The sequence below is a fragment of the Bos grunniens genome, chromosome 17, assembly GCF_055505025.1.
Source record: "Bos grunniens cultivar Pamir isolate PY7600 chromosome 17, Bosgru_T2T1.0, whole genome shotgun sequence".
Classification (NCBI taxonomy): domain Eukaryota; kingdom Metazoa; phylum Chordata; class Mammalia; order Artiodactyla; family Bovidae; genus Bos; species Bos grunniens.
The window spans coordinates 67,354,018-68,507,450 of record NC_141181.1 but is presented as its reverse complement, the minus strand read 5'-3'; the positions used below and the strand labels follow the sequence as shown (position 1 = coordinate 68,507,450).

The 1,153,433-nt window shown below is 44.5% G+C and overlaps 9 protein-coding genes and 6 long non-coding RNA genes across 43 annotated transcripts; 10 read left to right on the top strand and 5 right to left on the bottom strand.

The window, feature by feature from the left end:
- The first annotated feature begins 22,459 nt into the window (after positions 1–22,459).
- LOC147355714 (uncharacterized) lies at positions 22,460–23,668 on the top strand. Its single transcript, XR_015144715.1, has 2 exons — positions 22,460–22,751; positions 23,523–23,668. It is a non-coding gene; the product is annotated as an uncharacterized LOC147355714 (long non-coding RNA).
- Positions 23,669–34,263: 10,595 nt separating this feature from the next.
- Positions 34,264–39,238, top strand: XBP1 (X-box binding protein 1). The gene is given in 6 exon segments (XM_086348508.1): positions 34,264–34,505; positions 35,557–35,653; positions 36,439–36,567; positions 37,662–37,721; positions 37,724–37,807; positions 38,102–39,238. Coding segments are annotated over 6 exon segments (1,152 nt in total). The 5' UTR covers positions 34,264–34,278; the 3' UTR covers positions 38,657–39,238.
- Positions 39,239–41,759: 2,521 nt separating this feature from the next.
- On the bottom strand, positions 41,760–61,876 carry CCDC117 (coiled-coil domain containing 117). 3 transcript variants are annotated; one of them, XM_086348516.1, is made up of 5 exons: positions 60,459–61,876; positions 51,768–51,821; positions 47,386–47,610; positions 46,808–46,945; positions 41,760–44,691 (listed from the first exon to the last, which is right to left on the bottom strand). In XM_086348516.1, exons 1-5 carry the CDS (start codon positions 60,611–60,613, stop codon positions 44,454–44,456), a joined length of 810 nt encoding a protein of 269 aa, XP_086204642.1. In that variant the 5' UTR covers positions 60,614–61,876; the 3' UTR covers positions 41,760–44,453. The 3 variants fall into 3 exon arrangements, with proteins under 3 accessions (XP_086204642.1, XP_086204641.1, XP_086204643.1); XM_086348515.1 differs by lacking the exon at positions 60,459–61,876 and adding an exon at positions 52,515–52,819; XM_086348517.1 differs by lacking the exons at positions 51,768–51,821; positions 60,459–61,876 and adding an exon at positions 49,021–49,148.
- A 4,366-nt stretch (positions 61,877–66,242) lies between these two features.
- Positions 66,243–78,492, bottom strand: HSCB (HscB mitochondrial iron-sulfur cluster cochaperone). 6 transcript variants are annotated; one of them, XR_015144713.1, is made up of 6 exons: positions 78,215–78,492; positions 76,063–76,159; positions 75,182–75,276; positions 74,466–74,610; positions 69,081–69,128; positions 66,243–66,434 (listed from the first exon to the last, which is right to left on the bottom strand). XR_015144713.1 is itself a non-coding variant. In XM_086348519.1 (6 exons), exons 1-6 carry the CDS (start codon positions 78,448–78,450, stop codon positions 66,313–66,315), a joined length of 738 nt encoding a protein of 245 aa, XP_086204645.1. In that variant the 5' UTR covers positions 78,451–78,492; the 3' UTR covers positions 66,243–66,312. The 6 variants fall into 6 exon arrangements, 3 of the variants coding, with proteins under 3 accessions (XP_086204645.1, XP_086204646.1, XP_086204647.1); XM_086348519.1 differs by having other exon boundaries at positions 75,187–75,276; XR_015144712.1 differs by lacking the exon at positions 66,243–66,434 and adding an exon at positions 67,528–67,667.
- An 86-nt stretch (positions 78,493–78,578) lies between these two features.
- Positions 78,579–117,179, top strand: CHEK2 (checkpoint kinase 2). 11 transcript variants are annotated; one of them, XM_086348497.1, is made up of 16 exons: positions 78,579–78,762; positions 79,830–79,996; positions 81,133–81,430; positions 86,292–86,416; positions 86,535–86,682; positions 89,354–89,444; positions 93,516–93,624; positions 95,418–95,471; positions 101,596–101,657; positions 103,895–103,994; positions 106,089–106,175; positions 107,088–107,251; positions 107,479–107,594; positions 108,780–108,865; positions 112,983–113,063; positions 114,150–117,179. In XM_086348497.1, the coding sequence occupies exons 3-16, from the start codon at positions 81,139–81,141 to the stop codon at positions 114,237–114,239; spliced, it is 1,605 nt and encodes a 534-aa protein (XP_086204623.1). In that variant the 5' UTR covers positions 78,579–78,762; positions 79,830–79,996; positions 81,133–81,138; the 3' UTR covers positions 114,240–117,179. The 11 variants fall into 11 exon arrangements, with proteins under 11 accessions (XP_086204623.1, XP_086204625.1, XP_086204626.1 ...); XM_086348499.1 differs by lacking the exon at positions 112,983–113,063 and having other exon boundaries at positions 114,150–116,279; XM_086348504.1 differs by lacking the exon at positions 86,535–86,682 and having other exon boundaries at positions 78,648–78,762.
- A 1,080-nt stretch (positions 117,180–118,259) lies between these two features.
- On the top strand, positions 118,260–161,384 carry LOC147355709 (tetratricopeptide repeat protein 28-like). Its single transcript, XM_086348522.1, has 3 exons — positions 118,260–118,494; positions 137,542–137,820; positions 159,050–161,384. The coding sequence occupies exons 1-3, from the start codon at positions 118,393–118,395 to the stop codon at positions 159,194–159,196; spliced, it is 528 nt and encodes a 175-aa protein (XP_086204648.1). The 5' UTR covers positions 118,260–118,392; the 3' UTR covers positions 159,197–161,384.
- Positions 161,385–290,327: 128,943 nt separating this feature from the next.
- TTC28 (tetratricopeptide repeat domain 28) lies at positions 290,328–700,521 on the top strand. The gene is made up of 22 exons (XM_086348496.1): positions 290,328–291,102; positions 416,482–416,629; positions 424,979–425,251; positions 426,169–426,299; positions 546,162–546,669; positions 604,399–605,740; positions 606,982–607,505; positions 610,958–611,067; positions 612,771–612,900; positions 614,974–615,192; positions 617,148–617,313; positions 666,203–666,343; positions 676,860–677,004; positions 682,073–682,252; positions 683,853–684,573; positions 686,051–686,175; positions 688,826–689,057; positions 689,546–689,622; positions 690,906–690,929; positions 691,322–691,451; positions 693,908–694,015; positions 695,063–700,521. Exons 1-22 carry the CDS (start codon positions 291,076–291,078, stop codon positions 696,679–696,681), a joined length of 7,080 nt encoding a protein of 2,359 aa, XP_086204622.1. The 5' UTR covers positions 290,328–291,075; the 3' UTR covers positions 696,682–700,521.
- On the bottom strand, positions 690,248–767,337 carry LOC147355707 (uncharacterized). Of its 5 annotated transcripts, XM_086348512.1 has the most exons (6): positions 764,007–764,492; positions 731,916–732,345; positions 700,764–700,814; positions 693,518–693,596; positions 693,257–693,433; positions 690,248–690,906 (listed from the first exon to the last, which is right to left on the bottom strand). In XM_086348512.1, exons 1-2 carry the CDS (start codon positions 764,421–764,423, stop codon positions 732,262–732,264), a joined length of 501 nt encoding a protein of 166 aa, XP_086204638.1. In that variant the 5' UTR covers positions 764,424–764,492; the 3' UTR covers positions 690,248–690,906; positions 693,257–693,433; positions 693,518–693,596; positions 700,764–700,814; positions 731,916–732,261. The 5 variants fall into 5 exon arrangements, with proteins under 5 accessions (XP_086204638.1, XP_086204640.1, XP_086204637.1 ...); XM_086348514.1 differs by lacking the exon at positions 731,916–732,345 and having other exon boundaries at positions 764,007–764,519; XM_086348511.1 differs by having other exon boundaries at positions 693,257–693,596.
- PITPNB (phosphatidylinositol transfer protein beta) lies at positions 764,272–825,580 on the top strand. Of its 3 annotated transcripts, XM_086348525.1 has the most exons (12): positions 764,272–764,365; positions 769,148–769,178; positions 772,166–772,311; positions 781,414–781,505; positions 782,132–782,139; positions 782,656–782,730; positions 784,612–784,695; positions 805,626–805,703; positions 817,177–817,287; positions 818,950–819,072; positions 822,286–822,371; positions 823,543–825,577. In XM_086348525.1, exons 1-11 carry the CDS (start codon positions 764,346–764,348, stop codon positions 822,331–822,333), a joined length of 816 nt encoding a protein of 271 aa, XP_086204651.1. In that variant the 5' UTR covers positions 764,272–764,345; the 3' UTR covers positions 822,334–822,371; positions 823,543–825,577. The 3 variants fall into 3 exon arrangements, with proteins under 3 accessions (XP_086204651.1, XP_086204650.1, XP_086204649.1); XM_086348524.1 differs by lacking the exons at positions 782,132–782,139; positions 822,286–822,371 and adding an exon at position 781,556 and having other exon boundaries at positions 781,414–781,509; positions 823,543–825,574; XM_086348523.1 differs by lacking the exons at positions 764,272–764,365; positions 769,148–769,178; positions 772,166–772,311; ... (1 more) ...; positions 782,132–782,139; positions 822,286–822,371 and having other exon boundaries at positions 782,356–782,730; positions 823,543–825,580.
- A 46,029-nt stretch (positions 825,581–871,609) lies between these two features.
- On the top strand, positions 871,610–921,245 carry MN1 (MN1 proto-oncogene, transcriptional regulator). Its single transcript, XM_086348495.1, has 2 exons — positions 871,610–876,553; positions 918,290–921,245. Exons 1-2 carry the CDS (start codon positions 872,809–872,811, stop codon positions 918,469–918,471), a joined length of 3,927 nt encoding a protein of 1,308 aa, XP_086204621.1. The 5' UTR covers positions 871,610–872,808; the 3' UTR covers positions 918,472–921,245.
- A 35,755-nt stretch (positions 921,246–957,000) lies between these two features.
- Positions 957,001–968,014, top strand: LOC147355704 (uncharacterized). 4 transcript variants are annotated; one of them, XR_015144708.1, is made up of 4 exons: positions 957,001–957,329; positions 957,974–958,134; positions 963,816–963,898; positions 964,086–964,173. It is a non-coding gene; the product is annotated as an uncharacterized LOC147355704 (long non-coding RNA). The 4 variants fall into 4 exon arrangements; XR_015144709.1 differs by lacking the exons at positions 957,001–957,329; positions 957,974–958,134 and adding exons at positions 962,278–962,342; positions 967,867–968,014 and having other exon boundaries at positions 963,681–963,898; positions 964,086–964,151; XR_015144710.1 differs by lacking the exons at positions 957,001–957,329; positions 957,974–958,134 and adding an exon at positions 962,254–962,342.
- Positions 968,015–982,100: 14,086 nt separating this feature from the next.
- LOC147355703 (uncharacterized) lies at positions 982,101–989,061 on the bottom strand. 2 transcript variants are annotated; one of them, XR_015144056.1, is made up of 3 exons: positions 988,842–989,061; positions 988,523–988,762; positions 982,101–982,541 (listed from the first exon to the last, which is right to left on the bottom strand). It is a non-coding gene; the product is annotated as an uncharacterized LOC147355703 (long non-coding RNA). The 2 variants fall into 2 exon arrangements; XR_015144057.1 differs by lacking the exon at positions 982,101–982,541 and adding an exon at positions 986,812–987,855.
- Positions 989,062–1,015,302: 26,241 nt separating this feature from the next.
- On the bottom strand, positions 1,015,303–1,019,118 carry LOC147355702 (uncharacterized). Its single transcript, XR_015144908.1, has 2 exons — positions 1,018,400–1,019,118; positions 1,015,303–1,015,486 (listed from the first exon to the last, which is right to left on the bottom strand). It is a non-coding gene; the product is annotated as an uncharacterized LOC147355702 (long non-coding RNA).
- A 90,991-nt stretch (positions 1,019,119–1,110,109) lies between these two features.
- Positions 1,110,110–1,122,816, top strand: LOC147355701 (uncharacterized). Its single transcript, XR_015144055.1, has 2 exons — positions 1,110,110–1,110,215; positions 1,122,143–1,122,816. It is a non-coding gene; the product is annotated as an uncharacterized LOC147355701 (long non-coding RNA).
- Positions 1,122,817–1,132,136: 9,320 nt separating this feature from the next.
- On the top strand, positions 1,132,137–1,136,007 carry LOC147355700 (uncharacterized). Of its 2 annotated transcripts, none has more exons than XR_015144053.1 (3): positions 1,132,137–1,133,293; positions 1,133,809–1,133,922; positions 1,135,298–1,135,501. It is a non-coding gene; the product is annotated as an uncharacterized LOC147355700 (long non-coding RNA). The 2 variants fall into 2 exon arrangements; XR_015144054.1 differs by lacking the exon at positions 1,135,298–1,135,501 and adding an exon at positions 1,135,853–1,136,007 and having other exon boundaries at positions 1,133,009–1,133,293.
- The last annotated feature ends 17,426 nt before the right edge of the window (positions 1,136,008–1,153,433 follow it).

The window sequence follows — 1,153,433 nt, the reverse complement described above, 5'->3', positions numbered from 1 at the left end:
GGAGTAGACTCTTGAGAGTCCCTTGGACTGCAAGGAGATCCAACCAGTCCATCCTAAAGGAGATCAGTCCTGGGCGTTCACTGGAAGGTCTGATGTTGAAGCTGAAACTCCAATACTTTGGCCACCTGATGTGAAGAGCTGACTCATTTGAAAAGACTCTGATGCTGGGAAAGATTGAGGGCAGGAGGAGAAGGGGACGACAGAGGATGAGATGGCTAGATGGCATCACTGACTCAATGGACATGAGTTCGGGTGAACTCCAGGAGTCGGTGATGGACAGGGAAGTCTGGCGTGCTGCAGTTCATGGGGTCACCAAGAGTCAGACAGGACTGAGCGACTGGACTGAACTGAGCTGAAAGCGGATCCCTTTTAGAGTTTCCATCACGTTGACAACATTCGTCCATTTCCTCCTACTGTTTCCTTCTACTGGACCATTTAACTCCTTGAGGACGATGACTACACCTTTCACTTAGGTGGTGATTCCTGCCAAAATGCTTTATGTACAGTTGACGCATGATAAAGATTTGCTAAAATGAATGAATGGCTCTTCAGTCTATGCCAAAATTAAGTCTTGACATTCAAATCATCCTTCCAGCCTCTCCTGCATTTTCCACAGCCTATTGGTCAGCATCCACCTGTAAATACTGACATCCATCTAGCCAGCTACTCCCTTGGCCAGGTTGGCGTCCATCTACACTCAAAGCACTCATCATGGAGGAGTCTGGAAAGGTTGATCACCCAGTTTTCTGATCACAAGACCTTGCAGTTGAAATGTCTGTCACAGAAGCCTTTTGACTAGGCTGCTCAGCTTCTCATCTCCACTCACTTGAGACTGTGTTTGAACAAAACCACCCTCCCTTGTGGGCTTCCCTGGTGACTCACTCAGTGAAGAATCCACCTTCAATGCAGGAGACCACCTGCAATGCAGGAGACCCAAATTCGATGCCTGGGTTGGGAAGATCCCCTGGAGGAGGGCGTGGCAACCCACTCCAGTATTCTTCCCTGGAGAATTCCATGGACATAGGAGCCTGGCAGCCTACAATCCATGGGGTCACAAAAGACCTGGACACAACTTGGTGACTAAACCATCATCACTACCCTTCTTTGTAATAGTTGGTTCCCCAGCTGAAGTCAGGACAAGGTGCTAGTGAGCTCACGGGCAGTGTTGGATCTGGGAGGGCTGGGGAGACTACTTCCTACCATGTGAGATGATAACAGAATCTTCTGTTTGCTAAGCATTTGTTACGTGCCAGGCTTTGTGCCAAGGACTTTGCACGTGTTATCACCTTTGATCACTCCATGGGAACCACAGCATCCCCATTTAGCGGTGGGGGAGTGGCGTGCATGCCTGAGGTCGCAGAAGTAATAAATGTTGAAGCCAGGATTGGACCCAACTCTTGCTGTTAACCCCCAAAATAGAGGGAGGAATAACATTAATACTCAATTAGAAATCCAGCTGGGAGATTATGTAATCCCAGAAAAAGAGAGAGAAGAGGACAGTGTCTTCCTAAAAGCTCTGCTGGTCACGACTCTTGTCTTTAAAGAGGCCCAGCTCTGCTTACTGTTCTTAGGCTCCTAAACATACCCCGAACCTGAATTCATTCCCCTTTTGGCTAGAGCCAGCTCTATTTGTTTCCCCACCACTGACAAGCTGTGTGGCCAGGCCAAGTTCTCTCCCTCTCTGCACTTGGGTCTCCTGGTCTGCGGGATGTGGGTGGGCAATCATCGCCTGCCTCAGAGGGTCGGCGTGAGCATTAGATGAGAGCATGACGGCTCGCAGAGGACCCTGTGATGGCGCATGGTGAAGGACCCTGTGAAGGCGCGCGCCTGTGGGGACCGTGAGCTCTGGCGCCCCAGCTCTGAGCCGACAGCCGGCTCTGACTGTCCGTGCCTCGGTCCGCACAGCGCCCGCTCTGGGTCTCCTTTGTGGAGAAGATGCTCAGCAAATGCTCGCACCAGCCTGTGGGAACCTTGAGTGGCAGACTCTCCTGATAAGCGGGACTTCTTCATGTCCAGGCGACTCTAGGGTGGCCGACACTCCTGTTTGTTTCTTCAGTGAGTTAATGATTTACCTCCAGTGTTCAGTTTTGTTTAAACAGACATGACCCTGTCGGTGCCCAAGGCCCTGTCTCCACCCAAGTGGCCCAGGGATCAAAGAAGCTCAGAGACACAGGAAACCGCCCACTGTCCCCGTCCTGGAACTGCCCTTTAGCCTGGGGCATCCACCCCTGCACCGCTGCAGGGCTGGGTTAGACCTTACCCATCCTACTGTTAGTCACACGCTGCTTAGCCCTTAGTGTCTCTTTGAGACCCGTCTGCCACTCTCCAGCCTCTGTGGTGGCTCAGGCATCCACTGCCTCACCGCCCAGGGCTCCCTGGGCCGCCCAGGGATCCCTGCTGCCTCTCTCCTTTGTAGATGAGGTATCGCAAGGGGTCTGGAGTGGATTCATTCATTTTATTGGGAGTCAAGGGTCCTTTCACTGTGGCCCTGTCACTTATGCTCTCTCTATGGTCATCATCCCCCTTCCTAGACGTGAGGGAGTGGACTTACCTCCTGGCTGGCAGTTTCAGACAGGCTGCATCCCACTGCCCACCTCTCTAGTTCCCCAGTCTGGGCTCCGCATCCATCAGCTTCTCTGGTTCCCCCAAACTCCAGCTTCCCATCCGTATGAATCTCCTAGGGCTGCTGGGACAAATTCCCACATACTCAGGGGGCTCATCACAACAGAAATGCAGTCTCTTACAGTTCTGGAGATCAGATGTCTGAAATTGACGTGTCCCCAGGACCATGTGCCCTCTAAAGACTCTCGGGGAAATATGCTTCCCCAGCTCACCAGACTCTGGTGTCTGTCCAAGTTCCCTGGCTTGTGGCCACTTCACTACGGCTCTGTTTCCATTTGAACATCGCCTTCCTCTTTGTCTTTTCATCTTCTGTCTCTTAGAAGGAATCTGTCATTGGATTTAGGATCCAGCAGGTAATCCTGGTGGCTCAGACAGAAAAGAATCTGCCTGCAATGCAGGAGACCCAGGTTCAATCCCTGGATCAGGAAGATCCCTCGAAGAAGGGAATGACTTACCCATTCCAGTATTCTTACCCGGAAAATTCCATGGACAGCGGAGCCTGTGGGCTACAGTCCATGGAGGTGAAAAGACTTGGACACGATTGAGTGACTGACACTTCACTTCAGATAATTCAGGATGACATCATCTTGAGATCTTTAATTATACTCCCAAAGACCCTTTTTCCAAATAAGACCATACTTACAGATCTTGGGTAGACGTACTTTTTGGGGGAGAGTACCATTCAACCTACTACAAGCAGTATTAACTGAGACCAGAAGAAAATGGACTTGCTAGGTAGTAAGAACAAAACCAGTGAATGTCCAAAGTAATAGAGAGCCTGGTCCATGTTCTGGAGCACGGAATGGTGAGGGGTGAGGGCAGGAATTTTGAGGCAGAGTTCGTGAATGACCTTGCAGACTGAAACAAGGAATCTGGGGCCTCTTCTTGCGGCATGGAGAGTCATGGAGAGTTTTAAGTAGGGGAGTGACATTAGCTGATTGTCATTGATTATTGAACATCTGGTGAACAGACAACCTGTTATCCAGAGAGAAAAGAGGGGAGGAAATCCCTGTACCACCATGTCCCCCCAAATCCATCTCAAGGAGATTAAATTGCTCAACTTGAAAAGCAAAACTTCAAAAGGAGAACATTGTTTTGACTTTGGAGTAGGAAAAGATATCTTAAACAAGTCACACCATAAAGGAAAGGAGAGACAAATTAAACTTTAATCTTCTGTTCAACAAAAGACACTATTAAAAAAGGAAGACAGTAACCACAGATGGGAAGATTTTCACAACACGTCATCAACAGAGATCAGTATCGGGAAGACCTAAAGAGCATCTATGAACAAATAGGATAAAGATAAGCATCCAATACGGGCTTTCCTGGTGGTCCAGTGGTAAGACTATGTGCTTCCGCCATAGGGGGCTCAGGTAGGTCAGGGAACAAAGTTCAACCACCCCTCAGTCACATGCCTACATGTATATATTTGCAACAAAATCTTGCTCATGCATACAAGGAGGTAAGTCCAAATGTTCAGAGAGCAATTGTTTGTAATAGCAAAAAAAATAAAAAGGAGGGGGAGAAAATGACTGTGATGAGAAGAATGGATAGATGTTGTTCATTCACCATGAAACAGCATAGAGCAGGGGAAGTGAATGAACTAAGCTACATGCCTCAACTTGGTTGTTTTATAAATGCTAAGTAAAAAGGTAACGACACACTGCATGATTTCTTTTAAATCAGTTATACAAACATGCAGAACAGTACTACCTTTTGGTAGGGCATACATATAGATGCAATACAAAGAAATCCAGAGGAATAATAGACATCAGGTTTGGGATAGGGTTCATGTGTGGGAGAGATCGCAGAGGGGGTACTGTGTTTGGGGGAGGTTTTATTTCTTGAGCCTCTTACGTGTGGAACCTAAAAACTACAACAAACTAGTGAATATGGGAAAAAAAGAAGCAGACTCACAGATATAGAAAAAAAAAAAGCTAGAGAGGGGAGGGAAGCAGGGAGGGGCAGTATATGGGTGGGGGAGAGGAGACAGATACAAACTACTGGATGTAAGACAGATTATAGGATGCACTGTACAACAGAAGGAATATAGTCAATATTTTATAACAAATGCAAATGAAAGTAACCTTTAAATACTGTATACAAATTTTTAAAATGTTTTTAAAGTACAAAGAAGAAAAAAAAGATAAATATGTTCTCAGAGAAGGTCCCTGCAAAAATCCATATCATGTTCCCTTGGAGTTGTTTGGTGTATTTGCCCTTTGCAATGTATTTTCAGGTATGTGACCTGTCTGATTTGACCTGCATAATCTGAGATAGGTAAAGCAGGTCTAATAATCCCCATTGTATTGGTGGGGAGACTGAGGCTCTGAGATGTTTAGTCACTCGGTTAACAAAGGGTAAGGCCAGGAACAGAACTCAGGTCTCCTGACTTCTAGTCCAGTAACACTAACAGGACACACTGACTTGAACCCCCTTTTAAATGGATGGTGGCTACATCACACAATGGAGCTATCTTTCAGGAATGAAGCCCTAGTTCATCCCAGATTCCCTTAGAGGAACCTTATCTTTGTGCCTAAGTGTAGTCACACTGTGTGCACATCTGCGTGCTCAGTTGCTTCAGTCATGTCTGACTCTTTGCGACCCTATGTGCCGTAGTCCGCCAGGCTCCTCTATCCATGGGATTCTCCAGGCAAGAACACTGGAGTGAGTTGCCATGCCCTCCCCTAGGGGATTTTCCAGACCCAGGGATCAAACCTCTGGCTCCTGCATTGCAGGCGGATTCTTTACCACTGAGCCACAGGGGAAGCCCTACATTGTGTACCTGGATGTGAAAATTCCAAGCAAAGTTCTGAAGGTCAAGGGCAAAGTTAGTACACACTTTCCTATCTCTGAATGGCTTTGGAGCATGCTGACCATTCGACGAGCTGGGCCTTCATTGTGGGTCTCCTTGCGTTCAGGCCCTGGCTCTCCTTCTGTATGCATGGCCTCCATGGACCTTCCCATCACATGCTGGTCTCACTGTGATATCACAGCAATAGAGTACTTCCAAACTGTTTTCTTTTCCAAACGAAATCTCAGTCTACATCTCAGTGTTCCTTCTTCTGGTGGTCCATTAGTCATTCACAGGGCATTTATCACCCACATGCCTTCCCTCCAACCACACGCAGGATTCATGAGAGACAGAAAAGCAATGGATCCAAGATTCATGGGCGATTTTGCCCTGTTCCCTTTCACGGAGGTCTGAGTCTCTAGCCAGCCTGGTAGAAGGTGCGGGTTTGGGGGTTTAAGGTTTCAGAAGAGGTGGGGGAATCATCTTTCTGCATCAACCCCTACATCTAACAGCTGAAGCTGTAACAGCAAAATGCGTTCCAATGTTCGGATCGCCCCCTAGTGCTAGAAACAAGAACAACACACTACGGCGTGGTTGATTAAATCAAAACCCTTCAAATTCTAATAAAAACCCTAAATCTTATTGGATTAGAGAGGAAGTTGAGGAAGGGAAGGTCTGCAGAAGGAAAGGGAATCGTCAGGACATACGGAAACTTCATGGTGAAGGCAGGACTAGAATCAGGTCCTAACTTGGACTCCTGTATTCAGGACACACACCACAAACTGATAATCTAAGAAATACTTTTCTCAAAAAAAGCAATGACCCAATGTAGTATATGCTATAAGACATAGACAAATTCATACAAGTTTTTTTTTAGAATGCAAATTATATGAAGGCAGAGACTTCGGCTGACGTACCCCAAGCATTAATTAAGGGTGATGACAACAATAGTAGCCTTACTACCTACTGCGCTATGTGCCAGACGCTGAGCCTAGTAGCACTAGGCTGGTGACCACCACCTTATCTTCCTTCTTTCACTCATACAGTGTAGATGTAGAGCTGGGTTGAGATACAGTAGAAAGACACGGAGAGCTTTCTGTGGGCCTTCAGAGGAGGAAGCAATGTCTGGGTGAAAGGAAAATCAGAGTGGAACCTTGTAGGTGACAGGAGGTTGAGGAGGGGAATGTGGGGAGGGCATCAGAGTCTGACGGAACAGGATTTCTTTACCTGCTTCCGGGACGGAAAGCTTGAAGTGGGCCTCTTGACTCTCTGTCAGCCTTCTCGAAATTGATCTACAGCTTCTGAAACCAAGAGCTAATGATGTATTCTTGGGGGCTCCCTGAGCGGTCTCTGATAATTTTCCTTCTAAATCTCAAGTCCACAGGAAAGTGGCAAGACGAGTCTACACAGCTTTCACTTAGAACTGAAATTGTTAACCTTCTGTCCTGTTGTTCTGCTTCACTTTTGCTGAACTGTTTGAAAATACATTGCAGATGTGAAAACATTTTACTCCTCTACACTTCAAAATATATCTGTTAAGGACAAGGACATTTTCTTATATAATCACAATATTATGTTTATGACCTTTTTTCCCCACACTTAGCCATGGTTATTATTTTTTTTTTTTTTGGCCACATAGCAAGTGGCATCTTAGTTCCCTAGCCAGCGATCAAACCTGTGCCCCCTGCATTGGAAGCGTGGAGTCTTAACCACTGGATTGCCAGGGAAGTCCATGTTTATGATCACTTTAATATTCTGTTATAATACTATAAACTTAAACGACTGAAGCGACTTAGCAGCAAAATAAACATATTCTGTATCATCCAGATGATCTCTTTCCATTACAGCATTACCAATAGGTTACATTATGCTATAGTAACAAACAGCCCCTAAACCTCAGTGTCTTGTAACAGAGTTCTTTATTACTGTGTTATGCTACATACCCATTACATATTAGCTGGTGCTTTGCTCCATGTTACCTCCCTTCAAAAGTGAAGCATAATACCAAAGTAGCCCCAGATCTGAATATTGCTGGTTGTCATTACAGAGTGGAATAGAGCTCTGAAAACTCTCGTATCAACAATGAAATATTCTAGCCCAGTTTGCCGCTCACTGCTCCATAGGGGGCAGAAGTCAGAGAGGCAGAACTGAGCCACTGCAGCCAGCATCATCTCTTTGTTTTGAGTGGTAATATAGTTCCACCAAAACGACATCATCTGCGACTTTCCCTGGCCGTCAGGTGGTTAAGACTGCATGCTTCCAGAGGGCATGGGTTCAATCCCTGGTTGGGGAACTAAGATCCTGCATACCATGTGGCCATAAAAAAAAGAAAAGAAAGAAAAACAACATCATCTGTCACATTAGATTGTTGACAACTGTAATTTTTATTTGCAAATGTGGTTTTATAGTTCTATAAGGTGCTTATACCTAGTGTTATGTTTCTGCATTATAATAAAAGCACTTAGTGAATAATGTGGCAAGGAGAGGGTCAAGAAGAAGTGTTTTCCTTTTTTTAAAAAAAGTCCATTTATACATTATCCAGGTTTAAGGAACAAAAGCCTCCAGGATAAAGCCCAAATCCCTAGGCAAGACTTCAAAGGCCCTTTGTGATCCAGTCCCTGAACATGTCTCCAGCCTCGTCATCTCTACAGCCCCCCTTTCTTGAGTCCCCTGAACCACTTGGAGCTCCCCAGCTTAACATATCTTGCTCTCTCAGGCCTTGAATAAACTAGGAATCGGTTTGGCCCGTATAACAGAAAGCTCAGCTTACAATGGCTTAGCCAGATAGAGGTCTTATTCTTCTCCTGTAACTGGAAGTCCGGAGCGGGGCAGCCGCGCGCTTGTCTCACGGCTCCACGATGCCAACGGAAACCTCCTTTATTGAAGGATGGTTGGTTTGCAATGTTGTGTTAATGTCAGGTGTACAGCAAAGCGATACATACATTCCTTCACAGATTCTTTTTAAAATTTTGTACTCATGTTTATTTCTGACTGTGCTAGGTTTTCACTGCTGTGTGGGCTTTTCTCTGGTTGTGGCAGGTGGGGTCTAGCCTCTAGTCGTGGGGTGCGGGCTTATCATTGCTGTGAATTTTCTTGTTGTAGAGCACGGGCTCTGGGGCCCATGGGCTTCAGTCGCTGTGGTTCCCCGGGCCCCAGAGCACAGGCTCAGTAACTGTGGCACCTGGGCCTAGTGGCTCCACGGTGTGTGGGATCTTCCCAGATCAGGGATCAAACCCATGTCTCCTAAATTGGCAGGCGGATTCTTTACCACTGAGCCATCAGGGAAGCCCTTCTTTTTCAGATTCTTTCCATTATAGGTTATTACAAGATACTGAATATAGTTCCCTGTGCCATACAGCAGGTCCTTGTTGTTTACAGCAGTGCGTTTCTGTTAATCCCAAACTCCTAATCTATCCCTCCCCCTTTCCCCTTCGTGATCATAAGTTTGTCTCCTATGTTTGTGAGTCTGTCTCTGTTTTGTAAATAAATTCACTTGTATTTAATTTTTAGGATTCCACACATAACTGATATCAGATGATATTTGTCTTTCTCTGACTTATTTTACACAGTATGACAATCTCTAGGTGCATCCATGTAGCTGCAAATGGCAATATATCATTCTTTTTTTACGGCTGAGTAATATTCCGTTGCGTATATGGAGCACATCTTCTTCACCCATTTATCTGTCCATGGACACTTCAGTTGTTTCCAGGTCTTGGCTCTTGTAAACAGTGCTGCCCTGAACATTGCGGTGCATGTGTCTTTTTGAATTAGAGTTTTCATCTTTTCCAGATAGATGCCCAGGAGTGGGATTTCTGGATTTTATGATAGCTCTATTTTTAATTTTTTGAGGAAACTTCATACTGGTTTTCATAGTGGCTGCACCAACTTACATTCCCACCAACAGTACAGGAGGGTCCCTTTTCTCACACCCTCTCCAGCATTTAATTAATCAATTGCTTTCAGCTGCTCTGGGTCTTTGTTGCAGCACAAAGCTGTAGATCAATTTCGGGAAGGCTGACAGAGTCAAGAGGCCAACGTCAAGCTTTCTGTTCAGGAAGCAAGGAAAGAAATCCCGTTCCATCAGACTCTGATGCCCTCCCCACATTCCCCGCCTCACCCTCCTGTCACCTGCAAGGTTCCACTAATGTAACTTTTGCCCAGAAATTGTTTCCTCCTCTGAATGCCCTCTGAAAGCCAACGGGCTTTCTCCAGTTGCGGCACACAGAGGCTACTCTCCTGTTGCGGAGCACAGGCTCTAGATGGGCTTTCTCCACATTTCTGACTCCCCAGTAGTAAGTCAGAAACGGTGACAGTCACTTTTCCCTTTACCATGGGATTTGTCACACAGATGCTTTTAATCTTGATACAGTCAGATTTAACCATCTTTTCCTTAACGGTCTGCAGTTTTTGCATCTTCTTTAAGAGATCCATTCCATTCTGATGTTCCAAATATGTTTGTTAAAATTTCTGCCAAAATTGTAAGGTTTCATGTTCCACAGAGGGAGCTTTGATGCATCTGAAATTCGTTCATGGTCTGATGGGACAGAGTGAGCCGATCCTGTTTTCTTCCCGTACAAAGAGTCTGTTGTCCCAACACCATTGCTTCCCTGCCGACCTGCTGGTCTGGTGTCTGGGCTGAGTCAAAGTGGGCCGGTTCCTCAGCCACAGGACAGTCCTGGCGGGGCAGCGCCCTCTTGGGCATACAACTTGCAGCAATGCTTTAGAAGCTGCGTGGATGAAGGAGACCCCCTTTAGGGTTTTCAGAAAAGTTGCTGTTCAAAACTTTAGAAAGTATGGGCAGAGAGTGAAGAGGAGTCCAAGGTCATAGTCACAAACTCAGGCTTTAGAGTCAGACAGACCTAACCTAAGATCCCACTTCCCCTCTCAGATGAGTTATCTCCTCCTTCTTTATGGCTGCCCCTCCCGGGGACCCCCTGATCCAACCACAACATCACTGCCCAGCTCTTCCCTGGCTGCCTAACTCTGCACCCCGCTCCACCCCCCAATCACAGATGGCTCAGGTGGGTGCTGGACAAAGGGAGCCCGCTCAGAGACTGGGACAGCCAGAGATTCTAGTGCAAGAGATTTATTGAGGAAGGACCCTAGGGAGGAACATGGGAGGAACTGAAAGAAGCAGGACAGAGCCAGGGAGGAAACTGAGCAGATGCGTGCTTTCAGGAGAGGTCTAACCACAGCCTGATCCCACAGGGAGCTCGGGGGTATTTATTACACTGCAGAGTCTGTCCTGCCCTGAGGCCAGGGAGCCGGACTTTAAACCCCACCCTGTTAGTCAATCATTGGCCAAGGGCCACCCGGGCCGTGTGTGTAACCTCTCAGGCATCTCCTGGCAGGGCAGCTCCTGTTAGCTAAGAGAATCCTCCAGAGAAGGATGGAGCCATGAGCTTTTAGCAGCCAACACCCAGAACAGCTGGGAAGTGGGTGTACCAGTGGGCAGGGCACCAACAGTGTCCAGCCCAGAGACCAAATCTCCCTACTTGCTGTAGTTCATCATAAATTAGAAAGAAATAGTTGAAACAGAGTCTAAGGATGTGATGATGGGAAAGGTTTAGTGAAAAATATGTTCTTGGACATGTCTTCACAAAGCTTCGTCAAAGAACGATCTATTTCACTATTTGATGCCTGTTATGTAATGTTAGTTTAAATTGCTCTTTGGCTTTATTTTTTTCTAGTGACAAAATAAATCTAGGTTCATGGTAAACTATTCCTATGCTAAAGTAATTTTATCTTAGCAAGTAATGTCAGATGGAGAAGGAAATGGCAATCTACTCCAGTATTCTTGCCTAGGAAATCCCAAGGACAGAGGAGCCTGGCAGGCTGCAGTCTATGGGGTCACAACGAGTCTGACGTGACTTATCAACTAAACAAGTAATGTCATACATCCTAAAGGAATCAACCCTGAATATTCATTGAAAGCACTGATGCTGAAGCTCCAATACTTTGGCCACCTGATGCAAAGAGCCGACTCATTGGAAAAGACCCTGATGCTGGAAAAGATTGAAGGCAGGAGGAGAAGGAGCGATAGACAATGAAATGGTCGGATGGCATCACTGACTCAGTGGACATGAGTTTGAGCAAACTCTGGGAGATAGTGGAGGACGGGGAAGCCTGGTGTGCTGCAGTCCATGGGGTCACAAAGAGTTGGACAACGACTTAGTGACTGAACAAGAACAATGTCATACAACCTGTCCCCACACATCCATCCTGAGAGAACCACTGGTAAGAGTTAGAAGTATATTATCTCAGCTCTTATCTCTATGAGTCATCTTTTGGAAAGGTCTAGAAAGCAGAAGCCAGAGATCAAATTGCCAACATCCGCTGGATCATGGAAAAAGCAAGAGAGTTCCAGAAAAACATCTATTTCTGCTTTATTGACTATGCCAAAGCCTTTGACTGTGTGGATCACAATAAACTGTGGAAAATTCTGAAAGAGATGGGAATACCAGACCACCTGACCTGCCTCTTGAGAAATCTGTATGCAGGTCAGGAAGCAACAGTTAGAACTGGACATGGAACAACAGACTAGTTCCAAATAGGAAAAGGAGTATGTCAAGGCTGTATATTGTCACCCTGCTTATTTAACTTATATGCAGAGTATATCATGAGAAACGCTGGACTAGAAGAAGCACAAGCTGGAATCAAGATTGCCGGGAGAAATATCAATAACCTCAGATATGCAGATGACACCACCCTTATGGCAGAAAGTGAAGAGGAACTCAAAAGCCTCTTGATGAAAGTGAAAGTGGAGAGTGAAAAAGTTGGCTTAAAGCTCAACATTCAGAAAGTGAAGTTCATGGCGTCCAGTCCCATCACTTCATGGGAAATAGATGGGGAAACAGTAGAAACAGTGTCAGACTTTATTTTCGGGGGCTCCAAAATCACTGCAGATGGTGATTGCAGCCATGAAATTAAAAGACACTTACTCCTTGGAAGGAAGGTTATGACCAACCTAGATAGCATATTCAAAAGCAGAGACATTACTTTGCCAACAAAGGTCCGTCTAGTCAAGGCTATGGTTTTTCCTGTGGTCATGTATGGATGTGAGAGTTGGACTGTGAAGAAGGCTGAGCACCGAAGAATTGATGCTTTTGAACTGTGGTGTTGGAGAAGACTCTTGAGAGTCCCTTGGACTGCAAGGAGATCCAACCAGTCCATTCTGAAGGAGATCAGCCCTGGGATTTCTTTGGAAGGAATGATGCTGAAGCTGAAACTCCAATACTTTGGCCACCTCATGCGAAGAGTCGACTCATTGGAAAAGACTCCGATGCTGGGAGGGATTGGGGGCAGGAGGAGAAGGGGACGACAGAGCATGAGATGGCTGGATGGCATCACTGACTCGATGGACTTGAGTCTAGGTGAACTCCGGGAGTTGGTGATGAACAGGGAGGCCTGGTGTGCTGTGATTCATGGGGTCGCAAAGAGTCGGACACGACTGAGCGACTGAACTGAACTGAACTGAGAAAGCAGAAGAGGTCTCATTAAATCTGACCCACTGGAAACCTTTAGCAAATATACTTAATGGTAACTTTGAAAGCTTTCTTTCTGAGATGGAGAATGAGATGACAGTGTCTGCTCTCATCACAAATATTTACCACAGTTCTTTAGGCCATTCAAGAGGCAATATTTAAACCATATGGTATGGATACACAGACGGAGAAGGCAATGGCACCCTACACTCCAGTACTCTTGCCTGGCAAATCCCATGGATGGAGGAGCCTGGTAGGCTGCAGTCCATGGGGTCGCTAAGAGTCGGACATGACTGAGCAACTTCCCTTTCACTTTTCACTTTCATGCATTGGAGAAGGAAATGGCAACCCACTCTAGTGTTCTTGCCTGAGAATCCCAGGGACAGAGGAGTCTGGTGGGCTGCCATCTATGGGGTCACACAGAGTCGGACACGACTGAAGCGACTTAGCAGCAGCAGCATGCAATACTCCCGATTGTGCATGCAGAAAGTTCAAATGAATGAAACATAAACTGTAAAAGAAGTTAATTTAGCAAGTTTGCTAGATACAAGGTTGATATAATAGCTGGATTTCTACACAAAAACAATTTTAAAGTGAAATGTGAAAAAGCACCATGTATAATGGCATCAAAATTAAAATATGTAGCTCAGTTCAGTCCAGTCGCTCCCTCGTTGTGTCTGACTCTTTGACGGCAGCACACCCTGTCCGTCACCAGCTCCTGGAGCTTGCTCAAACTCATTTCCCTTGAGTCGGTGATGCCAACCAACCATCTCATCCTCTGTCGTCCCCTTCTCCTCCTGCCTTCAGTCTTTCCCAGAACTGGGCTCTTTTCCAATGAGTCAGTTCTTCACATCAGGTTCAACACAGTGTCTTTACAAATACAAACAATTAACATATACACACTACTATATATAAAATAAACAAGAGGCTACTATATAGCTAGGGATGTCTACTCAATACTCTGTAATAACCTATATAGGAAAAAGATCTGCAAAAAGAATGGACATATGTACAACTGAATCACTCCGCTGTACACCTGAAACTAATATATTGTAAATCAACTACACCCCAATATAAATTATTTTTTTAAGTTAAAACACACACGCACACACACACACACACAAGGCTTCCTTGGTGGCTGTGGTAAAGAATCCACCTGCCAGTGCAGAAGACGCAAGTTCTATCCCTGATCTGGGAAGATGTCACACGCCGCAGAGCAACTAAGCCCACGTGCCACCACTATGAAGCCGCTGCTCCAGAGCCGGGAGGCGCAACTGCTGAGCGCATGCGTCAAAGCCACTGAAGCCTGCGCCCCCTAGAGCCTGTGCTCCACAGCAAGAGAAGCCGCCGCAGTGAGCCCACACGCCGCAACTAGAGAGCAGCCCCTGCTCGCCGAGAAAAGCCTGAGCAGCAGTGAAGGCCCAGCACAGCCAAATACACGTATATAAAAGAAAAAATATACATATACAGGAAAAAAAAAACAACCACCAACGACTATAAAACATTACTGAGAGGAAGTGAAGGATTTCTGAGACGATGCTTGAGTTCCTCATAGTGAACCTTCTCCTTGAGCCCTGGGTGATGCTGTCTTTCTATAAGCACTGAACAAATTAATAGCAAAGGTTTATTTCTTTTATTAGAAACAGTGGCAAAGACGTGACATGCACACTTTCCTGGGTCTTCAGAACAGTCCTGTCCACTGTTATCTCCATTGCGCAAGAGGACACTGAGAGTCAGAGAGTTCCAGTAACTTGCTCAAAGTCACACAGACAGCAAACTCTCACCCAAGCCTGTCTGACTTGGGTAACAGTGCTCTGAATCACCACTGAAATGCTAGAAACTCAGTCTTAAGATTTGTACGGAGGCAATAATTTTACGTGCAAGGTTGTAGAAACGTTTCTAACGTGAGATTTCAGAAATTCCACAAAATGACCAAGACTGATTCTTATGCCAGAAACCCTGGGTGGGAGTCAACCATTGGAATAGTCGTCACTTGCACATGCAGTGATGACAAATGGCCACTAGATGGCCCTGCAGCTCGTTACGGTGTCCGTGCCCTCTACCTCGGCCTCTGTTCCTGGTGGCCAAACCACAGAAAAAACAGAGAAATGACAAAACTGTGCAGAATGCGGGGGCTTATTTTTCAAAAAGCTCAGTGTACTAAATGTAAAAGACCATCCTCTACTCTGAGATCATGCCCTTCTTACTTTGGGGGATGGTAATAGATGGTTACCCTTTCCTTAGCAAATATTCTTTCTTGGCAAAATTGACCTATCACGGGATACCTTTTAAAAAAAAAAATTGGCACCTCCCTGGCGAACTAGTGGTTAGGACTCCACGAATCCACCACAGGGAGCTTGGGTTTGATCCCTGATCAGGGAACTAAGATCCCACGTGCTGCACAGCAAATCCTTCCCCCACCCCATCCCCCTGGCCTGCTGACCTGCTGACCTCAAAAAAAACAAAAACAAAAAAAACATGCTAAACTGTGCATTCAGAAAGTCTGGGATCAGTAGAGTACTAGCTTCTCAGGAAAAATGGATCCAGGTCAACCATAGTAGTGTGGTGTAAAGGTTCTCAGCCCTCCAGGCAGCAGCCCTTGAAAAAAGCTACATACAGTACCTAAGAAAGTTACAGACATAAATACCACACTTAGAAGCTTTTTTAAAAATAGTGAAATGGAAAGTTGATAAAAGAATCATCAAGTCAAGGAAGTGCAGAGTCAGTAAAAATTTCCCAAGGGAAATAGTGACTCAGTTGTTAAAACAGCTGGAGTATCAGGAAGGTAGAAGATGTGAGATGGCTAGAGAGAGAAAAAGGCAAGAAATCTTTTGGGTTTTTTTAAGTTCATTTACTTGGCTGTGCAGGGTTTTAGTGCAGCATGTGGGATCTATTAATAGCTCCCTAACCAGTAACTGAACCCATGCCCCGGGCTTTGGGAGCACAGAGTCTTAACCACTGAACCACCAGGGAAGTCTCCAAAGGAAGAAGTCTTGTATAGAGTTGCAGGTCAAGGCCCAGCTAAGGGATCGACAAGAACCTGCCTAGGCCTGGGGATGTTCTGAAACGGAAGGAGAGGGAATTGGGCAGGCTTTTGCTTTGCACTTAAAGATGGTGAGTCTCTGGGTGTGGCCAAAAGGCCACAGGGATAGGTGTAGAAGACCATCCAGTTATGGACACAGCTATTGTTCTCTACGTTTTTTTCTTTTCATAAGAACTGTTAAAATGTGAGCCCCTCACTCAGTCTGGCCTTGCTTCCAGACGCCTAGACTGCCTCCCGCTGCCCACCCTCACCAAGTCAGTCTGCTGCTGTCTTTCTGTGTTTTCCTCAGTGTTTCTTTGGCTAATAACTTCCAGTGGGAGGGAGGCTCAAGAGAGGAGATATATGCATACTTACAGCTGACTCATGTTGTTGTACAGTAGAAACCAACACAACACTGTAAAGCAATTATCCTCCAGTTAAAAATAAAAATCAGCTATTTCCTTAGGCCCACTCTGTACGGTCACGGCTCTAATCACTGTAGGCCCTGAATCTTCACCACACGCATAATCCCTTCCAAGCTACCGGTGAGGAATCTGAGACTACAGATGGCTGCTGGGGATTCTCCCAAGGTGGCCTTCCCTCTTGGTCATGCAGGCAGATCCTAGGTTCCTCCTGGGCGAGTCCTTTGGGGATTGGGCCGGGCGCAGTTAATCTGAAGCTTTGGGGTGTGTAGAGGAATTGGAGTCTGAGCTCCAGACGGGGAGAAACAGGGAAAGTCCCCAGGTGTCACATTTAGGGAAGCAGGAGTTGAGTAAGTTTCAGCTGGGAAGCCAAGATGAGTATTTGAGAGCAAGCCAGCCAGACCAGTGAGTCTAGGAAGCCGTGCTGAGAAGAGCCCCACAGACCACGGGAGTGATGGCTAAGAACATTCTAGGGTTGTGGGGAGGAGGACTGTACACCACCTGGAATCTATAACCACAGAGGGCGAAGGGCAGCAAGAAAGGAGGCTGGTCCCAGGAGTCAGACACACCTGGAGGTGGAGGAGACTGTCCCTGCCTAGGGCCCAATCTCCTGTCTTGGTGTTCTGAGCTCTTTTTTCCTTCTAATTAAAAAGAAATGGGGCAGGGGGGGGATGCTCCATGGCATGAGGGATCCTAGTTTCCAAACTAGCGATTAAACCTGTGTCCCTTGCATTGCAAGGCGGATTTCCAACCGCTGGACCCCCAGGGAAGTAAGTCCCTGGCTGACTCATTTTTTAGTGAGAGTTCTCTTCCTGGCTTGCCAATGGCCGCCTTCTCCTTGTGTCTTTACAGGGTAAGGAGAGAAGAGAGAGGAGCTTGCTGGTGTCTCTTCTTCTAAGGACACTAACTGTGCTGGATCAGGGCTCCACTCATCTGACCTCGGTCAGTCAGTTCAGTTGTTCAGTCGTGTCCGACTCTTCACGACCCCATGGACTGCAGTACACCAGGCTGCCCTGTTCATCACCAACTCCAGGAGCTTGCTCAAACTCATGTCCCTCGAGTCGGTGATGCTATCCAACCACCTCATCCTCTGTTGTCCTTTTCCTCCTGCCTTCAATCTTTCCCAGAACTGGGGTCTTTTCCAATGAGTCAGTTCTTCACATCAGGCAGCCAAAGAACTGGAGCTTCAGCATCAATCCTTCCAAAGAATATTCAGGACTGATTTCCTTTAGGATGGACTGGTTTGACCTCCCTGCAGTCCAAGGGACTCTCAAGAGTCTTCTCCAACAATTTAAAAACATCAGTTCTTTTGTGTTCAGCTTTCTTTATGGTCCAACTCTCACATCTATACATGACTACTGGAAAAACCACAGCCTTGACTAGGTGGACATTTGTTGGCAAAATAATGTCTCTGCTTTTTAATATGCTGTCTAGGTTGATCATAGCCTTTCTTCTTCTCTCCCTCCTTTTAATTTTATGGCTGCAGTCACCATCTGCAGTGATTTTGGAGCCCAAGAAAATAAAGTTTGTCACTGTTTCCATTGCTTCCCCATCTATTTGCCAAGAAGTGATGGAATTGGATGCCATGATCTTCATTTTATGAATGTTGAGCTTTAAGCCAGTTTTTTCACTCTCCTCTTTCACTTTCATTAAGAGGCTGTTTAGTTCCTCTTCGCTTTCTGCCATAAGGGTGGTGTCATCTGCATATCTGAGGTTATTGCTATTTCTCCCGGCAATCTTGATTCCAGCTTGTGCTTCATCGAGCCTGGCATTTCCCATGATGCACTCTGCACATAAGTTAAATAAGCAGGGTGACAATATACGGCCTTGACGTACTCCTTTCCCAATTTGGAACCAGTCTGTTGTTCTATGTCCGGTTGTTAACTGTTGCTTCTTGACCTGCATACAGATTTCTCAGGAGGCAGGCAGGTAAGGTGGTCTGGCAGTCCCATCTCTTTAAGAATTTTCCACAATTTGCTGTGATCCACACAGTCAAATACTTTAGCGTAGTCAATGAAGCAGATGTTTTTCTGGAATTCTCATCTGACCTCATTTAACCTTAATTACATCTTCCAAATACAGGTTAGGGCTTCACTGTGTGAATTAGGGGGATGGAGGGGCAAATACAACATTTGGTGCATAATAATGATATACTAAAAATCATTTGCTCTTTATTCGAAATTCAAATGTAACTGCATGTCCTACACTGTATCTGATGATCCTACTCACACAGCTGTGGTTTCTGATGCCCTTCCGTGTCTGGGACTTTGGGATCAGCCAGCTCAGTACTTACGACAATGCTGCTGGGGGTGGGGTGGGGCATTTATCATCCCTGCTTTCACCCTAGGAGGAAGTCATGCCTTGAGAGGTTAAGCAACTTGCCCAACATCACACAGCTACCAACTGGCCCGGGCAGATAGATGAGGCAAGAGTCAATCCAGCTGAGGCAGTGTCCAACCCAGAGCATCTGACTGCAAAGTGAGGCTGGTGACCACCTTGTCAAAGCCCCTCTCCAGAGAGGGCTACTGTGGTGCTCAGGACCAGGCTCCATTAGCTCGAAGCACATAAAGTTCTCCGAAGTGAAACTGTGTGTGCGTACAAGCCACATGCCCACAAATGAGTAATAATGCAACCTCCTCCCCTCCAAAAATTGTATTCATAGAACAAGCAGTGAAGTACCAGCAAGCAGCTCTTCCAGGCAACACCTTTAAAAATGGATGAACTGACTCCAGGAAAGAGTGTCAAATCAGTCAAAGCAAACAATGCTGGAGTGAGGGCAGGGTTACTTCCCTGGCGTTCCAGTGGCTAAGACACTGCACTCCCAATGCAAGGGGCCTGCGGTCTGACCCCTGATCAGGGAACTAGATCTCATATGCTGAAACTAAGACCTGGTACAGCCAAATAAATAAGTAGATAGATATTAAAAAAAAAGTACTGCTGTGTCCTCTGCTTTTTTTTTTTTTTTGGCCCCCTCACTAAGCTTTCGCAATCTTAGTTCCTCGACCAGGGATTGAACTCTTGGACCCTCACCAGTGAAAGTTCGGAGTCCTAACCACTAGACAACCTGGGAATTCCCCACCTTTCCTTTTTTTAATTAACTTTTTTTGAAATTTTAAATGAGATATATTAACATCAATAAAATGCACAGATCTTAGTGTACAATTCATTACTTTTGGACAGTTGTATATTTTCTGTAACAATTGCCCCAAAACAAGATGTAGACAATTTCCATCATTCCAGAAAGTTCCCTTGTGCGTCTTTCCAACCCTTTCCTCCCCGCACATGACCCCTGTTCTGATTCCTGTCACCAAAGATGAGCTGGTACCTGAGCATCAGATGAATTGATTCATACGGATCATGTGCCTTTGTATCTGGCTTTTTAACCTTTTCTTTCATTTTTGAGTGGGGTGAAGTTCACATAACATAAAAAGCATCATTTTAAAGTGTGAGATTCAATGGCATTTAGGACATTCACCATGGTGTGGAACCACCACCTCTATCAAGTTCTAAGACATTTTCATTACCCACCCCCAAAGCAGGGGTCCACACCCTCCGGGATCTAATGCCTGATGATCTGAGGTGGAGCTGATGTAACACTAATAGAAATAAAGCGCACAATAAATGGCATGCATTTGAAATCCTGAAACCACCCCCGGCCCAGACTGTGGGAAAATGGTCTTCCATGAAACTGGTCCCTGGTGCCAAAAAGGTTGGGAACAGCTGCCCCCCAAGGAGACCCCGCCCCCAACAAGCTCGCACTCTCCAGTCCTTTGCCACCCCCAGCACCTGGCAACTGATCACCTGCTCTCTGTCTAACCTTTACTTTTTATGGCTCATCAATCCTCAACCGTCTGGTTAAAGTCCCACGAGTAGAGAGGGATTATTGAAAAGAGAGCCAAGGAAGAGAAAGCAGAAGGACAGAAGATCAAGGCAGACAATCAACCCATAAAGAAGGACGGCATTCCAGATGATCAAGCCTTGAAGAAGGACAACATTCCTAACCAGGAAGAGAAAGACTATTCTTTCTCTTGAGGGAAGGCTTTTGTTCCAACCAGTCTTAAAGCCTGCTCTAGTGCTATCTTGGCAAGTGGTGATTTATTTTCTTATCAACAAAGCACAGTCCAGGGGCAATGTTGAAACAAGAAAAGCTCCACAGCTGGCTCTCTGTACAAAAGGCATTGACATAAAAACCAAAGTAAATGTTAGCATCCTGGAAACAGCAGCAGGTGTTTTAAATACAAGAATAGCAGCCGGTTTGGGAGAATTGTGACCACCTGCTAAGCAGTATCTACTCAGAATTCATCTAAAATGGTCATCATGGGGATGGATGGTTTCTGACTTCTGGGCGTGTTCTGCCATCAATCTTCTTGCTTAGTCTTTCTTTGCAGGGGATTTCTGGATAATTTTCATGTTTTCTCACCGGATTCTTGTTCACCATCATGTGCTTAGCACCTAAAACCTAAGATGGTGCTCGGCACAGTGTTAGTTGCTCAGTCGTGTCCAGTTCTTTGCTGTCCAGTGGCACGTGGGATCTTTCCGGACCAGGGATCTAACCTGCATCCCCTGCATTGGCAGGCTGATGCTTAACACTGGACTGCTGTTACTTCTGTGTCATAGACATTTGTGTGCGTCTCCTCTTGGACAGAAAAGGTCCATGTGTTAATATCCGTGTATCATCCAGAGAACTCGTAAAGAGCCTTTTCAGGTTCTAAGCATTCACTGAATATTTGCAGAATTAAGGAATCACCAATAATTCCCAACTAGATACCAGCACTGAACTAAGCTTGAACTCTCAGAGGTTAACTCTCTTTTAAGTTTGTTAACTTTTGCTTGAATTGAATCTCAATGTCCCTGAAAACAGCAACAAAAAGTCAAAGGAAAGGACTCTCATGGCCATGATGGAATATTCTAGAATCCTACTGTGACTTCTGACTCTGATTCCTTGAAAACCCTTGTGAGATGGGTCCTATAATTATTTCTGGATGAGTAATGGGAAAACAGAGGCTCTGAAAAGTGAAGGACTTGTGTGGGGTCATACAGTGTGTGAGTGGTGAAGTTCACACTTGAACCCAGGCAGCTCGATTCGACCCTCTGCAGCTCTGCCCACCAGTCCGTGCTGTCCAAGGCAAACTGACCCCTGCAGCCAGATTCCCGTGTCACTGAGTTGATCTCCTCCACTTCCAGGTGAGGAGCAGAGACGTATACGAGGCAGCGCTAGGACCAGTGCTCCGGGCTCCCGGCTCCCAGCCCACAGGCACATTCTCCTGTTTGCCTCTCAAAGGGAGGCCTCACTGGGGACCTTGGGTGCCCTGCCTCAAGGCCTCCAGGTGCTATTTACTCAGTTAGGTGTGGGCTCTGCCTGGCTCCCAGGCTGCTGTTTGCACAGTAAACGTCACCCAATCTGTACCACCACCAGTGGACGGGAACAGCGACTGAAAGGAACCTTCTTTTGCTGGTTTCGGACACCTTGACTTGGGTTTTCAGTTTCTGTGTCATACCATGCAAATTACTGAAGGTCGCCTCAGAGGCGTCTCGTCCTAAAAGCAGTGGGCCTGGCCTGGGTCCTTTCTACGCCTGTCCAACCTCCAGAAAGCCAGACAACCTCTGAAGTCACAGGGATGCAGGTTTGAATCCCAGGTCAACCACGTGACCTTCGGCTTACCCTCTCAGAGCCTGATCATCCTCCTCTGAGAAACAGAGCCAATTCCTATCTTGCCGAGAAAAGAGAGCAGAGGCTAGGAGTTATGCACCATGCCCGGCTCATGTCCTGTAACTGTTTGCTCATGTTCTAATAGTGACTTATTTCACACATCCTCATGTTGGGTTCTTTGAAAATAAAAGGAGCTTTGTAACTTAGGAGGGCCCAAACGAGGTTTCTTGTTCTTTGTGACCCTGATTTCCCGTTACCTGGCTTCTTCTGGGAAGAGGGTTCCAAGAAAACTTTCAGAAGTAGAGAGCAAACAAACAAGGAAGATTTTAACCGGTTAAAAGAGACAGCAGATTCTGCCTTTCTCGGGAAGGCCACTGCCTATGGCTCACTCATCCACTCATTCAGTAACTTTACCTCCCTGATCGATTGATTTCCAACCAGTGGTTCCTGTTTTCCAACCAGGATATGCAAACAAAAGCACTTACTGGAAGGGAGGTCTCGGGGCCTCTGGATTTCATCAGCTGCCCACTCTCCCAGGAGAGCAGGTGGGACCAGTCGAGCCAGAGGCCAAGGCCAGGAGGCAGGCTAAACATTTCAAGGTCTGTGGGGCCTCTTCCTCTTGAGTTTTTAATTTCAATGGGATGCACATAAGAAATGCCAAGGAGGAAGCAGTTGATTTGTGGTTGCCAAGCCAAGGAGGGTACAGAAGAAAAACAAGATGAAATGGAAAAGGTCAACAACCTCATTGTGCAAAGTGAGGAAAGCTGCAGGCTCGGGGGAGGGTGGCGGGAGGGGGCACAGACGCAGATCCCAGAACCCCAGGCTCCCACCTGGCTCCTGACCCCGAGGGATAACTCCTCCAAGGGACTCAGGAGAGGGACAGCACCCCCTGAACTCAGATACCCCAATGTCCCTTCTGTCTCCTTTAAGGAGAGAAGCAGAGTAAGGAACTGGGGAGTGAGTGAGTGTGCAGAATTGAAAACCAAACAAGGGAAGGGTGGGGAGGATGGGAAGGTATCTTTTCTCTCTCTCTTTCCTGTCTCCATTTCTAAAGAAAAGTTGTTGGTTAAAATGAAAATATCAAGGAAATCTTGAAGGAGGCTAAGGATGAGGGTAAGAAAGGGGCAAAGGATGTCTCAGGAGAGTTGGAATACATATACCGAAATCCAGAAGGGTCTTCTTATCCACTCAGCCTCAGGAACGGTAGCAGGTGTCAAAGGTTGAGATATGGTGTTAGTTTCGGGTCTTTTTTAGCCCGGAATGAACTATTACTGCTTTCTTGAGATTCTAGCTCAGGGGCCAGGTGGCATCTAGCTTCTCTAGCAGGGAGAAGGAGCAGGGGGAAAAGTAAAGCTAAATCCTACACAAACTCCTGCTCATCCTTCAAGGCCTCATGAATATTACCTCCTCTTGGAAGCCTTCCCTGATGGCCCTGCAGAGCTAGGCCCCTGCTCCTCAGTCCCACCCCTAAGGGTTGCTTACAGTTATACAACATTAGTCACTTATTATCTGTCTCCTCTTCTAGATTCTGCTCCCAGAGAGGAGATAAAGGCAGCACAGCGCTCAGGATGAATGACTGACTCCAAATCAAGGTTTTTCTGGCTGTGGTTCTAATCATAGTGTTGGAAAAATCAGTTCATTGCACATGGAACAGAAAAAAAAAAAAAACAACTACTGACTGCAAATAGTTGAGCACAGGTGAAGGACGGAAATCTTCAGGAGAACCTCAAGTCAGTGTAAACTGTTCTCCTTCTTGTCCTGGTCCCTGGAAGAGTAAGGGGACATTTGCTGATCAAGATTAGGAGTGTCCCTTTAGAAAACTGTTTTCAATTTCTTCCCCCCAAATGTTTAAAGTTACACGTAGACAACACACTTCCTGCAAGCCTGAACAAAGTTGATTTTTCAGGACACTGATGAAACACACCAATTGAGAAATTTTATTTTCATCCAAAGCTGTGCCCAGGGTGGCTGTCTTCTCTACCCCTTTCTCTGTTCTGGAAAGTAAAGTCAGATTCAGAGGCCCTTTGATTTGTAAACTCACCTGGTCACCTGGAAGGTGAATCTAAAGGATCCCTGGCATGTGGCTTTGGGATGTCGGAGAACCTGCATTCATTCCTTCTGTGGCAGTGCCTGTTCCTGGACAGCGCTGCCCAGGGTGGGAGTCTGAGGCTGGCGGGTGGGCACTCCGGTCACCAGCGTTTTGTTATCTAGTGCCGAGGAGGCTGTTTGTGGGCGTGAAGGGCTCAAACAGGGGGTTATCTCTGCTGATGTCAGTTTCCTTCAGATTCCAAGACAGGGAAGGGCCGCCCCGGTAAGTGAAGGGGCTCAGACTGGACTGCCTTTGCTTCGGAGCCTGGAACAAGCTCCTTCCTGTGTTCCAGTCACTCAGGCACTGCTAGGTTGCTTTCAGGCACATGCCTGTCTTTTCGAGTAAAAACAGACAAAAACAGGGCCTCCCAGGGGGCCCAGTGGTAAAGAATTCACCTGCCAATGCAGGAGACGCAAGTTCGGATCCCTGATCCGAAAAGATCCCACGTGCTGCGGAGCTCATAAGCCCATGTGTCACAGCTACCGAGCCTGTGTTCCAGAGCCCGGAGCTGCAACTGCCGAGTCCACGTGCCACAACTACTGAAGCTCGAGCCCGTGCTGAAGCCACCACAGTGAGAAGCTGGCACACCACCACTAGCCCCTGAGATCATTCCGAAACTAAAGAAAAGCTCGCACGGCAATGAAGACTCAGGACAGCCAAAAATAAACAAATAATTTAAAACAGAAACAGACAACAACAATGAAAAAAAAGCTCTTCAAGAGATCCATGGTGTATTCCTGGTCCCCAGCAGAGCCAAGCACTAACCCCCACCCCGTGCTGTTCAAGTTTAGCAGTCGGTCCCCCACCTCTGGCTCCCATGCAGGCATAGACCATGACGAGGGCTTTTAGGAAACATGTTGTGGATCCTAAGGATTGTAATAAACTCTATAATTCTGGAACTCTAGGTTGGAAAACACAACTCGTTTTCAAACACAAAATGATTCTGTTTAGTACGAAACAACAGAGTCCCCCACTTTTTTTTCTGGCTGCGCCTTGTGATTTGTGAGATCCTAGTTCCCCGACCAGGGATTGAACCCAGGCCCTCGGCAGTGAAAGCTCGGAGCTAACCATTGGACCGCCAGGAAGGTCCCAACAGGGTCCTTTTTTAAAAAACTGCAGATCCCAACCTCTTCCTCCCCAGATCCTGCAGCCTTGCTCAGCTGTTCTGTGCAGAGCAACTCCCACGAGCCCCCCAGCCCCAGGTATGGCATCATCCAGGCCCCGCCCCGGAATCTCACCGGAGGTCACAGGTCTGTGTACCAAGGCAATGTTGGCAGTTCTCTGCTGGGAATGTTGTCCTAGGTCACACAGACAGAACCGGTCGTCGGCAGCCTGTGGCCAGGTCCAGCCCACCCAGGGGACATGCGGGCCTTTTGTCCTCTTGTTGGGGGAGGGCGAAGCTGGGGAAAACTCACCTGGTGTCCATCCCTATGACGCCTCTCCTACATGTCATCCGTCACTATGGTCCACCTTCATGGGCACTTTTCTGCATGTAATCAGTGATCAAATTTTATATTCAGACATATTTTAAAGACTTGGACCTACCATTGCTCTACTTGGCTTTCTGGGACCTGTCAAAACTCCTGGCTACCAGATATCAAAAGATAGAAGGAAGGATGAGAATTGAGTGAAACTACAAAGAGTGTGGGAATGACACGTGGTATGAAGGTGGATGACCCTTGGTGAGAGTAATAACATGAACTGTGATGCTTTCTCTGCGTCATGAGCTGTGTATAACATATTATCTTGGTCGACACTTGATTCTCATTTTCCTAACAGGGAAATTGAGGCTGAGAGAGGTCAAGTAACTTGTCCAAGGTTACCTAACTAGTATGTGTGAGAGCTGAAAACCTGCCCGATGTCCATTTGTCTATGTCGCTAGCCCAGGCCTCCAGCTCCCAGGTTGCAAGGACTGTCCTTACAGGGTCTGGAAATGGAAGATGCATGGTCTCTGTTCTAATATTCTAGGAGGCAATCGTAATTCTCGTCCTCCGCTCCCAAGGCTTTTCTCTTTTCGTATTTCTTTTATTCATCAAACCAGAGTTTGGTCCATATTTTACCCAGCTGACTCTTGGAGCTGCATAAATCCTGGATGTTTTCATGAAAAAAAGTTTATGAGAGAACAGAAAATGTACAGCTCGCTATCTTTCCCCACAGGAATATTAGATGTACAAAGGTAGCTATAAATAAAAGACAGGAGGATTTTTTCTTTTTTTAATATTCAAAGTCCCTGGGCCATTCTCAAGAAATCTTGTCTCCTACAGGCCAGGTCAGGATAAAACTCACAGCATCACCTAAAGGCAAGGCCATCTCATCAAAGAGGGAGGGATTCAATTGCTATTATTTTAGAGTCAGAGCCTCAGGGTATGTATGTGTCTGGGAAGGTTGAGTTTAGGTAAATCCAGCACTGCAGATAAATATCACTTACTGAAATTAGTCATGAAACATTTTGCAAAAACAGATATACCATACGAAAGCTAAGCAATCAAAACCAAGGCAGGATCCTAGAACAGAAAACAGAAAGTAAGGGAGAAACTGTTGAAATCCAAATAAGGTCTAGAGTTTAGTTAATAGCACTGTGTCAGTACTGGTTTCTGAATTTTGACAAATATAACAATGGTAGTGTAGGTTGAAAACACTGTGTATGTGTGCTCAGTTGTGTCCATCTCTTTGTAACCCCATGAACTGTAGCCTGCCAGACTCTTTTGTCCATAGAATTTTTCAGGCAAGAATACAGGAGTGGGTTGCCATTTCGTACTCCAGGGGCTCTTCCCAACCAAGGGACTGAACCCACGTCTTTTGTGTCTCCTGTTTGGGAGGCGGATTCTTTTTCATTGTGCCACCTAAAAAGGCTGATAACATTACGGGAAGCTAGAACTGTTTGTGTAGGGGAGTGGGGCGGGAGGGTGGCATAAGGGAATTCTATTGGCCTTGTAACTTTTCTGTTGATCTAAAATTATACCCCAAAAAAGTCTATTAAAAAAAAATTTCACAACCAGCACATTGATATTTATTTTCTTAGGACTAATGAAGGGCACCTGCCCCACTGTAACTTCTTTCAAGTAAGATAAAACTTGCTCCTCCTGCTGCCTTTGAACCTTGGTGTCAATAAAGGTACTGACAATGGAGAGTCTGTACTTTCTTCAGAAATACAAAAACAAACGTTGAGCCATTTACTGCTCTGGGTCAATGCCAACTGTAAAAGAGAGTCATGTAATATCTTTTCACTTTTCAAAGAAAACTTTTCCTTTTGTTACTGTCTGCTCCCTTTCAGGCTCTGTTTAATTTACTGAGCAAATGAACAGCAGCATGTTGCAGAAGCCAAAGGAGTATTGAATTTCTTAGAGCCTTAATACACACAAATGAACTTCAGGAAGTGTTGCAACTCTTCTCCAGAAAGGGGTGGGCAGCCCGCAGGATTGAAGGAAGCATCCGCCAGCAGGACCAGGAGGACTTCCTGCCCACGTGTTGGTGTCTTGTTACTCAGATGGTTCAAAACTGTCTGCCTTTAAACACATACTCATGAAATTAAAAGCACTAGAATCACTAGTCCTAGCAAACCAAACGACTGCATCCATTTCTCACGGGTAATGAATCCCTGTGGTTTCAGGTCAGTTTCTTAGCTGTGACAGATGGACCACAGTCATGTAAAAGGACAATGTTACGGGGAAGGGGAACTGGGTGAGGGGTGTAGGTAGCACTTTCTGACTAAAATACAACTTTGATTCTATTAAGGAAATAAAAATAGTGTATACAGACTTTGGCTTTTCACTCTTTCCCTTATCATTTAAGAATTTTTCATTTCTCTTTGTGAGACCATAAAAAGTTGTCTTACAATTTTTTGCTCTCCTTTACCATCCAGTTGGTGTTTATAACAATAAGCCATGTAGCACTTTCCTGCTAGAATCTGTCTCTTGACTATAGCATGAGTGCCTATAAAATAAGATACCAGGCATAGGCATAGGACACAGGCATCTTTAACAGTGAGTGTCAAAATCATGGTATCAAGGAGCCAGGATTCCTGAAATCTATTCCCATTATTGTCCTGGACCATTTTAATATCTATTTTGTCAATGAACAGGGAGATTACAAAGATGAGTCAGATGTAGTCCCTGCCTTCAGGGAGCTTACAGTTTAACATGGAGATCTAGGTAGGTAGGCAGTACTGCCGATAATCATAGGCAGCAAGTTTAGAGCAGTGGATCTTAACAGTGGGTGGAGGGGGAGGTCTTGGCTCTCAGGGACACTGATCATGTCCAGAGACAATTCTGGTTGTCGTAATGGGCAAGAGTGGGGGTGGGGTGCTACTGGCATCTAGTGAATGCTAGCAAAATTTCACAATGCACAGGACAGCGCCTCACCCCACAACAAAGGATTGTGCAGCCCCAAATGTCATTAATGATGAGGTTGGGAAACTAAGGTTTAAACAGAGAGAGGAAAAGGACATTCCAGGAAAATGATGGGACTGTAGTATGGGACAGATAGATAAGCTGGAAAAGCGTAGCTTTAAGATGATTATTTTGCCCCTTAGAACTTACAGGTTGTTTTTTTTTTTTTTTTCTGGCCACAAAATAGTGATGCTATAATGCTAAGTCGGAGAAGGCAATGGCACCCCACTCCAGTACTTTTGCCTGGAAAATCCCATGGACGGAGGAGCCTGGTGGGCTGTAGTCCACGGGGTCGCTAAGAGTTGGACACGACTGAGTGACTTCACTTTCACTTTTCCCTTTTATGCATTGGAGAAGGAAATGGCAACCCACTCCAGTGTTCTTGCCTGGAGAATCCCAGGGACGGGGGAGCCTGGTGGGCTGCCGTCTCTGGGGTTGCACAGAGTCGGACACGACTGAAGCAACTTAGCTGCAGCATAATGCTAAGTGCCTCATCTCTTTTCCTGGTATTGGAAGGGAACTGACAAAAATTTTGTCTCTGGGATCCACCTACTTCCTGTCACTCTACTTCTTCAGCAGTACTAGTAGCCCATTCACAAGAACAACAAAGACAGTGTTTGGAAAATCTGACTTAGGGCATCGTGTAAGTAAGTGTCTGTAAAAGTGAGGATTGTGTTGTATGGCAGATAATAAAAACCCAGGCACCATGATAATTCTACTTGTCACATGTAACTTGGGATCTGTAAGCAGGCAGTCTAGAACTAGGTCAGGGCTAGATGACCACTCTCTGACGGCATCAGGAACCCAGCCTCGTTCTGTCTTTACTCTCTGACATCCTTAGTTTGTGGCTTCCTCCCTCATGTTTGCAGGGTGGCTGATGAATGTCTCAATCTTTCCACTGTCATCAGCATTGCAGGCAAGCAGCACTGCCCGGGGGAAAAAGGGGCAACAGTCAAAAGGCGTAAGGCCTCCCGCAGAGCCTTCATTTAACAAGCTTTCCCGGAATCCTCTCTGCCTACTACTTCCACTTACCACTGGCCTGAACTTCATTCCACATCTACTCAGAGTTTCCAGGGAATTGGGAAGCTGAATGTTTTCAGTTAGGCAACCTGTACAAAAGTATTATTATTATTTTTTTATAAGAAAAATAGAATATATGCTGCGTAAATAACTAGAAATATTGCCTTAGTGCCTTAAAATGAGCACATTCCAGGCTTTAGTAATGAGTCCAAGACAGACCAGCTTTGTCTTGAATTCTGCTTTCAAGAAAATGGTATTATGTAGCAATCTGCCAGAGTAATTTAAAAGATGTTCTGTCTTTTAAAGCATATTGCAGACAACCTAACAGTTTAATAGCCATTTAAAAATATATTTATTTGAATGTCTAATGTGTACTCAGCACTATACTAAACACAAAGAAGTGTAACACATGCTTCTGTTTCTAATGAGCTTTTTGAAATCCAGTTGGAGAAACATGACAATGTGTACACAAATGGAAAGCTAGGTAACAATCAAAGAGTTAAATAACAATCTGTACTAGCAGTCTAAGAAAGCCTTGTGGGACTTCCCTGGTTGCTGAAGAATCCACCTAGGAATGCAAGGGGACACGGGTTTAATCCCTGGCCCAGAAAGACCCCACATGCCACTGGGGAACTAAGCCTATGCACCACAGCTACTGAGCCCATCTGCCCTAAAGCGCGCGTTCCAACACGAGAGAAGCCACCACCACGAGAGGCCCCAACACTGAGGCCGGCGCACAGCCAGCGAAGGCCAGCGCAGTCAGGAATAAAGTTTTTGTTTTTTTTAAAGAAAGGAAATCACTGTGGTAACAATTTAAGGAAGAATCATCTATGGATCCTAGAACTGTGAGTGAAAATCTAATGAGGAACAGGATAGCTAGAAATCTTAAAATATCTTTCTTATTAAGTACCAGTACTAATTAACTTCAGGGGGTACTATGGTAACCAATTGGTAAGAATTAACATCACTAGTTTTGGGACAAATGGTCATCTTGTGTCTCCTGATAAGATGCACTGAGAAGAGCACAGCACCATCTGTGTATTCCTGCCCATTCTACTTTCCTTACAGGTTTTATCTCAATGCAACATAGTTTTATGCTTAAAAGTCTATTGTTGATTACCTAATAGGCTACCTTGGACAAAAAATACATATATTTAAGTATTTTAAAGCTTTTTTCAAACCATAAAAAATTATTCTGCATGGAGCTATTGTAACAATTTAAATTATGACAAATTTTATAAGCCTTACCAAAACAACTTATATTCCAAATTTTGGTAATTATTAAACACACAGCAGATTAATAGTACTTATTGCTAGAGTGAGGCAGGATTCAGCATTAACTTTATTCCTTTTTTTTTTTTCATTAAAAGAGTGCCCCCAAACTTTGTTTGTATACCTAAATGGATAAGTAAGGAAGGCATATTTGGTTATAACAATGCCCTTCAATTGTCTGAACATCTTTCGACTTAGAAGCTAATGATAATGATTTATCATTAAAAATTATGGTATTGAAGTCTTTGCTGACAACTCAAAGGAGTAGAACCAATGGAATTAGAAAGGGATTTGATACTCAGTGATGAAGGTCATTTCCTTTTCCCATCTCATCACTAGTAGCTTGATAGGTCTATTTGTTCCTGCTGCTGCTGCTGCTAAGTCGCTTCAGTCGTGTCCGACTCTGTGCGACCCCAGAGACGGCAGCCCACCAGGCTCCCCCGTCCCTGGGATTCTCCAGGCAAGAACACTGGAGTGGGTTGCCATTTCCTTCTCCAATGCATGAAAGTGAAAAGTGAAAGTGAAGTCACTCAGTCGTGTCCAACTCTTAGCGACCCCATGGACTGCAGCCCACCAGGCTCCTCCGTCCATGGGATTTTCCAGGCTAGCCCCAGACATTTTTCTACCTCAGGGCAGTACACCTTGGGAAGATTAAGCATGAGTGTAGAGTGTTACAATGGAGACTGAAAAAGAGAGGTGGGAAAAAGAATAAATAGGCAGGAACTTCCCTGGGGGTTCAGTGGCTAGGACTCAGTGCTCCTAATTCAGGGGGCCTGGATTTGTTCCCTGGTCAGGAAACTAGATCCTACATGATGCAACTAAGAGTTTGCCTGCCACAACTAAGACTCCAACTTTAGGATTAGGCTTAAGACCTGGTGCAGCCAAATAAAAAATTAAAAAAAAAAAAAAAAGAATCGCTTGCCACCTGTGGTCAGTGGTTCCTGTAGTAGATAGAGCAGTTCTTGAATTTTAGCTTCAGATTGCTTCTGGGTTGTTTTGGTGTATTTTTTTTTTTTTGCATTGACATTTATTTAGACTTAACGTTCTAAATTAAGAGGAGAAGCGGATGAAGGAGGATGAGATGGTTGGACAGCAACACCAACTCTACAGACATAAGTTTGAGCAAGCTCCGGGAGTTGGTGATGGACAGGGAAGCCTGGTGGGCTGCAGTCCGTGGGGTCGCAGAGTCAGACATGACTGAGCTACTGAACTGAATTGAATGTTCTACTCTTTCTTGCATTTCACAAAGACTAAGAACTTTGTGTTTTGTATATTTTAGAGCTCTAATCACAAGTGCCTTGTTTTAAAATATTAATGGCATCTGATGCAAGAATTATCAGAGTAACCTTACAGAAAGGATATAAAACTGTTCAAAGGTTTGGACAAGAGTGTTCATGATTCCACGGAGAGAAATCAGCACTGGGTCCAATGACTGGTTTTGAGAATGATTTAACATGTTTATCAAAGATTTTTTTAAAAGGGCCTTGAAAACAAACCTGGGGGAGTTAGTTTCAACATTCTATTTCTACCCCATTGACCAAGACTAAAATGCAATCCTCCTTTCCTCCTCTGCCCCAGCTCTTGTACCTTTTCCATATAGTTACTTATTTACACCATGCTGGACTGATAAAATCCTCATGCATTTTCAAGTCTAAATGATTTAAATTTCTTTTAGTTGCCTTGAGATTTCTTACACAGTGCCAGACATTCTTTTGGTCTTCACAAATATTAACTTAAAAGTCTTCATGACATTTACATGGCTTTTCTCAGAACCTCTTACAGCTTTTCAAGGTCCTTTAACAGGAACATGTATGTCTTAACCAGAAAGCATTGCAAGGAATTTCCCCCAAATGTTCCAGGGCCAGGAGTGAGTCCTACCCTGCATGCACTTTAGGACCCAGTTAGCTCAAGGCTGATGAGGTTAAAAGGGAGGCTGGCTGCTTTGTCCTGTTCTCTGATCAGCTCCTATCTCTTTTCCAGTCAAAGGAAGCAGCCTGTGCTCAGGATGCTCTGAGGTGGGCCGATCAGTTTAAATAAAATCACTGAGTTTACTCCTCCGGTTTGGAGGAAGAAAATACTAGGAAACTCACAGTCCAGCCCTGGGGATGACCGAAACCATGCCTTAAAGGGGCCTGTATATTGAGAGATTGAATTTTCATTCATTCCTTCATCCCAACTTGTTTTCTCACCACCAAAAGATAACTGAAAAGCTAGTCTGACTTAATAACACCAAAGAACTACCTGGAAGCATTCTTTCACTCTTTGCCTACCTTCCAGTCACCAGAGATTCACTCACTTCTGGGTCCCTTTAGGGCTTTCTCCGGTGGCTCAGTGGTAAGGAATCCACCTGCCAATGCAGGATCTTTAGCTTCCACCCTTAGGTTGGGAAGATCTCCTGAAGGAAATGCCGACCCACTCTAGTTATTCTTGCCTGGTAAATCCCATGGACAGAGGAGCCTGGCAGATTACAGTCCATGGGGTCACAAAACAGCGGAACACGACTCAGCCACTAAAGAACAACATCCCTAAGAACCTAAAACAGTGCTAAGCACAGAGTAAAGAAAGGGTTGCTTCGTGATTCCAGGGAACTTAACATTTTATAATTTGCTTCAAAAAAGTGAAAATGCCTGTGGAGGGCGTTTCCTCAGGTTTCTCCATTTTAATATTCCTGTGTCTAAACTGGTCCCCAGCTACAGTTCGGAGGCCCCTTTTTCACAAGTACCCCACCCCCACTCCCTTTGCGCCATAACAGGCAGGCAGGAGCCCTGAATCTCCTATCTTTTATACACATTTTTTTTTTGTCTTTTCATAAATAAATACACGCTCATAGCTGAAAGTTTAGAGAGGCAAAGAGAAACGAAATTACAGGCACTCCTGCATTCTGAGAGAACATCACCAATGGTTTATTAAACCTTCACTATGAGGTAAATCTAGTTTTAAAACGGGCGATCTCACTCCCTAAGGACTTACTTCGCGGAATTTCTCTGCAGGCTATTTTTTTCCTAACCCAAGGCCAGATTCGCGCTACCCTTTGGATTTTCCACTCAGCCCCGGGCCCGAAGTGGCGCACAAGATACAGTTTTCTCAGGCGGGGATAAAAACCTCCGTCAAAATTCCTCAGTCCGGAAACCTAGCGGTTTCTAATTAAACTCTCCGTCAGCATAGGGGGGGGAAATCCATTTAGTGAGGAAACTCCGCCTTGTTCCGGACCCTTCCTCAAGTTCCCGGGCCCCACCCCCACCCTGCTCTCAGGGACCCCGCACCTGCTCCTAGACTTCTGTCTGTGGCCACCGCGCAAAAGGCTCGGGTGCCCCCTGCGCAAGACCTCGGTGGCCACAATGGACGCCCTGGTCCCGCCCCCTCAGGATCCGCCGGGCCAATGGGCGCAGAGGTAGGCTTGCGTCACGAGGCGCTGGCCAATCGAGAAGGGCCACGATCGTAGAAAGGCTGGGCCCGGCGGGGCCGGCCCACTGGGCAGCGGCGGCGCGCACTGGCGTAGACACGCTCCGGCCATGGTGGTGGTTGCACCCGCGCAGAGCCCGGCCGCCGGGGCCCCTAAAGTACTGCTTCTGTCCGGCCAGCCCGCTGCTACCGGCGGAGCCCCGGCAGGCCGGGCTCTGCCGGTCATGGTGCCGGGCCAGCAAGGGGCCAGCCCGGAGGGGGCGAGCGGGGTTCCGCCCCAGGCGCGCAAGCGACAGCGCCTCACGCACCTGAGCCCCGAAGAGAAGGCGCTGCGGAGGTGGGCGAGCGTCGGGGGTTTGGGGACCGAAATCGAAGGCGGGACAGGGGCCTGGGGTCGCGCTGACCGCCTGCAGCGTTCGGGCGCCGGTGTCTGGCCGGTCCGCTGCCAGCGTGGCGCGGCGCGGCGCGGCGCGGGGCGGGGCGGGGCAGGGCAGGAAGTCTGGACTGGCCGATCCATTGCGCTAGGTGGAGTCCAGGGCAGCGCAGGCTTTTTTTATTTCTTTCGTTTCTGTCTCGTTAGAGATGACCAGAGCAGGGTACGCTGGCACCTGTGTTCCAGGCCCTTTAGCCGTGTGACCACAGACCCCTGGTTCAGCTTCTCTAAACTTGGGCTGTGACGTGGAGCCATGGGTTTACCTACTTTTTTGGAGGCTCACGGAGCTGAAATGCCAGCTGTTGAAGGGACTGTAAGCACTATGAGGCTCCTCAGTCAGTCTCTGCGTCCTTAAAAATGGTTATCTACTTCCCGAGGTCGCTGGGGCTGTGGAGAAATGCCTAGTACTTACTCCTTCGTAAATGTTATTATGATCAGTGTGCTTTTTTGTGATTTATGAAGTGCCCCCTGGACCAGACATGAGCCTTGGCTTTCACCACCAGGAGGAAAGTCGCATCAGCCTCTCTCTCTTAGAAGTTAGGTTGTTACGTTATCGGCTGCAGTAGCGCGATTGCAGCCTTCGCTAGGTTTAATCAGTCCTGGTTGGATCCTTTTTGAGGGGACTGTAATCAGGAAGCGATGGGAAATAGAAAGGGGAGGGGAAAATATCTTATGATGCAAAATGAGTAATACTTGTGTCCAGCCTGTGCTGTGGCGGGGACGAGGCTGAGGTGGGTGACGCAATACGGGGGAGGATAAGTAGGTACTGCTAGCTAGATCCACAGAAGGTCGATTTTTTTTTTTTTTTTGGTTTTCTTTTATTGAGGGGAGGAGCCTGAAGTGTATTTTACCATTACTGTATACCGTAAATTAAAGTGAAAGCACCAGCTGGCCAAGTTTTCAAATAAATAAGGTTTGAGATGATTTAGTGTGGTATGTCTCTTTCTTTTCTCAGGAAACTGAAAAACAGAGTAGCAGCTCAGACTGCCAGAGACCGGAAGAAAGCTCGAATGAGTGAGCTGGAGCAACAAGTGGTAGATTTGGAAGAAGAGGTAAAAATACTTATGGCCAAACACTTTATCTTACATCCATTGTGTAGCTTTCCCTGGTGAATGGTTGGTTGTTTCATCTCCTTTAGAATACAATTGGATGTATTGTTAAAAGTTAAGCAAGTCTAAGTTAGGGTAGATTGGTAGTTTGTTAAGTGGTGAAGCTTGATGAGAACAGAAGTGATTGACCCTCTGGTATTTGGTGCTAGATCAGTCTAAATCGATTGTCGGTGAATTACAGCATTAGAACAATGTTTAATCAACTAGTACTAAGAAATGAGTAAAAGCTGATAGGAAATCATTGCTTAAATTTTCCTGATTTAGTCCACCAACGGTTCCCTTCCCCTTCTTGGGCCCACTTGTTACCTAAACTTAAATTGTTGCCGGTTACACATCTTGAATACATAAAGAGTATTTGTGTTGTTCTTTTTTTTAAACGTGTTAATTTTACAGCTCACCACTACCACTTTTATTATTACCTGCCAGTTCACGATAGGATTTTTTAAACCATCACATCTAAATTAAAGCTACTAGTTACTCTTTGCTGAGGTCTCTATCAGTAGTTGGGGGCACTTTGTTATATGTGACCCTCATGTAATGGCACTTCTTAAATAGCTTATTTTTTATATTTATGACCTTGCCTTCTGATATGTACTATGAACAACTGTGTAGAGTTTTCCAAAAGATCCAGGAGAAGGAAGGAAAACCTGCTGTAGTGAAACTGTCAGGTGTGCTCTTAAAGTGAAAGAATGAGATGTTTTAATAGTGTCTTCTGAACTTTCTTCCAGAACCAAAAACTTTTGTTAGAAAATCAGCTTTTACGAGAGAAAACTCATGGCCTTGTAGTTGAGAATCAGGAGTTGAGACAGCGGTTGGGAATGGATGCCCTAGTGACTGAAGAGGAAGCAGAGACCAAGGTGAGTTATGTCCTTTATTTGGTGCCATATGTAAGAACTGGTTTTAAGTGACATAACCTCTTTAAGGATATTCATTTTTCAAGGGTATAGTGAATAGTACTAAGTCCTAATAACTGGAATAAGTTACACGACTCTCTTTAAGAGCAAGTACTAACAAATGCCGGTAGCTGACGTGTCTACAATGCCAGCATTGAGGAGAACCAGGATAAGAGTGGCAGTCAAACCTGACTTTGAATGCTACTAAAATTAAAATAGCTCTTTGATGAATATGAATAAGAGAAGGGATTCTTTGTGATAGACATACCTTTCTGATGGAAGCGTGATGTGTGGGTTTTAATTTATGGCAAATCCAGTGATAACAGATATGTGGTCTAAGGTTGACTGGCAGTTCTGCTTTAAAAGTAATGTTCAGAACAAACTTTAAAAATAATAACATGGGTTCGACCCCTGAGTTGGGAAGATTCCCTGGAGTAGGAAAGGGCTTTCCACTCCAGTATCTTGCCTGGAAAATTTCATGGATAGAAGAGCCTGCTGGCTACAGTCCATGTGGTTGTAAAAGGTTGGACACGACTGAGTGTCTGAGTACAGCACTATCCAAAAATATTATGGGCCTCAATTCACTACAGAACTTTATTACTAGGGATGTTACTCTTATTGAGAATATAAATAAGATAATAATTAAGAATAATAGTCCTGCCTGAATCTTAGCTTGGGGAAGAAAAACATTTCATCGTACAGAGAATAAAAAGAAGTTAGCCTTACCTCTCTTTTCTTTTCTTCAAGGAAGACTCAAAAAAATGGAAATACCAGATGTGTAAGGGAAAGATTTCAGCTCTAAAGAATAATTTTCTAGGGACTTCCCTGGTGGTCCAGTGGCTAAGACTCTGTGCTCCCAATGCAGGGGCCCAGGTTTGATCCCTGGTCAGGGAACTAGATCCCACATGCTGTCAAGTCAGACCCAGCACAGCCAAAATAAATGAATTTTAAAAAAGTTTTTTTAGCTTTCTTAAAAGTTGAGAATCAATCTCCTGGCAAGCATTTCCCTGGGGACACCCAGCCGTTGGAGCTGTTCACTGACTGATCTTTCCTTCCAGGGGAATGGAGCGGGGCTGGTGGCCGGGTCTGCTGAGTCCGCAGCACTCAGACTACGTGCACCTCTGCAGCAGGTGCAGGCCCAGTTGTCACCCCTCCAGAACATCTCCCCATGGACTCTGATGGCATTGACTCTTCAGACTCTGAGGTAGGGCTTACTCAGATTTTACTAAAGAGCTGTTTACTCGGTTCCGTCTGTGTGATGCCTGACACCCCTAACCAGACAGATGCGGGCAGTGCAGGTTTGGTTGAGTTGGGGCTGAACATTGACTACCTCCCTGTTCCCAGGTGGTCTAGGACATGAGTGAAGGGTACATGAGTGGGTCTGGTGGGTCCCAGAGATCATCCTGTAGCAGAAGGATTAGTTTACATTATGGAACACTAAGGTCAGTTCTCAGTGTACTCTTTAGCAGTTGAATGCCATTTATTTTTCCTTTTCTAGTCTGACATCCTGTTGGGCATTCTGTTCAACTTGGACCCAGTCATGTTCCTCAGATGTCCTTCCCCAGAGTCTGCCAGCCTGGAGCAGCTCCCAGAAGTGGACCCAGAAGGACCCAGTTCCTTACCGGCCTCCCCTTCTCCATCCCTGGGGACGTCATCAGCCAAGCTGGAAGCCATTAATGAACTGATTCGTTTTGATCACGTATATACAAAGCCCCTAGTCTTAGAGATGCCCTCTGAGACAGAGAGCGAAGCTAATGTAGTGAAAATTGAGGAAGCACCTTTCAGCCCCTCAGAGAAAGATCACCCTGAATTCACAGTCTCAGTGAAGGAAGAACTTGTAGAAGATGACTTCATTCCAGAGCTGGGTATCTCAGATCTGCTTTCAACCAGCAACTGCCTGAAGCCATCTTCCTGCCTGCTGGATGCTTACAGTGACTGTAGCTATGAGGGTTCCCCTTCTCCCTTGAGTGACATGTCCTCCCTGCTTGATGCAGACCATTCTTGGGAGGACCCTTTTGCCAGTGAACTCTTTCCCCAGCTGATTAGTGTCTAAGGAGTGATCCAGTACTGATGCTCTTGACTGTGACACTGCCTGGAGGACAGCACAAAGGCCTGTGCTTCATCCAAAAAGCCAAAGTAGAGGGGGTGTGGTCCTAGAGAATTCCTTTAAAGTATTTGTTCAAGCCTCCTAGGTCACCCCAAATATTGTCTTTTGACCTTTAGTGGTCCAGGGTACATAGATACATTACTGTGATCCAGAATTACAGCTTCTGAGGGTGTACCTTTATCTTAAGGGCGGTGGTTTGCCCTGAAGTACTTACACAAGGGTCACGCGATAAGTGTTTCAGACATGGAGTTAACGAATGGTCCTTTATCAGTTTCTCTTTTCCCTTCTCAGCATCCCAGGCTTGCCTCCGACTTTAGGTCCTTTAGTTTGCTTCTGCAAGCGGAACACCTACCTGAGGGGGCTCCTTTTCCCTCATGTACAGTTCAAATAAAGATCAAGAATCTTTTGTAAAATTACAGAAAACTACTATGTAAATGCTCGATGAAATCTTTCCGTGCTAGTGTAACTTTTGGACGGTGCTTTCTCCATTTATTTAAAACTACCTGTGCAATTAAAAAGTACAATGCAGTGTCTTTGTTCTCCGAATGTTTCTTGAACTTTTCAAGTCTTCTTGTTCTTTGCGGGTGTTTCACTGCCGTGGTAGTGATTTATCCAACTTCACTGAGCCACTTTTTACAGTGAGTGAAGGCCTTTCCCCCTTAATTACCGCCTGCTTCAGTTCCTGGCTGCCCTAAGTAATACATTCTGACCAGTAACTATATTTGAGACAGTTTCTTCAGCCTAACTGACCAATATTACAGCTAATAAATGGTAGAGCTAGAACATTTAACCGTTTTGCCATAACATCTTGTTACAGAAGGACATGCTATTAAGTATCAATATGGCTATTGATATTACAGAGATTAAGAGCATTTTTTAGACTCAGACTCCCTGAGTTCAACTCTCCCACCCATTTAGCTGGGTGATCTTGGGCATAAAATACCACTTATTTCCTCATCTCAAAATACCTTATTTGCCCACCTCTAAGGGGTATGATAGTATCTCTAAAGGCTACTAGAGGATTCAAATAAATGATGCATTATAAGCACCTTGTACAAAGCCGGGCACCATCCCAAAAGTTGATGGTTATCTCCTATTCCACTTTGGAAGGGTTTTAATCTCTTAAAAGAGTTATATACACTATAGAACATGTTTCACAAAAGAATGAACCTGTTCAAGAAAACATCCTAGAGACAATATGACCTTCAAATTACAGACTTAATAACCTCATCATGCTGCCTCTTTTCCTCGGGAAACCACTTAAGATATTAAAGGAGTTCCCTAATTGATAAAAATTATTTCACCCATGCCAGCATTCTATGCCAGTATTTACTGACTACCTCCAGGGAGGTCAGTGAAGATGGGATTCAAAGAATCCCAAGTAGCAAGGCACAGCAGGCTATGGTTTCAACCAAGTATATTAATACAAAGGAATGCCTTTGGTGTGACTGGGAGCATGCCCAGAAGCACACTAGTAGGCAAGACAATCTATGGTCACTGATGGCCAGAGTTCAGTCCTAGTGCCTAGCAGTGCAAACGTGTTTAAGCTCTGGGTTTCTGTTTTGTAAATATAAGAACAGGCTTCCAGCTGCCCCCACAATTAAAAACCTTATCACTTGATTTTTAGAACTGAAAACTTCAAGTGCTGAGAATCTATTTAGGGATTAAGTAAATGTGGGTTTCCCAGGTGTGTCTGTAGTAAAGAATCTGCCTGCCAAGCAGGAAATATGGGTTTGATCCCTGGGTTGGGAAGATCCCCTGGAGAAATAGGAATCCATTCCAGTATTCTTGCCAGGGAAATCCCATGGACAGAGGGGCCTGGCAGGCTCCAGTCCATAGGGTCATATAAAGAGTTGGACACAACTGAGTGACTCAACAACACAGGCAAAGGTACAGATATGTTTTAGCTTTCAAAATTATAGAACAAGCATCTGAAGATTGGGGTTCAGGTAATTTACATTAAGTGACATCATGAAAGAAACAGCTGTATTAACAGGAATAACGCACAAGAGTATAGATTATTTGAGTGTTCATTTCCTGCACAGATGGGTTGAAAATGACTCAACACTGTGCTCAGACCTGAGAAAACACCTGACATTCAAGGGTATCTTCATATTGAAACACTAAATTGAATAGTTAAAAAATGAAAATCAGGATCTTTCCCCACAAAACCAAAGCAAGATTCCTATTAAAAGCCAAGTTGTCCATAGTTCTGATTAAAACAAACAGGTGACAGATGGCTAGACACCAATTCCCTGACCCTTCAGACACCAACGTGTGCCTGCCTTCCTGCTTTCCTAGCAGGTGTGCTGCGGGCACAGGCAACGTAGGGACAGACGTGTAGGCAGAGGACATTCCTACACCAGGAATTCTCATCTTCAAAGACATTCAACCAACCCCGTGACTTCTAAAGTTAACGAAGGGACAGGAAGACTGGCTTGTTTACCTGCCAACCGGTTTTTAAAGACAACATCCTGTCTTCTGGAGCTGTACTCTAACACTGTATTCTAATTGCATGAAGTTCATCTCATATGCCACACTGGTAAGAGTATTTGAACCAAACAGATACATATACGATTGTATTCCCTCAAGGTGTTTAAAGTTACATTGCCTGAACTATACCCCTTACTGTAGTTTATTTCAATGAAATCTAAACACGTTAGGTATTGCTGTCAAAAAACTGTATGTAAAACCACTGCTCAAGTAGGAAGAACCCTGGACCTGGTGAACTGATTATACTAAATTGTCACTATCTACTTAGGCTTAGTTTTCAAATCTATAAAAATAAATTAGGTAACTTTTAGCTGTGATTTTCAATTCAGGTAGAAAAGGTAACTGCATTGAAAACTCTGCCCACCCACAAATAGGGATCCACATTTATCCAATAATGGTCGTAAACATACAGGCAATACTGCCACCCAGTGACCTGTCAACTCAAGAACGGAACGACCATGTTACTGAACATTAAGGACTTTTCCTACTTCCTGGACTTGCCCAAACTTGCTGATTTCAGTTTACTTAAATGCAGAAATACAAATGCCTCAAAAAGTCCAAAACACTTAAGAAGTTTTATTGAAAACAATAAAATACAGAAACACCATATTCTCATTTTAAAGTAAAACTGACAGCATCTTCCAGAACTTTCCTAGTATTCCACCTTTCTTATCACTATTTAAAAAACAAAGCCAAGTCCCAGATCCAAAATAATCAATGAACCTGCTGGTAAATATTCTTCTTATGGTTAGAGCTACCACCCTACTTTCTTTTTTTTAATTGGACATTTGCACCTTTTCAAGAATGAGTAGCAATTTTTGATTAATATCTGTAAGAACTGGACTTACTTTCTCCATATTAATTAAAAAACAAAACCACACACACCCTAATCAAACTCAGAGGAAATATACATTTGTTCATTAAAGCTCACCTGCTTTAGATAACCGTTTCTCATCACACATTAGCATAGTAAGCCAATGTTTGATCCATGCTGTAAAAGTTTTACAAAATGAAAAGACCTGTTAATTCCCGAGGGAAACCTTAAGGCAAAAACAAAAACCTTACCCTACAAAAAGGGAAACAAAGCAAGTCATGGGGCCTGTGGAAACGGCTCAGATGAGTAAGCACCACAAGGATGAAGAAAATTTTTGTACAAACGAATGCGGGTTTAAAGAGGTGCACTGAACATCCATGTTTCCCGCAGAAATGATGATCATGTCAGATAAAACGACTCCTGAAACAAGTTCTGCCTGGATTTCAATTAAACAGAATCCTGCTAGTTCTCTCCTACATAAAGCTGTGGTATCAGAGCCTTGTTCAGAGAGCTCTTCCTACTGTTCACTATACAGACCTGGATCCCAGGCCTGTCCAACACCCCTACAGAGGACAGTGTAAGTGTGTGTGTGTCCTTTGGAAAACTGTCATCTCTTCTTCACCTCAACACTGGGCCTAACTCCAAATTCCAGGCAGTCACTTCCTCTTTATGAGCTGTAGCAGAACTAACTTTTTATCTGGAGACTTCTTTAAGGCTACAAATGTTACAAGTTGGTCCCATTAAACAATGACCTAGAGGCAGCTGACATGGCGTGAATCAAACACGTGCATGTTTCAACAGAACACAGTTTACATTCATCTCTAAATCTGAGATTAAGAAACTAATAGCTGGTTTCCAACTGGTTTCAATACTGGTTTGAAGTCTGAATAATTTTACTGTGTAGACATTAAATATTTTGTTTAAATATTAAACATTAAATCTTTTCCTGACTATCCAGACAGAAATAGAAAAAGCAGGAACTACAGGCAGAAGAAACAGTCTAGTTAACAGACTTGTGACTTCTACACCATCTGTAACAAGGGGAGGGACTTCGGCATGGGTTTCAAAATTGCCTGGGAGCTGCCTCCTAAAGTCACCTCTACTTGGCATAAACCATTTTTTTCTACACAAGGTATGTGATTCCTACAAAAGAAAAGAAACCCAGAAAACAAAACAAAAAGAACTGGGGTGGTCTCCTGCTGTCTGATTAAAGGGCCAGTATTACACTCATTTAATAAGTTATAGTGGGTATTCTGTAGCACTAAAGGGACGGTCACTTTACTTTGTACTACTGAGTCCTTGCCACGCAGAAGAGCTGTTCCTGAGAAAAAAAATACTTCAATCCTGGTTACTCTCAAGAGGACACCCTGAGCCTGGGTAGTGTCCTCCGGATGATGATTTCTGGCTGGCAGGAAGCTATTCTCTAGTAACTTCTAGGCTTACTGCACAAAGAGTTGAAGCACCAGGCAAACTGGCTATTTCAGTAAATCTCAATGTCACTTGCATGTGCTCAGTTGATTATTCAACCTTTCCTAAATTAACATTAAAAAAAAAACAAAAAACAACTTGCTTCTACAGGCACATTTCTTTAACTACTGAAATAATATGCTGGGCTGAGCTGATACGGCACTTCCTCAGGATGACTTAAGGAAGCTTCTCCCAGAGCCAGTTCACACACTGGTTACCTCACGATCTTCTAAACTATCACTCAAAGTCAATTAGGCTGTAAACATCACTGAAGAGCTGGGTTTATGGATTAGGGAAACCGAGGAGCAACAGTAGCACACGGCAAAACAAGCCTCGGAGGAAAAACCTTTTCTTTGTATTTTCCATTGCATTGTCAAGAGGCAAGAAGGGGAGCCACAACACTACTGGCTATTTAATCAATAAAGCTACACTGAACTGACAACTAATATACAAGTTTCAGAGCCTCTGTTAAATTCCCCAGCAATAGGCCTAAGCTACTGTCATCCTCCTCCTCCCCAGTAATATCTAGTTACCATTATAAACAGAGCTCATTTATCTGAAGTTGTGGCTCAACTGTCAGGGCACACTTGTAGTAGGGAGAGCACTCTTTTTTTTTAATGCATCTTTTTCAGCTCAAGTGTCTGAATATTCTCCAAGTATCTGAATGACTTAGATGATGTGACAGATGACTTAAAAGTCACATACAGCTTCTACACTCAACTCTGCAGAATGTACTCTCACATTCCTTTAATAAGCCCCCTAGAAAACTGCTTTTCCCTTGAGACAAGTTTCCTTGGCAAGAAGTTGAAGTTCAAGAAATGGCTACCCAAAATCAAGAGTCCCACCCCAAATCACAGGTGGAGATATTACACCCGTTTCAAAACTTTCAAGTCCCTATACTGTACAAGCAGGCTCATGACTGAACACATAAGCTCTGCAACATGACAACTTTAGTGTAGAAACTGGTTTCTAGAGTTCCATCTCCTCTTCTGTGCAAGCAGCTGTCTCCAAACTATTGTAAACAGGCAACCCTGTTGGCCGAGGTTCCAAGAACAGTTCAGTTCTTTGAGGAAAGGCAGTGCCAGCAGCTGCGTGCTTAGTTTGGCTCTCTCCTGTGTAGTTCTTAGCATTAGATGACGGCTTTGGCTTATCAGAAAGGAGTTCAGGGAGAGGTTTCCAGAGCACAAGCTCCATGGAAGGACGGCTCCTAAGACAGGAAATACATATTTGTATCAACAACTTTACAAAGCAGAAATAAAAGACATACGTTGAAAAACTAATGTTTGCAAGCTAGTATATAAAAATTGATGGGAGGACTTCCCTGGTGGGCTGGGGGCTCCACATTGGGAAGACACTCCCAATGCAGGGGCCCGGGTTCCACTCCTGTTCAGGGAATTATATCCCACATGCTGCAACTAAAAGATGCTGCGTGCCGTAACTAAGATCTGGGCAGCCAAAAAAAAAAAAAAATCCAAAAATAAAAACCAAAAAAAAACCACGGATGCAATGTGATAAAAATAGGGAGAATTATGACAATCCAAACTTATCTTTACAAAGGCCACTCAAGTACATAAAATTTTAGAGTTCTGCACGCATTGTAAGCAAAGCAACTGGCTGCACTGAATGCTGTGATTAGAATATAAATGTTCAATATGAAACACAGAGGCCCTTGATTTAACATTATAGTTTCTTCTTAAATTGTGGTTAGTATTAGCAGACGTCGGTTTTTATCTTGTACTAAACCATTATAAATAAAAAGAAACACTGGCTAAATACACTAAAAATATCTCAGCAAGCCTTTTGCTTATTAGTACAGCTATGAAGTATATAATGCTTTGTGCAGTAAGCCACTATCTGTGTCTACCACCCCACAACCTATTTCATCTAGTGATGGTTTGATGGTTTCTGGGACCCAAGTGCAAGGCAAAATAAAACACAAACAATGAAGAACACCCCACAAAGGTTAGCTTCTGGAAAACTACCAAGAGCAGCAAGTGCTAATGCTTTACACTGGGGGGCAATGTGACCTGCTTACTCGTGGCTAAACTATTTACCCACCCTCAGGGCTGGGTAGTTAATTATAAGCTCAAGCTAGGAGGCTAATGCAAAACCCCATGAGCTAACATCCAGCAATAGGAGAAACCACAGTGTCTAAAGACAGTCATCTACCTAGTACCAGTGGGACTGGTAGCCTAAGAGAAGTTTTCAGATATCTGACACTTACTCTCACAGTACCAAGTCTACTGAAAGTCTTTTCTAGGAAACACCTACAGGGCACTTTATATCTTGCCTACTACAGTTGGCCCTCCATATCTGTGGGGTTTTGATTTGGACCATTTTATATAAGAGATGTAAGCATCCCTGGATTTTGGTATCTGTAGGGGTCCTAGAAGCAATCCCCCATGGATATTGACAGACAACTGTATTTTACAGAGTAAGGGACCATCTTGAGACCATCGAAGTCCAAGGACGATGATTAGTCATTATCATGAATTACAGGCTACCATTAGTTTTATGTTAATGGGGCCCAGGCTGCTTTGCTTTTTAGGTTCTTACGCTTGCTTTCATTTCCTCTGTCTCACAGTGAGATACAAATATGAGCTCTAGACTGTGGCCTCTGTGATAACTTTTTTGACTGCTGGTAAACTTTTCACTTTTTTCCAAGGTCTTAATGGTGGTCCAAGATAACTGAGAGAGCCACGTAAACAGGTAGTTTTCAAGTGTGGTTCTTACAACCTATCACAGTAATTTGAGAGAATGGGTTCTTTCTTGCCAATCCTCCCATTCCCAAGTATTAGACTATGGGTGCATTTCCGGACTTCAAAACAACCCAGGGGTAAATAGGCAAGGCAGCCACTCCTGTGAACTTCCAAATCCCACTTGCACAGCATTCTGCTCACCCCAATGAACTAAGAAAAGGTCTCCAACCTGGGCTAAACATAAAGCCTACTGAGCTTTCACTTAGTTGGTGATCAGGAAGTGTTTAGAGACATTGGTTCTTCCTTTTAAGATCATAACAGGGGACTTCCCTAGTGGTCCAGTGGTAAAAAATCTGACTGCCAATGCAGGGGACATGGCTTTAATCCCCTGGTGCAGTATTTCACAAGCTGAGGGTCAAGCCCATGCAACGCAAACACTGAAGCCTGTGCACCCTAGAGCCTGTGATCTGCAACAAGAAAGCATCACAACTGGAGAGTAGCCCCAACTGCTGCAACCAGAGAAGGCTTGTGCACAACAATGAAAACCTAGCACAGCCAAAAATACATTTAAAAGAATTTTTAAAAAAGATCAGAGCTGAATGGAAACGAGAAACCAAAACTTACATGGACTCAATCATCTTTTTTGTAAAGATTTCATCAAATTCCCTCTTCAAACCTGTTTTCATGGTATCAGAAAGGACAAGGCTGGGGAGACGGTTAATATTTCTGTCAGCTTCAACTTCTTCATCTTCGTCAATTATTCTAAACAAAGGCAGATGCAAAGAAAAAAAATTATTTGGTTAAACATATATTCTATTAATTGGACAAAATTTTTAAAATAAAAAAGGATAAACTCAACAGGTGCTACAGCAAAAGGTTAAGTAAAGTATGAAACTCTACTTTGGAGAGAAGGAAGTATATACACAAGAGCTACATTTGACAAAAAAGATACCAAATTTGAAGGCTAAAACCCTCATAAACCAAAAAATTAATATTCAGAGATAGTAAATGAAAATATTTAGTACAGTTCTATGAAAAACGCTTACTTTAACATTTAAAGTGCATACTTTAAGCTTCTTGATTTTTATTGTTTGACAGGCTTAGGATTAAGGAATCACCAGATGATGAATTAGACTAACTTGAAAGAGAGGAGATGTTACACAGGGACAACAAGAAGCCAGACGGATATGCTGTCCATTTACCTGTCCTCAATTTCCTGAAGCCTCCTTCGGGCAACTTCACACTGTGGTTCCCCCGTTGTCTGATCCATCTCTTCACAAATAACATCTAACATGCCAGGTGCAGAAAGGCCACTAGTGCATGGATTTACTCCATGACCCTCTATATCCTGATGTGCACAAAGAATCCAGTCATTAGGACCAGCACAGAGCCCTGCTTCAGTTAGCCTTTTCTTTCTTACTGGACAACTGAAAAAAAAAAAAAAAAAAAATCAATGAAAATCCTGACTGATACAAATGAAACATGTATCACCACCATTGCTAATAAAATTCTGCTATGAAAAAAACTCTTAACTTTTGACAGTATGTGATTACAAGATGGAAAATCACGCATTTTCTTTTCTGTCATTCTCATAGCCACCCTGAGATGTTTCCCTTAACATCTGTCAAATTAGGTTGCACCTGCAAGATTTTGCCTTTCCAGATTAGAAGCGTTTGATATGAGAACTTAAGAGTCATTCTTACTTACTCAGCTCTGGAAAGGTCAAGTGGAAAGTAAAGAAACCAAGAATCACAAAGTAGCGATTCAGGGCCAGCCATACTTTTTCATACTGCTGCTGCTCCATTACACTGGGCATATGAGGAGGTGGTCTGCAGGCATCCTATATTCCCTTAGGGCAAAAATACATGCTTCATCAGGTCTGCAGCAAGTATGACAGGCGCAGGTGACACTGCTCATTTCTTGGTTCTTGCCAAAAATGGTAGAGGCTGTCATTTGCTCTATGGGTCCCTTCCTAATGGGGTGCACTTTTCTCCCAGCTTGCAACATAAACTATCTTCACTTTCTAGGAAATTTTACATTTCACTGAGACCATAAGAGTTCAATTCAGATTACTCTGCACATGTGGAAACAACAATGTAGAAAACTAAAGTGCCCCCTCTAAAGTGTCACATAAGGTGAGTTGTATTTTGGGCACCAGATTCCAGAGACAGGTGCTGTATCCTCTATGCTTTTCATAGAGGATTCTCACTAAAACCTGCCTTGTTAGGGAAGTTCAACTGCTCAAGCTCTTAACGCATACTAGTATTTGTAAGCACTACAACATGCCCAACATTTAGTTGCTGTTTAGTCACTAAGTCATGTCCAACTCTTTTGCGACCTTATGGACTGTAGCCCGCCAGGCTCCTTTGCCCATGGAATTTTCCAGGCAAAAAACTGAAGTGGGTTGCCATTTCCTTCTCTGGAGAGCTTCCTGACCCAGGGATCGAACCTGTCTCCTGCACTGCAGGCCGATTCTTTACTACTGAGGGGTGTCCTGAACAGACAACCAGCCCTGCTCTGAGTATTTAGACCAAAAGTACGTTATTGCCTGGATATCACCAAGCACAATCTCAATCATATGTTTAGCTTATTATTAGTTTTAACTCATAAGTGAGTATTAAGAATGTCTCTCCATAAATTAAACACTTCTTTAATACTAAGCTTATTATTAGTTTTAACTCATAAGTGAGTATTAAGAATGTCTCTCCATAAATTAAACACTTCTTTAATACTAAGGTATGCGATGTTCTGGAAAGCAGAAGAAAAAGTTATACACATTAAGAAATCATCTAAGAAGGAGCAGAACAACTTTATAGAGATCAATGATGATTAAGTACCAGAGAAAATGGGACATAAAAGACTTTAAAGTTCTGATAAGAGCCACTGAAGTGGCAAGCAGGCAACACACTTCTGGGCGTTCGACATCCAACTGTCCAGTCCCTTATCCTCTCAGGGCCTCAATCTCTCCATCTGCAAATTAAAGATGGTTAACTTTGAAAGTCAATGATTTTTACACTTCAAAATTTTTATTTATGACATTAGAATTATTTAATAATCTCCTAGGAAACTTCCCTGGTGGCTCAGACAGTGAACAATCTGCCTGCAATGCAAGAGACCTCAGTTTCATCCCTAGGTCAGGAAGATCCTCTGGAGAAGGGAATGGCCCACTCCAGTATTCTTGCCTGGAGAATTCCGTGGACAGAGGAGAGTCTTGGGCTACAGTCCGTGGGGTCGCAAAGAGTTGGACGTGACTAAGCAACTAGCACTTCCACACTTTCAAAAGATAAAAGCAAAGAGGTCCTTGTGCATCCACAGCAATCCCAAAGCTATAAAGAACATAAATGTTGTCTGGTCTAGAGGTTTTTTATTTTAAATTTTTTGGCCATGCCACATGACACGCAGGATTTTAGTTCCCCAATCAGGAATCAAACCCACGCCCCCTACATTGGAAGCATGGAGTCCTAACCACTGGACCACCAGAGAAGTCTCAGATTTTTAAACTGAGGCAACTTTCAAATCTACTGTCTTGTAGGTTTATTATCAACCTGGTGAGAAAATTAAAAGTTTCTGTTGGCAAAAAAAAAAAAAAATCACACAAAAGGTGAAAGACAACAAATCTGGGAAAAACACAACATACATAAAAAAGACCAATAAGTCAATAAAAGATCTGCAGAAACATAAAGAATTCACCCAAAATGAAACACAAATCGCTTAAAAGGAAAAGAGGTTCAAAATTGTATATAATTTACAAAACTTAAAAGTGATCTAATTTAATTATAAAATGCTTGCACTCATAAAAATACATATAATAATTATAAAACAAAAATCCATGAAAGTAATATTCAAAATACAGAATGCCATCAGCATCCCTATATGGTACTCTATTCCCTCCTCCCCGTAAGTACACACTGCTGCTGCTAAGTCACTTCAGTCGTGTCCAACTCTGTGTGACCCCATAGACGGCACCCCACCAGGCCCCGCCGTCCCTGGGATTCTCCAGGCAAGAACACTGGAGTGGGTTGCCATTTCCTCCTCCAATGCATGAAAGTGAAAAGTGAAAGTGAAGTCGCTCGGTCGTGTCCGACTCTTAGCGACCCCATGGACTGCAGCCTACCAGGCTCCTCCGTCCATGGGATTTTCCAGCCGAGAGTACTGGAGTGGGGTGCCATTGCCTAAGTACACACAGTCTTTTATAATAACCACGTCATTTTAAAAAATATACATTATCATGTATGTAAATATGCAATATTAAAAGTTTTCAGTTCTGCCTGGTTTTGACCCTTATATAAGGAATTATACTGAATATGTATACATTTGTGCTATGTTTCTTTTGTTCCTACTATGCTTATAAGACACATCTGGGTTGGTAAGTGTGGTTCAGTGTTTCTTTTTTGCTGAACTGAACTCAGCAAAAATTTATTATGTTCAGATACTGTTAAGGGACATTCCAATTTTGAGCCATCATGAACAAGGATGCCATAAACTTTCTTGTACATGTCTTCCGATGAGCATGTGTAGTCAAAAAAAAGAACTGCTGGGTAAATGGGTATGTGTGCCTTCAACTCATTCAAAACTGCTTCCCAAAGTGTTATAGCAATTTACATTCTTATCCAATAGTGTCTGTGAGTTCCTGGTGCTACAGAACCCTCCAATATCTGGTAGTGGAGTACTTTCTCACTGTGCTTTTAATATGCATTTCCCTAAAGACTGATGAGGTCGAATATCTTTTCATTTGTTTGGTCATTTTGATATCCTCTTTAGGGGATGTCTTTTACTCATTTTCTTTTTTAGACATGCAGTATTTTCCCTATCAGTTAAGAGGTGATCAAAAAGTTTGAAAATACAATTCTGATGAGAAGATGGAGAAACACACATTCCCAAAGTTTAAAGGAGTATAAATTGCCAACAACTTGCTTAAAATTCAAAATGCATACATTTAAAGATTGAGCAATTTCCCAGCTAGGAATCCATTTATCTAATTACAAACACAAAGAACTTAAGACCAGGTCACTTTAGATTTGTTAGTATTAAAATCCATCACGGGGAGACTGGTTAATTACCTATTCCTAGCCTTACAACAGAATTCAACTCAACTGTTGAAAAAGAAATGAGATAGAACTCTGTGTGTCCATATGCAACAAGTTACAGGAGAGTAAAATGAAAACACCAGTGTTGCAGTGTTAACAGTATGTTACTAATAAATGTAAAAAACCAGAATTATACAGCTATAAACGTGCACAGTTTTACATTATCTTCCTTAAGGGGAAACAGGCAATAAGGATAACCCTCTGGGGAGAACTGGGAGCATAAAATTTTGCCTTCTGCTAATTTTTAAAAATTTTGTGCATGTAATAATACTCATAGGCCTCAAAGTTCAAACATGACAATCGCTTATGCCTTAAGAAGCTTCCCTCTGACCTGCCCAGCTCACTGCTCTAAAAGGCAACCTGTGTTGTCAGTTCCTTGGGCCTCCTTTCAGAGACACCTGATGTTCCACCTTTTCACTTAAAAACAAATAGTTATGGATATAAAATAGGTTAAATTAAGTGACCGTTAAGTGACTAAAAAAGCACTTGAAACTTACTCATCCTCCTCTTCCTCCTCTCGCTTGTGTTTCTTTCTACAGTGAGTTGAAATACTGTTAAAACAAACAAACAAACTCAGTCAGTTGAGAAATTTACTGAGCTGGTACTTTCAGCATCCACTTTCAGGCTCCGATAATCTTGCCCACCCCACTACTATCAGCTCTCCCCTCCCTTGTCCTGTGGTATGGATATACAGGTCACACGGTCAGTCAGGTAAAGTGTTGGCTGGTCCTGACAAAAATCACACTGAAAGCTAAATTCATTGGGTCAAGACTGGGAGAGATAAACTGGGGCGACCAGCGTAGGGAAAACCTATCGGGGAAAGCACCATGGTGAGCACTTTAGTTTATGATCCCACTAGAAGGACCCATTTCTCTCCCAAGTTGCGGATGAGGAAACTCAAGAGTCCGAGAGTCGCTTAAAGTTGCCAACAACAGCTGCCGGGCGGCAGTCCGGAGGGAGCGAGGCGTGTGCGCGCCCAGGGCAGCTCCAGGCCCGGGTCTGGCCGGCTCCCACCCCCGCACGCCCACGGTGAGCAGACCTCTCCTCACTCCCGGCGCTAGCGCGCCGAGGTCGGAACCGGACCCCCGCGCTGTGCGACCTCCGCGATTTACGGCAACCGCCTGTGGGGCTATGTCTCCTCATCCTCAACTTGAGGTTGAAGAGCCCCCGCCAGGGTCGCGAAAAGGGTCAACTAGCCCGCGCAGGAGCCTACACCCGCACCCGCCGCCCGCCGGTCTCCTCACCGTCCGCGCGCCGCGCTCCCGCCGGAGCTGCTCGGGGTGGCGCGAAGTCCCGGCCGCGGGGCCAGCTCGGCGCCCTCCGTCCCCGGCGGGAAGGCCCGACCGGCGAAGGCCGGCGGCGGCTGCAGGAAGTCCGAGCCACCGCTCAGGGGAAGGCCGCTAAACGGCCGGCCGAGCGCCGCCATCGCCGGGGAGACGAGGAGGCTGCGCCCACGGCCCCGGCCGTCCGCGTCCCCGGGCTCGGCAGCAGCGGCCACAGCGACTGCCGAAAGGTACCCGCCTCTGAGCCCGCTTCCCGACCCCACGTCACGCCTTCTAGAACCCTCCACCCCAAGCCGCCCGGAGCACGCCGGGATTTGTTGTGTGTGGCGAACTGCTAGCGCGAGGGCTGCTGGGAGCTGAAGTCCTTGAGGACTACAAACAAGATGGCTTGTCGTCTTCGGGGCTGGAGTATGGCCCTACCTAGCAGAGGTCCTAGGTCCAAATCCTCACTCGTCAAGTAACCTCTATATCTCAGTTTTCTCAGTAGTAAAACCCGAAAACAGTAGTACCTATGTTTTTAAGATTGACAGGAGAAGTAAATGAATTAAAACCTCTAGAGCCCTTAGACGGAGAAGGTGATGGCACCCCACTCCAGTGTTCTTGCCTGGAGAATCCCAGGGACGGCGGAGCCTGGTGGGCTGCCGTCTCTGGGGTCGCACAGAGTCGGACACGACTGAAGCGACTTAGCAGCAGCAGCAGCAGAGCCCTTAGAAGTTCTAAGTTAGAACACTTCTTGGCACATGTAAGTGTTAGTCGCTCAGTCGTGCCCGACTCTTTGCGACCCCATGGACTGCAGCCTGCCAGGATCCTCTGTTCATGGACTTTTCCAGGCAAGAATAATACTGGAGTGGGTTGCCATTTCCTTCTTCAGTCTTCGGTGTTTTAATGTAAATGAAGTTGGTGACACTTTAGAGGAAACGGCATGGAAGATCAGGAAAACCCTCAGAGTTCTCCTGAGCGGTATTGGCAAGCCTTCCAGCCTCTCTCTGGGGGCATCTAGAGACAACTGCTTGCTAAAGGGCTAGCAGAGTTGGCCGTCCCAACCACCGATCACGACAGTTACTTCCCATCTCAGGAAACGGCACCATCGTCTAGTCTGAGTTGCTTATACCAAAGTCAATGCCCTTCAGTCAAAGACCACCAAGAACTCACACTTGTGTTGCATATGGACACATAGAGTTCTACTTCATTTCCATTTCAACTGTTGAGTGGAATTCTATTGTAAGGCTGTGTGTGGTTAGTAGCTCAGTCGTGTCCTACTCTTTGCGACTCCATGGGCCTGTAGTCCGCCAGGCTTCTGTGTTCATGGGGATTCTCCAGACAGGAATATTGGAGTGGGTTGCCATGCCCTCCTCCCGGAGATCTTCCCACCCTAGGGATCAAACCCAGTCTCCCGCATGGCACGTGGATTGATACTGTCTGAGCCACCAGGAAAGCCCCATTGTAAGGCTAAGTGTAGACAAATCTAAGTTTTTTTGTATATATTTGCAAGTAGGTAAATGGATTCCTAGGTGGAAAATTGCTGACAATGTTTTTAAAATAAACATGTTCAATACAATGAGATGCAATGCACCAAATGTTTGTGTCCATTGCACCTCATTGTATATTAACCCAGATGGAGTAGAACATGAGGTTAAAAACAAGAAGTCGAAAGAAGCAAACATCAGCAACGAGCATTTATTGAGCACTTACTTCCCTGGTGGCTCAGACGGTAAAGTGTCTGCCTGCAATGCAGGAGACCTGGGTTCAATCCCTGGGTTGGGAAGATCCCCTGGAGAAGGAAATGACAACCTACTCCAGTACTCTTGCCTGGAAAATTCCATGGACTGAGGAGCTTGGTAAGCTACAGTCCCATGGGGTGGCAAAGAGTCGGACACAACTGAACAACTTCACTTTCACTTTCTTTCACTATGCTAGGTCACTGCTTCTCATTACCTCCACCACAACTCTGTACTTCCCTGGTGGTTCAGACAGTAAAGAATCTGCCCATAATGCAGGAGACCCAGGTTTGATCCTTGGGTCGGGAAGATCCCCTGGAGGAGGAAATGGCAACCCACTCCAGTGTTCTTGCCTAGAGAATCCCATGGACTGAGGAGCCTGTCAGGCTATAGTCCATGGGGTCACAAAGAGTCTGACAAAACTGAACGACTAACATACACGTGTGCTAGGGCACTGCTTCTCATCATCACCACTTTGCAGAATAAGAGGCTAAGATTCAGAGAGGTGAAGGACCAATCTCAAGGTCTCACAGTTCATAATGGTTGTTCTGGAAATGTTTGATTGATTCCAAAACTAGTTATATCATCACCGCTTTCTACAAGGAAATAGAAACTTTTCTTCCCCTGCTGAGCATCCTCCAAATGCATATTTGAGGGAAGATCCTTGCATTAGTCAGGGTTCTGCAGAGAAATAGAAACTACAGGATGTGTATGTATGTATGTATGTATATATATATATATATAAAAGAGGAGATCTATTATTGGAATTGACTCACTTGGTTACGGAAGCCAAGAAGTCCCACCATCTGCCCTCTATAACTAGAGAACCAGAAAGCCAATGATGTAATTTAGTCTGAGTCTGAAGGCCTGGCAATCAGGGAGCTGCTGATGTGAGTCCATATCTGAGTGTGAAAGCCTGAGCACAAGGGCAGAAAATGGATATCTCAGCTCAAGCAGAAGGAGGGAGCCCGTTTGCCCTTTCTCCTCCTTTTTGTTCTATTAGGGTCCCCATGGCTCAGTCAGTAAAGAATCAGCCTGCAATGCGGGAGACTGCCTGCCATGCAGGAGACGCAGGTTTGATCCCTGGGTCAGGAAGATCCACTGGAGGATGAAATGGCAACCCACTCCAGTATTCTTGCCTGGGAAATCCCATGGACAGAAAAGCCTGGCAGACCACAGTCACTGGGGTTGCAAGAGTCGGACACGACTTAGCCACTAAACCACCACCAGAACCCCCAGTGGATTGGAGGATGCTCCCCACATCAAAGAGCCATTTGTATTACTCAGTTCCCCAATTCAAATTCCAGTCTCTTCCAGAAACATCCTTAGAGGCACACCCAGAAATATTTCACCAGCTATCAGGAAATCACTTAGCCTAGTCAAGCTGACACATAAAATTAACCATCACAATCCCTAAAAAATTGATGTTCCTGCTTTAAAAAATACAACAACCTCTATAGGACAGAGAAAAACCTATATGTTCAGGGCTTGCCAATGACATTCCAAATAGAGGACCCCCTTCTCAAAAGCAGCATCTGGGGGCCTCCCTGGTGGCTCAGTGGTAAAGAATCCACCTGCCAGTGCAGGAAACACAGGTTCAGTCCCTACTCCAGGAAGATCCCAAATGCTGTGGAGCAACTAAGCCCGTGAGCCAAAACTAGCACAGCCAGAAATGAATAAATAAAGTTATTAAAAAAAAAGAAACAAGGAAGAGTAAACTAAATACAAAGCAAGCAGAAGGGAGGAAGTAATAAAGATTAAAGCTGAAATAAATAAAGAATAGAAAAGGGACTTCCCTGGTAGTTCAGTAGTTAAGGCTCCACACTTCCAAGGCAGGGGGCATGGGTTTCATCCCTGTTTGGGGAACTAAGATCCCACATGCTGCTACTGAGACCTGGTGCAGCCAAATAAATAAACAGTTTTTTAAAAATCAAGAGAAATCAATGAAACGGAAACTTGATTCTTTGAAAAAGCTAACGCAATGTGACAAACCTTTAGCTAGACAGATCAAGAAACAGAAAGCAAAGACTCAAATTATTAAAATCAGGAATGAAAGAGGGAATTATAAGGGAAAACCACAAATACCTGTATGCCAACAAATTAGATAATTTAGATGAAATGGATACATTCATGAACAAATTAATAAAACTGATTCAAGAAGAAACAAATTTTGAATAGACCTATGATAAGAGACTGAATTAGTAATAAACAATCTTCCTACAAAGAAAAGACCAAGTCCACATGGCTTCACCAGTGAAGTCTACTGAATATTTAAAGAAAAATTGACACCAATCCTTCACAAACTCTTCCAGAAAATAGAAGAGGAGGGAAAATTTCCCAATCCATTATACAAGGCCAGTATTACTTTGATGCCTAAATCAGATGCTAACTAAAGAATGTCACTCATAATCTGGCTTTAAAAGGATTAGGTCATTAGCCACTGCAGTAGCTGACTTTCTGCCCTGAAAGAACTTCAGAGCAGAGATTAGGAATGAGGCACTCTGCTCTGGCAAATCTGGCAGAACAGGTCTGCAGATAAATAGTTTCAGGAAAGAATTTTATGAACCCAAACTCTTGCATCAAAGCACTAAAATCATTAACTAAGATATCTGTTTCTATTTTAAAATAGTACAATATTTAAATTTAAAAATCAATTGTATTTCTATACACTAGCAATGGCACCCTACTCCAGTACTCTTGCCTGGAAAATCCCATGGATGGAGGAGCCTTGAAGGCTGCAGTCCATGGGGTCTTGGAGGGTCAGACACGACTGAGCGACTTCACTTTCACTTTTCACCTTCATGCATTGGAGAAGGAAATGGCAACCCACTCCAGTGTTCTTGCCTGGAGAATCCCAGGGGCGGCAGAGCCTGGTGGACGGCCGACTATGGGGTCGCACAGAGTCGGACACGACTGAAGTGACTTAGCAGCAGCAATAAATAATCTTGAAAATGAAATGAAAATCATTTCATTTACAGGAACATCAGAGTAAAATACTTAGGAATAACTCTTAACAAAATAGCATCTGACTTTTACACTGAAATTATAAAACATTTGAAAGAAATTAAAGACAATGTAAATAAATGAAAAGTCTGCCTATGTTCATGGATCAAAACACTTAATATTGTTTAATAGTTTTTAAATTAAAAAAAATTTTTTTTGCCGCACCCAAGACATGTGGGACGTTAGTTCTCTGATCAGGGATTGAACTCATGCCTCCTGCATTGGTAGGTAGAGCCCTAACCACTGAACCACTGGGGAAGTCCAATATTGTTGTTTTAATACTGAATACGCCCCACATTGATCTGCAGATTCAATGCAATCCTTATAAAAATTCTAGCTTTTTTTGCAGATATTGACAAAGTGATTTTAAAATTCATACAGAAATGCAACTGTTGTGTAACAAAGATTTTGGCCTTTATCTCTGATTCTGGAGAGTGTTTCTGTATCCTGAGAATTACCTGACTGATAGGTGTGTGTGTATTATGAGCTCTATGGATTATTCCTCAGTTTATGCTAATGAATGAGGTGATCCCAAAAGGGGGCTGGTCATCAAAAAGACCAGCTATGTGATTAGAGGGTTGGGGCTTTGAGCCAGCCTAGCACCCAGGGAGAAAAAAAGAGACTGAAGATCGAATCCAACCACATGGCCAATGATTCAGTCAACAATATTTACACAGTAGTTCAGTTCAGTTGCTCAGTCGTGTCTGACTCTTTGCGACCCCATGGACTGCAGCACACCAGGCTTCCCTGTCCATCACCAACTCTCGGAGTTTACTCAAACTCATGTCCATCGAGTCAGTGATGCCATCCAACCATCTCACCCTCTGTTGTCCCCGTCTCCTCCCGCCTTCAATCTTTCCCAGCATCAGGATCTTTTCCAATAAGTCAGTTCTTCAAATCAGGTGGCCAAAGTATTGGAGTTTCAGCTTTAACCTCAGTCCTTCCAATGAATATTCAGGACTGATTTCCTTTAGGATGGACTGGTTGGATCTCCTTGCAGTCCAAGGGACTCCCAAGAGTCTTCTCTAGCACCACAGTTCAAAAGCATTAATTCTTCGGCTCTCAGCTTTCTTTATAGTCCAACTCTCAACATCCGTACATGACTACTGGAAAAACCATGGCTTTAACTAGACGGACCTCTGTTGGCAAAGTAATATCTCTGCTTTTTAATATGCTGTCTAGGCTGGTTTTACACAGTAAAACCCCAGTAAAAACTGGATGCCAGAGCTCATTGGAGCTTTCTGATGATGAACACATAGATATGCTGGAGGATGAAGCACTCTGAATGCATAGGGAGAGGTCATGGAAACTGCACTCAAGAACACCCCTCCTCCCCACTACGTCTTATACTAGACATAAGATGTACCCTTTCTTTTGTACCCTTACAACACAGCTGTAATCAAAGTATAACTTCCCCTCAATTCTGGGAATCATTCCAGTGAACTGTTGAACCTAAGAGGTGTCACGGGAACCTCCTGGATTTGTGGCTAGTCTGTCATAAGCATAGGTGACCCCACTTGACGCTGGCATCTGAAATAAGGGAAATCTTGTTTGACCCAATCCTGTGCCCTTAAACCTGGTGAGTCTGATGCCAACTGTAGATGGTTAGTGTCAGAATTACACCGCAGTATTGCACTCCTGTCAGAATAGCAAGGGACCCGGAAAGCCAAACAATCTTATAAAAGAACAACAGAGTTAGTGAACTCAGCCTCTCTTCTATGATGAGAAAAACACACGGGGTTCTGAGTTGCTGCCCAGACATTTTACAGGGTGATAACCCTGATCACACCCAGAGTCTGAACATCTAGATAAGGACTTGAGTTTGGGGTGCTTGCTGCTCAGTTCTCACTTTGCTTTTCCCAGGGCACCTTTTAAAGTAACCACTTAAGAGTTAAGTGGTTAAGTAAAAAATTAGTGATCTCCACCCCAATTACTTTATAAGTAATAAGTGCTTGCTACCCTGCTCTTTGAGGCTTCCAAGGTGGCTCAGTGGTAAAGAATCTGCCTTCAGTGCAGGAGATGTGGGTTCGATTCCTGGGTCAGGAAGATACCCTGGAGGAGGACATGCAATCCACGCCAGTATTCTTGCCTGGAGAATCCCATGGACAGAGGAGCCTGGAGGGCTACAGTTCATGGGGTCACAAAGAGTCGGACACAGCTGAGCAACTGAGCACATATACCCTGCTCTCTATCTCCAGCTCACTCCTGAGGTGAGACTGAGGATTGCCCTTCCCCCACTCATTATAAACCACCCCACCTCCCATCTGGGATCTATAAGTAAAAATTCTTGTAACTTACTTCCTTTGTGTGGGCATATTGAAACTTTGCCTTCAATCAAAATCACCCCATGAGTTTCACTTCCCCAAAGTGGGAGCTCAGATGCTGAGGGAACTACCTTGGTACCCCATGTGGTGTTCTGTGCCCCGTTATTCAGCAGATCATAATCTGCATATTCTTAATTCAATACACCATCTCCTCAGCACACGTTCCAATTTCAAAACAGCTACTCTGCTCTTCAAAGCCCTAATTTCTCCATCTGTGAAATGGGGCTGATAGTTCCTGCCTGAAAGGGCCCATTGGAGGATTCAGGGAGAAGGGGAGTATAATGTACTTATTAAATGCCCGTCCACCAGATCTCTTTGCCCTGCCCAGACATTCTTCCTCAGCTGCTGGCATCCTCCAGTTGCCTACTGAACATCTACAGGAAGTTCCAAGGACACAAACCCAACCTGTTCAAATAGAGCTCAGTCCCTCCCTCAGCCCTTACCCCAAGCTGCAGCTCCTCTTCCCGGGTCAAGGCTTCTCCATCTCCCCAGTGCTCACACCAGGCACTTGAGGTCCCCTTACTCAGCCCTCACCATAGCCAATTACCTGCCAAGTCCTAATGGTCACACCTCCTAGAATGCTCTTGGATCTGTCCACTTACTGTCCCCTCACCACCACGTTGCCTTTGATCAGAAACTATGAGCTGTCAGCTCTACCCAAGTCTCCGGATGTGTCTCTTTCTCTAGTTGTCTACACCCTCCTGATCTGGCTGCTTCCTTCTGAACACCATCCCTACCCCTTCCTTGCTCCTGCTGTCACCTCCTTGCAATAAGAGTCTTCTTTACTTTCGTGCATGCCATTTTTCCTGCTAACCTACCAGAAAATGCTAATGCCTTCTAACCTTCAAGATTCAGCTTACCATGAGGCACCACCTCCAGGAAGCCTCTGTGATTCCACCTCTAACCCTTGGTCAAGGTTAGGGGCTGCTCTTCTCTGCTCCCACATCATTCTGTGCTTCCCACGAATATTTGGTGAGTGCATCGCCAGGCCTTGTGCTGAGCACTTCGTGTCCATTATTTTATATCCTCTTCACTCTTGATGTCATATTTGTACTTTGTCATGATTAAGGCTGGTGCTATAGTTATGCTTGTTTTACAGATGAGAAAAATGTACTTAACTGCTCGAGGTCACACGGTAAGAGGAACTTCCAGATGCAAAACCCAGTTCTGTCTGAATCTCTGAAATCTTCGGTATCACAAGTAACCTAACTTCCTTCCTCAGTCCACCGGATAAGCTGTCTCATTTTTTAAAAAAACCATTGAATTGTACACTTTATTATTATTTTTTTACTTAAAAAATTTTTTTGGCCATACCACTTGGTATGTGGGATCTTAGTTCCCTGATCAGGGATCGAACTCATGACCTCCTGCATTGGCAGCACAGTCTTAACCATTGGATCACCAGGAAGTTCCTGAACTGTCTTATTTTTTACCTTACTGCCATCACCTCCTCTGCAAAAGCCTTTCTCGCTTCTCTCCTTTCGCCAGCTGACTTAGCTCTTTCTTGCTTGTCTGTTTCCATGGGCAGTCCCAGGGAAATTTTCTGTTAAAATCCCAGTTCCAGCTTCTCTTAAAAACAATCCAGAGATGGTCAACACAGCGTCTGAATCTCAGCATGGCAGCAAGGACTAGGGTCAAGTAGCATCTCCTTTTCCCCCCACAGCTTTGGGATGGGGCATGTTCTAATTCTTCCAAGACCTCACCCCTCTCTGATGGCAGCCCCTTCCACCACCAACGCTCTGTGTGTTTCCTGCCTGGAGCCCTCACCCCTCTCAACTCTCCTGACTTTCTCTTGCCTTCCGACTGCGGCCCCTAGAAAGGAAAAATGGTGTCGTCTCTTTCTTTTTTCATCTGGCCCCATCTGATATAACCAACATGTTATCAAAAGTGACAGAACCAAAGGAATTCTTTGCCAAAGCAAAGCTTTAGTCTGCTGCAGCTGTTTGTCCCTTGCCACTGAACACACTAGGTGGTCACTTAGCAGCATCTTTCTTTTTGCCTGCTGCTGTTGCTGCTGCTAAGTTGCTTCAGTCGTGTCCGACTCTGTGCGGCCCCGTAGATGACAGCCCACCAGGCTCTGCCGTCCCTGGGATTCTCCAGGCAAGAACACTGGAGTGGGTTTCCATTTCCTTCTCCAGTGCATGAAAGTGAAAAGTGGAAGTGAAGTCGCTCAGTCATGTCTGACTCTTCGTGACCCCATGGACTGCAGCCTACCAGGCTCCTCTGCCCATGGGATTTTCCAGGCAAGAGTACTGGAGTGGGGTGCCATTGCCTTCTCCATTCTTTTTGCCTGATTGTGGTCAAACAGGAAAAAGCCCTTTAGCAATCATAGACTACTGGTCATATAACTCCCTCAACTGTGACAGGACTGCCCCTTGGCTTCTGTGGAGAAAACAGTTAACTCAGCTGCCCTGAGATTGAGTGAAGCTATAGTGAAGTTGCTCAGTCGTGTCCGACTCTTTGCAACCCCATGGACTGTAACCTGCCAGGCTCCTCCGTCCATGGGATTTTCCAGGCAAAAGTACTGGAGTGGGTTGCCATTTCCTTCTGTAGGGGATCTTCCTGACCCAGGGATTGAACCCAGGTCTCCCACATTGCAGGCAGATGCTTTACCATCTGAGCCACCAGGGAATCCCAAGATTGAACATCCTTAGAAAGTGCTGCTCACAAGGTTGGCCCTTGGTTGGTGCCTGGGAACTTGGATTTGGGGAGTTTCCCTGGTGGCTCAGATGATAAAGAATCTGCTTGCAATGCAGAAGACCCGGGTTTGATCCCCGCGTCAGGAAGATCCCCCTGGAGGAGGAAATGGCAACTCATTCCAGTATTCTTGCCTGGAGAATTCTATGGACAGAGGAGCCTGGAGGGCTACAGTTCACGGGGTCAAAAAGAGTCGGTCATGACTGAGCAACTAACACTTTCCCTATTTCCAGAACTGATAAGAGTGGTTCACTCTACCTAAGTTATTTGTACAACGTTGTTGTTCAGCCGCTCAGTTGTGTCCTACTCTTTGTGATCCCATGGACTGCAGCACGCCAGCCTTCCTTGTCCTTTACTGACTCCCAGGGTTTGCTCAACCTCATGTCCTTTGAGTCAATGATGCCAACCAACCATCTTGTCCTCTGTCGTCCCCTTCTCCTCCTGCCTTCCATCTTTCCCAGCATCAGGGTCTTTTCCAATGAGTCGGCTCTTTGCATCAGGTGGCCAAAGTACTGGAGCTTCAGCTTCATCATCAGTACTTCCAATGAGTATTCAAGAGTTGATTTCCTTTAGGGTTGACTGGTTTGATCTCCTTGCAGTCCAAGGGGCTCTCAAGAGTCTTCTCCAGCACCACAGTTCGAAAGCATCAATTCTTTGGTGCTCAGCCTTCTTTATGGTCCAACTCTCACATCTGTACATGACTACTGGACCTCTGACTATATGGATCTTTGTTGGCAAAGTAATGTCTCCGCTTTTTAATATGCTGTCTAGGTTTGTCATAGCTTTTCTTCCAAGGAACAAGTTTCTTTTAATTTCATTGCTGCAATCACCATCTGCAGTGATTTTGGAGCCCAAGAAAATAAAGTCTGTCACTATTTCCATTCCCCACCCCCACCCCCATCTATTTGCCATGAAAAGATGGGACTGGATGCCATGATCTTAGTTTTTGCTGTTCATGCAAGCAATGTAGTTTATGCTGAATACCTGTTTTCTTTCTGGAAGTTGAATTTTGGCACATGCTAAACAAAGAGTGCTTACATAACCAGCACTCAAGAAAAACTCTAGGGACTGAGTCTCTAACAAGCCTCCCCTGCAGACAGCAGTTTCACACTTTCGTTGTCACAGCTTGTTGCTGGGGGAATTCAGTGTGTTTTCTGTGACTTCCCTGGGAGAGGAACCTTGGATGCTTGTGCCTTGTTTTGGTGGGACTTCATCCCATGTGCTTTTTCTCTGTGCTGACTTTAGCTTTGTATCCTTTAGCTGTGATAAACCGTAGCCATGAACAGGACTATATACCAAGTCCTGTGGGTTCTCCCACTGAGTCAGTGAAGCTGAGGGTGGTCTCGGGGACACCTGACACAGGTTATCTCTGCTTGTCTGGATCCCACTTCCCTGAGGCCTTCTTCCCTGGTTCCCACAGTGGGGAGTGATCGTCCCCTAGGCCCAGTGAAGCTGTATCAGCAGACTTTGGAAACGGGGTCTTGGATCAAATCCTGCTTCGGCTGGCACGGTGCAGGCCCAGGTACGTGGCCCCTCTTGTAAAGATTGGTCAGTACCCATGGCTGGTACTTAATCATGGCTGGTTTAACCTCCCTAAGAGCACAGGCTTTGCAGGCAGACCTGGGTTTGAATCCCTGCTCTTAATTCTCTTACTTTCTGTGATCTTGTCTCTTCATCTGTAAAATGGGTGGAATTGGGTTTAATTTGATGGAACCATGCAAAGTACTGCCCATAGTGCCTGGCACACAGTCACTGCGCAGCAAATGGGAACCTTTATCATTGTTTTGGTTGTCGGTATTGAAAGTCCTCTCCCCAAATAGACAGGAAACATCTCACTGTTTTTTGTTACTTTCTCAGGTTCCAGCATTCTCTTACACAAACTAGGTGCTTGAAACTAGGCATTGAAAGGATAATATTTTACTCTGTAGCGAAAGGCATGAGTTTGTTGCAAAATAAAAACCACAGAAGTCATTACCATTTAAAAAATCACCTTTGAGTGATTACATGCCATGCACGGTGCTAAACAGTTTGCATAGACAATTCATTCCATTTACTCTTTACAACCTTGTGAGCGCGGTGCTATTATCTTTATCGCCATTTTTGTTTTGGCCGTTGCGCTGGGCATTAGAAGAAAGCCAATAGGAAGGCCAGCCACTCATACTCCTGTGGGCTTTCACATCCACCGGGAGTTCTAAAGGAACCTACTGAATTATTGTGTAGGTGTGATTTTGTTCATTTTTTGGCCACACCGTGTCATGTGGGATCCTGGTTCTCTGACCAGGGATCAAAACTGCACCCCCTGCCCCTGCATTGAAAGCGCAGCCTCAATCCCTGGACCGCCAGGGAAGCCGCTATCATCACTGTTTTGAAGATGAGGAAATGAAGCTTAGCACAACTGTGGACTCATGCAAATTAGCGGCAGAGCTGGAATTCAAACCCAGGCATATTATTAATAATCTACTGAGGCTGCTGTAACGAAATACCACAGACTGGGTGTCTTAAACAACAGAAGTTAATTTTCTCATGGTCTGGAGGCTAGAAGTCCAAGATCAAGGTTGCCATCAGGGCCAGTTTCAGTAGGTTTATAGACAGTGGGCATCTCCCTGGCTTTCTGTTGGGGCCTTTCCCTGTGCATGACTGTGAAAAGACTGAGCAAGGAAGCTCTCTGGTGTCTTTTCTTGTAAGAACACTCATCCTGTCAGATCAGGGCTTCACCTTTACAACCTCATTTATCCTTAGTTACTTCCCTAGAGGCACCATCTCCAAATACAGCCCACAGTGTAAGTAGGGCTTCAACATACAAATTTTGGGAGCCATGTTCTGTCCATAACACCAGGTTCGTCTGACACCAGAGCAAACGGTCACAAATCACTCAACCCCTTGACTTGTTCTACCATTACATTAGGAACCATGTGGGGCTGGGAGGCAGGTGCTTAATTTCCTTCCCTCGGTCAGAAATGTTAACCCAAGTGGGACTGCTAAGCTTTCAGAGGTCCTGAAGCATCCCTCTAGAGGGCTTTGTCAGGGAACACTTGAGCGGGCTTCTGGATTGAGAAGTTCGGCTACACTTGGAGTTTAGACTAAAAGGGAAAGAATTTGGAAGAGAGGGGAAACCATGTCTCAGAGATAAAGTCTTTTCTTTTTTAAAAAATTGCTTGCCTGGCTGCACCCAGGTCTTAGTTGCAGCATGCAGCTCATTTGCCTCAAGGTTCATTTGCCTTTAGAAAGATCCATAAATCCTGAAATGTTAACTGAGTATAACTGGATTCACAAGATATAAATTCACAAGACAGTGATGAGGGATATTTGGTTGTGCTAGGCAAACTTGTGGTTTCAACATGCGGGATGGTTTCCTAACCGGAAATTGAGCTCAGGCCGCCTGCATTGGAGGCACAGAGTCTTGGCCCCTGAACCACCAAGGAAATCCCAGAAATATTCTTTTCTATCTATTCCCCTGATCAGAAATGGTTTGCTGGGAGGCCTTTCCAGCCAATGGCAATAGGTAAGGGGAAGTTTCTTTGAAGTGCTGCCAAAAATGTCATTCGAAGCAAATTCGTTGATCTGATTTCTTTTTGTGGTCAGATAGTTTCAGTCTTGATCTTTGTTCTGAGGAAGGATGGAAAATTGTCTACAGCATATTTCGAATATTCCTTTCGTTTCCTTCTTAGCAGAAGCACCCAGTCTAATCAGGACTTTTTGCTTGCTTTGTAATTATTTACTTAAAGGACTTCCTGTGCATGTTCAGACAAGTAACTCATTCTTCTTGTAAATTATGAGGGGCTTGGAGATTGTACTGATATTCCTAAATACCATTAAGCCAGACAGCTGCTGTGGTTCATTTGCCTTTAGAAAGATCCATAAATCCTGAAACATTAACTGAGTATAACCGGATTCACAAGATATAAATTCTTAAGACAGTGATGAGGGAAGATGCAAAAGAACGCCAGTTTTTCTTTAAAAAAAATTTTTTTAAAAATTTATTTATTTGGCTGTGCCGAGTCGTACCATGCAGGATCTTTACTTGCAGCATATGGGATCAGTTCCCTGACCGGGCCTTGATCCCGGGCCTCCTGCCTTGGGAGCGCAGAGTCTTAGCCACTGGACCACCAGGAAAGCCGTAGGAGCTGCAGTTTTAAGCTCTAGGAGTAATATTTAAACCTTGGTTCAGAACCCTGAATTTTTTTCATTTATAAACAAGCAGTTCTAAGAGTTTGAATGCTGTTTCTCAGAATTTTCTATTTTAATCGTCCTTGATCTAGAGACTTAAAAAAAAATTTTTTTTTCTTCTGGAAATGAATCAACTTTAAACTGAATTTCCAAAAATCACAAAGGGGAGAGAAGCTGCTTCGGGTGACAGGAGAGCAGTTGTCCAGGAACAGATTAAAAACGCTCTGCTCCACCAAGGTGGAGCTGAAAATGTGCTCGGTGTTTCATACCAGACTAAGTCTTGGTAAAATTATCTGTATTTCATGTAGATGAAATGCATTTATTTAAGTGTGGACCAAAGAGACCCTTAGGCAGTTTGCATGGTTTCAAAGTGGAATTCCCTGAAAGACATACTAACAAGACTATTTGTGAAGGTCATGCCTTTGGAAGGAAGATGTGGTTCTAGAGCAGAGGGTAGTAAACCTGTTTCAAATCTAACCCACTGCCTGCTTAGTAAATAATATGCTATAAGGGCTTCCCAGGTGGTGCTAGTGGTAAAGAACCTGCCTGCCAATACAGGAGATGTAAGAGACGTGGGTTCGATCCCTGGGTTGGGAAGATCCCCTGGAGGAGGGCATGGCAACTCACTTCACTATTCTTGCCTGGAGAATCCCCATGGACAGAGGAGCCTGGTGGGCTACAGTCCATAGGGTCGCAAAGAGTCGGACGTGACTGATGCAGCTTAGTACGCACGTAGCATGCACATGTTACAAGGGCAGAGTTGAGTAGTCGCAGCAGAGGAGGAGGCCCACAAAATCTAAAATGTTTACTACTGGCCTTTTCAGGAAAAAGTCCTGTCCTCTTGAGGGCCTCAGGTTGGCCCTGTTTGCATCTCTTCATCCACCAGCCTAGCTGGGGGACATGGTATACCAAGTCCCCCATGAAGAGCCAACCACTCAAACCCTGGCTAGGCTGTGCTTCCGCTGACATGACAGACTCTACCGCCCGCTAGTGCCTGAGCCACAGGTTAGTTAAGACGGTCACAGTGGTTGAAGCACCTCTGTTCTCAGTCTGCAGAGGCCAGGAGAGAAATCACTAGAACTTTATTTTTTAAAACTTTAAAATTAGCAACCATTAGAGGGGAATCTTCTTTAACTTAATCTTTTCTTCAATGTTTGAAAAGTATCTCATCTTTGTTAAGAGTTCCTTGGCTTTTTCAAAATTGTCTGAAATAAAGAGAAAGATTAATGTGAGAGGCTTCATTTCAAGCAAGAATAAAATCACTCCACCCAAGGCAGCTGGATCAAAGCTGAGGGCCGGGCTCTGGAAGGTTGATCAGTTACTCAGTAGATCTGAGAGAGGGAGATGGAACACCTGGGTTGCTCTCGGGGACAGAGGACTTACAACCAAAGGGAGCAAAAGCATCCTTGTTCACAGGATTCAGACTTTAAATGAGAAGCTGATTCTTTTTCAGGATGATACCCAGTATAACTAAGGTTGGGTTTTTTTGTTTTTTTAAATTACTGAATTTTGGCTGTGCTGAGTCTTTGTTGCTGCATGGGCCTTACTCTAGTTGTGGCGAGTGGGGGCTACTCTCTAGCTGTGTTGCTCGGCCATCTCATTGCTGTGGCTCCTCTTGTTGCGGAGCAGGGGCTCTAGAGCACAGGCTCAGTAGCTGTGGTGCATGGGCCTAGTTGCTCCGTGGCATGAGGGATCTTCCTGGACCCGGGATCGAACCCGTGTCCCCTGCATTGGCAGGCAGATTCTTTGCCGCTGGGCCACCAGGGAAGTCCCTAAGTTGTGTTTCAAGAGTTCTCCCCCCGTGGTATATGGTGGTTGAAGCCTGATAAGGAATGTGGAAGCACCTGGTGCAGGGAGAGAAGGATGGAGTGGACCGGCAGGCCACCACATTCAGGACGGCAGTCTTGGTTCCAGACTGCTTCTACTTTCCAGGTCCTGCTCTACAACAGCTCTCATCACACTGTATGGACTCATCTCTGGGACTCTAGATTCTGAGAGGTGGCCCTAACTCCTTAGAATAACCTCCTTTTATCTGGGTTAGTATGAGTTGCTTTCTCCTTCCTGCAGTGGAATGATCCCTAGGCCAAAGGGCTATTATTGTCTTATTTAAGAGGTGTCACTAGACAGGGATGGAGGGAATGGGCTGTTCCTGCTTAAAAATAGCTAGAAACAGATCTAGTCTCTTCAGCCTGAGAGCCAGGAGCAGTGAGGACTCCATATTTACAATTTAGCACAGTTGGGCCATGGGCTTCTCCTTATGGGCTCTGCAGAAGACGGGGCTTTGCCAAATGTTGACTGTGTGGCCTTGCCCTCAGGTCAGTCTGGGTTGGCTTCCGCCCACATCCCTCACCTTATCTTCCCCTACTTGCCAAAGGGGAATGGGAGCATTTTCTCTCGTCTAATCTTCAGTGGACATTTACTGGCTTGGCACACACCTGGATTCTCTAGCAAGACTGTGAATCCTTGAAGGCAGAAATGTAGGCTTATCTCTATTTTATCGCTCCCCACATACCTGTCATAGGATGGGCATGTAATAGCTACTTATTGAACGAATGGTTATATCTCAGTGCTTAGAATTTCTTTCCATATTTAAGAAAGTCATGAAATGAAGGGAGTACCTCTTTCAAAAGCTCTGCTCACATCATCAGTCAGTTCTTTCTGTTTAGCTGAAAAGGAAAACCAAGATCTTAATTTTTCTATTTAAGTAGACTGATAATATGAAGACAATCCTCTGTCATCTTGTGAATACAGCACAGCGGGGAGCTTGGATTCAAGGGCGAGGCCTCCTGACCTCCGTCTCTACGTGTTCACAGTGGCAGCTCCTGTTTCGTGCAGCTCTGGCTGACCCTAGTTACACAGTTTTCCCACCCACGCAAGGTCTGAGGGGCAGTCACCAAAGTTCATAAAAGGGCTATAGAAGCATTAAAAAAGAAAAAAGGACAAGGACATATCTTATCTCGACCAAGCACTCTAAGTCTTCCAGGTTTCAGCTAGGAGAAAAATCAACAAGCTGGGCTCACCCATCAGCAGGGTGTTATAGAATCAGGCAACCACTAGCAAATCATACAGCCTCTCCTTCTCAGGTAGCGCTAGTGGTAACTCTCCTGCCAATGTAGGAGATGTAAGAGATGCAGTTTCGATCCCTGGGTTGGGAAGATCCCTGGAGAAGGAAATGGTAACCCATCCCAGTATTCTTGCCTGGGGAATCCCATGGACAGAGGAGCCTTTGGGCAATGGTTCATGGGGTCGCAATTGGACACGACTGAAGTGACTTAGCACTTAGAACGTACCTGAAGAGAGAAGATGCCAGATGAAGTAAAGGAGCAGCTCCCTCATGCTTGCATTATTCCCTCATTAGGAAATGAGGAATTTTATAAGTGCATTTCCCAGATAGACAGTATTAATCATTTATGGGGGTACCTGCTTTCAAAGCACTTTTAAATATATTATATCCCTATCATAGGCAACGACAGGTATTGGGAAAATGTACTGTGGTTACACAGCTAGCATGTTGAAGAGCTCGGAACAGACCCCAAGTCACCTGACTCCTAGTTCAGTGGCTAGAAACTCACTTTTCTGGTAGCAACGTGGTGTCAACAAAAAAGAACAGTGGATTAGGAGTCTGGAGGCTCTGAAGTCCTGACCCCAAAACCATCTAGCTCATGCCCTTGAACGTTCACTTTAACTGGGCCTTAGCAGGTAAGGGAGGAAATTTAGGAATTATTGCACTCATCTCACATGCTAGTAAAGTAATGCTCAAAATTCTCCAAGCCAGGCTTCAGCAATATGTGAACCATGAACTTCCTGATGTTCAAGCTGGTTTTAGAAAAGGCAGAGGAACCAGAGATCAAATTGCCAACATCTGCTGGATTATGGAAAAAGCAAGAGAGTTCCAGAAAAACATCTATTTCTGCTTTACTGACTATGCCAAAGCCTTTGACTGTGTGGATTACAATAAACTGTGGAAAATTTTGAAAGAGATGGGAATATCAGACCACCTGATCTGCCTCTTGAGAAATTTGTATGCAGGTCAGGAAGCAACAGTTAGAAGTGGACATGGAACAACAGACTGGTTCCAAATAGGAAAAGGAGTTCGTCAAGGCTGTATATTGTCACTCTGTTTATTTAACTTATATGCAGAGTACATCATGAGAAACGCTGGACTGGAAGAAACACAAACTGGAATCAAGATTGCCGGGAGAAATATCGATAACCTCAGATATGCAGATGACACCACCCTTATGGCAGAAAGTGAAGAGGAACTCAAAAGCCTCTTGATGAAAGTGAAAGTGGAGAGTGAAAAAGTTGGCTTAAAGTTCAACATTCAGAAAATGAAGATCATGGCATCCGGTCCCACCACTTCATGGGAAATAGATGGGGAAACAGTGGAAACAGTGTCAGACTTTATTTTTCTGGGCTCCAAAATCACTGTAGATGGTGACTGCAGCCATGAAATTAAAAGACGCTTACTCCTTGGAAGGAAAGTTATGACCAACCTAGATAGCATATTCAAAAGCAGAGACATTACTTTGCCAACAAAGGTTCGTCTAGTCAAAGCTATGGTTTTTCCTGTGGTCATGTATGGATGTGAGAGTTGGACTGTGAAGAAGGCTGAGCGCCAAAGAATTGATGCTTTTGAACTGTGGTGTTGGAGAAGACTCTTGAGAGTCCCTTGGACTGCAAGGAGATCCAACCAGTCCATTCTGAAGGAGATCAGCCCTGGGATTTCTTTGGAAGGAATGATGCTGAAGCTGAAACTCCAGTACTTTGGCCACCTCACACGAAGAGTTGACTCATTGGAAAAGACTCTGATGCTGGGAGGGATTGGGGGCAGGAGGAGAAGGGGACGATAGAGGATGAGATGGCTGGATGGCATCACTGACTCGATGGACGTGAGTCTGGGTGAACTCCTGGAGTTGGTGATGGACAGGGAGGCCTGGCGTGCTGCGATTCATGGGGTCGCAAAGAGTCGGATACGACTCAGTGACTGATCTGATCTGACCTGCTTAAAGCCAGACAGTAACGCTAGAGCTAAAATAACCCCCACCACTGACTGAGCACTTACCATGAGCCAGACTCTGTATCAAGTGTTTTACACACTTTGTTGTCCAGTTGCTAAGTTGTGTCTGACTCTTTGTGACGTTATGAACTTCAGCATGCCAAGCTTCCCTGTCCTTCACTATCTCCTGGAGTTTGCTCAAATTCATGTCCATTAAGTCAGTGATGCCATCAAACCATCTTATCCTCTGTTGCCCCATTCTCCTCCTGCCCTCAATCTTTCCCAGCATCAGGGTGTTTTTAACTTACTTAATCCTTGCAACAATGGGTACTAATATTGTCTCCGTTTTATAGATGACGAAACTGAGGCTCAGAGCGGGTGAAGGCACTTTGCTCAAAGTCACACAAAAAGTCAGTGGCAGTGTTGGGAGCGAACCCAAGCCCACCTCACCCAGAGCCTCATGATCTGCCTGCCAAAGCCATGCAGCTGCACCTTCTGACTGCAAATGCTGAGTTTCTCTTTCTCCAACACCACACAGCTCTAGTGCTGATATACCCCCACTGGACAGCTCCCCCACCAGAACTTCTATTTTACTGCTTTTAATTTGTTTGTTATTTGTTCACTCACTTGATAAATATTTACTGAGTCCTCATTACACTCCAAGTACTGTTATGTGTGCTGAGGATGTGAGAGAAGCAAAAAGCAGACACAATTTCTGCCTCCACAGAACTTCTGGTCTAATAGGGGAGGCTGATGTGGGGCCAATAATCTTACATAGAACAATAAGGTTATAACTATTATTAGTCCTACAAAAGAGGGGTACTCTCAGCTAAAAGACATAGACAGAGGTCCTCTGAGGATTTCCTGAGGAAGTGGGGACTGCCCCCGGATCTGAAGGAGGAAGAGTTAGTAGACGGGGTAGAGGAGAAGGGGATTTTGGGCAGAAGCAACAGTACCTACAAATGCCCTGGGCAGGAAGGTGGAAAGTACAGATGAAGAACTGGAGGCAGCCTGCATGGCTGGAATGGAAGGAGCAAACAAGAGGAAGCAGAGGCCCAGTTATCCAGGTCTCTTTAACCTGAAAGTGATGGGGAGCCAAGGGAGCCACTTCCAAGTTTTTAAGCAAGGCCAAGGGTGCTATGATTAGATTTGGGTTTCAACACAGGTGATAGTGTAGGAATATATCAGACTGAAGGTAGAGATGGACTGGTCTGGAGTTACTCCAGTCATCCAGGTGGGAGAAAATGGTAGCTTGGGACGGGGTGGTGGCAGTGAAAATGGATGGATGGATTTGAGACGCAGTAAGAAAGCCAGTTTTTCAAGACTTGCTGATAGACTGTCTATGGGGGGGAGGGGGAGTACGTTGTCAAGAACGCCTATTCAGTGTTTTGGACTTGAGCAACTGCAGAGCGTCATCCACTTAGAAAGGGAATATCTTCAGAGGAATAGGTTGATTTTGGGGGATGGAGGACGGACACTCAAGACTTCCATGTGGGACACACTGAATTGGAATATATAAACTCCCTGAAGGCCCAAGGTCATGTCCTTCTGTTCACTGCTGGATTCTCAGTGTCCTGCACAGTGCCTGATACACAGTGCTGCTGCTGCTGCTGCTAAGTCGCTTCAGTCATGTCCGACTCTGTGCGACCCCATAGACGGCAGCCCACCAGGCTCCCCCGTCCGTGGGATTCTCCAGGCAAGAACACTGGAGTAGTTGCCATTTCCTTCTCCAATGCATGAAAGTGAAAAGGGAAAGTGAAGTCGCTCAGTCATGTCTGACTCTTAGCGACCCCATGGACTGCAGCCTACCAGGCTCCTCCGTCCATGGGATTTTCCAGGCAAGAGTACTGGAGTGGGGTGCCATCGCCTTCTCCGTGATACACAGTAGGCACGCCATAAACATTTGTGAAAGTTTGGACATGCATACAGTTTGAGTGAGAAACCTGGAGCCTTTTCTACTTGGCATGGTTAATTTTATGTGCCGACTTGTTTAGGCTGCAGTGCCCAGTTGTCTGGTCAAACACTAGTCTAGATGCTGCTGTGAAGGCTTTCTGTAGACGTGATTAACGTTTACAGTCAGTTGACCTTACGGAGACTATCTTTAATAACACAGGTGGGCCTCATCCAATCAGTTGAAGACAGTAAGCCAAAACTGAGTTTTCCTGAAGAGGGAATTTTCCCTCATGACTAACATAGAAGTTCTGCCTGAGTTGCCAGCCTGCTGGTCTATCTGACACAGTTTGGATTTGCTAGCTCCTACAATCGCATGAGCCATTCCTTAAAATAAGTTTCTCTCTCCACACACACACACACTATTGATTCTGTTTCTCTGGAGAACCCTGACTGACACTCTATGGAATAAAGTGAAAGTAAAGCAATATGGGATCATAAGAGCAAGGTTTCATTCTTTGCTCTGCTATATCTGCTGAGTGACTTTGGGTATTTCCATGAATTTCTGAGGCCTGTTTTTCTTGGCAGGGATAATAATATCATCCAAATGATGTCATGGGTAGGAAAGAGCACTGTGGTCTACAAAATACTATTACATTCTTAGTTTAAGCCTGCTTTCCAGAGAATTAGGGATTTTGCAGGTCTAACAAAACGGGTTTCAGTATGATCAAGAAAAAAAAATTCCCTGAATCACTATGAAGACCAATGTGTCCTCTTTATATGCATTTTCCACTTAACTTCTACATATATAGGGACTTCTCTGGTGGTCCAGTGGTTAAGAATCTGCCTTTGGGCTTCCCTGGTGGCTCAGATGTTAAAGTATCTGCCTGTAATGCGGGAGACCTGGGTTCTATCCCTGGATCGGGAAGATCCCCTGGAGGAGGAAATGGCAACCCACTCTGGTATTCTTGCCTGGAAAATCCCATGGATGGAGGAGCCTGGTGGCCTATACAGTCCATCGGGTCGCAAAGAGTCGGACACGACTGAGTGACTTAGACTCTACGTGTACTCAAAATAGCAATATAAAATATTTGGTACTATTTTTATCTTTTACCTCTGACAATAGATTCAATCTCTTTCATGGCAATTTCACCTTGAGCTTCTGCAAGTTTTTCATTGATTTCCATTATTTCCGTGAGGAATTGACTATCCATCTCATAGTCTGTCCCTTCAGGAATCTCTATTCCACGGAGCTTTAGCTATTGGGGCATAAAGCAGGGAAAATTAAGTTTAATTCAAGAAATTATGGCTAGAGTCATAAATCCTACTCACCATAAATCCTTCTCACCCTTTAGAACAAAATGTCACTCACACAGAAAACTTTAAGTGTCCCAGTGATGAAACTGGGACTGAGACAGGAGTATTGGAACTCTCCTACCTGGAACTATGTGACCCTAGAGAAGTCATTCTTCCACTTGGGAGGTTGAACTATGTATCTGTAAAGATTCTATTAAATCCTAAAACTCTAAGGTGCTCACTTCTCTACTAGCAACTAAACAAAACAAAAATTACTCTTTCCTGAAAGCCAGTACCGTCTAATTCTTTAAATTTATAGCAAATGGTAAAAAAAAAAAAAAAAAAAAAAAGGCATTTGGGCAAGTAAAGTTTATAGAGATACTCAGAAAACTATATGCATGTAGTATTTTTGAGGTTAATTATGGGTCCCTAGACTAGCTAAGATCTCAAGCACTCTTCTGTTGAATACAGGGGAACAGCTGTCCCCCAGAGGAATGGGATCAGGCAGTCATGATAGAAGGGTTGGAAAATCACCTTACAAGGTATAGTCCCCTGCTCAGGGGGGCCAGAAGGGTCTTATAGGCCTCATTGACAAGGGTCGAGTGCTTCTCTGAGAAGTCCTTTTCATTCTGTAGGTGGAAATGAAGATAGTCATATTACCATGCAAATCAGCCATCTTACATTCACAAACTGTTTCATAAAACACTGATGGGCCAGCACATAAGGAAGGAGAACTGGTGTGGGATAAGCTGTTTTAATTTTCAGACAATGGGTTTTAATTCTGCTAGGAAGTAAGGTTGGAGAAGGCAATGGCAACCCACTCCAGTACTCTCGCCTGGAAAATCCCATGGACGGAGCAGCCTGGTAGGCTTCAGTCCATGGAGTCGAGAACAGTCAGACATGACTGAGCGACTTCACTTTTACTTTTCACTTTCATGCACTGGAGAAGGAAATGGCAACCCACTCCAGTGTTCTTGCCTGGAGAATCCCAGGGACGGCAGAGCCTGGTGGGCTGCCATCTATGGGGTCGCACAGAGTTGGACACGACTGAAGTGATTTAGCAGCAGGAAGTAAGGTAAAAGCTCTGAGTGTAGGATTAATCCAGGGCCTGGTTGGTTGTAATCAGGCTGCCCCAGGGCAAAGCTGGTTGTACAGTTTTGTCCCTGGTAATTGGTAATCTCATAACCACAGGCCACTGCACCCAGGGTGCATATGTGTCTGGGTATGACTGTGCTATGTCTGTTGTGCTAAGTCACTTCAGTCATGTCTGACTCTTTACGACCCTATGGACTGTTGTCCACCAGGCTCCTCTGTCCCTGGGATTTTCCAGGGAGGAATATTGGAGTGGTGGCCATGACCTCCTAGAGGGGAGCTTCCTCATCCAGGGAATGATTGGGGATGGCCAATAGGCTTACCTGAGACCTCTGGCTGAAGAAATCTGGGTGGACAAGGCGCTGTAGTTGCTGGTATCTATGTTGGAGCTTCACAGTGTCAACTCTGAAGGAGCGGTTGCTGGAAGGAAATCAGGAGATGAAACTCATGCATCAGATATTTACAGATCTGTATACTATGGGCCTTGGAGAAGGCAATGGCATCCCACTCCAGTACTCTTGCCTGGAGAATCCCATGGACCGAGGAGCCTGGTAGGCTGCAGTCCATGGGGTTGCGAGGAGTCTGACACGACTGAGCGACTTCCCTTTCACTTTTCACTTTCATGCACTGGAGAAGGAAATGGAAACCCACTCCAGTGTTCTTGCCTGGAGAATCCCAGGGACGGCAGAGCCTGGTGGGCTGCCATCTATGGGGTCTCGCAGAGTCGGACACGACTGAAGCGACTTAGCAGCAGCAGCAGCAGCAGCGCTTGGTTCCTCTTCTCAGGGGGGACACAATAAACATGTAGACAAGAGCTATTCCAGAAAGTGCTAGGTACTGTAAAGGAAAACAGAATAGGTCAGAGAATGGTAGATGTAGTGGACAAAGAGATGACATTTGAGCTGAGACCTAAATGATGAGGAGGAGTAATCAGAGATTAGAGGAAAGACGCATTCAGGCACAGGGAACACGCAGAGACCTTGAAGTTAGAACAAGACTGGCATGCTTGAAAACTTACAGGGTAGTGTTACTGCGACCCTTCATACGTGCTCAGTGACTGGTGGGGCCAGAGCCCAGGGTTAAGGGGCATTCCAGAATCACACTCTATTTTTCTAAGGCCCAGGTCCTTTCATTTCTGCCTCTCACTTTATTTTAAACAAATCCCCTTCACTTTTTATTCCCAGAGCCTGCACTATCTCTTTAGCTCCGCCCAAATTTGTCACCTCTCCAAACTCCTCGACCTTCCGTGTAAATAGGAAAAACACTTATTTCTCAGACCCTCCAGTTCTCACTTTTCCCTTAGATTCTGCCCACAGCCTTAAGTTTTTCCATGCTCTTACTCTCATATTTTGGATACCACTTCTGTACTTCTTTCTTAAAAATCTCAAGCCAACTTTAAACATTCTGAACTTCAAGCTTCTATGCTCCAAAGTGAAAGTGAAAGTTGCTCTGCTGCTGCTGCTGCTAAGTTGATTCAGTCGTGTGGGACTCTGTACGACCCCATAGATGGCAGCCCACCAGGCTCCTCCGTCCACAGGATTTTCCAGGCAAGAGTGCTGGAGTGGGGTGCCATTGCCTTCTCCAATGCATGAAAGTGAAAAGTGAAAGTCAAGTCGCTCAGTCGTGTCCGACTCTTAGCGACCCCATGGACTGCAGCCCACCAGGCTCCTCTGTCCATGGGATTTTCCAGGCAAGAGTGCTGGAGTGGGGTGCTACTGCTTTCTCCGGAAAGTCGCTCAGTCGTGTCCAACTATTGCGACCCCATGGACTATACAGTCTATGGCATTCTCTAGGCCAGAATACTGGAGTGGGTAGCTTTTCCCTTCCCCAGGGGATCTTCCTAACCCAGGGATCCAACTCAGGTCTCCCGCATTGCAGGAAAATTCTTTACCAGCTGAGCCACAAGGGAAGCCTGTAATTAATCGATCTTCCCAACCCAGGGGTAGAACCCAGGTCTCCTGCATTGCAGGCGGATTCTTTACCAGCTGAGCCACCAGGGAAACCCAAGTATACCGGAGTGGGTAGCTTATCCCATCTCCAGTAGACCTTCCCGACCCAGGAATCGAACCGGGGTCTCCTGCATTGCAGGCAGATTCTTTACCCTGAGCTATCAGGGAAGCCCTAGGGCCGCGCCAAGTACCCTCCCCTCAAAGCCCCGCCTCTCAACTTGGCCTTCTCTCAGAACCCGCCCCTCCATTGCTGCCTTCAAACTTCAGTTTCCCCTATCCACTCCCCGCCTCTCCACTCCAAGATTCCCTCTCGTCTTCATCCCCTCAAAGCGTCCTCGCTCAGGCCAGCCCCTTAATTTCCTCCCCAGGCACATCCCACGCATCCTTCTCGACCAGGCTCCACCCCCAGCCCGGTCCTCCAGGGCTCCGCCAACCTGTGTGACTGGTCCAGCCTTCCTCCTCCCCTAGCCCGACCCGCCCTCCCCTCTCGCACGTCCAGACGCGTTTCAGGAAACGGCCTCCATACCAGTCCATGAGGCTGAAGTAATCTCGAGTCGGGTCAGGTGGCTGCAGCGCGCGGCACCGAGGGCAGAAGAACCGGTCCCCCCGCGGTGGGCCCCCTGGGCCGCCGCAGTTCCAACATCGTGGGGAGCTGCTTCCTGCCAGCGACGCAGCATTGCAGTTTAGCAGTCTTCTCCCGAGCACCCCTGTCGGCCACCACCCCGACGGCCGGAGAAAGGCCCCGGTCCTTCCGCCCCACATCGGGCCGGCGGCCTGCCTCGCCGAGGTCACCTGAGCCTGACCAGACTTGTGCTAATGATTGGCTGGGGAACTAGGCGGAGGGCGGGACCACTCGGGGGAAACCTGGATTCTGAGTCCCGCTCTGCAGCTTAAACTACAACTCCCAGAAAGCATTGAAGCTGCGGGGGCGGCCACATCCGCTGCTTCTCATTGGTCCGGCGGGAGCGGAGGGGTGTTTTGATTGGTGGAGGGTGGAGTTTGTATCCGCGGGTTTAGCGCCACTCCGCTGGCTGCGGCTGCTCTGGGTTGTAGTCTTCCAGAGGGGCTCACGCGGTGAGTCATAGTGGGGAGCTTCTTTTGGGTATTTAGGGGTTCGAATCCTGTCCTCAGGGTCTTATTGCGAGCTGAATCTCCCGAGCCTTCATCTCGTCCTGTGTATGAGCTCGGGAAGGCGCGGGGGAGAGGAATGCGTGGGAGACTCTTCCTCCTTTGTAGACAAACCTCGAGGTGAATTTCACTTCCCTTGTTACTTACAAGCAGAAACTGGCCCAGAAGTACAGGATAAGAAAGAACAAAGTTATGCTCTTCAGAATCAGAGCCAAGCTGCTCTGCGGAAAGTTTTAAAGATGTTAGTAATTATTATCATGAAAGTGAAAGTGAAGTCGCTCAGTCGTGTCCGACTCTTTGCGACCCCATGGACTGTAGCCTAATCAGGCTCCTCCGTCCATGGGATTTTCCAGGCAAGAGTGCTAGAGTGGATTGCCATTTCCTTCTCCAGGGGATCTTCCCGACCCAGGAATCGAACCCGGATCTCCCGCATTGTAGGCAGACGCTTTACCGTCTGAGCCACCAGGGAAGCCCAATTATTATCATAGTTTGGTTCAATCTGAAAATGCCTATTGAGAACCCACTCTCAATAGGCTCTGCTGGAACTGGAAGCACACTGACTTGTGTAGGAAGATGCTTCGAGAGTGTCCATAAGCAAGTGTGGGGGATTGGGTGGCAAAGGGAGGGGAGGGGGCCACCAGTCTTCCTTGGGACTCAGTTTCTCTATTTGAGGAAAAATAAATTGTGTTGCACTTGTAAGGCCTTTCTCTGCTTTCAGATTCTTTGGGCCTGAAAGTCCGATTATCAAGCTTTACTGAGGGGGTGGGGTTGAAAGAACGTTGCTGCAGCATCTCATTTGATTTTCTAGCTCCGTCTACTTTTTGAGTTCAGAGAGGCTGTAATCTACCTAAAGGTCATGCGAAGAGCTGACTTAGCTGACTCCGAATCTGTTTGCTTATAACCTCTCCACTATACATGGCGGAGGCCCATGTAGTCCTGGTGTGGTGCACCCTTCTTATCAGGTGTGATGATAGCAGCTACCTCTTGACACACTGTCTTTTGCCACTTTTCAGGGCGGAGAAGTTTTGCTCCAAAGCCGCAGGAGGTCACACCTCGGCTGAGGTGGTATCAGAGCATCAGGTCCTGAAGTCGAAGCTCTGGCAGCACCTCCCTGGTGCACTTTGAGGAAACCTCACCAGACTTTTGCATCTGGAAGGACGTTTGTGTCTGGAAGGCCTATGTAAATGCAATAATCTGTGTCGGTCATGTTTACTATATTTTCCTTGAGGGGTAGCCTGAGTGTGGAGTTCTGGAGAAAAAGCCCTTAAAAAAAAAATCAGATTAGGGATTTAAAGTTAGGATTTGAAAGTTACTTTGACTTTACTGTAGGTTCTGTTATTGGGGTTTAACTGTGAAATTAATTCTAAAACAAGGGTGGGACCCTCTGTTATGATCTTCTATATGTCTGAATAGTTCTTTCTGTTGTGCTGGGAGGTCATTTGGGATGCTGAAAAGATGAGCCGCATAGTTAATTAGCATGACAAAGGGCTAGGTGGGATTGTTTAGAGCTGTCTTAGTGTTTTGCTTCATTAAGTGGCCCAGCTCTTAGTTTGGAGTCTAGGAATCTAGAATGAACTTGGGTCCTACCCTCCAGGAGCTGGTTTGGGTAAGGGGCATCAGTGACATTTTATGTAAATGTCACCCCTGGGGTGATGCAGCCAATTTCTGTACAATTTTTCTTTGCTCATCATCTATGCCAAACCACCCGACCTTTCCCCTTCTTTGCTTTCCGAAAATACATATGTAGTTTAAGTGCAGTGTTGATTGTATTAGTGAATACATTTTAGGTTCCATTTCTTTTTTCTTAAAAAATATTTATTTATTTACTTGGCTGCACCCGGTCTTAGTGACAGCCTGTGGAATCTTTTTAGTTGTGGCATGAGGGATCTAGTTTTCTGGCCAGGGATTGAACCCGAGCCCTCTGCATTGGGAGCACAGAGTCTTAGCCACTGGACCACCAGGGACCACCATTTCTAATTTTTAACAATTGGATGAGTGTAACCTGTTATGATTCTCTCCCTTCCCCAATTCAGTATCTTTGTTTTTTCACTTATTTATAGTCTTCAAATTGTTTCTTTCCCCTGTGGTTTGTGGCTGTCACACAAAAAACTTATTAGGTGAAAATAATCTGAAGAAAAACTGAGCTCAGAAGAGTGATGGCTGTAGACTGTTGGAATTTTAATTTTTGCAGAGCATGCTTGTCCTGGATCTTCTTTTTTGTTTTGTTTTGGCTGTTGTAATATGCCCATCCTTCTTCGTTGACCTTTAAGTCTTGTTCCTTGAAACTCACCTGGTTGTGGGACACTTATTTTTGAGGTGGTGATGTCTCGGGAGACGAATGTGGAGCGTCAGCAGCCCCGCGGCAGCGCCTCCCCGCAGTCCCAGGGCGGCTTCTCACAGTCCCAGGGTCCCTCCTCGCAGCCACACAGCTCCTCGTCACAGTCCCAGGGCACGTCCAGCCAGTCCTCCCACTCCAGCTCTGGCACGCTGAGCTCCTTAGACACAGTGTCCACGCAGGAACTCTATTCTATTCCGGAGGACCAAGAACCCGAGGAGCCTGTCCCTGCCCCTTGGGCTCGATTATGGGCCCTTCAGGATGGATTCTCCAATCTTGGTAAGATCTTTTGTTATGCAGTGCAATATTTGGCTCAGAAAAACAGTTACAGAAAGTTGTTGCAACAGATAACCTAAGACACTCCTGGAATGATTCTGGAGTTTGGAGGTGGTGAAAGACAGAACTGAGAAGGCAGTTTTGGGTCATGCACTGGCTCTTACTTGCTGTGGATCCCCTTCATTTATTCTTTCACCAAATGTTGATTTGGCCTCTGCCATGTGTTGTCCATCTGAGGAGGGTTGTGGATGTTTTCCCTAGAAAAATGTTAATTCATGCAAACTTGTAAACATTTGTTGTCTAATCACAGAAATGTCATCACTTCAGTCCTGCTCTGGTGCAGCAGTTTCAGAGCATCTGTGTTACAGTCTTAGGATGGAGAAGGTTATTTGTTGACTCCCTGTTATTTGTTTTTATCTCAAAATAGCCAACCTTGCTGTTTAAACATACTCATCCACTCTGACAGCTGATTCCAACAGTGAGACTTTGCTTTCAGTATGTCTTATTTAGTATTTTTCCTGTCTCGAATTAAAATGACCTCTTCATTAAAAAGATGGCTCAGCTGGTAAAGAATCAGCCTGCCAATGGGGAGACACAGGAAACGTGGGTTCTATCCCTGGGGCGGAAAGATCCCCTGGAGATAGAGAAGGCGACCCACTCCAGTATTCTTGCGTGAAAAATCCCATGGACAGAGGAGCCTGGAGGGCTACAGTCCAATGGGTTGCAATGTCAGACACAACTGAAATACGCACAATACACTTCATTTAAAAAAATGAGCTTGATGTTTATGGAATAGAGAATAATAATATAAGGAAATGAATGACTAATGTACCATTTTGTACCTTGTCAATCACCTTTCCTTTTATATCATGTGCAACTTGGTGACTTGAAAAAACAGTAAAAAGTGGAGAAATAATATAACAATATTCATATGTATAACTTTAAATTTAGAAGTAAACATTTGAAAAAAAAAAAAGAAGTAAACATTTGAAGCTACGTTTTACTCATTTAAGCCATATTTTTAAGATAGGCTTAGGGCTGATGTATGGTGAATGGGACACAGGAGTGTTAAGAGTGAAGTGGGATGTATCTCCTTTTTTTTTTAATTTTTAAAATTAAAAAAATTAATTAATTTATTTTAATTGGAGGTTAATTACTTTACAGTATTGTAGTGGTTTTTGCCATACATCAACATGAATCAGCCATGGGTGTACGTGTGTTCCCCATCCTGAACCCCCCTACCCCCTCCCTCCCCATCCCATCCCTCAGGATCATCCCAGTGCACCAGCCCTGAGCACCCTGTCTCATGCATCGAACCTGGACTGGTGATCTGTTTCACATATGATAGTTTACATGTTTCAGTGCTATTCTCTCAAATCATCCTACCCTCGCCTTCTCCCACAGAGTCCAAAAGACTGTTCTTTACATTTGTGTCTGGATGTAGGATGTGTCTCCTTTAAAAGGGAGAACTTGATATATAAGAGAGTCCCTTGGACTACAAGGAGAGCAAACTGTCAATCCTAAAGAAAATCAATTCTGAATACTCATTGGAAGCACTGATGAAGCTGAAGCTCCAATACTTTGACCATATAAGGCCAAAAGATCCTGATGTTGGGAAAGATTGAAGGCAATAGGAGAAGGGGGTGACAGAGGATAAGATGGTTAGGTAGCATCACCAACTCAGTGGACATGAATTTGAGCAAACTCCAGGAGATACTGGAGAACAGAGGAGCCTGGTGTGCTACAGTCCATGGGGTCGCACAGAGTTGGACATGACTTAACAACTGAATAACAATAAAGTAATTGCTGAATAAAGAGGAGCTACTTTATTGTTATTGATTCAAACCCTATCTTCTAAATACTTTACAGTTTTAGCTCTTATACTGATCCCTGAGTTGATTTTTGTACTTGGTATGAGGTATTGTCCAAGTGCATCCTTTGTCATGGCAATGCCCAGTTGTCCAAGAACTATTTCTTGAAGAGACTTATTGAATGGTCTCGATACCTTCATCAAAGATCATTTTGAAGCCATTTGGTGGCCTTTTGAGGGGGAGGGAGGCTCCGAAGAGCTCCTGGTACCATAGTCCTTTATGTCTCAGCACAGAAAGACTTCAGTGAGAGGCAAAGTGATAGATAAAGCGACTTATTAGAATAGGGGACTTCTGAGGTTTACCAGTGGGGTGGGTGAGAGATGCTGCACTGAGAACTTACTAGTCTGTAGCTTTATGGTAAAAAAAAAAAAAAAAAAGTGGGCAAGGGGAGAAGACCGTGTTTGTTTTTCTTGAGTAGATGTCATGCTTCCATCATTAGCTCCTCCTGCATGTTTAGCAGGGGAGATTTCTTGTCCTTTCATGGTCAAGCTGCTGCTGCTGTGTCGCTTCAGTCGTGTCTGACTCTGTGCGACCCCGTAGACGGCAGCCCACCAGGCTCCCCCATCCCTGGGATTCTCCAGGCAAGAACACTGGAGTGGGTTGCCATTTCCTTCTCCAATGCATGAAAGTAAAAATTTAAAGTGAAGTCGCTCAGTCATGTGCGACCCTCAGTGACCCCATGGACTGCAGCCTTCCAGGCTCCTCTGTCCATGGGATTTTCCAGGCAAGAATACTGGAGTGGGGTGCCATTGCCTTCTCCGCATGGTCAAGCTAGGTCCACAAATTGTTTTCATGTGAGCAGAGAGCATGTCCCAGGGATCATTAACTTACTGAGCTCGCTGGCCAGGATGTGGGCTCACACCACTATTGTTTTATTGTTTGGGGGCGTGTCTCGTGCTTCTGTTACATGGTTTTGTTGCTAAGCAAGATTGCTTGGTTTTGTGATTTAGCAAACCTGCTTTCTTGAGTAATCATTAACTTATAGGGGTCTCTCATATTTTTTCTACTTACAGTCCTCTAGCGTGACTAACTATTTAATCACTTACTTTATCCCTTTACTCTGTCCTTATCAGTTTGAGCATAAATGTCAGGGTTTAATTCTGGACTTCCGGTCCATTGATCTATGTGTACATCCTTATGCCAGCACCACAAAGTCTCAATTATTATAGCTTTGTAGTAAGTTTTGAAATCCAGAGTGAGTTCTGATTTGTTCTCTTTCAAGATTGTTTTGACTACTATGGTTCTTTCCTTTTTCATAGAAATTTTAGGATACGTTTGTCACTTCCTGCAAAGAAGGTCTCTGGGGTTATATCTGTAGATCAATTTGGATACTGTTCCCATTGTAACCGTATTAAGTCTTCCAGTCTATGAACATGAGATATCTTTCATTTATTTAGGTCTTTAATTTCTTTCAACAGTGTTTTGTAATTTTCAGGACACAAATCTTGCACTTTAAAAGCTATGTACTTTAGTATTTCTTTTTCTTTTTTTAATTCATTTATTTTTGCTTTTGCTGGGTCTTCATTGCTGCACGCAGGCTTTCTCTGGTTGTGATTAGAGGGGCTACTCTTGGTTGGGGTGCATGGACTTCTCATTGCAGGGGCTTCCCTTGGGGCAGAACAGAGGCTGTAGGCGCACAGGCCTCAGTAGTTGCAGCGGGGGCTCAGTAACTGTGGCTCACGGGCTCTAGAGCCCTGGTTCAGTAGTTGTGACACTCGGTGCTTAGTTGATCTACGGCATTTGGGAAGCTCCCAGACCAGGGATTGAACCCTTGACCCCTGCATTGGCAAGCAGATTCTCAACCTCTAGACCACTAGGGAAGCCCCCTTAGTATTTTTTTTTTTTTTTAATGTTTACTTCTTTTCATTGTGATAAAATATATATAACATAAACATTTGCCATTTTAACCATGAAGTATGCAGTTCGTTGGGCTTCCTTGGTGTCTCAGTGGTAAAGAATCTGATGCCTGCTAATTCAGGAGACAGGGATTTAATCTCTGGGTTGGAAATATCCCCTGGAGAAGGAAATGACAACCCACTCCAGTATGCTTGCCTGGGAAATCCTATGGACATAGGAGGCTGAGAGTCCAACATGACTTAGCGATTAAACAACAGTAACAAATACAGTTCACTGGCATCAGTACTTCCACATATCTAGTTCCAAAATTTTTTCCTTTGGTAATTTCTCCTTTCCCATTCCTAGCTTTACTGAAACATATGTAACTAACATATGTAACATTGTATAAATTTAAGATGTACAATTTGATACACGATATATATTGCAAAATAATCCTCACCATGGCCTTAGCTAACACCTTCATCACATCACAAAATGACCATTTGTTTTCTTGTAGCTTTACAGTTTCATTTCTATTTAAGTCCTTAATCTGTTTCAAGTTAATTTTTGTGAGTGGTGTAAGATAGGGGTCCAGTTTCATTCTTCTGCATGTGATTATTCAGTTTTCCCAGCACCATTCATTGAAGAGATTGTCTGTTCCCCATCGAGTTCTGTTAATTTGTAACCTATTTTCTGTGTCTTTTGAGTAGATATTTCATATAAGTGAAATCGTAATTGTCCTTCTGTGTCTGGCTTCTTTCACTTAGCATAATGTTTTCAAAGTTCATTCATGTTGTGTCATGATTTTCTGAGCAGTCTTTTTTTAATTGGAGGATAATTGCTTTACAATGTTGTATTGGTTTCTACCATACAATAACGTGAATCAGCCATAAGTATATGGCTGAAGTGTATTCATAAGTATATGAATCAGCCATAAGTATTCCCTCCTTCTTGAACCTCCCTCATACCCACCACCCCATCTCACCCCTCTAGATTGTCCCAGAGCACCTGTTGAGCTCCCTGTGCTAAGCAGCAGTTTCCCACTACCTATCTTATTTTACTCATGGTAATGTATGTTTCAATGTTTATAAGTAGTTTTAAAAGGTGTTTGAGACATGAAATTCAGCAGCCCTCTGATGTGTGCTTTTGTGTTGCAGATTGTATTAATGACAGCTACTGGTTCGGGAGGGATAGAAACTGTGAATATTGCTTCGATGAGCCCCTGCTGAAAAGCACCGATAAATACCGGACATACAGCAAGAAGCACTTTCGGATCTTCAGAGTAGGTGTCAAATACCCATACATTTGGGAAAACTGGTCATCTAGACGTCACGCTCAGCTATCTCCCGACTCTAACACCCCACCATTAAAACTTTGAAATGAAATGTTCTCTATTTTAGGAAATGGGTCCTAAAAACTCTTACATCGCATACATAGAAGATCACAGTGGGAATGGAACCTTTGTAAATAGAGAGCTTGTAGGGAAAGGAAGACGCCTTCCTTTGAGTAACAATTCTGAAATTGCACTTTCAGTATGGAGTAATAAAGGTAATATTATTGTCTTCTGGTTACTGGAACTTTCTCCTCCCGTGTAAAAGGAAAAATGACACTGTCCTTTGCAGAGTATGGTTTAGGTAAATAAAGTAAGTAGGTTAGCATTCAAGATTCATTTCAATCTTAGCTGCATTTTTTTTAATTATGAAAAGTTCTATCAAGACAGATTTTCTAAGGTTGGATTGGTTTGATTAATTTCATTTAAAGCCATATGCTTTAAATAATCATATTGCTTAATTTATCATTCATTAATTGATCCAGTTTAATTATGTCAACCTTAGATATCAATGAATTATTTTAGGCCATTAGTTCATTTCCCTCCCCACCTTTTTCTCTCCCTTCCTCATTCTTCCTTTTCTTTGTTCCTTTTAGACATTAATTTCTGTATATATTTGTTGAGCTGTTATGTATAGCCCGGCATTAGGCTATGTGTTTCCCTGTAAGAGTCTCAGTTTAGATCTTCCACCTTAAATATTGCATGGTTATCCTCTGAAAGTGGAAATGTTTATCATCACCATCGGGTAGCATTTTATATGCAGCTGTTCCTAAAACTTCATGAATATCACATCTGAAATGAACAGTTGTCATTCATTGGGGATGAAAAAAAACAACCTACAGAATTAAACATAGCTCACAGTGATTTTAAAACCTTGGACAAGAGCAATACTCTTGTTTCTTTAATTTGAAAAAACCTCACAGATCTTCCCAAAACTTGAGGGTTGAATGATGTGAAATAGTATCTGTTTGTGTGGGTGACACCTTAAAAATACAGATTCCCGGAGGCATTGTCCCTCAGAGCCTGATCCACCAGTTCCAGGGGTGTTAAAAATCCTCCCCAGGTGGTTCTCCTGCAGCCAGTCTTCAGAACAGCATCTCGGGATTATGGCTATTCTTGCCGTCCTGGTGTACATTTTATGATTGCCTTAGTTTTCTGTTTTCCACTTTGTTTCCTATCTGATAATTACAGTTGGCAGCTGCACAGGATTTTGCTGTTTTGAAAGCACCCAGTCAAGGGGGCAAGTAGGCACTAAAATGTGGCCTGTCCTCTACTTGACAAGTGGTGTGCCATCCTTTCATAATTGTTCTATCTAAAGGGCACCTTTTGGAGAAGGCAATGGCACCCCACTTCAGTACCCTTGCCTGGAAAATCCCATGGATGGAGGAGCCTGGTGGGCTGCAGTACATGGGGTCGCTGAGTCGGACATGACTGAGCAACTTTACTTTCACTTTTCACTTTCATGCATTGGAGAAGGAAATGGCAACCCACTCCAGTGTTCTTGCCTGGAGAATCCCAGGGACGGCAGAGCCTGGTGGGCTGCCGTCTCTGGGGTTGCACAGAGTCGAACACGACTGACGTGACTTAGCAGCAAAGGGCACCTTTTCTAATTTGAACAGAGGTGTTATGTAGTCTGAGGCTGGCCATGATTGAAATGGATCAAACTGGTACTCTGCAGACCGCATTTGGCCTATTGATATTTTATTAGGCCTTGGTTGATGTGTGTGCTTTAATGTGAAAATCCAGATTTCTTTGAAAAGATGGGCTATCTGGCCACACTTGAGCCTATCGTCCATTAATTCGAGGATCTGCAGGTGCTAAGTAGAGGCTGCCTCCTTCAGAAGTCCCCACTCACTGCCCTACATCTTACACTCACCCCAGCCTTACCTATTTCCATGACCTTCTGGCTTCTGTAGGCAACTGAGTTTGCAGCCTTTGAAGTAGACCTCAATACATGGGAAAAATACATCTCAGAGCCCCTCAGATCCACTGATCTAGGGTGTCATTATAACATCTAGGTTCATAAATATCCACAGAGAGGAACGGTTGTATCCTCAGTGGCCAGCAGGTCTCATTCATTAGGCAGGTGTCTGCCTCCTGGGGACCAGCCTGGATTGAAATGTGCTGAGCTGGTTCAGATTTCTGCCTGACACTGGTTCTCTAGGTTACTCCAGAGTGGTTAAGACCTGTCAGTTGAAATCTGAGAAACTCATGGGTCTTCACAAATTTCAGTGTTTCCTGATATTATAGGCTGTTGCAAATGTACCATTTTGTAGAATTGTAGTGTTTAATAACTGACTGCAGGTTTGGACCAGTGGATGGTTAAATTATGAAATGAGCAGTTTTTTTGGTACTCTTTCTCAGATGTAGGCCAAATAGTAAATAAATAAAGGAGGTTTGGGGGCAAAGTGTTATTTAATTTTACAAGTAAGTTCAGGATGGTTTGCGCTGTAAGATACCAGCTAGGTAAAGGTAGAAATGACTTAAAGGTGATAATATTAGTGATGGTGACCTCTGGCTTTATTTTTATCTGGATATTTACTTGCCTTGAATATATTTTCTAGATTTAAACTATTTGGCATTTGGTTCTGGGCCCAGCTGATAACTGTTCTGAGGTCAGTGACTAAGCACAGCATTGACATATGAGTTTCTTGCCGTGAAGTGAGAATGATACTGTGTTTCCATTGTGGGAATGAAACTTGCTGCCATCATTTCTCAAGGGTTTCATGATATCCGTTGGCCTAGCTAGTGATTTCTTTGGGGTTAGATGTTAAATGGAACTAAGCATGATTGTCTTATACTCCATATGTTTACTAAGTTATAGGACCATTTATCTTCTCTTTATCAAATGGATTAATGGGACTTGTCTCTGCCATTTTTTCCCCTTAGTTTTTGTATTTTTTGATCTGACTGTAGATGATCAGTCAGTGTATCCTAAGGAATTAAGAGACGAATACATCATGTCAAAAACTCTCGGAAGGTAACTTTTTTGTTTTCTTATGGAACTTGCACTTAATTTCTTTCTAGATGTTTGTCACTGGTTAGCTTTTTGTTCCTGATTTTATAGCATTTGTTATGTATAGAAAATATTTTAGGGTACCTATTTGTGATAGGTATGTTACTGATTTATTTGATCATTTTCAGTTGAACAGTTTTTTCTTTTTAAAAGCAATTTTATTGAGATAATTTTTATATCATATAATTCACCCATTTAAAAGTGTACAATTCAATGGTTTTTCATATATTCAGAGAACTGTGAAGCCTTTACTACAATCAATTTTAGAACATTTTCATTACCTTCCATAAAGAAACATTTATTGCATTTCTGCATTCTTCAGAATTGTGACATCTTGGGAAGAGAAATGGAGCTGACCATTGAATAGCAAAGTTCTCAAAAATCTTTTGGTCTCAGGACCCCTTACACTCCTAAAAATTACTGAAGACGTCAAAGAGCTTTTGTTCGTGTGACTTAGGTCTTGAAATTTACTGTGTTAGAAATTAAAATTGTTTCTGTCATTTAGTCATGTCCGACTCTTTGCAACCCCACAGACCGTAGCCCGCCAGACTCCTCTGTCCATGAGATTTCCCAGGGAAGAATATAGGAGTGGGTTGCCATTTCCTTCTCCAGGGGATCTTCCCAACCCAGGCATGTCTCCTGCATTGGCAGGCGGATTCTTTACCACTGAGCCACCAGGGAAGCCCAGAAATTAAAATGGAGACATGTTACTAATATTTGTTAATTCATTAAAAAATAGTCACTTATGTTAAGATAAATAACATTTTTTTTCAATGAAAAATAATTATTTTAGAAAAGATTAGTGAGAAGAGAGGGAAAGCTTCACATTTTTACAAATCTGTTTCATACCTGGCTTACTAGATGGTGGCTGGAGCCTGATATTTGCTTTTTCACTTGTGTTTTTTTATGATACTGCATACCATGTAGCCTCTGGAAAACTGTACACTCGTGAGAAAATGAGAGAGAAAAAGGCAAATGATGTCTTCGTGTCATTCTTTAGCTAGTACTGACTTTGTGGGCATTCTGAATGGATCTTAGGGCCCTTTGGGGGTTGCCCATCAAGAACCACTTCCTTAGGGAAGGTGTTAGGACACCTTTACCACGCACCCGATGTCCTTCACCCTCCCAGCCCTCCCCTGTCCCCGACAGACTTTCTGTTTATTGATATTTTCGGAAACATGAAAGAAAATAGGAGAAGGTGATAATCACTCACGTTCCTGCCACAGAGAATTAAGCACAATGTACTCTTTATGATTATTTGCGAGAGATATTTCAGTTTATGAACATTAAATTCAGTAGCTCATTGTGTTCCCATATTTGGCATTGGCTGCTTAGAAGCTCGCAGCCAAATTTGTGTCAACCCTAAAGAAATGTCTGGGACTCTTGTTTTTCCTAAGGGAGGATTCAACACAAATTCTCTAGCTTTTAGCAAGGGACAGAAATGAGCCAGGTAACAAAATAAATTTACTGGCTGTTATAACTGGGGAATACGGGGGCACAGTTGACTTCTGGTATGACTGGACCAGGAGGCCTTTAGGGCTTTATTTCACTCTTATGTTTTAATTATCTATTTGGCTTTATGTGGCTCAGTCTGAGGGTTACTGAAATGTTACCAGGGCTTTTTCTCCATCTCTTGATGCCTGTATTCTTTGCTGTTCTCCCATAGAATTACTTTCTCTGGGTGTCAGGAAAAATGCCTTCCAGGAGTCTCATATTCATATTTTCTTTCTTCTAGAAACTACAGCATAGAGAATTGTTTCTCTCCCAACATCAGCATTTGATTCCAAAGAAATCCCTAATTGGCTCAATTTTATGTGTACATCTACCCCATAGTCCCAGGAGTGGGTGTTGTACTACTATAGGTACTCTGCTAGACTCAACAAAGTTTTCTCAGGCAAAAGGTGACTGTTATCATAGCAGAAGGGGAATTAGAAAGTGTTTTGAGTAGATTTTTAAAAATCATAGTTACATGGAACTTTATCTCATACCATACATGAAAGTTAACTCAAAATGAAACAAAAAACTAAATGTGAGAGGTTTACCTATATAACTGTAAAAGGAAAACATGGAGACAACTCTATGATCATCGAGTTTGCAGTGGTTTCTCAAATGGTACCAAAAATGCAAGCAGCAAGTGAAAAAATAGAAAAACCAGACTTTGTCAAATTTTAAAAGTTTGCATGTCAGAAGACACTGTCAGGAAAGTGAAACCCATATGAAATGAGAAAATATTTGCAAGTGATATATCTCAATATATATATTGATATATATATTGAGTGATATATATATTGACAAGTGATACGGACTCAATATCCAGAATAGGTAAAGAACTCTTACAATTCAACAACAAAAACCAATTTAAAAATGGGCAAGATATTTAAGTAGACAGTTCTCCAAAAGAAGATATAGAAGTGACCCAAAATCACTTGAGAAGATAGCGTCATTAGGCAAATGTAAATCAAAAGCACAGTGAGATGCTACTTCAAACCCACTAGGATGACCGTAGTAAAGAAACAGATGACAAGCGTTTGTGAGGATGCAGAGAAATTAGAACTCTTATGCAGTGCTGTTGGGAATGTACAATGGTACAGCCACTGTGGGAAATAGTTTGATGTTGTCTCAAAAAGTTAAACATAGAATTACCATATGACCCAGCAGTTCCCCTTGTAGGTATATACCCCCCAGATTGGAAACAGATGTTCAACAAAAACTTGTGCATGAATGTTCCGCTGCAGCTCTGTTCACAATAGCGAAAAGGTGGGAACGACCTAAGTGTCCATCAACAAGAGAATGGATAAACAAACGGTGATGTATCCATAGAACAGGCTACTATTTAGCTATAAAAAGGAATGAAATACTAATACATGCACGGATGAACATGCTGATGAGCATACTGATACAGCATGGCTGAACTTTCAAAACATTCTAAGTAAAAGAAGTTGGAAAAAAGACCACATACTGTATGAATCTACTGGTGGGAGATATTCTGAGCAGGCAGATCTTTACAGAGAGAAATAGAATTTGCCAGGGGCTAATGGCAACCCACTCCAGTGTTCTTGCCTGGAGAATCCCAGGGATGGGGGAGCCTGGTGGGCTGCCGTCTCCATATGGGGTTGCACAGAGTCGGACACGACTGAAGCGACTTAGCAGCAGCAGGGACAGGAAAAATGGAGAGTGAACACTGAGTGGGTATGGGGTTTCCATTTGTGCTGGTGAGAAAGTTCTGGAACTTAGAAATGATGGTTGTACAACATTGTGGATGTACTTAATGCCACTGAATTGTACACTTTAAAATGATTACAATGGCAAATTTTATGTATATACACGATACATAAAAAAAGATGTCTCGGCAACCCTCTCACCCCATCCCCAGACCCACAATGATTATAAAAATCTACTGCAGGTAGGTAACGAGGGCTTGATACTTGATTAACTGTACTGGGTGCCATCCTGGGTAGTAGTCCTGCATTTTAGCATCAGCATCCCAGTTAATTTCGAATCTTGAGGAGCTTGCTGCAAGCAGTTTCCTGGGATACTATTGGTTTCTTAGTGATTTTATTTACAGTGCAATTCATGGCATCAACTGCTTATGCATTTCCTTTGAAGACAGAGAATAAGAAAGAGAAATGGATGAGTGGAAGTAATTTATTTGCAGATGCTGTTTAATATTCTTTGTTGCAGGCATTCATTTTAAACTAGGACTTGGTTGTATATTTGATCTTTCTCTGGCCTCTGGGAGAAGTTATTTCTCTCTGATTTATTTTTAGTGTCTTTCTGAGCATTTCACAATCTGGAGGGACAGTAAGATTTAGGTTTATATCGCTTGGCTCAAAAAGTGGAATTTGGAGCTGACTCAGTGTTGCTGGATGGTCCCTGTTCCTTTATGCCCTTGACATCTTACCCTGGTGAGGTTTCTGAAAACAGAGACAATGGACTGTCTTTAACTTGAAATAGCTCAGGCCAGTTCAAGAGTGGTGGGTCTCAGGATTTAAAACACTGTGACAGTCAATCACTTTTTACATTTTTCCCTATTAGCGGTGCCTGTGGTGAGGTGAAGCTAGCTTTCGAGAGGAAGACATGTAAAAAAGTGGCCATAAAGATCATTAGCAAGAGGAAGTTTGCTATCGGCTCTGAGAGAGAGGCAGTAAGTACCTGTGTTGGTGGCTGCTTGGCCCCATCATAAAGAATTTACCGCTCAGAAGAACTTTGGAAAATTTTGGGTATACTGAACTAACCTAAACACAGATAATTTGTTTCCAAAAATATTTGGTTGTACATAATAATACACATAGCAGGAACTTTTTTTTTTTCCTTCCAAGTTGTTACAAGACTGTTTTTACAATAAACGAAAGGAAATTAGGGGAGAAAAAAAAAATCCCGCTGTATCCCCGCTGCTGGAACCCCACAGCTGCTTTTAGTTTTCCCTTTCCTTCTGGTCTTTGTTCCTGTGAACTCATGTTTCTAGATGGCTGAGATTGTATTGTATACAGTTTTGTATTCTGCTTTTCCACATAAGCATTAATGCGTAAACTCTTCCCTACTATATCCTTTTGGATGATTGAGTCTCTGTTTCACCAGCTTTATCACACTTTATTCATCCATCTCTCTGCTTGATCATTTAGGTCATTGAGATAATTTCTAATTCTTTGTTCTTCCTGATAATGTGGCAATGAATACCTCCATGTTTATAGATTTTTAAAAGATCTTGATTAAATTATATGGTCTCTTTATATGGTAACCATTCACTTTTTACATTTCCTGTAATACATACTTACTGCATTGGTGGAGTGGCCAAATGTATTGGTTTTTCAACACATGACCCTACAAAGTAATATAAAATGTGTCCTCTAGTCACGTTTTCCTTTGTGGCCAGCTGTTTCTGGCTATTATGCTTTACATTCCTTAAAGATCGATTTTTTTTTTTTTTTGGTCCCTAGACAATGCATTCTCACATAGCAAGAGGAATTCCTTTCAGTGTTCACTTTGTTATAGATCTTTCCCCTGTGATTCTGGGTTTGTTTTCCATTTTGGGGGGAAGAAAATAACCTAACAGATTCTTAATGACTTGGAGCACAATTTTATGTTTTAATTTCATCTTTCAAATCCCATCATATTCTTTAGAGCTCTCTATCATCAGAGTATACCCGGCCTTGGTAATGAGTTTACCGGCTTACAGGAAGAGGCTGGCTTTTAAAATTAAACATCTGGCTTTCTTCGCTGAAGTCCATTTTACATAAATATGTAATTCTATATCCTCTTTGCTTGTAGAGGGTGTAGCCCGTGAGGTTGAGTAACTCGAGTCATTCTTCTGGAATTGTAACGGAGAGCGACTTTTCTACCCTGAAGCTTCCTCTTCCCTTTAGAGTCTCAGTAAATATCTCAGCTTGCATTTGAAATTGGAACCTGGCTCTGCTTAATTATGAGAAATGTGACTTTATGTTTTCTTTACACAGTTTAATTGAATACCTTCTCCTTTATGGTTTTTACTTGTTGTATTATATTTACAAATGTAAACAATTCCTCAGTTTGATGAGACAAGCAGAGCTTACCAGGTCAATGTAAGAACAGTGGGAACACATTTGTTTCTGGCTGCGGGAACTGCAGAAAGTGGCTTCCTTTCTCTGAGCCTTGTTCTGTCTGTCAAATGGGAATACTTTCAGAGCCCAGTTCACTTGGATTATGGGGCTTACATGAGATGACCCTTTTAGATAAAGAGCTTGGCATAGAGCCTAGTCACTTACTGAATGGCTTATTATTTACCAAGCATTTTGCAAAGTGATTTTAGGTGAGTTTTTGTGTAATTCATCCTTGATTTCTCTGTAAGAACAGTGCTGAGTTTGGAACTCAGGAAGCCTTTACTCAACTAAGTTTAACTGTAAACATTTTCTGCATATTGGCTATTATTATCATTAATAAACTAATGTTATTTTATTAAAGGATCCGGCACTCGATGTTGAAACAGAAATAGAAATTTTGAAGAAACTAAATCATGTAAGTACTACTATAAAAACATGACACATACTTAAATTCTTTTATCTCAAAAAATGGGGAGAGTGCAAAGCACTTCAGTGTAATAAAACTAGTATTAACCTGGGTTCCTTAATTGTGTGTGTATACGTGTGTGTATGCATACATGCATGGTTTTAGCTGTTACGCTGGGAAGAGCTTTACCCTAAAATTTTGAAAGGACAATACAAAGATTTTATCATTAATTATGTTATTTTTCCACTGAGTTAGTTCTGGACCAAAAGACATAGTCAATCTGCTAAATTTCTTTTGGTACATTAATTATACCTGAATTTCATACCTCTTAAGTACCTTTGGGAGGTGCTGATTTCCATTCACCTTGGTTGGAATAAATCAAATATATCCAAGAATATACCCAATAAGTATGACAACATCTTGGGTGTTTGAATGGTGTCTCTGGCCCCACTGAGTATCAGAGGTCCTGTCTTTTTTTGTGCGATCATGACCTTGTCTCAGTGGAAAGAGTCTAAAGATGTGAGAAGAGAAAGAAAGACGAGTGGGATGCCTCACATCTTCCTTTTTCTTCTTTCTGTGTTTCTTCATTAATTCATGGGCCCCCATGTAGTTGTGAGCTACAGGAGTTAAACTTGAAACAAGACCTCCAGTCTTCCAGCTGAGAATTATCTCAGTGGTACTCAGCCTTTTTGGCACCAGTAATTGGTTTCATGAAAGATGATTTTTCCCTGGACCCAGGGTGAGTGGAGGATTGGTTTCAGGATGATTCAAGTGCATTGCATTTATTATGTACTTTATATTTCTATTATTATTACATTGTGATATATAATGAAATCATGATACAGTTCACCATAATACAGAACCAGTGGGTGGTCATTTGATTGATGGGGAGCAGCCAAAAGTACCGGAGAAGGCAATGGCACCCCGCTCTAGTACTCTTGCCTGGAAAATCCCATGGACGGAGGAGCCTGGTGGGCTGCAGTATATGGGGTCGTGAAGAATCAGACATGACTGAGGGACTTCACTTTCACTTTTCACTTTCATGCATTGGAGAAGGAAATGGCAACCTACTCCAGTGTTCTTGCCTGGAGAATCCCAGGGACAGAGGAACCTGGTGGGTCGCTGTCTCTGGGGTCGCACAGAGTCAGACACGACTGAAGCGATTTAGCAGCAGCCATAAGTACAAGTGAAACTGCTCCTTTGCCCACTACTCAGCTCCTGCTGTGTGGCCCCAGTTCCCATGGGTTGGGGACCCCTGGATTGTCTGATTCTGGTTCTTAACTTCTGAACTACAAAAGATTTCTTCTCCCTTCTCTGAACTGGTCAGATCCTCCTAACAACAAATAGAAACTGAGAACATCACGTGGACACAACAATTCAGTAGGTTCCTTTAGAATTTGTGGTGGTTCTGAAGACCCATGAGAATGTGAGTGGCCGAGCTTCCTGCTTGGCTTTCTTCTAATGCCTTGCAACTTCTACCACTTCCCTGCCTTTGCCTCCTTTTTTCCATGGGATCTGGAATCTCGTTAAAGAGAGGAGCCCTCTAATTTACCAGGGTGGGGTTGCTTCAAACATCCCCCAAAGATAAACACTTAGAATCCTCAGAGAATTTTCTCTGATGTCAGAAGATCCCCAAGCATAACATTTATATAAATCCGATATCTGCTGCAGAGGAGAGGAATTTAAAACTCTAAAAAAGATCCTTGGAGATTTTTGTTGGCAATTTACAAGGGCACTTGGGAGCCCTTGGGAAGTAGAGATGGGCACATGAGTGCATTTGGATGTTTGGAGACAGTGAGTAGAGCCTAGTATAAAGTCCAGTAGACCCTGGCCTTTAGAGTCAGGCACTGATTTATCAATTGTCAAATGTTTATGGTGCCAGCCTGTTTTCTAGGCCCCAGGCAGTCAGCACAGATAGACCTGGCCATCTCTCCTCTTACATGGCTTTAGTCTAGTGGGGAGACAGACCTGAGTTCCCATCCCTTGTTCTGAGCAGGTCATTTCACTTTGCAGAGCTTCTGCTCCCTTGTCTGTTCCTGGAGACCGTAGGATACTTACCTCAAAGGTCAATGAGACTTGAATATGTGCTTCTAAAGTTTTCAGGGCTTCCCAGGTGGCTCAGTGGTAAAGAATCTGTCTGCAGTGCAGGACACACTGGAGAGAGCCAGGTTCGATCCCTGGGTCAGGAAGATCCCCTGGAGAAGGGAAATGGTAACCCACTCCAGTATTCTTGGCTGGAGAATCCCATGGACAGAGGAGTCTGGTGAGCTATAGTCCATAGAGTTTCAAAGAGTCGGACATGACTGAGTGACTGAGCACGCACACAAAGCTCTCGGCACAGGAAACACACTGGGGGCATGACAGTGATCTGCAATTCCCTACCCTTTGCCCTGTAGGACCTAAGTGGAGGGTCTGGGTTGGTGGCCTCTGGTTTCTGAGACACTTCAGCTGTGACAGCTGCAGCCTGTGGCTCTAGAGCTGGTGGGGACTGGAGACAGTGCGTGCTGGCTCCGGCCGCCCCCCATTCCCAGACCAAGCAGTTCCCAGTCCTTCCTCTCCTGTTCCTTTTTCATGTGTGTGTCTTTTTTTCTGCCTTTCTTTTCATTTTATTATGGACTTCCCTGGCGGTCCAGTGGTTAAGACGCTGCGCTTCCACTGCAGGGGACAAGGGTTCGATCTCTGGTCAGGGGACTAAGAGCACGTGTGCCTCGCGGCCAAAAGAAAAAGATTCACAGGTGTATATTCTAGAGTCAGATGGTGCTAAAAGGTTTATAAACAGCAGCTTTACTTCTTTACTAATCGCCTTCCTGCATTTAAAATTTTTTTCAGCTTTTTTTAAAGAAGAATTTACCTCCGTTATTTCTACGTGATTTATTAGTGCATAAACCGCTGTTTCTTGGCTTATCAACAATAATAGCTTGTTGTCTTTCTGTTATAAGAGAATTTTCAGTTCAGTTCAGTTCAGTCACTCAGTTGTGTCCGACCATGAATCCCAGCATGCCGGGCCTCCCTGTGCATCACCAACTCCCGGAGTTTACCCAAACTCACGTCCATTGAGTCGGTGATGCCATCCAGCCATCTCATCCTCTGTCGTCCCCTTCTCCTCCTGTCCCCAATCCCTCCCAGCATCAGAGTCTTTTCCAGTGAGTCAACGCTTCACATGAGGTGGAGTTTCAGCTTTAGCATCATTCCTTCCAAAGAACACCCAGGACTGATCTCCTTTAGAATGGACTGGTTGGATCTCCTTGCAGTCCAAGGGACTAAGAGTCTTCTCCAACACCACAGTTCAAAAGCATCCATCCTTCGGCGCTCAGCTTTCTTCACAGTCCAACTCTCACATCCACACATGACTACTGGAAAAACCATAGCCTTGACTAGACAGACCTTTGTTGGCAAAGTAATGTCTCTGCCTTTGAATATGCTATCTAGGCTGGTCATAACCTTCTTTCCAAGGAGTAAGCGTCTTTTAATTTCATGGCTGCAATCACCATCTGCAGTGATTTTGGAGCCCCCTAAAAATAAAGTCTGACACTGTTTCCACTGTTTCCCCATCTATTTCCCATGAAGTGATGGGAGGAGATGCTATGATCTTAGTTTTCTGAATGTTGAGCTTTAAGCCAACCTTTTCACTCTCCTCTTTCACCTTCATCAAGAGGCTCCTTAGTTCCTCTTCACTTTAGCTCTCATTTTTCTTTTTATTTATTTTTATTTTTGGCCATGTGGCATATAAGATCTTAGTTCCCCAACCAAGGATCAAACCCTCACCCCTGAAGCACGAACTTTTAACCACTGGACCTCCAGGAAAGTCCCTCAGGTCTCTTTTCTGTTCCTCTTAATGTAATACTACAGTGAATATTTAGTGTTTCCATTATCGTGACAGTAACAGGTGGTCCTGCAGAGCCAAGTATACAGTGATCACGGGTAAGTAGAGGTGGAAATGGTTTACTGTCAGCCTGACCCCATGGCTGTAGAATCCGTGACCAAAACGTGGCCAGCAGGACCCACCCTCAGTGGGTGGTTGTGTCTGTTATTGATGTTGATGGTATTAAACTTGACAGCATATGAGTGTCCCCCGTGTGCCAGCTGCTCTGTTGAATGTTGGTCCTAGGAAGATAAAAATAAGACTGACTCGTTGACTTAGCCCATGCAGTACCTGGTGAAAGACTTCTGTTGGGTATCAATTTCCTTGTAGGGCCACACAGATGAGTACTACTGCAGAAAGCGTGGATCCAAACTGTGGAAGTGGGGGGACTTCCCTGGTGGTCCCATGGTTAAGAATCTGCCATCCAGAGGACACAGGTTTGATTCCTGATTGGGGAACTAAGACCCACATGCTACAGAGTGTGGTGTGCCAAAAAAAAAAAAAAAAATCCAAGGGGACTTTGAGCTGGGGCTTGATACCTGAGGCCACATGTGGCCAGAAGGCTGGATCACCAGGCTGGAGGGTAGTGTGAGTAAAGATGTGACATGGGGAGAGAGCCTGGGGTGGATGGGGAGTTCTGTGGCCTGGAGAGGAGGATATTTGGGATGGGCAGAAGGAGATGAGGCTGGGGGGTAGTGGGGGCAGGAGGAGGCTGGGTCTGGAAGGTCTTGGTAACCCCTGCTGAGAAGTTGGATTGCAGCCTCTCGGCTGCAAGGTGCTGAAGGATTTCTATTTTCTTCCTTCCTTCCCTCCTCTCACTCTTCTCCCTTTCTGCGTTAAAATAATTTAAAATTATATAATATCCGACACATGTAAAGTAAAGTGTAAGTGGTAAAGCGAACTGGTAGGATGAACACATTTGAACTTGCCGTGAGTTTAAGAATGAAGAAACCTGATCATACTGTCGAATATACCTCATACTCAAAAAAGCGTTTCGAGATTTGCCCTTTCCACTTGGCGTTGTGTTTCCAAGATCCACCGTGCTGGGGGAGGTGGTGGGGCGTCCATTCTCCACCAACAGTTCATGGTGGGGAGGTATCACTTGGAGGATTTTAATCAGCAATGGAAGGGATGAAATGTGCTTTGCAGGAAAATCACTCTGGTGGGTGTTGCTCTTTTTAATCGAAAGTTGAAAAATCTAAAGTGAATAGATATGCCAATAAAAACCAAGATTTTGATGAGAAAATAAATACAGTCTAAAAATCTTCCCACTCTCTTCCTTTTGATTGACATAGCCAGAATCCTTTTCCCTGGTGGGGAGGAGTGTATGTCATTGATCCTTACCACTTCTTGTATCTACCCTGACCACTAGCTTTACCATCCATCCTTTGTACTAGAGAAAACAATAGGGTGTTATATGCATTAGATGTACTGTACGATTCTCCCTTGTTCTTTAGCAAATGCACCCAGCATTGATCAGAGGTCACAGACTGTCAGCCACGGTGTGTGTCTCTCTCTCCTCCACCGCACGTATGTGCTTTTGAGTTCTTCTGAAACTAGAATTGCCCTCTTCCTTGGAAAATGGAGGTCTTGTCTCATGGGTTTCCCTGCAGTGCCAGTTGCCTTAGTTGAATGGCCCTGCTGTCTGGCAGCATGGCTGGGCCCCTGACCTGGGCTTCCTTTACTCGCGCTCCTTGTCAGGCTCCCCGGTTTCTTAGGTGTCCTTGAGTCCCTGTGCTCTGGGTCGGAGGAGGAAGGCTGGGAAGAGATTGGCCTTCCAGCCTTGGCGCCAGCGTTAAGTGTGAAGCATGGACCGCGCCCTTGTTAGTTTGGTGGGGCAGAGAGTTTATTGTGTGTGCTCACAAAGGAGCAAGTTAGAGTTCTGTCTCCTCCCCTGCGGGCTTCCCAGGTGGTGCTAGGGGTAAAGGACCAACCTGCCAATGCAGGAGACTTTAGAGATGCAGATTCGACCCCTGGATCAGGAAGATCCCCTGGAGGAGGGCATGGCAATGAACATGAATGAAAAGAATCCCATGAACAGAGGAGCCCGATAGGCTACAGTCCATGGGGCTGCATAGAGTCAGACTCCACTGAAGCAGCTGAGCACACACGCATGCTCCTCCCCTGCATGAACTGCAGAGAGTCCTGAGGCAAGGACCAGATGCCTGGTCTTGGCCTCCTTGACACCTTGGGTGGGTGTCCCGAGTTCTGCTCTTGTACTTCTCCTCTTGGGGAGCTTCTTAACTATTTTTTCTCTTTTCCCCCTTTTAGCCTTGTATCATCAAGATTAAAGACTTTTTTGATGCTGAAGATTATTATATTGTTTTGGAATTGTAAGTAGCAAACTTTTTTGTTTCCATTTAAATGCTTATAAACCAACCAAAGGGTCTAATGCTGGCCTGCATTTCTCATCCTGGGGACTCTCAGCGTGTGTATGTGGGGGGTGGCCCGTAAAACAAGCACATGAGGTTAGTATAAATTCTAAAAATCACTCTAGTGTTTCCAAAGGCAGATGGATCTGAGGCCTGGGTTTGAAGCCCACTTTGCTGGTGACTAGCTGTCTACCCTGGAGAAGGCAATGGCAACCCACTCCAGTACTCTTGCCCAGAAAATCCCATGGATGGAGGAGCCTGGTGGGCTGCAGTCCATGGGGTCGCGAAGAGTCGGACATGACTGAGCGACTTCACTTTCACTTTTCACTTTCATGCATTGGAGAAGGAAATGGCAACCCACTCCAGTGTTCTTGCCTGGAGAGTCCCAGGGACGAGGGAGCCTGCTGGGCTGCCGTCTATGGGGTTGCACAGAATCGGACACGACTGATGTGACTTAGCAGCAGCAGCAGCAGCAGCAGCAGCAGCAGCTGTCTACCCATGGGTTAGTTGATTTCACCTGAGTTTCACATTCCTAGTGTTAAGTAATAAGGATAGCTCCCTGTGCAGTCATAAGGATCAAATGCTCTGAGGGCTGGAAGGCCTCCAGCGGAGCATGTGGCACGCATGGTGCTCAAACACAGGTGCGTGTTATACTCTGAAAGAACCTGGGTGGCCCTCGTTGCTCAGGATCACTGCACCAGGGTGACACCTGAATATCTTTCAGGCGCTGGTGTACTTGCAGCTGTACTTGGTGTGATTAAAATCATTTACCGTCTCATTCCTGAAAGAGGCCTGCCTTGGTGTCCATTCTGCATAAGTGCGCAGTGTTTCTGGGACTGGCCGTCATGGCAGACAGGCTGGGCCTTACTCCTGAGTGGCCAACAGTGGCCGTGCTGGCTGACCATAAAGATTATAGAGTAAACAGCAGGCCAGGCAATGCGCTAGGAGAGACTGGACGGCCCTTGAAGTGCTTAAGGGAATATCTGTTGCTATGAAATAGGAGATTTATTATTTGACTGGATCTCATTAAAACAGTTTGGGACTTCCCCAGTAGCCCAGTGGCTAAGACTCCGTGCTCCCAAGGCAGGGTGCCTGGGTTCAATTCCTGGTCAGGGAACTAGATTCCACATGTTGCAATGAAGATTGAAGATCCCGTGTGCCGCAATTAGGACCTGGCTCAGTCAGATAAATTTAAAGAAATAGTTTAATAATAGTAGTAATAATACAATGGCAGTAACTGATACTAATGAAACACTTAATATGAGCCAAAACCTGCTGTAAGCATTTCACTGGGATTGACTCATGTAACCTGCATAACTGTCATCCAGGTTATGTACAAGTTAGTGGTGAGTTGTAGTAGTGAAGTTGCTCAGTCACGTCCGACTCTTTGTGACTCCATGAACTAGGGCCTATCAGGCTCCTCCGTCCCTGAGTTTTTCCAGGCAAGAACACTGGAGTGGGTTGCCATTTCCTTCTCCAGGGGATCTTCCCGACCCAGGGACCGAACCTGAGTCTCCCGCGTTGTAGGCAGATGCTTTTACTATCTGAGACACCAGGGAAGTCACATAAGTGAAGTGGTAAGTTAGTTATTGTCTTTAGCTCCACTTGGCAGAAATGGGAACTGGATTGCAGAGGGATGAATAATCTGGCCAAGCATCTCCACTGTGCCGGGTGCTTTACCCACAGCAGTTAATCTCTTAATTTTTACAGCAGCCATCAAGGTAGGTGGGGTTTTATCCCCATTTGTTGAAGGGGTTTAGAAACAAGCTCAGAGAGGTTGCATAAGTCACCCCAAGTCCCTCAGCTGGGACGTGGTGGAGCTGAAATTCAGACCCAGTTGTCAGGTCATAGGCTCCTGCTTTCTCCCCTACACCAGTCTCAGAACCGCCTGGGTGCACAGTAAAAATGCAGACCCCTGGGGTCTGCTTCCGATCTACTGCATCAGATTTTCTGAAAGCTCCCCAAGCATGTCCAATGCCCGCCACTCTCTTCCTCTATCTTTCCTTGCTCCTCAGTTTCCGACGGATGCGTGTTTATTGTGGATGTGGCTAATTACCTCATTGCCTTGACACATGGGAGCCGAGAGTGCATAAACCACTTTACTTGTCTTGATGAGTTTGTTCTGTTTGTGTTGTTATCTTCCCTCCAAGTGAGTTTCCCTCTAGGAATGAACCCCCTGCTTTGCCTGTGTGTTTCAGAATGGAAGGAGGAGAGCTGTTCGACAGGGTGGTGGGGCATAAGCGCCTGAAAGAAGCCACATGCAAGCTCTATTTTTACCAGATGCTCCTGGCCGTGCAGGTAAGAGAAGCCCTCGGTGCTTTTGACAGCTTTCTTTTAGGTGAGTTACTCTCCAAGTTGGCAGAAAATGAGGCACCAGGGATAAAAACCCAGAGAGCAGAGTCTGTGTGTGGGTTGTTCTGTTCTTGGCGAAAACACCCCATCCCTTTGACTCAGATGAGAAAGTTCTTGCTGTGAAGTTTAAGAGAAAAAAAAAAGAAATAAGGAAGTTAAAGAAATAAACACACGGTCCCACATGGCTTCTCTTTAGCTAGGAGGTTTTAATGGGGGGCAGGGATCTCTGTTGTGCCTGATCCTTGCAGAAATCCCCCTTACCTCTGGGGCAGGGGTGAGGAGGCAACTGGGCAGGTGTGAGGATAGATCACTCCCCCATGGCACAGTGCTAGGGGTTTCCTTCGTCTGTAGCATCCTGTTTTTTTTTTTTCTTCTCCCATTTATTTATTTTTAATTGGGGGATAATTGCTTTACAATGTTGTGATGGTTTATCATACATCAACATGAATCAGCCATAGGTATACACACGTCCCCTCCCTCTTGAATCTCCCTCCCTCCCCCTGTAGGTTGTCCCAGAGCACCAGGCTGACCCCCCTATGCTATACAGCAACTTTCCATTAGCTATCTGTATCCAACCAGTCCATCCTAAAGGAAAGCAGTCCTGAATATTCATTGAAAGGACTGATGCTGAAGCTGAAACTCCAATACTTTGGCCACCTGATGCAAAGAACTGACTCATTGGAGAAGACCCTGATGCTGGGAAAGATTGAAGGTGGGAGGGGAAGGGGACAAAAGAGGATGAGATGGTTGGATCCATCACCGACTCAAAGGACTTGAGTTTGACTAATCTCCAGGAATTGGTGATGGGCAGGGAGGCCTGGTGTGCTTCAGTCCATGGGGTCACACAGAGTCGGACACGACTGAGCGACTGAACTGAGCTGAGCTTACACATGATAATGTGTATATTTCAGTGCTGCAGCAGGCACACGAGTGTTTTGGAGGTATTTTGCTGTAGGCCAGAGGGATATCCAGAGAAACCTAAAGCCCACAAACACCTAACCAGTGATTTTTATGTTTTTAATTTTTTAAAATTTAGTTTTTAATTGAAGGATAATTGCTTTATAGAATTGTGTTGGTTTCTGCCAAACATCACTTCTCGGCCTTTTGGTTAAGATCACGTGTAACGTGTAGTATCTGCTCTTATCAATCTAACCAGTGTTTTACTCTCTTCATGGTTTGTGGTGGTGCTTTAGTTGCTAAGTTGTGTCCAACTTCTGTGGCCCCGTGGACTGTAGCCCGTCAGGGTCCTCTGACCATGGAATTTCCCAGGCAAGAATACTGAAGTGCAGTGCCATTTCCTTCTCCAGGGGATCTTCTTGACCCAGGGATTGAACCCGGGTCTCCTGCATTGCAGGCAGGTTCTTTATCAACTGAGTCACCAGGGAAGGCCCTTAATGGTTTGCTCCCAACTTTATACCAAGAATATTAACGTGAATTGAGTACAGATCAGTGGACGTGGGAAATTCTTTTTTTCCTACAGAAATATGACTTGGTATATAAAAATGAGTACACAGAGAAACATCCTTCTATTTATGATATTTAGAAACCATTCTATTTCAGTCATCAAGTTTTCAAAGACTGATCTTGCATCAAGGAATATGTTAACTCTAGGTGTTCAGATAATTTACATATGTGTACTTTGTAGAGTCCCTTTAAAAATATTCTCAGAAGTGGAATCAACAAATACACTATTTTGGTAGAATTTTTATAGATTAAATAGTCCCCAAATGTTTTATGTCACCTGTTGCATTTTTATTATTGAAGCTGACACCTTCTGTTTCTACTAACATGAAGGAATAGTTATTGTCTTGAAGAGCGAAATAAAAGGTCTGCTGTCATAAGTTGCCTTTTTCATTTTTCTACTTTTTAAAGATTTTCTTGCAAGCAAATTTGTAAATAGTAGTCCACTTATCCAGTGGTTTTCTGATTTGGGAGAGAATATGGTCGTAACATGAGTTATAATTTCATCCAGCTATAAGATGTGTGTGTGTCTGTCTCACGCGCCTGCTCCATGAATCTAAGGGTCACTCCTCTCTGTAGTACCTTCATGAAAATGGCATTATACATCGGGATTTAAAGCCAGAGAATGTTCTCCTGTCATCTCCAAAGGAGGACTGCCTTATAAAGGTAAGAAATTTATGCTCTGTATGTGGCCACTCCAGTAGATTGCTGTTCAGAAACTGTTTTCGAATTCATCAAGTAAAAAGTGGGAGCATAAAAAGGGAGGGAATTTGACCTTTCCATTCTTAGCTGTTCTTTTAGCAACCAGGTGGTATTGCTCCAGTGAAGATGCGAATGAGCACTTATTCAGCTCCATGTGTACAAGCCACTTTCATCTTCAGAGAGAGGAAGGAAGAGTCTAGATGGGAGAAACACATCCCCTATCTTCCTCTGTCTAAGATAGTACTTCCCAAGCCTGGCTTCATTTGAGAATCCTCTGTTGATTTAGAGAAAAAAAAAAAAAAACAAAAAACGAGAGCAAGCCTGCACCTTAGAATTGCTGAAGGTGGCACCTAGGTGAAGTATTTTTCCCCAGCTCCTCAGCCAACATTGAAAAACTGGGGTCTATGAAGAATCAGGAATTACTAGACTTCTAGAGTGTCTGTTAAGGGTTATAAGCCTTTTGTAAGGTTACAGAGAATACAGATCTAAGTTGGGAGAAAACCTGAGCCTTAAAGTTCCTTGGCTCAGGAATTTTTATTTAAGCAAAATTTAATAACTTTCAGGATTTAAAATTACCTTACAGGGCTTTCCTGGGGGTCCAGTGGCTAAGACTCTGTTCTCCCAACGCAGGGGGCCTGGGGTTTGATCCCTGGTTGGGGAACTAGATGCTACAACTAAAACTCAGAAGAGCCAAATAAATAAAAATATTTTTTTTAAATTACCTTACGAAGAAAAGAATGTGTAGAGTCCAGATTAACAGTGGCATGAATCATAGGCTAGGAACTACTGTAACCTTCATGTCTTTTTTGAATTGGCAGACTATGTTACTTTTTATTTCATGACATTAAAAGAGATGCCCTTTTGTCCTTACTTTAGATTACTGATTTTGGGCAGTCCAAGATTTTGGGGGAGACCTCTCTGATGAGAACCTTATGTGGTACCCCCACCTACCTGGCTCCGGAGGTTCTTAATTCCTTTGGAACTGCTGGATATAACCGTGCTGTGGACTGCTGGAGTTTAGGAGTTATTCTTTTCATTTGGTAAGAAAAAGTTTTTATCGCTTCAGACTGTGGTTGGTGGTATTAAGGTGAAATAAAAAATGTGTCCAGTTAGAGAGTTTGTGTTTAATTTAGGTCACTTTTTTTTTTGGACCATTGATTTAAAACAATACCTGATTTTTCATTATGCTGAAAAAAAATCGATATATCTGAATGCCACTGAGAATGCCACTTGATTTCTTTTCCTTTCTCTCTCTACCAATATGAAGCCTTAGTGGGTATCCACCTTTCTCTGAGCATAAGACTCAAGTGTCATTGAAGGATCAGATCACCAGTGGAAAATACAACTTCATTCCCGAAGTCTGGGCAGAGGTCTCAGAGAAGGGTATGGATACGAAAGAGTTCAGAATTTGTGGTTTGCTAAAATGTGTGTGTGCTGCGATGGGAGTTTATTTTCAAATTCTGTGATGTTTTCTCCTGTCAATCCTGTTCTTATTTTCTGTTAGTTTTTGCACCATTTTAGAGGCAAAGGAAGTTACTGGGAACTTGGGCTCCAGAGTCAGGCTGATGTAGGCTTGTGTCCTGGGGCTGCTACTTCTTAGCTTTGTGACCTTAGGCAAGTTACTTAACCTCTCTGGGTCTCCTTTTTGTTTATTTGTAAAAGAGGGCACTGCTACTGCTGCTAAGTCGCTTCAGTCGTGTCCAACTCTGTAACCCCATAGACGGCAGCCCACCAGGCTCCCCCGTCCCTGGGATTCTCCAGGCAAGAGTACTGGAGTGGGGTGCTATTGCCTTCTCCAAAAGAGGCCACAATAAACCTATTTTAAGGAGGTTTTGTGAGGGTTAAATGTAATATACTCACTGTGCCTGGTATCTATTTAAGTGTGCAAAATAATGGGTAACTTTTTAGTTACAAGGTCTCCTTTGAAGTAGTAAGCACAGCAAAAGCTAAATGTAACTTGTTATTCTGTGTTTTAGAATTTAAAAGGGTAACTTTGTAATTCTCAAAAGGAAAAGTAAAAACTAAAACTAAATGTCAAACAACGTAACACAGATGATTGTGCTAAGTGTCAGAACATCTGATAAATAATACTGTTGCAATATACAGTCAGCCTCCACTTGTTGCTGGCCAGTCCAGCTTTGTTTCTGCCAAGCCTGCGATTCCTAGGAGAGAGCTCTCCCTGGCTGAGGAACTCTCTCCATCACTCCGTGGGTCTCAGAGAGAGTTGGCTGAACATCCTGAGTGTTTTAGAACTGGGGGAAGTTCAGCTTTAATTAGTTTGAACTTGAGTCCAATAAGGGGAGCAGGAACAGAGAGTTAAGTTGTGATATCTGAGCAGGGAGCCATGGGGACCATCATGGCATTCCTGGTGTTCTAAAGTCTTTGGACAAATACTGAGAGTGGGGAGGCCTAGGGGGCCCTGCCTGCTCTGTCTGCTGACTCACTGTGACCTCAGCCCCTCTCTCTTCTTTCTGGATGTTGGCCTGTGATTCTGGCACACTCTCATTTTGTTGATTTAATGTTTTTATCCTTCTCACTGTGATTTGCCAAATTATCTTACTGCTTTAGCTCTGGATCTCGTCAAGAAGTTGTTGATAGTGGATCCAAAGGCGCGTTTTACGACAGAAGAGGCTTTAAGACACCCGTGGCTTCAGGTGTGTATGGGGTGGTGGCTGCCCGCCTGAAATACCCAGGCAGCCCTGAACTGTGTCCCCGAGATGGGGAAGAGGATGAAAACATACGTTTGCTTGGTTGGGTCTAATGCCATTTTTCAAGACTGAGCTTTAGGTGGGTGGAGGTGCATGTTTATGTCTGTGGGTGTGAGTGTGGTGTCTTGCACTTGTGTGCAGCCTTTACAGCTTGACCTCGATGAACAAGCTCTCCTTATGGCCTGTCCTGGTTCCTCTTGGCTTCTCCAAGTCTGCAGTTCAGTTGTGTTCCTTTGAGAGGTGGTTGTAGCTCCAATCCCTCCATCCCTTCTCTTCTCTCAAACCCCTTACCTCAGACAGATGGGATGAGCTGCGTTCTCGCCATCTTCAACCTTAGATCAGGGAAACGCGGGTGGGAGGAGGGGAGCAGCCTCCCGCTGGGAGAACCTGGCTATTTCTTAAGCTCAAGTGATCGGGTATAAGGGGGTCCTACTTCCTGTTCATGGTGAGCAAGCATGCTTTTAGCAGATTGTCACCTGCGCCTTTCAAGTCTGCATTACCTCTGTGTCCCTGCTAGGGGTTGTGGCTCCCATTAGATTATGTGTTGACTTCATTCAAGATACTAGAGTTGGAAATCCTTTGTGCCTCTGCTGGGCTAGTCTTTGGTTTTAGAATTCACTGCAGCCTTGGGCAGGCTCTCTGATGGATGCCAGGTCTGTGAAGTGGAGTTCCTTTCAGCACAGCCAGCCATACCCCTTTCTGTTAACTTGCAGTTGATCTCTGTTACTTGTGGGGTTGGATGGGGGACTTAACCAGGTTGCTTGAGCTGGAGGCTCAGATACTCTGAAAATTTCTAGTCCAGGAACTCCTGGGGCCATCCAGTCTCAGCACTGTGCTTTTGGGGCTCTGGGAAGACTGTCCTTATTCTTTCTGTCATCCAACCCTCAGCTCAGGCCAGCTCAGGTTGAGAACAAGAAATCCCTACAATAAAAAAAAAAAAAAAGTAGATGTATATGTTTGGGATGTTGCCCTGGAAACAGCAGTCCCCCTGACCCCCCGCCCCACCTCCCCCCCAGGGAAAAAAAAAAAAAAACTGTCAGATGATTTAGCACTTAATAGACCACACAGATTTGAAACTGCAGGACCCTGGAGAAAAGGAATTTGGAAACAAAGGGTGCCTTTGCATGTGGGGACTTAATTTTGATGAAAAAGAAAAACATTCCTCTTGGCTCTTTTCATATGCCTTAATAGGGAAACTCCTGGGGGCCAGATATGGAGGTGGAGGAGCTGTTAGTCTTGAAAAAAACTGAGCTTGCCAGTTAGGCCTGGGAACAGGATTTACATCCGCTCGAAATGTACAAACAAGTGTAGCCCATTTTTCTTTCACTTTTTGTCTCAAAAGAAAATTGTTGTTAACAGCCAAGGAAAAGGTGAAGTTCAGCCCTGCCACAGGGGTCTCACTTGAATACTCTTTTGTCCATGTTTTATTTTTCCAGCAAAAGTTGGAGTGAACATTCAATGATGACAAGGATGCCGACTGCTCACATAAATCACCTGTTAGTGACAGTTTAGGTTTTATTTTGGGAAATTCAACATTTTTGAAGAAACTAAATGGTTTTGTGGATCTGGCACTGGACTATTTGTCCAAAGAATATGAATCTTGTTATTCTTTCTTGTCATTAACAGTGTCCAGTTTAGGGATGCATGTAACTTTTTGAATTGTATGTGTGTGCACAGTCACTCCATTGTGTCGGACTGTTTGTGGCCCCATGGACTACAGCCTGCCAGACTCCTCTGTCCATGGAATTTCCCAGGCAAGAATACTGGAGCCGGTTGCGATTTCCTATTCCAAGGAAACTTCCGGACCCAGGGATTGAACCCAAGTCTCTTACGTCTCCCACACTGGCAGGCGGATTCTTGCATTGTGCAGATATATGCCCAGGAGTGGGAATGCTGGAGCATATAGCAACTATTTTTTAGTTTTCTGAGGAACCTGCATACTATTTTCCATAGTGGCTGCTCCAGTTTATATTCCCGCCAACAATGTGGGAGGGTTCCCTTTTCTGCACACCCTCTCCAGCATTTATTATTTATAGACTTTTTAATGATGGCCATTCTAACCTGTGAGGTGGTACTGCATTGTAGTTTTGATTTGCATTTCTCTAATAATTAGCCATATGGAGCATCTTTTGATGTGCCGGTTGGCCATCTGTATGTCTTCTTTGGAGAAAATATCTATTTATGTGTTTTGCTCATTTTTTGACTGAGTTTTTGTTGTTGTTGTTGTTGAGTTGTATGAGCTGTTCTTATGTTTTGGAAATTAAGCCCTTGTCGCATCATTTGCAAATATTTTCTCCCAATTCATAGGTTGTCCTTCAGTTCTGTTCATGGTTTCCTTTGATGTACGGAAGCTTGTAAGTTTGATAAGGTCACATTCATTTATTTTTGCTTTAATTTCTATTGCTTTGGAAGACTGATCTAAGGAAACATCAGTACGATTTATGTCAGAGAATGTTTTGCCTCTGTTCTCCTCTAGGAGTTGTATGGTGTCATGTCTTATATTTAAGCTAAGAACCTCATTTTAACTTAATTATCTGTGCAAAGGCCCTGTCTCCAAGTAGTCACAATACTGGGGGTTGAGCTTCAATATGTAAGTGGGGAAAGGGGGAGGGGATACAATTCAGCCATAACAGTCACAATTCAGTTGCCATAACGACGAACGAATAACATTTTCAACATTGAGCCCCTCTGATACAGAGGCCCCTGTGCTTATTATGGTGCCTGGCACCCAAGGGTCCTCGTAACTGTTCACTGGGTGGAAGAGGGAGGTGGGTGAGGTGGGTGAGTTGGGTGGGCAGGAAGGCACAGAGGGCATGCCTGGTGGAGGCGAGCAGGTGTAGGAGGAAATAAGGGCTGGACCTTTGAGGGTGGCCTTGCCTGAGAAGTGAGATCCTAGAGGAGAGTGTGGATGAACTTGGTGCTTGGACAATGGGGAGGTACACTGAGTAGCTCAATAAACAGAGTGATAGAAGCAGGTGATTCTAGCTGCTAAATGTAGAGGATGAGATGGTTGGATGGCATCACCGACTCAATGGACATGAGTTTGAGTGAACTCCAGGAGTTGGTGATGGACAGGGAGGCCTGGCCTGCTGCAGTCCGTGGGGTCGCAAAAGTTGGACACGACTGAGCAACTGAACTGAACTGACATGTAGAACAGGTAAACTGACCGTTGTGCACTAAGTTTTCTGCAGTCGAATTGCTGAATGTTGAAGGCCTTCCCTCCTTGGTTCTTCATCGCCCCCATCCCCCATGGTGCACTGTGTATGCCAATACACAGTGGGAGGAGTGGGGGCGGGCTGGGATGGGAAGGTACACGGGGATTTGGAAACGAGCTGCTCTGGGACTCCATTCTAAACGTGCTACTTGCAATGGCTGAGCTCAGCTTTCGGCTGGCCCCAAAGTCCACATTCCTAATCATGTGGCATCTTACCTTTCTGAAGGGGGAAGCTACACCAGGCCACCTCTCCTGGCTGGCAAATCCTTAAGCCCTGCAGAAGTGAACATCTTGGGAGGTGGGCAGGGGTGTCTACGTGCCCTGCCCCACCCCTTCATTTCCATCTCTAGCAGCAGGAAGCACCTGTTCACTTTTTCTTCTCATTAACTCTGGGGTACTGTGTGCTTGCCATCCTTCTTACAACTCGTACAGTGCTTGCTTGCTGAATTTTCTAGGGTGCAGGGTTGCTTTGTTAGGGTGGCCCTGGTAACATGCTTCATTGTTGGCAGTGGGAGGGGGCACTTATTGGAAAGATGTGTGGAGCAGCATGGAGCCAACCCCAGTATCTGGCTTCCTGATTGCCATTTCTCAGGATCTGGGACGCTTGTTCTGAAAGTATTTGACCACTGGGGTCTGTGGTTCTCTCTGACCCACCTGGAGCGCTTAGGGTGTATGGATTTGGTTGAGCCCATGTTGACTGGGTGTTGACTGCTGATTAGACTGTTCTGTTTTCTCCCCTGCACCCCTATCTTAGCCCACTTCTCTGTTTCTGAGAGCATCCTGGCCCTGCCTTTTAGGAGCTTTCTTTCCCGCATTCACAGCCTATTTAGGTTTTCCATTTCTTCACAGGATGAGGACATGAAGAGAAAATTTAACAACTTGCTTTCTGAAGAAGATAAGTTGATGGCTGTGACCCAGGTCCCTGCCCAGGTATTCTGGATGATGGTCATTAAATGTAGGCTAAGTTTAAGGAGCCCATGAGTGGAGGAGGAAGAGCTTGAATAGTCTTTTCAGCTCCAATTGCTTAACATTTTTTTGTAAGGAGTAATGTCGTAGATACTTTGTTTCAGCTTGATCTGCTCTGATACATTTAGAAGATTTAATAATGAAGAATATGTTTTATGAATTAGAGAAGCACAGGTGAGGGTCATTATTCAAAAGTCTCCTGTAAGGCAAGATTGTGTGCGTGCTCAGTTGCTAAGTCTCGTCTGACTCTTTGTGACCCTATGAACTGTAGCCCACCAGACTCCTCTGCCCATGGGATATTTTCAGCAAGAATACTGGAGTGGGTTGCCATTTCCTCCTCCAGTTGATCGTCCTGACCCAGGGATCCAACCAGTGTTTCCTGTATTGCTGGTGGATTCTTTACCACTGAGCCACATTGGAAGACTGTATTAGAGGCTCAGATTTAAATTTGTTGAAAATTTAAAAATTTGGGGGAGTGATTGATAACTTATTGACTATAGTCTTATTCCTCTGAAGTTCTTTGTATATATGTTAATATCTGTTCATTTCTGTCCAGCCTTCTTTCGGTAACATTCATTTTCCTGTCGGTCCCTCACAATTCTGTAAATGGGAAAACACACGAAAAGGTCAGGAGAAGACAACCAAGAGGAGGCTGGTTATGCTGCTTGTTTCCTTGTTTTCTTTTTTTCACTGCACCACATGGCATATAGGATCTTAGTTCTCCAACCAGGGATTGAACCTGTGCCCTCTGCAGTGGAAGCACGGATGCTTAACCACTGGACCAGCAGGGGAAGTCCCTGCAGCTTACTTTCAATATGCATCGTTGAGTTGTTGGAGGCCCCAAGGGAGAGAGATGTCAGTCCAATAAACGTGTGTGAGTTGGGGAGGGGTGTGGTAGGGGTTCAGAGCCAATGAGGACAATCAGTATTCTTGGTCCTAGAAGGTTCACATGAAGTTCTCCAAGATTACTGGAAGCATATTGGGAAACTGATAATTGTGACAAAGCCAGAGGTTTTCTTTGAACATCTCTCCCCTTTCCTTTACTTGCAGCCTTCCACAAGTCGAAAGCGGCTTCTTGAAGGGGAAGCAGAGAGTGCCGACCCCACGAAGCGCCTGGCTGTGTGCGCGGCTGTCTCGTGAACACTGGTGGACCACGAAAGAAGCGTACCTTCTTGAACCCCTCTGCTGCCATTTTCTTTAAATATGTTTTGTATAGTTTGTATTTCATTATGGGACGGCTGCTTTTCCACAACCATTGACACACAATTCAAAATGTGATGGAACCTGGGCTTTGTGCTTCTGCGTGTTGATCAGCTCTTAGCTACATGCCTTTAGTGTGTATCTGATACGTGTACTTCTGGTGCTTCTACTTTGGCTGTAACTAGACATGTTTCTGAGGATACGTCCCTGGGTGAGCTGCGTACAAATTCTAAAGACCCCTTAGAAAGGTGCAGGGGGAGGGGCACAGCAAGTCAGGGTGGGGTTTGTTGAAAGTGGCTGGTTGCCAGTCTTTACCAGACAGTTGGTACTTTGGTGCACATACCATGGCCCACTTTTGTGTTTTTTATTTTAATTTTTTAAATTCAATTTTTATTTTTTTGGCTGCACAGCTTTCAGGATCTTAGTTCCCCAAACAGGGATCAAACCTGTGCCCCCTGCAGTTGAATCATGACGTCCTAACCTCTGGACCACCAGGGAATTCCCCCATGGTTAGAGTCCCATTCTTACCCTCATGGTCCCTAAAACCACAGACCCAGATAAGTTGTGAAAATCAAAAACTTCCTGATTATAGGAAAAAGACCAGAAACATTGACTGTTTGAAATGTAAATAAGGCATGTGGACTTGTCATGTTGACCCAATGATGACCAAGAAGACCCTATGTAAAGTGCCTGCCTTGGTTGGTCTTGTCTAGTGATTCAGTGTGCTAGGTCCTCTGATTACCATCATGTTATAAGTGGGGAACCCAGACTGAAGAAGTGAGGTGACTTACTCAATGTCACACAGCTAGGAAGTGGCAGAGCTGGGACCCAGCCCAGGGCTTCCTGACTCAAATTCATGTTCCCTATCTCCTCTGTCCCTTATTTGATGAGACTCAGGGATGTAGACTCACAGACAAAACTCATGTGAGACTGATGTCTAAATCTTGAATACTGGTATGTTCAATCATGATGGATGGATACAACCCCATAATCTGTGGAAGTTGGGACATCTTGGGGACAAGGAACAGAGGCCCATTCAAATTACTTCACGGAAAAGATTTGTTTTTCCCTTACAGAGGGCTGGGCCTGGGAGGCCATCAGGAGCCCGGGCAGTTCTAATGGCTGCCTCCTCTTGTCTCCTTCCGATGCACTGAATTTGCTTCTCTGGTCACTTTGGCTGACTGATGCTAGGCCACATTGTAGCCTGCTGACCATGCCATAAGTTGAGTGCCTTGGTTTGGATGCTACTGCTGAGCCAGCCAGGGGAGGGTCAGGGGCACACAGCTGTTGCCCCAGGCAGTGAGGGTGGTGGTTGGCAATGGAAATTAAAAGGGTGTGTAGGCATTCTGAGGCTTGGCTGGCCTGTTGCTGAGGGCTAGATGGGGATTTAGGTGGTTTGCATATTTAAAGGAATGAGGCAGAGATTGCCAAGTTAGATGGGTTTCAGCTCATTTGAATACTTAATGTGAAGGCTGTGGTTTCTTAGGGCATCTTTCCCTCTGGGGAAAGTCAACCAGCCCTTTTCTATTTTCAGTGCACTCTCTGATTACACCTACCATGGGTAATGGCCTCCAAAGATGTTCTTATCCTAATCCCCAGAATTTATGAATATGTTCCTTTTTCATGGCAAAAGAGATTTTGCAGGTGTGATTAAGTGAAGGATCTTGAGATGGGAAGGTTATCCTGTTTTATCAAAGTGGGCCTATGTCATCACAGTGTTCCTTTTAAGAGGGACACAGGGGGAGTCAAGGGTCAGAAGAGAGGGAGTGGTATTCTTTGAAAACAGAGGAAGAGGCCACAAGCCATGGACTACAGGCAGTCGCTAGCAGCTGACCAAAAGCAAAGAAGTGGATTCTCTCCTCACAGCCCCCCTGAAGGAACCACTGCTTTTGCTTTACACCTTGACTTTAGTCACATGAAACTGATTTTAGACTTCTGACCTCCAGACTTAACAGAATAAATGTGTATTGTTTTAAGCCACCCAGATTGTGGTAATTTGTTACAGCAGCCAGAGGAAACATATACTCATTAATGAGACATCAACTGCTGATCTGGGGATACCAAGCATCCACTTCCACTTCTTAACCTCATACTCCACTTTTCTTTAGGGGGGAATTCTTTTCCCCTATCCCATGAGTTCATAGCGGGAGGGCGAGAAGGTACCTAAGAAGCCAAAGGGGTGCCTAGAGGCCTCTCCCCTGGTAGAGCTCCTCCCACTGACTACCCAGCTGGAGGTGGGCACAGGACTAAAACATTAGGAAATGGAGCTAGGATGGCAACATTAGTAGGAGCAATTAGAAGGGGTAGGGGGGGTCCCTTTTTCCACCTGCCCCACCCACCTGTGTCCTGGCAGGGCTGACCCCACTCCCTTCCTAGAGGGGCTCCATATGATCCATTCTGGCCAGTCTTGCTGTGATAGGCTCAGGCAGATGCATGTGACCCAAAGGGGCCCTAAAGAAAGAAAACCCAAGCTTTTGGCCTGGAACTACTGGGAAACAGTTCCTGCTGTGAATATGTAAAGTCACATTCATAAATTATGGGAAGTTAGGACAAGAACACCTTTGGAGGCCATTATTCACCCTACCATGGTAGAGGTGTGAGCTGGGAGGTGCCTGGGACACTGGGGAGAACTGCATGAGAATGAAGTCATCACAGACAGAAGCAGAGCTGAGATGTGGAATGACTGAGCTTATTGTTTGAGTACCTGGATCCAACTATCCCTTCAGTGAGGTACCAACAAGGACTTTGATTTGTTCCCTTAGTTGATTTACTTCAGGTTGAGTTTTTTTAAATTAAAAAACAAATTAATTTTTTTCATTGTTTGGTCACTTGTGTCTGGAAGAGGCCAGACTAATAAATCCAACCATTTGCAAACTCTAAGAGACCCTTGGACACTCTTCTTTTTAAGTAGGGAAAACTAAACAACTGCTGTTGTTTTTGTGCCAACTTCAGGGTTTTGGGAGAGGTTTGGGGCAAAGGATGGAAAGTGAAGATGTGGGAACTAAGAGTCCCTCCAGCCTCAAGGTTGAGAGAACCCCCTCCCAGCTAATTATACCACAGGGTTTGGGAGCAGAGCCCCCTTCATTAAACTTTTAGGAGTCTTGGAAGGACAGGGCTGGAATTATACCACTGAAACTTGGAGAGCTTGCTCTGTGCCAGGCATGGTGCTCAGACACACGTGTGCTTTCTCAGAAAGCTCACTTCAGCCCTGTGAGGCGTTACTGCCCCTCCTCGCTTTACGGGTTTAGAGATTTCCCAGTTGGCAAGAAGTGGAGGCAAGACTTGAACGGAAATTTCCCTTTTCAAGAGACCTTGGTTTTTGATCATAAAATTACTTAAGAGGTTTTTGTCACCAGTTTACCACTTGATAAAAGTACTAGGCGCGGTATTGATATTTTATCTGGATTTCTTCAAGTCCTCTGACTTGCCTTAGTTGTTAAACCTTCCCCATTAAGGAAAAACAGGCTTCTGGAGACCTGACCTTAATCAGGTAAAGGTTAGTGGAGATGCGGGACTCGAACTCAAGTTTCTCCGTTGAGTGTGGCTTTTCCAGAGGCACAGACATCCAATTGTGCCGCTTAAGTTCACGCACGTGCTCACAGACCACCGCGATGGGGATCTCGATCACCTTAGCGGTGTCCTTCACCTCACACTTCTTGGGGGTAATTCCCTCTTGGGGTACACCACCGCTTCAAGTCCAAGCAGGTGAAGCTTTTAAAAGGGGTAATGCTACGAGGGGCCTGGTCTGGCGTCGTCCGCAGTGCGGCAGGCGGCTGCGCCCAGCCCAGAACAGCGAGTGCTTGGGCCTGGCCGGACGGGTGCGGAGGGGGTGGGCGCGAAGCTGGGAAGAGCGGGGCCGGGACCGGAGGGCGTCAGGCTTCGGGGGGCGGGGGCGCGGCGAGTGCGCGCGTGCGCGGTCGGGGGCACGCGCGGAGGCGCGCGGGGAGCGTGCGCGGCGCGTGCGCGGCGGGGGGGTAGTGTGAGACGCCGCGGCGACGCGCGGCACGGCGGGAACATGGCGCGCGGGGCCGGCGCGCGCGCCTAGCTGGCGGGACCGTTAGCTCGAGGCAGACGCGGCCCGTGCCCCGCGGGGATGGAGCAGTCACCGCCGCCCGCGCCTGAGCCCACCCCGGGGTCGACCCCAGCACGGAGTCGTAGACGACGGGAGCCCGAGTCGCCGCCGGCGCCGGCTCCGGTGAGTGCTTGAGGGGCGCGGGCCGGGAGACTTTCTTTGTGAAACTCCGTCGGTGCGAGCCGGGCCGGGCCTCTGAGGCTGACGAGCGCCCGCGAGGCGGAACCCGCCCGGCCGTCCGGGTTCGAGCCCTGCCTCGCGTCGCTCGGCGTCGGGACCGGGTCTGTCGCCTGCCCACCTCAGTTTCTGCGGGGGTGTTTGTGTGTGCGCGCCAGCGGGGAGGGGAGCGGTATACAGTCAGCGCCTAATGCGCGCGGTGCTACTCCTTGCCTCCGGCCCCTCGAGGCGGCGACTGCCCGCGGCCCGGGCCCACGGGAGAGGGAGACCGCAGCCTCTGGGAGACAGGTGTCGGTGCAGCTCCGGGATGCTCAGGTGCAGACAGCCCCAGGTGAATCTGAGGGAGTGAGCTGGCCGTCCTCGGAAGGAAGCAAGTCTGTCAGAGTGTCAGCACAGAGGGTATTTTGGAATGCTTTACATTAATCTCAACTGGTGGTGTGGTTGGGGTATTTATCCGTTTGAGTGCCGGAAGCTGAGTGAAATGGACTGAAACCGAGTGAAATGGAGGTGTGGCTCCTACTGGGTGGGATGGGATGCCCCCGAGCACCCTGCCCCCAGACAGCCAGGGTTTGGGAATAAACTGGAGCGCTTGATGAAAACACGGGCGTCACGACTCACCCCAGGCCTGGGCTCTCCAAGGCAGAGAAGCACATTTGAATTTTTAACAAACTCTTAAGTTACTATGTTCAGAGCTCACCATGGCATCCTGGTATCACTCGCGGTGCTTGGCTCATGGTAGATGGTCAGTAAATATTTGCAGGAAGACTGACTTAGGGAGCTTCCAAAATAGGAGTTCTTGAGGTATTTTCAGGAGCTTTTTGATGTTAAGATCTCTGTCAGATACACTGTATGTGATTTTCCTCAGGTCCCAACTTAACTTTTATGACTGTTTATAAATTCCTTGTTTTCAGTATATTTTAGGCAAAACCAGGGTATATACATTGCTTAGTATAAGCCATCAACTGTGTATACCCTAGCTAGATTGAAATTAATTTCAGAAACTGAATTCTGAATAAAAAAATGCATATTTTTTTTCTCTTCATCACTTGGGAACGCTAGGCTTACAGGATTTTGTTCTTTTGAGGCAGGTAAATATTTACATTTTCATCAAAGCAAATCTGAATTACTGTTTATTCAGAAAGTTGGCAATTTGCTTAAACCTCTGAGTATTTGTTAATCTTTATGTGATATTTTGAAATTGAGATTTATGTTTAGTTCAGAATCAATGCTGAGTAGAATTGTTTGAAAGTTATTTGATATTTCAGGGGCTGTTTTTTTCATGTGTTTTGAATTTCAGTAGTTGATTTAATTTTAGTAGTTCTTGATGGATGAAATATGAATGTATAGGAAGATAAAATTTTAGGAATTGAGATTGCATCTGAAGAAGAAAAATTGAAAATTAGGTGCTCTTTTTCTCCCACTGTTTCATTTTTGTAGTTCATGCAATGTCTTTTAAGGAATCCCTTCTTTTGCGATATAATTGACATATAATATTAGTTACAGGTGTACAATATAATGGCTTGATTAGTTACATGTGTATAACATGATTTGAAATTTATATATTGCAAAGTGATCACAATAAGTTATATCGTTAAAATTTTTTTCTTGTGATAAGAGGTTTCAAGATCTGCTCTTTTAACAACTGTCAATTATGCAATACAGTGTTATTAACTACAGTCACTGTGCTGTGCATTATGTTCCCATGACTTTTTTTTTTAAGTGTCTTAAAAAAACAACCCAGCTTTTTTGAGAAAGAATTATCTTACAATACATAGTCTTTTGTGACTGGTTTCTTTCCCTTAGCACAGTGTTTTTGAGGTTTATCCATGTTGCATATGTATCATTTATTTATTGCTGAGTAATATTGAACAGATATACCACATTTTATGTTTTGATGCATTGATAGATGTGTCCCCCCCCCCCCCCCCCACACACATTTTGGTTATAATAAATAATACTGCTATGAACATTTGTATGCAAGTTTCAGTGTGGATGTAGTGTTTTGATTTTTCTTGGGCATACCCCATTTGCTGGATTATATGATAACTCTGTATTAATGTTTTGAAGAGTTGAAAATCTGTTTCCTAAGGCATTGCATCCTTTTGCGTTCCCATCAGCAGTGTATGAGAGTTTTACGTTCTTGCCAGTACTTGTTACGATTTGTCTTTTTAACTTAGCCTTCTTAGTCGGTGTTAAGTGGTATCTCATTGCGATTTTGATTTGCATTTCCTTGATGACTTGATGACTAATGATATTGGGTGTATGTGTCTGTGTGTGCACGTGTGCGTGAACTTACTGCCCATTTGTATGTATTTGGAGAAATGTCTGTTCAAATCCTTTGTCCATTTCAGGTGTCCAGTTTTTCATTGGGTTATTTGTCTTTTTATTATTGAATTGCAGGAGTTTTAAAAACTCCTGTTTGTCTTTTTATTATTGAGTTGTAGGAGTTTAAAAATTTTTGGTTACTAAGTCACATATATGATTTGCAAATGTTTTCTCCCATTCTGTAGGTTGTGTTTTCAGTTTTTTGACAACGTCCTTTTTTGCAAAGTTTTGTGATGAAGTCCAAATTATCTGTTTCTGCTTTTGTTGCTCATGCTTTTGTTGCTATATCTAAGAATTCATTGCCAAATTCAAGGAAACCCTATGCTTTCTTCTAAGAGTTTTATGTTTTTAGTCCTTATATTTAGGTTGTCAATCAATTCTAAATTGATTTTTGTGTATGGTGTAAAGCAGTGGCCCAAATTCATTCTTTTGCATATGGTGATCCAGTTGTCTCAGCACTATGTATTGAAAAGACTCTTCTTGTTCCATTGAATGTTCTTTGTGCCCTTATTGAAAATCAGCTGACTATATGTTGGGTTTTATTTCTCGATTCTCAATTTTATTCTGTTGTCTATCCTTCTGCCAGTACTATACTATTTGGTTACAGTAGATTTGTATTGATAATAAGCTTGTAATAGGTTTTGAAAGTAAGTGTAAGTCTTGTAACTTCATTCTTTTTCAAGACTTTTTTGACTTTTCTGGGTCCCTTGCATATGGATTTTAGGATCAGCTTGTCAATTTCTGCCCAAGAGTGGTTGGAATTTTTATAGATTGTGTTTAATCTGTTCTTTCAATAATGTTTTGTAGTTTTCAGGCCTAGGTCTTAAACTTCTTCCAAAAATTTATTCCTTAGTGTTTATTTTGTTGTAGTAGTTGCTGTTGTACCTGGAACTGTTATCAACATTTCATTTCACATCATCGTTCATCACTAGTTCATTGCTAGTGTATAGTAGAAATACAGTTGAGTTTTGGATATATCTTTTTAAATATTTATTTTTAATTGGAGGAAAATTGTTTTACAATGTTGTGTTAGTTTCTGCTGTACAACAACATGAGTCAGCTGTTTCTGCTGTACAGCACTGTGAATTAGCTGTGAGCACACATATGTCCCCTCCCTTTTGAGCCTTTCTCTCACCCCCCTTAGATGTTATCTTTCAACCTCATCATTTAGTGGTAGTCTCTTCAAGTTTTCTGTTTCAGATCTTTCCTCAAAAATGGTAAGGAAAAAAGGTCTTTGAAAGCTCAAGTATGGATGCAGATGTAGGTTCATATCTCCAGATTTTGCCTCTGCTACTTACTAGTTGAGTTTTTGACAAATCGTAACTGTTACTACATCTCAGTGTTCTCATATACATAATGGGACAGTGATATCCACCTCAAAGAATTACTAAATAAGAGAGAATGTAGGTACATATTTAGAACAATGCCTTGTGTGTGGTAGGGATTTGGTACTTGTTGTTTATCTTCTTTTGCTAATTAACAATTTAAAAGCAAGCCCCAAAGCAAACAAAACTGCCAAACCAAAAAAAAAAAAACAAACCCCTCTTTTCCCCCAAAATAAACAAACACAACCCCCCACAAATAAACAAGCCTAAAACACAGACAAGACAAAAAAAAACCAAAAAACAAAAAACGAAACAACCAAACCACAAAAACCCACAAAGGAAAAACCACAGACAAAAACCTCAAACCTCTTCCTGTCCCCATCACTTTTCTGTGACCCAAGAAGTCCCTGTGAGTGCTTGAGGAACAGTGAAGGACAAAGTCTCCCACACCACACAGTTGTATTACAGAAGGCTGCTAAATCTAGGCTGTGTGTATGATACTTGATAGTGTATTTGTATGTATTATTAAAAATAAAAGTGTAACTGAAAGCTGTTTTTATTCCACAGTTCTTATTAATGTGCTGTTCTTTTACTACTTATTTTTCCTAAAATCAGAAGCAGTGCTTTTTCATTAAGTTTGATAGTTACAATTCTTACTTCTTTAGAGTCGTTGCTAATTTAGAAAAACTCTTTTAGAGACAGAGAACCTGATGTTTAAACTTAAATTTAATAGTACTTTTATTTTGAGGTTTCTTTAGTAGCTAGAGTAGATTGCTGTTTTCTGTAGGAGGAAATCAGAAATAACAATATTAAGGCAGATATGGTGCTTGGAACAAATCATGTTCACTGAATGTGTATTCACTATGAACCAAAGAAAATAATTGTTTATATTGTAAGTATTATTTAAACAAAAGCTTATCTTCAAGATCACAATTAAATTTATAGCCCCCACATCCTCAGACTGATAACTCATAGATAGTTCTATAAAAAATTTAATCATAGTGTCTTTATTAAAAAAAACAACTTTAGACTTTCCTAGGGGTCAGTGGCTGAGTCCACACGTCCACTGCAGGGGACACAGGTTCAACCCCTGGTCAGGGAAGATCCTGAATGTGGTGTGGTAAATTAAACCCTTTTATTATTACAAAAACTGTGTGTTTGCATTGTATGAAATTAGAAAATATAAGACAAGCAGAAATACCGCCCTCATAATGTTGCCAATATAGTGATTACTATTAATACTTTAATGCATAACTTTCTGGAACTTTTTCTGTACATTTGTTTTTTTTTTTTGACCGCGTGACTTATGGGATATTGAAATCAGAGACTAGTCCGTTTTATTGGAAATCAAAGTAGTACTGGGAGACTGGAGCTTCCCTAGTGGCTCAGATGGTAAAGAATCTGCCCGCAATGTGGGAGACCTGAGTTCAATCCTTGTGTTAGGAAGATCCCTTGGAGGAGGGCATGGCAACTCACTCCAGTATTCTTGCCTGGAGAATCCCCATGGATAGAAGAGCCTGGTGGGCTACAGTCCACAGGGTTGCAAAGAGTCGGACACCACTGAGCGACTGAGCACGCACATGCACACGCACACGGAGATTGAGAAAGCAGTAAGAGTAACTAGAGAGTAGAACGAACACACACACACACACACTCATACCCACACCACCCCCCAACACACACCCCCCCCCCGGTAAGAGTAACTAGAGAGTAGAACGAACACACACACACACACTCACACCCACACCCCCCCCCCCCCAACACACACACCCTCCAGTAAGAGTAACTAGAGAGTAGAACCGTAAAAGTGGGGAGGCAGGTGGTCTTTAAGGGCTCTAATTGCCCTTACTGCGACCACTACCAAAAACCGGTTAACTTGCAGTATTCTGAAATGTGAGTTGTTGAGATTCTGGTTGACAATTAACGATTCATAATGGGGATGTGGTACTGTGTTGTGGGTAAAGAACAGATTGCTAAGAAATAGCAGGTGGTCTCCATAACGCAGGAAACCTGACTCTGTGTTGTGGTTTTGCAAGAGTAAAAAAAAGTTTAGCTGTGACTGTTACATATGGGAAGGAATCTTACTGTATACAGTTTCCCTTTTTGTGATTATATATATGACATTTCCATGCTATGACTGCATAAGTTTGCCATAGTGGAAGTTAAAAAATTGCCATAGTAGTGTTTCTATTAATGTGGACTTAATTTCAGAAAATGATAGGAAATTTTTAAAATCAGTATTCTTTTCACTTGCAGAAATGCATAAAAAATGTCACTTTGATGAAGTTGGAACTTCCTAAGATGATTATTTCCCTCTGTCATCATAAAAGGAAAATCATAAAACTTGATGCTTATATTTTGCAAAATCATGCATTGGTGTCCATTTTTAGATAATAGACACACAAAAAAATAGTTTTTGAAGATGAGAAGAAGAAAATAAGAATAGGCAGAAGAAAAGACATATTGGAAAAGAATCAACCAAATAAACAGAAAGTAGAAGCAAGCAGAGATGAGAGAAGAGAGTAATTATTAGATTTAAAGGACAATATTCTAAAAATTGTGAAAGTCGCTCAGTTGTGTCCAACTCTTTGCAACCCCATGGATATACAGTCCATGGAATTCTCCAGGCCAGAATACTGGAGTGGGGTAGCTGTTCCCTTCTCCAAGGGACGTTCCCACCCAGGGATCAAACCCAGGTTTCCCACATTGCAGGGCAGTTCTTTACCAGCTAAGCCACCAGGGAAGCCCAAGAGTACTGGAGTGGGTAGCCTATCCCTTCTCCAGTGAATCTTTCCGACCCAGGAATCGAACTAGGATCTCCTGCATTGCAGGCAGATTCTTTACCAGCTGAGCTAAAAGAAAAAAAAAAAAAATGATATCCCTGGTGGCTTAGTTGGTAAAGAGTCTGCCTGCAATGTGGGAGACCTGTGTTCAATCCCTGGGTCGGGAAGATCCCCTGGAGAGGGAAATGGCAACCCATTCTTGTATTCTTGCCTGAAGAATTCCATGGATAGAGGAGCCTGGTGGGCTACAGTCCATGAGGTCACAAAGAGTTGGACATGACTGAGTGACTAACTTTCACTTTTCATTCCAAAAATTACTGGAATCTCTGTTTGAGGCTTGCAGGACTTTAGTTCCCAGACCAGGGATTGAACCCATGCCACCTGCAGTGGAGATGGAATCCTGACCACTGGATTGCCAGGGAATTCCCAAGACAGTCTTGAAAAAGAACAAATTTAGAGGTCTCACTCTTCCCAGTTTCAAAATCTGTAAAGTGAGAGTAATCAAGACAGTGTGTTACTAGCATAAGAATAACATAAGTCTATGGAATTGAGAGTCTGGAAGTAAGTCCTCACATGTATGGTCAACTGATTCTCAACAGTAATGTGAAGACCATTCAAAGTGGGCAGAATAGTCTTTTCAGTGAAAGTTGCTGGACAGCAGACAACTGGATATCCACATAAAAAAAGGTTGAATTTGGACCCCTATCTTACACCATACACAAAAATTAACTCAAAATCTATTGAGGACCTAAATGTAAGAGCAAAAACAATGAAATTCTAAAAAAAGCATGGGTCTATAAGTGACAACATTTTAAATGCAAGCATGTTAACCTTTACATATTTATGAGATTATTATGCCAAGTTATAGAGCAGAAGAAGCCATCAACTTTGTAAGACTTACCCTGTGACCTTCGTCTTCTAAGAGCTTGCTGCTGCTGCTAAGTCACTTCAGTCGTGTACGACTCTGTGACCCAAGAGACGGCAGCCCACCAGGCTCCTCTGTCACTGGGATTCTCCAGGCAAGAATACTGGAGTGGGTTGCCATTGCCTTCTGCTCTAAGAGCTTAGTTTCCTGAAATTTTGTTAGTATAGTTTGATACTGAAGAGTATATATTTAATAAGGCTAAGCACTTAGGTTGAAACAGTACTTTTTATTTTGGAGTGAATTTGTTGTTGCTAAGTTGTGCCCAACTCTTTGTGACCCCATGGACTGCAGCTTGTATATCCCAGAGTTTGCTCAAATTCATGTCCATTGAGTAGGTGATGCTGTCCAACCATCTCATCCTCTGTTGGCTCCTTCTCCTCCTGCCTTCAATCTTTCCCAGCATAAGGGTCTTTTCCAATGAGTTGGCTCTTTGCCTTATGTGGCCAAAGTCTTGGAGCTTCTATATCAGTCCTTCTAATGAGTATTCAGTGTTGATTTCCTTTAGGATTGACTGGTTTGATTTGGTCATTCTCATTTCCCTCTCAGAAATTTTCGTGTTACTAATATGATTTTGGAATTCAGGCACCTTTATTGGACATTTGACCTTGTGTATAGTTTCTTGTCCTTGGGAAAAATGTTTTATGGGGATTGCACAATTGGCTGAGAGAGTACTAAAAACAGTCACAAATGCTTTTGTTCTGTATGTGATATTTTTGTGTAGAGTGCTGTCTTAAATCTTTTAGATTATGCAGAAATGGGATTTTTGAAAGTTTCCCCATTGTCAAATAATACTCTTGTTAAATTACTTTCTAATCTCTATGAGGATTTATGAGAACTATTTATAAAAATTGTTCTGGAAATTGGTCATAAATTCAAGATATATTTTATAAAAAGTAAAATTTTCATTAGGTGTATTTGGAAGAATCATGTAAATTATAAAATACTGTATGTTGGCAGTGTTCTTGCCATAAAGTATAGGGTCTGTTGATTTCAGATTTTAATCACTAATCTTTAATCACTAATCACTAACATTTTGTGTTTACTGTGTTTTACGTACTGTTCTAAGTCCTTTACATAAGTTAACTCATTTAATTCTCACAACTATCTTTCTTAGGAGATAGTTGTTACCCCTTATTACACAAAAGAAAACTGAGGTACGGCAAGGTTACTATGTAGTATCCTGCTCAAGGTCCACATTTAGGAAGCTGAGTTGCCCTGGATTCTAAGTTAGTAGTTAGGCTCTGGAGTTTATTTTCTTAACCATTGCACTGGACTGTCTTTGATTTGAATGATCATTAAGCAAATAATAATCCATTGTAACTTTTGCTATGGGATATTAGACTTACTGCTGGACAGTAACATAGGAATGCCCCTGGATATTTTGTAAACATCTAGTTTTTGGGATTTAAGGTTATGTTGACACAGTATTCTGAAATTTGAGTCTTTATAATGATAGAGCAAAAGGATGAGTACTTGAAACTGAGTTTATTCTTTCATTTTATTATCTCACAACTTTATTAATCAAAATATAAACTTAACTGCAGGGTGAGCAGTTTATTTTTAAGTATTTAAAGTTATAAATCTGTTATTAAACTAATACTTAGTGCAGTATCTGACATAAATGTTTCTTGAATGAATACTGGGAATTAAACCAGATAATGAAGAAAAGTATCAAAATGAGGCTATATAAAAATAATTGTTTTTAAGATAGTAAAGGAATGATTATAATTTCATATGCATCTCTGAAATAAAAGAATTGTAAAATCATTGCTTATATCTTCCTTTCTTACTAATGAAGGGAATTAGTCTTTATAATGCAAATTAAAAGTTGTTAACAAAAAACAAAAGATAATTAACACTATAAGTAATGTATTGATTCAGAATTTTAGCCCAAGGACAGATTTGAAAAATAAAACTACTGTTTTAGTTTCCTGAAAGAAGTTTTTGGTTATTTCTACTTAATAAATATTAATTTTTGAGCTTATTTTTCTTGAATTAAAGAGTTGAAATAGTTAAATGTCTCAGTTTTACACTGCTCTCTCTTTCTGCATACCTATATATATATGTATTTGACTGCACCATGCAACTTACGGGATGTTATTTCCCTGATGCAAGAATTGAACCCAGGGCCTCAGCAGCAAGAGTATAGAGTCCTAACCACTGGACCACCAGGGAATTCCCTACTCTTCTGCTTTAGAGTACATATTTATTTCTAGTTGAAGTTGGAGGAGTTAGATTTAGTTTGTGTTTAATACTAGCTGAATTTTTTTCAAAATGTAGTTGGTTTGCCACGATTGTCATAGCATTAAAAAAAAAAGAATTATTTGGTTGCACTGGGTCTTAGCTGTGGCATGTGGGATCTAGTTTCCTGACCAGGGAATGAACTCAGGCCCTCTGCATTAGGAGCACGGTCTTAGCCACTGGACTACCAGGGAAGTCTCTGTCATAGCATTTTGATTGATCAGAGGAAGTTGTGAAAGTGAGTTTGTATCAATTTGGCTCAAACATTAAAAAAAGTCTTGTTTCTTCTTGTGTAGTATTTTATTACATTTTGTGTATAGTTACTTTAAATGCAGCAGTATTTTAACATTAACTTTTAAAAATACTCTCCTGGAGGTGTCTTTTCCTTTAGATGAAATCTCCAGGTTTCAAGATGTGATGCTTAAGTACTTTGTCTCCTGAGAGTGCACTGTGAAAAGATTGCTGTACTAAAGCATGACTATTTTTAATAGAAGCAATTAGACCTTTGCAATATTGGAGTATCTTTCCTTTTTATTAGTTTTGCATCAAAAAAACCAGGACCAAGTGCATCAGGCATCCTGTGACTATTTCAAAGGGTGAAAGTTTATGAATTCCAAAAAGGGTGGGTCTGAGATTTAGAAGGACCAATGGCAATGCTTTTGGTCAAGGTATTTGGAGAGCCTCTACAAATTTTTCCAGTCATAATGCCATTTGGGCATTTGACTAAACCAGAGGATTGAGGGTGGTAAACACAGTGAAAGTATTGTAAAACCAGCCAAACTACTCAGGCTTGTCAAAGGAAGTGGCCATAGAATGTGTTCTTGATCACTGTGAAGTTTGAGAAGCATTCTTTTGATAGGGATAATTTTTTTCTTAAAGGACTTTTTAGCCACAAAGGAGGTAGTAGCCTGTCTGCAAGGGAATGCTTCCATCCAGTGTGATAACATACAAACCATGACTAAAACATATTTATATACATGAGACAGAAGAAGTTGTATGATATGCATTTTGCCAGACCTCAAATGGTCCATTGGGCAGTTTAAAATGTCCGAGAGCAGTACTAACAGGCTTCCCTGGGTTGTGCTTAGATAAATGAGACAAGTGAGGTAGGCACTTTTTGTGGCTTTGTTATTGTTTTCTCACCAATATTGATTCATGAAGGCTATCATTTTGTTGGTAGACCAGTGGCTTATTGCATGTACAATGGTGAGGACTGAGAATTTGAGAGTCTCTGGTAGGATGGGGTTGTTATTTGGTCCAAACCAGAGCTTTCTCTTTTTATCAAGTCAACAATTGTTGAGTTTCCAATGCTGTTTTTGTTTTTTTCTGAGGCCATTGTTGGGCTTCTCTAGCCAGTTTTCCTAAGTTATCATTTAGGGAAATATCCCTTTCGACCATGACAGAGGTTTGGCGATTGTTGGTTCCTTTAACGGTAGCATTCCTTGCAGAGATGTCAGCAAGGTGATTTCCCTTAGCTTCCAGAGAGTCAAGTTTAGAATGCCCTGGAATTTTAATAGCTATCCTGGAATGGAAGTCAAGTGGACCTTAGAAAGCATCACTACAAACAAAGCTAGTGGAGGTGATGGAATTCCAGGTGAGCTATTTCAAATCCTGGAAGATGATGCTGTGAAAGTGCTGCATTCAGGATGCCAGCAAATTTGGAAAACTCAGCAGTGGCCACAGGACTGGAAAAGGTCAGTTTTCATTCCAATCCCAAAGAAAGGCAATGCCAAAGAATCCTCAAACTACCAAACAATTGCACTCATCTCACACGCTAGTAAAATAAATGCTCAAAATTCTCCAAGCCAGGCTTCAGCAGTACGTGAACTGTGAACTTCCAGATGTTTAAGCTGGTTTTAGAAAAGGCAGAGGAACCAGAGATCAAATTGCCAACATCTGCTGGATCATCGGAAAAGCAAGAGAGTTCCAGAACAACATCTATTTCTGCTTTATTGACTATGCCAAAGCCTTTGACTGTGTGGATCACAATAAACTGTGGAAAATTCTGAAAGAGATGGGAATACCAGACCACCTGACCTGCCTCTTGAGAAACCTATATGCAGGTCAGGAAGCAACAGTTAGAAGTGGACTGTTGGAACAGTGACTGGAACAACAGACTGGTTCCAAATAGGAAAAGGAGTCCGTCAAGGCTGTATATTGTCACCCTGCTTATTTAACTTATATGCAGAGCACATCATGAGAAACGCTGGGCTGGAAGAAGCACAAGCTGGAATCAAGATTGCCGGGAGAAATATCAATAACCTCAGATATGCAGATGACACCACCCTCATGGCAGAAAGTGAAGAGGAACGAAAAAAACCTCTTGATGAAAGTGAAAGAGGAGAGTGAAAAAGCTGTCTTAAAACTCAGCATTCAAAAAATGAAGATCATGGCATCCATTCCCATCACTTCATGGGAAATAGATGGGGAAACAGTGTCAGACTATTTTTTTTTGGGCCCCAAAATCACTGCAGATGGTGATTGCAGCCATGAAATTAAAAGACGCTTACTCCTTGGAAGGAAAGTTATGACCAACCTAGATAGCATATTCAAAAGCAGAGACATTACTTTGCCAACAAAGGTCTGTCTAGTCAAGGCTATGGTTTTTCCAGTGGTCATGTATGGATGTGAGAGTTGGACTGTGAAGAAAGCTGAGCACCGAAGAATGGATGCTTTTGAATTGTGGTGTTGGAGAAGACTCTTGAGAGTCCCTTGGACTGCAAGGAGATCCAACCAGTCCATTCTGAAGGAGCTCAGCCCTGGGATTTCTTTGGAAGGACTGATGCTAAAGCTGAAACTCCAGTACTTTGGCCACCTCATGTGAAGTGTTGACTCACTGGAAAAGACTCTGATGCTGGGAGGATTGAGGGCAGGAGGAAAAGGGGACGACAGAGGATGAGATGGCTGGATGGCATCACCGACTCGATGGATGTGGGTTTGGGTGAACTCCTGGAGTTGGTGATGGACAGGGAGGCCTGGCGTGCTGCGATTCATGGGGTCGCAAAGAGTCAGACACGACTGAGCGACTGAACTGAACTGAAAGTGGCAGGTAAAAGTATTGCATCCAATAATTCCTGAACATAGGGGCCATTTTAAGTTTAATCTACACTAAAAGTAAGAAAGCCATGTTTCTCCCACAACATTTCAAAATCATAAGCTATCTAAAGCATATCTGCTTTTAATATAAATATTGGCAGTTTTGTCATTGGCTAAAATATTCAGTTCAGTCGCTCAGTCATGTCTGACTTTGTGACCCCATGGATTACAGCATGCCAGGCCTCCCTGTCCATCATCAACTCCCAGCCAAACTCATGTCCATAGAGTCGGTGATGCCATCCAACCATCTCATTCTCTTGTCATCCCCTTCTCCTCCTCCCTTCAGTCTTTCCCAGCATCAGGGTCTTTTCCAGTGAGTCAGTTCTTAGCATCAGGTGGCCAAAGTATTGGAGTTTCAGCTTCAACATCAGTCCTTCCAAAGAACACCCAGGACTGATCTCCTTTAGAATGGACTGGTTAGATCTCCTTGCAGTCCACGGGACTCTGAAGAGTGTTCTCCAACACCAAGGTTCAAAAGCATCAATTCTTTGGTGCTCAGCTTTATAGTCCATACATCCGTACATGACTACTGGAAAAACCATAGCTTTGACCTTTTTCGGCCAAGTAATGTCTCTGCTTTTTAATATGCTGTCTAGGTTGGTCATAGCTTTTCTTCCAAGGAGCAAGCTAAAATATTGGCATGCCTCATTTTCCTGTGCTTCGCTTTATTGCACTTTGCAGATGCTGCATTTTTTTTTTCTTTTTTTTACAAATGGAAGGTTTGTGGCAACTTTGCTTTGAGCAAGTTTATTGGTGGCGTTTTTTTCCCCCTAGTACTGTTTGCTCACTTCATATCTCTCTGTCACATTTTGGTAATCCTCACAATATTTCAAAAAAATTTCATTATATTTGTTATGGTTATCTGTGATGCTAGTATTGTGGTTGTTTTGGGGCACAATTAATTGCACCCATATAAGATGCCAGACTTAATTGGTAAATGTTGTATGTGGCCTGACTGCAATGTAGGTGGTCTCTGGGTCAGGAAGATCCCCTGGAGAAGGAAATGGCTACCCACTTCAGAATTCTTGCTTGAGAATCCCATGGACAGAGGAGCCTGGTAGTCTGCAGCCCATGGAGTCACAGAGAGTCAGACACGGCTGAGTGACTAACACTGCTCCATCATTGGATGAATGGATTTTTTATAATTCTAGCTGTTGTCTTTTGTGGACCTGTTATTTTTGTTTTTCTGTGAGGAACATATATTGGATGCGGGAGGTAAAGGAGAATCCGCTGCTTCTGTCACTCCCTTTATAGCCATCACTGTCTTGTTTCTTGTAACTCAAGTTAGATTTGGTCTCTTGTTCCGCTGCAAAAAAACAAGCCTGAAGAGATGGGGCAGGAGGAAAGCTCCTACAGACAGATCTTCTGGATTTTGAGGAGTGATTTTCTTTCTTCCCCTTGAAGGGGAGAAAACTTTTTTCACTGGTACATTTAAAGCTCTTCACCTATAAAGAGTCACCAGTTTTGGACAAGTGTAACAGAATGCTCAGAGGACCTGAGCTTTTAAACTTTGAAGGTCTAAACTTTATTGTTGGCCACTGCTAAGTCTGGCTGGTATTTCAAAGGAATACTGAGCACTGCAAATAGGCACTGAAGGGGTAAATTTATTAAACCTGTGGGGGAGAAAAGTGCTACTGTAATGAACACACAAAGATAAGGAAGTGAAACAGCCTCATTACTGACATGGAGAAAGTTGTAGGGGTCTGGATAGATCAAACCAGCTACAACATTCCTTTAAGCCAAAGCCTAATCCGCAGTAAGGCCCTAATTCTCTTTACTTCTGTGAAGGCTGAGAGGCAAGGAAGCTGCAGAGGAAAAAACTGAAGTTAGTAGAGGTTGGTTTATGAGGTTTAAGGAAAGAAGCTGTTTCCATAACAGGAAAGTGGAATATGAGACAGCAAGTGCTGACACAGAAGCCAGTTAACCAGAAGACCTCACTAAGGTAATTAATGACAACAGATTTTCCATGTAGCCTTCTATTGGAAGAAGATGCCATCTAGGACTTTCATAGCTACAGAGGAGAAGTCAGTGCCTGACTTTGAAGCTTCAAAGGACAGGCTGACTCTTATTAAGGGCTAATGCAGCTAGTCAGTTTAAGTTGAAGCCAATGCTATTTACTATTCAAGAAATCCTAGGGTACTTAGGAATTATGCTAAATCTGTCTACCTGGATGACAGTACATCTGTTGACAACATGGTTTAGTGACTGTTTTAAGCCCACTGTTGAAATCTATTGCTCAGAAAAGAAGATTCCTTTCAAAATAGTACTGCTCATTGACAATGCACCTGTTCACCCTGAGAGCTCTGCTCATACAAATGATGCTATTATGAATATCCTGGTATATATAGCTTTGTTTACATAGGTTAATGTATCTGAAGTCTAATTTACTAGAAGTAGGAAAAACTTTTAGAATTTGAAGGGTGTATATCTTTTACATTTTTTTTTTTTAGATATTCCTAAATTGTTCTGTGATTACACCAGCTTGCACTTCCACCAACAATGTATGGGTGGGACTTTTTCTTTATCCTCTTACCATTAAAATGTATTTTTTTTCCCCATTAGTAGGAGAGGTGAAAAGTGATATTTCATGGTTTGATTTTCTTTTAAAATAATTGAAGCCACACATCAAAAAATATGATTAAAAGCCATATAAATTTCCTTTCTCTTGATCTGCCTGTGCATATTCTTTGCTTTTTCCACTGGATTTTTTTTTTCTAATTTATTTGTAGATTTTTATATAGTAAGGGCTTCCCTTGTGGCTCAGCTGGTAAAGAATATGCCTGCAATGTGGAAGACCTGGGTTTGATTCCTGGGTTGGGAAGATCCCTTGGAGAAGGGAAAGGCTACCCACTCCAGTATTCTGGCCTGGAGAACCCACTCCAGTATTCTGGCCTGGAGAATTCCATGGACTAGTCCATGGGGTTGCAAAGAGTCAGACACAACTGAGCGACTTTTACTTTTCTTTCACTATATAGTAAGCAAATTAGCTTTTTATCATGTATTACAAATAGCTTTTTTTTTTTAACTTACTTGTGACTCATCTTTTTACTTTTTTAAAAATATTTTTTTCCATGCAGATATTTAAAAATGATAAGCATTTTTTATATCATTTGAGTAGTCAAAATTTATAACAGGACTTGAGCTATGTTAAGTAATTGTATGTGGCTGAATAGGTCTGAGTCAATTTGATCCATATGTTATTGACACTTCTGACCTTTTAAGATGAGTCTGTCAGAGGGTCAGAAGAAAACATCAACGTTAATGGATGTTGACATTCATAAACTATACCTATATGAAATATGTGAGGAAAGAATATCAGAAGAATTAAGTGGTATTTCAAAACTTTGGGTTTTTTTTGGTCTTCTTGAGTAGTACTGTATATTCACCCTAGTAGTCTATGAATTTAATATGGCCATTTATTCCAGGTACTATATAATCTGAGAAATACATGCAAACCTTTTAAAAAAATCTCTCTGTATTGCCAAATTTATCAATTGCAGAGAAGATAGAAAAGGACAAGGGAAATTATATCTCTTTTAAAAAATCATACACAAAAATTGCCATTTCTTAGCATCCTGAGGACCACATTGTAACCAGCTGAGTAGACTCAGGCATATTTTGACAAATTAGACGCTTCTGTGGACACTTACTGGAGTGTGTTTTTCTCTTACATTTGTGGGCATTTGGTGGTGATGATGGTGTTGGAGTTCCCTAGTATTTATAATCTTTCTGCACTAGCACTAACTTTTTCATGATGTTTTTCTTTGCTCTCAGAGGCATTATTTAATAGTTTACATCAGCGTTTTGAGCATTTTCTCGTCCAGCTAGGTACTCCACCGAAAAGATACTTTGATCTTGTTATGTATAGTAGCTATCTCCTCTATCAGATTTACAATGTGTGAAATAACTCTTAGCAGGCTTCCCTGATAGCTCAGGTGGTTAAGAATCTGCCTGCAATGCAGGAGACCCCAGTTTCATTCCTGGGTCTGGACGATCTGCTGGAGAAGGGACAGGCTACCTACTTCAGTATTCTTGGGCTTCCCTTGTGGCTTAGCTGGTAAAGAATCCATCTGCAATGCGGGAGACCTGGGTTTGATCTCTGGATTGGGAAGATCCCCTGGAGAAGGGAAAGGCTACCCACTCCAGTGTTCTAGCCTGGAGGACTCCATGGACTGTTGAAGTGTCTCCCACTAAAGAACAAACTTAATTTAACTTTGTTATCCCAGTCTCCTGAGGACCTAGGGGTTCCTTGGAACATGTTTTGGAAATGTTACTTTGTATTACTGTATATGGAGATAATAGAATGCAGACTCTTTTCTTAATTTGATTCTTATCTATTTTGAAGTAGAATCAAATTAACCCTGAGAAGCAAGGAATGCTGTAATAGTAGGATTATGTCTTTTTCACTTTTAGGCCACATATGAACCTAACGAATTTTACTTCTGTTACTGTTACTGCTCTTTTTATGTTGTACCCCTGAATTTTCAAATGTCAAATTTGTTCTATAGTTTATGGATAGCACTGCCCTTAAGTAGAGTCATGATGATGACTGTTTCTCAAAATGAAATGTCTTATACATTGTTAAGGAGAAGGCAGTGGCACCCCACTCCATTACTCTTGCCTGGAAAATCCCATGGATGGAGGAGCCTGGAAGGCTGCAGTCCATGGGGTCGCTGAGGGTTGGACATGACTGAGCGACTTCACTTTCACTTTTCGCTTTCATGTATTGGAGAAGGAAATGGCAACTCACTCCAGTGTTCTTGCCTGGAGAATCCCAGGGACGGGGGAGCCTGGTGGGCTGCCGTCTATGGGGTCTCACGGAGTCGGACACGACTGAAGTGACTTAGCAATAGCAATACATTGTTAAATGTCTTATATTAATCCATTAATTTGGTGTGGCTGAAATCATTAAAAAATTAATCAAGACTCTTCAGGAAAATCCTGCTCATTTGCTCAATGTTCCGTAGTCCATTCACTTTCAAGCAATATGTTTCATGATCATCATTAAAAAAAAAAGAAACAGAACCCTAACCAGAGTATACATTATTGGCTACTTCTATATTAGCATGAGGAATTTGAGGGATATAATTTGGGCGCTGATATTTGAAATTTCTAGGAAATTTTAAATTGTCCTAGAAAGCTAGGATATGATATCCCTATGAGTAGAGGAAAAAATCTGATTGCCTCTGTGGGAGATTGGGTTTGTCTTCTTCCTCCTCTCTGTGGAATCTGTTCTTTTCTAATGCAACTACCTCTGTGAGGAGTCTGTTACTTTTGTACCTGTTGTTATCTGTTACCTATTAGATCTGTCCACTTGTGAATGAAGGGACTGGACTGAGTCTTAAAGGAAGACGTGAGGAAGGAAATTAAATTTTTTGTTTTAATTTCACTTAGGGCAAGCCTACTTGAAATTGCAAACTGTTTGTCTTGATACTGCGGTCTTAAGCATCTATCCTTGGGATTCTAATGCAGTTTCTAATTTTCCTTTTTTAAAAATGAATAACATTTGACTCATTTATTCCTTTTTGTTTTAAGGTCATTGCTATAAAGTCATAGAAAACTTAGTGATTTGGAAAAATCAACGTCAGAGACAGGGCTTAAATTGCCAAGATACAATTTACAGCAGATTTTTTTTTCATTTTGATGATCTCCAAAAACTGATGTTTGTCTTTGAAATTCCATGGTGGTAGGCAAATTATAGTTACCAAATTTGCCAGTCTTAAAAGATTCCTTGGTACATGAAAATTTATTTTTTAAAAGGTTATTATTTTTTTAAATTTAAGACTTACATGTGCTCATTGCATCACATTGGGGTAAAAGAAAATTTTAAGAAAATAACTCATAATCTTGTATCCAAAGATATCGTAGCATAGTTGATATTTTGATCTTGTTCCTTTTGTTAATTTCCTAAATGCAGCCATCTTAACATAATTGAGATCATATTGTCTGCATTGGTTTGCATTTTGTTTTTTTCTTAGTATAACTTTAAATTGCCAAGGAAAAGCCTGATTATTTTTTGCATTTATTCGTTTATTCATTCTCTCAAACAAAAAATATATGCGTATATAAATATGTGTTTTTGTAACTATATGTGTGTATATGAGAACACATGCATATATACATATGTATTTAAGGTACTAGGTTTGCTGCTTCTTGGAAAGTGTGTTGTCTTTCTGGGCATAAAAGTTAACTGTAATATAAAGCGGACTATGAAGAATGTTTATATTCTTTTGAAATTTCAACAAGGAACCTCTCTGGATTAACTGAACTTTATCTCACAAAGTTTCTTTGTTTGTAGATTCCTCTCTTTGGTGCTAAGACTATTGGCCGGAGAAGTCCTGATGGACCAGTGCTGAGCAAAGCTGAATTTGTTGAGAAAGTTCGTCAGAGTAATCAGGCCTGTCATGATGGAGATTTCCACACAGCTATTGTTCTCTACAATGAAGCCCTGGCTGTTGACCCTCAGAACTGTATCTTATACAGCAATAGATCTGCAGCCTATATGAAAATCCAGCAGTATGACAAGGCACTGGATGATGCAATCAAAGCTCGACTTCTCAATCCCAAGTGGCCAAAGGTAGAAATTTCCTTTACTTTCTCAGAACTTTTTGTGCTTTCTTATTTTAATGTAACATTTTATTGACTGAGTACAGTTATTAATATTTTAATAGTCTGTACTTCAGCAAGATGTGGAATTGGCTTCATTGAGCTGGTACACTGGTGAATGCCTTCCTTTTTTATACCTTGGAAGTATGTTTTCCGTGTCTAATTCTTTTCCTTTGTGTTTGAGATATACTTTTTTTTTACTCCAACTTAGCTTCTTGATAGTATGCATTCTAGTTATTTAGGTTTTGGATATCTCTTTTTGCACTGATATTTCAGATGGAGTATTATGATTGTGTTTCTTCAATTTAAAATAATTTTTTTCTCTATCAACAACTGCTTGTTTTCAGAATGGTAGTTGATCAGAGAAGCTTTTTTTCCCTAATAAATCAGTATAATTATCTATATTCCCTTGAATAGTTTAAGGGTTGAGTTGTTATCTTTATTTGGTATACACTTTATTTTCATTGTGCCTGTTCACCTTCTAACATCCAGTTTTAGAAATGCGTTCTTAAGATGTGATCCAAGTGTTTGAGATTTTTTTTTAAATTGAACTACAAACCCATTTCATTCTATTTTTGGCTTTCTGTTGGACTAACAAATGTTAGTGGAAATTTCCCAGAAATTTAAAAATGATTCTTACTGTCTTATTAGTGATATGTCATAGTCATGTTGTTTTCTGCTTTAATTCTGGTATAGGTATTTTTGGCTTCAGTCAGTGGAATTTGTAGTAATGCTGCTACCTTGTAAGTTGTTTAGGATTCTGTAATTCCCTAAAGGATTTCTTTTACAACTATAATCACTGTAAATGAAACAAGATCTGTTTTTTAAAAAAATGTTACATGACACTGTTTGGGAGTTCTATTGCTGTTTTCAAAGGACAGACCTAGGTTCAAATTCCTTCACTTCTATTAATGACAATATGGCTTTAGATAAGTCTCTTAACATCTCTGGGGTTAAGATAAATGGAATGATAATACCTATCTTGTAAGGTTATTTAAGAGTTAAGAGATAATTTGTTACTTGTACATACTTGGTGTTTTGTGTATAACAGCTGTGATTGTGCATTTTTATTGAATGTTCAAATTAGTAAGTTATTCTAGCAAACCTTGGTCTGTATCCTCTCTTTTTCTTTCTTTCTTTTTTTAAAGCCTGTGATGATACAATAAGCCCAATAAATATAGAGCGCTTAAATTTCAGATCAAGTGTCTTCATTCCTTCTTTAGGTGGTCTACTTATTTTGTGTTCTTATTATTTATGAATAGCTTCAAACTTTTTTCTTTTCCCTTTTTCTATGTCATTTCCACTTTCTCATGTCCACTTCTTATGATTTTTGCACAGAAAATGGCTGGAAGGTGCACTTTTATGATTATAGATGAGAGATCAACTTTTAAGATAACATCTCTCAATTTTAGTTTCTGATTTTTTTCCCCTTATGATAAATAAGTTTATTGTATATTTACAATTTTCATTAATATTTAAACTCCATATTTGGCTTTAAGCAACAAGATTTAGAATCATGTAAAATATAAATTAGGGTTTGTTACTGAAGTCATGAAAGGGTCTTTCTATATAATATGATTCATAATAAAATTAACTTATGAAGACACTTCTACTGCATAAAAGTTTCCTTTGATTAAAAACTTGCTTTTATACTTTTCTAGGAATATACTCATTATATTAAAGAAGATTTATTTCTATTCCCTTGTAAAGATATGTCTGGTAAATTTTTATCAATTCCTTTTCTTTTTGACTTTTTTGATGGGCTTTTTCATTATAATCCATTCTGAAATCTTTCTCCAACTGTCATTGTTGTCTAGTTTGGTGTGGTAAAACATACCTTCCAATTTCTCTTTCTCTCTCTGTAAAAGTTAGTTTATGTTAAGATCCGAGGATTCCAGAGATTGGATGGAGAGTTTTTATCCTCATTTATTTTGTCTGAAAGAAATATGTTGGTGTGATATGGGCTTCAAAAGAAGTATGGACGAAAACACTATGAGATCCCCCCAGAAAACAAGCCCGATCCCATTATGATACCTTTATCTCCAGCTGCCTCTTAGCTGTGGTTTGTGTATATATTCATTCTTTCTGTGTCTTATTTAAGAAATATTTGTCTTACTGAAAGTTGTAAAGTTTTTCTTTTCCTCTAGAATTTTTGTAGTTTTACCTTTAGGTCTGTGATTCAGTTCAAGTTAATTTTAGGGACTGAATGAGGTAAGGATCAAGGTTTGTTTATTTATTTTCCATATAGATAACCATGTTCCAGGCACATTTGTTGAAAAGACTATGCTTTCACCGTTGAATTATCTTTAGCACCTTTTTCACAGACCATTTGACTATAAAAGTGTGAGGATATTACTGTACTGTTTTGTTCTATTAATTTATTATTTATCCTTATCAAAATCATACTGTTTTGATTACTATAGTTTTGTGAGTCTTGACATCAGATACTGTGAATCTTCTAACTTTATTCTTTTTCTAGGTTTTTGCTATTCTCTGTCTTTGCATTTTTATACAAGTGTAGAATCAACATCAATTTCTTAAAAAAATCTAGGAAACTAATGGGATTGCATTGAATCTTAGAGTAATTTGGAGAGAATATTACCAGTCCATGAATATGGTATATATCTCTCTGTTTATTTAGTTTTTATTTTACTTCCCTTTGCAACTTTCTGTCACTTTCAGTGTTCGGGTCTTTCACATCTTTTATTAAATTTATTTCTAAGTATTTTGTTTTTTGATGCTATTACAAATGTATTTAAAATTTTTCATTTAGCAATTTTTAATTGCTATTGTATAGGAAAAAGTGTGTTGTGTGACCCTGTTGAATTTTCTTTTAAGTTCTAGTAGGGCTTTTTGGTGGAGAAGGCAATGGCACCCCACTCCAGTACTCTTGCCTGGAAAATCCCAGGGATGTAGGAGCCTGGTGGGCTGCAGTCTATGGGGTCGCACAGAGTCGGACACGACTGGGTGACTTAGCAGCAGCAGCAGGGCTTTTTGGATTTTCTCTGTGCATGATCTTATTGTCTGCAGGTAATGACAGTTTTGCTTCTTCCTTTTCTTTTTGGCCTTTGCCTTTTATTTCTTTTTCTTGCTCCATTATACCCGTTAGGATATCCAGTACAATTATGAATAGAAAAGATGAGAGCAAATTTCCTCTACTCATTCCTGATCTTAGTGCAAAAGATCACTTGAGCCCTGTATTGTTGATGATGATGCCCTTAATCAGGTGGAGGATATTCCATTCAATTCTATTATGATTGAGTGTTGAATTTTGTCACATGTTTTCTTCATCTGTTGAAATGATATTTTTTCTCACTTACTTTGGAATGTTAAGTCAGCCTTGCAGTCATGGGATAAATACCACTTTGTTGTCGTATATACCATTTTTATATATTGTTAGGTACAACTTGCTATAATTTTGTCAAGGATTTTTGCATCTCTGTTTATGAAGAATATTGATTTGTGTTTTCTTTTCTCGTGATGTCTTTGCTGGTTTTGGTATCAGAATGATATTGGCCTCATATGATGAGTTTTGAAGTGTTCCCTCTTCCTGTGTTTTCTAGAAAAAGGCATGTTTTGTCCTTAAGTATTTGGTAGAATTCACCAGTCTATTCTAGAGTCTGGTAGAAATGACCGTCTTTACCGTGACTTTTCTTTGTGGGAAGGTTTTAATTATGGATTAAATTTCTTTGATATGAGGCTATTTAAATTTTCTAATTCTTCTTGGATTAGTTTTGGTATTTTGTTTCTTTCAATTAATTTTTACATTTAATTCAGGTTGCAAATTTATCAGCATGGAATTGTTAATAACATTCTTTTATTATTGTTTTCATTTCTGTAGGATCTATAATGGTGTCTTTTCTTTCATTCCTACTATTGTTAATTTGTATCTTCTCTTTTGTTTCATTAGTCTGCCTAGATACTTATCAATTTTGTTCATCTTTCTGTTCAATCAGTTATTAGGTTTATTGATTTTCAGTATTGTACATTTTCTCTTTCATCAATTTCTGCTCTTTATTATTTCCTTCTTTCTAAGTATTTTTCATTTAATTTGCTGTCTTTTTCATTTCCTAAAATGGGAGGTTAGGCCATTGATTTTATTTAAAAATTTCTTCTGTATTTCTTTTTGGCTGTGCTGGGTGTGTGTTGCTTTGCCCGGGCTCGGGCTTTTCTCTAGTTGGGGCGAGTGGGGGCTGCTCTCTAGTTGTGGTGCGCGGGCCTCATTGTTGTGGTTCTCTTGTTGTGGAGCACAGGCTCTAGGCACGTGGGCTTCAGTAGTTGTAGCACACAGGCTCAGTAGTTGAGGTGTGTGAGCTTTAAGGTGTGCAGACTTTTGTAGTTGTGGCAGGAGGGCTCTAGAGCATGGGCTCAGTAGTTGTGGTACACGGGCTTAGTTGGTCAGTAATATGTGGAGTCTTCCCAGACCAGGGATGGAACCTGTGCCCCCTGCACTGAAGGTGCGGTGTCCCACTGCACTCCAGGGAAGACCTAGGCTATTGATCATAAATCTTTCTTCTTTTTTAATATAATCATTTAAACCTAAATTGTTCTCTCCAATCACTGCTTTTGCTGTATCCCACAAATTTTGACATGTTTTCATTATAATGCTAATGTTAAGAATGTTTTCTAATCCTCCTTATGGTTACTTCTTTGATCCATGAGTTATTTAATGAAGTTTGTACTTAAGTTCCTAATATTTGGGTTTTTTTAAGTTATCTTATTATTGATATCTAATCTATTTCCATTGTTATTAAAGGACATACTTGGAATGATATTATTGCTTTTTAGTTTACTGAGGCTTGTTTCATGGCCAACATATGATTTATCTTGGTGAACCTACTGTGAGCAATTGAAAAGAATGAGTATTTTGCAGTAGTGAGGTATAGCTCTATGGATATCAACTAGGTCAAGGTAGTTGATGTGAAGTGAAGTGAAGTCGCTCAGTCATGTCCGACTCTTTGCGACCCCATGGACTGTAGGCTACCAGGCTCCTCCCTCCATGGGATTCTCCAGGCGAGAATACTGGAGTGGGTTGCCTTTGATAGTGTTGTTCATATCTTCTTTCTCTTTGCTGACTTATTTAGGTCTAGTTATTCCATCAATTATTGGAATAAAGTTAAAATCTCCAATTAAGATTTTGGAATTGGAGATTTTCCTCTTTAGTATTGTCAAATTTTGCTTCATGTGTTTTGAAGCTCTGTTATTAATATAAATACTTTTATTAATATTATGTCTTCTTGAGGAATTGATCCTTTTATTATTATGCAAGGTTTTTCTTTATTTCTGGTATACTAATTTTGGTCCTAAAATCTATTTTGTTTGATATTAATATAGCCACTCTATAAAAATCTATTTTGTTTGATATTAATAGAGCTGTCTTCTGCTTACTTTTTGCTTTATGTATATTTTTCTCTTTATAAATTTTCAATCTTTCTGGGCTTTTACACTCAAACTTCATCTCTTTTGAATAGCATGTAATTGTGTCTTGCTTTTTAAGTCAGTTTTGGTAGTCTTTGTCTCTTAAGTGGATCTTTGTCCAGTAGCATTTAATGTGATCATCAATGCTATTGATTTTGCCTTTACCTACCATTTTATTTCTGTCTTCTGTTTTTGTCTTTGTTACTCTTTTCCTGCTATTTATTGGTTTATTTGAAATCTTTTTGAGTTGATTTTTTTTTCTTGTAAGTTTGCCATTGTTTTCAGTGGTTGTTGATGATGTTGTTTGGCTAGTAATTTTCTTGTTTAGAATAAAACTGCTGCTACTGCTAAGTTGCTTCAGTCGTGTCCGATTCTGTGAGACCCCATAGATGGCAGCCCACCAGGCTCCCCCATCCCTGGGATTCTCCAGGCAAGAACACTGGAGTGGGTTGCCATTTCCTTCTCCAATGCATGGAAGTGAAAAGTGAAAGTGAAGTCGCTCAGTCGTGTCCGACTCTTAGCGACCCCATGGACTGCAGCCCACCAGGCTCCTCCGTCCAACTACATACTTTATTTCTTGAATTGAAGCTTCAGCTTCAATACAGATATTGTCTTTAGTTGAATTGCTTTGAATTTGCTTCATACATGTTAACCCAAGGGTTATTCAGAGATGTTGGAAGGCAGAATTTGTGTATCCCTTTTCTGCCTCTTTTCCTTCTGAGATCCCCTTCTTCCTTGGCTAAAGACTATGACTTTTTTGTGCTTCAGTGGTTTAATTCCACAGGTCAGAGAGACAGCACTCTTGTCCTGCTCACCTGCAATCAGCACTTCATCTCTGCACCCTGAAAATGGAAACTCATTTCACAACTTTCTTCCTCCAGGATCCACCTGTTTCTCATTACTCTCCAGTGCTTTCAGTGGTCACATTTCCCCATTTATTTCTTGCTATTCTGCTGACAGACCTGCTCTTGTTGATCCACTCATTTCCCTTTTCTTTTTGTTTATGCCAAGCTTTATGCCTGGGGTTTTTGTCCCTGCTGCCATGGGAACTCAAAGAGTGGGACTAGACTGAAGCAACCTACTATTTTTGGGGTACATAAGTGAAAGTTGCTCAGTCGTGTGTGACTTTTTGTGACCCCATGGACTGTATGGAATTCTCCAGGCCAGAATACTGGAGTGAGTAACTGCTTCCTTCTCTAGGGGATCTTCCCAATCCAGGGATCGAACCCAGGTCTCCCACATTGCAGGCAGATTCTTTACCAGCTGAGCCACCAAGGAAGCCAATTGGGCTACATAGAATAGGTCCAACTCAACTCTTATTTTAAAAAATTCAGTTCAGTTCAGTTGCTCAGTTGTGTCTGACTCTTTGCAACCTTCCCTGTCTGTCGCCAACTTGCAGAGTTTACTCAAACTCATGTCCATTGAGTCGGTGTTGCCATCCAGCCATCTCATCCTCTGTCATCCTCTTCTGCCTTCAGTCTTTCCCAGCATCAGGGTCTTTTCAAATGAGTCAGCTCTTCACATCAGGTGGCCAAAGTATTGGAGTTTCAGCTGCAGCATCAGTCCTTCCAATGAATATTTAGGACTGATTTTCTTTAGGATGGACTAGTTGGATCTCCTTGCAGTCCAAGGGACTCTCAAGAGTCTTCTCCAACACCACAGTTCAGAAGCATCAATTCTTCGGCGCTCAGCTTTCTTCACAGTCCAACTCTCACATCCATACGTGACTACTGGAAAAACCATAGCTTTGACTAGATGGACCTTTGTTGGCAAAGTAATGTGTCTGCTTTTTAATATGCTGTCTAGGTTGGTCACAACTTTTCTTCCAAGGAGTATGCATCTTTTAATTTCATGGCTGCAGTCACCATCTGTAGTGATTTTGAAGCCCCCCAAAATTAAGTCTGACACTGTTTCCACTGTTTCCCCATCTATTTGCTATGAAGTGATGGGACCAGATGCCATGATCTTCATTTTCTGAATGTTGAGTTTTAAGCCAACTTTTTCACTCTCCTCAAGAGGCTTTTTAGTTCTTCTTCACTTTCTACTGTAAGGGTTGTGTCATCTGCATATCTGAGGTTATTGATGTTTCTCCTGGCAATCTTGATTCCAGCTTGCGCTTCCTCCAGCCCAGCGTTTCTCATGATGTACTCTGCATATAAGTTAAATAAGCAGGGTGACAATATATAGCCTTGATAGACTCATTTTCCTATTTGGAACCAGTCTGTTGTTCCATGTCCACTTCTAACTGTTGCTTCCTGACCTGCATACAGGTTTCTCATGAGGCAGGTCAGGTGGTCTGGTATTCCCATCTCTTTCAGAATTTTCCACAGTTTATTGTGATCCACACAGTCAAAGGCTTTGGCATAGTCAATGAAGCAGAAATAGATGTTTTTCTGGAACTCTCTTGCTTTTTTGATGATCCAGCGGATGTTGGCAGTTTGATCTCTGGTTCCTCTGCCTTTTCTAAAACCAGCTTGAACATCTGGAAGTTTATGGTTCACGTATTGCTGAAGCCTGGCTTGGAGAATTTTGAGCCCAATGGCACCCCGCTCCAGTACTCTTGCCTGGAAAATCTCATGGATGGAAGAGCCTGGTAGGCTGCAGTCCATGGGGTCGCTAGGAGTTGGACACGACTGAGCGACTTCACTTTCACTTTTCACTTTCATGCACTGGAGAAGGAAATGGCAACCCACTCCAGTGTTCTTGCCTGGAGAATCCCAGGGATGGGGGAGCCTGGTGGGCTGCCGTCTATGGGGTCACACAGAGTTGGACATGACTGAAGTGACTTAGCTTAGCTTAGCTTAGCTTACTAGCATGTGAGATGAGTGCAATTGTGCGGTAGTTTGAGCATTCTTCAGCATTGTCTTTCTTTGGGATTGGAATGAAAACTGACCTTTTCCAGTCCTGTGGCCACTGCTGAGTTTTCCAAATTTCCTAGCATATTGAGTGCAGCACTCTCAATAGCATCATCTTTTAGGATTTGAAATAGCTCAACTGGAATTCCATCGCCTCCACTAGCTTTGTTTGTAGTGATGCTTCCTAAGGCCCATTTGACTTCACATTCCAGGATGTCTGACTCTAGGTTGGTGATCACACCATCGTGATTATCTGCGTTGTGAAGCTCTTTTTTGTATAGTTCTCCTGTGTATTCTTGCCACCTCTTCTTAATATTTTCTGCTTCCGTTAGTTCCATACCATTTCTGTCCTTTATTGTGCCTATCTTTGCATGAAATGTTCCCTTGGTATCTTTAATTTTCTTGAAGAGATCTCTAGTCTTTCCCATTCTGTTGTTTTCCTCTATTTCTTTGCATTGATTGCTGAGAAAGGCTTTTTTAAATCTCTCCTTGCTATTCTTTGGAACTCTGGATTCAAATGGGTATATCTTTTCTTTTCTCCTTTGCCTTTCGTTTTTCTTCTATTCACAGCTATTTGTAAGCCCTCCTCAGACAAACATTTTGCCTTTTTGCATTTCTTTTTCTTGGGGATGGTCTTGATCCCTGCCTCCTGTATAATGTCACGAGCCTCTGTCCACAGTTCTTCAGGCACCCTATCAGATCTAATCCCTTGAATCTCACTTCCACTGTATAATCGTAAGGGATTTGATTTATGTCATACCTAAATGGTCTAGTGGTTTTCCCTTTTTCTTCAATTTAAGTCTGAATTTGGCAATAAGGAGTTCATGATCTGAGCCACAGTCAGCTCCCAGTCTTGATTTTGCTGACTGGATAGAACTCCCATTTTTGGCTGCAAAGAATGTAATCAGTCTGATTTTGGTATTGACGATCTGGTGATGTCCATGTGTAGAGTCTTCTCTTATGTTGTTGGAAGAGAGTGTTTGCTATGACTAGTATGTTCTCTTGGCAAAACTCTTATTAGCCTTTGCCCTGCTTCATTTTGTACTCCAAGGCAAAATTTGCCTGTTACTCCAGGTATTTCTTGACTTCTTATTTTTGCATTCCAGTTCCCTATAATGAAAATGACATCTTTTTTGGGTGTTAATTCTAAAAGGTCTTGTAGGTCTTCATAGAACCGTTCAACATCAGCTTCTTCAGCATTACTGGTCAAGGCATAGACTTGGATTACTCTGATATTGAATGGTTTGCCTTGGAAACAGAGATCATTCCGTCATTTTTTGAGATCGCATCCAAGTACTGTATTTCGGACTCTCTTGTCAACTATGATGGCTACTCCATTTCTTCTAAGGGATTCCTGCCCACAGTAGTAGATATAATGGTCATCTTCGTTAAATTCACCCCTTGCAGTGCATTTTAGTTCACTCATTCCTAAAATATAGGTGTTCACTCTTGCTATTTCCTGTTAGACCACTTCCAATTTGCCTTGATTCATAGACCTAACATTCCAGGTTCCTATGCAATATTGCTGTTTACAGCATCAGACTTTACTTCCATCACCAGTCACATCCACAACTGGGTGTTGTTTTTGCTTTGGCTCCGTCTCTTCATTTTTTCTGGAGTTATTTCTCCACTAATCTCCAGTAGCATATTGGGCACCCACCAACCGGGGGAGTTTGTTAATTTACAATGCTGTGTTAGTTTCAAGTGTGTATGTATATATTCATGTATTCTTTTTCATTCTTTTTCCATTTTTCCATTATAGGTTTTTACAAGATATTGAGTATAGTTCCCTGTATACAGTAAATCCTTTTTTGTGTATAGTAGTGTGTATATGTTAATCCGAAACTCCTAATTTATCCCCCACTTCCCCCTGCTATCCCTTTTAGTAACCATAAGTTTGTTTTTTATGTCTATGAGTTGATTTCTATTTTATAAATAAGTTCATTTGTGTCTTTTTTTTTTAGATTCCACATATAAGTGATATCATATGATACTTGTATTTTCTCTGTCTGACTTAATTTACTTAGTATCATAATCTCTAGGCCCAGCCATGTTGCTGCAGATGACATGACCTCATTCTTTTTTATGGTTGTCAACTCTTACTTTTTCCTGGAAACCGCAATGAGCTTATGTGAATGTATCATTCACTGAGTCCTGCTAACATCACTTAATTGTTTTTATTGTTATATAGATTTGTCACTTGAATGTATCTGTCTTAAATTAGCTTGAAAATTCCTTGAAAGTTTGTTGTTTATCTTGTAGCCCTAACATTGCTGTGCACTTTAAAAAAACATATTAAAAATTTTTTTTTATTTATTCATTTATTGGCTACACAGGTTCTTGTTGCTATGCGAGGCCTTTTTCTATTTGCAGGAAGTCGGGCTAGTCTTTGTTGTGATGCATGGGCTCCTCATTGTGGTGGCTTCTCTTGTTGAGGAGCACAGGCTCTAGATCACGGGCTCAGTAGTTGTGATGCACAGGCTTAGTTGCCCAGAGGCATGTGGAATCTTCCTGTACCAGGGATTGAACCTGTGTCCCCTGCATTGGCAGGCAGATTCCTAACCACCAGACCACTAGGGAAGTGCAACTATGTACTTTTTTTTAAGCCTCAATGTTTAAATCAGTGAGAAAATTAGGAGGCACAATTGTGTGTGTGTGTGTTTGAAGACTTCCAAGGATGCAGTTGTCACAGACCATAAACTTGATGTTTAGAAATTCTTTTAATCATTAGCTGAAGACCTCAGTAGTTTTAGTCTACTTTTTAATCTGTTCTGGAAGCAATCTTTCTTTCAAATCTACCACATTAAAACCTTTTATATGTTTAGTGAGATAGCTTCGTATAATGGAAACAGCACATACAGGCACTCATTGCTTTGCGTGGTAGCACAGTACCTTAGAGATGACTGTGAAGGCTGAAAAATCTTTCAGTGTGATCATTGCAGCAGTTTTGATTGTTCTGTGACCTTTGCAAGTTTTTATCAAAATTTTAAAAACTCTTATTGTAGATTACAAATATATAAGGAAAGGAAAAGATTAAATATTAAAATATTTAAAAACTAGTATTCAGTGCCTGTGATTTAAAACATTAAGGATTTGTTTTATTTTTCTATTAAAAACTTACCCAGAGTTATTTGAACAGTGCTTACTGCCTTCTCATTATGTAATTTACGATACAGCATGAGCAAATGTCAATGACAATATGCCTTGGCAAACTGTCATACTCCTTTGTAATTTTGCATCAGCTTCTACTGTTTCAATCTTTGTGCTTTCAGTTTCGTGAAATATCTTTGAAAATTCCTGTAATTCCAATATTTGCCAGCATCACTTTCTCTGGAACATATTCAGCTTTTTTGTCACAATTAGTTTCTTCATTTATGTCCGTAAGTTCATTGTCCTAAGTTCTTCTGACTGAATCCCTGAAATGGTAGACATGTCAGCATCCCCACAGTCAGCTGTTCTTCTATATCTTTCTTTATATTTGATTTCAGTTTTACCTGCAGTGTTGTTGTTTTTTCTTTCTTTGATGCACTCATATTTGTTGGTCAGTTCTCTTTTGAGACTGTCCATATGGGTTTATCACTGGAAGATAAGGAGGCAGCATAACTGCTTCTTTGCTGTTTGTATATGAGCTGAATAACAGATTTGCAGTGACCAATACAGACTTTTTATTTATTTATTTATTTATATAATTTGGCTATGCTGGATCTTTAATTGCGGCATCCAGAATCTTAGTTGTAGCATGTGGGATCTAGTTCCCTGACCAGGGATTGAACCTGGACCCCCTGCATTGGGAGCGTGGAGTCTTAGCTACTGGACCACCAGGAAAGACTCTCTGATAGACTTTGAAACAAATCATGTTTGGTCAGTAATGATGATGCATGTCTTTTTATTATGTAGCAATTGTGTACTGAAGAGCTAGCAGTGGAGTTTGTACTTTTATGCATTTACTCACAGTTAATATACCATGGTGATGCCAGTGATGCCATCACTGACTCAGTGGATGTGAGTTTGAGCCAGTTCTGGGAGTTGGTGATCTACAGGGAAGCCTGGTGTGCTGCGGTCTATGGGGTCGCAAAGTCGAACACGACTGAGTGACTGAACTGAATATACCACGGTATGTGAAACTCGAACTGCATTATTAGGGAACTGGTGTTATTTAACTGTGGTAACTGAAATTCATATATATTGAAGCATGTGAAATAGCGGCTGCTGGTTCTTTGGTAAGACCTGAGTTTTTTCTCCTTATATGTTGCTTTTCCTCCATAAGCCCTAGTTTTCCTATTATAAACTGGGTTAACATCACAAACCTTGAAGGGTTGTATTGAAGAGTAAATAAAATAATGTTAGGCATTTAGCACGGAGTTTCTCATATATAGGTAATTTAATACATGATAGTTATAAATGATGATGGTGCTAACTACCATCATCATGCTATAATTGTTCCATATTTGTACACATAAAGTTTTTAGTCAAACTACCCAATTCTTTTTTGAGCATTTTTCTTCCCCTTATAAAATCTTCTGAGTCCTCCCTGTTTCTGCTGATCATTTTTTTAAAAGTATGATGCCACATGGATGAGATGTTCCATTAAGATACATGTGTTACAGAGGGAAGAGGGAGACTTTTTTTCACCACATATATAAGACGTATGTTCTCTTTTGAATAACTTATCAGATCCTGTTGTTCTTTTATATGTGTGCTATATTTTATTTTGACTCAACAAATATCTATTAGGCATTTGCTATATAGGTAAGCATTGTTCTTCTACTGTCTTCTCTGATAAGAGTGTTTAGATGATTTATCTTAAAAAATTTGCATATGGACATTTTTCATTATTTTGATATTCTACTTCTTCTCCATGATTAAAAAAAAGAATAGGGATTTCTCTGGCAGTCCAATGATTAAGACATCAGGCTTCACTACAGGGTGCATGGGTTTGATCCTTGGTCAGGAAATTGAGATCCCATGTGGCATGGCCAAAATACCAAAAAGAGAATGTATTGATGATCTAGACTTGTATTTGCTAGCTTTTGCTTTGTAACAAATCACTGTAAAACTTAGTGGGTTAAAATAAGAACCATTTATTTAACTCAAGATTCTGTAAGTCAGCTGGGTGGCTCTTTTGGTCTGGGCCAACCCAACTCATTTCCACTGGACTTGCTCATGTGTTCAAGGTCAACTAGGGATTTGACTGGTGGTTGAATAATCTGAAACTGTCTCATTCACATTTCTTACAGCTAGAATGCTGTTAGCTGGGCAACAGTAGTAACTGGGCCATGTGTCTCTTATCATCCAGCAGATTTTCATGGACTTCTTCACATGGTAGTTGTAGGATTCCAAGAACTGCAAGAAAGTGGAAGCACTGGAACACAAGCAGTTTTGAGTCTGTTTTCACCTTTGCTGTTTTCCCATTGGTCAGAGCAACTCACATGACCAAGCCCAGACCCACTGTAAGAGGGGATTACCTAAAGGCGTGTTTAGAAAGGGAAGAATTTTTGGCCATCTTTGTGATTTACCTCTGTATTCTTTGCCAGGTCTGTACAATATGGTACATATTTATGTACCCTCATTCCTAAAATGTCATATCCCTTGTAAAAATACTTATTTTTAATTGAAGGATAATTGCTTTACAATGTTGTGTTTGTTTCTGCCATACAACAATGTGAATCAGCCATAAGTATATATAAAACTCCTCCCTCCCACCCCCCACCCCTCTATCCCATCCTTCTAGGTCATCACAGGGCAGCGGGCTGAGCTGCCTGTGTTACACAGCAGTTTCCCACTAGCTATCTATTTTACACATGGTAATGTGTGTGTTTGAATGTCAATTTATCCTACCCCCTCCCCTCGCTGTGTCAACAAGTCTGTTTTCTCCATCTGCATCTCTATTCCTGCCCTGGAAATAGATTCACTAGTACCATTTTTCTAGATTCTATATATATGCATTAATACAAGAAATTTTTTTCTCTCTGACTTACCATATCCCTTCTTAGTTGTATCTACTTTAGTTTGATTTCTTGCCCTTTATCTTTTTGTTTTGAAATTTTCTTGAATCACATCTTTTCAGACAAGTCAGTTGTGAAGTAGTTACTATCATTTTAGTGTGAATTGTGAGTTATAGAAATAGTTATATTCTTGAGGGGTTTGGTAGTTTTCCCGTGGTATAACACTATATAAGGAAAAATTTCACAGTAAGAAACATAAATACCTCCTCTTTCTGTAAAGCTTTTTTCATATTTTCATGTGTTGATTATACCTGATGCTAAAATCCTATCATCAGGTATAATATTGATGACAGAGTATTATACCTTATTTTTTAGGTGCTACAATGATGACAGAGTTATAGGTAATAAAAAATGTTGAAAAATATTGTGGCCTTATGTTTTCTTTGGGTTTACCTAAAGTATAATAGTAGCAAAACATAATAGCTCTTCAGTTCAGTTCAGTTCAGTCGCTCAGTCGTATCTGACTCTTTGCGACCCCATGAATCGCAGCACGCCAGGCCTTTCTGTCCATCACCAACTCCCGGAGTTCACTCAAACTCATGTCCATCGAGTTAGTGATGCCATCCAGCCATCTCATCCTCTGTTGTCCCCTTCTCCTCCTGCCCCCAATCCCTCCCAGCATCAGAATTTTTTCCAATGAGTCAACTCTTTGCACGAGGTGGCCAAAGTACTGGAGTTTCAGCTTTAGCATCAGTCCTTCCAAAGAACACCCAGGACTGATCTCCTTTAGAATGGACTGGTTGGGTCTTATTGGATGCTTATTTGCCAAAGGGTTGTCTGAATACTTTTGTGATATCAGTTTTACACTCAAAATAATCTTATGAAATAGATATTATTATCCCAACTTTGCAAAAGTGAATGTTTATATTCAGTGAGTGGTTAAATATTTTGTCCAAGACATCTAGCTAGTAACTGAAAGAGTTAGACTTTAACCTAAGTCTGTCTGACCCTAAAGAATTTTTCCTTAATCAGTATACTGTAATACTTGCCTGGATAAAAGAGTTGATTAATTAAGGAATCTTAAGAGTTCAGAATTCTGTCTCAAGTTTTAACACTGATAGGTCCATATAATGTTGAGCTGACTATTCAGTTTCAGTTTCCTATAGTATAAATCAGTCTGAGATTGCATTTTATTTGCCTTTTGCTTGTCATTACAAGTAAAAAAAAAAAAAAAGGATGTTTTAAATGACTTGGAGCTTAATAACAGAAATGCAGAAAATGTTTTTAGGTATATTTTTATAGAATAATAGTATGCATTTATTATACACATTTGTGCTTTTTATAATTTCAGCAAGACACACATTTATTGAACATTTCTGTGTGCTAGGCACCGTTCTAAAGCTTGGTGATTCAAAAAGAACAAGGCTGTCACAACTAACATTCTAATGGGGCAATGCAGAAAATAAAGTGATAAATACATATAGCAATGTTTGAAAGTGATAAATGCTTGGAAGACAACTTAAAACAGACTACACTAAAAGGGCTTCCCTGATAGCTCAGCTGATAAAGAATCCGCCTACAATGCAGGGGACTTGGGTTCGATTCCTGGGTTGGGAAGATCCCCTGGAGAAGGGAAAGGCTACCCACTCCAGAATTCTGGCCTGGAGAATTCCATGGACTGTATAGTCCATGGGGTCAGAAAGAGTCAGACATGACTGAACAACTTTCACTTCACACTAAAAGGAAAGAGTACTGAGAAAGTGAATGACAGAATTATAGGAGAGTTTTGGGCAGGAGATGAGATTCAATGAGACCTGGAAGAACCAAATTTGAAGATTTGGGCTAAGTGCATTCTAGGCAGCATAAACAGCTAGTTTGAATTTGGTTAATGGAAGAAAATAGCTGAAACGTCAGTGGAGCACAGTGAATGAATGAATGAGGTGGAGACTGTAGGAGATGAGGTTGTTGGGGTGGCTAGGAGCCAGGTAATGTACAGCCTTGGCTTTTTAGGTTTATTCAAAGGGCTTTAAGGTTTATTCAAAGATTGATAGGATGTGATTGAGAGATTTTAACTAGAGTGATAACAATTTATGGTCAGTCTAGTTAAAGGTTATGAGTATGTTTAATTTCTACATATCTGTGACTTTCCAAAATTTCTCCTGTTACTGATTTCAAATTTCATTCCATTGTGATACTTGGTATCATATCAATCATTTAAAATTTATTGAGGCTCGCTTTATAGCTTAGCATATCATCTTTCTCAAGAATGTTCCTCTTGCACTTGAGAACAATCTATATTCTGCTGTTGTTGAGAAGGGTGTTTTTTAGATGTTCATTAGGCCTAATTAGTTTATAGTATTGTTCAAGTCTTCTGTGGTCCTGTTCATTATTGGAAGTTTTGATGTCCCTAACTATCACTGTTGAATTTTCTTTTTCTCCCTTCACTTCTATTAGTTTGTTTCATGTATTTTGGGGGCTCTGTTGTTTGGTGTTAATATTTTTATGATTTTATGTCTTTCTGAAAGATTGATCATTTTGTCATAAAATATCCTTGGTCTGCAGTAACAATTTTTGCTGTCAAATCTATTTTGTCTGATATTAATATAGCACCATTTCTATTTTGGTTGCTGCTTACATGATGTATCTTTCCCCATACTTTTCCTTTCAACTTGTTACTTTGAAACTAACATGAGTGTCTTGTAGATAGTCTATGACTATATCATGGTTTTGTTTTTTAGTAACCATCTATTCTGCCAATCCCTCTCCTTTGATTGTAGTGTCTAATTCATTTATATTTAATGTAACTGCTGAAAAGGGAGGGTTTATACTTGTTTTTTATATGTTTTCTATATGACTTTTTAAATGTCTTATTTTTTTGTGTGTCTTTTTTTCTGTTCTTCTCTTTCTGCATGACTTCCTTTTTTATGTTAAATATTTTCTTAGGTACCATTTATATTTCCTTGTTTTTTTTTCTATATATATTTTTATATTTTATATTTATATATTTTTACTATATATATTTTCAGTTATTTTCCTGGTGGTTGCCCTAGGAGTTATAATTAACATCTTTATTTAAAACAATATAGTTTGAATTTATATAAATTTTAATTTCAAAAGTATATGAAACTTTGCTATGATGTAGCTTCATTCCTTTCTGCTTCCTTTATGCTATTTGTTGTCCTACAAATGACATCTTTATATATTATAATATATATAAAGCATAATCAGCAAAATCTTATAATTGTTACTTTATGCCATTGTTTTTTAAATGAAACAATTTCTACTTCTTAATTGGTATTCTGTTTTTGGTGAGACATTGTGCTCAGGCTTTCCTTTAATTTTTTTTTTTCTTTAATTCCTTTGACATGGTTTTCTTTAGTACTTTGAATATGTTTATCAGTTGAGTTCAGTCGCTCAGTAGTGTCCGACTTTTTGCGACCCCATGAATCGCAGCATGCCAGGCCTCCCTGTCAATTACCAACTCCTGGAGTTCACTCAAGACTCACATCCATCGGGTCAGTAATGCCATCCAGCCATCTCATCCTCTGTCGTCCCCTTCTCCTCCTGCCCCCAATCCCTCCCAGCATCAGAGTCTTTTCCAGTGAGTCAACTCTTCGCATCAGGTGGCCAAAGTACTGGAGTTTCAGCTTCAGCATCATTCCTTCCAAAGAAATCGCAGGACTGATATCCTTCAGAATGGACTGGTTGGATCTCCTTGCAGTCCAAGGGACCCTCAAGAGTCTTCTCCAACACCCACAGTTCAAAAGCATCAATTCTTTGGCGCTCAGCTTTCTTCACAGTCCAACTCTCACATCCATACATGACTACTGGAAAAACCATAGCCTTGACTAGACGGACCTTTGTTGGCAAAGTAATGTCTCTGCTTTTGAATATGTTATCTAGGTTGGTCATAACTTTCCTTCCAAGCAGTAAGCGTCTTTTAATTTCATGGCTGCAGTCACCATCTGCAGTGATTTTGGAGCCCAGAAAAATAAAGTCTGATACTGTTTCCACTGTTTCCCCATCTATTTGCCATGAAGTGATGGGACCATGATCTTCGTTTTCTGAATGTTGAGCTTTAAGCCAACTTTTTCACTCTCCTCTTTCACTTTCATCAAGAGGCTCTTTAGTTCTTCACTTTCTGCCATAAGGGTGGTGTCATCTGCATATCTGAGGGTATTGATATTTCTTCTGGAAATCTTGATTCTAGCTTGTGCTTCTTCCAGCCCAGCGTTTCTCATGATGTACTCTGCATATAAGTTAAATAAACAAAGTGACAATATACAACCTTAACATACTCCTTTTCCTATTTGGAACCAGTCTGTTGTTCCATGTCCAGTTCAAACTGTTGCTTCCTGACCTGCATACAGGTTTCTCAAGAGGCAGGTCAGGTGGTCTGGTATTCCCATCTCTTTCAGAATTTTCCACAGTTTATTGTGATCCACACAGTCAAAGGCTTTGGCATAGTCAGTAAAGCAGAAATAGATGTTTTTCTGGAACTCTCTTGCTTTTTTGATGATCCAGCGGATGTTGGCAATTTGATCTCTGCTTCCTCTGCCTTTTCTAAAACCAGCTTGAACATCTGGAAGTTCATGGTTCATGTACTGCTGAAGCCTGGCTTGGAGAATTTTGAGCATTACTTTACTAGCATGTGAGATGTTTATCAGATCAGATCAGTCGCTCAGTCGTGTCCGACTCTTTGAGACCCCATGAATCGCAGCACGCCAGGCCTCCCTGTCCATCACCAACTCCTGGAGTTCACTCAGACTCCTGTCCATTGAGTTAGTGATGCCATCCAGTCATCTCATCCTCTGTCGCCCCCTTCTCCTCCTGCCCCTAATCCCTCCCAGCATCAGAGTCTTTTCCAATGAGTCAACTCTTTGCATGAGGTGGCCAAAGTACTGGAGTTTCAGCTTTAGCATCAGTCCTTCCAAAGAAATCCCAGGGCTGATCTCCTTCAGAATGGACTGGTTGGATCTCCTTGCAGTCCAAGGGACTCTCAAGAGTCTTCTCCAACACCACAGTTCAAAAGCATCAGTTCTTTGGCACTCAGCCTTCTTCACAGTCCAACTCTCACATCCATACATGACCACAGGAAAAACCATAGCCTTGACTAGACGAACCTTTGTTGGCAAAGTAATGTCTCTGCTTTTGAATATGCTATCTAGATTGGTCATAACTTTCCTTCCAAGGTAGTGCTGGCTTAAAGTTTTTGTCTCCTAAGTCCAATATCTGAGTTTCCTCAGGGACAGATTCTATTTTTTCTTTTTTTGGCAGTGTATGGGCCATACCTACCTGTTTCTTTATGTATCTCATAATTTTTTGTTGAAAAATGTACTTTTTAAGTAGTAATATATTGTAGCAAGGGGCTTCCTAGGTGGCGCTAGTGGTAAAGAATCCGCCGGCCAATGCAGAAAACAATCCCTAGGTCAGGGAGATCCCCCCGAGGAGGAAATGGCAACCCATTCCATTATGCTTGCCTGGAGAATTCCATGGACAGAAGAGCCTGGTGGGCTATATTCCATAGGGTCTCAAAGAGTCCGGCGCAGCTGAAGTGACCTAGCACACATACATATTGTAGCAACTTTGAAAACCATAGTATTCCTTGTCCCCGGCCTGGGCTTATTGATTGTTGTTGTTGCCTTTTTTGAGTTAGTGACTTTCCTGAACTAATTTTTTAAAGTCATGTGTAGCCGCTGAAAGTTTCTGCCTGGCTAGCTGTTGATTGAATAGAAATTCCTTAAATGTCTTGAACCAATAATTCTCCCAGCCTATGAAGAGTTCTCTCTGTGTGGGGCATACTTTGAACATTCTGGCAACTTGCAACACTGTCTTAGCCTTCACTTCCTGCCTGTGTAAAACCTCAAGTTCAGCCAGAGATAAGAGATTAGAATCATTCTCAGGTCTTTCTTGGGCATTCACATTCCTAGATTTCTAAGAATATTTTGGAGCTTTTCAGAGCCTCCTATGAACATTAATTTTCCAGATTTTTCTTTATCTTGTTTACGCATTTGTATTACTTCTTCAGGCAGCTGTTAAGCTATTGTCACTGATTTTGTTTGACACGTGCGCTGAGGGGAGGGCTGTTTGTATTGAATTATCTCTGAGTCAGGTCAAATAAGGTCTTAAGACTGTAGGTTTCTTAAGAAGCTGCCAAACAAGTCAGATAGTGGTAGGGATAGGGTGCTTGGAAAACTCCAAACCATTGGAGTTTACCCCCACCATTGGTTCCTAAGCTTCTGGTTTTCACAAGTATTGTGTTTGAGAGACTGCTTGGTTTTCACATCTACCATATAGTTGGGAGAAGAGGATAAAAATAGTGTAGGGTAAAACCTCACAAACTTGTTGTTCTTTGAGATTCAGCGGTTTTTCTTGAAGAAACACTTGGGCTGTTGCACGTTGTTGGTTAATATCCAGAGTTCAAAGAAGTTGATTTTGAAAAGTTTTGCTAATGTTCTTGCTGCTTTTATGGAAAAGCAGAATTTTGGAAGTCTTATGATGCCATTTTGGAAGAGCTTCTTCATAATTTTCTTTATGGAAAAATGTAAAAGACCATTGTGAGAGAAATGGAAAGTAGGAGAGTGAAAGCAGAAGCAGGCAGACCGATGACGATGCTAATTTGGACTAGAGTACTGGTGTTGAATGGAAAGAAACTGAGGGGCATGGAATAAGCTTTGTAAAAACTCACTGATTGTCATAATTCTGAAGCTCTCCTTGATCCTTATAACAACCACCTGTTATAGGTGGTAAAGTTAAGTTCAGAAAGATTTAAGTAGTTTGCCTACTTTCAGAGTCAGAAAAAAAAATCAGAATTAGAAACGCTATTTACCTGACTCCAATTTTTTCCACATCTGTGCATTCTGTCTCATGATATTAAAATCAAAGTTATGGGTCAAATATTAAGTTCAGAATAAATATTTACAATAAAATAGACTGTCTTCCTTACTTAATTTCTTTGCATAATTTTGTTCCTGCTTTTAAGGAAGTTCTGCTGCTGCTGCTGCTGCTAAGTCGCTTCACTCTGTGCGACCACATAGACGGCAGCCCACCAGGCTCCCCCGTCCCTGGGATTCTCCAGGCAAGAACACTGGAGTGGGTTGCCATTTCCTTCTCCAATGCACGGAAGTGAAAAGTGAAAGTGAAGTCGCTCAGTCGTGTCCGACTCTTAGCGACCCCATGGACTGCAGCCCACCAGGCTCCTCCGTCCATGGGATTTTCCAGGCAAGAGTACTGGAGTGGGCTGCCATTGTCTTCTCCGAGACTTTAGTTATTTGAAGTTTTTGGTGGACAGCTGGAATGATAATCAGGAAAGAGGAAGAGTGTGACACTTGCCTTAAAGTTAAGTGGTCTCTATATTTACCGTAAGTGAAATCCAACACAGTCAACTATTTCTTCTTTTAATGTTATTGACTACCAGAACAAATGTTGTTACCAACTTATCATGGTTTCTTGTTATTAATATACACTATTATTTCATATGTATTTTTTTCCCCCTCTGTGCGCAAGATGTTTATTAGGGAGTAGCCCAGGAGCAACCTTATACTCCTGGAAGGGAAGAGTTCGAAGAGGCAGGATGGCAGATAGAAGACAAGCTGTGCTGAAGGCCTAAACTCATATGTCTTAAAATATGATTTTATGACAGACTTATTATTTGTATGCCGTTGAAGCTGTATTTCAGGTATTATAGGTTAATCTGTAAGTTGTATGTTCATACATACATATTCTTCTTATTACAAAAGTAACTCAAAATTATTTTTGGAAAAATCTCAGACAGTAAAGATTATATTCCTCTCATTCCATTCCTTATCCTCCATTCCAGTTCTAGAGTTAGCTGTTTTTATTCAATCTCAATATTTTGAGATATTTTATGATATATGTACAACTATACACACATACATGAATCCAGTTTAGTATTTTTGATTTTTTATTTAAGAAGAAGATAAAAATCTAGTAAGAGATGAGGTAGAGAGCTTGAGGGTGTTTGTGTTTTCTTGGGTACATGTGAAAAGGCACAAAGTAGTCTTTGTTTCTTTGTTTTAGAAAAGACTAGAGATGACAGACAAAAGTATATTTTCTAGTTGCTACCAGTTAATTGGTAGCTTTTTATAGTTGTTGCTGAAGTGAGTGTTAAGCTCACTGGTCATTTACTTATTTATACATTAAGTTTTTATTTTACTCTTGTTGATTTGAGATGAAAATTGCAGTTTTTTACTGAGGAATTTTTCTCATAAATGTGAGCCTGAGGTAATGCAGAGTACACAGCATCTCCTTGGAAACCAGACTTTCACGGGATAGAACCAAGTACTTTTAAGATGGGTACTTTATCCTTAGGAAATGATTCAGGAAGTCTGGCAAGAAGGGAAGTCTTGCTGTAAAGGAAATTCAGGAAATGGGAACTTAGTTATTAAAGTCTCAGGTTTGTTTGTCATAATTCATTTCAAGATTGTTCTAATGACCAAGCTATAAACATATGGTAAGTAACAATTTCACTTGCAGCTCCTAGATGGTACGAATTTATCAGTAAGGAAAAGGAATGCATTGTTTTACATGAATTGAAAATTTTACTATCATTTATATTTGACAGTTGATTGAACTGTAGATGTATGCTTTTTGGGAGATAGTATTCAAAATGTATTAGGACACTCCACTTTTCTGTTTCTCTTGTTTTGTAATAAAGGGTTGGTAGCATTTTTTATGTTAATGAAAAGAGAAAAACTATCCTAGGCATTTCCACAATCATTTCAGAAAAATATTTTTCGATAGTCTCAAAGAAACATTTCCGATTAAAAGTTATGAAAGCAACTCAAACAATGGCAAGGAAGTGTTTTTCGAAAACTTTTTTTAAATGATAAGATTGTTAGATGACCAATATGTGTAAAAAAAAAAAAAAAGAATCTTTTGTTTGAAATTGAGGTATTACTACCAAAATTGGAAAATTCTTCTTATATTTGTGTTACTTTTTAGCAACACTGGAAGTCACTGAATAAAGCTAGTCATTGATTAAATTTAGTGATTTCCCCCCTCCCAACCCCCTTACAAGAGGTTATACTGTTTTAGTTTTGAAGAGTGCTACTAAAAGCATTATTTATTATATTTTAAAAGATAAATATTTTACCTTCAGATGGCTTTCTAGAATGTTGACACTATTACCTTCATTTGAATTCTTTGGAAGGAGTATGTTCTCATTAATTTGAGGGAAATGTTTTTTCATGTTAATTGAAATTCAGTGAGGCTTTTAAGAATTGAAATTAGAATTGCTTCATGTGTTTATTAACATAGATATTTTTTGAGGTATAATATACTCTTTTGTCAAATAATCTCATTTACTTTTGTTTTTATTTTGAAAGAATTTCATGTGTTCACTAATTTAGATATTTCTCTTAAAATATACTATATCAAAGCATTTATAAATTTTATTTTCTTAGTTTTATATTTTTAATTTTGAAATAATGGGAAACATGCAGAGAAGTTGTGGTATTAGTTCAAAGAACTCCTGTATATCCCTCATCGGGATCCCCCAGTTGCTAACATTTTACCATATTTGCTTTATAATTCTCTTTTCCTATAACTGTTACTGTTATTTTCTGAACCATTTGAGAATGAATTGTGGACACGGTGTCCCATTACCCCTAAACCCTTCAACAAGTACTGAATATAACCACAGTACAACCCTTAAAATTAAGACATTAACGTTGATACAATACTGCTATCCAGTCCGCAGACCGTATTCAAATTTCACTGATGCTCTGGTAGTATTTTTTATAAATACCTTTCCCTCTCTGGTCCAGAGTTAAGTACCTAGAAAGAAGTATATTAGGAATCTGGATCAGATAGATAGACTGTAGTATCAAGGTCTGTACCACGTGCTTACATTACAAGTAACTTATTTAAATTTACTGGATTATGGGTTCTTAATTGTTATTCCCTTGGTTTGTTCCCTGACTTTTGATGACTAAAAGAATACATTTTTTATCCTTTGTTCTGGATTGTCAGGCTTTGCTCATACTGCCTAGCCTGGTTTGGACTTTTTGCCTGACTCGATCCTAGCAGTCAGTGTCACCTGTCTTTTTTGTTCATTCACATAATAATGGAGCTTCCCTCATAGCTCAGTTGGTGAAGAATCCGCCTGCAATACAGGAAAGCCCGGTTTGATTCCTGGGTCGGGAAGATCCTCTGGAGAAGGGATAGGCTACCCACTCCAGTATTCTTGGGCTTCCCTTGTGGCTCAGCTGTTAAAGAATCCATTTGCAATGCGGGAGACCTGAGTTCGATTCCTGAGTTGGGAAGATCCCCTGAGAAGGGAAAGGCTACCCACTCCAGTATTCTGGCCTGGAGAATAACATGGACTGTATAGTCCATGGGGTTGCAAAGAGTCGGACACGACTGAGCGACCTTCACTTTCACATAATAATATGTATGGGATAGATAGATAATTTTCAAGTCTCTTCTGTGTAGGAAGTAGGCAACATGTGAAACTACTGGCATTCAGGGTAATTTCATGTGTCACAGCCGTATTAGGATAATATAAAGCTGAATAGAGTTGCATGCCTAGAACTGTGTGTGTGTGTAGAATATGATCTGCTGTGAATCTTAGGGTAGGCAGAACATGCTCTGCAGTTATTTTGGATTATGTACCTTCATGTAGGCTCTGTATTCTTAGTCTGATTTATTCACATAGAGAAACTTCTCATATGGTAGCTTATTTAGTGAGCGAGCGAACTAAAGAAATCATATTCTATTACTTAGAATTGATTCACAGCCAATTTTGGAATAGAATGTTCTAGAAAGAATATTAACTACTTGGGAATTAAATAGCTGATACTAGTCTGGTACAGATTTGCATCAGTTTCTGAAAGTTGGAGGTTTATTTCCTATAGCTAAGTTTATTATGATTCTAGTTATTAAATGGAGAAGCTTTTAAGTTAGTTGAAAGCAGGCATTATAAGAGTTGGCTAGCCTCTAAATGGTAGGTTTTCAAAGGAGAAAGTTAGATTTTAAAGTGGCATAAACTTCTGATTAAAAGTCATGCTTTCACCTAAATGTAAAGCCAGACACTGTAAAACTGTCAGAGGAAAACATAGGCGGAATTCTCTTTGACAAATTGCAGTGACATCTTTTTTGACTCATCTCCTAAAATAATGAAAGTAAAACCAAAAATGAACAAATGGGACCTAATTACAATCTTTTGCACAACAAAGGAAACCATAAAAAGACAACCTTCAGAATGGGAGAAAATACTTGCAAATGAAGAAAGTGACAAGGGATTAATTTCCAAAATATACAGTGCAGCTCAATATTTAAAAAAACTGAATCAAAAAATGGATGGAAGACCTAAATAGACATTTCTCCAAAGAAGATGTACAGATGGCCAACACACACAGGAAAAGGTGCTCAACGTCACTAATTATTAGAGAAATGCAAATCGAAACTACAATAAGATATCACCTCATACTGATCAGAATGGCTATCATCAAAAAATCTACAGACGATAAATGCTGGAGAGGGTGTGAAGAAAAGGGAAGCCCCTTACACTGTCAGTGGGACTGTAAATTGGTACAGCCGCTGTGGAGAAAAGCGTGGGGGTTGCTTAAACTAAAAAATAGAAGAACATATGACCCAGCAGTCCCACTCCTGGGCGTATAACTGGAGAAAAGCAAAATCCCAAAAGATGCATGCACTCCAGTGTTCATTGCAGCACTATTTAAAATAACCAGGATGTGGAAGCAACCCAAATGTCTGTCAACAGATGAATGGATAAAGAAGTTGGGGCATATACATATATAATGGCATATTACTCAGCCATGGAAAGGAACAAAATTGTGCTGTTTGTAGAGATATGGTTGTATCTAAAGACCGTTATACACAATGAAGTAAGTCAGAAAAAAGCAGATATTGTATATTAATGCATATATGTGAAATCTAGAAGAATGGTTTAGATGTTCTTATTTGCAAAGCAGAAATAAAGGCACAGATGTAGAGAACAAATGTATGGGTACCACAGGGGAACGGGAGAGGTGAGATGAATTGGGAGATTGGCATATATACATCGTGTGTATGTGTGTATTAGTTGCTCAGTCATATCCGACTCAGCAATCCCATGGACTGTAGCCAGGCTCCTCTGTCCCTGGAATTCTCCAGGCAAGAATACTGGAGTAGGTAGTTATTCTCTTCTAAAGGGGATCTTCCTGTACCAGGGATCAAACCTGGGTCTCCTGTATTGCAGGCGGATGGATTCTTTACTGTCTGAGTCACCAGGGAAGCCACCACTACTGTGTATAAAAACTAACTAATAAGAAGTTAATATATAGGGAACTCTTCTCAGTGCTCTGTGGTGACCTAAATGGGAAGGAAATCCAAAAAAGAGGGGATATATAGGTATATGTATGGCTGCTTCATTTTACTGGACAGTAGAGGCTGACAGCAGTGTAAAGCACCTATACCTTGAAAAAAAGTCATACTTTCTCATAGTGATAAGATATTAAATGTAAGTTTAAAGTCTATTTGGATAGGAGTTTGTGTTATCAAGAGAAGCGGTGATTTGATTTCTCAAAAGTGTATTGAGAAAGGGGGATATTTTCATTGCAATTGGCCTCAACTACATGCATGAAGAGTCCTTTGTAAATCCATGTGACTATGCTTTCTTTAAGAGCTGCAGATGGCTGAGCAGAATGCAACTTGCTTTGGTTTTATGAATTTACCAGACTTGTGCGCCCTCTTGTGTTTATAGTTAAGACTGTTCTGCCTTTCACTAGTTTGATGGAATGAGTTGGTATATGTGCAGTGTTTTGAAGAGATTAAAAGTTTTCAAGTATAATGATAACTATCCAATACATATTATCTAATCTCATTATTAGAAGAGGAAAGAATGTTAAGTGTTTCCCTGGTTCTGTCCCCAGCATTTACTTTCAGATCAGTTCAGTCACTCAGTTGTGTCTGACTCTTTGCAACCCCATGAATTGCAGCACGCCAGGCCTCCCTGTCCATTACCAACTCCAGGAGTTCACTCAAACTCATGTCCATTGAGTCGGTGATGCCATCCAGCCATCTCATCCTCTGTCATCCCCTTCTCGTCCTGTCCCCAATCCCTCCCAGCATCAGAGTCTTTTCCAGTGAGTCAACTCTTCACATCAGATGGCCAAAGTATTGGAGTTTCAGCTTTAGCATCGGTCCTTCCAAAGAAATCCCAGGACTGATCTCCTTTAGAATGCACTGGCTGGATGTCCTTGCAGTCCAAGGGACTCTCAAGAGTCTTCTCCAACACCACAGTTCAAAAGCATCAATTCTTTGGCGCTCAGCTTTCTTCACAGTCCAACTCTCACATCCATACATGACCACTGGAAAAACCATAGCCTTGACTAGACGGACCTTTGTTGGCAAAGTAATGTCTCTGCTTTTGAATATACTATCTAGGTTGGTCATAACTTTTTTTCCAAGGAGTAAGTGTCTTTTAATTTCATGGCTGCAATCACCATCTACAGTGATTTTGGAGCCCAAAAAAATAAAGTCTGATACTGTTTCCACTGTTTCCCTATACATTTCCCATGAAGTGATGGGACCAGATGCCATGATCTTCGTTTTCTGAATGTTGAGTTTTAAGCCATCTTTTTCACTCTTCTTTCTCACTTTCATCAAGAGGCTCTTTAGTTCTTCTTCACTTTCTGCCATAAGGGTGGTGTCATCTGCATATCTGAGGGTATTGATATTTCTTCTGGACATCTTGATTCCAGCTTGTGCTTCCTCCAGCCCAGCATTTCTCATGATATACTCTGCATATAAGTTAAATAAACAGAGTGACAATATACAGCCTTGGTGTACTCCTTTTCCTATTTGGAACCAGTCTGTTGTTCCATGTCCACTTCTAACTGTTGCTTCCTGACGTGCATACAGGTTTCTCAAGAGGCAGGTCAGGTGGTCTGGTACTCCCATCTCTTTAAGAATTTTCCACAGATTATTGTGATCCACACAGTTAAAGGCTTTGGCATAGTCAATAAAGCAGAAATAGATGTTTTTCTGGAACTCTCTTGCTTTTCCGATGATCCAGCAGATGTTGGCAATTTGGTTCCTCTGCCTTTTCTAAAACCAGCTTGAACATCTAGAAGTTCATGGTTCACGTATTGCTGAAGCCTGGCTCAGAGAATTTTGAGCATTACTTTACTAGTGTGTGAGATGAGTGTAATTGTGTGGTAGTTTGAGCATTCTTTGGCATTGCCTTTCTTTGGGATTGGAATGAAAACTGACCTTTTTCAGTCCTGTGGCCACTGCTGAGTTTTCCAAATTTGCTGGCATATTGAGTGCAGCACTTTCACAGCATCATCTTTCAGGATTTGAAATAGCTCAACTGGAATTCTGTCACCTCCACTAGCTTTGTTCGTAGTGATGCTTTCTAAGGCCCACTTGACTTCACATTCCAGGATGTCTGGCTCTAGGTGAGTGATCACGTCATCATGATTATCTTGGTTGTGAAGATCTTTTTTGTACAGTTCTTCTGTGTATTCTTGCCACCTCTTCTTAATATCTTCTGCTTCTGTTAGGTCCATACTATTTCTGTCCTTTATCAAGCCCATCTTTGCATGAAATGTTCCCTTGGTATCTCTAATTTTCTTGAAGAGATCTCTAGTCTTTCCCATTCTGTTGTTTTCCTCTATTTCTTTGCATTGATCACTGAGGAAGGCTTTCTTATCTCTCCTTGCTGTTCTTTGGCAATCTGCATTCAGATCTTTATATCTTTCCTTTTCTTCTTTGCTTTTCGCTTCTCTTCTTTTCACAGCTATTTGTAAGGCCTCCCCAGACAAAGAGTGCTCAAACTACCACACAATTGCACTCATCTCACACGCTAGTAAAGTAATGCTCAAAATTCTCCAAGCCAGGTTTCAGCAATACATGAACCGTGAATTTCCAGATGTTCAAGCTGGTTTTAGAAAAGACAGAGGAACCAGAGATCAAATTGCCAACATCTGCTGGATCATTGAAAAAGCAAGAGAGTTCCAGAAAAACATGTATTTCTGCTTTATTGACTATGCCGAAGCCTTTAACTGTGTGCATCACAATAAACTGTGGAAAATTCTTCAAGAGATGGGAATACCGGACCACCTCACCTGCCTCTTGAGAAACCTGTATGCAGGTCAAGAAGCAACAGGTAGAAGTGGACATGGAACAACAGACCGGTTCCAAATAGGAAAAGGAGTACATCAAGGCTGTATATTGTCACCCTGCTTATTTAACTTACATCATGAGAAATGCTGGGCTGGAAGAAGCACAAGCTGGAATCAAGATTGCCGGGAGAACTATCAATACCCTCAGATATGCAGATGACACCACCCTTATGGCAGAAAGTGAAGAAGAACTAAAGAGCCTCTTGATGAAAGTGAAAGAGGAGAGTGAAAAAGTTGGCTCAAAACCCAACATTTAGAAAATGAAGATCATGGCATCTGGTCCCATCACTTAATGAGAAATAGATGAGGAAACAGAGGAAACAGTGGCAGACTTTGTTTTTGGGCTCCAAAATCACTGCAGATGGTGACTGCAGCCATGAAATTAAAAGACACTTACTTCTTGGAAGGAAAGTTATGACCAACCTAGACAGCATATTAAAAAGCAGAGACATTACTTTGCCAACAGAGGTCCGTCTAGTCAAAATTATGGTTTTTCCGGTAGTCATGTATGAATGTGAGAGTTGAACTATAAAGAAAGCTGAGCACCGAAGAATTGATGCTTTTGAACTGTGGTGTTGGAGAAGATGCTTGAGAGTCCCTTGAATGGATCCAACCAGTCCATCCTAAAGGAGATCAGTCCTAGGTGTTCATTGGAAGGACTGATGTTGAAGCTGAAATTCCAGTGTTTTGGCCACCTGATGCGAAGAGCTGACTCATCTGAAAATACCCTGATGCTGGGAAAGATTGAGGGCAGGAGGAGCAGGGGATGACAGAGAATGAGATGGTTGGATAGCATCACCGACTCAATTGACATGGGTTTGGGTAGACTCCGGCAGTTGGTGACGGACAGGGAGGCCTGGTGTGCTGCGTGCGGTTCATGGGGTGGCAAAGAGTCAGACATGACTGAGTCACTGAACTGAGCTGAACTGAACATCAAATTTTATTGAATTTAGTTAATGCATTTATCAAAGTATATATGTTATTTTTTAAAAGATTTAGAAGGTTTAATTATGCCATTTTAATATTAAGTTTCTATGGCTGTTATATAGACTCTATTGGGTGATCATAATAATAAGAACTTGGAACATTGTAGTCCTTCAATAAATATTTGTTAAAAGGAAAAATGAAGTATCATAATTGATAGTTTTCGTATTGATTTTAAGATTTGAAATTAGTTGGATAATTGCACCTTGCCGTATTTTGAAGGACAGCTTGTTGCTCTGGATGCAAAGAAACCTGGAGAATAAGTGACTTTTAATCTTGGTTGATATTTAGTTGAAGTAGGACCTTTATATTAATACCTATGGTACTTATAACCACATTAAAATCTCACTATAGCCTTTTTCTAATTGACATGAAACTAGAACTCTTCCCCTCCCCCCAGCCCCCAGTTATTTGACCTCTTCATTGACAGAATTATTGTGATTCATTTTATGGATCCCATTAGAATCCTTTGGTGTGGCTTTATGTTTTGTGCCAAACTGATGGTAGAAGCTTACCAAAGAGTGTCATAAACAAAGGATTCCTTTCAAAAGGGGGAGGAATTTAAAAGGTGATTATAAAGGGTTTGCTACCAGAGGTTCAGAATTTGAGAATGCCTTGCCTGCCTACTGGTTCCAAATTGGGAAAGGAGCATGTCAAGGCTGTATATTGTCACCCTGTTTATTTAACTTATATGCAGAGTACATCATGCGAAATGCTGGGCTGGATGAAGCACAAGTAGAATCAAGAATGACGGGAGAAATATCAATAACCTCAGAAATGCAGATGACACCACCCTTATGGCAGAAAGCGAAGAGGAACTTAATAGCCTCTTGATGAAAGTGAAAGAGGAGAGTGAAAAAAGACGGCTTAAAACTCAACATTCAAAAAATGAATATCATGTCATTCAGTCCCATCACTTCATGGCAGATAGGTGGGGAAACAATGGAAACAGTGGCGGACTTTATTTTCTCGGGCTTCAGAATCACTGCAGATGGTGATTGCGGCCATGAAGTTAAAAGACACTTGCTCTTTGGAAGAAAAGCTGTGACCAACCTAGAGAGCATATTAAAAAACAGAGACATTACTTTGCCAACAAAGGTCCGTCTAGTCAAAACTATGATTTTTCCAGTAGTTTGTGTACGGATATGAGAGTTGGACCATAAAGAAAGCTGAATGTTGAAGAATTGATACTTTTGAGAGTCCCTTGGACTGCAAGGAGATCAAACCAGTCAGTCCTAAAAGATATCAGACCTAAATATTCATTAGAAGGATGGATGCTGAAGCTGAAGCTCCAATACTATGGCTACCTGATGAAGAACTGACTAATTGGAAAAGACACTGATGCTGGGAAAATTGAAGGCAGGAGGAGAAGGGGATGACAGTTGGTTGGATGGCATCACCAACTTGATGGGCATGAGTTTGAGTAAGCTCGGGAGTTGGTGATGGACAGGGAGGCCTGATATACTGTAGTCCACGAGGTTATAAAGAGTTGGACATGACTAAGCAACTGAACTGGACTGCCTGCTTACTAAATAATAATAAAACCTTCTTACTTTTGATTTGTGTAGGCAGTTATAGGCTAATTTGTACAATTCAGAGATGGAAATAAATATGGCTTTGTATGACTTTCTTGATCATATTCTCAAATTTAATACAGCTTTTTAAAGAATGAGATACAAGATTCTTCATGTAAATTCCGCATAGTTCTGTAACTATATAATGTCACAGAGAAGTGGTTTTGTTCTTGATTTTAGTGTTAATTTGTGCTATACAGAATCTTGCCTGTGCTTGTGCCTTTGTAATTTTCATTGAACAGATGTTACTGATGTGGTAAGTTGCAGTCATATCCGACTCTGTGACCCTGTGGAGTATAGGACAATAGCCCACCAGGTTCCTCTGTCTGTGGGATTTTCCAGGCAAGAATCCTGGAGTGGGTTGCCATTTCTTCCTCCGAGAATCTTCCCGACCCAGAGATTGAATCCATGACTCTTATGTCTCCTGCACTGGCATGCATGCTCTTTATCACTAGTGCTACGTGGGAGGCAGTTTACCAAGTCACCAATTCAAAAAGAAAGTACTTTTGGAAAAAGTTACTTACACATAGCAGCAGCAGCTCTGTATCATGAGTAATCACACCTGTATTCCTGCTCCTTTTGTTCATGTTGTATGCAGTCTGTAGATTTGTATTTTTATTTTCTTTTAGTTTTGACTTCACCATTAGCAGATTTAAGAGAATTCTTTTTTTTTTTTTTTGCATCAAGTGGGTAGAGGAAATTTTGCTGTCTCTTCATATTCAGGATAACCTATTAATTATTTGACAAATAATATTAATTGCAAATTTAGCACCATGTTGACTATTTCTTGGTTACAAGTGATACATTTTTTTGATTTATCTTCAGCAATATACATGCAGAAGTGTCAACTTTCAAATTGCTTGCATTTATTATTTCATTTTTTACTCTGTATCATCCTTATGAGGTCAGCATGGTAAGCATTTTTATCTCTTAGAGAAGAAGGAAGCATCTGGAGGGATTGTGATTTAACTTAATGAATTATTATATGCTGAAGTTCTTGATAAAATATAAAAATAAAAATTTTATTATTGTCTACTAGACTATTCTCAAACTTAAGTCTTTTTAAGTCTACGATTAATTTTTCCTGTATGCTATGTATTTTTCCATATAACTAGATTGTATCATATTGACGCCTTGGCATACTGCTGCTAAGTTGCTTCAGTCGTGTCCGACTCTGTGTGACCCCATAGAGGGCAGCCTACCAGGCTCCCCGGTCCCTGGGATTCTCCAGGCAAGAACACTGGAGTGGGTTGCCATTTCCTTCTCCAATACATGAAAGTGAAAAGTAAAAATGAAGTCGCTCAGTCGTATCCGACTCTTAGCGACCCCATGGACTGCAGCCCACCAGGCTCCTCCATCCATGTGATTTTCCAGGCAAGAGTACTGGAGTGCGGTGCCATTGCCTTCTCCACCTTGGCATACTACTAGTGGCTAATAGCTTTCTTCTCTATAATAATTTTGTTAATATTCATGGTGGATTGAAAATAGCGTAGTGTGTATACAGTGTAATTCCAGGTCACTTCTGTATTCTTGCCTACATATTGGAGGTAATTTTTAGCCCCTTCTACTATCCATATTTTGGTTTAGGAAACAGGGATAAAATTGTGTGTTTAAACAAAAACAAACCAACTAAATTACCAAATCAAAATCTTGTATACATAGTTTTGTAGGAACTTGTGTACTATTACAATGTAATATTATCAGTAAAAAACAGAACAGGGAGTGATATAGAAACACAGAGTGGAATGGTGGTTGCCAGGAGTTGGGGGAAAGGGAAATAGACAGTGTGGTTCAGTGGGTATAGATTTCGCAAGATAAAAAAGTTCTGGAAAGCCAATGCATAACAATGTGAATAGGCTTAATAGTACTGAACTATACACTTAAATATAGCTAAGATGGTAATTTTGTTACCTTTTTTTAACCATAAAAATAAAAACACCTTAAATAGGTAGATAATACACAAAGTTCAAATGTCCAGGAACCAGCTACCTAGAATGTTCAAATGATAATATTTTTTGTCTATTGACTATTTGTGAGGTTAAATTTAACTGAATCTTGGTGTCGTAGCTTGGAACTGGCCGTGAGGCCTCCATAGCACCTTTGTCGTCTAAGGGGAAATTTAAACCTGTACTTAATTTTTAGGCGATTGCTGTATTTTGTTCAGTTAATATGGTGAGAAGTGTTCTCACTTCTAAATGGATACTTTTCCTTTCTGATTTCTCTGGGAAGAGGAAGAGATTTATTATATTTAATGATACTTCCATGCTTTCACTCAGGAACCTCCTCTCCAGATGCCTGTCTGGCACTCATCATGAGCTATTTGGAGATATCTTAGGCTTTGCAAAATTAATAAGTGATTAGCATAAGATCCTAGTACTGTCATGTATAATGTACAGTGGTTTATGCAGGAGCCCTTCAGTTTCTTCCAATAAGAGACTGTCAAAATCTCATTATTCTAACTTCTATTAAAATGTTAGTAGACACTGCTGTTTTATCCTTTAGTCTGAAGATTTAATTATAAAATAACTTTTCACCAAAAGCTAATTTATTAAAATAGAAAGGCTCCCTAACGAACAGCATAGTAATTTTCCTTTCTCAGAATTAATTTTCCTTTTAATGCTACCAACCATACAAATGCAGCAATTCAGATTGGCAAATACGTGTTATGGAGTCTTAAAGAATTTTCCATTTCATTCAGAGTGAAATTCTTATCATGACCCAAGAATGCCCTGCCCACCTCTCTGATTTTCATATTTTATCACTCATTCATTGGCCTGCTGCTGTAGTCACGGTTTTCGTTTTTCTTTTTTCCCTCCTGTACCTTGAACGTTTCCATTTCTTGCCAACTTTGGCATTTGCCCCTGGAATTGTCTTTTCCTCATATATTAATGGTTATAGCTGGTTATTTTTTGTGTTCAGATACCAGCTTGAATATCACTGCCTAATCTAATGTAACTACATAGCCATCTGTAGTCACACTGCCCTGCTTTTGTTTTCTCTATAGCACTTCTTACTACTTGATCGTTTTTTGGGTTTTTTTTTTGTCATCCGCCTTTGCCTCCTAGATTGTATGTTCCACGAGACTAGGGAACTTGGCTTTCTTTTTCACCACTGTATCCAGAATAGCCCCTGCTTGTAGCAAGTCCTTAATACTTGGAAGATGCCTGAATGGTTCTTTGCTGTGTCTTGCTGTGTGCTAGACACTGTACAAAGCCCTGTGGGGGATATACACAGCAGAGACTGCCAATTTGATAATCATAATACAGAAATAGTAAGTCTTATAATAGAGGGATCTAGAAAATGTTATGGGACCACAGTTTAAGAGTGTAACTAATTTCTCTTAGAGATGGGTCATAGGGTGTTAGAAATGAATAACTATATTAATGCTTCATATTTTACATTAAACCATTCTGTGGCACTTTGCTGATTATGACTAGTCTTTTAATTTCTAATACATCACTTTGCTGTTTACTTTCCTGTAAAAAGATGGTTGTGATACAGTGTGAATGGTCACTACTGATGGCTGTGATAAGGACAAAGCATTATAAGGAGCACACAGAGGTATCCCCAAGAAGAACTCATTAATGCCCAAATACTTCATGATTTTTAAATCTCCATATTTTATAAAACACTGTTGCTGGTGTTTAATATAAAAGACCCTTAAGGACAAATGTGAGGTTGTGAACCTCAAGAATGTTCTAAAGATTAATCGCCTAATGTTGGCTAAGTGCTTTGTAAATGCAAAATGCTGTATAAGCCCTGATGTTCTTAATCATATTAACAACCACTTTCTATAATTAAATTGTATTATGTACTTTGTTCCCAATTATTCAGACAGAAATAAATATGACAGTTAAAAATAGAGATTGTTTAGGAAAGGTATACGTGTTATTTGACATGGAGCTTTCATACTGTGTTTTTAGTAGAAAATATTATCTGTGTTTTGTTTATGCGTTTTCTCAAAGGAGTAGTAATGTACTGTAACCCCCAGGAGGCAGTAGTATACCAAGAAGATACTGTGCTTAGGCAAGCTCAACAGCAGTGCAAGTCTGTGAGTGATTAGCGACTTGATTTAATGTGCAGACTTCCCTTATTGATCAGATAGTGAAGGCTGCAACAGATATTTTGACTTTCATGTTCCCATATTTTTGTGATATCTTGTGTTTAAGCATTTTTCCTTCCTAAAGAGAGGATCCTATCTATTTCAGTAGTTGAAGTGTAATGATATCTAGGGATTGTTATACATACAGGGGTACCCCACTTTATAATACACTATGCTATGCTATATTATAGATTTTCTCTAAAAGTTATGAATATATTAGAATTCTAATAAATTGAATCTTACTTTAAATTTATTTTGGCAGTGAGTTTCAACCTTTGTTTCTACCCTAAAGTACGAAGGGATAAGATATACTTAAAGCTCTAACAGTGGCTTGCTGCTTCATTGATTCTCAGCTTATGGCAGTTTTTTTCTGGATCTTAGAGGGCTTCATGTTTCATTATATAATTAGAGTCCTACTTGAGAGAATTAGGGTTATTCATCTTCACGAAATAAGGGTTGGCAGTCCTCAAAAAGAATATTACTTTAAATACTTTACCCTTGCATCACATTTGTCCTTAAGGGTCTTTTATATTAAACACCAGCAACAGTGTTTTATAAAATATGGAGATTTAAAAATCATGAAGCATTTGGGCATTAATGAGTTCTTCTTGGGGATACCTCTGTGTGCTCCTTATAATGCTTTGTCCTTATCACAGCCATCAGTAGTGACCATTCACACTGTATTATAACTGACTGTTATCCTTCTCTGTATCCCTAGACTGTGAATTTCATTTTTAAAAAATAATTTTATTTATTTGTTTTTTATTTATTTATGGTTGTGCTGGGTCTTTGTTGCTGTGGGGTTTACTCTAGTTGTGGCAAGTGGAGGCTACTCTAGTTGCTGTGTGGAGGCTTCTCACTGTGGTGGCTTCTCTTGTCCCGGGGCATGAGCTCCAGGGCGCACAGGCTTCCAGAGTTGTGGCAACTTGGGCTCAGTATTTTGCAGTTCCTGGGCTCTAGAGCGCATGGGCTTAGTTGCTTTGCAACGTGTAGCATCTTCCCGGACCAGGGACTTAACTTGCATCTCCTATGTTGGCAGGTAGATTCTTTACCACTGAACCACCAGGGAACCCTCGACTGTGAATTTCTTGAGTGTGGGAACTTTGTCTTGTTCATTTACGTGCTCCAGGTCCATAATGCCTAGTACATGATAAATGCTCAGCAAATATTGTAAATGAATGCTGGATTTGTGTAAACTGGAAATATTTTAAATGTACTTAGTGCAGAATCAGAAAGATGCCATTTACAAAGGTCTTTTGCTATAGAAGATATTTGGGAGTTGTTTTACACAATGCCTTGTATCAGTGAAATTTTAGGAAATTATGCTGGAAATACTGGTTTCAGAACTTTCTGAAAGCACTAATGGACACTTAAAACTGGTTTTATTTCTCTGTGACAAAGATATGGATGTTGAAAGGTTAGGTAATGGTTTCTGAAGGTGGTTTGGCACATTGTTGCATTGATTGCTAATTTTTGGAAATTACATGGAGTTAATGAGAACTAAACCTCAGATATGCAGATGATACCACCCTTATGGCAGAAAGTGAAGAGGAACTAAAAAGCCTCTTGATGAAGGTGAAAGAGGAGAGTGAAAAAGTTGGCTTAAAACTCAACATTCAGAAAATGAAGATCATGGCATCTGGTCCCATCACTTCATGGCAAATAGATGGGGAAACAGTGCAAACAGTGTCAGACTTTATTTTTTTGGGCTCCAAAATCACTGCAGATGGTGACTGCAGCCATGAAATTAACAGATGCTTACTCCTTGGAAGGAAAGTTATGACCAACCTAGATAGCATATTCAAAAGCAGAGACATTACTTTGCCAACAAAGGTCCGTCTAGTCAAGGCTATGGTTTTTCCTGTGGTCATGTATGGATGTGAGAGTTGGACTGTGAAGAAAGCTGAGTGCCGAAGAATTGATGCTTTTGAACTGTGGTGTTGGAGAAGACTCTTGAGAGTCCCTTGGACTGCAAGGAGATCCAGCCAGTCCATTCTAAAGGAGATCAGCCCTGGGATTTCTTTGGAAGGAATGATACTAAAGCTGAAACTCCAGTACTTTGGCCGCCTGATGCGAAGAGTTAACTCATTGGAAAAGACTCTGATGCTGGGAGGGATTGGGGCAGGAGGAGAAGGGGACGACAGAGGATGAGATGGCTGGATGGCATCACTGACTCGATGGACGTGAGTCTGGGTGAACTCCGGGAGTTGGTGATGGACAGGGATGCCTGGAGTGCTGTGATTCATGGGGTCGCAAAGAGTTGGACACGACTGAACTGAACTGACGAGAACTAGCGTTTTAACTAATTTCAAAATAGGTGTGAGGCTTGATTTTAGTGTTTAGTATTAACTGTAAAATGTGAAATGCCTTGTAAAGCACATTCTGCAGTCTCTGTGTAGATGTGAAGATGTGAAACCCTTATTCTTCCTCCTGTGGTATTCTACCCTTACACCAATACATATATTTTCCTGATAGTGAGTTTAGAGTCAGCACATAAATGGTTGAGGCCATGCTCTCAGCTTAGGTAGCTTAAACAGATCAGTAACATAAGGTATGTTCTATTTAGTTCTAGAACTATATAGCCTTTGGCCAGTGCTTGATTGTCTGTACTTTCACCTGCCTACAAGTATGATAATTACACTGTCATTACAGTCATCTGTAACTTGGAAGGAAAGTTATGACCAACCTAGACAAAGCATATTCAAAAGCGGAGACATTACTTTGCCAACAAAGGTCTGTCTAGTCAAGGCTATGGTTTTTCCAGTAGTCATGTTTGGATGTGAGAGTTGGACTATAAAGAAAGCTGAGCGCCGAAGAATTGATGCTTTTGAACTGTGGTGTTGGAGAAGATGCTTGAGAGTCCCTTGGACTGCAAGGAGATCCAAGCAGTCCATCCTAAAGGAGATCAGTCCTGGGTGTTCATTGGAAGGGCTGATGTTGAAGCTGTTTGGCCACCTGATGTGAAGAGCTGACTCATTTGAAAAGACCCTGATGCTGGGAAAGATTGAGGGCAGGAGGAGCAGGGGACGACAGAGGATGAGATGGTTGGATGGCATCACCGACTCAATGGACATGGCTTTGGGTAGACTCCGGCAGTTGGTGATGGACAGGGAGGCCTGGCGTGCTGCGGTTCACGGGGTCGCAAAGAGTCAGACACGACTGAGTGACTGATCTGAACTGTCTGTCATCTGTATTAAAAACTGCACAGCTTTACTGTTTTTTTTTTTTTTTGTTCTCTTTGTTTTCTGAAGTCCGGAACATGGGAAAATGCTCTGAGAAATACTTGAAGCTCTAGAATAAGACTTCTCACTACAGTGATTAACTTAGTTGTTTGGGGCTCATTGACAGACGAGTGCAAAGAACATTTTTTCCCCCATTGTGGTTTATAAGAATTGAGAAATAATTCAAAACACCCCTGTTCTCTTTTAAAAGCCATATAGAAACTGAATTCTCTGGGAAAGAGATGCTACCAGTTGGTAATGGCTTTGGTACTGGATGTTAAGGAAAATATTTTAATGCTTCATTTTACTAGATTCCCCAGAGTGTGTATTTTAAGTAAAAGATCTAGTACATTTTAGTAATTTATGTAATCCCTGATTAAAATTCTCAATTTATTGAAATTCCCAAATTATACTTCTGACTAGTCTCCTGCTTTCAGAGTTTATTAAATGTTGGAATTATCAATCTCATAATAAGGTCAAAAAAGCTGTAATTCCCCTTGGCAATGAGAGATAAGATTAGCTTATTAATAATTAAATAATACTGCAGACTAAATGTTCTCTGAAGCTCATATTGTCTCTAAAGTTTTAGGTATAGCATAGATATCTCTCATCACAACTTCCATACTTTATCTGTGCCTTAACTGTAGCACTGGGGACTTCTTATTGTTGTCTTTGTATCTTTCAAGGGCAGTTGTTAAATATACTAGTGAATGAATGAGAAAACTTCTTCCAAGCTCAAGAAGCTTTGATCAGTAGCCTACAACTGATCTTTCCGCTATGAGTACAAAACCTCATTCCTGAGAAGTCTTTCTTCCTCTCTCTACTCCAGTAGTCCTTCCAACTCAGAGATTTGAACAGTAAAACTAGTAAATGACCATGTGTCCGTGGGGCCCTCAGGGGACTATTACAATAATTATGTGGGTATGTAACTTTTAAATAACTACTTCAGTTTTGAATAGGTGACAGATGCTTATAGTATGATATTTAAGAAGGTACAAAAGGTTATACAGTAAAAAAAAAAGTTTTCCTTTCATTCCTTTCCTTTTGACATCCAATTTCCCTCTTCAGAGGCATCTGCTGCTACTAGGCTGTTTTGTATCCTTCCCAGGTATTTGATGGGTATATAAATCTCTCTCTCTATACACATGCATAGACACACACCAAAAAGTAAAATTAAAAAAAATTTATTTAATTTTGGCTATGCTGGGGCTTTGTTGCAGTGCACAGGCTTCTCATTGCCGTGATTTCTCTTGTGGAGCACGGGCTCTCGGGTGCACGGGCTTCGGTAGTTTTGACTCCTTGGCTTTAGAGCATATGCTCGATAGTTGTGGTGCACAGGTTTAGTTGCTCTGCAGCATGTGGGATCCTCCCAGATCAAGGATTGAACCCATGTCTCCTGCATTGGCAGGTAACTTCTGTTAACCTCAGTTACCCCAACAGTTAAATGGAATTGGTGATAATACATCTCTTGGGATTGTTGTGAGGATCCACCAAGGGTTTTTCCCAAAACAATTTGTAGATGGCAGAGCTCTATGTGAAACTTACTTGAAATTGTATACTTTTAATTATTAAGACTACTTTTACCTATTAAGGGTCATCTTGGGTTTGTTTTGTGTTTTTTGGCCATGATATGTGGCTTGTGAAGTCTTAGTTTCCCAACCAGGGATTGAACCTGGGCCCCAGCAGTGAGAGCACTGAGTCCTAACCACTGGACTGCTAGGAAATTCCCTGTTTTTGTTTTTTTAATGGACCATTTCACAAATTCAAAGTCACCTTGAAGTTTTGTTTTGTTTTGTTTTTTCACCTTGAAGTTTTGAACTTTAATTCTACTTTCTAAAGTTATAATTCTCCCAAACTTGATTTTACCTGCAAGCAATGAGTTTGCTGTCAATACTATGTATAGACCAAAAATCTGCAGTGAATAGTGTCCCTTTTGGATTAAGTTCATGTTTTTATGATTTTAGGAGCAATGTGGAGCCATACTTTGCTAGACTTGTCATTATTTGTAGGACCAGTAGGTTTATAATCTATTTGTTAGGCTAGATTGAACAAAAGAATAGGGCTTCATGGCTCTTAGTAGTTGTGGTTTTTTGTCATTCTTTAGTTACTAACAGGCCACTGGCTTATGAGTTTTGGTTTTTTCACCCAGCAGATATTAATTGGATATCTCTTATGTGCTGGATAATGTTGTAGGAACTTGGGATACATCTATGAATCAAAAGAAAAAATTTTCATCAGCTGAGATGGAGCTCTCTGGGGACAGGAGAGAAATAAACAATAATAAAAATCAATATATGGTACATTAGAAATGATAAGTGCTGTCAGGGGGTAAAAAAGCAAAGTAAAGGTAGCGCTGGTAGGAGGGTGAGAGTGAGGGTAGGTTTTATGCAAAAAATAATATTTGAGCAAGGAGTTTAAGGAGGTGTGGAAGTTACACGTGAAGTTATCTGGAAAAAGAGTGCTCTAAGCGGAGGGAATATCTAAAGCAAAACTCCTTAGGCAGGAGGGTACCTGGTGCATCTGAAGAAGGAATTTCATATGGTTGGAGAGGAATGAGCAGGGAGGAAAGTAACAGGAACTGGATCATCTGGCTGATTATATACCGTTATAAGAACTCTAGCTTTTTAAATGAAATGTGAGCAACGGAGTAATAATCTAACCTACCGTTTAAGAGGATTACTCTGGCTGCTGTGTTGAGGCTAGACTGTGGAATATAGGATAAGAGACCCATTAGGAAGCCGTTGCAGTAATTTGTGTCATAGATGAGGGTGTAAGTATGGAGGTAGTGAGAAGTAGTTAGGTTCCGGATATGTTTTGAAGTAGTGCCAACAATATTTTTTGACAATTTGGAAGAAGTTTAAGATGATTCCAAGCCATTTTGCCTGAGTAACTGAAAGGATAGATTTGCTGTCAACTGAGATGCAGAAGTTTATGGTTGGAGTTGGATTGAGAAGAAGATCAAAAGCTCAGTTTTGGACATGTTGAATCTGAAATACCTCAAAGACATCCATGTGAAAAGTTGAGTAGGAAGTTAAATATATGAATCTCAGATTTTAGAGAGATGAGCTAGATGTATAAATTTGCATTTAAAGCCATGATGCTGGATAGAATTACTGAAGGGAGATATAAAAGAGAAGATAAGATGTCTTAAGGACTGAGTTTGGAGGTATTCTACCATTCAGAGATCAGGGAGAAGGTGGACAACAATCAAAAAGGAGATTGAGGAGGAGATGAGCAATGAAGAAATTAATGAGAGTGTGGCATCTTGGAAGTCGCAATATAACTCATTATTGGCTCAGCTGTCATTGAACATGGTCAAGATACAGAAAATGTATGATATAAAAAGATGCTTTGTGAATATCATTCCTGGAATTAGTCGAGTGGGTTTAAGTGGGTGTGGAAGTTGCTTATAGCATTCTATAAATGTCCTTTAATTGAAAATTTTCGAAAGATAGAAGTTTCTGTAATTGTTTAGCAAAGGTTCATCAATCCTGCTCATTCATTGCATAAGCAGATATTTTACATCATTGCTGGAGATTTTGGGAGTTCTTGCAGATTTGTTCTAAACTTTTCATGGAGAAGATTACTGAGGCCTCCTGGAAGGCTTATTGCTATTATTTTTCAGTTGCTAAGTCATGTCCAACTCTTTATGACCCCATTGACTGCAGCATGCTAGGCTTCCCTGTCCTTTACTGTCTCCCGGAGTTTGCTCAAACTCATGTCCATTGAGTCGGTGATGCCATCCAGCCATCTCATCCTCTTTTGCCCCCTTCTCATCCTGCCCTCAATCTTTCCCAGCATCAGGGTCTTTTCCAATGAGTTGGTTCCTTGCATCAGGTGGCCAAAATATTGGAGCTTCAGCATCAGTCCTTCCAATGAATATTCAAGGTTGATTTCCATTAGGATTGACTGATTTGATCTTCTTGCAGTCCAGGGGACTCTCAACAGTCTTCTCTGGCAATTCAGAAGTGTTAATTCTTTGGTGCTCAGCTTTCTTTATGGTCCAACTCTCACATCCATACATGACTACTGGAAAAACCATAGCTTTGACTAGGCGGACCTTTGCTGGCAAAGTGATGTCTCTACTTTTTAATATGCTATCTATGTTTGTCATAGCTTTCCTTCAAAAGAGCAAGCATTGTTTCATTTCATGGCTGCAGTCACAGTCTGCAATGATTTTGGAGCCCAAGAGAATAAAATCTGTCACTGTTCCCACTTTTCCCCCATCTATTTGCCATAAAGTGATGGGACTAGATGCCATGATCTTAAGTGTTTTAATGTTGAGTTTTAAGCCAGCTTTTTCACCCTTTCACCCTTATCGAGAGCCTCATTAGTTCCTCTTTGCTTGCTGCCTTTAGAGTGGCAGTATAGAGTGGCACCTGTATATCTTCAGTTCAGTTCAGTCACTCAGTCATGTCCGACTCTTTGTGACCCCGTGAACCGCAGCACGCCAGCCCTCCCTGTCCATCGCCAACTACCAGAGTCTACCCAAACCCATGTCCATTGAGTCGGTGATGCCATCCAACCATCTCATCTCTGTCGTCCCCTTCTCCTCCCGCCTTTAGTCTTTCCCAGCATCAGGGTCTCTTCAAATGAGTCAGCTCTTCACATCAGGTGGCCAAAGTATTGGAGTTTCAGCTTCAACATCAGTCCTTCCAATGAACACCCAGGACTGATCTCCTTTAGGATGGACTGGTTGGATCTTCTTGCAGTCCAAGGGACTCTCAAGTGTCTTCTCCAACACCACAGTTCAAAAGCATCAATTCTTTGGCGCTCAGCTCACATCCATACATGACTACTGGAAAAACCATAGCCTTGACTAGGCGGACCTTTGTTGGCAAAGTAATGTCTCTGCTTTTTAATATGCTGTCTAGGTTAGTCATAACTTTCCTTCCAAGGAGTAAGCGTCTGTTAATTTCATGGCTGCAGTCACCATCTGCAGTGATTTTGGAGCCCAAAAAAATAAAGTCAGCCACTGTTTCCTCTGTTTCCCCATCTGTTTGCCATGAAGTGATAGGACCGGATGCCATGATGTTAGTTTTCTGAATGTTGAGTTTTAAGATAGCTTTTTCACTCTCCTCTTTCACTTTCATCAAGAGGCTCTTTAGTTCTTCTTCACTTTCTGCCATAAGGGTGGTGTCATCTGCACATCTGAGGTTATTGATATTTCTCCTGGCAGTCTTGATTCCAACTTGTGCTTCATCTCATGATGTACTCTGGATATAAGTTAATAAACAGAATGACAATATACAGCCTTGACGTACTCCTTTCCCATTTTTGAGCAATCTGTTGTTGCATGTCCAGTTTTAACTGTTGCTTCTTGACCTGCATACAGATTTCTTAGGAGGCAGATCAGGTGGTCTGGTACTCCCATCTCTTCCAGAATTTTCCACAGTTTGTTGTGATCCACACAGTAAAAGGCTTTGGCGTGGTCAGTAAAGCAGACGTACATGTTTTTCTGGAACTCTCTTGGTTTTTTCTGTGATCTAACATTGGCAATTTGATCTCTGGTTCCTAATGCTTCCTGAGGCCGTTTTAATGTGCTTCCCAGGTGGCCTCAGCAGAAGAGAATCTGCCTTCCAATGCAGGACATGCAGGGTTTATCTCTGGATTGAGAAGATCCCCTGCTGGAGGAAATGGCAACGCACCACGGTATTCTTGCAGGGAGAATCTCATGGACAGAGGAGCCTGGTGGGCTGTAGTCCACCAGTGAACTGGTTGGACACGACTGAATGTTGAGCACAAGCCTGCAAGATCCACTTGACTTTATACTCCAGGATGTCTGGCTCTAGGTGAATGACCACACCTGGTTATCTGGGTCATTAAGACCTTTTTTGTATAGTTCTTCTGTGTATTCTTGCCACCTCTCCTTAATCTCTTCTGTTTCTTTTAGGTCCTTGCCTAAGAGAAGTTTCTATCCTTTATTGTGCCCATCTTTGCATGAAATGTTCCTTTGGTATCTTCAATATTCTTGAAGAGACTTCTAGTCTTTACCATTCTATTGTCTTCCTGTTTCTTTGCATTATTCACTTAAGACTTTCTTATCTCTCCTTGCTATTCTCTGGAACTCTGCATTCAGTTGGGTATGTCTTTCCTTTTCTTCTTTGCCTTTTGCTTCTCTTCTTTTCACAGCTATTTGTAAGGTCCTCCTCAGACCACCACTTTCCCCTCTTGCACATCTTTTTATTTGAGATAGAAATTGGAATATGCCAGTGAAATCAAATAAGTTATAGGAATCTTTTCAAGATCTTGTTATTTTTATAATTCAAATAGTAGTAATTGCAGGAAGTTATTGGAAGCCCCATAGATGTTATAAAACTGAATTTTAGTACAATACTTCCTTTCAGGGAAAGTGTCACTGAAAATATACAGCAAGGTTATTTAGATAAACTATAGGTTAGAAGATGAGGGACTGGAGGTTTATCTTTTAGGACTTAGAAATGCCTAAGAATTAGAGGGACTTATTTAGAATATCTCAGTGCTACTATATTTTCCTTAAGTGGTGAAAGAGAAATGGGAGTTAAGAAGACTTGAGCATAAGTATATACATAAGTTAAGGATGACATTCAGTGAAAGATGCATAGTTTTTTTTTTTTTCCTCTAGGATCTGAAAACATGAGTTAGATTGTATAAATATATCTTAAATTATTTTTGAGATGTTACTTTAGAAAATCCTTTACTTAGGGATTCTGGTCTTTGGAGGAGAATAATTAACCAAAAGGCAGTTTCAAAATATGAATGAACAGATTTTCAGGAGTGGTTTGTATTTGCAGTCTCTCTTTCCAGTGAGGTTTACAACCCTGCTACTCTACTATAACTTCTGTATTTAAAATTAGCAGTGATCTCCTACTTGCCAAATCCAATGAGCATCTTTCAGACCTTCAACATTTGCTTTTTGTTCCCAACCCTCCAAATCATACTCCCTTAAAGCAGCCGGAAAAAGCTTTCTACAATGTAAATTCAGTCATTTAGTAGCTCTCCATCATTTGCAGGATAAAGTTAGTCATTTTTGGTAGGGAAAAAAGAACTCTTGTTCTAGATCTGTACTAATATGATAGATTACTAGTCATATGTGGATATATAAAATTCAATTTGATTTAATTAGGTCCAGATCAAGATCACAGAGTAAGAAGATCCAGAACTTATTTCTTCCCACAGATACCCCAAAACAACTACTACATGTAGAACAACTATCTCTGAAAATGAACAGATTTTCTACAAGCAAAGATGTAAAGAAAAGGCCACGTTGAGATGAATAGGAGGGCTAGAGACATGGTCTAGTCAGAAACCACACGATTGATGTGGTGACCCATAAGAAGAAGGGATATCACAACAATAGAAGTGCCCTCTGCAGAGCAGGGGCTCAGAATCCCATGTCAGGCTCCCCAGCCTAGGGATCCTGCATTGGGAAGACAAGTCCCTCTAACATCTGGCTTTGAAAACCAGTGGGACTTGCATCCAGGAGAACTGGAGGCTGTGGAAAATCGAGACTTTTGCTTGCTCTGAGTTCTAGCACAGAAGCAGCAGCTTGTGAAGTGCCTGGGTTCTGTGAGGAGATTCATTGACTAATTTAGGGTGTATGCCGGAGAGGCAGGAATCTAATGGAATTTTCTCTCGTGATTGAAAATGACATGTTAATTGAAACATTAATTACAATAATCAAGATGTGGAAGCAACTCAGTGTCTATTAATTGATGAATGGATAATGAAGATGTGGTGTATGTAAATGCAATGGAACATTACTCAGTCATACAAAGAATGAAATCTTGCCGTGTGGGACAACACAGATGGACCTAGAGAGTATTATGCTAAGGGAAATAAGTCAGACAAAGACTGTATGATTTCACTTACATGTGGAATCTAAAAAAGCAAACAGACAAATAAAATGAAACAGAAACAGACTCGTAGACACAGAGGAAAAACTGGTGCTCACCAGAGGAAGGGGCCTGCAGTGTTGGGCAAAGTAGGTGAAGAAGGTCAAGAGGTGCAAACTTGCAGTTATGAAATAAATGTCATGGAGCTGTAATGTAGAATATAGAGAATATAGTTGGGAATATTGACTTTGCTTGGTGGCATATAGTAGCTGGACTTATTGTGGTGATCAATTTGTAATATATATAACTGTCAAATCACAATGTTGTACACTTGAGACTAATGTAATATTGTATGTCAACTTTAATAAAAAAGAAAATTCAAGTTAATAACAGCTGAAATATAAAAAGTTAATTCTTCTGTTTCATTAGCTATATTTCAAGTGTTTAATAGCCACATGTGATTAATAGCTACCATATTATTATCTCAGATACATTCTTATTATTGCATAAAATTCTATTGGACATGCTGATTTAGATTCAAGATATTTTTAAGAAGGGAGCAAATTGGCATTATACCAGACCTAGCTGGGTTGAGCAAAGGAAGCAGAGGTGATGATGCTAGAGAGCGCATATTGTTGCTGGGAAGAGTTAAGGCTCCATGGGAGAAGTTGGAGCTGCCTTGCAATGAGGAATACTTTGTTTGTTTATTTTAATTTTCATTGGAGTATATTTGATTTCCAATTTGTATTAGTTTCAGATGTACCACAGAGTGAATCTGTTATACATGTATCAACTTTTATTTTATTTTTTTAGTTCTTTTCCCATATAGGCCATTACTAAGTATGGAGTAGAGTTCCCTGTGGTATGTAGATGGTTCGTATTATCTAATTTTTATATAGTATATATTGGCAGTCCCAATCTTTCAGCTTTTCCTTCCCCTGCACCCCTTTGTAACCACAAGTTTGTTTTCTGTATTCATGATTGTAAGTTCATTTTTACCCTTTTGGTTTAGATTCCACATATAAATGATACTGTATGATATTTGTCTTTCTGTGTCTGATTTACTTCACTCAGTATAACAATCTCTAGGTCCATCCATGTTATTTTATTCTTTTTTATGGCTGAGTAATATTCCTTTGTGGGCTTCCCTGGTGGCTCAGACAGTAAAGAATCCACCTGCAATGCAGGAGACCTGGATTCTATCCCTGGGTTGGAAAGATCCCCTGGAGGAGAGCATGCAACCCACTCCATTATTCTTTCCTGGAGAATCCCATAGGCGAGAAAGCACAGCACAGCACCATATCCATTGCATATATGTGTGTCACATCTTCTTCATCTGTCCCTCTGGTGATGGATATGTAGGCTGTGTCCATGTCTTGGCTGTTGTAAGCAGCACTGCAGTGAACATTGGGGTGCATATATCTTTTCAAATTATGGTTTTCTCCAGGCATATGCCCAGGAGTGACATTGCAGGGTCGTATAATAGTTCTGTTTTAAGTTTTTAAAGTAGCCTCCATATTATTTCCATCCCCACTAACAGTGTAAGAGGGTTTCTTCACACCTTCTCCAGCATGTATTGTTTGTAGGTTTCTTGATGGTGGCCATTCTGACCAGTGTGAGGTGATACTTCATTTTAGTTTTGATTAGCATTTGAAATAAGGAATACTTTGAAAGCTAACCACGAGTGTTGGTATCAGGAGAGGCAGGAGCTACTTTTATCATTATCTTGGACTGCGGATGAAAAATAAAAGTCTCATTAAGTGAGAGAAAGAAATGGAAAATTACTGGAAATAATGCTTTTTGTATTGGGTTAAACATTTATGTGGAGAAGGCAATGGCACCCCACTCCAGTACTCTTGCCTGGAAAATCCCATGGATGGAGGAGCCTGGTAGGCTATAGTCCATGGGGTCGCTAAGAGTTGGACATGAAAGTGACTTCACTTTGACTTTTCACTTTCATGCATTGGAGAAGGAAATGGCAACCCATTCCAGTGTTCTTGCCTGGAAAATCCCCGGGACAGAGGAGCCTGGTGGGCTGCCGTCTATGGGGTCGCACAGAGTCGGACACGACTGAAGCGACTTAGCAAACATTTGTGTCAGAAGAAAAAAATGGTGTTTACTTGTATTATTAAGAGAGAAGAGTAAGTGGTTGGGAAAAATTTTCTTGGGATTTTTAACCTTTTGGTAAATAATACCTTAAACCTGCTAGTAATCTTTATCTGCTTTTTTGGCTTAAAGGAATTTCTCTCTTTGTGTGTGTTTGTGGAATTTTTCAAGCATAAATGTGTTTGCTGAGTCTGAAGAGATATTTTTATCCTTATATTCTGTAAATAGTTATCTCCAGTCTTTAGATTTATTTTCTGTTCATCTTGAGTCAGGAATGCTGTGTTTTTTTCCCCCCATCTGAATAAGTTATTAATGCTGTGATTTTAAGCTTCTGGGTATTAATGTTTTAAATTCTGAACTTCCGCAAGACAGGGTCCATACTGAGGAGGCAGCTGTAAAATGCAGATGCTGACAAGCAGAAAAACAGAGATTTTTCACAAGGAATTGTGGGTATTTAATGTAACTCTTTAGTTCACAGTTAAATAAAGCTGTGTTGTTTTCATAGTACTACATTCTACAACCTTCTGCTGTATTGCTCAGTTAATTTTTAGGAAGAAAGATTTGTTATCTGCTTTCTATCCTGCATTTTAACTTTCAGTTCTCAGAAGACAGGAATTCTACTGTACCAGCATAGTTTAATCTATTTAAAGTAATTTTGTATACATTTGTAACTTTTTATTAATTATTGATAAGGAAACTTCAGCTTTTACTTTATCATGCTTATGAAAGTGAAAATGAATCTCAAATTACAAGTGAAACTGACTTTGTTTATGCTTGCTCTATTTTCTCATTATGTCCTTTTAAATAATGATTTTGTAAAATGAGACTACTGAAATGATATAGAGGAAGAAAGGGAGAAGTGGTTGCATTGTGTGGGTGGATGAAGGAGCAGGCACTGAAATCACTAGGCAACAGGCTGTGAGAAATGTAGCAGTTCTCATTTGTGTTGTCATGTAACTGTGGGAGAACCACCATTGAGCCTAACCTGGTATTTCTTTTTAATCAAGTCCAGCTGTTGGTCATGTGAACACAGTATTTCCTCCAAGTATTAAGGGTGTGTTTTCTCCTTTCCTATGGTATCTTAAATGGCTACTTATGTATTACCTAGAATATACTTACATGCTCTAGGAACCCCTGTTATACTGGACATCTTTCTTTATGAATCAGTAGAATGCTTACCCCTAGTTGCATAAAAACTTTCGACCTAAGAATGTGACTTGACCACATAAGTTTAAAAAAATTTTTTTTTATTTTTATGAATAGAGCTCTTGTTTTTATTCTGATGAGCAGGGAACTTTCCAACTCTAACCCTCTCTTTACAATCTGTCTTTAATTTGTGAAAAAGATACATTCCAAATTTTTAGACGTAAAACTTTTTAATGGAGTTTTTTTGGATTCGCTAGTTCTCAAGCTATGATGGGTTATTCGGCATATACCGTTTCATGGGTTTCAATCTCCTTTTCTCATTTGCACATTTACATTTATTACTTTGATAGTAAAAAGTCTCACCTTAGTCCTCCTTAAGTAATACACAGTTGCAGCTGTTAGATTGTTCTTACAGTGTTGTTACTAACCTGGTCTTCCTTGAAAGAAGTATGATAGCATTTTCAACATCTTGGATCATTCAGTTCAGTTTACTTATCCTCTCTGAGGCATAATCTATGTGTATTTTTTAAAGCTGCGCTGTACTTAAGTGTGGAACTTTTTTATTCTACATCTTTTTGGTGCCATAAAGAAACAATTGTTTCTTTCCTCTGTTTTCTGGGATCTTCTCCTCATTGCTCCTTAATGTTGTAGCAAATATTTATAACATTTTAAGTCACAGCACTGGACAGAGTTTGGCCTGGTAATCATCCTGATGTATTCAGATAAATCTAAAAGCCAATATAGTAATCATCTATTCTTACCTAAGAAAAATGGTTAGTAATTATAGATATGAGCATTTGCTTTATAGACCACAAAGTTATTTCAAAAATGTTACTTTGCTTTTTAAAAAAGAAACCACTTAATATTATTTTGAGATAAAAACCTTGTGCTTGCCAAAGCATTCTAAATAATACACTCTTTCAAAAAATTTATGAAGCCCTTTACTCTGTTTTAGGCCTTATATCAGTTACTTGAGATATCACATACACCAGTGGGTTGATTATGGTGTACAATCTACTAATAAAATGATGCCAGCTAACATAGATACATAGGAAAAGAGCCATGTGACAAAAGGGAGAGTGTTCTTACAGTGATGTCCATAGATAAAAATCACTGAATTCTATTTGTTAGTGATGTCCTACTGAAATTGCAAGTTGTGTGTGTATATGTTTGATAACTGCTCATGATTATTAGTTTCCTTAAATACTTTGAATAATTTTAAGAGTTTTCTCCACTAAATCACAACATATTACGTATTTATTCCTTGAAATTTACTGCTGTTACTTAATTCACTCTTGTATTCCTACTTTGTAACATTCTAGGGTATATTAGGGTATATCTCAAGGGATGATATAAAGTTATTAAAATAAAATTTATTTTATATAACTGTATTTTTCTTAATTATTTTTGAGGAAGAGTGCTATTGCAAAATCAGATGATGATAGAATTAGAAAATTTATTTAAATAAATGCTAATTTTCATTTATTCCAAGAGGATACAGTTTGAGGCCTCTGGGACTTTAGCTCCCTAAGACAATCTTTGCAATGCTTTTAGAGTGACTTAGATAATTGAAACCTGAAGACCCAAATGTTATATTTTATAAATTACTTTAGGAATGAATGGCAGATTTGTCAAAGAAAAGTAATCGTTAAAAATAATTGCAATTCATGTTCAGTAGGAAGAATTTTTAATTTTGGATTTTATACAGTGTTCAGTACATTACTGGTATTTGGTAAATATTATTTTTATGATGTCTCTAGTAAATGCTTAATTAAACATAACTATGTTTGAAATTTGTGTAAAAATGTCATTATTTCTGAGCAAATAAAAATTCTTGTGACTCCTGAAAAAAGTAAATTTAATAAAGCATAAAGGGCCTCTGAAAAGGTCATTCACAGCTGAATCATTTTTGTGATTATATGTACTGTGATTATGTATACTGGTGTACTGTGATTACATTTCCTTTCTTATAAAACTTTTTCTCTTGAGTTAATGACAATTGTTTCTCCATTTTTTTCTATGTATTTGTCACTAGTTCATTCCCAGATATCCCCTAGTTCTCTGAATCTCCTCTCATTGCACTTAAGCCACTGATTGTTCACTCACCTTCTTAATGTTTGAATAGACCATTAAATTTTGGACCAGTCTTTGAAATGGCATCTTGAAGGTTCTTCCACATTAAGTTCAACTTTAGGTTTTGTTAAAAGAATTATTTTGAACATTTTACACTTAAAAAATGGAAGTGAAATTAACAGTATATAAAATTAATAATTTTAAAGTGAACAATTCAGGAGGATTTAATACATTTGAAATATTATGCATCCACCTCCATCTATCTATCTTTTCCAAACTATTTTCACCTCAAAGGAAAACCCTGTACCTATAAATGTTGCTCCTTACTTCTCTCTCCCTGTAGCCTATGTCACCACTCTATATTCTGTCTTTATGGATTAACCAGTTCTTGATATTTCATATGCAGCCATCTCTCAGTATGTGCAGGGGATTAGTTCTAGAAGCTGATGCAGATACCAAATTCAAGGCAAGACTAGAAGTGGGGGAGTAAAATGTTATTGTACCTACCCAGAAGAGAAATGAAAGTGTCTTAGACTAAGGTGGTGGAATTGGGATGGAGAGTTATAGGCAAATTCAGGAGGCAGAATTAATAGACTTGATAATTGGGTATGGAGTGACTGTTATGAATCTTAGTAATATTTGAAAAGATTGAATTTTAAACACTAAAAGTATTTAAACAAGGAAAAAACAAAAAACTAAATTTCTTGCAGCTGGCATACTTTTGGATACATTAGAGGCTGAGGCTTTTAGTATTATTTGAACTGATCAAATTATGCAAGTTTGGCTAAGTCAAATTTTTAATGAAATTTTCACCAATATTTTGGATTAGGGGTATATTGATATTTGTGGAAAAAGTATTTCTAAGCATGTGAATAAGATAAAGATCTCTATGGACATGAGTAACTCATATAAACGATTTCAAGCAGTCAGTTTTGAGTAGGCCCTCTATATATAGTTCCTCTTTTCGGGGATACTATGTACTTGGCAAGTTAGGAATTCCTATTTTTCCAAGTTTGCAATATTTCTGACATGCTGTATCCTCGTTACAAGTTAATGTCCACATTAATGAGTACCACATTAATTCAGTGCTATATGATTAAAATATCCCAAGGTTTTTGGTTTCTTGATGGCTTACATCTTACTATCATGCAAATGAACTCTAAATGATGAATTATTTAAGATAAATATTGAAATGAGTTTATGATAATTTCTCTGAAATTATTTATTATGTAAAAGATGAGTGGATCAGTAAAGGCCTTGGGGACTTTCACTTCTGAAAGAATGATGTAAAAGTTAAGTTAGAGGGATCTTTCACTGCAAACCATTGACTTTTGCATTGTTGGATTTGCAAATATTAAAGGAAGTCTTATAACACCCTTCAAATGCAAAGCAAAACAAAATAACAATAAAATCCCAACTAAAAATATGAACTAAAACAGGAACAATAAAAGATAAGCACACATGAAAGCTTCCCTGAAAGTAAATGCCTGTATCATTACAGCAGTGGAGAGTCTAAGCCCTGGGCCAGTAACAGGGTGAGAAAGCCAAATATGAGATTACAGCTTTAAGCCAAGGACCATAGAAGGGAGCTAAAGTGAGACAGATAGAGCTCCATGGTTCTTGGAAGAAGAAAATACAAATTCTTCATGAAGGAAAACATTCTTAAGTCCCCTAGGATTCTCTCAGTTAAGGTCAACCAGATATGAAGGTCGCAGTCAAAGATCACCAATCATATAAGTCACTGTTAAGGAGTTGGTTGAAAAAACAAACAATGTATTTAGACCCTCATGGACTTAAGATATTGGAAGGATCTGATATAGAATATTGAGTAACTATGCATAAAGTATTTAAAGAAATAAGAGGTAGGTTCACAAAATGAACAAGCAACAAGAGATTATCAAAGATGACCAAGCAAATTTGAAAAAGAACCAGATAGAATGTCCAGAAGTGAAAAGTGTTGTTGAAATCTCAATAGCTTGATTAAAGAGCAAATTAGGCATGACTAAAGAGAGAATTAATAAATTGTAGGGTTGATTTGAAGAAATCACACAGAATGTGCATGGGCCAAGGGGGAGAAGAGATAAACTAGCTTAGCCTAGTCTACCTGAAATGTGCTCAGAACACTTACACTAGCCTACAGGTTGGGCAGAATCATCTAACACAGAGCCTATTTTATAATAAAGTAGGATGAGATGGTTGGATGGCATCACTGACTTGATGGACCTGAGTTTGAGCAAGCTGCAGGAGTTGGTGATGGACAGGGAAACCTGGCGTGCTGCAGTCCATGGGGTCACAAAGAATCGGACATGACTGAGCAACCGAACTGAACTGAATTGATTGGATGTTTCATGTAATTTATTGAATACTGCGTTAAAGTGAAAAACAGAATGTATGGGTACGGAATAGTTATAAGTGTATTGGTTGTTTACCCTTGTGATCATGTGGCTGACTGGGAAGCGTGGCTTGCTGCCACTACTTAATATCTTGAGAGAATATCACATCGCATACTGCTAGCCTGGGAAAAGATAAAAATTCAAAATTGGAGGTATATTTTCTCTTGAATGTGTATCACTTTTGCACCAATGTAAAGTAAAAAAAATTGTAAGTTGAACCATCATAAATTGGAGACATTGTCTACAAAGCAGAATAATGATGCTGCTATCAACAACCAGCATCAATATGTGAGGCATATAAGTGAGCTACCTTGGAAGTAAATCCTCCAGCCTTGGTCAGTCCTTCATATGATTGTTTTTTAACTGAAATTTCCCAAGATTATTGTATCAGGTTTTAACATTGGTGAAATGCAGGCTGTGATATGTAAGCTGCAGTTACCATTTTATCTCTACTTAGGTAGCATAGGTATCCATATCTTCCCATATTTCACCAGTAGCTTATGTAGCCATGGTATTCTATATTAGCATATCATAGCTCCACTTGGTCAATGACTACTGAATACACCTAGGGTTGTTCTTTGAAATACCTTAAAATATCCCCATTATGGTGTTTTTTTTCCTTTTGGTCTATCAAAGATTTATTCTGAGTAAATTCTATGAAGATGGCTTGATCTTTTCTTGTTGCCTTTTAGTTACTCTCCCCTTGTTTTATGGTAATGGTACTGGGAATGGAATGATTTAGCATAACATAGAATGAAGACTGAATCTGGCAAGATTCAGTCTCATTTTGCCTCTGATTTGTTATATGTGTTTTTAGACAGTCAAACTATTCAGATATTTGTGTCTTCCACTGTAGAATGAAGGAAGCATATTAGAACTATGACCTAAGATCTAAAATCTTACTCAGTTGCAAAATTCTGTGATTCTTTGTCTTTGTCTATAAATGTCACTGCAGGTTGAATTCTAAGCTCTGAAACCAGTTAAGCATTGTTTAAAAATGAAGACTCTGTGTTCTGGCTCTTGCAAAGTTTATTTCTTATTTGATCTAGTTAAATAATAAACCAAAGAGGAAAACAGTATTAGAGTATTGGATTTTATAGTACAAAGGGCATTTATTCATAACTATTGCACATCCTAACAGTATTTTATGCAAATAGATGGTAAAGTACTATTATAATACCTTGGGTTTGCATATGATCTCATTTAGAGATAACTTCCTGGTAGGAGAGGATGTCATTTAGAAATAACTCCTTGCAAGGAGAGGTACAACAGAATATATGGATATTAAGTTCTTAATCTCTATTAAAAATTCTTACCCAAGTCCTATAAATATTAACTATTTTGATTATGTAAAATGTGTGTAATTGAAATATGAAAGGTACTAACAGGAATTTATAGAAATATAAATTTATCTCCTTGTCACCCCATCCCAACCTTCAGCAATCTAGTTTCCCTCTCTAGAACTGATTCCCTATGCAGGTAGGATATCCCGTGCATATAAAGGTGTACCTATCTGTATTAAAATTATATAAATATACACACACACTGAGTAGCATACTGTGTACATTGTTCTGTTCTATGCTTTTTCCTCTTTTTGTTTTAAAAAATTTTCCATCTCTGTTTATAGAGAACTGTACATTAGTCTATCAGCTGCTTTACATTGAACCAATAATAATGGATTATTTTCAAGCTTTTGCTGTTATATTCAGTGATAAAATAAGTATAGTTACTTGTAATTTTTATATTTACCTTAAATTGTTATTTGTCTTTTGACTTTGTTTATGCTGTGTATTTTAACCTTGCATACAATTTCAGTTTATATGCATTTTGATCTGTTAGTTTTTTCTTTTATCTTTCTGGGTATTTCAACCATTATTTGAAAGAACTTCCCTACTCTTAAGATTTTAACAATGCTCATTTTTATATTTAAACTTTTGATCAACCTGCAGTTTATTTTGGTGTGGTTTCCATGGTGGCTAATCCCTTTTTCTTTTTCTCACTGTTAAACAATTTCATCTTTCTCATTTTCTAAATTTTCATATATACTTGGGTTGTTTCTGGATTCTCTTATTTTTCATTAATGTGTCTGCCTATTGTTATATCATGACAATGCTTGTAATTATTTTAGTAGTATAATGTAAAATATATAACTGTAGTTCAGTATCTGAGTTGGGCTAGTATTCCTCATTACTTATTTTTAAAAATATCCTTCCAGTTTTACTTGCATGTTTGTTTTTTGTTTAAGATCAAGGTGTCTAATATAAAATTTTTATTGGTAATTTTTTGGACTGCATTGTATTTATAAAACATTAAAATTGTATATTAAAGAATTGATGCCTTAATAGCATTGTCTTTCTAAGATAGAATAGATAGTTACATTTAGTCAGTATTTCTCAGTAGTTTTAAAGAATTTTATCATGTAGATCTTGTACTTTTCTTGATAAACTTGATTCTTAGGTCCGTCATCTTTTTTTGTTCCTATTGTGCTGTGTTGTGCTATGAATGAAAAAGTTTCTTCTTTTGTATCATCTTTTATATCATTTATATCATCTAAAATAGTTGTTGCTTATATATGTGAAGGTCATTTTTTAATTTATTAATTTTATTGCTTAAAAAAAGTTTTTCTAGGAATACAACCATATTATTTGCAAATATAACTAACTTTCCACTTTTTGAGCTTTTATTCTCTTATCCAACTGCATGAACTGTTACTTTTAGAACAATGTTAAGTAGTCATGGTTATAGTGGGTATGTTTTTGGCTTTCTCCTGGCTTTGGTAGGAATACTTCTAAAGCCTTACTTATTAAACATGATGCTGGTTTTTAGGGTGAGATCTATATAAATACATGTATCTATTTTATTATGTTAAGAAAGTAGCTATGTTCTTTAACTGAGATTTTAAAAAATTTCAAGTTTCTACCATTTTGTGTTGATTTCATGTTATTGGTGTTTTTATTTATGTATTTCCTTGGTTCTTGATTTATTTCAGTTTCATTTCCATACATACTTTAGACATGGGTTCAAACTATTTAAAGTGGTCTGTTTGAAAAATGAAACAAACAAAAAAACAAATTTGTGTTACAGAGATGGATAGCAAATGAAATTTGTTTCCACTGGAAATTGATAGATTTGCAAAATCACTAGTATAGTGTGAATCATAATATTTCTGCTCATGTTAAGTATTACAGAATTGTGCTATATGAACTTTAAATATTTCATTTTGATTCCCACATTGACTTTTCAGCTAACTTCTTTGCAGTTTTTAATATGCTAGTCTAGGAATTACAATATGTGTTCTTGAGATCTACTGGTACCAATTTATGTAAAAGGTAAAAGCATAAAACAAAAGCATTTGCAACAAGATAGTTCTGTTTATCACCTCCCTATCCTTTGTGACATTGTCATATATATTGTACTGCTGCTGCTGCTAAGTCGCTTCAGTTGTGTCCGACTCTTTGCGACCCCATAGATGGCAGCCCACCAGGATCCTCTGTCCCTGGGATTCTCCAGGCAAGAACACTGGAGTGGGTTGCCATTTCGTTCTCCAATGCATGAGAGTGAAAAGTGAAAGTGAAGTCACTCAGTCGTGTCCGACTGTTTGCAACCCCATGGACTGTAGCCTACCAGGCTCCTCCGTCCATGGGATTCTCCAGGCAAGAGTAGTGGAGTAGGTTGCCATTTCCTTCTCCATCCCTCTGTCTACATGAAATAAAAGATTCTTTTAGGGCATTCATGGAAACTACGAATCTCAGACCATGATTTGGGCTGAGAGTCAACAGACTTGAATTTGTTGAATTTATTTTTGTTAGCACTGAAATGCAGTCAAAAGGATTCATCCCATAATAGAGTCCTTATAGTTGTCATTGTCATAATTTGTGAAGTACATCAGTCACTTGAGTCACTTAGGCACTTACTTTACTTAGCACTTTATTACAAACAGCCACAGGTGATGTTTTGATTATGTGTGATTCTACTGTATACTATGGGTTGTTAATATCCTATTTTCCATTGACAAGGAGCACATAACTTCCCTAAAACCCCTGAGCCCAACAAGACCAATCCAAAAATCTCTTCTTTAGGAGTCTATTTCCATGGACCACACCCTATAATAATTCTATATCATTTTGGTTCCAACCAGGAGGCAGTAATTTAAATAGGAAAATTTAGTATAAAGAATTATTAATCTGTGATAGAAATGTATCTATAAGATTTAAGAGAATTCTCTAGAGTACCTAAAGTTTAGGGAGAATATCCAAGAAAGGGCAAACTAGGAAGGGTGTCCCTTCCCCCAAGGCTAGAGTCCTTATCAGAGAAGATGTAGTTGTAGCCCATTGAATGGCAGAGAAGTTTCCAGTTTGCCTGGGCCAGAACTGGTCTGGAGTTTCTAGGTAAACATGAAGCAGCTCTTGGGCACAGGCAGGCCTTACACTCGTCACCAGTCAGATGGGAATCTAGAGGAAGCAAGGGTACCAGTGCACTCAGACCTAGTGTACATGGTGTCCATGTGGGTAGGAGTGTGGCATTTGAGATGGTTGTGGGAAACAAATCATCAGGGCAAGGAGCAAGCAGAGGGAGTTGAGACACCAGTGTGTGGGCAGGAGCCTGGGACAATGCAGTATCTGTGTCGAGAAGGCTGCAGGAAAGTAATCACCAGGCCGAGCTGAGGACTGTGAGTTTGCTAAGTGACTGCATGTTCTTAGCACTTGGCTGGGACAGAGTGCTACATGAAGTCCTCATACTTGACACCATTGATTCCCTGCACGAAACCAGGAATAAATCGGAGCTCCTTCCTCTTGTAGTGGTCCTCAAGTGCCTTCTACTGAAAAAGCTCAGTATGTTGACTAAAGGAGATTGCCATTCATTGTTGTGGAACAGGTATTGAAGGGTGAATTTGGAGCCTACAGACAGCTGCATCCTCAAACTCCTCAGGCCAATAAGACTGGCTTTCTGTTTGAGTTCTAGCTGCCCTGCACTGTGTGGAATGGGATGTTCTCAGACGAAAAGCTGTATACAAACAATCCTTGTCAACTGCAGTTCTCTTTCAAAGGTTGACTCCTTTCAGTCTTCTTTCCAAGTTCAGTTGTCATCTTCCTTTTTAACAGTTATTTTGTATGTTTTGTTAATAGTTTAAAATATTTATGTTGAGACGGTCCATATAAGCTGCTCTACCATTACTGGTAGTGGAACTACCATATATCAAATGAGATATGTTACTTTATTTCAGCCTAATGCTAGTTATTATCTCTGGTTTTTCATATCAAGGATATTGAAGCTTAGAGAGGTTCTTGCTTTGCTGAGATCACATGGCAGAGCTAGTATTTGATGCACATGTCCTGTTCCACAGTGCATGTCCCGTTATTAAAGATATAAGTGTAAACACAGCTTTGGTTGTAATATTAGTACAGGAAGAAAAAAAAGTTCCGTAATTGATGTTTTGACTTGTTCATTATAATTCTAGTCTCTTAAGTGCAAAATGGTATGCTGTCTCATTTTTGTGAATTCTTATAGGATGTGGAGCATAGTAGATTGTCAGTTGGTGTTTACTACATTGGACTTATTTTAATCCAATTCAATCCAAAGCCATACAAATATTTGTAAATACTGTATTATTGTAGGTTTTTAATAGGTTGATTAATTCTTCTTAAATATGTAAATATTTTGTTGGTTTTCAGATTTATTGTCAATATTTCCTTGGGGCTTTAGTTAATATTCAGATATGAGAATGAATTCTTATATTCCTGGCACCTGCACAGACTCCATTTGTAGTATCTATATTCTCTGTATTGGAAACCTCATGGAATATAGATAATCAGACTATTTAAACAAACAAAATTATTTATAAAAGAAAAAAATGGATTCTGTTGTCTAAGCTTAAATGTTTTTCCCTTTCCCCAGAGTGATCCTAATTTTAATAATCCTTTAAAAAAGATGTGAATGTGTTTTGCCTAAAAGATGTGTACTACAGAATAACTAATTAAAAAAAACCACTTTGGATTAAAGATTTTTTAATACACATTTTAGTTGCAGATCATTTTAAAGATACGTTACAAATAATTTAACCCCTAGCAGTCAGTCCAATAAACATTTTTTCCATCTGATATGTCCTGAGTACTTTTTCATGGCTATAGAATTTTTGGAAAATGTGACTGAGAATAATTAAATGCATTTCATTATATGCAGATATTATAATTTTATTATTTATTTAACTATTTTTCTATTTGGGGACATGCAGATTGCTTCCAATTTTTCCACATTAAAATAATACTTACATGAGTGTTATGATTTTTGTGGCCAGCAATATGTAATTCCAAATTGTCCTTTGAAAAGGTTATACTAATTTGTATTTTCATCAGCAGCACGCGAGAGTGCTTATTTCATCATTCCTTTGCCAATGCTGGAGGTTATAATTTTTTTAAAAACTTCGTATTTTTATGAAGTAAAGAATGGTTTCTTTTCAATTTGCATTTCTTTGATTTCTAGTGAGGGTAACATTTTGCATATATTTACTGGCTACTATTAATTTTTTGAGAGTAAATTACTTACTCATGTTCATTCATCACCCTTTGAAAATGACTTAAAAATTCAAAGACATTCTATTAAAAATACTTTTAAATAAGTGTAAATATTGATGAAATTGTGACTTATTCAGAATCTGTTTTTTCATACTCTTCCTCCTTCTAGGTTTTTCTACTAAGTACTATTTTGCCTTTATGTATGTTTTAAGAAAGTAGGGGAAAAGAAGGAAAAGGAGGGAATAAGATAATGTAAAGTTATTTGAAGTTAAGTACTTTTCAAAAGTCACTAGTATTGCCACTGCTATTATTATTGCCATAAAACACTTGTTTTTCTGTTGACTCTCTTTAGGTCCTACTATTAAAGATTTTCGCTATTTGGGTCCTAAAGTCAACCAGATGTGGCTTCATATCACTGCTTTACTAGATAGATGGATAGATGTGACTTTGAACAAATAACCAAATCTCTCTGAAAGTGAAAGAAAATGTTAATTGTTCAGTTGTGTCCAACTGTTTGCCACCTCATGGACTGTAGCCCAGCAGGCTCCTCTGTCTGTGGAATTTTCCAAGCCAGAATACTGGAGTGGGTGGCCTTTCCCTTCTCCAGGGGATCTTCCCAACCCAGGGATCAAACCCAGGTCTCCTGCATTGCAGGTGGATTCTTTACCTGCTGAGCCACCAGGGAAGCCTTCAGTTTTTACCTCTCTGAAATGGAAATAGTATTTATCTCATAAGTTTCTTATGAGGGTTAAATTTGAAAATGAATGTAATATTTAGTTCAGTGCTAGCACATAGTAAGTGAGTAATCTTTGTATTTGAAAAGTTATTCTTGATCTTTACAAGATCTCACCAATTATATGTTTTCTTACTAAAATGGTCTCTCTGAAAATCATGCTTGTATCAGAGTAACTTGTGGTGTGGGGTTTCAGACAGTGTGGCAGGTGATAGGGGAAAGTTTTTTGGGTAAAGAAGCACGTTCGGTGGTGAGGAGGAAGCCTAAGGGAAGCAATGGATGAAACTGGAGCCTATTATACAGAGTGAAGTAAGCCAGAAAGAAAAACACCAATACAGTATACTAACACATATATATGGAGTTTAGAAAGATGGTAACAATAACCCTGTATACGAGACAGCAAAAGAGACACTGATGTATAGAACAGTCTTATGGACTCTGTGGGAGAGGGAGAGGGTGGGAAGATTTGGGAGAATGGCACTGAAACATGTATACTATCATGTATGAAACGAGTCTCCAGTCCAGGTTCGATGCACGATACTAGATGCGATACTGGATGCTTGGGGCTGGTGCACTGGGATGACCCAGAGGGATGATATGGGGAGGGAGGAGGGAGGGGGGTTCAGGATGGGGAACACATGTATACCTGTGGCGGATTCATTTCGATATTTGGCAAAACCAATACAATATTGTAAAGTTTAAAAATAAAATAAAATTAAAAAAAAAAGAAGATACACTAATACAGAGAGAAATTTTGTATAAAAGTTCAGCTGTTATTAAGCTTGATGCTCTCATCTTCATAGCTGCCACTGTTGTGGTGCATTTTGAATGGCAAAAATGTGCTCAACAGTGACTGCATAGATAGTAGAGGAAAAAAACTATTAAATGATGGCATCATTAACCTTTTATTTTCCTAAAGCAGATCCTTTAGGGAAGTGACTTACTAATGAAGCTAGAAAGATTGATTTATCTTCATCTAGCTCCTGATACAATGTTATGTTTAGTCTCTGTAGTTCCCTGTCATACAATGTTGCAGGCTTAAAAGTTTTTATTGATAGTAAATTTCCAAAAGACACAGGAAGACTACCATATAAATAATGTTTGGCTAGTTAATTCTCTTTCTTCTGAAGCTCAGCAGACTTTGGACTTTGTTCAGTTATAAGGAAAGATTGAAGGCGGGAGGAGAAGGGGATGACAGAGGATGAGATGGTAGGATGGCATCACCAATGTGATGGATATGAGGTTGAGTAAGCTCTGGTAGTTGGTGATGGACAGGGAAGCCTGGCGTGCTGCGGTCCATGGGGTCACAAAGAGTCTGACATATCTGAGCAACTGAACTGAAGGAACTAAACCAAAAGAAAAATGGAGGGTCAGGATCATCATTATCTCATTCCTTGTTAAATAATTATTAATATGATCTGTGTAATTTTTGTCTAGTGGCTTTCACTTAAAGGCACCTTGTCCAATTCTTTGTGATTTTGTTTGGCTTAAAAGCTTATACTTTTTAAAAATCTTGTTCCTGAGATTTCCAATTTGCTGTTTTTATCAGCCAACTTTAAAATTTTTCTATTTTTATGAGAAAATTATAAAAAATTCAAAACTATTCTTTTTTTTTTAACCTAAATTGCCTTAATGTAGGATAAATTGCCTAAATGCTTCTTAAATTGTTCTATGAAAGTGTCCCTAAAGATAGAGTTTATTACTTAGGCTTTACCAGAGCTGGCTGCTGTGACTGGGTGGTAGCATGGACTTTGGAAATAGCATTGAAGATGGAAAGAAGTGTTGGTATAGGAGATAAATTTTGGAGATGACATTGCCCTGACTTGCTAATGAAATGTGGTATAAAGAAAAGAAGGCAGGGCTTCCTTGGTGGTCCAGTAGTTAAGAATCTGCCGCAATGCAAAGAACACTGGTTAGATCCCTGGTCTGGGAAAATCACACATGCTGCAGAGCTACTAAACCCGTGCGCCACAGCTACTGAGCCCATGTGCCGCAACTGCTGAAGCCTGTGTGCCCCAGAGCCTGTGGGCTCTGCAGCAACAGAAGCCACCTCAATGAGAAGCTGGCATACTGCAACAGAGAGAAGCCCCTGCTCACCACGCTAGAGAAAGTCCATGAGCAGCAATGAAGACCCACCAAATAAATAAAACCCAGCCAAATAAATAAATCTTAAGGCAATGATGACTTATTCACTGTTGGGGAGAAACAGACTTGGGAAGGAGAGAGATGAAATAAAATGTTCGGTTTAGGACATGTCTGTGATATTTCTAGTAGACTCAAGGGGAAATATCAAATAGGCAGTCATATATTTGAATCTGGAGCTCAGAGTAAAGGTCAGGACTGAAGATAGGAATCTAATAAATTGTATTTAAAGCCATGGGATAGGAGGAGATCGTTATGGATTATGTGTAGTTTAAGTAAGGAAAGAGGACTTGGTACTGAATCCTAACACCTGCATTTAGAGATTTGAAGAGACAGCAAAGGAGATTGAGCAGAAGCTGCCAGTGCAATAGAAGCAAAAGCAGGAGAACATAGTCATCAGAACTGAGAAAGACTGTTATTTCAGTAAAGGGTGACAGGTGTGTCAAAGGCAAGAGAAAGCTTGAATCAGATGATTTCAGAGAAGTGACCATTTGGTAATAGAGAGGTATTGTTGGCTTTGTAAGTGATTTCAGTGGAATGGTGCTGCCAAATGCTATATTTGCATGAGAGGAAGAGTGAAGGGGAAGTGGGATTTGAGAAAGTTGGGGGCTAACCAAGTTGGGGGACAATATTTTGGGGGAAGTATAACTTTGAAGAGAAGCAGAAAAATGAGGTGATACTTAGTACTTTATATGACTAAGGATTGTAAATGACTTCACCCCAAACCTGTGAAGGAGGCATTGAAGGTCACACTTTTTAAAGCTAAACTTCAGTTTATAATTTCCCTGGTAGCTCAGCTGGTAAAGAATCTGCCTGCAATACAAGAGACCCCGGTTCAATTCCTGGGTCAGGAAGATCCCCTGGAGAAGGGATAGGCTACCCATTCCAGTATTCTTGGGCTTCCCTTGTGGCTCAGCTGGTAAAGAAAATCCCGCAGTACAGGAGATCTGGGTTCTATTCCTGGGTTGGGAAGATCCCCTGGAGAAGGGAACGGCTACCGACTCCAGTGTTCTGGCCTGGAGAATAACATGGACTGTATAATTCATGGGGTCGCAAAGAGTCAGATGCTGAGTGACTTTCACTTTCATATATAGGACTTGTACTTAAGGTTTAGCCTTGCTTATCAGAATATGATGGTAATGTCTTTTGCTGCAGTCTTTTCTGTTCAAATGATTCCAATTTTAATATTAACCAAGGAGATATTTATTATACCAATTTGTTATAATAAAACCTAGCTGGATATTCAGTTCCTCTATGTTCTTGTAGATTTCCTGTCTGCTTGCTCTATCAGCCATTAAAAGAAATATATAAAGTTTTTCACAGTAATTGTGGATTTGTCCACTTTACGGTTTTACTTCTGTCCATTTTTTTGCACTATATAGTTTGATATAGTATTATGTTATATTAGTTATATATATTACATATTTTACATATATATATATATTAGCAGAACAACCTCAGGAACCTCTCTCTGTGGCATATACCAGTAAACATCTGTTTTTTCTCATGGGTCTGTGGTTGACTGGGTGGTTTGCTTCAGGCTGCGGATTGAGTTTAGTCCTACCTTATGTGGTATTGTTTTGCAGCTCCTGCTAGTGGGGAAAGGTTATCTGGGTCATTCTCTTCTTACAGTAGATCAGTGAGCACAAGACTCAATCCAAAATGTGCAGATACATTTAAGACCTTTGTTCACGTCATGCTCACTGACAGTCCACTGGCTCATGGAAGTAATCTGGCCAGGCCTAACGTTAAAGAGAGTGGGGAGAATACCTTCAGTGAGACGTAGAGGGATAAATATATTTGCTGAATAACAACTCATTTTATCATATGGGTATACATAGATTTAGCATTGTGATATTTTCTTGATGGATTAACTTTTAAAGTTATTACTATGAAATGCCTTTATCTTGAATAATATTACTTTTGTTAAAGTCTGATGCTCGTGTAGCTTTATCAGCTTTTGGGCTTGTGTTACATCTTTTTCTTTCCTTGTACCTTTGATCTTTCTGTATCTTTTATTCAAAGTGTGTCTATTATAAGTCATATATTGAGTTTTATTCCGTTTTTTCAATAACTCTCTTGAGATGTAATTCACATGCCATTATATCCTTTTTAAATTCAGTGATTTTTAGTATATTTGTATAGTTTTGCATGGATTGCCACTGTCTAAATCTAGAACATTTTTGTCATTCCAAAAATAAATCCTATAAACATTAGCAGTCACTCTCTATTTTCCCTACCTGCCTCAATCTCCCAGACTCTGGTGGCTACTAATATACTTTCTAGCTCTGTGGTTTTGTCTATTCTGGATATTTCATATAAATAGAATCATACAATATCTGGTCTTTTTTTGTGTATGACTTCTTTCTCCTAGACTGTGTTTTATGCTCATCTATATCATGGCATGTATTAGTCTTCATTCTTTTTATAGTGTTTTTTTTTCTTTGTCTGTTTCAGTTTACTTTCTGTTGGCTGGCTTTCTAGTTCATCAGTAATCTACTGTTAAACTCATCTATTGAATTCTAATTTTAGTAGTTTTTCAGTTCTGTTTCCATTTTATATTTTTAATATTTTAATTCTCTGCTGAAATTCTCAGCCTGTTTCTCAATATTTTCCATCTGTTTCTTCATTTTCTTAAATATATTAGTTATGGTACTTTAAAAGTTCTTATTTGCTAACTCTGCTTTCTAAATTGTCTGTGTTTCTCTGTTTTTTTCTCTTGGTTGTCTGCTTTGTCTTTCTTGGCATATCTAGTAATTTTGATAGAAAGGTGGCCATTGTGTATAAAAACTGGAGAGTGTTCAGAGAATGTTTTATTTTGGAGAAGTTCTTTCTTTCCTCTGGTAGGCACATAGGGTGGGGCTGATCACCTTAATCTACTGAGATATTGAGTTGATTGAGGCTAGCCTTCAAGAACTTCCTACGAAGAACTCTGTGTGTTCAATAAAGCTTCTTGCATCATAGGTTCTGAGCTTTAGTTCTTGTCTCCTCAGCATTCTGAGACTGCTGAAAACTGACCTCTGCTTTTTGAAGGCTTTCTGCTTAGGCTCTTGTCCTGCATTATTTAGCAGATGTCTTAAGGAGAAAGCTGGCTCTCTGTCAGGCTTAGTTCTCTACCTCTCTTTTTTCTCTGGGATCTTGGCCCCTCAAGTTTCTAATTTTGCTTTACTAGTCCCAGGAGATAAGCAAAAACTCTGTATGTTTCTGTGTTTTCCAGAAGCAACCTTCCCTCTTGAGAGGAAAGCCAGGATGGATTCTCAGCCTCTTAACCTTTACCCAGAATTAGCAATGCCCACAGGGAAAGAGAGGCAGTAGAATATCAGCTCACCTCAGCTCCTTTCTGCTCCCTGGAATCTTGGCTTCTCTAGTGCCAGTTGCTTTATCTGCTCTTTCTGATGCCTTTAAACAGATAGTTTAAAAATATATATTATCTCAGGCAGTAAAGAGTCTACCTGTAGTGTGGGAGACCAGGTTCAATCCCTGGGTTGGGAAGATCCCCTGGAGAAGGAAATGGCAACCCACTCCAGTATTCTTGCCTGGAAAATCCCATGGGTGGAGGAGCCTGGCAGGCTGTAATCCATGGGGTTGCAAAAAGTTGGACAAGACTGAGTGAACATGTCCATCTGTCCATTATGTAGATATTTTGGAGTATTTCTGATGGGAGAGTTGGTCTGTCACAAAGTACTCCATCATACTTAAATCAGTAGTTTGACCTAACTGGATAATATCTCTACTTCTGTTTATGAGTGACTCAAAGCAGTGTTGGTCAGAGAAATACACTAACTTTTATTTTATAATTAACTTTTATAGTTTATCCGTATTTATGCAGTTGTCTTGCAGTTACTCTCTGTAAGAAGGCAAAACTTTATAAGAATTACTCTAGACCTTGGAGATGGAGATTCATAAGTTGTGTAGGTGAGACACTTGTTTGTGAAAGGCTTTTATAGAATTGCAAAGCACTTTCAAAGATTTAAATTCATTTGATGCTTTCAGCCTTCTAAGTATTATTATTATCTTCTTCATTTTCCAATTAAGAGTTGAGCTTGAAAAGACTATGACTTGACTTCTGTCTTTCATGTGCTGCTTTTGGGTAGAATTAGGTCTCAAAACCAGATCATATGACCCCCAAATCTGATATTTTTTTCCCACATACATCCATTTGGAACTCTAGAAACTGGTTCTTGTGTAAATCAATTTGTCTTACTTCCTAATAGGGTTATTAGAGCTGTAAAGTAGTGTCTAACCTGCAGATATACTCAGAGGACACATTTTCTTTATTTTTTTCTAAGTGAAACATAAGCTCACAAAGAGTTTTGTGTTTGAATTGTCAATACTTGAAATAAATTTTATTTCTGTCTTGTCTGTTTTTCATCTAGTTCAGTAAAATGACCAAAGCAAAATTGAAGTGCCAGAATAAAGACCCTTGAGTAATCTATATCTTGAAGAGCTGTTTTCTTTTATTCCTAACAGACTCATATTATTGTTAGGGTTCCTGGGTCTGATTGTTAAATTATTTGTCACCTGCCAGTTATTCCATGATCAATGATTTGCTTCTTGTTACACCTCCTCCTCCTCTCTGTAATTGACTATTTTTTATCTGTTTTTACTCAAAAACTAGGTAACCAAGAGTGTTAAAAATGTCTTTAAAAAGAAGAATACCATCTTAGTACTTAAGAGGGTAGCTAGAGTTGCTTTTCTATATTTTATGCATAATGAAATTGAGGTCCAGAGAAATTAATTGCTCTGGCCAAGACGCACAGCAGTTAGTTAACGCAGGACAAGAGCTAAATCTTTTCTATGGACTGTACTATGGTCTTCAATTTTTCCACCATTTTTCTTTTTTAGGGCCTGAATGAGGGCCTGGAAAACTCTAATGAATAAAGCACATCTTTCTTGAATATTAAGAGATCTTTTTCCTTCCTAATTGGTAGATGAATTCTGCCAGACATGTTACTTCAGCAGAAGTTTGGTTTGTTTGTGTATATGTGTTTATACTTAATATAATATACTAATTCTTAAAAACTTAAATTTGTCATCTGTGATCTTAGATCAGGTATCTGTTATTACAAATAAACATCTCAATTCACTTAAGCCCATGCAGCTGAAACCCTATAGCAATCTTCATTTTCATAAATCTAAAATTTCCATGCTGAAGCCAGAAAAAGCCATTGACAGGAATATTTGAAGATTTCTTCTGAAAATTGCTGAGCATAATATAGCTAATATTTATAGTAGAGATATCATAGATGCTTAATAAATGTTTGAAAAATGCTCTTTCTGAAAACTTGAGAAAAGAGAAAAATTGCTTAATAGTCACTTTGAGTGAGTTCACATTTGATATATTAGTGTTGAAGCAATATTGAGGAAGTAGAGTTGAAAGTATTTTCTTCCTACAGTCCTAATTACAATAGTCAGAACATTGCTTTAATACATATTTAACCATTATTTTAAAGGAATTTAAATGACTTTATGAAATGTTCATAATGAATGTTTGAGGATGAACTGTGGGACTTTAGGCTAACCTGGCTATTGGGAAGTCTGATGATTGAAATGTTCTGTAGTTTAGGAGCTTATAAAAGTTTCCTTATCACAAAGATAGAGCCTTGCCATTGGCTTGTATGCCAGACCCAAGTGAAAGTTCACTGGCTATGATTCTGTACCCCTAGGCTCTGCCTCCAGTTCTCTATCTGTATTTCTTTTTGAGGTGGATAAGAGGGTGGGTACTTGAGTATCTTCTGTGGAAATCTTTTTTTCTCTTTAGATTTCTAATTTTGTTGGGTATACCAAATCTTTGGGCTTCCTGAGTGGCTCAGTGGTAAAGAATCCGGCAGGGAGTTGCAGGAAACTCGGGTTTGTTCCCTTGGGTGGGAAGATCCCCTGGAAGAGGAAATGGCAATAGTGACTGAGCATGCACGCACACATACATCTTTAATGATGCTCTACTTTATGTTGGGCAAAAACTGATTGGAAGAAATGCTTTAATCCCTAATTTACACTAGATTGTTTTAATATTTAGGACCCATAAATTTTTAGTTTTGGGAAGGCAGTGTTATCTCTTGGTTTTAGGGAACTGTTTTCCTCAAACACTGGCCAGCAAATAGAATGACAGAATTTTAGAAATGGAATATATATCAAGGAGTCTAGTAAATATTGAGAGTTGGGGACTAGTTTGCTTAGTGTTTTGCGCTACATATTTTTTAACCAAATAGAATGTGTCTTTCATCTTACTTAGTAGATTTTACTTTGGGCTGTCAAAAAATTCTGGAAAATTTCTGCTTTTATCCTGTTTACTTTCATATTATGGAAATGATAGCTCTCATTCCAATCTTCTTCGGTAACTAGTCTTTAGAGAATTTTAGCTTTATACTTTTATATTAAGTCTCTTTAAATGTGGTCAGTTTCATATAGAGAAAAGCTGGGAGGCTTAATAGTAACACTTGGTTTGATATCCCAGCTCTGCTTCTTACTCACTCTGCAACCCTGGGCAAGAGAGTAATTGTCTCAGAGCCCAGGTTCCTCAACTATAAAATAGGTTGTAGTGAGTATTACCTACTTGCTATCGAGGAGTGAGTTGTAATGAGTATTCAGTTCAGTCGCTTAGTCATGTCTGACTCTTTGCGACCCCATGGACTGCAGCACGTAAGGCTTCCCTGTCCATCACCAACTCAAGATATGAAAACTATTCTATTATTCTGGAACATGGCATGTATTTTACAATTTAATTATTGACTTTTCAAAATTATTCTTGGGTCATACATTTCTAAATAGGTTTTGGTTTTGAGATGCTTATGTTGTTCTTAAGTATCATACTATCTGGTAGGAATGTTCATGCCTCAGAAAATTCATAGCATTGCCGCAGATTACTGTTTACATTAAAACATGGATAATAAAATCATATCTGTTGCAAATCACATGAATTCATTGAAATTTTCTTTTAAATGGAAATGTTACTATCCAAGTTTATTAAAAAGATATAATAATTTTGTTGTGTAATACCTGACTTATTTTGTAATTTACGGAATTTCAGACCCCGTTTATAGTTTCTAGCCTGTAACAATCTGAGAAAGGCCAGCTCAAGGAAGAGATGCTGAGGCCTTTCAAAATAGAGAACTCTGTTGCATTGCTCAGAGATTAGGTTTCTTGACATTTCCTTTAAAGCCCTGAATAGTTTGTGTTAAGAGCTCTGCTATTTGCTAAACTACCTCAGTGACCAGCATGCTGTGAAGCAAGACACCACCTGAAATCATTCAGCAGTATCTTTTTACTTCAGTTTTCCTATACTTACACGTGTGGTTATATATCATAGACCATTGGAAAAAAGTTTATGTGAGTAATGTTGCTTTTTCTCTAATTTTTTCCACTGGTTTGAAAAATAATTAAGCAAAGTCTTTAATGCCTCTTTGAAAATTATTATTGAGGTTTTTGTAACTGTTTTGAAAGATCATGAGTCCATTATATAATCTTTTAAAAATGTTTTAAGTGGGATGTTTAAATTGAAAAAATCAGAATATTATTGAAAGCTTTCCGTTGATAGAAAAGCTGCTTTGATTTTTGTTTCATGATCATTAATTAAAAATACCAGTTACACGAATTATGATTTGTAGCTCACACAGTAATTTTCATCTATCTTCATAATAAAAATTCACTCATAATCTCTTGCATAAAAAGACAGTAAACACCACCTGCCAGAGCACTGTGGCAATAAGAGCCATCAAGTGTGCATTCACTTCACTATGCAAAGCAACAGTGAGAGAGTTAATAAAAGCTGAATGCATTACAAGATTACAACGGTTTTTATTTATTAGGGGATAGGGAGGGTATGGAGTATATGGGATGAAACATTAATAACCTCTCCATTCTGCAGGACTGACCTGTTGCTTTGGAACTACTCGCTTAGCCCCGCAGGGACTGTGAAGCTGTGTTTTGGTGGTCTATAGGAGAGGTTAGACTTGGCAAATGTGGTAGTGAATGATGTCATTGAATGCATACCATATGTACTGAGAGTCAGTGAATGCTATTCTTACTGCCGTGCACAGGCATATGTAAGTGTTGGAATGGAAAAATCATTTTTATGAAAATACAGAGAAGTAAAACAAGAATGTTCTGTCCCGGGCCTGATCAAATCACCAGTAGCTGCCAAGTACGAATACTCCTTGTAAGGTTTTCTCTTCTTAATTCTCTAGCTTCCGGCCTTTTGTTAGCTCTCAAAGTAGTCCATTCGGAAGGCCTTATTCAGCATGTTCTTTCTATTGATATGATATGAACGCCAAATGAAAGTTCCATTTTCTCCATTAAGTAAAGCTGGGAGAGTATTTTAGTGTGTATGGTTTGCAGCAGATGGAAATGATTAATTGATTTAGCTAACTTGCCAAATTGTTCTCTTTTTTTCCCAGTAGAACAGGGTTATCGGGGAGATTCGTACTGGTAGTCATTGTTCCACTTCTTTATATATCAGAAAGGATATAGTTGTTGTGTTTTAATTATTCTCATTACTGTTATTTAAGACATTATGCTCTAATAGTATATGGCTATGTCAGTAATGGATATGTCAAGTGAGTGATGCAATTGATTTCTATTAGGAATTTACAACCTATAAGACAGAATAGAAGAATTCATGGAGATAAAAAAATTTTACGTACCCAGTTATTTTGTTCATAAAATTTTGTTCCAAGCCACAGTGTCCTTAGTAAAAATCCAGTGTTGTTTTTCTTAACCTTGAATATATGCCATCTTAAAATCTTAAAACTGCTTTGTATTGTATACAGAGACCACTTCATAAACAGATAGTATAATTTCAAGAGTACATAAAAATAAAAGAAAGGTGGGAGGAGGGGGAATTGGATGAAGACAGTTAGAAGTTGCAAACTTCCAGTTGTAAGATAAATAAGTACTAGGGAACTAATACACAACATGATAAATATAATTAACACTGCTGTATGTTATATATCAAAGTTGTTGAGAGTAAATACTCAGTTCTCATTATAAGGAAGAAAGATTTTTTTTTCCTGTTTCTTTAATTTTGTATCTATATGAGATGATGAATGTTCAGTGAACTTTATCTTTGTTGGCAAAGTAATGTCTCTGCTTTTTAATGTGCTGTCTAGGCTGGTCATAACTTTTCTTCCAAGGAGCAAGCATCTTTTAATTTTCATGGCTGCAGTCACCATCTGCAGTGATTTTTGGAGCCCCCCAAGATAAAGTCTGTTACTATTTCCATTGTTTAACCATCTATTTGCCATGAAGTGACGGGACTGGATGCCATGATCTTCGTTTTCTGAATGTTGAGTTTTATGCCAACTTTTTCACTCTACTCTTTCACTTTCATCAAGAGGCTCTTAAGTTCTTCTTCGCTTTCTGCCATAAGGGTGGTGTCATCTGTGTATCTGAAGTTATTGATATTTCTTCATTGAACCTTCATGCTATAATTGTTTTAATATATAATTACACATATTTATTATATATTATATATAAATTTATCACATATAATTTAATTATATTTATATTTTTATCATATATTGCATATTAATATATTTAATGTGCATTAATATATAATATCTGCATATCTGAGGTTATTGATATTTCTCCCGGCAATCTTGATTCCAGCTTCTGCTTCTTCCAGCCCAGCGTTTCTCATGATGTACTCTGCATATAAGTTAAATAAGCAGGGTGATAATATACAGCTTTGACGTACTCCTTTCCCAATTTGGAACCAGTCTGTTGTTCCATGTCCAGTTCTAACTGTTGCTTCCTGACCTGCATATAGGTTTCCTCAAGAGGCAAGTCAGGTGGTCTGGTATTCCCATCTCTTTCAGAATCTTCCACAGTTTATTGTGATTCACACAGTCAAAGGCTTTGGCATAGTCAATGAAGCAGAAATAGATGTTTTTCTGGAACTCTCTTGCTTTTCCTATGATCCAGCAGATGTTGGCAATTTGATCTCTGGTTCCTCTGCCTTTTCTAAAACCAGCTTGAACATCTGGAAGCTCATGGTTCACGTATTGCTGAAGCTTGGCTTGGAGAATTTTGAGCCTTACTTTACTAGTGTGTGAGATGAGTGCAATTGTTTGGTAGTTTGAGGATTCTTTGGCATTGCCTTTCTTTGGGATTGGAATGAAAACTGACCTCTTCCAGTCCTGTGGCCACTGCTGAGTTTTCCAAATTTGCTGGCATATTGAGTGCAGCACTTTCACAGCATCATCTTTCAGGATTTGAAATAGCTCAACTGGAATTCCATCACCTCCATTAGCTTTGTTCGTAGTGATGCTTTCTAAGGCCCACTTGACTTTACATTCCAGGATGTCTGCTCTAGGTGAGTGGTCACACCATCGTGATTATCTTGGTAGTGAAGATCTTTTTTGTACAGTTCTCCTGTGTATTCTTGCCACCTCTTCTTAATATCTTCTGCTTCTGTTAGGTCCATACCATTTCTGTCCTTATTTGAGCCCATCTTTGCATGAAATGTTCCCTTGATATCTCTAACTTTCTTGAAGAGATCTCTTTCCCATTCTGTTGTTTTCCTCTATTTCTTTGCATTGATCACTGAGGAAGGCTTTCTTATCTCTCCTTGCTATTCTTTGGAACTCTGCATTCAATGGGTATATCTTTCCTTTTCTTCTTTGCCTTTCGCTTCCCTTCTTTTCTCAGCTATTTATAAGGCCTCCTCAGGCAGCCATTTTGCCTTTTTGCATTTCTTTTTCTTGGGGATGGTCTTGATCACTGCCTCCTGTACAGTGTACAGTGTCAACTATGGATGGAGTTACTAACCTCCATCCATAGTTCTTCAGGCACTCTGCCTATCAGATCTAATCCCTTGAATCTATTTGTCACTTCCGCTGTATAATCATAAGGAATTTGATTTAGGTCATACCTGAATAGTGTAGTGGTTTTCCCTAGTAAGTCAGAATTCGGCAATGAGTATTTCATGATCTGAGCCACAGTCAGCTCCCGGTCTTGTTTTTGCTGATTGTATAGACCATCTTCATCTTTGGCTGCAAAGAATGTAATCAGTCTGATTTTGGTATTGACGATCTGGTGATGTCCATATGTAGAGTTGTCTCTTGTATTGTTGGAAGAGGGTGTTTGCTATGACCAGTACATCTCTTGGCAAAACTGTATTAGCCTTTGCCCTGCTTCATTCTGTACTCTCAGACCAAATTTGCCTATTACTCCAGGTATCTCTTGACTTCCTATTTTTGCATTCCAGTCTTCTGTAGTGAAGAGGACATCTTTTTTGGGTGTTAGTTCTAGATCTTGTAGGTCTTCATAGAATCGTTCAGCTTCTTCAGCATTACTGGTTGGGGTGTAGACTTGGATTACTGTGATACTGAATGGTTTGCCCTGGAAACGAACAGAGATCATTCTGTCATTTTTGAGATTGCATCCAAGTACTGCATTAGAACATATAGTAAATATAAATCATAAAGTATATGTTATCATATATAAAAATTCTGTTAATATTTCGTATATTTCATTCTAGATTTTTTTTCTGTGTATGTACACATGGATAAATGCATGAACTTACCTGTGTGTTTAGATATGGATGTGTAGTTTTATTTTTGTAATGTTTGGAAGCCATTTGAAATGAACATTTCCTTGGCTATTTTTACTTTATATTGCATAAGATTTTCTCATGTCATTAAAATGTTTTTAGAAATCTCATTTTTAATGAGAATTGAGACTCTGGTTTCTTTTCAGATTGTATAAATCTTTTACACCACCCCCCCTTTTTTTTTTGTAATGAAAATTGAGTTTTTATCTTTAAAAGGAAATGCTGCCTTTTGGCAAAAGTCAATAGACCTTTCCATTAAAGATTTTTTTTCTTTTTTAGATAGCTTGTCTTGGCTTATCTGGCTGTCTCTCAGCTCCTAAAATTTGAACTGGAGAAGCAGTGGGTAGGATTAAATAATAAGGTAGTTGAAGCTATCAGTTGACACATTAACTCTCACTTTGGCTCTTCTCATTCTGTATCAGCATGACTGTTGTTGTAGAGAAAAAGCAAGAATGAATATCTTCCTGACTGCTACAGAAATTCAAAGTGTGGATTGGTTAATAACCACTACTTACTGTATTGTCTTGAGTATGAGTATTAAAGAAGAAATTTCAAGTGAAGATATTCAAAGAAGCATGGTATGTAAAATTCATATGGAAAAATTACTATTTTTTAGTTTAAAAATTTCATAAAGGAAATTTTCAAACATCCAAGAGTAGAGCAAATTCGTATAATGAATCAGTATTAAAAATTTATAAATTATCAGCTCATAGATAATTTTATTTCACCTTTGCATCATCCTTCCCCCCTTGCACTGGATTTTCTTGAAGAAAACAACAAGACATTATTATCAGGAAAGTGTTTTTTATTAAAAGCATGTCTTCCTTCAGAGATGGGAATGGACAGCTCCAGAAGCTGACTGTGAATCAGGTGTCAGAAAAATATTTGATAGAAAGGGTAACATCCATTTAGCAAACATTCACTGAATGTTTATTATGTTGAAACACTTTACTACAGGATAATACAGATTTAAAAAACATTGACCCTGCCTTTAAAGAGGTAATTTTCTAGGAGAGGAAACAGATAAATACTGCATAATTATAACAGTAGAGCAAGGGTTGAGATTTCATATATGTATACATACATGTATATATAGCACGTGTGTGTGTGTGTGGTGAATATTTGAAGGTATACATATGTATTAATACATACACATGTATAGGATACTATAGGAAGACCTAGGAGAAGTATATAACCTAGGATGTAAAATTACTTATGCTTTGTAATTGCCTGTGTGTATCTAGCTTTTAGTTGTTGTTTACATACATTTTAAAGTCTTTTCATGAAGACAGTTACCAGAGATACCTGAAAGAGGTTAATGGACAATTTGGTTTGTAGTTATTACTCAGATGAGAGGGAAAATAGTTTTTTTCCTTTACCATATTCATGCTCAGATCACTGTAGAACACAGGAAAAGAAATGTGTGTTGTTTTATTTTCAGGTTTATATTAAAGATCAAGTCTGTAAATGTAGTAAATATAACAAATTATTGATTTACATGAGTCTATTGATTCCAGCATAGTTGTGAGTGAATTGGAAAAGCTCATCTTTTCACTATTGATCCATGCTTTAACTGGTGTATTTGTTCGTCTGAGGCTGACTTGATAGGATATGCTTGTCTCTGAGGCATGAATTACAGTGGGCCTGCCAGCTTTTATGTGAGGTGGACAATCATTATGAAACTGGCGATCGTTAGATCAGTGCTTGGAATCTGTCACAGGCTGCTACCGACTGGAACTAATGACCACTTATTAATTTTTGTCAGATAGTTCCATTATTTATTAGCATGTTGATAATGTGTAAGATTTTTTGAAGACGTTAGCTAAGATTATTAAGATATAGCTAAAGACAACATTAACTATAGTGTGGATTATCCTTGCTGAGAAGAATAATAAGATTTTTATACAATATTTTAAAGTTTAGAGTTCACCATAAATCCTAACAACTCAATAAGGTAACCTTTTCATTATCATCATTTTGTAGATATAAAAGCTGAAGCTTAATAATATTAAGTGATATTTTCAAATTTACCTAGTAAGTTGTATAGCTAGGGTTCAAACTCATTTATTTATCAATAATCAGTTATTTTGAGTCTGCTTATTAAAGGCACTGGGATAAAGTTGTGAAAACTCATGGCACTTACATCCCAAGGGAGAGCCAGATATTAAACTAATCAATCATGGGATAATTATTTAATTACAATTGTGATTAATGGTGTGAAAGAGTACAATGCAAAATGAGAGCAAACAGGAAGACCTGACCTCATTTGGAATTCCCTGGAAACATACTTTATCTGAGTTCTGAAGAAAGGGGAGGAGGTAGGAGGAACGGGGGAAGAATCTGAAATTATAGGTGTGTTTCAAGCACAAAGAATGAGTGAAAAAGATGTTTGGTGATGTAATTAGGGGTCAGGATTCAAATCTTATGTTTTTTCACAGAAAAACTCAACAAATTTAGTTCCTACTACCTTCCACGAGGCAATGTTTGATGCTATATGAAAGAATTTGTTGTTGTTCAGTTGCTAAGTCATGTCTGATTCTTTGTGACCCCATGGACTGCAGCACGCCAGGCTCCTCTGAAAGAATACAAACGTCCAATCTAAATTAGAAAATGCAAAAATTAAAATGCTGCCCAGAGCCAGCCCTGGACTTTTATGGGTATTGTGGTATTATATGGTCAATTTTTATTAACAAAATATATAGCCCAAGCTAGGATATGCTTGCTTTTTATCCTTGTTTTGAAGGATCAATTCCTTATAAAAATTGGGAAGAACTTCATTATGCAAGATTTCTGCGTTGACAGCCTAATTGTCAGAATCTTGTGGAAAGCTTTTTAGAAGGACTTTTGGGTGCTACTTTCACATTTTCCTTTATAATTTAGAAGGGGGTTTGCATGGTTCTTAATGTGTTGCCAGTCACTAAGTGATATTGATATCAGTAGATGAATATTTTCCAAGCTGCAACTCTGCTCAGACGCAGGGATAACGGAAGTTAGGCTATAATAGACAGATATTGCTGCTCCAGTGTAGAAACAGCAATTATCTCTTAACTGGTTGTTACCAGACAATTTTCAAGGCTTTAGTTATAGTCCATCACCAAAAATCGTAATGCTGTTTTGTTCTACTTGGGAAATATGTATGAGAATACTGTTTTACCTATGTAAATCTTCAAAGATTTGGTGAAAAAGCATAATGCTTTTATAGGTACTAGAGAAGGCTTTTAGAACCAATCAACTCTTTAATTTAAAGTATCAGAATACACTGTGAAACCCAGAACTTAGTGGCAGTTAAAAAATTCATTGCATCTAAAGAAGACTAGTTATAAAAAAGTGAATAGGTATGTGATGACTTTTAAAAAATATATTTTCCAACATTGCATAAATTATATAAAAAAGCAAAAGAGTAGCATAACAGAAAGACTCCTGGCCCCTGTGTTTGCAGTATTGTGAAAATATGAAGTATTGAAATGAAAAACTGCTCAATAAGATTCTAATTCAGTTTTTAAAAATCTGGATCAATAGGATTTCTTCACACATATATAAAAGTTGTTCTTAGAGGAGATCTTAAGTAGAATAGGAATAAATATCATATATTTCAAACTGACTTTTATCAGATCTCTAGTACAGACATTGGAGAAGGCAGTGGCACCCCACTCCAGTACTATTGCCTGGAAAATCCCATGGACGGAGGAGCCTGGAGGGCTGCAGTCCATGGGGTCGCTGAGGGTCGGACACGACTGAGCGACTTCACTTTGACTTTTCACTTTCATGCATTGGAGAAGGAAATGGCAACCCACTCCAGTGTTCTTGCCTAGAGAATCCCAGGGACGGGGGAGCCTGGTGGGCTGCCATCTATGGGGTCACACAGAGTCGGACACGACTGAAGGGACTTAGCAGTAGCAGTAGCAGTACAGACATTCTGAGATTCAAAATGTGAAACTTCTTTCTACATAGAAATGTGAAATATAAGCTATTTGTGATTTGAAGTAATGTCCTGCTCTTAACGTTTATTTTGTATCCCTTATTACATCAGTTACATCTTTTGCAACTAAAAAAATTCCATCTTCTCCTGTCCATTCTCCGCTGCCACCGCCCTCGTTCTGACCCACATTAACTTTGAAAAAGCTCCATTTTATTTCCATATAATATACATACAGAAAAGTATAAAATCATGTGTGAATCAAGTGATGAACATACTCTTAAAAACCACTACTCATAGTGAAGAAATGGGATATTACCAACGCTTTAGAAGCACTTTTTGTTTTTTTTTTTGCTCCCTCCCAATCTTTCCCCTCCCATTCTTCTCTAAAGGTAACCCCTATTCAGATGTCTAACATAATGGATATTGATCTTTCTTTAAATGGAATCCAACAATATAGGTTGTTTGATGGCTTTCCGTGTGTTTTGGCTCTTTTAGCTTCACAATATGTTTGTGAGGTTGACTTGTTACATGTAGCAGTAGTTTGTTCACTTTTATTGCTGAATATAAATATAGCAGTTTACTTTTACATCCTGTTGCTGGATATTTGGATTGTTTCTAGGTTTTAGTTATTATGAATAATGATACTATAATCATTCCTGGATAATTTTTAAATGCACAGGCATATGTATTTCTGTTGGGTACATACCTGAAAATGTAGTTACTGGGTCATGGTCATGGTGGTGGTGGTTTAGTCTCTAAGTCATATCTGACACTTGCTACCCCATGGACTGGAGCCCACCAGGCTCCTCTGTCCATGGGATTCTCCAGGCTGGGTTGCCTGAAGTGGGTTGCCATTTCCTTCTCCATGCTGGGTCATAGGGTGTGTTCACCTTTATAGGTGATCCCAGTTTGTGCCCATTTGAGTGCCTGCCAGCAGTTGATAGTTGGTGAGGAGTTTTTCCACATCCTTGTTGGTGGCTGATATTTTCCATCTATTTAATTTTAGCTATTTTGGTGATTGTGTAGTGATACTTCATTATGACTTTATTATGTATTTCTTTTATGATTAATGAATTTGAACACCTTTTTTCCAACTGTCCATTTGGATATCCTCATTTGTGAAGTGCTTATTGAAATGTTTTGCTGAGGGTTTTTTTTTTTCTTACTGATTTTGAAAGGTTCTTGTTGAATCACGTGAATACACCGGGATTCTTGGCCCCCGGAGGAGAAGAATTCAATCCGGGGCCAGAGACGAGGCTTGATCGCTCAGAGCTTTTGTGTAATAAAGTTTTATTGAAGTATAAAGGAGATAGAGAAAGCTTCTGACATAGGCATCAGAAGGGGGTAGAAAGAGTACCCTCTTGCTAGTGTTAACAATGAAGTTATATACTCTCCAGTGAATCCAAAGAATGTCTGGAGGTTGTAAAGACCTCATCAGACCTACTCCCATAATTTACATTTTAAGATAACACTGTCCTCAGGCAAGATACGTCCTTGTAAAGACCAGGTCTACTCCCATAATTAACATTTTAAGATAACAGAAGGTTGAATCCAAAGACTGTCCTTAGGCAGGATACATTATTGGTATATAATCCTAAGGAATGTGGAGAAAGAAAAAAAGTTTTGTCCTTTCTTCCTCCTTGAGAATTCCAGACCCCTCTCTCCTTAGGCTCCCTATCAACCTGCCTAGGAACTGACTCTCTCAATTTGTAGAAACACTGTTTATATATTCTGGATACAAATTCTTGGTCAAGAATTTATACATTGCATATGTTTTCTTCCACTCTGTAGTTTGCCTTTGCATTCTCCTAATGGTGTCTTTTGATAAACAAAGTTCTTAATTTTAATGTAGTCCAATGTACTGTTCTTTTCCCTTATGGTGACACTTTTGTGGGCTTCCCTGATGTCTCAGTCGGTAAAGAATCCACCTGGAATGCAGAAGACCCTGGTGCGATTCCTGGTTCTGGAAGATCCTCTGGAGAAGGAACAGGCTACCCATTCCAGTTCTCTTGGGCTTCTCTTGTGGCTCAGTTGGTAAAGAATCCGCCTGCAAATGCCGGATACCTGAGTTCAGTCCTTGAGTTGGGAAGATCCCCTGAAGAAGGGAAAGGCTACCCACTCTGGTATTCTGGCCTGGAGAATTCCATGGACTATATAGTCCACGTGGTTGCAAAGACTCAGACACGACTGAGTGACTTTCACTTGTATCTTACATAGAAATCTTTACCCATTCAAGGTCATGAACATATTCTCCTGTGTTATATTCTTAAAGCTTTATTGTTTTACCTTTTTTTTTTTTAATTTAGGTACAAAGTTTATTATTAGAGACATAGCACAACAACAAGTGGGAGAGCACATGGAATAATGGTTTGTTTAGTTGAGGTAGAAGCAAGGCAGAGATGCACATCCAGAGAGAGAGGGTGTGGGCGTCCCCCCAAGTGAGGTGGTTAAGTCATTTATATAGGTCAGTTCTTCTGGGTCTTTGTCTTCCGTCAGGCCAAATACTTGCTTTCTTTTTTCCACACCTGACCCACCCTGGGACATTTCCTGGGGTGCATTCTCATGCACCCATCAGCCAAGATAGATCTAAGTTAAGGCTTCTGGGAGGAGCAAGACTCATTATGGTCTGGGTTTATCCCTTGACTTTTGACCCACAAGGAGCCCTTTTGAGCATGTGTAGAGTGTCTCCTTTGTCCCCAAAAGAGGGAGGAACAGAGATCCCTTAATCCTTTACTCAGAAAGGGTTTTGCCTCTCTTTGTCCTTGCCTAGATAATTTCCCTGAGATATTTACAAGAGACAAAGACTGTCTATTTACTCTGTTTCTGTTGTTTCTTCCATTTTGGAGGGTAAGCAGGGGGCTGGTGGTAAATTCCTCAACCAGAGCTCACTTGTCTCTTGTCTCAGGAAATGCAAACAGGAGGCTAGTTGTAAATGTCTAACCTGGGACCCATCTGTCTCCTACATCACCTATTATTTTACATTTTATATTTAGATGTACAGTTCACCTGAATTGATTTTTGTGTGGAAGAGGTATGGGTAAAGCTTTATTTATTTATTTATTTTCCTAGTGTGGATATTAACTGACCCAACAGTGTTTATTGAAAACTCCAGCTTTTCTCTACTGTTCTGCAGTGATTGTTATTGTTTAGTCACTCAGTCATGTCTGACTCTCTTGCAACCCATGGACTGCAGGGCTCCACTCTCCTGTGTTCGTGGGATTTCCCAGGCTTACTGGAGTGGTGTCCATTTCCTTCTCTAGGGGATCTTCTAGACCCTGGGATCAAATCTGCGTCTCCTGCGTTGCAGGCAGATTCTTTACTGCCGAGCCATCAGGGAAGCCTGTTTTGCTGTGATACCATTGTCATAAATCCAGTCCACATGTATGGGTCTGTTTCTGGATTCTCTATATTGTTTTGTTTTTTCGCTTGTGCTTGCGTTAAAGCTACACTATCTTAATTATTTCGAGTTTGTATTATGTCTTGATATCCAGTAGACTAAGTGCTTGTCTTTCTTCTGCTTCTTCAAAGTTATCTTGGTTGTTCTTTACATTTCTATACATTTAAAAATCAACTTCTCATTACTACATATGTCAGATTTTGAATTGGGATTGTGTTGTATCTATAGTAGATCAATTTAGGGAGACTGATCATTTTTGTAATAATGGAGGGCTTGTAGTGATTGAAAGTGAAAGTTGCTTTGTCGTGTCTGACTCTTTGCAACCCCATGGACTGTCCATGGAATTCTCCAGGCTAGGATACTGGAGTGCCAACCCAGGGATTGAACCCAGGTCTCCCACATTGCAGGCGGATTCTTTACCAGCTGAGCCACAAGGGAAGCCCAAGAATACTGGAGTGGTTAGCCTATCCCTTCTTCAGCGGATCTTCCTGACCCAGGAGTCAAACCAGGGTCTCCTGCATTGCAGGTAGATTCTTTACCAACTGAGCTATGAGGGAAGCCCTTTTTATTCATTATGTTTATTATCTGAGCCTTCTTTCTGTATGTTTGGCTCTTGATCAGCCTTTTGAGAAGTTTATAAATTAGTCTTTTTAAAGGATCAACATTTTCTTTTGTGACTGTCTCTATTGAATTTCCTATGTTACAAGTTGTTTTAATCTTTATTGTTTCTTTCTACTCTTCCTTGAGCTTAACTTGTTGTGTTTGTGTTTTTGTGGGTGTACACACTTTGCTTATTGAGAAGAATACTTAGATTATTGATTTTCCAGTCTTTTTCTTTGCATTTAAGTCTATGTATTTTCCTGTGAGCCCACAGATTTTGATATTTAGTACTTTTTTTCCTTCACTGCACTCTGCAGCATTGCAGGATCTTAATTCCCCACCCAGGGATTGAAACTCAATTCCTCTGCAATGAAAGCACGAATTCTTAACCACTGAACTGCCCCAGAAGTCCTGATAAGTGGTACTTTAATTATCATTTATTGAAAAATATTTTTCTACCATCTTTAAAAATTTTTACTCATCTATTTTGAAGAGTTTATTGCTTAATTTCTAATCATGTTCTAATTATCTTTTTGCTACTGATTTCTAGCTTAATTGTTGTCAGAGAAACAGTTTATATGACTAAAATCCTTTGAAATTTATTGAGATTTGCTTTTTTTGGCCTAGTCTGTAGTTGATTTTAAAAGAAATCAACTCTTTTGAGGTAAAATTTACATACAATAAAATATACATATTTTAAGCGTAAATTTAATGAGTGTTGACAGGTGCATATACCCATGAAACTACCACCTCAATCAAGATGTAAAGAATTGACATCATCCAAAAAGTTTCCTTTTACTCCTTTGCAGTCTTCCCCGTGGGTACTACCCCTTTCCCTAGGCAACCACTAGATCTGTTGTCATCATGGATTAGTTTTAACTGTTCTTGAGTTTCATTTCAAAGAAATTGTATAGAATGTATGTTTCTTTTGTATTCATCTTCTGCTACTCAGTATAATTTTTGAAGTTTAAAGCTTAATATAAGTTGTTGCACGTACCAATAATGTGTTCCTTGTTTATTACTGAGTAGTGTTCCATTGTATGAATAGGTCACAATGAGTTTATCCATTTACTTGTTGATGGATATTTGGACTGTGTCTAATTTTTGTCTTTTATGAATGAAGGTGCTATGAACATTAGTCTTTGTGTGAACATATGCTTTCATTTTTTTGGGTAATACTCAACCAACAGCTCTCCATATCCTCTCCCCCAGGTCTGGAAACCACTATGCTACTTTATGTTTCCATGATTTTGACTACTCTAAATAGCTCATATAAGTGAAATCATTATAGTATTTGGCCTTTTGTGACTGACTTATTTCACTCATCATGGTGTCTTCAAGGTTTTTCCATGTTGTAGCATGTGACAGGATTTCCTCCATTTTAAAAGCTGACTAATATTCCATTCACTTTTGCAATCTCCTGTTTGACCACTTCCAATTTGCTTTGATTCATGGACCTAACATTCCAGGTTCCTATGCAGTATTGCTCTTTACAGCATCGGACCTTGCTTCTATCACCAGTCACATTCACAGCTGGGTATTGTTTTTGCTTTGGCCCCATCCCTTCATTCTTTCTGGAGTTATTTCTCCGCTGATATCCAGTAGCATATTGGGCACTTAGCAACCTGGGGAGTTCCTCTTTCAGTATCCTGTCATTTTGCCTTTTCATACTGTTCATGGAGTTCTCAAGGCAAGAATACTGAAGTTCTTTACCATTCCCTTCTCCAGTGGACTACATTGTGTCAGACCTCTTCACCATGACCCGCCCGTCCTGGGTGGCCCCACACTGCATGGCTTAGTTTCCTTGAGTTAGACAAGGCTGTGATCCGTGTGATCAGATTGGCTAGTTTTCTGTGATTATGGTTTCGGTCTGTCTGCCCTCTCACAACACCTACCGTCTTACTTGGGTTTCTCTTACCTTGGACGTGGGGTTTCTCTTCATGGCTGCTCCAGCAAAGTGCAGCCACTGCTCTTTACCTTGGACAAGGTCGCCCCTCCTGACCTTGAATATTCGTGCAGTAGCTCTTCTCAGCCCTCCTGTGCCCATGCAGTCGCCACTCCTTGGACGTGGGGTTGCTCCTCTTGGCTGCCGCCCCAGACCTCAGACGTGGGGTAGCTCGTTTTTTTTTTTTTTTTTTGGCAGCGGGAGGAGGTGGGGGGCTCCAAAATCACTGCAGATGGTGATTGCAGCCATAAAATTAAAAGACGCTTACTCCTTGGAAGGAAAAGTTATGACCAACCTAGATAGCATATTAAAAAGCAGAGACATTACTTTGCCAACAAAGGTCTGTCTAGTCAAGGCTGTGGTTTTTCCAGTGGTCAGGTATGGATGTGAGAGTTAGATTGTGAAGAGAAGCCCCGCCCAGCCGCCACCTGCGACAGGTGGAGCGCTCGGCGCCCGGCGCTCGGCCATGTCCGCGGAGGGCGCTGGGCAGGGGCCGGGGCCGGAGCCGGGGTCCGAGCCAGGGCCGCTCTGCCCCGAACACGGCCAGGCTCTCAACTGGTTCTGCTGTTCCGAGCGACGGCTCGTGTGCGCCGCCTGCACGGGGCTGGGCGGCCGCTGCCGGGGGCACCGCATCCGCCGGGCCGAGAAGCGCGCGGAAGAGCTGCGGAACAAGATTGTGGACCAGTGTGAGAGGCTAAAAATTAATTAAAAAAAAAAAAAAGATTGTGAAGAAAACTGAGCACCTCAGAATTGATGCTTTTGAACTGTGGTGTTGGAGAAGACTCTTCAGAGTCCCATGGACTGCAAGGAGATCCAACCAGTCAGTCCTGAATATTCACTGGAAGGACTCATGCTGAAGCTGAAACTCCAATACTTTGGCCACCTCATATGAAGAATTGACTCATTGGAAAAGACCCTGATGCTGGGAGGGATTGAGGGCAGGAGGAGAAGGGGATGACAGAGGATGAGATGACTGGATGGCATCACCGACTTGATGGACATGAGTTTGGGTAAACTCTCGGAGTTGGTGATGGACAGGGAGGCCTGGCGTGCTGCAATTCATGGGGTCGCAAAGAGTCGGACACGACTGAGCGACTGAACTGAATATTCCATTGTATCTGTGTATGTATATGAATGTATGCATGTGTTGTTCAGTCGCTGTCATGTCTAACTTTTCGTGACTGCATGAACTGCAGCATACCAGGCTTTCTTGTCCTTCACTGTCTCCCAGAGTTTGCTCAGATTAATGTTCATTGAGTTGGTGATGCGATCTAACCATCTCATTTCACTTACTTCACTCATCAGGATGTCTGTATTTTATCCCTATAGCTGTATTTTACATTCCCACTGTTAGTGCACAAGGATTCGAATTTCCCCGTATCCTTACCAAGATTTACTATTTTCTTTCTCTTTTTCCCCTCCCTTTTTCTTTCTTTCTTCCTTTCTTTCTATAGTGTCCATCCTAATAGTGTGAGGTATTATCTCATTGTAGTTTCGATTTGCATTTCCTTGATGTAAGTGATGTTGAACATGTTTTCATATACTTATTGGCTATTTATATTATCTTCTTTGCAGAAATATCTACTCAAGTCCATTTAAAAATTCAGGTTAGGGACTTCGCTAGTGATCCAGTGATTGAGACTTCACCTTCCAATGCAGAGGGTGCAGATTCGATCCCTGATTGGGGACTGGGATCCTACATGACTTGCAACCAGAAAACCAAGACATAAAACAGAAGCAATGTTGTAATAAATTCAGTAAAGAATTTAAAAATGATTCACATAAAAAAATCTTCAAAAAATAAAATAAGAAATCAGATAACTTGGTTTTGTTGTTGTTGAGTAGTAAGAGTTCTGTATATATTGTGAACATTAACTCCGTATCAGATATATGGTTTTCAGTTACTTTCTCTAAGTCTATAGGTTGCCATTTTACTCTGTTGATTGTTTCCTTTTGTGTGCAATAGTTCTTAGGTTTGATATAGTCCCAATTGTCTGTTTTTGCTTTTACTGCCAATGCTTTTGGTGTCATATCCAAGAAATCACTGCCCAATCTAATGTTGTGAAACTTTCCCCCTCTGTTTTCTTGAAGTTTTATAATTCTAGGTCTTATTTAGATCTTTAATCCATTTTGAGTTATGTTTGTATGTGGTATAAATAAATGTCTAACTTCCTTCTTTTGCACATGTGTATACAATTTTGAACTGAACTGAACTGATAAAGTTTTCTCACCACCATTTGTTGAAGAGACTGTCTTTTCCCAATTTTGTGATCTTGACACTTTTGTCAAAGATCATTTGGTTATATTCATGAGGGTCCTGGGCTCTCTATTCTGTTTCATTTGTCTCTATGCTTTTATGCTTTACCTCACTGTTTTGATTACAGTTGTTCTGCAGTATGTTTTGAAGTCAAGAAATGTGGACTCTTTTTTTTTCTTTTTTGGTAGTTAGTGGGCCCTTACGATTCCATAGGACTTCTAAGATTTTTTTTTTTTTTCCTATTTCTGCAAAGGGTTCTATTGGGATGTTGGTAAGAATCTGTAGATTGCTTTGGGTAATATGAACATGTAAACAATATTAAGTCTTCCAATCCAAGAGCACATGATGTCTTTCCATTTATTTGTGTTAGCTTTCATTTCTTTCAGCAGTGTTTTGTAGTTTTTATCATATAGATCTTTTGCCTCCTTGGTTAAATTTACTTGGTTAATGGGCTTGTTTTCTTAAGTTCATTCTCAGATTCTTCATTGTTAGTTGATTTTTATATGTTGGTTTTGTATCCTGCATCTTTGCTGAATTCATTTATTAGTTCTAAAATTTGTGTATGGAGTCTAGGATTTTTTTACATATGAGATTATGTCATTTGTGGACAGAGATAATTTTAGTTCTTCCTTTCCAACTTGAATGCCTTTTATTTCTTTTTCTTGTATCATTGCTCTGGCTAGGATCTAAAGATCCATGTTGAATTGAAGTGGTAAGAATGGGCAACATTGCCTTGTTTTGATATTAAGGGAAAACTTTCAATTTTTTTTACCATTGAATATGATGTTAGTCATGGGCTTTTCATATGTAGATTTCATTATGTTGAGGTAATTTCCCTCTGTTCCTAGTTTGTTGAATGTTTTTATCATGAAAAGGTGTTGAATTTTGTCAAACGCTCTTTTTTCATCCCTTGAGATGATCATGTGGTTCTTTTCCTACATTCTGTAAATGTGTTTTTGTTACATTGAATGATTTTATATGATGAGCCATCCTTGTAGTCCAGGGATAAATCCCACTTGGTTATGATGTATAATTCTTTTAATGTGCTGTTGAATTTAGTTTGCTAGTATTTTGTTGAATATTTTTATGTCAGTTGGTCTGTAGTTTTATTTTCTTCTAGTATCTTCGTCTAGCTTTGGTATCAGGGTAATGCTTGCCTCATAAAAGGAGTTTGGAAGTGTTTTCTTCAATTTTTGAGAAGAGTTGGAGGAGGACTGCTGTTAGCTTTTCTTCAAATGTTTGTGAGAATTCTTTAGAGAATCTTTTGTTTTTTGGGAAGTTTTTGATTGCCATTTCAATCCCCTTGAAGTTCAAGTTACCTTCAGATTTCTCATTTCTTTGTGATTCAGTCTTAGTAGGTTGTGTATTTCTAGGAATGTATCCATTTTTCTAGATTATCCAATTTGTTGACATATAACTGTAGTAGTCTCTCACATTCTTTTTATTTCTCTTGCATCAAATGTAGTGTCTCCTGTTTCATTTCTAATTTTTGTTATTTGAGTCTTTTTTTCTTAGTCTATCTAAGGGTGGTTTCACTTTAGTTGCTATTTTCAAAAATCCAATTCTTAGTTGTGTCGAATCTTTCTGTTTTTACTGTTTCATTTATTTCTGCTCTAATCCTTATTTACTTCCTACTTTGGGTGTAGTTTGTTCTTCTTTTTCTCATTCCTTGAAATGTAAATTAAGCTGTTTATTTGAAATATTTCTTTTAAATGTCTTTACCACTGTGAACTTCCATCTTAGCATCGCTCTTGCTGCATCTCATTAGTTCAGTGTGTGTGGCTTTTTTGTTGCAATGTATTTTCTAATTTTCTTTGTGAAACCTCCTTTGACTCTTTGCCATTCTTTTTAACTTTACCTATTCTTTTGGATGTGTAATGGTATCTTACTGTGATTTTAAACTTCCAGGGGACTGCTCTGGCTGTTCAGTGATTCTGTGCTTCCAATACAGGGCCATGGGTTCGATCCCTGGTTGGGGAACTAAGATCCTATGTGCCATATGGCATGGCCAAATTAAAAAGGAAAATTAAGCTTTCATTTCTCTGATGAATTTGTGATGTTACATATCTTTTTCTGGTTATTGGCCATTAGTATATCTACATTTGTAAAGTATTTAATCAACTTTTTTGCCCAGTATTTAATTGGGTTGCTTCTTTTTTTCTTTCATATATTTTTCTTTCTTATTATTGAGTTTTTAACAATGTATCCTAGATACAAGTCTTCATCAGGTATATGCTTGAGAATATTTTCTCCTAGTTTGTAGCTTGCCTTTTGATTTTTTAATGGTATCTTTCAAAGAACAGAACTTTTAAATTTTGGAAAAGTCAAATTTACCATATATTTCTTTCATGAATGATGCCTTTTGTTTTATGTCTAGGAAATCTTTGTATACTCAAAGATTGTGAATATTTTTCTCCTAGGTGTTTTACAGTTTTACTTTTATCTGGTCTGTGATCAACTTTGGATTAACTTTTATGTATGATGTGCGATAAGGTTTAAGGTGCAGTTTTTCCTTTTTTTGGTGTATCTAGTGCCTAATACAATGCTTGGTATGTGGTAGGTGCTGTACAAGTGTTTATTTTATAAGTTTTTAGAAGAGCTCTACAAACAGACTGAAGAATATTTTCCCAAATGTTCATATTTCATATTAGTAAGAAATATTTTTCCAGTCTCCTGAATTTAGTCAAATAAGATACTATTTTTCATACTTGCAAGCAAATTAAAGGCAAATATAATAGAATATTAACATTATTTTTTATTCCAGCTGTAGAGTGTAGTGCCTCAAGTGATCAGTTCTAGTCTCTTTCTCTTGTCTCCTTTCATGAAATTGTTAACTAAATATTTTACTCTTTGTACAGCTTTATGAAACTCATGTTATTAAGAATAATGCAGAAGATTGTTATTGCTAACAAATAGAAGTTTTTACTGCTAATGAAAATTATGGGATTACTGTGATAAGGAATTATCTATTATAAATGTTGAGGTTTCTGCATATTGTAGATTTTAATATAGTTAGCTGTATCCTAGCAAGATTTTGTATTATTCAAGAGATAAAACGACTCTGAATATTAAGCATAAATTGGACTTACATTAGACTTTTTTGTTGTTACCATTTGGTAACCATTTTTTATGTGTAATAATAATGGATCCTTCTATAAGAAAAATATTTTTGAAAGGTTATTACATGTATCATGCTTCCCTTGTGGCTCAGCTGGTAAAGAATCTAGTTGTAATGTGGGAGACCTGGGTTCTATCCCTGGGTTGGGAAGATCCCCTGGAGAAGGGAACGACTACCCACTCCAGTGTTCTGGCCTGGAGAGTTCTATGGACTGTACAGTCCATGGGGTCGCAAAGAGTCGGACACGACTGAGCTACTTTCACTTCACTACATGTATCTGACACCATCTTTGAATTCTTCCGACTTTGTGAGGAAGTTTGATAAGGCCATATGGACATAATGATTAAAATAAATGTCTTAAACACACTGATAGTGAAATTCTAACAGCAGAACATGCAAATGGATGATATTAAGCACTTGCTACGGATGGCAGACAGCTCATGGTAGTCTTAGGTTTAGGTGGTTGAGGGTTCCTTCTTGGAGACTTCTCTCACTTTTTTACAGGCTCTCCAAAGGGTTTACACATTAACACATCAATTGAACAAGTATTTATTCAGTACATACTATTTGTATTGTATTTCGAAAGGTATTAGAATAAAGGTATGTTATTACTTTTTCAGCTTCAACAAGATAAAATTGAAAAAAATTGTAGGATATTTAAAGTGTACATGGTGATGATTTGACATACGTGTACACTGTTGAAAGAACTCTTTCCACCTAGTTAATTAATATATCCATCACCTCACATATTTATCTATTTTTGGTGAAAACACTCTAATTCTACTCTTTTAGCAAATTTTGATTATATAGTACAGTTTTGACTATAGTCAGTATATTTTACCTTAGCTCTTCAGACCTTATTCATCTTATAGCCGAAAGTTAGTATGCTTTTACTAACCCTATTTCCTCCAGCTCTGACAACCACTTTTTTACTGTTACTTTGAGTTTGACTCCCCCTCCCCCATTCCACATATATGTAAGTGATACCCTGTAGTATTTCTCTTTGTCTGGCTTATTTCACTTAGCATGATGCCCTCACAGTTCATCTGTGTTGTCTTTCTACTGTATTCTCTGTGTATGTACATATATACACATGTACAGATATGTGTTTATGTATGTGTTTCCCCTTCTTTCTGCTAACTTTGGGCCTACTTTGTTCTTTTTCTAGTTCCTTGAGGTGTAACGCTAGGTTGTTATTTGATACCTTTTTTTCTTAATGTAGATATATTTTGCTTTAATTTCCCTTCTAGACTGCTTTGCAGCATCCCATAGGTTTGGTATGTTGTGTTTCCATTTTCTTCTGTTTCAAGATACTTTTAGATTTCCCTTTTGATTTTTTCTTTGGCCTGATTTGCTAATAAATCAAGTTAATATAAGGATTGAAGATTGGCTATTGAATTCAGCAATGTGGAGCTTACTAATTACCTTGACAGGAGCAGATTCAGTGGCGTGATGCTGGTAAAGCACCTGTTTGGCATGGGTTTAAGAAATGATGGGAAGAGAAAATTGGAGATAGTAAGTATACATTATGAGATAAATCCCTTTCCAATCTCCTTGGTTGTGTGAAACATGTTAATTTGTTTAGACACATGAGACATTCTAACAGTTTCATATGTTTGAAGAAGTCTGTCTAGAGCCTTTTGATCTGCTCCAATTTGATCTTGTTACTCCACAGCTATATTTTGATAACCATTTATAATCAGCCAAAGAACACTTCTAGCCTCTTATATTTGATTCATTATTTTTTGGATCCCATGTCATCTTCCTGTCATTATTTTGGAGGCACACATGCATGAGCTGTTTTGTGAGAAGTGAAGCATGCTTGTGTGGCATGCATTGCTGAAAATGTCTTTACTCTCACAGGAGAGGAATAGTTTGGTTATAGTATTCTAGGGTTTTTGGGAATTATTTTACCCTCTGAATGTTGAAGAAATTTATTTTCAGCCATTGTCTTTTTTTCTTTTTGATGAAATTTAAAAACTTGCTTGTTTATATGGAAACTTTCTTAGTCAGGAAGGTTAAGGAACAAGAGAGATGGAAAATGACAGAGAAAAATATCAGAAGATTAGCTAATGAGATTTGATATCCGAATAAAAGTAGTCAAGAAAAGGGGAACCGAGAAAACCGTAAAAATGAAATCATTAACAAAATCACTCAAGGAAATTTCCCAGAATTAAAGTAAATACATCAGTTCAATTCAGTTCAGTCGCTCAGTTGTGTCCAGCTGTTTGCGACCCCATGGACTGTAGCACGTCAGGCTTCCCTGTCCATCGCCAACCCCCAGAGCTTACTCAAACTCATGTCCAGAGTCAGTGATGCCATTCAACCATCTCTCCTCATTGTTGTCTAGGGAGGATTTGTTTTCATCAACAATGCAGGGCACTTGATGGATAACTCCTAATCTAAAAGCCTATGTGAGAGTTGGACTATAAAGAAAAGCTGAGTGCCAAAAAATTGATGCTTTTGAACTTTGATGTGGCGAAGACTCTAGAGAGTCCCTTGGACTGCAAGAAGATCCAACCAGTCCATCCTAAAGGAAATCGGTCCTGAATATTCATTGGAAGGACTGTTGCTGAAGCTGAAACTCTAATACTTTGTGAAGAACTTACGCATTGGGAAAGACCCTGATCCTCGGGGAGATTGAAGACAGGAGGAGAAGGGGACAACAGAGGAGGAAATGGTTGAATGTCATCACTGACTTGATGGACATGAGTTTGAGTAAGCTCTGGGAGTTGGTGATGGACAGGAAAGCCTGGCATGCTGCAGTCCACGGGGTTGCAAAGAGTTGGATACAACTGAGTGACTGAACTGAATTGAACTGATGTATTTACTTTAATTCTGGGAAATTTCCTTGAGTGATTTTGTTAATGATTTCATTTTTATGGTTTTCTCTGTTCTCGTTTTCTTCAACTACTTTTATTCGGATATCAAATCTCATTAGCTAATCTGATATTTTTCTCTGTCATTTTCCATCTCTCTTGTTCCTTAATTTGTTTTCTCCAGTATTTCTTAAATTTTATCATCAAATCCTTCTGTTTAGTTTTTCCTCTTCTATCTTATTTTTAATAACTTTAGTCTTTTTTTGGCATTCTGTTCTTGTTTCATAAATGCAATATTTTCTTATCTCTCAAAGGGTAGTTTTGAAATTTTATTCTTCACTTTGTTTCTTCCAAGTCATCACCATAGGGTGAGTGGCTGGGCTGTTTCCTTGGGAGGAACTCCTAATGTCAGTCTCTTCAGGTCTCTTTTCTTGGGCATGTGAGATTCTGTAGTGAAGACTGTTTCAATTTCTGGCCCAAAGGGATATTTTTCTGATTGCCAGTGCTGTTGAAGTCAAGTAGGAGAAGGAGGTTAGAGAAGAATCTCAACATTCATCATGTAAACTTTCAAGTAATTCTCATTTCATGCAGTATCCTACACTTAAGTGTCCCTGATATCCTTTACATCAGAGACCCAGTGTTTTAACCTCTCCAGAGGATGAAGTGAAAGTGTTAGTTGCTCAGCAGTGTTTGACTATTTGCCATCCCATGGGCTGTAGCCCACCAGGCTCCTCTGTCCATGAAGTTCTCCAGACAGGAATATTGGAGTGGTTTGCCATTCCCTTATCCAGGGGATATTCCCAACCCAGGGATCAAGCCTGGGTCTTCTGCATTGCAAGCAGATTCTTTACCATCTGAAACACCAGGGAATCCCCTCCACCTGTGCCATCTTCTGCTGGACATAGTTTGAAAATAAAGTATCTGGGTGGGGATTATCTAATTGCTTTTTAAACTTTTCATTATGAAAATCTCAAGCATGTACAAGAAGAGAAATAACAGTTTGCATGTGTAGTTACTAACTCATGTCCATTTTTATATGTTATTTTGAAGTAGCTCTGCACATAATTATTTAATTCATAAATATTTCTATATGTATCTCTAAAGGAAAAAGACATTTTTAAAAAACAAGGAGCATAACCTAAATATAATAAATAGTCATTTCTCTTCACAGATAGTTTAATTTTCACATTTCCCTCATTGTTTCAATAATAGTTCCTGTATCCACTCCACAGTGTGTGTGTTTGACTCAAGATCTAAATTAATATCCATGTATTGCTCTTAAGTCTCTTAATCTCCCTCTCTCTTCCCCTCCCCTTCCCTCTCTCTCCCTCTCTCATTTTATCTTGTATATGCTCTTGCTCTCAGTCACTCTCTCTCTTGCTTTCTTGTTTTCCTTTCCCTTTGCAGATACTTGTTGAAGAAACAGAGTCAGTTGTTATGCAGGTTTTCAGCCTGGGCTTTGCTGATTGCTTCCCTGGTGTCTCAGAGGGTAAAGCGCCTGCCTGCAATGCGAGAGAGCCGGGTTTGATCCCTGGATCGGAAAGTTCCCCTGGAGAAGGAAATGGCAGCCTACTCCAGTATTCTTGCCTGGAGAATCCTGTGGATGGAGGAGCCTGGTGGGCTACAGTCCATGGGGTCGCAAAGAGTTGGACACGACTGAGCGAGCTCACTTCACTTCACTTCATTTGCTGATTGCATCCTTGTGGTGTCTTTACGTGTTACGGTTCTCTTCTGTTCCCAGAAATGGAAAGTTGGATTTAGATGCTTTGTCAGACTCACTACTGCAGTTTTGGAGGGTGAGGAGATTACCTCACAAGTGTTGCATACTTCTGTCATGAGGTATTAATACCTTGTTTCTCTTTTTGTGTTGTTAGCAGCCACTGATGATCATTGCCTAGATCCTTAAATTAATTTGGGGTTGCAAAATGAAGATACCCTGAATAATTTCATTCCGTCTGTATTTATTAGCTAGAAAACTTCTATAAAGCAGTCTTCCACTTAAATAGCTGTTTGATTACCTGTGATGTGGTTCCTATAGAAAGGCAAGATGAATGTTTCTTTCTCTTATTTTCCTATTTTCACACTTATAAATCAATTTATATGTCTTCCAAAGGAGATCAGTGAATTTTTTTCTTTTTCTAAAGCATCATAATGAACCCTTGGACTAAATGGACTCGATGGGTGTCAGTATGTTGTCATTATTATCCTTGTCAATGTCCAATCTCTGGTCCTTGAAGCCTCTTCAAATTGACTTCTGTGTCTTTTGACATGACTCCAGTGATCTTTGAAAGCTATCTTACCTTTTGGAACGACAAAATGTTTTGAGCACAGTCATTTTTTTTTTTTTTTTTTAATCTTTTCTGCCTAAGAGCTGAAATCAGCCATTTTCTAGGGAATTCTGTTCTTTTTGGAGATGTGATATTTAGGGACCACAGTCTGTATTGTTAAACATCTATTTTTTTTTTTTTAACCAGTCCTTCTATTTTTAGATCAATTTTTACCAATTTTTTTTTTTTCCGGAAGTACCTGGTGTTATTGCTTCCCAAGTCTTGAGAGATTCATTGTTATAAATTGGTTATTTTTTAGCTTTCATTACTGTTGGCTTAACTGTCTTAGATCTGCTTAGTTTGTTAGAACTAGTTCATTGACTTCACAGCTTCCAAAATTTGGTTGCTCTTTTTTTCTTTCTGTTCTAGGTTGGGTTTTTTGGGTTTTTTTCTCCTTGCAGATTTATGATAAGCTCTATCCTTTTAAGTCTTTTTTTTTTTTTTTGGCTAACTGCTTATATATAATCTATTATCTTTAACTAGAAGCCACCCATTAACTTCTTAAGAGCAACAGTTTGGCTGTCCTCACTTTACCCTCTTCAAAGTATCTACAGAGTAGGATATTTTCTTAAACCAAGGCAGTGATCATTTTGAAGGAAATTGTTAAAAATATCTTTTATCACTTACCTGCAATAAGGAGAAAGAGAGAGATAAAGAGATAGAAGCAAGAGGGGCAGGAAGAAATGACAAGGCTGAGAATTTATAGATTATTCTTAAGTTTATAGTTTGATAGCTTTATTGCCCATGTCTTTAAAAAAGAAATCTTCTTGACTAAAAGCAGCTTAAACTACTGTATGATTGACCTATATTTTAGGTAAAAAGGCATTGCTAGTTATATCAGAGATATTTCTTTTAAGTACACAGCATATAATGGTGATTTTTATTTGACTTCTGTCTGTTGTGGTATGTCAACCATTTTCTCCTCTGATTAGAGAAACATTAAGTTAGAGAGTTCAGTTAGTTGGAGGAGTAGGCCCTGGGTCACTGCTCAGTTTACTCAGTTTATAAGGGAGTCTAGTGTCTTGAAACAATGAATGCCTAAAGCTGTTGTCAAACTCACATTTCTCTGAGGCCATCTTGTGGTTCTCCATTAAAAGTGAGCAGTGGAATTTATTACATCAACTTTCAACTGCATCCACCTCGGCATTTTTTTATTTATGTTGCTAATGGAGATGCCATTTGAAGAGTTAAAATAACTGTATGTGGTGTTGCTTAGTGCTAGTCATCAGTATTCCTGGTTCTCCTCATTCTAGGCACGTGGTAGGCTGGTACTTACTTCCCTACCCCTTGAACTTAGACACAGTCATACAACTTGCTCTGACCAAGTAAATGTTACAAGATCAGCTCACAATTTGCCATATGCCATGTTCACTTCTGTCTTGTGATCTGTCTTGTTCTACACAATAGAAGCTCTTGCAGCTTGTATTTCTGCGTGAGGACTGTAAAGAGCAGAGCAGTGGACATGCAGGGAGAGCAGGAGAAAAACCCTGCTTACTTAAAGCCTCAGTGACTGGAGATTGTGTTACTGTGCTGTAATTTAACATTTCTTTACTAACCACACCATAATACAGACTTAGTTACTAAAAACAAAACAACAACAACAACCAGAAAACCAAGGGATTATTGTTTTCCTTGATCCCTGCTTAAACAGTTAAGAACAAAAAAAGATGACTTAAAAAAAATTTAATGACTATTTTAAAATCAAGCTTCAGTTTATGAAGGATGAAATTTCAGGGTGAGATTTTGGAGAAATATATTCTTCACATCTTTGGTAGTTATGGTTGTATCATTGTTGTTATTCAGTCACTAAGTCTTGTCTGACTCTTTGTGAACTCATGGACTGCAGCGTGCCAGGCTTCCCTATCCTTCACTCTCTCCTGGAGTTTGTTCAACCTCATGTCCATTAAGTCAGTGATGCCATCCAATCATCTCTGTCACCCTTTTTCCCTCCTGTCCTCAATCTTTCAGCTTCAGGGTCTTTTTCAATGAGTTGGCTCTTCACATCAGATGGCTTCAGTATCAGTCCTTAAGTGGATATTCAGGGTTGATTTCCTTTAGGATTGACTGGTTTGATCCCCTTGCTGTCCAAGGGACTCTCGAGAGTCTTTTTAGCATCACAGTTTAAAAGCGTCAATTCTTTGGTGCCCAGCCTTCTTTATGGTCCAACTCTCATATCCATACATGACTACTGGAAAAGCCACAGCTTTGATTGTAAGGACCTTTGTCGGCAAAGTGGTGTCTCTGCTTTTTAATATGCTGTCATAGCTTTTCTTCCAAGGAGCAAGCCTGATTTAATTTCATGGCTGCAATCACCATCTGCAGTGATTTTGGAGCTCAAGAAAATAAAATCTGTCACTGTTTCCACTTTTTCCCCGTCTATTTACCATGAAGTGATGGGACTGGATGCCATGATCTTAGTTTTTTGAGTGTTGAGTTTCAAGGCAGCTTTTTCACTCTCCTCTTTCACCCTCATCAAGAGGTTCTTTAGTTCCTCTTGGCTTTCTGCCACTAGAGTGGTATCATCTGCATATCTGAGGTTGTTGCTGTTTCTCCTGGCAATCTTGATTCCAGCTTGTGATTCATCCAGCCTGAGATTTCACATGAAGTACTCTGCATAGAAGTTAAATTAGCAGGGTGACAGTATACAGCTTTGACGTACTCCTTTCCCAATTTTGAACCGGTCCATTGTTCTGTGTCCAACTCTAACAGTTGCTTCTTGACCTGAATACAGGTTTCTCCTGAGACAGGAAAGGTAGTTTGGTGTACCTATCTCTTGAATTTTACACAGTTTGTTGTGATCCACACAGTCAAAGGCTTTGCTATAGTCAGTGAAGCAGATGTTTTTCTGAAATTCCCTTGTTTTCTTTATGATCCAATGGATGGTGGCAATTTGATCTCTGGTCTTCTACCTTTTCTAAACCCAGCTTGGACATCTGGAAGTTTTCAGTTCGCATACTACTGAAGCAAAGCTTGAAGGATTTTGGGCATTACCCTGCTGGCATCTTCAGTGAGGATACTTGTACAGTAGTTTGCATCATAGGGCACAGAAAAAAAACATTTAAATTCTGACCTTGTGGAAGCATCAATGTCTTTTAATGTAGTGATAAAATATAGCTTTCTTTAGGGAAAAAAAAACCCTTTGAAGTTTAAATTTGCATGTTGTTTTTACTCTCATTCATGGTGGCTTAGTTCCCTGAATGGTTTAGTGATTTTAAAAAACTAACTCTTAGTGCATATTTGAACTTAATCTGTGAGAATCCTAAGGGCCTAAATTGGGGATGATTATTTATTTCAGGGAAAGTTAGCATTTATTTCTGTCTAACGCCAACAGTTCTGTGGACCTGGGACAAGTTTAGCATAATTCAGGAGTCTGGGCTGGGGACTTCCTGGTTGTCCAGTGGTTAAGACTTTGCTTTCCAATGCAGAGGATGCAGGTTTGATCCCTGGTCTAGGAGCTAAGATCCCACATGCTTTGTGGGATAATAAACCAAAACATAAATCAAAACATAATGGCCAATAAACCAAAACATAATGGTTTGTGGTCAATAAACCAAAACATAAATCAGAAGCGATGTCGTGACAAATAATAAAGACTTGTAAAATGGTCCAAAACAAAAGAATCTTAAAAAAAAAGTCTAGGCTGAATTTTGAGGTGGAAATTCTCATTCTGTTCATCCAGGTTTAGTTCCTCTGGCCCCCTATTCTATTTCAACTCCTTCTTCCTTTCTCTCCTTAGAGTTTCCCATTACTTGCTTGCAAACCCAGAAGTACATGAAAATTTGTTTTTCATAATAAAATTATTTTTTCATAATATATGCTGATATAGTTGTAGGATAGAGAAAGAGTCTTATTTGCTATGGAACCAAAAAGACCTAGAAAAGTCATTCTTAAGAATATTGAGAAGCAGCACATATACTTGGTAATGTTCATTCATAACATACTATATTCCATTGATAATAATAATATGTTACATTAATATAATCCAGGTTTACCAAGAGTTTCCACATCCCATTATGTTTAATCTCCATAGCAACAAAGTATAAAAACCTTAAAAATGAAAGTAGGTATGCTTGTTAAAACTAGTCATTTCTGAGAATGAGGAATTGGCTTTATAAACGATGATCAGGAAGGATATTTTGATATTAGTTCTTATGACAAAGTATCTCATTTATTGTATTAATTTTTTTCATGGAGCAACATAGAACATGCTTACAATGGATACAGAGATAATATGAAATTGTTTCTTTTATGATTATAATTATGTCAGTTACTTATTTGTATGGGCAAGCCTTAGAAATGGATGTGGCAAAAACAAAAACATGATTTAAGGTGTTGGGATTGTGGAAATTTTTTTGTATTTTTAGTGCTATTCTTATGATTTTGTACTATTAATAAGAGAAATCCAGGGAATTCCCTGGCAGTCCAGTGGTTAAGACTTTCTGCTTCCATTGCAGGGGGGCCCCAGTTTGATCCCTGGTTGGGGAGGTAAGATCCTGCAAGTGGTGTGCTGTGTGCTGTGGTTAGTTGCTCAGTTGTGTCTGACTCTTTGTGACTCCATGGACTGTAGCCCGCCACGCTCCTCTGTCCATGGGATTCTTCAGGCAAGAATATCAGAGTGGGTTGCCATGCCCTCCTCCAGGGGAACTTCCCAACCCAGGGATCAAAGCCAGGTCTCCCACGTTGCAGGCAGATTCTTTACCGTCTGAGCCACCAGGGAAACCTGCAAGTGGTGTGGTGTGGCAGGAAAGCAAAGAAAAACAAAAAAGACATCCAGGAGTTATTCAAACTTATATGTACATTTATGGGCTTCCCTGGTGGCTCAATGATACAGAGTCTGCCTGCCAGTACAAGAGACAGGGCTCAATCCCTTGGTCGGGAAGATCCCCTGGAGATGGAAATGGCAACCCACTCCAGTATTCCTGCCTGGGAAATCCCATGGATGAGAAGCCTGATGGGCTGCAGTCCATGAGGTCGCAAAAGAGTCAGACTTGAGTTAGCGACTAAACAACAAACAGTCACAACATACAAGAGGTCTAGGATGGGGATGTGTGTATGTGTTTATTTAATGGTCAGAATCTTAATTACTTCTAGGCGTTAAGATTTCAAAAATTTATTCTTTATGATAGTTTGGTAATATCTAGTTTTAAATAATCAGGACAATTATTTTTTAATGATAAAAATGATAAAGCTATTTTCATTTTGGAAAAAAATGTCCCTGTGTTAGTAAAAGCTAGGCTTAGGTTTAAAACTTTACTGTAGTGGGGCTGAGGGGGTGGGGAAGCTTATGTCTAAGGAAAAAGAAATTTATAACAAATCTTTCCATGAGTTTTATCTCTGTATGAAAATACATAAAAATTGAAGATTAAATTTCTCAACTAAATGTTGAGTGAGAGTCGTTTGGCTTCAGAACATCCCACAGTACTCAAAAACTTGATCATTTAACAATATATCTCAATGTTTAAATATTTGCCTGACTTGTATACTTTATTAGAGAAATTAACATTTATTAAGGAAAGTGCTAGATACTTTGTGATATTTAAATCACAGTCATCTTTAATCTCACAACATTCCTGCAGTGCTGATATATCCTTCATTTAGTACATTTTTGAAAATTGAGACTCGGGAGATTAAGTAAATGAGACAGTCATTTAACTAGGAAGTGAAAAAGTTAGAATTTAAACCCAGTTCTGAAGGATTTGAAAGGCTCTGTCCAGCCTGGCCTCCCATGAAGAGCAGACCCTTCCTGGTGTTTATCTTATTTGCTTTTGCTTTGTTTTTATCCATTTCCATTTGGTACTTGGTTATTTCAACAAAGGAAGATATTGAAAAATCCATGTAAAAAGTTGATTAGTTGCGATTCTCATAAGATTTGAAGGATTTCCCCAACCCCCACCTTTGGCAGTCTGCAAATGGTTAAACTTGATGAAATACTAATGAAGAATTACAGAGTTATTTGTTTGACTTTGCCACTTGGGACACTTGGCAAATGAGACAATTCATCTCAGTGTGCAGCTAGTCTCATTTCTTAAAGAAAATTAATTAATGCAGTTTGTCTTCCTCCCATATCTCTGATTATAGTCCTTTTATTACACCTTCACTTTCCTGCTTTACTTTTCTTTCCTGGAAATATCTATTTTTCCAAGGCTTCCTTGTTTCTTTCAACCTGATAAGTAAATGCAATTTTCCTTGGTGTGAGTGTGTATTTGTAATTTTAGTGCACGTTAGACAAGACAAAGACATTTGTACAATATTCCATAGGAAGAAAATTCCATACTAAAGAATTTCAAAAGCATCAGCCCCTTTTTTCAAGGTGATTTAATCAGTTTTCTTTTATACTTGTCTTTATTACTCTTTGTCTTTCTTTTTTGACAAGATGAGTTAGTATTTTGTGTATATCTTACCACAGTTGTCTTCTAGTATAACAGCTCATTACTTAAACTTATTAATAATGTGATTTTGCTCTTAACATCTTTATATTTAAAAAATAATACTTACAATTTTGGAGTCATATTTTAGTGGTTTTTGAAGAACAGAAAGTTGTTTTCTATAATTCTAACAATCACAAATGTAATTTCTTTTCAGGAAATGGCTTGGGCAGTTTGTTACTCAGTCTCTTTGAATATATTTTCCTCTATTTTCACAGTGTGGGCTTCTCATTTTAAAGGTAGAATGACTAAATGCTCATTTTCTTTTTTGATATTCATCTGAAAAGGTAGGATTTCAGAAAATCAGCTTTTAAATCACTTTTAACATTGTTCCCACCCCACAGACCCAGCAAGAAGTCAGTTTGAAAAAAATAAGATTATCAATCATCTCCCATACCAATATTGTATAAAATTTTTTTAATCATGCTGGTGAGACTTGGGGAATTGGCATGAGTACTTTTAAAGCTGACCAAATGAGAAAAGCTATGGGAAAGAAAGTATGGAAATGAAGTTAATTAGGAATTAAGCAGATACCTTGTGTTCAGATAGCAGTTTGTATTTTAATATGAAAATTAAATAAAGACAATGTTAAAGTCACTGTTATAAATTATTCTGGTTTTCAGATTATTTTTTAATATATGTATGATATGGACTTCCATATAACTAAAAATGAAATGTAATGAAATGGCTTGATTCAGTCATGATATGGTACTAGTTTAACAATGGAAGGATTTTATTTTTCCTCAGATTTGGTAGTCTTTTCTTATTTTCTCATCAGACTGGGTTTTAGAATTGTTGGATCATTTCACTCATTCACTACCTTTTAAAAAATGTTGACTCTATGTAGATTACAGAAATATTGTTCCATTATTTGCTCCTGTGATAGCTGATATCTGGCAGTTGAAGGAATGGTAACCTTTAAAATGAAATAGCCCTGTCCTAATACCATGACAGAAAACTGACAGGATAGTAAAAATATACTGGACTTTGAGGAGCATTCTAGGGGGAGCAGTTTACAGATATTTTTATTAGGGAGATTTACAGATGCTGTGCTATTCAGTGTACTTAGTGTCAAGCTGAGGAGACAGATCAGACACATAAATCATGTTGGAGGATTCTAAGATAACCCAGAAGAGTCTTCAGATTTCAGAGAATAGTTGTGAGGTCTGTCTGCTATTGTTTCCTCTTTACCTTTTGCTTACTTACTCCTCTTATATACTTTCATTGAATTATTTCAATACAGATCTGTATGATTCTGTCATTTGAGGCTCTTTTGCACTTGGGGTTATGGAGGGTTTTCCTTTTCAGCCCCAGTCTATCAAGAGTTTAATATCCATGGCAGAGATCTTTGGTAGAGGACCTCGGGAGCAGGGGAAGACAATAACTGTAGAGTGAGATATAGGGCCTGTGTATCAGGAACACTGTTGAGGTTGTCTACCCCTTAGCCTTCCTGGCTAGAATCAGAGGAGTTTCAAATATTAAAAATGGTGAACTATAGGGTTTGCTTGTTTTTATAAGAAGTTTGATATTCTGAAGTTATGGAATCATAAAACTTTTGATGAAACTTTGAGGGTGATGGGTCATGAATATAGTAGAGCTTTTGAAGAGCAAGGCCAAAAGGATATTGCTTATCAGTCTTCACAGAGTTGAATTATATATTATGAAAAAACATAAGCTCATATTCAGTTCAGTTCAGTTCAGTTGCTCAGTCGTGTCTGACTTTTTGTGACCCCATGAGTCACAGTATGCCAGGCCTCCCTGTCCATCACCAACTCCCAGAGTCCACCCAAACTCAGGTCCATCAAGTCGGTGATGCCATCCAGCCATCTCAGCCTCTGTCGTCCCCTTTTCCTCCTACCCCCAATCCCTCCCAGCATCAGAGTCTTTTCCAATGAGTCAACTCTTCACATGAGGTGGCCAAAGTTCTGGAGCTTCAACTTCAGCATCATTCCTTCCAGAGAACACCCAGGACTGATCTCCTTCAGAATGGACTGGTTGGATCTCCTTGCAGTCCAAGGGACTCTCAAGAGTCTTCTCCAACACCACAGTTCAAAAGCATCAATTCTTCGGCACTCAGCTTTCTTCACAGTCCAACTCTCACATCCACACATGACCACTGGGAAAACCATAGCCTTGACTAGACAGACCTTTGTTGGCAAAGTAATGTCTCTACTTTTCAATATGCTATCTAGGTTGGTCATAACTTTCCTTCCAAGCAGTAAGCGTCTTTTAATTTCATGGCTGCAGTCACCATCTGCAGTGATTTTGGAGCCCCGAAAAATAAGGTCTGCCACTGTTTCCACTGTTTCCCCATCTATTTGCCATGAAGTGATGGGACCAGATGCTATGATCTTCGTTTTCTCAATGTTGAGCTTTAAGCCAACTTTTTCACTCTCCACTTTCACTTTCATCAAGAGGCTTTTAGTTCCTCTTCACTTTCTGCCATAAGGGTGGTGTCATCTGCATATCTGAGGTTATTGATATTTCTCCCGGCAATCTTGATTCCAGCTTGTGCTTCTTCCAGCCCAGCATGTCTCATGACGTACTCTGCATGTAAGTTAAATAAGCAGGGTGACAATATACAGCCTTGACGTACTCCTTTTCCTATTTGGAACCTTATATTAACTACTCACAAACCTGTTGTGAAGTAGTATATTTCATATTACTTTTTGTATATTAGTGAAATATTTGAGAATTTTTATACTTCTTCAGTACGCTGTTGAATTTTATATTGAATCATAAACTTAACTGTTATTGTTTAGTTGTTAAGTCATTTCCGACTCTCTGACCCCATGGACTGTAGTCGGCCAGGCTCCTCTGTCCGTAGGATTTTCCAGGCAAGAATACTGGAGTCAGTCGCCATTTCCTTCTCAAGGGAATATTCCCAACTTAGGGATGAAACCTGCATCTCTTGCTTGGCAGGTAGATTCTTTACCTCTGAGCCACCTAAGCTATAAACCCAATTTCTCCCTCCATTGATTATGGATTAAGTTTATGCCTTACAGTTTTTTCATTGCTCAAAAATCCTGGCATTGCTTTGGACCTCATAGCAGAGAAAACTATTCTGGAAGGTTACCTTGTTCTAATATGAAATAATGATTGTCACAGCTACGACCTAAGTAAACTTTTGGCTTACTTAAATTTAGAAGAACCTCAAATTCTCTGAAAAGTTATGAGTTCAAACGATAAAATGGCAGGCTTTTTCTGAGAATCCTCAATTAGCTGATACTAATGCTTATCTTGGGGAGAAATGTCTAAGTTCAGATTTCAGCTCTGCTACTTAATTAGTAGTTGTGTTACATTGGGCAAGTTACTTAAGCTCTTTATGTTTAGATCCTACATCTCTGTAAAATGTGAATAATATTTTTTTATCTCATGGAGTTGTTAGGCTTATCAAATTAAGTAATCCATAATGCATTTAGAATAAGACCTGGGACATACGAAATGCTCAATAAATATCAATAAAAGTATATATAATTAAGTATATTTTGGACACTTTAGAATAAAGTTTCCTTCATTTTAATCATTTTTTGAGCACCTACAATAATACAAGGTGCTATAGAAGCTCTCTGGAGATAGGAAGATGAATTAGACATAGATTCTACCTTCAAGTTGGTAGGGTAGTGTAGTAATAATTTTGACTTGTAAAAAATATTGATACTGTGTCTGTAGATTCATTTGTTCATTTATTTATTAAACATTTATCAAGGGTTTGCTATGCAATAGGAAATGTTTTTGAGGTACTTAAAATACAATAATAAACAAAACAAACCAAATTTATTCTTTCAAAGAACTTACATTTTGTGGGAGGAAGCTAGTGATAAATACACTAGAAAAACAATCATAGATAGTGATAATGCTCTAAAGAAATACTTATTTGGGTGTTAGTGATTTGGTCTCAAATGTAACCTGTGGAGGTAACATTTAAACTGAGACCTTAATAATGAGTTATATAAAGATTTGGGGACAAGGTTTCCTGATAGGGGAAAACCACAAACACAAAGACTCTGAGACAGAAATGAACTTGTTATACTTGAGGTACAGAGGAGCAGTGTGCTGGAGCAAGAGAGTGAAGAGTTGTAATGAGAAGTGGTGTCAGGAAGTGTGGTAAGAGACCAGGTCATGAGGTTTTGTAGTAGGACATGGCAAGGTTTTATTGAAGTGAAAATACATTGAGTTTTAAGCCTGGAAGTGCCATTATCTGATCAGTGATTTGGAAATATCACTGTGGCTAATGTGTGGTTTGTAGGGGATCAGGAAAGGAGAACAGGTAGGTGGTGGTTCTTGTTGCAGAGTTTAAGAGCGTGATGGCAATGACTTGAACTAAGAAGTAGCAGTAGAGAAGAAGAGACGAGGAGGGATTCTAGGGACCTCGCTGGGGGTCAAATGGTTAAGACTTTGCACTTCTACTGCAGGGGGCGTGGGTTTGATACCTCATACGGGAACTAAGATCCTGCATGCCAAGTGTATTTGTCCCACATTTGGGATTTAATACTTTATATGAGTTATTCATAATTTCTGGCTAGATTCTTATGGGAAATTAATGGTTTGAAATGACTACAGAGTCCTTACATTCCACAACTAATGATTACCTCTAACTGTAATGATATCAGAAATGTAGATTTGTTGCCACAGGTCACTACTGGTGATCAACAAAATTCACTAGGTGGATTTGTTTTGTGTTGTACAGAATAAATAGCAAGGATCTTTATATAAAGTTACTAGTCTGAATTAACGTTCAGGAAAAAATCACAAAGGAAACATTATTCAAGCCAAAAAGATGAAAGTACTTTGGAGAAATGTAATATAAGAAATAATGTTTCATAAAAATGTTTCACTGACTATTGATGTATTCTAAAAATATTTAATGATCTCATTTCATGTTGGTTACATATCAGAGAGGCTTTTTCTGAATGCCCTATATAAAATAGTACCCTCCCATAACTGTCTGTACCCTACTCTGCATAACTTTTTCTTACTACTTACCACCATCTGACATGACACTTACATGTGTATATATTTACAAATAGACCCAATAGAACAACATTAGTGATTAACTTGTTTATCTTTTTCTCACTGGAATGTAAACTTCATGAGATCAGGGACTTTATCTAGTGCGTGGTTGGTGCTCAGAATTGCTTGCGTGGCTGTGGTAAACAGTTCGGTAGTTTTTAAGAATGTTAAACATAGAATTACCATGAAAGAAAAGTGAAGTGAAAGTGTTAGACACTTTTTGTGACTCTTTGTGACCGCATGGACTGTAGCCCACCACCAGGCTCCTCTGTCCATGGATTTCTCCAGGCAAGAATACTGGAGTGGGTAGCCATTCCTGTCTCCAGGGGATTTTCTCTACCCAGGGATCAAATCCAGGTCTCCTATGTTGCAGGTAGAGTCTTATCATCTGAGCCACCAGGAGAGCCGCATAGAATTACCATATGATCTTGCAATTTCATTGCTAGGTATATAGCCCGAAGGAATTTAAAACAAGCACTCAAACACAGGTATGCACACGTTCATAGCAGCACTGTTCATATTAGCTAATAGGTGGAAATGTCTTATCAATGAGTGAATGGATAAACAAATTGTGGTATATACCTACAACGAAATATTCAGTCATAAAAAATTAGTATCTGATATGTCTACAACATGGATGAACCTTAAAAGCATATGCTAAGTGAAAAAAGCTAGATACAAAATGTCACATATTGCATGATACCTCTTCTGTGAAGTGTCCAGAATAGATAAATCCATGGAGACAGAATACAGGCTAATGGTTTCTAGGGGTTGGAGGAAGAAGGGAAGTGGGGAGAAACTGGTTAATGAGGTTGGAGTTTCACTTTGGAGTGATAGAAATATTTTGGAGCAGTGGTTGCACAGCATTGTGAATGTACTAAATGCCACTGAATTGTTCCCTTTAAATGGTTAATTTTATGCTATGTGAATTTCACCTCAATATTTAAAAAAATGTATTTTAAAATGAGATATTTGAAATATGTTTAATGTACTAAAAGCCACTAAATTGTTCACTTTAAATGGTTAATTTTATGTTATGTGAATTTCACCTCAATATTTTAAAAAATGCATTTTAAAATGAGATATTTGAAATTATTTTTTAAATGCTTTTTTAAAAAAATGCCTGTTTCTGAATGATGAAAGTGGTCAGTTTGTTTTGAGTGCCTGCTGTGGGTATTGTGAATAACACTCCAATTACTAGCTTTGCGATCTGAGCAAAATGGGAGAGTGGGAACAAGCAGCGATTAGACTGAAAATCTACAGAAGTTTTTGGTTTGTATGGGAGAAGAAATATCCTTGATTGACATGGAGCACACCTAGAAATAGTTCCTCAAACCTGATTTGTAGTATAACAGTCAGAGCAGAATAAGATTGCTGGTGCATATAGAGTCTCTGTGACTGTGAGGTTCACTTGTCAAGTTCAGAAATAGTAATTCTTTGGCTCTTTCCTTCCCATGAGAGTGCCTGCCTGCCTGTGTGACAGAGCCATTTGACCTACTCTTCCTTACTTTATCATTATTTTGGCTCCTATATTACAGCTGAAATCTTTCCAGCTTGGAGGTATAGCCCAAACCCATCCTTTAATTGAGTGGAAGTATCATTGCTGAGTGACATTATCTTTCTTCCTAGGGAAATGAAGGAAAACAGCACCAAAAAATTAATTCAAATTCTGTCTCAACAATTGAATTCAGTCATTCTACCCCAGCAGTTAGAAAATCTTGCCCTTCTTCTAAACAGAACAAATTTCCTATTCTCATCTTTTCACCTGGTTTCATTCTGTAGCTTTGCTGGGCTCCACAATGATTGTCACATGCACGTGTCTGTGTTTTGCTAATCAGAGTCTGAATAAATTTGGATTATTGAAACATTATAATAAAGTATCCAGACTTGGTGTTTTCCCTACTAAAATACAGCCTTTTATGTTTGTTCTATAATCCTAAAGTGTTTTTTTCCCTTTATTCACGTTCCCTTTTTTGTTTTATATTCCCATGTGTTTAATTATTAACAATGGTTTCTGTATTACAGGCATCTCTCAAAATGGGAAACTATCTAAGCAATAAGCCTAGGGTTATTCTCAAATGCAGATTATAACTGCTTCTCTTTGGAAATTAATAATGAACAACCAAAATTTCTGCGGCATGTCACCTGTTATGTGACAGAAATAAAAGTTAAAAAGAAACATTTCATTCTTGTAAAAGTACCTGTCTTGATATAGCTAGATTTTATGTTGAGTATATTTTATAGATGTAATGCAATATATTTATAACAAAGAATAAAGTAAGAGTAGCATAGTAGCTGAAGAAGGCAATGGCAGCCCACTCCAGTACTCTTGCCTGGAAAATCCCATGAACAGAGGTGCCTGGTAGGCTACAGTCCATGGGGTTGCAAGAGTCGGACATGACTGAGTGATTTCACTTTGACTTTTCACTTCCATGCACTGGAGAAAGAAATGGCAACCCACTCCAGTATTCTTGCCTGGAGAATCCCAGGGACAGAGGAGCCTGGTGGGCTGCTGTCTATGGGGTTGCACAGAGTCGGACACCACTGACGCGACTTAGCAGCAGCATAGTAGCTAAAGATGTAGGATTTTAGAATCAGACCCAAACATCCCTTCTCTGCTATTTGCTTGCTGTGCAACCTTGGAGAAACCATTTAACCTTAATAATAATCATTTATCCAATTATAGAATGAGGATGATCAAGCTATCTCTTTGGTAGCCCTTTTAAAAAATAGGATCTGACATGTAGTCAGGGGTGATTGTTCTTTTAAATGATTGATTTTGAAAAACACAATAAGAAAATTTGCAAGGTAACTTCTCTCTTTTTGCAGCTGTGAACACTTGACTGCATTTTCTTGTTTTTAGTTTGCTTCCTTTACTGTTGTCTCGTGATAGGAAATAGTCTTAAAAGCATAAAGAAGCATTAAGAGAATATGTATAAAATGCCTTTTCCTCCTCTAGAACCTCAGTTTTGACTTGGCTCTTATGTATGTATGCAAATGAAACACTGGAGAACTGTAGAAAGGACCTAAATAAAACATTGGTTTACTAGTCATCAGATTGTTAGAGAAATGTGCCAGACTGCATTTGACAGAACCAGAATGAAAGACTTTTTAAACAGCATGCCAAATACTAATTAATTTTCTGAACATACCAAGATTTCTACTGAGTGTATATTTCTCTCTTCTGTAGAGTCCATGACCTGATATTATTGCCAGAAAGTTGATGGTGAGGTCACAAGTGTAAAACTTTCGTTTTATGACAAGATTGTTGGCATAAAACCTTAGGATCTATGTATAGCTTAGTTACAAGAGAAACAAGTATCTGAAAAACAAGAGAAAGAAAATTGTTGGATATGTTTGCAAAAATTTTCCCAACCCATTAAACAAATGCTTTTAGAATGAGTGCTTGTAGCAGCACTCTTGTTTCTCATATATAGCCTTTTGAGATTACTGTGGTAATCATTGTGACTGACAGTTCACATCTGGAGACTTGTAAAATCTGCATATTGATAACCCCCATTTGGCTTTGCCACATCTTCTGTAATGTGAGCTTGCTGCTTTCCTTTTTCTCTCCCTCAGGAAGGAGAGCCTCAATCTGATAGGTAAAAGCAATATATTTTTATAGTTTTACTTTTTCATTTCTTGTGTATTATTTAATAAATATTTTAAAAATGTGAATGAGTTCATTTCAGTGGAACCTTGGAGGGGAAGAAAGAGGGGATAAGACAAGGAATTGAAATGAGTGTGGAGGAAGAAAGAAAGGGAATGGAAGAGATAAATTGAGAATGGTGGCAGAATGGCAAAGATGAAGAGACTGGGGTATTGGATAACAGGGGTAGAGGAGCATGGGGAGGGAGAGCAAAGATAGTTATTTTGAGGTTAGTATCAGTGAGAATTTACACAGTTCTCATTTTAAGCTTTGAGGTTCTGATTATCATCTGTTATCTATTGTCCTTTGAAAATGTTTGTTAATTAAATATGATTCATCACCTCTAATACTTAAGTCATTAGAGGATTCCTTCCATATGGGTAAATCAGAGCAGTTCACTAGAATGGAAATTCTCTTAGGTGCAACTGCAGTGGCTAGTGTAAGATCATATGAAGGTCAGATTTGTCATTGTCTTGTGATTAGATAGGTTTTAGGTCCCAAAGAAAAGAAATACTTATTACCTTATGAATGAGAATTTATTGTGAGGATATATGTGCATAGTACTGAAAGTCACCCTCATGGGGTTCTCACCCCTGATGCTAATAGTGGAAAATCAAGGGTTGATCTGGAGAGACCAGCCTGGTAGTAGTCAACAACCTAAAACAAGTGGCTCCCCTCACTCTGTCTGTGTACCGCTTGTACATTCTCAAGGCAGACAGTTTGATTGGGTCAGCTTGAGGGGTACTCTGCACTGAATATCCCTCTTGGTTGTGGTTCTGTGAGGATACCTGAGAAGTGTGTCTTCTCCCTTGTGCTTAGTCTGTCTTCATTGCCTTGACTTCTGTATTTGCAACTTGGTTCAGTCAGCTGTGGTTTGGTTTGTTTGTTTATTATTTGAGTACCTACAGTGAGCCAGATGTGTTGTAGAGGCTGGAAAATCAGAATTGAGCAGGATAGGCCTTCCTATCCTTACCCCACACTCACATATTATTTTCCAGACATCATATTACCGAAGAATATTTCAATGTGTATCTAAAACTCTTTTAAACAATATGGCCAGAATGACTAGAAAAAAATTAACAATAATTCCTTAATATCATCAAATATCTAGTCAGTGTTGAACTTCCAGTTGTCTGAAAATGCTTTATCAGTTTTCTTTTGTCACAGTTGTGCAGTATACCAAACAACCACAAAACCTTGGAAGTTCAAAGACAAAGAGCAAATGTAGAGTCTGTGGATCAGCTGAGTGGTTCTGTTGCTCTAAGCTGGGCTTGGAGGGATTCACTCATGTATCTGTAGTTAGCTGTGGGTAATGTAGGTGATTTTTGTTGATTTTGGTTGGGCTTGTTTACATATTTAGGGCCGAATGGACCGACTAGATCCTGCTCCATGTGTTTTTTCTTCCAGTAAGCAATCTTGGGCATGTTTTCATGGTGAAAACAGAAAAGCAAGAGCAAAACCGAATTGTGCAAGAGAGCAGGTGAGATGAATGAGTGCTCTTCAAGCTTCTGCTTGCCTCACCTTTGCTACCATCCCATTGGTCAAAGCAGGACAGAGTGGTAGGGGACTACAAAGATTCAGGACAAAATGGACAGAATTCAGGAAAGTCATTCATTGAATTTATTGATGCAATCAATCTAACACAAATGCTATAAATGACTTTCTCTTGCATTTTGTTTGAGTTAGAATCCAAATAAAGTTCATATATTATGATTAGTTATTGTACTAGATTCTTCCTCCTGCGCTTTTTTTTTACCTTATATTTTATATTTTAGAAGAGATTTGGGAATTTCTAATCAATATAGACAAGACTAAAGTGACTGGAATGTAGTAGTGAGGGACTGAATGATAGACAAGGTTTGGAGGGAATCACTTCAGTTCAGTTCACTTGCTTAGTCGTGTCTGACTCTATGAGCCCATGGACTGCAGCACGCCAGGCTTCCCTGTCCATAACCAACTCCTGGAATTTACTCAAACTCATGTCCATTGAGTCAGTGATGTTATCCAACCATCTCATCCTCTGTCGTCCCCTTTTCCTCCTGCCTTCAGTCTTTCCCAGCATTAGGGTCTTTTCCAATGAGTCAGTTCTTTGCATCCGGTGGCCAAAGTATTGGAGTTTCAGCTTCAACATCAGTCCTTCCAATGAATATTCAGGAACGATTTCCTTTAGGATGGACTGGTTGGATCTCCTTGCAGTCCAAGGGACTCTCAAGTGTCTTCTCCAACACCACAGTTCAAAAGCAACAATTCTTTGGTGCTCAGCTTTCTTCACAATCCAACTCTCACATCCATACATGACTACTGGAAAAACCATAGCCTTGGCTAGATGGACCTTTGTAGGCAAAGTAATGTGTCTGCTTTTTAATATGCTGTCTAGGTTTGTCATAGCTTTTCTTCCAAGGAGCAAGTATCTTTTAATTTCATGGCTGCAGTCACCATCTGCAGTGATTTTGGAGCCCAAAATAAAGTCTGTTACTGTTTCTACTGTTTCCCCATCTATTTGCCATGAAGTGATGGGACTGGATTCCATGATCTTCATTTTCTGAATGTTGAGCTTTAAGCCAACTTTTTTCACTCTCCTCTCTCACTTTCATTTAGTTCTTCACTTACTGCCATTAAGTGTGGTGTCATCTGCATATCTGAGGTTATTGATATTTCTCCTGGCAATCTTGATTTCCAGCTTCTGCTTCTTCCAGCCTAGCGTTTCTCATGATGTACTCTGTATATAAGTTAAATAAGCAGGGTGACAATATACAGCCTTGATGTACTCCTTTCCCTATTTGGAACCAGTCTGTTGTACCATGTCCAGTTCTAACTGTTGCTTCCTGACCTGCATACAGGTTCCACACAGTCAAAGGCTTTGGCGTAGTCAATAAAGCAGAAATAGATGTCTTTCTGGAACTCTTGCTTTTTGATGATCCAATGGATGTTGGCAATTTGGTCTCTGGTTCCTCTGCCTTTTCTAAATCTAGCTTTTTTGGGGGGATGGTCTTGATCACTGCCTCATGTACAATTTCATGAATCTCCGTCCATAGTTCTTTAGGCACTCTATCAGATTTAATCCCTTGTATCTATTTGTCACTTCCACTGTATAATCATAAGGGATTTATGATTTAGGTCATACCTGAATGGTCTAGTAGTTTTCCCTACTTTCTTCAATTTAAGTCTGAATTTGGCAATAAGGATCTGAGCTGCAGTCAGCTCCCAGTCTTGTTTTTGCTGACTGTATAGAGCTTCTCCACCTTTGGGTGCAAAGAGTATAATCAATCTGATTTCAGTATTGACCATCCGGTAATGTCCAAGCAAGAGAGTTCCAGAAAAACATCTATTTATGCTTTATTGACTATGCCAAAGTCTTTGACTGTGTGGATCACAATAAACTGTGGAAAATTCTTCAAGAGATGGGAATACCAGACCACATGACCTGCCTCTTGAGAAACCTATATGCAGGTTAGAAATGGACATGGAACAACAGACTGGTTCCAAATAGGAAAAGGAGTCCGTCAAGGCTGTATATTGTCACCCTGCTTATTTAACTTACATGCAGAGTATGTCATGAGAAACACTGGGCTGGAAGAAGCAGAAGCTGGAATCAAGATTGCCGGGAGAAATATCAATAACCTCAGATATGCAGATGACACCACCCTTATGGCAGAAAGTGAAGAGGAACTCAAAAGCCTCTTGATGAAAGTGAAAGAGGAGAGTGAAAAAGTTGGCTTAAAGCTCAACGTTCAGAAAGCTAAGATCATGGCATCTGGTCCCATCACTTCATGGAAAATAGATGGGGAAACAGTGGAAACAGTGTCAGACTTTATTTTTCTGGGCTCTAAAATCACTGCAGATGGTGATTGCAGCCATGAAATTAAAAGACGCTTACTCCTTGGAAGGAAAGTTATGACCAACCTAGACAGCGTATTGAAAAGCAGAGACATTACTTTGCCAACAAAGGTCTGTCTAGTCAAGGCTATGGTTTTCCCAGTGGTCATGTGTGGATGTGAGAGTTGGACTGTGAAGAAAGCTGAGTGCCGAAGAATTGATGCTTTTGAACTGTGGTGTTGGAGAAGACTCTTGAGAGTCCCTTGGACTGCAAGGAGATCCAACCAGTCCATTCTGAAGGAGCTCAGCCCTGGGATTTCTTTGGAAGGACTGATGCTAAAGCTGAAACTCCAGTACTTTGGCCACCTCATGTGAAGAGTTGACTCATTGGAAAAGTCTCTGATGCTGGGAGGAATTGGGGCAGGAGGAGAAGGGGACGACAGAGGCTGAGATGGCTGGATGGCATCACCGACTTGATGGATGTGAGTTTGAGTGAACTCCGGGAGTTGGTGATGGACAGGGAAGCCTGATGTGCTGCAATTCATGGGGTCGCAAAGAGTCGACAGGACTGAGTGACTGAACTGAACTGAATGTCCATGTGTAGAGTCTTCTCTTGTGTTGTTGGAAGAGGGTGTTTGCTATGACCAGTGAGTTCTCTTGGCAAAACTCTATTAGCCTTTGCCCTGCTTTATTCTGTACTCCAAGGCCAAATTTGCCTGTTACACCAGGTATCTCTTGACTTCCTACTTTGCATTTCAGTCCCCTATAATGAAAGGGACATCTTTTTTGGGGTGTTATTTCTAGAAGTTCTTGTAGGTCTTCATAGAACCATTCAACTTCAGCTTCTTCAGCGTTACTGGTCAAGGCATAGACTTGGATTACTTTGATATTGAATGGTTTGCCTTGGAAACGAACAGAGATCATTCTGTCATTTTTGAGATTGCATCCGAGTACTGCATTTCGGACTCTTTTGTTGACTGTGATGGCTACTCTATTTCTTCTAAGGGATTCTTGCCCACAGTAGTAGATATAATGGTCATGTGAGTTAAATTCACCCATTCCAGTCCATCTTAGTTCACTGATTCCTAAAGTGTCGATGTCCACTCTTGCCACCTCCTGTTAGACCACTTCCAATTTGCCTTGATTCGTGGACCTAACCTATCCAGGTTCCTATGCAATATTGCTGTTTACAGCATCGGACTTACTTCCATCACCAGTCACATCTACAACTGGGTGTTGTTTTGCTTTTGCTCCGTCTCTTCATTCTTTCTGGAGTTATTTCTCCACTGATCTCCAGTAGCATATTGGGCACCTACCGACCTGGGGAGTTCATCTTTCAGTGTCTTATCTTTTTGCCTTTTCATACTGTTCATGGGGTTCTGAAGGCAAGAATACTGAAGTGGTTTGCCATTCTCTTCTCCTTTTTCTTGAAGAGTATAGGCTAATTCATTCAGTGCCTTGTGAATCATGGGAAGGACTTTGGTTGTTTTCCTAAGAGTGACTGGACAGCCATATTGGGTTTGGAGCTAGAGAATGACTTGAGCAATTTATGTGTTTTTTTTTTTTTTTCTTTTTTTCTTGGTTAAGTCCAGGGTATCAAAGATTTCCATTACTGCAAGAAGTCCTTTTGCCCCTTTGCAGTCAGGCTCTTTTGCATTCTAATGACCCATAATCTGATTTTATCATCATAGATTAGTTGTAACTAGTCCAGAACTTCGTATCAATGGAGCCATACTAATGTATGCTTTTGTATCTGTCTCCTTTCACTCAGCATAATGTCTGTACTGTGTAATCATCTGTGTTGTTTCAGGCATTAGTGAATTCATTTATTTTTATTGCTGTGTCATGGTTTGACTGTACAACAGTTTATTTATTTACCTGTTGATAGACATTTGGGTTGTTGAAGCTTTCTGATTATTATGAATAAAGTTGCTATGAACATTTGTATACAAACAAGTCTTTTTGTAAATATGTTTTCATTTTTCTTGAGCAAATACTTAAAAGTGAAGTTGCTAAATCATATGGTTTAGTATATTTTAATTTTATAAGAAACTGTCAAACTGCTTTTCAACATTGTACCACCTCATTACAATCAAAGAAAGGCAAATTAAGACTGCAGTGAGATACTATGTTCACATACTAGATTTAGAGAAGTGCCATTTAACACGGTTTTGAAGGCAATGATTAGCACTAGGAACTGTTATACCTTGTTAGTAGGAATGTTCGGAGAAGGCAATGGCACTCCACTCCAGTACTCTTGCCTGGCAAATCCCATGAACCGAGGAGCCTGGTAGGCTGCAGTCCATTGGGTCGCTAAGAGTTGGACACGACTGAGGGACTTCACTTTCACTTTTCACTTTCATGCATTGGAGAAGGAAATGGCAACCCACTCGAGTGTTCTTGCCTGGAGAATCCCAGGGACAGCAGAGCCTGGTGGGCTGCCGTCTTTGGGGTTGAACAGAATCAGACACGACTGAAGCAACTTAGCCGCAGCAGCAGCAGTAGGAATGTTAACTGTTAACTGGTATAACTGATTTTGAAAACAGTTTGGCAATATATTGAAACGACTCCTATGTAGAGAAACTCTTGTTTCTCTAATTGTTTAATTCTCTAATTGTTTCTCTATTGTTTCTTAATATACTTGTACAAGTATATTAGAAACTGTGCATTAAAATTTGGAGAATAACACTGTTTATAATAGCAAAAGGACCAGAAACTACCCAAGTGTCCATTGATAGGATAAAGGATAAATTGTGCATATTCACACATTACAATATTATACATTAGGGAAAATGAATGAACTCCTATTATTTGCAACATTGATAAAGTTAATAAACAAGCAAAACTAAATAATATGTTGTTCAGACATAATGTGATAAAACTATGTTAAAAAAGGCAAGAAGATGATAAATACAATAGTAAGAATATTTCCTTAGGCGGGAAGTTAGGGCAAGTTGATGGAGGTAGATGCAAATTATTGGTAATGTTCTGGTCTTGAGTTGCTTTATAGCTAAAATATAATCATCAGTATAGCTCTTGGTGTATCAAATATTTAAATGAGCATACAAATTAAACAACTCCTCTGGCTTTTGTATAGAGAAGTGGATTATAATGAGACAAAGAACTGATTTCATTATAAATCAGTTATATTTGTTATAAATATAAACAAATGTCATAAAAATAAAGCAAAATTTGTTGCAACTGTTATAGGGAAAAGCTAGTTCTTGCCTTTTGCTTGGAAGGGGGTACTGTGCCTGACAGAAGTGTACAGGCTTGGCAACCCATCCTGTCCGTACACCATAGTTCTTAGGTTAGTGATTCCCCATTCACACTTCAGTGTGTAGGTCCAAATTTCCATTAAATGGGCGCTTAAAAATGTGGAAACATTTATTTAAAGTACATTTGAAGCATTAATTCATAATTTATTCATTCATTGTCTGACTGGTATGTCCTCAATTATAGCATTTATGTTATCACTTGGAATATAAATAAAAATACACTTTTACTGATGGATTTATTAAGCCTGATGCTTCACATAAAGAGCCAACCCCCCAAAGTAGTATTTCACTTTGCACTTTAAGCCTCTCTCTCTCCGCTCTCTCCTCCCTTTCTTACTTTATCTCTGCTGTATAGCTGTTGTCAAAGGATTTCACTTTATCGTCATTTGGAGAGTACATTTGCTTCATACCTTTTTGAATTTTCTTTTTCTTGGATCCCACATCTTCATTTCTTTTGGTTTATTCTCTCATTTTGGTAGAGCATGCTCCTTAGTACCTTGCTAATAAGGGAGAAAAAGAGATATATTTTACTCTAACAATTAATTTAATTCTACTTTAGAAATTATTTTCCCTCCAAATTCTTAAGGCATTGGTTCTGCGTTGTCTTGTTTTCATTGTTGCAGCTTAGAAGTCCAGTGCTATCCTGATTCCTGATTCTTTGTATGAAAGCTGGGTTTTCTTTTTTCCCTCTCTTTAGAAGCTTATAAGATCTTTTGTATCCCCAACATTCTGCAGTTTTACAACAAATGCCTTAATGTAGATCTGTTTTGATTGTATGTTCAGGTAAATTTTTACAGAACTTACAGATAGGTAGTTTGACAGTTTATCTCTCTACTTTATTCTCTCTTCCTAGAATTTCTGTTACTAGGATTTTGATGGAGAAGGAGATGGCAACCCACTCCAGTGTTCTTGCCTGGAGAATCCCAGGGACGGTGGAGCCTGATGGGCTGCCATCTATGGGGTCGCACAGAGTTGGACACGACTGAAGCGACTTAGCAGCAGCAGGATTTTGAACCTCATGAGCCTGCCATTTAATTTTCTTACCTTTTCTTTTTCTCCTAATTTCATTATTGTTTCATTTTGCTTTACTTTCTGGGACATCTCTTCTACCTTACCTTTCAGATCTTATATTGAGGGTATTTTGTTTCTTCTATCATATTTTTAATATAAAAATTCCTTTTAAAAAATGAGATATTATTCACTAAGTTGTACAACCATTGTCACTTTCTAATTTCAGAACATTTTCATTATTCCAAAAGAAACCCCTATTCATGAATCATTCTCTATTCCCCTTACTCACCAGCCCCTGACAATCACTAATCTACTTTTTGCTTCTGTGGATTTGCCTGTTTTGGACATACCGTGTAAGTGGAATCATACAGTATGTGAATTTTTATTTCTTGTATCTTTCTCTTAACATAATGTTTTCAGGCTCAATTCATGTTGTAGTGTGTGTATATGTCCTTTTTCTCCTGAATGTTCTTTTTTAGTAAATCCTGTTCTTACTTCATTGAAGCAATATTTTTTCATATCTTTCAGGGTATTGATGGTAACTTTTTGAAAATTTTATCTTTGTACATATTCTTTAATTTCCCTAAGTAACTTTTTTCTGTGGTTTAGTGTCTGCTTTTTATATAAGATGTTTTTCTCAAAAATGTCTACCATCCTTATTTTTCTCCTTAGATTTAAGACTGAGGTACAGTAAAACTTAATGGAAGTTCTCTAAGCAAGGTGAGACTGATTGTACGTTTCATCACATGGTGATCTGGCTGGGTAGAATCCCTTTGGGTCTTTTTTCCCCTTCTCGTGTGCAGTCAGATTCTCTAGCACCAATTCTTCTATTTTTCTATCTGAGGATTTATGTTTGGCTCCCTATCAGTGTTCTGAGAGCCAAACATACAAGCCTATAATTCAGCCATATATTTTCAGTATGGAACCCTCCAACTATGCCTTTTATCTCCCAACCAGAGATCTCTGTTTTCCTTTATCCAGGCTTCTGCCAGAAGAGAAGAGTAGCAGTCATCTGGATATGTAACTGCTTCTTAAACAGACTTTTAACCTATCTTTAGCTTTCTAGTCTGTCTTCACTCAGCTTCCAGAGGTACATAGTGCTGCCACTTCCTGAGCCTGATAGAAATTCTGCAATATAAATAGACTTTTCTTGGTGGCTTAAGTTTTGGTTCTGCTAAGTCAGTTACCACTTGCCCATCTGCTTTCTAGCCTTTACAACTTTGCTGTTTTTGCCTCATCTACTAATCTTTTGTTTACATTGTGAGTTTATGCCACTTATCAAATCCTTTTAATGTCTTTTAGGTGGAATTTTAGAAGAGAGGAGATGTAAATCTTGTGTTTAATCTACCATGTTTAACTAGTAATAATTATTTTAGCAGAGTATTAGAAATACTAGCTTGCTAGGGCTGCCATAATGAAGTATCATAGACTGAGTGGCTTAAACAACAGAAAGTTATTTTCTTGCGGTTCTGGAGGTTAGAAATCCAATATTAAGATGTCAGTAGGATTAAGATGCAGAGAATGCAATGGCACCCCACTCCAGTACTCTTGCCTGGAAAATCCCATGGATGGAGGAGCCTGGAAGGCTGCAGTCCATGGGGTCACTGAGGGTCAGACTCTACTGAGCGACTTCACTTTCACTTTCACGCATTGGGGAAGGAAATGGCAACCCACTCCAGTGTTCTTGCCTGGAGAATCCCAGGGACGGCAGAGCCTGGTGGGCTGCCGTCTGTGGGGTCACACAGAGTCGGACACGACTGAAGTGACTTAGCAGCAGGATTAAGATGTCAGAAAGCCAACATTAAGATGATTTTTTCTGAGACCTCTCTCCATGGCTTGTAAAGGGCTGTTTTCTCATTCTATCTTCATGGACTTTCCTTTGTGGGTGTCTGTTATCTGTTATAATCTCCTCTTGTAAGAACACTAGTCATACTGGATTAGGGCCCATCCCTATGACCTCATTTTATCTTAATTACCTCTTTAAAGATTGTGTCTCCAAATATAGTCACATTCTGAAGTACTGGGAATTAGGACTTCAGTAATCTGAATTCAGTCTGTAATAAGACATTTATTGACATTTTTGACATTTATTAAGTGAATTGATTTTAATACTTTCAGCCACATGTATACCTTTTCATTTTTATTTCATTATAATGCAAAGAAATCTTTCATGTTTGTAAGAATAATTATGGATGACTTTCTCTCTTTATTTTTTGAGTTATGCTTTCCCCAGGCTCAATGAGCTTAGTAGTGTTTAGCTGAGGTTCTTTTTCCATGCTTCTGCAAAGATTAGACACTCATCCAAACTTCCTTAAACAGGGTGTTTCTGTCAAGAAGTCTGAAGTCATTCTGATCCCAAGTGTAAAGTCATTCTGATCCCAAATCCTTTCTTCATGACTCTTTAATATCTTTGTTTCCCTTGAAGCTTATAAGGTATTAAATGTTCTGAAATTTCTGATGTGATGCCTTGATGTGGGTGAAATTTTCATCCATTGCATTGGATATTTGGTGGGGTTTTTCAATCTTGAAGTTAATATCCTTTGGAATTTTCTTGAATCATTTCTTTGATGATTTCTTCCCCCTGTTTTCTTTATTCTCCTTTGTTGGAATGTTATGCAGATATTGGCACTCCTGGACTGGTAGTTTTTCCCCTTAGCTTTTCTCTTTTTCACATTTTTTTGCTTTTCATTATACTTGTGGAGAAACTTCCCTAGGTTTTATCATATTACTGTCCTCATAGTGAACCCTTCATTTTTATTATGTATTTAACTTCAGGGAGTTCTTGATTCTCTGTAGTGCATGTGTGTGTGTGTTTCATGGTTTCAGTTTCTCTTTTTATATATCTGTTGATGCACACACATATTTTCTTTTTGTTAAAAAGTAATAGTCTACAAAGTATGCAAAGCTAGATGTATAATTTATCACTAAGCAAACACCTGTGAAACAAACCACCCAAGATAAGTCATAGAATAGGGGTTTTTCTGTCCTCTGCTTTTTACCTCCCATCCCCTGTAAGAATTATTTCTTCACTGCTTGAGGCTCAAAATCTCCACTAGTAAAAGAATAAACTATACAAGCTGTTCTATGTAAAGAGACTAGTGGCCATTTAGCCTATGAAATGCCATTGTACTTAGAAAAAAAAGAGTGATAGGGACATCAGGAAGAAAATAATCCAGGGTGGAGAGTTGGAACATGAATGGTAGATACTTTGTTTAATGTCAGTTAGTAAAAGAATGATATAAATATTTCTTAGTTGGTTACAGTATGGTATTGTTTTGGGGGGCTTTAATTAGCTAAATAAGAAAAGCAGAATCTTTGAAGAAAGGTTTTCAATAATAACTTGTTCATTTATCAGTCAGCCTTAGATCAGTTATTAAGCATTGAAGATTCAAAGATGCTTTGAGCATAGTCACTGCCCTCTAGAGAGTCAAAGATGCTCTCTAACCTCAGATGGATCTTTCTCTAAAAGGTAAATCCTAATAAACGTCAGCGGAGAAGGTAATGGCACCCCACTCCAGTACTCTTGCCTGGAAAATCCCATGGATGGAGGAGCCTGGTGGGCTGCAGTCCATGGGGTCGCTAGGAGTCGGACACGACTGAGCAACTTCACTTTGACTTTTCACTTTCATGCATTGGAGCAGGAAATGGCAGCCCACTCCAGTGTTCTTGCCTGGAGAATCCCAGGGACGGGGGAGCCTGGTGGGCTGCCGTCTATGGGGTCACACAGAGTCATCACGACTGAAGTGACTTAGCATAGCAATAAAGGTCAGAACACAAAAACATTAACTTTTTACTCCAGTAAAAGAGATGTATCTGAGACTGGCCTGGCAAGAGATTGGAATATTGTGTTAATGATCCCAGTGTTCTTTCTGAGAACACAGAAATCACACTTCACTAATTCCAAGGTTCAGTGGATTAGAGGAAAAATCTTAAACCCAGGAAGATTAATTCAAATCCCATATTAACCTATTTGATCATTTCACAGTATTACTAGATAATTTGTAATTAGTGACAAGCATGTAGAGTTCACGAATAATCCTGCTTGGGTGATTGCTCCCCTGTTCTGACCTTCATGCCTCCCTGTTGTTTCCAAGAGATAAATGAGCACTTTAATTACCTATTGTTCAGGAATTCTGCTTTTTCTTCACCAAATGATGAAATATCTTCCTAATTTATGTTAAGCATGTTTTTTCTCCCCCAGATCTTTTCTTTTGTTAGAGAATCCTTTCTAGGTAAGTGTATCTTTATTTCCCATGATTTTTAGCTGTAGCATTTCAACCTGGATTAGTTCTCTGTTATGTTAGGATTTTGTTTTTCTGCATCACTAATCAAACAGTTTCTAATGACATCTTGTCTTTTCATGTGAATTGAAGATTGAGTACTAGGAATTTCAGCACTACAATGAACCTATCCCACAAAAGTACTACAAGGAAAGATAACACTTTTTTGGAAAAAGAGCTATTCACACCCACCATTAAAAAGGTAAATAACAGACTGATAGACTAATAATTATTCATAGATGTACAACTTGCCAAGCTTTGAAAGATGAAAGGATTGTTTCTTGTTGAAGATGGAAAAGGACTTCTGTCATCCTATTGAAATTTAGTGATTCATGTTGGGATAGTGTAATTTCTGTACTGAGCTTTTAAAATAGGTTTGATTTTTGAAACACATTGACTTCTCTGTTGATCTGTAAGCCTTAGGCTGAAATGTGGAGAAAATCTGATTATTCATCTCTAGGTTTGCATCTAACACTTCTCTTATATTGTTCTCTACCTGTTGAAACCTTTTCCATTGCTAATGTGTAAGCTTTTCTCACAGTAAACCACTTCTCTGATTGTCCAGACACCAAATGAGGGTCCTACAGTCGATTTAATTTCTGAACTAACTAGGTAGAGTTAGTGCAGATCGGACAGGTTAATGGGCTCAGTTTCATAAAACTGCCTCACCTCAGACACCACTTGCAAGTCCTGGTTTGCCACCTGTACTTGTGACCAACTGACTATAAATTGGGGGTTCCATGACCCTTACTGGAGGAGGAAATGGCAACCCACTCTAGTGTTCTTGCCTGAGAAATCCCCTGGACAGAGGAGCCTGGTGGGCTATAGTCTATGGGGTCGTAAAGAGTCAGACTCGACTTAGCAACTCAACAACAACATGACCCTTCCTCAAGTTTGATAATTTGCTCTTACTGCTCATACAATGCAGGGAAATAGTTTGTGGAAGAAATGCACTGTGCAGGATATGGGAGCGTGGCACAGAACTTCCATGTCCTCTCTGGGTGTGCCACCCTTCCAGTCCTTCCATGTATTCACCAACCCAGATGCTCTCAGAGACTTGTCATTTAGGTGCTGGTGTCATTCTATGGTGGTTTCATTATGTAGGCATGATTGATTAAATCATCAGTCCTTGGTGATTAACTCAACCTCCAGTGCCCTTTCCCTCCCTGGAGGTCAGAAGGTGGGCCTGAATATTCCAACCTTTTAGATACACCTTGGTCTTTATGGAGTCCAACCACCACTGAAGTGTCTAGCATGCAAAAGACACTCTTCGGGAGGCACTGGAGGTTCATTGTTAAGAATTCTCACCTCCCAAAAGATGCTTTCACCACTCCAGAGATACCAAGGGTTTTAGGAACTGTGTGCCAGGGACCAAAGACAAAGACCAAATATATATTTCTTATTGTAACACCTCCACCTTACTGAATTGTGCCCTTTTAGATGCTGTTTTAGTTTCCAGCCTCTTACAAGTTCCTTCTTACAAATGTACCTTTTCTTTGCCCTATTTCTTTAGGGTCAAATATAAACTTTGTTAACATTATTTTTTTGGCAAATCCATATTGATGTGTTCAGTTGATGCAATTATATTGAGGAATTCCACTTTCAGGTAAAAGGAGAGTTTCATTTTAAAGCAAGGGCTTTTGGAGATGATACTTAAAGCTGCAAGGGTGACTACCAGGGTAGAGATTCGGTGCATTGTTTTCCACCTTGGGGCATTTTTATCTGGAGACCATGCATTATGGTTCTTTTCACATTACACTGCATAGCTTCTTGTACTTTTACTTAATTGGCCCTCTTTACATCTTAGCTGAGCCTCTGGTTGGCCTAAGCAAAACATTGTTTTATTGTAGTGAAACACTGGTGTCTTGTGGAACCTAATGGCAAGATGTGCCAGCTAGGCCATGTGAAGGAATGAGATAGAAAGCGGTTAGAACCCAGGCAGCCATTTTCAAAGCCTCTTTCTCTAGGGCCACATGATCTCTGAATTAATTTCTTGTTGTGGCTGTAACAAATTACCACACACTTAGTGGCTTAAACAATAAATTTATTCTCTTTAAAAAAGTGTGGAGGCCCAGAAGTCTGAAAACAATTTCACTGGGCTCCAATCAAGGTGTTGTCAGGGCTGTGTTCCCTCTCAAGACTTAAGGGAGATTCTGTTTCCTTGCCTTTTCCATCTCCTAGAGTTATATTTCTTGTTTTTCTGATTCATGTGCCATTTTCCATCTTTTCAAAGCAGCATGACTTTGTTTTTTTTTTTTTTCCAGTTGTCACATGGCCTTCTCCTGTAGTGGAGTCTCCCTCTGCCTCTCTCTTGTTAAGAGCTCTTGCAGTTATATTTAGGGCCTACCTGGATAAACCAGGATACTTTCTGCAGCTCAAGATCCTTAACTTGATGACATCTGCAAAGTACTTTTTAGGCATATAACATTATTTTCACAAGTTTCATGGATTAGGCCCTGGATATCTTTGGGAGCTATTATTTTGTTTACCAGTCTCTAATCATTCCTTCTCTGTCTGCAGCTGTTCATGTTTTTTCTAAAGACCACCTTTCTCTGTTTTGGTATACAGGTACCAAAACATATCTAACCCACAATGGCAGTCTTAGGTCTTGGGTTCACAAGAGAATAGTTCAGACTAATAGGATAGTAGTAATAGAATTGAATATTGATTTCAGATTCCTACAAAGCAGTTTGAAGCCCTAACTTGGTCAGATGTCCAACCCTGGTGCAGCTTCCTGGTGCAGTGGCCAAGAGGCAGATTCATGCCTAATAAACACAGGTTCAGACTCCCTTGGAGAAGGAAATGGCAACCCACTCCAGTACTCTTGCCTGGAAAATCCCATAGACTGAGGAGCCTATTAGGCTATAATCCATGGGGTTGTAAAGAGTTGGACACGACTGAGCGACTTCACTTTTATTTTCAGACTCCCTGTCCTATTGATGGGGTGCGGTTCTCAGAGAAAGAAGGATAAGTAGGGTACCTAAACTGAAGTTGCTGATTTAGTTATAACTAGAGACAGAAAAATTGCATGTTCTCGAAAATTGTAATTGGAGTGCTTTGATTATACCAAAATGGATAAATTCTAATAAGAAATGATAGTTTCATAATGATTTTTATCCCTTTGCTCTTAAACCAAATGAGAGACAATCCTGCAGTTGTGATTCCCCCCACATAGCATCATAAGGGGTAAACTCTTACATGCGTAAAAGAGGTAGAGGAAGAAAGAAATGGTCGTCTAAAAGTAGAGGGGAGATAGGACCCATAGACAGATTTTGATAGCTCTGTGTCTTTACTATTTATATTTCCCTGATATTGCTGATTTAAATAGCTTTTGCCATGATTCAAATAGGTTAATCCGGTGGGTGTTGAGATTGCACCCTGGGCCTCTCCTAGTTGCGTTGTGAACCTTAAGATACGTGCCCCCACCCCAACTGCACCCATCGTTTATAGAGCACCTGCAGGTTTACTAAGGGGATTCAGCTTCTCCTCAGAGAATTGTGTCTGTAGTCCCCCTAGTCATCTGCACATCTTCAAAGATGTCTTTCTTTTGAACACACCATCGTATTTTCGTAGCATTCTTACTTTGTACCCTATGTCTCTAAAGTAAACAGGTCTTTTCTGAGCTCTTTAAGATTACTTTCTTTTTAGGTTATGACCAAAATCCTAACCTTGTGAATGCTTTAGGGGTATCTTTATTTTATATCTGCTTGTCATGTATAGTTCCTAACATGACAGGTCCGTACTGAAGACTAATTGACAGTCCGTTAATTGATGGCACTTGAGATAGAAGAAAATGACCATATTCAACAGTATATTATTTGTCTAGAATCAAATTGCTACCACAGCTGCCTTACTGAATAGGCTCACATGATGTGTCTGGTTGGAGCAAGTTGCCAACAGATCGATAAGTGTAGAGTTATTATAATAATTGAAAATCAGTATTAAAATTTCACAAATAAAAGCTTTGGTTCGGGAATTTTTATTGGATATTTGAGAATATCAGTTATTGGTGTGAATTTTTCTTTAAAAGATGGAATAGGATTTATGCTAGTAAAATATGTAATTCCTATTTTTGGTAGGGGGTGTTAATTTTTCACAAATAGAATAAAATCCCCATTTTCAAAACTGTCTTTCTGATGTGTTCTAAGTGAAAGTGACAGTTATCTCTTCATGTCCTCCTGATACATTGCTTAGCAACATTACAGCAGATGTTGGCATAAGTGAATATTGGATGTGAGAATGCTGATTATGGGAAGTGGGGAAAATTAAGAATAAAGGGGTTATGTTAGGAAACTGCTGAAGGGTAAGGGGTGCGTCCTGTCAAAGTCTGTATAGAAGTATAGAAGTATAGAAGATGTGGGTGCTGACCCACGAGTATATGCAGAGTGCTAGTCTCTAAAACCATCTGGCTTAATGCATTTATATGAGCAAATTAGAGATGTAAATGTGGCCATGCAGGATTAACCACACACTGTGCTGCTCTTTGCTAGTCTTAGTGCCAAATCACATTTCACATTCTTGGTGCTCTGTATGATTTCTTTAGATTTATTACTTTCGTTTGGTATGCCATTTTTTATATATCATTGATGCTTTACAGTGGAGTTTTTTGATGCCTGTACCTGCAACACAGAGGAAAGATCTCAAGGGGAAGGAGGAAACAGATCAGATCAGCATTGTTTTATATCCTTCCCTCGTTCAAATGCTGTCTAACATCTTTGGGAAATTTACTGCTGCCTCTAAGAATCTCTTGGCTTTCTCAGTATAGCCCTGTATTTTTGGCCTTTTTTCTCCCCTTGCCAAGCTTTATTGAGGTATAATTGACATATAACATTATATAAAAACATACACTGCAAAATGATTACCACTGTAGGTCATGTGACTACCATTTTTTTTCTTGTGATGAGAACATTTGAGATTTACTCTCTTAGCAACCTTCATTTATATAATACAGTATTATTAACTATAATCACCTGCTGTACTTTAGATCCCAGAATGTATTCATACTCTAACTTAAAGTTTGTATGCTTTACATTTTTCTAGTTGATATTCTTCATGCCAGAAGCTGGGAAACTTTTGATTGAGAAAATGTAAATTGACTTGCCTGAGGTGGCAAGCTAAGTCCTGGTGTTCAGAAACAACAAAACGTGATCATCACTGAGGCAGAAATTGCTAGCTCTTCCCCAGTATGTACTTCCCTTTTTTTCCTGTAGCAGTGCGCTCTGCAGTTATTAACTGGACCTTTTGCCACCTAGAATAAAGACTACCCAGACCCATAGCTAGGGTGTATTCATAAAACTAAATTCTGGTCGGTGGGATGTAATCAGAAGTGTCTAGTACAGTTTCTAGGACACCTTTATAGGGAGAGATGTGCTTTTCTTCCTGTCTTATTCTCCTTCCTGTTGGAGGGAATGTAGATATTGGGTGGTGGTTAAGTAGCTATTTGAACTGAACTGTACTGAAAGCATGTATTAAAGATGAGAGAAGGCCAGATAAGGGAATGGATTCTTGATGATAGGGAACATAATGTCAGCCTTGAACTTATAATCTCTGGACTTTGTTTATATAGGAGAAAGTTAAATTTCTGTCTTAGATAAGCCACTATTATTTCGAGTTATCTAGTCCCTGAAGCTAAAGCTAACCCTGGCTAACATAAGCATCCTCAAATAAGACTTACTTTGTACCTATTATAAGCTTGCTTAATTGACCATTTCTAGAATTTAGATATATGCTTTTAAAAATTAAAGGTTAGCTTCTGGTTTGCTTCTCACTATTTATATCTGACCTACTGTATTCCTGCCATTTTCTTACATGTAGAGTTTACCCTAGTGATTGTGTTTCAGTAAGACAGCTGAAGAATTTTTTCTCCCGAATGAGAGAAACCAAAGTTTGTAAACCTAAGTCAGTAACCAGAAATGTAAATCTATGATGTTTTATGGTTCTGCTGATTATATATGATCTTTGGACACAGGCACACAATAGCAGCAAGAAATTTGGGGGAGTCTATAAAATGGAAAGCATCTGGTGTGAAGTCTATAAAAGACCACACTATCAAGTCATTTCAGATTCTTTTGTGAGTTGAAATTTGGCTTAATATAAATGGCTTCCAAGTGGTATTGCTTCCTTCTGTTCTCACAGAGGATATTAAAGCACTAAAGAATGCTGTAGTTTAGTTAGGTAGATGTAAAAATCCTGGGAGGATCAACATCGGGTAAATATCATCTCTTCCAGTATTGAAAATGAAATGATAATAGGGTAACTTAGAGATAGTAATAGAAAAAGTAAAGATGAAATGCAAGTTCTGATACTGAGAGAGAAGAAGTGTATTTCATTTTAAATTATGTTCTAAGGAAGATAAAAGCATGAGGATTTTTTTTCTCTCTTTTGAAGTGAGCAAATGAAGGCCAACAAAATCTTACTATACACTAATTTAGTCATTTTCATAGATAGGGAAAATCTTTCCTAAATAAAATTGAAAAGTAAGTATCATCAAGAGACTGTAAAAGATAGACCCATAATCAGGAAAATGAAGGTGCTGATATGATAAATTAGCATCTGGCTCCCTTAACCATCTTATGGAGCTACAAGCATGACATGGCTTTGTTTTCCTGTAGTCACTTCCTCAACCATGTTCTGTGAAACCCCTCTTTTTGAGCAGATTCTCAGTTCCATACCTTTGTGTATACTTTAGAATACTTTAAAAATTCCAGTTTAAAACTCCAATAGTATATCCAGTTTAAAGTTCTTCCCTTCCCCTTTGTCCAAAGCCAGTGGCTCAGGCTTCATCATGAAAAAAATTTTCCCTGTCTCTTCTGGGTCTCCAGCTCTTCCAGTGAGTTAGAAGGAAGGAAGTGTAAAGAGTTTAATGTCTCACTTGACTGGTCCAGTTGTAGCTCACTCAGTGTTGATTGTTGCAGTTTCTCTAGTCTCCATTGGCAGATGTCCAAATGCTAGTTCTATTATGGAGGCACACGTATGAATATTTTGAAGGGCCCTTTAGGAACGTCTCCATTGCAGTTTCTTAATATGAGAGACTAAGTTCCAGTTCTGTCTCTTCCAGCCTCTCTGAGGTTCCACCTCTAGTGATACAATCTAAAGCCCCCTGCTACTGGAATCCCCTTGCCTCCAGGCAGTCTTCCTGGGTAAGGTACCAGCAAGATATCCCAAGTCACCTTCTATGATAACTGAATTTGGAAGTTCTTATATCTTTGCCATGCCAGTTGATGGGAGTTTAACCTATTCTACTGTTGCCCCTTTCTGCTCGTTTTCTCAAATTATAAGAGCAGATCAACTATTCATTGCCTAGTAATTCTTCAAAGTGTAGTCTTTAGAGCAGCAGCAGCATCACCTTGAAATTTGTGAGAGATATAAATTCTTCAGCCTGATGGGGCCGGTTTGTCTGTATTCTAATGTGCTTGAACAGCTGGTGGGATATCCAAATGGTGAATGAGTTTCTCTTATTACAGATACTCTTAATGATTAATTATTGTATTTTGAATATAATTTAGCCATTATAAATTAGTGGAGGTAGCGCATGACATGTCATAGATATTCTTTGGGCTGGAGAAACAAGTTACAGGTCCATATGTAAAGCGTTGCCTCATGTGAGTTGAAAGAAATGTTTGAATATGCATGGAAGAGTTCAGGCAGTAATGGGAAGGAGGAGTTAAATTTTTTATTTTGTAGTCTTTTTTATCTTGTAGTCTTCTATCTGTTCACATTTTACCATAATATATTTTAACTGTATAATTACAACTAGTTTAACAAAAGAGTATCTCACCTGTGACCTTATCTCTGGACTTAAACATCCTAATTCTAAAACCTTCATGTTAATATATTTAAACTCTGACCTGGCTTCTTCCATTTATTCAGATTTTATCCTGATAATTTTAGTTGTATTTCCTTTTAGGGTCTCATCAGAGAGCTATTAGTTTCCCATATAGTCTGAGGTTCACTTCTGTATTTGTTTTATTTTCAATTTTTTTTTATTGTGGTAAAACATAGTAACAGAAAATTTGTTGGTATTTAATCCTTTTTTTCAATGAACATATTCCTCTACCTCCCTATTCCTCCTCCACAGGACAAGCAACATTTCCTGAAAGGACAGCCTTGAAATTAATAGCTACAACCAAGTCTGGGCTGTTTGAGAGCAGAGGACAATCCAGAACAGAAGATAGACACAGAAGATCAGAGTCAGATAATACATAGGTCAGGTATCAAGCTGTTCATGAGAGCAAGAGCCAGGCTTTGGGTGAGATTTCTGAGTATTCAGAGACAGGGAAGAAAAAACTTGGATAAGGAGTAGGTACCAAGTGATTAGGACTCAGTTTAGGAGATTGAGGATTAAACATAAGATAATTGATTACATTGCTAATATGGAACAATAGTAACAAGAAATAAGCTTGCTAATATATTTTTTCTGCAAAAATCAGAAACTGATCTTGGAGTATGAGTGGACTTGACCTGACCTGAAAGAGGTAAGTAGGCGGCACTTTGAGAGAAAGGTTGGAGGGCAAGGCAGTTCGTGTCAGGTTCCATTTACTTTCTTTACATTTTGTATTAGGAAAAAAAGAGTAAGATTTGGAGTAGGAATATAAAAACTCCCAAGCTAAACCACTTACCACTTGCACCTCCCTCTGTCAAAACGCACACACACACATAGGAGATCTTTGTGGCTTTGGTTGTTGTGTTCAATAATCTTTTACTGGGATACATGATGCATTTATGACCTGATGAAATAAGACTACACTTTTATTAATAGGGTGAATATTTCAGTATTACCTTTCAGAAACTGACTTTTAAAAAAGATTAAAGCCTCTTATTTAGTAACATATCTTTTGATGTTTCTGTCTTTACCAAATCCTGGTTTATATTAGAACTTCTATTTCTGGGGAGATTATTGAGAAAGTTATTGAAAAATAGGCTTAGATACATCTGGAATTTTTCAAATTGTCTCACCCATTTCAGTAGTTTCTAGATATAAGTTTAAATGAAGTCCATACTATCTTCAAGCTAAAATCTCCTAGGTTTTGCTTTTTGGATGAATTTATTATCTTTCTTCCCTTCCTCCCACCCTTTCATCCTTCCTCTGTCTCTCAGTCCTCAGACCCAGGTCCCTTATCCATTTAAATGCATTTTTATTATTATTTAGAATTTTACTCTAAGCTTTTTGAGGTAAAATTTTAAGATTTTATATAAAATTAAGGCAAAATATTTTATATGTAGAAACATTTATATATAAATTTATATATAAATATAACATTTATATGTTATATATGTAGAAACATTTTATATATAGAAAGTCTAAGTAAGTTGACTAAGATATAGAATAAGTGAGAGTACAATAAAATAAGTAGCATTACACTTGGCAGGTATGAAAATTGTGACTGTTACTTGTCATTAAGATCTGACTAATTTCAGGAAGCAGAGGTTTTTTTTATTTCTTTTTCTTCAGTTGGAACTGATTCTGACACAGAATAGTCACTGTGTTTTAGGATTGGAATTTAAAAATCTTATCTTTGAGTTGGTGGTGCTAAAGTTGGTGAGAATTATAGGAAACAACCTTTCCACCTATTTTTTGGAGGCAGAAAAGTTTGTGTACTTTTTTTTTAAGAGTTTATAGTCATAGATGAACCATATTAGGCTAGCATATGTTGTTATAAAGGTTAGTTTCATCTTTATTTGGCCTTTTTAGCTTTGTTCTGTTTCATTGGCTCTAATGTGTCTAAACAAGACACCATATACAGCCATGGTGTTCTTAGTAGAATAATGTGAAATATTGACATATTTTATCTTTTAGATGCTCTATAGATTATAATTATAGAAAATGGTTACAATAAATTAATATCATCAGCAAATGTCTGTGAATAAAATAACTCATTTAACCGAGAATGTTATTGATCTGTTCTCTCAACTTTCCATGCTGACGTCAGTCTGCTGATTTTTTATTTTTGTTGTCTGATGCTAGAAGGAGAATGATAGCTCATGCCAAAGAGTTAAAAATTTATGAGAGGAAGAGTTTTAAATAAAGAGAATTATATATTAACGTAAATTTTCTGTGATTGCCGGGAGAAATATCAATAACCTCAGATATGTAGATGACACCACCCTTATGGCAGAAAGTGAAGAAGAACTAAAGAACCTCTTGATGAAAGTGAAAGAGGAGAGTGAAAAAGTTGGCTTAAAGCTCAGCATTCAGGAAACTAAGATCATGGCATCTTGTCCCATCACTTCATGATAGATAGATGGGGAAACAGTGGAAACAGTGGCCGACTTTGTTTTTTGGGCTCCAAAATCACTGCAGATGGTGATTGCAGCCATGAAATTAAAAGATGCTTTCTCCTTGGAAGGAAAGTTATGACCAACCTAGACAGCATATTGAAAAGCAGAGACATTACTTTGTCAACAAAGGTGCATCCAGTCAAGGCTGTGGTTTTTCCAGTGGTCATGTATGGATGTGAGAGTTGGACTATAAAGAAAGCTGAGTGCCAAAGAATTGATGCTTTTGAACTGTGGTGTTAGAGAAGACTCTTGAGAGTCCCTTGGACAGTAAGGAGATCCAACCAGTCCATCCTAAAGGAGATCAGTCCTGGGTGTTCTTTGGAAGGATGATGTTGAAGCTGAAACTCCAATACTTTGGCTACCTCATGCGAAGAGTTGACTCATTTGAAAAGACCCTGATGCTGGGAGGGATTGGGGGCAGGAGGAGAAGGGGACGACAGAGGATGAGATGGTTGGATGGCATCACCGACTCAATGGACATGGGTTTGGGTGGATTCTGGGAGTTGGTGATGGACAGGGAGGCCTGGCGTGCTATGGTTCATGGGATTGCAAAGAGTCTGATATGACTGAGGAACTGAACTGAAATTTTCTGTGAATTGGGGAAAACTGATGACTTTTTTTTTTTTTTATACTGTTCACGGGGTTCTCAAGGCAAGAATACTGAAGTGGTTTGCCATTCCCTTCTCCAGTGGACCACATTCTGTCAAATCTTTCCACCATGACCCGCCTGTCTTGGGCGGCCCCACGGGCATGGCTTAGTTTCATTGAGTTAGAACCGTTCAACTTGAGCTTCTTCAGCGTTACTGGTTGGGGCATAGACTTGGATTACTGTGATATTGAATGGTTTGCCTTGGAAACGAACAGAGATCATTCTGTCGTTTTTGAGATTGCATCCAAGTACTGCATTTTGGACTCTTTTGTTGACCATGATGGCCACTCCATTTCTTCTGAGGGATTCCTGCCTGCAGTAGTAGATATAATGGTCATCTGAGTTCAATTCACCCATTCCAGTCCATTTCAGTTTGCTGATTCCTAGAATGTCGACATTCACTCTTGCCATCTCTTGTTTGACCACTTCCAATTTGCCTTGATTCATGGACCTGACATTCCAGGTTCCTATGCAATATTGCTCTTTACAGCATCGGACCTTGCTTCTATCACCAGTCACATCCACAGCTGGGTATTGTTTTTGCTTTAGCTCCATCCCTTCATTCTTTCTGGAGTTATTTCTCCACTGATCTCCAGTAGCATATTGGGCACCTACTGACCTGGGGAGTTTCTCTTTCAGTATCCTATCATTTTGCCTTTTCATACTGTTCATGGGGCCCCAACCAGTAACGCTGAAGAAGCTGAAGTTGAACGGTTCTACGAAGACCTACAAGACCTTTTAGAACTAACACCCAAAAAAGATGTCCTTTTCATTATAGGGGACTGGAATGCAAAAGTAGAAAGTCAAGAAACACCTGGAGTAACAGGCAAATTTAGCCTTGGAATACGGAATGAAGCAGGGCAAAGACTTATAGAGTTTTGCCAAGAAAATGCACTGGTCATAACAAACACCCTGTTCCAACAACACAAGAGAAGACTCTATACATGGACATCACCAGATGGTCAACACCGAAATCAGACTGATTATATTCTTTACAGCCAAAGATGGAGAAGCTCTATACAGTCAGCAAAAACAAGACCAGGAGCTGACTGTGGCTCAGACTATGAACTCCTTATTGCCAAATTCAGACTTAAATTGAAGAAAGTAGGGAAAACCACTAGACCATTCAGGTATGACCTAAATCAAATCCCTTATGATTATACAGTGGAAGTGAGAAATAGATTTAAGGGCCTAGATCTGATAGATAGAGTGCCTGATGAACTATGGAATGAGGTTCGTGACATTGTACAGGAGACAGGGATCAAGACCATTCCCATAGAAAAGAAATGCAAAAAAGCAAAATGGCTGTCTGGGGAGGCCTTACAAATAGCTGTGAAAAGAAGAGAAGCGAAAAGCAAAGGAGAAAAGGAAAGATATAAACATCTGAATGCAGAGTTCCAAAGAATAGCAAGAAGAGATAAGAAAGCCTTCTTCAGCGATTAATGCAAAGAAATAGAGGGAAACAACAGAATGGGAAAGACTAGGGATCTCTTCAAGAAAATCAGAGATACCAAAGGAACATTTCATGCAAAGATGAGCTCGATAAAGGACAGAAATGGTATGGACCTAACAGAAGCAGAAGATACTAAGAAGAGATGGCAAGAATACACAGAAGAACTGTACAAATAAGATCTTCACAACCCAGATAATCACGATGGTGTGATCACTGACCTCGAACCAGACATCCTGGAATGTGAAGTCAAGTGGGCCTTAGAAAGCATCACTACGAACAAAGCTAGTGGAGGTGATGGAATTCCAGTTGAGCTATTTCAAATCCTGAAAGATGATGCTGTGAAAGTGCTACACTCAATATGCCAGCAAATTTGGAAAACTCAGCAGTGGCCACAGGACTGGAAGAGGTCAGTTTTCATTCCAATCCCAAAGAAAGGCAATGCCAAAGAATGCTCAAACTACCACACAATTGCACTCATCTCACACGCTAGTAAAGTAATGCTCAAAATTCTCCAAGCCAGGCTTCAGCAGTACGTGAACCGTGAACTTCCAGATGTTCAAGCTGGTTTTAGAAAAGGCAGAGGAACCAGAGATCAAATTGCCAACATCTGCTGGATCATGGAAAAAGCAAGAGAGTTCCAGAAAAACATCTATTTCTGCTTTATTGACTATGCCAAAGCCTTTGACTGTGTGGATCACAATAAACTGTGGAAAATTTTGAAAGAGATGGGAATACCAGACCACCTGATCTGCCTTTTGAGAAATTTGTATGCAGGTCAGGAAGCAACAGTTAGAACTGGACATGAAACAACAGACTGGTTCCAAATAGGAAAAAGAGTACATCAAGGCTGTATATTGTCACCCTGCTTATTTAACTTATATGCAGAGTACATCATGAGAAATGCTGGACTGGAAGCAACACAAACTGGAATCAAGATTGCCGGGAGAAATATCAATAACCTCAGATATGCAGATGACACCACCCTTATGGCAGAAAGTGAAGAGGAACTCAAAAGCCTCTTGATGAAAGTGAAAGTGGAGAGTGAAAAAGTTGGCTTAAAGCTTAACATTCAGAAAACGAAGATCATGGCATCCAGTCCCACCACTTCACGGGAAATAGATGGGGAAACAGTGGAAACAGTGTCAGACTTTATTTTTTTGGGCTCCAAAATCACTGCAGATGGTGATTGCAGCCATGAAATTAAAAGACGCTTACTCCTTGGAAGGAAAGTTATGACCAACCTAGATAGCATATTCAAAAGCAGAGACATTACTTTGCCAACAAAGGTCTGTCTAGTCAAGGCTATGGTTTTTCCAGTGGTCATGTATGGATGTGAGAATTGGACTGTGAAGAAGGCTGAGCGCGGAAGAATTGATGCTTTTGAACTGTGGTGTTGAAGAAGACTCTTGAGGGTCCCTTGGACTGCAAGGAGATCCAACCAGTCCATTCTGAAGGAGATCAGCCCTGGGATTTCTTTGGAAGGACTGATGCTAAAGCTGAAACTCAGTACTTTGGCCACCTCATGCGAAGAGTTGACTGCTGCTGGGAGGGATTGGGGGCAGGAGGAGAAGGGGACGATAGAGGATGAGATGGCTGGATGGCATCACTGACTCGATGGACGTGAGTCTGAGTGAACTCCGGGAGTTGGTGATGGATGGGGAAGCCTGGCGTGCTGCAATTTATGGGGTCTCAAAGTGTTGGACACAACTCAGCGACTGATCTGATCTGATCTGATGACTTTTTAAAAAAATAAGGCTTTATTATGATACTTTTTACATACCATAAAGTTTACCCTTTTAAGAGTAGAATTTCGTGGTTTTTCTTTTATTCACTAAGTTATGTAAGCACTATCCAATTCTGAATCATTTTCATCTCTCTCCAAAGAAATCCTGTACCCATTAGCAGCCATTCTTCCTGTCTCCTAACCGCTCCCCAACTCCCCCTTCCCTCTCCATCCCCCCATCCCACCCCTCCCCCACCCAACCCTGGCAACCGTTCACCAGTTGACTTTCTGTCTCTACGAATTTGCCTGTTCTGGACATTTTGCATAAATGGAACCATACAGTATGTGTCACTTTCTTTTTTAGCAGCAGAACATCTGAATCTAAGTCTGGAAACATTAGCATTCTTACCAAAGCAAATTTGAACAAAACTTCAGTAATATTTCTAGACTGGATTTGTGTAGCATCCCAGGAAGTGGGTTTTGATTTGATGATAGATTTGATTTGATTTGCTAGTAGATTTGAGGATGATAGATTCATAAGCCCAGTGAATGGAGCATTTCAAGGAGGTGCTCTTTTGTTTAGAATTATTAGTGTTGTAAGAGAGAGGACTACCTAGTAGAAATGTGAACATGGAAAGACTTTAAGATACTAAATGAAAAAGGAAAATAATTTAAAATATTATTTGTACGTTTTGGTTTAATCTTTATGCCTACTTTGGTAGTTATTTGCTATTCAACCTTTGCCATTTATAATGTATAGCTAATCCCAGCTACTAACATGGACAGTCATCTTTTGCCCTGTGTCCTGTGTGCAGAACACTACCAGTAATTGTGTTAGAGAATAAGAGTGTTTCTGTGGGAGGTAGATCTTCTGAAATACCTTTCATGCAAGTTAGTTTTTGTCTTATATGTGCGTTCAGAATAAACAGAAAATTCTTTACGATCTTAACTGCTGTTCCTTAAATTTGGTAATCGGTGTCCACTATCTGGCCCATTCATGTATTCTTAAAGTAGGAAGAAAAAGCCCTGTCTTGTTTTTATATCAATGGCCAGATAGACAGCACTTTAAAAAATTAGCATATGAATGTTTTGACTATCTCACTTAAGACAGCCTGTCAGTTTGGCAGCTCTGAGCCTGTTATTTCTGTGTCTTCTCTTTTCTCATTTTCATGTTTTGACAAATAAGATTGTACTTTTGACAAGTGATTTGTATTTCATCTAAGGTTTTCAAAGTGTTTTTAATTAATTTATTAAACTATCTAAAGATCGTTTTATGCACCCATTTTTAGTAACATAAAATTCTCTTTAATACAAATGAAAATAGAAAGTGATAGTACTGAAGTTCTTGCAATAAAAAACATTATTGGACAAGAATTATATTTCAGAAGCTTATATTTTTTCACTTAAGCATTTTCAGACTTAGGCCAGAGTGTAGTACTGATTTAAGGGGAAAAGCCCCTTCTGGCATTGCTTGGGAGAGTGTATCTTTCAGAACTGAAGGTATTTCCAAGGGTTGTTCAGTTGCTTAGTCATGTCTGACTCTTTGTGACCCCATGGACTGCAGCACGCCAGGCTTCCCTGTTCTTCACCATCTTCTGAAGCTTGCTCAGATCCTTTGGTAAATGAGTAAATGCTGTGCTGAAAATTTTATTGCTAAAGGAAATTCTGTCTATTTAATCTTATTTTATGGCTAGCATTAAATTCAGTGATTCGTTGAATGAATATTTAATGAGTACTTAATATGTTGGGACCTGTTTGAAGTACTGGACTTAGAGTGGTGAGCAATACAGATTCCAGTCTCTAGACCTTAGAATCTATTGGGTGACATAGTGATCAAATGAGTAAATAATGTATTTTCAAACCATAATATGTGGATGTGGCTTGAAGAAAACAAATAAGAGAATATATAGTGAATTTGGGGTGGGGAGTTGATTTTGTTCAGGAGTACTCCTTGAGGACTTGCTATTTATATTTGAAAAGAGACTCAAAATATTGAGAAGGAATACCTACTCTGGAGGAAGAGATTTCCAGGCAGACATAACTGTAACCACTGAGGTCATGAAGGAAGCATAAGAAGGCAGGTCTGGCCACAGTTAAAGAAAAGTATGGTAAGAGATGAGGGTGAAAAGTAGAGGCTAGATGATGTAGGGCCTTGCAGGACATGGTAGAGGCTTTGTTATTTTTATACTTTTTGCAAAGTGAAAGTGAAGTCACTCAGTCATGTCCGACTCTTTGTGACCCCATGGACAGTAGCCTACCAGGCTCTGCCGTCCATGGGATTTTGTAGGCAAGAATACTGTAGTGGGCTGCCATTTCCTTCTCCAGCAGATCTTCCCAACCCAGGGATTGAACCTGGGTCTCCTGCATTGCAGACAGACGCTTTACCGTCTGAGCCACCAGGGAAGCAATTTGTGCAAAGAGAAGCCTTAAGCGGTTTTCAAATGGGGAACTGCATGATCTAATTTATATTATTGAAAAATCATTCTGGCTTTCCTGGTAGCTCAGCTGGTAAAGAATCCACCTGCAATGCAGGAGATCCTGGTTTGATTCCTGGGTCAGGAAGATCCACTGGAGAATGGATGGGTGACCCACTCCAGTATTCTTGGGCTTCCCTTGTGGCTCATCTGGTAAAGAATCCGCCTGCGATGCGGGAGACCCGAGTTCGATCCCTGGGTTGGGAAGATCCGCTGGAGAAGGGAACTGCTACCCACTCCAGTATTCTGACCATGGTCTATGGAGTCATAAAGAGTTGGACATGACTGAGTGACATTCACTTTCACAGAGAGACTGGATCACAGGAGGCAGAGTGAAGCTCTTGTAGTCATCCAGTTGATATCCATGACTACTGTGGCTAAAGAAGAAGGGGTAGAGTTGATGCGAAGTGGCAGGATGTGAGTTAGAATTTGTAGGTAGAAAGTTGAGGACTCGCTAATGGGTTAGATGTTGAGGGCAAGCATAGGAGTGGAATCCAAAGTAACTGTTTTAATTTTTTGGCCTGAGCTGCTAGAGGAATAGAGATGCCATTAACTGAGATAAAATAAAGAATGAAGAATGACCAGATTACTGAGGGGAAACCAAGAGTTTTGTTGAAATGTCTGAGATGTTCTGTTAGATGTCTTAGTGAAGATGTTGAGTAGGCAGCTATTCATATAAGTCTGGAGCTCAGAGAGGTAGGAATTTGATGTATAAATATGGATGTCATCAATTAAGAGGTGATATTTAGAGACTTGGGGCTAGCTGAGATCTGAGGGAGTACTTATAGGCAGGAGACTCTGCCTTGGAGCTCTCTAGCATACATACATATCCATTCATTCCTATATGTTTGTGCAAGAAAAACTTGTGTTCTCATATAAACAAAATCAAACCTGTTTATGTGAGTCAACCACAGTTCTTGGTTGCAAGTGAAAGTCGTTCAGTCATGTCCGACTCTTTGCGACCCCATGGACTATACAGTCCATGGAATTCTCCAGGGCAGAATACTCGAGTGGGTAGCCATTCCCTTCTCCTGGGGATCTTCCCAAACCCAGGGGTCGAACCCAGGTCTCCTGCATTGCAGGCAGGTTCTTTGCCAGTTGAGCTACCAGGGAAGCCCAAGAATACTGGAGGGGGTAGCCTATCCCTTCTCCAGCAGATTTTCCTGACCCAGAAATCGAACTGGGGTCTCCTGCATTGCAGGTGATTCTTTACCAGCTGAGCTACCAGGGAAGCCCTTGGTTGCAAGTTTAACAGAAAACAATTATAACTGTTTTATTCCAAAGGTACATGGATTTCAGCCATAATGGGCCCACAGCAACTGCTATATCCTGGAGCTGGATGTTGTAGGTCATGATGAGCTCCCTGGTACTGATGATCACAGTAGCTAGCTGCTGCTATGGGTCCTGCCAGAATAAATTCTCTCTCTTACTATTCTTTGAGTCACTTGTTTCACATTCAGACTTTTGGCAAAGAGCTTTGCCAGAGATACTATGTTTTCATCCCAATTATCAGGTGGTAGATATCAAATTATCTGACTTTTTCTTACTGTCATGAGAGATACTTCCTACATTCCACCAAGACTCAGATAATGGGGAATTCCTCAAACAGAGGCTAAGTTCGGATACCAGGGAGTTCAACAACTACCATTCACAGGTGTCCATTTTGTGAGTGTGATCTCTTTGGTTGCTTCTTAATTACAGAGCTAGCAACAAGTCAGCGCTTTCAAATGGACTTCAAGAGTCATATTTTCTTTTACTGACTTTCTTCTCTCATAGCCTTTATTCTGCCAAAGCATTGAAAGGAGATCTACTTTCCCTGTGTTCCTTTTAACCATAACCAGAGAAATTGTAGCCGTTTTTGCATAAAAACAGACAAGTAAATAAGCCCCCTGTTCAAGCTTCTTTATTATGTTAAATTTAGCATAATAAAACACTGCCCCTGCACATTCAGGTTTCCTTTAAGAAGGTTGAGAAACCCAAAGCTGTATGTTCTGCCCCAAATATCTGACCACTGAACTGACTCGAGATAAATCCTGTGAATTCTAAGTAAAGATAACATATGCTGAAATTTTTCCCAGGTTAATAAATTATATAGCACCAATTATGCATGCTCTATAGCTATGGCTACCTGGTAGAGACAGGTAACAAAATTGTAGCCCAGAATATTGTAGTCCACTGATCTGATCTATATGAGAAAATTGTAACACAGTCATGGAGTCATGGTATTCTTAAGATAGAAGATTCATTATTTACCAAAGAGATAAAGTATTTCCAGGTTAGTACCCATGTCCTTTAATTGAATGCTGGACTTTTTCATTGAGTGGTAGATTTTGTTGTCTTCTTTCAAAGAGTATTGAACTTTGTTCTGCTAAATAGTTAAGTTACTTGTAGATTAAATGTGCTTTTTTCAAGACTGGTTTTTAAACTTTGTCAGGGTAGGTTTACAGTATACTTTAGTGTCATTAACCTCTTCTATTGAGAAATGACTCTTCTGAGGTCTCTACTGAATGCTCTAGGTATTCCCTCCACTCTAGCTATTGGAACTTAAAAGACTTACAGCCCTAGAGAGTTCTGACAGTTGTTCATCTTACAGTTTTCCTTCACTTAGCCTAATGGAGTTTTACCCTATTTTGGGCAACTTTGTATTCATCCAAAACTCAAGAAGACCGTCTGTTGATTTCTAGAGAAGCATGTCCACATCGCCCCCTTAGGGTTCATCTTCTTCATTTCTCTGCCCTGAATGTTCCAGCTTCCTTGGCATCCTCAGACTCTGACTCCTCAAGACCATTGTGCTCTGCTTGGGATCCCTTTCCTCCTCTGTGGTCCAGAAAGTGTCTCCAGGCAGAAATCCAGGGTGATCACAGGGGTTACCTCCTTTGTTTTGCTTCTCTCAAGGTTCATGGACTATGTGCATATTGTTGTCTGAAATAGTACAAAAACAGTGTTTTTCCTGTATTTTATTCAGTTTTCTAGTTATGTTAAGAGAGTACGCCTGGTCCCAGTTGCTGTGTCACGAACTGAAGCAGAAGTCTCATTAGAAAAATGATTTTACCACTGAAATACATGAAGATTAGAATCTGACAGGTGTGGCCCTTAATATATAATCAATACAAAATCCTTGGTGTGATAAAGAGAAAAAAAAATCAAGTCAGGGTTAGCATAGTAAAACAACAACAGTAACAAAAGCAGTAAACATACAGCATTACATACAGGATATATTATATATATATGTATGTGTGTGTGTGTGTATAATTACATATATAATTTAAAACTGCCAACAACCATACTTTGGTATTATTATCTCTATTTTACAAAGTTGGAAATTGAAGTACAGAAAAATGAAGTAACCCAGGGTCAGATAGCTAGTTGGTAGATCTAGAGTTTGAACCAGGCATAATTAGCCAAATAAAAAATGCTGCCTCAGGAAACTGGGCAGGTGTCCCACCCATCCCAACTGAGCAGTGAATTATATTGTATTTTTTCTTTTTTCACCAAAGCTTTATACATGTCATCATTATGTGAATGAACTACAAATCTCTTTATAGCTATAGCTATAGATACAGATACATATCCTTAGCTCCAGGCAGTACCTCCACCTGCCTAGTTTACATTCCTGTGAATCTCTTACGACTACCTTAGACCTTTAAGTCTCAAACTGAATTTAATACCTACCTGTTCTTTCTGTGATCCATACCTTAGTTAATGGGGGTATCTCTTTTTCTAAAAGATGGTGAAAAATTTAGGGATCATCTTTAAATCCTTCCTTCTCTGTCTCTTTCACGTAACAACCTCCTGTTGTTGTTGTATGTGTGTGAGCCACTCAGTTGCTTGGTGTGACTCTTGGTGACCTCATGGACTGTAGCCTGCCAGGCTCCTCTGTCCATGGAATTCTCCAGGTAAGAATACTGGAATGGGTAGCCATTCCCTTCTCTAGGCGATCTTCCCAACCCAGGGATCGAACATGGGTCTCCTGCATTGTAGGGAGATTCTTTACCATCTGAACCACCCCTGAAGCCTAGGCCATGTTTTGCTTGTGAAATGTCTCTCAAGAAAGGCCTTTCTCTGTTTCTGCTGCCCTGATTCAAGACCTCTTCATCCCTTACTGAGCTATTGCAACAGAAACTTCTTTGGCTTTCCTGTCTGTTTTGTTCTCATATGCTTTTCTGTCCTTCACAGTATACTTCCAGAGTTGGCATGAAACTCAAATAGATTTGCTGATGCCTTAATTAAGAACCTGTGCTGCTCACCCTTGTATTCTAAGTCAGGAGTTAAGAATGAGACTTGAGAATCTGACTCTAGTTTCCTTTCTTTTAGCCATGATTCTTTGGGAATTCTTTGGGAGTTAACCCATTAGTCTTAATTTCCTCTTCTGTAAAATGGACATAATGATAGTTCCTCCTCATAAAGGTGTTAAGAAGAATCAACAAATAAAAACATATACATATAAAAGACTTCTGTGCTTAGTACATACTCAATAAATGATAGTTATTATTGTTAAGGTAATAGCATTCACAGCCCTCTAACCTTAAGTACGCTATGCCTTGCCTCATGTTATATGTCTCAGATCAATAAGATGACTTACTAATGTGGTCCATGTTTTCATGCCTCCATGTTTTGGCTTACACTCTGTTCCTTCAGTCTGGCACATTCCTTCCCCAGCCTCTTCTCTGCTTGCTGAAAGGACACTGTGTCACCTCTCCAGTAAACCCTTTCTTAGTTACAACAGTCAGAATTAATTACTCTTTAGGGCTCTCATAGTCTTAAATGAGGGTGTTTGCTATGACCAGTGCATTCTCTTGGCAAAACTCCGTTAGCCTTTGCCCTACTTCATTCCGTATTCCAAGGCCAAATTTGCCTGTTAAAGTAATGCTCAAAATTCTCCAAGCCAGGCTTCAGCAATACGTGAACCGTGAACTTCCTGATGTTCAAGCTGGTTTTAGAAAAGGCAGAGGAACCAGAGATCAAATTGCCAACATCCGCTGGATCATGGAAAAAGCAAGAGAGTTCTAGAAAAACATCTATTTCTGCTTTATTGACTATGCCAAAGCCTTTGACTGTGTGGATCACAATAAACTGTGGAAAATTCTAAAAGAAATGGGAATACCAGACTACCTGACCTGCCTCTTGAGGAAACCTATATGCAGGTCAGGAAGCAACAGTTAGAAGTAGACATGAAACAACAGACTGGTTCCAAATAGGAAAAGGAGTACATCAAGGCTGTATATTGTCACCCTGCTTATTTAACTTATATGCAGAGTACATTGTGAGAAATGCTGGGCTGGAAGAAGCAGAAGCTGGAATCAAGATTGCCGGGAGAAATATCAATAACCCCAGATATGCAGATGACACCACCCTTATGGCAGAAAGTGAAGAGGAACTCAAAAGCCTCTTGATGAAAGTGGAGAGTGAAATAGTTGGCTTAAAGCTCAACATTCAGAAAACTAAGATCATGGCATCTGGTCCCATCACTTCATGGGAAATAGATGGGGAAACAGTGGAAACAGTGTCAGACTTTATTTTTTGGGGCTCCAGAATCATTGCAGATGGTGATTGCAGCCATGAAATGAAAAGACTCTTACTCCTTGGAAGGAAACTTATGACCAACCTAGATAGTATAGACATTACTATGCCAACAAAAGCAGAGACATTACTTTGCCAACAAAGGTCTGTCTAGTCAAGGCTATGGTTTTCCCAGTGGTCATGTATGAATGTGAGAGTTGGACTGTGAAGAAGGCTGAACACCGAAGAATTGATGCTTTTGAACTGTGGTGTTGGAGAAGACTCTTGAGAGTCCCTTGGACTGCAAGGAGATCCAACCAGTCCATTCTGAAGGAGATCAGTCCTGGGGTGTTCTTTGGAAGGACTGATGCTGAAGCTGAAACTCCAGTACTTTGGACACCTCATGTGAAGAGTTGACTCATTGGAAAAGACTCTGATGCTGGGAGGGATTGGGGGCAGAGGGAGAAGGGGATGACAGAGGCTGAGATGGCTGGATGGCATCACCAACTCAACGGACATGGGTTTGGGTGAACTCCGGGAATTGGTGATGGACAAGGAGGCCTGGCTTGCTGCGATTCATGGGGTTGCAAAGAGTCGGAGACGACTGAGCGACTGAACTCAACTGAGTCTTAATGAGAGAATATGCCCTTAATTATTTCATCTTCTAGCACTTAGCTTGCTCTAAGAGCTTGGATTCTTAAAGTCAGATGAATGGCAAGATCAGTAAGGGTTAGCTGCTATTGTTATTGTTGTTTTTATTAGTTGTGTACTTGTCTTCTCCTTCAACCTCCACCACACTGCTCTGTCCTTAAGGGCAAAAATTATCTGATTTATTTTTGTCTCTTTTCATAGTACCTGGTAGAGTCCCTTGTATAGAATGAGAACTCAGTCTGATCTTGGTGAGGCAGCAATGAGCCATGGCGTGAAGTGAGCTCTTAGTTCCCTGCCCAGGAATTGAACCTGGATAGTCTGGATGAGAACCAGGAATCCTAGCCACCAGACCAGCAAAGGGCTGGAGGCTAGAAACTATTTTTCTGTGGATTTTTACCCCCAGTGAAAAGTGCATCTATCATGGAGGCAGAAACTATAAATGCAGGTACAAAGCTTATTACTAGAGGCACAGCACAACAACAGGTCAGAGAGCACATAGAGAAATGCTGAGTTAAGACAGAAGCGAGGTGGAGATGCACACCAGGAGAGGAAGAGTGTAGGTTTCCCACCAGTGAGGAGGAGCGAAGTAACGATACGGTGAGTCGTTTACATAAGTCAGCTCTTCCAGGTCTTTGTCTTCTTTCAGGCCAATTAATCTGGTTTCTTTCTCTACACCTGATGTATGCTGGGACCCTCCCCTGGATGGGCACACATCCCTCAGCCAAGGTGGATATCAAAGTGAAGGCTTCTGGGAGGACCACAACTCATTATGGACTGGTGTTATCCCTTGACTTTTGACCCATAGGGAGCCTTTCTGTGTATGTGTAGTGTTTCCCTTGTCCCCAGAGAGTGGGGAACAGAGATCCTTTAATCCTTTACTCAAACAGGGTTTTACTCCTCTTTGTCCTTGCTGTGACTATTACCTTGACTATTGTATGACTGTTACCTCAAAGTGCTGACAAGAGACAAATACTGGCTATTTACCCTGTTTCTGTTGTTACTTCTATTTCAGAGAGTAAATAGGAGGCTGATTGTAAATGCTTCAACTGGAGCCCACCATCTCTTGTCTCACAAAATGCTAATAGTTTGTATCTAGCCTGAAGCCCACTTCTATGTGCCCCATGAAATGCGAACAGTAGGCCAGTTGTAAATGTCTATCCTGGAGCCCATCTATCTCCTACATCAGTATGTGTTGAATTTACAGGATTGTGCTTCAGCTTCTCTGACACTGTCTGACATAGTGGAAGGAAGCAAGGTGGCTAAGGTTAGAGGTGATTCTCCCTGAAGGTTGTAGAGAAGTTTACTTCCAAGGAATGGGAACATGGTTCTAAATCTACTTGGTTGTGTGGCAGAATTCTTACTATAACAGGTTCTCTCTCTCTCTGTCTTTTTTTTTTTTTAAAAGCAAAGCAAGGCCTTTAATATTCTGAAAGCACCCAGTTGTGTGAAATGTTACTAGTGATTGGCTTCCCAGGTGGTGGTGGTGGTGGTGGTGCTGCTGCTGCTGCTGCTGCTGCTGCTGCTGCTGCTGCTGCTGCTGCTGCTAAGACGCTCAGTCGTGTCCGACTCTGTGTGACCCCAGAGACGGCAGCCCACCAGGCTCCGCCATCCCTGGGATTTTCCAGGCAAGAGTAGTGGAGTGGGGTGCCATTGCCCTCTCCATCCCAGGTGGTACAGTGGTAAAGAATCTGCCTGCCAGTCAGGAGATGCAAGAGATGTGGGTTCAATTTCTGGGTTGGGATAATTCCCTCAAGTAGGAAATGGTAACCTGCACCAGTATTCTTGCCTGGAAAATTCTGTGGAGTCCGATAGGCTTCATGGAGTTGCCGAGAGTCAGACACAACTGAGTGACTGAGCACACACACATTACTAATGAGGCCACATTTTTTGGTCTCAAATATACTTCTGCCTTTGTCCCTTTACTTTCCTAATGTCTCTTTAGATACTTGAAAGTAGTTTAGAGATCTTTGGAAAAAATTAATGTATTTTCCAAATACTGTTTCACATTGAGTGTATTATTCTAAAACACAATAAATGTAAATAACTATGAGACTAGCTTTTCCAGGCATTTACCCTGTGATCAGTGTCAGACATATCACTCTTTAGGAAATCTTGAAGAAATTCACAACAATGAAAAAAGGTGTGTTTTCGCCATTCATTTCCTCTTTCTTGCTTTTGTTCACATTTGAATAGTCAAGTAGTTATTGAAGAAAACACTATTTTAATAGACTGTTTTACAGTATCTGCTTTTAGGTAAGTGATTTGCAAAGTGCTGTTTTAAAAACTGGAGTTGTACAGATACCTTTTAGTAGCTGCGTATCTGAGAAATTGTGATCTTACTGTTTGACACTGGATCTTTCAAACAATAAGCTACACTGAGTTGTGTTACCTTGGTAGCTCTATATAAGTAATTTCCAAAGGAGAAGGTATGCTGGTATGATAGTAATTCTATAAATATTTCAGGTATAATTACTAAATCAGTTTGGATTAAGCAAAATAAATAAAGGCACAAAGACAAAAAGCAATATGATTTAAGAGTTTATTCATATTTATAGGCTTATAGGTAATGGTCCTGTATTGAATGCTGTCTTGTGGTAAGTCGCTTCAGTTGTGTCTGGCTCTGTGCAACCTTACGGACTGTGTAGCCTGCCAGGCTCCTCTGTCCATGGGATTCTTCTGTCAAGTGGCACCTACTAAATGAAAGCCAAAACACTCACCAGTCAGTGGGGGAAGAAATTCCATACAAATAAGTAACCCAAAGGAGGCATACCTAAAAAATTGAAAACCAACTGAAACCTTGTATCACCTTGAAGTTTTAGACTGATTATGTTTTTCTATCGAAACATAAATATCTCTGTCACCTTTCCTGTTACAATCCACTGTTCTCAGAGCCCCCCTCTGCCAATTTAAATAACTGTCTTAATTTACTAAGTCCAGTAACATCTGAGCATGGGGCAGCATCTGAGCGCCTCAGTCCACAGACCAGGTGTGGTATGCATATGGATTTACAGATGCCCTCAGAAAACCACCCCATAGATTAGGGACTGTGAAGGTCTCTTAATTTACATATGGGAAAGTGAAACCTTGAGTAGTTAAATCCACAGTCACAAATTATGACTTGCAGATGGAATTTAGACCTACAGGCATGTTTTGTTTGGCCTGTTAGGATGCTTTAAAACTTTTGAGCAAACAGTTAAAATCAGGAAAATTTTAGCTTCTCATGAAAATTTAGAGCATCTGGCATCGTTGGACTGATATTCCTGTATGACATCAATTGACTAGTGTTATGTTGTAACTCCTTCTTTTTCATGATTTATCTTTCTCCGGATTTATAAGCCTTACAATTCCCTCTTATCTTACACCTGTTTCATTTATTCATGTCACCTGCCTTGCCCTTCTGAAAATTTTTGTTGTATAGCAAGTCAGAGGCAGAGCAAAAAATAGAAACTTTTATTCTGACCCCTAAGCAATTGTAGGTTCCTGCCTCCATTACTCAGGTGTTGGTTTATAAGCCCTGGATTCTAATCCTTCCATTACCATTGACTTGCCCTGTGGCATTGAAAAGGTCGGTTAATTCCTGTGATTTCAGTTTTGATATCTGTCAAAAGATCATTATAAACATTTTAACTATGCACATAATTTAAAAATCTAAAGGTTTATATACAAAGCAGCCTCATAAAGTCATGGTTAATATTTTGTTAGATTGCTTAAAAATATTGCTTCAGTGTGCCTCTTGACCACTGTTAATACGTTTAATGCTGTGCCTCCTACAGGATAAAGTCCAGATTTGTTTGCCTACATTCTTCCCTACCATTTGGTTCCAACGTACCTTGCCAAAGTATCTTTTACTTTATATGGAATGGAATGAAATTTTATTCATTCATCATTCAATCTCTACCCTCCCTTCATTCTTTTATCCCATAAATATTGAGCACCTCTGCTGTGCCAGGCACTATGCTGGCCCCTGAGGATTACAGAGCTGAACAAGAAACATTCTGCCTCTAACATTCTCATACTTAAGCCTTAATTTTAGGCAGATTGATATATTTTGTATCTTGACTACATCTTACATAGGCTTGCCTCCTTTGCTCACACTATTTGTCCTTTTCTTTCGTTATTTCATTCAACAAATATTTATTGACAGTTGTATCAGGCACTGTTCACTGGGTGTTGATTTTATGACAAAGTTCCTGCTCCATTGTAACTTACATTCTTGGGGATACAAGACATTAAATAAATAAACTCTTAATATATGCCATAAGGCCTATGAAGTAACTGTAGCAGCCCAAGGAAGAGAGACAGTAACAGTATGTGGGTCATAGTGCTATTGTTTTAGAAGGGATGATGAAAGACAGCTTTTCTAATATGATATTTGAACTGAAGGAACTGAGGGTGAGATCCAAGAAGGTATTTGGGGGAAGACTGGTTCAGGAAGAGGGTGCTTGATATATTCAGGGGACAGTGAGGTGGCCAGTATGGCAGGGTCTGAGAGAGTCTCTCCTACTTAGGAGGTGAGTTCTGTGATTCTGAAGAGCATTACTGCCTGTGATAAGGACCTTGGCTTTTGGCTCTAGAATGAGTTGTATCTCCTCTGAGTTTCTGTTTCAGATTCCTTTGTCACATCGTCCTTGGCCATCTCTGTTGAAAGTGGTTTCTTCTTCTGTCTCTTGGAATGCTGTTAACCACGTAACTCATTTGTTTAACTGACCAAGGCAAATGTCTGGTTGTCTTCTTATAGGTCTTCAGCTCTGTCCTAACTTCTTTTAACTTCTTCTAGTGTAGGGACTTAGTTTTATACCTTTCTATCCTATATGATGTTTTGCACCCTGTTGAGACTTAATATATGTTTGTTTTGTGAGGCTCTGACCTCAGATATCAGCAGCAGGAATTTGAAAGCAATGTCTAAGACGGAAGTGAAAGGACTTGGTGATAGACATAGGAATGATGTTAATTAAAGTTTTAGTTTGTGATCCTAGAAGAATAACAGTGCTATGGACAGATACAGGAAAGTTGGGAAGAGAAACTGATTTGGGGGAAGATTAATGAATTGGTTTGGAGTTTATTGAACTTCCGTGTTAGTAAGATATCCACGTTAAGCTGTGAAGAATGATTTGGATGTTAGAACATATACAGAGTATTGGTGTTATTTGTGACTCCAGCCTGCAGTATGTAATTTTAAGAGCAGGGACAGCCTCTTACTCATATTTCTAGTGTCTGGAACAGGGGCTGGCAAATAATAGGTGCTTCCATCATAGGCACTTAGTAGTTTTATTGAGCAGAGCAGTGAGGCTGCTGTGTACCTGTGATGCAGATTATGGCTTGAGCACTAGTGCTTCTTCCTTCAGCTGTAATTGCTGATATTATTTTTTTTTGAAGATAATGATTTCACCATCAGATTTCAGACTCAGGCTTAGAAAAAAAGACAAAAATAATTTAATTAACTGTTTTGGGTATTTTAATGACATTTGTATCTGATATTGTTAGTATCCAATCTGCTTATAATCATTCCCATCAGTCAGTCCTGCCAATGCATTATATTATAGAGCTTTGAGAGTAATACGTTAAACGTGGTTGGAACAATGGAGTGATGGTACATCAGTTGTTTTTATTATGTATATCAGTTAGTATTCTAGTAGCTTACATTACCCATTAATTCCCATCTATCAAAGTAGCCTCATGGTGATAAGAATTACTAGATATGTTGGATGACAAATAATAGAATTACATTGTATTTTGTATTTGGAGATGTATCTCCTTAAGTAGGATGGAATCATTTTACAGATGCTGCATGAAACTTAATCTTGATAGCAATAATAAAATCAGTGCTAAATTTAGAGAAGCAGAGTCTACTTTTGATTAAAATTTTAATCTTGTCAAATACCTTAAATCTTTTTCCTTTAAGTCACACTTTTAGATTATATAGCCCTTTGGTCTAGAAACCTTTTCTATTTCTTTTTTCCTCTTGATATAACTCACAAATCAAGATCTTTTGAAATGGTCTCCTGCTTCTGTAGTTCTCTTCTGGTTCTGATTCCTTGGGAGCTGTGAGGTGCCTCTGAAACTGTATGCTTTACTTTTTGCTATGTAGCAGATGTCGTGGCACTAAGACCCAGAAACCATTTGCTCTGTGTGGCTGGAGCTGGGCAGGCTGTGCTCGCACTGAAGGGAAGGAAGTCATTAGTGCAGACTGAGCTGTGGAGTTGGGTTCTTGCAGGATTTCCTTCCAGCCTTTCCCCACTAAGGTTCTTGGGAATTAAAAAAAAAAAAAAATCTAAACACACAAACCAAGTTTTCCTATTTACAGTGTTAAGGGAAGGTAGACATTTCGGGAAGGGTAGATCCTTTCCCCAAGTTATCCAAGAAGGAAGAGAAAACAGCGTAAAGAAGCTCTGATTACAGATCTTTGGAATTTTCTTTGCTAAATTTTACAAACGAGAAATACACTCAGAATTTTGGGAATTGCTCCAGGCTGCGTGTGAGGGTTTGATTGCTTGTCTAATCTTTTTTTGAGAAGAGGAGAATTCGTCAAAAGGGGTTTGGATGGCAGGAACCCGACTGGGTTTCTGTAGCAGCTTGCGTTCTCCGGCTCTTCTCTGAGGGAGGGTCTCTGCGCCGGCTTGGAGACCCCTTGCTGCAGGCTCCTTTTGCGGGCGCTGGCCCGAGGGGAAAATGCTCCGCTCTGGCTGGAGTACGCTGGTTGCTGCTGGGACTTCCTAGCCCCGTGGGGAGCGTGTTCCTGGTTTGGGGATACTTCATTGAACTGAAGGCGAAAAGACTGGACTCTCCTGGGCTCTTTCCCTTCGCGGTGAATATGGGAAAGAATTAGGGGGTGGGAGGGAGGCAGCATGACTTGGAGTTGCCGCTGCCCTGCATCTGCCCCCAGCCCCCAGCCAGCATCTTGATGTTCCACATATCGGCTGTACAAATATGATGAAATGGCAGCCCCGGAAGAAGGTAAGTGTCCCGGAGTGGGGACGGGGCCCTGGTGCCCGACCCAGGGAGGGGTGACAGGGGGCGGCTGCCCTCGGGTCCTTCCACCCCTTCCATAGTTTGCTGGACCGGCAGGTCCAAATAGCTCTGTCCCTTTGGGACTTAGGCCAGTTCCTTAGGGACGAGTTACCAAGTCTGATCTGCGTCCACTGCCCTCTTTAAGTTTTTCCTTCTTGGTATGCCTGGACTCTCAGGGGTGACAGCTCAGAAACATCCCTTTGCTTTAGAAACCCGGTGGAGCTAGCAACACGATTAGCTTTGCCGGAGCCAGCCAGGAGCTGCCAGGGTCTAAGAACTCGGTGGCGCCTCGTCTGCGGGGAACCATTTGGGGTTGTGTTCCCGACACACTCCAATGTCCCCGCAGGTGGGTGTTGTAGCACCTACTTCCCCCAGGGGTTAATAGGCTCTGAGCCGCTGGCAGCCGCTTCCCCAGGGCCCCGCTGGGGGGCGAGCATCCCCAGCACAACCGCCCAGCAGCTGGTTCCCGGGCAGCGGGGCCGCGGGGCCTCCAGCCTGAGCGCCTGGGGCCGGCCGGCTGGGCCTTCTACCCGCGGGGCTCCAGGCGGCCGCGTGGGCCAGCGCGAGTGAACACGCCAGCCATTGTCACGGGCGTGTGTCTTTGCGTGGCAGCCTGCACGGGTGTGTGTGCATCGATCGCGGGGAAGAAGGGGAGGGGGCACTTTGCTTTTTGCGAGATTATTTCCTAATATGGCTCCTTTGTTGAGAACTCACGAAAAAAAAAATCCAGTGGTTCTATCAAAATAAATTGCTATTGGCCCCAGAAATAACGTTTCTAAATGTGGGACTGGTAGCTACCCCAGGACATTCAGGGAGAAAGACAGCTTTCTTCAAGTTGTTGGCGGCTGTAGCTTTGGCTAGGGCTCCGTTTTGCTAACTTGTCTGGTGCTGTTAGGTGAACGCACTGGTTCACTGCATAGCAGGACTCCTCCCCCGCGCGCGCCCTCCCCCCCCCCCCCCCCCCCCCCCGCCCAATACCTAATTTGGCCTGGTTTTTATTGACATTCTTCTGAGGGAAAACATAGTGAACTGTATGTGCTGTGTGCCTCCCCAGCCATGACCTGTCTCTGTTAGCAGCTGCCTGGCGTTTTACTTGAACTAGCTAAACTGACTTCTTTCTTTGTGGCATGATGTGTGATACCATGTTTTACATCAGAGCTGAAATGGAAATTGTGTGAAATGCATGAGAAGATATTGTGCATTTGTTTTATTGCTAGAAAATCTAACAAACACTGCTTCAATATATCCTGGTGAATTGAAAGGTTTTCTTTGCTATCTAATTTGCTATCTGAAACGAAGTCATTTCTACCTCATCCTGAAGTCAGAATCTCTCATATATTAGTTCTTATCATAGAGCTTCTTTCAGTGAGATTGATTTCATGTATTTTAGATAAGAGATCCATGCATCTTCCCCCCCACTCCTGACCTATAAAAATCAGAGTAGGGTGAAGAAAACCCATAGAAGAAATGATATGATCAAGCAATTCAAACATATGCTGTGTATTCCTAGAGCCCTCCCTTCAATTTCTTCTGTATTTGTAAATTGTATATTTATGAGTACTTTTAAAGTGTCTGCAAAATATACATTCATAAATGTCTGTTTTTTCTATTTTACCCAGTACGCAGTAACTTATGTGGTTATGTCTGTGGAAACCCCTCTGGGTACTGGTATTGCTTGAACCACGGAAGTATTATTCTTGGCAGTCAGGTGGATTTCTGGGCTCTGGAAGATTCTGTTTCAAGTGTTAGGATTCACTCTGAAGTATTTACTCACTCTGTGTTACTTAAATTGCTATACCAGAAGGTTGTGTTTATTCACTGCATTCATAATCCCAAATCATCATGTTATAAGGATCCAGATAAAATTCTACAGAGTTCATGGAAGATTAAAAAATAAGCTGAGCTATCAAATACTGTGTGATTATTTGGAGGTGGCTGGAGAACAGTTCTTGTTGCTTCTTCTACATTGGAAACGGAAGCTTCCTTGAAAGAATATTCAACTCCTAGAGGCCACAAATAATTCTTTACAAAGATTATTTTTATTTTTTACACCTGCAAGAATACTCACAGATCCAGTCACTGCCGTGGTCTCCGGCTGGGTATGCTAACACGTTTGTGGTGCTACAGTCACGTGCCATGTGTTTTGTCAAACTGTTTCATAAAAGCCATTTATGCCACACATGCAGAGTGATACTACATTGATGTGATTCAGCAAAGCTAGGACGTTCAGCAGTCGAATACTGATCCAAGCAGCACTGGGTGTAGCTGGGCCTCATGGCTAGGATTGGTTGCTAACTTGCTGTCATGGTGCCCTGTCAGCCACTGCCAGTGCTGGCTTTTGTAAATTCTGGGCTCACCGTAAGACCATGACCATAGGTTCTAAGTTTCTTTGTTTCTAACTGTGCATGCAGCTAGGGTATATGATTGAAAGGGAGCTCTTTACTCTTCTTTCCTCTGCTTATTTGCTGGGTTTAAGTAAATACTAAAATTCAAGATGTGGGCTTTGGAGTATTCAATTAGGGTCTGCTACCTTTTTTTTCACAAAGAAACCACCAGAACATGATTAATCATGTTCCGCCCTCAGGACCAGTGAGGAGCTTAGTTAGCTGTAGCTTTGCTCCCTCACTTCTGGATACTACCACCAAGATGCTCTTCTTCCCTCCCCTTCTTGAAGAAACAGTGATTTCATCTACTTCTGAATTCCTGGAGCATTTAAAATCTATGCTCTTTTAGATAGATTGTGCTTTACTGATAGTAAACCACCCCTCCCCCCACCTTTTTTTAAATCAGCCTCTCAAGTTCCTTGAGTTTAGAAACAATACTTCACACCTCTTTTTTTGGTGCCAAGGATAATACAGTTGCTCAGTAGATATTTATTTGATGTAAAAGTAAATAAGAAATATTGCTTTGTAAAACTTGTATCTGTTTTTAGGGTCGTATGATCTTTAAATGTAAAAAAGTTCAAAATATTTCATTTGGCTCATAGGTATTAGACTGTAGTGGATTATTAAAGAAAACAACAATGTTTTGACACTCACTTCTGATCTTTCGTAGACAATACCAGGGAGGGGACAGCTACACTTTCCACACAGGTTCCATAGTAGTCATTGTTAAGACACACTATCAGGCTCTGTGGACTAGGCTCGGATGCAGGGTCACGATTCTTTTATTAACATAACCTTATTGGCCTGGGAGAATCTGTTTTCCCCTGTTTTTACCTTAAGAGGCGATCATGCAGCACCTTATTTCTATCTTGTATTTGCAGAAATGATAGTAATTAAAATGATCATCTCATAGGAACATGTTTGTTTACAATTCTGAAGTGATTTTTGCTCTTTAAAATCCAAGGATTAGTATCAGATAACACTGTGTAAATAAGACTGCAGTCAAAACTTTCAGGAAAGCTGCTACTGATTGGATTTTTTCATTGCTTATCTAATGTTATTTTACTGTTCACACATAATAAAAGATCATTAATCGGAATATGTCACATAAGCTACATTATGTCATTTGAGAATCATATGATGTATTTATCTTATTATACTTGTCACATTAATATAATGTGAATCTGGCTTCTTAAATGACTTCTCTGATAGGGCTTCATTTAAAAAGCTTATTTCAAAGCTCACTTATAAGGATTGCATCCCATAAATTTGTGTCTTGAAATAGCTTATTACTTTTACTAAAAAAATCGTATTTCAAATCCCTGCACTTTTTCTATAATGAAGTATTTTGTTTTTAGATTAGAAAGCTCAGCTTCAAATTTTAATACAACTATACTAAATTTTGGAGAAGGCAATGGCACCCCACTCCAGTATTCTTGCCGGGAAAATCCCATGGACTGAGGAGCCTGGTGGGCTGCAGTCCATGGGATCGCTAATCGATCGCTTTTGCTAAGTCGACTGAGCAACTTCACTTTCACTTTTCACTTTTATGCATTGGAGAAGGAAATGGCAACCCACTCCAGTGTTCTTGCCTGGAGAATCCCAGGGACGGGGGAGCCTGTTGGGCTGCCGTCTCTGGGGTCGCACAGAGTCGGACACGACTGAAGTGACTTAGCAGCAGCAGCAGCAGCATACTAAATTTTACTTAGTTACCTGCCTAAATGCTGTGCTAGTTGATATTATCATTTTCATTTTGGACCACAGTTTGTTTATAATATAAAATTGAACTTAAAAATAAGCATTGTGACCAAAGCAGTTTTAAAGAGAAGTCTTAGAAATTTCATGATAAAGGTCTTTCTGCAGATCTGTTCTATACATCATTCCTGGATCAGTGCAACCTAGAGACCTAGGTTTTGGTTCTGGCAGTTCCCATGACTTGTGTCCTTGGGCGTGTCATTTAATCTTTGACATCTGACTCCTCACTGTTAGAGTCAAATGCCTCATTGTCACTTGCTGGATATATTGCAAATGACATCCTAATGAGTTTTCTTTTTCTTGTCTCTTTTTTCCTCTGACTTTCCTTCTTTCTTCTTCTAGAATAATTATTTAAAGAAATACACGTATTATTCTCCTTAACATTCTGCGATGTCTCTCTTTTGTCTAGTTGTTGTTATTCAGTTGCTCAGTTGTGTGTGACTCTTTGGAACCCCATGGACTGCAGCATGCCAGGCTTCCCTGTCCTCTACTGTCTCCTGGAGTTTGCCCAAACTCATTTCCATTGAGTTGTGATGATATATAACCATCTCATCCTCTGTCGCCCCCTTCTCCTCCTGGCCTCAGTCTTTCATGGCATTAGGGTCTTTTCCAATGAGATGGCTCTTCACATCAGGTGGCCAAAGTATTGGAGCTTTGGCTTCAGCATCAGTCCGTCCAATGAATATTCAGGACTCATTTCCTTTAGGATGGACTGGTTTGATCTCCTTGCTGTCCAAGGAACTCTCAGGTCTTCTCCAGCACCACAGTTTGAAAGCATCAATTCTTCAGTGCTCTTAATGGTCCAACTCTCACATCTGTATATGACTACTGGAAAAACTATAGGGACTTTGACTATAGGGACCTTTGTTGGCAAAGTGATGTCTCTGCTTTTTAATATGCTCTCTAGGTTGGTCATAGCTTTTCTTCCAAGGAGCAAGCGTCTTTTAATTTCATGGCTGCAATCACCATCTGCAGTGATTTTGGATCCCAAGAAAATAAAACCTGCCACGGTTTCCATTTTTTCCCCCATCTATTTGCCATGAAATGATGGGACCAGATGCCATGATCTTAGTTTTTTAAATGTTGAGTTTTAAACCAGCTTTTTCACTTTTCTCTTTCACTTTCATCAAGAGGCTCTTTAGTTCCCCTTCGCTTTCTGCCATAAGGGTAGTATCATCTGCATACCTGGCAATCTTGATTCCAACTTGTGAGTTGTCCAGCCTGGTATTTCCCATGATGTACTCTGCATATAAGTTAAATACTCAGGGTGACAATATATAGCCTTGACATATTCCTTTCCCAATTTTGAACCAGTTTGTTGTTCCATGACAGATTCTAACTGTCACTTCTTGACCCGCATACAGGTTTCTCAGAAGGTAACTGAGGTGGTCTGGTATTCCCATCTGTTTTAGAATTTTCCATAGTTTGTTGTGATCCACAGTCAGATGCTTAGTGTAGTCAGTGAAGCAGAAGTAGATGTTTTTTGGAATTCCCGTGATTCTTCTATGATCCAGTGAATGTTGGCAATTTGATCTCTGGTTCCTCTGCCTTTTCTAAATCTAACCCTTACCTCTGGAAGTTCTCGGTTCATGTACTGTTGAATCTTAGCTTGAAGAATTTTGAACATGACCTTGCTAGCATCTGAAATGAGCTCAGTTGTGCGATAGTTTGAGCATTCTCTGGTATTGCCTTTCTTTGGGATTGGAATAAAAACTGACCTTTTCCAGTCCTGTGGCCACTGCCAAGTTTTCCAAATTTGCTGACATATTGAGTGCAGCACTTTCACAGCATCATCTTTTAGAATTTGAAATAGCTCAACTGAATTCTATCATCTCTACTAGGTTTGTTCATAGTGATGCTTCCTAAGGCCCACTTGACTTCGTATTCCAGGATGTCTGGCTCTAGGTGAGTGACCACACCATTGTGGTTATCTGGGTCATTAAGACCTTTTTTGTTTAATTCTTCTGTGTATTCTTGCCACCTCTTCTTAATCTCTTCTGCTCTATTAGGTCCTTGCCGTTTCTGTCCTTTTTTTGTGCCCATCTTTGCATGAAATTATAACATCTTACAACTGGGTCACAAGATACCAGTGGAGCAACACCATGGCTGTAAACTACCAGAGTAAATCTTTATTCCCTTCAGCCTGAAATGTTTTTGATCTTGTAAAACTGGTGGGAAAATGGTCATCAATAGAAAACTACTTCCAGGGACATTGGAGTAGCTGGAAATAGCTGATAGACTTGATAAGAAGTGAAGGAAGTCAGTGATGAGGAAATCTGATTTGGCACCTTTACTGTTCAGGAGCTAGCCAGTAAACATTGCCAGTGTGAGCGGCTACAGAGTTTAATTGGCCCAACTTCAAGAAAAGGCTCCAGCAGCCACCTTCATTTTGCTAGTCAGTCACAGAGATGACATGCTGTGGAAAACACAGCAGAAGCAAGAGAAAACCTGAAATCCCGGCTGGCCTTGTCAGCCTTAGCTTCCGCAGTGAATTCATTATGTCATTAATAACAATGTATGTCTCTTAAGACTTTGCTTTTATTGATGTGCTAAACCATGTAGTTTTATTGAAAGCTATAAAAATTATATCATTTAACTGTCATTTTTGGGATATATATGAATCTTTTGTCCTGAACTTTCTTATTAGTCTCCCCTTTTAGATTTTTGTAGCTAAGAGGAATATTCTCACATGATCGAGCCCTCTAACTATATTCCTTTTTCAACAGTTTGTTATTCGTTCTGTTGGAGGGACCTTTGTTATTTTGAGTATTCTATTCTTTTAGCATGTATTGTTAGGAAAAACATAAAATTGTATCCTTTGGTTTACACCTTCAGTGTAATAAACTTAGCATTTCTGGAGAAAGTACCTGAGTACCTGCAATAAACAATGTCAGTTGTCAGCTGCACATAAGCTTTCTGCTGGTAGATGTTTCTCAGTTTGGACTATGAAAGGCTGAAATTTCTATAGCTTATGTCCAGTTGTGTAAGCTAATGTCCATTCATGAATACCTGTATTTCCAGCATTACTTACTTTGGGGGAGGTAATATTTTGGATTTATAGCACATTGGGAGATTAAGGCTTGTGGAAACAGATTTTGAGGTAATTTTGAGTTAGAGAGTAGTTACCATTTGGAACAGGGACAAAGTGGAGTTGGGAACTAGCAGGTCATGGTGGGAACTCTTTGTGTTTGGATACATACTCTCCTAAACACTCAGATATATGTAGACTTAAACCTTGAAAGATAATAGTGGGAGTAGGGAAGGAAGAAAGCTACAAGGAAATTTTGTTGTGCATCTTAGGATAACATATCCTATATTGGCATAACAACATTTATTAGATTAGAGATTGGGTTTTTCAAAGTTGATAAGTGATTTCTTATTTTGACTGGTCCAATATATAAATAGATGTTCCTTGTTTTATGGAAAATCAAAATAACATTTGAACCTAAAAACAGATTGAATGCCAACTGGTTTTATATAACTAAAAACCTTGAGTACCTGTTATATTTATCTGGTTCATTACTTCATTGCTCTGACAATTGTTAAGCATGTTTTATATTTTAAATATTTATAAATGAACATATGGAAATCCACATACTCATTTTTAGGATTATGTTAAATCACGATTATCTGTGAAAAACTGAAATGCTTAAGCCCAGATCTATCAAGTAGTTTTGGAAATAAATTTGTTTTTGAGGAGTGGAAAGAGAATGTCATAGTGAGTGGTAGCGGACTCATGATCATTTTGGTGGACTTTGCAACTTTATTATTTAATAATTCGTTTTTTCCAACAGAGGGTGGGCTGGAGAAATAAAAGATAAATGCAGCCTACTATATTGTTATTAATTTTGGTGAATATATTAGATTGAAGCATGTGAAATTGCTGATGTTTCACCACCTTTTACCTATAAAACTACAAATTTACTTTGGTTCAGTTAGTATTTGATAGGTTAGGAGTGTTGGTGATAAATACTGAAATTAAGACTAAAATAAGTTTGAGGGATTAATTATGAATTTTAATATTCTGTAGTCACCGTAGTTTCCATGAAAAATCACTATGCTATTATTTAACTGTGGGGTTCTTGTGAATTTCTTGTTAGCTCAAACTTAATTCATTAACTGCCAGCCCTTGTTAAATTTCAACCATTCTTTAATATGAAATTTTCTATCTTCTTAAACAGAAGGTACTAAGCTTTTCCAGATTACTCAGGATTATTATCACAAGCATGAATTATTCTACGTTGTCATAATGTAGCACTACTATAGGATAGCTTTTAAGGAATATAGAACTATTTGTTCCTATACTGAATGACCCCAGACTGCTTTTTTATTTCTTTTAAAATACTTTTATGACGTCTTTGTGTGATTTTTACCTTTCTTTCCATGTTGCCCAAAGTAATGCTGCTGCCCTGTGCCTACCTCTTACAGTTTTGTTTTATGTATTTGTTTCCTATCTGTGGTGGGTGAGAAACGCAGCTAACAGCCTTAACTTGTGACTGAAATTAAAGTAAGTAACCTCTGAATGATGGTTTGTCTTATGAGTATTGAACTTGAGAGTATGAACTGTGATTTTATATTTTGACTACTTAGATTTTTTTTTTTTTTAATAATTTCTGGTTTTAGGCAGTGTTTGAGATACTTTAGGTGATTAATAAATGACCTTTTGGTAAGTGAGAATTTGTTATTCTGTTGAATACTGAGTTAGATACTTTTGAGGATGCTTGGTCACAGGGACTGAAAAACATTTTGAATGATTTGATAAATGCCATGTTATTCAAAAGCAGAGACATTACTTTGCCAACAAAGGTCCATCTAGTCAAGGCTCTGGTTTTTCCAGTGGTCATTATGGATGTGATAGTTGGACTGTGAAGAAAGCTGAGTGCCAAAGAATTGATGCTTTTGAACTGTGGTGTTGGGGAAGACTCTTCAGTGTCCCTTGGACTTCAAGGAGATCCAGTCAGTCCATTCTAAAGGAGATCAGTCCTGGGTGTTCCTTGGAAGGACTGATGCTAAAGCTGAAACTCCAGTACTTTGGCCACCTCATGCGAAGAGTTGACTCATTGGAAAAGACCCTGATGCTGGGAGGGATTGGGGGCAGGAGGAGAAGGGGACGACAGAGGATGAGATGGCTGGATGGCATCACTGACTCAATGGACATGAGTTTCGGTGAACTCCGGGAGTTGGTGATGGACAGGGAGGCCTGGCGTGGTGCAATTCCTGGTCACTGAGAGACCTGTTTTGAGTTGGAGTATGGGGTCACTTTGAGGGGATCCTGAGTGAAAAAGAAGTAGCGGGTAGCATCCAGGGAGAACAGGAGAAAAAGATGCTGAGAGTGGAAATGGAGAGAGGTTGTTGACCACAAACTCCATGTACTTTGTAATTTTAAGGTTATGACCAGCTCTAGGTGAGAGTAGATGACACAAAGGACCAAGCATAAGGGAAGAAAAATTAATGATCACTATCCATAAAGACAGAATAACTTATTTGAAAAGTAAAACACTTTATGTAGGTTTCCACAAATTTGAAATAGACCTCGTTGATAATAAATCATATCAGAATATTCTTGTCACTCTTCTGATTATTTCTGATGATAGCTGTGGTTCTCAAGAAATTTTAATGAACCATATAAATGCTTTACCATTTATAGTGGTCATGAAACAAACAATTTAGAAGAATTGGGCTATTTTGGAACCAGTGTTTCTAGTATAACTGTGAGTAAACTATCTGTATTAATTTGAACAGAATTCTGTGACAATTTTTAAAAGTGGATTCATAATATTGATATACATTGTACTCTGTCATTCTGGATTAAGGATGAATGAGAATGTAAAATCCCTAGAGCTAATTTTTAAATTATAAATATAGAATATACTGCTGACATTGAGAAGTTGATTAAAATAGTGTAAAATGTGGAAAAAGTGAGTAGGTTTCCTTATTTTTTTGGTTTAAAATTTAAATGTAAAAACTCTTACTTTAACAGATTGACCAGCCTCAGGAAGGGTCTTAAATGATAAGTTATTGAAAGTGAAAGTTGCTCAGTTGTGTCTGACTCTTTGTGCCTGCATGGATTATACAGTCCATGGCATTCTCCAGGCCAGAATACTGGAGTGGGTTTGCCTTTCCCTTCTCCAGGGGATCTTTCCAACCCAGGGATCGAATCCAGGTCTCCCGCATTGCAGGCAGATTCTTTACCAGCTGAGCCACAAGGGAAGCCCAAGAATACTGGAGTGGGTAGCCTATCTCCTCTCCAGTGGATCTTCCCAGCCCAGGAATCAACCTGGGGTCTTCTGCATTGTAGGTGGATTCTTTACCAACTGAGCTATTATGTGTATTTATGTATGCAAATATAATTAGCGTTTATACTGACTAAATATGGGCTTCCCAGGGGGTGCCAGTGGTAGAGCACCCACCTGCCAGTGCAGGAGATGTAAGAGACTTGGGTTCAGTCCTGGGTTGGGAAGACCTCGTGGAGTAGGAAATGGCAACCCACTCCAGTATTCTTGCCAGGAGAACCTCATGGACACAGGAGGCTGGTGAGCTGCAGTCCATAGTGTCACAAAGAGTCAGACACTACTGCAGTGACTTAACATGCACACACTGACCAGATAAACTAGGGAAGATTGATAGGCACAGAGATTATAATATTACTGTGGATGAGTTTTAAACGCTAATTATACAAATGTTCAATTTTTGATTAAATAAAACCAGATATTATTTCAGAGTTTAAAAAAGTATGTTTTCTTAATGGACTTGGTAGCTCTTTCTGTAAAGAATCGGCCTGCCAGTGCAGGAGATGTGGATTCGATCCCTGGGTCGGGAAGATCCTCTGGAGAAGGAAATGGCAACCCACTCCAATATTCTTGCCTGGGAAATCCCATGGACAGAGGACTGTTGGGCTGCAGTCCATAGGGGTCACAAAAAAGTCGGATATGACTTAGTAACTAAACAACAGCCACAACAAAGCCCTTCTAGCGGTAATTTCAATAATAATATTAAAAATAAAATTTATTTTAAATGATCAAATTAGTAAGCATTTATTAAAGCTGTTTGAGATACAAATATGAATAAAATACATTTCCTCTAGAAGGGAGCATATGACATGTGCACAAATGTCTAAAATGTGAGGTGGCAGATGTTAAGCATCACCAGAGAAAGTAACTAAGAGGCGAGGACACAGCTGAGTTGGTGAGAAGGGGAAGGGTTTGAAGTTTGGGGTAGGAATTAGTCAATCAAGAGAGTTTGCATGGTGGGTTGGCGTTTCAGTTAGACTTGGTGGGCTTGCCAGAGGAGGAGGAGGAGACAATTCCAGGCAACAAGAATAATGAAGGGAGAGGCAAGCTCTCAGCATGTTTTTACAGCATGGTAAGGCATCCCAGTTTGGCTGGAGAATAGATTTCAAATGCCAGCTGAAATCCAGACAGTAATTGGCCCCAAAGATGGGGAATTAGGTTTTCACATGCTTCTTCTCCTCACAATGCTCGATGAGTAACTGCTTTTTCTCACCCTTTCTTATTAAAGGGAAATGAACAACTGAGTAGGTTGTAAACGATGGGATTTTATTTGGCTCTGCAAGGATTTTTATAAATACTGCAGCAACTGTTTACATGTTTTTCATGATTGCTCTATGTATATCAGAATGATTCTCCTCTTTGTTTCATGCATAAGTCCGCATTTGAGTCAAGTGTATCTTTGAACGTTTGCCATTCTCATTTTGTTTGTAATCCTTTGGGTAGTATAAGTTACCTGATGATAGGAATATCATAAATTTGGAATTCCAAGTCTTTCCAACTTTAGAATGTCATCTCTTTACTACACATATTATGTAGAACTGTTAAACAATCAGTTTGAGGCCTGTAGCACAATTCATAAAACAACAGTCTCTCCTGTATTTCCAAATAAAGTATTTGATGGGAATGATATTTGCAGAATGTGCTGTAGTGGTAAATTTAGAGAGTACAAGATAATTACTTGTAATTATGGCAATTTCTGTAAGGGAAATCATCTTAATTTATTCCTACCAAGAAATAGAATTGCGCTACTCATAGTATTTGAATCTTTTTAGGAGATTAATGCTGTGTGCCTTCATTAGTTTGAATGGACATTACAGCTTTTCACTACATCGGAAATTACCCCTTTAATTCACATTTCTGTTGGAATTTCTGTTAAGCAGTCTTTACTTAAAAAAAAAAATTGTATTCCAGAGCTCTTGTTGGAAAGAACTTATATATCTACCCTAAGTAAATTGTGAAAGAATAATACAGTTCTACTAGGAGAATAAACTTCCAAAATCAGAGTCTGGAAGGTGAAGAGAGTCTTTGACTCATATTTTGTGCATTCTCCTGTCATGCTATTCCCTGAAGATTTTAAGCTTTAGATGGCCTTTAGGCTGATGGGTAATTGCTGTAGCTTTAAAGGAATGCTGTTATCTCTGGGCATTTTTGTGAAGACAGAATTCTGACTACTTTTTAATATATTTAATTATACCATCTGGGAAAGATAACGTGTGTGTAGTTAAGACAGAGAAAACTGGAGTGGGAAGAATGGGCTTATACTAGAATATAATTAATTGGAAAGGATATTGAAAAAGAAATGATGGACATATGTCTGCGTAGGTGACAAAGGTGCTCAGTATAGGAAGTTAACTCCTTTTTAGGCTGTGATTGTCTACAAAAAAAAAAAAGTGGTTTCAGTCTTTAGAGCTTTTGTGGTGGCTTTATAAAATTCGGAGCTTTTCAAGTAGCACCTGTTTCTTTACCTCTTAGAGGAATTTCTTTTGGCTGCAGTGAGCTGAGAATGGTGCCTTAGTGCTGAAATTTCTGTCTCTCCTGCTGCCATGTGCAGTGCTCAGCAGCAGTCAGAAGTCAGGCTTAAGTACAGCAGCTTCTAGGTATCCTATCCCCTCCACTAAGGCCTAAACTTGTAGTCAAAACTTGGGGTCAGTTGATTGAATAATTATTTCAATATGCACTTATTGAGGGCCTGGGGTGTACCACATGCTGGCTCTTTATACCATGGAGAGGAAAAATCAGTAATACTTAATGGTATTATTATTCCAAAATTTCAGATATTCAGTTAATCCTTATGAATGTTCGCTAATTAAGGTAGTAATTATTGAATTTGAGAGAATCAATTAATTTACTAACTATAAACACTCTAGTAATTTATGAAGTGTTAGATTCAGATATCATATAAACCCCATTCTCAAGGAGCTTACAGTCTAGACAGGAAGTTAGATGAGAAAATAAATTACTTCAATACAATATGATAACAGTAGTACCATATATAGAGTGCTGTGGGAACACTGAAAATCAGGAGAAAGAAGGAAGAGGAGGTGGGATGAGCTAAGCATTGACCTATATGTGGAAGTTGTCTAGGTTAATAACCACCACGTATTTTCTGTAGTACAGACTTTCTTACCACCTACCCTTTCATTTTTACTAAAGTGACTTAAAGGTAACTAAACTAATTGTAAAGGAATTCCCCATTTGTATTTCATTTATTACTCTCATGTTGTCATATTGTTGTTCATAGCTTGATTTCCTCTTAAATACTTCTGGAAGATTAATGCATTTTGTACATATTCACCTCTAAGTAGATTAGTTTTTGCAGTTGGATTCTTAATAAAATGAGTGCTATCTCAGTCCTCCCCCCCCAGCTTTTGACCTTATGGCATAATGTCCTCTTTTTTAAAAAAAAATTAGTATACATATGTTGTAGGAAGGGGGAAGCCCCCCTACAGGGCCCCAAGAGCAAACACTTGTCTAACACTTGGAAAAGAATTGTCCAAGGAGACAGTGCTGACAAAGCAAGAGATTTTATTGGGAAGGTCACCCGGGTGGAGAGTGGTAGGGTAAGGGAACTCAGGAGAAAGAGACCTCCGCCCCAATTCCCAAAAAGTATCTTGAGTATGAAGTCTCTCAGAGGGGAGTTGTTAGGAGAAGCACTCTGATTAAAACCACCCACCCTGGCCGGGCACCATAGTAACCATTCACATGAGTTGTTTTATGACAGGACATCCTGGTAAAGAATACAGAACTAATAAGCCACCACCACCCAGAAGAGTTCAGGAAAGGTGGAAAGGAGACACCGCATGTCCGTCCACTTCCCAGAATCCTTCCCGCTAGCATCCATCTTTGTGTGCGCCACCAGGAGAGATTCTGAATTAAAATGATTGGCCAAAGACCACCCGGAAACTAATCCCATCACCATAAAACCCGAGACTGCAAGCCACGCGGCAGAGCTGTTTTCTTGGGTTCCCTTACCCTACTGCTCTCCACCCGCGTGCCCTTCCCAATAAAATCTCTTGCTTTGTCAGCACGTGTCTCCTTGGACAGTTCTTTTCTGAGTGTTAGACAAGAGCCTGCTCTTGGGGCCCTGTAGGGGGGCCTCCCCCTTCCTACAACACGTACACCTTTTGAATATATTACGCCTATATTAAGTTTTTTCCCTTTTTTTTTAAATTTAGGAAAACAGTTCTTAAAGTGCACTCCACTGGATTCACTGAAGAGGAAAAAAAATCTGTGGTTAAATAAATTTAGAAGAGGTATACCCACATTATCTCCTTTGGCATATTGTGAGGGTTCTGAGAAGTCCTATAATTAGAAAAGAAAGACTGAAGAGGAGAAGAGAGACTTCTTTACCTTTATTCAATTAGTTATTTCCCACGTATGGCCTCTTTTTAAAATAACATGAAAATATATGTGTTGGGAACTGCTTTATTAACATATCTGTATTTTGGATTAGATATAAAAATTCATATACATAGTCAATATGGAAATATTCTTTTCTTATGGCTGAAATTAATTAGAAGGAAATAGAAGAAGGCAAGAGAAGGAAATAAAATGAGAAGATTATAGGGATAGAGAAAAGTGAGGAAAAAATACTGGTAGCAGCTGGAACGTAAAAACAAAAACTTATCTTGTAAGTTATAAAATGTTATTAAAATGTGACGTAGTAAAGTCTCCTTATCAGGTTCCTGGATTTAACATTTTCCTGGAGATACGAACATATTGCTATGTGCCAAGCTATTTTTCTCACATTCAATTTTTTACAGCACTTAAAACATTTCCCTACTGTTTTTCCTGAAAAATATTATGAGGGTTTCACTTTGTTATTAAAGGACTAAAAAAAATTTTAACAATACAAAGTTAGATAAGAGGGTGTAGTTCCCTTTGTCAGTTTCACAATTGGGAAAACATTTTCTCTTCCTGACTTTTTAAGGGGCCATAAGTTTGAGGTGGTATGAAAAGAGTCGCTAAGTGTGATGCTGCCTACAGCAGTGTGAACTGTAGTAATCTGTCTTTAAGTCATGAATGAGGATATGAATTGCTCAATTGTTTGAACTTCTTTTGATGGAGTGCTGTCATTCTTTTGAAACTCTGGTGGGATGAAAGGCCATTCCTGAGCTTGATTAAGGGGAGGTCAAGGAGAGTCATTGAGTCTGTTCACCTTAGTCTTAACCAGGTAGCATAGAACAGGACTCTTAACAGTGGGCGTGTGCCCTAAACCTTGTCAAAATATTCTGGTTAGCTCCTGTGTGGTGCATCCCCAAGTGATCCCTTTACAGCAAAGTAGCCTTAGGATGTAGAAGAAAAGAAACTTGGGAAGCTGTAGAGATGCTTTGGGGTTAGAATGTAGCTAGTTTAGGAATTAGAATGACCTGAATACAACTCCTGGGGCAAACCACCTAACTATGAGAAGGTAGCTTTAGAATGTTGACTGTGTGAGTCAGTCAATTTAATTGAATTAGTTAAATTAATTAATAATATTCTGTGCGTAGTTTTTTTAACCTTGGCATTTTGAGTCTTTTTGAGAATGTTGTTAGCTGCAACCGAAGAGACAAAAGGAAGATTTTGTTACTGTTTTCCTCTGCTTTCACTAGTTGGGTCTTTTGCTTAACAGTTGTTTACCAAGTGCCTATTGAAGTTGGGGAACGCAACACATGTCTTGGTACCAGTGAGATGGTGCCGGCCACTATCGACATGAACAGACCCCAGGGGAAAGTGAGACCGAGGAGATATCGTTAGACTCTGTTGTTTCAGTGAGGAAGTTTCCCTTACTCTGTTGCATCTCAGCTTGCCTAAATGGAACTTGTTCTTCAAAACTTTCTTCAAGCCTTTCTGTCCAAGAGGCTCCCTGAGACCCCCATTTCACTGATTTAACCCTTATTAGAACAATTTTTGCTGTTTGATCAGTTGATCAGTGAATTGATTGATTAGTACATTTTGTTCAACATGTGTTTGTTACACACAGTGTATCAGCCATACAACATATCAGGAAGGAACTATCTTGGATCAAATCTTTAGTGAGCTAATTCTTCATTGCTTATTGCTTGTTTATATCTGTTTCTCTCACTAGATTTACACCTCCTAAAGGCTCTTACTCATTTTCTCTCATGTGCCCAATATAGTACTTGACTGTCCAAGGCATTCAGCAAGTGCCCTTGAATATATTGAATTTGTTTTCATTTCTGACACAGACTGAAGATTCATGGATATCGTTTCATTAGAGTTGAAACTTACATATAGACTTATTTTGGAGGAAACCAGAGATCTTACAGCTTATATTGTGACACATCCAGCTGTATGTAGTCAGTCAGTTACAGATGAATTCATATTCTGATACTTTTTATGTTAGCTTACAAGTCACTGAACTATTGTGCCTTACTTTATAGCCTATTTTATATAAACTAAATAACTGAAGAAGTATGTTTTAGAAATATAATTGGTAATAGAAACAAAGGGTTGAATCTTTGTTTATATGCACAGTGATTTAGTAAGCAATAGAGTCAGATGTCAAAAGGTTTTTAGGTCACTGGTTGAGTAGCATTGTGGTTTATTATTTACCTTTTGCCTACCACAAATGTTCTTCTAATCCAAGAACCCAGAGTAAATGTTTGCTGAGAGTCTCTGCAATGCCTAAACAATGAAATATTCACATGCTTTAGTGGTAGCAAAATTGAACGACATACAGCTGCCAGCAGCCATTCCTTACTGATTTAATCCAGGAGGTTTGTGAAAGGGGAACATATGGATAGGAGCTAACTGGAAATTAGCAAAGATCTAAATGTTTGACTAAATGTGGTTATAGTTTGGTATGGTAAAGCCAAGAGGTGAGAAATCACCTCCTCTCAAAGCCAAGTGGTAAGAAAGAACTTTACTAGAAACAGCTAAGACACAAACACAGAATTAGATATGAGATGCTTTTACCTGGGACTATATTAAAAGGAAATTGTTATCAGACTTATACTGTGGCCTGGATGAAGAGATAATCTTCACAATAGCCTAAAAATGGCACTATATTTACCAGAGTATAGTTGAGAGGCATATATTAGTTATAGTACAGTGTTCTGAGTATTCTGATGAAAGTGTGTACTATGGATCATGGATTGGCTAAGAAAGGAGTGTGAGGGAAATAGAGATGGTTTCCCACACTTGAGGGAGGTGGGAAGGTTTCATTTTGGGCAGGCCATCACCATAGGCAAAGGCAAGAAGATGTTAAACAGTAAGACACATGTATTTATTTATGTATTGTGGGAAGGTAAAGTGTGTGGTGCAAATAATTATTCAGAGCCTAATTTCCTTGTGAAAGGACAATCTTTTATTGCATCTTTTTATGTGCAGTTATTAGGTATCTTTTTCAAGTTATTTCATAGGGTTACTTATACATAAGTATGCCAAAGCACCTGTCATTTCCAGATGTAATTTCAAGAGTTAAATTGTTCTAGAGATCCCAAAGAGTGATATAGAAATTTGTGATCTTGATAAAGCATGCACTGCCCATGTGCCACCTGTGAGTTGCTTAGCTAATGAGTGAGTATAGCTGGCTACCCAGCAACCTTGTATTCAACCATTTGGTAAATATACCCACATTTGGGTTACTGCCAGTGTAAACTGACTTTTCCCTGCTATGCACCATCCTTCTCCACCACCATCCTTCTCTTTATCATGATGGTCTATGTGCTGTATAGTGGCCCTCATCAGCCCTTGGAAGCACTAATTTTTTAAAAAATTTTTTTACATTAAAAATTTTTAATTTTTAAAATTAAATTTATTTTTAATTGAAAGATAATTGCTTTACTGTATTGTGTTGGTTTCTTAATTTATTTTTAATTTAAGGATAATTGTTTTGCAATGTTGTGTTGGTTTCTGCTGTACAACAGTGTGAATCAGCCATAAGTATAACATATCCCCTCCTTCCTGAGCCTCCCTCCCAACCTCCCCACTGCCCACACCTCTAGGTTGTCACAGAGCATTGGTCTGAACTCTCTTTATTTTACAGCAACTTCCCACTAGCTTTCTGTTTTATACATGGTAATGTCTATATTTCAGTGCTACTCTCCTAACTGGCCCCACCCTCTTCTTCCCCTGCTGTGTGCATAAAGTCCGTTCTCTACATCTATATCTCTATTCCTGTCCTGCAGATAGATTCATCAGTACCGTTTTCCTAGATTCCATATATGTGCATTAATATATGATATTTGTTTTTCTCTTTCTAACTTACTGCGCTCAGTATAACAGGCTCTTGGTTCATCCACTTTAGTTCAGCTGACTCAAACTTGTTCCTTTTTACAGCTGAGTAATATTCCATTGTATATATGTATCACAGCTTCTTTATTCATTCATCTGTTGATGGACATCTTGATTGGAAAGTACTATTCTTGTTTTGTACACACAGATAAGGTTAATGTAGCTACTATAATGATGCAACTTAATGGACTTTAGAGTTTGTTTGGATAGAAGGACTTATTTTAATGGCATCATAAATTACTTTAGTTCACTATTTATAGAATCAAGAGTCTGAAAGGGGTCACCTAAAATTTTCAGTCATGTTTTATTGAATTTTGTGGAGGAAGCTATATGCTGTAGTATCTTTTGCAAATTGGAGGAATTAGAATGATCCAAAGATCTTTAGGAATGTCAGGGACATGCAGTGGTTTTTAAGTTCTTGACTATTAATCTAGAATATTTTTCTTATCAGATACATGGTTTGTAATACCTGTATTTCTTCATGAAAAATACTGAACTGTGCGGTCAGTATTTTGAGTGAAGAGGTAGGTGACTGGAAATAAGAAAATGGCAATTTGTATTATTCATTGATAGGAATTATTTATAATGTTATCAATGTATTTAAAAATACATATAATTGATTTTAAAAATAAAAATTAGACTTTTAATGTTTAGGGAATAAGGGCTTTCTCTTCTGGGTTTCAAAATGCTTTTAAGCTTCTTATTGAGGCCTGAATAAAATTAAACTTATGTAATATTATTGAATGGCAAAAGGTGCAGACTACATGGAACTCAGATACATTCAAAGTTTTAAATCACAAGTGAAAAGATGTGATCATAGTTTGTGGGGTCCATTGTGTTGTGCTGTGTTAGTCACTCAGTCGTGTCCGACTCTGCGACCCCATCCATGGACTGCAGCCCTCCAGGCTCCTCTGTCCATGGGGATTCTCTAAGCAAGAATACTTGAGTGGGTTGGCAGGCCCTCCTCCAGGGGATCTTCCCAACCCAGGGATCAAACCCAGGTCTCCCACATTACAGGCAGATTCTTTCCCATCTGAGCCATCAGGGAATCCCAAGAATACTAGAGTGGAAAGCCTATCCCTTCTCCAGGGGAACTTCCCGACCCAGGAATCAAACCGGGGTCTTCTGCATTGCAGGTGGATTCTTTACCAGCTGAGCTACCAGGGAAGCATGATTCAAAAACAAACAAAAAAAGCTTTAGATCACTGAAATCCATCTGAAATTCATCCATACATTTGCCCATTTCAATATAGAACCGGTTATTGCTCATCAGAATCATTTAGCAGGGACATCATTGAAGTATAAAGTGAGAGCTCTACAGCCTGCTTTTCATGTTGTTGAGCATTGTATTATTACTGTTACAGTGTTGAGTATAACATTTACTGCTTTGTTGACTTAACAGAGATACTTCATTTACTCCTTTCCTCTTAAAAATAGTCATTTAAAATTTTAAAGAGAAATACACTGAAGACCATAACATCCATGTCAAATGTTTAAAATTTATATTAGACAATGTATCTTGCTTTTTTTCCCCTTGACTAGGCATTATTGTAACTCTTCTTGATTTAAAATAGCAACTATAGGCATTTTGATAAATGCCTTAAAGAATCATTTCTTGTGTGTTATTTTTTGTGCAGATAATCAGCCATAAATTAATAATTACTGCTAGTATGTATGGAAAAACATTCCAGCCTCATTAGTCAACAGAGAAAAACAATGCAGGTTTTTTTGGAGGGGGAGATTGCCCTCATTTCTTTTGATATTGTGCCTATTTATAACTTTCTTCAAAGAGTCAGTAAATTACCATGTAAAGTAGAATCAAAACAATTCTTTTTGAAGATCTCACTCTATTATTTATATTTTCCTTGATTGAGACAAATTAGTTTTCTAGTGTTGAAATGTTATGTGTTTAATTTTGAAAGACAGCATACATTGAGAATGCTTTTGGATGTTGTGTGTAAGAATGGAACAGGATAGGATGTGCCAATTCCATTTCTATAGTTAGTGGATGCAGGACAAAAGGAATGAAGAAAGTAAGAAAGAAATGCTTTGAAAATACATGGGAGCACAGTTTGAGGCCATAGAGTATCTTTAGAGACTGATTTGTCAGGTAAACCAGGAATATTGTGGCTCTTTCCTGAACATCTGGTTTCAGTTCAGTCGCTCAATTGTGTCCAACTCTGCAACCCTTTGGACTGTAGCACTCCAGGCCTCCCTGTCCATCACCAACTCCCAAGTTTACTCAAACTCATGTCCATTGAGTTAGTGATGCCATTCAACCGTCTCATCCTCTGTTGTCCCCTTCTTCTCCTGCCTTCAATCTTTCTCAGCATCAGGGTCTTTCCAAATGAGTCAGCTCTTTGCATCAGGTGGCCAAAGTATTGGAGTTTCAGCTTCAACATCAGTCCTTCCAGTGAAAACTCAGGACTGATTTCCTTTAGGATGGACTGGTTGGATCTCCTTGCAGTCCAAGGGACTCTCAAGCATCTTCTCCAACACCACAGTTCAAAACATCAATTATTCAGTGCTCAGCTTTTTTAATAGTCCAACTCTCACATTCATATATGACTACTGGAAAAACCATAGTCTTGCCTAGACAGACTTTTGTTGGCAAAGTAATGTCTCTTCTTTTTAATATGCTATCTATGCTGGTCATAACTTTTCTGCCAAGGAGCAAGCGTCTTTAAATTTCATGGCTGCAGTCACCATCTACAGTGATTTTGGAGCCCCCCAAAATAAAGTCAGCCACTGTTTCCCCATCTATTTGCCGTGAAGTGATGGGACCGGATGCCATGATGTTAGTTTGCTGAATGTTGAGCTTTAAGCCAACTTTTTCACTCTCCTCTTTCACTTTCATCAAGACGCTTTTTAGTTCTTCTTCACTTTCTGCCATAAGGGTGGTGTCATCTGCCTGTCTAAGGTTATTAATATTTCTCCCGGCAACCTTGATTCCAGCTTGTGCTTCTTTCAACCCAGCGTTTCTCATGATGTACTCTGCATGTAAGTTAAATAAGCAGGGTGACAATATACAGCCTTGATGTACTCCTTTTCCTATTTGGAACCAGTCTGTTGTTCCATGTCCAGTTCTAACTGTTGCTTCCTGACCTGCATACAGATTTCTCAGGAGGCAGGTCAGGTGGTCTGGTATTTCCATCTCTTGAAGAATTTTCCACAGTTTATTGTGATCCACACAGTCAAAGGCTTTGGCATAGTCAATAAAGCAGAAATAGATGTTTTTCTGGAACTCTCTTGCTTTTTCCATGATCCAGCGGATGTTGGCAATTTGATCTCTGGTTCCTCTGCCCTTTCTGAAACCATCTTGACCATCTGGAAGTTCACGGTTTACATATTGCTGAAGCCTGGCTTGGAGAATTTTGAGCATTACTTTACTAGCGTGTGAGATGAGTGCAATTGTGCGGTAGTTTGAGCATTCTTTGGCATTGCCTTTCTTTGGGATTGGAATGAAAACTGACCTTTCCCAGTTCTGTGGCCACTGCTGAGTTTTCCAAATTTGCTGGCATATTGAGTGCAGCACTTTCAGAGCATCATGTTTCAGGATTTGGAATAGCTCAACTGGAATTCCATCATCTCCACTAGCTTTGTTCATAGTGATACTTCCTAAGGCCCATTTGACTTCACATTCCAGGATGTCTGGCTCTAGGTGAGTGATCACACCATTGTGATTATCTGGGTTGTGAAGATCTTTTTTGTACTGTTGAACATCTGGTTTATTGGTCAGTAATAGCACTAGCCTCTGCCGGTCACACTGGAGAAGGAAATGGCAGCCCACTCCAGTGTTCTTGCCTTGAGAATCCCAGGGATGGGGGAGCCTGGTGGGCTGCCGTCTGTGGGGTTGCACAGAGTCGGACACGACTGAAGTGTCTTAGCAGCAGCAGCAGCAGCAGCTGCAGGTCACACACAGCTATACAGCAGAGTAAGGTCTGTACTTACACCATTTTAGTGGTAAATAATTTTTTTATTTGGTCAGTCATAAATTTGATACATAGTTTTTGGATAAAATGTGGCATTATAGATTTGAGTATATATTGGTTAATATATAGCCAAAAGAGGGCCAAAAGTAGACATATACTTTCTTTCCAGGTGTATCTCAGCTAAAATTGTTTAAAATGTCAAGTTTCTTGGTTTTGTGATTATAAAAACAGAATTAAATTGTTTTCCTTCAAGTGCTTAGGGAGAAAAAAAATTCAGAGTTAAGGCATGTGCATGTTCTCCCTCTCAATCTCTATATTTTTAAGAGTAGTTTTGAGAATTATTGCAGCTGGAGAGAAGAGAAACTACCAGGAAAATACTTAAGTTTCACTTGGTGTTTGTATTTAGTAATTCCTAATTGGTATCAAGGTTAGAAAAAGAAACCTGTTTTTTCAAAGAGATGTACTTGAACTTTTGCATTATACTCTTTTTTTTTTTTTGGATTTTTTTTTTCTCTAATTTTATTTTATTTTTAAACTTTACATAATTGTATTAGTTTTGCCAAATATCAAAATGAATCCGCCACAGGTATACATGTGTTCCTCTTTTTATTTATTTTTTTATTACTGCAGTACTACTTAATTAGTTAATAGTGAATTGAAAATAGTTATTTAATATGGAGGGAGAGAAAGAGGCATGTTTATTACTCAAGATGAGCAGTTAGTCATCTGGCCAAAAGCTTTCATCTGTCTTCTTTTACAATTAAAACAAAAATCAATTAGTCCTGTCAATCAGCAGTCATCTGGGGTGATGACAAGGGCTGTACAAATACCAGTAGCAGCTGCCAAAGAATCCAACTTGCCTAACATGATAAGATTGGTAACTTGAATTACCTAACTTCTTATAAATCTTAAATTAATATCCCATAATAGGGATTTGGGGACATTTACTTATAATCATCTGTAGCTTCTTTTCTTGAAAATACACTCGGTCTTAGTCTTATTTAGAACTGCACTTGGGAAAATAGAATTCTAAGCTATTTGGATATTTCTAATACTTGGAAGAAATGAAACAGAACCTGTATAATCTTACATTTAGAATATAACTCTGAGATTTTATTTTAAGTGAAATAAGCAATTTCTTTGTCATGGTCAGTTTGCTTATAAGTCAGTGCTTTGGTTTAACCAGAATGCTGACATACCATGCCTAGAGGTGGTGGTTTTCTTATTTAGATTGTTGATTTGCTGTTTTAACATCATGTTTTCAACAAGCGTCTTGAATCATCAGTGTTTCTTAATAATGCCCCCCACAGAAAGAAAAGACAAATTCTGTTCTGGTTTATAAGTTTAGTTCAATTAAACAAATATGTATGGAACATCTGCATTGAGCAAGGAATTAGATGCAAGGAGTAGATACAGAGATTCAGTTGGTAAGGTTCCATGTGTCACAGAGATTAATTTTTTGCTAGGGTGACCAATAAGCAACCCTTTGTAATACAGGAAGAATATAAGGAGTGTAAAGTGCTGTGGAACACAGGGGAGGGAGCAGTTACTGCTGAGGGATCAGAGACGGCTTATTGGAAGAATTTGCATTTTAATTTGTCATGAACAATGGGTAGAATTTCAAGAAGTAGATATAGGAAAGTATTTTAAAACAGTGATGTTCTTTTTCTTTTCTCAGGTAATAAGTTTGAAAGAAGAAAATGGTGATACAGTGAGCAATTTATGGCTTCACATAGTTACATAGAATTTTTGGTTCTGATTCTATATTTAATATGGGATTCTTACACCTGGCCAATCATTATAATTGTCTAGGCTTAGGAGTTTTAAAAACTATATGTTCCTGGACTTTGCTCTCAGTCTGTCTCAGTAGATGTGGGGTAGGGTTCAAGATTCTAAGTTCCTTGTGATTCTGCCTTGCCAGGTTTGGAAGATAACATTCCTTATGAGCTTTCATTGCTCACTCAAAATACAGTTTTCCTCTTTTCATTCCTGTTTTCCCCAATCAAAACAAAACAAATGGGCATGTTTCAGCCTATGCCTAGTTATTTGATTCTTGAAATTTCAATGTTTAAGTGGAATTGGAGTTTATTGTTGGTTATAGACTCAGCGACTTCACTTTCACTTTTCACTTTCCTGCTTTGGAGAAGGAAATGGCAACTCACTCCAGTGTTCTTGCCTGGAGAATCCCAGGGACGGGGGAGCCTCGTGGTCTGCCGTCTATTGGGTCGCACAGAGTCGGACACGACTGAAGCGACTTAGCAGCAGCAGCAGCGTAGGCATGTAAGAGTCTCTATGGTGCAATCGGTTAGCGCGTTTGGCTGTTAACTGAAACGCTGGTGATTTGAGCTCACCCGGGGACGCCCTCCTCTACTATCTTGGGCTTCCCTGGTAGCTCAACTGGTAAAGAATCCACCTGCAACGCAGGAGACCCTGGTTTGATTCCTGGGTTGGGAAAATCCCTGGAGAAGGGGTAGGCTACCCATTCCAGTATTCTTGGGGTTTCCTGGTAGCTCAGCTGGTATAGAATCTGCCTGCAGTGTGGGGGACCTGGGTTTGATCCCTGGATTGGGAATATTATTATTGGGCTTCCCTGATAGCTTAGTTGGTAAAGAATCCACCTGCAGTGCAGGAGACCCAGTTTGATTCCTGCATTGGGAATATCCCCTGAAGAAGGGATAGAGTTCCCACTCCTGTATTCTTGGGCTTCCCTGGTGGATAAGGTGGTAAAGAATCTGCTCACAATGCAGGAGACCTGGGTTCAATCACTGGGTTAGGAACATCCTTTGGAGGAGGGCCTGACAACCCACTCTGGTATTCTTGCTTGGAGAATCACCTTGGACATAGGAGCCTGGTGGGTTACAGTCCATGGGGTCGCAAAGAGTCAGACATGACTGAGTGACTAAGCACATAGTCAGAGTGACTAGGCACATAGTTACTCAATAAATTTTTGTTGAGTAGATGTTGTACTAGATATTTGAATATTTGTTGAATAGCTTAATGGAGAGTACCTCCATTAAATTCAAGACTCATCCCTTCTCCCCTATTTTGGTCTGTTCTTCCTTTGTTTGACCACAGTGTGTCATGTTCTTAGGTTTTTGGAAAAGCCCCATAGGTTCCTTGTGGCCCATGCTTTGAGCATCACTGATAATTGTGTTCCTGTAACATTATGAAAGGCAGCTAGATAAAGCAAGTCATATTGCTGAGAATTTCTATGGTTTTATTTATAGAATAAATAAAGTATGTATTTTTGCTTCTTTACTCAACCAAAGATCTGTATTCTGGAGATTTTGAAAAGGGAATGTATGCTGATGAGTATTTTGAAGTTCTAAGCAGTTCAACTGCTGTCATTAGAGGTTGAACTGTGCAGTATATTTGATTTGTTATAGCTTCTTTATTCTACTCGCTCAGCATTTTCCTGGCAGTTAATTACATAGTGGCTTTAGGGTGCATTCCATAAGATGCTGAAGGCACAGCTTCGCTGAAGTCTGACACACTTTCCTCCTTGGTTACATAGCTAATGGCCACTCTGGGATAATTAGTGAGAAGAGACTCCAATGGCCCAATTACTGTCTTCTCAAGGTTTTCCCTTTTAATTCTTCTTTGCTCAAGTCTTGAGAGATTGCCTCCATTGTAGATTATGCTTGTGTGCTATTTAGAACTTGGTTTTCTTAGTTACTGTCAGACAAAAGCTAAAAGATCTCTCTGTATTTTAGTGTATTGGGATTATTCTAAGAAGTTGATCATATTTTAGAGAAACCATGGCATAGTACCATTCAGAGCAAGAGATAGCTAATGTTTTAAAAGCCACGTTAATTCCTGGGTTAAGACTCATACCAACCATCTGCATCTTTGTAGTGAGAGGGCTTGAGGTTTTAGGCTGAGAGCTACTAAGTTTTCCATAGCTTGGCCTGATATGTAGATTAGTAATCAAATGTCGTGCCATTTTTCTGTCAGGAAGCTTGACTTGGGGTATTGTAACTTACTGATGTAATGAAAATGCATGTGCATATGCCTTGGTAATAAAATTTTGTGAACACGTCTACCACAGTTTTTGGTAGGTAGACAGAATCTAAATCTTGTAAATTCCTGAGTCATCTAAGTCAGCCATATGTTGTCTGCCTTTTTAGACTTTCTTTCCAACATAGAACACAGCGATTTCATTCTTTTTCCTAACGTTCATGTCAACATAAGGTAGTCCACATTGGAATTGTGCAAGTAAATGTTTTTTTCCTTAATTTTTCCCAAACTGAGGAAAAAATGACTATGTTAAAAGAAACTCCTTTGAAAAATTGCTTTATGGGAAGTTATTAATAATATGCCTGTGGTATGGATGTGCCATTTTCTATGAATGTGTTCTTTATATAGAGAGAAGGTGCTCAGTGAATATTTGTTGATTGAATAATGAAGTTTTATCATAGGAGTTCTAAATCTTTCCTTTCACTACAGTCTTCCTGTTGGTTCAAATGTTCCCAGCTCTCTTTGCAAAGCATATTACTATCTCTTTTGTCTCGGTGTGGTGTGCTGTGCTTTCCCACATGGCTCGTGAGCATAGGTAGCGGTAACTGAAAACCTTGGAGGGATGAGACTGAGCCAAGCCATTCTGGAGCTCACTGTAACTTGTCATGTTTTATTGAAGCAGTAAGATTGATGGATATAAGAAAAGAATATTCTAGGAGTATAACAATGACAGCACAAGTTCCATTTTATAACCTGGCAAATTTTCCTCTGGTTTATTTGCAGTAAAGTAAAAGTTCTTTGGGTTGGAGGTTGGGAGGAGTTGTATTCAGTATGTAATGACCACATGATGTTCCAGATCCATCTCTTCAGACTGATACATGGAAAGGCAGTACCTGCTGAGACTGTTTAGAATTATTCGGAAACTGCCTGTACCAGTATGATATTTTCCTCTAGTATACTCTCAATAAATATTTTTGCTAAGACCATATCTTTCAAAGGGCAGAAGAAAAACAATCAATCCATAGAATATTGTGATCTAATACACTGAAATTAATGGAACCTGAGGTGGAGAATATATTCTTTATAACAGTTGATATTGGCTTCTCCGGTGTGTTTTTTCAAGTTCTGTATACTTGCATAAAAAAAATAGGCAGTTTTTAGAGCATTTTCTTTCATAGATAGATAGGTGTTTAGGAAAATTCAACTTTTAACCTTGAATGTTGGAACTCTTCAACATTCTTAAACTTTTTTGAAGGTTGTAAAGTGTAGAAAACATATACATTTGGTATTTAAATATTTTTAAAAAATTATTTTGGCCCTTTTAATAAGTCACATCATTATTTGGATTTTGCCCAGGTTAGAGGCTGAAGTGCCTGATAAAGCACTGAAGGAAGATTTACAATTGCAGTAGCAGAAGCTTTTCTTCCAGTGATGTGATCCTTTTTTTTTATTGAAACAGAAGTCAGCAAATTGAGGTTTGCTGGCATTTCTTCTGTGTCCTAGCTGTATGATCATAGGCGCATTATGTATCCATTCAGAGCCTCGGGCTTCTTATCTGCACAATTGGATAAGAAACCTTGCCTGTCTCAGAGGGCTGTTATGAGGATTTCACAGGATAATGTATGTGAAAGCATTTAGGAAACTGGAAAGCAATATGTTATTATCATTTCTATAAAAGGGAGTTTCAAATTATATTTACTTTTTGGTCGCTATAGTCTATTATAAGCAAATTTTTATTTAAACTTCTTTTTAATTTCCAAGTGTGATTTCACCATAGTTCTAGAGTCACACTGAACATATGTTTCAATTCTGATTCAATAAAATGATGGATTTTCCCCTTAAATCTGTACCATGTATTATTTTTTTCTAATAAAAATTATGATTGCTTATTGCATGCCTCCAAAGAATAGTCTCCACTTTTCTATAATTGTTCCTTCATTTAAAATTTCTCTTATTTACCTCAAGGGAATTTCATTTGTCTGATATTATTTTATTCTTCTCTTGTCATTTAAGGAATGTGTTAATTAAACTCAGATGCAGTACCAACCCTGGTGCTTGCAGCAGACTCTTCTCCCATTTGACATATTTTCCTTTATCATTTTCCTGTGTGATCTCAGAGCCACTTGTCAATCCATCTGGCAGTGCTCATATTAGGCCAATTTTAATTAAACTTGTGAATTAGACTCTGAGACCCTGTCTCAGATATTTTACTAGATTACAGTTTTAGATCATTGGTTTTGCCATAATTCAACAAATTATGCAATTAAAATATTAAAAGAAAGTTGATCAAGTCTGTCCAACCTGATTAAATGATTTTTAAAAGTTGTAAATACTGCACTGATTATTGCTTATTACTCTTATTTATTTCAAAGGAAAATATTTCTTGAAGTTTCTGTACAAAATTGAACATTGAACTATACGGGTTGTGAATTTACTAGGCAATTAACAGAATTTTGCTCCATTTTTGGTACTTAGATCATTGCATATTCACTTTCCCTCCCTCAGGGACTGGCTTACACATCCCTGTCCTGCCTGTCCTTCTCTCTTCAATTTTCCCCTTCCCCACCCACTAATATAAATGTTTGGACAGATTGCCTTGGCTTTTGAGACACTTGTTCCTGTTGCATCCTGATGTCTGCATTGCTCTTACATCTCTGAAGCACAGACCTCTGGATGGTTTGTCTCCAGTGAAAATGCTTTTCCCACCATAGGCCAACTCTGCTGCAGTTTTCAACTCAGGACCGTCTTCTCAATATCTTCCGATATCTTAGTCTGACAAGAACAGCTCCTGAGAACATAACACACTGGGCTCTCCTCACACTCTGTCACCTTACATTATTTTAGAGGGTGGTAGTTAGCATCCCAGATGTTTCGAATAGTCCTTCCTCCAGGCACTCCCCAGTTACAGCCTGATCAACTTCAGATTTACTGCTGCTCTCTAGAGAGCTGTGCTCCATCTGTGCAGGGTGTTTGTTTCTGAAAGGTCATTTCCTGGTGTGAATTCCAGCCACAGGAGCCTGAGCCAGAGTACAGCCTTTTTTCTCTTGTGTACTCATTGTACATGGAAGAGAAATTAAAGTTCAATTCAGATGTACTGCATAGCAAACAAAATTAGATTATGATGTATATTAATGATTGACAGAAATAGTTGAAAATAAGAATATTTAAGATCATTAAAGCTTTGACATGTTTCTAGGTTTCCTATTGAATTAGAGAATTGTTTGAGTTTGAGTTAGAAGTTTATCTTTCTCCTCATTGTTCATAATATCACCTCAAAGCTTAAATATAACAGCTTACAACAAAACTGTGTTGGCTTTATGTCATTTGGCTGTCATTGCACTTTGCTTTTGAACAACCCAAAGCAAATAATCCACCTTCATTTATTCTGCTTGCAGTATTATAAGTGATATAGACTGCAACTTGTGGGAATGGTGGGGAGAAGTTGCCTAGTTTTCTAAATCCTCAATCTTGATTAAAAAATTCTAAAAACATCGCCAAGAGTCGGACATGACTGAGTTACTGAACAGCAACAACAAAAAATGTATTTGTTTCTTTAGGGTTTTAAATAATTTTGACAAGATATTTTGAAATATAAAGTATTCCTCCTGAATTATGCATTTAAAATAAGTTCTTCTATTTCAGAATTGATTCTCTTTTAACCCCTGTGGCTGGCCTCCAGGCTACTTCTGGTGTCACTTTGTTCAGTCGCTAAATTGTGTTCAACTATTTGTGACCCCGAGGACTGCATGCCAGGCTTCCCTGTCCTTCACTATTTCCCAGAGTTTGCTCAAACTGGTGTCCATTTAGTCGGTGATGCTGTACAGCCATCTCATCCTCTGTCGCCCCCTTCTCCTCCTGACCTCAGTCTTTCCCAGCATCAGGGTCTTTTCCAGTAAGTCAGCTCTTGGCATCAGGTGGCCAGAGTATTGGAGCTTTAGCTTCAGCAATAGGCCTTTCAATAAACGAGGTTGATTTCCTTTAGGATTGACTCATTTGATCTCCTTGCTGTCCAAGGGACAAAGTTCCTCTTTGCTTTCTGCCATTTAGACTGGTATCATCTGCATATCTGAGGTTGTAGGTATTTCTCCAGGCAGTCTTGATTCCAGCTTGTGAGTCATCCACCTCTGCATTTCGCATGATATACTCTGCATTGATGTTAAATAAGGAAGGTGACAACACACAGCCTTGTCATACTCCTTTCCCAATTGTGAACCAGTCTGTTGTCCCATATCCAGTTCTGTTGCTTCTTGACCTGCATACAGGTTTCTCCGGAGACAGGTAAGGTGGTCTGGTATTCACATCTCTTTAAGAATATTTTCCACAGTTTGTTGTGATCCACATGATCAACGGCTTTAGTGTAGTCAATGAAGCAGATGTTTTTCTGGAATTCCCTTGCTTTTTCTATGATCCAGCGAATGTTGGCTATTTGATCTCTGGTTCCTCTACCTTTTCTCTTGGCAATGGCCACAGGACTGGAAAAGGTCAGTTTTCATTCCAATCCCAAAGAAGGGCAATGCCAAAAAATTTTCAAATTACCGCACAACTGAGTTCTTTCACAGCATCATCTTTTAGGGTTTTAAATAGCTCAACTGGAATTCCATCACCTCCACCAGCTTTGTTCATAGTGATGCTTCCTAAGGCTTACTTGACTTCACACTCCAGGATGTCTGGCTCTAGATGAGTGACCACACCAACGTGGTTATCAGTGTCATTAAGAATTTTTTTGTATAGTTCTTTTGTGTATTCTTGCCTCCTCTTCTTAATATCTTCTGTTCTGTTAGGTCCTTCCTGTTTCTGTCCTTTATTGTGCCCATCTTTCCATGAAATGTTCTCTTGGTATCTCCAGTTTTCTTGAAGCGGTCTCCAGTCTTTCCCATTCTATTTGTTTTCCTCTATTTCTTTGCATCATTCAGTTAAGAAGGCTTTATTATCTCTCCTTGCTTTTCTCTGGGACTCTGCGTTCAGTTGGATATGTCTTTCCCTTTGTCCTTTGCCTTTCACTTCTCTTCTTTTCTCAGCTATTTGTAAGGCCTCTTCAGGTGACCATTTTGCCTTCTTGCATTTCTTTTTCTTTGCAGTGGTTTTGGTCACTGCCTCCTGTACAATGTTAAGAACCTCTGTCCATAGTTCTTCAGGCACTCTGTCTACCAGATCTAATCCCTTGACTCTATTCATCACTCCTCTGTAAAATCATAAGGGATTTGATTTAGATCATTCCTGTATGCTCTAGTGGTTTTCCCTACTTTCTTCAATTTAAAGCCTGAATTTTGCAATAAGGAGCTCAAGACCTGAGCCACAGTCAGCTCCAGGTCTTCTTTTTTTTGACTGTATAGAGCTTCTCCATCTTTAGCTGCAAAGAAATATAATCAATTTGGTTTTGGTATTGACCATCTGGTGATGTCCACATGTAGAGGTGACTCTTGTGTTGTTTTACCAGAGTTCACTGTAGCATTTAAGCATTTATCTCTCAATATTTCATGAAAATAAAATCCAATTCACATTGTTTTTTCAGTATTACATCAGGTGCTTAGAAATGGTCTGATCTTAAAGGAGTCATTAAGCCCAAATTCTTTATGAAAGCCTGTGTGAATGTGCTCTCAGGCATTAGTGATCTAAATAATGCAGCAAGTGGGGTGCCTTTTTAAAGAGCTGTCAGCCAAGGGTTTAGATAAAATAGTTTAAACGGAGAAAGTTTGCTGTAAGTATTTTGCATTCCTATCTGCTTTCAGCCCACCTCTTTGTTTCCTGCATGTTCTATCTCTAAGCATCACCATTCCTAAAAACAGAGGAAGTATTACAGAAAAACACAGTACGTGCTAAAACTGTGAGATGAACATAACAGTAGAGTAAGACACTTGTAACTCTGAGAGCAGAGTTGATGCAAAAAATGGAGTAAAATTTTGTCAGGTGGAGGAGGGATGGGGGAAGGGTGTTCTGGCACAGAATTGTGAAAACACCTGGCAAACCTGGCAGGTGGAGAAGATCATCGTGGCAGGGTCTTCATGAGTCTGGTGGAAAGGCATAAGGAAGCAAGGCATGAAAGAGAGACTGCGTCACATTGTGAGGGCTTGTATGCCAAGAAGAGGAGTTTCGGTTTTGTTTAGGAGCCAGTGAACATCCAAGAAATATTTTTCATGTTTGGCAGAGAACCATGATCATCTTTTCTCTCTCTCTCTTTATGACCGTGTGGTAGAAGATGAACTGAGAAGAAGCAGCTATGGAGAAAAGAGGTAAGACCTGCTATCTACTGAGGCACTAATAGTTCTAATCAGGGGGTAACAAAGCTGGACTAAGGTACTGTATCTGACCATCTGGCAGTCTTCATTCATCTTCTATGTGACAGGTTTTCAGATATCTGAAAGAGGGAGCTTGTGTTCTTTATCAAGGCAAGTATTTGGGGAACTTTTGAAGTCCTAGCTTTGCTCTCCAACTGGGATAAGGTTTAACAATGACTTGTCAGCCTGCTTATAGAACTTGGCTTCACTATTCTCATAAGTTATATGACCGTACTATTCTTATTATTTTGAAATTGCTATGCTTTGAAGTATTTGATTATTTTGAAATAATATTGAGTGGGGTCTTTATATTAGGAAACCCCAGCAGGGTCTAGAATTTCTAGAGAGAATTTTGGAGACCTGTGTGTTATGGTTCTGTTTGCAAGATCTCAGACTGACAACTTTAGTTTTGATTGTTTCTCATGTCTCTTGTGCAGAGAAGGCAATGGCACGCCACTCCAGTACTCTTGCCTGGAAAATCCCATGGACCGAGGAGCCTGGTAGGCTGCAGTCCATGGGGTTGCAAACAGTCGGAGACAACTGAGCGACTTCACTTTCACTTTTCACTTTCATGCATTGGAGAAGGAAATGGAAACCCACTCCAGTGTTCTTGCCTGGAGAATCCCGGGGATGGGGAAGCCTGATGGGTTGCCATCTCTGGGGTCACACAGAGTCGGACATGACTGAAGCGACGCAGCAGCAGCATGTCTCTTGTGAGAAAAACTTAAATGATTCTGCTGTTGTTTGTTTCTGCTTGTATACTCCTACCTACACAAGCAGAAGCAAATTCAGCAAAACTGAATTTTTGTAGCAGTATACTTCTGCTACAGCTATAGCTGTAGTTGTAGTATTTGGATTTTCTATAGTGGTTAGAACTACTCTTTTTTTTTAAGGCACTTCTTTCACTGCCTTTGGAACTGAGAAGGTCATCAATAGTGTGAAGGCCATTAAACTGACATTATAAGTATTCTTATGAAAGTCATGCTTTCTTGCAGGCATCATTTAATCCTGTGCCTTTTTGGGAAGGTTGTAGTTCTCATTTAGTTGTCAAGATACATGGTGCTATCTTATAAGCACTGATTTCTGACGAATTCTTGCAGAAAGGATAGTTTTTTTTTGTTTGCAGAACCACTTTTTGAGGTTCTGCAGATGGAGAAGAATGATCACTTGAACCAAAAATCTTTTCCAAGACTATGTTTTTGTAATGGACTCTTGGAAGAAGTTTGCTTTTAGATTACTAAATATGATAAACATGGTTGAACAGTGGTGGGAATGCCTTCTGTAAAGAGTTGAATAACTCTGCAGTTGCTTTTCCTGGCTCCACATAGCTAGGATCTGCAAGTGTGGCTGTCTTTGACCCTGCAGCTGGACTTGAAGTTTTTAAGGGTGACAAAACATCATAAAAATGTAGCACTTTTAATTAAAAATCAGAAGAGTTTGATCTGGAGTTTTGCTGCATCTGTTAAAAACAACAATGTGTTCTGAACAGGTTTTCATTAGGGTATTAAAACCAGAGAATTTAGTCCATCACTTTTTGAGAATTTAGTTCATCACTTTTAAAAAAACAAACTTGAAAATAAAGTCTTATCTACAACATAGCCAAATTACTGTTTTAGAAAGTTGTTTGGGTTTTCTTTATGTTTTGTTTTAATTCCATCCAAGTTGAGGAGAATTATTAATGAAAAAGTTGTATATCAAAGTTTACATCATTAAAGATAGAATTATTTTCTTTTGGAAAGATTGAAAAAGAATTCGACCCTGTGTATTCACTTTATTTGCTAGTTCACTAAATTACCATTTTCCTCTGTTTCTATAGTCATTTTATTGTTTTATCCTCACAGATGTATCCTAAACTCTTCATTTAAATGTGTTCTTGTTTGTTTCTCACTAAATACTATTTTTGTTATCCTTAGCACAGTGAGGTCTCCTCCCAACCTACTAGGCTTCTCTCTGTCTTTCAGTGAACCCTTTCTTTCTGGATCTCAAAAAAATCTGTTAATTAGTTTGCCTCTTCCCTCTCACTGTAATACAGTCATTCCATGTTCCTTCTCACAATGAAATGTTTTGTACAGTTCTATAATTTAATTTTTATTCATTGTTTAGCATGTTTATGATAAGGCAGATGTAACTTAAGATGAAGATAAGCTATAGTATGCCCAGTGTAGCCTCCATTGCTGAGACTGGATGACAGTATGGTTTTTCAGTAGTTTCAGATGAAGAATGATAGAAGGAAATGTATATCTTTAGTAATAAGAGGCGTATAATATTGTTCTTAAGTATTTGAAGGATTATGATGTGGAAGAGAAGTTAGCCACATTACTTAAAAGCTGTTTGATGGGTAAATTTTATGGTATAGGAATTATATCTTAAAAAAATAGTGCAATGACTAGTTGGTAGAAATGACAGGGCCATGTTTTGGTTTGTTTGTTTAATGCAAAGCAGAGCTTTCAGATAGAATGGTCTCAGGATTTGCTGCTCTGTGTCTGAAAGCCTTGAGTTTTCTGTTAGTGGAGGTGCTGTGGAGCTGCTCCTGATACAATTTAGGCATTTGAGAGAAGGTTGAGTTAAATGACCTCTATGCTGGATTTCTTTGATTCTGAAAGATACACTTTTCTCAGCTCTTTAATAACACAGGAGTCAGTGGACATAGGTATGATTATGAGAGTGACCTCTTTTTTAGTTTTAAGTTTACAACCATATTATTTAACAATTGTTATTTTTGTTCCTATGATTATCACCAATTTTTCACAGCAGGAGAAGGGTAGAGTGAAACTCCCACTTCTTGAAGCGGATATTGTATAACATTGCAAGGAGGACAAGGAAGCAAGGATAAGAGTCATAAATTGCAGCTGGAAGCTTGGAACTGATTCCTTTACTCTGCAGTAGCTCGGAAAGGATTCAGCTCCAAGTTTAATGAATAATGAAACATGATCTGAAGAAATTCTATGCAAGAAATACTCTGTTGCCTGGTTCTTAAGTGACTAGTAACTGTACCTTCTGCTCTACAGAAGTAACAGTTCTCTTTGTTCACCTTTTCTTTCAAGAATTTGAGGTGATAGTTCAAGATTTGCTTGAAAAGCTCATTTTAATTGTAGGTTAATTTCTAACACATGTTGGTGGCCCTATGGTCATGGCAGAGCAGATGAAGAAAAGTACTGGCTTTAAGAATGAGCTTTTAAAATAAAAGTTGGAACTTTTTCCTCAAAGTGTTTGCTGATTATGTGTATTATGAAATGAACAATACTTTTGAGAAATATGGAATCTTCTAGGTGGAAGGGACCTTAGAGGAAACCTGATCCAAACTGCTTGTTCTTCCTGAGGAACTAAAACAATTCAGTGGAACTGGAAAGTTGTGTATTTGCCACAATGCAGTGCTGATGTTTTAGAAACTTCCTTTATTGTTATTTTCTTCCATTCTTTGCAACTTTTAGGAAGGCTGCTTCCTAGGCATCTTATTAAGTCTACCCTATAAAAATGTGTTTACCAAGCAAGAAAAACAGAAACTATAGCCAGGTTTACAGTAAGTCTTCCATAATATAACCGAATTATAAGAGAACATATTAAAATATAAGTGAGATTACTAAGAATTCATAAACATCTTTTCTGGAATACAGTTAGTAAACAGCATCAGCTGTACCTCCACTTACCATTTTGAGAGTTAATTGATGCCTTGTGGCCTTAACTTCTCTAGCCAGCTCTCATCCCTTAAAGAAGATGTTGACTCTGAAGCATTCATTTCCTTGTGAACTTGGCAGTGTGCCAGATCTAATAGACTGGTCCTTTGGTCATTAAACACCAATGGAAGTGTTGGCTATGAGAGAACTAGAAAAATAGGGGAGAAAAGGCATTTGTTAGCAGGGTGATTCAGTCCTTGTATTCATTATATGTGCAAATCACAATGCATATTAGACCACGAAAATACCTAGACTAAAAATGTTATTGTACCTGGTAACAAATGTAAGTTTTTTCTATCTTGTAAAATTAGATTAGAACTCTGAGAAATTTAATCAGTGAAGCAGTTAAATAGATTATAAGCCGTACCTACCTTGCCCCTCAGCCTTATAATCAAAAGACCTTCTGTCTTGTCCAAACAGCAAAACCTTCTATAAGACACTGTGTGTGTGTATTATGAAACATAACAATTGTTTCATATTCCCAAACCTTGGAGCCCAGGGAACCCAGGCATGCCAGGCAGAAAAACCTTTGTTCATCACGCCCTTGGAGAAATAGCAGGTACAGAGTACCACAGACCTTGGAAATAAGTATTATGCTTGTGTTTGCTTTTCTCCTTCTTACTTTCTCCAGGTCTAGGAAAAGATGAGACTGGTTGAAAGAGAATTCTATTACTTTTCTTCCTACTTAGGTCACAAAATAAGAGCAAAGGAAATCAGTATGTCATTTTTTGACATATTTGCTTTCAATAGACAGGTAGAGACTTACCTGTGAAGTACCATGAAGGATAGTACTTATGTAACTGCTAAAAGATAAAATATATTCCTTTTTAGTTGTTGCATTTTAACTCATTTCAATCTTGTTTCGGGCAGGCCACATACATATCTCTTGAACATAGAATTTCTAGGGCATGTACCTTCTCAGATGGCCCTGGAAATATTTCTTTAAATTTGTTAACAGCCTTTTAAAAGGTTTGAAGCATTTCTGTGAATTAATAATAAACTGAAAACAACCTCATTTCCAACAGGATGTGAAGCATAGACTAGAACTCCATTGTGCTTCCTGTTTCTTGTCTGAGTGAGAAGGATCTAGTATAGGTAGAGTGCACACTCATCCAGGTTAGCCACAAGGCTGGGGTTAGACCTTGGGCTCTGATGTTCTTATTAGGTGTTCTGAGACTTTGAAATTTAGAGACTTGTTTCTGAGATGAAGCGTTTCTTCATTATTAGATGTGTGCTAGTGTCACTCTTGAACTTTGACTGTAACAGATGTTACCAAAGTTTCTGATTGTCTTTCTGGGTGTCTAGGATTGTTGTGCTAAATCCCAGTGGAAAATGTGTTTCTAGGCCCACAAGGCTGTTCCTCTGCTACACAGCAGGGACAGGCTCTTCCCCATCTGTCTCAATCATAGATTTCCCCCTGAAATCCAGGGGAACGTTTGCCGTGTTAAGTCATTAACAACTGTTTCAAAACAGTCTGATTTCTAACGGTTGGTGCATGTGGAGATACCTAATTAAAATAATTCCAGTCTCGTTAATAAGATAAGTGTGTTTTCTAGTTGCTATGGGATTATTGCTATCAAATACGAAGGGCTTGAGGCTTAGTCGAGTGAATTATGCTTGTGTTCCAGTCCCTTTACCAATTTAATTGTAATTTAAGAGTTTAAATCCTTATGTTTTTTCTTATATTTTCATTTCAATGAATGGGAGAGGTAACGGGGAAATTTTATAGGTAAGAATACTGACATCAGACATAGAACCTGTAGATTCCACAGGAGATTTGGCTACTAGAGGTCACAGAAATTGATGTGGTAATACATGATGAAATGGCCTCTTGTCTAAACTGTCCCACTCCCACATCTTTTCCATGAGTTCTTCAAGTGGAATTAATCTCTTCCTTCTCTGAACTCCTGGAGTGCTTTATGTATATACTTCTTACAATGTTTTCTACCTTCTGCTGTTTATATACACATGTTTTACAAATGCTGCTTCTTAAAGGCAGGCTTAATGACAGACCACCACTGTCTTGTCTTCCAAGGAGCCTAAGGCAATGGCTTGCACATTGTGATTTACTCAGAAACATTTGTTGAGTGAATGATCAATAGAAAGAAATATTTTATCATTGACTTTAATCTGTATAATCATATTCCAGGTCTCGAGAAGGGACTTAGAACCTGTTCTAAGTATGTAAGAATATTTTTATTTTTAAATGTCAAAAATACTAAATCAGAATCATTAAGAAACTGTTGTATGCTGAATTTTATATAAGAAACTGACATATGATCCTCTTAGCAGAATCAACAAAACCTTGCAAACTAAATACCAAGAATATATATATACACACACACGAGCCTTCTTCAAAACAGAATTCATTAATTGTACAGAGCTTAGAGGTCTCACTAAGTCTCCTGTCCTAACAACACACACTATTAAATGGTAAACTAATGGGCAAACAGAAAAAACTCACCATGCATCTGAGGAGGTATGATAAAGTGGAATATTTGTTCAGGTGCTGCTTCCAGCAGTAATTGGTCATTCCCAGCTCTGTAGGCCTCTGAAAACAGTTTCCACTACTGCTATCTGATACTTTTCTGCCCCTTGGTGGTGATCATTATTATCTCATTTCCCAGACCTTATCATTATTAAAGCTCTACCTTCTTAGATAATTCTCATAAAACAAACCTTAGGATTTTGACAGCTAATGATAATGCCTTTGTTAAGGCTCCTAGTAAGCAGTCATATAGGGACACCTGAGAAGATAGAAGGAAATCAAGGGTGGGTGGGAAAGAGGTGATAGAAAGACTGGAAAAGGGAGGAACCTGGAGGCTGGGTGCTGGCAGGCAGGCTGGGAGTAAGAAGCAGCAGAGGTCAACACAGGATGGGCTGACAGGCAGGCCAGTGCCTAGGAGAAGATAACAAGTGTGTGTAGGAGAGCAGTGGTTCACATCTGTCAACATCGTTCCTTTTTGTGTGTGTATCTTAAAAACAAAGTGTATATTCAAGTTTTTCTCCATCTTATTAGTATTCAGGATGCCTTTTTGTTAGTGGTTTTGTGTCCTTTGCTTCTAGAGCTTGTCATTTTAGAAGTAGAGATCAAAAGCCAAGCCACAGTCACATGAAGATGCAAACTTATTACTTCAGGTTTTGGGGCAGATGTTTCTTTACTTAAAAAAAAAATGTGTCTGTCTCCCCAGCTGTGGCTGACCTCCTCAGACTTACGGTGTGAATGGCTGCAGAGATTGTTTTCATGACAAAAGGAGATCCATCACTGCTTTGAACCACCCAAAACTGTTCACCTCTGCTGGCAAGAAGCCGAGCCAAACCTATGTGAGGCTCTCTGGTAGCTGCTCAGACTCTTTTATATGTGAAGCAAAAGAAATGGGGCATTTGTGAGATAGGATGTTATTTAGAGTCAAGAGACAGCTGTGATTGACTGCCAGGTATGTTCGGAGTCAGAGACTTCAATTTAATGCTTCTCCTGAAGCATTTGGTATGGTAGCTGGAGGCAAGGTAAAATCAGCTTTTATGGAGCCTGCTGACTTGAGATAGTGTCTGTACAAAGGGCCTAAACAGGAGGTAACATGAGCAAATGTTAGCCAGGCTTTGACTTTAGACCCCAAATCATGTTTAACACATGACCAGGGCAATTATCTACTTAATGAGTTGAATTATGGAATCCACCTGCTCATTCATTTCCATTCACTAAAATCTCCCTTTAGACCTTAGTGAAAGTTGCTTATTCGCATCTGACTCTTTGTGACCCCATGGACTGTAGCATGCCAGGCTCCTCTGTCCATGGGATTCTACAGGCCAGAATATTGAATAGGTTGCCATTCCCTTCTCCAGGGAATCTTCCCAACCCAGGGATCGAACCCAGTTCTCCTGCATTGCAGGCAGATTCTTTACCATCTGAGCCACTGTATCTCTAAGTAACAAGAGTCTCTAATATTATAGGGAGGTAGTGTCTTTGTTCATAATCTAACAGTCTATGGCTAAAACAATGTGTTTTGGGCCAGTTTTGTTCCATGTGTCAGCCTTGTAGTAGTCACGTTGGGGATCTAGCCCCAGTAACGATAGGAGACTGGCGGTAGCAAAAATCAGTGATTGTATTCCATGTCACCTGCAGTAAATTTGGCAAGAGCCTGTTAGTGAAATTTGGTGTATGTCTCTTGGTTTGCTTAGTGAACAGATTGATGGACAGTTAAAAGATCTAAAAGCACAATATCTGTAATGTTTGACTGCTTCCATAGGTTAAATTGCCTTCTGAAGACTGAGAGACTGTATAGAATTTGTATTGGTTTCTTATTAGCCTGTGACCATAGGATAGACTTATAATTAAAAGAAAATCTGAAAACCTTGGTTGTAAGAGCATAATTTGAGATAAAGCTTTTGAAATTCCTTTCCAGTTTCGTAGATGGAAATAAAACAGAGATATAGACCAACTGGAGAAAAGTTGTCAATACTAATACTAATAATAGCTACCACTTACTGTGAGCCTCTTGTGAGTTAGGCACAGTGCTGACATCATTACCTCCTTCACATCCTAACAATACTGAAGGAAGGTTTTAGAATGACTGTTTTACAGGGGAGGAGACTGAGTCTAAGACAAGATCAGTAACTTGCTGACGACCACAAAATTAGTAACTAGTGATCTGGGATTTGAACCTGGATCTGTCTGACACAGGTGTGCTGCACAGTTTCTACAGTTGTGTGCTTTAAGATGGGGAAAAAAAAAACAGACAGGCCTGCAGAGAAGTAGGGCCAAAACTTCTAAGGCACTGTAGCCGAAAGCAGAGCTTTCAACACATTATCAAAGATCACAGACTAACAACATGTGATGATCAGAATGAATTAGAGTGTGAGTTACTTAACTAACACTCTGGGGTAATTTCAGGTGAAGGGAAGGATTAATAGCTCTTATTTTTGCATGTGCCACCACAGGGTTTTTAAGGAACTGATTTTCTATGGTTTAAAAATGACAGTGTGAGCCCTGTGTTTTCTATCACTGAGTTAGGCATTATTCAGTGCAGACACCAGGAACTTATTTTTCTCCATCCATCTACTGCTGCTACTGGAAACAGATGTTCTCTAAGCCTACCATGCCAGTGCTTCCTCTAACAAGCTTGCATAAAGTGGTGGTATTGTGTTTGCCTTTCCTACCATTTCAAGAGTTAAACAGAGAACTGTAGTCTCCAGTGCACCAGCCTTTATAGATAGATATACTCTTTGGGATCCCATATTTAAGTGAAATTAGTTCTGAAGTCAGACTTTAAATCTGAACTAAGAATAGGGGAACGTGAGGAGTAATCAGATGATGAAAGATCTTGGATTTTATCTTTAAAAAAGAAAAAAAAGGGAGAGGGTGTCAATTAAAAAATCCTGTGTCTGAAATATAGCAGCTGTGAATTAAATGCATAGATCTTCTTCATCAAGTTGATATTTACGTTTGGCATCATGGATCTCTAAATTAGTTGATTGTGTCTATGTTCGGCTGTGAGTCTAATGGTTTAATTTGATAATGGATGGCTTTGAACTTCACTTGGAGACTTAGGCCCATAGAGAGTATCGTTTGATCTGGCTAAAGTGATAAGTTGCTGTCGGTGTTGGTTTGTCATCCTCTTCTTCCTGTTCTTCCTCTTGCTCATCTTCCTCCTCCTCCCTCCTTTTTCTTATCCTCCCTCTCCTTTTCTTGTTCCTCTTAAGAACATTTTATGATTTAAAAATCCTGTTGATAGGCTAGTAAAGAGACAACATTAATCTGAGAATAATTATCTTGACATTAGGGATGTGTGATATGTGCATGTTTATTGTTCAACATAGTGCTTTCAGCAAACACTTGGGAATGAATGAAGGAATGCAGATGTATTTCTGAATCTGACTTCTCTGAATTTCTTTTAAGCACGTTTAAAGGCTTTGGATTTTATTTTGGTCTTGGATAATCACTTAGTGAGCAGGAACCCTGTTACTGCTAATCTGCGGAGATACCTCTAATAGAAAGGCCGAGTTCAGCCATTATATATTTCCTTCTCTCTCACTGGTTTCTTGACTGGCTCTAATAGGCCTTTGAGTTTTCCTTTTGTTTCCCTTTCTTTCTGGCCCTCTAGCAACATTTCTTTCTGCTTCATTTTTAAACTGTAAAGTATCCTGAATTATCTTTATTACACCTCCCTGACCCCCCCTTTTCCTGCCCTTACTACTCCTGTCTTCTCTTTCAACCCAAATATAAATGAGAATTAAGAAAGCTGAAACATTTACTTAAGAATAAAACTTAATGCCTTTTCAGTGTTTGGTGAGTATGTATTTGTATTTTTAAAAATGTTTCAGAGTCTAAGACTTGAAAAAATAAAATTAGATCTTGTTGGATTTCTTCTGTACACACACTTGTTTAGAATATAGAAGGCTGAAAGAATAATACTAGAAGCCTATTAGTAAGTGGCCTGAGGAGTTGGCACTACTGCTGTTACCATCTGGTCTATCCTAAGTATTTTAGCCAATATTTATGTATTACGTCACAGATTCATTTAGATCTTCTTGATCAGTCTAGATAATATGGCCTCTAACTTGAAGTTTCTGTTTTTTTCCAGACTGGGGATAAGGTGCTTACTAACTCAAAGATTTTGCATGGCATTAAGTTTTTTATGTGTATGATAAGGAAATGCTTCCAAGGGCAAGGTGGTAGTATTGCTGCTGCTGCTGCTACTACTGTATACAACTGTACACGTGATGGGTTTAGCATTGGAACACTTGGAAATATTGAACGAAGAACTTGAGCTGTGCAGATCTGCAAAGGGAAGAAGGCAGATCATAGCAGGCTTGGAAGAAATAACTTAAAATTTGTTGTGATGATTCTAGGTTTGATACTAACTTAAACAAACCACCTCAGGTCACCTGGGATATCTGAATTTGGCTTAGATATTAGATAAGATGAAAACGTATTGAAATGGAAAAGAAAAGGCTTTAAAAAACAGGATGCAGAAGCATGTGTAGAATATAATGTTATTTTGGTGAAAATGTGTATGTAATGTGTGTATATGGGGCAAGGGGAAAGACCTCAGCTCAATTCAGTTGCTTGGTCATGTCTGACTCTTTGTGACCCCATGGACTGCAGCACACCAGGCTCCCCTGTCCATTACTAACTCCTGGAGCTTGCTCAAACTCATGTCCATCAAGTCAGTGATGCCATCCAACCATCTCATCCTCTGTTATCTCCTTCTCCTCCTGCCTTCAGTCTTTCCCAGCATCAGGGTCTTTTCCAGTGAGTCACTTTGTCTCATCTGGTGGACAAAGTATTGGAGTTTCAGCTTCAGCATCAGTCCTTTCAGTGAATATTCAGGACTGATTTCCTTGAGGATTGACTGGTTGGATCTCCTTGAAGTCCAAGGGACTCTCAAGAGTCTTCTCTAGCACCACAGTTCAAAAGCATTAATTCTTTGGCACTCAGCTTTCTTTATAGTCCAACTCTCACATCCTTACCTGACTACTGCAAAAACTATAGCTTTGACTAGACGGACCTTTGCTGGCAAAGTCATGTCTCTGCTTTTGAACATGCTGACTAGGTTGATCATAGCTTATCTTCCAAGGAGAAAGCGTCTTTTAATTTCATGGCTGCACTCACCATCTGCAGTGATTTTGGAGCCCAAGAAAATAAAGTCTGTCACTGTTTCCATTTTTCCCCATCTATTTGCCATAAAGTGATGGGACCAGATGCCATGATCTTAGTTTTTTGAATGTTGAGTTTTAAGCCAACCTTCTCACTCTCCTCTTTCACTTTCATCAAGAGGTCTTTAGTTCCTCTTCGCTTTTCTGCCTTAAGGGAGGTGTCATCTGCGTATCTGAGGTTATTGATATTTCTCCCGGCAATCTTGATTCCAGCTTGTGATTCATCAAGCCCGGCATTTTGCATGATGTACACTCAGATCAGATCAGTCGTTCAGTCGTGTCCGACTCTTTGCCACCCCATGAATCACAGCACGCCAGGCCTCCCTGTCCATCACCAACTCCCGGAGTTCACTGAGACTCACGTCTAACGAGTCGGTGATGCCATCCAGCCATCTCATCCTCTGTCATCTCCTTCTCTTCTTGCCCCCAATCCCTCCCAGCATCAGAGTCTTTTCCAGTGAGTCAACTCTTCGCATCAGGTGGCCAAAGTACTGGAGTTTCAGCTTCAGCATCATTCCTTCCAAAGAAATCCCAGGGCTGATCTCCTTCAGAATGGACTGGTTGGATCTCCTTGCAGTCCAAGGGACTCTCAAGAGTCTTCTCCAACACCACAGTTCAAAAGCATCAATTCTTCAGCGCTCAGCCTTCTTCACAGTCCAACTCTCACATCCATACATGACCACTGGAAAAACCATAGCCTTGACTAGACGGACCTTTGTTGGCAAAGTAATGTCTCTGCTTTTGAATATGCTATCTAGGTTGGTCATAACTTTCCTTCCAAGGAGTAAGTGTCTTTTAATTTCATGGCTGCAGTTACCATTTGTAGTGATTTTGGAGCCCAGAAAAATAAAGTCTGACACTGCTTCCACTGTTTCCCCATCTATTTCCCATGAAGTGATGGGCCCGGATGCCATGATCTTCGTTTTCTGAATGTTGAGCTTCAAGCCAACCTTCTCACTCGCCTCTTTCACTTTCATCAAGAGGCTTTTCAGTTCCTTTTCACTTTCTGCCATAAGGGTGGTATCATCTGCATATCTGAGGTTATTGATATTTCTCCAGGCAATCTTGATTCCAGCTTGTGTTTCTTCCAGTCCAGCGTTTCTCATGATGTACTCTGCATATAAGTTAAGTAAACAGGGTGACAATATACAGCCTTGACGTACTCCTTTTCTTATTTGGAACCAGTCTGTTGTTCCATGTCCACTTCTAACTGTTGCTTCCTGACCTGCATACAAATTTCTCAAGAGGCAGATCAGGTGGTCTGGTATTCCCATCTCTTTCAAAATTTTCCACAGTTTATTGTGATCCACACAGTCAAAGGCTTTGGCATAGTCAATAAAGCAGAAATAGATGTTTTTCTGGAACTCTCTTGCTTTTTCCATGATCCAGCGGATGTTGGCAATTTGATCTCTGGTTCCTCTGCCTTTTCTAAAACCAGCTTGAACATCAGGAAGTTCACAGTTCACATATTGCTGAAGCCTGGCTTGGAGAATTTTGAGCCTTACTTTACTAGCGTGTGAGATGAGTGCAATTGTGCAGTAGTTTGAGCATTCTTTGGCATTGCCTTTCTTTGGGATTGGAATGAAAACTGACCTTTCCCAGTCCTGTGGCCACTGCTGAGTTTTCCAAATTTGCTGGCATATTGAGTGCAGCACTTTCACAGCATCATCTTTCAGGATTTGAAATAGCTCAACTGGAATTCCATCACCTCCACTAGCTTTGAATGTAGTGATGCTTTCTAAGGCCCACTTGACTTCACATTCCAGGATGTCTGGCTCGAGGTCAGTGATCACACCATCGTGATTATCTGGGTTGTGAAGATCTTTTTTGTACAGTTCTTCTGTGTATTCTTGCCATCTCTTCTTAATATCTTCTGCCTCTGTTAGGTCCATACCATTTCTGTCCTTTATCGAGCCCATCTTTGCATGAAATGTTCCTTTGGTATCTCTGATTTTCTTGAAGAGATCCCTAGTCTTTCCCATTCTGTTGTTTCCCTCTATTTCTTTGCATTGATCGCTGAAGAAGGCTTTCTTATCTCTTCTTGCTATTCTTTGGAACTCTGTATTCAGATGTTTATATCTGCATATAAGTAAATAAGCGAGGTGACAATATACAGCCTTGATGCACTCCTTTCCCAATTTGGAACCAGCCCATTGTTGCATGTTCAGTTCTAACTGTTGCTTCTTGACATGAGTACAGGTTTCCTAGGAGTCAGGTAAGGTGGTCTAGTATTCCCATCTCTTGAAGAATTTTCCACAGTTTTTGTAATCCACAGTCAAAGGCTTTGGCATAGTCAATAAAACAGAAGTAGATGTTTTTCTGGAATTATCTTGCTTTTTCTGTAGTCCAGTGGATGTTGGCAATTTGATCTCTGGTTCCTCTACCTTTTCTAAATCCAGCTTGAACATCTGGAAGTTCTCAGTTCATGTACTGTTGAAGCCTACTGCTGCTGCTGCAAAGTCACTTCAGTCGTGTCCAACTCTTTGCGATCCCATGGACTGCAGCCTACCAGGGTCCTCTGTCCATGTAATTTTCCAGGCAAGAGTACTGGAGTGGGTTGACATTGCCTTCTCCATTGAAGCCTAGCTAGGAGATTTTTGAGCATTACTTTGCTATCGTGTGAGATGAGTGCAATTGTGTGGTAGTTTGAACATTCTTTGGCATTGCCTTTCTTTGGGATTGGAATGAAAGCTGACCTTTTCCAGTCCTGAGGCCACTGCTGAGTTTTCCAAATTTGCTTGCATATTGAGTGCAGCACTTTCACAGCATCATCTTTTAGGATTTGCAATAGCTCAGCTGGAATTCCATCACCTCCACTAGCTTTGTTTGTAGTGATGCTTCCTAAGGTCCACTTGACTTCACATTCCAGGATATCTGGCTATAGGTGAGTGATCACACCATTGTGATTATCTGTGTCGTGAAGATTTTTTTGTTACAGTTTTTCTGTGTATTCTTGCCACCTCTTCTTAATATATTCTGCTACTCTTAGGCTCATACCACTTCTGTCCTTTATTGTGCTCATTTTTGTATGAAATGTTCCCTTGGTATCTCCAGTTTTCTTGAAGATATCTCTAGTCTTCCCCATTCTATTGTTTTCCTCATTTCTTTGCATTGATCATTGAGGAAGACTTTCTTATCTCTCTCTTCTATCTTTGGAACTCTGCATTCAAATGGGTATATCTTTCCATTTCTACTTTGCCTTTAGCTTCTCTTTTCTCAGCTATTTGTAAGGCCTCCTCAGAGAACGATTTTGCCTTTCTTTTTCTTCGGATGGTCTTGATCCTTGCCTCCTGTACAATGTCACAAACCTTTGTTCATAGTTCTTCAGGTACTCTGTCAGATCTAATCCCTTGTATCTATTTGTCACTTCTACTGTATAATCATAAGGGATTTGATTTAGGTCATACCTGAATGGTCTAGTGGTTTTCTCTGCTTTCTTCAATTTAAGTCTGAATTTGGCAATAAGAGTTCATGATCTGAGCCACAGTCAGCTCCGGTCTTGTTTTTGCTGATTGCATAGAGCTTCTCCATCTTTGGCTGCAAAGAATATAATCAGTCTGATTTTGGTGTTGACCATCTGGTGATGTCCATGTGTAGAGGCATCTCTTGTGTTGTTGGAAGTGGGTATTTGCTATGACTGGTATGTTCTCTTGGCAGAACTCAGCCTTTGCCCTGCTTTATTCTGTACTCCAAGGCCAAACTTGCCAGTTACTCCAGGTATCTCTTGACTTTCTACTTTTGCATTCCAGTCCCCTATGATGAAACGGACATTTTTTGGGGGTGTTAGTTCTAGAAGTTCTTGTAGGTCTTCATAAACTGTTCAGCTTTAGCTTTTTTGGCATTAGTGGTCAGGGCATAGACTTAAATTGCTGTGATATTGAATGGTTTGCCTTGGAAACAAACATAGATCATTCTCTTTGGAAAGACCTAACAGGCCATAAATCAACATATTGGAAGATCTAATCTCTGAATGCTGGAAATGTGGAATGTTTATTTAGAAACAATTTCCTCATCTGTGTTTTCTATTTATTACTAATGCACGTGCTTCTACTATTATAATAAGAGGTTGACTTCAAAAGTGGCTATTGAAGAGGAATGTGTTATAGAGTCAGCTTTTGGTGATAGATGAGGATGACTGTTGGTGTGGGGCCAGGCAAGGCGAGACAAGGGACTGAGTACCTTGAAGGCTTAAGTAGAGTGACTTTGATAATACAAAGCATCAACAATAAAAAACTTATCTTTTAACTGATAGTATTTAAGATAAATTTATCAACTTGTGTGATTATGAGATTTACCTTCCTAATTATGTTTCACAGTGATAATAAAATTAGTTTCTCTTCTCATATTATACACAGCTTGTAGTAAAAAGAGCTCAGAAATGAGCTAGGTGACTGGGGAAGCCAGTCTGGGATTTAAATTTTATAGAGATAATGCAGAGTTCATGGTATTAAGAGTTTGGCAGAAATCCCCAGGAGTTAAGAAATTTCAAACAAAGGCTGACAGGAGACAGTTGGCTGGAAAATGAAGAAGTCTGATAGAGTTGAAGTGCATCGTATATTAGGATCATCAGCAATGCAATGACTTTTCATTGCCGAATAACTAAAGTTAGAAATAATAAAAACTGTTTTGGTTTCTTTAGTCCATATTTAAGCTTTAAAAATCACATTCTGTTTGAACCAGCTATTGGAGTCATATTTTTCTAGATTGGGGTTGGAAGGAGGATATAAAATACTAAACTAGAAATTAGAAGAAGGAATAATAGCAAAAAGCTGGAGATTCTCAGGTGGTAGGGAAATCATGTTTGCCCTGAGAAAAGTATTCTGAAGCTCAGTTCAGTTCAGTTGCTCTGTCGTGTCCGACTGTTTGTGACCCCATGAATTGCAGCACACCAGGCCTCCCTGTCTATCACCAACTCCTGGAGTTTACTCAAACTCATGTCCATCCGGTTGGTGATGCCGTCCAGCCATCTCATCCTCTGTCGTCCCCTTCTCCTCCTGCCCCCAATCCCTCCCAGCATCAGGGTCTTTTCCAATAAGTCAACTCTTCGCATGAGGTGGCCAAAGTATTGGAGTTTCAGCTTCAGCATCAGTCCTTCCAGTGAACACCCAGGACTGATCTCCTTTAGGATGGACTGGTTGGATCTCCTTGCAGTCCAAGGGACTCTCAAGCATCTTCTCCAACACTACAAAAAGCATCAATTCTTCGGTGCTCAGCTTTTTTCACAGTCCAACTCTCACATCCATACATGACCACTGGAAAAACCATAGCCTTGACTAGACGGACCTTTGTTGACAAAGTAATGTCTCTGCTTTTTAATATGCTGTCTAGGTTGGTCATAACTTTCCTTCCAAGGAGTAAGCATCTTTTAATTTCATGGCTGCAGTCACCATCTGCAGTGATTTTGGAGCCCCCAAAAATAAAGTCGGACACTGCTTCCACTGTTTCCCCATCTATTTCCCATGAAGTGATGGGACCAGATGCCATGATCTTAGCTTTCTGAATGTTGAGCTTTAAGCCAACTTTTTCACTCTCCACTTTCACTTTCATCAAGAGGCTTCTTAGTTCCTCTTCATTTTCTGCCATAAGGGTGGTGTCCTCTGCATATCTGAGGTTATTGATATTTCTCCCGGCAATCTTGATTCCAGCTTGTGCTTCTTCCGGTCCAGCGTTTCTCATGATGTACTCTGCATATAAGTTAAATAAACAGGGTGACAATATACAGCCTTGACGTACTCCTTTTCTTATTTGGAACCAGTCTGTTGTTCCATGTCCACTTCTAACTGTTGCTTCCTGACCTGCATATAGGTTTCTCAAGAGGCAGATCAGGCGGTCTGGTATTCCCATCTCTTTCAGAATTTTCCACAGTTTATTGTGATCCACACAGTCAAAGGTTTGGCATAGTTAATAAAGCAGAAATACATGTTTTTCTGAAAGTCTCTTGCTTTTTCGATGATCCAGAGGATATTTGCAATTTGGTCTCTGGTTCCTCTGCCTTTTCTAAAACCAGCTTGAACATCTGGAAGTTCATGGTTCATGTATTGCTGAAGCCTGGCTTGGAGAATTTTGAGCATTACTTTACTAGCGTGTGAGATGAGTGTAATTGTGCGGTAGTTTGAGCATTCTTTGGCATTGCCTTTCTTTGGAATTGGAATGAAAACTGACCTTTTCCAGTCCTGTGGCCACTGCTGAGTTTTCCAAATTTGCTGGCATATTGAGTGCAGCACTTTCACAGCATCATCTTTTAGGATTTGAAATAGCTCAACTGGAATTCCATCACCTCCACTAGCTTTGAATGTAGTGATGCTTTCTAAGGCCCACTTGACTTCACATTCCAGGATGTCTGGCTCGAGGTCAGTGATCACACCATTGTGATTATCTGGGTTGTGAAGATCTTTTTTGTACAGTTCTTCTGTGTATTCTTGCCATCTCTTCTTAATATCTTCTGCTTCTGTTAGGTCCATACCATTTCTGTCCTTTATCGAGCTCATCTTTGCATGAAATGTTCCCTTGGTATCTCTGATTTTCTTGAAGAGATCTCTAGTCTTTCCCATTCTGTTGTTTTCCTCTATTTCTTTGCATTGATTGCTGAGGAAGGCTTTCTTATCTCTCCTTTCTGTTCTTTGGAACTCTGCATTCAGATGCTTATATCTTTCCTTTTCTCCTTTGCTTTTCACTTCTCTTCTTTTCACAGCTCTTTGTAAGGCCTCCTTAGACAGCCATTTTGCTTTTTTGTATTTCTCTTCCATGGGGATGGTCATGATCCCTCTCTCCTGTATAATGTTATGAACCTCCGCCCATAGTTCATCAGGCACTCTGTCTATCAGATCTAGCCCCTTAAACCTATTTCTCACTTCCACTGTATAATCATAAGGGATTTGATTTAGGTCATACCTGAATGGTCTAGTGGTTTTCCCTGTTTTCTTTAATTTAAGTCTGAATTTGGCAATAAGGAGTTCATGATCTGAGCCACAGTCAGCTCCTGGTCTTGTTTTTGCTGACTGTAAGTAGCTTCTCCATCTTTGGCTGCAAAGAATATAATCAGTCTGATTTCGGTGTTGACCATCTGGTGATGTCCATGTGTAGAGTCTTCTCTTGTGTTGTTGAAAGAGAGTGTTTGATATGACCAGTGCATTCTCTTGGCAAAACTCTATTAGCCTTTGCTCTGCTTCATTCCGTACTCCAAGGCCAAATTTTCCGGTTACTTCAGGTGTTTCTTGACTTCCTACTTTTACATTCCAGTCCCCTATAATGAAAAGAACATCTTTCTTGGGTGTTAGTTCTAAAAGGTCTTGTAGGTCTTCATAGAACCATTCAAGCTACCTAAATACATATTACTTGGGCAGTAGGTTCCAGAGTTAAGACCTAAAGTGAAAAATGAAATAATGTAAATAGACTGGTTCCAAATAGGGAAAGGAGTATGTCAAGGCTGTATATTGTCACCCTGCTTATTTAACTTATATGCAGAGTACATCATGAGAAACCCTGGGTTGGAAGAAGCACAAGCTGGAATCAAGATTGCCAGGAGAAATATCAATAACCTCAAACATGCAGATGACACCACCCTTATGGCAGAAAGTGAAGAGGAATTAAAAAGCCTCTTGATGAAAGTGAAAGAGGAGAGTAAAAAAGTTGGCTTAAAGCTCAACATTCAGAAAACTAAGATCATGGCATCTGGTCCCATCACTTCATGGGAAATAGATGGGGAAACAGTGGAAGCACTGTCAGATTTATTTTTCTGGGCTCCAAAATCACTGCAGATGGTGACTGCAGCCATGAAATTAAAAGATGCTTACTCCTTGGAAGGAAAGTTATGACCACCCTAGATAGCATATTAAAAAGCAGAGACATTACTTTGCCAACAAAGGTCCGTCTAGTCAAGGCTATGGTTTTTCCTGTGGTCATGTATGGATGTGAGAGTTGGACTGTGAAGAAGGCTGAGCGCTGAAGAATTGATGCTTTTGAACTGTGGTGTTGGAGAAGACTCTTGAGAGTCCCTTGGACTGCAAAGAGATCCAGCCTGTCCATTTTAAAGGAGATCAGTCCTGGGTTTTCATTGGAAGGAGTGATGCTAAAGCTGAAACTCCAATACTTTGGCCACCTCATGCGAAGAGTTGACTTATTGGAAAAGACCCTGATGCTGGGAGGGATTGGGGGTAGGAGGAGAAGGGGACGACAGAGGATGAGATGGCTGGATGGCATCACTGACTCGATGGACATGAGTTTGAGTAAACTCCGGGAGTTGGTGATGGACAGGGAGGCCTGGCGTGTTGCGATTCATGGGATTGCAAAGAGTCAGACACGACTGAGTGACTGAACTGACTGACTGACTGACCTTGACAAAAATCCCTCTAAAAATGTCATGTTAGAGGTTAATAATGTTAATACAGCAGATATTTCCTCCAGTGTTAGAACAAAGCAACGTTTCTTTGGTTGAGCCCCAGATACACTTGGCTTGCATTTATGGGCCGTGGTGTTTAGGGAGGAGACATGCCTTATACACTAGAGCCACCCTCAGCGTGGCCACGGGTCCACACTATGAGAAGCTGACTGTAGGGGCTGCGCATTTATAATATCCATCTCTTGTTTATGCCCACAGTTTGTGTTCTTGTTCCCACATTTTCCTTCTCCCTCTCCCATTTTTTTCTCTTTTTACCCTGTTTCACCGTCTCTTCTGAGCACTCCCATGGGTCCACTGTACCCACTGAGCTTCATAGTTCTCAGGTGGCCTTTTTATGTACATACCAGATCATCTTTGGTTTGGAGTTGGTTGGGGGCCTGTGTGCTCGCCTGACAAGATTTACATTGTTCCTGACAGTACTTATGTTTCTGGAGCCATTTAGTCTTGGGGCCCATGGGTCTGAACTGGGCTGCGGGGTGTCCAGCCTGGTCTAGGTGCCTTTAAGATGTTAAGACCTGATATATCGAAATAAAACTATAATTTAAAAAGATACATACACCCCTGTGTTTTTAGCAGCACTATTCACAATAGCCAGGATGGGGAAACAACCTAAATCTCCATCAATAGATGAATGGATGAAGAAGGTATGGTGTATAATATACAATGGAATGTTACTCAGCCATAAAAATAGAATGAAATATTGTCATTTGCAGCAACATGGATGGAAGAAGAGATTATCATACTAAGTGAGATAAGTCAGACAGAGAAAGACAAATAGCATATGATGTAACTTATATGTGCAGTATAAAGTATGGCACAAATGAACCTGTCCACAAAACAGAAATAGACTTACAGGCATACAGAACAGACTTGTGGTTGCCAATGGGGTAGGGGAGAGGTGGAGGGAAGGATCGGGTATTTGAGGTTAGTAGATGCAAACTATTACATTTAGAATGGGTGAACAACAAAGTCCTACTGTATAGCACAGGGAACAACAGCCATAAATAAAGCATAATGGAAAAGAATATGAAAAAGAATGTATATATGTGTATTACTGAGTCACTTTGCTATATAGTAGAAATTAACATAATATTGTAAATCAACTATACATCAAAAAAAAAAAAAAGATGTTACAGCTTGGTTTACAAATTCTGGGGATGTGTGGGACCCAGGGATCAATTTTGCAGCTACCTGAAATGTGGGATTTATGCAGGAGTCCTGGACTGAAAGCCCTCTGGATAATTAAAGGAGTCTTTTCCAAAGGGAAGTTTGTGTGACCTGGATTTCCTTGTACAGTCTGAGAGGCTATATTTTATAGTGGAAAGAACAGTGAATGAGAGATCAAAAACTCTGTTTTATACCACTGCTTATTTCCTCTGTGTTTTTTAGTCGATGTTTGTCAGCTTTTTATATTTGTGGCACATTAAAAAAATATATATATAGATTTGTGGCAAATTTTAAAAATGGTGTTTTGGTGACATAATTGAAGAGACTAAAATCTCAAAACAGCATTAAACAAGTCAGTAGCAGTTCAGTAGAGTTAGAATTAGAGCATCACATGGTCCTGGCACCTATAAAAAACATCTTTGGTTGGTATAATACTTAAGTCGTCACTCTTTGAGCGCTGTTTTGTTGTTGGAGCTCTTCACTGCCAGACTGAGCTCTCTCATATGATCATGATGCAGCACTATTTGTGGTTTCATTAAATATGCTGTTTCTTTGGCACTAGCTTTGTGCTGTGTTATTCCTCTTGCCTTTTATTCATAGCAGTTCTCTACTCTGTATTTGTACTTTCATCTGTAAAGAGGAGTAGTTAGAACTGTCTTACCTACCTCAGGACTGTTGTGGGGATCAGTGAACTATGAAAGATGCAAGCATTTTATAAAAAATGCAAAAATTTTATAAAGTTAAGAAGAGTTATGTAACTGTAAGTAATTTTTGTTAGATTTTTGTCTGCCCACTTGTGTCTTTGCCTTATTAGTTAGTAAGATTATTGGAACTAGGGACTGAATATTCTTCCTTTATTTTGTTCCCAGCATATAACTCAATGTTTGGTATATTAAAAATAGTCAATAAATATGCATTAAATTGAAATTTAAAATTATTTTTATTCTTAACGTTGGATTGGTTTGCTGCACAACCAGCAACATCCTTTGTGCAAAGTGGTATATCGATAATGCAGAGACCGAGCTGTCTGCTGGTAGATCTCATCCTGTGCACAGGAACAAGGGGAGTGCCGGGGTGCTTCTGATAGATTTGGATGGGGAGCAGGGACAAAAAGACAACCAGATTTAGGTTCCCTCTTTTGAGAGGAAACCTATGCATTCTTCCTAAATGTAGTCAGCTGGATTACTGCGTGGCTGCTGTGTGCTAGTAGAATGCAGCATTTTGTTTAGTCTGATTCGAGATGTTCTAAGTGGTTTTTATTATGATAGTATGTCTATTGGAGGCTCTTCCACAGCCTTATAAATTTCATTTGCTTTAATTGGGATGGGGAGGGAGAGAGAGAACAGCATTTACTTGGCGTTCTTGCCTTTTAGAGCTGTGGGTTATTGATTCAGGGGCCTAGAATAGTAATGCTTGGAAGTAAAGGTTCCCTTGGGAGCACCAGTGTTAAAGGGCAAAGGGAAAATGATTAGAATTTAAATCTCCAGGCTCCACTGAATTTGTGGCTTCATTAAAAAAGAGGGGGAGAAGGAAATGATCTGAATGGCCACAGTAGGCTTTGTTCAACACTTGCATCCACAAACTGATAACTGAGAGTTAACAGTCCTACAAGTTAAGCTCTGTGGCCAAGTGAGAACAGCCAATGGACTGCTTTTACTGTCTGCTGGACCTCAGTTTGGGCCATGTTCAGTTAGGAACAATCAATACTAGCAAAATCTCTTATTTTCTAAGACATAATGTAACTTTGGCCTTCTTTGAACTGGTAAAATCTGTTCTGCCTATTTGTGGAACATGTAATCACCAAATTACATACATACTTTTTCTTTGATGTGTCACTGTTTGGAAATTCTACTTCCCCAAAGTCAAGTTTTCCCTTTAGACTCTTTATCTGATAGGTAGTTATTGCTACTTTAGATAGTACTTTCTCTAGCTTGTATGTTAGCAGAAGAGAACAATGAGGAATAATACTAGACTGTAATGACAAATAGTTTCTACCGCCAAAAACTGGGTGACCTTGGACAAATCACTTAACCTCTTTGAATGTCAGTTTCTTTGTGTTTAAAATGAAAGACTTGGACTAGTGACTTCTGGGGTTTTTTTGAGCTTGAAAATTTTATCATTCTATGAGATAATATAGTCTAGTTAATCTTTCAGCTTTCAGCTAATCAAGAAATTATTTTCTTTTTGAAATGTATGATTTCCTTTTAGAGAGGCCCTGTAGTACAGTGGTTAAGAGCATGGACTCAGAGGCTAGAACACCTGTTCTGGAGTTTACTAATTGATAGTCAATCCTGGGTATTTTATCTCTGTGCTTTAATTTCTTCATCTATAAAATGATAATACTAATAATGCCCACCTCCTAGGGTTGATAAGGCCTAAATTAGGTAATAAATGTAAAGCACTTATTATAGTGCCTTAACTTAACTGCTTACTGTTACTATTAATTTGTTGTTTTCCCAGTGAATTTGCCTCACTAGTGATTCTACTTAAATAAATATTTAATGTAGCATATATTTTTTGAGCACATCCCAATAGATGGAAAAGACTACCAAAATTGTTTGGAGTTGCAGGGGAATGTCATCTTGGTGTTAAGAAATATGAAACAATTTATAAGAAGAAAATAGACAGTTGACTAAGTGCAGGTGCTGCTGCTGCTGCTAAATCACTTCAGTCGTGTCCTACTCTGTGCGACCCCATAGACAGCAGCCCACCAGGCTCCCCCTGGGATTGCCCTGGGATTCTCCAGGCAAGAACAGTAGAGTGGGTTGCCATTTCCATTCTCCATTCCATTGGAGAATGCATGCAAGTGAAAAGTGAAAGTGAAGTTGCTCAGACAGGACTGGAAAAGGTCAGTTTTCATTCCAATCCCAAAGAAAGGCAATGCCAAAGAATCCTCAAACTACCGCACAATTGCACTCATCTCACATTCTAGTAAAGTAATGCTCAAAATTCTCCAAGCCAGGCTTCAGCAATACATGAACCATGAACTTCCTGATGTTCAAGCTGGTTTTAGAAAAGGCAGAGGAACCGGAGATCAAATTGCCAACATCCGCTGGATCATGGAAAAAGCAAGAGAGTTCCAGAAAAACATCTATTTCTGCTTTATTGACTATGCCAAAGCCTTTGACTGTGTGGATCACAATAAACTGTGGAAAATTCTGAAAGAGATGGCAATATCAGACCACCTGACCTGCCTCTTGAGAAATCTATATGCAGGTCAGGAAGCAACAGTTAGAAGTGGACATGGAACAACAGACTGGTCCCAAATAGGAAAAAGAGTACGTCAAAGCTGTGTATTATCACCCTGCTTATTTAACTTCTGTGCAGAGTACATCATGAGAAACGCTGGACTGGAAGAAACACGAGCTGGAATCAAGATTGCCGGGAGAAATCTCAATAACCTCAGATATGCAGATGACACCACCCTTATGGCAGAAAGTGAAGAGGCACTAAAAAGCCTCTTGATGAAAGTGAAAGGGGAGAGTGAAAAAGTTGGCTTGAAGCCCGACGTTCAGAAAATGATCATGGCATCTGGTCCCATCACTTCATGGGAAATAGATGGGGAAACAGTGGAAACAGTGTCAGACTTTATTTTTTGGGGCTCCAGAATCACTGCAGATGGTGACTGCAGCCATGAAATTAGAAGACGCTTACTCCTTGGAAAGTTATGACCAACCTAGACAGCATATTAAAAAGCAGAGACGTTACTTTGCCAACAAAAGGTCTGTCTAGTCAAGGCTATGGTTTTTCCAGTGGTCATGTATGGATGTGAGAGTTGGACTGTGCGGAAGAGTGAGTGCCAAAGATTTGATGCTTTTGAACTGTGGTGTTGGAGAAGACTCTTGAGAGTCCCTTGGACTGCAAGGAGATCCAACCAGTCCATTCTGAAGGAGATCAGCCTTGGGATTTCTTTGGAGGGAATGATGCTGAAGCTGAAACTCCAGTACTTTGGCCACCTCATGCAGAGAGTTGACTCATTGGAAAAGACTGATGCTGGGAGGGATTGGGGGCAGGAGAACGGGATGACAGAGGATGAGATGGCTGGATGGCATCACTGACTCGATGGACGTGAGTCTGAGTGAACTCCAGGAGTTGGTGATGGACAGGAAGGCCTGGTGTGCTGTGATTCATGGGGTTGCAGAGTTGGAGACCACTGAGCGACTGAACCGAACCGAAGTCGCTCAGTCGTGTCCGACTCTTAGCGACCCCATGGACTGCAGACCACCAGGCTTCTCCGTCCATGGGATTCTCCAGGCAAGAGTACTGGAGTGGGGTGTTAAATTAGCATATATATTTTAGAAGCCTGCAAAAGGTTTCTGTCAATAACATTTTCAGTTTACTTCAAAATGTGTTTTAAAATAACCTATATATAGAAAACTATAAAACACTGGTGAAAGAAATCAAAGAGGACACTAATAGATGGAGAAATATACCATGTTCATGGATCGGAAGAATCAATATAGTGAAAATGAGTATACTACCCAAAGCAATCTGTAGATTCAATGCAATCCCTATCAAGCTACCAATGGTATTTTTCACAGAGCTAGAAGAAATAATTTCACAATTTGTATGGAAATACAAAAAACCTCGACTCGCCAAAGCAGTCTTGAGAAAGAAGAATGGAACTGGAGGAATCAACTTGCCTGACTTCAGGCTCTACTACAGAGCCACAGTCATCAAGACAGTATGGTTCTGGCACAAAGACAGAAATATAGATCAGTGGAACAAAATAGAAAGCCCAGAGATAAATCCACACACCTATAGACACCTTATCTTTTACAAAGGAGGCAAGAATATACAATGGAGAAAAGACAATCTCTTTAACAAGTGGTGCTGGGAAAACTGGTCAACCACTTGTAAAAGAATGAAACTAGAACACTTTCTAACACCATACACAGAAATAAACTCAAAATGGATTAAAGATCTAAATGTAAGACCAGAAACTATAATACTCCTAGAGGAGAACATAGGCAAAACACTTTCCAACATAAATCACAGCAGGATCCTCTATGACCCACCTCCCAGAATATTGGAAATAAAAGCAAAAATAAATGGGACCTAATTAAAATTAAAAGCTTCTGCACAACAAAGGAAACTATAAGCAAGGTGAAAAGGCAGCCTTCAGAATGGGAGAAAATAATAGCAAATGAAGCAACTGACAAACAACTAATCTCAAAAATATACAAGCAACTCCTGCAGCTCAATTCCAGAAAAATAAACGACCCAATCAAAAATTGGGCCAAAGAACTAAACAGACATTTCTTCAAAGAAGACATACAGATGGCTAACAGACACATGAAAAGATGCTCAACATCATTCATTATCAGAGAAATGCAAATCAAAACCACTATGAGGTACCATTTCACACCAGTCACAATGGCTGCTATCCAAAAGTCTGCAAGCAATAAATGCTGGAGAGGGTGTGCAGAAAAGGGAACCCTCTTACACTGTTGGTGGGAATGCAAACTAGTACAGCCACTATGGAGAACAGTTTGGAGATTCCTTAAAAAACTGGAAATGGAACTGCCATATGACCCAGCAGTCCCACTGCTGGGCATACACACCGAGGAAACCAGCATTGAACGAGACATGTGTACCCCAATGTTCATCGCAGCACTGTTTATAATAGCCAGGACATGGAAGCAATCTAGATGTCCATCAGCAGATGAATGGATAAGAAAGCCGTGGTACATATACACAATGGAGTATTACTCAGCCATTAAAAAGAATGCATTTGAATTAGTTCTAATGAGGTGGATGAAACTGGAGCCTATTATACAGAGTGAAGTAAGCCAGAAAGAAAAACACCAATACAGTATTCTAATGCATATATATGGAATTTAGAAAGATGGTAACGATAATCCTGTATGTGAGACAGCAAAAGAGACACAGATGTATAGAACAGTCTTTTGGACTCTGTGGGAGAGGGAGAGGGTGGGAGGATTTGGGAGAATGGCATTGAAACATGTATAATATTATATAAGAAATGAATCGCCAGTCCAGGTTTGATGCAGGATACAGGATGCTTGGGGCTGGTGCACTGGGATGACCCAGAGGGATGGTATGGGGAGGGAGGTGAGGGGGGGTTTAGGATGGGAAACACGTGTACACCTGTGGCAGATTCATGTTGACTTATGGCAAAACCAATACAATATTGTAAAGTAATTAGCCTCCAATTAAAATAAATTTAAATTAAAAAGTAAAGACAAAATCAAAATATGTTTTAAAATAATTGTTTTAAACTGTGAAAAGAGGCGTTAATGGTGCTCAAGAATCAGTGCACAGTTCTGGCATTGTGCCCTTGTATTGCTCACTTCCTCGCTATAAGGTTTAATTTTCTCATGTGAAAATGAGGTGGTTGGAATATCTGATCTTTAAAGTACCTTCAAGCTGATATTTTAGAATTTTAGAATTTAGGGCCTAAGAACATAACTTCAAAGTGATTTCTTATTTGTATTAGCCATAATTTGTGAATATTTTTCAGATTCTAAGAAACATGACATTTATCAGTGCCTTTTCTGATTTTTCCTGCTTTGATGAAAGATAAGCCACCGTTCACATCCAAATGGTGGTTAGGCCTTGGTTTAAAAATGTTGCTTTTGTTTGAATATATTTTGTAATGTAAATAATTTGGTTGAGCATCATATGTCAGGGATGAAATAGCCCTACAAGGACATGGAGATTGTTTACACAGGGTTTATATAAATACACAATAACAGTGAACATTGGGATTGTTGCTGTTTTACATAGGAAAATGTTTTCTGGCACCACACCCACCTCCCTCAAGAAGAAAGAGGAAAGGAGTGAGGAAGGAAGGAGGGAAGATTGGTTTCTTCTCTCTCCTTGAGTTATGTGTGGAAGATAATGCGTGTGTGTTGGAAACAAATCATGTTGCTATATATGTGAAGGTATGCACATACATGTGCACACCCCTAAACCGGTTTAAAGGAGTGTCATCAGGCCTGGTTGGGGATATAATACAATATACTACTCATCTCCAAGTGTTTTAATTGAAACTCATGTCCCAAAGATCCAAGTGTGGAGACTTTCACTTAAAATGATCAGTTGGTTATTCATCTTGTTGACAGTAAGTAGATTGTTTAAGCTGATTCAGTAGAAGTCATAGTTACTGTTATAGCTTCAATGTGTTTCTGACTATTCTGAGGAGAAAGGCAAAATATCAAGCAATTGGGGACAATATAATATCCTGAAGGCTGCATATTGAAATGCTATGTGTTCTATATGCTCTTGGTTTCATAAAAACAAAGCAAGAGACCACCCTCATTATGGAGATTGGGCAGTAGCCCAAGCAGCTGTGAAAGTGAATAGAAAACAGCCTATTTGTCTCTGCTTTTCCATTCATTGTGTCTAGAAGTTTAGCATCACCGAACAGAGAGGTCACATCATTTATTGGGGTTTGAGAGTCATACTGATGGCATTACAGATTAGATCTTTTTACAATAGTAAGTTGAATGTTATATTAGCAGAAGTGGTTTAGTTTAAGTAGTGATTTTCGTATAATAATAGACACCTTAGCAGGGAATGAAGGACTCCTTGTGGGGCTGAAGGGTATTAGGAACCCCAGAAAGTGGATTTTAGATTTAAGATCATGTGAACAATGGAAAAATACAGATGTTTTCAGAATTAAATGCAATAACCTATAACTGTTATATTCAAGGTAACGTGTTAATGACCTTGGATAATCATGTATTTTACCATAACATACTATCTATGCATATGTGTGTGTATGTATATGTATGTATGTGTATAAAATAATAGAGATTTGGGGAAAAAAATAGGGCTAGATGTAGATTACTCGAAATCTATGGGCTTCCCAGGTGGCTTAGCAGTAAAGAATCTGCCTGCACTGCAGGAGATGCAAGAGACGCCAGATTGACCCCTGGGTCTGGATCCACTGGAGGAGGAAATGGCAACCCACTCCAGTATTCTTGCCAGGAAAATCCCATGGACAGAGGAGTCTGGCGAGCTGCAGTCCTTTAGCGTCACAAAGAGTTAGACATGACTGAGTGACTAAACACACACACACACACGCCACTTTGAACCATGGAACCAAAAAAACAGTAGGTTGGACAGCCCAGGCAGATAGCTCAGTATGGGTGGAAGTTGCCATAGATATTAAAAATGCACTAAAAAAGAGTAAAAAATGCTGACTTGCAGAAATGTGAGATAATGCATTTGAAAGTGGAGCCCTGAGCCAATGGGGTTGCCATTAAGGAGCACAGAAGGAAGTAAGACCTGCCCTGAGATGAGAATTAGGAATTACACCTCTCTTAGCCTGTATGCAGGCATTCACTTTTCATTTTCCTTAAGTAGAGCAAAGGGCCTTGTCAGTATAGCAGATTTGCTGAAGCCATTTTACCTTTCCTTCTGAAGACTGTAATTCTGTTCTACTATTCCAGCGCTTCTTGCCTAAGAAAAAAATTACATACGATTTCCACACTCTATTGACATGAGCTCTGTGGTATTGTGGAAATGTGTTGTAGCAGAAAAGACTGTAAAAGTGCAAGATATGAACTGTACTTCTTTGGAGTTGATTATCTAATTGAGAATATGAGAATTAAAGTTCAGTGATGAAAGATTTAAAAATGGCTCAAGGAAATACTGCAATTGTAACAAAATGCAGGATATGATTATCAGATGAGTAATGTGAACATAATTGTTCTAGGAACTTAGAGATGGGGAAAGCATACTTCAGAAAGAGATTCAGGGACAAGTTGATTTTAGTTTCTTATTTTAACTCTCTGACTTTCTGGGTGAAGCTAAATAAAAACATTTAACCTCATTCTTCTGAGGAGTTATACAATTTTTAAGATTCCATAGCTCTTAGATATTTAGCATTCTCCTTCCCTGTACTTATTCCCTTCTTCCTTTTCACCCCAAGGCATTTTTTAAAAAGTTCTCAAAGTAGAAGTCTTCGTAGAATCCTAGTATAGAATGAATACTTACATTTGACCAAGTACTCATTCGAAGATGAATATTCTAGGGATGGATCTCTAGTTTTCTCCTCTAATGTTAAGTAACTTGTGATTTTGTAATCGACATGTTCGATTCAATCCAACAGATTTTTCTGAATGCCGAGTATTGCACAGCACTGTGCTAATTACTGAATAAAATGTGGTCCCTGCTCATCAGGAGAGAATGGGAAAAGAGGCATAAACAAAGTAACATGAACATACAGGAGAAAGAGAAATAAATGCCAACTGGTAAAGCTGTGGATATCTTCTTATAAAAAATGGAATTTGAGCCAGGCTTAGAAAGATCGCAAGATTTTGGCAGACATACTGGGAGAGAAAAGTATTTTTGGCAGTGGTGGGGCAAAGAATAGATGTAGGAAAATGCTGAATGTGATTAAAAAATAGCAAGTAGAGTTGTGGGTGGAGTAGAATTTGCATGGGGGCTAGTAGATAGGTGTATTAAATAAAAGATAAAGTTGGAAAACTAGGTTGGAGCCAAGTTGTGGAAGTCTTTGGATACCATACTGAAAAATTTGATTTATCTGTATATACTGGTAAGCCTTGTGGTTCAGATGGTAAAGAATCCACCTGCAGTGCAGGAGACCTGGATTTGATCCCTGGATCGGGAAGATCCCCTGGAGAAGGGCATGGCAATCCACTCTAGTATTCTTGCCTAGAGAATCCCATGGACAGAGAAGCCTGGTGGGCTACAGTCCATGGGGTCGCATAGAGTTGGACACGACTGAGTGACTAACACACACAGTGGTAAGTCAGTTAAAATTTTGAACCAGGGAATATATGATCAGAGTTTGGAAAGGAAAAAAATCCTTGTCATAGTTGAGTGTCTGCTATGTACATTGTGACCATCATTGCATGCTTTGTATTCTTATTTTTTTTACTCACGGTAGTCCTGATAAGTAGGTATTATATACGAGCAGAAGTTCGTATATATGAACTATGGAGTTCATATGGAGTATGTGGAAACTCTCTGTACCTTCTGCTCAGTTTTGCTGTGAACTTAACACTGTTTTAAAAAATAAAGTCTGTAAAATTTTTTAAAGTAGGTTTTATTAGTTCCATTTACAAATGAGCAAACTGAAACCCTGAAAATTTCACATGATTTGTTCAAAGTCACATAGCTGGTAACTGACTGCTCAAGGAAAGTCTGTATCTGTCTAATTTTTAAAGTCCACTTATTAAGTGCATTAGACATCTTTCCACTTATTAAGTGCATTAGACAAGAGATTGGATACAGAAAGAGTACTGGTGAGCCTGTTGCAGAAGCTATATGATGGAGGCTGAACTCGTGGAAATGGAGAGATGTGAAGAAGATGTAATGGATGCACATTTGAAAGAAATTAGATACTAATGGGATGAGGGTAATAAGGGAGAGAAAATGCTGAAGATACTCATTTAATTGAGAGAATATCTTCATATGGATGCACTATCCAATTGTCAGATGAATTTCTTAAAAAGTGATGTATGAACAAAGACCTGGAAGAAGTAAAGGGAAAAGCCATGTGGTTTTGGGAAATAAAAAAAAGAGAAGTCCAGGCAAAGGGACCATCAGGGTTAAAGACCCATGGCAGGAATTGTTCTTGGTGTACTCACAGAAGAGGAAGGAGGACAGTTTGGCTGGAGGGAATGAATGCTGTAATGGTAGAATTTCTGATGCGGTCAAAGAGGTTGTTGAGGGGGGCCGCTGATCATGTAAGGTTTGAAGGCCATGGTAAGGAATCAGGATTTTACTATAAGGGAAGAAAATCAGAGGGTTTTGAGCAAAGTAAAGACATGTTCAGACTAGTGCTCAAAAGGATCATCCTAACTGCTATATGGAGAATAGGCTATATGGGCTTCAGGGCCATGAGGCCAATAGGCAGGCTTGGACCAAGGTGGTAGTGAAGGAATGGTAAGTAATGGTTGGGTTCTGGATCTTTTTTTGAAAATAGAACTAACTGAACTTCCTGAAAGATTGGATATGGGGCTACGAGAGAGAGAATGGAGCTAAGTTATTTGGCCTGAGCCATTTATTGAAAAGGGGGAAGGGAGGTTGGAATTAAGATTGCAGATTTGACGCCTATTAGACATCTAAGTGGAGATTTGAATACACATTTGGAATTTACTGTAGTTATAAACTTGAGATTTGCAGGTTTTAACAATGGTCAGTTACGCTAAAACCACACACTGTAAATGGAGGTAGATAAGGGGGTGTGGACAATTTAGGATAAACACATCACCACTGTGGGCAAAGGAAAGTATTTCAAATTAAACAATGTCATTTTCATCAAAGAAAGTGCATAAGTAAAGCAATAGGCATAATAGAGAAGAAGTCAAAACCAGGTACATATTGGGGTAGAATATTTAGAAAAGCACAATCAGAAACCAGGAAAGGAAACCAAGGAAAAAAGGTCAATAAATAAATTATTCCAACTGTTGTTTCTGTATCCAGTCTTTTGCCTAATGCACTTCCTAATTGAAAAAATGGTAGATTTTAGAAGAATGGAGAGAAAATGGAGTCCTTCAGTCCAAAGGGAAAAGGAAGTGGTAGGTAAGTAAGATGAAATGAGAATTGATCAATGGATTTGACAGTATGGATGTCACTGGTGATCTTGCTTAGGGACATTTTCATGGAGAGGATTCAGGAAAGTGGGAGATGAAGTAGTGACAGAAAGAATAGATAGTTTCCTGCATTTTGAAGTTCTGTTAGATGGGTGCATACACATTACAGTAATGTCTTTCTGATGAATTTTCCCTTTTGTAATAATGAAATGTCCTTTTTATCTCTTTGTTTTCAAGTCTACTTTATCTGATATTAATATAGTCATTTGCTATAGCCACTTGTGTATCTGTTTGGTCTAGGTTAGCTGTCATATTCCTTTGATAATTAAGATTTTAAGTTGGAGGTATTTGCACAATGATATGGGTTTGGTCTAACAGTCATGCATTCCAACTCTCCTGTTCATTTGCTCATTTACTTATTGGTTAGCTGATGAACTTAGAAGCAGTTACAAAAGGTCAGGCCCGTAGATAATCCTGTCAAAGAATCAAATTTACTCTGTTCTGTTATCTGTACTTTGAGGATGGCACAAAATGAATATCATATTTGCTGTGCCTCATTTCTGTCAGAAACAGCTTTGGGGTTCAGGGAATACTCAACTGATGATGAAAGCAGCTCAGAGATCTAGCCAAGTCTAGCAGAGAGTAATAAAATGCCTTGGTATAGTTGTCATAATTGCTACTCTGATACTGTGGATTAGGATATTCATATTTGTGTCTTGAGGGAAATTGCAGAGAATTTATTTTAATCTGATATTTGGTTGGTTTGGATGATGGTTTACTTTATTCCTTTTGATAGGTTGGATTGTACCAGCAGCCACGTTGCTTCATCACTACTGTGCCTGTCCCTTAATAAAGCTCATCTTGCTAGTTATAATAAAATAATTAAGTTCTTGTTGGGTCTGGGCTGCTTCTAATGCTTACCTTTCAGCTGTGAATCTGAATGTCAGGCTGGCTGTCTACTGGTGTCTATTTTATTCTTTATTCAGATAATGGATAGGCCCTTTCTCTTCTCCAGTGCCTCCTGCCAGTGCACATCAAATGTACCTTAGAGTAACGTGGAGATCGAAGGGATACTTTGTTTTTAGTCTACTCTGTTAAGGTATCAGAGAAATACATGTTTTGAGATATAAATATAGTTTTTAAAGGAAAAAATAGTCTTTGAATCCTGAAGTTTTCTTTGGCAGAAGAACAGTATGAACATCTGGTTACCAAACTGTGGGTACCCTTAAGAGAATTGGAGGTGGTCCAATTTCCAATAAAATATTGGATTAAGTGACTTCACTTGAGTTTTTATTATTTTTAAGTACATTTTTAAACCTCTGTTCTCTCTGTAATTTTCAGTTTGCATTTACTTGCAAGCAGTGATTTTAGTTTACATGATGAATCACCCTCTATACCAACATTTGTAGGATACCACAAAAAAAATATCATCAGAGTGAAAATGCCAGGTTACTAAAATGCAGCAGACAGGAAGGCACCGTCTACTAACAAGGCAGCTCCATCCTTGAATCCTTGTTTTGGAACGGAGGGGAACCAATAGCGCTGGATGCTGATCTTGTACCAGGAACTTTACATATTTTATCTCTTTTAGGTTTATAATAAGCCTCTAAGATAGGCTCATTCATTCCTCACAGTATGTTGAATCAAAAAGGTCAGCTACTTTCTATTGCACTGGTTTTGAGTCTTTGATAAAGAGAGGTTTGTGAGTTTTTGTGAGCCTAAGACCACAGAGCCAATCAATGGTGGAGTTGGGACCAGATCCCAAATTCTTCATCCCTAGTCTATTCCCTTCTCTAATGCTTTTTCTTTGAAGAATATGATAGCAGAACTGTAGGAAACTCTAGTGGTTCTTCTAGTTAGTTCAGCCTTCTCACGTAACAGTCTCTCTTATCAGCCAGCTGCAAACCTGTGCATGTATATGCCTAGTACCAAGGTCACGACCGTCCTACCTTGTAGAAATTCAGAGTAGGAGAGGTACGTAAGGCAGGTATGAAACAAATGCTAGCAGTGACATTTAACTGTGTTAGTCTCTGTGGGTCCAGAGATGTTGTGATTCAAATAATCTTTTCCAGTGACATAGAAAAGCCAGCACTGGATCACCCATCTGTTAAAATGGGGATAATAGTGCCTTTTCGTTAGGCTTATTATGAGGATTTAATGGATTATCAGATAATCCATGCAGTACCTGGCACAGAATAGCTGATCAGTAAATACCAGTTTCAGTTTCATGCTGTTTCTGCTCCATAAAACTGCTTCTCCAGATTGCAGTGGATGAGAAGGTTGAGAATTACATTTGTGGATCTCAGGGACAGAAACAGTGGAGGGAAAACATGCAGTCTTCTTATGGAAATTTAACTAAGAAATTATTATTCTTTGTCTTAAGGGATGGATTATAATTGATTGGATTTCAGAATTGCACAAACCAGTCCTTTAAGCCTCTTTTCTTTCTCTTGGCTCCTCCTACATTTCTTTTGTACCTACATCCCCATATTTGTTGGATTAATTCTGGGATATTGTCACATGTATCACAACTTTGGTAAGGTGGCATTTTTATTGTGAAGTATAGACCGTGATTTTTATGTTGTTTCAACAATACTTGGTGACCTTATTCTCCTCTCTACTCCTGTTTAAACTGAAAAAGGCAAAACAAAATTGCTTCTCTCTCCTCCAAGTTAGATCTAAAATGTGCTCACTTTGGACTTCAGTCACCTATATTAACAGGGGAACTTTAACTCTTGTCACAAGCTAACCATGCTTTCTTCTTCTTTTTTTAAAATATTTTTCTTCTAAAACAATTTTAGACTTACAGAAAAGTTGCAAAAACAGAACAGAGAGTTCTTAATATGCCCTTCACATAGCTTCCTTTAATGTTAACATTTTGAATAAACAGTGTAATTATCAAAACTAGTAAATTAAAACAAGTACAAACCAGTTTTTCCCTAATCCCCTTGTTTGTTCTAGGATATAATCCAGGATCCCACATTGCATTGCACTTAACTGAGCAATCTCCTCAAGTGGCCTCTGATATATGACTTCCTTATCTTTATCAGTCTTTCCTCTAGCTTTTTTTTTGTTTGTAATGCAGCTGCTGATTAATTCTTTCAGCTTAAAAAAGGCTTTTTTAAATTGTAAAAGTACACATAAAATTTTTGATATTAAGCATTTTTAAGTGTTTAGTTCTGTAGTGTTTTACATGCTTTCACACTGTCATGCAAAACTGAAACGCTATAGCAATTAAACAACAACTCTTCATTCCTGCCTCCCCTATTCCCTGCTGACCAACAATCTACTTTCTGTCTCTATAAATTTGACTACTCTAGGTTCCTCATATAAATAGAATCATACTGTATTTGTCTTTTTGTGACAGGTTTATTTCATTTAGCAGGATGTCCTCAAGGTTTATCTTTTGTTGTAGCATGAACCTGTGTATCTGTGTATCAGAGTTTCTTTTAAGGCAAATATGTTCCATTGTTTGTATATATCATATTCTGTTTATCCATTTATTTGTTGATAGAAACTTAGGTTGCTTACATTTTTTGGCTATTGTGAATAAAGCTGCTATGAATATTAGTGTACAGATATATCTGTTTGAGTCCCTGCTTTTCAGTTTATTTTGGTATATACCCAGGAATGGAATGCTAGTGCATGTGTGCTAAGTTGCTTCAGTCATGTCTGACTTTTTGTGACCGTATGGACTGTAGCCACCAGGATCCTCTATCCATGGGATTCTCCAGGCAAGGATACTGAAGTGAGTTGCCATGCCCTCCTCCAGGAGATCTTCCCGACCCAGGGATTGAACCCACATCTCTTGTATCTCCTGCATTGGCAGGAGAGTTCTTTACCACTAGCATTACCAATTGCTAGATGCTGTGGTTATTCTATTTCTAATTTTTTGAGGAGCCACCGTACTGTTTTCCATTTCAGCTTTTATATGTCTCAGATTGTTTTATGCGGTGCTATTTGAAAGATATTTTCACTAAGTCTGGAGATTTCTTTCACAGATGTTAACAATGTTGCTTCCTTGTCTCTCTCGTGCTATTTCCAGTGAGAAATCCACTGTCATTCTTAGCTTTGTTCCTTTATCAAATCTTTATATTCTTTGAAAGCTTTTAAGACTTTTTCTTTATTAATGTGCTTAAGAAAATTGATTATGATGTGCCTTGTTGTACTTTTTATTAAGTAGTTTTTATTTTTTAAATAACAATCTTTACTAAACCTGGACATATTTCAGTTCTTATTTCCTTGAATAAGAAGATTTTTTTCCTGCCTTTTTCTCTCTCTCTTCCTTTGGAGACTTCCATTACACATATATTAGGCTGCTTGAACTTGTACACAGCTAACTATGTTCTGTTAAAACACTGTCTGTTTCATTTTTAGTTGTTTCATTTGGTGTATTTTCAAATATACTAATCTTTTCTTTAATTTCTAGTTTACTATTAGTCACATTTTCTGCATTTTAAAATTTGAGACATTATGGTTTTATCTCTACAGCTCTGATGTATGTCTTAAAAAATGTCTTCCAGGTCTTAACATGATCATATTTTCCTCTATTTTCTTGAACATATAGAATAGTATTATAATAGCTTTTAATATTTTTGTATACTTATATGTGTCATTTCTTGTTTGGTTTCTATTGAATTATTCTCTTCATTATGGATTTTCTCTTCCTGCTTATTTGCTTGCTTGGTAATTTTTGATTGGATGTCAGACATGTTGGCTTTTACTTTGTTGAATGCTAGGTATTCTTGTGTTTACAGATTTTTTTTTTTAACTTTGTTGTGGAGCTTTGTTGCTGTTAAATTATTTGGAAATTACTTGATTTTTTTGAGGCTCACTTTTAACATTTATTAGGGGGAACCAGAGCAGCCTATAGTCTAGGTAAATTTTAGCCCCACTATTGAGATAGTGTCCTTTAGAATACTTCATGTCCTATGTATTGTGAGGCTTTTCCACTCTGGCTTGTGAAAAGCCTTCTCCTGGCCCTGTGTGCACCTTTCTGGTGGTTCTCTTCCAGCCTTGGATGGTTTCCTCATATGGACGCCCTCCCCATCCTCAGATGCAGGCTTGGGGCAGGGGTTGGGAGGGCCCTGAAGGCCTCTGCAGTTTTCTCTCAGTGCAGCTCCTCCTCTTCAGTCTTCTGCTCTGTGAGTCTACCCATCATAGCTTGTTTGAGCTCCCCACTCTGTCTTTTCAACTAAGGGAAATTTCTGGGCTTTTCTTGGGTTCCCCTTCTCAGAACTGCAGCTTAGTAAAACTCTCTATGCAGTGAGCTTGGCCATTCATGAGTATACCTCTTTCTTTATTCTTTCTCAGGGATCGTTGTCCTTTGCTGTCTCTTGTCCAGTGTCTGAAAACTGTTACTTCTTGTATATTTCTCCGCAGATTTTTAGTTGTTTAAGTAATTAGGTAAATAAGTCTTGTCCCTGTTACTCTATCTTGCCTGGAGGCAGAATTTGAGCCAAGTTATTTAATCTCCTTATGTTCTAGTTTACTCATCTATAAAATGAAGATAATATTTATGGATTTGTGAGGATTGAATAAGATAATACACATAAAGCTCTTAGAAGAGTTCCTGGCACATACTAAGCACTCAGTAAATGTTAGTTGTTATTATTACTGGCACCAAAAAAAGGGAGAGAATGGCTTGCACTAGTCTGGTAAACTAAGATCACGAGCCAGTCCTTTTTGTTCTGACTCACTTTCTCTGACTTACAAGTCAGCGTATTAAAAAGCAAGAGCTATTAGTAAAAGTGTTTCCCTTCCTCCCTTCCTGTTCCCTCCTCTGTTTATTTACTTTACCAGGTCTAAAACATCATTGTTAATACTCTGATCCTGATAGAAGGTAGTAACTTTCTCTGAAATAATTTTTTTCCCCAAAGTCAGAATGATATAGTGTTAGGAGCACAGTCTGTAGAGTCAGACTTGAATTGAAATCCTTGTTGTTCTTTTCACTAATTCACAGCAAACTTATTCTGCCTATCTAATCCATTTGTAAAATGGTGCAATATTGCATATTTCATATGGTTGTTGAGAGAATTAATTAAGTTAATGTATATAAAGCCCTTTAGCACAGTGCTTGCTAGAGAGTTAGGACTTAATCAGTTCAGTTCAGTCTCTCAGTCATGTCCGACTCTTTGTGACCCCATGAACTGCAGCATGCCAGGCCTCCCTGTCCATCACCAACTCCTGGAGTTTACGCAGACTCATGTCCATTGACTCGGTGATGCCATCTAACCATCTCATTCTCTGTCGTCCCCTCCTCCTCCTGTCTTCAATCTTTCCCAATATCAGGGTCTTTTCAAATGAGTCAGCTCTTTGCACCAGGTGGCCAAAGTACTGGAGTTTCAGCTTCAACATCAGTCCTTCCAATGAACACCCAGGACTGATCTCCTTTAGGATGGACTGGTTGGATCTCCATGCAGTCCAAGGGACTCTCAAGAGTCTTCTCCAACACCACAGTTCAAAAGCATCAATTCTTCGGCGCTCAGCTTTCTTCGCAGTCCAACTCTCACATCCATACATGACCACTGGAAAAACCATAGCCTTGACTAGACGGACCTTTGTTGACAAAGTAATGTCTCTGCTTTTTAATATGCTGTCTAGGTTGGTCATAACTTTCCTTCCAAGGAGTAAGCATCTTTTAATTTCATGGCTGCAGTCACCATCTGCAGTGATTCTGGAGCCCCAAAAAATAAAGTCTGACACTGTTTCCACTGTTTCCCCATCTATTTCCCATGAAATGATGGGACCAGATGCCATGATCTTAGCCTTCTGAATGTTGAGCTTTAAGCCAACTTTTTCACTCTCCACTTTCACTTTCATCAAGAGGCTTTTTAGTGCCTCTTCACTTTCTGCCATAAGGGTGGTGTCATCTGCATATCTGAGGTTATTGATATTTCTCCAGGCAATCTTGATTCCAGCTTCTGCTTCTTCCAGCCCAGCGTTTCTCATGATGTACTCTGCATATAAGTTAAATAAGCAGGGTGACAGTATACAGCCTTGATGTACTCCTTTTCCTATTTGGAACCAGTCTGTTGTTCCATGTCCACTTCTAACTGTTGCTTCCTGACCTGCATATAGGTTTCTCAAGAGGCAGGTCAGGCAGTCTGATATTCCCATCTCTTTCAGAATTTTCCACAGTTTATTGTGATCCACACAGTCAAAGGTTTGGGATAGTCAGCAAAGCAGAAATAGATGTTTTTCTGGAACTCTCTTGCTTTTTCCATGATCCAGCGGATGTTGGCAATTTGATCTCTGGTTCCTCTGCCTTTTCTAAAACCAGCTTGAACATCAGGAAGTTCACGGTTCACGTATTGCTGAAGCCTGGCTTGGAGAATTTTGAGCATTACTTTACTAGTGTGTGAGATGAGTGTAATTGTGCGGTGGTTTGAGCATTCTTTGGCATTGCCTTTCTTTGGGATTGAAATGAAAACTGACCTTTCCCAGTCCTGTGGCCACTGCTGAGTTTTCCAAATTTGCTGGCATATTGAGTGCAGCACTTTCACAGCATCATCTTTTAGGATTTGAAATAGCTCAACTGGAATTCCATCACCTCCACTAGCTTTGTTCGTAGTGATGCTTTCTAAGGCCTACTTGACTTCACATTCCAGGATGTCTGGCTCTAGATGAGTGATCATACCATTGTGGTTATCTGGGTTGTGAAGCTCTTTTTTGTACAGTTCTTCTGTGTATTCTTGCCACCTCTTCTTAATATCTTCTACTTCTGTTAGGTCCATACCATTTCTGTCCTTTCTCGAGTGCATCTTTGCATGATATTTGCCAGTTTCATGGAAGTTATAATAATTCCTTTAGTAGATTCCATTTATAGATCAAATGTCTATGACTAAATGTAATTACTTAGGGCTAAATCTGATCAAAACAATAAGCTCAAAATACCCTACATGGAATTTAAAGCAAAGAAAGGAGGCAGGATGTTTCAAATGATAGTCATTTCCAAGTGTTTCTTTTGAAAAATAGTCCTTATTTTTAAAAATGTCTGTGTTCTTCCATGTTTGCTTTCAGAAACAAAATGGAGTATACTTTTAACATTTATTTCATGGTTTTTACCTCCACTTCAGTATTCTTATAGGTAGACGAGTTTCTTTTGGCTATTATGGACTATTCATGGTAATTAATTTTTAAAAAAAATTATTTATTTTTGGGGCTGTGCTGGGTCTTTGTTGCTGCATTTTGCAGTGTGCAGGCTTCTTATTGTGGTGGCTTCTTTGTTGTGAGCACAGGCTCTAGGGTGATCAGACTTCAGTAATTGTGGTGCACAGTGTTAGTTGCCTTGCGGCTGTGGAATCTTCCTGGACCAGGGATTGAACCCATGTCCCCTGCATTGCCAGGCAGATTCTTAACTTCTGGACCAACAAGGAAATTCATTGTAATTGATTTTTAACCCCCTTTACTACTTTCGTATTAGAATAGTTGCATTTTTTCCCCCCCAAGAATCTATTTTGACCAGTTTTTGTTCTTTTACCTATACTGCTTAGAGATTGAAGCAGAGGATTACTGTCATTTTCAGAAGCTAGTTTTGTTGAGTCATTCTGTAAACTTAGTAGAGTTATTTGGTGGTAGTTTTATTTCTTTAGCTCCTATTTATATTCTTAATAATTACCTATTTAAAAAAAAAACTTAAAAAAAAACAACCAAGCCCATTACTCTAGATAAATGTATATTCATTGAGTGCAGATGTTAAATAGAGTTATTTTTGAAAATGTGATTGGAATCTGTGGATTTGAATGTTTTTTATTGTCTCTTCTCCAATCGAAGGATGTGGTCAATAGCCCTATGATGCCCTAGGATGCTAAGCATTATTATGTAAGTAAAGCAGTCTGAGCACTTGGGATCCTCTTAATTTGTTCGTTTTTTTTTTTTTTTTTTTTGTGGTGGTGGAGGGGGGGGATGTTTGTTATTTTTGTAAATGAGAGGATTAGTGAATAATGTGAAGGTGCTCCCAGAGTATGAAGTACCTTTAGCGGTGAGCTCACCAGTGTCCAGTGTTCTTATATTCTCTCTTTCACTTGCTCTTGTGGTATTCTTCACCACTCAGTCCTTTGTTATATATGAGAAGAAAAGAGGGCTTCAGCTAAATGCAAATTTCAGCTAGAAACAGAGTGTTTGCTCTGGAAAGGACTTAACTAACCCACATTTCACTGAACGAGGTATTCCTAGGCTTGGAAATGGTGTGCTCAAGGTCATTTGGTCAGTCAGTGGGTGGTCTGTAGCTCTGTTCTCCTGACCTCAGTGTTTGCTCCCCTTTAGCACAGATCTTTGTTGCTTTCTCCACTTTAGATGTTGGCTAGCTAGGACATGTTGACAGGGTGAAGGGTCACTGAGATTGACTGAGAGGGAGAAGGGAAAAGGAAAGAGAAGGAAAAGGTGACCATTAGAATCAAGAGTTCCCATCCTGGCCTTTCTGTTAGGAGCAGTTATTATTTCTACTCAGTGCATAGAACAAAGAGCATATTCTTGAAAAAAAGTAGATATCAGTGTCTAATTCTTATTTTCTTCTCCTTTAAAAGATGATAAATGGGATAAGCCATAAACAATAGGGAAGTGGAGAGAGAAAGGAGCAGCTGGCAGAGGGTTCAGGGAATATGACTGGGACTGTAGGAAGAGAAAAACATTGCCATGTGGGTGAGTGAAATACTGGAGTTTCAAAGCAGCAGTAATTTTGCACTAAAAATCCTGTAATTACGTGCCTGGCTGTTTAATAAAAACATCGTGTAGTAAAATTACTATATATTTACTCTTTATCTGAAGTGCAGAATATCTGAAATATATGTCATTGTGGGATGGGTGCTACATCTTAAATTTTTCAGAAAAAGAAATTAAATGTTTTTCATAGTGGCTGTTCAGAAATTTTCCAACTATGAATGATTGTTTCAGAGGTATCTGATTAAATCTGTCAGTCTTGAAGATTTCCTGTTTTCTGAACACTTGAAAGGAAATTTCTGTGGAAACTAAAGGTTGTATTATTAACTTTGCACATAGTGTCAACCATTTCACTCCTTTAATGACAGTTAAAAATGACCTTGAATAAATAGAAAGAACTAACTTTCATAGCCCCTGAATTACTTGGGGATAGTTTTAAAAATACAGATTCTGATTTAGTGCGTCTGGGACAAGACCTGAGTTCCTGCCTTCTAACAAATTCTTGGGTGGTGCTAAAACTTCTTGGTGAGGACAGCACTGTCTAACAAAGGGGTTTCTAGTGTGGCTTCGCTATCTTACTCTCCTCCTTTTCTCTGTCCCTCTGTGTTTTCTGATCTGTGTGTCTCTCCATTGCTCTCTGTCTCTCTCTCTGCTTCTGTTTCTCACTGTTTCTATTTCACCTTTCCTGGTGGTTCAGCAGCAAAGAATCCACCTGCAATGCTGGAGACCCAGGTTTGATCCATGAGTTGGGAAGATCCACTGGAGGAGGGAATGGTTACCCACTCCAGTATTCTTGCCTGGAGAATCCCATGGACAGAGGAGCCTGGTGGGCTATATAGTCCATGGGGTTGCAAAGAGTCAGATACGACTGAGCAACTAACATGTCTCCGTATCTCTGCCTTTCTGTCTTCTTCTCTTGTCTCTTTGTTTTCTCCTTTGCTTTCCCTTTTTCTGTCTCTGCTCTCTGATATCTTGCTTCTCTCCTTATCTTCTCTTTTAACCTACCCCTTCTTTCACTCTCTTTCTCTGTCTCTCTCTCACACACACCCTGCTCACAGAGTTACAATATAGGGAACAGAGATTCTCAGTGAAGAATGTTAAACAGTATTTAATGATGTTGATGATGTATTTCCCACTTAAAGTCTAAGCCAAAACCTTTCTCCCTTTCATCAGAGATAAGGAACAATGCCAAGGGTGAAGGGGGAGTCTGAATTTTGACACATCATCGAGATTCTGGACTCAGACATCTTTCTGCGGGTGATCGTGGTTCCCTTAAAAGTATTAGAAAAGCATGTAAATTCCCCCAGCTAGGTTGATCATTACAGAAAGCTACACTGGCCATTCAAAACCCAGCAATCTTAGCTGATAAGCGTAATTTCTCCCCCTAACTTAAGCACTCCCCTTCAAGAAGTCATACTTTTTACAACCATACTTCTTGCCCACCAGATTTAGTCCTGATAGGGTTCAGAGTAACTAAGAATTTAGAGCAACTTACTTAAACCTTGGGCATTAAGTTCCTCGTCTGTAAAATAAGAGAATTTAACTGATGGTCTTCAAGAGCGTTTAGCTATGACATTCTGTGATTTTTAAAAAAATCAGTTAGTAAAGAACATTTCACATATTGGCTGTTAGTTTCTTTAAATTCTTAATTGGATCACTTCTGCATCATAATATAAATTTCTTTTTCTGTAGAGTGGGGCTAGACTTGATATGTTGTGTGTTTAATTTGAAGATTAATATATTGCATTCATCTCTCATTTATCTACTAATGTAGCTAAGGGGTAATGTAAACAAATATTTTTATTTATTTAAAAACACATTATCTAATTTCAACAGAAACCTACAAACAGTAGATTTGCTTGGCTTAACATATTGGATATAGTTTGTATTTTTGAGGGGCTTCTCTCATAGCTCAGCCAGTAAAGAATCTGCCTGCGATGCAGGAGACCCTGGGTTCGATTTCTAGGTCAGGAAGATCCCCTGGAGAAGCAAATGGCAAGCTGTCAAAATGGAGATGTAATATTTAACACTAGTTAATCTAAAGCCAAAAAAGCCCAGTTGAGTGCCTTTACTTTTTAGTGCTCTGGATACTGTATACTTCTTGTCACTGGACAGAAGTAGAATTAGCAATTGTCTTAGAAGATATCCTGGATTTTGGAAACATCCTTCGTTTTTTTTTTTTTAGATTTTGGTGGAGAAGAAAGGATGTCGGGTGGAATGAGCAGGGCCTTGAACCGCTGAGTTCCTTACGTATCTGAGTTTTTCTTCTGTAAATGGTCCCTATACTTACTAGATGCAGCACTCATATACTCATACTAGTTTGAATGTTGCTGGGATTCAACATCTCAAAATTTTACATATGATGTTTTCTGTCAAATTACCTAATTACCAAGAAACTATAGATGATTATCTTTTGAGATAAGATATTTGATTTTCCCCCAGGAAACCTTTGGATTAATATATGATTGTAAACATAATGGTGCAGATTGATGTGTGCAGTCTGTGGTATCACAGTGATGCTTCAGATAGATGGGGAATGTGAGATTGGCCAACATGTGTAATAGCAGTCTTCATGTAAAATGTTCATTTATCTCTCAAAATAGGACTATTTTGTTTTAAAGACATGCAGTATGTAGAACGGAGAAGGCAATGGCAACCCACTCCAGTACTCTTGCCTGGAAAATCCCATTGACGGAGGGGCCTGGTGGGCTGCAGTCCATGGGGTTGCTAGGAGTCAGACACGACTGAGCGACTTCACTTTCACTTTTCCCTTTCATGCATTGGAGAAGGAAATGGCAACCCACTCCAGTGTTCTTGCCTGGAGAATCCCAGGGACGAGGGAGCCTGGTGGGCTGCCGTCTATGGGGTTGCACCGAGTCGGAGACGACTGAAGCGACTTAGCAGCAGCAGTATGTAGAAAGTCAGGGTTTGACTGAGGAGAATTTAATGAGGGCACTATTTACAGAGGTTTGGGCAGGGTTAAGATGCTTACTCCTTGGAAGGAAAGTTATAACCAACCTAGATAGCATATTCAAAAGCAGAGACATTACTTTGCCAACAAAGGTCCATCTAGTCAGGGCTATGGTTTTTCCTGTGGTCATGTATGGATGTGAGAATTGGACTGTGAAGAAGGCTGAGCGCCGAAGAATGGATGCTTTTGAACTGTGGTGTTGGAGAAGACTCTTGAGAGTCCCTTGGACTGCAAGGAGATCCAACCAATCCATTCTGAAGGAGATCAGCCCTGGGATTTCTTTGGAAGGAATGATGCTAAAGCTGAAACTCAGTACTTTGGCCACCTCATGTGAAGAGTTGACTCATTGAAAAAGACTCTGATGCTGGGAGGGATTGGGGGCAGGAGGAGAAGGGGACGACAGAGGATGAGATGGCTGGATGGCATCACTGACTCAATGGACGTGAGTCTGAGTGAACTTCAGGAGTTGGTGATGGACGGGGAGGCCTGGCATGCTGCAATTCATGGGGTCGCAAAGAGTCGGACACAACTGAGTGACTGAACTGAACTGAACTGAAGGAAACTGAAAAATGATAGTGAGGTATCTGGGATCACCATGTCTCCTCATCCAGAAGGAGAGAACAGTGCAGTAAAGCTTAATGAATGCTGCTGCTGTTGAAGAAGAGCCATGAGGTAGAAGTTACAGCTGCAGAGAAATGAAGCCACTGAAACACCTGCAGTGAGCAGAGTGGGGAGCTGAGGGGTCTTGGGAGAGGGCTCAGGAATCAATTCTCTGATGCCTCTCTTCTCTTGCATTCTTATCACTTGCTGGCGCCTCCTATTGGTTCAGCCCAACCTGAAGCCAGGGCGGTGAGGAAACCATAGGTTTCTGCAGAGGCTGGCCTCCTGGTGCAGAGGGAGCAGACACGGGCAGGTATGGATAAATGGGGAGTGGGAGGACAAACAGAATAGCCACCACAGAAGGGATAAAATATATCAAATCAAAATATGATTTACAAATAAAATTCAGATTTAATGTACAAAGAAACACATCTATGATTTCTTCTTATGCTTACTGTATATTTCTGTTAATCTGTTGCATCTGTTCTTTAAACTCTTTGCAAATACTAATTTTCACTATCCCTTATAACTGCTTTAAGAAGAGGGTGTTCTATATAAATCATAAAAGCCAAAATCAGCTTGTTCTGTAGATTTTATTTCTGTAAATCTTTATTGCACTCAAGAAGAGAATACATCTAGTTGGTCATGTTTACATTTTTTTTTGAAGCTGGTGAAAGATAACTTTAAGCATGAGTCTTTGAAGAGCCTTTTTGTGCATGGACTGTACAAAGAAAGAGTTCTTTTTATTTTAGTGTCCAATCTTTTGAATAATTTGTTTAGTGCTTGTTACAATTGACCACACAGTGGATATTTTTCATATATTTCTGTAGTTGACATGCCTTCATGATACAACTTAGATCTTCCTATAACCTATTATCTGTCTAGAAGTTTACAAGCCCGGTTTTATTTGTGGCCCATCAGAGTTGCATACAGTGCTATGAGACCTTATCCCTCGAATGAGACAGTTCTGTGTTAAAAACAAACAACAAAAGCAACAAAACCCAACAACTTTTTAGTATATTTACAAGTGAGCTTCAGTCTGATGCCCTTACATGTAGCCCTTTTGTGTTCAAGATATGAGAGTTCTCTAACCTGGTGAAGTTCTCTTGTACTATTCACTCAGAGAAAGCTACCCCTGAGAACTAATGCCCCTGACCCTGGTAATGGGGCCAGATATCTTGCCAGTCAGCTTGGTTCATTTCTAGTCCCTGATCATCACACTCATTAGAATATACTACTACTCTAGTAATAGCTTTTCAAATCTGAACTTTTAAGAAAAAAGCTGGATGTTTTTGTTTTTGTTATTCTTAAAGTGTTTTAGGACAGACAAGAAACAGTGGATACTCTTAAGTAGTGACTCCTTGAAAAGCCAGACATCCTTTTAAGTCCTTGATTCAGATCTAAAGTACATTGGCTTACCATTGTAGTTTGAGAAAGTAACTTCAAGTGTATGCACTGTAGCCAGGACATGACCTCATTCTGGACTGTTGGATTTCTTTTCCTTCTAGAATTGTTTAATACTTATCTTTTTTGGAACATTTTTTTAGGGCACGTAGAGGAGAAAGCCAGAGTATTGAATGGTATTTATTTTGTGGTATATTTTTATAAACTCTTGAGATGGGTGTTGTTAAAAATGTTTAAGTCTTCTCACTCTTTTAAATGTTTTTGCACATTCTGAGAGCACCATCTGAAAGCACCATCCACTGTTCTATTAAACACTTGTCTTATTAGGCAGAGTATTTACATGTTGTAGTATATGCACTCTCATGTGATTTCACAGTAATATTGCAGCATCCTGTTAGCATGATGGGTTGGAAACATTCTTTGTAGTTTTTCATCATTATAGTCTAAAAATTAAAAAAGACTATATTAAAATTTTTTTGCAGTCATTGGAAAAATAAGGAACCAAATACATTATTTGGGTAGTTTAAGGGGAAACAAAATAAAGAAGAGCAGCTACTTTATACATACCAGATTTCTTGTGGACGTGCCTCAAAAGTTTGGTCTTTACCAACTTGTGTATTCTATCCTTGTCTACTTATTCATCTTATCATAGGTAACTTGATCACAAATATGGGAAACCACTGGAAAACACAAACCTTAGATAGTGCCTTTGTTGTATTATCTCACATATTCAGTTCTCTTGCAAAGAAAGTATAAAAGCAGGGTAGAAATGAAATGATTGTTAATGATTGAACAGACTCCTTTAATGCTTTTTTATAAAAAACAGCTTTATTGAGATGTAACTGACATTAAATAAATTGCACATATATGAAGTGTACAATCTGTTTGACATGTGTATCCGTCCTTGAAACCATCATCCCAATCAAGATAGTGAACATTCTATTCCTAGAAGTTTCCTTGTATGTGCTCTTTGTAGTTCTTCCCAGCAGTGTGGTCCCCAGGCAGCAACCACTATCTTTTCTGTAAATTAGTTGGCATTTTGTAGATTTTTATGTAAATAGAATCATGAAGTATGTAGTCTTTTGTATCTAGCTTCTTCCACTCAGCATAATTAGGCATAATTATTTTGAATTTTATCCATGTTGTTTCTATATCACTAGTTCATTACTTTTTCTTGTGGAGCAGTGTTCCATTGTATGGATATACCACAGTGTATTAATTATTCATGTTAATGTGAATTTGGATTGTTTCCAGTTTTTGGCTGTTATACATAAGGCTGCTATAAGCATTCATGTATACATCTTTGTATGAATGTATATTTTATTTTCTCTTGAGTAAATATCCAGGTGTGGGGTCACTGATTCATATGGTAGGTGTATGTTTAATTTTTCAAGAAACTGCTGATCTCTTTTTCAAAATGGTTGTATCATTTTACATTCCCTCTGTCAGTTTACGAGAACTGTTTGCTCTTCATCCTTGTTAACACTTGGTATGTATGGTCAGTCCCTTTAATTTTAGCCATTTTAATTTGAATTTCCATAATAACATAATGTTGAACATCTTTTCATGTCCTTATTTGCCATTCATATATCTTCTTTGGTCAGGTGTCTAAAGAGCTTCCTTGGTGGCTCAGATGGTAAAGAATCTGCCTGCAATGTGGGAGACCTTGGTTCCCGTCCCTGGGTGGGGAAGATCCCCTGGAGAAGGGAATGGCAGTCTACTCCAGTATTCTTGCCTAGAGAATTCTGTGGACAGAGGAGCCTGGCAGGCTACAGTCCATGGGGTCACAGAGAGTCAGACATGACTGAGCGACTAACACAGGTGTCTAAATCTTTTGCCATTTCCCATGCATTGGATTGTTTGTTTTCTGATTGTTGAATTTTGAGAGCTCTTCTTGCCCTGAACATAAGTCCTTTATCAAAAAGATTTTTCTCTCAGTCTCTAGCTTATCTTTTTCTTCTCCTAATCATCTTTTGAGGAGCAATATTTTTAATTTTGATGAAACGCATTTAAAATTTTTTATTGTATACATTGTGCTTTTGGTGTCATAAGTAAGAAATCTTTGCTTACTCCCAAGTCATAAAGATTTCACCTGTTTTCTTCTGGATGTTTTTTAGTTTTAGGTGTTCTATTTCAGTCTATGGTTGACTTTTAGTTAATTGTTATATACAAAGTGAGATGTAGATCCACATTCTTTTTTTTTGTTTTTTTTTCCGTATGTATATTCAGTTGTTTCAGCACCCTTGTTGAAAGGCAATCTTTTCTCCACTGCATTATCTTTGTGCCTTTGCCTAAAAACAGTGGATTGTGCCCTTCTGCTTTTCAGCTGTTTTTTCAGCACTCTGAAAACAAAAGGAGAACAGATAAAGACCAAACTCTTTGGAAAATAAACACGACTTTAAATAATCTTGCCCCAGTTTAACTCTCCTTGTTCATCTCCTGCCAAAGCTAGTCTCTTTGCATCTCCCCCGGTTTTCTGTGTGAAACTGCTCCTTGACTGTGTCATTGGCTTTCATGTCTCTGCTTTTCCACAAGCTCTTCGCTCCGCCTGAATTATCATTTGCCCAGTTAAGCGTCTACTTCTTTGCTAAGTTCATCCAGATGTCACCTCTGAGAAACTTCTTATTGCCTAAGTTAACTGCTCCCTCTTTTGCATCACCAAAGCAATGTAGATCGATCTCTGTTGAGTACTTATTACTTTCTCCTGTGACTGTCTGTGCGCATTCTGTCTTTGCTAACAGACTGTGGGCTCCAGAGACAACAGGAGCCAACGTCGTTACTACTTCACCTTTGTATCCCAGTAAATAGAACTCACAACAAGAAAATGTTTAAAGAATGGGTGATTGAGAGAGGAGAGAGGAAATCAGGAGGGGAATATTTTAACAGAAAGAACTCATTGAGAAGAAATTACATCGTGTTTAGATTTTATTTGCCTCTGTGGGGCAGAATGTCAAATGGGCTATAGGAATTCTTAGAACTGCATGTTTTCCATAGATTTCTTTATTAACAACTTTCTTGGCTGAAGTTTGGCATTGTTTCTTTACTTAATTGAATGTAGTTTGTAAGTGACAGAAGACAGTGATCAGGAAAGGTATATTGAGAATGGTATTTTCAACATATATATGTGTAAAGGAAGAGGAAAGAAGTTAAAACAAAAGCTGCTTGAATTGGGCACATGCCTTTTGGGTTCAGTTTTGTATATTATTTAGCACTTAACCATATGTAAAGTGAAAAGTGAAAGTCACGCAGTCGTGTCTGACTCTGTGATCCCATGGACTGTAGCCTGCCCGGCTCCTCTGTCCATGGAATTCTCCAGGCCAGAGTACTGAAATGAGTTGCCATTTCCTTCTCCAGGGGATCTTCCTGACCTGGGGATTTAACCTGGATATCCTGCTTTGCAGGCAGATTCTTTACTAACTGAGTGACTAGGGAAGCCCATTAACCGTATGTAAATTGGCGTTTAACAAATATATGATTGATATGTGGCATGTTTTATATTACTACCTTTAAGATGGGCTTCCCAGGTGGTGCTAGTGGTAAAGAACCCTCCTGCTAATGCAGGAGATGCAAGAGATGTGGGTTCGATCCCTGGATGGGGAAGATCCCCTGGGAGAAGGGCACAGCAACCCACTCCAGTATTCATGCCTGGAGAATCCCATGGGCAGAGGAGCCTGGTGGGCTATAGTGTCCATAGGGTTGCAGAGTCAGACATGACTGAATGCACACACCTTTAAGCCACCTGTGGTGAATGATTTTCAATGCTACTACCTTTTTACACATAATTTTTAAAAATTCTTAATCCTGATGAAAGGGATTTAGTTAGAAATGTCCATAGGATCTTATTTTGGTACTGTTTTTACATTGTATTACTCAGTAATGTTTGGCAGGATTTTTAATGACCAATAAATTCAAGTGAAAGGGAAAAGTGATTAGAAGTAATACAAAGACAAATACTCATGTGAACATGTGTCAATATCAACATATAGATTTCATTTTTTTCTTGTGTATGAGATTGGACTTCACCAAAAAGAACAAGATTTGTGTTTGCAGAAAAAGCCTCTAAACAGAGGCCCTGAGCCCATTAGCACTAATGAAAAGAGTTACTCAAGAGAATAAGATGGATGCCTTGTGTTTGCATATGGTAATATGTATGTTTTCTGCTAAAGTTCCCCAAAGCCTGCTTCTGTGTTTTCAGGTTCATGTGCCTTTTTCCTGGTAACTTCTAGGAATACTTCTGTTACATTACTGTCGATTAGCTTCCTTGGTAGCTCAGCTGGTTAACAATCCGCCTGCAGTGCAGGAGACCCCAGTTCAATTCCTGGGTCAGGAAGATCCCTTGGAGAAGGGATTTAATATCAATGTCCTAGTGAGAAGAGGACTTTTGTATCCAGCTTTGGGAATGCTGAACTTTGTTTTAAAGCACTCAAAAAAATGGGTGCAGGTCAGAGGGTTTTTACTGTAGTGAAACTATTCTGTATGCTGTTATAATGGTGGGTACGTGTCATTGTACATTTGTCCAGTTCCTAGAATGTTTAACACCAAGTGTTAGTCACTCAGTTGTTTCTGACTCTCAGCGACCCCATGGGCTATAGCCTCCGGTCTTCCTCTGTTCATGGAATTCTCCAGGCAAGAATACTGGAGTGGGTAGCCATTCCCTTCTCCAGGGGAATCTTCCCAACCTAGGGATCAAACCTGGGTCTCCTGCACTGTGGGTGGATTCCTTACTATCAGAGTCACCAGGGAAGCCCAATATCACCCAAGAGTAAACCCTAACATAAATTATGGCCTTTGGGTGATAATGAAAAATTTAGAGGAACCAGGGTAATTCTCAGGTAGGATCTCATCCTGTTTTACTTAGAGAGCTGAAGACAGATGTGAAGGCCACATAGAAAAGGGGACAGCAGGATGGTAGAAAGGAGAGCCAAGAATAAGAACCCACTGGGAACTGAAGAGAAGCCAGAAGAGAGGAGGGCAGAAGTCACAGTGGTCTTGACTCTGCCTGCAGCTCCTCCGTTATAGGCCAGTGGGAGCTTGTGTGCATCAGGCCGGAGGCAGACAGTTACTTCAAAATAATAAGTTCCTTGGCGTGAAATGTTTCATCTACTGAGTAGGAGAATGAGTTTTATGATATATGAGGATATTATTGGCTTAGGACAAGGCTTTCTTTCCTAATTGGAGGTGCTTTGTGGGCTCACTATTAGCATACCAGCTGATCCCGCTAGTGTTGCACTGCAAATTGCTGATTAACTGCTTTTATGTATGCAGAGCTGACAAGTTGCCTCATTTAGAAACAAACAGTAGTGCTCTAAGGAACTAGTCAGAAGTTCAAACTGACATTTAGAAATTGTAAACCCATAGACTTCATGACAAGTAATGCTGTCAGTTTAAATTATAGCTTTCCTACCTAGAGATAGGATAAAAAGAGCTAGTAATATAGCCTGTGACCAGTGTGTTAGAGAGAGATTCTGCTCTAGTGAGCTGAGAGATTGTGCTGTTTGGATCTAACATTCAATTGCACTTCTTTTTCCTTCAGTATTTTCTGGGTGATCAGCCAGTGTGAAGGGTTGAGACTGTGAATGGTTGTAACAAATGCATATTAGTTCAACCACAAAAAAATGCTCTCTTATTGCTTTTAGGGAAGAATTTTGAGTAATTGAATTAGGAAACGAATGAGTTGGGAGTTCAAGTCTGAAAATAAAGTCCTTTATTTTAACATGAGGACGTTTAGCAACAATTTCACTATTTGGAAAGATTGAGTTCTATAAAGAATGTGTAAAGTGGGTAAGGAAGAGTCAGGTTGAAGAAACTAGCTCCCTCCTTGATACTGCTGTCTCCTAGTCACCTTCTTCCCTATCATCTCTGTGGTTGCTGTCTGGCATTTTGATGAATTTTCTCCAAACGAAATCAAGGAATTGGCTCTCCTATAGTTGGAGTACATTGTATCTCAGAGTAGCTTGGTCTCAAGGTACATACTGGATGGGGTACATTGGGAAAAAAATCTAACTTTACACCTGTTGCTTTTACTTTTTTTAGACCATATATTTTATATAAAGACATTGAATTCGACAATGTAAAAGATCAAGTTTTTAAAAACCTGAAATTGACAGAAGTTTGGCAGAAATACTTTCCACCTAATGACTAAGCCAGTGGCTCATGTACAGAAATGGCCGCCATTCTAGTCCCCTCCCATCTGCCCTTTGCTTAGGAAGCGCGTTGCACTGGAAAGAATCCTGGACTTGGAGTCAGGAGTTGGGTTTCACACCTGCTCTTCCGTGCCTTGGGCAATGCACTTCACCTTTCTGAGTCACTTTTTCATCTGTAAAATGAGGATCTCTATATATAGGTTTATTGTAGGATTAAAATTACATTGGAACTATTTGTGGACTGTGATGTTTTATGCAGCTGTAAGGTGGCATTATTATGATTATTACATGGTGTAGCGAGGACTGGGGTTTGCCATCAATGTAGTTGCATAAAATCTCATTCTCAGAAGGGAGTCCTGTGCTTAAAATTTAATGCTGTGTGGTCATCATCTTGACATTCTGCATACTTGTATTTTTGAAATTGTATTTTGTGAGTGAAGTCAGATGGAACAGTGGTGCCTGTGCTGGGGCATGGAGCTTCTGCGATCTAGCCTTTTCCTACTTCTTAACCATTTCCCTGGGACAGACTCTTGGCTGCCTGCTTCCCTGTTCCTCTCAGAGATTGCTGCCACTCTCCAGCCTTGGCAGGGCCTTGAGCGAAGAGTGGGGTTTGGTGTGTGCCCTATACACGAAGTCATGGGTGTTGCCTGGGTGCCTGTGAGGATCTGGATTTGTCCTACAGACATCTTCATGCCCTAGGGAGCACAGTATCAAGGAGCAAATAGAAAACATCACAACTTGTATATAGAGAGAACACAGTTGGCAAAATAAGGAAAAAGCCCTCTTTCGTGCTTTTAAATAAGAACCTCACATTTTCACTCTGTACTAGCCTCTGCAAATTATGTAACTGCCCCCGCAAAATATGTAATGAGACCCAAGTATAGTAATTTTCAAACTCTGCTCTTCAGAACACTTAGAGATTTCTCTGGGCACCTTCAAATCCGCCATGGTTTAGGTAAGAGTGACTTTGACAGGATTGGTTTAGTGCGGGGGCGGGGGGGGGCCCAGATAGGAGGATATGAAGGAGTAAGTCAAAGGTGAGGTTGTTGATAGCATTTGAACCAGAAACAAAGTGTTTTAAAAGACTTGTTTTGTAGGGAAAAGAGTGGTAGCTGGGGTGGGAGATAAAATAGAAGGGTTCTTTGTGTTTTATTTTTTAAAGAGAACTGAGAATAATTGTGTTAATAAGATGAAGCAAGCCCAGAGGGAAAAGTTAAATATAATCATTTCCAAAATATTTGATAAAAATGTATTGTATGGTTTCTGCTGCACTTATTTGAATTTCAGAAGTTTTCATGTTCCAAAGCAAAAGAAAGTGCCTTAGATTCTATTATTGTAGGGGAGGGTAGTGTGAGCCCCCTTAACGTGGCTCAGGGCCATCCCTATTTGGTTGTCATTGGAGCTGTTGGGCTGATGCTGGAGCAGAAGGCCACACAATCCATTCTTCGACTCAGTGGTGCAGAGGGTTGATCCTCTGCCCTTGCACACTGTGTTTGGGTGTGAGATCTGTTGGGCTTTTGGACACTCAGTCATGCAGCGTGCTGGGGCAGCTGTCATGTTGGCTCCTTTGGGTATCTGTGGTAGCTTTTGGCAGTGACCACTCTTCTTTGACTCCCAGGGGAACTGGAATTAATTGGCTCCTACTTGAATAAAATATTTATCAGAATTGGAAAGTAGTGAATAGGAGTATTTTGGATTAGTATATTTTTGTTTTCCCTACCTGTAAAATGAAAGTAGTAATCCCTACCTCCCAAGTTGTTGAGAGGATTAAATGAGATATGTAAAATGCTTACTTAGTACATACAGTCTCTGGTGCTTGATTTGATGATTGACAAATACTAGTTTCTTTCCTCCCCTTTCTTTTTTTCTTTTTAAATATCATGTAGCTATACCTTTCTTGATGCAATAGAGATGGTCGCATAAATTATGTGCAAATCAATTAAGAATTTTTGATTATGCTACATGAAATTTACATTAAAAGAGAACTTTCAGTGATAATTCCTTTTCCACAAAAACGGAAATACTTTTACAAAGAAAATAACTTGTTTATTTTTAAAAATATTTGCATAGTGACAGATTTTAACTTCTTATGACTCCCTTCTCTTATCTGTAAAGTCATGATAATAATATATATATATGTTCTATTGTATGTGTTATGACGTTCTTGCAAGAATGGTGGCTGGCACATTGTAAGTGCTCAGTAAATATGAACAATAATTATTTTCTTCAACTGCATATTATTTTGAGATTATTTAAGGATCCTGTATTTTTAAATACTTGTACCCACATTTGTGATCCCATGGACTTTACAGTCCATGGAATTCTCTAGGCCAGAATACTAGAGTGGTTAGCCGTTCCCTTCTCCAGGGGATCTTCACAACCCAGGGGTCGAACCCAGGTCTCCCGCATTGCATGAAGATTCTTTACCAGCTGAGCCACGAGGGAAGCCCAAGAACACTGGAGTGGGTAGCCTATCCCTTCTCCACTGGATCTTCCTGACCCAGAAATTGAACCAGGGTCTCTTGCATTATAGGCAGATTCTTTACCAGATGAGCTACTAGGAAATCCTATAATTATTTTTTTCAACTGCATATTATTTTGAGATTATCTAAGGATCCTGGGATGTTGAAGCTGAAACTCCAATTTTTTGGCCACCTGATATGAAGAGCTGACTCATTTGAAAAGACCCTGATGTTGGGAAAGATTGAGGGCAGGAAGAGAAGGGGATGACAGAGGATGAGATAATTGGATGGTATCACTGACTCAGTGGACATGAGTTTGGGTACACTCTGGCAGTTGATGATAGACAGGGAGGCCTGGTGTGCTGCGGTTCATGGTGTCACAGAGAGTCGGACACGGCTGAGCAACTGAACTGATCTGAAGGATCCTGTATTTTTTAATACTTGTAACCATATTTGTGATAGTAAAGGAGTATTTATTCTTAAAGATGTTTAAGATATGTTAGTATATTTCAATAACATTAGGAAGAGCTATTCTGTGAGTCACATGCCATTTCCATTTATTTGTTGCAGTGAAATATACGTGTCAGAAAATTTATCATTTTAACCATTTTTAAGTGTGTAATTTAGTGGCCTTAAGTACATTCACAGTTGTGCAAGCAGCACCACTCTCCAGTTTTAGAACTTTTTCATCAACCCAAACAGAAACAGTACTGTTTAAGTACAAATCCCCATTCCTCCTTGGTTATCCCCAGTCTGCGGTAACCTCTCTTTTGTTTTCTGTTTATGAATTTGCCTATTCCAGGAACGTCATGTAAGTGAAATCTTAAGTGACTTGTTCTTTTGCATCTGACTTATTTCATTCAGCATATTTTCATGGTTCAGCCGTGATGTAGAATGTATCAGAATCTGTTCCTCTGTGTGACTGAATAATATTCCATTGTATGTATACGCCACATTTTGCTTATCCATTCATCTGTTCATGGACACTTGGTTGTTTCTACCTGTTGAATATTGAAAATAATGCTTCTATGAATGTTGATATACAAGTATCTGTTTGAGTCCCTGCTTTACAGTTTTTTTGGTTATATATTAGGTTGGCCTAAAAGTTTGTTCAAGCTTTTCCGTAAGATTACCAAAATCTGAGGAGGCTCAAGTCCTTTATATGATGGTGTAGTATTTGCATATAACTTACACACATCCTCCCATATACTTTAAGTTTGTCTCTAGATTGCTTATAATTATAAATGCAATGAAATTGCTATGTAAATAGTTGCCAGTGTATGACACATTCAAATTTTGATTTTTGGAACTTTCTGAAATTTAAAAAAACGCATATTTTCCATTTGTGGTTGAATCTGCAGATACAAAACCCGAGGATATAGAGGCCTGACTGTACTTTTTTAAAGATCATACTCCCAAGTATACAGTGAGACTGTGATGTAATTAAATTGATCTTTGAATGTAAATTTTAGGGATGCCTTATTATTTTAAAGTTATATCACTATAGAAGCATTGTTATATAGTGATTAAGGAGTATGCCTTTTGAATATATGGGCTTCCCTGGTGGATCAGATAGTAAAGAATCTGCCAGCAGTGTAGGAGACCTGGGTTCGATCCCTGGGTTGGGAAGATCCCCTCGAGAAGGGAATGACAACCCACTCTAGTATTCTTGCCTGGAGAATTCCATGGACAGAGGAGCCTGGCAGGCTACAGTCTGTGGAGTTGCAAAGAGTCTGACATGACTGAGTAATTAACACTTTCACTTTCTTTTGCATATATGCCCCCCATTGTTCATAGCAATACTATTTAAAAAAACCAAGATATGGAAGCAACCTAAGTGGCCATCAACAAATGAATGGGTAGAGAAGATGTGGTACATTTATACAATGGAATATTACTCAACCATAAAAAGAAGTAATGCAGTTTGCACCAACATGGATGGACCTAGAGGTTGTCACGCTAAGTGAACTCAGAAAGAGAAAGATACCATGTGATATCACTTACATGTGGAACCTAAAATATGATATAAATGAACTTACTTAACAAAACAGAAACAAACACACAAATACAGAAAGCAGACTTATGGTTACCAAAGGGGAAAGGCTGTGGAGGAAGGATAAATTAGGAGTTTTGGATTAGGAGATAAAAAATACTGTATTTAAAATAGATAAAACAGCAAGGTCCTACTGTATAGCACAGGAAATTGTGCTATCCTGTATCATTATTACAGTATCATTATTGTTACAGTAATATTGATATTACTGTATCAATGTCCTGTAATAAACCATAATGGAAAAGAATATCAAAAACATATGTGTATTAGAATATATAGAGAGCTCTCCTGGTGGCTCATTGATAAATAATCTACCTGCAATGCAGGAGACATGGGTTCTGTCCTTGGGTCAAGAAGATCAGCACCCACTCCAGTATTCTTGCCTGGGAAATCCCATGGACAGAAGAGTTGGACACGACTTAGTGACTAAACCACCACCACTAAGAAAATACACACACACACACACACAACTGAATTATTTTGCTGTACACCGGAAACTAACACAGCATTATCAATCAACTATACTGAAAGGCTGAAGGCGGGAGGAGAAGGGGACGGCAGAGGATGAGATGGTTGGATGGCATCACTGACTCAATGGACATGAGTTTGAGTAAGTTCTGGGAGTTGGTGATGGACAGGGAGGCCTGGTGTGCTGCAGTCCATGGGGTCACAAAGAGTCAGATGTGACTGAGTAGCTGAACTGATACTTCAGTTAGAAAAAAAGAGTATGCCTTTTGGAACCAGACACACCTTTCCTTGAATGCTGGCTCTGCCACTCATCAGTTACATGACTTTGGGAAAGTTACTGTGTTTAAGTATCAGTTTTCTTATCTGTAAAATAGAGTTGTTTGGAAAATCAGTGGTAGTAACATACAAGGAATTTAGCACTGTGTCACATACATTTAAATAAAATATTCAAATAGTAATAACAAATAAATTTCTTTTAGTAATAACTAAAAGAAATTTCAGGTTGGTGTTTGTTTTTTTAAGTGAGTTTCTCCATTTGGAAAGATGTTTAATAATGTAAGAGTGGCCCATGTGCTGCCCCTTTTCCTTTAACTTGCAAGCTGTGTGACTGAAGACAGTTCTGGGCTGAGATTTTTCTCATTTGTAAAATCAGGTCTGTTCTAGATAGTACTCTTCAATTATGTCTTTCTCTCTTTTTTCTCCTGCTTCTCTTCTGGAATCCTTGTTAGTGTAGACTGAACCATCTTATTCTATCTTCTTTGTCTCAAGCTCTTTTTCCTATATTTGTCTCCTTGTCTGTCTTGAATTTTGATGATTTCCCTGAGTTAGTAATCCTAGTTTTTATCAGCTGTGTATTGCTCAGGCCACCTTTGAATTCTTATACCCCTTAAATGAGGTTACCTTCTCTCTTATTTCTAGAGTTTCTATTTGATTCTTTTTAATATTATCCCCTGGTCATTTTTTGTACTGTCCTTTTTCTTTTTTTCCTAAGCCTTGTTACTTTTCTTTGTATCTTTATCTCCTTTAACATTTTAAACATAGTTCTTTTAAAGTTTCTTTTAGTCTGTTGAATTATGCCTAACTCTTGTGGTACAGATTGTTCCATCTACATCACCATTTTGAGTGATAGGTAAAGTTTTTTCCGTGTCTCTGTTTCATGTGTAGACCTTGGCGATTCTTAATTTTTTTCAGGTAGTTCATGTCCACCAAGGAGTACATGAAGCTGTAGCCTGGGCACCTCTCGCTGAGGTGGTATCAGGGTGCTCCTTCAGTGACTTGAATTCATTACTTTTCCTGGGAACTTTATTGGCTTTACCCCTTGCTCATCACTGTCTTTATTTCCTCTCTGTTTCTAGCAGTTGAGGGATTTCCCTTCCTTCGATGTGAGTTCAGTCATGCAGCCTAAAATTATTTTCATATATACCCGTTGTGTGTTTTCAGATCAAGAACTGTCTCTTTTTGCAGAGGCCTAGTACACCATTTCTGTCCTTTATCGAGCCCATCTTTGCATGAAATGTTCCCTTGGTATCTCTAATTTTCTTGAAGAGATCTCTAGTCTTTCCCATTCTGTTGTTTTCCTCTATTTCTTTGCATTGATCACTGAGGAAGGCTTTCTTATCTCTCCTTGCTATTCTTTGGAACTCTGCATTCAGATGCTTATATCTTTCCTTTTCTCCTTTGCTTTTCGCTTCTCTTCTTTTCACAGCTCTTTGTAAGGCCTCCCTAGACAGCCATTTTGCTTTTTTGCATTTCTTTTCCATGGGGATGGTCTTGATCCCTGTCTCCCGTACAATGTCACGAACCTCCGTCCATAGTTTGTCAGGCACTCTGTCTATCAGATCTAGTCCCTTAAATCTATTTCTCACTTCCACTGTATAATCATAAGGGATTTGATTTAGGTCATACCTGAATGGTCTAGTGGTTTTCCCTACTTTGGAGTTGGTGATGGACAGGCAGGCCTGGCGTGCTGCAATTCATGGGGTCGCAAAGAGTCGGACACGACTGAGCAACTGAACTGAACTGAGTACACGATTGACACCGTACTGACTGGAAGCCTCCACAGGTATCTAGACATTTACATGTATATTCCCCTGTTTAATAAATCTTTAGAATATTTTGTTAAACATCTCATCTCTTTTTGGCCCTGGCATAATATTTTGTACAGAGGTAGTATTCAGTAACTAGCTGTTGAATAAGTGAATGAATGAATGAGATCTAAGGAAGGCATTGGTTTCCAGTTTTCAAGTTTAATACCATTGGTGAAACTTTAAACTTTATTGTTGCTTAATTTTTCAATTTTCTTCTCCCTTATTCTCTTTTTAATTAAAGTGAACAGAGTTAGAAGTGGGCCAGAGAGGAGAGAATACCCAGAAACTAAACTGCAGTAGAGTTCAAAATTGCATCAGGAATTAGTGATCCAAAGAGGGAGGTAAATATCAATAAACCACTAAAAGATAGCCTCAGACAGAATCAGTGAAAAGTCCCCAGGGACGCTTCTGAAAGGAGAAAGCAGTGTTATCGGCTCCCCCTGTATCAACCATTTGTGTTTTTTCATGAAATTTACCTCCTTATCTTTATAAGCAGACTTTGATAAAAGATTGCCGACTAAGTAGTGTGTTTTTTGTTGACTTTCAAAGCTGCTTTAATTTTCTCATAAATACCAAGATAATCTCACTTAAGCTAAGTGCCTTCTTCCATCTCACACAGAGCCTATTTTTCTGCTTTTCAGCTTGAGGAGGGTTAATATTGGCTCTGAATGAACATCTGCTGGCCCCATATTGACACAGGAATAAATTATTCAGCATGTAGTATTTGGGAATTTAAAAGCTCCGTGATGAATTCTACAAAACTATATTATGTCTCTGACATTCTAGGGTTTCATTATTTTGTCTTCAATTATTCACAAAGGCTTTTCACCTCTCAAAGCATATATGGAATTCTTCAGATCAAGTGAGCCCAAAGGCTGAAACGATGGAAGACTATATTAAGACATGATGTTCTCCTTTCTGTTTTGGTAGTATTTTTCTTTTTAAGTGGACTAAGCAATGCTTTCTCTACACATGTAAAGTGGAGATCTGTTTGTTATGAGAGTGAGCTCCTTTGTTTGCAGAACACAGGTTGTTAGGAGACACTCTGTGCAGTGTTGCCAGTCCTGTCCTGATAGCTCTGGAGAAATATTTCTGGAGGATTTTAACAGTAATTCTCAACCTTTATGTACTGTGCAAAATTATCTGTATGTAGACTGGTGCATTATATATAAAATTGAGCGAGAGGGTCTCCAAAATACTCCCTGAGTCATTCTCTGTGTCTCCACCATCAGTGCATTGACTCCAGTCCTCTTTGTTTCTGATCGCACTGTTGTGTTGACTCACCACTAACTCAGACATCCGTGTGTGTGTGTGTGTGTGTGTGTGTTGGATTGCCTTAGCAATCTGGTGGAACCTGTGATAACAAGAGAGAGTGATTGTAGAAATACAGCTCTATCCATGGAGTCCTGTATAGCTCAAAGCGTGAAGTATTTCTAGCTTAACCTAATCCAGGACTCAAAAAATATTCCATCAAAGCTAAAACTTTCCATTTTTGTGATTAATCCCAAAGCAAAGCTTTGGAGGGTTTGAGCAAAACACATTAAGCATGAAAAAGAAAAAACCCTTTTTTCTTTTTTTGATGAACAGATATCTAAAAACTATTATTGCTTTAAAAAGACTGGAAACTGAAATATAGAACAAGGTTTTAACAATATTAATAATACACATAATGCATTTGAGTCCAAAAATTGTGAGTAAATCTAGATACACAGAATGTGTAATAGGAAAATAAGTTACTATTGCTATGAGAAAATTGTACTTTATCTGGAATGCAATTAATATATAAACTTCCCACTTTAGTACTTCTCTTAGTCTGCTTTAGTTGCTATTTTATATACAATGTATGTAGGAAGGGACAAAGAAAGGTGAGAGATAATGGACCAGTTTCTCTCCAGTGCTTGTGTCACTGTCTGCTAATGAGTTAGATATGAAAAGAAGTACATTTATTTGCTCTTTCACCCTTCTATGTACATACTAGATAGGTATGTCTGTGTTTTGTACATGAAGACTATGGCCTCATCTTCATTTTAACATAAGTGTTGGACACTCTGAGGGTTTAATAGTAATGCACTGAGAATGTGTCATTCATCCCCCCCCCCCCTTTTTTTTTTAACCAACTGTTTAGTGGAAAGTTAATTTAGATCTTTTCTGGGCTAATGTAAGTAATGATTTGTTTTCCTATTTTGCCCCAAATACATAATGGCATAAATTCTAATGATTGTTTACATTTGTATCTGACTGCAGAATATTTTTACTTATTTTATTTTATCTTCATAGTAACTTGTGATACCAGTATGTCAGGGATTATTTTTCTGTTTCACAGAGAGGGAAACTGAGGCCCAGAGGGGTTGTGACTTGCCTAAGGTCAGAGTGAGTAAATGGCAGAGCTGAGACTGGAACTCTGGCCTCTTGGCTCTTTTGCAATGCTCTTTTCCGTGACTCCAGTTAGAGAGGGTCTGTTCTTTGCTTTCTCTGTAGTATCTTTTGTACTGCTCAGGCAGATGGATGAGCTTTTGTTCAGTCTTGATAATGGACATGGCTTATATCCCCAATGGCTTGGTATACACGCGATGTAAATATACTGAACAATGTCCATTTAAAATATTAAATTGCATCAAAACTTATGACATTTAAAGTGCATTTACAATTTAGTTAAGATAACAGTTTCATCTGTTTCTATGTAATTACAGAGCTTTTCAGTCACTTTAATTTAGCAGACTGGAAAAATATGACCTCTGGCTACATGGCCTTTTCATTTCATGTGCGCACGTGTGCGTGTGTGTGTGTGTGTAACTGATGAACTTGGGGAGGTTTCATTACTTTCTGCTCTGCTTTTCCAAGGGCTCTAATTGTTTCTACTGCAACCCCCAAGTCTCCTTCTCCTTTCTGCTGACAGCAGTCAGGATTTCCATGTGACACAGAGCAGCAGATTATTGATTTTGTTTTTTGTGTCAGAGCACTGTGTGTGTCACTTGAGGTGGTCGTGTGGGCATTTAGTTCATCAGTGATTATGCACAGGCCCCATTTTAGCTTAAGCGAAGAAGGAAATGTCAAACAGGAAAGGACTGGGACAATTTAAGAGTGAACACCAGGGAATTTATACTAGAAACACTGAGCTGTCACTTCTCCTTCAGCGTTTCACTTTGATTTCCAGTTGGCATGTTTAAAGAGCCTGACATTTCGTTTCTCTGTGTTCACTTGAGCAGGGAATATGGGATCAGAAGCCATCGATTGGTTAGAAGTAGTCTATAACTTTTAAGCAGCATTTGATTATGAAAGAAGTTCCATATATTTGGAAGTCAGCTCCCAAACAACTAGGTGTATCTGCTGCCTGTGAAGGTCTGTCTGTTCTGATTCCAACATGGAGAAGTTGCTCTAGCTCCACTAGGCTTCAGGGAAGCCTCTTTTCCTCTCAAGTGAGAGCTAATTCCAAGGCTTTTAGGAAATCTCTGTGCTCTCTTTTGAGTTCAGGTAACTCTGGAGTCCTAATAGGCTAGACTGACACCTGGCACCCTCTGGGAGCCCCAGTGAGTGCTGAATATCATCTCTTTCCCTTGATCATCCAGCTACATTCCAGCTTTCAAACACCGGAAGCAGATGAGAGCGCTTGAGCCTGCTGTGGATGTGGGGAAGGGTTAGAGGTTCATCTGTTGCTTTTAGCTTTTTTTTTTTTTTGGACAACCCGGGACCACATCTTTGAGTTCTGCAGTTGTTTCTAGTATCTAACAGAGTTATGGTTGTTTTCTTCTAAAGATTTTACCCCAGGGGTGAATCTTTTTCCATCATAGCTCCCAAGCACTAGGTGGACTGGCTGAAATTGAGGTACAAATTCTAGACTGACTTGGAATCATGGAAAGGCATATGTCTGATTCTTCCTGCTTGCTTCAGACTCAAGTGGCAAGCCTGATTTTGGTTTTAATTGGTTGATGCAAATCTGATAGTTCTAAAGGAAGATGTCAAAATCCCATTGCTTTAAGTCTGTCTCTCAAAATATGTGAGATTGCATAGGAGCTGTTCTTCCCGCTGCCCTTCTCAGTGGGCCTCACCTGCCCCAAATGGGTTAGGAGTAAATTTGATGATCTGGAGGCTTTAGGTATTTTATGCATGTATATTATTGCTGAGTAATGTATTGGTCATTGTTACTCAAGCTATCTAAGATGAGACTCTATTAACAAAACTCTAAGAATGAAGTATGAAATTGAATGGAGTGCACTGTAAATGGAGAAGAGTGTAAGTAGAAGGAGTTTGCTGAGGAGAAAAGTGACTTTTCAAGAGGTTTTCCTTTAAAAATCTTTAGATTGTTTCTACCCTGATCACATCACTGAATATTTTTTGAATTTTTTGCTTGCTTATTTTCTGACTTTTGTTTTCGCTTTTGTGTTTTATTCCTTTTGATTTAAGTTGTTTTCTTTGTTGCTGTGCTGTGAAGCATGCTTGTCCAGTGCTCTCCCCAGTTCCTGCCCCATCTTCTGGAACAATGAGACTGGGATCTTGTTGTTACCCTATTCTCTCCCTGCTCCCCTTTTTCTATGTTCTCTGTATTATCTGAATGTGAAAAGTCCTGTATGTTACAGAGACTGGCGATCTCTGAAATGTATACCAAGGAAAGCTGTGTTAAGCAGTTTTCATGGATATTTCTGTCCACAATTTCCACTCCTTCCCACTTGCAAGGGCTCTTGTCAGCCACTTGCCCTAACAGGTGGTAGTTTTGGGCTCTTTCTCATAATCTGTGGCCCATTTTCAGCCAGTTTGAATCTCTTGTTCTTAAACTCTGGTGAGAGTTTGGAGCTGGTGTGGCACTCCTGGGTTTTAGAAGTTTCCAGTGATTATAAAGTAGACCCAGTGTTTCAGATGAGAGCTGTTGGCCAGCACTTGTCTCCATCCCTAGCTTTCAAGCTACTGTCCCTGATCCAGGCTGTCCCATTTCACCCTGATAATGAAGGCAATGCACAACCACTTTGACAAGATTGGTAATACCTGGCCTAAAGATGATGAACTGTGAGCTGACAAGAGGATAGTTAGGCAAACCTGAGTTAATGTCCCAAATCTGCCATCTGTTAACCTTCTGGCCTTTGGCATTTTATTTACCCTTCTGAACTTTAATACCTGCTAGTAAAATGAGTTCATAGTACCTGTTTCACAGATCATTGTAGAGATTAAATAAAAGCTTTCAGGGCAGTGCTTGACATGTAATGATTGTTTTCCTTTCTTTCATACAAACCATCCCTACCACCAACTCCCACCCTGAAGATTTAATAAGTTTTTTTAAAATAAACTCCCCACAAGTTTATAAGGGAAAATGAGTGTTTCATGTTATATGAAATAATTTCTTGCCTATGAATGCTTTTTTTCTGAGAAAAGGTTTTAACATTGAATGAATTCCCAGTTATTTAAAATGCTTCAATAAATTTTGTTTGAAGTGAAGATGATGGTCTGTGTAACTGTGTAAGATCCCTTCAAGCCCTGTAATTTTATAATTCATTGTTATTTTTGAAAAACCAATGTAATATGCCTAGCTCAGCTGGTGAAGAATTCGCCTGCAACACAGGAGACCCTGGTTCGACTCCTGGGTTGGGAAGATCTGCTGGAGAAGGGATAGGCTACCCACTCCAATGTTCTTGGGCTTCCCTGGTGGCTCAGCTGGTAAGAGTTCAATCCCTGGGTTGGGAAGATCTCCTGGAGAAGGGAATGACTACCCACTTCAGTATTCTGGCCTGGAGAATTCCATGGACTGTGCATGGGGTTGCAAAGAGTCGGACATGACTGAGCGACTTTCACTTTCTGGGTTTTAAGTTCTGATATTTATGCAGTAAAAGTCTTTGGAAAAAACAGTGAGCTTCATAACAAATTTTTCTTGTTTATGTACCCAGAGCATTAATATTTTTGTGATGATGCTTCCTCTCAAAAATAAAAACAACTGAAAGTGAGTTTCTTTGCCAGAAAAAGTTGCTTTGCCTTGGGCTCTGTGAGCAAACTCAGGCAGGCAGATCCATAAAAGGTCATTGCAGGCACCTAATTTGGTGACCTGTGCTCTCTAAGAGTGAGGCTGAGGGAAATGGGAGGGCAGGAGGCCTGGGAAAGGAGATGGTTCTGGGCTTGAGGACTCAGTCGTCCCTTGTGCTGTGTTAAGGATCTTTAGGGGGTGACTATTTGCATTTTGGCAGCAGTAATTTTTTTTTTCCTTCCTATGAGTTTTTATTTTGGGGATCTAACTTTGGAATTTCTGTTAACCAGCACTTTATTGACTATAACATAACATGTTCCCTTGTGGTTCCAGATATTTGTGGCTGTTGTGATTCTTTTCTTCTTAATTTCAGTTCCTGTAATATTAAGACCAGCTGGTTAAAGTTATTTATTTTGATAGAGAAAGGTGTTATGACTAAACTTTGCTGAGTAAAACTTCAGTCAGGGCAGCAGCATGCTTCCATGGAAAGAGCAGAGCCTTTGAAGTTAGATCTGAGTTTGACTTGCAACTCAACTGCTTGAGTCTGTGTGACATGGGGGTTACTGCTCCGCCTCTCAGGGGCTCCTCTCCCTCACTGGAAAAAATGACTTAGTAATTCTCATGGTTTAGGGTGGTTAAGATAATTGATTTATCTCACGTGTCCTATATATAAAGACATCCCTATGTTCTTCTTCCACTCTTTACTCATAAAAGAATTCAACCCCTGGTTTCACGTTGGGCCAGGGCCTTACCATCTCCTTTAGAGATGAAAGGAGAGGAAAAAACCCTTCTTTCTCCTCCTAATTAAGGTCAGAGTGACTCATTTTCCCACACCTTTGGGAAACTTCCCTAATCCCAATAGGCTATATCTTATTTCATGCAGATTATAGAATTAGGATGATTATAAAATAAGTTTGAGAATGGGGCATAAATGGAGAGCCTCTGTGGTTGTTAATTGTAATAATTCTCATCACTGATAATACTGATCAAAGAATGAATTTATTATTTTCAGTTTTATTTTCTTTAAACCTTCCAAATCTTTTAGCATGTTAGAGACTCAGTGCTACAGTTTCTCTAATGCTTTCAGATTCTTTGGTTTGGCAGGTGGTATCATGATTAAATACTGACAACAAGGTATTTGTCACATGTTAATTCTTAAGCCTTTTTCAAAAAGATCTTAATATCTGATTTTTTTAATTGAGAAGGAAAGTTGAAGAAATTTTGAGTTGAGATTATTTCAAAGGAAGCATGGTTGAATTTGAATTACCTTTTCTTGGTAATGTTGCCTCAGGTAGTATGTGTTTCATTGTTCCCTCTGGTAGTGACTCTCCTTCAAGGCTCAGCCTAAAGGTACTTGTTTTGAATATAGTCTGATTTCTCAGTTGTGTTGCAAGACACCACACTAGATTTCTGGACCAGTGATTCCAGGATTGGTATATGTGTGCTTAGCACATTTTTTTCATGGACATAGAGCAGACACCAAATGACTAGTAGGATGACTAAGGCTATTTTAAAATAGTAAATGCTCTTTTTTTTTCCTATTGAAATTCATAATGCTGCTAAAGAGTAATCAGGGATATATATATATATGTGGTTATGGTCATGTACAAGCAATAGCATATGCTTAATGCTGAAATAAAAAATCCTTTTTTTTTGTCCTTTCTGTATATTCTTCCCAAGGAAATGAAAAATACCAGAACACCAGGTTAATACAAGTTTTTACTGTGCATGTAATTTTTTCAGTAGATAGAAGCTAGTTTTTTTAAATCAGCGTTCAAAAGCTATACAGCTTTCTTTTCTGGTGTGCAGAACACACGTGTGTGTGCTTGGTCACTCAGTTGTGTCCGACTCTTTGTGACCTATGGACTGTAGCCCACCAGGCTCCTCTGTCCATGGGATTCTCTAGGCAAGAATACTGGAATGCGTTGCCATTTCCTACTCCAGTAGAACACATAACTCAGTGAAAATATTGCTGCAAACAGATGGGCTCCAATAGATGTTTATAGATGGTTGCACATGTTAATTCCAAGTTAAATTATATTCATCTCCATGCCATATTCTATAAATCTCATAAAAAGGACTTCCTTGTGCTTCATAAAAGTAATGCTTTGGAATTCTTGAATTAGATTAGGACAATGTTCCTCCTCTGTATCAGAAACACATATAATTATCCCATTCAAGACTTTTAAAATGTGGACCATTTTAAAAGTCTTTATTTAATTTGTTACAATCTTGTTTCTGTTTTATGTTTTGTTTTTTTGGCTGAGCACAGCACATAAATTAAAATGAAAGTGATGATCTCTGGGTAATGAGATTAAAGGATGAGCTAAATTTTTGTTTTGCTTTTTTCCCCAAGTTTCTAGAATGAACATATATTATTTAATTATAATAATATAAATCTTTAAAATAAGATAAATGTAGAGAATTTCCTGGAAGTCCAGTGGTTAGGACTCCATGCTTTCACTGCCAGGGGTGTGGGTTCAGTCCCTGGTCAGGGAACTAAGATCGCACAAGCTGCATGCCCAGGCCAAAAAAATAAACAAATAAGATAAAATGTTCGTTGCTCAGCCCTGTCTTACTCTTTGGGACCCCATGGATTATAACCGAGCAGGCTCCTCTGTCCATGGAATTCTTATGGCAAGAATAGTGGAGTGGCTAGCCATTCCCTTCTCCAGGTATTTTCCTGACCCAGGGATGAAACCCAGATCTCCTGCATTGCAGACAGATTGTAAATTTATTTATGTGACCTGTTAATTGAGAATTTTGTTTTTATTTGATTAGTAATTGATAAATTTATTAGCCCCTTCATGGATCACAGCCTTGTCATGGCGAAAGGGCTTGTGTAACTCAGTGAAGCTATAAGCCATGCCATGCAGGGCCACCCAAGACAGATGGGTCACAGAGGAGAGTTCTGACAGAACATGGTCCAGTGAAGGGGAGAATGGCAAACCACTCCAATATTCTTGCCACGAGAACCCCAGGAACAGTATGAAAAGGCAAGATCTGACACCAAAATATGAGCCCCCCAGGTCTGAAGATGTTCCAGTACACTACTGGGGAAGAGTGGAGGGCAATTACTAATAGCTCCAGAAAGAATGAAGCAGCTGGACCAAAGCAAAAACAACACTCAGTTGTAGATGTGTCTGGTGGAGAAAGTAAAGTCTGAGGCTGTAAAGAAGAATATTGCAGAGGAACATGAAATGTTAGGGCCACGAATCAAGGTAAATTGGACATGGTCAAGCAGGAGATGGCAAGAGTGAACACTGACATTTTAGGAATCAGTGAACTGAAGTGGACAAAATGGGAGAATTTAATTCAGGTGACCGTTATATCTACTACTGAGAGCACGGATCCCTTAGAGGAAATGGAGCAGCCCTCATAGTCAATAGAAGAGTCTGAAAGGCAGTACTTGGGTGTAGTCTCAAAAACGACAGAATGGTCTCAGTTCGTTTCCAAGGCAAATCATTCAGCATCACAGTAATCCAAGTCTGTGCCAACCACTGATGCTAAAAAGGCTGAAGTTGACTGGTTCTATGACAATCTACAAGACCTTCTAGAACTAATACCAAAAAAGGATGTCCTTTTCATCACAGGGGATTGGAATACAAAAGTGGAAAGTCAAAAGATACCCGGAATAATAGGCATGTTTGGCCCTGGAGTACAAGATGAAGCAGAGCAAAGCCTAACAGTTTTGTCAAAAGAACACACTGATCATATCAAACACCCTTTTCCAACAACACAAGAGACAACTCTATACATGGACATTACAAGATGTTCAATACCAAAATCAGGTTGATTATGTTTTTATAAGCCAAGAACGGAGATGCTTTTTACAGTCAGCAAAAATAATACCTGGAGCTGACTGTGGCTGATCATGAGCTCCTTATTGCAAAATTCAGGCTTAAATTGAAGAAAGTAGGGAAAAACCTCTAGGCCATTCAGGTATGACCTAAATCAAATCACTTATGATTATACAGTGGAAGTGACAAATAGATTTAAGGGATTAGATCTGGTAGATGGAGTGCCTGAAGAACAATGGATGGAGGTTCTTAACATTGTACAAGAGGCAGTGACCAAAACCATCCCAAAGCAAAAGAAATGCAAGAAGGCAAAGTGATTGTCTGAGGAGGCCTTACAAATACTTGAGGAAAGAAGTGAAACGAAAGGCAAGGGAGAAAGGGAGAGATACACCCAACTGAATGTAGAGTTCCAGAGAATAGCAAGGAGAGATAAGAAGGTCTTCTTAAATAAATAATGCAAAGAAATAGAGGGAAACAATAAAATGGGAACGACTAGAGATCTCTTCAAGAAAATTGGAGATATCAAGGGAACAGTTCATGCAAAGATGGGCACAAATAAGGACAGAAATGGTAAGGACTTAACAGAGCAGAAGAGATTAAGAAGAGGTGGCAAGAATACAGAGAACTACACAAAAAAGGTCTTAATAACCTGAATAACCATGATGATGTGGTCACTCCTCTAGAGCCAGACATCCTAGAGTGTGAGGTCAAGTGGGCTTTAGGAAGTATTACTAGAAACAAAGCTAGTGGAGGTGATGGAATTCCAGCTGAGCTATTTAAAATCCTAAAAAACGATGCTGTGAAAGCACTGCACTCAATATGCCAGCAAATTTGGAAAACTCAGCAGTGGCCACAGGACTGAAAAAGGTCAGTTTTCATTCCAGTCCCAAAGAAGGGCAATTCCAAAGAATGTCCAAACTATAGTAGTGCTCATTTCACATGCTAACAAGGTTATACTTAAAATCCTCCAAGCTAGGCTCCAGCAGTATGGGAACCAAGAACTTCCAGATGTACAAGCTGGGCTTTGAAGAGGCAGAGGAACCAGAGATCAAATTGCCAACATTCGTTGGATCATGAGGAAAGCAAAGGAATTCCAGAAAAACATCTACTTCTGCTTCATTGACTGTGCTAAAGCCTCTGAACTGTGTGGATCACAACAAATTGTGGAAAATTCTTAAAAAGATGGGAGTACCAAACGACCTTACCTGTCTCCTGAGAAACCTGTATGCAGGTGAAGAAGCAAAGAATTGATGTTTTTGAATTATGGTGCTGGAGAAGACTCTTCAGAGTCCCTTGGACAGCAAGGAGATCAAATCAGTCAGTCCTAAAGGAAATCATCTCTGAATATTCATTGCAAGGACTGATGCTGAAGCTCTAATACTTGGGTCAGCTGATGTAAAGAGCCAACTGATTGGAAAAGACCCTGCTGCTCGGAAAGATTGAAGGCAAAAGAAGAAGGAAGGCAGCAGAGGGTGAGATGGTTAGATAGTATTACTGACTCAGTGGACATGAATTGTAGCAAACTCTGGAAGTAGTGAAGGACAGGGGAGACTGCAGTGCTGGAAAGAGTGCTGAGTGACTGAACAACAGCAACAAAATATATTAGCTTCAAAATTTGAGTTTAACTTATGAAATTAACTGTAAAATAATTTTTTAGTTATATTAACTTTTGATTTCACAATCACATTAGCATTTTTGGCTCAAATGGTAAAGAATCTGCCTGCAATACACGAGACCTGGGTTCGAGTCTTGGTTCCGGGAAATCCCCTGGAGACCGTGGACTACAGTCCGTGGGTTCACAGAGTTGGATATGACTGAGCGACTGACACTATGCTCTGAGAACATCGTTCTATAACCTAAACCATATGTAGCACTTAGGGAATTTAACACACACACAGAACAATTTTTGCTTTTATAAATCAAAGATCGGTAGCTTTTTTTTTCCCCCCAGTGCATGCTTGGCTTGTAGGATCTTAGTTCCCTAACCAAGGATCACACTTGTGCATCCTGCAGTGGACATGCACATTCCTAACCACTATACTGTCGAGGAATTCCCTTGATCAGTAGCTTTTTATTACAGAGTTTTAAAATAAATTCAGAGTACAAATACATACCAAAATTTGTTAACATTACAATGTATTTATATCATCTGAGCTAGTTCAACAATTGCAAAAATCTGTTAAGAAAAGACTTAGGAACTCTGACGAATTCCAAGAGAAACATAAAATTTACTCATGTTGTTATGGAGAAGGCAATGGCACCCCACTACAGTACTCTTGCCTGGAAAATCCCATGGACGCAGGGGCCTGGTGGGCTGCAGTACATGGGGTTGCCAAGAGTCGGACACGACTGAGCGACTTCACTTTCACTTTTCCCTTTCATGCATTGGAGAAGGAAATGGCAACCCACTCCAGTGTTCTTGCCTGGAGAATCCCAGGGACGGGGGAGCCTGGTGGGCTGCCATCTCTGGGGTCGCACAAAGTCAGACATGACTGAAGCGACTTAGCAGCAGCAGCAGCATGTTGTTATGGCTTTGCAATTAATTGAGCAGCTTTTTTTCCCTCTATTGTTTTGATGTATTGGCCTCCAAAGGCTTTCAATATTTGTTTGCATTCATCTTCAGTTCATCTTAATTAGGGAGTTGAACAAAGGCAGTACTCTTTTGACTTTAGAGTTAGATGCTTCTTGGGACACTCGCGGCACTAGTCATCATTAGGGTTGTTTTAGCCTCTTAAAGATGCTACAGGTTGTACTCTTTGGAGACTTTAAAGTACTCTCTTTCTGGTCATCTCGTTTAATTCAGTGTTTCAGGATGTATTTAAATGCCAGAAAGAGACATCTGAACAATAAAAAATGTGATATTTTCAGAACGTTTGTTAAACCGGTAAAACGTTATTTTCTGTACTCCGGTCATTTTATAGAGGACCTTGATTGTAGACCCTGATTATTGGAAACTCCTGAATACATAAATCAATTTTGACATTTTCTTTGGTCTAATGATAATGTGACTTAATAATTACTCTAATAACTTCCAATTAATGAGAATTGTTACTTCATATTAGATTCCTTCTAATTAGTACTTTGTCATTTTATATCATCAGAAAACTGTGTTTACTGGTCTGGAATTAAGGAAAGACTTCCATTTGGCAATAGGTGGTTCATTAACACATGGAAATAAATAGACTGGCTGACACCCTTCTTGACAATTGTGAGTGTGTTTTGTTAAAAGAGAAAGCTTGTCTTGCTTTGGGGGAGGAATGGTAGGGGCAGATATTTTATCTAAGACTCTTGTGTTAGATTTTCTTTTAGGTAAAATATGTTTGAAAAAGGAGACATTGAAATGAAACCAAATATGATAGTCACAAGTTTCCAAATGATAGTGAATGTGGGAGTATTAAGGAGAAATTTATTAATAGGATACCTCAGCAGTTGGCCAGTCTATAAATATTTAAAGATCACATTTCATTGAATAGGATTTTAAGATGTTACATGGTTCTAAAGAACCTTAAGAGGTCATTTAACCTAACCCCTCACTTTAGAAATGATAGAATTGAGGCTGGGAAAGTAAATTGAAATGAATATAACTGGTTAGTTACAAGGCTAATACCAGCCCAAGGTTTTTTTTACTACCTGCCTAGTGTTCTAGTTCACTACCATATATTATTACTCTCTGAATTACTGTGCTATCAGGAAGATTAATATAGTCTAAATATTTTGTGAGAAGTGTGATTATGATTGAACTAGAGGCTGGAAAGTATAGTGATTTGTTTTCTTTAGGTTTGTCAGAAGTTTGGTATAAAATCAGACCACAGAACTTTAATTTCTTTCACCATAATTGACAAAGTAAATGATGAATAAGTATAAGGATGTTTTAAATTTGGCATGTAAATGCTTTTTAAATTAAATGTCATAAGAATAAGGAACCCAAATGTGTAATTTAAGAGGTTTTCCTGTTAAGTGTAACTACTATAAAAGTATGGAGAGAGGCACAGAATAATCAGGTCAGAATTGAATGCTGGCAGAACAATGACATAACCTAGTTCTTTTTTGTATGAAGTCAGCTCCTGGTATAGGATGAAGGGACATTCTTATCTCATCCCTTGAAATGCTTTCTCTGCTGTTGCAGTGTGAGACAAACAGCTGAAAAGATCAGGTTTTGTGTGGATACTGATGTCTCCAAACTATTTTATTTCAAGTATACTGATATCGGATATCTGTATACTAAGTTATATCTATTTATGTTGCAATCTAGAAGCCTTCACTCTTAGGGGAGGAGGATAAGTGAGACAGCAGGAAGAGATCAACTTTCTAAGCCTCCCTTTTTGTTTTTGTTACAAGGTGTTTGTACAGTTGTTACTTTTGTCTAGTTTTAAAAAATTATTCACATTGTTTGAAATAAGCAAAAGAAAATTTGAATGATTTTCAAATAGACTACCTTGATCTCTTGTAATTTAAAATCGTTTATTTTTGCTTGCATTGGCTCTACTTATTGCACTTAAATATTTCTTCTGGAAGGACTTCTGATCTGTGGTCTCACCGGCGAATGAAATCAGTGTAAGCACTTGAATTTGAAATGTGTGTTTTTTACATTTAAATTGCTGTTCTCTGCTGTAAGAAGAGCTCATGAAAACCATCTATAGTTCATAAGGGTGGACTCTTGTAGTGAAATTAGAGGCCATTAGAACTATTGGTTTTATTTGTGACTGAATTAGTTAACTGCCTGTTAAGGTTCAGAGCTTATTGACCAATAGGCATTTATTACCCTGGCCATAATGACACAATGATTTCCATTAAATTCCCGGGTTTATGGAAATAAAAAAGAGATCTTGCAAAGAAAGTGGTTAGTGGATGCATTTAATTATTAGGATTAATTAGGCATTTAAATGTGGGTATAAAGTATGTTTTAAAAACAAGTATTTCTGTTTCATTACTCTGAGCCAACTGTGCTGAAGGGAATGATGATTTTGTTCTTTCTCGAAAGTACTTCTGGTTCTCTTATTTCACAAAATGTATATACTGAAATTGCTGAGCCATGTCTTCAGAGAGAATCTATCAATAGTACAAGATATTTGGTAGTTTAACACTTGCCATTAATAATATTCAGGATAATTTTTGAAAATAACATGGTTGGTGTAGGATGTTAAATGTACTCATCTGGCAGCTTAAGAAAATGATTTGTCTTTTTTTCCAAGGACTTTTAATGTAAGAAATTCAGAACCTGTATATCTGTCACTTCTGTATTTTTATTTAATTATACTCACAATTTTATAATTAATAAGGATTCTATACATAAGATATCAATTAAATTAGGGGCTTGGTGCATCATTTTTGAACTTGTAGTGGTTAAAAATGTATCTTAGAAGATAGTTAAAAGAACTTATTAAAAAAATTAATGTATCCTGAAAGAAGGTAGAGAGAATGACAGATTATGAAGTGGAACCTAGTTTTAAGCTTTTGGGATTCTTCTATCCGTTTCATTAAGAATTGATGTGGGATCTGAATATTCATCTTTAAGATCATATGAAATGATAAGCTGTAGAATCAGAGCTCCTTCTCTATAGAAGACTCATTTGCAAGTGTCAGCCAACATTCCTTTCAAACAACTTGAAATGGGTTTCTTAATTTGCTTAAGCAGTGTAGTTTCAGAAACTTGATGCAACTAAAGTTCATTTGCATTTCCTCTGGACAAGATAAATCCACTTCATTGATACTGGTTTGGATAATTTCTCCCCAAGGGGCAGTGCATCTTTTTCAAACTCGGAGATCCAAGAGCATTATGGGAAAAGCTTCCTAGGTTAAATTCATATCTGTCTTGGCTAGGGAGCTTGCTGAGCCCGTAAAAGATGTAAATATGGATGTAGTCTTCTGGATTTCATTGTCTAAGGAAAGGAAGGAGGAGAGAACTGAGATTTTGAAAGACATTGAGTTCAAGGAGTGAATTTGGAAGTGGTCAGGATTGCAAATTCAGGAAAAGCAGAATAAGAAGAGGTGTGCTAGCAAGATGGAATTCTTTACTAGAAATATTTATTGATGGATAGATTATACGTCTATGGTAGGTTGTAGGTATTTACATATGAATAAAAAATGACCCTTTCCTTCAAAGAACTCATTTTCTGTTTGTTTGTTCATTCATTCAGTAATCATGGGTTACCTACTCTGGGTCAGATACTGTCTTAAAGATACAAAGATGAAAAGGCATTGTTTTTGCACTTCAGGAGCTTCAGGGTTGTGAAATCTATTTCTGACATTCCCATTTGAAACACTGAGAAAATGTTCCCTTATAAATGCTGTTTTAAGGGAAAGCTACATGTTGGAGGAGTGGAGTCCTGACTTTAGAGCCAGACAGTTCTGGGTTTGAATCTGTTCTGTCATTTTTAAGCTATTACTATGGGCAAGTTATTCAACCTTTATCAGCTCAAGGTCCTTATTTTTAAAGGAAGACATAATAATCTATCTTGCAGGATTAGTAAGACTAAATAACATTACTTGTGTGATAGTGCTGATCACATACTAATATCAGTTCCATTTCTTTTCCATTCCATAATATTGTCAGTCCTGTAATCCAGTGGCATCTTATATGCAGTAGGTCATAATGAATTGGCTGGATAAAATAACTGCTGTTTACAGTATAATTTTTTAATGGAAAAATGGAAATGAACAGCTGGCTTGAAAATGAACTTTTGAAAAACAATTGCTTTGTAAGTTGGGAAGGATTCATATTCAGTTTCATAAGCACTTGTTTATGTGTTGCTTTGAAACAGTTATTTAATTATTTAATGTGCAGCTTTTATATACCTTCCTAAGTTGATTATATGCTTTCTGAAAGTCGACATTAATTATCTCTTCTTATATACTTCTGTAGCACTGAATACATTATACATGGTAGATAGAGAACACATGATTGATGAAAGGTAAAAGTTACAGAAAAAGGCCAAAGATGAATTCATTTAAAAATGCAGAATTGTTTTGACTCTGCAGCTTAAAACTTGTAAACAGGTAATACTAGAAAAGAATGTTTCAGTTTACAGGTTTTATAGAAAGAGAGCTTAAATGATAAGGGGAACAGTGTTAGCAATTTGTGATCTTGGGAAGAGATGCGTAAACACACCATTGCTGCACCAAAGGTACCAGTCAGATAGTACACCAGAATTATGTGCAGGAGAATCTAACAGGTCAACACCAGTCATTAATCTGAAACTCTTTTGCCATTGGAGGCATCAGGGGTCTGTAAATGTTACTTTTTGTGTATGATTGCCAACACTTAGATTTATTAATAGAGTTATGCAGTTATACCCAGTGGCTGTACTTGTTTTCAAATGATTTTGTAAAATACAGATAAAGCCAGAGAACAGGTAATTTTTAGCATGTTGATATTATACCTCAATAAAATTTCTGAATATTTCTCAATCAAAATAATTTATTAAGTTTCTAGTTATGTAGGTACTGCTATGCTATTCTGATGGTTCTTTTGAAAGATAATTCATTTCCCCTATTTCTGCTGTTTCTTTTCAGGAATTGCTGCCATAATTTCATAGCAATGCCTCACTCCTAGGACTATTACACTGATGAATGGAAGCATCCTGTGCTTGTTGGTAGGCACTAAGTAGGCTCTAAGCAAACTAAAATTCATTGAATCTTAGCAGAGCTATTAAGAAAATAAGTGCAAATTGTCAGAAGAGAAATTTGTTACTTAATGTCATCACTTGACTCTTGGGTAAGAAATGTTAGGCAAGAAAGAGACTGTTTCAATTTGTCATCCTTCTGAGACCTGGAGATGTTATCTGCAGTGGCGAAATAAGCCATTCCTTTCTATAAGCAGAGAAAATGAGAAAATGGTTTATGCCCAGATTGGTCCATTTAGTTAGGAGGACAGTCACATAAATAACTACCTAAGAAAACAAAAAGAAAGTGAGAAACCTGAGTCCCTGACATAGAGCCTTTCAGGATTAAGGTCTCTGTAAACACCATGTGCAAAACAGAACTACCCACGCAGGGTAACTGTGATGTGCTAAGAGGATGACGCTGTGAACTTTAACCTCTCTTTACCTTAGTTTTTCCCTGTATAAGAATAGAAGTTATTTTCTTTTCGTATCTCATAGGGGAAAGCTAGATTAGCTCATGATTGAGAGAAAGCACTGGCATCAAGGGGTTACAGAGATGTAATGAGGATAATAATATAATTACTGAACATGTGTCAGCAGTAGGATGTGACTATTTAGAAGTGCATAAGGTCCCAGGATGTACACAGAGGAACAACATATATCAACTAGTTGGCATCAAGTCCTGTTTATTATGTTTCTCTTACTTAGTTATTTTTCTTTAAGGTATATAAATATATCCACCTTGGTGAGACAGGGAAATCTTTGGGGGTGAGTCATAGGGTAGCAGGAAGAAAGTGGGAGGCAGCATGACATAAGTGAAAGAATATGGACTTTGGCATCATTTCATCCTGACTGAAGTTTTGCCCACTAGCTGTGCACCTTGAGCAAGTCTCTTTACTTCTCTGAACTCTTCAAGTCCTTCATTTTAAAAATAGGGATGATAATGCCAACGTTGTTAAAGGAACTGAATACCTCATCTCAGGCCATTCTTTCCTACTGAGATGCGCTTTTTTAGAGCATACTACCCTCTTTCTACTCTCAGGCCTTTGTACTCCTCCCTGCATTGCTCTTCCTTTGGTTGGCTTCTTACCATCCTTAACTCTCAGCTTAAATGGTACCTTTTCTGGGTATGTTTTAAAATAAGGTATGTCTCCCCCACCAGTTATTCTGTATTACTATGCATGCTTTGTTTATTGTACTTTCACAGCTTATATTTTATAATTTTTTTCACTATGTACTTGTTTACTCCTGCAGTAGATGAAAGCTTTAGAAGTGCAGAGATGGTGTCTGTGTTCTCTCCCTTGGAGTGCCTAGCATAGAGCTAATCATACAAATATTTGTTTAAAGAATGAGTGAATGAATGTAAAGCACATGGAAGGAAGAGTGTTGGTAAATTAAGAGGCACTTAACGAACAGTAGCTATTATCACATTGTTAGTAATTGTACCTCTACTTACGATGTAGGTAACCGTTCTTTCTCTGCTTCCTGCCTTAGGGCTCCAGGAGAGGGCAGTGGACAGTAGAGCACTTGCATATTTGCCACTTCACTGGATGTCAAAGCCAAGAGGGAAATGGTTTCCTTTTCTTCTAATTAAAATGTAGCAATCAGTTCTGGTTACAAGGTGGTTATATTCTATAAGTCAGCAAATACTGAACCATTGCTCCTAGGGGAAATACAGAGTTAGGTTCCTGCAGGTCTCTGGTCACAACATTTTTGTCAGATGATCTACACATAACCTTGTTTTATGTGTGCTTCTGTTTAAATATACCTGAGTTAATATATATTGTAGATTCATTAACATTGAACTCATGGCCAGAAGCACTGTAAATCATTCCTGAACAAGGCTTATCTAAGACATGTATTTTCTCTGTAAGGAACACAATAGACTTGTACCTAGAAACACTCTAGAACTACACTTGGGGGCCAATTAAAACAGTGGAATCACCAATGAAAAGGATACTTGTTTACTTTTGACAGCTGAAATAAGAAAACAAAGCATCAGCTTGTTTTAGGAACATACAGATTGGGTAGCTCAAATTTGCTCTGCTCTGCACATGTCTTGTAATGAACATGAAAGCACAATAGTATTGATTTTTAGGGTTACAAATAAATTTTAGTATGTAGTTGAATTCACAAATATAGAATCTGTGAATAATGAGATTAATTATACATATTTCTATCCATTTTTTAATCTCACAACTTCATATTTTTGGCTTTACTTTAAATAATAGTTTATGTAAATATAATTGTATAAGTGTTATACAGTAGTTTTGTTGTTCATTGTATACAAAGTGCATTTCATTTTTAACTGTTCTTTTTGTTTCACAGTAGGGTTTGCAGTATGTATTGTTTGTGTGTGCTTTTCGCTGAGATGTCCAAAGCAGCATTTTACTTTTAAAAATAAAAAATTTTAAATCATCCGCATGACTCACAACCCTGAATTTGATCTTCATAGATTTATCCCTTGACTTTATTTGGGTTCTGCTTTGACCCTGTTTGAAATAGTTGGCAAATGGGTGAAATACTAGTAATAAACAATCAAACCTGAAAAGAAGAGTTATCTGTTCACCTGTGAAGGACATTTGGATTGTTCTCAGTTGAGGAAATTCTGTGTACAACAGTGGTAAACTTTCATGTACAGGTTTTGTGTGATCATGTTATTTTTCTACAAAAAACACCTAAAGAGTAGGATTGCTGGATTATATAGTTAAATCTTCCTTGGAAGAAAAACTATGATAAATAGTTTTTCTATTTTTCAAATAGTTTTCCAGATAGCATATTAAAAAGCAGAGACATCAGTGTGTTGACAAAGGTCCATATAGTCAAAGCTATGATTTTTCCAGTAGTCATGTATAGATGTGAGAGTTGGGCCATAGAGAAGGCTGAAGTCTAAAGAACTGATGCTTTCAAATTGTGGTGCTGGAGAAGACTTTTGAGAGTCCCTTGGACTGCAAGGAGATCAAACCAGTCAATCCTAAAGGAAATCAACCCTGAATATTCATTGGAAGGACTGATGCTGAAGCTGAAGCTCCAGTACTTTGGCCACTGATGTAAAGAGCTGACTCATTGGAAAAGACCCTGATCCTGGGAAAGATTGAGGGCAGGAGGAGACGGGAGTGACAGAGGATAAGATGGTTGGATGGCATCATTGACTCGATGGACATGGGTTTGAGCAAGCTCTGTCATATGGTGAAGGACAGGGAAGCCTGGTATGCTGTAGTCCATGGGGTTGCAAAGAATGGAACACAGCTTAGAGACTGAACAACAAAATAGTTAATCTGTATTTTATTTTATAAGAAACTGAAAAACTATTTTCCAGATATTTGCCCTGCATCAGCACTGTTTGAGTGTGCTAGTTGCTTTGTATCTTTACCAACACTTGGTTATTGACATTGTTTTTTCATTTTGTTTGTTTGCTATTCAAATAGGTATATAGTGGTTTACTTGGCATTTTCTTGACTAATGTTGGCTGTTAACTAAAAGATGTTGAACATCTTTTCATGTGCTTATTTGCTATCTCAGTAACCTTTCAGTTGAAGTGTCTGTTCAAATCTACTGCCTACTTTTTATTGGGTTCTTTATTTTTTTTAACTCAAGTTTTCATAGTCCTTTTATTTCAGCATCATTCTTGAAGGATGTTTTCCTGAAGGTTTATAGAATTTCAGGTTTATATTTCTTTTCTTGCAGCCCTTTAAAAATTTCTTTCCTCTGCTTTCTGGCCTTGATGGTTTCTGATGAAAAATCTGCAGTCATTGGAAATGTAGTTTTCCTGTAAATTATATGGCGTTTTTCTTGGATTGCTTTCAAGATGTTTTTCTTTGTTTTTAGTTTTCAGTATGTCAATGCAGGAGACCCGGGTTTGATCCCTGGGTCTAGCAGATCCCCTGCAGAAGAAAATGACAACCCACTCCAGTATTCTTGCCTAGGAAATCCTATGAACAGAGGAGTCTGGGGGGCTGTAGTCAATGGGGTCACAGAAAAATTATACACACAACAACAAATGCTAATTATGATGCTTCGAGACATGGATTTATTTGGGCTAACCATATTTGGGATTTGCTGACCTTGACTCTAGGTTTATGTCCTTCACAAAATGTGGGAAATTTTCAGTTCCTTCAAGTTTTCCCCATGCTTCACATTCCTTACTGTCTTATAATGGGATACCTACCAACGACATGAATATTAAAGCTTTTGTTATTGCCCAGTGTATCCCTGAGGCTCTGAATATCTTTGGTTTTCTATTATCTTTCTCTCTGTTGTTCAGATGGGTAATTTCTTTTCATCTGTTTTTAAATTTACTGATTCTTTTCTCTGTAATCAAAGTTCTGCTATTGAAGCCCTTCCTAGATATTTCAGTATAGTTATATTTAATTTTTTATTTGGTTTTTCTCTATATCTTTTATTTCTTTGCTGGGGATGCCATCTTTTTTGTAAGACTATTTGCCTGTCTCACAACATGAATATAATAGTTGTCTGATCATGTTAACTTCTGTGTCATTTTAGAGTTGGCATGTGTTGATTTCCTTGCGAGTAGAGATTTTTTTTTCAGTTCTTCAGAGGTGAAGTGGTTTTGCTTATATCCCAAATGCTTTGATATTGTTCATTACATCTTGTTTATAATTTAAGAAGAATAAATTTGTTTATTTTAATAAACTATTCACCTGATTAGGTTTAGGCTGTAAGTCTCAGCCCATATTTTGTGGACTTTGGTTCCAAAGTTGGTTAAGTTTTCAGAGTTTTTGTAGTTGTACTGGGACCTTGCCTTTGTATGCACCACCCAATGGCCAGTTTGAGAACCAGATAGTAGTCTGTTCTGTAGTTTAGTTCTCAAAGCCTTGGTATGCTATTTGAGGTAAGATCCAGACACCTCTTTATGGGATCTCTCGTGAGCTCCCTCCTACATCTTTTTAAAAATTCCCCAACACTTTCAAGCTCTCTGGCTGTCCTCTTCCCTTCCCATCCACTAGCCAAAACTAGGGCTTTAGCTTCTCTGCTCTGCCATGCATATCCTATAATTATGTCTTTAATGAGGCATCAAGTAGTGAAAGGGCAGAGAGAAAGAGAGAGAAAAGCTCTGGGACTCATCCTGAACTCTGGGAACCACAGGTCCTATGATCAGGGCTCTCTTCCACACAATTTTATATGCCTGCCCAGCGGCCACTGCAGTCACTCTCCCTGGCACCGTTGGTTTGCCTGAGGTGTCGACTGAGAAAGAATGGAAAGAGGATTTTAAAAATGGGTTTTTTCTACTCTTTCTGACCCTTGGGAGTTCTCTTTCTTGCTTCTCTGACTGGAATAGGACTTTTCTTGGAGAGCTTCTGTTTGCACCATTGAGTCTTTCCTCATTTTGAGCTGCCTTTGAATCCAAGGTGGATGATACCAGATGGGAAGAATACAGAACACAAGAGGAAGCCCGTTGCTACTTTGGTACTACTTTGAATTCTGGTCTCTTTCCTCAGTTCACCTACTGTGTTTACTGTTCAGAGATCTGTTCCACGAAGTCTTTCCAGATGTGATGGTATTCAGTGGAAAGACTGGATGCTTACTCTATCTTGCCTAGAAATGGAACCCTTTCTCTTTTGAAAAGATCAAAAGTATATCGTTATGTTTTTGTGGTGGTAGATACTGAGGGGTAGACATTTTTCTTTTTCTCGGTTTTCATTGTGATGTGTGGCACCTTAACACACATGTGACAACGTAGAAAGATTACCTGATACATGAAGGGGAAAGACATAGTCCGTGAAGTTCATTGTTTAGAAAAGCACACGTGAAATATTTGCATAAGTTTTTCTAAGGTATATTCTTGCCTTTCAGCTCTGTCCTTACCACTTGCTCATGTCAGCCTGTCTTGTCCCTCTTCTCAGTGCGCTCTCTTTTCTGGGCGCTCTGTGTGTGAGCTGGCAGTTGACGACGATGAAGCCATCAGTGTTTCCTGGTGGTGCTTTTCCAACTTTGCTTCCCCAGTACCTGAGGAGTCAGAAGAGAGGACTATCCGAGGGATTGGGGCTATAGATGGACTGTAGATGGGTATTTATTTGTGTTTCTTAAAAATTGTGTGAACTCTTTTATTTTCTTCTGTAATTTTCTTATAAAAATAATTCTCCATTGATTATGTTTTTAAAAAAGTACCACAGTGGTGCAGGAAGTTCTGCATGTGTCAGAACAGTGGTTGTATGGGAGTTCTCTGTATTTTTCACTCAGTTTTGCTGTGAATCTAGAGTTGCTGTAGTTTATTAATTAAAAAGATTCTCTCCCAGAAAATTCAAATAGATTGAACGTTTCAGGAGACATGTTATGTTATCATATAGTTTTGACCTCCATGGTATAATGCTGTGGACTCACATTTGAATTATACTTTGACGAGAAAAACAAGAATTATCAAACTATCAGCTGGTAGATCAGAAAGATCAGAGAATGAACAACTAATGGTGGGATTTCATCTGCTCAAGGACGCCTTGTATAGAACGCCTGTATCCTGATGTACAGCACTTCTGGCCGTAATTTCTTACAGACTGCTTTCTGGAGGGAGTCGATTGCTGTTAGTCTGGTATGGTTTGGGTGTAGCTGCATTATGGTAGGTGAGATACCAAGTGCTTTTTTTCAATAGTTAGTGAATCCTATAATTCCCATGTGTTGGCTTCAGTGTTTTCCTTAACTCCCTTGCTCACCATTATTTTTTCCCATTTTGCCCCTGGTTTCACACTGTCCCCAGGATCATCTGTATGTGTGAAGGCACAGGTGCTCAGTGCTCTGGAGTAGAGGGAGGGTCGGTGGGGGAGGGGCACAGAACTTATGCTGAAGCCAGATGATTACTTGGAGAAAGTTCAGAAAATTCCCTGGTGTTGTTTTTGGCATGACTTTACACTCCTCCTGTGCCACACCCATAGAGTGACGGCACGGGGTATGGACAATTCAGAACCATTACTCTGGAGACTTCAAACTTCTTTTATTGTTTACTTCCAAGGTTTACAAGGAAAACTCCAGATAATGGCACACAGATTTTATAATCTGACATGAACTTCGGCATTAGGAATTCCTCCAGTGCTAGAAAACGACACCTACTTAGTTATTTAACTCCTGGTTGTCGTTTCATCTTTAACTGCTCATCAGATTTCTAGTTTTTTTTTCAAAATATGGTTTTCCCATAAACTGTTACTTTAACAAGTTTGATATAGTAATTTAAAATTAACTTAGGGTTAAGAAATAGCTGATATGGTATGAAACAATCATGATTGAGAGCAGATTTCTTTTAGAAATTGATATTGAATGTACCAAAAGCAATGTTGAAGAGAAAAACAGCTGCAGATTTGGTTAGAACATTATGTTTAGGCCATTAGGGCCTTTGACTCTGGGTTACACACTGAATAATGGTGTTTTCTAAAATAGCCTTCAGTCTCTTGCATGTGCTTTCAGCATACAGTAAGACAGACTAGTAAAAAAAAATATAAGCATAGCTTTCTGGAGAGATAGGAATGATTACTCCCAGCTGAGCAGGTAAAAACAGTGCTACATGAAGAATGTGTTCTTTGCTGATTCTCAAGGTTTTATTTATTTTTATTTTTAATACAAAATGTCAGCATATAGAAGCAAAAGAAACTCCACTTGAAAATCTCAGAAAATTAAAGAAGCATAGCAAATTGTATTGCAGGTAGAAATCCATTTTTAGCCAGCAAACAAATAAGCATTGGCTGAGAAGCTTGCTGATAGCTCCCTTTGTTTCTCTTTGATTTAAAGCCTCATGCCTGTAATCTAATTAACTTCGAACTGAGTTGCAAGTACAGTGGCCTGTTTGGTTCAATAATAATACATTTATATGAAAGGTTAATGAAATGAATTTTCCCTCCATCCAATTCATTAAAAATTGTTCCACAATCAACGGTTGCTAATGGAATAGAGATTAAATATTCATGTTCATAAATTTTCTGTGTCATTTCTGATTTTCCTTCATTTCTGCCTCCATAGGTTGAATTTTGCCAGTATAAGAATTCCCAAACAAAAAGCTTGATTTAGAGGTTAATTGCACACTATTAATTCTTTTATCAAAGAGGTAGTGGGGAATAGTAGAAAGAGTTTTTGGCAGCAGGGTGAGTTTCATAACTACCTCTTTTGTGCAGTAGTTGTGGTAAGAACTTCTTGCAGAACATGGTGCGCGTGAGTGATGAGCCATGGAAAACAACCAGCACTGTGTGGGGCACAGAGTAGCGGTTCAGTAAATGATGACGAGAAGGGATTTGGGGAAATAAAGCATCTCTGCACTAAAAGTTATGGTTTTATAATGGCGAGACTGATATGGTAAGGCTGGGCGCTTGTTAATTCTAAGGTAGGTGTTCAGGCTTGGACCTCAGAACACCTTGTTGTAATTCTCATCATCAGTATATCAGGATAGAGTCTCTGATAGAAAGGACTTTTTCATATTTCTACAGATAGGTTTTTGTGTGTCATCTATTTTTTTGCCACCTCTTCTTTTCCACCTAGGCTAAGGGACTTGATTTAAACTGCATATGATGTTTTTCCCAGGTAACAAATTTACTCGATAATTGAAGCCTACCCAATCAAGTGCCAAAAGTGTAAAGATTTTTAAAAGCAATTTTGATTTAAACATTTCCATTAAACAGATTACCTATTTATAGGCTTCTTAAATGGAAGATGCCAAACATAAGTTAACTATTCTGTTAATGACCAAAGGTGATCATTGAGATCATCAGTTTTTGTTTTGTGCTTACTTTTTGGCAGTTCCTCACCCACTTTACCACAAGTAATTTGTATTGTGTGAACTCATAAAGCAGATGAGCCACCTGATTAAATGGCAAATGCCAAGTTGAGACTCAATAGTGAGAAATTCACTTCTCTTCAGTTTTTAAAAATGTACCCACTCTTTGTTTCATATACCATGTGTCAATTAGCATTGTTTGTTGAGGTCATTATTATCATCCTCTCTGAAAGTGGAAATGGAACAGGAAGTTGGGAGAAGCGCTAAAGGCACACAGCTGAAAGGCAACTGGGACAGGATTCTAGTGTCAGCCCAATGAGTCTTTTCTGCGGCAGCTGGCCTGGAAGTAAATCACACAGCTTCAGTTCCCAGCTTTTGTAGTAGTTATTTTTATTTGTTGAGTGTATACCCTTTCACTTTGTGTTTGGAGGTTTGTTGTTAAAGGAAGACCCAAACTGTAGAGCTGTACTGTCTTAATACAGTAGCTACTAGCCAACTGTGACTGTTAAAACTTAAAGTAATTAAAATGAAAGGAAATTTAACATTTAGTTTCTTAGTCACATGGTGCACATTTCACATGGTCAGTGGCCACAGGTGGCTGGCCAGAGAGTACTGTTATTAGACAGTATAGAGAACAGTTTCATCATTGTAGAAAGTTCTGTTAATTTCTCCCTTGTCCTAAATGAGCATACATAATAAAATATGTTACAAAAATAATTTGTGCTTATGTATCCATCTGGGTTCCTATTTGATGCAAGACTGTGGAAACTTGTTGAGGACATGGGTCCTATCCCTTCATTTTTATGTGTTATATTTTAATGTGACATAATTTATAATGTGTAGTAAATTTTATAGTGGGCATTATGTGTACATTTACATTTTGCTTGTATGATGGGTATGTTTTAAGGAATATAGTCTTTTATTTTCTCATATAATGCCTTCCTAAAAAAGTATATGAAAGTCAAATATGTGAGATGTCAAATATACAAATATTAATGAAGAGATTGACAAATTCAGTGAGTAAGGAGCGTTAATTCCTAGAGAACTGAAAAATAAAATCTCAAATCATGGTTTTCCTTTTAAGATTCATTAAAAAATATATATTTTCTAATTTTATCCTTTTCTATCAAAACTAAGCATAGTTAGATCTGTGTGATGTTAAAGCTTTTCTACTTTTGGCACCTTGTAATCGTTTTAACTTTTGACCCAGTCATGGTTAAATTATAGTTTAATGCTGGTGCTTTTAAAAACTAGAATCAGTATTTCTATTTTTGCAATTTCTCCTCATTTTTAAATGAAATAGCAAGGCAAAAGTCAGTGAAATAGTTCTGTGATTTACCAGTATTGTTGACAAGATGGTGATGTTATGGTAGCAGGTGGTATGATGGGCTAGCAAGTGTACTACCATGTTATAGAGAAATGTATTCTTCAGAAGATGTTTAAAAAAAAGTTCAAATTCAAACAATGAAAAACAGGTTAGGAACATTAAAGTACAGCATTTAAAAGTACACATTAAATTGAAGGCATAGTGTTTGGGAGCACTTGTACTAAGTAATAGATTATACTGTACATGTAAGCAAACACTTAATTTTATGTATCATTACATATTATATACATTTATTTTTTGTTATATTTTTTGTTATGAATGTACATATGTACCTATGAGCATAATTTATCTTATTACTCATTTGAGCCATGGAAGAGGAGGAAGTTTAGGTTATTATTGAGTTCATTGATGTTTTAGAATTGTAAATAGAATGTTGGAAGAAAAAACTTAAAGGTCCTTCATTGCTTCCGGGGTACTTGAAGGGTGAATAGCTTACTGTTTCACATGTTTAGTCTTTGAGTGTTTTTACTTTAACCCTATCTTAGTCAGTTCGGACTGAAATAACAAAATACTGCAGACTGGGTGGCTTAGATCACATTTATTTTTCACAGTTCTGGAGGCTGGAAAGTTCAGGATCAAGGTAATGGCACATTTTGTATCTGGTAAGGGCTGATTTCCTGGCTGTCTTCTTGCTGTGCCTGGTCTCATGTGGTAGAAGGGAAGAGGGAGCACTCTGGAGACACTTTTATAAGGGCACTAATCCCACTCTTGAGGGGTGCACTCTCACCCTAATTGTGCCTAATCGCTTCCCCAAGCCCCACCTCCAGATACCATCACACTGGTGATTAGGTTTCAGCTTACTAATTTTGGAGTGACACACACATTCAGTCTAGCAAACTCTCTGAGATGAGAAGAATGTACACTCACTAAGGACAAAATACTAACAATTTTAACCAAAGGATGTAAGCACTTTGGTCATTAGTTACATTTTTATTACTGCTAAAATGTTACAAACCCTTCCTATTATAAAGTTATTGTAGGTAGCAGTCAAGAAATTTTATATTCTTTGCTTCTAGACTGCGAGCACCTTGAGTCCAAGTCCTATCTTTATTTCTTTTTATTTGTGATACACATCACAGTACCTGGTTCTGTGGATTTTTAGAGAATGTTAATTCAAGTAGTATGGAAGGAATGAAAACATACTTGTAACCTACTTGCGTTTCTATTATTTGTGAGATTACTTAGTAGCACGTGTGGAATAATCACGGAAGATTCTTTGTAGTAAATACGAACAAAGTATTTGTATTTACTATATTTGTAGTAACAACAAATATATAAACAACTCTACAACACTTTAAAATCTAGGCATTCCCCTTCTAGTCCGGTGTATTAACTAGCTCCTTGCAAGTCTTTCTTCTTGGCTAAAGCTTCAGGTTAAAGCCATTGTTCTCAGGGCATAGGGGCTCTCAAAAGTCAGTCCATATTGCCTTTCCTTCTCTGTTGCGTAACAGTGACCAGAATGTAGGTATATACATGAAGAGTGCTGAAACAGGGAGTATATTATCTGAGGTTGGCTGGGCTCAATCCTAAGTGACCCAGATTTGTCCCTTTGCCAGATGCTGTTGCTTCCTATGAAACCTATGATAGTAAGAGAAGAATTAGGTCACATCAGTTTTCTTTAAGTTTAGTAAACAGCGGTAAAACTCAGTGCTTCTTGATCTTTCCTTTGGGAGAGACTGACACAGAATCCTATGGCGGGGGAGGGGGGCTGGTGGCGGGAGGTGGGTTGCTACATCTCCCAAGACTTGTTGGTACCAACTTCTTTTAGTCGGGGGGTTCAGATTTTGTCTGGGAGCCTTACAGCAGTGAGTTTCCCAGTTGCTAACAGTCTTACGTGGAGCAAGAGGGAGGAGGGAATAAAGCAGTGACAGGAATTGAATGCTGTTATATTGAATAATGAAATGTTTGAAATATTTATTTGGCTCTCCTTATGTTCTGTTAGTCTGTAATTATATATTCTTGTTTTCCTCATTAATTAATAATCAAAATAGCTTACTTTATTAAGTATTTACTCTATGTCAGGCACTGTGCTGACAACTCTACGCTTTTAATAGAAAATATTGTGACGTTGGGTTGGGGATTCTGGAAGGACATAAGGAAGGATCAAGGGAGATCTTTGAGCCTTCTCACCTTTACCTCTTTTCAAAATCTTCTAAGGAAGGGAAACCGAGACTCTGGGCAGCATGATCGAGTCATACCTTTCCTCATCTAGTTTCTGAGTGTCCTAAGAAAGCATAACATGTATGTGTTGTGCTGTGCTTAGCTGCCTGGTCATGTCCGACTCTTTGCGACCCCATGGACTGTGGCCCACCAGGCTCCTCTGTCCATGGGAATTCTCCAGGCAAGAATACTGGAGTGGATTGCAATGTATTCCTCCAGGGGATCTTCCCAACTCAGGGATCCAACCCAGGTCTCCCGCATTGCAGGCAGTTCTTTACTGTCTGTGCCACCAGGGAAGCCCAAGAATACTGGAGTCGGTAGCCTATCCATTCTCCGGGGGCCTTCCAGAGCCAGGAATTGAATCAGGGTCTGTTGCATTGCAGGTGGATTCTTTACCAGCTGAGTTCCCAGGGAAACAACTCCTTTGTTTATTTGATGTCATAACTTTTCCATTAACATTGAACCCACTAAGGAGTATATACATCATACTTTTCTGAGACTTCATTTGGGAGATAGGAAAATCAGTTATTTTCTCAGTGAAATAATGAATGATATGCTTTGATTTAAACAGATAAAAAATTATCAAAATTCATTGAGACTAATTAAATTTTTTGTTTTTTCTCTAGTTTGAAATTTAATTGACTTATAGCACTATGTTAATAGTTTAAGATATATAGCATAATGATTTGACTTACATATATTGTGAAATGATTATCACAATAGATTTTTGTATTTCTTAAAATATATACCTGAAATCATTAGCCACAGACTTATTTGGTCTCTCTTCATAAATAATAGTTTATAAATATTTCATGTATGTATTTACATATACGTGTGTGCTGTGCTGTGCTAAGTTGCTTCAGTTCTGTGCGGCCTCATGGACTGTAGTCTGCCAGGCTCCTCTGTCCATGGGATTCTCCAGGCAAGAATACTGGAGTGGGTTGTGATGCCCTCCTCCAGGGGATCTTCATGACCTAGGGATCAAATCCCTATCTCTTTCATCTCCTGCATTGGCAGGCAGGTTCTTTACTACTAGCGCTGCCTGGGAAGCCCATATATACATACACACACATATATAAATTTTTAAATTTAGCTTTAATGTAGCATTTCTAGAATTATATAACTATAGTTATTTTTAGTTGGAATGTGGTACATGTTGCCTCTTGGATTATAGAAATTACCTAAAATGTTAGATGAAAAGGGTAGTAAAAAATGTGTACAAACACATTAAAGATTAAAAAGTGACTGAGTCCACTGAAAGGAAGTGATCTTATGAATTAGTGATGATAGTGCATTTACAGGTTATTGTCTTACTGGAGTCTGAGTTTTAACAGCTGCTGGTAGTTTAAACTAATAGAAGTCTGAATAGACCATAATAATTTGAGTATTCATTCTGTTTATGGATTGTTTCTTAATAGAAACACTGAATAGTATTGCTTATCTTAAATTACCTCAAAGCATAGTTGTAAAAATGAAATAAGGTAAGTAATTATGTTTTATAAACATGAAAGGTGCTCTCTCATAGTGTGTGTACATAATATAAAATTATAAAATTATGTATTACATTTGAATAGTAGTTTTAGAAGTTGTTTGAAACTTCATTTAGAGCCCATAAATACAATTTGTTGCAATTGAAAAGGATATTGGACGAAAAAGTTACATTTGTGTTTCAAGCGTAGAGTATTGTGAAAGTATTTAAATAGGCCAAGTATTTTGGAAGCAGATGTCATATAAGCAATGAATGCATTAATAATATGTCAGTTTTATGTGTTATTTAATCAGGTTCAAAGTCCTTTGCTGGTTATATACTTGTAACACTTTGATCATTTACTTGATTTTACTCTGTGTTCGAAAATAAACTATAAGTTCTTACGATCATTATGAAGTTTAAATATTTTATTAATTTTCTGGCCCTTTCTGTAATTAGCTGGAAGGAGGAATGTTTTCTTATATTCACAGTTGATAATACCAGTTTTTAAACTAATCCAATTAAACGATGCAAACAAGAGCAATCTTATTTTGTTTCTAAGCAAAGCACATTTATTTTAAATGATGGTTTTAAAATACTATGTCTGAAACACCACATTAAATGTAGCCATGTTGTGTTACTCATTATTACAATTATCTTAATACTCATCACATGCTGATATATATTCCTTCAATTAATGAGGAGAAAACAAAATAAGTGAAATTGGAGTGTCTCTCATTTGTCTTGCACTGTACCAGATACTTTGGTAAGATGTAAAGAAATCTCCAAACCCCTGTTCTTGAGGAGCTTATGCTATTAAATTGGGATAAAAGGTTTTTAAAATCATCAAAAAAAAAAGGTAAAATATTATATACTATGTGAATAAGTACCAAAGAATGTGATAAAATTAATATGTTCTAGAAGTGAAAAAATGAAAGTTTTAAATATAATTTTCCTGAAAGAAGTACGCTTACATTTTATGATGTTCAGAGAAGTCAAATTTGATTACAAACTCTTTACTAGGTTTCTGAACTGAGATCACATCAATCTTAGTTCTGCCGACCTGTTGTTTTAGTTAAGAATCCTCCTCAGCCTGGTGGAGCCTAGTGTATAAGTAATATATGCATTATCTTTTATTTATTTCCAGGCATACTTCCGACAGGGTGTTGCCCTCCAGTACCTCGGACGTCATGCCGATGCCCTGGCAGCCTTTGCATCTGGGTTGGCTCAGGACCCCAAGAGTCTCCAGCTTCTGGTGGGGATGGTAGAAGCAGCCATGAAATCTCCCATGAGAGGTAAATATGATAAAAGTATTTGGTCCAACACTAATTTAAGTCAGAACATTTCTAATCTTTGAAGATTTTTGACTCAGGCATTGAGAATTGATAGGTTATCACATTAGCTAAGGTTGTATATTTTAGACAGAGGACAATTGGAAATCACTGTCAATAGCTGATGTTATGAGGCACAGAGGGACGGTGGTAAGGCCACTTGTCTGGAACTTTGTGGACCTAGATTATATTTTGAATTTTTCATTAACTAACTCTACAGCTTCTCTGGATTTTAGGGTTATGTAAAGAATCCTTATGTTTTTTGTAGTTGTCAGATTCTATACCTCTAAAACAAAACAGCTCTAGCAGTAAATTGATCTGCTCAGGTGGACCAATATGCCATCTGGAAATAAACAAATGAGAGAAGACATTAGACATTTCTTAAGAGGAAATATGGATCTAACTGTAGGCTTTGTCTAACATTTTTCAGAAGAACATTAAAAGATTATGTTGAATTAAAAGGAAAGAGAAAAATAAGTAGATATGTGGTTTTTACCTGTATTACTTCTGTGTTATATCAATTGGTATTCTGGAACAATAGATTGAAAATAGTACTCTGAAGGTTGGAGTTGTTCTAAGGCTCAGATCAGATTGACTTCTGTTTGAGGAACATAGATTTTTGTGGAAAGAATTCTTGGGAGGATTGGGCTAAAAGTGTATATCTTTGTGGAATGATGGAGACACTAAGGCAGGTTGATGCTAATGATGTCCCACACTAACTAGATGATGTCAAGCAGAACTCTGTTTTTGTCTCTGACATGGTATATTTTTGAGTGAACCTAAAAACGTGGATGGCAGTATCATTAGGTAATTTATTTAATTTTGAAAATATTTGCAGCATTAGATAATTTTAATATACTGGCTAGTTTGATACTTGGCTCAAAATATTTATGTGCTAAGTAAAAGTTTGATGAACTAAATGGTACTCATATGGTTTCTGAGGAATTCATAGCTATAAAAAATACTTTCCTGAAAGCAAAGATTTCATGTTTTAGAAAAAAAGTGGTAAGGAAACCTCTCTTCTTGCAATTTTATAACCCCATACAAAGCTGAGTCTTTGTTGCAGGAGCCTAATGGCTTCTCCCACTGGGGGACCTGCTGTTAATAAACTCTGACTTAGAGCAGACGCACTTTGGAGCGCCAGGAGTGGGAAGGGAGGGAGGGGAGATGGACAGCAACAACGAAAATCAATCTCTCTCTCTTCTTTCTGTTTTTCTAGTATTTTCTCATTCTCTCCCTGTATTCCTCTACATAGATAATTTTTTATTTAGTTCATGATATTCCTTTATTGTGAAGTATTTCTGCTACTACCTTTAGAACACTGGAGTGAATGTGTTGAGATCAGCAGAATCATACTTACCAGTTTGCCTTTGAAGCAAATCTATTTATTTAGATAAATGTAAAAAAATCTTCTCTGCACTGCAAGAATTAGCTCAGTGCTACTGTCCCCCTTAGGGTTTTCTATGCTATGTTCTTTCCCATCTTACAGAGTGACCTAAGGGTGACCCTGGAGAAAGCTGCATCTTACAGGTGCCTGGAGCACTTCAATATTTTCTTCTTTATCCTTAAAATGACTTATGTCATTTATTTTTGGCATTGCCTTTACCACTGTATCTATTCCAGGTGGGCTTTTCTTATCAACATTGTATAGAAAGACTGTTGGTTTACACAGTATTGTTCTGTTTATCATTGCACATCTTAATGACCTCTCTTTTTGTCATATGGTTATAATTCACAAAATCTGTCATTATTTGCTGCCCATGTTTTGCCCACTGTTTATTTTACTCTCCTGCGGTGTTCTCAGTTTTTGCCATTGTTGAGTAGCTGTGCGGTCCAGGATGCTTTACGTGTAGGTCTGATCTGTGTGTCCATTATTTTTATTTTGAAATGAATCTGAAATGCAACATGGAGACTCCCTTGTCCAAGTGCTTCTGTAAGCAAACAAAGCTACCCCTATGTGCATAGCACTCTTGTCATTTGGCCTTTGGGGGAAGTTTCAAGGTTTTTTTTTTTTTTTAAAGCTAGGGATAATATACCCTTATTCCCAATAACTACATTCTATTAATCCACAATGAAACTTCCTTGATTTTTTAAAATGTTGTTCCCTATTTTGGTAATTACATTGTCTTTTTTACTTTATTTTTGTGGTTTCATTCATGCTTACCAACCAGATATCAGATGATCTACTTTTCTTGTAAATATATTTATATCACTGTATGTAATGTATTTCCCTTAAATCATTTATGAAAATACACAAATATAAGTATTAATATAAAGTGAGACTTTTTCATGACTCTCAAATTGTCCTTTTACTATTTTCCATTTTTCTTTTTTAGATCATCTTGCAGCAATTTCAGTTCATTATATCTTATAAATGTTTATGCAGATTTGGATGGTGTCGCATAGTCCTGCTGCCAACCACAGATTTAATAATACAATTACAAAGTGAGATTGAGTTTACCTTTATTTGTTCCTCTAAAGACAGCAGGGCTGCTTCTTGCTGAGGGTTCTCTTGTGTATATTTTCTCCCCTCTTGTTAATTTGGTAATCTAAAGACTATTACATTTATGGGCTATCACCTGTCGTGGTGTTTCTTTCAGCTCCAGAGGATCCAGGAAGCTGATTTTTATGACGTACTGGTGGAAAATGGCTTGAATGTATATAAGCTTTTCTCTCATAGTCATATTTGGGGTCACCTTTTATTTACCTGATTGTCCACCCTTGATAACTCTTTTTGTCTGATTTTCTTTTAGAAGGCGGTCACTTTTCATAGATGGCCTGTTTTTGAAATGTTGAAAAGAAAACAGAACTGACTTCTCCTGAAAAGACTGGGACTCTGATCCCAGCACTGCCATCTGCTATCCTATTGACCGGGCAAGGTTCTTCCTTTGCCTGCCCCTCGGTTGGTATCTGTAAAAGGGGCGTGGTAACGAGTAGCTCGTACTGTTGTTTTGAGAATCAAGCCATGGCACTTAAAGGCAGGCCCCTGTGGGACACCTGTGCCCTGCGGTGCGGTGCGCCGCTTCTCTTGGGGAGAGGAGTCGCGGTGGTGATGAGCTTCCTCTTGTCTTTGTGCTGTGGATGTGGAACAAACACTGCACAGCACACATGACCCTCTTGCTAAGCACTCGGTTCCTGGAAAACTGCCTTTTGCCTGAGTCTTAGTATATTTTTATCTAAAAGGTCTGGGAAAACCTAAAGTGATCCTTGATTCTTTTGCTTTGTCCTCTGTGAAGCAGTAGAACCCAGTGTCCTGGCTACCTTAAAGAAGTGTGCCAGGACTTAATCTTTAAGATGAATTTTCCTTACTTTACTTTCCACTCACTCTGACTACCATGTCTTCTGCCTTATTTCTTTAGAAGGTCTTTGAATCCTTTTGGAATGAAGTAGCATATAAATAAATCCATATGTGAACCCAGAAAAATATGAAATGACTTAGCTAAACGTGTCAGTTTTTTTTTTTTTTTCTTTTTCTTTTTTTGAGCAGGGTTAAGTTTTCCTTTTAGTATGAACCAAAGCTTTTTTTTTTTTTTCCAATTGTGGTAAAATGTACATAACATCAAATTGACCATTTTTAGTTGTGCAGTTATGTGGTGTTAAGTATACTCACAGGTTGTGCAGCCAGCCCTTCATCTGTCTCCAGATTTTCATCCTCCCCGATTGACACTTTGTACCTGTTTAAACAATAACTCCTCATCCCTCCTCCCCCCACCCCAGCTCCTGGTGACTACCAAGGTGCCTCCCGTAAGTGGAATCACACAGTATTTATCCTTTTTGTGACATGCCTGGTGATCTTTAACTTAGTTTCCTCTATAAGGAATTTGCTTAAGAAAAGATAGAAATTAAAATTAAGTTAATATTATGAACCTTACCTCTACACTTTGTTTACGGCAATACTTTGCTCTCATTACACTTCGCTTGCCTTCTTATGTGTTAGCAGTTGCTGTTCTCTCTGGATCCCTGTTCTGGAGATTCATTCCAAAATTGCTTTTCCCCAGTCTTCTGAATTTGCAGTTCAGTGTTATATTGTATCCAATAGTAATTGGTAGTGATATCACTAGGTTTTTAGGAAAGTTGAAGCCTTCTTAGTCATATATGGTAATGAAATGTTATAAGGATAAAATGGAAGGCTCCAGAATGTCTTCTTAGTACCTGGGACAGATTGAAGTCTGCACAATTTCAGTTACCTTAAGAATGATTCATAGGAGACAGTCAGTAGAATATCATCACTTTGGAATAAGGCATTGCACCTATTAATACATTTATTCCTCAATTCTGTAGATTTTAAAATTCTAAATATGTCTTAAATTTATCTCTTGTTTTCCATCTGTTTTGTCATTGCAAATATAGGACTTTTCCTCCAACTGACTTTCCAGGCTTCTTTCCAGTCCCTGCTTTTGCTTTCCTTCCAGAATGAATTTTCTACAATGTAAATGTGATCTGTCATTCTCTTATTCATAATTCTACATTTTCCTTTTTGCCTGCAGGATAAAGGCCAGCTGCTTTAGTATAAAAGATCTTACTTCTTTTATTCTCATCACTAAGATACTCCCACCTAAAACTACCTGCAGTTCCTGGAAAACACTGGTTTCTCGTAGCTCCAGTTTCTGTTCAGACATCACTACCTCCAGAAGGCATTCTCAGACCTACCTGGGACCTGCCTACCTTTCTCCTCAGGGGTCCCATAGCATATCCTACCAGTTCTGAGAAATCTGGATTGAAAGTTGTATCATTATTTTACATAGTATTAAGAAAATCAACTCCAGATGGCTCAGACAGTAAAGTATCTGCTTGCAATGTGGGAGACCTGGGTTTGATCCCTTTGTCAGGAAGATCCCCTGGAGAAGAGCATGGCAACCCACTCCAGTATTCTTGCCTGGAGAATCCCATGAACAGAGGAGCCTGGTGGACTATATAGTCCATGTGATCGCAGAGTCAGACACGGCTGAGCGACTAACACTTCACTTTTACTTTTAGACATAGAGATGGACTTCCCTGGTGGCTCAAATGGTAAAGAATTTGCCTGCAATGCAGGAGACCTGAGTTCGATCCCTGGGTTGGGACGATCCCCTGGAGGCGGGCATGGCAACCCACTCTGTTATTCTTGCCTGGAGAATCCCCAGGGACAGAGAAGCCCCGTGGGCTACAGTTCATGGGGTCACAAAGAGTCGAACAGATTGACCAACTAAGCACAGCACAGATATAGAAATAACCAGCCATTGTAAGGCACCATTGAGTTCATGGATTGTCACTGTTGTTTAGTCGCTTCAATCGTGTCTTACTCTTCGTGACCCTGTGGACTGTAGCCTGCCAGGCTCCTCTGTCCATGGGATTTCCCAGGCAAGAATATTGGAATAGATTATTAATTCCTTCTCCAGGGGATCTTCTCTACCCAGGGATTGAACCCACATCTCCTGCATTGGCAGGCAGATTCTATACCATTGAGCTACTAAGGAACTGCGAGTTCATGGATAATAAATCTCAAATTCACAGATGTTAATAGGTGAATAAATATGCAGTACTGATGAAATAAATATAGCATATCTTTTAACTGGGTATGATTATTTGCCTGTTACTAGCTTCTATTTAATACTACGTTCCTTCAGGTTTTTCAAGTGTGAGGAAATAAGACTTGGTTTATCTTAAATTCTTAAAGCCTTTACATTTTGAAAGCACATAACTATAGTGTTCAGTGATTGTTGCAAAGTACTTTTACATTCTTATGAAGTTGTTTTGACATTGGATATTTTATGTATTTTGCATAATTTCTGTAAAGAAACATATCTTTACAGGCTGCCAAATCTCTGTTCCATCTAGCCTGAGAAAAGCACACAATTAGTCCTTTTGCTAACAGCCTAAGTTTATTGTAGAATAGGAATTAGAATTGTAGAATAGTAGAGTTGGGATGAAACCTTATAGATCACCTAATCCAGCCTATACAGTTGTTTTTTTTTTTTTTTAATCTTTATTGAATTTGCTATATCATTGCTTTTGTTTTATGTTTTGGTTTTTTGGCTGCAAGGCATTTGGAATCTTAGCTCCCTGACCAGGGATTGAACCCACATCCCCTTCCCAGTAGCCTCTCAGTACCTTTCTTCTCCACTTAAAATCAGCTCTAATTGATTTCTAGTGTGAACAACTAAGACTGTTGTGTGGTGTGGTATCAGAGAGCCTGAACCTGAATCCTGCAGTGGGTTCTTGGCATGGCTGTGTCCCAAGCTGTCTGCCCTTGCATGCACTTAAGTACTCAGATTCTTCATTTCTAAAATAAAAGGTGGTTTCAAGTTCTTTTCAGCTCTAAAATTGTTATTTTTGCTCCTGCTGATTGGCCAGTGGTGTGCTAATATGCTCATCACTGGCTGCCAAGTCCAGCAGGTACCACCAAAATTCTGCTCCCAGTTGTTTGAGTATGGCGTTGTTCTTTTCCTGTTCCAGCAATTCCTGGGTTCTTTGCCTGTGTTTAACCCTGTTGGTTCGCAAGTGTTTACTGGTATTGTGCGCTGCTTGCATCTTGACAGGTGTAAAAATGTTCTTTGTTCTCTGTTTAGTGATCTGATTGAAGGGAAAAAAATGCTCTAGGCACCAGTAGGTTTCGAGGTTTCCGTGGTAATGTTGATTCAGACGAGAGCTCCTTAGTGAGTGGAGATTTGAAGTCATAAATTACATTTTAATGCAGTACTGTTGGCCAAGAGATTCACAATTTAAAGAGACCAACCTTTTAATAGTTTTTTTTTTTTTTTAACATAGGCACAGTGGAATAACTAAGAAACAGTTTTTCAGGGAAGCTAACAACTTAAGTGTTGTAAGTGCTGCCTCACTGTAGGGTTATAGTCATTAGCTCTGCGATTGTCTTTGGAAAAAAGAAAAGAGGAAGAAGGAGCTTAAAGGTCATCCACTTTGAAACCTAGCTTCGGATGGAAAGAATCTCCTTGTGGCTTCCTGACCCCTAATCTATGTCCTTTCCACCATATGAAAATAAAAAAGCTAAACATTACTTTGTCTTTCATCTTACCTTAGTAAACTCAGATGATTTCTTGATGGTTTCATTTGTCACCACAACAGAAATTGATAGTACTTTTTTATATGGTCATGCTAGTCTCAGGAACAGCAGGGTACACTGGGTTGTCCGTGAAGATGATGGCTATTTGTTGAGAGAGCTGCTTTTGTATCTTCTAGGGAAAAAGGTGGAAAGAGTTTATTAATCAGTCATTCAGATTCAGGTTTAACAAACATTTCATTCATTGAATGCCAGATGTGTTAGGAGCTTTCACCTATATAGAAATGGTTTATAATAAAGTATTAAACAGTCCTATAATGGTCTTCAGATTTAGCTGGGAAAATATTTTAAAAATTAACACACGTGAAGCATCTCTAAAAAGGTTAAGGGCCAAACTGCAATACTAACTATAAAAATAAATCAGAAGTTTAGATCCAAGGATTAATGTGAGCTGGAGGACCTGGGGATAGTACAGGCATACCTCATATTACTGCATTTCACTTTATTGTGCTTCACAGATATTGTTTCTTTTTCTTTTTTTTTTTTTAACAAATGGAAGGTCTGCGTCAACCCTGCATCAAGTGAGTCTATTGATGCCATTTTTCCAACAGCATTTGCTCACTTCATGTCTCTGTGTCACATTTTGACAATTCTTGCAATATTTCAAACTTTTTCATTATTATTGTATTTGTTCTGGTGGTCTGTGATCTGTTAATTTTGATGTTGCTATTGGATCACTGAAGGCTCAAGATGATGGTTAGCATTTTTTTTTAGCAATAAAGTATTTTTAATTCATGGGATTTTTTAGACACAGTGCCATTGCACACCTAATAGGTGACAGTATAGTGTGGACATAACTTTGATACGCATGGAAGCCAAACACTGTGTGCGATGTGGTTTATTGTGACATTTGCTCTATTGCAGTGGTCTGGAGGCAGACCCACAGCATCTCTGAGGTCTGCTTGGATATGTAGCAGTGGGACTTGAGTGATGTACCTGTGGTACTTTGAGAGGGCAGCAGGTCAGAGAAGAGAGAACTATTCAGGGAAAGTGATGGGTCCTAATCAAAGAAAGACCAGCAGAGAGGAAGAGTGTGGCGTACGCCTGGAGATTGAAGTAAGGAAATTGCTGGACTGACCTTGGTGTTATCCAGTCATGTGAAGTGACAGTGAGGCTGTAGCTGGATGAAAAGCTTGAAGAGTTTGTACCTGAAATGGACCATAGGAAGTTTGAGAAACCGTTGTTTCTAGTGCGTATTAGAAAGGGTTGTTTTGTGTATTCTCCTACATTCTCTGTTTTCTTTTGTTTTTCTTCAGACTCCCTCGAACCCACTTATCAGCAGCTTCAGAAAATGAAACTGGACAAGAGCCCCTTTGTGGTTGTCTCTGTGGTTGGACAGGAGCTCCTGACAGCTGGCCATCACGGGGCCTCTGTGGTTGTCTTAGAAGCCGCTCTGAAGATTGGCACCTGCAGCCTCAAGCTGAGAGGTTCCGTTTTCTCTGCACTGAGCAGTGCTTACTGGTCTCTCGGGAACACAGAGAAGAGCACTGGATACATGCAGCAGGACTTGGATGTAGCCAAGACCTTAGGTAGAGTTATGTTTTTCTCCTTTATTTGAGTGCAGAAAGGAAATGAAGAAAACGGATTAACCTGACATGAATGGGATTGAAATGTGCAATGAAAACATGTGCAGTGAAAAGTGATTCTACCTCTAGAACATTCCGTGTTTTAGAGTACTCAAGTCTTCAGGGCTTTACATTTAACAAGATATCAGTGTTCCAAAAGGACAAAAGATATGGATGAACATGCACATTGCCTTCTCAGATATATGGGCTCACTGATTTAATATCTCAAATGGTAGTATTTGTGGGATCTTTCACTTAAATTTACATTTTCGCCTACAAGAATGTGCCATCATTTTGTTGGAGTAGACAGTGCAGAGCAGTGGTTTAGAGTGTGAACTGAGGAACCAAGCTGCTGAGTTTAGAATCTTGACTCTGCTACTTACTGGCTGTGTGACTTTTGGCAAGTTGCCCAACCTCTCTGTGCTGCCGTTTCCTCATTTAAAAAAAAAAAGTGGTTTATGATAATCATCACATTTGATTATTTAAGGACTTGGAAGATTGCAGTAAGAGAAGAGATGTGGTGAGTCTACTGTTGACATACTTGTAAAAAAGCAACATATAATAGGTTTGGAGTCAAGTGACTGAACCAACCAACAAGATCATGGTTGTTCAGAACCAAGGCAATGACCTCTCATTTCCAGGAAACTTATGTCCCTGGCTGCAGTTATATGTTGTAACATCAATAACGGTTGTTCAGAAGTTTAACTTCTAGGACCATAACTTCCCACATGGAGTCTTTTAGAGGAAGAAAAAAAAAAAAAGGCAAATGAAATTTTAACTAGTAAACCTGTGGCTTTCAAATTAAGATGGCCTTTATATATTATAAATAATGCTGTAACTTAGAGAAATATTCTCTTTTTTTTTTTTTAAACCCAATTCAGGTGACCAGACAGGAGAATGCCGAGCTCATGGGAACCTGGGCTCTGCATTCTTCTCCAAGGGAAATTACCGGGAGGCTCTCACTAACCACAGGCATCAGTTGGTGCTTGCCATGAAACTCAAGGATCGAGAGGTAGGAAGTTTACCTGAAGACCAAAACCAGTTTGTTTGAAACATGAGATATTTTTCTTTTTTGATGCTCAAAATGTTTTAATTATCTTAATATATTACTTTCAGAAGTTGATAATCATTGCTTCTAGCTTTCATCTACAAAGAGGTGTTGGACATTTGTCACATACAAGGCTTGGGGATATAGAGATAAATGAGACTTGGCTTCTGACCTCAGGATCTAGTAGCTTGTCAGGTGCAGTGTTCTTATGCTCTTCACATGTGCTGTGGATATGTGTAAAACTAGCCAAAAGCTGTATCAGTATGATATATCCATTAAATTAAGGAAGCACACATTATGCTTTGTCAGGGATGGAGTAGTATTGCTACGAATACTTCACACTGTTTCTTTGGTGGATTTTAACTCTGGTGATAGAGACATATTCAGTCTCATCAAGAGAGCTGAATTGTAATGACAGAGAAATATCACCTTAGTCTTTTCTAGATAAATGAAATGTAAAATTCTTAGAGACTTGATGTCTAGTAGATGCTCATGATGGTCCCTGCAGAGTGGAAAGAGGGTGGGGTTTGGTGGGAGACAGACCCAGATTTGACTGCCTGCTCCAATTCATCTTGGCTTGGGAATTTTGGGGAAGTTGTTGTTTAACTTCTCTTTGCCTCTTGTTTCTCATTCAGAAAATGATGATTCCATTCATTCTGTACACAGTTGTGATAGGATTATAAATAATATATGTAAAGTACCTAACATGGTACCTGGAATTCCATAAATGGTAATAGTAATATAATATTATAAATGAGAAAGAGAAGGTTAATAGCTGAGGCAACAATAAATTTATGAATTAATCTATATGGTGGGAAATAAGTTCAGTTACATTTGTATCTTAGAATTTCACTGTAGGACATTATGGAGATTAATTATATTATTTAAATGACCCAGGATCTTCATTTCTCTAGAACACAGTCAGGTATTAGAAAGGAATGGTAAAGAAAAAAGCCTTTACTTCAGTGGCATGCTCGAGTCTCCCCTTGGGAATGCTGGACTTCTACAAAGTCTCTCTCATCCATGAGTGTCAGATAAAAGCCTTGGAAAGCTACCAAGGGCTGTGACGTTTTGGCAGTTTTATTCCCAAGAGAGTTGCCTACACACTTTTCTCTTTGCCTATTTACTCTTAGTTTACAAGTAATCCTTATAAGCCAGATGATCTGATTTCTTGATGTTAAAAGGATGAAAAACAGGGCTCAGCTTTCTAGAGACAAATATACTGATAGCATTAAGAAGTTAAGGCAGGTTTAAAAACTAAAATAGCATAGGTATCTAGATAGGGCCATTTAGTGTAGGTCCAGATAGCTGTAAGTATGTCAAGAGCTGGGTTTATACCCTGTTTTCCTAACCTTTGAGGTGTATATGTTAGCCAAATTACTGGATAGATTAGAAAGACTTTTAATTAGGGGCAGAGGGTTGTGATAGGTATTAAAAAAGGAAAGCATCCTAATTCACTGCCAAGATTCTGTCCTTCCAGAGGAGGCAGGAAGTGATATAGACTTGAGGAAACTCTGTGAAACAGGCAGAACTCAAGCTGGCCTCTGAGAGAGATGTAGAAATTGGCATATGAGGTCTAAAACAGGTATTTTCCACCATTCTATTATATATATCATGTATATAGTCACAGATTCTTGGTTTTTAAAATATGTAATATATATTAGTTATATCTAATTACATAAATATTATACATGAAAATATTTTCCTCTTAATGTTAAACATTTCTTCATTTTATTAAATGGTCTTCATTTTATTAAATGAAGGTCTTTTATCATCATGCATTTAATCTATCTCCCTACTGTTATACAGGCTTCCCAGGTGGTACTAGTGGTATAGAACCCACCTGCCAATGCAGGAGACATAAAAGACACGGGTTCAAGCCCTGTGTCGGGAAGATTCCCTGGAGGGCATGGCAGCCCACTCCCGTATTCTCCCCTGGACAGAGGAGCCTGATGGGCTACAGTACAGTCCATCGGATTGCAAAGAGTCAGACATGACTGAAGTGATCGCACACACGCACTGTTACACGTTTAGTTTGTTTCAAATTTTTTGGTATTGTAAAATGCAGAAAAACTTGTTTGTAGATCAGTCTTTGAACATATCTTTCATTATTTCCTTTGGTTAAATGGACTTAGAACATTAAGACTTCTGATATGGATTGCTAAATTCCTCTCAGAAGGGCTGTGTCTATTTCAGTTCTACGAACAGTGGATAAAAGCTAACAATAGGCATTATTGTTAAAACTAAAAGGTCAGCTTGGTGTTTAAAAGTGGTATGTTATTATTTTGATTTACATTTCTATGCTTGCTATTGGGTTGACTATTTAAAAATTTTCTTTTATAAAGATTTTTAATTTTCAAACTATTTTCTGTTGCAATATTGGTTATTTTATATTGATGTGATTTTGGACATTGCTGTGTCATTCTACTGACCTGTTGGGCAATTTGTGTTCTAGTTTTATTTACTCTTGCTCTATATTTTTCATATACTACAAATCCCATATCATCATTATTATTCTTAATGTCTAGGATATTCTTGTCTCTCCCTCTCCCACCAAATGAATTTTAAAATCATTTTGTCAAATTTTGGAGACTCTCCTATTGTGGTATTTACTGAAACTTTATTAAATTTACATGTTATGGATAACTTGATGTAGTTAATAGTTGATCTTCTATTTAAGAGCCTGGTCTATTCTGTCATTTACTCTTTTATACCCCTCACTGATCTACACTTTTGGAGAGTAGATATTTAATATATACTGTTGGAAATGGGATACTTTTTCATTGTGTCTTTCCTAAAAATTAGTTACTAATGGCATATAGAAAAGGTGTTTACTTTGCAGATTTTATAAGTGACCATGCAAAAATTCTCTCATCATAGCTCATGGTTTTTTGTTGATTTCCTTAGATTTTCTTGTAATGCAGACTTTTTGCAAATAATGACAGTTTTGTGCATTTCTATCCTTATGTTATACCCCTACTTTTTCTTTTCTTTTAGTTATTGCCCTGGTTAGAACTTTGAAAACTCTTCCCCCCAAAGCAATCATACCCTTTGAGTATAAAAAGTTTGGAGGATGTACTTTTGAATGATTATCCTCCTCTAACATTGTGTCTGTGACCTCGAATTGTATCCTGGTTTTTCTTCTGCATTGTTTTGATATTGAAATAAAGTACGGGAAGCTGCCTTTTGAAGCAGAGATTAACCACTTAAATACTATGACTGGTGAGAAAACCAAGCCGCATCTTTCTGCCTCTTACATCTTTGCTATAATACATTTTAAGGTTTTACCAAGTAAGAAGAAGCAGCCTGAAACCACTGTCCACTTACCTTAAAGAGCAGTATGTTTTTCTTTTGTACAACTGTTCTCAGATACTCAATAGGAGAGAGCAGGCACTTTCATTCTAACTAGCCTTCTATCTATGTTAGCAGTTGCAAAATAAATTTCAGGTAGCCACAGAGACCTTCCTGTGAGCTAATTTTAATTGTCAGAAGAGTGCATGAGTTACATTGTTTTAGAAATGTTATTCTCTATTCAGGAAATCTGATATACACATATGCTGATGACTTGGAAGTTTTTGTTTTATTTTTTATCAGTCTGATTTCTCTCCTGGGCTTCATATTTCTTTATCCAAATACATCCTGGACACCCGTCTTCAGTTTAATATGCCCGACTTAGCCCTCGATCAGTGCTGACTTCTGCTGTCACCATTTGTCCTCTTGCCCAAGCCACCTCACTCGCATGTTTGATTTGTTACTGGGTTCTCTTCTTTCTATAAAAGAAATCTCTTTTCTGGTGCCTTCCTTCTGCCATATCATCTTGTCTGGACTGTTGCAGTAGCCTCCTCTCAGAACTTTCTGTACTTTTTAACAGGTGCTCTCCTCCAAGCAAAGAAGAGAAGGTGTCTACTACCTGAATCTGTGATTGTAGCCTGAAGCTACTGCCATAAGAATTTAACTTTTTCAAGTGTGGTGTAGTGGCCAAGAGTGTGAACTTAGTTATTAGACACACTTGGGATTGAATGTTGGCTTGGCCACTTATTATTATGTCCCTGAAACTCTTCTAAGTGTGATGGACATGTGAGTTGTTTCCAATTTTTGGCTGTTATGGAAAAGCTACTATAAATATATATCTTTAGGTAAACATCAGCACTTAACATCTGTTAAATGTTTGGTCATGCATATGTTCAGGTTTATTAAGATTTTTACCAGTTTTCCAAAGTAGTTGTACCAAGTTTTATCATCAGCAATATAAGGGATTGTTGTGTTAGTCACTCAGTCATGTCCAACTCTTTGTGATCCCATAGACTGTAGCCTGCCAGGCTCTGTCCATGAAATTTTCCATGCAAGTATACTGGAGTAGGTTGCCATTTCCTTACTGAGCCACAGTAAGGATTCAAAAAAGCATTATTATGGGTGTTATCATTGTCATGATCATTTAAATGATTCATATGAATGTTGCATATCCTGTATAAGATCAGTTTTTATTGTAGTGTAAAATTGTTTTCCTCCAGATAGTCAGGTAAACTGGACACTGTTAGAAAAAGTATGGTTAGGAGCTCTGCACACCTCTTGTCGCACTGGACTATTTAAGTACTCTAATTTGTGAAATCTGTTTTAACTCTGCCCTGATACTAGTTTCTTCTTTTTCTGAACCATCATTGACAGAGCTCTTTTAGTTACCCTTCTAAAATTCATTTCAGATCAGGTAATTTTCCTGCTTAAAAGCCTTTGACAACTTTTTGTTGCCTTTAAAATAAAGTCCAAATTCCTCCATAATCTTCTTCTTTAACTTTTCTTCAACTGCTCTGTGTGTCAGACACCTTATAATCTGTTCATATAAGTCTATTTGCCATACTTTGTTAAAAGTGCCTTATACTTTATCCTCTGTGTGTTTACTTATTATGGTCCCTCTGCATAGAAAATCTTTTCCTTGACTCCTCAGCAATGTTTTCTGTCATCCAGGTTTGTTTGAATTGTCTCTGCTCACTAAAGCTCTTTCTCAGTTTCTGTTTTTTTCTATCCAATATTATACAAATATTGGTGAAGGCCAGTTTACCAATCCTTCTTTCTCTTTTTTTTAATGGTTAGTGCCTTCTGTGTCCTGTTTAAGAAAATGTTTGTGTATCCCAAGGTCGTGAAGCTAGTCTCCTGTAAGGCTTTATTGTTTTACCTTTACATTTTGCTCTGCTGCCACCTGGAGTTTACTTTTGTGTTTGGGTTGGCGCAGGTATCAAACTTCAGTCCCCCCATGTGAATACCCAGTTGCCCCAGCACCGTGTATTCACAGGACTGCACTGGGTGCCACTTTTGTCAGAGACAAGGTGATGTGTGCTATTGATCTCTTTGTCTGTCTTTATGACAGTAGCATATTACTTAATTACTGTAGCTTGTTATTGACTCTAGAAATTCTTATGGCTTTGTTCTTCAAAACTGTTTTGGCCATTCCAGGTTCTTTACATTCATATATATGTTGGGTGGCTCAAGGGTGAAGAATCTGCCTTCAAGTGTAGGAGACACAGGAGATGCAGATTCAATCCCTGGGTCAGGAAGATCCCTTGGAGGAGGAAATGGCAACCCACTCCAGTATTTTTTCCTGGAAAATTTCATGGACAGAGGAGCCTGGTGGGCTATAGTCCATGGGGTCTCAAAGAGTCCAACACGACTGAGTGATTGAGCATACAGCACATAAATATATAAAACATATATATGTCTTAGAATTAGCTTATAGTCCCCCCTCCCTTCACTCAAACATCCTGCTGAAATTTTGATTGGGGTAGCATTGAATCTATAAATATATTTGAATTTCATAGTCCATGGACATGGTATGTTTCTTCATTTATTAGGTCTTGTAAAATCTCTTCCAGCAATGTTTTATAGTTTTCAATATAGAACTATTGTATATCTTTGTTTAGTTTTATCCTTAGGTTTTCTGTGTGTGTGTGTACATGTATGCATGCACACACCTGGGTGTGTTATTGTAAATGATATTGTTACATTTTATTTTTCCCTGGTCCCCCTTTTTCTAGCTGGATGTTCATTGACCCTTGGAATAAGTATGTTTGTTCAGCCATCCATATTCCCATACTGCTTGGTTTTTTGCTATTGTGTTTTTACCATTACATAAGTAATATATGAGTTATTGATGTAAAAGATTAAAACACAATCCATTCCAGAAGTGATCACTGTTACCAGCTTGAAGTGTATTGTTTAGATCTATGCCATCTGCTTTGGTAGCCACTGATACATGTGGCTGTTGAGCATTTACAATGTGTGTGCTTTTAATTGAGATGTGCCATAAATGCAAAATACACACTGGACTTTGAAGGCTTAGAATGAAAAAAGAGTGCTGAGTATTTCATTACTAAGTCTGCATATTGATGGCAATATAGTGATAATATTTTAGATACATTGAGTTAAATAAAATATGTTATAAAAGTTAATTTTATTTTTCTTTTATCTTTTTCTGTGGTTGCTAGAAAGTTTAAATTATTATGTTTGTATTATACACCATGGCTCTAGCTATTTTCTTTTATGGCTTTGTTTTTCTGGATGGGAATATGATACTGTTTTCCAAATGATTTTTTCACTCAATAGTCTTGAACCTCTTTTCATGTTAGAACATACAGATCAACTGTGTTCTTTTGAACTTCTTTGTAGTATATGTATTATGAATGTGCCATTCATCTGCTGGTGGAATGTTCAGGGAGGTTTGTTTTTCCTTTTACAAACATGTCTGCAGGAGAAAAGACCTTTTACAAGTCTTTTTATACACATTTAGGACGAGAGTAGTGTGTGACAAGTGGGATTGCTGGATCAACAAGTATTATACTTTAAGTTAAAAGAGTTTCCCCAATGATCACCGTAAGGGATATTTTAAACCCATTAGCACATAACATTAATTTTTAGATTTTTTTCAAATTGTTTGGCAGACTGTAGCCCTTAGTGATACCTCAGTTATGGTGCCTATTGATTATTTGTTTGTAATATGGTCTTCTGACATTATTAACTGGCAGCTTCTGGGGGGAAAGGAGGATAACTTACTTATATTGATTATCTCATTTATTAATTAATTCATTCAAAGCATGCTTATCACGTGATTACTGGGTGCCCAGTGCTATAATGCCTTTGGGTGTAAAGCTGAATCTGCTATTGCTCCTGCCCTCAAGGAGTGCAAGTCTGGCAGACCTCCTGCAGTGTTCCAGCCCCATACTGGTGAATGCTTGTCGCCTGGAGGAAGAGCACTGAGGGTGTGCAGTGGGTACAGTGTGCTCTCTCTTTGGCTCTTGTAAATGCTGGTCTTTGTTCACTCAGATCTGGAGAGGGAACGTTATGAAGCCCAGGAGATTACTGGGTTTAGGAATATTGATACCTAATATTGATACCTTTACTCATTTTTTTTCTTTGCTGTCAGTAACTAAAATCTAAAATACACATTTAATGAGGATACTTTTTATATTTTCATAATGCTTCCCACATTGCTAAGTCACTTCAGTCGTGTCTGACTCTGTGCGACCCCATAGACAGCAGCCCACCAGGCTCCTCCGTCCCTGGGATTCTCCAGGCAAGAACACTGGAGTGGGTTGCCATTTCCTTCTCCAATGCATAAAAGTGAAAGTGAAGTCGCTCAGTTGTGTCCGACTCTGTGCGACCCCATGGACTGCCGCCTACCAGGCTCCTCTGTCCATGGGATTTTCCAGGCAAGAGTACTGGAGTGGGGTGCCATTGCCTTCTCTGGCCTCCCACATTAAAGATCTTTTAAAATGAAATTTCACTGTTTGTGATTTTGAAAATTAAAGGTAAATCGTAATCCTTATCAGTTTATGACACCTGTGGGTTCACAGGAACAGTTAGTGTCTCCCCAGAGAAACCACTTGACTTTGTGAGAAGATTGAGCCTTCTGGATTTCTTTCAGGATGTAACTACAGGAAATTAATTAGATGATTTTTTATGACATCATCCTGAACAGCACTTTCTCTGAAAACAATGCTGTTTTTCTTGGACCTTTTTGCAGACATTTTCTACACTGTGTATATTAGTATATTAGTAGCCCTAATGTGAGATCCATGCAAAGGTTTGTGGGGCAGGGGGTGGCATGTGTTTGAGAGAGAGAGACAAAGAAGGAATGCAGAGAGGTAATAATTTTACTTTCAGTAGTACAGGAGAGTAGGTTAAAAGGTGAAAAACATTCCATTTTAGCAGAGAGCCATATCCTCAGAGGGAATATTAAGTTCAGGAGGTGAATGCTTGGCAACCTTGCCAGTGGTGTGTTTATCTTACAGGCTTTTGAGAAACAAATAAGAGTGTTAAGCTGTAACTCAGCAAATCACTGAAGACGGTAGGACTTGGAAAGTGGACGTTTGGTGGAGAATGGAGATAAGACATAAATTTCTTGATTGTGCTCTTTGTGTAAATTGGCTCAGTCAGACCTTTGGGGCCTGTAATGAGTTATTAAAAGCTCTTTTTCTCTTGCTGGCAGAATAGTTATTACATCAAAATAAATGGGCACACCCAGTGAATATGTGTGTGTGTGTATGTAACGTATGATGTGTTTGCAAATCTTTGTGCCCTCAGCTTTTCCATTTTTTCTGGCTATAATTTTTTCAAGTTTGATTTATCATAACTCATCCATTATATTTTTGGTTGTCCTCTTCCAGCTATAGCATTTTGCATTCTCCTTCTCTTCAGGGTAGCAGGAGTTTCAGACTAGAATTGGGAGATCTCAGTTTGAGTCCTGATTTTGCCACCAGCAGCTATGTATCATGGGCGGACCTCTTCTGGAAACTCTTGGTTGCTGGTTTCTGTAAACAGAAAGATCAGATCAGATGACTTTTAGAGTCATATTGCCCAAGGCAGTAGCCATTAGCCACATATTTAAATTAAGTAGAATTAAATAAAGTAGAAGGATCTTTGGTCTGAGTGGAAGGAGAGAGTGGTGGTATCATCTCTGCATCAGTGAGATTGGGCGTGCTCACCTTGACTACATGGCCAGTGGCCTGTTCTTGCAGCACTGTCTATGGGGAGCCACCTCTTCCTGTATCGCAAAAGGTGATAGAATAGGGCAGGGACTAAGATATCAGATCAGTCACTCAGTCGTGTCCGACTCTTTGCCACCCCATGAATCACAGCACGCCAGGCCTCCCTGTCCATCACCAACTCCCGGAGTTCACTGAGACTCACGTCCAACGAGCCCGTGATGCCATCCAGCCATCTCATCCTCTGTTGTCCCCTTCTCCTCCTGCCCCCAATCCCTCCCAGCATCAGTCTTTTCCAATGAGCCAACTCTTCGCATGAGGTGGTCAAAGTACTGGAGTTTCAGCTTTAGCATCATTCCTTCCAAAGAAATCCCAGGGCTGATCTCCTTCAGAATGGACTGGTTGGATCTCCTTGCAGTCCAAGGGACCCTCAAGAGTCTTCTCCAACACCACAGTTCAAAAGCATCAATTCTTCGGCACTCAGCCTTCTTCACAGTCCAACTCTCACATCCATACATGACCACAGGAAAAACCATAGCCTTGACTAGACGAACCTTTGTTGGCAAAGGAATGTCTCTGCTTTTGAATATGCTATCTAGGTTGGTCATAACTTTCCTTCCAAGGAGTAAGCGTCTTTGAATTTCATGGCCGCAGTCACCATCTGTAGTGATCTTGGAGCCCCAAAAAATAAAGTCTGACACTGTTTCCCCATCTGTTTCCCATGAAGTGATGGGACCAGATGCCATGATCTTAGTTTTCTGAATGTTGAGCTTTAAGCCAACTTTTTCACTCTCCTCTTTCACTTTCATTAAGAGGCTCTTTAGTTCCTCTTCACTTTCTGCCATAAGGGTGGTGTCCTCTGCATATCTGAGGTTATTGATATTTCTCCCGGCAATCTTGATTCCAGTTTGTGTTTCTTCCAGTCCAGCGTTTCTCATGTTGTACTCTGCATATAAGTTAAATAAACAGGGTGACAATATACAGCCTTGACGAACTCCTTTTCCTATTTGGAACCAGTCTGTTGTTCCACGTCCAGTTCTAACTGTTGCTTCCTGACCTGCATACAAATTGGGCCCATGAAAAAAGTACTTTATATCATTTACTAAAAATCACCAGATCTAGCCCTCTCTTTTATCTTAAGGAATAGGAAGCCTATAGAAATAAGTGACTTGGCCTAAGATCAGCAGTAAATTGCTTAAAGCTGTTATATTTAGGAATAGTTTTTTTTTTTTTTGTCATTGTGTGGCAGTTTACTTCTAAAGATCCTAAATTTGTCAAGTATCTTCTGTATAATGATACAATTTGTAGAATGTTAACTGAGTCCTAGTTATTTGAAATCATGATTATCAGCAATAACTAATTATTATTATATATATGTGATTAATGTTTACTATTTCCAAATACATTTCTTATTGCCTTATATAGTATCTTCTTGTCACAAAACCCCAGAGCATGTTTTTAGGTTTCCAGAATGGACTTTTGTATTGCTTGATATAGTTGAGTAACTTCGCAGAGAGACAGGCTCCCTGGGCTATACCAAAAGCCTTTTGCTTGGTTATGCATATACTTCCCATGAGAGCTGAGAGATACAAGTATAAAGAGTCAAAGGACTCAGAGACAGGTAGACTGACATAGTGGAGACTACAGTGCCATGTGAGGGCTGAGAGGAGTGTGAGTGCTGTGGTTCCTGAAGGTACTCTGTCAGTGTGTGACGCCGAGACGCTGTCCTGACAGGATAGCTGCCAGATTAACTTGCACTTCCTTGATTTTTATCTTTGGCTTTATCTGTTCTAGGGACCATGGAAACTTCAGGAAGTGAAGCAAGTTACTGATCCTGTTGCTCTTTTATAGATGAGAAAATGAACGCTTAAAGAGTATGAGTGATTTTTCTTTAGGCCACACAGACAATTAAGTGTTAGAATCATAGCCTCGAAAGACAACATGAAATGTGTTCTGCTAGAACCCATGGGAATAGAATTTTGGTACGAATCATTCATTACTCCTGGATGAAATGAATTTTTATCCTGGGTGTCCAGTTTTTAAAAAGGTAATTTCCAAAACAAAAACAACAACAAAAACCATGATTTCCTGCAGTCCATTTTAATTTTGTAAGGACATCACTGAGATTTGTTTAATTTTATGTTATTGTGGGTTAGAACAATTAAAATCTGGTGAAAATAGATTGTAAATACAATACCCTTCCCCTCCACTGGTACAGATGATCCAAATTAGGAACCCTTTCTTATTTTCAACTTTAGTTCACTATTGGGAGAAAAAAACATCAGTTCTCAAAGCAGTAATCAGAATCTTTTATTCCCCCTGAATAAAAGCAGTTTTCTCTAATTATCATAAAATACATATGAATCTCAAAGTTCTCCTTTTCTACAGAGAAATCAAATCCCAAAGAAATCACCATTGAACTACTTGCTGCTTTTATTCCTTAATCTGCATTCTCCTGCAGACTCACTAGCCAGGTGTCTGCTGGTTTCTGGAGGTATAGTACAGCATGCCTTGGGCCTTTCCTGAAGGATAAGAGGTTGAGAGTCCTAAGAATCTTCTAATTTTTTTTTTTTACCATTTTGGTCTCCTATAGCACTTCACTAATTAATCATTTAATTCAACTGATTCTATTTAGAATTTGTGGTAATTAGTTAAGCCTCAATTTTTACTTTAACTATATCTTTTAGGAGGTTTTACTAGACAAACCTGGAGAAGGAAATGGCAACCCACTCCAGTACTCTTGCCTGGATAATCCCATGGACGGAGGAGTCTGGTGAGCTACAGTCCATGGGATTGCAATGAGTCAGACACGACTGAGCCACTTCACTTTCACTAGACGTGGGTAATAATGATTACAGGATGAATAAAGCCTTAAGAAAATAAGCATTCCCAAATTCTCCAGAAATGTTCAGCATAGAAGGAATTGACTGTGCTGATCAAAATTATGAGCAGAATGTGATTAAGATCGAATGCCTGTTCGACTGGGTTCTCACTCCGACATTTACCTGGTTATATGACGTTGAGTACATTACTTACATTTCTTTAAGCTTCAGTCTCCCAATGCCTAAAATAGGGATAATACACAATAAAATGTTTAGCACAGTTTTTAGCATACAGCATGTGGTAAGTTGGTAAGCTGCAGGAGTTGCCATCACCGTCCTTATCATCTTCATCCTCCTCCTCTAGCCACAAAAGCTGTTAGAGAAGTTCTGGTTACTGTGTATACTTGGTGGTATCCTCACTTTGCCTGTTTATCCAATGAAATCTTATTACCAGTTCAGATCCCTCTCTTACCTGAATCCAAATCAGTGAATTACTTATTTTTCCTTTGATACTTTATAGCTTGATCCCAGTGGCTTAGGCTAACCAAGATTTGCGTGCTGATACGTTTTAAGTGTTCCTGTAATAAAAGCACTCTGTATTTTGTTGATTTCTTAGCCATCAATGAGACCGTCCTCTAAAACCTGTTACTTTCTGAGTATCAGCTTCTTTGCTTTGCTGCAGTCCAGTGCTGCTTCAGCTAGAGGATCTGAAGCACATGGCCAGCCTTTCCAGACCAAACTTTCTGGCTCCCACCTTATACCGCATCTACTTAATGTTTTCACCATTTCAGTGTTATAAGAGGGTAGAGTGGTAGACCGGAGAAGGTGATGGCACCCCACTCTAGTACTCTTGCCTGGAGAATCCCATGGACAGAGGAGCCTGGTGGGCTGCAGTCCATGGGGTTGCGAAGACTCGGACACGACTGAGCGACTTCACTTTCACTTTTCTCTTTCATGCATTGGAGAAGGAAATGGCAACCCACTCCAGTGTTCTTGCCTGGAGAATCCCAGGGACGGGGGAGCCTGGCAGACTGCCATCTATGGGGTCGCACAGAGTCGGACACAACTGAAGTGACTTAGCAGCAGCAGCAGCAGCAGATTTGGAAAAAAAAAAATTTATTTTTCAGTTTCCTGTTTGCCCACAATAGATGAAACCCTGTCACCTTTTGCTCTAGTGCAGAATACCTTTGTGCATGCTGAACTCAGTCGCTTCAGTCGTGTCTGACTCTTGGTGACTCTTGGTGACTGTAGCCTGCTAGGCCCCTCTGTCTGTGGGATTCTCCAGGCAGGAATACTGGAGTGAGTTGCCATTTCCTCCTCCAGGGGATCTTTCTGACCCAGGGATTGAACCTGCGTCTCTTATGTCTCCTGCATTGGCGGGTTCTTTAACCACTAGGCCACCTGGGACATACCTTTACTGTCTCTAAAAAGCAGTTGGAGTGCTTTCTTTCATAAAGGAGAAGAAGAAAAGGGCATTTTCATATAAGAACAATTATAAGCTCAAGTATGAATATTTCTAGCAGTGACTCTTTCCCAAAGCTTAGCAGAGTCTGATAAGGGTTTCCTTTACTAAATTATTGGGATGGAAGAATATTCAGAACCTGTAAAGCCTGTACTGGGTTTCTGGTTTCTAACATTGTTCAGTTAAAAAGCCACTTTTACTGCATTTGAGGACTTGTAAGAAAATGATTAGGAAAAAAGAACTGCCAAATCAGTAAGATTGCTTTATTAACAGTCTGTATCACAAACCACGTACTGATTTTATTGCTTTAGGCAAACTTACAGTGGTGGCGGGAATTTATTAATACTTTAAGGGCCCTCTCTTTGTTCCAAGTGAAATATGCATGAGGTGGGGAAGGCTTGTGCCAAAGCTTTTACACCAGATTGATGGATTCTCTGTAAGTTCGTCTAGAAATGTAGAATTTCTTATACAAATACGTAATGTATCCTAAATAGTCTACCCTGTTTTACAGTTCTTGTTCTCCTAGTGATTGATAAGTGTTCACATGTATCACAAATGGATCCCTTACTGTGAAGTTTAAGATACTATATTTTCTTGAACTGTTGTAGCCACATTTTCCGGGAAACAAACTCACTCAGAAGGACAATGCAGATAGTGGAGTGCAGTTTATTACACCGGCGGGCCCAAGACAGAGTCTCTTCTTAGCCAAGGACCCCGACCAGTTTTTGTGAAAACCTTATATACCCTAAGTGTACTTGCTCAAACCCACCTCCCCAAATTCCTTGAAACTAGTCTGGACAAGGTAAAAGAGAGATACGATCAAACTTAACCCATGATTCATGTGTCACAAGAGTAGATAAACAGTGGACATTTATCAATGGGACTGTAGTCATAGCCTGATAAACATAATGGAATTTATGACTTTGTTCTGTTACAGAGATAATTAGCATATTCTTTTAGGCAATGGAGAGTCCAAGTTCAGGTCCTGAGGCTCTTTTATTGGGGGTCTGGTTTTCCATTGGTATGCCATTTCTATAGACACTGGGCACAAAGTTCAGAGTCCATTGGGAGGGTGACCAAGCGTGTAGCCTAATGTTCGCAGCCTGGCCTAAGGTGAAGTCCAGCCCCATCTGTTTCCTCCTTCAGAACCGTCTTATCAAGTTACTCATTTCCTAATGCTTCTTACTAGCCTCCTCTGCAATCCATTCTCTCTCTCATTACTCTTAATAAACGGTTCTTTCCCTCTTTAAATTCTTTTTGTTTTGCTTATGTTTAAAATTGGTTCCTCATTGAAGCAGATTTTTTTTGTGTGATCAAGTTCCCAGCCTGGCCATGCATACCTTAGTTACTTCATAAGCTATCAGTTCAGTTCAGTCGCTCAGTCATGTCCGACTCTTTACTACCCAATGAACCGCAGCACGCCAGGCCTCCCTGTCCATCACCAACTCCTGGAGTCTACCCAAACCCATGTCCATGGAGTTGGTGATGCCATCCAACCATCATCCTCTGTTGTTCCCTTCTCCTCCTGCCCTCAATCTTTCCCAGCATCAGGGTCTTTTCAGAGGAGTCAGCTCTTTGCATCAGGTGGCCAAAGTTTTGGAGTTTCAGCTTCAACATCAGTCCTTCCAATGAACACCCAGGACTGATCTCCTTTAGAATGGACTGGTTGGATCTCCTTGCAGTCCAAGGGGCTCTCTATAAACTGAAGCTTATGTTTTTAAGACTATATCATTCTTGAGAGTCTTTGAACCCCACAAATGGGGTAATTTGAAGATATATTAAGCAGTGAGTAAAAAGGAGGACCCTGGAGGAAGAAATGGCAACCCACTCCAGTATTCTTGACTGGAAAATTCCATGGACAGAGGAGCCTGGCGGGCTGCAGTCCATGGAGTTGCAAAGAGTTGGACAAAAAAAAAAACACACAACAAAGAGTTGGACACGACTGAGCACACATGCAAAAAAAAAAAAAAAAGGAAAGGAAAAAAGTTGTATATGAAATCATTGTGAAATGAATTTGCAGTTTAAAGACTGCTGTTATCCATTCGTGTGTTACTTAACTAAACTTTTATTGAAATATAGCATGCACACAGAAAAGTACACAAATCATTTTTAAAATGAATTTTCACAAAGTAAACATATCTGACCTCTACCCGAATGAGAAACTAGAATGTTATCAACAACCCAGTCTCATCTCCTTCCAGTATTAACCACCTCCAAAGGATAACCACTATCCTGACTTATAATAGTGTAGGTTAGTTTTTCTTGTTTTTGAACTTTATGAAATGGATTCACAAAATATATTCTTTGTGCTTGGCTTCTTCTGCCTAATATGGTATTTCTTAGATTCATTATTGTGGATACCTATAGCAGTAATATATATTCTCATTTCTATATAGTATTCTATTATGTGAATATATGCACTGTTCATCTTGTTTACTTCTTTCTATTGAAAAGTCTATCTCAGTGTTACCGTTGATCCTTTGAGGACGTCTTTTTCCTCCCTCTTCTTGCTTTTTCTTTTTGTCTTTGACTTTTAGCACTTTTACTATGACATTGCCTAGATGTGATTTGCTTTGTATTTATCCTATATGAAGTTTCTAGGGCTGCTTAAATTTGTGGCTTGATGCTTTCATCAGTGTTGGCACAGTCTCAGCTATCATCCCTTCAAATATTTCTTTTTTTTTTTAAATTTTATTTTATTTTTAAACTTTACAATATTGTATTAGTTTTGCCAAATATCGAAATGAATCCGCCACAGGTATACATGTGTTCCCCATCCTGAACCCTCCTCCCTCCTCCCTCTCCATACCATCCCTCTGGGTCATCCCAGTGCACCAGCCCCAAGCATCCAGTATCGTGCATCGAACCTGGACTGGCAACTCGTTTCATACATGATATTATACTTGTTTCACTGCCATTCTCCCAAATCTTCCCACCCTCTCCCTCTCCAACAGAGTCCATAAGACTGTGCTATACATCAGTGTCTCTTTCGCTGTCTCGTACACAGGGTTATTGTTACCATCTTTCTAAATTCCATATATATGCGTTAGTATACTGTATTGGTGTTTTTCCTTCTGGCTTACTTCACTCTGTATAATAGGCTCCAGTTTCATCCACCTCATTAGAACTGATTCAAATGTATTCTTTTTAATGGCTGAGTAATACTCCATTGTGTATATGTACCACAGCTTTCTTATCCATTCATCTGCTGATGGATATCTAGGTTGCTTCCATGTCCTGGCTATTATAAACAGTGCTGCGATGAACATTGGGGTAGACGTGTCTCTTTCCCTTCTGGTTTCCTCAGTGTGTATGCCCAGCAGTGGGATTGCTGGATCATAAGGCAGTTCTATTTCCAGTTTTTTAAGGAATCTCCACACTGTTCTCCATAGTGGCTGTACTAGTTTGCATTCCCACCAACAGTGTAAGAGGGTTCCCTTTTCTGCACACCCTCTCCAGCATTTATTGCTTGTAGACTTTTGGATTGCAGCCATTCTGACTGGCGTGAAATGGTACCTCATAGTGGTTTTGATTTGCATTTCTCTGATAATGAGTGATGTTGAGCATCTTTTCATGTGTTTGTTAGCCATCTGTATGTCTTCTTTGGAGAAACGTCTATTTAGTTCTTTGGCCCATTTTTTGATTGGGTCGTTTATTTTTCTGGAGTTGAGCTGTAGGAGTTGCTTGTATATTTTTGAGATTAGTTGTTTGTCAGTTGCTTCATTTGCTATTATTTTCTCCCATTCTGAAGGCTGCCTTTTCACCTTGCTAATAGTTTCCTTTGATGTGCAGAAGCTTTTAAGTTTAATTAGGTCCCATTTGTTTATTTTTGCTTTTATTTCCAATATTCTGGGAGGTGGGTCATAGAGGATCCTGCTGTGATGTATGTCAGAGAGTGTTTTGTCTATGTTCTCCTCTAGGAGTTTTATAGTTTCTGGTCTTAGGTTTAGATCTTTAATCCATTTTGAGTTTATTTTTGTGTATGGTGTTAGAAAGTGTTCTAGTTTCATTCTTTTACAAGTGGTTGACCAGATTTCCCAGCACCACTTGTTAAAGAGATTGTCTTTAATCCATTGTATATTCTTGCCTCCTTTGTCAAAGATAAGGTGTCCATATGTGCGTGGATTTATCTCTGGGCTTTCTATTTTGTTCCATTGATCTATATTTCTGTCTTTGTGCCAGTACCATACTGTCTTGATAACTGTGGCTTTGTAGTAGAGCCTGAAGTCAGGTAGGTTGATTCCTCCAGTTCCATTCTTCTTTCTCAAGATCGCTTTGGCTATTTGAGGTTTTTTGTATTTCCATACAAATTGTGAAATTATTTGTTCTAGCTCTGTGAAGAATACCGTTGGTAGCTTGATAGGGATTGCATTGAATCTGTAAATTGCTTTGGGTAGTATACTCATTTTCACTATATTGATTCTTCCGATCCATGAACATGGTATATTTCTCCATCTATTAGTGTCCTCTTTGATTTCTTTCACCAGTGTTTTCTAGTTTTCTATATATAGGTCTTTAGTTTCTTTAGGTAGATATATTCCTAAGTATTTTATTTTTTCCGTTGCAATGGTGAATGGAATTGTTTCCTTAATTTCTCTTTCTGTTTTCTCATTATTAGTGTATAGGAATGCAAGGGATTTCTGTGTGTTGATTTTATATCTTGCAACTTTACTATAATCATTGATTAGTTCTAGTAATTTTCTGGTGGAGTCTTTAGGGTTTTCTATGTAGAGGATCAAGTCATCTGCAAATAGTGAGAGTTTTACTTCTTCTTTTCCAATTTGGATTCCTTTTCTTTTTCTGCTCTGATTGCTGTGGCCAAAACTTCCAAAACTATGTTGAATAGTAATGGTGAAAGTGGGCACCCTTGTCTTGTTCCTGACTTTAGAGGAAATGCTTTCAATTTTTCACCATTGAGGATAATGTTTGCTGTGGGTTTGTCATAAATAGCTTTTATTATGTTGAGGTATGTTCCTTCTATTCCTGCTTTCTGAAGAGTTTTTATCATAAATGGATGTTGAATTTTGTCAAAGGCTTTCTCTGCATCTATTGAGATAATCATATGGTTTTTATTTTTCAATTTGTTAATGTGGTGTATTACATTGATTTGCGGATATTGAAGAATCCTTGCATCCCTGGGATAAAGCCCACTTGGTCATGGTGTGTGATCTTTTTAATGTGTTGTTGGTTTCTGATTGCTAGAATTTTGTTAAGGATTTTTGCATCTATGTTCATCAGTGATATTGGCCTGTAGTTTTCTTTTTTTATGGGATCTTTGTCAGCTTTTGGTATTAGGGTGATGGTGGCCTCATAGAATGAGTTTGGAAGTTTACCTTCCTCTGCAATTTTCTGGAAGAGTTTGAGCAGGATAGGTATTAGCTCTTCTCTAAATTTTTGGTAGAATTCAGCTGTGAAGCCGTCTGGACCTGGGCTTTTGTTTGCTGGAAGATTTTTGATAACAGTTTCAATTTCCGTGCTTGTGATGGGTCTGTTAAGATTTTCTATTTCTTCCTGGTCCAGTTTTGGAAAGTTGTACTTTTCTAAGAATTTGTCCATTTCTTCCACGTTGTCCATTTTATTGGCATATAATTGTTGATAGTAGTCTCTTATGATCCTTTGTATTTCTGTGTTGTCTGTTGTGATCTCTCCATTTTCATTTCTAATTTTATTGATTTGGTTTTTCTCCCATTGTTTCTTGATGAGTCTGGCTAATGGTTTGTCAATTTTATTTATCCTTTCAAAGAACCAGCTTTTGGCTTTGTTGATTTTTGCTATGGTCTCTTTTGTTTCTTTTGCATTTATTTCTGCTCTAATTTTTAAGATTTCTTTCCTTCTACTAACCCTGGGGTTCTTCATTTCTTCTTTTCTAGTTGCTTTAGGTGTAGAGTTAGGTTATTTATTTGACTTTTTTCTTGTTTCTTGAGGTGTGCCTGTATTGCTATGAACTTTCCCCTTAGGACTGCTTTTGCAGTGTCCCACAGGTTTTGGGTTGTTGTGTTTTCATTTTCATTCGTTTCTATGCAAATTTTGATTTCTTTTTTGATTTCTTCTGTAATTTGTTGGTTATTCAGCAGTATGTTGTTCAGCCTCCATGTATTGGAATTTTTAATAGTTTTTCTCCTGTAGTTGAGATCTAATCTTACTGCATTGTGGTCAGAAAAGATGCTTGGAATGATTTCTATTTTTTTGAATTTACCAAGGCTAGATTTATGGCCCAGGATGTGATCTCTCCTGGAGAAGGTTCCATGTGCGCTTGAGAAAAAGGTGAAATTCATTGTTTTGGGATGATGGATAGATCAACTAAACAGAAAATTAACAAGGAAACAGAAACTTTAAACGATACAAATATTTCTTCCACCCCATTTTTTTCTGTCTTTCTGCTAGGAGTTCAATTGTATGTAACTTATACCTTTTCATAATGTTCCACTTGTCTCTCATTCTTTATACTGTATTTTCCATCTTCGGGAAATTTTTATCTCTGTGTGTTTCAGCCTAGATATTTTTTACTATGCTTTATTCATGATCACAAATATTTTCTCTTTAGCTCTGACTTGCTCTTAAGCCTACATATTACATTTATAATTATTAATTACATATAAATTTATAATTTATAATTATAAATTTTATTAAAAATTATAATTAATAAATTTTATTAAAAATTATAATTAATAATTATAAATTTTATTAAAATTTATAATTTTTTTAATGCCTTTAAATATTTTTTTAAATCCATTTTTTCCTAGTTGTTCTTGACAAATGAACTCTTTAGCTACAAACTGGTCTGTCATGACTGGAAGTAGTTTATTATGTACCTTTTACTAGTGAATATTTAGATTCCTGATGTTTGTTTATTTAGAATCACAACTTTTGGATCAAACAAAAATATTAAAGAGTAACTTGTCTTCATTTTATAGCTGAAATAGTGAGGGCCCTGAGACAGAGGGACCTATCAAAGGACGCACAGCCCATTAATATCTGTTCTTATATCAGGAACTCCCAACTTATAGTCCATTGAATTTTACACTGCATCACTGGTAGGTATTACAATATTTGTGTTTTTTACTCACTTACTGAGGTCATAAACCATGTCTAACAAGCATTCTATAAAATCAACTCAACCTTGGCCTGGTTGAGTGATGATTGTGCTTCATATTATGAGAAAAGAGCTTACATTTTGAAGTTGTAATAATATTGTCAAATTGCAGGCACATCCACGAAGCCCTATCTGGGCTACTTAAACCACCCACATTTAAGACTCTAAAGTTCTTTTACCCCTTTTGTTAGACTCTACATGTAAAATGAATTTTTTTTCCAATGTAGAGTGGATAATTCACAAAGAACATTACCAGATCATGCCCGTCTATTATGCTATAGAGGAGTATTTATTAACTATAATAGCTCAGAGGTTATGCCAGAGAAGAATAAGGTATATATATGAATGTGGAATCACATACAATCAACGGGTGGTAAACCAAAGAATATTGTTTTGGACTTTTGCAGTTTGCTTTTAGAACATTCTAAAAGATTTGAATAATCTTAATCTTGTTTATCAGTCAAGTTAATAGCTACTCTTACAGAGGATAAACTTACTTGTAAGTTCAGAGGATATACTGTAGAATGGATGGATCTGACTGGCTAAAGTTTGATCTAGTTTATGGGTCCCACAGTGGAGCTGTTGACAGTGGCTTTACGATAACAAAGCTTGATCACCTGCTCTACAAGGATGTGTAAGATAGCATCTGGGTTGCATATCTGTTTGCCTTTTTAGTTTTTATGTTAGGAAATGAAACACAGGTGATGGAAATAGGTAAATAGAAAAGGACATTAATGGGAAATAAATTCTGCTTAGTGTTTGACCTCTGTATATATGAAAGCTACTTTTGAGTCTTTTTGTTTTTTTTGTTTTTTGTTTTTATTTATTTATTTATTTTTTTGAGTCTTTTGTTTTTAATGACAGAGTGTAATCTGTACTTGATGACAGTCTGAGACAGAATTCTAGTGTCACTTTGAGCTTTCACGTTCTTCACAGTTGTTGTTGTTGAGTCTCCCAGTCGTATCTGACTCTTTGAAAGCCCATGGACTGTAGCATGCCAGGCCTCCCTGTCCCTCACCATCTCTTGGAGTTTGCCCAAGTTGATGTTCATTGCATCTGTGATGCCATCCAGCCATCTCATCCTTTGATGCCCTCTTCTCCTTCTGCCCTTGATCTTTCTCAGCATCAGGGACTTTTCTAGTGAGTCATCTGTTCGCATCAGATGACCAAAATACTGGAGCTTCGGGTTCGGTGTCATTCCTTCCAGTGAATATTCAGGGTTGATTTCCTTTAGGATTGACTGGTTTGATTTCCTTGCTGTCCAAGGGACTTTCAGAAGTCTTCTCTAGCACTGCAGTTTCAAGGCATCAATTCTTTGGTATTCTGCCTTCTTTATGGTCCAGCTCTCAAAACCCTACATGACCACTGGGAAGACCATAGCCTCGACCATACGAGCCTTTGTTGGTAGAGTAAGGTCTCTGCTTTTCAACACACTGTCTAGGTTTGTCATAGCTTTCCTGCCAAGAAGCAATTGTCTTCTGATTTCCTGACTGCAGTCACCATCCATAGTGACTTTAGAACCCAAGAACAGGAAATCTGTCACTGCTTCCACCTTTTCCCCTTCTATTTGCTGTGCAATAATGGGGCTGGATGCCATGATCTTAGTTTTTTAAATATTTAGTCTTAAGCCAGTTCTTTCACTCTCTCCTTCACCATCATCAAGAGGTTCTTTAGTTCCTCTTCACTTTCTGCCATTAGAGTATTATCATCCGCATATATAAGGTTGATGATGTTTTTCCTGCCTGTCTTGATTCCAGCTTGTAACTCATCCAGCCTGGCATTTCTCATCATGTACTCAGTCTATAGGTTAAACAAACAGGGTGACAACAGATAGCCCTGTTGTACTCCTTTCTTGATCTTGAACCAATCAGTTTTCCATACAAGGTTCTAACTATTGCTTCTTGACCCACATACAGGTTTCTCAGGAGACAGGTAAGATGGTCTGTTATTCCCATCTCTCTAAGAGCTTTCCACAATTTGTCATGATCTACATGATCTTTGCTTTAGTGTAGTCAATGAAACAGAGTTAGATGTTTTTCTGAAGTTCTCTTGCTTTTTCTATAATCCAGTGAATGTTGGCAATTTGATCTCTAGTTCCTCTTTCTTTTCTAAACCCAGCTTGGACATCTGGAAGTTCTTGATTCGCATAATGCTGAAGCTTGGCATGAAAGATTTTAAACATGACCATATTAGCATGGGAGATGAGTGCAATTGTGCGATGGTTAGCACATTCTTTGGTATTACCCTTCTTGGGAATTGGGATGAGGGTTGACGTTTTCCAATTTGTGGCCACTGCTGGGTCTTCCAGATTTGCTGACATAATGAGTGTAAAACCTTGATGGCATCCTCCTTTAGGGATTTGAATAGTTCTGCTGAAATTTCGTCACATCCACTAGCTTTATTAACAGCAGTGCTTCTTAAGGCCCACTTGACTTTGCACTCTAGAATATCTGGCTCTGGGTGACTCACCACACCATTGTAGCAATCTTGTTCATTAAGATCTTTTTAAATACAGTTCTTCCAGGTATTCTTTCCATCTCTTGATCTCTTCAGCATCTACTAGGTCTCTATCATTTTTATGCTTTATTGTGCCCATCTTTGGGTGGAATGCTCTCTTGATATTTCCAATTTTCCTCAAGAGATCTCTAATATTTCCCTCTTTGTTGTTTTCTTCCATTATGGAACACTGTTCATTGAAGAAGTCCTTCTTATCTCTTCTAGATATTCTTTGAAACTCTGCGTTTAATTGGATGTACCCATCCCTCTCTCCCTTGCTTTTCACTTCTCTTCATTCTTCCACTGTTTGTAAAGCCTCCTCAGATAACCACTTTACCTTCTTGCTTTTCTTTTTCTTTGGGATGGTTTTGTTCATCACCTCCTGTACAATATTATGGATCTCTGTCCGAGGAATTCTAGTGTCACTCTGGACTTTCACCTTCTCCATACAAAGTATATTTGTTAGGGAGTGTCCCCTCCAGAGATTCATATTGTTTAATGGTATTGCTAGAACCATACTTCTATGTGCTTATGACTTTTCTAATCTCTCTCTATTTTGTTTTGAAGTAAATGTAACCCTGGGTTGTCTCTGGGGCAGATTAGAAGTAGATTTGGACTAGTCTGCAACACCTCTGACTCATAACTCACTGTTCTTGTCATTGATTGGTCCCTACTCTTCCACATGTTTTTTTCTTAGCTTAAAGTCAGGGTGCTTTGGTATTTATAAATGTGCAACTTGGGCTGTATCTTAACTTTTCCCCCCTATTTTTGATAATGGTGCAGTTTGGGCCTAGGGCATTTAATTATCACTTTTCTATGTGAGAGCTCTGCTTATCTTAGTTATTAAAAGTATGTTTCTAAGAAAAACACATGGTTTTCCTCCTACCATTTCATAAAAGTCTTTCTTTTTCCCAATAAACCATCCTTGAAATCCATTCTACTTCTTCAATTTTTTTTTCTAATTAGCATAAATTCAGAGCCAGTCTTTCTGAACGCTCGCATCCCAAAGTTACATGTAGACAGACAAGTAAATTTGGTATTTCTTCGTGCAAGGTCTTGCGTACATCATTTGTTGTTTTATTGGGTTACAGAAATCACTACTGGTACATTATGCAAAATGTCAAAAACTCATTCCCCAAGACAGGGTTGTCAAATGTAGCTAAATAGGTCTGGCTAGAATAAGCAACGTGCAAAAATAACTTTAAAGAGCAAAACCGGGGAGAGTGTTGAGAGACCACAAGGACTTGAAAGCAGAAATTAAAAGGAAAATTCAGAGAGCGAAGCAATGTGTTTCTTGTTGGGCAGAGTTCCTGTGAGGGACCCTGTATTCAAATACTCTTTGACATCGAGTTTGAGTCCTTAGCTTCCAAAGGCCACTGATACCACAGAAGCAACAGTGTGTAATGGTTCCTTCATCTTCTGAGCCTCTGGCTGCCTCCTGTTACAGCCCCATGTTTAAAAATAGCAGGGAAATAAGGGAAAATCATAAACTAGCTATAATAAAATTAGTGCTTGCGTGAAAGACTATTGCCAGAGAACAGCTTTTAGAAGGCCCCGTGCTGCCAGAAGGCCGCTGCGTGTTGGCAGTATTCAAGCGCTCACTGGCCAGCATGTTGAGACCTGAATTAGGCGTTTTATTAAAGATAGAAGGTCTTTTCTTCATGATTGTTAAGTGTTAACCTTTTTTTTTTTTTTGTAAGTAATAGAAAATGGATCAGAAAAATAAATTGTCATAATAAATGTGTTACTTTTTTTATCAAAATAGAGATGAAATTAAATAACTCTGAAGAAGAAATATTATTGCTTTTCTCAAAGAAACTGACTAAGTGAAGAAGAGTATCTAAGAGCTAACATCTAAGAAACTAGATGGTCTAGATAAGGAACACCACCACCACCAACAGAAGGCTAATTCTTCCTTAATTTGTAAAGGAGAAAAAAGTAATCTGTAAAGGGGAATTAGACATGAAAGGTATAGTGAGGATCATTGCATTTCCCATTAAACGCATTTTTGTAGAAGATCTGGAATTCTCATTACAACTTGAAAGGAAAACTGATTCTCTCTTAGAATCAGGTATTTTCAAACTAGTATGTCACAGAGCCTGCTCCGGTTCAGTGGTTCTTGCTACTAAATATGCATTACCGTGGCAATTGGCTTTCGTTCCCACATATATCATTAACATAGATGAGTCTTGAAGTCAGTCTGCCTTCAAAGATGCGTTTCAGTGACCAGGATGAAAAGATTTTCCCAGCCTCATGAATCAGTGTTTTAAAAGGACTTCTATTGGCGTATGCCTCGACTCTCTGACCTGCTCTGCTGTTGAACTTGTAGAACTCTTTTCCTGCACCCACTGCAGGCAGTAACCTGGATCAGGTTTTTCTGCAATATTCTTGTTTCTAGCAGCCTTGGAAAGAATGAGCTGGAGGATTTCAGTACTAATACTGTTACAGGGCCATTTAAGTGAGAATCTTGGTTATATCTAAAAACTCATTTCTGCACCCAAAGCTTGGACCAGACCATTGATCTGGTTCATAAACTCCATTTGCTTTTAATCTCCTGAGTGTACCAGAGTATGCATGTCCAGTGTAAATGACCAAAAAAGAAGCTGTTAGCTCGTTCTTGATGGCACAGTAAGCTTCAACATGCCCTTTAGGTTTAAATACAATGTCTGATATTAAACTTTGAAAATGTCAGTAAAAGGATTTCACTGCAGCTGACCAGCTCTAGTCTCAAAGGACTTGATCTCTGTCCCATACCGTTACTTAGAAATGTAGGAAATGAATCATTTCAAAAAGATTCTGAAGACAGTGACTGAAATCTTGAGCAAAGACATTTGAATTTAGGAAAACTCTAATTCATGTTATTGACTTTATTATGTTTAGAGAATTTTCACTTTTTAAAAATTATTTTTAATTGGAGGATAATTGCTTTACAATTTTGTGTTCGTTTCTGCCGCACGACAATGTGAATTACCCGTAAGTGTACATATATCCCCTCCATCTTGAACTTCACTCCTACCCCTACTTATCCCGCCCCTACTTAACCCCACCCCTCTGGGTCATCACAGAGCGAGAGCAGAGCTCTCTGTGTTATATAGCAACTCCCTCCAGCTCTCTGCCTTACACATGGCCGTGCATCTGTTTCAGTGCTGCTCGCTCAGTTTGTCCCACTCTCTTTCTCTTAACTGTGCCCTCAGGTCTGTTTTCTACATCTGTGTGTCTATTCCTGCCCTGCAAATAGGCTATTGGTACTATTTTTCTAGATTCCATATATGTGCATTACTATATTTTATTTGTTTTTAGAGAATGTCCTTTTCTGATTAGGTTCTGCAGGTTTACTTCCTGTTAGCTGATTGGACAATAGGATTAATAGTACCAGGTTAATTACTATGATAGGCTTCCTCTGAAGAACTCAAAATATTTTGTCTTAGCACATTCACTATTATGACTCTCAGGCTTTTATGTTTTCTTCTCGTTCTGCTTTATTTCTCATGATTATGGAAGGAATTGGACTTAGGTAAAGGATCACAAGAAAGCAGGGGCTTGGCCCCTTCTTCCACTGAAGTTTAGAAACGGATCTTTTGGCTTGCCTTATTCCTGTTTGCTAAGTGTCATTTGCCCTGGCACCTGGCTGTTTCAGTGTCCCCTGTGGCTACTAACAGCAGTGGATTTCCCAGCTTATAGAGTTTCCTCTAGATTGATATGCAAAGATCAGACTCTTGAATACTGGAGAAGACTTTCCAGGAAATAGAAATCCAGCTGCTTTTTCTTCTCACTGGAAACTAATATTTCTGTATAGTTAGGAAACAGGGTTCTATCAAGGTATAGAATGAGAAATCACAGAAATTGGAAATAGGAAAGATACTGTAGGCATTTAGCCCAGGGTTTAGTATAGTATCATGCTACTCCCCTGCATGCACCTAGGAAGTCAGCCATGATACAAGATAATTTTTTCAATGGATATGACCTAGGCAGCTCAGTTTCCTTGATGCCTTCTGATTTTGAGCTTAAAACTAGTATAATAGGAAAGGTCCCACGTTTGATACATCTCTTTATTAAAATCTGTTTAGAAACACCCAAAGAAAAGTGATTACCCAAACCCTGTTGAAACGCACACAACTCGGTCATAGTTGAGATACTGTCATGTAGTCATTCTGGTGGAGTCCGGGCTTTATAGTGAGTAAACAATTTTCACAAGCTTAAGAATCATGTATATCAGCATTCTGTTGCTACAGTAATGCCTTATGACAAACCAGCCGCAAAACCTCAGTGGTTTAAAACAATACACATTTATTTTTGCATACACATCTCCAATCAGAGCTGGGCTCAGCAGGGCTAACGTGTATGTCTGCCATCAGCTGAAGTCAGCTGGACGCTGGCGAGGCAGCTTCCTGACCTTGCCTTGCCTCCTTCACGTGTCTGAGAAGTCCCTTGGGACGGCCGTGCAGAGCAGGCTCTGTTCCGTGTGTCTCATTCTCCACTGGGTCACCCTGGGCATGCTCTTATGATGAAAGCCGAGTAGCAGGTTCTTGTCAAGCTTCTGCTTGAATCACAAGTGCACATTTTATTGGCCTAATAAGCAAGTGAACTTGACTGAGCCTCGAGCCATTACCGCATCCTCATTGAGAGGGGTGAAAAATTGGAACTATCAGTGCAATCACTCTACCTCAGTGTGGTGGCATAATTATCTGAAAATGATATACCCAGGTTATAAATTACTTAGCATGAATTATTTTCAGTACAATTTCTGTTAACTTACTGTCCATGTCTTAAGAAGGAAGAACAGGACAAATGGTGAATCCGTTTATCCAGCCCTTTCATATTTTTTCTGGTTTTATCTGTACAAAAGCCTACAAGAAGGGCCCTTTTAATAACTCTAATAATTTTTGCTATCCCTGAATAATTTGGGCTTTCTGACACCTATCTGGATGCTGTCGAAGGAACATCAATAACTTTGAAACGCCATTTTCTACCATAAGATATTTATGATTCAGTGTTTATTGCTTGGTTTTTCTGAGTTTGTCTCATTTACTGTTATTATCTTGGGCAAATAACTGACTTTTTGTTTTAACATCACTCTTTCTAATATTTGTCTTGTCCCAAGAATTTTAAGTGTGTAAGTAAGTTAGTATGGGTCACCCAGAAGCAGCCTGACATAGGGGATGATTTTTGAGTAGAACTGCTAATGTGTGTGGATTACAACAAACTGTGGAAAATTCTTAAAGAGATGGAAATACCAGACCGCCTTACCTGCCTCCTGAGAAATATGTATGCAAATCAAGAAGCAACAGTTAGAACCGGAGATGGAACAACGGACTGGTTCCAGATTGGGAAAGGCGTACGTCAAGGCTGTATATTGTTGCCCTGCTAATTTAACTCATATGCAGAGTACGTCATGCAAAATGCTGGGCTGGATGAAGCACAAGCTGGAATCAAGATTGCTGGGAGAAATATCAATAACCTCAGATACGCAAATGACACCACCTTTATGGCAGAAAGGGAAGAGGAACTAAAGAGCTTCTTGATGAAAGTGAGAGAGGGGAGTGTAAAAGCTGGCTTAAAACTCAACATTCAAAAAATGAAGATCATGGCATCTGGTCCCATCACTTCATGGCAAATAAGATGGGGAAACAATGGAAACAGTGAGAGACTTTATTTTGCGGGGTTCCAAAATCACTGCAGATGCTGACTGCAGCCACGAAATTAAAAAGATGCTTGCTCCTTGGAGGAAAAGTTATGACAAACCTAGACAGCATATTAAAAAGCAGAGACATTACTTTGCAGACAAATGTCTGTCTAGTCAAAGCTGTGGTTTTTCCAGTAGTCAGGTATGGATGTGAGAGTTGGACCATAAAGAAAGTTGAGCACCGAAAAATTGATGCTTTTGAACTGTGGTATTGGAGAAGACTCTTGAGAGCCCCTTGAACTCAAGGAGATCAGTCCTGAATATTCGTTGGAAGGACGGATGCTGAAGCTGAAACCCCAATACTTTGGCCACCTGATGCGAAGAACTGACTCATTTGAAAAGACCCTGATGCTGGTAAAGACTGAAGGCATCACCGACCCGATGGACATGAGTTTGAGCAAGCTCTGGGAGTCAGTGACGACAGGGAAGCCTTGCGTGCTGCAGTCCATGGAATCGCAAAGTCGAACACTACTGAGCGACTGAACAGAACTGAGTGACTCAGACAGTAAAGAATCTGCCTGCAGTGCAGGACACCCAGGTTCGATCCCTGGGTTGGGAGGATTCCCTGAAGAAGGGAATGGCTACCCACTCCAGTATTCTTGCCTGGAGAATTCCTTGGCAGAGGAGCCTGGCGGGATATGTCATTTAGCAAATCTATAATACTATAACAACAGCTACCATTTGCTGATTATTTCTTGTGTCCCACAGGGTACAGGCAGTGTCTCCTCTAATCCTTAAAGTAAGCCACACAATTAGAGTATTGTCTTTGTTCTACATATGTGTAAACTGAGGTACCTTCCTTGAGAAAGTATTTCAGCAGGTGATCTGATACACACCTCTTCTCATTTCTTCTTTCTGTAAAGACTGATTGGGAGGGAGTAAGTGAGCACTGATAAACCATTTGAACACTATACACAGCACTGAGACTTCCCTGGTGGTCTGGTGGTTTGGAGTCTGCCTTCTAATGCAGGGGACAAGGTTTGATCCCTGGTCCGGGAACCAAGATCCCACATGCCACGTGGCAACTAAGCCCATGTACCACAACTAGAGAGAAGCCTGCGTGTCACAACTAAGACCTGATGCAGTCATAAATAAGAGATAAATAAATAAAAAATTTAAAAAGAATACACAGCATTACATTCTTTTGTCTGCGTTGCTTCACATGTATATCAGAATTGACATAGGTGAATAGTGTAGATATAGGAAAGTAGAATGATTATATATGAAATGAAAGGCAGATTGCATGTTGTGAAATTGTCCCAGTTCAGAATCGAATGTTTATTATTAAAGAAAAAATAATTTACACATTGCTGATTTTGGGGGTTGCTATTCATTTTTGTGTCACTAGGCATGACATGCTTGTTTTAGACTACTGTATGTGATGTAATATGTAAAGCACAAATGTAATAGAGTTTTATAATTTAAAAATTTATTGAGGTACAGTTGACATATTAGTTTCAGGTGTACAGCATAATGATTTGGTATTTCTTTACATGGAGAAATCTCCACAGTAACTCTGGAGACTACTCTTCATTGCAGTGCGTGGGCTGCTGCTCACGCTGGTTTCCCTCGTTGTGAAGCACAGGCTCTGGGTCCACGGGCTCAGTAGTTGTGGTGCATGGCCTTAATTGCTCTGTGGCATGTGGGACCTTCCTAGATCAGCGATCAAACTCATGTCCCCTGCATTGGCAGGCAGATTCTTAACCACTGGACCACTAGGGAAGTCCCTGATGATAACTTTTAAAACTTATTCTGTCAATAATTTTCAAATATGCAATACAGTATTATCAACTCTAATTGCCATGCTATACATTATATCCCCATGACTTACTTATTGTATAACTGGCAGTTTGAACTATTTGCCCATCCCCCTGCCACTACTCCTGGCAGGCACCAGTCTGTTCTCTGAATCCGTGAGCTCAGGTGTTTGTTTGTTTTGGTTTAGTTTTTTTTTTTTTTTCTTCAAGATTCCACATAAAAGTGAGATAATATGGTATTTGCTTTTCTTTTTCTGACTTATTTCACTTAGCTTAATGCCCTTAAGGTCTATTCATGTTTTTGCAGGTAACAAGATTTCCTTCTTTTTTAGTGGCAGAGAATATTCTATTGTGTGTGTATATATATGTATGTATGTACATACATACATACATATCAGGGCTTCCCTGGAGGCTCAGGGGTAAAGAATCTACCTGCAATGCAGGAGAGACAGGTTCAATCCCTGGGTTGGGAAGATCCCCTGGAGAAGGAAATGGCAACTCACTCCAATATTCTTGCCTGGGAAATCTCATGAACAGAGGAGCCTGGCGGGCTATAGTCCATGGAGTTGCAAAAGAGCCAGACATAACTTAGTGACTAAACAGCAACAGATAATGTATACATACCACACATTCTTTATCCATTCGTCCATTGATGACACTTAGGTTGCTTCCATGTCTTGGCTATTGTAAGTAGTGCTGCAGTGAACAGGCTGGTGTATGTCTGTTTTTGGTAAGTGTTTTTGCTTTCTTTGGTAAATACCCAGAAGTGGGATTGCAGGATCCTGAGGGCTGTTTTGGGTCTTTTGAGGAACCTCCATGCTGTTTCCCACAATAGCTGTGCCCACTTGCGTTCCCACCAGTGGTGCTCAGGGGTTCTCTTTTATCCATATCCTCCCAGCATTTATTGTTTCTTGACTTTTTGATAATAGCTATTCTGACAAGTGTGAGGTGATGTATCGTTGAGGTTTTGACTTATATTTCCCTGATGATTAGAGATGTTGAGCATCTTTTCATGTACCTGTTGGGCATCTGTATGTCTTCTTTGGGAAAATGTCTATCTGAATAGACATTTCTGCCCAGTTTTGAATTAGATCATTTAGCTTTCTTTGCTATTGAGTTGTATGAGTAGAGTCGTATTATTTTTTAAAAACACTCAAGTTAGCTGCTCAACCTCTCTCAACGTTTGTTTACTCATCTGTAGAATGAGGGTAAAAACAGAAACTATTCATGGGGCTGTTAAAGAGATTAAAAATGCACATAACACACTAACATCATGCATAGTGAAAGCACAGAGTAAAGATGTAATAGATGTTAGCCATTATTGTTATTTTTGTTTATCTCTTGATGCCAGAAACTGTCTCATTTATCTCTCATTCAACGTCCAACATAAAGCTTCACCATGAAAACCCATCCTGTGGCTTCCTTAGAAACCACTTTGTGTATCTTAACCTTTATTCTGGAACCCTTCCAGACCACCTTCTCTGCTTGTCTACCCTTGTCTTCCTTGTCTTTGCCAGGCCTAATTCCTGACCTACCTTTGCCTCTTACCCCTTATTAAGGTTCTGTAGCTTGGCTCCCACCCTGCATCTAATATGCTTACTTGTCAACAATATTGCACCTCTTGTGGTCTCATGAGGAGCTGACTTCTGGTAGTCATTGTCTGATCTTATGAGCTACCCTTCCCCATGAGGAAAGCCATGATATCTTCTTTACTGCCAATTGGGGCTTGTGGGATAATGTATTTCTCATCTTTGCTTGCCCTTGGGAGAGAAAAGTTAGACCTCTAGGCTAACATTTGGCCAATCCCTGCCTTAGAACCTTAACTGGGTTATCTGTGTATAATACAGCATATAATAATACTCTCTTATAGAGATGGGATTCCCTGGTGGCTCAGACAGTAAAGCATCTGCCTGCAATCCGGGAGACCTGGGTTCAATCCCTGGGTTGGGAAGATCCCCTGGAGAAGGAAATGGCAACCCACTCCAGTACTCTTGCCTGGAAAATTCCACGGACTGAGGAGCCTGGTAGGCTATACAGTCCATGGGGTCACAAAGAGTCTGACATGACTGAGTGACTTCACTTCACTTCACTTCATAGAGATGGGAATACCAGAATATCATACCTGTCTCCTGAGAAACCTGTATGTGGGTCAGGAAGCAATAGTGAGAACCCTGTATGGAACAACTGATTGGTTCAAGATTGAGAAAGGAGTATTACAGGGCTGTCTGTTATCACCCTGTTTGTTTAACTTATATACTGAGCACATCATGAGAAATGCCAGGCTGGATGAGTTACAAGCTGGAATCAAGATAGGCAGGAGAAACATGAAACTTCAGATAGGCAGATGATACCACTCTTAATGGCACAAAGCAAAGAGGAACTAAAGAACCTCTTGATGAGGGTGAAGGAGGAGAGTGAAAAACCCAGCTTAAGATTAAATATTAAAAAAACTAAGATCATGGCATCCAGCCCCTTTACTTCATGGCAAATAGTAGGGGAAAAGGTAGAAGTAGTAAGAGATTTCCTCTTCGTGGGCTCCAAAATCACTGAGGATGGTGACTGCAGTCATAAAATCAGAAGACGATTGCTTCTTGGCAGGAAAGCGATGACAAACGTAGACAGTGTGTTGAGAAGCAGAGACATTGCTGTGCCGACAAAGGTCCATACAGTCGAGGCCGTCGTCTTCCAGTGGTCATGTGGGGTTGTGAGAGCTGGACCATAAAGAAGGCAGAACGCCAAAGAACTGATGCCTTTGAACTGTAGTGCTAGAGAAGGCTCTTGAGAGTTCCTTCAACAGCCAGGGGATCAAACCAGTGAATCTTAAAGAAAATCAACCCTAGATACTCATTGGAAGGACTGCTGCTGAAGCTGAAGCTCCAGTATTTTGGTCACCTGATGTGAGCAGCCGACTTATTGGAAAAGTCCCTGATGCTGGGAAAAATCAAGGGCAGAAGGAGAAGAGGGTTTCAGAGGATGAGATGGATGGACAGCATTACTGATGCAATGGACATGATCTTGGGCAAACTCCAGGAGATGGTGAGGGACAGGGAGGCCTGTGTGCTATAGTCCATGGGGTTACAAAGAGTTGGACAGGACTGGGTGACTGTACAACAATACAGTTTAACTGAGTTATCTATGTATAATAAGGAATCATGTGTATAATGCATGACTTCTTGGGATCCTTACAAATAGAAATCTGTAGATCTGTCAGTCCAGGTCCCTTCATAAGACTGATTTATATATACAGCTCATAGTTAATTGTATCAGAGATGAAGCTATAGAAATAGGCTGTTCATTTATACTAGATTTTAGTGACTGAGTGATATCGTGGTTGTACAAAACATTTGAGATACTTTGATGTAAGAGATGATTAAAGAAAGAAATTGTGTAATGAGTATATTGCTTTGAAAAATGTAACTTTAATTTAGCCATGCTGCAGTGTGGAAAACTCTATTTTTCTAGTTTAGTGGTTCAGAACTATTGTTTGCATAAAGTCTAATTTACAAAGTCGGTAGCTGAGATAAACATTTGTGTCAGATATAAATGGCTGCAGGGTTGTGTTAGTTGTCATAGTTCAAGCTGTAAAGCTACTCTTATGTGACAGACAAGAGCCACTGAGGGGTCTCTGCTTGAACTGATGACTTCAACTTTGATTTTGCTTAGTATCACAGTGTGTCAAAGGGATTTTAGCCCTAATTTTGCTTCCAAGTATTTATGATTCCCTTCTCTTTGTTATTATTTCCCTGCAGCAGGAGAGGAAAAGCATTGACATCTAAAGCCTGAAGTTATTTCATCTGTTTTTCATGAGCAATTTTGTTGATGTTATGTAATATCAGTTTAGTTAGGAGGCTTGTATTAAAATGTTTCTGATTACAAAATCTTAGATTATTATATCTCAAAGGACCTTAAAAATTGTGTAGCTCAGTGTTTCCTAAACTTGGCTCTGAACTGTGTTTTGTAAGATGTTTGATAATCAAAGGTTTCTATGGGCCTAGTAGGTGCGTGATATCAAAGGTTAAAAAATAAGCTTAGTAGAAGTCTTTCTGCAGGAAGTCTCAGAGCTTTAAATGTGTTAAAATACTGTGTTAATCATAAAGCTGCTAATTAGAGAGGGCTAATTAATTAGGGAACCTGACTTGAATTTTTTTATTTCTTTTTATGTGGGACACCTACTAATTTCCATCAGAAATATCCAGTTAAAAAGTAAGACAAAGTATGCATCTCTGATACTCAAAACCAATGAAATAAGTTCCTATCTAACACTGAATAAAAGCCAAGATTCTTTGAGTGGCCTCCGGAACTCTGACCACCTGTTCCTCTCTAACTTCATCTCTTGGTTCTCCCTGCCCTCTCCAGGCACACCAAACTTCCCAATGAGGCTCCCTTCGACCATCCTGTCCAATGCAGGTATTCCCTACCCACTCCCCTTCCTGCTCTATTTTTTCTCCATAGCACATAATGTCTTCTACTCTACTAACTACGTCATTGCCTTATGTAATTTTGTTATCTGTTTCCTCCTTGTTGTTGTTTAGTTGCTAAGTCATGTCCGACTCTTTGCAGCCCTGTGGACTGCAGCATACCAGGCTTCCTGTCCTTCACTATCTCCTGGCGCTTGCTCAAATTCATATCCATTGAGTTGGTCATGCTATGTAACCATCTCATCCTCTGCCACCCCCTTTTCCTTTTGACTTGAAACTTTTCCAGCATCAGGGTCTTTTCCAGTGAGTTGGCTCTTTGCATCAGGTGGCCAAAGTATTGAAGCTTCAGCTTCAGTATCAGTCCTTGCAATGCATATTCTTTAGGATTGACTGCTTTGACCTCCTTGCAGTCCAAGGGACTCTGAAGAGTCTTCTCCAGTACCACAGTTTGAAAGCATCAATTCTTTGGTGCTCAGCCTTCTTTATGGTCCAACTCTCACATCCGTACATGACTGCTGGAAAAACCATAGCTTTGACTATATGGACCTTTGTCAGCAAAGTGATGTCTCTGCTTTTTAATATGCTGTCTAGGTTTGTCATAGCTTTCCTTCCAAGGAGCAAGTGTCTTTTAATTTCATGGCTGCAGTCATCATCTGCAGTGATTTTGGAGCCCAAGAAAATAAAATCTGTCACTGTTTGCACTTTTCCCCCATCTATTTGCCATGAAGTGATGGGACCAGATGTCATGATCTTAGTTTTTTTAATATTGAGCTTTAAGCCAGCTTTTTCACTCTTCTCTTTCACCCTCATCAAGAATCTTTTTAGTTCCTCTTTGCTTTCTGCCATTAGAGTGGTATCATCTGCATGTATGAGGTTGTTGATATTTTCCCTAGAAATCTTGATTCCAGCTTGTGCTTCATCCAGCCCAACATTTCTCATAATATACTTTGCATATAAGATAAATAAGCAGGTTGACAGTATACAGCTTTGTCATACTCCTTTCCCAATTTTGAACCAGTCAATTGTTCCATGTCCAATTCTAATTGTTGCTTTTTGACCAACATACAGTTTTTTCAGGAGACAGGTAAAGTGGTCTGGTATTCTCTTCTCTTTCAGTTTGTTAATGGTCTACACAGTCAAAGGCTTTAGTGTAGTCAGTGAAGCAGAAGTAGGTGTTTTTCTGGAATTCCCTTGCTTTTTCCATGATCCAGTGATTGTTGGCAATTTGATCTCTGGTTCTTCTAAATCTAGCTTGTATGCCTGAAAGTTCTCAAGTTCAGGTACTGCTGAAGACTTGCTTGAAGGATTTTGAGTATAACCTTTGGTAGCATGTGAAATAAGCATAATTCTATGGTATTTTGAACATTCTTTGGCATTGTCCTTCTTTGAGATTGGAATGAAAACTGACCTTTTCTAGTCCGGTGGTCACTGCTGAGTTTTCCAAATTTGCTGATATATTGAGTGCCTTACTTTAACAGCAGCATCTTTTAGGATTTAAATAACTCAGCTAGAATTCCATAGCCTCCACTTGCTTTGTGCATATAATAGTAATGCTTCATAGGGCCCATTTGACTTAATACTACAGGATTTCCAGCTTTAGGTGAGTGATCACACCAACATGGTTATCCAGGTCATTAAGACTTTTCTTGTATAGTTCTTCTGTGTATTTTTGTTACCTCTTCTTAATCTCCTCTGCTTCTGTTAGGTCCTTACTGTTTCTGTCCTTTATCATGCCTATCCTTGCATGAAATATTTCCTTGATATCTCCAGTTTTCTTGAAGAGGTCTCTAGTCTTTCCCGTTCTATTGTTTTCCTCCGTTTCTTTGCATTGTTCATTTAAGAAGGCTATTTTATCTTTCCTTGCTGTTCTCTGGAATTCTGTTCATTTGGGTATATCTTTCCCTTTCTTCCTTGCCTTTGACTTCATTCCTTTTCTTAGCTATTTGTAAAACCTCCTCAGACAACCACTTTGCCTTCTTGCATTTCTTTTTCTTTGGGATGGTTTTGGTCACTGCCTCCTGTACAGTGTTACAAACTTGTGTCCGTAGTTATTCAGGCACTCTGTCTACCACATCTAATCCCTGGAATCTATTCATCACCTCCACTGTGTAATCATAAGGAATTTGATTTAGATCATATCTGAATGGCCTAGTGGTTTTCCCTACTTTTTTCAATTTAAGCCTGAATTTTGCATAAGGAGCTCACTATCTGAGCCATAGTCAGCTTCAGATCTTGTTTGTGCTGATTGCTTGGAGCTGCACCATCTTAAACTGCAAAGAATATAATCAGTCTGATTTTGGTATTGATCATCTGGTGATGTTCATGTGTGGAGTCGGCCCTTGTATTGTTGGAAGAGGGTGTTTGCTATGACCACTGTGTTCTCTTGACAAAATTCTATTAGCCTTTGTCCTGCTTCATTTTTTACTCCAAGGCCAAACTTATATGTTACTCCAGGTTATCTCTTGACTTCCTACTTTTATATTCCAATCCATAAAATGAAAAGGACATCTGTTTTGGTGTTAATTCTAGAAGGTTTTGTAGGTCTTCATAGAAACCAGTTAACTTCCACTTCTTTGGCATTAGTGGCTGGGGCATTGACTTAGATTACTGTTATGTTGAATGATTTACTTTGGAAATGATCTGAGATCATTCTGTCATTTTTGAGATTGCACCCAGGTACTGCATTTTGGATCGTTTTATTAATTATAATGGCTGCTTCATTTTTTCTAAGGGATTCTTGCCCCCAGTAGTAGATATAATGGTCATCTGAATTAAATTTGCCCATTCCTGTCCATTTTGTGCCTTCCCAGGTGGCTCAGTTGTAAAGAAACTGCCCGCCAATGCAGAAGACTCATGAGATGCAGGTTCAATACCTGGGTTGGGAAGATCCCCTAGAGTAGGAAATGGCAACCCACTCCAGTATTCTTGCCTGGAAAATTCCGTGGACAGAAGAGCCTGGTGGGCTACAGTCCATAGGATCACAAAGAGGCAGACATGACTGAGCACACACGCTGTTAATTCCTGTCCAATTTAATTCATTGATTCCTAAGACGTCGGTGTTTACTGTTGCCATCTCCTGCTTCACTGTGTCCAATTTACCTTGATTCATGGACCTAACATTCCAGGTTTCTATGCAGTATTGTTCCTTATAGCATCAGACTTTACTATCACCACCAGACACATCCACAACTGAACTTCATTTCTGCTTTGGCCAACCTTCTTCGTTCTTTCTGGTTCAGTTCAGTCGCTCAGTCGTGTCCAACTCTTTGCAACCCCATGGACTGTAGCACATCAGGCTTCCCTGTCCATCCCCAACTCCTGGAGCCCACTTATACTCACGTCCATTGAATTAGTGATGCCATCCAACCATCTCATTCTCTGTTGTCCCCTTCTCCTCCCACCTTCAGTCTTTCTCGGCATCAGGGTCTTTTCAAATGAGTCAGTTCTTAGCATCAGGTGGCCAAAGTACTGGAGTTTGAGCTTCAGCATCAGTTGTTCCAATGAATATCCAGGACTAATTTCCTTTAGAATGGACTGGTTGGATCTCCTTGCAGTCCAAGGGACTCTCAGTAGTCTTCTCTAACACCACAGTTCAAAAGCATCAATTCTTTGGCACTCAGCTTTCTTTATAGTCCAACTCTCACATCCATACATGACTACTGGAAAAACCATAGCTTTGATTAGATGGATCTTTGTTGGCAAAGTAATGTCTCTGCTTTTTAATATGCTGTCTAGGTTGGTCATTCTTTCTGGAGCTATCAGTAATTGCCCTCTGTTCTTCCCCAGTAGCATATCGGATACCTACTGACCTGGGGTGGGGCTCATCTTCTGGTGTCATATGTTTTTTCTTTTTCATACTGTTTATGGAATTCTCACAGTAAGAATTCTGAAGTGTTTCTCCAGTGGGCCACATTTTGTCAGAACTCTCCATTATGACCCATCCGTCTTGGGTGGCCTTGCCAGGCATGATTTATAGCTTCATTGAGTTACGCAAGCCCCTTTGCCATAAAAAGGCTGTTATCCATGAAGTGGATTTCCTCCTACCGGAATGTTGTTCCATGATGACAGTATTTTTGTGTGTTGTTTTTTCCTCTCTTGTACCCCAGAGGTACAACAATTTTAGATGCTATTCCCCAGCATCTAAAATACTGCTTCATATGTAGTACTCAATAATTATTTGTTGACTGAGCTAATTGTCCTTGGGAGAAATCAAGGATCTAGATGAGGATGGTATTCCTGAGGCTTGGAAGAAATGTACAGATTTGTACCACTTCCATCCCAAACAGTCCAGGCAAGGGAGCAGAGGCATAAGCAGAGCAGAAGGACCCCCTCTACAGAGTCCCTGTATAAGGAAGTAAAGTCACATGTGAGTCATATTATGATGCTGTACATGAGTGTGGTCACAATATCCTTTTCTGCATCAAGGTTGAGAAGGGGACTAGGAGGAAATAGGAGTGATGCTCCTGAAACAGAAGGAGGTGACGGTGGTCACCTTCGTGTGCTAGTTCTCCTGTAATTACAGCCAGAGTCACTTGAAAGAACGGGAAGCCCTCTGGCACAGCTCGCCAGCGAGTCCTGAGTCTAGCCTGCTTCTGACCGATTCCGAGTCTGGGAAACACTGGCTTGTCATTCTTTATGCACATATTTGCAGGATGTGAAATCATGCCAAACAAGTTATGAAAAGAACAGGTTCATTTGGGGGATACTTTTTTCCACTGACAGATTTTGTTGCTGTGTTGCTTTTACAAAGCTTGTTCGTTTCCGGATTTTGATGATTTCACCTTTTTAACTTCCCAAATTCATTACATTGAAAAGGAATTCCTTTTTTTCTTTCAAAAAAATAATAAAAGGCTAAGTTTCAGATTTAGGGCTATAATGATAATTCTAGTTCTTGCTCCAGTTAGCTAAAAGGAATGAATATAGTACTGTCCTTGAGAGTTAGTCTAAAATTTGTCCCCTTTAATGTTGTAGTACAGAATCACAACTACTAGTTTTCCACTTCTACTTCATAAAAAGAGAATTGTTTATAAGTATGTTTATGTCCCATGAGTTTTTGCCTTGGAACATGTAATTGCCCTAAACAAAGCGCAAGCTCTACTAATTCCTAATAAATTATTACGTCTTCCACATCTGTTCCTGTCTTTTCTCTGAAGCATTCATCCAAGAGAACACAGCATTACCTGAATATACCAGTTTTGTGGGAAGACATTTTTCTAATAAATGCATTGATGGTTGATTTGTTGTCATTCGGAGAAAACCTCAGCTGTAGAGGGTTTGGGACTGAAAACTGACTTTCTGTCTCTACTGCCAGATGGTGGTCTCCTTCTGCCCTCTTCCCCTTTCTTTGTGATTTCCTCTGAGAGAAATCATGTGACCTTGTCACCACAGTTTTTGATGCCAAATATCTAAGTGTCTTTAAAATGCAGCACAACACTTTTAAAGGCAAATAGTGAAGTAGTTTCGTTTGACATTTCCATTATAGCTGCTCTTAGTGGATTCTAGACATCATACATAAAGGTGGCTAGCTGATTCGTTTTTTGAAAAAAATATGATGCAAACCCATTGAGCTGTCTTTTCATATTTGATGCTCCATCCATTGAACATGAGGCACATTTTTCTTAGAAATGTGATTTGATCTGAGGATATCTACAACAGTCTGAACTAGATTTTTCTAGCATTTGTCATATATCCTAGAACCATTTCTCATAGTTTTGTGACATACCTAAGTATTTCTGAACTAACATCAATTACTTTGTTATCTGTGGTACTCTGAGTCCAAACTGGAAAAAAAAGAAATAGAAACCCAAAATGTTAAATTACCACCATTATTGCAGTTGCTGTCAAGTTGTTTTTTTATGTAGAAGTAAAAATTGTATTCTCAGACATTATATATACTGTTTTTGCACCTTAGAGATTTTATTAAATCCATTTTTATTCACTCATTAAATATTTAACGAACACCTATTATACACTAGAAACAGTGTATGATGACTTCAGTACAGAGATGAATAAGATTCAGTCCCTGCCTTTGAAGAGCTCACAGTTCAGAGGAAAAGACAGACAGGTAAACAGAAAAATGACAGCAATGACAGCAATAGTAAGTGGCTTCTAAAGGGCGATTGCCTCTCTGTGATGTGTGTGCATCTGTCACCTTTTACCCACTGAGCCCCCCACGAATGGACTTCAGCTTCCCACCACCACAGCAGTGCTTCGAAGATCACCTGCAGGTTCATTCCCTTCTGGGCGTGGTGAGAATGTCTTTGGAATATATACTCAGCTGGGAGTGTGAGGCCATAGATTATACATGTACTAGATTTAACCAGAAGCTGCCAGATTCTTCCCTGGAGTGGCTGTATCAGTCTTTATTTCCACAGATATATTCCTGTGTCCTACGTCTCTGTCAGCACTTGGCCTTCTTTAGGATTCAAATTTTTGTTGGTCTAAAAAGTATAACATGCTTCCTCATTGTTTTAATTGCATTTCTTTCATTACTAACAAATTGGAGCATTTGCTTATGTTCTTGTTTGCCCTTAAGTTCCCTCTTCTATAAATCGTTAGGCATGATGTTGTTGTTGTTGGGGTTGTTGTTTTTACTGGGGCTGCTGTCCTGTTGACTTGCAGGCATTCTTCCTGTGCTCTAGAGTTTAGGTCACTTGCCAGTTTTAGATATTACACGTCTTCTCCTATTGCCATCTTTGGCAAACTCATTGTGAGTGAGTTTGTGTAATTATTTGTATGTTTTATTGCATATTGCCCTTATTTTATAAAAATGAATGGAAATTTAAATATAAAAGTGTTAATATTAACAAAAAGATATGTGGGTCTCATAAATTAATACATTTGAGATTAAGATGGAAAATTATTGGCCCTGCCCCAAATAATATTATCTTTATCCTCAATTTGACTTTCTTTGATGTCTCCTAGTAAATTAAGGAAAAGATTAAAGGTTGAGAACATATATAAAATGCTGAAAATATATCTTTGAAGCTCCTGTCTAGTAGTCAGAACTTCCATTATAACATGAAATTTCTTTGTTTGACTAGGGCACAGTGAGCTTTTGTTCATATTTTCAGCCTTTGTTCACATTTGGTGCAAATTATGCACCGAAAGTTGAGCATTCTGTCTGAAAGACAAGGGCATTGTTAAGTAACGTCCACCACTTAAGGGTACCGACTAATCCAACTATAGTGTGTTAATTAATAGTATGTTGGCTTGTGCTAAGGAAGGTAGAAAATGAGAGGACTAAAATAAGAGTATAGAGGGCAGTCACCAGCTCAGTGGACATGAATCTGAGCAAACTCCTGGAGATGGTGAAGGACAGAGGAGCCTGGCCAGCTGCATCCATGGGATCGCAAAGAGTTGGACACAACTTAGTGATTGAACAACAACAATAGAGGACAATTATTTTATTTTAGGGGGAAAATTTGGGGGCTGTCTTTTTCAAAGGTTTTTAATTATTATAAAGAAAGGAAATAGGATTTCTGTGAGGACAGTGGTGGTAAAAATCAGCTAAGACTTCCTACCTGATTTGCTTAGAGAGCTTAGATGAAGTGATAAACAATATGTAGTTCTTTCTGTCTGTCTTTAACCCTATGTTAACCTCTTTCTCTTTTTGTGTGTGTGTGTGTGTAATAAAGTTTTATTAAAGTAAAAAGGAGATAGAGAAAGCTTCTGACATAGGCATCAGCGGGTAGAAAGAGTACCCGCTTGCTAGTGTTAACAATGAGGTTATATAATCCAAAGAATGTCTGGAGGTTGTAAAGACCTCATCAGACCTACTCTCATAATTTACATTTTAAGATAACACTGTCCTCAGGCAAAATACATCCTTATAAAGACCAGGTCTACTCCCATAATTAACATTTTAAGATAACAGAAGGTTGAATCCAAAGACTGTCCTTAGGCAGGATACATTATTGTTATATAATCCTAAGGAATGTGGAGAAAGAAAAAAAGTTTGTCCTTTCTTCCTCCTTGAGAATTCCAGACCCCTCTCTCCTTGGGGACCCCTAGACTCCCTATCAACCTCTTTCTCTTTATCATTAATCTTATGAATATCTTCAGGTCTCTCCTATTTTAGAAAAAACAGTTCCCTTGCCCTGTGTTCCTTTTTTTAGCTACTATGCTATTTCTTTACCACCAAAACAAGACACATTTCTCAAAAACATAACCTATACTTGTTAGTCCCAGTTCCTGACTTTTTAGTCACTCTTCCATTAAAAAAAAAATCTGTTTGATCATGCTAAAAATGTATTTTATTAGTTTTTCTAAATTATTTTCATTTCAGACAGTACAGGCTAGGTTATCCTACAATAACAACCAACCAAAAAATCTCAGTGGTTTCGAACAACTAAGGTGCATGTTTTGTTTATTCTGTATGTTCTTTGCAGGTCATTAGAGAGTCTCTGATCATTAGAGTCACTCAGAGACCCGGACCGAGAGATGAGCCACCATCTTGAACATCGCTCGTTGTCACATCAGAGTGGTGACAGGAGGGTCTCACACCGGAAATGACACTTGCTACTCACCTTCGAGTTGGCCACACAGTGCAGGCTTACATGCCCTGGAGGCAAAGGGTTGGAAATATTTGGCCGTGGCACTAACAATAGCCACAGTTATGTTATGTCACTTTTTAGGGGTGCTAATTCTCAGTTTATTGTGTCTTGTGACCCCCTCTTGGTAAATGGCTTTCTTGTGTGGTCCATGCTATTCTCAAATGGCAAGATCATCTTTATTGGGAATGATTGTAGAAGAAGCTTTGCGTTTGCTTCTGCTGAAGAAACTCAGGGGTTTCCATGGTCTAGGACTTGTTCTCATTGTTGATTTCTTATTTTGAGATTCTACACAACTTGTGAGATTTAAATTCAAGACTCCACAGCTCTGTCTTGCACAGGCCTGGGGTTTTAATTTCTTAGTGGATACAGTGTTTCTGTATAGAAGACAGATGACTAGGTTCCTTTGTCTTCCAAGGGTGGTATTTTTAGTCCCTCTTTCACTGAAGGGAGAAGGCCTTTTCAGAGTCTTTTCTTTGTACAAGAGTATCAGTTCTGGTTCTCTGCCTTCTGTGAACCTAAGACCAGGTTTCCTCATCAGATGGACCCTGGGCCACAGCTGTATTGGCTCCCATACTTATTTGGTTTTGTGTTTTTTCTGTTTCTAGCACCTGGAGGATTTTAGCATGTTATCATATCTGACATTTCATGTGTTCTAATGGGAGAAGGTCCCTACCAGGCTTCAGTCTTTTCTTTGACCATTGTAGTATATCTTCTTTCTCTCTTATACACTCAACCTTTTTTCATTGGTTTCTGATTGACTTCCATTTTATCAAATCTCAGGATACTTTTCAGCCTCTTGTCTTATAGACTTTCTCTGCACATTTAGTATTCCTGAATAAGCACTCTTTTTGAAATGTTCTTCTTAGACTTTTTCTGATTCTTTTGGTACTTGTTGGTATTTCTTCACTGTCCCAGTCTCTTCCCACTCACCAAATTTTGATGTTCAAGTTTATTTTCTACTGTGTTCCTCTATCCTCTTTTTGTATGATGCTATATATTTTCATGATTATGACTATTACCAAACTGTATTTCCAACCTTACCCTTTGCTTTCCTTTCTTTGTATGTTCAGTGGCTCACTGAACATATGCATTTAAGTGCCCCCAAACTAAGCTCATCTAAGTGTTAGTCACTCAGTCGTGTTTGACTCTTTGTGACCATGTGGACTGTTAGCACACCAGGCTCCTCTGTCCATGGAATTCTGCAGACAAGAGTACTCGAGTGGGTTGCCATTCCCTTCTCCAGGGGATCTTCCCCACCCAGGGATTGAACCCGGGTCTCCCGCATTGTAGACTGCCTCTTTACTGACTGAGCCGGGGAAGTAAGCGTATCTAAACCTGGACTCATTACTTTCCTCTCGAAACTAATTTTCTCCATGAATTCCTCATGCTGCTTAATGACACCCCCTTTTCCCTGGTCATTCAAACAGGAAGTCAGGCCTCCTGTCCTTCAACTGCTGTCTAGTTAGATACCAGGAATTGCTCCTTGAGCTCCTAAATGTTTTAGAAATTAGTGTTCTCTCTATCCCTACTACCATACATGGTTGCTGCTAAGCTGCTAAGTCACTTCAGTTGTGTCCAACTCTGTGTGACCCCATGGACGTCAGCCCAACAGGCTCTCCTGCCCCTGGAATTCTCCAGGCAAGAACACTGGAGTGGGTTGCCATTTCCTTCTCCAATGCATGAAAGTGAAAAGTGAAAGTGAAGTCGCTCAGTCGTGTCCGACTCTTAGCAACCCCATGGACTGCAGCCCACCAGGCTCCTCTGTCCATGGGAGTTTCCAGGCAAGAGTACTGAAGTGGGGTGCCATTGCCTTCTCCGACCGTACATGGTTAAGGTCCTTATTATTCATCCATTTGTTCATAACATAAGTATTTATTGTATACCTACCATGTGCCAGGTACTGTGTGCTAGGTACTGAAATCACAGTGGTGACTAAGATAGCAGAGTCCCTGCCCCAAAGAGATTTTCTTCACATGTGAGAGATAGTGAACAAGTAAATAAATAACATGTAGCATGATGTTAGACAGCAAAAAGTCATTTCACTGCAGTGACATTCTTGTTACTTAGTGGTGACTTAGGTAGTTTGCAGGTTTAGTTTTTTGGAATGTGAATAAAAATCTCTCTTGAAGATTCAATCTACAATGAAAATAAGTGCCAGAAAATGCCATATTATGGCTATTTCTCTGAATTTTAAATATGTGAAACATAAATTTACTTAAAATTGTTTGGAAGTTCAAGCAATTATTTCCTTTACATTTTTGAAATATCTTCTTTTAAATAATCATTTGATTATACGATATGTTATTTTTATGTGGTGGCTTTTTCTTTAAACTGTATTTAGAAAATTTCCCAGAACTAGAAATATATACTCCCTCTCAATAGTACTCATAATTTTCTTTCAGGATTTGGTTTTTCAGTCTGCTCTCTGAAATAGCAATGTAAATTTTTTATAGGGATCTTTAAAGTGTTGTGACATTTTAAGGAAAAAACAACAAACTATAGCCATTGAGTTAGTGAACACTGGAGTACTCAAATCCTGTCTCAGCATTTAACAGGAAGGGTGTATATTTGAGTATCTTTATGCCCATATTACACTGTTTTTCTCCTTGCTACAGCTGATGAATCAGTCAGTGTGTTTCTAAAATCAGTAGCCAAACCATGTTCACTAATAACTCCAGTTTGGGTAAGGGCAGAGGGACAGAACATTGATCTTGGCTTGCTGGCTGAGTTAGCTACCCGCACACCTGTCCCCATAGTCAGGTTCTGCCAGAGGATGGTGCCAGGTCTTTTGTGGCCTTTGAACACAAACCTGAGTCTTTCCCCTAATGTCCACATCTTCAAGAATTTCAGCAGTGCTAATGAAGATGAACCTGGCAGTGTGAAATGAGAAAAAGAAGATCCAAGCATCCTACATATTGCAAATAAATAGCTTCTCTCTGGTTTCAGTTGTTTCACTTAGATAAATGCTGATAGGAATATGAGACAGCACCATTTGCATATATGGGTTTAGTCATGACAGTTACAGCTTAACTGTCTGGCTTCAGTTTTGTCAAAATATATACCATCATCCACCTCCGCCCCTCTCTTGCTCTTGCCACCATTCCAACGTTTCAGTCGTTGAACCACTTAATAGCAGGTGGGGCAGTTTAAAAATGATGATGGGGTACTTCATCATCTCATTTTTTACAGTGAATACTGGAGCTCTGTTTTGGTAGGGAGTTGTTGCTGGTGTTAGCCAATGACTGTCACTACTCCTGGATGATGGGACAGGAGTTCTTGAAAATCTGTTGAAACTGCTCTATCAAATGAGTTGGAGCAAAATATAGAATCAAAATGACTCCATATTAGCCCAAGGCTGTTCTGGAAAGAGAGATGAAACATGTTACCATGTAGCTGTCTCTTGTGTTATGATACTGTATCATTTTGTAGCTATTTCTGAATTGTGTCCTTGCTGAATATAATGCAATTTAATTTCCTCTTCTGGAAAAAAAAAAAAAAAAAGTCACTGAGTGAAGAACAGCTAGCTGATAGTACTAATAAGCAGTGGTGTTGGGGGTCTAGGATAAATGCTTGTAGTCTTGGTGTGTGTTTTGCTTTTAATAACATGGAATATGGAATACTGAAAGCGATTGATTTGGATCCAGGGTACTTTTTTTAATGGATAGTGGAATGGGACTACCCTATTGCACAGCCCTTCTAATGTTTCAAAGTCTGTATTTTCTTATGTTTTTTATCATTGGTTAGGATAAATACCACTGTTCCTTACATTAGGCTGTGAAACATAGCTAAAAATAGGTTAAATAAAGTAGTTAAGATTGCTGAATTAATTACTAATCATATGCCACCATAGATTTGTGAATCACTTACATTTTATTAGTAATTCATACATACTGTATTTTTGTTTCTCTACAAAGTAGGAGTTAGGTATGGAGTCCAACTCTCTCATTTCCAGTTCTGTGGCTATTCTAAACCTGATGTTGGCAAACTTTTTTGATAAAGGGCCAAATGGTAAATACTTCACAGTTTTTTGGCCAGATCATTGCAATACATTGTGGCTTGAAAACAGCTATAGAAAGTAACTGAATGGGTGTGGCTGTGTTCCGATGAAACTTTATTTAGAAAAATATGTGGTGCGTGGAATTTTGCCAATCTTTTTTCTAAACTGGTAGCTTCCAAACTTCTCCTTACTAAAGGGTCTTATATGTTTCCCATCTGTGAATCCTCCTGCTGCTGCTGCTGCTAAGTCGCTTCAGTCGTGTCTGACTCTGTGTGACCCCATAGACGGCAGCCCACCAGGCTCCCTCGTCCTTGGGATTCTCCAGGCAAGAACACTGGAGTGGGTTGCCATTTCCTTCTCCAATGCATGAAAGTGAAAAGTGAAAGTGAAGTTGCTCAGTCGTGTCCGACTCCTAGCGACCCCATGGACTGCAGCCCACCAGGCCCCTCCGTCTATGGGATTTTCCAGGCAGGAGTACTGGAGTGGGTTGCCATTGCCTTCTCCGAAGTGACTCCTCCTAGTCCCCCATATTTTAAAAGTTAGACTTTTAAACAAACTCAATATTACATAATAATGAGTTCACTCTCTCATTTTAAAATTAATGCCAAATAAAACCTGTCATGGCATGTTTCTTAAAAGCTGTGACCCTTGAGTCAATTATTGTCTTGTGATACCCAGAGTCTATTTTCCTATCAAGGGCACAGCCTTCTAGATGAGGACTTGAAAATTAGATAATGATATAACTCAAGCCTTGGGCCCAGGGTACGTGACTATCTCCCTTTTTAGCTTCTGTAACCTGTTCCATGCCAGCTGCAAAAAGGGGCCCACCTTCCCATTAGGTTATAATTCCCTGATACCTGTGTCTGTAAACTTGCAGCCCAGCCAGTCTCTCAGTGACTGTGCAGCTAACTTAACCCCTAGATTGCTTCCCAGGATAGCTCTCAGTCTTGTTGCAGATGGCATAATCATTTCCGTAGTGTGTAAGCATCTTTTCAGAATTATATGTTGAAATATAGAGATGATTCAAATTCTAGTATTAGTATTTTTGTTTTTAGCAATATGTACTTTTAAGTTTAAGAGAATTTGGACTATTAGATCAATGGATCAGCCTTGTGTTCTTAATATTTTTAATTGAATAATTGATTAGACTTGTGATTTTGAGTTAGAACTCTATAAATCATACTGAAATATTTTAGACAGCCCAAGAATTTTCATATTTGAACATTTATTTATAAGAATTACCTATACTCTTTGAAAGCGCTTGTCAGTCAGGTAACTAGAGAACTTAGAACTGAATGTATTAAATTTGTAAATGTAATTTAATGCACTGAGGTGAGTTTAAGTTAATATTATAATAGTCTCTCTTTAAAAGTGATGGTACAGAAAGCAAAGAAAAACAAAAAGGAATTCTTAAAAAGTGTTGGTATAGAGTAAATAATAAGAAAATTAAACTTGAACTCTTAAGAGTGACATAGAGTTTAAAATTTTGAAATACAGCAAAAGGATAGATAAACCAAAGAATGCCTGAATAGAGAGTCTTTTCTGTTTATGTCCTCTGGGACATTAAAAAGGAAAACCTCACACTGAAGTGACCACTGTGAGTCACGTTGTGACTGTGCTGATGGTATGCTAGGCACAGCAAGGAAACCTGACATTTTAGATTGCAGTTTACAGTTTCCTAGAGGCTTTTGAAATACTGAAAATGCTTTATGAATCTGCACAACTGTCTTCCAGGACCTTGATTTGTCAGTTACTTTCATTAGACACCTCTCTTATGTGTAGAATTAGCTTCTTAGTTGAGTGTTAATTGAAATGTTTTATTTAAGTGGTTGAGACTCCTCATTTTATCTTATTTAATTTTTTTTGAACAGATGCTAAGTTCACTTTATTCAAAATTCATAATGTACAAAAAGTTATTCTAAGACAAGACTTGTTCACTTCCCATTCCCGGCCACCAACTTCCCCTCCATAGAAGCAACTGTTATGATCTGTTTCTTCAGAAACATTTTGTACATGAACATTAGCTTTTGCTTTGAAAGCCTTGGATTCCACCCCCATGCCCACAGAGAATTCAGCCCCCTTCTTTTCAGGATTTATCTCCAGGCAATCATTCCTTCATCTAACATTTTTCAAAAAATTTCTGCCCTCAGTCAATGGGACTGTTGAAGACAGACAACAGTTGTTCACGATCTCCTGTTCCAAGGTCCCCATGCTGTCCTGGGAATGTGCATGGGGATACCTGAAAAAGGAACTCCAGGACACGCACCCCACACCCCCACTGCCCACTTCTCACTCGCTATCCTTGGCTAGACTCCTGTCTAGACTCTTAGTCATCCATCCAGTCTCCAACCCCGTCCACTTCTTTTTTTTTTTTTTTTTATTTACGACCCAGAGGGATGGTATGGGGAGGGAGGAGGGAGGAGGGTAAGAAAAAATAAAATTAAAAAAAAAAAAAGAGACTCCTCATTTTAATCACAACAAGAAGAGTGAAACCTCAGAGATGCTGCTTGGAGGCACAGTGAATTGGTCTCAACATGAAATAGCAAGTGAGTGGCTGGTCTTCAGGCCTGACCTCTGAGGTAATGTCTCAGAACTGAGTTTTCAATAAAATAGATAAAGAATTTTTATTAAGTTTCCTGAGCTGGAAACACATCCATCCTCTCATTTTGCTGGACAATGTGTTTACCATTAAGGGCCTGCCCATCTCAGTGAAAGCACAAGGTGGCCATGGAGGGCACGGAGCCCTGCCACAGGGGACGTGAAGCTTGGCTGAGTCCCTGTCGTATTACAAGTCCTGGTGGAGGTGCTGCCCTTTGGCCTTGTCCTTGGGAAATTCATCAGTTCCTAGAGCTACTAGAGATTGCAAGACATTATCTCATCCAGCCCTCTGACTCCAAGTAGGAATTCACTTAAATTATCTCTGGCAAAGGAGGATGTCTTCATGTACTTCTCATATAATTCAAAATTAATTTTAAAGCTGTGTTTAAAAAAATAAAAGTTACCTGTGGGAGGTTTTATTCTACCTGCTCTGAAAATCTGCAGGGATTCTGAGTCAACTTGCTACCCTTTGAGAAGTAACAATGATAAAGATAATTAGACCGTACATATACTGAGCATTTTCTGTGTGCCAGATACTGAAGTAAAAATGTTCTATACATTCACTTATTTAATCCTCACAGCTGCCCACTGGGGCAGATACTGTTCTTGTCCTCATTTTACAAATGAGAACACTCAGGGTTAAGAGTTCCCAAGTGGAGGACTTAGGATTTGAAGCCTGGGTTTGTCTCATTTCAGAGACTGTATTCTCAACCTCTGTGTTATTCTGCCTTTACCAGTTATGGTGTTTAGTTTGTCGTCGTCTTCTTTTTTTTTTTTTCTGGAAATAAATTATCAGGCTATATGAAGAATTATATAACAATGCAAATTGACAAATTGGGGGAATTAAAGAATTAATGTTATTTCTATGAGTTCTACCCATTAATTAACATGTATATTATTTATGTTGGAAGGACATATTTACTCACATGGTAAAGCTGGTCTAAAAGCAAACTGTTTTCGAAGTTCTGCATTTTCTCCCTTTGCTGAATACCCCATACTGCTGTAAGTTTTAGTTTGTCTTATTATGGAGAAAAGTTAGAGAAGCTAGACTAGTGAATTATTAAACCCTCATGGAAGCAGAAAGCAAACCTGCAAGGAAATTTTGATTTGAAGTCAGAGTGTGTACCTTTATTCTTGGTGGCATGGGTTAGAAGCCCCTATAGGTTTATAGGATACTTCGGGTAGGATCCCTTCTCTTTCCACAAGTAAACATCAGTGGAGGACAAACTCTAGTGTGGCTTCGGTGGGTGTGTACTATGAAGGACAGAGCTGCAGCCAGAAAAGTGGGATCATATTCCAAGTCTTTCCTCCTTTTACTAACTGTTGAACTAAAAACAACCCTCTGTATTTGGGTAGTGCGTACAGTAAGATATGTTTTGGTTATTTTCACAGTATTTTGATGGTTGAGTGTTGAGAACTATGTTCTGCTTTAAATTTTAATGTTCTCCTTAATTAAAGAGCACCTCTGAAATTAACTCTTCATTTTTCCATGGCATATAAGCCTGGGAAAGTCGTGGAGATTAGAGTAAATTCAACTCCCCAGCCTGGCCCCTGTTTTCCAGGCTGGCTACAGTGAGAACTGTCAGGGAGATAGATGGGGGCTCCAAGGTTTCCTGGAGTTTTCAGCCATGTGTGGGCACCACATGTGGTGTGTTCAGTGACTACAAATACAAGAACACATGCTGTTTCCATTAGGGACACTTCAGACCCTTCTCTGTCCCCAGCCTTGCTGCAGAGTAGAATGGGTCATTTATCATAGGCCACTTACTGATACTGACTGGCACTCAGGCCCTGCTACAAGTAAGCAGCAAACAGTATGACTTAGTTCTTTTAGAAGGTTTATCGTATACGGGTATTATGAGAAATTCATCTACAAAGAAGCATTTTACTAGCTGTTTCTAGAGAAGATGATATTTAAGATGCAGATCTGATCATGTATCTACCTTGCTTAAATCTTCAGTGACTCATAGTCAGAATTGTTCAAAACTGGATTTTGCCTTCTCCACAGCCTCATCCCCTTCCATTGCCTATAGAAGGCAGAACTGCTGTTAGCTCTCCACATATACTGTGCAATTTTTGGTCCTCCCTTGACCTCTGCTTTTTTTCCCCCCGTGTTGAGAAGGTCTTTCTCTGCCTTCTTCATCAAGGTGAAGCCCTCTCTATAAGACTTGAGTCAGTTATCAGCTCCCCCAGCAAGCCCTCCCTACTTCTCTTGCTGCAGTCTGGGTTTGCACCCGTTCTGTGTGCTCGAGAATGGTGACATGCCATCTGTCATGGGTAGTTCTTACCTTGTGGTGTTGAAATAATGTTTTTCTCTCTGTCTCATGGTGTAGGCAGCCTGGAGGGTGGCTGGTACTTGTTCTCTCATCCACCCTCGGGTGCCCAGTCCCGTGCCTTAAGAAGTGTAGAGGCAGCCACTAGTGATTCGTGAACTGACTTGAACTGCCTTGTAAGCAACTCTGAGCTTCACTCAGGCACAGTCACATATGATTTTCATTATCCTCCTTATCCAGTGCCTTACACACCCACACGATGAGAAAGTTCACATTGAAGAACTGGCCGGCAGTGTGACTCCCTCAATTTTCCATGATTGAGGAGCCCAGATATACAAAGTGTACAATCTATTTTCCTTCATGAGTGTTGTCACTACAGACACTGTTTATTGAGTGTTGTCTCTGGTGGTCCTAGCAGGCACTTAGCAGTCACCTTGTTTACACTTAGGAGGAAAATAGTATCTTAGAAAGAGTGCCTGCTATCCTGACGCTCTTAACTGTTTTCCCACCTTTTATTCCACCTTATATTTTTACTACTTTGCTATATTTGGTCTTCCTTCTACTTGTCAGTTTTGCAAGAGGCCGCATAGCACAAAGGAAATAATAGGAGTTTCGAAGTCCAGGACTTGGGGTGAAAGTAGAATTCCACCGCTTAGTAGAGTGTTAACTGGCCTGTGACTTCTGTGAGGCTTAGTTTTTGCATTTGAAAGTGGGGGTAGTTTCTGTGTGAGGTTAGTGTGAGGATTCAGCGAGATAATGTATACATGTAGAACACTGAGTTCACCATCACTGTGATCATTACTGTCTGCAGCTGTGCTAGGGTCCATGAAGGATGAAAAATGCTGTCACACAGAGCAAGTTCGTGTTAATACGTTATATATGAAGATAAGCTTAGCTCCTCAGAGAATCACACAGTGTTAAAGGCTGGAAAAGAGTCTTAGGGACTGTCTAGTCTAATTCCCCCCTAAAAACCAGAGGTTAAGTTTTGACTTTTTTGCATGTATTAACTGTCACCTCAGATTCAGCTTCCTTATCTATAAAACAGGGAAAATCATTAATTGTGCCCTTTAACTTTGAAAAAGTAGACTAAGGATGAAATGGAGTCATTACTGAATGCTAGCAAAACATGGTATTGATGTTGCTGTTAATAATAGAAGCTATATAATCTTTCTACTGCATTTTGGTTTTGTATTAACTATAGCTGGAAGTCTATGATTTTTTCCAATCATGAAGCTGGGAAAGCTGTTAAAATATTCAGTTCTCATGCCTCTGTTAAAGAAAATTTCTGCTTCTAAATGTTATTAAAACCCCAAAGGGAAGCTACTGTTCCTTGCCATTTGTGAATATAAGCATGACTTCTGAAAAACAACTTTCCGCAGTGTGAAAATGAAAGGTCTGGCTTGCTTTCTCTCTCTGCATTCTGTTCTAGCGAGCTCTAAGGGCATCTGAATGATAAGTGCTTTCTCTCTTAATACATAATGTCTCCACTTGAACTTATCTTGCTTGTAGGCATGACACAAGCAACATCAAGGCTGGGTGCTCTCAGTAGACCTCCTCCTAGGTGTATCTGGACGGCCAGCTAGATCACTTTCACTTCACTGAGCTGTGAAATTGACACCAAATTGTGCCATTAGCTTATTTCTGAAGGGTATGTTGTGCTGGGTGTTCTCTTCTTGCTTTCACGGTCTATGAAAAAAGATGACAAGATAAAAATGTCCCATAAATGAACATGAGCGAGGAAATTTAGATGTAATTTGTCGTGAATTAAAAACATTGAATAATGTATCAAGAGCCCCTGGAAGCAGAGGTGTTGAGAATTCAGAGCATGTATTTAGTACTTGGGGAAAAGAAAACGTGATGCTTTGGGTTTCTCTTTTGAAGCTTTTTCAGATTTTTCACTTGCCTTCTTTATACTCTACTAGTGAGAGGACAAGAGGACAGTCTGGCAATCAGTTAAGTCATTCAGTAACACTCAATCGTTTACTGACTTAGGTGTAGTAGTGTGTTTACACAAGTTTTTTCCTCTCCATCGCTAAATCATTCTTTGCCTACTTTTTGGTTAGAAAACCAAGATAAGCCATTTCTCAGTTAAATCTCTCCCCTATAGTTGAACAGAGGTGAAAAGTAACTGCGGACGTGGTGGCTGGAAGAGATTTCTCTGAGTGGAACCCATATGGTCCTGTGATAGCTCTCCACCGGGTAAAGCAGGGGCTGGTCTCCATCTTGCTTCTGTGCTTTCCTTTTGCTCTTCTCTCAGGACTCCACTTAGCTCACTCTTTCAACTTCCTCCAAGTTTTTATTCAGACCTACTCCAATCCTGCCTATCTACCTGCCCTGCTTTATTTTTCCCTCAGAACTTAGCACTGTCTAACTTACTGCCATATTTGTTGCTTATGTATTATATTCCACATTTTAACATCTCTGAAATCTTACCCCTAGAATATAAGCTCCATGAAGGTAAAGAGGCCTGTTTCTGTTTGTGCTGTCTGTTCTGTATTTCCAGCACCTCTAGCAGTGCCTGTTACATAATAGGTGCTCAGTAAATATTTGTTGGATGAGTTGAATGAACTCTCTGGGTTCAAGGGATTTGGGGGAAAGGTATTCTACATTTACTCCCCTATCCTTGTCTCACTTCCCTATTCCTCTTCACCTTTATCTTCACTTGCTTGTCTTTGCCAGTGCGTGTGTGCTAAGTTGCTTCACTTATGTCTGGCTATTTGCGACCCTATGGACTGTAGCCCGCTAGGCTCCTCTGTCCATGGGATTCTCCAGGCAAGAATACTGGAGTGGGTTACCATGCCCTTCTCCAGCGGATCTTCCTGACCCAAGAATTGAACCCATGTCTCCTGCAGTTCCTGCATTGCAGGCAAATTCTTTACTGCTGAGCTACCAGGGAAGCCCTGGTGCCAGAGGACACTCTCATTTTATCTGGCTTCCCTCTCACCCCACATAGCTTGTGAGGTTACTAAAGCAGTGAGCTGAATGTTCAGTGGATATCTGTTCCCCATTCCCTATAGCTCAGGCCTACAACTCTAAGAATTTTCTTGCTGGCTTAGATCTTTCTTTATCTAGCTCTGTAGTCTTGACAGGCACCAAAAAGCTCATGCTGTATTAGGGCAGTACTTTTCAAACTCTGTGGGTAAGGATTAGTCTTAAATTTCTAACCCATCATAAATTGACATATTTGGAGACTATTTCCCCCCTCAAAAAACCCAGAAAAAATGAAATAAAATTTTAAAAATGATGTAAGCCCCAATTTTTAAATTATTAGATTAAATAGACTTAAAATTACTCTGTCAAATTGATAACCATTTCTAAATACTACCCTCAGTGTCTGTACATGTGTCCTTGCAGACCAGTAACAGTTTGCAGATCAGGACTGATGTATAGACCACAGTTTGAGAAGCACTGTGTTAGGACATGGTTGCTCAATCTGATGTCTGTTCAATTTTAGCATGTTTTCTAAAATGAATCTGCTTATTATTACTTCTGCCTTTTATAGGCTGTCTGTTGTAGATGATAAAGTTGAAACTTACCAAACCCAGTTAGGACCAGTAATTGGTTGATTAATGTAAAAACTCATATAGGATAGAACTCATAACAAGGATACATGTGTATCCAGACATACTATTTCAACTAACAAACTTAGAAGTCTCAAAATAAACTGATCTGCAAATAAGTGATGCAAATGGTAGAATTAACAGACAAGTACTTTAAAACTGGTGTTATAAATATGTTCAAGGATTTAAAAGAAAATACTTGGTATAATGAAGAGAGAAGTGGAAACAATCAGAAAGAACCAAATGAAACTTCTATTAATAAGTTGGGAAAAATATAATACTGAGAATGAAAAATTACTGATAGGCTTAATAACAGATTAGACAGAGCTGAAGAAAAGACTAAAAAAAAAAAAAACCTAAAGATGAAACAATAGAATCCATGCATACTAAAGAAAAGGGAAAAAGACCAAGGAAAGCGAATAGCACCTTCAGTGGTCCATTGGGCATGTTAAGTGGTCTATCATATGTGTAACTGAAGTCCTAAAGTAGGATGTCCAAATATGGAAGAAATAATGACCAAGGAATTTCCTAATAGTGTCAAAATTATACAAAGAGGCTCAATAAACTCCACGCATACAGAATAAACCTAAAGTAAACTGCACCAAGGTACACCATACTCAGACTCTTGAAAACAAATGGTAAAGAGCGTGTCTGAAGAGCAGCCAGAGAAAAAAGCCATTACGTACAGAGGAACAAAGATAAGAGTGCTTGCTGACTTCCCATCAGAAAGACTACAAGCCAAAAAAGCAATACAATGACATCTTTAAAGTCTTAAAAGAAAAAAACAGTCATCCTAGAATTCTATATGTAGCAATAACACACTTCAAAAACAAAGATGAGATAAGACATCTTCAGACAAAAGCTGAGAAAAATTGTTGCCAGCAGACTTGTACTAGAGAAGTGTTAAAGGAAGCTTTTCAGGTGGAAGGAAAATGATACCAAAGAGAAACTCAGATTTACACAAAGGAAAGAAGAGAGCTTAACATGCAAATATGCAGATAAATAGAAATGACTCTTCCCCTCCTTTTTTCATTTACTTAAAAGATAATTGACTGTGTAAAGCAGAAATAATAGCAATTATTGTGGGGCTTATGGCATGTTGAAGTAAAATGTATATAATAGCTCAAAGGACAAGAGTGGAAAATGAAGGTATACTGTTATAAAATTCTCACATTTTACATGAAGTGTAATATTTAAAGGTAGACTGTGATAAGTTAAAGATGTGTATGTATACTGTAAACCCTAGCATCCTTTCTCAACTGGAGTTCCCCGTTTCAACCTCAGAATACAGTTATTTGAGTGACTATTGTCCAGTTCTCCTAAAGATGAGATGCGAATACTACCATCCTAAGGTGCATTAGAAGAGTAAAATCATTACATAGGGTGGACGCCCTAGGGCATCTGGACTTAAATCTGTCGTAGAATTCCAGTCAGAGAGGGTCCTGAAAGCAGTCACTGAGAGAGGAGTTGGGGAAGAAGGAGACTAGTTATTGGCCTAGAACAGTTGTTGTCAACTGGAGGCAATTTTGCCCCCAAAGGGACATTTGACCTTGTCTGAAGACATTTTTGATTGTCACAACTTGGGGTGTGGGCTACTGGAATTCAGTGAATAGAAACCAGACATGCTGCTAAGCATCCTGTAGTGCATAGGACATTACTGTCCAACAAATGTCCATAGTCCCATGACTGAGAAACCCTAGTCTAGAAACAATGAGATCTGACGGAGTTGGGGTCTGGTCTCAAGAAGATTAGCATCTTCTGCGGGACTTCACTTGCTTCAGGAGAATTGTTTATTTTGGGTTATCAGGGAAGGAAAGACTAACCCTTGGAATTTGAGGTCCTCAGTTTTGTCAGAATATGCCTATATGTCTTCATTCTTTTCTTTTTTTTCAAGTTCCTATGCCTTCTAAGTCTATGTCGTAATTTATTTTTAGAAATCTTAAACCTGACTTTAGAAAATTAGGACTTCTTTCAGGGCAGTCATGGAAGCTTTCTTACCCTGACCTTGGGCTGGATGTTTATAATGCTGAGCTCATAATTTTGTTCCTTCAAGTTCTCTACAATCCTTAGAAGCAACCAAACCTACAGTCTTTATACTCTGTTTCTACCGGTGTCTACCATGGCAGCAGCTTCTTGGTCACCCAGGGTTTTGCCCTTTATTGGCACTTGTCTTCAGGCAACTCCAGGTAACAACACCTTTATAATCTGTTTTGCCTCTATGTGCTGTATACTCAGTATCCTATTTAAAACCAGCAAAAAGATTTTGAGTACTAATGCCTTTGAGTATAGTTAGATCAGGGAACTATTTCTAGATTCCCTTTCATTCTATTATCTTGGAATTCCACTTCTAAGACTGATAGTTATAATACTAATACATCAGTCATATAAGCAAATCCACGATGAGTGTTAGGGTATTAGAACTACACAAATGTGGGAGTAGCTAAGGAAATGAAGGTCAAGAAGGGAGCTGGAGGATGAGAGGAAAAAGGTCACTCCACTTCAGAAGCACTGGCACAGGTGGGCAGGTTGGAGCTTGTGGAGGAGTGTAAGAAGTGAGTGTGCCCAGCTACAGACATTGAATTGTGGAGGGGGTAGTTCATGGATGGGTCTGTAGGAAAACTGTCACCTCTGTCTTCTGCCAAGCCTCTGGGGGTGGACCTGGGACTGCAGATGGTCAGCACGACTAGCATTTAGGAAGACAGCCTGGGTGTGGAGCAGAGCAGTAAGTCAGGCTGAAACACACCAGGCGCCTCTCTGTCTGTTCACCGTCGTGTTAGACCGTGACGTCTCTCAGACAGTAGTAGCTGTGGCTCGCTTCCACCTTCCAGATTTCTCACAAGCACCTCTTTTGGCCTCCTCTACCCTGAAACCACATAAGGAGCAGGAATCTAGGAAACATAGTGCTGGACTTAGAATAGAACAATCATATGGTTTCAGTTTTTACATTGTTTTTATCTGTGATCCATTTTGAGTTTATTCTTGTCTATGGTCTGAGGTATCAGTTCAGTCCAGTCACTCAGTCGTGTCCGACTCTTTGCGACCCCATGGACTGCAGCACGTCAGGCTTCCCTGTCCATCACCAACTCCCGGCCTTTACTCAAACTCACGATGCCATCCAACCATCTCATCCTCTGTCGTCCCCTTCTCCTCCCGCCTTCAGTCTTTCCCAGCATCAGGGTCTTTTCCAGTGAGTCAGTTCTTTGCATCAGGTAGCCAAAGTATTGGAGTTTCAGCTTCAGCATCAGTCCTTTCATTGAATATTCAGGACTGATTTCCTTTAGGATGTATGGATTTCAGTTTATCATTTCCCAAGATTATTCAGTTTTCCCCATCAGCATTTGTTGAAAAGTCTATCTCTGCTTTGCTGTCTTGAGATGCTACCATTTTCATGCTCTGCTTCCTTATGCACTTGCATTTGTTCTGGACTTTGCTCCGCGGTTCATTTTGTCTGTTCAGATACCAACACCACGCTGTTTTCTCCTGGAGACTTGTAGTATGTTTTCATATCTGATAGGACTAGTCTTCCATTGTAAGTTTGAAAGTCTGTATTAAATACTCTCACTTAGATCAATGTTTCACGTTTAATATTTGGGTTGGTTAATGGAAAGGACAGATTTGAGATTTAGAGTCCAATTAGCTTTGCCAGTGGTTACTGTGGAATTTCAGCTGGGGTGAAGCTTCTTTCATATTTAGAGCCGAGTGAAAACCAGATACCAAATGCTAGGACAAATGTCAGTTCCTTCCCTGATCTCTTGGTCTTGCCTATTTTAGAATGGGGGAAGAAAACCCCAAACAGTAAAAAACAAACAAACAATGAGTATATTACAGAATGACTGGAGAAGGAGTAAAGTCTGAATGAAGAGAAAGTAATATGGAAGCTGGTAGTAGCTTTGACTCTGGGAAAGTTGTTTCATCTCTTTGGGCTTTGATTTCCCATCTGCCATATGAGTGGGCTAGATTAAACACTTCAAACAGTCTTTCCTTTTCTAACATTGTATGACTAAACCTTATAATACTGTGTATCAGAAAAGCCTCAGAGAAGAGGCACTTGTAATACATAAGAGCCCCTTCCTTGGAAATAATGTAAAAGATCATGACTCAAGTTGGAGATAAACATTGGCTGATTGTCTGTCAGTGAGTATATTTTAAGGGCGTATTACATGTAAGTTCACAACCCCACAGGAACAATTCACCATTGTAGTTCTAATTTAGAAGTAAATTATATATTTTTAGTGTTTTCTTAGCGTGTCTCTTAGAGTTTAAGGGTTTTATTCACCCTGTTGTTTCACTATATATGAATAAATACTTTAAGGGATCTCAGCCTCTAATTCTGTATAGTCTTTAGATCAGAAGATGAGGCTAATGTAATAGAAATGGAGTTTGAGATCCTCGTGAATTCCCTTTTTCCTAACAATTTTAGCAAATTCTTCTATTGTCATTTAGTCAGTGATGTATTATGTTGTAGAATGCACGGTAGTTATGGCTCCTTGTTCTCTTGTAACAAATAACACACATGACTTTGAGTGGTGTGATGTATTGCTGGTGAATTTTTAATGTCTGAGTGATACTTGGAATATATATGTTCAACAAGGGAATTAACCCCTGGGTTGTTTTTTGTTATTTTATTTTCCACTATTTTACTAGTTATATAATGGACAAATAGTCGTGTATTAAATAATATGGCAATATTTTAGAACAGTGTATAAATAAGATATTAATAAAAATTGTGCATTTTGGGAGGTGTAGAGAAATCTTTTAATGAGGGAAAAGTAAATTAATTGAAACATGAGCATAATTATGTGATATATATCGTAATTTAAAAGTAGTAAAGTATGAGAAAAATGGTCTAAAATTCAAATATAAATTGATGAGGAGCACTTTCAACTGTTATTTCTACCAGTGTACTTTATTTTCTCTGAAAATTATCACTGAAAAAATCCAGAATTTAAATTTTATAATAAATATAAAGCAATAAAGGAAATACAAATCAAAATTAAAATGGAAAACTTAAAAAGCTAAATAAATGATGTAATGTCATTAAAATAACCTTAAGTAAAAGAAAAAAAGCCATAAGTTTGCAAAAGATATCAGTCACATTATTTTATCTGTTTATACTACTTTGGTCTCTTGAGCCACTTACAGGAATCCATCCTAGCTCTACCATGCAACCAATAATTTAATTTATTAAATCTCAGTTCTTTATTTGTAAAGTGAAGATTGTACTTGATCCTTTTGGTTTCAAGAAGCAGAAATTTGTGAAAAACACATTAAGTGAAAGGAAATTTATTGTAAGGGTACATTTTACCCTGGAATGGAAACGCAAGTTAGGACCACCAGCTTTCTCTGTCTGTTGGATCGATTAATGTCTGTCTGTGTGTGTCTCTCCAGATCTTTACTGCTCTCTGAGAATCTGCCATCACTTGGCTGTGCCAGGAGCACCCATTCCCCCAAGCTGCCTCATATGGCTTCTTTTTATGCGTTGCCTCAGTTTTAGTTGCACTTTTAACTGCCTAATTCTCTTAATGTTTATCAGTTTGATTTCCTGAAAGTGAACTGATCCAATTGGTTGATGCTCTTTTTTTCATTCCAGACCACAAAACAGGTCATTGATTATCCAGCTGATTGGCTGTCTTTCAGTCAAAATTTCCACACCTGATTCAGTCAGTTATGACAGGGTGGTTTAGATACTGTGGTGCTCACCCTGGCCAGCTGTGGCACTCAGCCAGGGCTGGGATGCAGAAGCAGTTGCAAGGGGCTTATGGGCTTGCATTCCCTATCATTGTCTTGTGTGATATAAGAAGACCAATACCTGACCTATATGGTTATCGGTTAATATTACTTTAAAAAAGAATCCATGGCCCCTGATTCTCTACTGGATACTTTCTCAGACATTACGAACTGCCATGGCTCCTAGATGTGTAAGTCTGGAAGAAGTATTTAAGCCTTGTATTCAATCAGAGAGAAAACGTCCTTAAGTTTTCAAGGCATTGATTGATACTTTAAGTTTCATGAGATCAGTTTCCATTGTTACCTAGCCATTATCAATGCTGGAATTAATTTATGATTATAGCAGTAAATGACCTGATGGTTGATTTCTTTGAATCTTTGAAACAACAAATACCTTCTTTCCAGACATTTATTTTCACAGACTTTCCTTATGGCCCGGCCTGGTCTGTTAGAGCTGAGCTCCTGGTGGCTCTTGCACCGCCTCTCCCCATCAGCCATGTGTAAACTACTAAACATTCCATGACCCCCCGATAGGACTTATAAAACAAACAGAACCTGGAGCTGTTCCCAGCTGTGATCTGCAGATACCAGCCTCTCTTGTAGTGGGTTTATCTTGTGATTCTAGGAGGGTTAGAAGAGTTAGATACAAGTTGTGCATTTTGGGATTAAAATTTAGAAATGGGACTCAAGGCCCATTGTCCTGTCTCATTCTAAAAACCCAGACTCAGATTTTATGATCTTCTCTTTGAGTTTCCTTAGCTTCTGTATTAAAGCACTTATCATATTATATAGCCATTTGTTTTATATATCTATCTCCTCCTAGAAACTGCTGGTTCCTCAAGTGCAGATACCAGGTTTAACATCTGCTCACTCTCCTCTTCACCCCTCACCCTTCGGCCTCTGTCTCTAGTGCAGTAATATGTGTGCTGGGTCTGTAGACAGCATTTGTGACATGAACAGGTTGTTGAAAGAAAAGCTAGAGATCTTAATTTTAGAATATACCTAAATATGTACAGGGATCACCAATGTTAACGTTTACTATAATTCGCACCTTTAAAATACTTGATGCATTTTTACCAGTACATGCTTCTCATGCAGGCACACATGTCTTTCTTAAGCATTTTTGCCTAAAACTCACACAAAGAATTGCATAATGCAGTTAGACTTCCCATTAGGTCACTACTCTTGGCTAAGGAGGAGTGGAATCCTGGGACTGGAATGAATGAGAGCTCAGTAGTTTGCAGTTATGAGAAGCTTCTCCTGACTATAAAGAAAAAATTTTGGTTCAACTCACACTTGACTTAATGTTCAGATCATTCCCAGCTGGCACAGTATAGGGTATACTTCCAAGGGAAAATATCCTGTTTTTGCTGGACCCCTTCTTGCCTCTTCCTGTAATACAATAAAAGCTTGTGCATGAAACTGTCATGGCATGTGAAGGAAGGGCTGTGGAAGAATCTCCTTGGAAGAATCTCCTGTGGTATCCAGGTATCACTTGAGAATAAGAGGGTTGTTTTCCGGCAATGCAGAGACAAAGAGCCTCCCCCTGCTGTGAAGGTGCACTCTTACGCTGCAGTCACCTGTGAATGGATTGTAATAAGTCTTGTCTGGATCTCTTGAGTTAGATTTAATAACCTGCAGAATGCTTCAGCAGGATCAATAAGCCTTTTACAGCCAACAGAGCTCTATGCGTACTGCTGCCTAGCCACGTGAAATTTTGTCTCAGCCTAGCTGGAAGGGGCCTTTCCATGACTATGGATATTTGCTTTCATTCTTTGACTCTTGTGCATCATACTGTCACTTGGGCTGATGTGACCATTGCAAGTAGAAAAAGAGCCTGCATTTTTCTCTGTCAAGTTCTTTTACCTTTCACAGAAGAAGTGAGGCCAGTTTGCTGTTGCCGGATACAGGCTACTACCACAATGGCTTTTTCCATTCGTTCTTTTCAATTGGTGTTTGTCAGCTGGTGACCAGACTGGAGAGCAGGTTCCCGCTATTTGAATATTTTGTCTGGAGCCCAGATACATTGCATGTGTGCATCCTTTTTATTACCACATCATGAGATGGTCATTAGGAATAGAATTTTTTATTTATATTTTTAAAAAAGAATTTAAACATTTCAAAATGTTTTATGGAACTGTAATCTTCAAAATCCTCTCATTGAGAAGGGAAAACACTGTTGCCTACAGGTGTTAGAAGAGGACATTTCTGAGACGTTAGACTGTGTCTAATCCAGAGAACTCAGAATGAGGCTTCAGTTATTGCTGTCCCCGCTGGATGGTCAGTCTTAACCCCTGATTCACATGGTTGTGGATTGAAGGGATTGGTAGGGAATAAACTTTTATGACTAGCATCTTTTGGGAACCTGCTTATCGCCTAACCACCCTGCTAACCTATAGCATTATTTTGAGGACTGCTTTACTTTTAATTATACAATCATGAATAAATGGTTAGGAGAAAATTAAAATAGTAAAATTAGTTGAATCTGGAGTATTTAAATAAGCTAATAAGTTCCGAATCTTATATGTCTATATTACAATAGGGCCACCAGGTTGAATTTAATATTTTTGAAGTTGGTCTTTGCTGGGAACAGTTGATAGTAGTTCATTATGATAGCCGTTAAAAGTTAATTATCTTCTTGATCCACTTGGTCCCTCTCTTGTTTTAATTAGCTTGACTTAAATTTTTTGTTTGTATTTTAAAGCCAAATGGAGAACTATTTGTTCTTTGTGTGATTTTCAAAGGCAGTAGATATTCTGTTCAAAAGATACAAGGTTGGCTATCTTTTTATTTGAAACTAACTTTTTTATCTTATTGGGGGATTGTTTTTATTTTTAAACCATCTGGAAAATATCTATATTTCATTTATTGATTTAAATAAAAGTTTTAAAATGATTTCTACCAATAAAGGGGATCTTCACTATCTTGGGTGACTCTCCTTAGATCTGGAGTGTAATCTGAGCATGTGTACTTTTTAAATTTTATTTTATATTGTGGTAAAACATAAAACTTACTAATTTAACTATTTTTAAGTGTACAGTTCAGCTGGTAAAGGATCCGCCTGCAATGTGGGAGACCTGGGTTCGATCCCTGGGTTGGGAAGATCCCCTGGAGAAGGGAAAGGCTACCCACTCCAGTGTTCTGGCCTGGAGAGTTTCATGGGCTGTGTAGTCCATGGGGTCACAAAGAGTCAGAAACCACTGAGTGACTTTCACTTTTCACTTTCAGTGGGTGTTTATTCTCATTGTTGTGCAGCCATCACCGCTATCCATCTCCAGAACTTTTAAATCTTCCTCATTTAAACTCTACCCTTAAAACTCTAAGTCCCCATTCCCTTCTCCACCACATCTCCAGCCCCTGGTGACCACTAGTATACTTTCTTTCTCTATGAATTTGACTGTTCTCGATATCTCTTATAAGGGAATCATATAATATTTGTACTTCTGTGTGTAGCTTGTTTCACATAGTATACTCTCATCAGGATTCATCTATGTAGTAGCATGTATCAGAATTTCCATCCTTAAGTCTAAATAATTTTTCATTGTATGCGTATACCATATTTTGTTTATCCATTCATCTGTGATGAACACTTGGGTTGCTTCTGCCTTTTGGCTGTTGTAAACAGTGTTGCTATGAACATGACTATACAAATACCTGTTCAAGTCCTTGCTTTCAATTCTTTTGACTGTATGCCTAGAAGTGGAATTGCTAGATAATATGGTAATTCTGTTTAATTTTTTGAAGAACTGCCAGGCTGGTTTCCACAGCAACTGCACTATTTACATTCCCACCAGCATACACAAGGGTTCTAATTTTATCACATCTTCACCAAGACTGATTTCCTTCTTCCTTCCTTCCTCCTTTTCTCCCTCCTGTCTTTCCTTTCTTAGATGTTCAGTTCAGTTACTCAGTAGTGTCCGACTCTTTTCACAACCCCATGGATGGCTTCCCTGTCCATCACCAACTCCCGCAGCTTGCTCAAACTCATGTCCATCGAGTTAGTGATGCCATCCAAACATCTCATCCTCTGTCATCCTGTCCATGTTATAGTATCCTAACAAAACTGAAGTGGTATCTCATCATGATTTTCATTTGTGCTTCCCTAATGGCTAGTGTTGTTGAGTATCTTTTCATATTCTAGTTGACCATTTGTATATTTTCCTTGGTGAAATGTCTATTCAAGTCCTTTAGGTATTTTTGAATTGGGTTCTTTATTTTTTGTTGTTGACTTAATTACAGGAATTCTTTATATCTATATCTTCTGATACCAAGTTCTCATCAGGTATATGACTTGCAAATATCTTCTCTCATTCTGGGCATTGTCTTTTCACTCTGTTGATAGTGTTCTCTGCACAAGGGTTTTAAATTTTGATGGAAGTTCAGTTTCTCTATTTTTTTCTTTTATTGCTTATGCTTTTGGTGTTATACTTAAAAAACTACTGCCAAATCTAGGGTTTGGCAGATTTCCAAACCCTGAAGATTTCCCCGTGTGTTTTCTTCTAAGAGTTTTATAGTTTTAGCTCTTACATTTAGGTCTTTGATCCATTTTGACTGAATTTTTATATATAGTGTAATGTAAGGGTCCAGATCACTCTTTTGCATGTAGATATCCAGTTTCCCAGTGATATTTGTTGAAAAGACTGTCATTTCTCCCAATGAATGGTTTTGGCACTCTGATGGAAAATCAAGTCACCATTTATATGAGAATTCATCTGGGGGCTCTCTGTCTTTAGGCCAGTACTATAATATTTTGATTATTGTATCTTTCTAGGAAGTTTCTAAATTAGGAAATGTGTATGCTCTAACTTGATTTTTCTTTTTCAAGATTATTTTGGCTATTTAGGTCCCCTGAGAGTCCTTAAGAATTCTAGGATGAATTTTTCTCTTTTTGTAAAAAAGTGCCATTAAAGTTTTGATAGGAATTACATTGGACCTGCAGATCACTTTGGGTAGTATTGACATGTTAATATGTCTTCTAACCCATGAACATAGCTGTCATTCCATTTATTTATTTATGTCTTCTTTAATTTCCTTCAGTAATATCTTAAAGTTTTCAACATATAATATCTTTTGTCCCTTGGTTAAATGTATGTATTTATTCAATTTATATTTACTATTTTAAAAGTTATTTTTATTCTTTTTGATGTTATTATAAGTGGAATTATTTTCTTGATTTCTTTTTTGGGTTGTTCATTATTAATATCTATAAACGCAGCTGGTTTGAACATGTATATTTTTGAAAAGCTTTAGGGAGCTCTGATGCCTGTCTTTAGTTAGGCACTCTGCTCCTAGGCCTTCCCAAACTTCCCAGTAGTATTTGGGGCTAGAAAATAGCTTAAATCTCAACTTTACTACTTATCCACTTTCCAGTTTTTGACCTTGGATATTTCTTCAGAATGAGATTGGAAATACACTATTGATCGTTACGGAGTTGTTGTAAGGTTTAAATATGCATGTTATCTGGAATTTAGTACCTCTCAACAAATGTTAACATTAATTCTGTGTAGTTTTAAAATTTTTATCTCACTGTTGTTTCTAGATAGGTAGTGATTGAAGTGATTTTGAAAGTCAAGTGAAAGGCAAAGGAAGAGTGTTACGGCAGAAATAGTGTGGAAGCACGAAAAGGGTTGCCCTTTTGGGTAACTACATAGTGATTAAGAACTTGTGCTTTGGAATTTGGTAGATTTGGATTCAAATTCTAGCTGCTCTGCTGCTTTGCTTCATGTCCCTGGGGTCAGTCATTTATCCTGTCTGACATATGAGCCAAAAAAAAAAAGATTTCAAAATGGAAATTATTAAGTACTTTGAACTGAATGAAAACACAACATATCAAAGTTTGTAGGATGCTGCTAAAGCAGCACTTTCAGGGGACATTCATGGCATTAGTGGCTATATTATCCAAAGGAAAAGGGTCTCAAATCAATGACTCTAGCTTTTAACTTAAGAAACTAGAAAATGAAGAGCAAATTAACTGAAAGTAAGCAGAAGATAGGAAATAATAAAGATCAGAAATCAATGAAATAGAAAATGAAGAGCAAATTAACTGAAAGTAAGCAGAAGATAGAAAATAATAAAGATCAGAAATCAATGAAATAGGGGGAAAAAAAAGAAAAAATACAGAAAATCAATAAACTTCAAAGCTGGTGCTTTGAGAAAATCAATAAGATTGGTACTCAAGCCAGAATAATTAGGGAAAAAAGACACAAATTACACGTATCAGGAATGAAAGAGCAGGTGTCACTACAAATATTAAAAAGTTAAGGGGCCTTTATGATTATACAAATTTATCCCAATAACTCTGACAACTTAGATGGAATGGACAAATTTCTTGAAAGATAAAAACTGCCAAAGAACACTTAATAAATAGATGACCTGGATAGCCCTGTATTTTCTAAAGAAATAAAATAAATAAATTGGACTTTATAAAAATAAAAACTGCTCTTTGAAAGACCTTGTTGAGAGAATAAAAAGAAACAAAAAATTGGCAAAAATTGAACAGACACTTGATCAAATAATGACACTGAATAGCAAAAACAGCATAAAAAGATGTTCAACATGAATAGTTTTTAGAGTAATGTACATTAACACCCTATATACCTATTAGAATGGCTACAATGAAAAAGACTGACTATGCCAAGTTTTGGTGAGGATGTGGAAGAACTGAAACTCATATATGCTACAGCTGAGAATTTTAAATTGTACTACCACTTGAAGAAGACTCTTGAGAGTCCCTTGGACTGCAAGGAGATCCAACCAGTCCATTCTAAAGGAGATCAGTCCTGGGTGTTCTTTGGAAGGAATGATGCTAAAGCTGAAACTCCAGTACTTTGGCCACCTCGTGCGAAGAGTTGACTCACTGGAAAAGACTCTGATGCTGGGAGGGATTGGGGGCAGGAGGAGAAGGGGATGACAGAGGATGAGATGGCTGGATGGCATCAGCGACTCCATGGATGTGTTTGAGCAAACTCCGGGAGTTCACTGGTGTCCCTGGTGATGGACAGGGAGGCCTGGCGTGCTGCCATTCATGGGGTTGCAAAGAGTCGGACATGACTGAGCGACTGAACTGAACCACTTTCAAATGGACTTTTACCACTTACCAATGGACATGGGTTTGGGTGGACTCTGGGAGTTGGTGATGGACAGGGAGGCCTGGCGTGCTGCGGTTCATGGTGTTGCAAAGAGTCAGACATGACTGAGCGACTGAACTGAACTGAAACACTTTCAAAAACAGTTTGGCAGTTCTAAAAAGTTAAACACATACCTACCGTATGACCCAGCAGTTTAGCTCTGAGGTATTCCCTCTGGAGGCTTCCCTGATAGCTCAGTTGGTAAAGAAACTGCCTGCATTGCAGGAGACCCCAGTTCAATACCAGGGTCGGGAAGAACCGCTGAAGAAGGGATAGGCTACTCACTCCAGTATTGCAGCCTGGAGAATTCCACGGACCGTATAGAGAAAAGAGAAGCATCATATTCACACAATGTCTTAACATGAATGTTCACAGCAGCTTTATCTGTAATAGCCAAAAAAAAAACCTGGAAGCAACCCAGATGCCCGTTATCACGTGAATGGATCAACAAATTATGGTTGTGTTGAAACAATGGAATGCTTCTCACTAATGAAAAGGAACAAACTTTTTATACATAAAACAACATGGGTGGGTCTCTACGGTGAATGAAAGAACCTCCATCTATGGTTTCACTTATATAAAACTCTAGAAAATACAAACTTATCTTTAGCTGTAGAAAGCAAATCAGTTGACTGCCTGGGAGTGGGGGCCAGTGGAGAGGGGCAAAAGAGCAGGGATTACCAAGGGGCAAGAGGAAGCTTTGGGGATGATGGGATATGTTCACCATATTGTCTATTGTGATGGTTTCACAGGTGTTGATGTCAGAGCTTATCAAGTTCTACTTCAAATATATGCTGTATATTTTATGTCAACTACCTAAGTAAACAGATTGCATTTTATTTTGAATTATCTGTGCAGTTCTTATATCTGTGCAACTCTTAGATTTGCCTGTCTTCAGGCATTCCCTCCCTCCTGCCCTCCTTCTTCCTCTCCTTCTTTCCTTCCCTCATTCAGAACCTTCTGTGTCTATGTACACATGGACCAGCCACACAGCTATCCTGAAACCTCACTCTGGCTTAGTGTCTGGTTCCCAGAATTGATTGCTAGCTCCTAGTTTTCAGCATAAACTCTCCAGAGCCCCTGAGACCGGATGACAAATTCTTAGGTCATCTGACAGGCTCAGCTGGTTTCTAGGGTCTGTTGAAGTATAGGAACCATTGCTGGGAGGGTGGAGTCATGAAGACCACTGACTATGGGCTTTGGGAACAGGTTCTTGAGAAGGGCTGCACAAGATAGGCACGTTGAACACTGCATGTGACCTGCAGAGCCTTTGGTACTCAATGGACCAGCCATGTCCACATCACCTGGAGCAGAGAGAAGTGCCGAACCTCATGCCCTGCCCTGGACACTGCATTTTGACCTGACCTCACGTGAGGCATATTCACTCTACAGCTCAAGACACACTGCCTAGAGCAGGATGTCTCCATCTCTGCCTTGACGTGGGGGCTGGGTCATTCTTTGTGGTGGGGGGCCTTCCTGTGCCTGGTAGGATGTTTAGCAGCACCCTTAACCTCTGCCCACCCCTTTTCCAGTTGTGGCAACCAAACATGTTTCCAGACATTGCCAGATGTGCCCCAGGGGTGGGGGGGGGGCATTGCCCTGGTCGAGAACCATTACTTCAGAGTATTAAAAGAAATAACATAAAGTATTTTATAAACTATAAATATCTGTATAAACATTAGTCAGCCTGATGGGATTTTCCCTCCAAAAGCCAAAGGCCATGAAAAGAGTAGATTTAATATCAAGATTTTAGTGAATTTTTAATTTCTTCATAGTGTTAAGTTTTGTCACATTCTTATACACTTTGCTGCATTGATTTGGAAAGCCATTTCTTTTCATTTTCCATTTTTTCTGATATGGTGGTAAAATGTTTACTCACATAGTTATCATGTACACATTAAATCCTGAATTTAGCACTTGTTTAATTGTATTTGTTTTCTATAAAATACCTCTTGTCATTTAACAGAGTCCTTTTCAAAGAAATCTGTTTGGGAAGTTCAAGCTCTAATCATTCAGGAAGTTGCACTGCTGTGACCAACTGTGGAGATGTAAAAACAGATCAAATCCAGTTCAAATAATTAAGTTCTAATGCACAGATGTTTGAAGCTCTTGGAAATGGATTATAAAAGCCAGAATCATTTTAGTAGCTTTCCTTAAACTTTTAACAATGAACAGTGGAAGTAAATATTTTTGCAATTTCAATTTCTTTTTTTAGAGAAGTAAGCCAAGTATGCTTTCCTAAGGGACTTTGTTGGCGTCACCTAATGTGGTTTAAAACTTCCTTTTTTTACATCTTTAATTTCTTACTTATGCTACTATATAAATTCTACTCTTGAAGGAGTCTACTGTAAGCTCAGCTGGTAAAGAATCTGCTTGCAATGTGGGAGACCTGGGTTCGATCCCTGGGTTGGGAAGATCCCCTGGAGAAGGGAAAGGCAACCCACTCCAGTATTCTGGCCTGGAGAATTCCATGGACAGTCCATGGGGTCACAAAGAGTCGAACACGACTGAGCGACTTTCCCTTCACTTCACTTCACTTCAAGCTCTCAGCGAGCATTTGTGGAATGGAAAGAAGAGGACTGACGAGCACACAGAGGGGTTAGGATGGTGCATGAGATGCTGGCACAGCTGACGCTCTGTGCAGGGCTCACCTGCTGTGTTCAGGGCTGTGTTCAGCATCTTGACAGAAGGGCCATCCAGTTTCTGGACACATTCTCTCCACAAGGCCAACTCTAAGGACATATTAAGCAAATTCGTTCTTTTTTTTTCTCAGCATATCTTATGCTTGTCCCTCATTATGAATGGAATTTTTTTATTGTCATGGGCCAAAGGGCTGTTTTAAAACATGGATCTATGCATATTTTAAAATAAAATCTGATAAGATGTGTGCATAATTTGTCCCCATTTCCAGGGTTTAATGTCTATATTAAGAGGCCTAAAAGGGATCATGCAAATTAGCTGAGCTTGTTTCCAGCCACTCCCTGTTGGGGTCATCTTGGGCATTAACAATCAGACTTTAAAGATTCATTTCAACTTAAAATCTTGCACCATAGGAAAGAATTGACTAATACTGTTGTGCATGTCTGACGATGATGAATAACCATTTTCTCTGTTGCCCAGTAGAAGGTAAACAGCTTCTGAACATTATTTAGTGCTGAACACAAGAGCTGGCCTTAGAAATAGCCATGGCTGTATCTGTGATCCAGCTTTGTGCTTGTGCATTAGGTTTAATCATTAAAGTCTCACATGCAAGGGCAGAAGGAAGCCATTCTCACATGCAGAATGAATTTTGAAGAGGAAATACTTTTACTGTAGCTTCAGACACTAAAGATACCAAGTGCCAAGACTTATGTTTTTCTTGTCAGCAGAGGGAGAGGGACTTCGAATCACCTTCGGGTCATGTGGACTTTCTGGGTTACCCACAGTGGCAGCCGTGAACTGCACTTGGGATTTACTCTCTTTTGAAAACATGTGGGTGTTTTGTTCTGCTTTACCGCTCACATCTGGTGATCAGAGCCCAGGGCCAACAAGGGAAATGTCTGACTGTGCACGCAGATTTGCAGTTTGTCCATAAAAGATTTAGTACTGTTTTTTCAGCCCTCTTTGTCAAGCTTCAACTGCATTAATGCTCGTTAAAGAGCAGCAGTTATGTGAACCCAGACATATACACAGAGCTCCCATCAATATTGCAAGAAGTAGGTGTGTAGCAAGGGGATGGGTGGGGGTGTCAGTGAGAGGGGGAAACAAAATTAGGCTCCTAAGGCAAGATCAATAAAGCATGATTTAATTGCTTCCTAGATTTGTTGTTTCAGCAATTTTTATCAAGTAACAGTGAGATCCCCACCACTGTTCCAGGTGGGAAGGATACAAAGTTGAGTGGTTAGATGAGAAGCCATTTCCCTCTCATACCCATAGCCTTAAAGGGTAGACTTGCCTGGTAAAGAATCCAACTTGCTAAGTGCTGCAAGGGTGGCCTGGACAGTGGGCACGTTTTATGGAGAAAGTAACATTTGAACTGGGCTTTCCTTGTGGCTCAGCTGGTAAAGAGTCTGCCTGCAATGCGGGAAACCTGGTTTTGATCCCTAGGTTGGGAAGATCCCCTGGAGAAGGGAAAGGCTACCCACTCCAGTATTCTGGGCTGGTGAATTCCATGCACAGTATAGTCCTTGGGGTCGCAAAGAGTCGGACACGACTGAGCGACTTTCACTTTCACTTTAACATTTGAACTAGGTCCTGAAAGGAAAGTAGGAATCTCCAGATGGAGATGGAGGGTACAGGGCCCTCTAGGCATGGTGAACAGAGAAGGAGTCTCACAGGCATGCAAGTTCTTGCCAGGTTCACAGCATGGTAGGCTGGTCCAGTAGTTTCAGTCTAAGGAGTGTCAACATAGGTGGGCAGACTGAGGGTAGATTATGAGGGCATTCATACTGTACCATGGATTCAGACCCCTGCCAGTGTTGTAAGTCATGAATGTGTTCATACTCAATTGCTTCAGCCCTGTCTGACTCTTTGTGACTCCATGGACCATAGCCCACCAGGCTTCTCTGTCCATGGAATTTGCCTGGCAAGAATACTGGAGTGGGTTGCCATGCCCTCCTCCAAGGGGTCTTCCTGACCCAGGGATCAAACCCCCGTCTCCTGCATCTCTCCTGCATTACAGGTGGATTCTTTACCACTGAGCCACTGAGGAATCCCATCCTAAGGAAGGGGGTAACCTTCAAAGAAAGTTCCTGTCTTCTCTTGCTAAGCTCCCAACACTATACCTTAAATTTCATCCTCCCTAGTCAATCCCCAAGTCAGTCTCTGGAGCTAAGATAGCTTTGGGTTGTTAGACAGTAGGATTAGAATTAGTCTTGCTGCCCTAAACTGCACTGTGCCCTGGTGCTCCCTGAGCTTTGTAACTGGACCTTTGCTGTGTTCTTGTTCACTTGGTCCTTGTGACTGGGCTTTTGCTTGGTTTCTTACTAAGCTCTCTGATTCCCAGAGCTAGAGCTTGCTTCATGCATCTGCCTCCTCAGCGCCAAGACTGAGTCTGTCTTGTCAGTCATCCTCCTCAAGCCTAGATCCTTTCTGTATTCCACTTGCTCACTGAGATCCTGCTCCAACTGACACTTTCCCAGAGCCACACCATTGTCACCTGCTGATTGTGAGTGCCTGTCACACTTATAGTGGTATCCAACTCACCAGTGTAGACCTCCTTGTATATTAGGATCATCTCATCTTTTGTCTGGATTTGTTGCTTGTTGATAGTCCATCCTAAAGGAGATCGGTCCTGGGTGTTCATTGGATGGACTGATGTTGAAGCTGAAACTCCCAATACTTTGGCCACCTGATGCGAAGAGCTGACTCATTTGAAAAGACCCTGATGCTGGGAAAGATTGAGGGCAGGAGGAGAAGGGGACAATCAGAGGATGAGATGGTTGGATGGCATCACCAACTCAATGGACATGGGTTTAGGTAGACTCCAGGAGTTGGTGTTGGACAGGGAGGCCTGGCATGCTGCGGTTCATGGGGTCACAGAGTCGGACACGACTGAGCGACTGAACTGAAATGATGTATATAAATTTATATTGGTAATAAGCTTGTACTCCTCCTTTTCCATAACTGTCAAATTCATTAAACTCATTAGTTCTTCTCATCCTAATCTTGGCTCTTCCCCACTTATTCCCCACTAGCCACATTGTATGCTCCAGCATGTCTATGGAGAACATACTCTTAAGATGGTCCCCATGATCCCTCTTTCCTGATATACATGCTCTTGTAAGGTCCCTTCCCCTTGAGTGTGGGCAGGACCTGTGACTCGCTTCTAACCAATAGAATATGGCAGTGGTGCCAGAATATACATGATCATGTGTACGTGGTTATGTTATATAAGATGGTAGCACCTGTCTTGCTGGAGTCTCTTCCTCGCTGGCTATGTGGAAACAAGTAGCCATGTTGGAGAACTCCGTGTGGTAGAGAACTGCAGGGAGCTTGAGTCTCTGCTCCATACAATCACATGAGGGGAGAGGGAGCAGATTCTTTCCTACTTGACCTTGTAAGGAGAACCCAAGCCTGGTTGACTCCCTGTTTATAGCCCTGTGGAAGACCTAACTAGGCAATGCCTGGGACTCCTAACTCAAAGAACTGTGAAATAAGAAATGTGTGTTATTTTTAAGCTACTAAATCTGTGGTAATTTTGTTACACAGCAATAGATAACTAATACAGGGTCTCAGTGGAGCAAAACAAGATACAGCAGTTAGAATATCTGTTCTAGTTACATACTTGACATCTGGTAATTAGATGTGTAATTGTGCTTTATTAAGCATTTTTCTCTCTCCTACTAACATTCCTAAGGAAATGGGAAATTTTTATTTTCTACAAGGAAATGGTTCATCACCTTAATTGTCTCATTCCTGAAACAGGTGTCCTAGATAAAGAACACCAGATGGGATCCAGCAGCTGGGGTAGGAAAGCTATAAAATCATAGAGATTATATTGAGTGTAACCTTGTGTGTAGCAGAGAACAAAGGGAAAAAATGAGTCCCTCAGAGATTTTCTGGAAAGTGTTGGGGGAGGTGTCTGTAGTGTCTGGAGCAGTGACAAGTTGTGCAGGGTGAGTACCATCGCTTGAAATTAGGGCAGTTCACCAGTGTTTACAGATAAAGTCAGCATTTATCCACAGCATTTAAAAATCTCAGTTTCATAAAAATATTAGATTGATCTGTTATTTATGCATCATTCTCATAGTAATTTTTCCATTTATTTTAGTTCTTCTGATCTTCAGTCATTTAACAACTTCTCTTCTTCGCTTTTGCATATATTTGAAAATAGGCTAATCTCCATTTCATGTAGGGGAAAGAGACTTAAAAAGAACATTTTGTAAATACCTACTGAGTAGTTTGCTACTTGTTTCACATCTCATATGATCTGCAGGTCTATAAAATGAGGGTTTTTTTTTTTCCTTTCAATCTTCATTTTGTTAAGTGAGCAAACTAAGGCCAGATAAGTTGCGTGCACAAGAGCACAGGACTAGAAAGTCTGAGATGGAACTCTAATGCACATGCCTTCAGAGCTGTCTTTCCTATACCCCAGCAGTTTTCAGGATTTGGTACATGGACTTCCTGGGGCCCCTGAAGTCTTTTCAGGGACCCCATGAGGTCAAAATTATTTTCCTATTAATACTAAGATGTTACTTTTGGGTGTCTTTTTTTTTTTTAACCGCGTTCATTTTTTTATACCAGTAGTATGGCTGATTCTTGTTGATGTTTGACAGAAAACCACAAAATTCTGTAAAGCAACTAACCTTCAATTAAAAAAATAAATAAAATGGCTAAAAAAAAAAAGCCATGTGGAAAAACTACTGGCATCTTAGCATGAATCTGGGCAGTAGCACCAAACTACTAGAAGCCATTATATTCTTCACTGTCATAAACTTGCAGTTAAAGGGAAAAAAGCCAGTTTCACTTGAGTATCCTCAGTGAAGCAATAAAAAAAACATTAATTTTGTTGCATCTCAACCCTTGAGTCCATGTCTTTTTAACGTTTTGTATGACCAAATCGGTGGTTTGTTTACATCAGCTCTGCTGCCTACCAGCCAAAGTACAGTGGCTGGTCTGGAGAAAAGCACATGTGTTGTTTGATTTGTGGACCCAGTGGCTGCTTTTTTCATGGAACACACGTTTTACTTACATAGCCGACAAAAAACTGTGGTCATCTAGGCTTGAATATATAGAGAAGTTTAATCAAAAATGAATGAGTGGGGAAAAAACCTGAATGAGCCTGTTGCCTGAAGGAAAACAATATTTGTTGCCAATTCAAGGCTTCAAGGAAAAGTTAGAATCTTGGAAAACTTGTATTTGCCACTGTAATTGCGAGCTTGACAACTTCCTGAAGATTTTTCTGATGAGGTTGATAGTGAGTGTTTGATACTGTATAATGAAATGTGTCAACTTTTGGAAGATCTGAGAACTAAGTGAACAATATTTTCAAATAACCAATGCATGACAGTACAAAGTCATAAGTAGGTAAAAGATCCATTCAAAGTACAAGGTAGACCAATGTGTTTCAACAGAACAGAATACAAAAAGTTTGTTAATATAGCCTCAGATTCCACATTGTAGCTAACCTTTAAAAAATATCACTTGTCAAGTTTCAGTATAGTATTAAAGAATAATATCTGCAATTATCCCTTTTCCCATTACCTATCTGTATGAGGCTGGGTTTATTCATATACTTCGGTCCAAACAACATATTGCAACAGAATAAATACTGAAATGGATATGAAAATCCAGCTGTCTTCTATTAAGCATCCATTAAAGATCTTAAATACATAACAATGCCATACTTTTCATTAATTTCTTTGTTTTAAAAGATCTAGTTGGTTTTCATTACAAAAATGTGTTATTTATATTAAACCTATAATGGGTTTATACTCTCTTATGGTTAATAAATATTTAATTTTTTTCATAATTTTAATTTCTCATATAATAAATATTGAAATGTAAAATACACACACACAAAAACTTCACTGTTGTAGTTGTTAAGAGTACAAAGGGGTCCTGAGACCAAAAAGTGCTTTTTGAAATGATGTTTTCTACTCTGTTACTTGTACGTACATGTCTATTCTGAAAATAAAGGGAAATGTTATAAACATTTTAAAGATACATAATCTTGTCACTAATGATGTTAAGCCTATTTCACCTTTATTCAAGCTATTCTTTTTGATTTTGCTATTGAGAAAGAAATCTCTTGATAATATTGGGAGATTATATACAATTACCACTTTCCTCTATCACCACAATTCCTTTTTATTGAATGGAATTCATAAATTAGACATGCCTTGGCTGAACTGATATAAATAGGTATGTGGTAAAACTCATTTTATATTCATTTCTGAATTTATTGTTAGGTCATTTGTAGATTTTTTTCTGGCAAGTCACACTCAGTTTTAATGGTGTAAAACTGTAGACTGTTTTACTGACCGGTTTATGTAGGTTGCAATCAAACTTGCCATTGAAATAATTCCTTAGCCTTGCAGTCTGAAAGCAATATAAATTGGGTTGTTAATTACTCCCTTCCGTCTTTCCTGTATTGTAGAGTGATTCTTGGGACCACAGCTTTAGGATGATGTATGTCTGGGTAGTCATTAACACTCAGCTATTAGGAGCAATGAGTTCTCCAACCTGGAACATTTAATGACATCTGATGAATATACGAGGGCTTCCCCAGTGGCTCAGTGGGTAAAAAATCCACTTGAGACACAGGAGATGTGGGTTCGATCCCTGGGTGGGTGAGATCCCCTGGAGGAGGGCATGGCAGCCTACTCCAGTATTCTTGTCTGAAGAATCCCATGGACAGAGGAGCCTGCTGGGCTGCACAGGGTTGCAAAAGATACATGACTGAAGCGACCAAGCATGCAGGCACTCAGTATGCTAGAACTGACTACAGCAAGTCTCTTGCCTGTGTCTGAGGGTATTTAGTAGTTTCTCCAAACCTGAGTTTTCATCACATAAGTTATCCTTAAAAATAACATTGCTGTCATTAACATCTTTAGTAGACCTCAGAATCAGTAGCAACTGTGGTATTGCTGGTCCTTAGTGGGAGCTGCTAATATTCTTTCTTCCTCAGTGACTGCTTCTTGCCTTGTTTTTGTTGTTTAAACTTTGTAAACAAGGCCATGTAAGGCATATATTCATATTCAGCTCAGTAGGACTGCACATAGCAAAGATGATAGAAACACCATCTATTCCTTACTGTATCCCACTTCACAACACACAACTCACGTGTCTCACTCCAAACACCTGTGGCTCAAGGAAAGTTAAACTGGTGAGTGGTATGCAGACGCTCAGTCCAAGCTCACCTCCTCTGCTGAGGCTTTTCACCCCTGCTCAGTAAGCCTAGTCCAGCCTGACTGATCACTCCCTCCTTCATGTGTGAACCACGTGGACTTCTTTCCCGTCAGCTGTGATAATCACTAGGCTTGTTGTGTGCCAGGTCTGCGGACTGCACTCTCAGTTCCTCAGTGACTCCTTCCCTCTGCAAACGCTGAGTGCCTCTCTGTCTTAACTGCTGTGCAGGTGGTAAGGATACAGTGGTGATGTAGGCGTGTGGTTCTTAGCCCACAGGGTCTGCTGCGTAGTGAGCACTAAACAGAACATGTCTATTGGATAGTGTGATGCTTTTCATTCACCGTCTTTCCTGGTATTGAAGATTTTAGCCAGTTAAATCTTAGTGAGCCTGCACTCTGCAAGTCTGGCTTTTTCTCTCTGATTTCCAGGTACTTGTATATAAGAGTAAGGAAAGTTAATAAAAACACGCCTCTTGTTTGCACTATGCCTAACAAATCTTTTCCCATACTTGTCTTATTTGACTCTTACAGTATGCCTAAGATAAGTAGAGAAGATGGTTTTATTCCCATTTTGCACACTGTCACTAGGACCGTAGACTTCTGATCCAGCCCCCAACATCCCTCCGCTCACAAACGCATCCTCACACACACAGATGTACACGCTATAAGATCACTTCAGAGATTTGTCACCTTGAGATGGCCTTGCTTTTATTTCCTTAAGAGATAAACTCCATAGTGAGGCCACTATTGTGGGGAAGAAAATTAACTGCCAAATTAGGAAACAAGAAATAAAGAGGGCAGGGAAGGCATTCTTTTTCACAGTAATCAAACCCCAGTTACTGTGATCCATCACTGGAAACGCTACCTTCCTGTGCAGTGTGGGAAATGGTAGCACAGCGGTGGCTGTCACAAGTGAGCGAGGTGCTGGGTTGCAGTGTTAGAAGGTACCACATGGACCATCTGATCCCATCTCCTTTTCTGTAGCTAAGCGGACAGCAGTACAGAGGAGTCTCTCAGCCAGTTAGTAGTAGCAATCTCTAGATCCCTTGGTGTGAAATAAGAAACCATAAGAGCCACGGTCTCTTGGTGTGTGCTAAGTCTGTTTTAACAAGGCTGTGTGTCTGAGAAGTCTTTTAACTCAACTGAGTTAAAGGTTTGAGTCAGTGGCTACAAAGCACATAATTTTCCTTGGCAGGTCCTAGATGATTCTAATGAGCAATTGCTCTTCTGAATGATTGGCGATTGACCCTCTGATATGTAGAGGATAAGTATCTTCAGTCTCAAATCCGAGCACACAATTTTCTGACAGACCTTTTCTCAGGGGCTGAAATTGGTTTCAGGTCTATCAAGTCTTCAAGTCAGTTCCAGGTATTGACTGCAGCCTTTTTGCATCTTTGAAGTGTGTGTGTGTGTTTTAGTGGTTAAAATATCATAGTTGAGAAGACTGTGGATTGTTGTAACTAGAATTCATAGGGTATTAGTTTATGTAGAAAAAGATAAGTTACTTTTGTATAAGTGTGAATTATAGCCATGCCTCGGGGATATCATGAAGGTCCTATGTGGGTGTGTGGCTGTTTTTATTCCCAGATTTCCAGAATCTTTGAAGTTCATTGTTTTCTGGCTATGGCATAAAAGTGTTAGAAACTGTTCTGATTAAGTTAGAGCTAAGACTTGAACCTAGTTCTTCTGATTCCTCTAGTGTGATGCCCTTTTCACCAAACCACCCTGGCAATTCTGGCATTTCTCCCATTTCTTTGTCTTGGTCACATTACTATGTGGATGAAGAACCAAATGTAGTATGGAGTTTTGTGGCCGGGGCTGGTGAAGGAAAATACTATTCCCTAGTAGCTTACAGGTAAATAATCTGCCTGCAATGCAGTAGACCTGGGTTTGATTCCTGGGTCGGGAACATACCCTGGAGAAGGAAATGGCAACCAGCTCCAGTATTCTTGCCTGGAGAATCCCATGGACAGAGGAGCCTGGTAGGCTACAATCCATGGGGTGGCAAAAGTCAGACAAGACTTAGCAACTAAACTACCACCATAGAAAAGCACCTTTAGGCTTGGCTAATGCTAAGTGACATTGTGTTTAGTTATTAAGAAGGTGGAATTCCTGGATATCAGTGAGTGCTTCTTGGGAAGTCCATGTGTCCTTCATTTATTTAAGCACCTTGCAACACTTTAGGCAGATTACAGAATGGGGGGAAGAGATTGCTTTACACATCTGTCTGATTCAGAAGGTGGCATTTTGCCCCTTTCAGTGTACCATGCAGCCAAGGATAGTGTTTTGGGGTCACTGTTTTTGTGTTCCTCTAATGGAATGCTGCAGTGATTTTTAGGGTGAATTAACCCAAAGTGATTATACTGTGTCACAGCATTAAAGAATTATTTATTGAAGGCCCTTTACCATGCCCTTACAGCTGCTCAGCCTCCACAAAATCAAGTGGCATCCTCTTCAAAGGGCTTAGTTACTTGCTATATTTGCACTCAGAATTTTCCCCTTAAGGGTACTGTATTAAACTGGTAGATAACTTCCAGTAATAGATAATCCCAACTCAGACAGTCTAAACATTTACATTTGGAGGAGTGTCCCATGTTTACTTTCCTAACAACATTTTACGTTGATCCAGTGTTGAAATGTTAAAGTGAATTAGTCCTTTTCTTTGTCCTTCACATTTTATTGCCTTTGCCCCTCCCCCTCCTCTGCCCAAAGTAGACTTTTCCTCGTTATCTGTAACAATGAGAGTCAGTTGCACTTAAATTATCTTTGAGTGGCTGTTTCTTGGGATAGTGCTGAGTAAAGTACTAATGAGGACGGTAACTCCAATGTAGTGTGTCTCCCAGGGTAAATAGAGATGTGTCAGTTTTCTTCTTCCTGGCATTCAGTGACTTTTCAAACCCTTGATGAGAGGACCCATGTCTTTTGTTTATGAAGCCCTAGTGCTATTTAAGGCAAAATGCAACTCTCAGGTCTTAAATGATTTAACAGAGAAAGTGCTAATCAGAGCTCATCTACTGCAAGGGATGTGTTAACTAGATATGTGCTTCAGCAGAGTCAGCTGAATTTTCCTTTGTGGCCTAATGTCTGAGCAATAGGATAGACTAGGTTCTCTTCACTAGCTCAGACGCTTAACTGCTGCTTGGGCTAGCACAAACATTGTAATTAGCGTCTGATGGTATTAATGTTGAAAGATGATTAGAAAATGGACATACTTTGTTACTTCTCCAAAGAATTAAACAACAAAAAATCTGGAGTTGCTGTATGGCCATAACTTGAGTCAGAGCCTAGGGTGAGCCAGTATTTAATGCAAAGAAATCCGAGGGGGTTAAGTTTCTCCTGTCTTCAGTAAATGCATGTTTATTTGTCATCACTTACCTGTCTTTGATGATGGGCCTTTGTATTTTAATTAGCAATCACTGCCGAGTATCTCAGCTGACCCAATGCATAATTAGAAAAATTGGGAGTAGATTTTGCAAGCTGGCTTTCAAGGGACATAGGTGGGATTTTAAGTGTTTTGGTTCAGATTCTTGTAATGTTCTGTCTTTTTTTGACATCTCATGGCTAGTTAGAGATTTGTGCAGACAGTCTATAGTAACCGTCTTCTACTCTTCAGATACTTAAACCTTAGCATAAATCAGTGTGTTGTGGGATTGGGGGGTGGAGGTGGAAATAAATCAATGTTATTTCATGAAAATCGATGTGCTACTTCTTCCAAGGGGTTATTTCTGTTTAAGCCTGATCTCTAATGGTGAAATAAATGATTTTGTGGCTTGTTAAAGGAATTCATGCATGAGGAAAGGAAGAGGATTTGGGCTTATGTGGGCTTCTTCCCTGATAGAGGAAATCATACTTTTATTTCAGTTCTCAGGTGTTTAATTTGAATATATTTATCCCATCAAATGTTTTATTCTGTTATTCATTTAACATCTTCATCACTGAAAATTCTCATTTAATTGATACCCACCAAATAGGTGAATCATTCACTTGTCTGATATTTTCCTATGTTAATTTCAATTACCTCAGTCCCTAGGAAACCACTAGATGAAAGTGTCATTATATTAAAAATTTAATGTCACCTTGACCTTGGAGTGGGGGGCAACTGGGCAGAATTACCGTCAGGTGTAAATTGTAGTCTGAGCTTCAAGATGCACAGGATCTTTTCTGGTCTTGTCACATATATTAATTACTGTGCTCTGTCACCTTGAACAGAGGTTCTGAGACAAAAATGAGTCTTTGAAATTTGAGGACATTTATAAGGAAAGAGTATCCAGATCTTCTCTGGAAAAATAGATGAGGTTGAATATAGTCATTTCTTTCTCTCTTCCTCTGTGCAATTCTAGCATTAAAATAAAAGAGCATCCTTTGGTCCTCACTGTATTTGTATAAAAGGTGTAAGCCCTTTTTATTCCCTGTTTCAGTCTAAGAAGGCGCAAAGAAACATGAAAGCACTGTAGGTAAATATTTCACAAGGGCCCTTATGATAGAGATAAGGCTGATAGTGAGTTGGTGGTATGCTCTCCAATAAGATCATATTTTACTGGAACACGTATTAGTTTTTGGCCTATTGTCTGAAATCCGAGAGAATAAATAATATACAATTTTAAGAGAAGGGTGGGGGAAATGCAAGTAGTAAAGTAGTGTTTACTGCTACTGGGAGTCATCATTTAGACACTTAATTTTCTTTGAATAAGAGTGAAGATACATAGCACTGTTTCTCTAGTGTTCCCCATAGTGTCTAGCATTTATGAGTGTTTAATAAATTTTTACCATAATTAATATCCTGAATGGATTGGGATTTTCTCCAGGGGATGGAAGGACCAGAGGCTTCGGAATCTTGGGAAAGATTAAGTGTTTTTTATGAGTTACTGTTCAGCTGTGTCTGAGGGCATCCTGACTGACTTATTCATTGTGTTCCTTGCCTCAAGCCCATTTGCGTGTGGCAGGGTAGCTGCATTGCAGAGCCATAAGATTCAGCCTGGTGTTTATTATATTAGGACATTCAAAGTGGGAAGAACATGGGCTTCAGAGTTAGACAGACCTGGATTTCAATGATGGTTCTGCTGCAGTCTGAAAAATGGGTACAGCTCCACTTCTCTTGCAGGATTAATATGAGGATAGAATTAATGCATGTCAGGACCAGGCATGGCAGAGACTCTTGATTTTTAGCTATTACTAATGACCATTTTTGTACAGAAGAACTGTACAAAAAAGATCTTCACGACCCAGATAATCACAATGGTGTGATCACTGACCTAGAGCCAGACATCCTGGAATGTGAAGTCAAGTGGGCCTTAGAAAGCATCACTACATTCAAAGCTAGTGGAGGTGATGGAATTCCAGTTGAGCTATTTCAAATCCTGAAAGATGATGCTGTGAAAGTGCTGCATTCAATATGCCAGCAAATTTGGAAAACTCAGCAGTGGCCACAGGACTGGAAAAGGTCAGTTTTCATTCCAATCCCAAAGAAAGGCAATGCCAAAGAAGGCTCAAACTACCACACAATTGCATTCATCTCACATGCTAGTAAAGTAATGCTCAAAATTCTCCAAGCCAGGCTTTAGCAATACGTGAACTGTGAACTTCCTGATGGTCAAAGCTGGTTTTAGAAAAGGCAGAAGAACCAGAGATCAAACTGCCAACATCCGCTGGATCATCAAAAGGAAGAGAGTTCCAGAAAAACATCTATTTCTGCTTTCTTGACTATGCCAAGGCCTTTGACTGTGTGAATCACAATAATTCTGAAAGAGATGGGAATACCAGACCACTTGACCTGCCTCTTGATAAATCTGTATGCAGGTCAGGAAGCAACAGTTAGAACTGGACATGGAACAACAGACTGGTTCCAAAATAGGACAAGGAGTCCGTCAAGGCTGTATATTGTCACCCTGCTTATTTAACTTAATATGCAGAGTACATCATGAGAAACGCTGGACTGGAAGAAACACAAGCTGGAATCAAGATTGCTGGGAGAAATATCAATAACCTCAGATATGCAGATGACACCACCCTCATGGCAGAAAGTGAAAAGGAACTATAAAATAGCCTCTTGATGAAAGTGAAAGAGGAGAGTGAAAAAGTTGGCTTAAAGCTCAACATTCAGAAAACTAAGATCATGGCATCCGGTCCCATCACTTTATGGGAAATAGATGGGGAAACAGTGGAAACAGTGTCAGACTTTATTTTTGGGGGCTCCAAAATCACTGCAGATGGTGACTGCAGCCATGAAATTAAAAGACGCTTACTCCTTGGAAGGAAAGTTAATACCAACCTAGATAGCATATTCAAAAGCAGAGACATTACTTTGCCAACAAAGGCCTGTCTAGTCAAGGCTATGGTTTTCCCAGTGGTCATGTATGGATGTGAGAGTTGGACTGTGAAGAAGGCTGAGTGCCGAAGAATTGATGCTTTTGAACTGTGGTGTTGGAGAAGACTCTTGAGAGTCCCTTGGACTGCAAGGAGATCCAACCAGTCCATTCTGAAGGAGATCAACCCTGGGAATTCTTCGGAGGGAATGATGCTAAAGCTGAAACTCCAGTACTTTGGCCACCTCATGCGAAGAGTTGACTCATTGGAAAAGACTGATGCTGGGAGGGATTGGGGGCAGGAGGAGAAGGGGACGACGGAGGATGAGATGGCTGGATGGCATGACTGACTCGATGGACGTGAGTCTGAGTGAACTCCGGGAGTTGGTGATGGACAGGGAGGCCTGGTGTGCTGCGATTCATGGGGTTGCAAAGAGTCGGACACGACAGAGCAACTGAACTGAACTGAATAACCTTTAGGCAGAGATTGAGTCCATGTTGACATCAGAATCAGCAGGTTGGTCGGCACTCAGTGGTGGTAATGGTTGGCATATGGGCTGGTGTCCCATCATCACAGTGTGCCAAGTCCTAATAGTTACTGAGTTCCAGTCAGTACCTTCTTAATCAGCTCTCTGACTCCTGTGAGAGAAGTATGTCAGAGTCTCTCTCTGGGAAGCTTGCGGTTTAATTAGGGCAGCATAGGGCTAACCACATGCTGATCTTTGTACAACAGGTTGCAGGCTCTGGGTTCAGAAGAGCGAGGGGGCGGGGGAGAGAGAGATTACTCCTTTGGGGCAAGGGGCAGTCAGGATGGCTTTTATGAAGGAGTTGGTAGTTGGGAGGAATCTTGAAGAATGGGTGAAGTTTTTACCAGCAGAGGTAGATATGACAAGTCGGATTGAGGTATTAAAAATAAGACAATGAATAAACATATTTTTTCTTTTTTTAAAAGGAGCAGTAACATAATCAGAGTTTTTGAAGGCATAATATCAGTCTTGTGACAAGTGAAGCTGAGATGATATAAACAGCAGTGTTTCTGCTGATGTCAGTCCTGAGCCCGTGTTTAGCATCTTTATTGAAAACAGAGATGAATGCTCATTAAATTTATGAATAATACAGAATTGTAGTGGGATGAATTTGTCCATGGGAGACATAAAAGGTCTGGGGCTGGCGGACAGGAGTAGGCTTTAAAAGACTTCTGCAAGTTGTACTCCTGATCTCAATCATATAGAATGGCGTTCAGTAGAGAGCAAAGAATGAGGAGTTTAATTCCACCGTTAAAGTAAACAAGTCAAGCCCAGCTGGATGGAGGCTACATAAAAACTCATGGAGACTTGACCTGGAAATTCTTGCATCTCCTGTTACCAAGCACAGTCAGACACTGGGGACCTCAGGGCCATTCAAGGCTTTGGATTCCCGAAGATATAAAGAACTTTTACAGGTTACAATAAAAACAGCTCCTGTTAATGGAGGGTATACTATTTTATTGTGGCAAATAATGGTTAACATTTATTGAACATTTGCTTGGTGCCAGGCTTAAAGATAGGTATTATCTTATACCTCCCTGTAGCCTTGGAAGGTAGCTCTTTATCGCCATTTCACAAATCAGGAACCTGGAGCTGGGGAAAGTTCAGTAACTCGCCTGGGAGCCTGTGTGAAAAAGTCACAGTGCCTCCCTGGCTCTGCCAGAGTCCGTACTGGCCTCACTTTACCATGTTGTCTTCTACCAGAAAATACAAATAATACAAATACATGTAGATGGTAAAATCTATGGAATGATATGCCTAATGTGTTACCATTTCTATAACATTTGAAAACATACAAAATGCTAACACCTGTTATGGATTCCTTATAGTATCAAGTATGCATACAGCAGTGAACTTCAGACTCAGGAGAGTGGATACTCTGGAAAAGGAGGAAGAGGTAAACTGCAATGGCACCCCACTCCAGTACTCTTGCCTGGAAAAATCCCATGGATGGAGGAGCCTGGTAGGCTGCAGTCCATGGAGTCGTTAGGAGTTGGACACAACTGAGCGACTTCACTTTCACTTTTCACTTTCATGCATTGGAGAAGGAAATGGCAACCCTTTCCAGTGTTCTTCCCTGGAGAATCCCAGGGACGGGGGAGCCTGGTGGGCTGCCGTCTCTGGGGTCACACAAAGTCGGACACGACTGAAGCAACTTAGCAGCAGCATCTGTAATATCTATTTTCCATAAAAAAGAGAAGAAAAACCCAAGGCAAATACAGGAAACTGTTAAGACTTGTTAAAGTTGAATCACAGGCACTCATTATATTAATACTTTTCTCTGTTTGAAAATTTCAAACAATTAAAAACGGAAGGAAAACTGGCCCTAAATTATGACACAGAAAGCTTTTGGTGACACTAGTGGAAGGCGGGAAGACGTAGACAATGCATGCACCTCGGAAGCCCCTCTTAAGACAGCTGTAAACCGCTACGGTCCTCTGATGACCAAGGTCTCTGCTAGTTTGACATCTTTATAGCTTTATAACTCTAAGGTAGAGAATGATGATGCAAAGAAAATTCTTCTTCCTATCCTTGTTTCTCTTGTCTTTAAACTATTGAATAAAAGCAGGATTTTGAAGTTTCTGAATCTATTCAGATGCAGTATGGTATTTGAAAAGAACTGGGCTTCCATGGGGTTTCCCAGGTGGTGCAGTGGTAAAGAATCTGCCTGCCGATGCAGGAGACTGGAGTTCAGTCCCTGGGTCGGGAAGATTCCCCTGGAGTAGGTGATGGCAAACCACTCCAGTATTCTTGCCTGGGAAATTCTATGGACAGAGGAGCCTAGTGGGGTTCCATGAAGTCAGACTGACTAAGATCTGAATCCCAGCCCTGCCACTTGACAACCATGAGACTGAGGGCAAGTTATGAAACCTCTCTGAGCCTCTGCCTCTTCTGTGAAGTGAGGAAACCACTACCTCATAGGATTGTCACGGGCTAGAGAGGATATGTGTAAAGAGTTGAGCACGTAATAGGCTCTGAGTGAGTTATCTCATTTGGTCTCCGAAGTCTATACAAATACTTTTTGTTGTTGTTCAGTCGCTAAGTTGTGACCGACTCTTTGCAACCCCTGGACTGTAGCATGCCAGGCTCCTCTGTCCTTCACTATCTCCTAGAGTTTGTTCAGATTCATGTCCATTGAGTTGGTGATGCTATCTAACCATCTTATCTTCTGGTGCCTTCTTTCTCCTTTTGCTTTCAGTCTTTCCCATCATCAGGGTTTGTTTGTTTGTTTTTTCCCCCAGTGAGTTGTCTCTTCACGTCAGGTGGCCATGGTATGGGAGCTTCAGCTTTAGCATTAGTCCTTCCAATGAATATTCAAAGGTGATTTCCTTTAGGATTGACTGGTTGGATTTCCTTGCAGTCCAAGGAATTCTCAGGAGTCTTCTTCAGCGCAGCAGTTCAAAAGCAACAATTTTTTGGTACACAGACTTCTTTATGGTCCAACTCTCAAATCCATACATGACTGCTGAAAAGACCATAGCTTTGACTATATGGGCCTTTGTTGGCAAAGTGATATCTCTGCTTTTTAAAATGCTATTTAGATATGTTATGGAGAAGGCAATGGCAACTCACTCCAGTACTCTTGCCTGGAAAAGCCCATGGATGGAGGAGGCTGGTAGGCTGCAGTCCATGGGATCGTGAAGAGTCGGACATGACTGAGCGACTTCACTTTCACTTTTCACTTTCATGCATTGGAGAAGCAAGTGGCAACCCACTGCAGTGTTCTTGCCTGGAGAATCCCGGGGACGGTGGAGTCTGGTGGGCTGCCGTCTATGGGGTCGCACAGAGTTGGACACGACTGAAACGACTCCGTAGCAGCAGCAGATACGTTGTAGCTCTCCTTCAAGGAAGAAGCGTCTTTTAATTTCATGGCTACAGTCACTGGTGGCAGTGATTTTGGAGCCTAAGGAAATTAAATCTGTGACTGTTTCTACTTTTTCCTCTTCTATTTGCCATGAACTGATGGGATCAGATGCCATGATCTTAGTTCTTTGAATGATGAGTTTTAAGCCAGTGTTTTCACTCTCCTTTTTCACTCTCATCGAGAGGCTTTCTTTCATTAGAGTGATATCATCTGCATATTTGAGGTTGTTGCTATTTCTCCTGGCAATCTTGATTCCAACTTGTAATTCATCCAGCCTGACATTTCACATGATGTAATCTGAACTCCAGGAGTTGGTGATGGGCAGGGAGGCCTGGCATGCTGCAATTCATGGGGTCGCAAAGAGTCAGACACGGCTGAGCAACTGAACTGAGTCTGCATATAACGGGCTTCCCAGGAGCTCAGTAGTAAAGAATCTGCCTACCAATGCAGGAGACCCAGGTTCAATCCATGGGTCAGGAAAATCCCCTGGAGGAGGAAATGGAAACCCACTCCAGTATTCTTGCCAGGAAAATCCCATGGATAGAGGAGCCTGGCAGGCTATAGTCCATCTGGTCGCAGAGTCAGACATGACTGAGTGACGGGGCACACTCTGCATATGAGTTAAATAAGCAGCGTGACAGTATACACTTTGTTGTACTCCTTTCCCAATTTTGAACCAGTCAGTTGTTCCATGTCTGGTTCTAACTGTTGCTTCTTGACCCACATACAGGTTTCTCAGGAGTCAGTAAGGTGGTACTCCCATTTCTTTCAGAATTTTCCTTGGTGTGTTGTGATCCACACAATCAAAAGCTGTAGTGTAGTCAGTGAAGTAGATGTTTTTCTGAAACTCCCTTGCTTTCTCCATGAGTCAACGAATTTTGGTAATTTGATCTTTGGTTCTTCTGGCTCTTCAAAACTTAGCTTGTACATCTGGAAGTTCTCTGTTCATGTAATTCAGAAGCCTACCTTGAAGGATTTTTAACATAACCTTGGTAGAGTGTGAAATGAGCACAATTGTATTGTAGTTTGAACGTTCTTTGGCGTTGCTCTTCTTTGGGATTGAAGTGGAAGCTGACCTTTTCTAGTCCTGTGGCCACTGCTGAGTTTTCCAGATTTGCTGACATATTGAGTGCAGCAGTCATATCCAACCAGTTCTGTGTTTCCAGTATTCCTCGTGCCTGCTCACTTCTCTGTAATCCCAAGGCCATCAGCCCTGTTCTGGGCACATTCGTCTCTCATCCGGACTTGATGAGCAGCCACGTAATGGATAATCCTGTGTCCATCCCAGCTTCCGTCCAAGTTCTTTGCTTCCTTAGAGACCCAGGTCAGAACACAGGCCTGCCTTGCCCCTTTCAGCCTGTTGGGTGCTCCTGGCTGTCCCTGCTGTCCTCACATCTTTCTCACTGATCTCGGCCACAGTGCAGGACTCACCCAATCTGAATTTTTTCAGTAACTTGAAAGTTTCATTTTCGTGCTTTCTTTTGCTTCTTGTTTTTTGTCCTCCCTCTGCAACTTGCCCCACCTCACCTTTTTAATTGTCACACATCTTTCAGGCTTTTTTTTCTCCCCCTTTAAAAATTGAGGTATAATTGACATATAACAATTATATGAGTTTTGGTGCACAATAGGTTTGATGTTTGTATACAATGTGAATGATCCTCACAGTAAGTCTAGTTGAGATCTGTCAGCATACATAGAAAAATATTTATCTTGTGATGCAAACTTTTAAGATCACTCAGCAAGCTTTCAAATGTACAATACAGTATTAACTAATAGTTACTGTGCTATATTCATTACATCCCTATGACTTAACTCATATTATAACTGGAAATTTGTGCCTTTTGAATCCCCTTCACTTTTTTTGTCCCTGTCCCTGCACCTGCCCAGGCTTCTGGAAACTTCCAGTCTGTTCTCTGTATCTGTGAACTTGGTTTTGTTGTTTTGTTTTAGATTCCATGTATGAGTGAGCTCATGCAATATTTGCCTTTCTGTGTCTGACTGATTTTACTTAGCATGATGCCCCGCAAAGTCTGTCCATGTTGTTCCAGCTGGCAAGAATATATATATGAATATTTGTATCTGTCCTCTTACCCAGTCATCCACTGATGGACACTTAGGTTGCTTCCGTATCGTGGCTGTGTGCTGCAGGGAACATGGGGGTGCATGTATCTTTGCGAGTTAGTGTTCTCATTTGCTTCATATAAATACTCAGAATTGCTGGATCACATTGTAGTTCTATTTTTAATTTTTTGAGACATCTCTATGCTGTTTTCCGTAGTGACTGCACCAAATTACATTTCCACCAGCAATGCACGAGGTTTCTCTTTTCTCCACATCCTCGACGACGCTTGTTTCTTGTCATTTTGGTAAAAGCCATTCTAGCAGGTGTGGGTAATGTCTCATTGCAGTTTTGAATTGTGTTTCCCTGGTAGTTGGTGATGTTGCATGTCTTTTCATATACTTGTTGGCTCAGGCTTCATTTTAAATCTGTTTTTCTGGGAGGCCTCCAGTAATCTCTAGCCGAGGTTGAGTTCTGCTCTTTCACCTCATCTTCTACACTTCTGCAGCCTTCATCAAACCCTGTGTTGTGATTTCTTCTGTGAAGTCTGGCTCTACAGTAGCCCCACACTCTTCATGAAAGCAAAGGTCGTCATGGCCATTTAACAGTGTCCCCAGATGCAGATAATAGGTGCCCAAAAAATATTGCTTTAAATGTTTGAATGAATTGATTTTGAGATTGATCAAGTGCTGCTCCTATGCTTTACTTACCGTGTGCTCTTGGTTAAATGGCCTGTCTGACCCTCAGTTTTCCAGCCTTTGAAGTGAGATAACAGCTTCCAACCCTAGAGTGTTTTGAGTTGCAAGTAAGCCAGCCTGTGTCAACTGCCTGGCACGTAGCAGTTGCCAAGTGAATATCATTTTTTTTAGTCATGAATAGTTAAGGCAGAAGATAGAGATTTTCCAGGCAATATAATGGTGCTTTTTCAAAATAAAAACAACCAAAAATTATTTGCATAGTAACACACAATATGACTTTCTACTTGTAAATCAAGTAGAGCAAGTCTCTGAGAATCTGTTATCAGCTGCTCATCTTAGCAGAGTTTGTAATCTTCCTCCTACTAGGCCATTTCCAGCCTTAACCAGTGGCTGTTTGTATTGCTCTTTAATTGCGAGTTGGAGATGGCATTTTGAGACTGCATCACATACATTTGTTTGTTCCCCATTCTGGGCTCTAGCTGCCTTCCTGTGGTTCCTAAGCCCTCAGAGGGGCTGTGTTCCTTATCTTGCAATTCTAAGTGAAGTCCCTCAGTTGTGTCTGACTCTTTGCAACCCCATGGACTATAGCCTACCAGGCTCCTCCGTCCATGGAGTTTTCCAGGCAAGAGTCCTGGAGTGGGTTGCCATTTCCTTCTCCAGGGGATCTTCCCGACCCAGGGATCGAACCCGGGTCTCCCACATTGCAGGCAGACGCTTTTCCCTCTGAGCCACCAGGGAAGCTAAAGCAATTCTACAGCAAGTTCTAAACAGTTCTTTCCCGACCCTGGTATCCAAGCTTGAAGGCTAAGTGTTTGAACTGCCTTGTAAAGAGGAGCCAGATACCAGCACTATCTCTGACCTTATTTGGTTCTAATTTATTCTTTGGAACCATTCTTTTCGACTCAATAAGACTAGGATTTTCAAAAAGCAAAACTTTTTTGAATTGTAAATTAGTGCATGCTGCTGTAGCAAATTTAGAAAGCAGTGATCAAAAAGGCAAACAAAAATGACATGTCACCTCATTTCCCAGGTGAAAGCACTATTGACATTTTTGTATCTTTTCAGTCTTTGTTCTTTTCTTCAAAAATAAGGTTACTTTTATTAAAAAATTTAAATCAGTATTTAAAATAAATGATACAACAAATGTCATCCAGTTTTATGACTCTAAGATAGTTACTGTTAATACGTTTGTAAATTTTATTTCTGAAATTAAAAAATAAAAGTACACGAATGTACACAGACTCTCATGGTAGATTTTAACAATATTACAGGTAAAATGAATACACCTTTCATTCCCCACCACCCCCACCACCGCCACCATTCTCCTAAAGTAACACTCTTGTCCATTTGGTGTGTGTCCTTCCTAAAGGGTAGAGTGGGAGAGAGTTGTCACTGGCATCTAGGGGGTAGAGTCCAGACGCTGCTAAACCTCCTAACAAAGCACAGGAAAGCCCCCTCTCCCCACCGCCATCCCCACAAGAAGGAATTATCCAGCCCAAAATATCAACAGTATCCAGCCCAAAATATCAACAGTTTAAAATTCTTGGTCTTGAGTCTAGAAGAAAAATTATCATGTTAAAGAACATTTTGGGTTTTCAATTTGTCCTGTCAGGTTGTTTTTCAGAGTGGCTTCACCAGGGCTCTGACCAACAGCGCCCTAAAATACCCCCTGACTCCATTTTCACCAACACGATGAGTTTTTTTAGTTAAGTTTTTATTCTTTGCTCTTTGAAAGTTGAAGTTGAATCTTTTCTTTTGTGTTCCTTTACTAAGTAATGAAAATGAATTTTTCATGGATTTTTTTATATTGTATTGATAAATTGTATCTTTTTTTCATCCCTTATTTGTAACAGATACATTTTCAGGATTTTTTTTTTGCCATTTAATTTTTTTATGATGTTTCTGACGTAAATTTAAATTGTTTATACAGTCCAATCTTTTGATTTTATGATTTTGGATTTCTATTGTTTTTAGGCTTACGCCTTCCCATTCAGAGATTAATCACCTATATCATCTTCAATTTTTTTGTTTTTTATTTCTTATGTTTAACCTTTTAATCTATCTGATACTTATTTTTGAAAGAACTATATATTTTAAACTAATTGTTCCATTTCCATTTATGTAATAATCCTTTATTTCTCCATTGTTCTCATAAGCCAGGATTTTTAAAGAAGCTTCTAGCATAATTTGAAAAAAATAAACTTGCATTTAAATATTTCTTATGATTAAAAATTTAACACAAATATGGGCCATGGCCTGGAAGCAGGAAATGTGTTGGTTGTTTAGAGAACAACAAATATGCCAGAAGGTCTGGGTTGTAAGGAGGGTGATAATAGTAAAAAAGAAGGTTGGAACCACAATTGTGAAAAACTGTTACTTGCCAAGCCTAGGGGTTGGGTTAGTATGCACTGGGAAGTCATCAAAGGTTTTTAAGCAAAGGGATGGCATAATCAGAGCTATGCTTTAGCAGAAATTAATGGAGTAGATGGAGGGGGTAGAGGCTGCATGACCTGTTAAGAGACTGTTAAAACAACACATGTGAGAGATAAAGAGGCCCAGAGTGGGAAAGCTCTGGCCAAAGAACAGGTCTCAAAAGTCAGATGCCCATAGGAGCCAGGCAGTACTGCAGAAGAATGCGGAGTTTGATGTGGGGAGTAGTGGGGTCTGTGGAGAACTTGAAAATGCAGATAGGCAGTATCTGATAGAGACAGACACTATTCAGTTAGATGGTTTTTCCTGTGTGAGAGAAACTACGGATTGGTATTATCAGATCTGGGTTTTTCACCCTAGGGAAGTTGAAAACCTGGATTTTTATGTGAGATTTCCTAATTAAAACAAACAAACAAAAAAAACACTGTGTGAACCAAATACAGCATGTTTGCTAGCCACCATGTGCTATGTTTGACATGCATACCTCAGTAGGATTTGCCCGTTACTGGATCTAGGGAAAGAAGGAGATTTAGAGGAATCAAGATAACTGCAGAGAAGGTGATATGGTCCAGTGGTACATGAGGCAGCACCCTATAGCACAGCTCATTCTTAAGCTGGAATGACTAGGCTTGAATCCTCAATTCAGTTCAGTTGTTCAGTCATGTCTGACTCTTTGTGACCCCATGGACTGCAGCACGCCAGGCCTCCCTGTCCATCCCCAACTCCAAGTTTACTCAAACTCAGGTCCACTGAGTCAGTGGTGCCATCCAACCATCTCATTCTCTGTCGTCCCCTTCTCCTCCTGCCTTCAATCATTCCCAGCATCAGGGTCTTTTCAAATGAGTCAGCTCTTCACATCAGGTGGCCAAAGTATTGGAGTTTCAGCTTCAGCATCAGTCCTTCCAATGAATATTCAGGACTGATTTCCTTTAGGATGGACTGGTTGTATCTCCTTGCTGTCCAACGGACTCTCAAGAGTCTTCTTCAGCACCACAGTTTAAAAGCATCAATTCTTTGGCACTCAACTTTCTTTATAGTCCAACTCACATCCATACATGACTACTGGAAAAACCAAAGCTTTGACTACACAGACCTTTGTTGTCAAAGTAATGTCTCTGCTTTTTAATATGCTGTCTAGGTTGGTTATAACTTTTCTTCCAAGGAGCAAGTGCTTGAATCCTGCTGCTGCTAAGTCGCTGCAGTCGTGTCCGACTCTGTGCGACCCCGTAGACTGCAGCCCACCAGGCTCCCCCGTCCCTGGGATTCTCCAGGCAAGAGTACTGGAGTGGGGTGCCATTGCCTTCTCCCTGAATCTTAGCAGTTACTAATTAGGTATCCTTGGGCAATTCACTGTATCTTTCACCTGTGAAATGGGGATGATACTAGTATCTATCTCATAGGATTGTTCTGAAGATTAAATGTGTTAACACATGTAAAATGTTTAGCCCAGTGCTGACACAGAGTACTCAGATAGAAAGTGATAATTATTATTTCAGTAGTTATTATAATGAAGCTCACAGTTAAGGGACTAGGTTATGGAAACAGCTGGCTTGGGTTTGACTCCTTTGACACTTCCCAGCTTTGTGACCATGGGTGCATTAACTTCTCCTCTCCATGCCTCACAGTGAAATGGGGGAACAGCAAGACCTTTCTAATCCTGTCGTTGAAAAGGGCCAGCATGGTGGTCTAGTAGTACTAGATTTATTGAATCCCCTTGAAACTACTTAGGCATCTTAATGAGAAAAGCAATGCTTACTGCTCCACCCAGTTAATTGATTATAAGGACGCTCCTTTTTTTTTTCCTTAAAAAATTTTTTTTGCCTTAATTCTTCATCAGCAAGACTGTAGTTATCAGAAATTATACTCCCAGCTCTCCATTCCTTTAAATTGGCCTCATCTTGATCCCCACTGCTGTTACTCTCGTTCAGGCCCTATAACTTCTTCCAGACTTTGTCACTCAGCTCCTAACCTATCCTCCTTGCCTCCAGTCCTACCCGCGCCACAATCCATTCTTCACATTGCCCCAATGATCTTTCTGTATTGTAAAATCAGAATTAATTACTACTATAGTTTTTGTTGTCGCTTTGGTTTTGCTTGCTTTTCTATGTACCAGTCACTACCATAGGGCTTTTCAACTGATGAGAGAACTCCTTTCTAGAGTTCCAAACATATCAAATAATCTATACATTTTCTTTTTTTCTGGAGGAATTCTTCTTGAAGGCCTTTCTGTACTGCTCCAAACTTAACTCATTGTTCTATAGGCCCCTGACAGCTGCCCTCCCCTGTGACTCTTGAGAATTCCCTTTGCCTCTTTCCTGTCTTGTAACCATCTTTTCCTAGATTACATCTTTTTTTTGGGGTGGGGGTGGTTTATACTTACATGTTACTAGAGCACACCCTCAGAAAAGTTGGATGATAGGTTAAGTTTTTGAGACTTTAAACATCTCAAAATACTTTAATTCTGCCATCAACCTTCACTGATAGTTTGTCTAGGAATAGAATTCTAGATTGAAATGATATTCTCCCAGAATTTTGACAGTACTCAATGTCTTTTAGCTTTCAGTTGCTGTTGAGAAGCCCAATGTTACTCTGATTCTTAATTATTTATTAGCATATTTTTTTTTCTCTGGAATATTTTGGAATCTTTTCTTTATTCTTGTTTATAGTGGGCTTTCCCCCCCTTCTTTTTCATTGTCTGGGTCTCTAGTGTAAAATTTCTGGGAAAGTTTCTTTGAAAAATTTTTGACAATTTATTCCTATAATTTTTCCTTGTTCTCCACAGCTGGAGCTTTGTTAGTCAGATGTTAGGCTTCTTGGGTTGTTTTTCTAATTGGATTATCTGTCCTTCACCCTCTTTCCTATTTCTTTGTTATTGTTTCAGATCCCACTTCTTGTGATGTAATATTCTTCTTCAGTTTATTTTACTTCATAAGATATTTTTGTGCTGTCATTTGAAAATTTGAAGGCTTCTCTCTGAATGTTTCTTTGTATGCACCTTGTATTAATGGCTGCAGTATGTTAGTTTATGTCCCAGCAGACTTTTTTTTTTGAAAGTTTGTTTTCATCCTCTCACTGCATCTCTTCCCTATTAAGTTCTGTTGTTTGTTTGTCTCAGTCACTTCTTCACGTCAGAGATTTCCTCAGGTGTCTGATCATCTTTGGCCAACTCTCATGTTGGGAGTGGGGCACTAGAACTGATGAGTGCCTGTGTCTGGTCGGGTGAGTCTCATGCGCGAGAGATTTCAATGCAGGTTAAAAAGACAGTGAACTTTTTTTTCAGTTTGGGGAATCCCTTCATATTAATATGTGCACGTCTTTTCTTTGGACCAGTTTCCCCAGAAACTTCCAGTCTGCTGCCAGAAGATATCCATGTAGCTGCCAGCTTAGTAGGACCTGAGCAGAGCAGAGGGACTTGTAATGTGAAGAAGGGTGTGGGGTGAGGAGAATCATTCAGAATGCAGATTTTTACTGAGCTTCCTGTTTGTTTTTTTTTTCTTCCCAGTATAGCAAGCATCTGTAGAAAGTAGGCTTCCATCTTTGCCAGATTTGGGGAGCAGATCTAGGCTCTCATTGCTTCTTACATTGTTTAGATCCCATATATGTTTATATCAGCTTAAGTTCATATATCTTACATATCAGTATAAGTTTATATGCCCTTCTTTGTTTCAACCCTGTATCCCTTCCCCTGAACTTCGGAAGCCCTCGTGCCTCAGCTCCTGTTTCTTTCCAGCCTTCTGCAGCTGGACTTGGCGCTCCTCCTTGCAGGCAGTTTAGTTTTCGTTTCCCTGTCTTACCAAATCAGTTACCATCCATCCATCTGCTTTCCCTCTTCCAAAATTTGGTGGATATCTCTCATCTGCTGGTGTCTTTCTCAGTCTTCTTATTTATTTGCGCTTACAGCTTTTTAAAAACTTCTTTCACTGTTGTTTTTCTGAGCTATCTGACAGAAGTTGAGAAACTTGGGGTTTCCATTTGTTCTAGTCACCCAGGGTTCTATTGCATCCACGTGTCCTGCTCTGTCTCCCAAGCTGCGAGGGATTTTGCAGCAGATACCTTGTCTCATTTGTCTTTATCTTCCCAGGGCCTGGGACATAGTAGGCTCTCTAATGTTTGTTGAATGAATGAGTAAATACATTTTAATACAATTTTAATTTTAATAAACAAATTTGTTAGTTTTGCAAAACACTCATTTTCTTGAAGTGTGCGTAAGAAAAGTGCTTCCAGTGCCATTCTAGATTCTGCCATTGTGATGAGGCCAGTCTCCTTTGAATGCAGCTGGTATTCACAGCATGCTCGAGTTACTCAGAATTCCCGTGGACATTGTTAATGCGGAGGATTTTATTAAGTATCCAATGATGAATATATCTCCCAGACTCTTATTACCAACCCCCTGAAGCACATCCTTGATGCCCCCAGCTGACTTAATCACCACATTGCTCTCAAGTACCCAGCACATGTTTAATGCACTGCTCTGGTTTTGCCTCTGATGGCACCCATGAGAAGTGTGAGAACCACTATTTATCTTGTTAGAGAGAAGATGTTGGAAGAAACATCCCAGGGGGCAACGTAGCTCATTGGGCACATCTGGATGCTGCTGCGGAAGACGGGCAGATCCTTGACTGCAGCCCGGAGTGGTTATGGATAGTGGCCTCTGCCTTTTATCACTGGTGCGGCAGGTTTAATTTTGTTCCACTAAAAATTAGGTTAAAAAAATAAAATTTCTGTCTTTTTGACAGCTCACTGAATGCAAATCAAGGCTTTGTGTTTCTTTTAAATTAAGTTCAAGTTGTCCCACTTTCACATTTATGCAAACTCTTTTTGGTAGATGAATGTTTTAGTACTGGCATTTCCCCACTTCTTTCCATTCTTAATTTTGCGTCTCTTATATAACACAAGAGGTTAATCTTTGCCCTTTCTCTGACTTAATGACTCCCTCTCCTCAGCATTTCTATCTAGTTTTCTTAGATTCCGGTACTAACTAAGCACAGAATAAAGTCGCTACCAATAGAGTAACCATAGAACTTGGGAAGTGAAACTTGATTTATCTTCCTGTTTTCTCCCTCATCTCCTCTGTCTTTCTTCTTCTTCTAAACTACAAAAAATTAGGTACAATAAGTTTTGGTATAATCAGGTATGATGCAACATGTGCTTTATTGTGGGGAAAATATGCTGCTACTTTCTTGGGCAAAAGTCAAAGCAGGAAAAGGCTGTGTTCCACCCCCATCTGGAAGGGGGCATCAACAGAAGTGTCATCACTCACCACTTCATCTTCTCCCTCCCACTGCTTTTTCTCTTTTAACAGTGACCGAATCATCACTTCCCCTTTCACTGTTCACTACGAGCAAGGTAAACCAGTCCATTCCTAATCCCAGATTTTTTCAGAAAAAAGCTTCTGAGGTTTCCATAAAACTATACAACTTACAGCAGTCTGTATTTAATACCATAAACTTCTGGAAATAGACCCTGCCATTCAAAAAGTTGGGCTAACTTTTTTCCTGTTGAGCTCCCAGCACACCTGCATCACTAAGGCACATTTGGACAGTCCTGCCTGAACTCACAGCCCAGTACTGCTGTTGAAAACCATCTCTGTCACTAGATGGAATAAGCTTAAAGCTGACGCATAACACATCTCTTAAGTGAAAATGAAAGTCACTCAGTTGTGTCTGACTCTTTGTGACCCCATGGACTGTCCATGGAATTTTCCAGGCCAGAATACTGGAGTGGGTAGCCTTTCCCTTCTCCAGGGGATTTTCCCAACCCAGGGATTGAATCCAGGTCTCCCACATTGCAGGTGGATTCTTTACCAGCTGAGCCACAAGGGAAGCCCAAGAACACTGGAGTGGGTAGCCTATCCCTTCTCCAAGGGATCTTCCCGACCCAGGAATCGAACCAGGGTCTCCTGCATTGCAGGTGGATTCTTTACCAACTGAGCTATGAATGTCTGTAATTACAGGCAGTTGGGAGAAGCTTTCTGGGATTTTTCAGGCATGCCAGACACATTAACCAGTCCTAGACTTTGCACATCCCTAAACTTTTCACATCGTATCTCAGCATTTGTATATCATCCCGAGGATAATATTAATCAAATAAAATACATCTCTTTTGAAACTCAAAGGTAGGTTGGGAAACTTGAAGTGAAGACACCCAGAAGTAGTTTTTATATATAGGGGTTAGAGAGTAAAACATTATTTTACTCAGAAAACAACAAGGTAGGTTAATTATTGCAGATTTCTTTTTTGTATCCTAGTAAAATTCTGAACCTGTATCTAGTTTGTGATACAACATGACAATAGCTATTTTTCGTTAAATATTGCAAATTAGAAACACCTGCCTGCTAAGCTATTCTAAGCACCTGATTGTGAACAACAATAGTAAGTAGGCCCTTTCAGAGCAAGTGCTTGTTCTGTTTTCCTCATTTTCTATCTGAGATTTCTGGAGGTGGAAGTCCCGTATGAATGAAATACTCAGATATGCAGTCAGGTGGACCTAGGTTTAAAGTCCAGTCTTAATCATTTATTAGCTATTTTGACTTCAGACCAGTTGCTTAATGTCTTTTTCTTCATCTGCAAAGTAAAAGTAAAAATTTCTTACCTCCGAGAGGTCTGGTGTGGATTTAGGACACCTAATGTATCATTTATCAACTCTAAAATGCACACTTATTTTCTTATTTTAGTGTCTCTCAAATCAAGATGTTTTAAAATAATTTTTTAAAAATTTATTGAGGTATAGTTGATTTACATTGTTGTGTTAATTTCTTATATAGCAAAGTGACTCACTTATACATACATACATATAAATATAATCTTTTTCATATTTTTTTCCATTATGGTTTATCACAGGATATTGAATATAGTTCCCTGTGCTATACAGTATGTGTGTGTTAGTCACTCAGTCATGTCTGACTCTTTGCAACCCCATGGACTGTAGCCCACCAGGTTCCTCTATCCATGGAATTTTCCAGGCAAGAATGCTGGAGTGAGTTGCCATTCCCTTCTCCAGGGATCTTCCCGACCCAGGGATTGAACCCGAGTCTCCTGCATTGCTGGCAGATACTTTACCATCTGAGCCACCAGGGAAGCTATACAGTAGGACTTTGTTGTTTATTCATCCTATATATAATATTAGTAATTTGCATCTGCTAATCCCAAATCCCAATCTTTCCCCCACCCCCTACCCCAACCCCGGCAACCACAGTGTTTTCTGTATATCTGTGAGTGTGTTTCTGTTTCATGGATGTGCTAATTTGTGTCCTATCCACATATAAGTGTATATCGTATGGTATTTGTCTTTCTCTTTCTTAGTTTGCTTAGTACAAAAATCTCTAGGATGCTTTTTTCCCCCCTTGGCTCATGTTTTCTTTCCTTGATACACTGAATATGTTTTTCTTTCTCTCTTTTTTTTTTAATAAAAAATTGTATTTAATAAGCTTGACAAATTTTATTTCCTTTCCCTCTTTAGTGGCCTAGTCTAGTTTCTGATATATAAGACCATGATCCTTTTACTCATCTTATGGAAATTTTTACTGACTTCCCTCATAGCTCAGTTGGTAAAGAATCTGCCTGCAATGCAGGAGAACCGGGTTCAATTCCTGGGTTGGGAAGATCCTCTGGAGAAGGAAATGGCAGCCCACTCCAGTATTCTTGCCTGGAGAATCCCATGGACAGAGGAGCCTGGTGGGCTATAGTCCATGGGATCGCAAGAATTGGACGTGACTTAGCGACTAAAACCATGGGAATTTAGTTTTCCTTAACTTAAGGAGAAAAGGTGTGCTACTCTAGCTCTTGCAGCCTCACATCACTAGAGCTCTCTGTTTTGTTGTTTTTTTGAAATTTCAATATATGTGTATTTCATATATATATTTATATGTTTTTATTATATATACACTATATATACATACATACATATATAGTATCACCTCTTGCTTTTTGAGATCTGTCTCTCTTTTCTTCTCTTTCTTACCTGAATTTCCCATTTCCTATGCTCTTACCTGAATTTCTCATTTCCTAAGCAGTTTTTACATCTACAGTGGCATTAAAATTAATATGCATACAGAGGAGACAGTTTCAGGTACAATATTCATGCCAAATATTATTTGAGAAACTTGTCTTTATTTTTTTTTTTTTGCACAAGAAAGTTATAGGAATAAATAGTGAAGTAAGGTTCAGAACACAAGCAGGCAGAAACATAGCACATGGAAGTTATCTATCAACGCCCAGGGAGTAATGCAGATGCCTGGAATACAAACGTGATTTAAAAAAAAAAAAATTATCTATTTTTAGTTGGAGGATAATATTTTATAATATTGTGTTGGTTTCTGCCATACATCAACATGATTTAGCCATACATAGGTATACGTATGTCCCCTCCTTCCTGAACCTCCCTCCCACCACATCCCACCTCTCTAGGTTGTCACAGAATGCTGGGTTTGAGCTCCTTGCATCATACAGCAAATTCCCACTGGCTATCTATTTTACATATGGTAACGTATATGTTTCAGTGCTACTCTCTCCTTTCCCGACTATGTCCACAAATCTGTACTGTACAACTGCATCTCCATTACTGCCCTGCAAATAGGGTCATCAGTACCATCTTTCTAGGTTCCATATATATGCATTAATACGTATTTGTTTTTCTCTTTCTGATGTACTTCACTCTGTATAATAGGCTCTAAGTTCATGTACCTCATTGCAACTGACTCAAATGCACTCCTTTTTTGTGGCTGAGTAATATTCCATGTACCACATATATGTATATGGTATATATGTACCAAAACTTCTTTATCCATTCATCAGTTGATGGACATCTAGGTTGCTTCCATGTAGGATGATTTTATAGTCAATAAGATCATACACCATGACCAAGTGGGCTTTATCCCAGGGATGCAAGGATTCTTCAATATCCGCAAATCAATCAATGTAATACACCACATTAACAAATTGAAAAACAAAACCCATATGATTATCTCAATAGATGCAGAGAAAGCCTTTGACAAAACTCAACACCCATTTATGATAAAAACTCTCCAGAAAACAGGAATAGAAGGAACATACCTCAACATAATAAAAGCTATATATGACAAACCCACAGCAAACATTATCCTCAATGGTGAAAAATTGAAAGCATTTCCTCTAAAGTCAGGAACAAGACAAGGGTGCCCACTTTCACCATTACTATTCAACATAGTTTTGGAAGTTTTGGCCACAGCAATTAGAGCAGAAAAAGAAATAAAAGGAATCCAAATTGGAAAAGAAGAAGTAAAACTCTCACTATTTGCAGATGACATGATCCTCTACATAGAAAACCCTAAAGACTCCACCAGAAAATTATTAGAACTAATCAATGATTATAGTAAAGTTGCAGGATATAAAATCAACACACAGAAATCCCTTGCATTCCTATACACTAATAATGAGAAAACAGAAAGAGAAATTAAGGAAACAATTCCATTCACCATTGCAACGAAAAGAATAAAATACTTAGGAATATATCTACCTAAAGAAACTAAAGACCTATATATAGAAAACTAGAAAACACTGGTGAAAGAAATCAAAGAGGACACTAATAGATGGAGAAATATACCATGTTCATGGATTGGAAGAATCAATATAGTGAAAATGAGTATACTACCCAAAGCAATTTATAGATTCAACGCAATCCCTATCAAGCTACCAACAGTATTCTTCACAGAGCTAGAACAAATAATTTCACAATTTGTATGGAAATACAAAAAACCTCAAATAGCCAAAGCGATCTTGAGAAAGAAGAATGGAACTGGAGGAATCAACCTACCTGACTTCAGGCTCTACTACAAAGCCACAGTTATCAAGACAGTATGGTACTGGCACAAAGACAGAAATATAGATCAATGGAACAAAATAGAAAGCCCAGAGATAAATCCACGCACATATGGACACCTTATCTTTGACAAAGGAGGCAAGAATATACAATGGATTAAAGACAATCTCTTTAACAAGTGGTGCTGGGAAATCTGGTCAACCACTTATAAAAGAATGAAACTAGAACACTTTCTAACACCATATACAAAAATAAACTCAAAATGGATTAAAGATCTCAACATAAGACCAGAAACTATAAAACTCCTAGAGGAGAACATAGGCAAAACACTCTCTGACATACATCACAGCAGGATCCTCTATGACCCACCTCCCAGAATATTGGAAATAAAAGCAAAAATAAACAAATGGGACCTAATTAAACTTAAAAGCTTCTGCACATCAAAGGAAACTATTAGCAAGGTGAAAAGACAGCCTTCAGAATGGGAGAAAATAATAGCAAATGAAGCAACCGACAAACAACTAATCTCAAAAATATACAAGCAACTCCTACAGCTCAACTCCAGAAAAATAAATGACCCAATCAAAAAATGGGCCAAAGATCTAAATAGACATTTCTCCAAAGAAGACATACAGATGGCTAACAAACACATGAAAAGATGCTCAACATCACTCATTATCAGAGAAATGCAAATCAAAACCACTATGAGGTACCATTTCACACCAGTCAGAATGGCTGCGATCCAAAAGTCTACAAATAATAAATGCTGGAGAGGGTGTGGAGGAAAGGGAACCCTCTTACACTGTTGGTGGGAATGCAAACTAGTACAGCCACTATGGAGAACAGTGTGGAGATTCCTTAAAAACCTGGAAATAGAACTGCCTTATGATCCAGCAATCCCACTGCTGGGCATACACACTGAGGAAACCAGAAGGGAAAGAGACACGTGTACCCCAATGTTCATCGCAGCACTGTTTATAATAGCCAGGACATGGAAGCAACCTAGATGTCCATCAGCAGATGAATGGATAAGAAAGTTGTGGTACATATACACAATGGAGTATTACTCAGCCATTAAAAAGAATACATTTGAATCAGTTCTAATGAGGTGGATGAAACTGGAGCCTATTATACAGAGTGAAGTAAGCCAGAAGGAAAAACACCAATACAGTATACTAATGTGTATATATGGAATTTAGAAAGATGGTAACGATAACCCTGTATACGAGACAGCAAAAGAGACACTGATGTATAGAACAGGCTTATGGACTCTGTGGGAGAGGGAGAGGGTGGGAAGATTTGGGAGAATGGCATTGAAACATGTGAAATGTCATGTATGAAACGAGATGCCAGTCCAGGTTCAATGCACGATGCTGGATGCTTGGGGCTGGTGCACTGGGACGACCCAGAGGGATGGTATGGGGAGGGAGGAGGGAGGAGGGTTAAAAAAAAAATTAAAAAAAAAAAAATAAAATAAAATAAAATAAAAAGAAAGCATGCTGTCATTTTTTAATTATAATATTTTGGTCCCTTTATTTGTGATATGTAATGTAAAGTCCTTCTTAAATTGGTGGCAACTTTGATTTGAAGAAACATGGTATGCCTGGTTCTCAGTGGGTAGTAGCATACTTATTATATGGTATATTTTTTCTAAGGAAGATTTTCATGGTTCCCAGATTAAATTTCCTAGACTTTATTTGGGGGGGGGTACCATTATAATCATTCTCAGGAAAAACAGTACTATAATAAAAATAAGAATGGCTGTGTGTAATCATTTCATGTCGCATGTGAACAATGTAAAAGAAGAAGATTTCATCAGACTTAGGAAGAATGACTGAGGAGCAGCAGGTAGAACAAGGACAGATATGGGGACCATGAGTTCTGGGCATACAGACACCAAAGTGCAACTGAGAAACCCCTGTGTGTCTATGGATCCCCTGTTAGAGCTGTAGAAAAGTTTTAGTGTGTTTGAATTGTGCTTACACAAAACTAGAGCTGAGGTATTGGTACTGCACATTGATTTTGGTATTCTTACTTTAGAGGATGGGATTTTCTTCTTTTATACAGACTGAAATGTGGATTGTTCTTCAAGTGTTTGCCGAGTGCCTGCTATGTGCCAGTTGTTACACTGGACTCTGAAGTTTCAGAGATGAGGACAACTCTTAGCTTCAAGAAAGCCTAGTCTGACCTTTCACATGCTGTGTTGCTCATCCTTCCACCCATATCCTATATCTTATTGCTTTAAATAGAAACTATATGAATCACATCTTTTTGTTTTAGAACATATTTCCTCTGACTTTAGAACATTTTCTGATACTCACTTTTATCCAAAGGAAGCATACCACTGAAAACAAATTTAATAACTAACAAGATGAAGAATTTGGTCACATTTGTAATTAGAAATTTTATCTATTAGTGTAACCTATATTTATTGTCAGTTTGGGTATTTTTATAATAAGTTAACGTTTTAAAAAGTAGTTTAGAATCTTAATAAAAATTTTAGTCTTTCTTCAGTGAACTTCAGTTCAGTTCAGTCGCTCAGTCATGTCCAACTCTTTGCAACCCCATGGACTGCAGCACGCCAGGCCTCCCTGTCTATCACCAACTCCTGGAGCTTACCCAAACTCATATCCATTGAGTCAGTGATGCCATCCAACCATCTCATCCTCTGTCATTCCCTTCTCCTCCTGCCTTCAGTCTTTCCCAGCATCAGGGTCTTTTCAGATGAGTCAGCTCTTCACATCAGGTGGCGAAAGTATTGGAGTTTCAGCTTCAGCATCAGTCCTTCCAATGAATATTCAGGACTGATTTCCTTTAGAATGGACTGGTTGTATCTCCTTGCAGTCCAGGGGACTCTCAAGAGTCTTCTCCAACACCAGAATTCAAAAGCATCAATTCTTCGGCATTCAGCTTTCTTTATAGTCCAAGTCTCACATCCATACATGACTACTGGAAAAACCATAGCCTTGACTAGACGGACCTTTGTTGGCAAAATGATGTCTCTGCTTTTTAATATGCTGTCTAGGTTGGTCATAACTTTTCTTCCAAGGAGTAAGCATCTTTTTATTTCATGGCTGCAGTCACTGTCTGCTGTGATTTTAGAGCCCCAAAACTAAAGTCTGCCACTGTTTCCACTGTTTCCCCATCTATTTGCCATGAAGTGATGGGACCAGATGCCATGATCTTTGTTTTCTGAATGTTGAGCTTTAAGACAATTTTTTCACTCTCCTCTTTCACTTTCATCAAGAGGCTCTTTAGTTCTTCTTCACTTTCTGCCATAAGGGTGGTGTCATCTGCATATCTGAGGTTATTGATATTTCTCCTGGCAATCTTGATTCTAGCTTGTGCTTCCTCCAGCCCAGCATTTCTCATGATGTACTCTGTATGTAAGTTAAACAAGCAGGGTGACAATATACAGGCTTGACGTACTCCCAGTTCCATGTCCAGTTCTAACTGTTGCTTCCTGACCTGCATACGGATTTCTCAAGAGGCAGGTCAGGTGGTCTGGTACTCCCATCTCTTTCAGAATTTCCCACAGTTTATTGTGATCCACACAGTCAAAGGCTTTGACATAGTCAATAAAGCAGCAATAGATGTTTTTCTGGAACTCTCTTGCTTTTTCCATGATCCAGCAGATGTTGGCAATTTGATCTCTGGTTCCTCTGCCTGTGAACTTACTGTGTTCCTTTTTTAGATCTTGGTGTGATGTCCTCTTTCTCTGGATATCCCCAGAAAGGAATGTTTATGTGCTTGTATACCCAAATAATTTCTGTGTGAAAGGAATAGTGACACAGGGAATGCCAAATGCCACACAAGGGAAGTGACATTTTCAGGTTTTAAAATTAATATGAGAAAGAGAAAGAGAGGCCCTAATTTAGTACATTTAAATTTTGAATAAATATACAAAACAGATTAAATGAATATATGACTTTAAGATTACTTACTTTACTTGATTTTATTGGTGTTGAGCATCTGTAATAAACTCTAGCAGTAATTGAATACTTGTGATGTGCTGGATGCAGCTCTAAGTTCTTTAAGTGTATGCTTGTAACAATCCCATGAGATAGGTATCATTACCCCCACTTTGTAGATAAGGAGACAAGGACAGAGAGTCAGGAAGATGGCCAGCAGCGACAAGATTTCAACCTAGGCAGTCTAATCGCTATATTGCCCTGCATTGCTGAGTGCATTATTATTCAGGAGACAGAATCAATAGTTGTTAGAAAAATTGCTAAAGTTTGACTGAAGTTTTAAAGTTTGCCACTGAATTTGTCACTAAATAGCTGGCTTAGATTTTAGAGAGAGGAGTACTATGTATTTAAAATATATTACAAACCTCATCTGTTAACATTGTCATATAACTTTAAAGGTAATATTTGTTATTTAAAATGGTCAGAAATTAATTCTGAGTGGATATTTTGCATAAATAATTAGCATTAAAGTGAAGATTATTAAATAAAAGATAGTGTAATTATAACTTTACAAGTATGATAAATCTGGTCTGGCATAGGTGCTGACTATGAGGGCCAAAAGACAGGGAAAAGTCAATGATAACACTGAGCTTTTAACTAGTTGTTGAAAGAAATAGAGATAATCACTTCTTTCATTAAGACTTTGGAAAGGTGATGAGACATGAGTTTGAGGTGATTGTTAGATGTTGTGATGGAATGTGGGCAAAACAGAGTGAGGAGCTTTCCAGTTGGGGGCCTGAAGATTTGGCTCTAGTCCTGCTGTTGCTGGTCATTACCAGGTTGACCTGCTGCCAAGGTACTTGACATATCTTGGTCTTAGTTTCTGTATCTAAAGACATTGAGAAGTACTATTGCAAAGTGGTTTTCAAGCCTGCAGGGTGCCATAGATTCTCTTAAGGGTGCTGGGGAGAAAAGTGCACTCTAGTCTAAGTAACCTAAACAACTACACTTTTAATCACATTTATCACACATATTTTTAATTTGATTTTTTAAAAGTTTGAAAACTGATGAATCAGGTGATCTCTAAGGCCTCTTCCAGCTCTAAAATCCCATCTCTTTTTCTGCAATCTGAGTTTATAATCATCCAAAAGGGATAGAATTTGAATCTGCTAGAATGAGCGAAAGTACTGAGAGCTGAGATGGTGGGCCATTTATTCCTGAGCAGTTAGAAGCTGTGAATTTAAGAAGGTCTCAGCCTGCACTGGGCCCTGTTCTTCGTAGTGGGAGGGCCGTAACAATCTTCCTTCATGGATGGTAGCAGAAGTCCTCAGTTGTTTCTTAATTTCCTAACATCTTTCCAGGATCGTGGTGGACTCCTTTCCAGCCAATGAAAAGATTCCTTGTTTAAATTGTTAATCTGCCTATCCTTGTAAATAAGCTGTCCTTTTCTTGGGCTTTCATCCTTCCAAGAAATGTCTCTTCTGCCTCTTGTATGTGCATTTGAACACATATGTGTTTTCCATCTTTTTTCCTCTCCACATTTCTCCATTACATCCTGCTCAGCCAAAGACAGCTTTTATGATTCAGTCTTCAAAGGGTGATTGACTCCATTCCAGCTCCCTACGGAACAATGTTTTATAGTCCACTAAAATTCAGGTTGGCTGGCAAGTGTGGAATGGAGTAGTTTTGATTGGACTAAACAGTATTGATGCATAAGAAACTTGAATGAATTATGTCATAAAAAAACTAATTTGAGATTAAGTTATCTGCCTATCACTCCCCCAAATAAAACTGAAGATATAGGTGAAACTGAGAATGGGAAAAAAGTTTCCAAAAGTCATGTTAACTGATTATTTTGAGTGAGTGAGAAAATCTATACCTGGTGAAACTCACTTCCCTATAGGACTACCAGGACTCTAGGATTTTTCACTTGGTCATCATCTTGTGGTCAAAGAGCTATGTAGAATGGAATTCTTAATAAAAATCTTTCTGGAGGGATAGCATGTGGCTGCCATGGCAAGTGTTAAGATGTAAAGGAGGGAGGAGAACCCTTAGGTAACCTGGAAGAGATGTTAAGAAGGAACACCTTCTGTCTGACATTCCCATCAGCCTCACCTCTTGCAGTCCTTCACAAGGAAGCAGCACACACTCTTGCATTGGCTGCAACTTGGCAGTTACAGCACACAGCACAGATGCCTGATGGACTGAATCAAGTGTACATGGAGCATCACGTTTAAAAAAAAAGAATTCATTATAAATTCTGGCAGTTTTTATAGTATAATTAAAATGTCTAACAGGATACCTCTGGGAAACTAAATGCAGTTTTACTATTTATAGAGCCAGCAGAGGTAGTGTTTCTTGCCAACTTTCATATCTTATGACCTATAAATTGCTCTTAATAGCTAATCTGTCATCCAGTTTCTCAAACAAGAAAGCTTGTTTCCTTATTAATCTGTTAATTTGCATCTGCAAAGGACATTTACAAATTCTTGGTTTGAAAACATTGCTGTATTAATGCTGGGCATTATAAATAATTTATCACCTGTGATAGAAACTCTTAGGTCTAGGTAATAGATCTTTCTGACACTGTATTATTCTTCCAACCCTAATATAATTTTGATAAAAATAATTATTGTGAAAGCTCCTCTGGCCCCGTAACATTAGAAAAGGCTGACAGGTTACTCTGGAGAAGTTATAACCATCACTAATGGCTCTCTAAGCTCATAGTAATAGATTCAAACCAGCTATTCCAACTATGGTATTCAGTTCAGTTGCTCAGTTGTGTCTGACTCTTTGCGACCCTATGGACTGCAGCACCCCAGGCCTCCCTGTCTATCACCAGCTCTCGGAGCTTGCTCAAACTCATGTCCATTGAGTATTTGATGCCATCCAGTCATCTTATCTTCTGTCGTCCCCTTCTCCTCCTGCTTTCAGTCTTTTCCCAGCATCAGGGTCTTTTCAGATGAGTCAGCTCTTTGCATCAGGTGGCCAAAGTATTGGAGTTTCAGCTTCACTTTCAGTCCTTCAAATGATTTCCTTTGGAAATCAGGACTGATTTCCTTTAGGATGGACTGGTTGTATCTCCTTGCAGTCCAAGGGACTCTTAAGAGTCTTCTTCAACACCACAGTTCAAAAGCATCGATTCTTAGACGCTCAGCTTTCTTTATGGTCCAACTCTCACATCTGTACATGACTACTGGAAAAACTATAGCTTTGACTAGATGGACCTTTGTTGGCAAAGTAATGCCTCTGCTTTTTAATATGCTGTCTAGAAGACTGCTAAAGATCGTCTAATTAAAATTTTCCCTATTTATGCAGAGTTTAAGTCTCTTCTTCAGGCTGTGGCTGTGAGTTCACAATTCTTAGTGATCCCATGTCGGGAAGCTTTCTCCCTACCAAGAGCCTTAATATTTAACTGTTTTTTGTTTGTATTTTGATAATTTGTTTTTTCTTTGTTGCAATCCAAGAAGGATTTGTGGAAGTAGGAAACAAAACATGAAAGGGAAGAAATCAGAGTAATGAGAGGGTTAGGATCCTATCATATGCTGAAGCCAGGGCAGACTTTGTACCTATTATGGGATTCTATCTGGCTACTAAAAGAAGGCTCTGTATTAAATCATAAGCTTCCTGGTGACTGAAACAAAGAGGTAAACATGACCACTTATAAGATTCACATTTTTCTTAAGATAAAACCATAGCAGCTGCTTCGTAGAAGCTTTGACTCTGAAGGAAATTTTTCCATTGATTGTTATGAAGATGACATCAGGTGGTATCGTGGACAGTGTCCTCAACAATATAGATTATACATTTTTTTATTATTTTGTCTGGTTGGTTTTGTGTGACTATTGAGTAAGCAACTCTGGACATTAGTGATTATTGTAACTTTTTGTACAGAATTACTTCATCAGCTCAACTGCTGACCAAGGGTAGATTTTTCAGGCTATGGTACATTCATTATATAGAGAGTGGATATCATTTAAGATTGTAGGGAGTGTATAGACCCTGCAGAACATGACTCAGTCTTCTCTTTCTACAGGTTTGTATTTGGTTGACTATTAATTCCTCCTAAATTGATCTGCAGTGTGGATAAATTACTACCAAGTAGACCTTTGTATTTAGGTCTACAGATTAATACAGATTTTTAAAGATTAGCTAAGTTTCTGTATTTAGTACCCAGTTCTCCTCAAATTTAGTTTTTCTAGAAAAATGACTAAAATTCCCGCATGTAAAAACCTGTGGTAATTCAAATAATTGAACCACTAGATAGATAGTGACTGGAGCATGAAAATGATTAATTTATGCTCAGTATTGTGGTCAGGGTAGACGAGGTTAGGCTGCAATAATAGTCAGTTTCCAAATCTTAGCGCCTGATTTCTTGTGCCCACTGTGTGTGTGTTATAAGTCTGCCAGGGCTCTGTTCTACAATGCTGAGATTGTCACTTGAAGTTCAGTTCAGATGGAGCAGTACATAGCAAGGAGAAGAGGAAATGTGGTGAAGCCTGCACTGGTTCTTAAAGCTTTACATGGATGTGAGCACATTTATTGGCCAAAGAAAGTCGTATTGCCACTCATACCTGACTTCTTGCAGGCAGGGATGTGCAGTCTTACCTGCTTTGATGCAGAGATACCAGCAAACTTGTGAATATCCCTAAAGCCTACCCTAATATCATGGAGGGGTTTAGTTGCTAAGTTGTGTCCGGCCCTTGGAACCTCATGAACTGTGGCCCATCAGGCTCCTCTGTCCATGAGATTTTCCAGGCTAGAATACTGGAGTGGGTTGGCATTTCCTTCTCCACCCTTATATCATTAGGGCCTAACATAGATCTTATTGTATTCTAATTAGTCATTATTTTGGTTAAACATGTTGTTGTTACTACCAGTCTCCCTCCTTTTTAGCTACTTCGTGGAAATATGTGAAAATATGAATCTAATCCCGTCAGTCTCCCACTTAAATGTGTGGTTGTTATCGCCCTATGGGTGGATCATGAATTCTTCAGTAGAGGCTAAACTGCGTGTATGAGCATAAGAGCCGGAGTCTGATGTCTGCGGATGTGAACCCTGGCTTTGCTATTAGTTGTGTATTTTTAGGCATGTCATTTTATGAGTCTAGTGTTATCTCAAAAATGAATTTAATAATAACACTTAAGAGGGTTTTTATAATGATTAAATGAAATAACATACATGGAATATATTTTAGATTTTACAAATTGATAGACAGACAGAATTCATCCAAACTTCCCTTTACAGGCTTCTCTCCAGTACCATCCCCTCTCCCAGGTCTAACTGGTTTTTTGGTCTCTAGTCACTATACACTCTGTCATACTTCATGCCTTTGCTGGTGCTGTTTCCATTTCCTAGAATTGCCCACTCCCCCAGTGAGGAAAACTCCAATTTATTTATTAATTTTCTTAACTAATAGACTTCATTTTTAGAGGAATTGTAGATTTACAGAGAATTGAGCAGATAGTACATAGAGTTCTCACATTCTGTCTCTTTTCTCACTCAGTTTCCCCTCTTAGTAACATCTTACACTAATGTGGTACATTTGTTACAATTGACAAACTGATAGTTAATATATTATTACTAACTGAAGTTCATAGTTTACGCTAGCATTCACTATTGGTGTTACACATCCTGTGAGTTTTGACCAACATGTGATGCACCGTGTACATAATTATAATGTCATGCGGAATAGTCTCACGGCCCTAAACCCCCTGTGCTGTATCCTCTCCCCGCACTGAAACCACCGATCCTTTTGCTTTCTCTGTAGTTTTGCCTTTTCCAGAGGATCACATAATTGAGATTACATAGTGTAATAGTGTGTAGTTTGTTAAGACTGGAATCTTTCATCAAGCAATATACATTTAAGGTTTCCTTCATGTCTCTTTGTGTCTCAATAGATCATTTATTTTCAGTGCTGAATAGTACTCCATTCTAAAGATATACCAAGTTTTATTTATCTGTTCACCTATTGAAAGACATCTTGATTGCTTCCAGCTTTTAACCATTATGAACAAAGGTGTTGCAAACATACATGTGCATGTTTTTGGGTGGACATAGTATTTATTTCCTTAAGGTAAATACTTGGGAGCATGATTATTGGGTCATATGCTATGAGTATGTTTGTAGGAAATGACCCAAATATTTTCCAAGGTGGCTATCCCATTTTGCATTCCCATTAGCAATCAGTGAGAGTTCCTATTGCTCACTTCCTCACCAGGATTCGATCTTGTCAGTTGTGTTGGATTTTCACTGTTCTGATAGGTGTGTAGTGGTATCTCGTTGTTTTAACTTGCAGTTCTCTGATGATACATGATGTGGGCATCTTTTAATATGCTTCTTTGCCATCTATATATAGTCAGCCCTCCATATCCACAGGTTCTGCATCTATAGATTCAACAAACCACAGGTTAAAAATATTTGGGAAAAAAAATCCAGAAAGTTCCAAAAAGCAAAATTTGAATTTATCATGCACCAGTTCTTTGGAAGGAATGATGCTAAAGCTGAAACTCCAGTACTTTGGCCACGTCATGCAAAGAGTTGACTCATTGGAAAAGACTCTGATGCTGGGAGGGATTGGGGGCAGGAGGAAAAGGGGACGACAGAGGATGAGATGGCTGGATGGCATCACCAACTCGATGGACGTGAGTTTGAGTGAACTCCGGGAGTTGGTGATGGGATAGGGAGGCCTGGCATGCTGCGATTCATGGGGTCGCAAAGAGTCGGATGTGACTGAGCGACTGAACTGAACTGAGTGACTATTTACCTTGTATTTACATTAGGTATGCTGTGCTTAGTTGCTAAGTCATGCACAACTCTTTGCAACCCAATGGACTATAGCCCGCCAGGCTCCTCTGTCCATGGGGATTCTCCAGGCAAGAATCCTGGAGTGGGTTGCCATGCCCTCCTCCAGGGGATATTCCCAACCCAGAGATTGAACCCAGGTCTCCTGCATTGCAGGTGTGTTCTTTACTAACTGTGCCACCAGGAAGCCGAATTTACATTATATTAGGCATTATAAGTAATCTACAGTTAATTTAAAGAATATGGGAAGATGTGCATAGGTTATATGTACATGCCATACCATTTTACATGAGGGACTTGAGCATCCACAGGTGTTGGTACCTGCTAGAGTCCTGGATCCAGTGCCTTGCGGATACTGAAGACAACTGTATCTTCTTTGGTGAGGTGTATTTTCAGGTTTTTTGTCCATTTTAAAGTTGGATTGTTTTCTTGTTGTGTTTTAAGGGTTTTTGTTTGTTTGTTTGAATGTTTGATATATTTTGGATACGGATACAAGTCCTTTGTCAGATAAATGTTTTGCAAATATCTTCTCCCAGCTTGTAACTTGTCTTCTCAGTCTCCTAGCCATATTTTTCACTGAGCACAGTTGCTAATTTTAATGAAATCCAACTTAGTAATTTTTTCTTTCATGGGTCATGCCTTTGGTGTTTTATCTATAAATTCATTGCCAAACTCCAGGTCCCCTAGAATTTCTCTTATCTTTAACGAGTTTTATAGTTCTACATTTTACATGTACTGTGATCCGTTTTGAGTCGGTTTGTATGCAAGGTGTAAAGTCTGTGTCTAGATTCGCTTTCTTTGCATCTGGATGTCCAGTTGTTCCAGCACCATTTTTTGAAAAGACTGTCCTTTCACCTTTGAATTACTTTTGCTCATTTGTCAAAATTAGTTGATTCTGTTTGTGTAAGTCTAGAGAATTTTCTTGAGTGTATGAGTGACTAAGGAAATGAACCACCCAACAGACCCCAGACACTCTAATATCTTTGTCAGTTTTGACCACTTAAAGTGCTTTTACCAACATTTTGTATTGCATATACCAATAATTCTAAAATGCCCTGGAGTAAAGGGTGGATTTTCTTATGCCTACCTTAGCAGAAGAGTATTATGAGTAATATGCTTTAGCATATGAAGATAATAACCCTTCCCATCATCAGTGGGGCAAGCTTCTTGTGTTGTCTTTTTAGTTTTGGTAACATAACATCATGTTCTATTTTCTGGTCATCTGTCTCCTACCACATCTTTGAAATGAGACCCCTGGGTTGGGAAGATCCCCAGGAGAAGGGAATGGCAACCCACTCCAGTATTCTTGCCTGGAGAATCCCATGGACAGAGGAGCCTGGAGGGCTACAGCCCATGGGGTCGCAAAGAGTCAGATATGACTGAGTGATTGGCACTAAGTGAGTGTTGTCTTGGTTAGGGTAGGTAAATAAATGAAAATTAAACATTTTGAGCATCTTCTGTGAACCCTGAAAAGAGCTCTTTACAATTTCTATCTTATGTTGTACTCATCAGAGCACTGCGAAATATTAATATTCCCATTTACATATAAAGAAACTGAGGCTCAGAGAAGTGGCATAACTTGTGCAGTATTACATGGTTTTCCTTTGAACCCGTACATGCCTGATTCCAGAGTCTGTCCCTATTCTTCTCCACCCCTCTGCCTCTTGGGTTGCAGGTGGTAATGCCTTAGGTTCATGGGCACTGAACTGGCAGGGGATACAAGATGTGTGTGGACTGGGACAGTAAAGATGAAAAAGTGTATTTCTGGTACTAGTTGTGGGAGTATTTCCCCTGTTCTTAAAACTATATGCAGTTAATCAGCAATTATGTCAAATATTCTCTATCTGTGTGTTTAATCATCCCACAAAATAAAACCCTTATGAAAATATATACAATAAGGGGAAAAACATTCTAGCTGTGAAGGAAAGCATGTTTAATTCTTCAAAATAATATTTAATAGTAGTATCATCAATGTGGTTATAGTTGGGGTAGTTTTGTTGTTCTTTAGTCGCTAAGTTGTGTCCAGTTTTTTGCAACCTGTGTAGTTTTAGATTTTGTCTATTTTATGTCCCAAACTGAAAGTCCTTAAAGGTGGTTTGAAAAAATATGAGCCAGTTTCCTTCTCTAGCTTCATGTCCCATGAAAGGACTCATCAGGTGCAGTTCTTCTGCAAATACTCAGGTTACAGAGCAAGGGGTAATGACTCCTGTGTGTGAAGTCTGCAGCTGGAAATCATGCTTTGGCAAGACCATGGGTAATTTATCTTTTGTAAAAAGAGAAAAGTGTTGTCTTATTCCAACCAGATAGTTTGTTAGCATAACTATTTGTGTGCATTTTGATATTCAAATACAGATGTTCCAAAATGTTTCCGCTGTGGGAAGCAGCTGCTGCTATTCTAGCACAGAAATCTCAATGAGATTAATATACAAAGGCAGTGTGAACCTTAGTAGCAAGTATAGCATCTGTTTGAGGTGGGGCTTGTGAGTCCCCTAGATAGCGGGTCTTCATATTCTCGTTAACAGCCTGAAACTATTGTTTCAGATCTAAGCTTGTTCTGAAGGAATAGGAACAAAGACAAGTGATTAATTTGTAATTCACTTAGCTGATAAATATCATCACATGTATTTGCCCAGCGGCTGTAAAACACTGGCCTTCATTTTCAGTGGCAATTGATAGGAATACAGATGTTGGGTCACAATGACTGATGTTTTCAGTGCTGTTACTAGCTTCTGCTCTGGTAGCAGAGCTCAGCCCTGCCAGCTTGCAGTCATAAAACATCCATCCACACCTTAGTGATGTGTTTACAGAGAACTTCACAGTTTACTCAGGACACTCGCACGTACTGCTTCATCTGATCCCATCCTAACCCTGGGAAGTACACGTGCTGTCATTATCAGAACAGTTTACATATAAAGAAAACACAGGTTAAGGGGTTGAATGACTTACCAGGGTGACACAGACAGGGCCTCTGACTCTAAATACTGTTCCATCCCTGTACTACGTCAAGCAGCCTTTCTCATTTTGGAGGCTGTGATGTGTGCTTCAGAAACTATATTGTCCTGTCTGGAGCTGCCGGTTTCCAGGACACCCGCATGAGGAGTCCCAGCCTGATGGTGCTGCCTGCGACTGGCAGGTTCCAGGGAAGAACTAATGCAGTTATTCTTCCCTCTTTGCCTCACACCCCAGAAGGGAAATGCCCCAGGACTCCCTTTCCTTATGTTCAGGAGAGCTTGAGCAAATGAGCTCCTGTGTCTCTCTGGCATTTACAGAAATGAAGAACCAGAAGCAGAAGATCCCTGGGCTGTCATTTGGAGTTGCCATAAACCAGAATTTCTAAGAACAGTGATGCCCGGGGTGCTGTGCCTGCCCCAGGCCTTATAAATCTATTCCCTGCAGTGTTCAAGGGCTCACTGCCTCCAACCAGACCTACTGTTTGGAATTATCTAGTGAATTATTTATGGTTTACACATTTGACAGAGGCTCATGGCTAAGTTGGAAAACATTCAGTTCCTGGCTTACTGCTGGGTCCTAGAAACATCTGTCTGGAAAACCAAGGCTCAGAAAAGTGAAGTTTCTAAAGGTCCCAGAACTCGGAAACAGCAGCACAGTTTTGAACCACGTACGTCTGATTCCAAGCTATACTAGCTCCAGAGTGAGGGAGCCGTGTGTTTTACTTTGAGGGCAGCAGAGATTTGCAGATGGGAGGGTTTGTGAACTGTGTTCTCTCTAGCTCCACTTGGGCACAGAAGGACCCCTGCGAGTAAGGAGGGGAGGGCCAGTTACAGAAGGGAAAGAGAGAGACTGAGCCCCTGGGCCTGCGGCAAGGAGGATAGAAGCTCATCGGGTGTGGGGTGGGGAGTTGTGAGCAGTAGAAAGGCCCATGTGCAATGTGCTGACATGAAGTCTTAACCTCTGATCCCAAAGAGGTTCCCAAAGTAGGAACCAGAGGCCAGTTCACGTCCAAGTGGCATGCTCTTGGGTGACATCATTGCTGCTTCTGCCAGAATCATGTTGCTGCAGAATTGTGATGTTCACGGAATTGTTTCTGCTGTCCACCACTTAGAAAAAAATACAAAAAAGTACATTTCTAAGTGTTTATTTCCTCTCTGTTTTCCTCAGTCTTTTTGTGGGACCATCTGTGAAATGATAAAAGCAGCTTAAAGCTGTATGGAACCTTTGGCAAATACACAATTTGCAAGCATCATGAAGATGGTCAGTCTCAAGTCTCTATTTCAGAGGCAAAGAAATAAGGTAGCAAATCACTCACAGCTATAAAATATTAGTAAAGGTGTTCTGAAGCACACAGACGTGGAACACATCTGATAAAGCAGTGCCCTCATCCAGGTGGGATGGCCTTCCCTAGCCTGGGGGCCTTGTGAAGATTGCTTGCCCATTTGTGACAGTTAGTTTTATCATTTGTTCTGCCAGGATCACATGTTCATGGTAGAGGGAGGGAGCATCCCAAAGAAAGGGGGCGGCGTGGCTCCAGCTGTAGGTTTGGTGAGAAGGGAGAGGAAGACAGGCAAGTTGCTGAATGAAAAGAACGGCAGGAAATGTGCGTTGTAACTGCCTTTTATGTCTCTGCAAAGGAGTTAGAAACTAGAGGTGAGACTCTAAGACTGTCTGCACTTAGTAAGATTCTCGAACCCATGAACACATGTAACATCTCCTTAGTTATATTTGTTTCCCTTTGGTTCACTATACCAATAAAGGGGCATTTTCATTAAAACCTTTAAGACAAAAAAGAGGTCATGTTCTTTTCTTCAGACAAGAACTGCTTGAGTGGCAAGCAGTGTGAGGCGACCAGAAAGATAGCATCTTTCTGCAAAGAGGCTGAGGCCAGAAGAGGCTAGAGACAAGAACAGCAGAGCATAAACAGCAAAAGCGGTGGGGAGGCCCCGTGGGGACCACCCCATTCACAGATGCAGTTGTAACTGTCATTTTCCTCTGGTTCTCATCTCATCTAAGCCCTCCACCACAGCCAGCACTGATGAAGTCACACTGAGAGGGCAAAGATAAGAGAACAGGACCCTCCAGTGGGTCCTGGGTCACAGAATTATCAGTCATCATTCCTGATATCTCCCTTGCTGTTAGTGTATCCATTTGCTTTGGGAGAAGACAAGAATTGAGAAATGCCCAGGAGTGCAAAGAGCCGTGCATGGAGTTCTCCTATGAATGTCCTGTGTTATATTACATGTAATAATTAATTTTGATTTTCTTCAACATTTCCTTGTAACTGCAGAGGTTAATAGCTATTAACAGAGATATAATATCACAATATTAAAAATGTCAAGTCTTTAAGATGAAGGTTATATGACACACAACCTGTTTCTGTGAGATTCGGTATTGGAAGTTACTGATTAAATTGCCATTGTCTTTTATTAGGAACTTGCTGAGTGGAAGCACTGTTTTTCAGTTCTGCATACGTCTGTAGACCTCTGATAGAGACACCATTGGAAATTATATTGGATGGTTACAGGCAAACTCTCAAACATTTTATCTGCTGAAACAAACCAAGCCATTTTCTGATGTGCTTTCTTTTCTCTGCGTTATCCTTTCTCTCCAGGCAGCTTCATCAGCCCTGAGCAGTCTGGGCCACGTGTACACAGCCATTGGAGATTACCCCAATGCACTGGCCAGTCACAAACAGTGTGTTCTTCTCGCCAAGCAATCCAAAGATGAGCTTTCTGAAGCCCGAGAACTCGGCAACATGGGAGCTGTGTATATTGCCATGGGTGACTTTGAGAATGCTGTGCAGTGCCACGAGCAGCATCTGAAGATAGCCAAGGACCTGGGGAACAAGCGAGAAGAAGCCCGGGCCTACAGCAATCTGGGCAGTGCCTATCACTACAGGAGGAACTTTGACAAGGCCATGTCTTACCACAATTACGTGCTGGAGCTGGCGCAGGAGCTGATGGAGAAGGCCATTGAGATGCGGGCCTACGCTGGCCTGGGCCACGCTGCCAGGTGCATGCAGGATTTGGAGAGGGCCAAACAGTACCACGAGCAGCAGCTGGGCATTGCTGAGGATCTCAAGGACCGGGCTGCAGAGGGGCGAGCATCTTCCAATCTGGGTAAGTACAGGCTTCCTTGCGGGACCAGGGTCAGGGCCGTGGACTGGAAGTTGCTGGAGTGACCCACTATCTTTGACAGGAATCTGTGTGTTTATTTTCAGTAGTCCTCCTTGCTTGTGTTATATTTTTCCTTCAGATATATTTCCTTGGAGCCTGCCTGCTCTAAATCAAAGGATCCTTTCTGTCATCCCAGCGCTGTGAGCGTTAGAATGCTGAAATACTGGAAAAACAAAACACCCCAACCTTTTAATCTTTCTAGAGAGAAGAGCGAGCAGATTTATCTAATTAGAGAGAAGGGGAATGAAATGCAGATATAAAGCTACGTTTGGTTTAAATGAAAGGGAAGCTGCTAGGAAGTCATCAGTGGAAAGGAATTTGAGAGGATTTTTGTTTAGAGAGATTTCTTTACTTGGTGACTTTAACACGAAGGAAATGTATTTTTTCCTCTCAATGTGTGTATATTCACAAGTGATACAGTATTAGTATAAATGTATAATTATTATTATTTTTTTTGAAAAATTTAAGAAATTTGCAGTGTGTTTTGATACACACACTGGGTTGGGCACAAGGTTTGTTTGGGTTTTTCCATAAGATGTTATGAATGAATGAATAAGATGAATGAATTTTTTAGCCACTCCAATACTTGGTTACAGTTTTAAGCCCTTTATATATTTGGATGAATTTATAAGGAATGGTAAGAGGTGATAAGTATTAGTGTCTGGCTACTTATTAGAAGATATTGGTAGCTTTTCTCTGTACCCAAGCAGATGTGGGTACATAATGAACCAAGAGAACAGATGTGTTCAGAGGTATAAGCTGAAGTCGTCCTTGAGCCTGGAGCCTATGTTTGTGCCGCAGGAAGTCAGGGTGGGAGAGGACAAGGAGACAGTGAGCTTGTTGGCACTAGTGCACGCTTAGCAGGTAGTGGCAGTGCAGTATAGAACTCAGTCCCCTTTGCTTATGTGACCTACAAAACCCTACTTCTCTGCATATAATTTTAGCACTACTTCTTCTTCCCCTCTGCCTCCACTTACTGTAACCATACGTTTCATTAATATGGTTGTTAGAGTAAGTCTGACAAATCCCTGAAGATGACACTGAAGATGAGATCAGAATGAGAACCTGGAGAGTCTGATAAAAACTGTAGAAATAAGTTCTTGGTATTATATATTCATTCAACAGATTTCAGGTATTTATTGAATCATTACTGTGTGTTGAATCCTGGAATAATTGCCTCAAGTGATAGAGAAGTTTGAAAAAAAAATGCTTGGCCTCAAAGAACTTGTAATTTAGTTGGTAAAATAAGACTAACCCACAGGGCAACGATGGACTCCCTACAGAGCAGAGTTAATGATGTTGTTGCCATGAGATTCCCGGAAGGGAGTCCCTGAGGAGTGGGAGTAGTCTGGAAGGCTTCTTGGAGGGCATGGCACCCAGGGGAACCTTGAAGAATAGCTGAGATTTGGCCAGAAATGGGATGGCATTGATGGCAAGGGGAATGTGATACAAGGAACTTGATATGATAGGTTGGCCTGTCTGAGGGACAGTGGCATGATTAGCCTTCAGGAATGTGCTAGAGGATGGTAGAAGATTATAAGATTATTATGAAAAGTAGGCAAGGAACTGCTAGCGAACAGGAACTCCTGAAGATTTTGTAATGTAGGAGGGAGAACACTGACTAGATGTTTCAAGAAGACAAGTTGGGCAGTGGCATGTAGGAGAGGCTGGAGGGCTTGGAACCTGGAGTAGAGAAGGCTGTGCCTGTTGGACAGTTCATCTTGTGTCAGAAATCTATCATTTTGATTAGTTGTATTTTCCAAAGACTTTGTTCATATAAATTGTTGGATTATTGGCATAAAGTTGTTTGTAATACTTCTGTATTTTCCTTTTAATGCTGGTAGGATATGCCCTGTTTCATTTCTGTTATTGGTAGTTTGTATTCTATACCTGTACAATAGCCCCCTCACCCTTTTCTAGATTATTCTAACTAGAGATTTATCCATTTTCTTGATCTTTTTAAAGAACCAACTTTTGTTGTTGTTAATTTTTTTTCTATCGCTTGTCTTATTTTTTAATTTCATTTTTTTGATTTCATTTTTAGTATTTTCTTTCTGCCACTTTCTTTGGGTCCTCTTTCTAGCCTCTCAAGGTTGTAATTTAGGTTATTGATTTTAGACCTTTCTTATTTCTAATACAAGCATTAAAAAATATAAAATTTCCTCTAATCACTGATTTAGCTGCATCCAATAATTTTTGATATGTTTTTGCTTTCATTGGGTTTAAATTATTTTCCAAAATATTTTATGATTTCCCTTTAAACCCTGTGTTGTTTAGAAGTACCATTTAAAACATTTGTGATTTTCCTACTTTATTGTTATCAAATTCTGGTTTAATTCCATTGTAGTCAGAGAACATACTTTGTAGTATTGCAGTGGGTGTCTCTGCAGGGGCTGTTTTGGTCAAGGTAGTTGATGGTTATATATTGTTAGCATCCACTGTCTGGCATGGCCAGTGCCCTCAGGTAAACAAAGACTCTTAGACTGGGCAGTCTAAGGGTTATAGAGTGCCTCTGAGAGCCAAGGGTAAAGGCTGGACCTCTCTGGGCAAGGTTAATTATTTACTGCGTAAGTGCATATTAAAATTTAGATATAATAATTTTAGCTCTAGAATTTCCATTTGGTTCATTTAATTAATATTTCAGTTTTCCTAAGATTTATGTGTTTATTCATTACATGTATATTTTCCTTCTTGTAGGCAGCTCTAGTTATTACAAAAGCTTATAAAATCTTGCTTCTAGTTCCATGTGGATCATCTCAGAGTTACACCCTTTTGATTGCCTGTTGTTGTCATTACTTTTTAATAGCTTGACTGAGGTATAATTCACATAGCATACTATTTATCCCTTTAAGGTGTGTGATTCAGTGGTTTGTAGTATAGTCACAGAGTTGTGCATTGATTGCCTTTTGTTTCGAGTTTTTAGTCACATTTTAATGTACTTTTAGATATGGAATTATATCCAACATTGTCAGTGATATTTTAGAAAGACTCTGGATTCTGATATAGTTTTCTTAGCAGTATTGACTTTTGTTGTTGTTTTACCAGTTAACTTAATTCAAACTCCAGATTCTGTCTTCCCTGTGATTTCAGGCAGCTGAAATCTCTGTTCAGTCTTTCAGTTTTCATGGAGCTGCTTAGGTCCCAGGTGCTCAGACAGTAAAGAATCTACCTACAAGACAGGAGACCTGGGTTTGATCCCTGGGCTGGGAAGATCCCCTGTGAAGGGAATGGCAACACTCTAGTATTCTTGCCTGGAGAATTCCATGGACAGAGAAGTCTGGTGGGCCCCAATCCATACAGGTCACAAAGAGTCGGACATGACTGAGTGACTAACACACACACACACACATGCGTATTTCATGAGTTAAACAGAGATTTGTGTAGAATTTATACTCAGAATTCAAGGCTCCCCACTGTGACTCTCTCTGGGATTTTGCCTTTGTGTTTTCAAACCAGAAAGATGGTGTATATATACTTGAGTTTTAGTCTCACCACATAGCTCTGGTGGGGTTTGCCCTCTGGTCCCTGCCACCACAAAATGCCCTCTGGCAATTCAAAAATGGGAAATTGACCTAATGCCATTCCCTTCTGCAAAGAGTCAACTCCAACCTTGCTAACAATTTCTCATTGCTTTTGGTTGCACACCAATGTTTTTAGGTAAGTTCCTTCCCCTTCCCTCTCTGTACGAGCCCCCTGCCCCTTCCACACCAACCCTCCTGCCCCCTGTCAGACTCTAACTGTTATCTGTAGGTGGGTGTGTCTGATAGGAGCTGCTCCTCTGTTACTGGAAGTGGAACTCCTCCTATCTGTTTTGCTATTGTTCAGTCGCTCAGTCATGTCCAACTCTTTGCGACCCCATGGACTGCAGCACACTAGGCTTCCATTCCTTCACTATCTCCCAGAGTTTGCTGAAACTTAAATCCATTGAGTCAGTGATGCCATCTAACCATCTTATCCTCTGTCATCCCCTTCTCCTGCCCTCAATTTTTCCCAGCGTCAGGGTCTTTTCCTATGAGTTGGCTCTTCCCGTCAGGTGGCCAAAGTATTGGAGCTTCAGCTTCAACATCAGTCCTTCCAGTGAATATTCAGGGTTGATTTCCTTTATGATGGACTCATGTTTGGTGGTGGTTTAGTCCCTAAACTCATGTCCGACTCTTGCGACTCCATGGACTGTAGCCTACCAGACTCCTAACCCACTACAATTTGATATGTACCTTTTGTACCCTGAAAAAGATCAACGGTGGTTTCCTGCTGGCTCAGTTGAAAGATCTCTTGATCTCACCTCTAAATTTCCCTAATCAGTACACAACATTTGGCAGGCTTTACTCTTTGGTAAAATTCTCTCCTCCTTCAGTTTCTGGGAAGCACCACTGTCCTGATTTCTTCTTGGCTGCTCTTTCTGTACCATCTTCATTGGCTTTTCTTTAAGAGGGGGAAAAAAAAAAGAAAAGTTACAAAAGTGGTACTTACTTTTGTTAAAAATTCTTACACTATGAAAGGGTATAAAGTAGAAACAAGAGGTGCACCCCTTACATTCTTTCTTCCGCCACACTCTTCAGAGCTAACTGCTGTTGGCAACTTGGTGAGACTCGTTCCAAACCTTCTTATTCTGCACGCAAACACACAGTGGTACAGTCACATATGTAAATATACACACGTGTGCACAGGTTGGTCCTTTTTTAAAAACTTGGATCATGATGTATATCCTTTTCAGCCACCTGCTTTTTTTAGCCCACTTTCCCTCTTGGGCTTCCCTCTGTGTCATTATTCCGATTCCCTACTTTATTTTTAATGGACCTTTTCCATTGTGTTGCCATGTGTTAAATGTGGGAGTTCTTGTATTTTGTTCCTGATTCTTTCCCCTTCTTTGTATCTTGTTCTTTATAATTTACGCCACCACACCTTCAGCTGCTGCTTCAGCACACATTGTTTCTAAACTTGTTTTCACCAGGTCTGACCTGCTGCCTGAGATTGTTTTCACATCTTCAGCTGCCTAGTGGATGCTTCTTCTGATTTTCATGCTGATCTGACTAAGTTTCTGAGTCCAAATGGGAAATATCTTTTTCCTAAATTAGCTGCTTCTCCTAGCTTTTTTATTCTGTTGATCACAGCCCCATTCTTCTAGTCATCTCTATTAATTTTCTATTGCTATTGTAACATATTGCCACAAGCTTAGTGGTTTCAGACAACACAAATGGTTTCTCTTACAGTGCTGGAGATTAGGAGACTGAAATTAATTTCACCAGGCTGAGGTCAGCGTTAGTGAGCCTGGTTTCTTGGCTCTAGGGAAGAATCAGCTTCTGGTGGCTGCCTGTGTTTGTTGGCTGGTGGCCTCTTCCTCCAGTTCCAGGGTGTGCCACTCCAGTCTCTGCCTCTGAGTCATCATATTACCTTCTCTTCCCACCCAACTCCTCTTGTATCCCTCTTTAAAAAAGGCTATTGTGTTTACATCAAGCCCACTTAGTAATCCAGAATATTCTTTTCAAGATCCACAACTTAATCATACCTCCAAAATCCCCTTTGTCATGTAAAGTAACATCCACAGTTTCCTGGGATTAGAATGCAGACATTAGGGAGGGAGGGGTTTGTCATTCAGCTTGGTCATACCATCCTGACTTAGAAATCTAAAGTCATCTTTGATTTCTTACCCCACCCCACCCCCTTTTTTTCAGTTGACACTCAATCTATGCTATGCTAAGTCACTTCAGTCGTGTGCGACTCTGTGCGACCCCATAGACGGCAGCCCACCAGGCTCCCCCATCCCTGGGATTCTCCAGGCAAGAACACTGGAGTAGGTTGCCATTTCCTTCCCCAATGCATGAAAGTGAAAAGGGAAAGTGAAGTCATGTCCGACTCTTAGCGACCCCATGGATTGCAGCCTAACAGGCTCCTCCGTCCATGGGATTTTCCAGGCAAGAGTACTGGAGTGGGGTGCCATTGCCTTTTCCGGACACTCAATCTAGCAGTTGTCAAATAAATATTCTCATTGAAGTGTTTTTTTTTTCTTGCTCCTTTCCTGGTTGCCCAGTCTGTTGCAATAACCAACTAGTTGGGTTTTCCTCACTACCATCCCCTCCCTCCATGTGTCCTCCATCCCACATGTCAAGAGTAGACCAACCTTCCTAAACTGTACCTCAAAATGGGGCCTATCATGGTTTCCATTTTTAAATTCTGCTGCTCCTCTGTCCATATTCTTTACCTAAAACTGCTTTTCCTTCTTCTCTAATCAAGCCCCGCTGGCTGTCCTTTCTTGCTTTAATGTATTTTCTCAAGCTATTTCTTCCAGTTAGAAGAACTTCTGTGTCTCTATTTTGCTTGTCTAAGGTTTGCTTATCTTTTTAGTAGTATCCCAGACACCATTCGTTTCTTGAAGCCCTCTCTTGATAACAAGAAAAGTTATTTACCTTGTCTGAGTCCTGAGTCTACTTTAAAAATTTCTCTTATTCTATGTCTATTTAATCATAAAATATGGTTATTTGTATACTTGTATAATTACCTCCACTGGATTAAAACGCGATGGATGTGTGAACGAATAGCATTCAACTCCATGGTCCCTGTATCTCTGAGTATAACTGTTTAGACATAATGAGAACTCAGTAAGTGTTTATATGATTAGACTGGACGAGTCAAAGCTCATGCCAAGATGTTGTGCCTTGGTGGGATTGGAAGAATAATGGTGCCTTTGGAAAGAAACAGGAAAGCTGAGAGGCGGAACTTGCCAAAACCTGTTCCTTATCAAACGTGGTATGTTTGTTTTGGACATGCCCAGTATGTGTTTCTCTGGATGTAACATGAACAAATAGAACTAGAAACAAGTATTAAGATGGCATCATCCTAATGACACCTATAAGGTAAGAGAGGAAAGCCAGTCAGGGAGCCTGAGTCAGGATCACAGAGGGTGGAGGTGATCCAGGTAGAGTTCAGGGAGAGGAGAACCTCAGCATGTGGAAGGCATATCACTTGTATCAGAGAAGCCAAGGAGAATGAGATTTGAGTCACTAAGAAGGTTTTTTGACCTTAGAGGCTTTCTGTGCATGTCTGAGGGAGAAGCCAATAGAACTTACGGAGATGGAGAAAAAGAGAAGATGGAGATGATGAGAAATCTTTGCCCTTTGGTGGTCAGCGTGTACCAATATTTACCATCCACCTTGTAGTTGATTTAAAATAAAGCAAATAGAAGTGATTTAGACTCTTTAGGTTTCTTATGAACAACAAAGAATCACTTAGGTGTTTTCTAAGTATGTCTTAATTGTGAAAATAACGCTAATGTAAATTTTGCCTGAAAAAATGTTCATCTTGTCTTTTTTATGCTCAAAACAACAGTAGTTGCGTGATCTTATATCTGTAGCGTCTGGTTTTTTGGTAACCTTCTTTATGGTTCTTATTTTGGTAGTTTGGAGTCAAATCTGCTAGGCTGCAAAGTATGTCACTTGAGTCAGGACTCAGTTCAAGTCCTCTTTCTCTGATCGTCCCAGATCTTCTCACTCATGGGGGAGGCAGGCAGCAGTGCTTCTTGTTTTTCTTTGAGATAAGCTGCAGTTAGAGAAGTGAGAAGGGGGCGCATTAGAAAGATGGCTCCTCCCTCCCGTCCTTCCTTTTTTCTTTTTCTTCCTTTCTCTTTCTGGATGAAGGTGACCACTTTGCTTGCCACAATGCCCCTGAAACACATACAGAAGTGAACATATTTCAGAAACTACTTCCCATGCACAACAGTGTCAGAGCTGGTTCTGTTTCTAGTATTGGGTCAGACATGAGAAATGAAAAGTATTTTTCAACAGGGCCTAGGGTGAAATACCTAATTATCTATGGAAAATAATTAAAAAATTTAAAATATCTGTGCCTTTTGAGTCAAAAAGATGTCTGATATCTGGAAAGTAGCTTATTTGGGAAAGAAAGGGAAATGGGAGTTGTTTTATGTTATATTGGAATTATTTTATTTTATATTGGGATGTAGTTGATTAACAATGTCTTAGTGTCAGGTGTACAGCAGTGATTCAGTTATATGAGTACATGCATCTATTCTTTTTCAAATTCTTTTCCCATTTAGGTTATTATAAAATGTTGAGCAGAGTTCCTTGTGCTATACAGTAGGACCTTGTTGGTTATCTATTTTAAATATAGCAGTGTGGGACTCATGTTCATTAATTCATTTGCTCACTTAATCATTTATTCTTTTGCACAACAAATATTTCTCGAACATTAGTTATGTGACAGGCACTGTGCTATCTTTTATGAATAAAGCTGGCATAGTTCCTGTCCTCATAGAGCTTATGGTTTTTCATTTACCAAGCTTATATTGAGATCTGCTCTGTGTCACATATTTATATTCATTTTCATATTTAATCATCTCCACAAACCTATGAGGTCAAGAGTATTAATTAATTTTACATATGAGAAAATCACAGCCCAGATAGATTTAAAAATTTCTTTATCTATTTGGTTTCAAGAGACCTGTAGCATAAAAGATTTAGTAAGATCTCATAAAATGATGTGGCTTCTTTTCCCCATGTTTTAAAACCAACGTGGGAGTCATGTGTTTTGGTAAAAGTTTGGTAACTATCCTGGTGGGTATACACACAGTACAGCAAGATAATGGTCACCAAAAGCAGGACTCACAGCTGCTCTAATTCTAGGATTTAAGAAATATCATCTGAATAACTTTTATAAAAATTATGTTTACAAACTCTGACAATGTGAATCAAAAAATTCTAAATTCCCATAGGAAGATGGAGCAGTATTACATGTTGTATACATAACAAACACACATTGTACCTTAATTATATCGTATTCCTGATTACATTTTATGAATTAAGTAATTACTGTGAACACATGTAAAACACAATATCTTGAAAATTCTTGTAATATGTTTCTTTTGTAAGAGAAAAAAATTCTGTCATATGGCAGTCACTCTCTTTTACCTATTTTTCACATTGCAATTTTTATATGTTGGGTTTTCTTTAGGCAGAGAGAGGTCTAACTTTACAAGTAAAATGTTAGTAATTGTAGATAGTAATTAATTTACACTCATTGGGTATTTATCTTTGAACATCCACAGTATGATTTATGAGACTGCTTTCAAAATAGCCACTTAAGATACTAAGATACTGAAGGGTCCATAAGACCTCACAGAGAAGTTCTTGCTACAGCAATGTAATTCCATAACATTTGTGTTTTATGAAGTAGATTGGTATTTATGAGGTATACTATGAGGTAAATTGTTATTATTCCTTTTCACTGATGAGGTTCCAGAGATTAACGAATGTCTGTAATTCACCAAAGGTTGTGGAGTAAGAGGCAGAGTTGAGTCTAGACTTCCAGTCTCTGATTCCGGTCCTCTGATCCTTCCATGAGGGAGCATTCCCGCTGGAATGGTGGGTGGATTCCAGAGGGAGCCATGCTGAGGTTACTTAGCCTAGGGCGAAAAGCCACACCCACCCTCCATCCAGAGGAAGATGAGAGAAGAAGCACACAGGAGGGCCCTCGGCCACTGTGAGCGGCGGTCCCAGCCTGTGCTCCCCGGGAAGGACAGGCACCATCAATGGGGGAGCAGGCCTCTCTCCTCTTTCCCTGGAGGGTCTATTTTCTGTTGATTACTCGCACTGAACTAGATACTTTGTGTATGTTATTTCATGTCATCTTCACTACAGAGCCTTGTGGTAGGCATAGAAGTAGAGGTACTGGCCCAGGATCGTACGGTTTATAAGCAGCAGAGGCAAGCTCCAAACCCAGGTTTACCTGCTGTCATCTGCGACAGCTCACAGCCTCCTCTGAACCCCATGCACTTAATTGAACTGTTAGTTCTTACTTGAGACTCATAGACGAGACTACACAGATTGTCAAAGTCTAGTTAAGATCCATGCTGTAGGAATCCAAACCACACACCTCTGCTTTCCTTTCAAAACAGTTCCTATTCAGGTCATGAAAAGGGGAAAAATGTGTCCCACAACCTGAAACAGATTTTTCTAGACATCTAAAAAAAAGTAACAAGAAAGTGCTTTCCCTGTTTGAAAGGAGAAATGAAAAATAGAGAGCGTCAACCAGAGCAGGAGGTTTTTCTGATCAAGCACCGGAGGACTCACAGAAAATGATTCAGGCCCTCATTACGGTGGTGACACACACATCCTGTGCTGCGCCCCACACCTATCAGTACCTAATAAATATTAATAATATTTATTCTCTCCTTTAGGTCAAGATTTGTCACCCTGCTTGTCTAGACATTGCCATTTAAAGGGAGCTGTGATTTGCTTACAGATATAGCACGTCTGTAAACATGTGAGCGGCGACGGACAGGGCAGTAAATCTTGGTCAGCGCTGCACTTTGGAGGGTTGCAGCCGAGGCTGCAGAACTGTGGTTGGAATAATGAAGTGGGTGCTCGCTGCCAGGTCCCAGGGTCTGTCTCCAGCAGGCAGAGCCTAGCAGTAAATTAGCTTATGTTTCAGCTTGGCAGTTGGCACTTGGTTCATTTGTAGATGCTAATTGTAATCTGATGTTATCAGCAGCAGGTAATTGAAATGGTCTTGATGAATTACTTAATTTCTTTTAATAGCTGAGTCTTCAAGAACTGAATAAAGAAGATAAGGTGATCAGGAGGAAAATACAACAGCTCCATCTTTCTAATTAGTGCTTGGAGGTTTTTTCTTCTTTACACAAATGATTATGAACATGTGAGGCTGAATAGGTTTATGTGTCAAAAGCCCCCATGGGGGCATTTCCCACTAGTCAGCCTAGTCCTGAGCATTGATAACACTTCTGTTAGGACTTCAGAAGGGAACATTTGAGTGATTACTTTGGAGAACATTGATTTCTGAACACAATTTCGTTTTCCCAGACTTAGGTGGGCACTGCCTTCTGGGGGTATTGCCACTTTGGCATTCACTGAGCCTTCAGCCCTTCTTGCATGGCTGTTCTGTGTGAGCAGTGCTACCTGGCACTATGCTGTGAGCAGGGGAGCCTCACAATGAGGTTTAGTCGCTGGCTCCTGCCACCCACACCTGGCGCTGGCACACCTGCCCGTCCCTGAGTCTTTCCATCTGTAGCAGCTCCTGTGTAGCCATTTGCTTTGCCAGCAATGGTGGGTGCAGATGTGACCCCAGGTCCTGCCATCTGTGCTGGACACTGCCTGTTGGACCTGTGCCACATGACTGTAGTGGGCTTTGCAGGGTATTTCTTGTAGAAACATTTGGCTCTGTTTTAGTCTCATGTTCATTCCTTAAGGAATCCATCTGTTTTGAGGTCAGTCTGGAGGAATTTACTTTTTGATTAATTTTTTGAGAAAATCAAAATAACAGTGGAAAAAGTTGAACATTTGAACTGGGTCTCTTAGCTAGACATTCAGATGACGTCTGTGGTTCTTCTTCATGGTGAGTTCCTGTTACAGGTGAAGATTCCAGGTCTCTAAGTCGCCAATACGATATTGGCAGTATTGCCTTTGATGGTTTATGCATTGCAGAGATACTGGTACTGTTCTACTTCTTGATCTGGGGTGGTAGTTACATGGCTGTGCTCACTTTTGAAAATTTGTTCAAATGTATGCTTAAAATTTCATACCTTTCTGACTATATATTATACTTTAATTAAAGGTTTACTTTTAAAACCACATTGCTGTCTGTGGGCAGAGTAGAATTGGAATGTTATGCCTTTCTTGATCCTAATCCATGACCATGGCCTTCACCACCATACACCAAATCCCCACACCCAGACCTCACTTCCATCTGAGACATCTGTTTATTCCTGCTCCCTAGACAGCTCCATCCGCCCCAAATAGGCCTCTGTCTTAAGTCTGTGACTTCATGAATTGACTCTGGGTGGGCTCTTGGATTGGAGCAGAAGGACCAGCCCATGATTAGAAGCTTGAAATGTGCAGCCTTGACCTCCCCATCCTCCAAAGCTAGGAGAGGAACTAGAAATGGAGTTTTTAATAATAATTGATCACGCCCAAATGAGAAAGCCTATAAAATCCTAATAGTAATCTGATATACATCATGAGAAACGCTGGGCTGGAAGAAGCACAAGCTGGAATCAAGATTGCCGGGAGAAATATCAGTAACCTCAGATATGCAGATGACACCACCCTTATGGCAGAAAGTGAAGAGGAACTATAAAATAGCCTCTTGATGAAAGTGAAAGAGGAGAGTGAAAAAGTTGGCTTAAAGCTAAACATTCAGAAAATGAAGATCATGGCATCTGGTCCCATCACTTCATGGCAAATAGATGGGGAAACAGTGGAAACAGTGTCAGGCTTTATTTTTTTGGGCTCCAAAATCACTGCAGATGGTGACTGCAGCCATGAAATTAAAAGATGCTTACTCCTTGGAAGGAAAGTTATGACCAACCTGGATAGCATATTAAAAAGCAGAGATATTACTTTGCCAACAAAGGTTCGTCTAGTCAAGGCTATGGTTTTTCCTGTGGTCATGTATGGATGTGAGAGTTGGACTGTGAAGAAAGCTGAGCACCGAAGAATTGATGGTTTTGAACTGTGGTGTTGGAGAAGACTCTTGAGAGTCCCTTGGACTGCAAGGAGGTCCAACCTGTCCATCCTAAAGGAGATCAGTCCTGAGTGTTCATTGGAAGGACTGATGCTAAAGCTGAAACTCCAGTACTTTGGCCACCTCATGCGAAGAGTTGACTCATTGGAAAAGACCCTGATGCTGGGAGGGATTGGGGGCAGGAGGAGAAAGGGACAACAGAAGATGAGATGGCTGGATGGCATCACCGACTCGATGGACATGAGTTTGAGTAAACTCGGGAGTTGGTGATAGACAGGGAGGCCTAGTGCGCTGCGTGTGATTCATGGGGTCGCAAAGAGTCGGACATGACTGAGCAACTGAACTGAACTGAATCTGATATAGGGGGTTCAAAGAGCTTTCATGTTGGGGAACACACCCACACCAGAAGGGTGATGCACCCCAACTCCACGGAGACTCCTCTGGAGAAGCTCCTGCGCTCAGGATCCTCCTAAGGTTGGGCCTGTGTTTCTCTTCATCTGTCTGTTCAGCTGTATCCTTTATCTTGCCCTTTAATAAACTGGTGTTTGTGTTTCCCTGAGTTCTGTGAGCTTCTCTAGCCAATAGTCAACCCTGAGGAGGAGGTTGTAGGAACCTCTTGTGTATAGCCTGTTGGTCAGAAGCACAGAGGTTGAGACTGGTATCTGAAGTGGGAGTGGGGGTGGTCTTGTGAGATTGAGCCCCTACCTGTGGGATCTGACGCCAGCTCCTGGTAAACAGGGTCAGAATTGAGTTGAATCCTAGGACACCCAGCTGGTGTCTAAGACTCACTTGTTACCTGGGGACATCCCCTAACACCAAGCTTGATGACCAGCAGTGTTGGAATGAAATGTTCTGTGCAAGTGTACAGGAGACTTGGGGAGAGAGAGACAGTGGGAAGAACTGTTTTTTTCCTAGACAGGAAGGCAAACACTGAGACTTTTTCATATATACACCTAGCATATATATTTTTCAATAACCCTAAACATTCAGAAAGTATTTCTTGAGCACCTACTATGTGCCAGAAACTGTTGCCAGTGGCTGTGTGGTAGATAAAACAAGCATTTTAAGTGCTTAAAGGAGGGGTACTGAGTGACTTCAGAAATTATTATATGGGGTGCAATTTTAATTGAGGTAGGGGGTGCCAGAAAACTCTTCCCTAAGGAACTGGCCCCAGTTGGTGTTTCTAATGCTGTTTTCTGTCACCCTACCCCTCACTCACTCCTCCGAACCTCTGCACTCGGTCTTTCCTTTACGGTTTTCCTCACGCCATTTCTTCTGCCCTGAGTAGTCCTTCTCCTTCTGTCAAGGCTTTGAAGTCTTGCTTATTCATTCAGACTTCAGTCAAATGTCATATTACCTTAAGCCTCTCAGACTCTTCCAGGAAATTTAGTGTTCATCTGTGATGTAACATTTTGTATATGGCACTTGTTAAGCATAATTATTTACCAACTAAATCATAAATGCCAAGAATGGACAGGATAGGTTTCTTAGGTTTTTTTTGTGGTCTTATTCCCTATTAGCTAGTAAGTGGCCACACCAAATATGTATCTTGAATAGATACGGATGATAAGAGCCAAGCACTGTGGGAAATTCCAGGAACTAATTACTGAAGTCTGGGGGTCAAGTGCTTACTGACCTCTTTCATAGCGACTGTGTTTATCCATCGTGCCTTGCTGCTTTAAGTCAAGGTATAATTCCCGCTGCTTCTGATCCCATAGCACAGGTGGACTAGTCCTGGGAGCGATGGCAGTTTCTGTACATTTTATACTGGATTTTCAAATTCCCATTGGTGTAAATGATCTCTGAAACTCTCTACTACTTTAAAAAACAGAAATTCTTTTATTTTTTCCTTGGAAAGACAATGTATATGGAAGCTGGAACTTGATCCTAAGGGCTTTTAAATGAACCAAAACTATAATCAGCTTGAGAAATAGTTAAACCAGCAGGTGGTGATTAGGTTTTATGATACCATTTTAATTTTCCTCGCTATGGTCAGTAGGAATACTGAATTGAGCAGATATTTCTTTCTTTTACATAGTCTTTTGCCCTATGATAACTGAGACAGTCTGAGAAGCAGGCAAACTAATAGATTAACCTTTCTGGATTTTTATCCAAGTAGTATACAAAGCATGGTTAAAATAAGGCCTTCTGTGCAGGTTTGAAGAGCCCTAATATTTATTACTTCTGAACAAGAAAATCACTAAGATATCACACTCTCTCTACTTTTAAGTGTATAACTTTACAGTTTATTCTCCTCTGCACTTATCATCTAGTCTTAGGAAACTAATACTAGTTTCACTTTTTAGGTATTCAAATAACAGGTTCCATAGAGAATATATGAAAGGCCTTTGTGATCTTTTCAGCACACCTGTGAAGTGGCTTAAAAGTCATGATAACAATAAGTCATTTCACTTTTGGAATGCCTCCAGTGTTGCTAACACTTTTTTTTGGGTAGCTTTCTCTGCAGGTTCATTGTTTCATTTTAAAATTCAGAAAGATAGTGCTTATTATTCTCAATTAGAAGTAAAAAAAACTGAAGAACAGAGAGATTAATTTGTTAAAGGTCCCACAGCAAGTGTGTGAGATTTGAGCCCGGAGCTCTCTGGATCTAAAGTCCATGATCTTTATAATACAGTGTCATGTGGCCTGCCTCTATAAAGAGAGTGGCTACAATTATTTACGGAAAGGGAGAGCTCTTGCATTTTTAAGTAGCTAGGACCAGTTGACATTTTAACTGGAAAAAAACTGGAAATGAGCATTTTTTTAAAAACCACAGCTTCTTTTCATTCTCATTCACTTATCCCCACTTCATGCCAGGCACACACAGGTACACCTTCAGACTGACACCAGGCATGCATGTGGCTACTCATAGACCACAACCTGAACTCACTTCTGTTTCCCAGCATGAAATCCACAAGAGGCTCAAGTGTTTAAGACTCTCTTCAGCATAATTGGTAATTTCACGGTGCCTTCAAAAAGTAGCTTTCATCGAGAACCATTTTCAGCATGTCGTTCCAGAAATTCTTCTTAAGGCTCTCTCTGACACAGCAGAAAATGCATTTGTTGAATTGGATTAAAGCCGAAATGCAACTTTTAGTTGGTATTGCTGACTCAGCCTGTCCCCATTTGACTTTCAAACAGCTTTGTTAGCTCCTGAATACAGGCTCTCAGTTTTCAAGGGATTTCAAAAAGTAGTCCTTTCTGCCCTCCTTTGAAGAGTTAAGTTACTCTGGGAAGCGAACACTTTCATTTTCAAGTAAAAATTGCATTGGTGCCATTTAGAATATTTCCAAGAGCAATTAAAAAGTGAAGTAAATGCTTTGTTGTTATCTGTCCAATGTGCTTGTAAAGCAAGCCCTCATCAGAACGGCCCCAGTGGCAAAAAAAAGTAACAGATTTGTGTTCCTGAGCCAGAATGTGAGAATTGGCCACTTATTTGAAACAACAGCAGTTCTCTGAGTTTCCCTGATTCCAAAGGAAGGTCCCATCAAATCCATTATTTAATACCGAGTAACACAGAGACAGCTTATACCATGGCCCAGCTGTTGGAGTGCTCTGAAGGGAGGGATAATATGCTCCGTACTCAGTAAGCAGAAGGTAATGGACTCAAAGTTGTCAAGCCCTGCACAACAAGGGGAGATCTGGAGTTTAACCAGAAATTTCAGACTGTCAACCTTAACAAAACAGATGGTGTTCTTCAGTTCGTGGCACCATCCGGCGAGCTGGCATGTCTGCCTTGACAACTCCTGGTACTTCTTAAATGCCTGATGGAGAAAGACATTCTCTTTGTCATCAGTGAGGAACTCATGCTACTTTGTGTGTGACAAAGGGAATAAGAAGCACCTATATGCTGAATCTTTCAGTGAACACTTTTGTGATCTTTATCCCCTGCTCCCATTCTGACCTCCAGGGCTGTGGCACTCTGCATAGGAATCCTTTGGGACTGTTCTTTTTCTTTCTCCTGGTGATGTAGAAGCCACTCAGCTCATATGCTGATTTCTCTCCATTTTAATCACTAAGAAGCCCCACTCACAAGTGGCTCCCCTTCTCTGCCAATATGATGGCTTTTACAGTGTTGTAAAGCTAGGGTGACTATAGAATTTATCACCGAGCCAGTCTAGGATATAGGGTATCGAGTCACCCTATGTCTGGCATACATGTAAAGAACCTGACTGCTGAAATCAGATGTCCTGGCATGGGATCCCAGCTATGCCACTTAATGACTTTGTGACCTTGGACAAGATGTTTAGTTGTCCTCTGCCTCAGTTTCTTCATCTGTGAAATGGGCATCTCCCAAGATGGCTATGAGGACTGAATGAGTTAATATGTGTAAAGCCTTTGGAACAATGCCTAACACATAATATTCAAAATTGTTTTCATCATTGTCATCATCGTAACTTTATATCATGTGTGGGAAGATGCTAAAAGAAAGATGAAAATGCTACTGAAATACATAGTATTTCTTACCCTTCAGAATATTCTGATCTACTATAAGTTGAAGGTGGTTATCAGGGGCCAGAAATCCATGTTGTTCTTTGATCTCTTCATCTCTTTTTTTCCCCCCAACTTTTTGGAGATCTAACTGATATTTAACATTGTATAGGTTTAAGGTGGATTGTGTCATTATTTGATACATATGTACATTGCAAAATACTTCACCACGGTAAGGTTAGTTAACATACCCTCCACCACACATAATTACCATTTTGTTGTTGTTGTGAGGTCATTAAAGCCCTACTCTCCTAGTGAGTTTCAAGTATACAATATAGTATTGTTAACTTTAGTCATCAAGCTGTACATTAGATCCCCCGAACTTATTCATCTTATAACTTAAAGCTTGTACCCTTGGACCAACATCGCCCCATGCACCCCACTCTTCAGACACTGGTAACCATCAGTATACTGTTTCTAGGAGTCTCATCTAAACCAGAACATTGACTGAGGAGAGCTGGCCCCAGATTCTAACTCTGCTGCACTGTTTACTCATTTTTGGAGTTAAGTCATCCAGTTTTGAACACCAAGAAAGGAAACACACAAACCAGCCTGATAAGCTCATGTTCTGTGGCTCAGAGATTGGCTGAACTGAGAGGGCCCCAAACTGAGCTCTGGGCCTCAACTTTGTTTGGCAAGTTGCTTTCCCTTCCTGAGCTTTAATTTTCTCACATGCAAAAAGAAAAAAGCACCATATAATATCTTTGTTCTTTACAAGATGGTTTCTAGGCTCAAAATGTGAATGTGAAAATGCTTTGATGAGTGTTAGCTCAGGTGGCTCAGTGGTAAAGAATCTGCCTGCAATGCAAGAGACACGAGTTCAATCCCTGAATTGGGAAGATCCCCCTGGAGAAGGAAATGGCAACCCACTCCAGTATTCTTTCCTGGAGAATCCCATGGACAGAGGAGCTTGGCAGGCTACAGTCCATGGAGTCACAAAGAGTTGAATACAACTGAGTGACTGAGCACACATTCACAGGTACTAAATAGGAGTCCCATCATGTGACTCGACTGAGACCCTAGTAGTTAGTGTGGGGTTTTTTGTCTAGTGTTACCGTGTAAGAAAAAGGTCATCCTGTGGCAGGAGCTATAAGGAGCGTATTTTCTTGTGAGGCCACAGCCAGAGGTCGGCAGAGCATGGCTCTGAAGTGAGGCGAACCTGAGCTCAGCCCACCTCAAAGCTGTGCCCTTTCAGATGACTTAAACTTTCTGACCCTCCAGTTCCATCCTGAGGTGTTGTGAGGCGACCACACTTGTAAGGTGGCTTCCAGGAGCCACACGGGTGCTCTGTGGCACCCTCGTGATGCCCTGTGCCCGACACGCAGGGACTGCTCTGTGTGTTGGCTTCCTGCAGGCTGTGGGCCGCCCTCTGATGCATTTGTATTCCCAGGGCTTAGTGCTAGCTTGTTAATCTTTGATGCTGCATGAATTAATGAGTAGTGCTTAGCACATAGCAAGCACTCAGTAAATGGTACCACTGTTAGTATGCTCCAAAGAGATTTGTCTCTCTTAAAAATCAGCTTACAGATGTCTCCACTCATCTCAATTAGCTGGATGTTAAAATGCAGACTTGGGTAAGGAATGACCATAGCACAGCAATTTTTGGCTTTCCAGAAGGTTTTTACCAAAGAAAGACAACTGCCAGTTGTTTTGTAATGGTAAACCCAGATTTTCGAAACTCTGACCAGCACTCTCAGCTCATAGTCTTGAAAGAACTTGAAGGTATACCTGGTAGATTTCCAAACCATCTATTAAGCCTGGTAAAGCCATGGCTTTCTGGGATTCTCAGTGGGGAGGGAGACTGGCAGCCAGGAGACAGAAAAACCTGAGCCTTGGTGTCAGACCAGACTGGGTTTGAATCATAGCTCTGCCATTTATGAACTGTGTGGCTTTGGGAAAGTTATATAACCTCTTCAGACTTCAATTTCTTCATCTGAAACAAGGAGTTAAGAGTAGAGCCTGCAGGGTGGGGCCAGGGGTAGAGCGCCTGTGAGGATTCAATGAGCCGATGTGTGTGGAGCGCTGCGCAGTGTACCTGGTACACAGCGCAGGCTCAGATCGTGGCTGGCGTTGTGCTGAGGGTGCCTGCTCCTCGGGGCCCTGCTGGCGCCACTGGCTGTGTTTCCCTTCTTTCTTCCCTACTCCTTTCCCTCCTCCTCGGAGTGATGTCAAGGCTCTGGGGACATTTAAAGCAGTTCTTCTCTGTAGAAGACTTGAAGATTCCTCACCTAGACAGATGATTGGAGCTAGTTTCTGTTGTGCTCTGGGATTTGCGAGAAGAAAAGTTTCCTCCTATCCTGGTGAAAAAATAACTTTCTTCCCTTATATGGCTTTAAACTTGTGCTGAGCCCCTTTTTCCTGTTTTCACATTTTAGACCTTCTATGTGATCTTGAACAGCATCTTGTTTTCTTCTGAGTATGTTTGTAATAATTGCAGAAGCAGGGCTGCTTTCCGGCTGCCTCTGTGCTGGGGCTTCCCCTTCCCTTCCTCTGTTCTCCCTCATCCACAGTGCACCTTGAGGAACGAGTCGCACCAAATGCTGCCAAGGAAGAGCAGTCCTGCCTAAGAAACATGCTTGCCTGTGTTTGCTCTCATGCTCATTACTCCTTTTGGGGTATATGCACATATACATACATATGTACACATACATACCTATGCCAGTGCTCTCAAGTTATATTTGAGAAGAAAGAATCCTTAGAATCACATTGGGAATGGTTGCTAAGCATGATCCAGCTGACTTTCCAGTTCTTTATTTCTAAAGTATTTCAGTGCTATGTTCTTTTTGGCTTTTTCTCATTATGAACATTGACCCACAGAGACAGTTTTTTATTTCATTAATTTATCCATTTACCCATCTATTTACCCATTCTTTCATCCATCTGTCCATGAAATAATTTTTGAACACCTCCCTGCCTAAGGCACCATTCTGCAAGATGAAACCTAGTGGCTTGGGAGTGAAGAGACAGGGTTTTAGTTCTGGCTCTGCCATTAACTCAGTTTCCACAGAAAGGAGAAGTAACATGGTAATTCAGAGAGCTCTTTCCCTCTGACATTTTGTAATATATCTCCAAAGAAAAGTCGACCACTGCCTGGGTGCTGTGATTGAAGGACATTTCACACCTCTTGAGAATCATGAAAAATGTACAGATGGCTCTGTTGTGTGTTTAAGCACTTTAATTTATGTCAATATTCAAGCTTTCTCTGCAAAGCTCACTTTATTCTGGGGAGTCTCATGGTGGTCATGGTGTTTATAAACGACAGTATGCCCATCATATCATTTTTGGCTTGTCTGATGGTTTCCCGCATGTTACATTTCGATTTTGTAAAACCATTAACAATGGCGGACAAGGAATGTCAGAAAAGTCCAATCCTGATTTCCCTTCTTTGCCTTTCTTTTGTTCTGTTTTTATGGCTCCAGTAACAGGAATTTTATTACAGCAGTTTGTGTCCTCAGCTCTTTTGCTGAGGCTCTGCATAATTTATGATCTAGATTCCAAAATGTTAGTGAATTGCTCCACCAGAAATAATGGAATGTGACAGCAATGGATTCCACATTCTTGGCCCAAATATTTGTGTCTGTGGTTTACAAGTCATTTCAGACCACGATTGCTACACTGCTCAAGCTGTTACTGAGAATGAATTCTGACAAAAGAAGAGAATTGAGGCAATTATAAAAACACCAAATGGTGCAGCAGCGTTGTGCTTACGAGTATCAGGAAGAAGCGCATATCTCCCTCCCTCCATGGTTCACCCCTCGATTCTCGGCCCCACTGCTGAATATTAGATATGTGATTTGGATCTCAGAGTATCTCTTATGTGGAAGGCATGCACGGTGGGTGAACCACGTTTACGGTGCACTTATTCTGCCTCAGTAGAGTGGGTGTGTGCCCTAATGATGCCTCTTGGAGGCGTGTCTTCCTTTTTAAGTTTTACCTTCCCAGGATGATGACCCCAGAGCTCCATAATCTCTTTAATTCCTTTTTGTTGAAATTATTTTTATTAGATATTATTAGCTATTTCATAAAGATCTGGAGATAGAGCCTGTGTTAAATGTAAAATTATTTTAAATGACCAAAAATTGCAGTTACTTTAGAAGTTCTGAAGAGATTCTTTCGGTATAATACATGAATCCCTTGCTCCCATGTTGATGTGGCTTTTGTTGGTGAGTCAGGATAAGTTTAGTAAGAAGGATCTGTAAGAAGGATCTGGGAGGTTTTTTTTGGTATAAAATTGTCCTTTGTATGGAAAAATAAGATAGAAATCATCTTAGCAGATTGGTCGACTCTTGATGTATAGTGATTCCTGTGACGAAAGACACAGGTGTGTGGACAGGAGCTGGCACAGGGGTAAGGTGTCCTCTTCTCGTAGGACACAGAAGCTCTTTTCTGTGGAGAGAGGTTGGTGAGTTGTGTCCACAGTCAGTTGGAACCCGTACTCTATGACCTTACCACCCAGAGCACGGACAGAACAGTGAAACAGAATGTGTACATGTGGATGTATATACGTGTCTGCTTTCTTACTATACCCTCCAGTGAGTTGTGATGAAAAACACAAGCATTTAGGTTAGTTTGTTCTTTGTCTAATATTTAGTGAGCACCACATCTCAGGTATTGTTCTAGGCACTGGAGATGAAACAGTGAATACAACAACAACAACAAATCTCTGCTTAGCTTATATTCCAGTATAGGAGAAGTGGTTTTAAATAAATAAGTACTGTGAAGGAAATAAGCTGGGGACGGGGTGTAGAAAATGACAGCAAATGGATGGAGAGGAAGGAGGGAGTCATGTGCCAGCCGGGGTATTTTAGGCGGCGAGGTCAAAGAAGACCTCTGTGAGGGGCTGACATTTGCAGAGAAACCTGAGTGAAGCAGAGTGAACTTCAGAGTGAGCCAAACTTGGGTTTGAATTCCATCATTGTAACTTGCTCACTGTTAGACCTCTCTTAAGTCAGTTCCTTCGTCTTGCTTGCATGAATGTATTTGGTGTTTATTGATTCTATTCTCCTTTTCGTCTTCTTTTGCACTTGAAAATTAAATACAGCTTTGTGTTCTCTGACCATGAGGATTAACCCAGGATTTACAGTATCTAGAGTAATCATCACTGGGCCTCCCCAGTGGCTCAGCGGTAAAGAATCTGCCTGTAGACAAATGGATAAGGAAGTGATGGTACATATACACTGTGGAATATTACTCAGCCATAAAAAGGAACATGTTTGAGTCAGTTCTAATGAGGTAAATGAAGCTGGAGACTATTATACAGAGTGAAGTAAGTCAGAGAAACAAATACTGTATATTAATATGCATATATATGGAATTTAGAAAGGTGGTAACGACAACCTACGTGCAAGGTAGCAAAAAAGACACAGATATAAAGAACAGACTTTCAGACTCTTTGGGAGTAGGCGAGGGTGGGATGATATGAGAGAATAGCATTGAAACATGTACATTACTGTGTAAAACAATGACCAGTGCAAGTTTGATGCAAGAAGCAGGGCACTCAAAGCTGGTGCTCTGGGAAAACCCAGAGGGATGGGGTGGGGAGGGAGGTGGGAGGGTGGTTCAGGATGAGGGGACACATGAGCACCTGTGGCTGATTCATGTCGATATATGGCAAAAACGATCACAGTATTGTAAAGTAATTATCCTCCAATTAAAAAAAAAAGAATCCGTCTGCAATACAAGAGATCTGGGTTCGATCCCTGGGTTGGGAAGATCCCCTGGAGATGGGAAAGGCAACCCGCTCCAGTATTCTTGCCTGGAGAAGCCCATGGACAGAGGAGCCTGGCAGGCTACAGTCCATGAGGTTGCAAAGAATTGGACACACACACGCATGTGTAAAATTTTCCAATTAAAATTTAAGAATCTGATCTGAAAAAATGTTTTCCTAATTTATTAATTTATATGAATAAATATCCAAAGGACTTGGAAAAATTAATTACAATTAATCACAATTTAAGTGATCTTTGCCTTTATTGAGAAGAAGAAGATTAAATGAAATTGGCCATCTCTGAAAAGTCCAGACCCATGGGTACATTACACTACATGCCTGCAGTCCCATAAAACTCTGCTGGGGGAGTTTTAATAGGATAGAGATCTTAACTTCTTAGAACTCTACATGGGACAGTGGGCGGCATGAATGTTGACCTAAGTGGGAAGTGACAGAAAAGTTCTCCAGTTAAAGTTTCTAATGTGGTGTGTTCCGGAGACTCTGATCTGAGTGGGATTGATGTGGACAGCATTACTGTCAGTTCACAGCAACGTTACAGGTTTCTTTAGAGAAGGAATCCGCTGGGACCTTATTAGTTCTAGAGCCACTAGCTGCTCTGGGGAGAGATACAGAGACACATCAGCCTCTAGGCTGTGTCTGTTTTGCATCAAGTTTCCTCTCAGAGAGCAATAAAGCACACAGCTCTGTCCTGGCAAGACTTCTGGCTGGAGGAGCCCCTGAATCCAGAGCATTTGGTCATCATGGTCCATTGCTGTAATACTCTGTATTTGTACAGTGCTTCATGAATTGCTTCATTTTGTTCCCATTAACAACCCTGCAGAGACTCAGGGCAGACCCTCTTGCCCTGGTTGATGGAGAATTCACATGTCCAAGATCACCCAAGAAGCCAGGACTACACCCAGATTCAAGCTTATGGAAGCTTCCCCAGGGCCACCATGCAGGGGAGGACCACCCTCCTTGGTACGGGAGCTGCTGACCTATGGCAGGTCCTTCTAAGGAGTGAGTCCTCCGGGGTTATATCTGTGTGGTGGTCGTGGGGCTGTGCGGTAGGTGAGCGAGGCGAGCACAGAAAGGAGGTCTGGCTCAAGGCCTGAAAGCAGAGAGAACCCTGCAGGGGAGACAGCACCTGAGAGTGGAGCACGCGTCCCTGGAAGCTGAGGATCCCAGGTTTCCGAGCTGGAGAGGGGCTGTATCATCCAGTGCCCTTAATGTTTAGAGAAGCAAAGCAAAGCAAAGCAGAACCGCAGCTCAGGGGAGTGGAGCAGTTTAAATCGCAGAGCTGGTTTGAGGCCAAGCAGTGTGAGAGCCTGGTACTTCTAACACTTGGGCAAACAGATTTCTTAGTATTTTCCTTCCTCATATTGGACTTCCTTGCCTTAATCCCTTTCTACAACAGAAAGCCCTTTAATTTTTGAGTTTCATATTTTAAGATTGTTCATCCAGTGCTCTTGGTTCCTAGAAGTCCTGATGAAAATGTCTTTAATTGAAATGAGCAGTGATTAAGGTCACCCTATCCTTGTTACTGTGGGTTTATCCTCCTTACCACCGTCTCCTCGATTCGTGAATGTGCCACAGAGCTGACTGGGGACTGGAGGCAGTTGCTCACTGCACAGAGCCGTGTTTTGTTTTCTGGTGTTTCTTGTGTCTCGGGGTGGCGGTCTTGTTTCTTTCCGTGTTTCTCCTCCCCTCCAGGCTGTGAGCTCCTTGAAGGCCTGGTAGCGGGCCTCTGGAGCCTGAGGATACTGTGTGTGTGGCTCTCAGAAAGCGTCGCGGAGCGTGCTTGTTCTGGTAGCAGGTTAGCACGGCGTCTCCCTCAGTCCCCTCAACTCCCCCCCTCAAACTCAGGATGAAGGCAGTGGTTTTGTAATCCTAATAGTTAACAGACAGGAAACAGTGCAGCCTCATGATTCATGCTTATGTTTGTTTTCTTAAGTATCTGTATTTTCAGAAGTACTGGTCATTGTTATTCTTTGTTCATTTGAACTATCTGCTGTTTTTGTTTGTATCTTTGGGAGTTCAGTTCAACGATATTGATTTCCTCTTAATGAAATAGAAGCCACCTCAGATCTTTCTTGCATATTGAGTTATGTTTTGGTGTTTAGGAGAGAGAACGCCACCTAATGATGAAGAGTTCAGGCTGTGGAGTCGGAGGGGCACAGGGTTGCTCATATCCTGCTTGTGAGGTTATCTCTGGGCAAGTTGTTAGGCCTTGGTAAGTCTTGGGATTTTCCCAAGCTGTTGAAGCCAAAGCTGCTTTGACAAAATCAATGTCATCACAGTTCAGAAGAGCAGTGAGGCCTGGGTTGTCTCCTGTGATCACCATGCAGATGCACAGCTGGGCTTCTGCCAGAGCAGGAGTCGTCGTGGTGACACTGGGTAGGAGGAAGGATACAGAAGAACAGACTTTCAGCTCTCTTATTTGATTGGTTATTAAAACTTCCCTCATGCAAATACTTATAAACATTCTTCCAGTGTTTTTAAAAATTTGTGGCAGAAAGAGATTTATCGGAGCATTTGAAGGGTTTTGGATCTCATTTCCCAAAAGTCTAGCAGTACATCCCTTTACCCTTTATTTATAAAAGCAGAGAGTTCTGACAGTTTTTGTCCATATCTTGAGATTCTAGTGATTTGTCAAATATTTGTTTGATCCAGACTCTGGCTGGTTCATACTATAGTTTATTCCACAGACTGAGTTGGAAAGTGTTTAAGGAGAGTGGGGGTTTAAAACGTGTCCATAGATTCACTGACACTTCTCCCTTCCAAAGTAGAGCCTTAACCGCCTTCCCTGGAATGTGGACCAGACTTAATAACCCTTCTGAAGAATAGAACGTGAGAGAAGTGATGCTATATGACTTCTGTGGCAAGGTTATAGAAAGAATACAGCGTCTGCGTGGCTCCTTCCTTCTTGCAGCACTCACTTGTGGGAGAAGTCAGCTGCCTTACTGTGAGGATGCTCATACTTAACCTCTCAGGGGACAGACATGGGTGTTCTCCCTCCAGACCAAGAAGGGGCCTGCGGAACTACTCCTAGTGCTTGAGGTACCTGCAGGCATGGGAGTCGCATTCTGCAGACCCATATCTGACTAAATAGTGAACTTGCTGGTCTGCTATCTGTACCTTCCTGAAAGGGACAGGAGAAAGATGGAGACAGGGCCAGCAGTGGAGAGCGGCACTCCTCTGTTGGCAGGTCAGGCAAGCACCAGTGTCCAGTGGCCCAGGGAGAGGAGAGGTGGGTTTGAGATAGCTCTCCAGAACCACTCCCAGGAGGGCTGCCTATGATGAGCAAACCCTAGCAGCACAAGGCTCTGGAGTGTGATTGTGGAGGGAATCCAAGAGAGGGTTCCCACATCAGGGAGCTGTGCAGTGGATAGATCTCCCCCCAGAGCTCCAGAGAACTTGTACAAAGTGAAAGTGAAGTCGCTCAGTCATGTCCAACTCTTTGCGATCCCGTGGACTGTAGCCTACCAGGCTCCTCCCTCCATGGGATTCTCCAGGCAAGAATGCTGGAGTGGGGTGCCATTTCCTTGTACAAGACCCTTACAAATGAGTGTGGCAGTTTGATGCCTATGAACAGGTAGCAGCAGTAGCCAATCTTGGGTAAAAAACCTCCAGTCATCAAGAGAATACTGGTTAAGCTTCCCTGGTGACTCAGACAGTAAAGAATCTGCCTGCATTGGGGGGGACACTGGTTTGATCTCTGGGTCAGGATGTTTCCCTGGAGAAGGGAATGGCAACCCACTCCAGGATTCTTGCCTGGAGAATTCCATGGACAGAGGAGCCTGGCAGGCTACGGTCCATGGGGTTGCAAAGAGTTGGACACAACTGAGCAGCTAACACTTTAACTTGACACTAAGAGTCACCCATCTCTTCCCAAATCTCCTAGCTCAGTACACCGGGGAGTGAGAGGAAGGGAGAAGTACTTCTCCACCAGCTGGTTTCCAGCAGAACAACAGACTTTGCTCTGTGCTGCTTATGGTTAAAGTGGTATGCTGAAGTTTCCCAGCTTCCTTGACATGGAGGTGTTACCACTTCTAGCCAATAAAATGTGAGGCCATGGAAAGTGCTCATGCAGTTCTTCAGTGTCTGTTTTCTTGCTACAGCCACTGGGGTGGTGGGCATGCAGAATGGAGCCTCCTGCTGACTCACCTTGGACATGCAGAGTGAGCAAGAAACACATGTGGGAAACCTCTGAGACCAGTGTGTGCTTTGTGACAGCATGACTTAGCCTACCCTGATTAATACAAGCAGGGGCACAGAAATGGAATGCCCTCATGTTAGACATTTCCCTGGACATCTGGAGCTCGGTTGAGATGGCAGGCTTTGAATTTGAGGTCTGTGCAGCCTGAGTCCAGCTTTAGAGAGCCCCGCTGCTCTAAGCTGAGTCAGTGCCAGTCCATGAACTATCTATTCCATGTCCACAAGAAGATAAGGAAAGAAAGCAAGGGTAAGCATTTTTATAGCTTTTATAGCAATTGGACATTCTGTGATATTTCATTGTCTATAATACTATTAGTTTGCAGTTGATTATAAAAAGCAAAGAATACCCAAACTGGCCCTTCACCAAGATAGTTTTAGAAGTACTACTTTATAGTATATCCGATCAGTCTTAGATATAGTTAAAAGAATAGCCAATTTTGGAATTGTTTCTTTTTTGGATTTATTCCATATGTCCATTCTGTTTTAAGTCTTCTTGATCTTTTTTTGCAAATGACTCTAATACAGTAACAATTCCAGCAGTGATATCAGGATGTAAATCTCCATAGTTCCTCCCCTTCAATTTCAAATTTGGATTCATCTTTTTATTCCTCTTCCTCTCAGGTTCTCCTTCCTTAACTCCTTTTACTTATCAACCACCTTAAATCTGCTTTCTTCCCGCCCCCTGCCTTTTAAATTTCTTTGGCTAAAGTCTCAGTGATTTTCTAAATGTCAGATCTGTCAACCTCGCCTTGTACTTCATTTATTTGAGCTCCCCTCCATGTCTGCATCACTGACACCCTTTCTCGGATTCCTCCTTCACTTGGCTTCCAAAGCTCCTCTTAGCCTTGGGGTTTTATTTATCAACAACTCTGCTTAGCAAAAACTGGGTGTAAATCATTAGAGTAAAATTTTTGAAATTTAGTTCATGAATGGATTTAATAAGCAACTGTGCTTCTTTTGTAAAGAATTCTTTTGTAATGTGAATAAGAGTCATCTTAGTTTTAAATTGTAAGTTTTAAAAACTTAGTTTTTTTGTTTGGAAATCAAACACACACACACACACACACACACACACACACATGCACACAGAAGAACATCACCTATTTCACTCTTAATTTCTCTTCACTCCAAAGCATGAATGATATTGTGTCTTCATTTTAAAACATTTCAATTTCATTTGATTTACTTCAGCCATCATTTTCTGAGTGCTTTCCATTGGTTAAGCACAGGCACATTAATTCCTTATTCAGTTCAGTTCAATCGCTCAGTTGTGTACGACTCTTTGGGACCCCATGGACTGTATAACGCCAGGCTTCCCTGTCCATCACCAACTCCCAGAGTTTACTCAAACTCATGTCCATTGAGTCCATCCAGCCATCTCATCCTCTGTCATCCCTTTCTCCTCCTGCCGTCAATCTTACCCAGCATCAGGGTCTTTTCCAGTGAGTCAGTTCTTTGTATCAGGTGGCCAAAGTATTGGAGTTTCAGCTTCACTTTCATTCCTTCAAATGAATATTCAGGACTGATTTCCTTTAGGATGAACTGGTTGGATTTCCTTGCAGTCCAAGGGACTCTCAAGCGTCTTCTCCAACACCACAGTTCAAAAGCATCAATTCTTTGGCGCTCAGCTTTCTTCAAAGTCCAATTCTCACATCCATACATGACTACTGGAAAAACCATAGCTTTGACTAGACAGACCTTTGTTGGCAAAGTAATGTCTCTGCTTTCTAATATGCTGTCTAGGTTAGTCATAACTTTTCTTCCAAGGAGCAAGCGTCTTTAAATTTCATGCCTTCAGTTACCATCTGCAGTGATTTTGGAGCCCCCCAAAATAAAGTCTGCCTCTGTTTCCATTGTTTCCCCATCTATTTGCCATGAAGTGATGGGACCATATGCCATAATCTTAGTTTTCTTTTTCACTCTCCTCTTTCACTTTCATCAAGAGGCTGTTTAGTTCTTCTTTGCTTTCTGCCACAAGGGTAGTGCCATCTGCATATCTGAGGTTATTGATATTTCTCCCAGCAATCTTGAGTCCAGCTTGTGCTTCATCCAGTCCAGCGTTTCTCATGATGTACTCTGCATATAAGTTAAATAAGCAGGGTGACAATATACAGGCTTGATGTACTACTTTCCAGATTTGGAACCAATCTGTTTTTCCATGTCTGATTCTAACTATTCCTTCCTGACCTGCATACAGATTTCTCAAGAGGCAGGTCAGGTGGTCTGGTACTCCCATCTCTTTAAGAATTTTCCACAGTTTGTTGTGATCCACACAGTCAAAGGCTTTGGCATAGTCAGTAAAGCAGATGTTTTTCTAGAACTCTCTTGCTTTTTTGATGAGCCAACAGATGTTGGCAATTTGATCTCTGGTTCCTCTGCTTTTTCTAAATCCAGCTTGAATATCTGGAAGTTCATGGTTCACATACTATTGAAGCCTGGCTTGGAGAATTTTGAGCATTACTTTGCTAGCATGTGAGATGAGTGCAATTGTGTGGTAGTCTGAGCATTCTTTGACATTGCCTTTCTTTGGGATTGGAATGAAAACTGACCTTTTCCAGTCCTGTGGCCACTGCTTAGTTTTCCAAATTTGCTGGCATATTGAGCGCAGCACTTTCAGAGCATCATCTTTTAGGATTTGAAATAGCTCAACTGGAATTCGGTCAGCTCCACTAGCTTTGTTCATAGTGATGCTTCCTAAGGCCCACTTGACTTCGCGTTCCAGGATGCCTGGCTCTAGGTGAGTAATCACACCATCAGAATTATCTAGGTCGTGAAGATCTTCTTTGTATAGTTCTTCTGTGTATTCTTGCCACCTCTTCTTAATATCTTCTGCTTCTGTTAGGTCCATGCCATTTCTGTCCTTAATTGTGCCCATCTTTGCATAAAGTGTTCCCTTGGTATCTCTAATTTTCTTGAAGAGATCTCTTTCCCATTCTGTTGTTTTCCTCTATGTCTTTGCATTGTTCACTTAACAAGGCTTTGTTATCTCTCCTTGCTATTCTTTGGAACTCTGCATTCAAATGGGTATATCTTTCCTTTTCTCCTTTGCCTTTCACTTCTCTTCTTTTCACAGCTATTTGTAAGGCCTTCTCAGACAACCATTTTGCCTTTTTGCATTTCTTTTTCTTGGGGATGGCCTTGATCACTCCTGTACAATGTCACGAACCTCTGTCCATAGTTCTTCAGGCACTCTGTGTATCAGATCTACACCCTTGAATCTATTTGTCACTTCCACTGTATAATTGTAAGGGATTTGATTTAGGTCATACCTGAGTGGTCTACTGGTTTTCCCCACTTTCTTCAATTTAAGTCTGAATTTGGCAATAAGGAGTTAATGATCTGAGCCGCAGTCAGCTCCTAGTCTTGTTTTTGCTGACTGTATAAAGCTTCTCCATCTTTGGCTGCAAAGAATATAAGCAATCTGATTTCAGTATTGACCATCTGGTGATTTCCATGTGTAGAGTCTTCTCTTGTGTTGTTGGAAGAGGGTGTTTGCTATGACCAGTGCGTTCTCTGGGAAAAACTCTATTAGCCTTTGCCCTGCTTCATTCTGTACTCCAAGGCCAAATTTGCCTGTTACTCCAGGTATTTCTTGACTTCATGCTTTTGCATTCTAGTCCCCTTTAATGAAAAGGACATCTTTTTTGGGTGTTTGTTCTAGAAGGTCTTGTAGCTTCTTCAGCATTACTGGTTGGGGCATAGACTTGGATTACTCTCATATTAAATGGTTTGCCCTGGAAATGAACAGAGATCATTCTGTCATTTTTGAGATTGCATCCAAGTACATTTCAGACTCTTCTGTTGACTATGATGGCTACTCCATTTCTTCTAAGGGATTCCTGCTCACAGTAGTAGATAGAATGGTCATCTGAGTTAAATTCACCCATTCCAGTCCATTTTAGTTAGCTGATTCCTGAAGTGTTGATGTTCACTCTTGCCATCTCCTGTTTGACCACTTGTAATTTGCCTTGATTCATGGACCTAACATTTCAGGTTCCTGTGCAATATTGCTCTTCATAGCATCAGACTTGACTTCCATCACCAGTCACACCCATAACTGGGTGTTGTTTTTGCTTTGGTTCCGTCTCTTCATTCCACTGATCTCCAGTAGCATATTGGGCACCTACTGACATGGGAGTTCATCTTTCAGTGTCCTATCTTTTTGCCTTTTCTTACTGTTCATGGGGTTTTCAAGGCAAGAATACTGAAGTGGTTTGCCATTCCCTTCTCCAGTGGACTATGTTTTGTCAGAACTCTCCACCATGACCCGTTTGTCTTGGGTAGCCCTACACGGCATGGCTCATAGTTTCACTGAATTAGACAAGGCCATGGTCCATGTGATCAGATTGGTTGGTTTTCTGGGATTGTGGTTTTCAGTCTGTCTGCCCTCTAATGGAGGATAAGATTCTTTGCTGGATAATAAGGATAATTCCTTATTAGTGAGGTGAAATGGCTCACTCAAGACTGCATCACCGTCTGCTTCTAAGGAATGGAATAGATGTACTTTCCCAAAACTCTAAGCATTATGTATAAAACAAGCATAAGAATGTTCAGAAAGGTAGAAAAAACAAGGTAGACCAGTGGGGACCTCAGGACCCAAAGAATGACAAGGTAATAAGCTGCATGGTAGTGAGTTCCTTTAGAAGGCTAAGTGGAGAAAACTGGACTTCCCCCTGCATCTGGCAGTGACAAGATGGTATCGTGCCCTTCCCCCACCAGAGGATGACCTGGTGATGTCAGAGGAGATCTGCTAAAACATAAGATTAAAATTAGGTCCAGAATCTTATAATGATTAAAAAGACCAGGTTTCAGTTGGAACTCATTCATTAAGAACCAGGAAAATCTCAAACTTAATGAGAAGAGATGAGACACTGACATCATGATGGCACATTTGCTAGAATTATCTCTCAAAGATTTTTAAAGCAAATATCACAGAAGTGTTTCATTGAGCAATTATGAACATTCTTGAAACAAATGGTAAAATATTAAAAGCCTCGGCAAAGAAAGAGAAGGTATAAAGAAGAACCAAATGGAAATTTAGAACTGAAAAATACAGTAATTGAAATAAAAATCTTAACAGATGGACTCAGTAGCAGAATGGGTAAGACAAAGGAAAGAATCAATGAACTTGAAGATACAACAGTAGAAATTATCCAGTCTGAGCAACATAGAGAAATTAGACTGGGGGAAAAATGAGCAGAACCTTGGAGACATGTGGAACTATAACAAAAAATCCAGCATTTGTGTTGTTTGAGTCCCTGGAATGAGGGGAGAGGGGCTGAAAATGAATATGAAGAAGTAACAGCTGAAAATTTCTTGAAACTGACAAGAAATATAAACATACAGATTTAAGAAGCTGAGCAAACTCTATAGGAAAAAATCCAGAAAGAAATCTATACCAAGACACATCCTAGTTAAACTTCACAAAACTGAAGACAAAGAAAAATCTCTTGAAAGCAACCAGACCATATATATCCTGGGCCATAAAACAAACCTCAGCAAATGTAAAACAATTGATATCATAGAATGTTCTCTGACCATAATGGAACCAAACTAGAAATCAATAACAGAAAGACAGTTGAAAAATAAAAAGTCTTCAAACAGTTGGAAACTAAACACTTTTAAATGATAAGTGGATTAAAGTAAAAATCTTAAGGAAAATGAAAAAGTACATTAAACTGAATTAAATGCAACATATCATAATTTGTGCTGAGAGGGAAATTCACAGCACTAAATATTTAGGTTAGATAAGAGGAAAAATCTCAAGTCAATAATCTAAGCTCCTCCTGAAGAAACTGGGATAACAAAGGCAAAATAAACTTGAAACAATCCAAAGGAAAGAAATAATAAATGTAAGAGCAGAAATCAATGAAATTAAAAACAGAAAAAACAGTAGAGAAAATCAGTAAAACTAAGAGCTGGTTCTTTGAAAAGATCAATAAAATTGCAAAACATGTAGCAACACTGACAAAGAAAAATGGAGAAGACACAGATGGCTATTATTTTGAATAAAACGGGAATATCATCATAGACCCCAAAAATATCAAAAGGATAAGGAGATACTATGAGCAACTCCATGTCCATAATTTGACAACTTACTTAAAATGGACTAATTCCTTGAAAAGTACAAACCAGCACAGTTTGCCCAATGTGTACTAGATAATTTCAATAATCCTATGAATATAACTACTAAGGAAATTGAATTTTTCATTAAAAACCACCCCTCAAAGAGATTTCTAAACCTAGATGATTTCACTGCAAAACTACCAAATATTTAAAGAAGAATTAACATGAATTCTGCAATCTCTTCCAGAAAATGGAAGAGGAGTGAACACTTCCTAACTCATTCTATGAAGCCACTATTATCCTGATTCCAAAACCAAGCAAAGACTTTTTTTTTAAGTATATATATATATATGTATAGGTAATGAATGCAGATGTAAAAGTCTTAACAAAGTATCAGCCATTAGAATTCAGCAACATAGAAAACGAATTATACACCATGACCAGTGGAGTTTACACAGAGCAAGCAAAACTTGTTCAGTATTTGAAAGTCGGTCCCTGTAAGCCGTTGTATTAATATTAACAGGCTCATGAAGAAAAGTGACATGATGGTATCAGCCAGTGCAGAATGGGAAAAGTATAATTATTTCAAAGTAAAAACTATTCTAAAAAATCACAGTCAGTTAAAAGTCAGAACCAGGACTGAGAACAAGGTCTTTTTGCTCTTATGAAAAGCTTGATTATCATTCTGAACCCTCAAGAAATTTAACTGATTTTTTGCTTTTGCAATTTCAAGATGCCAAGTCTGGATGCCAGAACTGGTGAACTCTTCTAGTTCTTTAGCCTCTGTGACTTCCAAGCACTTGGAGCCATTTTCAAGAGCCACTGGTATATTCTATAGTCTGCTGCATTTGTATTTGCTAAAGAGTTTGAGACATCTTTTGCCCTTGAGGCACATGGATTGTGACCTGAATAAAGCTGTCAGTGGGGTGCTTCCAGACGTTGTGAGAGTCATGTTAGAAAATCAGAATATTGGCATACCCTACCATTAAAAGGATCCTAGAACTATGGGATGTTAGAACTGAAAAGGCTTTTTATAAAATGTTATTCAATTTAACATTTTTATAAAATGTTATTCAATTTAACAATTTTCCTTCGCTTTATAAGAAAGTGAATATTTTTCACTGATAAGAAAACTTGTATGTGGGGAGATTTATTGACCAACCTTAGATCACACAGCATGGCTAAGCCAAGAGAAAATTAAAAAAAAAACAAAAAAACCAAAAAACCAAAACCCAGAATCCATAGGCCTGGAAGACACCCTGTAGAGGTGATCACTAGTTGAGGTTGATGTAATCCACTCGTGCAGAAAAATGGAAAATCCAGATTTTCCAAAAGACAAAATAGACTTTCAAAGATGGTTTTCAGAATTAACTTTCATAGAAGCCTTAAATAGCCAGCTGTTTTTCTGCATCTAAATATGATTTGATTCTCTTATAAGTTTCTCTTGCTCAGTTGTTGAAGACATAGTTATATGTAAAACTGGATACATGCATATAAAACAGAAATTCCATTATTATTCAGATAGAGCACATGCAGGACTAAGATTGTGACACTCAAATGAAGCTGCTCACATTGAGAAATACCACTATCATTATGAAGATAAAGCCAGAGAAGTTTCTGAAACGTCAAAGAGTTTATTGTTATTTTCCGCAAGTAGTAGAAGAAACACAAAGTACCTTGGAGGTTGTAATGTACCTTCTCATTGTCCTCTGGAGCAAACAAAGGGAGAAATACCTTCAATTCTTGGGGAAGAGGAGGGTAAATGCATTTTTCACACTTGCGATTCAGATGTGTTTATTAGGTTCAATCAGATGGTGACTAATGGAGGGAACAGAACCATAAGGTGAAAAATAATGAGCTTAAACCCTCAAGTTTTTCTGTAGGATCTCTAATTGTACTGGTTCCTTTATAGGTATTAAACTTGCTATAAAGTCTCTCAAAAGAAAAGCATTTGAACATTCACGAGAGTAGGTAATATGATGATACTTTCGAAAAGCAAGCTAAGGAAGTGCTGCTGCTGCTGCTGCTGCTAAGTCGCTTCAGTCGTGTCCGACTCTGTGCTGTCCCAGAGACAGCAGCCCACCAGGCTCCCCCGTCCCTGGGATTCTCCAGGCAAGAACACTGGAGTGGGTTGCCATTTCCTCCTCGAACGCATGAAAGTGAAAAGTGAAAGTGAAGTCGCTCAGTCGTGTCTGACTCTTAGCGACCCCATGGACTGCAGCCTACCAGGCTCTCCCGTCCATGGGATTCTCCAGGCAAGAGTACTGGAGTGGGGTGCCATCGCCTTCTCCAAGGAAGTACTAGTAGCATTTTATTTTGGAGAACAGTTTACCATTTACAATCTAGGTACTCAAAGTGTGGCCCATGGATGAGAAGCATCTCATCTCCTGGGAGCTTATTAGGAGTACAGACTCTCAGCCCCACCTCAGACCTAGGAAATAAGTTTCTGTATGTTAACAAGGTCCCCAGTGACTCATGCACATTAGGTTTGAGAAGCCTTGGTCTGCAAAGGTCTTTTATGTGCATCGTCTGCTCTGCCAGCATAGCATTAACACAGGAGAAAGTGACACTAACCTGACCATGTGCAGGAGTCATCTCCCTTGAGGTGAGGAAATAATGACAGTGATTGCAACTGTGGTTCCTCAGGAACCCGTTGCACACCAGTCACTCTGCATAGGTGATCATATTCATTTCACCGCAGCACACCCTGTAAGGGGGGTATTATTAGCTCCATTTGACAGTGGAGGAAAATGCAGCTCCTGAGGGTAGGTAAATCCAAGGTCACACAGCCAGGAAACTCTAGAGCCCAGATAGTTCCCTGATCTCAGGGCCTCTTCTTTTCCCAAGTGTTAAAAACATGCAGCTAGAAGGAGAAAGGGGTTATCACAGCAGACTTCAGCCTTGGCTGATTTTAGAATTGCCTGAGAAACATCCCAAAGCCCTGATGCCTGCTGTCTTAGTGAGTTTGACCTGCTATAAGAGAATACCACAGACTGTGTGGCTTTTCAGTTCAGTTCAGTCACTCAGTCATGTCCGACTCTGCGACCCCATGGACTGCAGCATGCCAGGATTCCCTTTTCATCACCAACTCCCGGAATTTACCCAAACTCATGTCCATTGAGTCAGTGATGCCATCCAACCATCTCATCCTCTGTCGTCCCATTCTCCTCTTGCCCTCAATCATTCCCAGCATCAGGGTCTTTTCAAATGAGTCAGCTCTTCACCTCAGGTGGCCAAAGTTTTGGAGTTTCAGCTTCAACATCAGTCCTTCCAATGAACACCCAGGGCTGATCTCCTTTAGGATGGACTGGTTGGACCTCCTTGCAGTCCAAGGGACTCTCCCAAGAGTCTTCTCCAACACCACAGTTCAAAAGCATCAATTCTTCAGCTCTCAGCTGTTTTCATAGTCCAACTCTCACATCCATACATCACCACTGGAAAAACCATGGCCTTAACTAGACAGGCCTTTCTTGGCAAAGTAATGTCTCTACTTTTTAATATGCTGTCTAGGTTGGTCATAACTTTCCTTCCAGGGAGTGTCTTTTAATTTCATGGCATGTGGCTTTTAGACAGCAGGAATTTATTGCTGACAGTTCTGGAGGCTGCAAGTCTGAGGTGAGAGGGTCAGCATGGTTGGGTGAGGTTTGGTGACCCATCTTCTGGGTCATGGTAGAAGAAGCTAGGATTCCTTAGAGCTTCTTTCATAAGTGCACTAATCTCATTCATGAGGGTTTCACTTGCATAACCCAGTCCCCTCCCAAAGCCCCACCTACTCATACCATGACCTTGGAGGTTAGGATTTCAAAATAGGAGTTTTGGGGGGTTAGAAACATTCAGACCAGAGCACGCCACTGTAGAGATTCTGATTTAATTGGCCTGAGGTCTGGGCTTGGCATTGGGATTTTTAAAAGCTCCCCCTAAGAGTCTGACATGTACCCTAAGGATGAGATCCTCTCGTTTACAGACTGGCTGAATGTCTGTGTGGCACTGTTGACGGGACTCCTGTTGGGAATAGTGTACCTGCCTCGCTTCTCTTGTTGCCCGGATAGACTTTCAGATTGCCAACACTGAGAATGCCAGAGTGGTAGTATAAATACCTAAAGCATTTGATGTGTTGTTGTGTGCAATAACCCCACTGTGTTCACGGAGAGAGACATTGACTAGGGCCGTTTAAATCTCACTAAATGTCTAAAGGCAGGGTAGGCTTCTTTTCCACCCGATCTTTATGATGATTGCAGAATTCTCTTTTCTTACTCCTCACATAGCCTGGCCCTCATCTCCAAGCACCACCTACTTAAAGTCTCAGTATTAGCCACAGAAGTGTTCAGAATAGATATCAGAATTCGAATCCAGTCCATCGGTTGGCAACAGAAGTTGGCTGTTTGCTTTAGATGAGTATTTCATTGAATCCTCTCCTTACCCTGTTTCTCAGGTGAGCAAACTGCGGTTCAGAAGGTGTAAGCTGTTTGTTGGAGCTGCAGTTCCAGTTAGATCAACAAAGACTTTTGGCAGCTCTGATGTGAGTCAAACACTGAGCTCAGACCCGAGGCTCCAGAAATGAAGATCAGTCATCTGCTTCACAGAGCTCACTGTCTTGAAGGGTAGACAAATGAGCCAGAATAGCATTGTTCACTAGAAATGTGATGTGAGCCACATACATAATCTAAATTTTTCTAGTGGCCACATGATAAAAGATTAAAAAAAGTGAAAATAAATTTAATAACATATTTTGCTTAACTCACTATATAAAACATGCTATCATTTCAACATGTAATCAATATGAAAATTAATGACATTAATCAGTGTGAAAATTGAAATCCTGGGTGTGTTTTATATTACATGCCTGCACGCTCAGTTGCTCAGTCATGTCCAACTCTTTGTGACCCCATGGACTGAAGCCCACCAGACTCTTTTGTCCATGGGATTTTTCATGTAAGAATACTGCATTGGGTTGCCATTTCCTCCTCCCGGGAATCTTCCCGACCCAGGAATCGAACCTGCATTTCCTGTATTGGCAGCACATCTCAGTTTGGACTGGTCACGTTTCAAGTGCTCAGTAGCCACATGTGGCCACTGGCTACTGTATTGGACAGCACACCTCTGGAGAAACATTGAGGAAACACGTTTTTGTTGGTGGAGCAGGAATTGGAAAGAGAGAGAGAGACGAGCTATCTTGTCCTTCACTGGCACCCTCGCACCATGTAGTTTTGGCGCTTTGGACTGAATGGACAAGTCTCTCTCTCTCCAGTCCTCTCCAGGACCAGAGGATTCTCTGTTGTTTTGTATGTTGCTTTTTGCTTCCAGGGTACAGTGTCTTTCAAAGTGATAAAGAGTATAGGACTTAGCTGCTTTCTAATTTCCATTCCCTCAGTTTCTCTAAGGATTGTAGCTAGGTGTGTGTGGTCTCTAAGCCCCCAATGTGGCTGTTGTTTTCACCTAATTTATGCGGAGGCCTCATAAGAGAAGACTTACCTTTTGTCTCTTACCCAGTTTTTTGTAATAAGCTGTGCCACGGTTTTGTAATTTAATGGATGGGTATGTTTAAAGCATGTGTGAATTAACTATGATCATCTTTTTATGCTGAATAAATTTCATTAATCATTTTTTAAAAAAACATTGTTAAGCAAATTAACCTGTTTTATTAATAATTGCTGATAATCCTTTTTTTCAAACAGACCTTTGTGAACTATTGCAGATAAGCACGTATAAAAAGAAACATGAATCCTCTTGCTGTAAAGCCTGCAGTATTGATCTGTACTGCTCCCTTTACGAAAGTTCAAGGTGTAAAAGCATTCTTTATTCTTTTTACTCCACATAGCAGAGCCTCTGGTGGCACTGGTGGGCATTCGAGCAAGCACCTGGTGATGGGGGGCTTGACTTGGGGGCTTGCGTGTCGTTTGCAGCGCCTCCGTTCCCACACCTGTTATCCCGCATAGTGATCAGGCCCCCCTGCCCCACCAGCTCGTGAGCAGGAATCCATAGTCCTTATCTCTTATCCCTGATGCCCACTGCAGCGCTGTGGTAAATGTTTGCTGAAAGAGTGATAATGGCATTTTAGCAAATTATGTCTGAGCCAACAGAGATGAATAAATCAAGTCATTGTTCACTCTGGAGGGCTCCCAGGACCTGATCCTAAGGAGATGAGATAGGAGCCAGGTACATACTAACAGTAACCAGCTGTCTGACTTTGGTAGGTTGCTCCCCGTCTTTGTACTTCAATTTCTCCATCTGGAAAATGAATGATTAATAACTTTGCATCCCCCCAAGTCATGCTATAAAGAAGAGGGGAGAGAGAGATGAGAGCACGGTGAACTCTTTGGAGGCGAGACCAGTGTAACACTCCGTCACTGTAATTGCCACTGTTACTGTTTCTCTGGGGGTGTGCAGTGTATTCAGTTTACTCCTTTGACGAGCACAGAGGAGAGGGTTTGGGCTGGTGAGACGTGGAGGGTGAGGTTGGGTATGTGGTTTAGAATGCACCCAGTTTAGATTCCACCTTTTTAGTATTGGGGAACCTCTGGGACTTTGTCCTGAAGTTTACCTACTCCCCACCCCATCCTTCTATCCCAGGCTGATGTAGTGAAAGCCTCAGGTGAGCAATCTAGACACGATTTAGAAGTTATCAAGCTTAGTTGTATCTCCCCAGATCCCACCTTATCCACTTGCATCTTCTTCACAGAAGCCTTGATTAATTGTTTATTGTCCAGATGCTGTTAAATGCTATCAAATGTGCTGGCTAAGCTCTTGAATTCAAATCAGACTGCCTGGTTCAAATCCCTGCCTGCCACTTTCTAGTCACATGACCATGGGCAAGTTCCTTAATCTCTCTGTGGGCTTGTCTAGAATATGAGGATAATTGTAGTACTTAAATCATATGCTCTTTTGAGAATCACATTGACATATGTAAAATGTTTAAAATAGTGCCTGGCACATAATAAGTCCTCAATAATTTTAATTATTAAAATGGATATTATTATACACTGGGAATTGAGTGAGGCATTATATACATCATCATTCTGTCATCTCATGACAGATCTGAGACTGGGATTTAGCCAGAGCCCATGCAATGGAGGATGGGGTCAAATCCCACTGGACCACATACACTGTACTTTATTTATGAGTAAATATTAGACACACCTTGCTTTATTTGGAGGTTAAACAAGAAAAAAATAGAGATAAATGAAAAATTGCTACAAAATAAGGGAGAAGCAACACTGATTCTCAGAAGGTACGCAGACCCTTAAATACTGTTTACTATGGGAACTAAGAGAAAAGTTTATACGAGTTTGGTGTCCTTAGTAGGTGCAAAAAAAACATGAGATGGGAATATAAAACTGGAAGAAGAAAGCAGGATGATAGGAAAAAAAGGCCAGATGAAAAAGAAGATGAGCGATAGAAGGAAGGACCACAGAGAATCTAAACATGTAAAACCTGCAAATAAAAGTAGAACTGAGCAGTGTAAAGCTAAATCATTGGAGAGTGAACTCTGTTGGGATGTAGAAGAGAAGAACCTAGAAACAAAGACAAGAATTAGGAAGTGTTAGCCTTGAGCTTTATCTTCCACGTTTCAGTTGGCTGGTATATTGTGAAGTGGCTTCTATGAACCTGTCGTGTACATGTCAACTGCCCTTCTTTGGCTCCTAACCAGCACCAGCAAATCTGTTTCTTTTGCCACATCCTTTACCCCCTATTTCAAATGAAATCTGTTGTCGAATGTGAAACCCCCAAAGACTATATACCTGATGTAGTTCTGTCCCAGCACTTCCTAAGAGTTGCTTGTTTTTACATTGTTAAAACACTATCAGAAGAATTACTGAACTTAAAACAGTTTTTATTCAGCAAAGCAGAGCTGTAGAGAGCAACATAATAACTACTTTCATTACGAAGAAACTTGAGAAATGATTGTCTGCATCCTTTAAATGCATATTGAATGATCTAATTCAGAACATAGACCTAATGGCAGATATCCATCATCAAAATTCTTTTATTATTACCTTCTTTTAAGAACCGAGTTTTGTTTTAGTTACATTTAAAAATCAGTACATATAAAGTCTCAATGAAAACAATCTGCTGTGCTACGTCACTTCAGTCATGTCCGACTCTGTGCGACCCCATAGACGGCAGCCCACCAGGCTCCCCCATCCCTGGGATTCTCCAGGCAAGAACACTGGAGTGGGGTGCCACTTGCTTCTCCAATGCATGAAAGTGAAAAGTGAAAGTGAGGTCGCTTGGTCATGTCCGACTCTTAGCAACCCCATGGATTGCAGCCTACCCGGCTCCTCCACCCATGGGATTTTCCAGGCAAGAATACTGGAGTGGGGTGCCATTGCCTTCTCCAAAATAAAACAATCTATACCAGCACAAAAACAGATTGTCAGGAACTATACTAGTGTTAGCAGTAATTATCTCAGATAGTCATGGAGTGAGATAGGTAGGTGGGTAGATAAAAGAGTTTTCCTGGTGTTTCGTATTTTCTACATTGAATATAGTGACAATAATCCTTGGCTAAGAAATCTGATTCACAATGGCTTAAACAAATAAGGGCTTATTTTTCTCACAAAACAGTGTGAGACACCTAATGTTGCTTCAGAGGTTAAGGATATTTTCATGCTAGTCTCTTATACCTCATTGTAACACAGTGGCTGCTAAAGCTCCAGGCATCGTGACTTGTTCAAATTGGGAGAAGCAGTATTTATCAGAAAATCGAAACCTTGTCCTAAAATGCTGGCAGCCTTGTGCTTTTGTCTGTTGTCCACAGTAGTGTCACTTAGCCAACCCTGACTACAAAGGAAGCTGGGAAAGTGAATACTTACCGGTCCAGCTCCATAGCCAGAGGCAGCACGGGAAGGGAAGGAAGTGAAAATGAGTGCTGGGTGAGCCAAAATTTGTGTCTGCTAGAAATATTTTTTAACATGTATTATTTTTAAAATTGGAAAATATTTTTGAGATTATTGTGTTCAATTTGATATATTATTGTATCTCTATAACATAGAAATATGCACACCTAAAGGACAAAAAGAAGGAAAAGCATTGAAGTTGTCTGCTCTGGGTCTTGACAATTATAGTATTGTGCATTAACATTTCTTTGTGTGATAGCGGGGGAGAGGTTGGGTGGTTCCTTTATTTATATGTATATGGAAGAAGTGGTTGACTGGAGATAGGTGCGTAGATGGACAGGTGACTGGTCTGGCAAGATAGACAGACAGGGACCCACCTTGTCCTGATGTAGCAGGGTTGAGGTGTGTCAAGAACCAACAAATGTTTTGGGAAGCCTAAGTTTAGGTGATTTCTGTAGATTTCTCTGATCCTGTGGGTCTACACCTTGAATAAAGGAGGTAAATGGGGTTTCAGATTTAAAGCAGTTCAAAAGAGTAATATACCTTTAAATATTCTGTGATGTGCATGAGTGAGCCCACCTCAGGAACCTCTGATTTCCTAAGTTAATTTCTCTCAATTAAGCAGAAAGAGAAGAAAAACTGAAAGCAGTAAATGGATTCACAATTTCAATCCCATTTTGCTCTCCATGTTTTTGAAGTTGCCCTAGCCAAAAGCCCATATACTAATAGAAAAATGAGCAGAATATATGAATCACTTGTTTTGATAGCGTTATGCTTAATCTAGCTAGAACACTTCACACAATCACAGAGTTTGAGTTTTCTATCCACTGTGAATTTTTAAAAGAACCCGATTGCCTTGGGAAAGCAGATTTCATAATTTGCTCTCCAGCCTCGCTGGAAAATCCATCTGTCTTTGCAATTGAATTTGCAAAGTGAAATCATTTTGAAGAGCTGTTCTTTTGGCCAGCTCTTCTGCTCCTCCTCCCCTTCCCTGTTTGTTCCCAGGGCTCCCTGTTGCTCTGGGCAGACCCTGCCGTCCTCTCGTCCTCTCTGGGCTGATGGAATGGTGCAGCCTCAGGAGGTGGGCTTTATCCTCATTGCAGACTGCATGGTTGAATTCTGTAGCAGTTGCTGTCTCAGACTCTTGAAGGGGTGAAGTAATCCAGGGGAAAAGTGTGGGGCTGGGAGGCTGTGGGCCTGAGCTCCGGTCCTAACTGTGTGACTTAGCGACCGTGTGGCCTTTGTGAGTGTCTTCAGAAGCCAGCCCAGCTACCCTGCCTTTGTCATGGAGTCAAATAAGATAGTGGAGGCTGAAGACTTTAAAAACCAACAAGTGCCCTAAAATGTTAGATTTCATTCTGTTCGGTTATTCAATGAACGTTTTTGGAAATAATTGAATTTTAGGTGTATCTGAAGTATATCCATTAGGCAATTAGATTTATGGGACTAATGTTTAGGGAAGAACTCTGAGCTGAAATTGCATATCTGCGAGTCACACAATTGTTTTGTGTTGTCATAGTATTGAATGTGATCACAAAGAAGTATTTTGTATATTATTGTCATTATTACTGCTACCACTATTTTTATTACTTAGGGAAAAGTTCTTCTCTTCTTTGTTAATTATCATAATGAAATTGGGAGGAAGCCTATATATGGTGTCTTTTAATTTATATTTTCTGAATTATATTTCACGGTAAGAAACTGGTGAAAGGAATCAGTCAGTCTCCTCTGTCCACGGAATTCCCCATCAAGAATACTGGAGTGGGTAGCCATTCTCTTCCCCAGGGGATCTTCCCAACCCAGGAATTGAACCTGGGTTTCCTGCACTGTAGGTGGTTTCTTTGCTGTCTGAGCCACGAGGGAAGCCCATACTAGATTTTAAAATTAGCATTTTCAGTTTCTTAGTTTTTTGCTTAAATTATTGGATACCAGCCAAAAGACTTCCCAGTTAATTAGTTTTGATATATGACAGTATATAGAAGTGAAGTTGTATTTTTCAGATTATTAATTGGTGCCAGAGTATAAAATCACCTCACCCCAGTGTTTCTTAGTGTGGTCTCCTGGGGATTTGAGGATGCAGCAGTTTTCGCTTGCCCACATGATGCAAACCCCACCCATAGCCTGCCATTGTGGCCCCTAGATACGAATACAACCCAGATTGCCCCTCTGCATTTCCAGACACCCCTGGGGGGCCTCCTCTCCCACATAAGATTCTCAAGGAAGTGGGCTCCATATGCTCTCATCACATCCAGAAGTTGGCTGTAGTGTTCCCAGAGCCCGTGATTTTACACTCTCCTTAGATGATATGAACTGTTATCAAGTTCCCTGTGGTGTACTCACTTTGGAAATATGATGGCATCTTAAGACAGAGTGAATTACACTCTATGGTAAAATAATGTTAGAGTGAGTGGCATATTTTGATTTTGTTATTAGTAATATTAAGCACTTTGATAAATGAGCTGTTTGGAATAATACTGATGTAGTGGTATCCAGTTTTATTTGATCTTCATAATAACTGTCTGAGATAGATGAAAACTTGAGGCCAAGAGAATTAGTAACTTTTCCTAAGAGCATGAAACAGTTAAGTGGTAGAACCAAGAATAGGAAACTTCTAATTCTGGTCACAGTGTCTTTCCATCATAAAGAACTGTCTCTGAGTAACTGCTTCTGGGTTGTTAAAGTTGGTAGAACAGGGTCAAAGAAACAAATTGAGGCAAAGTCAAGAAGTGACAGGCTAGGGTGGTGGGTAGATTACCAAGGCAAGGTCACCTGAGTGTACAACAGATGTGAAAAGGGTTTTTGATTGATTTCTTACTTATAACTTGTTTCATTCTATAAAGGATTTTACTTATCTAATGATGATGATACAGTAGAAATAGAAAATCAGGATCAGGGAAATACAAATAAAAAGTAGGACACCAAAATTAAGGAAAAGAGCCCAAACATGAGCCTATGAAAGCTAAAATAGTTGTTAAACAGAGCTTCATATTCAAGTCAGAGCTTCCTGGTGGCCAAAGCAAAAAGAGAAAAGAATTATTCTCACCACCCAAAAGATAGAAGCAAAGAATTCCTCAGAGGAAGGAAAATTTAATTTTAAAAGAAATTTCTCAAGAGGTTTTATATAAGAGATTTTGGTGACAAAATTTATACTATCAAATTTTTTTATCAGCAAAGATTATAATAGATTTTAGTGTGCTTTTTCTACTATCAAACTTGAATCAAAAACAAACCAGCTAACCTTAGGGTATTAAAGTTAAACGTCAATTCACTGCAGCCTATTCTGTGTGAGTCAAATGCTAATTTGGTTCAAGTTAATGGATTTTTGTGGTCTCACTTGATCCAGGGCTAGAATTTAGAACATCCAGAGGCATGGATGACCAAGAAAAAGAAATGCAAAAAAGCAAAAACCCATCATGAAATGTCTGTTAAGAGGTATCTCTCTTCTCACACAGACTTTTTAGGACAGTTTGAAATTGTAGATTATGACAAGTCTTGGAGTATTGATATTGGATGGCATATCCATCAGGATGTGTTAGGGTCTGATGAGGAAACAATAGCCCACAAATCTTAGTGGCCCTAAAGCAACAAGGTGTTATGGTCATACACAGCCCACTGCAGGCTCATGCAACCCTCAGGGGCAGGTCGCTGAGCCAGGCCAGCCGTGGCTCCATCTTCCTCCAGAGGTGCCATCTGGGTGGAGCATGGTTTCCCCAGTCAGCGGGGCAGGGGAAGAGAAAATGGAATGTTGCAGTCCAGCCCTTCATCTGACTGAATCACGTCACCTCTACTCGCATTTCACTGGGCAAAGCAACTCACTTGTCCATGCCTGACTTCCAGTGAGTGGGGCAATGGATGCAGAAGAGAACCAGAGAACAGGGAACATTAGTAGAGTCTATCACAGAATGGGGAGAAAGGCGAGGTGAGCCTTTCTCAGGAGTGGGCTAAGGAAGTCAGGCGTCTGGGGCAGCTGGGAGGGAGCGACTGGCGAGTGGGCCGCTTCTTGGCTGGCACAGCACTGCACAGGGAGCACGGGGCACAGACCGCTGGGCTGGGCCTGCATCCGGAGAGCTCGTAAATGCCATTGTAACTGGCCTGCTTTTTACACTCGAGGCCGGAGGAACCCTCAAAAGGTGCTTCTGGGAGGTGGGGCCGCTCCATTTGAGGCTCCGCTCAAGGGAGGAGCAGAAGCGGCTATCTCTGCGTTTCAAGAGTCCACCCCAAGGCTGGAAACAAAAGAAATGCTTGTTTCATATTGAAACAAACTCCCTGTAACATTCTCTGCATTGTTCACTTGTGAGGGTGCCTCCCACCTCTTATTGTGAACCAGAATGAAAACCAGGCATGCTTTGCCTTCTCCAAGAAGTGACTAATGGCCGGGCTTGGCCAGGCAGGCCCAGCGTATTTTTCACTCTGCTCTGGGCTTTGCACCAAGTTCCCTCACAGCGGCCTGGTCACAGCCGCTAGGGATGACTGTGCCTAGCACTTCCTACCTCATCATCCATCTCCACAGCCCTCTCTGCAGCCACCTCCTTTTTAATAGGTTTAATTATTACTTCCCCTACTTCATGGCACAATTAATCTTCCCCACTGCCTCAGGATTTACAGCCGTACAGGCCCAGGGAATTACTGAGCTGTTCACCTGCAGTCCTGGTTTTTAACTATCCGAGGGAAGGTAGGAAGGGGGGCCATGTATGAAGGCAGTGAAGTACTTGTGAGCTCAGTGGCTCTAGGCTGGCTTCTTGTCATGTCACTCAGCCCCAGCCTTGGGGATGGTGGCAGAAGGGGATGCCAGAGGAGCCGCCTCTGCTCAGCCCCAGGAAAGCCTTGAGGGCCAGGGGTGGAGCAGTTAGGGCTATGGCTCTCTTTCCCTTCCTACTGCATTTTCTTGAGTTTGGTTGTAAGATGAGTAAGTTCTGGGGATCTAATGTACACAGTGGTGAAAGTGAAAGTCTTAGTCATGCAGTCGTGTCTGACTCTTTGTGACCCCATGGACTGTAGCCCACTAGGCCCTTTTGTCCAGGGGGTTTTCCAGGCAAAAATACCGGAGTGGACTGCTATTCCTTTCTCCAGAGGATCTTCCTGACTCAGGGATTGAACCTCGGTCTCCCGCTTTGCAGGCAGATTCCTTACCATCTGAGCCACCAGCATGGTGACTATAGTTAATAATACTGTATTGTAAGAAAGTAGGTCTTAAGCATTCTCACCACAAAAAGGTGATGGATGTGTTAATTAACTTATATGTGTATCAAATCACATGGTACACGTTAAATGTATATAATTTTATTTGTCATTTATGCTTCAGTAAAGCTGGAGGTGGGTGGTAGGACAGGTAGTTTCCAGTGAGGCAAGTTGTGGAAGGAAGAGGCGGCATGTGCAAGGGATTCCCGGCTGTACTGTAGCCACCGCCTCAGGGTTGAGGCCAAAGGACAGGGCAGTTGGGATCTGGGACCCCTGTGCTCTCGGTGTCACTGGAGACATCCCAGATGACGGTGGAAGCTAAAGAAGACAACAGGAAGCTCTTAACTTCACTTATCCTTTGCGGGAACAGAAAGAGCCTGGTGGGTTTGGTAGAAAAAGTAGACAGATGTGATTAAGATAGACGAGGGCAGAAGAGACACGTGATGGCCGCAGAGTTCTCCAGAGGTGATGCCCACACAGATGATTACATCTGCTGCCACCTCCTACCTTTCTGAGTCTCTTAGGATTTTCTGGTCTGTCATGTATACCTGTCTGCTCTAGAAACAAAGTTAGCCAGACCATCAGTCTGTTTTTACATAGCTGCCACAGGGTTGGTTTGCCACAATAGCATACTAATGTTCATAAAGAAGAAATGAGTACAAAATCATGAGCACCTTTCACACCAGCTTCATTCCAGAAGGGGAGCAAGTGAAATAGCTTGGACTCCTGAGTCCAAAGAACTAGATTCCAGTATCATTCTTGCCACTTAGACCTACACGGGCCTGAATAAGTTCTTGAACATTGTGGGTTTCTGAGACCACAAGATTGTCTTGACAAGTGAATGTCATCATCAAGGTAGGAAACCAGGCACAGATTCTCAGGAAAAGCTTACCTACCCGGAAAATGCTTGTAGCTGAAATCATATGATAAGTAATTTTGGACTGGTCTGCCATTTAAAAACATCTGTGTCTTTGCTGTCTTCCACTGGTGAAAATAATGGGGACTTGTCTCTGGCAACATAGTCACCTGAAAACAAGCTAGTCAAGACAGCCAGTTGGTTGCATTTAAGATAAAGAGCATATGCTCCCATGCCTTTGATTGTAACCATTTGTTTACTGACCAGGTCTGTCCCCGCCTCCCCACCCCAGGCTCAGATATTTTAATTACACTGTAGAGGACTCTGTGTGGAAACTTGAGTGGGAGGGATAGGGTTCAGGGAACCTAGTGGTGTCTCAGTTCAGTTACTCAGTTGTGTCCGACTCTTTGCGACCCGATGGATTGCAGCACGCCAGGCCTCCCTGTCCATCACCAACTCCCAGAGTTTACTCAAACTCATGTCCATCGAGTCAGTGATGCCATCCAACCATCTCATCCTGTGCCATCCCCTTCTCCTCCTGCCCTCAATCTTTCCCAGCATCAGGGTTTTTTTCCCAATGAGTCAGCTCTTCACATCAGGTAGCCAAAGTATTGGAGTTTCAGCTTCACTTTCAGTCCTTCCAATGAATATTCAGGACTGATTTCCTTTAGGATGGACTGGTTGGATCTCCTTGCAGTCCAAGGGACTCTCAAGAGTCTTCTCCAACACCACAGTTCAAAAGCATCAATTCTTTGGCACTCAGCTTTCTTTATAGTCCATCTCTCACATCCATACATGACCACTGGAAAAACCATAGATTTGACTAGACGGACCTTTGTTGGCAAAGTAATGTCTCTGCTTTTTAATATGCTGTCTAGGTTTGTCATAGTTTTTCATAGTTTGTCATAGTTTTTCTTCCAAGGAGCAAGCATTTTTTATGGCTGCAGTCACCATCTGCAGTGATTTTGGAGCCTAAAAAAGTAAAGTCAGCCACTGTTTCCACTTTTTCCCCATCTATTTGCCATGAAGTGATGGGACTACTAGATGCCATGATCTTAGTTTTCTGAATGTTGAGTTTTAAGCCAACTTTTTTACTCTCCTCTTTCACTTTCATCAAGAGGCTCTTTAGTTCTTCTTCACCTTCTGCCATAAGCGTGGTGTCATCTGCATATCTGAGGTTGTTGATATTTCTCCCAGCAATCTTGATTCCAACTTGTACTTCATCCAGCCCAGGGTTTCTCATGATGTACTCCAGACTTGCCTGTGAGTGTCCAGGTGTCTCTGGTGGAGGCATGGGATCGGGGCACCATAGCAGTGTCTAGAGTTGTAATAATGAATCCCCAGAAAAAAACTGGGGCCCTGTCTCCTGGGGAGGGTGAGGATTGGGAGAAACACCTGAAATATTCAGTGCTGCAGAATATTCTTTGGAGCAGGTTTCCTCAGCTCTTCTTCCCATTCCCTCCCACTTTGCTCTTTGATCAAGAAAGCATCACCCTATTCCCGGGCGGCTCAGATGGTAAAGCGTCTGCCTACAGTGCAGGAGACCTGGGTTCTATCCCTGGGTCGGGAAGATCCCCTGGAGAAGGAAATGGCAACCCACTCCAGTATCCTTGCCTGGAAAATCCCATGGACGGAGGAGCTTGGTTGGCTACTGTCCATGGTGTCGCAAAGAGTCAGACACGACTGAGTGACTTCACTATCGCTATCCTTTAAGATAACAGACAAAACTAAATATCATGTTAAACAAATCAGGGCAGTAGGACTGTGTTGTTCTCTCTGCATGTGTCCTCTGCCCATCCTGGAGAAGGACGTGTATAGAGGCTGGTATACCTGTACCTGCTGGTGACCAGCTGCTTTCTTTTTTTCTACTGAGGTCCCACAGAGGAGATGTAAATTTAAACATCCCTGTTGGTCCTTAGCTGTGAGGACGTTTCCCGATCCACAAGAAACTACAGACCTCTATGCTTGTCTGGATTATTTGATTTAACTTTGTATTATGAAACCTTCAAACATATACATACACACAGAGAGAAAATAGTATAATAAATCCCCTTATATTCATTGCCCAGTTATCAACATTTTGCTAATATTATTTCATCTATTTTCATAAATACACACACATACTTACTTTTCCCCTCTGATGGAATATTTTTAAAGCAAACAGTAGACACTATGTTATTTTATCTGTAAGTAATTCCATATGTACTTCTAGCAGATGAAAAGTTTTTAAAGTACAGATGCTGTCTCATGTCACACCTAATGAGACTAAATACAATTCCTTTATTTCTTCTGCTTATCTTGCAAGCAGATGGGCTGACACAACTAAAGGTCTGTGGGTCGAGAGTCCCTCTCTCCACTGTCACTAACTCACTTCCTCTCACTGGGCCAGGGCCACATCATTTATAAAGTTAGGAGGGCTCTTCTGTTTCCCAAATCTTGATAGTTTCTGAGAATAGTTAGTGATATGGCTAGGATTTAGTCAAACTCAACCTGCTTGAAAGCAGTGGGAAAGAATAGATGGGCTCTTAAAGCCCCATTTGGATCATGCACTGTTAATAATCAGAATAGTAATATTTTCAGTAAATGAGAACACATCCATCATTTGTACGTTGAAGGTAATACATTGAAGTACACTGAGGCCCTACTTTTAGAGAATTTGCAAGAGAAAAGGCTGCCAAAATTCACTGTTAAAATGCAGTTTTAGTTTCAGCAGAATTCTGTTAGTCTCATCCTGTTCCACACCTTTTTTGGTCTTTCTGGTAATGGTTAGCAACAGGGGCAAAAATGTATTGAGCACTTACTGTCTCTCAGGCACTTGTTCTAGCTTCTCATAAGCAAGACTCCTTGGCCTTCACCACAGGTCTTTGCAGTAGCTCTTATTATTCCCGTGCAGGGACTGTTCCTAATGCATAGGTGGAGGTTTACTGTGAGGATATATAAATCCATGGAGTAGCCCTCATAGTCATCAAAAGAGTCCGAACTACAGTATTTAGATGTGAGTTCAAATACAAAAAAAAAAAAAAAAAAGAATGATCTCAGTTCATTTCCAAGGCAAACCATTCAGCATCACAGTAATACAAGTCTATACTCCAGCCACTGATGCCAAAGCAGCTGAAGTCAACTGGTTCTATGAAGATCTACAACATCTTCTATAACTAACACCAAAAAAAGATGTCCTTTTCATCATAGAGGGTTGGAATGCAAAAGCAGGAAGTCAAGAGATACTCAGAATAACAGGCAAGTTTGACCTTGGACTACAAAATGAATCAGGGCAAAGGTTAACAGAGTTTTGTCCAGAGAACATAGTGGTCATAGCAAACACCCTTTTCCAACAACACAAGAGACAACTCTACACATGGACATCACCAGATGTACATATCAAAATCAGATTGATTATGTTCTTTGCAGCCAAATATGGAGAAGCTCCATATAGTTAGTAAAAACAAGATTTGGAGCTGACCGAGGCTCAGATCATGAGCTCCTTATTGCAAAATTCAGGCTTAAATTGGAAAAAGTAGGGAAAACCACTGGGCCATTCAGATATGACCTAACTCAAATCCCTTATGATTATACAGTGGAGGTGATGAATTAGACTCAAGGGATTAGATCTGGTAGACAGAGTACCTGAATGACTATGGACAGAGGTTCATAACATTGTACAGGAGGCAGTGACCAAAGCCCTCCCAAAGAAAAACAAATGCAAGAAGGCAAAATGAGGAGGCTTTACAAATAGCTGAAGAAAGAAAGTGAAAGGCAAGGGAGAAAGGGAAAGATGTACCCAACTGAATGCAGAGTTCAAGAGAATAGCAAGGAGAGATGAAAAGGCTTTCTTAAATGAACAATGCAAAGAAATAGAGGAATACAATATAATGGGAAAAACTAGAGATCTCTTCAAGAAAATTGGAGATTTCAAGGGAACATTTCGTGTAAGGATGGGCGTGTTAAAGGACAGAAATGGTAAGGACCTAACAGAAGCTAAAGAGATTAAGAAGAGGTTGCAGGAATACACAGAAGAAGTGTACAAAACAGGTCTTAATGACCCAAATAACCACGATGGTGTGATCACTCACCTAGAACTGGACATCCTGGAGTGTGAAGTCAAGTGGGCCTTAGGAAGCATTACTATGAACAAAGCTAGTGGAAGTGATGGAATTCAAGCTGAGCTATTTCAGATCCTAAAGGATGATGCTGTGAAAGTGCTGCAGGACTGGAAAAGGTAGTTTTCATTCCAATCCCAAAGAAAGGCAATGCCAGAGAATGTTCAATTGCGCTCATATCACGTGCTAGCAAAGTTATACTCAAAGTCCTTCAAGCTAGGCTTCGACAGTACATGAACTGAGAACTTCCAGATGTACAAGCTGGGTTTCAAAGAGGCAGAGGAACCGGAGATCAAATTGCCAAGATTCATTGGATCATGGAGAAAGCAAGAGAATTCCAGAAAAATATCTACTTCTGTTTCGTTGACAACACTAAAGTCTTTGACTGTGGGGATCATGACAAACTGTGGAAAATTCTTCAGGAGATGAGAATACCAGACCACCTTACCTGTCTCCTGAGAAACCTGTATGCTGGTCAAGAAGCAACAGTTAGAACCAGACATGGAACAACTGACTGTTTCAGGGTTGGGAAAGGAGTATGACAAGGCTGTATATTGTCACTCTGCTTATTTAATTTCTGTGCACAGTACATCATGTGAAATGCTGGGCTGGATGAATCACAAGCTGGAATTAAGATTGCTGGGAGAAATACCAACCTCAGATATGTAGATGATACCAGTCTAATGGCAGAAAGTGAAGAGGAACAAAAGAGCCTTTTGATGAGGGTGAAAGAAGAGAGTGAAAAAAGCTGGCTTGAAACTCAACATTCAGAAAACTAAGGTCATGGCATCCGGTCCCATCACTTCATGGCAAATAGAAGGGGAAAAAGTGGAAGCAGTGACAGATTTTATTTTCTTGGGCTCCAAAATCACTGTGGATGGTAACTGCAGCCATGAAATTAAAAGACGCTTTCTGCTTGGAAGGAAAGTATGACAAATCTAGACAGCATATTAAAAAGCAGAGACATCGCTTTGTTGCCAAAGTCCATATAGTCAAAGCTACAGTTTTTCCAGTAGTCATGTATGGATGTGAGAGTTGGACCATAAAGACTTGAACCCCAAAGAACTGATGCTTTTGAATTATGGTGCTGGAGAAGACTCTTGAGAGTCCCTTCGACAGCAAGGAGATCAGAGCGGTCAGTCCTAAAGAAGCTCCAATACTTGGGCCACCTGATGCGAAAAGCCAACTCCTTGAAAAAGACCCTGCTGCTGGGAAAGATTGAAGGCAAAAGGAGAAGGGGGTGAAAGAGGATGAAATGGTTAGGTAGCATCACTGACTAAATGGACATGAATTTGAGCAAACTCCGGGAGATAGTGGAGGACAGAGGAGCCTGGTGTGCTGCAGTCCACGGGGTCCGCAAAGAGTTGGACACAATTTACTGAGTGAACAGCAGCAATAAATCCGTAACCATGTGTCCTTTCTCCACACGCCTTGTGAGAACTGGGCTTTGTGAGGATCTTCTGCCCCACTAATCTTCATTTAATTCCCCTCCCTGCAGCACGTTGTCACCTAGCGCGCCCCTGCTGACAGGCCCTCTGTAAGTCTTCATCTGAATGACAGCCCTGGAAGATCAAGCTGTGGTCTCAAAGGGGAAGGAGGATCTACAGATTATGTCCTCAGCATGTGCAGTCACTCCGCTGGCAGCTCTCAGGGCCGCTTTTATGTTGCCTCAACAAAGAGAAGGGCTGCCAAGAGGGTGTAATGTTCCGTTCAGAATGCTCCAGGCTGGCAGCGGCGAGGACAGGGCAGACACGAGGCAGAAGGAAAAATGCCCACCTCAGCCGGCCCATCTCCTCTTACCCTTAGCTGTGTCTGGCAGTCTTTGTTTGAGAATCTTCCTGTGTTCTTTATAGACTCTTGGAGGTGTCAGCTGAGGAGAGAGGCGGAGGAAAGGGGAGTGTGGGCAAGCTGGCTGGAGGTCAGATCATTTTGCCATAACCAGCAGGCAGTTTCTTTCACAAATCATTGAGCCCCGGGTAGCCATTATCATCCCAACTGCTCCCTATTAGCTAGCCAGACTCTCGAGGCCCTGAGAGTAAGAGAAGTGGAATTCCTTTTCCTTTGAACTCTCGCTCTCTGAATACCGCTCATAGTGGGTTTGCGTAGCATGCATCATTAGCAAAGCTTATTGATATACACTACTGTGTTTCTCAATACTCTTAGAGATTATTGTAACCTGGCCTCGTTAATAAGAAAACAAAAAACACCGAAAAGTTTTCAGTTCAAAGAAAAAACAAAACAAAGGCTCAGAGACATAAATTTACAGTCTCAAAGGTATCAATTGAATGAGATGGGAGCCAGGCTTATAAAATGGGACTTCTGACTTAAAGTCCTGTGCCTTTTCCAGATACTTTATACTTTCCAGATACATTATAGCATGCTTTTCCAGATACTTAGCCAGCTTCCTATAGGATGGGGTACAGGTGGGGAGGATGGGGTGCTAGCCAGGTGACCTGTTCTTTGGTGGTAGGAGGCACACAAAAAACCTGAGCTTCCTCCGTTGGCTTCTCTGAAGGTCCCATGCTGCTCGCTTCCTCTTACCATCATCTTAGCGACCAGTTAGTGACCATATTGCCTTAAAAATCATTGCCGTGAAATCCAAAAGCTTCGGGAAACAATCATTGTAAAGGCATCGCTGTGAGGGGAAGCCTGAGAGGGTTTAGAGGCCACCCTCCCCAGCTCCGGCTCCGCACTCACAGCAGGGCAGGCATCCTGCCGCTTATTTCTCCTCATGCAAAGCTGAAGAGAGAGGGAGTAAATGGTGCATTTCCGCTAAGGATACCTGGAAAGTTGAAACCTTACAAGTTTCCTCTTTAGGTAAAAGCAGGTTAGGGATCCAGGCCACATTCAGGCCTTCAGAACTGAAATGTTTCTGTCACTAGTAATTTTTCACCACTAAAAGGGTTTCAGGTGATTCTGAGGTAATGCGTTTTGGGCAGCTTAGAGTATTCTAACCTTGAAACAGTCTTTGAAAATCTGTTCCTTCCAGCTGGGATGCCAGTGACATCCCTGATCCAGGGGAGTGACCAGACCTTACCTGCTTCAATTGGAGCAGAGTTTAAAAAATATTTGATTAATTTTTAAACCAAGGATTATACATTCATCATAGAAAAATCCTATAAAATACAGCAAAATTCCACCACTCCAAAATTACTACTATTAACATTTAAAAAAATATGTACTGTATGCATAAGTATAAACATATATCTATACACACACATGCATGAACCCTATTAGTGTTTTTATTAAGGATACTATTTTGTGCCCATATAACCCCTTTGCTCAGTCACTTCAGTTGTGTCTACTCTTTGTGACCCTATGGACTGTAGCCCACCAGGCTCCTCTGTCTATGGGATTCTCCAGGCAAGATTACTCAAGTGGGTTGCCTTGCCCTTCTCCTGGGGATCTGCCCAATCCAGGGATCAAACCCACATCTCCTGCGTTACAGGAGGATTCTTTACTGCTGAGCCACTGGGGAAGCCCATATAATCCCTTAATACATTTTATTTTTTCCCATGTCAATATATAAACTTCTACTTCACTATTTTTAATGGTACCATGTTATACCATCATATAGAGTACCATAATTTGCTTATTTTAAACTGAAATATTTAGCTCATACAAGGAAATACACAGAATTACCATAGTTTGTTTAATCTCTACCACCTTGAGAATTCCCTTCCCTGGAAGCATATAGTAATTTCAGTAACCAATATTTGAATTTGACTTAATAGTTTACAGTGAGTTTGCACATACATTATTTCATTTGATCCTCACTACTATCTTAAGGTTGGTATCAAGATTATCATTTTCCTCAATTTATGGATGAACTGAAAAAATTCTCAAAGAGGCTAAATGATTTATCTAGTGTCATGAATCCAGTTAATGTCATAGGGATGGCTGGATCCAGAGACAGGCGTGACCCCTGGGGCAGGATAGAGCTCTGCTGCAGGGAGTCAGGACCAAAGGAGTGGCCCTGGCATGCTCCTCTCTCCCCCACGCCCTGCTCACCTCAGCTTGTATTATGTATGTTGACAATATTTTTTTCATGACTGCCTCCCTTATGACCCTTTGTGCTTTCTGAGGGCAGACTTACGTCTTCATTTCTCTCCCTGTGTATTGCCTACCACAAGGCTTGGTGCACAATAAATGTTCAGTTACTATTTGCTGGGTCAGTGTGGAAGTGAGTGAGTGACGGAAGGAAGGAAAGAAAGGTGTTATAAACATAAGCAAATTGCAGAGGCTGGATTTTGATAGCTTGCTTTCTCAATGGCTCTATTTTCAATTCAGACATTTCAGTGAGAACCCATCTTGGTGTTTTTGAGTTTTTATACTTCTGCAGGTTTTGGTCACCTGTACAAAGTTCACACGTTGATGCATAGAAAAGCATATTCAAAACCAAGGGTAGAGAGAAACCTGTTTGCATACTAGATCCTTTTGCCTTTTCTGTGTCTCCCACTCGGCCCCAGCTGGAATGAACCAGGCTGTGCTTAAAGAAGCTTCCCAAGTTTCTTCTATGATATCCCTCATTTGCAACTGCTTTATATTTATGGTATTTATGATATATCTCATTTTGAACTGCTTGTAAAAACAACCGCTTAGCTTAGCAGCTATAGCATAGTTTATGAGAGCTGTTTGAAGTGCTATTATTGTTGACTGTAAAAGCTGGATAGCAAAATTAGAAGAAATTTTGAAACAAACGTCATTCAAATCCCATCACCTAACAAGGCAACTTTTTTATCTTTTCATAATCCCCTTGAGGTCTTGTCCATGTGCACACATTCATTTTCCTCATCATTGTTACAGGGAGCATGCAGCATTTTTCTTTGCCTTTTCCACTTAACATTATTGCAAGAACCCGTTTTTCCCTGTTTTTCTGCATAGTCTTTGTAATGATCTTTTTAATGACTGCATAATCCCCTATTGAGTTGATGTACCGAAATGTACTTATACAGCCCCCTTTGTTTGCCATTGAAGATGTTTCTGATCTTCCACTAATCCATAAGCCTGCAGTGAAGACTGTCAGGGGTAGAACTTCTGAGGATTTCCTTAGAAGACACTCCCCTGAGCAGGACTGCAGGGCCTGAGCAGCACCGGGAGTGAGGCTGTCTCGCCGCTGCTCCAGAGGCTGTTCCCATTTATGTCCAGCAGTTGATGGGTTTACTAGTTTCAGGGCCACCTCACTGGTACAGGGTATTGTTTAAATTTTTTGTTTGCTAATTTAGTAGAAGTAAAATGGTACTTCAGAGTTGCTTTATTTTGCATTTCTTTGATTATTAAAAGAAATTAACATTTTCCCCTGTGGTTACTCTTTGTATTTCCTTGGATATGAGTTGTCTGCCTATTTCAGTAAATTAAGGTCTTGATTTTTTTTTAATCAAACCCAGTTAAATCTTTACACACAATAGCTATTGAATTTTTTGTATATGATTTATATATTTCCCAGTATTGTGTTTGCCTTTTAATTTTAGGCATCTATTTGTAGTATAAAACTTACTATTTTTGTAACCAAATCTGTCAGTGTTTTTGTGGGTTTTTGTTTTTTTTTTTCTGTTGCTTTGAAGCTTAGAAAGCTATTCCCCCTCTGGAGAGCTGATAAATATTTAATTCTGCCTTCTGTTATTTTAAATTCTTTAATTCATCTGGATTGTATTGGGAGTATAAACCGAGTTGCAAATTACATTTTATTGCTAATCAGTCATTCCAACCCTTTTCTTCTGTGCTCTTTCTCAGGAATCATACACCAGATGAAAGGTGATTATGACACTGCACTGAAACTCCACAAGACCCACTTGTGCATCGCCCAGGAGCTGAGTGACTACGCGGCCCAGGGCCGCGCCTATGGAAACATGGGCAACGCCTACAATGCTCTGGGCATGTACGACCAGGCGGTCAAGTACCACCGGCAGGAGCTACAGATCTCCATGGAAGTGAACGACCGTGCCTCACAGGCATCCACGCACGGGAACCTCGCTGTGGCCTACCAGGCGCTGGGCGCCCACGACCGGGCCCTGCAGCACTATCAAAACCATTTGAACATCGCCCGGGAGCTGCGAGACATCCAGAGCGAGGCGCGGGCTCTCAGCAACCTGGGCAACTTCCACTGCTCTCGAGGGGAGTACGTCCAGGCCGCCCCCTATTACGAACAGTACCTCCGGCTTGCTCCTGACCTTCAAGACATGGAGGGAGAAGGGAAGGTCTGCCACAACCTCGGCTATGCCCATTACTGCCTTGGAAATTACCAGGAGGCGGTAAAGTACTATGAGCAGGATCTGGCCCTGGCCAAAGACCTTCACGACAAATTGAGTCAAGCAAAAGCTTACTGCAACTTGGGCTTGGCGTTCAAGGCTCTGCTGAATTTCAGCAAAGCTGAAGAGTGTCAAAAGTACCTACTGTCCCTAGCCCAGTCCCTGAATAATTCCCAGGCTAAATTTAGAGCCCTGGGGAACCTGGGCGATATATTCATCTGTAAAAAAGATATCAATGGTGCAATAAAATTCTATGAGCAGCAGCTGGGCTTGGCTCACCACGTGAAGGACAGGAGACTGGAGGCCAGTGCATATGCAGCCCTGGGCACTGCATACCGAATGATCCAGAAACACGACAAGGCCTTGGGCTATCACACACAGGAGCTGGAAGTATATCAGGAGCTGAGTGACCTGCCGGGAGAGTGCAGAGCTCATGGGCACCTGGCCGCAGTCTACATGGCCCTGGGGAAGTACACAATGGCCTTCAAGTGTTACGAAGAGCAGCTGGATCTAGGGCAGAAGCTGAAGGACCCAAGTCTCGAAGCCCAGGTCTATGGCAACATGGGCATCACAAAGATGAACATGAATGTGATGGAAGAAGCCATCGGCTACTTCGAGCAGCAGCTGGCCATGCTGCAGCAGCTGAGTGGGAACGAGTCTGTGCTTGACAGGGGCCGGGCCTATGGCAACCTGGGGGACTGCTACGAGGCCCTGGGTGACTACGAGGAAGCTATCAAGTACTATGAACAGTATTTATCTGTTGCCCAGAGTCTGAATCGCATGCAAGACCAAGCCAAGGCTTACCGAGGCCTGGGAAATGGACACAGGTAAAAATGGCAGAGGACAAGTGTGGTTAGTAAACCTGCACCAGGGCAGCTGGTGCATCCACACGGCAGCGCACTGACTGCAGAGCAGCTCCATACGCTGCTCATTTGCCTCCTCCAGTGATTCTGTGAGTTTAGCAGGGGTATTTCTACCCTGTGTCATGGAGGAAGAAACTAAGGCCCAGAGTTTGTGTCCAAGATTACACAGCTTGAAAGGGACAGCTGAGAGTTTAACGCATGACCCTCTGACTCCAAACCCAGTGCCTTTTTGACTACATCATAATAAGCAGACTAAAAGAATAGGAAGGGGAAAGATGAATGAATCGATCTCACTTATCTTTTCTGATTGCCCCTCACATTATATGAATGTGTTCATTAATATAACATCTCTACCCACCAATTACTTGGACCCCATATTGTTGCTTTTAGGGAAAGCCACCTCAAAAGAGGGGAGTGAATGAGCACATACTATCATCGTGCTAGGCACCTTGTGTAGATATCTTGTTTAATATTTATTGCAGTTGTGTATTAGTCTACATTTATCATTATTGGCTACAGGATGTGGGATTTATCAGCATCCAGAAACTGAAGCTCAGGGAAAGGAATCCATGTCCTACACAGCTGGTTTGGTCTGCTGCCGGAGTCCACGCCCTTCTCCTTCTTATCGTGTCATCTCTTAGCAGCATAGCAAGACACACTGTTGGCCAAGGCACTGCTTTCCTCCTGGGTGTGGGGAACCCAAGAAGGTGTCTGTGTTTGCAGAATATATGGCCTCTCCAGACAGGGGATTAGGGCTCCTGGAGAGGAGGAAGGGCAAGGGTCAGACTAAATCATCACCCACAGAGTGCTCTGAGAAGCTCAGGATGAAAGATTTATCGCCATTGTAAAGTGATTTCAAAAACATAGTCTGTGCAGTAGTGGAAATTGGGAGGCCCAAAGAACCAAATAGTTCACTTGCTATCATTGTGCCTATTAATATATTTTATGTTTCCTCTGGGGTGTATATCCCATTGAATCTCAGGCTCTTGGGAAGGTCACTAAGGGATGACTCTTGAATTGCTTTCCAGATTATGAAATTCCCCTGCATCTCACTCTAAGGGCACATGATAGATTTTAGCTAGAAGAGGAGTTAAGAGCTTCTATAGTAAGTGACAGTGACAAATGCTTTTCATTTTCTCAGGGGCTTTAGCATGTCTGCACCTGCACAAAATAATATCATTGCTTTTCTGTCTACATCCCCACAGGGCAATGGGGAGCTTGCAGCAAGCCCTGGTGTGCTTTGAAAAGAGGCTTGTGGTCGCCCATGAGCTCGGGGAGGCCTTTAATAAAGCCCAGGCCTATGGCGAGCTGGGAAGTCTGCACAGCCAATTAGGAAATTATGAACAAGCCATTTCCTGCCTTGAACGCCAGCTGAACATTGCTAGAGAGATGAAGGACCGAGCTCTGGAAAGTGACGCGGCCTGTGGCCTGGGGGGTGTGTACCAGCAGATGGGGGAGTACGATACAGCCCTGCAGTACCACCAGTTGGATCTGCAGATTGCTGAGGAGACCAACAACCCCACGTGCCAGGGCCGGGCCTACGGGAACCTGGGCCTGACCTACGAGTCCCTGGGCACCTTCGAGAGAGCCGTGGTCTATCAGGAACAGCACTTGAGCATCGCTGCACAGATGAACGACTTGGTGGCCAAGACAGTGTCTTACAGCAGCCTTGGAAGGACGCATCACGCTCTGCAGAACTACTCCCAGGCAGTCATGTACTTGCAGGAAGGTAAGTGGAAAGGTCTGTGCAGCTTCTCGGTCTACTCTGAGTCTGAGCTCACAGTCTGCCCAGGAGGAAATGCACTCATGTGAGTGACCATCTCGACCTGGAGTGAGGATTCAGAGGCTACATCATCAGTTCAACTCCAAAACCACGGTGTCCCCCCGTGGGTGCTCCATAAGAGTTCACAGTTCTTTCCGCTCTCCTGGATGCATTACCCAGCTTGTCTCACTCTGCTAGCCAGCTGTCCAGGGAGCTGACACCCTCCTTGCCTTTCAGAGCCCTCCACTGAATGAAAAACACCTTCTCCACAAGATGAAGTTAGATCTTAGCGTGTACAGTTTAATGCTCTGCATCAGGAAATGCGCAGCGGTTCTGAGCCCGTTGTGCACTAGACAATACCTGAGCTGCGTCAGCACTGTGTACAAGTCCATTTCAGGGTGGTGCCAGGCTCTAATCCAGTAGCATCTAAGAGTCGCTCAAGCCGTCAGCCAGGTTTCCCAGCATTGGTTACCTGAGGGGCTGGGCTGGCGCCACAGTGCGCTCTCTTCAGGCCGGCCCAGAAAGTGCCTGCTTCCCTCACTTCCCCTGGCCCTGTTCCCTCTCTGGCAGAGGCTCCATGCGGCTACCTGCACACAGGTGGTCCTGCGGTGCTTCCTCCCTCACCACGCAGAAGCCCTGCAGCAGTGTGTTTGCCCTCCACTCTGAAAACCCTCCTGGAAAGCACTTCTCACAGGACCATGGCGTGTTACCACTTGGGAGGGAGCATAGCAGACGCAGTGTTCTTGGCTCTTGAGTAAAAGGAAAGGGGTACTGATTTCCAGCAAAAACGCTCATGTGTGGTTTCCAAAAAACTTTCCATACGTAGTTTATCTAATTGGATTTAATTCTCTTAGTAACCCTGAGAGGTGTATATTTTCATTCCCATTGGCAGCTAAGTGACCTGAGGCTCAGAGTGCAGTGGCTTGATCCTGACCGTGTGGTCAGTCAGTGGTGGCGTGGAACCACATGAGACCCCATGCAGCCTCCTAGAGCCTAGAGCCAGGCTGGCGCAGTCACGTCCATGATCACTCCTGAGCCCCAGCTGGGAGCTGGGAGAGAGGCAATGCACGGAGCGGAGAACGGGCCAGCGGCCAATGGTCAGGGTGGTCCTCTGCGCAGACCAGGTCTTGCCCTGGCCTGCAGGCTGAGAGGTTACTGGGAGGCTGTAAGCTACTCCCCAGATATTATTTGGCTCCCACTCAATGGGAGCTCTGCCTCAATGCATTAAATATGAGAGTTGGCTTTTGGTTTCCTAAAACTAGACTGTGGTAAAATTCTAACAGACTGGGGGCAGTTTTCAGTTGAATATGTGAAAACTATTAAATTCAGACCTAGCGTATGACAACCTTTCAGCTGTGTTCTTTGGTTTTTCCTGAAATTTTATTTCCTAGAAGCAGCTGCTTTGCCTGAGATATTGTAACATAATTCTATATTTATGGAAAGCTGTTTTTTTTTTATTATTGTAATTTTAAGTCTTGCAGAGATCTAAATTCGTATTGTGGCGTTGCCACGGTGTCTTTTCAGTGAATGTGGTCTACCCCAGAGCCTGATGTTCCTCTTGGGCCCATCTAGACGCCTCTTCACGAGTTGTTATAGGTGCAGGACCCTATTGGACACTTTCTGAGTGCTGTGAGTTGGGTCTTCAGCCTCTTTTAAAGAGGGAACAGTTCAGTTGGAAACCACTTTAGTTCTCTTTCCTGACTTTCAGAAGGGGCTGTGGACTAGCGTCACACCGCCCATGTGCAATAGAATCTCATAGGTGGGCCTGGTCAGAGTCCTTTGAACAAGCTCTGTGGGTTGTATAGTTACCCTTGATTGAAACCACTGGTCTCATCCAGTTTTTTTCTCTTTTTGCAAATAAAGCAAGGGAGCTAGAGCCCACTCGGCTCCAGGAGAGCCGGATGGCTGGGTCAGATCCTCAGAGCAGAAGCAGGTAGAAACTGGGACAGCACAGATGTCGTGTCTACCCTGTTTGCTCTTCACTGTTGAACTTCTGACCATGGGGCCAGGGAGGGTCCCCACTATGGGATCCAGCAGGGAGCATGGTCAAGTCCCTGCTTGCACAGAACATACCTTCTGGAGAAGCTGCCACAGTGAACTTCCAGCTCAGAGGCCCCAGCCTAGCAAGGAGAGCAATCCTGAAGAGTGAATAGGGCTAGCTGGTTGAAGGTTAAAACAACCAGCCTCCTCCTGGTTTTCACCCAAGAACCATTTTTCGATTTCTGTTCCTACTCTATGAAGTATTTTAAAATGTGAATAATTTGCAAGTACATATTGTTTTTGTTACCCAGTGACATGATTTAAATGTAAAATGCTGTTGCTAAGTTTTCTGAGTTATGTGCTTTTTGAGATACATGATATTTTATGGAGCTTGAACCCAAATCTCACTTTTATTAGCCTCTCAACTGACTCGATTCTTTTCCAGAAGTCTGAAACTCAGTGCGCCCAGCATGCTCAGGGGCAGATTCCCACTCACCCTGATTCAGATTATAAAGAGGAAGTCCTTCCTTTGTGTGTACAGTTGTAGCACGGGGGCCTTCCTGCCGTCTCGGCACAAGCTGACTTCTCAGTACAGAGAGCAGGGTAACGAGGGCAGAGTGATGCTGAGAACTGCTTAGTGACCCACACAATAAAAGGTTGCCTTCAGATTTGACTTGCTCAAAGCCCTGGAGGTTGCCAGTGTCCTGAAATCCAGAAGCTTGCTGTGAGTAAGTGCCCCAAACTGCTGGTGCCTATCCGAAGGCCAGTAGAATGAGGACAGTCTCATCTAAAGCTTTTGACTCACCAAAGCACTTGTTCTGCATCCCCACTGAGGCACATCGAAGTCTCAGCCTTAAAGGAAAAGCAGATCGGATGTGAAGTGCGTCAGTGGCATCAGTAACAGAAGGCAGGGTCAGGCGGTGCGAGCATTCTGCTTCCAGAGGACATCCGATGTGTCTCCTGTCAATGCTGATTGGATGCTGTGCCCGGGTGATAGGAGAGATCTGAGCTGGGCTTCTGTGCTTGACTGTGGAGCTGTCAGAAGCACTGCTGCCAGCCAGAGAATTGGGTTCGATACATTTATAGGCCTGGAGTTTTCATTTGCAAAGCTAGGGATTTCACAGTGGGGAGGGCAGCCAGTTGGGTTCTGTTTGCTTCGGTGTTTCTGCCTGCCCTGCAAGCCTGTCTCCTGCTGATAGCCATCGCCTGAGCTCTTGCTGGGTCATCTTGGAGTGACCTGGAAAAGTCGCTACTAACACAGAATTTGAAAAGAATGCTTACTCTGCCTTGGCTGAGTCTGCTCTTGTCCTGCATTTTATCTCGCTGTGTTGCTGACAATCTTTATATCCACCCGAGGCAGAATTACCCTCTAGAACTCCTTGGCAGGGTGGAATTGTCTGTCTTCTATATGTCCTCAAAATTTCTCTCTCTGAATTCAGGTTTAAGGTTAGCAGAGCAGCTGGGCCGAAGAGAAGATGAAGCCAAGATTCGCCATGGTCTTGGCCTCTCCCTCTGGGCGAGCGGGAATCTGGAGGAGGCCCAACATCAGGTGAGCAGGAGAACCCTTTTCTGAATAGATTTTGTTTCTAGAAGCGTGGAAGACCTTGAGATTACTATCCTAGCAGTGATGACATTTGTCAGAAAGTGTTGACTTGTGTTCTTGGGTTGATGTACAAGATATCTAGCCTGTATCAGCCCAGATGTGTTGAACCATAGTAAAGACTTGTCCACTTGTGTGATAGATTTCTCAATAATTTCTTTGGGATTCTTGTATTATGTGCTGCTTTTCCTCATAAAACCTTAATATGACATCACATACATTTTTTGACAGAATTAATCCAAGAATTCATAATTATTGGATTTACTGTCTTTGTAGGTTTCTAATTATATCACTAGATGCCTCTTTCCCTTCTCCCTCTCCCTCTCTCCCTCTCCCTCCCTCCCTCTGTCTCTCTCTCTCTCTCTCACACACACACACACACACACACACACACACACACGCAGAGTTCATGTTTCTGCATATGTTCAACCAACAGTTGAAGAGAAAACTCCTCTTAGGCTGGCTCTGGAAATTAGAAAGATCCCTGGAGTGGTCTCTAGTCAAAGATCCCTCTGTTGGGTTGCAGGAGTTGTGAGATGGCTTTGAAAATCACATGCTCAGCCGCTGAGGCAGCCCTTACCATGGAGGGCGCTGTGCTAGCAAAGGGGCCCAGGATTGGTGAATCCAGGCTCCCATCTGAGGTGCTCCTGGGATTGAGGACATGATGTGCCTGAACTTGTGCCATAGCATCCTGGGATGTTATGGCATTTTACAATGTAAAGAATTAGTCCTCTGTTTTCTGGTTTCAGATATTAAAGTTTTTATTGATACAGTGATTTATAGTTTTCAAAGTGCTTTCACTGACTGAGTGTATTCCTGAATAACCCTGTGAGCTAGAGTGATAACCATCCCTTTACAGAGAAGAAGCTGAGGCTCCCAGTCTTGCTGAAAGTCCCCCAGCAAATTTGTGGCAGGGTTGGGAGTACGTTCCTCTCTCCTGGTCTCAGTCCCTTAGTCTTAGAATTCTGTTCTTTACATTTGCATGAATTTAAACTTTGATACTGTTTCCGCCTATAAGTATCAGAGAAAAGCCTCATGGTCCCACTGACAGAAAAGCCGTGAGAGCAGCAGGACAGTGTCTCCTTAGGAGCGTTGTGTGTCTGGTGGACACGTTCTTGGAGCACGGCTGTGGAGAGCAACATCTGGTTTGAAACAGCCTGCACAAAGCCCCCTCCTCCTCCTCCTGAGAGCACAGCTGTCCTCACGGCTCACCCCCTCCTCGCCCCCCTCCACCCCCGCCCCCCAACCTCAGGCGTCTCCAGCTTGCCCCTCCCACTCCCATCCCAGCCCTTCTGCACTGTGAGGCATGGGGTGGTGAATTACAGTGGCTTGATGACAAGAGCAGAGGCTTTTCGTTTGTTTTAATCAAAATCAGGACTTGATTGCATTAATAGCTGATCTTTTTTCACAACTTTCAGACTAGGAGTCTATTACCCCTGTCTTTTAGATCCCCTTGTCTGTCAAAAATTGATTACACAAACTGTAATTTACCAAGTATGATCCAACTGATCCCTTTTCAGGTCTAGAAATGGAGACTCTGAAAACAGCTTTCCCATGGCATAGCAAGATGTGAGCAGCAGTGGTCTTTAGTCAGGGAACGGCTGGCCCGTAGTTTCTGGAAGATGGATAATGTTCTCTTTACCCCTTTGCAGCTCTACCGGGCATCAGCCTTGTTTGAGACGATCCGACACGAGGCGCAGCTGAGCACAGACTACAAGCTCTCCCTCTTCGACCTGCAGACGTCCTCCTACCAGGCCTTGCAGCGAGTGCTCGTCAGCCTCGGTGAGAGCGAGCAGTGGGGTTTCCACCCCGAGCGTGCACCCTGTGTCTGAGTCGCTTAGTGAGCACCGTGATGAAATACAATTTGTTGTCACGGCAGAACTGAAGCCACAACCACAACCTAGCCTTTGAAGATTCGTTCATACATCCAACAAATGGAGTGCCACGTGCCGGTCAAGAGGGCCCAGCTCCTGACCTCTGGAAGCTCTAGTTCATCAGCAGATGGAAGTTGGGGGTCCAGGAGGCTGTGATTTGGTTGTGGAGACAAAGAGGCTTGGCAGGCAGACCCAGGAGCCAGAGGGGTGTCCTAGAGACAGGGTGCCTGAAGCAGGTGCTCCCACCAGGTTCCCTCTGCCCATCGGCACGTGGGGGCAGGCGCCTGAGAAGGCACTGGCCTCTTCCCTGGTTCACTGCCACACCTCCTTTAATGCTGCTGTCCAGTAAATATGTGTGCTGCCTGCCCCGTGGCTGTGGCACTGTCAGTGACAACTCTCCCAGGCTGGTGTGCCACGCTGAATTGGGGCAGCACCCCCTCCCCTTACCTGGCTTAACTGTGGCAGCCACCTGATTCCAGCTCTGCTTCTCCTCAGGCCTGCCTATCTCTGCAGACCATTTTCCGCAGCCCAGAAGTTGGGTTAAGTAGGTGTCCATTGGAATTAACAATGTCTTTCAAGTTGGTTGTTAAGGCCTCACCAATAACCTGTCCTTTGCTTTATATATATATATGAATACTCAAACTTCCCCTTAAAAAAATGTGTCTATTAACTGTGCTCATTGCCTGGGATTACAGTTTATTATCTGTTATAATCACAGTGTTCAGTCTGTCTAGCACTTTGGGGCCAATTTTCCAGTGTGTACAGAAATTGTCCCTGCTGTTCCAGTTAATAACTTAATAGAGTAAGAGGAGACATTTGCATACATACATGTAAATCCCCACTTACCTGCTGATGCACGGACTGCAGGAAGCGGGGCATCCTCGAAGTGCTCTTGGAGCTGTGGCGTCTGGTCTCCCCCCCGCCTGCTCGCTCTCTGGACCTTCGTTCTAGCAGCTCTTCCGTTGTACATTCACGATTGCAAGTAAATCCTCTGCATTGTGTTTCTTCTAACAATCTTCACTTGAAAGGATGTTGCTGCATCTTTTATGCTCTCATTTTTGTGCATTAACTTTTACACTAGATTACAGATTAGTTTCTTAGACAAAGTGGGTTTAGAGGTTGGATCAAAAGACTGAGGAAAAATTGGAGAGAGAAGCGATTTCAAAGAATTAGAGACCTCAGAGGTTTGAACCCTTTGCCCGTGGGAACTAGAAGAGACAAGAAGCAAGTGTATGGGACCCAGGAATGGAATAAGGTATAAACTCCCAGCAATTATAATGTCACTTATATATACACTGTGCTTTGAATGCTGCCTACCAGGCATCTCCACGTGTAGGGCCTCATTTAGTCGTTGAGATAGGCAGGACAGCTGTCAGGAGCCCTTGTTTCAACTGACGGAGGAAAAGGCACTCCAGCAGATAGACCAGCATGTGTAAGGACACAGAGGTATAATTTGGTGGGAAATGTGGAAACGGGGCTGGTCAATGTGATGTATGGAGGAGCTGCATCGAGGAGAAATAGAAAGATGGTCAGAAGCCATGTCCCAGAGGGATCAACTGTCACGACCAAATCAGAACCAGGCTGAGCAGGAAAGTGAGAGGGTAACCAGAGAGCAGAACATCAGGTCCAGTGAGCCAAGAGGATGGGGTCAGAAGCCAGGAGGCCTGGAGCAACTCGGGGTGAGGAGGGAGAGTGGCAAGGCTGAGGATGGATGCTGTAAGCAGCTCTCCTGAGCTAGCTGTCAGACAGGGACGCCCAGCAGCTTTCAGGAGTGCGGGATCTGAACCTGGGCCTTTGAGAAGAGTGGTCCCTGCATGCGGCCTCGGGGGCAGGGGTGCACTTGACAGTCTGACTGAGAGTCTGCTGCGTGTTGGTGTGCAGAGGCCGTGGGGCTTCCACCTGCCCGGGCTGTCTGGACCTGGTGGCCATCTCTGATAAGCACACTCCCTGTGGACTCCCAGCCTATCCCTTTGTCTCCTAGGCCATCATGATGAAGCTCTGGCTGTGGCAGAAAGAGGACGGACAAGGGCGTTTGCAGATCTCCTGGTGGAACGGCAAACAGGACAGCAGGACTCTGACCCCTACTCCCCGGTCACTATCGATCAGATCTTAGAGATGGTTAACGGCCAGAGGGGACTCGTGCTTTACTACTCCCTGGCGGCGGGCTACCTGTACAGCTGGCTGCTTGCTCCTGGGGCAGGTAAGATCTCTTTCCTTGGGAACAGGGCAATTAAGACAGCAGACTGTGAAAGTCTAATGAACAGAGGTGGGAGAGATGCGTTACCATAGATCAGATCCAGGAGCTAATGTTGGCTTTCAGCGAAACCTCAACCTCAGTGGGTAGCTGGTGGTGGGGCACTCAATTAATAAGACAGCCCAGCTCTTTCATTCCCCCAAGAAATCACAGCTCCTCGCTGGTGAATGTGGAAGCATTTATCAAGGAAGACTAAGAACAGGAGGATTAATGTCACCAGCAGCCCTGTTTTTAGGCAACTGTTGTTCATTAGCTAATAAAGCGATCACTGTAAGTCCTAACAGGTTCTTTCTAGATATGATTTAATAATTGTGACCCTTTGTTGTGGTCCAGTTAAAGAGACTGAAATGGTGATGGCAACTCTATCACAGTATATCAATGAAGTCTCATGCTTGAAATTTCTGAGTTTAGCAAAACCCATTTTTAACCAGTTCATTTGTTAATCTGTTTCAGAAATAAAAATCCCCTTTGATTAAATCAGGATTAAATGTTCAGACTTTAACAGCTTTGCTAAGTACAGAACCACTAATTAGCTGTTAGGGCCATATTTTTTGCATAATAAAATGCTGATGGTTTTACCATGTTGGAGACACACCAGATCCAATTAGAGTTTATTGACTGGGGAAGTGGATCTTATAATTGGGAATCTTGAAGAATGAGCTTCTTGGATATCTGTAAGCCAATTTCAAAACATTGAACTGCCAAGGCAAACTGACAAGCTTTTCTTGATTACCTCTCTGTCCCTTTAATTTAAAAAATGATTGCTGGATGACAGCTCTGAGGTGCTTCTTGGGTTCTGATTACATTCTGAGAATGCTTATACATTCCATGCCTCAGGATTACTCTTTGTAATTTTCCCCTTAATTCCACGTTTCCATAGGCTTCCCATAAAGAACATTCTTGCCTCTGACCTTTATATGCTAGCGGTTTTGAGTTGTGATGTCTGTGGTGACTTGGTGAGTGTCAGACACAGTGGGCTAAATCTCTGTATCCCAGCCTGCGGAGGGCCCTGGTACTTAGGACGATACAGCTGATGATGGAGGCATTGAGCACGTTCTTTCTCTCCATGGTGGTTATGTTTTGGGGACATGATTTGACAGGTGGCATATCCAAATCCCTATAATAATGAGTCATGTATAATGAGGCTCCTATTGTTTCTCTTTCCGTTTCTCTTTGCTCTTAATTAGACTCTGAAGCTTTCATTGGGGCTTTGATCCAATCAGAGAGGACCAGCATTTTCTAGGGCCGACACACCTCATTACCATTTAAGAATATGTCCTGTGTTTATTGCCAGAAAACCACTGCAGACTGCCTTCGGTTTCATACAGCCATCGTTTTTTGCTTCTTTAATCCATTAATGACCATTGACCAGTTGGTCTTATTTAAAGATGGTTTAAAATGTTTTTATCTGGCCTTAATTCTGCGTGTTTATTTTGCTTTGCTTTTGTGAAACGAAAGGTCTATATTTGGCTAGTTACAGTTTTTGTCAGGAGTGCATCTTCTGGGGAGAATATACCTTTGGCATGCTCACGCACCATTCCTCAAAGGGAAGTTTCCCTGGTTGCTGCTTCTGAGACGCATCTGTTTTAAAATACGTGAACTGATGTGAACGAGTCATCAGCCCCGGCGCTTCTGAATATGTATCATCAAAAGCAAAAGCCCTGTCTTGAATTCCTGTTTTCATGTACCAGCCCTGATAGTGAAAATTGTAAAAATGGTACTGATCAGAATTCTGAAAGACCTAGATTTTAGGATTTCTTCCCATGATTTGGAGGACAGCGTGCTCGTCGTCTTTGACCTCCTGGTCACATAGCTGTGACCTTGTTGCCCCCTGCCCTCCACCTTCCCGTCCCCTTACACCCCAGGCAGGTGTAACGTTGGCTGTGCCTGTCTCATTTCAGGAATTCTGAAGTTTCATGAGCACTACCTGGGAGACAGCACAGTGGGAAGCCCCAGTGACCCCCAGACGGGCGGCAGCGCGGCCCTTCCAACTGCCGCGAGCTCGGCCCTGGAGCAGCACGTTGCCAGCGTGCGGGAGGCCCTGGGCGTGGAGTCCTACTGCTCGAGGTAAGCAGTGCGGTGCTCCTGGGCCTGCCTTCAGATACGAGGGTTTTTGTTGGTTGTTTCTTTTATAAACATCCTACTTGAAGAAATCTTCTGAAATTCACACACTTGTGCTCAGTCTATTCACAGTTGATGCAGCAGAAGCAAATATGTGTCTCTGGAGTACAAACCCCTTAGCAGAATGTCTGTTCTTTTCAGTAATTTCCTTTCAGACAGGGAAGGGCCTCATCAGACATGCCCATTTTCTAAGATGGGTTTGTAGAATGTTTAAACATAAACATGACTTTGAATTTAACATATTAGCTAATTAAAATTGAGATGCTTTTTTGGTTATAAACAGATTCATAATGAGTTTGTACTACAACTGAACGCCTGTTTGAGAATTTATCACCAGTGACAGGATCTGTGTGTTGGGGGGCTGAGGTGAAGACGCTGAACTTCCAATATCAAGGATAGGGAAGAAAAGTGCTGTTTTTTTGCAAATATTGTAGAAGTTATATACTCATGGAAATGTTTAATCATAATTGACTGTTTTATATATAGAAATATATATATATATAATACACATTTTATATATAGATAGTAATTTCCAGAAGGACCCTGTTTCTCGGAAGATGGAAGGAAGAGAGTCCCTGAGAGCTGGGTCATAGCCAGATTTCCCAGATGTCTCAGTCCTCCGTCCTGTGATTAACAAATGTTGAGAAGATCTGTGTCAGAGAATCTGCTGTGTGAGCTGGTGTCAGGTCCCAGGGACATCTGCTTTTCTCTTGAATGATTTCATTTATAATCATGAAAATCCTAAGATGTGGCAGTGATTTCTTTAGAAATAGGTGCTTAACTCAGACTCCCGAGTGTATGGTAGTCATTGCCAGCAGCTGGGTTGATCTTTGGGTGTTTATCAAGTCTGAGATGAGCTCTTAGAGAGAAAAATAACCACTGGAAAATAGATTGTCAAGGCCGGAAGGGGCCCTGGTGGTCATCAAGGCCAACTCATTATTTGACGGAAGCCGGCACAAAATGGGACTTGCTGACAGCAAGTTAGTGTCAGAGCTGGGATCAAAACGGTCTCAGTCTCAGCCATACTCCCAGGCCAGTACTGGTTCTGTTTTTAATTATCAAAATTAATATCATACTTGAGACAATAGCCGGAGCATGTAAGAATGTCATCTCTAGCTTCTGTGTGTGGGAAGCATGAGCAGGCATCAGCCATATGCGCACTCTGTTGCTCTGTTTCTCCTCCGGCTGGCAAGCATCTTGGAGCATTCCTGTCCTTAATGCTGGCATGTGGGGTGGCGACCACAGGGGCTTCACAGAGTGGGAACCCCTCGAACTTGGATGTAAGGCTACTCCCCGAGATTCAACTATAAATGACCATAAAATAGATTAGGCCAGGGTACACAGAGCTGCTTTAGCAGACAGAAAGGTGCTTAGACCAGTCTGATTAACCTGTAACCCAGTCAAAGGTATTGCATATCCAAAGCAAGCGTGACAGGGGGAAGGGTTGGTCAGCAGTAGAAACACAGAAAAGGGACCATGAGTAGGGCAGACTTCAGCCATGCCCACTTCTGATCTTGTGCAAAGGGAGAGAGAATCTTGGCAAAAGGACTCCAGGTCCCGTCGGAAGGCTGTTCTCGTCGTAGTGTACAGGCAGTCATTATGCACTCCTTCTCCCCGCCCTTCCACACTTATTTGAGTGCCTACTACGTGCTGCATCCACTGGAGATTGGGCAGAGTGGTCGAGGTGGCAGGCATAGCTCCTGCTCTGAGGGGAAATGAAAAAAAAAATAATAGAGCAGATATGGTCTTTTAATGAAAATTGCTGTAAGCACTTAAAATTGTAGGGGGTAGTGAAAATGTGTAAGCAGTGGGGAAACCCACACTGGGAGTTGCGGGGGGGTCTTGAGGAAGGTGTGTTTGATCTGAGTGCAGAAGGATGACGAGAAATAACCTAGATGAAGGCCACTGCAGGCAGGATGCACAGGGTCTGCAGTGACCCTCAGTGGAGAGACCTCTCAGGTGATCCTGCCCCCCTGATGCTTTTTGTCAGACTTTCTGATTATCATTTGGTGTCTCATGACATCTACTTGCAGATATAACGTGTACCTAACAAACTGGCATTCTGATTAGTACAACTCTATGACCTTGGTTGGTGGAAGTGAGCTCCATGAGGCCAAAGATTCTTTGAGTACATTTATAACATGAGGTTTTCAAGCTTGTAGGGCCACACTCCAGAGCTTGAACTGAGATGAGATCCTGAGGGGACCCACGTGTGCAGCACCTGCTGTCTGAACCCCTGTGCATGCAGAGGTGGTTTCTGTGTGCACCGCCCTTGCCGCAGCCAGGACATCGAAGTCCATACCAGCCACTGAGAGGACTCAGCCTGTGCGAACGTACAGCCTTCTCTTATCTCAGTTTTCCTGGACCTAGGTTGAAATTCATCCTGAGAAGGAGAGGGTTACCCTTTGACTTACCAGCACCCCCTTATTGGACACCATAGTTTAAGTCCAAACGCTTGTGCCTGAGCAGTTCTTTTACAAGATACTGGAGGGTGACTAAGTTTGCTTCCTGGTGCCTTTTGATTTAGAAAAATGACTTTGAGGTTATAGTTCAGCCCTTCATCAATGGCAGGGAGAGAGGAAAGCACTGTAACTTGCTTCTGTTTCCTGCATTAACCTTTTCCTCTCCGCCTGGGACAGAAAGTTCACAAATCAGGGTGCCTCCTCAGGGGTCTCCAGGATGTTGGCTGGCTTGATGCTCAGCATCAATCTGGGGGGCTTCCCTCAGTATCTTCAATCCCAGTTTGAACACCCAGAAGTGAGGGTCTTTCCTGTTGCTTTGAACTAGTCTTATTAGAAATTCGTTCATCTTTTGGGACCTCAAACTCAGGTTCTTAATTATGATATTAAAATTGAATACTTTGTTGGCATGGTTTGAATTTACTAAAATGGAGTTTTTGTGAGACTGGTTTCTGTCTCAGAGTTTCAAGAAAGCATTTCAAGTGACAGATAAATTATTTCTCATCTATAAAATGAGTAAATATTTTTAAACTGTGGGTACAGTAGACAGTCTCATACCCTAGGAGTATAAATTGGTTTAGCTGTTCTAAAAATATTGTATTGGCCAAAAAGTTTGTCCTTCTGCTTTTCCTGTAGGTAGTCTAATCTCCCTTTAGAGCCCTGTTTAAAGCTTGTACTGTTTCCATCAGGAACATCCAGTCCCTGTAAGTCTAACTCAGGTCTCTGCTATTCTCCATGGTCGCTAACAATCGCACTTACTTCATTCTTCCTTGTTCCGTAGTCACCTGGGTTGTGTCTTCCCAAGGAGATGGCGATGCCATGGAGAGCAGGTGCAGTGTTCTCTCTGAATTCTCACTGTCTAACACAGTGCCTGGCCCAGACTGGGACGTCAGTGAATTTGAAATTCAGTCACCAGAAGGTGCGCTGTGAGCACTCTCTGCTCATGCTGGGCTGGCTCACCAATTCCCTTTTTCCAGTGGATATAAAGTGCACAGTGTGCCCCTAGAAACTGAGTCTCTGCACCTGGGGGAACACCTTCATTCAATCACCCAGTCTGGTCATGATATCCTTGTTGTTCTGCAGACCATTTTTGTTCTCCTTAATAGCATCTTGCTGCTGAAAGGAAGTACATTGCTACAAAGGAGTTTCTGAAAATGGATTTAAAATAAAAGACCTGCTTTTATTAAGTGTTTAATAAGAACTTCCAGTCTCTTCCTCCCAGATCAAAAGAGGCGTAGATTGAAACCACTGTACAGAACATGAACCTCCCATAAGGGAGATGTTATGAATTTCAAAGCACATCTTCAGCTTTTAATTCTGATCTTTAGCTAGAGCCTTGCTGCTTCCTGGGCACCTGGGACAGTGCAGTGGCACTTTGGGGATGCTAAGCTGACAGGTTAGAATACTAGCAGGGCCATGTTCAGTGGTAGATCTGATCTGGTCTTACCCAGGGTCTTTAAATAAATTGCAGTTGTAGACTGCCCTTGTAATAGGGTAAATATTCCTTCATTAAATGAATATGAAATCTTGATATACTATAGCTGCTACTATTTTTTTCTTTTGGTGCTTTTCTATATTTCTGAATTTTCTATAGTGAAAGTTATTTTTATAATCAAATGTATTTTCTTATTTCAAAACACTGATTAATTTAGAGTGCACCAGTTCGTAAATGCTGATACCTCTAGTTGATTCTAGCCTGATAACAAGGGACAAATGTTAACAAGACTGGCAATCCGAAGTGCTGGAGGAGATGTGGGTCCACAGGATATCTTATATGTGGCTTGGGGAAGTAGATTGGCATGACCACATCAGAAGGTGGTTTATCATCACCTTCTGAGCCAAGTAGTTGCTTACCTTTTGACCCAGGCACATAATATAATATATGTGTATATCCGAGAGAGGATCTTATACATGAGCAGGAATCTTCAGAGTCACACTGCAAACAATAGCAAAATTCTGGAAATACAGGCCATCAGTGAGAGAATGGATGAGTAAATAGTGCTGCAGTTAGTCCCCAAATGGAATGTTGGACAGCAAACAAAAGAGATGAGTCATAGTGAACCTCTTATTAAATAAGTTAAGTAAATTGGAGAAATATTATATGAAAAAGTAGGTCCCAAAAATACTACCTATAGCGTGACATCTTTATTAATAGAGTTAAACAACTGAAATCAAAATATGCTTTTAGGAATATAGCGGTCAGTTCAGCCGCTCAGTCATGTCTGGCTCTTTGTGACCCCATAGACTACAGCATGCCAGGCTTCCCTGTCCATCACCAACTCCCAGAGCTTGCTCAAACTCGGTGATGCCATGCAACCGTCTCATCCTCTGTCGTCCCCTTCTCCTCATGCCTTCAATCTTTCCGAGCATCAGGGTCTTTTCCAGTGAGTCAGTTCTTCATATCAGGTGGCCAAAGTATTGGAGTTTCAGATTTAGCATCAGTCCTTCCAATGAATATTCAGGACTGATTTCCTATAGGATGGACTGGTTGGATCTCCTTGCAGTCCAAGGGACTCTCAAGAGTCTTCTCCAACACCACAGTTCAAAAGCATCACTTCTTCGTTGCTCAGCCTTCTTATGGTCCAGCTCTCACATCCATACATGACTACCGGAAAAACAGCCATAGCTTTGACTAGATGGACCTTTGTCAGCAAAGTAATCTCTCTGCTTTTTAATACACTATCTAGGTTTGTCATAGCTTTTCTTCCAAGGAGCAAGCATCTTTTAATTTCGTGGCTTCAGTCACCATCTGCAGTGATTTTGGAGCCCAAGAAAATAAAGTCTGTCACTGTTTCCATTATTCCCCATCTATTTGCCATGAAGTGATGGGACCAGATGCCATAATCTTCGTTTTCTGAATGTTTAGTTTTTTCACTCTCCTCTTTCATTCTCGTTAAGAGGCTCTTTAGTTCCTCTTCACTTTCTGCCATAGGTGTGGTGTTATCTACATATCTGAGGTTATTGATATTTTTCCCTGCAGTCTTGAGTCCAGCTTGTGCTTCATCCAGCCTGGCATTTCACTGATGTACTCTGCATATAAGTTAAATAAGCAGGGTAACAATATACAGCCTTGACCTACTCCTTTCCCAGTTTGGAACCAGTCCATTGTTTCATGTCTGGTTCTAACTGTTGCTTCTTGACCTGCATACAGATTTTTCAGGAGGCAGGTAAGGTGGTCTGGTATTCTCATCTCTTGAAGAATTCTCCACAGTTTGTTGTGATCCACACAAAGGCTTTAGTGTAGTCATTGAAGCAGAAGTAGATTTTTTCTGGAATTCTCGTGCTTTTTCTATGGTCCAGCGGAATATAGCTAGAGGCAGTAAAACTTGTGTGGAATGGACAGGCAGGGAGTGATGGCCATGGGCTTGGGGGTGGGACTTGCCTCAGACTGGGGAGGGGGTGGGCTCTTTGGGAAGTAGCAAATGATTAGCTGTAAATTGCTCTCTAGCTGTTTGGGCTGGTGGGTTTATGAGTACTTATGACTTTATTAAAAATTAGTGAATAAATATGTGAAAACAGGCTGCTCATGGATCAACAATGAACCAAAGATTATGATTAATTCAGTCCCAAAGAGATTCCCACCCCCCATCTCTACTAAAAGAGGGGGAAAAAACCCAGAGCTTTTTAAACAAGCGAATTGCAAAAGCAAGATTGCAACTAGGACATATTTAATTGATGAAAACAGATACTTGATAGACTGATTTAAACTACTTCTTCTGTCCTTTTAAGCAAGTAAGCAGTGGTCATTGCTTCATTGTTGGCTTATTTTAAATTACAGTGAGCCTTTGAAAGTTTAGGGCTTCTCTTGTGGCTCACATGGCAAAGAGTCTGCCTGCAATGTGGGAGACCTGGTTCGATCCCTGAGTTGGGAAGATGCCCTGGAGAAGAGAAAGGCTACCCACTCCAGAGTTCTGGCCAGGAGAATTCCATGGACTCTATAGCCTCTTAACGAAAGTGAAAGAGGAGAGTGAAAAAGTTGGCTTAAAGCTCAACATTCAGAAAACTAAGATCTTGGCATCCGGTACCATCACTTCATGGCAAATAGATGTGGAAACAGTGGAAACAGTGGCTGACTTTATTTTTGGGGGGTCCAAAATCACTGCAGATGGTGATTACAGCCATGAAATTAAAAGATGCTTACCCCTTGGAAGGAAAGTTATGACTAACCTAGACAGCATATTAAAAAACAGAGACATTACTTTGTTAACAAAGGTCTGTCTAGTCAAGGCTATGGTTTTTCCAGTGGTCATGTATGAATGTGAGAGGTGGACTATAAAGAAAGCTGAGTGCAGAATAATTGATGTTTTTGAACTGTGGTGTTGTAAGACTCTTGAGAGTCCCTTGGACTGCAAGGAGATCCAGCCAGTCCATCCTAAAGGGGATCAGTCCTGGGTGTTCATTGGAAGGACTGATGTTGAAGCTGAAACTCCAGTACTTTGGCCATCTGATGTGAAGAGCTGACTCATTTGAAAAGACCCTGATGCTGGGAAAGATTGAGGGCAGGAGGAGAAGGGGACGACAGAGGATGAGATGGTTGGATGGCATCACCGACTCAATGCACATGAGTTTGGGTAAGCTCCAGGAGTTGGTGGTGGACAGGGAGGCCTGGTATGCTATGGTTCATGAGGTCGCAAAGAGTTGGACACGACTGAGCAACTGAACTGAACTGATAGTCCATGGGGTTGCAAAGAGTCGGACACGACTGAGTGACTTTCAGTTTGAAAGTTTAAGGCTATCTTCATGATATTTTCTAATTCTGGCAAATTGCTAATCAAGGCTGACCTCTCAATTAATCCAGACTAGTAAGATTTTATTTTGCAAATCAAATATTTTTTCTTATCCCAAATTTTTTCCTAGAATTCTATGAAGTAAAAGTGGATATAATATTTGGGGACATTTATTTTATCCCTTAAAGAGTTTCCAACTTCATTCTAAATTAGGGCAGTGCCATTTTGAAAATATTTTATGAGCATGTAGCCCAGTTTGTGCCAAGCTGATCCTTTGGAGCTTGGAAATGCATACATGAATAATAGCTGGAATTCTTGGGCTTACAGTAGCTGCCAGTGTGGAGCATGCAACAAATGTGTGAATTATTAATCCACCATATGTGAAACACTATGGAAAAGGTCTAAACCAGAAAAAGACCATGCCTCAGTTTGCCCCCCAGGGGTCAAGGCAGTGGTTCAGGAGGTTTCCTCAGGGGTGACATTTGAGCTAGGCCTGAAGCAGCTCGGAGAAGGCAATGCAGCCCACTCCAGCACTCTTACCTGGAGAATCCCATGGACGGAGGAGCCAGGTAGGCTATGGTCCATGGGGTCGCAAAGAGTCAGACACGACTGAGCGACTTCACTTTCACTTTTCACTTTCATGCATTGGAGAAGGAAACGGCAACTCACTCCAGTATTCTTGACTGGAGAATCCCAGGGACAGAGGAGTCTGTTGGGCTGCCATCTATGGGGTTGCACAGAGTCTCGACTTAGCAGCAGCAGCAGCAGCAGCTGAAGCATGAGGCAGAGAGGTCATTCTTAGCAGAGGAAGTCCCTCACCTACAGAAGAAGTCCCTCACCTGTGGGGCCTGGAGCAAGGGAAGGGCCCAGGCCTTCACCTGGTGAGTGGTCACTGCAAGAGGAAGACCCCTGTCCTGTGTTGCAGAAAATGTCGTCCCTACGTCCCAGTGCTCGGCTGCTGCCTTCAGAGGCTCGCCTCTTTCCTGTAAGATCTGAAGTCAAGCTCCCTTTCTGATAGGGTGGGCTTGCCTAGCTGAATCTCTTATGTCCTGTCTTCTTGTGACAAGGCTCATTCCAAAGGGCGGGCTTTATCTCTGAGGTGACTCACACAGGCTCAGCTACATCTGAGGAGAAAAAATAAAATAAAAACAACATGATGCCAGGTTAGGGATTAGAGCACTTGAAGAGACACAGCTGCAGAAATGAGTGGAACATGCTGTAGATTCTGGTCTTATGCCCCGGATTCCTAAAGTTGGATTCCTTCCAGAAGGCTGAATACAAAATGAGTACAGAAGGCCCTGGTAAGCTTCTTAGTGTAAGTCAGCAGCTTAGCAAGAAGGATAAGTGTAGTTGGTCCTTTTGTATGACCTTTGAAATAGCCTAAATTGAATCTCCTCTTGTATTTCTCATGCAATTTTCTGAAAGCAGAATTCTTGGAATTGCTCAATATGGGTTTTCCCATTATTCATAGGAAGAATAATCTGGTGAATAGTAGAATCAGCCTAAGGACAAAAAAGCAACAGCAGTGATGCAAGGCACACCATTTGTGCCAGTCAATGTGCCAGTGTGGGGTCCCCGGGCCTGGAGCTGTGAAAGGCCCGGACTTCCCTGGACCAGGGGCCAATATGTCTGTACCAGGGCCACAGGGCAAGGGCGACTCTGGTGGGTGTCCTGGGGCCTGGGCAGGGGCAGTGCTGAACACCAGACACTTCTTTTATGTCTCATCCCAGATCCTTTGTTCATGGTCCCAAAGCTTGGAGTGGCATTTCTGTTAGAACACGGGCTGGAAGAGAGGGGTGAGGCAAATCCACCGACCAGTCCAGTCAGTGCGTCCCTCTCAGGCCCACATCAGCCTTGGCTGGCTGTTGCCATAACCAACTTTGTAAAAATTCTTTGAACTAATCAAATCTCAATATCTCTGACTTTGTATATCCTGCCCTTTGCCCTAGTAAAATTCCCTGGTCTCTTCTTTCTGATTGATTCTGTGCAGCTTTATCTAACAATCAATATTTAAGACATTTAATATATAACTCTTGACTTATCTTGCTTTGGGAAAATAACCTCAGTGTAGCCACCAAATTCCTCTTTGGAATGGCTAAAATAGGTATTGTTTTCATCTCATTTGTACTTTTACGGTTTGAGCTCAGTGGTAAGGAGGCCCTGAAGAGGCGCTGTCCTTAGAGGAGCGCACTTGACTGTCAGACCACGGCTCACACTGTGCTGGTGGGGTTTTCCTCTGGTAATGCATGGAGCACCTCAACATTTCAGAGACGTGTACCACAGACATGTTCCTTGCCCTGGGTCTGCAGGTCCACCGGGGTGGTTCTGCTTTAGGCAGCCTATTGGGCTTAGGTCTCTGTGTCTCATTTTTTCTGTGACCAAACAGCATTCTTCTCAGAGCAGAAGCCAGGATCACAGGAGTCCAAGCAAAACCATCAGGCTCACCGCTTGCTCACATCCCATTGGCTAAAGCAAGACATGTATGCCGTGGGACACGGACAGGACAGGAGTCGCTCCTGCGTGATCATGTGCTGAACAGGAGCTCAGACTCCCACCCGCAGTGGCCCTGCAGACAGTCAGAGACGTGATGATCTCTGTTCAGGCTTCCTGCTTCTTTTCCCTTTAGTATCTGACGTGGACCACTTTCTGCTTCTCTCTCTCCCCCTCAACGCAGCACATACCCTGGTGTGAGCCAAGCTCTGCAAGCCCTCCTCCGTCTTCTCTGACGGCTTCTCATCTTCCTCTTGCTCCAAAACTACGGGCGTTTCCCCATGCTCACATCTGGTTATTGGACTTTCCCTTGGAAAGGTTGTCTTCCTCAGGGACACAGATGTGCATGCTTGCCCAGTGTCTCACTTGATTTCTAGGCTTGACCTTACCCCTGTATACAACCATGGAAATGTCCTCAGGCTTCCCACATCCAAAGTCAAACCCCTTCTCAGGTGGTACCCAATCAGGTTCACCTGTATTTCCAGCTTTCCCACCCTGAGCCGGCTCTTACAAGAATACGTCCGCATGACCAGCCTGGCCTCCCTGGCTCCTGCCTCCTCCTCCTGCTTCAGTTCCCTTGGCCCTCAGCTGTCTGAGGAGTTTCCCCAAAGCTCCACTGTCATCTGACAGCTCCCACACACATCATAACGCACAGAGAATGCTGGTGGCTGAGGAGCACCTGGAGTGACTGGGTCAGCAGGCCCCGTTGTTCCATATGGCTTGTCTCACTCCAGTGCCTGGAGTCAACCCTCTGTTCCAACAGGGGTCAGATTCCCCCACCCCCTGCCACCCCCCCCCCACCTCCACATCGTGCACATTCTCCTGGGTGTGCATTTACTTTCTTCTTCTGCCAGCGTGGGATCCCCTGGAGTCCTAACCCCTGGGGCATTGCTTTTCCTGGAAGTCTTAAGCACACATTGAAGGCAGGATTTGCTTACACAGGTGGCTAGAAGTCAGAGTGGGGCATGGGGTATTAAGAAGAGAGGACAAAGTAGGGGATACCTGCTGGGAGCTGACCACCCCTGCTTCCCCCCTTCTTTACCTACCAACCAGGATTTAGAAAAGTCTGGGCATGTGGTACATAGAAGTCTCATGTATACTCATTGGGTAGCTAAAATTAAATAGGACAGACTGGCTCAGTCCCAATAGTATTGTCCCTGAATGGCTGGACAGTGACCAGGTCTAGTGATTGTGTCTTATCTTTACAGTCCCAGCTCTTATCAGTGCCTGGTACTTAAGAGGCCCTCAGTGAGTGTTCAGTGGATGAGTGGATGAGGAAAGGAGGGAAAGAACTGCTGGGGGCTAGGAGGACTCCTTCCCTTGACCATGAGGTCAGTATGGCATCATTGATGTGGCAAAGCATGACACAGGTGGGAACACGTTTCATAGTTATTTCCCATATTGCTCTAGTCTTTTCTTCCCACTTCCACCTTCATAAAGTACCATGAAAGCACAATTTTCAACACTCAAAGAGGTGGACTTAGATCAGATAGTTAGTGCAGACCTTGAACTTACATCCACATTACAAAACTTGGCCCCTAGGCCAGCACATGAAATTCTTCTGAGTCTTAGTAACACATTAAACTCGTTAAGGCTTCAAAAGTAACGAGATGCTTTTTCCTGGCTTTTGGTGGACTTATGCTAATCCAGTGAGGAGTCGCTGCTAATAAGCAAGGAGGAGCAGAATGATTTAAGGATCTGTCACCTCCAAAAACACACTGTCCCATGGAGACAAAGTTATCATTGTAAATTGTCTTTTCCTTTATTCCTGTGCGAGCTGCTCATCCCCTGTTAATTAGAGACATCAAGAAACAACACTTTGTTCTGGCATCCCTTCTAAAAGCATCTTGCTTTAAGGAGGGATGGCGTCCCTTCCCATCTCTGGAGTCAGCCCATAGCTGTCCTGCCCTCGTCCCCTCCCTGCCTCCACTCTAGGGCCTCCTGTGAGCCTGCCGCTGATACTGGCTCCAGTGCTTTTTCTGTGTCCTCACCTCCAGCCTCGCAGGTGGATCAAGCAACAGTGGATGCTTCCACCTAAAACTGGAGGTTGGATGGACACGTGTCCATGAGACACGGCTCAGATAGAGCCGTGCGGTGGGGATAACTTGCAGATCTGACTGTAAGTTAATATATACATGTACTGGTTTAGACCGATGGGGCTGACAGTGCATGTGTCACGTATTGATTATCACCTCAAGATTGGAGACGGTCTCTCTTGAAAAGATTAAATGGAAAGACAGAGTGATACACAACATTGATTTCCTTTCCTTAGACCAGTCACTCCAGACTTGTGTGCCACATCCCTGCAGAGAACAAAGACATCTCTTTGGGGTTTCCAAAAAGCTATTTGTTAGGTCTGAGTTGTTTTAGTGTTGGGTTTTCAGTGTTTCCTTCTATCTCAGCACCTTGTATGTTTCATTTTGGGGTGTTCTAATCACAGTATTATTTATCGTATGGAGTTCATTTTGTAGTGTCTGTCTCACTGGACTAGAAGTCCATCGAGTGTGAGGATTGGGTCTGCGTGGTTTGCCATCAGTACAGTACCTGGAACATGGTTGACTCTCAGAAAATAGTAATTGAATGACTAAATGAAGTGGACCTACCTTTCTTTCCCCCATGCAAACATTGTCAATTCATAGTTACCGTAATGGGCTTCCCTTGTAGCTCAGCAGGTAAAGAATCCCTCTGCAATGCGGGAGAACTGGATTTGATCCCTGGGTTGGGAAGATCCCCTGGAGAAGGGAAAGGCTACCCACTCCAGTTATGTTATGTTATTGCTGAAGCTAGGAAAGTTTCCCTTCAATGTTAGAGTTGATCTGGCTACATACAAGGGAAAAAATTTCCAAAGAAGGACACAGATTGAGCAAACTGAATTAATACCAGAGTGAAATGGGGGTGTTGGGCGGAAGATGGGAGGGAGTGTGTATGTGTACAAACTTTCTTTCAATTAAGTGTAAGCTAATGTGGTGTTGGAGAAGACTCTTGAGAGTCCCTTGGACTTCAAGGAGATCCAACCAGTCCATCCTAAAGGAGATGAGTCCTGGGTGTTCATTGGAAGGACTGATGCTGAAGCTGAAACTCCAATACTTTGGCCACCTCATGCGAAGAGTTGACTTATTGGAAAAGACCCTGATGTTGGCAGGGATTGGGGGCAGGAGGAGAAGGGGACAACAGAGGATGAGATGGTTGGATGGCATCACCGACTGATGGACATGAGTTTGGGTAGGCTCCAGGAGTTGGGATGGACAGGGAGGCCTGGCGTGCTATAATTCATGGGGTTGCAAAGAATCGGACACGACTGAGCGACTGAACTGAACTGAATGTGTTAGTTTTTGTTTGTTTGTTTGTTTTAATCTGCTTCCTCCTACTTTATTTCAGTGTTGACTTTTAAGTTCTGGAGAGAAAACTCACCAGAGTTTGTAGTGAATGCGGATTATGGTATTTTTGAATGATGGAAATGGCTAGGTTTAGAAGGATAGAGAATTAGAGATGGGAGAAAGTTACAAAGAGGAAAAAAGCTATTGTCTAACTTATCTTTGAAAATGAGTCAAGTAGGCAAGAGAATCCAGGTTCTGTAAAATACAAGGCATTTCAGTTTCTCATGGCAGGTAGGATTTTTTAGTGTATGCGTACAGCTTTGATTTCATCTTACACTACTAAATAGTATTAACAAACCAAGATATGTAAAATGCCTTCCTGGGGGCTCTGTTTAACACTCATATTTTAACTCTGACTCCCTATTAGAACCTCTCAACTTGCTTCTTTCAGGGAAGAAGAGAGAAATGGCCTTCACGACCCTTTCCTTGTGCCAGACACAGGCGTCCATACTCGCTCACTGTGATGTCCTCTGAGGTGGTGATTGTGGTTCCATTTTACATAGCAGGAAGCCCAGAGAAACTCAGAGTTACTCAAGGAATTGTCAGGGGTTCACAGCTAGTTAAATGGTAGAACTGGATGTGGGCTTTAGAAAGGGTTTCTCAAAAGCAAAGAGTGCTATGCCTTCTGGGGCTCTAGAATTGCATTTTCAAATGATTTTGTTTGAGGATGAGAAAAAGACAGAAAATTACTTATTCAGTGCCTTTCCAGACTTTTGCTGTCCCTTTGGAGAATTTAGTACAGTTGTCTCCTCCCCTTCTGGCAACTTCCATTGAGTCTCCAAGTACTGGGTATTCTCCAGTCTCAGCAGTAAAATGGAGGAAAGAGCAGTGTAGGAAAATATACAAGATGAAAAAGTAGAGAAATATTCTGTCACAGGGCAATCTAACACATCATTTAAACAGTCTTACTAAGGTGAATTTGAGAGCACGGATCATGGTTTCTCATTGAAAAATAAAAGTCCTTTGGCTTAAAGAATATCTTCAAAAAATAAATCCTTCATTACCCAAGGTATTTCTTGAAATGAAAAGAGTACATATCAATCCATATCATGAAAGAAATAATTCAGCAGTCCTTGAGAATTTACCCAGTTTCCATTCAAACATTAAAGTGATCGTTTAATCTTACATACAATTCCCTGAACTCTCCCTAAATAATTGCTTTGGTGATTTTAGCTCAACCTTGAAACAGAGTTGAATCTGTTGTATATTTGACTTCATTTGAAAGAAAGAAACAGTTATAAGGACATAGAGACTTCAGAGGTTTAAACCCTTTATCCACAGGGACTAGGGGAGAGAAGTAAGTGTGTGCAAGCCCAGAATGCAATGAGGTATCAGCTCTGACAATAATAATAATAATACCACCTGTTCTATATGGGAACTTTAAATAACGTCTACCAGGCATCTTCACATATATTCATTCCTCAGTTAATCTTTACAGTAACCCTTGGCGATAGGTAAGACAACTGTTAGGATCCCTCTTTTTGTGACAAGGAAGTTGAGCCTCAAAAACTGACTTACCCAAGATCACACAGCTAAAGGATAAAGTTGGAACTTGGACCCAGGCCTCCAGGTTCCCATCTACTGCCCTTTCCAACAGAGCCATTTGTCTCTCTCAAGAGGCAAGTGTTTACTGTGGATAAGCTTTCGTTAGATTTGCCAAGGCTCATGCCACGTCTCTCACTGTAGTAGTTTTCCTGTGTTTGAGACAGATGGGCATTGCCTGGGGTTGGTGTCAGTATTTATAGAGATGGAATTTGAGCTGTAATAATAAAGTTCTGAATTATTTTCTGTGTCACACTAAGCCTTCAGATGAACTAAATTTCAGTCAGTAGTATATAAATAAACTGATCTACTTAATTTCTACATGGCTTGGGCATGTGGGTTCCAGAATAAATCTGAAGCTGCTTAAATCAAAGTGGGAAAAGAGACCGGCAGCAGGTTATTCCCTGGCAGTCTAATGATTACGACTCTGTATTTCCAGTGCAAAGGGGCACAGGTTCGATCCCTGATCTGGGAACTAAGATCCTGCAAGCTATGTGGCGCTGCTGAGAAAGTAATAAATCAATAGGATGTCACTTAGTGCAATTCTACTCTAGTTAAAAGAGCGGCTGTGAAGGGTTTGCAATGTAGTGTGGATGATGTTAGAAGCATTTTTCTGAGTAAGTTAGCCTTTCAAATAGAGTTTGAAATTTTTTAATTCATTTATTCATTCAGCAGCTAGTTGCTTAATATCCCCATAAGGCCAGTTACTATACTGGGCCCCAAGAAAAGACATGGTTCCTGTCGGACACAACTGAGCAACTTCACACTCTCCTGTCCTTAGGCATTCACAGGGCAGTAGGTATGTGAGTGTCATGAATAAAGACATTCGAAAGCACAGATAAAAGTTTTACAGAGGTCTAGCATTCATCTTGGAGAAGGCAATGGCACCCCACTCCAGTACTCTTGCCTGGAAAATCCCATAGACGGAGGAGCCTGGAAGGCTGCAGTCTGTGGGGTCGCTCAGAGTGGTACACGACTGACCAACTTCACTTTCACTTTTCACTTTCATGCATTGGAGAAGGAAATGGCAACCCACTCCAGTGTTCTGGAGAATCCCAGGGACGGGAGAGCCTGATGGGCTGCCATCTGTGGGGTCGCACAGAGTCACACACGACTGAAGTGACTTAGCAGCAGAAGTAGCAGCATTCATCTTACCTGTCCCTACGTTTTCAGATCTTTTATTTTCTTCAAGTTGGAATTTTCATTATTTTGTATTACAATAGATAATGCAATCGTTCTCATCTCTGAGAAGTCCAGTTATTGAGACATTTATTCAGCAAATATTTGTCACATGTGTACTATGTGTCTCGTTGTCTTCTGGGTACTGGGGTTGCAGAGATGAAACCAACAGCTTGGCTGTGGTAAGGAGCTCTCAGTCTAAAAGGAGAAAGATAAAAAACAAATGCATTCTGTTTGGATTTGCTGCTAATAGCTGTATGACCTTTGGCAGACAGTTTAATCTCATGGGGTTTTTATAACAATAAAATGATAATACCTGAAAAACAGTAGGAGAGAGCTGGGCACATTAGAAGCCTTCATGCAGTTGCTGCTGTCACTGATGAGAAAAGTGGGAGAGGCTCACAGAGGTCTTGGGAGCACTTGTGCCTCCAAGAGGGTTTAGTCAGGAGAGGCTTCCTGAAGGAGGAGGTGCAGTGAGTTTTTGCCAAGCCTGCAAGGCCGGGTGAACCCCATTTGGAGTGTGCAGCACAAGCTGAGGCTCGGGATGTGGGGCAGCTGCCTCCGGGGTGGAGAGGCAGGGAGGGCAGCACAGTTGGAATGTCGAGTGTAGGGAGAACTTTGACCCAGACACCCCTAGAAACAGGCTGGAAAGGTGCGAAGGGACCAGACGGTGTGTGGCCGTGGCTGGTGGTGTCCCCCCACAGCCAGGGCAGGAAGTTTGCATTTGAGAAAGACACACCGTCCCACTTGTCCAAGGAAAACTCAAGATCATTTTGCCCTGTGTTCTCTGAGGCTCTTGGGTTAAATATTCTACATAGTCTGTTATTTTAGGAGTAAAGGGAACCGTTTAAAAACCTGCTGGACAGTTAAGTCATGTTGAGCATCTGCCTTCTACCAAGAAATACTGTACATAAAAGGGAGGAGGCTCACTTTCTAGTTCTAGAGAAAACCAGAAAATTAATATTCTGATTTGGTCCAGCAAATGTTGTAAGAACAAGTCAAGTATAAAATATGTGCATTTCCTAGTAATGTCTTTGTGTTGGCAGAAAATTACCTAGCTGGGATAAACGTTCAGGGAACAAGCAAGGTTTTAGCTGTGCATAGTCCAAACCAAAATCCCTTCTCTGTAAACCCAGGGCCAGGGCCTGAGTCCACGGCAGCCTGCAATATGAAATGGTACCGAATGCTCTTCTTACCCTATTCTTTATTAGAATTAAAATTGAATATTTTTGTCATGGTATCAGTAAAAATAAATAAAAAACAGTAGGAAGAAGGGAAGTCTGCCCTTCTGAAGGGCAGACGAGGCTGGGAGGCTTGAACTGTCTTTAAACACTGTAGCACAGCTGTCAAAGGAGCTCACTGGCCCTCAGTTTAACCAGAGAAAACATGTTTTATTAAATTATTTTGGCCTTATAGGGTGTTTTTTTAAATGAAAAATGATCACAGTTAGCATGCCTGACCCCTGTTGGCCTGATCATTTTATGAAGAATAATAATGTTCTATGGCAGAGCAGTCTGGAAAGAATGTCAGCTTGCCTCGGTCACAGATTCTCAGTGACCTCGGAGCATACACTAAGTCAGTGGAAGGCTAAGTACATAGATTGTGAGGAACCAGTACTTTCTTCGGCATCCACGGGTTTTCACTTCCTTCTTTGGAAGAATCTCGTCTTGGTGGGAAGCATAATTACCCTTGCATATGCCACTTTGGGAAGAGAACGTGTGTCCATAATCACTGAAAGGAAATACCCAGTGTGGTCAGAGTCCATCCTGGCTGGCCCCGTGAGGTTTAGCAGCTGCTGCCAAGTTGCTGTGTGAGGGGGTGGCCTGGCTGGAATACCAGAGGCGTTGTTGGTTTCTGGATGCAACAGAGAAGGCCACACATTCCTGTGTATAATGTATCAAAATGACGCATTGATAGCTCTCTTTAAACGTGTCTCCTATTCATCCACCGTTTACATTCTTACTTTAGTTTTTCAATCAGTAGTATTTGTAATTGGTATGAACTTCAAGGGTTCAAAGAGACAATGGTGAACAGTCTCTCTCCCATCTCGCTTTCTCATGACCTAATTCTCCTTGGAGTTGGCCGGTATTCGTTTTCCAGGTACATTTCCAGAGAAAATCTCACCATTTACTTTTGACACGTCTGCCTCTTGCTTCTTGAGGGCACTGAAGGTGTTTCACAATAGTTGTGGGAAAACTACTTTACCACCTTCATTCTGAACATAGAGCTGATGTTGAGAGTATGAAGTTATTGGGCAGGGGTGTAATTAGGCCTGTTCAACAATAAAATATTTTACATCATACAGCATTGAAATATTTTTATCCCATGTCTCATTTTACTCTTATTATAATCTAGAAAACAGATAAGAGCAAGTATTATAGTATTATTATTTCCACTTTACAGTTCACAAAACTGAAGTGAAGAGAAAATCCGTGCCTTTCTTTGTCTTATCGCTGGTCAGTGACAGTTAGATGCGAGAGGGTTCCCCTTGTGTCCAGGCTTCTGTCCAGTGTTGTAAGCCTGATTTTAGGGGAATTGATTTCCATTACTGTATATTCAGAGTTGTAATGGAATCTGCTATGATTTCAGAAATATTTTTGTCTCTTGCTTTCAATAAAATATTGGAACAAGCAATATTGTGAGGGCTTATTAAAAACCTATACTAAGAAAGCTGTCTCACTGTAACCAGTCTCTGAGCCTGCCTCTGTTTCAACATTGTCCTGGGTGCTTTAGGTATGCCATTTAATGCCTGGTGTTCACCTATTTTACATTTGAAGAAACAGAGGCACAGAGAGAGGAAGTAAATTGCCAGTGGATATGCAACTTGAAAGTAGTAGGACTGGAATTCAAATTCAGTATGTACCTATTTCTGCCAAGAAGTGCTGCCTCCCCAGATTAGATGGCCAGAGCATAAATGATTATTATTTTCATAACACAGATATTTTATTTATTTAAAATCCAGCAAATGCATATGGGTCCTGATTAGTAGCAGTTATTAAAAGATGATAAAAATTCAACTGTCGAGCTCTATTTAAAATACCATAGAATATTAAAGATGTAAAAGCTTGCTTCCTGCTTTCAGGATGTTACCATCAATCTGAAGGCATCGAAATAACACAAATAAACTTCAGAACATAACATGATCATAAAACCACACTCGGAAACATGGAATCAGAGAGGTTTGAAGTTCGAGGGGCCCAGGAGGTTATTTAGAGACTCCATCCAAGCCTGAAGTCATCCTTTTCCCTCTGATTTGTGTGTCAGTGATACCATGAGCCTCCCAAGACACCAAACCCGCAGACATGGAGTTCGAGTACATTCCTTCCACTCCTTCATCTCCAGCCTTGCAAACTACGTTTAAAGTGGTCTCACTCCTGCACCCTTCCCTCATCCACAGGAAAAGTAATAAGACCACGTCAGTCCTTTATTTCCAGCCCTGCCAACTATGCTTCTCCTGGTTCATATCCTGTCAAATGTGTGCTGAAAATAGGACACCAAACCAGATTCCTGGACCCCAGTCTCTGTGCAGTCCAGGGCAACAGGCTCCCCGCTGGCACAAGATTCCCTCCTGCTGCTCCCTTGATGGAGGCTGCAGTGCCCCATTCCTGTGTAGTCCCCACCCCAGTTGTTACTCAGCCTTCTCACAGCTGTGCTGGTCTTGTCTCCTCCTCCTCATGGACCAGGTTCACATCCAGGATGCGAAGGAATTTGTCCAAATGCCTTCCTACCACAGGGGCATGTGGTAGAAAGGGCCTTGGGCTGTGTCGTTTGTGTGGATGGGGAATTGAGTCACTGTGGAGGGGGGTGGGGTGGTGCCACAGGCAGCAGTGGACACTGCGCTTGCAGTGGTTCCGCTTCCCGTACGCAGAAGTAAACTTCTCACACACAGCAACTGAACTCACGGGGAAGAGAAATACCAAGTACCCAATGGTACTAGAGAGTGAACAGAAGCAATCAGATTCTGGAGAGGAGTCACAGCATGCAAGAAATGAATGGCTTAGAGGACATGTCCCATTTTTACAGCTTTTAGCCTAAGGTAAGACCACAGTCAGCAGCCATATTTGGCACTTAGAACTCCAATAAAACATGATACCCTTCTGGTCTGAAGAAGCAGATGACCGTGCTCAGGGTGACTGCAGCCCGTGTGTAAACTCTGCCCCATCTGTGGCTCACCTCTGAACTGCAGATGCACAGGGCAGATTCTAGCTAAAGGTAAAATTGAACTGAGATTTGAATTGCCACTCAGACAAAATTTTTCACTGGAATCCAATCAAGTGAATTTCCAACAAAAAAAGAGGAAAATCAATACTCTTCAGAGGAATGTAACAGAATTCATAGCATAACTTTCATAACACCCTGAATGCACTGAAAAAAATGTTGATGTTGACATACAAAGAACCAGAAAAATATAATTCAGTTTTTAAGAGAAAAGATAGTCAACTGATATTAACCCTGAGTTGATTTAGATGTTGGAATTAACAAGGATTTCAAAGCATTTATAATGATGTTAAATTAACTATGCTCACCATGAGAGAAAATAAAAGAATAACAGTAAATTTAAATGTATAAAATATATAAAAGTATATTTTCAAGTATATTTAAAATACACATATAAAGCAAAATAAAAAATATGAAAATATAATTTAGCAGAGAGTGAGAAACTTTTTAAGAGAACACAATGGAAATTCTAAAACTGAAAAATACAGTATCTAAAATTTAAAATTCACTTGATGGACTTAATAACAGATTGGAGTTGACAAAAGAAAGAGTAAACTTGGATATAGATCAATAGAAAGTATCTAATCTTAAGAAAAGAGATAAAAAAGATTGGAGGAAAAAAAAGATCCTCACAAATTTGTGGAACAGTACCAAAAGATCTAACGTGTGTAATTAGGGTCCAAGAAAAAAAGGAGAGAGAGAATGAGGTAGAAAAAAATATTTGAAGAACATTCCCAAATTTGGTGAAAGACATAACATTTAAAAATCCAAGAATCTCAAAGATAACCCCAAGTAAAAATAAATAAGATATTTACTTTTGTAAATAAGAGAAAATTCTGAAAGCAGCTCAAATCAACACATTACATAGGAGGAAACAGTGGTTCGAGTGATGTGGATTTCTCATGCGAAAACATGAAGGTCAGAAGACACTAGGAATAATATCTTTAAAATGTTGACTGAAGAAATCATTGATCCAGAATATTAGGAACAGCAAAAAAAAAAAATTTTAAGAATGAAGGCAAAATAAATATATTTTCAGATTTTTTTTCAGAAGTTGAATATTGATAATCAGAAGACCTTTACTACAGGAAGTACTAAAAGAAATACTTCCAGTTGAAAGATTAATGCTTGATAGAAACTTGGATCTTCAGGAAAAAAGAAGAATGTCAGAAATGGAAAATAAATGGGTAAAAACAAGACCTAGTTTTCCCTTATTTTTTAAAAAGTGCATAAGATTATATAAAACAAACAAAACCCAGACTGTCCTATGGTATTTATAATGGAGGTAGCTGAGATATATATCACAGTCGTATAGTGAAAGCTGGAGGTGGCGTTAAATGGGCCCTTTGTGTGATACTTCGAAAGGTTAAGGACGTACGTTCTAATCCCCAGACAACCACTGTACACAACAAATGTCCAGGCTAAAAAGCCAATATAAATTAAAATGGAATTCTAGAAAGCAGATAATCCCAAAGGAGGTAGGAAATGGGGAAAACCCCATAGGGGACAAACAAAATAATAAAACACTAGATTTTAATCCAGCATATTAGTACTTTCATTAAATATTAAGGAATTAACTCCAACTAAAGAACAGGCACTGTCAAAATAAATTTTTAGAAAAGCAGAACCAAAATATCTGCTGTTTATAAATAGGCTGAAAACAAATGCATGCAAAAGGTAAGCCTGAAGAAAGATGAAGTGCCTTCAATCAGGTAAAATAGACTTCAGCACAGAGTATTACCAAAGATAAAGAGGGACATTTCTTAATGATAAAAGGATCAATTGACCCAAAATACAGAAAAGTCAAATGTAATCATAATGACAAAGTTTCAAATTACATAAAACAAAATTTAATAAAATTAAAGGGAGAAATACACATTTTTGCAATCGTATTTGGCAATTTTAACACCAGTTTTTATTGATAAACTATTAGAATTTGATAGAACAATTAGAAAAAAACAAAAACCAAAAAAACAAGAAACATAAATGATACAAAAACACAAATCATCTTGACCTAATTATATTTGTAGAACACTGCATCCCCAGGCCTCCCCGATGGCTAGGCAGGGAAAGAATCTGCCTGCAATGCAGGAGACACAGGAGATGTAGGTTTGATCTCTGGTCAGGAAGATCCCCTGGAGAAAGAAATGGCAACCCACTCCAGTATTCTTGCCTGAAAAAATCCCATGGACAGAGGAGCTTGGCGGGCTACAGTCCACGGGGTCACAAAGCATTGAACATGAATGAGTGACTAAGCGCACACACACATACATTCCCAAACTGAAGAATATAGGCATGTCTTATTTTATTATATTTTGCTTTATTGCACTTCAAAGATATTGTATTTTTTACAAATTGAAGATTTATGGCAACTCTGCATTGAGCAAGTCTATTGGCATTATTTTTTCCAACAGCATTTGCACACTTTGTGTCTCTGTGTCACATTTGGGTAATTCTCAGCAATTTTTTTCATTATTATTTGTTGTATTAATCTTTGGTCAGAAGGCAATGGCACCCCACTCCAGTACTCTTGCCTGGAAAATCCCATGGATGGAGGAGCCTGGTAGGCTGCGGTCCATGGGGTCGCTAAGAGTCGGACACGACTGAGTGACTTCACTTTCCCTTTTCACTTTCCTGCACTGGAGAAGGAAATGGCAGCCCACTCCAGTGTGCTTGCCTGCAGAGTCCCAGGGACGGGGGAGCCTGGTGGGCTGCTGTCTATGAGGTCGAACAGAGTCGGACGCGACTGGAGCGACTCAGCAGCAGCAGTGATCTTTCATGTCACTACTGTAACTGTTTTGAAGCGTTGTCTTATTTTAAGAAGTTGCCACAGTCATGGCAGTAACTACACCCTGAGCATTCAGCAGCCATCAACATCGAGGCAAGACCCTTTGCCAGCAAAAAGATTACGACTTACTGAAGGCTCAGATAATGGTTAATATTTTTTAGCAATCAAAGTTTTTTTTGCAATAAATTATTTTTTAACTAAGGTATGTACATTGTTTAGATATGATGCTATTGCACACTTGATAGACTACAGTATAGTATAAATGTAACTTTTTTATGCACTGGAAAACCAAAAAATAAATGTGGGTCAGTTGATTGAGATAGTTGCTTTATTGTGTTGGTCTGGAGCTGAACCTGTACTATCTCCAAGGTCTGCCTGTGCATATTTTTTTCAAGTGCCTATGACACATTCAACAAGGTAGACCATAAAACAAATCTCAGCAAACTAAAACTGGTTGAAATACTACATAGAGTATGTGTTCTGACCTCAGATAGTTGGAAATTAAACACACTTCTAAATAATTTATAGGTCAAAGAAGAAAACAAAAAGGAAATTTAAAAATATTTATAATAACAATGAAAATAAATACATCAGAGTTTACAATATGTAGCTAAATACATGGAGGGAAATTTATAGCTTTAAATGTTTATATTGGAAAAAGAAATAAAATCAGTGACCTAAATTTACACCTAAAGAAGCTAGGGAAAAAAGAGCATAGTAGAAAGAAGGAAATAGCAAGGATAAAAGAAAGATCAATGAAAGAGAAACATGAAAATGTATAGAAAACACATAAAACTAAAACTTGCTTCTTTGAGAAGAGCAAACAATTGAGGAACCTCAGGTGAGACTGGCTAAGAAGAGCTAGAACATGGATTATGGATATAAGAGCTGAAAGGAGCATTGTTGCTGCAGATCCTATGGACAGCGAAGGATAAGGGAATATTAGGAACAACTTCATACCAATTAATTCAGCTACAATGAAATGGAAAAATTCCTTGAAAAATACATTTTACAGAAACCAACAATAGATGAAACAAAATATGAATAGCCCTACATCTATTAGATAAATTTAATTCAATAAAAAATACTATTTAATGACAACAGCGAACTCACTTAAAGCCTGGATGGTTTCACTGGCTAATTCTATTAAATACTTAAGAAAAAACTCACAATTTTACACCCAAAAAGTTACATGAATGGCAATGTGCATATCAAAAGAATTTTTTTTTTAAACTGTCATTAGTCATCAAGGAAAGGTGGTTTAACTCACAAAAGGGTACCATTATATTCCCACCAAAATGGGTAGAATTAAAAGACTGACAACACAAATGTTGGTAAGGATGTAGAGCAACAGGAACACTCATGTATTATTGGAGTGGCTGTAGCTATATAATCACTCTGGGAAAAGTTCTAAAAGTTTTTATGAAACTAAATATATATCTATCTACCCTGTGGGCCAGCAATTTCACTCCTAGGTATTTACCCAAGAGAAATGATAATATATGTTCATAAAAAGAATTCTACATGAATGTTATTAGCAGCTTTATTCATAATATCCTCAAACTAGAAACAGTTTCAGTGTCTAATCAATAAAAAGTTTAAGCAAACTGTGCTATAGCTGTACAACGGAATGGTGAAGTGAAGTCGCTCAGTTGTGTCCGACTCTTTGCGGCCCCATGGACTGTAGCCCACAAGGCTCCTCCCTCCATGGGATTTTCCAGGCAAGAGTACTGGTGTAGGGTGCCATTGCCTTCTCCAGAGGATCTTCCTGACCCAGGGATCAAACCTGAGTCTCCCGCGTTGTAGGCAGACGCTTTACCGTCTGAGCCACCAGGGACCCAACGATAAAAAGCAACAAACTGGAGCAGCAGGACAGATGAATCTCAGAAATACTCTGCTGAGTGAAGGGAGCCTTATGCAATAGCATATGTACTACATGATTCCATTTATACAGAGTTCTAGAACAGGCTGGCTTAACCCGCAGTGGAAAAAAATCAGAACGGCAGCTGGGGTGGGAAGGGCGAAGATTGACTAGGAAGAATCATGAAGGAACTTTCTAGGTGAAAATAATGTTCTGTATCTTGATTGGGTTTTTGAATGCAAGCGCATGCCTTTGTCAGAAGTCAGTGAATGCATAATGAAGATTTGTGTAGTTCATTTCATGTAATTGTTTTTATTTTTACTGTATATAAATTTCACATTAAAAACTGTAAACAAATAATTGTTCTAATAATTATGCCTTCTGAAGTATTGAGGGGAACTTTAATAAAGTCTGTAAATTTATTTTGACTTGAATCCAAAATTCAAAATGAATTGATGAATGGAAAGAGAGAAAAATAGTTGAATAGATATGTGATAAAGCAAGTTTATTAAAATATTAATGTTAGAATCTAGGCAGTAAGTATTTGGGTATTCACTATAAAAATTCTTCCAACTTTTCTATATGTTTAATTCTTTCATAATTATATTTTGGGAAAATATACTAAGTGCAGCATGGACATATGGACCTTAAAAATTAGAGTGGAAAAATAAGGAAGAGGATGAAGTATATAAAATGATACTGTTAATAGGATTTAAATACCTATATCCAGATTTGGAGGAAGAAGTTCAGGCAAAATGATATACAACAAACACATTAGAACAGTTGCCGACGGGAAAGGAAATGTGAGTGCGGTCTTCTAGGGATGATGGGAGAAGTGACAGGTGAGTGTTGGGTAGGTAGGCTTTGCACAGGCAGGTGGTGATGGTGGGGAGAGAAGGAACGAGGGTAGATGGGAGGGTGGTGAAGCACTGTTGTTCCGTCACTAAGTTGTGTCCCACTCTTTGTGACCCCATGGACTGCGCTGCGCCAGGCTTGCCTGTCCTTGATGAGTCAGATCTTGACCTCGTCAATTGCTAACTGTGCCATTTTAGATAAGTTGTTTAACATTCTTCAGACTCACTTTTCCCATCTGTAAAATGGAGATTATGATGCCTACTTCACAGAGTTGTTGTGAGTTAAAACCAGATTGTATTCAGGAAGTTCCTAGCACACAGCCCCAAATCTGTGGTAGACTAAAGGCTGTCATCCTTGCCTTCTCTTTGTCTTCATCTCAGTCCTGGGTGTCCTTCAAGGCACGCACCTTCTCTAAGTCTACAAAACCATGCCTCTTCTTCCTGTTTTCCAGGGCCCATTGGCACTTACATACCATTCCTTTCTGTCTAACTTTGGCTCACATGTGCAGAGTTGCTCTGTGTCCGTCTGTCTTGTCTCTTCACTGGTCATCCCATAGCTGCCTGAGGACTCAGCGTAGCTCCTAGTGTCCCTCTGCTCACTTGTCACCCAGTGCTGCTGTTGTATAGTCACTTGTATATCTCTCCCCTGACCAGAAAGACAGAAACGGTGTCTGTGTTACTCCCTATTTTGTCTTCTCATGGAAGGGGCTCAGCAGTTGTTTGTTGAATGAATGAAAGGATAGACCTTACCTTTTTGTCATTGCTCTTTCCACTCAGTGCTGTCAGGTCAGCACACTGATTTATCTTTGCTCGTATTCACTGTCAGACTTGCTGAAATTATCCAAACACACCAATGTGATCGTATGAGCTCAGCCAAGATCTGCTGCTGGATGTGGTTCCAGAACTCCACTGGACTCAAAGACAGGGGCTGTAATAAAGACAAGGACTGTAGTAAGACAATCTCTTTACTGTGGCTATTGTTTTCAGCTATTCTGTTAAACTGTGAATAACATTTTAGAGCTGGAAGTGCTCTTAGATTTTATATACTCAAACCCTTGAATACTAAATGTAGGTGAAAGGATCTAAAGCCAGTGGGTTTAGTCAGTGGGAGTGCCTTCATGGAGGAGGCAAATATTAGGCAGAGTTTATTGGTGGGGAGAGATGTGGGTTGTCTAAAGAGAGGGTGGGACATTCCAAGGGCGCAGAGTGATGTGAGCTGGGAGCTGGTGATGGCTGCAGGTATGCGCTAGAGGGGAGCCCGCCGTGGGACGCTGGTCCCACATCAGGATGGTCATGAGACTTAAAGGGGTCAAGATGGCTAGTGATCGAGTTGGAAGCCATTACCCTCTCTGCTCTGTCCTTTGCAATAGGCTTATCTCATCCTTGATTTGGTTCTGACCTCCTCTTCCTTTCATTTGGGCTGAAGACAGGCTCAAACCCTGATTTTAAAATGAAGTCCAAGTAACCCATTTGGAACCCCATATTTCAGCCCAGAAGTGTTGGTTTTGCATTGTGTCTGGTGCAGATGGAAGCCAGCTGAAATGGTCCAGGACCCAGGCAGGAATTTAGCACAGCCTAATATTTCCTTGTCTTCAAATCAGTCCAAGCTATTCATTTGGAGGCCTCATTTCAGCAAATGGTCTGCTGCCCACAGGACCATCCTGGGATCACCAGGGACTTCCCTTTGGTCCATCTCATCATTCCTTCTCCATTTTTGCCTTTGCCACATTTCTAGTGCCTGGAAAACAGCTGAGGAAACCAGCCTCTTTATTTTCTCTCTGGGAGGGCTGGATACCTAGCATATAATGTCCCTGTCTTCTCCTAAATGGGTCCCTGTGCTATTTTCCTAACTCAGATTGTCCCCGTTAAGTGGAAAAAGTGCTAAGGGTTTGTATAACCCTTCCTCTGGGTAAGAAGCATCCAGTTAACATTTACCTTTAAAAGAATTATTTCATTGTGTTCCAAAAACCTTAAAAGCTGAACTGTCCACCAAGAGGCATTGCTTTTTTCTCCAAAAGGTACCAGTAAGCACTATCTTCAGGCAAAAGCTGTCTCTCCTAGAAGACCTTGCCTCTTTTTCTCCTAGGGATGTTTTGCCCATCCTTCCTTTTCTCATCACTAAAAAATAAAGTAATGTAGTTGCACCAGTCACTGCTTTCCCGGATTGCAGGGTCCCTGGAGTGTGTGCATTCTAGAGCGGGTGATCTGTGAAACACTTCAGGGTTAAGCAGGGAGAGGCCATACTTCAGGGTCTCAGGAATTCCATTTAATGGGCAACAGCATTTCTCCATTTAATATTGCTTCATAATTTATGTAATAAAAATAGCTCTGGAGAAGTCTCAGCTGTTATTATCCTACGTCTTTGAATTTGGATTTGCTGATATTCCATCCTGAGTCTTAATGATGGAGGTTATTGCATTTTGTCACTTCTCATGATACACATGGTAAACCCTGGATTCAGAGGTGGCAGTTCTCAACCCTATTCTGTCTTAAATGGAAACGACTTTATTTGGTTTCTCAGCAGCCACTATAGAGTTATGCATCTTTAAGGTGTTTTTTGTTTTGTTTTTTGTTTTTTAAAAAAGCAGACCACCAGCAGAATAATTTGGATCCATGTAGCTTCTGTTCAGATGCCCAGTGGGAGAAGATAGGCCCCCCCCGATCCAGAGGGGCGGTGGATGAAGCCTCTGCCTCCCACAGCTAAGGCCCAAGCCCCAGTTCTCAAGCCTGACACAGCAGAAGCCATTTCATTCTTTGCGTTTCTTTGTGACCAGCATGCCTATCCATTCTCTGGGCTCTGTAGATCGTCTTGCTAGCACCAGAAGCTTTTACTCCTGTTCCCACCCTGTTGTAAACCTGGAAACAGATATTTGACTGGCTGAGGAGTGCCGTCTGCATGAGTGCTTTCCCTCTGGGGGCTGCTGCACACAGTGCGCCTGCCTGGCCCTCTCCTGCCGCACAGGACATATGACATATTTACGTCTCGCGTAACCATAGAAACCTGTTGTGTCAGAGAAGACTTTATGATTTTGCTGCTCTCCGGAAAGAGGCGAATAAAGCCACAGGGAAACCTGCCACCTCTTATTTAGTTACTTTGTAATCGTTTAGCAATTAAGACTGCAGAACATATTTACTATAATTTTCACATCTGTAGACATTTTATAGAGTATTGAATATACATAAAGAAATAAAAACACTTGAGACATTATTTTAGAAACCCTGTAGCCAACTCAGTTGGTTTTTTTTTTTTGGAATTACACGATTTGTACTTCATTAATTATTCTAAAAATGGCTGGGTCCTTTTTTTTTTTTTTTTCCTGCTGTAATGTTTCCTTTAGAGAATTCCTGGCATAAGGAATTCTTACATTTTGTTATGCTGGCTATTCAAGAGGGCTATGGAAAGAACCCCAGTTTGGGACTTGGAAAGAATTGGATGTGGTGCTCGGTTTGAATCAGGGCAGTTCTACTTACTGGCTAGGCTTCCTGGGGCAAGTGACAGAATCTCACAGAGCTTTTAGGGGCTTTTGACAAAAACCTATGAAATAAGCATAATAATATCTACCTCGATAGATGATCACGATTCAGGCAATAACAGGGAAAATGCCTGGCATGTGGTAAAGGGTCACTATCCGGCACTGTTACCATTTCTCTTATTCCTAACTGCTGTGTCTTTTGATTTAATGTGAAATGGACCACAAGTACATTCTGAAGCTCACAAAAGCTTGTTTTGTTTAGCGCATATATGGTACTTCATACTTATCAAAGGCTTTACAAATATTTATTAATTACAAAACCCCCAAGGGAGCTGAGGAACACAAATTTCATCTCTTTTCCAATTAATTCTGCACCTTTCCATTTGGCAAATACATGTGTTTCAAGGCTTTTAATAGAGCAAGGAACCCCCTTGGCTCTTTTGTCTATGCTTTGGATTGTTTAAAGGAATTATCCACGGTGTCATGGAAGCTCGAGTTAGCTGCTAGATGGCTTGAGCGACCCCTGCTGGCTGGCTGCAAAATCAGAAGCGCCCAACCAGCCAAAGCTGCACCCTTTTGAGAACTGGCCATGGACTGTGTGGACTATGGGTGGTAGGGTATAATCATGGCTGTGAAGGCATGGAGTTTACTCTTATTGTTACTATTTTCTTTATTATTGTTATTTAAATGGAGGTATTAGAATGCAGGGGATGTTTCCCACCAGCTAATAACCATTTAAGTTGCATTTGGGGGCTTTCACGATTTGACAACAGCTTTTCAAAATCTCGAGCTGGTAAACCCCCTACCGGGTTAATGTGGCAGAAAAAGACGAGAACGACACCAGCCAGCGGCTTTTTGTACAGCACTGTATTGCGGGCATCTGGATAGAGGAGGGGAAACAGATCCTTTTAGAAAATCCAATTAGACAAAAAAGGAAATAAGTTTTGCTTAGAGGGAAGGGTGGGGAGGACTGGTTCTCCCCTCCAGGTCAAAGACTTCGATATTAACAAAGGAAAATCCTGTATCATTTTAACTTATTTCAGAAAACCAGTGTTTCTCCTCAGGAAACAAACACTGCTAGTGAACTGGAAACTGTCCACCCAGAGTTCAGTTGAGACAGTACCAAGCATGCCTATGACATCAGAAATCATCACAGAAGTCACCAGACAGGTCCCCTCAACCTGTCTCTCTGTTTTCATTGAACAGTCTTGACAGAGGATCTAGGGAATAGGGGGTGATTGTAGAAGCGATTTTGGAAGCTTTTAGGGACTATGCACCACAAAGAACTCCCCTCCCGTGGCCTCTGCCCAGCAGTTAGCCATGCCTTGACCTTCTCTGTCCCCCGTCTCGGTGCCCAGACCTATTAAGTAGACTTGGTTTGGTAGCTTTTGGTGACATTCTTTGTATAGAAATTTCAAATGCGTGCAATTTACCTAGATTTAAAGGCTTATAAATAAAACTACCGCACAGTCCCTCTGGTTACCCTCATTAAAGGGACCATGTTGTATTGAAATATGCATTTTTATGGTGACATATCAGGGCTGGATGCCTTTGTCACAATTCTGAGGGGCTCTTTCACAGTGTCTCATGCAGGTCTAGCTGCAGGGCTCCCTTTACAAAAGCAGACACAGTAGGAGCTTTGCTATAATACTCCCATTATCCTAAACTTCATCTCTTTTCATTTGTTAAAGGGTTCATTTGGCTTTTTAATATAATTTGTATTAGTGGAGTTGTAGAGAACGAAAATCTTTAAAGGCTGACTCGAGCAGCTGCTAAAGGAATGCCCACACTCCACCGTTCACCTTCCTGCATTGGTCCCTCCATGCACACGTGCTCCTAGATGATACGTAGGATGCTCACCATGGATGCAAATGTTCCCTCCACAGACCTTCTTGGCTTTTAGTGGACAAGGGAAATGGACCTCATGGGGATCTTCAAAAACCACTTTCATTATAACAGCCTGTTCTCCATAAGACATAGGATCAAATGAAGAGAAAAAAAAAAAACGAAACAGCATGCATGGTGTATGGGAGGGGCTGCTGCAGAGGCTGAGGTCTGGAAGCACCTCTGTGGACTCTGGGCTTCGCAGTCCCCACCTGGCTTTAGAAAATGTTCCTGGATCAGGCAGCTTCTGAGCTTGTGGAGGCTGGGATGGGGGCGCGATGAGGCATAGGCCTGAATTTGTGCCTCCTGGCTCCTGAGTCCAGTTCTGCTGCTTAGGGTTAGTTGGACAGGTGCCTGCACTCCTCTGAGTTTCCCTCAGCATCGGCCCCGGCGCTCCATTACTGCCTCCTGCTGTGGATAGTAACACATCCCAGCTCTGTTGCCCTTTGGACTGGGAACTGGGGCACCCTGTGGATGAGAATGGATACCCTATTTCAGATGCCTGGGGAAGGGCCCAGAGCCACTCCCCTGATAAAATGCTTTGTCTGCACACACCCTCACTTACTCTCACACGCTCACACCTACAGCTCTCCCATGACGCGTTCATCTTGCACAGTGACATGCACACTACACTCACCTCCTTCCCTGGCCACCGCACTGTGGACCTCACCACCCTTACACACCACACGACGCAGTGGAGCAGGGCCACTGTGAGCCCTTAGACAGCCCCCAACCAGTGTGAGGCCAAGGATAGTCACCTGGGAGACAGGTGGTGACCAGGATGGGGGAGTCTCCCTGAGTCTCCCTGATGTGGGGCTTTGGCTCTTTCTACTTCCCTGGTGGCCCAGGTGGTAAAGAATCTGTCTGCAATGCAGAAGATATAAGAGACCCAGGTTCGGACTCTGGGTCAGGAAGATCCCCTGGAGAAAGGAATGGCTACCCACTCCAGTGTTCTTGCCTGGAGAATTCCATGGACAGAGGAGCCTAGTGGGTTACAGTCCTTTGGGTCACAAAGAGTCCGACACAACCGAGTGACTAACACTTTCACACACTGTAACACACGGTGTCCATGTTGGTTGAATGGGTCTTTATTGATGTGACGAAGCCAAATCAATAGTAGAGAGGGTTCCAGAGTCACATTGTCAGGAGAGCTCTCCACTGTCAACACTCTCTCAGCGGAGATTTCAAAAATGAGAGACCAAGTAATGGGTCCTTCCTGTCGATTACAGTCTTTTCGTCCTCGTGCACACAGGCTGTTGAGCTAGTGGAAGTGAAACCTCCTCATTTGTTTGATCACTGTGTTTACTGAAGGAAGAAAAGCTAGGAAAAGACCCATGTTCCTCCTCCTAAGTAGAGACTAGATAATTCCAGGCTGTGAGATACTCAGGATTCACAAGTGCTTCTGAGTTAAAACTGTACAACTGTCTAGATGCAAAAGGCAAGAGGCTTTTTTAAAACATTCAGATGCTCATTTTAAGAATGCAGTTCCAGTGTCGGTTAAAACCAGGGCACCTAACAGAACTTACTGACTTTGTGTGTGTCTTATGTGTAGATTCCTGGCAGGTGAATATAATCATTTACCTTCAGACCAACAGATTTGTTCTGTAAATAATAACTGTTAGATAATAATGTGGATTGCAATCTTGAGACAATACAAGGAGAAGTAATTTCTAGAGTGATATAGGGGCTTCCCTGGTGGGGCTCAGATGGTAAAGAATCCACCTGTAATGTGGGAGACCTAAGTTCAATCCCCGGGTCAGGAAGATTTCTCCTGGGAAGGGAAGGGCAACCCACTCTAGTATTCTTGCCTGGAGAATTCCATGGACAGTGGAGCCTGGGGGCCCCCAATCCATGGGGTCAAAAAAAGTCAGACACAGCTGAGCGACTAACACTTTCACTTTCAGAGTGATGTAGAGGAACAACACATAAAACCTCGTTCCATCCTAATATAAGCATTTCCAGCGAGATGAGTTGATGACGGTGACTTTTGCTTTCTGATAAGAAGCAGCAGTGCCCCTGGGCGGTGTTGACAGTGAGTGCCGCTGCAGAGGTGGTGGGGACACCAGCAGTGTGGGTTTGGACCCCTGGATTTACCCTCAGAGTCTGCACTTGCTGTACCTCTGGTTGTACCTCCCTCACTGGGAAGGGCTCTCTCCCTCTTGTTGCCCTGCCCTCCTGGGTGATGCTGGCACATCTTGCTTTGGTGGCAGCTCACACTCTTCCTTCCCCCTGAACTCTTGCTGGCCTCTCCTGTGTGCCCCACAACATGGAGTGATGCCCAGGCAACTTGGGCAGCTGTGGAACTGGCTCCCTGCACTAAGGCCACACAGGTCTCCAAGGACACCGCTCAACCCTCCTCCTCCCCTCCTCCCACAGCAGCCCTCTCAAAGGTTCACTTGAACCAGAAAGGGGCATTTATAATAAGGTCATGGGGTCAAAGCGTCCCCTGAAACCCAAGGCAAGCTTAGAATGGGGAAGGAAAGCTGTGAGGAGCCCCAGGCTGCGCCGGGCAGCCTGTTCCCGCCACTGCTCAGCCACTCCCTTGTGGCTGCCACCGGCCCTCCCTCTGGTTTGCTCCTTCTCTTCCTCCGTCCGGAGTGGGAAGGGCCATCAGAAGCAGCTGCTGTGCTCACAGAGGGCCTGCAGAGCTGACAACAGTGAGTCACATTTCGCTCTCCCTGAATTCCTGGGCAAGGATTCTGGGAAAGGAATCTGATTGGCCCTCCTAAAGCTGGTGTCCACCTCTGGTCCAGTCAGCAGTGGGCATTGTCAGGCACACACTTGGCAGCAGGAACTCGCCCCTGTGGCCCTGGGGGTCAGGGAGACAGTTTCTACAAGTAGAATCACCATGACCAGGGCAGATGCCCTACAGTTGTCTGCTGCACCACAGCTTTCTCCCCCGTTGCTTTAAAGCCTTGCCTCAGCATCTCTGTTCCCCTGGCTCTTCTCCCTTACGAGATGCCACAGAGCAGGACGCTGCTTCTCCACTCCTCCTTTCCTTGCTGTCCCTGAAAGGAAGCCCCAGGCTCTTTCCATCTGAAGTTTCACTTATAATCACGATGAAAAAACAGACAGAGACTAGCAAGTAATTCACATGGGAAAATTTCAGAGGTCTTAGAAGTCTTGAGTTCAGAGTCCTATGTCTTTGGTTTCTGAGGCTCTTGCTAAGTGGCTTCTTGGATAAGTGGGTCTTTTCAGCTATTGGCTAACTGGCTGTGCAAAGCCCAGTGCCCATGGTGCCTGCCCTCTGTGTACCTTTTCATATCTCCAGGACATTCTCTGGCACCCAGCTCTGGACTCCCATAATACAGGGTGCTGGCACAGTCAGACTGGCCTCGTCATCAGGAAACCCAGAATGATTGTATGCAGTGGCAGCAAATGAACTAACTCTTGCCTCAAGTTTTTTTTTTTTTTTTCAGTTGTTAAGAGGTCTTGGGACTTCTCTAGTAGTCAGTGGTTAAAAATCTATGTGCCAATGCAGGGAACACAGGTTTGATCCCTGGTCTGGGAACTAAGATCCCACATACTGCAGGACAGCTAAGCCTGTGCACCACAACTGCTAAGCCCGAGCTTTCGTGCTCTCGAGCTGCAGCTACAAAGCCCGAGTACCCTAGAGCCTGTGCTCCACAAGAGAGGCCACACAATGAGCAGCCCACACACTGCAACTGGAGTAGCCCCTGCTTGTCACAACTAGAGAAAACGTGTGTGCAACAGTGAAGACCCTGTGCATTGCAATGAAGACTCATCAATAAGTTTTTGTAAAAAAATTTGAAAAAGAAGTCTTTGCTTTGAAAGAAGGGGCATTTCCTTCCCTTGAGCTGATTCCATCGGCTGGGGACTAGTGGTACTGGAGCTACCACAGCTACTGACCTGTGCTTCCTGCTACACCAGGAACTGAATGGGGCTTCTCCCCAATTGTTTCTAGCTTCAAGGTTGCCACGGGTTGGTCTTTGGAAAGTAACTGGTTATCAGTGCAGAAGAGGCCTAGAGATGGGGTAGGGGGATGAAGAAGGAATGAGTTAGCAGAGGGATACTGAGACATAAATTAAAGTGTGCTTGTGTGACGCTTCAGTCACAGCTGTCAGAAGGATGACAGAGAGTGTGTACTTGGAGAGATCGGGAAGCCATGCTTGCAAATGAAAATCCTCTCTGGAGACCGTGGCCAAGCCCTGTCCCCAGAACAGGACAGCTCGGGCGCCGCTCCGTGGCACTTGATTCATGGGCCATTTCTATCTTTGGGGAAAGCTGCATGTGAACAGCATTTTGGAGCCTGTTCTGTGATAGCATGATTTATATTCCCCAGAGCAGGGGAAGGACCAGGCTGCTCAGCCGCAGGAGCAGATGCTGGCAGGGCAGGTGGGCACCATGGAGAAGCCACCACCCACCTACTGGGCCCCCCAGCTCACCTCTCAGCCCCTTACCAGGACCGGCGCCACCATCCTGCACCTCAGCCCGCTTATACTGGCTTTAGCCTTTGCCTTCACTGTTCTCCATAACCATAACTGAAATCATCTAAATTTCAACCTTCCACTCAGCCCCATGCAGGGGCCTGGGGCAAGGTCCAGCCAGGACTCTGGCTGCTGGGCAAATGCAAAGTCAGGGGCCTGGAACAAGAATGGAGAACGCTGCCTCCTTTGGAGGTCCAACAGTAGAAAGGGCCAGGGAGGCAAATCTGAGCCAGAATATCCTTAGGCCCAGAGAGCCACTGGGGCGGAGAGGTAGCCCAGGGGGCAGGACAGGTAGGCAGGCCAGGGATCCAGGGCTGGGCCCACTGGACTGGATGTGGGCAGAATAGGGAGAAGGGCTTTGGCACGGCCCTGGCTTCCCCATTCTGGGCAGCCTCCCATCTCCTCTTCCCCCACCTTGCCACCTGGCCCACACCTTTTCTGTCCTTCCAGGCCTCTGGTCGCTCCTTTGCTGAACTGTGGCCACCAGTTTTGTCTGCCAAGCTGGCACTTCTCTGCTCTTTCTTCTGTTTGAGATCATAGCCATCAGAAGAGTGGCCAGAGGTTGGCTGTGTGTCCAAGTGCTCCAGGGACTCTCTGCACAATCATGGGCTGTTTATCTGTTCATATTCTCATGTTCAGCCTCCATCTCTTTCTCTCTCATCCCCAATACTTCATTTAATCTCTATACACATAGACGCCACTATGTAATGATTTATTTTTGTGTTGCAGAGATTAGTTTGCCCACCTAGCACTTCCCTGAGCTTGTCAAGGATAGAGGCCGACTTTGGAGCAAACCAAGCCCCAGCTAAGGGCCCGGCACACGCTGGTTGCACAGTGACTTGTTTTGAGGGTTGGTGTGCCTGATGGCCAGATGGATAAATAAGTAGCACCGAGGTTTATCTTGCTTTTCTGAATTTCTCTCAGGATTTAGTAATAGCAGGATTTAATTTATGTTTCTTCATAAACATAAGATATGTTTCAGTCAGCATCAAAGCAAGAGCAAGAAATCACCCAGTAGTTTGAACAGGGATAGATAGATATTCTAACAGAGAATTGAATGAAAAGGGATTGGCTAGTAAGAATATTCTAAAGGATATAGGAAGAGCAGATGTAAGGAGCAGTCACTACCCTGAGGAGGAAGGCCCCACATCACCCCACCCTCACTGAGGGCTGAGATCTGGGCTTTGTTGGAGAGGCACTGCTGTGGCTCACAGCAGAGAAGATGCTGGAAATCCACCCTCAAAATGTGCTGGAACTGTGCTCTCTAGGGTGCTGTGGGAAGCTGTTCACAGTGGGCTGTCCTAGTCCACTGCAGAACCACCCAGGGGTGGATACCAGGGGCAGTTGATGGCCACTGGAGGCTGCCGACTGCTGTGTGCTGCGAAAGTGGGCTTGTGGAGAAGGCACCAGAGCTGCAGGAACTGGGCCCTGGAGAAGGTGCCCGCCCAACAGGAGCGCGCTGAACAAGCACACCAGAAACAGGAGGGCAGAGCCCCTTCCTCCTGCCTGTCTCTCTAGTGCTGCCTACTGACAGTGCTGAGAACTGTGCCCACTGACAAAGGAATTATACTTAAAGGGCTGTGATCCATTATCACAGGGCAAGCCAGGCAGAATGAATCGGAACATAGAAGCAGTAAATGGATAACTGGCACAGAGTGCATTTTATTCTTCTGATGTCATTTCTATAAAATTAATACATGTAAAGATTTGTGTGACCACCACCGTGACCAGGATGCAAAGTAGTTCTGTAACCCAGAAAACTCCGTCTTTTTATCATCATATCCTGTACCTCCCTCTGCCACCATCCCCTGGCAACCACGGATCGGTTCTCTGTCAGTACAGTCTGTTCTTTTGAGAATGTTATAGTAAAAGAATCATACAGTATATAACCTTTTAAAACTAGCTTCTTTCACTCAGCCTAAAGTTTTTGAGTCTTTCAAGTTGCTGACTGTATCAGTTCATTCTTCTTTATTACTGAGTGTTCATTATATGGATGTTTTGCTTATCCATTCATTTGCTGAAGGACTTGTGAGTTGGTTCTTGTTTGGGGTAGTTATGACTAGAACTGCTATAAATATTCATTGACAGTTTTTATGTCACATAAATTTCCATTTCTTTAGGGTAAATAGGATAAATAAATTCTTTAGGAGTGGAATTGTTGGGTCATATGATAAATGTTTCATTTTATAAGAAAGTGAAAAGTATTTTCTGTAACGACTATACCATTTTGTATCCACACCAGTGCTATATGAGGGTTCCAGTTGATTTGTCTTGCTAGCACTTGATATGGTCAGCATTTTAAAATTTGAGCCATTCATATAGATGTGTAGTAATATCTTGCCATTTCTCTAATGGCAAAATGACATTGAACATTTCTTCATATGCTTATTAGCCATTCTTTTGTTTTCTTTGGTGAGAAAGAAAACTGTTAGAAGATTATTCAGCTCTCTTGCTCACTTTTCAGATTAAGCTGTATTTTTTTTGTTGTTGAGTTTGAAAGTTCTTTATATATTCTAGATATAAGTCTTTTGACATATACATTGGTTTACAGATGTGTGCTTAGTCACTCAGTCATGTCCAACTCTTTGCGACCCCATGGACTGTAGCCTGCCGGGCTCCTCTGTCCATGCGGATTCTCCTGGCAAGAATACTCAAGTGGGTTGCCATGCCTTCCTCCAGGGGATCTTTCCAACCCAGGGATCGAACCTAGGTCTCCCCCATTGCAGGTGGATTCTTTACCATCTGAGCCAGCAGGGAAGCCCTGATATCTGGTTTACAGATATTTTCTTGCAATCCATAGCTTGTCTTTTTCTTCTCTTAACAGTGTCTTTCACAGAGCAAAAGTTTTTAACTTTTATGACATCAACTTTATCAGTTTTTTCCTTTCTAGATCATGCTCTTGGTGAAATGAATGTGAGAAATCTGATCACAAAAATTGTCTCCCTTATTTTCTTCTAACAGTCTCATAGTTTTATAGTTATATTTAGATCTGCGATTCACTTTGTGACTTAGTTTTTCTATAAGGTGTACTATGTAGTCTGAGGTTTATTTTACAAGGTTCGTTTCTTTGCATGTGGATGTCCAGTTGATCCCAAGCCATTTATTGAGAAGACTTCTTCCTCTGTTAAGTCATCTTTGCAGTTAGCCTTTGTCTGAAGTTAACTGTCCATATTTGAATGGGTCTAGTTTTAGACTCTATTCTGTTTCCTTGATATATGTTGTTGTTGTTGTTCAGTCACTTAGTTGTGTCCCTACTCTTTGCCACCCCATGGACTACAGCACGCCAGACTTCCCTGTCCTTCACTACCTCTTGGAGTTTGCTCAGACTCATGTCCATTGCATCGGTGATGCCATCCAACCATCTCATCCTCTGTCACCCTCTTCTCCTCTTGACCTCAATCTTTCCCCGCATCAGGGTCTTTCCCAACGGTCTCAATGTCTCTCCTTTACCAACACAACACTATCTTTGTTACTGTGGCTTTATAGCAGGTCTTAAAATCTGGGAGTGTCATTCCTCCAACTTTATTCTGCTTCTTCAAAATTGCTTTACCTGCTCTAGTTCATTTGTCTTTTTATATAAATTTTAGAATTCACTTCTGTATAGCTATAAAAATGTCTTGATATTTTGATTGGACTTATGTTAAACTTACTGATTAATTTGGGAATTGAGTCTTAGGATCTGTGAACATGGCATGTGTCTTCATTTGCTTAGATCTTCTTTATCCATTCATCTGTCAGTGGACATTTAGGTTACTTCCATGTCTTGGCTGCTATGAACATTGGAGTGTGTGTATCTTTTTGAATTAGAGTTTTCATCTTTTTTGTATATATGCCCAAGAGTGGGGTTGTTGGATAGTATCATAACTCTTTTGTTTTTTAAGAAATCTCCATACTTTTCTTCATAGTGGCTGCACTAATTTACATTCCCACCAACAGTGAAGGAAGAGTTCCTTTTCTCCAAACCTTCTTCAGCATTTATTCTTTGTAGACTTTTTGATGATGGCCATCCTGACCAGTATGAGTTGATCCTTCACTGTAGTTTTGAATTGCATTTCTCTGATAATTAGTGATACTGAGTATCTTTTCGTGTGCCTCTTGACGATCTTGCACAGCTTCTTTGGAGAAATGTCTTCCTGCTCAGGTTTTGATTGGGTTTTTGTTTTGTTTTGTTTTGTTTTAATTGAGCTTTATGAACTGTTTGTTTTGGAAATTAAGCCCTTGTTGGTCACATCGTTTGTAAATGTTTTCTCCCGGTCCATAGGCTGTTTCTCCATTTTATTTATGGTTTCCTTTCCTGCAGAAGCTTGTAAGTTTGCTTATGTTCCATTTGTGTACTTTTGCTTTTACTTCTTTCACCTTGAGAGACTGACCTAAGAAAACATTGCTACAGTTTTTGTTAGACAGTGTTTTGCTTATATTCTCTTCTAGGAGTTTTATGATTTTATGTTTTATATTTAAGTCTTTAATCTATTTTGAGTTTATTTTTGTGTATGGTGTGAGGGAAAGTTCTAACTGTTTTGATTTACATGCAGTTGTCCAGCTTTCCCAATACTACTTCTCCACTGTATATTTTTACCCCCTTTGTCTAAGATTAACTGACCATAGACGTGTGGGCTTATCTCTGGGCTCTCAGTTTTGTCCCATTGACCCGTACGTGTGTTTTATGCCAGTACCACACTGTTTTGAAGTCTGTAGCTGTGCAGAATTGTCTGAAGTCCAGGAGGGTTATGCCTCCACTTTTGTTCTTTTTCTTCAGGATTGCTGTGGCAATTCTGGGTCTTTTCCTATTCCATATAAATTTTAAGATTATTTGTTCTGGTTCTGTGAAAAATGTCATGAGATAATTTGATAGGGATCACATTAAATTTGTAAATTATTTTGGGTGGTATGGCCATTTTAACAATATTAATTCTTCGAGTCCTAGAGTGTGGGATATCTTTACATTTCTTTGAATCATCTTCAGTTTCCTTTATCAGTGTCTCATACTGCTGCTAAGTCACTTCAGTCGTGTCCGACTCTGTGCAACCCCATAGACGGCAGCCCACCAGGCTCCCCCGTCCTTGAGATTCTCCAGGCAAGAACACTGGAGTGGGTTGCCATTTCCTTCTCCAATGCATGAAATTGAAAAGTGAAAGGGAAGTCGCTCAGTCATGTCCAACCCTCAGCGACCCCGTGGACTGAAGCCTACCAGGCTCCTCCATCCATGGGATTTTCCAGGCAAGAGTACTGGAGTGGGGTGCCGTTGCCTTCTCCACAGTGTCTCATAGTTCTCAGCACATGTATCTTTTTTCTCCTTGGTCAGGTTTATTCCTAGGTGTTTTTTTTTTTATACAATTTTAAAGGGATTTTTTTTTTTGTCTTTCTGATATTTCATTGTTTGTATAGAGAAATGCAACAGAGTTCTGTATGTTAATCTTGTATCCTGCTACCCTGCTGAATTTGTTTATCAGTTTTAGTAGTTTTTGTGTGGAGTCTTTAGGATTTTCTATCTAGAGCATCACATCATCTGCATGTGATGACAGTTTTACCTCTTCCCTTCAATTTTATTTCTTTTTTTTGATCTGGATTGCTGTAGCTAAGACTTCCCAATATAAGGCTGAACATAAGTGGTAAGAGTGGGCATCCTTGTCTTGTTCCAGATTTTACTGGAAGGTGTTCAGCTATTTGCCGTTTACTGTTATATTGGCTGTTGGTTTGTCATAAATAGCTTTTATTATGTTGAGATATGTTCTGTCTATACCCACTTTGGTAAGAAATTTTTTATAATGAATACATGAAGAATTTTTTCAAATGCTTTTTCTGCATCTATTGAATGGTCACATGGTTTTTGTCTTTGATTGTTGTGGTGGTATATATCACATCGATTTGCATCTGTTGAATCATCCTTGTGACCTTGGAATGAGCTAGCTTGATCATGGTGTATAATCCTTTTATGTGTTGTTGTATTTGGCTTGCTAATATTTTGTTGAGGATTTTTGCATCTATATTCATCAAAGATATTGGCATGTAATTTTCTTTTCTGGTAGTGTTGGTTCTGGTATCAGGGTGATTGTGGCTTCATAGCATGACTTTGGGAGTGCTCCCTCCTCGTCAGTCTTTTAGAGTTTGAGAAGGATTGGTGTAAGTTATTGATATATTTAGTGGAATTCCCCTGTGAAACCATCCAGTCTTGGACTTTTGTTTGCAGTGAGATTTAAAAAATTTTTATTACAGATTCTATTTCACTAATAGGGTTTGGTCCGTTCAGATGATCGATTTCTTCTTGATTCACTTTTGGTAGGCTGTACGTACATTCCCAGAAACTTGTCCATTCCTTTTAGATTGTCCAAGTTGTTGGTGTGTAATTTTTCATAGCATTCTCTTCTTTTTTTGTATTTCTGAAGTATCTGTTGTTATTTCTCCTCTTTCATTTTTCATTTTGCTTATTGGGTCCTTGCTCTTTTCTTCTTGGTGAGCCTGGCCAGAGGTTTGTCAATTTTGCCTATCCTTTCAAAAAATAAGCTCTTAGTTTTATTGATATTTTAATTGTTATTTTATCTCTTTTACTTTCTTAACAATCTTTATTATTTCTTTCCTTCTGCTGACTTTGTGTTCTGTTTGTTCTTCTTTTTCTATTTCTTTCAGATGGTAGGTTAAGTTGTTTATTTGAGATTTTTCTTGTTTTTTGAGGAAGGCATTTATTGTTGTGGACTTCCTTCTTAGAACTGGTTTTGCTGCATCACATAGATTTTGTGTGGTTATGTTTTTATTATCATTGTCTTGAGGTATTTTTTTTAATTTCCTCTTTGATTTCGTTATTGGCTGATTAGTTTTTTAGTAACATGTTGTTTAGTTTCCATATAATCATTTTTTCTTATTTTTGTCTTTTCTTTCCATGTAGTTTCACGCTGTAGAGGTTGCAAAAGATTGTTGAAATAATTCTATCCTTTTAAATTTGTTGAGGCTTGTTTTGTGTCCCAGTATGTGGTCTACCATAGAAGATGACCCAGGTATGCGTGAAAAGAATGTGTATTCTGAGCTTTTGGATGTAATATCTGAAAATATCAACTAAGTCTAACTGTTCTATTGTGTCATTTAGGATCTCTGTTGCCTTATTAATTTTCTGTCTGGAAGATCTGTCCATTGATATCAGTGAGGTGTTAAAGTCTCCTATTATTATTATATTCCCATCAGTTTCTCCCTTTGGGTCTGTTAGTATTTGTTTTATGCACTTAGGCACTCCTATATTGGGAACATGTATGTTAATGAGTGTAATATTCTCTTCTTGTATTAATCTTTTTACAGAATAGTGTCCTTTGTCTTTCCTTGTAGCCTTTGTGTGACATGAGTACTGGTACATCCACCTTCTTGTCATTTCAGCCCCTCCCCCCCACAACACCTTTTATAAAAATTTCGGCTGCATGGCCTGTTTGTTGTGGCATGTGGACGTCTCTTGTTGCAGAGCACAGGCTCTAGAGCACTTGGGCTTCTTTAGTCGCAGCATGTGGGCTCTCTAATTGCAGTATGCAAGCTTAGTTGTCCCATGGCATGTGGGATCTTAGTTCCCTGATGAGGGATCTTACTCACGCCCCCTGCATTGGAAGGTGGGTTCTTAACCACTGGACCACCAGGGAAGTCCCAGTCCTTTCTTTTTTAATATAAGCATTTAGGGCTATAAATGTATCTCTAAGTCTTTATTTATGTCCCACAAATTTTATGTTGTACTTAGAGTTTTGTTCAGCTCAAAATATTTTCCTAATTTCACTTAGGACTTCTTGTATAACAGTTATTTATAAGTGAGTTGTTCAGTTTCCAAAAGTTTGGAGACTTTCCTGCTGTTTTTTTTACTTTCAAATCTAAATCCATGGTGGGTGAAGAACTTATTTTTCATGATTTCAATTTTTAAAAAACTATTAAGGTTTGTTTTATGACCAAGGGTACGGTCTGTCTTGGGGAATACTTGCTATGAATTTGACAAGAATATGTATTGAACTTTTGTTGGGTGGAGTTTTCTCTGAATGTCAGTTATATTCAGTTAGTTGATGGTATTGTTAAGTTCTTCTGTATCTTATTGATTTTCTGTGTACCAATTCTGTCAACTACTGAGAAAAGAGCATTGAAGTCTCAATTTATGCACCTCACTTTTCAGTTCTGTCACGTTTTGCATCATATATTTTGAAACTCTGTTGAAAGGTGAAAACACGTTTAGAACCGTTGTGCATTCCTGATGAATTGGCCCCTTTATCATTGTGTAATGTCCCTCTTTATCCCTGGTAATTTTCTTTGCTTTGAAGTCTACTTGTATACAAGTCTACTTGTTAACATAACCAATCAAGCTTTGTTTTGGAATAATATTTGCATGGTCTATCTCTTTGCCTTTTACTTTACTCCTTTTAATATCATTATATTTGAGGAGACTTTTCTTGTAGAAGCATTTAATTAGATTATTTTAAAATTCCATTCTGTCAGCTTCTATATTTAGACCATTTATGTTTAATATAATTATTGATATGTGTGGGTTTATGTATGTCATATCAATATTTGAATATTTGTTTTCTGTTGGTTCTATGTTTTTTATTCCTCTATTTCCCCATTCCTGCCTTATTTTGGAGTTTTGAACTTTTTAAAAATTCATTTTAATTTATCTATGTCTTTGACTATGTCTCTTTTATAACTTTAAAAATAATTGTGCTAGAGATTATAATACATATATACTTTTATAGTTTGCAGTTTACTTGCTATTGATACTGTATTAATTTGAATGAAATGTAAGTCTTATCACCATATGGGAACCTCTGCCACCACACCCCCCAACCCCGTCTTGCATTTGTCTTATATACTACATCTACTTATGTGAGAACTCCAGGAGATGGCATGAGGAGAAGAACAGTCTATTGTATTTACTCAGACATTTGATATTTATTTTACTCTCCCTTCTTTCTTGATGTTCCTGATGCCTTCTTATGTCATTTTTCTTCTTCCGTTAGCGATTATTTTAGAGTAGGTCAATTGACAGGATTGTTTGTGGCCTGGAACATGAGAACAGACATGAGAGAAGAAAAATGGGGGATTTCCTCTGGTCTCTCTGAGCTGGAAATAGAGAGCTTCTCCTGGAGCTCTCTGTTCATGCTGATGCCTACTTCTGCAGAGAAGGGGGGCTACAGAGAAGGGAGAGCTGCAGAGAGGCCTGTCTGATGGATTCTACAGAGGCAAGAATGTGAAGTTCACCTGTGATTTGGTGCCATTTTGAATGCTGGTCTTCTTCCCACATTTGCCTGATATTAACTTTTTGTGTTCCTCAGATACCCTATTCCATGCGGTCCAGACAGAGTGTGTAGTTGCGTTCATTCAGAAAGATGGAGTGTTACGTGCTTACTCCGTTTTACCTGGAACTGGAACCTGGCATGTCAGGATATTTATAACAAATATTTAATAATATTTATTGGGTAAATAAATGAATGAGCTATCAAACAATTGGTCCCAAGCTCTGTCTTCAGCACCAGACTTGAATTTCTAAGTCTCCAGCCCTTTTGGAATGAAGACCATCTAAATAATAGAGTCAGTATCTGCACACTTGGCATCACCAACACAGAGTCCTGTCTGCATGTTCAGCGTGTCCAAACTCTTCATGTCGTTCCATGAATGACATGTCCAGACTCAGCATGTCCATTCCTCTTCCACTGAAGACCAGCTCCTATTTGCAGTTTCTTTATTTGCCACCACTGGCCCATCTGCTATAAATTAACTGCTAGTTGTCTTTTATCCTTTTCCTTCAATGAGTTTCAGGCAAACAAGTTCTCTGTTTGGTAATATTTTCCTGATAGTTCTCACTTTCTTACTCTCTGCCTTACCACCCTAGTTTACACGTCTAGACTCATGAGTTAAGTTGGCCCAACCACAGGACAAGCAGAACCATTGTTGGTGACAGTAGAGAGCAAATAATGAGGAGGAACCAGGAACATGGGGTCACAGCCAGGAATGTCCATTTATAGGGAGACGGGATTTGGGGGATGAAGGAGCTGCTACCCAGATCTCCAAGCCTGAGGGCCGTGGAAAGCTTGCCTCACTTGGCGTGTTGAGACCCAGGCACATTGATGTGTTAACACACTAGTGACTCCTGAGAATGGGGCTCCCAGTAGGTGTGAGGGGCCAACAGTCTCCTTCGGGCTTGGCCCTGGGGCCTTCAGGGCTGCTTCTGAGCAGTGCTGCTAAAAGCCACCTGACTTTCTCTCTCCTCCCCATGTAGTCCATGTTCTCCACTCTGGACCAGTTGACTGCCTCTCAGACAACCGCCCTGAGCCCACCAGAAGCCTGGACTGACAGCTCTCCACTGCCTTCCAGGTTCAAGGCCCTCCACCTCTCTCTCCTTCCTCCCTGCCACTCTTACCATCTCCTCCAGCTCATCTGGGCTAGTCCCTAGGCCCCAGAGAGCCCCCCACTCTCGTAACCTCCGTGCCTTCTTATACCATTCCATCCCCTGATTCCCACACACCACCCCAGTCCCTTCCTGTCTAAGCTGTCCTTCCAGTGCCTCTCAGATGCTGCTGATTCCAGAGGGCTCTCGCACCCTCCCTTTCTTGACTCCAGGCTGATACCCTCCTGCCTCCTTCTTAACCCACCTTAGCCAGTAGTCACCGGTCGTACTGGATGTATTATACCTTGAAGGCATGTCACTGTCTTCTGTTTGACCTCTGTGGCTCTTTTATGTAGGTCTCGGTTAGTAATCCTTGTTGGATCAAAGTGAATGGAACCAGACCAGCTGCTGTGCCATCTCTAGAAAGTCTCTTAGAGAGATGAGAAGGCTGTGATTGTGATATGACAACCACTGATGGCAAGGCGCTCGGGCTCCCTGCTGTACAGATGAGGCTCGCTTTGTAAATGGGAAATTCCCTTATCTGTGACATCACCTGTTTGTTTTTCCCTTTGGTGTTAATACTCTGAAGGGTCAGGAAATAGGAAACAGCCTCATTAAGCATGAGATTCTGAGGGCTCCGTCCGCAGTTGACAGTGAGAGCAGAGCTGCAAGATAATGGAGGCTGATACCAGTTCAGTCAATTCTTCTCCCCTTTGCAAAGCACCGAATGACAAGCCGATTTCTCAGCTCCGAGTAGGCCGTCATGTTCAGATGATAAATGTGTCCCTGGACAGAAGAGCTTGTTGAGTGATATTTACCAGGGTCTCCATGAAGGGCTCAGAGCTCCCAAGGGAGCATTTTCAGCCTTCAGCTGCTGGCCTGGTCAACTGATACCCGTAGGGTGGCAGGAGGAATAAAGCTTCGTTCCCTGCTCTCCAGCAGGGTGGAGGCATGGTGATTTGTTTAGGTGCTCGGAAGTTTCCTGGTTCCTCTTATTTCCTGTCTTCATTCCCTTCCTCCCCTGTCAAACCCCAGCAGAGAGAGATGGACTGTGCGAGAGGCTTGGAACCTCAGAGGGGGAGGGGTGAGAGTCAGGCCTGGCTCCTCCGCTGAGTGCTCCTGGGCTAGCTCCTCAGCTTCTCCAGACCTAGAGAAGATGACGAGAGCTGCCTTACAGGCTTGCTGTACAGATGAAATCACATCTGGCTAGAAATACCCTGCATGTTGTAAGATGCTCCCCAGTGTTGGCATCGATCAACCGTTCTTCCTTGTACACCTGCTGTGTGCTAGGCACTGCTGGGTTTGAAGGGCGGGTTCAGTTGTGGGCGCCAGGAAGAAGTTGGGCTAGTAATGCCTTGATCAGCCATTGGTGTGGTTCTGGGACGAAGGAGAGTAGCTGGCTCTGAGATCACACCTCTTTGCCGTCCCTGAAGGCTATCCATCTCCCAGCACTTCTCTGGGGCTCAGCTCCTGGGATCCCCTCCCAGTGGCGGGGCGTTGGTGTGACCTTCTCCAAGGAGCATGGCTGAGTAGGGCTCTGGTGCCTCTTGCTGGGCTCTCCAGAGAGACAGGGCCTACAGGGCACGCATGCACACGGGCTTTGTTGTGGGGAATTGGCTCACACGGCTCTGAAGGCTGAGACGTCCCAGGTCTTTTGTTGGCAAGCCAGAGATGGAGAGCCGGTGGTGTAAGTTGTGGGGTGTCCACGTCTGAGGTGGGAAGCGCCACACCCCAGCTCCAGGGGAGTGGGCGGGGAGGCCTCTCTCATTCCCTCTTCTCCTCTGGTTCAGATGCTCAGTAGGTTGGACAGGGCCCACCGACCCGGGGAGGGCAGTTTGCTTTCCTCAGTCTAGATTCCAATGTTAATCTCACCCGGAAACGCCCTTGCAGTCTCGTAACCCAGAGTGACGCTGGGCCAGGCACCCCGGGGCCCGCTCAAGTTGACACGTAAAATGGACCCTCTCATCAGGGCTGACGTTCATGTAGAGCCTTCAGGTTTACTAAGTGGCGTCACACGCTGCATCTCGGCCCCAGGACGAACCGGGGGAGGAGTCATCCCCTTCTCTCTGATCCTGACGCCAGGGGCTCACCAGCCTGGCTGTTGGAGGCAGGCCATGCTCACCTTCAACCTGAGTCTCGGTGCGCCAAGCCCCTTTTCTCTGGCAGCGGGTCTGTCCCTTCCCAGGTGCCACTTCTCCTGCACCTGAGCGGCTTGCGTGGCTGGTCTGTGTGCCTCCAGTGCTCTCTACCCCTCCACCCGCTCCTTAGGCAGCAGGAGCTTTAAACACAGTTGCCGTGCGGGCTGGGAGTCGCCTGTGAGCCGGACGTCACTCTGCATTTCCAGAGTCTGGAAGCAATGGGCGCTGAAGGAAGGCGGGGCTCCACACATGGAGCGGCCTTTGCTGAGCCCCTGGTGCTGTGGCCAGGGTCACGGTGGGGACCAGGGGCAGCCAGCACTCCCTCTGCTTGTCTGCGGCTGCTCGAGCTGCCTCTGCTTGGCCTCTCACACGTTTAATATGCCCTCTGTTATTTTAATCAGGCTGGTGAATCAAGGCACTCCTGAGTATTTCTGTTTCTTTAAAACCCATTGTGAGATGTTCTTTCACAGTCTGTCAAAGGGGAAATACGAATTTAGTAATTCAAAACTTATAACATCTTCATGCTGACCTTGGAATGGGCTTCAATCAGCCACATTTCTCAAGCCTACATTTCAAACAGTCCCCCTCTGCCTGGCCTTGCAGCCACTCTTGGGCATGTCTGTCTCCTCATCTGGAAAAGTGCCTTTAGGGACTGTGCATCCCCTGCCTGGTGTGGTGCCTGGCACAGGCAGGTGCTTAGTTACTGGTTCCGAGCTGGAATGGACCGGAGCTCCTGCCACACTGTGCACTTGCCCAAGCCCTGTGCTGGCAGAGTGCCCGCCAGCCGGCAGGACATAGCAAGTGGTGCCGTTCATTCAGCAAGGGGCCATCCTGCACCCCGTCCATGTGGGGCACACGCTGGATGCAGGGAGTGCAACCTGGGCACTGGTACAACCTCTTCCTGAAAGGGGTTTGCAGCAGGGGGCAGTGCTGGACATGAGCAGGTGGACCGCAGGGAGCAGGAGGGGGACGACTCGGGAGGAGCCGGGCCGTGCTGGAGCCGAGGACGGGGCCTTGGAGCAGGCCTGCAGCACTCGGCACCTTTCTCTGCTGTTTCCCTGCAGGGCCTGTGCCAGCAGCGAGACCGAGAGTGAAGCTGGAGACATCATGGACCAGCAGTTCGAGGAGATGAACAACAGGCTCAACTCGGTCACCGACCCCACTGGCTTTCTTCGGATGGTTCGCCGCAACAACCTCTTTAACAGGTGCGTGTGGCCCTGCCTCCCAGGCGGTGCAACTTCCGTGACCTTCCAGCTGCATGGGCTCTGGTGGGATGGGGGTCTGCAGGGGTGAGCACGGTGCTCTGGCCCTTGGGGTCACAGCAGCCCCTCCAGGTCGGGGGAGGAAGTGCGGCAGGCCTGATATGACCGTACACCATGGCTGGGTGGGAGGCCCAGGGGACAGTCCGCTGCTCACTCCCGTGGCCTCAGGGCTGATCTCCCAGATGCCAGGAGAGGCCGCACAGGGCCATGCCACACACTTTTTCTCTGGCCAGCTTTTGCCCTAGCTCACGGCCAGGCCCTTGTGCGGACCTTTCTGGCCTGAGGTTGAGGGAGGCCAGGTGAGCAGATGCCAGCATTGCTGGGGAGGAGCCCGTCCACACCAGGGCCTGTCTCCACTACTTGACCATAGGCCTCAGTGGCGTTGAGATGAGCCAAGGTTGAAATTGCCAGCTGGTGTGCCCCTGCGTCTTTTCACCGGGGGTGCAGGCCGAGCTGTGTCCAGATGAACAGGGGAGGTGGTTTGGGTTAAGGAGCACCTCTCCCGCTGTCGCTGGTTGGCAACACCTGGGAGTCAGGTTTGGAGAGACCTTTCCAGAAAGACACCCTGGACGCTGAGCCCCCTGCCTTTGAAGGGCGGCAGGGGCAGCGGGCACGCGGGAGGGAGTGACCGTTGTGCCCCATGTGCTCCTGCTCCAGGCCCCGGTTTCCTCCCATTATTGTGCTGTCAGGGTGACAAACGTGTGTTTACTTTCCCAGGGGTGAGTCAGATGGGATGGGAGCCAGGAGCCAGGGCTGAAGGGACTGGCATTTGGTTGTCAGGAGGCCAAAACCTCAGGCTGGTTCACTCCCAGTTTCCTCTGCGGCCCTGCCCCCTTCGCAAGTGTCCCTCGTGGCTCTAATTTCTTGGAAGGGACAGGACCAGGCACGAGGAGGCATGGGGTTGAGGCTGGCTCCATCCTCAGCCTCAGCTCCTCGGGCTCTGGGGCCGGCGATCTCGGCTCTGCCAGTGCTGCGATCTGTGGTTGTAAACGAGGGTGTGAAGACTGCAAGGCTGGGTCTGGCCTTGTTGCGTGTCAGCTGTGGGACCTGCGGCAGGTGACTTCACCACTGTCAGCCTTTTCCTCGTCACTGAAGTGAGAACAAGCTTCCTACTTGGCTGGGTTCCCTTACATGGAATTACAGCAGCTAATGCATGAGCAGCACGTGCCAGGCTCTGGAAGGTGCAGGAAGCTCGTACGTATGCTGACCTTCTGCCGTCTTGAGTGAAGTGGGAAGGACACTGTTAAACTTGGATTCTCCGGATCACGTGGGTGGATAACCTTTGGAAGGGATGAAATGTGCATGTGCCTGTGCAGCAGCTGTTGACCACCCCAGGTTGCGGCCTCACCTGCCCTTTGCTTCCCGTCCTACCTCGTGTCTTTTGGGTGAGAGAGTGCACAGGCCAGAGGCCACTGCCAGGCACCTGCGGCCGACCTGATCTCAGGCGCGCCCGCGGTCAGGAGCCCCTCCTCCAGGGCCTTGGGCACTAGGCAAGGAAGGGGTCAAACCAGGTGTACCTGGGGTCCTAGCTCATCATCCCTGGACAAGAAGGGGTATGAATTTTGTATCATGGAGTTGCTTGTTTTGAGAAAACACTCGTCACTCCGAGCAGCTCTGAGGTAGGTCCAGTGAGCCCAGGACCACTGGTTAGCTCACTAAGCAGTGGTTCTTTAAACAATGTGGTCAGTGCTGGCGGCCAGGCTGAGGACAGGCCAGCCTGAGGCTGGGAGGGGCCGCCAGGCCCGCAGCGTGGGAATCTGGCTTCACTGCCCAGCTGCTCTCTGCCCAGCTCCTTCATCAGGCCTAACCTGCCTGTAGCCTCGAGCCTGCCCTCAGGAGATGCCGGCAATGGAACTCCTGCACCTCTCTGCACGCCTTTCCAGTCTTGACCTCCTAGAGGCTTCTGAGGGCAGGTCGGAGGAGAGGAAACTGTTCTTTCAGCTTTGGGGCCGGGTGCCAAGGCCTCTGCTGTCAACCACAGGCCCAGGAAGGGGGTGCTGGCCTCCGTCCGTCCTAGCGACCCACAGAAGTAGAGGTATCCTGGTTAGGATGGCGCGGGCCCTTGCCACCTTCTAGCCCAGCTGTGGCTCTAGCAGCTGAGGGGCACACAGGCCGGGAGGGTGGAGACCTGCCACCCAGCAGGTGCAGGGCTGTGTCCGGTCCCACCTCCCAGTTGCTCTGACCTTGTGGGGTCCCCGCAGGCCTTTCTCTCTGCCCCTTCATGACCAGGAGGTGGGGCTGGTGTGTCACTGGCTGGGACGGCTGAGAGGTGGCTTTTCTGCAGACCCCAGTACTGTGGGGGCTTGCAGAGTGCTGGTCCCCAAGCCCAAGGAGGTGAGGTGGCAGCAGCCGTGTGTGTAGCAGCACCAGGTCCCCGCTGCAGGGCCCTCCAGCTCTGTGATTCACGGGCTGCTGGCCCTGTTGTTCTGGGTGGTTTGCTGGACTGGTTGGGGATGAGGCTGCCACGGCAGATGCCAGTCAGCCGAGACTTGGCCTTAGCATTCTCCCCTCCCCTCCACACGTTGCACAGCTTGGTCTTTGTTCTTGAGGTCACCACAACCGCTGTTTTCCTTCTTGCCTCTACACTTTGGCAGGAAACACAGTGGCGTGCTAAGCCCAGAGCAGGCACTGCTAGGGAGGAAAAGCAGGGAGTCTTCTCTCATTTAGTACCTGACCTTGGGGTCCCCCACTGGGCAGGGGGGCTGCCCCTCGTCTTGCAGAATGCTTGAGAAGTTATGCTGAAGGCTGGAACGCCAGTGCACATGTATGAGAGTGTGTGTGTGTGTGTGTGTGTGTGTGTGTGTGTGTGTGTCTGAACCTAGGGGCAGTCAGCAGATCACTTTTACTGCGGGGAAGAGGAAGAGGAAGAGGAACAGGACATGCTGCCAGCTGCTCCGGGGTTCTGGGTCCCAGGCTGTGCCCTGGCCTTGCAGGGGCACCCAGCCAGGACCCATTAGGACCAGTATCCCAGAAGGGTTCTGACTGCTGTTACCACTGTCTGTGCTCCTTCCCCTTCTGGCAGTGTGTGTGATGGGAGGTAGGAAGGAACTTTGTAATTGCCCAGATGTCAGTGGTTGGAGCCCAAGCAGAGAGCAACAGTGTCGAGGTTCTCCCTTCTAGAGAGGGGCCACGATGGGGCCAGAGCCCTCCCTCAGCTCTGCAACCTCCAACTAATACCCCAACCACCCCCACAAAAGGGTGAATTGGCAAACAAGACTCCTCGGCCTGGTTGGATTCCCCCAAGAGGGTCAGTGACAAAGACTGAGGGTCCTGCAGGAAGAGAGGGTGGCACCACCATCCTGGGGGACCAGCCTCCCATGGCCAGAAGGGAAAGAAGAGATTAAAAAGAGGCCCCCGTGCGTGGTCCACGCGCCCATGTCATGTGGCTCCAGCATGGACCTTCCCGATGGGCGGGTCACATGGGCCCAGTGACAAGGCCAGTGTTAGGATCCATGTCTGGCCAGCTCCAAAGACGGAGCTCTGGCTCCCAGATCCCACCCAGCTAAGGCTCCCTCCAAGTGGTCACAGCCTTTGCCTGAACTCCTCCAGTGAGCGAGAGCTCACCACTTCTGAGGCGGCGCCTTCTGTCCTTGTACAACACTAATTTGGCTCTGGGGGTTTTTTGTAGATGAATGAGACTTCATTAGATTCCACAAGTTTGTAGGGGGACAGGTCCTGTGTGGGACAGGACCCACAGATCACCCATGGGTACAAGGCCCTTTGGAAAGGGTGTTTCTGTGTTAGCATCAGCTGGGCAGGCCACTCACTCAGTGACCTCTTCTCTCCGTCCCTGAGTGCATGGTAAGCGTGTCCCCCCAACGCCCAGCTTGGGCCCCTAATGGGGTCAGCAGGCAAAGCCTGTGTGAGGCTGGCCTGGGCATCGGGTTTTCCTAGGTGACCCCCCCTCCGCCCCCAACTGGGCTATGGAGCAAAGAGCAGAGTGGGCCGTGCCGTGGTCCCCGCAGGAGGGCCGTCCCCAGCTCCCTGGTGGTGCGTGTTTCTCCCTTGACCAGCCTTCCTGGGAGAGCCCATGAGCAGGAGAAGAGGAGCCCTGCGTGGCCCAGGTTTGTCCCTGGGCTTGAGAGGGGTCGTGTCCCTGAAAGGGCAGGGGGGTCTCGGCCTAAGCCCACCCCCTGAGGAGGGAGCAGCCAGGGAGCCGGGCGCTGGGTGACTGGGGAGGTGAGCAGGCAGACAGTGCCGACAGCTTATTGAATAAGTGCTTAAAATGCAGCCTTTGACAGCCGTCACCCCCCTGAGGAGACAGCCTTCTTGTGAGGATGTTCTTGGTGGAGAGTCACTGGCTGCTTGAATATAGTGGGTTCATCAATTAATCTTTCTGCTGGTACCTTAAAATCCAGGCACTTGTTCAGATCTCAGGCCGGCCAGCTCCCGTTCCCTCAGCGGATGCAGTTCAGAGCCCGGAGGGGAGTTTGGAGCCTCGGGCAGGGCCGAGGGTGGGGAGGAGGAGCCCAGTGGGTCACAGCAGCAGATGCCGGTGGAGCAGGCACTCGGCCCCGTCTGCCAGGGCCGCTCCCAGCTCCTCAAATGTGGGGCAGGAGGCCCCCTGAGGAAGGCTGGGGCCTCTTGGGACTCAGGAGGAGCAGAAGCAGGACCCCCGACCCCAAAGCTTGGGACCCTGCTGCTGTGAGTGCAGACAGGAAGCCTCCTGAACTGGCCACTGGAAAGTGTGATACAGACCTCAGGGCCAGAGAGGAGCTGCCTGAGCAAAGGTGGGCGGCACCTGGAAGGAGCTCAGCACTGTGGGGACCTCCGCCTCCCCCCTCCGCTGTCTCCCCCTCCCCCCAACCCTCCTCCCCCTGGCCTGCACACCAGGACCCGGGCACGTCCTGTGAGCAGACTGCACGGGATGCCCAGTGCAGCATCTCTCTGTCGAGCATTCCATACAGGGTGCAAGGCCTGAGACTGTGGCAGTGCTGGTCCCTGGGCTCCCAGCTTCCTGATGCCTGACTGTTGAGAGCTGGTGAGGCCCTGCCCCTGCCCTGGGCCTCAGGGCCTCAGGCCTAGAGTCTCCGTTTACTCACCTGTGGCGGGGCGGGCTGGGGTCTGAGGCGAGACTTGGCTATGAGAGGCTTCCAGGGACGGGCGTGTGTCCACCCGGCCAGGCCCACCCCAGCTGAGGCCCCTCCCTCCTGTGGCCCAAAAGACAGCAGGGCCCCCAGGGAGTGTTCTTGGCTCAGCTCCTGTCTTGGCCCTACGTGCACGGGGTCAGGTGGGAAGGACCTGAGTGCTGGCAGGGAATTGAGAGCAACGCGGAGGACCTCCGGGTACAAGGGGCACCTGTGGGACACCCGCCCTGCGCCTCCTCAGTCAGCCCGCCCCTCCGTGCTTTCATGAATCGCCCCTTTGCCCCCTGTGCTCGCTGCTCCCCTGTGTTCTGCCGGGTCCCCGTCCCTCCTCAGAGGTGGGTGGCCTGTTCTCGTGGTGTGAGACCCCCGGGTGGCAGTGGGGCCCTGGTCCTTGCCAGTCTCTGGGATGCGCCAAGCTTAGGTTTGGGTTCTTCCCTCTGAGCAAAGAGACCAGCGGGACGGACGGGACCTCAGGGCCAGGCTGGCCACCTCCGTCCCTGGGGTCTTCGGGCCTGGCGGGGGCCCTTGGCTTAGTCTCACCTGTGGAGGGCTGAGCCCTGCTCCTCCATTTTTGCTGCTCACCTAGCTCCCCGTCTTGACTGAAAGCCTGAGAAATGTGTATGTGTGTGTGTGGGAGTGGGGGGCCCACCCTGCGGGCTCTGCATGTGCCCTCAACTCCCCTCCTTCACGGGGCCCTGACTGGAAGCCAGGGCAGCTGGCCTGGTGCTGAGAGTGGCGCTTGGGGCCGAGACTTCCAAGTGCGCATCCCGCAGTGTCCCCAGTGTCCCCGGGCACCTGGCAGGCCTCGGGTGGGGCTGCGTCAGCGTGTGAGCCCCAGTGAGTCCCAGTGCGCAGGGTCTTCTGCAGCCCTGCGTTATAAATCCCCTGCCTGGGGAATAGATCTCTTCTTCCCCGGGGAGATTGACGAGCCGCGCGTGCTCCCCTGGCTGCCCGGCATTTGTCATCGTTCCAGAGACATAAACCACCCCGGCCTCTCCCTGCTCGGGGCGCCTCACTCCTCATCTCGCAGCTCTGCCCGCCGAGGGCGCCGAGCCCAGGTGGCTCCCCCAGCCTGTCAGCCTCCCGGCCCGGATACCGCTCAGTCTCTCTCCGATCCCGTTAGCACACAGATGGCCATGCTGCAGACAAAATGAGTATTTTTCCAGAAGCAGATTAATGAACATCACCTAAGGAAGGAGCTGATAAAGACTGCGGCGCGGTGTGAGAAAACCCTCTGTGCTGAGGGCTGGGCTGTCAGTTAGCCCAGCTGGGTCCCTGGCAGCGAACGAGGCCTCGAGGACGGCGAGCCAGCGCCCCCTGCTGGAGCCACGTGGCCGCGCGGCTGCGAGTCCCGCGAGCCCAGCCCTCCTTCCTGTGGCCCCGGCCCCGCAGAGCCTGGGAGAGGCCGCCCGCCGCGGTCAAGTCACAGCAAAGTGGGGTGGGGAGCAGAGGTGAGTGCAGGGGGCTCAGCGTGTCCTCAGGACAGGGGGGACACAAAAAAACCGGCTCCCCAGCAGGTGGGAGCCCTGACCCTGCCCTGCCCGGCAGCCTCCTGGCCTCTCTGAAGCTGGGCTCTTCTTCCCTAGGGGAGGGGCCGCCCCGCCTCCTGAGCAGTGATGTGGGTGTGGCGGGCCTGGCTGGAGCCTGGATGGGGGCGCCGCCTCTTCCGCAGCTCACACGCTTGTCACAGGGGATGCGTCCACCCTGTCAGAGCACTCTTTCCCCATCTGAGTCCCGACTGCGGAGGCAGAGAGAAGTCAGCCAGGCTGAAAGGCGCCCCAGAAACCGAAGCAGTACAGTCAGTCACCGGGGCCCCAGCCCATGGCCCAGCGCCCGCAGTGCAAGGGGGTCACTGGGCCATGGTGACGTTGCCAGGAAGGGGGACAGCAGGGAGCGGGCCATCCCACACACCCGCTCACACTTGTCAACCACTCCGGCCGGGGCTCGGAGCCAGGGGACCGCGGGACAAACATCTGCGAGGCCGACTCTCCCCCCGCCCCCACAACGGGCAGGTCAGCGAGGGCTCTGGGCCGTGGCCGTGTGCTGTTGGCCAGCGAGAGCTGCCCTCGGTCACTGTGAATGTCAAATGTCGTAGTAAAAACAGAAGCCACAAGTGAAAAAAAAAAAAGAAAAACCAGAAGCTGCACACACAGGGAGCTGGTTGACTGCAGTCTATCCAGGCCAGCTCTGTAGAGGTGAGGAAACCGCTGCTCCCGCCTATGACCCTGGGCAGGAGCGGGGGTGGTTTCCTAGCCCGAGACCTGCCCCTGGAAGTGTGCCAATGCCCAGAGAGTGTCCTCCGAAACCCCCGCTGCAGTGCCACAACCAGCATGTGTTTACCAGCCCTGACCAGGGACATCAACCGGCTTCCTTCCCCTCTGAACTGGCCAGGGGTGGGGGCACCGTGTTCTAGCCTGGTCCCAGCTCTGGAGCCCCGCCAGAGGCCTACAGGGAAGAGGGAAGTCTGCGGGGCCTTTCTCTGATCAGCCTTGGAAGGAACTGGCCTAGTGGAGTTTTCCTGTTCAGGCACGCCTGGTGCTGAAGGGCGTGGGCCGGAGCCCAGAGGCCAAGCCGCCCAGCCCGCTCACCCTGCAGCCCACCCCGTCCACTTCCCTCAGTGCTCTGCCCCCGGCTCCCCACTGTCCCATTGCCATCAGTGCCAACCCCACTGTCCCAAGCACTGTCCAGTGCTTCGCCCCGCATTGTTCCTGGCCTTGGAGTGGCTTTCCCCGCCTCGTCTCCAGGCAGGCTAGCCCACAGCAAGCGGTCCTCCCTGAGAGCCTACCCTCAGCTCTGTGACCAGCAGAGAGTCTTGTGCCCTGGACCCCCTTCCCCACAGTCCAGTGCAGGGACCCTCAGGTCGGCCCTCTGTGGGCCTGCACCTGGCACCTCGTGGGCGTGATGCATGTTGAGAGGGTTAGCATTGCTGGGCCCTGGTAGGTGCCTCTGGCACTTCCCGGGTTCAAGAAAAGGCCCCCAGCCCACTTGGCCTTCCTGCCCAGACCTCCATACTCACTGTCCTATCAGCGGAGATGCCCAGCACCTCCAGGTTCTAGATGCTTCACCGTTGTCCTCCCCATCCTGCACCATTTACCCTTTTTGCAAATGGTCTGTCTACCACGCAGCCCCCCACTTCCTCCTGCCTCCCCCGACCCCCACCCCGTGCAGCTTAGTCATGTTGGTCTGGTACGCAGGGAAGCTCAGGGTGCTGAGCTGGTCTGTCTCCAGTAGGAGCTGTTTAGTTCAGGGCCTTGGGGAGCGCCTCATCAGTTCCCGTTAGGACTTGGGGACACAGCGTTGTCTGGAAACATGGCATTCCCCTGGATGTCTTTGGCCAGATTAATCAGACCAGGTGCCTGAATGGGGTAACCAGCCCACAGTCCAGGCAGACACGTGTCTAGTGAGGGGTGTGCAGGGAGAGGGTGCTGCCGTTTGGCTGCTCCCCGCTCCACCCCCACGCTGTCCTGGGGGCAGCTCGGGCTCCCGAGGGTGTGAGTGCACACAGGCTGTGTGCAGGAGCACACGCCGCCGTGACAGCCACCACGTGTTGCGCCAGACTGTCTCCTCCGGGGCGCGGTTTCATGCTCGCTCTTTCAGGGGAGCAATGCTCTTTGTGGTGTATTCCAGGGAATTAAGCAAGCCTGTGAGTGTCACTCCAGGGTTATCAGTGCTTCACTGGCTCGATGGCAAAGATACGTCCTGGGCCCTGTCGCTCGTGATAACGTGTTTTCTGAGTGAAGGTGACGGACGTGTGCCAAGAGCGGGCTCCCAGACCCTGGAGTTCTCTACCCTTCCTTCTCTTGTAGGAGCAGGTGAGGGCGGAGGGTGCTCTCAGCCTGGCATGGCATGGCCCTAGGGTTTAGAGTTGGGACGTTGCTGAGAACACCGCAGGGTTGGGGGAAGGCCATGGGATAGAGCCAGGTCTCAAAAATGCAAATAAACCTTTCACATCATTTCTTTAGATGGTCAAGGACCCTGGCTTTCTGGGCTGGGGCGTGTTCTGCTTTTCCCTTTGGTAACAACCACAGAGCCACCAGTCCTGTGTCCAGAGCCCTGACTTAGCTGAGTCTGGTGTGAGACCTGCTCTCTGTCTTAAGGTCTTAAATGTGTAGCAGAAACTCCTGAACCGTGCAGTGTCTGAATCAAGGTTGAGGGGCCACTGACTGTCTACTAGTTCTGTGGAGCCTGTCACTGGAGGCTGTGCTGAGGCCACGCAGACCAGGCTGGAGGGCCGGTTCAGCAAGACTTGCAGGGCACCCTGCGCTTGCAGTGGAAACGGGCTTGTCTCCCTGCCCACCGTCTCTCCTCCTCCTCACCTGCATCCTCTCTCAGCCCCCAGGCCTTGCCTGCATCAGTGCCCGGCAGGTGGCCGGGGCTCAGGAAGCATTTGCTCAGTGAATCAGGGACTCAGCGAATGCGCTCACCCTGTGTCGCTGTTGCAGGAAGGGGGACCCCCTTCCAGGGCCCAAGGTGGGCTCTTGTCTAACACTCAGAAATGAATTCTCCGAGGAGACATACACGCTGACCAAGCAAGAGACTACTGGGAAGGGACACCCTGGGGGGAGCAGGATAAGGGAACCCAGGAGGCCGCTCTGCCACGCGGCTCGCAGACTCGGGTTTTCTGGTGATAGGGCCAGTTTCTGGGTTCTCCGGCCAGTCTGACTCGGGGTTCTTCTGCTGGTGCATGCATTGCTCAGCCAAGATGGATGCCAGCAAGAAGGATTCTCGAGGTGGAAGGACACGTGACACCTCCTTTTGACCTTTCCCGAATTCTTGCAGTTGGCGGTAGCTTGTTAGTTCTGCACTCCCTACCAGGACCTCCTGTCACAAAATAACTCACGCAAATGTTTACTATGGTGCCTGGCCAGGGTAAGTGGTTTCAGTCAGTGTGCTTCCCCTAACATCAGGAGTGTGAAAGTTGGGGCCTTGGGGTTGAAAATGTCCGTACTGATAAAATTTTGCCTAGAAATAATGGGCCATACATTAAAAACAAAACAGAACCCTGCAGCCACGCCTGAACTGACCTGCCCCTTGGACTGCGCTGGGGCTCCGGCGGGGCCACCACGAGCCTCGTGTCTGCGGCTCCTGCCCTGGACACTAACGGATCTCGGGGCACTGTCTTCCTGGCAGATTGGCGGCTGCCCCAATTCTCATGGTCCTCACGTTTGCCTGCCCAGTCGCTCCACACGAGGATGTAATTAAATGCTTTGAACAGCGCTTCAGGACACTTGATTATGCAGAGAAACTCCGCAGCCCATGTAGATGTTGTGTGCAGCTGGGCCGCCTGCGGTGCGTCTGTGCCCGCGGGTCCGTGAACATACCTGAGGGGGAGGGCGGCCTCCTCCTGGCTTCAACCCCCCTTCTCTCCCCAGGAGCTGCCAGAGCATGACCAGCCTGGTCGGCAACACCGCGTCGCCCATCAAGGACGGGACCTCCTCTCTTCCCAGGAGGCAGAGCTCATTCGCCAGGCCGCCGCTCCGCGCCCTGTACGACCTGCTTGTGGCACCCATGGAAGGGGTAAGTGCCCGGCCGGCCATTGGTGTCAGGATGCATCACTTCCCGCTCAGCACCCTGCACCGCCCGCCCCCGCCCCAGACACAGAACAGGCTCCTGAGACAGCGGGGGTTTTCCAGACACGGGGCTTCTCAGTCAGCCTCCAGACGCCCACGTGGACGCTGTTCTAGGGGGGCCGCTGGGCTGCAGATGGGGTCCTGGGCGCCAAGGGGCAGACACGGGTTCCCTCAGCAGTGCGGTCTTGTCTTGAAGGAGGCATTTAGGCTCCTGGCCAGCCTCCTTGCTGGCAGTCGGGTCAGCCTTGGGGTCTCAGGTGCATGAGAGACGCTGCTCCTTCCCAGTTTCTTTGTCAGACCTGGGGAGGTCCGGGGCCCAGGGGTGCACGCATCCCCCCATCTCCTCCGCAGTCAGGGTGGGAGATGCGCCCACGTCAGCTCCCCTGCCCACCATTCATCTGAGGGCCTCACCTGAGCAGCTTCAGGCCAGGGGCTCCTTCCTGGTGAGAACAGACCCGTGGCCCCTGCCCTGGGGTGACGCGCCCTACCTCGGGGCCCAGCGGAAGACTCGCCCTTGTGCTTCCCGGGGGCTTGGGCGCGGCCTCTGAGGGGCTCTGTGGCCTCGGTCTCTGCATGTCACTTTTCGTCCTGACGCGGCTCTCTAACCGGGTGAGGGGCTGCTGAGGGGCTCGGGGAGCTTGTGAATCTGAACGGCCGTGCACGAGCCCGCCAGATGCCGTTGCCCACGACTGTGGATTAGCTCTGGCTGCTGTAACAAAATGCCACCGGCTGGGTGACCTGGATTTCTCATGGTTCTGGGGCTGGAAGTCCCGCGTCAGGGTGCGTGGCATCGTCAGCTTCTTGGTGGAGGCCCGCTTCCTGGCTTGAGAACAGCCGCTTTCTCACGTGTCCTTACGTGGTGGAGAGAGTGAGTGAGCACACTCAGGTCTCTTATCCCCATCATGGGGACCCTCTTGGAGCTCCTGCCCTCATCTAAGCCGAATTATCTCCCAAAGCTCCCACCTCCAGATACCATCACTGAGCGGGTAGGCTTCAACATATGAATTTGGGGAGACACAGACACCCAGTTCGTAACAGGCCCCTGGAAGGGCCAGGTGCGTGTGCTAGTGGAGGCTGATCGAGGACCTGCCGCCGAGCAGAGCTGTGTCCATGTCCCTGCGGCTGGCCTGGGGCCTGGCGTATGCTGGCGCTCAGTACAACGTCAGCGGTGCGCGGTCCCAGAGATGCTTTCAGGTCTAGTCTGGATGCAAAACAGAAGACCCAAGACCCACGTCAGTGAATGGGTTCTCGGTGACCTCTCTTGGACGGCAGCCATGAGCTCTCTGAGAGGTTAGGGTGCAGAAGGAAGCCACCGGGCTTGTGGGGCAGCTCTGAGGCTCAGCCCCCTGGCCCCCGGCCTGGTGCTGGGCCCGGCTCACGTCTGGGTAGATCCCAAGTACAGGGATGTGCCTCAAGGGATCGGCACCTGAGCGCCAGTTGTTTTGCTGGAGGACGTGCCCCTTTGGGCCCCAGAAAGCAAGCTTGGAGGGGCTCTTCCCTGTATGGAAGGCAGAAGTCCTGGGGCAGGGGCAGTGGGGGGCAGCCCCTCCCTCTGTCCATCACAGCGTCTCCACCCAGTGGAGGGGCTGCTTCAGTCGTGAGCTGTCCCTTGTGGGTCCCCTTCTGAATCTGCCCTGTGACTTTTAGTCGGCTTTTCTCTCTGAGGACTTTGCCCTGTGACTTAAAGAATGAAGAACCTGCCAGTGGGACTAGTGGTTGCTTGTGGCTGGACCTCTGTGCTCCTCCAGGGCTGTCAGGAAGGGAAGATTTATGGACTCGAGCCCCAAACGCATTGGAACAGTGACTGAAGTCATGGCTTTATACGATTGACAGGAAGGAAAGTCTGGTCCCCGACATGCGTGTGCCCAGGAGCTGTGCGTGAGGATAGGTGTGACCCTCAGCAGTGCGGTCTTGTCTTGAAGGAGGCATTTAGGGTGAAAACGTTCAGTTCCTGATGTTGAAAGTTTTCTCGTTTGTGACTGAGGCATTAGAATGCAGTGAAAGAGTCAGACAGCCTCCAAAGAGACATGGAGTGAAACCTCTCAGAGGCGGTCAGAGGAAACGAGATGGGGGAGCCTCTCTCGGGACCCACTGTGGTCCAGTGGGCCCACTTCCCTCAGGAGCTGGTCTCATCCCACGAGTGTTCACTGACACGTGCCGGGCGCTGCTGGGTGCACCCCACCCTGGACACGAGGGGGCACAGGGCAGGGGGCGGCCCTGTGCTCCCGGACGGCCCTCCCCATCGGTGGGCTGGCCGGGGAGGGGGTGGTGGTCCTGCCCATTCCCACACTGCTCCGAGGCCACTAGAGGGCAACACCGCCCGCTGCTCCCATGCCGTCAGCTGCCAGATGGAGCCAGGCCTTCTCCCCGTTTTCAATGAAAATACACATCAAAACCCAAAGTCCAAGATTATGAATCACTGACACTTCAAGACTAAAGCGATTAGCCTCTTCACATGCGGCTTATAATTATTTGAACAACTGCTTTTGTTTAGCCGCAGTCCTGTTGCTAGGGGACTAGGTCAGATGGTATGAAAAGTGGAACGGAATAATGTCTTCCTGCAGGCTTGCACCAGGACTTGATTGAATTTAGCTGAAGGGAAATACTGCTGTGGCTCTTTCCTGGAAGCCTGCCGTCCTTTGCTGTCAGGACAGGGCGAGCATGTCCAGTTATCATTGAGGAGGCCCCGTTCCATCTGCTCGTGAGCCATCAGCAAACATTAAGTCAAATCCTGTCTCACATGCAAAGGAGATGTGCTCCTGCTTAGTGTGAGAGGGACCAGACCTGGTGCGTGTCCGTGGCATTCACCCTGGGGTGGAGGGGAGTGACTCACGCCCGAGCCTGGACTCGCCTCAGGAGCCCCTTGCAACCACAGGCTGCTCTGCATGAGGCCGCTCATGCACGCAGGTCCCAGGCCGCCCCCTCCGTGAGCAGATGGGGCCTCATCCAGGGCCAGGAGCTGCTAGCATTCCCTAGGGTTTGTCAAGTCGCTCTTTGTACGTGATTTAAGAAGTCTCTGGGCTCGTTCTAGTTACGGTCTTTGTCCTTCTTATACTTATTTCCATGTATTTAAATCCCCTGTTACCTGTGTTTATGGTCGTCAAAGCCAAGATAGTCAGACAGGTGGGAGGAGTGAACGCTTCTGGGCAGAAAGAAAGGTCATCCGCGTCCACCTCTGCTGTTGACCAAAGACTACTCTTAGGCTAAGTGGAGTTATCGGGCTCAGGGCTGCAGAAAGTGACTTCCAACTTGCCGGGCACGTCGGTTAGGTCGGTACACAGCCTCCCCAGGCCCCAGAGCTCTGGGGTGGCCCAGGACCTCCCCTCTGAGAACTTGAGGAGATATCTGGTTCTGCCAGGGGCTTGGTCAGGAGAGGAGCATGGCTTCAGCTGGGTCGTGACTGTAAAGACGAATCAAGTGGTGTGGTGACCCGACTTCTCCTTACTGGGGGACGACCACCTGGTCACGACTGGTCTGTAAGAAGACATGGCCTTTGGAGGCGGTTAGGGGGCACTTGTCCACAGAACAGCTGGCCTTTGACGCCCAGGTGTGGACGGGGCACCAGGCCTGTGGGGTGGGCACCGCCAGGCTGTCTGGTCTCTGCTGGAGACTCTGGAGTAACATTCCCACGGGGACAGACATTACTTGAGGACCAAGGCGTCTCCACAGCTGATGAGGAGCAGGAAGAATGGAGGCACTTACCAGCCAGCTCTCTGGGCCACGGAAGTGGCGAGAACGCCAGCCTGTCCACCGGGCAAGCGGTGTCCTCCCCTGGGTCAGGGCTCATGGGTTGATTCAAGCTGATGTTTGACCGCCCCCGTCTCAGCCTGACCCCAGCAGGTTCTGGGGGAGCCGAGGCCCGCCTGCACCGAGGGTGTGCAGGCTCGTCGTCACCACCCTGGCCTGAGAGAGGCCCCTGCGCGTGAGCAGCCCCCAGAGCTGACGTGGCTGAGACTGGACCCTGGGTCCAGTCCAAGCCCTCTGGTCTTGCCTCTCCACAGCCAGATTCTTCCGCTTCTCAGACTCCCCAGGGGAGCCAGTGGTCTGTTGTCTGTGGTTCAGAGAGTACAGTGGAGCGGGCTGAATCTGGACCTTTGCACTTCTGGTTGGATACAGTCCTGGTAGCTTTCAGTCGTCATTGCTGAGCGTCCCCTGCACCCGCAGCCCAGCGCTCACCCCCCGGCGCGCGGCAGCTCGGGCAGCAGAGGGACGAGGGCAGGGGCGCCTGGCTGTGACCCTCCCTGAGCCAGCGCCCCGAGGCTCAGGGCCACCCGGCACCTGGTGCCCGCTGTCTGTGGGCCCCGCACCTTCCCCCGCAGGCTCCTGTGGCCGCTTCATCTTTATTCACACCCACCCCGGGTCCAGTCCAGTCTTCACAGTCGCCGCCTGCTTTTCTTTATCTAGTCATCCGGCCGTAGTCTCCAGCAGCAGCTCTGTTGGAGGATGAGGTGTCTGTCTGGTCTGCGTGTGCCCTCCCCTCGGGTCGCGCCCGGCCTTCCAGGAGTGATAACGGGGGATCTGTCAGTGTCAGGGGCCCCGCCAGTCACAGGGGACTGGGTGGGGCAGCCCTGCGAAGCCAGGGAGGGACATGGAGGCCCCAAGGCGGCTCGAGGCCCTGCAGTCGAACCTCCTCCTCCAGGGATGTCGTCCTGGTCTCAGAGCCTCTGTCCACACGCTGGGTCTCGCTGCTCATCCGAGGTCAGTGTGTCCCAGCCCGGCCGAGCGCTCAGTGCTGTGTGACAGGCTGCTGCACGCTGCTCTGGGGCCCCCTGGCACTTTCAGGGCAACTGCCCTTAGCCTGAACACCTGCCTCCTGTAGAAACATCCAGATAACCTGCTGGGCCTTATCTTTGGGGACACCCCCTCCGTGACGGGGCACCCGTCTCCTCCTGGCTGTGCTCCTCTACCCTCCCCCTCGGGGCGGGGCCAGCGAGGCAGGAGGATGCCCCCCCACCCCCGAGTGCACCCCTGGGGGGCAGGCATCCACCGGCTGTCAGCTGCTCGCTCCCCCGCAGGGCCTGATGCACTCCAGCGGCCCCGTGGGCCGGCACCGGCAGCTGGTCCTGGTCCTGGAGGGGGACCTCTACCTCATCCCGTTCGCCCTCCTGAAGGGAAGCTCCTCCAACGAGTACCTGTACGAGCGCTTTGCCCTCATTGCCGTCCCCTCCATCCGCTCCCTCAGCCCGCAGGCCAAGGTAAGTCAGCCTGCCCAGTGAGCTGGGCCACGGCCAGAGGCCGCGGGGACCTCAGAGCAGATCTGTCTAAAGGCGGCGACAGCCTTTGACCCGACAGTCCTCCGCTACCCAGGAGGCGCCCAGGAGACATTTCTGTCTCCTCTGCTTTGCTTTGACACCAGAATGGGAGCTCAGTCCTGGCACCGAGTTGGGCTGGAGGCGGGTCACGCGCCTGTGGAGGCGGATCGCTGCCCTGAGGGCGGGCCTGCTCACATGCTGACCGTGGAGTAGGCGCTGCGTCTGCCTGGTGGAGGGGCTGCAGGCAGAGAGGGCAGACAGATGAGATCGGCGTCAAGTGGAGAAGAGCCCTACGGGGCGACAAGGAACCCACACGATGAGTGGCCTTCGGGGGAGAGTGGACCCCAGTCTCATTCAGTGAAAATCAGGACAGGATGAACTTTGTGGACTCAAGGGGGCAGCAGTGGGTCCCCGCGGGTCAGGGCTCACCCCACTGCCGCCCCTGGCCCTGATTGCCTGACTAGAGGGCCTTCGGAGCCAGCCCTGAACCCTTTTCCCTTCTCTCAGCTCGCCCAGGGACCCTGAGACCCAGGTTCCCTCCTGCCCCGGCACTCCGCCCCAGGCTTGGGCGCAGGCGCCTGCATGGGACCCACCTCAGTCTCTGCTGACCTTGGCTGTTGGCAGGGTTCCACCGAGCCAGTTTCTTCCCCATGGGCTTTGGAGATCTTAGTTTTGACTGTTTTTGTTGCTGGATCACCCTTCACATGGGACAGATTCAGTTCAAGGAGAAAGAAATTATTTTCTCCAAGTTTTCCTCATGCCCACAGTTGACTGAGCAAGCTGTGTGCATCCGGCCTGAGGGCCAACCCGTCCCGCTGCCGGGAGCCCAGGGGGCAGAGGTGAGCAGGGACAGGGGAGTCCCGTCTCCGACAGGCTCCCCACAGGCCTTGCTCTCTCCCAGAGTGGAAGGCAGCACCGGGTGGAAGGACCAGAAAATTATTTTGAAAAAATTTGACACTTGGTGTGTCCCCTCAGTGCATCAGAAGGCACTGTTGGGCGAAATCAGAACTTTGTTGGGCTTCTTTATGCTGACTTTATAATTCAGGGGTTTCTCTTTTGAGGGAACTGTAATCGTTTCAGCGGTAGTGCCTCGAAAGGACTTAATTTGGCCCTATTTCCCCTGAGAGTGACTTGCTCTCTGCAGGTTTAAACAAAGCCACCCCTGAAGCCCCTGTGGTATCGGGCATGGGTTCCCCCTTACTGAGGGGTTCACAGGAAGACCTGTGGGAGGGAGATGTGGGGCAGGCGACCTGGCACCCCCTGCACACCCTGCCCCCGCTTCCAGCACCACCCCCGCCACCCCCCGCTTGACAAACAGCATGGGGTCTTCCCACCCCGTCTAGTCTGGTTTTTTCCAAGAGCTTGTCACAGCAGGTGTGATCCTCAGCCAGACGTGTGCTGTGTCAGGAAGGTGTTGAAAAGTGGAATGAGTGAGGTTATCAGGAGGACAGGTGGGCCATACTGGACATGGCCCCGCCCAAGCTGGCTTCCGAGTGCCAGGAGAAGCCCTGACGGATGCTCGCTGCCTTTCCTCCCCTCCTAGTCTCACCTGAGGAAGAGCCCGCCCGCCTATTCCAGCTCCACGTCCATGGCGGCGGTGGTCGGCAACCCCAAGCTGCCGTCGGCGGTGATGGACAGGTGGCTGTGGGGCCCGATGCCGTCAGCCGAGGAGGAAGCCTACATGGTGTCCGAGCTGCTGGGCTGCCAGCCGCTGGTGGGCAGCGTGGCCACCAAAGAGCGGGTCATGAGTGCCCTGACGCAGGCCGAGTGCGTCCACTTCGCCACCCACATCTCTTGGAAACTGTCGGCCTTGGTCCTCACGCCCAGTGTGGACGGCGCCCCTGCAGGCGGCAAGAGCTCCTTCGGCCACCCCTACACCATCCCTGAGTCCCTGCGGGTGCAGGACGACGCCAGCGACGGCGAGAGCATCTCAGACTGCCCACCGCTGCAGGAGCTGCTGCTCACGGCCGCCGACATCCTGGACCTGCGGCTGCCCGTCAAGCTGGTGGTGCTCGGCTCCTCCCAGGAGTCCAGCAGCAGGATCACGGCCGATGGGGTGGTGGCGCTGACTCGGGCCTTCCTGGCGGCGGGTGCTCAGTGTGTCCTCGTGTCTCTGTGGCCCGTGCCTGTGGCCGCTTCCAAGATGTTCCTGCACGCCCTGTACTCGTCCCTGCTGAACGGCCTGAAGGCCAGCGCAGCACTGGGCGAGGCCATGAAGGTGGTGCAGAGCAGCAAGGCCTTCTCACACCCCTCCAACTGGGCAGGTAGGGGCTCGGGTGCTGTCAGAGGGCCCGGGGCGGGGAGTAGGGACTCGGGTGCCTGTCAGGGGGCCAGGGGCGGATGGCGGGGGGTAGGGGCTCGGGAGCTGTCGGGGGCGGGGGGCCGGGGGCTGGGGGCAGGGGCTCAGGCGCCTGTCAGGCTAGTGGGTTTTGGGGGGGGCGCGGTGAGGAAGGGAACCCTGAGGGAAGGACAGCGCAGAGGCTCCAGGAGAGTCCCCTGGCTGAGACTCTGGCCTGCTGCCAAGTCAGCCCTGACTCCGCTGGTAGGAATTTGAGCAGGGAGCAGCAGGAGAGCTCGCTGTCCAAGTGTGTCGAGTGGGTGCTGGGGGCCCCATTTACAGCCTTCCTGTGACCCCCAGACTGTAGGAAGGAGCGGTCAGTGTTGTAGAAAGACCTGAGGTTTGGTTGTCAGGGGACTTGGGTTCAGTCCCGCTCCATCAGGCTCTGTGACCTGAGCTGCATCGTAGCTGTCAAAGTCGCTCCATTGTATCTGACTCTTTGCAACCCCATGGACGATACAGTCCATGGAAAATCCAGGCCAGAATACTGGAATGGGTAGCCTTTCCCTTCTCAGGGGATCTTCCCGACCCAGGGATTGAACCCAGGTCTCCTGCATTGCAGGTGGATTCTTTACTAGCTGAGCCACAATCCTACCCATGCTGCAGTGATTCCTAAAACAGGAACACCAAAAATATTGTTCTCAAACATTTACACTTTATTGTTTTAATGGCAAAAAATACACCATTCATTTATGTTTAAAAATAGCCCCTATAAGGTCCCACAGAATATTGCAGGGTTTGTGGGGACCCAGCCCTGTGCTTGGCCGTAGTCCTGACTGGACCCCTTCCCAAACTTGTCAGGGTGCTCGTGGAAGTGGTGTTTGGTCACAGCTTAGTTTCAGTGACAGCAGAAAAGCCAACTTTGTTTTGGGGGAAATGGTGTTTAATGATGCTGCCGTCAGCCTTAAAAACAGCCTTGGTGCATTCATTCTTAGAAGCCCTTCCCCCCGTTACTCGGGGCAGGAGCTAGAGCTCCTAGAGCTGCTCTGCGGTGCCTCCCCCAGGCCCAGGCCCCACTCACAGAAGTGGGTGCTGGGGAAGCAGGAGGAGGGCGGACGTGTGGCTCCCCCCAGCCCAGGGGGGAGCTTGTCTGGGGGAGAACCGCCTCCTGTCCCCTCCTCTGATAACTTGAGGAGTCGAGCACACCGCTCCTCCATTCCAGCAGACACCAGTGAATTTCAGGGAAAAAAGGGCAGCACAGCAGGAGCGCAAAGGCACCTTCCTGAGCAGCTTGCCCAGCAGACAGCGTCGCTTCTTAAAGCGGAGGTGGGGTGTGTCAAGCTACCCGTGCATAGCTGCCCCGGTCCAGCCCCTGGAGCAGCTATCCTGGGAAGGCCCTGCTCTGTCTGCGTACAAGCTGGGCTGGGGAGGGACTGCCCTGAGGTGCTTCCGTGTCCTCACAGGGTTCATGCTTATCGGCAGCGATGTGAAGCTCAACAGTCCCTCTTCGCTCATCGGTCAGGCCCTCACCGAGATCCTCCAGCACCCGGAGCGCGCACGGGACGCCCTGCGCGTGCTGCTGCACCTGGTAAGGGGCGCGGGACCCTTGGGGAAGCGGCTGCGGTGCTCGACCCCTGCTGGGGGTCCCGCGGCAGCGGGGACAGGGGGTGAGCAGATGGAGGGGACTTCGTCCCCGATGTCTGTGGATCAAGTCACTTGGTCCTAGCGGTGGGCATGGTGGGTGGTCACCTATGGCTCACCATCCTCGCCCAGACCCTGGAGGGGCGGCCGAGTGGGATTCTGAAGTAAGGCCTGACCACAGCCACTTCCAGTCATGTGGCTTTATGCAAATGACCTTGCTCTCTGAGCCTCAGCTGTGAGTGGAAGCGGATAAAAATGTACCTTTTCAAGGTTACCTTGAGGGCTAGAGAAAAGGTGAGTAGCTGGCACCCAACAGGGTCCCCATAGCTGAGAGCTGGTATAATTAGAGGATACTGGCCTCTCCCTAAAAGTCAGCTGGAAGAGCTCAAGTCTGACCCTGCTCTTGGCGACAACACAGTCAGAGTCCCCAAGCCATTGTCTACAGAACTGAAAGGTTGCAAACCAAGCCAGGAGTAACATGAAACTTGTTCCACCTTTTCATCTTGATAACCTAGAGGCAGTTTCAAATAATTTAGAATTCTTAGCCTCCTTGGAATTCTGCCAGAAAGACCAGGCGCTGTCCAGCACCCGGCAGCAACCTACACTGCAGCCGTCGTTATTGTTTAGTCGCTCGGTTGTGTCCGACTTTGCGACCCCATGGACTGTAGCCTCCCGGCTCCTCTGTCCATGGGGCTGCTCAGGCATGGGTTGCTATTTCCTCCTCCAGCAGGTCGTCCCGACCCAGGGGTGGCAGGCGGATTCTTTACCACTGAGCCACCAGGGAAGTCCCCACCACATCCACACTCATTGCAAATCCAAGGCCCACACTCCCCCATGGGCACCTGGCAGCTCAGAGGTGCTGAGGAGGGGAGAACTGGCGAAGGCTTCTCCTGGGGTCCTGGAGTGGACACGGCCTTGGCCAGGGGGCATGGCCCAGGGGCCTGGGCAGGCTCCAGTGACGGGTCAGCCACAGACTCTTCTTACTCAGGTCTGTCTGAAGGTTTTCTCCGACTTTAAAGAAGTCAGTATGTGAACAAAACTGCTGGAGGCTGACCTCTGTCCCTTGTGCTGCTAGGGACAGTCTGCTAGGTAGGTAGGGCAGGACTGGTGAATTCGACCCACGGGCCTTGTGTCTCGGGCCGGACACAAGGAAGCACCCCCAACCCACTGGGTAGATGTATTCAAAAGCTTTGAGAATTTGGGGGAGACCTTCTACAAAGGTCTCTTCTTTTAACCTGTGCCTGCAAGCTGAACTTAAAGTTGCTCAGCACCAGGACACTGGCAGGCGGTACCCCCCTTCCTGCTGTAGGTGTTGGCACTGCCTCCCAGGGCCAGAATCCAGCCTCAGGGCCCCTCAAGTTCATCCAGGATTCTCACCTCTTTCTCGGCTTCATCTTTGGGGATGAGTGTAGGGCCCATGGGTCGAATTCACCAGTCCTTCCCTACCAACCCAGCAGACAGTGTCTCCAGGGCCTGCCCAGCACAAGGGACAGCAGCTGGCTGCCCGTCTGTCCTGCCCGGGAACTCACGTTTCCTCCTACCTGTGATGTCAGCCGCCAGCGCCCCGCGGTTTTTCCTTTTTGGCTGTACCTTGCGGCACGCGTCACTTCCCTGATGAGGGACTGAACCCCTGCCCCTGCAGGGGGAGTGCAGAGCCCTAACTACAGGGAATTCCCTATAGTTTGGACTTGTGAATCACAATTGTACAGTTCCTAAAAGTAGGTTTACCTGACAAAGGGTTTTGTTTTTAAACCTTGGATACACTCAGGGTGCCTCCAGACGCGATGCTGTCTATTCTTCTCTTACTTTCTGTTGTGCTGCGCAGCTCGTGGGAGCCCAGTGCCCTCACAGGGGTTGAACCTGGGCCCAAGGCAGTGGGAGCACAGAGTCCTGACGACGGGGCAGCCGGGGAATCCCCCAGCACCTGCGGGTTGTACTCTGGGGGTGTCCTGGACAGTGCTCTGTCCCCGCCAGGGGAGCGCAGGGCAGGGGACATCTTAGGACCAACTGATGCTTCCCTCGGAGTCAAGGGGCCAAGGGAAGGTATGTGGCTGCTGCAGGCGCCGTGGAGGCTCCTGGAAAACTGAGGGGCTGGTTGTTACCTGGTGGGCCCGGAACGTGCGGGACAAGGTCCAGAGGTCAAGGTCCAAGGTCCAAGGTCCTCTGCCGCAGGCAGAGGAGTCGGAGGCCTGGGGGACACAGGCCCAGTGAGGGCACTTCCTCGTGTGTGTGCGGGGTCCTGAAGGCCTGAGGGCTCATCCTGGTGATGGGCAGTCAGCCTGCAGGGTTTGGGGCAGGCCCCGGGCAGGAGATGGGTTTCCAGACAGATCTCACATGTGCATGGAGGCGCCCAGAGCCCGGAGCCACGTTAGGGAAGGGCCAGGACTCTTCGGAACCCCCAGCCCTCGCTGGCTCTTGAGAGTGGCGGTCCCTCCCTTGCGGGGCGCTGGCTGCTGCTGTGTGGCCCTCAGGCCTGGGTGTGGCCGTGAGCCCCACACCGCTCCCCACACTGGCTGTGTGTTCCTCCGAAGCCACCTGGAGAGAAACCAGGGTCCCCACCCCTGCCCAGAGCAGCGCCTCACCCTCTTCCCCCGCAGGTGGAGAAGTCGCTGCAGCGCATTCAGAACGGGCAGCGCAACGCCATGTACACGTCCCAGCAGAGCGTGGAGAACAAAGTGGGTGGCATCCCTGGCTGGCAGGCCCTCCTCACCGCTGTGGGCTTCCGGCTGGACCCCCCGGCCAGCGGCCTGCCAGCGGCCGTCTTCTTCCCAACCTCCGACCCGGGCGACCGGCTCCAGCAGTGCAGCAGCACCGTCCAGTCCCTGCTGGGTGAGCCTTGGCCGGCAGCAGGTGCAGGGTGGGGGGCTGTGGTCCCCGCCGCTCTTGGACGGGGAGGAGCCGGGGTCTCCGGAGTCCCCGACACAGACTCCTCCGGCCTGGTGCTTCCATCTGTGACCCCCAGCTCTACCCCTTGCGGGGTGGACAGCAATGGCTCAAATGTTTTGTCGGCAGCTTCGGGCCTGACAGAGCCCTGTGGCTGAACCCAGGGTGACATGGTCACAGGGCTCCCCTTCTTGCATCGCTTGGCAGGGGGTGATGCTGCCTGAGCGACCAGTCAGGGTCCTGGGGTGACCACGTGCAGCCTCCAGCTGCCCTTCTCAGAGAGCATCCAGCTGGGACTTGGACACACTGTCTGGCTGTGCTGAGCTTTTGAAAACGGGAGCAAAGCTGAGCATTCGGGGTGCATTCCCCTGGGAAGGTGCAGACTGTGGGTGCAGTGTGCCCCTCCAGATGACGCCGCCTCCTCCTCGCTGTAGGTCTGCCCAACCCTGCCCTCCAAGCCCTCTGCAAGCTCATCACGGCCTCGGAGACAGGCGAGCAGCTCATCAGCCGGGTGAGTCCAGCAGAAAGCGGAGCCTGGGGGCTGGGCCACACTGGGGGACAGAGCTCCGACCCTGACAGGAAGCTCAGCCCTCGGGATTTGAGGGAGAGGCAAGTGCTGGGGTACATCGGCCAGCACGGAGGAGCTGGTTCTCAGGCCCTCTCTGGGCGCTGAGTGCCAACAGCACTAGGGCCTCAGAGGACGCCCAAGGGGCCCCAGTCCCCTGTGGTCTCAGGGCTCTTCCTGACCTCTGCATCCAGTGGCCTCCTGCACTGGGCACCCCTGACCACCACCGCCCCAGGCCAGCAGGTGTTCCTGTACTTATTCTCAGGTCAGAGCCTGACCCTTGCCTGAAACAAAACCACCGCTGAGGCGGTGGTGAACAGTCACCTCTCATGGAAGATACTGCTTAGCGGGTTTTTCACGAAGTGCTTTCTTTTAGGAGAAAGTAGATCTAATTTAGAGAACTGGAGGATTCTAGCCCTTGGCATCATGTAGGCCGTTCTCGAATTGGCCACCGAGCTTCAGATCTTCCTCTTGGCCTGTGCGGGTCTGGAACAACCCTCTGGTGACAATGTAGTGACCCCTGAAGAGGATGGAGTGGTTTTCTGAAGTGTAATAATTTGACAAAGTAATATACATTAGTAGGTCTTTATCAGCAGATTTCCTTTTAGTGGAGCTGTTTATCTGGAAATAAGCTGCTCCTTCGAGGGTTCAGCCCTGGCACCTCTCCCCCCGCTGCCTGGGTGGTTTCCACCCTGATTCGGAGCATAGCTCACTGATCGTGAGTTTCTGCTCATTTTGTAATAAGTGTTAGGATCTGCTTGTTGGGGAGAATCAGGAAGACACTTCAGGGCTACAAGCCTGTGCTCTTCCAAGAGAAAAGGCTAGAGGCACGTGTGCAGGGTGAGGCTGAGCATCGGAGCCAACTGCTTACTTTCTTGCTTTGGGTGGCAGCACGGGGACCTCCACAGCCCCTGCCCCGGGACGGCAGGCACTTCTGAGCCACTCGAATTGGAGACTCTGCTTTGGAGTGGCCACGAGGGCCCGCGGTCCCGTGCCCCGTCCTGGTGAGGAAGGGCAGGCGGCGACCTCTGGGGCGTCTGGCGGGTGTGGCTGCGCCTTCTCCTGTGTCCCTGCTGACTCTCGCTCCTCTCCGCTGCCCGCCGGGTCAGAGCCAGCCCGTGTGGCGCTTCCTACAGCAGTGATCAGCTTGTGGTGCATAACAACCTGTGCTTGAGTCTAAACTCTCTTCTCTTTCTTTCTCTCTTTTTCTTATACTCTGCTGGCCGAAGGCTGTTAAAAATATGGTTGGAATGGTGAGTACCACTCTAAGTAGCACTGTCCTCAGGTGAGCCCCTCGACCCGCCCGCCCCACCCCCGCGCTGCTGGCTCAGGTCCGCCCCAGCCCAGGCTCTGGCTCCCTTTCCGGCTCCGCCCGCTCTGCTCTGGATCTGACCTTTCAAGTTCCCTCAGAACGGCAGGCCAGCAGCCCTGGGGGGAGTGCTCACACTCAGCAGGTGTCTGGGAGCCCCCTGCCCCTCCTCTCACCCCGAGCCCCCCTGCTCCCATGGAGAGGACAGAGGGCAGCAGGCACAGAGGCCCCGTGCAAAGAACGTGAGGCGCTGCGCACACAGGAGGTTGCTAGGTGCCGTGCCCGCGCGGGCAGCTTGGGCGCCTGGCAGGCGCAGGCTAACGCTCTCCCCCTCAGCTCCACCAGGTGCTGGTGCAGCTGCAGGCCGGCGAGAAGGAGCAGGACTTCGCCTCGGCGCCCATCCAGGTCTCCATCAGCGTCCAGCTGTGGCGGCTCCCCGGCTGCCACGAGTTCCTGGCGGCTCTAGGTAGGCCCGCGTCCTCGAAGGGGCTCCTTTCCTTCTACCTTTCTTTTTAACCTGTTTCCCTCCTAGTTTCTGTTTGGTGGCATTGGTAGACTCTTGGGTCTTAGCGTTGTTGCCGTGTTTATTACTCAGTGGCTAATGTGAGGGCTGGTGCTTCAGCACAGCTCCCAGACGGCCTTGTGGCTGCCCCTATCCCCTACACGGTGGTTTCCTCCTTGCGCTCGGAGTCATCATGTTAAGATGAATCTGCTGGATTGCAGTACTGCTGGGAGTCAAGCCGTGACTACAGCCTAAGGAAAACTGTCATGATTTCAACATCGGGCTCTATCACTGGCTACTCAGACTTGGCAGAGAGAAAATACAATTGAAACTGCCTTTGACTGACCACAGAAACCTAGGACGGCCTGTTGCAAGATCCTCCTTCAGTCAGGACGCTCTTGCTGCTTCAGCGCTGAGAGCCAGTTGAGGCAGCTCCCAGCACCACTGCCGTCTCCTCACTGCAGGCGCATCTGCTGCTAAATCACCCTGAGAGGCTGTGCCATCCTGTCGCAGGCATGGGGGAGGCAGCAGTGAGCACAGGACCGAAGGTCCTGCTCTTAAGAGAGCTTTCATACCAGAGGGGACAGACAGACACACAGAAAGATGCAGCCTAAGGGGAGCAGCTCAGAAGTGAGGAACCCCAGCACAGACAGAAGCATCAGGGTCAGAGAGACGGGCAGGAGCCTTGCAGGCCCAGAGCCTGTGGAGGAGAGGTCCAGGCTGAGGGAAGAGCCTGAGGCAGATCCTGGGGTCGAGACACTGGTGGGAGGCCCTTGGTTTTTAGTCTGAGGGAGTGGGGATCTGATGCCTTGTGGGAATGTTCCTCCCGCACAGGAAGCCTGGGAGCCTTTTCTAGCCCATTTGGATGACCCTTCCCAGCCCATCTCAACTTGGGGGCTTCCACCTGTCTTTGGAGGCAAAGAGGGAACCCACACAACCCCACAGGGGTTCCAAATCCCCTGGCAGTAGGTACTCTGAGGTCTTTTAAGATTCTTATTATTTGCTAGTTTCCAAGAAGGACCATAGCCTTCTTGGTATAAACACAGTACATTTATGTCTAGTAAGCATAGTCACGAGCAAGTGGAGCAGGGGTGAGAAGGACCAGCTCCACACCCAGGATGGTCTCACTCGTATGAGGCCGCAGGTGAGGCAAGACCGGAGCCGAGATCTTTCTGTGAGGAGGAGCAGCTCCTGTCCTCCCGCAGCACGCTCTCAGGCTGGGGTCCTGGGTGCTTTTTGTTGATGTTCCTCTACTTTCTGAATCCCACTGATACTCCAGGGCGAGTCGGGAGAACTACCCCCTCCAGCCCTCAGCAAGTCACAGGCTGTGGCTTATTTAGAGAACTCAGTTCTGTTGGGACAACCAGTTCAAGTCCCCTTGATAGCGGATTCTAAACTAAAACGTTATTAGTCACACATTTTCTAAGTGCTGAGTTCTCTGAGACCTTCCTGTTGGTTTCAGGGTCTGTTTACTTTTGAGTTCAGAGGGGGAAATCTCCAATAGCAACCAGAATGCTGAGTTCAAGGCACCTCTATTGAGTCCAGTTCCCAGACCCAACACAGGAATTACAAGAATAAAAAAGACAGGTTTCTCATCTGGCGCTGGGGTCCCTGCTGTGGGAACACTGAGGTGAGGCGGGAAAGGGCCTGGGAGCGCCGGGCTGCTGCTGGCCCCAAGTGTCCACACTGTTTGAAGCAGAGCTCAGTGATCTGCTGGGAGGTTAAGTGAAGACGTTCTGAGCCGAGTCCCTTAGGCCCTAAGCCCTTACCTGCTGGCTGCCTCCGTCATGGCCCCGATGAGTCTGAGTGCTGCGGCAACAGCTCGTTAGGCAGCCGCCCGGCCTTTGTTGTGCCCGCGCTGGGTCTTATTAGACTTGGGGCTGCTCCCTGGCGGCTCCGGCGGGGCAGAGTGAGTCCCTGGTGGGCGCTCCAGCCCAGAGCAGATTCTGCAGCATCGGAGAAGCTCGTCTCAGAGCCCTTGGGGCAGACCGTACCCACGCGCAGAGACACTGTCCTTGCAAATTTCCCACCTTCTCCTGCACCAGCTTTAAATGTCCGGTCGAACAGAGGAGCAAGTGTTTGTCCTCGACAGTCTTTAAGTGAACTGTCCTGCAAAAGAATGGAGACAAGTGTCAGCGAGCCTTACTACCCCCAGCTCCTCTCTGGAGAGGGCAGGGCAGGGCAGCAGCCAGCGCTCTGTGGAAGGACAGCGGTCAGGGGAGCCCCCTGCGTGGGTGTGAGGGGCGCAGCGCCCATGAGTCCCCATGACTGACATTCTCTTGACCGATGTACAGGCAGGGCTTTCCGAGGAGTTTGCACAGGTTCCCCAGGACAGGGTGAGAAGCCCTAGAGTGCACATCCTTTTCAGGCCCGGGAATCTTCCTCAAAGCAGCAGGTGTTTATGGTCTTTGTTTCTCTAGGTTTTGATCTCTGTGAGGTCGGTCAGGAGGAAGTAATCCTGAAAACCGGGAAACAAGCCAACCGACGGACCATGCACTTTGCGCTCCAGGCCCTGCTCGCGCTCTTCGGTAAGAGTGCCTCGCGGCTCCTAGGAGCTACAGGCACGGCCCTGGGTATGGTTTGGGAAGGGGAAGAATTGAGTGAATGTCTGCTGTATGTCAGGGAACGTTCAAAAAACAAGCTCCCTGTTCTGCTGGACCTCAGCTTATGGTGTGCACACGTACAATACATGTCAGACGAGGAAATTAAGGGACGAGGGAGTGCAGGTGGCATCGGAGGAGAGGTGCCACGGGAGGGGTGGTACCCAGAGCTGGCCTGCAGGGCGGTTTTCAGACACTGGGGCAAGCCTGCCCCCTAAAGGGGCAGAGTGAGGCTGAATGCAGGCGCTAATGGCGTCAAGGCTTGACGGCAACCGGCAAAGCCTGCTGACAAACGTGCTCAGAGGGGTCAGAGGTGACAGCTGCCAGGCTGGGCTGCCTTCGCCGAGATGGTGAAGGTGGCAGGACTGGTCTGTGCTCCCTCTTGGACATGTTTGTAGGCAGCTGGTCAGACGAGTCCAGAGTGGAGACACTGACGTGCCCACAGGGCTCAGGCGAACAGGACTGTCCTGTGGGCCCTCCTGGGGTCAAGGTCACAGACGGGGCAGGGCCGGGGAAGGTTCAGTACCCAAGAGCCGGGTGTGATCTGTGCAGAAGCGGGCAGTGAATGCCAAGTTTGGCGGTGACCACTGGTGACCTTTACATGAGCTGGGGAGACAGAAGCCTGCCTGGAGCGGGTTCTGAGCAGGCGGGAGGAGGGTGCTGGGATGTGGGGTGATGCAGCTGCAGCTGGAAGGGACGGCGGGTGAGGGTTCGGGCAGGGGCGCCACCGAGCGGGGCGTGGCTGCGGGGCCTCGGGAGATAGGGAGCAAGTGGGGGTGGGCCTGCTGGCGGGTCTGCAGCACCGGGGCCCCTCCTGTTTCTGTCCCCAGCATGAGACTTACCTCTTCCCACAGGACTGTTTTCCAGGCTTGAGACGAATTCAGGTTGTGTATAACTCTAGCTTCTATGCATATGAGGATGCTTGTGAAAGAAGTCAGCACCACAGAGAATTCTAACTGTGCTCCTTTGTCGTAGATTCCACCGAGCTGCCCAAGCGCCTCAGCCTGGACAGCTCGTCCTCCCTGGAGTCGCTGGCCTCGGCCCAGTCTGTCTCCAACGCTCTGCCCCTGGGCTACCAGCACCCTCCTTTCTCCCCGACCGGGGCAGAGAGCATAGCCTCAGACGCCATCTCTGTGTACAGCCTGAGCTCCATCGCCTCCTCCATGAGCTTCGTCTCCAAGCCTGACGGGGGGTCAGAAGGCGCGGTCCCTCGGGGACGGCAGGACTACGAGCGGTCCAAGAACACCTACCCCCCGCGCGCTGCCCTGCCCCGGAGCCCGCTGTCCCCGCCCGCCCGCCCTGCAGGCGCCAAGGACGAGGAGGAGTACGAGGGGTTCTCCATCATTAGCACAGAGCCCTTGGCGGCCTCCCAGGAGGACCCACCGACGGGCTTCTCACCCGACCACAAGCAGTCCCTCGTGGGGACAGCGGGCGGCGTCAAAGTCTCGGTGAGCTCAAGCACTCCAAACTCTCCCGTTAAAATGACTCTGATTCCCAGCCCAAACTCACCCTTCCAGAAAGTTGGAAAACTAGCAAGTTCAGATACGGGAGAATCAGACCAGTCGAGCACAGAAACAGATAGTACCGTGAAGTCCCAAGAAGAAAGTAACTCGAAGCTTGACCCTCAAGAGCTGGCGCAGAAGATTCTCGAGGAGACACAAAGCCATCTCATGGCAGTGGAGCGTCTTCAGAGGGGTGGCGGTCAGGGCGCCAGTTCTGAAGATGGCATCTCTGTGCCCAACAACGCTGCCGTCTTCCGAGCCTCCGAAACCAGCGCCTTCAGCAGGCCCGCCCTCTCCCACCAGAAGAGCCAGGCGTCGTCGTCGTCGCCGGTCACCATCAAACCAAAGCCCCCAGCCAGGAGCTCCTCCCTCCCCAAGGTGAGCTCGGGGTACAGCAGCCCCACCGCCTCCGAGGCGTCCGCCAAAGACAGCCCGAGCCAGCACAGCGGCCGGCCGTCGCCTGGCTCCGACTCGCAGACCTCCCTGAGCGACCAGCCTCTCTTCAAGCTGAAGTACCCCAGCTCCCCCTACAGCGCTCACATCTCCAAATCTCCAAGGAACATGTCCCCCAGCTCAGGCCACCAGTCTCCCGCGGGAAGCGCACCCTCCCCGGCTCTCTCCTACTCCTCGGCGGGCTCCGCGCGGTCCAGCCCCGCCGACCACCCTGACCTCGACAAGCTGAAGATGGCGGCCATCGACGAGAAGGTGCAGGCCGTCCACAACCTGAAGATGTTCTGGCAGAGCACACCCCAGCACTCCACGGGACCAATGAAAATACTCCGGGGGGCCCCTGGAACCATGACTTCCAAGAGAGATGTCCTCAGCCTATTGAATTTGTCACCTCGGCACAACAAGAAGGAGGAGGGCGCAGACAAGCTGGAACTCAAGGAGCTGTCTTTGCAGAGACGTGGAGAAACCCCCCCCAAAGCCCCGCCCAACGGACACTGGCGCACGGAGACCACCTCGCTGAGCACGCTGCCGCTGCCCGCCCGCCCACCTGCCCCGGCTCCCACGCGCCCTCTCAGACTTCCTTCTGGAAACGGCTACAAGTTTCTGTCCCCAGGAAGATTTTTTCCTTCCTCTAAATGCTAAAGCATCTTCTGTGCCCACCGACAGCAGCCCGGAGCGCAGCGGCCCGGCCGGGCTCTCCGCACTCACTCGGCTGCCCTGCATGCGCCGCCCGCCCAGACGCCCCGCCCGCTGGTGGCCCCCGAGGACTCTGGGCAGATTCACCAAAAGCCAGGACTAATGTGGAGCTGGTACAGGATGCGCACGGAATTTTCTACACACATCACCAAATGTTTACCTGTGAGCTCCCTCTTCTCATCTTTGATGCGATTCAACAGGACTTTTGTACAAAAACGGTCAAGGTTCTGGGGCGGGGGAGGAGAGGGAGTACATATTTTGCTAAGAGGTATAAATGCAGTACCTTTATACACAGAATACGAGCTTTCGTAAGGCTTTCAGGTGCTGGTTGGGGGTGGGATGCGTAAAATCTAAGTTGAATTCTACATGAAAGTGTTATTATAAACTTGCCAAAAAACAGGATACCGGTTTTAAAAATGCCAATGATTTGTAATTAAATTGTAGCAATTCTGGTCTCACGGTACTGTAACATCATAGAACCGATGCAATAATTCACCTGGAAACAGTGCTTCCGTCCTGAACTCTGCTCTCCTGAGCTCTACAAATGTCCTTGGAACCCCATGGTCAACCAAACTTGAAAATTTTCGTAACTCCTATCCAGGCATTTTAGAACTATGCAATTGTGATTTAAAATGCAACTTTGTGCTTTTAAAACATTACTGACCTTTTTTGTACATGGATAAACAACTTGGTTTTGTTATCAATAGTACTTTGCATTTATAGCTATTATTTTTAAAAGCTCAAAAAGTTTTTTAAAACGTCAAATTTTGAATAGTCATCAATAAGTAATTATCAAATTTTGGGGGGGGGGAGTTTGAAATTATTCAGTTTCCTTAGAAGAAAAAAATAGCAAAAAAAAAAAAAAAAAAAATCTCATGGCTAACTAGATTTAACCAGAATCTAGCCTTCCAGCTCCTATCCCTTTACTTCCTGCTTAATTTTATCTTTTCCCAACTCCAGGCTTCAAACACCCCTCCTATCTACATCTGCTGCCAGGTTCCCACCGTCCCAGCACCTCCCACCTGTGAACTGCATGTGACCCCGTCTTGGTGTGACCGGTGCCCCTGGTTCCTGTGATCTGAGGACAGACCCTTACTGTCCACGGCCTCAGAAGCACGGCCCTCTGCTGGGATATGTACCTCTGAGTTACTGCTCAACAAGGAGAGAGGGTCTTAAACGTGTTGTCACAGGGGAAAAAAAAAGAAAAGAGGGACTCTTTCTCCAGCTATGATAGTTCCCTGATACTGCCGCCAGCCAGGATGAGACAAAAGAACAGTCTAGAAGGGGTAACCACTAACTTATTTTATAAGGAAAGGAAATGCTGAAAATCATGTTAGTGCCAAGTGCAGTTGGAGAACATAAGCCACTTTTAGGTAATTCTCAAGTGGAAATCCTACTTACTACCTCCTCACTGTGAAGGTCCATCCCACGAAGGCAGCAGCCTCTCGTCCCAGGACACCTGCCACGGGGAGAGGACAGCGGGGCCTGGCAGCAGCCTCATGACGACACCCGGGGGGGTTAACCTCGGGGAGGCCTCACTTGATTCACACACACTGACCACCTGTCTATTCCACACTGTACTCTGCAAAGAGGGAAAGATAATATATACTCGATAATATATACTCAATCTCTCTTACTCTCCTGAGCTGCGTCATAGAAACTGTGTGTGTTTAACCCAACAGCCATGTTGACAAAAGCAAGGAAGTCCCTCCCATCCTAACCCCGATCCCAACACTGGAAGAGAAGTACTTTCATCAAGAAGCAACTATGAGGCCGTCTTTATGTCTTTTGTAAATGATAATAAAGTACCAATGTAGCAAATGAAAGCCAAGCTTATAAGCACTGTGCATTCAGATAGCAAAATCAGGTCCTCAATAACAAGAAACAAACCTCAAAAGTGAATTTCTGAATCCGCACGCATGTAGACAGTTAGGCTCGTCCTTTCTCAGCACCTCTCAGCCTCTTTTCCAAGTGCCAAGGAGCCCCGGAGGAAAGGCCGGTCTGTGCTCTGGCCCCGGGTGCCCACCTCCAGCACAGCCCCCTACCACCCAGACCGCTTCTCCTGGTTACCAAGCCAGCTGGGAGGACTCGTGGGCTCCGGCCCCGGGTGCCCACCTCCAGCACAGCCCCCTACCACCCAGACCGCTTCTCCTGGTTACCAAGCCAGCTGGGAGGACTCGTGGGCTCCGGCCCCGGGTGCCCACCTCCAGCACAGCCCCCTACCACCCAGACCGCTTCTCCTGGTTACCAAGCCAGCTGGGAGGACTCGTGGACCCTGACTTGGTTTTAGTCTAAGTACATTTGTTGTTGTAGGTTTCATGTTCAAAAGCCAAATGGAATATATGATTTTTTTTTGGGTCCTGGATATAAGCTTCAGTGAAGGAAAGCAAAGATGATAAAATCAAGACCAATTGCCACTTCTTTCTGTTTACTGTCAGTCTTGGTGTTTTCTATTCAAGTGAAACGGATGTAAAATCCAAGTGAATTTTTTAGGCTTCCCTGAAAAAAAGGATACACTTAAAAATTATGTGAGATTGTAAAATTTGCAGATTTCTTTGTACAGATCAGGGGTTGGCAAATGACCTCCAGGCTAAATCTGGTCAGAGGCCTGGATTTTTACAGCCAAGAGCTAGCAGTGGATTTTACATTTTAAAATATTTATATAAGTATCTACATAATATTGTGATTTTTACCTCTTGGTCCACAGAGCCTCTTATGAAAACGTTTTGCTGACTCCTGGTCCACATGGCAGAAAACACACCCGGCTCATGTTCTGTTTCTAGGCTCGGAAAGCGGACGTCAGGCTGTGGACAGACTGACGGGGTGTGTGGGAACCCGAGCCCTGTGGAGGGGAGGGACGGGCCCTGGAGGAGTCCTTGGCTCCCCGCCCCACGTGGAAGGGGTCGCTGGGTCACTGTATGCAGACGGCATTGGACAGGACTTGTTTTTCAGCTCAGGAAACTGGAACCCCTGCCCCTGCTCCATCAGACGCAAATACGCAAGCAATAAAACCTCCCTCTCCTACAAACCCTGGCAGTAGATCTTACTTCTCACCAGTGGGCCACGCAGGCAGCTCTGCACACTTCACTCATCTTAACAGAATCCATTTACCAAGACACAGCGAGCCACTCAAGCTTGCGTTCTGATGCGTTTGGTATTGGCGTGTAGAGAAACGAGAACGTTCTTGCCTCCACCCACTCGCAACAGTCCCCAGCCCATACGCCGCCGTACACGCGTCCGTATCTGCTCGGCTGCCCGGGGGAGGCCGGCAGGTGGTCGCCGCTGCGGGTGCCCAGCAGTCCCCGTCCCACACCCCAGCCACAAGGAGAACCGTCACTTCGCTAGTTTCAGTTCAGGCTGGGAAACCACCACCACACGATAATCGGGCTTGCTTTTAGTCAGTAGGCAGAATGTGAAAACTGTGTAATTTTCATCACATATTTTGTTCTTTTACCTAAAAGAACTTGTACCTGTGCTTTGTGAACTGGGCCCCCGTCTGTGCCAGGTCCTCCAGAGGGGCCGCGTGGAAGGACACACGTGGCCACGTCTCCCTGCGCACATGCCTTCCCCACGTGGCACTCATGCCCCTGTATGCGGTGTTAGCCACCCTTGGCCTATGTGGACTTTTTTTTTTTGTAAATGACAGTTTCCAGATGGCATTAAACTTTTTATATTATGAAATTTACCATGTAAAAAGAACTTGGTATTTTTATTGAGATTGCTAAGGCACTTGGCCTTCCTTTGTGACTTCCGTGTCTATTAAAGCATGAGTTCCCTTGGTTTTAAGTGCCGTATCTGAGTCACTTTCTTTGCGTGTTCCACACTTTCTAGGTTTCTCTGCAGTACGCATGGGATCGTGTCATTAATGAACACAGACTGCGGTCTGGAGTTTGTCCTTATGAATATACTTCTGTCTCATGTTTGCCAGTGCACAGCAGAGGTGGCCTTCTGTATCCAGACAGAGGCCTCCGGTGCCACCACGGGAGTTTCTGGGGTTTACTTCTATTAATGACAGAGGAGTTTCTTACCTGTTCTGTTCAAGACTGGAAGTTGGCACAGCAGACCACAATCTTTTTCACCTGATAAAGTAAAATATAAACTTATTTTTAGTTCTGCTTACATGCTACTTTCAGGAAATACATAAATTACTAATAGCTTAAAATTGATTTTAAATTTCATGAAAATTAGTGGATGCAGTGAAAGTGGCATTTTTAGAGAAAAATTACAGACCTAAATATGTATTTTCAAGGTTAATTTTAAACGTGTAACTGTTTAAAGCCCAGCCAGTGAGGCAGGATGCTCTGAACAGCCAGTGCTGTGGTACAAGTGTGCCCTGGCCTGTTGGGAAGGAAGGCGCCACTGAGCACGCGACTGATGTTAGCACAATAACAACAAACCCAGAGAGTAGAGGGAGGGACTCACACAGAAACTCACAGAAGACAGTACAGAAGATCAGGGAAAACTTTGCCAAAAAAGAAAACTATACCAATTTCTGTGAAGGTTGATCACGTGTGTGTGTGTGTGTTGCACGTGTACGTGTGAGACAGAAAAGGAAAAGTGGGTACAGCTAAAGTTGCAGCAGAAATTAGTCAGAAAATACTACGAATACTTTAATGCCAAAATATGTGAAAATGCAAGATAACCCCTGGGATGTTTTAGGCATTCGTTTTTACACAGTTGAAGGGCCCTAAATGCAGGGGATGGTGAGCACGTGACTTCAAAGTGCTGCAGTGCACAGCTCCTTGTTCACACACATCAACTGCTTCATAAGGAATTTAAGAATGCTTGAAGTGTTCTCAGCAACTACCCAACAAAAATTATTTTACATAAACTTTTAGAAAAAAATACTAAAAACCCTGTTGCACAAAGGGAAAAACAACTTGAAACCAGGCCTGAGAGATGAAAACGGCGTCTAACTCCTCGCCCTTCACCCAGCTCTCCAGACACAGACCCAGAAGGTTTTACATATGTTTCACTAAACTTTCAGGGACCGGTGGTACTCTGTATTTTCAAATGGCTTAAGAAAGTATAAAAATAAGATATTAAAATCACTCCACGACGGTATTCTTAATTCTAAGATCAATAGACAGTATAAGAAAAAGTATAGGCCCATTTAATATATGAACCTGGACATGAAAATCTGAAATAAAACAATGACCATTAAATTCCTGTGCCTTTAAAACTAGGAAGAAGTGAAGTCGCTCGGTCGTGTCTGTGACCCCATGACCTGTATGGCCTGCCAGGCTCCTCTGTCCATGGGATTTTCCAGGTAAGAATACTGGAGTGGGTTGCCATTTCCTTCTCAGTTAAAACCAGGAAAACGTAGATTGAAAGTGCATCTACGTGTCAGTCACTGGATCTTGCGTCGCTGATGAACACACACGTGGTATTCCCAAGGGCAGAGCTCTGCCCCAAGCGGTGTATCTATAAACACACCCACACACGGAAAAGCGATCAGCACGAAACTGCGGAGCGCGTCGCCATTCAGAACTGGGGTGCCGCCGAGGTCTAAGGGTTACCCTGTGACCACACGAGAAGGCGGACCTGAGACGCTCCTGCTCCAGGGGACTGACACAGGCCTATTGGCGTGAGGGGACTCCACGCACTCCAGCCGTTCCTTAAGAAACTGTTACTGTCAAAGCAGAGAGTGACTCTAATAATCTGCAGAGTAGATGGAAGGATACAAGGTTAGCACAGCGCCACGGAGGATCTTTGAGCACAGGTGTGTGGTCCCTGTTACCTTAGAAAACACGATTTGTGTAATCTGTCAGAGTTGGAGAATTTGCGTGTCTAAGTTTGTTAGACGCTTCCCAGAAGGAGAGCCTGGCCCTGGGTGAGGGTCTGGTATTCATGTGCTGGGGACCTTACAGACAGCCAGCAGGACTGCTCTTAGTTCCTGAGGCTGTGCTGCCCCGCGTGTGGGGTCTAGTTTCCCAACCAGGGGTCGAACCCAGGCCCCCTAAGGCAGGAGCACGGAGTCTTAACCACTGGACCACCAGGGAACGTACAACAGTGCTGCTTTGTAATATTAGTATTCTAATGTTTTATTTATAGTCACTTTAAAAAAAAAAAAAAAGATTTTTGAAAATATCTCGTTTGGCTGCTAGGCTGTGGCATGAGGTGTCTCCCCTGCAACGTGCGGGGTCTCTCCTTGAGGCACAGGGACCCTGGAGCTGTGGCCCGTGGGCTTAGCTGCTCCCAGGCACGCGGATCTTAGTTCCTCTACCAGGAACTGAACCCGTGTCCCCGAGCCGTCTGCCGGATTCTTCTGGTTTTCTCCCTCCCTCGTGTCCTGCCTTGCCCTCTCACCCTCTGTGTCCTGACTCTCGCCCTCCCGCCTTCTCTCTCTCTCTGGTCCTTCCTTTCTGCCTCTTTCTCCCCTTCTCTCTCTCACCCTGTCCTTCCCTCCCTTCCTCTCTGCCTCATCTCTCTCTTCTTTCCTCCCCCCACCCCCGTCTCTCTCTCTTGCCCTGTCTCCCGCCCTTTTTCTTTCTCTGTCTCTCACTATGGCCCTCTCTTTCTCTCCTTCCCTCCTTCCTGTCCCCGCAAGGCAGATTCTTAATCTCTGGACCACCAGGGAACTCCCTGTTTTGTTGTTTTTAACCTGAGGAATTCTGGACAAGGGCCACAGCCTGGTGGTACCTTTTCCAATTTAAAGCCTTTCTTCAGCTCTCCCAATGACAGTGCAAGCTCACAGACTCTAACAATACTAAATAATGGCAAACAGCAGGGAACTTGACAGACTAACGCTGCATCCACTCCAGCAAATGAGGCCAAAACATCTGGATCCAAATACATTAAAGGGACATGTTGGCATTAAGGAAACATTCTGCCTCCCAAATGAATTTGCATCCAATCTCAAGATATTTATTAGACTTGCAGCAATTGTGCATTTGGGCCTTAGGGAATAATACGTTCTTAAATATATAAATATCTTCAATATACGTATACTAAATAAGAAGTTCTAAAATTTTAAAATAATTTTAAATCCCAGTAGCAGAGCTCACGGAGAAGGCAATGGCACCCCACTCCAGTACTCTTGCCTGGAAAATCCCATGGACGGAGGAGCCTGGTAGGCTGCAGTCCATGGGGTCGCTACGAGTCGGATACGACTGAGTGACTTCACTTTCACTTTTCACTTTCATGCACTGGAGAAGGAAATGGCAACCCACTCCCAGTGTTCTCGCTTGGAGAATCCCAGGGACGGGGGAGCGTGGTGGGCTGCCGTCTACGGGGTCGCACAGAGTCGGACACGACTGAAGCGACTTAGCAGCAGCAGCAGCGGAGCTCAAAGTCTGCCTTTCTAGTTAATTGGGACAGGTAAATGGATTTGAATTCTGATACGCCGGGCAGCATTCTGTCAAGTCTGAATTTTTTCCCCCCCATAAATGGAAGTTACAGAAGTTTTTTTTCTGAAGTGTAGCCATTTTCTTTTTGAATGCAAAATGCAAACATAAAATTGCTATGTAATTCAGAAAAAAGAGATAGTTCCTATCTAACATTTCAAAAGTCACTGACTGACTACAAGTACTTACTGAGAGTTTGTTGTGATAAATAGACTATAGCCTCCCCCACCCCCAAAAAGCAGGAAAGTTAAAACAGATATTAAAAGTCCATAAAATAAATTGTGTCCTGTCTCCTGTACTACCGCTCTCTCCTGCATTACGAACAGTCCGAACAGCGTGATGAATGAAAATGCCCATTACGGTTCCTCCCGGCCTCTGCCCTGCTAGAATGGCCCTGGCTCTGCCCGGGACAAGCCAGTGCAGAGGCGCAGGGGCTCTGAGTGGAGGCGGCAGGTGACGAGGCCTGATCAGGGCCTTTGTTGTGAATGCTGAACATGTGGTAAAAAAAAGCAGCACGTCAGAAGGGCCAGCAAACTGAAGATGGACACAATAGCCAAGGAGTGAGATGCACACATCAAATGGATGGACACCCAAGTCTAAGGCCATCCAGAGAGGGGCCTCTGTGATCTTGAGTGTAAATAAATAACGGAATCAATCAGAAGAGAAGCCCCAAGTCCCTTCCTACAGCTTAGGCTGAGCCCATCCTCCTGGTTTTTCCAGTGGTCATGTATGGATGTGAGAGTTGGACCATAAAGAAAGCTGAGCACTGAAGAATTGATGCTTTTGAACTGTGGTGTTAGAGAAGACTCTAGAGAGTCCCTTGGACTGCAAGGAGATCCAACCAGTCCATCCTAAAGGAGATCAGTCCTGAATATTCATTGGACGGACTGCAGCTGAAGCGGAAACTCCAATACTTTGGCCTCCTGATGTGAAGAACTGACTCATTTGAAAAGACCCTGATCCTGGGAAAGATTGAGGGCAGACAAACCACTACTGAGAAAAATTAAAGACATAAATAGAGAAAGCTACTACATTGACAGGTGGAACACTCAGTATTGTTAAGACGTTAGTTCTCCCCAGATTCATCTATAGCACCACAACTGTAATGAAAATACTGACATAAACAGGAAAAAGTCTTAGTCTTTTTATTAGAAACGGCCAAGATATATTTAAAATTTATTTGGAAATGCAAAGAATCTAGAAGAGTCAAAACAAACCTGAAAAAAGTTGCCTTCAAAATTTACTTTACAGCTATAGTAAGTAAGACTATGTAGTTTTGGAATATAAACAAGCAATGGACAGAGGAGAGTCCAGAAAAATGTAAAGAGAAGAGAGCCCAGACATAACGGTCAACCGATTTTTAACCAAGGGTACCAAAGAAAGTCAACAGAGGGAAAGGATAGTATTTTCTACATATGGCAGTAAGACAACTATGTATCTTTGGAAAAATAAAACCTCAATGATTACCTCAAGTCACACTCAAAAAGTAACTCAAAAAAAAAAAAAAAAAAGTAACTCAAGATGGGTCATAAACCTAGACATAAAAGCTGAAATTACAAAGCTTCATTCACAGGAAAATACCTCTTGACCCCAAGTCTGGCAAAGATTTCATAAGACACAAAGCACACTAACCACCAGAGAAAACTAAATGGTGTTCTAGCAAAATGAAAACCTTTTGCTCTTCAGAAGACATCACTAAGAAAATAACTAGGCAAGCACAGCCTCGAAGGAGATATTCATGAAAGTTTTTCCTAGTAACTTTACCTGCAGGCACAGCTGTATCTGGAATGAATACATCGATTATCACCTGCAACTCGCCGGTAAGAGATTGAGCACTGAAGATGAAAGATCGAAGCAGAGACTTCACAAAGGAGACACATGAGCGCTTGACAAACACATGAAATGTGCTCAGAACCATCAGCCATCTGGGAACGCAAATTAACATCACAGTAAAAGCAAAACACTTCCTACCTTTAGAGCAGCTAAATCAGACACTGGCCACACACACCAAGGGTTGGTGTGTATCCAGAACCAAAATGATACAACCGTTTACTGAAAACTGTTTAGCAGTTTCTCATAAAACCTAATACACACCCACCCAATGCTATGTCTTGTGAGAAATGAAAACAGATGCCCACAGAGAGACTCCTGCTGGAATGCCCACCGCTGCTTTCTTCACGGGCGCCCCCAAATGGGAAAACCCTAGTGGCAGGATGAAGGAGCTGAGGTCCAGACAGACAAGGGACACAGTGCCACAGAAAGAAGGAACGAAGGGGGCGGGTGGCAACGGCAGCGAGAATCAGACACACTGGTGAGCAAGGAAGTCAAACTCGAGCGTTCATCCTTGATCCCATTTATATAAAGTCCTAGAAGAGTCAAAACGAACTTACGACGACAGAAATCGAAGAGGCTGCCTCTGGGAGGAAAAGGGGATCATGGGAAAGGGACAGGATGGACCGTCCTAGCGTGATGCGACTGTTCCTGTATCTTGACTGGAGTGCTGATTACATGAGTGAATGTTGTCGAAACTTATCAAATTGTACTCTCAAAGTTTACACATCTTACTGTGCGTAAATTAAATAAAAGCCTCAGCTGACTTTTTTTTTTGGGGGGGGGCTAGAAATTAACAAGGTGATTCTAAACTTTGTATGGAAATGCAGAGGAGCCAAGAATATCCAAGGCAGTCTAGGGGGGAAAAAAAGCTTGGTAAGTTCCATGCCCAGAAAAGACGCTCCACTATAAAGCTATAATTAAGACACATAGAACCGCGCTTTGTGATAAACCTTTCCCGTCTTTTTTTATTCCCTGGTTAATAGAAGTTTTTACTTTCAAATACCACACACCGATATATAGGGCATTCACATCCTAAATGCTCGAGTGTTTAGAAACTGCTGTGGTGCTTGGATGAACAAGGGAATCACACGAAAACGAAAATGCAAAGATGGAACTTTGGTGGGGGAGGGTGTCGTTCTGTGCTTTCCAGTGCCTTGCACAGTAAGCCCTGACCTGTCTTTTTACCCCCAAAATATGTCTTCAGTAGCTACTGAATCTGCCACTATCACAATGAGTTACCTGCATTTATTCCAAATAATCTCCTTTACTACAAACTATGCAAATGGTATAAGGTTTCTTATGCCCAAGCATGAAAGACGATTTTCCCAGCAGACGAGGTGGCTGCCTGTCCTAAAATCATGGCACTGATTTACATGCAGAGATCTTACCAGAACCCTCCACAGGACTCTGTCCCAGCACTGTGGTGGCTGTGATCGGGGCCCAGGGAGGTGGTGCCCTGGCCACAGAGTCGAGCAGAGAGTGAAGGGGGGCACTGTGTGGGGTGGTTCCCGCCCGTGGTTACTGGGTGGGGGCCGGGTGCTGGTGGCCCCCCTTCTAGAGTGCGATGCACGGGGATGCCGTGCACACGCGGTGTTTGTTTGGTGATGGTTTTTAGTTTCTTTTGTTTCTATTTGCACTTATTAAATCTACATGCATGGAACTCTAAACCTCAAAAAAAACTAAGCAGTATTGGTGCAAAGCTAGACAAACATGAATGAAACACAACAGGAAGTCTAGAGACAGACACACGATTTATGACACTGTGGCACACTGCAGAAAGAACAGACTTTTCGATAAATGGAGGTAGTTCGACTGGATATACAGATTTTACAAAATCAATCTTGACCTCCATAGGTCAAGTTTTGGTGGGCTATATGAAACTAAAAGGCAGAAAATCTACGGAAAATATTTAGAAGAAAACAGAAGACATTATCTCCATAACCTTAAGCTAAGAAAATGTTTCTTAAACAGGATATAAAAAGTCGACAAATTGACGATCAACTACAGAAATGACTGAACCAATGACTGTGTGTCAGACAATGGAAAACGCTGTGGCAACCGTGTGCGACAGCACAAATATTTGAAACAGAATGTTGAGCGAAAGAAGTCAGAATATATACCACGTGCTTCTGTTTACATAAAGTTCAAAAACTAGCAGAACAAACTGATGGTGTTAGGATACTGGCTACTCCTGGTGCCTGCGTATCTCGATGGGTTCACTCGGGAAGGAATCGTCACGCTGTGCGATCACAGTCTGTGCACTCTCCTGTGTGTATGTCACACATCAGTATGTATAAAGTCAGAAAGACCACCGAACCAGGTCTCCCTAGTCGTCTTCCCTCCAAGTCTCCTGCATCTCAGTAGAACCGCAGCTCATCCGGGAGGCCACGCCCACCACGCTCCTTTCTCTCACGCCTCACAGTCCAGCGCAAACCTGCTGGACGCCTCACCGCTGCCACCCGCTCGCTGCCCGCCAGGCCTCCTTCCTGGTCTTTCCTGCGCCCACCCTCCCTCCCCGCACTCTGTTCTCCGTAACGGCAGCCACAGCAACCACTGTTGAACATACAACAGCTCACCTTACAAGTGTGCTCCAAAGCCTTCTCAGCCCTCCTCTGGCCTCCGACTCCTCCGTGGTCTGGCCCCACTGCTGTCCCGCTCCCTCACCCAGCGTCCACGCTCTCACGCCCCTCTATCACTGCATCATCTGCAATCATGCTCTATACCCTTCACTCCACGCTAGTTCTCATCACAGTTCTTACTATCAAATGGTAATACAAGTAGCTTGCTGCAAGGTCCATATGTTCATCAGATCGTGAACTCCTTACTGCAAAATTCAGACTTAAAGAAGGTAGGGAAAACCACTAGACCATTCAGGTATAACCTACATCAAATCCCTTTATGATTATACGGTGTAAGTGACAAATAGATTCAAGGGACTACATCTGATAGAGTGCCTGAAGAACCATGGACAAAGGTTTGTGACAATGTACAGGAAGCACTGATCAAGATCATCCCCAAGAAAAAGAAATGCAAAAAGGCAAAAAGTTGGCTAAGGAGCCCTTACAAATAGCTGTGAAAAAAAGAGAAGCAAAAGGCAAAGGAGAAAAGGAAAGATACACCCATTTGAATGCAGAGTTCCAAAGAATAGCAAGGAGAGGCAAGAAAGCCTACCTAAGTGATTGATGCAAAAAAAAAAAAATAGAGGCAAACAACAGAATGGGAAAGACTACAGATCTCTCCAAGAAAATTAGATACCAAGGGAACATTTCATGCAAAGATGGGCACAATAAAGGATAGAAATGGTATGGACCTAACAGAAACAGAAGATATTAAGAAAAGGTGGCAAGAATACACAGAAGAACTATACAAATAATCTTCATGACCCAGATAACCATGATGGTGTGATCACTCACCTAAAGCCAGACATCCTGGAATGCGAAGTCAAGTGGGCTTCAAGAAGCATCACCATGAACAAAGCTAGTGGAGGTGATGGAATTCCAGTTGAGCTATTGCAAATCCTAAAAGATGATGCTGTGAAACTGCTGCACTCAATATGCCAGCAAATTCAAAAAACTCAGCAGTAGCCACAGGTCTGGAAAAGATCAGTTTTCATTCCAATCCCAAAGAAGGGCAATGCCAAAGAATGTTCAAACTACCACACACTTGCACTCATCTCACACGCTAGCAAAGAGAAAAAGTGAACTCACTCAGTTGTGTCCGATTCTTTGGAACCCCATGGACTGTAGCCTACCAGGCTCCTCCATCCATGGAATTTTCCAGGCAAGAGTACTGGAGTGGGCTGCCATTTCCTTCTTCAGAGGATCTTTCCAACCCAGGGATCAAACCCGGGTCTCCTGCACTGAAGGCAGATTCTTTACCGACTGAGCTTCAGCAATACGTGAACCGTGAACTTCCAGATGTTCAAGCTGGTTTTAGAAAAGGCAGAGGAACCAGAGATCAAATTGCCAACATCCACTGGATCATCAAAAAGCAAGAGAGTTCCAGAAAAACATCTATTTCTGCTTTATTGATTATGCCAAAGCCTTTGACTGTGTGGATCACAACAAACTGTGGAAAATTCTTCAAGCAATGGGAATACCAGACCACCTTACCTGCCTCCTGAAAAATCTGTATGCAGATCAAGAAGCAACAGTTAGAACTGGATAAGAAACAAAAGATTGGTTCCAAACTGGGAAAGGAGTACAGCGAGGCTATATACTGTCACCCTGCTTATTTAACTTATATGCAGAGTACATCATGCGAAATGCCAGGCTGGATGAAGCACAAGCTGGAATCAAGACTGCCAGGAGAAATATCAATAACCTAAGATATGCAGATGATACCACCCTTATGGCAGAAAGGGAAGAGGAACTAAAGAGCCTCTTGATGAAAGTGAGAGAGGGGAGTGAAAAAGTTGGCCTAAAACTCAACATTGAAAAAACTAAGATCACGGCATCCAATCCCACCACTTCATGGCAAATAGATGGGGAAACAATGGAAACAGTGACAGACTTTATTTTCTTGAGCTCCAAAAATCACTGCAGATGGTAACTGCAGCTGTGAAATTAAAAGACGCTTGCTCCTTGGAAGAAAAGCTATGACCAGCCTAGACAGCTTATTAAAAAGCAGAGACATTACTTTACCAACAAACGTCCGTCCAGTCAAAGCTATGGTTTTTCCAGTAGTCATGTATCGATGTGAGAGTTGGACTATAAAGAAAGCTGAGTGCCGAAGAATTGATGCTTTTGAACTGTGTTCAAAAGTGTTGGAGAAGACTCTTGAGAGTCCCTTGGACTGCAAGGAGATCCAAACCAGTCAATCCTAAAGGAAATCAGTCCTGAATATTCATTGGAAGGACTGATGCTGAAACTCCAGTACTTTGGCCATCTGATGTGAAGAACTGACTCATTGGAAAAGACCCTGATGCTGGGAAAGATTGAAGGCAGGAGGAGAAGGGGGCCACAGAGGATGGCATCACCGATTTGATGAACATGAGTTTGAGCAAGCTCCAGGAGTTGGTGATGGACAGGGAAGCCTGGTGTGCTGCCTTTGGCCCATGGAATCACAAAGAATCCGACACGACTGAGCAACTGAATGGATGGAAGGTCCATTAGATAGGTACTTTGCGTTTTGTTCACAAGTATGTATTCCCTCACCACCTAAATAGCATATATATATATATATTTTTTTTTTTTTTAACTGAGTGTTGTTTAATTACTAAATATAATGAGAGACACAAAACCTTCATGTAGAGGACATAAAGCTTTACTGAAACACATTACCAAGAAAGATGGATCATATTCATGGACAGGAAGCCCAAGTATCATAAATGGTCAATTATCTCAAACTTAGTGTGAAAATCAGGTGTAATGCCAGCTAAAATCCTGTTTTTAACAAGATCATTGAAGAGTTCATATAGCAAAGGATTTGGGGTTCTGATAATGAAAGGGTGTGTGTGTGGTGCATGGAGTGGGGCTAGTAAGCACCTAGGCCAGAACGCCTGCAGGCAAGTCACACCCCTTCTCCCACTCGCAGGGCTGGGTGTCCAGGAGCCTAGTTCCCTGGACCCTGCCAGCAGGTTTCAGATTAGATTCCCAGTGGAAGGCTCTCCTTAAACCAGAGGGCAGAGGAGACGCTGTACAGTATTTCTGCCTCTTTGTCTAGGATGGGCAGACGTGCGATTCTGCAGCAACCTTCAGGTGTTTTTTGGTAAATCACCAGTATCAGTGACAACTGATTAATTCCAGAGATCTTTTGTGGTTTCTGCACCTTCCTGACTCCCTAAAAGTTAGTGGCAAGCCTGAGAGGCAGCAGTCAGTCACTTCCTGCACTGGGCAGTCACGTCACTGTTTTGCTAAGGGCTCTGCTCTCCATTGGAGAAGGCGATGGCACCCCACTCCAGTACTCCTGCCTGGAAAATCCCATGGACAGAGGAGCCTGGTGGGCTGCAGTCCATGGGGTCGCTGAGGGTCGGACACGACTGAGCGACTTCGGTTTCACTTTTCACTTTCATGCATTGGAGAAGGAAACGGCAACCCACTCCAGTGTTCTTGCCTGGAGAATCCCAGGGATGGGGGAGCCTGGTGGGCTGCCATCTATGACTGAAGTGACTTAGCAGCAGCAGCAGCTGTTCTCCATACTAAACCCGTTCTTGCTTGAAATACTTAAGAGTGGTTTTGTTCTCCTGACTGGACCCTGGCTGAAAGAAAAGTTGCAGTATATAAGATAGACTGGTGATGATTAGCACAGAAATAAACAACTAAAGAGAAAGCTCATAATTAAACTCATGCATATACTGAAACCTGGCACTGACGGAAGTGAAAATGCAGGTCAGTTTCATGGACAGTTCACAGATCAACAGTGGCTTATAGATCAAAATATGAAGTGTTCAATAAAGATTGTTGGGACCCATTTCCTAAGAAACATCTATTTCAACAGAAAAAAAACCCCTGGATCGCTACTTCTTACATAGACAAAGCTCAATTCCAGGTGAATTACAGCCTTAAATGTGAAAAATAAATTTCTATAAGCTAAACAGAAGAATATTATTATTTCAAAGTAAGAAAAGATTTCTTAAAATAAGACACAAAGAAAATTAAGTTCTGTGCACCAAAAAGCATCTTAAGGTCCATCAGGTATTATTACAGCAAAATGTTAAAATTTTGTCTAAAAAAAATCAATTTAAATACCTATCAAGAAGACAATTACAAAATGTTGAGCAATGAAAAAGAATGAACTAGAGCAGGGTCCCCGGCCTCTGGGATCTAACACCTGACGATCTGAGGCGGAAGTGATGTAATAATAGAAATAAAGTGCACAACAAATTCAGTGCCCTTGAATCATCCACAAACCATCCCCGCTACAGCCCCACCGTCCAATCCTACTCCAGTCTGTGGAAAACTGTCTTCCACAAAACCAGTCCCTGGTGCCAAAAAGGCTGGGGACTTGTTAACCTAGAGCTACACACACACAGATAAATCCCATCAACCAAAATGAGTAACATTAATCTGTTAGAGATAAGCATGAGAACTGTAACTGGAGAAAATATAACCTGGGAGGAATATTCCAGCAGTTTCCATTATAATGTTTTATTTCCTAGGATAGATGGTAGACATATGGGTTTTCATTACTATTCTAACTACCTTTAAGCCTGAAACTTTTAAAATAAATGTTACTATTTAAGTCGAAAAAATTTTGTCCAAACTGGTTAAAATAAAAATCAGAAGTTATATCTTAGCACATCACCTGTTTTCCGGGCGGGGGGGAAGCACTCATAAGAAGTTCCACACAGGTAACATTGGACGATAGTTTCCAGACATTTAGCTGATTCTGACACTGCAGCAAGGCAACTGACTTCATGTAGCAACTGACCAGGTTGATAATCAGTCCAGATCCGAGTAACTGATGAAGCTCTAATACGTCCTGAAAGGCTGGGTGGGGCTGGCCCTCGGGCAGCACTGACTGGTAGGTGATACATATCCAACTCCACAAAAAAAAATTTGCTTACAACCACAAACTGTACTTTGAGTCATGTGCACACATCAGGTGAGTGTATAGGACAAAAGAACATTTTGGGAGTCTGACCTTTTCTACCACAGGTTACAGGATAGAACTGTTTTTTTCCCTAGTCTTTGCTAAGAAGGGCTGCTTGGAAGTGAAAAGTTCCTTCAGGCTGGCTATGGAGGCCAAAGAATGGTTACTTTGATTTTATTTTCTAAAAAAAAACCAGTAAAAGTGGTTCTATGTACAGGGTTCTGAAGAGGCCAGTGACTCCACAACTGAGTCGACGCTGGATTGCTTTCTGAGCCCATCCCAACCCCAGCCTTCGGTCCCCGATTCCCACCCAGATCTTCACACACACGGCTGCGTCTGTGACGTTTCAAACTTTCAGAATTCACAGAAGGATGCTGAACTTTCTACAGAGGGATATGTTTTTGATGTATCTTCCTGGCCACAAAAGAGCTTCTAGTAGTTTGCATATTCTTTTTGAAGAATAAGTTGCAAACAATGACTTTTTTTTTATTTGAAAAATTTGTAATCAAATAATTCTTTTGAAAGAAAACCCACATGCAATAAGATCTGCATCATGCTCTCCATAAACCATGAAAAACCTATTTTTATATGTATGTCAATTTGGATATTCCTTTACAATAATGCATTGAGGAACACCTATATACAAATACACTCTTCAATTTACAAAAAAAGGTTTCTAGAAGCTGCTCCAAATAAAAGCACAGAATCCATAGAAACAAAAATAAGAGTCAGGGAATGAGGCAGGAAGAAGAAGTAAGTAAATCACACACACTCGAGGGTTCTGCAGATTGTGGTCTGTGATCACTCACACAGCCTCCTCCCAAGCTCCTCCAAGTGCAAACGGCGAGTACACAGCGGGAAGGACAGCAAAGCACTCTGTTTTTTTAATTGAAGTACAGTTGATTCACAATGTTAATTTCCACTGTGCAGCAAAGTGATTCAGTTACACACACATATAGTCTTTCCCAGTATGGTTTATCATGGAACTGACTACAGCTCCCTGTGCTGCACAGTAGGACCTTGCTGTTTATCCATCCTGGATGTCACCATCTGCAGCTGCTAACCCCGAAACCCGAGTCCTTCCCTCCCTCACAGCCCTCCCCGTGGCAGCGCAAGTCTGTTCTGTTCTGTGAGGCTGTTGCTGTTCCACAGATCTGCGCGTCTGTCCTGTATTTCAGAGGCCGCGTGTAAATACTGTCGCACGGTGCGTGTCTCTCTTCGCTCAGTACGACGGTCTCCAGGCCCATCCACGCTGCCGCCGCGGCACTCTTCTCTGAATCTAGGGGACCGTCCTGTGCTCAGAGACAGTTTGCGCGCTGCCCCCCGCCCACAGCTGCCCAGGCGTCTAGGAACGATCAAGTGACTCCTTCCACACGAACAGCCAGAGCCCTTAATGATGCTCTTACTTGCTTTCATCATTTTTTTTTAATGACTAAAAGATTTTGAGATACTTCCAGAAAACTTATCTGGGGAGTCCTTGAATCCTTGAGACCACAGACTAGTTACTAAGCCGCTGACAGGAAGTCTCACCACAGCCAAACTCTGCTGGTCCTGGCCGTGCCCTGAGCACAGGATGTTCGTCATGACCGTGAGAAGCAAAAGGTTACTAACCGAACATTTCCTACTTACTACTGTCTGGATTTTCTGCTCTGGCTTTTTCCTCTCTCCCTTGCTGTGCTCTGAACTCCAGGCAGAGGATTTTATGTTTATTGTACAATGAACTGATAAAGGGAAATGGTGGAAATGAGAAGGCTTTCTGTTGACGTGACTCATAAACTTTAATGGTGTATTTCCCTGAAAGACATCCAATTACCACAACTCTAATAATCTTGCTAATCTTGTATTAGTTTTTTTTTCTTTAAGGGCAAGATGTCAATGAATAGCACCTTCACTTCCCATTTTCTGAAAATTAAGCTGAACCTTTAAATAATATTATGAAAGTAAACATTTTAATTGATCAGGATAAGAAAAATGGCTAACAGATAAACATTTCCCGACTTTTCTATTCCAAATAAGCTTAGAATCCCCCTCTCAGAGCATTATATCACAGAAGTCTGCCAACAAGAACATTCAGCATGACTAAAGGAAACATCTAGGATATTCTAAATTAAAAAAAAATTTTTTTTAATTAGAGGAAAGTTGCTTTGTAATGTTGTGTTGGTTTCTGCCATCCAACAACGCAAATCAGCCTTAAGTACACAAACATCCCTTCACTCTGGAGCCTCCCCTCTCCCCTCAACTGAGCCCCTTGCGGTCTTCACAGAGCGCCAGGCCGGGATCCCTGTGTCACACAGCAACGTGTCACCAGCAGTCTGCTTCACATATGACAGTGCACATATACATAAATCCTGACGCTACTTTCTCAACTTGAGAAGCACTCGACTCACTGGTCCAGTTTCCACAGTTCACGTGAAGCACCAAAATGGCCACACCATTTTACACCAGCAGACGTATAGAGGGCTCCAATTTCCCCACACCACTACCACCACTTGTTATTAACTGCCTACCGTTTGAGTATGACCATCCTAGCGGGTGTGAGGGCGCCCCTGGTAGCGTAGCCAGCAAAGGATCTGCTTGCAATGCAGGAGACCCCAGTTTGATTCCTGGGTTCAGGAAGATCCCCAGAAGAAGGGATAGGCTACCCTATCCTTGACATTTTAGGAAACAGTAAACTAAAATGGCCTGGAATGGGTGAATTTAAATCAGATGACCATTATACCTACTACTGTGGGAAGAACCCCTTAGAAGTGGAGTAGCCCTCATAATCAACAAGAGTCCAAAAGGCAGTACTTGAGTGCAACTTCAAAAATGACAGAATGATCTCTGTTCATTTCCAAAGCAAACCATTCAATATCACATTATCCAAGTCTATGCTCCAACCACTAATACCAAAGAAGGTGAAGTTGAACGGTTCTATGAAGACCTACAAGACCTTCTAGAATACCAAAAAAAAACCCAAAAAAGATGTCCTTTTTGTCATAGGGGACTAGAAAGCAAAAGTAAGAAGTCAAGAGATACCCGGAGTAACAGGTAAGTTTGGCCTTGGAGTACAAAATGAAGCAGGGCAAAGGCTAACAGAATTTTGCCAAGAGAACACACTGTTCATAACTGTCCAAGAGAGGACTCTACACATGGACATCACCAGATGGTCAATACTGAAATCATATGGATTATATTCTTTGCAGCCTAAGATGGAGAAGCTCTATACAGTCAGCAAAAACAAGACTGGGAGCTGACTGTCACTCAGATCATGAACTCCTTATTGCCAAATTCAGACTTAAATTGAAGAAAGTAGGGAAAACCACTAAACCATTCAAGTATGGCCTAAATCAAATCCCTTATGATTATACAGCGGAGGTGACAAATAGATTCAAGGGATTAGATCTGATAGAGTGCCTGAAGAACTATGGATGGAAGTTTGTGACATTGTACACGAGGTGGTGAAAACCATTGTGCAAAACCATTGTACAGGAGGCAGTGATCAAAACCATCCCCAAGAAAAATAAATGCAAAAAGGGAAAAAGGTTATCTGAGGAAGCCTTACAAATAGCTGAGAGAAGAGAAGCGAAAGGCAAAAGAGAAAAGGAAAGATATACCCATTTGAGTGCAGAGTTCCAAAGAACAGCAAGGAGAGATAAGAAAGCCTACCTAAGTGATCAATGCAAAGAAACAGGGAAAACAATAGAATGGGAAAGATCTCTTCAAGAAAACTAGAGATACTAAGGGAACATTTCATGCAAAGATGGGCTCAATAAAGGACAAAAATGGTATGGACCTAACAGAAGCAAAAGATATTGAGAAGAGGTGACAAGAATACACAGAAGAACTACATAGAAAAGACCTTAATGACTGAGGTAACCACAATGGTGTGATCAGACATCTTGGAGTCTGAATTCAAGTGGCCTTAGGAAGCATCACTACAAACAAAGCTACTGGAGGTGTGGAATTGCAGCTGAGCTACTGCAGATCCTAAAAGATGCTGTAAAAGTGCTGCACTGACTATGCCAGAAAATTTGGAAAACTCAGCAGAGGCCACAGGCCTGGAAAAGGTCAGTTTTCATTTCAATCCCAAAGAAGGGCAATGCCAAACAATGTTCAAACTACTGCACAATTGCACTCATCTCACACGTTAGCAAAGTAATGATGAAAATTCTCCAAGCTAGGCTTTAACAATATGTGAACTGAGAACTTCCAGATGTTCAAGCTGGATTTAGAAAAGGCAGAAGAACCAGAGATCAAACTGCCAACATCTGTTGGAACATCAAAAAAGCAAGATAATTCCAGAAAAAGATCTACTTCTGCTTTATTGACTACGCCAAAGCTTTTGACTGTGTGGATCACAACCAACCATGGAAAATTCTTCAAGCGATGGGAATATCAGATATCAGATTTCTCAGATTTCCTGAGAAATCTGTATTCAGGTCAAGAAGCACAGAATCAGACATGGAACAATGGACTGGTTCCAAATTGGGAAAGGAGTATGTCAAGGCTATGCATTGTCACCCTGCTTATTTAACTTATATGCAGAGTACAATATGCAAAATGCCAGGCTGGATGAAGCACAAACTGGCATCAAGATTGCAGGAGAAATATCAATAACCTCAGATGTCCAGATACCACCACCCTTATGGCAGAAAGCAAAGACAAACTAAAGACTTTATTTTCTTGGGCTCCAAAATCACTGTAGACAGTGAGTGTAGCCATGAAATTAAAAGACACTTGCTCCTTGGAAAAAAAACTATGACAAACCTAGACAGCATATTAAAAAGCAGAGATACCACTTGCAGACAAAGGTCCGTATAGTCAAAGCTATAGTTTTTCCAGTAGTCATGTATGGATGTGAGAGCTGGACTATAAAGAAGGCTGAGCATCGAAGAACTGATGCTTTTGAACTGTGGTGCTAGAGAAGACTTGAGAGTCCCCTGGACAACAAGGAGATCAAACCAGTCAATTCTAAAGAAAATCAAGGACTGAGGCTGAAGCTCCAATACTTTGGCCACTTGATGTGAAGATTCAACTTGTTAGAAAAGACCCTGATGCTGGGAAAGATTGAGGGCAGGAAAAGAGGGTGACGGGATGAGATGGTTGGATGGCAGCACTGACTCAGTGGACATGGGTTTAAGCAAACTCCGGGAGATAGTGAAGGACAGGGAAGCGGTGTGTATAGTCCATGCGGTTGCAAAGAGTCGAACTCGACTGAGAGACTAAACAACCACCACCAGTATTCTTGCCTGGGAAATCCCAAGGACAGAGGAGCCTGGTGGGCTACCCTCCATGGGGTTGGAAGTGTCGGCCAGAATTCAGCAACTACACTACCACTAAACCACCACCACACACACATGCTTATACATGCATACATACATACATACAAATATCTCACAGTCGACATGCCTATCCTTTGGCCATTGATACACTCCTTGATTTCTGCAGCTGTGTAGTATGTTCTGAACACAGAATGAGTCTCTTTAAAATACCCATAAACTGTTTAAGTGCATGCAGTTTGACCTAAGTAAGTGGTATGATAAGGGACAGAGGGAGACAACAGGAGTAGGAGATTAAAAGTTACATCACAGCATCAGCCAACACTTATGGGTATTTATGACAAAAACCCTGGCTTCCTGAGGACACAAGCAGGCTAGGCAGAGAAGTAAACTGATACTCAAAGGGAGACACACTGAGAATCATGAAAAGCAACTCAGGGAATATAATTGTGAATGCTTTTAAAGATGCTGTGAGACACTATTTTGATACAGTATTGATTGTATTATAGCTACTGCTGCTTTATTTCATTTTTATTTAATGTTATCTTGAGTATTTTAGTCCTTCAAATGTAAAGGCCGAAATTCTGGTATTCAAAGTGTATGGTATGCTGCATGTGCTGCTTAGGAGGAAAACGCAAGCTCTTGTGATGCTAATTTGTACGTGTAAGATGTAAGACAAGTTTAATTTAAAAATCAGCTTCTGGTTAGTACTGAGTTTTTAGAGAGCTTTATTACTGTTGTTCAACTATATAGGAAGGCTTTCAAGTTCGTTTGGAAATATAAAAGATAGGAAAGCTCTGAGGGGGAAAAAGCAATATATATATATTTAAAACCAACAGTGGGTTTAAGCCATACCAAACGGTGAAGCCTCAGTACTGTGGCTTGCATGTAACAACGCTGTTATTGTCAAGTCTCTTCAGTGCTGCTGACTCTGCGACACCATGGATATAGCCCGCCAGGCTCCTCTGTCCATGGGATTCTCCGCACAAGAACGCTGGAGTGGGTTGCCATTGCCTCCTCCAGGGGATCTTCCCAACCCAGGGAGGCCAATGAGGCAAAATAAACAACAGAAACAGACTAATACTTCAAAAGTTAGTATGTGGGAAAGGTGATATCTCAAATTACTAAGAAGAAAACAGATTGTTCAATAAACTGTTAGGATAATTCACTATTTAAAAAAATAAGAACCCTATCCACTAGGATATATTCCATAAGAATCAAAGAGTTGAAGGTGAAAAAGCAGGAAACACGAGAAGGAAATACGGCAAAGTTCTTTAATAACTTGAGACTGAGAAAGCCCTTCTTTACCTGAACTCAAAACCCACAAACTGGCAAAAATAAATGGAAAGACAGCCTGTGTTCATGGACTGGAAGAATCAATATTGTAAAATGTCCATACTACACAAATCTAGATCCAATCCATCACTATCAAGATTCCAATGGCATGTTTTAAAGGAGTAGGAAAAAAAAAAATCCTAAAATCTATATGGAGTCAAAGCAATCCTGAGAAAGAACAACAAAGCAGGAGGCCTCACGCGTTATGATTTTAAGCTATATTATGAAGCTATGGTTGTCAAAACAGTATGGTATTGACATAAAAACAGTCACACAGACCAGGGAAACAGAATCGAGAGGCCAGAAAGCTGACCCTTACAGAGACAGCCAGCTAACACTTGACAAGGCAGCCAAGAAAACACAACAGAGAAAAGAGAGTTTCTTCACTAAATGCGTCTGGGAAAACAGATATTCACATGTAAAAGGATGAAACTAAACTCCTATCTTAACCACCACTCACAAAAATTCAAACTGGATGAAAAACTTAAATGTAAGACCTGAAACCATAAAAATCCTAGAAGAAATCACAGGAGAAAAGCTCCTCGACGTGAATGTTAGCAATAATATTTTAGATGACACTTAAAGCATAAAGAACAAAATAAAAAATAAGTGGGACTAAAAAGCTTCTGCACAGCAAAAGAAATGATCAACAAAATGAAAAGACAATCTATGGAATGGGAGAAATATTTCAAACCATGTGTCTGATAGGGGGTTAATATCTAAAATACATACAGAATTTCTACAACTTAATAGCAGAAAAAGTCTGGTGTTTTTTTTTTTTTTTTTTTCTGTCACACCTTGCAGCTTGCAGGATCTTAATTCCCTGCTGCTGCTGCTGCTAAGTCTCTTCAGTCGTGTCCGACTCTGTGCAACCCCATAGACAGCAGCTCACCAGGCTCCGCCGTCCCTGGGATTCTCCAGGCAAGAACATTGGAGTGGGTTGCCATTTCCTTCACCAGGGATCAAATCCGGGTGCCAGCAGTTAGTCCTAACCACTGGATTGCCAGGGAATTCCCTGGGGCAAAGGACTTGAACAGACATTTTCCCAAAGAAGAGGTTCAAATGGCCACCCGATACGTGAAAAGGTGCTCAACATCACAAGTCAAAATCACAATGAACTACTTCACAGCTGAAGAATGAGTATCAACAAAAAGATAAGAGATCCTGATGAGAAGGAAGGAAAAAGGAACTCTTGTGTACTGCTGGTGGGAATGTAAATTAGTGTAGTCACTATGGGAAACAGTAAAGGGGTTCCTCAAAAAACTGAAACAAAAACTGCCACGTGATCCTGCAATTCCACTTCTGGGTATATATCCAAAGGAGATGAGACTGCTATGTTGAAGGCATACCTGCAATCCTTACTTCCTGCAGCATGATTTACAACAGCCAAGACATGGAAACAAAGTGTCCATTAACAGATGAACGGGTAAAGAACACGTGGGATGGATATATATACAATGGAATTGCATTATTCAGCCAAAAAATAAAAAGGAAATCCTGCCATTTATGACAACATGGATGAACTTCAAGGGCATTAAGGAATGTGAAACGTTCAGTCAGACAGAGAAAGACAAATACTGTATGATGTCACTTACATACGTAATCTAAACACAAAATAATCTCCCCAAACTCAAAAGCCAAACTTGTAGAAAGAGAGATCAGATTTGTGGTTCCTGGAAGTGAAGAGCAGGAGGTATGGGTATTGGATGAGGGTGGTCAAAAGGTACAAACTCCCAGTTACAAGATAACTATTGGGGATGTAATGTATTACATGATAATATAATTGATCTTGCTGTATGATGTATCTGAAAGTTGGTAAAAGATCCTAAAAGTTTTCACTACAAAAAAAGAAAAAAAATGTTTGGGTGTCTTATACAAGATGACGAAAGCTAAATGTACTCTGGTCATCACTTTGCAACATATGTAAGTCATTACGATGTGAATTTACACAGTGATATATGTCAATTATAACGCAATAAAGCTAAAAGGAAAAAATAAACTAGAAATAAATTTAATTACCAAATTTGTCCTAGGGGAGGGTGGGGAAGAACAGCGTGTGGTCTTTAAAAAAAAAAAATCACAAACTATGAAAGAAATTTAACATCATAAAAACAAGAAACTTCTATACAGAAAAAAGAAAACACCCACCAAAAGCAAAGTCAAGGGCACAATCAACAAAATCAGGAAAATATTTGAAACTCACATCACAAACGATTTAATCTAATATATAAGATAGGCAACTTAACAGAAAACCAACCAATGGATAAAACTAAAATATGACAATTTTGATAAAAAAAATCCAAAGACTTGGAAACAAATTCTGTTCGCAAGGCTGAGGAGCAATAGTCTTTCTCATACATCAGTGGTAACAGTATAAAGTGGTACGATCCCTACTGATGGCAATTTGTTAATTTAATAAATCAGATCAGATCACATCAGTCGCTCAGTCGTGTCCGCCTCTTTTCGACCCCATGAATAGCAGCACGCCAGGCCTCCCTGTCCATCACCAACTCCCGGAGTTCACTGAGACTCATACTCTTTCAAAATTAAACATGTACCCTTCCCTTTATGTATGTAAAGATCTCTGATATATCTTAAGTAAAGAAAATAAAGTATGGAACAGTGTGTAAATGAGGCAGAAATCTGTCTGAAAGGGAGAAAATGTTCATTCCTACTTGTATGTATATCCATTAAATAACCACAATGGTGCGGTCACTCACCTAGAGCCAGATACCTCGGAGTGTGAAGTCATGTGGGCCTGAGGAAGCATTAGTACAAAAAAAGCTAGTGGAGGTGATGGAATTCTAGCTGAGCTATTACAAATATTAAAAGATGATGCTGGGAAAGTGCTGTACTCAATTAACAGCAAATTTGGAAAACTCAGCAGTGGCCAAAGGACTGGAAAAAGTTGGTTTTCATTCCAATCTCAAAGAGGGCAATGCCAAAGAATGTTCAAACTACCACACAATTGTACTCATTTCACAGCTAGCAAGGTAATACCAAAATCCTTCAAGCAAGGCTTCAGCAATACTTGAACCAAGAACTTCCAGATATTCAAGTTGGATTTAGAAAAGGCAGAGGAATCGGAGATCAAATTGCCAAAATTCATTGGATCATAAAAAAAGCAAGGGAACTCTAGAAAAACATCAGCTTCACTGACTAAACTAAAGCCTTTGACTATATGGATCACAACAAACTGTGGAAAATTCTTGAAATGCGAATACCAGACCACCTTACCTGCCTTGGGAGAAATCTGTATACAGGTCAAGAAGAAATCGTTAGAACCGGTCATAGAACAATGGCCTGGTTCAAAATCAGGGAAGGAGTACGTCAAGGCTATGTGTTGTCACCCTGCTTATGTAACTTTAATGCAGAATGTGTGTGTGTGTGTGTGTGTGTGTGTGTGTGTGTGTGTATTCAGTGGTGTCCGACTCCTTGTGATCCCATGGACTGTACGCCACCAGGCTCCTCTGTCCATGGGATTTTCCAGGCAAGAATACTGGAGTGGGTTGTCATTTCCTTCTCCAGGGGACTTCCTGACCCAGGGATCAAACCTGGGTCTTCCACATAACAGGCAGATGCTTTACCCTCTGAGCCACCAGGGAAGCGCAGAGTGCATCATATGAAATGACAGGCTGGATGAATCACAAGCTGGAATCAAGATTGCCAGGAGAACTATCAGTACCTCAGATATGCAGGTTAAAGCACTCTAATAGCCTTCCATGCTCCTCTGTCCTTGGAATTCTGTAGGCAAGAATACTGGAGCGGGCTGCCATTTCCTACTCAGATCAGATCAGGTGCTCAGTCGTGTCCGACTCTTTGCGACCCCATGAATCATAGCACGCCAGGCCTCCCTGTCCAACATCAACTCCCGGAGTTCACTCAGACTCACGTCCATCGAGTCAGTGATGCCATCCAGCCATCTCTTCCTCTGTCATCCCCTTCTCCTCCTGTCCCCAATCCCTCCCAGCATCAGTCTTTTCCAACGAGTCAACTCTTCGCATGAGGTGCCCAAAGTACTGGAGTTTCAGCTTTAGCATCATTCCTTCCAAAGAAATCCCAGGGCTGATCTCCTTCAGAATGGACTGGTTGGATCTCCTTGCAGTCCAAGGGACTCTCAAGAATCTTCTCCAACACCACAGTTCAAAAGCATCAATTCTTCAGCGCTCAGCCTTCTTCACAGTCCAACTCTCACATCCATACACGACCACAGGAAAAACCATAGCCTTGACTAGACGAACCTTTGTTGGCAAAGTAACATCTCTGCTTTTGAATATGCTATCTAGGTTGGTCATAACTTTCCTTCCAAGGAGTAAGCGTCTTTTAATTTCATGGCTGCAGTCACCATCTGCAGTGATTTTGGAGCCCAGAAAAATAAAGTCTGACACTGTTTCCACTGTTTCGCCATCTATTTCCCATGAAGTGATGGGTCCGGATGCCATGATCTTCGTTTTCTGAATGTTGACCTTTAAGCCAACTTTTTCACTCTCCACTTTCACTTTCATCAAGAGGCTTTTTAGTTCCTCTTCACTTTCTGCCATAAGGGTGGTGTCATCTGCATATCTGAGGTTACTGATAATTCTCCTGGAAATCTTGATTCCAGCTTGTGTTTCTTCCAGTCCAGTGTTTCTCATGATGTACTCTGCATATAAGTTAAATAAACAGGATGACAATATACAGCCTTGACATACTCCTTTTCCTATTTGGAACCAGTCTGTTGTTCCATGTCCAGTTCTAACTGTTGCTTCCTGACCTGCCTACAAATTTCTCAAGAGGCAGGTCAGGTGGTCTGGTATTCCCATCTCTTTCAGAATTTTCCACAGTTGGGGGAGAAATATCAATAACCTCAGATATGCAGACAAAAGTACTCCAGTGGCAGAAAGTGAAGAGAAACCAAAGAGCCTCTTGATGAAAGTGAAAGAGAAGAGTGAAAACGCTGGCTTAAAACTCAACATTCAAAAAACTAAGATCATGGCATCTGGTCCCATCACTCCAGAGCAAATAGATGGGGAAACAATGGAAACAGTGACAGACTTTATTTATTGGGCTCCAAAATCACTGCAGCCATGAAATTAAAAGATGCCTGCTCTTTGGAAGAAAAGCTATGACAACCTTGACAGCATATTAAAAAGCAGAAACATCACTTTGCTGACAAAGGTCCAACAGTCAAAGTTATGGTTTTCCAGTAGTTATGTATAGATGTGAGAGCTGGACCATAAAGAAGGCTGAGCACCAAAGAACTGATGGTTTTGAACCGTGGAGCTGGAGAAGACTCTTTTTTGAGAGTCACCTGGACAGCAAGGAGATCAAACCAGTCAATCCTAATGGAAATCAGTTCTGAATATTCATTGGAAGGACTGTTGCTGAAGCTCCAATACTCTGGCCACCTGATGTGAAGAGCCGGCTCACTGGAAAAGACCCTGATGCTGGGAAAGATTGAAGGCGGAGGAGAAGGGGAGAACAGAGGAGGGGATGGCTGGATGGCATCACCGACTTGATAGACATGAGTTTCAGCAAGCTCCGGGAGTCGGTGATGGGCAGGGAGGCCTGGTGTGCTGCAGTCCATGGGGTCGCAAAGAGCTGGACACAACTGAGTGACTGAACAACAACAAAATGATATCATGATGTATTTTTCATTTGACTGCTTTTAAATTCAGATTTGTTGAGGCATAATTTACACAAAATAACATCTACGCTCTTGGTTCAGTCTCCACCACAGTCAAAGGATACGACACTTTCATTAAACTGTTCTCTCATGTCCTATCCCACCACCCCTACCTCCTGACCACTACCAATCTCATTTCTGTCCTGACAGTTTTGCCTTTTCCAGAATGTCCTATAAATGAAATCACAGTAGGAAGTCTGTGTGTGGCATCTTTCATGTAGCATAATTTTGGTACCTACAGTTTGCTCCTCTATCGCTGGGTAGTACCTTCACTGTATCACATCATAGTGGCTTTAATTTGAATGTCACTTATTGTGAGTGGCTTTGAGCATCTTTAAATATGTTCAAAAGCCATGTGACACTCTTTCCTGTGAAATGAAAGTTTCTGCCCAGTGTTTTATTGGGTTTCTGATCTCGCAACTCATTTTTTTGAGAGCTCCTTGTACATTAATGAGATTAGCCCCTTGTGATAGTTTGCAAATACTATTTCCCAGTTTGCTACTGATTTGATAGTATTTTTGGTATGCAGATATACCGTAATTTTTATGTTCTGGTCAAGAGTTTGAAGGGCTTTTGACACTACCAAGTTACAAAGGAATTCTTCCATTTCTCCCCCTCCTAGATCTTATAGGGTTTCATTTCTTACATTACAGTTGACCCTTCAAAGTGGGGGTGGGCAGTGAAGGTGGGGGTTAAGGGTGCAGTTGAAAACCTGCATATAACTTTATAGCTCCCCTCCCACCCCTGCCCACCGGCAGTTCCCCACCTGTGGATTCAAACAACTGCAATTCAAACCAATGCTGTTCAAGGGTCAACTGCGTATCTCTGACCCACCTCAATGTATTTTGGTGAGCAGTATGAGGTTTAGATTACAGAAGGAAATGGCAACCCACTCCAGAGTTCTTGCCTGGAGAATCCCAGGGACAGAGAAGCCTAGTGGGGTCTATGGGGTCACACAGAGTTGGACATGACTGAAGTGACTTAGCAGCAGCATGTGGTTTAGATCCAGTATTTTTTTTCAAATTGCTATCCAATGATCACAACACTACTTATTAAAAAGTTCATTTTTTCCACAGTGATCTGAGATGGTGATATCCATACACCATCTCTCTCAGTAAGAGTTTTTGGAATTTCTATCCAACTATCCAACAACAGCAGACGGATTCTTTAACACTACTGCTACACAGCTGCATAGAGTTGGACACAACTGAGCATGCACACATGAAGTAGTGACCAGTAACAGAAGCAAAGACTTAGAATTCCAATGAAAAAATCACAACACGTGAAACAGTAAAAAAACATGTCACACAAGTTCAACGTTCATCCACAGAGCAGCAACAATTTTACTATGTACCCATTTTTATAACATAGAACATGTTTCCAAGCACCATAATTGTATTATCAACAATAAAAAGATTATATAGATTTTTTCCTCTTTTCTTCTTCCCTCACACTCTTTCGTATTTAACCATATATGTGTTCAATCAAAGTACTCTAGTAATTCAATAGACTCAATGATTATTGATTGATTGCTTCCTAACCATTTTAATTAAGTGACAATCCTTTGAAATGACACTATTTCAAAATAGTATATGTTCTAGAATCTCTCCCTTGCCACCACCTAAATTAGAGAAACCAGCAAACTTTATTTATTATGAAAGGCAAGGAGAGGAGATCTCTGAAGTCACTTCACTACTTGGGTTTAACAGAATATTCCCCCTAGCGCCAAATCTTATCTCTAATAGATAGTATGTGAGAAGACTCTACACAAGTGAAAACAGAAAATGCAATTACATTTTATTGCAAGAAATTTGGAAAACGTATTTTTAACAAAGTTAGCTATTCAAAAGTGTTACCTTAGGCTGTCTCTTAATAGCTCCTTTTCACAAGTGTGAAATTTAATGAAGGCAGCAACATTTACAAGCAAGACCAAAATGGTATCTTAATTACTAGCTGCATCTTCTTAGGCAACAAGAAATTAAATGGAAAGAGAAATTAGTTTTACAAATGGCATCATACATCTTTATGTTACACCCCCCTCCATCAAGTCACAGATGGTTGTATGTCTTGAACTCACTAATATTGTAGGCAATTTTCTTTTCCTTGGACACACTCCAATCCATCACTACTCTAAATTATATCTTATTTTTGAATCATTTACAAGGACTGAAACTGTTTATCAGAGTGATTTAACATGCATTGACCATATGAAGTGGGCTTTTGCCTCACTGGGCTCTACACAAATATGAAACTTACAACTTGTTAAAACCACTGGCTGTATAAGGTACAGTGTTCTCATTACATACAGTTTGGAAGAATACTTTGACCGGATTTCCTAAAGGAAATCAGTCCTTAATATTCACTGGAAGGACTGATGATGAAGCTGAAACGACAATACTCTGGCCACCTGATGCAAAGTTCTGAGTCACTGGAAAAGACCCTGATGCTGGGAAAGATTGAAGGCAGGAGGAGAAAGGGATGACAGAGAATGAGATGGTGGGGTGGCATCACTGACTCAATGGACATGAATTTGAGTAAGCTCTGGGAGCTGGTGATGGACTGGGTAGTCTGGCATGCTGTAGTCCATGGGGTCGCACAGAGTCGGACATGACTGAGCAACTGAACTGACTGAATAAAAATCTAATTAACTCTAATAAAGGATTCCTGGTTCAGTTACTACTACCAAATTTAACAGAAAAACTCTGCAGTAAAGTCATGGATAATGTTACGTCTGCTTGTCATGTAACTCATGTCTTAAAATAGGTACTCAGAAAGCTAAGGCAGGACTGCTCTCCTCAAATGAGTATGTATAGAGCTCATGCATTACAAAGAGCCCAGAGATTTTGCTTCCAATCATGGCTGAGTAATTCCTATTGGAAAAACAATTCTACATATAAAAACTATGAATTCTGGACACAAACAAAACAAAAATCCAACAACTCCCCTAAGAGTACTAGAGGGCAATCAGAAGCAGAAAGATTCTACAGTGGAGGGCTGAGCCCTGGGCTGAGTTTTCCTTCCATTTCCTAGTTGGGCAGGACCCAAACCATGCCATGCCAAGAGGCTAAGACAAAGAAATCTACAGTCTTACTTTAAGATTGAAAGATTTCAGGGCAAATAGTATTGGGGTCCAGCCCCGGTTGGATCTAGGGTTCCCTTGGGATGACGGCATTGGCGAAAGGATAGCAAAGCGGAGAGATCAGAGGCTTGATCTAATTGGTTTACGCAGAAAGCCAATAAAACCTGTGACACCAGGTTTGCACTGACCACAGAGGCCACAGGCGCTCTCTCAAATTGTGCAAATTGCCCCACCTTAGGCACCTTCTCAAGTGGGTCTTAGAAGCCCGGGCCAGTAAGTGGTCTCAGAGGGCCCCTACACTCCAACTAGTCATCCTGAATGAAGAACAGAGAAGAAAAGGAGAGAAAAGGAAGCAAGAATGACACGGGGAGACCAAGTGTGGTGAGCAAGGTCCGTAGCTTTATTTTCAAAAGGAGCTTTTATACCCTAAGTTGTACATAGAGGATAATAGGGGGTGCAAAGGCATGCAAGGTCAGCAGTCCCTGACCCTTATTGAAACCAGGCTTTCTTTCTGCAAACTTATCATATGCAAAAGCTTTTATCATATACAAAGGTCTAAGGTTGTTAACATTAAAGCTACTACTTATATTTCTATATGCCAACTATATTAATCAATACACTCCCAGGGTCACAGTGGGTAAGGGATATGGAAACTTGGCAGCAAGCATTAGCTCAACAAAGAAATCCTCTACTAGTTCTATTTTAACAATTTTAACTCCCCGAGAAGCTCTGCATTGTTAGAATATCTTAAGCTTCCCATTCCTCTCATGGTTGGGATGCTGTGAACAATCACATGAGCAGCTGTAAGAGTCCAGAAACCTGTCAGCAAGTTAGAAAGCTTTCTGAGGGATATGAATTGGAACACACCTATTATACCCTGAAGACTTATTAACTAGAGGTCTAAGTTGATCACCTTACAGAGAAAGGTGGTCAGTGATAGCCCCCCATTAATGTCAGAAGAGTTGGTGAAAGTCGTAAAATAGTAAAACAGACAGATTCTGGTTTGGGGGTAGACGCTCAGGAAGGTCCAGGGGGCGCCCCTCGAGCCCTGACTTGCCTTGCCCATCAGGCCTCTCCCGCTTGACCTTGTCATGGGTGGGAACTCCCATGCTGGCTCCCAGCATCTCCCCCTTTTTTATTTCTTAAGACAGCCAGATGTAATTCAGTTGCAAGCTTCTGAGTGCTCTGCCAGAGAATCCTGACAATACAAGGAAGAGTAATTATGAAAAGCAGAATTAGAGCAGCCACAGCAGCACAGCTAAAAATAGTAGAATGCTCTTTCCTGAAATAAAGTTAGAGAAAGTGTGGAAAAAGTCACTTGCTACTCCTGCAGCAGTAAAATCTAATTGAGAGTGTTCCATGGTCTTTATCTGGTTGTGAAGTTTCCCTAAATCTAAACTAATATAGGAGCTGTTCCAGATACCTGAAATATGATTTTTAATCTTTTTCCAGTCATAATCTGTCTCCTTTACTTTCAGGGGTGTTACACATATCCACCGGTAGTCAGCATGACAGGACAGTGTCAATTTTATTTTTAATGCCTGTAATTTAGTCCCAATATGTATTACTGCTTCTTCTAGGGTGTCTATCCTCATCTCTAGCTTCCTGTCTATAGCTTCCTGTGTTGCCAATGTTAAAGAAACATTTTTGGACATAGTATCAACATATTGAGCAGTATGTACTTGTTGAGTCAATGATATTGCTGCCACAGTAACAGAAGTAATTGCAGTTATTAGAGCTGCTATTCCCAAGATAAGTAGGTCCACAAACTGTCATGATCTCATTAAATCTTGTAGTTGTTGTAACACAGCAAGACCATAATTATCATACCAATGTGTGGTTACAGTTACAGGCACCATAAGATAGGGTGGGTGTTGTAACACCACAAAAGAGCAAACATTATATTGGGGGGGTCAAACAAGATGAGCGCATACATTGTTCACAAGACACTACATGAGGTCCACCTGAATAATGTATTTGTATATTAAGTCTTTTGGAGTCATTAGCGAAGAGAAAAACATAAGGCGAGGGTAGACAAGCTAAAACAGAATAAGTAGAAATATTTTTTGGCCGGGTTAAGGTAATAGGGGCAGTAGCCATAAGGGCCCTCCAAATTTCTGGTTGCCAAAAAGTTCTGCCCTTAGCTGTATAAGACAGCATAGGAGGAACAAATTGATTACGATGTCATCTAGTGGCGCATAATGGCCAAGGCACTGGATTTTTTTTTTTTCAACTGTCAAATCTACTGTTAAATGCATCATTGGTCATTGGATCCTGACCTGGATCCAGGCTGCTCTAGTCCTGAATAGTATAATTTCCTCCTCCTGGTATCCTATAATCAATTCTAGAATTATAAGTACAAGATTTCCAAATCGGATACCCTCAACGATCGTCTATGGTGTTCCATATGACATCTGAAGGGGCAGCATTATGACAATTTGGATATTTTGGTGGAGATTTGGAAAGCAGGGATTTATAGGGGTCAAAGATCCAAGGCATGCTGCTGCTGCGTCGCTTTAGTCGTGTCCGACTCTGTGCGACCCCATAGATGGCAGCCCACCAGGCTCCCCCATCCCTGGGATTCTCCAGGCAAGAACACTGGAGTGGGCTGCCATTTCCTTCTCCAATGCATGAAAGTGAAAAGGGAAAGTGAAGTCGCTCAGTCGTGTCCAACTCCAGTGACCCCATGGACTGCAGCCTACCAGGCTCCTCCGTCCATGGGATTTTCTAGGCAAAAGTACTGGAGTGGGGTGCCATTGCCTTCTCCGGATCCCAGGCATACAAGCCAGTAATATCCAAACTGACCGGTAATTTAAGGATGGGGAATCTGTTATAATTGCTTTTTTAGAGGCTCCAATACATCCTTCTTTGGTAGGAGTAATAAAGCTTCCTGTATGATCAAAGGGGAAGTTAAAACAAACAGGAAGATCATCTGTTAATCCCTTAAAGGTATAACTGAAATTAACAGGGTATTTATCCTCTGTATAGGAAGCATATGACCCTCCCAATAACTGAGGCTGGTTTGTGTGGACCCGTATAGGGTCACTGTTTCAAGTAACTACTTGAAAGGTCAGAGGATCTGGGAAGTATGCCCAGTACTTTTTTGGAGCGGGGGAGGAGGCGCTTACCTGGCAAGATAGTAAGGCAAGCATAGCAATAAACACTCTCTCAGGAGAGGCTGGAGAGCCCTTCGGGGAAGCTATCCCTTGTAGCTGGTGACAGAGCATCTTAATCTGTCCCCAGGTAGGTATGGAGGCTTGTTGAGTTGCACGAGTTGGGCGTCCTGGTGGACTCCTGTGGGGTAAAGAATTAGGGGGAACAATATCTTTCATATGGAGTGGTGACATCTGCCTGGTGGGTGGTTCTTCTTCCTGTTCATCCGGGATCTCTGGTGTCATTCGTCTCGAGGTCAGCGGGACTTCCCACATTGGTGGAGGGAGTGGAAGTAGAGGATGTCCCTTCTTTTTTTGTGGTCTAGGCAATAGGGGGACCAGGTGTCTGGGGGGCTGCGATATGACGAATCAGTCTGTCCGGGATCCAAATCGGAGAATCTGCGTCCTGTGGAAAAACACAAGCATATCCTCAGCCACTAGTTAATAATGGGTCGGGACCCCTCCATTGTCCAGAGAGGAGGTCCTTCCACTTCACCAACGGCTTTTTATTTTGTTGTTCTGGACACCAATGACAAAGCATTGTAGTGGCTCTGGATGAATCAACATTCAGGTTATTTATTACAAAGAGAGCATGCTGCAGGATCTGATTGGGGGAACTATATTTAAATTCCCCTTCCTGTAATTTTTGAATTTGTATTTTTAAATGGTAAGGAAGAAAATGCTACAATGTCAAGAGCAGGCTCCATGTGGCCCTAAAAGGCTAAAAGAACTAGAGAAAAATTTCAACTGCTGCCCACCTTGGAGATGAGTTTCCAGTTCCACTTCAACCAACCTAAAAGCTTGATTTAAAAAAAATAAATAAAATGGATACTCTTAGGAGGAACATAACAGAATCCAAAGCCTTTACAATAATATGTCATTCATAATGTCTAGGACGCAACCCAAATGTGTGCCATGATTCAAAAATGGGAAAATGTGAATCATACTCAGATATTCATTCAGTGGAGACTGACTCCAAGGACCCCATATGTTGAAATTTACATACAAGGAATTTAAAGCAGCTATGATAACTATGTTCAAAGACATCAAGGAGAATATGCTTATAAGGAATAAAAAGAAAAAACTCAGCAGATAAGTAGAAACAGAAAAGGAGTAAATTGGCCATTTTAGACCCAACAGAAGCAGAAAAGATTCAAAAGAGGTGGCAAGAATACACAGAAGAACTATGCAAAGAATGTCCTAATGACCTGGATAACCATGATAGTGTGGTCATTTATCTAGAGCCAGACATCCTGGAATGTGAAGTCAGGTGAACTGCAGGAAGCATTACTACAAACAAAGCTAGTGGAGGTGATAGAATGCCAGCTGAGCTACTTCAAATCCCAAAAGAAGATGCTACTAAAGTTCAGTTTGGTTCAGTTGCTCAGTCATGTCCGACTCTGCGACCCCATGGACTGCAGCACACAAGGCTTCCCTATCCATCAACAACTCCTGGAGCCTACTCAAACTCATGTCCATCAAGTCAGTGCTGCCATCCAACCACCTCATCCTCTGTCGTCCCCTCCTCCTCCTGCCTTCAATCTTTCCCAGCATCAGGGTCTTTTCCAGTGACTCAGTACTTCACATCAGGTGGCCAAAGTACTGGAGTTTCAGCTTCAGCATCAGTCCTTCCAATGAATATTCCAGGGCTGATTTCCTTTAGGATGGCCTAATTGGATCTCCTTGCAGTCCAAGGGACTCTCAAGAGTCTTCTCCAACACTACAGTTCAAAAGCATCGTTCTTCAGCACTCAGCTTTCCTTATAGTCCAACTCTCACATCCATACATGACTACTGGAAAAACCATAGCTTTGACTAGACAGACCTTGGTTGGTAAAGTACTGTCTCTGCTTTTTAATATGCTGTCTAGGTTGATCATAGCTTTTCTTCCAAGGAGCAAGTGACTTTTAATTTCATGGCTGCAGTCACTATCTGCAGTGATTTTGGAGCCCCCCAAAATAAAGTCGCTCACTGTTTCCTTTGTTTTCCCATCTGTTTGCCATAGAGTGATGGTACTGGATGCCATGATCTTAGTTTTCTGAATGTTGAATTTTAAGCCAACTTTTTCACTCTCCTCTTTCACTTTCATCAAGAGGCTCTTTAGTTCTTTTTCGTTTTCTGCCATAAGGGTGGTGTTATCTGCATATCTGAGGTTATTGATATTTCTCCTGGCAATCTTGATTCCAGCTTGTGCTTCATCCAGCCCAGCATTTTGCATGATGTACCTGCAAAGTGCTGCACTCAATATGCCAGCAAATTTGGAAAACTCAACAGTGGTCACAGGACTGAAAAAGGGCAGTTTTCATTCCAATCCCAAAGAAAAGCAGTGCCAAGGAATGTTCAAACCACCGTACAATTACGCTCATTTCACATGAAAGTAACATAAAGCTCAAAGTCCTTCAAGTTAGGCTTCAACAGTACATGAACTGAGAACTTCGAGATGTACAAGCTGGGTTTATAAAAGGCAGAGGAACCAGAGGTCAAATTGCCAACATTCGCTGGATGGTGGAAAAAGCAAGGGAATTCCAGAAATACATCTACTTCTGCTTCATTAACTATGCTAAAGCCTCTGACTGTGTGGATCACAACAAACTGGAAAATCCTTAGAGAGACGGGAATGCTAGACCATACTTGTCTCCTGAGAAACCTGTATACAGATCAAGAATCAACAGTTCCAACAAGACACAGGAACAACGGACTGGTTCCAAATTGGGAAAGGAGTACGTCAAGGCTGTATACTGCCACCCTGCTTATGTAACTTACATGCAGAGTACATCATGCAAAATGCAGGGCTGGATGAAACACAAGCTGAAATCAAGACTGCCAGAAGAAATATACACAATCCTGGATATGCAGATGATACCATTCTAATGGCAGAAAGGAAAGAGGAACTAAAGAGCTTCTTGATGAGGGTGAAAGAGGAGAGTGAAAAGCTGGCTTAAAACTCAATGTTCAAAAAACTAAGATCATAGCATCTGGTCCGATCACTTCATGGCAAATAGATGGAGTAGCAATGGAAACAAAGGCAGATTTTATTTTCTTGGGCTCCAAAATTACTGCAGACAATGACTGCAGCCATGAAATTAAAAGAGGCTTGCTCCTTGGAAGAAAAGCTATGAGAAACCTAAACAGTGTATTAAAAAGCAGAGACATTACTTTGCTGACAAAGATCTGTATAGTCAAAGCCATGGTTTTTCTAGTAGTTATACAGATGTGAGAGCTGGACCATAAAGAAGTCTGAGCACCAAAGAGTTGATGCTCTTGAATTGTGGTGCTGGAGAAGACTCTTGAGAGTCCCTTGGACTGCAAGGTGATTAAACCAGTCAATCCTAAAGGAAATCAACCCTGAATATTCACTGGAAAGACTGACGCTAAAGCTGAAGCTCCAATACTTTGGCCACTTGCTGCAAAGACCTGACTCATTGAAAAGACCCTAGCGCTGGGAAGGACTGGGGGCTGAAAGAGACAGGGCAACAGAGGATGAGATGGTTGGACAGCATCACTGACTCAATGAAGATGAGTTTCACTGAAAAGACCCTGGCGCTGGGAAGGATTGGGGGCTGAAGGAGATGGGGCAATGGAGGATGAGATGGTTGGACAGCATCACTGACTCAATGAAGATGAGTTTCAGCAAAGTCCAGGAGACAGTGAAGGACAGGGAAGCCTGGCGTGCTGCAGTGCATGGGGTCACAGAGAGTCGGGCATGCCTAAACAGCAGCAAAAAATAGAAAAGGAATAAATTGGACATTTTAGACTTGAAATTACAATATCTGAAACAAAAAAGTTCACTGGATGAGCTAACAGCACATGAAGGGAATAGGAGGACATTTGAAATTAACAGAGATTAGACAATATTTAGAAAGAAAAAATATATTTAAAAAAAAACCTCCCAGAGCCTCAGGGACTTATGGGAAAAGGTATAATGTATATGTAACTGGATTCCTAGGAGAGAAAATACAAAATAAAAAATATCTGGAGGAATGAATACTGGCCAAAAATGGACTAAATATGCAAGATATAAATTTGCAAGCTCAGCAAACCCCAACAAACACAAAGAAAAATATGCCCAGTCACAGTCATAATCAAAATGACGAGAATTACCTTGAAGCAGCCAAAAGAAAAAAACACATTTCATGTAAGGAATAATAAATGATTTAAAGTCTGCTTACTTCTCACCAGAAACAACAAAAGCCAGAAGAAACACTGGATCAACAACTTTAAAATTCTAAAAGAATAAAAAATGATAAATCCAGACTTCTATACTTGGTAAAAATATCCCAAGAATTAAGGTGAAATACTTCTTTCCTATAGTTGGGCAGGGGAGAGTTGGGGGTAGGGGAGGTTTTGTTTTCCAGGGGGTCTCGAAGAGTCGGACACAACTGAGAGGACTTCACTTTCACTTTTCACTTTCATGCATTGGAGAAGGAAATGGCAACCCACTCCAGTGTTCTTGCCTGGAGAATCCCAGGGATGGGGAAGCCTGGTGGGCTGCCGTCTATGGGGTCGCACAGAGTCGGACATGGCTGAAGTGACTTAGCAGAGAGTTTTAGATAAAACAAAACTAAAACAATTCACTATCAGCAGATCTGCATTATAAGAAATGCAAGGAAGTTATTAGGCAGAAGGCAAAGGATACCAGGTGCAAACAGATCTTTACAAAGGAATGGAGTAAATAAACCGAGATGGCTGGTTCTTGTATTTTATGTGCTGCGGTACATAAATTTTAACTCTAAGTAGGTTATGAAAAACGAGTTTATATATTTTAATTCCTAGATTAATAAGTTTCTCTCTCTCTCTCTCTAGTCATTAAGTCATGTCTGACTCTTGCGACCCCATGGACTGTAGCCTGCCGGGCTCCTCTGTCCATGGGGTTCTCCAGGCAGTAATACTGGAGTGGGTTGCCAATTCCTTCTCCAGGGGATCTTCCCGACCCAGGAATCGAACCTGGGTCTTCTGCATTGCATGCAGATTCTTTACTGACTGAGTTATGAGGGAAGGCCTAATAACTAATTCCTAATTCCTTTTAAAAATACAGTGGGGAATAGTTAAAAAGCAGAAACAGAAGAAAAACAGAGGCGATAACAACCATAGCAATAATTAATTTTTAGCAGACTAAACATAAAATACCTTGAATCACTGCCTTGTTGTGGTGAAGGGGCTTGCATAGCTCAATGATGCTACGAACCATGCCACGTAGGGCCACTAAAGATGGACAGGTCATAGTGGAGAGTTCTGACAAAATGCGATTCACTGGAGGAGGGAATGGCAAACCACCCCGGGATACTTGCCGTGAGGTGAGAACCCCACGAACTGTATAAAAAGACAAAAAAATATGACACCGACAGATGAGCCCCCCCAGGTTGGAATGGGTCCAACATGCTACTAGAAAAGAGCGGAGGACAGCTACTAACAGCTCCAGAAAGAATGAAGCGACTGGGCCAAAGCGGAAATGACGCTCAGCTATGGATGTGTCTGGTGATGAAAGTAAAATCTGATGCTGTAAAGAACAGTACTGCATAGGAACATGGAATGTTAGGTCCACGAATCAAGGTAAACCGGATGTGGTCAAGCAGGAGATGCAAGAGTGAACATCAACATCTTAGGAATCAGTGAACTAAAATGGCTGGGAATGGGTGAATTTAATTCAGATGATGATTATATCTACTACTGTGGGCAAGGATCCCATAGAAGAAATGTAGTAGATTTCATAATCAACAAGTCCAAAATGCAGTACTTGGGCGCAACCTCAATGATGACAGAATGATCTCGGTTCGTTTCTAAGGGAAACCATTCAACATCACGGTAAATCAATCCTATGCCCAACCACTGATGCCGAAGAAGCTGGTTGACTGATTTTAGGAAAACCTAGAAGACCACCTAGGACTAACACCAAAAAAAAATGTTCTATTCATCACTAGGGACTGCAAAAGTAGGAAGTCAAGATATAACCTGGAGTAACAGGCAAGTTTGGCCTTGGAGTATAAAATGAAGCAGGGCAAAGGCTAACAGAATTCTGCCAAGAGAATACACTGGTCATAGCAAACACCGTTTTTCAACAACACAAGAGACGACTCTACAAATGGACATCACCAAATGGTCAATACCAAAATCAGACTGATTACATTATTTGTAGAAAGATGGAGAAGCTGTATACAGTCCACAAAAACAAGACCTGGAGCTGACTATGGCTCAGATCATCAGTTTTCCATATCAAAATTGAGGCTTAAACTAAAGAAAGCTGGGAAAACCACTAGGTCAGCCAAGTATGACTTGAATCAAATCCTCTATACATATACAGTAGAGGTGACAAATAGATTCAAGGGATTAGATCTAGTAAACAGTGTGCCTGAAGAACTATGGACAGAGGTCCGTAATATTGTACAGGAGGCAGTGAATGAATCCATTCTAAAGAAAAACAAAAGCAAGAAGACACAGTGCTTCTCTGAGGAGTCTTTACAAATAGCTAAAGAAAGAAAAGCAGGAAAAACCAAGGGAGAAAGGGAAAGGTTCAGTTCAGTTCAGTCACTCAGTCAAGTCCGACTCTTTGTGACCCCATGAATTGCAGCACGCCAGGCTCCCTGTCCATCACCAACTCCTGGAGTTCACTCAAACTCATGTCCATGGAGTCAGTGATGCCATCCAGCCATCTCATCCTCTGTGGTCCCCTTCTCCTCCTGCCCCCAATCCCTCCCAGCATCAGAGTCTTTTCCAATGAGTCAACTCTTCACATGAGGTAGCCAAAGTACTGGAGTTTCAGCTTTAGCATCATTCCTTCCAAAGAACACCCAGGACTGATCTCCTTTAGGATGGACTGGCTGGATCTCCTTGCAGTCCAAGGGACTCTCAAGAGTCTTCTCCAACATCACAGTTCAAAAGCATCAATTCTTCGGCGCTCAGCTTTCTTCACAGTCCAACTCTCACATCCATACATGACTACTGGAAAAACCACAGCCTTGACTAGATGGACCTTTGTTGGCAAAGTAATGTCTCTGCTTTTCAATATGCTACCTAGGTAAACGTACACTCAACTAAATGTAGAGTTTCAGAGAATAGAAGGAGGGACAAGAAGCCCTTCTTCAATGAACAACACAAAGAAGTAGAGGAAAACAGAAGGGGAAAGGCTAGAGATCTCTTCAAGAAAATTGGAAATATCAAAGGGACATTTCAGTCAAAGATGAGCACAATAAAGGACAGAAACAGTAAAGACCTAATAGAAGCAGAAGAGATGAAGAAGAGATGGAAAGAATACACAGAAGAACTGTACAGAAAAGATCTTACTGACCAGATAACCATGATGGTGTGACCATTCACCCAGAGCCAGATATTCTGGAGTGTGAAGTCAAATGAGCCTTAGAAAGCACTGCTGTCAATAAAGCTAGAGGAGGTGATGGAATTCCAGCAGAGCTATTTAAAATCCTAAAAGATGATGCTATCGAAGTGCTGCACTCAATAGGTCAGCAAATCTGGAAAACCCAGCAGTGCGCACAGGACTGGAAAAGGTCAATCCTCATTCAAATTTCCAAGAAGGGCAGTACTAAAGAATGTTGAAACCACTGGATAATTGCACTCATCTCCCATGCTAGTAAGGTTAGGCTCAAAATCCTGCATTGTAGGCTTCAGCATTACATGAACTGAGAACTTCCAGATGTCCAAGGTGGGTTTAGAAAAGTCAGAAGAACCAGAGATCAAATTGCCAACATCTGCTGCATTATAGAGAAAGTAAGGGAATTCCAGAAAAACATCAACCTGTTTCATTGACTATGTGTGGACTGGATCATAACAAATTGTGGAAAACTTTTTTAAAGAGATGGGAGTGTCAGACCATCTTACCTGTCTCCTGAAAAACTTGTATGCAGGTCAAGAAGCAACAGTGAGAACCCTGTATGGAACAAGTGACTGGTTCAGGACTGAGAGGAGTACAAGGCTGTGTGTTGTCACCCTGTGTACTTAACTTCGGAGAAGGCAATGGCACCCCACTCCAGTACTCTTGCCTGGAAAATCCCATGGATGGAGGAGCCTGGTGGGCTGCCGTCTGTGGGGTCGCACAGAGTTGGACACAACCGAAGCGACTTCACTTTCACTTTTCACTTTCATGCATTGGAGAAGGAAACGGCAACCCACTCCAGTGTTTTTGCCTGAAGAATCCCAGGGACGGGGAGCCTGGTGGGCTGCCGTCTATGGGGTCACACAGAGTCGGACACGACTGAAGTGACTTAGTGGCAGCAGCAGAGATACTAAAGAGGACCTAAAGAAACTGGAGAAAAGCTATGTTCGTGGATTGGCAGCCCCAATACAGTTAATGGGTTTGAACTGTGTTATCCACTGGTATGTACATTTATTCTAACAGTAAATACTACATTACTACACAATCCCCTGGTTGGTTGAATCAGTGGATGTAGAACCACAGATACAGAGGGAATGCATAGTTGAAGGAGCCGTGTAGCAGGAGGGCCCAATATGTTATACAGGGTTTGTCAACTATGCAGAGGCCTAGGGCCCGAACCCCTGCATTGTTCAAGGGTCAATTGTACTGTTCAGATGTCAGGCCTCTCCAAATTGACTAACCAATCCAATCCCAGCAGGTTTGTGTTCACAGGACTGGCAAACTCTTTCTAAAATCTATACAGAAATTGATGGCCAAAATAGTTTTGAAAATGTAGAAGGTTGATATTAAGATTTACAACAAAATTATAATAATTAAAGCTGTTACTGGATAACATATAGATGAGATGAACAACTGAATATGCAACTGTATAACAAAATGAATGTCAACCCTTACCTCATGCTACAGATGAAATTTACTTAAAGGGACGGAAGACCAAAGCTTCCAAGAAAAAAAATGTAAGAGAAAAATCTATGCAACTTTGAGACAGGAACAGATTTAAGATAGGACTCTAGAAAAGCAAATAGAAAATAGCAGGACTTGGGGCTTCCATCCTGGGTCCTGACTCCAAACCTTAGAGTGCCATCAAGAAGGGGTTGCTTAGCCTAAGGCCCTGACGTGATGAAGTACACATCGAGACCTGAGCAGAAGCCCAGCTGAGCTCCCAAGTCGTGGGCACCAGCAGGAGAGCACATCCCTGTGAGCCTCTAAGGAGAATTTTCTGAAGAATCAAAGGGCATAAGTTATTGACAGCAAAGGTGTTTTAGCCAACTGACCTCTGCTCCTGGACAGACAGAACTAAAGCAACAATCCAGGGGAGGAGCCAAGATGGCGGAGGAGTAGGACGGGGAGAACACTTTCTCCCCCACAAATTCATCAAAAGAGCATTTAAATGTCGAGTAAATTCCACAAAACAACTTCTGAATGCCGGCAGAGGACATCAGGCACCCAGAAAAGCAACCCAACTCTTCAAAAGGAGAGAGAAGAAATACAGCTCCACCCACCAGAACACCAACACAAGCTTCCCTAACCAGGAAACCTTGACAAGCCACCTGTACAAACCCACACACAGTGAGGAAACGCCACAATAAAGAGAACTCCACAAACTGCCAGAATACAGAAAGGACACCCCAAACTCAGCAATTTAAACAAGATGAAGAGACAGAGAAATACTCAGCAGATAAAGGAACAGGATAAATGCCCACCAAACCAAACAAAAGAGGAAGAGATAGGGAATCTACCTGATAAAGAATTCCGAATAATGATAGTGAAATTGATCCAAAATCTTGAAGCTAAAATGGAATCACAGATAAATAGCCTGGAGACAAGGATTGAGAAGATGCAAGAAAGGTTTAACAAGGACCTAGAAGACATAAAAAAGAGTCAATATATAATGAATAATGCAATAAATGAAATTAAAAACACTCTGGAGGCAACAAATAGTAGAATAACAGAGGCAGAAGATAGGATTAGTGAATTAGAAGATAGAATGGTAGAAATAAATGAATCAGAGAGGATAAAAGAAAAACGAATTAAAAGAAATGAGGACAATCTCAGAGACCTCCAGGACAATATTAAATGCTACAACATTCGAATCATAGGGGTTCCAGAAGAAGAAGACAAAAAGACAGACCATGAGAAAATACTTGAGGAGATAATAGTGGAAAACTTCCCTAAAATGGGGAAGGAAATAATCACCCAAGTCCAAGAAACCCAGAGAGTCCCAAACAGGATAAACCCAAGGACAAACACCCCAAGACACATATTAATCAAATTAACAAAGATCAAACACAAAGAACAAACATTAAAAGCAGCAAGGGAAAAACAACAAATAACACACAAGGGAATTCCCATAAGGATAACAGCTGATCTTTCAATAGAAACTCTTCAAGCCAGGAGGGAATGGCAAGACATACTTAAAATGATGAAAGAAAATAACCTACAGCCCAGATTATTGTACCCAGCAAGGATCTCATTCAAGTATGAAGGAGAAATCAAAAGCTTTTCAGACAAGCAAAAGCTGAGAGAATTCTGCACCACCAAACCAGCTCTCCAACAAATACTAAAGGATATTCTCTAGACAGGAAACACAAAAACGGTGTATAAATTTGAACCCAAAACAATAAAGTAAATGGCAACGTGATCATACTTATCAGTAATTACCTTAAACGTAAATGGGTTGAATGCCCCAACCAAAAGACAAAGACTGGCTGAATGGATACAAAAACAAGACCCCTACATATGTTGTCTACAAGAGACCCACCTCAAAACAGGGGACACATACAGACTGAAAGTGAAGGGCTGGAAAAAGATTTTCCATGCAAATAGGGACCAAAAGAAAGCAGGAGTAGCAATACTCATATCAGATAAAATAGACTTTAAAACAAAGGCTGTGAAAAGAGACAAAGAAGGTCACTACATAATGATCAAAGGATCAATCCAAGAAGAAGATATAACAATTATAAATATATATGCACCCAACACGGGAGCACCACAGTACATAAGACAAATGCTAACAAGTATGAAAGGAGAAATTAACAATAACACAATAATAGTGGGAGACTTTAATACCCCACTTACACCTATGGATAGATCAACTAAACAGAAAATTAACAAGGAAACACAAACTTTAAACAATACAATAGACCAGTTAGACCTAATTGATATCTATAGGACATTTCATCCCAAAACAATGAATTTCACCTTTTTCTCAAGCACACATGGAACCTTCTCCAGGATAGATCACATCCTGGGACATAAAGCTAGCCTTGGTAAATTCAAAAAAATAGAAATCATTCCAAGCATTTTTTCTGACCACAATGCAGTAAGATTAGATCTCAATTACAGGAGAAAAACTATTAAAAATTCCAATATATGGAGGCTGAACAACACGCTGCTGAATAACCAACAAATCACAGAAGAAATCAAAAAAGAAATCAAAATTTGCATAGAAACGAATGAAAATGAAAACACAACAACCCAAAACCTGTGGGACTCGGTAAAAGCAGTCCTAAGGGGAAAGTTCATAGCAATACAGGCACACCTCAAGAAACAAGAAAAAAGTCAAATAAATAACCTAACTCTACACCTAAAGCAACTAGAAAAGGAAGAAATGAAGAACCCCAGGGTTAGTAGAAGGAAAGAAATCTTAAAAATTAGAGCAGAAATAAATGCAAAAGAAACAAAAGAGACCATAGCAAAAAATCAACAAAACCAAAAGCTGGTTCTTTGAAAGGATAAATAAAATTGACAAACCATTAGCCAGACTCATCAAGAAACAAAGGGAGAAAAATCAAATCAACAAAATTAGAAACGAAAATGGAGAGCTCACAACAGACAACACAGAAATACAAAGGATCATAAGAGACTACTATCAACAATTATATGCCAATAAAACGGACAACGTGGAAGAAATGGACAAATTCTTAGAAAAGTACAACTTTCCAAAACTGGACCAGGAAGCAATACAAAATCTTAACAGACCCATCACAAGCACGGAAATTGAAACTGTAATCAAAAATCTTCCAGCAAACAAAAGCCCCGGTCCAGACAGCTTCACAGCTGAATTCTACCAAAAATTTAGAGAAGAGCTAACACCTATCCTGCTCAAACTCTTCCAGAAAATTGCAGAGGAAGGTAAACTTCCAAACTCATTCTATGAGGCCACCATCACCCTAATACCAAAAGCTGACAAAGATCCCACAAAAAAAGAAAACTACAGGCCAATATCACTGATGAACATAGATGCAAAAATCCTTAACAAAATTCTAGCAATCAGAATCCAACAACACATTAAAAAGATCATACACCATGATCAAGTGGGCTTTATCCAAGGGATGCAAGGATTCTTCAATATCCGCAAATCAATCAATGTAATACACCACATTAACAAATTGAAAAATAAAACCCATATGATTATCTCAATAGATGCAGAGAAAGCCTTTGACAAAATTCAACATCCATTTATGATAAAAACTCTCCAGAAAGCAGGAATAGAAGGAACATACCTCAACATAATAAAAGCTATATATGACAAACCCACAGCAAATATTATCCTCAATGGTGAAAAATTGAAAGCATTTCCTCTAAAGTCAGGAACAAGACAAGGGTGCCCACTTTCACCATTACTATTCAACATAGTTTTGGAAGTTTTGGCCACAGCAATCAGAGCAGAAAAATAAATAAAAGGAATCCAAATTGGAAAAGAAGAAGTAAAACTCTCACTATTTGCAGATGACATGATCCTCTACATAGAAAACCCTAAAGATTCCACCAGAAAATTACTAGAAATAATCAATGACTATAGTAAAGTTGCAGGATATAAAATCAACACACAGAAATCCCTTGCATTCCTATACACTAATAATGAGAAAACAGAAAGAGAAATTAAGCAAACAATTCCATTCACCATTGCAACGGAAAGAATAAAATACTTAGGAATATATCTACCTAAAGAAACTAAAGACCTATATATAGAAAACTATAAAACACTGGTGAAAGAAATCAAAGAGGACACTAATAGATGGAGAAATATACCATGTTCACGGATTGGAAGAATCAATATAGTGAAAATGAGTATACTACCCAAAGCAATTTATAGATTCAACGCAATCCCTATCAAGCTACCAACAGTATTCTTCACAGAGCTAGAACAAATAATTTCACAATTTGAATGGAAATACAAAAAACCTCGAATAGCCAAAGCGATCTTGAGAAAGAAGAATGGAACTGGAGGAATCAACCTACCTGACTTCAGGCTCTACTACAAAGCCACAGTTATCAAGACAGTATGGTACTGGCACAAAGACAGAAATATTGATCAATGGAATAAAATAGAAAGCCCAGAGATAAATCCACGCACATATGGACACCTTATCTTTGACAAAGGAGGCAAGAATATACAATGGATTAAAGACAATCTCTTTAACAAGTGGTGCTGGGAAATCTGGTCAACCACTTGTAAAAGAATGAAACTAGACCACTTTCTAACACCATACACAAAAATAAACTCAAAATGGATTAAAGATCTAAACCTAAGACCAGAAACTATAAAACTCCTAGAGGAGAACATAGGCAAAACACTTTCCGACATATATCACAGCAGGATCCTCTATGACCCACCTCCCAGAATGTTGGAAATAAATGCAAAAATAAACAAATGGGACCTAATTAACCTTAAAAGCTTCTGCACATCAAAGGAAACTATTAGCAAGGTGAAAAGACAGCCTTCAGAATGGGAGAAAATAATAGCAAATGAAGCAACTGACAAACAACTAATCTCAAAAATATACAAGCAACTCCTACAACTCAACTCCAGAAAAATAAACGACCCAATCAAAAAATGGGCCAAAGAACTAAATAGACGTTTCTCCAAAGAAGACATACAGATGGCTAACAAACACATGAAAAGATGCTCAACATCACTCATTATCAGAGAAATGCAAATCAAAACCACTATGAGGTACCATTTCACACCAGTCAGAATGGCTGCGATCCAAAAGTCTACAAATAATAAATGCTGGAGAGGGTATGGAGAAAAGGGAACCCTCTTACACTGTTGGTGGGAATGCAAACTAGTACAGCCACTATGGAGAACAGTGTGGAGATTCCTTAAAAAACTGGAAGTAGAACTGCCTTATGATCCAGCAATCCCACTGCTGGGCATACACACTGAGGAAACCAGGAGGGAAAGAGACACCTGTACCCCAATGTTCATCGCAGCACTGTTTATAATAGCCAGGACATGGAAGCAACCTAGATGTCCATCAGCAGATGAATGGATAAGAAAGCTGTGGTACATATACACAATGGAGTATTACTCAGCCATTAAAAAGAATACATTTGAATCAGTTCTAATGAGGTGGATGAAACTGGAGCCTATTATACAGAGTGAAGTAAGCCAGAAGGAAAAACATAAATACAGTATACTAACGCATATATATGGAATTTAGAAAGATGGTAACAATAATCCGGTGTACGAGACAGCAAAAGAGACACTGATGTATAGAACAGTCTTATGGACTCTGTGGGAGAGGGAGAGGGTGGGAAGATTTGGGAGAATGGCATTGAAACATGTAAAATATCATGTAAGAAACGAGTTGCCAGTCCAGGTTCGATGCACGATACTGGATGCTTGGGGCTAGTGCACTGGGACGACCCAGAGGGATGGTATGGGGAGGGAGGAGGGAGGAGGGTTCAGGATGGGGAACACATGTATACCTGTGGTGGATTCATTATTTTATTAAAAAAAGAAAAAGATAGGACTCTAAAAGCATGACCTCTAAGGGTTAATAAATTGATACACTGAATTTATTTTATTTTTAATTTTAAACTTTTTATTTTTTATTGGGAGATACAGCTGAAAAAGTTGGCTTAAAGGTCAACATTCAGAAAACGAAGATCATGGCATCCAGTCCCATCACTTCATGGGAAATAGATGGGGAAACAGTGGAAACAGTGTCAGACTTTATTTTTCTGGGCTCCAAAATCACTGCAGATGGTGACTGTAGCCATGAAATTAAAAGATGCTTACTCCTTGGAAGGAAAGTTATGACCAACCTAGATAGCATATTCAAAAGCAGAGACATTACTTTGCCAACAAAGGTTTGTCTAGTCAAGGCTATGGTTTTTCCTGTGGTCATGTATGGATGTGAGAGTTGGACTGTGAAGAAGGCTGAGCGCCGAAGAATTGATGCTTTTGAACTGTGGTGTTGGAGAAGACTCTTGAGAGTCCCTTGGACTGCAAGGAGATCCAACCAGTCCATTCTGAAGGAGATCAGCCCTGGGATTTCTTTGGAAGGAATGATGCTAAAGCTGAAACTCCAGTACTTTGGCCACCTCTTGCGAAGAGTTGACTCACTGGAAAAGACTGTGATGCTGGGAGGCATTGGGGGCAAGAGGAGAAGGGGACGACAGAGGATGAGATGGCTGGATGGCATCACTGACTCGATGGAGGTGAGTCTGAGTGAACTCCGGGAGTTGGTGATGGACAGGGAGGCCTGGCGTGCTGCAATTCATGGGGTTGCAAGGAGTCGGACACTGATCTGACAGCTGATTAAGACAGCTGTGATAGTTTTAGGTCTACAGTGAAAGGATGCAGCCATACATATACATGTATCTATTCTCTCCCAAACTCCCCTCCCATTCAGGCTGCCACATAACATTGAGTAGAGTTCCATGTGCTGTACAGTAGGTCCTTGCTGGTTATGCATTTTATTTTTTTTAATTTTTTTTTGTGTGTAATAAAGTTTTATTAAAGTATAAAGGAGACAGAGAAAGCTTCTGACATAGGCATCAGAAGGGGGCAGAAAGAGTACCCCCTTGGCTAGTCTTCAGCTGGATATATAGTCACTGCTGCTGCTAAGTCGCTTCAGTCGTGTCCAACTCTGTGCGACCCCATGGACGGCAGCCCACCAGGCTCCCCATCCCTGGGATTCTCCAAGCAAGAACACTGGAGTGGGTTGCCATTTCCTTCTCCATGATTATGCATTTTAAGTACAGTAGTGTGTACATGTCCATCCCCAAATACCTAACTATCCCTCCCCCACCAGCAACCATAAGTTCATTCTCTAAGTCTGTGAGTCTCTTTCTGTTTTGTAAGTTCATTTATATCATTTTTTTTTCTTTTGATTCCACATATAAGGGGTGTCATTTAAAACTTAAAATTTTGTTCCTTAAGATCCCACCATTTAGTAAACAATGCATTAAATAAGTTAAATGTATCAAAGAACCTATAGCAGTTTAGTTGCTCAGTTGTGTCTGACTCTTTGCGAACTCAAGCACTGCAGGATGCCAGGCTTCCCTGTCTATCACCAACTCCTGGAATTTACCCAAACTCATGTCCATTGCATCAGTGATGCCATCCAACCATCTCATCCTCTGTCATCCCCTTCTCCTCCTGCCTTCAATCTTTCCCAGCATCAGGGTCTTTTCCAGTGAGAGAGTTCTTCACACCAGGTGACCAAAGTATTGGAGTTTCAGCTTCAGGATCAGTCCTTCCAATGAATATTCAGGACTGATTTCCTTTAGGATTGACTGGGTTGACCTCCATGCAGTCCAAGGGACTCTCAGGAGTCTTCTCCAACACCACAGTTCAAAAGCATCAATTCTTTGGCACTCAGCTTTCTTTATAGTCCAACTCTTACATCCACACATGACTACTGGAAAAACCATAGCTTTGACTAAACAGACCTTACCAAAGTAATGTCTCTGAGTTTTAATATGTATGCTGTCTAGGCTGGTCATAGCTTCTCTTCCAAGGAGCAAGAGTCTCATAATTTCATGGTTGCAGTCATCATCAGCAGTGATTTTGGAGCCCAAGAAAATAAAGTCTATCACTGTTTCCATTGTTTTCCCACCTATTTGCCATGAAGTGATGGGACCAGATGCCACAATCTTAGTTTTTTGAATGTTGAGTTTTAAGTCAGCTTTTTCACTCTCCTCTTTCACTTTTATCAAGAGACTCTTCAGTTCCTCTTCACTTTCTGCCATAAGGGTGGTATCATCTGCATATCTGAGGTTATTGATATTTTTCCCGGTAGTCTTAATTCCAGCTTGTTCTTCATGCAGCCCAGCATTTAGTATGATGTACTCTGCATATAAGTTAAACAAGCAGAAACCATATACAGACTATATATAGAAAAAATATATATTCTATATACCCATATACAGAAAATAAACCAAAGAACCCATTTATAGAATATATGTTTAAAAAACACCTTACAACTCAAGACAAAAATAATCCAATTTAAAAAAAGGGAAAAATAATGGATTAAAACTTGAACACAAGATCTGGGAAACTTTAAAACTCACAGAACAAAACATAGGTAGTAAGCTCCTTAACATGAGTCTTGGCAATAACTTTTTGAGTTTGACACCAAAAGCAAAGGTATCAAGAGCAAAAATAAATAACGGAGGCTACATCAAACTTAAAGGCTTCTGCACAGCAAAGAAAATCAGGAAATTGAAAAGGCAATCTACTAAATGGGAGAAAATATTTCCAAATCATATATCTGATAAGGGGTTAATATTCAAAATATATGAACTCATATAACTCAACAGCAAAAAAAAAAAAAAAAAAGGCAACCCAGTTAAAAAATGGGCAAAAGATCTAAATAGATATTTTTCCAAAAAAGATATACAGATGGCCAAGAGACCATGAAAAAGTGCTCAATATCATCAGTTATCAGGGAAATGAAAATCAAAAGCACAATGAGAGATCACCTCACACCTGTCAGAACGGCTGTCACCAAAAAGACAAGAAATAACGAGTGTTGGCAAGGATGTGAAGAAAGGGAATTCTTGTGCACCGTTGATGGGAATATAAACTAGGGTAGCCACTGTGGAAAAAAGTATGCAAGTTCCTCAAAATGTTAAAAATAAAACTACCATATCATCTAGCCATTCCACTTCTGGCTATTTATCTGAAGAAAGTGAAAACACTCATTTGAAAAGATATATTCACCCCCTGTTCACTGCAGCACTGTTTAGACTAAGAGTCAAGACACGGATGAATGGATAAAGAAAATGTCACATATATATTTAAATTTTAAAATGGGATATTATTTAGCCATGAAAACAAAGAAACCTGGCCATGTGTGACAATATGGGTGGACCCTAAGGGCATTATGCTGCTGCTGCTAAGTCGCTTCAGTCATGTCTGACTCTGTGTGACCCCATAGATGGCAGCCCACCAGACTTCCCCGCCCCTTGGATTCTCCAGGCAAGACACTGGCGTGGGTTGCATTTCCTTTTCCAATGCATGAAAGTGAAAAGTGAACGTGAAGTAGCTCAGTTGTGCCCGACTCTTAGTGACCCCATGGACTGCAGACTGCCAGGCTCCTCTGTCCATGGATTTTCCAGCCAAGAGTACTGGAGTGGGGTGCCATTGCCTTCTCTGAAGTAAAATAAGTCAGACAGAGAAAGCCAAATACTGTATAATCTCACTTATATGTGGAATCTTAAACAAACCAAGCTCATAAATACAGAGAACCAGTTGGGTGATCACCAGAAGCAGGGGTTGGAGGGGTGGTATAGGGTTGCACAAAATGGGTGAAGGGGATCCAAAGGTACAAACTTCCAGTTATAAAATAAATAAGTCATGGGGATATAATTTACAGTGTGGTTACTATAGTTAATAATACTGGACTGCATGTTTGGAGGGCTTCCCTGGTAGCTCAGATGGTAAAGTGTCTGCCTGCAATGTGGGAGACCTGGGTTCGATCCCCAGGTTGGGAAGATCCCCTGGAGAAGGAAATGGCAACCCACTCCAGTATTCCTGCCTGCAAAATTCCATTGTTGGAGGAGCCTGGTAGGCTACAGCCCATGGGATTGCAAAGAGTCAGACACGACTGAGCAACTTCACTGGCATTATTTGGAAGTTGCTAAGAGAGTAAATCTTAAAAGTCCTCATCACAAGAAAACAACTTTTTAATTACAGTGACGGATGTTAACTAGCCATATTGTGGTGATCATTCTGCAATATATACATATATCAAGTCATTATTTTACACCTGAAATTAATATGTTATATGTCAAGTATACATCAAAAACTGGGTAAAAGATTTGAACAGATATTTAACAAATATATGACTGGCCAACAAGCACACTAGTCATCAGGGAAATTCAAATTAAAGCCACAAGTAGATAACAGATACAATTTTAAAAATTGAGCACAACAAAGATGATGAGTTTATGGAGAAATCAGAACAATTACGTATTCCTGGTGGGAGCATAAAAGGACATAATCACTTCTGAAAACTATTAGGCAGTTTCCTACTGCAAGAAATTTCACGTCTAAGTACATACACAATAGAAATAAGGATAATGTTACTAAAAGACTAGTGTCACTATTCGTAACAGTCAACAACTGGAAACAACTCAAATGACTAGTATCAGTAAAATGGATAATGTATATTCCTATAATGGAATATTCTATGAGAACGACCAAATTGTTACAGAAGAATTTCAAATAGTGCTCAGGAAAAGCAGCCAGACACAAAAGAAAGCTGATTATTCCTTTTATATACAAGTTCAAAATAAAAAAACTATCAACCCACTCCAGTACTCTTGCCTGACAAATCCCCTGGAAGGAGGAGCCTGCTAGGCTGCAGTCTGTGGGGTCGCAAAGGGTCAGACACACGACTGAGCAACTTCACTTTCACTTTTCACTTTCATGCATCGGAGAAGGAAATGGCAACCCACTCCAGTGTTCTTGCCTGGAGAATCCCAGGGACAGGGGAGCCTGGTAGGCTGCCATCTCTGGGGCCGCACAGAGTCAGACACAACTGAAGCAACTTAGCAGCAGCAGCAGCATGATAAAAGGTGAAACAATAATTAGATGGTAAATACTGGACTGGGTTACAAGGGGAGACCTCTCTGGTTCTAGTAATGCTCCATTTATATTTTGGGGTGTAGTTATGTGTTTTTATTACTGAAAATCCACGAAGCAATATATTTATGATTTTTCACACTTTTCTGTATGCATGCTATATTTTAATAAAAATTTATCTTAAAAAACTAGAGAGGAAAGACATATCACCTACAAAGGGCCAAGAATTAGATGACTAATTTCTTTACTGCAAAAACAGGAGCTAGAAGACAGGATAATAGTATCGTAAATACATCAAAAAACACATCTCAGCCTAGAATTCTAAAACAAAGCGTTTTTTTATGAAGACAAAACATAGATATTTTCAGACCAAGAAAACATCACTTACCACTAAATAGACCTTTATTCAGGTAAATTTTAGAAGACAAATTTCAGGCAAAAATAAAATTAAGATGGAAGGGCTGCAATGTGAAGGGGAATGATGAGCAGATATACTGATAAAAATGTGGGCAAATCTAAATAAAATACTGATTGTACAACACTGGTACAAAAATGTTTAATAAGAGAAAAACTGAATGGGACCAACATAAAATTCAGTATATTTTCAATATATTAAAGTTTCAAGTTCAAACATGTTCAAAATTAGACTATTCTAAGTTCCCGACAGGGGATGAGATGGCTGAATGGCATTACCGACTTGATGGACATAAGTTTGAGTGAACTCCGGGAGCTGGTGATGGACAGGGAGGCCTGGTGTGCTTCGATTCATGGGGTCGCAAAGAGTCAGACACAACTGAGCAACTGAACTGAACTGAAGTTCCTTGTGTTATTCATGAGGAAAGTGAAAATACTGCTTACTTTTAAACCTTACATGTATGTTTTAAAAGCTAGAATAATAATTGAGAGACTAGACAAAGGCATATAAATTCCCAAAAAATAGATGAACAAAATGGAGAAAAGTAGCAAAACTGAGTAAGAAAATCCCTTCAACCCAAAAGGTGACAAAAAGGTATAAAAGGGATACAAACAGTAAGATGAACCTAAAATTGTAAAAATATATTCACAATGAATGAAATGGATAATTACATTGATATCATAACTAGAAAATCAGAATAAATGTTAAACAAACATATAATCTGTTAGCAAGAGTTACACTTATATACAAAGTTGAAAGTCAGGAGATGGGAAAGGAAACAGTAACACTTGTAGGAGAAATTATATGTCTAGGATTTGCTTTGGAGAAGGCAATGGCACCCCACTCCGGTACTCTTGCCTGGCAAATCCCATGGACGGAGGAGCTTGGAAGGCTGCAGTCCATGGGTTCGCACAGAGTTGGACACGACTGCGCGACTTCACTTTCACTTTTCACTTTCATGCACTGGAGAAGGAAATGGCAACCCACTCCAGTGTTCTTGCCTGGAGAATCCCAGGGACAGGGGAGCCTGGTGGGCTGCCGTCTGGGGTCGCACAGAGTCGGACACGACTGAAGCGACTTAGCAGCAGCAGCAGCAGGATTTGCTTTAAAATATTCCCCCCAAAAAAAATAAACTGGGGAGTGAGAATAAATGAGACAAGAAGGTCAAATTGATAATTGTTGAAGACAGGTGATGGACATATTGGAATTTATTACACACTTCCAACTCTGCATATGATAAAATTGCTTTCCAAATAACAAACAAGTTTAAAAAGACAGAAGATATCTGGGGCAAGTACTAACACAAAGTGACTTGGTTTAGCTAAATGAGTATCAGGTAAAAGCAATGCTAGAAAGACATCACACATAAATCCATTCACCTAAAAGAAAAAAAAATAAACTGCCGAGGTCCAGCCCTGGTGGATCCAGGGAATTCGAAGGGGAGACGGAGTCGGCGATCAGGATACCATAGAATTAAAGATACAAAGAGTGGTTAAATAGAGATAGCTCCGCGAAGAAATTCAGTGAAGAAAAGAGGCTGAATAACTTGGTTTACGTGGAAAACCAGTAAAATTCCAAGACAAGGAATTTGCGCCACCTACATAGGCCACAGGCGCCCTCCCGTTCTCCCGAAGGAGAGGAGACACTAAGGCCTCCCCGGTCACATCTTAGAAGCCCAGGTAAAATTAGCAGGCTTGGCGAGCCTCCACGCTCCAGATGGGAATTCAGCCAGAAGGTGAGAGAAAGAACGACATGGGGAGACCAAGCTTCGGTGAGCAAGGCCCACACTTTATGGGCACAACCTTAAGTTGTGCATAGAGGATAATGGGGGAAGGGGTAGAGTCATGCAAGGTCAGCAGTCCTTGATCCTTATCAAAGCCAGGCTTTTTTCCTGTAAACTTATCATATGCAAAAGTTTAGGTGATTTACATCTTCTTCTGGCCAGGAGGCCTATTAACATTTTATGACCCTTTCTTCAGAAAACTTATTTTTCTCTAAAGGTGATTGTTCTAAAGTCAGGCACCACCCTCCAAAAGCATTAAAGTTGCATTCCTATAGGGCAAAGGTGTGGTGGGCTATAACAAGAAAAGAACTAACTCAAGGGTCCAAGGTTACAAACATTAAAGCTACTACGTACATTCCTATACACCAATTATATTAATCAATACACTCCCAGGGACACAGCAGGTAAGGGATATGGAAACTTAGCAGCAAACATGGGCCCAATAAATGAAAACCCTTCACCAATATAATTTCTAATCAACCCACTATACTATACTAATAATCTTCTAACTGCTCAAAGGAATCTGTATTTAGAAAGTTTAGAACATCTCGTGCCTCTCACAGTTGGGAGGCTGTGAACAATCACATGTGGCCGAAGAACCTGTTCAGGCAGGCTAGAGAACTTCCAAAGGAGTTTGTGAACTAAAACACTCTTGTCAGGCCCAGGAACTTTATTAACTGGAGCTCTAAGTTAGCTCCTTCTCCGAGAGAGGTGGTGGGGGACAGCCTCCCGTAAAGTCAGAGGTGTAGGTGAGAGCACAAAGCAGTAAAGTAGGCAGACTCTGGTTTTGGGGGTAGATGCTCAAGAATTTCCTTTGAGTATGGTGAGCCTCCTTCCTCATGACCTTTGCCACAGGCGGAGTTCCTCACACTGGCTCCCGGAAATAAACTTTTCAAGCTACTGTTTTAAGTATCATTTGCCCCTCTTTGTAAAGTATTATCTGAATCTCAAGATACTACCAGTCATCTTGTTAAGCCACATCCTGCTATAAAGTATGAAATGGGAAAAATCAAACATCTACATCAACAATAACAAACATTTCTTTCAATAAGTGATGCTAAATTATTTACTATCCACGTAGGGGGAATGGATCACACCACCTTACACCGTACACAAAAGCTATGCCCAGGTGGATTAAAGGCCCAAATGTGAAACTTAAAAACTTTAGAGTGTCTTTATCACCTCTAGGATTTTCATAGTTCAGTTTAGTCACTCAGTCATGTCTGACTCTTTGCAAGCCCAAGGACTGCAGCACACCAGGCTTCCCTGTCCATCACCAACTCCTGGAGCTTGCTTAAACTCATGTCCATTGAGTAGGTGATGCCATCCACCATCTCCTCCTCTGTTCTCCCCTTCTCCCCTCATTCTTTCCCAGCATCAGGGTCTTTTCCAATGAGTCAGCTCTTCACACATCAGGTGGCCAGAGTATTGGAGTTTCAGCTTCAGCATCAGTCCTTCCAATGAATATTCAGGGCTGATTTCCTTTAGGATGGACTGGTTTGATCTCCTTGCAGTCCAAGGGACTCTCAAGAGTCTTCTCCAACACCACAGCTCAAAAGCATCAATTCTTTGGTGCTCAGATGTCTTTATAGTCCAACTCTTACATCCATACAGGATTTTCATAAGTAGACACCAAAAGTCAATGCCAGGCTTCAAAGGACAGGCTGACTCCCTTGTTAGGGGTTAACACACCTGGTGACTTGAAGTTGAAACCAATGCTCATTGACCATTTCAAAAATCCTAGGACTGTTAAAAATTATGCTAAATCAACTCTGCCTGTGCTCTACTAATGGAGCAGCAACACCTGGATGACAGGACATCTGTTTACAATATGGTTTACTGAGACCTAGTGCTCAAAAAAAAAAAAGGTTCCTTTCAAAGTACTACTGCTCACTGACAATGAATCTGGTCCTCAAGAGCTCTGAAGATGTACAGCAAGATTAATGTTGCCTTCATGCCTACTAACATAACATCCACTCTACAGCCCATGGATCAAGGAATCAATTTTCAAGTATTACTATTTAAGAAATACAGTTAAGTCTATACCTGCCTTAAGATTCACCATCTAGATGCCTCTAAGAATGTCTGTGATTCAGGGAAAGAGGTCAAAACATCATTAACAGGGCTTAGAAGAAGTTGATTCCAGACCTCATGGATGATTTTTGAGGGGTTTAAGACTTCCATTGGAGGAAGTTACTGCAGAGGTGGCAGAAATAGTAAGAGAACTAGAAGTGGAGCCTGAAGATGTGATTAAATTGCTGCAATCTCATGACAAAACTCTGAGGAGGAGTTTCTTCCTATGGATGAACAAAGAAAGTAGTTTTTTGAGATAGAATCTACACCTGGTACGGAGAAGGCAGTGGTACCCTACTCCAGTACTCTTGCCTGGAAAATCCCATGGACGGAGGAGCCTGGTGGGCTGCAGTCTACGGGGTTGCTAAGAGTCGGACACGACTGAGCAACTTCACTTTCACTTTTCACTTTCATGCATTGGAGAAGGAAATGGCAACCCACGCCAGTGTTCTTGCCTGGAGAATCCCAGGGACGGAGGAGCCTGGTGGGCTGCCATCTATGGGGTCACACAGAGTCGGACACAACTGAAGTGACTTAGCAGCAGCAGCTTAGCAGCTACACCTGGTAAAGATGTTGTGAAGATTACTGAAGAGACAACAAAAGATTTAGAACAGTACATAAATTTAATTGATAAAGCAGTAGCAGGGTTTGAGAAGATGACTCCAATTTTGAAAGAAGTTCTCCTTTGGGTAAAATGCTACCAAACAGCATTGCATGCTACCGAGAAATCATTTGTGAAAGGAAGAGTCAACTGATGTGTCAAACTTCATTGCTGTTTTAGGGTGCCACAAGCCACCCTAGCCTTCGATAACCACCACCCTGATCGGTCAACAGTCATCAACATCGAGGCAAGATCCTCCACCAGCAAAAAGATGAAAACTTGAGACTTCCTTGGTGGTGCAGTGGTTAAGAATTCATCCTGCAATACAGGGGGCTGGTCAGGGGACTAAGATTCCACAGGCCATGGGGCAACTAAGCCTGCTCACTGCAACCAATGATCCCACATGTTGCAAGGAAGACAGGACCCAGCCAAAAAAACTCAATGAAGGCTCAGAAGATGGCTAGCATTTTTTAGCAATAAAGTATTTTTTAACTAAGGTATGTACATGTTTTAAGACATAATGTTATCGCACACTTACTAGACTATCATATAGTATATAACTTTTAAATAGGCTGGGAAACCAAAAAACTCACGACTTGATTTATTTTGACATTCACTTTATACTGAGGTGGTTGGGAATCAAATCTGCATTATCTGAGAGGTATGCCTGTATTCTCAACAACCAAAAGGTGAAAGCAACCCACTGTCCATCAACAGATGAATGAATAACGAAAACGTAGTATACCCATACAATGAAATATCATTCAGCCTTAAAAACAGAAGGAGATTCTGACACAGACTACAATATGCTAAGTGAAATAAGAAGCCAGTTACAAAAAGACAAATACCGAATGATTCCACTTATATGATATTCACAGTAGTCAAAATCATATAGACAGAAAGGAGAATGGTGCTTGTCAGGGGCTGGGGAGAAGGGGAGTGGAGAGTTACTGCCTAATAGGCAGAGAGTTTTAGTTTTACAAAATAAGAAGAGCTATGAAGATGGACTCAAAACATTATGAAATTAAAAATAGTTAAGATAATAAGTTATGTACATTTCACAATAAAAAAAGGAAAAGGCCTTATAATAAAATAAAGGATATTAAAAAAAGGAAAAGGATCAGACCTAAATGTAAAAAGGTAAAACTTTAAAACTTCTAGAAGAAAACACAAAATACGATCTCTGTGACTTTGAGGTAGGTAGAGATTTCTTAGGTAGGACACAAAAAGCACAAAACATTAAAGGAAAAAATCAGACTTCCTTGGAATTTAAAATTTGTTTGAAATATACCATGAAGAAAATGAAAAGCCAAGCTGCCACAAGTATTCACAACAAATACGTCTAAGAAAGAGCTTGTATCTAGCATAAAGAACTGTTATGACTCAATAATAAAAAGAAAATCAATTTTAAAATGGGTAAAATATTTAAACAGTCACTTCACAAAAGATATACAAACGACTGATAAATACAAGAAAAAGTACTCAACATCATTAGTCTTCAGAGGACTGCAAATTAAACTGCAACTAGACACCACAACATATCCACTAGAATGGCTAACGAGTGCGGAAAGGGCTGTGAATAACTGAACTCTCATACATTGCTGGTGGGGATGTAAAACAGCAAGTGTGTTATTCACTCAATTGTGTCCGCTCTTTGCAACTGCATGGACTGTAGCCCGCCAGGCTCTTTTGTCCATGAAATTCTCCAGGCAAGAATTCTGGAGTGGGTGGTCATTTCCTTCTTCAGGGGATTTTCTCAACCCAGGGATCAAACCTGGGTCTCCTGCATTGCAGGCAGATGTTTTACTGTGTGAGCACAACCACTTCACAAATCTACTGGCAGTCTGTCCCAGAGCTAAATGTCCACTTCCTTTATGATTCAAGGGAAATTTTCCCAAGATAAATGAAAACATATCTGCAGAAAGACTTTTGTAAAAATATTCATTGGAGCTTTATTTATAATGGCCAAACCCTGGGAAGAACTCAAACGTTCACCAAGCAAATGGTAAACAAAGTCTGATATATCCACACAAAGGAATATCACTCAGCAATGAAAAGAACTGAACTATATACAACATTAATGAATCTCAAAAACCCTGAGTGTAAAAAGCCAGAAACAAATAAGGCTATAGCACAGTCATCCCTCAGTATCCATGGGGAACTGGTTCCAGGACCAGCTATGAGTAACAAAATCCAAGGACACTCAAATCCTACCAATGGCCCTCCATATCTGAAGTTCCACATCTGTGTGTTCAACCGAGGATTGTGCAGTACTGCATTTACTACTGAAAGAAATGTTTATAAATGGACCCGAAGATTAAACATGTGTTGTTCAAGGGTCAACTGTATATCAATGATATGAAAACTCTAGAAACACTTAGCACCTGGCATATAATACCAACCTCAAAAATGTTACTGTGACAAAGTTTTCTTAAAGACAAATCACTCTGCACACGAGTCACTATAAACCCGTGGCTCTCCACCGGGGGCAATTCTGCCGCACAGGGGACACTGGGCAATGTCTGGACTGTCACGACTGGAGCTGTGCTACTGGCCTCTAACGGACAGACGTCAGTGATGTTGTGGAACATGCTACAACGCACAGAACAGTCACCACAACAAAACTAACAGGAACATGAGCAAAGGTTAAGAACATGGCCAGTCAACATGAAAAGATCCTCTTCCCGTAGAAAAATGCAAAGTGACCAAGATAGCATTTTAAAACCAATAAAATGGTAAAAAATGAAAAACTCTGACAATACCAAATGCTGGTGCAACAAAGAACAGAAATGCATACTACTATAAACTGCAGGTGAAAAGGTGCACAACCACGTGTCGCTACACACACTAATTTTGTTGTTCAGCTGATAAGTTGTGTCTGACTCTTGTGCGACCCCATGGGCTGTAGCCCACCAGGCTTCTCTGTCCATGGGCTTCTCCAAGCAAGAATACTGGAGTGGGTTGCCATTTCTTCCTTCCTCCAGGGGATCTTCCTGACCCAGGGATTGAACCCGAATCTCCTGCATTGCAGGTAGATTCTTTGCTTATAGCCACCAGGAATGTACATACACATATATGCATTCCAATTCATGCATTAGGATGAATAGTGATTAATGACAGTAGTTACCCTAGGGATGGAGGGAGTGGGGAGGAACTTACTTATATCTTAATTTAAATTATGGACTTCCCTGGTGGTCCAGTGGTTAAGAAATCTGCATGCCAATGCAAGGAACACCAGTTACATCCCTGGTCCGGGAAGATCCCACATCAAGGGGCTACTAAGCCCGTACACCACAACTGCTGAGTCCATGAGCTTGTGCTCCACAACAGGAGCAGACACCACAATGAGAAGCCCGTACACGGCAAGTAAGAGTAGCCCCCAGTCGCTGCAACAAAAGAAAGCCCCAGTGCAGCAAGGAAGACGCAGCACAGCCAAAAAAAAAAAAAAGTTCTAGAAAAGAGGTTCTTACCTTAAAAAAAAAAAAAAAAAAAAATTACTGTTCTGCTCTCTGAAAGCTGTAGGTTTTAAAATAATTCCTGCGGCTTCCCTGGTGGCTCAGGGGTGAAGAATTCACCCGCCAATGCAGGAGACATGGGTTTGATCCCTGGTCGGAAAAGATCTCACACACCGTGGAGCAGCTAAACTCATGCGCCTCAACTACTGAGCCTGAGCTCCAACAGCAATAAGAGAAACCTTTGCAACAAGGAGCCTGCACACTGCAGCTAGACAGGAGCTCCCGCTCACGGCAACCAGAGAAAGCCCACGCACAGCAACGAAGACCCTGCACAACCAAAAACTTTAAATGATTCCCATTCACTGAAACCCTAATACATATCAGGTAATGTGTAAGATACACTTCATATCTGATATTCCTCGCAACAAATCTAGGTTGTAGATATCAGTAGCTCCTTTTTTTTAAATAGATGAATAAACTGCATCTGAAATTAAATGATTTACTCAGGGTATAAACAGTCAGCTAGTGGCAGAGCCAGGATTCAGACCAAGGGCTTTCCACTGCAAGGCCCAATCCTGTCTCTCCCACAGCAGTACAATGTTACGACCTACGTGCTAATGTTTGACCATATTAAAGCGTTCTTGGAAATAACTCTTTAATAACAATATCTCAATCAAGATAATTCTAGAATGGGGAGACGATAAAGAAAAGAGGATGGCAAAATGCAGAGTAAGAAAAGCAAATAAAAGCTATGGACGGCACCCCTAGAAAAATGTACACAGGCATGAAATATACACAATCTCACTGGTTCACAAATTTCCTGGGAGCAAACACTAAAAAGCTTTTGGAATCCAGGTTAAAAACTTCTCTTTAGGGGCAAAACCAGGCCATATTCACTTATAATATCTGAAGGACCATCCAAATTTCTTTGACCCGAGTTGCACCTTATTAACTAGCGCATAAATGGTCCAAACATTGCTATAATCAGAAACCTTTTGGCTTGCCTCAGTAAAATCTACCACCATTCTAACTATAACGAGCTCTTTGTTCCAGAACATTTACAAGAGAAGTAATGCGGCTGGTGGTTACAGGAGGCTTCCAGAATTAAATTCGGACATCTTGTGTGTAAAGGTTACCTTTGTTGAAGGATGAAAGTTAGAACAAAGATCAACAGACATTAGGCTTAAAGGAGGAGGACCTTTTATAGAACCAGAAATAATTACGAATAAGTTACATCCCACTGTGGGTTCATATTTGCAAAAATGTACCAGATGCAGCATCTTTAGTTTGTTTTTTTTTTAGTTTTAAAACAAGAAAATGCCACACAGCCCATTAGCTTATTTTTTCCCCATGTAACAGTCTTTTTCTTTATATTTCCTTCTTTCTCATTTTAGGCGATGGTTCGTCTTTCCTGCTCTCTTCAATATTTCCTCATTCTGCCATTTTAATCTCTTTAGCAGATGTAATGTACAGATATTTAGTTACACAGATTTCATGTTTTCTATCAAACTAGTTAATTTTGGATTAGCATGTTGTTTCCCTCAATACATACATCTAAACTGGTTGATTTCTTTATCTTGTGCTTTTCAATTAAGTGTTTTACCATGACTCCTCCATTGTGGAAAGAGACAGTGTTAATACTGTATACTAGTTCAGAGTTATGCTCCACCCAGCACACACTCTTTTATTTTACAACCATACAGTGTGGGGGAGGCAGAGTAATCAAGGGAAGTACTCTCAGAAGGCAACAGTTGAGCCTCATGTTACAAACAGCCCAGCCTGTGAAGATGAGGGAGGAGTCCCAATTAGAGGAAAACAGACTATGAAGCTGAAATTCACTTAGAGTAGTTAGTTGCACAATGCTATGAAAACCCCGATGAACCTTGTGACTGATCCAATATTATCTCCTTGGACCTTAAAATGCACCTCCTAGTGCTCTTGTTCAGCACTACCGTATTCAAATGGTAGACTGTCTATTCTCACCCTTAAGTATCACCTATAACTGAGAACAATGATTTGTCTTAAATATTGCCTACATGCCTCAACTTTTCATTTTTATTTAGAAAAAAGTCAGTGTACTGGAAAGAGATTTTGAAAATTTTAAAACCTAGATTTGAAACTTGGCTCTGTAAACAAGCTAGTTGAGTGACTTTTGCCCAAGTCACTTAACTTGGCTTGCGGAACACTTTTTTTTCCTTTTAAAAGCGTGCTAAAACACCTATCTCCTAATGTTGTTCTAAGGATGAAATGAGACAAACATTTCCATTACCTAACACAGTACTTGGCATATAACAGAGGCCTGATCAGTAGAAGTGACTGCCACTTTCTAAGCTCCCCCAAAGTAACAGCATGTGTTTCCCTGAATCCTCATCATCACAATAACTAGCACAATGCTTCACACATCACAGAAACCCAGGCAATCCCAGGGACTACCATAGGGGGCAGTTTCCAACTTTCGACAAATATTTCACTACTATTACTTTTCTTGGAGGCAGTCCTAACTTCACTGGGTGTATTTTATATAGGTTTATATATAAGTGTTTTATTACTCTTTTAATATTCTGTTAATAACCTTCCAACAGCTTCCAATGGTTCTTAGAATACAAGGTAAACTCTTTACGATCTATTTAGTCCCAGCTTCTGTCCCCTCCCCTTACTTAAGACCTTCTAGCCACACCTGGCTTCCACCTGCTCCTCAACTACTACCCCTAAGCGAATTTCAGCCTTACGGTCTATTTTCCTCTAACTAGGACAGGATGCCTCCCGAACTTCACAGTTCAGTTCAGTCGCTCAGTCGCCTCCGGCTCTTTGCGACCTCATGGACTGCAGCATGCCAGGCCTCCCTCACCAACTCCTGGAGTTTACCCAAACTCACGACTATTGAGTCCATGATGCCATCCAACCATCTCATCCTCTGTCATCCCCTTCTCCTCCCACATTCAATCTTTCCCAGCATCAGGGTCTTGTCCAATGAGTCAGTTCTTTGCATCAGGAGGCCAAAGTATTGGAGTTTCAGCTTCAACATCAGTCCTTCCAATGAATATTAAGGACTGGTTTTCTTTAGGATGGACTGGTTGGATCTCCTTGCTGGCCAAGGTACTCTCAAGAGTCTTCTCCAACGCCACAGTTCAAAAGCATCAATTCTTCGGTGCTCAGCTTTCTTTATGGTCCAACTCTCACAGGCACACATGACCACTGGAAAAACCATAGCCTTGACTAGACGGACCTTTGCTGGCAAAGTAATATGTCCGCTTTTTAATATGCTGTCTAGGTTGGTCATAACTTTTCTTCCAAAGAGTAAGAGTCTTTTAATTCCATGGCTGCAGTCACCATCTGCAGTGGTTTTGGAGCCCCCCAAAATAAAGTCTGGGCTATTTATCACAACAGTGGCCTCCTGAGAGCCCTTCTTCCCTTGATTAGTCGGCCTCCCCCACCAGTCCGTGTTATCTTATTCCTGGACTAGTACTTTCCACGACGCCCAATTCTCTTGTTTCCAAGTGAGGGACAGGGACAGTATCTGTTTTGGTGGTTGCACCCAGGGCTTATACCTGTGCCTGGCACTGAGCACGCGAGTGACCCAGCTACAACTCCTCCTACGGCCACCTCCTGGCTCCCGGCTGGAGCCCGGGTCGTGTGGGGGCTTCATCGGGACCCGCTAGCGTCTCCTCACAACCGGCCCCGTTCCCGGGTCCTAAGGACGCGCACTCCCTTTCCCCGCGGGGAGCTGGGCGGGACGGTGGGACGCCCCCGCGGTCGGGCCACAGCCACGGCCGGAATTCTGGACCCAAGGGTAGGGGATGTGGACTTTGGGAACTCGTGCGGCCACAGTTGCCCGCAGCGCGCGTCTAGGTCTGTGGAACCGGCGCGCAAACCCCCCACCGGACCAACCCTTCTCAGACTCGAGTCTTTAACGCGGACTTCGCAACGGAGGCGTCCGTCAAGAAGGCGGCCTCCTCTCAAAAGCGGTGAGAGAAAGTTGAGCTCTTCTCATCAGAAAACAACTTCACGGAACGGACTCGGAAAACTCACCAGAGAGCGCAGGCTGCACTGACCTCCCCTCCCTCGATAGAACCAGACTGGAAACACGAGCCGCCGCCGGGAGACAGGCCAACACGCGCTGAGCCCGCGCAGCCGCAGACGAACCTTCGCGCGCCCAGGGCGGGGCGCGGGACTGGGGCGGGGCCAGCTCCTCTCGCGCGCTGACGCGACGGGTCGCGGCGGAAGGGTGTGGACGCGCAGGCGCCGCGGCGGCTGGGACGGCAGGGGGCGGAGCCGCGCAGGCGCTTTGAGAGGCGGTAGCGGCGGCGGCAGCGGCGGCGGTGGTGGTAGAGGTAGAGGCGGCGGCAGCTGTGAACGGGTTCCGGAAAGATGGTGCTGATTAAAGAATTGTGAGTGGGACCCGTGGGCGTGAGCGAGGTTCCGGGGCGGCAGCGGTGGGGGATCCATTGACTGAGAAGTGGCAGAATATTCCTAAGAAGGAGCGAACCGCGGGGCCGACCGCTCTCAGCGTGCGCCCCCTCCCGCCGGCAGGCGCCCCCGGCCCGCCTGAGGCCCCTCAGCGGTGCGCTGCCCGCTTCCCCCACCCCCAGCGCTGTTACCGTGGTAACAGTGCCGCCCTCTCCCCACCCCCTCCCACCCCAGGGGCGGAGGAGGCAGGGTCCCGGCCCGAGCGCGTGGCTCCGGCGGGCGCGGCGGGGAGTTTCCGCTGGGACCCGCCTTCTCCCCAACCGCCCCCCCCCCACCCCAGTCTGAGACTGGGCCCACCCGCAGCCGAAGCCCGAGGGTGCGGGGGAGACGCGATGGGTCTGTGATTTGTCATGCCCGGGGCGGAACTTGCCTGTAACCCGCGGGAGGTGGGCTTGCCAGCTAAAGGCTGCCCTGGTGGTCGGAGGCTCGAGGTGGGACGTAGGCGCCCCGAAGTTCCTGCAGGAGCTGGGAGTCGGGAAAAACCTGTCTTCGCTAGGAAGCGAAGCTCTCCCTATCCCGAGAGAGCCATCTCTCTGCTCTTGAGTCTCAGTTTCCACATCTTGAAGATGGGATGACACTCTGGGCTCCATGGACTTCCCCCGGGTTTAGATGAGGCGTTAACACGTGGTCGGTCGTATGGAAGGGTTCCCAGGTGCATCAGACCAGCTACGTGGTTTTGTTGAAAAGTTAAGGCATTTCCTACCGGCAAGGACTGTGACTACTGATCGCAGGAAATCTGGTTGGCAGCGAGTGTTCCGCTGTCACAGCTGGTTCATGTCAGCCACTGTTTGGGCAACTGGGGATTTCTAGTGTGGCCCATTCTTGGGTGTTTCAAATGCTCTTTTCATTATAAACTTTTGAAATTTTTGGCTTAATTTAGCTACTTCCAGACAGCTTATTTTTAGTGTTAGGTCAGATTTCTTTTTAAAAGTCACTCCTGTCGCTTCTCTGCTTAAAAATCTTCCGGACCCCCTTATCTCACTGAGAGTAAAAGCCAACGCCTTTAGGATAGATACCCTGGGAGGTTTTAACCACTATTTTGTTCTGATTTCAGTTACAGCCCTTCCCTTGCCCTTTCCAAGCTCACAAGGTTTCTTTCTGTTCCTTCACTACTCCAGGAAAATAAGCTCAGTTCAGGGCCTTTCTGCTTGCTCTTGCCTCTGGGTGAAGAACTCTACCCTCATTTTACTAATTCACGCCTTTTCAGGTCTTTGGTTAAATATCACTTTCTTGGAATCTCTTTCTGAAGATCCACTTGCAACCCGCACGGTTTGGTGTTTGCTTTTCCGGCTTCATTGTTCTTCATAGAGCTATCACCATCTAACGTGCTTCTCTGTTACTGGATGTATTCTCTCACTGTACATAAACTCCATGAATTTGTCTATTTTGCTCACTCTCGTATTCCCAATTCTTGAAGTCTCAGGCACATAGTAAATGTTCAATAAATATTTGTTAAAGAAATGAATGAAACATTCTAACTTTAGTCAGTGACAGCGATCCTGAGAAAAGACAAGTTTTTAGTTAAAATTTTATTAAATTAAAAATAATTCTCTTCCATTTCATTTGTATCATGTAGCATGAAAGTGTTAGCTCATTTATTACTCTGAAATTTTTGTAGTGTCTGTAGTTGGCAGGTGTTAAGACTTCTGGAGGAAATAAGAGAAAATTGACTTAGCCCAAGTCACACAGCAAGTAAGTTGCGGAACTAATTTTGGGTTGCAGATCTAGTAATTTTTCTTTTATTAGAGTTACTTCCTCCTTTCTATAATGTGAATTGTATTCAGTAGGTCCCTTTGACAGTTACGTGAGTAGTGTCAGGCTAAATCATGGAAAGCAGTTCTCATTGGGAATTTGCATATTATGCTTTTTGTGAATCATTACTTTCTTTATAATTTTAATGTACTGAGAAACCAATGTTGAATTATGCTCAAGGTGTAATACTTTTTTCTGAAGGAATTCTCAGTCCACTCCTCACCTGTGTCTCCCCTAGATTTGATTTCCCTCCTAAAGTCTTCTTTTTTTGTCTGTCCCGTGTGGCTTGTGGGATCTTAGTTTCCTAACCTGGGATTGAACCTGGGCCCTTGGCAGTGGACGCTCAGGGTCCTTACCACAGGGCTGCCAGGGAATTCCCATTTTTCTCCTAGATTTTTTGAGGTCAGAGGCTGTTTCTTATTCAAGTATTCCTGGTATCCAGCATAGCATCTAGTCTAGCACACTGTAAGAACTCAGTGTTGTCTAATGAAAAAAAAAGATTCTTCCTACTCACCTGTCAGTTTTCTAAAATTGTCCTTGGTCAGGAGCAATGAATAGGTGGGTCATCCCTATGTAAGGCTGTTGGTAAACTGTAATATACTTTGGCAAATGTTTGTTGTCTTTAAAAATGCCAGCTATTTTTGACATGAATTAAAAGGTTAGAAATAACTTTTTCAGGATGGGGAGTTACCTTCAAGTTGTTATTTAAGCAGTAGGTGAAATTTCCATTAGCATAAAATCCTGGTTTTAAAGAACTAGTAGGTTGTGTGATTTGCAAAAGTATTTTCATAACAGTTTTCAGAGAAGTTTGAAAATTTTCGAAGTGGTGTAAAAGTTGAATATTGCGTTTAGAATAATAATGCAAAATTAAAGCCTGTTTCATATCTCTCTTACTTTTTCTTAAATCTTGAAGTTACTTGACTCGTCATTCATTCAGAATGTCATAATCAGTCACTTTCATTTTGTGAAGTAAGTTTTCCCTATTAGTAAAATTATTCAGCAGTGATTCTTGGTTTTGTGAAACTTAAGGGAAGTCTTTAACTGTTTCCTTTCTATTCGTTCCTTCGACTTCCTCTGCAGCCCAGCGTTCTGTGTGTGTGTGTGAGTGTGAGAGTGTGAGTCATGGATACATTGACTGTAGCCCAAGTTCTCCTGTGTGTGTGTCTCAGTGTCAGTCATGGACGCATGGACTGAGTGTGAGTCATGGACTGTAGCCCTCCAGGCTCCTCAGAGTTCTCCTGTGTGTGTTGGTGTGAGTCATAGATCCACGGAGAGCCTTCCAGGCTCCTCAGTACACGGAGCGTCCTCCTTTGGGTCTTTGTTAATCCTTGCCCTGCCTCCCAAAAGATGGCTCCTGCTTCTCACTGTCTTTAAGCACCTAAGAGGACGTGTTAGCGATAGCTATGTTGCTTACTTTTTGAAACAACTTTCCAGAATTCTCTGTTGTTGAATAAATGTAATAGATTTCGTACCATTGTATTCCAGGTCCTGAAAGTATGCTCCCAACCTGTGTCTTTGTCTTAATCTCCCAAAATAGGCTCCCAGCCTATATCATAGTCTTCCCCCCAGTCCACTGCACCTCTCCACCTGGTCTTATTTTCTGTTACTGAGACGGTGAGCATGTTAGTGCGTACCCCGAGAAGACAGCTGAAATAAATGATTAGGTATTGGAAGGCTTTTGTACAAGTTTGTTCTTGATGAGAAGAAATTAGCAACCACTGTGACTTGGAGAACCTTCATTGTCTTTAGACGATCATTATCAGAATGACAGGGTGATGAGTGACCCCCAGTAGTCAAGGAGGAGGGAGGGATAACAGGAGATACGTGGTAGAGATTAAGGTGATGTGAGCACTCAAGTATCAGTGTTTGAGGAAGACTGAGGAGAGAGCAACAGATACAAAGTGCAGCTGAAGAGAAGTTGGAGTGAAGAAAACTATTGGGAATTTCCTGTAAAATGAAAATTGAGGTGAAGCCTGTGGTATTTTTTTCCTCTCCTTAAAGTAGAGTTAAAATAAGATTTTAAGTGGCATTGCTATGGTAGTTAGATGGTAGGAGGGAACAGTCTTAAGAATGACCAGGTTGGGCTGGCAGGGTGGGTGGGGTGGGGTGGGGAGTTGCCCTCTTGGACCATGAGACATTTGATATTCGGGGATGGCCTTGGTTTTCAGACCTTCTTGTGGAACTAAGTATGAGAGTAGTTCCCTAAAAAAATCTGGAGATAAAATGCAATATCCTGATATAACTCACAGAATTCTTTTTTGGAATTGATCTTTAGGAGTATTATGTCTCTGTCCTAGTCCTCTTGTATGTACAGGAACAGACTCTTGGACAAGGTCAAACAAAGCAACCTCATGGTGAATCCGCACTGAAAGGGGTTGTATTTATCAGGTTCAAAGTATTTTCCATGGTAAAGTAAGTCTATAGGATGTTTTACGTGGTTTTTTCAATAAGACTGAGCAATAATTGCGTAGTAGGGAGCAGTTTTTGGAGGCATTCATTCGTGAGATGCAAGACATGAATTCTGTGAGAAAGTACCATAAAAACAAAATGCATAGTGTATAGATGGAGAATGAAACCATATTAAAAATTTCTTGAGGGCAGCCTGACCAGACAGTCTACAAATGATACATCGTGTACCCTGCAATTTTCAGTGATGAGTTTCCTCTTGTTCCTTTACTCCTCGCAAGAATCTCTGCAACTGCATTTTGGGGTCCTGGTATAACGTGGATGCTACATGTAAGTGATTGTTGAGAGTCAGCAATGGGTAGTTTTATTCCCCCAGTTTAAAAACTCTTATTTGGATCTGTAGTCAATGCGAGGACCCTCTTCCATAAATGACATCTTGTCCTATGCTGTCATTGCATTTAAAGCAAAAGGTCTTTTAATCGCGGAGATGAGTTTTAAAGCCAGCCACTTCGTGTGTAACGTTTGTTATCCTTTTGTCTTTTTAGCCGTGTGGTTCTGCCATGTTCGGTTCAGGAGGTAAGTCTTGCTTACATAATTCATTTTGGTATGCTAATCTGAGGTAGTATTTTCATTTCTCTTTACTTGGCCGTATGCGACAGTGAGTTGTGATGTGTTAGAGATAATTAATTGTAAATGAATATCTGTCGTTACCCTGGCTGCTTTTGGAAGAGTCTGAGCGCGCTGGCTAACCTGTCCGGTGCAGGGATTCTGTCTGCACCGTGTCAGAGAATGGAGGTTCCAGCTGCAGCCTGGGCACTTCAGGGTTAAGTCACTGGCTGCTTGGAGAAACCGCCTACTTTACTGTTGGATATTTTAAACATTTCTTGTTACTTTAAACCAAAATCTGCTTTCCTGTGAAGTCTGCCTACTGTTTACAGTTTCTTCCACTTGAGCAGAAAGGGAAGGAAGGAAGCCTGTTCTCTCTTATCCATGGTGACCCTTCAGGGTAGCTTCTGGCAGTTGTGTCTCCTCCCCTTGGCCCTTCGTCCCACCTTTTCTGCCTGCGCTCCCGAGGTCAAGTGTCCCCAGCACGTGCATGTGGCCTGGCGTAATGGCACCTCTGGGCTTCCTCACCGGCCCATTATTGGCCCTCTGTCCCGCCTTTTCTGCCTGCGCTCCCAAGGTCAAGCGTCCCCAGCACGTGCGTGTAGCCTGGCGTAATGGCACCTCTGGGCTTCCTCACCGGCCCATTATTGGCCCTCCTTCCCGCCTTTTCTGCCTGCGCTCCCGAGGTCAAGCGTCCCTAGCACGTGCGTGTGGCCTGGTGTAACGGCACCTCTGGGCTTCCTTGCTGGCCCATCGCTGCTGCGTGTGCTGTACTTGTTGCTCCCAGCCGAAAACCGTCTTCTGCACGGGAGCGTGAGAGGCCATCGTCTCCCTCGACCTGCACACGGTACAGAAAGGCATCACCTGTTCGGAAAGCTGCGTGTCTTGTGGACGCAGCTATCAGTAGTACAGCTAGGAATGAAGACAAAAGCAGAGACGGCTCCTGAGAAATCAAGTTCCACGGAGCAAAACCCACAAAGGCCTTGGGGTCCTCCTGCAACTTGCTCACAGCTTGTACTCCTTGGTTATCTGGGGCTCCTAGAGTCGAGACTCAATTGGAACCACTGGATTGGAAGTGGAACAAAACAAGCTGATAACCTAAGATGTGACAGCTGACAGAAGGCAGGCAGAAGAAAGAAAATGCAGGAACTGAAAACGAGTAGCCGTCTGGCGCTGTTTCCTGTAGACTTGAACACAGCCACAAGTACCACAGGAGGGTCTGAGGTTTCAAATGTATTAGAACACTCAGATAAGCCAGGCACCCCAGATCTTTACTTATACAATTGTTTGAACTCGAATGTGGAAACTGACATTTGTTTTTGTTTTTTGCTTTTTGTTTCAGCTAGTTGGATCAACTTGTTGAAATCTTTCTGAGTCTTGTTATTGTCACCCAGAATAATCTCAGCTTTTTGTTATATTCAGACTTAATATGCCTCCTGTCGTTGTTTAAGTTCTTAAAAATGAGAATGAAAGCCTAGTGTTATGTGACAAGTTATCATTCCACTAATAACATATTTTTGAACACTGTTGTTTCTGTGTAAATTTTTGTTACTCTGTTTCTAACCAAGATCAGGTTTATCCTCAGACTTAGAGGCATTTTAGTCCTATTTTTAAAATACGGCAGTGTTGAAAAGTGTATTTTGAAGGACTTAAGGATCGTAGCATTCCTGGACTCACCCTGGTGGTCTGTCATAAAACCAGAAGGAAGAAGACAGCCCTTTCTGCAGTCTGAAATCTCTACAAAAACTGATTTTTGACATAGTTAAGAAATCTGTTTGGTTCCAGCTTCCTAAACCTTTCCAAATTTGTGTGTGTGAGAATTAACCGTCAATATACCATCATATTCCCATGGGCTTTTTTAGATAGGACTATTTGCTGAGCTTACAACCACCCTGACTTTTTGTTCCTCAAAATAAAATGTTAGTTTTGAATTACTAGTTTTTAGAGGTAGCCTTTCTTTGAAAATATGCTTTAAAAAAAAAAGAGGAAAAAAAGAAAAACATTTCTTCAGGCTCTCATCATTAGAAGGAAGAAATGTAGCCAAATTTGAAGAGATTGGAGGTGGTGCCTTGATTGAGTCACTGAAACAAATGAGAATGCAGGAACTTTGCTTTTTATCATTTGTTGGAACTGTTGGAAATTCCGGATGGGCATAGAATAGTGCTGTCCACTCACAGGTGTTGGTGCAAGCCAGTGAGAATTCTTATCCACTTTAAAGTCAAAGAGAAAGCACTATCAGCAATTTCTTGCGTTTTTATTTATAAGTAATACTCATTTATTTATACTTTAAAACCAGTTTCCTTTTACTGGAGAACTTCACAGTTAACAATTGAGACCCTAGATACCCAGTACTGTTTCTGTTTAGGTGGACCAGAGCCAAATCAGGCAAGCACAGACATACGCATGCAAAACAAGACCCCAGAGGGCTACTAAACTTTGCACTGTAGTGGTTCTTTGTATTTGCGGCTTTTATTGTCACTTTATAGTCCTTCTCATTATTGAGAACAGTATTCTCATTGCTCAGCTTTCTTTTTTGGCGAAGAAGTAACAGATATATTCCTGTCATACCTTCTTTAGGATTTTGTGAAATAAAGTGAGATGTCATAGATGTGAAGATGATTTGGAAAATATGAACATATATTTATTATTCAAAAAAAAATGCATCTTGACATTGAAACAAGTGGATAGTATGTATTAAAGCACCAGAATATTTGTAACTAACAGTTTTCCTAAATAATGGAAATCTTGTAAACCATTATCGTTTCCTGAAGCTTTATGATCATCTGGTGTTCATCTCTCCACACATTCTAATTTCTCATCTGAGTCATGTTTTCATGTGGGACATATGTGCTCAATGGTTGGGATGTGCTTTTCTGTATCTGCAGAAAGATTTTAGCACAGGAAGTTTTTGCAGTTCCTGCTGACTTACTGAAGTTCTGTACTCTTTGATATTTCAGTATCAGGTTGGGCAGCTTTACTCTGTGGCAGAAGCCAGTAAGAATGAGACTGGTGGTGGAGAAGGAATTGAAGTCTTAAAGAATGAACCTTATGAAAAGGATGGAGAAAAGGGACAGTATACACACAAAATTTATCACCTAAAGAGGTAAGCAGGGTGTTCGCGTTTGGTGCTTAGTCGTCATATTAAATAATCACACTTTGATTATCTATCCAGCCACGTATTAAGCATGTAACTACCTAATTGACTATTGGGTGTCATTTTCATTGTGATAATATGTTGCATTTTAATTTTTGAGAGCATTCCTCTCCTTTATTTTTAAACTGTGAATTGATCTGTCTGCTTATTAAAGAAATTTAAACAGAAAATGATAAGTTAAAAGCTTAGTACCCACCTCGTGTTATCACAAATCCATATCCCTAGAGAGAAACTAGAAACAACTTAAAATTTGTTCCTGCAGATAATTTCCTACACGTATTCAAAGAAATTTTTAAGAAACATAAAAATGTCACCCGGGTCACTTCTTTTTGTCCACAGCAAACGGGATCTACGCCGCACGCACGGTTCTGCACTCTGCATTAATTTTCATGCAGTGATACGTCGTGAGCATCCTTCCTTGTTGTTATTTAATGCCGTTTCCTTATTTTCAAAGCTGAGTAGAACGTCTTGGTGTGGCCATAGCACAGGTTGCTTGCCCATTCTCTAAACGATAAGTTGATTTAGGTGTTGAGGTGTTTGCCTTCTTGTCTGTTGCAGGTAATGTTTCCGTGAAGGTGGCTGTGCATAAATCTGTATGCCATAGGCTCCTGTTTCTCTGGAAGGAGTTTGTTACAGTAGGTTTGCTGGAAGTCCATGCTCTTTTAAAGTTTTGGTATTATTGCCAGATTGCCTTCCAAGAATTTGAGAGCATTCGTTTCCCCATAATTTTCTTTTTAATTTTTGCCGATGTGATGCACAGAAAATAGCCTCTTGTTTAAATTTGCATTTCTCTATCAGTGAAGTTAAATCTTTCGTATTAACTGGCCCTTTGAATTCATTGCGTGACTTGACCGTTCAGATCCTTTGTTCATTGTTTTTGTCTCTTAGTTTGCAGTTCTTCTAAGTTTGGCAGTTTGATCTCTGTTTTCTTGTATAAATATTTTAAAATAGAAAATGCGTACTAATACTTACGTAAGGGCAGAAGATCAGTGATGGTTTTACGAGTGTCTTGGTACTCTCCAGTCTCCAGTTCATCAAAGGTGGAGGGAATCGCTCTGCACTTGGCTCTCTTCTCTTCATATTGATTCATGGTGGGGTTTTGTAGAGCCTTTTAAAGTTGTGGATGAACTGTGATGATTCTTATTTTTCATAATTCTCTCAGTTTAAGGCGGTTGCTTTGTTTATAATGACACATGAATATAAAGTGGGTTGTCACTTTGTAGAACCTTCAGTTTTACTTTGATGTTATCTTAGAACGCAGCATTTCTTTGCTTCTGCTGTAGGTCTGAGTGAGGGCAATAACTTTGATTAATGAATTATCCAGAAACTGTGTTATTCATGGTTTCTTTAATTCATTAGCACCTTCAGTCAGTTCAGTCGCTCAGTCGTGTCCGACTCTTTGCAACTCCATGAATTGCAGCATGCCTGGCTTCCCTGTCCATCACCAACTACCAGACATCACTCAAACTCATGTCCATGGAATCGGTGATTCCATCCAGCCATCTCATCCTCTGTCGTCCCCTTCTCCTCCTGCCCCCAATCCCTCCCAGCATCAGAGTCTTTTCCAATGAGTCAACTCTTCGCATGAGGTGGCGAAAGTATTGGAGTTTCAGCTTTAGCATCATTCCTTCCAAAGAACACCCAGGACTGATCTCCTTTAGAATGGATTGGTTGGATCTCCTTGCAGTCCAAGGGACTCTCAAGAGTCTTCTCCAACACCACAGTTCAAAAGCATCCGTTCTTCGGCGCTCAGCTTTCTTCACAGTCCAACTCTCACATCCATACATGACCACTGGAAAAACCATAGACTAGACGGACCTTTGTTGGCAAAGTAATGTCTCTGCTTTTGAATATGCTGTCTAGGTTGGTCATAACTTTCCTTCCAAGGAGTAAGCGTCTTTAATTTCATGGCTGCAGTCACCATCTGCAGTGATTTTGTAGCCCCCCAAAATAAAGTCTGCCACTGTTTCCACTGTTTCCCCATCAATTTGCCATGACGTGATGGGCCCAGATGCCATGACCTTAGTTTTCTGAATGTTGAGCTTTAAGCCAACTTTTCCACTCTCCTTTTTCACTTTCATCAAGAGGCTTTTTAGTTCCTCTTCACTTTCTGCCGTAAGGGTAGTGTCATCTGCGTATCTGAGGTTATCGATATTTCTCCCGGCAGTCTTGATTCCAGCTTGTGTTTCTTCCAGCCCAGCGTTTCTCACGATGTACTCTGAGGATGTAAGTTAAATAAGCAGGGTGACAATATACAGCCTTGACATACTCCTTTTCCTATTTGAAACCAGTCTGTTGTTCCATGTCCACTTCTAACTGTTGCTTCCTGACCTGCATATAGATTTCTCAAGAGGCAGGTCAGGTGGTCTGGTATTTCCATCTCTTTCAGAATTTTCCACAGTTTATTGTGATCCACACAGTCAAAGGCTTTGGCATAGTCAATAAAGCAGAAATAAATGTTCTTCTGAAACTCTCTTGCTTTTTCAATGATCCAGCGGATGTTGGCAATTTGATCTCTTGTTCCTCTGCCTTTTCTAAAACCAGCTTGAACATCTGGAAGTTTACAGTTCACATATTGCTGAAGCCTGGCTTGGAGAATCTTGAGCATTACTTTACTAGCCTGTGAGATGAGTACAATTGTGCGGTAGTTTGAGCATTCTTTGCCATAACCTTTCTTTGGGATCAGAATGAAAACTGACGTTTTCCAGTCCTGTGGCCACCGCTGAGTTTTCCAAATTTGCTGGCATATTGAGTGCAGCACTTTTACAGCATCATCTTTTAGGATTTGAAGTAGCTCAACTGGAATTCTGTGTCCTCCACTAGCTTTGTTCGTAGTGATGCTTTCTAAGGCCCACTTGACTTCACACTCCAGGATATCTGGCTCTAGGTGAGTGATCACACCATCATGATTATCTTGGCCGTGAAGATCTTTTTTGTACAGTTCTTCTGTGTATTCTTGCCACCTCTTCTTAATATCTTCTGCTTCTGTTAGGTCCATACCATTTCTGTCCTTTATTGTTCCCATCTTTGCATGAAATGTTCCCTTGGTATCTCTAATTTTCTTGAAGTGATCTCTAGTTTTTCCCATTCTGTTGTTTTCACCTTAAGTATATCTAAAAGTGTGCCTTTTGAGAAAATTTAGCATTCTTCATGGTATAACCTATATAGTATTCATAATACTGAATTTACTTAATGTTTACTCAGTTTTACTTTTCTAGCACTTGACGTTTACTCATTCACTGAATTTTACCAATACATAAAAAAAAAACCTCCCTTTATTATCACCAGTAAATTCTCTGGGGCATCTAAAATAAACCAGAAAGTCCGATACAGGCCTTTGAGGCAGGCTTTGTGTGGTCTGTCTGCTCCCTGCCCACCTCACCATGCTAGGCTTGTGTTCCTCTGTTCTTTCGTGGCCAGCCTTCTCCTTACTGGAGGCCTTCGCCTGGCTCCGCAGATCCCTCTGCCCGTTCTGTGGTCGCTGTCTCTGGATGGTGCTGGCGCTCAGGTCGCTGCTGTAGTTCACTGAGCCTCCCTCGCCTCTGCTGAGTTCCTTTGCCTCACATGCTCATTCGCCCATTGCCATGTTCCTTAAGCTCGTGGCACTTCAGGAACGCTACTCCTCTTTGCCTTTTGTTGTCTGCTGACCTATTTTCCACTTCCCCCTTCGGAAGGTGAGCTCTGGGTAGGAATTGTCCCTGTTTGTACACCGTTATTTACATGGTCCCTGGCACAGTGGACAGTCAGTAAATACTTGAGTGGATCAAGGTACGAGGTGTTTATTGTACGTAAGGTGTATTTTAGTTGATTTTAAAGTGAAAGATTACTTACTCAAGAAGACGTAAATTTTCCATTGGGGAAAGTGCCATTTGAAATGATTTGCCAAGGTATTATTTATCTCAGGAACAGGATTTTTTTCTTTTAAACTTGGCCCTGCATCAGGAGAAGCTACGTGTGCCCTGTGGTCACTTCTTATGTATTATTATAAATCACGTAAGCCCTCTGTTCTCTTCTCCCACTCTGACCAGGGTGTCTTACTGTACAGTACACAGGTTCACAGCCTTTACTACGTTGAGGGTAGATTTGATATTGATAACACAATTGATAAAACACTTCAGTTGAATTTTAACTTGGAATTAAATGTTCTTATTTTGTATTCAGAGATGGGGTGGGGGACAGCTGTGCACTGGCAAAGAACGCCTGTGCAGCTGGGCATGATTCTGTGGCTGACGCTTAAACTCTGATCGAGGTGTGTTACCTTGAGGTAAGCATGGTCGCAAATACTGGTTTATTGTGAGAGGATGTTTTGGGGCTAGTTTGGAGTAACAAGAGGATGAATGTCCTTTTTAGTTTGGTTTTGAAGGTCTAGCTCTGTTTTGTTAATTTGGCTACTATTTGTCCGTTTTCTGAGACTAAGCTTCCAAAACAGAGTTTCCTGCAAATTGCTGAAGTGACTTCCTAAGTGACACTGAGGGGGAGAACGAGGTATATACTTTTCTCTTGTGTATAAATGGCACCTTTGACTTGTCTTGTTAGAAATATATTGAAGTTGCCCTTGATGAAAATTATTCTCCTTTGAAATAGAATTGAAATTTTATTTTATTTGTGCATTTCCCCTAAATGTAGTCAGTTCATGTTCTCATATTAAACATGAAAAGCCAGTAAACTTGAAACAAAACTAGTTCAAAGGTTTGCTCATTTTTTTGTTATAGTTGTTCAGTTGCCAAATTGTGTCCAAGTCTTTGCTACCCTGTAGACTGCAGCATGCCAGGCTCCCCTGTCCTTCACTGTCTCCTGGAGTTTGCTCATCATATTCATGTCTTTTGAGTCAGTGATTTTATCTAATGATCTCATCCTCTGGTGCCCTCTTCTTTTGCCTTCAGTCTTTCCCAGCATCAGGGTCTTTTCCACTGAGTCAGCTCTCCACATCAGGTGGCCAAAGTATTGGAGCTTCAGCTTCAGCAACAGTCCTTGCAATGAATGTTCAGGACTGATTTCCTTTAGGATGGACTGATTGGATCTCCTTGCAATCCAAGGGACTCTCAAGAGTCTTCTCCAACACCACAGTTGAAAAGCATCAGTTCTTTGGTGCTCAGCTTTCTTTATAGTCCAGCTCTCACACCTGCACATGACTACTGGAAAAACCATAGCCTTGACTATACAGATCTTTGTCTGCAAAGTCATGTCTCTGCTTTTTCATATGCATTCTAGGTTTGTGATAGCTCTCCTTCCAAGGAGCAAGAGTCTTTAATTTCATGGATGTAGTCACCGACTGCGGTGATTTTTGGAATCTGAGAAAATAAAATCTGCCACTGTTTCCACTTTTCCCCCGTCTATTTGCCATGAAGTGATGGGACCAGATGCCATGGTCTCAGTTTTTTGAATGTTGAGTTCCGAGCCAGCTTTTTCACTGTCCACTTTCACACTCATCAAGAGGCTCTTTTAGTTCCCTCTTCACTTTCTGCCATTAAAGTGGTGTCATCTGCATATCTGAGGTTGTTGATATTTCTCCTGCTGCTGCTGCTGCTAAATCACTTCAGTCGTGTCCGACTCTGTGCGACCCCATAGACGGCAGCCCACCAGGCTCCCCCGTCCCTGGGATTCTCCAGGCAAGAACACTGGAGTGGGTTGCCATTTCCTTCTCCAATGCATGAAAGTGAAAAGTGAAAGTGAAGTTGCTCAGTCGTGTCTTAGCGACCCCATGGACTACAGCCCACCAGGCTCCTCCACCCATGGGATTTTCCAGGCAAGAGTACTGGAGTGGGGTGCCATTGTCTTCTCTGGATATTTCTCCTAGCAATCTTGATTCCAGCTTGGGATTCATCCAGCCTGGCATTTCATGTGATGTACTCTGTATATAAGTTAAATAAGCAAGGTGACAATACATATCCTTGACGTACTCCTTTCCCAGTTTGAACCAGTCTCTTGTTCCATGTCTGGTACTGACTGTTGGTTCTTCACCCATATACAGGTTTCTCAGGAGGCAGGTAAGGTGGTCTGGTATTCCCATCTCTTGATGAATTTTCCACAGTTGTTGTGATCCATACATTCAAGCTTTAGTGTAGTGAGTGAAGCAGAAGTAGATGTTTTTCTGGAATTCCCTTGCTTCTCTATGATCCAACGAATGTTGGCAATTTGATCTTTGGTTCCTCTGCCTTTTCTAAATCCAGCTTGAATATCTGGAAGTTCTTGGTTTCACATACTGTTGAAGGATTTTGAGCATTACCTTGCTAGCACTTGAAATGAGTGCACTTCTACACTAGTTTGAGCATTCTTTAGCATTGCCCTTCTTTGAGATTGGAATGAAAACTGACCTTTTCCAGTCCGATGGCCATTGCCAAGTTTTCCAAATTTGGTGACATATTGAGTGCAGCACTTTAACAGCATCATCTTTTAGGAGTTGAAAGAGCTCAGCTGGAATTCCATCACCTCCACTGGCTTTCTTTGTAGTAATGCTTCCTAAGGCCCACTTGACTTCACACTCTAGGATGTCTGGCTCTAGGTGAGTGACCACACCACTGTGGTTATCTGGTCATTAAGACCTTTCTGGTATAGTTCTTCTGTGTTTTCTTGCTACCTCTTTTTAATCTCTTCTGCTTCTGTTAGATCCTTATTGTTTCTGTCCTTTATTGTACCCATCCTTGCATGAAGCTATGTCAAACATAAAATGAGTTGAAATACACGTGGTAGAAAAAGCATCCTAGAATTAAAGTAATAGGCATTTGGAAGCACGATGAAGAAATACTAACATTTTTTTAGAGATTGGTCTTATGCTGACCTTCAGTAACTGATTGCCAATTTTCTTGTGTCAGTAGATTTTGTAACTTGATGAATATTAAGGTTTTTAGAATATTGGGCACTATGGAAATAGAATAATTAAGAATATACTTCTGGTACACAGCTATTTTTCTCCTGCCTTTTTCTAAGTTGACCAGGTGAACCATTGATAATCTGTTTGTCATACCCGCAGATAACAAGTAATCTTGTAGCTTGTATTTTTAAAAAATTCCCCACATGGATTACATTATACCCTGATTAGACCTCTTTAACATTTAAAGGATTCTAGGTTCCAGTTTTTTACCAATGCAAGAAATGGTTTGGAGTGCTTAGATCTTCTTTGACTTTTAATGTGATGTTACTTTGATGTATCCTGTCTTCATTTCCCTGAAGTTATACCCCTTTGTGTGAATTTCCCAAGATTTCAAAAGTAGCACGTGCTCAGAGAATTAGCCCTCCTTTATTAATATCTTTTAAGTTTATGCCCTTGTAATCTTGGGCATACTGCATACATGATAGTAATACTTCAGCTTTTCCAATGATTTAAAGATTTAATTTGCCACAATAGTAGGAGTTTCAAACCATAGCATTCTTTTTATTTGGCCATGCCATGTCGCTTGTTGGATCTTAGTTCCCTGACCAGGGATCAAGCCTAGGCCCTGGCTTGAAAGTGCCACGTCCAACCGCTGGACAGCCAGGGAACTCCTAAGCGGCACCATTCTTGTGTGCTGCCGAGGCCGGGAAGGGACTGTCCGGACTGCTCTTCGTAGTTACACAGCACTCTGGCTGGTGTGGGGTCCATTCCACCTTCTTTGCTTAGCTTCTGAAATTCAGCATAGGAGTATTTCTGATCAACTGCTCAGTCTTACTGTGGGCTATTGTTCTTTCTCTTAGTTTAGGAAATTAAGTTGTGCTTAAGTTTTCAGAAAGCAGCGCTGATGGAAAGAATATACATTGGGCTTCAAGTTGGAGGATATCATTTTGACATTGTTATTTAGCTGTTTAAATGCTGGTTATATGAAATAATGAATTAATGGTTAACTCATAGTGTTATCGGGGGATTAAAGTGAAGAAAGGCATGTGAAAGCACCTAGCTACGTGTCAGCTTATAATTCAAAAGCACCCAGCTAGCTCAGTGGTATAAAGAATCCGCTTGCCAAGGCAGGAGACACAGGAGACATGGGTTCCATCCCTGGGTCAGGAAGATCCCCTGGAAGAGGAAATTGCAACCCAACTCCAGTATTCTTGCCTGGGAAATCTGTGGACAGAGGAACCTGGAGGGCTCCAGTCCACAGGGTCGCAAAGAGTCGGACACAACTGAGCGACTAAACCACAGCAACAACAGTTGCCGTTTAGTCAGCTCTCATGGCAGTGTGCCTGGTGCTTAACACATTACAGATCCTGTCTGATGGGATTCTCTCAGTGACTTTGCAGAGTGGGTGATACGGACTCCATTCAGCACAGGAGGGAGTTCAGAGAGCCCCTGATACAATATGCTCCAGGTCACACAGCTGCTTCAGGGCAATGTTGGGATTTGAATCCGATCTGTGGAAAGCCTGCGCACGGAAAAGTTTCTGTACCATAGGCACCAGTCAGGAAAATGGTCATTTCATTGGCACTACTGTGAAGGCTGATAAAACTAATTTCCATGTTTGTTAAAACTAATTTTCCAGTTGTGTGTTCTGTTAGTGGTGTGTCTGTGGTTGTCTTTGCCCACTTACCTGTTGGCATCTTTCCTGATAATCTCATGAATTCGCACGAGCTCATCATGTGTTGGTTACATAGTTAACCTGTCTGATCTGACCAGACTTGAGGCAGCAGTTGATGACATTTTCCAGGTCCACACAATTTTATACTTAGGTATGTTTGCCTGTCTTCCTCTGTACACGGACCCTTCATATTATCATTTTTCTTTAAGTTTATTCTGTAAAATGTATTAAAAGGCTTTTATTCCGAGTCATTACCTTATTCTGGAGACTCTTTACTGTGTTAAGAAACAGTGTGGTGTGGTCTGATTGCCAGCGATGACTTCCGTGTCACACACAGGTTGAACAGTTTCAGGTAACTCTTAGATCTTGTATTACGGGAGTAGGTCAAAAGCTGTAAGAAAGACGGCTTCTGTTTCAAAACACAATCTTCTGTATGGTTAAACACAATCATTCTGTTGTCTCCACGTTAATGTTATACTTGAGTGCCCTTTGAAGCAGTCTGATGGGAGCCAACCAAGAAGCAGTGGTGTTGTTGAGAATATATCCAGTGTTTCTCTCCTCCCAGCAAAGTCCCTGCGTTCGTGAGGATGATTGCTCCCGAGGGCTCCTTGGTGTTTCACGAGAAAGCCTGGAACGCATATCCCTACTGCAGAACAAGTAAGTCTGGTTCCCAGAAACCGTCTCGCCCCTCTGCCCCGCACGCCCAGGGTCCCCCCCTTAGAGAAGGGTGACTCCGGGTGGGGCCTTCTGTTGGGGGGGTCTGCGAGAGCTGTGGCAGGAAAGCAGCCACGGGGTCCCTCCCCCAAGCCTTGGTGAGGGACATAGTTCCTTCCCAGATGACAGGCTCCCTGAGATCCTTGTTGACCAAGCAGGCTCCAAGGGCAGCAGATAAAAGGAATACAGAAATCTTACAGGTTACCCTCACGCACGAGCGTCGTTTGATGTAGTTTCAACAGTATCTTGCTTCCATTGCCACGTGGTGGAACTGTTTACTGTTGTTTGTTCCGTCAGCCTTGTAAATGGTGTTTTGCTCTTGTGACGTTATTCCTTTTACCATTGTTTTAAAATTACTTAAAATGATTAGATTGCAACTCCACAGTCTTAACATAGCCCATATTGTCATTTGTTTAGAGATTGTGTTTTGCAGATCTAAACCAAATGTTCTGTGTCGGCAGGTAGTTTAATCTTTGTGACATTAAATATTGTGGCAAACTATTTTGGCTCCAATTAATATTCTGAAAATTTTTCCTCCTTTGTTGCCGACCTGTTCCGGTATGCCTCAGTTGTAACGGTGAGTAAAACTGTTTCTGTATCACGTAGACTTCACCTTTAAACTTCGCCCTATGTAGTAATTGCTTTCAACTATCTGTTGCTTTATTTTCCTAAAACTGCCCACCGCTGCATGGCCCTCCTCTGTTCTCCGGGCACCAACTCACACTCCACCACATACTCCACTATTAAGGGGCTCTTTGCAGCCTTACCGCGACATCTCCCTCTTGACTTTATTTTGCTTCTGCTACTCGCTTTGAACGTCACATCCGCTCAGCACACCTCACAGCTTCTGCAGCGTTAGCCCTGTGCGCTACATGTCAAGCAGGGTTGTGTACGTTATTTAAATGCATGCAGCAAGCAGTTGGTTGGCCTGACAAGTCTGTAAAAGTTGGCAGCTAACGATTCTTTGTCACCTGAGGACCAGTCTTCTTGTAGAGTCAGAGCGTGGACGCTCGTGCCTGGGGATCGCGCCTGCAGACACAAGCCCGAGAACCGGCCAAAGGTCACTGTCATTTTGCTGTTGTGTTTTCTGCAGAACGAATATATGAAAGATGATTTCTTCATTAAAATTGAAACGTGGCACAAACCAGACTTGGGAACGTTAGAAAATGTAAGTCTTTGACTCTGGGCTTTCAGTGTAGAAAGCCTCCGAAATGGGGAGACCGTAGTCATTGTGTCTCCGCCAGCGTGCCGCCTACGGCCTTAGATGCGCGCCCGGCCACGCTGGCGTGTGTCAGACTGCTGCGGTGAGGCAGGCTTGCCGCCAGAAACCAGTGGGCCTTCCCTGTCAGTTCCTTGCCTTGGTGTGTGAGTGGACTTGGTGAGGCCGCTGTTTTTGTCAGCAACTCTCTTTATCTGGGATTGGGAGAGGGTAGGTAAACAAAACTCACAGATAATCCTTAAGCCAGTTTCAGCTGTTAATTTTTTTTAAAATTGTTTTTCTCATCTCTATTTGCCAGAGCTCCTGTGCATAGCAAAATTGATTGCTTTAATTTTCACCTCCATTCCATTTGGCCTGAATTATTGGTTGATTTCAGAGAAATGCCCAAAAGGCAGGAAGGAAGAAGTTACTTTGAATAATTTACAAAAATGTTGAAAAGCTCCTGACTTTTACAAATCGGTGCACTTTTATCCCTCAAGTGAATTACCAGAAAGTTGGTTACGACTTGGTATAGTGTCTAACTTTCTGTGAGGTTTAGCAGGGAGCTTGGGAGGGCGTCTGTGTCTGCTATGGGTTGATGCCCTGGCCCAGAGGTTCCAAGGCCTGTGGTCCCTGGACCAACAAGCAGTGAGTGGCATCTAGGAACTTGTTGGGAGTACCGATGCTGACGCCTCACTCCCGAGTGCGCTGAATCAGAGTCTGTGGGGGCGGGGCCCTACAGTCTTTTTTCTGGTGGGCATTCCAGTTTGAGAACGACCGTTGCAACCTTTTGATATTCTGTTACGGGAAAGTAAGTTTATGGGTAATGGTGGTAGAGTATGTTTTTCCTCTGCTTTTCTGTTACTGGTGCCAATCAAAGGAACTTTTGAACTATAACTTCAGAGTATTTAACTTGAGTTTTTCTTCAAGATGATCACTCACTTGACTTGTATTTTTTTTTTTCACAGTAACTAAAATTTAGAGTCTGAATGAGGTATTTTGGTATGCATGAGTCTATATGATTTAATTTGCCATCTTTAGCATTCAAATGGGCCTGTCTTTGGCAATTTTTAAACAGTTCTTTATGGGTTCATTGATGGAATTTCAGAAGTAAATGACTGGATGACATGAGGAATAGAGATATTGACATCCTACTGAAGTGGAGTACCTTTGCTGCTGCTGCTAAGTCGCTCCAGTCGTGTCCGACTCTGTGCGACCCCATAGACGGCAGCCCACCAGGCTTCCCCGTCCCTGGGATTCTCCAGGCAAGAATACTGGAGTGGGTTGCCATTTCCTTCTCCAGTGCATGAAAGTGAAAAGTAAAAGTGAAGTTGCTCAGTCGTGTCCAACTCTTCGCGACCCCATGGACTGCAGCCTACCAGGCTCCTCCGTCTATGGGATTTTCCAGGCAAGAGTACTGGAGTGGGGTGCCATTGCTTTCTCTGGAATACCTTTAGGGTGAATCAAATTCAGCAGAGGTTTTAGAACTTACAGTGCAGCTTCTTAGAATCTAATTACAATGTCACCTTCTGTTCGTCTAGGACTTAGAGGTTTCAAGGACTTTGTCATTTATCAGTTGGGTTAAACATAGGTGAGGTTTAGTTTTTGTATTTGTCATCTCTAAGAGTTACCAGAAAATAATGATGACCGATTTCTGTGAATTTGGCAGCATTCTCTTCCCTCCCTCCAGCCTTCAGACAGTTGATTTAATGAAATAGCAGCTTGGGTTGTTTTTAGTATGGCTCTTGATGTACTCTGAGACTCAAGATAAAGATTATATATGGAAGCGTACTAGTTTTGCCTAACGAGAAGAGTCTTAAGCTGGCCTTGTTTCCTTTCTGTTATTTATAGGTACACGGTCTAGATCCCAACACGTGGAAAACGGTTGAAATTGTCCACATAGATATTGCAGATCGAAGTCAAGTCGAACCAGCAGTAAGTACTACGTACAGCTTGGTAACATTTTCACCTGTTACCTCTTACCTCTGAAAGTTCTTTTATTTGAGTCTTGTATAACCTACGTTTCTACTCTGAAGTAAGTTTGGAGCTCAGCTGTGGGTCCAGAAAGAGGTCAGAGCAGCACAAGAGGTGAGAGCAGGAGTTGGGGGTTGTTTCTCGTGTGGATGTCACCTTTGCACAGGTGATCGCTTTAAGAAGTCTCAGTATACCCGGGTACATAGGGGTTTGCTTTCATTGAGAGAAAAAAAACCAAAACATTATTTTACAAGAGTTCTCTTTAGTTTCTTTAGATACCATGGGTCCCTTATACATTTGAAGTCTAATTAAGAGAGCAGAATTTTAACTTAAACTTTGAGTATCAGTTCAGTCTCTCAGTCTTGTGTGACTCTACGACCCCATGGACTGCAGCACGCCAGGCTTCCCTAGAGCTTGCTCACACTCATGTCCATCCAGTCAGAGATGCCATCCAACCATCTTATCCTCTGTTGTCCCCTTCTCTTCCTGCCTTTAATCTTTCCCAGCATCACTGTCTTTTCGAAGGAGTCAGTTCTTCATATCAGGTCGCCAAAGTATTGCAGCTTCAGCTTTCGTATCAGTCCCTCCAGTATTCAGGGTTGATTTCCTTTAGGATTGATTGCTTTGACCTCCTTGCACTCCAGGGGACTAGTCTTCTCCAGCAGCACAGTTCAGAAACATCAGTTCTTTGGCACTCAGCTTTCTTTATTCTCCAACTCTCACATCCATACGTGACTGCTGGAAATACCACAGCTTTGACTAGACAGACCTTTGTCAGCAAAGAAATGTCTCTGCTTTTTCATGTGCTGTCTAGGTTGGTCATAGCGTTTCTTCCAAGGAGCAAACATTTTTTAATTTCATGGCTACAGTCCCCATCTGCAGTGGTTTTGGAGCCCAAGAAAGTAAAGTCTGTCACTGTCTCCATTGTTTCCCCATCTATCTGCCGTGACGTGATGGGACCGGGTGCCATGATCTTAGTTTTTGAGTGTTGGGCTTTAAGCCAGCCTTCTCACTCTCCTCTTTCAGTAACTCGTGGCTAAAGTTGTCATTTGTGGAAAACAGTGGATGGTAGAATGTCCCAGTTTAACAGGTGTGCAGCTTTCACTTTTGAGGCTTCGTGGATGTAGGTACATGTACTCTAGACTTTTGACTTAATTTTTAAAAAAAACATAGTTTTCACTTGCAAAGGACACTTTATTCCTCACCAGCCCCACCCCCCCCCCCACCAGTTAAGACCCTTGTTATTGCTTTACCCCAGTAAATGTTAACTCCATTCTTACAGTATGTGGGGCACAGCTGTGGCCTTTTTACGTGCTGAACTAGCCGGCCGCCCTCTCTGCCTGCTGAGACTTGGCGGTGAGGGCGGCACCTCTCGGTTTGTCGTGTCAGCGCGACGTGTTCAGTTAGGGTCCCTTTCCATCTCAGTTTCGGCGCTTATTCCCCGGACTTAAGCAGTGGTGTAAGATGAACCGAAAAAAAAACTAATAAATGTCTGGTTTTGCCATTGAAATTGAAAGGTAAGCTTTCAAGAACAAAGGTTAGACCTCTTCTCAGAGATCACCGGGGTGGGGAGCACCTGCAGCGACCCTCTGCTCAGCCAGGCCCTGTTCTGTGGCCCCTCCCTGATGAGAGCTGTGAGCGCTGATAAGGGTCCCTTGTCGCAGAAATTCTGAGGTTTTGGTTGTGCTGTCATTTGAAGTTATTTTAGTTTCAGAAATACTTTTCATCTCTGAAGTTATATCAGGCTGTTTTTTATCCTTAGAAATAAATGTATGTTCTCTTTTAAAAACCACTTTCAGATGTCTGGCCCTTTATTGTTCTTGGTATCTCTTCTAGCCACGAGCTCGTGTTTGTGGGAGGGTGGTGACAGGGTGGAAGATGACTGGGTTTGGGTGAGTTGATGGCTCGGTCGGGAGAGCTCAGATGCCCGGAGCAGCAGTGCGTGCAGCCCACGGGGTTGGGTGCTCCTGGGAAGGCGTTCAGACCCTACTGTGGGTGCTGACAAAGGTATGCTGGCCACATGAAGTGGTCCAGCCTTGTGGCTCAGAGGTGTGCATTGCACGTTGTTCTCCCGCAGAACGCAGGCACCTCTGTGGAGCCACCGGAGGGGTTTTTCGTTCCTGTCCTCAGGCCACGGTGGGCCCCCAGTCAGCGTTTGCAGGCGAGAGCCCACCCCAGCGGCTCCAGGTGGAAGTCCCCGCCGTGCAGAGGCGCGGCAGGTTAGGCTCTTGGAAGGACGTGTGGGTGGATGGACAGGGAGAGGCTGGGCGGGCCGGTTGAGGGGGGTCTCCATTGTGAGTCCAGGGCAGTGGCGCTGAGGATGTGCGATCAGAAGCTAGATTGGCTTCAGATTCTGCGGTTGCTGCCTGCCAGCTCCTTAGTTACTTAGCCTCTCTGTGCCTGTTTTATCTCGTGTAAAATGGGGCTAATTACCTCACAGGATTAAGCGTGAACACTTAGAGCAGTGCCTAGTGGAATAAATCTTTGCTGTCATGGTCATTATTCTTAGCAGAGTTCTGAGAACCTGTGTACGAGCGTGGTTTGGGGGGTGAATAAGTATGTATGTGCGGTTTTTCACATAAGTATGTGCAGCTTTCTGTTTCATCATTCTTAGCTCCCGTTTTCCAAGTTACCCTTTAAAGATTAGTTGGATAATTACTATTGTTGTTTAGTTGCTCAGTCATGTCAGACTCTTTGTGATCCCGTGGACTGGAGCCCTCCAGGCTCCTCCTCTTCCCAGGCAAGAATACTGGAGTGGGTTGCCATTCCCTCTCCAGGGGATCTTCCTGACCCAGGGATTGAAGCTGTATCTCCTTCGTTGCAGGTGGATTCTTTACCGCTGAGATATCAGGAAGTGAAAGTGATGTCGCTCAGTCATGTCCAACTCTTTACTACCCCATGGACTGTTATAGCCCACCTGGGTCCTCTGTCCATGGAGTTCTCCAGACAGAAATACTGGAGTGGGTTGCCATTCCCCTCTCCATAAGCCCAGTAAAATAATAGCCTGTTGTAAAGTTTACTGATTTTACAGTACCTTTTTCTTTATTGTGATAATATACATATTAGCCCCTTTTAAACGTGCAGTGGTGTGAAGTGCATTCACAGTGTTGTATGGCCATCACCGCCATCTAGCTGTAGCACATGCTCACCTCCCCAGAAGGACACCGTCCCCGTCTGCCCACACTGCTCCCTCCCCCCAGCCTCTGTGCCACTGAGTGTCTTCTGCCCTGTGGCCTTGTCTGTTGTGGATGTTTTGTATGGGTGGAGCCGCTGCAATGTCTGGCCTTCTGTGTCTGGCTACTTTTACCTCGGTGTGATGTTTCCAGGATGCGTCCACCACGTAGGGCGTGTCACCCGTCGCTCCTTTTCACGGGTGCAGACCAGTCCAGGATGTGAATGCCACGTTTGGTTTGTGCGTTCTTCTCTTCGTGGACATTAGGGTTGTTCTCACCCTCTGGCAATTGTAAACAGCGCTGCTGTGAACTGTGTGTCATAGAAGCGTTTGTCTGTGTGTTTTCTCAAGTCATGGAAACTATAAGTGCAGATGATATCATGGAGGGATTCTCAGACCTTTGGACATTTTTTAAAAAAGAGAAGAGTCTCAACATGCGTATTTTCTGCTATAAAGGGGAGAGGGGAAGGAATGCTGTGTGGTGGGAGGTTCGGGTGCCCTTGACAGTTTTGGCGTGTGTGAAGGCCGAGGTGGATGAGACTGGCGTCGTCGAGGGGCTTGGGCTCTGCCTTCTGAGAGCCTCTCGTGTGCCCTCTGCTGGCACGGACGGCTGCCCTACACTCTCCCTTAAGGTTCCACCTGATCTCTTTGGCCTCCTCTAGTTAATGTTAGTCCATGGGGTCGCTAAGAGTCGGACACGACTGAGCGACTTCACTTTCACTTTTCGATTTCATGCATTGGAGAAGGAAATGGCAACCCACTCCAGTGTTCTTGCCTGGAGAATCCCAGGCACGGAGGATCCTGGTGGGCTGCCGTCTCTGGGGTCGAACAGAGTCGGACACGACTGAAGCGACTTAGCAGCAGCAGCAGCAGCAGTTAATGTTTGCATCAGATTAGCTTCTGTTGCAAACACCTAGACCACCTAGCCATCCTTCCCTCTTGCCAGACCCAGTTTGGGTTTTCTGTTGAATTTATTTGTTCATTTGATTCTGCACTTTCATGTTCCTTGGAAATTAGAGCCCACGGTGTCAAAGGAGGCTTTAAGGACGCATTTGCATTTCTGAAAGGGCAGTGTTGTAATAGCAGTCAGCCCCTGTCGCGGGGCTCAGTCGGTGTGGCTGGCACGCCCCCAGTAGCTCCTCGAGGTTGCTCCAGTGCCCTCGAGGCTCACACTACGGGTGAGACAGACCCAGCACAGTGAAGTGGTTGACGCATGGTGGAGTCTGGGGTCCTTCCTCTCGGGCAATAGCCTGTGTGTCCTGCAGAGTCTGCTTTGGGGGATTTCACCTTTCTTCGCATCAGTCTTCCCCTCTTCTGAGTTTCAGCTCTTGTTTGTCTCATTGCTGTGTCTTGTTCTGTGTTCAGGAACCTATCTGCTCTTCACCAAGTGGCTGCTTGTGAATACTTGTCAGATGAGCTTAATGAGCTTGAGTGCAATGAAGAAACTAATTGCTCGCACCTGGGTGGCTGGGGCGACCCATTGCGCACTCCGTATGTCCCTGTGGGCTTGTGAGTCGCACAGCCTCTGTAGCAAGATTGCAGATGTATGTCCTCTTAGCCCCAGCAAAATTCCACTTCTCGGAATTGGTCCTACTCAGTCTGAAGCAGTGTTGTTCAGTTGCTGAATCGTGTCCAGCTCTTTGTAACCCCGTGGACTGCACACAGCACGCCAGGCTCCTCTGTCCTCTTCTGTCCTAGAGTTTGCTCAGATTCTTGTCCATTTAGTCAGTGATGCTGTCTAATCATCTCATCCTCTGTCACCCGCTTCTGCTCCTGCTCTCAGTCTTTCGCGTCATCAGGGTCTTTTCCAGTGAGTCAGCTCTTGACATCAGGTGGTCAAAATATTGGAGCTTTAGCTTCAGCAGCAGTCCTTCCAATGAATATTCAGGGTTGATCTCCTATAGAACTGAGCAATTTGATCTCCCTGCAATCCGAGGGGCTCTCAAGAGTCTTCTCCAACACCACAGTTTGAAAGCATCAATTCTTCGGCGCTCAGCCTTCTTTATGATCCAGTTCTCATATCCACGCATGATTACTGGGAAAACCATAGCTTTGACTAGATGAACATTTTGTTGGCAAAGTGATGTCTCTGCTTTTTAATACACTGTCTAGGTTTGTCATAGCTTTCCTCTCCATGAGCAAGTGTCTTTTAATTTCTTGGCTGCAGTCATTGCCTGCAGTGAATTTGGAGCCCTAGAAAATAAAATCTGTTGCTTCAGTGTGAAGTACCAAATACATAAATGTAAGATTTTTATAAGGAAACGATCTGAAGTCTCAAATGTTTCTCCATAGGTGGGGAACTAATGTGAATGTGGTTCACCCGTTTGATGGAGTTCAGTGCAGTTTCCAGAAGGGAGTGAGCCTGTTTGTACTGATAGGGACTCCTTTCCAGGATAATGGGGAGGGAACAGGATAATATCTATGTGCATGCATTTGCTTGCTTACGTATAGACAGTTGAGAAAGACATATAAGATGGTGGTCATGGTGATTCTTCAGCAAACGTGGGTAGCTAGATTAGATGCGGGGGACAGGGTAGACGGGGCCAAGTCTGCAGAGGTGTGGACGGCGTAGGGGGGCGACCTCTTTTCACTCAGCGTGGGGTTTTCTGTTCCTACACGACAGATCACCACAAACGGAGGGAAGGGTTGTGTGATGTAACCTCATCAAGGGATGACAGCCCATCACCTTTGCCTTAGTCGCTTGGCTGGAAGCAAGTCATGGGCTCCACCTGTTCTCAGGGGAGGTGATTACTCAAGATCATGACTCAGTGCGGGGAGAGGGGTCATCTTAGGATGTGACTGCCACACCAGCGATCACTTGTTAGTACCTAAAACTTGTTCTTTAAGGATAAACTGACGCTGGAGTTGGGAGCTTGGTAACTGAGAATGGGCCAAGGTGGATTTCCAGCAGGGAGACCTGCAGGTGTGGAGATCCCTCCAAGCTCAGGCTGGTACCTGAACTCCTGGAGGGCTTCCCTGGTAGCTCAGCTGGTAAAGAATCCACCTGCAACGCAGGAGACCCCGGTTCGATTCCTGTGTTGGGAAGACGCGCTGGAGAAGGGATAGGCTACCCACTCCAGTATTCTTGGGCTTCCCTGGTGGCTCATCAGGTAAAGAATCCACCTGCAGTGTGGGAGACCTGGATTCGATCCCACTCCAGTATTCTGGCCTGGAGAATTGCATGGACTGTATAGTCCACAGGGTTGCAAGAGTCAGACACAACTGAATGACTTCACTTTAGTCTCAGTCCAACTTAATTCCTTGGTTTTCATTTTGTGTTTAATGAACCCTAGTTTTTCTTGAACGAGCTAATTTTTCTTAAAACACCTTTAAATGGTTGAATTTCTGTCCTGCATGTTGCTGCTGCTGCTGCTAAGTCGCTTCAGTCATGTCCGACTCTGTGTGACCCCATAGACGGCAACCCACCAGGCTCCGCTGTCACTGGGAATCTCTATGCAAGAACACTGGAGTGGGTTGCCATTTCCTTCTCCAATGCATGAAACTGAAAAGTGAAAGTGAAGTCACTTAGCCATGTCCGACCCTCAGCGACCCCATGGACTGCAGCCCACCAGGCTCCTCCATCTATGGGGTTTTCCAGGCAAGAGTACTGGAGTGGGGTGCCATCGCCTTCGCCGAATATTACTTGCTTTAAAAGAAACAGAAACAGTTGGTTAGTAATTTTGAGGGGGTTTAGCCAAGTCTCTCCTTGCCTGGAGAATCCCAGGGACGGGGGAGCCTGGTGGGCTGCCGTCTGTGGGGTCTCAGAGTCAGACACGGCTGAAGCGACTTAGCAGCAGTAGCGGCAGCAGCCAAGTCTCCCAAATCAGGATGAATATGAATTGGGTGGAAGTTAAGAAACCAGAAGTTGGGAGTGAAGCTTGAATCTTTTTACTCCACCTGGTGGGCATTTTCTGTCACTGCAGGTGGATTTAACCCAAACACAGCCCTCAACACCATTTTAGTTCACAGCATCTGTTGACGTCTTTGAGTATCTGTCAGTGCTGGTTTGCTGGTGTCAGACAGTTCTCATTGTACGCTCTCTGGGTTTGGGTCACGCTAATGTACCATATTTCACCGTGCACAGAAGGGGTGTGATTAGATCCGCAGTGTCACTGAACGCTCAGGTTGGGGGCTTTGACGTCTTTATGTAATCGAAGGATGACACTGTCAGAATGACTCTGTGAACTTCTGCCAGTGTGATGCAGTCACCGAGCAGTTTGCTACAGGAATCATACATACATTTAAATTGATGGGTTACTTGGTTTTTTCCCTCGATGACTTAATGGGAAGTCTGCATAGGACTCTTACTGTGGCCAGTATTTTCTGTAATTTTCTAGAAGATGCATCTCTGCCTAATGAAAGAGCTGAACAGTCTGCGATTCCAGTGTAAACATCCCCGCCCGGTTATCAGATTTCTTGTTTTAGTGAAAAGAGGCATTAGAGTGCAATACTAGGATGTTACATTCTTTAAGAAGGAAGGCGCCTTCTGCTCGTGATTCCAGCAGGCTCCAAGCACACACCCCGCCCCCACTCACCTCCTGTGTCCCCTCAGCCTCCCATCCCTCCCCCATTTCAGATATAACCCGGAAGTCACTCCTGAAAAGCCTTCCTCAGTCAACCGGGTTCCCCTTGTGGGCCTGGACTAGACTGATCATCTCTGTGTTTCTAGGACCCAGCAAGGTGCTCATTGCCTATGTCAAGAGCTTTTCAATAAAGGTTTGGTGGGAAGGTGCAGATTTTTTCCCCTGTGCGGTATTAAAATTAGGGGGTGGGGTGAGCAACAGTTTGGAGGAAATGAAGTTTTTATCGTTAATATGAGTATTAAGTGAGCAAATGCTGCTTCAGTTTATTCTTCACTAATCCTAGACCATGATGTGTATATGATGTACCTTCAGTTCTAAAACACTCCTTTCTACGTGAGCAGACACCTTTCTGTCAGATTAAAAAGTGTTTCAGTTAGATCAGATTGTAAGAAGGAGTCAAGGTGTCCAGCATATATTCCAGTGGAATATAAGCTTCAAAGTATTTTTAATTTCTAAAGTTGTTCTTGATACATAACCACAGTAAAAAGTTGAGAATTCTTTAAATGTCCTGATGAAATGCACATGCATATCTTCAACTCATTTCCAAAATATACACAAATGAGTCAGTTGACATCTGCTTCTGCTTTTTTTTTTTTTAAGGTATAAATTTGAATCTGGCCCCTTTTAATCATCTCCAGCACTTTGTCTAAGTAGCTTCCCATGATTTGTATACAAAAGTCACTTCCCAGGAGAGGGAGACTCTTTAAAGTGTGAGCTGAAGTGTACACACGATTAACATCAGAGAGACCTTCATTTTTGGAAGTAATTTGAAAGAAAATGAGCACGGTTTAAAAAAAGAAAAAAAATTGGAACCACATTTTTAGATATTTGTGTGTAACCAGAAAGGATTGTATCAGCCTTCCTCTATAGTCTGTGCTTCCTCTGAAGTACATGTGTGGGGCTTGATTTTTAGCATTTCCAATTCTTTTTTCATAGAAAAAATGTTCAGATTTTTAAGGCTCACAGGTGTCAATAATAAGCAAATATTGATAGTCTCAAAGCATTAAGTTGTTCGGTAGATGTAGTTTAAAACTATAGCTCCATTCCAAATGAAAATGCAGCAAGTTTAAAGAGAATGATTTTTCACCCTCGTGTCAACATCTTAGGGTGTATTGATTAAAAGTGAAAGATTTTTCCTAAATGAGGCATTTCAAAACCAAGAGTTGCCCAGTTTTGTAAGCTTGGTGCTGGTTGTCTGAAGATGGTATTCCTAAAAGGAGGAGACAGGTTGGAAACTCACATGCTGTATTGATTCTGGGTCACAAACAGGATGTGATGTGCTCAGTGTGGTCTGATTGATCGAGTCCTTGGCGGAGACTTCTCGGAGAGCTCGAGGGGCCCTTTCCCTGTGGGTGACCCAGTACGCTTGTGCTTGTGAGATGAGGCTCAGGTTTCATTCTTATCTCTTCCTTCTTCCGACCTTTTTAACCCCCTTTGCCCGGTTTGTCACTCCCAGCTTCTCCTCCTTTCCTGCCCATGAGTATAACTGCCATATGGCCAGGTCGGCACCTCCGGGGCCCTGGACTCTGTCCTGCTCTCAGGTGATCTCTGCTCACTCTTGAGAAGTGCTTTAGTGCCCTGTTCATGGTGAACAGGGCAGGGGGTCTCTTCTAGGATTTTGGAAGCCCAGGGAACCTCAGTTGGAGGCCATGGATGAGAACATGCACACCAGCCATGAGTTGCACTGTTAAGGAGTTTGAGCCGAGCGCAGTGCTGTGACTTGCCGTTACTGATGAAGGGCAGCCAGGACCCAAGAGCAGTGCTGCTGACTTACTGTTTCTAGAACATCTCTCTGTATGTTGTTTCTTCCTTTGCATGATGTTGATGAAGAGCATTCTTAACTGATGTAAAACAAGCAAGTGCCTGCTCTTTTGTCCATCCTCCTGCGCGTCCCCTGTTCTCCCCCTGCCCCCCGCCCCATCGTAATAGCAGTTTGCATCGGTGGCCTTTTTTGCCTCCATCCATAACCCCTAAACTCTGCCATGTTTGGAAATTGGCATGCATACAGTAGAGTAAAAGGATTAGAGAGCCTGGGATGTCTTTTGATGTGGGTACTTAAGATAGAGAACACCACTCATATGTTTTCATATTCACTTAGCAAACATTTATTGGAACTTGCTATTTGCTCTCTATTGGCATGGTAAATATTTTTCCAGATAAAGTAAGAATTGTGTCTGTCTGAAGAGCGTGCAAGATTCTTAGTCAGTAAACGTGTTAAAGTGTTTGAGTGACTTGGAGTTTGTTTGTTCTGATCATGTAATCTGGTGATGTGTAGTGCCCTCCACCAAAGAGCTTTTTTTCTCACATCTGATAGAGACCCGTGCTGGACTCCAGGATGCCGGCAAAGTCCGGGTTCGTAGGCTGACGAGATGGGAGATAAATGAAGACTTGAAAGTGTTAGTCGCTTAGTTGTGTCTGACTCTCTGTGACCCCGCGAACTGTAGCCTTCCAGGCTCCTCTGTCCATGGAATTCTCCAGGCAAAAATGCTGAAGTAGGTTGCCATTCCCTTCTCCGAGGGTCTTCCCAACCCAGGAATTGAACCCAGATCTCCTCCATTGCAGGCAGAATTCTTTACTATTTGAGCCACTAAGTGAAGAGCCCCCATCATTTAATTGCATATCCACAGACAGTAATGGGATTGGTGGGGTCATCCAAGCCACTTGTAGGAAGTCCCATGATGATGGCGATCTCCAGGAAGATAAATTGGCTTCTGAAGTTTGTGCTTTTCGCTTATTCTTTCCAGCACTGACTGTTCCCTGGTTATGATCTGTATGTTTGGTGATATGTTTTGGTAGGCAGAGCAGCATCCTGTTTCAGTTGACAGCAGAAGTGTGCTCCTCTGTATCTGATTATCTGAAGTCTCGGTTGCCTTTGGAAACCAGCATATGAGACTTGCCTTTTCCACCCATTGAGCTGTTTTTCTCGGAGAAGGCAATGGCACTCCACTCCAGTACTCTTGCCTGGAAAATCCCATGGACGGAGGAGCCTGGAAGGCTGCAGTCCACCGGGTCGCTGAGGGTTGGACGTGACTGAGCGACTTCACTTTCACTTTTCACTTTCATGCATTGGAGAAGGAAATGGCAACCCACGCCAGTGTTCTTGCCTGGAGAATCCCAGGGACGGGAGAGCCTGGTGGGCTGCTGTCTATGGGGTCACACAGAGTCGGAAACGACTGAAGTGACTTAGCAGCAGCAGCAGCTGTTTTTCTGGAGAAGGCAATGGCAACCCACTCCAGTACTCTTGTCTGGAAAATCCCATGGACGGAGGAGCCTGGTGGGCTGCAGTCCATGGGGTCGCTAAGAGTCGGACGCGACTAAGCGACTTCACTTTCACTTTTCATTTTCATGCATTGGAGAAGGAAATGGCAACCCACTCCAGTGTTCTCGCCTGGAGAATCCCAGGGACTGAGGCGTCTGTTGGGCTGCCGTCTCTGGGGTCTCACAGAGTCCGACACGACTGAAGCGACTTAGCAGCAGCAGCAGCTGTTTTTCACTTTGAGCACCATTCCATTATTTGAGTATTGAACAGTCTGGCACTTTGTAATTGTTTTAAACCTTGAGTATGTATTGTTTTAAAGTTACTGCTCTTTTCAAACATGCTTTTTCCTAAATGTCAGCCATGGAAAGCTGATGAAACTTGGTATAATTTATTTAGGCTTGTAAATTTTGGTCACACTTAAGCAGTGTTTGTTTCTTGTGCTCTAGGAAGGATTCAGGCATATCTTTTCTTTTGATCAGACGTTGTGTGAGACAGTGCCCAGATGTTACACATTTGAGTAGATAGTCTTGGCAATATGTGCTTTATTGCAGTGCCTTCGAAAAAAACTTCATAATTTTAAAGAAATGTAAGAATCAGAAAACATGCTTTCTAAATAATCTTTACAAGATTACATTTTTTTCCTCTTTAAAATTAGAAACATGATGAAGTCCGACTGGAAAAAGTTAAATATTTGATCGGACCATATGAAATTGTTAACATTTGTCAGCTTTTGAGCTGCAAAAATGACACTTTGGGGGTCAACCTAGTAGACTTCAGAAATAACCCTTGGTAGACGATAATCCTCAATGGTCAGGGCTGATTGTCGCTCCAGTTCGTTCTTGCTCACAGCTTTCTGGAAACACCTGCATCTTAGATGTTCCTTGTGTCCCAGCTGCTGCTTCTCACTTCCTAAGAAGGACAGTCTGCCTCTCAGAGCTGTGGCTATCCTGTTCTTTAGCCCTGAAAAGAGCTTTTGTTTATTAGAAGTCTGTGGCCAGCTTCCAGCAAGTGCGAGAAGCCTGCGGTTGCCAAGTGCTTCGGGTCTCCTTGGTGTGAGCACACACTCAGCCTAGTTGAGAACCTCTTCCTTCTGCCACTAGAATGAACCCAGATACTCATTTCTTTCTCAAAAGGGTGCTACTTATCCTCTTTATTGAAGTGTGTGCATAATGAAGAGGTGAGAACTGTGACTCAGTTCCTGACTTGGAGTAGTGCCCTCCTGAGCTCCAGAAGAGAAGACAACAGAACGGCTCAGGTTACAGGTTTTGAGGCAAGAGTGGTTTTGCTTTTGCTTAAGAAACTTCGCTTGCCGATGGCCTGTCTCATCTCCCTTTGCTATGCTGTGAAGCAAGCCATTGTCAGGATCCTTTTTGTAGTGACTTTTGGAGGTATTTTGTTTTTTCCCACCCTTTCTCAGAGAAGATATAAATAAATGTAAGCATGGTTCTTATTAGAAAGAAATGTGAAATGTTCCCCACTTTCTTCTGCTGCCTTACATGGTCAAGTACTCTGGAACACTTAGGTTTGCATCCAGGGGTGGATTTAGAGAATGTCCTGTGTATTTGAAGGCATAGTTGGATGGCAGTGCCCTCTTGTGGGAAAAGAACACATTGCTTATCTCCTGCTTGCTTAAATCTTGGCAAGAATATAAAAATTTCCCCTGAAAACTCTGCGTGTACCAGCTTATGTGGTAGAAGATACTTTTCCCACTAGAACCTGTTATTAGTGTTTACTTCTAATTTCTTGCACGGTTTCAGAGTTTTAAAAAAAAAATCAGAGAGGGTGATGGAGGTGGTCAGGTATGAAGTTTTCCTGGGTGGAGAGAAATGGTCTGGTAAGAGAAAACTTTTTTTGTGGGGTTTTTTTTTTTGAGCAGCTAATGACAGATATTTTTAAAGAAATCAGCATAAACAGCTCCGAGTCCAGTTTCTAAAGTGTATTCCTAATGAAGGCCCATAGCAGTGGAAGCCCTCAAGGAGAGGTTCTCTAGATTGATCTGGGAGTGAAGTGTTTGTGTCTTATCAGGTGATGAGTGTAAAGTATATTGCATTTCTGCAGTGAAGTTTTCTGAGCCTGGCTGTCCACAGGGCAGCATCTCTCTGCGTCCTAGCCCTGCTCAGCTGCCGTGAACTTGGTTGGGCAGGACCTTCACTTTCTCATCCCCAGTTGCGATGGTAGTACTTGTCCCAAGGTTGTGAGGAGGATTAACTAGGAGGAGGTGTGTGCCCAGAACAAAAATAAGGTTTCCAAAAACAATAGCAGGAATGATCCTGCTTATCAGATTTTGTATTATTGTTTGAAAAAAACCAAAAGTTAAAATTTTTCCTGCAATTATGATTGTTAAATATTATATATTTTAAAGTTAAAATGTATAATTTAAATTATATATTTATAATTAATAATTATCTATTATAATTAAATATTGTATTTAATTTTATAATTAAGCAACTGAGCTTAGTCGCTCAGTCGTGTCTGACTCTCTGAGACCCTTTGGACAGTAGCCAGCCAGGCTCTTCAGTTCGTGGGATTTCTAGGCAAAAATACTAGAGGGGGTTGCCAATTCCTCCTCCGGGGATCTTCCCAACCCAGGGACTGAACCTGTCTGTCCTGTGTCTCCTGCATTGTAGGCAGATTCTTCACTTGCTGAGGAATCAGGGAAGCCATATTAATTTGGTGCTAATGTAATCAGCGGGCTCCTGGGACTTAGGAGCAGCTGTGCCTGAAGCCCAGGTCATGGACCAGAATGAACGTTGTACTGGAGAGGGCTCGCCCTGTAGGTTCTCAAGAGGATATTCCCACTTTAAGGAATTTAACGTAGTATGTTCTACGATCTACTGTCATTTAAGAAAATGCATTTTATGTTAAAAACAGGAATTCTTTACCATCTGAGCCATCAGGGAAGCTTCCTTGGTAACTCAGCTGGTAAAGAATCTGCCTGCAATGCAAGGAGACCTGGTTTGATTCCTGGGTTGGGAAGATCTCCTGGAGAAGGGAAAGGCTATCCACTCCAGTATTCTTGGGCTTCCCTGGTGGCTCAGCTGGTAAAGAATCTGCCTGCAATGCAGGAGACCTGTGTTCGATCCCTGGGTTGGGAAGATCCCCTGGAGGAGGACATGGCCACCCACTCCAGTATTCTTGCCTGGGAAATCCCCACGGACAGAGGAGCCTGGCAGGCTACAGTCCATGGGGTCACAAAGAGTCAGACACGACTGAGTGACTAGGCACAGCACATATTAAATAAAACTTTCCTAAACTTACTGTTTACATTTTAGGCATGTGCAGTTTAATTTTAAAATATATAATATTTAACAATCATCTTTAATAAGACTGACTTATTGGTGTATTGGTACTTAATTTCATTGATGTGAAGAGTTTAAAATATATTTTTTAATGCTGTGATATGTAAATACATAGTAATAAACATGTGACAGTAACAAATACATCGTATATTTGTGCATGAAGTATGGGCTCCTCCAAACCAGTAGCCCACTGACTCCTGTAGGGGAGACCTGGGGGCTACCAGCCCTGGCTCCCCGGAAAGCCCCTCTTCTGGTCCCCAGCTATTTGGTTTCCCTGCTGGGTTGTTGACATCAGGTTTTTGGTTGTAACTTCTTTTCATGGCTGAAATTCTGGGTTTTTTTTCTCTTTCTGTATTAATTTGTAACCTTCCAAAGGCTTTGAGGGGTCTGCCTTCATAAACATGACAGGGTTGGCAGGCTCTGGCTGTGATTCGGACAAGATGAGAAAGAATGGAGGAGGCGATTGCCCTAGCTGTGCTCTAGCCCAGCAGTGCCGGAGGCTGGGGCCACCTTTCAGCACAGGGTCCTGTGACAGCCTCCGTCCGCCTCCCCTGTCCACCATGCTCGCCCACCCGAAGTCTCACTGTGCAGGGTCTCTGTGAGGTTGAAAAGATTACAAGTAAGTGTTCTGCTTGGGTGTGTAGGTTTGACTGCATTTCTCAGTTCTCAGGGCAGTTGTTTAAAAATTCCGTTTTAAGGATTCATTGGTGGGAAGCCAGTAAGGATTAATGAGAGGGCTGAATTAGAGAATATATTTTAATGCCACTCTGTTCCTTTGAGGTACATTCAGCAACAGAAACTAGGCCAACAAGTTATTGACAATTAGTGGTCCTTTGGGAATCTGCTTTAATGAATAGATAAGAATGATTTGTAATTAGCATAATAATTATATGCAAATGAATGCTTCTGAATTGCTCTAAAACACTTCTGAACTGTTTAAACAGCCCTCCTGAGATCTTGTTACTCTATTAATTTGTGTAGCAAATCTTTTTTTCATAGATCATGCAAAGATAAACTTCAGTCCAGCCCCTGTCCGAATTATTATAAATTCCAAGGTGGTAGGACCTGAATTAATAAGATTTACTTATACTATATTAATGGTACTCTGTGGGAACCTGAAAGGGTGAGGAGTCACTGGGGAGATGTAATTAAAAATCGGAAAGAAAGCTGCTTATTTGAAAATATGTTGAAATGAGTTTCTTAAACAAGTTAGTAAATGTTAATTTCTCTTTACACCTCTTGTTACTTGGCAAAATTTAATGCAAACATTTTTATTTTTTTAATAGGCTTCCCCTTTGGAGTCACTTGGTTTTCTCAGCTCCAGTGAGTTACACACTGGGGTTAGTGATGATAGTGTCTGGGAACCCCTTTTTTCTAAGTGCCACAGTACTGAAAAATCCAGCGCAGTGCTAATAAATGATGTTTGCTATTTATCTTCCTATTTAATTCAGCTCTCTCCCCATCCTGGTCTTTACTTTTAGGGTGTGATTAGAGGAAATGAGCTCTGCTGAGTTGAGCAGCAGTATCTGCATTTTAAACTTGGTGATTATCTTTGAGCTATTTGAATAGACACCTAATTAATCATCTTATGCTAAAGGACAGCATTTTACAAGCAGGCTGCAGGACTCTAATATCCCTCTCAAGTTTTTGTTTACCCTGTAGAGTTGTTTCTCTTTGCCAGGTGTGGGGCAGAGTTGTTTCACTCTGCTGGGCAGGTGTGGGGACTTGCTCACATACGTGGGTCTGGCCGGCGTTTCCTTTTCTCACTGTACAGGTAGCGTCACCTCACCTGCGGTGACCCAGCCGTGGTTCTTTAAGCAGTTTCTGGTGTCGGGAGCTCTCGATTTTTCCAGAAGCTGTTACGAAACTCCTACCAGCCTACCCCCACCTCCTGCTCCCTTCCCCATTCATAATCATGAGTTCAGTCTGGGCTCAAGGACGTTCGGGTTGGCTCAGCACAGATTTTGTACTTGCATTTGGGGTTGGGGGCGCAGCCACTTTGCTAACAGATTCATAAAACTAATATTCTTTGTTTTCAGAATGAATCTGGTTTCTATTGAGAGTTTCTATCGAGAGCTGTAGTGAGTAACAGATGTACACCCAAGAGGTAGCACAACTTTTGTATTCCAGTGACAGAAAACAGTTATTTATAAGAATTTAATGAATGTATTCTGTGGCTCCAGCATGGAGACTCAGTAATCCACTTATTTACCATATTAGATTTTATTTGTTCTCCAAAGGGCGTCTTGACTTGCCTCCTTTGTTACTTAAACAGAGTTTTCAGTTAAAGAGTTGTGTTAACACTGGTCCGCATCTACCTTATGCTGATACCATTGTGTTTTTCTGTTGTTCAGGCACTAGCGTTGGTGGAGCGAGCAGTGTCTGGGGACACTACACCTAACTTGATAATGATGGTTTTACTGAGCCCTTATTCCTGGCCAGGCCTCTGGGCATTTTATACAGACAATTAAAATTTGATCATAAAAGAATTTTAAACACAGTGCACCTTAGCAATAAGATTTTTCTGCTTTTAAACATGATTTTAAAACTCATTTAAAAAATACATTTCCTTGGCCCAGTGAATCTCCTGTTTTTTTGGGTGTTTTTTTTTCCCAAGGATTACAGAAAGTGCATAGCAAATTCAGCCTTCAGAATACCCAGGAGCTGAAGACTCAAGTAGGCTACAGCTGTCTTCACCCACAGTATTCTAAAAAACTAATGAGATGAGAAGTCTGCAGCTGGTGGCAAGCACAATAAACCATGAGCCAAGGGCTTCTCTTCATCAGAGCCTCCCTTTCCCCACGGGATCCCAAAGGAGACGGAATACTAACAAAGCCAGCAGGCTGTCTCATTCCACACTATTGCTCATTTGCAGCTATAATTGGTAGCTGAGGTTGCATTCTGTATGCTGAAACTGTCATACATAAAGGAATATATTTGTTCATTGTGATACGGATATAAATCAGCCAGTTGATTTCAAATACAGAAAGACAAAACTGGATACCCAAAGATAAAATTGTAGCCAGAAAGATATTGTTCAAAAAACTAAATGTTATATAAATACAAAAGTGAGGTTAATAAAACCACACTTGCTTGCTGCTTGTTAATATCTTGTTACTTAATTCAGCTGATTAAACATCTATGTATTCAAACTAACATTAAAAAGTGCGAAAATTCCTAGGTTTTGACAAGAGGCATTTTCCTCATCTGTCAAGGTTAAGGTGCTATTGTTAATAATTGGGTTTTGTTAACATTTCCAGTGTATCGTTAATGTTGCTGCTTTGTATTCAAGGGAAAAGAGCAGAGAGGGGAGACTGAGCTTTGGAGGGGGTGTGTGTGCGTGTGTGTGTGTGATGTTTTATGTGCACACACTCATGCCTCCTAGGAGAATCCACTTTGGTATCTGTGATGCTGCTGCTGCTTGCTGGTTTTGAATTGTGTTTCGTTTGTGTGGCTTGTGTGGGTGCCCTTCTGCCGTCTTGCTGTGTGACGGCCCACAATGAGTCTGGGACAGAGGGAAGGTGAGGAGGCTGGTGTTCAGGTCCCCAGGTGGGCGGGCCGTACCGCCTCCTGGTTGGACCGTGGCTTCCTCACCTGGGAAACCAGGCGGCTTGGGTGGTCTTCAGGATGCGGTCCCCCCCAACATGTTGTGACTCTGTGGTTCAGGAAAGTTACCCAGTCCACAGCACTAATGATGAAGGCTCTGAAATAACTGTCACTCCATATTTCTCAGTTACTTATGTCAAACAAGTATTGAAAAATCCCGTAAGTCGTCACCCTGGTGTGGTGCTGGATGGGGTTAGGACGGAGAAAGGAGTGTTGTCCAGAAGTCCATCTGACATTTTCACGTTTAGTGCTGCCGCCTTAATCCTGCAGCCTGCGTCGGCCCTTCTCCTGGGGCACCCACCCCTAATTAGTCTGCCTCCACGTGACAGTCGTCCACGCTGATGACAGTGTGGACCGAGCTCACTCTTCGTGCACTGGTTCTGCCTTGGTGTGTCTCCTGCCCTGTTGGATGCTGTCGGTCCTGCTGACTCTTGTGTACACTGTATTTTGTGGACTTTGTTTTTCTTTCTGTCTTGAAGCTGGCAAGTTTAGAATCCACAGAGATGGTTCTGCAGTCTCTGTTTCGTCCGTTCTAAGATCCCCTCCCTCGTTCTCCTCATGTTTTAATATAGTCAGAGTCAGATTTGCCTTCCAGTTGTGGCGTGTTTTACTGGCCTAGTGTTTCCCTTCTTAATGGTACATAAAATAATGGAGCATCCTGTAACTGGCAGTCTCTCAGAGTCAGGGAATGTGATTATTTACTATTCAGCTCATGCAGGGCTCCATAATATCTTAGATTTTGTGAAAAAGCAAAAACTTGGGCATCTTGCTCACAGTAAGGTCACACCCTGCTTAGTAAAAATGCAAAAAAAAAAAAAAAAAAAGTATTTTTCCCTCAAGTGGGATGAACTGGTAAGTGTTAAACACTGGCCAGGCCTCTGAATATTATACAGATAATTAAAATTTTATCATAAAAGATTTTAACACAATGCGCTTTAGCAAAAAAAACAGTTTTCCTCAGCTGGTGTTGATTGCTTTCCATTCTGACTGTAATTTCCTCTCTCCATTCCCTGCTGGCAGTGGACATGTGATCCCTGGGGTTCCGGGTACCTTTTCTTTGTCTCTCTTGCTTTGATCCCGGCCACACTGACCTCCTAGGAGCCAGACCCAGGTGCCGGCTCTTCTGTTCTCGGACCCCCAGACCACCTCTTAGCATCTTGCGTGCTGCTTGGTGCTGATGCAGTGCACCCTTCTCCATGATGGCTGTTCAGTAAATAGACCTTGAATCGAAGGAGGTGATGTCAAAAGTGATTATTTGATAGGATGTTAAATGCTTTCAGTTTTAGAGGAAATGGAATTCATCTCTGGGTTTCCAAGGCTCTGGCCTAAAAGAAAACGTTGCTCGGTTGTTTGTTAGCAGGAGAGCTGGTGTCTCACTGTGAATCCTGGTCTCAGGACCACCTGTGCAGTTGATTCTTTTTTTTCCCCCCTCAGTCCGCAGTGAAGTTGTTAATTTTAGGGTGCGGTTCTAAACTGGGATTTAAGAATTCCTGTTAGCTGACAGTAGTTGAACTCTGCTGATATGCCCAGACACACTGGGTAGCTGCAGTTGTCCGACTCCTTGCAGTCGGCTCATCCCAGCTTGTTGTCCTGGAGGTGCTGGCTGACCTCCTCCTGTGTCTGTGCCGTGTTGCGTGTTTCAGCAGCAAGGCCCAACGCCGCCAGTCAGGTTCGCCTCTGTAATCGTTTAGACAGGCTTTGAGTTCAAGGTCACATATTTGCCCAGTTACCACCCCTTAAAGAAGTTTTGTTATGTACCTGAACCTCGCTTTTCTCCTTCCTCATATGATATATTTGTAACTTTCTCTTTGGAAACTACTAACATGCCATATGCATTTACTGAATAACTGTCGAGTCTTGATTTGCTGCTTCTCAGCCTGTTTTCTTTGATTTTGAAAGTTTGTATTGTGCTTTGGCGTGCGTTCAGTGCTTGCACTGACTTTATCTCTAAAACTGATATTTTTTCATATTGACTTGTCTGGGCATTTTTCTCAAAGTACGTGGTCCTCCACAAATCCTGTGAAGGACCCCTGCTTTAGAAGGACCCCTGCCCAAGAAGAAAGGGGTTGTCCTTTTGTAATATTTTCACCCGACCTCTGTTCACTGTTAGTATTATAACTCACTTTGTTTTTTAAATCTGGACGTTAGCTCTTCAAAAATAATTTTTAATTTCTGTATGTGGATTATGTATGTGTACGTGCGAAATGACAAAAGAACTTCCGTAAAGCACATAGGATTAAAGGGGTTTACTTCTCTTGTATTTTCCATTCTACCAGAAAGACTATATTAAGGGAAATAGAATTTACACACACAGGAACCTTGCATAAAACCTAGATTTTAGGGCCGTGCCCTGTGACATGCTTGTAACTGAGTCCCATACGGAGTCGTAAAGCCCTCCCTCACCTCACTTGGCCATGCGGGACTGACCTGAGTGTGGTGGTCCTCAAGGCGCTTGTACCGGTGACTCTCCACGGACGGGCTCCACCTCAGACCCAGACGTGGCAGCGCTTGGGGTGCACGGAACCCACGGTTCTGATCTGTTTCCAGTCATGGTAGTTGCTCTCCAGCAGGTGTTAGAGTCTCGTGGGCATTTCAGAACTGGTGTGGATCTGCTTAATTTCTTGAGTATGATGATAAGTATATCAAAATGCTGAAACTGTTGAGAAGTGTTAAAAATTTGTTCTTAGAGATAGTAACAGCAGTCCAGCAACCAGTTGTGGTGTACTTGTTGATCAGGACTTGTATTGCTTTTTATTATGTAGTTGTTTTGCCTTAAGGTAAAAGCTTAGAGCAAAGAGAACCCAACGGACAACTTCATGTCGCATAGAAGCGTTTCCCTGCATTTATGCAAAGCACAGTGAGCCCAGGCAGTTTCTGTCCTGTGCTTAGTAGCTGCAAAGGGCTATTCTGGCCAAGGGTAGAAATTTTTCTCTGGTTTTCTTCTCCGCCTCTGACTTTGTTTTGCTTTGCAGGACTACAAAGCTGATGAAGACCCAGCGTTATTCCAGTCCGTCAAGACCAAGAGAGGCCCTCTGGGACCCAACTGGAAGGTACTGGATGCTGACCTTTCTGACAGGCAGAGTCTTGGCAGCAGGACACTTGACAGGTCCTGAGTCTGGAGGAGCTGGCGACGTTTAAGTGAAAAATAGAAATGGCACAAAAACAGTTTTATTTGCGATAAGGACTCACAGCCAGTTGCAGTTGGCCAGCAAGTCTGTGCTGCATTAACAAACAGAACAGAGCCAGGCTGTCACTTTGAGCATAATGCTATTCTGATAACTCTTACAAGAGACAAGTGATTTAGTCTTTGGGGATTGTAATGTTCTCTTTTGAGACTTGAAGCAGTACAGAAGTCTATGTTAAATGAAGGTTGATAGTTTTAAATTTAGTCTTAGTAAAAACTGAACAAGTTCACCCTCCCCGGGCTCAGGTTCCTGGCCTTTTAATAGTTATCTTTTGGAAAGCAGGGCACCAGAGAGCAGTCTTGATGGCAAGTGGTTGTTGTCTAATAAAGAGCACATCCTTATTTTTATTTCTGGAAGGAAAGCAATGTCCAGGTAGTAATTTAAATCGCTATAGAAATATAATGGATTTTAAAGACATCCGCTAAACCAAATGACAACCCCTTAGAGAAGGCTTAATGTGTTGATGGCCAGTTATTACAGCTAATTTGACAAGAGAAGAGGAGCATAAAAACCTAAACATGCCCAAAGCAGATTCTCTACCAATGGGATTTTACTTGGTAACCAATCTGTTTATGCTGAAGCCAGTCACGGGTCATTAACAAATGGTGTCTAGGTGCTAGCTGTTGCCTGTAGATAGGGGATTACTGTAACAGCACCACAAGAACCCAGTGAGTGGCTCTCCACGGGTGTTGGACTGTTTGGGACTGTCTTGCACATCAATTAAAATGAAGAATGAGTCTGACTTTCTTCTCTAAGAAATGATTCATAATTATCTTATTTTCACATTTGTTCTCTGAGTAGAGTTTGGTTCAAGATTCTACCAGTTTAATGGCCATGACTAGAGACTCAATACCCAGAAAGTGATATATGTCTCTTAGAAATTAAGGGACAAGTTCAGTATATGTGTTCTAAATTTACTCTAATGGATTTAAAAACAAAAAACAAAAAAACACCCCCTTCAAGATTTCTCGCCATGAACTTTAGAACTCACCCTGAGTCAGAGGAGAAGCCTTTTCTCTGAGATTTAACAGATTTAACACAGGCTTTGAGAGAGAGAGAGAGAGAGAGAGAGAACTGTGCTGGAATGGACAGGAGGCTGCTTGCGAGGCTGCCGGGGGTCCTCACAGGCTGTCTGGTCCCAGTAATACCAGCTCCTCTTTTCAGGGAGTAGACGGGGCCGTGAGCTTGAGACATGGAGGTGAATTAAATCTTGCATTTTCTTCACATTGTCAGTTTTTCAAGCATAAACTTGAAAAGGTGGTGCTATATAATGTGGTGGGCTGTTTATGTTGGGTGCCTGTCTTTCTTGTAGGAACTCCTAGCCAGTTTTACAAAAGACAGCAAATGTAGCTTGACATTCTGATTTCTACCTGATTTCCAACCTTTGGGAACTAGGGATATGACATTTACTGCTTTTTTATTTATGGTTTGTACCTCTGTAACTAACATTGCTTTGTCTTTTTATTATCCGTTAATGGTTACTTAAACTTCTAGAAGAGGTTTAAGTTTTAGAAATGTGAATTTTGCATTTTTTCAGGTTGCAGTGTAGGGAATTTTTACCCCCTGTGTGTGTGTGTGTGGCGGGGGGATTGAACAGTAGGTGATTTCTCAGGAAGCGTGTGGCTGATCATGATACCATTCTATCCGTTTGCCTGTCAGTTGTTAAACTTGAGCCAGATGATGGCAGGTGCAGCTACTCCATAAGTTGGGTTACTGTTTAACTGGATTTCAGTTAGTTATCATGATCTCAGAAATAACTTAGGTAGTCAAGAATAACTAAGGAACCCATCGCTTACTGCTGAGATGGATAATGAAAAGTAAGAAGGATTGACTAGTCAGTGATACAGCTGGAATCATAGGAACCTAGGGACTGACTTGCCCTTATCGACATCCTCTGCCTCTGTTCAGCAGACCCTACTTGCATGGCACCAAAGGGAGCCCCATGGAAGGATGATAGCTGAAGGTTTCTGTCCTTCTGAAATACGGGAATAGGGAAGAAGTGCATGGTGCTCGGGGCAGAGGGGAAGGAGAAACCCCGTTGTGGACCTGCTCCCCCAGGGCTGTATGTCACAGTGCTCCGGACCGAGTGCTGCCTTGCCTGGTGGTCCTGCTGCGCTCCAGAGGCGCTCCGTGCCCCTCCGCAGACTCGCCTTACCAGAACACATTCCAGAGTGCATCCACCGCCCCGTGCACACCCCATGATCTCTTTGAAACTTCCCTTTACTTATCCCACAGTGGTATTTTCCTTCTGAATTATTACAGTATTTACTGCTTGTCTGCACCAGACTGGATGAGGGATAAGAATCTTTTTCTTGGTGCCAGGCACTATATGAGGTTGTATTTAATCTTCACAGTTTTCCTATGGGGTAAATACAATTGCTTCGTTTTATAGATGAGAAACTTGGCCAGAGAAATGCAGATAATAGTCACAGGAGAAACGTCTGCTGTTTCTGTCATACTTGATTCAGTACTCATCACAGAGATGTATAAGGCATGGAGACATAGCAGATTTTCACCCCTAATCCAGAGACACTGGCTCACCAATACGTACCTTTTTGCCCTCCTGTATCATGGCAGGGGTGTGGCTCTCTTATTCATGATATTTGCCAGAATTTGATACTTCTTTTAATACCAGTTATATTTCCAGTGGTCTGGGAAGCTGTTAGGAGACAGTGGCGCTAGGAGAGACCCATTAAAAACCCATCAGGAATCTTACAAGTTGTGAGTTAAATAACTTAACTCTGAAGCGTGTTTCCACATCTCTAAGTTGGGAATGACGACAGAGGATGAGGTGGCTGGATGGCATCACTGACTCGATGGACGTGAGTCTGAGTGAACTCCGGGAGTTGGTGATGGACAGGGAGGCCTGGCGTGCTGTGATTCATGGGGTTGCAAAGAGTCGGACACGACTGAGCGACTGAACTGAACTGAACTGAACTGATGGTTTGTGTGAGAACTAATGAGTGTTATATTCCCAGCAGAGAGGGAGTGGACAATAAATGGTAGCTTTTTCATTGTTGTCATGCTTTTGTCTTTGAAAATAAAAAGCCTCTATCATCTTCTGGACTTAGTGAGATCAGTGAATATGCTACCTTGTTTGGGACATAATTATTCCTTTTCTTTGTCTAGTGTCCAGGGGTTCCCATGGTTTCGGTGTTTGGGGATTGATTGTCCATCACATCCTGGTTCACCTGTCCTTACCCCTCGTGGTTATGAGTGTTTAATGGGTGCTTGACCCAGGGTCCGTCGTAAAGCAGAGGCTGCACAGTTTTAGAGCCTTTGCTAGCAGGGGGTCATGGGGTTACCAGGGAATAATAGATTTTCATGTATTCTGTATTTGTTAAGAATACAGACTTCTTTAGTTTATGGTATGATACATAGGTTTTTAATTTTTTTAAAAATTACAAACCTAGAGGTTCAGACTTTAGTTGTATATATATTCATTTTCCTTCTAAAAAAAGAATTTTTAAAATCTGAGCACATGAATTATATTTTGCTATTTAGGTCTCAACACTTGATTGAGTCTGCATAATAATAGAGTATTTTATAACCTGATAAACATTTTTGCTTCAAGGTAAAACCATGCATTTCTCATGGATATAAGTCTGTTTCTTCTGTGTAGTATTATACATATATGTATGTGTAGATTATACACATCCATATTGTGGTTCATTTTGTGTTGTGATTGGTTGTGATTACCAATACCAGTGACTTATCCATTTACATGTGGATGCCTTTAATTTTCCAGTTTGCTTTCTCTGATGGGTGAGGAGTTGTCATGTTAACCAACTGAAACAACACCTTTGAAGATTATAGCATGGTCTAATTTTCTTATATGATAGTTAATGATTAGGCATGTTTCCACTGTTTCCCCATCTATTTCCCATGAAGTGATGGGACCAGATGCCATGATCTTCGTTTTCTGAATGTTGAGCTTTAAGCCAACTTTTTCACTCTCCACTTTCACTTTCATCAAGAGGCTTTTGGGTTCCTCTTCACTTTCTGCCATAAGGGTGGTGTCATCTGCATATCTGAGGTTATCGATATTTCTCCCGGCAATCTTGATTCCAGCTTGTGCTTCTTCCAACCCAGTGTTTCTCATGATGTACTCTGCATATATGTTAAATAAGCAGGGTGACAATATACAGCCTTGACGTTCTCCTTTTCGTATTTGGAACCAGTCTGTTGTTCCATGTCCAGTTCTAACTGTTGCTTCCTGACCTGCATATAGGTTTCTCAAGAGGCAGGTCAGGTGGTCTGGTATTCCCATCTCTTTCAGAATTTTCCACAGTTTATTGTGATCCACACAGTCAACGGCTTTGGCATAGTTTCACCCTTAGTGTGTATTAATTATGCAACTCCTAAGAGGATACCAGAAGAGCCATTCTGTTTCTTCCAGAAGCTGAGCTCCGCAGGAGCAGTACATGATTAGTTCCAGCCGTATTTTGGGCCCTTGAATGCCTCTGTTCTTGGACAGAGCTGAAGAACTGGGTGTGGACGGATGGGGTGTCCCACTCGGATGCGAAGAGTGCATTGACAAGATGGGCCTCTTGTGTCTTCCTGACACTGTCAGGGACAGAAACTTTTCTTCGTGCGTTTCACTTGAAGGGTGAACTTGTGATTTCAATTGTACTTGGTGTCACTCCTGGAGTAATTGGACACAAGCATGAAGCACATGTCAGAGTTCTGATTAGTAAAATGGTTGTGAGCTACAAAAATATTAAGTGTGGAGACATGGAAAATGTGACCAATCATTCTCTCCCAGGCAGTAAGCTTTGCTGTCATTATTATTGTGAAACTTACTATATGAGTTTAACCTACGGTTAGTTTAATCTTTTGAACTTTATCCCATGTTTACTTCTTCCATTTGACAGCCTTTGCCCATATAGGAACCTCCTGACTCTGAAACTTTCTGAGTGTCATCATCGACGCCCTGCTCATGGCCCTTGGTGTGTCCCACGTCAGGGACACAGTTCACAGGTTCACACTCCCTCCCTTCCCCCACCCACTTCATCCCCACCCTCCAGACTCTCAGCCTGTAGGCCCCATGTCCAGCGTGCTTGATATGTACAGTGCTAAGTACAGGAGTCTGTCTGCTCAGCGTAGATACTCAGGAAGTATCCACTGAATTCAGGTTAGCCATCTTAAGTAAACATCAGTGTTAGACATGCCATGTACTTACAGAGAATGTAACGTCCAGTGTTGGCCTGTCCACATGGCTGCCACAGTCGGAACAGATTAAGGGAGTGGCTGGGGATGGTAGAAGCGGGCTCTGCTTGAGATTTCGGCACACATACTTGACACACGTAGTGTAATCTTCTGTTGATGTTTACTGATGGGTGCACTGGCAACAGCCCCAGCAGTACGTTTATTTTTAACTTTTCTTTAGTGAAATCTGGGCTGGAAACTTAACCTTACGAAATCAGCAGGCTGAAATTGAGCATTCAAATTGTCTAAAATTGAAAAATTAAAATATGAAGGGGGTGTGAGCCTTACAGAAACCGCTGTGTCCTTGCAAAATGTTAACTGGTTAAATGCAGCGTATATCTGTTCTGTCTTTATCCCAACACATTTTAAATAGGAAAGAGTATATGTGCAGTTGACATGTAGGATGAAACTGCGGAGCACATTTTTAGAAAATGATTTTGAAGAATGCCTTTGGGGTTTCCGCCACCCCCCTTTTACATTTGTGTATGTTGTCACAGATCCAAGAAACCAGTTCTCATGAGCGCATGGGCTGATTGCTCGCCATTCCGGTTAAACACGCTGCGCTTTGTTTGATTCCGTTGTGTGGCTTCAGTATACGCTACTCTCCCTTAGGCCTTGTCCGCATGCCTCAGGGTAACCTAATATGTGTCGTTAAATTAAAAACATGATTTGAGTTTAGAGGTTCTGTTTATAGTTAGAAACGTGAAATGTAAGGAATTCAGTGAATACACAAACTATTTAAATACAATTTTGGAAACATTTCACAACTAGCTGGTACTGCAGCTGAAATTCAATCATGGAGACGAGCGATTGGGGTTCTTCTGTTAGCCCGTGACTGTTTTTTATAGAACTTCTGATTCTTACATTTGGGTAACCCACCATCCTTTACCTTTTATTTTCAGTTGCTCTTTTCAGTTTTCATGCCATAATCTGTATAAAACTTGTATTTTCATTAAATACAAGTTAATTTTATTTTCTCCTATATTAGGTTAGGAAGTGTTAGGGTTGGGCTGGATTGGAATTAGCTGTGAATGATCCACGTTTAGATTATGGCTTTATTTGTTAGGGGATTTTTTTTTTTTCCAACTGGTGGAAGAGGAAAGAATCAGAAAACATTTGTATTGTTGAAGGCCAGAGAGCAGACTCTGCCCTGGGCCAGCATCGCTTGAGTCTCCTGAAGGCTGGGCAGACCAGCCAAAACTCCTTTGGGGTATCTAGATTCTGGAACACTGCTCAGAATATGGGGTCGCAATATTTTGTCCCATTTAGATTTTTCACATTTTTTAAAGGTTACACATTTTTTCATAAGAATACTTCTGGTAACTCTGAAGAGTTGATAATATTTTACTCTACATTTATACCTCATTTTTGCTTTAGAAGTTTAAGATGAGGAAAAATTAAATATGGACTGGACTAAAGTTATATATTAAAGATCTTAATTCAACTTTTAGCTTTGATTTATGAACCATCAAAAATAGGCAGAAAAACATTTATTGTTGTAATCAAAGGTGAATGAAGATTTAAAATAGATCCCAGATACTAATAATTTAAGGCAAAGTAAATTGTTGTCCTAAAATACTCAGCTGACAGCAAAAACTTCTATTAATAAGTCTTATTTTTTTAAGTATATTAGTTTTTTCTTGATTATAAAATGATACATGTTTATGAAGTTTTGAAAAAAGGCAGTTGTAGCCTCACCATTTAATTATTGCTATTTGTTATATTCCCTAATTCACAGTTTATTTTGTTATAGATGTTTATGCTATACACAGATACCTATTTATACTCATACTGTGCTTTTTATTCCTTCATGTAATAGCCCATTGTTTGGAAGACCTAGGAGGTATTTCACCAGCTCTTTCAGTGGGTATGGCATTTACTAAGTCCAAGGTTGTGCTGTTGTAAACTGATCTGCAGGGTTGTTATTTTCTTACCTGATGAATTGGGATACATTTCTGAAAGTAGAATTATCAGGTTGAAGTGTATATGGCATCTATATAAGATATAAGCAGCTTTAAGACTTTTTAGTTACTTAGTGTCAGACCATTGCCCCCCCCAGAAAGATTATGCCAAGATTATGCTTTTTTTTAACCACTTATAGTCAAGTTCATTATTTTCTGTCATCATTAAGTAATGGAGACTTTTCTTAAGTTATTTTCTTTGTCACTAGTTTTAACACCATAGCACAGATGAAGAGGTGAATTGCATAAGTCATCTTTAGATTGGGTGAGATCTCAAATACGACAGATGTTAATAATGTAATATAATAATAGTAATACAGTATTAGTAACTGAAAATATATAACTTATGTGTTCTCATCTTTCTCCAAGGCTCTTTAAGATTATGTTTCTGTGTGTCACCTCTCTGCCTCCCCCTTGCGTGTTGATATTATGGAGAATTAGGCCAAGAAATAAGGGCAGCAGGCTGTTTGTTCACTTGTTTATTTTTTAATTGATTTCCATATTCTTCCCTGAACTTTTTTTTTAATAATTGGATAGAAAACCAAAAGCAGATTGACTATACCTTTTACGTCTGTGGACGAGAGCTCAGAGAGCTGGTTCCTTTCTGTCCTATCACTCACAGTTTCTAAACTACATTCTGTAGACCAGTAGATTTTGTCAATTACCAGTAGTCGTTTTAATTGGTTTGAGCAGCCTGCCAAAGTCACTAGGAAGATGTGAGAAGCAAACTCGGGTGATTGTTGGAATCACGTGTGTGTGCTCTGTTCTTGGAGGCCCGGCTTGGTGTAGGCATGTGTGTATTAAATTTAACTTACTCTTTAATTAGAACCATGCTTTATCCTGCTGTTTTTATAAAATGGGGGGAGGGGTGGGTGGCTTCTGAAGAGCTGGTGTTCTAGAAACACCCAGGGTTCTCACTTAGCACAGGCTGTCTAGCGACTTGGAGTTTGAGAATGAAGCTCTCAGTAATCCATAATTAATAGGGACCTTGGAATGTTCCATTCCTGGAAGGTGTCTTAGGGCTAATCCGTGGTGTATCAGAGGTTCTCCACCAAGAGGACGTTTCAGCCAGAGTTGGTGGGCAGGAGGATATTCGTTAAGCCTGGGCATATTATAGAATAAAATGCAAAACTATAGCAAGTTTTAAGATGAGCCATTGGACATGAGGGACATGAGCCTAGCTCCTGTAGCCCTGGGCCAGCCCCACCCCTCACACCCAGCTCACACCCCTGCTTTCAGTGGCACATCAGTGGGGGATAAGTAGGTCAAATGGAGCCCAGTGTTCACTTCTACTGGCTGGCGGGGGCGGGGAAGAACCCCGACTACATTACATAGGTTACTTTGCAGCCCAAGCCCCTTACTCCTAGTCTGGCACTGCTGTTAGGCGTGCCTCACTGTGTTAAATGCCTTATTCTGCGTACACCCAGATGTACTTTATGTGAGCGTTGTCACTGACCCTCATTGGATAAGAGCGCACCTCCACACTGGCTCATCGCTTATTGAAAAAATGATCTGTAAACGACCAGCCTTGTCATTGACATTTCAACGAGGCTGGGCCCTGAGAAGCTCGCTGCCCGCTGGGGAAGGCTGTGGACTGACTTGTAGACCCCAGAGCCCAGTTCAGTTAAGTGCAGGGCCTGCAGGTCAGAGATGGGAGTCCAGGGCGCAGCACCCACAGTAGGTGCCCTTCTGGCAGAGACTGTCGGCGCCAAGGGTAGTGCTTTCATCGTTGCTTTTATACACAGTTACTTTCCTGTCTACCAGCCACCTGTGTCCTCTGATAACACCTAGCACAGATTGGGTTGTAAATGATGCCCAGTTAATACTTGGTGAATTAAACTTGTTCACAAATTAAGGGTGTGTGTGTGTGTGTGCACACGTGCGTGCACACACACATGTACCCATCCATGCTGAATTTTAACATTGTTCTCTGTTTTATGGGAAGGAAATTGGAAAAATAGAGCTATAAGCTAGTCAAGTTTCTCTGCTGACATAGAACTCACCTACGAAAGGACAGTTTGCTGTATGTAATGTTTGTATTTAAATGCTTGTGGTGCTGCCTCATTGATTTAATCCATGTACCAGGTCATTATTCAGAAGGTGAAATGTTATTACAGAAGACGTTTTCTGAGAAAAGATGATCAATCATGCAGGTCTCTACAGAACTTTTGAGTCCTATTAATAATACCAAAGTGGAATTTTTTTTCATGTATCATAGAATTCACTTGAAACTGGAACATTATTGAGGGTTTGAAGGGGGAGGTGGGGGGAAGTGAAATGTGGCCTGGTTGCTATGATTACATAAATGAAGAATAATCTTGAGGCTTTAGAATAAGACCCAGAAATTCATCATTTAAAAAATGCATGTACCTGTGGCTGGCTGGAAACACTTGCTCACACACAGCGAAGTTGCTGCCAGTGGAGAGCGTGTGAGGGAGGCGCAGCAGGCGGCAGGGGCGCCTGGGGTGGCTGCACCGGTGCCGGTGTCTCGAGTGCTGGGTGACCCTGAGAGCAGTGAGCGAGAAGGGGAGGACCCTTGTAAAAGGCATGTGCCTTTTCACCCCGTAATTTAGTTTCTGTAGAAAGGGCCCCTCTAACTTGCTACTCTTTTGAGAAACTTTCTTGAAAAGCTGTTTTGCATATTCAAGTTACTCTTTGAACTCTATGTAAGAATAAAGGAGAGAGAACTAATGCATGCTCAGCTGAGTCCCACCAGCTAAGCACGGAGCATACATACCCTGCCTTATTTAGTCCTGATGACAGTCCTGAGATATGGCTGTGCTCTTGGAAGTACACCAGGACTGAGCCGGGAGATGGCAGGACAGCCCTTGCCCTCCCCACTGCCGGGGGTCCCCACCTCTGCCACCTGGGAATCTTTGAGCCTGACCCACCTTCCGGGCTGGACTGGGAGGTCCAGGCGCAGGTCTGAGGCTGCCTTCGCTCACTGCTGTGGGCCCCTCCCAGGCTCTCTGCTCCAGCAGGCAGGCATTCCGTCTCCTGCACTCACCGCCGTGGGAGAACCCCATGATGCACAGTGGGTCCATGGTGAGGACACTGAAGTGTGCGCTGAGCTCCTGGTTCACACTCTCCCCCAGCTCACCCCTCTCCCCCAAGTAAACCTGCTCGTGTGTTGTGCCAGGACAGCCGCCTGTGCTGAGTTGCACCACAGAGATCATCAGCAGTGCTGTGGGTTGCAATGCCCACCCCCCACCAATTTTTATAATGAAAAATTTCAAAAGCAGTCAAGAAACCAGAAGCAGAGAACTGTAAACACCTCCACCTAGATTTGACAGTTGTTAACACTTTGTCGTGTTTGTTTTTTCCCTCCTTTTCTGCCTCCTCTCACTCCTTCTCTCCACTCCAATTTTTTTTCTTTTCTTATTTCTGAACCTAAAAATCCAGAGTAAGTTTTCATACTCTTGGACCTAGGGTAACATGTTTTGAGAATCCAAATTCTAATTGCTTTTTTGTTTTCTTATGAAAGTAAATTATAAACATTTTGTTTTTCCAATCCAGATAGTTCCCCACCCTTTCTCCCTTGCTTTTTTTTCCCCCCATTATTTTCCCTTTTGTATCCTAACTCTCAACTACATTTAAACTATGAGATATAATTACTCGTGGAAATTAAAGTCCTGACGCGTGGAATTTGCTTCCAAATACTTGGTGATGATAGATGATTTTTGCTACTACATACCTTTTCATGTCCCCTCATTTGGTTGGAAAATACCTCAATTAACAGCAGTGCCCCTGCGCTTGCCAGCGCTAGAAGACAAACTTCCTCATGGTGTTCTTACTGAGGCCCCAGCACATCCACGGTGGGAGTGCAATAATGGCGTTAGGAAGACCTCCACGTAGTAAAGGCGTGCTATTGACACGATGTGAATAGAATTTGGTACTTAATGTGAATTCCGAATAGTGTGATTTGAGGCAGAGCGCTGTGCCTGTTAAATTGTAGAAACAGGAAGTAGCCTGCTCTGTGGAAGGAGGGTCGGCAGCACGGGAATGCTGCTGCTTTTGCTAAAATGATTTCAGATTCTCAGGTACCCGCATTAAACCATACAGTGTGATTTTCTTCGTAGACGTCTGTGATGTTGTTACACAGCAGTCAGCTTTAATCAAGACTTAAACGTTCAAGTCGCGATTTCCCATTTTTGCTTTTCCTCATCCAGAAGGAGCTGGCAAACAACCCTGACTGTCCTCAGATGTGTGCCTACAAGCTGGTGACCATCAAATTCAAGTGGTGGGGCCTGCAGAGCAAAGTAGAAAACTTCATCCAGAAGGTAAAGCCTGTCCCAAACGCTGTGACTAAGTGTGGGTTAAGACTGCAGGTAGCCGTGAGTGGGGTGTTGTCTCTCTTGCCACCTTTTCCTTCTCATTTGGGTGAAATTCTTGTCCCAGTATAATGCCTCTCTGCCCTCCTTTTTCTCCCTACAAACAGCAAAATCAGACACCAGCGGAGGCTCTAAGGGGCTTTCTCTGGGGAAGAGCAAAGCATTCTTTTTGTGCCAAGTGCTTTCCTGATGGCTTACCCGGCTCTTCTGTGCGGAGCCCTTGGCATGTCCCCAAGGGAACCTGGATCCCGGCCCTGGCTGGAGGGGAGAGGCCAGGCCTTGCTGTTGAGGCTCCTCTGTTCCTGGTGGGCCCACAGGTCTCTCCGGACGGTGCTCTCTGTGAACTTCGCACTTTCTGGTGGGACGTCCTCCTCGGAGGTCCTCGCTGGGAATGGTTACGCCGAACCTGCAGTGACATGATCTGAGGATCCTGGTTCTCATTACCTCTTTTTTATGTCTTCATTCAAGAGATAGTAACACAAGTGTTTTGATCTAGAAAAAGGGGAGAATTGCAGTTGCATAGATACTGGTGATTGTAATCTTGTAGGGAATATGAAAGTTTCTTTGGTATTTAATTTTCCTGTACGGTGAATAATTCATAGATGTCTGTGAATTGTCTCCATTGTCATTATTTAGAAGCCCCTGTGTTATCTTGGAACTTCCCACAACTAGTTGTATCTGAGTTTCACCGTCACTTCTACTTTTAAACTGTAACTGATCTAACTTTTTTTTTTTTTTTTTTTTTAAAGGGTCTTAAATTATTCCTAAGCCTGCTTGCAGTTGGCCATAGCAGGCACTATGAACACTGGCTCTCTTTCTTCCTCTTGGATCAGAATAATAGGTTAACAAGCCAGTTCTGATAAAGAAGTTACACATATAATTGATGAGGTCCCTTCTGTTCACGGAAAAAAAAATTTAAGTTGAAGATTGTCCAGAAATATTAAAGTACTCACTGTTCATTGCACTTTTCTCTCTTCTCTGGAAAGTATAGTAAAACTTAAATAATCCAGCAGTTAAAGCCACGAATTACATACGTTAAAGTCACTAATTTTATGTATGCACACACACACACACATACACATACATATATATACCTATTAATAGTAATACTAGAGCAGGAAAATAAATGGAGAGTATGTAGTAATTCCTAATTTAATAAAACATCTTATTCTGAAGAATCCAATTCTTCCAGTACCTGCTATATTCCGCCTCACAGTATTTCTTTGAATTGCAGGGGAAAATGACAATGTATGGTTCTGTAGCAGAAGTCAGATTGACCTTAGGTCATTGACATTAGAAAAATGTAAAAATAAGCTGGGTCTGGCTGGAGCTCGTGTTGGATCTGAACGCGTCAACCACGTTTTTTACAGTTTCTGACAAATCATTCTGCCTTTGCAAGGAGAATCCTTTCACATTTCTCAGGGAGATGTTTCTTTTTATTTTGCTTTACAAAATGTTAATAGGATGGAATTAAGATTTTCACTAATTGAAACAGTGGTCTTTTCAAGCCAAGAATATGTCATTTCATGGGTTAACTGGGGCATATAAAGCAAAAAATGTTTTTAATGTTAGAGTTTTGCCATCTTACAATACTTTCTTTTGTTTTAAAAGCAAGAAAAAAGGATATTTACAAACTTTCATCGCCAGCTTTTTTGTTGGATTGACAAGTGGATTGATCTGACAATGGAAGACATTAGGAGAATGGAAGATGAAACTCAGAAAGAACTAGAAACAGTAAGACTTCATTCTGTGGAAATTCTCTGATTTCCCTTTTCTAAAACTGTGTCCGTGCTTAATAAGTTTAGATTTAAAATGAGGGCAAGTGTTATTGAAAGCCATTTCTTCCTGTCTATATCCTTGTTAAACTCTGGTTTCTTAGACACTAATATCTTTCTATTCTGATTTCTCTTTTATTGAGCATCTTTATGCAAGTAGACTAGAACTCTGTTGATCTAGAATTTGTTACCCGTAAAATGTCCACTGGTTTTGTATTCCCTTGCACGTGCTGGTTCTCTGTGATGGTGCCTGGTTCACAGTCCTTTTAGGCATTCGCTTAACTTAGGCCAAGTTGCCTCTGTCATTTTATTATCACAATAGGTTATTACTGCTAGTACAGTAAGTCCTAGTTCCCTCTTCTGTAGCCAAGATAAGAAAGCTAGTGGTATTGTCACTGATTCCAGAAGTGCCTCCTCCCTCCCACAGCCAGTAACGACTCCTTATTTCTTACAAGCTTGGGGCAGAAATCCAGGTGATCCCTGGGATGGAGGCCTGCGGGCCACGTCTCAGAAAGTGCAGCCCATCCCAGCTCCTCCCCATACCTGTGAGCCAGCCCTGCAGCTCGCGAGCACCCCCTTCCTCCCAGAGCGGATGGTTCTTCCCCACCTACTCTTGCCTGTGTCTGGTTTTGCTTTTGCTCCAGGCTGCGCTTCTCAGTTGAAAGTAAGGCCCCGCAAGGGATGTCCAGCGAAGGCTCTCGGTTTCCATGCAGTCATCCAGAGTCCTGCCAGCAGTCCCAGTTTGGGAAGCTCCGCAGGCAGGAGGGGAGTATTTGACGAACGCCTGTGTGTGAGGCAGGAACTCCATTTAATCACAGGAGACTGGCAGCAAATCAGGTTCTTTGGCACAGAAGGAAATCTATTTGTCTGGCACATAGCATTGTAAAGAATCTGTGTTTAAAATTGCTTACTTTTGGTGATTACAGCAGATCTGCTTCTAATTAGCTTTATACAAACCTTCTGAGAGGACTAGCACATATTTTCTTTATAAGGCAATAAAATGTTTTAACCTTATCTTATATGTAAAGTAAACTTTAAGCAGCCTCCAGCTTATGAATGGATTTTGTTCCAAAAGTTTTTAAGTTCAGTTTTTGAAATTTGGAACATGTTTCCCCCATAGTAACAACATTATAAATCAGGGTTTGGTTTGCAGGCCAGCCAGTAGAGGCCTCGCCGACCTCAGTTCCTCACACTAAACGGCATGGCTCTGAGTTCTGGGCCTTGGGAGCGGGGTGATAGGATGGCTAGTACAGAAGACCGCCCCTTGCCCGTACTTCTAGGCTGGCCCCAGGCGGGATGTTTAAACAGGCGAGAGTAAGCTAAGGGTGCTTGCTATCTTCCTGTGACGCCTCTGTCCCACATCTGTCGCACTGTTTCTCTCGAGTCAGACGCCCTTCTCTAAGCAGCGCCCTTCACCACCACACGGTCTCGGCCCCTTTCCCCGCCTTGCCTGGTTCCACTCCTGCCGGGTGCTCCAGGCTCCAGAGAGCCACCAGCTCTGCCTCTAGCCCCTCCAAGCCACGGGTGTCAGCTGAACACTGAAAAGAAAGACCAGGGTTACACCCTCATCCTTAGTAAGTTTATGGTACAGCTTTGGCATCTCCAAAAAGGGATTTGCCAGCACCAGTTAAAAAACCAAAAACGGACTTCCTTGTGCTGGTTTGAACTCTCAGGAAGGAGGCTTTCTTTTGATTTCTGTGCTGAGGCCCCACTCCTATCATGAGGAAGGGTGGTGATGGCCAAAGGGTAGCGGGCGGAGCCCTCAGGCAGACGGCTGAGGCCGCCTCTTTCCCGGGGTGGGGGGCGGCGCTCACTTCCCTGTCAGCGTTTTAGTCTCAGACATCCGAGCACAGCGCCACCAGGAGGTGGTGACTGTCCCCCACCTGTGGCGGACCTGCAGGCCCAGCTGCGTCTCCAGGCACACCTGTCAATCGTGAATTGGGAATTGCACTTGAAAAGAAGGTGTCAGGTAGTCACACAGAAACCCAGCTTATCAGAAAACATCGTGATTGTACCCATGTGGCCTAAACTGACAGATTCCCTCATAAAGTGGGTAGGAATCTGTCCTTGGTTCAGGGTTGGGAGTCCATGGCAGTGTCTTCGTTGAAGTATTTCAAAAATACTTCAAGTCAGATTTCAGGGTTAAGTGCTGGTCATCTTAATGTTAAATCCCACATAGGTTATTTCGCTCCAGGTCACCAGGGACAGCTTTATTCCGCATCACGTTGCTGCTGCTCTGAGCCCTGACGGTTGGTTTGCTGGCGTCTTCTCAGTCTGGGCAGCAGCATGCCTGCAGGCCAGAGTGCCTACCATTTCCACGTCCTCTTCACCACCGAGGCATTTCCCCTTTCCTTGAGGTCTTGTTTCCCTGACACCTGATGGTAGAATTTGATGTGTTGTAGTTCTTTTCTTAATTCTCAAATATTTTAAGAATTGGATTTCTTTCAAATGGGTTTTGGCCCTGGAGAGAAGGCAAAGCATCTCTGAGAGGTCAGGCATGAGAGGAATGCCCGAGCTTGTTATCCCACAGAGAAACACTGAGATTAGGCCCAGCAACTGAAGGAGTACTTAGGGCAGCTTTAGGCTTGTTCTTCCCTGGCCCTTGAGGGGAGGGTGGTGGGAGGGGCTGAGCTCCCTTTGCTCCTTGGTGATGCACCCTTGTGCCCCTGTTTCTCTGTGCACTGTCCCTGTGCGCTCTTGTTCTTCCTTCGCCTCCCGCTCTTAAATACACTTACCGTGAAGAACTCCTCTGAGGGACACTGGTCTCAGAAGCCAGAGGTGGCCACACCACACGGCTTCCTCTGGTCCAAGGACTGTGAAAAAGTGAACCAGACCATCAGGGCATTTTCTCACACTGTGTTGGTGAGCAGTTCGCTCACCCTGGTGATCTTTGATAATTTCACGTCATCAGTCTGCAGGCTTTTGTTTCCTGTTTCCGAGAATAGATATTAACATGTTTTTTTGTGCTGTGTAAGAAAAAAAAGCCTTTTGCAAGATTTTCTTTGGATCAAGGTAACTAGAATGGCCTCAGAACTTCATTTTTGACGTGGATATCTGCTTGTAAACAGGCAGCGGTCACTTCACAATCTCTTCAAGGTCTTTTTCTCCCTTTGCTACTAACCCGATGTAGAGCCTGTGATTTCAGCAGCTCACGATCTTATTTTACGTTTAGATGCGTAAGAAGGGTTCCGTCCGAGGCACGTCGGCTGCTGATGTCTAGATGAGTCCCCTGTAGGGTCAGAGACAATACCAAACTGTGTAAGTGAAGACCTGGGTGAAAAGAATGTTTAAAAACCAGAACCTTTTTGGTAATGGGTAGTTAACTTGCTGAATAGAGACAGTGTGTTAAATGTGGTTTAATTTTTAGAATTTAAGAGAATTTAATATATGTCAGACATAGACAGTGAACACGAGTTACTATCGTATAAGAATTTCATCTGTGGAGCAGGTTGAATGTAGTAATCCCAAGTTAGTTCTTCGTGTTGCAGGCTAGAATCCAGCTGCCAAGCACACTCACTCACCATGCAGCCAATTTCCCATCGATAGCCAGTTACCTGACCTGTTTCTCACTAGGACCTTTTGTGGTTAGTAAGGAAACATATGAAACCATTTAAAATCAAAGATCCTTCATCCCATGCCATGAGGGTCAGTAATTCATTTAATTTGAAATTTTTTCTGAATACCAAAAAGTCCTCCTTCATGTTGACTCTTCAAGTATCTTTACATTTAGCTTTAATATGTGTAAATACACTGGTTTTCATTTCCAGTGTGAAATATTTGTATGGTGTTACTTCGTTCACACACATTTACACGCCAGATAAGAGATTTTCTTATAGGGGAGAAAAGAGAACATCAGAACCTAGCCCACGTGTTGAGACCAGGATGGGTAAACAGAATAGGCAGTATGCCGTTGCCACTTGTTAGCGCTGAACTGTGGCGTTTCCTGAGGAGATGACGAGACAGAGCAGTGCTCCCACCTGCTGTGTCTTTGCTGCCCCCGACATGTACTGCCTGCTCTTCAGCTGCTGCACAAGCGGTGTTCAGTCCTGAAGGAAAGCAGCGCCAAGTAAGAAAGGATGGACTCCACCAGGGCTCCTCCAAAAGCCCTTTTCTTAAAATTCAGTGTTCACGTAAAATTTTTAAAAAATTTATTGTTACTTTCATTAAGTTTTCCTGAGTTTCTGTCATTTATTTCTGCTTCTAATTTATTTTCCCTCTGATGAAACAAAATATTATGCTCTTAGCAAGACCTGAATCAAGAGGTTAAAAAAATGCAGTAGTTGGGGTATACTGTCTGCCAGAAATTTTGCTACATTGAGGATTTTTTCCCTAGAGAATGATTGTGACAAGCTGTGGTCTAACGTTTTTTGTGTGTCTTTTTGTCTTTTTGTATTTTAACACATTGGACTGTCTTTTGCTTTTCTTACAGTTACGTAATCAAGGTCAAGTAAGGGGAACCAGTGCAGCCAGTGATGAGTGAAGAAGAATCTGACCATGTCTTGCAGTGTTGACGTTTCCCAGACGTGTGCTTGTGGGTCTGTGCCCAGAGGCACGGGTCCCAGCTACGTGTGTATATATGTTTGTGTGTGTCAATCTGTAGCTGTATATAAAACGCATGTAGAGCTACAGATCCCAGTACACACACTTGTGTATATATGTACATATAAACATACTGAAGGGATTAGTACAATTTCTCCAAAGTACTGTACCTATCTTCAGCAAGAATGCAAAAGAAAATATTTTCAGTATATATACCTGGAACAGATTTTAATAATTATCAGAGTAATACCATTAATGGATGAATTGACTGCAATGTAATACTAGCTGGTATGTTTCGTAAATGGCAAGTTGTGGACCAAGATAGATATATATATATATACACACACACACACACACACACACACATATATATAGCCTTTTATTACTTTTTTGTTCTTTTAAATCAGTCTCTTATAAATTTTAATTTTAGTCCCATAATCAACAGAATCCCACAGGAAAGTTTATTAAAAATCTTTTGGTATTCCAAGGAATCTGGAATGAAACTCTGAATGTATTTAAAATCATTTGTTTCTGGATTTTCATTACCATACAGCCAAATTGGACAATATCTATTAGTAAAGAGTTACAGGCCAGTTTTTACTTGTTTTCCCCTGAGGTATAAAGCTCCTTTTAAAAAAAATTCCATTTTTTATTGAATTTTTGTATTTTAAATTTCAAGTATTTTTCTACATCAAGTCTAGGAAAAATGGAAATGACGGTCTGTGATTTATTAAAAAAAAAAAAAAAAACACTGTATAATTTTTCAGGCTTCTGTTAGGCAAAGACAGAAATTGATGAAGAAATTAATAGGATTGTAGGCCGTTAAGAAAAACTGGAAGTACAGCACTTCCATGGAGTTCTGTTTCTAAAATGACTGTTTTCTGAAATTACAGCTTGGAAACTATGCAAATGATCTAGATTCCTCACAACTTAACATGGTAGAACACAGATAGTGATGACATTTTGCTCTTTTCGAGTTGAAATACATACTTGGAGGGGGAGATGCTGCATCTGAGACAGGAAGAGATTCAGAGGCAGCTCGAGGCCTGTCTGCACAGGAGACAGAGGCCCAGCCCGTGGCCAGCGCAGCTGCACTCGCTGGGGTGTGCTCTCCTGGGACATCATTGGAACGCACCCTGAACACGCATCGGGAAAACGTAGCCTAGAAGCTGCGGGTCTCCTTTTTTCCTCTTTTTTCCTTTTATTTTTTTTAAAGAAAAGAATAATAGCTAGGTAAGATTTCTATCATCTTTCTCTGTCCAAGTCTAGTTCTTCTCCTGTCAGTCCTGGGAGCTCGAATAGAATCTTATTGAAGCCTTCAGGTCCCAGCCATCTTCTTTAACCTCCCACCGCTCCTGCCCCACGCCAGGCCCCGTGGTCATACCATATTCGTAATCTGATTCGCTGACAGCCCCGCCCTCCCTGCTCCCTGGTTTCCTGCCCTGTGTCCCCACTGAAGTGATCGCAGTGGCCTGGACATGGCTGTGCAGGGTCACTCCCGCGTGGCAGCACCCAGTTCCCCTCGGCTGCAGACCCCACATCGCACGTGTCCTCTGTGTACTCAGGATCAGAACCGACGTCTACTCTCTGGGCACTGCTGTAAGATGGGTTTTGTCAAGAGCATAATCATTGTCTGCAAAGCGTCTGATGCCAGGAAGATTATTGCTAATCTGGTGAAGTAGAGTCTCCCCTTCTCCTTTTAATGAACTTAACTCACTGGCATCTGTAGCATCGTTTGGGAGCTTGGGCGCACATGGAAATGACGGGCCAGCACATGGATTTTAATGTTTTTCTAACAACTGTGGAGATTTGGGGGAATGTGTGGTGAATGTAAAATATCTAGTTTACTTGGAAGTCTCTTGTGTAAATTACAGTAAAACAAAGTAAATGAAATTTAAACAAAAAATAAATTTGATCACAAAATGCCACTTGTGTGCTTGAGTGGTTGTTCACCTGATGCCACGTCTGGTTCAGAGCGCGGTGAACCACCTCTGCTGTTTTTTCAAGAATTCTGCGATGTGCAGCACTGTCACTTTGGGGGAAACTTTTTTTTTTTTTATTGCAAACCTCTGTTCTTGAGGTGTGCCTATGCCACTTTAAGTTGTTACATTTGATTTCTTAAATTTTGTCTCTGAAAGCTGACAGTAAAGAAGTATTATATATTATTCTCAGAGGTTTTCTAAAAAATTATTTTTTAAGGGGAAAATTACGGAAAACCTATAGTTTTGTTTTGAAAACCCATAGTATTTTTTTAAAGTACTCAGGATTTTGCCATTAGATTCTGCTCATTTCAAGACCATGGCTTTTTGCTTTGGGGCCAGGTTTCACATCTCCTCTTTGAGGACTTTGTTGCTTCCAGTCTTCTGGTTTTAGACACATAATTTTTCTCATGGTGCCAGCTTAACATTCTAGAGTAGTTCAACCTTCAGAGAGGTGGCCAACTCCCTAGATGGATTTAATGTAATGTTGTATTTCCAAGGTGTTCTTGTGTGTGTTTTCCAAGGTGATTTCCTCAGTGTTTTACTTCAGAGGTGGTGTCTGCATTCGCGTGGACCGTCCGTCATCTGTGGGTTCAGCAGTGCGCTGACTTCCACAGCTGGCACTCTGGTCTCCTGGAGGTGCCACAGTGAGCAGCAGTGCAGAGTCCAGTGTGGGAGACCGGCGTGTGAACATGTAGACGACAGCTCCGTCTGATGAGTCGTCGTCTGGCAGTAGAGAGTTTGTGGAGAGACACCTTAGACGTCATCCAAGTCACACATAGGAGAAAGCGAAAGTCCAGGCTGAAGGCAGCCAGGTAGCGGGGTCCCTGGGAGCTCCCTCCTGACCCCTCACCGAGTCCCAGACTCCTGTGTGGCCGTGGGGCCCAGCTGTGGTGTGCGGAGTTAGCCAAGGCACTGTATCCTCCAGCACACGGTGTGTCCCCTGCGTGTGATTTCTCCCCCTCCTGTCCCATCCGTTTACCAGACTGCATCCTGGCTTTTGGTAAATCACAGCTAAAAATCACTTGAGGACCTGGGCTCTTGTGCTCAGTCATGTCCAACTCTGCAGCCCCATGGAGTGTAGCCCACCAGGCTCCTCTGTCTAAGGGGTTTTACAGCTAAAAAATACTGGAATGTGTTGCCATTTCCTCCTCCAAGGGGATCTGACCCAGGGATCGAACGTGCATCTGCTGTGTCTCGTGTGTTAACAGGCAGCTTCTTTACCACCGAACCACCTGGGAAGCCCTTGGACCTGACAGCGGGCTTTTAAAAAAGCTCACTTTCCTCTCTCCTTTTCAACTCATTAAGCAATAAAGTTTCACAGTCCAGCCCAATCTACCCTTCAGGTTTTGTCTCTGAGGAAGTAAAAGACAACCTATTAACAGCTGTTTATCCATTTCTCCTCAGCAGTCAAGTTGACAAGGGGTCGGCATAGAATTCCCTATTCTGACCATGTGGAAGGAGAATGTTCTGTTCTTGGAATCAGACCTAATACCACTGAGAGCCACTGGATGTTAGGAGTTGAGTGGGTCCAAAATTGATTTTTTCAAGTTGCCCTCATCGTGAGTTTTAAGAGTTGGGGCCTTCAAGCGATTGGAGGGAGGGAGGGAAGGTGCTCGAAGACGGGTTCAAGGTTGTCCTGATGACCCTGGAGCACCTACCGGGCATGCTTCCTAGGATCCCTGCCAGGGTCACTTGCCGTTTTCTGACTTGGAAATGTTAACCACGATCTCTTCAAAACCAGTTCTTAAACCAGGTTGGATTAGAGAAAGTAGACAACTTCGAGTGTTCTATTACACTTGGGCTACTGGTTCAAAGCAGTTCAGCACATGCAAACCAAAAGTTCTCAATCTTGGCTCCACTAAGAATCACAGAGGAACCTTTAAAAATATCAGTTGCCCACCAGTTGCTTTTCTATGGCTTGTGTTCAATGTGCCCTGTTTTCAAACGACAGGGGAAAAGCTTAGAGAATTTCCAGTCTGCTTCTGGAAGACAGCTGAGAAGACCACCTTCTCTCTTAAGTCATCAGACTCCTGCCAGTTCTTCAAAGCCCAGTGCCCACTGTCCACACAGCCTTCGTCTGTCTAGCATGACCGCCAGCGGTCCATTCCCCTTGGCTCTTACAGGCTCTGCCACCTCAGTTAATAATGCTCATTGCTTGTCGTCTTTTCATGTGTCCATACGTTTCGCTTCCCATGTGAGCTGGGGAACTCTTCCCGGGCAGGAGTCACAGTGGTACCCCAGAACCGCCTCTCCTGGTGGAACGTCTGACCCTGAAGCTGCCCCTGCCCACAACAGACTCCTGAGTCTGTGCTGTGCAGGGCTGCTTCTGAATCCTGGGGTTAGACGAGGGGAGCATGACCAAAAAAAATCCATAAGATCAAATTTCTCCTCTCAGAGAATCAAATCCTGACCGCCAGCCGCAGCAGGAGGTAGCACTTCTGGTAGTTCAGTGTACAAAGTACGTGGAGAGAACAGACGAGGGAGCTCCAGGTCCACGTTTCCTCCTCGCTTTCCAGATGCTAACAGGAGCTTTGGTGGACTCTTCAGGAGTCTAAAACCAACTCTTAAAGTCTCCTCCTCCTCCCATCACTTAACTGCATGACTGGCTGTGCTGCCCAAGCCAGAAATCTTAGTCGATCGCTGAGTCTTAAAAGTGTCCCCGAGTGCTTGTGAAATCCTGCTCCTCTTGAGGTATCCTGTTGCAAGCTGTGCTCCCGTGAGCCAGCCTCTCATCTGGGGCAGGGGGTCTGCAAACACAGTAAATGTTTTTGGCTTTACGGACCACGTGGTCTCTCTCAGCTATTCAACTCTGCCCTTGCAAGGCAAAAACGGCCATAGACAGTAGGTAAAGTAAGCATGTCTGTTCCGATAAAACTTTATTTACACAAACAGCCAGTGGGCCAGATTTGGCTGTTGAGGCCATAGGTGCCCAGCACTGGACTACAGCTTGTAAAGCCTTAATGCGGCTCTGCCAGAGGTGACTTTCTAGAATGGCTCCTGATGGTGCCGCACGCTTGCTTGAACACCTGCGTGGCTCTCTGGAGCCCCAGAGACCTGTGCAGCCAAGGCCTGTGAGCAGTGAGAGCTTCAATCTCCTGTTTGTAAAGTGGAGCCAGCGATGCTTGTCCACCTCGTGGCTGTTGGATGTGTGAAGGGGTTGGGCGCTGTCTCTAGAAAGGCTTTAGCCTTAGGAAGACAGTCGCTGCTGTTTGCCATCTGATTGCCAACCCAGAGTCGGACATGCACAGACCAGAAGTTGAAGGGTAGAGCTGTGCTAACAAAATCTGTTGATGTATAAAATACAAGATAATCCCAGGTAGCTAAACTCTTCCCGACTGGCATATTTTTACGTTGCTATGTGTCTATTGCCCAGGAAATACCATCTGTGACTGTGAAACCAAAATGCTATTCTCGTGGGAAAGTTCACAGATGCCCTATACATTTTCCATAATTAAAATCTGGCTCCCTCCATAGATGCCATTGCTAACATGTTAACCTGAGCTTGGCCCCCGTGGCTCCTGACTGGGCACGGTGAGGCTAGGCCTGGAAAAGCAGCCCGGAGTTTTCCCTAAGTCAGTGACACTCCACCTTGGGTCGAATCTGTTTACTCCTTGGGTTTCTGAGAAGCAGTAAAGCACCGTGACACATCTCCGCCTCGTGGATCGCTTATATATTCTGACACCACCTGCTCATCAGTCGATAGCAGAATTGCCTTGCACTCCAGACTGAGGGGGCTTCATGAAGTGGAACGGAGGAGTGGCTTACGGTGTTTATTAATGTAGGTGCTAAACAAAAGCCTCGCCTCTGGGCATCCCGTTGCATGCCAGCTCCCTGCAGCCCGGAATACTGATGACTGGCGTGCTCTTTCAGAGCCGCCTCCATTTTCCCATGGCCTGGGAAGCCCTGAAACCACTCAGCCTGCCGAGAGGTGCTGTCGGTGCATCCCATCCACACTGTTCTGTAGCTATCACTCCAGAAAGATCCTTCTCGGAGAGGTACACTGTAGGATGGGGCTTCTACCAAGGAAGGCTGGAGGAAGGCTGAGGATCAGGCCCAGAACAGCCGTTCATTCGTGTAGATCAGAGGGTGGCAGATCTTTTCTATGAAGGGTCACGTCGTATTTCATAAATATTCGGGGCTTTGTGAGCCATGCAGTCTCTGTCGCAGCTACTCAATTCTGTCTTTGTAGCTCAAAAGCAGCCTCAGATGTTGTGCAGATGAATGGGTGTGGCTGGGTTCCAATAAAACTTTATTTGCACAAACAGGTGGTGGGCTGGGATCTGGTCCTAGGGCCATAGTTTGCCAATCTCTAGATTCTTGCCCCACCCTCACCGCCTCCCCCCCAACCAAAACATTTAATAGTGTCTGTCAGGCATCGTTCTAAGCACAGCATGTAAATGGCCTCCTTTAATCTTCACTACCACTGGCTCAGTGGTAAAGAATCCCCCTGCAATGCAGGAGATGAGGGTTCGATCCCTGGGTCGGGAAGATCCCCTGGAGAAGGAAATGGCAACCCACTCCAGTATGCTTGCCTGGGAAATCCTATGGACAGAGAAGCCTGGAAGGCTACAGTGCATGGGGTCTCAAAAGAGACGGACATAAACAGCGACTAAACAGCAACCACCCTATGAAATAGGTGCTGTTATCGCCCCCTTTCACAGATGAGGACATTGAGGCCCAGATAAGTGTAATTTTGCTAGGTATTATTACAGAAAGCAGTGGCACCAGGGATCTCACCCAGAGGCCACTGCAGAGTCATGCACAACCTCTGCCCATCACCCGTGTGTCTCCCTGTGTTTGAGAGCTGCAAGGTTCCACGCCTGTGCCAAATACTAAGGGCTGACAAAGAGCGGCCACAATGATAATTCTACTGAGGATGCTCATGTTCTCAAACACCACTTAGAAGCAAACTTCCACGACCAATTCTTCCCAGCGCTCAGAGCCAAGAAAGCAGTTCTTCCTAAACAGTGCTGGGTTTCCCCCTCAGTCTAGGATGTCAGGAAACTCCCATGGGGCATTTTATGTCCAAACTGAGGCCACCTCTTTGGGCAGGCTTCCTAGCATCACTCCACCCACACCCGCCCAGTCCCCCTGGCCACCCCTCCTACTTGAACTTTGAGATGGTGCTGTGATGTTTGAGGGCCTGTGCCCACGCCTCCTGGGTGGAAGTCCCCTCAAACTCCTTGGGGGAAAGGTTTAGTGATGATTCTGACATATGTGGAAACCCAATGTCTGCCCCGTCAAGGTGAGGAGTCAGAACTGCAGTCTCCAGCTGCGGGTAATCTGAAGGCCCATGGCCCCTGGAGGGGGAGGACACCAGGGTGGTTTTGTCAGCGTGGTGGAACTTGGGGTAGTTTATTTTCCTCCGAGAACTGTCCTCAGTATCTCGCTTTACAGAAGACTCTTACCTGAAGCTATCCCTGAGGCCCGGGACCTTGTGAGCACTTCCTCGTGTGCACACCCGGCTGTGCCTTCTCTCACTGTGGGCAGGAATTTTCGCTTCGGCATCTGGTGGCCCATGAGATCACCCCTTTCCCTAGGCGTGTGCCAGAAAGCCGTCGGTGGGGGGATTTCAGGATTCCTCCTGGCCCCTTCCAACCCAACAGGCTCAGATTTTCCACTTGTGCGATTGAGGTCAGAGCCTGCATTCCGGCTGGCGAGCTCCCCACACATGCGAGCGCCAGGCCTCAGGCAGGGGCTTCTCAGACTCACCCTGGAATTCAGCCCCCTCCTTGGCCCTCTCCCTCCTCCTCGCCACCCTGGATCCTGGGGTTGGGGGGGGTGCTCCGTCGGAGACTGGGGACCGCCTGGCCCAGCCTTGGCTCTGGGCCACCAGGCTGACATGCAGGCCCTGTGTTTGCTCGGGCCGAGAGTGAGTATGGACGAGTCATCTGGCCAGGCAAGGAACAGTGGGACTACTATTGCTTGCGAAGAGCTCCGTTCCTGTCCTTGTCAGTCCGTCCACCAGAGAACGTGGAGGTCATCAACCGTGACCACTGCCATCGGGTTTACTAATGGTCACTGCCGCTGTCTCTCTGCATGTGGGCGCTTTGGCGTCCGCCGCCTGCATCCCAAGCCTGACACGTCCACTTACTGAGCAATGGGCCAACAAGTATGTCTTGGCCCCTCTGAGCCTCACTGTCCTGCCAGTGAAGGCTGGGGTGATAATACCAAAACGGGGCGTGGCCGGGAGACGTGAATGTGTAAGCAATGCGTGCAGACCTCTCTAGCACTGGATTCGCCCTAGGGCTGGTCCACTCATCAGCTAGGGGGACCAGCCATCCTGGTTTGTCCAGGTAGAGGGGTTTCCTGGGAGGCTGGACTTTGGGTTGTAAAACCAAGACAGTCCCAAGCAAACTACGACAGTTGGTTACCTTATTCTCAGCCCCAAATATCAATGTTCTTGAAGCTAAAAGCTTTCATTTAAAAATAAATACAAAAGCCGAACCCAGATTGTATAGGAAACAGACAACCTTGCCTTGCAGCCTCGTGTGCCCCTAGCCTGCCTCTCTAATTCCAGTCCGGGGAGGCCTGGCCCCGGGGCCCGGGACTGCTTTCCTCAGGCGGGATGACCCATCACAGAGGGAGCAAATCCCTTCCCCACCCTCTGCTCTAGCTCACGGGTCCACCCTAACACCACCCAGGAGGGAATAGGAAGTCCTAACACTTCCCACAGATCAAGAAGCTGACCTCGACTGACAAGAGGCAGTGCTTCCTGCGGCCAGGGCCTCTCCCCCCAAACAGGTGGGTCAGGTCATTCCTTCCATCTTTGCTTCCAGGATAGAAGCCAACCTCCTCATTCTGTACTGGCCCGGCACCCTCTTCATCCTCACCCTCACCTCCAGGCTCCAGCCACGTGCCTTTTTCCAGTTTCTGAGACCTAAGCCCCGGGGTGCCCGCCAGGTCTGGACGCCCCCTTCCCTTCCCTGTTCATCCTTCAACCTCAGCCCGGCGGGGGCAGGGGCCCGACCTCCCAGACGCTTCCCCTGACCTCCCGACAAGGCCAACATCCCTACCGTGTGCTGCCATCTCCGCCAAGCTGGGAGCTCCGTAAACGCAGGGACCAGGAGCACTGGCGGCATTGGCCACCGAGAGCTCAGGGCCTCCCCACTGTCTGCCACGGAGTCATCCACGTGCCACAGATCTGTTTGGAATGCGTGGAGCCGACAAGCCCCAGGTTTAACCCCTCCCTCTCACGCCTTTCCCACAGGGCTGCAGACAGGCTCTCTCGCAATCACTACCTGTTAACCCTTCCCCTTTGCCCTGCCTGCAGCCCGGCCGAGGCCACGTCCCAGTTTAAGAGCTACCCCACCTCGCTCCCCTCCCCTCCTTTGCGAGGAAATATTTCTGTTTTATGACTAACTCTGCTCCTCATTTCTCTCGCGTTATCTTAATGAATTAACTGGGTCCCCATTGTTCCCTCGGGCCCCCCACGGTTTATGAGCTGTACAGCAATATCTGCGATCTTAGTCAACCCACACAGTTGTTGTGCTGGTTCCTATTACAGTAATTGGCATAAACTTTATTCTTTTGCAGAGAGATTTTTTTTTGGCCCACTGAGACTGCATAACCATCTGCCATAAATTGAGACTAGTACGGCTTATTTTGGTGAATGCAAAATTGGATCCCATTCTTTACTCTGTGGCTTGATTCAACTTCCAGATGGTTAATCCACATGAAGTAATAGGAATGCACCACAGCTCTGCTTAGCTGAAGATGGAGACGTAATATTTATTTGCTGATGTGGAGGCCTCCGAACGCTGCCCTGTCGGGATGTCGGTATAAAACGCAGCGGCACAAAAATGTCAGCTTGTCCACAGGAGCAACAGCGTTCCTCTGAGTTGCCATGGGGGATCCCCGATGTCATTTTTTTTTTTCTTCCTGGTCTGCCCTTGACCTAATCTCAAGAGGTTTTGTTCTCTCCTGGGCTGTTTCTTATCAGTTATGTCTGCCCATGGAGCTGGCTTCGCATCTGCTTTGACTTTAGTGCCTGTGACATTTTCATTAATACTTCTTCAAGGTTGAGCCTTGATTCCAAATATCCTGCAGCTCACAGAAGCTGAAGCTAGCTGTGCCTGGCTGGGGGGCTGCTGGGAAAATTGGCCTGGTGGTATCAACAAGCTTGGACATCTCCACCCAGTTAGGGTAATCAATCTGTTTTCATTGTTATTTCTCCCCCACACTAGCTTGCCACACTGGGGGATGGGATGCTCAGATCTAGGTCAGCAGATTCGGGGAGCTTAACCCTCAATTGTGCTTCCACTCCCAGGAGTCTCGACTGCCCTGTCTGGCAGGATTACACATCCCCACCAGCCAACCCAGATGGCTCAATGGAAAAAGAACCCACCTTCCAATGCAGGGAGTGTGGTTTCCATCCCTGGGTCAGGAAGATCCCCTGGAGAAGGAAAAGGCTAGCCACACAAGTATTCTTGCCTGGGAAAGCCCATGGACAGAGGAGCCTGGTGGGTTACAGTCCATGGGGTTGCAAAGAGTCAGACACAACTTAGCAACTAAACAACAACAACCAGCCAACTTTGCCCTTGCAAACTCGCTCTGGACTTTACAGCCTGGCCATATTCCCCACCCCATCCCAGGGAAAACTGGGAACCCTCAAATATCCTGGGGCAGACTGCGGCTTAGGGCCTCCTCTCTGCACCTGCCCAGGTCCCTGGGAGCCACCCGCATTTGAATCACTGGAGGATCATGTTAAAAATGCAGACTCCTGGACTGAGGGAGACAGACTATCCCAGTTTGCTCAGAACGACCCTAGTTTTAGCCCAGGAAGTCCCATGTCCTGGACTTTCCACGTCACCCTACTTGGGCCCCACCCCGGACCCCAGAAGAACTACTGCTGAGGACTCAGGCCGAGGGATCTAATTTTGATCAGTTCCCTGTGGTGATGGAGCACTTGAACTTGGGAAGCACAAGTACCCTCAGGACCCACCTTCCCTCACCTTGCCTGAGTGCAGCACACGACGCCCTATCACTTTCTCAATTAGACTGTCTGCTTCCCTCAGTGTGAGCTCCTCAAGGGAAGGGCTCAGCCCAGTTTGCTTTTGCCTTCAGTTCCCAGCTCTCTGTCTGGCCCACAGTCGACACTCAGACCGAGTGAAGAAATAATTGGATGCAAGCAACTATCCATGGTAGGGAAAGTGACCCAGACCTGTTTCCCACGTACTCTTCCAAAGTTCTGGGGCAGACTCGATTAGAAATTAGATCAAGGAAATTCTAGAAGGGCAGGAATTGGATCTAGGATATTTTGTTAAGGGAGTGAAAACCTTGAACGTTCCAAGATGGAACAAATAAGAATTAGATCTAAGAAATTCTAAAGTGGAACGGACTGGAACCATGAACATCCTAAGACAGAATTGCTTTCTTCCTTAATCATCACGGGAGCTTCTGCAGGCAGAAAGAACAAGAGGCCAGATGCCTTGTACCTGATTATCGAAGCCTAGCATCGCTTAGTGCTTTCAAATGTTTAAAATCTGCAGCTCCTCAAATAATCACAGCTGTACATGAAGATGGACTCTTCTCTGACTTGTGTGTGAGGTCTCCAGGCAGGATGATGGGGACCAGGGAGCCTAGGAAATGGGCTGAGCTGAGAGGAAGGAGTGGGAACCAGTGTCTGGCCCTGGCAGGATCCCAGCATCAGGATCCTTCACGCCTCAACCTGGGCAGGGCTCATCCAGGTGATGGCTCTCCTCTTCTGTGGGTATGGCTTTGAAGTAGGTGCAAACACGAAGAATCATTTGTATGAGTTTTATGCGTCTGTGAAAACACCAAGGTTGACCCGAGGTCCTGGTCCCAAACCCTGTTCATGATAATCCCACTGGTAAGAAGGAGGGCATGCAAGAAACAGAGTCCTCAAAAGCAAAAGGGGAGTCCGGGGATCACCTGAACAGGTGTCAAGCCCGCTGGATTTAATGGCAGTCAGTATGCATGTCCAAGCAGTAAAGCAAAGCACAGTGACAGGTTGCGGTGGAGGGAGTGGGGGGCACAGCTGAGCAGGTGATGTGCCTTCCCGTCCCGCCCCCTCAACCCTCCCAGCACCCCCTACACCCCCACCGATTGAGTCACTTGCGCCCCTCCCACCCCGCATCCCCATAGCGGCTCCTATGGGCTCCGCCTTGAATGCAAGTCTAAAATTTGACCCTTCTCACCACAGCTGCCTCAAGACATGGAACCCAGCCCAGCCACCATCCTCTCCCTGGACTGTTGCTCAAGACCTTCCTAACTGGCCCCTTTCTCCTCCCACAGAGAAGCCAGAGTGGCTCTCTTAAGCAATAAACCATATCAGCCCTTCTCTGCTCAAAGTCCTCCTGAGTGACTGACAACCACTTGCTAGGCCCCATCTGTGCCCACCCCTTCCCGCTCGCCTCTCCACACTCCAGCCAAGCCAGCCTCCTGCGGGCCAGCTCTCCAACATGCCGGGCCACTCACCTTGGGCCTTTGCCACCCCCACTGCCTGGGACACGGCCCCCAGAGCTCCTCCCGGCTCCCTCTCCTGCCTCCCTCAGATGCCCTCACGTGCCCCCTCCCCACTCTAGGAGGCCTTCTCAAGCCACCGTACACAAAACAGCCCCCCAGCCCAGCCCATCTGCCGCAGCTCGGTACCCTTCGAGGCACTCACCACACCCGCACCGGTGTGTCGTGAGTGTGCCTACTGCACGTCTCCTCCCACTGGACCACAAGATCCATGAGAGCTCGTCTCACGAGGCCCTCCCGTGTGGTCTGTACTAGGTGCTCAGTAAGCACGTGCAAGTGACTCACCCCAGCGTTTCTCCTGCGTTAGAAGAGGCTGGTGACTCTCCGTGAACCACATGGTAGATGCAAAGATCACAGTATAAACGAACAGGGCTGCCCAAATGTAATGATGGCCATTAGCGTCACTCCACCCCAGAGCGGCGATTCTAGAGCATTCTGTGTAATTGGAGTACAATTAAGCATATGGCAGTGTTTCCACCAGGCCATAGATCTGATCCGGAGCCTCCCCGACGTGGGCTCTGGTTTCTTTCTTTTCCCTGTAACAACAAACCTGGATGCAGCATCGGGCAGGCCCTGCGGTCTGGGTCACAGGGGAATACCGAGGAATGAGATTCATGCTAACAAGATTTAATCCTGAGACGCTGGGCTATATATCCAGTGGCGATTTCCTGGATTTTGCAGCCAACATAAATAACAGTGAGAGGATTCCCGCCGCGTGACGTGAGGTTCGTCCTGCCGGTCTGGGCCAGGACGGACTGCTACTGATGGACGAGGCAGGGCCCCCCGACGGAATCAGTGGAGCTGCACCCCACTGGCCCCCCTCCACCTCCACCCCCACCCCTGTATCAGATCGCTCTGCGAAGCATCCTTAGGGTGAGGGGGCCAACAGCAGAGATGAAAATTAAGACACGTATTTGGCACCCAGTCCAGCCGAGCAGTGAAATCCCTCATCTGTATGTACAAATCATGAATTTTCCAATTGGACCATGTGCTTCCTGGGGGTGAGGTCTGTACTGTGTAGGCAGCCAGCTTATGGAAACTTGGAAGTCACCTTGGTGGCACCTCATTTTCATAAAAGGAAATGAAGTGTGTGGTAGGGTAGGGTTAGAGATAACTTACATTGTGGAGAAATGGACAGATAAAATAAGGGATGTTCATAAAATGTAGTAGTATACAGTAGCTAAAAGGAGTGAGCAAGGATGAACCTTTGAAAATTTACTCTGACGAAGAAAATAAAATGGCAAATGAACCACAGAGGATGGTATCACTTACATGCATTTTAAAAACCACTAACCCTGGGGGACTTCCCTGGTGGCCCGGTGGTTAGGACTCGGTGCTTCCAATGCAGCGGGGCGTGGGTTCAATCCCTGGTTGGGGAACTAGGATCCCACCTACCACAGTGGCATCCTGGCCACAAAATTTTAAAGAATAATAAATGAAAATCACCTACCCAAGGCAATGTCTTTAAAGGGGTGGCAGGTGTCCTGGAAGCCTGAAATGACATTAAATACATAATGCCCATGTCTGTGGTAGCAAGGAGGGGAACAGATTGGCAGGGGAGGGTCTGTCTAGACAGATGACGACACTGAGCTGCTCACAGATGAGGGTCCTTGAAGGAATCAGTTCATCCCTGTCATCCGCCAATTAAAGACAAGCCAGTCAGGCTCCCAGCGCCTCCCGGCCTGGGCCTGGGCCCCAGAGCCTCAGTCTGCCTGCTCAGTGGGGCTTCTTTCAGTGCCTGTTCAACTCATAGGACTCCTGCCTTCATAAAACTGACATGGCTAGGAGCACCTTCTCAGCCAAAAGGTCCTTTATTGAATCCTGAATGTGAAGATCCATGTTTAGCGCCTTCTCCTCTCTCCCCGTGAGAATCTATGGATCTCTTGATTTCTAGGTTTGCAGGGAACATCAGCACATCTGCTCACTCTTGCTGTTGTTTCCGTATTGTTTTTCTCTCGCTTGTTACACTACAGGAGTCTGATTCAGCCATATCATCCCCTTCCTTGGAGGCCTTCTTGGTCTCTTCCGAGACCAAAGTTCTTCTTTGGTTCTTTTTTTTTTTTCCTTTTTCTTCTCTTTTATTCAACTCATTTGTCTTTTTTTAAAAAATTATTATTATTGGAGGATAGTTACTTTACAATTTGGGGTTGATTTCTGCCATACATCAGCATGAATCAGCCATAGGTAATACATGTGTCCCCTCCTTCTTGAGCCTCTCTCCCACCTCCCACCCCATCCCACCCGCCCCCCAGGCTGTCACAGAGCACCGGGCTTAAGCTCCCTGAGTCATACAGCGACTTCCCACTGGCCACCCATTTTACATATGGTGAAGTGTATGTTTCACCCTCTCCTTCCCCAGCTGTGTCCACAAGTCTGGTCTGTGCCTGCGTCTCCACTCCTGCCCTGCAAATAGGCTCATTAGTACCATCCTTCTGGATTCCATATATATAAAGAAGTTATGGTACATATACACAATGGAATATTACTCAACCGTAAGAGGAATGCATTTGAGTCAGTTCTAATGAGGTGGATAAACCCAGAGCCTGTTATACAGAGAGAAGTCAGTCAGAAAGAGAAAGATGAATATCATGTATCAACTGACTTGTCTTGAAGAACTTCTTTGTGCCATGAGCTCTTCTGGGTAGGATTTTTACATGTCAACGCAAGATAGTTTCTCTTCTCAGGGGGAATTCAAATTCAGTATCTCTCCTTTCCCAGGCAGGTTGACAAGCAAGGCCAGGGGTGGAGAGACAGGATGCCCAAAGAAAGAGCGCTAAGCAGGAACTTCTACAAATGCCATCAACCACAGGGCATGCATGCTGAGAAGGGTGGGCAGAAAGGAGAGGGAAGTGGGAACTGGGTTTATGAGGAATGGCGGAAGGGCCTGGAAGCCCACAGTCCATTTCAGAGAGAGAGGATCTCTCCACCTGCCTGCGGCCCTTGGGGTTCCAGTAATGCGAGTTTGGGGGAAGGGGGGCCTCAGTGGGGAGTCCACACAGGTTGAGACAATTAGGGGGATAGTTGGGGCTGAGTCATCTTGGCAGAGGCCAGGAGGAGGGTGTTGGGGGGGGTGGGTGGGGCCCCCATCAGCATAATTGCTCCCGACTTCTGCTTCTCTTTGACATGGCAGTAAAATAAGTTAATCCATGGCTCAAAAAAGGGTTGAGTCTCCTCTTGCAACATGTCATTAACAGCAAAAATCTGCCTGAACCTGACACCAGAATGACCCGGTGAGGACCCCGTCCCAGGGCACATGGGGAGAAAAACAGGCAAATCATATCCCTGCCCCAAGCCTCGTGGCCTCAGTCTGGGCAACAGGAATTATGCTGTATTCCATCAATTCTAAAAAAGTAATTTTTTCCTCTTGCATTTTAATACCTCTAAAATTGGGACATGGTGTCTTAGGTTTGATGACATATGGTGATAAGAGAAAAACACAAGAATCACTACTGTTTAGGGAATGCTTACTCCATGCCACGAATTGTGTTGCTGGAGAAAACTCTGTAGAGAGTCCCCTGGACAGCAAGGAGATCAAACCAGTCAATCCTAAAGGAAAGCATTTCTGAATATTCATTGCAAGGACTGACACTAAAACTGAAGCTCCAATACTTTGGCTGCCTCATACAAAGAGCCAGCTCATTAGGAAAAACCCCGATGCTGGGAAGCATTGAGGGCAGCAGGAGAAGCGGGCAACAGAGGGTGGGATGGTTGGATGGCTTCACCGACTCAACGCACATTAGTTTGAGTGAATTCCAGGAGACGGGAAAGGACAGGGAAGGCTGCTGTGCTGCAGTCCATGGGGTCACAAAGAGGTAGACACAATTTAGCGACTGAACACCACCACTCCACGACAGGCACCATTTCTAGGAACTTCTCAGTTTAATCCTCTCAACAATGTGCTGATACAAATACTGATTCCAGGCCCTTTTTGTGGATGGAAAAGACGTGATTATTCCCTGCACACTGTCTGTGCTCCCATCACACTGACTTTTTTGGGTCCCATGGCTCAGAGGTTAAAGTGCCTGCCTGCAATGCGGGAGACTAGGGTTCGATCCCTGGGTTGGGAAGATTCCCCTGGAGAAGAAAATGGCAATCCACTCCAGTATTCTCGCCTGGAGAATCCTATGGACAGAGGAACCTGGTGGGCTACAGTCCACGGGGTCACAAGGAGTCAGACACAACAGCGATTTCACTCACAGGCCCTCTTCATGTGCTGTGCCTGCTGCTGGGATACCATTCTTCCTTTTCTTTGTTTTGTTACCTACTGCTGCCTTCCGCTCCCAACCTGTGTGGCACTTCCTCAGGGAAGCCCTCCGTGAATCCCACATTCTCAGGGCATCACATACCCCTCCTTTTTCTGTTCGGACTGTGTAGCTTCCTGCACTATTGAATGCCTCCTCCTTATTTTGTCCATAAGCTCCATGAGGGCAGGGGCTGTGTCTTTTTTTTTCCCCTGCCCATGGCATCTTCTGTTCCTCCAGGCACAGATTCTTGCACAGGGTCAACACTTGATAAATATCTACAGAGGAGCTTGTGTCTAAAGAAAACTCCTGAAAGAGTGACTCAGAAGCAAAGTATGTGGGGCTGGGGTAGGGGAGGAGAGAGAGCTGAGTTTGTTTGCCTGGGCTGGAGGACAGGGACATGTTCCAGGCCAGACCGGCTGCCTTCATGCTCCTCGTCTGTGAAACAGGGAGAAAGACGTGCACCTTAATGAGTTCTCAGGAAGAGTGAATAAGTTGACATGAGAGCCTGGCCCAGCAAGGCCAGCTCTGTGGACACAAGTCACTTCTTCCAGTTGCCTTCAAAGAAGGGGCTATTGACCCTACAGTGTGTGGGGCTCTCGGATTCTCTGTGGAGCCCGGAGCCTGGGGATGTGCTGCATTTATGAGGCCGTCACCTACTGCGAAGTCATAGTTGCTGGGTCAGATTTAATTGCGCTCTAAAGAGCAGTTGGCCATGCCGGGCAGCTCTGACACATCGCTCTGTTTGCCTGACTGGCAGGGCCACCCCAGTGGGCATGGGGGCCTTTGTGCCGAGACTCATGCAAAAGGCAGGCTGTGGACGTGAGGGTATTTTTCAGGCAATTCTTATCTGGTGTGGGGGCTTCTCTGAGTCTTGCTCCCTCTTGGGCTGTGGGGGGAACTTGAGACCGAGTCTTAGTGGGCACAGCCAGAGGCGCAGGGATGGTTGAGGAGGAGGAGAGGAGACCTTGGAGGCAAGAGTTTTGTTTTCAGCCCCCAAGAGCTAAAGGCCCAGGTGGGGAGGCAGACAGGATTACACTGGGACTCAGTCAGCTGCCTGGCTCATCTCAGTAGCCACATGCAAATAGTGTCACCTCCCTGAGCCTCAGTTTCCTCATCTCTAAAATGGGAGTAATAGCATCTATAGGATGAGGGGATACAACTGGAAAGAAACTTTAAATAAACAACTGAAGATGCTGCCATTCTGACCGCCCCCTTCCTTCCATGTTCCCACTCCATCTTGTCTGCACACACTCGGCTTATGTGGCTGCAGGCGTAGTGTGCATTTTGCTTTCCTAACCTTCTGTTAGATCACAATTCTCCACATTTTTACATGCTTCTTGTGCATTACATTTTTTTTTTTCTGGCCACACTGCACAGCGTGTGGGATCTTAGTTCCCCAGTTCAGTTCAGTCGCTCAGTAGTGTCCAGCTCTTTCTGACCCCATGAATCGCAGCATGCCAGGCCTCCCTGTCCATCACCAACTCCTGGAGTTCACTCAGACTCACGTCCATCAAGTCGGTGATGCCATCCAGCCATCTCATCCTCTGTCGTCCCCTTCTCCTCCTGCCCCCAATCCCTCCCAGCATCAGAGTCTTTTCCAACGAGTCAACTCTTCGCATGAGGTGGCCAAAGTACTGGAGTTTCAGCTTTAGCATCATTCCTTCCAAAGAACACCCAGGACTGATCTCCTTTAGAATGGACGGGTTGGATCTCCTTGCAGTCCAAGGGACTCTCAAGAGTCTTCTCCAACATCACAGTTCAAAAGCATCAATTCTTCGGCGCTCAGCTTTCTTCACAGTCCAACTCTCACATCCATACACGAACACAGGAAAAACCATAGCCTTGACTAGATGGACCTTTGTTGGCAAAGTAATGTCTCTGCTTTTGAATATGCTATCTAGGTTGGTCATAACTTTCCTTCCAAGGAGTAAGCGTCTTTTAATTTCATGGCTGCAGTCACCATCTGCAGTGATTTTGGAGCCCAAAAAAAGAAAGTCTGACACTGTTTCTACTGTTTCCCCATCTATTTCCCATGAAGTGATGGGACCGGATGCCATGATCTTCGTTTTCTGAATGTTGAGCTTTAAGCCAACTTTTTCACTCTCCTCTTTCACTTTCATCAAGAGGCTTTTTAGTTCCTCTTCACTTTCTGCCATAAGGGTGGTGTCATCTGCATATCTGAGGTTATTGATATTTCTCCCAGCAATCTTGATTCCAGCTTGTGCTTCTTCCAGCCCAGCATTTCTCATGATGTACTCTGCATAGACGTTAAATAAGCAGGGTGACAATATACAGCCTTGACGTACTCCTTTTCCTATTTGGAACCAGTCTGTTGTTCCATGTCCAGTTCTAACTGTTGTTTCCTGACCTGCATATCGGTTTCTCAAGAGGCAGGTCAGGTGGTCTGGTATTCCCATCTCTTTCAGAATTTTCCACAGTTTATTGTTATCCACACAGTCAAAGGCTTTAGCATAGTCAATAAAGCAGAAATAGATGTTTTTCTGGAACTCTCTTGCTTTTTCCATGATCCAGCAGATGTTGGCCATTTGATCTCTGGTTCCTCTGCCTTTTCTAAAACCAGCTTGAACATCTGGAAGTTCACGGTTCATGTATTGCTGAAACCTGGTTAGTTCCCCAACCGAGGGTCAAATCCATGCCCCCTGCAGTGGAAACACAGAGTCCTAACCACTGAACTGCCAGGGAATGCCCATGGTTTACATTTCTAATGGTTGTTAAATTGTCTATTATAGCCGTGACTCAGGAGTAACTAAAGCACACATGCTCACATGTACACAGCCACATAGTGTACACACAAACACATACACACATGCTCACATTCACACAATTTTTGTCAACTGTGAGGTGTTCAGACTGCTCCTACATTTCCACCATGGTAGACAACATCTTCATGTGGATAATTTGTTTTTGCCATTTTAAAATTATCTCCTGAGGATGAATTTCAAATTGGGAGATCCCTGTATCTTACTCTGTTACTTTGCCATTTTGGAGAAGGGTTACCTTAAGGATGGCATTTCCAGCAGGGCTGTTCAACACAGGGACAGACCGCACTGGTGGCGAGCCTGCAGTGCCTGGAGGTATGGAGCACAACTGGGGCAGTTATTCACTATCTGACAACTATCTGCTGGGCGTCACGGTGCGTCAGGCCTGTTAGTTGCTGAGGACACAGGTGACACGGTCCCTGCCTTCCTGGAGGCAGAGGGAGAGGAGCCAGAAAGGTAAAGGACAGTGACCTCACAGCATGCCCTCTGCGGGGTTGCTCGAGGCTGTTTGCTCCCCTTCTCACACTGTGAAGACCCCACTCCAGGCAGCCACAGCTCTGCATGTGGGAATGAACTGTGCCCGGGTGACAGATCTCTGTGCTATCCCATGCTTCATGGACCCCAGCTCCATGACCTGCAGCCCTTTCTTCATGCCTTTCACATGAAATGATTTGTCCTGGGGGCTTCCAGGCCCCACTCAATCCCCAACTCGGGCCCAGAGATTTCTTGAGGACTCCTCCTTTTAATCTGTGCCTGCAGAATGACTGGCTATTGAGACAGGGCTTTCGTGACGGCAGCCTCTGGAGATGCTTCTTCAACTTCTGAGAGTCCCTGGGCAGCTTCTCTAGGCTGTTTCCAAGGAGTGTGCACAACCCCCACCCTACAGGAGCCCCAAGGTGAACTGCTGGCCTTAACGGTTGTCTGAACAAAGTCTAGAGACCTTGGGTTGCTGTGTGACCTTCTGCCACTCACTTCACCTCTCTGTTTCCACTTCAGGCAAAAGGGGCATGGTAATACAGTGGGTTCCAGCTCAAGGCTGGGCTACTAGATTCCCTCCCTACATGGCCTATTCTTGGTTCTGAACACCAGATAGGGCAAACTCAATCACAAGAGTTGTAAAATTATGGGGATATCAGGGAAGGCCTGAGAACGAGCAGTCACAGAGCCATTAGAACACAGACTGGATGAATATATGCCATTCCTCCCTGTACATCCCTGAATACCTGATACCTCTGCTAGGAATGGATATGCTACATAAATTGGGAGCTACCATCCACCTACTGAGAGACAAACTGGAGACTGGTGTCCCCTAGACAGAGGGCACGGATGACAATGTTCACAGCTGAGAACAAACCTCCCTGGACAGAGCAAGTCGACCTCCCTGGAATAAGTCCCCAGGGTGGGACAAGCTGCAGGAACCAGTCCCATGATCGTCCATCTACAACCTGGATGTATGTGGCCCAGTAGAAAACAGCACCCTCTCTGTTGGGCACTGCCCTGTCACACAGGGCCCAACTGACCCTGTTAAGCCTCATTGAAAGAGTGAAAGTGAAAGTGTTAGTTGTTCAGTCGTTATCTGACTCTTTGTGACCCCATGGGCTATAGCCCTCCAGGCTCCTCTGTCTAGGCAAGGGACACTGGAGTGGTAACCATTCCCTTCTGCAGGGGATCTTCCAGACCCAGGGATCGAACCCCAGTCTTCTGCATTGCAGGCAGATTCTTTACCATCTGAACCACCAGGGAAGCCCATTAGACCCTATTAGACCAAGTCAATCAACCTGAGATACCCCCAGTCTCCTCGTAAAGAAACTTAGCAGAGGGACTCCGTTGGCCATCTAGAGGTTAAAACTCCGTGTGCTTCTATTGCAGGGGGTGCAGGTTAGATCCCTGGTCAGAGAACTAAGACCTTGCATGCCACATGGCATGGCCAAAATATAAATAAATAATACCCAGTGGGGAACACTGGATGGTACAGGACCACAGGACAGCCAGTGAAGACACCGAGGATACATGTCCAGTGGTCTCTAATCCGTATGCCTTGCTGGCCACTCTACTGCCCACCAGGACCTGCTATTCAGCATAAGATTTAAAAGACGACTCCTGTATTTCGTTAGCCCCAGAGTCACAAGACATTTCTGCTTTCTGGCAGCAGGGCCCAAACACACAACCAAAAAACAATAATACTGCTGGACCGTCCTGCCCTGAGAGTTCAAAAATCCCCCCACCATCTTTGGGGAAACTTCAGCTCAAGACCTAAAAGATCTCCATGTTAGACGACATTCAGATCTCCAGGTGTAACCACCCTGAGTCACCTAGCTGATAAAGGATATAAGGTGTCCAAGGAAGAGGCTCAGATGTCACAAACTGGGTGACCTAGGTACGCTTCATTCTCACAGAAGGTCAGAGAAGCCTTCCCCAGGTAAGGAAAGAAGCTACTTGCAGTCTCACCCCTCCTAGAATTGGAAGACAGCTTTGGGGTATTTCCTGGGGATGGCTGGGTTTTGCCACATCTGGTTCCCTAACTATGATCTAATACCTGGGCCTCTATATGAAACGTTGAAAGGAAAGGATGACGATCCTTTTGAATGAAATTCAGAATGGGAAGGGGCCTTTCAAGAGTCGAAAAAGCAATTACTTCAGGCCCTCGCCCTGGCCCTTCCAGATTTAGCTAAACCCTTGACCTTTATGTTCATGAGAGAAGGGGGACTGCCCTTGGGGTATGAGCTCAAAAACTGGGACCCCCTTGGACTTGCCCGGTGGTCCAGTGGTTTAGACTCAGACCTTCCACTGCAGGGGGCACAGATTTGATTCCTGACTGGGGAAATAAAATCTCACTGAGCTATGGAGTGGGTAGAAACACACACACACACACACACACAACCCCAAAACACAAACAAACAAACAAAAAAACCCAAAAACCTGGGACCCCTCACTCAGGGGGTTGTTTATTTCTCTGAACAATTGGATCAGACCACTAGGGAGTGACCTCCCTGCCTACCGGCAGCGGAAGTGTGCAGTTTGGTCTTCCAATTGCAGTATGGACTCCACAGCAGGTTCAGGCTTTGCTAAGTTCTAAGGGAACAGAACGATATTGCCCCCAAAAGGTGGATTCAAGCTCAGGCTGTGCTTTTAGACAAGCCAGTGGTTTCCATAAAAACCTGTCACACGCTACACCCAGCCACCCTGCTCCCCACAGAAACGGGGCCCCGAAGCATGATCGTATGGAAACCACAGATGAAATCCACTCCAGACGCCCCTACCTACGTGAGCCCCACCAAGCGCTGACGGGGAAACGGTTCACAGATGGAGAGAGGGGAAGAGGCTGACGGGACACGTAGGGACCGCCACACCCAAGTCACAGAGGGCTCCCCCAGGGACTTCTGCCCTAAATGCCGAACGCACAGGCCTCCTGGAGCTTGCGAGCTTATGATACAGAAGATCTTAAATGTTTACACAGACCCCCGGATGCATGTGCCACCCGACACCCCCAGACCTGGGGCTTATCTCTTTCAGGAACAACTGAGCCACCTCGGGTCACTCAGAGATGGTGACAACCAAACACAACTGAACGTGGTCTGGAGCAGTTCCGCTCTCCCACCCGTCACCATGAGGCCCTTGCCTCCCGGCAGGACGCAGCACAGAAGACAGACCTGCTCCCTCAGGGCCCCCACAGACTGAGGAGCCAGACGAAGGGCGGAGGAGAGGTTTCTCTGTCACCAGCAAAGCCCCCTAACAGTTCTCGGGAAATAAAAGTAGAGTCTGGATATAATGAAGTCTAACCTTTTTTTTTTTTTTCCTTTTTCCTCTGTGCTTAATTTCACTCAGTCGTGGAGAGTCACATGCTGAGGTTTCAAACCTTTCAGACCTCGAGCCAGAGCTCCTGGTGCACAATGGCTGTACAGATACCTCAGTTCGGAGGGCGGGGTCCAGACGTGCTGCACACGACACTCAATTCAAGATGGCTGCGGCAGGCCGCGTGCTCTGGAGCCGGGAGCAGCACAGCTGTGCAGAACTCCGCCCTCTCCCCTTTGACCCTAAAAAGTAGCCCCGCCCATAGCCTGCCCGGATACCTTGGACTGTAAAGCTTGAGTTTGCATCTTTCCTTGCTTTGGTCAAAGATCTGGGACATTGCTGGTGATGCAGTGGTTAAGATTCTGTGCTTCCAAGGCAGGGGATGCAGGTTCTATCCCTGGTTGGGGAACTAAGATCCCACATTCCCTGCAGCACAGTCAAAAAAAAAAAAAGGATAAAGCCTTCCTTTGCTTCTGAACTAAACTTGTCTCATTCTATTGATTCCAACGACACTGAACAGAAGGACTCTTGCTAGGGACCCACTTGGGAGGGTGGGTTATAAAAGTACAAATTTGACCTTGTCATTACTACTTAAATCCTCCCAAGGTATCCCCAGTGCCCTCAGGATAAATTCAAAATTCTTTAGCCTGGAATTCAAGCCGCATCTCTGTCAACAGCAGCCTCTCCTCCTGCTCTGTTCCTGGAGAGAGTTGTATTCAGCTATACAGTCGCCCCTCCTTATGCTATTCCCTCCACAGGGACAGGACAGATGCCTGTCCCTGTTGAACTGCCTTTCTGTGCTCAGTTCCAAGGCCATCCCCAGCAGAGCTTGGCTGAGTTTTGCACACTGAAGTTACTTGCTCGTAGAATCACTGGGATTGTGTGTTATAAGCACAAGTCCCCAGTTACTGAGCTGGGGTCCTTGATGGTCTTCTGCTTCTTCTACTGTTTGACTTTCCCCTCTGACTCTCAGTTGCCTGGTCTGTAAAATGGGCATAATCAACGTGAAAATGTAGCTGGGAGGATGAAGTATGATAGTATTTATATAGATTCCCTAGTATGGTCAGAGACACTTAGCAGATGCTGTGTAATATTTGGAGAAGGAAATGACACCCCACTCCAGTATTCTTGCCTGAGAAATCCCATAGACAGAGGAGCCTGGTCAGCTACAGTCTATGAGATCACAAGAGTCATAGTGGGCGGACCACTGTTAACAGTTATGAGGGGCCATGATGATTACTCTCCTTTGTAGGGTGACTAACTGCCCCATCCACCCTGGGCTGAGAGGTTTCCTTGAATGTAAGGCTTTTAGTTTTTAAAACTGGGAAGGTTTGGGGCAAGTCAGGACGAGTTGGGGGCCCTACATCTCTTGCTTTCTTCTCCTCGGATCAATGATCTTGCTTGCCTGCCTTGGTCCCTGCTGGCCAGTAGAAATCGCTGAATCTGGGGCCCCAGCTGAAGAGCTGGAAACCCCAACTGAAGAGATGTACTGAACAAAAGCACAGTTTTCAAATATATTACAAATTGATGTTTTCCTTCCAGGAGTGATGTGGTCTGCATGTTGCCCTTTATTCCTCTGAAGGGGTCACATTATAACCACCCCACCCTGACCCCCATTCCCTTGGCCTCTCAGCCTCACACATGTTCATGAGAGGGCTAAGAAAGCCACATTGGCCAAACTCTGGCTGGATTTTTCTGAGTTCTTGATGCTCCAAACTATACATCTAAATATTCCTCCGTTAGAGTCTTGAGGATTATTCTTATGCTTTTTCCTGCATTTTGTTCCTGGGCTTATTTTGAGCCAAACATCTCCTCACCCAAACTCTTCTGCCTCCTTTTTAAACCCAAGGCCACGTCCAACCTCGCAGGCCCAAACCACGCTTACATAACCCCCAGCGACAGTAAGTGTTTGTGAGGCCAGCAAAGCGGGGCCCGGGCCGCCCGCTCTGGAGCACAGGGGACATTTTGTCCTGCAAAATGATGCTGTTTAGGGTGTGTGCGTGACTGTGTGTGTTTTTCCCCTCTGAAATTCAAAAACAGCTCCTTTTGCTCAAGCTGTCAAAAGGAGAAGAGAAGAAGAGGAAAAAAAAAAAAAGTCTGCAGTAATTTCAGTGTTGGGCCCAGATCAAGAATTGCAAATGCTAAGAGAATATTTTCCAAAGTTAGGAGTCTAGTAGGAGTCTCCAAGTTACGGGAAATCAGAGACCGACCTTGTGGAATTTCCAGGGGCCCTGTCTCCTGGCTGAGGCTTCCCAGGTGGCTCAGTGGTAAAGAATCTGCCTGTCAAAGGAGAAGTCAGGACAGTCAGGGAAGGCTTCTTGGAGGCGGTGATTGTCTATGTTGAGACCTGCCAGTTTAGGAGATCCATGACAGCAGGAGTTGCCTCTGTCTTAATCACTGCTATGTCCCCAGCGTGGTTCCTGGGACATTGTAGTCACCCAAGATGTACACATTGAACCACTGAATGAGTAGGAGTTAGTTAAGGTAAGGGGCTTCCCTGGGAGCTCAACTGGTAGAGAATCTGCCTGCAATGCAGGAGACTCTGCTTCGATTCCTGGGTTGGGAGGATCCCCTGGAGAAGTGATAAGTTATCCACTCCCAGTATTCTTGGGCTTCCCTGGTGGTTCAGATGGTAAAGAATCTGCCTGCAATTCGGGAGACCTGGGTTCGATACCTAGGTCGGGAAGATCCCCTGAAGGAGGGCATGGCCACCCACTCCAGTATTTTTACCTGGAGAATTCCCATGGACAGAGGAGCCTGGTGGGGTATACAGTTCATGGGGTCACAAAGAGTCAGAAACATTTTGAGCAACTAAACATAGTACAGCTAAAGAGGATGTGGTTGTGGTGGACAGAGTAACAGCCTTCCAAGACATCCGCATCCTAATTCCCTATAACTTGTGACTGTGTTTCCTTGTATGGCAGAAGAGTCTTTGCAGATGGGACTAAGATTTGGGGTCTGCAGATGGCGGAGGGGGAGGCATTATCCCGGACTATCTGGGGTAAGGGCAATGTAATTGTATGAGCCCTCCAAAGCAGAGAACATTTCCTGACTCTGTTCAGAGAGAGATGTTACTGTGGAAGAATGCCCAGAGAGATACAGTGCTGCTGGCCTTGAAGATGGAAGAAGAAGGCCATGAGCCAAGGAATGAAACAGTCTCTAGAAGCTCAAAGAAGCAGGAAAACTCAGTCTCTCCTAGAGCCTCCAGGATGAAACAGCTGCATTTTAGCCCAGGGAGACCCTAACCTGCAGAACTGGAAACACGTCTAACCTCCAGAGCTGAAATAATAAATCTGTATTGCTTGAAGCCAGTAAGTGTGTAGTAATTCGTTACAGCAGCAACAGAAACTAATACTGTGGAAGAGAGTTCCAGGCAGGCGGAGCAGCCTCTGCAAAGTCCAGAGGAACAGGCAAAGCCAGCAGGGGACCTGAGGCGGCTGTGTCTGCTGCATCTCCTTGCCCTTACTGGTCCAGACAGATCACCAATGAGATGGATGGGCACCTACCGGCACAGACAGGCGTCTGAAGGTTCCCCTCAGTATACCCAGCCTGGGGTGCTCTGGAAAGCCAGCCAGGGCGGGTGTGCCAGCAGTTTGTGCTGGGAGAATGCCCCCCAGCCCTGGCCTGCCTTCTTTCCAGGGATTTTGTGAGGAGAAAGTGAAGTAGGGCCCTTCGGAAAAAGAAGGGAAGTTTGAGCAATGTTTGTGTGGAGCCCAAGGGTTCTATTCTTGTTTTGCTCTCAATGTTGTAATATGAAATTTTTTTTTTTTTTCTAAATGTGGTCTTCTGCATGAGTTTGTCTTGAGCCTGGTGAGGTCTGTGGAGCCCAGGGCAAACTGCCTGATACATAGGGGAGGACAAAGATGCCCAGAGAGGTGCATTGACCTGCCCAAGGGTGCCCAGCAGGTTGGGCAGAGCTCAGTTGGGACCTACATTTTCTGATGCTCTTTTCCTGTTCCCTCATGCCACCTCTTGTCTGAAAGAGCAGTGTCATACAGGGGTGTGTGTGTGTGTGTGTGTGTGTGTGTGTGTGTGTGTATTAAAATACCACATAAAATAGTCATTTAAACCATGTTAAAGTGAATGATTCATTGGCATTTACAAGTACATTTATAAGTCTGTGCCACCGTCACCTCCAACTAGTTCCAGAACATTTTTACATCAAAAGGAAACTCTATACCCACTAACAGTCACTCCCAATTCCCCTTCTTTCAGCTCCTGGCAACCACTAATCTACTTTCTGTTTCTATAGATTTGCCTCTTCTGGAAATTTCATATAAATGGAATCATTCGAAATGGGGTCAGTCTTTGTGACTGCCTTCTTTCAATAGCATGATGATTTCAAGTCCATCCTTGGAGTAGCCTGTGTTGGTACTCCATTCCACTGCTCTTAGATGGCTAGACCACGTTTTGTTTATCCATTCATCTGTTGATGGACGTTGGGTTGTTTCCGCTTTTGGGCTATTGTGAATAACGCTGCTGCTGCTGCTGGTGGTTTAGTTGCTAAGTCGTGTCTGACTCATGACCCCATGGACTGTAGCCCACCAGGCTCCTCTGTCCATGGGATTCTCCAGGCAAGAATACTGGAGTGGGTTGCCATTTTCTTCTCCAGGGGAATATTGCTGCCATGAAGCTTCATAACCTGAGAGAGAGGATCCCAGCCAATTTTGTTTGCTTGTTTTTGCTCATTTTGGCATCTCTGCGCAGCATGTGGGATCTTGGTTCCCTGACCAGGGATTGAACCCACGCACCCTGAAGTTGAAGTGTGGAGTGTTAACCACTGGACCTCCAGGGAAGTCCCCTGGCCAGTTTTAAGAGGATGAGAGGGGTTCTGTGTGTTGTCCCCTGAATCCTCCTGGCAAGTGTGTGTGTATGTGTGTGTGCACATGTGCACGTATGTACATGTAGACACACATCCGTGTGCATATGCCTGTGTTTGTGAAGTGCTTGGTGCACACACTTCCTCTGCAGGCCTGTCCCCTGGCCCTTTCTCCTGTGAATGGTTTTCTATTAAACGTCCATCACATTCCCCCCATCCCGCTCCAATTCTCAGCTTCTGCTGGACTCCAGCTGATCCAGGCACAGAGTAAAAGCTCTCAGTACATACACGTGGAGACTCTTCTCGGACGTTCGCAATGCAAAGGGCCTGATCTGATGAGGAAAGTCAGACTCGAGGGCCAGATTGGGCACAGGGTCTGAGTCCTGCTTTAACTTTACACTAAAAAGATTAATCACTGCCAACGTGTCCAGCACAGAGTGGGGAGTTGAAGGCAACTTGTAATCAGACTATCCTCTTTCCTGGAGATGTAACCAGGGCATAGTGGATACTGCAGAGGCCCAGGCAGAGCAGTGTTTGGGGTCTGCCACAGCCCCTGCCCAATTGTGCAACTGGCCGGGCCACCTCACCCCTGAATCTTGGCTCCCTGCTCTATAAAGGGAACCAAAGAGCGGTTTTGACAATTAAAGTAAAATAAACAAGCTGCTGCCACTTGCTTGGTGTCAGCTTCTTTAAATGTGTCATCTTCTCGAGATCTCACAATAATATGTGACGGTAAGAGAAGCAGGCACAGAGATAGCAAATACGTTTTTTTTTAATTGCAGTAAAACTGAGGCTTCTCTGGTGGCTCAGTGGTGAAAAGTCCACCTGCCAATGCAAGAGACACGAGTTCAATCCCTGATCCAGGCAGATCCCACGTGCCGTGAAGCAACTGAGCCCCGAATCGCAACTATTGAGCCTGTGCTCTAGAGCCTGGAACCACAACTTCTGAAGCCTGCACCCTGGAGTCCATGCTCCACAAAAAGAGGAGCCACTTCAATGAGAAGCCTGAGCACTGCAACTAGAGAGCAGCCCCTGCTCGCTGCAACTAGAGAAAAGCCTGCACAGCGACGACCCAGCACAACCAAAAATAAAAATAAATAAGTAAAATTACAAAAAATTGTGGTGAAATTCACATGACATAAAATTCACCATGTTAACCATTTTAAAGGGAATGATTCGTGGCATTTCGTAGTACATTAGCAGCAGTGTACAAATACCACCTCTGTTTATTTCCAAAGTGTCTTAATCACCCCAAAAGGGAAGCCCAGCCACATGAGCTCTCATTCTTCTTCCCCTGCACCTCCTCCGAGCACCAGCCCATCATCAGTCTGATTTCTGTTCCTATGGGTTTGCCTGTTCTGAACATTTCATATTGATGGAATCATACAACCTTTTGTGTCTGGTTTTTTGCTTAGCATAATGTTTTCAATGTTCATCCATATCGTAACTTGTATTCGTATTTTGCTCATTTTTTATTTTCTAATTTGTATAATATTCCATTATATGAATATTATTTTGAAGAATAATGGATAAGCCTTTTCGCTTATCCATTCTTCTGTTGGTGGGCATTGGGTTGTTTCCACTTTTTGGCTATTATGAATAACCTTGCTATGAGCATTCATGTCCAAGTTTTCTTGGAACACTTGTTTTCACTTCTCTTGGGTGTCTACCTAAGAGTGGAAATGCTGGGTCATAAGCACCTCATGCAAAGAGTTGACTCATTGGAAAAGACTCTGATGCTGGGAGGGATTGGGGGCAGGAGGAGAAGGGGATGACAGAGGCTGAGATGGCTGGATGGCATCACCGACTCAATGGATGTGAGTCTGAGTGAATTCCAGGAGTTGGTGATGGACAGGGAGGCCTGGCGTGCTGCGATTCATGGGGTCGCAAAGAGTCGGACACAACTGAGCGACTGAACTGAACTGAAGCTGTTTCTAGGGCTTCCCTGGTGGCTTAGTGGAAAATAATCTGCCAGCAATGCAGGAGACTCAGGTTTGAACCCTGGGTGGGGAAATCCCCTGGAGAAGGGCACAGCAACCCACTCCAGTATTCCTGCCTGGAGAATCCCATGGACAGAGGAGGCTGGCGGGCAACAGTCCATAGGGTCACAGAGAGTCGGACATGACTGAAGCGACGGAGCATGCACACATGCATGCAAGGTGTTTCTAAGTTCAACTGTGGAGGGACCGAATTCATTTTGTAAAACTTTTTGTTTTATATTGGAGTATAGCTGATTAACAATGTTGTGATAGTTCCAGGTGGACAGCAAAGGGACTCAGCCATGCATATCCATGTGTCCAGTCTCCCCCAAACTACCCTTCCATCCAGGTTGCCACGTAACATTGAGCAGAGTTTCCTGTGCTATTTATCACTGGGACCTTGTTGGTTATCCATTTTAAATATAACAGAGCATGCACATTGAACCCAGACTCCCCAACTAACTCTTCCCCACGCTGAACTCACTTTTAACTTGCTTCTGGCCACACAGCTTGTGAAAATCCCTATAGAGCGGGTGTTTCTCATCCAAGGTCAAGCACTTTGCCCATCTGCTTTCTTGAGGCTGAGGGGTACGGAAACCGCTGCATGCTTTAGGCCACTACACAGCCCTGAAGAACTGTCACTGTCCTTTGTTAAAGACACAAGGGTAGGTGTGGTCTGGAACCGCTGGAGTTACTTGAGAGGAGGTTTGCAGGGGAGGTTTGCAGGAGAAGTTTGAGGAAGGTGCTCCAATTGGTGAACTTCAACCAGGTTGGTGTGCATGGGGTCACGTGGCCGTTATCTGTCCTTCTGGGCCAAGACTTCCCTAAGCCTCAGTTTTCCCATCCATAAAATGGTAGCACCAGTCCAAATCCAAGTGCTTAGGATCGGAATTAACATACATAGGTGGGCTGGCACCTGTCCAGGACTCTGTAAATCACAACTGGCTTTGTCATTACGACGCCTGTTAGGATTATTTCGCCGTTGAGACGTCCCAGCTCAGGTCCATGGGCCAAGTCTGCCCTGAGCTAATCTTGTTCCTGATAAGAAAGCTCCAGGGCAGCTTCCATTTAAACAATCACCCCCCAAATTTGAAACATGTTCCTTAAACAGTTTCTGAACTGTTTTGCAGTGTGAGTTCCCCTGCACTGCTAATATCTTGAGGGATTTAAAAAATATATTTGCAACAAAGAGGCCTTTGTCTGCTGGGCTGGGCAGCCTGGCGGGGATATTACTCGGAACTTGATCGGCAGACGCTGGCGGCAAACCTGCGGCATTGTACCCCCGGCCTCAGCAGCAGTGACGGCGAATGGATTAAACTGGCCTTTTGTCCAGTAAGAAGGGCAACCAGCCACGTGACGAGGCACGACCTTAACCCTGAAGGGGCTGACAACCTTCCCTGGTGTGTTCTGGCCTTGGCGATCCAGCAGCAGCCAGGGAAAAGGGCACTAGCTTCATCTCTGCTTTCCAGATGAGGGGCTGGCGGAAGACTTGGCCAAGGTCACCCAACGTGTGAATGGCACAGCTGGAATTTCTGTTTGGTTCTGAACACAAAGCCCTGAGTGCCTCTGTGGGACCAGGCCCCAGGTTTCAGGTCCAGTTATTTGCAATTGGATGTTGAGTACCTTACACGTAGCCTCAGTTCTAGACCCTAGGGATCTAGTACTGAACAAGACAAAGACAAAAGTTCATCCATCCATCCATTCATTCATTTATTCATTCAGCTAATATTTATTGAGCTCCTACTATGGATCAGGAGCTGGAGAACCGAAAGAGGAACTGTCCTGTAGGTAAGCCACTTTATCATTCACATATCTCATTCCACGCTGTGTTGCAAAGAGCTCAAAGGGCAGACGTGTTTCCAGCTTATTCCCTATTGTTTTTCTAGATCCTATCACCATGCCTGGCACATAGTAGGTTAGGTACACGCATATTCATAGCAGCACCCTTCACAATAACCAAAAGGTAGAAACAACTCAGGTGTCCATCAGTGGAGAAATGGATACACGAAAGTGGTCTGTCTGGGCAGGGGACTATTATTCAACCACGAATAGGAAACAAGTCCTGACCTAGGCTACAACATGGATGAACCTCAACAACATCATATGAAGTGAAAAAAGCCTGGCACAAAGGTCAGACATTGAATGATTCCATTGTAAGAAATGTCCGCAATAAGCAAATTCAGAAAGACAGAATATAGACTAGTGGTTGCCAGAGGTTGGGGGGAGAAGGAATGAGGACTAATATGGATACAGGATTTCCTTTCGAGGTGATGGAAATGTTTGGAACTAAACAGAAGTGGTGGCTGTACAATTGTGAACATACTAATCGCTACGGAATTGTTTTCTTTAAAATTTCATGTTACAGGAATTTCACCCTCATTTTTTAAAAAAAGTGACCCTCACAGTGACTTTAGAAGGATAGGATTTCTGCAGCTCTAAATGGAGCTGTTAAACGACAGATCAGAAAGTAGAGGCCCTGGGAAGATACTGGGCTTGCTGGCTGTACAGCAGCTGGCCTGTGGTTTTCTGGCAGCCCAGCCCTGCTTTCCACCACCTCCTGCAGTGGCCTTGGAAAGGGGTTTGCATTGTGTCCCTCCCCGCCCCCACCCTGGGCTTGTGTCCAGCCCTCTATGGAGGTTCCCTCAAAGGTCCAAGGTCAGATGAGTGACCCAGGGGTTCTGTTAGGAAACTGTCTTAGCAATGAGGACCGTTGTGGGGAGAGCCTGTTGACCCGAGTTGAAAGGTCTGTTGTTACTGAAACATATTAATATTTCCACAGGGCAGGTGAATCAGGCTCATCAACTGCCTTCACACATGTTTCAAGCTGCCAGGAGACACCCCAACATCTGCGCCTGGGGAATTCACGTTTCTCTGGACATTCAGGGTGCAGGGAACACACGTCTACCGCGAGATATGCAGGAGAGAGCAGCCCCTTCTGCTGTTCCCACTCTGGCTTCTCTACCTTAGTGCAGAACTAACCCCCGAGCTTCTGGTCACTTTCAGGTCCAAGTTAGAGTCTGCAGGATCGCAAGTACTTCTTCGTTGGTTGTCTTTGGTTGGAGGATTTGTGCTGACGTTTCTCCTTCTGGGGGTTGTGGGATGGAGGGTTCTGATTTTCTGGGCCTAAAGAATTTCACCATCAGGGTTCAAGAGATCCAGTCTTGGCCCAGGTGGGGAGCAGTTTCTGAGATGCTGACGACTCCCCAGGTGTCCTGCATCTTCCTCACTGGGCCATGTCCTGGCCAGAACATGAGAAAGATCCAGAAAGGCGGGCGGGTCTCATTCGGCTCTTTTAGCCCGTTGAGTGTGCTACAGAAATAGTACTGTCACCACTCAAACCCAGCCCTCATCCTCTCCAGGCCAAAGTACTGCACACAGATTTTTAAAAAACTTTTAATATTTGTCATATTTTCTGTGACTCTAAAGCTCTAAGGGTTACAGTATTTTTTCTGTCTTGAGTTATCATTGTACAGTTATTTCAGTAATTATCGGCATAGTTGTTGCTGTTCAGTCGCTAAATCATATCTAACTCTTTGTGACCCCATGCACTGTAGCCCTCCAGACTCCTCTGTCCATGGGATTTCCCAGGCAGGAATACTGGAGTTGGTCGCCATTTCCTTCTCCAGGGGGTCTTCCTGACCCAGGGATCGAATCTGCGTCCTCTGCCTTGCAGGTGGATTCTTAACCACTGAGCCACCTGGGAAGCCCAATTATTGGCATTCAATTGATCAAAATAACAGAAAAGGATCATATATATTATAGTAAATATTATACAACATTTCCTATAAGTTTTAAGTATAAAATAGCTATATTATGAAATATTAACTATATATTTTGGGAAGTGTATCCCATAATGAGATGAATCAAGATCAAATCTTTCTTCTACCTTGAGTGAACAGTAAGTGTAAAGGAGACTCATATTTAACCAGTCTGCAATTAGCTATTTAACATTTTTTTTGTTAATTGGAATCGAACCTATTAAATGTTGTGTGAGATGAAACACAGATTGACTGTAACTGAAATGAAATGCTTTGTGATATTACTCGACAAAAGATATTTTAACACCTAATTGAATAACACATGCTGAATCTGGACAAAATTGCATAAAATTTTTATCCATGGGTTTTATCCAGTGTATCTTGGAAAAAAAGCTGGTGTCGCTGGAAGACATTCTAGTTGATTTAAAAGAAGCAGAGTGTACTGATTTGAATAGTGTACCCCCAAGTTCACATTCCCCCCAGAGCCTGTGGATGTGACCTTATTTAGAAATAGGGTCTTGGCAGATGTCATCAAGTTAAAATGTTGTCATACTAGATTAGGCTGGCCCCTACAGCCAATATGACTGGTATCCTTATAAGGAGAGGGACACTGGAAGACAGAGACACAGGGAGAAGCTCACGTGAAGATGGAGGCAGAGACTGAAGTGATGCATCTACAAGCCCAGGAGTGCCACGGGTTTCCGGGAGCCACCAGAAGCTAGAAGATGCAAGGAAGATTCCCTCCTACAGCCTTTGGAGAGATCCCAGCCCCGGCAGCCCCTTGTTTCGGGCTTCTTCCCTCTAGATCAGGCAGACAATCACTTCCTGCTGTCTGAAGCTACCTCGTTTATGGTGCTCTGTTTACGGCAGGTCTAGGACACCAGCGCACGGGGTCACTACCCATCTTGTTTTAGCTGCTGAAAGGTGCTCTTTCTCCAAATGGTGACTTAACATAAGTAAGAACACTGAGGTTGACAGGAAGGGATGGCTTAAGTTAAGAAAAGGGGAGGAGGGAAAAAAGGGAGAGAGGGAGGGAGGAGGGAGGAAGGAGAGAAAAGGGAGGGAGGAAGAGGGGAGACAAAGAAGGCTCATGTGATGTCACAAATCTGACCTCAAGGGCTCTGTGCATGCTGGGACCTTCTCAGTTTTATTCAGGGTTGTGTCTCCAGAGCCTAGAACTGAGCTGTGCAAAGAAGGGCCCACAGTAGATGCTAACTGCAGAGTGATTTGTTAAATGAATGAATGAATATCACTGCCCCTTAAATTCAGCGGCTGCCTTTGGTCAATGAGTCCTGCAGGCTTGGAACCTGCCATCGTCCCTAGCCACTCTGATCGTCCTCATTTCTTGAACTTTGCCTGCTGCTTCCTGCCACAGGACCTTTGCATATGGCATTTTCTCTGCCTGGAGCAGTTTCCCTTTCTCTCTCTCTCTCTGTCTCTCTCTAACCCGGTTAACACTTTTCTGCTTATTCTGTGCCCAGGTTTAGTCAGAGTCTTTTGCTATGGGTTCATCTAGTGCCCCTCCAGAGTCTTCAGGGCTCCAATGCCCTTCCCTGCTTCACCTACAGCACTCTGCTTGAGTGTCACCTCCTCCAGGGGGGCTGCCCTGACTCATTTTCCCCTCCAGCGTCTCCTACATGCTCCCGCAGGCACAGACCTTCCCCCATACAGGCATTAGTGACCATTCTTGTGTTTATCTGCCCAGCTAGTGCAGGACTGATCTGGTGCAAAGTAGGGCTCATGAAGTCTCTGTGGGATGAAGAAGAAATCAACTCTTCTCAAGTCCTGGGGCTGTGACCACGTGACCCTCATAGGGCAATGAGAGGCAGCAAAGAGGTCAGGCTCAGAGTCAAACGAAATGTCCTGGCCTCAGTCTTCTTGTCTGTACAGTGGGTTCTGGGAGGATTTGCTGAGATAAAGATCCATAAAGATAAAGATCCAGGACTTGCGTGTCCTGCTGACTTTTTAATCTGCAAAGCTGCCCATAGTTGATGCTCAAGCATTTGTTGAATGAACGAGTCAACATTTATAAAACACTCAGCCTGGCAATAGGTCATATTATTATTATTAATGGGAAATGGAGGGCCAGAGAGGTGAAGTGACTTGCCTGAGCTCACACAGCATATCAGTGGTAGAGCTATCAACAGGAGTGGACATCAGGGTGAATCCAAAGCTAGGACTGCTGGCCTCACCTACACCTTGCTCACGTCTAAAAAATGCTGAGCACCTACTATCTGCTAGGCATGGAACTTGACATCTCGAGCGCCCAGAGAGGAGTGGGACACAGCCCTTGGCCCCGATGAGCTTGGGGTCCAGTGCTGGTGATCAACAGGTGGGTGTGAGGTTAGACCACAGGGGGAAGCTTGCCGAGTGCTGAGAGTTGGCACACAGGGGCCAGGGAACAGAGCGGGCAGGACGCCACTCTGCGAGGGCAGGGCAGGCTTCTGATGACCCGTGACCCCAGGGCACAGTGTTCTCCAGAATCAGTTGACCTTGACCCAGTGTCAGAAATATATTTTACACAAACACACTAACACACAAACACGGAAAAAATTCCACCAGATTATTCTTACTTGTGTACTTACTTGGTTAGCTTAAGAGGTTTTTGTTTTGTTTTGTTTTTAATTGTGGTAAAACATACATAACATGAAATTTACCATTTTAACCATTTTTAAGGGTACAGTTCAATGGCATTAAGTATACTTACAATGTTGTGAAACTATCACCAACTGTCCATTTCTAGAATTTTTCATCATCCCAGACAGAAACTCTGTCCCCATTACAAACTAACTCTCCATTGCCCCCACCCTCCCACCCCTGGTAATCTCTTTTCTACTTTCTGTCTACCAGTTTCCCTTGTCTAATTACCTCATGTAAGTGGAATCACACTATTTGTCCTTTTGTGTCTGGTTTATTCCACTTAGCATAAAGTTTTCAAGGTATATTCACGGTGAATATACCCAGTCCCTCCCAGGATGCTGGCTACCAGAATTTCACTTCTGTTTTTTATGGCTAATATTCCATTGCATGTATATACCACACTTCCTAAATGACTTATAATCTATGGATTGGCCACAGTCTGCAGTTTGAAAAACACTAAGTGGGGTCTTGCAGAGTGAATAGGAGTTCATTGGGCCCGGATGGGCAAGTAACAGCGAGACCAGACAAAAAGGCCCCAGAGTGGGTGGGACTGAGCAGGGAAAACTAAACATCAGGGGTCCTTATTGGCCAGCAAAACTGTTGGGTTTGATTCTGATAAGTCTTAGAAATGCTGCTGTGGACCCCTAACCGTGCCGCTTTCTCGTCACTGGCACAGTGCCTTCATTCAGCAAACGTCCATCGAGTTCCTACGTGTGCTCAGTCGCTCAGTCACGTCTGATGCTCTGCGATCCCATGGACTGGAGCCCGCCAGGCTCCTCAGTCCTTGAAATTTTCCAGCCCAGAATACTGGAGCGGGTTGCCATTTCCTACTCCTGGGTTTCTTTCCAACCCAGGGATCGAACTCATATCTCTTGCATTTCCTGCATTGGCAGGTAAGTTTTTTACACTAACTCTACCTGGGAAGTCCTGAGTTCCTACATGGTACCTGCATACAGCAAGGACCCAGAAGCAGGCAGAGCCCCTGTCTGCAGGATGCTCACTTTTGAGTGGGGTGGACAGGAATTCATCAAAGAGGTAATGCTGCTTACTGGATGTCACGCTATATGGTTCTTGGGCTGAAACAGCATCCTGGGAGGGGCTGGGGAAGACTTCTCTAAGAATGTGGCAGCCGAGCAACGGGATGGCCGTACCTTCTCAACTGGGTGAAGGGGGTGCAGGCAGGAAGGAGCCCTTCAGCCTTGGGCACAGCATCTGCCAAGTCCCAGAAGGGGGAAAGCAAGAAGGACAGACTTGGGGCCAGTGTGGGCTCCACTGGGGAGACTGGGGTGGGCACAGCGAGGTCTCCAGGGCCCCGGGCACAGAGGGCATAGTGAGAAATTGATTTGTATTTCCAAACGGTGGGATCCACTGGCACATTTTAAGGATGTAGGTGTCGGGACAGGAGGAGGGTAGAGTGTGATTGAATTTGATTAGATTTAGATCCTGGCTGTTGTCAGGGCTTCCCTGGTGGCTCAGAGGTTAAAGCATCTGCCTGGAATGTGGGAGACCGGGGTTCGATCCCTGGGTCAGGAAGATCCCCTGGAGAAGGAAATGGCAACCCACTCCAATACTCTTGCCTGGAGAATCCCATGGAGGGAGGAGCCTGGTAGGCTACAGTCCATGGGGTAGCAAAGAGTCGGACACGGCTGAGTGACTTCACTTCACTTCACTGTTGTCAGGGCTGGGGAGGAGTGGGGCAGGACCAGGGAAGGGATGGAGCCAGGAGAGATTTCAACAGGACCTGGGGAGGGACAGGATGTGTGTGTGTGCGCGTGCATGTGTGTGTGTGTGTGTGCCTGTGTGTATGTGTGCAGGTCCACACATTCTCCCATGAGTGTCCACATCAGGCAAACACCTTCAGGCTTCCCTGCCTACCCTGGAGACTCCTGGAGGGAGGAGAAGTTATGACCAATGAGAGGAGGAGGTCCAGTGGCCAGTGTGCGGCCCCTCCCTTTCAGCCCCGCCTCTGGAGCATCCCTGGGTCTCGGCCACCACCCCCCACCCCCGTCCTCCACCAGAGCCCCTGTCCTCTGCTGGCTCCCTGTGATTTAAGAGGCATTTTCCTTTTGGGTGATATAGATTCCCAAACGCCGCATCCATCTCCTGGGGCCTGGTGAAGCCTGCCTGTCTGAGTTATAGCACACTGCTTTCTACATGTTCGAGGGGGGCGGAGGGCGGCGTTGGGCTCTTCTGCTCGCTGGGCCTGGAACATTTGAGCAAACATTCCTGGCTGCTTCGGACGTTACCAAACCCAGATGAGCTCACCCGAGCCAGAAGTGGGGGGTGGTGGGGGAGGGTGGAGCTGCCGCCTGGAGCCCACCCGGAGCTCACCAGGTGGCCCGGTGGCCAATGTCAGAGGCTGCTGGGCCTCCGCTGGTGAGGCGGCAGCTCCCGGGAGGGTGGGCCTCGCACAGCTGGGGCCTGGCCGGGAGAACCCGGGGTGGGTGGGGTAGAGGGGGTGTCGCCCCTCCTGGGAGCTGGCAGAGCTTTGGCATCGTGAGGACTCTGGATGCAAGCTGGGAGCCTCGGGACCTCACAGCTGGGGTCAGGGAGGGAGCAAACGTGTGACACAGGCACCTCATCAATCCTTTTTGGGCAGCCCTGTGGGAGCTGGGCCCGCCCTGCAGGGGCCTCGCTCCTGCAGCAGTAGCACTGCCGTTTATTGAGTGTTAACTATGTGCTAAGTGCTCTGTGCCCGGTGCCCCCTTCCAGACAACCCTTGGAAATATCATTCTCCCCATTGAACAGATGGGGAGACTGAGGCTATGAGCGGGAAAGCCGCTATAAGCGGCCGAGCCGGAGGCCGCTGTCCACATTCACCCCTAGGCCATGCTGTCCTGCCCATTACACGCAAAACAACGTTCAGAGGAAGATCTGTTCGTACTGTCATGGGCCAAACAGTGATAATTTGTGAACGTTTCCAAGGATCTGACTCAAATAAGCACATTACTCTCCCTGGGCTCTATCTCCTTGTCGGAGTGGGAGGGCATTCAAAGCCCAACAGCCCCGAGCCCACTTCACAGCCTGAGTGCGAGGCGTGGTGGGGGGCAGTTGGAGTCGGGGGAGTCTGAGCCTTCCCTGGGGAAGTTCTGTATGACTCCTGCCAGGATGCTTTGGGCGAACTGCACGGGCTCTGGTTTCAGAGGAACTCTCCCTGTGCCCTTTCCCAAAGTGATGTGCATTCCTCTACATTCCCTTCTGCAAAATGGGCATACGCCTAGGACCCCTGTTGCAGGGTTGCTGTGGCAATTGTTATAGGAGAAATAGCCCATGACAAAGACCCAGACGGAGCCCAGCACACCGTGATGCCTCAAGGCTGGAGACTGCTTCCCTCTTACTGTGAGTTGCTGGGGGAGGGTTGCATTTCCTACACAGGAGTTCACATTTCCAGAAAGTCCTATAGAGGATGCCTCTGTGTTCTTATAACCACCCCCCTCCACTTACCTCCTAGGGGAAGTGTGAGCCTGTTACACTTAATCCATCCTCATAGGTGCCCAATGAGGAAACTTGAGGCACAGGAAGGGGATGACCTGGTCACAGACCTCAGATCTGTGTGGTGGTCTGAGTCACACCAGCCCACTTCTCTGTGATGGAAAGCAAAGAGGGATGGGATAGAGTTGAGCAAACAGGGACCTACCTGATCACCCTTGCCCCTGCAGCTGCTGCTGATTGATACCCGGAGGGGTTCCCTCCTGGGAGACAAGTCTGTGACCCCAGGCACTGCGGGACCAAGTCTGGGTGACCTTCCCTTTGCCTTGCGGGTGATGCTGCTAGCCCCCCTCCCTGCCCCATGGAGACACCACTGAACAGCAGTCTTCCCCAGCAGGGGAGGAGTGGGGATGGGGGGAGCCACAGAGATGGGACTTGAAAAGCTTTGGCTAATGACTGGCTGGTCCAGAGTTTTCCCATCATGCATGCTTGTTTGGTTCCGTTTATGAAGCTGCTTTGCCAGATAGATTCTCCGTGGTAATGAGCCCGCATAGCTGATTGCTGCAGGGAGAGAAAACTGAAGAGGTGGGGGCGGGGGGGATCATGCTAAATAGGTTTGTTGAATAATTATGAACCCTCCCGAACTTTCCCATTTTCTGACTAATTGTGTGGTGCGTGACGCGTGATGTATGATGCCTTTTTTTTTTTTTGCTGAATGGGAACTTTTTCAAGGGGAGGTTGGACTGGGCTCTGGAGTCGCCGGGGCCTCAGTTCCAGCTCGTGGGGCTGGTTTGAGTTATTTTGGGACCGGGGCCTGGGTTCAGTGCACTCCGCTTAGAGAATGGAAAATAGAAGCTCATAGCTGGATGCTGCCCGCGGAAGAGAAATCGTCATAGATGGAGAAGTTTGCTGAATAGCCTCAGGACCCTATGGACCCGGGCTTGGGCCTGGGCCCTGCCACGGACAAGCCTCGTGGCCGCCAGCAAGTTCCCAAGGGTGAAGGTGGCACCATCTTCCTGGGAGTGTTTTTGAGATGAAACAAGGTCTCAGAGAACTTCCATGCTCAGAAAAAGGGGAAGCTCTTATCGGAGTTGCCGTTCACACTTCTAGGCAGCGGTCCCAACCTCTGATCAGCCAGGATGTCGCCCTGGCATTTGGATGTCCGAGCTGGTTCTGAGCTACATCCTGAAAAGGGAGTGTGTCAGAGGGAAGACTGGGTTGCCAGGGAGGGTTCGATGCTAGGGAGCCGAAATGCCTCATGGTGGCCAGAGCTCTCTTCCTGTGCACGTGGCCCTTCCCAGCCACTTCCGATCCAGTTATTGTTCATGGGAAAGGGCAATGGCTTCGCCATACTGAGACCCTGTGTCAGGTTCCGGGGGGCCTCCTGGAAGCAGGAAGGTGCAGGAAGGAGCAGAGAGGGAGGAGACCCCACCTTAGGCTGGGCGCATCCAGGGGAGTGGGAGTCTCTCAGGCCCTGCCCATGCCCCTCCCCAGCCCCTGCCTCTGAGACTCAGACCTGGCCCACATTTGTACAGACTGCAGCCTGGTTTGCAGGCCGATGGTGGGGGTCACTGCGGGTCTGGTTCTCTGCCTCTCGTTTGCCAGATGACCCCGGGTCAAGTCCCTTCATCTCTCTGTACCTTAGTTTCCTCCTTTATAAAATGGGAAAACTAACAGAACCTGCTTCCCCGGAGGCTCAGATGGTAAAGAACCTACCTGCCAAGCAGGAGATGTGGTTCGATCCCTGGGTCGGAAGATCCCCTGGAGGAGGAAACGTCAACCCACTCCAGGATTCTTGCCTGGAAATCCCATGGACAGAGGAACCTGGTGGGGCTACAGTCCATGGGCTACAAGAGAGTTATACACAACTCAGCGACTAAACAACAACAGAACCTACCCACAGCGTGTGAGTGTGTGTTAGTCGCTCGGTCCGGTCTGACTCTTTTGCAGCCCCATGGACTATAGCCCACCAGGCTCCTCTGTCCACGGAATTCTCCAGGCAAGAATACTGGAGTAGGTTGCCATTCCTTTCTCCAGGGGATCTCTCTGATGCAGGGATCAAACCTGGGTCTCCTGCATTGAAGGCAGATTCTTTACCGTCTGAGCCACCACGGTAGCATAAGCTTATAATAGAATATATGAATATATTCATATATATATTAGAATAATATATAGAATAATAGAATATATGATAGACTGTGGTAATATTGGAGAAGGAAATGGCAGCCCACTCCAGTGTTCTTGCCTGGAGAATCCCAGGGATGGGGGAGCCTTGTGGGTTGCGGTCTATGGGGTCGCACAGAGTCGGACACGACTAAAGCGACTTAGCAGCAGCAGCAGCAGTGGTAATATCTAGTCTATATAAAAAGGTTACAGAGTGTAGGCTGGGTATTTTCCCACACTTTTAGCCCCCAGACACCCCAGGACACTGGGAAATCCAGAAAGAGGAGCTCCAGTCCACGTCTTGCTCACAGTCATGTGGTTAGGGTGTGGTGAGCTGGGCTTTGAACCTAGGACGCCTCTTTTGTAAACGCTCCCTGGCCTCCCCTCCCCCCGCTGAGGGTGGGAAGACTTACTCAGTGGGAAGCAGCATCTATCTGTCCGTGATGCTGGGGCCAGAGGAGACCCTTGTTCACTCAACCAACCCTGGGATGGGAGAGTCAGCGTGTGTTGCCTTGATCTGTGCTGGTTCCTTGGGGACAAACTTGAAACTTTAAGTCTCCCAGACCTTGTTTCCAGGGAAACCAATGAAGATGGCTTCTGGAGTCACCTTGAAAGGCAAAGAAGAGGGAGACTCTGAGGTCTCCAAGGTCCTTTTAAAACTCACCTCTGTGTCACTTGGCTTTGCTTAAAACCCTTTCATGGCTGGTTCCCCAGAATAATGTCCAAAATTCCCTATCTGCTTATGTGGCCCTCCTGATCTTGGGTCCTGCTGACCTCTTGAGCTTCAGATCCTGCCCCTCTCTCATCTGCTCTCAACAAAGTGCTGCCTGAAACTTCCCACATGCCTTCTAATCTAATTCCTCTGCTTGGGAAGTCTTTGCACCCTGGTTGGATTGTTAAACTCCTATTCTACCTTCAAAACCCATCCCTGGGAACACTTCCGGATTATCCCTCTTTCTTAGGACAGTCATTTTACCCCTTATGGTCTGTGACATAGTCCCTTCTGCATAGAATACTAGGTTCCCTTTGATCTGGCTTGAGGGTTGGGGCTAGACCTTCCACTGTTTTCTTCTGAGTTCCTAGGCTGAACCCTGATATTCAGTGGGCACCCAATATGTATTTATTCAATGGAGAAGAGACCCCCAAAGATAGCTGGCATCAAAAACAGAGAGAGGGAGGGGGGATGCTGTTGCTTAGCAACAGGCAGCCCATGGTTACATGGAGGTCTCATCCCTTCCAACCTCTAGCCAGCTACTGCATCCTGTATCCCGGCCATAGCCGGACCTTCGCCAAAGACTTCAGTCCTGGGTGCTCCTTGAACAGAAGGTGGGCCTGCACTCCCTTGACACCAGCACAGTTGAGGATGGGAGAGTTTGATGTGAGTACCTAAGAGAGTCATCCTTTTTCTCACAGACGGGCTGTGGAGGCAAAACTGATTTGTCAAATAAACCCAGTTTCTCTGGCATCCTGGTACTGCTTTCTACCTCCCTGCATCCAAACACAGAAGAAATGATAATGTTACTAATGGTAATAAGAGGCTACCTTCTAATGAATGCCCGCCATCTGCCACCCTCTGTACCACTTTTAAAACATTGTCTCCAATCCTTATGCTCCATATGTACTGGCGATGAGTCCCCCTCCCAACAGGGGAAACTGAGGCTCAGAGGAGAAAAGTACTTTGTCCAAGGTCACACAGATCAGCAGCAGTGAAGCCAAGATCTGAATTTGGGTGTGCAATGCCAAGGCCCACATACATTCTGCCACTAACTCAGGAGAGAGAGGTGACCGCAGAAGCAGGTTGCCCTCCAGGCGTCCTGGGGGACTTTGCCTGCAAGAGAGACCAGGTCCACTCTGATGCTTGTGAGTTTCCAGCTCTAAAGGGCATGGAGGTTAGTGAGGAGAGGGCTGAGGATAAAATAATGTGTGTGTGCACACACACACACTAATTTGAGAATGGTACTAATCATAATCACAATAATATTAATGATTATCACAATGGCAATAGTGATAAAAGTAGTCAATATTTCTTGGCACTTACTGCGTTTTCTGCGCTGTGCTGATCACTTTACCTGAACAAGTACAGACAGATAGAGCAGGTAGTGGTTAAGAGCCAGGCCTCAGGGTAGGGCAGATGGATTTGGAATCCCAGCTCTGCCACTCTTTTGACTTTGGGAAAGCCATTTGATTAGTCTCAGGCTCCATGGCCTCATCTGTAAAATGGGTTCAGAATCCTAACTTCGAGGAGTTGCTATAAAGGATGAAATGGGACCCTGGATGAAAAAGCCCCGGGCCCCACACACAGGGAGCCGCCAGTAGCCTGCAGCCAGTGTGCAGACGTGTCCCCTGTGGAGGTGTGTGTGTCTGTGACTGTGAGTGTGTGTGTCTGTATTGGTTTGGGGGCCTGTTTGGTTTTGGCGAGGGTGACGGTTGTGTGTCTACTGCAGAAAGGGTGTTGAGGGTCGATTGCTTTGTGTTCTCGTGGAGTGGGGGTGCTCACTAGTTTAGGACTGGAGTTCCTGGGAGCCATTCCGAGCAGCTCCCTACTTGTCAGCAGCAGAGAGCATTCGCCTTCAGATCTGGGGCCCGCCGTCCAGCTGTCTGTCCTCCTTTCCTTGCCCCGGAGGCTCCCTCTGACCCAGTGCCCCTCCTCCAGGGAAAGACTGAAAGAAGGGGAAGAGGAGGGAAAGAGCCCGAGGAGGCTGGATCCTGCCGCTCCTGTTGCTTGGGGCTGTGTGCCGCCAGCGGGCGGGGACTTGGAATTCGTCTGGGCGCTAGGGGGCAGTGTGTCTGTTCCAAAGAAGCCGCCGGGCCGGTGCAGGCGGAGCGTACACACAGACCCGCGCAGGGGCGCCCACACCGCGGAGGCGTACCCACCAGCACATCCATGGGCACAGATGGGCACAGAAAGGGGCACAGGCTCTCACACTAGTGGGGAAAACAAGACCTACATGAGCAGAGATACAGGCACACAGGTGCAAGGCCCACAGCCATGGGCACACACACACACAGGTATACAAACACAGAAGCGTCCACAGAGAGAAGCAAAGGGCTGGCGGACAGACAGGGCCACTCACAGAGCCACAGCAACGCGGGCACACACAGAGGTGGGCACAGACACGCTCGGACGCCGGGCATCCGCACCTGGGCGGAGACACGAACGCAGGCACATGCCTGCACACCCGCACAACATTCTTCAGTGTTAGGGAAAGGTGACCCAGACACACATCCTGAACAGAAACACAGCCGGGCCCAAACACACCCTGCTTTCAGACACTCACACACCTTGTAGACTTAACTCTTGGAAACAGCCCCAGAAAAATACTCCCACACCACCGCCCCCTCCTCCCTGGAACGCACAGAATTATTCCACAGGAAACCTGCCCAGGTGTTCAGGGGACCCCCGCCCAGCCCCGTGTGAAGTCATGCCTCAGCAGAGAGCACAGTCCAAGCAGGGTCTCCCCAGAGTGCAGGTCTGCGGGCCATTCTTCCCACTGCCCGCCCTGCCCACCCAGGGCTCCAGACAGGCCCCGACTCTCTATATTCCCTCCAGACACCCTGAGACGCAAGGGTCCTCACAAGGGGGCCCAGGAGCCACCGCTCTGGACCAAGTATGTGGCCAGGTGTCATGGGTTTTGCACAGGTCTTTACCGATGCAGGGTCCTCTTTCTGGCAGCCATTCCTTCTTCCGGTCCCCTTCCTTGCTCAGGAGGCCCTTCCCCTGATCTGGCCTGGGGCCCCAGGGTGGGGATTGCGGGGGTGGTCCCTGGAGGCCCACCCAGGCCCTCTATTTCTTTGTGCCGAAATCAGCCAAGCCTCAGTCTTTTCTCCGGCCCTCACTTTCCTGTCACTTTGCTAAGTAATAATTTCCATGTCCAATTCCATTTCTTTTCTAGTTCTGAAACCTCTAAGCTATCAGCAAGAGGATAGTTCACATGAAAACTAATTACACAAAATCAATATTTAATCACAGACCAACAACCTGATCCTGCAGAAAAATCCTTTTAAAACTCCACCGCCCTGTACAAATACTTCTTCCTGGATGCTTATTTATGGACCCCATTTTTTGGTGGGGGTAATTTTCATTTTTAATTTCAAAAAGAAAAAAATATATATCTGTAGACATCCACCACAAGGAAGTCCCACGAAGGGCCTGGGATCTGAGCTGGCTTATGCTCTCCGACTTCTAAGTTGCACGTTTTTATCATTTGCTTTTATTTTTTATTCTTATTGGGTGGTGGGGGGAGGGTGTTATTTTCTTCCAGAGTCTCTGAAGACCCTGCTTCCTGACTCGCCTTGCCCTAAATTGAGCCCATTTTCTTGGCATTTTCAGTTCTGGAACACCCAGACTTCCCACCAGTAACTCCGGGGAGCAATGAATCTGCTCAGCTCCTCCTGGTAACTTTTTAACTCCCTGCCTGCGACGGTGGAGTGCTTAATCTGAGGTTTTTAAATAAAAAGGGCTCAGGGGTTGGTTTTATTATAACGTTTATTTCATTTCAAATTTCATGCGCAATTTAGCAAACGCTAGACAGACTTGGGCGATAAACACTTTCTTTTGTGGGGGGAAAAGGCATTTTTATACACCATGCTTAATTTTATTTAGATTTAATAGTGATATCAGGGGCACTTCAAAGAAGTTCCTTTTCCCTCCACTTCTCCTAAGAATGCTGGCCTGCTAGCAAAATCACCTCGTGCTATTTTATGGCAAGGAAAATTGAAGGCCTTCTCCCCTTTCCTCCCCTACAAACGCTTTAGGGAGGAAAATATACACACACACACACACACACACACACACACACGCAGAATAAACACTTCCTCTACCCTCCATCGCCTCTAACTCCCAACTTCTAATTGCAAGATAGATTGCAGCCTCAGTGGGGATCAGGAAGATCTAAACATTTTAACTAAGATTATTGGGATAAATATTTCATAAAGAGCAGGGCAGATATTAAATTACTCCCATTGATTTTAGTATCACAACCCAATTCCGTTCCTTGGCCTCTTCAGTTTAATTGATCTCTTAAGGAGGCCAACCTCGCGCCGGAAGAGGGCCTGGGCCTTGACCAGAGTGCCTGAACTAGGGTGCGCTGGCTGGCCAGGGTGGCCCTCGGCGCGTTGGTCTTCTCGGGGGCTCCTAGCTGCTTCGCCGCTCTGGCGCTGAGCTCATCCGAAACGCGCCCCCATAAAGTGGCAGAGTGGTTATGGAAGCCGGTCACTGAGAACCGGGAACCCTGGACAGCGGGGATAGGGAACAATTGTGCGCGCCCTATGAGGGAGGAGCGAGTCAAGCACCCCTATCTCTCAAGGAGATCTCTAACTTCGGGGTTCCCTGTCTGTTTTCACCTCCAGGAAATTCCAAGGGCCGGTTAACTTGGGTGCCACAAGTAATCAGACAGCGGTGGAGAGCCGAAGGTTCGCTCCAGTGCTGAAGTGCAGTCGACATCAAGCGACTTTCCGCGGTGAGTCCAGGATCTTTGCCTGGCGACCCCATTGTCTGAGCGCCCCGCACCGCTAACCGCCGGCCTCCCCGCCCCCTAGCCACCCCGCAGGTCTCGCTTCAGTTGGGGGTGGGGAGTTGGGAACTGTGGTGAATGGGAAGCGGGGTGAACAAAGCCAAGCTCCCGCCATTCTCCGCCTGCGCCCTTTCTAGCCGGGTGCGCGGGGAGGCCAGGACGCGCCCGCAGCGCGCTGGCACCGGACCCCGAGGTTAACCGGTGCGGGGGACCCCAGAGCAGGCGAAGTCAGGGTTCGTGGCGGGGGCCTCAGCAGTCAGCACCCAGGACCACCTTAAGAGCGAGCCCCGCCCCGGGCCCGGAGCTCGGGCTGCGCTGATTGGTGCAAATGTAATGGCTGAAATTGATTGCTGAAATGCAAAACTTGTTGCTGCTTCTCCCGGCTCTAGGCGAGAGGCAGACACAGAGAGGGGAGCCGAGACCCTCGGAACGCCCCAAGCAGGGCCCCCCCGCCAGCCAGGAGAGGGGTGCGCGGACCCCCCAGAGCTGCCCCCGCCCCCTCCCATTCCGGGCTCCGAAAGCGCACCCGGAACGCCTTAGCCTGCTAGCCCAGCGTGGCCCCCCAACCCGCATACGCCCCCCTCCCCGGGTCCGAGGGCGACTTGCGAAGCACCTCGGCGCGGAGGCAGGGAACCCTAGCCTTGGAGCGCCCCAACTCCTCGTCTGCTGCCCGCCCGCGCCTGGAACGGGGCTCGGAGATCCCCGCGAACTCAGAGACCGAACAGCAGAGGACAGAAGCGGCAGGCAGTGGACGTGGCCGCGAAGCGGCGCGCCGGGGTGCAGCGCACCCGCCGCGGAATAGGGGAGCCGTGCCTTCCACCAACCCTCGGTTTCAACCTCGGGCGCCCGCCGCTCCTCCTCAGCCCCGCTGAGCTCCCGGCTCGGGGGCGGGCACCAGTGATGCCGAGCGGAGCTTCCAGTCCTCCGACCCGCTGAAGAAGCAGTAGCCGCTTGCTGGGGCCGACGGGGACTGTGCGAGCCGATCGTGCTTGGCTGAGGCTCCGGCTGCGGAGCGCGGGGACTTCGGGGGGAGGGGGGGAGGGACCGATCGGTCTGTGCCCCGGCGCCAGCCACGGCTTTGAAGGGTCTCCCTGCCTGGCCCCTTAGCAGCTCCGCCACGGACTCCGGGAGGCTTCAGGCAGCGTCCAGGGGCTCCCCATCCAACCCGATCGGACTTAAGAAGGTGATTGCTCTGCTTTCCCTCCCTCCTTCCCGCCTCCTTCCCCCCACTTAACTTTTTGTCTTCAGTCACCCGCAGCTCCGTCCCCTCCCCGCAAACCCACCCGCGGCTGTGCCAACCGCCCGGGGCATGGGCCCCCCAACACGGCTCCTGGAGGCCCCACGGCGCCGCAAGATGTGAGAGGCCCGCGTCGGGCAGAACGAGAGATTCGGGAGAGGAGCTGATAGCCCCAAGCCTTCACAAGCCAGGCGAGGTGGCGGTGCGCGCTGCGCCCCGGCGGTGCTGAGCGTCCGGGAGCGCCCAAGCCAGGGCCGGAACGAGTAGCTGGCCGGAGGCGCGCCGCGGAGAGCAGGCTGTCATGCCCTATTGATCCCCCCGCCCCCCCGCCAAGTATGTTTGGGCTGGACCAATTCGAGCCCCAGATCAACAGCAGGAACGCTGGCCAGGGCGAGAGGAACTTTAACGAGGCCGGACTAAGCATGAACGCCCACTTTAAGGCCCCGGCTTTCCACGCGGGGGGACCCCCTGGCCCCGTGGACCCTGCCATGAGCGGGCTGGGCGAACCCCCGATCTTGGGCATGAACATGGAGCCTTACGGCTTTCACGCGCGCAGCCACTCGGAGTTGCACGCGGGGGGGCTGCAGGCGCAGCCGGTGCACGGATTCTTTGGAGGCCAACAGCCGCACCACGGCCACCCGGGAGGCCACCACCCCCACCAGCATCACCCCCACTTTGGGGGCAACTTTGGCGGGCCGGATCCAGGGGCCTCGTGCCTGCACGGGGGTCGCCTGCTCGGCTACGGCGGCGCGGCCGGCGGCTTGGGCAGCCAGCCGCCCTTCACCGAGGGTTATGATCATATGGCTGAGAGCCAGGGGCCGGAGAGCTTCGGCCCGCAGCGACCCGGGAACCTGCCGGACTTCCACAGTTCGGGCGCCTCGGGCCATGCCGTGCCTGCCCCATGCTTGCCGCTGGACCAGAGCCCTAACCGAGCCGCCTCTTTCCATGGCCTGCCCGCCTCCGGTGGCTCCGATTCCCATAGTCTGGAGCCCCGGAGGGTGGCGAATCAAGGAGCCGTCGACTCGCTGGAATACAATTACCCGGGCGAGCCGCCCTCGGGACATTTCGACATGTTTTCCCCCTCTGATTCCGAGGGGCAGCTGCCTCATTATGCAGCGGGTCGTCAGGTTCCCGGGGGCTCTTTCCCGGGTGCCTCGGCCATGCCCAGAGCTGCAGGCATGGTGGGCTTGTCGAAAATGCACGCCCAGCAACAGCAACAACAACAGCAGCAGCAGCAGCAGCAACAGCAACAGCAGCAGCACGGCGTGTTCTTCGAGAGGTTCGGCGGGACCCGCAAGATGCCCGTGGGGCTGGAGCCTGGAGTCGGCTCCAGGCACCCGTTGATGCAGCCTCCCCAGCAGGCCCCGCCGCCCCCGCAGCAGCCGCCCCCGCAGCAGGCCCCGCCGCCCCCGCAGCAGCCGCCCCCGCAGCAGCCGCCGCCACCGCCTGGGCTTCTAGTCCGACAAAATTCGTGTCCGCCCGCGCTCCCGCGTCCCCAGCAGGGCGAGGCGGGCACGCCCAGCGGCGGCCTGCAGGACGGGGGGCCCATGCTGCCCAACCAACACGCGCAATTCGAGTACCCCATCCACCGGCTGGAGAACCGCAGCATGCACCCTTATTCCGAGCCTGTATTCAACATGCAGCAGGCGCCCAACCAGCGGCTGCAGCATTTCGACGCACCCCCCTACATGAACGTGGCCAAGAGGCCGCGCTTTGACTTCCCGGGCAGCGCGGGAGTGGATCGCTGCGCTTCGTGGAACGGCAGCATGCACAATGGCGCTCTGGACAACCACCTCTCGCCCTCTGCCTATTCCGGCCTGCCCGGCGAGTTCACGCCGCCTGTGCCCGACAGCTTCCCCTCGGGGCCACCTCTGCAGCATCCGGCCCCGGACCACCCGTCCCTACAGCAGCAGCAGCAGCAGCAACAGCAACAGCAGCAACGCCAAAACGCGGCCCTCATGATCAAGCAGATGGCGTCGCGGAATCAGCAGCAGCGGCTGCGCCAGCCCAACCTGGCTCAGCTAGGCCACCCCGGGGACGTGGGCCAGGGTGGCCTGGTACACAGCGGCCCAGTGGGCGGCTTGGGCCAGCCGAACTTTGAGCGCGATAGCGGCGGCGCGGGCGCCGGGCGCCTGGGCACGTTCGAGCCGCAGGCGCAGCACTTGGCGCAGGAGAGCGCGTGGTTCCCAGGTCCGCATCCGCCGCCCGGAGACCTGCTGCCCCGCAGGATGGGAGGTTCAGGCTTGCCCTCCGACTGCGGCCCGCACGACCCAGGACTGGCACCGCCCCCTCCGCCCGGTGGCTCGGGGGTGCTGTTCCGGGGCTCTCTGCAGGAGCCGCTGAGGATGCCCGGAGAGGGCCACGTGCCCGGGCTGCCCTCCCCTGGCCTGCAGTTCGGGGGCAGCCTGGCCAGCCTGGGCCAGCTGCAGTCGCCCGGGGCTGGGGTGGGGCTGCCCAGCGCTCCCTCCGAGCGCCGGCCCCAGCCACCTGATTTCACGGCGCCCGCGCTCGGGGGCCAGCCTGGCTTCCCGTTCGGCGCAGCAAACCGGCAGGCCACGCCGCACAGCGGCCCAGGCGTGAACTCGCCCCCGAGCGCGGGCGGGGGCGGTGGCAGCACTGGCGGTGGCGGCGGCGCCGGCGGCGGGGGCGCATACCCGCCGCAGCCTGACTTCCAGCCCAGCCAGCGCACCTCGGCCAGTAAGCTGGGCGCGCTCTCGCTGGGCTCCTTCAACAAGCCCAGCTCCAAGGACAACCTGTTCGGCCAGAGCTGCCTGGCTGCGCTCTCCACAGCCTGCCAGAACATGATCGCCAGCCTCGGGGCCCCCAACCTCAACGTGACCTTCAACAAGAAGAACCCGCCCGAGGGCAAGAGGAAACTGAGCCAGAACGAGACCGACGGCGCGGCCGTGGCGGGCAACCCGGGCTCGGATTACTTTCCAGGAGGGACTGCTCCTGGGGCTCCAGGGCCCGGAGGCCCGTCGGGGACCAGTAGCAGCGGCTCTAAAGCCTCTGGGCCGCCCAATCCGACCGCCCAGGGGGATGGCACTAGCCTCTCCCCCAACTACACCCTGGAATCGACGTCGGGGAACGACGGCAAGCCGGTCCCCGGGGGCGGTGGCCGGGGACGGGGGCGCAGAAAAAGGGACAGTGGTCACGTGAGCCCCGGAACCTTCTTCGACAAGTACTCAGCGGCTTCGGCGCCGGACAGCGGGGGCGCGCCTGGTGTGAGCCCAGGGCAACAGCAGGCGCCGGGCACAGCCGTCGGGGGAAACTCGGGAGAGGTGCGCGGGGCGCCTACGCCTCACGAGAAAGCGCTCACGTCGCCGTCGTGGGGGAAGGGGGCCGAGCTGCTCCTGGGGGACCAGCCAGACCTCATGGCGTCCCTGGACGGTGGGGCCAAGTCGGACAGTAGTTCCCCGCACGTGGGCGAGTTCGCCTCCGACGAGGTGAGCACGAGTTACGCCAACGAGGACGAGGTGTCTTCCAGCTCTGACAACCCCCCAGCCCTGGCCAAAGCGAGTAGGAGCCCTCTGGTGACAGGCTCGCCCAAACTCCCTCCCCGTGGGGTGGGCACCGGGGAACACGGACCGAAGGCACCCCCGCCCCCGCTTGGCCTGGGCATCTTGTCTACCTCTACCTCGACCCCTGACAGCTACGGCGGAGGGGGCACGGGCCATCCCGGCACGCCGGGCCTGGAGCAGGTTCGGACCCCGACGAGCAGCGGCGGTGCTCCGCCACCTGACGAGATCCACCCCTTGGAGATCCTCCAGGCACAGATCCAGCTGCAGAGGCAGCAGTTCAGCATCTCTGAGGACCAGCCCCTGGGGCTCAAGGGTGGCAAGAAGGGTGAGTGTGCCGTCGGGGCCTCGGGCGCGCAGAATGGCGACAGCGAGCTGGGCAGCTGCTGCTCCGAGGCGGTCAAGAGCGCCATGAGCACCATTGATCTGGACTCGCTGATGGCAGAGCACAGCGCCACCTGGTACATGCCGGCTGACAAGGCTTTGGTGGACGGCACAGAGGAGGACAAGACGCTGGCGCCCTGGGAGAAGGCCAAACCCCAGAATCCCAACAGCAAGGAAGGTATATGCGCTCGTTCCCGGTTCCTTTCTCACCTGGCGGATGCGCGCCCCACCCCCATCGCTGGCCTTCGCGTCTGCCTTGAAGGCTCCAGGAAAGGGGAGGGTCCCTCGAGGTCGGCAGGGCACAGGGCCTTCCTGACGCCCAGCTCAGAGCTGGTACCCTTCCTTTGGTCACCCCAGGGGCTCCGTGGGCAGACCCCCTTCTCTCCCCCTAGGTGCTGCCAGGTAGATCCTAGTTTCACAGCTGTAGTAGTAACAACTTAAAAGTGGCACCCATTGGGGGATTATTGTAGAGCATCCCCTGTCAAGTTGTAGCTGAGTTTCTGGGTGCCCTGAGGACTAGGCCTCTTCCCTTTCACACTCAGACCCCTCCTCACCCCTCAGCGTTCAGGCCTGTTTCACTTTTCAGGAGTTTCCGAGCGTCCTCCCGCCCCCCTCCAGCCTCCACTTCCTGGCAGGACACCTGGGAAGCTGTGTTAAGGCCTCCCCATCTTTTCCTAGTCAGCCAGCCTGCAACTTGAGCTCCCTCGCGTGTGCCAGCATCTTTGGGGGAAAAAGTTACCAGTTCTGGTGTCCGCAGCATCATTCAGAGGCAACGCCTAATTTGACATTCGTTCCTAATGAATAGCTGTTTTGTCTCTTCTTAACGATTAGAGTTTCATTGAAAAACTGGAGACCTGTCAGGGCTGTAGGAGGCAGGCAGCCTTTTCAGAGTGCACCTCCATGACATTTGGTTGGGGCGGGGGAGTGGTGGGCGGGAGTCAGGGTGGGGTCTACTTGGCAGAGACCAGACCAGTCGACCAGGGCATCATTTGTGCATGGGGATATGGATATGTATTCGTAAGACACAAAGGACCCGAGTTTGTCAATATCTCGCCTGGCTTTGGTGACAGATGTCGGCTCCCAGTTCTCCTTTGCATTCTAAGCACTCCCTCCCTGTTGGGCCTGGAGGCCTTTAAGGTGGGTGGGGTGGGCGTTAGTAAAATGGACCACCATTGCCATTAAAGTAATAATAGTTTGTTTTTTTTTTAAACCTAAAGGTGACCTGGGCTGTAGTAGATATCTGTTTTATTTTTTTATGGGGCCTTTTTAGGTAGCATCATTTTCTACCCACCCCATTCCTACCTTTTGCTTTTAAACCTCCCTGAATCCTCTTGGTCTCACCAGGCTATTACCTTGGAGTCTGTAGCTGGCGATTTAATTGTGTCTTTAAAAAAAATACGTCCACTGATCCTTGCGTTCTCTTAGGGTGGTTCTCCTCTGCCTTCAGTTTCTACCTTCAGTTTCAGCCCACATCCTGCATCCTGCCGTCTTTTGACCCAGGGTTTAAGGTGCCGGTTGGTTTTAGGACCAGGGGATGGGGACAGAGGGAGAGGGGGAGGGGACGTGCGGCAGGAGTTGGGTGGCTCAGAACTCCGGGCTTTCACCGCCCTTCCCCGGGTAGCTTTCCCGCTTGGGTTTTCTAATTCATGAATGCGGCCTTGCTGCTTTTCTCTTTGTTCGCCTACTGCCCAGCCTGGGACGCCGCTCTCTCATTTGAAGCTGGGTGTTTAGCATGCACAGCAGACGCTGCGACCAGCATCAGCATTCTCCAAGCTTCTCCCAGGCAAGGCCATAAATTGGTTAGTTTGGGACCCTCCGCTGCTTCTCCCTGGCCCCCGCCTTTTTAAAAATGGAGTTGGACTCAGCAGCCTGGTCGCTTTGCCTCCCTTCTCTTTTATTTTCTTGTACACAACATCTTGGTCCTGCCGATCGATAGCTGGTTAGCACAAATGCCAGCCCCTGTCACTTCTACCTGGCTTGGCCTGGCTGCCCCTCCCCCTCCCCCTTCTCCCTTCCCTCCCCCGCACCCATAATTAAGACCACATTGGCCAAAATGGTGTGAGAAGAGTCAAAAAGAAAAAAAAAAAACCCGATTTAGAGAATTAATAAAGAAAAACCAATAGCCCTTGGCCTGAAAGTCTTTTGGAGGGCCTTAGGTGCAGAGGAATTGGGTGGTTGTAATGAGATTTTTTTTTTTCAAGGTGTTGCACTGTTCTCTTCTCAGCCCGACTAATCTTCCTTTGCAGAAAAAAAAAATGCAGACTGAGAATGAAGAAATGTCATTAAAGAAATGTTTTGTTTTGTTTGTTTCATTATCACCGTCAGGCGAAGGAAAATATTTTTTTGGAAACAGATGCTAGTCAGTTTCGGGGTTGATTTCCCCCTGTGCGCTAAACACAACCCTCCCCTGCACACAGGAGATGGGAAACTTCCTCCAGGGACCGGCTGCGGGGCTGGCTGCCTTAGAAGCCTCGGCAGGGACACCCACTTGACCTCCTTTGTCTTCCACTCTGTGATGTAGGAAGGACAGTTTCCTAGATGAAGCCCCGAATTGAGGTCACTCACAGCTTCTGCAGCCTTGGGACTGCTAGTTAAGGCTTTGTAAGATGTCTGCATCTGATTCCTGCTCCCTTACTGGTAGTAAATAAGGACGATTAAACTTTTCATTATGATAACACCCCACAGCTCCATCTGCACGTTGTATAAATAGGTACACAGAGCCTTCAACGGGCCCCCCGGTGCCCTGGTTGAAAATCAGAATGAAGTGTACCCCTTCAAAACAGAGTAGAAAGAGAGGAAAAAAAAAAAAAAGAATTGAAAGGAAAGCATCCTGCTTTTCTGTAAACACAAGCCCAGGGTCCCACCAGCCATGAAGCAGCTTTGAATGTACCTTCTCTAAGTTCCAACCCCAGCAAGCACTGTCTTTCACCACCCGCCCCCATCCCCCCAACCTCAGGCAAAGCCCATTCTTTGTAATGATATTTTATTTTGTCACGCCATAAAACACGCCAGTACTAATGTGATTAAATATTAACACCGTTTCTGAAATTTCTTCCCTCCGATGACAAAATACTAGTCGGTCTTTAACAAAAATGATCCTGCTCAGATTGGAGAGGATGTGCCCATATTGTCTTGTGGGGTTTAGATGTCCTTCGGAGGGGAGGGAACTTGACTGGCAAGTTACACTTCTCACAAAGTCTAGGCCAGAATCACATGTGATGATGATCTTTTTTTAAAAAAAAAAAAACAAACAAACAGGCAAGTGAGCCTCTGCAAATTATGCTTCCTCTGACTTCTTAATCAACCCGCCAAACAACTTTTATATCATGAGACTGTAGGTTTCCTTGTGAGATTCTGTTTGCACAGAGTTGGGGTGGCGGAAGGGTGAGGTTGTGCAAAGAGGGGGAAAAAGAAAAACCAGCCTGAGTTTGGGCCTATTCAGACATCTATTAAATCAGTGAGGATTACCTGAATTTGAAATTAGTTTGCAAAATCATCCACCCATCTTTGTAATAGGTGTCTGGCTATGGAGGAATTTCAAAACCCAGAGAGAAAGAGAAATCTTAATAGATTGTAGATAAAGGATATTAAGCTTGAAAAAGTATGTCCCCCCGCCCCTGCCCACAGGTCCCTCATAGGCTTCAAAACTTGAATCAACTCTATTCCCTAATAAGTTTACCCTTACCAAACTTCCACTCTGTTGGCTGTTCTCTATCATGAAATCCAGAGATGTCTAGAAACACTCTTTCACACACATGGAAACGGGAGGGGTCTCCGTCTATGCTCTGCATGCAATCCGGCCCTTTTTGGAAGTACGATATTTTTACAGTGATGCGGGAGAAATTTTTGGAATTTCATGCTTCTCTCAGTGTTCAGTCAGAGCTCAGTAAGGCGGTGCTAAGTAGTACTAGGCAGGCAGGATTTGAACGCTGAATTTCCTTAGTCGTGGGGGCAGGCAAGGGGGAAGACTCCTAGTGCTGTTTTTTTTTTTTTCCCTAAGTCATTTTCCCCACTCCTCACACTATGGAGAGAATTTTTAAGGCTCCTTCCAACTGGTTTTGGGATGGCAAAGCCTTGCAGTCCTATTTCCCCAAGAAATCACCCAGCACGGGTCGCATGCCTTCGAGTGACTTTTGCAGCCTCCGGAAGATGTAACCCAAAACTTCGCAGGTGTTAATCAGGGGTAATGTAAACAGATAGGAGCCCCCTTTGTGCAGCTGACGGTCTGGGCCTGCCTGCTCCCTGGCTAGTCCGGGACACACAGCTACTCTTCTTTGGTGCTTGTTTAATATTTCATGGTTGTAATAAACCTGTCTTCTCTGCCCGCCTCCCGACATAAAACCCCAACCTAACGCACATCTGCAATTATACATTTCTACTAAATATTAATAAAGGACAAGGATTTCCAAGGGGCTGAAGCTTATCGGCATTGAACTTGTCGTGGTTTCTGCCACTGGGTTTTTTTCTGTTTTGATTTTAAATAGGTTCTGCCTTCTAATATGGAATATACACTTATATGTTATCATCTGTATTGATGTATACAGTATTTGTAGATGGAAGACCTTTTCTCAGGATAGCTTTCTTTAGCTTTCTTAGTTTAAACCTAAATTCATTTAGATTTCTGGTGAGGCCCCTCAGACCGGAAGAGACTGTTGAAATGTACTTCTATTTTATTGAGATTTCTAGGAAAGGAGTGAGGGTTAGTTAATCTAATTTCTCTTTCTAGCAATGAAATTCTATGATTCCTGATATGATTTTGTTTGCCTGACAGAGGTATTTAAATTTCCACAAAGAATCTTAATGGGTCCTGAAAATACAGCTGCCCTTGCCAAGAAGTTACTTGAGATTCTCTGGCTGATATAAAATATACATCTTTAATAAACAGTCCGAGAGGACCAGGTGAAATTAGAGGAGGGGCATTCTTCCCACTCTGGAAGGACAAACTTGAGCCTATCTTTGGGATTTCACAGAATCTCCTGAACCCACCATATGCTGGAAAATTTAGCAAAAATCACCTTTCTCTCCACTTGAGTGACAGTAACGTCGAGTCTTGTTCTTTGCCCAGGGAATGATCTGCTTTACCGAAAGCTGTTAAGAGATAAATACTCCAAGTAAGAAATACTGTATTTACCTACGTTTGGTTAATTTTAGAGATTGAAAAACTATAGCTTTATGTAATAGGATCAAATGTCCAGGCAGTGTGTGAGGGCAAGAAGGCCGCCCAAGCACATTGCAACACGAAAGCACCAAGCCTCTTAGATCAGAGGGGACCTGAATCTATGAGGGGGCCCCCGAATCTATGGGGGGAATTCCCTGTAACTAGTGGGGTCACCTCATATCCTTCCCTCAATGCCCCCCTGCTTGTTCCACCCATGTCTTCGGTCTGGAGGGGCTGGAAGAACCCCAGCTTCCTCGTTTTGACTCAAGTCAGGATTTTGACTTGCCCAGGCAACATGTTTGTTTTAGGACGATGTCTATTTTTAGGCGCGTCTTGGGTGGACAGATTCTAGTGTGGGTTTTGATTGCTAGTGGCAGAGATGTTGATATGTACACGAGTGCATGATTGAGAAAAGAGACATTTGGGGGATATTTTTCAAGTTTCCTCGCCTTCTGGTACACCTTGGAGCCCGGCAAAGTGGTCTGGGGGCTGGCTTGAAAGAGCGTGGCCGACGTGCAGTGTCTGGTCGGGGTCTGTCTGCAGCCCATGGGAGGGGAGCAGGGCCCATGGCCTTCTCGTGGGAAGGAACCCCTCCCCAGCATAAGCACATATACATATGCATGGCCAAGTATATTTCCATCAAATCATCCAGTTACTCCTTTAGTTTCCCCTTAATCTGCTTTCCGAAAGCAGAGTAGGGTTTGGGCGGGGGGTGGGAATGGGGGAAGCAGGGAGAGAAACCAAACCTTCAGTCTCTTTGGCCTTAGCTGACAGGTTCTGATTCTCTAAAGGACTGAATGAGCGCACGTCCTAAAAATAGAGGAGGATTTTGAAGATCCTAATTACGAAATCTCGGCCTCCCGGGCCTCCCAGACTGTGGGTGACTTTGATCTGGAGTATTTCGGTAGCAGACGCACGTCGTCCCTCTCTGGGTTCTGCGCGTGGAGGTGTCTCTGGCTGAGTTCAGCTAACTGAACTCTCTCCAGCCGGGGAGAGGAATCTTTTGAATCAGGGCCCACCACCACCCCCTCCCCCATGCCCCCTCCCAGTGGTGGGAAGCGGACGCTGCTTCTTATTTATGGAAATTCCTCTCCTTTATTGTAATCTTTTGGTACCAACGCCTTGGCGGAGAGGACGCTGGGCTTTTGAATTAGTCACAGCTTTGCCTTCAGTGTCCTGGTGTACAGCAGCTCAGCCAATGGTCCCCCCAACTCACAAACCGGACCGGAAGGGAGAGATGGTTCTGGAACCCTGGCCCACCACGTTTTGCAGGATGGGGTTGCCCAGGGCCGCGGCAGCCTTGACCATTTTTTGCCATCTTCCAGTGACATGACAGCACGCATCCTCACGCAGCCTCGTGGGCCTATCGGTGACTCTAGGGTGTGGGTTGGAAGCTACTGATGGGTGTGCACATCTGGGGCCCCGAACTCCTAACTTCACTTTGTGACCAGGATCGAAAAGCAGAATTCAGTTTCTTATACTTGCACAGAGAAGGGACGTTTGCGAGCCATCATTCTCACGGGGTGTAATTATTGCAGGACGCCGAGGCTTGCTTTGTTTGCTGGCTTGCATTTTAATCAGCGGCCTCTGAGGTTTGGGAAGCAAGAGGAGGGTCTGCTCCCAACATGGTATTTGTCCAGGAAGGACAGGGGTTGGGGGGGCTATGGAGAGGCTGCCCAGACTCGAGAAATCCAACGGGCTCTTTTGCTGGGCCCCGATGGCTTTCCGGTTTGGTCCCACAAGTCCCCTTCGGACTGCCATCCTGGGTACCTCCTCCTGGGGGTGGGGGTGTCCATCGTAGTCCCAACATCCCACATTCTCGTTTTTCCTTCTTGGCTGAGAAAGTCGGCAGGGTTTCATCACCTCCACTTCCTGCAAAGCGGGATCAGAGGGAGTACTTTACAGCGGTCGTGCGTGGAACTTTTCACGATTTATGTACATCACCGTAAGGACCCAAATGCCCTTTAAACATAACGGCAGTTGAATTTAACAGTTCGGAGGCCTTAGCGCATTCACGATAATAAATTGGCTCTCTGAGTATCCCAGAAGGAACATCATACGTGGGATAGACTTTTCTCCAAAGAGGGGGAAACCTCCAATAAACATCCCCACGCAAACTCACATGCTAGAGGGAAAATAGGGTTTTCTGTTCTGATCATTAAAGCCCAGGGGTCCAGCAGACTCAGCCCGCCCCGCCTCCCCTGTAGCTGGTAGGATGGACCATGTGACCCCAAGGCTCTGTCTACTTCCCATCTTTGATGTCTCTGGAAAACCTTGGACCCTTCGGTGATTGGCCCTGGGGTTCCCATTCTTAGGGGGAGAATCTCTGGTTTTCTGGGCCTCAGTCTGACTTACCTGTGCTGGTGTTCAGTTTAGGTGAGTCAGGTATGTTGGAAGATGGATTAGGGACCCAAAGAGACCATTCTGTGGAGGCATCTTTGGGGCCCACTGACTTGGATGTCCTTTGGAAAGTTGGAGGGAACCTTCTCTTGTTTTTATCCTGCATGTCTCAAAAACCCTGTCCACGGCGACTCAGAAATAGACAACATTGTCATGCCTTTGCAGGAGATGTGGGCTAACTTGGGTGCTGAGACCCTTCTGGGCCTTCCCCCTCCCTCCTCCAGAAGCCCTGTCTCTCTTGTGAGACCTAAGTGGCCCGCAGATGCGATCTGAGGATTTAAAATGAGTTTCCCCTTCTCAATGCTGATGATAATTTAAAGAGGGTGTGGGCATGGAGGTTTCCTTTGCTCTTAGAGCTCAGGTCAGCACTTTGACTGGAGTTGGGCAAGCTGGGGCCTTTTTGGCCTAGGTGGCTTGATGTGGTGCGTGACTGGGGAAAGAAATCTCTCTGCCCCAGAGGTGAGGGCCCCAGTGATGGTGTTCCTGGTTGTATTTGGGAGCTCCTGCAATGAGAGGGAATGCGCATACATGTACATGCACTTGTACACACACACACACACACCCGGCCCCCGTTCATCCAGTCCAGGGCAGGGTGTGATGTGAAAAAGATGGGACCGTTTAAAGTTACCATGAAGCAATGTTTTCAGGCACGCTTGGATCTGAGAACACAAGCATTGTCGAGTGATTGGCAACGACCACCAGGAATAAAATACTTCTGAGGGACCATCGTACGATCAGAGAGGGGCCAGGGGAGTCGGCAGAAAACATAGCCTGCTTTGAAATCCCCAGAGCTCAGCCTTCCAGAGAAAGCCTGGCTTGGTTGAGAATTCACAGGGAAGTGAGCAGGTTCTACCCGGATCGCGTGGGCTGTTGGAAAAGTCCTTGAAATTCAAGGGCCTGAGTCCTGATGTGGACACTCTGTTCTTTCCTATGAGCCGGAAGGCAGAGAGAGAAACGCCAGCCGTAGTTAGGAACACTGGGTGCAGACTGGGATGTAGCTTATTTTCTTTGCGGGGGACAGTGATTGAGGGATGGATGGAGAAGGGAAACGTGTGCCCCTCAGAGTTAAAATGTTGTTTACCAACACGGGGTTTAGGAATGGAAAATCATTTATAAGTGTCGAAGTCATTTATAATACCATCTCCTGGGCGAGGCTGGGGGTTGAGGGCATGGGTTGGGGGCTGGTGTCAGCCCTCACAGAGGACAGAAAGTTCTTGGCTCAGCTCCCCCCTGCTGGGCCTGGGGCTTCACATGACCGCAGCTGTATGGGGGAAATAGATGTAGGGGACCCAGCTTGGGGCTGATGACCGCATCGTGGGTCTATTGGTAATCAGACCCCCTTTCTGTGCAGTTAGAGGCCAGGCTAGACGCGTGGGGCAGGGAGAGAGTGGGGATGGTGACCTGGACAGGCCCTGGGCTGGTTGAGCCCTCGTATCGTGGCTGTGGCCAACTTGTCCTACAGAGGAGCCGGTCCCTGGTCCCACGGGGCCTGTTGCGAAGCATCAAGTTTCACAGATGCCCCCAGGTCTTTCCATAAAAGAAGGACGATGGGGGTGGGAAAAAGGAGTGACCTTTTCCCTGGTGACCTCATAAAGTGACCACTGATGCGTCTCTTCCAGCACTGAACCTCTTTAGGGATATTCTTGTCTGTGACAGACCTCGCAGGCAGGTTCCACCGTCTTAAAATGCACACAGGGCCCCCCACACAATATGTATATATATATTTTTTTTTTTCCCTTTTTTTCTGAATAGTAGGCAAAAAGGGAAATGCAAGTAAGTGACAAATTCAGCAAGAGAAAGATTTCCCTGACTTGAGATAAGCTTAGTGTGGAAAGGAGCTGGACACAGTAGAGGTTCATCTTCTTCCCATTTGGTGGGGGCGGGGACCCACGGTCCAGCCATCAGCAGCCCTTAAAACTTCTGTAGCAAGTGAGACCTAATTGGCTGAAAACAAATTGATCACTTTCGTCCCCTGTGATGTAACTTTTAGTGGTTGTTTGATATTTGAGGGAAAAGAAAGGGAGGCTGTGGACCAAAATTTGTTTTTTGTTTTTTTTAAACCGGAGCAATTTCACGATCTTTATGCCGTGACTATTTCTAAATTGTCTGGGCATAAAGCTCTGGTTGCCTTTTGCTGGTTTCTGCTTGCTGTGCAGGCATGCAAGCCCGTACCGCCGCTCCCCCCGCTCGAGTACACACACAGGCACACACACATACACCCACATGCACACGTACAGGCCTTAGGAGTCTTAATAAGAGATGAAAAAATGCATTTATTTTTTTCTCCAAGAAGCAGCTCCTATGAAGTTTTGGCCCCTTTGAGTTTTAAGTAGAAGCTCATTGATCTCTGTGTGGTCAATTTTTGCCGAATTTGTAATCCTGTTAGGCCTCCGGGAGAGGCATGATTAATTTACTTGTACATTTCACTATTTTGGGTCAGTTTAGTTAATAAGCATTTATTTTGTGCTCAGTGTGTGTGAAGCATTTTGCTGGGATTAGAAGTATGTGTGCGTGTATGTGTGTGTGTGTGTGTGTGTATGAGAGTGTGTGTGTATGCACTAATGGGCCTGCTCGCCCGTCACGGAATAAAGGCCCCCAGTCGAGGTTCCCACCACCTTCCCAGGGCAGAAAGGGAGGGTGAGGCCCCTCCAAACATCCCTCGTCTGGAAGGAGGGAGAAAAAGCCCAACCCAGCAAACTCAGCCTCCCAGTGCTTCGGAGACGGCCAGAGAACATCCGCTTCCTACTGGTGTCTTGGTCCCCGGAAAGTTTCTGAGCATTAATTCTTAATTGACTGGGAGCTGAGCACAGACATGGAGGAGAGTGAGGGATCGTAAACCTCTTTGGGGGCTCCTTCCATGCTGCCCCTGGACAGACAGTAGTGCTGGAGTGAGTGTGTGTAACTTTTAGAGGAACGCCTGGCTTGACTTCCAAAGAAGGAAGAAAAAGTATGCATAAGTCTTGAAAGCTGGGAAAAAGAAAAACAGAGCAAAACAGCCCACAGCTTTCTGAACACTGAGTCTCAGAGGGGAGCGTGTGTCATTCTGGATGGTGCTGGGCTCTTCAGCCAGGCATCTCTGGGTACCAGCCACCCACACTTCTTTCTCCCCGGCCTCCCTGTAGCCTCCCTGTCTCTCTGCTTCTAGACGAGAGGTTACAATTCCACTTTTATTATTATTTTTTAAAAGAGAGGTTTTGGTGGTAACAATTATAGAGCAAAGGGGTTTCCTGAGCCCCCTCCCCAGTTGCTTAATGCCTGGCACATCAGTTTCTACCGAGTCCTTGCCTTTGCAGAACGAGGGCCGGACAGGAATATTTTGGGCGCTGAGCCAGCCTGAAATGAACTCGAGGCGCTAGGGAAGCAGGCATTCGGAGAGATGAGGATACAATTTCTTTTTTTATGTGGGCCCGTTAAAGTCTAATGGACATTGGTGTCTGGCCTTAAATTTGGAGAGGGTCTTTATCTAACCCTTAAAACCAGAGTCGTTTCTGATAATTACGACACCCCTGGCCAGACCACTAAATCTTCCAGCAGCTTGTCTGGAAGGCGGGTGGCGGGGGGGTGGGAGGGACAGAGGGGCACACCTGTTACCTGTATCAGCTACAATTATGACATTTCTGGGCTCCTGGTTTGAAAGGAGGAATTTATGGACTGAGTTTTTCCGGAAGAGAGCGGCCCGAGGCGTTCTGGCTCACGGCAGCAAAATCATGGGGGCCCCCGCGCTTGGTGTCCATCACCTCCCTTGCGTTTCCTTAATGAATTAATTTAGCTCCCCGACATTTGGTATTAAGTAAGTAGTTATTTTGGGAATCCAAGAGAGAAAGAGCTGGAAGACTTTAAAAAAAAACAAAAAACTTTTTTTGGAAAAAAGAAAAAGTATTGCTTTCTGGAGTTGGAGACGACTGGGCACCCAGGCGTGCTGCTGTCGGGGGGGACCCGCTGGGTGGGATGTGGCAGGCCGTTGGCGAAGCCGGCTGGCCCCATCCCCGCCTGTGTTTTGCTTCTCTACAGAGGCGATTTTTCCGTTGTTAAAGCTGGTGGAGGCCATAACACCCAAGCTCTATGCAGTTTGTTTGGAAGTATTGTTTAGATTTTTCTCACTTTTCAAATGGAGAGAAACTTAGTTTAATGGGAAAATAACAGTATTGCTATCTTGGTGTGTTTGCTTTAGTGTTTAAAAATAGTTTGTTTTCATATCCTGAATTTCATCCCTAGCTTGTTTGCTTGTTTGATGGAAACCCATGAGTGTGTGTGTGTTTGTATGTGTGGGGGGTGGATACCAGCACACACAACTGCACACACACACAGGCAGTCAAATGGTTGCAATCATGCAGCCAAAATCAGTTGCAATTTTAATGCTGCTAAAGGGACCCAGAGTGCTTGCTTTTAACTTAAACCATCTTGTCCCTTCCTCCCCCATCAGCACACCACTCCCAACCCCCCTCAGCAATATTTATTTCTTCCTTAAAAAAGGAGTGCTGGGCCTGTTTGCTGAGGTCCCTGTTGGAATAGATTTTCAGGGGTTATGTATTAAATGTGTTTGAGGGCGATTTCAGCCCTCAGCCCGGTCGTCCCACTACTAATGGTAGCAGGGCCTATTATAGAGAGGCAAAGAATATTGTAAATGGCTTATGCAGAAAAACCATTTAGATAAAAATGCAATTTTCCCTTCTGCATAGAGTGCTAAGAATTAATAGCACATTCTTTCTAAATGGGTATTTTTATATTATATTTTCCTCCTAATGAAATTCTTTTCCCAAACAGGAGCATGTTTCATTTTAAACTTTAGAGTAAAATTGATCTGTTTTTAAGCCTGCAAAAACTGGTGTCCCAGTTTTTGGTTGGCCCCTTCTTTCTCTGCTCTGCGCCCAAGATTTTTGAAGTTAGATACTGCAGAGGATGGAATGGTAATTCTCCTCTCTGCCCTCGTTAAGGCTGAAAACAGGGAGAGAGGATGGGTTTACCCACGTTTTTTTTTTTTTCTTCTTCCTGGGGTGGGCTTGGAGGTATTGGACAGTTTCCACGAACAGAGAAACTGGTCTTGAGATTTGAACTGTTTGTGCTTGGTGCCCCTCACCCCTTGCCTTCCCTGGGTAGGAAGCTTAACCTCTCTTGCCCCAGGGAATTTCCCATCATCCTCTTGGTGTGTCCCTTGATCCCTGACTTTTTCATTACTTCCTAGGAGTCCTAGGTGCCCACTGCCTGCTCCCCTTTTGGTGACAGCTGTGAAAAAGGATGCTTTTAGCTCCGAGGTGCCTACTGAGGGGCGGTTCTGTGGGTCAGCTTTCTGCCTTTCTGCCAGGGCCTCTGTGGCCATTTTGGGAGGAGTGGAAATTCAGAACTTCTTAGAAGGCCTACTTTGTGCATTCCAGCAGAACTTTGCGGCGGCATCATTGTGGAAAGTCTTTGAGAGTTTATTTTGCTGGCTGCTATGGGCCACTGTCTGCTGACCCAATTTTTCCTGCCAGGGTGTGCGTATGTGGAGATATTGGGTAGACTTGTATTGGCAACTCAGATGTCCAGACGTGACGGAGATTGAAGCTGTAGTGCCATGGTAGATGGGTATCCTGGAAAACATGCTTGTAATTTTCGCTATTGAAACATCACAAAGGTGAAAGCATAGGTAAAATTAAAGACTGAGAAAAAGGCTTCTCTCTTTTTGTGCCTCTTCTCCACAACATTTTCCAACTGAGAGATCTAAGGCCCAGAGAGGGCAAGCAACTCAGCCAAAGTCACACAGCATAGCTGCACAGCAAGCTGAATTTCGGCTTCCATCTTCCCTTACTACCTCTTGATCCCTCACTTGGATGCTGAGGATCTGATTTTGCTGAGCCTGTGCAAACCAGGCTCCAAGTCTGAAATTTCCAAACCTTTTGTAGGAAGCACCGTGACACATATTGTCAGCAACACTGTCCCCCTTCCTCTTTCAGAGCTGTAGGACGTATAGGTTGTAATGGGAGACAATTATTGATCTTGGAGAAGCCACAGTGGCTCTGAATCCTACCAGATGGGTGGTCTAGATTTCAGGCCTGGCTCTTTGACTCTTATGAGCTTTGTGACCATCACCTCTTCAGGGCTCCCAGCTTGATTTCTTCATAAAGTTGAAAAAAGGAAAAAAAAATAATGCTTATCATGGAAATATTGTGAAGATTAAATAGGACAATTTTAGCTAAATGGGACTATGATTGTATAATAATGTGGTTAAGAGCACAGGGTCTACAACCAGACCACTTGCAACTCCACTTCCTACCTGTGTGCCCTTGGGTAGGTCTCTTAACCTCTCTGTGCTTCCATCTCCTTATCAGGGAAAGAGATACACATGTTATCATGTACCTCGTGGGGCAGGGAGGATTCGCTGAGTTAACACACACATGAGTAGATGCTTAGAAGCCTGCCCAACACTGAGGAACCACTATACCAGTCCCAGCTTTTACAGAACCCCCTCCTCTGTGCTTGGGGTTTCCATTATCCTGTCGTATAACCCTTCGGAGTGCAGGATGGTATAGCTGCTAGTGTTTGTCCCATCAGGGGGTGAGGAAATGAGTCACGGAGAGCCCACGTGACTTGTCATGGGCTATGGAGTCAGGCCGACTGGAGGGCAGCCTCGCCAGGCTGTACGTCGGGCCCTGAGCACGGGGCCTGGCACCCAGGCACATCTTAGTATCTGTTACATGGCCAAGAGCAGGGAGGGGCTGGAACCCGCTGCTCCTGCAGCAGCCATCTCAGGCCTCACTGTCAGACCCTGTCCTTGCTGGGGCGGGGGCAGTCAGACCGCGTGCACCCCTTGGTGGGCTGGCCCTGGCCTGGTGTGGGCAGCTGTGGTTTCAGGCCCGGGTCCCTGGTGTTGGGATGCCAACGCTCCGCTATTTTCCTTTCACCTGACAGCCCTCCTGGGCTCCAAAGGAACAGCTTTCTGATGAACATGAAGAATGGTCAGCCTTCTCGCGGAAGGAATCTGTGAAATGAGCCGGCCCCTGGCCCCTAAGCGCCTTGCCCGTGCCAGCCATAAACAGTCTGGGTGCTGGCAGTGAAGAAGTTAGACCCCTTCCCACCTACCCCCCGCTGTCTGGCACCTCAGGTGGGGCCCTGGGAACCTGATAGGCTCGGGCTGAATAGAGAGACAGCGTGCCTGGGAGTGAGTGGGCGACCCCCTGCCCCTGGTGAGGGTGGGAGGGCTTAGCTGTTACACAGGCCTGGGTTCGAATCCCAGTGCTGCCTCTTGTGTGCTGCGTGATCCTGGGCCAGTGAATCACAGGTTCCAGGGCCTGTAACACAGGTGGGATCCCTGGACCTCTCTCAGAGGATCGCTGAGCCCTGAGAGGGCCGTGGTGGCAGTGAGCAGCTGTGGGGGGAAGGTTGTGAAAGCAAGGACTTTGGGATCCACTGGAGGAGACTCATCCTCTGTTCCCCACTGGGGCCCTGGGCCATGTCCCAGCCCCTCTCCGAGCCTCAGCGCTCTCAGCAGCAAACTGAGGCAAGTGACACAGTCCCCTGAGGGGCCCTGGCTGTGGTCCTTACCCTGGGTGATGGAACCCCTCCCCTCCCCCCGGGATGCCTGCCCGTGTCCCTTGTCACAGCTTCAGGAAGGGAGGCCACTTCTGGCATCTGCAGGGTAGAGTCCAGTTGCTGTTCAGTCACTGAGTCGTGTCTGACTCTGTGACCCCGTGGACTGCAGCACGCCAGGCTTCCCCGTCCTTCACTATCTCCCAGAGTTTGCTCAAACTCATGTCCACTGAGTCAGTGTTGCCATCCAACCATCTCCTCTTCTGCCGCCCCTTTCTCCTCCTGCCCTCAATCTTTCCCAGCATCAGGGTCTTTTCCCATGACTTGGCTCTTTGCCTCAGGTGGCTAAAGTATTGGAGCTTCAGCTTCAGCGTCAGTCCTTCCAATGAATATTCAGGGTTGGTTTCCTTTAGGATGCTGCTCAACAACCGACAACACTCAGGGACCGTCCTCACCCCATTTCCTCCCTGACAGAGAATTAACCAGCCCCAGATGCCCAAAATGCCGAGCTTGAGACCCCTTGAACTACACTGAAGGATTGAGGTGAGCTTCAAAACTGGAAACATGTAGTAAGGTCTGAACTCACAGCACTTGGCATATTTATTCATTCCACAAACATGTATCAAATGCTTAGCACATGGCAATGCTGTGCTAGGTGCTGAGATTCGGTGGGGAAGCGGATAGACAGAAGCTCCTGCCCTCGAGGAGTTTATATCCTAAGGGACGGGACAGACCAACAGACAAACAACAAAGAAGAAGAAGGTCACAGAGTGAGCAGGGCCAGGAACAGAGAATCAGAAGGCGACAGGCATGAGAGGTTCTAGACGGGGCTACTGGGGAGGCCTCTGTGAGCTGGTGATGGTTAAGGCGGGCCCTGAGTGATGAGAAGGAGTCAGCCCGTGGTGTGCGGGTAACTGTTTAACAGCCTGCGCTCCAGGAAGGGGAAAGTTCTGCTTAGAGCACTTGCCGATTCCCTTGGTGTAAATACTTCCACCTTGACCCATGTCAAGCTGTAACGTCAGCTGTCAGCCAGCTTGCAGAATTCCTGAGTATTTAACAATAGGTTCCCACACCCAGGAGCCAGCCCGGTCCAGCTCTGCAGGAAGTGTGTTCCAGGCGGCGGGACAGCAGGAGCCCCGAGGCAGGCCTGAGCCAGCAAGTTCCAGGAACAGGGAGGGGCTGTGTGTGTGTGTGTGTGTGTGTGTGTGTGAAGCCTGTCCAGGCAAGAGGGGCCGGACTGCTGAGGGCTGTCATCACACTCAAGTCAGGAGGATAGGTTTGATTCTGAGAATGAAGGAGTGAGGGGCCAGGGAAGGGCCTTGGGCACGAGAGGATGGATGCTCAGGGCACATGGTAGATGAGTGATTAATGCTGGTTGCATCTGAGCCTAGAGTAGCTGAGAAATACGTTTCCCTTCTCTTTCTTCCTTGTCTGGTCCCTTCCGAGGAGGTAGAAACTCTCTTCCAGTAGCGTGGTAGCACCCAGGCCATAAGTTAGGACAGGGGTGTCCCCACCCTCCCCCAGGACTTGGTCCTCAGGCCCTGGGGAGCACTCAGCCTGCCGCAGGTGGGGGACCGTGAGGGGAGTGACTGTCCTCTCCCCGATCTGGGCGGGGCATGGCTCCCGTCCTAGCCCAGGGAGACTGTTTCCTTCTTCTCCTAGGCATTGTTCTCCAGGCCCTTCAGAGGTCATGGGACAGGAAGGCGTAGGACCAGCCGGACTGAGCCTCCGGGTGACCCGGGCCTGGCGTCCACCTTCTGGAAGCCTTTCTTTTGCTTTCCTCCCTGACTCTCTGAGTTGCGAAAGAGTCGTAACAGGCCGTGGTCACTGAGCACCGATCACACCAAACCCCGTTTTATCATTGAGAAAACTGAGGCTCAGAGAGGGAAAGAGACCTGCCTGAGGTCACCCAGCTCGGAAGTGGGGAGCAGAGAGTGGATTCACACCTGGGCCTATCTGACTTGGGAGTCTGCGCTCAGAACCGTTAAGGATGAACCAGGAAGCTGATTTCTCACTGACAGGTGCTTGAAATAATCATTTTGCTGTGCATCAGAAACTAACAATACCATAAATCAACTATACTTCAATTAAAAAACAAAAGTAAAAATAGAGATTAGCAAAAAAAGAGGACCCCAAACAAAAATCAGCTCCCAGTCTTGCACCACCCCTCCTGACAATTGTCAGTCATGTCACTGACTGTCCAGATCTTCACCATCTGTTCCCTATGGATCAAGGGGCAGCAGGCAGAGCCCCAGGCTTGGGGGCCAGGAAGTGGCTTGGTATGACTTGGGTGAGGCTCGGCACCCTTGCTGAGCCTCAGTCTGCCTGTCTGTCAAGTGGGTCAATTCTGGTATCTCCTAGGAGCCCTGTGAGTGGGGAGCTGTGGCCTGTGTATCTGTCACCTTTCTCTGTGTCCCGCACCGTGCCAGAAGCGGTGCTGTGAGTGAAACAGACAGCGTGCTTGTTAAGAGAGGGAATTACCCAGTAAATACATAGAAAAAAGGGACAATTGCATTAATAATTCACAGGACATTGGCCAGTGTGAGGAGGGGAGATGTGGAGTGTGCCCACTGGCCGGGACAGCAGGGGCTCCGCTGTGTAAATGGAGAATGAAGATGGAGAGGCAGTTTTTCCCCAGCACCTGGCATTGGTCCATGGCCAGTAGGTGCCCAGAGATTGGATGAATGAAAGCAGGGGCTTTGTCAGCTGTTGGGGTGCATCCTTGTCTGGTCCAAGTACCACCCCAAAACTCCTGACGCCTAGCAGGAGTGATGGTGGTGTCCTGCAGAGGAGCTGGGTGGGGCTGCTCCAGGCTCAGGAGTCCCAGCCCCATCTCTGCAGGGCTGAGTGGGAAAGGGAGGGAGCCTTGGGCATCGAAATTCCTTGTCCCAACTTCAGTCACCCCCCACTCCCGCCCGGACACTGGTCCTTACCAGCCCTTCTCTTCCGTGGGCTGTGCTTGCCTGAGACCCAGGGGCCCAGGACACAGCCTCTGTCCCACCCAAGGTTTGGGACAGACATCAGGGTTCGCCTGACCCTGGAGAGGAGGCTGGAGCTTCCTCTGTTAGTGCCCTGACCGCGGACCATTGGCGTTTGCATCCCAGGCTCAGGAAGGAGGACAGCGCAGGAGGCAGCAGCCATAGCGGCCCTGACCCCCGCCCCCACCCCCCGGTCCATCCCTTCACGCCCCGGGCCTCAGTCTCCTCGTCTGCTTTTGGGTTAAACAAGGGCCTTGGTGAGGATCAGGGGAGATAAAGGGAAGCTCTCAGCCCCGTGTCTGGCGCATCATAGTGGTCACAAAACCCTGACGTAAATACAGTGCTTTCCCCCTTCTGGGCAGGAGGAGTCAGGGGCCTACAAGGGGAAGAAGTGGCATGCCACAGAAAAGTGGGGAGCAGGTTGCCCCTCGACAGCATCACTTCTTCCCTGTGGGCCCTGAAAAATCCACCTGCAGAGTTTTGGAGGTGATCTGGGTGCTGTGGATGGTAGCCACGGTGTCAGCTGGCAGAAACTCCCCAGACAGCCGGCTAGATGTTTTGGAAGGCAAGTCAGTGAGAAACAGCTCAGAGGCAAAAACTGTGCCTTTTCCGAAGCCCCTTAGCGTTTTCAATATCCCCGCCCCTCATACCCACGTCTGAGCGTCTCTGTTTATGTGGGGTTTGGAAAATCAGTTGCTTGCTAACGTTAGGGAACTTTCTGAAAAAAAAAAAAAAAAGCAGCGATGCTAATAATGTGTAAAGCATATTAATCGCACTGTATATGGATGGCGGCAATGTGTTCTACATGGGCGGTTGTGAAACAAACCGTGAGTCGCCCTTCAGAACTGTGCCTGGGAACTTCCTGGTGGTCCAGGAGTTAAGACTGTTCGCCTTCATTGTCGGGAGCGCAGGTTCGATCCCTGGTGGGGGAGCTAAGGTTTCAAAAGCTCCGTGGAGCAGCTGAAAAAAATTTTTTTTAAATAAATACTTGAGTGGAATGTTAAAAAACAAAACTAAATAACTGTGCCTGGCTGGAAGGAAGCACCCTTAGCTGTGACTTGCTACACTGTCATTGCTGCTGCTGCTAAGTCGCTTCAGTTGTGTCCGACTCTGTGCGACCCCATAGACGGCAGCCCACCAGGCTCTGCCATTCCTGGGATTCTCCAGGCAAGAACACTGGAGTGGGTTGCCATTTCCTTATCCAGTGTATGAAAGTGAAAAGTGAAAGTGAAGTCGCTCAGTCGTGTCCGACTCTAGCGACCCCATGGACTGCAGCCTACCAGGCTCCTCCATCCATGGGATTTTTTAGGCAAGAGTACTGGGGTGGGGTGCCATTGCCTTCTCCACGTTGTCATTGGCCTGGGTCAACTACATGGACCAGAAAAGACGGACACCTTCCAGGATTCTGCATCTTGCTTGTGTTTCTCCCCTGATCCATGTGACAGCAAGCAAGCCCGTTTGCTGGAGACGTTTTTCCTAGATTTTGCTTTTGGAAGGAAATCTTTTCTGATTTTCCACTTCATGTATTAATTTATGGTTTAATCAAACAAAGCTGGGGGTGGGGCGGTGAAAAGGGTACATATAGAGAGCGAAGTTCTATATGCCCAGAGCTGGGGTACATCCATGTCCCCCCTTGTATTTTAAAACCTTTGCATGTCACCCCCTGGGGGGACAGAAAACCACCTCTGGCTGTGGCTCCCCAGGTGTTTGCCCATCTCCCTCTCCCCGCCGCCCCCATCTTTCCTTCTCTGTCTTTCGTTCCTGGAACAATTGTCCAGGCCAGTTCCTTTGGGCTCCTTCGCCTTCCCTGCCAAAAACAAAAACCCTTCTTAACCCCAGATGACCAGGCCTGTGGTCGTTTTGTCTGGTGTGTGGCGTGTGCCTGGGTTTGGTGGGGCCGGAAATGCATGCTTCCAGTTTATATTCGGTGTGCCAGCTTCCAGGGGAGCAAGGGTTAGGGGAGAAGAGACTTCAAGGAGCTGGGGAGGGGGCGCCCAAACCATCAGGCTTCCAGGGAGGAGAGAGAAGGACCACAAGCTCGGGGTCTGAGGCCTGCCCAGGAGCCGGAAGGAGGTCGGGGCGCCAGCTAGCGGATTCTGGGTCAGGCTGATCCCAGCCCTTCATACCCCTTGCCCCCCTCTACTTGCTACCCACATTGTAGACTTCGGATTTTCCTCTGTATTCTATTTGGTTATTATTATTTTTTAATGAGGTCAGACTGAAAATCCATCTGCCTGGGCCCGCCTGCCTAGGTTTGAAGGCAATTAAACTGGAGACCAACCTCTTAATTAGGGTTTCCCTGTGTAAATCTCATTTGATAAATTCCTTATCATCCTTGGCTTTAGCTGCAATACGGCCGCAAGAGGGAATTGAGCACCCACCCCCCTGCCCCGGGGACCTCTAAGTGAATCCCCCCCAGAGAGGGGCTCCGCCAGCCAGAGCCTCCCCCAGGAAGGGCTGGGAGAGAGAGGCCCTTTCAGGGTTAATTAATCAGAAAATGTAGTGGTGCCCGGTGATTCCGGAGAACTTGTCTGCCACCTTTTCATTCTTCTGTTTCCCCCCTTCTGCCTCCCTTCTAGGTCTTTCTTTTAAAAAAAAAAATGGTTTTTTTTGGGTGAACTGAACTCTGTTAAAGGAAGTCTGCAGCAGTCTCCCTCCTTCCCTGCCCACACCCCAATACCCGCCTCCCGCCCCCCACATTTCTACCCAAACTGTTTGTCTGTGTGGATGGTTAAATTTTTTTCCTTCCCTTTTTTAAATGCAAGTGCGGCTGGGAGTGGAAATGTCAGGGGTCAGGCTTCAGGCAGCGGGAGCAGGGGGCAGCCTGTGGCTGTCTCTGCCATCCGGAGAAATCAGAGCTCAGCTTAACCCTTTGGAGCCCAGCCCCTGCCTGCGGGTTCCGGGCGCCTCTTCTTACTCTTTTCACTGGAGCCAGGGGAGTTTTGTCACCAGGACTTCTTTTTTAGGGTTTCAAGCTGAAAACGGGGGTTTTCTCGGTGGCTCAGCAGTAAAGAATCCACCTGCAATGCAGGAGACGTGGGTTCAATCCCCGGGTTGGGAAGATTCCCCGGGAGGAGGAAATGGCAACCCACTCCACTATTTTTCTGGGAAATCCCATGGACAGAGGAGCCTGTCCAGTGGGCTAGAGTCCGTGGGGTCGCAAAAAGGTGGATATGACTGAGCATTCAGGCACCTAGCATGCTGAAAACTACCCCCGCCCCCCACCGCTGACCATAGTGTTGGTGGGGGGCAGGGGAGCAGGATGAGGGCTGGGGCAGTCACATCAGCAGCCCTTGGAAGAATGCAAGTTGGGTCTGGGGTCCCCGGAGTACGTAATGAGCCCCTGTGTTGTGCTGGAAATTGAACTCAAGATGGTGCCCATTTGGAAACGGGGTTGGTGGGGCAGGTCTGGTCACGTTCGTCGCTCTGACTCCATCAGTGTGACTCTGATGGAAAAGACTCTGATGCTGGGAAAGTTTGAAGGCAGGAGGAAAAGGGGGCAAGAGAGGGGATGAGATGGTTGGATGGCATCGTCAAACTCAAAGGACGTGAGTTTGAGCAAGCTCTGGTAGATGGTGAAGGATAGGGAAGCCTGGTGTGCTGCAGTCCATAGGGTCGCAAAGAGTCGGACACGACTGAGTGACTGAACAACAGCAACCCAGTCAGCATCCCAGAAGGCTTCCTACTTCACAGATGGGAAGCCTGAGGCTCAGGAGGCCTGGTGATAGCAGGTAGGGATGAGATGGAGGCTCAGCTCTTCTTGTTCTGAACCTTTGATTCTTATTTACTGGAGATTGCCCAGCCCCGCCAATCCCTGCCTCCGTCTCTATGGTCCAGTAAGAGAAAAGTCCTGGCTCTAGGATGGTGTCTGGACTCCTTAACCACTCTACAGCCATGGAAAGGGCAGGGGGGCCAGTTTGAGAGCTGAGCTTGTGCCAGTTTCTGAGTCACCCTCGCCCTACTATGAAGTAGCTGCTTCTGTTGACCCATTTTACAGACAAGAAGGGTGAGGTGCAGAGCAGTGAAGGACCTGCTTGTGGATGTGGCCGGTGGGGGGTGTAGCCAGATCTGCTCCCGCCCTGTAACTCTCATCTTTCTGCCCACTGGGCCAGGCTGCCCCTAAGCACGGGGACACTGCCAGTTCATGGGAACAGGAAAAACAGTACCGAGCTCATGCCTTGTGACCACCTGGTCTCCATCACCCGTGGAGTTGCCCAGCGGCAACTGGGAGACCATATGGTGTTGATCCCCAAGGCTCGCTTCCTCACCTCTGAAGTGAGGATGATGGCAGTGCCCACCTTGTGGGGGTCCAGTGTAGCTGGGGGCTACACCGGTTCATATACATTAAGCTTTATGATCAGTGATTCGTACCTGGTAAGCTTCAATACACATTGTGTGTTAGTTGCTCAGTCATGTCTGACTCTTTACAGCCTCATGGACTGTAGCCCGCCAGGCTCCTCTGTCCCGGGGACTTTCCAGGCAAGAATACTGGAGTGGGTTGCCAATCCCTTCTCCAAGGAGCTGTCGTTATTTATTCCTAATCACAGAGGGGGAAAAAATGTAGGCGCTGATGAAGTCTCAAAGGGAAGAAGCTTCATATTATGACCAGTACCTCTGCGGAGAGCTGGGAGCCAGCGAGAGCTGGGACCGAGGGGCTCCGCCCCAGCCTGGCTCTGGGGGTTGACCTCTGAACCCGGCTATGTGGCTCTGGGCAAGCCTGCTCCGCTCTCTGTGCTCTGGCGGTGGGGAGAGAATGCCAGCCTTCTCAATGGGCAGTGGGATGAGTCTGGGCCTTGACACTGCAGGGGGAGCAGGGGAGGGTGGGCTCCATCCTGTTGCCTTTAATTGGGCAGCGGCTTTGTGTTTCGCCCTTCTGGCTGGGCCTCAGTTTCCCCATCTGGAATGGGGAAGCTGCTAGGAAGCTCGGAGGAAGTGATCCTCCCAGACGTGTTTGGCAGCCTCCGAGGGAGCTGCTCAGATGTGGGAAATTATTGTTAAGATGATAGGAAGTAGAAGGAAATCTGAGTACAGGGGTGCGTGGCACCCAGCACCTCCACGTCTGTCCAGGGGTCCGTTTCCTTGGTATCTGCCCTCAGGCGGGTACCATGGGGGCAGTGAGTGACAGTGATGTAGCTAAAAGGACCAAGGTGATGTCCGGGGGCCTGAGTTCCAGTCTCGGTGCCATCTTGTGTTGCATGGTCTTGAGTGCATCATGCTGCCGCCCTGTGCCTCAGTTTTCTCGTCTGTGAAATGGGCATAGTAGAGCTCCCGCTTCCTTGGGTGGCTGTGAGACCTGAGTGAGGCATTCAAGGTGCCAGTCTGCACCGCACCCCCCGCCCCCGCCCCGCATGATGCCATGACTTGGTCCCCAGGCCCCAGTCACCGTGACAACGACTCAGGCTGAGCTGAGCCTGAAAACATCCTTGGAGCCACCTGAAGCGGAACTTGAAGTCTCCCCTCGCCGGCCCATGGCCTCCCTTCCTCCCTCCCTCTGAAACCAAAGCTCAGCATCTGTTTCCCCAGGAGCTGTTTAATATTCTGCCGTGGTAAAATGAACTCATTGGAGCCACCCGAAAACAGCTGAATGAACCCCTGGCGCCCGGCGGCCTTTGAGAGCCGCTCCGAACCCCCCTCAGGCCTCGGGGAGGCTGGCGAGGGTAGCAGCTGTGGGAGAGGGGCCCCCTTTTCTTCCTGGTGCCCCGGGGGAGCCTGTGCCCCTAAATGGGGCTCCTGGAGGGCTGGCTTGGGGGGCTAGAGCCTGGGGAGGGGCTGCCTGGGTTTCTCAGTCTGTTCGGGGGCCCATTTGTACTTCTTGGCTCAGAGGTTCTGTGTGTGAGGCCACCTTGGGGAGGCCGAAAAAGCCAGACCTTCCTTCTTCAAATTCTTCTCCTGATCCTCCCCCAACCCAGCCTCAAATGGGGGCCAGTGGAGGCGGAAGGCCCAGCCTGAAAGCAGTGATGCCAGATGAAGGTGATGGTGAGTGTGCCAGCAGTGTCCTTGGAGCCCTCACCAAGCGCCCGCTTGTGCCAAGTGTCTTGTCTGCACTCTCTTATGGACTCTTCAAAGCCACTGGGGCAGTTTACTCTCCTTATTCCCATTTGACAGATGAGGAAACTGAGGCCCAGGCTTGTCCAAGATCACACGGCTAGGAGGTGGCCGGGCAGGGCTTCAGCCAGAGTCCGGCTCTCTCTCTGATAGCTCATAGGTATCTGCTCCTATTCCATTTGGGATCCTGTGCCTCTTCTGTAAATGGGGGACCTGGGGAGGGTGTGGTCTAACATGCCCACCTCCAGGATTGTGGGGAGCTCAGTGATACCATCCAAGGAACGTTTCACACAGGCATACAGTAGGCGCTCACTTTAGCGCTAGCCGTTATCTCTGCTTGATGGCTTGGTGGTACCCACTGCCTGTTCCCAGTGCCCTCTTCCTTCTCTCCTCCCCCGGTTGCTCGTGGGAGGTGGGGCTCAGTGTTCGCCCCAGCTCCCTGGGAAAGCCAGTGGTAACAAAATGCTTCCAGGTAGAAGCTGAGTTAATTTCAGGTAATTATCCCTGATAAAATTAAATATTACTTAAAATTAGTCTTGGGCAATTTCTGTACCGAGAGGTGGTGAAGCACAGGGGTGAGAGCAGGCTGAGTTGGTACTCGCTAGGCCGGGCAGTGGCTTGTCGGTGGCTAGATGTGAACTGCGCCCGAGTGTCCCCATCACCAGGACTTAAACCCGCAGTGGTGATTTCTCCCCAAGGCAGTGAGCCCTGCGGAGGTCCAAGCGGTTGGACACGCACAGCCCCTTCTGCATACTTCATGTTTGAGCAGCTTCAGCAAGCAGTACCAGGCTTGATTTTTCCAGCAGGTGGCCCTGCACCCATCCTGTCCTGTAATCTGCCCGGAAGATCCCAACAGTGGACCTCCAGAAACGGAACCCGAGGAGGTTTAGTGTTCTCTCCCCAGGGTTCAGGTCCCAGCAATGCCACTTCCCAACTGTGGGACTTTGGCCCAGAACACCTCCTTTTTCTGAACCTCAGTTTTCCCCATCTGTAAAATGGGGGCAATTTTGATCATTCCATGAATTAAGGCAGGGGATTGTGGGATCCATCTGCTGTGCTGGCCAGAGAGGACTAGGGGGAGAGTCTTGTGAAAGGAGATCAGGGCATGTCTTGGGTTGGACTGAGGACTGTGGGACCGCACACGATCCGCGCTAGGCGCTCTGAATGCCAGTTACCAATATCAGAGTGTGATTGTCACTTAGTGATGGTGAGTCCTGGGGCGCGTCCCCGAGGTCTCCAGTCTCCTTTTGCTCATTGTTCTGGACAACAGGAAGAGTGATTGTGTTCCTTACAGGTTGTCATGAGAATATTGGAAGGTCCTGGTGAAAAGTGAGGCTTGGGGTCAGCCACAGAGCAGGTGATCAATAGCTTGGCATCGTTATTATTATTATTGCTAATATTCCCATCACTCTGCTTAGTCTTTAGTCGCTGCATTTCCTGGCCTCTTCTTTTGAAGATTTTGAACTTGGACTATCCAGAGCTTTCACGGGGTTGTGGGGGGGATGTGGTGGGGAGAACAGGAAGCTGGAGATGTGAGTTTTAATCCTAACGTGGCCTTGACCCATCGTCTGACCCCAGGGAAGTCACTTTATTTCACGGAGCCTCAGTGCCTTCGTGTCTGTGATTGGACTAGGTCAGACTTACTGATTCAGTGTCAAGTGCTGCTCTGGATGGATTAGTTCTGGCTGCCTAGAGCACTGTGTTGAGAAAGACTCTGAGGCTGTGTCTGGCTTCCATAGGACGGAGTGCCAAGGCTGACGAGCGATGTCTGCCGTGAGCTCAAGAGGAAATATGTTTCCGTGTGAGTCCCAGGTGGTTGATAATCCTGGAAAAGATGACCCCTGTGGCTCCTTCCGGCTCAGAATTTGCCTCCATCTATGGGAACTTCCTGTGTGAGAGGCCATAGGACTTTCCTTTTGTAAGAAAGCTAGTGGTCACAGCGGCCACTGGTACAGATCGGGAGAGACTTGGTAGATTATACTTCTGGACCCGCTCTGTCCAATAGAACCTTCTGCAGTGATGGGGATTCCTGGGGATTCCTGTGTCTGTACTGTCCAGACGGCTGTGGTTAGTTGTGAATGAGGAATTGATGTTTATCTTCTATTTAAATTTAAAACATCACATGTGTCGTGGCTACCATATAGGCCAGCCTGCTTCTAGACTCCTAGAGAGGCCCCCAAGGTCATCAATTTGTTATACCCCAAGCATGCTGTGAACTTTGGCTAGGTCGTCGGGTGAAAGACTGTTGCTTAGCAACAGTACCTGCCCCCAGGCAGCTGGAAACCACCTCTGCAAGAGCTTTGCTCAGGTGGGTGAGCTCTGTACAGGATGATAAATGCTCTTCCCTTCTGCTCCACTTTGCCTTCCCCAGGGCGCCTGGTTCCTCAGGGCTCAGACTTTGCAGTGGGCAAGGCCTGGCCTGGATCAGATGCCCCCCTCAGGCCATGATGTGAAGGCCACCTTCTTCTCATCCCTTGGCACCCCAGGAAACAGGCAGGCATTCCCAGACACAGAGTGGGTTGTTGTTGCTCAGTTGTGTCTGACTCTTTGCGACCCCACAGACTGCAGCGCTCCAGGCTTTCCTGTCCTTCACTGTCTCCCGGAGTTTACTCAAACTCATGTCCACTGAGTCTTTGATGTCATCCAATCATCTCGTCCTCTGTCGCCCCCTTCTCCTCCTGCCCTCAGTTTTTCCCAGCATCAGGGTCTTTTCCAGTGAGTCAGCTCTTCACATCAGGTGCCCAGAGTATTGGAGCTTCCACTTCAGCATCAGTCCTTCTAATGAACAGAGTGGATGGGCCAAGACCAAAGGCCAGGCGACAGCCTTTAGGAGACTGAGAATCATTCTTTATTCTTTCCTTCCCTTCTTCTTTCTTCCTTCCTTCCTCTCCCTCTCTTTCCGGTGTGGGACAAAAGTAGCGAGCCTTTGGAAAACAACTTCATCCTACCTTGGTCACTCCCTCGCTGTGTGATGTTGGGCAAGTCTCCCTACCTCTCTGAACCTGTTCCTAACGTCCATTAAAAGAATAACATGTGCACACAATGAGCCAAACCCAAGGGCAAACACTGAAAGAAAAGAAAAGGAATAACAGCCCTGCCCTCCAAAGGTTAACAAGAGGACCCAATACAGAGACATCAAGAAATGCATAGAATGGTGTCTGGGATGTGTGGTTCCTTTCCCTGGAAAAGGAAAAAAAAAGAAATGGTGTTAAAATGTTGGCTGCTGCTGCTGCTGCTAAGTCACTTCAGTCGTGTCCGACTCTGTGTGACCCCATAGACGGCAGCCCACCAGGCTCCCCTGTCCCTGGGATTCTCCAGGCAAGAACACTGGTGTGGGTTGCCATTTCCTTCTCCAGTGCATGAAAGTGAAAAGTGAAAGTGAAGTCGCTCAGTTGCGTCCGACTCATAGCGACCCCATGGACTGCAGCCTACCAGGCTCCTCCGTCCATGGGATTTTCCAGGCAAGAGTACTGGAGTGGGGTGTCATTGCCTTCTCCAAAAGTGTTGGCAGTAACCTAATTGATTCCCATGTCCGGTGTGAACTTAAAGCGCATCTCAGAGGTTATTCCAACGGGTCCAGGCTCAGGATCCATAGGCAGGAAGGGTGTCTGGTGGGCGCGTGGGTCAGGAGAGGGGGCCTCCCTGGGCCATCGTCCTCCGGCAGAAGGAGATTGCTGGCATTTGTCCACTGACCCTTGAGTATTTCTCTCCGTTAAAGCTGCCTGCATCTTGTGCCTTTCTTATACACCAGTGGGGCCTAAAATAAATGGTGAGATTTCTAACTTCCTCTTTGAAGGAAGTCTGTTGACTGGGTTGGGAGTCTGGAGAGTTAAATGGATGCCACCCCTCCATTTCTGGATAGTCTGGAGGGAGTGGTCCTTCTCAGTAGATTTTTGGGGAGGGGCGGTGGGGAGACCTCCTAATGAAGCCTCGCTTCTCTGTCATCAAGGAAACCTTGAAAAGCCCTTATTCAGGTCTGTCTGGAGGCCCAGGTGATGTGATTCGAGTCTTCCTTATTTTAATGATTTGTCTTTTAGAGTTTGTTGCAGTCAGCACGTATGGTTTGAGAGTCAACCATGTACCCGGTGCCAGGGCCACAGGGGTAAATCGGAGAGTCAGGACTTCTGATTTCATGGAACTCCCCTTCTGAGGCAGTAGCCCAGAACAGGACAGTTCTGAGAAGTCATGGTTAGCCCCAGATGCTACAGCCTGGTGGGTACTGGAGCCCCCTGAGGGGCTGGGAGAGACCTTCGTGAGTAGGGAGAATGTGGAATTACTACTTAGGTGAAGGAAGCAGGGCTCCAGCAGGACGGGAGAGCTGGCACGATAGCGTTGCCACACTTGGTGACCGCGTGCTGCAGACGTGACTGACATCTTCTGCGTGGAGGAGGACCGCGTGGCGGCTTAGGCAGGCAGGCCTGGACCCTCTGACTGGGCCACGCTGCTGCCCTGGACCCGCCCTCTCTGGCCTCGGTTTCTCCAGTGCACGGCGCCAGTCAGTCCGGTCTTCCTAGAATCCCGTTCTGCTTTCCCCAGAAGGTCACAGGGACAAGGGTCTGTGACCTCTGCCACAGGAGTTGAGGCACTGAGTCTTAATCCTGCTTCTCCATACCTGAGACATAAACCAGATCCGGAAAAGGCTTCCAAGAGGTGGAGTGTGAGTGTTGTGAAATGCGTCCAGACCAGGGAAAATGTGACAGAAGGCGAGACTGGGGTCGGCTTAGTCACCTAGCCCCCGCCCTTGTGCCTGCCGCGTCCCATGCTCCCTGCCTGGAAGGAATGCGGTGGCCCCCACCTGGCAGGTCAACCCCAGAGGCAGGCCCTGTGAGAATGCTCAGGGCCAAGCCAGTCCCCTCCATCACTCCGAGGCAGAGATTGGCTAAAATTTCCCATCTGCCTGTAGCACAATGTGAAGTGGGGGACACACACTTGGGTGGCTTCTTTAAGAAGCCAGGGTCACCGGGTCACGGGTCACAGGGTCGCAGGCCTGGCAGCGGGGACTCCTGATACGTACCATGGGGAAGGCAGCCCAGAGAGGGCCAGTGATGCCCCTGAAGTCACACAGCCGGCTTCCTGGAGTAGGGGAGGAGAGCCCAGCAAGCAGGGAAAAGCAGGTCGGGGTTTGTTTTTAGTAGACACACCTCTTCCCAGGAAGCCAAGACTGGATCTGCTGGAACCCCTGGGAGGTGGGCCTGCCAGACAGGCACCCAAGAGCTTTGGTCCCTGTTGTTTGGATGGGAGTGAAGAACGACCAGCCAGCTTCTCCCAGGCCCTGACCAGCTTCCACCGCTCTACCCGCCTCCCTCCCCGGGCCGAGCAGATGCCCCGGGGTGGCTGAAGGGCTACAGATGCGGGTTCAGGTTCTAGCTCTCCACTGTCTAGCGGTGTGACCTCGGTCCTCACGGGGCTGTCATGGAGACCAAAGGGATCGGCCAGAGAGAAGGTCCCGGCCCAGCCCCGGGGTGGAAGCTCTGCCGACCAGAGCCCGCCCAGCCTGTCACTGACCTCTTTGCCCATCCCTCAGTCCTTCCCCGAGTCAAGGCTGAGCTGAGAAGGGTCCTCGGGGGGCCGTGAGTGCTGGGTGGCTGCCCATCGCCTCCGGTGCCTGCCTTTCTCCTCTCTGATTGCATTCGTGGATGCTCTTGAGAATGTCTTTCTCAGAAAAAGAAAGAAATCTCTTTTTCTCTGGTCTAGATTTTTTTTTTTTAATTAGAGGATAATTGCTTTACAGTATTGTGTTGGTTTCTGCCATACAACAGCCATGAATGGACCATGTATGAACCATGTGTGAATCAGCCATGAATATACACATGTCCCCTCCCTCTTGAACCTCCCTCCCACCCCCCACCGCATTCCATCTTTCTAAGTTGCCACAGAGCACTGGGTTGAGCTCCCTGTGCTATACAGCAACTTCCCACAAGAATTTTTTTTTAACAACAGCCCCTGTCCCCTACAAGCAGCATTTTTACTGTCTCTTTAATTTTTAAATCAGTTTCTTCCATGGCCAGAGAAGGTAAACCAGGACCACATGAATGGGGAGGACATTTCTGATTCCCTACGGGTCACCATATGCGTTTTCACAGATCAGCAGTGTTATTGGCACACAAATACCTTTCTTGGGAGCATGTATTGAGCACCTACTGGCTGTTCCTTCCCACTTGTGTGAACCTGGACAAGTGATATCACCCCTCTAAGCCTTCAAGGATTGGCAAACTTTCTCTGTAAAGGGCCTGATGGTAAATATTTTAGGTTTGTGGGTTGTACAACCTCTGTCACAATGACTCAGCTCTGACACTATAGCGTGAACGCATCTATGGACAAAATGTAGACATTTGCGCATTATTATGTGCACATAAAACTTTATTTATAAAAACGGACAGTGGGCCGGACTCACCCCAGGGGTTGTAATATGCTAACGCTGGCTGGTTCTTCATCTGTGCAATGGGCTAAGAGAATAGAAGCTGCCCTCCAGGGTTCCGCTGAGGAAGGAGTCAGTTTAAAAGAACAAACACACGATAGGTGCCAACTAGCTCTTGTCTGTGAGTTGATTCTATCAAAGGTCAGTCACCCAGCAGCACTGCCCTGTTGGTATAGGCTCTCATTTCACAGATGGGGAAACTGCGAAGCAGAGGGATCAGATGGCTTGCCCTCAACCCTTCTGTTCGTCAGTGGATAACCCGGGGTGCAGTTCTGCCGCTTTGTGCCTCAGTTTCCCTACCTGTATCCTCAGAGAGGACTCAGTGATGTAAAAGCACAGGCACAATGGCCACATCCATTGTGCCGAGGGGATGTGAGAGGTGGAGTCTCGTGGAGCCCACCAGCTGAGGCATGGCAGGGCTGGGAGTAGGACCGGAGCTGGGTTCCTTGGGGACTTGGGTTACAGGTGTCTGACTCAGAAGACGCTGGGGAGGAATGGCAGGTCCAATTGGACCGGCGCTCTCTCAGAGTATCGTTCTCATGGGGCTGCCATCCGATCCCCATGCTTGCTTAGAGTTGGGGAGCAAGGGACCTCGTCTCCAACGAGGGGAAGAGTTTCTTAGTCGGGTGTCTTGTGTCAGGGCTGGGATGGAGAAGGTGCAAGCCTCTTATTAATTCTGACAGATTCCCAAAGTTCCTCCCCTGTGTGGAAACCTTCCTCGGGTCTCCTTTGCAGGAACAAAGCCAGGCTCCTCTCTCGGAGTCTCCAGTCCTCCACAACTGAGTCCAGTTGAGCTTTGCAGCCTCCTCTTCCTCTGTGTCCCCCAGGCCCTAAACTGGGGTCCCCAGGCTGACCTCTTACTCTTCTGAACCCATCACAGTGGGGTTGGAGCTCCCCTCTTGCTTCCCTTCAGGCAGAACTTTATGCCCATCCTCAAGCCCCGCTAGCATGTCCCTGCTCTGCAAAGTCTTGCCGGGTCCCTACCCGTTCACCAGGGATTGTCTCTGTTCTGCAGTTACGTGTTTTCCAGCACATCTCCGGGGGCTCTCTGAGCCCAGCACCCAGCACACGGCCAGGAACATGCGTTTGCTTGTGATGTTTTAGCTTGTCATCATGTCGTTATCACCGTCTCAAGGACTCCCTCTTACTGGCTGCCCCCGGCCCGGTTTGGGGAAATGATCGTGGTAACCAGATATGGAGCATATCCTGGGTACCACGAATTTCATCCCCTCTCTGCAAGGCAGCAACAACCAGACTCAGTTTTTAGGTGAGGAAGACTGTTTTTAGGAGACTTGGGGAGTCAAGGCAGCTGATCATGGGCCACACAGCCCGGCACTGACAGGTTTGGTGTTTGAACCAACCTATCTCCAAAGGGCATGACTGTCCCTTGACTGACCCCCAAGCAGAGCCCTCTTGCGGGACACAGCAGCGCTATGGGAAGTTTCCTGGCCATGCGGGCCGCTTGCTGCCCTGCTGACCCAACTCGGGAAGATCTCAGAGCTTCTCCAGTGGGTGGATGACCAGGGCAGAGGACCCCGAGATCCTCCACCCAAAGCATCTGCGTTTTAAAAGCTTATTTTTAAAATTGAGACCTGTCACTGGATCTGGTTTCTCTTCCCACTGGCTGACAGCGTTTTGGTTCTAATTCTTTAGAAACATGGGTGTAGATTTGTCTTGTTTTCTAAAGATAATGGTTGAATGGCTCACCACACACAGGACAGAGTGGGGGAGCCCAGCGAGGTGTCGGCCCTGGTGTTATGCTGCCCCCAGTGTACGGGTGGAACACTGGGGCTCAGAGACGGACAGTGTCCTGCCCCAGGGGCACACAGCACTGGGCCCAGTGTCATGGGGAGGGGGGTGAATTGTGGGTGAGAAGGTAAGAAAACAGTGGGAAGGGCTGTGTTGGAGACAGGGCTGGAGTGAATCTCCAGTGTGATGATCACAGTGAAGAAGTGAAGTGAAAGTCGCTCAGGCGTATCCAACTCTTTGCGACCCCACGGACTTTACAGTCTGTGGAATTCTCCAGGCCAGAATACTGGAGTGGGTTGCCTTTCCCTTCTCCAGGGGATCTTCCCAACCCAGGGATTGAACCCAGGTCTCCCGCATTGCAGGAGGATTCTTTATCAGCTGAGCCACAAGGGGAATAATCATAGAAATACTAACAGCAGCTACTATTCCTTGGGCACCCTTGGTGTGTGGCAGTGTTTGAAGTACTTTGGTCGTTATTATCACTGGGCTCTCCCAACAGCCCTATGAGAAGAATACCGTCTCCCGCCCCATTCCACGGATGATGAAACTGAGGCAGGGAGATGTGAACATTTCCGAAGACAGCCCTGAAGCCCAGCACTCTGCATGGGCTATGCACAAGCAGCCTCGGTGTGCCCCTCGTGGATGCTGTCGGAAGGAAGGTGCAGGCTGAGGGGTGGGCTCAGCGCTCCCCCCGCCTGTCATGTCTCGGCAGCTGGCAGGCTGGGAGAGGCCCAGGGGTGCACAGGGCTACATCCGTCACAGGTCACTGGCCACGTGGCCGCAGGCGCCAGGAGGAGGAACCCGGAGGAGATGCCCAGGCTGGGGAGAGGGCTCTGGGGCTCACACACCGCCCTGGTGCCCCCTCCTTTGGGGCTGGGGAGGGTCCCCGGAATCCAGCCCCCCACCCCAGTCCCAGCCCCCGCCCCCCGCCAGCTCTCAGCAGCCTGGTCCCAGCGATGGCCTCTCTGCTTCGCCTCAGTGGAGCCCTCGGCCAGTTCTCAATCTAAATGACAGCTGCCCTCAGCCAAGTCAACTCCAATTAATTTCCGAAGGCTTCCAGGGGCCTGGCTGAGCCTCTCCCCAGACAGAGCTGCCCCAGTGGCTGGAGCAAGGCCCCTTCCTCACACTCGTGGGGCCTCCCGATTGTTGGTAGGGGGCCCTTCCTTCCTCTTCAGGAGCCTCCCGTGCGGGGCCGTGTCCTGCCTGTTCCCCAGTCCAAAGGGGCTGATGTGGAAACGCATGGTCAGCGTCCATGGAGAAGTCACTGAATGGGGTCTCGGGTTTTGTCCTGGGCTGCTGTATCACTGGGCTGTTGTTCTTAGTCCGTCTGCGTGCTTTCAGGGTCCTCTCCTTGGAAGGGGGAGCGTTGATCCAGAGAGAGAGAATGGGAGGGAGGGAGGGGGCAGAGGAGATGAGGACGAGGGAGGAAGGCGTGGACGAGAGAAAGGGACTGAGAAGGAGCGGGGTGGGAACGAGAATGATGGAGACGGAGAGGCTGTCCCCGCCCTTTGGCCGGGACATCTTGCTTTCTCCTATGACTCTGGCATCAGACAGGCCTGAGAGTGGCCTTGGCTCTGCCTCAGGCCAGCTGTGTGATTGTGAGCCAGTGATGTTCCCTCTCTGAACCTCAGCTTCCTCCCCCGTAAAATGCCTCCTCTCCCTGGGTGTTGGGTTGGTCCAGTGAGATTGGCCCGAGGCCCAGTCCCATACAGAGCCCGAGGTCAGCGTATGTCAGGGTGTCCCTTGCTTTCAGAGGGCACCTATCTCACCTTCCTGCCTTCACCGAATGTAAAATCTGACCACCCCAAAGGGATAGAAAAGATCTGGGGGCTTGTACATCTACTCAGTTCAGTTCAGTCGCTCACTCTTTGCGACCCCATGGACTGTAGCATGCCAGGCTTCCCTGTCCATCACCAACTCCCAGAGTTTGCTCAAACTCATGTCCATTGAGTCAGTGATACCATCCAACCATCTCATCCTCTGTCGTCCCCTTCTCCTCCTGCCTTCAATCTTTCCCAGCATCAGGGGTTTTTGCAATGAGTCTGTTCTTCACATCAGGTGGCCAAAGTATTGGAGCTTCACCTTTAGCATCAGTCCTGCCAATGAATATTCAGGACTGATTTCCTTTATGATTGATTGGTTGGATCTCCTTGCAGTCCAAGGGACTCTCAAGAGTCTTCTTCGACACCACAGTTCAAAAGCATCAATTCTTCAGTGCTCAGCTTTCTTTATAGTCCAACTCTCACATCCATGCACGACTACTGGAAAAACCATAGCTTTGACTAGACGGACCTTTGTTGGCAAAGTAACGTCTCTGCTTTTAAATATGCTGTCTAGTACGTCTACTCACCACTATCCATTTCTGAGTGTACCAGATAGGCCCAGAGAGTTGCCCAGGATCACACAGCACGCAGGGTGTCCCTTGCTTTTGGAGGGCACCTAGCTCACCCTCCTGCCTTCATTGAATGTGAATAATTCATTTAAATATTTCACGAATCTTTATCAGGTGCTTACTGCATGCCAGCCCCCAGAGAGACCATGGGGAGCCTGTTGGGTGTGTTGGCTCTGGGGGGTCTCTGTCCAGGCCAGGCTTCTCTGAACTTTACTGGTGGGAATGTTACCCCTTCTACAAATGGGAAAGCGGAGGCTGGGGAAAGTGCCAGGGGCTGAGATGCAGACATCAGGTCCTCTGATTCCCAAATCTCCCCATGATGTTTTCCATCTTTGGTGACCTATTGATAAGGGGCCGGGAATTCAGGATTCCCTCTCTGCCAGGGGAGGTGTGTCGCCAGTTCACTGTAGCTGGTGGGGCGGTCGCTGGTGGCGTCATTCCTGTTATTGTGGCTGGTGGCAGGGGTGCCATTTGCAAGCAGGGGGAGTTGGGGACACATCACCATGAGGCTGACAAGCCAGGTTGATGGTAGGAGTCAGCAGAGGTGAGGAGCGAGGTGGGGGAGAGGGGATGTTCAAGGCAAAAGAAACATCAGGAGCAGAGGGGTGGAGGTGGGAAGGATCAGGCTTCTCTGAGAGGCTTTATAGCTGAGATGAGGCTAGAGGCCCAAGAAAGCAGCAGGCGAGGTCATGGGACGCTGGAGATTTTATCTTGGGGGCACTGGGGAGGCATGGAAGGTTTCAGCAGGAGGGGAGGGGCTGTTCTGTTTGGTGTTCTAGAGTTTCTCACCTTACTCTCAGGGAAGAGGGGTGTGTGTGCCAGTGTGGAAGCAGATAGAGTGGCAAGGTGGTCCCTGCAGGCAGGTGTGGGGGGCCTGGACCGGGGTGGGAGCAGCAGGACGGGAGAGAAGTGGGTGGTGAAGTTTGAAGGCAGCCCTTCATTCCCTGATGCTGGACTTTAAGCTTGGGGCAGACTGATGCCCAGCAGTAGCCTGGGTGCAATGGCCTGGCCTTTAGGACTAGAAGCTAGGAGCGTCTGTGGGGGGACATGGATGTGTCTAGGGGCCCTAAGGGACTCCCAGGCTTTGGGACAGAGGTGCTGAGAACAGGCGGCTCAGCGGCTCAGCCCTGTGCCTTTCTGGCCTGCCGGCTCTGCTTCAAGGCCCAGCGGCCCAGTCCCTAGCTGAGTGGCAGCTGTCACAGACACCAGAGTCTCCCCCACACCCACCCGCCCCCCGTCCCTTCCAGGTCCAAATAAAGGAAAAACCAAAATACATTTCCCTTTGTCGGAATCCGGCGAGGGTGAGCTGGTGAGCCGGGCGAGAGTCATTCGCTATTGTGTTCTGGGGCCCACACTGCTCCTTACATAAGCTTCGAGTTAAAAATACGCATGGAATTCTAATTCGCCTCTCTGCCTGGGATTGTACCCTGGAGGGGCACCCCCAACCCCCAGCCTCTGGCGGGCAGGGGGCAGGGCAGGCCCCTGGCCCCCAAGGAGACAGAGAAACTGCCCCACGGCACAGGGCCGGCGCCTGGCCACACTAGCTCTTCCTGCCTCCAAAGCCCCGGGCTGTTGAAGTGTCGTGAGTATTATAAAAATCCTAAATGGCAACCCACTCCAGTAGTCTTGCCTGGAGAATCCCAGGGACGGGGGAGCCTGGTGGGCTGCAGTCCATGGGGTCGCACAGAGTCCGACACGACTGAAGCGACTTAGCAGTAGCAGCAGCAGCAAGAGCAGCTAACCTTTTCTGAGGGTGCATCACGTGCTAAAGTCTTCACCTGTGGGATTGCACTTTATCCTCCTCCAAGCCCCTGAATAGTTTCCCATTTTACAGCCCAGGTTAACACCTTGCTTAGGCCACACTCTGAATTAGCATCCAGGGGGGCCCTGACCCGGGTGCTATCTGGAGCCCACCCTTGACCCCCATAATCTGGCCTTCCTTCTGGGGACGGGGTGCTGAAGAACAGAAGATGACCAGTCAAAAGCCCCCTCTTTGAGGGTTCAAGAACAAAGTGGTGGCCATGGGTACCGCCGAGGCAGCACTTAAGCTGCTATGGGAGGGGTTGGGGGGTGGCGGTGGGAGGTGGGTGGCGACTACCACCCCACAGAGTTCTGGATGCCTGAGCACATGGCTGACCCAGACTGGAACCCATTCCTGAGGATAGTGAGTGCAGAGCAAAGCAGTGACAAGGCCTGCTTTGCTGACGTTAAAAAAAGAAACACCCATGCCCTTCCATGGGTGGCACCTCAGGAAGTGAAATTAACAACGAGACGTCCCCAGGTAAAGATAGGAGCATCTTTTCCCTTCTCCCTTTCACCCCAGCCTTGGCTGGCCAGCCCAAGGGTCACCCAGCCGTCCCCGTTAGCGCTCTGACCAGCCGTCCCAGCCCTGCCGGTCCCTGCAGGGCTGGTCCACAACCACACAGGGCAGTCCTCCTGGCGATGGCGGGAGCGCTGTGTGCTAAGCACTTTACATGGATCGTTTCACTTAATCCTCGTCCCTGCCTCCGTGACGGCCAGTCCTATTATTTCCCCCATTTCCTGGGACTGAGGTTCTGAGAGATGAAGGGGTGATGTGCCCGAAGGTCCCACGTTCCACAGTCGGCAGGCCGCGATGGTTGCAGAACCCACCGGAGGAATGGAATTCCATCCGTTATTCACACGGTCACTTTCTGGGCAACGGCTCAAGGTTCTCTCCTTCCCTTCGTGGAATTTACGGGATAGGGAAGCGCTGAAGACAAAATCCGACGTGGCCTTGTGTCGGCATCAGGGTGAGCCCGAAGCAGCTGGTAGGGTGATACCAGGTCAGTGGCGTTTAGGGAGGGGTGGCTGAGAAGGGGCTGGATAGTTCAGCCAGGGCTTGTGCACAGGGGGAAGCGGCGGGGAGAGCCTTTAGGGAGAGGAGAAGCGAGGCGTCCCAGCTTCAGGCCCTGCCCTGTGCCTGCGGACTCAGGTGGTACCTTCCGGCCATTAGAGTGCCTGTGTGCTTGCTTAGTCATGTCTGACTTTGTGACCCCGTGGGCTGTATCTCACCAGGCTCCTCTGCCCATGGGATTTTCCAGGCAAGAATACTGGAGTGGGTTGCTGTTTCCTCCTCCAGTGGATCTTCCCTACCTGGGTATCTAACCCACGTCTCTTGTGTCTCTTGCGTTGGCTAGGCAGATCCTTAACCACTGCACCACTTGGGAAGCCCGGCCGATTGGGGGATGACCTTAAAAACTGCCCCTCGGGCCTTCTTTGCTGGGCAGGCACGCCATCCTGTCCTGTGAGCAGGAAGCCCCTCATCTCAGCCCCTGTGGCTGCCTGGGTTGAGGCACCTTGTGGTTATAATTTTGAGTCAATGCCACCCTTGCCTCAGGAACTGACCCCCACAGGCAGGGCGTCATCAGCTCTTTCTCTTTTATAAAAAAATTTTTTAGTCAGTTCCCCCCACACACATAATTTTATTTAGTCAGTTTTGTTTGTGCTGGGTCTTTGCTGCTGTGTGGGCTTTTCTCTGGCTGCAGCCAGCAGGGGGGTTTTCTGGTGGCGGCGCGCAGGCCTCTCGTGGTGGTGGCTTCTCTTGCGGAGCGCAGATTCTGGGCTCTCAGGCTTCGGTGGTTGCGGGTCCTGAGCTCTAGGGCGCAGGCTCAGTAGTGTGCGCGGACTTAGTTGCTCCGCAGCATGTGGGACCTTCCTGGACCAAGGATCGAACCCATGTCTCCTGCACTGGCAGGTGGATTCCTTACCACTGAGCCACCAGGGAAGCCCAGCTCTTTCTCTTGCCTGGCCTCCTCCAGCAGCCTAGAGCCACGCCCATGGGAATCGCGCCCCCCTCCCCTAAGCTATAGATGAGGAAACTGAGGCCATGCAGGAGGGGGCCAGTGGCCCAGGTTGGAGGATCTGGGGTTCCATCTCAGCCCGACCCTTCGAGGAAGCCCATTCTGAAAGGAGAGGGCGGGTCGCAGAGCTGGCGACCTGGCCTCGGGTGAGCCCTGGGCAGCTCCTTGTCCCTTGGGGCCTCAGTCTTCCCATCTGTCAAATAGGGCTGAAAGTCCCTTCACAGTCAGCATGCCGGGGGCCCAGCTGAGCTGAACAGGCCAGACCCGCCCCTCCCCCATGCCGCCACAGTCTGATGGGGGAGGCCGACAGCCAGCAAGGGAGATCAGGACAACACCCAGCGGGTTCTGCGGTGTCTGCCAGTGCCGGGCGCTGAGTAACCCCAGGGTCTCTCCCAACCCTGGGAGCTGGGCGAGGGGGGCGGCTTTTATCTCTGGGTCCTAGTGTGGGGGCTGGCCCGTCTGCTGCTCCCGAGGAGGGTGGACGGAAGGCCCCTCCCCGCCCCGGGCCAGGGCAGGCCCTGACTTGAGGTGGCTCCTGCAGGGCTGATTTATCGGCAGCCCAGGGGAGCTGCGGTCCGAGGGCATGTTGGGTCCCCCCAGCTGGAATGGACCCAGCGGGAGGATGAGTTTGGTCATGCTTGGGTTGTTGAGAACCGAAGAGTCATATTCTCTGCTAGAAATGTTTCCCGTGGATACCAGACTCGCTCGCTTGTCCCAGGCAGAGGGGCCGGGAGACCTCCTCCCATGCACATGCCCTGTGATGCCAGGCAAGCCCCTCACCCTCTCTGAGCCCCAGGTGCCCCCTCTCAAGTGGGGAGAAGGGTCCCCCCACTGCTGGGTTTGCTGGGGGATGGCATTAGATAATACACGGACGTGTTCAGCTGTGTGCCTGCCACGCCCTCATTAAATCCACCCCAAGTAAGAAGAGCAGCTGTCTCTGGTTTTGGCGCATGGCGTGCATTTGAGTTGTCTGTTATCTTGGGAAGAGAGCATCTTTAGGAAACATGGCCATTTGGGGCAATCTGGAACCATCGCTGAGCAAACCCAGCTCCTGTGAGAGTCTTGGCCCTCCTGTGTCTGTCTTTCTGGTGAATCAGCCGCAGAGCCAGGAAGCCGGGTGTTCAGAGCTCACGTCTGGGTCTTGTCTGTCTTTAGCTGTTGAAAATTTTGGCAGGGATCTCCGTTTCCTACCTGTAAAATGGGCACAAGCTTTGCTGTGTTGGCTCCTTGAAATAATGTATAAAGTGAAATAAGGAACCCCTTTCAGAATTTCTCTTTCTCCACCCTCTGATAGATGCTACTTCTTCTCCCAAATCCAAATCTTGCAATGCTCAGAACAAAATACCCCCAACGGTGTTAAGCAGCAGGGTGTCACTGGAAGCAAGGCAAGCGTGGGCTCAGAGTGGAGATGTGAGGGCTGTGCATCAGCATGGCTGGAATCCAGGGCCTGCTGGGGGCAAGGGGACCCCGAATCTGACATCGCTAGCTTCCTGGGGTCACAGCATCACAGTTCTAACTGACGTTGAAACCTTAGGCTCAGCTTCCCTGCCCACGAAATGGGCAAAGACTCCCGTTTCATGGTCAGGGACACGCCCAGCTGGCTAGTCTGAAGGAGGGGACCAGGCTTGAAGGCTTCTAGATGCTCGCAAGGGCTGCCTCTCCAACCCCAGACATGAATGACAGTCTCAGCAGCCCTGCCTGGGAATATGTCTGTGTGCCAGGACACCTGTGACAAGACCCCAAGGGAGGCAGCATCACCCTCACTTTACCAGTGAACAGAACTGAGGGTCAGAGAGGGAAAAGTGTCAGACCCTGTGCACACAGCAGTGGGGCTGGGATTCAGGCTGCAGTCTCTGACTCCAAAGTGACTGGGCTCTGACGCTGTTTTCCCAGCCTCACTGTCAGATGCAGAAGGAGGAGGAGGAACAAGAGAGTGCCTTGTTTCCTGCTGGAATTTGCAGGCTCACCACCATGCCTGGCACATAGTAGGGTGGCAGTGAAGTCTTCGTAGTTGAATGAAGCAAAGAAGAGGGAGAGAATCTTCCCTCCCAGCCCCAGCTCCTCCCAAGAACGCAGGTTCCCAAGCGGGATGTCTTTGGGGCTTCGGGGTGGGGACCCCAAACCCAGTTAGTCACGCCTGGCCTTGGCTGCCTGGGCCCGTCCCTCTGGGAGGATTGTTCTCTGCAGGCCATGGCTCAGCTCTCGGGGGAAGCCTGCCCCCCTCCACCCCCCCAGATCCCAGAGGGCGGGATGGGTGGGGTGACTCCTGCCTGGCGCAGGGCCCAGGCTGGGCCTGCGTAGTGTGCTGAGGAGGGCGGGCCGGTCATGGAGTTCAGTATCTGGGTGTGCTCCCTCGGCCGGAGCTGGGCCCCCACCCCCAAGGCCTGCTCTTCTCACTTTTGCTGAGTCAGAAGTTCACTATCCGTCTATCTTCAAACCCCACTCTGCTCCTGGCTGGCTGTGTGACCTTGGGCAGGTCACCTTGCCTCTCTGAGAGTCAGACTCTGAAAATGGAACAATGAGACTAATCATGATTTAATAGGCCTCAGAACAGAACTGTGGGTCACTGGGCAACAGTAAATTAGAAGTCCTCTGAACTGACTGTTCTCTTCCTTCCCTGTCCTAGGACTCCCAATTCCTGTTGTCTTCTAATATAGTTTATACTAGGTGTGAATGGTTGTCAAATTTCTTTCCCCTCAAAGATGTCTAATCAAAGCATGGCTATGGTCTATGCTGTTTCTGGTGCTGTATGACTGAATGAGAAGGAAATTGAGGGCATTTTCTTTGCGGGTGTAGGAGAGGAGTGGACTCCCTTACCTCTATCACTGAAAGTTCTTTCATGCAGCAGCTGGGGATGGGCAAAGGCATTCATGTTGCTGGAGAGTCCACACTCTTAGTCTCTACTGCTCTGAGCAGTTTGGTACTTCATGAGGGGGTTCCCAGCACATAGCAGCCCCTTAGCAAATGTCTGTCTAGCGGATGACAAGAGAATGGGTTATATTCTAGACCTGAATGATCCTCCCCACTCTTATTTAATTCATTGCATCTGATGAACTCCTACATATCCCTCAATACTCAGTTGAGATATGCCTCCTCCAAGAAGCCTTCCTAACTTACTTCAGGAGCAGTTAATATTTTGGGAACTCTAGTCCATCAGAGATGGGCAAACTCTGAGTTTATCCTGCCTAACTCTTCTATTTTCCAAGGTGGTGGAGAAAAACAGACCCAAGAGGGAGGGGTCTTCCCTTGGCTAAAGTGTGACAGCCCAAGTCAAAGGCAACAGCACGAGGGTTCAAACCAAGCGACTTTAGATCTCCTTGGGCTGTCTTTAGGCACAAAAAAAGGGCCTGGACTTGTCCTATCCTCCTGCCTCTGCCACTCTGTCCCCATCAGGGCCTCTTGCAGAGTCAAGCAAGCAGCTAACATTCTGTCTTCCTTCTTTCTCTGCAGCCCACGACCTCCCTGCGAACAAGGCCTCGGCACCCCAGCCCGGCAGCCATTTGCAGTGCCTGTCTGTCCACTGCACAGACGACGTGGGTGATGCCAAGGCCCGAGCCTCTGTGCCCACCTGGCGGTCCCTGCACTCCGACATTTCCAACAGATTCGGGACATTCGTGGCCGCCCTGACTTGAAGTGACAAGAAATACCCCCTCCCCCAACCAGGCCCTCCCTTCCCCCTTTCTCTCTCCTCTCCCCCCTTCACCTGACCCCGCCCCTACCTGCCCCCACCACGTGAATTCGAAAGGGCCACTATTGCTGAGTGGGTGATTTCTTTTTTTCTAGGTTGGTACCTGCTTAGTGGCATATGGACCGGAAGGGGTTAATTTAAAGGGGGAAAAAAAAAAAACCTCAAAAATTTTTTTTTAAAAAAGAAACTCTGTCTGCCACGGTATGTTACCAGTGTTAACCCTTCTGCAGTTAGCAAACTTTTGCTGAAGCATTTTCTTCCTGCTAGATAATTCCCATTTTTTTTTTCTGTAATCTTGGCATACGTTTTTTTAGATGACCTCTTTCCTTGTTTTATTTTCGTGCTGCTGTATGTCCAAGTATTGTTATTTCATAATAAGACAAGAGTTGCTTTCCTTTTTAATTCTCTTTTAGTCTTGTTCCTCCCTACCTCCTTTTTTTTTTTTTTCCTTTTTCCTTTTGCTTTGTTCACTGCTTATTAAAATGGAAATCCTGGAGAATAGTAGTTCTGGAATATTGCCGGGTGAGAGTCAAATTGTCATCACAATATTATATATTGACACCCAACTGTCATCAGTCAGGCAGGAGCCAAACAATTAATGCCCCCCTTAGGTATTCCGCCTGAGATTTTGTTTTGTCTGTTCCCTAAGAAAATAGACATATATATTTTCATTCCTACAAGCACACGCTCAGCCTTCAGCTCCGTTCTCTCTTTTGCTGGGAGCTGCCTTTCACTGCGATGGAGGTGATGACGTGTCCAGCCTGCTTCTGTGGGAAGCAGTTGGAATATTCGACTGTGGTGTTTTCTCTCCTTTTCTGGGCCTCTGCACCAACGCCCAGGCCCTGGATTTTCACGCTGTGCGGAGCATCCCTGGTCCGCACGGGGATGGTGGCAGGCTCCCGCTCTGCTCTGGGCCAGGTCGGCTGGGTCTGGGGTGTTTGAGCTGAAGGGTCAGGTCTCAGCCTTGACCTTTCCCGACGTCTGTGGCCAACCAGGCATCGGGGCCAGAAAGAGTGGTTCCTGGGTCATCCCCCACTTCTCCCCGTTCTGGGCCGCCCCCGCATCCCTGGGAGGGCCCAGCACTTTTTGGAGGAGCTGGTTGAGTAAAGGAGCCCCCAGGCTCTCTTGGCCAAGCCCCCTTCCTGCCTCCCAGCCTGTGTGTCTTCTTTGGAGGAGTTTGCAGATTCCCGAGGGCTAGAGAGGAGAGAAAGGGACTGCAACAAGTGACTTTGATTCTTGGCCTTTTTCTTTTTTTAAAACCCCAGAATCCCCTCTCCCGCTTTTGGTGTAATCTTAGCCTGCTGCAAAACCAGAGCCATGTCCTGAGCATCTCCTGAAGGAATGACTTCTTTGAGCAGAGGTGAAGGAGCGGCTGGGTGAGCAGGGACCCAGCTGAGGCCTCTTACCCGGTGCTCCCAGAGCAGCCGTCAGGGGAGGCCCGGCGCGGGCAGGGGAGGCTTTCTTTGGGTGCTGCTGATGACCGCAAAGGGCTTGTGTGATTCACGGGGGTGGTGGGGGTGGCCCAGATTCCAGGGTGGGCCAGCCAAGGAGTGACTGACACCACGTCACCCAAATCTGTAACTCTTCTGCTCAATTTCAATTTCTGAGCATCTTACTAAATGCTCCATTTTGAGCTTCACGCCCCCTCCATCCTTCCCCCTACCCCTGCCCCATGTCCCCAGAGTTTTCAGACCCGGCTTTTTTTTTTTTAAGCAAGTGACCTGAAGGCTTTGCGCTCACCATACAACACCCACATTGTTTATTTCAAAGAACTTTTTAGCAAAGGGAGAAGAGCATCCAGAAAAATCTGGCTCTTTCCACTTCCCCCTCCTCGTCTTTCCTCCTGCTGGCCCTTTTGGCTCGGGGTCTGAGTCTGGACCGTCTGAAGTTCCTGCATGGGCAGTTTGACCTGGGTTGGCCCCGGCCCCTGCAGAAGGCAGGCAGGAGCAGCTGGTGTGGACTGATCAAAGAGAAGAAGGTGGGAGCTCACCCAGTGAAGGAGAGAAAGGGGCAGGGAACCTCCCCTCCTGCAGTGGGCTGCGGGAGGGCCAGCCATGGTCCAAGCGAAACTCCACGCCCCCTCTGATTCCGCAATGTACAGCTGTTTGAGAGCTTCATCCTTTTATTTCTTAAACAGGAATGATTTCTCCTTAATTGCTTAAGGCCGGGGAGCCAAGTGTCTTGACTTCTGTCTTTGACTTTCCCTGCGTTGAGGCCATCAGCTCATGGTCCTGGCAACCTCGGAAACCCCTGAAGTTTTCAACTTTCTCGCTCCCCACGACCCCAGAATGGAACAGCTTTAAAAATAGCCTTAAGCAAAAGGATGTTATTTCACTAGATTTGGTTTAATGGAAAGAATAAAAGTAAATTAAAAACACACCCAACCCACGAGACTCCACAAACACTGGTAATCGGTACTGCATAGCAAAACTCTTCGGGAAAGAATATGAAAACGTTATTGCACATGTAAAATATGGAAACTTAACTCTGCTGTGTGTTAGGCAATCCTGTAATCTTTTTTGACTCTTAAAAGAAATTCATTTCTGAAATGCTTGGTTGGAAGACTGTGACAATAGCTCATGAAATTGAGTGTTATTTTTTTCTTTCTTTTTTTAAAAAAATATGTAAAGTGCAGTCTTCTGTATTCATGCATATTGTATATACCTGTATATGTTTTCCTGAGCAGCTAAATAACAATAAATATGACGTTAATGGTGACTGTGGTACATTTGTGGGCGGGGCTTGCCTTATTTTTCCCCATCCCCTCCCCTTTTACCTGGTCATTGTTTTACTCAGTCGTGTCCCACTCTTTTTTTTTTGGCGGGGGGGACCCCATGGACTGTAGCCTGCCAGGCTCCTCTGTCCAGGCATGGAATTCTCCAGGCAAGAATTCTGGAATGGGTTGCTATTCTCTTCTCCAGGGGAACTTCCTGACCCAGGGATCAAACCCAGGTTTCCTGCACTGCAGGCAGATTCTTTACCATCTGAGTCACCAGGGAAGCCCATGGAGGATGGGAATGTGGGTCTGGATGCTGTAGTGTGTGTGTGTGTGTGTGTGTGCGTGCGCGCGCGCGTGCCCACGTGTGCATTGATGCTGTTCTAAGTTGGGTCAACTCAGACCCTCTCTCTGTGGCAGAGGAGGGGCAGCTGTCCTGTGCACTCTGGTGTATTTAGCGTTGTTCCTGGGCTCTGCCCACCAACTGCCAGCAGCATCTCTTCTCCTCCCGCTTCCCTTGCAACAGCTCCAAATGTCTCCAAGCATGGCTCAGTGTCTGTGCAGGACATGAGCCCCTGGAGCTGGGGAACCACTGGTGCAGGAGGGAGGCAGGGGCAAGGGGCTGCGCTGGGTGGTGGTCATTCTTTTGGGCCCCAGTGTTCAGGTCCCAGGAAGCTTCATTAACCTCTGGCAGGTTTCACAGGTGCTCGGCGCCTCTGTTTCCTCATCCACCATGTGAGCGCTCGTGGAGTCGTTCTCGGAGACGGTGCGTGTGGACGCAGCACATGGGCGGGCTCCAGATACGGAAACTGTTAGCGTCATGTCGATCAGCTCATGGTGCAGCTGATGGTGTTTTGGAGGTGGGCGGTTCTGCATCGGGGGCTGCTTCCTTGGCAGCCCTGCGCCATGGACAAGTGGTTTACCCCACCTCCATTTTCTTATCTGTGTGTATGTGTGGGTGTTAGCTGCTCAGTTGTGCCCAACTCTTGGCCAACCCGTGGACTGCAGCTCGCCAGGCTCCTCTGTCCGTGGGATTTTCCAGGCAAGATACTGAAGAGGGTTGCCATTCTCTTCTCCAGGGGATCTTCCCAACCCAAGAATTGAACCCGCGTCTCCCACTTTACAGGAAGATTCTCTACCGTTTGAACCACCAGGGAAGCCCTTTCTTATGTCTAAACTGGAGCAAATGAAGGAATTCCCTGGTGGCCTAGTGGTTAGGATTCTGCACTTTCACTGCCATTGCCTGGGTTTAATCTCTGGTCTGGGAACAAAGATCTTGAAAGCTGCAAGGCACGGCCAAAATAAATAAATAAAAATTTAAATAATAAATAAAATGGAGTAAATCACATCTAGCTTGAAGTTTACCATGAGCACTAGCTCACAGGCCCTGTAACACTCTGGCTGTCCCATGGGCTTCCCTTTGGGCAGCAGGTTCACTCTGGCACCTACAGCCTTAGACTTGAGGTCATAGCAGACCTTTAGTCTCCAAAGGGAGAAGTGTGGTGGGGAGGAGACAGACAAGGCAAATAAATTGACAGGTACCAGTGAGGAGAATATGCCCAGTCGCCAACTATAGGACGAGGGATGAATGTCACTCCCAGAGATCCATGAACCCCACGTTGGAGGCTTAGGGAAGGTTTCCTCCAATGGTCATGCCCAGGTAGGGTTTTGAAGGATGAATAGGAGTTCACCTTATTCATCCCAGCATACAGTGGACCCTGATTTGGCAGAAATTTTGTTGTATTTTTTTTCCCTTCAGTTTAAAAAGTTTTCTTATACAGTTGACCCTTGGGCAATATGGGTTTGAAGCGTGTGGGTCCACCTACAGGCAAATGTTTTTCAATAGTAAATACTACCTACAGTCCTACACAATTGGAACTGGTTGAATCCATGGACGCAGAACCACAGATTTGGAGGAACCAGATATAAGGAGAACTGACTATCAGCGACATGCAGATTTTCCACCGAGGACAAGTCAGCACCCCGAAATCCCTTGTGGTTCAGGGGTCAACAGTTACACAACAGTGTACTTGTCAGAATGTAAAGTCTTAAGACTGTGGCCTCTCTATTCACTATAATCTGGAGGAGCTCAAAAGTCTCTTCAAGCTTGAAAGATCTGTTCAAAGTGAGAGTGGTACGTGAGCGTGTTTGGTACCCAAGGAAGGGAAGAAAGATGAGAGAATGATGAGCACTGAAGGATGGGCATTTGAGAGCCTTCAGATTGATGTGAAACGAATGGATGATAAAGTGAAGGGGTTCACATCTCCGAGGATTCATTAACCAAAAGGATCACTGACTGGCATATTGAGGGGAAGGCATGGGATCCTGTGATACCGATGGGGCTTCACACTGAGGTGTGTGTTGGCCCCGAGGAGGGCAGGGTGGGACTCAAGCTTCAGGCTGGTGCATCTGGCAGGTTGGTTTTTCCATATTAACAGAAACACTGTCTTGCCATCGACTGGATAATGAATGGGTAAACAAAATGTGATATATTCATACAATGGAATATTATTTAGCCATAGAAATGTGAACTTTGAAAATATTGGACTAAGTAGTCTGACACAAAAAGTCCACAGATTATATGATTCCATTTATATGAAATGTCTAGAAAAGGCAAAGCCATGGAGACAGAAAGTGGTTGTTCAGTCACTCAATTGTGTCCGACTCTGCGGCACCATGGACTGCAGCGCGCCAGGCCTCCCTGTCCGTCAGCAACTCCCGGAGCTTACTCAAACTCATGTCCGTTGATTCGGTGATGCCATCCAACCATCTCATTCTCTGTCGCCCCCTTCTCCTCCTGCCCTCAATCTTTCCCAGCATCAGGGTCTTTTAGAAACATCAACGTATGTTGTTCTAAGGGAGAAAACTCATAAAATGTGTCTGTTTAATTAATTGTAAATACTAGTGAGAGTATAAAGCAAGCAAAGGCTTGGAACACACTCTGCAAATTAAATAGTCGCTATCACACAGGGACTGTGGGAATGTCAGTGGAAGAGTCCTGGCAGCATCCCCGGACAGTCGCCACGAGTCAGTGCTGCCAGCAGAGGACTCTCAGGGTCCCCAGCTCCCTGCTAGAGGGGAGTCTCAGCTCAGCGTAGGCAGTGAAACAACGCTGATTGCTGAGTAGTATCTCATCATACGGATATACCAATCTGTCCTTGCATTTACCTAGGAACAAAACCAGTGTAAAGATCTGTGTACAGGTTTTTTTGTGTGCTTGTATTCTCAGTCGCTCATCCCCATGTCCGACTCTTTGCGACCCCATGGACTGTAGCCCGCCAGGCTCCTCTGTCTGTGGGATTTTCCAGGCAAGAATGCTGGAGTGGGTTGCTATTTCCTTCTCCAGGGGATCTCCCCGACCCAGGGATCGAACCCGGGTCTCCTGCACTGCAGGTGGATTCTTTATCGTTGGAGCCACCAAGTTTTTGGGTGGGTCATATAAGAGGCGTAGGTTTTCCTTCTTAAGAAACTGTCAAACCATTTTTCAAAAGTGGTTGTGCCACTTTGCATTCTCATTGGTGACATCTGAAAGCTCTGTCACCAGGAAGTGACGGAGGATGTTAGAAGGATAGCTTGCCTTCTAACATCCTTGGCAACACTTTTTACTATCTGTCTTTTTAACTTGGCCATTCTAGTGTGTGTGTGGTGATATCTTACTGAGGTTGTAACTTGTATTTCCCTAATGATGCTCTGTGTATTTTCATGTGTTTATTTGCTCCCAGAATATCTTTTTTTGGTGAAATGTCTGTTCAAATCCTTTGCCCACTTATTTGTCCAATTGCTTGTCTTTTTGTTATTGAATTCTAAAAATTCTTTATATATTCTGGACACCAGTCCCTGCTCCGTGTGTTGCAAATATTTTCTTCCAGTCTGTGGTTTTTCTTGTGGTGTTCTCTGAAGTGCAAGCGTTTAAATATTCCACAAGTTCCACGAAGTACATTTCATCAAGTTTCTCTTTAGGGCAAAAGCCATCTGTGTCTTCCCTGGGATTCTGCTTTCTTCTAGTAGCTTTATGGTTTCATGTTTGGCTTCCACGTTGAGCTTTCCATAACACATTTGGATTGAGGTTTGCATATGGCCTGAGGCAAAGGTGAGGGTTCTTTCTCCATGCTTCCAATGCAAGGGGTGCAGTTTCAATCCCTGGTCAGGGAACTAAGATCCCACATGTAGCACAGGGCAGAAAAATAAAAACAATAAAAAAGAGTTCTTTATTTCTAGAATATTCCATTGTCCCAGCACCATTGGTTGAAGAGATTTTTCCATTCCTCCATTAGGCTGTTTTGGTACCACTGTTGAAAATCATTTGACCGTATTTATAGGGGTTATTTTTGAACCCTCTATTCTACTGATTTTGTTCCCCTCTTCTGCTACATGTATAAATATTAAGCTGGGGTGGAAATTTTGCTAAGTTCTTTCTGAAGAATGGACAAGAGAGGGAGTCTAGAAGAGATTATAGTGTGTCCTCCATAATTCTAAAATAAATTAGAATTTGTTTGCTTTGAGGGACTTCTCTGGAGGTCCAGTGGTTAAGACTTTGCCTGTCCATACAGGGGGTGTGGGTTGGATCCCTGGTCGGGGAGCTAAGATCCTGCATGTCTCGGGGCCAAAAAGCCAAAACATAAAACAGAAACAATATTGTAACAAATTCAGAAAAGACTTTAAAAATGGTCCACATAAAAAAATCTTAAAAAAAAAAACACGGCTGCAGTTTAGTCACTAAGTTCTGTCCGACTCTTTGGGGCCCCATGGACAACACGGCAGTGTCACTGTTTCCTGCTGAAGGCCCCCCCGGCCTGAGAACGTCTGTCTTTTTTGAAAATGAGGTCAACTTGCCCTAGAGAGAGATGTTAGAGATGGAGTAGCAGTGAGCGGAGACATCCTCCTTGCAGCAATGGAAAGGGCTTGGAGAGAGTTGAAACAGGAGTGACTTCATCACTAGGAGGCTGGGGATTGCTCAAGGCTCATTTGGGCACCTCATGTGCCATCCTGCCCCAGACTTCCCAGAAATGTTGCTCAATCTCTCTATTTTACACGCGAAGACTCGAAGGCTCAGAATGTCCAGTTCAAGGTCAGGCATCCAGGCAGCCACAGAGCCAGAACCAAATACCCTGCCTCCTGTCACTAACTGTTCCTTGTCTTCAGACGGAGTCCCCAGGCTAACTGGAGGACAGGGCAGCGCCACGCAGAAGTTTGTTTTGTTCAGTTCAGTATCTGCAGCGATTGGCACAAGGCCTGGCACACAGTAGGACTGCACTATATACAGGCTGAATAAAAGGGGCCCTTGGTGGCTCCCACTTTCTTGCTCTAAGCCCCCCTTGTTGGGTTAATGGATGGAGAACAGGGCTCATGTCTGGGGGATGAGAGCTGATTGCTAAGACTCAGACTCTGGCTGATGTATAAATACACTTCCGGTGCCACTCATGGCTGTGGTGACAAAACCCACAGCAGGTCTTGAGTGAATTCTATTAGGAGACTAATACAGCTGGGAAAGGAATTAGGGATGGCTTAAGAATGCCTTGCCGAAGAAGGCCGGGGGAAGAGACTGAGAAAGTTGGGGAGCAAGCCAAGCAGATATCTGGACAGAGTGACAGCATGTGCAAGGGCCCCGTGGTGGTCAGGACGACCACATTTCAATGGGCCCAGAGTTTGTAGAGAGGCAGAGCAGCAAGGGGCTTTCAGAAACTGGTCCCTGTCCTCCAAACCTCTTCCTCTGGTGCATCTGAAGACAATAACTGAAAAAGCACCCTCTCTGTCTCCCTGTTCTCTCCTGGGCTCCCAGAGTTTGCATTCTGACTCCACTTCCTACCTGATTCCCTGGGCCTGATGCATGTCCTAGGGTCTCTGAGTCTCTGGCTCTCCTCAAAGTTCACTGGTTATCAGCCATTCCCCTCACTTTATTTTACTGAAGGAAGTGATACAAAGATCTGTGTGACATCTGTGTGTGTGCAGGAGGCTGCCAGGCCCAAAGGGACAGCACCAAGGTCTGAGGATGTGGGGAAGGGAAGCCTCCCGGAGGCTCCAGGGAAACAGCTGCGATGCTCCCTGATGTGAGCTGGGGAGCTCTACTTTTTCGATCAATGGTTTGGGGTGCTCAGTTGCTCAGTCGTGTCCAACTCTGCAACCCCAAGGACCATAGCCTGCCAGGCTCCTCTGTCCTTGGGATTTTTCAGGCAAGAATACTGGAGTGGGTTGCCATGCCCTCCTCCAGGAGATCTTCCCAACCCAGGGATCAAACCTGGGTCTCCTGCGTCTCCTTCATTGGTAGACTGATTCTTTATCACCGAGCCACCTGGGAAGCCCTTGCAAAACAGACCAAGTGATAATAAACAATAATAGGAAACACTCACATGATGCAACGTGCAGGGGCTTGAGCCAAGCATTTTACTCCCACAGGTGAGTTATATTGACAGCACTGAAGGCTGGCTCTGTTATGAGCCCCATTTTCTGGAGAAGGAAGTTGAGGTGAAGCCACTTGGCTGAGGTCACGTGGGCAGCATGTGGCAGCTCCCCTTCCTGGGACCATGAGGATTCAGTCATGCTCAGCATAGGGCCAGGATTGGCTAGCCCCTAATGGGTGATACAGATGAAGCTCAGAGAGGCATAGCCACTTACCTGAGGACACACAGCCTGCCAGTGGCAGAGCACAGGTGCAATTTGGGTGTTTCGGGTTAAGGTCTTGTTCTGCCTGCCCTGCTCTGCGCCCTGCATAGAGTGATCACTAGATAAATGCTCTATCCTCTACCCAGGACAGGGCGTGGTCAGATCTCCCATCCTTTGGGCTGCTGTTGGCTAAGGAGGCTGGGAGAAGAGGCTGGGGAGGAGGAGTCTCCTGATTTTAGTGCCTCCCCTCTCTCAGCCTGAGCCAGGTGGGTGTTCCCAGCAGACCCCCTCCTGCCCACTGTTGGGAGGTAGGGATCGCTCCTCCTGGGGCTGGAGCCCTGCAGATCCGGCTGGTGGGTTGGGGGCTGGAGTAGGGGCTGGAGGGCTGTGGGGATGGGGGTCAGTGTCGCCGGGCACCGAGGCCACCACCTTCATCTCACCATGACAGCCCATCCCGCTATGTTAGGGGAGCCAGACCCATGGGAATTTCACCTGTGGGAGCACGTTCTTCCTGGTTGTGCCTCTGGAGCCCTGCCAGCCACCCCAAGCAGCCTTTGTCCCAACGACGAACCCTCAGGAGTTCTGAGCCCCTTGGAGGACAAAGGGCTCACTGAGGCTCCAAGGCCATGTGGGGGAGGAGCAGAGTGGAGTCCCTGACAAGAGCTGACAAGGCTGCTTGTGCCCTACCAACCCCCCACAACACTGAGGACCTTGCTTCTGGGAGTCTTGACTTACCCATCTGTGAGATGGGGTGATTGGGAGGTGCTGAGAGTCCACAGTGGCTGGTGATCGCCTGTAACTGTCATATTGAATTTATAATGTACTGGGTTGAATATTTTTCATATAGTTTCTGTTACCATCTTGCATCCAACCCTTGGGGCCAGCTGTGTTTCCAAATCCAGAATTTGGGAGAACTTAGAAATTGGGTGAGGTAGGACTTATACCGGACACAACTGAGCGTGCACACACACACACGGGACCTATACCACATGCTCAGTGACCCACCCCAGCCCGCTCCTGGGTGGTGGTGGGGCTACCATCAAATGTTAGAAACCATCAGAATGCTCTCATTCGCAGGCTGAAGACCTCCAGGCATGCGGATCTGACAGCTTTCTCTTTTTAGAGCCCTTTTGGATCTCAGGATTGCATGTAATGGGATATGGTCCTTTATTGCTGTAATTCATTCTTTCGCTGGTTCATTCGCAAATAGTTCATTCATGCTCAAATAGTTACTGAGCATGCCAGACGCTGCTTCAGGTCTCAGGGACCCAACAGGGAACAGAGCAAACCCCTGCCCCATGGCCCTCACACTGAGACGTGTGGGGTGATTGGCTGTACCGGTGTCTACAGGTACTTGGAGGTTTGTGGGGTCATCACACCTTGTTTATGGGGCTTCCCAGGCGGCACTCATCGTAAAGAACCTGCCTGCCAATGCAGGAGACACAAGAGACACAGGTTTGATCCCTGGGTCAGGAAGATCTCCTGGAGAAGGGATGGCAACCCACTCCAGTATTCTTGCCTGGAGAATCCCATGGACAGGGGAGCCTGGCGGGCTACAGTCCATGGGGTTACAAAGAGTTGGACACGACTGAGTGACCTAGCATGCACACCCTGTTTGTGGGTGAGGAAGCCCGTGTCACACACACTGAACACTCAGGTTTTCTTAGAATTCCTTCCCTGTGTCGTGTTAAAGGTGGACGTGGCGATGGAATAGAGATGGTGTGAAGTGCACACCACGGTCATGGTCCGCTTGAAGATGAGGAGACAAGTCTGGCTGTGAAATGACTTCATGGCAAGCAGGGCAGGGCCTGGACGGTTGGTGGCCCCAGGGTCTGGCCCCGTTTGGGGCTGGACGAGCGCTGTGTGGATGCTGGGGTGTTGCGTGGGATTTGAGTCCTGTGGGACCTTCTGCTGGTCGTGTGACCTTTGGTTGGCCAGACTCTTGCCTCCAGGGCCTCCATTTTCTCAGCTGTAAAGTGGGCTCAGGGATTCCTTGGGAGGCCCTCCAGCAGGACTGGAGTTAATGAGCTGGATGCAGAAAGCCTGTAGCAGCCCAGGCTCCGAAATCAAGTGGCTTTTCTTCCTGGGGTCTGGAGAGCAGGGTTTGCTGAGCAGCTGGACTGCTCGGAGCGAGGACAGGGGGACATGTAAAAGGCCTCAGAGGCCCTGGTCCCCGTCCGGATGCTCTGACTCTCTGGATGTGGAGTCTGACACTCCGGCTTCTGGGCCAGGTGGTGAAACTTGGGTTGAGAGCCCCATCCGCCAGCACCCTGTCCTGATGGCAGCTGACCCGGAGTAGCAAGGAGGGCAGGGTGGCCAGGCCAGCTTCCGACAGAGATGGAGGGCTAAGGGCTGTGGGCAGTGAGCTCAGACACAGCTGGGCTGGCTTCTTGGCCACTCAGGACAGGCTGGCTACACAGCTTTGGGGGCCCAGTGCAGAACAAGAACATGGGCCCCTTGTTCAAAGAGCAGGAAGCAAAACCCACAAAAAAGGCACTGACATACAGAGCTTCTCCCTTTCTGCTGCGGTGACTCCTCCGACCGCTGGTTTTTTCTTTGCTATTTAATGTGGGTCTAAGTGAAGAAAAATCAAACTTTTAAGTTATTAGCATGAATTTCACCACTCAGTTTCATGTTGTGCAACACCACTTCAAAGCAAAAATACAAGAGTGTTTACATGCGGAACCATCGAAGTTACACAACTTGCTTTTGTAGTTGGTATAAACGCATCGTAACCAGAACTGTGGAAATGCTGCTCAAAAAAACGAACCTGGATGCTTTCCTTTCACTTCTCGATACACGCACATTCTTCCAAGACCCTGCCTTTGGAGAGAGGCTCACCGAAAGAAGGAGTAGTAGTGGGCTCCTCTCCCCTTCCTTTGCCACCGTTTGTGGCATCAGTAAACACAAGTCAGGGAGGTTGCCGAGACCCCTCGGCTGTCTGTGTTTCTTAGAGCCTTCCTGCTGCATGCGGAGTAAGTTCGGGTGAAAAAGGGGGCTGCTCCCGGCTGGCAACCTCCTCTGCTTACTCAATCTTAGATGCAAACTCCTCACCTTGCACTTGGTTTGCTGCTTGTTGAATCCCCATGCCTAGGAGGCGTCCACTTGAACTCTGCTCATGGGGCATCCTGAAAGCTGCACGGCACCGCGCAGCAACAGACAGCAGCGGACACCCATGTGATATGTACCTCGTCTGCCTGCATGCGTGCTCCTTTGTCCCAAGGGACTTTGCTTGACGAAACACGTTTTCGGATAAAACTACGAGGAACTTAAGACAGCAACAGCAAAACAATAAACCAACTGTGGGCCCTGAAAAGCATGAGGTGTGTAGACTGGACACGTCACAAGCTTGAGAGGTTGCTCCTATTCCGGAGGATGCTGTTTCCCTTTCAGAGGGGGAAACTGAGGCCCACGGAGGCGCAGGGGCCCAGGTGAGGTCATGGATTGCCAGACTGGGACCTTCCTGCACCTCAGTGCCCCCCAAATTGGATTGGGGGTCATCAGATTTGCCTCACGGGGATGGGGTGCTGGTGAGGAGCAGATGCGGGATTGAGTTCATCACTGTTTAGTCACTCAGTCATGTCTGACTCTTTGCAACCCCAAGGACTATAGCCTGCCAGGCTTCTCTGTCCATGGAATTTCCCAGGCAGGAATACTGGAGTGGGTTGCCATGCCCTCTTCCAGGGGATCTTCCTGATCCAGGGATTGAACCCCTGTCTCCTGCATTGGTAGGTGGATTCTTTACCACTGAGCCACCAGGGAAGCTCTGGGATTGAGTTTACAGAGGCCAGTTACTATCCTGACTCCTGCAGTTCAATAGGTTTGCTTACTTATTCCTTATGTTGGCTAACTGTTACTCTGTGCCAGGCAAGACTGACCTGATCCTAGTCCCGAGGAACTTCAGATCTGGGGGACTGGGCCCTTCTTCCCAGCCTAGGTTTGGGCCATGCCCTGTGTACATCCTGAAGCCAGAGGCCACAGCTCTCATCACTCCTTGGTAGGCGGCCAGAGGGTGGGACGTGACAGCCCCTGACCTACGTGTCATCAGAGATGGGCTGCGAATTTGCTGAGAGTTTCAATAGCTCAAGAAAGGGCATTCTAGGAAGAGGTCACAACCTGAGCGAAGGCTTTGGAGTTAGAGACGGTGTCAGGGGAAAGCCGCCAAAGCCTAGAACCTGGAGCAGGAACGGTGAAGGCAGAGGTGGAGGTTTGAGCCAGAGGCCTCAGAGGAGAGCCCCAAGGTCAGTTCAGTTCAGTTCAGTTCAGTCGCTCAGTCGTGTCCGACTCTTTGCGCCCCCATGAATTGCAGCACACCAGGCCTCCCTGTCCATCACCAACTCCCGGCGTTCACTCAGACTCATGTCCATTGAGTCGGTGATGCCATCCAGCCATCTCATCCTCTGTCGTCCCCTTCTCCTCCTGCCCTCAATCCCTCCCAGCATCAGAGTCTTTTCCAATGAGTCAACTCTTCACATGAGGTGGCCAAAGTACTGGAGTTTCAGCTTCAGCATCATTCCTTCCAAAGAACACCAGGACTGATCTTAGGTCACGTGACTCTAAATCCCACCCCACCCCCCACCAGGACGATTCCTGGGCCAGGCCCCTAGCCAAGATTTCTCCTTGGAACTTGGCTCTTTGTACGGAGCCAAAGGATCCCTGAGAGCCTGGCCTCATGGACGAGATGTGCCAGAAAGATTTTTCTCCTTCTTCCCTCTTTCCTCCGTTCCCTCTCGCCTCCCTTCCCTCCCTCCTCCCTTCCTTCCCTTCCCTCCTCTCTCCTTTCTTCTTCCTCCATCCCTCCCTTCCTTCCTTCCCAGGCCTGGGTCCTAGAAGTTCTTCAGCTGAGTCTCTACATGAAAGCAATAGCAACTTTGCTTATCCAGCTGACTGTGTGTTAAGTATGGGGCCAAGACTGTGTGCCTTCTCTGCAGATCCCCCTTCCTCCACCCTGTTATCTTAGCGATGAAGAAATAGCTCAGAGAGCTGAGGTGACTCCCCCAAAGTCACTGTGAATGGGGTAACTGGGTTTAAGCCCAGGCCATTCGATGCTTCCCTGTGTGTCCAGAACCCCCAGACCAGACTCCCGCAGGCCTGCCTGCTCACACCTCACTGCCCTTTCTGCCTCATCACCTCTTTTCCCTCCACCTGTTGAACTCACTGTTCAGAACCCTGCTCCGATGGCCTTTTCTTTGCTTCTTTAAGCACCCAAACACATCTCCATCCCATAAATACCTGAGTACCTCTATATTCCAGGGCATGGTGCCAGGTCCTAGAGAAACACTGATGAATAACTTCCCTGGTCTGCCGAGGAGGAAGTAAACACACGCCAATACCTTATTCCTAGCTGTGAAAACATGTGTGAAGGACATAAGTGGTGTGCTTTAATAAGGAACAAAAGGCTGGGATTACTCCAGGTGATGAGAGAAGTTCTTCTGAAGGGGTGCAATTTGAAAGCGCCACCCTGGCCCAGGAACTGGCAAGTGCAGAGGCCCTGGGGCAGGAAGCGCTTGCTGTGTGCAGCTAGAGAAGAAGGAGAGAGGAAAGGTGGTTGGAGATGAGCCTGTGAGCTGGGCCAGCCTCACGCAGTCGTCCCCTGAGGCACTGGGGTTTTGGGGTTCTCTGCCTCCCTCCTCGGAGAAGGCGATGGCACCCCACTCCAGTACTCCTGCCTGGAAAATCCCATGGACGGAGGAGCCTGGTAGGCTGCAGTTCATGGGGTCGCGAAGAGTCGGACACAAGTGAGAAACTTCACTTTCACTTTTCACTTTCATGCATTGGAGAAGGAAATGGCAACCCACTCCAGTGTTCTTGCCTGGAGAATCCCAGGGACGGCGGGGCCTGGTGGGTTGCCGTCTATGGGGTCGCACAGAGTCGGACACGACTGAAGTGACTTAGCAGCAGCAGCAGCAGCCTCCCTCCTGAGCCAGGGGGATCAGATGAAGTCCCCATAGTGTCCCCAGGGCAGGGCCTGACACCCAGGAGGTGGTCAGCGGGTGGGTGACAGGCAGCTCCGCCCCCTCCCTCCTCTTGTCTGTGCAGGAACGCAGCTGGGCCTTGGCCACTTTGCTGCCCCTTCCCCAGGGCACCTCCCGCAGGCCACAGCGGGTCAGCGGGATGGGAGCGGGGCCTGAGGGGTGCTGACGTAGGGCCCGGGAGAGGGCCAGGGAGGCCCTCTTTTGGGCGGCAGGCACCATCTGCAGCTCATTTTCCTGTGTCGTTTGCATTCTCTCTGAAATCATTTATTTGTGAAGGTTCCAGCCAAATGCTCTGTCACGAAGCCTACAGCTCTAAAAGGAGCATCACAGGAGCTGGTGGGCACAAGGTCTGGCCCCTCTGGGCGTCCAGCCTGCCCGGGCTCCCTCTCCAAGCCCCCTCCTGCCCAAGGCAACTGCATTTTGGGAGAGGAGGGGGAGAGAGCATTGAGTCATACCCAGCCCGTGTTGGCACAGGTCCCCTTGTGCCAGGCTCCGTGTTCAGAAAGCACAGCTCAGACTCTGGGCGCCGGGCACCAAGGTCCAAGCATGCCACTTCCAGCACACGGCAGGGGAGCCCCAACGCTCACGGTCGGGGTGGGCAGCTCTGCCAGGTGGAAAACAGATCTGTCGGCTTCAAGCCCTGTGACTCCCTGCTCAGGATAGGAGGGGAAGGGTCCTCTGAGGTCCTTTGCTACAACCCAGCCTTGTATAGTTGAAGAAATGAGGTCCTTCAAACAGACGGGAAAGGGCGGAGTGAGGATTTACACTAGGAATGTCTGCTTCAGAGGACACATGATGTAACTTCAGCCGTAAAAAAAGGTGACCCTTCTAAACATATGGGACTGGCTCGGCTCAGAGAGGAGGCTGGGGAGACAGAGTCCTGCTCCAAGCACCCCATGGGGCACGTCATACCTGCCAGTGTGTCTTGAAGAGTGGGGTGCAGTCCCCTGGGTGGGTCATGAGATGAATCGGTTTGAATTCCCTAGTGAGATGGCTATTTCCTCCCAGTTCCATGACATCAGGGCAAGACTCCTGTGGGTGCTAATGTGACTTTAACATCTCTCTCCAGCTCTTACTCATCTCCCGTTTTAACTAAGAAGTCCAGAACCTTCTGCAGGCCGTGTTGTCTGGCTAGAATTTAGTGGCCGTTTCCTCGGTGGCTCAACAGCAAAGAATCCGTGGGCCAATGCAGGAGATGCGGGGTCGATCCCTGGGTCAGGAAGATCCCCTGGAGAAGGAAATGGCCACCCACTCCAGTATTCTTGCCTGGAGATCCAACGAACAGAGGAGCCTGGCGGGCTACAGTCCATGGGGGTCACAGAGTGGGACACAGCTAAGCGACAAAGCAGCTGGTTAAGAAAAGAGTTGGACACGACTTAGAGACCAAACAACTGGTTAAGAAGGAACCATCTGAGCTGACCCCGGAAAGGCCACCGGGAGTTCATCAGGGAATAGGAAGAAGTGTTCCGAGTGGAGGGAACCCATGGGGTTTAGACCTGGGGGCCTGGGGAAGTGTGGCCTATTTGAGAGACAGGGGTACTACCTGATGTGACCAGGACTCTAGGGTTTGGGTGACAAAAGTGGGAAGGGTCCCCTGGGGAAAAGGCCCTAGTGCCACACAAAAGGACTTGGGATTTATTCTTTGGGGGATGGAAGTCAGGGAAGGGTTTTGAGCTGTAGCAGGGGTTTTGGAGAGGGTGAGACCAGAGGCAGGTAGGCAGTCTGAAGATGTTAGTGACTTGGAGGAGGATGGTGGCTTTGGGAAGGAAGATATGACGGCTGGCCTGACAATTGGTGGTGGTTTAGTCGCTAGGTCATGTCCAATTCTTACGACCCTATGGACTGTGTAGCCCACCAGGCTCCTCTGTCCGTGGGATTCTCCAGACAAGAACACTGAAGTGGGTTGCCATTTCCTTCTCAAGGGGATCTTCCTGACCCAGGAATCAAACCCAGGTCTCCTGCATTGCAGGCAGATTCTTTACTGACTGAGCTACGAGGGAAGCCCAGCCTGACAATTAGGCTGTGCCTAATGGTGATGGTGGTGAAGATGGCGTTGATGATGGTAATGACGTGGTGACAAGAGTGGTCATAATGGTGGCGGTGACGGTGTTGGTGGTGCTGGTGACGACGATTGTGATGTGATGATGCAATGATGTTGATGGCGGTGATACAGGTAATGGTGTTGGGGGTGGTGATGATGGTTACAATGATGGCGTTAGTGATGTGCGGTGGGAACAGCACAAATGTGTGCTTTGTCCCTCCGTCGTGTCCAACTCTTTGCAACCCTGTGAACTGTAGCTCACCAGGCTCTTCTGTCCATGGAATTTTCCACACAAGAATACTGGAGCAGATTGCCATTTCCTACTCCAGGGGATCTTCCTGACCCAGGGATAGAACCTGCATCTCTTGCACTGGCAGATGGATTCTTTACCACCGAGCCACCTAGGAAGCCCACAACAGCACAAATACTCCTATCGACTAATCTTGACTTTTATATTCCTCACTTCATTGTTATGATTAAACCACTATCCTGTGGGGTCGACTTCATTTTTATCCCCATTTTTCAGATGAGGAAACTGAGGCTTGCCCATGGCCACCTAGATGAAGAACAGCAGAGTGGGGTGGGGTGCCAGGATAGTCTAACCACTGAGCACTGAGCTCATGCCTCCTGCTTCCAGGCAGCAGGTGGGAGAGGCTGTGTGTGCTCTACCCCTCTCCCAGCCCAGGAGGCCAGGAGAGCAGGTTTCCCTCCTCTCTGGCCTTTGTCCTTCTCTGACCCTAGGAGTTCAGGCTTTGACAGAACTGACTGCACCTTCAGCGAGAAGCTTGTCATCCCCTTGGTGCTGGAGGCTGTGCTCTGGTCCCCAGGGAAGGAGAAGACTCTCCACAGTCCTTATTTCTTTTGTGCCAAACCCTTGCCAGTGTGAGATGAGCGTAGAGGAATTTGGTCCATGTGGATCCAATTGCTCTTGAAATATACAGCAAATGATGCTGGACAAAGGCAGGCGGCCTTGGCTAGACCTAAAATATGTGGGCTATTGCTTCTGAGATGTTTGACAACTCCAAGACTCAGCAGAATGGCCGGCAGTGCTGGGCGAGGGCAACTGAGCAACCAACCGCCACGGCTCCTCCTGTGAATGTGCCAGGGACACATGGATAGGGACCAAGATGCCGGGAGAATTCAGCCAGGCTGGGCGAGGTGCTGAGCAGGGCTGCCCAGGCACAAGAGACTCTTCCCTGTGAGAAATAGCATCACAAAGTGTCAGGACTGGGGTTTTATTTTCCTGTTGTGTAACCTGAGTGAGCCTCTCTCTCTCTCTCTCCCTTTTTTTTTTTGGAGGTTGCACTGTATTGCATGTGGAATCTGACCCCTGCTGTGGACATGTGGAGTCTTGATCACTGAACTGCCAGCGAAGTCCCCTGAGTGAGTCCCCTGATCTTGCTTAGACTTAAGGGACTCCCTGTGAAATGTGGGCAGGCAGAACTGGGGAGTGTCAGGCAGAACCAAAGCAAGTATCCTGCTTTTATCCGACTTCCTTTTCTTTCCAGGCATTGTAACACTTATGATGGGGGCTGCCAATCATAATCTCCCACCCACTGCAGTGATTGTTTAAAGATGGGCATGTGACCCACACTGGGCCAATCAGAGCCTTCTCTGGTATAATGTCCCACCCACTGACTGCAGTGATTGGTCTAAAGATGGGCATGTGACCCACACTGGACCAATCAGAGCCTTCTCTGGGATTTCTGCTCTGAGCTGGATGAAGGCAAGTTCTTTTCCTCCATGAGATGAGCTGTCCTTTGTTCTGTGGAGGTAGGTCTGAGGGAACGAAGGTGCCCAGTAAAGAGAGAAGCAGATGAAGACAAAGCAAATGTCCAGATGAGGCTGGCATCCTGGAGACCTGTCTCACACCTGTCTTCCTCACAGAATTTTTGGTGACTAGAGCCAAGAACATCTTTTGCTTCGCTTAAGCTCAAACACAAGCTTTGGACTTGTGTTTCTGTCTCATAAGATTAAAGCAGTATTGATAAATGCAAGCCTTTCCTGGCCTCCAAGGCGTCTCCATGATTCATTACCCTCATTGCTCCTCAGAGCCACTCTCTGGGATAAGTATTAATATTCCTGTTTATGGATATTAATAATCATAATCATCCCTATTTCCCAAGAACTCAGTGTTATACCAGCCACTGAGCTAAGCCTCTTGTAGGAATTATCTCATTGCATCATACCATGCTTTTGGAGGCAGTGTGTATTAATATCCTCACTTTACAGATAAGGAAATGGGAGAGGCATAGGGGTTAAGAGACTGTCAGCTGGCAAGTGGCAGAGCCAGAATGCAAACTCAGGTCAAGTTTTCCACCCCCTTGTTACTGGTCTGTGATGGTGGTATTGATGATGGTGAGCAGAGATTTACTGAGCACATACTGTGTGGCCATCACTTCAGACACATCGTGTCTTTTAGTTCTCACGATGGCCCCTGAGGTCAATCCCATTTTTTATTCCTTTTATTTTCTTTTGCAAGTGAGGCAAAGAGGCTTAGCAAGGCTGGCAACTTATCAGATGTCACATGGATAGAAAATGGCAAACCCAGGTTGCCTGTGCTATTCCAAGATGGCACATATAAGTTCTATACCAGGGGGCTGGAGGTGTTAGAAGAGACCTCAATTGCTTCTCCCGGTCCCTTCCTCTCGCATTGCCTCTTCGTGATGTGGCTTTGCATCTTCTTCCATCAGAGGCAACGTCTGTTCCCATCCCTCAAATCTAGGTTTGCTCATGTGACTTGTGTTAGCCAAGGATGGTGCTGAAAATGGAACTATGTCGGTTCCAAGCTGGGTTTAATGAGGGTCTGCTGGTTCTACCGTGTCTCAGATTCCTGCTCAGCTGCCATGAGAATAAGTCCGGGCTAACCTGAAGAGTGGACTCGTTGGAAAGACCCTGATGCTGGGAAAGATTGAGGGCAGGAGGAGAAGGGGACGACAGAGGATGAGATGGTTGGATGGCATCACTGACTCCATGGACATGAGTCTGAGCAACCTCTGCTGCTGCTGCGTCACTTCAGTCATGTCCGGCTCTGTGTGACCCCAGAGACGGCGGCCCACCAGTCTCCCCCGTCCCTGGGATTCTCCAGGCAAGAACACTGGAGTGGGTTGCCATTTCCTCTGGGAGATGGTAAAGGACAGGGAGGCCTGGCGTGCTGCAGTCCATGGGGTCTCAAAGAGTTGGACAAGACTGACTGACTGATCGACTGAACAACAAAGCCTGTTGAAGCACAAGAGCCGCGTGGAGCAGAACTGAGTCGCCCAGGCCAGCTCGATAAGCCAACAGCCAGGTCAGCTCCAGACCGGAGAGGAAACCCAGCCAAGCACTGGATGCCACTGGCGCTGTCATTGTTCCGTCATGAGGATTTATTGGGGCCAAGAGAACAAGCAGAGACAAGGGCACGCGAAGGGGAGGGTATCTCTCTTAGGCCATCTCTGGCTGTGTCTTCTTTGTGGGCGCCATAATGAAGGGCCACGAGATACCATCTTCGCCCACCCCCACCCCCACCCTTCAGCAGCTAGAAGGTGTGACATAGGCTTCTAGAACTGTGCCTCAGTGCCTTAATTAATAGCAGGGTTGACTCAGAAGGCCCGTCCTGCCTGCCCCCGCCCCCCGCCCTCAGAGTGGAGTTTGCAGGAGTTGAGTAATTGTGTTGTTTATTGCACTAAATGGAACATTCATCAAGCAGCTTGAAGGTGCTCAGGCTGTTCCCGTGGGCCATGCTCTTTGCCGAATGTCTGCATGGGAAGCAGGCCACTCGTTGGACCTGCAAGATGGACGAGGGGGATTCCAGCTCCAACCTTCTAGATGTTTCCACATCTTCCTCTCCCCTCTTCACCAATGCCTCTCTTGTCTCCCTGTGTTATGGGACCCGTCTTGTTGTTGTTCAGTCATTCAGTCCTGTCTGACTCTTCATAACCCCATGGACTGCAGCACGCCAGGCTTCCTTGTCCTTCATTATCTCATGGAATTTGCACAGATTCTCACGTCCATCGAGTCGGTGATGCATCCAACCATCTGGTCCTCTGTCATCCCCTTCTCCTCCTGCCTTCGGTCTTTCTCAGTATCAGGGTCTTTTCCAGTGAGTTGGCTCTTTGAGTCAGGTGGCCATAGTATTGGATCTTCAGCTTCAGCATCAGTCCTTTCAATGAATATTTAGGGTTGATTTCCTTTAGGATTGACTGGTTTGATCTTCTTGCTGTCCAAGGGACTCTCAGGGGCTTTCTCCAGTACCACAATTCAAAAGCATCAATTATTCCAGGTTCAGCCTTCCTTATGGTCCAACTCTCATCGGGACCCATTTTACAGATGGGAAAACCAAAGCCCAGAGAGGTCCAATCACTTGTGCAAGACCCCCCTGGCAGGGAGGGAAAGGGAGGGGATTTGAACCTAGATGTACCGGTGTCCAGAGCCAGTCTGTGAGCACTTCCCTGGATGCTCATACCCGCGGGCTCCCCTGGATGCCAACTGGCCCCTGGATGACTTCAGGTGTTTCTTCTCAGCCTCACTGATCCCTAAGAGGAGAGAGAAAGAGAAGTTGGCAGCTGTCATATCATTGATCACCAGGATGATTTGCCTAAAGTAGCAGGAAGATTCCTGAGTTACTTTAGTAAATCTCCGCGAACTTGCCTTGAGTGGCTCTGGGTGGTGAGGAGGGGGTGGCAGTGATGAGCACAGCTTTGCCAAGCGATGGGGACTTTCCACCTCACTCCTGTGGGTGGGGAGGGGGTGTCTCTCTTCCCTACACCTCATGACAAGTTGGCTATTTTTAAACCCTTCTTTTTATAGGAAAGACGTGTTCACGTCAAAGCCACCACATAAGGAGCAGCCCAGGCATTCTGGGAAGTGACGAACGGGCAGACAGAGGCCTCAGGCTGACGTCAGAGCAGCCCGGCTGGCAGCTTGGGGTGAGGGGGGGCTCTGATTAGTCACCTGCTCTTTGTCACGTCTCAGCTCCTCTCTCCCTGGGCCTGTCTCATTGGAGTTTCCTGAGGACAAGGGACCCTCCACTCCATTTTCCACTGGGAGTGCCCATCCCCGCTGAGCACCAGGGCAGATGGCACTGCCCTGCTCTGCAGCCCCAGGATGACCCCTCCAGTCCAGCCGCACTCCCCCTACCCCCAAATCCATCATCCATACCACGGCCAAGGACTCCTCCTGAAGACCAAATGGGATCGTGGCTCTCCCCTCACTGCTTCCCTGCCTCCCTTTACAGGTCTCTCCCCAGAAGATTTTTCTTAGAAAGAAGAATTTTGCATCAAAAAAAGAAAAATAAAAAGACCAAAGCCCTAAGTTTTCAAGTCAGGTTGCATATGTTCAAATCTTTGCTCACTCACTTAGCTGTGTGACCTTGGGGAAATTACTTAACTTCTCTGAAACTCATTTTTCCTTATCTGTAGAATGGGAATAAGAATCATACCTGCTTCACAGCTGTCTTGAAGGAGGTGACCAACCACATCTTCCGAAGGCAGTCACAACGATATCCCTTAGCAAGAGACAGAGTCTAAATCCCCTGTCCTTGAAACTGGGTGGGCATTTGTGATTGCCTCAACCAGGTTTAATCCCTAGGTTGGGAAGATTCCCCTGGAGAAGGGAATGGCAACCCACTCCAGTGTTCTTGCCTGGAGAATGTCATGGACAGAGGAGCCTGGCAGGCTACAGTCCATGGGGTGGCAGAGTCAGACACGACTGAGCGGCTAAAACTTTCACTTTCAACCAACAGAGTACAGTGGAGGTGATGCTATGACTTTCAAGCCTAGGCCATAAAAATGCCATGTACTTGTGCCTGGTTTTCTTTGGATATTTATCCTCAGAACCCAGCCACCGTGTTGTGAGGAAGCCCAGGCAGCCTGCAGAGAGGAATGGAGACACACTCCCTCCTGGCTACCCAACTCTGTCTGGGGTACAGCCCCAGCCCATCTGCCAGCAAATGGCTGGGACCAACCTGCCAGCCATGCAAGTGAGCCCCTTTGGAAGTTGCTCCCCCAGCGCACAGCTGAGTTGTCTCAGCTGGTGCTGTGTGGAGCAGCTGTGGACTATACGTGTGGAGCCCTGCACAGATCACAGATTCAAGCACACACAAGATGTTCTTGTTTTAAGGCACTACGTTTTGGGGGCATCTGTAATGTAGCAGTAGATCGCTGCAACCAGAGATAGCTGACACCAGACACGCAGGGGCTGAGCCCAGGAACATGTGCATGGGAAGCACTTTTCACAGAGACGAGAGTGAGCACAGAGACAGTGGTGAGCTGGCCCAGGGTCACACAGCTCCTTGCAGCTTTCCATCTACTGCTTCTTCTCTGCATGTAGAAGACACGACTGTCTTCCACCTCATCCCAGGGGTGGGGCCCTAGCCCCTCTCCCCAAAGATTTAACTTGCTCCCGTTGCTCAGAGCAGGGTTTATCAACCAGGCTTGGGGACCTCCAGACAGATTTGCTGCAAACCATCTCCTCCTTGGGGCTTCCCTGGTAGCTCAGCTGGTAAAGAATCCGCCTGCAATGCAGGAGATCCCGGTTCGATTCCTGGGTATCTGCTGGAGAAGGAATATACTACCCACTCCAGTATTCTTGGGCTTCCCTGGTAACTCAGCTGGTAAAGAATCTGCTTGCAATGAGGGAGACCTGAGTTTGATCCCTTGTGTTGGGAAGATCCCCTGAAGAAGGGAAAGGCTACCCACTCCAGTATTCTGGCCTGAAGAATTTCATGGACTGTATAGTCCACGGAGTCACAAAGAGTCAGACATGACTGAATGACTTTCACTTTCACTTTTCATCTCCTCCTTGACCCCCGATGGCTGCCCCTGGGAGTCAGAGCCAAGGGGTCCAGCTGGGCATTGGCAAGTAAAAGGCCCCACGGGCGGGGAGGAGGGCACCTCTTGGCATCAGCCCTTGCTTCCTGTCTGCCTGCAGCTCATATTCACAAGCACGAGTTGCTATGAGAAAGGATCTGGGTGACTCTTTCCTCTTGGCATTAATAATACTGTTAATTAAGCGGCCAAGAGAAGAACACGGCTGGCGCCAATAAGAGGACAATGGTCTGCAAAGGGAACAGAGAGACGCATCAACAGCTTCCCATGCAGGGCTTTCAAAAGAGCAGCTGTGGGGAGAGGGCGACGGAAAACAGCAGGGACGTCGCCAGAGTGGCGAACACAGTGCGGACAGGCAGTGCTGCAAGGGACCAATGCCAGCTTCCCAGCTGTGCTCCTCCCTGGCACCCCAGCCTGCCCAGCCAGACAAGGGCTTCTCTGGAACTTCTGGAGAGGCTGGGTAAAGCAGGCAGCCAGAGGATACCAGCTGGTCCACATGGACTTCTCACTGGACCTTCTTTAGCTGCCACTTCCTCATCTGCAAAACAGGCTCAGCTAAATCTCATCTGTTCTTCCATGCTGATGTTGATTGGAGGTGGCTGCCTGGGCTGTTGACTTAAGAATATAGAGACTGAATTAGGGATCCATGGCCTAGCATGCTGGAATTGACTTGTGATGTCTGCCATGGGCACTGGATTGGCAGCTGGGGGCTTGAGTGCTAACCATGAATTGGTTCTCCAGTGCCCATTCATTCATCCAATAAGTAGTTTTAAAAAAGTACTCCCTTTTCTGTGCTAGGTTCTCCAGGGGGAAGTTTGTTCTTTTTCTCTGGGCTATGGAGATAAAGTGAAAAGAACTTTCTTTAAGTAGGAAGAGTTAAGAAAGAGGACACATACTCTTGTCACTCCACATGCCTCTCTCTCTTTTTAAAAAAGTATTTTATTTATTCGGCGCTACCAGCTCTTTGTTGTGGCACGAGAGATCTTTAGTTGTGGTATGTGGGACCTAGTTCCCTGAGCAGGGATTGAACCCTGGCCCCCTGCATTGGGAGCAGGAGTCTCAGCCATTGGACCAAGAAGAGTCCCCCCATACATCTCTAATTTGAAGCACTCTACACAGTCCACAAACATTGTCTCTCCCAGGACTCTGTGAGCTCCTGGTTGGGCCCCACACTCACTTGCACACTTCTTTCACACACATTCCCACACTCAGCCTATTCTAGGCACCTACATGCACCCACACGCACAGGGACACCTAGCCCTCCAACACAGGCACACGTACTCACACCTTCAAAGATCCCTCTGGTCCTGCCCCTGCCCCTGCTTGCACACGTGTGCCTGGAGTCACCTATCCTGCACACACATGGGCACGCACCCCATGCTCACACACAGTGGCACACACAGGAGTCAGGACACTTGCTCCCTCTCAGGTGACATGGTCTCATGACCTCCTGCTTTCTAGGTCTGAGTGTCTGGCTCTAGCCCACTTGAGCTTAATGGTGCCACACCCCAAAGGCAGGCTGGTGAGTCTGCTTTTTTTTTTAATTTTTAAACTTTAAGTATAGTTGCTTTTACAGTATTTCAGGTATACAGCAAAGTTTTTGTTCAGTTGCTCAATCATGTCCAACTCTTTGCGACCCCATGGATCACAGCATGCCAGGCTTCCCTGTCCTTTACCATCTCTTGGAATTTGCTCAAACTCATGTCCACTGAGTCAGTGATGCCATCCAGCCATGTCATCCTCTGTCGTCCCCTTCTCCTCCTGCCCTCAATCTTTCCCAGCATCAGCGGCTTTTCCAATGAATTGGCTCTTTACATCAGGTGGCCAAAGTGTTGGAGCTTCAGCGTCAACATCAGTCTTCCCAATGAATATTCAGGGTTGATTTCCTTTAGGATTGACTGGTTTGATTGCCTTACTGTCCGAAGGACTCTCCAGAGTCTTCTCCAGCACCACAGTTCAAAAATATCAATTCTTTAGCACTCAGCCTTTTTTATTGTACAGCTCTCATATCTATACATGACTATAGGAAAAACCATACAGCAAAGTAAGTTTTTATTTTTATTTTTTGGCCAAGCTGCACAGCACGTGGGATCCTAGTTCCCTGACCAGGGATTGAAACCACACCCCCTGCAGTGGAAGCATGGGTTCTTAACCACTGGACCACCAGGGACGTGTCTGGTGGATGTTCTTGAAGCCTTACTTGGAGCCCACCAGGAGCCTTGATGCTGTGGTGCCTCCATAATTGGCAGCACAGGGCGGATCGATCAGCCTCTGTGTACACTGGCCATGGGAAACATAATTAACGGTGTTTGGGATCTGTTAATTGCACCGGTTAGGAATTCCAAACAACCTAATTGGGGACTTGGCTTCTGAGTGTATCTTCACCTCGACAGAGTGCAAGAGACTGAAACTGGCTGCAGAGGGTGATTGAAACGGGTCAGCAGCCAGCAAACCTGGACTCAGGCCACGTTACCGTTATTGCTGTTGCTATTATTTACCTTTGTCGTCAGTCTAGTCAATGCCACCGGTCAGCGGCTATTATATGCTTATCTTCTTTGTGGAATAGGATTTCATTTGTCCTAAGCTTTTTAAAAGCTCAGGTCTGAGGAAGTAAAAAAAATCAATGTGGTGGTCTTAATGGCACTGAGAAAGGTGATCACCGAAAATGTTTTGAGCTTCTTAACCTCTGATACATGACTCTCTCTCTGAAAAAAAAGAAAGAAAAATGGCAACGTGGGTTTTGTAGTCACCTCATGCATAATCAAACCAGTCAATCCTAAAGGAAATCAGTCCTGAATATTCATTGGAAGGACTGATGCTGAAGCTGAAGCTCCAATACTTTGACCACCTGATGCGAAGAACTGACTCACTGGAAAAGACCCTGATGCTGGGAAAGATTGAAGGCAGGAAGAGAAGGGGACGACAGAGGATGAGATGGTTGGATGGCATCACTGACTTGATGGACATGAGTTTGAGCAAGCTCTGGGAGTCGGTGATGGACAGGGAAGCCTGGTGTGCTGCACTCCATGGGGTCACAAAGAGTCAGACATGACTGAGCGGCTGAACTGAACTGAACTGAACATGCATGTATGAGTTCCTGCATCTCTAACCTTCTCTAAGATGCTGCTGCTGCTATTCCATGCATGCCACTTGGTGCCACCAGGCCACTGGGCACCTAGGGTGGGCATGGGGCCCACCAGGGCTCACCCAGCTGGGCAGCGCCAGGAGGAGATCCAGGCCTCAGTCCCCAGCTCCAGAAGCTGCCACAATCCTGGGGTCCTAGTAGCTCCCTCGAAGGCCCCGTTCTCTGCCATCCCCTGCTTTACAGGCTCTGTGAGGGCAGCTCTGGCATTGAGGGGCATCAGCGGGTGCGTTTAATGTGCCTGGGTGATTCTCAGAGGTCTTATGCTGGTAGCCATAATTTCCTCGCTAAATTATGGCCATAAATTTCCTCAGAGATGGGTCCCCAGGCAGGTTGGGTGGGTTGATGCTGGTATCACTGAACCGAGTTCAGTCTTCTGTCCTAATTAAACGGCAACTCGGGCCTGAGAGCTGAGCCCTGCTTTCCCTGGAGCCCCATATGCCTGGGCACGAAGGTGGCGGGACGGGCAGCTTGTGATGGCATGGGCAGAGGAGGGAGGCTCTGGTGTGTGTGTGTGTGTGTGTGGAGTGGAGGGAACCAGGAGGCTCCATTCTAAGCGTCACTTCTGATCCCACCTGCAGTGAATTGAATGGCGAATCTCTCAAATGTGTCCTTGGAAGCAGTGCACAGCACTATTTGGAAAAAGAGTCTTTGTAGATGTAATTAGGTTAAGCATCTCCAGATCAGCTTGGATTAAGGTGGTCCCTAAATCCAATGACAAGTGTCCTCAGAAGCAGAAGGAGAAGTGACACAAAGGAGGAGGCCATGGGAAGACAGAAGCAGAGATCGGGGTGTTGCAGCCATGAGCCAAGGAGCTCTGGAGCCCCCAGAAACTACAGAGACAAGAGAGAGATTCCCCCTGGAGCTTGCAGCCCTGCTGACACCATGACTTTAGACTTCTGGCTTCCAGAAGAGTGAGAGCATGAGGCCTGTTGTTTTAAGCCATGGGGCACTGAGAGATGGCAGTGTGACTTTGGGCAAGTCCCTTAGCCTTTCTGAGCCTCAGTTTCCTCCTCTGGCAGGTAGGGTTCATGTTATGCCCTTTTCCCAGGCGAGGTGTAGGCCACAGTTCAAGGATACCTGCAAAATGCCCATCAGAGCCTGTGATTGGCAGCTGGGATGCTTCTAGGACATGGCTGTGGGCAAGGGCCTGTGAGGTGGGGTCACTGGGCTTGGGGGGCACCAACCACAGCCATGCTCGTGGGGGGCTTCTGTAAACTGTGACTCAGGCACGTGCTCATGACCAGCTGTCCACAGAGTGTCCCCATTTGCCCCGAACAGAGCCCCTGGGCTGGGGTCTCCCCTATATCCACACTCACCTTCCACTCACAAGTCTCCCCAGTTCCAGTTCCACCAACACCCACATTTATTCAGTGCTTTGCCTTATGTCAACTCATTCTTTCCACTCCAAGGAGTGTATTTACAAAGGACATTTTATACGGCTGCAGTGAATGGGAAGTGCGTTCCACTTGCCCTAAATAGAAGGCGCCCTTCAACCAAAACGCAATGAAAACAGAGCAGAGTGATTCTTTGAGAATTCCGGCCAGGCATTGCAGGCCACAGAAGGCTCTGAGCCCTGCTGGAGTTTTGTTAAAAAGAGGGTAGCCAAAGGGGAGGCGTTAAAGACACATCCACACCAAACCGAGACTCTCTTCTTAGAAATCCGGGAAGTGATCAGAAAGGAGACAATGTTTCCGTTAGGTAATTCTTAATGCTGGATCTACATATACTCCTAAAATAATCTCTCAGGGCGCCCCTCCCCCCTGCCACATACTGTGGGAAACCATGCTCTCCTCCAACACCCTCCCCTGTTTCTTCTCCTGGAAGACTGAGGCCAGGGCAGGTGGTGGGATAGACTTAGTTGAGATCGGAGTTAATAGAAAAATTACCACTAGAATCTTTTAATTCCTGATCCAGTGCTCTTTATTGTTTTCGTTCAGTGGCTCAGTCATGTCCGACTCTTTACGACCCTGTGGACTGTATCATGCCAGGCTTTCCAGGCCTTCACTATTTCCTGGAGTTTGCTCAAACTCCTGTGCGTTCAATTGGTGATACCATCCAACCATCTCATCCTCTGTCATCCCCTTCTCTGCCTGCCTTCAGTCTTTCCCAGCATCAGGGTCTTTTCCAGTGAGTCAGCTTTTTGCATCAGGTGGCCAAAGCATTGGAAGTTCCGCTTCCGCGTCAGTCCTTTCAATGAATATTCAGGGTGGGTTTCCTTTAGGACTTATTGGTTTCATTTCCTTGTTGTCCAAGGGACTCTCCAGAGTCTTCTCCAGCACCACAGTTCGAAGGCATTAGTTCTCTGGCGCTCAGCCTTCTTTATGGTCCAACTCTCACATCCATACATGACTACTGGAAAAAACCATAGCTTTGACTATACAGACCTTTGTTGGCAAAGTAATCTCTGCTTTTTAATATGCTATGTTGGTTATAGCCTCCGTTCTAGATTCCCTTGCTCTGTGCTAAGGAGGCCTTTAGGCAATGGGTTCTTTGATCACAAATGGGTGAGACCAATGGTGGGATTTTAGGTGCCGAGTGGTAGACAAGTCATACTTCCTGTGCCTCACAACTGGGTCAGTTCCGATGACCAACCACCCTATAGGAGTGCAGACTGGTGTGCTTGGGACTGGGCCTGTGCCTTCACCTCTTGGAGCCTTAGTTTGTCTCCCTATGAAATGGGCAGAGTCACCCCATCTGAGGAGGAGTATTGAGAATCTCAGCAGTGACAAACGGGAAGAGTACCTCTCCAACAGTGTGGCTTACAGAATTCAAGCCACCTTTGTGACGAGCGGTGGCCTGAGCCTGGGGCTGGGCTTTCTGTGTCAGCAAGCATGGTTTACCAGTGAGCCATACTGGTTTGGTGGATTTGCAAATCTCTGCGGTTTTGGCCTGGAGGTAGGAAGCCCCTGCCGTTCCAGGTGGGCTCAAAGGGGCTGGGTCCGGGCAGTGATTGTAGCCAAGACACCCCAGAGGATTTTGTGGCTACCGGAGAAGCAGCTCTGGACACAGGCAGGGCAGCTCCAGTGTCTCTGCTCTGCTCCAGACTCTCTGGGATCCTGGGCCCGTCATTCCTCCTCTTGGGCCTTGCTTTGCTCATCTGTGAAATGGGGATGACCCATCACCAGACGTCCAGATTCTCCCTCAGTCACTCGTTCAGGCAACACTGAGTGGAACCCTCCTCCTTGTGGGGTCAGGCGCTGGAGCAGACAGAGAATAACAACCCTATGCCCAAATCCTCACCTTAAGGGACAGGAGTGAGAAATGCCAGGAGCCCTGAGGTGGATGGTGGCCTGATGGGGGTGGCGGAGATCTAAGAGATCTTGGGTCTGGTATCCAGGGACCCCAGGCAGGTCAGTGCTGAACTGGTGGCAAGCTTAGAAATCATTCCAAATCTTCCTTTGTGGGGAGGGGAATGGACAACTGATTTTGAGGGGTTGAGGGTGAAATCCGATATAACTCCAGCCTTGCAGTTGTTCCTGTCATATGAACGACATCTGACCGCTCCAATTTCTGTAGAATGGGAAGAACCTGAAGAATGCTGTCTCTCGTTATAGACCTGAAACACGGTGAGTTGGGACAGCACCTGGGGATTCCAGACGGGCCTGAGCTCCTCCCCAGCCCCAGGCCCACCTGGGTACCACTCCAGCCATGAAACCCCTCTTAGGTGGTGCACAGGGTTCAACTACAGAGGTTCTTCAAGGGAGAAGATGGTTCCACTTGAAATCTGCTGTCAGACCCTCCGTCTACACGAAGGAGAATGTGTGCTCTTGTGTCATCGCAGGAGTTCTCCACTTGCGTCACTGGCTCCTCTCTAGCGTCCACTGAGCCCTTCTCCCCTTACATAAAAGACATGGAGGCAGGCCCCCTGGTTGGGCTCGTGCGGCAGACAGCAGGACTTGTTGTCTGGGATTCAGCGACATTCTTTTGTTTCCTTGGATTTGTCTTGACTTCCTCTTCAGTATCTGTTATTCTGCGTTTCCAGTTTTCTCTAATGCTGATATAAAGTTTTCTTGAAAAATAAGTTTATTTAAGGGAATCGATTTGAAGGAAACATAATGTTCAGACTCTGTTCCTTTGGGCGCCCCGGGGATGAAGCAGGACTTGGGAAGATGGGACTGGAGTGTGGGGGAGGCTTGTCCCGGATAGCAGAGCCCCGGCAGGTCTGGGAGCAAGGGGAGGTGCGGCCCATGACTGTCTCCCTGGAGACGGCAGGGACCTGGAGTCAGGCCCAGGTCTATCTGGAGCCCACGAGGCCCCAGGCCCCGAACTTTGACGGTGATGGAGAAATATAGAGAGACAATAAGTCAGTGAACCGTGGCAGAGGGTTTATGGGGCGGCCATGCTCGAATGGTCGAAAGTTAGGGAAAATGTATTTATTACAACACTTTTCATGGGCAAGTTATCATTTTGTCAAACTTTATTAGAGGGACTAATTAATGGGTTGTAAAGAGTACTAGTGCGTGGCCAGAGAAAGAGCCGGTCCCGGGGACATCGGCAGCACCAGGATTTATGACCCTTTGGTTCCCCATTTATTAATGCAGGGAAGGCGCATGGAGTGGGTTATATACGGGCCCCTGCAGAACTGCTCCCCTCCCGGGAGGCTGGGAGGGCGTGCGGGCAAGGGTCCTCCATCCACTGCCCTCTGAGGAGGTGGAGGGACAGGTGGAGTGGGGCCAGGGCTTGGACCAGGGGGGGGACACATGGCCGTGTGACCTGGGCTGACATTTTCCTCTCTGAGCCTCGTTTTCCTCATCGACACTCCTCAGGGTAGATGGGAGGAACTGAAAAAGTGTCCTGAGGAGGAACAGGCCTTGTAAACTATGATGCACTTTGCAGTATGAGACCAGCAGCTGAAGGGTGGTGTGGCCACATCGCGGAGGGCCAGGCAGAACTCGAGAGTGACCTTGATGGAGCCCCTGTCTGTGGCAAGGGCTGGGCAAAGCCTTCTCTTGCTCTGCTCGCTGTAACCCATGTTCCTCCCCCAGACTCTTGCAAGGTGGCTCCTCATTTCTGAGCTCTCAGCTCAGGGACCTCCTCCTCCAGGCAGCCTTCCCTGACTTCCCCACAGGCTGTGGTCTCCATGTGGTGTCCTGTTCCTTTCTCCCATGCCCCACGCAATCTTTACTTATTAATATTTAGCAGTTGGTTTGCTTATCTGTGTATTGTCTGCCTCGTCCATGAGATGATAGAGTAGGGACTGTGTCCAACTTCTGCCCAGCTCTGTCCTAATGATCAGTGGATGTGCTGTGAGGGGCTGATGGGGACATATGGGTATAAAGTCTGGGAGGTGAGATCATGACGGGTACATGCAAGGAAGGGACAAAAAGACCCTCCCTGGGCATGGTGACCACAGTAGGTATTCAATAAATGCAGGTCATGGGGTGGGAGGATGGAGTTGGGCCTCGTCCTGACCCTCCCCAGCCAGCAGCTGAGTGAACTGGGGCTCAGTCTTCTGGCCCCAGTTCCCTCTGTTTGTGAGGGACAGGGATGGCTCGGCTGGGTCCTGAGAGGAGGAGCTCTCGGACCCCCCAACCCCCACTCCCTGGTGGAGACAGACGAACCCCAGGCGCCTTGGGTAAGAACCCACGTCTTCATTTGCCGTTTCTCCCAGGCCTCCTTGCTGTACACACGGAACCACAGTGCGACCCTGGGGGAGGGGAGGGCATGCCCTGGCTGAAAACACCACCAACAGAAGCTGCCAAGGCGAGGAAGCCAGGAGGATGGGGACGGTCACGTCCTGCCCACTGCCCCCCCACCCCCCACCGCCCCGTGGCTGTGAAACCTGGGACCCATCCCTTGACACTCAGCCTCACTTCCCCATCTGTAGAGTGGGGATGCTCAGGGCACACACTGTGGCGGGCTGGGGTGGGCATTTGAGATGACGTTTGGGAACCTTGTGGCACCCTCAGGAACTGGGGTTGCCCGGCCCAGTTCTGTCTCCATTGTGGCCTGGCTAAGGGCAGAAGGCAGGAGCCTCGGTGACTCTTGGGCTCAGCTTTCATTGGTGCCCAGCCTCGTGACGTCTGTGAGGACAGCTGGCCCCGGACTGGGGACAAGTTCTCCTTTCGGTCTCTTGACCTGTGTGGTATGAGGTCGGCGAGTGTTAACCTGGCAGGGACGGGCTTGGCAGGGTCACAGGGAGGATAGAAGGGGAGGAAGGTGGCTCTGAGGATTGCGTGGTCTGCACTTGTGCTGGCTGCCTTTTATCCTGGCAGGAGTCTAATGCACCGTCACCCTCACCCCCTGCCAGGTGGAGGCGGGCCCTGCTTGGTGCTCAGGCTGGGGTGAGGTGTGGCTTCTCTTTCCCTGTTCATCCTCCTTGAGGGGTTCCACATGCCACGTTTGTTTCCTCCTCCCCACGGTGCTGGGAGGTTGGTGTGATGATCCTGTTCTCCGACTGAGGAAGCTGAGACTCAGGACTTTAAGGTGTGTGGTTCCAAAGGAGCTCCTGGTACTGACCGTGACTGACCATGAGGGTGTCACACACAGTCCCCACCCTTGAGAACCTCCCAGGCCAGTGAGAGAGATGGAGCCAGAATGACAGACCAGAATCAGAGACAGACGCTCAGGAAAGAGGGACTTCCTGGAGGAAGGGACATTTTAGCTGGGTATTGAGCTTAAATTTTCCAGGGTCAGAAAGAGAGGAATGATATTCCAGGCAGAGGGACCAGCATGTGCAAAGGTGCAGAGGATAAAGAGGAACCACTGACTGGTCTGGAGAGACTGGAATCCAGGAGGGAAGTTGGGATATGAAAGTGGAGACAGGCAAGCTCAGCAGGTGCAAAGTCATGGAAAGCCCTGGAGGGCTGGCTAAGGACCTCTGCTAAGAGGAGAGATCTTCCTGGAGGCCCATCATCAGGAGTTGGTGACCCCACCCAGTGGCTTAGTCCTACCCACAGAGGTCAGGAAGCCTGATCTGTACTAGCAGCTGTTGGTGGCAGAGGGCACATTTAATCCATTTAGGAGAGCAAACTCCCTGAGGGATTTTGGCACCTCCCATATCTGCATGCAGAGGGATGTTGCAGCTGGAACTTGGGCTCCGTTAAAGCAGCCCGCAAGGACCAATTAGGAGGCTTTTGGCAGTGTGAGTGCTTTCTGCTTTCTGGAGGATGCTCTGCTTTATCTAACAGGCTGATTTACTCAGTTGGCCATCAGACAAACATTTATCCAGGGTGCCCAGCATGCCGGGCCCTATGCCAGACTCCAGGGACACAAGGTAAAGGAGAGGAACACAGCCCTGCCTCCATGGGGCTGACATTTCCAGCAGGAAGACACGGGATTACAGCTGTGTTAGGTGCTGAATGGAGCAGAAGGAGTGGAGGTGGGGAAAAGGGGGACAGTAGGTATGATGTGGGACTGGCCAGTGGGGACCAGGTCACCCAGGAACTTGTGATTTATTCTGAGCAAGAGGGCAACTGATGGAGCAATTCAAGCAGGGGGATAATCTGATTTGCATCTTGGGAAGATCTCTCAGGCTGCTGGCTGTAGGATGGACCAGTTGGGTCAGCAGAAGAGCCAGGCGAACTGTGTGTTCAGAGCAAGGTCTGAGTTGATTTCTGGACAGAGGAGGGATTGGGGGGACAAGGTGGTGGGGCTTGAGGAATATTTAAGTGGAAACAAGGAACTTGGTGATAGATGATGCCAGCAGAGGAATTAAAGTGGGACCTCCCTTCTGTTGGAGGCAATTTTAGGGCATGGACCCTAACTATGCATTTTAGATTAAGTAGCTGATCATGTATATGAAGACATCATTGGCACATAGGAAGGTTCTATGAAGTCCTGTTCTATGAAGCTTTACTAAAGCCAGTGGCCACGGCCATAGTTAGCAAAAGTAGAGTTGGGAAGCGGTCTTGGAGTGGGGGCTGGGGCCACAAAAAGCTATCTTCTCTCCCTTCCTCTTTCCCCATCATTCTCTTGCATCCCTTCCCTTCTTTCTTTTCAACTTAAATATCTCTTACTTTAAAATGGGAAGAAGAAAGCAGCATGAACTCATTTTAACAAACTCAACCTGCTTCAACTTATGTGTTAAGTGAAAAGCCACAGCTTGGCTCCACTTCATCCGTCCACTTACTACTCTTCAAAGGCAACCACTGCCATCAGTTCTCCCTGTGTCTTGCCAGGCATTTTTGTGGTGGTTTGCTTTCTCATATGTTTTACAATTTGGGATTGCGAGCTCATCTTTGGTATGGCTGTTAACTGTGGGAATCCTGGGTGCCATGGCTGACGATGTGTCTGGTACTCTTGGGGCGGGGGGCTTAGCATTCGATTCTGCCTGGTTTGCCACAATACTGTCATCCCCAATCTGTGGATGATAAAGTTCCTATATCATAGAATTCCTGAAAGGATTAGATGAAGCAATAAATGTGATATATGAAGCCCTCAGTCACTGCTGGGAATGACAACAAATGTCCTTTTGTTTTTACCCAGCTGGGAGCATAGGAAGTTTATTGTTCTGCATCTTGCTTTTTCTGCAGATTGTTGCATTTCACTGCAAAGCACTCCAGGTCATTCTTTTTAATAACTGCATAGTACTCCCTTGCATGAATGAACCAAAGTTTATTTAACCCATGCCCCATTGGTAGGAATTTTAGATGTCTTCAGTTTTTCTCTATGACCAGCAGCCATGTAAAGTCCATCTTCACCATTCACTCATTCCAGTTTACTTCCAGATCAAGTCCAGGAAGTTATATTGCTGGGGGAAAGCTAAGCCTCTTTCAGTGACAATTTCCCTCCATCTTCACTTCTTTACTCTCTTCCCTGACCAAGATTCAGGAGATACAATGGCTGAGGGGAAATGCACAATGAGGGACCTGAAAGTTGCATGCATGAACGTTTCCCCTTATCGTCTGTCTTATTTTTTTCCTAGAGTGAAAGATATCTTCATTAGACAGTAATTAAGAATGTTTTGGACAGCATGAAGCACTAACAGCCTCCCAGGTGCTTAATAAGTGCCAAGGCTGCCAGGAGAAACATTTATTTAGCGTCATAACAGGCTTTGTGGTTGCCAAGTTTGCCTTCAGCCATGGCACAGTAATGCTGGTGAATGGAAACAGGGTCAGGGCTCATATGCCCGCTGGAGAGGGCAACGGAGACCACAGTGTGGGAAAGGCAAGTACGCTAGGTTGGGAGCCAGACGACTCTGGGTTCTAAGCCAGTCACTGCTGCATACTAGTTCTGTAACCATGGTCAAATTATGGACCTCCTATGAGCCCTGGTGTCCTCACTTGTAAATCAGGGCTTGTAATAGCTACCTTATTGGGTTGTCTGGTGGGGAGGCATGGAGTGTAGCAAGTAAGAAGGTAAACTCTGGGTTCTAATGCACATACTTCCATTTATTAGCTGATTCAGCTGATTTTATTCCAAGCTAGCAGGCTTCTGAATGTTTTTGAGTGTCAGTTCCCTCATCAATAATTGGGAATAATAGTAATAATAACCCTGTGAGTCCACTTTATAGAACTGTGGTTAAGACAAAGAAGAAAATAGGTGCAAAAGACTTCACCCAGATCACCCCAGATTTGGCACAAATTAAGTGCTCAAAACATTAGAAACTTGTATTATTGGTGTTAGAAGTTTGCTGAGTACAACTGAAAAAATATATATACAGTGTATATGGAATAGTTAATGCAATGCTAGCTGCATGGATGTAGTTGATGCTTCTGTGTTTTAACACAGTAAAACTTGATTTCTCACTAATGTCACAGCCTCCTGCTGGCATTTCTGGTTGGGTGGCCCTCCTCCATGCAGTGATTCAGGAACCCAGGTTCTTTCTATCTGTGGCTCTGTTATCTTCAGCATGTGGCTTGGAGTCTACCCCATTCAGTTAGCAGGTGGGGAAGAAAGGACAGGGAGACACACCCACCTGTTAACTACATCAGTCCTGAAGTAATACACACCACTTCCTCTAACAGACTATTGGCCAGATCTAGTCACATGACCCTAACTAGAGGCAAAAAGTGCTGGGAAATGTAGTCTCAGCATGATCCGCTGCTTCCCAGCAATGACTCTATGATATGGAAAGAGAGCAAGTCTCCTTGGTGGTCACCTCAACTCAGCCCCGCACTCTCATTTCCAGAGGGTGACCTGCAAATGGCCTGAGAGAGGGACAGTCTTGCCCAAAGTTATCCAGTGGGGCTGGTACTGGGGCTGTTTAGGGATGTGTCTCCCCTCCTCGACATGGGGTGATGTTAGAACTGGAATCACCATCATCTCCTAGACAGACCATAAGGAGAGCTCTGATTCCTACTGGAGCCTGCAAGACACAGAGCACTGTTGTGATCACAATCACCCCTAAACAGCCCATACAGAATATTCTTATTAGTACCATCGCCTCTGTCACAGATGAGAAAGTTGCGGTACACACAGGGCCATGTGCCTTGCCCAAGGTATCACAGTGAGGCAGGGGCAGACTCAGGACTTGAACTCAGATCTTGAGGTGAATATGGTCATCTTGGAGGCCAGGGTCATGCAGAGGGTCCCACTCTCGGGGCTGGGGAAAGAGACCCTCCACCTCCCCCCTCCTGCCAGCAGATTTCAGACACCAAGGCATGATGGACGACGTCTGGTTCCTACGACGCTGAACAAACAAACCAGCAGAAGAACAAAGAGAAAAGATTGTTCATTCCGGAACCTCTAGTTTGTTCTTTGAGCAGGTTAAACATGCCCCTGCGACCTCACTGACCCTTTTCATCGGCTCTGTAAACCCTTGGGTGGCTGTCATGGGTATTTTTGTCCACCCAGCACTTAACCCGGAGCCAGACACACACCAAGAGTCTCGGCATCTATTTGTTGAATTAACGAGAAGAAAGCCTCAAGGGAAAATTTATCCAAATGACAGCTACGGTCCCATTTGTGTGCGTAGCTGTGGGCTGTAGGGGTTGACAGAGCCGCTTCTGGGTGCTGGGCCCCTGAACCCACACTTAGCCCTGGGAAGCGGGCTCCGTGGATGGCAGGGCAACAGGCACATCCTTGCAGCTGGGCTCTTCACGTCTTACCCTGTCAGCTGCTCTGCGCTGCCTCTTGTCATCCACGTCCTGCAGAGCCGTGTGTAAATGGGAGCAGGCCAGCCTGAGGGCAGAGACCATGTGACCGTAGGGAGAACCTCCCTTGGGTTGGTGTCCTGAGCTGCCTTGGCCCTGGTCCTGAGTCACAGGGACCTGGAAAGTGACCCCTGGCATCTATAATTAGGCCTCGCCTGGCGTCAGGGGTGACGGATTTTCTGTCTTGGCTCATGTTGGCTCAGCACTCACCCCGTGGCAGGCACTGTGTTAAGCCCTTTGCACCCTCACTCTGACCCTTACTCTAAGCCCCTGGCAGATGCTCGAGTCTCTCCATTTTCCAGTGAGGAAGCTGTGGCCTGGCCCGGGAGGAGCCTTGTCTGAGATCACTCAGCTGGGAAGCAGCTGAAGCAGGATTTGAACCCAGACCCCTGTGGTTGTAGCCTGCAGAGGGTGACTAGCAGGCTCTGTCAATAAATGGTAGCTCATTTACAGATCAAAGCAAGGTTTCTGCTGAGCAGACAGGTAAGAGGCCTACCGAGGGCACTGACCGTTCTCCTGTGCTTTTCCGTCAGCCTGGAATGCCCCTCACTTAGATCTGCCTGTCTGGCTCCCTTCCCTTCCACTGGATGTCGGGGTAATTATCACCTCTGCCAGGAAGCCTTCCCTGACTGCATCCATCCCCCTTCTGCCTGGATTATTTTCATCTCTGAACTGATCTCCAGGTGAAATGGTCTCTGCTTGCTTATTTCTTGTTTCCAACTAGATGGAAACTTCATGAGGGCAGCCTGCATTTCTCTTCTTCCCAGTGATCCTGGGGAGCCGAATTGGCACATGGCAGGAGTTCTATGGCACCCCACTCCAGTACTCTTGCCTGGAAAATCTCACGGACAGAGGAGCCTGGTAGGCTGCAGTCCATGGGGCCGCTAAGTAGGACACGACTGAGGGACTTCACTTTCCCTTTTCACTTTCATGCACTGGAGAAGGAAATGGCAACCCACTCCAGTGTTCTTGCCTGGAGAATCCCAGGGACAGGGCAGCCTGGTGGGCTGCCGTCTATGGGGTCACACAGAGTCAGACACGACTGAGGTGACTCAGCAGCAGCAGGAGCAGGAGTTCTGTGGGCTTCGCTGGCGGCTTGGTGGTGAAGAATCTGTCTACTGGTGCAGGAGACGCAGGTTTGATCCCTGGGTCGGGAAGATCCCCTGGAGGAGGAAATGGCAGTGTTCTTGCCTGGGAAATCCCATGGACAGAGGAGCCTGGCAGCCTACAGTCCCTGGGGTTGCAAAAGAGTTGGACGCGACTGAGCGGCTAAACAACAACAGCAAAGGTATTCTATAAATAGTTGTTAAGCGAGTGATTGAGGATGAGGGATCCTCAGGTCTGAGAAGTCATCAGGATGGATGGATGGGCAGGTGAATGTTTGCGGGGAAAGAACCTCAGGCCATCTGCAGGCCCTGGAGAGAGGCTTCCTCTAGCTGTGGGGGAACAGGGAGCAGGATCCAGTCTTGGGAGACGGAGTCGGGCAGGCTCAGGGGTGCTGCAGGCAGCCAGGTCCAGGTCAGGGCCAGGGGACCTCTCCTTCCCCAGCTCAGCTGGGGACGTTGGACATCAGTGGCTCCTGATGCAGAGCCAGTTCCTGGGTTGGGGGCAGGGTCTCCTGCTGAGCTGCTGGGCTTGGTTGGCACTGGCTGAGCTGCTGGGCTTGGTTGGCACTGGCTGAGCTGCTGGGCTTGGTTGGCACTGGCTGAGCTGCTGGGCTTGGTTGGCACTGGCTGCAGGGACCCGTGTGGTGGAGCAGCAGCCAGGCAGGAGGTGGGTGGGACCTGGGAGTCAGGAGAGAAGGCTGTTTGCTGTGACTTGGCCAGGATGCCCCTTCTCCAGGCCTGGCTTCTCCATCAGCGGAGCTTGTTAAGGGCATCTTTGAGCAGCGAGGAGGTGGTCCTAGACAGACTCTAACCTTCTTCTTTAGCAAATGTGAGATGCTTAGTATGGTTCCAAGTGCTGTTCAAGCATGTTCATAACAACCGGTGATGGTCGGGGGGGGGGGTCCTATCACTGACCCCATTTTATAGAAGAGGAAACTGAGGCACAAAGAGGGGAAGCCACTGTCTTAACGTCACACAGCTGGAGCTGGGGTTTGAACCCTTCTTCTGCCTCTGGAGTCTGTGCTTTTAGCCCTCCACTCTGCTGCTTGCTTTGAGCTAAAATATTCTGACTCCAAAACCAGAAGGCAGTGGTTAACAAACTCTTGAAAAAGAACTTCTATATAGCCACATTCTTACTCACAAACCCAATATCATAATACAGAAGACAGAACCTCCCTGGCCAAAGTGGGACTTGGGGTCCCAGAGACTCCTGTGCCCAGCCTCATCCCCCTGTCACCCACAGACCTCCTCCCAGGGGTTCCAGCTCCAAGTCCTGCTTCATATCCCAAAGACTTTCTATCTCCCTAAAACAGTCTAACATTCTCAACAATTTTTAAAAGTGAGAGACAATTTATGCACAGGAAGTACAGTGAAAGTTGCTCAGTTATGTCCAGTTCTTTGCAACCACGTGGACTATACAGTCCACGGGATTCTCCAGGCCAAAATATTGGAGTTAGGTGTTTCCCTTCTCCAGGGGATTTTCTCAACCCAGGGATTGAACCCAGGTCTCCCAGATTGCAGGCAGATTCTTTACCAACTAAGCCACAAGGGAAGCCCAAGAATACTGGAGTGGGTAGCCTATCCCTTCTCCAGCAGATCTTCCCAACCCAGGAATTGAACTGGGGTCTCCTGCATTGCAGGTGGATTCTTTACCAACTGAACTATCAGGGAAGCCCATGTGCAGTAAAATGCACAGATATTATATTGTCTCGGTATAACCACCATCTGAATCAAGTAAACACACAGATATTACATTATCCCCATATAACCACTCCCTGAATCAAGATAAGAAATAGTTCCAGTCCCTGACAGCTCCTACATGTCCCTTTCTAGTGTTTTAGATTATTCTAACCTTCTGAGACCCTTAAGTTTTCTGAAGAAGTCATTAAACCGGGAGATAGCGAAGTCTGGCCCACTGCCTGTTTTTTGTAAATAAAGTTTTATTGAAACACAGCACAACCATTTGTTTACTTATTGCCCATGGCTGCTTTTGTGCTACAAAGGTGGCAGGAAGTGAGTGGTTACAACAGAGGCTGTATGGTCCATAAAGTCAAAACTATTGGATTCTTTAGAGAAGTTCTAAAGCAGAATTTTCTAGGAATATTCTAGGCCTGTGCTATCCAATAGGGTAGCCACAAGCCACATGTGGCTTTTGAGCCATTGAAATGAGGCTCATTTGATTGATAAACTATTTTTTTTAATGTAATGCCAATTAATTTACATTGAAATCGCCACTTGTAGCTCTAGGGCTAAGCAGTAAGACACAGGGAAACTAAAGATTCCAACATCCACACATCCTTGGGGAGATGAACATTTTCAGAAGCACAAATGTACCCCCAGTGTTGGGGGTTACTAGGAGTGACCCCACCGTTTCAGGCCAGCAGCTCTGGGGTTAATGGAGAAGCAACTTGGGACTTGCGGTATTTTCCCCAAAGATGTTGTTCATATTGATAGATTTTTGGATGATGCTCTAGGATTAAAAAAAAGAGAGAGAGAAGGGGGGAGAGAGTAAGGAAAAAAAAAAAAATCAATGCTCGGCTGATTGTACTAGGAAGGGCAGTCGATTGGTGAAAAAGCTGCAGCCGCATATTGGGAAATAGATTTTTCTGCCCTCCAGACATTAGCTTGAAATTCTTTGAAATGAGGGACCACAATCTGTGTCAGAAATGAAAGATTAAGGAGGTTAATATGCTGGGCCTCCCCTCCTCCTTTTTAATTTCCACATCCCGGGTGCCCTTGGCCTCCTGAGGAAGACACACGGGCTCCTAACACGCTTTCCACCCTTTCTCTCATTCCTCGGGGGCTCACGGAAGGACAGACGCCCCCGTCGCCTGCTCCTGGGGCTGCGTGCAGATGGGAAGGCGAGGTTGGCTGGCCTGTGTTCCTGGGGGTGGACTCGGGGTCTCCAGATTCGATGAGCCGGGAGCCGATGGCTGGGCCCTTGTCGGGATTCTAGCTCCTCCCAGTCCTCCAGGGTCCCTGGGCTCTTGGCAGCCCTACAGCAAGCCCTGGGGAGGCCCTGTGCTGAGGACAGGCCTCCCTCCAACCCCCCAATTTTATGCTACAGATGGGCGTGCATGATATGAAATTCAAATGTGTGAAAACTGAGCAATAAACTCGTGTGTTATACAAAGGTGAAGACTTTATTCCCTGAGAGCTAAACTGAATTATTAAATCCCTGAGCGGACCATGTTTAGGCAAAGTCACTGATGGCCCCTTTTCAGGATTTTATACGTGTCCACTTAGCTTTTGCTCCTCACAGTTCAGCACATAGCCAGCCCACTTTTAATCCAGTAAGCAGCTGATGGAGGTGAGAGATTTGTCACTTTAAAAAAAAAATCTTTTTTAAAAAACATTTTTATTTTTTGGCCATGCCACACGGCATGGGAGATTCCTTGACCAGAAGTCGAACCCATGACCCTGCCTTGGAAACTCAGAGTCTTAACCATGGGACTGCCAGGTAAGTCCTGATTTGCCACTTTTGGCCTCTTCCATGGGGTTTCCTTCTGGGGTTTCCAAGAATGCCAGCTTTACAAGATTGTCCCTTCTCAGCCTTCAGACCAGCCCTTTCAGGTGCCTGTCCCCCATTCATTCTAAGACCCTTACAAAGTCAAGGGCAATGTCACAGTCAACCAATCATGCAGAAAGCTTTGCAGAGCACCAGCAAATAGAGAGAGAGAGAGGTTTCAGGGAACCCAGGGCCCCAACCGGCCAAGACAGCCACGTGGGGTGGGCAAAGAGGTACACGAGGAAGAAATTCAGCTCTTGGCGGGCACAGCCAGACACACGGGGGGCGTGCCACTTCCTCCGGTGGCCCAGGGAAAGGGCAGTTCTGTCTTGGGTTATAGATCCGGGAAGCACCAAGACCAGACTTGCTTTTCACTCTGTCCCCTGACCTGCAGCCGCTGCACCTGTCCGGGGTGACTTCTAGTTCAGCAAGTTCCTTGACTCCAGGGTGGCTGCAGCAGCCAGGGGGAGAGGAGGACCAGCCCAAGGATGCTGAAACAGGCTGGAACTGCCAGCTTCAGGCTGGTTCTGGGCAGCCACCGGGATGAAGAGTCCATGCAGGGGAACGTCCCCCCTTCAAGTGTACCCCAGGGCAGACTGAGAAATCAGAGAGACCGAGGCAGAGGACTCTTCCCCTCCACAGGCCAGGTCAAGCCCCCGGGGCTCTCGCTAGTAGCTCTGGCACCTTGTATGCAGCACCTACCGCTTGGCAGCATCTCTTGGTGTCTTTCCTGGGTGGCGTCCAGACCGGAAGCTCCGCCCAGGCAAGGCTGATGTCTGTTGTAACTCTCCACCTGGCTCTCTTGTTCATTGTCATGCAGCGACATGCAGTAGATGTCAGGGGGATGAGCAGATGCATGGAGTCACCATGAGAGTGACAAAGGTAATGCCAGCAGTCATTTATTTAACGCTTACTGTGTACCAGGCTCTCGCCAGCAATCATTTATTTAATGCTTACTGTGTACCAGGCTCTCGCCAGCAATCATTTATTTAAGGCTTACTGTGTACCAGGCTCTCGCCAGCAATCATTTATTTAATGCTTACTGTGTACCAGGCTCTCGCCAGCAATCATTTATTTAATGCTTACTGTGTACCAGGCTCTCTCCAGTAATCATTTATTCAATGCTTACTGTGTACCAGGCTCTCACCCAGACACTTCCCTGGACTGACCCCTGCAGAAAGGAACCAGCACAGGGAAGGTGCTCAAAGCGTCCTGGTGCCTTAGGGGCTAAACTTCTCTGGGGACCCTGGAGGGACCCCAGGGCTGCCTCCAAACTTCCAGGCCTGCTGGGTTCCAAGTAGAGCCCTGTGTGGGGTCATCCCCAGCAAATGGGTTCAATTTCCCCTTGCTCTGCAGGGGTGAGAGCTGCTCCTGTAAGCACCTCTTGGAGAAGCCCGGGTCTCTGGGGTTACTTTGACCTGGGGTCCAGAGGCCCCAGAAGCTCTGTCTGTCCCTGGGTCTGCCCCATTTCAGCTTGGAGCCCTGGCCTTCTGTCATTCTGGCAGTGTGGATAAAATGGGACAGACAGATTCCCTGGACATGCAGGACTTGGAATTTTATATCAGATCTTGAACTGAAAGGTACATGAAAGATCATTCACTCATTCAGCTGTTCAGTTCTCTTTCTCAGATTCTAGGTAACCGACTGCCCATCTGAAACTTGAATCCTCTTTCAAATGTCTCTGTCAAGTTGGCTTTGCTTGTCTGCCTGCAGTGACAGGGAGCTCACCCCTTAAAGAGGCAGGCCTTTGCATCTCTGCACAGTTCTGATGGTTCCAAGTCTTTCCTTAGATTGCTTCCTGGGGACTTTCACTTTCATTTGGTGGCTCTGGGTGTAAGTAAGGAAGTCACTCCCTCTGTCTTATGGAAACAGGGTGGCTCCTGGGTTCCAGGTGTCAGGGACAGACAAGAGAATAAAACAGGCCCTTACTGGCAAGTAGCCCAGGATCTTTTAGAAGAAGCGAGACACACTTAGATCTCACATGGCATGTTATCATCACGCTATAAAACGAACTTGTAAATGCCAGGTTGCTTAACACATGGTTTGTTGTTGCTCAGTGGCTAAGTTGTGTATGACTCCTTGCGACCCCATGGACTGCAGCACACCAGGCTCCCTTGTCCTCCACTAATTCCTGGAGTTTGCTCAAATTCATGTCCATTGAATTGATGTTTCTGTCTCATCATCTCATCCTCTGCTGCCTGCTTCTCCTTTTGCTTTCAGTCTTTCCCATCAGAGTCTTTTCCAGTGAGTCAGCTCTTCGCACCAGGTGGCCAAAGTATTGGAGATTCAGCTTCAGCAACAGTCCTTCCAATGAATATTCAGGGTGGACTTCATTTAGGTTTTATCTCCTTGCAGTCCAAGGGACTCTCAAGAGAAGGAAGGAAGTGGAGGAACCATTCTTATTTGGGCAAACCAAGAAGGGCATCATGGAGGAAGAGGTATTTCCGTTGACTGGAGGGCAGAGAAACTCAGATGAACCCAGGTGGGGTGGGGTCTCCTCCCTGAGAGGAGGTGGTGGGCAGGCAGTTTGGTGAGCTCCAGCTCTGTATGGGGACTGTCAGGGTGATGCTTCAATACATTAACCAGTATCTCCCTTGCTCCCCACCCATCCTTCCTGTATTTCAGGCTGCCACAGGGCATTCTGTATTTTCTGCCTAAGTCGTGGATGTAACAGCAAAGAAAAATAAAAGAGTTAAGTTTGTGGCTTAAAAAATTTTTAAAAAATTATTTTTTAGCTGTTCTGGGTCTCTGTTGCTGCGTGGGCTTTTCTCTAGCTGTGGAGGAGGGGCTGCTCTCTGGTTGCGATGCACAGGCTTCTCACTGTGGCGGCTTCTGTTGTCGCAGAGCACAGGCTTGGTAGTTGTGGCCTGTAGGCTTAGTCGCTCCACGGCTTGTGGGATCATACCAGATAAGGGATCGAACCTGTGTCTCTTTCATTGGCAGGCAGATTCTTAACCACTGAGACACCAAGGAAGCCCAAGTCTGTGGCTTTTTGATTTCAAAAGTCTGTCTTAAGTTACTAGAACCTGGCTCTTGAGCTTCAATAGGCTAAGCCTTGAAGGACCCAGGGCACCAAATTCCCAAATGACAACATGGAAGAGTCTTCAGGCAAAAGTGGTTATTGTCGTCCCGGAAGACAGGGTAGGAACTGGGCTGGGGGCAGAGGGAAATGAGATGGTACCCCATGGAGGACAATGGGAACCTTGTCAAGTAAGCACAAGTCATGGGCCTGTAGTCAAACATGTTGTCTTTTGAGAGGATGCAAAGATTGACGAGGGTGAAAAAAGCAATGGTGGATATCTCACAAATACCTTGTTACACGAGTCTGGGAATTTGTTCCCACCTCGTCATAGCCTTGTTGCTAATCAGAATTTTCTCATGTCAGTCCAGGGCATATGGAAAGATCTTTCTCTCTTCCGCTGGATTTGCTAAGCTACCCCAAGGGGAGTTGGCCTGAGAACAAAGTCAATCAAAAGGAAAGTTGACTTGAGAGACAGACAGCAACTTACACAATGTTACATGTCAATGATGTCTCAATAAAACTGGAAAATAGAGAAAAAAGAAAAGAAAGAAGAGAGAGGAAGGTTCTTGTTGGCATTGTTGAAACCCTGGGTCCAACCATACCTGAAGGTGTAGTTTCAGAAAATTTTCAGATGTGTGTGAGAAAACAAATTATTCTCATTTGCTTGTTTCTTAAGTTACGATGAGTTGAGTTTCTGTCACTTGCAACCAGGAGTCCTGATAATACCATCTATCTGTAGGGATTTGAGTGGAGGGGGAGGGTGGCCCGGTATGGAGCCGGGCAGGACACTTTCTCATTCAAGTTTCCCCTCTGCTCTGTAAACTTGGGGAGGGCTCTTATTTTGTAATCAGGATGGCTGAAACTCAGAGAAGGCATGGCTCAAGACCAGGACTCATGGCACTGTCATGGCACAGCTGAGGTTTGAACACGCTTGGCTTTATAATTCAGATCCTCTCAATACCCAGATGTGACCCTCCTGTGGGCTGCCCCGCTGCTGATGGTGCAGAGAGAAGATGGGGAAAGGGGGTGTCTGGGGTATGCACGGAGTCTTGGAAGTGAGCCACTCTGCTGCTCGCATCTGGATGGGAGAGTGAAGCAGATGGCCCATCTGACTCCACCACATCGTGTAACTTTATGGCGTCGGCAGGTTCTCCTCCCCGCTGCGTTTATAGGGATGTCTTCAGGATTTCCTTTTTGATATATGAGAAAGGCTCATTGGCTGGGTGCTGCCCGCCCCCACCCCCAACCCCATCGGAGGGTAATCTGTGAGTAAATCACATCAAACCAGCAGCAAGTGTTTGCACGGGACCCGTGCCCTGTGCGTGCTTTGGGATAAATCTTCCGAGTAACGTGCTTACATGGATGACCCTGGGGACCAAGTAGCATGAAAAGGTCAAGTGCAAGGGGCAAAAGGGAACTTGTCCTTTGTTCCTGCTCTGAACCAGAAGACAGAGTAGGAAGAAGATGGGAGGAGGGTATGTATATTCGTTTCCCAAGGATGCTGTAGCTGAGTACCCCAAATTGGAGAATGTCAAACAACAGAAATTTATTCTCTTATAATTCTGGAGGCTAGAAGTTTGACCTCAAGGTGCCCACGGGGCTGTGCTCCCTCTGAAAGCTCTAGGGGGAGAATCCTTCCTTATTTCTTCTGGCTTCTGGGGGTTGCTGGCACCCTTCTTTCTTGGCTCATAGATCCATCACTCCAATCTCTGCTTCCTTTGTCACCAGGCATTCCCTCGGTGTGTCTCTGCCTCTGTATCCAAAAAACAACCCCCTGTCTCTTCTCAGGACACTAATCACCAAATAAGAGCCTTGTCTTAACTTGGTTACACCTGCAAAGACTCTATTTCCAAGTACAGCTGCATTCTGAGGTTCTGGGTGGACCTGAATTTTGAGGAGGGGGCACTAGTCAATCCAGTCCAGAGGGTGACAGGGCAGTTCTTGTACAAGGAAGGGGCTTGTCTGGAGGTGGGAGGGGCTTCAGAATGTGCACATGCCCCTTTAAGGGATTTCCTGAAGATAAATCTCATAGCAGCTTCTGTTCATCTGGACAAATAGTTATATAGGCTGAATGAAAGCTCTCTCCATAACCCAGCAACTTCACCCCTAGGAACATCCCCACTCGGGATGAGTCCTGCGGTCATCGGAAGACAAGCACAGAATGTTCACAATGGAATTATTTATCTCGGCTGAAAACTGAAAATGACCAAATGCCTGCTTCAGTAGACTGCAAAAACAGCTTCAGTTCTTGGCAGCCCCTTTCATTAAGAGGCAGAGTCTGTTTCTTCTCCCTCTTTGGGGCTGGTCTTCTTATATGCTGTGGCCAGTAGTGTGTGGCAGAATGTGTGTTTCTTTCAAGCCCAAATTTCCAGGGGCCTTACACATTTCTCCTTGTTCTGTGGTCACCGCGTGAAAAGTCCAGTCTAGTGGTTTGGAGGATGAGAGATGGGTGGAGCAGAGATATTCTTTCCCAGCTGACATCATCCTAGACCTGCCAGCCCCGGCTGCAGATGGCAGACACGTGAGTGAACATGTGAGCGAACCCAGCTGAGATCAGCCCAGCCCAGCCCAGAAGAACAACCCAGCAGATTCCAGTCCAAATCAACCAACAGAAGCGTTTGCTAGTCAGGTGGCTGTTGTTTTAAGACACTAAGCTTTGGGATGCTTTGTTACACAGCAATAGCTAATTGATACATTGACCTGTGGTGTTGGAGAGGACTCTCCAGAGTCCCTTGGACTGCAAGGAGATCCAACCCGTACATTCTGAAGGAGATCAGCCCTGGGTGTTCTTTGGAAGGACTGATGCTAAAGCTGAAACTCCAGTACTTTGGCCACCTCATGCGAAGAGCTGACTCATTGGAAAAGACCCTGATGCTGGGAGGGATTGGGGGCAGGAGGAGAAGGGGTCGACAGAGGATGAGATGGCTGGATGGCATCACCGACTTGATGGACATGGGTTTGGGTGAACTCCGGGAGTTGGTGATGGACAGGGAGGCCTGGTGTGCTGCAATTCATGGGGTCGCAAAGAGTCAGACACGACTGAGCAACTGAACTGAACGCAGGATGTAGAGAGACCTCAGATACCATGCAGAGCAAAAGCAGCTCAGCCAAGAAGAATGCATGCTATATGATTCCATCAATACATAAAGTACAGAAATAGGTAAAAGTAATCTATGATGAGATAAGTCAGGAAAGTGCTCGCCCTCGGGGGACAGTGACTAGCAGGGGGTGTGAGGGGGCCTTCTGGGGCTGGTCACCTGGGAATGCCCACCAGGGGAAACTTTGTTGAGCTGTGTGCCTGCAATGTGTGCATTGCTATGTAGGTTATACCTTGGTAGAGATGAAAAAAAATGCCAATTCTCTTGTTTCTTTTCTCATTGCCAGTGAGCCAATGGGATTGCATCTTATGTAGAGGACAAGTATGCAAGGGGAAAATCACGCATAGTTTCGATGCCCTTGAAAGTTCCTTGGGAAATCATCATGTTGGAGCCCATTGCCATCTCTCAATAAATCCGGCACGGCTAGTTTTTCCTCCTGTGTGAAGACAGATCACACGTTTTTCTCGTTCAGACTCCACATAAAGAAGTTTGTGAGGGTCACAGAGAGCTAGAGTCATTGGTGCTCACACCCAGAGGGACATGTGATACTGCAGGTGAGATCACAGCTTACGGAAGACACACCTCAAAGCCAGGGGTGCGGGGAATCCCTCATCCTATAAACCTCCCCTGCCTTGGGAGGAAGGGCGGCCACTGTGTTTCGGTATGTTGACCCTAACCAAGCTGAACTAAAATCAGTTAAATGTACGTAGGATGCAAGGCCAAGCACATGAAGGACTTAACTCTTGGTTAACCGATTCTTCATTTATACTCCCAACACCCGCTGCACCATCCAGAGCAACAGGGTTGTGTCAAAAAAATCTGAATGGTGGTCCTAATGTGATTCCAGGCAGGTCATCTTATTTTTCTGGGTTTTGGGTTGTCATCTGTAACATCATCTGTAGGGGAGGGGCATGGACTTGAATAAAATGGATGCCCTTTGAGGGTCTGGGGTTCTAGGCTGCCTTTGAGAGAGAAAACCACCCATGATCCAGGTCGAAAGGGCTGCCGTAGACTTTCAGGGTGGTTCTGGGCCAGTGCTCCCTTCGCTGCCCGTCTCCCTATCTGTGCAGTGGGGGGCTGGGTCCTGTGGATTTTTGTGTGTGTGTGTGTGGCTGCAGTGGGTGGCTCGGTCCTGTGGGTGCTGTTTTTGTGGCAGTGGACAGGAGTGGGGGCCAGGGCTCAGAAAACGATGGCTGATGGCCAGGTCTAGGGGAGGGATTGGTTGGAATGAAGACAGTGGCCGTGCTTCTGCAAGGTGGAAGCCCAGGTGCAGGCAGCGTGCTAACAGGCTTCAGGGTGGGGGTGGGAGGGGGCAGCTTCTCCAGCAGGTCGGCTTTCTCCTCGGCCCCAACATTCCTTTCTGACCCCACTGTTGTTGTTGTTCAGTCGCTCAGTCGTGTCCGACTCTTTGCCATCCCATGGACCGCAGCACGCCAGGTCTCCCTGTCCATCACCAACTCCCGGAGTTTACTCAGATTCATGTCCATTGAGTCAGTGATGCCATCCAGCCATCTCATCCTCTGTTATCCCCTTCTCCTCCCACCTTCAATCTTTCCCAGCATCAGGGTCTTTTACAATGAGTCAGTTCTTTGCATCAGGTGGCCAAAGTATTGGAGTTTCAGCTTCAGCATCAGTCCTCCCAGTGAATCTTCAGGACTGATTTCCTTTAGGTTTGACTGGTTTGATCTCCTGGCTGTCCAAGGGACTCTCATAGTAGCCCAAACATGGCTGGAGATGGAGTACTGGTCCCAACTACCGCTGGTGAACTCAAGCGGGGCTCCCAAGCCTGGCTGCTCACCCCAAGTGCCTGGGAGACCCTCGAGGAGAACTGCCAAGTCCTGGGCCCCATCTCTGGCAATTCAGTTGCAAGGCTGTAGTCTGGGGACCGGGAAATGGTATTTAAGCAGTTGTGGCCTCTGGGACTGAGCAGACGTGGGAGCCCAGGTGGTGGACACGTGTCCCCGAGGGGCCTCCCCAGGGGCTCCTGCTGCTGTCACAGCTACACACGTCCTTCAGCAAACACACATGGCCCATGATTGATTCTCTGCCGTTTCCCTCACAGCCCAGCGGGTCTGACTGAATGGCTGACGTGCTGCCCAAACACCCCACTGGAACCGCTTCCCTGCCCTCTGCCCCGGAAGTCGTTTGTTTGTTTTTAGACACAGCCTTTATGTCCAGCTGAAAGGCCCCCGGGGGCCTCCCCAGAGCCGCCCATCCAAGCTGGAGGCAGGCTAAAGGTTGTCCTGGGGCTGGGGGTGCTGCCTGGGGGACTGTGACCCCCAGGCAGGGCTGCTCACACTCACACGTGGGCACTCTGGAGCCCAGGGGTCCACCCCATGCTCCTGCATCAAGGCAGCCCTGGACTTGTCCGAGTGAAGGTCCTTCCATCCACCCTCCACTGTGAACAACTCGTGGGCAGCCGTCTCACCCTTTCTCCTCCCTTCCTTCCTCTAACCACCGTGTATTAAGAACCTACCACAAGCCAGGTGCTTGCAATGCCACTGTCTTTGTTCTCTATGGGCATCCTTTTGTTGTTAAAAGACCAGACTCTGAAATTCAGCAGACTTGGGGTTGAATCCCAGTCCCACTCCTGCCCTAGCGCCTCAGCTTCCTTATCTACTAAATGGGAATGATAAAACCAGCCTCCAGAGGTGGCTGGGAGAGGTCTCAACATCCTGGATGAGAGAGAAATAGCTGGCCCTGGCCTGGCATGCAGCAGGTGCTTAGAACCTCTTCCTCTCTTCCCTGATCCATCTCCGTCTCTCCTGGTCTCTGTCACTCAGGCTTCTCCGCACCTGGACCTGTGCTGTAGAGAAGGGAGCACAGGGTCAGGAGTCCAGAACCCTGGGTCCTCATTCTCATTGTGCTGTGCCCTGCTGTGTGACCTTGGGTGAATATCTGTCCCTCTCTAATCTGACCAGATCATCTCAAAGGCCCATTCTTGAGCTGCGGGTCCAGGTTGTGAGTTCTTGGGAAAACTGGACTCAGTTCTACTTTCTATCTTGTCTAATATATAGAAGGTATTCCAGAAAGGATCGTGGAAATGAGGTGAGTGGATTGTTAGTCAGCTATGTCTGCATCCCAAACTGCAGATCTGGTTGGAGGGCTCTGGCTATCCGAGTGGAGCTCATTCTCCTGGGAGAGCTGGGCCAGGGTCAGGGGTGGAAGGGGAGAGATTGTTGCACTTCTTATTTTCATGGAAACACTTTGGCCTCAGAATCTGTCACCAGTGAGGCAAAAATGGAGATAGGGTGGGACTGGGGGGCCAGTTCTGCTTCAGAGACCTCCCCTGACAACCTTCTGGTGCATTGGAGAGGTAACCAGCCCTGCCCTTCCCTTCCCACCCATGGGACTCAAACCACTGCTTTACTGCCTTCCTTCCTTCTCAGGAAATAGAGTCCTGCAATTCACCTGTTACTTCATCCACTCATCCATCCATCCATCCACCCACCTATTCACCATCCACCCATCCATCCATCCACGCCATCCACTCATCCACCTGCCCACCCATCCATCTGTCCATTCATTTATCTATCCACCCATCCGCTCATCCATCCATTCATCCATCCATCCATCCATTTATCCATTCATCCATCCATCTACCCATCTGTCCATCCATCCATCCATCTGTCCATCCATCCATCCATCCATCCATCCATCCATCCACCCACCCACCCATCCACTCATCCACCCACCCATCCATCTGTCCATCCATCTATCGATCCATCCATTTACCCATCCACCCATCCACTCATCCATCCATCTACCCATTCACCCATCCACCCATCCCCCCTCCATCCATCCATCCATCTGTCCATCCATCCATCCATCCATCTATCCACTTGTCCACCCATCCACCCATCTACTTATCTACCCACCCACCCATCATGTATCCACCCACCCATCTATTCGTCCATTTGCCCATCCATTTATTCATCCATTCATATATCCACCCATCCAACCGCACCCCATCTACCTCACAGCACTGACAGAGCTGGGCCAGGCCGGTGCCAGGTTCTGGGAATTGAACAGGGAACAAAACAGTTGTGCTTTTGCCCTTGAGAGCCTGGTGGGGGTGACAGTATGTCCGCAGATACGATAATTCAGGGCGCTGGGGGCTGTGTTGGGGATGCACAGGGCATGTGGGAGCCCACAGGAGGCCCCTAAATGTCAGGACAGGCTGCCTGGAGGAGGGGGTGTCTAGGGAAACACCTGCGGGAGTGAAGTGGGGGAGGGTGGAAGGGCGGAAGGGAATGGATATGCAAAGCTCTGAGAGTGGACAGAAACCAGCTTAGAAGTGAGTGGAGATGGGAAATCAGTAATAACAACGATAATCCCTTTTCCCGCACGCATCATCTCTCCAAGCCCTCCCAGACATCCACCCCCATTTTACAGACAAGGCACCAGAGGCCCAGAGGGGAAGAGACCTGTGGAGGGACCCAGGCCTCAGCTGCGTGAGCCCAGCCCCTCACCAGGCTGACCAGTGCAGCCCTAGTGGGGGCAGAGGAGGCCCGAGGCCCCGGACAGGCTTCCTCCTAGACCTCCCCCGGGCTAGGCTGGAGGCCCCGGGGAGGCCCCGCGGAGGCCCCGCGGGTGGGGGCAGGGCGTGGGAAGGCTGCAAACTGGTTTGGGGCGGTAGGGCTTTCCTGTCGCTGCCGGTGGCCCCCGCCTTTGTCCTCATGTGTCACTGAGGAATGCAGCTACAGTCTGGATAAAGGCAGCTTTGTTTGGAGGCCTCAGAGGGGGCAGGGGGAGGAGGGTGGGAGGGAGGAGCATGGCCAGGAAAGGGTTACTGTCCCTCCCTTCTGGCTGGCCCTGGCCTCAGCCCTGGGCAGGAAGCACCTATGCCCTGTGGACACCCACATCCTCTGCTGTGCCCTGAATGCACTTCCTGACCTCGGGCGAGTAGCTTCCCTTTCTCTGAGCCTCAGTTTCCACATCTGGATAATGGGAATCATCACCCACCAACCTTTACAGATGGTTTTGAGGCTCCATCTAGATGAGTCACATGGCTGACGGCATCTGCAAGCCCGTTGATGAAGGAGAAAAGGGCAGCCCAGAGAGGCAGAGTGACTTGCCCAAGGTCACACAGCTTAACCTTGAAGTGGGGAAGAAATCAGGTGCTCGCGAACGGCTGGCCAGGCAGGGAGATAGGCACCCGTTTGTCTCCATCTACAAGGGCCTGGGTCGAGGCAGGCCCTTTGCCTTGGTGAGGAAGAGTGACCGGTCACTTGCATGGGTGCACTGGCTTCTAGACGCCTTCTGAGGCTGGTGGGTGCTGCGTCTGCCCTGGGTCCCCTCTCCCCTGCCAGTGTCTGCACAAGGTGGGCAGCAAAGCCCAGTGGTTCAGCTGCAGCCTCTGTCTGACCTCGGAATGGTCCCAACCCCTCTGCACGTTTCAGTTTGCCCCCTCTGTGAAATGGGTCTAATATGAGCACGCACATCCAAAGATTGGGTTGGGGTGGGGGGCAGAGTTCAAGGAGGTAACACACACAGCTCTGGCTAAGAACCTGGCATCGGCCAGCGGGATGAGAGGAACAACAGGTACCTGATGACTGGCCGCACTGAGGACTCTCTCCAGGTCCTGGCCGAGGGTGATCTGGGACCAGCCCAGGGCGCCTCCTGGCCCTTCCTGCCCAGGAAGGAAGGATGGGAGCCCTGGAGGGGCTGTGGTCGTGCGGTGGGATGGCTGAGAAGCCAGCAGCCTGAACCACTCAGCTCTACCCTCTTGGGAGGAGGTGTCCTGCAGGGCTGGAGCTCAGGGATGCCACCCTCCACCCCTCCCTGCGGTGACGGATGGGGACAGACAGATGGGACAGGGCTGGGCACGCTTAGTCATGGCCCAGATATAACCTTGGCCCCAGGAGGCAGTATCTCTGTCTAGCTTCCTCCCAAGCAGCTGTGGCCAATCCCAGTGAATCTGAGGCTTCGCTTTGCTCAGTGAGGGGTTCTGAGTTCACCCTCTTTGGACGTGAGAGGAAATAGAAACCCAGAGATGGGCAGTGACTTACCCAAAGCTACACAGCTAACAAGGGGCGGAATCATTTACTCACCATTTTGGCAAATATTGTTGGGCAGGTTAAGTCTTTCAGGAAGGGCATTTCCAGAGGAAGGCTTGACTGGTTCTAAGGTACCTGGGAGGAGTTCTATGATGGTTAAGGGAGTGGGTGCTGGAGCTGATGTATGGGGTCAAATCCTGGCTGTGCCGCTTGCTGTGTGACCTGGAGCACGTGGAGGAGCTGCTCTGTGCCTGCGTTTCCTCACCTGTAAGTTGAAGATACCATGGTGCTTATATCCTGAGATGACAACGAGGTAATCCATGTAGGGGGCTTAAATAATCCACAAGACCTGGTACACAGTAGATGCTCAATAAAACATGCACTGTTGAGAGGGTGTGGGGAGTAAAAGACACGTGGAGCTTGGCACCTACCAGCCGGTGGTTGGCGGGGAGTGTCTACAGCCCAGAGTGGGAGGTGGTGGGCCTGGTTTGGGAGCCTGGGGAGCCAGGGAAGGGTCTGGGGGGGTTGACTTGCCCCTGGGAGGTGAGTATGTGGGGATGGGTGCAGTCAGGTGGAAACCATCCAGGGGTGTGATACTGGGGGACTAGATCCAAGCAGAGGCAGCGGCGAGGAAAGGAGAGGGCAGCACGGAAGGGCTCCGTTCTGGTCTAGATGTGGCCAGAGAAGAGGGGGCGTTGTCTGGAATGATACGGTCCCGATGAAGATGAGGAGCCAAATCAAATGAGGAAGGGGGAGATGGGGGCCTTGCCTGGTGCAGCGAGCCTTGTAGGTACAAGAGAAACCTGGGAGAGATTGTCATGCTCAGGGCCAGCTAAGTAATTTGCAGGGCCCAGTGGAAAATAAAAATGTAGGGCTTGGAATTCCCTGGTGATCCAGTGGCTAAGAATCTGACTTTCAATGCAGGGGGCACAAGTTCTATCCCTAGTCGGGAAACTAAGATTCCATATGCCACGGAGCAACGAAGCCCTCATGCAGCAGCAAAGAGAGAAAACCCATGTGCCGATGTAGCCAGAGAAATAAATAAATATTTTTCAAAAAAAGGCAGGGCTCCTTGTTCAAACAGCAGGAATTGTCCCCATCAAATCAGATCAGATCAGATCAGTCGCTCAGTCGTGTCCAGCTCTCTGCGACCCCATGAATTGCAGCACGCCAGGCCTCCCTATCCATCACCAACTCCTGGAGTTCACTCAGACTCACGTCCATCGAGTCAGTGATGCCATCCAGCCATCTCATCCTCTGTCGTCCCCTTCTCCTCCTGCCCCCAATCTCTCCCAGCATCAGAGTCTTTTCCAATGAGTCAACTCTTCGCATGAGGTGCCCAAAGTACTGGAGTTTCAGCTTCAGCATCAGTCCTTCCAAAGAAATCCCAGGGCTGATCTCCTTCAGAATGGACTGGTTGGATGTCCTTGCAGTCCAAGGGACTCTCAAGAGTCTTCTCCAACACCACAGTTCAAAAGCATCAATTCTTCGGCGCTCAGCCATCTTCACAGTCCAACTCTCACATCCATACATGACCACAGGAAAAACCATAGCCTTGACTAGACGGACCTTTGTTGGCAAAGTAATGTCTCTGCTTTTGAATATGCTATCTAGGTTGGTCATAACTTTCCTTCCAAGGAGTAAGTGTCTTTTAATTTCATGGCTGCAGTCACCATCTGCAGTGATTTTGGAGCCCAAAAAAATAAAGTCTGACACTGTTTCCACTGTTTCCCCATCTATTTCCCATGAAGTGGTGGGACCAGATGCCATGAACTTCGTTTTCTGAATGTTGAGCTTTAAGCCAACTTTTTAGAGGTACTAAAATAGAAAACCTTCCTTTTCTTTTGCTCATGCCTACCCTCTACTGTCTCATTGGACTTCACTTTCAAAACACAGGTTCTAAGATAAAACTGTAATTAATTCCGAGACAATGTGAGCAAAATGTGACAGCCGGTGTGGAGCCCTTCTGACCACAGAGACGGCACATGCCTAAAGCAGATCCTGATCACGCCCATTTCACAGATGAGAAAAAGTGAGGCTCCAGGGAGTGAGATGGCAGGGACTAGAGCCCTGGTATGCTCACTCCAGAGCACTCTCTATTTTTCCCCACCTATGTCCACTCAGCTGGTTTTTGGCTGCCAAACTCCAAAACGTGTTTGAGGCCGTGCTCCCCACGGGGGCTGTTAACACGGACGCAGACCTGACCTGGGAGCTCTGTGACCTTGGACAGGATACGTAGGAACTCTCTGTGCCCACGTCTATTGGCAGAGACAGGCGTAGAGCCCAGAACTCCTGCCCGCTACCCTCAACCAGCAAGGCCTGTATCCCCCTCCGTGTCTGAGGCTTGACGCTGCCATAAAAAATTAAACCGCAGTCCCCCAATGTTCTTGCCGGCTTCTCGGGTCTTATTTTTTTTGGCCGCTAAGGAGACTAATAGATGGCTTGCCACTTGACGTAATCATTAAGGGCTCCGCTGAGCTGTGGGCAGCATTTCCTCCCCTCCTTGGCCGGGCCTGGGGCGTCCAGCCTCTGAGGGTGACAGTGATGGATGGTGTCATCACGGGGCTTGCCCAGGGGGGGGAGTGAGGGCAGGGGGCGGGCACGGCTCTCTCTCCTGCAGGCTCCTGAGCTATTCATTATGGGAAGGAGGAGCTGATGTGTGGGGATGATGGCTGGTTACCAGAAGGGGCATGAGCAGGACTTCCAAGGGGACCATGGTCCAAGGTGGATGTAAAGACTAGTGTTTGGGTGCAAGAAATCAATCTCCCCCCAATAAGCAGATGGGAGGGGGAAGAAAAGGTCATCACAGTAGTAGGTGATCCAAAAATACACCTTAAAACAAAAAATTTTCAAGTTACAAAATTTGTAGAAATTTAAAAATTTAAATGATTAAAAAAATATGATAAATTGGTTGCAAAAATATTCTCACTTCTCTGGTCCTCCCTGTATCTATCCCCTTGGCAATGAGCTTTGTAGTTCTTTCCATCAAGAGACAGAGTCTATGTCTCACCCTCTGAATCAGACTCGGTCATGTGACTTGTTTGGGCCAATAGGATGTGGCAGGCATGATGCAGAGCCCACTCTGAGCCCAGGCCTCAGGAGGCCTTGCAACTTCTGCTTGGTCTCTCGAAACCCTGCTGGCACGCTGTGAACAAGCCTGGGCTGCCTCCTGGAGGATGAGGGACCATGTGGAGTAGAACCAAGCTCCAGACATATGAGAGTGACCAGTTAAAGCTAATAGAGCCAACCAATGGTGCGGAAGTGGGCCTGGCAGAGCTGCCTAGCTGACCTCTAGGTACAAGAGCAGTAGGGATGCTTACTGTTTTGAGCCGTGGAGTTTTGTGGTGGTTTGTTACACAGCAGTAGCTAACTGACACACATCGTGATGCCCAACACTGGTAATGGGTAAGCAGTGGGCAATGGTGGGGCAAAGAGGCTTTATCATGCAACTGTCAGGGGAGCAGTTAGCTAATCTACCCATTAAAGTAACTAAATGTGAACAGGCTTTATAAGTGCAAGGTGATGTTATAATCTTGTGGGCTTGTTATAATCCAGTTTCCTAGTCTGGAAAATGGGGGTGTTAGTCAGTCAGTCGTGTCCAATTCTTTGTGACCTCATGGACTGTAGTCTACCAGGCCTCTCTGTCCATAGGAGTTTCCAGGCAAGAATACTGGAGTGTGTTTCCATTTCCCTCTCCAGGGCATCTTCCTGACCCAGGGGTTGAACCTGGGTTTCCTGCATTGCAGGCAGATTCTTTACCATCTGAGCCACTAGGGAAGCTTGAAAATGGGGAGAAAGGGGGTAAGAGTACCCATCTCACAGGTTATTATGGAGACTCGATGACTGGTCAGATGCAAAACATACCACTTGCTACCTAAAAAATGACCCAAAAGATTGGTCGCCTTCTCTGTTAGCATATCCTGGGGACAACACTCAGGAAAGCTTATCTGTGGTCTCAGCTCTGAGGATGCGTTATCTCTGGAAATCCTAAAGCCTTTCTTTCTTGTAGACAAAGATTTATCAACAAGTAGCCCATTGTTTATACTGAACAGGTAGAAACAAATTAAAAGATGAACACAAAGGAAACCGTGGCTGCGTATTTGCTGCTTATTTACTATTTCTCACCGTTGAGTAATTTTGACTAGGGCTGCCTGAATGCATTATGATGTGGCTGCATGCTGAAATGTTGTTCAGCGGTGGAAATCAGCTTTCACAGAGAGTGTATTGACACGATAACCTCCAGGTTGTTAAATGAAAACAGGACCCAGTGACGGAACAGAACTATCACATGATCCCGATTGTTGTACCGCTTCACTTTATATCTCTATAAATCTGTGCAGAGAAAACATATCTGGAAGGAAGCAGACCAAAGTGTTGTCCAGATTTGTCCCTGAGAGTGAAGCTGTGTCTCTCTTTTGTCTTCTTCACATTAACACATTTATTTTGAGTTTCTTCAGTGCCCTGGTGGCTCAGATGGTGATAGCATCTGCCTACAACTCAGGAGACCAGGTTTGACCCGTGGGTCGGGAAGATCCCCTGGAGAAGGCAATGGCACCCCACTCCAGTACTCTTGCCTTGAAAATCCCATGGATGGAGGAGCCCCCTTTTTTTTTCAATTCCTCACTGCCTTTTCTAGACCTGGAGGAACCTTGAGACATTATCTAGCTCTACATCCTCAGATGATTTTTTAGAGTTTTCCTTTAAATAATCTTTTATCTCTGAGAAACAAAGAACTATTCATTGTGGGAAAATGAAAAAGTGATCAAAGTACGAAGGAAGAGAAACCACTACCCCCATATTTCTACCATCAGGATAATCAACATTGGCATTTGGGTGTATTTTGCACTCCATATTTCTCTTTACATGGTTGGCCTTGTCCTGAATGTACAGTCTGGTACTGTGCTAGTTTTACGTCATATCGATTAAAGTCCGTGTGGTTCTTAACTTGCCACTGGGATATTCCAAGTGTGGGGATCTCTAATGGATGTGACCCATCCCAGAGGTTTGAGAAGTCCCACGGTTTTGTAGGGAAGGATGGCAAAGGAGGGACTGGGCACCTGAGGCCCCAGACCGACCCCACTCTGAGCCCAAACAATTGTCTCTGACTGCTTTTGATGTTGTGGGGCCCCCTAGAATTTTGATCAAAAGGGAGATTTCCTTGACTTCAAAAAGGCCAGGCCTGTCATCTAGAGAGGAGGTGTGACTTGCTCAAAGTCTTTCAGCAAATCAGGAGCAGCCCTGAGGCTGGGACCCAGGCTGCCTGCTTCACACGTTCTTTGGACAATCATTAGTGGGCACCAGCTGTATGCCAGCAACTGGGCTGGGTCCTGCAGGATCAGGGCTGAACCAGACTCGGTCTCTGCTCTCCTGAAGCTTCTGTTCCACAAGGGCGGCTGCAAAACCCCGGTTATCAGACGAAGGCCTGAGCAGTTGGAGTTTGTGATTGGAGGGAGGGGAGCTGAAGACAGAGTCAGGTAGAGAAGAGAGAGTGCGGGGGGGAGATGGTCTCGCTGGGAGGTGACCCCTGAGCTGGGGCAGAGGGATGGAAGCAGTGAGAAAGTTGGAGGGGGCGGCAAGGGTGAAGGCCTGGAGGCTGGCTTGGCTGGGTAAGGGCAAGGGCTGGAGGAGACAGGGTCAGATTGCTGGGCATGGCCAGGACACGCAGGCTGCCATCAGAGGTGAGCAAAGGGTTTCAGTAGGGGAGGGACGTGACCAGATCCACGTTCTGAAAGGTCCTTGGCTGCCGTGGGGCTGTGACTGGCAGTCTGCCAGCCTCCTGATGCAAGGACTCTCCCCCGCGCCCTCCCTTCTGGCATCCTTGGGGTGGGGGGCGTGACCCCCTAGGTGGGTCCATCAGCTGGGCCACAGGCCAAGGGCCCTGAGCACTTGTTGGGGTGGGGGACCGCCTGCCCCCACTGCAGGGAGTTGGGAACAGCAAATCCCTTCCCTGGCCAAACCAACGCCCTGCCCGCCTGCGAGGCCCTGTGTCACCCCCGCTTCTGGGCATCACCCAGAGCCGGGCTGGCGTATCCTGCTTTGCTTGGCCTCCCAGCGACCCTGTGACCTCAGCGCCAAGCAGGAGGCCTGAGGACCACTGCTCACTGGGCACTCCGGTGAGGCCAGAGCCTGGTCCGTGAGCCTTCTTCTCACCAACTCACATGTGCCCCCCATGCTCAGACTCAGCAGACCCTCGGGGCTGCGAGGTCACTCACCCAGGACCTCACACAGCCCAGCAGCTGGTCGTCACAACAGGTCTCTACAGACCCCACATGCCCTACCTGAGGCTCTGCTTCTCAGTCCCCAGGGAATATTACTATTGGTCAGAGGAAGGGAGATGGGGAAGGGTGTTTCCACCAGTGGGGATGGCATATGCGAAGTCCTAGGCAGGAGAGGACATAAATGCGTGGGTTTTTACATTTGTGTTGTTTATTTGGCTGTGTTGAGTCTCAGTTGCGTCATGTGGGGTGTTTCGTTGCGGACTCGGTGAACAGACTTAGTTGCTCCGTGGCATGTAGGATCTTAGTTCCACCACCAGGGTTGATCCAGGTCCCCTGCATTGCAAGGTGGATTCTTAACCACCGAACCATCAGGCAAGATCTAACGTGTGGTTTTTATTGTAATTTCTTGATTGAGATATAACTCACAAACCACGCAGTTCACCCATTTGAAGCATACAATTCAACAGCTTTTGGTATGTTCATTTCCCTCGTGGTTCAGATAGTAAAGAGTCCGCTCGCAAGGAGACCTGCGTTCAGTCTCTGGGTCAGGAAGATCCCCTGGAGAAAGGAGTAGCAACCCACTCCAGTATTCTCACCTGGAGAATTCCATGGACAGGGGAGTCTGGCGGGCTACAGTCCGTGGGGTCGCATAGAGTCAGACAGGACTGAGTGAGTAATACTTGGTGTGCTCAAGAATGATGCAGTCATTGGCCCAGTGAACTTCAGAACATTTTCATCACCTCAAGAAGAAACTGTACCCCTAGCTCTCCCTACTCCGTTCATTCCTTCCTCCCCCAACCCCTGGCAGCTGGTCACCGACTTTGTCTCTATAGACTCACCTCTTCTGGATATTTCCTATAAATGAAACCATGCAACGTGATCTTCTGTGTCTGGTTACATTCACACAGCATAAGGTTTTCACGGTTCATCCAAATTGTAGCATGCATCAGTACATCCTTCCTGTTTGTGGCTGAATAATATTCCATCCTATGAATCCGCATCACGTTTGGTTTAGTATTCCTTCAGCGATGGACATACGGCTTATTTCTACCTTCTGACTATTATGAGTAATGCTGCCTTCAACATTCATGTGCATTTTTCTACGTCCACGTGTTTTCATTTCCCTTGGGTGGATGCCCAGTCGAGGAACTGCTGGGTCCTATGGTAAATCTAAGTTGAACTTTTTGTGGATTGTTTTCTGACTTTTGGACTGTATGAGAGAAGTGAGGATGGGATGATTTGAGAGAATAGCATTGAGACATGTATATTTACCATATGTTTTCTGAACTTTCTTTAAAAAGATTTTTTTTTGACGTGGATCATTTTTAAAGTGTTTTTAATTGAATTTTTATAATATTACTTCTGTTGTATGTTTTGGTGTTTTGGCCTCCAGGCATGTGAGATCCTAGCTTCTCTACCAGGGATTGGACTCTCGCCCCCCTACATTGAAAGGTGAAGTCTTAACCACTGGACTCCCAGGGAAGCTCCTGAACTTTGTTTGTAATGGTAGTAAATGTGTGTTTGTGCATGGACATTTGCATTTGTACATGCGTGCTACATATATAAATACATTTGTTTATGTGTCTGAGAAGTCCTTGTGTGTATGTGCTGAGTCACTTCAGTTATCTCTGACTCTTTGTGATCCTATGGACTGTAGCCCCCTAGCATCTTCTGTCCATGGGATTCTCCAGGCAAGAATACTGGAATGGGTTGCCATACCGTCCTCTAAGGGATCTTCCTGACCTGCGTCTCTTGAGTCTCCTGCATTTGCAGGCTGGTTCTTTACCATCAGCATCACCCGGGATGGCAGCTAGTGTGATACTTTCTGTCCTCTGTCCACAGAGGTGTGTGGGTTGGGCGTTCCTGGCAAGGGGATCAAATGGGCACAAGCTGGGAGGTGGGAGTGAGAGAAGTGAGTCCTCTCTTTGCAAAGTGCTGGGAAGGGGCTGGGTCTATTCACGGCAGTCCCCCACATTGGATCACCCTCCCAGCCAGGACCGCCAGATCCACGGCGGCTGATACAAACCTTATGCAAACCTACCCCCTGCTCCCATCAGCCCTGCGGCCCCCAGAGGAGTGGGAAATATTCTCGCTTGGATCTTTGCCTTCATTAATTTCTGAGCCGTAGTACATTACTCATGGATAATTAAGAGTGAGCTATTAATACAACATTTAATATTCAAGTGCAGCGAAGAGGAGAGAACTGTAAGTCATAGAATCCTGTTCGACGAGACACTGCATTTTCACGAGGAGTTTTTTTTTTTCTTCCACCTTCCAGAGGCTCAGGAGTGCTTACATCAAAATGTGGGCCCGAGAACTTCGTTTATTGATAGAATATGAACAAGACTTTAAATCACCGGGAGATCCACTGGAAGAGCCTAGTGATGGTCGGGCAGTAATTCCACCCAGAAGTGTAACTGTCTCCGTGAGGCACGTCCAGAGGCAGGGCAGGGCACGCCCGTGCTGTCCTATGCCTGGCAGGGGGATTGATGGCACGAGGGCTGGGCAGAGACAGAGACAAAGGAGGAAACATGTGTCCCTCCACTCGTGGGCAGGGGAGGGAGTGGGACGTGGAGCAGCTGCCTTCTGGCCACCTGCAAACCTTCTTCATCCTGGCCGGAGGCTAAGGCAGCCTGGACTGTTGCTACTCCCTTCCTGCACGTGACCTTGAGGATAAATCTCCTGTGTTTCCAGGACCTGGACTGGCGCTCAGTGCAGATGCTTCAGGAGGGCTTGTTGGATAACTGGAGGAATATCAGGGAAGGATGTGAGGCTTCCGCATCCACCCACCCATCCATCCACCCATCCACCTGTGGACTGAACGCTTGTATCCCCCCAAATCCATACACAGAAGCTCTAAACTCCAGTGTGGCTGTATTTGGAGATGGGGCCTCTAAGGAAGTAACACGGGGGTTCCCTGGTGGCTCAGATGGTAAAGAATCTGCCTGCAATGTGGGAAACCTGAGTTCGATCCCTGGGTTGAGAAGATCCTCTGGAGGAGGGCGTGGCAACTCACTCCAGTATTCTTGCCAGGAGAATCCCCATGGACAGAGGAGCCTGGTGGGCTATAGTCCATGGGGTTGCAAAGAGTCAGACACGACTGAGTGCCTAAGCACAGCACAGCAAGGAAGTAATAAGATTAAATGAGATCACGAGGATAGGGCCTGATTCAATAGGACTGGAGTCCTTCTAAGACGAGAGCCCAGAGACCTCTCTCTGCCCCTGTATGCACAGAGGAAAGGTCCTCCGAGTGCACAGTGAGGAGAAGGGTATAAACCAAGGCCTCACCAGATGCTAAATTGGCTGGAACCTTGATCTTAGACTTCTGGCTTCCAGAGTGATGAGGAAATACATTTCTGTTGTTCAAGGCACCCAGTCTGCAGTATTTTGTCATGGCAGCCCAAGCTGACGGTGCACCTTCCAATCCCTTTTCCTTCTTTCCTCTTTTCTTTCTTTCTCTCCACCTACCTATCCTCCCATCATTTCATTCTTCCATCCATCATCCATCCATCATCTATCCATCCATCCATCATCCATCTATCTATATCTATCCATCCATCCATCCATCCATCTGTCCACCTATTATCCATCCATCCATATCTGTCCACGTATTATCCATCCATCCATCCACTCATTATCCATCCATGCATCCATTACCATTATTCTTTCTTCCCTCCTTCCTTCCTTTCCCTTTCCTTCCTCCATCCAGGAATATCTTGTTAAATCATCCCAAACTTACACTCCAAACTTGATTAAAAAAAAAAAAGTTAAACCAGCTATGTGTTTGCACCATGAGATAGCAAACAAAAATTTAATTTCATTTACCCAAAGAGAACCGATTAAACCCCAACAGCTGTCCAGGTATCTCGCGCTGCAGAGGCCGGGGCATTGAGGGAGACCTTCCCAGCGGGGAGGTGGGCCTGGAGAAGCCTGGTACCTGGGGGAAGGGCCCCCAGGAGGTCTTCCCCCGCAGCCTCTCCCACCTGCTCCACCTCAGCCCCGCCCTGGCTGCCTCTATGCAGATCACCCAGGAGCCTCATTTGCATACCCACCAGCTCATTTCCATATCCCCCAGCTCTGGGTGACAGCAGCCACTTTTGTTTTCAGATGACATCCTGGGAGTTGCTCCTTCATCCTTCTAACTGGGGAGGGTGGAGGTGGAAAAGAAAGCGGAGTAAAAAAAGAAAAAGGAAGGGAGAAAACCCCTCAAGACAAAGGAAAGGCACCATCTGGGTAGCAGGAAGAAAATGGCACTGTCTGGGGTTGGAACCCGGGGCGGGGGGCTGGGAGCAGGAACGGGGCACGGGGCCTCGGGGCTGGTTGGAGCCAGAGATGCTAGACCTACCAGCCTCCTTGTTTACTTGGCTCTGGCACCCTGGGCGGGCGACTCTGAGGCTCATGCTTTTGTTTCCCCGTCAGAGAAATGACAGCCTCACACCAGTGTGTTGATGTGGCAGTATGTAGCGGTACTGATCAGCGGCCTGGGGGTTGAGGACCCCGGTCCTAGAGGACTTTTCCCTCCCCGCCTGCAGAGCTGCCCTTGGAGCCCCCTGTCATGACTTACTGGGAGCCAGTGGGACCCCAGCAGTGCCAAGGGCTGGGCACTGGGGCTGCCCTTTCTCAGTGAGGGGGGCCATGCCCATAGGAGCCCTTTTTTAGGTAGGGCAGGCCTGGTGGCCTACAGTCCGTGGAGTCAAAAAGAACAGGGGCATGCTATGGGGAATGGTATTTGGTCCATGTGAAAGTTAAAGTGTTAGTCACTCTTAGGGGTGTCTGAATCTTTGTGACCCCATGGGCTATATAGCCTGCCAGGCTTCTGTCCATGGAATTCTCCAGGCAAGAAAACTAGAGTAGGTAGCCACTCAATTCTCTAGGGGATCTTCCCAACCCAGGGCTTGAACCTGCATCTCCTGCATTGCAGGCAGATTCTTTACTGTCTGAGCCACCAGGGAAGCCCATTTGGTCCACAGTTAGCTCTACCTGAATTACCTATGATGTTGATGGAGAGAGGGAGAGAGAGAATGTGCGCGCGGGCATGTGTGTGTGTGTGTGTGTGTGTGCAGCAAATTGGGTCCAGAATCCTATGTGAGTCCATATGTTGTGCTTATCGCCTTTGCATGTTCATGTGGGTCATGTGGGTGAGTGTCTGTACACGCATAAGCAAGACACACACGGGCACGTCCTTTTTTTATGTATGTGGGCATTGCATGTGAAATGTATGTTCATGATGAGTAGGTCAAACCATCACTTCATGGGAAATAGATGGGGAAACAGTAGAAACAGTGTCAGACTTTCTTTTTTTGGGCTCCAAAATCACTGCAGATGGTGACTGCAGCCATGAAATTAAAAGGCGCTTACTCCTTGGAAGGAAAGTTATGACCAACCTAGATAGCATATTCAAAAGCAGAGACATTACTTTGCCAACAAAGGTTCACCTAGTCAAGGCTATGGTTTTTCCAGTGGTCATGTATGGATGTGAGATTTGGACTGTGAAGAAAGTTGAGTGCTGAAGAATGGATGCTTTTGAACTGTGGTGTTGCAGAAGACTCTTGAGAGTCCCTTGGACTGCAAGGAGATCCAACCAGTCCATTCTGAAGGAGATCAGCCCTGGGATTTCTTTGGAAGGAATGATGCTGAAGCTGAAACTCCAGTACTTTGGCCACCTCATGCGAAGAGTTGACTCACTGGAAAAGACTCTGATGCTGGGAGGGATTGGGGGCAGGAGGAGAAGGGGACGACAGAGGATGAGATGGCTGGATGGCATCACTGACTCGATGGACATGAGTCTGGGTGAACTCCAGGAGTTGGTGATGGACAGGGAGGCCTGGCATGCTGCGATCCATGGGGTTGCAAGGAGTCGGATACGACTCAGAGACTGAACTGAACTAAGTAGGTATTTGTAAGGTATAGATTTGTGCTTTCTCTGAACATTTCATATCAGTACTCGTGAACTTAATATCTTAATTCGTGTGGAGATGTTTGTAGGGAGAGATGCTCCTTTTACAAAAAATTATTTGCTTAAAGGGCCAGTAAAGAGGGTCTTTCTCTCTCTGCTTCCCTCTTGGAATCAGGAACAAGGCCCTCCAGGCAGGAGCCAGAGAGCAGAGAGTAGCTCCAGTGACCAGGGCAGGATGGCAAAGCCCTTCGGGCTGGGCGGGCTGGTAACTCTCCAACTGTCTGCAAGGCTGGCTTTGAGAGCCTCTCTCCGGGCCCACCTGGGAACTGCCTTGGTCTGCCGGACTCAGAGGGCCTGGAGAGGTGTCTGAAGTTCTCCCTTTGGCCCCAGTTTTCCCCCCAAGTGTTTTTACTCTGTCCCGAGGTTCACATTACAGTTGTAAATTTAGCAACAGGCAAAGCCTTGTGTAACCCTGACCGATTCATCTTTCCAACCCTGGCTCTCGTGTGGGACCTGGGGAGTTCTCAGATCCTTTTTGGAAGGGATAGAATTGACATGGTCAGGAAGGGGGTTTCAGAGGAGGTAAGAGACCCTCAAGTCCTCCATCAGATACCCCCAGAACACATTCCATTTCTTAGTCTATTCTCTGCCCACAAGCCTCCAGGTCACATGGTCACTTGCCTCTCTCATGGTCAGATAAAGCTGATACCAAGCCGGACACTTCAGGAGCAGCTGTAAGAGGCAGGTGTGATATGTATGCAACCTGGGAAGGAACTTCCAGCTCTGAGGACCTCGATTTCCCCACATCTCCCTGGTTGCTCTCGGGTAACGTGAAAGTGAGGTGGAAGAAGGGATGTGTGTGATCTGCGATGATCCATGCCTTCTCTTGGGTTTCCCCAGAAGCCCTCGCTCTGGAAATCTTTCTTGATTCATCTGTTTCTGGGTAGGATGTTGTGGAGGGGGGCGGGCCGTCCAACAAGAAGGGTCTCTTTTGTTCCCAGTGAGCCTGGCGCACAGAAGGTGCTGTGTGAACACGGGTCAGCAGATGACACCTTCTAAAGGTGATCTTTCCTGGAACGTGGCCCGCCCAAGGTCACGCAGTTGGCGAGGGCCAGCTGGGTAGCTGTTGTCTCTTCTCTGAGGGCGTGACCTCTGGGGGTGACCCAGGCCACCATTGTGTAAGTCCCGGGTGTTGCCCGTCCAGGAGGAGGCATGGAGGGGGCAGGGATTAGCACCCAGGGCACCGGCCACTCGGGAAGGTCGCCTGCACTCTGAGCGGCCTGGCGCCATGAACAGGGGGCCAGCTGGTTGCTGGAGGGGAGGGACTGGGGGAATCTGACACCGCCGGACACTTGGTCCTGTCACTCCCAGGGGATTTGGTGAGCTGGTGGGAACTTGGTCGGGTACATGATGTGCTGGGTGGCCGGGAGGTGGGGGAGTTGGTACATTCCCTCTGTGAGTCCAGTGCACGACCAGGCACATAGTAGGTGCCTCATCGAGCATTTCTCTACGGATGGAGGAAGAGGAGAGCGCTGGGCGTCCCATCTACAATCCCAGCCAGGCTTCCCCAGCTCCATCTCGGCTCCCATCGCACTCTCAGAGCTGAAATCCAGAAGACTTGAGAGTCACCCCTGCTTCCTGCACTGGCCACTCTCCACAGGCCACCCATTGCCAAGACCTGACGGGTCCCCCTCCAAACACGCCCGAGCCCGCGCTGGGCTGCCTCCCTGCCTCGCCAACCTCTCTGTCCTCTGCCTCTCTTGTTCCCACCCCTGCCCCTCCTCCCCCGGGAGCAACAGTGAGCCAGGTGCCGTGTCGGTGGTCGGGTCAGCCCCCTGTCTGAAACCTGTGGCATCAAGCCCAGTGCAAACTCTGCCCGCGAGGCCCTCTTCTTCCTGCAGAGCCTCAGTCCCACGGCTCTCAGTTCTGTTCCTTAAATACTCCGAGTGCCACTGAGTTCCTGCTTCAGGTCAATGCTTAAGCCGTTCATTCCTCTGTACGTTCTCAGGGCTGGTTTCCTCTCGTCTGGCAGGTCTCACCAGTATTTGAAGCTTTGTTCTTATCTCCTTGCAGTTCTTTCTTGCAGTCATTAGCTTGACGTTATGTTATAGGGACGTGTCTTGGACAGGATCTGGATGAAGAAGCTGGTGGATGACTGGACGCTTTTGTAAGAGGGGAGAGGCACTCTTCATGAAAACGGTTTGCCAAGTGGTCATCCATTAAACTATCCTGTCTCTCTCCTTCTTGTTCTTCCATCTGCTCACTCACCCATCCACTCATCCATCTGCCCATCCTTCCATCCACCAGTCCGTCCATTCACTGCCCACCACCCTTCCATCCATCTACCTGTCTGTCCATCCAGTCTTACACTCATCCATCCATCATCCATCCATCCACATTCTTAGAGTCTCCGAGCAACTGTGTACACTTCTGAGCCACCAAAGGCCTTAGGGACAGAGAAGCCTGGCATCAGAGAACCACAGAACCAAGATCCTGGGTTCCCCGCACCCTAGGACTCTAGAATCTGAGTCCGTTAAATCCCAGACAACAACAGAATATCAGGATTGGAGGGTTTTAGAATTGCACAGAAAGGGGCTGGCTGTGCATGGTTCAGTACCCCACTCCTGTATGGCCACTGCCTTCATTTCACAGTTATTTATTGAGCATCTACTGAGCGCTGAGCACTAGGCCACTCGGGAGAGACCCCTGAACTAAGCCGGCAGCAATCCCTGCCCCAGGGAGGAGGCAGTGGCAATGCACAAGGAGCTGACGTGGCAGGAGAGGAGGCGAGGTCTGCGGATTTAACTCATTACCACCTGTATTACTTACCTAACATTTTCTTTAAGTTGACTCACTTCAAACACACACAGAGATTTCTTAAAAGGGAAGCTTTATCTCGCTGAACATAACAGGAAACCGATATCAGTGGCTGCCAACAGAAGGTGTCTTCAAAAATAAACGCAGTGGGAAGAAAACGCTGTCATGAGAAACCTGTCTGGATGGCGCTCCCTGCTCTTCCTCGAGATCTCTCGGGCTCTGCACCCCCGTTGTCGTGAAGGGTGGTGGGAGCTGCCAAAGACAGGAAGTTGTAAGGATATAGAGAGGGTGGAGAGGAAAAAGTTACTGTTCAAACTTCCTCTCCCCATACCAGACCATCCTCAGGCCTGGCCTCCGTCCGCCTCTTCTGCCCTGTTCATCTGTGTGACATGGGCCAGGGTCCTGAACTTCTCTGAGCCTCAAATCTGGAAACAGTCATGATGAAGGCACTTTCCTCCTGGGGCTGTTGCAGGGATTAATTAAAATAGGTGCTTCAGAGGGGCTGAAGGCTTAAACGGTTCGTAACTCCTCCCCCTGCCCCGCCCCCACCGGAAATGTTCCAGGCCTATTCTATCTGGACAGTCTTCCATGCTGCTTGGGAGAGGGTCCGCCTCCCCCTGACCCCTGCCATGGGAGTGGCTCAGGAAGCCTCCTCTGGGCTGAGCCTCTAGGGCAGCAGCTTCAGGCAATTTATGAGGCTACGGCTCCCTGCTCCCTGGTTCCTCCCAGCAGCATGGCTCTCGCCCACCCCCGGCTGTATTTCATGCCCATCAAGATTTAGGGTTCCACCATTTTCCTGTAGGGAAATCAGGCCAAGGGGAATGTTAATGCAGTTTTATCAGCTATATCATGCTCACTTTACTTGGCGGGGGAATTACAGGTGGGGTTGGACAAGTGCTCGGAACAGGCGATAAACTCCTTACATCTTTATTCCCTGCAAGAAGGGGCTGTGGGGCCAGGCAGACCCCCCGGAGGCCTCGAGTTCAGATGGCTTTGAATCCCTGCGACTCGACCTTCCAAAGGATCCTGAGGCTTAAATCCAGGTGTGACAGATATGGTTTGTTCATTTGTTTATTCATCCACCCATTCATCCATTCATTCATTCATTCAGCAGGTATGTAACCAATGACTTCCCCGGGCCCAGTACTGGGGGTGCAGTGATGCTCAAAACATGGTTTCTGCCCCACTGCAGCTCACTCTTCCGAGGGCAACGGGAAACCCAGGGTGCTGGCAGAGTCCCAAAGAGGGCCTTCACCTAGGCTGGGAAGTCTAGGAAGGCTTCCTGATGGAGGCGGTGGGGCATGTGCTTATAAGCTGAGTTACTGAAGGAGAAGGAGGAACATTCGGGGTTGGTGGCTGGGGGTTTGGTTGGGGGTGTGTAGTGGGGAAGGAGGGATGGGGCCGGTGTGTACAAAGTGGGAGGGGACCTCGGGGGAAGCGGCTGGAGCAGAGTGTGGGTGGGGGTGGTGGGGATGACTCTGGGGAGCTGCAGGCAGGGCCTCTGGCTGTGGCGGAGACCGTGTCCCGAGTTCTGTGGGGGCCGTGGAGGCAGGGCCAGGAGAGGGGACGTGGTCAACTGCGAGGAGAGGGCTGGGAGGGGTCAGAGGGGGTCTTAGGGAGATGAGCCAGGAGGCCTCAGTAGGGTCCGGCAGAGAGGGGGACCAGGGATGGAGAAAGCCAGACACACCTGCTGAAAACTCTTAGAGGGTGGGACCCTGGGGACCTGGGCTTGGGAGCACAGGGTGTCGGGCTTGGCGGGTCTAAGTCTGGTGGGAGGTCTTGACCTCAGGCTATCGAGGGAGGCCACAGTCGTTCAGGGCATCTGTATTTCTTGGGCCACCCTGACTCGGAGATGACGAACGTCTTCTACGCCAGACAGGCAGACTCCCTGTGGCTCAGTGGGCCCTGCCTCCTATCTACTTTCCCGACAGAGGAGAGAGAGGGTTCACTTCAAAGCACAGGCTCCCGTCCCCCAGCTCCAGGGTGAATGTCAGGTGCGTGGGGGCCCCTGAGCCGCGGGCTGGGGTGGCTGGAATCCCCGAAGGCAGAGGTAACAAAGGGGGTGGTCTTTCTCCATTTTCTCAAGCCACCCTCTGATTTCACCTGGGGTCCTGATGTTTTCCTTTGTATAAGGAAGTTGTTGTGTGTGTGTGTTAGATGCTCAGTCGTGTCCGACTCTTTGCGACTCGGTGGACTATAGCCCATCAGGCTACTCTGCCATGGGATTTCCCAGGCAAGAATACTTGAGTGGGTTTCCATTCCCTTCTCCAGGGGATCTTCCCGACCCAGGGATCAAACCCAGGTCTCCTGCACTGCAGGCAGATTCTTTACTGTCTGAGCCTGCAGGGGAGTCTTGTATAGGGAAGGCCTTGTTTCTCTCTGCAATGTTTATTCTTTCTTGTGCTTCTTTTCTTTTCTCCATCTTTCCCTCCCTCCTTCCCACTCAATACACATTTACAGAGCCTATATTCCAGGCACCATTCTAGGCTCTGGGGACGCAGCACAGACCTAATCAGGCCAAGATCCCTGGCCTCATGGAGCTTTCATTCTAGTAAGGAACACTAAGGAGAAACAAAAAGGTTACAATACATACCATGTCAGATAATCATAAAAATACAGCAGAGGATGCTAGAAGGGAGCCTTGGGGTTTGGCCAGTTCCCCAGTGCCGCCCCCCACCCCCCCCACGCAGGAGAACTGCTCTCCTGAGTCGGTTTCATCACTCCCCCACCCCGTTTGCTTCCCCACCACCTACGTGCATATCCACACATGGTCTACAATGCCGCTTGGCATGTTTTAAAACTTTCTCTACATGCAAGCATCCCATATGTATATTCCGTGATTGCTTTTTTGGCTTGACATCCTCGTTTGAGACTGATCCTTGTTGATACGTGACGCTCCAGTTGCCACGCTGTCACTGCGATAGACTCGTCCACGGTATGAGAATGTCAGTATTCATTGAGTCATCCTCCTGCTGATGGACATTTAGGCTGTTTCCAATTTTTTTTTTTTCCTTCCTCTTACCACCCAAGCTGTAGGAACTCTCTCGTACCCGTCGACATCCCTGGCCTCCGGTGTTCTCTAAAAGAGAAGCACCCGGCGACAGAAAGCCGATATGATCTGTCAAAGTGCTCAGCGTGCTGCACAATGGCGAGGATGACGATGATACGAAACAGCTCCCAGATCCCGAGTGTTTGTTTCATGCAAGGCCGTTCTGAGCCCTTTAGCCCGCCGCCTCTTTTCCTCCTCGTACTCCACGAGGCAGATCCCAGTGTGGAGCTCAAGGAACAGACAGAGCTGTGGAGACCAGAGAGGCCAAGCAGCTTCCCAGAGACACCCAGAAAAGCCAGTCCCTTTGCACTGCCTGGTCCGCCTCCCTCCATCACTCCCCTCCACCATATCCCTCAAACACCAATCCCCCCTCCCCTAGCTTGATCCTAACTCTGAGCATCTGCACCGGCTGTTCCCTCTGCCCAGAATGCTCTTCCAGGCTTATCTCCAACCCTGCCTCTCAGGACCCTTCCTGAACTCTTCACTCTTTTTCCTTCCCAGGAATTAACTAGTCATTTGGCTGATGGTCTGTGTCTGTAAGATTCAGGCCAGGCCCCTGGGCCGAGTGTTTTACAATGATGATCTCATTTCAGAGAAGTGAGTGCATGGTCTTCAATTTACAGGCAAGAAGGAGAAGGTGGATCGCAAGCACTGATTACCTTGCCTGGGGTCACACCTCAGGGGCAAGCGGACATGGGATTTGATATAAGATCATCCAGCTCACACCATTCCCACCTTCACTTGTCTCCCCAAACCCTTGAGCACCACAGAATTCATCCACTGAAGCTGGGATGTGACACTTTCATTTCACAAAAGGGAAAACTGAGGCCCCGAGAGGGATCAAGACTTGCCCAGGGTCACACAGGGGGCTGGCATCAAGCAAGGCCAAGCTCTGGTCATCGCCTGGACTCCCAGGCCCCTGGCCACACCAGCCCAGGCTGCATAGCCCCGTCAGAATGTCACATCTCTCTCTTCACACGGGGGGCTGGTGGCCAGGGCTGTGGCTGAGACAGTAACGCTCAGTGGCAGAGTGTGAGAGGTCTGGATCAGAGATGTGTCTGTCACTGTGGCTGGACGCTCAAGGCGGCTCCATTATTCAGGTCATCAGACTGGAGCCACTGGGCGGGAGGGGGTGGGGGTGGCCCTTGCAGCCGGGATGGTCAGCTGGCTGGGCTGCAGGGGGCCTCAGGGCCCCGGGAGCTGTCACCGCTGACTGATGGATGGGGACAGCTTCCAGTTGCCAGCCATCCCCGCCACGAGCCCCGTGGCCATCTCTGCGGCCGCCCACGCCGGCCTCCCGCCCGGTTCCTTGCTTTGAACGTCCACAAGGCCTTTTGTTCTCGCAGCGGGGGCTGGGCCGGCAGTGTTGAGGGGCCCCTTTCAGAGGAAGGAGCCGCCTGCTGGGGCTTCCCCCTGCCCTCGACCCCCACTGTGTTCCTCTAATTACCTGTGGGCAGGAGGGGTCGGCGAGGGGGTCCAGCTGAGCTGTTAGGAATCTGCTCGGAGGTAGGGGGGTGGTGGCACCTGGAGAAGCCTCAAATTCCAGCCCCCAGATCACAGATGGGAAACTGAGGCTCAGAGAGGGCAACAGCCTTGCTCGAGGTCACACAGCGAGTTAGATGTAGGGCTTGGGCTTGACCTGGGCTTCCCTGGTATCTCAGACAGTAAAGAATACGCCTGCAATGCAGGAGACCTGGATTCAATCCCTGGGTCAGGAAGATCCCCTGGACAAGGGAATGGCTACCCACTCCAGTATTCTTGCCTACAGAAGTCCATGGACAGAGGAGTCTGGCAGGCTATAGTCCATGGGGTTGTAAAGAGTTGGACATGACTGAGCGACTAACACACACTTGGGTTGGACCCAGGGGCATTTAGGCTTCCAAGGCAAGGGATGGGAAGGAAACTGGCACTTAATATGTTTTGAACACCAGTTATGTGCCAGGCACTTGACACCCACTCTCTTCTTGAATTAGAAGTTAACCCATTTCAGGTTACCCTCGCTTCCCAGCTCGGTGTCCTCAGGCAGGTCAATTTCCCTCTCTGAGCCCCCTTTCTTCATCTGTGAAATATACTTATTTGTTGAGCGCCTCCAACACTCAGGACCATGAGGAGACGTGGACAGGTGAATCAGTAGGAAGCCCAGGGCACCTGATCAGTGCTGTGGTGGTATAGATGCAAAGGTGGGACATTGAGGGGGGACCCCCGCCCAGCCTGGAGTCAGGAGGGCTCCATGAAAGGCACCACGTCCGAAGATTCTACCCAGAGAGCCACGGGGAGCCACGTGTGGGTTCCGAGAGTTTGGAGAGGATCTCTCAGGCAGGAGGAGCTGAGGCAGAGGCAGGGGTAGGAAGCAGTCTCCTGGGAGGTCCAGACGAGCGGTGACCGCTCTGGGCCCCGGTCCCTCCGTCTTTGTACGGGCTGGACTCCAAGCCAGGGGGCTGCGGACTCCTGGCACAGCCGTAGTTTGGCAGGCCCTCAAAAGCGAACATGGAGTCACCCTGGGACCCAGCAATTCCTCGCCTGGGGACTCGCTCACCCAGAGGACTCGTAAACAGAGACTCCAGCGGGGTTCACTCACGTTCACAGCAGCATTATTCACAGGAGCCAAGAGGCGGAAGCAGCCCAAGTGCCCATCACAGATGAAAACAGCACAATACGGGCTGTTCTTTCAGCGGAGTTTGATTCAGCCTTCAAAAGGAATGAAGTACTGACAGAGGTGACAACGTGGATGAACATGGAAAACCCAAAGTAAAAGAAGCCAGACACAGAAGGACAGGTACCGTGTGCTTCCACTTAAATGTGCTCATCCATAGAGAGAGAGGGTAGACGGTAACAGGGGATGCTGGGAGGAGGGGTGCGGCTAATCGCTCCATGGGAAGTTTCTGTCTGGGGTGTTGAAAACATTTTGGAATTAGCGGTGATGGTTGCACAAGATTATGACATTGTGAATGTACTTAATGTTACTGAATTGCTCACTGAAAATGGTTTTAAATGGTGATCTTAACACTATATATATTTTACAGCAATTTAAAAAATTAATCATACCAAAACTTGTTGAGTTTACACTTCAAATGGGTGAACTGTGTCATATGTGAATGAAAAGCGAAACAAAACGGGTGGGCGCCTTTCTGGGTGGGGGGTCCCCGGACTCCCAGTGAAATAGGTGGCAGGAAGAGCTGCCCACGGGGAGATAAAGGCCACTCAAACCGCACCCAGTTTGGCAAACGGTGGCCGGCCACCACCTCTGAGCCCTTCCCCATGGACGTATCGTTTTCCCAGAGCCTTCTGAGTGATTCCAGCGCCGCTCCTGTGCTGTGTGCCCTTTGGCAAGCCACACAACCTCTCTGTGCCTCAGCTGCCTCAGCTCCATATCAACCCCGTCTGCTGGGGGCTGACTGTGTGCTGGGCACAGGGTCAGGTACGGCTATGAGCTATCTCTTGCAGTCCTCTCTGTCTTTGCAAGGAGGATGTGGAGGCCCAGACAGGGTGGGAGCCTTGCCCGGGGGCTCCCAGCCTTGGAGCCTGGTCTGGGGCTGGCCCAGAGCTGGCCCTGGCCCCTTTCTCATTGGCTGCCCCCCCCACCTCGTGCTCCCCGGCCAGCCCACCCCCCACTCCACGTTCCCTCCCCTCCGCTGGTCACGGATTCGGTCCCGTCTGCAAATGATCTCCATGTGTCCAGGATTGGGTTTCCCCTCGTCTGGCCCTGTCCCTCTGGGGACTGAGGCCCCCCGCGGTCCGATGCTGCCGGGGCGGGGCCTCCGCAGCAGCCCCATGGCTCCTCCTGACCCGGGATGGGGCCCAGGCGGGACGAGGTCTGGGCATCTGGTTTAACCATCAGAGCGGGGGCTTGTTTCGGTTTCAGTGACCCATGGAGCCCCCGGGAGAGGGAGAGAGAGCCGACTGGCAAACGGGGGAGCCAGGAGGCAGCAGGGGGCTGGGGAGGGCCGGAACCAAGCAAACAAATACTGGAGCGCTGATGGGGGATCCGGGGCAGGGAGAACGCACTCAGGCTCACACGCACGCACAGGCACAGATGAAAAGCCACCTTTCACACACCTATTAGCACACCTTCACACACCCATAGCTCCAGCCGTCCAAACGCCTTGCTGTTCTCTATGCATGCCCCTCCCCGCAGTCCAACCTCCAGCCTCCACCCTACCGCCCCTTTCTAATGCCTTCTTTCTTTAAAAAAAATTTATTTGTTTATTTTTGGCTGTGCTGGGTCTTCGTTGCTGTGCGTGGGCTTTCTCTAGCTGTAGCAAGTGGGGGCTACTCTTTGATGCCGTGCGCAGGCTTCTCATTGAGGTGGCTTCTCTTGTGAATCACGGGTTTCAGAGCGGGGGCTTCAGTAGTTGTGGCACAGGGGCTTAGTTTCTCCACAGCGTGTGGAATCTCAGTTCCCGGGCCAGAGACGGAACCTGCGTCCCCTGCATTGGCAGGCGGGTTCTTAACCGCTGGACCACCAGGGAAGTCCCCTCCAGGCCTTTGCCTGTCCGGCTCCCTCCACCCAAATGCCCTTCTGGGTCATTCCTGCAAATGCCAGCCCTGCAATTTCCAGCACCCAGGCTTCTGGGGGCCCTTCCTTGATCTTCATCTTCCCTACCCCGTCCTCCTGAGACCCATGGGCTGGGCGTGTTAGTCACTCAGAAGTGTCTGACTCCTTGCAAACCCATGGACTGTAACCCACCAGGCTCCTGTGTCCATGGAATTTCCCAGGCAAGAATACTGGAATGGGGTGCCATTTCCTTGACTCCCCCTTAATTGTCACTCTGACAATGGCATATAAAGATCTGTAAGGCCCACTTGGTCCCTGCCCAGCTCGGGGCCTCGGGCGTCTCCCAGCCCCTCTCTGCTCTGCAGCCTGGGAAGTGTTTTCCCGCTTGCTTGACCCAGTCCTCTATGCTGGGGGGTAGATTGGGCGGGTAGAGACACTCCCACTTCTCAGAAGGGGAAACGGAGGCTCAGAAAGGCCAGAAATCTTTCTCTTTTTTCTGTTTTCTTCTTTTTTCTTGTTGTGGACCTTTTTAAAGTCTTTATTGAATGTGTTGCAATATTACTTCTGTTTTATGTTTTGGTTTTTTGGCCACGAGGCATGTGGGATCTTAGCCCCCCAACCAGGGATCGAACCTGCACCCCTTGCATTGGAAGGTGAAGTCTTAACCACGAGACTGCCACGGGAAGTCCCAAGGCCAGAGACCTTTCTAAAGGAGCAACAGCCAGGCCAGAACAGGGCTAGGATTCACACTCAGGCTTCCAGTTTTGCCTATTGACCCCACTGCCAGCTGCCACACGGCAGGTATAGCCAAGGCCTGGAGGGTGCTGTGGAGCTTGTGCCTTGTTAACCTACTCTCGGGCCTCGGCCTCCAGGACCCATCAGAGGAGGCATTAGGGCCGGGAGGGAAAGGGTCACGGAAACTCAGGGATCCATAGACCCTCTGCCTGACTTCCAAGCTGGGTGGTGGCTTTATTTCATCTATCAAATGGGCATCCTATCAGTACCTGCTTTGTAGGTGGTTAGGAGGATGAAAACAAGGTACTAACAAAATGTACTCAGTGCTTAGAACAAGGCCATGGAAACTCTGGCTGTCACAATTATTAGTAATCACCAGCTCGGAGTGGTGTTAGTTAGGCACCGATGCTGCTTTTTAAGCAAAAATCTAGTTCACTGTCACAGGATTTAGGGTTGAGTGTGCCTAAGATGCTGGCCTTGGACTCTCCAAGCCTCAGTTTCTACATCTGTGAAATGGGGACGATGTCACCTGCCTCCCCATTCTTTGGCAACCTAGGAGTCTCAAGTTATTTGGAACCCCCAGGTGACAGGTCTGACCTGACATGGGCTCTTCTGGTCCATCGCTCACCGGAAAGCCCCCACCCCAGGCTTAGGGGGACCAACTTCTCCAGGGAGGGTGAAGGGTGGGGAGTCGTATTCGATTTCAGCATGTGGTTTCTCTTCTTGCAGGGCTGGCCAGCTAGGACCAGCCTGACCCTCCATCTGGACTGAAAATACCCGTGCAAATCCCCCTTGTAGAACATCCAACCTCCTCCCGTTGGGCCTCCCAGGGACACACCAGAGGCTAAAATAAGGCCTGAAGTCAGCAGGAGCCAGTCCTGCCTGCCAGCAGGTCAGCTCAGCCCCTCGGGGGCTCAGTGCTCCCGGCAGGGTGGGTTCTGAAATGACAGTCGGCAGGCTAGTGCCATGCTGAGCCCTCTCCCACCTCCGAGGGGTTTTAGGATCCAGGTTCTCTGCTCTGACCCTGAGAGGCAGAGTCAGTGACCCAAGGCGGGGCCTGGAAGTCTGTTCGTTTCAAGGCTCCAAGTGATTCTGTGACCAGCTAGCACTGGGTGTCCACCCTCTATCACCCTGGACACCGATTTGCATTTGTTTATGCTCACCTGTCTCCTTTGCAGCAGCATGGAGACAGGTGAGTACTGGGCTGGGTCTGAGTTACCTCTACCTGTCTTTCCACTTGGGAGAATGAGTGAATGAATAGATGAATGAGAATATCCAGCTCACCAGAGAAATCTGGACTCTCCTTGCCCTTGACAGCAGGGAGAACTTTGGGACAAATATTGCCCTTGACACCCGAGCTCAGTTTAGAAGTACAAGGAAGCATTTTCTAGATTTGCTTGGAGCCCCCTCCTCCAGGCAGTCTTCCCTAACGCCTTTCCCACTGGCTCCCCCCGTGACCCCTGGGCTTCCCTCTCCTGACTCATGTGTTTCTTTGTTTGTTTCCCTGTCTCCAGCTCCCATTCGGGTCTGGCAGGGAGTAGATAAGCAGTAACTGTTGAATGACCAAGAGGGTGAATGAATGAATGACCACATGACCAAGTTCCTCCCTGCTTTGGCTTCTAATGTGGGAAGTCTTGGAAAAGGCCGCCCTCTCTTGCTTCTTTCTCTCTGCTCCAGTTCTGAGTTCTTGGCACTTTTTCCAGGTTGGGGGCCTTTGCATGTGCTGTTCCTCCTACCTGAGACTCCTTCCTTCTAGTTAGTTTCTCCACCTCCTTCAGAGCGTGGCTTCAGTTCCTCTGCCGTGAGTGTACCTGACGGTACCCGCAAAGCCCCTTGTTCTAACTGAAGCCACTATCTTCGCATCTGAAGTGTGAGCTCCTTTAGGAGATGCCTGTATCTCATGTTTGTTGAACGAATGCACGACTTTGTAGAAAAATCTCAACTGTGGCTCCTTTTAATGTTGGTTCTAAACCATAATATGGCTGAGGGGCCTGGGCCGGGGCCCCCGGCAGGGGGGTGAGTCACGAGGGAAGCAGGTGTAGTCTTGCCAGGCCCAGGAATGCCGGCTGTCAGCCCAGGGCCTCAGGCCGTTTGTCTGCTGAGCAGTGGTTCCGTGGTCTGGGGCTGCACCGGCACTCCCCGAAGCTGAGCTGCCCACCCCTCCCAAGTTCAGAGAGGCACTGCACTGGCCAGAAGTTGCACAGCACAGGGTGGAGAAGCAGTGGTAAGCTTGCCGAGCGTGGCCTCACAGTTGTGCTGGACACAGCTATGGGCTCCCACGTCCCCTCCAGACTCTGAGGAGGAAGTGGAACAGCGTCTGGGAAAGCTCCCGGTAGCTTTACAAACCCACGTGAAAGTCAGGGGTTATTGTCATCATCAAGATGAGCGGCTCCCACTGCCAAGAATGGCCTGACCCATCTTTCTGAGTAATGATGGTGGTGATGACGGTGGTGATGGTGGTGGTGATGGTGGTGACGGTGATGATGGTGGTGATGGTGGTGGTGATGGTGATGATGATGGTGATGGTGGTGATGGGGGTGATGGTGATGATGGTGATGATAGGGATGATGGTGATGATGGCGGTGATGGCGGTGATGGTGGTGATTATGGTAATGATGGTGGTGGTGATGGTGATGATGGTGATGATGGTGGTGATGGTGGTGATGGTGGTGATGGTGATGGTGATGATGGTGGTGATGGTGATGATGGTGATGAGAGGGATGATGGTGATGGTGGTGGTGATGATGGTGATGATGGTGATTATGGTGATGGTGGTGGTGGTGATGGTGATGACAGTGGTGATGGTGGTGATGATGGTGACGGTGGTGATGGTGATGATAGGGATGATGGTGATGAGAGGGATGATGGTGATGAGAGGGATGATGGTGATGATGATGGTGATTATGGTGATGGTGATGGTGGTGATGGTGATGACAGTGGTGGTGGTGATGGTGATGATGGTGATGATGACGGTGGTAATAGTGAGGATGATGGTCATGGTGGTGGTGGTGTCGGTGATGATAGTGATGATGGTGATGTTGATGGTGATGACGGTGATGATCTTGATGTTGATGATGGTGATGGTGATGATGATGGTGGTGATGGTGGTGGTGATGGTGATGATGGTGGTAATGATCGTGATGTTGAAGGTGTTGATGGTGATGATGGTGATGATGGTGACGTTGATAGTGATGATGGTGATGACGATAGTGATGATGGTGATGATGATGGTGATGATGGTGATGTTGATTGTGATGATGATGATGGTGATGTTGATGGTGATGACGATGATGGTGATGATGACGGTGATGACAATGGTGCTGATGGTGATGATGATGGTGATGATGGTGATGATGATGTGCTTGCTTGTGCTAAGTCGCTTCAGTCATGTCCAACTCTCTGAGACCCCATGGACTGTAGCCCGCCAGGCTCCTCTGTCCTTGTGGGTTCTCCAGGCAAGAATACTGGAGTGGATTGCCATGCCCTCCTCCAGGGGATCTTCCTGACCCAGAGATTGAACCCAGGTGTCTTGCATTGCAGGCAGATGATGGTATATCAGTTGATTAGAACACATGTGTCCCTGGCCAGGTGCTGAGTGCTTGGGAGGAGGAGAAAAACAATATTATAAGGACCATACTCCTGGGCATCTGCGATGTGCCAGACACTCTCCTAATTGTACGTCCTGTATTAACTCACTTAACCCTCTGCATAACCCATTTTACAGATGAGGCAACTGGGTCCCAGAGAGACTAAGGGAGTCTCTTGAGGTCTGCGAGCCAGTAGAGGGTGGAGACGGGATCTGACTCAGGGCCTCTGTGTCCCCGGCAACAGCCCTGGACATCTGGCTCAGCCCACGGTCCCTGCCTTGAGGGGGTGGGGCTCACAGACGCTAAACTCCAGCTCTGTCCCCTCTCCAGTCGTCCTGCTTCCCACTCAGCCGCTGAGGCCGACAACACCCACTTCTCTCGGCCTCACCATCTTCTCCTGAAGCCCAGCCTGACTGGAGATCAGCAGGCTGCCTGGCCGGCGAGGGGCTGGGGGGAGTGGTTCTCTGGCTGGGAGCAGGTGGAGGGCCCGTGCGCAGGGCCTGCTGGCTGCCTGGTTTGTATTTTTAACACCCGGCTCTCGGGCGGTGACAAGGTGTCTGCTAAGTGAGGTAATAGGCAATTGAGTGGGTTCCGCTCTGCCGAGGGCCCTCATAAATCACGTCTGTCAGGGGCCCGTGTCATGGGCCAGGGCAGCGGCCGCGCGTCGGCAATTAGGCAGCCTGCGCTGGTGGCTGGACCGTAGCCCGTTCACCCGGCACCATGTCCCTGGCCGGGGAGGGGAGCTTCCTCCCAACCCCTCTCTAGCTTCCCCGCCCACCCGGCTAGGACTCAAACAGACAAGGATGGGCGGACAATGGAAGGACCAGCCCCAGGGTGACAGCAGCCCTGAGGCTCAGGGTACGGAGGTGACCTGGGCCTGTAGTTTCATCTGCCTGGCCTCAATTTCCGCATCTGTCAAATGGGTGAGCTCATTCCTGACTGAGGACTAGTAAGTGGAAGGGACAAGGAGGAGGATGCCTCTGAACACAGGGCAGGGTTTTATGAGCGATCACAGTAACAAGCACTTTGATGGCCCTCAGTCAGTGCCCAGGACTATTCATCCCTGCACCGTCCTACTCCACCTTGAAAGCATCCTTTTTTTTGCAGGGGGTGTGTGGGTGCAGGAAAGATGCACAGCAGTTCAAATAGCATTAAGGCAGCTGCTGAGGCAGACTGGCTTTCCTGAAATCATCTGAAGCCCTGTGAGTGAAATACCCCCATCTTATAGATGGGAGAACTGAGGCACTGCTGGGTTAGTAACACAGCTGGTATGATGAGGGGCAAGTCTAGAACCCGGGCAGTTGGGCTTCTGAGTCCATGTGCCTCTCTGTGTGGCTCAGCTGGCCAACTGTACAACCTGGTGCTTCTTGAGCGAGTGAGCTCCCCCTTGGGGGAGGTGTGTGAGCAGTGGCTGGGCAGACTTCTCATGGATTAAGGGGAAGGAGGTGGGGGGTCTATATTAGGAAGGAGAATAGAATAGGCCCTCCCTGAGTTCTAAGCTGTCGGAGGCAGCGGTGCTGATGCGGAAACAGACCAGAGAGGGTAAGGAACTTTCCCAAGGTCACACAGCCAGTTGGTAGCAGGTGTGAGATGGAAAGCCTGCTGGAGTTTCTCAATTCCACACTGTTGTGCTGGGCAACTGACTTATAAAATTCAGCCCCAAAGGGCACCAAGCCCTCAGAAAACCTAAGTTCCCTCCTGTCTGCAAGGCAGAGTTCTCCTCAAGGCCTGACTGTATTCTGGTCTGGGCACCCCACCTTGGCAGCTCAGTCCTGACCCCTAGCCTCCCCCAGCTTCACGCTGCTCATCTGTGAAGTGGACTTTTAGCAGAAACTGCCCCGCAGGGCTGCGAGGTGAGCAGTTCTGCTCAGGCACGTTTCTAAGTGGTGTCATGAGAGGTGGTTTTTATTTTATTCTTTTTACGTCACTTGTTTTTCCAAATTTGCATTTCACCCACACAGCAGGTGGCTGGGGTGCTCTGGGGCCTGGAGTATCCCAGAGGAAACAAATCCTTGAGTCTTTTCTTAGGTATGCACACTGGCCCAGAGGGAGGGAGGAAAAATGCCGCGTGGACACACAATTACACACACACAGTCACGTACTCTTTTTTTTTTTTTTTTTAATTTACATAATAGTCACATACTCTTATACATAGTCATATACACTTGCACACATTCTGTCTCACACACACACACACGCACACTCCCTCTCTCACAGGCCCATTCACACGAGTTCAGCAAATAGTTCTTAACGCCTCCTGTGTGTCCTCACAGGGGATAACAGGGTAATCCCAGAGAAGTCCCTGCCCTCAGGCAATGTTTCCCCCCAACCTCAACAATATCCCTCGACACCCTTACCCCCGCCCCTATCTATGCAGGAGGTTCCCCCCTAGTCCCGTCATCTCCCCAAGCTTCCACACCCCTCCCGGGGTCCAAAGCTTCCACCCCTGTTTCCTGGGGTGATGGCAGTTGGGTGGGGGATGAGGCAGCATCCCAGGTGGAAACCATGGCAGAGACCCCCATGCAGGCTTCCTCGTGGTCCCCAGATGGGAATCCCATGGCCCCCTCCCCCATCCCCCCTGCCAGTTTGAACCAACCTTTGTGGCGGGAAGGGAGCCCAGGAGGCCCTGGAGAAGGTTCTTCAAAGAAAGCTCCGGCCCGTCTCGGTCTGACCGCATCTGCAGGGGCTCCCCTGGGAGGCAGCACTGGGTCTGGTCAGCATGGGTGCTGTCGGGGGCATCCAGTGGTTCTGAGGGATGAAAGATGCTCCAGTTTGGGGGTGGGTGGGCACTGAGACCCCAGCAAGGCAGTATTTCCTGAATATTTCTCATTCTTTTTGGAGACCAAACACCAAAGTCCAGCGTCCCAGGCTTGTCAGGGGGTCCACCCGGAGCAGAAGCCCCTCCATCCGTCCGCCGAGTAGCCCCGGGTTGGGGTGGGGGCAGAGGGCCCTGGAGACCACCATCTGCGGGCCTGTCTTGGCTGCCTCGCCTCCCTGGGGGTCACCGGCAGCCGGGATCGATGCCGGGCCCAGCTGCCCAGCAGTGCCCCATTATGCACCCGGCCTGGCCTGGCTCTAATTGATTACACTGGGGCGTCTGTGCGGGCCCAGGTGGCAAGGCCTGCACAGCCTCTGGCTCCCTCAAGGCGCGGCCTGGCTGGGGACGGGGGAGTGGGGGAAGAAAGGAGGCACGGGCCAGGGGCGTCTGTGAGCCCCAATTAAGCCAGGAGTGGCGCGGCCCAGGCTGCTCCTAATTTGGTTTGGGATAATGAGCTGGGGAAATTGGCTCCTGTCGGCTGGAGTGTAAGCCCCAGCTGGGCTGGGCCCTGGGAATAACCGCTCCCATCCCTGCCTGGTGTGTTGGTAAGGGGCTGGTGGTGGAGCAGGCTCCTGGGGTGGGCACTTCTCTCCACAGTGAGTGAACACTTTCTTCTTTGTGCTGTCCACATTGTCTGTTTTGGGGGGGTGGTGGAAGGTTGCCATTACATCCCCACTTTACAGATGGACAAACTGAGGCTCAGAGAAGGGACATGAAGGAGCCCCTGGCTAGAACTAAGACTTAGACCCAGAGCCTCCCATACAGGTATATATTACCTTACAGTTCCTCATAGCTCAGTTGGTAAGGAATCTGCTTTCAATGGAGGAGACCCGGGTTTGATTCCTGGGTTGGGAAGATCCCCTGGAGAAGGAAATGGCAACCCGTCCCAGTATTCTTGCCTGGAAAATCCCATGGACAGAGAAGCCTGGCAGGCTACAGTCCATGGGGTCGAAAGAGTTGGACACGACTTAGCGACTAAACCACCACCACCACAGTTCTAGAGGTCAGAATTCCAAAATGAGTTGTTGTTGTTCAGTCACTCAGTCGTGTCCAACTCTCTGTGACCCCATGGACTGCAGCACACCAGGCTTCCCTGTCCTTCACTATCTCCCGGAGTTTGTTCAAACTCTTGTACATCAAGTCAGTAATGCCATCCAGCCATCTCACCCTCTGTTGCCCTCTTCTTCTCCTGCCCTAAATCTTTACTAGCATCAGGGTTTTTTCCAATGAGTTGGCTCTTCTCATTAAGTGGCCAAAGTATTAGAGTTTCAGCCTCAGCATCAGTCCTCCCAATGAATATTCTGGGTTGATTTTCTTTAGGATTGACTGATTTGATCTCCTTGCTGTCCAAGGAACTCTCGAGTCTTCTCCAGCACCACAATTCGAAAGCATCAGCTCTTTGGTGCTCAGCCTTCTTTATGATCCAACTCTCACATTCATGACTACTGGAAAAACCATAGTTTTGACAATACAGACCTTTGTTGGCAAAATGATGTGGCTGCTTTTTAATTCACTGTCCGTCACAGCTTTTCTCCAAGAAGCAAGCATATTTTAATTTCATGGCTGCAGTCACTGTCCGCAGTGCGCCAGCCACAGTGATTTTGGAGCCCAAGAAAATAAAGTCTGTCCCTGTTTCCATGGGGCTGAGATCATGGCATCATCAGGGCTGCATTCATTCAGGTCATTTTAGGAGAGAATGGCCTTCCTGGCCTTGTCCAGCTTCTGCAGGTCACTACATTCCTTGGCTTGTGGCTCCTTGTTGCATTTCCAAAGTGCATCACTCTGACCTCCTTCTCTGTTTGACCCTCCCAACTTCCTCTTATGAAGACGCTCATGATGACATTGGGCCCACCCAGATAATCCAGGATAGTCTTCCCAACTCACGATCCTTAACTTCAGAGTCTCTTTTGACATGTAAGGTAACATATTACAGTTCCCAGGGATTAAGACATGGACATCTCGGGGACGTGGGTAGGGGGCATTATAGTGCCTTCCACAACCGCAAGGAAGAAAATAACCACACCACTTTGAACCCAGGTCTGACTTGCTCCAAAATTTGTTTCCACTACTCCCAGACTTCACAAGTCCCTTTCGCATAATTTCTTTCTGAGACTTGGTATCCCTGGATATATATATATGTGGAGGATCATCTTCTAAGCTGACGTCATTTTGGAGAGTGTGGTACTGTGTTCTGGGAACACAAGTGACTTTGAGTCTCCAAAGGCGTTTGCAAGAAGGAAGTTGTCCCCGTGGCAGTGATGGGGTTTCCTCATCCTTCACTTCACTCCCCGTCTCCTGCCTCTTGGAAAATGGCCTTTAACCCATGCCTCCAAGGTCTTGGGAACGATCTCATACTTTGGTTTCTTAAGACTGAGGAACTCTGGACTTCCCTGATGGTCCAGTGGTTAAGAACCTGCCTGCCAATGCGGGGGACCTGGGTTCGATCCCTGGTCCGGGAACATCCCACGTGCCTCGGGGCAACGAAGGCTGTGTGCCACAACTACTGAGCCTGTGCTCTAGAACCCGGGAACCGCAACTGCTGAGCCCATGTGTCTAGAGACCGTGCTCGGCAACAAGAGAAGTCAGTCAGTGAGAAGCCCACGTAGTGCACCTGGAGAGTAGCCCCCACTCGCCACAGTGAGACAAAGGCTGTGCTCAGCAACGAAGACCCAGCACAGCCCAAAATGAATAAATAAATAAAAGACTGAGAAGCTCCTTAACTTTCTCCTGTCTAGTCTAAATAAATCCACTCCTACCACGTACCCTCCTTCCTTGCTTGGCAAGCGTCCACATGGATAGAATTTATTTCGGAGGGCAATTTGGAAGCAGACATCCAAAGCAGTGTATGTAAACAGGTGGTTATTTATCTCTCTGCTCAGCCCTTTCATCTTTAGGGCTCCCTCTTTAAGAAATCAATGATCACAGTGTCTCAGAAAGATTCAGCTATAAAAGCATGTTCATCTCATCAAGAGAAGAAGCAACCTAACTGCCCAACCACAGGGGACTGGTTAAATGAATAATGCTACATCTTCACGGTGGAATATCATACGACCAACTTGTTGGTTAGCAGAATGTAACAGAAGAAAGTTCCAAGCGGACAGGGTTTTAGTTCTCCCATTCATTTATTTAAATTTTTTTAAAAAAGTTATTTACTTGACTGTTCCAGGTCTTAACTGTGGCACGCAGGATTGTCTACCTTCATTGTGGTATGGGGAATCTTCACGCGAGCCCTTAGGTGCGGCGTGCGGGATCTAGTTCCCTGACGCCCTGCATCGGGAGCATGGAGTCTTAGCCACTGGACCACCGGAGAAGTCCCTACCCATTCACTTTTAAACCGTTGCATTTCCAGGATCTAAGGCAGTGCCTGGCATACAGTAGGCGTTCGATAATTTGTCAGAGGATGAACAAATGGATGAATGCTTAACAACATGGAAAAATCATTTTACGGATGTTAAATTATCCACGTCATCTCATTTTGAATAAATATATAGCACGAATGTATGGAGAACAAGTTTAAAGGTAATAATATGATAAGCTTGGTGATTTCCAGACTTGATAATTTTAGGTGATTTTCTGTCATGACTTCACAGTTGTAGGTATTTTCTAAAGTGTATTCAATAAGTGTATTACATCTGATATTAGAAATAACACATGTTATTTCTTGATGACACTGTGAAATCACATGTGGGTGATGACGAGGCAGCCCTCCAGCCCTTCTGATGAAAGGTCTCTACTGCCTAGATTCAAAGTTCTCCAAAGCGAAGAGCTCACATCTTCCAAAACTTAGAGATGACAGCTCCTTGAGAACACGTGGTTTCAAGCCTTAGGAGCCCAGGAACCGTCCAGCTCTGGGTTAATGCTTTGACCGTCAATTCAAAGCTCCATGACCAAGATGTCAAATCTGGAATTTTAATCCATGACAAAGTGGGAGCTTTCTCCTGTTTCACTGTGGAAATTCTGGACTCTGAGTATCAAGGAGTCCGGCCACCCTCGCCTGGATGCAGCGTTTAGGATTCATATGGTCCTGGCCTGCATACCCTCTGTGCTGCTGTCAAACCCAGCTTCTCCAAAGGCTGGGACGTCGCAAAGACCCCTGATGTCCTCAAGGGCCCTCCAGGACCCATAGGAGAAGATGCTCTGGGTGGCAGGGATAGGGGGTGGTGGGAAGGGTTAGACCTGGTAATGGCCAGTGGCGCTTTGTAAACAAACAACCTTACTAGTGAAAGGAGTTTCGGCCGTCAGTGCTTAAAGGGGAGGGGAGGGGAAGGCTTTGTAGGTAGGGGATGGGATGCCGAGGAAATGAAAGAAGTGCTCCCGAGCCCACCCCAGATGAAGGAGTTTTTTTTCCTGTTTGTGGGTATGATCAACTTCATCAGACACACTAGAAATTGTTAAGAAGTAGGAAAAGTCCCTGTCATTGTCTTATTTACTCACTTCTTTATTTTTTGGCCGTGCTGGGTCTCTGTGACTGCGCTGGCTTTTCTCTGGTTCCGGTGAGCGGGTTTCTCATTGCGGTGGCGTCTCTTGTTGCTGAGCACAGGTTCTAGGGTGCTCGTGGGCTTCAGTACTTTCAGCTCCCGGGCTCTAGAGCGCAGGCTGGTAGTTGGGACACTCCGGGCTTCGTTGGTCTGCAGCACGTAGGATCTTCCCGGATCAGGGATTGAAGCCGTGTGTCCTGCATTGGTAGGCAGATTCTTTACCACGGAGCCACTGGGGAAGCCCTGTCCTTGCCTTTTTATTCTTTTCTTTTTTCCTCCCGCTTCTTTCCCACCTTGCAATTAGAATGAACTGCAGTGGTGTCTCCTCCAACTCAGGTTTAACTAAACGGCACATGGGTCCCGTCACGGGGCCTTCGTAGGAAATCCTCGAGGGCCTTTGGACGATTTACAACAATGTCAGAAACTGGCCCCCGTTTCTAACAGGGGGCCCACACAGTGGCTCCATGGTGACCCTCAGTGAGCCTGCGGGTCCTCGGTGACAGGGCCACAGAAGCGGCATCATCGATTACAGTGCAACAGTTTGCGCTGAGGCCCGAGTGCCAGGGTGGCATGGGAAGAACGTGATTTGGGGTTGGGGAGGCACTCAAGGAAGCCTGAGGGTCACCTCTGTGCATGTGGTTGGGTCCAGAATGCCAGGCTGCCCTTAGGAAGAATCCCAGACATCAGAGACCACCCAGCTGGCCGCCTGTGATGGGGGACACCTGGGTACCTCTGTGGATATCCCCTAGCTGTTCCTGGAATTCTGGGTCCCTGGCTCAGCCAGTGTGCCTAGGGTGATACCCACCCTCCCAGTCAGGGTTCAAGTGGTCACCCTCGACCCTTCCATCCCAGCGCTGGGCGCCCTTCCCACTCCTGAGGAGGGGAAGGAGATAGCTCTCCAGCTTGTCTGTCAGGTTTCAGCAGCGCCAGAGCCTGTGTTATTGGGTTGGAATGGGATGAACTGGTTTCTCTCTAGGAACCAGGAAATTCAAGCCTTGATGCATTGAACGCCAGCGGTGGCTCCACTGCATTTCCTCGCAGAAACACACATTTCCTGTCCTGCTCTCCCCTTCCTCCCATTCTGCCTGGCTTGGTTGTTACTCTGATGTTTTTTCTACTTAGCCATGATGCGAAGAAGGCAATGGCACCCCACTCCAGTACTCTGGCCTGGAAAATCCCATGGATGGAGGAGCCTGGAAGGCTGCAGTCCATGGGGTCGCTGAGGGTCGGACACGACTGAGCGACTTCACTTTCACTTTTCACTTTCATGCATTGGAGACGGAAATGGCAACCCGCTCCAGTGTTCTTGCCTGGAGAATCCCAGGGATGGGGGAGCCTGGTGGGCTGCCATCTATGGGGTCGCACAGAGTTGGATACAACTGAAGAGACTTAGCATAGCATAGCCATGATGCGGTGGTTCAAGAAAACGCTTCCAGGACCCCCGAGATCAGACAAGAAGGACTGCCCAGACTTGTGGACACAGTAGGGGAAGGAGACGGTTGGATGGACTGAGAGAGTAGCGGGGAAACACATACACTACCATGTGTAAAAATTAGATAGCTGGTGGGAATCTGCCATACAACTCAGGAAGCTCAAACCCGTGCTTGGTGACAGCCTAGAGGGGGCGGGATGCCTAAGCCTGATTCACGTTGATGTATGGCAGAAACCAACACAATATTGTAAAGCAATTATCCTCCAATTAACAATAAAGAAAAAGAAAAAGAAGGATGGTTCCGTCTTGGGCGGGGAACAGAGCGGGGCCTGGAACTGTGCTCTACTTCCTCCCATCTGTACCCTCCGGGGAGGCTGGAGGGACCTTCAGGGTCTGAGGGGAGTCTCATACAGGGAGGAATCACTCTCTCAAACCTCAACAAAGACAACCTTCACCCCTAAATAGAGAAAGCTTAGGAGGAGACCAACCTCCTCGTTGGAGCTGCAGATCATACGTGGCAGGGTTGAAAACCCCTTTGAAGGCCATTCAGCTCATCCTTTGCATCCCCATTGAGCAGATGAAGAAACTGAGGCCACCGGCTTGCAGCCCCCTGGCAGTTGCACGGCCTCACGGGGACCTGGCCCACAGACGGGTGCTGTCACTTCTTAGCCAGGAGGCCTGAGGTCGGGGGGCTCCAGAGGCATCCGACAGCAGCGAGCCGTGGCGGATTTCTGTCACGCTACATAATGGCGGGCAGGTAATAACCCCTCCATCTCTGCCATCTCGGCGCATAATGGGGAGGAAAATGAATTCAAATGTCATTCGCTACAATAAAAGAAAGTATTCTTAGTGCTCACAGCGTTCAGCAGGGCCGAGGCGAGGGCGAAGTGCATTCTCAATGAATCACCTGGTAAAGCAGGAGCAAGGGGATCTCAATTATTTCTTGCCAGCGTCAGCCCGATGCAGCGTAATCACCGAGATTATTTTTACAAGTGAAGCTGAGGACTGCGTGCGTGTGTGCACGTGTGCAATGGTGATGGGGGCCAGGCGTGTGCAAACGGGCGCCTGGGGCACACATGCCTGTGTACGTGTGTGCCCAGGAGAGAGGGTGAGAGTGGGCTTGTGCACGTGTGCAAGTGCACATGTGACACTCACAGGTATGGGCGTATCGCGTGATGTCTCTCCATCCCCCGGACAGCCAGCCCCACGAGGACCAGATTCCTTCCCAGTGTCACTCACTGAGGTTTCCTTGGTGCCCAGCCTGAGGTCTGGTACACAGTAGGTGCTTAATAAATACCTGTCAACTGCATACACAAGTCACCCAACCCCGCTGCTCCTTCCTCCAGTATCACCCTCAGGTCTGACTGCTTTCTGGCACCTGCTGGCATCCCCCAACCCCCACAGACAAAGCCCCCTCATCTCAACCTCCCTTTCTCCATGGTGGCCCCTGCAAGTCCATGATCCGAACACTGGCTAGGGGGTCTGCTTAAAACTCAAACGGGAGCAAGCCACTCTCCTGATTAAGAAAACAAAACAAAATAAAAACAACCCTGGGGTTCTCCATTATACTTAGAAGTGAAGTGAAATGTCAGTCGCTCAGTCGTGTCTGACTCTCTGCAACCCCATGGACTGCAGCCCACCAGGCTCCTCTGTCCATGGGATTCTCCAGGCAGGAATACTGGAGTGGGTTGCCGTGCCCTCCTCCAGGGGATCTTCCCAAACCAGGGATCCGACCCAGGTGTCCTGATCAAACTTCAGGTAGATTCTTTACTGTCTGAGCCACCAGGGAAGCCCAAATAATACCCAGAACAAAGCCCCAAATCCTCTCTGGAAACTTCCAGGTCTTGAATGGGCTGGGACCTGCCTACCTTATCTCTCACTGCCCCACCCCCTCCCCTCTTCAGTTCTTCTGGGGGAGAGGGTGGTGGTGGTTTTTCCTGCCTCAGGACCTTTGTATCTGCTGTTTCCTCTGCTCTCAGCATACCCTGCACCTTCTCGTCCCTTGGGTCCCCCTTAAGTATGGCAAAGCTTCCTGTCCATCCGCCTGCCACGTCCCACCCACCCTTTGCTTTTCTCTAGCACAGCTTGGGGTCCTCAGGACATTCATCAGCATCCACGAGGATCTGATGCACTGGTTTCTCTGCTGGACTGTAAGGTCCAGAGGGCAGGGCCTCGTCTGTTTGCAGAGTGTCGTGAGCAGCCGGCTCAGCACTGGGCACGTGGCTGGTATGTGTTACCTGTTAGCTGATGACTGGTGAATGGGCTGGGTGTGGGTGCCCTCCTGGGGGTCGGGGGAGGGCAGGCCTGGAAGCCGCCCATCTATTGAGCTGGGAAGAAACACGCTTCCCCAGCTGCCTCGCGTGCTTCCCCATGGCGCCCGTTCCACCACTGCGTCTGCACTGTTTCTTACTTCATGTGTATTTAAAGGGACTTGCTTTTCATTTCAATTCGAAACTTTCTAACACTGCTTTGAATTGACGACTTGCCGGAAGTGAAAACTCACTCCTGAGTTAGAAGTGCAAGCACATTTCAGACTAGCTGGCCAAGGGTCTTGTCCTCTGGGCCCGGGTTGACAAGTCCCTGTGTTAGATGTTTAAGACCCGGAAGCCTTCGGGTGCAGTTTTCTGTGCCGTTATCAGGAGAGCTGGAAGATGACCACGAGGACTGGCATCGTCCTGCCCTTCAGTGGTGTTTGCCTCGCTGTGTGTGAACAGCCCCCAGCCCAGCGGCATCTGAATCCACAGTCCAGTCCCCAGGAAGGCTCTCAGCACATTTCAGCTCCCTCCTGGTCACCCTTGTGACCCCTCAGCATCCTTACATCACACTCCAGGGGGCAACTCTGGGTCTTCGGGGCCAGACTGGGGGCTGCTGGCTCTGGTCTCAGGGCCTCACTTTTCTCTTCCAACTAATGGGGGTTCCCCACCCTGGACCATTTTGCCTGGCTCTCCACCAGCTGTGAGGATGAACGGGGGTCCTGAAGGCCCAGCCCCCATACCCTGGGGGAGGAGGGGTCTCGGCTGGGGTCTTTCCTGAACCTCCAGCTGCCTCCTGGGACAGTGTGGAATTTTTATTTTTCAGTCTTTGTCTGCAAGGGAGAAGTATGGGCCTCTTTACATAATTTTCATTCCATGGGGCCAGGGAAGGGGATCTGCACAGGTGTTCTCAAGAGGGAGGGGGGGGAGCTGGGAGCCCCCGGGGCGGCTGTTATTGGCAAGAGGCCAGACGTGCCTGTTTTTCAGAAGGACAGAGGGAAGGGAGCATGACTGAGCGCCGACTGTCTACTCATCTGTGTTTGAGCTGTCACACAGCCCCCAGCTATTAACTCCTTCCAACAGCCCACAGGCAGGGACTGCTGCCACCCATTTTACAGATCTGGAAACTGAGACTCAGAGAAGGAGCTGTGCTCAAGGTCACACAGCTGGCAAGCGGCAGAGCCAGGCTTGCACCCAGGTCTGTATGGCTCCAAAGCTGTGCCCTTAACTATGGTGCGTTCAGTCTTGTTGTCTTTTTTGCTCAAAGCACTGATAGGAACCTTCATACCCCTTCCATCTGCAGTATGCTCAGCTCCAGTCCCCTGCTGCCTGCTGCAGGTGATCTGAGCCTGAGGATCAGAGAGATTAAGCGGCTGGCCCCAGGTCACACAGCAGGTTGCCAGGGGGCCTGGCGTGAGCCTGGCAGGAGCCTGGGAGTAGGGGGCTGAGTCTGAGCTAGCTGAGCTTCCTCTGGGGGGCCCCCTGTCCACTCTCTGCCTTGGGCCCCATCGGGTCCGGGGGCGGTGCCCATGACATTGGCTGGAGCGTCCAGGCCAGTATTTTAGCCAGCCGCCGCTGGGGGTGCGCGCAGTTAATTAGCGGGGCTCAGAAAGTTCATCAATAATAGATCTGGCGGCTGCGGCTGATTGCCGGTGCTCGGCGGGCGGGGAGGGCCCGTAAATCAGCCTGACGGGTCTTGACAACGGCGGCCCCGCGCCACCAGAGCGCCACCTCGAAGCCAGCGCGGGGCAGGGCTTGCGGGGGAAGCGGGTTCCCAGCCTGACCTGGGAAGGGGCCGCCCCCCAGCCCTGCCCGCCCCCTCCCAGGCTCTCTTAGTCTTTGGTCCTTCTCATTCCCCTCCCCACCGTCAGCCCGGTCCCCAGAGGTCCCCTCACTCCCTGCTTGTTCTCCATGCAGCCTCACACTGCAATGATGGGGGGCTGGAGCCCCCTTAGAACTGCAACCCACTCCAGTGTTCTTGCTTGGAGAATCCCAGGGATGGGGGAGCCTGGTGGGCTGCCGTCTATGGGGTCGCACAGAGTCGGACACGACTGAAGCGACTTAGCAGCAGCAGCAGCTGAACCCCTCTACAGTCAGGGTTCAGATCCCCTGGCCAGATCTTGGATGCCTAGACTTCTGCCTCTATGAAACGTAGATTAAATGAGTAACCCTGATGTCAGGTTAATGGCTCACGCACACATAGGCCATGCAGTGCCGGGGACTTGTCACCCACTAGAAATGGGGGTGCCGCTCCCTTTCCCTCCCACCTGGAGCCATACCCAGCACTTGCCACACATGCCTGCACCCCCACCACCTAGCCCTCTGGTTTTCCTGTTCATGAGACATGCCACAGGCATCAGAAATCCACTCATTCATGTGAGCATCATGCACACGTGTGCCTACCCGTGTCAGCTCTACACATGCGTTCTGGCTAACTATGCAAATCATAGTTTGGGGAGAAGGTGTCCTGGCAGAGGAAACAGCATGTGCAAAGGCCCTGGGGTGGGGGGGAAAGATGCATTCAGGGACTATAAGAGACACCTGTGGCTGCTGTGGCCACATTCCTGTTTTTTCCAAAGGGATCTTAGATAAGAGCCTGTTTAGTAACTTCATGTAGGGTGTGACAATCCTTTGCACAATCTTGACAAGTAAATGCTTCTCAGATCCAGGTCTTTCAGCTTGCCTCTGTCCTGCCTTTGACCACAATGTTTTAGCCTCTCCTAATTCAGTGCCTCTTCCCCGGCCCCACTGAGGGGCTCAGTGGGCCCTGTGGCTAAGCCCAGAGCCTTCACTTTTGGTGAGACCTGGGCTGAGGAAGGGCGGGCCAGCAGGGAGGAGGCCAGTCATAAATATCCAGCGAGTTGCTGCTGGCAGCTCTCTGCCTGTTCTCAGAGGCCATAAAATTTTACTAGAGTGAGAGCTTCTGCCCATGAGTGAAGCCACGCGGGATTAGAGCCCGCCAGGGTGTCGGGCCTCAGGACCTCCATCACCTGCCAGGTTACACCTCCCCAGGCCTCATTCTCTCTGCCTGCCTCCCCAGGAGACTCAGGACTGGCCACCACCTGCCCAGGGCAGAGCACTTTACAGTTTAGGAAGGAATTTCCACCAGCTTCACAAGGAATCTTCCGGACCTCCCAGTGAGCTGCTAGAGCAGAGTCACCAGGTTCCTTTGATAAATGAGGAAACAGGCTCAGAGAGGGTGACTTCACTGCCCAGGGCTACACAGCAGAATAAGTTGGGGTGGCAGACTTGAATCTAGGACTCCTGAGTCCTCTAGCCAAAGAGTGCTTTTTCAGCCTTGGTTTCTTTTTATTTATCCACTCATCCATTCACTCACCCACTCATTCTTTTTGTTTGTTTGAAAATTTAATTTACTAGCTTTGGAGTTAAGATTTATTCACATCGTTTCCTCAAATTTAAATTGATTGAAAAAGTAATATATTCTTATTGTAAAAGATCCAACTACAGATAAATGTCTGCCGCAAAACGCCATCCACTCATTTTCTTTCCAGCTCCCTATCCACCTACTCTCCCGTCCATCCGTCCATCCGTCCATGCATCCTTCCACCCGCCATCCATTCAATAAATACTCGTGAATATTTGCAAAGCACAAAGGTAAATAAAACACAGCCCTGCCTTCAAGGAAACAAACAAACGGTGACAAGGTGATGAGGGAAAGGTCAGCACACACCCCAAAGGCACCGGCTGTTCACAGAACCGTGTGCTCCATGCCGAGGACGGGAGCGTAAACACGGCAATGGGGCCACTGTCCTCCACCATTGCTCTGATACCCCCTTGTGTCTGAGGCTTGCTGTGTGCCAGCAAGTGTGAGACATATCGACAGTCAAGCCACCGATTTGAAGCATGAACCTAACACGTGCCAGGCCTTACTTGGTTGATGTTATTTATTGAGCGTCCCAGCCTCATGAGGTCTGGGTGTTCTGACTTGGTTGGGGCACAAGGGAACTGAGGCTGGAGGGATGGAACGGTTGAGGGGTGCAGCGGGAGCCGGGTGGGCTGTGCGGGGCTTGGTCCCAAGGTGGCCGCAAAGCAGAGGCTTCTGGGAAGAGCCTGCGGTGGGCACCCGGCAGGTTCAGCCTGGCTGCGGCCAGCACAGGAAACATCTTTGCCTGGCAAACAGGATGGTCGTTTGCCGTCTGAGCTTGGGTGCATGGTGCGGGGAGGGAGAGGGGCCCAGAATAGCTCCTGCCCTTCCCCTGCCCCTGCTTTCTGCCTGGCCCCCCGCCAGCCCTTCTGCACCCCCATTACCCCGCCCCAGTGCCCATAGCCGGGAACCTTCATGAGTGAGGCATTATCCTCTGAGCCTCCCATGAGCATGAGTGTGCAGAAGGGAAACAGGCTCAGAGAGGGGAAGTGGCTGGCCTGGCAAGACCCTGCTTCCAGCTCCAGGCCCGGGGCTCTTTTAGGATCTGGAGTGGGGGGAGAAGGAACTGCTTTGGGGGGTCTTCCCTCCCTCTGACAGAGCTGCCATTCGGGCAGATCTAGGTTCCCTTGCTCTGGGTGCCCCCAGCCCTGTTCTCTGCACACCGCTCCCCCAGGTACTGCTCCCAGCAAGCTCTCACCCCAGGGAGGAGCCAGGGACAGGCCTTCTGCAGGTATTTCAAAGGCCCTTCCTAAAGGTAGGGACACCAATGAGAGATTCTGGCAGAGTGCAGCTCTGTTCAGGTTCTGGGGTGCACTGACCACCACCCCAAACTGCACCTGTGGTGCCAGGAAGCCCGACCTCGCTTGCTGTGTGATCTTAAGCTGAGCACACAACCACTCTGGGCTTCACGATAGCTCTGGAGTTGGATGTCTTTTCTTGTTCTTGAAATTCCTGATTTTAAGATTCTGTCACCTTCAATATTCTAAGACTCTGGGATTCTCAGACTTGGTCTTTCCAGAATTTTCTCCACCGTGTGCACAGTGAGTGTTTCGAGAAGCATCGCAGGGTGAGCTAAGACTCCAGGAGGGTTAACGGTCCCCCAAGGTCACACTTCCTAAGTTTCCCCGCTTCAGCCTTGCTCCCATGCCCCAAAGGGGTTTGTACTGTGGCTGGTCGGTCAGCAGGGCTTCCTGAGAAAAGCATAACTCTGTTGATGTGATTGATGTTAAACCAGTTCCTTCTTCCATGACTATTTCGCAGCAAGGTGTGATCCATTGTGAGAGGGAGGTTCTTTGGAGTCATCCAGCTCTCCTTAAATCCCTGCTCCACTTTTTCAGGCCGTGTGAGCTTGGGTGAATCACTTCATCTTTCTGGGCCTCAGTTTCCTCATCTAACAATGGGGATAATGTGCCCACTTTGCTCCCTTCCCCAGTCTGCAGGGGGAGTGCTGGTGTCACTGGGGGTGTTTCTCTTCTGTGGGAGAGTGGGCCTTGTAAAAGCATTTGCACCAGGGCTACTATTTTGGTGGGGAGGATGGGCATCAGTTGGGCACTGGACAGTCCTGGGAGCCCAGCGAGGGGCCTGAGGTCCCAGGAGGCACCTTGGAGACCCCCAGCCCAGCCTCAAAGGCCCATGTGGGTGTGAACTGCAGAGCTTCTGTGCTGCAGCCGCCTCGAAGCCAGGCGTGAAATCTGGGCGCATGCAGTGCGGCGAAGCAAGGGCTGGGCGGACGCGGACCGTCCTTTGATGTGCTTTTGGGGTGTGTAATTAACTGTAACTGAAATATTATTTGATCTTTTATGTGGAAAATCAAATTTTGTTGTGTCAGACATGAATAAATACACACCGGTCCGTTTCTGCGGCCGCCGCAGCTCCTCCCCAGGCCCAGCTCCCCTGCTTCCGCGCCCCACCCCCTTTGCCTTGGTGGAAACATAATTCTCGCCTTTTAAACTTTTTCCCTTTGTCTGGCTGTGAAAGGCCCTATTGTCCTGGGGGAAAAGAGGGGGCTGGGGCCCGAACTGAGGGCTGGGGAGGGGTTGTCCTGCCCATGGACGGGGCTCGGGCTCAGAGACCTGGGCCCTGGGACCCCACGTCTCTGTCTCCAGACATTGGGTGACCTTGGGCAAAGCCTTCAGCGGCCTGAGCCTCAGTTTTCCCACCTGGGTTCTCTCTGGACCCCTTGGGGGGTTGTCATGTTTTATAGGTGATGGACCTCATGACAGAGTCATGCTAGAGGCATTTGAGGAGTTGGCTGTTGCTTTACACAGAGGTAATGGCCTCTCTGGAGACCCTAAAACCAGTCCCAGTAGGTGATTTGGGTTCTGACCTTTTCCTCCAGTGAGGCCAGTTGAGGATGGGGATGTTGGAAGGGTGGAGGATGCTGTGGGGAGGGGAAGAGCATAGCCTAGTGGTTACCAACCAGCTTTGGAACCAGGCAGCCCTGAGTTCAAGTCGTGCCTCTGCCAATTACCAGCTACGTGACCTCTCTGAGCCTCAGTTTCCTCATCTGGAGAATGGGATGGAAAGCACCTCCCTCGTTGGGCTGGAAAGCACCTTAATCTTTGCACGTTCTGTTCCACCTGCCTTGGGTGCCCTTCCTTCCGCATCCTCCTAGTTGACAGCCATGCATGCATCAGTGATGTTTAACCACCACTTACTTTTAGGGGGGACATTTGCAGACTCATCTGTACTTGGCTTCTTAGGCATTTCCTTGTTCCTCTTCCCCTGCTTTCCCCAGCCCCCGTCTCATGAGGGGGAGCACTTTACTTGCTCTCTATTTGCCTTACTTTCTGCCTTGAGAGTGGAGGAAGCCCCTCTCTCCACCCCCCATCAGAGATGCCTCTCATCTTCACAGCTGAATCCCAGGGCCTGGAACAGCATTGGGCACAGAGTGGGTGCTCGGGGAGTGATCACCTTGGTTACACTCTGCAGACTCCATCAGGAACCTCTCCCAGCCCAGACCGTGCCCACCAGCCCCCCCGGAAGATGCTTGACCCGTTTCTACAGGGAGCTCTGATGACGGGAGAGGGAATCAGAGATGGCCCAGGTGAAAACACCAGGCCCTGGGCCCCAGCCAAGTCAAACATCCGGGAATTAAAAAAAATAAACAACAAAAAAAAGAGAAGCCGCAATTATTGTCTGAGCCTGTAATATTTACCTGGCTGGGGGGACGAGACGATTTTGAAGAGTGGGCCGTCCCGCTGCTGCTGCCAGCTGGTCTGCCTCCCCTGGAGGTGGGGTAGGGCTGGGGCTGCTCACTTCCCCAGGTGGAAAGGCAGTGAAGAAGCACAAAGAGGCTGCCAGACTTCAGGACCCTCACTGAGCAGTGGGGGAAACCGAGGCCAGCCCAGGGACAGCTTCCTAAGGTTACACAGAGCGGGACAGAGCCCAGACACCCTGCATCCCGTCTTCTACCCGAGCGCGAACCACTCTAAGAACAACACTGAAGAGAAGAACAATAGAAGCATTTGTTGGATCCATCCCAGGTGCTGGGTCTCCGGCCAAAGGCTTTCCACCAGGTGCTTTTATTCTTCCTCGTTTTACAGAGGCCACATCATTATTATTATTCGTGGGTCTCTTTCTCTGTTGAAAAAATTAAAAGTTACATTATGATTGTTGGTCTAAAGATGAAAATATTAATTTTAGATATTAAAACATGATCTTCAGAAAGCCTCCTTCCCCCTTCGGATTAAAAAAAAAAAAGAAAACATTTTAAAATAGTTTTTGAAAAACTAAACCCTAAAACTATTGTGGACCTGAGGCTTTGGGACTATTGAGGCAGGAGGTAGATGAGCCTTCCTTCCCTCCCCCAGGGTAAAGCGATTGGAGATTCATTCCCTGTGGATCGAAACTCTAAGCTGAGAATAGCAGGACAATTAAGGCAAGGAGGGTGGGCCCTGCCCAGACCACATATTTCTTTTCCGGAAGTCAGGGGACCTCCCCCACCACACGTGCGCAGAAAAGGCCTCTTGGAGGCCAAAGGGGAGTTAGGTCAAGGGATGTTCTACCCAGATGCCTTTGTGGTAAAATCCATCTTGACTTGGGAGGATTGTGAGCTATACCAAATACGGACTGTGAACCAGGCAAATCAAAATGATTGGCCAAGGAAAACCCGGAAGAAATACCCAGTAAAAGTAATTTAAACTGCCACGAGGGTGCGACTCAGGAATTCTCCAAGTCTGCCTGTGCGTGTCTATCCACACGCACTGTTCTCTTTTTCCCTCTTAAGAAACACTTTACTTGTTTCAGTACCTTCCGTCTTGGTGAGAATTCTTATCCACAAAGCCGAAGGGCCAGGGCCCTGGTCGCTGACCCCTGGTCTTGTGGCTAGGGTCTGGTGCTTTTACCGCCGGGACCTGGCCTCAGTCTCTGGCTGGGAACCCAAGCCCCGCTCCATGCCGTTTCAGGCCGAGACCACCTGAGATCACCACCGTGCCTGACGGATAAATTGGTTCTGTGCAGAAGGGAAACTGAGGGGGAGAGAACTGAGTTTCAAAGAGGAATGAGAGACACATCCTGTTAACAAAGGAGCTGGGTAAACCAAGCCCCAGTGAGTGCCTAGGTGGGGGGTTGGGGTGGGAGGTGCGTGCCAGGGTCAGCCCCTCGCGGTCCCCCAGGCTTGCCCCTATCCAGAGCTTCCGCTGCCCCCTTGTTCTCCTGGAGCTGGGCTGTAGCCATGCTGACTGGTGGCCAGTGCCTGTGTGGCCAATCGCCATCCATAGGGTGATACATCCCCACTGTCCCCAGGAAGTCATTCTTGATTTCTGCAGCTTGGGGACCTTCTGCCCCTGCTTGGACTGTTGGGAGGGGGAGGTTGGGGCAAAAAGCCATTATTGTGACCCCTTAGATCAGCTGCTCCCTGCCTCTGTCACCGTAGGTCAGGACCTCAGGGCTTCCAAAGGCTGGACCACCTGCCCTGGCCAGGAGGGGTGCAGCTGCTTCCCAAACCAGTGATGAGAAAGTGGTTTCCTGCAACCTTCCCTTAACACCAGAGAGAGTCCCTGTTGGGTGCTAATGTGTCTTTAACATTTCTTTCAAAGGTTTGCTAATCTCTCTTTGAAAAGCCTTGTTGAGGGGGAGGGCAGAGAGGGCAGCAGGGTTTGTCTCTAACTCACCAGCATTGTTTTTTTTTTTTTTTCATTTTTAGGGTACCTTTTGATTTATGGCATTTAATGTTCATTTCCTATTTAAGGTGGTGATTAAAAGTTTCTTTAAAAATGTTTATTTCTGCAGAAGGAGGAGATCAATTTAGAGAAAAAATACTAAGTAGGTCACCTCAGATAGGAAGGAGGGAGAGGGCAGAAATTAACTTGCAGATACACAAACTGGTGACGTTTGGAAAAGCTGCTGGAGGCCACAAGCACACACTTGTCATTTTGGTATTGACTGCTCAGAGAGGGTCGGTGACTTGCCTGAGGTCACACAGGAAGTGCGTGTCCCTTAGGAGGGACTCAAACTCTAGGTCTTCATAACTCCAAAGCATTTATTTTGGGAGTTGTTCCTATTTAGGGGTGAGGTAGAGCTCAGGACCCCCTTGGTGAGCTGTTCCCACAAAAGAACTTGTGACCATGTAGGCATGGTTCTGCTACAATTTCAGCCAAATCGTGGTGACTGAGGCTCAGAAACTCTATTCTGCTTACACTCCCACCATGTGACCTCCGTCACCTCCACCCCCAAGTGATGACAAATGTCCTCCCTGACTGTGACTCCATCCCTTCCTGAACACACTCATAGCTTCCAGTGGTTGTCCCAGCTCTGTTCTCTAAGGACCACCATGGATGTGGGTGGAGCTGGAGGTGGTCAGGGGGACATGTGTCCCTGTCTTGTGTTCACAAGGCCCCAGAGGGCAGTGCAGGGAGGCCGGGCTCCCTTGGTGGAAAGGAGCTCATTCCCACAGCCTGTTCCAGCAGGGCTGTCTGGGCTGGGGAGTGATCGCCCCATCTCTGGGAATATGCAAGCCAAGGCTGGGGGCTTTTTGGGAATTTGCATTCTGGGAGTGAAACTACTTGTAAGCTCCTCCTTCCTCGGCTGACATGTCCCCAGCATGTCCGTGGGGTTGGTTAACATATCTTGGCCACCGGGACCAGGCAGGGCTGGAATGAAGGTTCAGCTTTGCCAGGCCCCACCTCCCCCTGCTTCTCATCCTGACTCTCCTTATCTCCTGGGTCAGTCCGATTCTTCTTTCTAGCACTCACCACCACCCTCCACTCATTATTTCATAGACTGCTCTCATTATCTGCAACTGTGTAACAAACCACCCATAACTGAGTGGTTTAAAACAGCAAGGATCATTTATTTGGCTCCCAACTTTGTCCTCTGGGTAGGACTCAGCAGAAAAGACACCTGTGTGCTCTACATGGGGTTGGCTACAATAGTTTGGAGACTGGAAGTTTCCTTCCCGTCCAAGCTTGCTCACTCTGACCAATGACTGTGTCTGACCGGATGACCGTTGTCTGGGAACTTCTCCTCCCCTCCATGTGGGGTCCTCCACGAACTGCTTGGGCTTCCTCCTAGCATGGTGGCTGGACCCCAGGACGAGTCTCCCCAAAGAACTAGGTGCAACTTGTGATGCTGCTATGACCCCACCTTGGAAGTGACACAGCAAAACTTCAGCCCTACTCTGTAGGTCAGGCCGTCACGAAGGCCTGCCCAGTTTCAGGGAGAAAGGAGACAAAAGACTCACCTCTTAAGAGACAGAGGAGATTGTGTGACCCTCTTTGGAAAATATAATCCACTTCATATATGCATTTGCTTCTTCGTTTACTGCCTGTCTCAGAACCACAGGGACCTGGTCTTACTCGCTGCATAGCCTCAGCTTCTTAAAAGTGAAAGTTGCTCAGTCGTGTCCGACTCTTTGTGACCCCATAGACTATACAGTCCATGGAATTCTTCAGGCCAGAATACTGGAGTGGGTAGCCGTTCCCTTCTCCAGGGGATCTTCCCAACTCAGGGATCGAACCCAGGTCTCCCACATTGTAGGCAGATTCTTTACCAGCTGAGCCACAAGGGAAGCCCAAGAATACTGGAGTGGGTAGCCTATCCCTTCTCCAGTGGATCTTCCCGACCCAGGAATTAAACCCAGGTTTCCTGCATCGCATCTTCTTCAAAGTGTCTGACAAGTACTAAATGCTCAGTGGGTTTCCCGGGTGGTGCTAGTGGTTAAGAACCCACCTGCCAATGCAGGAGTCATAAGAGACTCAGGTTCGATCCCTGAGTTGGGAAGATCCCCTGGAGGAGGGATGGCAATCCACTCCAGTATTCCTGCCTGGAGAATCCCATGGACAGAGGAGCCTGGTGGGCTTCATAGGTTCTCACACAGTCGGACACGACGCAAGTGACTTAGCCCAAGTGCTCAATGCATATTTGTTGAATACACAAGTGGAGAAACGAATGAAAAAAGAGGCAGAGATGGAGACAGACAGATAGGTTTGGCAAGACGTGGTCAGGGCTGGGCGGAAGGGAAAGCTGATGTCCACTGGCCCGAAGGCCCGGGCCTCTGGGGGGCTTCAGCTGGGCTTATTACAGGGAGGTGGGAGTACAGCAGGGCTCTACAGCTGGGTGGGGGTTGCCAGCCCAAGCAGGGTGACAGTCAGGGTGAAGAAGCCCACGTCCATCAGGGACCGGCCCGCCAGCTGGGGCCAGATCCCACGGTGGCCAGCGGTTGCCGGCCGCCTCCCTCCGCTAACAATTTCCCTGTGGCCAGAGCCTCGGAGACCAAGAGTAATGAAACAGAAGAATGTTGGTGACATTTTTCTAAAGAGGAAAAATGTAGGGTTTCAAGTCAAACTGAAAGACTTATTGGGTTCGCAGCGAGGCTAGAGCTCCCTTTCGAGAACAAACTGCCAGATAAGGGGCACGATTGAGTCCCCGGTAATGTTCACTCCGGCCGGCCCAACGCCTGCCGACACTGTTTTGACTACATTGTTCACATTGATTTTCCTCCAGTTCCTCGCAAATGGAGGCTCTGGCGTCTCTGGGGAGCGTCGTCATCGGGGAGGCTGAGGAGGGTCTCCGTGGAGCAAAGCCAAGGGTGCTGGGGCACCGGGGGGCCGCTGGGCTGCAGCCTGGCTGGGTGGGCACAGGCCTGGCACCTGGGAGGGGGGTCACTGACAACACTGATAACTGTACCCAGCACGATTCACCCAGCGTTTTCCACGACGCCCCTGAGAAAGTTTCTTTTTCCCTCTCACACACCCCCCATTTTACTTCTGATCCTCCTTAGCAACCCCAGGAGGCTCAGAGAACTAAAGGGACTCGCCCCGTGACACAGGCAACCCAACTCAGCCCAGGTGAGCCAAGGTCTCTGGTTGAAAGCGGGGCCTCCTGGCCAGTCTTGGGGGCTTAGATGCCCAGATTCCAGACTCTTCACGGACCCCCTGTCCCAGTCTCCTCTTGCATACGCCCATCCTTCATCTACTGAGTCATCTGATGACGATGATGTCAGCGTCTTCGTGTTTGTTCTGGAGCGTCTGCTGTGTTTAGCTGTGGACAGCTGATGTCTCGAGCTTAACACACTCCAAACTGAACCCACCGTCCCCTCCCTTCCCTCCTCCATCTCCTCTGGGGGTCGCTGCTCGTCTCCTGAATAGAGGGTCCTAGAGCCTGCCCAGGACTCCTTCCTCCCATCACCCCCCAGACCCTAACAACTATCCCCAAGGTGTAGACAGTTTACCTTCCAAGTCTCCCCTGAGTCCATATGCATCTGCATACCCCCACTGCCCCCAGCCCCTTGAGGCCTCTGCCTTCTCCCTCTACATTGATCTCCCTGGTCCTTCTCCCCGCCAACAGCCCGTCTTCCCCGCGGCAGCCAGAGGCATCGCTGCGAAATGCAGCTCACTCCCTGCTTCACACCCTTCCTCCGGTTTCTCAGGAGCGAACGTCTGGACCATCAGCACCCGCCTCCTCCACAGCCCCCGCCCTCACCTGTGCACCCTCACGACCAAGCCACCGTCCCCTTCCCACCGCTTCTCCTGTGCTTCCGCCTGTCCACTGCGCCCTTTCTGCCTGGAAAGCTACGATGTGTTGGAATGATCTGCTTTCCTGTCCTCCTGCCCCAGGCTGGGAGCTCCTTGGACACTGGGCTGGGCTTTACCCGATTTTGCACCCCTGGCCCCCTGATCCACACCTTGGCACATCACTCAGATTATGCGTTCTCTGAAGGATGGAATGACTCCAGCCTGCTGGTCAACCAAGCCCTCAGAAGAGGCAGTCTCAGGCACAGGGGACTTGCCCAAGTACATGGTAATCCCAGGGGTCTGGAGATCCAGCCTAGGAGTGTTGCTTGCCCACCCATGCAGAGACGGTCTTAGAGGGGATGGCCACCCCTTAGATGTTGGGGCTCTTCATCTGGGAGCATAAGGTTGTTTAGGGGTGATTCTCAGGCAAAGGTGGGTGGAATCTTGTTTAGGGGTGGAGGAGACAACCTTGCCTGGGGAAAGCATTCTTTGGAAGGTGTGGTGGCCTTTGCAAAGGCACAGGGGCCTGAAAGGGAAATCTCTCCAGGCTGGGAGGTGGGAGGTAGCCAATGCTGGGGTTGTCTGAGCCAAGACCAGTGTAGTCTGCCTTCAGAAAGGCAGACTCAGAGATGAGAGGACTTGCCTGTCGTCTTACAGCCGAGCCAGGTTGAAAGCCAGGAATTCTGACTCCGAGTCCAGCTCCTTTCCTTCGGGACCAGCCTTGTGATACATTCTGGGGAGGAAAACGAGATTCTTGGCTGACAAAGAGGCATACGGGGCCAGGTAGGGAGACGCCAGTTCTCAGACCTGTTCAGGTCACCTCAATTTTTCTTGAAGGGTGGGGGTCATAGATGCACAGACGGCAATTTCCTCTTAGGAAATGAGCTGCCATCTAAGGGGAAAAATGTCTGGGGCCGAACGCTTGGAGACTGGACAGGTAGGAAGAGGGGACAAAGGGAGGTGAACCTTGAAAATATCTAGGTCACATCTCCTGCCAGCAGCTGCCCAGCCCTCTGTCCATAGCCAGGTTGGGAAAATGCTTTCTTTCTGATCCCCTTCCAACCCTGTCTTGAAGAACAGGGTGGAGCTGATGTCTGGTCCTTTCATCAGCCGAGGCCCTGATATAATAATGTTAAGAATAAATAATAAATGGTACCATCCATGGAATGCTTGCTCCAAGCCCTGTGTTCATTATGCATTGCCTGTTTTACTTCACTGAATCCTCAGGAGTTAGGAACCGTGGTTCTACCCAATTCACAGATGAGGAAACTGAGGTTCAGTCGTTGTCTGATTTACACCCAGTTCTGCTGGCTTCAGAGCTCTGAGGGTTTTTTTATTTTCTCTTTCAATTTGGCTAGGGTCTTGGTTGTAGCATGCAGGATCTTCCATCTTCGTTGTAGGATGTGGGATCTTTAGTTGAATCATGTGAATTCTTAGCCTGAGTATGTGGAATCTAGTTCCCTGACCAGGAATTGAACCTGGGCCCTCCTGCTTTGGGAGCTCAGAGTCTTAGCCACTGGACCACCAGGGAAGTCCCAGCTCTGCGGTATTTAACTGAGTGTTATGGAGAGTCCCAGGTGCCAGGCTCGGTGTCATGTTAGAAGCTGGCCAGCCCCAGCCTCTGTTGGAAGGTGTCTGAGTTCTGTGGTCTGAGAAGGCTGATAAACCACAGTATGCGCCCCTAGATGCTTGGTCTGGGGGGGAGGCAAGGTGGCCCTGTAATGCACCTTACGGAACACTCCCAGGAATGCCTCCCCGGAGCCCCTGGCACTGCACAGCTGGGCAGGGTGCTCTGCACCCCCCAACAGCTCTGGCCCACAGTGGTTTGCAGGATTTGCTTGGTGTCTGTCCCTTCCATTGGATCTGAAATTCAAGAAGGCCAAGATGCATCCCTGGCCCAATCCCTGGTCCCTGTGGGTCCTCCAGTAGTGTGTATTTACTACCGTCACACATACACACACATCAGAGCCAGCCGGGGCACGTAGTGGAATAAGCCAGCGTAGGTCATAAGTGGGTCACAGCAGGAAAGCGCTATGAAAAAGTATTATTTTTACACAAGTGAACCATGTTCATTACAGAAATACTAGAGAACGACGACAAACATTAAAAAAATCACCCCTCCACAGTAGCCACTATTACCATTTTGGTAAACAACCCGTCGTGTTTTTTAAGTTATATGCAGGGATGGGGCGCCGTCCAGTTCCACTGGGCACCGTTCATGTTGCGTTCTGAGTGACTGGACTTGTCCAGAGCACAACCTGGACAACTATATATGGCAGCCCTGGGTGTGTGTGTGTGCGTGTGTGTGTGTGTGTGTCTTTTGCTATTTGTTCTTTATAGAATTGACACCAAGCAACATATGCTGTTTGAAAAGCTGTGTCTCTCACCAAAAACATCCCGTGATCAATTTTTTTATGTTAACAAATACCTCATTTTAAGTGTGTGCTCAGTCGTGTCCAACTCTTTGCGACTCCACGGACTGTAGCCTGCCAGGCCCCTCTGTTCATGGAATTTTCTGGGCAAGAATACTGAATTAGATTGCCATTTCCTACTCTTGGGCTCTCCTTGAACCAGGGTTTAAACCCGTGTCTCTTGTGTCTCCTTGATTGGCAAGCAAATTCTTATCACTGAGCCGCCTGGGAAATCCAAATGGTTTTTAAAACAATAAGTTAAATTATTAGGCTGTTTTGATTTTATTTAAAACATAGCATGATGAACATGCTTTGGGGACATTTGTATATTTAAGTTCTTGGGATAAATTCTAGGAATTTCAAGCAAGAACATATTTGATGTATGAGTCTTTTGAAACACAAACTGCAAAATTGTTCTCCAGGAGATTTCCAGCAATAATGCAGGGAAGAAAAGGGTTAGTGTAAATTGGATAAAATTGCAGGAGGAGGAAAAAGAGAGGGGATATTGGGCTATTTGATCCACGAGTGGCCTGTAGCTCAGACTCTCTTTAGGAGGTTGAAAGAGGAGCAGTTTGTCAGTGAGAGGTCAGCCTCCTGGCCTATAGCAATAAAGCCACATCATCCCAGCTTCTACCTCAGACTCCAGCCTGAATCTCTGTCTGACTTTGACTAAGTCATTTCCCTCTCTGCAGCCTAGTTTCTCTCCCTGTAAGCTAGTGAGATTGGACTAAATCTCAGTCACTAGCATCCTGTGACTGATTGGTAATTCCTGCCTGGCAGGACTGTGTTGAGTTTCCGAGCTGTCTACACTTGGCAGGAAAGAGCGCTGTGATCAATTAGTAATGTCTGCCATGGGTGTGGGAAGTGAGGTGATGGTACCTTTGCCATGTACTAGCTATTCCAGGACTGGACACTTTTGGAGACTATTAGAGCTCTGAAAAGGAAGGGAATTTTCCCTGCCATCTTGTTTCTCATAGATGTCTAGATTTTGAGAAATGCCTCATTGGGTTAGCCAGGTGCTCTCACCCTGGTCTGTCTTAGGCTGAGTGTGTTGCGGTGTATGTAGCTAAGAGGCAGATGACTTTCAATTTCTGTCTCTCGACCTTACTCAGCATCTCATGACATTGTCTTCAGCCTGTAGAGGGAGGATTGGGAATTTCCTATGATTTCAGTATTCCATTCGGTTTTTATCATTTTAAGGTTCATGCGTTTCTAATTGTTATGAATACCATGGCAAAATTAATAGTTCTATGGTTGGTTTATTACATTTAGTAAAATTATGTGCATGCAGTGTTTGCCAAGAGAAGACGCGGCAGGCTCCTTAATCATGTAAAGATGATAATTTAGTTGTTACACTTGTTGAAATGATGGGATTAATTTTTAAAAAGTTTGCAAACTGGTGGAGAAATGTAAAACATTAATTTAGTCAGACAAGCAAGCCGACAACTGACAAATCCTTTCAGCCAAACCCGGTATGGAGACGCTACAGACCCAGAGTGGGAGGAGATTCATCCAGGACACAATAGACACTTTCAAGGAACTGGGGCTGTGATGTTGGAAAGTGCTGTGTGACTTCTGGGGAGCCACCTTCCCTCTCTGGGCCTTCAATTTTTTTCTATAAAATAATATTAGATCCATGATTTTCAAATCATGTCCTGCAGAAGTCCTAAGGATTCAGAACATGTCCTGCAGGCTAAAAGAAAGGCAGATGGATGAGAATGGCTGAGGTTTCAGTGGAGTGGGTATCATTTTGGAGGAACCTGTCCACATTCCTTTTTCTCTGATTTTACCTTGGGCAATCTCTCTTCCCTCCTTGTCATCAGTTCATGTAGTTCTGAAGGGATTAACCAACCCCTGGCTCCAGATGGTGGCCAGTGACACAGGATGGGCTGGTGAGATCAGCATAATGACCTGACAGTGACTGGTTTGGACCAATCCCATGACTCAACTCTGGCCAATCAGAACCAATAAAACTTTCTCGTGGTACCTTTGCTGGAACTTCAGAATGAGACTCTTTTTCCCTTGGAGTGGCTGAGCCAGGGGATGGGAGATCAGGCTTTGGAGACCATTCTTGATCATGGTTTGGAGAAAAGCCTGTCTGAGAATGAAGCCAATGGAAAGAAAGTGAAAGTGTTAGTTGCTTAACCGTGTCTGACTCTTTGTGACCCCATGGACTTTCGCCCACCAGGCTCCTCTGTCCATGGAATTCTCCAAGCAAGAATACTGGAGTAGGTAGCCATTCCCTTCTCCAGGGGATCTTCCCAAACCAGGGATGGAACCCGGGTCTCCTGCAGAAAGTAGAACCAAAATACAAAACAGATTCCCAAAGTCATCTTTCAGATCCTGGATCTAGCCATACCTGATGTCTTGGATTTTTTTTTTTTTTCAGTTGTATGAGCCTATATATTTCTATTTTTGCTTCAGCAAGTTCGAGTTGAGTTTCTGTAGCTTACGACCCAAAGAGCTGCAGCTAATGTGGGACTAGGGCCAAGCTATGTTTATCCATTCTATATGTTGGAATTCCATATAAAAATTTTGTTTGAACAAAAGATTCTGTTGCTAAAAAGTAGGCCTAGGACTCGATGATCCCTAAGGGCCCTTTTAGCTGTGACATCCTGCATCTGCATGGGTGCTGCTGTAGGCGTGCCTGTCCTCGGGTGCATGAAGCAGGTGAGGGCACACGCAGAAGGAGGAGGCTGCCTCTGGGCGAGGTCACCGAGGAGGCACCACTGGCGGTGGGTCTGGAAGGCTTAGTGAGAGTTCTCCAGAGCATAATGGAAAGAATGGAATACAAGGCAGAGGGAAGAGCCTGTGTAGGTGGCCTGGAGGTGTAAAGACTGGGAGGCCTTTAGGGGAAGACTGGAGAACCTGATGTGGCTAAAGCAGGAGGTTTGTGGGTGGTGAGAGGGAGGAGGCTTAAGGAAATGAAGTGGAAAAGCAAAGGGAGACACCTGGGAAGGGTCTCGAGTGTCAGCACGAAGAGTCGGCCAGTGGTTGGCAGGCAGTGGGCAGCTGTGGAACGTTCTCGAGCAGGAGAGAAGCGGGGCCCAGTGGGGGCCGGTTGCTGGGAACGGGACAGACGACGGAAGAGAAATCGGTCTCCCGGGGTGGTTATGCCGAGACTGTCGATGCTTCCGTCTGAGGCAGGAGGCAAGGAGGGGTCTCAGGTCCCCCCTGCCTGCATTCCAGAGCCAGCAGGGCCTCACGGTTCCCAGCCCTGGAATCTGGGCGCTATTTTGAGGAGGGAGGCCTGGGAGGCGGCGTGGTGGAAATTGAGAACGAGTCCTCGACTCTGCTGGCTCCATTTAGCAGGGGTGATTTACGGGAATTTTGCCCTGGTTCCTGGGGGAAACCGATCTTTCACCATGTTGCAGACCTTGATCATTTTTACAAGATCTGAGGGGCTGCAATGGTCCCTTCCTCAGATGCACCATACACGCCGTGTTCCTTTACTCTTCGGGACCTTCACCCTCACTGTTCCATCTTCCTGGATCACCCTTCCCAACTTTTTCTTGCTTGAGGGTAATAGTAACAAAAATGTACTAAGTCACTTCAGTCGTCTCTGACTCTTTGCAACCCCATGGACTGTAGCCCTCCAGGCTCCCCTGTTTATGGGATTTCCAGGGCAAGAATACTGGAGTGGGTTGTCATTTCCTCCTCCAGGGGATCTTCCCAACCCCGGGCTCGAAACTGCGTCTCATGTGTCTCCTGCATTGGCTGGTGGATCCTTTACCACTGAGCCACCTGGGAAGCCCCAGTAATAATAATAGTAACAATACTAAAAGCAGGAGAACCAGCAACCACAAGCACAGCCATAGATGTGTATTGCACACTCACTGTGCACAGGCACATAGCTAAAATCCTCACATACACCTTCTCAAGAAACTGTCTCAGCAATTGGAAAAGGTAGAAACTTTTAATATCCTGATTTTAGAGAGAAGAAGGCCTAGAGAGATGAAGTCATCTACCTAAGTAAGGTCTATCCCTGAGCAAAGGAGGAGGTGGGATTTGAACCCAGGGCTCTTGGAGAGGGGACAGGCCTTGGATTTGGGGAGGCCTGGCTGGGAATCTGGAAGAGGGAAAGAGTGAAAAGAAGGGAGCAATGACACACAGAGGTGAGGCGAGTGGAAGAGGCGGAGAGAGAAACAAAGACGTTTCTTGGCAGACCTGACTGAGAGAGTTCGAGAAGAAGCAGCAGAACCATGTGCAAAATGGCCACAAGGCTCCAGGTCAAAAGCAAAAGGGAAAGATAGAGACTGGAGAGGAAAGACTTGGGGACTCTGTTAGGAGTGACTGTAGTTGTCCAGTGCACAACCTGGGCAACTGTGAATGGCAACCCTGGATGCGTATATGTCTGTTGGTGTTTATTGTCTATAGAAAGGACACTAAATGACATATGCTGTTTAAAAAGCTGGGAATGGGGGACCCACTGCAGGTGAGTGATGGGGAGCAGTGAACTGCAGCTCCTGGGGACCACAGTCTAGGAAGAGGCAGAGGGCATCAGGAAGAGGTGGAGGCCCATCCTGGCTGCTTCAGCCATCTGAGCCTCCTGGTCTGTATTATTAACCACGGGGGCCATGGAATTATAAGCACCCAGGCATCTTTTCCATGTTCACCTGCACTGAGGTACAGTTTGTAATTCAGAGAGGCTTTGGGGGAAATGGCACCCCACTCCAGTACTCTTGCCTGGAAAATCCCATGGACGGAGGAGCCTGGTAGACTACAGTCCATGGGGTTGCAAAGAGTCGGACACGACTGAGCGACTTCACTTGCACTTTCACTTTGAGACAGGGAGGTCGAGTTGTTGGGGAAAAATCATTTCATTACAAAAACCAAATAAACACAACTTGCAAGGCGTCACGGGCGTGTGGTCTGGGCACCAGGTAAAGTTGACCATGTTCTGCATTCAGCTCTGGTCACGTGTTTCCGTGACGGATCTCCGAGCTCCGTGGGAGGCATTGTCCAAATCAAGTCATCATTTGAGGCCCTTTGGGCTTGGGAGGGGGGGTGGTGCATGTGGCTGATGGTCAATAAACCACCCTGATCCCAATGGGCACAGACACACAGGGTGACCTCCAACCGGTGCTGGGGCGAGTGCTAGCACCAGTCCCATTTTATAGATGAGGAAACTGAGGCTCAGAGATGGCAGGTGGGATTCTGAGCTGCCCTCCTGCTTCACCGGGGGCCTGAGGACTCCAGCCCCTGATTTCCCATGGTGGTGGGTGCTGTTTGGTTGTTTCAGAAGGAACTCCCTTCCCACTGTCCCCCTCTAGTCCTTTGTGGGTCCCCATTCTGGGTGCAGAGGATGAGATGGTTGAATGGTATCACCGATTCCATGGACATGAACTTGGGCAAACTCTGGGAGGCAGTGAGCGGCAGGGAGGCTTGGCATGCTGCAGTCCATGGGGTCGCAAAGAGTTGGGCATGACTTCGCGAATGAAAAACAACAACAAATTCTGGGTGCAGCTAAGAGTTTGAAAGCCACTGTCACCGATGGCTCCAAGGAACCGCAGGCTGTATTTGCTCCCAGGCCTGCCTCTTGCCTAGAGGAGCCCCAGAAGCTGCAAAGCACCGATAAGATGGGGAAAGAGAGAGAGAGAGAGAGGGAGACGGCGAAAGGATGGGAAAGGCTGGCACTAAATTCACAGGAAGAGAAAATGGAATTACATCCATGAACGACAGATATAATAATAATAATAATAATAAAATAATAATAGCAGCTGGGCCTTCTCTGAGCACTGTTCACATGGCGAATGCTTTTCACGGGTTCCCTTACTGACTCCAGACGCAAGCCTCAGGAGGCAGTACCTATAGGAACCTGTGGTTTCCGGGGATGTGGTGTCAGTTCTGACGAAGTGGGCTGGGCCAGGCCTTCCCCCCAGATCTGAGCTGGTTTCCATGGCAAAGAACAGGGAACATGGGCTGCACTCCGACTCTGTGCCCTGTGCAGGGCCAGACCCTTGCCGTGTGATCTCATCTGATTCCGTAACATCCCAGTGAAGTGAGACCAGTATCCCCGTAGACCAAGGCTCAGAGAGGTCAAATGACCTGCCTTAAGACACACAGCGGACAGCAGCAGGCCTGGGGCATAAACACCAGTCTCTCCTTCCCTCAGTCTCTGCCTTCCTTGGTCCTCTGGGCGCCTGTTGACTCCCGCTTCACTAGCCCTCCCGCACCTGCCTCTTGGGGAGTGGCTGAACGGGGCTCCTGGCCCAGGCCCGACACACCCGGGGAGGAAAGTGACCCACTCGGGCTGCTCTTACATGACCTGCCCCGGCCCAGCCTGGCCCAAAGCAAATGTGTGTGATTGATGCCGAAACAAGCCCGTAGGTGTGTTTAATCCTGAGGCTGTGATGACCGCAGCTTCGACCTGATTGATGAGGCTGTCGTGTTTTTATATGAAAATCACTACCTGAACGCACTCCGGTCGTCCTAGTATTGATGGAGTCCAGCCCTTTGCTTGAGAGGCACTGGGAGGAAAGACGAGGCCCAGTTTGTGGCCTCTGGGGATTTCGGTTGAGGCTGCCCAGGCAAGGCAATGCACACGTGTGCGGGTCCCTCCGCAACACGCGTTCACATCTACACACAGGGGGACACCCGTGGATGGATGCACTGCAGCACACACGTGAGCGCATTCATACCCGGCTGTGGTGCACACACACCTGCACACACGTTCACAGGGATGCACCCGCTGTGTACGACCATGCACCACCAGCCTTAGCACACGTGTGTCAAACACCCACAGGGGTACACAGCAGGCATGTCAACATGTCCACACACAAGCACCAGGACCCCTACACAATGTGTCCACACTGCGGGCTGCTCACACGCACTCACAGGGGCACGAACATACACTTGCACACACACACACACCCTCCTCTACTGCACGTACACACTCACGCTGTCGCTGTTCAGTCTCCAGGTCATGTCCGATTCTTCATGAGCCCATGGACTGCAGCACGCCAGGCTTCCCTGTCCTTCACCATCTCCCAGAGTTTGCTCAAACTCATGTCGTTTGAGTCAGTGATGCCATCCACCCATCTCATCCTCTGTCGCCCTCTTATCCTGCCTTTAATCTTTCCCAGCTTCAGGGTCGTTTCCAATGAGTGAGCTCTTCGCATCAGGTGGCCAACGTATTGGAGCTTCAGCACACTCAAACACACGTACAATTTGCTTGCCACACCCACACACTGCCCTGGCCCAGGCCTGAAGGCGGGGAGGAGGCTGAATGAGAAGATACAGGGAACCGCGACTGAGTCCTACCTCTCTCCCATCCTACTTGGGTGGTTTCGGGTGGATACTTGACTCTCTGGGCCTCAGTTTTCCCATCTGTCCCCAGGTTGATGTGAGAGCCAGCTTGCAGAGCGGCTGTGGGAAGCAGCATTGATAAAGAGCCTGGCACATAGTAGGGTGGAGGAAATGGGGGCTCTTAGAACCCGTGGCTGGAGCACCAGGACCCGGGCCTCTGGCAGGTATCCCTGCCTCTCAGTTCTATTCTTTAGGTCTGATCAGCAGATGCTATGGCTCCTCCCCAGCCAGGTGACCAGGGGCCCTGGGCAACCTTCGATCCCTGACAGGCTCCCCCAACCCCCCAGCCCCCAGCTCCAGTCCTTCCATCTTGATGCCGGGGGCCCCAAGGCCACGGCACCCGTGGGCAGGTGGCTCTGGGTGTGAGTGCGGGCAGGGCCCAGTCGGGCGTCACCCCAGCACCCAGCCCTCCCGCAGCCACTGGACAGGAGTGGTCCACGGGGAGCTGACACCCTCGTGGGCATGGCCTCCAGCCTCCCGATGGGCAAAGAGAAGGAAGCAGGTCAGCAGGAAACTGTGATGCTGGCCCATAATTCACACGGGGAGGGTGTCAGGGGTATATTTTGACTATAGTCGGAAGCTGCAGGTTTCGGGCCTGTGAGTGCTGTCCTGACAGATAAATTGGTTGAAATTCAATTGGCTGTGACGAGAGGGCGGGTTTCCTTGACAGCTCTCCAACTGGGGTGGCGTGGCTCACGGGATGGAGACTTACGAGTCTGGGCTTGGGTTATCCGGGCCCTGTCTGGCCATCGGCCACCGTGTCTCCCCAGGCCCCAGCTCAGGGCCGGTGCAGGCCATCCTGGTGTGTGTGTGGAAGACGGGGGACCAGGCGGACAGGTGGGCTCTGTGTGGAGAGACTGCAGTATCCGGCGACCTGGTTGCTGCCTTGCTGTGTGACCTTGTGCAAATCTCTTTCCCTCTCTGGGCTTCGGTCTATTTTAGAATGTGACGGCTCACCGTCTCTCTCTTTTTCCTTCCTTCCCTCTCTCCTTTCCGCTTTCTCTGCAGACCCTCCTGGAATTCCTATGCGTCACACACTGTTTTGAGTGCTGAGTACAGCGCTGGGGAAGGGCCTGTGTGGCTCTGGGGGTGGGATGAGGGTGCTGGGCGGCAGGTCTGCCCACTGGGGCCTCAGCTTCTGTGTCTGTAAAATGGGAGCAGTACTGATGGAGTAGCTGCTTTTGCCTCTAATAATCTATGACTACTGAATAGATTTCAAAGGCTCCTGGCATGTTTGACTTCTAGAAGCAGCCAAAGGAGGAGCTTTGAGCTGACCCTTGGATTCACACAAACCCTCCTCTGCCTCTCCTGGGCCGGTTGACCAAGCTACTCCCAGCCCTTGTTTAATTACCTCCAAGTCTCAGTTTGCTTCATCTGTGAAATGGGCACAGTCTACCAACCATGAAGGGTCATTGTGAGGATTAAACAAAAGGACTGAGCATTTGCCAGAGGGTGGTCTGCATTTCACTGGCAAGCAGGGCAGGAGATGAGCAAAGTTTCAATTTCTCATGTTTATGTATTTGTTTGAATAAATACTAGACACAGATCTAACAAGTGCATCTTACCAATGGTTTCATGGATGTCATTGCTTCAGATGCGGCTGAGGTTGAAACAACAAGGTAATATTTTTTAAGAGAAGATGAATAAATAGTTGGGAGGAGTATTTGGGAAGGCAGACACAGGGAGATGGCCCAGTGGTGTTGGATTCAGAAGCTCGTGTAAAGTAATTAGCACTGTGTGTGGGCGTGGCCAGGGTCCCAGCACAGTCTATGGCTGTGATGATGGTGATGACAGCGATGGTGGTCCTAACGATCTTTGTTGTCGAGGTGATCGTGGCCATCTCCTGTATGACCGGGGGACTGCTCTGACTGGATTGCCGCGTGGCCTCAGGTACGGCTCTCCCCCTCTCTGGGCTGGGACTCACCCACTTAGAGATCCCAGTGGACGACAATGCCCTACAGCGGCTTGCAGCACCCCAGCCTGCCCGTTCTGCAGAGGGGCCTAACGTTAAGGCTTTGTTGAGGCACCTCAGTCCCCAGGTTCCTGGGAAACCTGTGGTGTCCCGAGCCAGGCAGAGTCTACGCACGGGAGTGTGTGGTTGAGACTCGGCAGAGCTGGCCTCTGCCTCCCAGCCAGAGGTGACAGGGATACAGCAGTGCTTCTGCCAGACCCCGGTGATTTATGGGCCTGCTCCACGGGCCCCCATGTTTGCACTTTTTCAGCTTGGGAGGCAGGGAGGCCAGGAGGGTGACGGGAAGAGGGTGTTTAATGAGGCAGGTAAATATTAGGTGAGCACAGGGGTGATGACCACAGGCTGGGGGCAGGGTGGGAAGCTGTCTCCTGGCTGGGAAGCCTGAAGGAGGGGTCCTGAGCCTGACCGTGTCAGGGGCCTCCGACAGCTGCTTCAACCCCCAGCCCCCAACTCCAGAGCCCGAGTCTGGGCGAGGAGCCCCCTGGATGAGCAACCTCAGCCCTGAAATGGCTTTGACTAAATCAAGTTCTCTTCCCGCCCTCCTTCTCCAAGCAGTGAGCAGAGTGGCTCCCAGGAAGGAGGCTGGACCTAAGGGTCAGAATCTTTTTTTTTTTTCTTTCTCTTTTAGTTTTTTATTTTACATTGAAAGAAAAGTGAAAGTGAAGTCGCTCAGTCGTGTCTGACTCTTTGCGACCCCATGGACTCTAACCCGCCAGGCTCCTCTGTCCACAGAATTCCCCAGGCAAGGATACTGGAGTGGGTTGCCATTCCCTTCTCCAGGGGATCTTCCTGACAACCCAGGGATCAAACCCGGGTCTCCCGCATTGCAGGTAGAAGCTTTACCGTCTGAGCCACCAGTGAATCATTAGAGTATAGTTAATTAACAATGTTGTGATAATTCCAGGTGGAGAGCAAAGGGACTCAGCCATACATATGCATGTATCCGTTTTCCTCCAAACGCCCCTCCCATCCAGGCTGCCACATGACACTGAGCAGAGTTCCCTGTGCTGTACAGTAGGTCCTGGCTAGTTATCCATTTTAAACAGAGCAGTGTGTACATGTCCATCCCAGTATCCCTAACTCTCTAAGGGTCAGTGTCTTGGATGCAAAGCCCACCTCCCCATCTGCGTGATCCTGGACACGTGAACCTGCCCCTCTGAACCTCAGTTTCCTCCTCAGCCTGTGGTCGTCACCCCTGGGCTCACCTAATATTTACCTGCCGCACTAAACACCCTCTTCCTGGCACCCTCCTGGCCTCCCTGCCTGCCAACCTGAAAGAGTGCAAACTGGAGTGAATGATGAGGCAGGGCTGAGAGTCTAGAAAGGGTGTCCAGCTTGGATGGATGGGTCAGTGCTTGGCAAGAACGATGCTCAGCGGAGCAGAGAAGAAAGAGCTGGGGCCGTGCGCAGACGAAGCCGGCAAGCTGGCTCTCCAAGCCCACCCCACAGCTGGTCCACGGTAGGTGCTCAACCATGTAGTCTTGAGGCTCGAAGAGCATCTCTCGGGGATCCTCTGAAAGAAGCCACGATGTGATGTGGCTGCAGACAAGGGCGTCCGGGACAGAGACAGAGGCAGGAGGAAGGCTGGAGTGGGCAGAGTCTGGGCGTGCTCAGGACACCAAGATGTTGCAGGTGATGAGGAGGTTGGGGAGGGGAGGAGCGGTGGGGGGCAGGTTAGCATTTTCTGTCTCTTCAGTCTCTATGTTTAATTCCTTTATACGCTACCCACGTGTGTAATTTTATATACCTGCGTGAATGTCCTGAGGCGGAGGCGTTGCTTTAGCGCTGACAGTTTTATTTCCTTCTTTTTTTTCTTTCTCTTTGGCTTCCTCCTCCCCTCCTCCCAACTGGGTCACCCAAGTTAACAATCTGGTCTTAATCTCCCCACAACTGTCACGCCTGTCCCCCGCGCTCCCATCAGCATCATCGGCCACGTGCAAACACGCACTTGAGGCTCCGTGATTGATTTCCTTTCACAGCGATGGGACCGTGTTGCAAACACGTCTCTCTGCCTTGCTGTGCTCACTCACAACGTCTCCTGGGCGTCTCCCGAGCTGGTTGGCACAGCTCTGCTCCCTCCCGTCGAGGGCTGTGGAATGTTCTCTGGCACAGAGGCACCCTCGAGCGCTCCCCATTCCCTGGCCAAAGGGCTCTGGTTTGGCTTTGCCTGTCTGATTTTTGGCCGTGACAAAGAACGCTGCGGGCGACGTTCTCAAACACGTAGTCTTCAGCGCTGTGCATTTGTTTCTGTGGGACAGACTCCCAGGAGGGGTATGTGCTGGTCTGTAAGGTAGGTTTTACATTTTCAGGGATGAAGCGTGTGATTGCTTTTCTAAAAGCCTCTGGCCCTTTACATTTTGGGCAGTGATGGTTGACAGGGTATTTTTTTTCCCCTAGTCTAGTGGGTGGGGTGGGGGGCAGGGCAAGGATCTGGTCTTCTCAGGCTGTTTCTGGGTTCAGAGTGAGGAATGGGTTAGAGGTGAGAGGCACTGACCCAGTTCATTATTTGATGAATACCTGCCCGATTGTAAACCCACTGAGGGTAGAGCTTGATCTATCTTGTTCGGTCATGGATTTTGTACATCACCTCCTGTATGTCCCCTCAGCTCCATGCAAAACGGGATCTGAGCATTTTCCAGCCTTTGTTCAGTGTGGTCCAAGGGATGGAGGAAGGAGTGCAAGCTGATGAAGCTCCATATTCCACAGGTTTGTCTGTAGCTGAGATGGGGAGTGAGCTCTGTGTCATTGGAGGCATGCAACCAGATTCTAGACAAATCATTGACATGGCTCCTGGCACCAGTGAGAGGGTTTGACTGAGGGACTTCTAACACCCCTCCCAGCCCTGGGTGTCTGGCACTGCTGCCTGGACCCTGGCCAGGATCCTCTCCCACGGAATTGCCCTGAGCCTGATGGCTCTGGGCCCATTTGTGTTCAGGCTTCCTTGCTCCCAGCGTCACACTGGCTTCTGGCTCCTCAAACCTGTCAGGTTCTGCCAGGCGCCCTGCATGCTCGGCCTCGGAAGGCCCCCCTCCCTGCCTGGCTCCTCCCGGGCCGTCCTGTTTGTGAGGCTGTTGTCTGGGGTTGCCGGGGCGACGCTGGATCCGGGCCCCACTCCGAGCCCACTGACTTTTGGCCCTTTCCACGCTCTTTGGACCCAGCAGCTGCTTCTGTCTCCTGTCTGGGCGGGTCCCTTGGGTGGAAACCCATCGATGTGGCGTCTGCAAGAACCCTGGGCCCGCCCGAGCTCTGGGGTTTTCCCTCTGGCACTGGCCAGGGGACCTTCCTCCCTGCTGCGTTGCTGTTTGGTCGCTAAGTCGTGTCTGACTCTCTGTAGCCCCATGGACTGTAGCCCGCCAGGCTCCTCTGTCCCTAGGATTCTCCAAGCAAGAATACTGGAATGGGTTGCCATTTTCTTCTCCAGGGGATCTTCCCAATCCAGGGATAGAACCCACATCTCCTGCATTGCAGGTGGTCATCTGCTTTGCAGGTGGCTTCTCTACGATTGAGCCATCAGGGAAGCCCCCTGCCCCTCTCCGGCTGTGGATGGTGGAGTAAAAACCCAGGCTCTGCGGCTGGCTGCCTGGGTTCGAATCTTGCCCCATCGGCCGTGCCTTAATCCTCTCCTAGCAGATGCTTCTCTTCAGAGTCTGGACTCTCTCTGCTTCTACCTGAATGTGATGAAGTTTTCTGCTCTGAGGGAACCTGGACGGGCCTGGGTGATGAGGAAGTCCCCTCTGATGAGGGAACAGAGCCCACCACGCCTACCCTGACACTCCCAACCTAGAGACTGTCTTTCTGATTCCTGGCAGAAGGCTGGGTGTCTGTAGTGACCGACGGGCATGCTTATTCCCTGAGATCTCCCACGATCCTGGTAATTCCTCTCCCACCCATCACCTGACCCTATGTCTAAAGTGGGGCGGGCGTCCCTGAGGCCTTGTCCTTCCAAAGCCTCTCTTCCTCCTGCACCCTGCAGTAGCCTGCATTCCTTTCCCCACCTTCGGTGAGACAAATTTATGAGAGCTGAAAACCTCCCTCCTTCACTAAAGATTCACCGTTTCACTTTAGATAGGTCCCATCCCTTCTCTGGGCCCCTGTTTCCCATCAGATCAGTGACTTTATTATTTATTTTTGGCCACACCGCTCAGCACGTGGGATCTTAGTTCCCGGAACTGGGATCGAACCTGTGCCCCTGCATTGGAAGCACCGAGTCTTAACCACTGGACCGCCAGGGAAGTCCCGGATCAGTGATCTCAGAGAAGATGAAATCTTAGGTGGGATAAGTGGGACACGGGTGGGGAATCTCGAAAACTCTACCACGGAGGCGAGGGCAGGGGTCAGGGCTGGGGAGGCAAGAGACTGAGCAGGCAGGGTTTACCATCATCTTGCCGGGCCCAGGGGCCAAGTTTTGTATCCTGACTCCCACCCCGTGGGGCCCTGGGGTCGCCTCTGTAAGTTGAGGGTGCCTCATGGGACCCACCTCTGGGAGGGAGCAGGGAAGTTAAAGCAGTCTCTGCACCAGGATATTGTGGGCCCAGCAATGGGGGGGCGCCTTCCTCTCCTGCACCTGGGCTTCTACACGGAGTGATGGAACCAGGAAGCCTGAGCAGGGCAGGGGGGTGGTTGGGGGGCTGGCAGGGAGGCACCTCCCGGACTCCAGCCCGTGGCTTTAGTTCTGGAGCATCTTCCCCGATGCACACACCCACTCTCTCACACACGGGACATCTCACAGGTCGAGATGGAGACACTGGACGTGGACGCCAGCCGGTGAGTGCACAGCCGGCTCTAGACACACACACACACTCACACTCAGTCAGTTTAGTCATGTCCGACTCTTTGCCACCCTATGGATGGTAGCCGGCCAGACTCTTCTGTCCATGGAAATTTCCAGGCAAGAATACTGGGAGCGGGTTGCTGTGCCCTCCTCCAGGGGACCTTCCCAACCCAGGAATCGAACCTAGGTCTCTGGCATTGCAGGCAGATTCTTCACTGCTGAGCCACCAGGGAAGACCCCGTGTCCCCCCACACATGCATGGTACCCGCCACAGCACACATGCGTGTAAGCTGTTGAAAACATACCCAATACACACAGGGCCACACCCACTCCTGGTGCCCGCTGGGGTCCACCCTAGTAGGGCAGACCGAGGCTCAGAGACGTGGTGGCTGGCTCCTGATTTTGAAGCTGGGAAAGGAATAAGCCAGGATTTGAACCAGACTCCTTTGCCCACTACTCAGGGAGTGTGTCTCCAAACCTCAAACCTTTCTGTACCACCCAATGTCTTGCTCTAGTATTTATCCAATGTCATGTTTCAAATCAACTTTACATTAAGTCACTTAAAAAAGATGTTAGCCTCAGCCTTAGCAACAAGATCCATAACTTTCCGTGACTTAAGGGGTGATATTTTTAAGATGTATTAAAACAAATATTTGAGAATTAAAAATAAATAAAAGGCTTTTTTTTTTTTTTTTTTTTTTGCCTGTTTGCCACCTACCACCATCTCTTGGCCACTTTGATGTTTAAAACTCATTTGGGAACTTACTGATCCTGTTCAACCATCTTATTTCATGGAGGCACAGAGAGGGTCAGGAGTTTAGCCAAAGCCACACAGCCAGTACAGCTCAGGCCTCCTGCCTCCCAGGTCTGGGGGCATCCCCTACCATGTATGCATCGGGAAAGGCAGAGCTCCCCCCAGGGTGGGTCCTGACTGACTCTGAAATGAGAGCAGGCAGAGATTCACAGACACCAGCTCTGTTCATCCTTGGAGGCATGCCTTCTAGTTCCCATTTAAAAATTATTTTTTATTTTCATATTTTTAATTATTTATTTTCACTTAAAATTTTTTTTAAAGCTTTTATTCTCTATTAGAGTATAGCGTATTTACACTGTTGCTTCAGGCACGCAGCAAAGTGATTCATTTATACATATACATGCACCTCTTCTTTTTCAAAATCTTTTTCCATTTAGGTTACTACAGAGCAGGAGAATTCCCTGTGCTGGACAGTAGGTCCTTGTTAGTTATCTATTAGTCCCATTTTAAAGTGAAGGGAACTGGGGCTCAGAGAGGTAGAGCAACTCTCCAGAGGGCACACAGCAAGCAAGGAGTGGAGCTGGGATTTGAACCCCGGAACTGGGTGTCGTGTGGCAGAGAGAGTGGCTGAGGATACAAGGACCCGGTGGAAAGAATGCTGCTGCCAGGGGCATTGCTATCAGGGTGGACACGGGCCAGCTGGGGGCCTGCAGTGTTGGGAGCCAAGCCCCCTTCCTTTGCTTCCCAGGCTAAAGTGTAGACGCTGCTGTACCTTGCTGCTTTCTGGAATGGATTTAGTTCACAGCGGCTGTGCTGCAGATGACAAGCTGCATGTTTTTAACTCGGGGAAGAATGTCCTGGCCTTTCAGAGCCTCCCGCCAGCCTGGCCATACCTCCTCGGGACCAGGAATCCGGCTTGCTTCCTGCCTTCAGTAGCCTCGAGTTTTCTCTCTGGCCCCAGCAGCCCCGTCTTCTCAAGTCCAGACGGCAAAAGGTCTTGGGAATTTTTGTAAAACTCTTAAACCTGGCTGTAGGCCAAAGGGAAACAGCTCTGAAAAGGCTGACGCTGTCTGGGAGATGATAGAAATACGGCATTCCTGTAGCAGGCAGTTCTTGAATTTACGGGGGAACGGTGGACAGACCCACAAGCAAATGGGCTGGCCCTGCCGTGGGGAACGTTGAAGCCCCCAGACACGCAGCGGGCAGGAAAGAAAAGAGGACTAATCGTGGCCAGTTGTGCCGCTTTTGCAGTGGGTTGGTGTTAATCGGTCTCTGCATTAACTCAGCAAACCTCACCAGCTGGAGGAGGTAATTGTTTAAGTCAGCCACCCATCATCTCGGATGTAGAGGCTCAGAGAGGTGAAGTGACTGGCCTGAGGTCACACAGCCAGCAAGTGATGGAGCTGGTTTCTGAGCTCAGTCTTACCACTAAGTCACCTGGACATGCATGCGTCCACACACATGCAATCACATGGACACAATACATGCACATAGGCAGACGTGCACGCACACACACACACACACACACACGTGCACACATGTTCATACTTGCACTCACTCATACACACATTCCGAGACCTGAAACCAAACTGCTCACCTGCCTCGCTGGAGCAGGGCCAGGACTCCATCCCTCAGACCCTGGGAGCATCAGCTTCCTTCCGCCCCTTCCTCCTTCTCTCCCCCAGATGTTTGCTGAGGCTCCCGCCAGCCGGCCAGATGTGTGTGACGCCCCAGGATGTCTCAGAGACCCAGAGGCCAAGAAGGCTGCCAGATGACCCCCAGATGTCCCCGTGACACTGCATACAGCCCTGAGTTAGGGGACCCAGACATCCACAAGGGATCCAAGGCAAGGGGGATGCAAGGTCCCTGGGCTCTCACCGGGCAGGGACCAAAGACCAGGGGACTCGGCTTTGTTCCCCAAGTAGGAGCTCTAAGCCTGAGTCCAGCTCAAAACCACTGTGGGCTCAAGGCTGACCCTCTGCCGTCCCTGAGCCTCAGTTTCCACATCTGTGCAATGGGCTCAGCATGGCCAGCTTGGCCACATGAGGGTGTCCTGGGGACTGTTGACACTTAGAAATGGAAAGGATTCCTAACGATCTCCTAGTTCCCAATTTGCAGATGGGGAAAACGAGGCCCGCAATCACGCTGCCAGGCAAATGGCAAAATAGGTCTCAGAAACCAGGTCCTACAAATCTTGGCCAGATAACTTTTTATATTTAACATAACCAGCTCCTGCAGTGGCGACATGTAATAGAACACGGCAATGGAAAGATTGTTCTGTCTTCTCGCTAGCAGGCTTGTTCTGACATTTCCTTTCTGCCCCAAGATATTTTTCTCAGGGATTACTGACCAGCAAGATGGAATTTCTCCAAGAAACGTTCAATTGGCCCCAATACTAACACCCTAGATAGAAAATTTCACCCTCGGTTTCCTGTCCAGTTTGGGGGTTTCAGTGGCAAGTCAACAGGGCCAGTGAGCTGTGTTCAGACAGGTCGTGCATCCTGCACAAGGCTGGCCCTCTCCTCAGAAGAAGGCACCTGGGAGGCGGGGCATCACAGTCTCAGGACTGTGGGCTCCTGAGTGAGCCAGAGGTGCACTCAAATGCCTGTCAAGCCTCTCACCGGCCGGGTGACCTTGGGCACATTGCTTGATCTCTCTGAGCCTCGGTTTTCTCATCTGTAAAATGGGAATGATCACATTTTGTGACACTTCATAGAAATAACAGATGTGCGGTGCTTGGGGAAGATGGTGCTGGAAGCTCTTGGCTCTTGGATGTTAAGCCCATGTTGCAGAGAGACAAAGGACGCACCAAGGTAGCCCAGCTTCTTTCAAGGGCAAGTGGCCAGGTCAGAGCCAGGGGCAGGCTGCCCCTTGCCTCGGCTCTGCCTGCAGGCCAGCCTGCTGGATGCTGAGTGACACGGCCCTCCAGGCCTTCCCTCCAGAACTGACGCAGGGTCCTCTGCAGACACCCGCTGGCCTGTCCTAATATCTCTTCTCGACAGGGACCCCTGCGGTTGGCCTCTGTATCACCCACTCAGGCTCAGATCTGTAAAAACCTGATCAGGCTGTTATCTTAAGGACGGTCACTGTGTTTTCCACAAAGGATCCTCTCTGGAATTGGCCTCTGGTTCCCATGGCTGGTGACAGAGCTCTGAGCCGGATTTCAAGGGTGAGGAATAGACAGATGGTGGCAGCCGCAACCAGGGTGGGGTGTGTGTATGTCCGTGTGTAGTAGTTGATCAGTCATGTCCAGCTCTTTTTGACCCCTGAAAAGAGTGCTACGGATTGCAGCACACCAGGCTTCTCTCTTGGTGGGATTTCCCAGGCAAGAATACTGGAGTGAGTTGCCATTCCCTTCTCCAAGGGATCTTCCCGACCAAGGGATACAAACCCAGGGAGGTGGCGGTTGTTATACGTATGCTCTGAGGAAAGGTGCCCCCCGCCCTGGCCCTTCTCCTTCTCTCCTCCTTCAGCAGCCTGCACACCTACTATGTGCACCCTGGGCTTCCCTGATAATCCTCTTACAGATGAGGAAGCCGCAGCTCAGAGGGGGACAGTGCTTTTCCCAAGACCACACAGCACAAGAGCGAACAGTTCTTCTGGACACCCAACTCCGCATCTTGGGCCCCGCTGCCTCTTCTCTTCCCTAATTGTCTCCTCTGCCCTTTGCTGCATTTTCCCGCTCCTCCTTCCTCCTCTTCCCTTTCTCTCCTCTCTTCCTGTTCTTTCTTTGGAAGTCTCCTGACCCCACCTGCTCTGCTTGTGATGGTCATCATAACACACAAAACAAACAGCAGGAGAGAGTGAAGACTCTTAGCTGTACTTTGTGGCTTTTCCTGAATCCCAGGTCTTGAGCTAAGTCCATCCCGGGGTAACATCCTCTGACACCCTAGGATGTGGGCATGTTATTAGATCACTTTATAGGTAAGGATGGGGGACGTGGAGGAGGAAGCTGGGCAGGGAGGGGCTGGGGTCTGAGTTTTGGTCTAGCTGACAGCCGAGACCCCACACTTCATCTTCGTGTGGCATTAGGCGTCCATCCACCCCCCCACCCTCCCACAAACACGTTTTAAAAATTAAGGTTTAATTTACGAACTATCAAACGCACAAAGTTTAAGCGAGAGCTCGACGCATTTTTACATCCAGACATTGCCTATGACAATATAGAACACGTCCCCAGCACCCTGGAAAGTTCCCTTATGCCCCACTCAGAGTCCATGATCGTAACCCCAGTCAATGGCCCTGGAGGTAACTGAGCTGGAATCCCTACTGTGTCACTTTGAACAAGTTGCTTCTCCTTGCAGAGCCTCAGTTTCCTGATCTGTACAATGGAGCCACTGTTCCCTTTCTCCTAGGCAGGGACAGAGAAATCCTGTCCTAGAGAAACACAAGCAGAGTAAAGGGGGCTTGTGTTAATATTATGAATATGCCAGCGCCTCGGGTCCCCTGCCCAATCCCCACAGTCCATGAAGCTGATGCCACCCCCAGGCCCCCCAGCCCTTCTCTGCATCCCCAGACCTCAGCCTAAGAAGAACCCCCCCCGCCACTAGCCCAAGCCAGGCCTGCTTCTCTGGGGAGAGGAGGCACGGTAGCCCCTGACCCTAGCCGCTGCCCGACCCCCAGACCACAGCCTGCAAGAGGCTAACCCCTCCCTACCGCCCCGTGGCCCGCGCCCCCACCCCTTTGGTTGACGAGGCTGCCCCTGCCTGCACCCATTCGTGTATTTTGTATTATAAAATGACTGCCGTCGCCATGGCAACATAAAAGGAGCCGATCTCATTACTGGGGCCTGGACACATTATTTTCTCCAAGGAATTTCTTCTTTTCATTATTTCCCTCCAAAGGTCAGTTATCCTCTCAGGCGGGGCGGGGGGCGGTGGGGGGAGTCCGCGAAAGGTGAGCCGGATTCATGGCAGAATTCCCCCGGCGGAATTTACAATCATTTTGCCTTTTTCCCCTGCTCTAACACCGTTGGAGAGATTTTCTTGCAGCCGAGCGGTTCTCTTTAACCCCTGCAGCCCTGGCAGGCAGGCTGTGCCGGCAGCGAACGGGGCCGTTCCTACTGGGAATCTGTGTCTCCTCCAAACCGTTCCCTGACGCCACCTGACTTTAAGCCCCTAGGACAGGAGAGTCTGGGGTGTGTCCCATTTGCCATGGAGGACCAGGGAAGTGAGGGAGGCTCAGAGATAATCTGTTTTTTTCTCTTAGTCCTCTCCCTGGGGAAAACAAAAAACACCCCAGTCAACAGTCCATAATTGTGATAATAATGACAATTCACATTGCGCTCTGGAATGTGATATGATGAACAAAAATTTGGCGAAGAATGTGGTTTCAGAGGCAGACAGGCCTGGGTTCAAATCCTGGCTCTGCCACTTCTGGGCTGTGTGATTGATCTCGGGCAAGCAGTTCCATGCCTCCGAGTCTCATCTCTAAAACAAGCCTCGTGCTGGAGTCTACCTTACAGGCATCGGGTGAGGATGGCGTGAGATATGTAAATGTATGTAAATGAGCAAGCAGTGTGTCCGCAACATGGGAAGCAGTAAGTATTGGCAGCAAATATCTTGAGGTAGAGGTATACGCCAAATCTTGTATATCCAGTTACTCTGTGTATCGGTTACCTAGTGCTGTGTAATAAATCACCCCGAGATTTAGTAGCTTAAAACCATGTGTGTGTGTGTGTGAAAACCGTAATGATTATTTATTATCTTTCATGGTTTCTGTGGATCAGGAATGTGGGAGCTGCTGGGTTAAGGCGGTTTTGGCTCAGGATTGCTCTTGCTGGTTGCAGTCAGATGTTTGGGGCTGTCATCTCTGAAGCATTGACTGGGACAGGGAAGTCTAATTCTAAGGTGGCTCATTCATGGTTGGCTGGTTGTCAGGGGTGTCAGTACCTCTGGTCTCCACACGGGTCTATCCTCAGGGACGCTCGAGCATCCTTATAACATGGTGCTTGGCTTCCCCCAGAAGGAGTGGTCCAAAAGCTAGGATGGCGTTTGTGACCTAGTCTCAGAAGTCACACAGCATTGCACCCACCGGATTGTCTTGATCATGTAGGCTGAATCTGATTCCACGTAGGAGGCGCTACACTGAGGCGTGGCTAGCAGAAACCAAGGATTACTGGGCGCCTTCTTGGAGGCTGGCTCCCACACACACTATGCCCTTCACATAGATGATCTAGCTTAATCTTCACAATGAATGTTGGAGGCTGATTTCCACTTTACAGAGGAGGGAATTGAGGCTTAGAGAAGCAAAGTGACTCGTCTAAGTCTTAAAGATGTTACAGTACGATTTCAGGGCTAGTTTCCTGAATCCCACCCATTTCTCATGGACCCACTAGGTCTGTTGGTCAGACTCTGCTGGCCTGAAGGGGTGGAGATCTGTCAGGAAGAGAAAGCTTGAGGCGGCCTCAATCTCTCTTGCAGCTGGCCGGGGCAGAGCAGCACACAGACACTCAACAAGTGAAGCCAGTCAAAACACTCCCTCCTGACGAAGCCAGTGGAATCAGTGTGTTTGTAAAACTGACGGCGTTTTTGTTGACAGGCAGATGTCTATATCACATGGCAACAAATGGCTGGAAGATGCAAAAATGCAGTCAATCATCAGAGATTTTTTTTCCCCCTCTTCTTTAAAAAATAAAAGCTCTCCAACCACCAAACAGGATGAATGATGTTTGCATCTTGTTTGCAGATCTTTCTCCCTGAGCTAGCAAGTTCCTGGGGCTCCACGTGGAGACCTGGGAGCAGCCCAAATCAGTTTGAACCAAACAAGGTGGAATTGTCAGGGTCTTCTTGGGAAGAGGGGAGTTATTGACCTGAGGGAGGAAGGGCTGACCTGAGATGCACTGATGCTCAAGAGTAGAGAGACCCGGGAACAGGGATGACAGAACATTAAGCTGGTTGTAAGAGACTGGCTTCGTGGCTCAGTTTGGTTCTGAATGTCTGGCTGGCTTTGTGAAATGTTGTTCAGTGGCTCAGTCATGTCCGACTCTTTGCAACCCCATGGACTGCAGCACACCAGGCTTCCCTGTCCATCACTGTCTCCCAGAGTTTGCTCAAACTCACGTCCGTTGAGTCAGTGATGCCATCCAACCATCTCATCTTCTGCTGCCCCCTTCTCCTCCTGCCTTCAATCTTTCCCAGCATCAGGGTTTTTTCCAATGAGTCAGCTCTTCACGTCAGGTGGCCGAAGTATTGGAGCTTCAGCTTTGGCATCATTCCTTCCAATGAATATTCAGGGTTGATTGCCTTTAGGGTTGACTGGTTTGATCTCCTTGCTGTCCAAGAGACTGTCAAGAGTCTTCTCCAGCACCATAGTTCGAAGGCATCAATTCTTCGGCGCTCAGCCTTCTTTATGGTCCAGTTCTCACATCCATACATGACTACTGGAAAAACCATAGCTTTGACTATGTGGACCTTTGTAGCATTTCCCAAACTCTGATGTACTTAGGATCTCCTACAATAGCTGGTAAGAATACAGATGCCCAAGCGCCGGCCCTGCAGGATCTGATTCAGCAGGATGGGGAGGGTGGCCATGGTATCTGTATTTTTAATACATGATTTCACTTCCCAGAGATATTGATGTGGGTGTTTCTGGGGCCACTCTGAAAAACAGAGAGGTGTGGAGGAAAGACTCTGTGCCCACTACTGCCTTGACCGAGCATACTCCTAGTTGTGCGTCTGGGCCTAGGTGGGCAAGGTCTCCCGGGCGGCTCAGTGGTAAAGAATCTACCTGCCAATTCAGGATATGCAAGAGATGCAGGTTTGATCCCTGGGTCAGGAAGATCTCCTGAAGGAGGAAATGGCCAAGAATCCCAGTATTCTTGCCAGAGAATCCCATGGACAGAGGAGCGTGGCGGGCTACTGTCCAGGGGTCACAAAGAGTTGGATGTGACTGAGTGACTGAGCACAGGACAAGGTTTCCAGGATCCATCTCTGATGCTCTCATAGGCTAGGTCACCCTTGTAACCATCTGCGTCTACCCTCCTCATTTTTTTTCCTGGCTCAGTCTTCAAGAGCCACATAAGGGATGTCTGATGTTTGATTCCTCTGCTTGACACCAGTGTTTCAAATTTGGAAGCTGTCGTTTCCCTCATTCATTCATTCATCTGATGTCTTTTTTTTTTTCCTTTTTGCCATGCTCCACAGCATGTGAGATCTTAATCCCGGACCAGGGTGTAATCCCTGCCCCCTTGGACTCCACAGTCCAGTGGGGGAGATGGATCAAATGAGTCAAGAGACAAGTGGGTAAAATATCTGGAATTTATAAGTGTCCTAGAAGGGAAAAAAGAAGGGGCTTAGATGGTGCATGAGGGGACAGCAACTGTATACTAGAGGGCTGGTCAGGGAAGACCTCTCCGAGGACAGGGCTCTCAGTCTGAGATCCAAAGATGAGAGAAGGCTGGTTACATGAGAAGTGGAAGAAAGTTACTTCTGGCATGGAGAACAGCATGTGCAAAGGTCCTGGGGCTGGCAAGAGCTGAGAGTAGTCAAGGCATGGGCAGAAGCCCTGTGTGGCTGGAATCAAGTGGGTGAAGGGCCGAGAGCATGGGCTGGTCAGGGGCCTGACCACACATGGGCTACAGCAGAGTTTGAGTTGTATTCTGAGTCTGATGGGCAGTTTTTGGAGGGTGTTACAGTTAGAAGTTAAAGGGCTCAAAGGAGACCATTCCTTGGCTTAAATATCTTTTTAAAATTTATTAATTAAATTATTTAATTAAGGCCCTAGCTGCACTGGGTCTTTGTTGCAGCACATGGACTCTTTAGTCTCAGCATGTGGGATCTAGTCCCCTGACCAGGGATTGAACGGGGGTCCCTTGAACTGGGAATGTGGAGTCTTAGCCACTGGACCACCAGAGAAGCCTCTCAAATATCTTTTGGCAGGGAAAGTAATACCATTTTGCCCATTTCCTGGGAAACTTCCAGTAAATGTGTCCGTTTACTATTGAGTATGACTTAGACCTTAGATGCCACCTCCTCCAGGAAGCCTTCCCTGCTTTTGCTCAGGCAACTTCACATGCATTTCTGCCAAAGCATCCATGATGGATATGTGAGTGTACCATGATACACCAACATTTGTGGAACCGTAACCAATGCCCATGTTGCTGGATGGCACACTCCATGTGGGCTCAACCTCATCTTACGTCTATGTCTCCTCAGAAGTCTCCTTAACCTCCTGTGCCTCAGTTTCCCCTAATGGGCTGTAAGGAAGAGCAGCCTTTGCCAAGCTGGGTTGCTGTGGTACCTGGGTAAGTGGATGCACCAAACTGCTCACCAAGTGCTTGGTACCCAGCGATGCTATCAGGTTGGCTGCACTTCTTACATATGTACTCAGAGGATATCTACTGAGTGAAGGTTTAGGGGGATGCCCCCACTGCACCTGCCAGCCCACCCTCGACAGGAGTTTGGCTCATCAAACACTCCAGCATTGGCTGGGGATGTGTTTAGATTTGCTATCTGGCTGTTCTTTTCATTTCTCACATTCAGTGTTGGCAGGATACACCCATACATACACTCATACACTTTGGGGGTCCAGGTGGGGATTTATGGTGTCCTGGCCCCTTTGAGGAAGAGCCAGAAGGATCTGGGAGAGGGTCTGGGTCAGGGGAGCAGTGATTCCTGGGGTTTTTTTTTTTTAGATTTTTTTTTTGATGTGGATCATTTTTAAAGTCTTTATTGAATTTGTTACAATATTGTTTCTGTTTTATGTTTTTTTTTTTTTTTTTTGGTTTTGAGTCGTGTGGGATCTCAGCTCCCTGATCAGGGATCGAACCCACATCCCTTGTACTGGAAGGTGAAATTTTAACCACTGGACTGCCGGGGAAGTCCCACTCCTGGCTCTTGATTTGAAGGAGCAGAGTGTTTCCCTTGGGAGGGGACAGGGTTGCAGAAACACTTAGTTTTCACAGAGCTTGGTACTCTCTATATCCATCTGTCCATCTATTAGACAAATATTCTCTGAGCACTGAGGACCCAGCAGTGAACAATGCAGACGCCGCCCCTGACCTCACAGAGCTGACTTCCCACCCAGGATGGAAAAAAGCCAATGTTTTGTGAGCATCTATAACATACCGGGAGTTATTGACATGGTTTTTCTGCTTGTAACTACCCAGGGTTGGTTTGATCACCTTACTTTCTAACACCAACATGAGAGAATCTGAGAGGTGAGGGCTATTGCCCAAGGTCACCGGCTTGATCACTCTGGAACTTGGACCAGGCTTGTTGGATTTTCCTGCTCATTTCTTCTACAGAGAAAATTATCTTCCTTACCTCCACCTTCTCTTTGGGGAGGACCCCCCTCCGCCCACATTGATCCAGCCCACACAAGATTATCTGCTCGTCAGGAGAGACCCCCGGGTCTGCCTCTTCTTGGAGGAGACCTGTCCTTGCTGAAGGGCAAGTTTCCCACCCGGTAGTCCCAGCTCCACATACCAGGAGCCCCAAGCTGGTCAGCCGAGGGAAGTAGAGGGTCTTCTATGGGACTACAGACGGGGTTCTGGGTGACATTCCCGGTGGTCCAGTGGTTAAGACTTCACCTTCCAGAGCAGAGGGTGTGAGTTCAATCCCTGGTCTGGGGAGTCAAGATCCCACTTGGCTCGTGGCCAAAAACCAAAACATAAAACAGAAGCAATGTTGTAACAAATTCAATAAAAACTTTAAAAATGGTCCACAGCAACAACAACAACAACAACAAAAAGCAAACAAACAAGAAAAACAGTAGTTTTAAAACAAAAAACAAGTTGGAGATTGCCATTCTCCCCATCCCTGTGGTAACCTTAGTCCAGACCTTGAAGGCAGAACCAATGTCTCCTCATCCTGGTTCCTACAAATCCCACGTGCTGCCTGATTAGTAGCAAGGGCATCGCATAAGGCCATCGGGCAGAACCCATTCCACTATCTTCCCCCTTCTGCACACTGGTTAATCCTCCTCTCCCAGGAAGCCTACACGGATTGCCCCAAGCCCAGGGACCTTACCTTCCTCTCTTTGACTCCAAGGAGCCCAGACCATTTGTAGCACCATCTGTATCACCATCCTTCTCCTTTCCTCCCCCCTCCCCATCTCTCACAGCCAAATATGATTTAAATATCTACTGGGATAAAATGTACAATGGTTAAGGGCATAATCTCTAAGTTAGGAGCGCCTGGGCTTGAACCTCAGCTCTGCCTCTAGGTACATGGCCCTGAACAAGCCCCCTTGCTGCCCTGAGCCTCACTTTCTCCGTCTTTAACATCAGAGGGTTATTCTGAGTACTCCATCTGTTGTTCACTTCCTCAGTCATGTCTGCCTCTTTGCTGCTGCTGCTGCTGCTGCTGAGTCACTTCAGTCGTGTCCGACTCTGTGCGACCCCATAGACAGTAGCCCACCAGTCTCCCCCGTCCCTGGGATTCTCCAGGCAAGAACACTGGAGTGGGTTGCCATTTCCTTCTCCAATGCATGAAAGTGAGAAGTGAAAGTGAAGTCGCTCAGTCGTGTCCGACTCCTAGCGACCCATGGACTGCAGCCCACCAGGCTCCTCCATCCAAGGGATTTTCCAGGCAAGAGTACTGGAGTGGGGTGCCATTGCCTTCTCCGGTCTGCCTCTTTACATCCCCACAAAAGGCAGTGCACCAGGCTTCCCTGTCCTTCACTATCTCCCAGAGTTTGCTCAAACTCATGTCCATGGAGTCGGTGATAGACCCTCTGTCGCCCCCTTCTCCTCCTGTCCTCAATCTTTCCCAGCATCAGGGTCTTTCTCAATGAGTCAGCTCTTCGCATCAGGTGGCCAAAGTATTGGAGTATTCCATAAGATAGAATTTAGACATTTCTCCCATTTTAACTACCAACAGGGAGAAGCCGGGGGACTTTAGAAGCCAGGAAGAAACTTGCTTTCCCAAGCAGGGCTCCTGATGACCGCTGAGAGCAGGTGAAGAGCTGTGAACAATGGCTCTTATTTTGGCATCAGGGGAAACTTTGCAAGAATGCCTATTGCGTATTTACTGCCAAAGAAGGGATCAAGGCACCATGAGAGACAGTTTCATGAGGTGTGTGTCTGGGCCTTTTCTCCTGAGCCCAAGTGTCTCCCCTGTGTAGTCCAAGACATTCTTGGGGCACAGACCTCAGGTTCCTAAGAACTTTTGTTGGATAGGTCTTGTTAACCGCCCTCTGTTCCTTAGTATTCCTGACAGGGCCCATGTGTCTGAGAAGGCCCATTCATCAGGAAGTTGTATCAATAATCCAGATACTTCTTTGGAGTAGGTTTTTTTTTTTTTTTTTTTTGGTTTGTAATGGATGTTGAGAATTTGTTCTCATTAAAGTCCTAAAGTCCATGCCAGAGCAGTCAGCTTACAAAAAACCCCGTGAGTGCTAAAATTTGCTTCTTTTTGATTTAGTCTCTTGCTAGCTTGAAGGACTGGATTTTATAACAGGTCAATTTCAGACCATTTGATATTGATATATGAAGATCCTTAGGGATTACTGAATGCATTTTTCATCCAGCTGCGATAGCATCATATAAGGAAAATGGGATTGACTGTTAAGTACAAATTGAAAAAGACATGGTCATTTAAGATAACTCCTTATCTGTATACAAGGAAATAGTATCAGGGAAATAGACCACCAGTTGACAGAAATAAATTTCACCTTGGACTCCCCCTCCACATGCCTCCTTCACTGCTGTTCACACTTGTCGGGATTATTCAATTATTCTGAGAGCCCTTTCCCGGGGCCCCTTTTAGAGGATGTGTCTTCGAGGAGGATTCCCTGCTGCTTTATTCTAGAAGAAAGTGTTAGATAGGAGGAACTGGGACCATTCACAGAGCAAGCTTTGGAGAGTTTGGAACGGGTAGCTTCAGTCTGGAATGTCGCAGATCTCCCCAGCAGAGCCCCGGGTGAGCTAAGAGCTGAGAACAATGATTGCATGCTTTTCTTATTCTCCAGGTTCACTCACAAGACCCCTGAAGGGATCTTTAGCCAAGCAGGACCCCTCTCCAGGTGATATATCCAGCACCAGGAAACTTCCTGAATTGTACCCAAGCAGAGTGGGTTTGAAGGTCACTTGGAAAATGCCTCAGATTTCCAAATATCCCCTTTGCCGTGGGAGTGGCAGCTGGGAGCTTCTGTCTGATCTTCTAGACATCAGCACGTGGACCTGTTTCTGCTCTGGCTTCTCCCCCTTCTCCAATTCCTGGGCTGGAGGCTGGAGAAATGGGGCCCCTGCTTCTCTTGCTTTCTTGGGTTCCCCCTGTGAGGCTGGGCTGGAACCTTCCAAATCAGTGGATTCCTGAGAAGGAGAAGCTTGGGGCAGGTGTCTACCTTGCCCTCAGGTGAGCAGAGGCTGTGTCCCAGCCCTGCTCCCCTCACTCCTCAGTGGGAGTCAACATCAGAGCGTCCCCTTGATTCCACTGAGGAAAGGGCTTTCAGAGCCCCAAAGAAAGCCAGGTGACCTTAGGCCTAAAAGTGAGCCCCAACCCCAAGGCTTCCTGAGGACCTACTATGTGTCAGATGAGCCACTGCCAGGAGACTCTGAGAATGATGTGATGAAAATCAGACCAGTCCCTTTATATGTATGATTTTTGTTAGAACTTACAGCAAGCTAAACATCACCACCCCCAGTTTACAGTTAAGGAGTGTGAGGCTCAAAGACAAAAGGCAACTTGGACAAATCACACAGATTCTGAAAGAATCCATCCACTCATCCCTCTATCTACTCACTCATTTGTCCATCCTCCTATCCTCCCTTCCTTCCTCTCTTCTCCCATCCATCCATCCTTCCATCCATCCATCCACCCATCTATTCATCTATCCATCCATCTGCCCATCTGCCATCCATCCATGTGTCTGCCTATCCATCTGCCCATCCATCCATCCCTCCCTCCCTCCATCCATCCATCTATCTGGCCATCCATCCATCCATTCATACATCCTTCCATCCATCCATCCCTCCATCCATCCATCCTTCAATTCATCCATCCCTCCATCTATCCATTCATCCATCCATCCATCCTTCCCTCTCTCCCTCCCTCCATCCATCCATCTATCTGCCCATCCATCCATCCATCCATTCATCCATCTATCCATCCTTCCATCCATCCCTCCCTCCCTCCATCCATCCATCCATCTATCTGCCCATCCATCCATCCATCCATTCATCCATCTATCCATCCTCCCATCCATCCATCCATCCATCTATCTGGTCATCCATCCATTCACACATCCCTCCATCCATCCATCCATCCATCCCTCCATCCCTCCCTCTCTCCCTCCATCCATCCATCCATCCATCCATCTGCCCATCCATCCATCCATCTATTCATTCATCCATCTATCCATCCTTCCATCCATCCATCCACCCATCCATCTACCCATCCATCCCTCATTCATCCATTCATCCCTCCATCCCTCCATCCATCCATGCATCTATCTGCCTATCCATCCATCCATTCATACGTCCTTCAATTCCTCCATCCCTCCATCAATCCATTCATCCATCCATCCCTCCCTCTCTCCCTCCATCCATCCATCTATCTATCTGCTCATCCATCCATCCATCCATCCATCCATCCTTCCACCCATCCATCCACCCACCCATCCATCTATCCATCCATCCATCCATCCATCCATCCTTCCATCCATCCATCCATCCACCCACCCATCCATCCATCCACCCACCCATCCATCCACCCACCCATCCATCCATCCATCCACCCATCCATCCATTCATCCATGTATCCATTCATCCTTCCATTATTCATCCATCCTTCCATCCATCTATTCCTCCAGTGTCTTTTAAGTACCTGCCAGGCAATAATCATCCTTAATCATTACAGAAGGGACCCTAGGGATGTTCCCAGGCCCACAGCATCCCAGGTCTGACCATCAGTCACCACAACTGGACCATGCTGGGGGCCCTAGTCTAAACTTGCCAACAGGAAGCAGTGGGAAGGAGGCAAGGGAGTGTCTGCCCCCCAGCATGGGGACCAGGGCTGGGCAGCAGAGCTTCCGTGTGGAAGCGGGGTATGTGGGAAGTGGGGTGGGGAGAGGCTGGTAGGAGTTCATTCCCCCCTCCCAAGAAACCTACATGCAAACTCTTCACCAGCCTGTAATTCCCGTCTACCTGTCAATACGCCTGGGGCATGGAGCCAGTTCTTCCCGAGGCCCATGAATCACAGCACTCGACTTTCTGGTACTAATAAAACGCAGCCTGTCTCAGAGGTGGCCTAGGACTATAGCCATAGGGCCAGTCTGTACGGTGCGGAGCATGGATGGGAAGGGTAGAGGGGTAGTGCAGGTGGCCCTTCTGGGAGCTGGCAGCTTCTCAAGAGGCTCTGAGGGGACTTGCCTGGTGGTCCAGTGGTTGAGAATTCGCCTTGCAATGCAGGGAATGTGGGTTCAATTCCCAGTTGGGGAATTAAGATCCCATATTCTGGGGGAGCAACTAAGCCCATGTGCCACAATTAGAGTCCCTGCGCCACAAGGGAAGATTTGGCATGATGTGATGAAGATCCCATGTACTGCAACTAAGGCCCGAAGCAGCCAAAGAAATAAATATTAAGGGAAAAGAGGCTCTGGGCCCTCAATGAGGGGGGATCCCAGATCCATCAAAGATGAGTCCTAAATCTGCTCAGAGGCTGGCCGATGACCATGGGGGAATACCCTGTGGGGCAGCATGCTTTCAAAGCATTCATGAGCTCAGCCCCTCTGATGACAAGACTCCTCCCCATCCTGGGCCCCCGCATCTCTCCTGTGATGCTGCCCTGGCTCTGTCCATCCCAGGGACACTGCCTTGTCCATTCTGATAGGGGAGTGATGACATCTCACTGTGGTTTGAATGTGCATTTTCCTAACTGCTAATGATCTCCTGCTCTGGGGTTTTGAAAAATGTGTGGAGCCACGACTGGGTCCCACTGGCCCATTTCGCAGATGAGAAAAAGAGAGGCCCAGGAATTGAAACAGACTTGCCCAGCTGCAGCTGGAGCCCTCAGGCTTCACCCTGATTCCTGGTCATACCCTCTTAAAAGAGCTCTTTCAAAGGATGCTGGGACTTCCCTGGCGGTCCAATGGCTAAGACTCTGCCTTCCAGTGCAGGGGGGGCTTCGATTCGATCCCTGGTCAGGGAACTAAGCCCCCACGGGCCAAAATTAAAAAGAAAAAAAGCAATGCTTGCTTTCACTGGGAGGGGCAGAAGGTGCGCTTCCGACATTGTAACTGACTGTGTGTGCTGTGTCCCGTCCCTCTGTATTCCTGCCTATCTGGAGAGCTGACAACGGGGGACAGGCGGTCACAACAGAACTTTGCTGGATGGCCATCGGACGACAGCCTGTGACACACCATCTTTACAGACCTGGGGCCCTCGTAAGCCATCCAGATTACAATGCTGGGGTCTGGACAGCAAGGGGGCTGCTGGACACTAATTCCCAGAGGGGGAGAGGACAAGGATGGGTCACTAATCTCCACCCTGAGAAAGACCGGCGGCCACCAGTGAGGTCCGAGGCCAGAGCCGGGCAAGCTGAGCCCCAGGTCAGTCTTAACATCCCCAGAGGTCCCCTCCGGCCTCCACTTGGACCCCTGCCCTCTCTTCCCCACCTCCAAACTATCCGCTCCCCACACAACGTCTTCTCCCCTCCTTGGCCTCCCAGATCTGTTGTGTGTCTCATTTAATCTTATTTTATTGGGGGAGAAAGTCGCATCCAGAAGACCCGGGATGGGTGGAAAAGTGGCATCTGTGAAGAAGGAAGGACGACTGCAAAGAGAACAAACACAAAAAAAATTTTTAAAGCACGGTAATAAATGCTATTCAAAAAGAAAGGAGAAAAGAAAAACTCACCCACAATCTCTGAAAAACACAGCCCATTGAAATGACAAGCCGAAAATCATTTGCTAAGCGCCGAAACTGGCCTCTTTGTCACCCAAATCCCTCTCTTGACAGTTACCTTTCAATCCTGCGATTGTGGGGAAAGGCTGATTTTTATTCAATGTTCTATTCACCCTGCGTATTCATGAAAAGGGGGAAGGAAAAAAAAAAACTTGTAAGAATGGTGTTTAATAGGCTGATGGACAAGCCGTCTGGATCCGCCGGCCGAGCGCCTCTTATCAGTGGCTCACAGTGGGGCTGACGCGGGCGCCCTGTCCCAGCGCGCCTTGGCACACCCACCCAGACTCTCGGCCCCTGCCACCGAAACCCCAGGATGGATGGATTGGCTTTTATCTTTAATATTTTTCGAAAGTGGGGAGCTTGATGATCTTTTCTCCTTACTAGGGAGGAGGGGACAGGACATGACCTCTCCCCGTGAGTCAGACGTGCATTAATTGAGCACCTACTATGGGCCGAGGGCCGTGCTGGATGCTGGGTATGGCACAAACGAGGCAGTGTCCCCAGGCTGGGGCAGAGACTGGCAAACCAGGCATTTTTCCTGAGCTGGGTCAGGTGTCAGAAAAGGTCAGGGTGGCCCTCACTAACTCCGAGGAAATCGTGTACCCCAAATCGTTTTCTCACATGCCCTCAAGGCGGAGGCCCCAGGCTCACCCCAGCAGGCTGGGTTTAGGCATCACTGTGCCTGGTGGATTGCAGGAGGTGGGGACAGAGGAACTTTCCTGATCAGTTCTGTTCTGAGGCCATGGGGTATGCTAAGACTGAACTATACAGGTGGGATCCTGACCCTGGTTTGAATCTTGACTCTTCCACGCACTTCCTGCAGGCTTTGGGCGAGTCCATCCTCTTCTCTGAGCCACTGTCTCTTAACCTGTCACTTGGGGGGTGGTGACATCACTGAAGTCAAGTCATCGGGAGGATTACCGATTCAATGTTTACGGCTCTGCTCCCAGATTTGCATGCCGAAGCCCTGAGCTCCAGGGTTGGGAAAACTTTACCCTCTCCCGTCTTAGGCCGCCCTTCCTCCCTTCCTCTGTTCATTTCTTGGTTTTCTGTCATGGATTAAACTGGCGGAGTTTAAGAAGGAGAATGTTTGTGACAAGGAAACCGGCTCCCTGGCTGGGTGGGGAGCTCCCCGTCACTGCAGGGCTGTAAGTGGAAGCTGGACAGCAACTTGGCGAGGATGTTCTGGTGATGTGGGGATGGGCCACAAGGGTTTGAGGGGCCCATACCTGCTGGCCAGCCTGCTTGCCCAGACTGAAAACTGGGTGTGCACTGGCCAGGCCTGTTTTGTCCCCCACGTGCCATGCCCAGCTCAGGCCCCATACCCTGGGTCACCCTGGAATCCTCTCCACCCACATTCAGCCCTTTGGCGAACCCCAACAACTCTGCCTTTAAAACGCCCCAAGCCCTCCAGCTCCCCTCCATTGCCCCTTCATCTGCAGTGGCCCGTTCGCTCGGCTCGCTGCTTCTCCCTGGGGCCCCTTCAGCTTTTCCTCTTCACAGAGCAGAGTGCAGCCTGGAATCTGTTTGTCCGATCCCCTGGGTCTGCTCTGTCCTTTGCAGTGGCTTCCACCGTGGAGCCCTTCTCAGAACCCCACCCCTGTCGTAGCATCTCCTGCCTGGCCCCACGCTAGTCCCTCCACTCTTCTACTCTGGAACTCTTGCTGTTTCTTGAACATGCCAGCTGTGTTCCCTTTGGTCAGGCTAGTCCCTCTGCCTGGGACACAGTCTCTCTGGTCCCCACAGGGCTGCCCTCTCTCCATCTGGGCTTCTGCTGAAAGCATTCTCTCCTTCCCTGATACTGCCCGTGCCCCCAACACTATCTAACCCCTCCTCTGGCTCAACTTCCCCGCTCGGAACATGTCACCAATTCATACTATATATTTGTCTGATCCATCTTCATCTGCCTCCTGTGCTGGCTGTGAGAGCAGGGGCTGTGTCCACCTGGCTGCCATGGTGTCTCCAGATGGACTCGGGTGGCCTCCCCCACTGTAGTGGGGATCATCTCTGAACCTCATCCCAGGACTTGTATCCTCCAACCTCCTGATTCAGAACACAGGGTTATTGCATCCTTTCCCTGTGTCTTCTGAAAACCAGCATGTCCTAGGCAGCAATGACAAGTAACAGCCACTGCTGATCCTGATCAATCACTCAGTCACTCAACAAACACCTAAGACAGGTATCAGGCAGGCCATGGACGAATGTATGGAACTCAACTACGAAAATGACAGACACAGAGCTGACATTTTTAATGGAGAGAGAGAGATAAGAAAAAATTAAATTAATTTAAGTGATGATATCAGGGATGATGAAGAAATACAGATGCTGTGGTCAAGGGGACAGTCAGGGCAGACTTCTTGGAGGTAGCATCAGAAGTGGAGAAGGCCTGAATGAGGTGCTGTGCTGTCAGGGGACAGGCGGGGGTGCTGCTGAGGCAAGGGAAGCAGGAGCCAGATGGTAAAGAAGCCTCACCCATGTGAGGCACTGCAGGGGACCTCGGATACTTTTAAGAAGGACTTAACACAACCATAAATTTGAGTGGGTGCCCAGGGAATGCCAAATGGATGAAAGAATGAATGAGCTATTTCAGTTGGTGAACAAGCACCACTTCAACCTCATGGTCCATTGGGGTTCAGGGTCCTGCCCTCTTTTATCCACCTCCTGCAAATCAACCTCACCTGGCAGGTGACCCTCTTTGAAAGATACTGCCTGCATCATTTTGGAGGCGGGCATTGTCTTCTGCTAATGCCTCAACTTCACAGCCAGGATGAGCTCGGCCCCAGAGGTGTCTCTTCAGGAAGCTAAGCAGAAAACCCTCCTGGGACAGAGGAGGTACTCGCTCCCAGCCTCCCTGGAATCGAGTGATCATCCAGACAGTCATTCGTGTTTTGGGTCCCCTTCGGCCCCCTTCCCTCCCCTCCCCTCCGCTGTGATAGCTGACAACACGGATTTTAATATATTCACATTGGCAGAGCTATTTGCATTCAGAAGCAATTATGAGGCAAGACACAGACTCCTCAGGGGGGGTTGTGGAGTTGGGGGAGGATATGCCAATACTCTTGAGGGGTGGGGGTCTATGGGAAATGTGGTCCAGGCTGGGCTGAGCTCTGTACCCCTGCTTTCCAGACATCAATGTCTGGGCTGGGACAGCACCCTCTCCCCAACTCTGAGTTGGAATTGAACTGGATTACTTTGTTCATCCCAGGATGGGGAGAGGTGCGGGTAATGGTTAAAAGGGGGCCAGGACAGTGTTTTTCCAGCTCCCACTATTTGTCAGGCTGTGTGTCAGGCCCTTGGGAGTTTACATTTTCGTGGAACACTTAGACAAGAACAAATTAACACCTAAATAAACAAGAGCACACTGGAAAAAGTGTGGCATGAGACACCACATAGATGAAGTGACAACCCTTGGGAGTGTTTCCCTGGATACTGCACAGAAGGGGGTGGGGAAAGTTGATTGCAAAAATGTGCCCAGTCTTCCAGTGTTCCCTGTAGCCATTTCCCCTCTCAGTGCATTTTTGCATCTCAATCCCTCAAGAGCGGCTTCTATTTCCTACCCCTGCAATCTGGGCTTGGTCATGGGACTTGCTTTGGTCAGTAGGACGTGGTATCAGCAATATAGGACCAGCTCCAACCAGAGGCCTCCAGGGACCTTGCACATTTCTGCTTCCTGTCTTGGAACCCTGCTACCATCTTAAGTATGAGCCTGGACCCTCTGCTGGAGGTTGGAAGTCTGACAGAGCAGAGAAAAGCCATCCCAGTCAAGGTCAGCCTAGACAAGACAGAACACAGCTGATCTGCTGGCTGACCTCAAATACAGTGATCATTTTATCAGTCCAGATCAGTAGGACTACCCACGTAACCTGCTGACGTATGGGTTAAACAAATGCCTGCTGTTTGAAGCCATGAGATTTGAGATGTTTTGTTATGCAGCAGTAGCTAACTGATGCAAAAGGTCCCTCTGAATAGCATTTCATCTGAGATCCAAAAGATAAGAGATGCAGTGAGATAGCTAACCCTCAATGAAGGAAAAACTTAAACTCCTTCTAGAAAGAAGTATTTCCAATTGTGGAAAGGCAATGAACGAACCCCTAAGCTAACAATGAGCTTAAAGTCTCCCCCACAACGGATTAGCCCACCCTGGAGGCTGGTGGTGAAAGTCCAGAACCCGTCCTGATTAACCCATACCAACTCTCACCCCCACTGTTGAGGAGGGCGAGCCTTTTAGTTCATTCTCTCCAGAGAATGAATATGGTCTTTGCACTTGTTATCCTTTCTGCCTGGGACTCTTGTTGTCTAACAGTCTGGCCAGCCTCCTCTTGTTTAAAAATTCCATTTTTGAATCAGTATCACATTCAGGATCAAGACCATCAAGGTATAGAACATGCTGAGAAGCTCCCTCCCAGTGCTGTCCTCCAGCCTCCAAGGCCCCTCCTCCCAGGCAAACCATGCATTCAATTGGCATGAGTCCTTTCCAAGGCATTGTTTGCAAATGTACTCAAATACTTAAGAAGATTACACGTGATGCCTTTTCCACAAAATCTGCTATACTCAGCGTGTCTTTCTTCACTTTCCATGACTTGGAAATTTTCCATGTCAGCAAATAAAGGGCCTCTGCGTTCATTTTACGCAGCTGTATAGTATTCCATGGTGTCATTGCATCATCATCTATGTATCTAGTCCCTACTGATGGACATCTGGGTTGTCTCCATTACTTAAAATGTTCATAGGGTAACCTTATACAGCTATGTGTGCATATGGGAGAAACTCTCTAGCATAAATGCCAATTTACTGTATCGATAGATTTTATCTAATTATTCCCCATAGGGGATGCCAATGGACACCCTTCTGCCAGAATACGAGAAAAGCCTGGCTGACCCCTCATAGTATTTAAGATTATGAACAGCTGTCATCTCCTCCAGGAAGGCTTCTCAGACCTTGCATTCAGCTCATTAGCCTCAACAGGGTCCCAGCCTAAGTGCCAAGTTGGTGGCACCCTATACTGCAGTGATCTATTTCCTTTTTTGTCCCCATCATCAGACTGGGAGCTCCCTGAGACCAACCTTTATTTATTAAAAAGTCCTCAGGCCCACTCAGGTCCCAGCACAGGGCTGAGGTCTGAGTAAACACCAGTTTCCTTTTTTTATGCCCCAGGGGCTGGGGTCCCCAGGGTGGGCTACCTCTGTTTACCCCTTGGCTACAGTGCATCAGGGTAGAGGTTCAGCCTCTGCCCCTGACACTTGCAGGCCACCCTGTGTGCTGGCACTGAGCCCCTTCCCCCAGCGCTGGGGCCTCCGCCCTCTCCCTTGAACAAATAATAATTGTTAGAAAAAGGCCGGTGGATAAATTATTATCCTGACCCTCATTCCAGTGCAAAAAACTTTTGCTAGCTGCCAAGCGAAAAGTCAAAATTTGCATTTAAATAGAAAACGTTAGGCCAGCTGAACAGGGAGGCCAGTGCCCCCAAGAGACCCCTCCCAGACGGATGGGGAACGAAGTCACCCACCCCTCCCCAGGAACCCAGCAAGCGGCAGGGGAAACCTTCAGGGTCTGAGTCGAACTGATTTTTTTCTGTGGTTTGTGGCCCCTTGGGGTCTACTCTTTCCAGTTCCTGCCAAGGTTCTGCAAAGGCCTTGTGGTCCAGCCAGATAGACCTCTTTGATGCCCTCTATTCAACCCACCATGAGCTTGAGTCTCCTTTCTCCCGCCCCACAGTAAGCAGGTAACCACAAACATTAAGGGCAGGTAGAGAGTTCGTGGGTCACATGAAACAGAATGTTTAGAGCACGGTTCTAGAGCTGTACAGGCAGGGCTGGGGGCTTGGCTATTTGCTAAAACGTAGCTTCTCTGAGCCTCAGTTCCTCTGTTTGCCAGTGATAGATAACAATGCCTTCTTGGCTAGGAACTTCCCTGGAGGTCCAGGGGCTTAAGACTCCATGCTCCCAACGCAAGGGGCCCAGGTTTGATCCCTGGTCAGGGAACTAGATCCCACGTGCCGCAACTAAGAGTTTCCACGCCACAGCTAAAGATCCCACGTGACAGAACGAAGACCCGGCGTGGCCAAATAAATAATAAAATAAATAAAAATAAAAAGTTGAGTTATTTTATTTTTATTATTTATTTATTTTTGACCATGCCATGGGGCATGAGGGATCTTAGTTTCTGGAACCAGGATCAAACCCATACCCCGTGCTGTGATAGTGCAGAGTCTCAACCACTGGACCGCCAGGGAAGTCCTCTGGGAACAGATTTCTAAGTCGAGGCAGCAGCATGGGTGAAGCTCTAAGAAGAGAGAGAAGCTGAGTGTCCAAGGAATGGCCTGGACCCCAGAGGGGCTGGTCGGATGGCAGGTGGGGAGGCAGGGAGGAGGGAAGTGGGAGGAGGGCAGGGCTGGGTCAGGAAGGCCTGTGGGACTTCGTCTCAGGAGGACGAGATCAGAGTCCCGGAAGCCAGGGTCCTGGGGAGCCCTACGCCAGGAGGGGAAGCAGGAGCTCTGGAGTGCCCGTTACGGTCAAGGAGAGATGCTTAACATCCCCCCCGCCCCGGGGGGCAGGACGGACCTTGTGAGAGACCCACAAACGAGCCGAGTCCCACGGAAAGGTTAATGAGGCCCCCCTTGTCCCTCACTAAAGTCGCTTCACACATTTACAGCATACCAGTCAAACCAATTAGCTGTGAAAGTGTCACAGGGCCTGCATTTGATTGGATTCTGGTCAACTCGGAATTGCTTAAATAACGTCTGCTCGGAAACGCGAAAGAGCCGCATGTGGAGTGGGATGCGCAGCACTGGGTGGTCCCTAGAGGCCCGCAATACAGAGAGGAGTGTGGGTCTGGGCTGGGGGCCTTGGCCGAGCTTCTGCGAGAAGGACTGTCCAGAAAGGGGCGGGGGGGTGGGGATGGTTTCTCATAATCTTTATGCTCCCAGTGGTCTCGACTCTCCCGCATCATTAGAATCATCCTGGGAACTTAAAAAAAAAAAAAAAAAATATATATATATATCCTTGGCATCTGGTGGGTAGAGGGTGCTGAACATTCTACAATGCACAGGACAGCCTTACCAAAAAGATATATCCGGTTCTAAAGATCCATAGTGCTGAGGTTAAGAGATCCTCCTCTAGTCTAATCCACCCATTAGACAGATAAGGAAACTGAGGCCCAGACTGGCTGATGAGGTGTGTCTGGGATCATACAGGGAATACATGCAGGGTCGGGCAAGCAGGAGGACCATGAACTTCTGTCTCTGGACCGTGTGCCTGATACTAGGCCTCGGGCTATGGCTTAGAGATCAGATTGTTCCATCAGATTCTGTAGGGCCAAGTTGATCAGGTTGAATTCTGGGGGCTTGGCCTCACCCAGACTAGGGTTTGTCTGAGGGCCTGTACAACTTCTAGGAATTGCTCATCTTCCCCTGGGCAAACCCCTGACAGAGTCCATCTCTTTAGCAGAAGTTAGTGAAAGTGTTAGTCGTTCAGTTGTGTCCGACTCTGCGACCCCATGGACTGTAGCCTACCAGGCTCCTCTGTCCATGGAATTCTCCAGGCAAGAAGTGGGTTGCCGTTCTCTTCTCCAGGGGTCTGAGAAAGACTCAGTTCTGCGCCCCCGGTCTTGGACCACTGACAGTCTGTCCATTCGTCCATTCATCCATCCCATGGCAGTAATGCGAGCCGTGTGCAGGGCTGGGGGACTAGGCTAATTTCGGGCTTGGGGAAGGCCAGGCAGAGATTAGCCCACAGTGCGGAGTGGCGGCAGGCGGGCGTCTGGGGCCAGGATGGTACCTGATTAGTTAAATTGCCAGCACCTGCTTGCTTTTATTGCAAACATAAACACGGCCGTGCAGACCATCCCTGGCCAGCCTAATGCGTTCCTCGTTTAGCCACATCTGCAAGGTTTTCGGGGTTGGGCAGCGCGGAGGCTCAGGCCTGGACAAAACAGGGAGGCAGACGGGTTTGGGTGAAAAGACGCCGGATTAGGAATCAGGGGAGGGAATTTACACTCGGCGAGGCCTCCTCTGTAGCAGGCACTGCGTGAGGCCTTTATATCCCCGTGCAAAGCTGTCGGGCCCTCAGAACGCTCCTGTGAAATATTATGACTTTTCTGATTGAGACTCAGAGCAGTTAAGCAATGTCCTCCAAGTGATCCAGCCAGGAGGTAGCCTCTGTGGAATCTGAACCCATGCTTCCCACCCCTTAAGCCCCTGCTTTTTCCGCTCACTGGGTGTAGGGACCCTGGGGGTTCCTGCTGCAATTTACTGAATTTTATATCTGCGGCACGCGGTTATGCTGGCAGTGGCACGTGTGTTCAGGGAAGGACAACACAGTTTCCAGGCCTCCAGACAGTTTGCTAGGGGACCACAGGCTTCCTCTCCCCGTGCCTCAGTTTCCACAACTGTAAAATGGACATCTAGTCGCCCGCCTTCTGCTATTAAACTCCAGGGCAAAGAGGTGAGAGTTGTGAGAGTTAGGCCTTTGACTGTGTCTGAGGTCAAGTCCAGCGTGCCAGCTGAAATCACCTACTTGGGCTCCTCGGAGCTTCATTACACAGGGTGGTGCTGCCCCATCCCCACGGACATGCAGGACCCCGCCAGGCACGGGCAGTATTGACTCTAGCCATTGCCCAGCGATGGGCCGACAAGAGAAACGGCCGAGGAAACCCTTTCAAATTAACTCTGTCTCCATCACCGGTGTTTTTATTAAGATAAACTATTTGGGGGGTGTTTTTATTAAGATAAACTATTTAGGGGGATGTTTGCCGAAGACAGCCCTCCTTGCCCGCGGAAGGTCAGAGGGTCGGTTGGCGGGAAGCGCGCACTTGTCGTTCAAAAGCTTGGGGCGCTTCTCTCGCGCTCAAATGTGCGTCTCTTCCCCTTGGTGACAGATGCTTCAAGCCTGTGACACGTTTTGTCAGAATTCCATTTGCCGGCGTGGCTTCAGCCTCATTCTTGGCAGATGCGGACGACAGGGGAGAGGTACGAGTCTAAATTCCCTTCTGCGGTCCTTGAAAATGAAGTGGTAGTGCTTTTCACCACCAACACCGAGTTTCACCCAAGGCGGAGAAAGCAAAATGTGCCTTAGAGCCCATGAGAAGGGCACATGTACATTCACCATCCATCCATCCATACAACTCTGCCTCTCCTTGCTTCTTAAATCACTGGTTTATTAAATGACTCACATGGTCCCTTTATTCATTTCCATCATCACTTTGGTTTTTTTGTTGATAACTTTTTTATTGAAGTATAGCTGATGTACAATATTATATAAGCTGCAGGTGTACAATACAGTCATTCACAGATTTTAAAGGTTAAAAATATACTTCATTTATAGTTATTGTGGAATCTACAAAGTACAACAAACCAGCAAATCGCACAAAAGAGAAGCAGACTCACCGATACACAGGACAAACTAGGGGGTTCCAGTGGGGAGAGGGGAGGAAGAAGGGTAAGACAGAGGTTGCGGGGTGGGTAAGAAGCACCAGCTATTGTCTACAATAAGCTACCCTTTGGGTTTTTCATTGGAATCTTGACTTCTCACGTGTCCCTACGTGCACCAGAGCCTCAGTTTCTACACCTGGGAAATGGGACAATGATAGCCCAGGACAGTACTAGAGCTAAATGGGTTAAGTTGAACACTTGGTTTGCAGGAAGGGGCTGGTGCTGTGAGGGTGGTGATGGAAATGTACTCCATCCCATAAAGGTTAAGTTGCTGCTCACAGCCACACGGTCGGCAAGCACGTCAAGCAGGTGGGATACGAGCCCCGCGGGTCTGCTCCCTTCCCTTTGCTCTGCTCCCTTCCCTTTGCTCTGCTCTTCTGCTAAATCTTAGCGCACGTGTCGCCTGGGGCTACAGACCCAGCCCTGGGCCACTGGCCCTGTGTTTGAGCACTGTTGGCCGAGCTCGGATCCAAACTCAGACTCTTTGTATCTCCTCCCCGACCTGTCCGGGGTGGGCTGCCTTCTCTGGGGGCCCCAGCCGTGGGTACCAGCCAGCAGTGCTGCTCGTGGCCATCTTTTCCCAAAAGCAACGTCAGGTGAAGACCCTCTTGGTCCCAAAGGACCACTTTGCTCTCCAGTCTCAGGCAAGCCCTTCCCTTCTTTCTGGGCCTCAGCTTTCTCCTCTGCACAATGGGTACTTAGGTGGTCCTGGAGCCCCCACTCAGACTCTGAAACTATGAATTTTTTTTTTTTTTTTGGCTGCATGGTGTGGCATGAGGGATCTTAATTCCCAGACGAGGCATCTAACCTGCACTTCCTGCTATGGAAACACAGAGTCCTAACCACTGAACCACCAGGTAATTCTCCAGAAACTATGAATTTTTTTTTTTTGAGTAGAGATAGTAAGTGTCTCTTCATACTGTTTATGGGGTTCTCAAGAGAAGAATACTGAAATGGTTTGCCATTCCCTTCTCCCTGATGCTAGGAAAGATTGAGGGCAAGAGGAGAGGGAGCCATAGAGGATGAGATGGCTGGATGGCTTCGCCAACTCTATGGACATGAGTTTGAGGAAACTCCAGGAGACAGTGAAGGACAGGGAAGCCTGGCGTGCTGCAGTCCACGGGTCTCAAAGAGCCAGACACGACTTAGCAACCGAACAACGACAAAGTGTCATTACAACCCATGGACTTTCTTTCTGGAATGCCCTGGGGGACCTGGCCACACACAGTTGACACCGACCACTGTAGGAGATCCCCCCACCCGCCGCCACCCTTCTGTCCCCAAGCATCTTGCCCTCCATGGAGCCCTGGGTACCTGAATGCACCTCTCCCACCAGAACCCGGAGATTCGTCCCAGATCCCTCATCCAAAGAAGTCACTTGCAAGCATCAAAGACCTTTTCTTCCTCTGGGATCCTCCGAGGATGGTCAACACCTCCGTTTCTTCTGCGCCAAATTCTTTCCTCTTGGCCCGAGGAGCCCCATCAAGCTAGAAATGCCCATTTGCTGTGGGCGACATGTCCCTCACACGAGGGCACAGGAGGGGTGAGGGCAGTGGGGGGGACATATTCATGCATCATGATGGGCTCCTGCTCATGCGAAACGCAGCAAGGGTGAGGGTCGGAGGGAGTGGGATGTGACCGGCAGAGGGGGAAGCTCTGGGTGATTTTCCTGGTCCTGCTGAAGAGAGGTTTCCTTTGGCTTTGCCAGAGCACGGCCGTCTGCCTAGAGAGAGGTGGAGAATTCCTGGGGGTCGTCTCGGCAAATAACAAAGTCAACGGCAGAGGAAAGAACAGCACTTTCCGATATCCAGATTCAGAAGGAGGCTGAAGAAGGGAAGGCGGGAGGGATCAAGTTAGATTCTAAAGAGTCCGACCTCAGCGGGTCCCTGAGGCCCCCGGAGAGGTTGTGGGATCCAGATGTGGACAGGGAAGGTGGGGGGGAGGGGAGGCAGGGCAGGGGGGTGGAGGGGGAGGGGAGGCAGGGCAGGGGGTGGGGGAGGTCTGTTCACAATTAGCCTTGATTTTGTGTGATGACATTGAAATTGTGGGCTAACATGAAAGCAGAGTGGTGAGGACATGTCTGTCCGAGCAGCCTGGGGATTAATCCGACGTGAAGGACGCAGGCCGAGGGCTGGCAGCACATGGAAGCAGTTTGCGTGGGTTTTGATGTCCCGCCAGCTGAAGGGGGCTTCGGCGCTCAGGCTGTTAGGGCCCTCCACCCCCCCAACCCAGCCCAGCCCCCCAAAGCCTGGCCAACTCTGGCCGAGAGGTTAAGTCGAGAGCACGAGAGAAGGTTCTGCCTCCTGCAGGGCCCGCCCAGAGCTGAAACCAGCATGGCGGCCCCGCCCGTCTGCACAAAGCCAGCGGCCAGGGCAGTGCCCAAGGGGCCGCAGAAGGGAGAGTCTGTGAGTTGTTTCCCTGCCTGCAAGCAAGCTCAGTCTCTTCAGTCGTGTCTGACGCTTTGTGACCCCATGGACTGTAGCCCATCAGGCTTCTCTGTCCGTGGGTTCTCCAGGCAAGAATACTGGAGTGGATTGTCATGCCCGCTTCCAGGGGATTTTCCTGACTCAGCAATCGAACCCACGTCTCCTGCATCTCCTGCATTGCAGGCAGATTCTTTACCGCTGAGCCACCGGGGAAGCCCTGAGTTAGTTTCCATATTTCTGATATCACAAGGGTTGGGCTGACGCATATGCTGGGGTGTTTGGCAAGCGACAGTCTGGTAACAGGGCTTTGCTGGGATGAACCTTGATGGAGAATCTTAGAATTTTTATGAGGCTGTAAGGGGCCAGGAGAGCAGGTGGGAGTCTGGATTACAGGCTCCAGCTCTGAGGGAACCTGCTCGTTGAGCCTAATCCAGGAAGAAACGTCATTTTGACATCTCCATGCTGCAGTGAGTGTTTGGAATAGAGAGAAAGGCAGAGCCCCAGGTATGATGCCACGTGCCACCCTGTACCATGTGGGTGCCCTTGGACAAGGGAGCCCGTCTCTCCTGAGCCTTGGTTTCCTCATCTGTAAAACGGGAAGAATAATCCACCCTCCTTGAATAAGATCCTTGTGAGACTTGGATACCAAAATGTTTATAATATGTCAGCATCTAATGTGTGTGTGTGTGTGAGTGAGTGAGTGTGTGTGTGTGTGTGTGTGTGTGTGTGCCTGGTCACTCAGTCGTGTCTGACTCTGCAACCCCATGGACCCAGCCATGCCCCTGTGGGATTTCCCAGGCAAGAATACTGGAGTAAGTTGCCATTTCCTCCTCTAGGGGATCTTCCCGACCCAAGGATGGAACCCACATCTGCATTGGCAGGCAAATTTTTAACCATTGTGCCACCTGGGAAGCCCCTAGCATCTAACAGACACCCAAGAAATAGCCGTCAGGGTTTCCATCTTTATCAGAGACAGTGAGCACGCATAGAGCTGGTGCGATGATCAGTGTTATTATCGATGTCCCGTGTATTAGTATTCTGGAACAGTTGTGTTAACGATGCAGAGCGTGTCTGTGGCTGAAATCAGGACAAGGATTCCTTCCCGTCAGTGCAGACAGTGGCTCTCAGCATCAGCCCTCGGCCCTGCTGTTCGTGACCTGGGGCCCTATCACGTGCCGGCGGGCGGACTGCCAGCCATCTGCAGCCGTCTGGAAGCCCGGAGCCCCACAGATCCGAGCCGAGGGGTGTGTTTCACGCACAGCCTGTGACCCCTGGGGGTCCTTGGGGAGGCAGGAAGGAAAAGGGCTCTGTTTTGGTGGGGGAGGGGTCAGGAGAGGCTCTTTGTGGTGGTGGGGGATGCAGGGGGGAAGGAGTTGATGAAATTTCAGGATGTACCGAGGTCAGTTTCCAGCCGACTCGTCTACGTTAGAGAAAAGTGATCGCCACCCCAAACACGCTTCTTAATGAAGCACAGCCCGTGCTTACAAGCCTTTCCCTTCCTGCCTTTTCCCTGTAGGAGGAAATTCTAAATCCTGAACACAAACGGCCACAGAATTATATTTACATATATTTATATTTTCTATTCACGCATGTTTAGAGAGCTGGAAGCAGGAAGAAATGAAAAAAAAAAAAAAAGGCTGAGTTTGATTCTAAATGGAAGTAATGTTTCACACCTGAGCCTCGGACCATGTTCTAAGAGCAGGTGAAGAGAGGTGACGAGTGGTCAAACTTGCCTTAGTTGGTGTTTGGGCTTTTAGTCAATGCAGAACCAAGTTTGTCCTCCTGAGGAGTAGAATTAAATTGTGCAACGGGATAAATATGACAAGATTTGTAGAGGAGAGATGGATGGGAAGAGGGGCATTGGAAGGTGAATTTCATATGGCTGTTAGTGAGTTTGACCTGGCTAGGCTGGGCCACAGGATCTGTGTGTCGGGTCTTAGGGGCTCATTGCTTGACCACATCAGATGCTGAAGATGGCCTTGCTCTAGCTTGCTATGGATGAGGAAGGTGCATGAGAGAAAGCCAACAAGGTCTGCCTCCACGTGGGTAAATCAGAGAAGAGAGAAAACAAGGCAGCTTGGCGATGAGGTCTCAACTCTTCTAGAGGAAGCGAAGATGGTCCCAGGGACCCTGCCCACTAGCATCCAGTCCAAGCCTCTGCTCCAAATTTAAGCAACTCAGGGTGCCTCCTCCTTCTTGGTGGAGGAGACAAGCCAGCGGAGGGTGGTGCTGAGAAAGCGTGCGCATCCGCCTCCCGGCAGAAACCTTCAGCGACACGGGTGGTGTCAGCGCAGGGCCTTATAATCCGGGGAAGTGGTCGCCGCAGGCCTTGCTCAGCATCCCATGGAAAAGAGAGGCCCAGACGCCGGAAGCACCTGGGGCGTCGGCCTAGGAAAGGCACCCTGGGAATCTGTCTTCCTGCCCATCAGACTCCACGAGGAAGACCCCTCGGAGACCATGGGATTCGGAATTGAATTGGAGCTGCCAGGGATGTATTTGAGTAGCCATTTGATGCCCTGCTCTTCTAAGCCATCACACACATGTAGCTGAGTTTAAGCTTCCTCAGAACACAGTGGGGTGTCTGGAGGCCCCGGGGGTGAGGTGCCTTGGCTGAGGTCACTGTGGACCGCTGAAGGGCAAAACAACGCTGGACCCAGGCCTTCCTGACCCAATGATCAAACACTTAAAAAATTGTTTTTACCGAGGTATTTTAATGCCCATGAAATAAACCACGTAATGTTGGCCTGTTGTTTAGTCGATAAGTTGTGCCTGACTCTTTTGCGACCCCACAGACTGTAGATTGCCAGGCTCCTCTGTCCATGGGATTTACCAGGCAAGAATCCTGGGTTGGGTTGCCATTTCTTTCTTCAGGGGATCTTCCCGACCCAGGGACTGAACCTGGATCTCCTGAATTGGCCCATGGACTCTTTACCACTGAGCCACCAGGGAAGCCCAATGTCAGCCTATGATGATATAAAGCAAAACAACTCGAGGTGCAAAGTCCAGACTGCAGATTCCAGACTTGTGATCTTTCCAATAATGATAAAATCCATGCTTGTTTAGTTCTTACTATGGATCAGCGACTGTCTTAAGGGCTTCCTGTGTATTAACTCAGTTTAATCCTCATAATAATCCTACGAGGTAGGTACTCATAACTCAGCAGTGGCCACAAGACTGGAAAAGGTCAGTTTTCATTCCAATCCCAAAGAAAGGCAATGCCAAAGAATGCTCAAACTACTGCACAATTGCACTCATCTCACACTCTAGTAAAGTAATGCTCAAAATTCTCCAAGCCAGGCTTCAGCAATACGTGAACCGTGAACTTCCTGATGTTCAAGCTGGTTTTAGAAAAGGCAGAGGAACCAGAGATCAAATTGCCAACATCCGCTGGATCATGGAAAAAACAAGAGAGTTCCAGAAAAACATCTATTTCTGCTTTATTGACTATGCCAAAGCCTTTGACTCTGTGGATCACAATAAACTGTGGAAAATCCTGAAAGAGATAGGAATACCAGACCACCTGACCTGCCTCTTGAGAAATGTGTATGCAGGTCAGGAAGCAACAGTTAGAACTGGACATGGAATAACAGGCTGGTTCCAAATAGGAAAAGGAGTACGTCAAGGCTGTATATTGTCACCCTGCTTATTTAACTTCTATGCAGAGTACATCATGAGAAACGCTGGACTGGAAGAAACACAAGCTGGAATCAAGATTGCTGGGAGAAATCTCAATAACCTCAGATATGCAGATGACACCACCCTTATGGCAGAAAGTGAAGAGGAACTCAAAAGCCTCTTGATGAAAGTGAAAGTGGAGAGTGAAAAAGTTGGCTTAAAGCTCAACATTCAGAAATCAAAGATCATGGCATCTGGTCCCATCACTTCATGGGAAATAGATGGGGAAACAGTGGAAACAGTGTCAGACTTTATTTTTTGGGGCTCCAAAATCACTGCAGATGGTGACTGCAGCCATGAAATTAAAAGACGCTTACTCCTTGGAAGGAAAGTTATGACCAACCTAGATAGCATATTCAAAAGCAGAGACAAAAGCAGAGACATTACTTTGCCAACAAAGTTTCGTCTAGTCAAGGCTATGGTTTTTCTTGTGGTCGTGTATGGATGTGAGAGTTGGACTGTGAAGAAGGCTGAAGCGCCGAAGAATTGATGCTTTTGAACTGTGGTGTTGGAGAAGACTCTTGAGAGTCCCTTGGACTGCAAGGAGATCCAACCAGTCCATTCTGAAGGAGATCAGCCCTGGGATTTCTTTGGAAGGAGTGATGTTAAAGCTGAAACTCCAGTACTTTGGCCACCTCATGTGAAGAGTTGACTCACTGGAAAAGACTCTGATGCTGGGAGGGATTGGGGGCAGGAGGAGAAGGGGACGACAGAGGATGAGATGGCTGGATGGCATCACTGACTCGATGGACGTGAGTCTGGGTGAACTCCAGGAGTTGGTGATGGACAGGGAGGCCTGGCATGCTGTGATTCATGGGGTCGCAAAGAGTCGGATACGACTGAGCGACTGAACTGAACTGAACTGAACTGATGAAGAAATAGAGGTATGGATGGGGAGGTTAAGACCTCCCATTCAGGAATGATGATTCGTGAGTTTGAACCCAGGTGGTCCCCTTGGTATCTTGTCTGTTCAACCTTCTGCTCAGAGATGCACCACTATCCTCCTGGGGTGTGATTTCCAAGGGACCCTGCATTTTCATTTTGCAGCCTTGCAATTAGGTAGCCAGCCTTGTGTGTAGCAGTTAAGAAAAAGGACTCTGGACTTGGTTCAGGCCCCTTGCTTGGGCCCTGCTCAGCTGGGGACTCTGAGCAATTCACAGCCACTCTCTGAGCCTTCATGTAGCCCTAGTCAGGTACCCAGTGATATGTTTCACTGGGTAGGGGAGACGCCAGCCCTCCCTGGTCCTTTGTTGGTACCGGGTGGGTACCTGAAGCTGGGCGCTGAGCACCTGCCCTGAGCATCCCATAGGGATGCAGGGAGCACGTGAAAGGCTCAGTCCTGTTACACTTGGGCATTCTGGGGTTACGCCCTGAGCCAACTTGATGAAACCCAGCCTCTTAGTGGAGCTCTGATCTCTTTCACCTTGACGTACAAGAATTGAGCTTGTACGTCAAGCGGCTTCTCCGTGATGACTGGCTTAGTCCTGCTGGAGAGCCAACAGCAATAAATACGCCACCAATTTGCTCTCTGAATGTTCTTATTTGCAGCACACCATGCAGAAAAAATATTAACAAAAAACAAACTCCTCACTCATAACAGGCTGACAAGGGCCTCTTTAGAGAGGCATGTTTGCCTGCGTCTCCTCTCTCCTTTTTGTTCTTTCTAAAGAAGCTATCACTGGAGTTAAGCAACCTCTGGTAACATCTCCTGGGGCACTGAGCCAAGAGTGGCGGATGGCTTGGGAGAAGAGGGGCCCTCAAGGGGGACAGGGGAGTGAAGAATCGTCCTAGGGAGCCAGAGGCAGAGGAATGGGGGAGGCTTGTCCACTTGAATGAGGAGAGCCTGGGACCCAGAGAATCGACTTCAATTCATGAAGGGGGATCCGGGGGTCCTGGGTACCAGGAAAGCCACTCCTACTTTCTGGGGCTCAGCTTCCACATCTGTAAAATGGGTTGATTCAATGACCTCTTCCAGCTGCAACACTCTGTATATGCCAGCCCATTCTGTATCCTTTCTGATCTTCTGAGTCCTGATCTAGCAAGGATCTGAGGGCACGGGTACTGTTCTGTAATTCCAGCATTGCCAAGATCCTTGAGACTCCAGAATTCAGTTGTTCTGTTGTTCCCTGACTTGAAGACTCCAGGTACATAGAGGTAGGAAATTGTAATAAGAGTAATGTGAGCTAACATCACCCATGTAGACAATGCCGGCTTTATGGGCACGTGACTCGTGCTGTCACAGAGGGCCTTGAGTTCCATTTAATGCTTAACTGTCACTGACTTGAAATTCACAAATTTTGAACAAGGGTCCCTGCATTTTCATTTTGCACTGGGCCCCACAAAGGACGTAGCCAGTCTCATGGGCGTAGCATTTCAGAGAAAAGACGCTAGAGCAAGAGGACTTTCTTCTGATTCTGCCTCGACCCCTTCCCAGCTGTGGGACTCTGGGCAAGTGACAGCCCCTCTGTGTATTTCACCATGTCCGTGAGTCAGGAGTCCCGACATGGCTTAGTTGAGGCCTCGACTGAGGGTCTCAGAAATGTGCCATCAAAGTGTCACTCTTTGGCTGTGGTCTCACTGAGGGTCAGCTGGGAGAGGTCTGCCTCCAAGATCACTCAGGTTGTTCCTAGAATTCATTTCTTCCTGCTTGTAGGATGGAGGGCTTCAGCATGTTGTCAGTCAGAGACCACCTTCAGCTCCTAGACACCATCCACAGTCCCATGCCGTGTGGGCCTCCCAACATAGGGAGCCTACACCATGGCAGCTTGCTTCTCTAAAGCCAGTTTACAAGCTGGAGATTATAGCAAGACGGGCGTTACAGTCCTGTAGGTAATTATATACATTGTGTCAACTTTGCTGTATTTTACCGGTTAGAAGCAAGTTAGGGGTCCCACTCACACTCCAGGAGAGGGTACTGTGCAGAAGAAAAATATTAGAAGGTATGGATCTTGGGATGGGGGCACCCTAGAGTCTGTTACCACGTGGTTCATTCATTCATTCATTCAACTAGCTCTTACTGATGGCTTGCTCTCTACCAGGCATGGAGGCAAACACACTGAGCAAGACGGATGAAGCCCCAGACCTTGGAAAAGTATGGAGAAAGGGAAGGATGGGCCAGCGCCTGACTTAGCGGGTGGGGGAGGGCGGACCCAGCTCTAACCCTGCTGCCAGTCTTCTGACTTGACCCTGGCCCACCTGGGCCTCCCTGGGCTCTTCTGTCCAGTGGAATGCGTGCCACAGAGCCCTCCTTGACTCAGAGGCGAGATGAGCTCGGTCATCGCTGTGAGAATATGTTGAGCGAGTGTATCGTGTCGCACATTAGCTGTGGTACCAACTCACCCTCACCACAGCCCACCCCTAGGAACTGTGAGCCTGCTCTCAGCCGCGATTCCATTCTGTCACCCACGAGGATACATATGCAAATAGGCTCTGGAAAGAGTCAAAGGAGTGACTTTGGGGTGCCCTGGGTGTGCAAAGAAGAAGGGGACAGAGAAGGGAGGTGCTTGAGTGGAGATCCACTCTGGGGCCCGACTCTAGCTCTTTGAGAACTTGATCTGGACTCAAATGTCTCCACATGCTGGTGCATTCATACCTGTACAGCCATTTGAGACCCCACGTGCAAGAGGGCCTGATGCGTGGTTTAACGCTCCATTATTGCCATCTTGCTGTTTTTGATAATTTTTGAGCCTGGAGCCCTGCATTTCATTTTGCACTGAGTTCCCCCAAACTGTGTAGCCAGTCCAGTGGCCATGAGACCTTGGACAAACCACTTAAGCCCCTGTGGCTAATCCCTGCTTTGGAAAGAGAGATAACCAGATCATCCTAAACTCAAAGATCACTGCAACAACGATAACCTCACCGGCAGAAATAATGACTCTAAGCTGCATGAACAGAACCCGGGCTTGTCCCTGGCTCTGGGCTAAGTGCTTGAGTGCTTGAGTGATTTCACTTCCTGCCCCCGTTATTCCACCACGAAGGAACTATTGTCACGTCCATTTTACAGATGAGGAAACTGAGGCTCAGAGTGGCAGAGTCGTCAGCGGAAGTCTGGAGTGGAGCCGTGAATGCAACACGATTAGAGCCGCCTCTGATCCTGGCTCTGCTGCTGCTGCTCTGAGGGTCTGCAGAGCGCAATAGGTGCGCCCCCCCACCCCACACACCCCCGACCCTGCACCGCTTCCTTCCTGGACACAGCTATCGACAAGTAACATTTCCCCTACCCAGCTGTCTCCCCTCTTTCCTTTCTGAACCTGGAGCACGAACAGTATTTTCAACAAGCCGTCCAGAGAACAAACTGTCTCTAAGGAGGAGGAAGGCTTTGTTTCTCTCCATCCCCTTCCCCAGCACCGCCCCCCACCTCCAGCCTCCTCAGCAGACTCCAGCCAAGACCTGAACGATTTCAGCTGCTTTGGCAAGAGATAGTGAGAGCAGGGGCTGGTCTGGGTATAGAGTAAGGGCCTGGGGGAGGGGAGGGGGGGGATGGGGGTGGGGCCTGCGGCGATGGGGGCGGGGCTTGTGGGGACGGCGCATCCTCCTTGGAGACTCCAGGAAGAACACCTGGGGCAGGTGGTTGTGGCGGGGGGGGGGGGGGGGGGGGGGCACGCACACGCCCTCTTTTATGGTGCCCTGAGATGCGGAGGGGCTGCAAGTTGCTCCCTGCCCACCTCACCAGCTGGAGGGCATGGAGCGAGAAGACCCGCCCCCAAGTCCAGCCTCCGCCAGTTGGCTGGGTGACCTCACTGCAAGGCCCTCCCCTCTTTGGGCCTCAGTTTCCTCTTCAGAAAACAGAGCGAGTGGGCGCATACTTTCTTCTCCGGCAGGCCGTTGACATGAAAACCGAAGAGGAAAATGGAGAAACCACACTATCGGTAAATCAATACCTTCCCCTCGCCGCCTTCTGCGCGCTGGCCTTGACCTGGGGCCCGGCCCTGTCCTCAGCCTGGGCCGCTGCCTACGAAGTTGAGATGACTGAACTTCCACGGCTGAGAAGTGACCCGCTGGAAGCGCCATCATCCTGGACTGTAGGCTCCCCGAAGGCAGGCACGATGCCTGGCCTGGCTCCCTCCTGGCTTCTAGCGTGGAACCTGCTGTAGGGCTGGTACTCAATGAATATTTGTGAAATCAACGACTCAGAGACCCTCTAGGTAGGACCATGAGAACACTGGCCAAGAGAGAACCTGGGAGTCAAGGAACGTGGTTTTGAAACCTGACTGTGTCTCCCGTTCTCAGTCTTTGAGCTTGGGCTGGTCCACTTCCCCGCTCTGGGCCTCAGTGTCCTCACCTGTAGAATGGGGGCACTGGAGTAGCTGAAACTGAAACCCTCTCCAGCTCTACTGGGCCTGAGGTTGCTGTCATCAGCCAGAGAGACCAGCCTTGGAAGGGGACACCAGACAGCTCCTTTCTGTCTGTCCCAGGAGAGGTAATCAAGGCGTTCTCCATTTTCATTTGTGAAATTGCGAGGGACGTCTGGGCATGCAGGGAATATGCATTGTCCCTGGAGCCTGACCTCTGGCCTCTGATCGATCAAGATGTATTTTCAATGCACATTTCCTGGCAGAAGAGCTTGGAGCACACTGCACTGGTCCCAGCCCCCCAGCCGCTCCGTCCAGAGCTCTGTGAATGTGCACTCCACCTCCCTGAACCAGGCCTGGAGTGGCCCATGCACGTTGGTCCAGATGGTCAAGTAGACCTCGGAAGAGAGTCTGGGGGCTCTAGGAGGACAGGCGCCAGGGCTCTGGGCTCTGGCGTGTGGACCCCACCTTGGCCTGTTGGCTCCCAGGCTATGGGCCTCTGTCCCTACACTCCCTTACAAGGCTGGATCCACCACTGATCACGAGGCCGGGCTGTCCTCCATTCTACATTGCTTGCTAGAAAAGTCCTACCACTATTATTAATGATAATAACTAACTTGGATTGGGGGCTTCCCAGGTGGCGCTGGTGGTAAAGAACAGGCTTCCCGATGCAGGAGACGTAAGAGAGACGGATTCAATCCCTGGGTCAGGAAGATCCCCTGGAGGAGGGCATGGCACCCACTCCAGTATTCTTGCCTGGAGAATCCCATGGACAGAGGAGCCTGGCGGGCTACAGTCCATAGGCTCGCACTGAGTTGGACATGAATGACTAAAGTGACTTAGCACACATGCGCAATGTGGATTGAGCGCCTGCTGAGTGCTCAGTCTTTTATAAAATACTCCAACTTAGAAGGGAGGGGTTAAGAGCATGGGGCTTTGGTTTCAGGAAGGCTCAGGGTCCAGGTCCCACTTAGAGGTTCTTACAAGTCTTTGAACAGGTCCCGCTAGTGTTTTAAGTCCCCAGAACCAAGCACAACTGCATTCAAACCTCAACCTTCCACTTAGCTCCTTGCCTGACCTCGAGCACAAGCCTTCAATCCTCGGTGCCCCAGCTTCCTCATCTGTGAAATGGGTATAAAAACATTTGAGGGTTTCGTGCACACAGAGTGCTTGCCATGTTGCCTGGCTGCAGGAAACACTCAAAAGCACCCCACCCATGAATACTTTTCTCTTTTTCTAGTCACTCCCGGCCTTCGGCAGGTTTGAGTTACTGGCATCTTGACTTGCAAGGTCCCCCATTCTTGAACTTCACTGGAGCAGAGTTGTGTGTGCCCTTTGTTGCCTGGTTTCTTTGGCTCACACTGCATGTTTGAGAGTCGCCCCTGTGATTGTGGGTATTAGTAGTGTGTTCGTTTCATGGTGGGGAGTTCTCAGTTCTTTGAATCTCCCAGAGTCTGTGCTCCGTCCATTACTGATGGGCATCTGGGTAGTTTCTGGTCTGGGGTTATTAAGAAGAGTGGGCTGCTAGCATCTGCCTGTAGGTCTCTGGGACCCACGGGCAGCTCTTTGTCCAGTTTCAGCAGATCTTGCTGAACAGCCCCTTAGGGTGCACCAAGGATCCACTTCCATTTTTAATTTTTTTTTTTGAAATTGAGGTGAAATTTACATAACATAAAGTTCACTATTTTAATGTGAACACTTTGGTGGCATTTCGTATATTCATAGTGTGATACAACCATCACCTCTGTCTAGTCCAAGACACTGTTTTCACCCTAAAATTAAACCCTGTACCCCTGATACAGTCTGGAGGTTAAACTCTGCATTCTCCCTTCCCACCCAGCCCCTGGCAACCATCAATCTGTTCTATATCTCTATGGATTTACCTATTCTTATTATTTCATATCAGTGGAATCATACAGTACATGGCCTGTTGCTTCTGGCTTATTTCACTCAGCATCATACTTGGAGCATGTATCAACACTCTGTTCCTTTTAACGACTGAGTAATATTCCATTGAATGAATGTATGACATTCCGTTTATCCTTTCATCAGTTTATGTATTCTTAGAAAGACTCTTGCTGTGGGGGCAGGTTTAGTGCCAATAACAAAAAATCTCCCTCTCTCCCACCCCTGCCCCAGATAACCATGGTCAATGGACCAGTGTCCTGAACACACACACACACGTCAGACGCACGCACACGTGGCCCTAATGACAGAAGTGAGAGGCTGCTGGATGTCTTGTCTTGCAGCTGGCTTTGATCCCCTCCCTTCACAGTCCCTGGAAAGAAGGTGGCAGCTCTATATACTCTCCGCTGGAAATCTGCTAGGTGGTGGCTCCATTCAGGGCCCCAGCTCATACATGGCTGGAACACTCTCCACGTCCCCTGACTTTGGGGACAAAGGGGTCTCTGCTGGGGAGGAGAGGGGTCCTCTCCTGGGACGCCCTTGTCCTTTCCTCTCTCCCCTCTTGACTTTGAACGATGCCAACCCAGACTGTGCTGCTGTGGGAATTTCAGCAAAGCATCACTCAACCCTCACTTCTTTCTATAAAAACCGCTCTATTCTTCAGCGATTCCTCAGGGCTATATCTCCTTGGTCTGTGACTTTTAAAATCATTTTCTCCCCCTTTTGGCCCAGCTGGCCCTCCCCGCTGGCTCACAAAGCTTTCTAAAATCCTCAAGAATAAGATGCAGACTGGAGGGGAGAGCAGGAGGGGAGGGGTCTGGGTAGGGGGGCCTGGGGGGTGGGTGGTGCTGGGAGCCCGGCTGGGGCAGGCCAAATTCTTCAGGGGTTGGATTTCCTCCAGGTCGGCTTCCCGCGGTGTCTCTCCACCTAAAGAAAACAAACTGAAATCCAGTCCAGGCGGCCACCTCCTGGGGTCCTTTCACCTGGAGGAGGATGGTGCAGACCGCTCCCTGGGAAGGCAGCTGTGGCCAGGAGCTGGGGCAGGGAGGGGGTGGTGGTGTCCTGTGACCCCCACGGTGCCTCCACACTCTCAGCTGGGGACTCAGTACAGGGTGAAGCCAGAGACAGGGGACAGGCCAGTCCATGGCATGGGACCCCCTGTACTTGCCCAGAACTCTGTGCTCCAAAGGGCCCCACGCTTTGTTTCATGCTCTGCCACTGTTATCGTGAAATTCTTTTTTTTTTAAATTAATTTATGTATTTGGCTGTGCCAGGTCTCAGTTGCGGAATCCTTGTCGTGGCGCTCGGACTCTCTAGCTGTGGCGCTTGGGCTCTCTAGTTGTGGCACACGGGCTCAGTTGCTCCGTGGCATGTGGGATCCTAGTTCCCTGACCAGAGATCGAACCAGTGTCCCTTGTATTGCTATACGACTTCTCAACCACTGGACTGGCAGGAAGTCCCCTGAAAATCTTAATACATTTTCAAACAAGGAATGCCGCGTTTGCATGTTGCCCTGAGCCCAGCAATCACGCCACCTTTTTTTTCTTCTTTCCTGGGGGCTTTAGTCACAGCCTTAGCCAGGCCACCTTGGGCCTGGCACATTCCTTCTATGAGCCTCAGTTTTCCCAACTGCAAAATGGGGGGACCCAGTTGCAACTGGCTGTATGGAATGACTTTTGGGGGCACGACCATCCCTACCCCAAATCTGTTCTTTTGAACTCTTCAGATCCTGGGCCAGTGGCATCAGCTTCACCTGGGAACTTGTTAGAAATGTAATTTCTTGGGTCCACTTAGACCTTCTGACTCAGATACTCTGAGCGTGGACCCAGCAGTCTGTGTTGTAACAAGCCTTCCCAGGGAGTACAGACATTGACAGCCTCTGCTGAACCATGGGATCCCAGCCTGGGAACTGAAGTCTCCTCCTGCATCTGGATAACCACCTTGTGACCCTAACCGATTTCCTTCCCGTCTAGGTCTCAGCTTCCTCATCTGTAAAATGGGCAAGTCAGATCTACCTTGCCAGTGGCCTTGTGGACAGTCAGTTTAAAGCATTCCAAGCACAGATCAGTTTTAAACCACTTTTAAGGAATAAGGAAATGAATGACTCTGACCCCTCTGGTTACCTGTGTGGGCTGTCTGCACTGACTTTGGCACCTGCAGGTCACCTCTCCCTTGGTGCAGACTGGAAGCTTCTCTAACCTCTAGACAAGGATTTTGTTTGTTTGTTTTTGGCAACTGATAAATGATGAGGGTGGTGGAGAGAAAGCTGGACTTTTGAGTCCTTTTTTTCTTCTTTAAAGAGAAATGCAATTGGGCACATTTAAAAACTTCTCTGAGCCTCAGTTTCTTCATCTGTAAAATGGGGAGAGAATTAACCTCCTTTCAGAGTTGTCATGCAGATACGTGAAATAATGTACAGGAAGGAAGGGCTCCGTGCAGGGACTGGGGTGCAAGTGTGGATCAAGAAGATATGCATATGATTACTATTACTAAAAGATCAATCATCAAGTCCCGCCTGCCCTTGTGTTAAAGGGGTAGAGATCCGGAGTTAGAATCCCCTTCCTCTTAGAGTCATATGAGCAAGAGAGCATGAAAGTAGAGACACAAAGATGCTGAGACCCCCGTGGGCCGCCCCTGCCCACCCAAGGTCTCCCTCCATCCTCACAGAGGCCCCCAGGAAGGCCGGGCACCCATGATGCTACAGTCCCAGGAAAAGGCTGCAGTCAACCAGCCAGGAGGAACAGACCAGTCTTAGCTGCTGTCAGCCTAACTCTTGCCAGATTCCCCCTGAATGGGGGCTGGTGGGGGGGGGGCTATGTGGATGGTTTGATGCCTGCATTTCAAGGGTACCACCACTCTCAGAGTCAATGGAGGTTGCAAAGATGACCCCAGAGTGAGCTGGTCCTATAGCAGAGCGATGGAGGAGAGTCCATGGGGCGAGGGGGTGGGCGGGGAGCAAGGCCTGGGGAGGCTGAGTGTCCAGGAGGTCAGCTGGTGGCCCTGGGGCCTCCACTCTCAGCGGGAACAGGTTGGGATGATAAAGATGGAGGGAGGGAAGGGGGAACAGGGGAGGCAGAGTCCCTAGGACTTGAGGGCAGGGGCGAAGGGGCCAGGGGAGGGAGACACAAAGGCAGCCCTGGGGGAGGGGAGGGCAGGAGGAGGGGCCTGGCTCCCCATGTGTTTTGAGTTCGGGGCTGGCTGAAGCTCTGAGCCCTGTTTGCTTTGGAAGGGCCTCCAGTTAACTCCTTCCTGCCCGGCGGGGCACCCGAGGCTGGTTGGAGACGGAGGGGCTTGGATGCTGAGAGGTGGTGGCCAGGCAGGGAGGCTCGGGCTCATTTTTCATACCCGGTGATCCAGGGGGTGCTGGGGTGATGGCAACAAGGACCCCCAACCAGGGCTGGGGCTGGGCACCTCCCTAAACTGTGTGCCCTGCACACCTCGCTGGTCTCACCTCGGTCCTGCTCTGGTCCACACACAAGCTCAAATCTCTGCCCATGCTGTGCACACTCACCTACATGTAGTCACACTCATTTTCTCTTCTGGTCTGCATCACACTCCCCAAGGGATGGGGAAACTGAGGCTTGGAGGGGCGTAGCGACTTGCCCTCAGTCACTCTGTAAGTGGCTGAGCCATTTAAACTCAGGTCTCTTGGGCATCAGGGGCTGATTTAAAAAATCCACCCCCTCCTCCACCCTGGGGTGTGGCCATGGGTCCTACTGGAGGCCCAGAGGGGCTGGGTCCTCATCCCCTTCTCCCACCTTCCTTCTGTTGGGGTCAGGCTGCCACTCCCGAGTCTTTTGTCCACACTTTGCTGCAGCTCATCCTCTGCAGTGAATCTTTGAGCTAGAAAAATTGCAATGCAGACTTGGGGCTTGGAGGAGTACATGGAGGGGTACCCTCCACCCTGGAAGGCCTCAGGGACAGGGGGACCCCGGTGGCTATCTTTTTGCACATTTAAAATTTTATTTTCATATTAACAGATTGAAAAGAGGTGACTGAGGCCTCAGTGCTGTAACAACAAGAGCTAATATTTAAGAAGAGTCTACTATGTGCTAGGGTCCACCATCCCCATTTCACAGATGCACAAACAGAGGCCCCAAAATGTGCTGCTGTTCAGCCCAACTCTCTTGTGGCCAAGCTGGAGTTTGAGCCTCGGATGGGCTAGATCATTAGTAGCTCCTGCAGCTGCATCCCACATTTTGGGTTTTTCCTGGCACCCCTGGGACTTCTTAGCAGCTCTGCATGGGGTTTGATGGAGTCAAGGTTTGTTGATTGAACCATGACACAGAAGGGCCTATGGCTGAAGGTTTTTCTTCTTCCGTTTGGGTGATTCTCAAGGTTACCACTGGTAGTTACTGAAGCTCAAGAGGGACTGGATTATAGAGTTCTTCCCCCTTCTGATCTCAAAATCATAGTTTTCCTTGCCTCTGAAAAACAGCTCTGAGGGCTTTGCTGTTTGAAGAGAACTGAGAAGGGCTTTTTTTTTTTTTTTTTTTCCTTTCTTTCTTTTTAACTTTTTGACCACACTGTGTGGCATGCAGGATCTTAGTTTCCCAGCCAGGGATCGAACCCCTGCACTGGAAGCACTGAGTCTTAACCACTGGACAGCCATGGCAGTCCCAAGAATGGCGTTCTTAACCCGTACGAAACAGCATGATCTGGGGAAAAGAATCCTTTCTCGGGAGTCAGGCGCCATGGACTCCTGTTCTGAGCTCCTCTTCTGTAGCTTTGGGCAAGGTGGTCAAGATCTCTGGACTTGGGGGGTTCCCCTTCCAATAACTGGAGGACCCTCACTTCAAGGAAAGAACACATCTTGAAGAGCCTGCTGAAGTTTGGAATAGAGTCCAGTTTGCGTGCTTGGAAGCGTGTCCGGGAACCTTGGGGCAGGAGGGCCCTCATGAGTCTTCCTGAATCTCTTTGGCCTCAGTTTCCTTCTCTGAACATTGAGGCAACAGTTCCCGCCCAAATAGGGCTGGTGAGCAAATGAATGGAGGGCCCCTGGCACGGACTGGTAGCCAGCAGGCGTGCAGAGACTCCGAGCAATCAGCTAAATGGCGTTTCTCCAGCTGTTAGGGCAGGAAGGTTCTTAGAGAATCTCGGTCTTACTTTGTGGTGGGGGAGACAGGCTCAGTGTGGCAGGGACTCTTCGCGGACTCAGAGGGATGAGGCACAGTGTCCGGGCCGACATGCCCGTCTCCTAAGTCTCAGCCCCTCAGTCTCATACCCCACCAGGCTGGAGCCCCTAAAGGAGGATGAGGAAGACGCTCAGTGACACCCACACCATCGCACACTTAGCTCGTGTTCGTGAAACCTCATCTCATTGTGACAACACCCTACAAGGTGGGTGCTGTGGTTACTGCCATTTCACAGGAATGTGCTCTGAGGCTTGGAGGTCTAAAGTGGCAGGACATTTGGGTAGTGGGACTCCGCTAATTGCTGCAGTGGATCAGCAGCCACTCTCAGCCTTTCCCTTGCCTGGAACAAATCCATTGGAAGGCCAGGGAAGGAGGGTGATGTCACTAGAATCCACACTCAGTGGAAACGAAAAGGACCTAAGTCAGTTGTGAGTGTCAGCACTTGGACGGTTACTGGCAGCAAAAGTCTCAGGACGTAGTTCACAGCCAAGGGTACCAGGGTGGGCCTTAGTCATCAGCTTCTGCTAAAAGTCAGAAACGATGCTGTTGACTGCAGGGTCCCAGAGCCATGGGAGGGGTCTTTGGGAAAAACTTTGGGGCGTATAGAACAGCAATACCGACTGCGAGGTGGGCTTCTCTGTGACCTCAGCGGCGTCACTCAGCTTCCTCCAGTCTTCATCTTCTCATTTGTGAAATGAAAGGGTTTGCATCTAATAATAACCCAAGTTCCCTTCTGACTCCAGGGCCCTGGACAGGGTAGCCTATATGTTGGCTAAGAGAATGGGTGTTGGAATTTAGCAGATCTGGGCTTAAGTCCAGATGAAAAACCCATCCTCTAAGAGGCTTAAGTGAAACAAGTCAAGACATATTAAAAAAAAAAAGAAAAAAGAAAACATACACACCAAAAAATAGGGGGAGTGGGGAATGAAAAAATACTGGCTGCAGTAATTGGCATCAGCTTCAGGAATGGATTGATCCAGATACTCAAATGGGGTCACCAGGGCTCCATTTCTCTGCCTCTCTAGCCTTATGCTGTTTTGACATCAATCAATATGAATGAATATAAAGTGAAATTAGAATTATTGTGTCCCGGCCCATTAATTCCAATTCTATTCCCCTCCCCAGAGATCAATTCATTCAATACCTTGATTTGTCCTTCCAGATCTTTTCTGAAGTGTTTTCATCTATTTCCCACACTCCCCAGCATAGTTTAGCTTTAACTTTTTTTCTCATACACGAGACTGTGCTCTACATGTGATCATTACATTTGACTGAGCCATTTTTTGTCCACCTGATATCTACATACTCCCCCAGTCTCCTTGCTTTTGGTGGAGCAACTGATCTTCAGCCAAAGGACAGTGCACCCTAGAGTGGCCCTTGATGCCCATTTTTCCCGTGCACAAGTGATTGTGTGTGTGTGCATGTGTGTGAGCGTGCAAACGCTCAGTCGTGTCCAACTCTTTGTCTTCCCATGGACTGTAGCCCATCAGAATCCTCTGTCCAGAGAATTTTCCAGGCAAGAATACTGGAGTGGGTTGCTATTTCCTTCTCTAAGTGATGACGGGGCCGCAGTATAAGAGAGTATACTTACACTGGTGGACTCAACCTGGATCCCTGAGTCCCTGTGTTGGGGAGCTCTCCTGGAGGGACTGAACTTCCGTCAAACTTTGTGTGAACAAGAAATGAACCATTTTTTGTAGTAAGCCCCTGAAGTTCTGGGGCATATTTGTTATCGCTGCATAACCTGACCTATGCCAACTAACATGTCACGTTCAGCTCACTTGCTCAGTCGTGTCTGGCTCTTTGTGGCCCCATGGACTGCAGCATTCCAGGCTTCCCTGTCCTTCACAAACTCATGTCCATTGATGGTATTGGTGATGACATCCAACCATCTCATCCTCTGTCATCCCCTTCTGCTCCTGCCTTCAGTCTTTCCCAGGATCAGGGTCTTTTCTAAAGAATCAGCTCTTTGCATCAGGTGGCCAAAGTTTTTGGAGCTTCAGCTTCAGCATCAATCCTTCCGGTGAATATGCAGGATTGATATCTTTAGGATTGACTAGTTTGATCTGTTTGTAGTCCAAGGAACTCTCAAGAGTCTTCTCTAACACCACAGTTCAAAAGCATCAATTCTTCAGTGCTCAGCTTTCTTTATGGTCCAACCCTCACATCATGACTACTGGAAAAAACAGCTTTGACTAGAGGGGCCTTTGTCAGCAAAGGAATGTCTCTGCCAGGTTGTCTAGGTTGGTCATAGCTTTTCCTCCAAGGAGCAAGCATCTTTTAATTTCATGGCTGCAGTCACCATCTGCAGTGATTTTGGAGCCCAAGAAAATAAAGTCTCTCTCACTGTTTCTGGTGGTTCCCTGTTTATTTGCCATGAAGTGATAGAACCGGTTGCCATGATCTTCATTTTTTGAATGTTGAGCTTTAAGCCAGGTTTTTCACTCTCCTTTTTCACTTTTATCAAGAGGATCTTTAGTTCCTCTTCACTTTCTGCCATAAGGGTAATGTCATCTACCATGTCTGAGGTTATCGATATTTCTCCTGGCAATCTTGATTCCAGCTTGTGTTTCATCCAGCCCTGCATTTCTCATGATGTACTCTGCACATAAGTTAAATAAGCAGGGTGACAATATACAGCCTTGACGTACTCCTTTCCCAATTTGGAAAAAGTCCATTATTCCATGTCTGGTTCTAACTGTTGCTTCTTGACCTGCATACAGATTTCTCAGAAGGCAGGTCAGGTGGTCTGGTATTCCCATCTCTTTCAGAATTTTCCTCAGTTTGTTGTGATCCACACAGTCAAAGGCTTTAGCATAGTCAATGAAGCAGAAATAGATGTTCTCTGGAACTCTCTTGCTTTTTCCATGATCCAACGGATGTTGGCAATTTGATCTCTGATTCCTCTGTCTTTTCTAAATCCAGCTTGAACATCTGGAAGTTCTCAGTCCACGTACTGTTGAAGCCTGGCTTGGAGAATTTTGACCTTTACTATGCTAGAGTGTGAGATAAATGCAATTGTGCAGTAGTTTGAGCATTCTTTGGCATTGTCTTTCTTTGGGATTGGAATGCAAACTGACCTTTTCCAGTCCTGTGGCCACTGCTGAGTTTTCCAAATTTGTTGACATATTGAGCGCAGCACTTTCACAGCATCATCTTTCAGGATTTGAAATAGCTCAACTGGAATTCCATCACCTCCATTAGCTTTGCTCATAGTGCTGCTTCCTAAGGCCCACTTGACTTCACACTCCAGGATGTCTGGCTCCAGGTGAGTGATCATACCATCGTGGCCATCTGGGTCATGAAGATCTTTTTTGTATAGTTCTTCTTAATATCTTCTGGTTCTGTTAGGCCCATACCATTTCTGTCACTTTCTTTATTTTGTTTATTTATTTTATTTGTTTATATTATGTGTATATTTATGTATATTATTTGTTTATTATTTTATTTATTTATCTTTCCCTGCCCTGACTCGTAGATCGCGCTCCCTCTTTTTAATATCTGCCTAATGTCCACAGCTCCCACAGCATGGCTTCACCTTGACTTATTTGACCTGTCCTCATTAAGTGGTTTGTCAGTTGTTTCCATATTTTTCGCTATTACACACGATGGTGTGTTACCATCAAGGCTACTATGATAGCCTTGTGTATCCTTACACATTTTTGTGCACGTTGATTGCTGGGTCAGTGGACATGTGTTATTTGCTGTTGTTCAGTCGCCAAGTCCTGACCGACTCTTTGTGACCCCATGGACTGCAGCACGCCAGACTCCTCTGTCCTTCTCTCTGTCCTGGAGTTTGCCCAAATTCATGTCTGTTGAGTTGGTGGTGCTATCCAACCATCTCATCCCCTGTCTTCCCGTTCTCCTCCTGCCTTCAGTCTTTCCCAGCATCGGGGTCTTTTCCAATGAGTTGGCTCTTTGCATCAGGTGGCCAGAGTATTGAAACTTCAGCTTCAGCATCAGTCCTTCCAATGAATATTCAGGGTTGATCTCCTTTAGGATGGACTGTTTTGATCTCCAGTGAATATGTACATTTAACATTTCTGTAGATATTGCCACATGACTCTCCCCCCACACACAAAAATAATACTGGGTCTTACTCCCTCAGTGGTTTTTGAGAGGGCCTGTTTGCTCTGTCTTTAATATAATATCCCGAATGAAGGATACCTCTGATCTTTTCATTTTTGTCAATGTGGTAGAAGAGGGTGTCTCATAGCATGTTTTTTTCTTTTTTTTGTAGAGTTGATTTTTCCAGCTATCCTGGAGGCATCCCCCTACTTGTTTGGGAAAGAAAGTGATTCCACCTCTCAGAGATAGGCACTGGACACACACAGATCCGCAGGGACCGGGAAGTGAGACAGAGATGGAGGTGATGAGAGATGCTGAGATGCAGGTATAAATGTAGATTCCAAAGCTCTTATATGGTGGAGCTGGAGACACCCAAAGAAGAGAGAGAGACAGAGCACAATGCACCCATCTCCTTCTCCTCAGCTTCCCACACCAGCTCCCCTATCAGTCTCACTCAGCTCAGGTCCTGAAGCTGGACTCCCATCACCTCTGTGGCCGATAACAGGGGGACCAGCCAGCATCTGGATGTGGGCTGGGTCTGGGGAGAATGGTTGGCTCCATTCCTGTTGGCCTGAAGTCACGAGCCTGGCTTGTTTGTGTCATTCTGCATGCTTCTTCCCCGTATCTTGGTGGTTTTGGCTCTGAAGCAGCCCCTTCCCAGCCAGGGAGGAGATAACCGCACTCAGTCTGGGCCTCTGGGGGCACTGGGAAGGATGTCAGGAAATAGCCAGAGCGTTACACACCTCCCCGCCCTCCGCTGTCCCATCTCATCTTCCTAAAGTGTGGAAAAAGAACGTGGCTGCTGAGGGAGCCTTGAACATTTGGAGTTGCTTCCTGTTTTCTCTCCAATTAATCCTTTTCCCTGAGATGCCGTCTCTGGGCCTGTCGAACCCTGTCTTCTGGAGGGTGTGTCCTGCATGTCTACACTGGCCCATGCAGATGTGCACACTTGTGTACTCCAGATTCAGCGAGCCAGTTGACAAACAGGCCTCAGGAACCCTCAAGGTGGACCCCTTTTCTTTTTAAAATTTTGCAGCCTCCCAAGAAAGAGAGGAGTCATCCAAATGCCTCTTCTTCCAGGAAGCCTTCCCAGATACCACAGTAACCCTCTTTGTTTCATTCATGTCTTCACCTACAGTGTTGAATGCAGGACCCAGTAGCATATAGAGGAAATCAATGATTGAATCGGGGCTACCCTTCTGTCATAGAACTGGGAGCAACTGTGGTCCAGAGGATAAAGGGCTTGCTGCAAGTCCTGCAGAGGGTCCGTGGCAGAGTGAAAAAGTGGAACTTAGCGTTCCTGGAGCCCTTGTGCAAAGTTGATCTTAGGATATTCAAAGAAACTGACAAATATCAAACAATGACTTCACATATTTATTTCTTGCTGCTGCTGCTAAGTCACTTCAGTTGTGTCCGATTCTGTGCGACCCCATAGACGGCAGCCCACCAGGCTCCCTCGTCCCTGGGATTCTCCAGGCAAGAACACTGGAGTGGGTTGCCATTTCCTTCTCCAATGCATGAAAGTGAAAAGTGAAAGTGAAGTCGCTCAGTCGTATCTGACTCTTAGCGACCCCATGGACTGCAGCCTACCAGGCTCCTCCATCCATGGGATTTTCCAGGCAAGAGTACTGGAGTGGGGTGCCATTGCCTTCTCCATTTACTTCTTAGGAACAATCTATTAAAGAATAAAAGAGCCATTATTTCTCCAACATCGTTGGTGGAGAAACTGAAGTGGTAGAAGTTTAGAGCTGCCCCAGTGGCATGCTACGGATGATCCAGGATTTGACAGTCAAGTTTCCCAAAACTGATTATTTTGTTCAGGAGCCTGGATGGCAGGACAGAGCTGCCAGGCCATGGTGCCCAGGCTGCAAACAGCACTTTCTGTCTTGGTGTCAACAGCAATTACTGGTTGAGCCCAGGTGGCCCTGTCAATGGAAAACGGAAGAAACGTGAAGAGGTTCCCAGAGGGATGGGGAGCCCATTACAGCTGCATTGAGGGCCACACCTGCTGTGAATCCCCAGTCCTCCTTGTGCCCTCTCTTCTGGGTGATACCCATGGGCTTGTGCGCACCCACACACTCTCACACACATGCACACATGTGGATGGGCACCCCTAGGCTGGAGGACTTTGGAACCCAGACCTCATCTTTATCTCCGGGGTCATTTGGTGATCTCTCCAATCACAATTGCTCCCCTGGTAGCTCAGATGATAAAGAATTTGCCTGCAATGCAGCAGAGCCTGGTTTGATCCCTGGGTAGGGAGGATCCCCTGGAGAAGGCAGTGGCAACCCACTGCAGTATTATTGCCTGGAGAATCCCATGGATAGATCATGGGGTCGCAAAGAGTTGGACATGAATTGTGAGCGATTAACCCAACTGATAGCAGTTACTTTCACCTGTAAAAGGGGGTGAAATTCCTATGGATGAGTTAAGGATGTGGTGTGTGCCATGTCCCACTGGTCCCTAACATCAGCTGGAGTCGCTGTGTGACTGTAATGTTACCCCATCCCCCTCTCTCCTCGATTGGGTCTGTTCCACCCTTCCCTCTTAGGAAGCTTGCTCACTGCACTGCACATTCTCCTAGGAGACCCGAGTGGTCCAGTTCGTCCTTCCCAGCCAGATGCTGTAAGTCTCTGACCAGCCAGTGAGCGATTCACTTTAGATGATGCTACTGCTTTTGCCCAATCAGTGTGACCAGGGGCAGGTTGCATGACCCCAAACAAAGGACTGCTTAGGGAGGTAAAGGGGGCGGCTGAGGATCCTCCTAGAAATGGATGAGGGTGGTCTGGCTCCCTGAAACGAGCCAGGAGCAGCCAGGGAAAAGCAGAGGCTCAAACCCTGCTCCGTCATTTGGGTGCCTTTGGACAAGTCCCCGGAATGAAGCTCTTTGGCATCAGTTTCCAGGCAGCATAATAATTCCCAGCTCCAGCGTGTACATCGAGCTGCAGAATGCAAGCCAGGCTGTTGGCACAGGCTTGGCCCCAGGTAGACTGTCAGTACACATCCATTCCCTTTGACTCATCCAAGGGGTTCTGGTATGGAGGGCTTTGGACTACCTCCTCTCAATCCTTTATGGAAGACAACTTGCCCAACACCGACAGCCGCTTGGACCCAGAGGCTTCATCTAATTTTAAGTCCCAGTGAGCCACTGATTTATTTTGGTCCCTGAACTGTTGCTCGGCACCTGTTGGCATCTTGGAATGCAAAGTCCTTCTAATTTTAAGCGCCCGCAGGGGCAGGTCTAAATTTAGATGGCTCTTACTCTGGGGGCTCTCCCAAGGGATGCAGGCTCTGTCTTTTGGAGCGCCTGGGGCGAGGCAGGTACAGATCGAGCTGGTGATGTGTCTCAGAGGGACTCACGCAGCTCGTTCCCACACATTAATGGCTATTTCTTCAGATCTTTTCTTTTGGCGGGTTTTGTACCAAGCCAAGCACTTTTCATGTAGCGTCAGATTTGCTTTTCCCTTCTAGCTCAGATCGGCTGACACTTCCTGAGTGCTGACTATGTGCTCAGTGCTGGGGATGCCCACAAGAATCTGATCCAGCCCCGCCTATGGAGCCCTCACGGTCCAGCGCTCACGGGCAAGTCAAGAACGGTTACGATGCAGTGTGATCAGGGGCCCGTGTGGTGCCTGGCACCCAGCTGTCTTTGAAGAAACATCTGGCAAATGAATGAAAGCAATTCTCACGAAACAGACAAGACAAAGTTGCTGCAAGAAGGCACATTCCAGTTCTCCTTAGGGCATTTGGAGAAGGTTGACTGGAGGAAAACTTATACTCCAAGCTAGGTCTTGAAATAGAGAAAGCGTTTCTCCTCATGGAGAAGGAAGGAGGATGTGGCTTGTACTGGGGACCCCACCTGTACCCCCTTGGCACACCAGCCCCATCCGATGGCTAGCACCAAAGGTTCTTTGTCTGAGGGTTTGGCCACTAGTGTCTGCTCTGCCCTCTCTAGGGGCAGGCAAGAAGGGGCTGAGAATTAAAACCCTGGAAAGCCCTCAACCACTGACATACAGGAGCTGGTGCATCACCACCCCAGCTCCCTCCCGTCTTAGGCAGGATACCCCTGAGGCATGTGTCTATAGAAGCTCCAACGCTCCCTGGAGAGATGGAGACCCTGGTGGTACCTGCCCGTGATAACACATCCTTTACAGATGCCTCCTTCTCTCGCTCTTCTGCTCCTCAACAAGGGTTACCTTGCACTTTCCAAGCAAACGACTCATCTCAAAGCCTGCCTCTGGGGGATCCGAAGACGGTGGAATAGTTAGTGAAAACTTTTTTTTAAAGAAGAGCTATAACTAGAGAGTCCATGCACCGCAATGAAGGATCCTGCATGCCATGACTAGACTCAACACAGCCAAAGAAATAAACAAGATAGGGTAGCTATTACCCCAAATTAAAAAAACAAAAAAAAGCAGAAGGACAGTTGGGGATGGTGAACAAGCCACATTCCTGAAAAGTGATGCGGGACCCACGTCAGTGATTAGCATTGGACTCCGTCATCACTGGTCATCCCCATTCTGGTTTGGATCAACCCAGTGGGGGAATATCATTATTCTCATGTTGCAGACAAAGACTCCAGTGCCTAGAGGAGGGCGGTGACTTGCCCAGAAACACAGAGCTGGTGGGCCATAGAGTGCAAACTGGAGGCCAGGAGGCCATGGTTGCAGGCCCAGCATAGTTCCACACCCAACTTGCCAGATGGCTTTCGGGTCCCGTGACTCAGTTTCTCCATGTGTCACTTTATGGTGTTGTGGAGTGGCCTGCAACGCCTGTGGGCAGATGAACGCCCTCTGTCCCTCAGCCGCAAACCACCTCCATCCCTCGGGGCAGCTGCCAAGCCCCGTGGTCCCCTGGAGTGAGGTGGGGGACAGCGAAGAGAGAGTGTGTGTGTGTTGGGAGGGGTCCACGTTGGTGCAGATAACTCAGCCCTGCTGGGTTGGGCCTGGGTGCTTGCACAGTCCTCTCTGAGGTGCTTAGACAGTGATGTCTCCACTGAGGGGATCAGATCTGGAGGAAGGCGTGTCTTGGACTGATCACCTGGCAAGATCAAATTCAGCTTCTCCTTGCATACCTCCTTCCGATGCTCCTGTTCTAGGGACCGACAGTGCTGGGAACCCCTTCTTTCTCCCTGGAGGAAATCTGCTTTTCTCCAGCGACAGCCGTTTGAATTCCTGCTTCATTAGGTCAGGGCTTCCCTGATGGTTCAGACAGTAAAGAATCTGCCTGAAATGCAGGAGACCCAGGTTCGATCCCTGGGTTTGGGAAGATCTAGAAAAGGGCATGGCAACCCACTCCAGTATTTTGCCTGGAGCATTCCACGGACAGAGGATCCTAGTGGGCTATAGTCCATGGGGTCGCAAAGAGTCAGACACCACTGAGCAACTGACCCTACTTCTCAAAGGCCAAGAACATGCATTTAGAGACCGAGGCTGCTGGTCTGGGAACCACACTTTGAGAACTGGGCAGGATGAACGCACATCCTTGTGAGCCGAATGGTGTCTTCGATGTCCTGCTGTGCCCTCTCCTTTTCCCCAAGGTCCATAAGGCCCCAAGGGTTTTTGGAGGGGCTGGCAAACCCAGAAGAAGGGCCCAGAGCATTGCCCTGAGTTGGCTTTGAACAAATTCAGACGCGGCACAGGTGAGATGACTTAGAACGTCTGGGATCAATATATCTATGGAGACTAGGAGCACAGGGCTGGGGGGCGGTGGGGGTCAAGGTGACAGCTCCCGGAAGCCTCCGCTGTGCCCCCCCCCCCTCCACCTACCCACCAGGTCCCAGGATTCGCCCTGCCTCTGCCAGGCTGTTCTGATATATGGGCTCTCCCCTGAGTGCCTCCCCACTTGCAGTTGGTAAACAAAGCCTTTATTTCCTGGGCCGGTAGGGGAAAATTTCAGGCCTTTATAATTAAGTGTCCCGGTGAAGGGCAGCTGCCGAATTCTGGCGCTGGGTGCCCGTCAGGTGGTGATGGATGGCCACAACACATCATTCCAGCGCCAGCCCGGCTGTGAGCTATGGGGGTCGTAATTCACCGCAGGGCCGGCTGATCTTCACTGTACAGGCGCACGGGAAGCTTGGGCTCTGGCTAGGGACAGGGGCGAAGAGAGGACTGGGCTGGCCGGGGGGGCTCCCCTGACCTCTCATGGTGCAGAAGAGGAAGTCAAGGGGCCAGAGGAAGCTGGGGTGAGCCCCCGTGTCTCATCTCTTCTGCCTGCTATAGACGTCCTCGTCTACCTCATCACTCTGGGAGAAAATCAGAAGCCAAACTTGATTCCACCCTTTTCCTTACCTCTAACCCATCAGCGACATTCCTATTGCTTCTGCCTTTAGACGGCTGTGGATTTCCTCTACTTCTGTCCGTCATGGCCACCATCCTCATCCCAGCCACCTCCTCTGTCCCTTGCGATGTCCTCCCACTGTTGGGGGGATGTCATTCCCCACCCCTGAAGGAGATGGGCAGCTTGCTTTGGTCAATAGAATGGAACAGAAGTAAAACAGCCTATCAGTTCTAAGTCTGAGCCCCAAGAAGCCTCACAGCTCCTGCTTCTCTCTTGCCCTCCCACCGTCACTACGAGAAGGGGACCACCAGGCTAGTCCCCCAAGTCTAAGGAGGAGGAGGAATGTGTGGAGCAATGCTTCTTCAGCCTGATGTAGAGCACCCTCAGACACCATCTGACCCCCAGAGTGTGAGCTATAATAATTGATGGTACTTCCTACACACCACTAAGTTTAGAGCTTGTTTGTTATGCAGCCATAGCTGGCTGATACATACAGCCCACCGCTACTATATGATTTGAACCCTTCTGACCTCTTCAATCTCATCTTAAGCTATCCTCCGTGATTATTGCTCTTTCTTGCCTCAGAGCCCTTGCCCATGCAGTGCCATCTACCTGGTTCTTTTGTTCCCACACTTTAAGTCTCAGTATAAATAACAGCTTCTTAGAGGTACTTCTCTTGACCCCTTCAAGAGTAGGTTTTCCAGCTCATTGCTCTCTGTTTCAGTTTCTTGTTTACGTCTTTTGAGAAACTTGAAACGCTTCCTTGGAACTGTGTTTTTTCTCTCCCACTGTCTCCCCAGCCCCCTTGGTTTTTTTCTGTTTCCTTCTCTGTACTGCTGGCCTGATGATGACAGGGGCCGAGTCTTGAGATCTCGCTCATTTGCAGCTGTGCCCCCGGCACTGAGCTCATTGCCTGGACTTGGCCGGTGCTCAGTCAGTTGTTGTTCAGTCGCTCAGTCGTGTCTGATTCTTTGCAACCCCGTGGACTGCAGCACGCCAGGCTTCCCTGTCCTTCACTATCTCCCAGAGCTTGCTCAAACTCATGTCCATTGAGTCAATGATGCCGTCCAACCATCTCATCCTCTGTCACCCTCTTCTCCTCTTGGCCTCAATCTTTCCCAGCATCAGGGTCTTTTCCAGTGAGTCAGCTCTTTACATCAGGAGGCCAAAGTATTAGAGCTTCAGCAACAGTCCTTCCAATGAATGTTCAGGGTTGGTTTCTTTTAGGATGGACTGGTTTGATCTCCTTGCAGTCCAAGGGACTCTCAAGAGTCTTCTCCAACACCACAGTTCAAAAGTGTCAATTCTTCGGCGCTCAGCTTTCTTTATGGTTCAACTCTCACATCCGTACGCAACTACTGGAAAAACCACAGCTTTGACTCTACGGACCTTTGTTGTTAAAATGTTATCTCCACTTTTTAACATGCTGTCTGGGTTTGTCGTAGCTTTCCTTCCAAGGAGCAAGCATCTTTAAATTTCATCTTCCAATTTCCTTTGATTTCGCTCAGTCAGTACTGTTGATTAAATGTTGTCTTGATGTGCCACAGTGTTTGCAAAGTAGCCCTGGGCTAGAACCAGGTCTTGGTGGCTTGTCCATCAGTTCCTGTCTCTGGCTGACAAAGGCTTTGTATTTATATAAGGTGCATCAGTGCTGTGTGATGGGAAACCCAGAGCTGCTGAAGAGGGCAAACCTGGACACAGGAAGAGGCAGTTGTGCGTGGGCTCCACGAGGCAGGGCAGGGACACGAGCATCAGGTCCCTGGGGTTCACGCCAAACCTGGCCCAGCACAATCTCCATAGCTATTGTTCGGCCAGCAGATGAAGGAAGGAGCTTCCTAACTCGGGGCTCAGATGGACCCCAGGGGCCCGTGAACCTTTGAATTGGTGAGCATGTTGCAGAAGTCGCAGCTCTAGGCTGTGACTCAGGACAGGCCCTGTGGGTCACTCATACTCTCCTGGGCTTCACAGAGTTCATCAGGTCTGGTTCCTGCAGACCTTTCCAGAGCCTTTAATATGCTAATGCACACTGGGACACCCAGAGGGGGTTTAGAATGCCTTTGTTGCCCAGCAATATTGACCAGGGAACTCTTTAATGAGGGGTCATTTTGTGGATTCCTGGTCTGCAGAACACACTAGCCTGGAATAGGGTCAGGAATTATGACCTTCCTGGCCGTATCTAGTCCTCAGCGATTTTTCATTTGGCCCACAGAGGGTTTAGAAGGTCAGCAACTCTTACTTTAAACAGAGAAAATTCTACATTTCCAGCTTCTCTCAAAGAACTAAGAAGAAGTGGGTACTGTGGGCGCACATTTCTGCCTGGCAGTAGCGCCTAGAGGTTGGAGTGGTACTCTACAGTTGGCCCCAGTCCCCATCACTCCCCACTGTCTTGCATTCTGATTTTATGCATTTCCCTTCCTTCTTAGGCTCTAATCCTTCTGATATGTTACCTGTGGCCCAGGATGTCATGTGCAGCCCAGAAAGCTGGCTTTTGCCCAGAAGGAGAGTATGAATGTCCAAATCTCCTGACTGGTTGGCACATTTCCTAGGGGAAAGGCTCTGAGCCTGTCTGGAGAGAGAAGATGCTCCAACGACAGCCCCGCCCTGGGTGGGACAAAGGGAAGGAGATAAAGCGATTTCTTTTCAGAGGTCTTTGGGCTATGGGGTAGAGGGGGTTGAGGGGGGTTGAGGGCAGGTGGGAGGGGATGGGACCTGGAACCAGCTCGCACTTCCCCAGCAGCTTGTTGTTTAGCCTCCTCCTTGCCTGCAGCTTCCCTGGTGGCTCAGACGGTAAAGCGTCAGCCTGTAATGCAGGAGACCCAGGTTCGATCCCTGGGTCAGGAAGATCCCCTGGAGAAGGAAATGGCAACCCACTCCAGTATTCTTGCCTGGAGAATTCTATGGATTGAGGAGCCTGGTAGGCTACAGTCCATGGACTCATAGAGTCGGACATGGCTGAGCAATTTCACTTCTTCATTTCTTATCTGGGGGTGGGGAGAAGGGGTGGGGGTGGGGCTTCCCTGGTGGCTCAGATGGTAAAGAATCTGCCTGCAATCCAGGAAGTGAAAGTGAAAGTCGCTCAGTCCAACTCTTTGCAATTGTATGGTCCATGGAATTCTCCAGGCCAGAATACTGCAGTGGGTAGCCTTTCCATTCTCCAGGGGATCTTTCCAACCCAGCAATCGAACCCAGGTCTCCCACATTGACCAGCTGACCCACAAGGGAAGCCCAAGAATACTGGAGTGGGTAACCTATCCCTTCTCCAGCGGATCTTCCCAACCCAGGAATCGAACTGGGGTCTCCTGAATTGCAGGCAGATTCTTTACCAACTGTGAGCTATCAGGGAAGCCCCAATGCAGGAAACTCAGGTCCAATCCCTGAGGCGGAAGATCTCCTGGAGAAAGAGAATGGTTACCCACTGCAGTATTCTTGCCTAGAGAATTTCATGGACAGAGGAACCTGGCAGGCTGCAGTCTGTGTTGTTGCAAAGAGTCGGGCATGACTGAGCAACCAATACACACACAACACACACTTGTCTGAGAGGTCTAAGCTGGGGTCCTAGCAGTCCAGGTGAGGGGAGTCCTGGGAAGGTCAGGGCTGCCCCTGCTGATATGGGGGCCTGGGCCTGGTATAACACTGGGAACAAGCGTTTGGGTCAAATTCCACAGTCTGCATGGCCAGAAGTGCTCACTGGAGGGGGACAGTTATTACTCTTATGATCTGTTAATAGCATGACCAGAGCTATAATCTGGAGGGACAGGCCCCATGTCCTCGGAACTAGGTCCAGCCTTTATGTGCACAAGACCGGTGGTTTTCCATGTGGGCCCTGGCCTGCCAGCATCAGTATGACTGAACGAGCCCGCATAGTCGGGGGCCCAGGGGCTGAGGAGCCCCGTAGGCCCGTCTGGTTGAGTTCATTTCACCCACAACACACCTTGGTGGCCAGGTGCTGCCACGGCCTTGATCTTACAGATGAAAGACACCTGGGGACACGGAGAGGCAAACTACGTGCCGTGAGGTCTTGAACCCAGGCTGGTTCCAACCCCAAGCCCCAGGTTGGGCCCCAGTAGTCACAGAAATTCCCCTACTGGCAATGCATCTTCTGATTGCTCATCCCAGGCTGGTCAGTGAGGATGCTGAGGAGCAAGGGAACAATCTGACCTCAGACACGAGAAATCAAGGGCTGGAGAGACTGCCGGTGTGGTTCCACGGGGCAGGTCTAGAGTCCAGTCTCTGAACCCTGCCTCAGTGCCTTGAATGGAGACCCAGAATTTCACAAGAGGGAGCCCCATGGGTTCGTGAGGGCCTACTGTGAGTCAGAAGGTGAAGTCGCTCAGTCATGTCCGGCTCTTTACAACCCCATGGACTGTAGCCTACCAGGCTCCTCCCTCCATGGGATTCTCCAGGCAAGAGTACTGGAGTGGGTTGACATTTCCTTCTCCAAGGGATCTTCCTGACCCAGGGATCGAACCCCAGTCTCCCGCATTCCAGGCAGACGCTTTAACCTCTGAGCCACCAGGGAAGCCCTAGTGAGTCAGAAACTCTTCACTATATCTGCAATCCAATGATTGTACCCATTGTACAGATGCCAAAACTGAGGCAAGGCAAAATGGCTTGCTGGAGGTCTCATGGAAGCAGACCTCCTGAGACCCCAGTGCCCTGCAGGGAAACTCTTTCCCCCACCTCCCTCCCACTCAAAAGACCACGATGCCCCAGGTAAGGTCTTGCATGGCTGAACCTTTGCTCACATGGTTCCCTCCACCTGGAGGACCTTCCTCTTCTTAGTCTGGTGGGTCAGCTCCTTTCCATCCTTCAATAGCCAGACCACATGACCCATTGGCTCTGCGGCCTCTGTGACGCTCCCCAAAGCAGGACAAGCTCCTGAATGGGCTCAGCCTCCTGCTTCCTACCCCTGGGGAGGGCCCTCAGTGAAGCCCTGTTTCCAGGGGCTCAGGTGAGGGAGGGTCAGCTCTCCCCACTCCTAAGTCACCCCGTGCTTCCGTCCCCCATGACGTCACATGTCCTCCCAGGCCAGAAGCTCTGTGTGGGGTGCCCGGCCAGGTTTGCTCTGTCCCTTACCCCCACCGGGTGCCCTTCTTTCCTGGAACCCCTTCCTTTGCTCAGTGCCCAGGGCTGCGTCTGAGCCAGGCTGAGGGCGGCTCCGTGAATGGCCACCCTGTCTGGGCCGCCCGCGCCCCCTCATCCCGGGCCATGTGGTCATGTCCTGTATGGGGCTTAGGTAATGGGGTGGCAGGAGGTGGCGCAGGGACCCCATCGAGGAGGCTGGCCTGACCCAGCTGTGAGATGAGCAGTCTTTTCCAGGCCCTGCTGGGCGGCAATTCCTCCCACCACTGGCCCAGCTGCCAATGCAAACATGAGGGCTCTTCTTTTCAGGGCTCTGGCTGTTGAAATGGGGGTCCGGAGGTGGTACCTGGGGCTCCTTTCACCTGGCCTGCGGGCGGTTAACCCTTTGCACCCTGCCCTGGCTTTGCAGCCGGGTCGCCACAGAGGAGCAAGTGGATGCCGGTGACTCTGTTTCCCCCAGAGCTCCTGTCTGGGACCCTGGTGAGGTCACAGTGTATGCACAGGGCTCTGTGCTTCTTCCCCCTCCTCACTCAGCAGAGGGGGAAGCCGAGGCCCAGGAAGGAGGAGGTGGGCTTCTGTGGGTTCTGGGGGCTCCACTGTCTATCCCCTTTCTGGTCTGTGCTTTGGGTCTGGAAGCATGAGCTGTGGACACAGCTGAGCTGTTAGAGACCATCAGGGGTCATCCTGCCAGTGGGGAAACTGAGGCCCAGAGGGGAGAGAGGACTCACCTGGGGCCCCGCTGCTGGTCGGCTGCGGGGCTGGGATGATGATAACAGTGATGATAATAGGCAATTGTTCTCCTGCTTACCATGTGCCAGGCCCTGAGTGATTTATGTTTATTAACTCATCTCATCCTTACCATAACCCCAAGAGGTAAGAACTTCTTAGTATCCCCATTTGACAGATGAGCAAATAAAGGCACAGAGAGGCTAAGCCACTTACTGAATGTCACACAGCTCATCCATAGCCGACCCAGGATGTGATCCTCTGAGACAGGGCTTCCAGCAGTTCCCCCTGCCTCCTGCCTAACACCTTTCTCACCTGAGTCCTGGTTCTCTCTGAACCTCAGAATCCTCATCTGTTGAGTGGGGATGAGAATTCCTGTCCTCCCTGCCTTGGGAAGCTGCTCAGAAGAGCCAGGGAGCTCTCATGAAGGAAGGAAAAACATGTTGCAAACTATGAAGGGCTGTGGACCAGGCTGCGGTGGGCTGTGCCATTCATTTGCATATATGTGTGAGGCTGATTTTCAGGGTGTTGCCTTCACCCTCCCCGAAATGCTGAGCCAGCGTTAGAATCTCCCAGGGCCCCTTTTCACAGTACTGATCCTGACAGCCACCTAGAGCCGGGGTCCACTTCCCAGCCACAGAGTCCTCCCATCAGCTCAACTTTGGAACTGCGATGGTCCCTGCTGGCAGAGGCTCAGAAGTAGCTGGTGGGGAAACTGCTGAAACAGAAGTGGTCCAGAGCGTCTGGGAAGCACCAGCTCCTGGTGGAAGGAGCTTCCAAGTGGGGTGATAGACACGCAGGTAGGAACTGAGGTCGTTGCTTTGGTCCAGGAGTGGGAGGGCTGGCTTGGTCAGGAACAGTTTTGCTGGGCGGGAAGATGCAGTGAGTCCAGGGACCCTGAGGGTGGCTGGCGGTATAGCCTCCCTCTAAAAGCACTGGGAAGGGGGTCCCGTGGTTAGTGAGCCAGGCCAGGCCCCGGGCGCTGTGCAGAAGCAAAGATCACACACGTGCCACGATACGAGGAAGGAGCCCAGGCCAGGGCTGACCTCTGTGGGGTCTTCCTATCATTTCCAACCTTGAGAATGTCACTGGAGGCAATCAGACAGTGTACTTGTCCTGGGGAGGCGGGGTCTCAGATCCCGGGAGGAGCCATCATCCCATTTTTCCTCCCAAGCACTGGAGCTTGGTTCCTGAGGGTTTGCAGGAGAGGTGAGTTTGAAACATCTCATTGTTGGGGGACACCCTGGGCCACGTGGTTCTGCGGGAGGCGGGAAGCGAGAGGGGACCAGATGTCTCCCAAATGGAGCAAAGAAGATTGTCGTTGCTTCTGCCAGCTCAGTGCTGTTCCCAGGGGGGTTGGTACCCTCAGTAGATCCCTGGGACAGGCTGATGGGGAAACGGGCTCATCAAGGCAGAAGTGGCCTCCCTCAGAGCCTGTTTGAGAGCCTGGGTCTGGAAGGCACAGCATCAGCAGCCTGCCTGGAGAGTTATCAGGATGATGAAATTGCCCCAAGAGGGTAGATGGCCCAACACGTCTCCCCAGCGTTCCGTCCCCTTGTTCCCCATCCTGCCCGGGAATTTGTGGGGATTTGCTGCCTAAGGAGGGTGAGGAGATGAGGCTTCCTGGACCGCCCTGCCCCTGGTGTGACCCCACAGTCACACCCCTGTGAATTCACCTTGCATCACGTGCTGCTGTGATACTTCCCACTCACCCTGCTAGGCCGAGCCGAGGCCAGAACTCGTGGGCTGCGAATGCTTATTCTCTGTAGGGAGAAAGGGAACCTTTCTTTCTGCATTTCTTAACTTTTTAGGCACACCCCCTCCTCCCATTTTCTATAGTGGAATGATGCTTCTGACCCACCTTGAAGGGCTGGACCAAGGCATCCGGTCAAAGTGCCCCCTGGAGAAGGTGAGTGCGGAGCACGGGGGGCTGGGTATAAGGTGATGCTAGGGGTTCGTTCACTGATGCGTGGTGTGTGGCCCAGGCCTCGGTTTCCCCCTGGAAAGAGCATTTCGACAAATGGTGCTCCGAGTTTCCATTCGAGCCCCTCCACAGTGCAAGGTCAGCCCTTCCTTCTGGGGCTGGGTCTTCCCCTGCCCCCACTGGGCCCTCGTCTGCTCAACCCCCGTCCCTCAGTCTTCCCCGCCTCCAGTCACCATCTCAGAGCATCTGGTCTGTGCGTGGGCTCGCCCGGTGTCACCATCTGAGTGGATGGTCCAGATCCAGGGCCAGATCCCAGCTGACATCGAGGAAATAGGCCCAGAGAGGTATAGACAGCTGTCCAAGGTCGCCCAGCCATCGATAGCCAAGCGTGGACTTGTCCACGACAGCCCGGTCCTCATCTATTCCCCCGTTGCAAATGGTCATGAAAAATACCCAGCTTTCACCATGGCTCATCACTTGTGCTTCCAGTTGGACATTTGGGGGCAAAACTCAACAGACCAAACCAACATTGAGAAAAAAAAAAATGTCATAGCTAAACCTCCCTCCTCTGTTGCTCCCAGACCTGGGGGTTCTTTCTGGGCGTATCTGTAGGAGGTGGGGGGCCAGCGAGAGAGGAGGGGTCACCCTACGACTCTTTGTGACTCAGGGGAGCGTTTCTGAGGCCCCTGTGCACCCCCCCAGGACCCCTCCCCTTTCTCAGGTCTCCGGGCAGGGCCAAGGGGGGCCTGGGCTCTTGTCAATGCATCTTAGCAATCGGAATGTGCCCTCTGACCCCGCCTTCGCCTCCCCGTGAGTTACAGAGAAGGTTCTTTTTTCCAAACCGCTGCCCCTCGGCCTTCTGGAAACAAATGACGCTTGATTCAGTCTGTGTGTGGCTTGAAAAGCCACTGTTTGGGGGGTTACTTTGGAAAAAAAAAAGTCTTCGGAACCCCTGCAAGGTTGGAAGGACTTTTCTTTTCGGCCGAGAGGATCCAACTGGTGCTTGGAATGCGATGTCTGGGAGGGGGCAAGAGGATCCGACCTGTCTGGGGGCCAGTAAGGAGACCCCCTCCACCGAGCTGCCCACCTGATAGCCCCAGATTGGGTTTCTTACCGACTTTTCATTGTCTCCCGAGTCAGAGCTCCCTTGGGGGCTGGAGGGCCCTGGTGACTTAGAAGGGCAGGGGCTACGTTTTCTAGAATGCAAAGAAGCCTTGGAAGAAGCCAGGGGCTGGAGAGGAAGAAAACAGGGGTGGGGGAAACGGCGGGCTTGAAAAGTCAGAGGCAGCTGAGAGCCTCAGGCTTTCCCCTTGTCTAGAAACTAGAGACGTTTCTGCAGCAGGAAATGAGTCTTTCTCAGCTGTCCCTGCCCTCCCACCCAGGCACACCTGTCCTGGCCACCCCCACCCGCAGCCCCTCATCTCAGCAGCGTTCCTTGGGAGTCCGTGGGCTCCAGGGGTAAGGGGCCCCTCTATGGGCATCATTCTTCTACCTTAAATTATATGAAGCCAGGATCCAACCATCCTTAATTCCAGAGCGGGGCTCAGCAAACTTATCTGTAAGTGAAGTGGAGCCGCTCAGCTGTGTCCGACTCTTTGTGACCCCATGGACTATACAGCCCGTGGAATTCTCCAGGCCAGAATACTGGTGTGGGTAGCCTTTCCCTTCTCCAGGGGATCTTTCCAACCCAGGGATCGAACCCAGGTGTCCCACATTGCAGGCAGATTCTTTGCCAGCTGAGCCACAATCTGTAAAAGGCCAGTTAATCTATTCGGTTTCGGAGTGTCTATATTACTCAGCTCTGCCACTAGAACATGGAAGGAGTCAAAGACAATATGTAACAGGACGGGGGTGGCTGTGTTCCAATAAAACTTTAATTTTTAAACAACAGGTGTTGTGGGACTTCCCTGGCAGTCCATTGGTTAAGACTTTCCAATTCCAGTGCCGCCTCTGCAGGGGGCACAGGTTAGATCTCTGGCCGAGGAACTCAGATTCCACGTTTCACATGCGGCTGTGGCTTAAAACAGAATAGAATGAAATAAACTGATAGCTCTGTTAAAACCAAACAGAACGAAACAGGCGGTGGGCTGGATTTGGCGCTCGGTGGGTGGTGGTGTGCCAACCTCCGGAGTAGATTCTTGGGTCACAGTCCTTGGGGTGGGCGTGTCTGAGTCCAGAATGAGAATATGATTGGGTCAAAGATGGTAGACGGTCAAAGTGAATGAATGAAAGTTGGGATTTAGGATTGGGAGGCCTGGGTTCTAGTTCCGTCTCTGAGGCATGACTGCTGTGTGACCCTGGGTCACTCACTTCCCCTCTCTGAGCCCCAGTTTCCTCCTTTGTTAAATACCTACTCTTAGCAATGATGGCTTAGCAATGCCTGGTGCATGGTGGGACCTCAGCAAAGGCTGTGTGTGTGCTCAGGCGTGTCTAGCTCTTTTGTGACCCCATGGACGGTGTAGCATGTCAGGCTCCTCTGTCCATGGAGTTCTCCAGGCAAGAATTCTGGAGTGAGTTGCCATTTCATCCTCCAGGGGAATCTTCCTGAGCCAGGGATCAAACCCATATCTCCTGTGTCTCCTGCATTGCCGGTGGATTTTCTTTACCCACTGAGCCATCAGGGAAGCCCTGGACTGCTTGAGTGGGCCCTAAATCCAAGGACAAACATCTTTATAACAGACACAGAGAAAAGGAGGCCAGGTGAAGATGGAGACAGAGGGATGCTGACGTGAGTCCAGGAGCACCTGGAACCCCCAGAAGCTTGAAGAGGACAGAAGGATCCTCCCCTGGAGACTGTGGGGGCATCGCTGCCCTGCCAGCTCCTTGATTTCAGATGTCCAGCCTCTAAAACTGTGAGAGATTACGTTTGTGTTATTGTAAGCCACACAGTTTGTTAAGACAGCCAGAAGACAGTAATACAGGGCCCCGCCCAGCAGTAGAGGGTCATCCAGGCCACACAGACATGGATGGGTCAGGCTGTCTGGGGAGCTAGAAACATCCCCACCTGGAGAAGATGTGGAATCTGAGCAGGAAGCCCCCCGCCTAGAATTTTCTGAGATATGACCTGAGGCCAGAGAGGGATGAGCTCTTCCCAGGCATCCAGCCCACAGCGGCAGGTTGGCGACGAGGACTCGGGGCTCCTCGGCCGGTGACTCCTCCTGTGTTCACAGCCTCAGGTGAAACTCCCTCGTTTGTTTGGACACCTCCTTGTCCTGGCCCTTGACCTCCATCAGGATGGCTCGTGGGTGAACGTGAGGTGGGCAGGGCCACTCGGTGCTAGAGCCACCCCTGGACAGCTGCCAGGACCCCAGACAGGGTCATCGGTCATCCCACTGTCCCTCGTGTCTGCCAGGACCCCCCTTGGAGAGTGGACAGGCCTGAGGGGCTGACACTGGGCCCTGGGTTCAAGTTTCAGCTTGGTTGGTGTGACCTTGGAGAGTGCAGTGAGGAACAGGAGTCTTGCATTTAAGGCTGTCTGCAAGATGCCTTGCCTGGTGTCAGGCCTCACTAAATAGAAGCTGTGGTCATCACTGTTAGTGTGGTCACTATTACGGTCATCTCCGCTTCCGCTAGTTCCCCTCTCACGCTGCCATCGCTGAGACTCACTTGTTTTTATTTTGCCAAGTGCCTGCCCACCCTGCCATTCTAGGAAAGATCAGTAAGAACCTGGCTATCAGGACACCTGGGTATTAACTCTAGCTTCATTCTCGATTTGCTGGGTGGCATTGGACACATTCATGACCCTCTCTGAACTTTTTCTTGAAACTTTTCATTTCGAACTGAGAAGCTGTGAAAAGAATACAGAGAGTCCTGTGGACCCTTCACCCAGCTTCCCCCAGTGCTGACACCTTACAGAGCCGGAGCTCGATATTACAATCAGGAAACCGACCTTAGTACAAGCTGTTAACTAGACCTTGGGACCTTACTGAAGATCTTCCCTGGTGGCTCAGATGGTAAAGAATCTGCCTTCAATGCAGAAGACCCGGGTTCGATCCCTGGGTCAGGAAGATCCCCTGGAGGAGGGCATGGCAACCCACACCAGTATTCTTGCCTGGAGAATCCCTTGCCCACAGAGGAGCCTGGTGGGCTACAGCCCATGGGGTTGCAAAGAGTTGGACACGACTGAGTGACTAACACTTACTTACCGAGTTTTCATTGGTTTGTACATGAATGTGTGAATGGAGTTCTGTGCAGCTTGCTCTCACGTATGGACACCCAAGCTACGATAAACCTAGACAGGGTGTTGAAAAGCAGAGACATCACTTTGCTGACAAAGGTCTGTATAGTCAAAGCTATGGTTTTTTTCCTGTGCCAAAAAATTGATGCTTTTGAATTGTGGTGCTAGAGAAGACTCTTGATAGTCCCTTGGACAGCCCGATCAAACCAGTCATTCCTAAAGGAAATCAACACTGAATATTCATTGGAAGGACTGTTGCTGAAGCTGAAGCTCCAGTACTTTGGCCACCTGATGCGAAGAGCCGACTCATTGGAAAAAGACCCTGATGCTGGGAAAGATTGAGGGTGGGAGGAGCAGGGAACAACAGAGAACGAGATGGTTGGATGGCATCGCTGACTCAATGGGCATGAGTTTGAGCAAGCTCTGGGAGATGGTGAAGGATAAGGAAGCATGGCATGCTGCAGTCCATGGGTTCGAAAACAGACATGACTTAATGACTGAACAACAACGATGGATACCCAGGCCCACCCCTTCCCCCACCCCCACAGTCAAGATGATCCATCCCCATGCAGGAGCTCTGTGTGACCCCCCGTTAGGGATGGGCCCTTCCTGACCTTCTTCCAGTCCCCAGGCCACCCTCATCTGTGCTCCAACGCTGTAGTTTCATCATTTCAAGAATGCCGCACAAACTGTCCTCTCTGAACTTTGGATTTCTGTTCTCAAATATTCCTCTTTAAAGGTGCCACGGCCCTTTGTGAGGCTGTAGGATGCCATCGGATGAGCTTGCATCCTTGTCCACAGCACAGCAGGGCTGTGAGACAGATGGGGACGCTGAGGACCAGCAAGAGAAACCAAGCCACATAGCCAGCCGCCCGCAAGCCCGGCTGGCTCCCTCTCTGTTCCCAAGGACCCTGTCAGCCCAGTGAAAACGCAAACAAACAACCCGACCAGGTGACAGGCCCTCAGACGGCCCCTCTGACCTCCCGCCCGCCTGGTTCCGTGGGTGGCGTCTGGTTTCTGGGTGTTCCCTCCCGGGTGTGGGGTGTGGGTTCCTCCCCGCTCACCACGGTTTTCTCAGATGCTTACTCCCTGAGGGTCCAGTAGGAAAATCGAGATGCTGGTGCCAGTTTGGAGAGAGCTGACAGGTAGGACCGTGCCCATCCGGGTCCAGGTGAGCTGGGGCCACCAGGCTGGCCACAGACAGGCCACTCAAACTCGGGGCGCTGGGCGAAGGCTCAGACGCGAATGTCAATAAACGCCGCTGTCGGAGAGCTGACCCACGCCCTCCCTGGAATTAAGAGCTTATTCATAACTCTCTCCCACCACCAAAACACACTTTGGAGAGGGTTAAAGTAAATAGCGGCGCTTAACCTGACCTCCTTGGGGTTCGTGGCCCTGCCCGGGTCCTGCCACTCAGAGGGGAAATTTGGCACCTCACCCCCAGACCGCTTGGACCACCCCCAAAGTCTCCCCCCTTAGAGAAATAATCAGATCATCTCCACAGTCCAGCAGGGGTGGGGTGAGGCGGGTGCTGAGAGTGGGGGTGCGGGTGGTGATGGATGGGGCTGGAGAGGAGGTGACAGGCCACTATTGATTGAGGGCGCGCTGAGGAAACTGGATCCCATTCCGAGAGCAGTGGGAAGCTCTGGAAAGGGTTTTAAGTGGGGGGATGATGTGAGATGATTTATGTTTTTGAAAATATTGCTCTGGCCGCCGTGTGGAGAATTGACTGCAGAGGGCGGGCGTGGGAGCTGGGAGGCTACGGAAGGCGCTTGTGGAGGAGGTGACGGTGGATTGCGCAGGGTGAGAGCTCAGGAGATGGAAGGAGGTGGCCAGACCCAGGTGAGGTGACCGCGGGCGTAGGGTGGGAGACTCACCTCTTGTGAGAGGCAGATGACGGATGGGGGTCCTTGATCGGGGGGGCGGTGGAATCAAGCCCCAGTGCCGTGCAGTTGTGTTGTCCAAGCTGGCCATGAATCTGCTGGGTGGAGTTTAACGAGCCACTGGCTACGCCAACGTGGAGATCCAGGAAGCTTCCAGCCTGGGATGGGGACTGAGCCCCTCAGCCTGAAGATGGCCTTCGGTTCCAACGCCCAGGGGATTACCTGGACAGTGAACAAAGGGTGAATGACAGCGGGTGGAGGAGATCCATGCCAAGGCACCTCAGACCTGGAGAGGATGATTCAAGAGGGACAGAAAGGGGCTTCCATGTCAGGTAGGTGGGACAGCTGGTGGAGGAGATCCACGCCAAGGCACCTCAGACCTGGAGAGGATGATTCAAGAGGGACAGAAAGGGGCTTCCGTGTCAGGCAGGTGGGACAGCTGGTGGAGGAGATCCACGCCAAAGGCATCTCAGACCTGGAGAGGATGATTCAAGAGGGACAGAAAGGTCCTTAGTACCCAGGAGGATGACAGAGGATGCAATGGTTGGATGGCATCACCAACTCAAATGGACGTGAGTTTGAGCAAACTCTGGGAGATGGTGAAGGACAGGGAAGCCTGGCGGGCTGCAGTCCATGGGGTCACAAAGAGTTGCACACGACTGAGCCACTGAACAGCAATAACCCAGTGTCTGTGAGGGGTCTAGCCAGGTGAGGTCTGGAAAGATCCCACATGATTCAACAGCATGGTACTCTTGATGACCCCATACTAGAGCATATTCAGGCGGGTGGTAGAAGCAGGAAACCCACTACAGCAACGACAATCACAAAGGAGCCCAGAAACAGACTTCTGTGCCTCGGGAAACTTCGTACGTGATGGAGAAAGCGTTACCGGTCAGTGGAAAAGAGGTTGGGCCATCTATAAAAGAATGCTGGTGGGTATTATCCATCACGAGAAAGGAATGAGCTATCAAACCATGAAAAGACATGGAGGAAACGCACATGCATATGACTAGGTGAAAGAAGCCTATCTGAAAAAGCTTCATACTGTATGATTCCAACTCTATGACATTCTGGGAAAAAAGCAAAACTATGGAGACAGTAAAAAGTGGTTGCCAGGAACTGGAGGGGGGTGATGAACAGGCAGAGCATCGAGGATTTTTCAGGGCAGTGGAAGCACTTTGGATGATATCATAACGATGGGTACATATCATTATGCTAAGTCTGCTAAGTCGCTTCAGTCGTGTCCGGCTCTCTGCAACCCCATAGACGGCAGCCCACCAGGCTCCACTGTCCCTGGGATTCTCCAGGCAAGAACACTGGAGTGGGTTGCCATTTATACATTGGTCCAAAAAAATGGGCTTGCTGAGTAGCTCAGCTGGTAAAGAATCCGCCTGCAATGCAGGAGACACAGGCTCAATTCCTGGGTTGGGAAGTTCCCCTGGAGAAGGGAAAGGCTACCCACTCCAGTATTCTGGCCTGGAGAATTCCATGGACTGTATGTATAGTCCATGGGGTTGCAAAGAGTTGGACACGATGCGCGACTTTCACTTTCCAAACAAATAGAACGTACACCACCAAGACTGAGCTGCTAGAACGTAAACCGTGGGCCTTGGTAGATGATGACATGCCATTGTTGGTGCATCAGTTCTAACAAAGGTGCCCTTTGGGTGGGGGGATGTTGAGAATGGGGGAAGCGATACATACGGGGGTGTTTATGAAAATTTTTTATGAAATTTTATGAAAAAAATTTATGAAAGATCTCTGTATTTCCCCCTAAGTTTTGCTGTGAACCTAAGTCACTCTAAAAATAGAAAGTTTTAACCAGAGAGTACTGGCAAATGATGGGCAACATGCACAAGATAGCCTCAGACGATGCCGTGATCCCGCCTCCTGATTTTCAGGTCCTTGCGCAGCCCCTGCCTCTTGAGTGTGGGCAGGACTGGCAACCTAATTTCTAACCGACAGAATACAGCAAAGGGGATGGACGTCACTGCTCCCATCACCTTACATCACCTAAGACTCTGTCTTACTGGGGGTCTGTCTCTCTCTCTCCCACTCTCTCTTTCTTTCCATAGCTGGCTTTGAGGAGACAAGCTGCCATGAATCCTACAGCTACGATCCTTTCCCCCAGCTACCACAAGTTTGATGAACTTCTATTTAAATTGAAGTCCCCATGTTTGGCTAGACGTGAATTCTGCCAACAACCTGACGAGCTTGAAGTGGATCATTCCCTAGTCAAGCCTCTGGATGAGAACTCAGCCCCAGTCAACTCCGTGACTATGGCATTGGGTCAGACTCTAAGTAGAGGCTCTTGCTAAGCTGTGTCCAGACTGTAGATCCAAAGAAACTGTGAGAGAATAAATGTGTGCTGTTTTAAATCATCAATTTTGTGCACAACTTTATCATGCAGTGTTGACAGCTAATATAAACAATATTAAATTAGATACCAAACTGCATAGCACAATACAAACAAATAAATTCAAGATGCAGTAATGATCTAAATACAAATAGGGGAAAAAATTAAGTTACAAATGGAAATATAAGATGTCTTTATAACCCTGGGATAAGAGATTTCTTATCATAGCACAGAAAACAAACCTTAAAGAAAGAGTGTATAAATTTGACTGCCTTAAAATTAAAAACTTCTTTTCAATCAAAGTCATCATAAGTAAGTTAACAGAGTAGACAAAACTAGAAAACAATTTTGTTGTTCTTTAATCACTAAGTGATGTCCAGCTCTTTTGTGGCCCCATGGACTGTAGCTTTCCAGGCTCCTCTGTCCATGGGATTTCCCAGGCAAGAATACTGGAGTGGGTTTCCTTCTTCCAGATAGCTTTTCCAGAGGATCTTCCCAGTGCAGGGATAAAACCTGCATTGCAGGCAGATTCTTTATCACTGAGCCACCTGGGAAGCCCAGAAAGCAATATCTGAGCACATATAACTAAAAGAGAATTGAATCCATAATATGTAAAGAGCACTTGCAAATCAAAAAGAATGACACCAATTAGCCAGGAGAAAAATAGGCAATAGGTACAACCAGACAGTTCTCAAAAGAGAAAACCCAAATGACCGATTGTCATGGAAGACATTTAACTTCACCAGTAATCAGGAAATACAAATGAAAAGAACCGTAAGAGGCCACCCATCTGCTTAACAGAAAATTTAAAACTTGAGAATACCAAGTGTCAATGAGCCCGCAGAGCAGCCAGGCCTCTCCCCTGCCGCTGGTGGGAGTGTGAGTTGGTACAAGTGTCTTGGAGAGCTATCTGGGAGCATCTAGTCAAGTTAAAGCTTTGTGACTTGACTGAACTATTGCTTCCTGGTGAATATTCTCTAGAAACATTAGCCTGTTGCCCGGAGGAATATGTCCCAAGATGTTCATCACAATGTTTTTAGTAACACACTCCTCAAGATGAGAACTAAACAACAGGCTGCTTATGCAGTAGAATACTATAGTTTGGTGAATAGAACTAGTGTGATGCTGATTTGGGGGTAAAAAAAAAGCAAGTTGCAGAATGATGTATAGAATAATTTACCATGTATACAAAGTATTAAAATGTGAAAAATATGCTATGTATCACTTGGGGATCCATATATAGTAAAAGCATAAAAACATGAATGGGAAGGATAAATACTGAGATGTAAACATTCGAGACAGTGGGTAAACTCAACAGAGGAAAAGGGGAAAACAGATCCGTAACATCTAATTACATAAAAAAAAGATCAGAAGCAGATATGACAAAAATGTAGACATTCGATAAAGCTGATGGGTGGTGAGTATGCAGTGTTCACTGTGTGACTCTCTAAAGTTGAGTGGTTCTACGCTGTAGTCTCTTGCCAAACATGGGCCTTCAATGTAAATAGAAGTTCATTGAACTTATGGTTGCTGGGGGAAGGATGCGGGGAAGGGATAGTTAGGGAGTTTGGGATGGACATGGACACACTGCTCTATTTAAAATGGATAGCCAACAAGGACCTACTGCATAGCACAGGGAGCTCTGCCCAAGATCGTGTGACAGCCTGGATGGGAGGGGCGTTTGGGAGAGAATGGATACATGCGTACGTATGGCTGAGTCCCTTCCCTATTCACCTGAAGCTATCACAGCATTGGTCATCGGCTGGCTATACCCCAATACAAAATAAAAAGTTTAAAATTAAATACGTAGAAGTTCACTAAAAGTAAACGAAATTAAAAATTTTATTTTCAGTAAATTGCTCAGTCACCCCGGCCACGTTTCAGGGGCTCGACAGGCAGATGTGGCTCATGGATCCCATACTGGACGATGCAGATAAGAGAGCATTCCCATTATCATAGAACCTTCTTTTGGACGGTGCTGTTCTAGAAGGTTCTGTGTGCTTTTCATATCTCAGAATGATTTCTTAAAAGCCGGGACTGGAAGGTGAATAAAGGAGGTAGGGAGGGTTCTTTGGAAGAGTTTGGAGAAAAGGAGGAAGACGGCTAAAGAGCTGGAGGACACGGGGGTTCAGAGGAATTGATGGAGAAGGGGTTGTGGGGTCTTTATCTGTTGCATTGAGAGATGCCCTTGAATGCTGATGAAAACGGTCAATAGAGCTGGGAGTTCAAGGCTGGCTTGTGGGGCTGGGACTGGGGACAGTGGAAGGGGTGAGGCTTGAGCAGGGAGGGGGAGGTGGCCACTGTCCCCAGCGGTCCTCCGAGGCCCCTACCTGGAGCCCCTCTCTGAGGACTCTCACCCGGCACCCTTCCAGGCTCCAGGCGGTGGAGATAAATAACTCCTGCCATGCCTGTCACAGATATTTGAAAAACATATTAATCACTTTAACAAATATTAGCTCAGAACAGCAATAAACAGTCTCTAGAATCTCCTCTTTGCGGCTGTATCACAATGAAAAATATGCTAATATGGGTGCCTAATTGATTGTGTTTGAATAACTTCCTTTATGACAATAAGAGTTGGAGCTGGCATCACTCAGAGTCGTAAACGGCGTCTCCCCAACCCGGAACGCCTCCACTCTGTTCCCGCAGAGTCACCCTCTGGGGAAAATGTCTCCAGATCCACAAAACAGTAGAACTCTTGGCTGCCCATCTACAAAGACCTTTCTGAAGGCCCCAAAGGGGCTGGCATTTGGGCTGTGGCTTCAATGAGCCATCAGCTCACACACAAGCATCTCCTTTAATCTTCATGGTACTTCTACAAAGTCAAGATTACAGTCCTATTTCACAGAAGGGAAAACTGAGGATATAAGAGGTGAAGAGAACTTACCCAGGGTTCCTGAGTGATGTGGCCAGAATTCTCCTGCAGGCTTGTGAGTCTGCAGCCTGTGTACACTGTCTTCACTCTCAAGCCAGGAGAAACCTCTACAAACATCCCATGGCCACTACTCGATATTAATCCCACAATTCTCTGTTCAATTGGATGGGCAGCTGGGCCAGGTGATTCTCAAATGTCCTGCGGTGCCCGGCACAAATAACCACCCTGGCGGTTGTGTGGGGTCTTCTCTCCCCTCACACACACACCTCCTGCAATCAACAATGTTGTTTCTTCTCCCTTAATTCCTTCCCTTGGTTAAATGCATTCTGGACACCTGTGCCATGCACAGGATCAGAGGATTCCTGGGGTGATGAAGCCATTAAGTGCTTCTCCCAAATAGTTCCAGAATCCTCTCGTCCTTCCTTCTTTCTGTCTGCACATCCCTCAGCAGCTTACGGCTACCACTGTAACCTCTAGACTTGCTCGAGTTCAGTTCCTCTTCTCCATCCTTGCTGCCTTGCAAGCGAGTCCAGGCTGCAGCATCTGCCACCTGGGCTCTGGTTGCACCCCCTGAGGCCCCAGTGGGTGGAGGGGGGCTTGGATCCTGTTGCAGCTCCAGCCCCCAAACGGGACAGCATCTAGGTCCCTACCTAAGGAGGGATGATGCTTTGGTTATGGACTGGCGAACATTTTCTGCAAAGGGCCAGATAGTAAATATTTTCAGCCTTGTGAGCACAGGGTCTCTGTAGTAACTCCTCAACAGCTGTTGTGACCGGAAGGAGATCGGAGACAATCCATACATGAAGGACATGCCTCCCTTCCAATAAAACTTTATTTATGGGTGCTGGAGTTTGAATTTGATAAAATGTTTATGTGCCACGAATTATTCTTCTGTGAGTTTCTTTATAAACCATTTAAAAATAGTTAATGAAGGTTATCCTTTTAAGCCTTCGGACCATACAAAAAAAGGGCTATGAACTGGATTTGACTGACCTTTGTTCTGATTGATTTATCTTTCCTTTAAAACAAAGGCTTTTTTTTTTTTTTTTTAAGTTTTCTGGCTTATGCTTGAGGTGATGCTGGCATGGCCACTGTGATGAAGCAGGTTGGGTACAGGAGGGGGTTTTTAATGAGCAGAAAGGGCTGACCAAACATCAGGGTGATGTTGGGAAGGATGTGACCAGTAGGCTTTGGGAGCTGGGAATGTTCTGGGTCTTGAGCTGGGTGTTGGTTACAAAGGGTGTTGACTTGGTGAAAATTCACCAAGCCGGACTCTGAGGATGGATGTGCTCTTTTATACAGAAAAAGTAAAGAACAGAAGGGCTGATGCCATCCTGTGCTGGTGGGGTGCTGGGCACACAGGGGCTCCCACGCCATGCTGGGGAGAGTGTGAAGTCTGCCCCCACCCTCCACAGAGAAGCAAAACAATGGCCCATCTCACACACGCCCAGGGCGTTCTCACCCTTGTGTACCAAGATCCATGTGCAAGACTTTCGTGTCAGTCCCTTCTCCAGGGGATCTTCCCAACCCAGGGATCGAACCCAGGTCTCCTGCATTGCAGGCGGATTCTTTACCAGCTGAGCTATCAGGGAAGCCCAGTAGGAAGACTAGGAAAGCTTCAGTGCAGCTTCACTGAATAAAGGATGTTGCTTCTCTAGACAGAGTACCACAGTCACTGAGAGGAAGGCAGGGGCGGGTCTTGGGACAGGATCATCTCCAGGTGCCACAAAAAAAAAAAAAAAAAAAATGGGATGGGTGTGAAAAAAAATCAAGCAGATACACACATACACATGTGCAAATGCTTTCCTCCACAAGCAAGGACAGTTTTCTGGAAAGATACACAAAGATATGGATACGGCTGCGGGCTCAGCGTGGAAGGCTGAATGTACCCGTCCTTAGGGCTGTTTGGTTTTCTGTGCTTGCTTGTGTCCCGGGGATTTTACATTAAGGACAGAAGACAAGTGAAAAAAATCAGGGCGATGGTTTCCCATACGCTGGGTATCTACTAATCCCCCAATATTTCCCAAGCCCCTAATGAATCTTCAGGCCCATCCCAGGGGGCCCCCTGGAGAACTTGAGACAGCCCAGCTGCTCTGCAGACCCAGCGCGTCCCTCGTTGGTCCGAGGTGTGCGGCAAGACTGGCTGGCCGACTGAACAATGGGCAGGACAAAGAAGCCTTTACGCCTTCTCTCCTGCCCCAGCAGAGCCCCAGGGCCGGCCTCTTCAGTTACAGCCCCCGAGGGCTTTCGCTCTCAGCCGGTTAAGCCCCAGGGTAAATGCTCTCCAGGATCACCTGGCAGGCATGGGGGAGGGTCTCCCCAGTGTTGGAGTCTCGTCCGCACCCCACCACCCCCCGATTTCTCACGTCAGCCTCCAAGGTCCTGTCAGCTCCTTGATGGCTGGGTCCGAGGCCAGCCAGTTGGCTGGAATCCGGGACACGGGCTGGGTGACCTGGGCCAGTGGATCTGCCTTGCTAAGCCTCAGTTTCTTCATCTGGAAGATGGGATGAAAGTCGCGTCCACCTCCTCCGCAGCTGGTGGGGAAGATTCGGTAAGATCATTTGTGTGAGCTCCTGGCTCAAGAAACGGCCCTCTTGTCTGGAGAATGAAAAAAAAAAAAAAAAGGTGCAGCTGCGTTGGAAAAGAGTCCAGCGGTTCCTCAAACAATGACGTCTGGAGTTACCGTGTGATCCGGAAGTTCCATTCCCAGGCATTCACCGGAGAGGGATGAACACATATGTCCACACAAAAAAACTGCAAATGAATGTTCATAGCAGCGTTATTCGCCACAGCCCGAAAGTGCAAATGACCCACCTGCACCTCGAGAGAAAGAGATAAATCCAGTGGGGGTCCAGGCACACGGTGGACTACTATTCAGCCGTGAAAAGGGACACAGCGTTGACAAAGGCTGCAACGTGGGGGAACCCTGGATACGTGACGCTAAGGAAAAGAATCCAGACACACAAAAATCACATCTTTTATCCCTCTCTTTCAGTGAAAGGTCCAGAGTTGGGAAAGCTCTGCTCAGCTTTCCTCTTCAGCTGGCAAGTGGAAGTAACTATTGCTGCTCAGTACGTGGTGGTGAAGTTTGAAACAGATGTCGGAATGGTTGCAGGTAGTGGGTGCTTATTGAATGTCACACAGGGAGGGAGAAAGAGAGACATTCAGTACTTTTATTTCGGCAGCATCATTTTTTTTTTTAAACCTCAGATCCACCCAAGTCTAAAGAAGGAATGGATGGGGCAGAAGAGCATAGGTCCTAGAGTTGTCTCCAGGATAGCAGAGTGGTACCTGGGTGAGGAGGGTAGGAGGAGGGAGACTCTTTCTTTTTTCAGCAGTTGTGTTGAGATATAACTCGCTTACCATACAATTCGCCTTATGGGTACAATTCAGTGTTTTAAATATACTGACAGACTGGGAGTCTGGACCAATCAGTGCCCTGAAGGGAGACTCTTCAGTATACAGTCGGCCAGCCACCTGTGGGTCCTGCATCCAACCATGGTTCCACCAACCTCAGATGGAAAATATTCAGGAAAAAGAATTCCAATAAATGCCAGTAAAAAGCAAGACTAGGATTTGCTCTTTGCAGGCAACTATTCACATAGCATTCCTGTTGTCTTTATAACTATTTCCATAGTATTGACATTGTGTTCACTTCAGTCGCTCAGTTGTGTCTTTGCGACTCTTTGCGACCCCATGAATCGCAGCACGCCAGGCCTCCCTACCCATCACCAACTCCCGCAGTTCACCCAGACTCACGTCCATCGAGTCAGTGATGCCATCCAGCCATCTCATCCTCTGTCGTCCCCTTCTCCTCCTGCCTCCAATCCCTCCCAGCATCAGAGTCTTTTCCAATAAGTCAACTCTTCGCATGAGGTGGCCAAAGTACTGGAGTTTCAGCTTTAGCATCATTCCTTCCAAAGAAATCCCAGGGCTGATCTCCTTCAGAATGGACTGGTTGGATCTCCTTGCAGTTCAAGGGACTCTCAAGAGTCTTCTCCAACACCACAGTTCAAAAGCATCAAGTTTTCGGCACTCAGCTTTCTTCACAGTCCAACTCTCACATCCATACATGACCACAGGAAAAACCATAGCCTTGACTAGACGAAACTTTGTTGGCAAAGTAATGTCTCTGCTTTTGAATATGCTATCTAGGTTGGTCATAACTTTCCTTCCAAGGAGTAAGCATCTTTTAATTTCATGACTGCAGTCACCATCTGCAGTGATTTTGGAGCCCCCCAAAATAAAGTCTGACACTGTTTCCACTGTTTCCCCATCTATTTCCCATGAAGTGATGGGACCAGATGCCATGATCTTCGATTTCTGAATGTTGAGCTTTAAGCCAACTTTTTCACTCTCCTCTTTCACTTTCATCAAGAGGCTCTTTAGTTCCTCTTCACTTTCTGCCATAAGGGTGGTGTCATCTGCATATCTGAGGTTATTGATATTTCTCCCGGCAATCTTGATTCCAGCTTGTGTTTCTTCCAGCCCAGCATTTCTTATGATGTACTCTGCATATAAGTTAAATAAGCAGGGTGAGAATATACAGCCTTGACGTACTCCTTTTCCTATTTGGAACCAGTCTGTTATTCCATGCCCAGTTCTAACTGTTGCTTCCTGACCTGCATACACATTTCTCAAGAGGCAGGTCAGGTGGTCTGGTATTCTCATCTCTTTCAGAATTTTCCACAGTTTATTGTGATCCACACAGTCAAAGGCTTTGGCATAGTCAATAAAGCAGAAATAGATGTTTTTCTGGAACTCTCTTGCTTTTTCCATGATCCAGCAGATGTTGGCAATTTGATCTCTGGTTCCTCTGCCTTTTCTAAAACCAGCTTGAACATCAGGAAGTTCACGGTTCACGTATTGCTGAAGCCTGGCTTGGAGAATTTTGAGCATTACTTTACTAGCGTGGGAGGTGAGTGCAATTGTGTGGTAGTTTGAGCATTCTTTGGCATTGCCTTTCTTTGGGATTGGAATGAAAACTGACCTTTTCCAGTCCTCTGGCCACTGCTGAGTTTTCCAAATTTGCTGGCATATTTGTGATACTTTCACAGCATCATCTTTCAGGATTTGGAATAGCTCAATTGGAATTCATCACGTCCACTAGCTTTGTTCATAGTGATGCTTTCTGAGGCCCACTTGACTTCACATTCCAGGATGTCTGGCTCTAGATCAGTGATCACATCATCGTGATTATCTTGGTCATGAAGATCTTTTTTGTACAGTTCTTCTGTGTATTCTTGCCACCTCTTCTTAATATCTTCTGCTTCTGTTAGGTCCATACCATTTCTGTCCTATATCGAGCCCATCTTTGCATGAAATGCTCCCTTGGTATCTCTAATCTTCTTGAAGAGATCTCTAGTCTTTCCCATTCTGTTGTTTTCCTCTATTTCTTTGCATTGATCACTGAGGAAGGCTTTCTTATCTCTCCTTGCTATTCTTTGGAACTCTGTATTCAGATGCTTATATCTTTCCTTTTCTCCTTTGCTTTTCGCTTCTCTTATTTTCACAGCTATTTGTAAGGCCTCCTCAGACAGCCATTTTGCTTTTTTGCATTTCTTTTCCATGGGGATGGTCTTGATCCCTGTCTCCTGTACAATGTCACGAGCCTCATTCCATAGTTCATCAGGCACTCTATCTATCAGATCTAGGCCCTTAAATCTATTTCTCACTTCCACTGTATAATCATAAGGGATTTGATTTAGGTCATACCTGAATGGTCTAGTGGTTTTCCCTACTTTCTTCAATTTAAGTGTGAATTTGGTGACATTGTGTTAGGTAGCATTAAAAAATCCAGGAATAATTAAAAAGATGGGCATAGGTTATAGGCAAACACTATGTCCATTTTCTGTAAAAAAAAACCTTGAGTATCCGTGGATTTTGGTGCCTATGGGAGTCTGGACAAATCAATGCCCTGCAAATACTGAGGAATAACTGTACTAATAGACTTTTTAGTATACATCCTTTTGAATTATGAACCGTAATAGTATATCCCTTGCTCAACTGCAAAAAATCAAACCGAAGCAAAACAATCCAACACAAGCAAGAACAGTGAACATGTTAGTCACTCAGTCGTGTCTGACTGTGAAACAATGGACTGTAGCTCACCAGGCTCCTCTGTCCATGGGATTGTCCAGGCAAGAATACTGGAGTGGGTAGCCATTCCCTTCTCCAGGAGATCTTCCCAACCCAGGGATCAAACCTGGGGCTCCTGCATTGCAGGTGGCTTCTTCACTGTCTGAGCCACCAAGAAGGCCCCAACAGGAACAGTGGCTCAGGTTAATTTGAATGCTCCCGCTGTGAGGATGTACATTTTGGAACAGCCTCTCAAATATGCTTTCCTTTGCTGGACCCGTTGTCTGACTTAGGGATCCTTGCACACTCAGTGGGTCCCCTGTTGGTCTTTGGAGAAGCCTCCAACCTGAATTGGGAGTTCAAGGCTCCTCACTGCTTTGAGAAGACACAGGTAATGGGAGGTCCCTCTGACAATCAGACAATGGATAAATGGATCTAGGTGCCTGCCAGAGAGCCTGGGGGCTGGGTGGGTACATGTCCAAAAAAAGTCCTTCCCACCCTCATTTATCTACATTTTTACCAGGTAAGGGATCATTGCCCAGGTCTGTTTACTCTGCTGGCCTCTGGTTTCTCTCAGCAGGAGCTGGGTCTCAGAGCTCATCCTGGAGGACAACGGTCTGTGTATCCGCTGATGGAAGAAATGGGTGGGGGCCCCAACAAGTCGGACCAGAAAGAAGGCTGAACACCAAAGAGCTGATGCTTTCAAACTGTGCTGCTGGAGAAGACTCTTGAGAGTCCCTTAGACTGCAAGGAGATTAAACCAGTCAATCCTATAGGAAATCAACCCTGAATATTCCTTGGAAGGACTGATGCTAAAGATGAAGCTCCAATACTTTGGCCACCTAATGCGAAGAGCTGACTCATTGGAAAAGACCCTGATGCTGGGAAAGGTTGAGGCCAAGAGGAAAAGGAGATGATGGAGAATTAGATGGTTGGATGGCATCACTGACTTAATGGACATGAATTTGAGCAAACTACAGGAGATAGTGATGGACAGGGAAGCCCGGTGTGCTACAGTCCATAGGGTTGCAAAGAGTTGGACACGACTTAGAGCCTGAACAACAACAAGCAAGTTAGTGCCTATAGAGCCGAGGGAAGCGGAGGGTCCAGGGGGCCACAGTACAACCCCGTGGTGCAGAAAGGGTGTGGGGCCCACGGGGTGGTGATTTGGGTCTTGGGACAACCTGGGCAGAGTCAGCTGAGGTCCTGGGACAAGCTGAGCTCAGGCTCCCAAATAAAGGATGTCCTTGACGCCTCCTGACTGCCCTTCCTGCCTCCCCAAGGACCTACCCGGCACTGGCACTGCAGCTGCTCTGCCCACCTCCCCACTGCAGTCCCAGTCCAGGCCATCATCTTTGCTCATCTCTGTTAAGAGATGGTCCTTCTTGGTCGGCTCCGATCAGCATCCATGCAGCAGCCATAGGTGTTTAAAAGTCTGACCCTGCCACCTCTAGCTTTCAGCCTTCCACCCTGCTCCTACCCCAGGCTGCCTCCAGGCCCGGCTATTTGGCTTCTGCTGTGACCTCACTTCTCCCCAGCCTCCTCCATGCATCCTGACTCTCCTCGGGGCAACTCCATTTGTCCTTCCCAGGCCTCCCACTCAGGAGGGTGTGCAGGCCTCCCACTCAGGAGGGTGTGCAGCCCTCCCCATGTTGCTCAAGTCTCTCTTTACCTGCCTGCCTCCCACGAGGGCAGGGTCCCGGCCTGTCTTGTTCATAAGCAGCACTAGCATGGGAACAGTGCAACCTCAGGGGCTCAGTAAGTGTTGGCTGGATTAACCATAGCCTGGCCCCCAGTCCCAGAGTGCCTTGAGGGGAGCAGACTGAGGCCAAAGGGGTCTGGAGAGAACTGATGACTGAGCAGCTACTGTGCGCTGGGTCTGCTCCTGTCTGTCTGCATGTGTCCCCTTGTTGGATCCTGACGTCGACTTTGCGAGGGGGCCTGATCTTGTCTCTACTTCCCAGTTGATGAAACAGAGGCCGAAGGGAAGTCAAGTCTACAACTCTGCTCTGTATTGTGAAAGCCAGGAGAGGTAGACCAGGATCTGAACCCAGAGCCAGGGCTAACTCTGGAGCTGGTTCTCTTGGATCTAGAAGCCAGTTGCTTGGATTTGTGGCCCCCTCTTGGCCTCTTACCAGTGAGCCATTTCCCTGGTCCAGGTCTCAACTTCCTCATTTGTAATGAGGGGGTGGAACCAATGTCTGCAAGTGATGGAAGGAAGTCACAGGTGAGTGCAGTGTAAATGGCAAAGCTCCGAGGACAGGCCGGGGCTAGTATTCCTAGCTGAGTGAGCGTGGCAGACACCGCTGATGCTCACCCACTACCCCTTGGCTCTCATCTTTCCTACGCTGGCCCACCCCATGTCTTCTAAATGCCAGTCCTTCCCTAATGAAGTTGATACTGACCAGGGGGCTTGGCCTTCCCCCATCAACAGAAATCGACTAAAGGCCAGTCAATCCTAAAGGAAATCAACCCTGACTATTCATTAGAGGGACTGATGCTGAAGCTTCAATACTTTGGCCACCTGATGAGAAGAGCCGACCCATTGGAAAAGACCCTGATGCTGGCAAAGATGGAAGGCAGGAGAAGAAGGGGGCAACAGAGGATGAGATGGTTGGAGGGCATTGCTGACTCAATGCATATGAATTTGAGCAAGCTTTGGGCGATGGTGAAGGACAGGGAAGCCTGGTGTGCTGCAGTCCTTGGAGTCACAAAGAGTGGACACAACTGAGCTACTGAATAACAAAAAGTCCAGATGAGAAATTCAGGCAAGGCTTCCAGGGGCTCATGTGCCGGCTGCAGAGGGAGCTAAAACAAGTAACTCAGGTTCCTTGCTTGCTTCCGGAGGAGGGGGGCAAGCTCAGTCTTCTATGGGGTGAGGGTGAGTCCAGGGGTTGGCTGGAGGGGTGTCTGAGGTGGTTTGACCACTCCTTTGTAATGGTGAGTGCAGATGGCATGAACAATACCCCGCTTTTGCTCCCAACACCCAGCTTTTTTTTTTTTTTGTTGTTCCTGGCTCTTCAGAAATGACAGCAGGGCATTTTTTTCTTCCTTTTTTGATATCTTTTGATCCAGAATTTGCCCCAACTGTGCCGGTACACAGTCCCGTGTAGTTTCTCTGAATTGTGTAGCTTGAGGAGACGTGCATCCAGGGGCAAGCTTTGCCGCCCTGCAGCAAAGAGGCCCAGGTCCCAGGCCGGTCTCATGGGGACAGAGGTTAACACACCAGGGGAGTACCCCTCGGCCAATGGCAGACCCTACGGGAGATGGAGGACCAGTACCCCAGCTCCCCCCTCCCTTGGGTGAGACACTCCTAGGCGTGGTTCAAGGTCTCCCAGAGGTCCCCAGGGGGCTGGAGCCCCAGTCGCTTCTTCTAACTTCTTCCTTGCTTCTCCCCCAAACCCTCTTATATCCTTTGCACCACCATGCTTGTCAGCAGAGGTGTGCTTTTGGGGCAGCCCACCCTGGACGGGCAGGAGAGACATGCTCCTTTGAAACAAGACCCAGAGCTTTGCTTCTAGGGTTCCTGTAAAGCCCTCCCTCACCCCCTAATCAGGGCATCATGGCGGGGGAAGCATCCTGCATTTGTTACCTGGAGGAGGGAATGATGCTTCTGGGGCGTGAGGAGGGACGATCACTTCACAGGTCAGAACCTCAAATATAAGCAATTCATTGGGAAGAACTGGTGACCCATGACCCACCCCACCCCCAACGAGACAGAGACCTCCTGCCCCACCCCCCACACCCCAAGCCCCACCCCCACACCCCACCACCCCGTGAGGCCGCCAGAAAAGAAGAGAAGCCGGAGGTCACCCCATGACAGGAGTCACACGGCAGGTGTGATCAGAACCGAGCTCGGGTGGCTTTGGTCCCGCAAGTTCAGTGACAGGAAACCAACATTTGTGCTCTGCAGACTTGAGTTCAGGCCAAGAGATTCTTGCTATTATTTGGAGAGAAGCTTGCCTGCCTGACTCACTTACAAAGCACTCTCTCCCTCCCTACACCCCCAGGCTCTTTCTCGCTGCACTTTCCCCTCACCTGGCTCTGACTCACCTTGCTCCTTCTGGCCTGGAGGCCCCAGGGTGTTTTCTGGGGCCCAGCCCTTCTGGGGAAGGAGACACCTGAGGGGGACACCTGGCTTGGGGGTGGTGTCTCTCCCTCCAGACAGGAAAAGGTGCTGCACGTTGGGATTAGCCTGAGCGGGTTGGGCTGCCGGGGAGCCAGAGGCTGGCTGCAGGGTCTGGGGAGGCACTACTGGAGGGGGCTGTTTAGCCAGGCTCTGCTGTGTGACCCTGGGGAAGTCAGAGCCTCCCTCTGAGCTCTGTCTCTGCAGAGTGAAGGGCTTAAGATTGGTCTTCTGTTTCCTGATCTAAATATGCTTTGATTCTGGAGCAGCTGGGCTTTCAGTGTCAGAAAGACCCCTGAGCTTCCTCCCTCCCTTCCTCTGTCCCTTCCTTCATCCCCCTGCTCCTCCCCCGCCCACACCTGGCCTCACTCAGGATGCTGAAGGCACAGGGAGCATCCGCACTGGCCCTGCCTTAGGGGCCCACTGTGGCAGCGGACAGATGTGTTAAGAACCGGTTGCATGAGAAGGCAGGAAGGGCATGTTACCAATGACCTGCACCTCTGCCCGAGCCCCTCTTTGGTGCCAGGTGCTCGGCACACCTTACTGCACTGAGTCTCAGAGCCTCCCCAGAGTCAGCGTCCTTTGTCATCTCCACTTTCCAGGTGAAGAAACTGACCGGTGAGAGATGAGGGTCCCACATGTAAGAAGGGAGGCTTGGGATTGTTCTAGTTTTTTAAGATTTTTTTTTTTTTTTTGATGTGGACCATTTTTAAAGTCTTTGTTGAATTTGATACCATCCTGTTTCTGTTTTATGTTTTAGTTTTTTGGCTGCGAGACGTGTGAGATCTTAGTTCCCCGACTAGGGATTGAACCCACACCCCCTGCATTGGAAGGCAAAGTCTTAACAATTGGACTATCAGCGATGTCCCAGGATCGAGGTTTGAATCAGGCCTACCAGGCCCAAGGCCCACACTCAGAATGACCAGTTTTATTTCATTTTACCATAGGAGATAGCAGGAGCCTTGAGCACCAGGAGAGAAGGCTGCCTACCCAGCTCTGCTGGGGAGCAGAGGGGAAAAGGGCACAGACGTTCTCCGCCCAAGGATCCCAAAGCTCTTAGTTGCCTTGTCTCTCTCAGCCTCTAGACAGACGAAACTTGGAGAGCCAACATTTGTCACAATTATGTGACAGCCATACTAGCTGATAATCCCTGATGAAGAGCCTCCTTAGCTCTGATTGGTGGGCTTCAAAAGGGTTTTTCATACTGTTCATGGGGTTCTCAAGGCAAGAATACTGAAGTGGCTTGCCATTCCCTTCTCCAGTGGACCATGTTTTGTCAGAACTCTCCACAATGACCCTTCCGTCTTGGGTGGTCCTACACGGCATGGCTCATAGTTTCATTGAGTTAGACAATCCTGGAATGCGAAGTCAAGTGGGCCTTAGGATGCATCACTACGAACAAAGCTAGTGGAGGTGATGGAATTCCAGTTGAGCTATTTCAAATCCTAAACGATGATGCTGTGAAAGTGCTGCACTCAATATGCCAGCACATTTGGAAAACTCAGCAGTGGCCACAGGACTGGAAATGGTCAGTTTTCAATCCAATCCCAAAGAAAGGCAATGCCAAAGAATGTTCAAACTACCACACAATTGTACTCATCTCACACGCTAGCAAAATAATGCTCAAAATTCTCCAAGCCAGGCTTCAACAGTACGTGGACCGTGAACTTCCAGACGTTCAAGCTGGATTTAGAAAAGGCAGAGGAACCAGAGATCAAATTGCCAACATCCGTTGGATAATCAAAAAAGCAAGAAAGTTCCAGAAAAACATCTCAGTTCAGTTCAGTTGCTCAGTCATGTCCGACTCTTTGCGACCCCATGAATTGCAGCACGCCAGGCCTCCCTGACCATCACCAACTCCCGGAGTTCACTCAGACTCACATCCATCAAATCAGTGAAAAACATGTACTTCTGCTTTATTGCCTATGCCAAAGCCTTTGACTGTGTGGATCACAACAAACTGGAAAATTCTTCCAAGAGATGGGAATACCAGACCACCTGACCTGCCTACTGAGAAATCTGTATGCAGGTCAAGAAGCAACAGTTAGAACTGGACATGGAGCAACCGACTGGTTCCAAATAGGAAAATGAGTACTTCAAGGCTATATATTGTCACCTTGCTTATTTAAGTTATATGCAAAGTACATCATGCGAAATGCAGGGCTGGATGAAGCACAATCTGGAATCAAGATAGCTGGGAGAAATATCAATAACCTCAGATATGCAGATGACACCACCCTTATGGCAGAAAGAAAATAGAGCTAAAGAGCCTCTTGATGAAAGTGAAAGAGGAGAGTGGAAAAGTTGGCCTAAAATTCAACATTCAGAAAACTAAAATCATGGCATCCGGTCCCATCATGTCATGGCAAATAGAAGGGGAAACAATGGAAATAGTGAGTGACTTTATTTTGGGGGGGCTCCAACATCACTGCAGATAGTGATTGCAGCCATGAAATTAAAAGATATTTGCTCCTTGAAAGAATAGTTATGACCAATCTAGACAGCATATTAAAAAGCAGAGACATTGTTTTGCCAACAAACGTCCATCTAGTCAAAGCTATGGTTTTTCCAGTAGTCATGCATGGATGTGAGAGTTGGACTATAAAGAAAGCTGGGTGCTAAAGAATTGATGCTTTTGAACTGTGGTGTTGGAGAAGACTCTTGAGAGTCTCTTGGACTGCAAGGAAATCCAACCAGTCCATCCTAAAGGAAATCCATCCTGAATATTCATTGGAAGGACTGATGCTGAAGCTGAAACTCCAATACTTTGGCCACCTGATGGGAAGAACTGACTCATTGGAAAAGAATCTGATGCTGGGAAAGATTGAAGGTGGGAGGAGAAGGGGACGACAGAGGATGAGATGGTTGGATGGCATCACTGACTTGATGGACATGAGGTTGAGCAAGCTCTGGCAGTTGGTGATGGACAGGGAAGCCTGGCGTGCTGCAGTCCATGGTGTTGCAAAGAGTCGGACATGACTGAGTGAATGGGCTGGACTGGACTGAACTGAACTGACGGTAAGGGTTTGATCCTGACCAATCTCTGTAGTACAGAGGAATGGCCTTTGCTGATTGGCTGGTTATGGGGGATGGGCTTAAGTCCTGGCACTGGTGGGCGGGGCTAGTACTTTCCAGTCCACGCTGAGAGTCAGGGAAGGGCATTGCACATCAAGGTCCTCTTAACAGAGGAGGTAAGAACAGAGACATCCCCTAATCCAGCATTTAGGAAAATCAGCTCATTACTCCCCACAAGTGACCCTGAGTTATAGAGAGGCTAAGAGACTCACCCAAGGTCACACAGCTCCTAAGTGGCCGTGCTGGAGTTTGAACCCTTAAAGTCAGGCTCTGGCGTCTGTGTTTTTAACTGCAGTGCTATGCTGCTACTGCTGCTAAGTCGCTTCAGTTGTGTCCGACTCTGTGGGACCCCATGGACTGCAGCCTACCAGGCTTTTCTGTCCATGGGATTCCCCAGGCAAGAATACTGGAGTGGGTTGCCATTTCCTTCTCCAATGCATGAAAGTGGAAAGTGAAAGTGAAGTTGTTCAGTCGTGTCTGACTCTTAGCGACCCCATGGACTGCAGCCTACCAGGCTCCTCCATCCATGGGATTTTCTGGGCAACAGTACTGAAGTGGGGTGCCATTTGGTGCCTCTCAAAATAAAGCTCAGAGCTTGAATCAATAGATCCTGTTTGGAAGTGGGGAGTGGGGGAAGGAGGTGGGAGGTGGTGATACTTTGAGGTTACCAAACTCCTGCACGTTAGCCTCCTTCCCACCCCCAGAAACCTGACCATTGTTTCACAGATGATAAAGGTGGCCAAACCTGGCTGGCTTCTGCCGTTCACACTTGGCTCCATGGTTACTGGCAGTGGGATCGCCACGGCCTTAAGAAACGGATCTTAATCGCACCCGTTGCAGCCCCAGCTGCCGCTTGTCAGCTCTGCACAGGGGACCCGCTTTGGGCAGTGTCTGCAGAAGTTCAAGTAGCTTCTTGAGGACACGTCTTAGAGAGGGACCTCAGGGTCAATTGCCCAGGTTTCTTGACTGTGTGGGGTGGATTGAGGGGGAGGATGGTGGTTTAGAATACCAATCTGCCAGCATTAGCATTCTTTGTCCTCTTGAGAAGATGTCTCTTGCTTTCCTGTGTCTAATTTTGTTGCAGCTTAAATATCCAAGAGATGTCCCTAAACAAGTATTTTTAAACCCAAATGTCCTTTCAGAGGCCTTGGCTAAATGCACTCTGGAAATAACTCCAGAACCAACTTTTTTGTTTACTTCCCTTCTTTGCTCTTGTTCCTCCCTCCCGGTCCACCATCTGGCCTTGAATAAACCTATATTATGCATTTACTCTTTGTTAGCACCCCGTGTTAACATCCCAGGGAGACACAATGAACTTGCCCTTGGCTTAAAGGAGCTCCAATCTTTTTGGAGGAGACAGAGTAGCAATCACCATGTAGTGGGAGCCCTTGAGGGCAGGAGGAAAGGAGGTCACCCCTGCTGGGAGGATTTTAAGATTGAGTGTGGGGAAGGGAAGGCACCCTGAGCAGAGGGCACAGCACAGGGCAAAGCAGAGAGGTGTGCAGAAGTCAAAGTTCATGAGCATCACGTGGTTTGGTTGTACAGACAGGGAGTCTCAGGGGTTGAGGCAGGAGTCATAGCCAAGCCATTGAGAGCTGTATTGTGGCCGAAGGAGGAGAGTGTGTGTTCCAGGGCCAAGAGAACACTGGACTAGGAATCCAGAGACACAGTCCAGGCTCTCTATGTTAAGGATGCCGTGGTGAGTCAGGGTGCCTCTCTGAACCTCGATCTCTTCCTCTATAAGAGCAGACGCGTGTTCAGCTGACCTTTAAAGCACTTTGTGACTCAAACATCTGATGTATTTCAGTGATGTTCCTTTCCTTGTCCTTCCTGGAATCCCTCCCCAGCTCAAGCATCCAGCAAAGGCCTTGACTCCCCAGGCCTCATCTGGTTCCAGAGATAAGTGGTTCTTCCTCATCCTGGTGGGTCTATCTACTGAAGCTTTGAGGGGTGCTCCTGGGGTGTCATTGCATACCACCTAATTGATTTTGATTTTAGTTCCACAGCCGTGCTGTAATTATGAAAGCCTGCTGCAATTATCAAAACACAGCTCCAAATATTTCATTATTAAAATACCCCTATGGTCTATTATTAATTCATTAGATAAATTTGGATTATATGACTCAATAATTAATGTGCAGGCATGAACCTGGGGAGCTTGGCCACTGTGAGTCATGTAACAACTGAAGGAAGAAATGGAAAGCTGGGAGAATGAGGGTGGAGATGGGAGAGAGAGGAATAAACAAGAGGAAAAACAGGTGCTTATGGAGGGTTAATCACCAGTTGCCCTCTGACATTCATTTAACCATCCGTTCAATCAACATTTATTGCTGGTCTACTCCATACTCAGAATTTCGAGTACCTCACCATCCAAGTATTAATGGTTATGGGATGGTTTCTGGGGTTTTCTTTCATCCATCTGTATATTCATCTACCCATCTATTCACCATTCTATGCATCCATCCACCCACCCACCCGTCTACCACCCAATCCACCGATCCACTCTCCTATCCATCCTTCCATTCACCTACCCATCCACCGTCCCATCCCTCCATCCAGCCAGCCACCACTCATCCATCCATCCTGATGGATTCCACCAGGACATGTTGGTTCAGTTCAGCAAAGTTTTCTAGAATACCTGTGTGCCAAGGCTCTGTGTCGGGAACCAGTGGTCCCTAACTTGATAAATCAAGAAGCGGCCTGATGTGTGCAAAGATCTAACGGCAGATAATCTAGAAGGTGGGAGCACGGAGAGCCAGGGGACACTGAAGCCGTGGAAATCAGCAGCGGTCATATCACAGAGGGTCTCAATGGTCAGATGAAGGAGGTTAGATGTTTCTTGAGGTTCCTGAGGGCCATGGGAGGATTTGTCACTAGAAAGTGGCATAACGAAAGGTTTGGGAAATGCATGGCTCTGGTTACTGTGCTGAGGATGGGCTGGGAGGGGTTAGCTCAGAGGTCAGGACCTGTTGAGAAAGTTGTTGCTGGCATGTAGGGGAGAGATCCAGAGGGCCTCATAGGAAAGCATGGCTTTTCTACTTGCTTGCTGTGTGATCTTGAGTAAGTTACCTAACTTCTCTGTGCCTCTGGAAAAAGAGAATCATAGTAGTTCCCTTCTCACAGGGTTGGATGAGGTGACCCAAAACAGTGTTTGGAATGGTGCCTAACGCATAACAGCTCCTATTGGGATGGGGGGGTGGTGGTGGGTGGGAATGATGATGCTCCTCGACCTCTGATCTCTCGGGACTCAGTTTCCTTATGTGTAAAACATATCACCACCGTGTGTTTAAAGGGTTGTCTGGGGATTCAACGGTTTGATACACACCATGTGCTAGATAGAATAGAGACCGGCTGGAACGGAATTCCAAGGAATCCGCTATGGAATCCAAGGATCCAGTTGCAAAATGAAAACGCCAGGCCTCCTGTTCAAAATTACGTATGAACTTGAAGACGGCAACAGCAGAGCTTCACATCGAGCACAGGCCCCTTCACGTCAACTTGACAGGTCGACAAAGGGGAAATTCCAGGCAAAGGGAACAGCTTGTACGAAGGCTCGCATGGGCCCTGGAACAGAGAATCTGAAGCTGGGGTTGTTTCAGAAAATGAAAGCCCATGGCCGTCATGATCCCAGGATATTTGCAGGATGCCTCAGACACACGATGCCTGTCCTGATCCTCCATCCCTCAGTTTGGGCGGGGGCCCAGCTGGACCAAGTGTGCCCCTGGACCAAGTCCCCAGAGACTTGCACTGAGTTTTCCAAGGATGCGCAGCCTGTTTGGGGGCAGGGCCTGAGCTGGAGCCGGTTGTTCAGGGCCCTTCACTAGAACCCCCTCTGCCTCTAGGCGCTCCGCAGACATCAGGAGTGGAAACAATTCAGAGACATTTGGGAAAAAAAAAAAACCCCAAACCCAAGCTGGCTTGTCGTTTCTGTCACTGTCATACTTCAGAAAGATCTACTGGGGGCAATCAGAGAAGAATAGGTCTGTAAAACTCAGCGTTTCCCTATTAGCTTTCAAAAGTTTTGCACAACATACTTTATGTGTGTTTATAGAAAAAAAAAAAAAAAAACCAAGACCCACATTGATTGAAAAAATGTGTTGTTATTGAAAGGGCCGAGTTGAACTCTCTGCAGAGCGTGGTGCTCGACAAGACTTGGAAGGCGAAGATTTCACATAAATAGTTGTGCCGAGTTGTTATGGCAACTGAAATTTGAAAAGTAAATAGGTTTAGGGGAAATATTTTCCCTTGTCTCTGGAGGAGTTTTCTGTTGCGGATCATTTGCAAAAGGAGGAGTTACTTCGATGCCCAGTGGATTTGGTGTATGTTGTTGAAGGACAGACGTGTGGGGTTCCTGTGCTGGGGGCGGTCTCCGTGCCCATGGGGCAGCTGCTTTCCTTTCATCAAGTAGGGGTTGAGATGGGTGGCAGGGTCACGCACGCTGTGTGGCCGTGCACCGATGACTTGCCCTCTCTGGGCGTCCACTTTTCTCTCTATAGAATAGTTTGGTGGAAACGCACAGTCATACAGGTGAGTACCTATTGTTTTGGGGATAGGCACCTACTTGTGGGTTGGACCATCACCACAGGGTACTGGGGTAGGTGTGTGTGCTCCACTCCATTGGTAAGAATTGGGGAAATAGGCTCAGGGCAGAAGAGAGGCTTGCTGGCCATAACACAGCAGCCAATGCAATGCTTGCATTCCTGCCCAGAGTATCTTCTTCTGCCATGTTCCTGAGCAGCCTTGCTCACGAAAGCTGGCAGCTGGCTCATCGTGGTGAGACCCCAACGACCACCCATCTCCAGGGAGCCCTGGCCAGCAGCCATTCACCCGTGGGAGCCTTGTGAGGGCTGGAGACACTCCTGGGTGGAATCAGGGTGGATCCCAGGACACAGCACAACCCCTCCTATTTGCAGAGAGGCCCCGGGTCCTCTGATTCTCCCCTCTCCACAGTGGGGACACCCTGCTTCAAATGGGGAAGGGCCCACTGGCTTTGGAGGAGGCAGCAATGAAGAATGATTACTCTCACATTCTTGTCTCCTCAGAGAAGAGCTGTACATGCCCCATGGCATATAAGCCTCATGGCAGCAGAGACCAGGTTGGCGCTGGGTACATTGACTCCATTCGTGGTTGCTGACCGAGGCGCAGAGCAGTAAAAGGTGTGTGTGTGTGGTGGGGGGCAGGGGGCATGTCTTCAAGTCACGTGGCTGGCAAGTGAGGCTTCTTCTGATGTCCTGAGTGGCCTGGCACTGGGGTGAGTGCCCAGGAATGTAATGAGCGCCCCGCCCCCGGGGGCATTCAAGCTCATAGGCTGGACTTGGCAGAAGGTTCTGTAAGCAGGAGGCTAAACTGGATGACTCCAAAATATTCCCAAAGAGCTTGGAACACGGGCCATGTGCACATGTGTGTGTGTGAGCGTGCGTGCATGTGTGTAAGCGTGCATGTCTGTGTGTGCGTGGTTCATTGTGTCCACATGTCTTCATTTGTGCGTGTCTGTGCTTGCACGTGTCCACACGTGTGCCTGTGTGTACACTCACACGTATGTGCTCTTGTGCGTCCACACGCATGCCTCTATGTGTGTACGTGTGGAGTCACCTGCAAAAACTCCCCCTTTGCTACTACTTGTGTCTGGACCACCTGGTCCTTGGCTGGGCCCTCAGGTCACTGTGGATTTGAGGACCCAGCACCTGGGGTGAGGCGGGCGTGGGGCCGTGAGGACTGTCTTAAGGGCTGGGACGACGAAGCCACCCGATTTGAATCCTGCCCTTTTCTGTCTGGGAGGCTGTGGCTTGAGCAGGGTAGCCCCTAAATCCCAGTCCCCAGCAGGGAGCTGGGACACTGTCAGGGCATGCCTGCCGGGTCATGGCCAAGGTTCAGTGACGTCTGTCTGCCTGGCCCACTTGCCCCTCTCCCCAGGCTGGCGTCCTCAACACGTCTGCCTCCGCCGCCGTTGATGGCACCAGATGCTCGGGGCCAGTACAGACACACTCCCCAAAACCCAGAGACAGCCAGCTCCAGCTCTTCCCAGAAGAGGCCAGGCCTTGCTCCCCCAGTGGGGATCTAAAAACACACCATGGGCTGGGGGGTCCTATTTGGGGAGCCCCCTGGGCTCATTGGGAGCCTCTTATTCAGGAAGGGTGACTTTGATAAACTGAAGTTCTGAATTGTTTTTCAAAAATGCAAAAGGAAAGGAGAGAGACGGACATGGAGACAGAGAGACGTAGGTATCCATCTCTATGTATGTATGTATGTGTGTGTGTCTCTCTCCTTCCATGTCTGCCTCTCAGAGTTAAGACGGGAAATGAACATATTCCCAACAGCTCGGGGTGAGCTTTATTGGAAACTGATCGGAGGTTGGCCTCCAAGAATCCAGAACCAGCCCTGTCCCTGGCCAGCTGGGTGACCTTGGGGAGGCTGTCCCCCTCCAACCCTGGACTTTCTCGTCTTCTGCTTCACAACATGAGGATGGAGGGAAGGCAGGGTGCCTGGGATGTTGCAAAATGTCACCTGAATATATTTGCTCCTTCTTACCAGGTCTGGAAGCCTCCAAAGATAATCCTCCCGTAGGTGGGTTCCAGGCTGCCTTGAGAGACCACCTGAACCCCCACCCCCACAAATAATAAGGGCAGCATCGCCTATGAGTCACCTACACTGAATGTGTTTGTTCCCTCTTACTGATGGAACTTGCAATTTTTGGCTGGGTACGTGGCCTCCCAAAATAAAGACTGTATTTCTCAACCTCCCTTGTGACTACATTTTGGTCAACGAGAGGCAAACAGAGTGATGTGGAAAGAGTTTCAGGGAAACCTCTTTAAAACATCGTGGGTGGGCACCCTGTTGCCTTTTCCTCTTCTGTGCCAATTTCCTGCTGGCTGGAAGGTGGACATGATGGCTGACGCTCATGCAGCCGTATTGGACTGTGAAGACAAAGTTCCATACAGGGAGTCTCCCTCTGGACTTCTGTTATATCAGCGAGAAACAGCCTATCTTGTTGAAGCCACTGTTATTTGACTTCTCTCTCAGTCGGTCTTAACCCTAATGGATAGAATAGGAAAAAGGTAATTTCTCTTATCTGGTCTCCTCTTCTAGGATGATGGAATTTGGGCTGCTCAGCATTGGCAGAAACTGGAAAAGTCTACTTATCTTGAAGTGGATAGTCTGGCAGAAAAATACTGTCAACAGCCGTGTTCGTAGTCCAGTATTAATAACGACAATAAATGCAGTGCTATTTATCGAAGCACTCACTCTGACCCAAAGTCATACAGAGGCGGGGCCCAGATCCACACCCACACTGTGCCAGGCCGACGCCAAGACCCGCGGGTTTCTCCACTTGCATTCACGCCCCTTCTTAGGCCAATGTTTCCCAGCGTGTCACGGGTCACACTGACCGCAGTGGGCCTTTGCCTGGCTCACAGTGGGTCTATGACGTTGCAGCCAGCCCCAGGTCCACGGCCTTCTGACTTAGCGCTGACCCCCTCTCCGCCTCCCGTCAGCCGCTTGGATCCACATTTGCCTCCCTCGCCAGGCTCTCTGCTCCTCGGGGGAGGAAAGAAGCACTTTGTGTTTTTATTTCCAGCTGAGAGCCTGGCACACAGTGGGTGCTCGGGGAGGTCTGATCGTGGACTCAGAGTCCTGTGTCCAGCTGGAGGCAGGACATGGAGTGGCACAGAGTGGGTCCCTTGCCGGCAGCTCTGACCATACGTTCATTCTCCAAGCATCGGAGTCAATGAGCATCTGTGTGTTCTCCAGGAGGGGACCTGAGCGTGGAGAAGAAGGGCAGGGGCACGGAGAACTGGGGCGCGGGGCAGTGCAGGGGCTAGACAGAGGGCAGGACAGGGGTGGGGGCCACAGGGCCTGGCCAGAGCGCGCTGGGCCAAATGCCCCGGGGCTCCACCGCCCTTCCCCAGGGGGCCCGGCCTTCCAGGAAACCAGACCAGTGCACGGCAGGCTGACAGGTCTCTCCAAGCAGAGAAGCTGCTGGCAGAGAGTGAGTTCTACTCACCCCAGGGTCTCTGCACAGTCCCTCAGGCGGACAGAAGCAACCACACCGCGGTCCCTTCTTTCCCTGGAAGTCAAGAGCATGGGCTCTGAACTTGGATGCAAATCCTGACTCTGCCACCCTTGGCTCATGTCCTTGGGCAGCCGACCTTTCTCTGAGCCTCGGTTTCCTCACCTGTCACGTGACGTGGAATCTCAGCTGCAAGAGAGCAAGTCACCCCTCTCTTTGTGCAAACCAGGGCTTCCCAGACTTCGCCGGGGAACTTATTAAATGAGACAGCGGGTCGGGGGCAGAGTCTGAGCTTCTGCATCTCTAATGAGGGGATGCCCAGGTTGCAGGTCCGTCCAGGGACCGCACTTTGAGTAGCGAGGCTACCAATGATCAGCCAAGTCCCGCCTGCTGCCTGCTTTTGTAAATAAAGATTTTAGGGACACAACCACCCATTGTCTACACAAACGGGGTTGAGGGGGCAACGGAGACCCTGTGGGTGGCAAAGCTGAAAGCGTTTACTCTAGGGTCTTTTCACAGCCCAGGTTGGCTGACCCCTAGGTGGGATGTTGATCGCAGGAACGAGGAGGTGGGTTGGGGCGTCCCCTCTGCGTCCACCATGGGGATATTTCTGGCTGTGAGCTGCCCTCCGTGGGCATCTCCTCCTGACTCAGGAAGACCCCTCCCCTCGGCTGAGACAGCTAGAAAGCGGGAGGCAGGCAGAAGGCTCAGAAGGAGGAAAAGCTGGAAGAGAAAGTCACTCCAGAAAGCCCTTCCCCACCAGCCCCAGGGCCCCTCCAGCCCGCCCCACTTCCCCGCATCCCCCGACCTCGGAGAGAGGCCAGCGCTGCCCTTGCAGGCCCGGCTCCAGGAAGCTCATCTCAGGATGCACAGTCGGGTTGCATCCAATTTCCCCGGCCTCCTCATCAAAATGAGAAATCTGAGGCCCGGGCAGCCACGGAGAGCTGATAACACTCTCCCAGGTGAACCTTCCCACTTATCACCGTCGGGGTCACCTCTGTCTCGAAAGACTTGTTTTCTTAAAAAAAAAATTAAAAAATAAAAGATTCCCTGGGATGTGTGATGGGGTTGGCGGTGATGGGGGCGGGGAGGGGGAAAGGGAAGGATAAAAAGAGACGAGGCACACTTATTTTTCCAGACTTGAGGGAGGCAGGTATGCCCCGCTCCCTGCTCCCCCTCCCCAACTGAGTCGGGGGGCACCGAACTCAGGATTCGGGGAGGAGGGGCATGTAGGATTATTTAGATGGTGGGGCGGGGGGTCTCTCCACGTGGCAACAGTTGCCACGAGAAAGTGATGTAGCTCAGACTCCGCCCAGGTTTGTTTGGCCAACAAAGCAGGGCTTGGACAGGAAGCAGGGTGACCGGCGGCAGTGAAGGGGCCGTTCTAAGCCCCCTCTTGCCCCTGCCCTCTTGCCGGCAGCCTGCGGGTCCTCACCTGCCTCGTCACGCTGGCCTCTCCCTGGTCTCTCTCAGCTGCAGGCTCCCTGTCCCCTGGGTCTCCTTGTCTCTCTCCTTTGTCTCTGTGCCTCGGTGTCCCTGCGTCCCTCTGGCTGTCCCTGTCTCCGGTGGTTTGTGTCGCCCTCCTCTACCCACTCCCGGCCATTCCCTCCCTCCTGGCTCTTCTCCCCCTCTCGTCTCTCCTGTCTCTCATCTCTCTCTCTGTCTCTTGTCTCCCTCCCGCTCAATGCTCCTCTCTCCCTCCGTGTCTCTGTCTTCCTCATCTCTGTCCGTTTCCCCATCCTCTGTCTGGGAGTCTCCCCTCCTGTGTTTTCGTCTCCTCTCCCCTCCTGTGTCTGCCTCCTCCATCTCCTCACTCATTTGGAAGAAACTTTCTCTCCACTGGCCTCTCTGCTTTCCCACGCCACGGGGCTGGACCCTGCAGACCCCAGTACGGACTCTCTCTGATGCTCGGGGGTCCCCACCCTGCCCTGCAAGGTCTGAGGAGTGCCTTAGCCTGCCAGAGCCGCCCCCGTCCCAGGTCCCAGGATGCTTCCACCCCAGGACTCTGCCTGGTGAAGGGACAAGTGTCACAAACGGGACCAGAGTCCCCAGGAGTGAGGGTGGACCCGAGGGATGGGAGGGAAGACAGAGCTTTTGGTGGCAGGAGAGTTGGGAGGCCCAGAGTTAAGTCAGATGGGCTCAGAGACCCATGAGACACACGCAAGTACCAACTGCCTGGTAAAGGGGCAAGGACTGATCGCTTAGGGCTCAAATCCTGGCTGTGCCACGTACCAACTGGGAGACCGTGAGCAAGTCATTTTATCTTTTTGGATCTCATTTCCTCATCTGCAAAGTGGGGATCACAATAATACCTGCCTCGTGAATCAACGTGAGCATGGGAATTATTCAAATTGTGTAACACTCTTAGAACACCCCCTGACACACAGGAGGCATTCTATGAATATTAGCTTTTGTTATTATTATTGGGGCTTCCCTGGTGGCTCAGATGGTAAAAAATCTGCCTGTAATAGAGGAGACCCGGCTTCAATCCCTGGGTTGGGAAGATCCCCTGGAGAAGGGAAAGGCTACCCACTCCAGTATTCTTACTTGGAGTGTTCCATGGACAGAGGAGTCTGGTGGGTTACAGTCCATAGGGATTATTTAAATTGTGTAATACTCTTAGAACACCCCCTGACATATAGTAGGCATTCAATAAATATTAACTTTTGTTATTATTATAGGGTAATCACAAGACAGGGGAGTTCCTATATTCTGATGTGAGATCAGAGAGAAGGGCATTTTAGCTGGGGTCTTGAGTGTTGAGTAAGAGTTTTCTTCCCCCCTCTCCGTGCCCCATTCTTTCTCTTTTCACTGTTTCTATGCAACAAAGAGTACTCAGGTCATAAGAAATGTTTTTCCTTCTCCTTGCTGCCTGGGATAGCTGCTCAGCCCTAAGGTTTGCCACACACCCTTTATTCACACTGCCTGAATTCGAATCCTGGTTACCCAGAGTTCTCAGCTTAGTATGCCATTCCCCTCTTCTATTGCTATATAACCAGCCACCCCAAAACTGAGTGTTAAAGCAACACCATTTATTTTGTTCACAGATCTGCAATCTGGGAAGAGCTCAGTGGGACAGCTTTTCTCTGCTCCACTTGGCATCATCTATAGTGACTCAAAGGCTGGGGGCTGGAACCATCCACAGTCTCCTTTGCTCACATGTCTGACAGTTCATGCTGGCTCTTGGCTGGGAGCTCAGCTGGGGCTGGAACATCAAACGTGTGCCCTCTCCATGTGGCTTGGGCTTCCTTACAACATGGTGGCCGGGTTCCAAGGATGAGTGCCCCGAGAGAGGGAGGGCCAGGTGGAAGCTGAGTCATCCTTTGTAACCTAGCCTTAGAGGTCATGCGGTGTCTCCTGCTATATTCTGTTCGCTGCAGCATTTACAAAAGGCCGTCCAAATTCAAGGAGAGGAGAGCTAGATTCCACCTTTTTGTTGGGAGCAGGCAGGGTCAATGAATTTGCTGCCATGTTTTAAAGCCACCGCACAGCCTCTGCTCTGGGGTCACTGAATGCACTTGCTTGGGTCCCGAGTGCACTCCTTGAACCAGTCCTTCTTGTTGCGGAAGGGGATGTTGTGACTGTCCAGGCCTGGGTCACACCCAGATTTCTGGGGCCAGTGTGCACATTGGCGGGGAGGCGGGAGCGGGGCAGGGAGGGTGAGTCTGTAACTGCAACCAGGCTAGAGCCACATGCAACGAGAGGCTGAGATTTCTCCAGAGAAGGGAGGGTGGGAAAACAAAAACAACATATGTCCTCTTTGGAGAATAAACAAATAAACACTCAAGGACATTATTACCCAGGGTGATAAATGCTCTGTCGGCAAAAGACAGGAGGCTCCAAAGAGCAGTTCACGCTGAAGCAGGCTGTGGGGATGAAGCCTTGGACGGATGGTCAGGGACAGCCATCAGGGCAGTGATCTACACTGAGGCTGGAAGGGTGTGAGGGAGCCAGTGGGTGGAGGGCGTTTCAGGCCCACAATTTAGCCTGTGCAAAGGCCCTGTGGTCCAGAAGCTTGGCATATTCAAGGACATGAGTAGTCATGTGGCTGGAGCAGGGTGAGTGGGTTGGGGGTGTGTCAGAGGTGAGGCCCAATCACAATGTGTCTCAAAGGCTACCCATGGCCAAGAGTTTGGGAGCGAAGGTGCTGGTGAGGTCAAGCTCAAGTTTACACATTGCTTGTTAGTTGCTCAGTCATGTCTGACTCCTTTGCAACCCCATGGACTGTAGCCCATCAGGCTCCTCTGTCCATGGGATTCTCCAGGCAAGGATACTGGAGTGGGTTTCCATGCCCTCCTCCAGGGGATCTTCCACACCCAGGGATCAAACCTGCATCTCTATGTCTCCTCCACTGGCAGGCAGATTCTTTACCATGGGGCCATCATGCCCCAAATGCTTGGCAAGGAGTTATTTAATAACAAGGTACCTCTTCCAAGGCTGTTGGTTCCTTTCCCCACTTCCTTTTGGCCCCTCGCTGTGATTCTTCTCTAAAATCACTACCCGTGTGGATGTGACATTTCCTGCACCCCAGGTTACCCAACATCTTTCCCGTGACTCCCTCTTCCTCCAGCTTCCTGCGGCCGCTCCACCCGCTCCATCTGCGTTAGTCATCGGAGCCCCGCCGATCCCGCTGAACCCGAGACACGCGTGACGTCAACAGGTGGCGGCCGGAAGGCGATTCCTCCGCAGCCGCCGCCCACGCTGCCTGCAGCGCGTCCATGGCTCCCTGGCGCACTCAGTCCGTCCAATTTAAATAAACAAATCCCCCAAACAGGGCCCTGTAATAGAAACGCTGACAGGCCCTTATCTACAGCGTCTCGGGGTGTGCACGGGTCCATGATAATTTGGGCCTCGCCGAGGCGGAGGAGTTATTGCAATTGTGCTGCGTCTATGACAGTTTAATCAGATCTTGAAAATCAGGGGCATTACACTGTGCACCTGCTCATGGATACAAAAAGGGGGGGAAAATGACTGGTGGAGTTTTCTATTACAGGTTTTTTTTTTTTTTTAATACCCAGGCAGGACCCCACCATTCCACTCCCCCACCCACCTAGGGATATAATTCACTGCATGTGTGTGTGAGGGTGGTGAGCAAGAGAAGGGGGAACTAGAGTTCTTCTGAATGATGATAAGTATGAGGGAGGGCATCCATCCCACGAGTTTCTTTTGTCTACACTGGCTGAATCTGGGGATGATGCGATGTGTCTGGGATATGACGCAAGACACACCCGGGTTTGAGCTGTTTGTTTCTCTGCCTCCCTCCCTCTCCCCCTCTGTCCTTGCCTTTCCTCCCCTTCCCTCCCCTCTCTCCAGGGTCATTTGTTGGCCAGGTCCTAGGCACAGGATGCGGTAAAGATCCCAGAGTATCCAGGCTCTGCCTTCAAAGAAACAGCAAGTATGGTCAGCGAGAAACAGCTGTTCATCAAATGTCTTAACTTGGTTCCTAAGAAAGCGGGACTCGAGACACAGACTTAGATAAAATGTATTTGGAGTTGATTACAGGAAGCAGGGGTGAGGGAACTGAGGCTGAGATGGAGAGGAAGAAAATCCCATCGAAGGGTGTATTACTGGTCCCGGAACCACTGAGGGTGTGGCATCACACACCTGGGACAGCTCCCACACTTGGACGACGGTGGACTTCCTGGAAGAAGTGGCGTACGAGATGAAATCTGACAGCTGTAGGCAACAGGGTGGGGTTGGGGGAGGAGGAAAGAGCATTTCGGGAAGGCAGAATAGCACACACTAAGACCCAGAGGCAAGAAGAAGTGTGGTGCTTTGGAGGACTGAAGCCATATGACTGACTGATCAGCGGCAATAGAAAGAGGGCGCTGCTGGCCTTGGCCTGGGGACAGTCCCTTCGTTGCAGGATGGGATGTGTCTGCCCAGCCACGCCATGCAAGCTGTTGAGTGCGGCGCACAGGAGCATGCGCTGAGATGTCTGCACCCAACACAGGACAGGAGACTCCCGACTCCTCGGTGCTTTCTCCCCCTCCCCCAAGCCAGGCTCTTACGTAAACAGGGCTTTCCAGAACCCCCTCCAGCCCTGACCCCCCCAGCATGCCACCCCCCACTGAGATCTTGTCTCAAGTGTTTCCTTAATTAGGTTTCTCAGTCTCAATCCAGGAGAGCTCTGCCAGAAAGATCCTGGGGTTCAGCACCTTTCATTTTCAGTAGATGACTCCCTAGGGGGCAGGGTATCCAGTCATTCACACCTTGGTGTGAACCGGGCTGAAAGCTGTGAATGTGCTAAATGCTAAAGGCAAGTGGCCAACTTAGTGGCCTGATCAGTCAAGAGAGCTAGGCTGCCCTCTCCCAGGCTGGAGGGCGGAGGGAAGCTGGAGGTGGGGGGACGGCAGAGGGGATAGAACCAGAGACCCCACTCTCTTCCTCTGTCTGCCCCGCCCTTTTCCCCTTTGTGTAATTGGCAAGTTGGGCTATGAAACCCTGAAGACTTGGCACCTTGGAGCCCCAAATGGGATTTGTATGTCACCTAGCACCAGCATGGTACCCGGCAGGTAGCAATCACCAAATACGTATCAGACAAACCGGTAGATGGGCAGATGGACGGACAGATGGACAAACAGCTGATTGGATGAATACGTCTGTGGTTGGATGAGCAGCTGTACCAGGACATCACTGATCAGACTCTGGTGAAACTCTTCGGGGCCGGTGGTTCGCATCCCAGAACCCAGGGCCAGGGTGCTTGTGTTTCAAGCCTGTTTTCCAAGTGGGCTCCCAGCTCCAGGATCTGTAGAGCATCCTATTTTGCCTCTGAGGCACTTGGGAGAATCCTGGAATAGGGATGGTTCTGTATCCCAGGCTACCGGGTGTTGAGTGGCCGTGACATGTCCTCAAGTGCAGGGAATACGGCAAGGACCTCCTGTTCTGTTGGATGGTGGGATGGGGGATGGGAGGACCTAAAACATGGGTGGGAAACCAGGCTTATTCACACTGTGGCCATCCCAGGAACGTCCCAGAGAGGCCCTAGGGCTCCAGAAACAGAGTTTGGATAGACTTGGAGAGAAGGTGAAGGACTTCTCTCTCACTAGAAAATCTTGGGGGTTTTCACTCTTCACTTAGCTGTTTCTTTGATGTCCCTTCTAAGCATTCGCTCATTCGCCTGTTTATTTTTTCACGCACCCATCTTTTATCCATCCAACTATCCTTCTACCCAGCCTCCTGACTACCTGTCCGCCCATGTACCCACTCACCCATCTTTCTATCCACTATCTAACTCAAAAATGGCTTTGGAAGTCCTTGCTGCCCCCTTGAAGGACTGAAGCAGTGGGTCCTTACCATATTGTGGCCAGTAGTTAGGGAGCAGCGGGACCTGCCCAGGGGAACTTGTCCAAAGTTAACAGCCAGCCTCGATTCTAGTAAATTCTGACACTGTCTCATTTCTGCTGGCTTCAAGGGGGCTGCAAAGTCACCCTCGAATCCCTCAATGTCATTCATCTGACGATTCTCAGTGGCTGGCCATTCCTATGAACCACAATGAAGGTGAGGAGATATGATCAAAGGACTTTCCTCTCCCATAGAAATAATCATGGTTAACCATCTTTACCTCCTCAATTTACAAACCTGGAAAGTGAGGCTCAGAGGAGAGTTGCACCCTGCTAAAGACCACCGAATGTGATGTGACTGGGCTCCCCGGCCTGGAACTCCGAGTTCCCATCTCCCCACTCCCAACCCCAATTAGGTACTGTCTGAAATATCTGTGAAATAGGTACAGTTAAAACTGGATATCTGTGAGTAAAACATATCTTTTCCTATAGAAAGTGGCAAGTTGCTTTAATGAAGATAGGAAACCTAATTCGAGTACGAAGCCATGAAAGAGAGCATTTATCCAGCTCCTACTGTATTTTGGGGCTCCAAAATCAGTGCAGATGGTGACTGCAGCCATGAAATTAAAAGATGCTTGCTCCTTGGAAGAAAAGCTATGACCAACCTAGAGAACATATTAAAAAGCAGAGACATTACTTTACCAACAAAGTCCATCAGTCAAAGCTATGGTTTTTCCAGTAGTCATGTATGGATGTGAGAGTTGACCTATAAAGAAAGCTGAGTGCTGAAAATTGATGCTTTTGAACTGTGGTGTTGGAGAAGACTCTTGAGAGTCCCCTGGACTGCAAGGAGATATAACCAGTCCATTCTAAAGGAAATCAGTCCTGAATACTCATTGGAAGGACTGATGCTGAAGCTGAAGCTCCAATACTTTGGCCACCTGATGCGAAGAACCAACTCATTGGAAAAGACCCTGATGCTGGGAAAGATTGAAAGCGGGAGGAGAAGGGGACGACAGAAGATGAGATGGTTGGATGGCATCACCAACGTGATGGACATGAGTTTGCGTATGCTCCCGAAGTTGGTGATGAGCAGGGAAGCCTGGCATACTGCAGTCCATGGGGTAGCAAAAAATCAGACATGACTGAGCGACTGAACTGAACTGTATACCAGGATGGTTCTGACATATATAAGAACATTCTTCAACCTTTCCGAGGTGGGGATGCTCTGCACATTTTACAGATGGGGAAAGAAACTCAGAGAGGTCAGCAGGCTTCACAGAGCTTCGAGGGCCAGGCCGAGGATGCGGACCCAGGCCAGGCCTGGTCTGGAGACCACACTCTTGCCATTTCTCCCCTTCACCCTGAGCTGCTCAGCCTGGGGCTCCTCTAAACACTGCTGAGTCTTTGACTGACTCATAAATCCAGGCACAAGAGATAAAGTGTTGTGGAGGGTCTGGAGACAAGTAGTGGTTCACGCGCCTGCTGATTCTGTAACAACACCAACGCCTTCTGTTTTCCGAGCATTTGTGGGTGCCCAGCACAACCCGAGCTATTGCACTTACTAGTCCTGAGTGTGACCCTCATTTTACCCGTGAGAAACCCGAGGCCCAGAGAAGGAAGGCCTTGCAGCAAGGAGGAGGCAAAGCCAGGATCTGAACCCACACCGCTGACGCCCGTCTTCTTCCTGGCTATCCTCAGTGGGAACACCCCATCCCTGGGGCCCTAAAGAAAGGCCTCATCTCTAAATCTTCCCTTGCTGGGATGCAGGAGACAGCTGGGACGTGATGCAGCTCCCAGACAGATGAGCAGCATTATCGGACCTTCACGGCGCTAATAACCGTGCCGGCACGTGGAGCAGGCCCGGAAGATGGATGGTGTCTCTGGCCTTCCCCGCCACGTCCAGCCCTGTCTCCAACCTTCCTTTGGGGAATGTGGCCTTTGGTTGGAGGCTGCTCCGGCCCCTCTGTCATATCCAGGGAGGGCACTTGACCTTGGCCAAAGCCTTCTCCCCATGGTGCAGCAGAGAAAAGTGAGTCCCCGCTAATTCAGAAGGGCGTTACCCAAGGATGAGAACCAGCTAGGAGGCACCGTCATGTTAGGTCCAAGAGAACCAGCAGTCTACTGAGGGCCTGGCATTTAAGTAAAACAACAATGATGAAAAAACTCTAGTTGCAACAGAGAGACTGACCAGAAACTCCAACAGTCAGAGCCTTGTGAGATCACCAGGGAAACCAGTGATGCTGGCTCTCTTCCCATTTTGCAGATGTGAAAACAGAGGCTCAGCCTCAGGAGTCGTTTGCTGAGGACACAAGAGTGCAAGAAGTGGAGACTGAGTAGGAATCCAAGCCCAGCTGAGCCCAGCCCCTTGTATTTTCATCGGCCACATGTGCTGCCTCTCTCCTAGTGGTTTGATCTCCAATGACCTCCTTGACCTTGAACTCTCTGTGCTAAAAGTGAAGCTCAGAGGGTGCATGGTGGGGTGAATACAGTCAGCCCTTGAATCTACACATCTGCAGATTCAACTCACTTTGGGTTATAAATGTTTGGGAGAAAAGAAATTGCAGAAAGTTCCAAAAAGCATGATGATACAATGATTTGCATCATATGGGCATTGTATTAGGGATTATAAGTGATCTAGAGATGATGGGGAAGACTCTTGAGGGTCCCTTGGACTGCAAGGAGATCAAACCAGTCAATCCTATAGGCAATCAACCCTGAATATTCATTGGAAGGACAGATGCAGAAGCTGAAACCCCAATACTTTGGCCACCTGATGTGAAGAACTGACTCATTGGAAAAGACCCTGATGCTGGGAAAGACTGAGGGCAGGAGGAGAAGGGGACAAAGGGATGACAGAGGATGAGATGGTTGGATGGCATCATTGACTCAATGGACATGAGTTTGAACAAACTCGGGGAGATAGTGAAGAACAGGGAAGCCTGGTGTGCTGCAGTCCATGGGGTCACAAAGAGTCAGACATGACTGAGCGACTGAGCTGAACTGAGAGATGATTTAAGTATTCCAGAGGATGTACCATAGGTTATATACAAATGCTGCACCATTTTATATAAATCCAGGGAACTTGTTCATCTGGGGATTTTGGTACCAGCCAGGGCACCCTGGAACCAATGCCCCAGGGATACTGAGGAATGACTGTATTTCTGGTTAAAAGTAGTAGTATTGGCAGTGACTGCTTACTGAGCACTCACCCTGAGCCTGGTAGGGTCAGTGCCTCCAGAGTCTATGAATGGAGTCTTATCATCCCCAGTTTGTAGATGAGGGACCCGAGGTGGCCCTCCCTGCCTCCCAGAGAAGCACGTTCATGCTTCTCCCCACTTTTGCTTCTTGCTTGTGTGGGCAGATCCTGGCTTGGGGCCTCCTGGGGGGAGACCCGACCCAGGCGTTCTCGAGGGGCCCCTCTCCCCCACGGCCCATCTGTGGTTCTGGAAGCTGGCAGCCAGATGTTTGGTGTCCACGAAGCAGGCTCCAGCTGTGGCCCTGGATGCTGAGGACCTCCTTGGCTGACCCCATGAGTCTGGGAGGGGTGCTTTCTGTGACGGGGTTCAGCCTGCGGTCGAGGGCGGGCTGGGAAAGCATTTGTGCAGGGGTGCGTGCTTGCAGGAACCTTCTGGGTCCTTCTTCTGGGGCTGGGGAGATCCCCCAGACCCGCGTTCTCCAGTCTGCCCAATGCCCATGCCCGTGGGGGTCACCCTGGGGTTGGCTTCCTGGGGCCAAGCAGGAGGTCCCAGCTGGGGCCCCAGTCACCCGGTGTGTGTGTAAGGTGGGGTCAGACCACTGGGATTATCTGTCTCCCACTGCTTGTCTGAACCAAGGGGCCTGGACGCTGGCCCAGGACAGCCGGCCCTTTACTCAGCCTTCCCCAGACTCCCCCAGCCTGAGGTCCCAAGAAAGGCATGTCCCCTCCCAGTGCCATAGCATTTGCATCTGTAAAATGGGCCCATGGATAGTGCCTGCCTTGGGGGTTATATGGGGCTTTCCCGGTGGCTCAGTGGTAAAGAATCCGCCTGCCATGCAGGAGACCTAGGGGACACAAGTTCTATCCCTGAGTCAGAAAGATCCCTTGGAGGAGGGCATGGCAGCCCACTCCAGTATTCTTGTCTGGAGAATCCCATGGACAGAGGAGCCTGGCGGACTACAGTCCATGGGGTCACAAAGAGTCGGACACAACCGAGCGACTAAACAACAAGGGGGCTAAGTGAGGTGGGGACCTCGGCACTCGGTCCACACTGAGTGAGTAGAGGTACAGCCTGATGGGAGAGCCTGCCCGTTGAGGGTGGCTCTCTGCTCCTGGGGGAGAGGGTGTGGGTGGCATCTGTTGGCTCTGTTGTGATTTTTGGGGTGCTGATGGCACTCGTTGGCCAGCCCTCTGAACTGGGGGCTGGTACCTGGGATTTTCAAATCCACCATGATCACAGCTCACTGTGCCCGGGAGTTACTCGGAGAGTGGGTTAAAATTCAGACTCTGACTGAGCAGGCCTGACTCTCTGATTTGCAGGGCCCAGGGCCAAATGGCGACGTGAGATCCTGGTCCAGAAATTGTTGAAAAGAATTTCAAGATGTCGACGGCGGAGCCCGTAAGTTAAACATACGGGCTGCATGGATCTGAGAAGCTGCCCTGGGATCTGCGTTTCTAGTAAGCTCCAGGGGAGGCGGCGGCTGCTGGCCTGGGGTTGCAGTTGGAGGAGCTGGGTTTGGGGTGTCAGCGGCAGCCCTGTGAAGTGAAAGTCACTCAGTCGTGTCCGACTCCTTGGGACCCCATGGACTATGCAGTCCATGTGATTCTCCAGGCCAGAATCCTGGAGTAGGTAGCTTTTCCCTTCTCCAGGGAATGTTTACAACCCAGGGATTGAACCCAGGTCTCCCTCATTGCGGTCAGATTCTTTACCAGCTGAGCCACCAGGGAAGCCCAGGAATACTGGAGTGGGTGACCTGTCCCTTCTCTAGCGGATCTTCCCAACCCAGGAATCAAACCAGGGTCTCCTGCATTGCAGGCAGATTCTTTACCACCTGAGCTATCGGGGCAGCCCTGAGGGGCATTCAAAGCTCAGCTGCTCATCAGTTTTGGTCCTCCGCCATGCGCTGTGAACTCGGGCAACCAGTCTGGCCTCTCTGGACCTCAGTCTACCCAGCTAGAAGGTGAGGGGGTCAGATGGGGTGGCCTGGAAGCTTCCCTCTGGCATGCTGTCCCCCCCATGAAGCCCCCAACTCGTAGACCCCCAAACCCCCGACCAGAATCAAATCACCACAGTCACCTCGTCCATTCAGCCCAGCTGGGAGTGACTTTTAAACAAAGCCCACGTTCCTTCCCAGCCTATCAGTTCCCCACATTTTCAAGCCCACCACCACGCCTGCAATTTCCTTGCCAAGTCAGTGTCTCAGGGCAAACAAATGGTGAAACCCTGGCAAATAAATAAGCAAATCCCTGCCACACCCCACATGTGTCCCACCGCACTCCAGCATCTTCCAGAACAAGCGTTCTGGTGACCATGCTGAGACACCAGGGGCCCAGCTGTGGGGGAGGCGGGAGTTGGTGGGAGGGGGAGTGGGTAGGGCCTGGAGAGGGCTACTGGAATTAAACACGTCCGACCCCGCCCCCAAGAAAGAGCAGCCGACTTTAATCCCATAATGGGAGATGGGGAGGGTTTTGCCTTCGAAGGCTCCCAGTGGACTTTTGTCGTGAAGACAACACGCGCTGTACGTGGCGAAGGTGGCTTTTAGAACTATTAGAAAGTGGGTGTGCTGGGAATGGTAGGGGGGAGGGGGTGGCCAGGACGACGGGAAAATTAAAATTCCGCTCCTGCCGAAGGTTCCTGGGCTCCTGCTCGCCGCGCGAGCATCGATCTGTTCCAGCACTTGACTTTCAACCATGACAAAACTGTGGGCAAATTAATTGTTCTCCAGGATATTAAGCTTCAGACTCCATTAATCCTTTCTGAGCGAGATGCTCGCTGAATACTAATCGGGAGGGTTCCGAGCTGCCACGGGGTGTTTTTCCTGCCCACCGAGGCCCCACTGGGTCCCGCCTTCCGCTGCCTCCTCTGGGTATGGGTACCAGAGGCTGAGCCCCCGCCACCCCCCCGGATCTCCCTTTGTGGTGGGGGACAGACTGGGGACAGGTGGGCCTGACCTGAACTTCCCCTCCCCCACCTGGGCGTCTTCTTCCCCAGGAAGCGGGGTTGGTGGGGGGTGGGCGGGGGGAGGACTGGTAGCAAGATTGTTTTATGCAAATTCCAATATCTGTATGCTGGCGCGGCCCTGAGGATGAACGCAAGAAATAATTACTAAATTATGCACGTTGAGTTGGTTTTCCTGAATCTGGAGCCCTTTTTAAAAGAAGAAGCGAAAACGCAGAGATGCAAGAGTGTGAAACAGACAAAACCCCCGTGGTCCTGGTCCTGGTCACCCGGTGGATGGGGTGGCCTGCTGCTATGAGTGGGGGTCCCCCTGTGGATTTGGAGCGGGGTGGAGAGAAAGGGACCGGGGCCAGGAGTCAAGGTTCTGGACTCTAGGCTGCCACCCGATGGCAAAGAGCCCTTGAGAGAGTTTCTTCCCTTCCTGGGGCCTCGGTTTCCTCATCTGTGGAAGGGGAGGAAGGCACAAGGTCTGATGATGCTGGAGGACACTCGTTGAGGTCAGGAAGGACCCTGGCGACCTCCATTGCCCTGCAGATCCCCCGTCTCTTTGCCAATGTCAACATCCTTCTTATTCCAGTAAGGTTTCTTACAGTCAGCTACAGACACTTTGGGGTTTCCCAAGTAGCTGAGATGGTAAAGAATCTTCCTGCAATGCAGGAGACCTGAGTTTGATCCCTGGGTCGGGAAGATCCCCTGGAGAAGGAAATGGAAACCCACTCCGATATTCTTGCCTGGAGAATTCCATAGACAGAGAAGCCTGGCAGGCTACAGTCCCTGGGATCACAAAGAGTCAGACACAACTGAGCGACTAACACACTCATCTCCGGATGTTTCAGAATTATAGTCCCATGTTGATGACTGCAGCTCAGAGCAGAAGAGGGACCGAGCCCACATCACATCCTGCAGGAGCCAAAAGGGGGACGAGATGGCATATCTGTACCCCCATCCTGCAACAATTCTAGCCCCTTCCCACCCCGGGCTGCCTCTTCCAGGTAGCTGCCGCACCTGCTTGCTTCCCTCCCACGTGGAGAGCTCAGTCTTGCACCAAGCCGGGGACCATTCTCTCCTCCTGCAGTCTCCACTCTGCCTGGAGCGTCCTGAACGCACAGGACTCACCTGGGGCCAGACTCCAACTTTGAGACGCTCAGATCTCATCCGCAAACGAGGCTCGAATCACCCCTGCCCATCTTGAAGTGATTTGTGCTGCACGCTTTTCACTCGCTCATCCTTTGGGCCTCTTACAACCACTCCGTGAGGGGGTCCTATTGTGTTCCTGTTTTCTGGTTTAGGAAACAGTCTCAGAGAGCCCAGGCCACTTGCTCAAGGTCACACAGCAAGTCTAGGACAGTGCTGGGCTTCAAATGTGCATCTGCCCGACTTCAGAGCGCACCGGTTACCCGATGTATGGAGCTTATCTTCCGTTCCTCTTTCCCTCCGTTGTCCCAGGCCATGGAGAGGCTTTCCTCGCTCCCTGCACCCCCTTCTGGCTCCACTGCTCCCCATTTCCCCAAAATGCCTTCTCTGACCACGATGGGCACAGAGAAAAGCACGCCAGCCACTTGGTAACTGAACAGATATTTATGCCCGTGCAAACACCACACAAGCCTTCTGCATGATTTGAAGCCAAATGCACTGTGACTTAATTAACGCACATGTAACACACGAGAATATTACACCTATTAGGACTCACAGACAATTAACACTCCCGGGCCAGTGTTGCCACCATGTCCTATGGGAAAGGCTCCGACATCACCCTGGCATTGAGTCGGTAGCTCAGAGTTACGCCTCTCCCCACCTGTGCTCCAGTCCACTTCACCCTGGACTTTCTCTCTCGCCCTTTTATTTATTTCAGTTTGTTTTTGTTTTTTTCAGCCTTACTGAGATGTAACTGACAGATAGCATTGTATAAGTTTAAGGTGTACAACATAATAATTTGATACATGTATATACTGCAAAATGATTACCACCGTAAATTTAGTTAACACATCCACCACTTCATCTAGTTACACCTTTTTTCTTGTCTTCTCGTTCCCTTTTATTTTAGACTTTTTGGCATTTAATCTCCCAGCTTCAGCAATTTGGAATCATTACATGTTAAAAATCATTACCTGTAAAACGTGACATTATATGTTATATTTTTGTTGTTCTTGTTTAGTCGCTAAGTTGTGTCTGACTCTTTGCGACCCCACGGACTGTAGCCCACCAGGCTCCTCTGTCCACGAGACTTCCCAGGCAAGAATACTGGAGTGCGTTGGCTTTTCCTTCTCCAAGGGATCTTCCTGATCCAGGGATCAAACTCGCATTTCCTGCATTAGCAGGCAGATTCTTTAGCACTGAGCCATACATATTTTAAAAGTTCCAATTTGGAAATATGTTGTGCGTAAAAGTTTCAATACTGCTGGGATTAATGGGTCATCAAAATATTTAATTTCCTCCTTCCTCAAGCCTCAAGAGACTTTCTTGTTTGACTGCTTATAAGAGAGAGAAAAAAGCCACCTCTTCCAGGGAGCATCCCTTGATTGCTTCACCCCTTTTGAATACTTTTCTCCACTGTTACCCTCCAGCACTTGATCTTATAGGCTCCAGGAGGGCTTTATCTTCCCTGCTCCCTGCCCCAAGAACCTCAGCTCTCCTGGTTGTGAAATGATGTCTGGAAGACTTTTCTACCTGTTCTTTGGGGCTGCAGGGAAGAAGCAGCAAGATGTGGGCATTATGTAAGGCTGAAGCTGAGTGTGATGCAGTGTCCCCTCTGCGCATTCATCTTTCCATCTGTCAAATGGGCATTCCACTCCCTTCCTAGAAAGCTTGGCTTGAGTGTTAAAGGATCTGTCGTCACATGTGAAAAAGCCAAGCCTGATGCTCAGTGCTGGGATAAATGACCTCTGGCCTGGAATATGGCGTGTGTCAGCCTTCCCCTAGCCCTTCCACAGCATTTGTCGGGCAGCTAGGTTGTGCAAGGGGCGATGATGGAAATTGTTAGACGCGACTCCCCACTTCAGGAGGCTTCCAGTCTAGTTGAGGCCCACCAACAAATACATGGAGGATCGTGGCTCATGATACAGGTTAAGAAAGAACTATCTGATGACAAGGTCACGGTCTCTCTCTTGGGCTGGTCAGGGAGGCCTTCGTGGAGGAGATGCCCTTGAAGAGCAAGGAGGAGTTGACAGGGGACAAGGGGGATGAACAGATTTGCGTGTGAGGTTAGTGCCCCACCTTCCCAT

What these genes read in the sequence shown, in the direction of transcription:
- CCDC117 (XM_086348515.1), bottom strand. Translation starts at nt 52,696, where the DNA reads ATGGCGGCGCTCGGCCGGCCGTTTAGCGGCCTTCCCCTGAGCGGTGGC. An exon ending in GAGGAGGAAGAGGAGGATGA is followed by an intron (nt 47,611 to 51,767) that starts GTAAGTTTCAAG and finishes TTTTTTTTTCAG; the next exon opens with TTGTCCAGTAAGAAAGAAAA. An exon ending in AAAAAGATGATTGAGTCCAT is followed by an intron (nt 44,692 to 46,807) that starts GTAAGTTTTGGT and finishes TTCCTGTCTTAG; the next exon opens with GAGCCGTCCTTCCATGGAGC.
- HSCB (XM_086348519.1), bottom strand. Translation starts at nt 78,450, where the DNA reads ATGTGGGGCGGAAGGACCGGGGCCTTTCTCCGGCCGTCGGGGTGGTGG. An exon ending in TCTTCAGCCAGAGGTCTCAG is followed by an intron (nt 75,277 to 76,062) that starts GTAAGCCTATTG and finishes TTCCACCTACAG; the next exon opens with AATGAAAAGGACTTCTCAGA. An exon ending in GATTGAATCTATTGTCAGAG is followed by an intron (nt 69,129 to 74,465) that starts GTAAAAGATAAA and finishes TTTCCTTTTCAG; the next exon opens with CTAAACAGAAAGAACTGACT.
- CHEK2 (XM_086348497.1), top strand. Translation starts at nt 81,139, where the DNA reads ATGTCTCGGGAGACGAATGTGGAGCGTCAGCAGCCCCGCGGCAGCGCC. An exon ending in TCGGCTCTGAGAGAGAGGCA is followed by an intron (nt 93,625 to 95,417) that starts GTAAGTACCTGT and finishes ATTTTATTAAAG; the next exon opens with GATCCGGCACTCGATGTTGA. An exon ending in TTTTGAAGAAACTAAATCAT is followed by an intron (nt 95,472 to 101,595) that starts GTAAGTACTACT and finishes TCCCCCTTTTAG; the next exon opens with CCTTGTATCATCAAGATTAA.
- LOC147355709 (XM_086348522.1), top strand. Translation starts at nt 118,393, where the DNA reads ATGGAGCAGTCACCGCCGCCCGCGCCTGAGCCCACCCCGGGGTCGACC. An exon ending in CGCCGCCGGCGCCGGCTCCG is followed by an intron (nt 118,495 to 137,541) that starts GTGAGTGCTTGA and finishes CTTTGTTTGTAG; the next exon opens with ATTCCTCTCTTTGGTGCTAA. An exon ending in TCAATCCCAAGTGGCCAAAG is followed by an intron (nt 137,821 to 159,049) that starts GTAGAAATTTCC and finishes CCTGCTTTTAAG; the next exon opens with GAAGTTCTGCTGCTGCTGCT.
- TTC28 (XM_086348496.1), top strand. Translation starts at nt 291,076, where the DNA reads ATGATGAAATGGCAGCCCCGGAAGAAG. An exon ending in TGAAACTCAAGGATCGAGAG is followed by an intron (nt 426,300 to 546,161) that starts GTAGGAAGTTTA and finishes CTTTCTCTCCAG; the next exon opens with GCAGCTTCATCAGCCCTGAG. An exon ending in AGTCATGTACTTGCAGGAAG is followed by an intron (nt 607,506 to 610,957) that starts GTAAGTGGAAAG and finishes CTCTGAATTCAG; the next exon opens with GTTTAAGGTTAGCAGAGCAG.
- PITPNB (XM_086348525.1), top strand. Translation starts at nt 764,346, where the DNA reads ATGGTGCTGATTAAAGAATT. An exon ending in ACTTGGGAACGTTAGAAAAT is followed by an intron (nt 782,731 to 784,611) that starts GTAAGTCTTTGA and finishes TGTTATTTATAG; the next exon opens with GTACACGGTCTAGATCCCAA. An exon ending in CTCTGGGACCCAACTGGAAG is followed by an intron (nt 805,704 to 817,176) that starts GTACTGGATGCT and finishes TTCCTCATCCAG; the next exon opens with AAGGAGCTGGCAAACAACCC.
- LOC147355707 (XM_086348510.1), bottom strand. Translation starts at nt 765,034, where the DNA reads ATGGAGCCCAGAGTGTCATCCCATCTTCAAGATGTGGAAACTGAGACT. An exon ending in AGTGCAGCCTGCGCTCTCTG is followed by an intron (nt 732,346 to 764,006) that starts GTGAGTTTTCCG and finishes GTTTTTCCACAG; the next exon opens with GACGCAGATTCTCCGATTTG.
- MN1 (XM_086348495.1), top strand. Translation starts at nt 872,809, where the DNA reads ATGTTTGGGCTGGACCAATTCGAGCCCCAGATCAACAGCAGGAACGCT. An exon ending in GAATCCCAACAGCAAGGAAG is followed by an intron (nt 876,554 to 918,289) that starts GTATATGCGCTC and finishes CTTTCTCTGCAG; the next exon opens with CCCACGACCTCCCTGCGAAC.